This window comes from Ceratotherium simum, chromosome X, assembly GCF_057802395.1.
Source record: "Ceratotherium simum simum isolate JZ-2026a chromosome X, ASM5780239v1, whole genome shotgun sequence".
Lineage (NCBI taxonomy): Eukaryota > Metazoa > Chordata > Mammalia > Perissodactyla > Rhinocerotidae > Ceratotherium > Ceratotherium simum.
The window spans coordinates 119,818,735-120,972,167 of record NC_141940.1 but is presented as its reverse complement, the minus strand read 5'-3'; the positions used below and the strand labels follow the sequence as shown (position 1 = coordinate 120,972,167).

At 39.6% G+C, this 1,153,433-nt stretch overlaps 3 protein-coding genes and 1 non-coding gene across 4 annotated transcripts; 2 read left to right on the top strand and 2 right to left on the bottom strand.

Annotated features, from left to right (window-relative positions):
* Nucleotides 1–115,644: 115,644 nt before the first annotated feature.
* Nucleotides 115,645–162,207, bottom strand: LOC147912018 (rho GTPase-activating protein 6-like). The gene is made up of 2 exons (XM_087426520.1): nucleotides 160,442–162,207; nucleotides 115,645–117,536 (listed from the first exon to the last, which is right to left on the bottom strand). Exons 1-2 carry the CDS (start codon nucleotides 161,018–161,020, stop codon nucleotides 117,501–117,503), a joined length of 615 nt encoding a protein of 204 aa, XP_087282646.1. The 5' UTR covers nucleotides 161,021–162,207; the 3' UTR covers nucleotides 115,645–117,500.
* An 84,237-nt stretch (nucleotides 162,208–246,444) lies between these two features.
* Nucleotides 246,445–261,361, top strand: MSL3 (MSL complex subunit 3). The gene is made up of 13 exons (XM_087426514.1): nucleotides 246,445–246,607; nucleotides 247,922–248,004; nucleotides 248,406–248,501; nucleotides 248,838–248,938; nucleotides 249,505–249,590; nucleotides 250,156–250,278; nucleotides 251,111–251,271; nucleotides 252,069–252,227; nucleotides 253,792–254,054; nucleotides 254,664–254,773; nucleotides 258,092–258,191; nucleotides 258,550–258,634; nucleotides 260,669–261,361. The coding sequence occupies exons 1-13, from the start codon at nucleotides 246,506–246,508 to the stop codon at nucleotides 260,766–260,768; spliced, it is 1,569 nt and encodes a 522-aa protein (XP_087282640.1). The 5' UTR covers nucleotides 246,445–246,505; the 3' UTR covers nucleotides 260,769–261,361.
* A 293,596-nt stretch (nucleotides 261,362–554,957) lies between these two features.
* On the bottom strand, nucleotides 554,958–555,062 carry LOC147912017 (U6 spliceosomal RNA). Its single transcript, XR_015550781.1, has one exon. It is a non-coding gene; the product is annotated as a U6 spliceosomal RNA (small nuclear RNA).
* A 31,375-nt stretch (nucleotides 555,063–586,437) lies between these two features.
* FRMPD4 (FERM and PDZ domain containing 4) lies at nucleotides 586,438–1,121,987 on the top strand. Its single transcript, XM_087426512.1, has 17 exons — nucleotides 586,438–586,574; nucleotides 923,045–923,161; nucleotides 1,029,001–1,029,161; nucleotides 1,033,510–1,033,612; nucleotides 1,076,087–1,076,132; nucleotides 1,084,382–1,084,486; nucleotides 1,087,342–1,087,449; nucleotides 1,091,778–1,091,909; nucleotides 1,095,876–1,095,995; nucleotides 1,102,013–1,102,149; nucleotides 1,105,784–1,105,910; nucleotides 1,108,171–1,108,260; nucleotides 1,108,825–1,109,007; nucleotides 1,111,355–1,111,493; nucleotides 1,115,808–1,116,872; nucleotides 1,117,228–1,118,517; nucleotides 1,120,166–1,121,987. Exons 1-17 carry the CDS (start codon nucleotides 586,534–586,536, stop codon nucleotides 1,121,488–1,121,490), a joined length of 5,289 nt encoding a protein of 1,762 aa, XP_087282638.1. The 5' UTR covers nucleotides 586,438–586,533; the 3' UTR covers nucleotides 1,121,491–1,121,987.
* Nucleotides 1,121,988–1,153,433: the final 31,446 nt, after the last annotated feature.

Here is a 1,153,433-nt window from a genome sequence, read left to right as displayed (position 1 = left end):
TAACTGTTTCTTTCCCTACCCAATCATCAACACTACTAATTATACATTTTTCAACTTTTTCAAATTCACTCATGAAAATTGGTAACAAGGCATTTGAATGTTATATTAATTAAAGAAACTATACATATATACAAATCATTTTTAAAAATAAAGAATCATAGATCTGATTTTAAAAGCTAATACTTAAAAGCTTCTAGAAGAAAACATAACAGAATATCTTTCTGACTTTGGGGTAGGCAAACATTTCCTAGGACATAAAATTTGATATATTTGACTTCATCAAATTAAAAAAAAAAACTTCTGCTCATGAAAAAACACCATTGCTGAAGTGAAAAAGGCAAGCCACAGACTAGGGAAATGTTTACAAAACATATATCTAACGAAGGACTTGTATTCACATATATATTTTTTAAACTCCTATAAATGAATAATGAAAAAAACAATCAAATAATGAATGGGGAAAAAAGATATGAACAGCCATTCTCAAAATAAAATACTCAAATGGTCAATAAACATGTGAAAAGGTGTTCAACAAGGAAACTCATAGTAAAGGCCTAGTGAAATTCAATAAGAGGTCCTAGACAGTACTACAAGATAAGCAAAAATAAATAAATAAATAAAGGGCAAACACACTGGAAACAAAGAAGAAAGACTAAATTTATTTCCAGAAAACATAATCGTGTATTAATTACATAGGAAGACAATCCAGAAATCTACCCAAAAAAACTACTAGAACTGTAAGTGGATTTAGCAAAATCTGAAGTTGCAAAGTCAATATACAAAATCAATTGTATTTCTATTGGCTGTCAGTGAAGAATTGGAAAATGAAATAGGAAAACAACACAGTTTAGAATTTAATCAAAATACATAAGGCATTCAGAGATAAATGTAACAAAATATACGCACAACCTAAAAACTGAAAATTTAAAAATATTACTGAGCAAAGAAATAAGACATGAATAAATCAATCTATAAGTTCAGTGCAATCCCAATCAAAATTCTAGCATCATTTCTTGAAGAAATTGACAAACTTATTCTAAAATTTTATAGAAATGCAAAGAGCCCAGATTATCCAAGACATTTTGAACAAGAAGAACAAAATTAGAGGGCTGATATTACCTGATTTAAAGATTTACTATAAAGCTACAGTAATCAAGACAGGGTGATACTGCATAAAGACAGACATATAAAACAATGAATCAGAATAGAGAATCCCCAAATAGACACACACATAATATAGTCAATTGATTGTCAACAAAAGGTCAAAAAGTAATTCAATGGGCAAGAATAGAATTTCAATAGATGATGTTGGAACAATGTTTTTTTAAAAAATGAAACTGTCCCACTTCATCCCATGTATATATATATACCAAAATAGAATAGAATTTATACATAGAATACACCAATTAAAATAGAATATACATATATACATATATAGAGAGAGATCAAAATAGAATTATAGACCTAAATGTAAATGTTAGAACTATAAAACGTTTTGAAGAAAATATGCAATCTTGTGGTAGACAGATTTCTTAGAATATAAAAAGCAATAAGCATAGATAAAAATATTAAAAATTGGACTCCATCAAAATTATAAACCCCTGTTCTTTGAAAGATATTATTAAGAAACAAAAACCAAGACATAGATTAGGAGAAAATATCCATAATACTTACGTGTGACAAACGACTTATTCACAGAATATATAGAGTTCTTACAACTCAAAAATAAGATGACAAACTATCCAATTTTAAAAAATTGGCAAAAGATTTGGAAATTTTACAAAGGAAGATATATGAATGACTGACAAGCACATAATAAGATATTTATCATCATTAGTCATCAGGGAAATACAAATTAAACCACAATGAGGTACCACTACAAGCCTACTAGAATTGAAACATATTGTATGATTACAGAATGAATAACAAATATTAGCAAGAATGTAGAATAACTGGAGCTCTTATACCTTGCTGATGGGAGTGTAAAATGTGACAACCCTTTAGGGAACTGTATGGTAATTTCTTATAAAACTAAACATACACTTATCATATGATCTGGCCATTTTACTTCTCAATATTTACCCAAGAGAAATGAAAACACATGCCTCCAAAAGAATTGTACACAGTGCTTATAGTAGCTATATTCATAATAGCCAAAAACTGGAAACAACTCAAATGTTCATCAACAGATGAATAGATAAAACGTTGTGATATGTCCATACAATGGAATATGACTCAACAATAAAAAGAAACAAACTACTGATATACACAAGAACATGCATGAATCTCAAAAATAAAATATTTGAGCAAAAGAAGCTAGACAGAAAAAGTGCACATACCATATGATTCCCATTATAAGAAATTCTAGAACGAGCAAAGCTAAGCTATAGGGTCAGAAAGTAGATCAGTGGTTGCCTGATATAAGGGAGATGGCACTGACTGGAAAGGGACTTGAAGAGACTCTTTGTGATGTCGGAAATATTTGATATCTTGATTGTTGGGGTGGTTACATGGGTGTGTGTGTGTGTATGTGTGTGTGTTTATGTCAATGTGTGTGTGTATATACCCATGTATATATACACATGTACATCAAATCTCATCAACTTGTACAGTTAAAATGTATATTTTATTGAATGCTAATTATACTCCAATAAAATTGATTTTAAGAAAAAAACATAATGAAACACAATTATGTACCCACAAGTAAGACTAAAACTACAAAGACAAGTAAGACCAAATCATCAAGAGGATATAAAGCAATTGGAACTCTTGTACATTGATGGAAAACCTTTTTGCAGTTCAAGTTAAACAAACAGCTTTCCTATGACCCAGCAATTCCACTCCTAGCTTTATACCCAAGAGAAATTAATACATATGTCCACGAAAAGATTTGTACAAGAACGTTCATAGAAGCTTTATTTGCAACAGCCAAAGACTGGAAAGTACCCCAATATCCATCAGCAGGAGAATAGATAAACAAATTGTGGTATGTTCGTACAATGGAAAACTACTCAGTAATAAAGGAACAAACTAACAATGCTCACAAGAACATGGAAAAATCTCAAAATCATGCATTAAATGAAAGGCACATTAGAATACATAGTATGATTCCATTTATATGGCTTGCAAACACAGGCAACACTAATCTACGTGGATGGAGATCAGAATGGTGGTTGCGTCTGGGCAGGGGAGCTAACTGGAAGAAAGCATGAGGAAACTTTCTGGGGGGGATGGAGCTGTTTTATATCTTAAACCGGGCAGTGGGTGTGTGTGTTTCTCAAAATTCATCAAGCTGTACATTTTAAAATTGGTGCATTTTACTGCATATAAATTATACCTTGACAAAGCATGAAAAGACAAAAATAAAATTCAAAGCCAGGAAGATATGGGGGGTGGAGAGTTCTTCAGAGCTTGTGTTCATTTGTGCTTACTTTCTCATTTTCTTAGAGATTCCAAAGATGCTACTTATCAAGAATATTCTTCACAGAAAAACAAAAGTGCTCCGAGAGCAAAGTGACACAGAGCTCTAGTCCTCCGAGGGCCCAAAGAAACAAAAACAGGGGCCTGCTGAGATGTGGAAGCCCAACATCTTTGAACCCATAGAAGAAGGAATTCTAAATTGGGAACCCAAGCATTTTCTGTTTCCTAGCAGACACAGTCATGCATGCAAAAGCTTCAGGCAGGCAACGAGGCTATTAAAACAGCGATCTTGTCGTCACAGATGTCTTAAAATGCATTCAGAATCAACTCAGTGCCCACTTTAAACAAATGTGGCTTTCTCCCAGAGTTACTCATAACAACCCGTGCACTCTGCGGTCACAGTTAATCTGACTTGCAGGGTCCTGAGCTTGAGGGCCATGTGTGTCAGAAGGTTTCTCATATGCCTTTGGACAAACAGTGCTTGCCACACAAGAAGCAATGCATCACCCATGGCGTTTTATTGTTGCTCTCATGAAATATGAAGCTGCGTGACTGCACAATCAACAAGGGTCCTTCCAAACAAGGGCAACATCGCAGTCCAGCTCATCGCACCACAGCTCCAAAGATTCAAACAAAGAGATTTAATATTACAGACACCTAGCTGCACACTCATTTCAGAGGGTAGCATCCCTCTGATCAATAGATCATAGTATAAATTCAGTTGCTTAGGAGGCATCTGCAGAAGTGTAATTCTGATTACATGCTGGTACTGTATGGCAGATGTAATCCAGAAATTCTCAAATTTAGAAGAACTCTGTTCAAGGCCGGCTTCATGGGTGTAAAACCTGTGCACAGGGCTCCATGCTCAGAAGGGCTCTGAACTTGGTTGAATGCTCAGCTGTCACCATCTTGAAATTCTAATAATGTTTTCAAAAGGAGCAGCAAATTTTTATTTTGCAATGAGCCTAGTGCAATTTAACGCCAAATAGCTCATAGACCTAAATGTAAGAGCTAAACCTATAAAACTCTTAGAAGAAAACAGAGGAGTAAATCTTCATAACTTTGGGTTAGGCAAAGCCTTCTTAGATACAACACCAACAAACGAAAAAGCACAAGCAACAGAAGAAAAAATAGATAAATTGGACTTCAACAAAATTTAAAAATTTGTGCTTCAAAGGACACCATCAAGAAAGTGAAAAGATAACCTGAAGAAAGGGATAAAAATATTTATACATCGTATATCTGATAAAGAATTTGTGTCTAAAATATAAAGAATTCTTGCAATGCTATAATAAAAAGACAGATACCCAATTTAAAAACGTACAAAGGATCTAATAGACATTTGTCCAAAGAAGATATACAAATGCTCAATAAGCACATGAAAAGGTTCTAGCATTAGCCATCAGGGAAATGCAAATCAAAACCACAATGAGATACCACATCACCCCCACTAGGAGGGCTATAATAAAAAAGACAGATGATAACATGTGTCAGCAAGAAGGTGGGCAAATTGGAGCCCTCATATATTGCTAATGGGAATGTAAAGTGGTGCAGTCACTTTGGAAAATTGTTTGGTAGTTCCTCAAAATGTTGAACATAGAGTTATCCTATGATTCAGCAATTCCACTCCCAGGTATATACCCAAGAGAAATAAAAACATATATCCACACAAAAACTTGTACATGAAAGTTCATAGCAGCATTATTGATAATGGCCCAAAAGTGAAAACAACACAAATGTCCATCAACTGATAAATATATAAGTAAATTGTGGTATACACAATGGAATATTATTCAGTAGTAAAAATAATGAAGTACTGATACATGCTACAACATGGATGAACCTTGGAAACATGCTAAATGAAAGAATCCAGAAACAAAAAAATCACATATTGCATGATTTATACGATATATCCATTTATACGATATATTCAGAATAGGCAAGTCCATAGATACAGAAAGTAGATTAGTGGTTACCCAGGCCTGGAAGAAGGGGTGGGGGAATGTGGAGTAATGGCTAACGGGTATGGGATTTCTTTTTGGTGTGATAAAAATGTTCTCATTAATTGTGGTGATGGTTGTATAATTTTGTGAACATACTATGTCATTTAATTGTACCCTTTAAATGGGTGAATTTTATGGTGTGTGAATTCCATCTCAATAAAACTGTGTTTTTAAAAAGTAATGTTTAAGTAATCAAAGTTTTAGCATGTTAGTTGTTTTTTTTCTTCCAATTCTTTTCAGTTGAATGAACCAAGATACCCAGAAAGGACCCAGCAATACATACACTATAACTCAAGCCCAAATTCCCTTGGCCACTAAATGAACAGACATGCGAGTTATCTGAGTCTCTTGGATGGCATTGGATTCCCATGATGCTGCCTCCTGCGTCTTTGCCCTCAGCTGTACGTACCTCCCTTAGCCACCAAAAGCTCAGTACTGTCCTTCCTAACACAGAGTTAGCACATCTAAGGGAGATGATAAGCAACATTTTTTTCTTATTTTTTGATTTGCTTTATTCAAACAACACAAAATTCAGCTGCTCTTTTAGGCCATGATAGTATTAACAACGAAAATCTTTTAGAGAAATTATCCAAAGAATGTACAACATATCAAAGGTTAACTGCGTCCGGTCTTTAAAAATACAAACTACTAGGATGTCCCCTGGAGTGTTATTATTTACAGAGGATTTTTTCCTCTGCCTCTAATATTTTCACGGCTGTGCTGACTAGAGGCTTTCAGAACAGGGGCTACTATGGAATGCTAAAGAATTCTTTCCCCAGGATCCTCCACAGCTCTATTACTCTAGTCCATTGTCATGAGCTTCTCTTAGGGACAGTAATCATTTTTTCTCACACATATGCACGTCCACGCACAACTGCATCAGGCCTTAAAAGTCCAAGTCCATTATGATGAGTTTGGAGAAGGACACGACAACTGAAGAAGGAAGGGACAGGGGACTATAGAAGGTAGAAGCAATGCTTAAAGTGTTACGATGGAAACAGTCTAAGTGGCAGGGCTGTGGTGAGTGGAGTAGAAACTAATCAACCTGCAGAGCAGGGATTCAGTGGTGGAAGGATAAGCTGAGTGCACCCGAAGTCAGTAATACCGAGCATTTCTGTAGTGGAGTCCCTGGAGAAAGAATTCATTCCAAGTACAGTTGTCAGATAAAATACAGGACACCAAGTTAAATCTGAAGTTCAGATAAAGAAAACATACTTTTGTAGTATAGGCATATCCCAAATATTGCACGGGATATATGTATAAAAAATTATTTGTTTTCTGAAATTCAAATTTATTTGCTAAATCTGGCCAATTCCAAGGAAATTCCAAGGGAAGAAAGCCTCAGCTCAGCCAGGTAAGTATGACTGGGGAGAGGAGATTCTGAATACAGCCACAGTACACTTCCCCTAGTACAGGAGAGACAAGACACAAATATCAAACTAGCTGACTAAATAATAAAGAATGGAAGAGTTGTTGCACTGACAAATTCCCATGATGTTTCTAGAGTTCCACCACTTGGACGACAATTTCCCCAGTACAGCAGATGAAAACCTGGAAGCAGGGTTCCAGGAAGCCAGTGTTCTAATCCGGTGGCTCTCAACTGGTGGCAATTTTGACAAGGTTTGGGGGACATCTGTCACAATGGGGGGGGGTATTGGTATCAAGTGGGTAGAGGTCAGCAATGCTGCTGGACAGCCCCCCACAGGACAGCCTCCCCACAATGAAGAATGATCTGGACCCAAGTGTCAATAGTGTTTGGGGTTGAGAAACCCTACCCTCAGCTAAAAACAGTCAGAGGAGGCTGAATCAAGAAGAGAGGAGCCGCATTAGAAATATCCCTGACAGCTGGGGTACCCCTGCAGCAGCTGGATTGAAAGATGAGAATCGGGCTGACTCCACACAGTATCTGCACAGCCAACATTTCTGTTCTCGTGTAAGATCCCCTCCTGGAGGCACCTTAATGAGTTGGGGGAATGTGCAGACGGCTGATGAGGGGTGTCCTGAGATGCTGACCTCTCAGCACTCGCCTTTCTGTTGAGGCCACCCTCTCGTGCCCATATTGCCCCAGTTTGCATGGCGACCACTGAACAATGCCCACCCACTCCCCGGCTTTGGAGTGCAGACTTGATGCACGTCTGGACTCTCACGCATTCTGTGGCAGATGCCCTCGGGGCTCTGCTCATACCCCCTCCAATCCCTTCCCCAGTGTTGTGCTCAGTAGCTCTAAAGTGTCCTTACTCCGAACAGCCAGTCTTGTGTCTCCTGGTTGAAGGACTTTGCCTGTACATGTGGAGAACATGAAGTGCCTGGAAATTTACATTCCCTCTCCACAGGGTTGAAGGGGCAGCACTGATGGGGACAGCAGTGCTGAGTGGGATCTGCACTTTTCCCAGTGCTCCTCTGTGGGGTTGAGCTTAAGTTACTCTCTGGAGAGGACTTTATGGAACCTTGAAACCTTGTGGGGCCTCCTTCTCTTATTCATCCCACTTCCCTTACCACTTTTTCCTGGGAGTATTTCCTGATCAATCCCTTTCATATTAATCCTTGTTTCAGAATCTGTGCCTGGGGAATGCAGCCAAAGGCAGAACTCATCCACTGTCCTTAACAGAGCTAACAGATGGACATGTGACCCAAAGAGCTGTGGTAGACATTAGCCATTACCTTACCAACAACCATCCGCGCTTATGCCCCCTCCTGCCCTTCCCACAGAACGTGAGAGGTCTTCAGGTGGCAGGCCAAGAACCCTTGTTATCAGGGCAAGCTGTCCCTTCCCTTAGCCTCAGAGGCTGAGTCATGACTGTTCCAAGCCACTCAGGGTAACCCCATTGTTCTGTGTCAGTGATTTGTCTCAGAGTGGACACGTGACCCACTTCTGGCCAATAGGATATAAAGAGGAGTCTGCTGAGGTTTTATAGAGTAGAGATCTACTCCCCAAAATAAGAGTGCTGTGGAAAGAAAAATGTCTTGACTATCCTTCCTTCCTCCCTATGACACTGACATGAAGAAGTGATGCTCAGAGCAGCAACAATCATCTGCAACTATGAGCATAAACACAAGAGATTCACAATATGCTGCCCAGTCCTGATTTCATGACTCATCAAATCAACCCAAGAGCCCCCTACCTTCAGACCTGTGAGATAATCAAATATTTTCCTTTCACTTAAGCCATTGCCGATTACTCTTTTGCTTACCAATGAAAATATCCCAAGATGAAGCGCAATTATTGCTCTCCCATGAAATTTGTTAAGAAACTGGATGCTGTAATAGAGAGGGTTCCACTTTCTTTGAGACTATAGGCTGCAAGGATGGATGTTTCTGTTGGCCAGTGATTATCTTCCACGACTATAGAAAGAAAGACATCTGCATTGGTAGAAAACAAACCCACCAGGGAAGGAAAAAGAGCTGAGAGACTGTGCCTATAGTAAAGTTAATTCTTGTAGTGACACTGGCTCCAACTCCCGTATCTGTAAAATGAGAATAATAATTCCTACCATATTGCTATAGTATATATGCCATATACATATACACCATATATATATACCATATATATACCATACAGGACTGCTATGAGAATGATTTGAACTAACACTTGTAGAGTATCTAGTTCTACTTCTCTTAAATTTAAAAACCTTGGATAACAAGGTGTTCCAGCCTTATCTGCAAAGAAGCTTAATGCTGTTATTTGATAGTGTTTGGGTTGCCTTCTAGAAGTCGGTGTGCGTGAGCTTGAAAACTGGCTTCTGAATAAGACTTTGGCATCTCATCAAACTTTGCCTTGGTTTGTGCATCTCTGTGCTCAGAAATGGCAAAAGTGGGGGGGGGAAGGGAAGAGGATGGTGAGAGGAAGAAGAGGGAGGAGGAGGAGCAAGAAGAAGAGGAAAGGAAGGAAGGACCGAAGTGGGTAAAAAAAGGAAAAAAAAGATATACTTTATTGGAATTGCAAAAAGCTTCATGGATCTTTCATTCATTGAGGATCTGTTGAGACCCACTCCATTAAAAACAAAAGCTAAATTTTTGCCAACTGCTCCCTGTCATAGAAACTCTCTTTAGCATTTCATTTTCAATATTACATTTAACACACACACACAAAAAGAAAAATTATTAAGTAGGGGTTTTTACTATTCCTATTTTACATTTGAGAAAATAGAAGCTCAGAAAAGTTATATAAATTGCCCAAAGTCACTGGGTGGGTAAGCAAGGATTCAGCTCACGTGTGCCTAAGACCATAATGGCGCTCTTAGCCATTCTTACACCAAATGCCACTGAAGGCCAGTTACTAAAAATGAAAAGATACATAACACAGCACTCAGTGTCACGAGCTAGCCAGTGTAATTACCTCAATGCTGTACACTTGAGATCCTTAACATAAATAAAATAAAACAAAATGAAATGCAACATCGCCCTGTATGGAAGTTCACAGCCTATTGTGGAGACAGAATGTAAATACATCATTTTAATGCATGAGAGTTGTTCTAATAAACTCGCTGGAGAGCCATTGGAAATTTCATACAGAAAAAGTTTTTCATTACAGGATGAGTGAGGATTTATCAGGGAAAGGTCTTAGAAGAGAAGGGTGAGGGAAGAAATAAGCCTTCCAAAAGGCATGCAAGGCACAAGGTGTTTTGAGAGAGGTGAGCAGTTGAACGCATTAGAAGTAAAATTGTAGGAAATGCCATTTAACTTCCAAAAATATTCTGAGCCTATGTAATGTTAGTCTCCTTTCTCAGCCCCTGAGGCAGTTCTTAGTCATGAAATAAACATGATTTTTAAATTCCTAGCCACCTTTTCTTTTTTCCACATGCATAAGTAAAATAAACTTTGGAACTGCACAGCATTTTATAGTATTTTTATGTGACTTTTTTAGGGAATCGGTTATAATAAATGCTGAATGAAAAATATAATTTTATAAATTTCAATGCCTGTTCACACACATTGCTCATTTTCCTTGTGATGACTTGGGGTGGGGGCAGTGAGCACAGCAGCTACATCAGCCCAATTCATAGGTTCAAGAGGAAGGGATTTTCCCATAAGAACTTAGCTAGCTGGTGAAAGGATGAGAATACCATCTCCCGACCCCTGGATGAATCTAGATGTCTTACTGCTCCTTCTCTCCAACTAATTATTCAAACACCAATCCCAGAAGTGGTCCTCAATTATTTCTTTCTATGTGAAGAAGTAGCTTTACTGAGTAGATTCTTGTTTGGTAACACTTTGATTGTGAGACAGAAACAGCAGTTGAATTTGATCTCCATACATTTAAATCACCATTAGGCATACTATTAAGCCTGCACAGGGGATGGGAGCAGGAGAAATCTGGGAGGCATGAAATGTGAGCCCAACACAAACACATGAGCCACCTCCAAATAAGGAAAAATTATGTTCTGGCCATTCTCTTGCAAGGGAAAAAAGTCTGGGTTATAGTGACCTGAAAATAAACTTGCCCCGACATCATGCTAGGTCAGGTAGGAAACTCAAAACAATCACTGGGCTACCATGGATGAATTCTACATCAAAAGCCAAATGAGTTTAAGTGATAAAAGAAAAGAAATTTTTAAGGGTATTAGGATTTATTTTTGGAGAGTGAACAAACTTTAGGTTTCCATGTATCCATTATTCATTCATTCACTCACTTACTCGTTCAATGAATTAATCTTTGAGTGCCTATTACAGGGCAGGCACTCATCTGAGTCTGGATAAGATACCAGTGAAGATACCAGGTTCAGAGTGGGAAACAGACAACGAAAAAGTAAATCACTAATAATTTCATGTGAGAAGTGCATGAATAGCTTCCTTCCCTTCTTCCTCCCTTCCTTTCTAAATAATCCAGTCCAAGAGCCATGCAGTGAGCTGTGCACGGTAGGTATCTGCGAAGGGTGGGGTAGGGGTGGTGACCCAGCAGAGTGTATCAGAGTACAAGTAGGGTGAGCAGGGCATTTGCTCAAGGTGGCCTGCTGCTAGAGGTTAGAACCCGAATGGCACGAGGAAGGGGTGCGGGGGCAATGAGGCTGGCCTGGTATAGGCTTGTGGAGCCTGAAAGTGATGAATAGCGTATCCATGTGCCACGTGGTTTTCAATATATAAAAATAGATATACAAGTAAATATATATGGAGATGTTAGTAGGTGTATATATATATATACATATATATATATATATATATATATATGTATATATGTATAAATAGATACATACATATATTCCCCTGGATTTCGCCACTGAAGAAGTCTAGGAGTTATGACACTCAATTGCAGTGAGTATACTTTGTGTCAAGATCTTGGTTTCTAAATACCATTTTATACTGAACAGAACCAGTGGTTGATTTGAGTGCAGGAGCAGCAAAAGTACAAGCTGATCCTGGAACATCTTGTTGGGCCAGAAAGCAAGGAAGTGCTCAAAGAATGATGCGGACAAAACGGAAGGACACACAAAGCATCTTGAAGGAGCTCCCACTGTAGGTTTGCCAGATTCAGCCAATAAAAATAGAGAACACCCAGTTAAATTTGAATTTCAGATAAACAGTGAATAATTTAAGTATGTCCATGCAAAATTAACTATATCTATGTGATGTTTCAGACATACTTATACTAAAAAATTATTCATTGTTTATCTGAAATTCAAATTTAGCTGAGTGTCCCGTATCTTATCTGGCAACCCTATCCCACTGTTAAATGTGGAACTCTTTGAGCATTGAAATAAATGAGAGTAATGGATTATAACCCACTGAACAAAATAGGAATCCATAAGTCCATAGTGATATAAATAAACAAATAGGAAGAGAAGAAAGCTTTTCCCTATGGTGGAATGGCAAATTACATTTGTAGAAGGAGTGATGGAAATAGAAAGTTATCATCTGGCAATTATCAGCAATAATTTAGCCAAGAAATATCAATGAATGCTGAAACTAATGGGTAAAAGTTTGATGAGGAATGGGATATTTATACCTCCTAAAATGTGATATTTCTGACAAAAATGAATAATCTGAGCCTAATAATGAGGAATCATCAAACACAAATTTAGGGACATTCTACAAATCAACTGTCCTGTATTCTTAAAAAATATCAAGGTCCTGCAAGTCAAAAAAAGACTTAGGAATTGTTCTAGATTGAAAGAGACTAAAGAGACATGACAACTAAATCCAACTCTGGATCCTTTTGATACAAAGAAGATTATTGGGATGGTTGGTAAAACTTGCATAAGGCCTAGAGACTAAATGGAAATAATGTATCAATGTTAATTTCCTGATTTTGATGGTTGATTGTGGTCACTGCTAGTAGGAATTACACACTAAAGTACAAGGAGTGATGGGGCATCATGGTGGCAACATACTCTCAAATGGTTTAGGGAAAAAGTTCTTCGTACTATCATTGCAAACTTTTAGTAAGTTTGAATTTATTTAAAGTAATTTTTAAAAAAATCTCACCACTGTTAAAAATAACATAAAATGAAGCAAAGCTTTATTTTTTTAAATAGTAAAGTAGTTTGTCACACAGACCTATAACAGTGTACACTTTCTATACCTCTTTGTCCAGCTCAACCTGGTGCTAAGCATTTTATCAGATGCAAAATATACGGCACAGTTCTTGAGTGCAATGATCTTATGATCTACAGAGGATCTAGGGCTTATATAGGGCAAGAGAAAACTATTAACGTTGGACAATTTATGAGAAGTGCTAAGTGAGTCGCACACCCAATACAGGCAAAATTGGGTAAAGTATTTGAGCTAGTGTTTGCTGTCAGCCTGCTCAAGAAAGATGGGTTTCTACTGAAGAGAACAGGTAAAGAGAAAGAAAAGGTAAAGAGAGGAAGCACAGGTAAAGAAAGACAAATTAATTTGGAGCCAGACAAGGAAGAATCTTAGATGCTCAGACAATAGCCATCCACCAAAGGCTTCAAAAGAGAGAAGCTCTAATTAGCTGCTGGGTCTCAATTAGGAGATGACTGTGTCAATCCAGGTGTATGAAAATGGGAGTCAACTAGGGTGAGTAATGGCAGAAGGAACAGATTGGAAAGGAGGCCACCAGAATTTTAAATGAAAAAGAAACAAGTTTGGTCTTCTTTATTCTAGAGCACAGATCTGCAAATGTTTTCTACAAAGAGCCAGACAGTAAATATTTTCAGCTTTGTAGGTCAGACAGTCTCTGTAGCAACTACTCAACTCTGCCATTGTAGTGCTAGAGCAACTATAGACCATACTTAAACAAACAGGCATAGCTGTGCTCCAATAAAACTTTATTTAAAGTAACAGCCATGTGTATCACATTTGCTCCACAGGCCTATAGTTTGCTGATCCCTGGTTAAGAGAAGTCCAAGATAACTCTCTGGTTTTGACTTTGGGTGACTTGAAGAATGATCACACTGCTGAAGCAAGTAGAAGAGTCAGAGGAGGAGGTATTCAACATAACAGCATCAGCTTCATTTTACCCATGTCAGTTTCAACACTAAAAGGAGGACTAAATGGAGTCACGAGATCAGTGACTTGACCAGAGAGAAGAGATCATGGAGACAGGCAGAGGGATGCGTTTTGTGGAGGTATTGGAAATGCAAGGTAAAAGGTGATCAGGAAGCAGGTGAGAGCTCAGATCATGTGTGGACCAGACAGGTGGGGGGTTGAAACCAGGCACCAGACGGGCACCAGAGGGGCACTGGAGATGAAATGGAAAGAAGGCAGTGAATTGAGTTAAACCATAAAAGCGGTGTGGCAGACACACCCTCAGATGATCCCTAATGAGTCACATACTTACATAATCCACTCCTCTTGAATGTGGGCAGAACCTGGGTCTTACTTTGAACCAACTGAATATGTCAAAGGTGATGGGATTCTACTCCCATGATTATGTTCCACTATATAAGACTCCATCTTAACAGACTGGAGCAACAGACTCTCATTTGCTGACTTTGAAGAAGTAAGCTGCCATGTTAGGAGGCCTGTGAGAGAGCTTGTGAAAGGGCCATGTGGCAAGGAATGTGGGTGGACTCCAGAAGCTGACCGTGGCCCCTGTCCAACCACCAGCAAGAAAACAGAGACCTCGGTCCTACAACCACAAGGAACTGAATTCTGCCAACAACCACATGGGTTGGAAGAGGATTCTGAGGCCCAGAAAGGAATGCAGCTCAGCCGGCACCTTGATTGCAGCCTTATGACACCCTGAGCAGTGGACTCAGTTAAGCCGTGCCTGGACTCCCGACCCAGGGAAACTGTGAGCTAATAAACGTGTGTTATTTTAAGTCTCTAAGTTTGTGGTAATCTGTTATGCAGCAATAGGAATCTAATACAGATGATTTGGAACAAGGTGTCCCACATGGTGGTGTCATTTCAGATGCAACTGGTGGCCAGGTCAGCTTCTGTTTGCCAGTTTATGGCTATTCACAGTCTTTTGAGGACCCAAGCCTAGAAATACATCAGGTATTAGTAGCTTTTTACATTTTCTTCTTGCATTTCAAATAATTGGTGGGAGGTGGAAGGAAACCATACCAAAATTGTTTTACTTAAGTTTGAATTTGACTTTATTGTGGACAATAAGACTCATTCATAGTATATCAACCTTAAGGTATCAGACAAGAACCCTATCAATTTTTCAAAAAGAAGAATATTTAACGTTGAAATTGTAATGCCAAAGAAGAGCGAAGGGCGGGAATGAAGCAGTCAAGGTCAGAATTGAAATGGACACTGTGTTCTTCTTCAGCCATCCTCGCCTCTTCTGAGGTATGTCAACAGTGTAAAAGCAAGCCAGCAACAGACTTCAGAGGAATTTAGACTTGTCTCCAGTTCTTGGAAAATAGAATACAATGTTCTGTGTATCATCTTAATTACCCTTGTTACTTAACAATGCAATAATAAACAGAACAAGTGAACAATTCTTTAACATATGATTTTGGAGAATTACCAACCATTCTATATCAGAATGCAATTTCTATACTAGAATAGAATGGCTGAAAAAAGGAAATCCTAGCCAGTCACTCAGATAGCACTAACATATATTGGCCAAGTCCTATATGCGCTGAGCATTCAATCAACAGTTAAACAGACTGAAGGGCTCAAAAGAGCAACTACATGGGGAAGAAATTATACATTTGCCTCATGAGAGTCAAGAATACATAATCCACGCATTCAAGTTAATATAGTTCTTTTAAAAAGAGGCATCTTTATATGTATTAACATGGACAATGTTCAAGGTAAAAGTACAGTTTTTGTGGTCCTATTTATTTTGAAAGACAGAGACAGAGAGAAGAGAGAGACTGACTACAAAACGATTAGGTAGCTATCCACCAAAATTTGTTCTCCACTTCTTGCATATAATAGAATTGTAGCTAGGCATATGCCTGCACAGCTACACTTCGATTCCTGGTCCCCTTTACAGGTAGGTATGACCATGCAACCAAGTTCTTGCCCAAGCCTGCCCTTTAAGTCAGGGCATGTGCCTTCTTCATGCTGTGTTTCACTCTTTCTCACTAGATGGAATGGTGATCACCAGAGTGACCAGTAGGACCACGTGATGAAGATGGCAAAGCCATAGCCATCCTGGGTCCCCAAATGACTGAACGCCTGGAGCAGAGCTGCCCACCAACCTGGACTACACACGTCAGGCCTTGATGTGAAGGAAAAATAAATCTCGTTATTCCTTAAGCCACTGAATTATGGGGGTCTCATTGCAGTTTAGTCAACCCAAAATTATATGTACATTATAATATAAAAAGTATATCACTCAATATATGTGTCTGTATATTCATTGAAAATATTTGCAAAGATATTCAACAAACTGTTAACAGTAGTTATTTATCAGGGAATTGACATGGTGATGAGGGACGGGAATTATTGGGTGGATTAAAAGTTAATACATGTAAATCCCCTGGTCTAGAGCCTATCCCAAAAGCTCAGACTCAGTCAGGGGAACTAGGTTAGCCTTTTGGATGCTCCTGACCAACTCTCTGAATGTATAGAGAGGGAGACAGGGTCACAGGGCAATGAGAGGCAAAAGTAGCCCTTTGTCCAGCAGGAGTGGTGGCAAGTGTCTATAGATGCAGCTTCCTTACCTGACTATTCGTTGATGTGATCATGTTTGTCCTGTCAACTACTAATGGCTTGGGATATGAAGAAGAGAGTCAGATTCCTGAGGGTCTTGGCAGAGAGTTAAGCTGTGGGGTCCAGATGTAATAGCAAGAATTGCTCAATAGAGATAAATGAGACAAAGATGTGGGCAAATATGGAAAAACCTGGGCTCTACATTCAAACATAACAATATTTAATAGAAATTCACATCAAACTGACAAAAAAGGGCCGTATGAGACTTCCCATACAAAACTAGATTCCATTTCTTAAATTAAATCAGGATTTCTCAACTGTGGCAGTATGGACCCTTGGGGTCAGATCATTTTTTGTTGCAGGGATGGTGGCATCATGCACATTGTAGAATGTTTATTAGCATCCTTGGGATCTATTTGCTAGATGCCAGTAGCACACTCTCCCTCCCCATTGTGACAACCAAAAATGTCTCCAGTCATTGCCAGATGTCCTCTGGAGGACAAATCCTCCCCTCTCACCCAGGTTGAGATCCATGGCATTAAGTGAACTAATAGAAATCACTGCTTTCCCTCTAATGTGTTTTCTTTTAAAATCCCACAAAATGTTCAGACCATTTGGGACATAACCGAGCACTGGCTCAGTCAATTAATACGCCTGGACATGCTTTAAAAATCTGTGGCTGACACAATGCTGAGCATTACACTAATTAAGGGAGATTACAGAAGCAGGATTCAGAAGTCATGGCAAATGGGCCTAATAAATACGACTCTATTCAAAAGGGATAAATAGAGCTTATTCACTTGAGTCCAGACCACCAACAGCAAATTATAGGATGGAAAGAGACATGATTTAGCTTCTGCAAGTGTAAAAAGAAGTTCTGCGAGAGCAACTGCAATGTGACTACCAAAAGGAGTGGTACTTTTGGAGTCATTTTATACAAACTCTTTGCGGTCAGATAGGTTGGCTAGTCAGGTCGGCTGGTTGTAGGTTCACCCGTAGGAGATGGTCACCAGGCTGTGAGGGACTCCAAGGAGGTCTGGAAGCCTCATACCCAATTATGATTAATTTATTTAGGAAACATTGGAATGAAAATAATCATAACCATAATAGGGAACTTTGGGCAGCTTCAGAACCTATATTTTTACTTATTTGTACAATAATGTTTGAGCTAAGTAAAAACTCAATGACCTCACAGCACACTATGTGAATAAATGTCTCAAGCAAGGAGAATAGATAAAGGAGGCAGAGAATTCAGCCATCATGTGATACAGGAGAGTACAGACAAGTACGCCTGAAAGAGCCTGTCCCTCAGTAATTGGTGCCTGTGGTAGATGCTTATTGCCTCCTCAAGAGCAAGTCCCCAACTCCTGCCTCCAGCTTGCTTTTCCTTGCTGGCAGAGACTTGCCTCCTACTAAGGGCAAAAATGCCAGATACTCATACTTACTTTCTCAGACACCTTTGCAACGTAAATATGGGCACATGACCTACTGCTGACAAATGAGCCCTGAGGGGAAGTCTGACACCGGACTTCTGGGAAAGTCTTTCTTTAAAAATAACAAAGGTGCAAATGCCCTCTTCTATCCACTGAGTGTGTCCTGAGAGGCCCACGTGGCAAGGAATTGAGGGTGGCCTCTGGCCGACTGCCAGTAAGAAACTGAGGCCCTCAGTCAAACACCCCTTGAGGAACTGAACTCTCCCAACAACCAGGGTGAACTTATAAATGGATCCTTCTCCAGTTGAGCCTTCAGATAAGACCCCAGCTTAGACCGCCATCTTGATTGCAGTCTCATAAAAGACTCTGAAGTAGAGGAATCAGCTAAGCTGTGCCTGGACTCCTGACCCACAGAAACTGTGAGATAATAAATATGTATTGTTTTAAGCTAGTAAGTTAGTGGTAATTTGTTATATAGTAATAGATAACTAATACGATACCTGTGTGAGTTAAAAAATATCCTTATTGTTTAAGCAACTTTCAGTCATGTGTTCTGTTACATGCAGCCTGGCTGATACACTGGGAGATTTCTTGTGCAGATCCTGTCTTTTTCTACTTGTAATATTTCATAGCATAATAATAAGCTACTTCTTATTATAAGATTTATTATGTTATATCTGTTCTTATAAGATCCAAAAAAAGCTACTGTGCTAACTTTATATGCAAATGAGATTCACAGAATTATCATGTGCTCTTCATTAGCATTGACATTTGAGAGTGATTCATTTTGGTTAAATGCATTCTGATTATCTTGAACTAGCAAAAAAATTATTATATTTATTAATATCATTTTTACAGCATTCTTATGCAAACAGGCATCTTCTACATTTGTGTGTTGAAATCAAAGCACAGAATTGGATCCAAGTCCAGTGGGGGTGTCAAGACCTGTCTGTATCCTCCATGCCTTGAGATCTTAGGCTACCCATTTCACCTCTCTGAACTTCAATTTCATCCTAACCATAGTGGGTAACACTCACCTCAGTGAGTAAATGGTAAAAAGTAAACCAAAGCTTGATTACATTGAAGCATTTGGGAGTGAGGAGAAATTTTTTAAAGTAAAATATATTGTCCCGGTTCTCAAAGACTATTTTGTTGTTATTAAAATACAATTATACACACATAGAAAAGGTGACCTCAATTATTTCTGGCCATGTTTTGAAGCCATTTGGTAAAAGAGTATTTTCTGGAAGCATTTTAAAAGGAACATACTTAGCTGCATTTGGTCAGGGTCTCTAGTAACTTCTGATAAAGATTTTAAGAACCAGGGGAAACCATCAACTGAATTATATCTAGGAAAGCGCTTGTCCCTTTCCCCGTCCCAGTAACTAAAATAACATCCTGGAATGAGATATTTCTGTTGTAGTAATATTTTCTGGCTGTGTCTACAGGATGCCAAAACAAGTGAAAACTAAAACATCCCGGCAAAGCAGGTACTTGGCACTTTGAGAATTGGTTGTTTTATTGACTTAATCTTTTCTCCCCCTAACGCGTTGAGTCAAGCTGACTTTTCTGTGTAGACATAACCTTGGTGTTTATAGTTGAATTTGGGGTCATTCATCTCTAGTCAGTCACGCATTTGATCTGAAAATATTTGTGAGGTTTACATTTATGAAAATGTTTTCTTAACTTCATCAAGCAGAGATTTTCTTCCTTCTTAACACATCATAGGACTCTCTTTTTCTATTAATTCGTTTATCTTCAGAATAGTAGACCTGTGCTTCTCCACTCCTTTCTTTCTTAAACAAAATGGCATCTCCTCATTCTTCTTCTCAATGTCCCTTCAGGGGCCTCCAACACTAACAGATTCTCTGAATTTTTTTCCAGTAATTCCTCTCCAGAGAGCAAAGGTTTCTCTGACTTTTGGGTGTCTATAAAATGACCTGTTTTCTCACATCTCTTTGCTACCCTGGGCTCCAGGTTCCCTGACTGGTTCCCAGTGTTAAATGTTCTTGTTTTTGATCCATCTCATTCTTACTGCCTGAAGGGACTCTGACCCCAGCCTCTCCCAGGCACTGCTGGATGCAAGTGGGAAGAGGAAGGAGCGCATGGAGGTCTGCCCCTGGACAAAGGCCATCTTTACATTCTGAAGCAACTGACTTTGCCAAGCGTGACTTCAGCTGGAAACAATCTAGAAGCGGGAAGACTTACTGAGCTATATTTTGCAGTTTTATGTGTGTGCGCACCAGCTTTCTTCTCAAAGACTGATTCAGACCTAGGTCAGTGTGGGTTGTTTTGTTATTTGTTTAATTTTATCATTGGAAGACCAACACTATTTTCCAACAAAGTATAGGAGGATATCGAAGAAGGGAGAAAATTGCCTTCTCATATGTAAAAACTTCCCTGTATGTGATTTTATAAAACGAAAAAACTTGAAAGGGCATTAAGAGTCACCTGGCCTACCTTTTCTTCTTTTTATTGAGATAATAAATATTTATTGGGCCCTTTCTTTCTTTGGAAGGTGCTTCCCAAGACGCTCCATCATCATTGTTGCTGTCTATCTGCCTCACCTGTGGGGGCTCCCTCTCTGTGTCTGTGAGCCCCACCACCACACAACTAACTAGCCTACTATGCTGTACTCCCCGAGAATAAAATATCCTTTTCCCAAGAACATTTTTAAAACTTTTCAATAAATCCCACAGCTTAAAATTCAGAAGCAAAGAGAAGCATTTTTTCTCAAAATGAAATAATTAGTATACCATTTAGAAAAATCATATAAAATAATCAAGTCTTTTTTGGTGTGCAGGGCAATTACAGAGCCTCATGTTGGGCTCAACACTTAACCACAATGACAACTATCTCCTGTAAACCTAAATTCTAATGTATACAAAGATGTCAACAGGAAAATGCACATTAATACTGTAACATGATACATGATACCTACCAGGATGCTCACAAGAATAGCTAACATGAAGCAGCACACAATGCAAGTGTTGGCAAAGTAGTGAAACTCTTGGAAATCTAACGTAGGAGTCAGAAAACTTTTTCTATAAAGGGCCAGATAGTAAATAATTTTTAAAATTATTTTATTGAGGTCATATTGGCTTACAACATTGTGTAAATTTCAGGAGTACATCACTATATTGCAGTTTCTGTATAGACTACTTCATGTTCACCGCCAACAGTCCAGTTTTTATTTATTACCATACATATGTGCCTCTTTACCCCTTTCACTCTTCCCCCACCCCCTTCTTTGGTAACCACTACTCTGTTCTCCTTGGCCCGTGCAGTCTCTTTCACAACTACTCAACTCTGCCCTTGCCACATGAAAACAGACAGACAATACATAAAAAATGACTGAGGCTGTGTTCCAATAAAACTTTACTTACAAAAAACAGGTCTTCAGGCCATAGTTTGCAGATTCCTGCTCTAATATTTTGTCAGTGATAATGTAAATTTGTACAAGCAGGTTGGAAAATTAAGTCTGAACAAATATATACATGCACTAAGCCTCGGCAATTGTGTTTCTAGGTATATACACATGGCAGTACATAAATGTGTTCACTAAAAAACATATGCAAGAATATACATAAAAGCACAACTTGTAATAGTCAAAAATGAAATAAGTCAAATGTTCATCAATAGTAGAAGAGATAAAGAAGTTGTGGTATGTTCATACAACAGAATACTACACAGCAATGAAAATGAATGAATTATAACTACATGTGACAACTTGGATGAATCTCACAAAAATAATGTTAAAGCCAGACACAAAATAATATACAAAATGTGCTTACATTTATTTAAAGTCCAAAACTAATCTATGGGCTTAGAAGTTGGGACAGTGGTTACCTTTGGTGGATGGGGGCAGATAATGCCTGGAAGAGGGAGTGTGAGGGGTTTCCAGGGTTCTATTTCTGGTGATGCTGTATTTCCTGATTGGGTGCTGGTTACATGGGTGGGTCCACTTTGTGAAAATGAAGCCAGGTGTGCATTATGATTTATATACTTTTCTGAATGCATTTTATACATCAATAAAATGTTCATAAATAAAACTTGTGAAGACTTCTTCAGTAACCCACACAGTTCAAATTTCACTTCCTCACTGAACCTTTCCCTGCAGCCCTGACAGAACTAATCAATTCTTCCTCTGAGTTCCCATGGCACACTGCACATTCCTCTACTATGTGTACTAATTCATGATTATTTATATATCTTCTTGCAGGGCTAGACTCTGCTGCTTAAGGACAGGGAACACATTTTAATCAAGTTTGTGTGCCCAAAGACTAGTACGTTGGATCATCCAAAATAGACCAGAAATAAATGCTATTGAAAGAGCTCAAGCAAGCACTTAGGGTGCTCATCAGACAATTCCACCATGAACTGATTACTCCTTAGCCCTTTCCAAAAACTCATTGAAGTCATTTGATAATCCAGAGAGAGAGTCCCAGAGTCTGATGGAAATATCAACCATCTCTCTCTCTCTCGGATCTTCAGAGACTCTACCTCTTATTTGTTAGATCACAAACAAGGACAATACCCAGATCATATTTGTTCAGCTCCTCAAAGAAATGTCTTTAATTTTACAAGATCTAATATTACACCCTCTGTTACTTTTTGGTAAAGGGTTGAGACCAGAAATATCCATTTGTGCACATACACACACACATATCTGTGTCTTTTGCAAAACCACAGTTAAAAACGTGTCTATTTTACTACATAATGTCCCATATATAAAGTCCTGGAAGATATATTTCTCTTTGAATTCAGGGCAGGAATAAAAAAAAAAAAGTGGTCTTTGCTGATAAACTTCTATGTTTTTTTTTTTTTTTTTTTTAGATTTTTATTTATTTTATTTTTCCCCCCAAAGCCCCAGTGGATAGTTGTGTGTCGTAGCTGCACATCCTTCTAGTTGCTGTATGTGGGACTCGGCCTCAGGATGAACGGAGAAGTGGTGCCTCGATGCGCACCCGGGATCCGAACCCGGGCCACCAGCATCGCAGCGCGCGCACTTAACCACCAAGCCACAGGGCCGGCCCTAAACTTCTATGTTAAAGATTGCTTTTGGGAACCCAAGAACTATGTTTCTTCTTTTTTTTTCATTTGTCAGAAAATTCTAAACTCAATCAAATGTTCAACTCTAATGATTAGTCACTTCAGGACCAGGGTGACATCTATGCTTCTGCTCCTTTTATTTTGTTTCAGTTCTACTTTTATTTGTAATTGCTCTTTTTTATTATGTTTAATTTGTCAAGCCTCCTTGGAAAGTAGGTAGAGTACGAATCTTAAATCAGGGTTTCTCAATCTTAGTACCATTTACTTTTTGTGCTAGATAATTAGTTGATGTGGGGCTGTCTTGTGCATTGTAGAATGTTAAGCAGCATCCCTGGCCTCTATCTGCTACATGACAATAACACCCCTATCCCAGTTGTGATAACCAAAAATGTCTCCAGACATTGCCAAATGCCCCTGTTGGGCAAAATCACTGCCAGTGAAGAACCACTGTCTTAAATATATAAATAAATATTCTAGAACTCTTTTAAGTCCTTATTTCTAAACTTGCTCACCAAGTTGCTATTAAACAAGATGCAATACAAAGTATTGACTAAAACACAACCACATCTTTCACCCCCATTAAGTGCTATACAAGTAGGTTTTTAGCCAAAAGAGGAAAACACATATACACCCATTGGCTTACTTAGCCAGGAGACACGAGGTTGAAGAGATATTAAGTAAAGGCCAGTGAACAGAGGATGGTGCTTCGTGCCTTTCCTGAAGGTAAACACGTAGGGAAAAAAATGAATGGAAGTGGTTAACAGCCACAGACAATGTTATAAAGATATTTCAGATGCCTCATTGGGAAAGTCCTAACGGGAAGAGTACACCCAAAAGTTAGTGGGTGCTCCTTTTTATACTTCTCCCTAGCCCAGGTAAATTAGAACATCTGGAGGAAGGTTGGATTTTTTTTTTCAAAGGAGAAAACGGTTGAGAGGTCTGGATGGCTTTTATTCAACAAACATGGAAGTTTCCCTGAAATTTTCCCCCAAAGAGCAACCTATGAGGGAAGGAATAATGACAAGCCTTTCAATAAGAACACTACCCCCCAGTGTAGTTCATTCTACTTCCACCCCCAAGCTCCCATTTAGCTAAGCAGGTTAGGTTGCATTACCCTCATTTTATACTTGGCTAAGTCAAACATGTATATGGCACAGAGTCATGAACTTGAGAACGCACAAGAGTTTGAGTGGGGATTGCATTAATTCTATACAACCTAAAAAACCCCAATCCAATGCCTCTTCCTCCCATAGTTCTCCCCTGATTTCCTCCAACCCTCAGTCAGAAGTATCCAGTTCCTCTCTTTAGCCCGTGTCTTTCCCTCTTTTATTAGTGTTGTCTGTGTGTGAGCTTTTTCTCCCTACTCTAGCACAGCGTAATCATCTCTGTTTTCTCCACTGTTTTTACCAAGCACAGAGCCTTGTAAGACTCAAAAATATTTGTTTAATTGAGCCTAATCTATTAATATACTTCTGAATCCCTGCTGGTCATTCAGTAGTAAAAGCTGAGCAATAAAGTCCCATCCTCAAGGGGAGAGGATTTCCTGAGAATATCTGGAGGTTTGTGACTCAGTGACCCTCTACAAAGGAACACGAATGTTTATGCCCAGGGAGAGGGAACTGACGACTGCCCTTTGCAGGATGAATTCCTCGCCTACACTCTCCAAGAAGTGACCTTAGGGTGGCACATGGGATGTACATGGCAGCACAGCTTTTAAGCAGTTACTAGAGGGCACACTCAAGTGTGAAGGATTCTACATCTCACTGTACACATCTTTAAAACTAGGGATATCTGTTCAGTTGACAGTGACACTTATAATCTTCGGCATCTACTATTTTTACAGCATGGAAATTTGCATTTGTGTCTCTAAAGTACACAGCAAAATTATTTCCAATATGTACCTTCACTTACATGAATTCTCAATCCTTCAGAGCGCCCACAAGTCAGGGATTTTAATCACCATTTTGTAGGTGAGAAACTGAGGCTCACAAATGTTGAGGACCTTCCTTAAGTCACTAACACACTTAACAACAGAGCAGGCCATCTGATTCTCAGTATAGGGCAGTGGGTCTCAACTAGGAGTGACTGTGTCCTTCAGGGGACATGTGGCAATGTCTGGAGGCAGTTTTGAGGAGGGAGTATGAGGAGGGAGTGCTACTGGCATCTACTTGATATAGGGCAGTGATGCTGTGGAATCTCCAACAGAAATCTCCTACACAAGGCAGCCCTGCAACAAGGACTTATCTGACCCTGACTGTCAATAGCATTGGTGTTGAGCAACCTTGGTCTAGATCTCTCTCTCTCTCTCTCATACACACACACACACACACACACACACACACACACACACACACACACACCTGGGACACAGTGCATTATACCACTGTAACCACAGCCTATAGAATCACCTAGAAGACCCACAAATCCAGAGTAAGTCTTGAGGCTACATGGCCCCTAAGCCAACGCTGGCCACCATATGAAGCAGGGAGTATGGAGTGAACAGGAGTGTTAACCAATAATTCTCTAAAAGGTCCTCGGGTCAAATTCTTTCACTCTATGATAGTGGTCACCACTGTCTCAGTCTTCAAATCTTTGAATACACAGAGTCAGGTTAGGAATATTTCTCTACCAAGAGGAGCTATAAATGTGTCATTAGACAAATCTCAATGATTTAAAAATTAGTTTCCTCCGTGCTCAATGCCAAGCACTGAAATCATCTTGGAACAATACTTCAAGCTTCTAAGAACCAACATCTCTTTACATTTTCTCTCATTTTTCACTTTTCTTCCCTCTTAAAATATTTCAGATCATTTATTATTTGCCTCTCATTTAAATAAGAACCTTTATTTTAAACCATAACCGATGAGACCTAACAGCATTGCCCAACTTGCTTTTAGAATCACAAAAGACCTTTATTTTCTAGTCCTGGAATAAACCACTATACAGATCCAGGCCAACTGTTTCTAGACAGATGCAGAAGCAAGCCCCTGGGAGGGGAGATGACTTGCTAGCTCAAGGGCATCCGGTGGCAAAGCTAGAGCTGAGACTCAGACATCTATGCTACCCACTCTTTCCCTCTCCCTTGCCTCTCTCGTGGTCTCACCATTCCTGTCTTTGTGGGAGAAATAGCAAGGTTTTCCCAGAATCTCCCTATCCCGTATACAAGCTACCATACAAACTCCAAATGTCCCTCCCCTCCACTTTTTTTCTAATTATGTTTGTATGGATGAATGCACTTCATGGCTCACTATGCTTACTTTTATTCTATTTGTCAGACACTGAGATCATGCTCATTGTGTGTCAGACACTGTTCTAGGTGCTTTACAAATATTAATTCATTTAATTTTCATAACAGCCTTATGAGGTAGATGTGACTATTTCCCTCTTTTTGCAAACCAGGCACAGTGAATGTGAGCAACTTGCTAACATCAGATAGATGTTAGAAAGAAAGAAAGCATCAGATAGAAAGAAAGCAGGGATCTGACTACCATGGGCTCTGGCTCTCGAATTTCCCCTCTCAACCACCAGACTGCCTCTCTTGAAGGTTTTACTACGAAACATATCACAAAGAGTGTTACCGTAGTTGCGGCTGTAAATATTATCTAGATCAAAAAGGAAAGTATACTTTCTGCTGGGTTTGTTCTGAGTGTAACATACCCAGTATTACATTCATGAACATATTCATAAATACCTTCATGCATTTAATTATGAGAATGATAGTTAGGGGGATTGTCACCTGTCCTCTGTGCATGCTCATGGAGAAAATGAGAGTAAGCTCTCTAATGTCTCTTCTTATAAGGACACTAATCCTATCAGATCAGGTCCTACCCTTATGACCTCTAACCTTAATTAGTTCCTTACTCCAAACATAGCCAGACTAGGAGTTAGGGCTTCAACATATGAATTTGGGGGAGACACATACATTCAGTCCAAAAGAAGCTCCTCAAAGACTCATGTCGTCTTAACCAGCTAAAGCAAATAAAATTTGAGATTTTGGTACCTAGTTACCAGGAAGAGTTGGGGGTAGAAAAGAAGGGGAGAGCCTGGGGGCTCAAGAATAATGTTTTCTGGTCAATTATATACCCTATATCCAGATAATAAAAATAACTTTTTGAAATTTTATCTCTAATTCCATACAGAATTTCAGTTTTGTGCTTTCTGTGGCACCTCAGAATCATGTAATTTCAAGTTGGTAGTGACCTCAATTTCACATGCAAACACTGAGGTCCTGCAAAGCTAAGTGGCCCTCCGAGCCTGGCAGGTAGACTGTGCACATTCTCAGTCCTCCCTGATGTTTTGCTGTAGGGGGAGATGACTGTTCATTGATTCACTATTTTTTTAAATTCAGGGTGCATGCTAGAAAAAAAGGTGGTGTTGTTTTGAGAAATGTTCTATTCAGGAATTCGAAGTCATAAGTATAAAATCCAGAAGGTTATCAGAAAAGAAATCCAGAAAATGAGAAAGGTTAAAAAAACATAAGACACTTTGTCCTGTGTTAAAAGTTGCATCAACAAATGGTGAAGTGGAAGGAATGTGGCTAAAGGCAAAAAAAGCTATGTGAAACCGTCCTCGGTCAATGACGTGGGTACAGCCATTGTAGGAAAAGGTCCAGTGGTTTCATAGGCTCCACTTCCAGGAATAAACTCCTCTCACCTCCCGTGTGTGGAACAAGAGGATCTCTTGGGTAACAGGGAACCTTCAGACGCTAAGTAAAGGCTATTCACAGACAGCAGTTGATGCTTCGAAATTCTCTCACAGAAAATATTTGGTTGACCTTTAGTGTATCAGATTAGGCCGTGGAATGTCCAGTCAAAGACATGTAATGTGTACTTTCCAGTAAAAGAGATATCGAATGAGGGCAAAATTATAAATGGCATTTTCTTGCAAATGACTAAGAGTAATAGTCATAGGAAGCTGTTCTCTCCAGAGAGAATCTAAGATGGATTATTTCTTCTCCTCTTTTCTGTCTTGAAGACAGTTGGAAGAAAAATAAGATAGAGATCATTACATTTTTCAATAAATGAAAGGGAAAGTGAGTGTAATAGATTGCATTAATGGTCCCAATTCTTCACAGTTCCCCGAATTCAGACTGTATTGAGTTCCTCTCACTAAAGAGTATATTTTCCTGCCTGTTGATTTTGAATTCCACCATGTGACTTGCTCTGGCCAGTGGAATGTTAGCCTGCATGATGCGACTAATGTGCTTGGGTGACTGGGCTTGCTCTCTTGTGCCTGTACCATGGCCATGAAAAGAGGCTCCCCTAGGAGTTGCTGCCACTCAGCCTGAGCCCCGGAATGAACACACACATGATGACGTTATCCTCCACCTGGTGAGAAATCAAGATTGGCTGGATCCAGAGCCTGAAGTAAAGTCACCCTGGCCTATGCTTATATCAGCCCACACCACTCCCCAAACCCCCACACCAACCTGAAGACTAGCAAGTGATAATGATGGTCCTTTTGAGCCAGGGGGCCACAAACTATGGCCTGCAGACCAAATCCAGCTGCCACCTAACTTACCCACCAGCCAACTATTAATGGATTTTATATTTTTAAAGGGTAGAAAAAACATCAAAAGTAGATTTTGTGACACATAAAAATTATACAAAACTCAAATCTCAGTATCCATAAATAAAGTTTGATTGGAACACAGCCACTCTCACTCATTTATCCAATGGCTGAGTTGGATACTTGTGATAGAGACCATATGGCCCACAAAGCTGAAAATATTTACTACCTGGCCCTTTCCAGAAAAAGTTTTCGACCCTGCTTGAAGCCACTGAGTCTTAAAGTGGTTTGCTATGTAGCAATATGTAAGTGATTTTTAGCCGACAATAAACTAGTAAATAATTAGTAGTAATTGTCACAGGAAATGAACACATTTAAAATAACACAAAAATGGCAGAACTAGAAGATCTACTGGAATTGGCTACACAAGCCTTATATTGCCTCATATTATCATGGACTCTTAAGTAAATTGATTATTTTTCTTGTGCTTCTGTGGATTAATTCATGTCCAAACGCAGTGACTAAAACAGAGAAAGAAGACTATGCAATGCTTGCAACTCCAGAACAAATTGGCACCTGCCTCCTTACATTGTTTTAGACTTGACACTGGGCAATACTGCACCCAGAGAAGAGATCGAAATAGGTGGATGAGTGTTCCTTCCTTAACCCCTGGGAAGGGAGGAACCAGGCCTTGTATGTCCTCTATATTACTCTCAGTGCCTCGCACGTTTCAAAGCAAACAGTGAGTATTTGATAAATGTGTGCTGTTTGGAGACATATCTTTGAAGACAACATGGTTTTATGGAGAGTGCATGAGATTGAGAGTCAAGAGGCCTGGCTTCTATGCCTGATCCTGCAACTAAGTGGTGGGAGTCACTGGACCCAATATTATTTCGGCGCATTGCAGAACATCCTAACCAGCCCATCCTGCTGGCGGGTTACAGAAGTGTGGAGGTGGGAACCCCTCAGGCCAGCTAGGTGGGACCTGGGAAAGCCAGAGCCCCCAAGGCTAGTCTGCCCAACCACAAGTAGCCTTCTCCTTTTACCCTAGTGTGCCACAAAATTACAATTATTTTCTCTATATACCATAACATGAAAATGGTTAGGACACACTTGGGGCAAGTTGAGCCAGGACTTAACATATAAGGAAACTAGTTTAGGTTAGTCTAACAGCTATTTATTTTGAAAATGTAGGGAATACATTAGGCCTTTTTAATAAATTATTCACTAATCAAGAGTAATAAATATGGTCTTGAAATTATTCTAAGAATCTCATTAATTACCCGGGAGATCAGGATGCTCAGAAGTGAACAAATCAAGCTTAGTGTTCTCTCTCTCCACGCTATGTAGTAACCTCCTTCCAGACTGTGATGGATTGATTTTATTTGATGGTGCCAATTAATAGACTCTCCATATCCACACCCTTTGAAACGTGACTTTGCAACTACTCCCATAAAGAGTTGGGTTTATTTCCCCAACCTGAATATGAGCTTGTCCTGCACATTGCTTTGGCTAATAGGTGGTAGCAGAAGTGATGGGACTTTAGTTTTAAGCCTAGACCTTAAGAGGCCTTGAATGCTTCCACTCTCTCTCATGGATCTTTGCCCACACCATGAGAAAAATCCAAGAGAGTCTAATGGAAGATCAGAAATCATACAGAAAGGAGCCCAGTTTTCTCACCATGACCACCCTAGACCAACCAACTTCCAAACATAGGAGAGAGGCAGCCAAGATCAACAGAGCCACCTCCAGGACCCACAGGTAACTGTGTATGCATGAGACACCCCAGGCAAGACCAGAATGACCACTCAGATGACTCATAGGTATGTGACCAATAATAAATGTTTATTGTTTGAAGCCATTGAGGTGTGGGGTGGTTTCTTATGCATCAATAGCTGATACACAGATACATTAGCATCAAGTTTCTCCCCATTCTAATGAAAGGGGAAATTATTCTTTTCCTCATTTCTAATATTCAAATATACATTGAGCCATGCAATCAACAAAACAATATTAATCATCTATTCTGTGTCAGGTTCTGAACTGGGCTCCAGGGATATAGAAGTGAAATCCATTCAACTGATAACTGCCCCCAAAACTACATCTCCAATGCTGCACTCTTATCTAATACTTTAGGGCTTAGCTCTATTAGAATATTTTGCCATTGCTGAAAACTCATCATGCTCTAAATCTTAAATCATTTTCTCCTCCAGGAACCCCCAGGAAAAACAAACCAACAGCAACAAGGCTTTATTTCTATCTTCTTTATTTCTATATATCCATTCATGAATGCACGATATGTGGACCATGAACTGTGCCCCAGCGAATTGAGACTTCAAAGAGGAAGAAGACTCAAGACTACCTTCAAGGAGACCCGGTTCTTCTTCTTGGGCACAGAGCTAAACCACAATTCCCAGCAGCCTTGCATTTAGGTGGGGCCATATGATGAGTTCTTACCAAAGGGATGCGAGTGGAAATGATGGGTCATTTCTGGTCCAAGGCACATAACAGAAAGTGCAGCTTCTCTATGAGCACACTCTCCTTCCCCTTCCATGGTTACCTTGGTGCCTACATATTAAAGATAGTGGCTTTACACAATGGAAGGTGCCTGGATCCTTGAGTGAATACTTTGTATGAGCAAGATAGATATTTGTTGAGTTAAGTCGCTGAGATTTGGGGTTATTTCTTACAGCAATTAGACTATATCAGAGTTTCCAACCTCAGTACCACTGACATTTTGGGCTAGAAAGTTCACTGTTGTGAGGAACTGTCCTGTGCATCATAGGATGTTTAGCAGCATCCCTGGTCTCTACCATCAGAAACCAGTAGAACCACCTCTTCCACCAGTTGTGACAACCAACAATGTCTCCAGACATTACAAATGTCCCCTGGGGGGCCAATTTGCCTCCATTTGAGTCCCATTGTCCTATACTGCCTAATATACCCCATTTCTGATCTATTTGGTGTGCACAGGCTTCTCTCCGCCGGTATACCAAACAGTACTCCATTCTTATCACTGGAAATCTAAAGTCCTCTGTGCTGCAATGAACATGGGAGTACAGATATCTCTTTGAGATATCTGTTTCTTTTCCTTCGGATATATACCCAGAACTGGAATTGCTGGATCATATGGTAGTTCTATTTTTAATTTATTGAGAAACCTTCACACTGTTTTCCACCAGAGTTCTTGACAATTACTACCCAACACATCAACTGAGTCTCTGTAATATTGCCCTCTTCTCCTTTGTGGATGCATTGCATACATTCACACATTTCCATCTCTGTGTATTTGTTCCTACTATCTACTCCCATGAGACTTTCAATCACACCTTCACTGATTTCTCCCCTCTGTAAATTCCCATAGCCACATAGGCATCTAACATGGGGTAAACAATGGGTTTCATCTCACAGGCAAACTATAACTGACAGTGGCTGCTTGGAGTATGGCATGGAAAAGGCGAGGCTATTATACAGGCTCAGCAGCAGCATGTTGTGATCAATTAGTAATGTCTGCCTTGGACCTGAAATAAAATTGTGGTATCCATGCCATCCTAGATAGATTGTCTCACATTGCTCTCTGTTGGAGTCCTATTATAACTTTCTAAAAAGCAGGACCAATGTTTCACACAGGAAGAAAAACTCTCTCAGACAGGCAGACACTCAGACCTTATAGGTCACTAAGGGTACAGAGAACTTTTTGAAATCATCCTAAACCTCTTACTAATACATTAATCAAGAAGAAAAAGTTGCATCCTGATGCAGTCATGCCCTAGGCTCTGTGTTAATCACACTGTCATGTAAGGAAGCTTTATTTTGATTTCATCAAATTATCACTTTGAGTAGCAGCTATATATTATATACTTATTAGGGCATAAAAATATACCTCCTCCTTTTTTGATAACCAAAGCTTCCTCTCACTAATCTTGGCCAAATTTATGAACTTGTGTAAAAACCTCAGGCCATGGAAATTTATACCTTTTAAAATATTTTTTGAACATCTTCCTTCTAAATGTTTCACTTTTATTTTTCTTTTAAAACATATTTTGTGCTAAAAGAACCAAATGTGCCATTGTCGTGGGCACAAAATCATCTTGTTTATTAAAAAGTGATTCACACAAATTAGTAATGGAAGAAATCTGTCCCCTTCCAGAAACAGTAAACAGTTTATTTGCCCAAAACATTCTCTAAAATTTGGTTGAGCTTTATCTCAAAGCTTCATGTGATTCGTGTAATTTTACTGGTATTTCTAAAACAAGAAATGAAAACTAAATTATTGAGATGGAGTGAAAAGACCTCATCAGCCTCTGCACTGCCAGACCACCCCCAAATGTGAAATCTTCAATGGAAACGAAGAATTTTCCTATTGAAGTTGATTGTCTATGAGTAGACATAGACCATCCAAGTTTCCTGTCAATCTTATGCGGCTATTTATCATCCTATTTCTGGGGAACTCTGAACTATCTTGCACTCACAATCTCATTTGCAAAAATGGCTATTGAGCACTTCCTATGTCTCAGAGCTAGTACACTGGTTGACATGCTATCCTGTGGATACTACAGCTCTTACATCTGCTGCACCCTGGCCCAGCATCTCTTGAATTCTAAGAGCCTCTACTTCCAAGCCTCTACTTCTCTGTGTTGGGAATTCTAAGATTGGCCTATTTCTCCCAATGACAAAAGTATAACTAGCAAGTGGAGGGTGTATAGAAAGGCAAATTTGGGTTCAATAGAAGGAATAACGGCCAGAGTACTCAAGGAGAAAATGGGAATGGTAGTACAATGAGTAGAGTCCAGGTTTTAGTATCAGACAGCCTGGGTTCATAATTGGGCTCTGACACTTACTAGTTGTATATTTTGGAGACATAATTTAACCTCTCATGCCTCCGTTTCCTGAAATGTAAAATGAAGATAATAACAGGATGTACCCCTTTAGGCAACTGGGAGAATTAAATGAGTTAACACATGCAAAATGCACACAAATTTATAAAACATATGAGTATTCAACAACTAAGGGTATTATCATCACTCTCATTTTTATAATAAAGGAAGTGATGCAGTTACCCATTAGGGCAGAGAGTGCTAACTAGTCAGCAATACTCCTTCCTCTTCTTTCTGGGTAAATGATTAGTCCATACTTCCCAATCTGCCTTGCAGTTAAGAGTGGCCATTGACTGATATCTAGCCAATGGAATATGAGAAGAAGAGCTGTGTGTTATCGCCAGATTTGGCCCATTTAAGCCTCCCACACATGCTCCTCCATACCATTTCCCTGTTCCAGCCTGCCAGAATGGAGGGACCCTGGTGTGGCCTTGGAAACAATATGCTCAAAATGATAAGAGCACCATCAGATGGTATCCTTGCATGGAGAAGGGCTGAATCTATCCCCCCCACCTCCCACAACTCCATCCTAGTCTAGCTTGAAGCACCCTGGACTGCTATAGAAGCAAAAAAATAAATTTCTATTGTTTTGAGCCATTAGATGCTTTGGTCTGTTTGTTACCTTATTCTAGCCCAGGATTTCTCAACCTTGGCACCAATGACATTTGGAGCTGGATAATTCTTCGTTGTGGGGAAGCATCCCTACCTAATAGGTGCCATTAGCACTCCTCCTCCCTAGTTGTGGCAACCAAAAACATCTCCAGATATTGTCAAATGTGCCCTGGGGAGCAAAAATCACCCTGGCTAATAACCACTATTCTAGCCTATCCTAACCATATACCCATCTTCAGAGGTATTCAAGATGCTGCATGTATGGCCTCTTTCCACAGGTGGTTGAGCAGGAAAGCTTGACATGTTGAATTCTGTCCACAATCTAGGATCCCTTTCAATTCTGCAATTTACACTGGGACTTTTATTGGTGGAAAAGATTGTACACATTTACTAGTGGATGGATTCTTAGAGATAATTCGGTCCCTAAGGAAAATAGAACCTGGAGATGTTATAGGACTTCCCAAGGTCATGCAGAAATCAGGGCTCCCAACTCCCAGTTTAATTTTGCTTTTACTACCCCATACTGCCTGACATGAAACTGAGTGGATACATTGTTCTGTTTCATTATTACACAACTTTCTCACCAAATAAAATCATCTAATTTATCTTTCATAGTTTAGTTCAAGGAAAATGCCCAAAAAAAGATACTAGGAAGGAGGCACAGAAGGACACTAGTTATTCGCCATGCACTGTATATAAAAATCTGTCAATTCTTCATTTACAGTGACTAAAATTTACAGAGGAAAATAATATACACAAGAATAATTAATTGATGTCAGGTTCAGTTTACACATGTTGTTAGTAACTACATGGGCCCCTCTGTCGAGAACTGATATTAACCAGGCTCACCAACCTACTAACTCTCAAAAGGCTAGACTCATTCTCAAGGCACTGAGTATCAGAAAAAGAACTGAGAGCTAATCTTTTCTAGTATTGGTACCGATGGCAGAGTTTGAAAATATAAGAAACCTTCTTAATCCATATCTTAACCTTGGGTTCTCCCAGAAGCAGATAGTGAGATGAGAACTTACATGCAAGTAGTTTAATTGGGAGGAGGTCCTCAGTAGCATTTGGAGGGGAGGGGAGAAGTGAGACAGGGAAGGAAAGGTGGCCAACTCAGAGTGGGTTAATGAGTAGATGACTACTGTGGCCAACTTGGTGGGGCTCAATCCTGCTGGGCCCCCCTGGGAGACTGTGTAGGGTTTGACTCAGTCTTCCCACCCAGGACGCAAAGAAGCTGGTCATATTAAGGGTTGCTTCCTGGGTGGAACTTCCTGCCATTTCCAGATTGGCTTGCTATTGGCTGAACACAAGGAGTAGGGGTGGGGGTGGCAGAGAAAGCCTTACAGTAAAGTTTCAGGTGTTTGCAGTATAAAGCCTTCAGGTGGATGTGGGCAGGGCACCAGAAGCACCTCCTATGGTCCAGAATTAAATCATCGACCCTTCACTCCCCTGCCCCTTGTATTTCTCCCCAACTCCAGTAGTTTCTTTTCCTTTTATCTCATTTCTGCATTCAGGTAAAGGACATTCATTCATTTTGGGTCTATCTCTAAGACTTAATTGCTCTAATTTAGAGATTCCCAACCAGTAGGACACAGACACTTGGAGGTGGGAGTGGCAAGAGCCTCAAATTTATATAACGGAATCCTCAAATCTCTTTTCACACCAACTAGCATTTGTAGAACAAATAATTTATTCCAAGATTTATATTTTACTGTTTTTGTATGTTGTTTGATGCTACTGTGAAAAATCATATATGAATTCATTTTAAAGTTCAACTTAATTTGCTAATTTCTGTCATTATGTGTTTTTTTAGACAACAAAAACTAAAACTACCAATTTAGCAATTTGAACTTTGAGAGATTAAAATGAGGGAGCGGAAGGATCCCCATAATTGAAAAGTTCAGAAACCATTGATTTAATAGTTGGAGAACACTAAGGGAGAATTAGTCCAATGATACTTTGCTAATATGAAGAGGGTAGGGTGTTTCTTTTAGTCCATCTGCTTCCAAAGTATCATTAAATGCCACTTAGACTGCACTGAAATGTTAAAGAGTCCAGGCTGCAAAATTAAACACGAGCTTGAATCCTAACTCTATGACTCGGTAGCTGTTTGACCCTAGACAAGCGACTTAACTTCTCCATGCCTGAGTTTCCACACCTGTAAAATAAGGTTTCTAATGATATGTCTTTCTCTGGTGAGTGTTGTGAAATTTCAATGAGATATATGTATAAAACTCAGAACCATGTAGATAGTAAGTATGCAATGCATGATAATTATCTTAGCTTAACCACTCTTCTCCTGCATCTTTTTATCTGTTTCCACATCGTTTTATCAATGATACCAGGCAAATTTGAATGTCAGAAAATGAAGTAATATTTTTCAGTATAAGTATGTCCCAAATATTGCATAGTTCTAGGTGGGCTGGGGGCAACATGCTCTTTAGAAGCCCTGAAATTCACAACCTTATTGTCTGTTGTGGTCTTTTCAAAGCATTGCACAGGACATACTTATACTAAATACCAAATATTGCATGGGATATACTTATACTAAAAAATTTGCTGTTTTACTGAAATTTAAGTTTAACTGGGTGTCCAGTAATTTTATTTGCTAAATCTGGCAACCCTACATTACATGAATATGCCTGATCACAGGGGAACAAAAGTCTTAAGGATTTGTGAATACAAGTTTCAGTTCAGCTTTATAATCTCTATTAAAATTTTTAAGAAGCCTATGTGTGTGGTGATGGGTTGTAATTAGTATTTTGGTGGTGAACATGATGTAATCTATGCAGAAATAGAAGTATAATGATGTACACCTGAAATTTTTACAATGTTATAAACCAATGTTACTGCAATAAACAAAAAATTTAAAAAAAAATATGCGTGGTTGGATTTATTTCAGGAGGCTTAGTCTAAAGATTCATGTTCTTGTATGAATAATCACTGCACTGCCAGGACCCTGAATCCGGAATCCCTGTTTGAGGAGAAATGGCCTATTGAGCTATTTGTTCTTGTAATAGACAGTGTTTATGGTGCCTTTCTGTGACACGTTTCTATAAAATATCTTCTAATTTTTCAACAGAGAGTGAGATGACACACTGCTAGTGAAATCCAGCTTATCTAGGGCACATCTTCCCATTCCATTTAGGCACACGTCTGAGTTAGCCCAGGCATGACGTAGGCTCCGCTGATCCTCATATTTCACTGCCTGCGTTTTACCAGCAGGGTTGCCTAGCATGGTCCACAGGGTTCCCAAATACAGGAAACTATATCAGAGGTTGCTTGTCCTTTTAATCTATAGAATGTTATTAATGCAGATTCTTTGGATGCTTTGAAAAGACCACAATGGACAATGAGGCTGTGAATTCTAGGGCTTCTAAAAAACAAACTGCCCTAGCCAACCTAGAGCTGAACCGGTTACAGCAAGATCTTCAGATCTTGGACACTAATGGCTGTGTTTCTGGGTCAAGTATGCCAGGTTTCCTGAAGCAAAAGGCTCTATTAAGCTTTTGAGTTCTCCACCAGGTCTCCAAGGCATGCCTAAACAAACAAATAAGTAACCTGAAACTCTTAGCCTTTCCTGCACCAATGTATGAGGTTAATGGTTTAAATTCTCAAAACGTTACTAAAACCAACCCGGTAATGAAAAAGAATGAATGTTCAAATCAGCATAACTGTCAGTGGAGTGGTTGGCATTCTAGACTTCCTGTAGGAAAATATTATCCCTAAAAGAAGTCTGGCTGACATAGACCAACAAACACCTGTGATTCTGATGGCACCCTTCCTCCCACCATATCTACTTTTACTTTCCTCCATCCCTTGCTCTAAAGGATATCTTTCCATTGTGTATATATACCACAGCTTTTTTATCCATTCGTCCCTTGATGGGCACTTAGGTTGCTTCCAAGTCTTGGCTATCGTGAATAAGGCTGCAATGAACACAGGGGTGCATGTACCTTTGCAAATTGGTGTTTGCAAGTTCTTTGGATAAATACCCAACAGTGGAATAGCTGGATCATATGGTAGTTCTATCGTTGATTTTTTGAGGAATCTCCATACTGTTTTCCATAGTGGCTGCACCAGTTTGCACTCCCACCAGCAGTGTATGAGAGTTCCCTTCTCACACCAAGGTATTGTATGCATTAATATGAATAAGAGGGAAAAAAGAAAAGCATCACATAGAGAATAGTGTTTACCTCTAAGAGAGGAAGGACTGGAATGTAATGAGCCCCCAGGAGACTTCAAAGGTTATGATTACGTTCTTCTTAAACTAGGTGGTGGAGACATAGGTGTTCATTGTATTGTAATTCTTTATACTTCACACAAATTTTATAAGCATCCTTTTCTATCCACTCAATGTTTATTAAAACAATAAAAACAAATAACTCTAAAAAAAAAAAAAATAAAGGATATCTTTCAAGTCTTTAGCATAATGTCTGGAACATAGTAAGTGCTTGATAAATGTCAGCTCTCAGCACTATTAAGAGGTACTGCCACCTGCCTGAAGTTTGAGGCTAGTGGACTCCAAGCTGAATTTTCCATGTCCCTCGTAGTTCAGACTTTGTGGCACTAAAGGCAGTTCACAAACGACACTCTAGAGCAATGTTCGTCAAATGACCTGTACTGGAAGATCAGGGTTTTGCTTTGTTTTGTTTTTTTAATCCATTACAGACTCATACTTTTGTAAAATCTAATAAAAATAAAGTAAATTACTAAAAAATAGGGGAAAAGGCATAAAAAATACAAGCCCAATTTTTAAAATTAGATTCAATAGATATAAAATTATGCTGTCAAATTTCTATGAAAGTTTCTAAATGCGTACTCTCACTTGAGTTGTATATCTCATTGCAGACCTGCAAGGACTGTCCAATGATCAGCAATGGTCCAGGGACCACACTTGGAGTAGCATGGATCTAATGGTCATTACATACGTATTTCACTACTGAAAATACAGGCTCTCACACTAAAAGAATATTATTGTTTTAACCAATGAGTTGACATTTGGTACTTGTATTGATAAGAGAAGAGTAACTCTAATAAGCCAAAGTAATGTGTTGGGTTTGAAATTTTATCTAATAATATTTTCCATGGTAGATTTAATTTCTAACTATATGTAGTATTTAGGCTAATGTTAAAATCTGTACTTTCCTGAGCACACAGACTGTCAACAGGTGGAGGTGTCTGCTTAGGGAATACGATTTACTTTTGTTAAAAATGTACTGTGAATACTACTACTACACACACACACACACACACACACACACACACACAGAGAGAGAGAGAGAGAGAGAGAGTATAATACTCCTGAAAGAAGGAGAAAAATCCTAGAAAAGCTGAAAAGGATATGGAGTTACAACTTCAGAAAGCCACTCCTCACGTGTGTGGTGATGGGTTGTAATTAGTATTTGGGTGGTGAACATGATGTAATCTATGCAGGAATAGAAGTATAATGATGTACACCTGAAATTTATACAATGTTATAAACCAATGTTACTGCAATAAACAAAAAATTAAAAAAAAAAAAAAAAGAAAGAAAGCCACTCCTTTACCTGGATATGGCACTCTCGAGTTTACAAGCCAATTTCATTACCATGCTGTGTTACTGCTTGGAATACCTTTCCCATCCCCATCTACCAAGTAAAATTCTGCTTATCTTACAAGATCCAGATCAAGAGTTACTTCTCAAGTGCTTTCTCAATATTCATTCATTCATTCATCATCCATTCATTCATTCATCCAACAAAGGCTTATTGCCAGGCACTCTTCTATCTAGGTGCTGGAGATACAACAGTGAACAAGCCATAGTTCCTATCTTCTTGGAGCTTGTGTTTTAGTGAGGAAAAAGGAGAGAAAAACAAATTAACAAATATATTCATAATATAGTGTCTGGTAAGTGAAAAGTTTTATGAAGAAACTAAAACACAGACTCAATTTGCTTCCCTCATCAGAACACAGAAAGTGGCTTGAGAGACTATTTTCCCAATTTCCCCAAAGATGATGCATAGCTGTTACATTTTAGATACACAGGAGAGAAGTTAATTCATTACATACAATGGATGCCTCAGGGAACGCGGTCTTAATTTTCAGACTAACAGAGAGTGAAATAGAGAGTAACCGAGATGCCATTTTAGATAATGTGCTCAGGGTGACCTCTCTAAGGATTGTACAGGTGAACAGAGATCTAAAAAACAACCCCTATGGCCGGCCCCGTGGCTTAGCTGCTAAGTGCACGCACTCCGCTACTGGCAGCCCGGGGTTCAGATCCCGGGCGCGCACCGATGCACCGCTTCTCCGGCCATGCTGAGGCCACGTCCCACATACAGCAACTAGAAGGTTTTGCAACTATGACATACAACCATCTACTGGGGCTTTGGGGGAAAAAAGGAGGAGGATTGGCAATAGATGTTAGCTCAGAGCCGGTCTTCCTCAGCAAAAAGAGGAGGATTAGCATGGATGTTAGCTCAGGGCTGATCTTCCTCAAAAAAAATAAAATAAAAAAAAAAAAAACACCCTAAGAGCAAGCCATGTAGATAACTAAGGAAGGAGCATTCCAGGTGAGGGATAGCAAATACAAATCCCAAAAGAAATAGGGAACTCGTTGACTATGAAGAACAGCTGGGAGTCCTGTGTGATTGGAAGGGAGTGAGTGAAGGGCAGAGGAATGGAAGATGAGGACAAAGGTCAGGGTTATGAAGTAGAGGGGTGCTTATACCAAGCCTCACCGGCCTAGCACTTTGTTTGCAGTTCAGTTATAGCACCACCATCCTATTTCTATTCAGTTAGCAATGCGTTGTTTGAAGACAGAGTCCGTGTGATGCTCATCTTTGTATTTCAGCAGCCAGCACTGCAACATATTAAGGCTTAAATCTGTTGATTGAATAAGTGAATAGATGAATGAATCAACACGGGGCTTTCACAAACATTACTTCATCAATTATTTGCCAACCTTTGAGGAGGCAGGTCTGGTTTTATTACATGTATTTTACAGATAAAGAAATCTTCTAGGATGTTCATCAACTTGCTTGTAGACACAGAATTGCTAAGATCTGGGGCAAAGACATTCTAAATTCAGATTTTGTTTGTTTGACTCCTAGTTTAGTGCCCTTAGTACACATCAGGCTTCTGATTATGGTCAATAGAATGGACAGTAGATGTAAGTTTAAAAAAAAAACTCTGTGTATCACAATATTTTCTGAAAATGGTAGATGCAAACATGAAAATTTAGTTTGCTAGGGGGCCGGCCCATTGGCACAAGCGGTTAAGCGTGCGCGGTCCGCTGCGGCTGCCCAGGGTTCGCCGGTTCGGATCCCGGGCGTGCACCGACGCACGGCTTGTCAGGCCATGCTGTGGCGGCGTCCCATGTAAAGTAGAGGAAGATGGGCACGGATGTTAGCCCAGAGCCAGTCTTCCTCAGCAAAAAAAGGGGTAGGATCAACGAATGTTAGCTCAGGGCTGGTCCTCCGCACAAAAAAAAAAAAAAAAATTTTAGTTTAGTAGGTTATTTTCAGTCTGGGGACTTGCTGCCCTCTCCTGGCAATGTGAAAAATAACATGAAATAAACATCAGCATTCGACATCCCACCCTACTCCGCACCACTCCCTGTCACTCAGTTTCCTTTCTTTTCTGGATATACTTTTCATTCATATTTGTCAAGTTTGCTTAATGACAGGGGTTACTTTTTTGTGCTATAAGATGTATTTTAAACCTGAATTGCGTCAGATATTTAATTCCCATTTGTTTTCCTTTTGCTGCTTTAAAATTTGTTATAATCCAAAATTATTTGAAAAAGTGAACAGATGAATGAATATCTTATGTTTTCATTTCATTCTATCTTTAGATGTAACACATCTTACAGTAATTTTTTCCTTAAGTTATGAGCCTACAATGCACAAGACCTCATATGCCTATAAAAGTTGTATCACTACGATCATGTGTGACTTCATTAATTTCATGTGCTGAGAGTATGACATCTGCTTTGGTATTATACTTTTGGTTCGAAATTATTTCTAATTTCCATGAATATTATTAGGCATTGGTAAATATACTTAGATAAACATCAAGAGAAAATCATTCTCCAAAAATATATGACAAACTCTGAATGTTGTTAGGATTTTAACAACCTACTGTTTTCTAGTACTTCTGAAGATGCCTATATTTCAACTAAAAACATCCTAATGTTCCCCCAAAGGCTGAGTTAATTATTATAGAAACAAGAAAATGACAATGATATAGTAAAATTCATTCTTGAAAAAGATCTAACTACTGGAGATTATGGTAACCAATAAAAATGTGCAAATATGAGAAGTATTTAAAATGCTCACTCTATGGGATAATAATGCTACAATACAAAATAGTTTTTGTTTTTCAAATGTACCAAAGTAAACATCATCAGAAAAAAGCAGGGCATTTCATTAATTCTGTCTGACCATTTCAGTGGTATTAAGTTGAGCTGGGCTTTTAAAACTCTGTAAGGCAGCACGCAGAAGGCAAAGAAAAGCTTGGTTTTTCTCTGGCAAGAAAACACAGCGACAGCTATCCAGTTTTTGAGCTTCAGTTCACACTTCCTTTTTATCCCTATTTTGTCCAAAATCCAGACAGCTGCATTGGATCCCAGCCATTAAAGCCAAGTATATGTAAGATTACTGAGATGAAAAAACCTGGTCTTGCCCTTATTAGCACAGTATTCTAACTCTTACTACGCAAAGTGGAGTACCCAGGCCAGCAACATCAGCATGACTGGTATTAAAGATGCAGAAGTTCAGGCCCCCCACAGTGCTGTTAAGATAACCCAGGTGATTGTACACACATCCACGTTTAAGAAGCACTGCTCCTACCAGATGCTCTGAAAGCACTGACCTGCACTCAGCTGCTGCACGGAGGTGAGCAGGGGTTAGAGAAGGATTTGGGGAACACATGGCAGGGTTGCCACAATCTCTAATAGAGTTCCTGCTGTTTCCTTAAAAATACAATTTCTTTATTTCATTCATGCATTCTTTATTAGTTGATGCCATTCCTTAGCCATGTTCCTTCGGTATTTATAATAACATAAACATGTTCCTGAACATATCTACTTTAGGACTTTTAGCTTTTAAATTCAATACATATAAAGGGATTATGAAGAACGTGGCTAAGAAATGGCATCAACTGGTAAAGAATAAATGAATGAATGAAATTGTATTCTTAAAGCCACGGGGTGAACTATATTAAAAATTGTGCAGAACACTGCTCTGTGTTCACCAAAACCTATTCTCTCTCCTTCCTGGCTATGGTCATGTGACGGGGTTCTGGCCAATGGTGTAAGCAGAAGTGATGGTGCACCACTTCCAGGCTGGCCCAGAAGCCTCCCGTGCAAGATCTTTTCTCTGGCTAGAAGTAAAGGATTCCTAGGCCCTAGGGCAGGGGTCAGCAAACTACAGCCTGCCCCCTGGTTTCATACTGCCCATTATCTAAGAATGGTTTTTACTTCTTTATGGTTGGAAAAAAAAAGGAAGAATATTTCATGAAAATTTTATGAAATTCAAATCTCAGTGGCCACAAAAAAGTTTGATTGGCACACAGCCACACTCATTCATTTACGTGTGGTCTCTGGCTGCTTTCACAGAGTTGGGTAGCTGCAACAGAGACCTTGCAGTCCACAAAGCCTAAAATATTTACAATCTGGCCCTTGACAGCAAAAGTTTGCTGATTCCTGCTCTCCTTTAGGGCTGAGCTAGAAGATGGGAGGAGCCTTGGTCCCTCAGTCGCTACAAGCAAGGCTTCCCACCAAATATCCTCATTGGACTATTGCTTAAGAGAGAAAGAAACTTTCATTTTGTTATTCCACTCGGATTTCAGGGTTCATCCTTTTCAGGACATGGGGATACCGAAGTAATACAAAGATTTTCTTTGATGCCTAGGGCAGAGGGCAGGGACAAACAGATGAATGAGACTGTATCAAGTAAACCGAATAAAGAATGTGAGAATGTATATTTTTAAGGCGATACCATTTTGTGCTTTATATTTACAGTGCTTAAGTCATGCTAGGGCTACCAGCGTGAAGAGAACAAATTTTCAGTAACGTATTCTAAAATATATTGTGTAATATAACACCTCATTCCCACTAGGTGGCATCTAAGAGCCTTTACACTTTCCAAATGAATCCATTTCAGGATCACAACAAAGTTTTCAACTTAATTGATAGCTGGTATCTAGTGAAGGCCACTGCGTATTCATTATTATTGCTGGAGATACAGAAAAAGATATAAATCAGAGCCCCTCCCTTCAAAGTATTGATCTTTTATAGATTAAAGTAAAACAAATTTGTAGATGTAAAGTAAAAAATGTTTGAAGTAAAACATAAAACGTCTTATCTAACCCCCAAATTAAAGTCTTATTCCAATAAACTTGTTGCTGGTTTGATAATTATTTAAATCTTATAAATGCGTTTTTATCCAAATGGTCTTGGGTCCCACTCTACACAAGCAAAATACTGCCCCCCACATCTGTTTACAGAGCAGAGAGATATCACTAACCCTGTCCTCAAGATACATTTCTATTAATGACAGTCACTAATGTAACACTGTGCAGTTACTTTTTGATTCTTACCACACTTAGCCCAAAATACAGTGTGCAGCCTTAAGAAAAATGTATTGAATCCGAATCATAGTTTGTAGGCCATGACATAGAGTGTAGACTGTATCCTAAGGGTAATGAAAGAAGTATTGAAAGTTTTGTTTTTTGGAAAGATCACTGTGGCATGGAGAAAAGAATTGGAGGACTGAGTGGTCAACACTACAAACCAAATAGGTGGCCTAGACTAGGGTAGTTCTTTCAATGGAAAGGAAGAAATGGAGTCAGGAGACTTGAACTTTATCTAAGCAGTTACAGTCCTTGTCTCTGTGGCGGATAAAGTTCATGCGCTGGAGTTAAACGGCTGAGATTCAAATCTGCCTCCCCACTTCCTAAAAGCAATAGCTCAGCCAAGCTCCTTGAGCCCTATGAACTGCAGGCAATTTAATCAGTAAAATGGAGATACTTCCCACCTCATTAGTGCTCTGATGGGGATTAAATAAAATAACATCAATAGAAGGTGCTTGATGTACTGCCTGGCAATTCACAGATGAGCAGCAAAGGATGTTATTATGAGTCCCACTGTCTCCACTCTAAAGAAAACCCTTACACCCTCACACCTATATTGATACTGTAACCTCCCGTTGGGTCTCCCAGCACCCTATAGGAATGGTGTAGGGTGGGATTTCTCAGCCTCGGCACTAACGACATTTGGGGTTGGATCATTCTTTGCTGTAGAGGGGCTATCCGGTGCATCTTGGAGTTGTTGTGATTTAGTGACATAATTTGAGCAAAATACTTTTGCATCGTCTAAATTAGGGTCTCTCAAATTCGGCACTATTGGCATTCAGACGTGGATAATTCTTTGTTGTAGGGAGGCTGTCCTGCGCATTGTAGGATGTTTAGCAGCATCCCTGGCCTCTACCCACTAGATGTCAACAACATCCTCTCCCCTCTACTTGCGACAACCAAAAATGTCTCCAGACATTGCCAGATGTTCCCTGAAGGCAAGAATCACCTCCGATTGAGAACCGCTAATATAGAACACGGTGTGGAACAGTCCTGCCCAATAGAAATACAATGTGAACCACAATTGAGAGCCGCTATGTAATTTAACATTTTCTAGTAGCCATATTAAAAACGTAAAAAACAGATGAAATTAGTTTTTAAACTATATTCCCCTTAACCCAATATAGCCAAGATATTATTATTTCAACACATAGTCTACATAAAAATTATCAATGATGTATTTTACATTTTTTTCATGTTAGTCTTTGAAATCCAGTGTGCCTACTTACAGCACATCTCCATTTGGACTCACCACTTTTCAACTGCTCGATAGCCATGTGTGGTTAGGGGCTACTGTATTGGACAGTGCAGGTACAGAATCTTACAGTGTGCACTTTCATCTTCTGATATCCTCTTATTTTATTTCCCCCTATTGTCCCTTCACCCCGCTCACTCTTATTAGTTTTATATTTTTAACCACATACTAGAGATATTCCTATAAGTATCACATGGCTCCTTTTTTATTGCAATGAAGGGTGGTAGAAATAAATTATAAACAAGTGACCCCATCTTTAGTTCTTCCGTCATCTGGCCACTGCTACCTTCATTGACCTAAAACACAACTTTAATTTTGCCACTCTCCTTCCCATGTACCACTTATGTGCTCCCCATTCCCCATTGCCCATACAATTCTTTATCTCTTCATCATGTCCCTCTGCTCACTGACCAACACTTGCTTTCTAGAATCATTTCCACTTACATGCAGACTCAAGGCAGCCATACTGTGTCCTGGAGAAAATTGCTTACATCTTCTATGGAACGGCTCAGCAAACGTTAATGTGATGTTCTGCAAACAATGTGGACTCAACCAGTATCTGCCGATGAGCACTGGGTCATTAGGTGAGGTTACCTGGTTTACTTATGCTCAAAATAATAAGCGTTCTTGCTGAAATCAGCATGCCTGGGGTCTTTTCTCCTCACTGGTCAACAGCTTTGATACACTATAAAAGGAAGCTTTTAGGGCATCTGCCCTTCTTCAGGTCACCATATTGCTTCTCCACATTCCACAGCCACCCATCTTCTCTCATCTCCATGCGCATCTGTGTTGAAGCAGACACTGATTCTGGGGCTGCATTCCAGATGTTCATTAACAGAGATCTGGCTTACATCTGACAGCAAGTATGGTGCAAAGATGTCCCCGATTAACGTCCTAGAGAGGATGAATCTGTGATATGTTCAAGTCAAACAACAGCAAAAACATTCAATTCCCCATTTTTACTCTGCAGATCTCCTTTGGGCTGGAATTTAAAACTGTATTGCTATGGCTCTTGCAAACCAGCTTCATATTTTTGTTAAAGTATGTGTCTTCCTGACTATCAAGCTGATGAAATTTGTTCATTTATTCATTATGCAAGGATTTTGTCAGCATCCTTTTGAGGTTCTGCTTCAGCTGGTTTTCCTTTGCTTAGTCAACCTCAATAATCCCACAACATAACATACAACAAGGCTGGTGGGCTAGAGGCTGATGAGTGAGCCAAGCCAACTAATCAGCTTATAGGGTGGAGCAGACACAATTGGTGCCTCCTCACATCCTCTCAGCATTCACTGTTTCAGTACATATCTATGGCATCCTACTGTGCACATATGCAGCTCTCTGCTTGAGGGCTTTCTCTTGGCCAGAGACGTGCGGGAGGGCAGAAGTGCCAGGGAGCTCATGCTCCGGGATGTAACCCTGAGCCAATGGTACACGGGAGTTGGAGGATAAATACCCCAGCTTCCTTACCCTTGGGTGGGATAACTCTGAGACATATTCTACATTGGCTCCTAGGTTCCCTAATGGGATTGTAGCCCATTGGCTAAAGTGGAAATTTGTTTGATAGTACACTCTTTATGGGATTCCTTCCTTCTCTGTCTCATCTGCTTCTTCTCTACTTTATTCATATTTCCCAAGTAACCCTCTTGAACTTGAATCCTAGACTCAGATCCTACTTCTTGGAGAACCCCACCCAAATCATGCTAACTTTCATTAAGAGATAAATATTTTGTTTCTTGTGAACAATGACCATCAAGAGGTATGATAAAACCTTAATGAAAGCTGAAAAGTAATTTAGCATATGGTGTGAAAACATGCACGAGAAAACATATTTTTGGGCTGAAATGTGACTGGGAGAAAGCCAAGATCCTGTACAATTATTTTAATATTTGTTTCTGATATTTTAATTTTGTCCTGTTCAATATCTACCAAGGATAAAAGGTATGTTTGAACTCTCTCAAATAATAGCATAATAGGTTTTTGCATAAAAGAATATTACCAGTTAGAAACTTTTCAATGGAAAAGCCTCCAAATTTCTAGACCTAAATACTTCAGTAAAATCCAGTGACTTGTTTTTATCTTAAGCTGGTAGAATGTGCTATCACAATCACAAATATTTCAGGCATGAATTCTCTTCATACACAACGCTGACTCGGAGCTGTCCCCCAATACTTGTTCTCCTCTTTTGCCACAGTAATAGAGAATCCAATTTTAGCTGGCATCTACGCAGCCAGAATAAATATTATGTTACCCAGCCTCCTTAACTGTCAGGAATGGCCATGTGACTAAATTCTGGACAATGGGATATAAGCAGAAATGTACTGTTGCAACAATAGAGAATTGCCTTAAGAGACAGTTCTTCTCAACTGTGGTGATTTGCCACCCAGGGGACATTTGGAAATGTCTTGAGACATTTTTGGTTGTCACAACTGGAGGTTGCCACTGACATCAAATAAGCAGAGACCAGGGATGCTGCTAAACAACGTACAATGCACAGGACAGCCCCATGACAAAGAATGATCCTACCCAAAATGTCAATAGCCCTGAGATGGCAAAACTCTGAATTAGAGATTAGATTTGAAACAAGAACTCAGAAACAACTGCTTCTGGGTCTTTCAAGCTCTTAACAAAATCAAAATGCCTTTTGCTTCCCAGATATCTAAAAAGAGATGATGCTGGCTCATGCTACTAGCTATGGTATTTAAAGGATTCTGAGTCCTGAATTTTTGTTTACCCTGATTCATGTTCTCTGTCATTCACTAAAGCAGTGGTTCTCAGGACCCCTTTAAACTCTTACAAATTATTGAGGGCTTGCATTTATGTGGTTTTATGTATTGCTATTTATTGAATTAGCAATTAAAACTGAGACAGTTTTAGAACATAAGCACACATTCCATTAGCTGTCAGCATGATGACATCATCACACACCAGGTGATCTCGGGAAAATTCTACTGTACACTCCTGAGAGAATGAGAGTGAAAACACACAAATACTGTCTTCATATTATTATGAAATTAAGTTTGACCTCAAGGAACTCCTGAGACTCAGAAGTCTCCAAGGTTCCTCAGACCATACTTTGAGAACCATAGGACTAAAGAACCCAATTTGTTGTTACTTGCAGTCAAGTTGGCTCTGACTCCTGGCGACCCTATGAATGAGCGATGTCCACAATGTCCTGTCCTCAACCGCCCCCTCAGCTCCTGTAGACTCACACCTATGGCTTCCTTTATGAAGTCAATCCCTCTCTTTTCCTGCTGCCTTTTACTTTCCCCAGCATTATTGTCTTTTCCAAAGAATCCTGCTTTCTCATGATGTGTCCAAAGTAGGACAGCCTCACTTTTGTCATTTTGCCTCCACTGATGGTTCAGGCTTAATTTGCTCTAAGACACGTTGTTCGCCTTTCTGGTAGTCCAGGGTCTCTATAGAGCTCTCTTCCAACGCCATATTTCAAAGGAATCCATTTTTTCTCTGTCAGCCTTCCTCACTGTGCAGCTTTCAAACCCGTACATAGTAATTGGGAATACAAGGGTGTGGATAATCTTGGCCTTGGTCTCTAATGACACTTCCTTATACTTGATGATCTTTAATAATTCTTTCATTGCCGCCCTTCCAAGTCTCAGTCTTCTCGACTTCTTGGCTGTAGTCTCCATTTAAATTGATGATTGAATCAAAGTAAACAAAATCTTTAACAATTTCAATGTCTTCATTGTCTACGTTAAAGCTGTGTAGTTCTTCTGTGGTCATGATTTTTGTCTTCTTGATGTTCAAATGCAGACCTGCTTTGGCACTTTCTTCTTTCACATTCGTCAGAAGTTGTTTCCAGTCATTGCTGCTTTCCGCCAGTAAGATGGTATGATCTGCATATCTTAGATTGCTGATATTTCTTCCATCAATTTTCACTTCTCCTCCATCTGAGTCTAGCCTAGTTTTTTGTATGATATGTTCTGCCTACAGATGAAACAAATAGGGAGATAGAATGCACCCTTGTCTGACACCTTTGCCTATAGGAATCCATTCTGTCTCTCCATATTCTGTCCTGACAGTGGCCTCTTGTCCACAGCACAGGTTACACGTCGGGACAGTCAAGTACTGAGGCATGCCCATTTCTTTCAGAGAAGCCCACAGCTTTTCATGATCCAGGCTGTCAAAGGCTTTACTGTAGTCTATAAAACATAGACCAACCTTCTGAAATTCTTTGGAGCACTCCAGTAGAACAATTAGATCTTGAGTGCCTCCCTCTTTTTGAAATCCAGCTTGGACCTCAGGCATTTATTGCTGCATATAAGGTAAGAGCCTTTGCTGCAGCACCTCAAGCATCACTTTACTTGAATGGGAAATTAGAGCAATGGCCCTAGTGTTACTGCCCTCCTTGGCATCTCCCTTCTTGGGAGTGGAATATATAGTAAGTGTTTCCGGTCTGAAGGTCATTGTTTTATTTTCCATATTTGTTGGCATATTCTTGTTAGGATTTTGATAGATGCAGTCTCTGTGTTTTGAAATAATTCTATCGATATCCCATCTACCCCTGGTGACTTATTTCTTCCCGGTATTTTCAGGGCAGCTTTCACTTCACTTTCTAGTGAATTATATTTCTCTTTGCTTTTCCTAGCCCTTTGCAGTTGAGCACCTCCCAATAAAATTTATTTCTAGAAGAGCAACACAAGCTGTACCACCCAAAAATCAATTGCCCAGAGAGGAGAACTAGAACGGCTTTCTTCTTTATGAAGATTTCAGGAGAACTCAATACTTTTGTAACTTCTTTCTCTACTTGAAAAAGAATTAACTCCTAGACTGTGTACAATTATAACCAATTACCGAATTTCTCGTAGAGAGAGCTATGTATAGTCTCACCGCTAAGGCATCAGTATACGGAAACCAGTTGGCTTTTCAGAAAACATTTCTATCTTTAAAATATCAAAGTGCTGGGGGCCAGCCCAGTGGTGTAGCATTTAAGTTCACATGTTCTGCTTCTGCTGCCAGGGTTTGCCAGTTCTGATCCTGGGCGCAGACATGCTCACTACTCATCAAGTCATGCTGGGGCGGCGTCCCACATAGAAGAGCTACAACTCTACAACTATAATGCACAACTATGTGCTGGGGCTTTGGGGAGACAAAAGAAAAAGAGAAAGATTGGCAACACATGTCAGCGCAGGGCCAATCTTCCTCAAAAATAAATAAAAAAATAAATAAATAAATAAATAAAATATTAAAGTTCTTCATTTTTATTTTTTTGTGTGTGAGGAAGATCGGCCCTATGCTAACATCTGCCAATCCTCCTCTTTTTTTTTTTTTGCTGAGCAAGACTGGCACTGGGCTAACATCTGTGCCCATCTTCCTCCACTTTATATGGGACGCTGCCACAGCGTGGCTTGCCAAGCGGTGCATCAGTGCGTGCCCAGGATCTGAACCAGTGAACCCTGCGCCACCGCAGTGGAGCACGCACACTTAACCGCTTGCACCACCGGGCCAGCCCCCAGTCCTTCATTTTTAAACAGTCATTTTCTCCATTTCTTAATATTCTGGACCCTTGATTTTTAGCATAGATACCTGGAAGCTAATCCAGTTGATCCACGTAAATAAAGATCATGATTTCTCAAACGTGGCACTATTGACATTTGAAGCCAGATAATTCTTTGTTGTGGGGGCTATCCTACGCATTTTAGGATATTTAGTAATACTCCTGGCCTCCACTCACCAGATGCCAGTAGTACTTCCCTAGGTGTGACAACCAAAAATGTCTCCAGACATTGCAAAATCGTCCTCAGTGGAGAACCACTGATACAGTCTACCAATTTACCATTCAGCCGTGTGAGAAATGGGTCATTGAGACAATTAACTTACCGTCAAAAACAAATTTAGAAGACTTGGGAATATGGCTCTCTATTTTCTTGGCAGGATCCACATCAGAGCCTTGTTTCATTACTATAAATTCAACTTAAAACTTCCATTAATTCCAAGACAGTTAACTTCTCTGTGATTATGCAGAGCTGACTACCCTGCTGAACAGATGACCCCTTAGACATCCACATGGACCTAATCCCAGACACATGGGCATGACATTTTCTTCCCATCCTCTCAGGAAATGTTTCCCAGAGACCCAGACCACAACTCCCACTTCTGAACTACCCTAACCAATCTAGCATTAGGGAATATTCTCATTCAATAAATGTCAGTGGAGTGCCTAATCACTGCCTAGCACTGTTTTAGGCGCTGAGGATGCAAAAAGGAATGTGACTTTATCCTCGCTCTGGAGAAAAACACAGACTTCCAATCACAATGCACATATCTTCATGCTTTCCCCACACTCTGTTCCCAGCCATCTAGCCTTTGAGTCTATAAGCAGATCTTTTAAACCTGAGTAGGATGAAAATAAACAAACTTAATGGAGATAACTAGCCAGGGTAGACCAGTTAGCTCTAAGCTTACTAGGTATCTAGAGGCAAAAAAATCAACAAGTGCAATATTTAAAAGAATTAAATTAGAAAAATTACCATGAGGATCAATACTATAGTTTTAGAGAGCAGCTGGTAAGAAGAGGAAAGGGCACTCTGCCACGAGAGACCTCAAGTTTCCTCCAACTCTTTCACTCACTTCTAGAATCTTTTTTTCAACAATAATGGTAAATGGTCATCTTTTGGGGGAGGGGAGGAGGTTCCACAAGCCAGATTACCCATCTGAAGATAACTGTCTTTCCTCAGCCAAATGACTAGTACAGCTTGAGAGAGTCTTAGATCCCACTTTGAAGCCTCTAAAGGTGACCAGCTCCCACCCATCAGCCACCAGTGCCTTTCATTGTTGGAAATGGCTAATAGACACCAAGATGACCCTGAGAGAATACATAGAAAATTCTATAAAAGATTGTTTCTTTAAACGAGGCACAGTGCCCCTTCAAACAAAGAAGGGACAAAGCAATGGTATGGTGTTGGAAGAAGTTCATAAGCAGTACTGTTAAAGCAAAGTGATGTTTCTATGGGCTGCAATTTAGGAACAGTATGCAAGTCATCTGTTCCACAAATAAAGCCAGTGGGGAGCCAAACAGCTGCTGTGAACCAGCCATGGAGTAAGAACTGCATTTTGTGGCACAGTGTGGCACAGCTGTGAGTGGCTTGGAAACAGTATCCAGCTGTACTCCTCTCCTGAGTGCCTATATGGAGCTCCATGGGCACACAACGTTTTTTTTTTTTTGTTTGTTTGTTTTACACAACGGTTTTAAAATGTAGGTTTTATTATTATTCATGTATGGTGAGGCCAACAGATCAGGAGACAATTGCCATTGAAAAGACAGTTTGTTACTCAAAGTTCCCAAGAGGAGGGGGCATACCATGCCACACAGGGCCACATGGGGAAATACTAGGGTTGGTCAGGAGGCAGAGCAAGGGAAAGACATGGGCAAGAGCCTTTATTGTGGTTTCCATGGGAAGGAATGGCAGAGGCAGGGTAAGCAGGCTTAGAATTGGCTAGTGTGAATAATTTCAGCAGGCTCAGGGATGTAGGGCTGTCACTGGTGTTTGGTGCCTGCCCTGGGGTGATTGGGGCGGGGGAATAGTGGCCTGGAGTGTGAGAGCACAGCAAAGGAGGTAGTTGGGGCATCAGATTTAGATTGGCTAGTTTGCATATGAAAGGAACGCTTGCAGGTGGGTTGTTTACTATCTCTAGGAATTGGCTAACCCTGGGAGTGGCATTTCCCTCCAGAGTCAGCAAGAATCCAGATGTCAAATCATCAGAAATAAAGAAAATAAAAAGGCATGGTTAATAGCACTTCACCATGCCATCACAGGATTAACAATTTAGAGGTCTCCCCCACAAAACTACAGGCTTCTTACTTATCTTTATTGTCCAGGACTCAGCACATCTTGTAGCTGCTCAATAAATCTGACTCCTGGTGCCAACACTTACTAGCTTCATGACCTTTGGCATGTTACTTAACCTCGCTGCGCCTCAGTTTCCTTATCAGTGGAATGAGGATAATAATAATAAATAATAATAACACCAACCATGTATGATTGATATGAGTATTGAATAGGTTAATATTATTAAAATTCATTGTAAATACTATATAAGTGCTTTTCAAAATGTCAATTGAACTGAAACGAAGGCATATCGACTTTCTACACTGGAATGGGAATGATGAGCTTTTTGTGAATGACTTCTATCTTTAAGGTTGTGTTTGTGTTTTTTCCCACTTAGATTTAGACTGTATTTGTTGTTTGAAGCTGTAAATGATAGTTGGGCAAATCACTACATGATTTTTTTTCTCCCCCAAAGGGAGAAGACAGCTCTGCTCAAATAAATCCTATTCCTGACAGCTCATTCCCTAGGAGCCAGTCTTCATGCCAATAGAATCAGAGTGGGGAGACTGGGGGAGAGGGGAGGGGAGAGCTGGAAGAAACCTTCTATGGTTCATGGACAGATCACGCCCATGCCTCCACATCCAATCCCCTAGTTCAAACAATCTGTCCAACTTCAAGTCTGAGTTTGGGATTTGGCCTTCAGAAAGGTGTGATGGAAGGGCATGGGAGCTGACTCCATTTCCAGAAAATAGGTTTGCTTGCTTCCCTCCCCTGTCACTTCCACCCCAAGTATACACAATCTGTCATATCTTGGACCTGAAGTTAAGGCTGAAGTGGAAAGACTCTCTTTGAGGTTGAAGAGTCTGTGTGTCTAAGACGCAAAGTTAGAAAACCTCTAGGCTTGCTGGAGGGCAACCCCAAGGATCAGCTGGCACATATGCGTCTTTGTAGCAACCACCTTATTTACCATAAGTCAACACACAGACACATTAGGATATGGGGTGGGAAGGGTCCCTTTTGGGTAGGAAAGAAAATATGTATTTAGGGGTAACCAAAAAGAATAGCTTTTACTGGGGGTTCAAATGAGAGATGAAGCAATGACCTGAGAAACGGAACTGGTAGAGTTTACACAGGGATGATTCATTTCAGATACTAACAGAACTTCAGGAGGTCAGAAAACATAAACAGGAGACCCTCAGGGCTCCTGCAGGGGCTTGTAAATGCTCCTGCTCTATGCAGCTTCTCAGTTCAAACGTCCTTAGTGACTTGATTCATTTCAAGTTTCCTTCTCTTCAGAGACTTGGGATGTCTAACCATTACTTTGCTTTATCAAAAAGGGGGATATTTGTAGAGCAGTGGTTCTCAATGAGAAGCAATTTTGCTCCACAGAGGGCATCTGTAATGCTTGGAGACATTTTTGATTGTCACAACTGCGTGGGGAGGGGTGCTACTGCCATCTAGAGAGTGGAGATCAGAGATGCTGCTAAACACTCTACAGTGCACCAGAGAGCCTCCACAATAAAGAATTATCCAGCTCTGAATGTCAATAGTGCTGAATTTGAGACCCTAGTTAAGAAGTATTTTGCTCAAATCATCTCACTAAATCCTAACAGCTCCAAGAGGTAAGTATTGCCCTCTCCTCTTTGTTGCTTACATGAAGATGGGAACCTGCCAATGTCAAAAGTGAGTGACAAAGCTGAGTCTAGACCCAAGACTGCCTAACTCCAAAGCCTGTACTCATAAACAGTATGCTATATATATGGCCCAGAAATCCTGTAAATAATTACATGTGTGTATGAGGAATTACATGTGTGCGTGTAGGAAGAGAGGAGAGTTTTAAATTCGAGTGCTAAATTTTTTAAATTTGCTTAATTTTTGAAATCTTTGTTGAAGTCAAGATCCTCTAAGGAACAGATCAATGCAGTCAAGGCCATATGTTCATAAATGGATTATCAATTTTCAAAGAATAAGAATACAAGGAAATTGCCTTAACGCTAAAACCATATCAAGTGTAATTCAATCTTCGATGATTTAGAAGGTACCTTCAGCCCTAAGGCTCCCAACAACCCTTTCCTTGTATATAGGCTGGTTTAAATACTTTTAGGCATTTGGGATTATTTTGAAGCATACAAAGTGAAAGATACAACATGTGAAAGGTGCACTGTCCATGCAAAGGATAATGCTCAGTAAGAGATAAGGAGATATAATGAATGAAATGATAAAAAGATGAAGGTATGACTACAGGAGCTACATCAACAGCAGGTGCCTAAAAGTCTAATTAATGTTTATTTAGGAGAACATAAAATCTTTGAATGCTTAAAATCCACGTGCGGGGAAAGTTCTACTAGCCAGAATTTAGTCAGAAGTCACAGATCTACTATATATGGGGCAAAGTGACAAATGTTTAAACTATGCCAAAAACCGGAGTGGCCATAAGAATATGACCGAGGTTCTAACAAATCCTAGAGGCTGGGTTATGCCTGGCATTTTCAAATTGACTTCACAACCATTTTATTTTTGAGGTTGAAAAATCTGGCACCCAGAACAAACATCTTTTTAAGTCTTCATTATATTTGTTGATGCCCTGTTTGGAATGTGGTTCAGTTCATCATCTATCATGTTATTTGTTTCAAGCAAGGATCACTACCAGTATCGTCAGTTCTCTGGTAGAACTTAATTTCACACTGACATCTCGGTCATTTGAATAGTGTGATTTCTGTCTTATGAATAAATTGATTCTCTATCAGCCGTTCTGACCCCAGCATGTTCCTATGCAGTGGTAAGACGATCAAACATTTCAGCAAATAGAGGAAATGATAAATATTTTATGCTAGACTTACACAGTGCAAGTTTTCCAATAGGGCTGAAGCTGTTTGGCAGAAATTAAAACATTATCTCAAACAAACAAACAAGCAAAATCTTTGAAGAAATGATCTCATCACCCTGAAACTCCCTACAAAAAATATGTAAATAGCTCATGATTACATTTAATGTTCAGCTGGAGATCCAACACAGTGTGGACTAGACAACCTCTCAGGTTTAACTCATCTCAGACTCTAGCAAGCTATTTGACCTGGTGCAAATACTTTTCCTTCTCTGATGCCTCACCTATAAAATGAAGGAGGAGGGGAGTGTCCTACATGAAACCGGAAGTGATTCTTGGCAGCTACAAAAGGCCCAGGATTCTATTATATAATTCCCGGGAATAAGAAAAATCCTATTTGACAAACCAATATTTAATTCTCCAAACAATAATGCCTTTCAACGACGTTGACTTCAAGTAGATATTGTGCTTCTTATTTGTAAACATTAGATTAAATAAGACCTCTGTTAATTTCAATAACCCTTAAATCTAAAATACAAAAATTCAGGTAGCTATACAGTTTATTTCCTTCAAAGTTTTGCATAGTAAGAGTTAATTCTCTCGGATAAAGCTATTGAACATTTTTTTTTTTTTTTACAGACTTGGGTTTCAAAAGGGCTCATCAAGTATGACTTCCAGATTACAAAACAGACAGTACGCAAGCCAACATTTAGAAGCTTGAGCTGGGAGTCAAGTGGACACCCTGGCTCTATCCCTCATTTCTAGCTGAGATTTGGAGAAAATTATACCCTAAACCTTAGTCTCAACATCTCTTGAATATTAGTTCAGAAAGTTGCTCCAAAGACTGCATGAACTGATGTTGGCTCAAGGTAACACCTCAAAATGCAGTCATGAAATGTTAATAATTTTATTATTCACAGAGTATCTTACCATAGACAGCATGTTTCCTACCAGTTTAAGAAAATGAAGTGGAAAAAAATAATAACGGATCACGTTTTTGTGAAAGGATGTAAGAATTCCCAATTTAGGAAAGTAAACATGGGCGACACCCATCTGGAAACGCAAGAATGGAGCCACTGTGATTTGCCCTGCAGCCGACCTTGTGTTTTTATTTCTTTTGAAGTCCTGTCTTCAAAATAATAAAGAAAAATACAAAAAATGAACCTTCTCCTACTGGGAGAATTAAGAAATGAACTATGATCTGAGGGTTATTTTATTGTCTTTTGTGGAACTCCTGATTTATATATTGTTTTTGCTTTTTATGCTGGGACATTATCTTATTTATATGTATATCCCTAATGCCTGGCACTTATTGGGTTTGCAATAAAAGATTACTAACTGTACGTAAATGTCTTTCCCCATCCAATAAGCCCTTTTAAATCATCATAGTGGGAAGAATTTAATTATCGTAGCAAGAATCTTTAAAATACGTATATTTAAAATATTATAAAATATAAAAGTGTGAGGATTAGGGAAGTATTAAGCCTAAATTCACATCTGTTCTTTCCCAAGTTCCATCAAAGTGTTGTTTGATGTTCAGAGGGTTAGAAAGCAAAGGGCAATGATGCACATTTGGAAACCACTTCTGATTAATTCTATTACGCTGAGGTAATTTTCTTCTTCCATGGCCATTTTTTTTCTTTGAAGGACCATGTGTTGCTGTTCATTTTTTACACTTGCTCTTCCAGTCTCCATGGACTGTCCCAGGTGGCTGCCTGCTTATTTGTTAATCACTTCCCAACAGCTTCCAAACTCCTCTAACAAAAATCGAGGAAACTAGAACCTCCTCCACCCCCTCTCTTTTCCAGGTCTACATCCAATGTTCCTCTCCATCCCAAACCCCAAGAAAAATTTGATATGGAGATGACCATCCAGTAAAATGTAATGCATATCAATCAAGTTCTGGTTCTATTTCTCTAATAAAACAGTTCCAGGAAACATGACATGTCTTGGTAAATGAAAAAGGGGGAAAGGACAACCTACTAAGTGGGACACAGTAATATGTGGGCTTCTTTAGTTAGTAAAAGGGGGCTGAACTCAAGAATAAACACCCGAGACATTTTTTGAAGAGCAAGGGTTACAAGAAAATCTGAGACGTATCAGCCTCACGTTCTTTGGAGTCATTTGGTAGCAGAATCTTTGGCCTGTCCAGAAAACCTAAAAATAACCTATGGCTCTACATGATGGCATCTAGGTAGTGACTTTCCAATAGAACATGTCACAACAGTTCTGCTGCAGTGTAAAAATGGATGTTTGAATTCCCAAGTGAAGAATGTGCCTAGACTCTTGATGGTCTCCCCTTTGTGGCAAGCCTGTCTTCCATGGCATCAGAAAGAATTGCAAAGGGATTACAGAAAAACAAAAAACAAAATACTCCGTTTCTTACGGACCACCACTTCTCAAACTTTAGTGTGCATAGGCATCACCTCGGAATCTTGCTGATCCTGCAGGTCTGGGTTAGGGCCTGAGGTTCTGCATTTCTAATGATCTCCTAGGTGGTGTTGATGCTGCTGGTCCATGGCCTACACTTGGAGGAAGAGAACAGAGTATTTCTAAGTGGGGGTTGTTCTCCAGTCCCTTCTCTTTGAGTAACCAAATGGCCCACTGAGCTTACAGGAGTAGAAATTGAGACACTAAAAAGTCCAGGTGAGCAGGCATCAGAGTGAACCTCCAACAGTCTTTCTTCTTGTGCTCCTCTTTTGATCAGGGAGAGAGCTCCTCAGCACCATTCTCTTTTGTCTTATTGGCCAGAACCAGGTCACAGGGCCATATTTAATAAGCACAAAGGAGGCTGGAAAAGATGGTATCTGGTGTTCCCAGACACTTTCCTTGGGGGCAGACTCTGCCATTAGGAAGAAGGGAGAAGGGAATGACTGTTGGTCAGGCAGCCATCTGCACACTGCTGGGCTCCACTCCAATTGAAAAGACACAGCCCTTGAAGTTACATTTTAGAGATGCACCTGTCCAATTTCACAGATTGTTATGCAAAGAAAGGTGGAGAACCACTGATCCAAGCAGTCCTCCTAAAACTGCCCACAAAGCAATACCTTATATTTGGTCCTGATGTTCCCAAGTGAAGGGAAAGGAGTAAAAAATGGGTCTCTGGGAACTCAAGCTGATTTGAGGGTTAGAGCAATGGGTTGACCACTTTTGAGGGCCTCAAGGATTCTGGACTCACTTAGCACTGGTTTTCACTCTGGGCTACATGTAAGAGTCACCTGGGGAGCTGTATAAAAATACTGATGCCTGGGTGCCACCCCCAGAGATTTTACTTTAATTTGCCTGGGATACAGCTTGGGCAGTGGAATTTTTAAAAGCTCCCAGATGAATCTAATATGCAGTCAAGGTTGAGAGCCACTGCCCTAGAGCTGTGGTTCTCAGTCTGTAATGTGCACACAAATCACCTGGGGAACTTGTTAAAATGCAGATTCTGATTCAGCAGGCCTGGTCCAGGGCCTGAGTTCCTGCATTTCTCAGAAGCTTATGGGGATGCTGATGCTGTTGGTCCACAGACCCCACTTTGTCTGGTACGGCCTTAGAGCAGAGGTACTCAAAGTGGGGTCCATGGATCACTGCAGCCTGAAAACTACTCACTACCATTCCACAAAAAGTAGAGAATTTGAGAGTAATCATTTAGAAACTTTTATTTGGCATTGCTGAGACACCCAAGAGCCTAATTTTGTATTTTACAAAAGTAAAACAGATTGGAACAAAACACCTGGTCCTTGCACAGAAAATCTTTAAAGCACCGACCTAGAGGATAAGCCCCTTCACCAACATGCAAACTGGAGGGCAGAAATAACATCTTATTAACCATTGAATGCCCAGTACCTGGCCATAAAGAGCAATTAGGAAATGCTGGTCAAATGAATGAATGAATGGATCAATCAATCAATCAAATGTTGGCCACCTGTTTGTGGTTAAGGATAGGTTTGAAAAGGAGATAAGCCTGAGCTTATGTGGACTTCAATATGCAGAGAATAAGGCTAGAAATTTGGGAGCACATTGAAATTTAGTTTGGTTTCAAACATTTGCTGAGAGCTTCTACACTATACTTTGGAGACATAAAGATGGCAAAATGTGGTCCTGGATCTCAGAAAGCTCAATTTATCACCCTGCTACTCAACATGTGGACCAGCAGTATCAGTGGTTGTCAAAAATGCAAAATCTCAGCTGGCCCTAAACCTGCTGAATCAGAGTCTGTATTTAAACAAGGCAATTACTATACACATTAAAATTGGAGACCTGTTGCTCTAGATAGGTGGTTCTCAACACTGGCTGAACATTAGAATGACTTAGGGAGCGTTTAAAAATCCTAATGCATAGATCACACTCCAGATCAATTAAATCAGAACCTCTGGGAATGGGATCCAGGCATCAGTAGTTTGTAAAACTTCCCAGGTGGTTTCAGTGTGCAGCCAGGGCTGAGAACCACTGGTTTGGAGCTCTAGTAGGTATATGAAGGTGAAATGTCAGACTAAGGAATTTGCTTTCATTGCATGGACAATGGAGGGAGGAGCCTTGATAGATTTTGAACAGTGAATTGCATTTTCAGAATTATACATTAGAAAGATAATTCAAATAATTGCACCTTAATTGAATCAGATGAGGTAGAAACTAGCCATGGGAAAAGTCATCTAGGAGGCTATTACAATACTTCTCTTGAGATGACAATATATTCTTTTGTTAAATTCCCCACTTTGTGGAGAAACTAAGGTGGCCTATTCTGTGTACTGCTGGGTGGACTTGTTGGCAGTAGTGGCCGATGTCAAAGGCTGGCTAGAGGGATCCATCCAACAACTTGATTTGAATCAGGGAGAGCCAGTAAAGCATGTCTAAGACAAATTCTTTAGGGGAGGGTGAGCAGAGAATTCCAGAGAACAAATACAAATGCCCAAAAGCAGGAGAGAGAAGCAAGATTCAGGAGCTGGAGGAGTGGTTAGAACAAGGCAGAAGGGACTTAGAGAAAAGTCACAGACAACATCAGGGTACCTTGATTTTGCCATAATGGGCAGGCAGGTTTGTGAAATGGAATGTGGGCCTGAAGGAAAGGCACAAGGTCAAGATGGAAACTATGAACTAACCTGAAAGACTGTTAATCATCAAAATTTCAATTACGTATATTCTACTGGAGGGATCAGAACTGGCATCTCACAATGTCATTTACAGGCTAATTCTTGGTAAATCAGGAAATTCCATCTGTTAGAGCCTTTCATCCTAATCAGGTGAAGTTTTACTGTATCTAGGGAGTCAAAGTTAAAGATGTGATAAAGAAGAAAATGAGTTCCTTTTACTAACTCCAGAGTTTCAAGTTTCAAAAGATGTGTTAATGGGTTGTATTAAGACATGTTGGAGTCCTTACCCCCAGGACCTCAGAATGTGACCTTATTTGGAGATAGGGTCTTTATAGAGTTAATCAAGTTAAAATGAGGTCATTAGGGTGGGTCCTAATCCAATATGACTGGTGTCCTTATAAAAAGGGGAAATTTGGACACAAAGACAAACGTACACAGGGAGAACACCATATGAAGATGAAGGCAGAGATTCGGTTGATGCATCTACAAGCCAAAAGATACCAAAGATCGCCAGCAAACCACAAGAAACTAGGAAAGAGGCATGGAACAGATTCTCTCTCACAGCCCCCTGAAAGAATCAGTCCTGCTGATACCTTGATCTCAGACCTCTAACCTCCAGAACTGTGAGACAATAAATTTCTGTTGTTTTAGCCACCCAGTTTGTGTGACTTTGTTATAGCAGCTTTGGCAAACTAATACAATGAGCTATAAGAGAAGATAATATAGATAGAATCAAAACCTGGGGAAGTTTATTTGTTGTAAAATTAAGATGATGCTACTAATGAAAATGATAACTATTTGTTGAGAATATGTTTTGTGAGGAAGGATGTGAGAAGGTATTTTTAAAAATCTTTATTTGCAACAAATCAGGCTTAAGTGGGTAGAAAAATCCAATCTTGAACAAACAAACAAAATACTTGTTTGGAACTTTTTTAAAGAAGAGCTATGACAGAATGAGATTCTCAAGAACTACAGAAAACAGTCCTTTCTGATTAGAAATGCAGAGCATTTTTACCCTTGAGGCAATTTACCATTAGGTTTACTAAAGCAGATAATAGATTCCAAAAAGCCAAGGGGGAGGGAATAGAGGGAGTTGGGAAAGGAGGAAGGAGCCAAATGGATGAATAAGGGAAGGAAGAAGAACAGAGAATATCAACATGTATTGCACAACCAGTTCTTGAAAAATGTGTCAGCAAGTACCAGGCCAGCTTCAGTTGGCAAGTAACTGGCCAAGCTCCTTTGGGTAAGGGAGGCAGTGATACTGAGTTCAGTGTAAATATCAACATGGGTTTAACTATTTCAGAAAGACATTTTTAGGGCATAGAGTTTGTGAAAATCTACTATATTCAAAAGCTACTAAAAACGCTAAAAACCATGGCAAAAATCTAAATATAGAGGCCTAAATGTAATCAGCTAGAAGTTCCTTTTAAGCATCATCCTATTCAATCTTTTGAAGTTAGGAATTTGGGGGAGTTTTTAGACAACTGCATTTCATCAAAAATAGAAAAAATATTGTCTGACTTTTATAACCTTCTTGGTAGTTGGTCTTTGGTGTGGTGTTATGAATAATACAAAATTAAGCCCAAGTCCACCACATTTATTTGAGAGTGGAGGTACAAATGCTTTTGTATAATCTCTCCTCCCATAGATATCTACAATGAAAAAAAAAATGTATGATGAAATGTCAAAAATACAGGAAGAAAAACAAGGAGATTGGAAAATGGCAAAGCAGAGCAAGGAAGAAGGGCAATCCTCGAGGGCTGGGCCTTTTAGACACTCTATGGATGAATAAGTATCCACTGGAGCGTGCTAGGCTCCATTTGGGACAACAAAAGTTTCTGTTGGGATCTCTGTCCTGAAGGGGCTCATACAACCGAGAAGGTGATAAGAAGGACAAACCTACAAAGATATCTAGAAAGATATCTACAAGCCAATTTATGAAGTGTCCTCTGATGGTATAAACAATTCATTAATTCATTCATCAATACTTACAGACCTGTGCCTGTGTACCATGCACTGTTGTAGGTTCTGGGGAAATGGATTTAAAGAAACAAAGCAGTTGCCCTCATGTAGTTCAGATTCAGTAGAGACAGAGTGGGAGAGGAAAAGCAGGCAATAAATAAATAAATAATGCATAGTATGTAAACGTTACCAAGAAAAATAAAGCCAGACATCTTAGTCATGGGCTACTATAACAAACACCACAGACTGGGGGGATGAAACAATGGACATTTATTTCTCACAGTTCTGGAGGCTGAGAAGTCTAAGATCAAGATGCCGGCAGATTTGGTGTCTGGTGAGAGCTCCGTTCCTGGTGTGCAGACAGCTGTCCTCTCGCTGTATTTTCAAATGGTGGAGAGAGAGATCATCTCTCTCATGTTCCTTCTGATAAGGGCACTAATTCCATTCATGAGGGCTCTACCTTCATGACCTAATTACCCACTGAAAGGCCCCACCTCCAAATATCACATCAGGGATTAGGGCTTCAACTTATGAATGGGGGCACATCCAGTCCATAGCACCAGATAAAGGGACATGGGAAGGAGGTAAGGGTAATGTTTTTTTATACATGGTGGCCAGAGGAGACCTCTCTGAGGAGGGGACACTTGAGCAGAGATTTGAGAAAGTAAAGGAGTAAGCCACACTGATATTTAGGAGAAAAGCATTCCAAGCAGAGTGAAAAGTATGTGCAGAGACCCTAAAATGGGAATGTGTATGGATATTTGAAGAAAAGCAAAGAAGCCAGTGTGTCTAGGGAGTGATAAGAGTAGAGGTCAGAGTGATATCATAGGAGGAACAGAGTGCATAGGTCAAGGCAAGAAATACCAATGTTATGTTGATGAAATACAAGTCCACTGGAGGGTGTTGAACAAAAGGGGTGGCATGCTCTGTGTTACCTTTTAAGAGGGAAAATGACTCTTCATTCCATCCTTCAACAAACTTTTTGAAATCTCTGCTCTGTGCCAAATACTAGGCATACGAGAATAAGTAAGAAACAGTCCCTGCCCCATTATTACTGTTATTACATATCCTTATCATCAAGATCACCAGCAGTGGGAGCACTATCAACGCCATTATCATCATCATCATTACCAACATCACTATCATCACCACCATGATCATCACCATCATCACCATCATCCTCAAAATGCTGTTACTTACTACATAACCAGTGCTCAGTACACTTTCCTGAGTAATGGGCCAAGATCCAATACCTTTTCTTTCCGAGAGAGCTGGGTGCATGGGGTGAGAGTTACAGGTACATCTGACCTCCATGTAGCTCCCATGGCTTGCAAGGTGATTTGAGTTGTGACGAAGACCCAGGAGGCCAGGCCACATGCCAGTGCAAGTGGGGCAACCTGTGCCATGCCACAGCAAGGCCACTATCTGACTAGCCAACACTCAATTGGGTGACTTCTTGCAACTGACCGATTCTTTGTAGATAACAGAGTTTTTCAAAAATATCAAAATTCCCCGCCCCTACACTTACAGTTTCTTATTTTGGGTCTCCCATGAAGATAGGGCTCTTTGAGGACAAAAGCAAAGGAGTTCCTCCAGGACAGGAGATCAGTTACTATTAGGATAACAAAACTATAGCTAATTATGCTATGGTATGATTCTAGGGTTGCCCTTACTTTCAGGAGTTTAATTTCAGAACCTAAAGTTCTTCTGAAAGAAATAGAAATGACTCTGTTTTCAGAGTCTTCAGTGCTTCTAGAATAGCCTGTTTATTGCTTCCTATATTATACTATATTTCTGTGAGTATCACCCTACTAGGTCCTAAAATTCCCAAAGATAGAGACCATGTCTTATGCACATCTGTACTCCAATAACTTGCTCAGGGTCTGGCACATAGTAAGTGCTCATTAAATCTTTGCCAGAATAAGTTGTTTTCCTGCTTCTCCCCCCACAACAACAATCACATTTTGTACCCTAGGACATTGCTATTCAACAGTACAAAGACACTGAGATAAAAAGGAAACATAAAGTTATTTCAAACCAAGCTTTGTCCAGTAATGGAGGAGAACGAAAATGAGGAGGAGGCGGAGGAGGAGATGGTGTTTGATGTTTTGCTCCTTCCAAGAAGTTAATACTTGTTATTCAGTTGACAGTTTCCTCTATAAATCCTATCACCCATGTAAAAGTCCTTTCTGGAAGCAGATCAAAAGTTTTGAAATTACGCTGTCAGAAACAGTATGACAGCTATGAATAGAATGCAGTATGAATGCTAGATTACTTATGATGAGAAAGATAGCAGCCCCAAGCCTGCAATAGAATTAAAACTCTAAGCTTGCAGGGGTCGCAAATGGCACCAAAAGACTGCAAGTTTTATACCCATAGCCACAACAATCTCTTGAATTTTAACAGTTTCTTCTTTATTTTTACTGAAATGCAAAAAGCATATGAAAAAAGGCACAAACAAATAAAAAATTCCACGAAAGAAATGAATAGCAATATCACAGGAGCCAAAGCATGAACAACATCATTTCAGGAAGAGTCCTTTAAAAATAGAAGGGACACTGTCTTTTTCCAAAGATGAGCCTTGTGATTCATCCCAGTGTTAATTATCATGGCAAAACCTGTGAGCACAAGGAACTTCATCCAAAATCCATCTCCCTGGTAGGTACCATCAAGTCATCCTTAATTAGAAAAATGTCAAAGGTGCCCCAAAATAAACTGGGAATTTGAGATCAAATCACAAGAAGGGAGCTTTCTAACCTTCAACTTGCTAATCAAACCCAGGCTTGCTTTTGAGCAAATCATAACTCCAAAGTCATACTAAAGGCTAATATGGCCTCCAATGACTTGTACGGGTGAGAAATGACCCAGGCTGGGAACAGATTCTCTAAATCATTCTAGACAGAAATGGCTTATTGACCCACCACAATGCACACTCAAATCACCAAGTTAAAGAAAGCTGGAATGGAACCATCAGCAGGAAATATTGGGATGGAGCTACTATTCCCAAGCCCATATACTCCACGTTATTTGCTGCCAAGATTAAAATCCAAGCAATCTGCCTGGGGAATGATGAAGCTTGACCATTAGGACACTTTAGAGGGGGCCGCAGCACGACCTCGAGGCATTATTTATTATTGGTTTTTGCTTATTTTCCCCCCAAAGGCTGTGGTTTATCCACAACATCTGGGCTTCATCGTTGACTGGAAAGCTTATGAGAGCCCTCGTGCCGAGTGAGGCAATGGAAACAGAAAATGATGTCGGAGGATTGTCAACAGGCCTTTGGACATTGCCAAATGGCATGTTCTTTTCCAAGGAACATTCAGGATGTGAATAAAAATCAAATAACACTTCTTCTTGGCAAAAGAATGGGCTTAATTTGCTTTTGTTTTCTTTTCTCTTGCTTTTAACTTGAACTGGGCTGCAGAGGGTTATGAAGACATTATCAATTCTAGTTGCTCTCCTAAGATAAAGAGCTTTAGCTAGAGTTTGAAAAGGAGAATTATTACTTCCAGGAAGATGCCCCCCACCCATGGAGATTTCTAGAGTGGAGTCATGTAAACTCCCTCTGTCTCCAGATTAACTGCTTTGGGATTTACTGGGACCTGTCGTTCTGCCTCTGGCAACTTGTCTGCTCTGGCCATACCTACTTTCCAGCTGAAGTGACAGATTCTCACCCTCCCTTCCTCTGAAGAGGTCAGAGACGGCAACAGCTCCTCCAGAACATCAGAGTCCTTCATGTTCCAGCAATTTCAAGGTCGTGGTCCCCTGATGGCCAGTGGTGGTACGGAAAGGGGAGGCAATGCTTTCACCTTACTCTTGCATCATTCGTGCCCTTTGTCCTTTATGATGAAGCCCCTTGCTTACTCTGTTCCCTCCTCTTCCATTACTTCAGGCTATTTAAAGCAGTTTAAGGCCTCAGCACCTTTGTATACACTAAGTGTACCCTCTGCCTGCCCAGAATGCCTTCTTCTTTCTTCTTTGTCCAACTCCTACTCAACCTTCAAAACTTAGCTCGTGCTTTACCTTCCTGCATTTGGAAGACTTCGCTGTCCTCCAGGATAATACGGGGGGCTCCTCCTCCATGGCAGTCCCTTCACACTTCTGTCACTCGCTATAACCACTGATGTATTTATCTGTGTCAAGCATTAGGCCCCAAGATTTTGAGAATAGGAAATCAATCTTATTTACCTTCATATTCCCAGGCTTGAACATAACAGGTGTTCAATAACTGTCTGCTCAGCAAACTAGGAGTTCACTGTGCTGAAAAGACAAATTGGCCAAACAACCGTGCCTGTTCTTTAAAAGCTAAGATATAGGCCTATTTCAAAGTCTCAGTCCTTAAAAGCAGGAATAGACCCCCACAACTTCAGAGCAGGGAGCATCGAATTCTCAAAGTTGGGGAAAAAACAATACATTTAAAAGAGGGGTTGGCAAACTTTTTCTATAAAGGGCCAGATAGAAAATATTTCTGGCTACAAGTCTGTGTTTCAACTACTCAGGTCTGCTGTTGCAATGTGAAGGAAGCCACAGACAACACATAAACAAATGGGTGTGGTTGTGTTCCAATAAAACTTTATTTCCAAAAACAAGCAGCAGGTTAGATTTGGCCTGCAGGACTTAGTCTGCTGATCCTTGATCTACAACTTCAAATAATTCGAAAGTATCAAATTTAGTATCTAACGAGAAGAGAAGTACTGTCACGTGATACCTAGGACCCCTGACAAGAGTTAGAAAGAGGAAAACGCCATGAAGGACATTATGGGCATGATACTCATTTTCAAGAAGATAACGCTCATCATCTGAAACCAAATGGCTTTAATAACCATGAACTATGTCACTGGACCCAGTTCTATGGATGATTCCGAGTTTGCCGGTGAGACTGAGGGCCCAGAGGGCAGGAAGCAAAATTTCAGAAAGTAATAGTGCTAGGAGGAGTCAGATCAATCCTTCCTCCATTATATAATTTTCTCATTCCTGATTCTGCACTTAAAAAAGAAGTCAGGGCCTGCCCCGTGACTTAGCGTTTAAGTGTGCACGTGCTCAGCTACTGGCGGCCCAGGTTCGGATCCCCAGTGCGCACCCACGCACCACTTCTCCGGCCATGCTGAGGCCGCGTCCCACATACAGCAACTAGAAGGGTGTGCAACTACGACATACAACTATCTACTGGGGCTTTGGGGAAAAAAAAAAAAGGAGGAGGATTGGCAATAGATGTTAGCTCAGAGCCGGTCTTCCTCAGCAAAAAGAGGAGGATTAGCATGGATGTTAGCTCAGGGCTGATCTTCCTCACAAAAAAGAAAAAAAAAGAAGTCAAATTATTACCTTAAAAACATTTTTTTAAAAAAACCAAAAGGTAGCATGCTCTTAAAGTCATGCATTTGCCATTTAACTCTTTTTTGATACCAATATGTCCTGTTCAACTCTTTCATTGTTTAGCATTTTCCCTATTTCTAATAACAAATTTCCAGACAACTCATCAATCAATCAACAAATATATATTAAACACTTGCTGCAGCCCAGTCATGGTGTTAGGTTCTATGGCAGTGCTTCTCAAAACTGTCTGATCATCCAGAGCAGGGGCCAAATCTGGCCTGCTGTCTCTTTTTGTAAATAAAATTTCATTGGAACACAGCCATAACCATTCATTTACATATAGTCTATGGCTGCTCCCGTGATACAAGGGCACAGTTGAGTGGTTGTGACAGAGACTGCATGGCCTGCAAAGCCTAAAATATTTACTATTTGGCCCTTACATAAAATGTTTGTCAACTCTTGATCCAAAGCAAAGGACCCAAAACAATATAAATGTCCATCAGTAGAGGACAGGTTAAATAAAATAAAGGACCACTGCAGAGGTATGAAACTATCCCCAAGGTACATTAAGTGTAAGAAATTGTATACAAATAGTGTACTACAATTTGTGTGTGTGTGTATAGAGAGAGACATGCATGCTTACAAATGTATATGATATCACAGGAACAATGGAAATACATGCAAGAAATTGGAAGGTGATGGATGGTAACTAGACTTATTGTGGTGATCATTTCATAATATATACAAATATCAAATCATTTTGTTGTACACCTGAAACTAATATAATACTATATGCCAATCATAACTCTATTTAAAATTTTTTTTCAGTTAAAAAACAGAAACTGGTATCAGTTGTAGTCTCTGGATAAGTAAAATGTTATACTTTAAAAGGCACATACTGTTTTGGATCATCTGAAGTTTTTTGACCATGTGTACATACGATCTGTTCAAAATTAAGTACATAATAATGAAATAATCTTTAAAAAATGATACATTAAATAAAATTCAGGCTGGCTATTACCCCAAAAGATTAAAGCTATATTTGGCCAACTCAAATTTCCTCCCAGCTCTGGACAAAAGTGGACTAGCCATTTCAACTTTCCCTATCGAACTCCATTTTTCATGTCAAAGAAGGGAAGCTGCAGGAAGTCCTAGCCTTCTTGGTATCAGGAAGCTTTGATGGTCCCACATGAACACCAGGGGTGCAACATCCATGCGTCCATGCATGGCCAGTGTCGTGAAGCAAACTCAGACGAAGGCCAGCAGCAGTACCCACTGGAAGAGGGAAGCACTGGAAGAGGACTAGCGCTGAAGCTGCTGGAGCGGGGGACTCAGCATGTCTTTGGAGAGGCTGGAGGCAGCGCTGACTGTCTATGGGCAACATGAAATGCGCTGCTCGACCTGGAGGACCAGAGAAGGGAGCAGGATCTCTGAGGGAGGGCAAGGAAGCAAGGGCAACAGGGGTAATGTATCATCCCGGGACTGGCCTGGAGTGAACAATAATGACAACAACAATATGGATACCAGCCACACTGGGGGAATCAATGTAAAGGTGTGCGTGTAATTCTTTTTAAGAATATGCCAGAAGTTATGTAAAATGAAAATTGTCTTTCAAAACAGTGGAACTAACACAGTACTCTGGGGAACTGCCCTCAGATCTCTAAATCTTTGGATTCGAAACAAATCTTGGAGCCTGAAACACGAAGTCTAGCAGCTTCTAACAAAAATGGCATGATCATTCAATTATACATTCTTAAAATGCTACACATTTTTTAAAAGCCTATTATGATATAATTGATAATAAAGAAAACACAAAGCTTAGAGCCAATGATTTCACACATAAGATTATTAGTTGGAGTTGTTTCTTTTCAAAATAAAAATAACTTTATTATTATTTGAATATTAGGAAAATAAAAACAACATGGAAAACTATTTAAAAAATAAAGTTTTAAAAACCATCTAAAGTTCCAAATTCAGGGATTATTTCATAAATCACTTTCTGATTCCCACAAAAAAAAACAAAATAATTTCTTTATGTACCTAGCTAAAATTTTCAAAAGAGTACAGCATGTACTACCTTAGGTGATTTCAAAGTGAAATCTCTTTTTGCCACTCCAGTACCAACAGTGACCTTCCCCCTGGCTCCCACCTTGGAAATGCAATGTCACTCAAGGTTCGCTGGCTATTTTGGGAATAAGCAAATCTAATTACTCAAGACTTTTGCAAGCTCACGCCATCCAGAAAAAGTTAATGCCTTTATGTTAATTTGATTTAGTTTCTATTTTTGGAACTTTATTACTTTGAACACATGCCAGCTTTCATATTTCTAATTTAATTGCCTAATTGTGAAATTTCTATGCCATGTGTATTTGACTGACTAATTTCTGCTTTGGGGAGAAAACCCACACAAATAAAAGTTATTTGAAGAAACATAATGACCATTGTGTACCTGGGATAAATGCACCCTTATGCCTACAGATTAACATCATTTTTTTAAAGATATTGAGCTAAAAAGAGAAAAGGAAGAGAGAAGAAAATACTCTTTTATTAGAAAACTCATGAGAAAACAAAAAAGATATTAAATAAATATATTATTTGAAATAAATAACTTCAATATTGAAATTCCTTGAATAAATTAATTATCAACAGTAATCAAGTGAGCCAAGAGTTGGAATACTCACCTATTAAAATAATCATAAGAGAACCCAATTTAATAATAATGATGTTCAAGTATATTAAGAACATGGGCCATAGAGCAGGCAGTATGGAAATGTGTCTTGAAGAAAATTCAGTATTATTGTTCTGCCCAGCTAATTTTCAATTTTATGAAATCCCACAAGATATATATATTCAGAAGCTCATTCACTGAGAAGAGTAAGCATCTCTCTTTCTTACATGCATGCACACATATATAAGTACACACCCACTGATTAATCAGAAAAACCTGCCCATGAGCCAGAACAATAGCGCATTTATACAAAGATTGTAAACATACTTTGTGTATATTCATCATTTGTAATAATTAGGAACTTAATCACAGCTACCAGTTCCTGATTTCATATCACAACTTAAGTGTAGAAGGAATTGGCATAAATTCACGTATATGTTTACACATTAAATTAAGGTGAAGTTAAATTCTGGAACAAATACTGGTATTGTTGGTTTCTACTACAACTGAAACATAATACCCTTTGATAAGTTATTATTGATTAGCTTAGAATGATTTCTTGCAGGCCTTATTTTCTATAACATGTCTCTTAGCATTCTTAGTTTTGACTTGTCATCTTTGTGTTAGTCTAGAAGTGTAAAACATCATGTATTAAAGATCACAAAGAGTCACAGGTCCCAAACCTACTCTCTTATAAGACATTTTTCTGACATATTATCTTATCATTGTCAACAGAAAAATCATATGAAGTCTAGAAAGTGCCTTTACTCCAAGAAAAAAAAATGATAGATAGCAAGAAGAGACAATAAACTGGTACTTAGTGCAACTAAGGGACATTTCCAATATACACATATAGAGGAAAGAATGCAGCTTCCAATTAATTAACTGTATCTACTTTGGAAAATAATCTTAAAATTTAATATTTTCATTATTAAGTTATTATGCCTTTCTGTTTGTTTGCTAATCATTATCAAAGAAACAAGATTTCAATATTATATATATCTCTGTGAAGTACTTTCCAACCAGAATTTTTAAAAATTTTCAGAATAATATTGATTACAATTACAATACAAATTTCCTATAAGAAATACATTAGAAGTATTAGTTATCAAGGTATTAAAAAATTTGAACTTAATATTTTATTTGGATTAAATCAAGAGTCCCTAGCTGCTTAAGTAGAGTAACTTTTTTTTATTTTTAAAGATTTTTATTTATTTTATTTTTTCCCCCCAAAGCCCCAGTAGATAGTTGTCTGTCATAGCTGCACATCCTTCTAGTTGCTGTTTGTGGGACTCGGCCTCAGGATGGACGGAGAAGTGGTGCCTCGATGCGCACCCGGGATCCAAACCCAGGCCACCAGCATTGCAGCGCGCGCACTTAACCACCAAGCCACAGGGCCGGCCCAAGTAGAGTAACTTTTATTTGGCTTATCCAAAAGAACAATTTATTTTACAGAGTTCTGGTTTAATAATGTGTTCTTAAGAAAAAAAATACATCGGGGCCGGCCCGGTGGTGCAAACAGTTGGGTGCTTGTGCTCTGCTTCGGCAGCCCGGGGTTCACCGGTTCGGATCCTGGGCGCGCCCCGATGCACTGCTTGGCAAGCCATGCTGTGGCGGCATCCCATATAAAGTGGAGGAAGATGGGCACAGATGTTAGCCCAGGGCCAGTCTTTCTCAACAAAAAAAGAGGAGGATTGGCGGATGTTAGCACAGGGCTGATCTCCTCACAAAAAAAAAATAATACATCATAGTTTGATATTTACTATTAATTAATCTAAATAGAATAAAATTCCTTCACAAAATCTAACGAATACACAAAGACTATTTTACATTGTGATGAAAAGAAAACTGACTACTAGAATTCTATGAGGAATAAATCAGACTTTATGACTTATAACATGCGCTAACATTTTTAAACAGCATTAGTTCAATTTCATGAATGCTTCAGCCTTCCAGTCTTGTACTCAGGCCAAAAGCACAGCTTTTGGAAGCAAATGTTGTGAATCAGATGACAAGTAGAATATGCCCCAAAACACAGCTCCAAAAGTGGTTCTAGCACTCCTGGCCCTGTAGGACTGGTTTGACGGAGCAGGTGTCCAGGGATGACCCTCTGCCAATTCCCATTGCCTCCTAGAGACTTTTTCCAAGGCTTGTCTCTAGAGGAGCAGACTTATCCAAGGCTCTGACCTTGGCATACAGGAGTAGAACAGACACTCAATCAGCTGATTCAAGTACACAACATATTTTACCAGAAAGTAAGGAAATCTCAGAGTACAACTATTGTACGCATACTAAGGACATGGGTATAGAGTTGCCTAATTTTCCTGGTAGCTCTGCTTGAAGCATAAGTCCCTGTCTCTTCCTATTTCACATCAACAACTATTACAGAGTCTTCATTTTGAGGCCCATCATGTCCCCACTTGCTATTTCTCCCTTATTTCTATTTGTCTATCCCAGATCATATATGTTTTTCTTAGTACCTTTGATTTTGGAAGAATAACATGCTCTTCTTTGAGTGCCCCAGGCTTATATATTAGCTTCAGGAAATTTCTAGAAATAGGATATGGCCTGAACTATCAGTAAGCTACTCAGTACCATGTTCTTTCTTTTATGCTGTTCCCTGTATCCCAGGAACTAGAAGTCTGGGAGCTACATTTTCCAGACTCACTGCCATCACAGTTCAGAGTGAGGTAACACAAATGAGACACACAAGGCAGAAGAGAAGCCAAAGTCCAGTATGGTGGTGGCAGGCAGGTATGTGGGCTTTGGCAGATGGCCAGTTGGAGATGTTGCCAGATGCTTCCCGTTACAGCAGGTAGCTGAGATCATCAATGATGCTTTCTTAATATTACTATCTTCCTAATTTCTAGAATGCTAGTTACAGTCCTTTTCAAGTCTTTAGTAAGCCTCTAACTCTTGTATTAAATCACTTTCTTCTCGAAATATCTAAGGGTTTTCTGTTTTCCCAACCGAATCCTGGTTAGTGCAGAATGGCTTAGTCCTAACTGAGGTTCATTGTTGGTGGAAGGGCCAAAGGAAGTTAACTGGGTGCCATAGGAGTAATTCGGGTACCAAGAGTGGACAACAGACAAAGGTTCAAGAAATCAGACTGAGCTCAACACCAGGGATGGCAACTGCCAGTGGGGACTCTGACTCAGAGCTGGATATCAGATGCAGCAGTCTAGTTACTGGAAGGAACAGTGTCTACTAACTTTGGACCTGACCTCAAAATCCAACGTTGGTATTTGAAATAGTGATGCACTTCCTCTTCACCCCAGGTACAAATTTAGTGCAAGCAAGATAAAGACTGTGTGTGAACCAACACAGTGGTGCCCGTGGTCTCCTGACTGGTGATGCAGGAAAGAGGGACAGTAGCTTTAATGGTGCTGAGAAGCCACTAGAGACTGACGGCAATAGTGAAGGAGATTTCTTGCAAAGTGAGAAAAGCACCTGGGAATGCTGCTTTAATCTCTGACTCACTAGTGTTAATTTTATCAAAGAGCGCTAGCGTAGAGTGCTTGCTTCTCTCCCTTACATGAGAATATGGCCAATTAAAAATCTAAAAGAAGGGGCTGGCCCCGTGGCTTAGCGGTTAAGTGCGCGCACTCTGCTACTGGCGGCCCGGGTTCGGATCCTGGGTGCGCACCAATGCACCGCTTCTCCAGCCATGCTGAGGCCGTGTCCCACATGCAGCAACTAGAAGGATGTGCAACTATGACATACAACTATCTACTGGGGCCTTGGGGAGAAAAAAAAGGAGGAGGATTGGCAATAGATGTTAGCTCAGAGCAGGTCTTCCTCAGCAAAAAGAGGAGGATTAGCATGGATGTTAGCTCAGGGCTGATCTTCCTCACAAAAAAAAAAAAATCTAAAAGAAGACAGGATGTAAGGCCATTGCTGAGGTCATCCCCAAACTCCACATCCTACATCCCACATCCTACAGCTTTGCTAATATATGCCACGCTGCTTTTGGAGATTACCTTCTCCTTTGTTGCCTCCGAAAAATACTGATCACATTAATGAAAATTCTATGTTAATTCATGACTGGATAAAAATGCTAAACAGAAACTTGCTTAAACTCTCTGGAACTTGGATTCCTCTTTCATTAAACTGTGATGATAATCCTATTATTCAGGGTTTTTGTGAAGACTAAATGAAACATTATATGTATAAGAGCTTTAGAATGTAAATTATTACCAGTAAAAATTCATTGCAATCATATCTATACAAAAACGTCTATGAAATACCTCTGTGAGCATTATGCAAAGCCATGTACTAAACAAAGGAAGTTAAAGCCTTTAGAGCAGAAACGATTGCAAAGCATAACAAAAGCCAAAATTAAAAACAAAACAAAACTGTTTTGTTTCTTTAAAAATAATATCACCAGCCAAAACTGTTTGACTTTCAAAGTCATGGCTTAGAGCATGCTCAAACAATTTCTAAAATGTGGAAACATTTGTGGAACTTGTGGGAAAACACAACTTCCAAAAGCTTTACTCAGAACAAACCCACGAGAAATAACAATGTCCACATCATCACAGACATACGCGTCAGTCCACACCCGTCCCCAGTGCAGTCTGGCCCACCCAGAACGTAGGCCTTAGAGCACTTGGTGACAACACTGATCGACAGAATTTCATGGACAAATCTCTGTGAATTAGCTCAAGATTTCTCTAAACATAGTGAATTGCCATGTTTGTAACATGTAATCTCAGTTTGGGTTCCCCTGCAAGTGGACCCTGAGACAAGGATTTAAGTGTAAACAGTTTATTTGAGAGGTAAGTCAGAGAAGGGAAAGAAATCTATAGAGGTGTATTATCAAACAAGTTTACTTCTGTGGGCACTGGAGCTCAGTCCCACTGGGGAACACTGGGAAACAGTATACAACATGCCTCAGAGGTGCCCCAGTTGAGAGTCTAGGAAGCCAGAGCCACTATCCACCAAATCCCCACCCATCAGTGACTGAGGGCTGCTTTGAGAGCCATAAGCACACCAGCACTCCCCAAGGTCAGAAAAAAAAAAAGCCCTCAGGCGCAGAGTTTCAGGTGTTCCCATTAAGCACCCTATCAGGTGTAGAGTGAATGCTGAGGGGGCAACAAAGAACTAACCATCCCCAAATGTCACTAGTGTCACAGTGGAGAACCCCTGTTTTAGATGATGAAAAAACTAAAAGGTTAACACGGAAAGCAAAAGACGCACATTACTTTGGAAAGGATGTCCCAGGTGACTAGGTGTTGGGGGAAAGGAGCAGAGTTAGATGGATTGCAAAAGGTTCTGTTAATTAGTAATTCCTCTCCTCTCCTTATGTTTTAATAAGACATGGAATCCATGTAAGGTGATCAAAACCAAAGCGCTGACTCGAGCACCAATTATAACATTATTGTACCACTGAGCATTTCTATTGTTGACTTCTACAGATGTTGGGGTGGATGTCTGCACCATGGTGGCCTCTTCCAACCACACCCTCCATGCTAATTGAGGTCTGGTTGGCCTCACATTTTCTTTAGCGTATGCTGCTTATAAACAATCTTGGAGGTTCCTCCTGATATCTCTGTCCTTCATACTTCTTCATTCAAATTTCTGTTTAAACCACCAGGGGTCTCAAGCTTCCTCCCAAAGAGGACTCAATAGGCACTTCTGTTGGCTGCCACAAAGTCTTCATTCCATGACATTTATTTTTCTCACATTTACAAAGTTGGCTTAACAGAAGCCTAGGAATGTGGTGAAAATGCAGAAAGAGAAAAGCTCTGAACTAAAACGCGGAGCAAAAAACTAAAAATAAGTTTCTTATTTACAGCAAGTTCAAGTCAGGATTAAAAGTAAAATGAAACATATGTTAGAGACCTTACAATAATGAGTCTTGCATCAAGAGGGAAAAGAAGGGTAAGTTGAGAGGAGGGCTCTGAAAGTGACACTAAGTCTCATGAGTTATGACATGAAATTTACATGCATTTAAGTTATTGGCAGAATCAAAACCACGTGGACAAACTCTACATTACAGGAATGGCAGAGAAAGCATCTCCTCCTCTTTTTCTAAGTCTCCAAGAAATCAAAAAATTACCAAGTCTTACATTTGCCAATTCACAGCTGAGACTTCAGCAGCAAATGCAAGTTAAAAATGAGATCATAGGCATAATAATTTTTCTGCTTATTTCATAAATGAACATGATTTATTTTATATGTTATTGATATGAAATTATAAATATTTGATAATATGTTTAATACATAGTTACTGTCTGGACTGATGGTGATGACAAAATGACAATGATAGTGATGGTAACAGTTAACAAGTAAGTGCTTACAGTGTTCCAGGAACTATGACAAACATTATATGTGTCATTGTTTCAGTCTCTCAATGCAACTGTAAAATACTATTATTATTTCCATTTTGCAGTGCAGAAACTGAGGCTTGGGGTTTCAGAGTGAGTAAGTGGTAGCTCTTGGAATTTATCCAGATCTGTCTACGTAGCCCACATTCCTATCATCTCTCTGGTGGTGGCATTTTGGGAAGAGCCACTATTACTTTGATGCACAATTTTAAAGTATTAAATCTATAATTTTAAATATAAGAATTATTTAAATTATATGCCTCTAGGTTAGGAATTGGGGTCAGATTTTCCTTCTAGGACATTCTCTTTGGGTATTGCCCACCACTCATTTCCATAGAGGGGAAATGAGGGGCAGCCTGGTAGATGGAAAAGGCATAGACTTTAATGCTAGATATCCTTGCTTCCCAACTCTCTAGCTGTGTGAATTCAGGCAACTCAGTTCCTGTGGCAGGCAGAATACTAAAGACAGCCCCCCAAGATTCCCAACTCATGGTTAATCAATTAAACACTAATCTAGGTACAGATACAAACAGATTTTGTAGATGCAATTAAAGTTCCAAGTCACTTAACCTTAAGATACAGAGAATATTTGGGTGGCCTGCTCTAATCACTTGACCCCTTTAAAAGGCAGAAGTCAGAGAGACTGGAAGCATGAGAAGGATTTGACACATCATTTCTGGCTTTGATGATGGAGGGACCATGAGCCAAGGAAGCTGTTGACCTCTCAAAGCTGAAAAAGACGCCCAGCCAACAACCAGCAAGGCAACAGAGACCTCAGTCCTACAACCACAAGGAACTGAGTTCTGCCAACAACCTGAACGAGCCCCGAAGTGATTCTCCCCCAAGAGCCTCCAGTACAGAACACAGTCACTAAGTTTGTAGTAATTTGTCACATAGTAATAGAAAACTAACATGGTTACCCTCTCTGAGTTTGTTTTCTCAATAATCAAATAGAAGTAACCATACATACCTTGCAGAGTTACCAGGAGGATTAAAATGAGAATGTACATAATGTGTCTAGAGAGTATCTGACATGGAGTAGGCAGTTAGTAAATGTCACTAATGGCTCCAGAAATCAAGGCTGAGGGGCAACTGCACTTTAACACAGACGAGACATAAAATTAGCATAAAACCACAAACTAAATATAAACTACGATAAAGTAGAAATTAAATCAAAATGAACATGCACTCTACAAAGCTTATAGAGGAAGCTACTAACTTATAAGTTCCAAGAACTGATTTTTAGCCAGTGGTTTGGAATTGGGTAGGCATTTTCCCATAAGAACAATGTTAAGATCCGGTGATTAGGGCTCAAATCCACTAAACCCTATTAACTTATTATGTGCCTAACTGTCTTCAGGAGAACCCAACCATAACGGGTAACCAGGTTTCTCTGAGGGAAACAATCCTTCTCATTTATACCATAGGTTTTACTCTAAAAGGAATTTACATCTATTTTACATTTTTAACCCACATAGCAACATTTTGAGGTAAGCACCAAGAGGCAGAGATGGCAAGCTGATGACTAAGGATTTGTGCTAAGCCAGGGGTCCACATCCTCCCTTGCCCCTTGCAGCTAGGATGGGGCCATGTGATTGAGTTCTGATTAATGGAACACAGGCAGGAGTGATGCATGTCACCTCCAGGTCAGGCTCATGCCATTCTCTCATGCCATTCTATGGAGCATACATAGTGAACATGGAAGTACCACAAGATGGAAAAAGCCTGAGTCCTTGAATGCCCGCACGGAAGTCTGTCCTTCAAACACCTTGTTCAATTCTAATGCCAACAAAAGGTAAACTTTTATTGTGTTAAACCACAGAAGTGTTCAGATTGTTTGTTCCAGCAATTAGCTTTTGGTTGCAGCAATTAGCCTACTGTAGTAGAGATATTTGAACTTTAAAAAGAGGTGCTGTCATAACCAAGACCTAATATATGTAGAAATGGCTTAGCCATCAGCTAATAGGCAGAGACTAAATAGATATCAGGGATTGGAAAGATGGGTGACATGTTTCACAGCAGCAAAATACTTGCTAAAACCTTCACCTGTGACGATGTGGAAGGCTGACCCAGCACCTTTAGAATTAAAGTGTTAGCACATGTTGGCTACTCTTGACTTAATTTAGAGTAAGAGATTGCAAGATAAAGGGGGGACCTGGGAGAGAATTTCAATTCTGCCAGCAGAAGTAAAAGGAACAGAGATTCCAGAATTCGAACCTAAAAGGTTGGAGAAGCTTACTCTTCTAGATGCCCAACAATAGAAAATAGAGAAAGGCTTGGAACGTTAGTGTGTGCTGGCCTCCATTGGCCAACTGACTTTAGAGCCTCCCATCACGGTCTTTATTTAACAGATGCAGTTCAGAACAGTTAAGTTTTTGGCTGAGATCACGTGACCTTATGAAGCGACAGATCCAGAATTCGAACTCATATCTTACGAATCTGACTTCAACTTTCTTTCAGTATATTTCACAGCCAAAACGCTGCAGTAAATTAGAATTTTTTTGATGTGTTGCTGGTTCAGGAGCTAAACAACAGTGAATTTCCTTGGGAACAAAACAAACTTTGCATGCTTTTTATGGGAACTAGAAGGTGAAATCAGTGCTTCAGTTTCCCTAAATGGGATCCTTGCATTGTTTTCACTTAGAACTCCTTGTTCTCCTTTTTTTCTACTGACAAAATGAGATTGACCTCTTTTAGGGCAATACTGTCATTTTATTAACAATTAGATTTGAGAATTTGCTATTTTTGTTGGCAGTGACCATGGCATATATTTGTATACGCTATTTCTCTGATCAATGTTCACAGTGGATACTTAACAAATACTTATCGTTATGTGACTACTGAGAGAAAAAACACTGAATAGTACAAGGCACATTCTAGAATTATTTTGGGCTTATTTCCACTGTTAGATTGTAAGTAAGCTCCATGCAGGGAACAGCTGAGTTCATTTCATCTTTGTGACTAGCCTTAGAGCAACATCAAGCATATAGAAGTACACAATAACTAATTGCTTATTGAACAATTGAAAAGCATTGATATTTTAAGTGAGATAGAAATGAGCATGCAATGTCGGAGTGGGAAGTTCTTAATTTGGATTCCCCCAGAAGCAGATGCTGAAGCAAAGATTCATGGGCAAATAGTTTATTTAGGAAGAGTATTAGTTTCCTGTTGCTGCTGTGACAAATCATCACAAATTTAGTGGTTCAAAACAGCACAAATTTATTATCTTACAGTCCTGGAGGTCAGAAGTCCAAAATGGGTCTGACTGAGCTAAATTCAAGGCGTTGGCAGGGCTGCATTCCTTTTGGAGGCTATAGGGGAGAATCCATTTCCTTGCCATTTTCAGCTTCTAGAAGCTGCCTGCATTTCTTGGTTTGTGGCCCCTTTTTCCATCTTCTAAGCCAGCAGTGTAGCATCTTCAAATCTCTCTGTGACTCTGCTTCTCTCATCAAATCTCCTTTTCTGAATCTGATTGCTCTGCCTCCCTTGTTCACCTATAAGGACCCTAGTAATTATATTGGGCCCACCTGAATAGTCCAGGCTAATCTCTCCATTTCAAGATCCTCAATTTAATCCACATGTGCAAAGTTCCTTTTGCCATGTAAGGTAGCATATTCACAGGTTCTGGGATTAGGACATGGACATCTCTCAGGAACCATTATTCTGCCTACCATAGGAAGTGACACCAGAAAACACTGGCAGGAGAGTGAAGAAGTGAGACAGGGAAGGGAAAGAAGTCAATAAAATGTGAGTTAACAAAGCAGCCATTACCGAGGGCAACTGGGGCTCAGTCCTGCAGGGATACTGTGTAAGACAGGCCAGATATGCTTCCTAGTTATCCCAGAAAGGGAGTGATTGCCTACCAATTGCTCATCCATCACCATTTGAGGGCTGCTTCCCTGGTCATTAACCCTGTGACACTTCCGGCTTGCCTTTTGATGGCAGTGTGCTCCCATGACCAGAAATAAAGCACCAGGAAGAGAGCTGCAGATGTTCTTTTCAGGCATTTGCCATCAGGAGGAAGCAACTTCTAGAATCGTCTTATCTGACCATATCCCTATTCAGAAGAGCAGAGGCCCAGAACGGTAGAGGGATTACGCATGGACACACGACCAAAGAAGACCACTGATGGTGGCTTCCATTTAGTATCTCGGGCTATTATGTGTCAGGCACTGTATCAACGGCTTGACATGTGCTTCCACATTTAATCTTCATAGTAACCCTTTGACGTGAGTATTAATATCGTCCTTACAAACTTGGCCAAGATCACACACCTGAGAGTAGGCTTAGATGTAATAAGTGGCTGTTTGGTGGAACAGAGGTCTCTGGAGCATAGGCTGGCAACCTACAGCTCATAGGCCATATCTGGCCTGCCACCTATTTTAGTAGAGCTTATGAGCTAAGAACTGAATGCAGTATTATAGTTGTGGTCTTGACCAGCCTAAAATACAGCAGGCCTCTCATTTCTTTAATTCTAGATGCTATACTTCCATTACTGCAATCCAAGAAAACTTTAATTTTTTTTTTTTTTTGGAAATTGCCTCAACAAGTTGCCTTCTATTGCCAGCTTATTCTCATTTACAAGACATAAGCATAATTTTATTTTAAGTTGTATTCCCTCTATCCAGGATTTATACAGGTGGTTTTTCTGCATTTACCTTTAAGAATTTTTATTTATCCTTGTTGCAATTCATTTTGTTAGATTCAGCCCGTTGATCAAGGGAACCCAAATCTTTAGCTCTCAATCACTCTTCTCAGCTGTATAGCTACCTATAAGGCACCTTGATTTGAATGGCTCCCCAGCTCTTAAAACTCAACACAGTTGAAACGGAACTCATGCTCTTTCTGCCCACATCTGCATTTCCTCCTTTATGGTTCCCAGGCTACGATTGTCTGAAGAACCATATCATGATCTTCATCTCAAGGGAGCACTATGTCCTAATGTCTGATACACTCTCTAGCATGTATGAGCGTACTCACTAAATTTCAAAGGAAAAAGAAAAGAAGGGAGGGAGAGGTAGGGAGAGGGAGGAAGAGAAGGAAAACAGGGCATTTTTACAGTTTTTAAAGAATAATTAAAGGAGTGGAGGTTCAGTATGAAAAAGATGTAAAGGCAGCACTGCTGTGCTCTGGACAGATGGGACTCCAGGGTCCCAGTAGCCAGGCATGGGCACCTTGTACCACAATCTCCAATCTCCTAAGGCTGGCCGGTGAATAACAACGTGGAGATTCCACCAACTAAATAATGGGATATTTTTTCACAAATGGAGGGTTACCACTCCAACTCTGACTGCATGGGGAGGATCTCTTTTGCTTTCATGGTCAAAGATGCCACTTCTATTCAAGGGGACTTTCCCTAGAGAAACATTTGACCAATAATGGGCCCACTTGGAAAAAGTAAACAATTTCAAGGACAGATTATGAAACATCCTACTTACCTTCTGAACTAAGAAATAAAGAGGTTACAAATTCTTAGCTTCACAGTATTACCTGTATAGTAATACTATAGCATTATTGTAGTATAACATTATAAATTAAAACTTTATTATTTAAGCTAAATTTAAAAATTATAGTCACATTACTTCAGAGTAAATATTTTCCAATTACAAGAATGGGTGTACAATAAATATTAATTATTAAAAGCTCCCAGAAATAAGATCTTAATTAAGTAACTCTCTAAATGAACCCATCTCCCATAGTCCCTCTCAGCTTAGGCTATATGGCAAATTCCCTAAGGGCCTCTTATCTGGGGGTAGAGAGCTTTGGCCTGCCTAACTTCCCCAAACCTACAATCCAGAAAATTCCCAGTGCTTCCAGCTGCCTAAAAGGTATCTCTAAATGAATTATTATGATTCTTCACAGCTTGCAGGTTTAGATGTATTTTCAGAGAGAAATTTCAAATTCCAAAGGAGATGACTTCATCTGGGTAAATATTTTACTGTAAAAGGTACGAGACTCAGGACTTGTGAAAGTCTCATTCAAAACTGCGTCAGGAGACAAAATCTCCCCAGAGGAGGGGCAGAGGAGAAGATGTTGACAGGTCCATTATGAGCTCTAACCATGTATGTGCATCCCCAGACAAATCATTTCTGGCCTCATATTTTCCATTTTAATGTCTCAACAACAGAACAGAAAGCACCTCCAAATTATACCACCAGCCACTGCAACTAGCCTTAACTACTGCTATGACTCAAACACCAGAAACATCCCCTCGGAAGTGAAACAATACATCCTGTAGGGTAGGTGAGGAATCTGTAAGGGTGATGGCTACCAAAAAAAGCAACTCATTTGAACCAACCCCTAGTGTTCACAATTAATCTCATTAAATTGCATTTTTCATTTCCAGCTTCTTTTCTGAACTTGTGTTTCCTACAGCCCTTTCACACTGTGGAGGAAATTAAGCCCCTGGAAATAATATAATTTTGTTTTATACTCGAGTGGGGTCTATGGACAGCAGCACTACCTGGAAGCTACTGGGAAATGCAGATTCTCAGGCCTCACACGGGACCTAGTGAAGCAGAATCTGCATTTTAACCAGGGCTCCAGGGTGCCTATGTGCACGGACATGTGAGCAGCACTGATCTACCAGAGAGTAAGAACTCAATAAAAATGATAAGTGTTGCAACTCAATAATTGAAAAGACAAGTCAATTAAAAAATGGGATCTGAATAGACATTTTCCCAAAGATTTACAAATGGCCAATAAGCACATGATAAGATGCTCGACATCATTAGTCATCATTAGGGAAATACAAGTCAAAACGACAATGAGATACCACTTCAAACCTATTAGGATGTCTAGAATCAAAAGATAGATAATAAGTGTTGGTGAGGATGTGGAGAAATTGGAACCTTCATACACTGCTGGTGAGAAGGTAAAACAGCACAGCCATAATGGAAAACAGTCTGACAGTTCCTCATATGGAATATGAACCAATGATTCCACTCCTAAGTACATACCCAAGAGAAATGAAAACACACATCCACACAAAAACTTTTACATGAACATTCATTGCAGCATTTTTCCTAAAATCCAAAAGGTAAAAACAACCCAAATGTCCACCAGTGGATGAACTGATAAACCAAATGCGTTATATCCATACAATGGAATATTATTCAGCCACAAGAAGCAATGAAGTACTGATACACACTACAACATGGATGAACCTTGAAAACATTAAACTACATGAAAGAAGCCAGCCACGAAAGATGAAATATTGTATCATTCAATTTATATGAAATGTCTAGAATAGGCAAAACTAGAAAGACAAAAAGTAGATTAGTGGTTGCTTAGGGATAGCTAGGTGGATATGGTATGTGTGGAGGGAGGTGAGAGCTAAAAGGTATGAGGTTTCTTTTTGAAGTGATTAAAATGTTCTAAAATTGGTGATGTTGCACACATCTGTGAATATTGTAAATATGCTAAAAACCACTGAATGTTAAAAAAAAAAAAGCAGTGAACTCCCCTGCTGTCAAACTTTCACGTGTGACATGCTGCCTAGCTGGAGATATGATGACCTGCAGACTAGAACAAAGAGAACTGATAACAAATGCTTTGTGCTAAATGACACATCACTGATTGAGCACTTCCTATGTGCAGGGCCCTATGTTGGTCCTGCACAGGAATTTTCCCTTGAAATTCTCCCCACAGCCTTGAGAGTTAATATCACCATTTTACAGATGAGAAAACTGAGGCATTGGAAACATACCCAAGGTCAGCTGGCTGGTGAGCACTGGTGAAGGTCAGATTTGAACCCAGGGAGTCTGGGAGCAGAGCCTGCACACAATATCTCTCTGTCTCTGAAGTCCCCCTATAAGATACTTTGGCTGATTGTTAACTGTCCTGGGCAACATGTAGAAGAACTCCAGCGGGAGCGATGAGAGGTGGGAGTCACCCCCGTCACTCATAACTCATATTCTCCAACTCCTAGTGCTGGTTGACTACAGGTGGCCAATGTTCAATGATTTTTCTCTTTGTATCAATAAACAAATAGTATTATTCTGATAATCAGCCTCAAACTCATCCTTCTGAATTTTCCAAAATATTTTGGAAAAATCAGCCAGCCCTTTTTTATTGGAAAAACACTTAGTCAAAGAAAACTGCCTATTTACAGAAATGCTTTGAATGAGTAAAGGACTAGTCAAATTCCACATGGAATATGTTTCCATGAGTCATATATAAGAAAAAACAATTCATGTGTGATCATAAGACACTGGTATCTGTAACAAAACTCCTGCCAAATTAACAACTCTGACTTGATTACTGAAAATCACAGCTAACATATACATAATACTTACTATGCCCTGAGCACTTTTTAAGTGCTTTATATTTACTTATTTAATATTCACAATGACCCATAAGCTACTTTAAATAGTCCCATTTTTAAAATGATGAAACTGAGGAATTAAGGTTTTCACAGCCAGTTAATGGCAGAGCTGAGATATGAAACCAGACAGTTCATTCTCTGAACAGCTCCACCTTGCTAACTGCTCTTGAAGATTGATGGAAGAAAAAGCTATATCCTCTGCAACTAGACATTACTGGGCAAAGATTAATGTGACACATTGAAATCAAGGAAATTTCATGATTGTAATAATTTCCACAAACTCAGAAAAGAGTTTTGTCAGTAAGCGATGCTTTTTGCAACTTGGGTGAACTTGAACAGGTTGTTTAAACACACAAAATAAACCATACAGGCTACTCAATGTTAGACACCAGATGAATTACCAAGAAAAATATGGTCTACACAGCCAAGAAGTCATTCCTCTTTTACGATCAAATCCTATTGCTCATGTCTGCATGGAATGGAATTATTCAGAAAACAAAGTGAAGAGTATAGCCAACTAGGCTATTTGTATTTCCTGGTATAATTTCAACCAACTTCACGGTTCATTAGATATTTTGATATACTCAGCCAGTAAGTATTTTTTAATGGAGAATGATTACAAAGCTAAGTAAATAAAAAACTCCATAGTAATAAATCATGATCAAGTAGGCTTTATCCCAGGAATTCAAGGAGGTTCAACATTAGGACAGCTATTAATGGAATTCTCTATGTATTTATATTAAAGGAGGAGGAAAATAACATCGTCATCTCAACAGATGCTAAAATATATTTTACAAAATTTCAAAGGCTGTCCAGATTAAAAGAAAAATATAACTATTAATAAATCAAAATAGAAAGAAACTGCTTTATCTTGGTCACGAGTATCTACCAGAAATTGATAGAAATCATCCTTGTTTAGAAGTGGTCCCATTATACTCAAGGAGCGAGGCAAATATGTCCACATTCAATATCATACCAGAGGTCTTCATCAATAAATAAGATGAGAAGATAAAAAGGAGCTTTAAATATGGAAAGGACTAGGCCAAATGGTTATTATTGGCAGATAAATGATTTCATATCTACAAATTCAACCCTGTTAATTTCAAGTTTATTAGAACTAATACAAAAGCAATAAGGTCACTGGATATAAGACCGACATACAAATTAATAGATTTCCTATATGCCATCAATAAGCAAATTGAAAACATAATGGAAAAATAGATATCGTATAGATAAGCAAAACAATTAAGAAACAAACAAAAATAAATCTGTAAAGTACTGAGGAATAAAATTAACAAGAAATGCTCCAGATCTATATAAGAATTTTACAAAAATGAAAACCTGTTAATTGTGGGGATTTCTTTGATGAATAATTATCAGCAAATGGGAGTATGTCAGCCACTAAAACCCCACAAGAGAGAGATGTCAAATTATTCACTTTGGCTGCCTGGATCTAATTTGCCAAGTAATTGATATTTTGCCAATGTGGCCAGCTTCAGAGCCAAAAGCAGATCCCATCCCTTGGGCATTTATCCTCATCCTCTTGAGTGCCAATCAGCCTCTTAGAGAGTAGAAGGCCCCAATGATGCCTTCCTGGCCAGCATTCTGTTGTACCTTACACAGTGCCCTGAGGAGGAGGGTCTGCCCACAGGCTGTTGTGTGTTCTAGTATTGTGAATTGCCCTACTGTTTCAAGAGTATAAATAAACTCATTTATTAAGCAAGAGCCCACCTGAGTCTCTTGTATATTCAGACCATTTTGCTTTCAAAACTGCTTTACAGTGCTGATCCTTTGTGTGTATAGCTCCAAAATGTTATGATTGTAATGACTATAGATGTAATGTAAAGGCATAAAACTACACAAATTTTAAAGCAATGTGTTTGGTAATCCACATGAAGAATATATGTACGTCAAAGAGAAGAGGATTCTAGGTGAGAATTTGGGAGATAATTATAGGCATAGAGGGTAATCTGAAAGAAGACTCTAAGTCAAGATTGATTAAAGGGTTCCAAGAGCTATAGCCAGCAATATAGAATAGTACGATTGGCAAAGGAGGATGGGAGCTAGAAATGCAGGTATAAGCATAAGTAATTGCATGGTTCTGAGCCATCAGTTCTCAATAATATAAAACAGGAAACAAATATGAGATGTTTGCGCTCTTCAAGAAAAGACTGAGCCATGACTATCCCACAGGGTCTGCTACGAATAACTATGGGAAGAGATCTGCTAGGAATAACTATGGCAGGGAATATATGCTGTTGAGGGACTAGAAAAGTGAGTCTTTCAGCAGAAATGGATTTCCTGAAAATATTAATTCCTTAATATGCTGCAAGATGGAGAACACCGTAAAAATCTATGGGCCTCAGGATTCTCCACTCCCACCAAAAGAGCAAAAGGAGAAGAGTTAACTTTATTTAACAGAATAAATCCTTACAATACCATGATTTCAGTGGCATGATGTTTTCCATATATTTAACCTTTCTCCCTGATTTCCAAAGTGATGTGTGTTCACTGTAGAAAGAATTAACATTTTCGTTGTTAAAAACAGAAGTGTGATTTTTACAAATATGTTTTGCCATTTATAGAATTGACTTTCAGATGTTCAGAGCTTGAGGTTTCCCAAGTCCCAAGCTCCTGCCTTTCATCTCTATCACCAGACATTCTTAAAGGAATTTGAGAGGGCCTCACTTCTGGGATGATCCAACACTTCAAAGATAATGAGCTTGGTTCACTAGTTTAGGAAAATTTTTTAAGCTCTCTGGGCCACTATTGCCTGATCCACAAATGTAGATAATCATCACTTCCCATGATTATTGAGTTTAAGAGAGTGAAGCTGCTCTGAAAAATGGTTTTCCAGTTCCTCAAAAACATAAACATAGAGTTACCATATGACCCAGCAATTCCACTCATAGGTATATACCCAAGGAAAGTGAAAACATAAGTCCATACAAAAACTTGTATACAAAAGTTCATAGCAGCATTGTTCATAATGGCCAAAAAAGTGGAAACAACCCAACTGTCTGTCAAATGATGCATGGATAAACAAAATGTGGTATATCCATACAATAGAGGATTATTCAGCAACAAAAGGAAACGAAGTACTGACACATGCTACAACATGGATGAATCTTGAAAACATTATACTAAATTAATGAAGTCAGTCACAAAAGACCACATATTGTATAATTCTATTTATATGAAATGTCCAGAATAGGCAAATCCATAGAGACGGAAAGTAGATTAGTGGTTTCCTAAGGCTGAGGAGGATGAGAGAAATTAGGAGTGACTGCTAAAAAACACAGGATTTCTTTTTGAGGTGATGAAAATGTTCCAAAATTAGAGTGATGATAGTTATACAACTCTGCGAGTGTACTAAAAAACCCCAAAATTTTACACCTTAAAAGGGTGAATTTTTGGTATGTTAATTATAACTCAATAAAGATGTTAAAAATAATCCGGTTTTCTGTTGTTTATCTGTAATCCTACTGTCAATATCTGTGTGTAGGATAATAAGATATATTCCTCTGTTGCACGAGAACTTCTACTGGTTTGTTCTACTACACTTTTAAATAATAAAGAACTTTTGTAACCATTTTTTATAACCAGCTTCTCATACATGGATATCAGGCAGAAGACTGCATAGAAAGAGACATGCTATGTTTCTAGGAGTCTGCGAGTAGATCAAACTATAAAAAGCCTGGGAAAATATACTCACTTGGAAAGCCTGCCTCTGAGAAGTATTTCAGCAAGCTCTTCTTGTTTTCTATAAAAACAAGGAGCTTTTCTGAGTGAAGGAAAGAAGGTGTTTAGTTACTATCTGCTGAAATGCTGAGTCCGAACAAAATTATCTAATGAGGAACCTGATAGGCTGGTTTGGAAGAGAAAGGTTGATACATGAGAGTGACAAAATCCAGACCAGCCCACTCATGTGGTGATGTCTCATTAAGAGACTTGCAGAAGAAAATTTACCTCATTGCAAAAACTTTTGTCCTCACTTCTCAAGTCCCCCTCGATCTCTGTGAACTGTTAACTTATCACTAGCTTATGAGAACCCGGTACATCAGCCTGAAACTCAGTGATGAAACGCACTCAAAATGCTCTCATTAAAATCTAAAAATGTAATTAGTCAGCTGCTGTTGATAAGAAAAAAAAATACAAGACTAATTAGCCATGATTTTAAGAATCAGCCTTACTTTTGAAAAAACAGAGGAGTTGAGAAAGAAAAGAGAATGAGAAGGCAGGATGAAGATAGATAGGATAAGAGAAGACACAAATTATACTGGCTTTGTGTGTTCTGAGGTTTCTATGGCCCTGAATGGGGATATGATATTTTAAAAATATATTGCAATGATAATAAAGAGGTTTTAATAATCCATTCAGATTTGAGAAAAATTTAGATCACAATTCCACAAAGATAGAGTCTCCCAGAGATCAATTACTATAATTCTTTGCAAGGATGTAGAGAAACTGGAACCCTCATACACTGATAGATTGTGAAATGGTCTAGTTTCTTTGCAAAACATTTGTTGCAGTTCCTCAAAAACTTAAACATGGAGTTACCACATGACCCAGCAATTCCACTCCTAGGTATATACCCAAGAGAACTGAAAATATAAGGACAAAGACTTGCACATGAATTTTCATAACAGCCTTCTTCATGATAGTCCAAAAAATGGAATCATCCCAAACGTCCACCAACTGATGAGTGGATAAACAAAAGGTGGTATATCCATACAATGGAATGTTATTCAGCAATAAAAAGGAATGAAGAACTGATACATGCTGCAACATAGCTGAACCTCAAAAACATTATGCTAAATTAAGGCAGATACAAGAGATTACAAGGTATTTTATGATAACATTTATATGAAACATCCATAATGGGCAAATCCATAGAGAGAGAAAGTAGATTAGTGGTTGCCAGGGGCTGGGATGGAGGTAAATGAAGATTAATGTCATTTAAATGGGTATGACGGGTCTTCTTGGGGTAATGAAAATGTTCTAAGATTGATTTGTGGTGATAGATGGACAACTTAGCAAATGTATTAAAAACTCATTGAAATATATACTAAAAAGACTGACTTATATGATACGCAAGAAATGCCTCAATAAAAATTTTTTAATTCATAGAAAAAGACAACAGTGGGTGTCTTGGGGTGAGAGAATGGTGAGTGATTTCATTCTGGTTCCTTTTTTACACTTTACAATGATTTGCAAATTTTCTATAGGAACAAATTCTTATACTAGGTTCCCCCAGAGCAGACCTGAGATGAAGAATTGCATGAAAATGATTCATAAAAAGTGTTTCCAGGGTGAACCAGAAGCAAAGTGGGAAAGAGAAACCAAGAAAGTAAGGATGCCAAGCAAAGACGTGGTATCAGGAAAAGATCCAAGGAAGGTTAACTATGGTTCAATCCATAGGGGTGGGGGGAGTTGGGGAGACAGTGTGGGTCCCACATCAGTCATCTGATCAGGAATCTGGAATATTTATAACACCACACACACACACACACACACTCATACACACACAGCACCACACTACCAATAAGTCATTGGCTCTCCCCACCACACCCCACCCCCTGCCAGGAGGAGTAAATTCTCAGGAACTTGTGGTTCTTTGTGTGCCAGCTAAGTGGTGGGACCCACAGCCTAGGGTTGGGCCTCCAAAAAAGAGATACAGGTACTGGCCGTTGGGAGTGAAAGCATCCAGGAGCCGGTGTGCACAATAAATGGAACAAGGATGCCAGAGAATATAGATGAAGCCCTGGCAGCATCTGCAACAGCATGTTTTAATTATATAGGCAGAAAGAAAGCAAAAAATGTTTTAGGAAAAAAATCCTTATTATTCATGATATATAATATATACAAAAATATAGTATATTAATGATATAATCCACATGTACATAATAATAAAGGTTTGACATAATAATAAGGGTTTCTGAGACATTCTATAAAATTCATAGAAAAGCCCAAAAAGATGTGGTTGCCGCTTTCTTTGAAGAAGGGAGAATTAAGGGCCAAAATGGCACAAAAGCAGGGAGTCATCAACTCAAGGGAAACTTTCATGGAGGGGGCTGCAATATAAGAGAAGCATGGCTTTGAAGAGCCTCTGGTAAATTTCTGTTTAGGTAGAAGATGGTCCTCACTGCCAATCAGCATTCTGTTAGAGCACATTTGCACCTTTAATTCTTGTCAGCCCCTGGAAGTGATGTCTGTAAGTACAAAGTTTGACATGCAAAACAACTTTACTGTATGGGATCTAAGGAGGTATATTTAATATATCTCATTAGCTAATTGTTGTCTAAAAATTTATTTCCTTAGGATTTGCACTGAATGACCAGTCAGTTGATAAGATCTGGCAATTCTGTAGCTACCTTGAACTAATCTGGAAACGCAAAAATGCCTGAAGAAAACATCAATAAAAATTCCCACATCCATGTTTTATTCACATTATTTCTCAGGAACATCATGACTACTGGAGTGTTTATTTGTCCTCTAACCCTCTAAAGTTGATTGCTCCTGCAAAACCTCCTGTTCCCAATAATTATTTCAGGAGGAATAGAAATGTGACCTTTGGATCTTACAGAGTGACCTGTAGAATTATCTGAAGCTGGACGGGAAAAAAAATCTGTGAGAAGCAGCCAACTGAAAAAGCTACACACAACATGATTCCAACTATAGGACATTCTGGAAAAGGCAAAACTATGGAGCCAGAAAAAGGATCAGTGGTTGCCAGGGGTTAAGGATGGGGCAGGCATGAATAGGCAAATCACAGAGCATTTGCAGGGCAGTGAACCTACTCTGTACAATACTATAATGGTGGAAATATGTCATTATACATTATACATTTGTCAAATGTGAATGTTCATCACCAAGAATGAATCCTTATGAAAACTATGGACTCTGGGTGATTATGATGTGTCAATATAGGTTCATCGATTATAACAAATGTACCACTCTGGTAGGATTTTGATACTGGAGGAGGCTGTGCATATGTATGTGGAGCCAGGGGGTATATGGGAAATCTCTGTACCTTCTCCTCAATTTTGTTGTGAACCTAAAACCTCTATAAAAATAGTCTATTTTAAAAAAAAAAGCAGTGAGTGGAAAAAATAGTCCTCTCAACTCTCAGTAGACATTAATTCACTATCACCATTTACCTGGAGCCATGGCCAGGGCCAGCTAGGTAATTGGCAAGGCCCTGAAATGAAAATCCAGGGCCCCTGTTCAACAATTACTAAGATGTCCAAGATGGTGACAACAGAGCATTAAGCCAAGTGTGGGCCCCTCTAAATACCAGGCCATGTGTGACTGCATAGGTCACATGCCAATGAAGTGGCTCTGGCCTTAGCATATGGTTGCCACTCCCCTGCTTAAAACACTTAGGAGGTGATGTCAGCATCAAGGTGGAGTGAGTTGTCCCCATAGTCTTTCCCCTCTAAGTTATAATCAAACAGACATTCATTAATCAACAGAGGATTCCCTACAAAGCAGAATAGGGCATCTGAGAGATCCACGCAGCAATACATCTGAAGGTAAGGGTAGTGGATCCCTGGGAAGCAGTGAAAGGAGGTGAGCAGATCCCCCGCCCAGTGGCAGCGATCTAGGTCATGGGTACTCACACAGCAGCCACACCCAACTGTAAGAGGAAGCAGGGGGCAAGCAGGCCTGTGGCATGAACGCTTTCACATTCAGAGCTGCAGCATAGCCTGCAGAAATGCTCCACACCGAATGGCATGGCTCAGCCACCATGTGGGCACCCCTACCAAGTGCAGCAGCCCAAGTGAACTGCCTATGAGCGCAGAGCAGGTCTGTGCATGTGAAAGAAAGTGGCCCTCCCCTCCCACCTAGTGCACCAGCTTGGCCAGTCCCTGGCAAAGGCAGCCGTTCCACACTAGAGTGCCTGCATGTGCATGTGTGACTCGCCAAGCAGCTGCAGCCAGCAGAAAAATGCAGATGAACCCTATTGGCACAACTTCCAGCAGACGCTGTGGGCTCAGAAAACACAGCTCCTGCCCGCCTCCCACCCCCAGAGGCAACAGGTGGGATCTGCAACCTGATACTACTACAAATGTCTCAGCAAAGGATTGGTTCATCAAACACCATGAAAAACTACAATAACACTTCATAGCAGAAGAAAATGACAAGTCTCCAGAAAGCAATCCTGAAGTCACAGACATTTACAATCTAAATGACAGAAAATTCAAAATAATTGTCATAAAGAAACTCAATGAGTTACAAGAAAACTCAGAAAGACAGTTCAATGAACTAGGAATAAAATTAATGAGCAGAAGGAATTCTTCACCAAAGAGATTGAAACTCCATAAAAAAAAAAAAAAAAAAAAAACCAGAATTCCTGGAGATGAAGAACACAATGAATGAGGTAAAAAACAACCTTAAAAACCTAGAAACCTGAAAAAAGAGAGCTGATGTTATAGAGAACAGAATTAGTGATTTAGAGGACAGAAATATAGAAATGCTTCAGGTGGAGGAGGAGAGAAAACTAAGACAAAAAAAAATGAAGAAATTCTTGGAGAAATATCCAACTCAATTAGGAAATGCAACATAAGGATTATAGGTATTCCAGAGGGAGAAGAGAGGGAGAAAGAAACAGAGACCTGGTTCAAAGAAATAATAGCTCAGAACTTCCCAAACCTGGGGAAGGAACTGGACTTACAAGTAAATGAAGCCAATAGAACTCCTAATTACATCAATGCAAAAAGACCTTCTCCAAGGCATATAATAGCAAAACTGGCAAAAGTCAATGACAAAGGAAAAATATTAAGGGCAGCAAGGCAGAAGAGAATAATCTACAAAGGAACCCCTATCAGGCTTTCAGTGGATTTCTCAGCAGAAATCTTACAGGCTAGGAGAGATTGGAATGATATATTAAAAATACTGAAAGACAGAAACTTGCAGCCAAGAATACTCTATCCAGTGAAACTATCCTTCAGATAGATTGCAGAAATAAAAGCTTTCCAAGATAAACAAAAACTGAGGGAGTTCATCACTACTAAACCTCCCTTACAAGAAATGATCAAGGATGTCCTCATACCTGAAACAAAAAGGCAAAGGTTTACAAAGATTTGATCAAGGAGATAAATAGAGAGACAAAATCAGAAAATTGCAGCTCTCTATCAGAACAGGTTAGCAAACACTTAATTATCACATTAAAGATAAAAGGAAGGAAAGCAATAAAAATAACTTTAAACACTTCAATTTAGTCACAAATTCACAACACAAAACAGAATAAGTTGTGAAAACAATAACTTAGAAGGGGAAGGAGAAGAGATGGAACCTGCTTATGCTAATGGAGATAAGAGGCTCTCAGAAAATGGACTAGCTCCTCTACAAGATCTTTTATACAAACCTCATGGTAACCACTAAACAAAAAATCAGAGCAGAGACACAAATCATAAATAGAGAGAAAACCATCACAGAAAACCACCAAACTGAAATGGCAGTCAGAAATACAAGTGAGGAGAAAGAAGGGAAATATAGGACAACCAGAAAACAAGAGATAAAATGGCAGTATTAAGCCCTCATATGTCAATAATGACTCTAAATGTAAATGGATTTAATTCTCCAATTAAAAGACACAGAGTTGCAGGATGGATTAACAAAACAAGACCTAACAATATGCTGCCTCTAGAAAACAAATCTCAGCTCTAAAGACAAACACAGGCTGATAGCGAAGGGATGGAAGACGATACTCCAAGCAAATGGCAAGCAAAGGAAAACAGGTGCTGCCCTACTTATATCAGACAAAGTAGACTTCAAGATAAAAAAGGCAATGAGAGACAAAGAGGGGCAGTATATAATGATAAAAGGGACATTCCACAAAGAGGACATAAAAATTATGAATATATATGCACCTTACACAGGAGTACCAAAGTATATAAAGCAACTATTAACAGACCTAAAGGGAGAAATTAACAGCAACACAATAATAGTAGGGGACTTACAACACCCCACTCATATCAATGGATAGATCATCCAGAAAGAAAGTCAACAAGGAAATAGTGGACTTACATGAAAAACTAGACCAGTTGGACTTAATAGATATATATATAGAACATTCCATCCAAAAACAGCAGGATACACATTCTTCTCAAGTGCTTATGGAACATTCTCAAAGATAGACCATATGTTGGGAAACAAGGCAAGCCTCAATAAATTATGGAAGACTGAAATCATATCAAACATCTTTTCCAGCCACAATGCTATGAAACTAGGAATCAACTACAAGAAAAAAGCTGGGAAAGTCAAAAATATGTGGAGACTAAACAACAGGATACTGAGCAACCACTGGATCAATGAAAAAATAAATGGAGAAATAAAAAAATACCTAGAGAGCCAGCCCTTATGGCCTAGTGGTTAAAATTCGTCACACTCTGCTTCAGCAGCCTGAGTTCATTTCCCAGGAACCATACCACTTGTCTGTCAGTAGTCATGCTGTGGCAGTGGCTCACATAGAAGAACCAGAAAAGCTTACAACTATACACAACTATGTACTGGGGATATGATGGGAAAAAAGAAGAAAAAGGGGGAGGTTGGAAACAGATGCTAGTTTACGGTGAATCTCCCCCTGCAAAAAAAAAAAAATACCTGGAGACAAATGAAAATGAAAATACATCATTCCAACTCTTATGGGATGCAGCAAAAGCAGTCATGAGAGGGAAATTCACAGCAATACAGGCCCACCTCAAGAAACAAGAAAAATCTCAAATGAGTAATCTTAAACTACACCTAATAGAACTAGAAAAAGAAGAACAAACAAATCCCAAAGTCAGCAGAAGGAGCAAAATAATAAAAATTAGAGCAGAAATAAATGAAATAGAGACCAAAAAACAGTAGAAAGGATCAATGAAACTGAGAGCTGGTTCCTTGAGAAGATAAACAAAATAGACAAAACCTTAGCCAGCCTCACTAATAAAAAAGGAGAAAAGCCTCAAATAAACAAAATTAGAAATGAAAGAGGAGGGCCGGCATCATGGCGTAGCGGTTAAGTGTGTGCACTCTGCTGCTGGCAGCCCGGGTTCAGATCCCGGGCGTGCACCGAAGCCCCGCTTGTTAGGGCATGCTGTGGTGCCATCCCACATAAAGTGGAGGAAGATGGGCACAGCTGTTAGCTCAGGGCCAGTCTTTCTCAGCAAAAAGAGGAGGATTGGCATGGATGTTAGCTCAGGGCTGATCTCCCTCACAAATAAAAACAGAAATGAAAGAGGAGAAATTACAATGGATACCACAAAAATACAAAGGATTATAAGATAATAATATGAAAAACTATATGCCAACAAATTGGATAACCTAGAATAAATGGATAAATTCTTAGACTCATACAACCTCCCAAAAGTGAAGCAAGAAGAAATAGAGAATCTGAACAGACTCAAACTATTCCAAAATATTGAGGAGGATGGGATGGTTCCTAATTCATTCTATGAGGGCAGCATTACCTTGATACCAAATCCAGACAAGGACAACACAAAAAAAGAAAATTACAGGCCAATATCGCTGATGAACATAGACGCAAAAATCCTCAACAAAATACTGGCAAACAGAATACAGCAATACTTTAAATGGATCATACGCCATGATCAAGTGGGATTTATACCAGGGATGCAGGGATGGTTCAACATCCACAAATCAATCAATGTGATACACCACATTAACAACATGAGGAATAAAAATCACATGATCATCTCAATAGATGCAGAGAAAGCATTTGACAAGATACAACATGGATTCATGATAAAAACTCTCAATAAACCCACAGCCAACATCATACTCAACAGTGAAAAACTGAAAGCCATCCCTCTGAAAACAGGAACAGGAAAAGGATGCCCACTGTTGCCACTCCTATTTAACATAGCACTGGAGGTTTTGGCCAGAGCAATTAGGCAAGAAAAAGAAATAAAAGGTACCCAAATTGGAAAGGAAGAAGTGAAATTCTCGCTGTTTGCAGATGACATGAGCCTGTATATAGAAAACCCTAAAGAATCCACCAGAAAACTATTAGAAATAATCAAACAACTACAGCAAAGTTTCAAGACACAAAATCAACTTACAGAAATCAATTGCATTTCTATACACTAATAACAAACTAGCAGAAAGAGAACTCAAGAATAAAATTCCATTTACAATCACAACAAAAAGAATAAAATATCCAGGAATAAATTTAACCAAGGACGTGAAAGACCTATACACTGAAAACTATAAGACATTATTGGAAAATTGAAGATGACATAAACAAATGGAAAGATATTCCATGCTCACAGATTGGAAGAATAAACATTGTTAAAATCTCCTTATTACCTAAAGCAATCTACAGATTCAATGCAATCCCAATTGGAATCCCAATGACATTCTTCACAGAAACAGAACAGATAATCCTAAAATTTATATGGAATGACAAAAGACTCTGAATAGCTAAAGCAATCCTGAGAAAAAAGCACAAAGCTGGAGGCATCGCACTCCCTTACTTCAAAATAGACTACAAAGCTATAGTAATCAAAACAACACAGTACTGGCGTAAAAACAGACACACACATCAATGGAACAGAGTTGAAAGCCCAGAAATAAAACCACACATCTATGGACAGCTAATTTTCGACAATGGAGCCAAGAACATACAATGGAGAAAGGAAAGCCTCTTCAATAAATGGTGTTGGAAAAGCTGCAAAAGCCACATGCAAAAGAATAAAAGTAGACCATTATCTTATGCCATACACAAAAATTAACTTAAAATGGATTAAAGACTTGAAGGTAAGATCTGAAACCATAAAACTCCTAGAAGAAAACATAGGCAGTATACTCTTTGACGTTCCTCTTAGCAGTATCTTTTCAGATACCACATCTACTCAGGCAAGGGAAACAAAAGCAAAAATAAACAAATGGGACTACATCAGAATAAAAAGCTTCTGCAAGGCAAAGGAAATCATCAGCAAAATGAAAAGACAACCCACCAACTGGGAGAAAATATTTGCAAATCATATATCTGACAAAGGGTTAATATCCATAATATATAAAGAACTCATACAACTCAACAACAAAAAGACAACCGGATCAACAAAGGGGCAGAGAATATGAACAGACATTTTTCCAAAGAAGATATATAGATGGCCACCAGGCAAATGAAAAGATGTTCGACATCACTAATTATTAGGGAAATGCAAATCAAAACTACAAGATATCATCTTATACCTGTCAGATGGCCATAATTAACAAGACAAAAATAACAAATGTTGGAGAGAATGTGGAGAAAAGGGAAGCCTCATACACTGCTAGTGGGAGTGCAAACTGGTGCAGCCACTATGGAAAATAGTATGGAGATTTCTCAAAAAAATTAAAAATAGAAATACCATACGATCCAGCTATCCCACTAATGAGTATTTCTCCAAAGAACTTGAAATCAACAATTCAAAGAGATTTATGCATCCATATGTTCATTGCAGCATTATTCACAATAGCCAAGATGTGGAAGCAACCCAGATGCCCAACAACTGATGAATGGATAAAGAAGATGTGGTATATATATACAACAGAATACTACTCAGCCATAAAAAAAGACAAAATTGTCCCATTTGCAATAATATGGATGGATCTTGAGGGTATTATGTTAAGTGAAATAAGCCAGACAGAGAAAGACAAACTCCACGTGATTTCACTCATCTGTGGAAGATAAACACATAGATAAAGAGAACAGATTAGTTGTTACCAGAGGGGAAGAGCATTGGGGGGTTGGCCAAAAGGGTAAAGGGGCACATATATATGGTGACGGATAAAAATTAGACTATTGGTGGTGAGCACGATGCAGTCTATACAGAAACTGACAAATAATAATGTACACCTGAAATTACACAATGTTATAAACTATTATGACCTCAATAAAATAATTTAAAAAAAAACCACTTGGGAGCCCCCTGTAAGCAATGAGGAAGAAGTCCGAAATCCTTAATTAGTTTCACATGCCCTTTGGGATCATCGCACCACTCTTCAGCGTCATTTATCGCAGCTCCACCCTACTTCCTATGTTCTAGTCACCTAGAGCTTCCTTTAGTTTCTTGAATTTTTCCATGCTCTTAGCCTCAGGGTTTTTGCATGGATTTCCCTTACCTGGACTACAATTCCCTCAGTTTTTCATCACTCTAACTGCTACTGATTCTGTAGGTCTCAGTTAAGCAGAGAAGTGATAGCAGGTAAATTAATGTTTATATTACATATTAAATAATATTTTAAAAGTTAAGACTTTAAAAATACTACTTTAAACACAATTTAGGAAAGAAAAATATCTTTTTACATAAGAAATAACCTTCTAATTTTTTGTATACGTATATCTATATTTTTACAAAGCAGTTTTACATAAAATAAGGCAGACTGGTAGTTTTCAACATAGCTTGTCATATTGCCAATTGTTGAAAAAGAACAAATTTCTGAATACTTGCTTTTGTTTACAAAGTAAAAAACAAAGTCTGCAATGATGCTGTCTCTGCATGAATACAATTTCCTGCCGATTTCTCCATTCTCTTAAAAATGAAGGATCAAAATAGGGCTTAGAGTACTCCTCCAAAACATCATTTTTGTTACATCACAATTTTGGTCAAACTTGTCCAAAATTAGCACTCAGGCACTTAGCGAACAAGGTCTGGTCCTCCCAGGCTTGGAATTTGGAGGGTGTTCAAATTGGGCCCCTTCTTATTTTCTGGCCTCCTGACCTACACTTATCTTCAAGCCGGGGCAATCTAGTTCTTGTGACACTCTTTAAGGTTTCACACCACGGCATCATCTTTGATCACACTATTTTTCTGGCTTGTGAGTGTCTTGATATATTTTTTCTGCCCACCTGATCCAAGCATTTTCTGTTAAAGCTAATTGTTTGTGATTTCTATAAAATGACTCATGCTATGAACCTATATTCTGATATGTAGCTAGAGTGATCGACCCGTCCCAGTTTGACCACTGAAAATCCTGTATCTCAGAACCCCACTCCTCCTGCAATTCCCCAAGACCCAGGCAAACAGGGATGGTTGGTCATCCTGTAAACTTTGATGTAAATTATGAGCTTATCTGTGTTTTTCACAGACTTAACACAGGGCTTTGAGCACAATGTTTACTCAGAGATATTTTTGATTAATTTCAATTGCATGCATTTGTGTCACTGTGTTTTTAAGCAGCCATTTTCACAAGTGATTTTCTGTGAATTCATCATAAGATCCAAGTACTGTTATAATTAGACAAAATGGTCTGTCAGTTCCTGGCAACTTAGACATAAAGAGAAAAAGCAAGTTCAAAGCCAAAATGTTAACAGCTTTTAAAAATATGGTAGAGTTAGGAAAATCCTTGTTAACTGAGTCTACAACTTATCTGTGACCACCAAGAAATACCTGAGTAGGATTGAAGTTTATAGCCAATTAATATAGCTGATTAACATCTGTTTTTCCACCATCTTTATTCTTGGTGGTAATGATAGGGTATTGAATCTGCCCTGTTTTCCTTGTCAAATATATTACATTAAAAATTACTTTGAATCCCCATGGGGGAAGAAAATATCATTCTGTAAGCTGTAAGGAATTATGGAGTTTATCATTGTTAATATAAAAAGCAAAGCCAAAATCAACATTTTTAATCAAAAACTGACATCAGGTCAGGGCTTGAACTTGGCTCTTGAGAAAAGCAAGCAATCAAGACTAAGCAATAATGTTCCAGGCAGAGGAAAGAGTGTGTGTAAAGACTTATAAGTGAGAGACCACAAAGCGTATTCAAGGAGCTGAAAGAGTTTATTTTGTTTGAGATAGAATTTGAGAAGAGGATAGTGATAGACTAGTGATGAAGAAGTAGAGAGGTGGATTCAGATCCCAGAGGGTCTTACAAACAAGGTCATGGAGTTTGGACTTAATTCGAAGAGCAATGGAAAGACATCAAAGCACTTCAATAGAGAAGTGGATGTCAGATTTTCATTTTCTGACAGACCACTCAAATAACAAAAGGAGACAGTGCATTGTGGATGGGTCAAGTTGGAGGCAAAGAGTCCAGTCCTGAGGCTGTCACGGGCTGTGGTGTGATCAAATACGGGGCAGAGGGGATGGAGAGACAGAGACTGGAGAGATGTTTAAGAAGTAGAAGACATGCCACTTGATAACTGATTGGATGTGGAGTGGGAACATGCCAGAGAGAATGGCTGAAATTGACAATCAAGAGTCCAGCTTCAGCAATCAGCAAACCTGGTACCCTTCACAGGTATGGGAACTCTGGAAGAGGGTCAAGTGGGCTTGCATGAGACAATGAATTCAGTTGCTTTATATACTGACTCCTAAATTGACAAAAACTTATAAGGAACACTAGTTTACAGTGCCATGTTTATAACCCAAATAGATATTTCCATTTAAGAAACACAGCCCAACAATCAAATACAGTTTCAAAACAAATGTTTCCACTTGTGCAAAATAAAGAATGCAGGAAGTAAATAGAACAGAGGTGTCAATTTGTAATAAGTCTAGGCTTTCAGTGATAAAATGCCCTGTGTTCCACCTTACACCTGTTAGAATGGCTATAATTACCACGACAAAAAACAACAAGTGTTGGAGAGGAAGTAAAGAGAAGGGAACCCTCATATACTGCTGGTGGGAATGCAAACTGGTGCAGCCACTATGGAAAACAGCACGGAGATTTCTCAAAAATTTAAAAATAGAAATACATACAACTCAGCTGTCCCACTACTGGGTATTTATCCAAAGAACATAAAATCAACAATTCAAAGAGATTTATGCACCCCTATGTTCATTGCAGCATTATTCACAATAGCCAAGATGTGGAAGCAACCCAAATGCCCATCGACCAATGAATGGATAAAGAAGATGTGGTATATATATACAATGGAATACTACTCAGCCACAAAAAAAGACAAAATTGTCCCATTTGCAACAACATGGATGGAGCTTGAGGGTATTATGTTAAGCAAAATAAGTCAGACAGAGAAAGAGAAACACCATATGATTTCACTCATATGTGGAAGATAAACAAATACATGGACAAAGAGAACAGATTAGTGGTTACCAGAGGGGAAGGGGGTTTGGGAGTAAGCATAAGGGGTAAAGGGGCACATATATATGGTGACTGACAAATAATAATGTACAACTGAAATTTCACAATGTTATAAACTATTATGACCTCAATAAAATAAAATAAAAATGCCCTGTGTTCTAAGGCAGCTTTTTTTTTCTGTAAACTTTCTCATAGGTGGATGGCTCTGCAGTGATAGCCAAGATACTATGCACCACTCTCAAAAGCCGTTTGACCAGAACATAGGCCAGTGTGCTTCCCATGCATGAATTCCTGAGAATCCAAGGGAAGTCAAAGGAAAATGGTATCCAGAAGGAAAGTTGTAAGTTTGACTACATAAGAATCCCAGAGCGTATCTGGATGATAACACACCAGCTCAGTGAGATTGCCAAAGAACCAGATGCTCTCAATGTTTAACATGGGGGAAAAGACAGTCTTGCATTCTATTTCAAGATTCTAGGCCCAGAAACAAACAATAAAAACCTCAATACTGCAGCAATATAACAAAATCATGTACAAAATTTAATCTTGTAGAGCAGATATTGTTGATGCCCCACCCTTGACCTTCACCTCTGCCTGCTGAAGGCTATCTACCAGGAACACTGTAAATCTCTGCCTCAGGGCTTTTTTCTGGCTGAAGGAGCAAGACTTCTTCACACAGGGCAAGCTAGAAATACTAGAAAGTTAATGCCCCTGGAAGCAGCCATTACAAATGACAGATGGGCTGTTGGTGGGCAAATATATCAATCTCCTGGGCCCCCAGTTGGGGCAACTATGAGGGGTGGTCTACACTGTCTCCCAAAGTCTTCTGGCAGGATTGAGCCCAGTTACGGGTAGTGGGCAAGCATTTGAGTGCGTGTAGTTTATTTTGGAGGTGTTCCCCAGAAACTAGTAGAGGAGTGTAAAGTGAGTTAGGGAAGGGAAGGTATCCAGTAGTGCAGATTATCATGTGGGCAACTGGGCTTTGATCCTGCTGGGGACCTGTGGGAAACAGTGTAGAACATGCTGCAGAGTTATCCCAACAAATCTAAGGAAGCTGGCGTATTTATGTACCAATGCCTATTGGTCATGGGCTAAGGGTTGATCTTGGCAGATGTGGACTGCTTGGCCCTTCCAGTCTGCACCATGCAGAGGCCAGGCAGACTGCAGCGTCCAGAGAGGCAGAGAGCATATGCTGGTAAGTAGAAGTCAATGGGGCAGGAATGGAGAATGCTAAGGAGCACTGACAGCATCTGCTACAGAGAGGCACAAACCCCACAGAAGGCTGCCAGTGAATAGTTCCCAGTGACTGATTGAGGTAAGTCCTGAAGGACAAGTAGGAGCTAGTAGGGTTTGGGGGAGAGCTGTGGGAGAGAGCAGGAGCAGTAGGTGGGAAGAGAGTCAGTCTGAAGGAGGCCCATTAAGCGGGAGGCTGTTGCACCTATGCAAAAAAAGAATTGGTACAGGCTTGATGCCAGGGAGAGCAAGTAGAGCTGGAATCAAGAGGACGTGATGAATAACGTGAGGGTAAAGAATCCTGAAAAGAAGGTGATTCTTACTTGTCTCAAGAGACCAGATCGCTGCACCATTCTTTATGCCAGGGATAGAGAGGGACAGACCATTTATGCCCCAGAGAGAACATTACGATTTAATTTTTTTAACATGCTGAGTTTGAGGCCTATGGGGAATCCAAGTAGAGATATGCTGTGGACATTACTGGTCAGGAACTCAAAAGCAATCTGTGCTGAAGGTAGGGATATGATATCATCAGAATATATGAAATAAAATTAATTCCACAAAGATTTTTTAAAATATCTACTATGTGCCAGGCACCATGTTAGTCCCTAAAGATATGTAGTGGTGAATAGGAAGGAAGAAGTCCCTTCCCTCCTGGAGCTATCAGTACAGCAGTTTCTGCCCACCATAGATGTTGGCAGAAACCACAGTGGCTGATAAGATGTCCAGGGAGAATGTGAACATTGAGAACAGAAGAATTCTGAGCCATTCCAACATCTGAGGGACAATCAGCAGAAGGAAAGCATTTGAAAGAAACTGAGAACAAATGGCCAGTGGAGTAGAAAGAACACAAGGAAGATCAAGACTGAAAAGGACCTACACCAACCATGTGGTTTTGCTGGTCAGTCGTGCTGCGTGTGTTGAGGTGGGCGTGGGGTGCTGAGCACAAGAGTAAATGCAGTGAGTTCAAGAGTTGATTAAAAATCAAAAAAGAACTAGATATATTTATATCATAAATGTGGACATCATAAATATTCACTACCACTAGATATTTTGCTATAACACTAAAATGTAATTGATACTTTAAAAAAGCCTAATCTTGGATCCTTCATAAATATTTCTAACTTGTTCCTCAGATTATGACATATCTCAATAAGAAAAGCAATACCTCACATTAGTAAAGTGCTTTAAAGTTTATCAAACAAAATATATGTCTGGATATCTGCCAGGATTCTTGGTTGTAAGCAACAGAAATCTGACTCTAACTTAAAAAGAAAAGGAGTATGTTGCAATATATTGGAAGAATATCAGTGTGTTCTGGGAGTCAAGCTTGAAAATGCATAGGAATGAAGAGAGGCTAAGTAACAAAAATGTCTATCCTGGATACCTGACACTGCCACAGTGCCTGTGCAGTGTCACTGCCACAGGACCCAGTGGCCACTCCACCCTGCCACTCATCTCCAGGCCTCTTTGTCTCTACATCACTTACTCAAGGGAACAAGCTCAGGCAGAGGAATCTGATTGGCTAAGTCTAGGTCATGCACCCTTGCTCTGCCCACTGGGGGATGGAAGGACTGTCTTACCCTTTAGCCTCCTGCAGAGGAAGGTGGGACTCTGCTTTGCATCACAACTCACATAATGGGTAGTGCCCAAATCTAGGAAAGGGTTGCTGATGTGGCACAGCTCACTGTCCACAGTCTTCAGGTTAGCTTATTTGTCAGCTCCATGCTCAGTCTCTACACTTATCATCTTCTTTGGGCTTTACTAAACTTCTATGTGGTGAGTCATCATTGCCCTCATTTAATGTTGGAGGAGACTGAGAATCAGAGAAATTATGTGCAAGCATTAGTATCAGGATTCAGATCTGAGTCTTCCAACTTCAAGTTGTAAAAATTCCCACTGGGTAGGGTTAGCTCAATTCGCCTGAGTATTTATGGACTCATACCTTGCCCAGAAAACCAGGATGTCTGTAAGAACAAAGAACAATGGGTATTAAAAATTCCCAAAGACTGAGAACCACTGAACTGACCCACCTGACTTTATGATTATTCTCAAGTCACAGAGATTGTCATTATGCACATTCATCATAGACTTGACTGGGGCTGTGTGCTCAAGAAATGACCAAGAATATGATCTTGGTTCTGAAATATGGAGTGGAGTTCCTGCCCTGGAATGTAACACCAAAGTTGTCCATCCCATCCCACCGGTAGTGGCTCTCAAGTGGCATTTACACTCTGAGCAGAAATTGTGAAATTCCTAAATCAGTTATCAGGTAATTTAATCCACTGAGAGTATAATTTTTATACTGGGAGATAGCAAATGCTGTTCAGATGAAGAGGATCTATATATGTGAACATTCCAGTCCTGTTTTTTTCATTGACCAAGCTTCAATATGAAAGTCTTTTTGTTTCCCACACAAAACAACATAGGAAACAATGCTCTGGAATGTGGCTTACCCTCAGCCAATTGCTGCTTTGGTTTACAAATACATGGGTGTGTGTATGCCATGTTTATAGACCTTGTTTGTGTATACGTGTGTGTGTCGGGGGGATGCTTTAAATACATAAAACTTGAAACATCAAAGAGCCAGTGGTTTCTGTGACTCTAATACTAGATATTGATTGATTGATTAACAGGACATTTTTTTGGCCTTATTCACATAGTGGGGAAAGAGGGATTACATATCTGAATATAGTTTACCAAGAAAAATAACATAATTTATACTTAAAGATGAAAACTGGATTGTGGGTAGAGGACTTAGGTTTATGCATAAAGAACAAAATCCTCTTATAGGTGTACTTTTCTAGTCTGTATACATACTGTCTTAGTCTGTTCGGGCTGCTGTAACAAACATACCATAAACTTGGTGGCTTATAAACAACTAACATGTATTTCTCACAGTTCTGGAGACTGGGAAGTCCAAGATCAAAGCACCAGCAGATTCAGTGTCTGGTGAAGGCTCACCTCCTGGTTCATAGATGGCCGTCATTTTGCTGTAACCAGGGATCTCTCTGAGGTCTCCTTTACAAGGACACTAATCTCATTCATCTGCCCTCATGACCTAATCACCTCTCAAAGACCTCGTTTCCTAATATGACCACCTTGGGCTTTAGGGTTTCAACATGTGAATTTGGGGGTGACATAAACATTTAGTCCATTGCACATATCCTATATCATATTCCTCTGATTTAACAAGATGAAAGAGTATAATAAATCAAAATGGAAATGAGAAATATTCACAATTTTTTTGTGGATGAAGCCATTACAAATACTAACCAAGATCGTTGAGTTGCTGCTATGTGTCCGGCAGTGATCAGCCTCATCCAATCCCCATGATGATCTTACAAGATGGGCTCCTATCCTGGAAAGTAGCACTGAGGTTGTCTAGCCCGTCCCATTGGTAGTGGCTCTCAAGTGGCCTTTAAACCCTGAGCAGAAGTTGTGAAATTCTTAAATCAGTTCTCAAGCAATTTAATTCATTGATAGAAAAAATTTTTATTCTGGAAAATAGCAAATGTAATTCAGATTAAGAGGAATCTATACCAATGAACATTCAATGTGAATACTGTCCTCTTTTGACTAAGACTTACAGGTTGAGGACACTTGTTTAAGATTACAATGTCTCACTTTCTTTATTTTATAATATCTCCCCATTCCCTAATTTGAGATTAAAATCAAGAAAAAAATGTTTTTCCTATAATGCTTTTCCAACTTCATACTTTGGATCAGCCACTCTGGCTGACAATCCAAATTATTTCATGTTAAAAGAACACAAACCAGTTGGGATTAGTGTAATTATGAGAAGTCTGGGGGTATTCAGCTACCACTCTTGACACCTGACACCCCTTGCACCCTCCTCCACACAAATGGACAGTGGAGGAGCCTGGTATCAAGTAAGGACCCTTAAATCCAGGGGTGCTGTCCAGCCCCTAGATGGGGTTGACAGGCTTATAGAGTTCTAGGGTGAGCAGGAACCCTGAAGTGGCTCTTACATCAACAGCTGCCATGGACATGAACCTCAAGCTCCAGAAACCTTTCCACTATCAACCCTTTGAGACCAGCCCCAGCACTCTACTTCAAAGTCTAAGATAGCATCTTGGCCCTTCAAATGAATGACTCATTTCTATGACCCCTGCCCAGGCACATAGCTTAGCCAGGCTACCTCCTCACCAGTAACATTCAATCCCTGGTGACCCATTCTGGTCAGGCTTCAGATTGTGAATCCCCAAGCATTTACCTCTAGCTTCTCCACTTTTCGCTCATGCCAATATCTCTTTGTGTCAATTTATGACTAATGGCTGCCTGCAAGACTAGACCGCAAGCTCCATGATAAAAGGGACCTTGACTGCTTTGCTTACCTTTGTATTCCACAATGCCTAGCACATACTAGGGGCTTATTCTATGCTCACTGAATGAATCGCATGACCTGAAATATTCCTTATCTTCCTTGACTTGCTCAGGTGTCACTTCCTGCATGAAACTTTCTCAGACTATGCCAAACAAAATGACTTTCTCCTTTATCCCTTTTTTATGCCTCATGCACCACCACCAAACTACATGAAAGCACAACTGGGAGGAACAGGGTTTTTTGGGCTCAGAGGATGGACCAAGGAAAGGAGAACATAAAGTTCAGAAGAAGATAAAGATGAAACAAGAGAAAGACGGTAACCTTGATTAAAGTGATTTAAGCTGAAGAATGTGAAACATGGGTCAAAAAACAAATGTGTATTTTGATATATATTATATTTATTATATGTATTACTAAATGATATGTATTAGTCATTTATAGCTGCAATAATATTAGATGACAAACAACACCAAAACTCTGTAGCTCACAAAAATAAGCATTATTTTCTTGCTCACACATCTTAGGTGGCTCTGTTTCAGGCTGCAGTCAGCTGAGTTTGGCTCTAGGCATCAGGTTGGGTCCAGATCTGTTCTATGAAGCCAGACTGAAAGGGTAATGGCTACCTGGAGCATGTTCTAACCACTGCAATATTAGTATACCAGAAGCCAAGCCTAACCATGTAAGCATATGTAAGAACTTTACTTGCATCATATCCGCTAACCTTCCACTAGCTAATGCAAGTCATGTGGCAAAGCCCAAGACCGATGGGGTGTGAAAATATACTCTATTCACTCTAGTACACTGCAAGATCATACTGCATGAAGAGAGTGAAGACTTGAGAACATAAGCTAACACACTGTACAAAGAGCCCATTACTATGACCCAAAATAACAAAACACTCGAGCACTCAAAACACATTTTGATGAGGAACAGTTTTGTGGAGAACGTAAATGTGAATGACTTACTCACCGAGTTCACCATTAGCAGGAAACTGCTGCTTAAATCACAAAACAGCTCCAAGTTTCATGTGTGAGTTAGGAGGATGGGTTCTACAGACATCTAGAAATTCCCAGTGTTTACATAAAATCTACACACTCCATACTAGATGCAGCTGTTATTTATTGTGTAACTGGGCTCAAATGTAGTCTATTTGGAGCCTCCTCCAAGTTCTCTATCCTCACCAAAGAGCAGCATTTGTCATAGTCTTAGGATTAAGTTCTCTAGAGAAAGACTCTGCACAAGGGAGTTGCATGCAGAGGGTTTATTAGAGAATCCTCCAGGGAAATAAACCTGTGAGGAGGGAAAGATCAGGCAAAGGAAGGAGTCGATCTGCAATGCAGTTTCAATGGAGGCCTCAGCTGACCAGACAAGGAGCTCTGGATCTGGGGTGGCCCTTCAGAGGCAAGGAGGCCAGGCCTTTGTATCCCCAAATCAGCCAGTCAATGGCTATGGATTGCCCTCTCACAGGGAGTGTAACCATGGGAGAGTCAGTTCTGTGGGGCTGAGGACAATTCCAGTGAGGGGCGCAGCTGTGAGCCTTCACCAAGTGCCATTCCCAGCAGGTGGACTTGAGTGGATTGTCCCTGAAAAGGGGCTTGGACAGAACACCAAAGTATCTGCTACAGTTGGTATCCACTGATCTGCTTGGGAACCTATGCTAAGTAACTGGGGGAGGAGAGAAGAGTTGGTGGTTGTACATGAGGGACAGGAGAAGGGGGGAGGAGAATCAGGGAATATTCTCCATTTGGTCCCTAGGATTGGATTTGAGTTCTGTGGTTAAGGCCCTTAGATTTCCACGAGAGACTCCACACCCAAGCTTCAGGTCAAAATGACTAAGGCGAACCCAGAGCTGGGGAGCTGTCCATTCTTTCCCGCTTCTGCATGGAAGCCAGCAGCACGCTTGGAGAGTACAGGATATGGCCGTTGTCTGTACTGATCTGGGTAATGGGTAGAATGGTAAACTGAAAGAAGTTTGGAGAAGATAGCATGATCTACATGACAGTCGAGAGCAACTCCATCCCAGGGAGAAAAGAACAGATCCAGAAAGGAAGTGCAGGGCAGTACTGTGAAAGAGACAAGATCCTGAGTAGTTTGAGTAGGGAGAGGAAAAGGAAGAGAGGGGAGGGAAGAGAGGAGAGTGGGGAGGAGAGACAGAAATTATGTAAAGACAGTTACCATGCTGTGAGGAGTAGGATTTAAGGATTTAGATCATTGAAGATTTTCTGTGTGTCATGGTATTTAATTTCACTTTAATTCTTTAAATTGCAACAAATTCTTTAAAGTGTAACTTAATTCTTTGACTAGAACAAAGATTTAAGTTGCTTTTCTACTTTTGGAGGTTGTTGCATTTGTGTTTATTTGAATGTGACACACAGTGGATGTCCTTGTGATGGTTCTCAGAGGGTTGTCTTGTATTTCATGAAGCTCCTTGCTATCTTATCGACTTCTGAGAACTTCAAGAAAGGGCTATAGCTTCCACTTATTCATAGTGTGTGCATGATTTGTCATCTCTTTAAGGGTAAGGGTTGTCCATGCAGATCCAAAGTGCTTAGCAGTCCTTGAAGATCACAGGATCAATGAATGAAACCTGAAAGAATGAATGGATGGATCCTAATGGGGTCACACATTAATTAAAGTGAAAATGAAATCAATGGCCAGGATCTCCCTTAGGCCTAATCCAGGAAACATTAGGGGAAACATTTTCCCTAATTATTAGGAGCATCTTATTAGTGTGAAAGACATCATTTCTCAAATTGCTTTTAGATCTCTTGAGGCTCAGTTTTACTTTTTAATATCTTAAAAACTCCCTCTGGACCCAGTAGGAAGTTTAGTCATTCTTAAGTTTAGGTGCCACTTTCACTTTCAAATGAAACCTGTCTATCAGTAATTTAATAGCTTAAATATGTTAGGAAGACACTTGGCAAAACATAAATGTTGCTCAAAATGTAATGATTAAAAATGCCACGTTGCAAAATCACCTCATTCAATGCTTAATCTTCTCCAATCAGTTCCTTATTTCCTTTGTTCTTCTTATTTCCTGTAACAAGATGATCAAATACTTCTCCCTCAGTAAGTATTAATTAGATTAAGTGGGATTTTGTTCTTACAGTTGCTAATTCATGAACTATATTTGTAATTCCTACATGTTTTGTTTATTACATTTAAAACACTGGAAGCATCTTCATTATGGTCTTTAAATGCTTAGCTGTCACTTACGGACAGCTAAGACTACAATCGGTATAAATGTGTTCCTGGCAGACTATGCTTTTCTGCCCCTTTGCATTTTGCCAACTTACAATTCTCACCTCTTTTTGCATTCAATGCTGCCTTATAAAGAATGTGTTTCTCTTATAGTTTCCACCATCTCAAGTGATAATATCCACAGAAGTCTAAACAGATGGTGGACAGTGACTATGCACAATTTATGCAGCTCATTCATAGGCAGCATTTTCTGTCCAGAGTTCCCTGAGAAAGCTAGATCTGGAAATGAGTGGATATAAAAGGAAGATCGCTGGTGGGGATTATAGCACAACGGTTGGTTCCACACTCCTTGTTTAAACAAAAGCAAGCTAAGAATATATTCCCACCACTATTTAGTGTTCAGAGAGAGGTCAAGTATGTTTGAGTCGCCCAGAGGAAAAATTCATAAAGCTAACAGAATTAGAATTATAGATAAAGTAACTGATAATTTGAGGTTATGTTCAGGGTCTAAAAATCTCCATCTTCCTTTGTAAATATATATTTTAAAAATAGCTATGAAGGAATGTAATCTAGTTCTTATTGCTGGCTGCTTGGTTACTGTTAAATTAGGCCATGTATAAAAGTATAGCTTGTCACAGTGACTTTATATTCTACTTCAAATTTATGTTTAATTGTAGCCAAAAAGCTGGGCCAACAAATAACTTGTAATCTTCTGGCTTCTTTCAACAAAGTTTTGAGTGAACCAGCGCAAAAGCTGAACAGCACAACTGACATTACAGGCTACAATGAAAAATAAGGGAAAATAATCACATTTTAATTCTTTTTAGGGTATTTGCTTCAAAAACACGAATATAATAATTAAATCAGCAATCTGTGTGAAATTATATCTTGTGGATAAAACAGAGTATAATTTAAAGACGTTTTCCCCTCCTTACTGGAAATAAATAGATAAGCCTGGTTTTCGTTAATCTTCCATTTACTACCATTTCATAAATAAATTTCAATTTTATGAAGTGATATTTCACAGCTCAACTCTAGAGAAAGTAATGGACTATCACGCCAAAGTGGCAGGATTGTGTGAGCACAGTGACTGAAATGACACTCTTCCCACAAATACAAGTAAATTTAAGTAACAGAACAGTATTACTAATGAGAAAATGATGGTTCTGGTACATTTAAGTGTTCAAAATATGAAGAGATGTTATTTTTTTCTTTTCTGTGAATTGAATTGTGGAATGTGTTAAATATGAGAACATGACTATGGTACATTGCACATTGATGGGCTAGTAAACTTTGGCCACCAAAACTGCCGCCGCCATCATCAACATTATCATCAACATCACCACCATCATAACCACCAAGGAGAAACAGGGGCTCCTAGGAGAAGGGATATAGGCTTTGGAGCCGGACAAGTCTGGCTGTGAGACACCATGATTTCCTGCCCTTTCAGATGTCCTTTGCCCACCTAGGGCATGGTTGAACATCTATGTGGCATCATGAATGGCAGATTCCATCACAATTAAGAAAGAAACCCCTGACCTGTAATAGTAGTCATGGCAGTGGCTGGAAGACAAAATGCCCTGTGACCAGATAGACCCAGGTTGCAAACCTGGCTCCATTGTTTATGGCCAGTGAGCCTGGGGCAAGTTCCCGAACTTCTCTTGAACCTTAGTTTTGCATTGACAAACTTGTTATCTTAATTTGAGCTCTAGCAAAAGAAGACCCTGAAGAAGGATGGGAATGCAGGTAGTTTATATGGGAGGTGATCTCAAGAAGCCCAAGGGAGGGAGTGGGGAGAGTAAGGTGAAGACATAAACGCCAATGAAATGTGCATCAACGAGTGGGTTCCTGATATGGACAGGTGGGGTTCAATCTTGTCGGAGATGCTCTGAGAAACCACAAGGAAGACATTTCAGAATCACCCACTACAAAGGGGGAAGCTGTAGCATTTTTCTACTTACTTCCATCCACCAATTGAGGGCTTCCCTGTGGAGTTCAATCCCCCTTGGCACTTCCAGGTTGCCTCTACATGCAACACAGCAAGCTCCTGGGATGCTAGAGGAGGCCCTCGGGCAGATTTTAAGAAGGAGGAGAAGAAAGAGAGGGAGAGATGACAAAGATGATAGTTGCAGGTCCTTGCGGTGGGAACGTACCAGCATGCCAAAAACTGTAGCTGCAGGTAATATCAGGTGGTTAGAGAAGATATGGGGAAGGGCACAACAGCATCCGCTACTCTCAGGACAATATTAGTTATCTTGCCAAGACATTGTAAGGATCAGAGACAGGAACATAAAGTGCTTGGTCCATAACAGAGACTCAGCAAATGGGAGCAATGTTGGCAAAGATGCCCTACAAGAGGATGATGGGCACTACCAAACTGAAGAACATGCCAGTAACCTGGTCTGGCCAATCCAGTGCTCCTCCTCGCCTCCAGGTGGGTGCCTCCAGGTGTGTGCAGGTGAGCTGCTCTGCATAGGCTGCTCGCACTGTTGATAAATTGCTGGTGCAATTTTAGAGGAGGTTTTTGTTGAGTTTGCAGAGCAATAACATAGACTCAGCCCGTGTCACTGAGTTACCACATTCAAGTGCACTTGATGCCTTCCATGGACCTGAGGCACTTTTGCCTTCATAGGCCCCTTCTTCCATAAAAAAATATATAAAATGTATTTTATGACCACATTGGTATAAAGATGAATATATTAATATTATATATTAAAACGTTTTATTGGACATAAAAGTGCATTTTTTCTTCTGAGTTTAAAAGAAATTAAAACATTTTGTGGGCCCCTGAAGTACTGTGGGCCCTAGGCACTGTGCCTGCTGTGCCTAATGGATTAGTTGACTGACATATATTATTTCATTTAATTCTTTTTTTTTTTTTTTGATGAGGAAGATCAGCCCTGAGCTAACATCGGATGCCAATCCTCCCCTTTCTGCTAAGGAAGACTGGCCCTGGGCTAACATCCGTGCCCATCTTCTTCTACTTTATATGGGACGCTGCCACAGCATGGCTTGACAAGCGGTGCACCGGTGTGTGCCTGGGATCTGAACCTGCGAACCCTGGGCCGCCAAAGTGGAGCGTGCGCACTTAACTGCTGTGCCACTGGGCCAGTCCCTATTTCGTTTAATTCTTACAAGGACCATGCAAAGACGATTTCTTATCCCCCTTTCTCAGATGAGGAACTAAGGTTAAGAAAGGTTAAATGGGGGGTTGGCCCCGTGGCTTAGCGGTTAAGTGCACGTGCTCCACTGCTGGCGGCCCGGGTTCGGATCCCGGGCATGCACCAACACACTGCTTGTTCGGCCATGCTGAGGTGGCATCCCACATACAGCAACTAGAAGGATGTGCAACTATGACATACAACTATCTACTGGGGCTTTGGGGAGAAAAGGGGGAAAAAAAAAGGAGGAGGATTGGCAATAGATGTTAGCTCAGGGCCGGTCTTCCTCAGCAAAAAGAGGAGGATTGGCATGGATGTTAGCTCAGGGCTGATATTCCTCACAAAAAAAAAAAAAGAGAGAGAGAAGAAAGGTTAAATGGCCCATCCAAATTCACACAGCCAATGGCAGAGCCAAAGATACTTATGCACATTCTGAATTCCTCCAGCAGACATGGAACAAGGGCCCACCCTAATGATTCTTGCCGCCTTTGCCAAAATCCGAAACATTGCAAATATATGTAAACATATGCACACAGAAACTTACATACACACACACACACACAGAAATATGCCTTTAATTTTTTAACAGCTTTATTGAGGTATAATTCACATACGATATAATTCACCCATTTAAACTATATAATTCAGTGGTTTCTAGTATATTCAGAGTTGTGCCACCATCACCACACTCAATTTTAGAACATTTCATCAACCCAGAAAGAGACCCCATACCCATTAGCAGTCACACGTCATTCCCCCCCATCCACCTCTTCCCAGCCCCTGGCAACCACTAATCTACTTTCTATCTCTATGGATTTGCATATTCTGGACATTTCATAGAAAGGCAACCATATCATGCAACATGTAGTCTTTTGTGACTGGCTTCTTTCACTTAGCATAATGTTTTCAAGGTTCATTCATGTTGTAGCATCTATTACTACTTCATTGATTTTTATTGCCACAGAATATTCCATTTCATGGATGTACCACATTTTATTTACCCATTTATCAGTCAGTGGATATTTGGGTTGCTTCCGTTATTTGGCGATTATGAATAATGCTATGAAGATTTGTGTACAAGTTTTTTGCATTTTAACTCTAAATATGTATTATTTTCCATCCGATTGTTTTCATATAATCCATCACAGCCTAAGGAAGATCCCTAGAGCCAGGGCCCTAAAACACAACTTTTCAAGCAAATAAAGGGCACAATTAATAAGAACCCATAAAAGAAGATACTTTATAAAGGAATAGAAGACCTTTACAAGGGAACAAAATTGTACCTTTAAGAGAAACAGCAAAAAGCCAGGGCATAATGTACCTGCTGAAATGGAGTGTAAATACATTTCTGAACATAACAATTGGAAAAAGTTACCCAGCAATCTTTGCTCCTCACATAGTACATGATGAGGAATAAAGAGGATTATTCTCCTTAGGGTGAAAGATGTAGTTGCTAAAGCTTATCTTTCCAAAGGAATCATTTAGGACCTAGCGAGGATCTAATCATTTATATGTACTTGCCTAACACTCACCCTGAAACTAAGGAAAAATCTTTCAACAAAACCTTCCAAAAAGAAGTGCACAATGACTTTCCTCAATTCAAACCAACAAGCCTTAAATTCCCTCTTTACAACATCTCATTTCACTCCATGCCCCCCAATTTCCACCTAAGACTCATTCCACACCACTGAGTGCTTATGGGCACTAAATAACATGCAACAACTGAGCGCCTGTATGTGCCAAACATGGTGCCAAGCCCGAGGGACAGAAAAATACTAAAAACAGACAAGGCCCATACCCTCAAAGAACTTACTCCCTTTTGAGAAAGAAGAAGGCTTATCAATCAGTATACAAATAAGTAATCAAAAACATTTCACATATAGAGATATACACACTCTTTTGGTTGCAAGTAATAAAAATTCACTTTAAACTAGCTTAATCCTCCAAATACAATCATTGAAAAGATACTGTAGTGTCTCAATCTCACAGAACTAGAAGGGCCACACGTACAGCTTGCCTTGGGAGGAAGTAAAAATCATCATAATTCCACGCGACTGTTCATTTGCACATGGCTGAACATAACTGCTTGCCAAAATGCAAGCTTTATAGGAACAGTAACTTCTCTCTTATTCAACACTGTGCACTCAACTTCTAGCTTCTGGCACATTGTAGACACCCAAACTGACTAAGGTCTCCCAATCCCAATTCTAAATTCCAGAAGAGAAAACTAGATTGGCCATCTTGGGTCATGTGTCCACTTGTGATCCAATTAGCTATCACTACACATACTACAAATGTTTGTTGGGACCCATCCCCTGAGATGAGGGGAAAGAAGAGTTCTCACAGAGGACAGTTCTACCATAACTCCATATCCATAGAGATGCAATTTTATTGTTGTTCTTCCAGTAAGCAGTGTTATCATCCAGCTAATCCTTCAGCATTCTTTTTTCCCCAATCTGTTGAGATATAACTGACAGATAACATTGTATAAGTTTAAGGTGCATAATGTGTTGATTTGATACACTCATATATCGCAAAATGATTACCACCATAGCGTTAGCTAACACCTCCATCACGTCACATACTTACCATTTCTTTTTTGTGATAACATTTAAGATCTACTCACTTAGCAACTTTCAAGTATATAACACAGTATTATTAACTATAATCACCATACTGTATATTAGATCCCCAGAACTTATTCATCTTATAACGAAATTTGCACTCTTTGAACAACATCTCCCCATTTCCCCACCCACAGCTCCTGGTAACCACCATTCTACTGTGTTTCTAATCCTTCTGCATTCTCACTTACTCCCCTTTGGATCCATAGTAAATATTTATAAGAATTCTGGTTTAAGAATTAAGAATGAAGTCTGCAACTGAAAATTAAACTCAACTCAAGTTATTACTCGTTGATTATGTACCAACCAACTAAGCCTACCAGCCATACACTTAAAATAAAGAAAGAACATTGTTTAAACACTAAAGTTTCCATTATTCAAAATGCCCATAATTTCCTGAAATTGAATGGTTTATCTCAGGTGGGAAAATCAGTGATCACTGCCAGTGGCAGACACTTTCAGGAGGCAGCAATCCATTGCTATTTTCTCTGGGGCCTACCATCTGCTTGCCCACCCACCCCACTCCCACTCCAAGCATTGGCCTCCAGCAGCCATGCTTATTTGCTTACAGCTGACAAACCGGAGCATTCATCTGACCTAAGCACGGCCAATCATATTCTTGCATCTGGGAATTGGGACTGCAAGGCTGAAGGGGTGTTATCAGGTTCTGTGGGGAATAGGGCCCATTTGATATAACCTCTGAGAGCAGGATGCCTTTCGGCCACCGTGGGAACCAAGAATCTGAGAAGGAAGGTAAACAGGGAAAGATGAATAAAGCAGACGCACAGTGATGAGAGAATTCAAAAGAATACATGGATAATTCTAATTTTAGGTTCCAGCCTTTTCCTGAGATCTGGCTATATCCCTGCTCTTGGGATCCACAGATACCCCCACATATTTTTACAAAATGTCTTTTGGCTAGTTCAGTCAGCTTAAGCTACTAGCAACCAAAATCCTGACTAACACATGAAGTTATTGGAAGCCCTGACAGAGCTTCTTACAGTAGATGATAAAGGACAAATTTAAAGGTTCCTCATATTTCTTAATTGGTATTTCACTATCTATAATTAAACTATAAGGCTTTTGAGTGTCAGTCCCATCATACTTCTGACACTATAGTTTGTGGCCAGGTTGCCATTCTTTGGAAAAGAGGAAAGAAAATCACACTTTTATGAAGGGTCTATGGTTGGAGGTGTTAGATAGCTCTGGACTAAATCCCGCCTGCCATCGACCTCCATCCCCCACTCCCAGGTTTCTGCAAGAGCTCCATACACAAAGAAAAACAGCAAAAGAGAAAATAAAGTTCTACTTTATTTTTAGCTGAGCCTGTTTCTAATAACCTCAGATGAAGCTAGGAGCGCTTGGCAAGAAACAGGAAGGGTTTTGGTCTCTAGGCCATCACGGCGCCTCACCCAGGGACCTTGCACCATGGGTACACATGGTCCATTTGAAGAAAGGCAACTTTTCTGGTAGCACTCACTTCCCTATATGTCAAATTAAGCAAAGAGGCCCTTCTCCGTGGCCCACATAGCCAACTTCATTCCAACCCCTACCTCAAGGACCTGCTGGGCAGACACAACGCACACGAGCAGGATCATAGCTCCTACACTTCTCAGAATCTCCAATTCCAGTCTTTCCCCTCAAGGGTCAAGAAAGTGACTGTTTTCAGGGCAGCCCCTGAAACACAAAATTATTGTTAAGGCCTTTATGAGTCAAGGGAACCAAGGACAAGAACACTATTCATGAGTGCCAGAGTTAGTGCACTCATTCTCAATGGGGCGATTTGGCCACCAAGGGGGTGGAAATTGATTCTTGGGGGAGGAAAAGAAAACTCACTCTTTTTTTATGTATAAAGTACAGATATACATACACTACATTAATAGATAAACAGTATATCTGTGTTATTGAAATTTCACGGAGGAGGAGGTGGCAATTAGGGAAAAAATGTCTAAAAAAGGCTTCTTAGAAAAAAATGTTGAGAGACATTGGAGCCTGTAGTGGATTCCGTGGTGCGGTTTCCAGGCTCCCCCACCGCTGGTGAACCCACTCCCAGCTTTGTGCACACTGGCTGGTAAGAACTCCCAGTTGACTCCTTCAGCCAAGAATTGTCCTTTGCAGAACAGGACACACCTTTCCCAGGGAGGCTATGCCTCCACTTTCTCCTTTTCTATTTCTTTCCTCCCTGCTATGCTCCACTTCTGTGATTGTTGAGCTACTCCACGAACTTTTTCATTCTGCATCCTCTCAGACCTTCCCCTGATCCACTGTTTGTTTTGCAAACTGAACCTTCTCTTTACATTCTGCTGACTCTTTTCAAAGCACCATTTCCATCTGAATGCTGTTCATTAGTCTCGCTGCCTTTTCTCCTACTACTCTTGTAAGCACTCCGAGGGACAGAACCCTGCCTCATTCTCTTTTCTACTCCCAGGATCTAGCACTGTTCTTGGCAGGAACAGGTGTTCAATAACTGTTAGATCGATCAAAGTAACTTACAGAACATCTTTGCAAATTCTTTGGGCAGGTTGCACCCTACGAGAACTGAGAAGGCCGCAAAGCAGCTCCTAGTTATTTCAAAGTTGGTCCATTCACTAAAAAGACCCCGTTCTACTTATTTTTGCACTGCCACAAGTACCAACAGCCAAGAGAACAAAATACCTAAAACATCTTGCCCAAGCTATAATCCAATTGTCATAAACAGAACTTATTTTAAATAAGTCAAATATTATGAAAAAATATATCAGTACTGAAATAGTCGTACTTAAATTAGAGTGCTAAACATAAATAAAATGTAAACAATGCTGACTTCCTCTTGCAGATCATATATAGTTTACAGAGTTGTTTTATCTACACTGTCTCTTTTGAGGCTCAGGCAGCCCAGACAATATTTTACCCACTTTAAAAAGGATGAAAGTATTTTAACAAGTTCAAGTGGCTCCCTCCAGGTTGCAGAGTAATGTGTAGAGAATGGAGTTCAAACCCAAGCCTTCTATGTCTAGTCCAGTGGTTCTCAATCGGGGCAATTTTTCCCCCTAGGGGATATTTGGCAATTTCTGGAAACATTTTTTGGTTGTCACAACTGGGGGAGAGGTGCTACTGGCATCGAGTGGGAGAGACCAGGAATGTTGTTAAACATCCTACTATGTATAGGACAGCCCTCCATCCAAAGAATTACCTGGCCCAGAATGTCAATAGTGCTGAGGTTGAGAAACCCTGGTCCGTTCCAATGTGTTAGACATCATATCACATTCCTTTGAGCAGACATTCTGGCTCTTAAATGGGTAGGGAACTATAAAAACTTTGGCCACAGAGCTGTGCTTTCCAATACAAGAGTCATGAGCCACATGCAGGTATTGAGCACACGAAATGTGTCTAGTCTATATAGAGATAACTCTGGGTTTTGAAGACAGTGTGAAATAAAGCATATAAATTATCTCAATATTTTTATATTGATTGCACGTTGACATGATAATATTTATACATGTTAATATATTTAAATAAATATATATAATTAAAATTAATTTCACTTGTTCCTTTTTACTTCTTAAAACGTGGCTAAGAGAAAATTTAAAATTTGATATGTGGCTTGCATTATATTTCTTTGAACATTGGTGCTATAGAGATTGCTGCTATAAAAAAATATCTAGTTGCAACAGTCTACGTTGTATCTATTATGCAAAGTAGCACGAGAACAAGTTATTTCAAAATAGTCTTCCGATTTGTGATAGGTAAAATAATGTCCCCCCCCAAAGATGTCCACCTCCTCTTACCAGGAACCAATGAATATGCTACTTTACATGGCAAAAGGGACTTTGCAGATGTGATTAAGTTCAAGACCTTGAGATGGGGAGATGATTCCGGATTATCTGGGTGAGCTGAATATAATCACAAGGGTCCTTATAAAGGAAATAGGGAGGCAGGAGGGTCAGAGAAGGAGATGTGATGACAGGGGCAATGTCCAAGAGAAACTGGAAGATGCTACACCGCTGACTTTGAAAATGGAGAAAGGGGCCACAAGCCAAGGATGCAGGCAGTTTCTAGAAGTTGGAATAGGCAATGGAACGAATTCTCCCCTAGAGCTTCCAGAAGGAACACAGCATTGCTGGCACCTTAGTTTTAGCCCATTGACACCCATTTCAGACATCTGACCTCCAAAACTGTAAGATAATAAATTTGTGCTATCTTAAGCCACTAAGCTTGTGGTAATTTGTACAGCAGCCAGAGGAAACTAATACAGCATTATGCACACACACAGATGGATTATGTTGCACATCAGCTTTCCTTCAAAATAGAAGATTCTACCAAAATATATGACTCCATTTCAGAAAGCAGAAATCTATACGACTATGATTAAGCACACTCACTGATAGCTGATATATTTTGGGGGTCTATACCATCTCCACATTTATAATACAATGCATTTTCTTATTTTTCCTCCCCAAAGCCCCAGTACATGGTTGTATATCCCAGTTGTAAGTCCTTCTAGTTCTTCCATGTGAGCCACTGCACCAGCATGGCAACTGACAGACAGGTGTTGTGGTTCCATGACCAGGATACAAACCTGGGCCACCGAACTTTAACCACTGGGCCATCAGGGCTGGCGCGACAATGCATTTTCTAAAACTACTTTATCCAGTGAATAAATTGTAGTGGGTCCATGCATGGTTAATTGATTTGCACAACATACATGGTACCACAAGTGGAAATCACTAAAGAAAAAAAGAGGAAGCTAAGAAATAAAAAATTGACTGTCCTATATAGCATACTTTCTTTATATGCAATACCATGTCCCACAGATAAATAAATGGATGATCATTACCCAACCTACGCTATTGAGATTCCAACACAAAAGCAAATTGCTGTGAGTGAATGACAATTATATATCCAAGGAAGAAGACATTTATTTTTTATTTATTTATTTTTTTGTGTGAGGGAGATCAGCCCTGAGCTAACATCCATGCTAATCCTCCTCTTTTTGCTGAGGAAGACTGGCTATGAGCTAACATCTATTGCCAATCCTCCTCCATTTTTTTCCCCAAAGCCCCAGTAGATAGTTGTATGTCATAGTTGCACATCCTTCTAGTTGCTGTATGTGGGACACGGCCTCAGCATGGCCAGAGAAGTGGTGCGTCGGTGCGCACCCAGGATCCAAAGCCGGGCCGCCAGTAGCGGAGCATGCGCACTTAACCGCTAAGCCATGGGGCCGGCCCCGAAGGAAGAAGACATTTTATCCAAACGCCCAAGTGGAAGTACAAGTATAGTTACTGTAAGTCCCTCTACTTTTCTATAATATTTAAACTCATGTGATTACCAGGCAAATGAAGATTTTTTAAATGCAGACCATCCCTATTCACAATCTTCTGTGTTTGAGGGCATAGCTGGATAGTTAATCCTTTGGATAATATCACTTTTCAAGGAAGGTGGGCTTTAGTAAATTTTTTTTTTAAAAATAGGAGGGATTAATAATACACTAATCTCCTTAGTAACTGAAGCTAATTTATGAGAACTATAAACTTTAATCTATTTCCAACTTTAAAAGCAGAGAACATAAGTCAACCAGAAAAGTATTTATGGCTAGCTACCAAAATGAAAATTGATTCTCTTTTGGACAGAAGTAGCAAGAGCTCTGGATTAGGGAGAAGACATAAGATCTAGTCCCTGTTCCAGAACCAAGATACTGTGCAGCTTTAAGCAAGTTTCTTGGGCTCTCAAATCTTGATTTTTCTCCTCTACAATATTAAAATGTTGGACCAGTTGTATATCTCTAAGGTTCTTTACAGCTCAAAAAAATCTATGGTTAAACATTAATGCAGGATTGTTTTATTAATTTCATTTTTTGTTAATGTCTAAAAGCATAATTTATAAAGACATTTAAATCCTAGTTTGTGTCCATGACAATGCAAGCCTGGTGACCCAGTGAGAAAGAGCAGCATGATTTGTCCTATAGTTTATTCAGTGTTTAGAGTTTTGATGTCTTCGCTTGGCTTGTAGTGAAAATGTTGACATGGATTACTGCCCTCTAATAAAAATAAATTTCATTATGTTTGGCCAGAAATCTGTGTGCGACAAAGAGTAAGGTCCAAACAACAGATCAGCACATCAGCTTCGGCAGCTTTGCCTCTTCCCTCCCTCCTAGCAGTCCCCTCCCCCCCTCCTATCCCTGTCTAACATCATTAATCAAAACCAAGGCTTAACTATAAATAGGTGCTGGGATTGACTTAACTAACTTTAACATGGAAGGAAAGGGCTGGGGTAGGTTCCAACTTGGCTATATTTCGCATCATTCCTGAAGATTTTCCAGCAAGGTCTAAACCTCCTGCTGCCCTCTTCTCCCTCACAGTCTTCACTGTCCTTCTGCATTATAACTACAAACAGCACTTTCTTTTACTCTACTTCTTACTTTGTAGGACAATCTCCTCATTGTCTTAATTTGCAACATGCAATGCCTGTGCTCTATCCCAAAGAGACAATACAAAAAGTCATAGAGAGATGTCTGTATAAGCCACTCAAAAATGTCTAGAGGCTTTAGTTAGTCTGATCAATACTTCAAATACAGAATTTGGCTAAAAATAAAGCAGGTTTATGGAGGCTTTTGTTGTAAATTTAAAAAAAGACAAAACAAAATCATAATCCAGTTGGGGCAGGAAGGTAATAAGAAAACATCTAAAGGAACTGAACTATGAAGAGAAAAATACTCAAAAAAAAAACCCATATTTTTCTGTAAAACTTTTCTTCTATGACTTCTGAGTAAGAAAGAGTTTCAAGTTCATGCTGTATAGTGTCCCCTCTGCTCCAAACACACAGTTGTGATAAGTGAAATATAAAAAGAGAACACAAAAAAAACAATAGCAAAATACAAACTAAGATATATATTTTCAGGAACCAGTAGCAGTGGGTGTAAAGTCATAGTCTTCTAGGTGCTGGGCCCTTAAGTGGGCAGTGGATGGGGACATTTCTTTCCAGTGGGAGATTAAAAGTCCTCTACTTAACACAAAGGACTGAACCCAGGCTCTAGGGTTAAAGCTGGACAGGATTTGGAACTCTTTGCTTGCTAAAGTTAAAATGAACTATCGCCAATTGATTCCAGGATTTACAGGTTATACCATTAGCTATCAAGGGAGAGGATATGACTGTATTCCCCAGGGAACATTTGGCAATGTCTGGAAATATTTGGGGCTGTAATAACTGGAGAGAAGGAAGTGCTACTGGTGTCTTGTGAGTAGAGGACAAGGATGCTGATAAACATCCTGTAATACATAAGACAGTCCTCACAACAAAGAATCATCTAGTCCAAAATGTCAACAGTTTCCCTATTGAGAAATCCTGGGTTATACGAAGCTGAAGACCTATGGAAGCAGGAGGCATCAACACAACCTGGCTAGACCAAGATCTAAACCAAGCTGTTACTAGCTTGGAGACTGGTTCTGCATTATTTCTAATTTAACTATGGGACAGGAGCTCCAAACTATCATACAGGGTGTAGTTCTATCCTGGGGGCCCAGGTAGAAGTCAACTGAAAAATGCCAGACACAGAGAGATGCCCATAAAAAAAAAAGACAGTAAAGAGAATGAAAGTGCCAGAAAAAATGATCAAGAGAGAGCTAGAAAAACACAAACAAAAAATTTCACTCAAAATTAGCCTACAAACCACGTAAAGAAATATAACACTGAAAAAGACAGCCAATAATATAAATATTTAGAGTATGAGTTCACTCCAGTGAAATTAATTTTATCAAATCACTTGACAAAAACTTTAAAAGAAGCACATCTAAAATGTTCTGGAAAATAAAAGATGAAATCACATCTACAAAAATAGCTGAAATTATGACACAAAATCAGGCAGAGGAGAGAAATGGACAGGTAAATGTAAAAGAAAATAAATTAAAAATTTGAAAAAATTTTAGTTTTTAAAATTAAAAATTTAAAGGACAGCATAATCCTCAGACTTGAAATAGCTAAAAAGCAAATTATTAAATAAGATTTGGTACCAAGAAATTTGCCCAGAAGCCAGGAGAAACAGAAAAAGAAATTAAAAATTGTGAAAGAGGCCTGGCCCCATGGCATAGTGTTAAGTTCAGTGTGCTCCACTTTGGCGGCCTAGAGTTTGTGAGTTTGGATTCCAGGCACGGACCTACACCACTCGTCAGCCATGCTGGGGTGGTGACCCACATACAAAATAGAGGAAGACTGGCACAGATGTTAGCTCAGAGCTAATCTTCCTCAAACACAAAAAGAGGAAGATTGGCAGCAGATGTTAGCTTAGAGTGAAGCATCCTCAGGAAAAAAAAATTGTGAAATAGCATTTAAGAAGCAGGAGGGATGGTTTGAGAATCTCCAACTTTAGAGGCCTATTAGAGATTTAGAACCTCTTATTAGAGATTCAAAAAAAACTGTGGAACAACTGAAGAGCAATATTTGTATATAAATATACAAAAGTTTCCTTTCAATTACCGAAGAAAAATGAGAATCCTCAGTTGAAACTGCTCTATGAGTATTCAGCAGCATAAATACAAATAAATCCTAAACCTTGACATATTTTAGTAAAACTGAAAAATGTCAATCTTAAAAGCCAGCAGAGACAAATGGTAGTTTAACCTAAGAAGAAGTGACTATCAGACTCATGGCAGATTTCTGATCAGTAATGAAAGTTGGTAGAAGAACCTGGAGCAATACCTTTAAAATGATGAGGAAAAATAACTGTCAGTATAGAATTTTATTCCCAGATAAACTATCATGCAACATTTATAGCAAAATAATAATATTACAAAACATAAAACACTAAGAGTGTTTAACACGCATAGGCACTCACTAAAAGAACTATTAAAGGATCTATTTCAGCAAAAAGAAATGTAAATTCAGAGGAAAGGCATGGGATAAAGGAAACAAAGCATTTCCTTGCTTTCTTATCAATGAAAAACAAGTGACATTGCTATGGTGGTTAAGCTGTACCACTCTCAAAAATGCCAAATGCCCTTGAGTCCAATAATCTTAATATTTTACCTCACTCTCCCTACTTTAAAATATTGTTTTTAATTTCACTAAAGGAGAAAATTCTATTTTCAAGTACAGAGACAAAAAACATTTTTGGCAAGAACAAGCAGGTAGAAACTTAAAATGAGCAGAAAAAATCAATTATAGACAGAAACAATATACCAAAGAAACAAAAATAGTGACCAAAGAAATAGTTACCAAATATGGAGGGAAAAAGGTGAAGGGAATATAACCATCAAAAAATTGATAATGGGGAGAACTGTTGTATCCTGGACTCTGTCACAAAATTGAGATGACTTCATTCACTTAATCTACAAAGTAAAAGATTGAGGGAAACCAACATCCTTGATCCTTGATCAAAGGTGTTGTTAATCTAAAAGATTATTAAGGCATCTTTTTGCTCTATTATTTAGCAAAAATTATATATCAGTCACAAGTATAAAATCTTAGCCTTGAAATATATATGAATTAAAGTTTTAGCTGTTCCCAGAAAATATTTTGCATTTTCTCCATGGCTTTATGCCAAGTTTTTCAAAGTAGATATTCAATAAAGACAATGGAACCAAAACATAGCATTTATCAACAGCTCAGATAAAGTCTTAATATTGATAAGCCAGAGAAACATGTTCTATGTTACCTTTAACATTTGTTGATAAAATTGCAAAGGAGTCATTGAACCCTGAACTACACAATTTCTAATAACTCCTGAAGTTTTTTCCTAATCGTATGCCAAATATCTGAACAGTGCCTGGCCTATGACATATTCTCAATACATTTTCATGAATAAATAAAATAAAATTACATGAAAAAAATAGAATATAAGAGAAAATCAGAAATTGATGGTATAGAAAACAAGCTACAATAAAAGATATGTAAAACCAAAAGCTAGTTTTTTACTAAAAAATAAATAAATGGAAAACCTTAAGTACGCTATACCAAGAGAAAATTTACCTATAACACAATATTAATAACATAAAAAGTACAAATACAGTAAAGATTTTAAATCATAAAAATAATATGAATGTAATGCAATAAATTTTAAAAATGGGCAAAATGGGTAATTTAAAGAAACATATTAATTATGAAAATTGCTCAAGAAGAAACAGAAAACCAGAACAAATAAATAATCATTAAAGAAATTTAATTGGCAACTAGAAGTGTGCCCTTGAAAATGACAAGATGGTTTTATAGTTTGTTATAATTAACTATAGTATAGTTAACTATAGTATATAGTTTGTTCAAACAACTTCAGAAAATGGAAAAAATTACACAATTCTCTAAATGCAGCTAGAAGGGTCTTTGCACCAATTTGATAAGGACTCTATGAAAAATTAAAATTGGAGACCTACCTGACAATGAACATTTGCCAGAGTCTGAAAGAAAATATAGCAGAATTTTTTATAATCTATCACGTATATCAATAATGCAAGGATGGTTCAAGGTTAAAAAAAGCTAAAAACGTAATATACCACATTAGTATATTAAAGATGAAAAGCCATATCTGCATATTACTGTATTCATAAATTCCATAAAATTCATCACTCATTCATTATTTTAAAAACTCTTAGCAAATATGAATTAAAGGAGACCCCTCTTAACTTGACATACATTAAAAAAAACTTAAGACAAAATGCTAGATCACCCCTTTCACTCTAACATTTCTGAAGGTCATAATCAATGTAAACAAAACAAAACAAAAATAAAAGAGTTAAGAGGTATAAGAATTAGAAAGGAAGAGATAAAATAGCCCATATTGGTGAAGATACAATGAACTTCCATAGAAAATCTGAAGAATTTATAGGCAAACTATTAGAATGAATAAGAGAATTCAGCAGGGTTGCTGAATCAAGATCAACACACAATAATCAACAGCCTTACCACATACCAGTAATAACCAAATCAGGAAGAAAATACATCATACAAAATATCAATGATAACTATAAAATTCCTAGGAATACATGTAATATAATTAGTACAAGATATGTGGAGAAAATTTTAAAAATATTGCTAAGAACATGAAACATTACTTTAGTAAATGGAGAGGTATACCATTTCATGATAGGAAGACTCAATATCATACATAAGCCTATTTTCTTAAATTAATGTATAAATTCAAAGCAATTCCAAACAAAATCCCAGCATGATTGCTCAGGAACTTAATAAGTTTATCAAAAAATTTATATGAAAGAAGGGTCCAAGAATAGCCAAGAAAATTTTGAAGAATATCCTGTTCATCAATAGGAAAAGAGATAAAGGAATTGATAAAATTGAATACTATGTAACAGTTAGCATGAGTAATTGGAACTTTGATGAGCAAAGAAAACATGTTGCAGAATGATACCTATAAAATAATACCACTTATACAGATTTTTTAAAACATGCAAAAATGCTGAGTTACTCATAAATACATAAGTATATAGGTCACAGTAAACTGTCTTTATTATCATGTTTCTCCCAGTTGTAATGAATAATAACACAGTAGTATCAACAATGTAATTAAGTCAAAGTGATTAGGAACACAAACCTGGCTTCGAGTGTTGGCTCTGCCCTTACTGGTTTTGTGATTTTGAGCCTATTATCTAACCTCTGGGCCTCAGTTTCCTCTCTATAAAGGGAGGATTAACAGAATTTATATAAGATTAAGGGGAGGACAAAATGTAATTACAGATCTAATTCACTCAGTACCTGGTCTGATAAGTAATAATCCTTCATTAAATGATGATTGTTACTGTAGAAACCATTTCTCCTGTGGAGTTCAGAGACTGTGGCACCTGCAAGCTCCAAGCATTTGGGTAGCACGCGCCATTCAGAACAAAGCTACGGTTTCCGCAAAATTCAAATTCTAAAAGTTACTTTTCCATTCAACTCATTGTCTTTTGTTTCTACTTTTAGACTCTTAGGTAAACTTTCATTAACAATGTAGTAAAAAAAAGTGTACTGAGTGTCACTGTAAATTTGAGAAAAAAATGAAACAAAGATGAGCCATATTCTTTGCAATAAATCACTTCACTATCCAACTCTTTATTAAGCCACAACTTTGAAAAGGACTGGCTTGTGTAATGTTTGAGATTTTAGAGGAAAACAAAATGTACTACGTGGATCCAACTATCACCTAAAATGTTTGACATAGGGAAAAATATTTATGATTTTGCTGTCGTGGTTAAGCTTCTGAAGTAGAAATCACAAAATGATTTCACAGACAATTATTTAAAAGCTACAGAGAAAATTACATTACTGTTACATTGGAAAAGCAACTATCCCTCAACATCATCTTCTGATTCAGTAAAGATATATGTGAATCTGTAAAAAGGGAACTTCATGATTATCTGCTGTTGAGGATTTAAAGGATTTCTGATTGAAAACCTCACCAGTCTTTTTTATAAAAGCTTCCTTTTCAAATAGCTATATTCTTTGTATATTTTGCATCTGTGCAAACAGCAGCAAGACTATGTTCCCTTCTGTGGTACTCTACAGCAAGTTGCTTATCAGAGCCTAAAGAAATTCTGACCCCACACAATTTTAGGTACCACTGTGAACTGTAATAATGACAACCACTTCCTCCAAAGCTCCCCTGAAAATGCCACCAAAAATCTGCAACATCAAAGCAAGTGGGCAACGAACAGATCTAATTCCTAATAAGGAGCCTTTTCAACAGAATGGATGTAAGGATAGTCTGGAAAAACTAGAATTGTTTTCTCCCCGTTTAAGTATTTCAGATGTGTATAAATATTTCCTGCTTTTCTATCAGCAGAAAATAATGACGTGTACTAATCATTCCATAGCTCCCAATCATGGCTAATTTTGGTTACTTGTCCACAGTAAGTGTTTAATTATTAGTATTGTTGTGTGATCATCTCAGATGCTTCGGATACTACAGTGTGTGTGTGTGCACGTGTGCACATGAGTGCACAAGTTGGAGAGCGGGTCTTGCAGGTCTTATATCTTTATATGTCTATACAAAATTACTTAATTCATCCCGAGAGAGCTAGGAAAGGAGGGGTCTTGCCTACTTTCCTCCATCTCCACCTCTTTCTTCTGCCATCACCATTAGTGACTTGAGCATCAATGCAGTCCATAACCTCCTAGTTCTTCAATTTCCTCAGGTTCAGAGAACTCTGTATTTATTCCAATGTTTTCATTCATGAGGATGGTCACCTCACCTTGGATATTTGCCATCATTTGGAAGTGCTTGACCTACAAATGTTCTCTGACTATAAACTTCTATTCTTCCATTTAACATATGTCTTTCATCTTTCTAAACCTGCTCTTTATTGTCATTTTTAACTCATTCAACAAGCACATTTATGCCAAGCACTGCACTTGGAGCTGGGAGTACAATAATGAACAGGACCAACACAGTCTCTGACCCAATAAAGCAATTATGAATATGGATATTATATATATACTATATGTCCTCATTAGGATATTGAATTCTGAAAAAAAAATTTGCTACAAGTCACTCCCAACTCCCAAAGGCAGCATTCCGTTATTAAAGCACATACTCCTACAAATTGAAAGGCAAAGTCATTCTTTCTGTGACCAGGAATAAGCTGGTCCCAAAGGCACCGAGTGGCAGCAGGATGGCTGAGCTGAGGTTCCCCTTCACACACCCTTAAGAGTTCCCTGCCAAATCTGACCTCATGTTTCAACCACAAACACACAGCTAATAATAGCTTCTGCTCTTAACTTACAAAATACAATTCTTAAAGGCAATTTTTGAGAACCAGCCAAACGTCTGAAAGGAAAATTTACAGAGCCTAACCAGTAACTACTACCAAAACAAAACTTCTCCCAACAGCCACACGGTAATTCCAAGTTTCACCAGCAAAGTCCTTTGAAAAGATCTGAGGCTCCCCCAACCAGTGTGTGTGTCTGTTCACCCCAGAGGTCAAGTCTATTAATTGCCCTCTGCTAGCTTCTGTTCTTTCAAAACAAGTAACAGATGAAAATCTTTTGGGAAAGGATCAAGAAAAATGTGTAACCAAATATTTTATTTACATATGTAAATAGATATAGATATATAGTTGTTAGTAGAATTTGGCGTGTGTTAGGTAGCTCTGAGGGAAATATTTATGAAAAGTGTTATACTTAGTTAAAAAAAGCTAATGTGTGGTATATTTTTTAACCTTCAATTAAAAAATCAAATTATAACATCTTCATTCCACATTCAGACTATTTATAAAATTAAAACATCCAAGACGTCCAATTCAAGTGACTTCTGAAAGGGCAGATTGTGAACCATGCAGACACCAAACTCCACATGCGATGAGGATGCCTGGGCCCTAGAGATCTGTGGCCAAATAAAATTCATCCTGTATGTGGCTCTGGCAGGTGAAAAAGGACTGTAACCTCTATGAGGGCAGGCACCATGTCTTTTCTGTTCACAACTGTATTAGTTTACATCTAATGCCTAGTGCAGTTAGCATGATGATTGGCATGAACTAGGTGCTCAATAAACATTTGATGTTTGAATTAATGGTGAATGAGAGGGAGGATGGAGGCATGGATGGATGCAATGGATGGACGGATATAAAGGCAGACGAATGCATAGATATTGTTCTTTATTTGGGCAAGAGGAGGAGTTAGGGGTAGGGAATAGTCAATGAGTTAGGCCATGTTAATGACACTCTTCCTTTGGCAATAAGACAAAATACTCTGAGCAAAGCTTTGAAGTTAGGTGAATTAAGGTGTAGATCTTGGAGCGACCTTTGATTACCTATGCAATGTTAGGCAACTAACATCGCCTTTTTGGGCCCATTTCTTTATCACTAAAACTGAAAAGTAAAATTTACTTGGGTTGTTGAGAGGATGAAATGAAATAACAATGAAAGAGCCCATTGGACTGCCTGGCACTGTGTTTTAAAAAAATTCTGGAAAGAGATAAATTGAAGCGAGTTGATGATCGCCTCTGTGCTAAAGGACATGTCACTCACATACAGGGAACAGAGATACCATTTCAGATAATTCAGGCCCCTGGGAATCTACAATCACTTCTTATACGCATAGATAAAAGATCTTTCACTATATCTGTGTTTTCTCATATGTTTTTAGGTAAAATGCTCATCAAGATAAACTGAAGGGAATCATCTTTTTCCTAAAAAGGTAAAATGAACTTTATTTTCACCATTGCATGATTCCCCATGTTGTGTGTGTTCTACTGTCGTTTTAAAAGATCACAAAGTGTAGGCAAAGGGAGGCACAAAAGTCTAGAGCAGGGGTCGGCAAACATTTTCTGTAAAGGATCAAATAGTAACCATTTTAGGCTTTGAGGGCCATACAGTTTCTGTCACTACTCAACTCTGGTGTTATAGCGTAAAAGCAGCCAGGACAATACATAAATACACAGGTCTGTCTGTGTTCCAATAAAAATTTATTTATGGACACTGAAATTTGAATTTCATGTAATTTTCACGTGTCACAAAATATCTTTCTGGGCCATAAAACAAAAAATGCGTGAAAGGCGGAATTTGGCCCATGGACCATAGTTTATTGACTTCTGGTTTAGAGCAAGCAATTACTTTAATACTCAACTGGAGTTCTTTAATGAATCAGGAGTATTTGCCTTAAATATGATGTTGATGTTCTCTTGATCCAATGTTAAAGGTTAAATTTTTTTAATATTTTACCTAGAAATGAAGCACTGTTATCAAGTTACTGTATTAGTGAAGTTTGGGAATACTTAAAACTTGCAGATGTTTGCTGCTGGACACAGATTAGCTAACATCTATGTTTTCTAGTAAAGACATCAAGTTAAGAAACTAAAAGTAAGAGAAAACAATTTTCTGGTTTCTGCTTAATCAATTATTGAAGTGTGTTTTAGGGTGAAGACAATTGGAAAGGCATATTTCATTTCCTAATATAATAAATAATACATAATGATTTCCTATCCTGCTGTTAGAGTCTTTGGGATTACTATTTCTGTGACTTAATTAAAACCTGCCTTTGGGGGCAGAGAACTGAAATGCCCCTACCATAGCTTAACTATTACCATTTGGAAAGCTCCAATTTGATTGATTCGAACATTAACCCTCTAAGTTATAGACTTGGAATTATTTGTCTTCCTTTTTATTTTCCCTTAGAAAGCTGCATTTTTATTTATTTATTTTGATTTTTTTGTGTGTGAGGGAGATCAGCCCTGAGCTAACATCCATGCTAATCCTCCTCTTTTTGCTGAGGAAGACCGGCTCTGAGCTACCATCTATTGCCAATTCTCCTCCTTTTTTTTCCCCCAAAGCCCCAGTAGATAGTTGTACGTCATAGTTGCACATCCTTCTGGTTGCTGTATTTGGGACGCGGCTCCAGCATGGCCGGAGAAGTGGTGCGTCAGTGTGCGCCCGGGATCCCAACCCGGGCCACCAATGGTGGAGCGCGTGCACTTAACTGCTAAGCCACGGGGCCGGCCCAGAAAGCTGCATTTTTAATTGACAAATCTAGCTCCCACAGATTCTGCATAAATGATCACAGTGTAAATAACTTAATATAATGTCTGTACTTCTGTTTGATACTTTAAGACTCAGCAGGAACTGCTGCTCAACTGTCAAATTAAAAACTCTTCCAGTTTTCACAAATACATAGAAGCAGTATTAAAGTGGATACAATTCATTCTCTTGATATATTGTTGCTATGGACTGAATGTTTGTGTCCCCCAAAATTCATATGTTGAAGCCCTAACCCCAGTGTAATGGTTTTTGGAGGCTAGGCCTTGGGGAGGTAATTAGGTTTAGATGAGGTCATGAGGGTGGGGAACCCGTGATGGGATTAGTGTCCTTATAAGAAGAGGAAAAGACCAGAGCTCTCTCTTTGTCCACCATGTGAAGACATAGTGAGAAGGTGGCCATCTGCAAGCCAAGAAGAGAATTCTCACCAGGAACCAAATCTGCCCAAACCTTGATCTTGGACTTCCCAGCGTCCAGAACTGTGAGAACTAAGTGTCTGTTCGTTAAGCTACCCAGTCCATGGTATTTTGTTGTAGCAGCCCTAGCTGACTAAGAAAATTGCATTGCTATATGTAGTTTAAAACATACTTTCTCTAGCTGTGCTGCCCTCAGCAAGTTGCTCTTTGCCTATTTTCAGTAAAATGAGGGTTATAGTGATACCTGACTTGGAGTTGTCATGAGGATCAATAAGTTAATATTTACAAAGCACATAAGGAGCACTTGATAAATGTTCACTTACAAACATCCTCACATTTATATATTTACTTGTACATCTAGTGGTTTAAGCCATATACATAGCTAATTATTTTTATTTAAATGTTTAGTAAGCTTTAACCAACTAATAATAGTCATGTGAAAATATAATGAGGGAAATGAAAATTAGAATAACAAAGAGATATTATTTCTCAAGTTTGCTAATTTTTTTTAACTATTCAGTGTTGGCAAGTGAAACACTCAGAGGCATGTTAAATGGCCTAATCTTTCTGGAAAGTAATTTTGCAATATTCCTAAATCCTTAAAATTATTCATACCCTTTGGATCATTGATTCCTCTTTTATCAATGAATCATAGCGAAATAACAAGATGTGTAGTCAAAGATGGGTGTATAAAGATATTCACCATAGCATTATTTATAGTAGCAAGTAATTAGAAATAATCTAAATACCCAACAATATAAGAATCATTAAAATATGCCATATCCTTACTATGTGATTCTTTGAAGCCATAAAAAAATTACAATTTCAATAATTTTTAATGACATTGGAGTTATTTATAAGAGAATGTTACATAAAAACACTATAAAACTATAATTGAGACATTCTCTAATTGTATTAGTTATCTATTGCTATATAACAAATTACCTCAAAACTAAGCAGCTTAAACAATGCACGTTTATTATCTCACAGGTCTTGTGGGTCAGGAATCCAGGCACAGCTTAGCTGAGTCCTCTACTCATAGTCTCACAAGCCTGTGATCAAGGTGTCCACTGAGGGTGGGGTCTCATCTGGAGGCTTGACTGGGGAAGAATATGCTTCCAAGCTCATTTATGTTGTTGTTGGCAGGATTCAGTTCACTGAAGGCTATTGGACTAAGGGCTTTATTTCTGGCTATAGGCCAGAGGCCACCCTCAGTTCCTTGCCATGTGGGCCTCTCTAACATGCCAGCTTGCTTCGAGAGAGTCTGCTAGCAAGTCAAAATTCACAATCTTTTGTGCCCTAATCATGGAAGCGACATCCCTTCAAAGTTGTCGTAGTCTACTGATCACAAGTAAGCTACTCACAGGGGAGGAATTACACGAGGCTGTGAATACCTGAAGGCAGGTATCATTAGGGACCATCTTAGAGACTGCCTACCACATATACACACGTTTATGCACTGATATATAAACACACAGAAAAAGTACTACAAGGAAATATGCCAAAATATTCCAAGTAATTATCTCTAAAATAAAGGATTATGGGTGATTTTCAGTTTTGTCCCTGCACTTTTCTATATTCTATGAGGTTTTTTTCACAATTAGCATATGTTACTTTTATAATTAGAAAAATATATGTTTTATCTATTTAATAAATACTTAGTAAAATTTAATTATAATTTCACTCAGAATGCTACAATTAAGTTATTCTCAAATGATCCTTGCTGTGAAAAAATACTCCTGTAAAGGTCTGGTTGTAGCTAAAACATTTAAATCTAGGTGGATACTTTCTAACATCTGGTAACTAAATGAGTACTTGGCTCATGATTAACTATATTTGGCTTAATTTTTAACCCTTTCTACTATATGAGGTTACAAACCCAGGAGAAATATTTTTAAATAACCAGTTTTCTGGCACTGGTACCCATGCTTTTAGTCACAATCATAGAGATGAAGGTTACTATGAAAGCAAGTCAACTATGCAACAAGAATTTCCTCTCTCTTCACTTTGGGCATTGCAATATGCTCAGTGCTTCAGGGAGACATGGTACTTGTGTTCAAGAAGGTTACATTCCACTTGGTAAGAGAGAACAAATACACATCAAATGACAGCACATAATTCCTTCCTTAAGGTGCGTAAAACATCCTAATTTCCAACATGTTTGCACCACTGATGCCTTAATAATTCAGATAAAGGAAGTCTGAAGTACTCCAAAGATCCTTCTTGGAGGAGACTTGATCCAGGCTTTCCAAAGTGGGTAGTACTTAAATACACGTGGGAGGGAGAAGAACAAGACATTCTAGGTGAGATTTGACCAGTAAAATCTCACATTATGCTTGTTACTCTGGTGTAATTATTAATAGCGCCCCTTTTCACATCAGAAAGTGCTCCAATTTTGACAATAAATTATATGAACACCCTGAGTAAAAATGCTCTAAGTAGAGGGCATTCATGTTCACTAAGTTGAGTCAATCTGCTCAATAGATAATAATTCTTACCAGCAGGAGCAGGAGAACATTTGCTCATTTGAATTATTTGTTCATTTATTCAACATGAATTTAACTTAAAAGAGTAATTTGTTTTAACTTTTTTACTGTCAGTGCAGAAAAAAATAAATTTTTTTCCTTTTTTCTTCCTCTTTCCTTCATGGTAACAGGCATATCTAGAGTTTGTAGTGTGAACAAAGTTCCCCAATCACTTGGGGGAGAGGATTATGTAGATTTTCTAGGTTTCTCCAGGACAGAGATTGAGATGAGATTCTTTTTTCCCCAGCTTTCTCCTTAGAACTAGAATTTAAGGCTCACAGAATTAAATGACTTGCTTGTCTGAAATCAACTGAGATTTGGGGAAGGGGCTGTCGTCTCCGTGGTCATCAGATCAAACCTCAGCTGGGCATCATCATTTCTCAGCACAATGTGAAACTGGAAGTACTAAACCATATGAAATGGCTAGCATCAGAAAAAAGCCACAATCATTCAGCATTCTTGCCATCACAAGAAAATCACAACTTGTTACAGAGAGTTCACTGGTAACTGTGGCTTATGACATCCAAATTTTGGTCAGGCCGAATTTAACAATAACTTCAGTCAACCAAATATGTTACAGAAAATTTCAAGCCATGATCAATTTGATTAAAATATCTGCAAAATTTCACTTTGTGCAAAGTGAAATTAAAAGGCTCTGTAATATCAGAGCTGAACTACCTTCTGATAAAAATATTGCTTCGTGGTAGTGCCTTATTAAACTTATAAGCAGTAAATTTAAGCAGAAAAAACTTGACCCAAAGGGGAAAAATAATCTATTAACCAATATTTAATTAACAGTTAGCAAGATAGAGATTTTTTTGAAGAAGAGGAGCCATTTTTAGAAAGTTCTTATTGCACAGCATTCATTACTTAGCACATCATGGGTTTTATCATTGTCTGACTGTGCTGGCAGCAGACCTCAAACGCAAGAGTTGAAATGGTCAAGTTGATGTTTAGAACAGGCAATTCCATTAAAATCTGGCAAAAGGCAACATTGATAATATTTGACACAGAACCCTACCATTATCCAAGATTCTACTGGGACCACATCAATTAATTTCAACAATTCTTGAACTTAAAAAAAAATTTTATTCTGAATTTTGCTTTTACTTTCATTACATGTGGATTATTCCTCTGATAATATATGGAAACAAAAATTATTAGCCTAATTATTTGAACTCCTATTGGAAAGAAAAGCTTATTATACTAATAGAAAACAAAGACAAAACTAACTTTTGGTAATAAGCAGAGTTTTAACTCAAGTCTCTCTCTGTGAAAAGCTCAAAAAGTCACTTTACTGGGTTTAAATAAGTTTCTGTTTCCCGAGTTCTTCCCAAACCTAATTAAATTTTTCTGTAATTGCTTTTACCCTTTCCTCTGAAGTGTTCACTGTAATAAACGCAAATTTTAATAATGTTTTTGTTGGCATTTTAAAATCTTCCTAATTACCAGTGACTGGGTGGCTTAAATTAAAATAATTCTTTTGAGACTCTCTGAAATTAGTCCTTGAGTAGTTTCATTGATGTTCAGGTAATAAATAGTGATGAATTCCTCCTTACAGAGAAAGAAAAATGAGAAAGGATATTCAATAATACAAATAGGTTTTTTTCCTGTCAAAATAATATGGTCAGAGCTAAAACAATGACAATTTTTTGAGAAATCCTATTTTTGAATCCCATAAGGAAGCAAACCAGAGGAATAGGCAGATAGAGACAGCTAATAGTACAAGTTTGCCATACAGTGGTGGGACACTTTTTGAAAGCAAAATACAAACAAGTATCATCAGAAGAAACAAAAGTGGGAAGAAGAGGCTGTTCTTAGACATTTCATATCTAGGACTGTCTACTCCAATGCAAAACAAATTCTGAATAATGTTTACAGTTGGACTGAAGAAAATGGTAAAGTCAAAAAAGAGCAAGCATAACACTGAAAGATGTAGACAGAAGCAATACAAATTGGAAGGTCTGAGGTAAATCTGCCAGAACTAAGTCTTTGAAAGTTGTTTGCAAGTTGGCATACATTAAAAAATGAAGCTTGAAATAATGTTCAGGCTCTGTGTGCAAATAACCAAATTTCAGGCATTTAGATGAGTTTTCTACATGACCACACTTAGACTGAACTGTTTAGATATTTTTAGTGATTATTGTCATCAAAAATTCATTCTAGACCCTCCATTAAAATCTCCACTTGTTTTCAGTTGCAGCAGTAATTCTTCCTGGTATCTGCCCAAAGAACAAGGAGTCAGCTCACATATGGAGAAAACAAGGCCAAATTACTACTCCCCCCTATTAAATTCAAGTTTTAATTCCCAACCCCAAAGAAGAAAATATTAACTTCTGGCAGATCAAAGAAAAATCATATGTAGCCCCACACTAACTAGTAATACAAAGACTTAAATTTTTAAATTTAAAAATTTCTTAGCTAGTAAGAAAGAGAGGTTAAAGTACAAATTTTATATACTAGAATGAATAAGATCTAATAGATAATGAACACTATTTTTAGACAAATACTAGGCTGCAGAGGAATGCCAAACTTATAAATGGGAAAGTTTATAATTTAGCTAATCTGAAAATTAAAGGTTTCAACAAGCACAAATTGACAGTCTCCTCTGAAGGGATTTCTGACTGCCAATAATCAGGAATGGAAACCAGAGTCTCAGAATGTGGAAGGGTAAAAGAATGACAAGGCAGCAGGAGTGGAAAGGAGCAGAAACATAAGGCTGAAACAAAAATGGGACATTGGGGTAGATTATAAAAAGAGTACAAATTATTTTTAAAATATTCCTTCTGGATTAGACAACTGTACGATGCTGTGGCCTAGTAATAGATTTTCATGAGATTTTCTCTTTGTCATGTAATTTAGAGTGTGTGCGTGTGCGTGTGCGTGCTCGTGGGGGGAGATACTGAGAGAGATCATCACCAGCCTGCTTCACTACCAACTCCCAAGCCGCATGCCCCTGGCCTTAACCACTGAGTTTTAAAAGTAGATGAGAACCATACTTAACATTTTTAAATCTTCCTTTTAAGTTTAAACCAATTTTTATTATATTTTAAGTGATTTTTAGTAAGCAAGAAGGTCATCCTACAGCTATGATTTTATGTCAAAAAAAATACATTTGGATGACTGCTGACGTTAACAGACGAATGAATCCTGTCTCCACTACCTTATTCAACGTGTCCTCTTACAGTAATATTTTTTGATAAGCTTCTGATTTCATAGTTTTAAAATCTAATAAAATGTAAAGGAGACATAAGGGCAATGCCCTGGGAAAGCAAACATAACTATTCCACTCTTTAATTCATCCCCACTGCTCTCTCATCAGGCTAAAGTTGTTGATTTCACATTCATTGCTCAAGAAAATATAAACTTGGCATCTGTATTATTTTCTAGGCTTGTGTCTGTATTTTCCTTCCCATCTGAAAATAACAAAAAACCCAAAATACTAATCTTTTCATTGAATTGAAAAGGAAAATTCTCTTACACTGGAATCGAGTGTTCATTCTAACTCTGCTTTTGCTTGCTTCCTGAAGTCCTAGCGTTGTTAAAATTGAATACATAAATGCAAACCTAGTGAAGAATAGTCTTGCCCTTGCCTTAAAGAACCTTCTATTGTAAACTATGCAATGGGGCAAACAGGGACACATTAAGAAAATAAGAAGTTTGCTCAGATGCTTAAAAACTAGCTTTCTGGTTTTGCTGCTTTATCCTATAACTGGGACTCTAGTCATAATCTCACACATACAGTGACTGCTTCTTCCTTGGAGCTGTCATTTAGGCTGCTTCTCTCTCAGAGCTATTGTTCATATTTCTTCCCCAACCTCAAATGCTTGGAAGGGTCTCCACCGCTCTCAATTTAGATGGAATTATCAGGCATCCCAATACAGTTTTACCCCAATTTAATACTTCTCTGTTATTCTCTCATGGTTCCTGTGTACTATCCAACTAGAATGGTAAGCTGTATGAAGGCTAAGGCAGTTTTACATCACAAGATTTTGGACAGTGACAGGGGCATGGATGTTTGACAAATACTTGCTTGTAGATGGACTGACGGATCAATGCTTTTCCTGGCTGGTAAGTGGGAGAAGGTACAGGGAGAAGACTTGTTCTTGGCACAAGCAGTCACCTAATTATCTGATTCACAAAGGATTACAGCATAAGAATCACATTCTGCCTTGAGAGAAGCATAGGCCAAACGTGGTCTCTTGCTTTGACATTCACCACATCCTTCAAATTGGCGGCTCCCCTGAATTAACAGCGACAACAAGGACTTGCCGAAACTATACTGACAGGGAGAGGGGAGAGTAAAATCTATTGTTTCACATGAAAGAAGGAGACATTTGTGGTTCCAAGAAGATTGCCCAGATGGGAGAAAACTTCTTCCAAAGCCATTTATCTTGTTCTTCAGCACATAGCCTGGGACTTGGCATACCGACCATTATGGGAAGTAGCTCAAAGCCTCGACATTTAAGGAGGAGAACCTTTCAGTTGTGATAAGCTGAACAGTTGCTTTCAGCCTGAAGAAGGTCACACCACATGTGACATCTTGGTAAAGTAACAGATGAAGCAATAAATTCGGTCATACAGACATCGAAAAACTTCAGAGAAAAATTAAAATTAAAAAAGCATGCATTTAAATTATGTGAATAAACTGATATGTACATTATAAATATTTCCACAACTTGTCTTTGGAGCATTTCAGCAAAACATACATTCTGCATGCTTGAATAGACTCCATAGTTTAAAACAGGCAATATTCTCCTTGTTCAAATGCTCTTAGGCTGAAGAATTTTAACAGCCCGCAGGGAGGAAAGCCTAGAAACTGCTTAAGCAAATTCTAAGCATGCCCACATGGTTTCTGCTCAGCTGCAGGTAATTATCAATCATATCATTCTGGCAAAAGCTTGACAACATCACTTGCTTTCTCGTCTTTCTTTCTCATTATGCTTTTCTCCCTATAGAAAAATACCATTTAAAAAAAATAACAAACATTCAGACTTTTTCTACATTGCTTGACAGACCAAGGAATAGTTTATAACTTTACCCTTTCTTTTACTCATTTTCAGGCCATAGGCACGGAGCTATTTCATCTGTTCCAATTCACCATGTATGCATGGTAATATCAAGGATATGCAACATACCATATATTCAATATCAAATATAAGATTTCATTTTTTATATATGTGGTACATGCAGGAAACAAGCTGCAGAATTTACATAATCACTTCAAAATACTCACCTAAAGATGCCGAGCACCTATTCCAACACTGGGGCTATTGCTTAAAATCATCTGCAGAGCTGCCCTTTGGAAACTCTCCTCAGATGTTTACTCATAACATGCCTTATAGTCACACCTTGGTTAAGCCAAAAAATTATATTCCCAGTAAAACCAACTATCATATTTACCAAATGAGCCTAAGTGATGAATTCATTTAAACCTTAGTGTACCCAGAAATTCCACTTCTAGGTATACACCCAAGAGAACTGAAAACATATGTCCACGTAAAGACCTGTACAAGAGAGTTCATAGCAGCATTATTCACAGTAGCCAAAAAGTGTAAATAACCCAAATGTCCATCAACTCGTGAATGGATAAACAAGATGTCATCTATCCATACAATGGAATATTATTCAGCAACAAAGAAGAAATGAAGTCCTGATACATGCTACAATGTGGATGAACCTTGAAAAAATTAAGCTAAGTGAAAGAAGCCACAGAAAAAAATGCTACACATTGTATGATTCCATTTGTATGAAATGTCCAGAATAGGCAAATCCATACAGACAGAAAGAGAAAGCAGTTTAGTCGTTGCCAAAGGCTAGGGTCAAGGAGGAATGAGGAATGACTACTTAATGGGTACAGGGTTTCTTCTTGAGGTAAAGAAAATGTTCTAAAATTGATGGTTGCACAATTCTGTACCTATATTAAAAACCATTGAATTCTACACTGTAAATGAGTGAATTGCATAGTATGTGAATTAAATATCAATAAAGCTTTTTTAAAAAAATTAAAGAGAATAATGGCTATAACTGAAATCTAACTAATAAACGGGTCCTCCTGTAGCACTTCCCTACTTTTGTTTTTGTGAAAAGAACATTTGAGATTTTCCAGAAAGCACTGGGGAAGAAAAGTGGTTTTGTTAGCCATTACCCCATCCACAGATCCACCATCCAGCTGTCCACCCAACAACAGTTAAACAGAACAGTCCACAGCACATAGTTCCCTCTCCTGCATGATTTCAATCTCCCAAATTTAAGAGCTAACACTAGAATGTCTCCTCTTCTACATTCTTTCTTCTTGGCAGACAGCTATTGTGAAAAATAAGTATAAAAACTCTGAAGGTTTGGTTCAAAAGCAGATGTTCCCATCCAAAAATAATGTATTTAACATTTTACACCAAAAAAAAAATTCTTAACAAGTTTACCCTCCAGAGGGCTACTATTTACAATTCTTGCTATTTAGGAAGAAATGATAGTACCTTCCTCACAGACAGAAGTAACCACTCCCTCTTCTATGATCCCAACACACTTTGTTAATTTTTTTACAACTATTTTTTAACTTATGCAAGTATTACCTGTTTATTTCAGAAGAATTGAAAATACAAAAATGCAAAAAGAGGATTTAAATTCATCCAGAGATATTACAATTGAAAATTTTAATGTATTTCCTTCTGGATTCTCTTTTTATACACACTCACTTCAAAATTCCAAGTCTCTTACATATAAAATAGATTGATTACTGAATTAGATCCTTGCAATGTGGCAGAAACTTCCATTAACAGGTGGAGTCCTTGCCTCCATCCTTTGAATCTGGGCTGGACTTGTGACTTGAACAATAGAAGACAGCAGAAGTGATGGTGTACAGTTTCCAGGCTATGCCTCAAGAGGCTTTGGAGCATCTTCTCCCTCTCTTACAACCCTGCATCCACCACGAGTACAAGCCTGAGCTAGCCTGCTAGAGAATGAGAGACCACATGGAGCCGAGATGAATTATCCTTTACCAACATGCTGCTTGACCACATATACATGAGCAAGCCCATTAGAGATGAGCCAAGTTCTGCCCACATCAACAGAACTACTCTACCAACCTATAGAACCATGTGCAAAAATAATTATTCATTGTTTATGAAGCCAAGTTTTGTGGTTGTTTATTACACAGTTTTATTGTGGCCATAGATAACTGATGCAGGATAATTCTTGTCTAAGCTTTTAGAAGCTGACTCCAGCTAATCAGAAAGGGAGTTGAGAAGATTATTGGGCAGCTAACAGGATCATGAAGAGGTTCAGAACCAAGTTTCTCAGAAAATTTTCCAAAACCACATCATAGAGCTGACCTGGTGATTAAACTGCATCTGGCCCTCTTCAAGCTCCGGATGCTGTAATTTATGTTGCCTCCAAAACCTCAACTTTGCTGCAACCACACTGTCACCAGACACATGCCACTCTCATCAGAAACTCAACCTTTCTGACATTGCTGCCCCCAGGAGCTAGAAGCTTCTGCCTCTACTGTTGCTAGAAAATGGATGCCTTCCTTATGCTCTTGCCCAGAGAAACCTAGGAAGCATTTTCTCTTATGCAAATTAAGTCTACTTGATTATAAAATGGGCAAAGGACTTGAACAGACACTTCACCAAAGAGGATATAAGGAGGTCCAATAAACACATGAAAAGATGTTCACCATCATTAGCTGTTAGGGAAATGCAAATCAAAACCACCATGAGATACCACAACACCCCTGTTAGAATGGATAAAGCAGAAACCCCTGATAATACCAAGTGGTGGTAAGGATACAGAACAACTAAAACTCTCACACATTGCTGGTGAGAATGCAAAATGGTACAGCCACTCTGAAAGATGGTTTGCCAGTTTCTCATCAAGTGAAACATACACTCACCATGCTATCCAGCAATCTCACTCCTGGAATTTATCCTGGAGAAATGAAAATCCATGTTCACACAAAAACCTCTACACAGATGTTTATAGCAGCTCTATTCATAATCGCCCCAAATTGGAAGCCACCTAAATGTCATTTAACAGGTCAAAAGATAAACCATGTGACATCCACACCATGGAACTTACTACTCAGCAATAAAAAGGAACAAATTATTGATAACGAGTGATGACTATAGGTAGAGTTTGTATGACAGATGATATTTTGTCTTGATGGCAACAGGGACTTCATAACAGGAATTAAATGATGATATTAGTGTTAAGGTAGAGGAAAGCATCGATTAAAATGAAGAAAACTCATCATCCAGGAAACTAGTTAGAAAGCCTAGTATGAGAGATGAGGGTCAGTGCCAGTATGGACAGAGAGAAAAGAATAAACATGAATGTTGTGTAGAAAAAGGAACAAGATTTCCCCCACATGGAGGCCATACGAATATAGAATATAAAAGATAAGGAAAAATCAAAAATATTTTCAAGGTTCCAAGGCTGTGAAAATGGTTATCATGGAAGAAAACAGCAAAGTTTAGAGAAACAGCTGGTTGTGGTTTGTTTATTCATTTATTTACTTTTACTTTTAGGGATACAGGATCATTAATCATTTTGAACATTTAGAGTTTGAAGTGATGGTGGAACCTACAAAGAGAACCATCATGTAGGCAAATGGAAATATGGGACTAGGATTCAACTGAGGAGGGAAAAACAATTTGCACCTCTAAAGGATAGAAGTGATAGTTGAAACTAAGACATTACATTAGCCAAGTGAACAAAATTGTTGAGAAAATCCATTTCTTCCATTTGACTAAAATTATTTTTGACAAACATGAATATCTGATTAAATCTACAAATTTCTACCATGAAAGCACATTACAAACATCTATTTTAGTACCACTTAGTTTTAAAAGAAAGCTTATGTTAGATTTACCCTATAAAAGATATTTAATTAGTGAATATCATAGGAAATAATGACATCAACTTTTGTCAACCAAGAGAAATATTTAAGCTAAAATCAAGCTCAAAGGTAACAGTATATTCAAGGAATGCAGCATAAACCAGGCATATTTTGCTTCTCTTCACAAAGCACCTCCCAAATCCATACTTTGTTCTCTAGAGATATTAACATAATTGCCGAGGATGCTAGCCAATGGTATTTTTCCCAATGGTATTTATTATAAAACAGTCTCGGCAAGTGAAAGAAAACAGCACACACTGCTAATATTTTGGTAGAATTATGTGTTTATTCTAGCACTGTTAACAAGAGAGAAGTAAGCATCAAACTAGCACAAAGGAATGCTGCTGATGTAAATGAATATTTACTCAAAGCCTAGCTCTTCCTCCCCACTCTGATAGGGGAATGACAAACAGCAGTTTGATCTTGAATTTCTCCCAGCCTCACAGACCAACAAATGCACTGCCCAAAGAAATGATTGTTGATGGCTCAGGGTGGCAATAAGGAGAGACACAGCAGTACCCTATGAGAGAGCTTCTCATGTGATGGAGAAGAAGGGTGGGCAAATCCAAATTAGAGAGAGAGAATATGGTTGAAGGGCCAATCAACTCAACTGGTTGCTGGTGAGGTCACTTTCTAAGGTAGCTTTCTTCAGTCCCTTAGCCATAGTCTATACCCTCAATATTGCACCTGCCCAACAAGCATATGACCATGCTACAATGCAGACAGGACAGGAGGATGTGGCTGATTGGGTGAAAAGTATCACCATTAATAGACACATTATATTTTACTAATGTAGATAAACAGTGACACTTGGTATTCAAACAATGTTGAGTGTATTCTTCCCATCACCTCATTCTTTTTTTTTTAATTTTTTGTTTATTGCAGTAACATTGGTTTATAACATTGTATAAATTTCAGGTGTACATCATTATACTTCTATTTCTGCATCACCTCATTCTAATCATGAGAAAACATCAGACAAACCAAAATTGAGGAACATTCTATAAAGTGGAAAGGTCATGAAAGACAAAGACTGATTAGATGAGACTAAGAAGCCATGCTAACTAAATGCAATGTGGGATCCTGGATGGGATCCTGGAACTGGAAAAGGACATTAGTGGAAAAACTGGTGCCTCTAAGTAAGATCTGTATTTCAGTTAAGAGTACTGCAGTTAAAGGTATCACCAAGATTACCTTGGTAACAAAACTGTTACCAAGGTTTATTCCTTAGTTTTCATAAATATACCATAACTTGTTTAAGATATTAACAATAGGGGAAGCTAGGTGAAGGATATATGCGAACCCTCCGTACTATCTTTGCTACTCTTCTGTAAATCCAAAATTATTTAAAAATAAAAAGTTAAAAAGTTATTGTGTATTTATTGTTTGTCCTGTTCTTTGGATCTTAATGGCTGGTTGGGTACGAGATTAACTCATATGCAAAACAATTCCAGAATTTATGACCCACCTTCCAATCACATCAGATAACTTTTAGTTTCTGGACTATGCCCTGCTTACTAATTCTTCCATGCTTTTGCTCATTCTATTTCTTCTACTTGCCTTTCTCCCCAACCTTGTTCCCTAGACATACTCCTTGTTTTAAGAGTGACCTCAAATGTCATCTCCCCTGGCTTCCCCAGAGTTTGACTTTCCCTCTTATCCATTCTTAGAGTCCCTTCCACAAACCTCTGTTTTAGCTCACACGATAAGGTACTGAATCTAGGCTATATGGAGTGATGGTTGCAAGCAAGGTTTCTAAAACTAGGCTATCTGGATTCAAATCCCAGCCCAATCTCTTACCAGCTGTGTAACCTTGAGCAAATTACTTAATTCTCTGTGTCTAAGTTTCCTTGTCTAGAACATGGGGCTAACAATCACAACTCATGGAGTCATGATAACTAAATGAATTCATGCAAATAAAGTAACTCTAAGAGTGTTTGAGTCAGGGAAGCACTCAATAATTATTAGCTATTGTTATAGTTATTACATGTCTCTCTAGGCTGAGGACCTTTGGAACAAGAACCATATATATTTACTTTCCTGAGTGGAATTCTCCAAGCTGGATTCAGATCCTACCCTTTGCCATTTACTGGCTTTGGACTTCCTTGGATTATTGTGAGGATTTAATGATTCAATGCCTTTTAAAGCATTTAGTAGGATAACTAGCTCACATCAAGCATTCAATAAATATTATTCTTATCTTGCTAAATCCAGAGTTTTACACTTAAGATATGCTGAATTGTTTGATGAATGAACGAGTGAGTGAATTAATCAGTAAGAATGTTGGATAATACTTCAGTAGCTGATATAGATTATCATTATCGACTAACGATAGCAAAAAATAAATTTCTTCATTTGCAACCCTATGCCTCTAAACTTTAGAATGCCAGCCCTAACTAAAGATACCTGTTTATGTTGCTCTATGTTTTGTTAACAGCCAGTCATTTGGAAGGATCTCTATGGAGTAGATAAAAAAATTCTAAGAACAAGTAGCTTTGCACAATGATGCTCTTATAGCCAGTGGAGGTGACCTGAGCCGCAGTTATTGACAATTGAAGAATATGTGAAAATTCCCTAAGGGCAATAGATAAGTCAATATAATAACTTTCATCTAATAAACAACTACTATAGGGCTGGATGAATAGTCTTAATTAAATTCTTTGCCTCAACTCTGAATATAATTTAAAAAGGGAGGAGGGGCTTATTTTGCTATTTACTCATAGGTATACCAATTTGACATTTGGCAGGAAACAAACTACATTCTTTTTGATACAATTTAAAATATAACACACAAATCTTAAAAGCTAAAATGTAAAGGAAAAAATACACTCTATCATAGTTCCTCAACTACTATATATTTTCCTTAAAGTTTAAAAAGCCTAAATTTACATCTTATAATTGTCATTTACATTTACCATAATATTGTTGCCTTTTTCCCCCTGAAAGCATCATAAAATCTATGTGCACCTGTCTATAACAGCATTTCAGAATGAAGTACATCCAGTAATAAACAATAGACTCCTCTGCACGACCCCTCATAGCTCATGGGTCCTAAGTGCACTCAGCAATTGATTTCACAACCTCCTACAGTGAAACAATTATATTCCCTTTAAAGATGAAGAAACCGAAATTCATACCTCATAAGTAGTGGCCCTGGGATTTGATCCCAGGTTTAGGCATCTCCCAGTCTATGGTCATATTGTCCTTCAGTTATGCTTTTAGTTAGTTAAGATTGTGGGTGACACTCTAAATGCTGCTCTCCATGAGCCTGCACTAAAAATCTTGAGTTCAGCTGAGACTCTGCTGGGAAGTTCTGTGCAAGCTCACACTGACCTTGTGCTGCCAGTGATCCATCTCTCGTGAACACTCAGTCATGTGCAAGAAGTTACAAGGCAGTTAAAAACCCTGGAAGGAATCTCAACCAATGGAAAATTGAAACGAATGAAAACATTTTCCAGCTCCCCATCTTTTTAGCTTGTGACAGAGCAAAGGTCACAAATTCTTTGTTGCTTCTCCCATCAAGAGGTGGAATCTTTTTCCCTTGCTCTTGAATCTGGGCTGGCCCTGAGACTCACTTTTACCCAATACTATGAGATCACCATGCAGTGAGGAAGCCCAAGATAGCCACTGGAGAGAGAGGGGCCACATGGAGAAACACTGAAGACATCTTGAACTTTCCAGGCATCCCAGACACCAGCTGAAAGCAGCCAAGTGAGCGAGCCCAGCTGATGCCATGTGGAGCAGAACTGCCCAGCTGAGCCCTGATCTAATTCCTGACTCACAAAATCATGCCACTAAGTTTCATTGGGGGGGGGAGGGTTGTTATGCAGCAATAGATGATGGAAACACAGACAGATCATCCTAAGAGGCATTCTATAAGTTTTCCAGTGGTCCTGGTGGAACCTTGGTCGTCCCTTTGTCCACAGCTGCGAGTTCCATGACACAACCTTACAATGGCATTTCATGCCCCCTTATTCTTCACTCCTGCTTCTTGGGGTCACCTCCCAAATAAACTGCACTCACTCAGGTCCTGCCTTTGGAGGAACTCAAACTAAGACACAGATTTTGCCCCTCCTACATTTTTTTCACGGAGTTTTAAAAGCTTATGGTTTCATAAAGATAATTTATCCACATTGCTCCAATTATATATGGTAATAACCAACCATTCATTTTTATTTCTAAAGCAAGACATTATTATGAAGTTAAAAGTTGGATGTATAGATATATAGACAGAGAAAGAAAGTACACTAATAGACTATGATCTAAAACTCTGCAAGAAGTCTTTCCAAATAAAATTGAAAAATTAACCTTTCTGCACTGAAAAAATATTGCATATAAACATTTAACTAATGACTTGGAGGGAATCTTTGTAGGTATACTGAGTTAATTTTCTTCTTGACTATCCAACTTCCTTATTCAATGAACTTTTTAAAAATTTACTTTTTAAAAATGGTTTTAGATTTGAATGAATATTTACATAAGTTACACCTACCACATCTTTATACAAATTAGAAATGATATCTTATGAGGAGAATAAAATACATAGCAAGGTTTTAAACATTTCCTGTAAAAGAGATATTTCTAGATGAGGAAAGGAAAACTGGACAATCATGACCCATTGACTCTCCTGCATCTAGCTCCTCCCAGAGACAGCCAAAACCCCAAGGTTTCTCTCTCCCCTTCTCCATCTACATTTGGGTCTCAGAGTACCAGCTTGCCAAATTGTTTCTCAATCCCTGAGATATGAAGTTATCGGCAATGCAAGCTGAGAATTGACCAGATGCTTACTCACATTTAAGCTCCTGTAGGTGGTATTAATTCACCTACTTCCATGAGCCATTCAGGTACACAGAAATGAAAACATGTTATTTTCCTTAGTCCGTGGGCCACCCAACTCAGTTCACTTCCAATTTCTCCAAAGACATGGATATTCTAGGCTCAGCCTTCTCCTCTTGCGTCCATCAGCACATCGCTTGATGGGTTGTTTCTCAAGTTGCTTTTAATTCTAATGGCTCCTGAAGATCTTTGGCTATTTAATAGCTCTGGTGTGATATGGCCAGGCAATTTTTCAAGATTGTAAGTAGTCTTCAAAGTCTCTGTCTATTCTGAAAAACAATCTTTTTAATAGCTTCTTTGCACTTGCTTCCAAAGCATAATAATCAGGACACAGAATTTCCACGGTAACCAATCTCAGAAAATCCCCCGCTGGCTGTTGACTCCTCCATTGAATCTGCCAGAGCCGTTACTACCTCCCTTGTTGCATCTTCAGGACAGCATTTAATATACACTAGGCCTGGGCCTACTACATAACTCTGCTCCACTACACTTATATTTCTGATTTATTGAAAAGATGATGTAGCAACAATATTGGTATATTTTCTAAAAGTCATTCTTTTTTTAACATTAAAATTCACATGCCATAAAATTCACCCTTTTAAAGTGTACAAGTCAGCGATTTTTAGTATATTCACCAGGTTGTGCAACCATCACCCCTATCTAGTTCCAGAACATTTTCATCATCCCAAAAAGCAACTTAGTATCCATTAGCAGTCACTCCCCATTCCTCCTACTGCCAGCTTCTGGCAACCACTAATCTCCTTTTTGTCTCTATGGATTTGCCTATTCTGAACATTTAATATTAATAGAATCATACAATATGTGGCCCTTTGTGACTAGCTTCTTTCACTTAGCATATTTTCAAGGTTCATCTATGTTGTAGCATCTATCAGTACTTCATTCCTCTTTATTGCTGAATAATTTTGTATTGTATGGATACACCACATTTTGTTTACCCTTCATCTGTTGATGGGCATTTTGTTGTTTCCACCATTTTGGCTATTATGAATAATGCTGCTATAAACATTCATGTACAAGTTTTTGTGTGGAAATATTTTCACTTCTCTTAGGTATATACCTAACAGAGGAATTGCTGGGTCATATGGTAACTCTATGTTTAACTTTTTGAGAAACTGCCAAACTGTTTTTCAAAGCTGCTGCACGATTTTACATTCCCACCAGCAGTGTATAAGAGTTTCCGTTTCTCCATATCCTCGCCAACACTTGTTACTATCTTTTTTATTACAACCATCCTAGTGGATATGAAGTGGTATCTTGTGGTTTTGATTGGCATTTTCCTAACAGCTAATGAAACATCATCCTTTGCCAGCTAACACAATAACTAATTTCATTTTCTCATATATTATATTCCACTTGTTTTGCCAGATTATAACATAGTTGCAATTATAGTCTCACTCTCTTTATCATGAGCAATGGCTCAGAGAGGATGCAGTAAACTTTAGAACAAGATGTCATGCTCCAAAGATATATCTCTGGGATTTGGAGAACCGCTGTCAGAACACAGGCTCTCTCAGTCATTGGCTGGATTCTGATATGAAACATACTTTCCCTTATGCGGCACCAGATTGGAAGGATCGGAATCCCACTATGGGAAAATGAGCTCACATTTCTGCAAATCCTGAATGTGTCATGACGCGTATCATAGTCAAAGCATATTTATTTGAAGGTGGCATCTGGTTGAGCCATAAAGTAGAAATGGAGTTTTCTCAGATAGATATGAGACCAGGTGATCAGAAGCAGAGTAAGAAAGAGATTTAAAAAAAATCTCCGCAGGGAACCTTTACATTAAATCATAAAATCTGTATCATGAAGCTCAAGGCCCAACCAGACTTATTCTTTGCCATCTTCCCACTCCTATACTCTGTTCCAGTTGGATTTTTCTACATTCCTGAAGCATACTATGTTCCCACTTAACTACAGCCCATTGATTCTAGCTGGAATGCTGTCTCTCTTCTTTTTGTTTGGCAAAAGCCTCCTTATCCACAGGTTTCATTTGAGACATCCAGACCTCCTTAGTCCTTGTATAAGTTTCCTATGGCTACTGTAATAAATTACCACAAGGGTCATGGCTTAAAACAATACATATTTATTCTCTTATAGTTCTGAAGGTCAGAAGTCTCATTGGGCTAGGATCAAGATGTCAGCAGAGCTGCGTTCCTTCTGGAGGCTCTAGGGGAGAATCCGTTCCCTTGCCTTTTCCAGCTTCTAGAGGCTGCCCCATTCTTTGGCTTGTGACTCCCTCCATTTTCAAAGCCAGCAGTGGAGCATCTTCAAAATCAATCTCTCTCTCTCTCTCACTGATTCTGTCCTTATATCTTCTTCTCTAACTCTGACCCTCCTGCCTCCCTCTTATAAGGACTCCTGTGATTACATTGGCTCACCCAGATAATCCATGCTAATCTCACCATCTCAAGATCCTTAACTTAATCATATCTGTAGAGTCCCTTTTGCCATGTAACGTGGCATATCCACAGGTTCTGGGGATTAGGACATGAACATATTTTGGAGGCCGTTATTCTGTCTACCGCAATCCTCCTGTCATAATGCCACAGCATTCTGAAAAAGTGCAGGGAGTTATTTATTTGAAAGTATTGCTTTCATAAAAGGGTAAGCACCTTGTGGGGCCGTGCCTGTTTGTTCTACATACATCCCCGGCATCAAGTGCATAGCCAGCACTCAACAAATATTTGATGACTGTCTGGCTGAGTGGCCAGTTCGGCTTTGTTGGAAGGGGAGGAGGTAGGTTAAGATTATATTATAAAAGACTTTGAAATGGCTGGCTAAGCAGTTTGGATTTCATTCTGTACACACTGAGTCCCAGAAAAGGTTTTTGCTTAGGGGGTTAACATGATTACAGTTCTGTTTGGAGTAGAAGACCCATAAGCCAGATGGGAAGAGGGGAGAAACTGAAGGCAGGGTGACCAGCAGGAGGCCACAACAAATGAGGTCCCAAACTAGGCAGTGGCAATGAGAAGGAACAGCTGGAGAGAGATGTAAGAACTTGGATACATTCCACTTCAAATCCTTTCTAGAATGGAGCAAATGAGAAGTAAACACAACAGGATTTGATAACTTATTGGAGAAGACAGGAGAAAGAAAAGAGGGGAGAACTGGAGACATCTCCGGCCTGGTAAAACCAAGCAGATGGAATAAGAGTGTCACCAACCAAAATAAGGAGCACAGAAAATGAAACATGCTCAGAGGAAAGGGGGGCTGATCTGTTCTGTTTCAGATATGTAGAATATGAAGAGTCCAGTGGGCACCATGAGCAGATGTCTAGCAGGAAATCAGAAATAGATGTCAGGAGCTCATGCACAAAATAGCAGCCAGACACTGAGTTAGGAGTGTCCTCGAGAGGGATGATGGCTGAAGTCACAAAAGTGAATGAGATCATGAAGGGAGAATGATTTGAAGGACAAAATGCAGAACCGTAGGGATGGGTGGACACAGGAAAGCACAGAGACAGAAGAGCAGCAAGAGACATTAGAGACAGAGACGCGGACAGTGAGGAGGCAATTGAGACTCCTCTGTGTGTGGTGGGGAAAGGAGGAACAGAGTCCAAAGAGTGCTGTCAGTTCTGCCCAGAAGCCTAGTCAAAGCAGGTCTAAGAAGAGTCTTAGGATTTTGGCACCTTTGAGAGAATTGTTTCATTAAGTAATGGGGATAGAAAAGAGATTTCCAAGGTTTAAGGTGCTCGTGGTCACTTACTTATTCCAGAAGTTTGGCAGTTTACATTGAGAGTCAAGGATTTCAGAGTGGTTCTGCCCTCACCTTGTTGTCTGAGTTTGAGCTTAATACTTTCAGTCCCTCTCTTTAACTGTAAAATAAGGAGGCTGCAGCTAGATGCTACCAAGGTCCTTTCTGAGTCTAAAATTTGCTCTTTCCAGCCCTGAAAATTCTGGTGAAAGCTTAATTCCAAGGCATCTGAGAAGAAGTTGTCTTCACATTATTCTCTATTTAAGTTAAAAGTTATCTTAGAAACGAATTCTAGCAGACAGATACTCCAAGAAAGAGCATATGAAAACTAAATAACTATTTTCCAAATTTATAAATTCTTATGGCATTATGCTGATTTCAGACATAATTTCTTATAAAATGCCTTTTGTCAATTTCCCATTTGAAGCTATCTTACTCTAATTACTTCCTCTTTGGTGACATGGTGATGAGCCTCTATTTTTAATCACAATATTCCTTTCTGCCCACGTTTTAAATTTTAATTCCAGTTTCCGTCATTATATATTTACCATTCAGTTCTTCCCTACACATATATTTAGACACCCCATATTCTTTTCCTATCCTCAATACCTTTTGAAAAGGCATTTTTTTTCCAATTCAGAGCTTGATTGACATATACCAGGAAAGAAGAAGAAAATGACAAAGAATGAAGCCAGAAGAATGAAAGAAAATGGTACTGGAAAGCAAAACCTAGAATTCAGTTTCTTGCATAAAGTAGCACATTATACAGGGTTTCTCAACCTTGGTGCTATTGAAATTTCAAGGTGGTCTGTCCTGTGCACTGTAGGATGATTAGCAGCATCCCTGGCCTCTACCCACCAGATGCCAGTAGCACACTCTCTGCCCCAGCTCTGGCAATCAAAAATACTGCCAGGTATTGCCAAATGCTCCCAAGGTAGAAACTCACCTCTGGTTGAGAACCACTGGCTTACAGAGACCAACTTATTAGTAGTAGTTCAATAGTGCAAGAAAACAGTTTGCTAAAATGGAAAAGTAAGAAATACAGAAGTATTATGCTTATATGCCAACTCCCAGTTGTTTGTTGGATGCTTGGCATGGTTTCCCCATGCCCACCTCCCCTGAGTATCTGTCCTCCTGCTTGCTTCACTCTATTAATGCACGCCCCACCCCCAGACAACAGAGTGATCTCTCTAAAACACGTATTTGATCATGTTACCTCCTCATGTTTAAAAATCACCAATTTCCCCCATTTTCTACCACAGGGTTTCTCAACCTGGGTACTCTTAACTTTAAGAGCCAGATAATTTTTTGTTGGAGGAGCTGTCCTGTACATTGTAGAGTATTTAGCAGTATCCCTGGCTTCTCCCCCAATAAATGCCAGTAGCACCTCCCCTGTAGTAGGCAGAATAATGTTCCACCACAGATATCCACATCCTAATTTCTGGAACCTGTGAATGTGTTCAGTTACATGGCAAAGGGGAATTAAAGTTGCAGATGGAATTAAAGGTTGCTAATCAATTGACCCTAAAATAATGAGATTATCTTGGATTATCCAGATGATCCCAGTGTAATCACAAGGGTCTTCAAGTGAGTCTGAGGGAGAAATGACTATGGAAGAAGGTCAGAGAGATGCAACATGGCTGGCTTTGCAGATGGAAGAAGAGAGCCACTACAAAAGTAAAGGAAACAGATCCCAGAGCCTTCAGAAGGAACGTAGCCCTGCCAACACTCTGACTTTAGCCCAGTGAGACCTATTTCAGACTTCTGACCTCCATAACTGTAAGATAATAAATTTGTGTTGCTCTAAGCCACTAAGTTTGGGGTAATTTGTTATGGCAGAAATAGGAAACTAATACATCAGCACCCCCAGTTGTGACAACCAAAACTGTCTTTAGACATTGCTAAATGTCCCCTGGGGCAAAGCTGCCTCCAGGTTGAGAACCACTGCTCTACAAAATGTAGAGTCCAAACTCCTGAGACGTGCACAGTGGGGCTCTTCGTAATTAATGGTACCCAGCCTGTTGAATATTACTATCCAACACACAGTGAGATACAGCCCATGCTCCAGACACACTGAACTTCTAACTTCAAAAACACTCTACATCCTTTCACCTCTCTGAATATTCGATGCCAAGAGGTGCCTTGGAGGGTGGGCAGTGTTCTTTGGCCCTCCTGCCATTTTTATCCATGCCCATAGTTAGTTACTATCCCCCAAATATGTACCTAATTTCTGGTTCCATTAGGTCATTACATAAAAAACCATGTGGTTGTGACATATATTAAACCACAGATATTCTAACCTTCTTCTCCAAACAAGCTTCTCCACTTAAGCCCTTCTAAGTCCTCTTCATTGGCAACTCTAGTGTCACCAATACCTCCGTGCCTTCGCATGTCCACTCCTTTCTCTTTCGTCAAGGAATCACTACCCTTCTTCTTCTTATAAATGGCAGTCATCCTTGAAGATCAAGTTCAAGTGTTCTCTGCACAGTGAAGCCTTCCAAGGCTCCCCAAAGCATAGTGGATCATCACCTCCACCCTGGTCCCTTATTGTGCTGATCCTTCTGCACTGTGCCTATTGGTTGACTCATCCATCCTCCTTATCAGACTGTTGGCTCTTTAAGGGCTGACACCATATTTTAGCCTCTCTGCATTGTTGGTACCTAGAGAAATGCTTGTACTCAAGAAGTGCTTGTGAAATGAACGAAGAAAAGAATAGAAGTCATGGATAGAGAGAAATCCTTTTAATTATGGGTGCCGGAGGCTGTAAAACTCCAGGCCAGCTGTGAGCATAATCCTAGCTCTGATCCATGAAAATTAGGAGAAACCCAGGGTTGGAGTGAGACCTTACCCCCTTGGCTGCTAAGAACAAAGTTGAGAAGCATGTATCAGTTGTGTCACCATGCACCATTTATCCCTTTGTCTTCTCCCTTTTTCTGCTCAATAGATATTCTACCCAGCATATCCATGAATCGGATTTTGCTAAAGTAATCCTGAGACACGGAGTAAGGAAACATTAATAGAGTCATAGTTGACATTGTATAACACTCCTGGTTTTAGGCTATAAAATGGCCATTTGTGAGCTTTGAGTGAGCACAAGGCATAGAGCTACAGGCATTTATGAGAGTCCTGGGAGCAGGAGCTGTTGTACAAACAATTTAGTTTAAAACCAGAGAATCTGCTGAAAGAACTAAGCAGAAATGGATGTGATCCATCACTGTTTAAACCTGAATGAGAGTGAATTCTCAGCTTTGCCTACGGATTCAATGGAAGAGAAACAGAAAAGTTGAACAAACCATAAGAGGTTCATGGAGTCTGCAGGCATGACTCAAGAGGGCTCTGCATGGTTTTGGAATTGGATGAAGGCCCCAGGGAAACTTTATGCCAGCTGAAAGTACTTCCGTGGGCACTCACTAGATGGCCAGCATGCGGTGCTACATTCAACTCACCGGTGCAGTGGTTCTCAACTGGGGCAATTTTGACCCCTAGAGGACATTTGGCAGCGCCTGTGGACATTTTTCATTGTCACACTGGTGAGGAGGGATGCTATTGGCATCTAGTTAGTAGAGGCTCAGGATGCTGCTAAACATCCTACAATGAACAGGACAGCCCCCACCACAAAGAATCATTCAGCCACAACTCTCAATAGTGCAGAGGCTGAGAAACCCTGAGCCAGAGCAACCAGGCAAAGCACAGGAACCAAATCTATATGAACCAAATTTCCCTTCCAGGGACCGTAAGTAACCTTACAAGGTTTGCTGGACTTTTGACATCATTAGCAAAAATTCTCTTTTAGGACAAAGGACCCAGATTGCTTGCAATTGAGAAGGACAAGCAGTGCTCAATGGATGAATTGCCTTGGTTTTTGAGAGGGTTCCAGGGTGTTAAAACTTTGAAAGATACTCCAGGTCATTAAATTCCAGACCCAGGGGTTGCGTTAGGATATCTGGACCTCTACTAAACAAAACCAGCCCTGGACCTTCACGGCAGCATTCCATCCAATCACTCCATGTCTGCCTCAAGAATAGAGGGATCTCATACACACACACACACATGCACACACACACACACACGTGAACATTTTATGAGAAAATGTTGTTCTTTTGCTAGATGGCTATGTACTTAGTTTTAACCATTGCAAAGAGGTGAAAGTCACAGTAGATGAGCTTGCATACTGCCCAAATACTCCATAGAACAGTTAGAAGACACCCAGTATTACCGCAGTTCAGATACTTGTCTACTGATTATGAGATTTTAATGGATAAGAAGATAATTTCTAACCAGTCGTGATCATCTATAGTATAATTTCTAACCTGTCATGATCATCTACAGTAGAATGCCTTTTGGTAATTACAGCAATGAATAGCATCTGTATACTATATTCCAAGTATGTGCAGTTGCTAAGAAAAGCAGGGACATTCTTAATGATGCAATAGGGTTTAAATGTGAATGTCAGTGGCTCTCTAGTCCAAGAACTTGGCTTGCTTTTGAATTTCTCTCTCTTATTCTCAGCTCCTACAGATTAATCTGATAATGTGTGCTTCTGATACAGAGCAGGAATCCAGCCCCTTCTAGAGACCAAGAGAAATTCAACGTTTAGATTTTTGATCCTCTTTCTAATGCTGAGTTCCCTAGTTTGGAGAGAATCTCTTACTCTCTGACTTCACTTTTCTTTCTACTGCCTATCTTCCTCAAGAAAATGAGCAAAACAGTCAGCAATGTTTGTTAGTTTTTCTAATCCATACTCCCCACCCAACAGCAGCAATTACTTTGACACAGTAACTAATATTTTATCAATACGTGATGTTAATATTTCTGATAAATACTGCTGATTATTCTAAGGTGGTCTATTAAAAGTTGAAATCTCATAGTTATCTCATGTTTACAGAGCGAGGTATGATCCTGGATGCTATATTCAAACTGTTTTTCTTGGTTGTGTTTCCTTTATTTAGTCTAAATCTCCAGCAATTACATGGTATTTCATTTCATTTCTGTAATTCTAACTGTACTTTAAAATATTTAATTACAACTAATGGAATCTCCCTTCCGTAATGGAAACAGATCTAAGGCAAATCAATCTATAGAGTTTGTGGACTGAAAGAGATAGAAGTTGTTCATTTTTAAAACAACTACTATTTATTCTCTAAAAGTATGCTGCTTTCCAAGTACCCATCAACTACAGTTTCCGAATAGCTCTGTGCTCCATTCTTCTTAACCAGAGAGCAAATATTTTAAAGGTACCAAATAGCTCCCTCTGAGTTCCCTATTTATTAATGATTCCCGGTTCATGTATATTTCACTATTGGTTGTCCTTAGTGGGATATTTCCATGAGCTTTCATAGCCTTAAGCAGAGATTATTTTCTCCTAGATTTAACCAGTACTCAGTCCCATAGATTTCTGAAATTAGAACTTTTGAGAGAAGAAAAGATCAAAACTAGAGAATTGTAGTAATTACTCACCCCCACCCCCCAGCCACCCAAAAATGCAGACCTACACACACTATCAACAACACCCTCCAGAATAATGTTCCTGAATTCTCTGTAGAACAACCAGGTGGCAGACATATTTGAAAATATATTTCATCCAATTCTTACAAACAGCTTAGAAATAGATCATTTGAGTTCCGGAAAATATCAACATTGGGTGAAGGGATAAGATGACCCTCTGAAATCGCCTGCAGCACAAACAGGAAAGCAGAACACCATCTCTTCCTCCAGCTCCCACCACTGCTCCAAAGTGGAGCCAAGAAGTGCTAACAAGACACACGCGGGTGGCCACTAGGGACGTCCCATTTCCAGGCACCATTTAACCAGCCAAAGAGGAAGAGCCACACCATGGAAACCTCTCAACGGGTCCCTGGCTCTGTAAATGTGATGGAATTAAAGAACTGCCCAGGTGTCCAGCCTTGGGCCATGAGGACGCGCAGCATCAGACCCTACCTCGGACTTCCACACGACGTAAGGGTGGCCGTGGCTGTTGGGTGGGGACTGGAACTTTCTCTGCTGGAGCCACCTCCTGGGAGAAGCGAAGATGCCGTTGGGGCCTCCCCCGGAGTAGCAGAGGATGGCGCTGCGGCCACCGCCCGGCCCAGACAGGACCGAAGGCAAGTCCCAGGCCATGCTCTTCTTGAGGCCGCTGCGACCCAGGGGGACCTCATAGTCAAAGTGGAAGCTGCCAGACGGCGACTTTTCCTGCGGGGTACTGGGCGTGGAGAAGGATGAGCAGAGGGGTCTAGGGGGCGGGAGTCGGTTGGCCCGGGGGGGTGGGCCCCGGGGAGAGGACGCTGATCGGGGACCGAGACCCTCGGCGGGGGGCAGCGGGGAGCAGACGCGGCCCCCAGTGGCCCCCCGCGAGCCACCCTCCGCGCCCGCCTCGCCCCCGCAGCCGCCGATCAGGGCTGGGTCCAGGCTGCGGGTCTGGCGCAGCTTCCTCTTGGAAAAGCCCTTGGCAGAGGCCGCGCCGCCCGAGGCCGGTGAAGAGCAGGAGAAGACACTGTGGAGCAGGCTCTGCGCGGACATCTCGTCGAGGCTGTGCCCGAGGGCCACCCTCCTCCCGCTCTCGGAACGCTGGTGACTTGGGGCCCGGAAAGAAAGGGGGCTCGGGCGAGGCTGCCAGGCGGGGCCAGCCCGAGGCTCGCCGAGGGCGGTGGAGGGCAGTGCCCGGCTCACGCGCCACCAGCGCGCTCCAAGTACCCTCGCGGGGGCAGAAGCAGGAGATCCATCACCAGCCTTCTAGGAAAAGGGATCGGGGGCCTACTGTGGCCGCTAGAACCTTCCCTCGGAGCCCAAGTCGCGAAGGGGGTAAGGAAGAGAAGGAAGGTCAGGCGTTCGCTCAGTTCCCAGCTCTAACCCGCCAGCGCCACTCCCCCTTCCCAGCCGAGGCAGGAGATGCCGCGCTCCCGCTCGCTGGCTCTGGACAGCCTCGAAGTCTCCAGCAAGCTCCTCCTCGCGCCCTGAGGACGGTCCCGAGGGCTGGGGAGGAGGCCTCCTGGGCGTGCGCCCAGGGCGCGTCCGTCGCGCTCCCCGCGCCGCGAGAGGGACTTCCTCCGGCGCTGGAGCTGGGCGCCCGAGCTGCGCCCCGGCTGCACCGTCGCCGTATCCGGGCCCTTGAAGCTGCGTGTCTGGCCTCCACTTGGCTGCTGCGCCCACTCCTCCGACTGGCTAGGCGCAAGGGTGTCTCCAAGCTCCAGGTTCCCGTGCGGTGCCAGTCTTGCTACAAAGTAGGGACACGGAGAGCGCTGCACCCAGGGCCTTCCAAGGGCTGAGTGGCTACGGTGGGAGAGAATTCCTGGCTACGCTCAGGGACCTAAGGAGAGAGCCCAGGGGCGGATGCCCATGCCCCGCCGGAGAGGGGCTCTTGATATTAGCAGCCCTGCCTTGGGCCCAGGGCAGGCGCGGAGATGTCCCCGCACGCTCTCGCTAGAGGCAGCGGGAAGGGGGCGGCCGGGACGGGTAGGGCGGGAGGGAAGCCAGGTCTAGAGGTGGGGCGGAGCCAGGAGCAGGAGAAAGCAGAACGTGGAGTTTTCCAGGCTCCAAACCTGGGAGCGGAGCAGAGAGAGCGCTGCTCGCCACTGATACCGGGTCTCCTGGGGAGAAAGCCGTGAGGACGGAAGTGCGGACCTTCTCCCCCGTCTCTCCTCCCCCAGATCAAGGGGGGCGCCAGCTCCACTCACGTTTCTGGAAAGGAAAGGAAGTGTCAGATTGCACCCCACCCACTGGTGTCAGATGGGCAGCCCGGGACGGTTGCTCTGAAGTTGGAGTTAAATCTCCTGCCTCCCCCCCACCACCACCTCCCGCTGTTTTTGTTTTAAAAAAGGAAGGATAGAGATCCAGTTCAAATACAGTGGCTGCCGATGAATGGGCTGGAGATCTCGGGACCTACTAAGAAAAGTAGGGGGGAGGGGTCCTCGCCGTGTAAGGGTCGTGTGTAAATGTACTCGAGGAGGAGGGGTGAGTGAGGCCAGGCAGGGGGCAGGCGCCGGGCGCAGCGTCAGCCCAGAGGCTGCGAAGATTGGCGCTCACAAAGCGATCGGTCTCCGGGTTCGGCTCTGGGACGCCTCTGGGCGCAGCGCGCCGCGGCCACATTTTTGGGAAGCTGGAAAACACTGGCGATGTCAATGTTCCCTGCTTGGAAGCGAGTCTGGGAGCAGCTTCTCCGGCTACTGTCCTACCCCTGGAATCCATAAAGCTCAAAGCCTCGCCGGCGCGGAGTGCTTTTTGACGTAACATTTAAGTTTTGCAACGCATCTTACAACCGTCTCAGCAGGGGAGCAAAGAGAATGTTGGAAATGCCTGCGTACTTGAACTGTGTTCGTGTGTCCTCTTTTACCACTTCACGGTGAAGAGAATTTTATATGAATGTAAAAGTGACTCCCCTTTACCGTTTCTTTTATTAAAGAAAAAAACTTACAATGAACTTATAAAATCAAGTGTTTGACACAAACATTCACCTTGTGTATATATCAGAATTGTCCAACTTTGATTTTGGAAGACTTCTTTTATTCTCTATAAAATTTTCAGGAGAAAATTAATTTTTTTGTCTTTTTAAAAAGTGTGCTCTGTGTTCCTAGATATTCGACTATCTAGGTGGAGGCACGTCATGAATTCTAAACAACAGAAAAATTCGATGCCTCTACAAAGGGCTTCATTCAGACCCCAGGATCTATGATGTACACGTTTTTGTAAATGCAGTGGGGCAGACTGCACCCAGGGAGTTCCTTCGGGTAACTTGATGACCTATCTGCTGCCTGAAAACAGAATGAGATACAAATTTCCCATCACCCTCACCGCTGTCATTCTCTTCTCACCCTGAAACTTAAGTTTCAGTGGCTGGCCATTAGGTGTGCCGTGGAGAGGCACAGCGTTTAAAATCACTTTCTTCCCTGCTTCACTACACATGCCAAATTACATTTGGGGGACTGTTGGCATTTCCTTTCTTCCCTCCTCAAACAAGTCACATTAGAAGTAAAAGAGGGCGGGTCTTGCCTGCCCTTTCCTTAGTTAACAATACCTTGTAACTTGTCACTAGCAATGAAAACACTTAATGCCTACCATTTGGATACCATTGCATGGAATTGGTTATGCTTCACTGGATTTTGGCATTTGGAGTAGATGGTTAACAAAGTCACACTTCACAGGAACACTTATAACTCAAGGTGGCCCAGCAAATGTAATTCATGATTCATATCCGTTTTATTTCTCTAAGCCTATATGATGACCATGGGGTTGAAAATGCAACCCTGTCACGATTATGTAGTGCTAATAAGAATGCCCTCCAGGCACGAAGTCATACGTTCTTGGTCATGGATGCTGGAAAGCCAATGAGCAGAGGGACTCTTCTATTGGCACTTGGGGCTTGGAGCAGACACATTCAGTTAATTCATCATCTTGTTTTCCAGTGGGTCCTGACCCTCCATTAGCCTGGAGCTTGCCTCACTTTTGGGAACAATGAATAAATTGTTTTAAATATTCAAAAATTAAGCACAGGCTCCTTTTTTAAAACCCTGTGTAAGTAGGTATTCTTTTAAAACACAGGGGAAAAAATGCAATGGCTCGTCTGGAATGAAAGACTTATAAGAAAATTATTTGGATTTTTTAATGATATTTTTAAAACCCTTTTGATTTCCGACCTGACTGCTATTAAGTTTATTTTGCAGTCATTGGTGGCTTATGGTTTATTCATTCATTCCTAGTTAGGGCATCCTATTTTACTATTTTACTCCTGTTTGTTATATAATCCCTTTGCTTATATAGACCCAACTCACACCGGCCTTTCTGATTGACTGCCATTTTATGCCAAACTTGATGAAGGAAGATCTGGGTTTCATTTACCAATTTCAAAAACGGCTGGTTTTGTTACATTGGTCCCCAGAATCTTTCTCACAATTCATCAGCCTGCTTCAGAAGCAATATAAATGGTAGTCTAGAAATAAATGGTTTTGAATATATATACTTTAAAAAGCAAGTCTCTAAGACTTTGCTCCTTTATTTGGGCAATTGCTATTGAAAAGTAGTGTTCATATTTGTTTTTTTTTTTCCCCTCAGAGCCAAAGTGAATCAAAGCCTTAGGATACATTTTAATAAAGGACAGCACAGTCTGTTCACTATTCCATTCCCCATTATAATTATCATAGAAATTTAGGATAAAAAATATATCTATTCCATTTGGTCATGGCACGAGAATATTCTAATGAAAGCTCTAGAGTCCTTTGTCTGACATCAAGGTATCCTCTTATCAAGGATCCTAGAAAACTCATCAGTTTTCTTTCCATTCCCTTGAAACACTGTTCTACAAACACATACATCTTACTACTAAAGAATATATTCTGTTAAACCTAAATTTCCCTTTTCTTAACGTTACCCCTTGAAGTTTTTCTTATCTCCAGCCAAAATTCCTCTTTCCCCTTGGTGTTTAGATCCTTGAGCTATTTGTAGATTTTATCATGCTCCTTGGGTCTGACTTTGTGGTTTGGCTACACTATAAATTTCACATTTTGCTTTAAACCCTCATTGTAGACGATCTCCTCTGGATTCCCTCCAGTTGCTTATTTCTTTTCAGTCCTGAGGTCCGATATTCCAGGTTAGGGCATCCTATTTTGCCTTTGTTTGTTATATAATCCCATTGCATCTATAGTCCCAAATCACATTGAACTTCCTGATTGGCTGCCATATAGTATTTTAGACTTCTATCTGATTGGCTCCCAACTCTTAGCATCACTGATTTTTGTTTCATGCCCATGTCTCTCCAACTGATTGTGATCCCTCTGATATCATTTCTACATTCTTAGTGGTATCTGGGTTAAACAGTTCACAGCATCTCACTCTCCCATAGAAGAAGACAAGGGTTCTGCCTCCAAGTTCCTAAAACATGAAAAGGGAGACATGATTTTTATCTTTGTGTTGTGGAATATATGAGAAATGTGTGGAGAACTTTTATGGGATTTAAGAACGATGATTACATTAAATAGCCAGACTGTCCCATGCCTAAACTACTTCTCGACTGTAAGCTAAGAATGTTTCCTTAGATTCCCATTCTAGGATCTCCCTGAATGAATATAATTGCTGAGGCACTTAAACTACAACTGATGGATGTCAGTGGAGGTAAGTCTAGAGTCACAGGATAATTCCAGATGGGTAAGATTAGCAAAAACTCACTTTCTTAAACACCAACCCAGCGTTGAGGAACAGTGATCATTTTCCAAAGATGGAAATGTTGTCATAGGTGTTCTCTGGAAGGTGAATATAACAATTTGCAAGACATAGAGTATTTGCGAGCTTGAGTCCTAACTGGTACCATGATGTGAGAAGACTAAGATATAAGTTCCACTGTCCACCTTAGAGAAAATTTAATATTATAATACTAAAAGAGATATTCAGAAAAAAAATCTTTATGCCAACACTAAAAGGAAAAAGTGTTGAACATATCTATACCATTTGCTAACTTGAATTTAGTGTTGTACTCAAGACCGTCTACTCAAACAGCTTGGTCCTGACCCTTTAATCATAACAATATAATAACGACTAACAATTGTGGGAACTTCAACAGTTCTATGGCAGACACTGGGCTGAAATCATGCACACGCTATCCAAATCAACAGTCACACATACACAAAGCTAGAATATTTCACTCCCAATTTTATAGATGAAGAAAACTAAGACCTAGAACAGTCCCACAGGTCACTCCTTGGTTAAGTGGCAAAGCTAGTGTTCAGATCCGTGTGATCTAACCTCAACCTCTAACTCCTGCAGAACTAGAATTGCAGATTAAGAAGCCATTCAATTTGGAGGAGATTTGGGACCCTTTCTGGATGGATTTCAACTTGTTCATTTCTTATCTAGTTGTGTGACCTTGGGCACATCGTTTCACAGCTCTCATTCTCACTTGTCCATCTGCAAAATCAAGTCCACTTCAGAAGGCTGTCAAGATGCGTAAAGGACCTAAGGTATATAGCATGCTTAGCATAGAGCATTCTGGAGAGAATAAACACAGTGATGGGAGTTAATACTATAACTTATACAAAATCTATAATTTTTAAATTACTTTATGAGTCCAGATATATTGAATGACCATCCCTAATGAGAGTTCACTTGGTCTTACATCCAAAAGACCTATTCAAACCTTTTTAATTTGCTAATGAATCGTTTGTTTAAAATTATTTGAAAAAGACCCATGGTTGACCCAGTGAATAGTCATAGTACGGATTTTCACCATTCTCCACCAGTTTTAGCGAGGTGTTGTCAACACCAACTAAATAAAACCAACACAGTCTTTCAAGGCAGGGAACTTTTTTGAGTTAAATGAAAGACAATTTGGGATTCTCTATATTCAGAGCAGAGTGTAGGAAATTTTTTGCCTTCTATTACACTTGTATACCAACGGGCCAGTTTTTTTGCTCAATATTTTGGATCAATTTCACATTGCCCAGAGTTGGAACCATGAATCCTCTCTTTAAAACAGGCACCAAATTGACGTTTTCATATCCATCTAGTTAATATCAAGATCTGTGACAATTTCTTCTGACATTACATTCAGAAATCTAAATGACTATTCTTATTCATCTTTCTCACTTTTTCCCCAATTTGTGTGTCTAATTTCACCATTCCTCACCAATCATGACCTTAAAAAAAATCAAAATCAATGAAGAGAAAAAAATTCCTGTTTCTGTGTCAGCATCCACATTGAACACAAAAAAGTCACTTGTAACACTGTCCATTCTCTCATTTTCTGTGTGAATATTAGCAACACAGTCTCTGTTTTCTAGTGTTTTATCTTTATCTTCTCCTAGACTTTAAAAAGCGGTTTTGCATAGGCACATTGTTCTACTCTTTCACTTACATGTTTATTTCTCAAGTGTTTCTAAATATCAAGCCTTCTGTTTTCAGGGTACCAGTTAGTGAGGCAGGTGAAAAGCAAAGTTGTATAAAAATCTCAAGCCAAGTTGCAGTATGGATGTGCTTAGGAGAGTCCCAGGGGCTATACCTGCAGCCAGCATTTAAAAGAATCTTCCAACATCAAATCCTAAATGCGTGACCATTGGCACTTTTGATTCTGGGTTTGAAGCTTGATCTCAAGAGATTTTTAATAATAATACAAGCTGGCTGACAACCAAATTCAATTTCAGTTTATAAACATTTTGAACATGCATTTTGTGCCAGCGGCATTCCTTCTTTGTTAGTTTTACTTTCTTCTGTCTTTGTGGGTGAAGGTGCATTTGGCGTCTCTAAGTTAATTTTATCTGAACCTGGTATATGGTTGAGCTGTACTTAGTTACTTAGTTTTTAACATCTTCCCATAGCTTATGTTTTAAAACTACTTTGGAGGATGAAGAATTACATAATAATGTAAACAATTATTAATACTTTGTTAATTACTCTAAAATTTTCATAATCTAAACATTTTTCAATATTCCTAATTTTTAAAAGTAACTAAATAATGTAGAATCTTTTCCTCTGAAATTTTCATTTTTTCCCCCAGAATCTTCACTTCTCTATATTGAATGGAAACAGGAGAACCTATTTGCCCAACGTGTTTTCTAGTGACAAGATAGGATGGGGTGCGGAAGGGAGAGGGGAAAAGAAAGACAACTGGTACTGTGCCTGGGATATATATCCTTTTTTCTCATCTACTTTATTGAGGAACAACCTACATATGATAAACTGTACCAGTGAGTTTTGACAGCTGCGTATACCTGTGAAACCATCACTACAATCAAGATTCAGAACATTCCCATTACCTCCTGAGCGTGCTTTTATTCATGTCCCATGCACGTTGACAACTACATTCTGCACTGTGTAATGCTTGAATTGTGCCTTCAGTCAATATAGAAAGGGAGGAAGGGAGGACTAGACAGAGATCAGAGCTTTTTACTTCTGGTAGTGGGTTGAATTGTGTCCCCCAAAAAGATATGTCCAAGTCCTAATCTCCCGTACCAGTGAATGTGACCTTGTTTGGAAATAGGTTCCTTGCAGATGTGATCAAATTACAATTAGGTCAGACTGGATAAGGATGGGTCCTAAATTCAATGACTCGTGTCTTTATAAAAGAAAGGAGAGGGCAACTTGGATACAGACACACACACATATGCAGAGAAGAAAACCATGTGAAGACGGAGGCAGAGATTGGAATGTCTACAAGCCAAGGAACACCAAGGATTGCCTGCAAACACCAGAAGCTAGGAGAGAGGCATGAAACGGATTCTCCCTTAGAACCTCCAGAAGGACCCGACCCTCCTGACACCTTGATCTCGGACTTCTGGCCACCTTAACTGAGAGAGAATAAATTTCTGTTGTTTTAAGCCACCCAGTTTGTGGTCATTTGTTATACTTCTTAACCATAGCATGTCACAGCTTGGTTCTCCTTGTTTCTAACAATTTAATAAAACCCAGAGCCAAGGGTTTCATTGAGCAAAAAGCAATCTCAAAGAATTTTGAAATAAGGCAAGAGAATGGCTAATGAATGCTTGTCAACGTTTCATTTTAAAAGAAAGGAGAACAATCGATCGGACATCTCGCCTAGGTGCTAAGCACGGTGACATCATTGTCATGGCAGCAGCTGAGCTGCAGCTGGGTCCCACTTGGAGTTCACTTTTCCCCCTGGGAAACTTCTGCCCCTCCATGCATTTGTTTCTCGAAAGGTGTTGGGGCTTGGTTTTGTAATTGATTAGCAACACACAGAACTGTATCATTGACTCAAGCCAGAAAGTGACAGTCAAATTCAGAGAGCTGTGAAACTTTCATGTACCTTTTTTGGTGTTTAATTCACTCTGCATTAAAGGGGCTGAGCGCACACCTGATGTGCAAATGAGTTCAAGTGCCACAACAGGTCCCAGAGGAATGACTTTAAAAGGACAGAAGAGAGCTGATCAGACTCCTCAACAGGCGTGGAGAACCAAAGCCTGGTAAGATTTTCTCTAGAGAGAACCTCAACTGGGGAGCCAGTTGAAAAAGCAGAGCTGCTCAAGCTCGTAGCTGCATGCCCTTCATTTGCCTCCTGTACGATTCATTGGGAATTCCTTGGGTATTTTTCACAGTTGACTGCTTTGTGGCGTGACACAGATTAGAGACATACCAAAGAACTCCCACCTCCCTTTAAAGATATAGGAACGAAAATAAGACACTCACAAGACTCATAAGCAGGTGGTGGATCAGGGAGCTAAACTTAAGGAGTTTTCCCCCTTTTTAAATAGAATGGTTTCATAAAGCAGTGTTATGGAGTTGGCAAATGCAAACTGTCAGAAGTTGTTGAAGGTTCACAGAGCAGTGGGGAAAACCCAGGAATGAGAATCATAGATCTAACTTTTAGTACAGACTCAGCTACTAACTAGCCAAGTCAGCTAAACTTTTGCAAAATAAATTCCTACTCACCTTCCAGGGATTGGCTTAAACGTCACTCTTCTGAGAAGCTCTCCTGACTTCTCCTGAGAAGCTCTCCCTGACTTCTCCTCTTACATTGGCTAAATTAGGTCCATGTTATATGCTCTCTTACTCTCAGATCTTTCCTCCATCATAGCACTTATCAAAATGGAAATTATATGGTATTCATTAGTGCAATTATGTATGTTCAAGCTCTAACATCCCCAAGATCACAAGTGTCATGAAGCAAGAGCCGTCACTGATTGGTTTCCTGTTGCATTCCTAGTGCTGGAAGAACTCATATCATATAAGAATAAGGGCTCAATCAATAAGCATAAATCGACCTCCCAGTCCATCTCCTCATCTGAATTTGGCTTTTCAGGTCCCTGCTGGCTCTCACCTTCTGTGTCTCAGAAAACTTGGAATTATCCTCAGGCATCAGTGGGAAGTATCTTTGTTGATTTGACTTTTTGTGGAAGAACTAAAATAAGCAATAATGATATAGTCATCTGCTTATCAAAACTGTTACTATTTCATTAAATGTGTGGCCTTTGAGTTGGACATCACCAAGTTTGAGTCCTAGGGGGGTATGTTTGTGTGTGCGTGTGTGCGTGCGTGTGTGTGTGTTTGTGAGAGAGAGAGAAAGAGACAGACAGACAGACAGACAGACAGACCAATCTTGGGTAAAGTTATTCTTCAAATTCTTCAATTCTTTAATCCTCTGATACACGGAGTTAATAGCTATAAGATATAAAGCACTAGTACATTTTCTGATATAGAGCAAATACATGATAACTGTTAACTATTATTAATAAAATTTGTTAGCATGAATTATAGAAATAAGTCACATAGTATGGCTTGTCTAGGCTTGTCTATCTGTGCGTACCATCATAAAATTAAATATCTAATAACAATAACAGTAATATTAATAATAGCCAACACTTAATATTCATCAAGCGCTTTGTCAAGTGCCTTACATGGTTTATCTGATTTAATCCTCAAAACTTGATGAGGTAGTTATTATCTTCATTGTCCAAATGAGGAAACTGAGTCATTAAAAGGTTAAAAACTTGCCTGAGTGAGCTAGTAAATGGTAGAGCAGGATTTGCCCAAGTTAGGAGGTCAATGGTGGAGCCAGTAAGCTAATCCCAACACACAATACTAACTCAGTTTTTAAAACATTTTCTATGGAAAATGTGTGACAAATAGAAAAGTCATGCTAATCTCCCCCATTCACACGATCTAGACCACATAGCCACGATTGGGGGTGTCTGGGTGTGGGAGTCAAGTGTGGAGGAAGGGAGGAAGGAGGGCTTAACATTTCCCAAGCAGCTATTCTGTGCCAAGAACTTTACATAGATTATTTCTACACAATATTGCTGTGGTAAATATTCTTGTTCCCATTTTATAAATCAGTGATTCACACCCACATCTGTCCAATGTCAAAACCCATCTACTTCCCACTATACTTTATGATAGTCAAATCTGGCTAACAAAGCAAAAAGATCATGGTCATCATAAAACATGAACAGGAATGTCATACCCCTAACTTGAAATTGCTCTTTGTATTTTCTGAGTGCAGATGGGAATTAGACAGCCATAGCTCTGTGTTTCTCGTGCATATTTTCATGTATTATAAGAGTTTTAGACTTCTTTCCTCCAGGATAAATCTTCAAAAAATTTTTTTCTGTTATCACTATCTAGTGCTTTAAACATGTTCTTTTCAGCATTTTTCATTTACCGCATATTCCTCTTAGGTTGTGAAGCCCCAAACTAGGTACAGTGCTCTTATAAGGGACGTTTATTCAAGCTGTGTTTAGTTTGATTCATGCGTGCTGAATAAGAAGTTGAGTAGAAGGCTTTTACTTGCCTTTTATGATTTGCTTGATATCCTTAGGGCGGTGGTAAGTACCTCAAATTCTTATTATCTGTAAAGTGAAGGAAGGCGAATTCTGACAAATGGGGTTCTAAGGTTATGAGAAGTTACTGTTACTAAATTCCCTTTTATTGTTTAGAACAGCTCCTTTTGCCTAAATGAGTTCTCATCAGTGGAAAGTCAGCATACTTGAGCCAGATGATCCTTGGGGCATTTCCAAATTGCGTGCTGGAGCAAACTGTGTCTTCCTAAATGGAGATTGATTTGATAAAGCAATGGCTAAGAAAGGATGTATTTGACTTAAGCATGTGACACAATGTGCACCATTAAGATATCAAAAAAAATATGTTTAAACTGCTTGAGTGTCTCATTTGAGGAAATAATCAACTTTGATTTGATTGCACAAACCTTTTACTCAAAACTCCTGAATTTATGGGCCGGCCCCGTGGCTTAGCGGTTAAGTGCGTGTGCTCCGCTGCTGGCGGCATGGGTTCGGATCCCGGGCGCGCAGCGACGCACAGCTTCTCCGGCCATGCTGAGGCCGTGTCCCACATACAGCAACTAGAAGGATGTACAGCTATGACATACAACTATCTACTGGGGCTTTGGGAGAAAAAAAAAAAGTCCTGAATTATGAAAAAAAAACAAAACATAATATCCTTTGTTGATAGTAAGCACTTACATCTCAGCAACTGCCAGGGTAATCTTTTATGCATTCAGGGCATCCTCGAATCTATGCCTCTCTTTGACCTAGTTGTTAGCATCTCCACCAACAATGAGACTCATACAAGTAGGAGAAGCACAGCATCTAGTCCATTTACTTAAGAAATGGAGAAATCTGTGGCACAGAAATGGCAAGTGACATGTCCTTCATATGAGAGACTGTGTTCCATTCATTTTTTTGTCCCCAGAGTATTCCACAATGCCTGATACAAGATAGGCACTCATTAAAATGAAAAAAATGAATGAGTGAATGAATGAGAGATTATTGGAGCTAGAATTCTTGCTATCTGACACACCGAGGTCACCCTCTGTAACATTATTCTAAATTGCACCTGTGACATTAATTCACTCAGCTCGACTTATTTTCTTAAACATCTTTCTTGAGACATAATTCACATAAAATAAAATTATCCGATTTTCAGCTCAGTTTATTTTAACTCAATTTAGCCAAACAGTGCTGAGTTATATATATTTATTTCAAGTCTGCTTCCAGATTTGTTGGGAGACAGGGTGAATATGCACAGTTAAAACTAGTTTTGGACTCCATCTCTTGACTTATTTGTTAAAGTATCCCTTTAACCAATAGAGAAATGAGTATATTTTCCAAAATATATACTGCCTGTAACTAACAGGTTTTTTTGTATATTTTTAACTTAGTGGAGAAATCACTATAATGATGAGGAGATTGCTTTTTTTGAGTCAGAATCTTGCTAGAAAAAAGAGCTTCCAAAGGAGAGTCATGGGATTTTCAGATGATTGACCAGGTCCAGAGACTAAGACTTCTAAGGAGAAGCCAGATGGATTTATTATTACCGATTTCCAGCAAGATAAAGTATTTGTTTTCACAGATTGCTTTAGTGTCCTGGTTTGACGTTTAGTGTTGTTTTAAAAGGCAAATTAAAAACACTGGAAATGAGAGGGCCAGATAAAATCTCAAACTACCCTCGAGGGACAGAGTAATTGATAAAGGTGACCTGAAGTCCCCTTCTGCAGCCCTTGAAAGCCCAGAGCCCCAAGAACTATTTGGCTGGTGCCTATCTTTTTTTGAAAAGATTTAATCCATGGCCAACCAGTTTCTTTTTATTAGAGGAGCCCAAATTATTAGTCAATGCACAACATTATCAACTTTTTAAAGGAAGGCATTGAACTCAATGAGACTTTCATTTGATAAGATTGCAAGTCAAATGAAAGTAACCTGCTGGTGAGAAAGACTTTTTCCCTTCCTTTTTCTTTCCTTTTTTTTGTCAGCTTTTATGTTCTATTGCCAAAGGAAGTGAAACGTCTCGCAATATGTAGCCTCTTCTGTGTGGCAACCACAGGACACCTTGGAAATATTGATTTTCACACAAGACCTTCCTACAGAAAGAAGCTTTGGCACAGATCACTTGACTAACCTGACTCAAATTAGATAGCTTTCAGTAGGTAGGTTTGAACTTCCAAATTCTAGTCAAAACATCTCTTGAGATATTTCACCCCAAAAGGGTGATCATGGCTTTATACCCCTAGTCAGACAGTCAACAAATATTTATTGAGAAACCACTTATGCACCAGGAATTCTCCTCTGTGCTGAATATAGCAGTAAATAGGAAAGAAACTATCCCTGCCTTCAAAGAAGTTACCAAATTGTGAAGGGAGGCACATAACAAATACACAAACAAATTAATATATAATTTCAGGAACGAATATGTGCTGTATAAAGAGTGGAAAAAGGGAACTGGTGAGCTGCTTTAGCTACGGTGATGAAAACAGACCTTTCTGTAGGAGTGGGAGCCAATTTGGTTTCTATTTGCCTGTAGAAAACTCAGACTAAGACAATAATCCAAAAGACAAATTGTGGTGACCCTAAATATCCTGAACAACAAAGGCAAATGTAAAGAGTGAGCCTTAATAACTCTGAAGCTTTCCCAAAGGCTTGGTTCACTGTCCTCATGAGAGAAGCAAAGGCTGGCTTCTCTTAAGAGACCTGTTACAGATTTTAAATAATCTCTTGCCTTGGGGTTAACCCAGTGGCTCTTACCTTTAGAAGGCCAGGTGTTCCAATTCAACCCACAGATCTATAATCTCTCTGAAAAGACAGTACCTCTGTGATGAAAAAAAAAATTCTTTGTAAAAATACTTCACTTACACTGGAAATATAGTTTCCAGAACTAAATTTAGTTTTGGCACGTATGGCATTGGCTGACTTCCCTGCATTGCATTTGCCTTTAAGGGCGTGTTCACTTTCTAGTTCTCATGCGTTCAGACACCGCTGTCAGTTGGGTTCACAGCCTTGCAGGGGCAGTGTTTCAGTGACCTCCCATGTTTTCATTAATTCTTAAAAAACCTTACACAAGCATTTCTATTCATATTACATTTTGCAAACCTTTGCCCTTGTCCTTTTCTTCTTTGATAAAATCCTAAATCTGGTGCTTAGACTAATTTGACCTCAAAATATATCATCTTTTAAATAAATACAAGACTTGACAAAATCCAGAAACTGGTGCTGAAATGGACATCAGGATACTCTCCAGTTTTCTGAGGCCAGGTCAATAGAGCTACAATTATCCCAACAACTCAAGAGGAAAATAAAACACTCTATTGTGGGGAAGGAAAATAAACAAACATTCAAGAGGAGTATCTATTTTAGGGGGAATCCATCACAGAGATCTTGATGAGTGTTACCTGAATTCTTCACGTGCCTGTATCTTTTGAAGTATTTCCTGGAGTCTATTTCACCTTGGGCTATGAAGATCAGCCCCCATGTCGCAATTTCTTGGTCACAAATATCCAAAAGAACTCAAATGATCAGCAGTAAATGAACTAATTAAACATAACTCCAAGATTCAAGGAACTACTTCTGACTCCAACAAAACATGTTACTTTGGTCAAATCTCTAAACAACTGCAGCCCCTTTAGCCTGCTAGTCTGATGGTGACGATGGTGATAAACGTCCACTAACACGTCAGGCACCTTTGTGCACTCACTCGTCCACAATGAGTGAGCACTATGTAAATATCAAATGCCAGTGTTGAAGTAGTAGAATCAGTTTTTAAAAGAAAATAAACGTGTGTCTTACACAGCAAAGTTTAAACATATAACTTTCATTACTTGTTAGGTTTTGAAGGAAAATTTGGAGAACACAATTTCTAAGCCGTTTGCCTCATTATTTCCACAGAAACCACAGGGGAAATTAAATAGAAGAGTTGAGCAGTTATACGAATAACTCACATGGAAAAATAGCAGCTTTTTAATGAATTTCCTGAGTATTACAGCACTGTAGAGATGATGGAAGAATGCTTTTTAAAAGTGGGGCTGAACCAAGCATGATTAATTAATTAAGATGCTGGCTCTTGGAACGTAGAAAGTTTAAGCGTATCAGTGGATTCATCCTACAGCCAGGTTCTTTAGTCCAATTATCTATGAGACTCAGAGATAAATTCATAGTTCCCGGAATGATAACTGTTTAGAATAAAGACTGAGAACTGAGAGGAAGGTGGGTGGGGGGAAGAAATTCCATCAACTCAGATTGTTTCCTCGCTACCCAACAGGGCTTTTAGCAATAAAAACACAAACACGAGAAGGGAGGGAAATGAAAAGGGTGGTGGGTCAAAAATTACAGGCTGACAGGTTGCAAAGGGGGCTGCACCCTCTCGGGAGGGTTGTGAAGGGATGCAATGAGAGATGATAAATGAGAAAGTTCTCTTGTTCCCCTGTTACAAGCATCACTGGCTGTCAAATACTGCAACACTAGGCAGTTTGCATTGTTTTCTTCTTCAAGGGCCACCATCCAGCAAATCACACAAATAGGAAAGGCATATCCATGAGGCAATAAAGAATGAAAAGCATGGATCCTGGAACCGGAGCTGGATTTGAATTCCGGCTCTGCTCTCTACCAGCTCTGTGCCTCCATTTCCTCCGCTGAAAAATGGGACAATAGTCATTTTTTCTCCTAGGCTCTTAGGAGAATTCAGTGAGTTAATACCCGTAAAATGCTTAGAACCGTGCCTGACACTCAATGAGTGTTTTTTAAATTAATAAGTACAATTACACCTAGCACTCTGTATTCTGTGTTTTGGTAGGCTTGTCAGCTGATAGAAACCAGTATTTTGATTGCTCATAACTCATACTTCAATTTCCTTCTTTCCAAGTGTTTTTGTTTATAAAGAGCAACTTGTTATAATATTTCCATTTATTTTTACAATCCTGGAAAAATTCTCTAATAGAAATTTTCACCAAATTTTTTTTTTTTTTCTGAAATGAAACTAGTCTTTAGAGAGTTGATTAATTCCGTGACGGCCATCCAATATTTCTTTCCTGCATAGCATGTACACACAATGCCTTATAGGTACTGAGGATTTTTTCCCCCTCTGTGAACTGCCTTGACTTTCTTTCACACTGGGGCTTTCAAAGAATCCTTTCGTGATTTTATGGAAACTCTTCTAGTGAATGGTGCTGCTTTTGAAGTTGAATACATTCTTGCTGTGGAAAATATAAGCAACATTTGGCATGGAGATGAGCAGGAAAATTCTGAGAAGTAAACCAAAATATTTATATATTGGTCCACAAAAGATGTGCACCAGTGATCTTAGGATATATAGGAAAATGAGCTTTGCCCTTGATGCTAAGACCTACATCCATTTGCAACAACAACATAAAAGATGCCATAGCTTTCCCTTTGTTACTGGGTTGCCACAAAAATGTGAGTTGGGTGAACTGAGTGTGTTCTTAGCACTATCTTTAGCTTCTAGTCTGGTGGTCTTTGTTGGAGCCAGACTTCTCTTATTAACTCAAAATTGTTTTGGCAAAGTGTAAAATAGCTATTTTATTATTCTTCGTATTTTGGAAAAGATAGTTTTAAGTTAATACTACTCTTTGAATTTATTCTGTTTCTTACACTACTTTGCTTCTATCTAGTTGCCCGGCATTCTTGCACCATCAATTTGAATATTCTGTAAATGATTTACATTTGATGAATTTTATTTCCTCAAACATATTTTAATGCCAATTTTTTTCCCCAAAGAAAGTACTTTGAATGGAATAATACTGTTTCAGCAAAGGAACTGAACAAAATAATCGTTTCATGACAATAATTTCTTACAGATTTAATGCTAGGCTACTAGGTTAATTTAGAGGAAAAAGTAAGAATAGAGTTCTCTTCTAAATAATAATCTATAATATGTCCCATTTATTATTCTGAATATATATATACACATATATGTATAGAAACATACATGTATACATGTAGACATACATATATATATACACACATATAGACATAGATGTTATAAATATGCCTACCTAGCTTTCTTCCACATATAACGGTTTATAAGCTGAAGTAAATTCTCTTCAGTGAATGATGTCAGGGAACTTGAACACAAGCACTTTAAAAGTTCACCCTCAGCTCTCAACAAGAGAGATAAATACCGGGTGATCACTTCCAAAGGCTATAAGACACTGAAGCAGGTTTCAAATAAAATTGTTCATTTAACTACCATTTCCGCATTAAGCAGGTCATGCTTTAGTATATTATGCTACCAAAAATATAAAGTCTGCTCAGAAAACTGGTATAAAGAGTGTCGAAGAAAGCAAGCTAAAATGTATCCACTAGTCAAAGGCCCTTCCTCCCAAGTGTACTTTTCTCCAGGCAATTATATTCGTATCTCCTGCCCATGGCCAAGAAAGAATCTGATGCATGCGACCTAAGAAGCAAGTCACACAGGCCCTTGACACCACGCTCCCCAGGAATGCTCTTCCAAGGACACGACGAACAGCTTTCCTTGGCTCACAGGAGCTCACACTCGTGCAGATCAACACTAACCTGCTCCTTACAGAGCTGGCCATTCTCTTCAACTTTTTCTTTGTAGATTTCATTCCAATAGTCCTGTCTTAGTCAGTTTGGGCTGCTATAACAAAGTACCATAGACTGGGTGGCTTATAAACAACAGAAATTTATTTCTCACAGTTCTAGAGGCTGGAAATCCAAGATAATGATGCCAGCATGTTCGGGTTCTGGTGAGAGCCCTCTTCTGGGTTGCAGATGGCTGTCTTCTCATTGTATCCTCACATGGCAGAAAGAGGGTGAGGGAGTATTCTGGGGTCTCTTTTATAAGGGCACTAATGTTGTTCATGAAGGTCTTCCTAATACGATCACATTCGGGGCTAAGACTTCCACATATGAATTTGAGAGGAACAAAAACATTCAGTCCATTGTAATTCCAAACTGCATGTTCAGAGTGCAAGTGGGTTGATTTGGACCTTGAATTTTGACTGGCCGTGTTCCATTGTTTCTATTTTCACAGGGCCCTTTGAACATCCATCAGTGCATATAACGACAGTTGCATTCTAGTGCATTTAACTACTAATGGGAATTACAGATGTTAAATAAAACTATATTTTCTTTCTACCATTGGCTAGAAAAGTACAAGCAAATACTTTTCCTCTATAATTAATTTTTTTTAACTTCAGAAAATAAAAATAGTATATATTTTGCCCATCGCATTTCTGGCACAGTGAGGAAAGACATAAGCTTCATAATAAAAGTTATTTTGAGAGCCATCTCAAGTCCACAATTGGAAAAAAAGCAGTAGCCTCAATGGACTGGAGGTGAAGTAAGGGGTCAGCCTAGAGAAGGTGCTTAGGAATTCCAGGATTGTCACAGAGGAATGCAATTCATTTAAAATGGAACTGAGGGGGGAGGTATGTTCTTTATTCTAGAACTTATAAGGCCCTGGTCAGCACAGGGACACATGCTTCCCCTGGCAAAAGGAGAACTAAATCCCTTCCAGCTATGAAGTGAATAACATAAACCATTTTGAGGTTTTTAAAAAATGCAGTATTTCCTTTTTTGTGGTTGCACAAAAAATTCGAACTGATTGAACCTTTGGGGGTGTTAACTAGGCACATTCTCCCATTTAAATGAAATAAAAGCATCGAAGAGGGAATGAGAAGGAAAACACCAAGAGACCACATTTGACACTAGTGTACAATATGGTGGACGAAAACAAAACTCTGAAAACCATTCACAAGACTTATCATGTGAGTACTCAAAGCAGCCAAACAACCGGGTTAGATTAGAAGAACAATTTTAGAACCACAAGTTATTTTGGACCCAATATAACCCAACTTCCCTCAGTCATTGAGGAAACTGGGGCCACACAAAGTCACTCCAAGCTGGGTTTAGAGTCTGCGTATCTAGGATTCTGGTCTAAATTGTTTGGTTTTCTTACACCTGGAGTGCCCAAGTCTTCTGACCTGCTGGGTTCCCTTGAGTATCCAAATAAAGTAACTTGAGTCTAGGGTGTCTTCCACTTTACCACCCCCCGATGCTGCTCCAGTACTTTTAAGGATTTCTGGCTGTATCTACGTTGTATCGGTGAACACCTGTTACTCCTCACCTGAACTCCTGATCCCCACCATATTCAGTTACATCTCCAGGCTTCTTGCTACCTTTGTCTTCAAGCTACTTTGCCCTAGGTTGGATGCACAGAGTATCCTCTTCTTCATTGCCAAGATGCAACTCAAAGAAATGTTGTGTAGCAAAGTCTACCAAAGATTGAAAAAAGTGGAGAAGAATTGCCACATAGTCCCAGAAATCACTTAAAAGTGGGCATCAACACTCTTCTGGCTTTCCTCAGCTATAGCTGTTATGGAGAAATCTCTTATTGACTTTCTTTCCCTAGGCCTCAGCCTCTTTGCTCTGCCCCAGTTCTAAGACCTCAAATCTATTTCTCCCAAAGCACAAAGCAGGTAGCTCCATCTTCCTCAAACTCCTGATCTGTGACTAGGTCCTGGGACGGAGATTTGCAGAGCTCAAAGGCCCATTAAGTGTTTTCCTAAACCAAAGAGAAGTTATTTTCTCAAGTTCTATCTCCTAGCATACACTCATGACTACAATTTTAAAGCACAACACCATTCTTTCTCAGGTCATGGCCATATTAAAATAAAAATCAGACCTATCGAAACTATCAATCCAGAGGCCTTCTACTCAACTTTCAGAGCCATTTGTGGTTTACAAATTAATTTTGCTCCCTAGCTACCTCTCTAACCCATCCCCTCCTCCACATCACCACTGCCCTTGCCAGGGACCAGGCCCTCACCATCTCACCCTTGACTCTCACCATTACCTCCTAACCTTATCTCCCTGACACCAGCCCCTTCCTCTTCCAATTGCATTCACCTGGCCACCAAAGTTTTGTTTCAAAAATTCAAACTTCATCAAGACACTCTCCCAGTTAAGCACCATGATGACCATCACCAGCTCTTGGAAGCATGTGTGGTCTTAACCAGTCACAATCTACCCCTAACTTAGCATTCCATTCTCCTAAAGACACTGCCTGGTTGCTATTAAAACACATCTTCTCTTTTCACACCTTGGTATCTTAAAGAGGCCTTTTTCTCTTTGTGGAATGTGACCTATAGCCTCCTTAAAAATGTCTAACACTTACACCTACTTCAAGAATCAAGGCCCAGCGTGAGCATCACTTCTATGAAGTCTCCCTTTTGGTTCCCATAACCTTCAGTACATGCCTTCATTACTGCATTTTCCACATTATGTTATTAATGGACGTGTTTCCAACTAGATTGTAAAATAAAAATGAAGCTTGACTTTAATTCATCTCGGTTTCCTAGTACTGAGCACGATACTTAGCTCTGAGTAGTTTCTCGAGGAATATTCATTTAATTGAATTGAATAGACTTAGTTTTGGTGAGCCATATCAAGAAATAAAACAAGATATTTAAGGTACTGTGTTAAGCATTTTAAATTAATTTCGGGGGCCGGCCCATGGCTTAGCGGTTAAGTGTGCGCGTTCCGCTACTGGCGGCCCGGCTTCGGATCCCGGGCACGCACTGATGCACCGCTTCTCCGGCCATGCTGAGGCCGCGCCCCACATACAGCAACTAGAAGGATGTGCAACTCTGACATACAATTGTCTACTGCGGCTTTGGGGGAAAAAAAAAAGGAGGAGGATTGGCAATAGATGTTAGCTCAGAGCTGGTCTTCCTCAGCGAAAAGAGGAGGATTAGCATGGATGTTAGCTCAGGGCTGATCTTTCTCACAAAAATAAAAATAAATAAATTTCAACTTACATTTCTCTAAAATAAGTGAAGAGAGAAAACCCTGACTTATTTCATTCAAAACCAACAACGATAATGTTTCCTGGATAATGTTGATGAAATTGGCTCTTTTTATGAAGAAAAGTAATTTGTATCAATATCTCAAACCACTGTGCAAAAGTGACCTCAATGAATTAAAAATCCAAAAATGAAAGTCGCCCATGGAAAACAAAGCAGTGATCAGAAGCAATGAATTGAAAGTACACAAAAATGCATAGATCTTAAAAACACAGAGTTAAGTAAAATCATAAGAAACAGAATCAGATCTAGAATACAACAGCATTTACGTAAATAAAAATCATAAATATAAAAATCCAAAACAACAGTGAATATTTTTCCAAAATATGTTCTTATCCAAAGACACATATTAACCATGTTAGGGTATATGCCTCAGGTAGGGTACAGAATGAAGAAGAAAATTAACAAAATAAACAGGAAAGAGACATTGCGTGGACTGAAGATAATAGTGGGCTATGAAAGAGAATTTTTCAAGGGTACAGTCATACGTAAAGACATATATTGAACCTGTTCGGGTGGTGTAGTGTGAGAGGAAAATAAAAGGGAAAAATAACATTTTTTAAATGGGTAATGTAGGGGATAGTATATTATGCACTGAGGAATATAAGTAACTCAGTTGTGGATCTAAGGTCTAAATAATGAAATTAAAAGCTTAAACAAATGCAAGAGAATATTCAAAGTCTGGTCTCATAAATCAGTGGGTGTTCAGGGCAGTGGAACGTCTGTCTTCATGGTATGATGTAGTGTTCTGATATCTGAAGATCAGCTGGTGGCTCCTTTCTGAAGACAGTGACATAGAACAGGCCACGGGCGGACAGAAGGTTCGAGTTCCTGCTCTATCTGGGACTTGCTGGGTGATCCCAACAGGCCACTCCACTCCCCTGGGCCTGCTTCCTTATCAGAATGTCACAGATAACAATACCAATGCCTCACCACAGATGGCTGTGAGAAAGCAAGCAGAAGGGACCACACCTTAAAAATGATTTCTTTCCCTCCATATATTTAATACATTAAACAAGCAGAGGGAACTCTAGCTCCCAGGTGGACAGTGGTGCATGCCACCCATTGTCGGAAGCCTACAGCCTCTGTATTAGAATCAGGGAGGGAGGGAGAGTGCTAAGGAAGAGAAATGGCCCATCCATTGAACCCACCAAACTGTTGTCTCTTAGCTTTTTGTCTTTGGATCTGTTGAAGTTCACTTAGCCATCCGTGTGTCTTTGGGGAATCATCCAGATTCTGGGGATCTATGGTCAATATAACCCAGACCCTCTCCATTGCTGGATACCCTTGGCCCCCATTTGATCTCTGGAGAATGGGGCCAGATGGAGGTCATGTGATAATAGCCTGAGACCTACATTTCAAAGGGCTGAGAAGATGGTCCTCTTATAGAAGTGTTGCCCTCAAAATTTCCTTCCTGTTTTGATTGAAGACAAATTGTTAACTGTTTTTGTGGGTCCAAATGGAAGGTTCACCCGTTTTGCTCGTCTGCCAATATAAACAGGGAAAATCCTCATTCTTTTATATGAAACAGCGCATCTGGATTTATTAAATATTATTGCTATTTTGACACAATTTACAGTATGTCATACAATTTAGACTGAAGGCAAATATTTATAAAATGTGAAAAATTAATTTTTAAAAGAACTCCAAAGTATTTTTATTCAGACAAAAAGGACAATATTTTTTTTTAACCATTAGCAGTTTGACCTGCTGTGTTAAAAACGTGAACTCTTCCAGAAGTATACTGAAGAAGACTTACACTGAAGTCTTTTCATGAGCTATTATTGATAATGCCCTTAATCATTAGCTTTCTCTCTAGGAATTTGGCACGGTTTTCATGCCATATCTTATACAGCTGTATAACATGCCATGGGGGCAGGTGAGTGACCAATGGAAAAAGTCTTGAAGGAAAGAGAACATTGACTGTTGAAGTTACTCATGAGATTTATATTCTAAGAGCTGGGCCTAGAACTCAAGCCTCTGACTTGATCTTAGAAACCTGGGTTGATCTTGTTGCTTTATGATACCAATTATTCTGTCTATGCAGGAACAAAAAAATGTATATTTTTCTTGATGCAAAAATTCCTGACTTTGGGCTAAAAATGAAAAAAGTGGTACCCTCTGTATTGGCAGATGGAGGGACAACTTGCAAAGGGCTTGTTAATATTTTGTTATTGAGTGTGCATGCTGTGATGCAGCTCTACATTGTTCACATGAAGATAAAGCAAGCAAGAAGGATGGGGCTAGCAAGAGAAGAAAACTTTATCTTTGACCTATTGAGCAGCATTTTGAAACCTGAGTCATTGTTTGGGGTTGTCCTGTGGGAAAGGACCAGGAAGTGATAAACAAAATAAACGATGGAATCCAAAGGGAAAAGCACTGCTCTGTGAGCTACTGGCTGCATAAAGAGGAAGACGGGATACAAATGTTTATCCTCCCAATGTGCATACAGTACTTGGACAAATCAGTTTCTAGACTGAATGTACAGTCGTGTGATGTTCTGCTCATTCTTTCTGTGCACAAGCCTCATGATGCCATAAACTCAAAGTGATTAATAAACCTGCTACTTTCCATTCAATTTACACAGTCATGTTCTGACAGCAGAAAAGATTTTTATACTGTAAAGCACCAGGAAAGAACAGTAGTGACATAAACTGAACTAGATAAATCTGATGGCTCTAGTACCACTGACGCTATTCCTTGCCTAACATCAGTATGAGGAAAACAAAACCCCTGGTTCTCAGCTAATTCAATTCAACACATCAACAAGATGTTACCCTAATCTGGGAAGACAAGCACAGGAAAAAGTTTATAATAAAGAATAGAGGGACTAATCATCTTATTGGAAATGAAGAATCTTTTATGATTATTATAGGTGTGCACAATTTCTTTAACTATCACTCAGATACTAAAGCTTAAATAATAAATTAAAGATAATAGTGTATACCCCAGTCTATTGTTATCTTTGTTTAGTGGATCATCAAGAAATAGACTGTACACGGGCCAGCCCAGTGGTGTAGTGGTTAAATTTGCAGGCTCTTCTTCAGCGGCCTGGGTTTCGCAGGTTCGGATCCCGGGAGCGGACCAACACACCACTTGTGAAGCCATGCTGTGTCAGTGTCCCATATAAAGTAGAGGAAGACGGGCACGGATGTTAGCCCAGGGCCAACTTCCTCAGCAAAAAGAGGAGGCTTGGCAATCGATGTTAGCTCAGAGCTAATCTTCCTCAAAAAAAAAAAAAAAGAAAAGAAAATAGACTGTACAGAGTAGGAACCATATGTTTTCTTTAACATATTATATTAAAGATATTAAACATTGATAAAATAGCTGCCATTTATTGAGCACCTATGAAGTATTAAGTAAGTGAGTTTATTAATCTGTTTCCTTAATCCAACAATCATTAAATGAGCAATTATCATGAGTAAGGTAATTCAATTTTCTTTTTAAAAATCTGCCAGCTGAGTGAGTTCTCCAATATAACCACCTATAGAGGCGGTGCATATTATGTGGTTATTACTTAAAATATGTGGAAACCCTTTATACAAAGGGCCTCCAATGTCTGTTTAGAATAAAATAACACTTGTTTCTTTACTTTAAAGTTACATATTATTTTGGTTCAAAATATATACGTTTCACCTTAACTCATCTTTCTTATCAGAGTTGATCCAAGTGACTTTTATCTGAGTCAAAAAATTAAATACATTCTCAAAGCATTCACCACCACTGTGCTAAGCATGATTTCAAAAGAGGGGTTGTCCCAATGCTCTGGGCAAAGGCATCATCACTGCGCAGTTTAATGCCTCCCAAGTCTTTGTCATGGGAATACTTGTACTTCTTTTACAGGAGTAAATTCTGATGAGAATGCATAAAAAAAATCAGTCACAGTGATTTGCGGGATAGTTAAGGAGCTATAACTCTCTATCTGCCCTCCTCATTCTCCTCTGAGGTCCCTGTCTCCTTTTTCACTGAGAAAATCAGACTTCCTCCTTTTTTTCTCTACTAAATCTATGCCGTGTACTCTTCCTTCCAACCTCTCCTGCGGAAGAGCTGTCCACACTCTAATCTAGTGGTTCTCATGAGCTTTTAAATCTCTGTGGCATCTATAATTAGCTCTTTTTATATTTCTAATAATGGGGTTTTTTTTTTTGCCTTCTCTGTTTTACAAGTTTTGTCAGTTGCTTGTCACTACTGTTAGTCTTTTAAAATAAATAACTTGGCTTTTATTTTAATCTACTCTATTATATCTTTCTTTTAATTTATGTTATCTTTATTATTCTAATCTTTCTACATTCTAATCCTTCTACGTTCTTCGAGCCTATTCTGTGTTTTTTTTCTAACTTCTTAATTTGGAGGTTTCATTTATTTTTAGTCTTCTTTTCTAATATAAGCATCTAAGTCTATAAACTTCCAATTAAACATCACTTTCCCTGCATCCCCCAAATTTTATGTGTAGTACTTTTAATATCTTTAAATTATAAGTATTTTCAAATTTCTGATATGATTTCTCCTTTGAACTGTATACATATTTTAATGTTTCTTAATTTCCAAAAGTCTAGGGTATCTTTTGTTTCCTGTTGTTTTATTTGTTCTTGATTTCTAATGTAGTTGTGATCAGAAAAGACGAGATGCATGATAATGGTTTTTTTGACATTTGTTGAGATTATTTTATGTTCCACTATGTAGTTAGATTATGTAAGTTCCATGTGTGCTTGGAAAGAATGTGTACTGTCCACTTGTTTTGTATAGTCTCTCTCTCTCTCTCTCTCTCTCTCTATATATATATATATTTGTATGTATGTATATGAACAAGCTTGTTTGTGATATCTTCCATATTGTTATGGTTTTCTTCATCTATGAATTACTAAGAAAGAAAGGTGAAAATGATCCCTATGATTTTAAGTTTCCTATTTCTCCTTATAATCCCATCAAAATCTGTTTTATAGATTTTGAAGCTATGTTATTAGATAATATAAGTTTTAAAATGTCAAAATTTCTGATGCATTACACCTTTTATTAATATTTATTGGCCCTCGGTAATAAATTTTGTCTTAAAGTCTCTTTTGCCTGATATTACCATGGATATACCAACTTTCTTTTGATTAATATTTGTCTGGTATAATCTTTCCAATCATCTTACTTTCAACATTTCTGTGCTCTTTTATTTTAGATGTTTCTTATAACTTAGAAAAGATTTTTTAAAAAAATTCAGGCTATTTATCACTGCTTTTTAAATGGAGAATTAGTTACAGTTATTGTGATTACAAACTCTTTGTGTTCATTTTTCGTCTTATTGTATGCTTTACCTTTATCCCAATTTTTCTTTTCTTTTCTCTTTTTTCCCTTTTCTCTATTCTTGCTATCCTTTGGATTAAGTTTCCTGTCTATTTTATTTTTCCTCTCTCTTTCCCCTGCCCTAGAGACCTGCACACTGGCCACTGCTTCTGTTCCTTGAGTTTTCCCCCAATAAACAGAGCTCCAATAGGCCTGGGGTATGTCCGCTTGGACAGTTGCTCATGTTTGCATAATAGCAATTCTAGGTAGTTGGAAAAATATTTGACTTTATTTTCATTCAGATGGTTAAATAGGCGCAATCTAATCTCTCTTTGGAGTATAATTCAACTGCCATGAATAGTATCAGCTGGTATATTCTCTAGACTTCTCAGTAGATGAAGCCTACTCTATCTTCATAGCTTACTAACCTGATGAAGCAAAAGTATTTGCTAATTATACTGCTGGGCAAATGTCAGTTGCCTTCTTGGGGTACAGAAGTGTAAGTCCCTACCCTTGCTCCTGGCAAATGGAAACTCCATTTGGGAAGAGGAGCATTCCATGCTGAAAACAATAGCAAACGAGATAGTCTATGATTAAGGGCTAAGCTGAGTAGTAGAAGGCTGTATTGTAGACGTTCAGAAATAGGAATTGTGAGCTGGAGTGGGTGGAAATGGCTTCTTGGGAGAAGTAGACACTGAGTCCAATGAGTAGCACTTGAATAGCACATTTATCTATTGCAAAATGTACCATTCTTTATTAGCTATTTACCTGTCTATCATTGCTTACTCTGAAGTGCTTCTCAGAATATGGATCACCTGGGAGTCTTGTTAAAGGGAAGATTCTGGTTCACTAGGACTGAGGTGGGACCTGAGATTCTGCATTTCTATAAGGTGATGGTGATGTTGACACTGCTGGTCCAAAGACCACACTTTGAGTAGCAAGGTGATGGATTATTAGTTCTCTGAGGAAGAGACCATGTTTCATTCACCTTCACGTTCCCAAAACCTAGCACACTGCCTGGCACATAGTAGGCTCAATAAATGCTGAATGAACTCATACATGAATGAGGATTAAGAAGAAGGAGCGTCATTCCAGTGAAGGATTATTTAGAAGGGCAATAGGAAAGGGCAATGTTGATGCAGGAAAGACCAAGTGTTAGTTTGACAGGTGTAGAGAATTGGGTCAATTAGGAGTAAATTTTGACACTCTGTGCAAACCAAGCCTAGAATTTTATTTTTGAAAAGTCTTAAAATGTGGAATTAGTAAGGACTTTGGACAGAGGACAAGGGTGATGAGAAGATTTTAAAGATGAATTTTTCATTAAACCATAAAACTGAGAAATTTCTTCTACTAATAACTACCATAATTGCACATCAAATACTAATCATGTTACTCAGTTACAGGATTTCTATAAGATGGGTGCTCACCAACTCACACATTTTTATACACAACCAAGTTTTTACCACCAAGGCTGGACTAAACACGCTCTCTTACTTTTGGAGTCTCCATTCTATATTATATAAAACATATTAAAACAAACCCACATCCCACAGGAAGCATAATTAATTGCTGTAAAAAAAAGTTAAGTATTTTATAATTACGTTTTATGATATTTGGCTACAAGTAACTCTTGATTTATGAAGTGATTATAATTTCTCAGCAGTCATCATGCATACACCCGAACGCTCACAAAGTGAGAAAATATAACTTACAGATGGTTTTCAATGTAATGAAATGTTTCTGGATACTAAATTTATTAATTATTGAAGTTGACATAATGTTAGGCTTTGTGGATGTTTAATTAAATGTTTATTCATTTCTATTTTATAGTTCTCACTTTGTATTTTTGAGCCCATAAATTTGATTTCGTCTTCAATATTTTTTAAATCCCCGAAAAGCCCCAAAGCCTTAATCATATGCTCATAGGATATAATGACTAAATTGGCTCTACCTCTATCCCCTGCCTGCTTTAATCCTGCATCAAGAATATGATCAATCATTTTTATGATCAATCAAAACGATTGGCAACACTGATCCCTGTATTGTAGAAGAAGAAACCAGACTATGTGATATTGCTATAATGGTGAATGTGCCAGTTTTGCTCCAAAACATCAAGTAGAAAGTTGCTTCTCATTTCTGCCGTATTGGTACACCCACTTTCTTTGGAAATGATCTTTGCTGCCCAAGTTTTCTCTGCTGTAAGACTTCTTAAGTTTAGACACTAATTGACATGAATTTTTAAAAAGATGTTACTTAAAGTGTGAAGCAAAAGAAGTTATCCTTGAGCCGAATCTAGTCTATGGAATTCATCAGCTCTTAATTATCTGCACTATGGCAAAGTTTGCTAAAGGTTGAGACTTCCAAATGATGAAAAAGTAGAGAATTGTACAGTCAATTACGTTTGCTTTTAGATGTTATTTTAGTCTTTATATCAGATGTCCTGTGGACTTACAATACTTGAAAATAATGGAATCATCCTATTAGGATCTCACGGTCTTTGCTACTATGCTTCCCTTCAAAGCACCTTTCTGATATTCCAATATCAGAAAAGTAAGCAACAACAGAAAGCAAGGTGAGTGTTCTCTGGAAGGTACAGAGAAGAAGAACGTTTTTGAGGGCCTACTGCATGCTTGACACCTTACCTACATCCTCTCGTTTAACCCTGCGAACAATCCTATATGGTCAACATTGGCAATAGTGTTTGGAAATAGTCTGCGTTAAGCCAGCTGACGAAGGTGGCAGATGCAGGTTTTAAACCCAAAGCTGTATCTAAAGCCAAAGCCATGTCTTTGCACGTCATCTCTGGAAATGGATTTTTTTTTTTTTTTTGGTTCATGCCATCCTAGGACACAGACATAATTATGTTGACTTAAAATTTTAGTTTATAGCATCTACTAGACTATTTAAAAATCCCATGTATATTGACTGACTGATTCATTAAGCAAAGTTGGTAAAAATGTCAATATAGACTTGAATAATTGAAATCTGATTTTACTGATATTTAACATTAAAATTAATTTAATATTTATATGAATTTTCTCTCTCCCATTTCCAAAGAGTTTGCTCAACTTTCTTACAAAGTAAATCTGTTTGTCTTCATCATGTTAAGAACCATTTTTCATGCAATTTTATTAGACATCCACTAATTTATTTGCCACTAGTTAAATATATTACTGTAACATGTATGACTTCTTAAAATAGGACCTAGAGTTATTTTGACTAAAATAATTCCCCCTTAGAAGCCCCATTTGCAGAGTCTATTTCAGACGTGCCTTTTGAACTTAGTTTTGATCTGTGTTTAGTGTGTATCACTAGTCTTCTATTTATAGCCAGAGGATTAACATTCCCATGTTCCCTTTGCCCTATTATTCCCAACATCTAATTCCTTCACCAAGACCTAATTAAATGTAAATTAAAGTATTTGAGAGTCCAAATTACTTAACTGAAGTAATGTGGTCAGTGCTCAGTAAGAATTTGAACATTTTCTTGAAGAATTGAAAGCTGACTTTACCCACAATTATATTTTGTGTAATATTGAAGATCATATTAGTCTTGCATGATATAATAATTGTAAAAAGCAATTGACCCGTTGGAGCAGCTAAGTAAATCTTCAAATGGTTACTGTCTTAGTGCTTCTAGGCTACTGTAACAGAATACCATAGACTGGGTAGCTTACAAACAACAGAAATTTATTTCTCACATTTCTGGAACCTGGGAAGTCCAAGATCAAGCTGCCAGCACATTCTGTGTCTGGGGAGGGCTCTCTTCCTGGTCTACGAATGGCCATTTTCTTGTCGTGTTCTCACATGGTGGAAGGGAAAAGCAAGCTTTCTGGGGTCTCTTTTATAGGGGCACTAATCTCATTCATAAGGGCTCTTCCCTCATGACCTAATCACCTCTCAAAGGCCCCACCTCCAAATACCATCACATTCGGGATTAGGTTTCAACTTATGAATTTTGGAGGGACACATTCAGTCTACAGCAGTTACTAAGTATCTTTTAAGTATATATTTAGAGGTTAGGTATCAGAGGAAAGCTATATAGAAGTTATTTAACAAAGGTAGGATGAACCTAGATGGAGCAGATCCTGCTAGTTTCTTACTCAATACCCACTTTCTCCTTCTTCCCAGAAGACTCATTTTCCCAGTCTGTCTTGGAGTGAGAGTTGGCCATGTGACACCAAGATGATATGTGTAACACAAGCCAAAGCTTTCTCAGCGTTCTGAAAAAGCTTCTGCTCTTGTGATTAAAGGAAACAGCTGGCACAGGCCTTCTCTATTCTTACTTCCTTGAATGGGAATATGAAGTGTGAAATTGCAGTATCCGTTTTGTGGCCATTCACCAACAAGAACGAGGGAAAAGCAAGAGAATCACAGCCATGCTAGACTTGAATCATGGAGCCACAGAACGAATGCTAGCAGCCATCTGCCACCTCTAGATTGCTTGATGTGTGAGAACAAATTCCTGAAAAGACACTCTTAGTTGTTGTGTTACATGCAGCTGAATGCATTCCTAACACTACACTTGTGAACTTTCCTTCTAAGACTTTGCCACTCAAAGTGTGGTCCATGAACCAGCAGCCTCAGTGTCACCTGGGAGCTTGTTAGAAATGCAGAATCTCAGGCTCACCTCAGACTCTCTGAATCCAAATCAGCATTTTAACAATATTCCCCAAGTGATTTGTATGCACATTAAAGTTAGAAAACCATGGTTCTAAGACATTATGGAAACAGAAAAAATATACTCTGTGTACACACATAGAATAACAGTAATTTTTCCAAACAAGGAATTGTAAAGAAAAAAGGGGAATAGAGGGCTTAGTTTCCAATATTTGTCTGTGTATTTGTCTGGATATCACCTTTTATGTTCCAGGTTTCATATATATACACACACACACATATATATATATGCACACGTACATACACACTACAGTTTATATTCATTGTATTATACAAACCTCAGATATGGTAAGCATTTAGTCATTGATCAATGTGGTATAGATGAGAAAGTGAGGCTTAAAAAAGTGAAATGATCTCCAGAGCCATCAAGACAGAGCTGTTTTTTGAACCTAGGTCTTCTTGACTTCAAAGCCCACCTCTTTCTGCTATAATACACTGACTTTCTGGCTACAGGTTGAAAAGAGGTGGAAAATGAATAAAAACTTTTGAAGGGAGGGAAGATGTGCTTTAATGGTGAGAGACCAATAGAATGAACTGCTAGGGTCTGCATCTCTGGGCAGAATTTAGGAGATTAGGGAGATCAAAGGCTCCTGAAGGAAAAGAGAACAAGATGGGGAAATATGGGGGAGAAGGGAGTTTACATTGTGAATGGCAAGTTACAGGCACACACTTAATTCAGATGAAAAACTAAAGCTGTTAAGGATAAAGAAGCAACCAACATTATGAAATTGACTTGCTTCAGAAATCCTCAGCCAGAATTCTAAACTCGTGCAGTTATTTTCTGGCATGACATCCAGGAGATCACTTCTTATCTGAAACACTCATTTTTGCTCATATTCATAGGCAGTTCTGCTGACTATGCTGTTGGCTTAGCATTGCACATCTGGTCAGGGGGCCTCATTGGGCAAATCTGAACTGCCTAAAATGGTGTTGATTCACATAACCTGTGAAAACACAGACTGAAATCAACAAGCATTAGGACATTTATTTTTCCTTAGGAACCGTAATGTTCAGTGGAAATGACTGTGAGGGAACGTGGACAGTCACTGACATTGTATGGATCAAAGGGAGGCCCTTTTTCCAAAAAGCCTTGGCTCCTTCAGCAACAATCACGAACAAAACCCAAAAAAGAAACTTCTTGTTGACCTACACTGGGAAGGTGATAACTTGTCATGACTTCTCGCTTTTGAACTGGGATCAAAATCTCTATCATTAGAGATCCTCTTAATCAACTTAGAAAACAAAGGTGAATAATTATCCCCAGAAAAGTTCCACTCAATAAATGCTTTATAAAACTCAGAAGAGGAGAGGAGGCCAGGAGACTCCTCTTTCCCATTGGTGTCTTGAGTGTTTACTAAGCCAAGAGAAATGGAACTTCCTAAGACATTGTTTTGATAGTGTTATGTCCTTGCTTTAAAAATATATATATATGGTCCAAATGTTTCCCTAGCCCTAAGTTTCGCCCTTCTCATCATACTGTTTTATTATTTTCAACATGGTTGTCATTATCTAAAATGATCTTGTTAATTTGTTTTCTGGTTTATGTTCTGTCTTCCCCCTTCTACAATGAAGGCTCCAGGGCAGCAGGGACTCTGGGTATCTTAGTCATCGCTGCATGATTTGCTCCTGGGATTGGCCTGGCACTCCAGAACAACGTGGTGAATGAATGAATCGTGTCCAGTATAGAGAAAATCACCTCCAAACTTGTCCCTATTTTCACATTTGAGATCTTACATGGGCTGACTCCAACCTTTATTTTCCCAGACTTGCTATTTCTCTCCTTTCATGTTTAACCCTAGCCACACTTGCCCTGTCATTGGTCCGCAAAAAGGAAGACTTCCTCCCCACAAAGGTTTCTTACTGAGTGTCCCCATGCCTGCTGACCTTCCTTACCCTCTGCCCACTCAAATTCTGTTCCTGGCCTGGCCTATTGATGTCTTTCCTTCTTTGTGAAGCCACCCAAACTACTCTGGTCCATACACACCTTGCTCTTCTCCACACCCACATGGTATCCATTCATTCTGTGTAGGGGACAATCATGTATATTCTGCCTGCATTCTCCTTCTCCTCTCATTGGTATACATAATACTAGCAATTTAATATGTTAATATTTAAGTTTTCATATGTTTCTATTTTATTTTAGTACATGTATACTAAGCAACCATATTTTTTTCACCTGGCTTCTCAAATAGCAAGTTGCACAGGGCTTTTCACATAACAGATTTTTTAAAAAGATATAAATTGGAGGATTGGTGTCAAGATGGTGACGTAGGCAGACTCTGAACTCACCTCCTCCCATACACACAACAGACTTACAACTACTCTTGGAACAATTACCCCTGAGAGAGAACTGAAAACTGGATAAGAGGAACTCCTGCAACACGTGACAGTCCTGACTGAGGTGGAAGAGACAGAAATTCCCTTCTGGAGAGAAAAAAAGCCACAGCACTTCACAGCCGCCCGGGAGCAATCCTAAGGTACAGAATCTTCCCTGGAGGAGTGGGGGATGTGAGTCAGGGGACGTTGTAGCTATAAGCATCTTTTGGACCCAGCACAACCGAGACAAGTGTCATAATATCTGTCTTTGCTGGCTACTAACAACAATGGAGAACACCCCTAGAAAATCTATCGGACATAAGAAAAAAAAAAGCCAACTCTTAAAGGGCCCATGCACAATTCACCCATTTCACAAAGCAACCTAAAATCACCAGAAAGAAAGGTGCGCAGTCCTTTGGTGAAAACAGACTAACCTGATAGTCCCTGGTTGCATCTTGGTGAGAGGTGAGGCCTCTCCAGGGACTGAGACATTGGCGGCAGCCCTTGTTGTGACCTGGTGCAGGTGTACTGACACAGTCATTGGCAGACACCATTAGTGATCTCCCCCTGGCCTCTCTGCCCAAGGTCTGCCCCATCTACTACAGCACCAATTTAATCCAGTTCAACCAGGGCAAGCAGCCCACCCTAGGGACTGGCCCCTCCCAACAAGAAGCCCTTGGGCAACTTGTGGGGGCTGCATAGGCTAGGTGCCTAGATTCTCTGCAGCTGGACAAGTGGGTCCACCTCTATGGGGCAGGGCATGCGCCAGGAGCAGGTGGAGTGTGTGGGGACATTGGTGGAGTGCGTGGGGCCTCTGCCAGGGGGCAACTGGGTCTGCTTCAGGGGGTCGGGGCATGCGCAAGGGGAAGGACTGTGTCAACAGTGTGTGTGGCCCTGTGGGAATGTCAGCTACAGAAGACTTGTACTTCTCAAATGGCCACATGGGGGATCAGCCCCACCTTCCAAAGCCTGAAACAATTGGGTTCTTCCCCTGCCTGGGGCCAGCCCCACCCAGCTGCAATCCTGAGAGAGCTGACAAGAACCTTATGGGCGAAAGGCCTACAGTAATTGTAAGCCCCTGAGCCTAACAACCAGCTACTCTGGGGGCCTACTCAAGTAATAGAAAAACTGCAATAGGAATGTGCTATTAGACCTTGCAACCAACTATCCTGAGGCTCCCCACACCAGATAAAGAGACTGAAGGGTCTATAACAGCCACACACTGCTGAACATTACAACCAGCCTGCCAGGGGGATAGCTTAGCCTCCCTGGGCATCTACAGCAAGAGCAACCCTGCCACAACAGAAAGACACATGTAGCCCACACAGGGATCACTCCTGGAACATCTGGAACTGGTGACTAGAGGGAAGCACACTGCTGGGCCTCATAAAGCATCTCTTACATAAGGTCACCTCTCCGAGATCAGGAGACGTAGATGACCTACCTAATACATAGACACAAGCACAGAGAAAGAGGCAAAATGAGGGGGCAAAGGAATACGTTCCAAGTAAGGGAACAAGACAAAACCCCAGAAAAAGAACTAAATGAAACAGAAATGAGCAATCTACCCCACAAAGAGTTCCAACAAAGAGTCATAAGGATGCTCACTGATCTTGGGAGAAGAACAGATGAACTCAGTAAGAACGTCAACAAAGAAATGGAAAATATAAAAAAGAACAAATCAGAAATGAAGAATACAATACTGGAAATGAAAAATTCACTAGAGGGACTCAAAAGCAGAGTAGAGGATACAGAAGAACGGATCTGTGAGCTGGGCTAAAGACTAGAGGAAGTCACCCAAGCTGAACAGATAAAAGAAAAAAGAATTAAAAAGAGTGAGGACAGGCTAAGGGACCTCTGGGACAACATCAAGCACAGTAACATCCAAGTTATAGCTGTCCCAGAAGGAGAAGAACGAGACAAAGGGGCAGAGAATCTATTTGAAGAAATAATAGCTGAAAACTTTCCTAAACTAAGGAAGGAAACAGACATCCAGGCACAGGAAGCACAGAGAGTACCAAAAAAGGTAAACCCAAAGAGGCCCACACCAAAACCCCGAATAGCCAAAGGAATCCTGAGAAAAAAGAACAAAGCTGGAGGTATCATACTCCCTGATTTCAAAATATACTACACAGCTATAGTAACAAAAACAGCATGGTACTGGCACAAAAATAGACACAGAGATCATTGGAACAGAATCGAGAGCCCAGAAATAAACCCACACATCTATGGACAGCTAATTTTCGACAAGAGAGCCAAGAACATACAATGGAGAAAGGCAATAAATGGTGTTAGGAAAACTGGTCAGCCACACGCAAAAAAATGAAAGGAGATCATTATCTTACACCATACACAAAAATTAACTCAAAATGGATTAAAGACTTGAAAGTAAGACCTGACACCATGAAACTTCTAGAAGAAAACATAGGCAGTACGCTCTTTGACGGATTTTCAAGCACCATTTCTGACTGGGCAAGGGAAACAATAGAAAATATAAACAAATGGGACTACATCAAACTAAAAAGCTTCTGCACAACAAAACGAAGAGACAACCTAACAATTGGGAGAAGATATTTGCAAACAATATATCTGGTAAGGGGTTAGTATCCAAAATATATGAATAACTCATACATCTCAACAACAAAAAAACTAACAACCCAATTAAAAAATGGGCAAAAGACCTGAACAGAAATTTCTCCAAAGAAGATATACAGATGGCCAACAGACACCTGAAAAGATGTTCAACATCATTAACTATCAGGGAAATGCAAATTAAAACTACAATGAGATATCACTTCACGCCCGTCAGAATGGCTATAATAAACAAAATAGGAAACAACAAGTGTTGGAGAGGATGTGGAGAGAAGGGAACTCTCATACACTGCTGGTGGGAGTGCAAACTGGTGCAGCCACTATGGAAAACAGTATGGAGATTCCTCAAAAAATTAAGACTAGAACTGCCATATGATCCAGGTATTCCACTGCTGGGTATTTATCCAAAGAACATAAAACACAAATAGATAAAGATACATATACCTCTGTGTTCATTGCAGCATTATTCACAATAGCCAAGACTTGGAAGCCAGCTAGGTGCCCATCAAGGCATGAATGGATCAAGAAGATGTGGTATATATACACAATGGAATACTATTCAGCCATAAGAAGTGATAAAATCCAGCCATTTGTGACAACATGGATAGACCTTGAGAGTATTATGCTAAGTGAAATAAGTCAGAGGGAGAAATAAGTCAAATACCGTATGATCTCACCATAAGTAGAAGGTAAAAACAACAACAATCACATAGAGACAGAGATTGGATTGGTGGTTACCAGAGGGGAAGGGGAGAGAGGGGGGGCAAAAGGGATGATAAGGCACATGTGTGTGCTGATGGATTATAATTAGTCTTTGGCTGGTGAACATGATGTAATCTATAAAGAAATTGAAATATAACGATATACACCTGAAGTTTGCATAATGTTTTAAACCAACGTTGCCACAATAAAAAAAAAAAGATATAAATTGAATAACAGATTGAATTAGCTAATTAACATTTAGAAGGTACAGTTCTAAGGGCCTAAAGAAGTTCTTTGTGATATGGGAAATGTCAAGAGAGCAATAAAAGAGGAATTATTTGACTGGTGTTACCCTGTAGACCAGGGACAGAAAATAAATTTCCTTTCAAAGGCCATATTGAAAAACAGTTTTCAAAAAGCAACTTCCCATGCCATTTTGCCAGAAGTAGCAAAATCAATTGCATTTAAAAATCATGCTTGATTTTAAGTGGTACTATTTTGGTGACTATCAGATAGATTTAAAAAGTCACACATGCCATGTTTGGTCCTCAAGACTTCCCAATGTTTGACACATGGAAAACCACTAACAGACACTCAATGGAATTGTGAAAAATTCACCTATGATCATCTCACCCACTAGCTCAGTGGGAAATGTATTTTATTATAGATAGTAGGTCTCAAAAACCAATGTTAGATTGGTCCAATCATTAATAGCCACCTAACAAATATCTGAACCGATTGTTCTTTCCAGCATATCATCTAATTTAATGATTGCCCCCCCTTTCCTTATTTCCTACACAGCAGGATATAATTTCTAAATGTGTAAACAATACAGACAGTGATTTTTATCAAGATGAATAGGAAAAGAATCTCACATGCTGACTTGTAACCTCTTAGCTTATTTTCAAAGGTTGATGTATATCTCAGGTTCACTGCAATGTATGAATGCGTGCAAAACTGTTCACTCTGTTTTAATAATCATGGACTTTAAATCCTGGATTAACTAGGATTCCTTTGAGTATGACTTAAAAATTAAATTTACTATCAGAAAAGGCTTTTTATTGTTTTCTTATATTAAATATAAAAGTAAAAAATTAGCTTCTTTTGCATAATTTGCAATTTAATCTGATGTTTTTGTCACAATCTCTGATAGCATGTTGCCTGTTTTCAAATTTTGACATAAACCCAGGATAACTCTGAGTAAAAATTCAAAAAATAAATTTTCTATCACAAAAGGCTTTTAGTTGTTTTACCATTTAAATGTAAAATTACAGAATTAGCCACATTATATGATTTGAACTTTTAACAAACTTTAAAAAGAAATATATTTTCATTTAATATATTGAAAAATAGGGGCCAGCCTGGTGGCATAGCAGTTAAGTGGGCGTGCTCCACTGTGGCAGCCCAGGGTTCAGATCCTGGAAGTGCACCAATGCACCGCTTTATAAGCCATGCTGTGGGGTGTCCCATATAAAGTGGAGGAAGATGGGCACGGATGTCAGCCCAGGGCCAGTCTTCCTCAGCAAAAAGAGGAGGATTGGCAGATGTTAGCTCAGGGCTGATCTTCCTCACACACAAAAAAATATATATATTGAAAAATAATTGCTCTATGGACACTGATTTTTTTCTTTCCTGTAACTGATAAGTGTTTTGATTCCAAATGAGTTTTCTATAGTATATTTTCTATAAATGACTATTTTGGAACCTATAAATAAGAAGTTTCTTTTCTCTGTTCATTCTGTGGGTCAAAATATTTGAAACCATACGTCTGTGTGAGCTATATATGTGTGTTCTTTATCCACCATCATTTTGAAATTCCATTTAGCTGTGTCCTCTTATTTAAAAAATCAGATGAAGTAGAGGACTGATAAAATAAATCCTCTTGCTTCCACTAACGGAATACTGTGCAGTCGTAAATCCAAGGTTCAGAAAGTTCTCTTTGTTCCAATGTGGGAAGATGCCCAGGTTACGTTGTTGAGTGAAAAATGCAAGGCATACATTACTGTATATAGAACAATACCTTTTGTGAAGAAAAGGTGGGAAGTAAGAATAAATATTTATAAGAGTAAAACTTCTCAAGGAATAGAGTTTCGTGTATTTTGCCTTTTGAATCAAGTAAATCTACGAGCTATTCAAAAATAACAATAAAATCTATTAAAAATCGTGTGAAACAGGTTTCTGATTTGGTTAACAGAGCATAAGATGACAATTAAAACTCAAGATAAAGCTACTATTCAAATTTCTTTAAGTGTACAATTCAGTGGTTTTTAGTATATTTACAAATTGTGCAGCCATCATACTAATTCCAGAACATTTTCATCGCCCCGAAAAGAAACCCTGTGCATTAGCAGTCATTCCCCATTCCCTAATCCCCTAGTCCGCTATTAATTTTCTTTAACTATAGAACATTCAAGCACAACATGAATTCCAAGCAAAACTCAAAGCTGGTTTTTAGATAACACTTGTTATAGTAGCACTTGTAACCAATATCTGCAGTATGATTTCTAATAGATTTCAGTCTACTATTGAGCTCTGTATCTCCATCATCATTGCCATCTCCCTCTCCACCACTCCTCATTATGATTGTGATTATTATTATTTTGAGGCCAATTTGGGTCATGTAGGAGCACAATGCTCACATTCACACAGTGTTGCCAGACTTACCCACCCCCACTAAGTTCTTCTCATCTTGTCTTCTGCTATAGGCATACTTGGGAATTTGCACATTCATTATAATAAACACCTAAAACTTTGCTGTCTATTCAGTTTGGGGTTTACATTTTAATTAGAATGTCAAAGTGTATTTCAAAAAAAAGGGAGAAAAAGGAAAAAGAATGCCTCCTATTCCTGACATGTCAATATTTTCATGTGTCATGAATTATCCATATCTACTATAGAAATTCAAATGTTATAAATAAAACCAAAGTTAAAAAACTTTTCTCTCTAAAATAGAAGTGTGAGAATGGCAACTGAAGGTTAGCCTAATTAAAGAAATCATTCAACAAATATTTATTGAGTGCCTGACATGTGCAAGGCATGGTGAGAAAGTGATGGGAAGAGAGTCACTGGGGAACAAAAGAGAAGGTGAAATCGCCCCCACCCACCATGTCTATATTTCGCATTTTGTCAAGGATTTTTTATTCAGTTGTCATTTCCCACTTCTCCCAGCTTCTGGGTGTTCACTAAGCTTTTTTATTATAACGCTAGACTGCTTGGCCTCTCCTTTTCTTCACCTCCACAGTCAGCACTTTGGTTCATGGTCTTACCTTCTCCCACCTGGATAAAGAGAGGGCTCCTCACTTGGGTCTCACACAGCCTCAAATTCCCTTCTCCTCCAATCCACCCTCTTGATGGCTACCAGAAGCATTTTTCTAAAGCACAGATCGTCATGTCAATTCCCTCATTAAAGTCATCCAGTGACATCTCCTTGGTTGCAGGATAAATTCTACTCCTTAGCTTGGCATATAAGGCCTCCAAACCTAGCCATAGCCCACGCCTCTAGCATGAACAATCGCATATACTGCCACCCCCAATACCAGGGCTGCTCACACAACTAATGCCCCTCATAGCATTCCCCCAGACAGGTCATACATTTCTCCACACCCAAATGTCCAATCTCTTCTTTACATTGTTCCCTGTGTCAATAGTTCCTCCCCACCCCTGTCCACTTAGAACACTTCCACTCACCTCCTAAGATCCAACTTAAACGATACTTTATCTCAGAAGCCTTCTTTGGTGGAAACATACCACCATCACAGATGCAACCCTTTTAGAAGGATTCAAGACTCTCATAAGATTTATTAAGTACCTCCTTCCAAAGTCTTGATGTTCAGGAGCAGAGTTGGGTTATACCCTGAGGATAATGAGTTTTCATTTTATGTCTGGTTGCTCTAGATAATGGGGAAGAGTGGTTGGGCACCCAGTGATGTAAGCTAAAATAATCATGGCTGCCCATCCTTTATGAACGTGAGGGAGTGTCTGATAAATCTGAAAGGGAACTGGAAAATGTCACCAAAAACTATCCAATGGTTTGGACTGTCCAAAGGAAGACTGTCCAAAGGTTTTCATTGGTGACACAGAATGTAATTCCATATATGTGCCATTATTTTTTTGCCTAAAGAAACCAGGTATAAAATAGCAGACCATAAATAACAATACCTGTAGCTTCATCTGTTTTCTGGTAGTTTTTTTTAAATAAAGTTCAAGCAGGGTTGAAAATTACATTTTTCATACTTCTTCATATTTCAGATGAGGATAAACATCTATACTGGGGTAATCTTTTGTAAAACATTTAACTTTTCAATGAGGGTCCAGTCAGGAAAAGGAAAATCACATCAGGTATTTTAACAGAAAGAATTTAATATAAGGAATTGGTTGAACAGGTATGGGAGTACTGAAGGGACATAAAGGACCCACTGAGTTAAGACGGACATAGTAATTGCAAGAAGTAGCTGAGGGAACAAAGGGAAGAGTTTGGGGTTATCAGAGCCTAGGAGATCAGAGGAGGAGCTGCATAGCACTGGGACCCAGGCCTCTGAAGAGGGGGCACTGGTTGGCTGGTGCTGGTATCTCTGAGGCAGTGCAATGAGGCTGGTTCTGGGAATACGAAAAAAATAGCTGGAAACTTAAAACAACAGCCACTGCCAGGCAAAGAGCCATTGCCAGGGTGATACTGACAGGAACAAAAAGCAAACAGTAAATAGCAAACCCCTCCAGCCTCGTAGTCTCCCTGTAGCCCCCAACTCTTTGGTCCAACCATAACAGGGAGCCAAGTGGCAAAAGAGAAATGAAATTTACAGACTCTCAGCCCCAACATCCCGGAGAAGAGTGTAGAAGACTGAGCTTAGGCTGAGAGCTTAATGGTTGGCACGTTTCCTAACTTAGTAATGTTTAGGTCCATGTTTAAGTATAAGAAAAATTCCCATGTAGGAACAAATGTATGCAAATTTAAATGCTAACAATCTATCAGCTTTTACAATTATAAGTTATATAGTTTCTGTGTTACTGTCTTGGATTCACGATTTCAGGGCTCCTGTCAATTCTCAGTAAAAGATGCCTTAAAAATTCTAAATCCAACTTGGAAATAGGATCATTGTCAATGAGATGTGTATCTAACTGAACACACATTTCAAAGTTAGCATCCCCGGCCTCTACCCACAAGCTGTCAGTAGTGCTCCTACCCGAAGTTGCAACATCCAAAAAATGTCTCCAGACATGGCCAAATGTCCCCTGGGGGACAAAATCACCCTGATTGAGAACCATTGGTCTACCACCACATGGGCACAATATCGATTAAATGTTTTTGATAATGATAAAGAGCAGTGAGAAATAGGCTTCTTATTTTTACCAACCGTAACTGAAAAAGCCTCTCTGCTAACTCTATGTGAAATTTGTATCTGGTTTTCAAAATCCTGTTGGCTTCACTTTGAAAAAAATAGTTTCTCATCTTTGGGGAGACCATTCCCATATTTGGGCCAGAGTCATTTCACCAATGCTTGTAACCGAACAGAGAAGATTCCTGAATCTGAGTGTGTTGTTGCATTCCCAAGGACAAAGCTCAAAATACTGAGTTATGTTTTTTAACCGCTCCATACTATTTATCTTAGGCTTTTGTGGTCAGAAGCCAGAGTTCTAAGATGTCTGAGTCTTGAAAGCTCTCAAACTGGAATTAAAAAAAAAAAAGGTAGGTGAAAGTAGAAAATAATTTTTCTCAACCATCAGTTTTTAGATTCATTAGTCAAGGAACCATTAAAAACAAATACTAAAAACGGAATAATTTTGTCTCTATTTAGACAAATACCTAAGAATATTTGAAATAATTGTAGCTAATATTTGAAATGTTTGTTTCTCTCTTTTTCATATGCTTTCAAGAAAAAACCCAACAGAAATAAATACAGCACAAAGAAAATGAAGGCTTCCAAAGCACATTTGGTTACGTGAACTAATAACTAATTTTGTTTAAATTTTCCTAATTATGGAAAGAGAGTCATTTATCCCCCCAGAGCTATTCCATACAATTAATATTCCATACAATTAATGAAGCCAATGTTAACAGGCATAAATAGTTCAATCAAAAGCATGTCTCTCTATTCATTAATGTTATTAAAATAGTTTCTGTCCAAGGAGATTTGGTCTCTCCATCTTCTTTTTCCTTCCTTCCTCTCTTTGTAATGCATAGTACATGCTCAATGTGGAAAATGGACAAAATAACCAAAATAAAGAAGAAACTAATCTCAAAATCCAGACAATATTTTAGTGTATTTCATTCGTTATAGCATTTTTTTCTCTCCACTATTTTTGTCAAAGTATTTGTTTATCAAAAGAGCATAGCTATGAATTGGGATCATACTTTCTTTAAGTTTTATAGCTGAATGTTTTATTTAATATTATATCATGCACATTTTCTCATAGGGATAAATATTCTTCAAAAAGATAAAGTATTCTCAACTTGTTCATGTTGGAGTAATATACTTAATTGTGTTTGCTTTTTTCCTGAAAGTATTAGCACTCGTGGAATTAAGCTTCTTTTGTGATTTATTCAGTGTCTATATGATTTTTAAATCAAGTTCTAAATTTACTGTAAAAAAAAGTCTCTAATTTTCTGTTTCCTAGATTCTCATCTTTATTTTCTGCATCAAAAGCAAAGCTGAGATTTGGGAATTTGTAAATCATTTCTTCCTATGTATCACTGTTGTAAATCACTCCTGCTTACGCAAAGCAGTTATCACAGTGCTTGGCACATAATCAGATTTCAATGAAAGTTAGTCAGTACTGTTCTTAGAATTCTCACGATTATTCTACTTGAAATTTTAGCTTTGAGAATGAAGCAAACTCCATAAAAGGAGTACCTAAGTACGATTATTTTCACGTATGTTACTCTAGGTCAGGGATTTTCAACCTCAGCATGACTGAAATTTGGAACTGGATAATTCTTTGTTGGGGGATTGACCTGTACATTGTAGGAAATTTAGCAGCATCCCTGGTCTCCACCTACGAAATGCCAGTGGCACTCTCCCACACACAGTTGTCACAATCAAACATGTCCCCAGACATTGCCAACTCCCCTCTGGGAGGCAGAATCACCCCAGGTGGAGAAGCTTTGCTCTAGGTAAATCCTCCTGAACCATAAAAATATCCCTTTATAGAGACCTTCTGCCATCTCCAAGCCTTCAGCATGAGTGTTTTATTCTAAAATCTCTATACAGGGTGAGTTTGCCTTTTTTCCTGAGAAATCACTTAAGCTTCCTCATGTTTTTCTTGAGATACTAAAACGTGTATGGTGCCAGAACTAGTCACCAGATACGTCTGAGCCAATAGAATTGAACAAAGAGGCACATAATGAAGATATCTGGCTGAAAGTCTGTGCATACGGAAATTAAAACATCGTTCCATTCTCATCTAAAAACCAGGACAGGACAACACGATGTCAGAACAACGAATGAAAAGAAAATACCCGTGAAGAACACACTGCCTCTTCCATATCCTTAATCTTCTCCTTATTTGTGCAGTATAAAGACCACAAGTTACTTCACCATTAATAGCAATGTAAAAGTAAGCAAAAAATTAGTTTTAAATTTAAATTACTAATAGAACTAATATATCTGGAATACATAAGGAAGTTTTACTTTGGAAGAAATATAGTATATAGTATCTATCCCTATAGCTTGTCCAAATTTGGGATAATTTGCATTTTTTTGCTTTCTTTCCATCATTAGCTTAAAATCATATTGGAATTTAAATCATATTTAATCGAATATCAACTTCCATGAGAATATAATGAAAGGGAAAACAATCATGCCTGTCGAGCACATTAGTTAGAGTGATGCTAAACTGCTGTAACAAATAAACCACTCAAATTTAATGGCTAAACTAAATAGGACAGAAGTTTAGTTCTCACTCCCATAATAGAACAATTTGGATATTTCCCCTTGCTGGGCAGGCAGTTTTCCTCCATGGAGATCTGCCATTCCCCAAGGCCTCAGGTCCTCTGTCTTAGGAAAAGAGAATAGGAAAGGTACCAGTGTCTTTGAAGACGCAGTCTGAACTGACACACTCAATTTGATCCACATTTCATTGGTGAGAACTAGTGGCATGGTCACATCGGAAGCAAGAGCAGCTGGAAAACAGTGCCAGGCTGGGCAGCTGCCTTGCAGTGGCCACACCTGATGATGGAAGGGGAGCACAATAGTTGGTGGACAGCTAGCATCCTGCCATAATGAATAAACTTCTTTAACTCAAAGCAGTTTGGAAAAAAAAAGACATAGTAATTGTTACGGGTTGAATTTTGTCCCCCCAAAAGATATGATAAAGTTCTAACCCCCAATACCTCAGAACATAATCTTATTTGGAAATAGAGTGATTGCAGATATAATTAGTTAAGATGAGTTCATACTGGAGTAGGGTAGACCATCAATTCAATATGACTGATGTACTTATAAAAAAGGGGAGAGGGCCTGCCCGTGGCTTAGCGGTTAAGTGCGCGCGGGTTCGGATCCCGGGCGCGCACTGACGCACCACTTCTCTGGCCATGCTGAGGCCGCGTCCCACATACAGCAACTTCTAGGATGTGCAGCTATGACATACAACTATCTACTGGGGCTTTGGAGGAAAAACATAAATAAATAAAATTTTAAAAAGTGGAGAGACATACAGGAAGAAGATAGTATGTGACGACAGAGGCAGAGATTGGAGTGATGTGTCTACAAGCCAAGGAACACGAAGGATTATTGGCAACACCAGAAGCTAGAAGAGGCATGGAAGCACTCTCCCCTAGAAGCTTCAGAGGGAGAATGGCCCTACTGGCACCTTGATTTCAGACTTCTGGCCTCCAGGACTGTGAAACAATTAATTTCTGTTGCTTTAAGCCACCCAGTTAGTGGTATTTTGTTACGGCCACCCTTGGAAACAATACAGCAATCAAATACCAACATGTAATATAAAACAGTCATGTGAACACTCCCTGGGCCTGTATATTCTGTCTACCTTTGAGTCTTAAGTGTCTCTGCTTTATATTTGCTGAAGGAAGCATGGCTGATGGTGGAGGAAAGGGGAGGGGAGCTGGTTGGAGAAACAGAGCTGTTTGGTCATGATTTCATCAGCCTTCATCCAAACTCCCTCAGAGAGGCCGTTAGATCTCAGTGCACGTCTTTCTCCATCTCTGTTCCTTGAACTTCTTGAAAATGAACTTCTTGAAATGTATTTAGCCTCTTGGGGTTCTAAAAAGGCCTCCTTTGCAAAAGGAGGAGTTATTATAAGAGGCAATAAACACCATTGGGACAGGAACTGTCGATGTGTGCAGATTCCAAAGGTGCTTTCAGGACCCGCTTCTCTGTCTCCCCATGACTCCTATGGCATCTCCCTCATGGCACCTCTGCTTCCTTCCGTCTGCTCCGTTTTTCTCTATGTCCTGACCAGCCAATGCTCACTGTATTTTCCCATCCAGACTTCACCTGGAGCTAGTCTCATCAGCTTAGCTAGTTCCTCCTGCCTTATTAGGCAAAGCCTTTACACCAGCTCATCTCAGGGGACTCCCCATCCTGTGGAGATTCGGCCCTTTGTTCTTGGGCCAGCTTGGCTCCAACTGGATGGCCACTCCTGTACTAAGAACAGGCCATCACCAATTCCCCATCAGGATGCTGTGTATAGGGTGTGGCCAGCTATGAGGGGACTCTGCACTTTGCTGGTTAGTACATCTGACATGTCCAACACAAACCCAATATATGCTGCTAGTCTTTCCTGTATCTTAATTCCTCATGCATGTCATTTTATCTTTTGAGGTGGTGTGGTTGCTCAACATGAGCAAAGGCATCAAAAGCAGAGCCCGGAACTTTCATGGGCTAGTTTGGAGGCTATGTGGTGGGAACAATAATGGCTCCTACTAATAGCTAACTCTTATAGAGAACTTTCTAAGACACAGACAGGCAGGCAGTCTTCTAAGCACTTCACATATATTAGCTCATTTAGTGTTCACAACAACCCTCCAAGGTGGATACGATTAATATCTCCGTTTTATAGTTAAGGAAACTGAAGTAAAGAGGGATCAAGTAACTTTGCCACACATGTGCATTAATAAATGAATAAGAAGGTATATGCAAGGGAAAAAATTATGAAAGGCCTGGAAAAACCAAAGACATCTGAACTGAATTTGGTAAGACACAGACACTGAGGTTTTTGAGGCCAGAATTATCAACAGAGTCAGATGGAACAGAGACTTTTGATGCTAGAGGAAGGGGGCTCAGCCAGGAAGCTCCTGCAGAAATCCAGGTTCAGGGGAGAGGTTCTGAACTGAGTGACGGCAAAGGCAGTTGAGATAAGGAGTAGGTAGTCGGAATCTCAGTCCTGTAGGACTTCCAGGGTAATAAGAGCAGCTGTTAATACCCAGTATTCAATAAGAAAAGGGGAAGTGCTAGGAGAATAATATGGATTGAATTGTATCCCCCCCAAAATTCATATGTTGAAGCCCTAATCCCCATTGTGGTGATATTTGGAGATGGGGACTTTAGGAGATAATTGGGTTCAGATGAGCTCATGAGGGTGGGGCTCTCATGATGGTATTAGAGCCCTCATAAGAAGAGACTCCAGAAAGCATACTTTCCCTCTCTCTGCCTGTGTCTCTCTGTCTCTCTGTCTCTCTACCATTTGAGTACACAGCCAGAAGGTGGCTGTCTGCAAGCCAAGAAGAAGGTCCTCACTAGAACCCCACCATGCTGGCACTTGATCTTGGACTTCCAGTCTCCAGAACTATGAGATAAATTTCTGTGGTTTAAGCCACCCAGTCTATGGTATTTCATTATGGCAGCCCGATCTGACTAAGACAGATGAATAGAGAATAAGGGATGACTTATGAAGGATAAGGCTTATGCAGTTGTGGGAGCTGCAGAGCAGTCCACGCAGATCAGCCATCTGGAAAGAACGTTCAATGCTGTTGGTGAAGCCAATGCGCTTCACAAGAGTGCCAGCTATCCGCACACTCGGCCCAGGCTTTGGGGAAGCTGAGAGGGGCATTGGCAGGAACTGAAGGAGCTATGGTCTGAGTGCTGCCCCCATGCCAGCTGTTTGGTGATCATGTGCTTGGGTTGCCCCAGTGCCTGGAGCCCTGCAGAAACCTTCAGAGTGTACAAGATGTAACTCCCGCTTCAATTCCCATTTCCAAATTGCACAAAAAACATCTTGCATGGCCAAGGCTACCCAGAACCAAATGAGGAAGGGAATGCTGGGAAGCCTGGTTCTAGCTATGTTAACACAATACAAAGCCAGCACAGCAGTGGATGACATAGAGGGGAGTGAAGATTACTCCAAGTTTTTGTGTGTGATTGACTAGAAAAATGGTGCTGATCCTAGGACAATAGGATTTGGAGGAAGAAGATGGTGAGTTTAGTTTTGCTGACTTTAGTTCTTGGCATGTATGTGGAAACAGCCAGCAGGCAACTGAAGATTTAAAGAGAGGACGAGCTTAGAAATAAAGACATAGGAATTATCAACCAAGAAGTGAGCAGTGAAGTCATGCAGACTTCTCTATTCCCTATGGTCTTGAAGAAAACGATGTGAAAAGAAAGAGTCTGGAGACAAGAAAAAAATTGGATTTTGTTCCTTTTAAAATCAAACTTTATTTTTTCTTTTAATGACCATTTGTTGAGCACCTGTATGAGTTCCTCATAGTGGTTCTAAGATAGAAAATCTAGGGTCTTGCAAACAAAAATCATTTTAAAATGTCTCAGACCAGGTGGTTAAAGGGTTTGTCCATGTTTTGGAAGCTGCTTTGAATATTACACTTGGAAAAGAAAGGACAAGGCACTTTAGAGGGTCAATATATGTGACATGTACAAATTTCTGGATTTACTCTTTACTTTATAACAAGAGGTTGCATAGTTTTTGGAAAGGATGTATTGTTTTGAATCAGTGAATTGAGAGAACAGACCCACTAGAAGATTGCAAGAGAAAAATGCCTACCAGGAAGTTTCTTTCCTGCCTGTCACATCCCGAAGAGTTAAAGGAGCTTCCACATTCGGGCTGCTGGCTTAGCCTCGCTGGCTCCTACCTAGGCCAGTCCTAACTTAGTCTGGCATCATGTAGTTCAGGATGGCTCTTGCTGCCTCTTCACACAGAGGTTGTCAGTCCCTCTAGCATCTCCCCAAGTTATGTCCCAGCCATAGTTCCCCTTTGGGAGCCCTGTCTAAGGACCCTTCCATTTGGATGGGGCCTTGACAATCCTTTCAGTCCCTCTCTCTGGGCTCTGAAACATGAAAGGACATGTTCTCCACTCCTGCCCACAGTTTGGATCCCTGCCCACAAAGTGGACCCTAAGGTCCTTGTTCCCCATGGGACCTTGTAATTTGGACGATCAGCCATCCTTCTAGTCAGGCCTTCTTAGAGATAAGAAATATCTTTAAATCTGTGGTCCTCAGACCACCTGCATCAGAGTCAAATATAGTGCTGGTAAAAAATGCAGGATCTGGGGGCCGGCCCGGTGGCACAAGCGGTTAAGTGCGCGCGCTCCGTTGCGGCAGCCTGGATTTGCCAGTTCGGATCTCAAGTGCACACCAACGCACCGCTTGTCAAGCCATGCTGTGGCAGCGTCCCATATAAAGTAGAGGAAGATGGACGTGGATGTTAGCCCAGGGCCAGTCTTCTTCAGCAAAAAGAGGAGGATTGGCGGATGTTAGCTCAGGGCCTATCTTCCTCACCAAAAAAAAAAAAAATGCAGGGTCTTCAAATTGCTGAGGCTTACTTACTAACAGTGTGGCTTGGGGGTAAAAATACCTTTTAGCAAGTATTGTAGGTGATTCTTTGTTCATTACAGTCTGCAACCATTGCCTTAGATCAAGCATAGATTACTTGTTCCTGGGGTGCTCCCATCTCCCCAAAAGCTAAGATTTAGGCCTCAATCTGTTTCCCCACAGAGGCTATTCTGAGTTTGGCACGATTTAGTTGATATCTAAATTCAGACTGTTCACAAAGTGTTCACTTTAAATAATGCATAAGGTATCTCTGTAAGTAAATGTTGACAAACCTTTGAACCACCTGGTGGTCATAGTAGGGAATGGCATGTTTTCCTGGGAGGAAATGATAAGCAACTTTGTAAAACGGTGGGAATTTTAAATATTTCCTTGGTATCTTAAGGGATTGGCAATCACAGTCTTTCCTTTTCGTCTTTGTGCTCTGAGTTTTTCTTTATTTTAGCAGAGAATTTTGACATACAGCTGTGGAGTGTACTTTCACTTTCAAACAGGAATGATTTCAATTCGTTGATGTAGCCCGGCAAACCCTTTCTATAAAGGGCCGGATAGTACATATTTTAGGTTTTGTGGGCCGTATGGTGTCTGCTGCAATTATCAACTCTGTCGTTGTGGGATATGTACACAAAGGGGTGTGGTGAGTTCCAATAAAGCTTTGTTTATGGACACTGAAATTGAATTTCATGTCATTCTCACATGTCATGAAATAGTATTCGTATTTTTTTCACAGTTAAAAATACCACAACCATTCTTAGCTCAGAGGCCTTGCAAACACGGGCAGCAGGCAGGATATGGCCTTCAGGCCATAGTTTGCTGACTCCGGGTCTAGCCCACAAACTGCCCTATTGATTACCTCCCTTCAAGATGATTGTGAAGGCTACCTACTGCATATTTGCACTGGGGTTCTTTTGTTTGTGTCTCCACATATTAAAGAAATGTGGGGCTGTGAGATTAACGTTCCATCTGGTCTAGAAACTTTGAACCCTGTAGAGCCCTGACAACGACAACCATGAAAAGCAAATAATAGGCTGAGTAAAGGATCCATATAGCTCATTTCTTCTAAAGATGAGCTCACAGACAAAATTTACAAAGCACGTGAGGAAATAAAATGCCATGAGAAATAACAAAGATAGACAGATAGGAGACGAATCTGATTTCATCATTAAATTAAAGGATTCAGAAAATGAGTTGAAGAGTAGGGTAGACACGGCTGAATAAAGAACTGTGAATTAGAAAAGAGATCTACAGAGAAGACCAAATCATAGTGCAGAGAGTTAAAGATATGCAAATCGCTAAATAGGAGCTAAGAAACCAGACAGATGAAATGGTGAGCTCCTACATATAATTAAAAGGAGTTACAGCTGGAAAGATGGAAAGAAGGAGAGAGAAGCAATAATTGAAGGGATAAATGCTGAGATATTTCCGGGAAATATTCTTGCAGGCATGTATAAATTTTAGCATACTGAGGGGCTTGAAAATGTGGACTTTGGAACCAAACAGATTTTGGGTTGATTGTGGTACCATAATTTGCAATCTGAGATCTTAAGCAAACAGCTTAAGCCTTGACTTTCTCATCTGTCAATCTACTTTCCACAGGAACATTGTGATAACTAATGTAGGGGAGACTTACCACAGGGGCCAGCTCTCGTTAGCCATTATGATTACTGTAACTGGGAAGCACATAAAAGATCTCAGCTAAAGGGTGGAATTGATTTTGGAACTAAGGTGGACCTTGGATTTCCTCACTTCAATTCTTGAAGTGTTGTTCTTCTCTCCCACAATGTTCCTGCATAAATCATTTTTATTTGTCTTAATTTCTCTCTTTCTTTTGGGGGAGAGTGTTTTGTTTTCTTTTTACTTTCCCTGTCATCTCACACTGAGTCCCTATCATGGCCAAATTCCCTGGTGAGAACTGTCACAGTATCATTATTGAGGTATTCCATTTGGATCCCCCAGTGCCACTTGCACATCTGGTGGTTCATTTGTACACAGAGGTCTTTTTATTTGTTATCCTCTTGTCTTGAAGTTAGAGCCCCCTGGGACCTTTAAGAAATGAGAAGTCCATGTCACTTAGGCATCCCTGGGACAGAAATAAAAAATAAATAGATTTCATTGAACACTAAGTAGTTTCTGACTCTTAAGTGACTTTCCTATTTTATTTATTTTCTTTTTATGGAGCTTGAGGTAATACTACTCTATCTTGTTCTCATAGATTTCATCAGGAAAGGATGCTTGACTCACAGGGAGGAACTGGCTGCCCTCGCCTTGCCATTGTCCCTGGATTAGCACCTCTACTTTGATTCTTTATGTCCACCCCTACCCCACCCCCAATGTCTTCTATAAATCGAGATTATTCTTTTGCAAAAAAAAAAAAAATCAGCTAAAGCTTTGCAGAATAATTAGGAAAACATTCGTGCCATAATATCCCAATTTTAGCTGCTAATGGGGACATCAGTTTGGGTAAAATTGAAACCAGTAAAAATCTTTGTTCATTATTGAGAATCAAACTAACAATTAACGGCTTTGGTACACTTGGACCACAATTCTCCTTGGCTTCACTGCTTTGGTACTTCACCTCATACAGAGTTAAAACTGGAGAATACCTGAAAATCATACCATCTTTGTACCTTGCTTTGCAAATCAACCAAGTAGAAGCCCAGAGAGATAAACTGAGCAGCGCCTCCCACATCCTCCTCTCTGCACTTCTCCTGCTTTTCCTCTGTTCCTGTCTTCTTGGAAGACAGCATATTTAGTTTCATTAGTCAAGGGTATGATTTGGGATGACAAAATATTGATTTAGTCTCGCCGTCCCCCTTTGACAGCTGTGGACTTTGGGATCCACTGAAATGAGGTGGATTACAATAGCAAGTGCATTCACTTCCTACGGCTGGTGTAAAATATTACCAGAAACTCAGTGGCTTAAAACAACACAAATTTATTATCTTACAATTGTGGACGTTGGAAATCCAAAATGAGTCAGCAGGACTCTCTTCCTTCTGGCAGCTCTAGGGAATAATTTGTTTCTTTGCCTTTTCCATGTTCTAGAGGCCACTTGAGCTCCTTGGTTCATCGCCCTGGCTTACTCTGATTGGCTCCCCTCCTCACATCTCCTTCTCTGCCTCTGACCCTCCTGCCTCCATCTTAGAAAAACCCTTGTGATACCATTGGGCCCACCCAGATAATCCAAAATAATCTCCCCATCTCAAGAGCCTAAACTTAATCATACCTGCCACGTATGATTTGTCATGCAGGGTACCATATTGAAAGGTTCTGAGGATTAGGATGTAGACATCTTTGGGGGGGCATTATTCTACCTAGCACAGAAGTATTGGCTATTCTTGTTACTGGTGACATGTCTTCCATTAATGTCTTGGTGTATAAGTAAAACATTTTATTGCCATCTAAGTTGTTCAAGTGTACGTCTTCTCACCACCATTATTGTTGTAGTTTCCTTAAGGATAGAGACTCTTCCTTAGGTGCCTTTTGTCCCCTCCAAGGTCAGAACTTCACACATGGTAGTTTCTTGGTAATATTGATGCACCCAATTTGATTTTGTATAAGAGTACACTACATTAGAGGATTATCCAGGTGTAGGTCCCAGATATTATCCTCTATAGAACATATGCATCAACTTCAAAAAAATGTATATGGGTTAGTGCTAACAGCATATTTACAAAATGACTATTGTAGGTAAAGAACAAGGCATAAAATAAATATTTAATCTTCCTTATTAAGCTGCTTTAAATCTGTAATTCGCCTTTCTTCATTCTCGTGTGTTTTCTCTATTCTTCTACATTTCCTTTGACTGATTGGCTCTAAGTTATGAGTCAATCCCTCACATGGGGAAAGTTAGTTGTTGTCTTCACACACTGAAACTTATGTTTTATGATCATGATGATGTATGACCAAAATGTAATATGACAGTGAACATATGCAAACTGAAAAGATTCTATTTGTGGAGTTTCCACATTATCAACGTTACTCATTACCCCCTTAAATAGTCTGAAGTAAATGGAAAAAATGGAGTCTTAGAGGTGATCAAAAATGGCTCCAAAGCTTGTACATATGCAAAATGGATTTCTGAACAGACCACTGGTATTTGGAGAGCCATGAGGAACTGTCTTTCTACTTAGGACATCTTAATATCTTACCTCTACTATTTTGATAAAATTACATGCAGCATTTTGCAAGACAGACTAGCACTGAGATAGATTCTTGACTGCTCAGTGTTAAGGGTTGGTAGAAACTCACACTGACCATCTATCTCCTTTGAGAACCACTTTTTGTGTATCAAATATATGTAAGATGTCCTCCCCTTTGTGTATGGAGGTGCCTTTACTGACCCCTGACACCAAGGGGTTGGTTGAGGATAAGTAGTGGTACTGATTCACCATTGTCTTCTTGCTCCTTCCCATTTGTAAACAAAGATACGGATTTCTCAGTGATGAGCTGGGATCCACAGGTAAGGAATAAAGGGAAGTGTACCTGACCCTACCTGATATCAAATATGGACCTTTAAATTCACTAACACCCTAACAAATTGTAAAATAGAATATGAACAAAGGGATGAAAATAATGCTCAGGTTCATCTGTTAAGGTATATAGTGTGTATGTGTGTGTGTTCACAATGTTTATGAATAACCCAACCAAGAATGATGACAATGGTGCTGAAACTCAAGACAAGACCATCTGTGTGAATATCTATGCATATGAAAGGGCTTAGTTGTAGATTTCTTTTCAAGTTGCTTCAAGGGTCCTCAGCTCTGGCATGACATTATTCAAAATAGTTCACCACTTTCCTGATGAACCCTTTCATTTTAGGATATCAGACAAGGTTCCTGGGCTGTAAGTTACAATCTCCTAAGTGGAATTAGTCAGAGGTCAGTAAGCGCCATTTTGATAGTCAAGGACCAATCACAGGTATGTTTTACTTTCCATTGATTTAAATTAGAGGGGATTTTGAATGATTCAGGGCCCTGCCTTCTTACAAATGAGTCTGAATTTACAGGAAAATGCAGATTAAGGCAGCTTTTTCTGCTCTTTATTCCCAGCCAGCCTTCTTTTCTCCCACTTCTCTTCAACTCCCTAGCTGTGTTCCATTCTGGTTCATCTTCTATGTTAAATAGAGTTAGCTGAGTAAGTTGCTTAAGGAGGAACCTTGAACAGAATGTGTCACAGTCGGCGGCTAAACTTCTGAAGAAGGTGGCTATGATTATGAAATTACAAGAGGTAGGGTGGACAACAGGGCCTGAGGTCCTCTCCAGAACCCCTGAAACCATACTATGTACACCATATGGTGGCTGCCTTCTCCACTAGTCCTAGAATGCAGTTATTGAAAGCTGGACTGTTTTATTTTTAATGTACTTCTAGGAAAATCCAGTTAGAAGAATTACTTTCTTCTCTGACATATTTCAGAAAGTAAAGGAAAATAAGCAATTTCATACATTTTTTAAAGTTTTGGAATTATTTCTTTTTTCCAGCTACTTCCCTCATTCTCTCATTGGACCTTCTTTTTTCTCTAAAAGAAAATGACTGTAAGACTGACTAGCTGGCATATACAGACTCAAACATCTGGGTGCCAGACTGGAACAGATGTTTTTTATGGATTCTATACTGTAGCAAACTCCAGACCAATTCTTTTGAAGTGAATTGAGCAGAAGACCTACAAGGAGAGGGGGTTGAGGGGGACACAAAAGTTCAAAGCAGAGGTTAAGTGTCTTTGTCCTCTGTTCTTGCCTGTTCTCTCTTTCTCCTCAAATTTATGTTGTTCTTCTGCCTCTCCTCCTTGCTCCTGTTTCTAGTTTTAGATCACCACATTATAGTTTAGTAATAATGAATATTTATTCCACAAATGATACTTATTTTTTCAGACAAATGCTTTGTATAGAACACTCTTATCTTATGAATTTTTCCCTCCTGTGCACACTGAAGGGTACAGAGGTTTAGAACAGGGTTTCTCAACCTTGGCACTGCTGACATTTGGGGCTGCAAAACTCTGTTAGGGGGCTGTCCTGTGCACTGTAGGACGTTTAGCAGCATCCTAGGCCTTTTCTCATTAGATGCCAGTCACTCCTCCCCACAAGATGTGGCAACCAAAAGTGTCTCCAGATATCACCAAATGTCCCCTGGGGTGCAAAATTTTCCCCAGTTGAGAACCACTGATTTAAAGGAATACGTATTTCTTATTTCCCCAGGTTACAATAAATACAATTAATTAAAAATATAAATTTTCTACTAAAAGACTTATGCTGCAGCTGGATATTTTTATTCTTAAATAGAACTGGTTTCCTATCATTTCAAGTGTCCTTAACAGTCTTTCTTGTCTAACTAATATATAGCCCTTATAATATTAAGAGATTGTCATATACAGTTCGTGTCACCAGCAAGTTAGACGGTCCCGTGTGGTAGAGCCACAGCCCTAATCACTATTTCTCCTGTGTGCTCATGCTTGCACACCAACCTATGTCATAGTCAAAATGACAACATCTGGACTTCCTCCTCTGTGTTTTGAATGTAACTTCTTCTTCTATCTATTTTCATTCTGTCTCGTTCTAAACTTTTGTTTTGTTCTCTAGCCAGTTTCTCCTTTTCCCAGGGTTCCATCAAGAATCCCCGCTGTCTTGGGTTTAAGCAGCCCATTAGATGGAACAGTATCAAAGGCTTCTGAAAATTGCGATTATCCATGTTGCATGCATTGCTGTTTTCCAATGTGTCTGTAAGCTGCTCCAAAGTATACAAAAGAGCCAGTGAAGTTAGATAGATAACATTTTTCTACGTAAAACCTCCTCACTCTGTCTTCTTGAGGCCAAAACATCCATCTGAAAGGGAGAAAGATGCTTGCCGAATATGTTTTGAATGTAGTCCAAGTATTTGGGTGCTTGGTATCATGTTGACAGCCATCTGGAAGGCTGATAAAATTTTTGTTCTAGATACTTTGGTGGTATGTAGCCAGAGCTTCTGAGTCTTCTTGGAATACTAGTGGCTGTAGCTGGTTCAGAGTTAACTAACATTTATTAAGCCCTTACCATATATCGCACATACAATAACTATTTGATCCTGATGAGCATCCCATAAGGCATGTGTTTTTGTTCTTATTTTACAAATATGAGAAATGAGTCTCAAAGATTGAGCTCACAAAATAAGTGGCAGACTCAAATTTGAACTTGGGTGTTCTGACTTCTACTCCAGTCTCTCTCCTCTACAACACAGAGGAAGAGCACAGAGTCCTGTGCCCAACATATGAGTTGTAATTCTCATTTACTCTCCGTCGCCACTACTCAAAATGTGACCCTTGGACTGACAATGTCAGCAACATCTATGAGCTTGTTAGAAATGCAGAATCAGGGGGTCCACCGCAGATCTACCTACTGAATCAGAATCTGCATTTCAACAAGATCCCCAGCTGATTTCTATGTACATTAAATTTTGAGAAGTACTGCTCTTCACCTCTATGAATATGGAAAGACAATCACCTGGTTGGTCACTATGCTGTGTCCCTTTGCAACACCAGGTTGACCAGCTACTCAGCCTCTTCCTATTACCCTTGCCTACCTTCCTCCACTGTGGTACTCTTACATCCTCCTGGACATGGCATTCTGCTTCACATTCTAGGCCAGAAAAGACCAAGAGCTTTCAACTCCTTTGCCAACACCAGTGAATCTGCAGTGGTTTCCTAGAGCTTTGCGTTGAGCAGGATTCTGAGGCTCTATCTGGCTTAGGCTGGCAAGAGTCTGATGTTTACCATGGGTGTGGGAAGTGGAAGAGGAGAGCATGCATGGATTTGCCATTCTTGTTCCAGACATTCCTTTCCCTCTTCTCACTATCAATACTTATGCATTTATTACCTCAGCGCCTCAACACAGTTCTAAGCAACTGCATAGAAAATATGATGAGCCAATTTTAGCTAAAAATTGATCAGTGATAAATTATTTATAATTCTCAAGTAACTATGTGCACTTTGATAGGGCCCTTTAATTTTTTATATAAAATTTTTTATATAAAAGCATAATTAATGGCAGGATTGGGACTTATTGGGCTTTTCATCATCTTTCAATTCAATAACCTTAGGATCACAAGAAGCGCCTCAGCCTCCCCATCTTCTTGTAAATGGGCAGCATTAGTGAGGAAGGGTACCTTGTGAGAGAATGTAAAGGACCAGTTCACATCCATTAATGCCAACAAGGAGAAAGAAACAGGACCTGTTTAATGGGAACAGAATGAAAGGTTGTGTGGGACAACCAACCAAGCTACAGAGACTGACCCCACCAAGAGCAGTTCAGAGACTCAGGCCCAGCCGCGAATAACACTAGCAAGTCACAGGAGACTGAATGACCATAATTACAGGTCACATTCGCATAGACTGCTACCATGCCCAAAATACTTTCTCATTTTCTCTGATTGATCCTCTGAGTTCTTTTGCTAAACCTTACTTTGTAATCAATACTTTTTTAGACTTTCTATAAGTGTTTTACTAGGGCTAGAGTCAGGATAACTGAATGTGATGCTTTTAAGCTACATTTTCATGAAAGGAACAAAAAGATTCATTGAGAACCCTGATTCTACTCTAGGAAGTGAATGAACAAATAGTATGCAAATAGTAATAGACACAGGGGCCACAATGATTATAAAAGCCCAAGTAGTGTTTATACACCCCTTCTGTATTAGTCAGGGTTCTCCAGAGAAACAGAACCAATAGGGGAGACATATTTTATAAATTTATGTAATATATAAAAGATATATCTCATATACAATAAATCTCATTCTAGATAGATAGATTAGATCCATGAGATTTATTACAAGGGTTATGTGATTATGGAGACTGAGAAGACCCATGATCTTCCATCTGCAAGCTGGAGACCCAGGAAATCTAGTGGTATAAATTCCAGTCTGAGTCCAAAGGCCTGGGAAGCAAGAGTACTTATGGTGTAAGTCCCAGTCCAAGGGCAGGAAAAGACTGATACCACAGCTCAAGCAATCAGGTGGGAAGAGAATATTCAACCTTCCTTCACCTTTTTGTTCTATTCAGACCCTCAACTGATTGGATGATGCACACCCATATTCGGGAGGGCAACCTGCTTTACTCAGTCCACCAATTCAAATACTACTCTCTTCCAGAAGCACCCTCAAAGACACACCCAGAAATAATGTTTAACCAGGTACATGGGTATCCTGTGTCACAGTCAAGTTGTCACATAAAATTAACCATCACAAGCCCACTCCTTGTAACCTTGACGCTCACATGCGTCTCCTTAAACCATACTTAATCTCCAAATATAATAATGTCATAATTCCACCTAATGTGATACGTCTATCCTGTGTACAACCAAAAACGTACTAACCCCTCCCCGCAAAGAGGAGGTAAAGTCCTTGAGTGATCTTTACTCTTCTCCTTGATATCCCATAACTTAAATACTATGATGTAAAACTAACAATATTTAAATACTATGATGTAGAGTCAATATATCATATATGTCATATGAAAATGGAATGAGAGAGAAAAGAAAACAAAGATATTTGTTCAGTGTGTGTGTGTGTGTGTGTGTGTGTGTGTGTACTTGTGGGCATGCACAACTACAAGGAACTGTGCTAGGACCAGAGGAACAAAGATGAATAACAGGAACAAAAATTTCTTCTCTCTGGAAATTCATGATCTACTGTGATTCTGCTCCAGATTCTTCTTTCCTCATCTTAATATCTAATGTTTCTCTTTCCCTTGCTAATCCACATCCAGGCTGATCATGCAGGTCCGTGTAAATACATTTGCTTCCTTTTATCTGGTTGATTTATGAATATTCTCAGTTCTCAGTTTTTTGGTCTTTAGTTCATTAACATTCAGCTTTTGAAATACAGACGTTTTCTTTGCAGATTTATTTTTAATTACATGATGACTACATTTTCATTTATAAGATGGTCGACAATATGGCTCCATTCAGTCACCTTTGATATTCCTGCCACCTGTGCCCAGAGTCTGAGGCTCTTCCACAGAGGTGATGACTGTCCTCAGTCGTTCTGGACTCTTCAACATCCTTTAGCAAGGTCTGTTCTTATTTGCATATCACCAAACACTAAAATACACCTGGCTTAGCTAATGTTGTCTGTCAATGCCTTCTACAAAATGTTTTCCCTGACTCTGATTAGAGAATGACAGAACTCTCTGGCTTGAAAGAGCAGGGGATTGGGGGGTAAAGGGAGATATCTTCAAAACTAAGTGTTGCCTGAAGGTTCATTTCTATAGCCTTTAAAGAGTTTTCATTTACACCTCTGCAGATTCCCCTGAGCAGCTAAAGGCTGGAGGTACAAGCTGACCCTGGTTGCAGAGTTCTGCCTTGCTGGAGTCTGGCTGTCTGACCATATTGTCACAGCCGCACTATTTTAGTGCGGCTTTGGAAGGGAGATATTCAGATGGCATGGTGCTGAGCTACACCAGGTGCCCAGTTTCAGGAGTTGGGTGATGTCAGTCTGTTCAGGCTGTTATAACAAGATAACCACAGACAGGGGGGTTTATAAACGACAGAAATTTATTTCTCACAGTTCTGGGAGCTGGAAGTCCAAGATCAGGGTGCCAGCATGGTCAGGTTCTGTTGAGAGCCCTCTTTTTGGTTGCAGACTGCCGACTTCTCCCTCTGTCATCTCATGGTGGAAGGGGTGAGGGAGCTCTCTGGAGTGTCTTTTATAAGGGCACTAATCCCATTCATGAAGGCTCTGCCCTCATGACCTAATCACCCCCAAAGGCCCCACCTCCTAATACCACCACCTTGGGCCTTAGGTTTTCAACATGTGAATTTTGGGAGGACACAAACATTCAGACAATAGCAGATGGCCAGATTCAAACCTGCCTTGGCCAGTTTGAATTCTTCTCTACCTTTCTCTCCCCTGCCCCCAATTTAAACTCGGTTCCAGTTCTCTAACACCCTATGCTTCCTTACATTTGGGCATGCCTCGCTGCCGTTTTCCCTTTTGCCTGAGAATGTTTGTTTACATTTTTTCCCTACTTGAGAAGGACATCACTAGAACTTTCAAATGTTCACAGAAAGGTGGTATGTCAAAAGATGCTGAGAGTCTAAAAGATGAAGAATGTTAAGATTGCTAGATGGGAACCAAGAGCCAAGGTTCTATTGGCAGGCTTGTCCCTTCCGTCTCTTTCAATAATGCTCCAGTCGCTTGCAATAAGATGCAGTTTTAAGGTAATAGGAGAGGGCTGGTCTGTAAGTACACTGTGTGTGTGTGTTTTTTCTTTTGATTTTTTTACTTTATAAAACTCTATATAAATGTATTCCATTAAGATAGACTTGGATATTGTGTGTCTGGACCCATGATATTGGCAGTCATGAGACCAGTAAATTTGTTAAATTCCTGGAGCTACGTTGTTGCTGCCTTCTCTATGGTATATCATGTATTAATTTCCTATTGCTATTATAACAAATTGCCAAAAACTTAGTAGCTTAAAATAAAACAAATGTATTCTCCTTGAGTTCTGGAGGTCAAAAGTCCTAAATAAGTCTTAAGGGGCTAAAATCAAAGCCCCTATGGCGAGGCTGATTCCTTCTGGAGGCTCCAGGGGAGAAGCCATTTCCTTGCCTTTTCCATCTTCTAGAGGCCGTGTGGTATTCCTTGGTTCCTGGCCCCTCCCTCCATCTTCATAGTGCATCACTCCAACCTCTGCTTCTGTCGTTCCATCTCCTTCTTTGACCTTCTTGTCTCTTTTTTTCCAGCAATTTTATTGAGATCATGATGGTTTACAACATTGTGTAATTTCAGGTGTACATTATTATTTATCAGTTTCTGCATAGACTTCATCGTGCTCACCCCCAGGAGTCTAATTATTGTTCGTCACCATACGTATGTGTCCCTTTACCCCTTTCACCCACCCCCCACCCACTTCTCCTCTGGTAACCAATAATCTGTTCTTTTTATCCATGGATTTGTTATCTTCCACATATGAGTGAAATCATGCAGTATTTGTCTTTGTCTGGCTTATTTCACTTAACATCATACCGTCAAGGTTCATCCATGTTGTTGCAAATGGGATGATTTTATCTTTTTTATGGCTGAGTAGTATTCCATTGTATATCTATATATACCACGTCTTCATTATCCATTTATCTATGGAAGGGCACTTGGGTTGCCTTCACATCTTGGCTATTGTGAATAATGCTGCAATGAACATAGGGGTGCATAAATCTCCTTGGATCATTGATTTCAAGTTCTTTGGATAAATACCTAGTAGTGGGATTGCTGGATCATATGGTATTTCTATTTTTAATTCTTTGAGAAATCTCCATACTGTTTTACATAGTGGCTGCACCAGTTTGCATTCCCACCAGCAGTGTATGAGGGTTCCCTTTTCTCCACAACCTCTCCAACATTTGGTGTTTTTTGTCTTGGTAATTATAGCCATTCGACCAGTGTAAGGTGATATCTCATTGTAGTTTTGATTTGCATTTCCCTGATGATTAGTGATGTTGAACATCTTTTCATCTGCCTATTGGCCATCTGTATATCTTCTTTGGAGAAACGTCTGTTCAGATCTTTTGCCCATTTTTAAAATTGGGTTGTTAGTTTTTTTGTTGTTGAGTTGTATGAGTTCTTTATATATTTTGGATATTAACCCCTTATCAGATATATGGTTTGCAAATATCTTCTCCCAATTGTTAGGTTGTCTTTTCATTTTGTAAACATAAGACAAATATCTCCAACCCATGAAAGAAAACACTAACAAATTCAACCACACAGGAATACATGTGTGTGTATTCCGTGTGGAATCAAAAGACAAATGACAAAATGGGGGAAATGTTTGCAATTCATATCAAAGACAAAGGGCTAATTTTCTTAACATTAAACACATTCTTAAGTTGATAAGAAAAAGGCCAATAATTCAATAGATGTGAAGAATAAGTTCACAGATATTAATATAAAATCATTTTATTTAATATCTGAAAAGACGCTCACTTTCATTCATAATAAAAGAAACGTCATTTTCAAATATTAATTTGAAAAATTAATTGAAAATTAATTTGAAAATTTGAAAAACTTTCAAATATTAATTTGAAAAATATCAAGAATACTGAGCACAGACTTGGTGAAGGTACAGGGAGAATATCATACATATACTGCTACTGGGAATGCAACATGTACAACCTCTAGCCCAGTCCTCATCAAACTGAAAAGTGCACACCAATCACTTAGGGATCCTGTGAAAATACAGATTCTGATTCAGTGGGTTGTGGGTAGGGCCTGAGATTTTGCATTTCTAAACAGCTCCCAGATGAGGCCAACACTACTGGTCCACAGACCACATTCTGTCTTATAAGCTCTAGTACTTTGGTAATGCTTAATAAAATTTTCAATGCACATATCTTTCAAACCAACAATACAATTTCTAGGAATTTATCCTACTTCTATTCTTGTATATATGGAAAATGGTGTGTGCACAAAGATATTCCTTGGGAGAATGGGTGTAATAACAAAAGATAGTAAGCCACATAAATGTCCGTCATCATAAGTGCACTAGCACAGAACTTTCTCACCCTCTTCTTTATTCCTACTTTGTACCCACAGGGGTTTAGAAGACTAAAAACTACATTTACCACACTCTCATGCAGCTAGGATTTGTGACATAATTTAGATTTCATCAACGAGCTATATGTGTATGAAATTTAAAATAAAAATGAGACATCTTCCTGATGCTTTGGAGTCTGAAAAGAAAAGTGAGGTGGACACGTGAATTTGCAGCAGCTGGACTCTACATTCCAGGGTCTACTCACTAGCTCCATGAGTAAGAGGGTCAGTTGTGGTGGCAGTAGTGACAGCAGCAGTAGCAGCTTCCTAAATTTGTAATCACAGCAATTATGGTGTGACCTTTAAACCTTTAGACCCTGAATTCAGCTCCCGACTTGCTTCCAATGAGTTTTCAAGCACCTAATTTTCTGTAGTAAATCCCTTTCTACTCGAAATACCTAGAGGACTTTTTTTTTGTTTGTTTTCTTCATGTAACTCTGACTAAAACAGTATTTGGCACCAAGACGGAGAACTGGAATTAGATATCTAACCTGTTTGGTTTTCATGGCAGTGATAACTTCATCACCATACTGGCTTATATCATCCCACCATTTAAATAACCATAACCAACTGGAATACTATTCAAAGGCAAAGGGAACATAGAATGCTAAACGAAGAAAGAAATTTGTAAGCACCAAGAACAACCTCATGATTAGTTGTCAAATGGAGGAATACAATAGCTACATATATTTTTTCCTTGCCATTTTATGTATATACCTTTATAACCAAATTCTTTTCTTCCTCCTCCTTTCTACTATTATTTTATACTAAGATGTATAAATAGTGGTTATTTTTATCATTTAGTCCTCAGTTTATAGGATATAAAAGTTCAATTGTGACTAACTTTAAAAGAGTATTAAAATCACCCAGAGATGAATGCTGCAACTGATAGAATTGGCTCTCTCTTTTATGGGGAAAGAGTGAATATATTTTCACTTGCATAAGGTATAATTACATTATATAAGGCATGACCATATTGTTGTTGCTTTTTAAGGACAGGTGGAAGACTGGGTATTTATGCTGAATAGCTAAAGGGGTCGACGGAGCTGGTCAATCAGCCCTTGGTATTCATTTCCACTCCTCTATTTTATTTAGGTTCTGCCATGAGTTGCTCTAATACAAGAAAGTGAGTCCAAGCTAGAAAATGTGCAAGCTGAAAGTGAAACAAGGGCCATCTCTCTGACATTGTTCAGGCTGCAAACAGACAGGCATGTGTATGCGTGGCTGCTGGCCTTCATCTTCCAGGGTCTATTCTCCAGCTTCATGGGTATGAGACAGCAGTGGCACTTGTGTCTATGGCAACGGCAGCTTCTAAAACTCCAGATCACAGCTATGGCTGTGTAACTTTGAAATCAGCAGTCCAGTGGCAACTACATGACTTTCACTCTTTCGTCCCTTTTAGTTACTTCATTGTCACCTAAATCCCTTTATTAAACATTTTTATGCTAGAAATAGAGTGAATTTCTACTTCCTGCATTAAACTCTGACTGATACAAGAGGGCTGGTTAAATAAACTATGATATATCCATACGTAGGCATACTCTACATCCACCAAAAAAATGATGCAGCTCTGTATGTTCATATATGGAACAAGCTACATGATGTATTATTAAACAATTGCCTTAGTCCATTCAGGCTGCTATAACAAAATACCATAAACTAGGTAACTGAAAAACAACATAAATTTGTTTCTCACAGTTCTCGAGGCTGGAAGTCTGAGATCAGGACACCAGTATGGTCGGGTGAAGGCCCTCTTCCGAGTTAGAGAATTTTTATTGTAACCTCACACGGTAGAAGGGGCGAAGGATCTCTGTGGGATCTCTTTCAGAAAGGCACGAATCCCATTCATGTGGGCTCTGCCCTTGTGACCTAATCATCTCCCAAAGGACTCACGTCCTAATACCATCACCTTGGACATTAGGTTTTCAACAAATGAATTTGGGGGGGACACAAACATTCAACCTATAGCAGCAATAAAAGTATGACACAATAATATTGCATATAGTATTATACAGTGTCTTGTGTACACCTGTATATGCATAGAATGACTGCAAAGACACATAGGAAATCCATAACAGAGGTTCCCCTAAAAAGAGAAACTAGGTGGCTGGGAGTAGAAAGTGAAGTAGACTCTTCACTCGTCACCCTTTGTGCCTTGGGAATTTTGTACCAACTAAGCATATTACTTATACCAAAAAAAATTTATGGAAGAAAGAAATGAAAAATAACTTCTGGCACAGGGTGAGAAGAAAAGAAGGCCTAGAAGAAAACCTTAAGCAATATCAACAGACAAAGGAAGAGAAGCAGACAAAGAAAACTGAGAAAGAGTGCCACAGGCCTTGGAGGAAGAATGGGAAAGAATGGTGAAAGAGAAGCAAAGGGAATAGAGCATCTTAGAAAGGCAAGAGTCATCAACTGGGTCAAATGCTGTGATGGGGCCAATAAGAGAAAGACTGAAAACTGAATTGTCACTTGGTGCAGCAACAAGGTCATCGGAGGTCTTGGTGAAAGAAATTTTAATGCAATGCACACTCCATCCATCTGAGGAATACAAAGAGGTTATTAGATTGAAAGAAGAGATACAAGAATAATTTTTTCCAAGATTGTATTGCTTTTTTAAATGCTCAGAGTCAATTCAAATGGAGTCTAAAGATTCAAATAATTTTGCAGACCCTTACATACTGTTAATAAATACATACTAATAAAGTGCTGTGATTGAAACGCCTATATATTGATTGCTAAATGAAATTAAGTCACTTAGGCAGAGCAGTCATTCAGTGACATTTAGAACTAAATTTATGCTAACTTCCTAGGAAATAGCTTGGTTATCCAGGAGGATCTGGCCTTTTATCTCTAAATTATAATCCTAGTCCTTTACTACTGTCTATAAAGTTTTTACTGGGTTGATGATTGCTAGTAATATGGAGGGTAATATGCACGGCTACCTTCGGTTTGTATACGGAAAATGAGATTCAAAGGATTAAAGTATTCTCAAGGCTAAGGAAAGGGTTATTAGGAGGAAACAGTGATGTCATGGGTTTTAGATTTATTTTATTTTGATTTCTTCCACTAAATTCGTGTTAAAGCCCACCATCTCCATTTGTCTTCCAGAATAATTAGATAACTCAGAGTAATTTATCAGCCACAAATTTTGCCCCCTGGAACTTAAAATCTAGTATAAACAACATTAATATGGATATTCAGTGATGCAGATAGCATAAAGTTTAAATTATATGTAAGTTGAAGAAATACATATATAATGTAATAATATGTATATGTATACACATATATTTCATTCCATAAGCTTTATCATCCTCACTTATGAAAGAACTTAAAAATCCAACCACTATACATTTTGTTGTTTTCGTGCTCCTTTTGGAAGGCCTATTGTTCTCAAATCTGTAAGACACCTATCTGCAAAATAACCAGTCCTCATTTTAAAATCGCCTGGAAAATGTTATTAAGCTAATAAAAGTGAATTAGTATTTAGGTCTACTTGAAATGACAGAGTTTAAACAATGAGTAAAGAATGCATGACTTGTCCCAAGTGCTATTCTACAACATCAGTTTATTATAATCCTAAAAATTGTTTTTTAAACATGGTTGGATGAAAATTTTAAAAGATTTCCAAAAAAGGGAAGTTTGATAGCACAAATCTATTTGGTCAGAGACACTGTCTTTATAGGGAATCTAGGCACTTTCTGTTTATAAAATGAATCCAGTATTATTTGTATTTTTTCCTTTGGGATATAAACAAGGAAAAATGGTAGAAAAGATTCAATACAGTAAACTATAAAGTTATCACATTTAATCTACCAATCTTAGTGAGAAGACTCAAAGATGTTTATAAGATAGGTGACTTAGATCAGCTACAATCCAATATAAGGATTTAGGAAACACAGCGAGCTGATGTGACATCATTGACCACATTTTTCCATTGTCAACTGTGGTCAAAAAGGCCACTCTGGGCATTAAGTAACTCCTGAAGCTCCTTCTGATGTCTAGACTGCAGGCAAAGCAGGCTTGTTCACATGTTCTAAATCTTTGCACATGCTTTTCCTGTTTAGCTCCAAAACCAACGTTTCCTCTCTAGTTCCTTTTTCTCTTTCAGCGCAGTATCTCCTCCAGAAAACCCTTCTGTGACCTTCAGACATGAAATTGCTTGTCCCTCTATGTGCTCCTCTAGCACTCTGTACTTCCTGTATCATTAACATTTGTTTCTTCACTGAGTTTGTAAATTCATCTATCTATCCAACTAGTCTCTAGTTTCATGAGGCCAGGAATGTGCTTTTGTGCTGTCATCTCCTCAGTCTCTCCTCCAGTATCTAGTGCCTATTAAATACTTTTTGGTGAATTAGTGATCAACATGACCACACTGCATAATCCTCTTTCCTATTTTCATTGTTTCTCAGTCACTGTGTTTCTCCTCCTAAGATAACACATCTCTTTCAAAATGCAGAATCTACATTACAGATTCTTTGCAACATCAACTTTTCTCCTTGGTGTAAAAGTACTGCTGGGTAGAAAAGGTGCAGGTCTCTTTAGGACTCTCAAGTTCTGAACCACACCCACCATGAACTTTTATGTGTTCACTTCAGTATTAGATCAGGAAAGTTTTCATGAGTCCTGTTTTACACATTTTTTGTGAGTTTGCCTGACCATACATTCCTGCAGAAAAGGAAAGTCTTAAAAATAGCATTCATGTCTACTTTTGGGGTTTGCATTTGATAAAGCTCATAAGGGATCTAAGGAGAGAATAAAGTGGTAGTTGATGATGATGATGACAACGACAAACAATTATATGTGCCAGGCACTGTTCTAAGTACTTTACAGTATATTATCATTTAATCTTCCCAGCAATCCTCTGAGTTAGATATGAATATCTTACTCAATCGACAGACGAGGAAACTGAGACATATGTACATGCACACACGGTATATGGAATATGGAACAAAAAGACCTGGGTTGGAATACAGACTCCACCACCTGCTGTCTCCATGTGCCTCTTAGAACAGAACCTGACATATAAGGGCTTTCTGAGTGCTGACAATGCTATGTTTCTTGACCTCAGTTTTGGTTAAATAAGCATTCACTTCACAATAATTTGTTAAGCTATATGTTTAGGTTGTATGCAGTTTTTCTGTGAATGTAATATTTTACAATTAAAAAAATGTTGAAAGAGAAAAAGAAGGGAGGGAGGGGAGGAGGAGAGAAAAAAAAGAGCAACAGGGAAGGGGCAGTAAAGGAAGAGCCTGACATAAAGTAAGCATTATATAACTGTCAGCTATTATTGTCTGAAAACAATTCCCTATGCTTTGGATGCATTTCTGAACCTAAGAGCAAGATACTGATCAGTAAGATATCTTGAGTGAAGTGTCATCAGCACACGTGTATAACTAGCTCTTTTTTTGAGGGAGGTTTACTTTTATCGAAAACAGCCCAGTGTTTCACTTTTTTTTTTTTTAATTTTATTTATTTATTTTTTCCCCCAAAGCCCCAGTAGATAGTTGTACATCATAGATGCACATCCTTCTAGTTGCTGTACGTGGGACGCGGCCGCAGCATGGCGGGAGAAGCGGTGCGTCGGTGCGCGCCCGGGATCCGAACCTGGGCCACCAGCAGCGGAGCACGCGCACTTAACTGCTAAGCCATGGGGCCGGCCCTGTTTCACTTCTTATTCCTGTTAAAACTATTATGAAATATTGCAGACAGAAAGTTAGAGAGAATAACATAACAAATACCTGCACACTTACCACACAGCTTTATCAATTCTTTATATTGTGTCCCATTTGTTTCAGTTATTTTTAAGTAAAAAAATAGTTATACAATTATGCAACTGGAACACCCCCTCCCCAATATGTGCCCTTTCCCTCATCCTGTATCTCTCCTTTCTTGGAGGCAACTGTCATTATGAATTTATTGTTCATTGTTTCCATGCATTTTTATACAAATACCATATATAATATGCACTATTGTTTTGCTTGTTTTTTGAATTGTTTTCCTCATTATTATGGTTTTGATATAATGGCTCTATGTTGTTTATTTTATTTGCTGTATAGTATTCTATTGTACACACATATAATAAATATTTTATCCATTCTCCATTTATCATATATTTATATCATTTTCATAATTTTTATAATAAGCAATATTAGAAAGAACATTCCTATGCTTGTCTCCTATTACATAATGTCAAGAATTTTTCTAGATATCTCCCTAAAAATGGCATTGTTGAATCAAATGACAGTGTGTCTTCAACTTTACCATCTATGGCCAAATTGTTCTCCAGAGCAGTTTTTTCCATTTGCACTCTCACTAGCAGCATATAAGAATTTGCATCTTTTATTATCTTTACCAGAACTTGGTAATATCTAGCCTTTACGTTTTTGCCAATTTGAGAATGTGAAATTAATATTGTTGTTTGAAGATACATTTCCCTAAACACTAACAAGGTTATACATATTTTCAAATGCTTCTTCCATTATAATTTTCTCCCATGGTAACTGCCTATTTATTGCTTTGCCTATTTTTCTTTTAGGTCGTTAATCTTTTACTTATTGATTCCTAAGCATTCTCTAAAAATTCTTCTCTAACTTCTTAGTTTTCCTCTCTGGTAAGCAAATTCTTTAGGTAAATTTTTAAATTGATATATAACATACAGACAGAAAAGTACACAAATTATAAGGGCACAGCTCAGTAAATTTTCACAAAGGTAACCAGTGGCCACATCACAAAATAGAACACTACTAGCACCCAGAATATCCTCTTTTGTCCCCCTCCCAAGAATAAACACTAGCCCAACTCATAGCACTACACATTATTTTGTATGTATATTTTGTATATATATATAATTGTTATATATATAACACTATGTATTATTTTGTATATATATATTTTGTATTAATACAAATAGAATTACCCACTATGTGCTGCCTACTGTGTAGCTTCTTTCATTCAATAATATTCTTGAGAGATTCATCTATGTTGTTTGTTCTCTTGGATATATTATATTCTATTGCACTACTATATTACAATTTACGTATCCAGTCTACAGTTGATGGATATTTGGATAGCTGACAGTCTAGGGGCTATTACAAAGAGTGCTACTATGAACATTCTTGTCCATGTCTTTTGGTAAACCTGTGTATGCATTTCTGCAGGGCATATAGCTAGGAATACAATAGCTGGGTCATAGGGTGTTATATGTTCAACTTTAGTAAAGCCTTCCAAACACTTTTCAAAAGTAGTTGTTTCAATTTACACTCCCACCTGCAAGATATAAAAGTTACAGTTGCTCCACAGCCTGGCCAAAACTGGTATTATCTGTCTTTTCCATTTAAGGCATTCTGGTGGGCATGTAGTGAGACCTTCATAATTTGCATCTCTCTGCTAAAGTTCATCACTTTTCAAATATCCTCTCCCACACTGTGACTTGCTGTTTCACTATTTTATGCTGCCCCTTGATGAATAGAAGTTCTTAATTTTAATGTAGCATATTTTTATTCTTTTAAATTAGTGCTTTTTTTGTTAAAAAATATTATTTTGCTACCTCCAAGGTCATGAAGTCATTTTCTTATGCTTTCTTCTAAATGTTTTGTTGTTTTTACCCTTCACATATACCTCTACAATCCATCTGAGATTGATTTTTGCATATGGTTAGGTTAGGGGGTCAAGAGATCTTTTTCACATGGACATGCAATTGACTTAGCATCATTTATTAAAAAGACCATCCTTGCCCTACCGCGCTGAAGCAACTCCTTTCTCATAATTCAAGTGATATGTGTGGGTCTATTTCTGGGGTTTCTACTCTGTTCAATATGTTTATTTGTCTATTCTCATGTTAATACCACAGCATCTTAAATACTCTAGCTTTTTAATAAGTCACAATATGTGATGATACCTTATAAGTCCTCTAGGTTTGTTCTTGTTTTTCAAATTCTTCTTGACTATTTCTGGCCCTTTTCAGTTCCATACAAATTTTAGAATCTGCTTGTCAATTTTTTAAAAACTGCTAGGATTGCACTGTACTTATGAATCTATAAATCAACTTGGGGTGAACTGGCATCTTTACAATATTGAATCTCCAAATTCATAAACATGATATATCTCATACAGGCTTTTTAAACTTCTCTCAATAATGGTGTGTTTTTTGCATCTTTTATTAGATTTATTCTAGGCATTTGATGTTTTTGATGCTATCATAAATGGCATTATAAACTTCATTTTCTAGTCGCTTATTGCTGGCATACAGAAATACAATTGACTTTGTAGGCAGCAACCTTACTAAATGTAGTATTAATTCTTATAGGTTGTCTATAGATAGAGCTTTTGGATTTTTTTTTACGTAGACAATGGTGTCATTTGAGAATAATAATAGTTTTATTTCTTCCTTTTCAATCTTTTGCCTTTCACTTCTTTACTTACCTTATTGCTTTGGCTAGGACCTCAATATTGACCAGGACTGAGGTATAGTGGGCATCCTTGTCTCATTCCCTATCTCAGGGGAAAAGCTTTCCATAATTCACTGCTAAGTGCAATGTTCTGCAATGACTTTTTTTCCGCAATGACTTTTCATCCTTAGATCTTTATTTTTTTTCTTTTGTGAGGAAGATCAGCCCTGAGCTAACATCCAGGGCAATCCTCCTCTTTTTCCTGAGGAAGATTGGCCCTGGGCTAACATCTGTGCCTATCTTCCTCCACTTTATATGGGACGCCGCCACAGCATGGCCTGACAAGCAGTGCATTGGTGCGCGCCCGGGATCCGAACCCTGGCCGCCAACAGCGGAGTGTGCGCACTTAACCGCTACACCACGGGGCCAGCCCCATCCTTAGATATTTAATATTCATTACATAGGTAGTTTGCTTCATTTAAGAATCTCCCTCTTTTTTATAAAAGTAATCTTAAATTTTTTTTAGAGAATAGTCAGCTCGATAAATTTCTGGCACAAGATTTCTATTTTGAATATCAGTGTAACTTTTACTAAAATCTGTTAAGTGGTCTATCGCTATTTGTTGTTTGAATCTTGCCTTTTTATTGCATTTTGAGAAATAAAAGGAAAATTAAAATACATAGATTTAGGTTTATATCAAAGCCATTCAGGTCACTTATCCACATTTTTAATTTAAACTAAAATGAGATCAAGAGGGGGCCGGCCCCTTGGCTTAGTGGTTAAGTGCGTGCTCCGCTACTGGCGGCCCGGGTTCGGATCCTGGGCGCCACCGACGCACCGCTTCTCCGGCCATGCTGAGGCCGCGTCCCACATGCAGAAACTAGAAGGATGCACAACTATGACGTACAACTGTCTACTGGGGCTTTGGGGGAAAAAAAAAGGAGGAAGATTGGCAATAGATGTTAGCTCAGGGCCAGTCTTGTTCAGCAAAAAGAGGAGGATTGGCATGGATGTTAGCTCAGGGCTGATCCTCCTCACAAAAAAAAAAAAAAAAATTGAGATCAAGAGGACGATTGAAGGCTAAGGATCCATTGATTTATTTTTTTCATTCAACAAGCAATTCTGGAGCAATTGTGATGTACCAAGAATGATTCTAGGCTCCAGGAACTTTGAAGGGTGAACACTCACTAATTAATTCACTTAACAAGCATTTTTGGAGAAATTATGGTGTACCTGGAAGCGTGCAAGGCCCTGGAGATACAAAGGCATTCTCAAAGAGGTCCCATTGCACAGGGAGAGACTAAGACACAGATACTTATCACACAGCATGGGAAACTCACTGACAGACATACACACATGATGATACACAGAGAGGTAGCTGGCATCTGTGAAGAATTTGCACAAGAGGTGATGCCTGAACTGAAGCTAAAATGATAAATGTGAGTTAATTAGGCAAAAGGGGAGTAGAGGTAGAAATACTGCATCATGAGTAAAGGGCCAAAAGTAAGCAAACGAAACAGCATCATTCATATCAAATACTGATTGAGTGCTATGTCACAGACGTTCTATTAGGCACAAGGTACTGAGAAGTAAAAATAGATATAGTCCCTGCTCTCCTGAGTAGCTCTAACATGAAGGATAAGAAGCATTATAAAATGATACATAAGACTTTTTGTCTAAATAGTCATTAACCTCCAAAGAGGTTCTTATAATATAGTCTGCATGTTGCTATATTTCTAAGTGAAAATACATTGTAAGTGGTGGTTAGGTTTGTTCTCCAGCCGCCAAAGCCTATTTAATGCATAATACACATGATGTAAAGTATTAATAGTCCTGTTTCAAATATACTGAATCACCAGTATGTCATGGGTTTGGAAAAATGGAAAAATACAAGGCTCTGGGAAAACGTTGTAAAAGAAGACATAGACCTGGGTCTCATAGAAGTTACAATTTAGAAGAAGAGATAAATAACTTAAAAACTATGCAAATGAATGTATAATGATAATCTGAGATGAGTGCTCAGATAAAATGAAAGGACCACTGGAGATATAATGAAGCACCTGACCCTACCCTGAGGTCTGGGAAGACCAACCTGGCAACCAGGAAAAGGGATGAAGGAAGAACAATCTAGGTAGGATGTTAAAGGAACTGGGACAAGATCAGTGTGGGTGATATAGGAAAAGAGAGGAGGAGAGTAGATTGAGAAAGGCCATGTCCAGACTACACAATGCCTTGTGAGTCATGTCATTTTTTTTCTAAGAGCAAAGGGAAGCTGCTGAGAGATTGAAAGCAATGGAGTATCATGGCAGATTTACATATTAAACAACTCATCCCATCTGCACTCTAGAGAAAAGATTGTACAGAGTCCAGATTGGATGCAAGGCATCCAGGTAGGAGGTTACTGTGATGATCCAGGAGAGAGATGACAGTGGCTCAGACCAGGGTGGCAGCAGCAGAGATGGAATAAAAGGTAAATGCGTTGGACAGCTATTTAGGTGCTAGGCCTTGGTGCAGGATTACTAAGAGGGCTGAGAGAAAGGGAGTGTCAAGAATGACTCCAAATTTTAAAAGCTATTTAGGAAGTAGAATTGATTGATTGAGGGTGAAGAAGAAAAGTGAGTGGGTGGTATCCAGATATATGGCTTGAATAATAGGGTGGATGGTGATTTAGCCACTAGATTCACTGAGCAGGAAGTTTAGGAAGAAAAGTGATGAGTTCCATTTAGGACATTTGAGATACTTTGGGTATTCCATGGGTACAAGGTAAGCATAAGCAGGCAGTTTAGAGACAGGCATCTGACACTTGGGAGTAGAGTGTCTGGAGCAGATATAAAGGTATGGAAGTCATGATTTTGCAGGTTACAGTTGACCCCATCGGCAGGGTTGACATACGACTTTGAGGAAGTACCACCATTAAGAACTAGGGCTGCAGGTCTGACCAACTCTTGCATTAATTAGAGTCCAACCTTTTTGCAGCCACATGCTTATATAGCCCCCAAATAATTCATATCTTGTCTGTACAACCTCCTCAGATTTAATTACAGCCCTCCCTAGGTGGGTACGTAGTGATTGAGAATCAGATTCACTAGTTATTATTTTCCTTCAATGGAAACCAAGTATTGAATAAAGCAAAGCAGAAGAATTATTTTCACATTTTAGCCTCTTTTGCAATCTTTCTCTTCCTTTATGAGAACTGGTCTTTAACCATCCTTTCTAGCCTCCTACTGCACCATACCAACATTTATAGAACAATATGCACAAGCCAGGCTTGTGTGAACCACTCTCAGAAAACCATTTGCAAACCCAGGATGGGATTAGAACACTCACTATAGCTAATATTTATTTTCCATTATTAAACTGTAATTGGATGTCAATAAAATGAAAAATTAAATTTGGTACAAGCCTTGTACAATAAACCCTTTACATTTCAAACTTTGTTAAAAATGTGTCTAAAATAACAAGGCTCACCTTCCTGCCTTTGCTACATACATAATAGTGGCCACATCAGCAGGTAGTCAGTATTTGACTATTATGGTTGTTAGGACTCTTGGTCGCACGTGACAGAAACCCATCTGAAAGCAATTTAAAGAAAAATGGATTTATTGCCATTGATAGCTGGGTAGCTCATTGAATCTAAGAAAAAGCTGTAGAATCTGAGAATTCAGGGACCACCACCACCAGGACACTTTACCCGTTGGGATTTCAACTTGTTTCTGCTTCTCTTTATGAGTCCGTTTCATACATTGTTATTGCAAATCATCTTCTCCATGGGGTGGGGAAGGTGTCACTCCAATCCCAGTTTAGTTGCTTCCTGTCCACTTGAGTTGCTTTCTCCCCATGTCCAAGTAGCAAGAACAGGGAATGATTCTGTTTGGCCCTGCACCCCACCAAGATGACTGCCTTTTTGTTCAATCACTTTGGTGGGGAGATGAGATATTCCACTGGGTCAGGCCTGTGCCATGTGCCCATCCTGTGGTCAGCAGGAGAGATCTGCTACCATAATAAGGAATATGGCAAATCTTGCGACTAAACACAATCACTACTATACAATACATACAATAGTGATGCTGAGAATCCAATCTCTTGGGTGGCATGAAAAAAGATGTGACAATACCTCAGAATCATCGTTGTGAATTATAATTCTCATCGGAGAGTTTTGTGTATGTAGACAGAATAAGATTGGGGGCTGAATCCTATATGTCATTGAACGTCCCTAGAAGTTTGAATGTTTTTAAAATATCATATTTGTAGTAAATTATTAATCTCTGAAAAATAGAATATGAAAATAATTTTATTTTTGAGCTCAAATTTGCTATTTTCAGTCTAGATTTTACTACATGTAATACAAGTATAATAAAAGAAAATCTGGGTCAATAATTTCTAACTTAGTGATTGAGCTCATTTTTTTTTCATGATCGATTAATCATATACTCATATGGTATTCTCTTCATGAGATTCTGTCTTAAAAACAATGTCAACAGGACATCTTATAAACGTTAATTATAGATTTGAGTAAAGAGGAAGTATACCTATAGCCATGATTCCTGGGAGAGCTGAAAGCTAATAATAAATATTACTGTAGCTCAATTGTCTTCATTCCTTCTTTAAAAACTTAAAAAACAAATTAATTACAGGGACAAAAAGCCACTTTTCAAACATGATAAAACCAAAGAACATTGTTTGTTTTCAAAATTCACTGACTGGAATGTGAACACTTAAATGATCGAGAAACTAATAAATTTCAGACTATGGTTAACAGCAAAATTTAAAGTTGTGAATTTTGTTCCCCAGTCAAGGTTCACCAATAATTCACAATATGCAATTAACAGAAGTAGATTTATTATTCCTAATATGAAGTCATTTTTATGTGAAATTAGCCAAGGATATAGTCATTTTACTCAGAAACATCATCTGAGTCTTAAGTAAAGCAAATTTGAGATGAACAAGACATTCGATGCTCCCTTTAAAATTCTTACACCCAAACTTCAATTAGGCTTTAATATTTCAGAGGCCTTGGCATTTGGAGACTCTCATTATTATTTAAGTCAAATTTTAAAAATATTGATTTCATATTATGGACCTTGTATAAAACTATTTTGTGGAATTCTAAGTGTAAGGAGACTCTTCTAATCTGGCTATTGTAACTGATATGACTCTCAATATCATGAAGACTGAAATGATTCTATGACTGTAAGCTCAGTGTCCTTTTGTCATGCAAGTCATATTCTCTGTGCTAGCACTAATTTGATATGTCACAGGTGCAGAGAGCATAGATTACATGGCAGTATAAAGACATAGACATTTGAAACCTCTTTAGACTTTTGCATGCCTTTTTCAAAGCTTGTAAAACTCGTTAGGATGTTAAGTAAACTGAGAAAGTAGCAGGACATGGGAACTGGAATCAGAGTGGAAGACACATTTATTGACGTGCCACCTTGAGCAAGTCCCTTAATGTCCCTGAGCCTTAGTTTTCTTGTTTTTAAATGGAGATAATAATACCTACCTTGGAGGATTGTTTATGGGACTAAATAAAATGACAAATGAAAAACCTGGCATGTAGCCACTTCATAAATAGCTGTTATTATTATTTGGTTCTGTTACATGGAGTAAGCCTCTGCTTTGAACATTTAATCTTGACTAAGAAGGTTGAGAACCAAAAGTTACTTTTTGGATTTGTCACTAGGGACAAATCTAATGCCAATAGTGGCTTTACTCAAAGTTGCAAATGGATGTAAATAATCACTCTCACCATCTTGGAAAGCACCAACTGACCCTAGTTAAGTGTAATGTCCAGAGAGAATGTTAAATAGCCATGTCCTACAGTTCTGAATTCATCAGAACCCAACTATATGCTCGGTGTTGGCCAGTAACATTCTTGATCATACAACAGGAAAGCCTGACAAGTACCTGCCCCGGTTTACCCCTCACAACTCTAGGCTTAGCCTGTACAAAAGTTTGAATTCTTGGGTGCACAGATGCTGGAGGCCCACCATCAATATTTTGTCTCAGTGGGTCTAAACTGCAGGTTTAAAAAGCTCTTCAGGTGAGCAGAAGGACAAATTCTATTTTGCAATGATTTTTTTGTTACTATATCATTAACAGTTTTTCATGTCAATAAGTATCTTTCTACAACATAATTTTTAATGGCTTCATAACATAGGTGTGCTGCTATAATTTGTTTCAGACTTGTGATTGGCTTCTAGTTCAAGCTAGACATCACCTATATTAATACACTTGCTATTTATAAAGTGACCTTGACTTGAGTCTTACTGCCCATGCACAGCCTTATGGTTTTTTGAGAGGAGTGGTTAACAGCATCGTGGGCTCTGGTGCCAGCCTGAACTCACACTCCAACCTTGGGCAAGTCAGTTAGCAATGCAGGTCCCAGTTTCTACATCTGTTAAATAAGGATGATCATAATAGCACCTCATAAGGTTGTGGGGATGACTCAATCCAAATATGTAAAGTGCTTAGCACAGTGACTATCACAGCATCAACACTCAATAAACCTTAATTATTGAGAAAAAAGAAAAAAGCAGCCTCTGACATCCAGGAGCTGGCCAGGTCTTCACAGCTGGGCCTGGCTGTTCTCCTATTGACCATAAACAATGTCACAGAATATCAGACAGGACCACTTTAGTGACTGTGGTCACTAAGTGACCCACTCTGTAAGCATGTCTGAACACAGACAAAACACGAAGACTGTCCAAACCACAAAATATGAAACAGTCCCTCTCCCAGTAAGCAAGTGATGGCTGCTTCTTTGCCAATTACAGCTTCAGCCTCAGTCTAGTCTCTTCCTAGGTAAGATGCACTCAAATACCCAATCATAAAATCCCCTCTTCCTGACAGCCTCCAATCCAGAGCAAAGCCCCGCTTCCTTAACCCCTCCCCAAGTCACCTAACACAAGCCCAAGTTCTCTAATAAGCCCTTTCTACCTCCCTCACTGAGACTCCCCACAGCTCTCAATGGTGCACCTTCTCCCTGGCTGCAGTGAGCAATAAACCCAACTTGTTCCACTGAAGCTGAACAAGTGTGTTCCTGGCGGTCTTTTGCTGGAGGGCATTTATGGTATTACTCTGGAGCCCTTTCTTCATAATGCAACCACAAAGTAGAGAGCTTGGCTTCACCTTGGAACTATAGTCCTATATCATTTGAAAAACTAAGGGGGAAGCCAAGAAGCAAAGGAGGTCATCCCCACTTGACTTGAGAAGCACCAACACAGATTAAGGATTAAGAAACATTGCAACTTTTGTAAAAAGGTCACTACAAATTTTTTTGTCAGAATATTCGTTAACCACAAAACACATTCTTAGAATACAAATCTGCATATTAGCCAAGACCACAATAAGACAAAAAAAGTACCTACTTATAAGCTCAAAGTTGTAAGGCCATAGGTTGTTCCAATTTATAAATGGGTTGTTCCAGAAATTCATTTAAAGTTTCTTTTTTTTTATTTTAATTTTTATTTATTGCAGTAACATTGGTTTATAACATTGTATAAATTTCAGGCGTACATCATTATACTTCTATTTCTGCATAGATTACATCGTGTTCACCACCCAAATACCAATCACAACCCATCACCATTAAAGTTTGTTTCTAACATAAAATAGAGATTCCAATTGAAACCATATCATAAAGTCATTAAGTTTACCCTTCATCCCCAAAGCCTATTTAATCTTGAATATATGTGAAGTGCTATTTCAAATGCACCATCACTTACGTCTTCATATCCAGGTAAAAATGCATTCCCACTGCAGGAAGTCCATTTCACCAATATCTCCAAAATTAGCAGTATTAGATCGTGCTAGGTGCCAATAACTCAACTCTATACAACTGCAGAAGAAAGGTGATCAGGATAGTTTTGGCTGCACCAAGGTTTATCATACCACATAGCAAGAAGCCAGCAGGGTTGGTTAATTCAGTGAGTCATGGGCTCAACAACACATCAAGGCCCCAGGTGAGTGAGCACGCCCTAACTTTTTGCCTTCATCCTCAGAGCAGCGGGGATGGCTGGCTCCATGGTGCCAAGATGGCTACAGCACTTACCCACATTCCCATGCAGGCAATAAAGCACAGTGAGGAAAAGGACAGTTTAGACCACATTGATCTCTTTTTCCTGGAGAGAGGGGAATCTTCTTTTCCAGAAGTGCCCTCCTCACCACTTTCCCTCACTATGAAAACTTCTCTCATTGGCAAGGAGTGTATCACATGGTCATGCCAAAACCAGTCAATGCAAGAGGAATGGTTCGCAGCCCTACCTGCACATTCCCACCAACACTGCACAAGAGTTCCCTTTTCTCCACATCCTTGCCGACACTTGTTATTTCTTGGTTTTCTTTTTTGATTATAGCCATTCTAACAGGTGTGAGATGATTTCTCATTGTGGTTTTGATTTGCATTTCCCTGATGATTAATGATGTTGAGCATTTTCTCATGAACCTGTTGGCCATCTTTATGTCTTCTTTGGAAAAATGTCTATTCAGATCTTCTGCCCATTTTTTAATCAGATTGGGTTTTTGTTTTTGTTTTTGTTTTTTTGCTACTGAGTTGTATGAGTTCATTGTATATTTTGGATATTAGCCCCTTATCAGATACATGATTTGCAATTATTTTCTCCCATTCAGTAGGTTGCCTTTTCATTTTGTTGATGGTTTCCTTTGTTGTGCAGAAGCTTTTTAGTTCGACGTAGACCCACTTGTTTATTTTTGCTTTTACTGTTTTTGCTTTTGGTGTTAGACTTAAAAAGTCATCACCAAGACCTATGTCAAGGAGCTTACCACCTATGTTTTCTTCCAGGAGTTTTATAGTTTCAGATCTTTGATGCATTTTGAGTTAATTTTTGTGTATGGTGTAAGACAGTGGTCCAGTTTCATTCTTTTGTATGTGTCTATCCAATTTTCCCAGCACCATTTATTGAAGAGATTGTCCTTTCCCCATGGTATATTCTTGGCTCCTTTGTCATAAATTAATGGACCATATATGTGTGGGTTTATTTCTGGGCTGTCTATTCTGTTGCACTGATCTGTGTCTGTCTTTATGCCAATACCATACTGTTCTAATTACTATAGCTTTGTAATATAGTTTGAAATCAGGGAGCATGATGCTTCCAGCTTTGTTCTTCTTTCTCAAGATTGCTTTGGCTGTTTGGGGTCTTTTGTGGTTCCATACAAATTTTAGGATTGTTTGTTCTATTTCTGTGAAAAATGCCATTGGGATTTTGATAGGGATTGCATTGAATCTGTATATTGCTTTGGGTAGTATGGGCATTTTAACAATATTAATTCTTCCAATCCATGAGCATGGAATATCTTTCCATTTATTTGTGTCTTCTTCAATTTCTTTTATTACTGTCTTGTAGTTTTCAATATACAGGTCTTTCACCTCCTTGGTTAAATTTATTCCTAAATATTTTATTCTTTTTGATGCAATTGTAAATGGGATTTTCATAATTTCTTTTTCTGATAGTTCATTATTAATGTAAAGTAACACAACAGATTTTTCTGTATTGATTTTGTATCCTGCTGTTACTGAACCAGGTTCGCTTTGCCCACCGCCCAGAGAGCCAATCACTGAAACAATGAGATTGCAGAGAGAGAGGGTTTAATCACAAGGCAGCCAAGTGAGGAAATTGGAGAATGAGTCTCAAATCCTCTTCTCCAAAAACAGGGACTCAGGGATATTTATGGGATGGGGGGCAAGGCGGTCTGAAATGTGGATATGGATGATTGGAGGTGAGGAAAGATGAGGTAATTGATGATCTGTGCAAGCGTGGTCAGACTTCATGCCTCTTCATAAGACACATGTTCACAAAATGGAGGCATTGGCATGACCCGAGGGTGGAGTTTTTAGCCTCTTGATGTCAAAAGGTCGCTTATTGGACATCTGCTTGGGCCCAGTTGATGGGTTGATGATAGTCTCAACCGGCCTGAAGTGGACGAGGGGTTCAAATTCCTGAAAAACAGCTCAAACATTCATTACCATGGTGATAACCAGGGAGATGTTCTATGGGAACCTAGTGGGAATCAGATAGCGTACTGCCTAAACAGCGTGGTTAACAATGGATTGGGGAACAACTGAAAGCTACAATAAGTAATTGCAAAAAGGAAAAAAAAAAACCTTTAGCTCCTAGCTACTTAATCATCAATGGCTAACTGTTTGCCAGTTTCACTGCAACTTCACCGAATTTGCTTATTAGTTCTAAAAGTTTTTTAATGGAGTCTTTAGGGTTTTCTATATATAATATCACGTCATTTGAAGATAGTGACAGTTTTACTTCTTCCTTTCCAATTTGGATGTCTTTTCTTTCTTTTTCTTGCCTAACTGCTCTGGCTAGGACTTCCAATCCTATGTTGAATAAAAGTGGTGAGAATGACCATCCTTGTCTTGTTCCTAATCTTAGAGGAAAAGCTTTCAGCTTTTCACCATTGAGTATGATGTTAGCTGTAGGCTTGTCACATATGGCCTTTATTATATTGAGGTACATTCCCTCTATACCCACTTTATTGAAAGTTTTTATCATAGACGGATGAGACCCGCTGGGACACTCCACTCACTCCAGAGCCTATAGATGGCATCCTGGGAAAACTGGCAAAAGCCAGCAAAGGGTAAGAATCCTTACCAAAGTCAGCTCTCCCAGATCACCATCTGTAGTGCCTGGTCAAGAGCGGAAGGTAAATTTTCATGTTGTCCCTTGCTTTCCAAATCAGATTGAAAGGAAAAAAACATTGTTTATTGATCCTTTCTCCCCCAGGTACAACTATTGCCTTCTTGTTTGTCTCATTTTGTGTCCTGAGAACTTGGCTTGGCAACTATCAGATTGGGAGCCCCCAAAATAGAGCCAGAGAGAAATGTGGGTTGCACCCCATCTGTGGCTAGATATGGCTGGACTGAACTGTGAGTTGCACTCCATTTGTGGCAGGAGTCCTACAGACTATTGCCTAAGTCTTTCATTTGGTTATCTTTCTCAGTGGCTCTGGATTTTGGGAGGGTAGTATCTTTTGCACCCTCTTTGAGGATGGCCACTCTTGTATCCATGGGGTTGTTCAATACTGCCAGGAATATTTACTGTTTGTCCTGGCTGAAGCCAGGACAAGATATTCGAAAGGATAGGATTTTTTTCTTAAGTAGCTCTACGGTCAGAGGTTGGCCGAATTGGAAGCTGATATTCAAAGCCTGATATAAACTTTTTTTTTTTAAAGTCTTCTCCCCTAAGCTAACATGAAACTATGTATCCAAAGGGAAAGAAAAACATTCTGAAGCCATTGTGGAAGGATTTACTAAAACATTCCAAAGAAACACAGCTATAAATCTAGAACATAGCAATCTTTTGATTTCCATCTTAGTTGAAGATCTTCTCCCTGATGTAAAGAAGCAAATTGAGGATAATGTAGTTGGATGGCTAGGTCAGTGTCTAGATATCATTCCGACTGCAACCCAGTTCTTTGAGGAATTAACAACTGTACTTGTCTTACAGAGTCTTGACAAGAACAGAAATGCAGCTCTAGAAACAATTCAAAGGCCATCTATCCTTTTGACCAATCCCAAAACCTCCCCTATTCATCTAAAAAGGTTTGCAGATATTGTAAAAGATTTGGACTTAGAAAGCAAAATACTGAAATGTTAATTACTGAACATGGGTTTACCCACTTCTGGCTTTCTTTTACAGAAGAACTAAAGATATTTGGGTCTATTAGTAAACAGGTTTTGTGCCACACCAAAAAACTTACTCTGAGGAAGAATATACTTCTAGAAATTGTGAAATGTATTTATAAATTTGCCAATCCACAGAACGCTAGTGTAACAGTCCACATTGCTTACTTCACTGAAAATAAAGGATTCTAAGGGTTAAGAATTCTAATCAATATCTGTAATTAAATCTACTTAGAAACAATAAGGGTGAAAAGAAACAACTGTGTATCTATAAACCAAAATCTAAGCCTGTAAATGCCTCAAGGTTACAAAATGAAAACGCTAAGGACCACCAATCACAAACAGCCAACTAGGTTTAAAGGTATAGTCAGTCAATAATTTCGTTACTTCTGCCTTTTCTCTACAAAAGTCTCTCCCTGAGCTCCTGAAGTGAAGCACTCTTAAAACCTCCAGTTTGGCACTGCCTGATTCCAATTAATTTTTGCTGAAATAAACTCTTAAAATTTTTTTTTGTTTGTTTGTGAGGAGATCAGCCCTGTGCTAACATCTGCCAATCCTCCTCTTTTTTTTTTTTTTTTGCTGAGGAAGACTGGCCCTGGGCTAACATCCGTGCCCATCTTCCTCCACCCTACGTGGGACACTGCCACAGAGTGGCTTGCCAAGCAGTGGGTCAGTGCGCTCCGGGGATCCAAACCGGGGATCCAAACCGGCGAACCCCAGGCCACCACAGCGGAGCGCGCACTTAACCGCTTGCGCCACCATGCCGGCCCCATTTTTTTTTTTTTTTTGTGAGGAAGACCAGCCCTGAGCTAACATCTGATGCCAATCCTCCTCTTTTTTGCTGAGGAAGACTGGCCCTGGGCTAACATCCGTGCCCATCTTCCTCCACTTTATATGGGACGCCTCCACAGCATGGCTTAACAAGTGGTGCGTTGGTGCGCGCCTGGGATCCGAGCCAGTGAACCCAGGCCGCCGCAGAGGAGAGCACGCACCTAACCGCTTGCGCCAGCGGGCTGGCCCCTTAAAATTTTTAATATGCTTTAGTTTATTGTTTCACGAGTGACTTCCTCTCTGGAGCTTTTTCTGACACTCTCCCTCCTCCTAGGGAGACCTAACCACTTGTGTCTGCTCTCTTCTGTACCAGCTTTATCAGAGCATGTATGAGGCTTGCACTTGTTTGCACGCTCCTCTGCCCCTTCTGAAATGTGTCCTCTTTGAGGCCAGGGATAATATCTGTATCTACTTTGTGTGTTTAGCGTCCAGCACACAGGAGGCTCAATAAATATTTGTTGAATGAATGAATGGGGAGGAGAAATGGTGGAGAAATGCCTAATATTAATAGCAAGTATTTACCCAGCACTTATCATACGCCAGGCACTACACAAAGGCATGTACGCTGAATAAACTGATTTATTCCTAAGACATCCCTAGGAGGTAGGAGCCACTATTAGCTTCACTTTAAATGTAAGAAAACTGCATCACAGCAAGACTAATTACTTGTCCAAGGTCACACAATTGGAAGTGACAAGTGTGAGAGTGGATTCCAGAGCCCACCATGTTCTTTATCTTTACACCCAAGAGGGAAAAGGATGCTCCACCCGCATTAGAGACGGAGACCTCTCTAGTGGGTCCCAATCCAGAGGAGGGCTGCAAGGGGTGAGTTTTGTAGCTTTTACGATCCTGAAGGCTTTTGCATTCTTGGACTTTTTAGGGGGACAAGGGGAAAAAAGCATTGCTCAAGGACTTAAGAACGGGTGGAAATGGAGAGAAACAAAAGAAAGCATCTAAGGTTTTGCTCTGAAAGGTTCGAGTCTGGAGAGAAAATCTCCACTCACCAGCAAGAAAAATAAAAACACGAATACTTCAGTTATGGTTCAGCCATGACATGCAATACTTGGGCCCCAGAGCTCCTCCTAAGAACCCAGTGAAGGAGAAGGCAAGCGGAAATTTCTGGAGGCAAGAGTAGAGCCCACAGGGCGGAGAACTGGCAGTTCCCTACGACCTCAGAGCCTCGAAGCTGATCTCCAGCCCGGTCTTAATCCAGGAACTAGCTGCCCAAAGACTTTCCATTCCTCAAAAGAAAAAAACCTAAACACCGTCTTTCCTGCCTCTGGAGGTTTGCCCTTCAAGAAGAGTCTCCCAGCACTTGTCATTCGGTCACCTAATATCTCCTGAGCACGCTCTCTATGCGGGTACTTGCCAATACCGGCCTCACAGTACTTTCCGCCTTTAGGGAGTTTTCAACGCATTGTGGAAGACAGACCTTGAGGGAGTAACTCGGAAAGTGCTGGGGGTAGGGAAATCATGCTGGAAGCCGAGACTCAACATATCAACGGCCTGGGAAGGACCCATCAGCTTCCCCGCCCACTGCTCACTTGCTGTCACTGGGGGACTCCAGACTTGCCACCTGCTTGTCCTCGCCCAGGGGTGGCCCAGTGCTTTATTCACTCCCCCGCCACTATTCTCCCCCCGCCCAAGGCCACTGCCCATCTAGACCCGAGCGCAGCCCGGCGTCCTCCTCGCCGAGCCACAATTGGCGGCCTGCAGCTCTGCTCTAGCGGCCGCCGCAGCGCGGCCAGGGAGCTCGCGTAGCGCAGCCACCGCCGACCTCCCCCGCACCGGCGCACAGCCCAGACAGGCTCGCCCCTAAGCGCCTCCCACCGCCGGGGCGCACAGCGCACGCACGGCGCGATGACACAGACGGCACAGCCCACGTCAGCTGCCTTTCCCACGGGGCGGGGGCGGCCGCTCTGCGAGAAGCCCTTGGCCACGGGTGGCGCTCCCGGCTCGCAGCCTTCCCCGAGCCCGGCGGGGACTCGCGGAGGCGCGCTCGAGCGGGCGCGCGCGCACCCGGTGGCTCCCAGGTCCGTCAGCGGCGCGGGGCGGGCGGAGGCGGGACCGAGGGCGGGGCGGCCGGAGCCTCCGCCATTCCCCGCTCCCTCCCCGCCACCCTTGTCGCCGCGCGCCACCTCCCCACCCCCACCCCCCTCCCCCATCGCGCGCGCTCCGCCCGCCCCGGAGCCTCGCCCTCCGCCACGATGAGCAAATGAGCGCGAGCGAGGGCATGAAATTTAAATTCCACTCAGGGGAGAAAGTGCTGTGCTTCGAGCCTGACCCCACCAAGGCGCGAGTGCTGTACGATGCCAAGGTGCCACCGCGGAGGGACAGGGAGGAGGCGCGGGCCGGGGGCCCCCGGACGGGTGGCGGAGGCGGATGCGGGTGCGCGGAGCTGGGGAACCGGCGGGGCCCGGGCGCTCCCTGCCGGCGGCTCCTCAGCCTGCGCGGTGCGGCGCGGGCGGCAGGGGGCGCTCGCGGGCCAGTCGGGGCTAGGGCGCTTCCGCTTCCGCCCGGCGCGCGGGGCTTTGCGCGCGGTGTCGCGATGCTGGGGGCACGGCGTCGGTTTGCGCGCGAGACGCCAGTGAGCGCCGCGCGTCGAGGAGGCTGCTCGCCGACGCCTCTGCCTTGGCGTTAAATCTCTCCTCATCCTGGCGCAGGCCAGCGCCGTGTAGGCGCCCGTGCGACGCCCTGACCGACCGACCCAGGTCCTAATCCATAGCGCCACAGCGCTGGCCGTCGACTCGCGACATCGTTGCCCTGGGGCCCTAGTCGTGTCTGGGCCTGACCCCTGCCGTAGGCCGCGACTCCCACCCCTAGGGCAAGGTTGACCCGATGCCTTTGTCCCTCAGGGCCTTGCAGCATTTAGGTTTTCAATCCCCAAGTCGCGCCCCTAGCCGGTCCCCTGAAGTCTCGGGGGCTGGGGGAGGGAGGGAACTGAGTCACATCTGCAGCTTCTCAGGTCCGGCTGGCGAGAGGGTGTGGGCACCACAGTCCGGGGGTGGGGACTGGCCCCGGTCCCCAGGGCTCCAGGTGCGTCGGGGCGGCGCTGCCCTTTGGGAGACTTCCCACGCCTCCGGGCTCTCAGTGTTCTACTTTCCGGCTCCGCCCTTGCAGCTCCTGTCTGTTTTCTGTTTGTTATCTCGCCTCCCTCCCTGCCTTGCGTCTCCCCAGGGGTGCCACGCCCCATCATTTGCCCCAGATGTTCCCTCAGGGGACACCGCTGGGAGGGATGGCAAAATCTCCTGCCAGCCTTCCTGGCCCTGGACGCAGCGGAGCCGGGGAGACTACAACTCCCAGAGGTCTCAGGGCTGTGGCTCTCTTGTCTGGCCTGGACTCTTTGATTAGTGACAGATCGGCCTGCCAATGGCTTCAGAAGCTGCAGTCTCTTCTCACGCTCGGAGACCAATCACGGGCTGGTTGGAGGGATGTTTCCTATTTTGAGGCATCCACTCAGGGAAAAAAAAAATGGAATTGAAAGGAAAAATGTTTCAAGCCAGCTCTCGGTCTAAAAAAGGAGAGAATACTTTCTTTTCTTTTAGAAAAAGGCGTATGATCTAGTTTTCCTGATCTAGCTTCTGACATTCTGTATGTTCTGTTATTTGTGGACAATATTTCCTGGTTTCAGATTGTCGATGTTATTGTTGGGAAAGACGAAAAAGGCAGAAAGATCCCAGAATATCTGATCCATTTTAATGGTTGGAACAGAAGGTGAGTGTATTTGTTAAACCGGACTGAAAATTGATAATCTCTGTAGCATAGGAATGTTGCATACTTCTTTGTTAAGTTTTACAAACACTTGTAGAAAAGCTTCATTTCCTGTTTTTGCTCTTTTATCCAACTTTGCCTATTCTGAAGAGTGATTACTTTTAAGTCGATTATATTTGGATTCTCTATGGGTAATTCTGGAAACTACAGTTGCTTCTGTGTCTGAATGAGTTCCTTTTTCAGTTTATTTGCATCTTTTTTGTGTGATTTCAAAATATTTAAATCATTTTCTAAAATGTAAGTAATTATGGGACACTTCTGTTCCTGTGAGGTGCTTTTAGTATTTGTTTCATATCAAACTAAAATACTGAATTTTACATCCTTTTTCTTTTTTGTTTGATTAGCTGGGATAGATGGGCAGCTGAAGATCATGTCCTTCGTGACACCGATGAAAATCGGAGATTACAGCGTAAATTGGCAAGAAAAGCTGTAGCTCGCCTGTAAGAATACAGAAATCATGACATAAATGTTATTTGATGTGTTTTCTCTTGGCATTTAGATTTTTATGATTTAAAAGTAGAAATATGACAAACATGGTTTATGAAGTAATGTTACATATTTAAAGTGTGTTAGTGAAGAGCGTTTCTATTGTATTCTAAATAACTGCTGTGTTTTCAGAGAGGTTATTGTATAACATTCTGAAATGGAGATTACCATTTATGTTCTAAAGTTTCATTTTCAGGTACTTAAGAATCATGTTATTATGTCTTGTTTTTACCTGAAGACCCGTATCAGTCAAGGTGAAAATTTGTTTCAGCTGTGTTTAACTTCTCCAGGAGAAGCACAGGAAGAAAGAAGAAGCGCTGCAGATTGCCCGGTGTTGACTCCGTCTTAAAAAGCCTCCCTGTTGAAGAAAAAGATGAAAATGATGAAAACTGTGAGAGCCTTAACTTCATTTTCTCTGGCTAAAAGAACTTTGACCTAGTTCTTTTATATCACAGGATTGAGGGGGAGGATTCACTGAAATTATAGACAGAGAAACATTTTAAGCTCATTACATATAACATTTACCCCTTTTGTTTTTGACAAAGTAGCATTCAATAAGTCCATAATTAGACCTCATCAGTCATGCCATGACCACTGCCTTCTTGGCCGGTGTTTTTATCCTAACCCCTTAGGGCAGTTAGTATAACCCCTCATGCTTTCTTCGTGGTTCCTCCTGGGCCTTGGCCCCACTTATGAATGCAATGGGGAACCATAGGATCCTAGGTGACTAAACACTTTTAGATCATTAGCTGTGTGTTTTTTGCAGCCATTGAAATTGGTGTTATATTTCTCAAAATAAATTTTTGTTCTTAAAGATATAGTATTTTTGGCATTTAAAATATGCAGGACTGTAGTTTCTTCTTGCCAGCAGTAGGACACACACTCTACCTTAAAGAAGTGTAAGGGTTAGGGGAGTATATAATGCAGGTTTGCCTGATATTTTGTTGTTTTACCTAGCAATAAGCAGTTCCTCTGGTGACAGTAGTGAAGAAAAGGATGAAGAAATAAGTGAAGAAAGTGATATTGAAGAAAAGACTGAAGTGGTACAAAGTTTTTATTGTAAAAATTCTTTGTCTTTGGTATATATTTTAGTGGTAAAATTCTCCAGTTGTGAATCATTTTGTAAAAATACATTTTTTTAACCAAATATTATAAAGTTGTACTTGATATTTAGGCGAATATAACCCTTATTTATAGTCACCATATGAACCTCTTAGTGGCTCTTTATGCCTATAAAGTGTTTTCACAAATCATAGTTTTCCTTCCAATGAAATTGTGAACTTTATTTTTATAATCATGATTAATTTTTAAATGTTGTGTATCAGAATTTGGCATCTTCTGTCTGCCTTTAGAGTTGGTGTAAATCCCTCTGGTAAACTTAAGTGGGGAAGAAACAAAGTAAGCATTTGCATTGTGGTTAGTGCCCTAAAACAAGTTAACTTTTGACCTTTAATGTACTTGTCATTAGAATATGCGGCATCATTACTGATATAAACACTGAGGATTTACTGGGTTTGTTTAGTAGGAGGCTCTCATGTGTTAGTCTTTCTTTGGATGTAGACTCTCCTACTATTTTAAGTAGTTAAAATTGGAGTTGTGATATTGCAGAAGGAAGAACCGGAGCTGCACACAAAAAGGGAAATGGAAGAAAGAACAATAACTATAGAAATCCCTGAAGTTCTGAAGAAGAAGCTTGAGGATGATTGTTACTATATCAACAGGAGGAAACGGGTATACAGGGAGAACACATAAAACGTGGATTTGTAATGGAGCTTTCATTTACCCTTATTTCGCAATCACATACTCAAACAATTGAGAATCTTGGAGGAATGAAATTCATATTTTCAGTTTTCTGTTGAGTTGGGTTTTAAAGTTCTCTGACAATAGTGCTCTGCTGCTAATTAAATTAAGGCGTGCACAGTGTTGCTCAGCCCTGGCTGCCCATTAGAATCCTCTAGGGAGCTTTGCAAACTCCTGATGCCTGGGCTTCAGCTAAGAGGTTAAGATGTAACCTGTGGTGGAGGCCTGCTGTGGACATAGTCTTAGAGGCTTTCTAGTTGGCTCTAATGGGTCACTAAGATAAGGGTCACTACTTAACGTTTATTTTAAAAATTAATACTATACATGGGGATGTGGTCAGTAGAAAAGAAAAAACAAAGAGCTTCAAAGCATATTTATTTGAAAGATTCTCTTCAAACAGAATTGGCTTTATGTCTGAGTTAAAAAAAAAGTGATATAGGGGCCGGCCCCGTGGCGTAACGGTTAAGTGCGCACGCTCTGCTGCTGGCGGCCCGGGTTGGGATCCTGGGCACGCACCAATGCACCGCTTGTCAGGCCATGCGGTGGCGGCGTCCCATATAAAGCAGAGGAAGATGGGCACAGATGTTAGCCCAGGGCCAGTCTTCCTCAGCAAAAAGAAGAGGATTGGCAGATGTTAGCTCAGGGCCGATCTTCCTCACAAAAATAAGAAAAGAAAAGTGATATAGACAAGATCACTGTTTCTTGGAATATATGGTTTATACAATGGGATGCCTACATCAGATGTCTCTATTTTTTATAACAGTTAGTGAAACTTCCGTGCCAGACCAACATCATAACTATTTTGGAATCCTACGTGAAGCATTTTGCTATCAATGCAGCCTTTTCAGCCAATGAGAGACCTCGTCACCATCATGCTATGCCACACGCCAACATAAATGTGCATTATATCCCAGCAGAAAAGAAGTGAGTAGGGGAGGGAGGGTTGGTGTCTCGTGGTTCTTCTCTTCGTGTATTAGAGAAGTGACTTCCATTTAGAACAGGTAAACTGTGTCTCCGTTTCTATAATTTGGAATTTTTTTAATATATCAGTTAATAATAATTCACTTAATAACCAATTTAGTATCAAAATATTGTCCCTTTTTCGAAATGTTCAATAACTTCAGGTATCTGGTCTGGATGCATTGAGTGTATGCTCTGCTTCAACACCAAGACCAGTTTTTTTCAGTGATATAATTTAGGGAGATAAGTCTTTTTCCTTGAGAAGCACCAGAATGGGCAATAAGAGTTTTATCAAAGCTTGTTTATAAACAGGTCCTTATTCCAATCATGCTAATCATCCTCATAGTCTGCCTTGTGCACGTGACCCAGCTTCAGTAGAGTCATGTCGGTTGTTCAAGTTGAAACAAGCGTTAGGAGTAGTTCATCAGCTCCACCCCCTTCAGCTCCCAGTGACTGGAGTCTGTCCACCTTCTGCAGCACAGGCTGCTGGGGCTCCTTGTGTGGCACTGAACATATGCATTTGTGTTCAGTGTGGTTAGTTAACAGTACTAGTGTACTCTCTGCACTTTATGTTATAGATCTATGTTCCCATTTAATTCTTTATTGTTAGCATCTACAAATTCATTTCATTATTTATGTGTGTAGGTGTAATATATAGTAGTTAAGTTTAAAACTCTGCCTAATTAAAAATGTGCAGCTTCATTATGATGTTTTGGAAACTCTCTATTGCATCTCTAATCTCTTCTTTTTAATCCTCCCAGCGTTGATCTTTGTAAGGAGATGGTGGATGGATTAAGAATAACCTTTGATTACACTCTCCCATTGGTTTTGCTCTATCCGTATGAACAAGTTCAGTATAAAAAAGTGACTTCGTCCAAATTTTTTCTTCCGATAAAGGAAAGTGCCACAAATACTAATAGGTAAGTTAGACAGCCTGCGGTTTGACCATCAGATGGCAACAGTCAAATAGTTGAATGTTTTTGAAGATTTCGATTTGATACTATGGGGCCAACATGTTTGGAGGAGGGAGAAGATTGAAAAGTGCCTATACTGGTGTTTTTTTTTTCCTGGGTTAGCTAAGTTGTCATTCACTTTCAAATGGCTCTGAAAGATTTTACCAAGTGAGGATTCCAGTGTGAGAACTTGGTTGGATTTGAGCAGCTTTCCTCGTCTTTCCAAAGTTAGTGGGGTGAAGAGAGCACAGGCTGTGAAGGGTAGAAGATGTGGGTTTGAATTTAGCTCCCTCACTTATTGGTTGTGTGACTTGGGGAGGTGTCTTATGAGCCTCTTGCTTCTGCCTCTGTACAATGGAAAGAACATCTGCCTTCTTGGGTAGTTATTATTAAATGAGAAAGTTCATGAAGGGCTGGCCACCTTTGGCCTTCAAGTAAAGGTTGGTTCACTTCCCGTTCTACGGTGTCACCACTTTCTTCCTGCAGTGACCGAGCATGCCCAAGTCTTTCTTCTTTGGGGGAAAAAAATCTCACCTGAAGTCTATACCTTCATTTGTATAAGCTACTTCCTTATCTCATGCCTCTCTTCCTGAGAGAGTGGTCTATTCTCATGAATTCCACTCATCCATCTCCTCTTGCCTGCTTACCATCTGCCTGTGTCTACCAACACCCCTTCTCACTCTGCTCCCTGAGGGAGGGCACTAACAACTTCCCACTTGCCACATGCCATGCTCTGCATCAGTCACCTTTCCCCTCCATCCCCTTCTCCCTTCCCTTCATAGCTCCTATCTCCTGGTTCTGTCTGCCTCATGATCGTCTCTTCCCAGCCTGCCTTTTTTTCCCATTGGTTTCACCCCAGGTGAGAGGCCTGTGTGACTCACTGGGGACCTGTGTCAGTGTTCCCGTACCTTACTGCAAACTTCAAGGTTCCCAGTGTCTGCGGTGGACTGTGTTCCACAAAGCTCAGCCGATGCTTGTGGCTTTTCTAGTCCTGAGAATAGTTACATTGTGATGAGATAACGTGGTATTCCTATTCTCTTGACCAGGGTTTCTCAACCTTGGTCCTGTTGATATTTTGAATGATATCATTCTTTGTGGTGGTGCTATCCTGTGCACTGTAGGAAGTTGGGCAGCAGCCCTGGCCTCTACCCACTAGATGCTGGTAGCACTTTCCTAGTTGTGACAACCGAAACTGTCTCCAGACAATGCCAGTGTCCCCTGGCAGGACAAAATCACTCCCAATTGAGAAGCGCTGCTCTGAGACAAATAAAAAAGGGGCATCACGATCTTTAATGCCAGCATGCCTCACAGAGTTATTGAGAGGATTAAAATGATTTTGTATGTCTAGTTACTCTTTAAGAAAACATTTGTTTTGGCACATTTGGAAGTGAAAGTTTATAACCCTCCTGGAGTGGAGTTGAGAGTGTGTTTTCTGTTCTGTCTGAAGGAGAACATTTAAGAACCCTTCCAGGTTTTGCAGAGATTATCTGTGGGCCAGGCATGTATGATGCTCTCCCCTCTTCTTTCATAGGAACCAAGAGGAGCTCTCTCCAAGCCCACCTTTATTGAATCCATCCACGCCGCAGTCCACAGAGAGTCAGCCAACCACAGGTGAACCAGCTACCCCCAAAAGGCGCAAAGCCGAGCCCGAAGCCTTGCAGTCTCTGAGGCGGTCCACGCGCCACTCTGCCAACTGCGACAGGCTGTCTGAGAGCAGCGCCTCGCCTCAGCCCAAGCGCCGGCAGCAGGACACGTCCGCCAGCATGCCCAAGCTGTTCCTGCACCTGGAAAAGAGTAGGTCCATTCCCGGGTGTGAGAAGGCCATTTAGTTAGTGCTTGGTCTGGGCCGGGCACTGTGCTCCTAAAAGGAGTCCAGCCGGCAGGAGGGCTGGGGGAAGAATGGGGATGAGTGCACAGTCACACTCCGATTCATCCACTCAGCTGTGGGACTTCAACTCAGGAGTTTGGCCTCCCCTGAGGCTCGTGAGGCCTTTTCCCCAACCTGCAAGCAGGAGCAGCCGGCAGGAGAGGGGAGCCCCACCACACCTTCAGCTCTGCAGTTGGATGCTTGGCGCCTGCTGGTTTAGCTCTGTCTTAAGAGTCCCTTAGCAGTCACTCCCCATTACCTGCCCCCCAGGCCTAGTCTACCATACTAGGCAACTACTAATTACTTCCTATCCCTATGGATTTGCCTCTTCTGGGCATGAATTCATATCAATGGAATCATAAAATAAGTGGCCTTTTTTCTTGCTAAATAATATCCCAGGCACTGTCTTGTATACTAGGAATCTCTAATGGTTGAAGATTAATAACTTCTCTGCTGTTTGTAACGGTCTTCCAGCAGCTTTAATTCAGTAGCTGTGTGATTTGCAAGCAAATAATTAGTATCTTTTCCTTTTGAAGAGACACCTGTGCATAGCAGATCATCCTCGCCTGTTCCTCTAACCCCTAGTAAGGAAGGGAGTGGGGTGTTTGCCGGCTTTGAAGGCAGAAGAACTAATGAAATAAACGAGGTAAAGCATTAGTGTTTGCTGGTCATCCCCAGCGAGTCCTTCCTTCTGTGGTTGCTTAAGTCTTGTGGGAGGAAATCAGGTTTCCTTAGAAGCATTATGTTGCTCTTGCTGTGACTATTAACAAAATTGTTCACGTGATGATGTTTAACATTGTGTTTTTGGTTTTTACAATGAGAAAGTCATTAGGATTCCAGCCCTACACTTATAGTCACGTTTTATCTTAAATAAGTGCAGGTATTGAAATATGAGTACTTTCATTTTATAGAACAGGTGTCGGCACACTTTTTCTGCAAAAGGCCAGAGAGTAAATATTTTAGGCTTTGTGGGCAACACAGTCTCTTTTAAGACTACCCAACTCCAAAAGCAGCCTAGACACTGTGTAAATGAATGGGCATGCTGTGTTCCAATAAAACTTTGTTTATGGACATGAAATTTGAATATCAGGTGATTTTCATATGTTATGAGATATTGTTCCTTTGGTGTTTTTCCAAGCACTTAAAATTATAAAATCCATCCTTAACAGTAATATTAACAGCCATCCCTTTGAGGGCATGCTGTATGCCAGCATCGTACCAGGCATTTGACCTAAATTACCTCAAATTCTCGAGAACAACCTTACCACCAAGTTTCCATTTTACAGATGAGAAAACTTGTCATTTTAAAACTCGATTTTTAAGGCCAGTTAACTGATGTATAGGTAGTGTCTCAGGGGTTCAGGAGATGGGATGTGTTATTCCACTGGGATAGTCTGTGAATTGCACCTAGGAGGGGGGATTTCCTTGGTTCTGTGAGGGGGGGAGATGGCTTTACTAGGCAGAGAGAACATTTAGTGATGAAGGTCGGCATACTTTTTCTGTAAAGGGTCACATGTGTAAATATTTTCAGGGTTGTGCACCATACAGTCTCTTTCAAGACTACCCAGTCCTGCTGTTACAGCATGAAAGTTGTGTGGGCAGTTCATAAATGTATGGTTGTGGCTCTGTGCCCCCAAAATTCATTCATCCACACTGGTAACTGAATTTCATATGATTTTCACGTGTCATGAAATATTATTCATTTGATTTTTTTAAGCATTTAAAAATATAACAATCATGTTGAGCACAAGGGAGTCAGGGTAGATTTGTCCCAAGGTCTATAGTTGGCTGACCCTTGATAGAGAAGCTAGAAAACCCAGTTTGTTTTATAGTGATGTGTTGAGGGACGGTTAGGAAATTCCTGGTACAAGCAGTCCCTAGTGTCCAGTTTTGTTTTTTTTTTCCAGAGAAGAAAGCCCTGTGTGTGTTATTATTTAAGGGGAATCATGTTTCTTTTAAAAGGCATCTGAATATTCAGGCAGGGCCATTCCCGCTCTGGGCAGTGGTGTGAGCCCACCATCTAGTGGTTATAGGTACCGCTGCAAGCTCTGGTGAGAAAGTAGGATTTCTGGTAAATGGATGGAGAGTGCAGCAGCCAGTCACCAAGACTCATGAGACCTTAGTGAATTCCCACCTTCAGAAGAGTCTCCATCACAGTGTATTTTAACCAGGGCTGTGCATTCGAATCACCCGAGACTTTCTCCCAATGCCGTTCACTGACCCATGGCATCAGGGCAGGCTCTGGACGCACACATTTCTCCTTAAGATGCACAGGTGATTTCCGTGCACACCCCAGTTGAGAATCCTTTCAGTAGAAACCTATTGTTTTCCCCCATGAAATGTGTATTGATAAATAGGAGATGATGCACTGCTTTGAAATGCAGAGTTGAGTGAGTGAGGTAGACTGGCTTGCTAACTAGCTAAATGACCTGCTTCTGCATGTGTGCTTCATGCCTCCAATGATTGCAAACTCCCACATGTTCACCTCAAGTATCACTGTGCAAACAGTTCCCGAGCTTGAGCTGTGTGTAGCACGGTGGTAGGTGCTGGGGCTGGCATAAAGATGCTGAAACCATATCCCTACCCTCAGTCTTCTACAGCACAGGAGGGTGGGGTCGGCGAGGCAAGAGCTGAAGCTAGGGCCTTCGGCATGGAGTCATCAGAACCATAGTGGTACTTGTTAGCTTCTACAATTTCATTTTGTTAAATTGACTACATCAGCCTCGGGGGTTGTTTTGGCATCCTTCTGCTTTGTCTTGTAGAGGGTTTCCTTTGGCCCTACTGTTGCCACATTAAACTTGACGGATCCCAAAAGGCAAAGCAGCAACTCAATAGAATATGTCTGTAATTTGCTGAAGTATTTCTAGGGAAGCTCACCAGAGAGTTTTGAAATATAACTTACTTTAACAAAAGCCTAAAATCTACCCGAAGTTCTGAAGTTCAAAGTGAAGGAAAAGAAATCAATTACCAGGGTTGAAGTCTATTTTCACTTGATTCAATGGGTCAGATTAGTTTCCAAAGTGAATCTAACGTAGCAGGAAATAAGGGAATCTGGAAACAATGGTAATATTACTCAAAACATCTTTGGGTTACATTTTACTGCTTCATTCTCTAATACAGCAAGATTTCCAGTAAAGGAAAAGGGACGAAATGACCACAACAGTTACAGCTAGTTTATAGGTAGTAGCTGTTGAGAATTAGGAAATCAAATAGTTCCTTAATCTAACTTTGTCTTCCTCCCTCATTTTTATAAGCTTGTGTTTATTTTGATATAGTAGCATTTTTTTCCTTTACATACAATTTATTGTCATAATTTTTAGGTGATTAGAAGTGTCTCCATGTTGCCAAGGAAGACAGGTCCTCCTGTGATTGATTTAAAAGGCAAAAACTGTTTTGAAAATATAGTAAAAGAATGTAATGTATATGCTAATATATAATCTTTATGGAAAACACATACCTGTACCCCCCATACCCCATAAATCATGATTCCACCACTAAGAAATGAACACTTAACATCTTAGTACACACTCTTCGGTATTTTTTCTGTGTATTTACATGATAATTAAACACGTTATACTGTGTATTTACTTTTTTGCAAGTGTCGTATTGAACTTACTTATTTTGTAGTTTGATCCTCTTCACCATAATACATTATACTCTCTTATATCCTGAGATCATGCCCCCAAAGAGCTTCGTGGGAAGTCAGAGGGGTGGCTTTAGAACTTCCACATTGGTTTGTTGTCACTGCTTCCTCCCATTTTCTGGTCCAGCTGTGAAGCAACTCCTGAAGTGCCAGAGGGACAGGAAGCTTGAGTGGGGAATGTGACACTTGATTCATGACGTCTGTCTGCTGGCCTGAGAATGTCAAAGCATGTGTATTGCTGGCAGGATTCCAAATGTTGAGATCTGTTGATAATGGAGTGCTAAGATAAATAACAAAGCATTTAATTCATGCTTTTCCCAGGTCCTCTCTTGGAAACTGGTACCTGACAGTTACCCCCCAGGTGACCAGCCGCCTCCACCCTCTTACATTTATGGGGCACAACACTTGCTGCGATTGTTTGGTAAGAAATCCTGGTCCCTGTTTTCTTCTTTCCTTTTTTTTTATTTTTGCTTTGGTTTTAACACTCTTGTTAGCTTATGTACATCTTCTGGCAATTTAGGGGTGTAAGAGAAATCATTGAAAGATGACATCTTCAAAAAAAAAGGCACTGAGTAAATCTTAAATTTCATAAAAGTTGTGCTTGTGATATTTATACTACTACTCTATGTTCATTAAGAGTTTTTGGTTTTGTTTGATAAGGTAGATGTTAATTTCGGTTTGAATAAGGATAAACAGGAACCCAGACAATCCCTGAGTATGTCCTACTCATTGCCAGATTCTGCCAATTATAAATGGTTTTGCTTTTATTCTTAATGCAGTGAAACTTCCAGAAATCCTTGGAAAGATGTCCTTTTCTGAGAAGAATCTGAAGGCTTTACTGAAGCACTTTGATCTCTTTCTGAGGTATTTTTATTACTTTGTCAAAACTTACCTCTGCTACCTTATGTATGACTTTTCTGAACTTCTCTTTAACAAATGTGGAAGCTAGCCCTGTGGTATTTTAAATAGTAGCAGTATTACCTAAGTATTGATGGTTCTAACTGTAATTGTAATATAGGGGATTTTTTTGCCTATTTCTTTTTTTCCATAATTTATCTGGTTTCTGAGTCAAGGGTATTCATTGTACAGAGGTAAAAATTTTTGGGTCCCTAGAACAATCTAGTTGGATAACCATGTGAATAAAAAATTAATTTTCTACAGTAGAAGTGATTGAGATTGATAATTTAGTTTTACATTTTTTATTCAGGAGTATCTTAAATATTAGACTTTTCTTTGTTGTGTGTATATAAACTAACTTAAATATTAGCATTTACAGGTTGGATTTTGGTATTTACTTTAGAGTTAAGATAAATGACCAATAGTCTGTGCTGACAGTTTGTGAATTCAGAGAAAGGTATTGTTTTCTTTACCTGACAGAGCCATTTTATTATCTCTGTCATTTTTATCTAAAATGACAGAGTCATTTTATTATATCATAGGATCATGCCCCAAGGCTCTGCCCCCTCCCCACTCCCCTCACCATGCTGTGGGCCCCAGCTTCATTTATGCCTGTGGCCCAGCTCTCTCCCACCCGGATAGCTATTGACCAGTTCCTCTCCTTGACATTCAAGGGTGGTCGTCACCCTGCCTCACCCAGCTCATCCTATCTGCCTGACCTTGTTTCTTCCTTCTCTTTAAGGGGGGTACCTTTTCCTTGTAGTCAGGCCCCAACCTGCAAGAGCTAATCAAGTAGGATTTACCACATAGTGGAGAGCATTCCAGCCAGAGAAATCGATCTTGGAGTTTTTAAAAGATACTTTCATGTAGGCATTTTGAATAAAGTGTTTGTGAATGGAACTAGACTTTATAACATTTTATTAGAAACAAGTTTCAAAAATATCCTCTTCCCTTTCAGCCTCCCCATCAAACAAACCCACAACTCTATTTAGCATAAAAATTTTATAAGGTGAGATCAAATGATGCCAATAAAATATGAAGAGGTAGCTGCAAGTTAGCATAGGAAAGCCTGCTAATTTTGAGGTATGCCCAATAGAAAATAGCAATTAGGCTTTTAGGAAGTAACTTAGATGTACAAGTAAATATAGTAATTGGTTTTGAAAATGTATCCAAAGGTGTCAGCTAGAGAATCAGTGGACTCAGTAATCACCATAAACAGGGTACAATCAAAGAAGAAAAAGAGTTAGCTGTTGAATGAATTTTGACTCGGTTTTTACTAAAGAAGGTATTGTAGAGGTTTATCCTTACATTTTTAGGAATTTGGACAGGTGGAAAGAGGCCGGGGAAACAAACATGAAGCTCATTAAGTTACTAGTTGATATGGCCCATGTGAGAGTATTTTAGCTCTCCATGGTGAAATCTTTGATACTTCAGAATCAAGACAGCATCTGTGTATTGCAGACTCTTGAATGACTGGCCACATTTTAACATCCACTGTCAGACATAAAGTCAGTCTTCTTTATGAGTTTTGATACTGCTGGAACTGTAACACCTTTTGGCATGGCAATTTAGGACACAAAATGCTCTTTACTAGTTATACTGTTCAACTTTGGTTTAACTTAGCCCAAATAAGTGACATTTGTTGAGTTTATAATTTATTTTTTCTAGTTTGTTTTTAAAACGGGAAAATGTAAAAATAGTCATTGAGGCCATTTTTGCACAGAAGTGTTTATATAATCAAGACTGCCACCTAGGGGAATTTGGGTTCTATTTCTATTTGTACACTTGATAGTGAAAGGATTCCAATGAAATAGTAATTAATGTAGAAGTCGGATATTTGCAATGAAAGTAATAAGTATATAGACATCAGGATTTTATTCATTTTTTTTCTTCCTAATACTAAACGAATGAAATATTAGAGTGGTTGGAAATTAAGATTTTGCTTCCGGGTATTTACTCCTTACTGTGATGATCATTGGGGCCATTTTTTTCTTTTTCCAGGTTTTTAGCAGAATACCATGATGACTTCTTCCCAGAGTCTGCCTATGTCGCTGCCTGTGAGGCACACTACAGCACCAAGAACCCCAGGGCTATTTATTAAGGTTTTTGATGGTTCTGGAAAAAGAGCTGCTTTGTGCCCTGGGTTCCCAGTGAAGAGCTAGGGAGATGGTGGGCCTTCAGACAAACAGAGTAAACGCAGTGCCCTCCCTCGAGACAAGCCCATTTATTTGAGTTGCTTACATACTGTAGTTATTTCTGTTAAGGATTACTTCTTAGGTGCCTGAACAGCCTCCAACATCTGCCCCTTGCCACTGTACACGTCATCTGTGATGGCAGAAAAAGAGCAGCTGTGTTCACAGTGAAACGTTCATGAAAGTGTGTGTAGGTTAGTCTGTTTCAGTAGATGTTGGAGTTATTTGTTAGCAACAACCACAATTTTTAGTTATTTGTTAGCATTAAGCAAAATTGTTTTCCAGACTGTTTTCATTCTTATGATGAGGCTGAGCAGCTCTGTCCAACAAATTTCACTTTTGCTTGGGAACCGCAGAGTAGTCCCAAAATGTTTTAGAGGGAATTGATATTGATGGCGAAAGAAAATTTGCAGCTATACATTTGCTTGTTACAGTTCCTTTTCTCTAAAACCTTATTTTTGGTGATCTAAATAAAGCGTTTCCTGTCTTGTTTGAGATTTTACAGCTGTACTTTGTTGTGTAATGTTATGGTTCCCTTTCTGTAAAACCGTGTTTTTGGTGATCTAAATAAAGCGTTGCCCATCTTGTTGGAAAGGACCAGGAGAGAAAGTTTTCACTCTGGCCTTGTCTTCCTCCTTTCCTGTAGAGGAACAGTAAGGTAACCTCTTGACTCTAACTTTTTGTTTTATTTTGTTTTACCTTTGTGCCTTTTCTGTTAAGGCCTTTTGTTTTTCTTTCCTTCTTGGATTTTGCCTCACTTGGTGGCTTGACTAGAAGGTGGTTACTAGAAGTTGGTGCATCTCTTCACTGTCTTGTTGCCGTACTCTGGGCTGGTCTGGGGCCAACACATTTATCCTCCTCCATCATTACCAGCTGACAGTCTCTGAAGTCACCCTTCTAATCCTCATCTTTGTATCTCACGTGCCTCCCCCCACCCCTCTCCCCCAGGATGTTTTAGAAAGTTCTAACTCGATTGAAGGGATACCAGTACCATGCAAGCCTTGAATATAGCACCTGCCGTTTCTTATAGTTCAGCTCAGTTGACCTTAACTTCCAAAGATCACTGATCATGAATGACAAGGGCCACAGGGAGTTTTTTTAAAAGCTATAAATGGTTCCATCAAAGAGACTTATGCATCTACTGACCAGTAAGAATCAGAACCTCTAAATTGGAGTAGGCATCATCTTAGTGCACTTAGTTGCTAAGTAAGACTTTTTGGTCTCTAATCTAGAGTGGCATTTAGATTCATGCTAGATTTCATCTCCATTTGGTTTATGCAATGCCTCTTTAAATTCTGGTGCACCTGCAGTCTGCTCTGAATTGCTGAAAAAGTTTAATCACTAATTATTCATGGCCTGGCAAAGGAAAAAGAAGAAAAAAAAATTCCCTTATAAGAATTTACTTGTTAAATGTCCCCAATGAAATGAACACAGACTGTCTCTTGGAGCATTCATATGATTATATACCTTGAGTTTACAATCAATTCATTTTTTAATAATGAAATATTATTTTCTTCCCCCAAAGGGGTTTCTTATAACAACTTCCCTTAAGCTGATTATTTGCAGCTTAGGTTGATTTAAATAACTGTTGAAAATGTTACTAATTTTTCAAATAATTTGTCAATTAAAAATATGATTTAAATGTCTAGACCATCCTTATAAAAATACATTATCCTCCTCTTGTCAATTTTTAAATTACTTTTTTTTTTTTTTTTTTAAAGATTTTATTTATTCATTTTTTCCCCCCAAAGCCCCAGTAGATAGTTGTATGTCATAGGTTCACATCCTTCTAGTTGCTGCACGTGGGACTCGGCCTCGTGTTGGACGGAGAAGTGGCGCCTTGGGGCTTGCCCAGGATCCGAACCCGGGCCGCGAGCATCAGAGCGCGCGCACTTAACCGCTAAGCCACGGAGCCGGCCCAAAATTGTTACTTTTCTAAACTGCCAAACCTTGCATTTAAGTACACATTTATGGTGTTACTGTTTTCCTTTTAAGTCATTTAAAGGTTGTTGAAAATAATATTTCAATAACTTGTGTATCAGATCCTTGTACTAGGACTTTGGAAAAAAACATGTGAGGACAAAAAAGACTTCTGAACAGAAGTAGATTATAAATCCATAGTACAGTGTACACAAAGCAAAAATTTATCAATTTATAAAAGTTGACATCTGTCATTAGATTGTTATCAACTCTAAACATTTGAGGAAGTGCAGTTACCCTGTTTTGCCATTATTTTTTTAATAACTCAGGGGCTTCTGTCCTTTAATATTTAGTTTATTAATGGTAAGTTTATCTGAACATGTATTGAAAACCACCTACTGTGGTGCCAAAAACTGCTAGATATTGGAAAGATGAGGATATGAATAAGGCATGGTCCTTGGTGGGAGAATACACTTAAGAGAATTTCTCCAGCCGTAGACCATCATTATTTTTACTAATCAAGTTCTATATTAAGGAAATGTGTTACTTTAACCAGTTCTTAATTTTGAAAGGCATAATCTTAAATGCCAGCATTTCCAAAATTAATCTTCCCGTTATCCAAGAAAGAAAGTATAATTCTACTGTTTAACTGGCGTAGATGTCAGTTTAGGTAGGTTTGATTATTAGGTTTTCACTAGTTATAAAATCTGGCAAGGTGGTGTTAAGAGACTTGATATCCGTTGGGAAACAGCATTTCAACAGATTAAAATTAAAAGCAGTAACTTGGGGAAGTCATGTTTACATCCCGATGAGATAACATTCCTTAATAAACCAGTTAAATCTTTTTTTTTTAAGCAATGCAGTTGGAGAGACACTTTTTATTCTAGCTTCTGCTTGTCTTATGCTTGAGCCTAATTCTTCCAGATGTTCACTTGGGACACATCCTTAGATAGTGCATATTTAAGCTAATTGAATTGCATTGTTTTCACCTAGTTACAGTAAAAAGAGAAGGCTATTCTCTGCCTCTCTCTTTCCTAGAATACATCTAAACTCAAAGTGAATTTGTAAATGGCTATTTCTTTGCTTCAGCTGTCTCTCTGACTGGTGTAAATAGTGGGACAAATGAGCAGAATGTTAAGTCTCCAGTGCTTAGCCAGCTTTTCTTCCTCTGCACGTTGACTAGGAGGCCAGCCCAGATCATCTTATCAAGATTATATACATTGCCAATGTATCTCATGCGTTGAAAGCATATGTATTACATCTGTCCTCACACAGCAAGGAATACAATTACTATAAATGGGGGAATAAGCAAGTGTTCATGTGTTGAACAGTCGGGTTGTGGACTCAAGGGGATGGCAGAGATTTCTGAGGACAAAAGGAAAAGAAAAGCTACAAGGGATCGCTTCAGAAAAAAAGAAGGATTGGGGGCATTTTTGATGGGTGACTTGCAGTGTAAGCCTTCCCTTCATGTAAGAGACCTCTGCCAAAATGTCAACCATTCCCTTAACACATGAGGAGGTGGAATTGTGCATTTGAGGAGATAGATTTGTGCTTTTGTGGGATGGATTGCCAGGCTGAGACTGGCCTCCAGGCAGGCAGGGAAAGAGTAAGGACACCCCAAGAGTTGGTAACATCAGGTTTATAAGTTCTTTCACTCATCAAAACGGTTCCAGGAGAAGGCAGACACAAAAGGCCACATATTATATGATTCCATTTATATGAAATGTCCAGAAGAGGCCAATCCATAGGGACAGAAAGTAGACTAGTGGTTGTCAGAGGATGGGGAGAGGAGGGAATTGGAACTGACTGATAATAGGTCTGGGTCTCTTTCTGGGGTGGTGGAAATTTCTGGAATTAGACAGTAGTGATTGTTATACCACTCCGTGAATTTACTAAAAACCACTGAATTGTATACTTGTAAAAGGTGAATTTTATGGTATAATAATTATATCTCAGTTAAAACGGAGATCTAGGGATTGGCTATGCCTAAAACTCAAGAGAAATACACCATGAAAACCCATTTTTGAGAACTGAAAGGCTATTTGATCCAATACTCCAGCGTGGCCTCTTTCATGCGTCATTGCCCAGGGCAGACCAAGGTTCATTTTCTCACTCCACTGAGTTCACACTTCACCTGAAGTTCAAAAAACCCAGTGCTGTGCCTTTATAAAATTTCCTTCATAAGCAAATATGGAGTTGACAGATCTTCAAACTTCTTTGACTTCCAAATTCTTCTGCATGGCAGGGCATAAGGAGTAAGTATATACCGATAGTATGATATAAGCAGGGCCGGCCCCATGGCTTAGCGGTTAAGTGCGCGCACTCCGCTACTGGCGGCCCGGGTTCGGATCCCAGGCGCGCACTGACACACTGCTTCTCCGGCCATGCTGAGGCCGCGTCCCACATACAGCAACTAGAAGGATGTGCAACTACGACATAGAACTATCTACTGGGGCTTTTGGGGGGAAAAAAAAAAATGGAGGAGGATTGGCAATAGATGTTAGCTCAGAGCCGGTCTTCCTCAGCAAAAAGAGGAGGATTAGCATGGATGTTAGCTCAGGGCTGATCTTCCTCACAAAAAAATAAATAAATGATATAAGCAAAAAAGGTTAATAAACAGAGGTTAGTGACAGCAAAAATAACATGAATTAAGAATAATGCAAACCATAGCCGGTTCATCTTTACAAGTCTTCATGTTTTCGAATTTCTTTGCAACATCAATCTTCATCCTTCCAGAAGGTCATGAAAAATCATAGGTAGTAAAGTGCTCAACTGTGTTTTTCTATTGATTTGTGTTCTTCTCACTCAGATTTACAACCTTCAGTGGAATGATTTAATAAGTCATTTTGGAGATCTACTTTGGCACAAGGTAAATTTCACCAGCCTGCAGGTTCTATTTACTGCTCAATCTTCACTATGATAAAGGTGACTTTTGAGACAATTTCAGGTCGTCATCCTCTATTAGTTGTCCATTATCATCCAGAAAATAATTTTGAGTGAGATGATTTGTGAGCTGTATAGAAACACACCTATTAGTGTCAGAGGATGAAGGCTGTTTAAATGTGTTTGGACAGTACATAAAGTCTTAAAACCAAAAACACTCTATTGGAGAGAAAACCTAGTAAGATTTCCTTTTGATGTATGATAGTTCATCTTATCTTTTATATTCTATAGTGCATAAAGCTTAATCAATCATAGCGTTGAAACCCTTTGTTAATTTGGTGGTCTATAAGAAGCTGTGATGTGGCAGATGGATTGAAAAATGTTTCTAAATCTTTAAATACACACGCACACACACACACACACACACACACACACACACCCCATGTCTTTGTCCCTAACCTTTGAAATGTGAATTTGCAGTTTCTCTTATCAAGAGGTAGGATCTATTTTCCTTCCCCTTGAATTTGGTCTGGCTCTTTTTTTTTTCTTGTGTCGAGGGCTGACTTCCAATAGATAGCAGCAAGGGAGCTTCTCTGCTATGTAGAAAACTTGGACTAGTCTGGCTTTGGGACTTGCTTTGGCCAAGAAAATATGGCAGAAGTGATTCACTTCCCTTCTCTCCCTTGGGACTTTGCTGAGATGTGAACAAGTCCAGGCTAACCTGCTGAATGATAAGAGACAAGCTGCCTAGTTTTTCTCATTGTTCAGCCAACAACCAGCCAACTGCCCAACATGTGAGTGAAACCATTTTAGACCAGCCAACCCCCAGCCTACCTACCAGCCCACCTACCAGCCCACCACAGATGCATAGACAAGCCAACCAAAATCTGCCAAGCCTGGGTTAGCAGAACCACCCTGTTGACCCATATATTGTTGATCAATAATAAATGCTTATTGTTTTAAGCCACTGTGTTTTAGGGTGGTTTGTTATGCAGCAATAGCTAACATCACAATGTGCTTTTGTGGTATATATGTTTTGTACCCTGTCTACGAAACAGCTCAAACTTCGTTGCCTTGGCTAAAATTCTGGCATGTTCAGAAGCTATCAGGTAACCAAAGGAGCATGTACCTGCTCCCACTACCACTCAAGTAACAAGCAAGAAAACAGAGACAGCAACACATCTTAGAGATCTTGTAGCTAGCACAATGTGGTTTTATTTTGTAAGAAATTTAAAGTTTGCAGAAAATGAGAAAGGAGAATATGTAAAATATGTTTTGGCCATAAAATTAACAACTATTATTTTGTAATACTTGTTGCCAGCTACTGTTTTAAAAAGAAATAAAACATTTTGGATTTGGCTAAAATTCCCTTCCCATTACCTGGACCTCAAGCCCCTGCCCTCCTCCCAGAGGCAGTAATACCCTGAGTTTGGTGTAATGTGGCCTCATATTGTGCACATGGAACTTCTTGCTCTTGTGCTCTTCATCATATTTTTGACGTGTATATAGATGCATATTTATACATATATGTATAATATATACATATATTAGGTACATACACGTAACTACATCAATTTGTGTTTTTACATTTACACACATTTAGTTTAATCCTTTTAACTGCTGTCTAAGAGTCTAGCCCATGGATATAATACCCCGCATTAATCCCTTTACCATTGTTGGACATTCGGATTGCTTCCAAGTTCCCCTTTTACTAAGAGTGCTCTGAAGAACAGCACTTGTACATACTTCCTTGTATGCAAATGATAGTCTTTCCCTAGGTCATACACCCAGAATTGCTGGATGGTCAGACACATGCTTTTTCACATTTTCTAGAGTCTAAAGTTAGCCCATTAGACAGGGATCTGGCTTTACAAGAGTTTCCGGGTGTTAAGTTGCAGGGCAGTTGTCTTGTGGGACAGATTTATAACACAGGGACTAAAAGAAAAGAAAAACTGGATGAAAACTTGAAACGTCTTTGAAACATTCTGTACATTACCTCATCTCACATCACCCCACCCCCCAGTGTTTTTATTCGGTATTGGGGATTGTTACTTGATCTCACAGAAATTAGAAATAAAAAAATTAATAACTTTACAGTGGTAAAAAGCAGTGTAGGATGGTCTGCTACTTTGCTCTCTAATTGGTTTCCAGGGCAACCATTAATGACATTATGGAAAGGAGTTGTTTGGTCATCCAAGGAATATTTCAAATATTGTGTTGAAGGGGGCAAACGTGCCACACTAATTTCTGAGGGGGTCTCTGGTTCATTATTCAATAAGGCAAACTAGTTCTTTAGGTTTTCTCGACTGAGAGGTCAAGTTTTATAAACCTGCATTTTACCACGCCAAGACATGGCATGGTAAACATACCAGGGTATGATCAAGCTTAGGTCAAATAATATTCTCTCTGTAAACAGGAGAAAATCACTCTTGTTGGTTGAGCAGTAAGTAGCCTAATGTTCTTAGATTTTACACATCCCCTATCAAAAGTGAATTAGTACACAAGAAGCCTGTCCTCATAATAAATGTTCTTCTCAACAAACTGTGTGTACCCCTTTGTCCTTTGTGTTCAGTCCGGACCAGCTGGTCATAATACGACGATGTCAACATCACCCTATTGCTTTCATGTGTAAGCATATCTGAGCGCTGCCGGAGGTTTTGCGATTTATGTCAGGTTACATTATAGATGCTCTGTGACGCAGCTGCTCTTAGCTTAAAATTCTTACAACTGGCGATGAGAATTGCTGGTTTGTAGAAGTGATACTCTTACACATTTTGTATAGAAAAGTGAGGAGAGATGAAACTATTGAAAAACTACATCCTTGTCCTCAAAACTTCCAAGCCAGACTGATCACAAAATCATGATTAAAATGAGTAATAACAAAGTTAATGAAGTAAACTCCTGCTTGCTCCCAGAAATCAGTCTAAAAGGAACATCTGATGCTAGTTTTTTAGTTCTGTCCTTTAAGATTTTTGGAATCAAGCCTCTGTTTTTGGAAATGTCCAGCATATTTTGTACACCTGAGGGAATGTTTATAAAGAGGCTTTGAGTATTGCCAGTTTTGCAGTGATTATCTGGCCGCTCCAAATCCACCGCTTGCTGCTCTGCTCCGTTTTTCTGAGCAGGGGCCTCTGCAAACCACATTTTTTCCTATGCCTGCTTGCTTCCTGTTTCTGCCAGTAGAGGGCGCTGGAGAGGAAAGACAGGATGGGAGAAAGGGCTTCACCCTGACTGGCTTGCTTGCTTCTCCAGTTCCGGATGCAATGGCACCTCGCCCTGGCGGCGGCAGCTGATTGCAGCCTACACCTTCTTTCAGCACTTCCAGAAGCAGCCTCCTGGGAGGCGCCCGCCTCCTCAGAGGCCGGAGCCTTGGCTCTGAAGGCCCCTTCTCTAAAACCCTGGTCCAGGCAGCAGCCCGGTAGCCGCGCTCCCTCCTTCACAGGTATCAATATGTATAAACATTTTTAAAGTTCTTGATGCATTTGCCAAATTGCTTTCTAGACGAATTATTGTGATTTACACTCTCATCGGTTATGTGTGGAAATGCTTATAGAAAGCCCTCTCCCATACAATTGTTGTTAATCAACTGGTCATTGTCTCTTACTGATTTTTACATTTAACTCTTCAATTCAGTGGTTCCCAAATGCTAGTGGAGATTGAATGGTTGCAACAGGGACTGTGTGGCCCACAAAGCCTAAAGTGGGTATTATCCAGTCCCTTACAGGTAAAGTTTACCAAACCTGATCTAGATTTTTAAATATATTATAATTGGGCCTGCCTATTTTTTACATTTTCAGAGAGATTTTTCAGTAGCTGTTGTTAAGGTCTATTTTAACACTTATGATTTATTCAGGAGTCTTTTTCCTCCTTTTTTATTGATTATATTTGTCAAAGGTGATCACTTTTATGTTTTTTTCCAAGAAATTTGCTCTTGGATTTATAAATAATGCTATATTTTTTCTGCTTTCTAATATATTTATTTTTATGCTTTATTTTCTTCAAACTACTTAGAATTAAAAAGTCCTTTTCTAACAGTGTTAAGGTAATTATTGTTATTATTAAGCCAACCAACCCCCATTTCTTTTAAAATCACATGATACTAACATTTTCAGCCCCCCAAAATAAAACCAAGTTAAAAACTAAAAGGCACAGACACATCAAGGCACAATTAAAAAGAAGGGAAAAAAATCATCCATCATCCCACTGCCCTAGCTAGTTGCCATAATCATTTTGGAGTTTTTTCTTTTAGTCTCCTCTTTGAGGAACATGTGTTTCAATGGTTAGTTGAAGTCACTCTGTTCTTTGAGATTTAAATTAAATTTTCCGGAGCCCTCTTTTCCATGCTCCATGGGAAATCAAATCCCCTGCTCCAAGTTTCTGTGACTCCAAGGGGACTTTTATTCTCATGTCTGTATTAATTTCTTTTCTCATTGCCTTCCTCTCCTTAAGCATTTTCTCTTTTTTCTGGGAGTAGTTATCAACCTTGGTCCTTTTATCACTAGTCAATTGCAAGTCACCTCTCATGAGCGGACTTAAATTCAACAACTTTGTTTTCGGTTTCCATGAAGTCTTTTTTCCTTCTGACCTGTTTTCTGTTTAATAAGACAAGCATGGGAAAAAAATGCTTTCTTCAAAGTTGAGATTCAGAAACCTTTGACACTGAGATGGTGGATTTAAAAAACAATTTTCCAGAGTTTAGAGTATGATTATATTTTGTCTTATTGCTGTTGCCAGATGATTTCACTCTTCCTTAGATGATTCTCCACGTCTTACCTGTAGTTTAGGAGAGGCATTTTTCATCCAACCTGCTCACACTGCCATGTGAACAGAATGAGGTTTCTTGCTTTTGAGATATGAGAGAAGATGATGGAGTTGGCTTATTCTAGAACTATTTTTAAATATCCTAAAGAAAGTTTTGAAATACTAAATGGAACCTCAAAACCTTAAGTTGAGTTCATTTATTGCTGTGTAATGACAAAGCTTAGTGGTTTAAAACAACGATTCCTTCTCACCGCCATGTGAGTTGCCTAGACTGAGCTAGGCAGTTCACCACGTGGTGTTACCTGTGGCCACTCCTGTGGCTGCACTCAGCTGGGAGCTCAGCTGGGGCAGGGACGTCCAAGATGGCTTCAGTCAAGACTGGCATCGCAGCTGGGGTGCCTGCTATGTCTGGGGACTGGTGGGGCCTCTCTCTCCAGCAGAGGAGACAGACTTTCCACGTGGTGACTCCACATGCCAAGAGCAGAGCAGAAGCCGCCAGGCATCTTCTGTCATATTCTGCTATCAAAACAAGTCACACAGCGGCCCCAGATTCCAGGAGAGAGAAAACAAACTCCATGTCTTGATGGAGAGAGGGGAATGCAACACAGCAAGGGGAGGACTCTTTGGCAGCCATATTTGTAGAGATAATCTACCAAAACTTAATGTAAATCCCATTAATTACATTCAGAAAAATAACACACTAGATGTTAAAATTTTACATCTCTGGTATTTATTGTGCCATAGGGACAGAGAGGATAAATAATTAAATGTCTAGTGCATCCTTGGTAAAGGACCAGATAATAATTTAGGCTTTGTGGGCCATGCAGTCTCTGCTGCAACCACTCACCCTCTGCCGTTAGAGCGTGAAAGCAGCCATAGACAATATATAAATGAATAGATAGGGTTGGGTTCCAATGAAACTTTCTTTAAAAAAATGAGGTGGTGGGCAGGATATGTCCTGTGCGCTGTATTTTGCTGTCCTCTGGTCTAGAGAAATAGTGCTTTCCCTGCATTCTAAAGGGATTTGCAGTGAATTATGTAGGAAGGAGATTTCAGATTCTAATAATACCCACATAAACTATCTGAAACTAACAAAAGTTAGTGTAATAATGAACACGTAGTGAGCTTGTACTTGCTATTTTTGAATCATCGACATCGCCCCATGCTAATAGCATCAAGCACCATGTGTGGAATCTGTTTATTACTTGAGAGTGGTGCATGGGAGCACATCCTTTTTCCTTACTAGATTACCATTGCCTTTTGAATTCTATAAAATCACTTAACGTCCTCAGAGAAAGGATATTTGATAATGTGAAATCCTATTTGGTAAGTAAAAGGCAAACAGTGGGATAGCTGCTATTTTCAAAATACGTTTACTAGTTTTTTGTTCCCATGACTCCAAATATTTTGAGTTCTTGGGTTCTTAATAACGAAACAAAAGGAAAGTTGTGACTTCAAAACCCTCCAGACTACTTTTTGTAGTGAGCGATTTTTTTTCTGACCTCTGCACTTTTCTATAAACCCTCAACATCTCATATTTCATCCGTGATACATTAGTGCCTTGTGAAGTCAGTTTGCTGTTTTTTTTTTTTTTCCACATCCACACATGTCCATATGGGGTGGAAATTGTGGAGAGTTTTTCATCAGTATGCATACCATTTAAAAGTACAAGAGATCCCAGGGAAAATAATTTCCATCTTCAGCACCAAAGATATTTCTTTTCATCTATTTTTATGTATCTGCATTATATAAATCAAATATGCCATTCTTCTCATTGCTATAATATGGCTTACATTAAACCCAAAGAGAAGTATTTCTTTTTGAAATTAAAATAGGGGAGCTAAACAATATGCAATCTATTAAAAAGTAAATATTTTGGATGTTTTTCAAAATTGTAGTCATGTTATTGCCCTTTACAACTCTCAGATATTACACTGCAGTTTCATTCGTAATTAACATCCTTTGTTTTCTACCTGCAAATGAGGCACCCGTATAGAAAAGCTCTCGCTGCCAGCTGGGCTTCTTTTTCTTGGGTACTGACTGACAGGCAGTACCAGTCTGTAAGAGCTAATGTGAAAATGCTTCTTTTGTTGTCCTGTCGTCATATTTTCCGGCTTGCCACTTGCTTCATGCTGTCACCCCGCAGGCTGCAGAGGGAGAGGCTTCAGGCATAGTTCCAGGTCGCTCTCCCCTGGGAAGTGCAGCACAGGTTTGGAGAGAGGTGTGTGCCTAATGTGTGCTCGAAAGGAGTTGAGAAAACCCGCCCCTCCCTGGAAAGTCGAATTTCCTAAGTGCCTGTTTTGTAAGTGTGAAGGGATTTGTTTAGCTTGTCTTGTGTGTCCTTGTCTGTATAGCTCATGTTTGATTCAAATAGCATTGGGCATTCGGTGGCTTCATGCAGACAACACGTGAAGTGCTTTAGATTGAAAATTTAGACACCACTAGAATAGCAGTTATTGTCTGAGCTCCTCCTACTCCTGCCCCAGAAAGTTCCTCCTCTCTCTCAGCTCCAGTGCCCACCATAAGTCTCTCCAGGAACTGTCTCAAAAATAAAATAAAAATAAATAGAATCCATTCCTAACACCTTTGTTTGGAAGTGGGTTTTGCCTTCCTCCTCAGCCCTTTCAAATTGATGCTTCCTTTGTATTATCATTTCATGATTTTTCCCTTCAACTCTGAGCACTCAGCTTGACGTTTCGCTCTTCCCCTCCAATTGGACAGGATCAGGCTTCTTAGAACCCAGCACAGATCCTGGGTCTCTGGGACGGACTATTTTTCTTTTATGCTTCCTCGAGGAGAATCAATCGACAGCGATGCACAGACTTTATTCTATTTCATTCACCAGCCAGCTGACTGGCACTTTTTTTATACATATGAAATTGCCATGCATTGGGTTAGTTTCTTTAAGCTTCCTTTCGGAACCATCTTCTTTGATTCTTGTCTTATTTCCTTTTCCACCATCTGTTGAAATATCTTCTTTAGAGATACTGAAATTGAGGCATTAAATATGCTTGTGAGGCTGATGGCTGCTGTTGGTGACTAAAGGCTTGAGAGAACAAAGATCCACTATGAAACAAAATACAACAGTCCCCCCTTATCTGTGGTTTTGCTTTCCGTTACCCACGGTCAACCATGATCCAAAAATATTACATGGAAAATTCCAGAAATAATTCATGAGTTTTAAATTGCACGTCTTTCTGAGTAGCATGATGAAATCTTGCAGCTATCCTGCTCCCTCCTGCCTGAGACATAAATCGTCCTTTTGTCCAGCAGATCCACACTATACATGCTACTCATCCGTTAATCACTTAGTAGCCTTCTTAGTTATCAGATTGACTGTCCTGGTATCGCCCGTGCTTTTGTTTGAGTCACCCTTATTTTGGTTAATAATGGCCCCAAAGTGCAAGAGTAGTGATGCTGGCAGTTCGGATATGCCAAAGAGAAGCTGTAAAGTGTTCTCTTTGAGCGAAAAAGTGAAAGTTCTGGACTTAATGAAGAAAGGAAAAAAGTCATATGCTGAGGTTGCTAAGATCTATGGTGACTTTAACAGTATATTGTTATAATTGTTCTATTTTATTATTAGTTATTATTGTTAATCTCTTCCTGTGCCTAATTTATAAATTAAACTTTATCATAGGTCTGCAGGTATATGAAAAAACATGGTGTATATAGAGTTCGGGACTATCTGAGGTTTCAGGCCTCCACTGGGGGTCTTGGAACATATTTCCCCTTCCAAGGGGGAACTACTGTACCCCTTTTCTTATATTTTCTAAAAGGCACAGAGTGGTTTTAAAGTGCCAGTAATGAGTTTTTTGAAGACTTAGAAATGGTAGTTATTTCATTTCCATTTCTTACATTACTGTGTAAATGGCCACCTAGTAAGGATCTGGGCCTTGGCAGGTGGAAAATGAACACTCTACAACATGCCATTCACTTTTCAGCCTAGTTGCCTTCATAGAAACGTCTATATGCTTTCTGTGGACACTTCGCAGTACATATTTTTGAGAAGTTATTTTTCCAATAGACTGTTCAATACTTCTAAACTGATTATTTTATCTTTAATGTCTCATTGTAAACAATAATTTTAAAGATACTCTTTTCCCAAGGATATTTTCCTGTTTCCCAGATTTTCTGTGTCTAAGTGAACCAAATCTAATCTTTTCCTGTGATGCACCACAAAATTAGCTTGCAATCAGGATATGCAAAAAGAGTGAAGTGATGCCAACTGTTTTCATTGTTGGTAACTGAGTTGTGCGTTTCGATCAAGTCAACTAAAGAGCATCTGAGCATATTTTAGTCACCTTAATATATGGAATTATTTAAGACAGCATTACACAGACAATACCTAGTAATTAGTGGCAATCATGTGCTTTTTGCTGGGGACTTTCTAGAATTGTGGCTTGGCCTCCAGTAAGCTTGAGTAATGTCACATGCTTTCGGGACTTATCGCTCCTTTGGAACTTCACGAGGACCAGGTTGACAAATAATCCATGCCTGGGTCCCTCTGAGCAGCACCATTTTTCATAGTTGGCTGTTCTGTGGCTAATTTATCAACATGGAGTCTGCTCTAAATTGCATTAAATTAAGTGGTTTAACTTGGGCATCGCTGCATGGTTCTGTACTATTCATTTTGCATTGGTATAACAAGGATATCCTTTCCACATGGTCTCCAAAACCAAAATGTAAAACAAACAAAATATATATATGTATTCACGGTACCTCTTGAACAAAGAAAGAAGAGAAAATTTGTCCACTGAAATATATTTTATGTTTTATAACAGAAAAGGATGGTGTAATTATTTTTCAGCTGAAATGAAAATTACAAATTCAGTATTTTTAAAAATATTGGCTTAAATCTATGAAAGTAATGTATAAAATATGTTTATTTTTAAGCTTTTTATTATGGGAAATGTTGAACATATACAAAAGTTGACCCAGTACAATATTGGGCCTCCAGGTACGATCATCATTAACCATTATCGATTCAACACCAATCTTGTTTTATCCATACTTTTACCCACTTCTCATGTCACTCTCAAATTATTTTGAAGTAAATTCCAGATATTATATCATGTAAAAATACCTTTATAAATAGAATCATTTAAAAATGTTGGACAAAATAAAGCATAAACAGGTAATAGGTAATAACAGCTATTGTGTCAACATAATTCAGGAAATGGAGTGACATCTGGCACTTAAATGTCAACCGTATGGCAGAAAACCAGACTTTTACAAAATACTGAACTAGGTATAGCTTGAGAGCCAGGCAAATGGAAATGTTCTCATTGGTCATCAAATATTTATTTTGTGTATGTGCATATTTATATATTTATATGTGTATAGAAAAAAGAATTTAAACAGTCACTGAAATTTTAACCATGGTTGTTCAGAGGAGTGAGACTTTTATTTGCTTCTTTGTGCTTTTCTTTGTTTTACAAATTTCTTGCAATGAAATTTATTGCTTCTGAAATGATTTCAAGGGTATTAAAAATGACATTGACGATGCGCAAGCTATTGTACAAAGTGTCAGGTGGAGGTGGAAAGATACTATTAGCTTATTTCTTGTTCTCAGTTCGTGATTGGTTCACCAATCATCCATGATGTTTAGATATCCATGATCTAAACACATGGAAAGCCAGTGCGGCAGGCGTTCTTGCTTTTTGCTCCCTTCTTTGTTCCCTCTTCCTCACATTTCCTGTGGGGGCCACGCCCCTTCCACACCCCCAGTCACTGTGGCTTGTATGTGAGGTGAGTGGCTTCCTCTCCAGCTCCAAGGCTGCACACAGGACGTAGACTGGCCAGTCAGCTCCTCACAGACCCTCGGCCACCATGGTGATTGGTTCAGGAGGGACATGCGACCAAGGCAAGCCAGTCCAATAACAGCTTGAGTGTATTAGACACCTGGAAGATGTAAGTATGCGGCAGTTACTCAAAAAGTTAAGCATAGAGTTACCATATGACCCAGAAATTCCACACCTAGGTATACACCCGAGAGAATTAAAAACATGTGTCCATACAGAAACTTGTGCACAAATGTTCATAGCAGCGTTATTCATAAAAACTGAAAAGTAGAAACAATGCAGATGTCCATCAACTGAAGAAGGGATGAACAAATGTGGCCTATCCATACAGTGGAATGTTATTTGGCCATAAAAAGGAATTAAGTTCTTATACATGGACGAACCTTGAAAACATTATACTACGGGAAAGAAGCCAGACACAAAAGAACATATAGATTACATTATTTCATTTATATGAAATATCCAGAATAGGCAAATCTGTAGAGACAGAAAATAGATTAATGGTTACCTAGGGTGAGGAAAGGGCCAACAGGCAAAGGTAGGGTGGGCTCTGGGGAGGGAATGCTAATGGGTATGGGATTTCTTTATGGGGGTGATGACATTGTTCTAGAATTAGATAGTGGTAATAGTTGCACAACTTTGTGAATATACTAAAAACTGCTGACTTGTACACTTTAAAGGGATGAGTTTTATGATATGTGAATCATATCTCAATCTAAAACATGCTATGGAAATAAGAATATCTAATCATACCAAAAGAAAGTAGATAGATCTGCTTTGCCACTAAAAGCTTGAAGGGTTAGGGCAGACATGTTGATCATTAAGGTAAAATGGTGAAGTGTTTTAAAAACATCTGGTATAAAATTAAACAATGCAAAGAAGATATGAGAATTTATTTACTGTCTTCTGCCCAAGTCAAATTTCAGATTATCAGGCCCAATCATTTTTATACTAATTTTCAAAAATGCAGCTTGCATTTTGCTGCCTTCTTGAACACCAGGTATCAAGCATAATATAACCTTTTCTATTTTGGTCCAGGATAATTACTGCATGCCTTGGTCGTATTAGGTATTCAATAAGCATTTGTTAACTGCATGGATAAATCAATATTTGTTCTTACTATACTGTTTTCTTAAGATACTGGATGTGTAGGATTATCCTCTCTCTTAAAATGAATGATTTAAGAATATTGTATTTTGTATTTGTCTACTTTAAAGTTTCTCCTTTATCTATGTTTATATCCTTAGTCTTCTTTTTCACAATTTATTTGTTCAGATCAGGATTGAAATAATGTTCAAACATTGTAATTATTGATATGTCCTTTAGTCTCCTTTTAATCTGTAGGTTTTCTCCCTCTCTCTTTTTTTGTCACCCTCTTGCACTTTAGTTTTTAAGATGTTAGTTCTTTGTCTTGTAAAATTGCTCACAGTCTAGATTTTGCTAATTGCATTCACATGGTATTGTTTAACATGTTCCTTTGTCCCCTCAAGTTCCTGTACATTATAGATAGAACCAAAGGCTTAATCAGGTTCAAGTTCAAATTTTTTGACAAGACTACTTCATAGCTGCTGTTGTTACTTTAGTGGTACTTCATGTATGGTTGTCTCTCTTGTTGTGATGCCAGCAGCTGTTGCTGATTATAGCACAGACCCATTAATTCATTGGGAGTTCAAAAATGGTGTTCATGATAGCCAGCCTCTAAGATGGCCCCCAATGCTCCCTGCCACCTTGTATTCATGCCCTTGTGTGATGTCCTCCTGCATTGTATCAGGGTTGGTGTCATGACCAATAGAATATGGGAGAAATGATGGTATGTCACTTGAGAATGTAGCTTCTAACTCTCTCTCTTGGGCCACTTGCTCTGAGCAAAGCCAGCAGCCATGTCATGAGGACCACATGGAGAGGAACTGAGGTCTTCTGTCAATAGTCCCATGAGTGAGTTTGGAAGTCAAGTCTTCAATGGCTGTAGCCCCAACTGGCATCTTTTTTTTTTTTTTTTAATTTTTTGTTTATTGCGGTAACATTGGTTTATAACATTGTAAAAATTTCAGGTGTACATCATTGTACTTCTATTTCTGCATGGACTACATCATGTTCACCACCAAAATACTAATTACAACCCATCACCACACACATGTACCGAATTATCCCTTTCACCCTCCTCCCTCCCCTCTTCCCCTCTGGTAACCACCAATCCAATCTCTGTCCCTATGTGTTTGTTTATTGTTGTTATTATCTACTACTTAATGAATGAAGTCATACGGTATTTGACCTTCTCCCTCTGACTTATTTCACTTTGCATTATACCCTCAATGTCCATCCATGTTGTCATAAATGGCTGGATTTCGTCGTTTCTTATGGCTGAGTAGTATTCCACTGTGTATATATACCACAGCTTCTTTATCCATTCGTCCCTTGATGGGCACTTAGGTTGCTTCCAAGTCTTGGCTATCGTGAATAAGGCTGCAATGAACACAGGGGTGCATGTACCTTTACAAATTGGTGTTTTCAAGTTCTTTGGATAAATACCCCACATCTGACCGGGCAAGAGAAACAATAGAAAAAATAAACAAATGGGACTACATCAAAATAAAAAGCTTCTGCACAGCAAAGGAAACCATCAACAAAACGAAAAGACAACCTAACAATTGGGAGAAGATATTTGCAAACCATACATCTGATAAGGGCTTAATCTCCAAAACATATAAAGAACTCATGCATCTCAACAACAACAAAACTACCAACCCAATTAAAAAATGGGCAAAAGACCTGAACAGACATTTCTCCAAAGAAGATATACAGATGGCCAACAGACACATGAAAAGATGTTCAAAATCACTATCAGGGAAATGCAAATCAAAACTACAATGAGATATCACCTCACGCCCGTCAGAATGGCGATAATTAACAAGACAGGAAACAACATGTGTTGGAGAGGATGTGGAGAGAAGGGAACTCTCATACACTGCTGGTGGGAGTGCAAACTGGTGCAGCCACTATGGAAAACAGTATGGAGATTCCTCAAAAAATCAACGATAGAACTACCATATGATCCAGCTATTCCACTGCTGGGTATTTATCCAACTGGCATCTTGATTGCACCTCCTGAGAGATCCTGAGCCAGAACCCCTAGCTCAGCCACTCCTGAATTCTTGACCCATAGAAACTGTGTTGTTTTAAGCCTATATGTTCCAGGGTAATTTGTTACTCAGCAAAGATCACTAATTCAGTGTTATTCTAATCCTTTCATTCAATCTTCATTTATTAGCTGGAATATTTCTATAAAGAGAAACTTTCCTTCAACAACAATCTGATTACTCTGTGGTACTGTTGGTCTAGGAAATAATAGTTATTCTTTTCCTTCTGAATTATAATCATACCATATATATGCTTTTGTACACAGTATATACATGCACACACATATATGTATACATAAATGTGTAGATGATGGATGGATAGATAGATAAATTGATAGATAAATTTAAAGAATTTAGAGCATTTTCTTATATTTTTACAGGTTGTCCTGAACATCATATGTTACTGGTTGTGTGATATTCCACTGAGTTTATTTAACCATTCCTCTTTGTTGGAAATCTGGTTTGTTTCTAGTGTTACTGCTAATAGCCTATCAGTTAGAAATGTTTTTGCATGAGGCGTTTTATGACTTTTAGATTATTTTGTTAGATCAGAGTCCTAAAAATATAATTGCTGGATCCAAAGTTATGGGCATTTTTAAGGCCTGATACATTTTTCTAAATTACTTGCCAAAAAAAATACACTTTCTACTGGCAGAAGCAAAATCTGTGTGGCCATTTCACTGCATTCCTCTCAGGGATCTGTGTTATTTATCCATTTAATATTCATACAACAAACATTTGTAAAGTGCCTACTATGTGCCAAGCGCTGTTCATAAAACAAAACAAAAAACTCAATTTCTTTATTTGTCTGGTCCTATAGTACCTCAAAAATTTTGTTTGAAACTTTTTATATCTCCTTTTAAAATATCTCAATACCTCTTCTTCTTTTTTTTTTTTTTGTGAGGAAGATCAGCCCTGAGCTAACATCCGTACCAATCCTCCTCTTTTTTGCTGAGGAAGACTGGCCCTGAGCTAACATCTGTGCCCATCTTCTTCCACTTTATATGGGACACTGCCACAGCATGGCCTGACAAGCGGTGCTGCGTTGGTGCGCCCCTGGGATCCGAACCCGGGCCGCCAGCAGCGGAGCGCACGTACTTAACCACTAAGCCATGGGGCCGGCCCCAATACCTCTTCTTTTTTACCCTCTGAGTCAGGCAGTCATTTATTTGTGTCTGCTCACCGCCGCCAGCCTTGCAGTCTACCCCTCTGAACCTTCTCTCTCTATCCCTCTCCTATTTCACTTCTTTTATTTCCTATAGGCTGGGAAGGCAGATAACCATCCTTGTTAGGACAATGAATTAAATGAGGTGACTTTAATTCATCTACTGCCACTATCCATTCTTGTAAATGGAAGTGTAAATCTTTTAGGCCATATTTTATTTAGCTTGATTTATTATTTCTCACAAGCATAGCTTTCCCTGAAAGTCCTGAAGGGAGAGCAACCTTGTAAAGATGCAACAAGATATTTTCTAAGAAGGAATCTTTTGTAACAGAGACTATCATCTTCTAAACTAGAGAGACATGGACTTGTTGCTCTTTTAGCAACATTTAGGGTGATAAATTGAGAGCAGTGATTAGATTCCTTTAAAATTGGTATCTCATAGATTACGTCTTTAAAGGAACCAGCGGTTATTTCCAGACCAAATCACCAAGTAGATTTGTTTCTTTTGAGGGGCTGCCATTCGCGTGGTTTCAAGTTCATTTTAGGTGATAACTATCCCTTCTTCCATTCTAAGGGAAAGGTAGAAACTTTGCAAAGTCAGAAAAATAGAAAGAAGAAAATAGCCATTGCCTACAGCACCCCCACCCAAACATGATCACCACCAATATTACAGCTTACGTCTGTCATGCAAGTGGTTCCTTTGGCTGCCTATGGGTCATTTATCAAGATTTGGGATTAACTGTGTGTTACATAGTGTGGGACAAGGAGTAGGTCCTATAGGGAATGGGTAGGCTTATAAGACGAGGGTTGGCAAGATACAAGAGGCATGGGCACCTCATCCTCCCAGTATTCCACAGAAAAGAGTGCTAAAGTCAAGGCTTTTTGCTGTATGTTCATCGGAGGTCCATGTCCTAGTGGAGTCACCCTGCCCCTCAGGAATTTTCATTCTTATAGGAGAGCATGACAGCGATCATGTCAAGGGTGGAGTAATCCAAAGTTTGACACTTGGAAGTCTAGATTTGGGTGCAACACATTCGCAAGACTTGTCTGGAAATGCTGGCTACCCAGGACTCAAGGCCTTTGGAGTCCATGGGAACTTATGACTCCTTCTGTCTCAGCAAGGGAGCCAATGGGCCTATGGGAAGCTGAGTTTAGGTGAGGCACCTCTCACTGGGAGAAGGGGTGGAAGCATTTTTCTTACATAAAGCATGATCCCAGCTGAGTTTTAGTCCAGGTGACCCAGCTGGGGGTGAAGGGTGGGGTCCTGGGTCATTCTTGTATTCTAATTTCCTTTTAACTGGCTGTGTGTATGTGTGTGTGTTTGCCTATTTATCTGTCTCTCTATACACACACACAAATACACGTACACACATATTCTGCACAGGTTCCAAAGTGAGTTCTAGTTCACTTTCAGACACAGAGTTCTTCCTACTACCTCCATAGCTGTAAAGCATCCTACCAATTCTGCTTTTAGTATGCTCTTCACTTGGAATGGTTTTTGCTAATGTTATATTCTTATTTTTTAAATAAAACATCAAGTAATCATCTTTAAGTGTAAAAATTTTCATGTGTTTTTGAAAGGTAAGCACAATCCAATATACAAAAACTGGATTTATTTGCACCATGGCAGGGACAGATCTTTTATGTCAATCAAGCCATATGTTCTGTCAGTTTCTATTTCTATTGTCATATCTGGCTACTTCTCAGCTCTTGGGGACAAAAATGAAAAAGAGTGAAGTCCAGGCCATGGCTTCTTCATTTACCTAAGTTTATTTCAGTCAAAATTGGGATTTTTCCATGGGGAAGCAGGAGATAATTATAAGACCATTATACGATTTCTGTTTAATCCCTCACACAGAGAGAACAAAGCAGAGCTGAATTATCTGGCAGGAGATTTTAGAAATTTAGAGGCAAGGTCAAGGAGCAAATGTTGGCTAAGTGCCCCCTAAAATGTCTGCTCATGCAATCTGGCTGGGGCCTTGTGCCAAGAGGAGGGGAGAGGAGCAGAACCACCATTAGTTTAGCACCTGCTGGGCCAGAGCTTCATACACATGCTCATTTAAGCCTCTCAACAGTTCCTGGAGGGATCTGTGTCCCCGTTTAGCTGACAAAGAGACTGAGACACAGAGATAAATAACATGCAGCTCATAAGGGAAGAGTAGGAATCTGAACCCAGATCTGTCTCCTAAAGACCATGTACTTCCCACTCCCAGGGCCCATGATACCCTCATTGGCTCCATCCTCCACAAAAAAATTATTAAAAATTTTATTTTACTACTGTTTTGGCATAAAGACAAATATAATCCAGGTTGGAGTCGTTATTATATATATGTTTTTATTTTGTTTGTTTTTTCTTCTGATTTTAAAAGAAATTAAAATGAAAATAATTTTTATGGGCCTCTAGACATATTGTGGGCCATGGACCCTGGGCTTATTGTGCCTAATGGAGAAGTTGGCCCTGTCCTCTCAAACACAATTCTTCCTTCCATTTTTTTTTTATAGCAGAAGGGAAAGTTAAGAGAAGCTAGAGCTTTGAGGTCAAGAGAAGTGGAATGAGTCATAGAAGCAAAGAATATCCAGTACTAAGCGGAGTTTTAAAGTCATTGTGATCAGTCATTTTTCAAAATTTTCCTTTAGTGTTGGCACCCTTTTTTGTAAAAATATGAATTCTTATATGCAATGTTAGTATATAAAATTGGTCAAAGTGGGCAGGTGCTGGATCTCTCATTCCCTGCCACCCTCTCATTCTGAGGGGCTTTCGAGGGACCCTCGCTGACCCTTAAGGTGCAGTGGAACATAATCTGAAACCTCACCTCTCTCCCAGGGAATTCAGTGAGACCCAGAGAAGCTGAGCTGCTCACTGAGAGCCGGGCCTGGGTATCTGGACCCTGGGCTGGGGCTATTTCCACTAGCCTCCTCCTACACTTATGCCTATCTGGGTCCAAGGAGTCACAGCCAAATCCAGTTTTGAATCCTCTAAACATGATTAAACTGGGAGATATGTGAAAATAATGATAGGTCAGCAACCATCTCTTCATCTCCAGATGACTTTTTAACCTTTGGTTCCCTGTTCCCTTAGCATGATGGTTTGGAACCAGGCAGCTGTGCTCAGTCAAGTGCAGGAATCTCAACCACCCCCGTTCCTGCTGTTGGAATGGTGTTACGAGGGTTCCCTACTGACCAAGGCCTGACCATCCGAAGTGGGAGAGGTCTCCAACACACTCCTGTGCAGAGGGGTCTCATGGACAGAAGATGGTCCCAGCTCTGCCACCCATCCTCCCCTCTGGTCCTTAGGTGCCGTGGCCGCCTGGCTGGTTGCCCTGAGGATCATGTGTGTGACAGCTCAGAAAGCAATCCAAGCAAGGGCACTCTCTGGTTGTAATGTGGGAGTCACAGATAGGATCAGAATCCCCTGAATGATAGGTTTTGTTTGACAAGTGTGCTACACATAGTAGCTAATTAATTAATATTGAAAATGAATGAAAAGTGAAGACATTCAAACACCAGGAAAGGTTTCGAGTTTTTTTTTGAGGTCTCCTTTGGGCTTGAGGCTCAGGCCATCAGGTCTTCCTCATCCTCCCTCTGATGGGTCCAGTTGTCCCTGTAAGATTTGTTTCTGAAGATCCTGGGAATAATAAAAGGCTGGAGAGGAAGATACCTCATCTGGGGAAGGGCAGAAGATTCTAGGATGTGAGTACAGACTCACACAAATCCCTCCGTGTTACCCTTTGGTCAGTGCCAATTCTGCTCTGGGCTTCATTGTTTTCTGCATCTGGAGGCTTCTAAGGAGATAGTGAGGTGTGAGCTTCAGAAAATATAGACATTCAAGTCCTAGCTCTGCTGGGTGACCTGGGGAAATTTAAGTAATCCCTTGAAGTTTCAGTTTCCCCTTCTCTACAATGGAAAACAATGATACCTATTTCACATCTTTGCTTTAAAGATCAATTGTGATAATATCTGAAATAATGCCGAGTAATCTCTCTTCTGGATATTTCTCAGGGAAATTCTCACATAGATACATAAGGAACATTTTCGAAGATGTTCATCATGACATTTATAGTAGTGGAGTGTTGGAAATACCACCACTGGCGGGAGGTGGGGAGGTTGTTAGTAAACTGTGAAGAAAGCATACTCTGGAATATTTCTTAGCAATTAGAAGGAACATACTGGATTTGCACACAGCAACATGGGCAGATCTTTAAAACAGTGCTGTGTGGAAAAAAGAAAGAGAATGATATGGGTTTAGAGCCGAATGCCATGCATGTAACATAAAATACAGGTATACAAACACATCCCTAAATGCTATACAAGGTCATGTACAAATAAAAGTATACATATCGAATACATTAGAATAGTGGAGTAGGGGAACAGAGGTAGAAAATAAATAAATAAAACAAAATCAGGCCTTGTAGAGTCTAATGATGAAAATGTACCATAAACCAGGGAGTCTGATTAATTCAACCTTCTGCAACTGAAACCCCAAAATAAAATTTCTTAGCAGTTAGCCTATCACACAGTAGTCCTAGTTATACCTAACTAGTTGTAACTGACTAGTTATACCTAACTCTGGAGCAGGATTTCTCAATCTCAGCACGAATGACATTTTGGACTGGAGCATTCTTTGTCATCGGGGCTAGCCTATGCATTTTAGCAAATTTAGCAGCATCCCTAGCCTCTAACAACTAGATGCCAGTAGCATCCCTTCCCCGGTTGTGTCAATCCAAAGTATCTCCAGATATTGCAAAATGTCCCGAGGGGGTGCAGAGTCACCTTGATTGAGAACCACTGACTTAGAGAGTGGTGATAGAGAAACTGAAGATGGGCTACCAGAAAAATAGTCTTTCTGCTATGTGCTGGGTGAAGTTATAGGTCAAAAATCTGTATTTGGTGTGAAAAAAGTATGTCCAGGCAGAAAAGCAAATAAGGAAAGAAATAGGAAGAACAAAGTATCAAGAACAGTCGGATCTCCATACCACTAACAAACCAGTTTTGTTTTGAAGGTACTCACCTCTGGAAGACACAAGCATATTTCATTTGTAATGAAGCTAAGAAAAAGCACTTTATCATTATTAAGATGTGTTTATGCCTCTGTGTATACAAATACACACACATATATATGATTGTTCCTTCATTTAGCAATTCATAAGAAGATAGTATCCTGAATATTCTTGTTTTTTCCCCTGTTCTGAGTATGGTGAAATATTATATTTTTCTTTTTGAGTCATCTTCTAAACAGATAGTCCATAATTTGATAGAGTGAAAGATGATTAATTCTTCAGGAGAAATTTGGAAACTTTCTATCATATAGTGTGTGTTCAATAAATACCAACTAGATGACATCTGTGATTTCATCTGCTCTGTGGTATATATTTTAATGCATTCTTGTGTACCTTGTATTCTGTCACTTGTAATTTATGTCCCTTTGGAAAGGTAGATCTTACCTTTAAATATATTATTAGGATCTCTTGAAAACATCTGTTTTGTAAATATCCCATCAATTCTGTTTCTACGACATGTTTATGATCAAATTGGAGATGTTAGAAGAGGTAAGGAAAAGGGGAATAAGGATGTTACAGCTTTCTAAAACTCTGGCTGGTGTTAATTGAAAATGAAGGTACTTTTATTCCCCTTGTCATTTTGATGTATCTCTGAATTTTTGTAAACGGATTTTCTTTTTAAGCTTCAGAGATTACAAGCTATGCAATATTCCACCTCAGCTGCTGTAATTGATTAGCCACATCTTCTATTTTAACAGTGCAGTGACTAGGGTGAAAAATAATAGATTACCGTTCCAGCCTTCCAAATTGAACTTCAGTCTGTTGCATTTCAGCCTGGGACAAAAGAGTTTCCTTTGAGTATCTAAGTTTCTCTTTGACATCAGTGTTTTCAAGTGTGATGCACACTTAATTTTGCAGAAACTATTCTTTTTATTTCAGTCTATGAAGATGTGCTACTTGGGTTTTGCTATAAACTAAGGTTAGTTCCTCCACTCAGATAGATGGATAGAAGACCAAAACAAGACCTCTTTATTTTCAGACAATAAGTTAGCTCAGGGTCAATAAATGTGTCTGAAAGAAAATACTTTTCTCAGATAACAGAAGAACATGTCATTTTCCTGATCCAGTCCTTTATTTATGAAAATCCATTATTATCCCATGAGTATGTGTATGTAGAATTATAGCATTTTAAAGAAAATTTCCTTTCAGATATATACCTCAAAACACCAAATTGAGGGAAAAAGATTTCAGTATATAAAAATTCCAGTATGAGCTGCCTGCCCAAAGTTTTGTGTGAGGTAGGAATTTTTTCACCTGCATTTACAAAATGTGAAAAATTGATTTACAAATTTGGGATAATATAGGGCCGGCCCCGTGGCTTGGTGGTTAAGTGCGTGCGCTCCGCTGCCGGCGGCCCGGGTTCGGATCCCGGGCGTGCACCGAGGCACCGCTCCTCCAGCCATGCTGAGGCCGCGTCCCACATACAGCAACTAGAAGGATGTGCAGCTATGACAGACAACTATGTACTGGGGCTTTGGGGAAAAATAAATAAATAAAATCTTAAAAAAAAAAAAAAAAGAACAAATTTGGGATAATATAAACCTGCTAATCTTTGATTTCTTCAAACTGTTCTCAGATATTAAGCTTTCTCATCAACATATTCCTACTTGTTAAACGTCGTTTCTCAACCTTCATCGGGAGCACATCCAGAGTGATCAGTGATAGTGGAGTGACGGCCCCATACCTGGATCGGGGTTCGGAATCTGCAGTATGGAACGTGGGATGCTGAGAGCCAGGCAGTCTATTAAGGTCCAAGCCAAGGTGGAGGCAGCTGAGGTTCAAACTCCTGGAAGTTTCCCTCAAACAGCAGGGCCAAAGGGTTCGAGATGGACTAGGCAGAGGTCAAGACTTCACAGTTCAGAGCCCAGTAAGGATAAGATTGGAGGTTTGAGAGAATGGAGAAACCATTGTAAGAATTGCTCCTTGCATGTTCTCCAATTGTCCTCCGATCCCAGTTCATGGACGTATGCCACAGTTCTAGGGAGAAGGGACTGGAAATGTCTTTTTTTTAACTAATAGAGAGCCCCCATGCACTGCTGAAAATCCTGGGGGCTTGTTAGGATTGTCCGAGGGGGTTACTGTAGAGGCCTAGGGAGCCACAGAGCCAACATTTTCAGAGGGGACCATGGCCACCTAGACACAGAGCCCCATAACAGACTACTGAGAGCTGCACAGCTGTCACAATAGAACACAGGCATAAGATGTCTCGACATGTGGGGCCAGTGAAACATTGATGAGTATAGGTGAGCTGCAAAGAATGCTGTTTGTTCTTCCTCATGTGACCTCGTGCCTGCATACTCTCCATGCTATTAGATCCCACAGAAACGTAGTGCAAAATATTAACATATTTTATTACATTCTGCCTCTTTTATAGAAGGTAAACATTAGTACAACAGTGTTAGAACAGTTGCCGTAATTTCTTAAGATTTTGCTCCATTTGGAGCCTTTGAAAGAAATCTAACTTGCATTCTAAAATCTAGACTGGTCTATAAAGATTCTGGAAAATTTCTTATGAGTGGGGAAACCATGAAAACAACAATGTATGTTACCCATGAAGAAGAAATTTCTACTAAGGCATAATGTACAGGCAGTAAAATGGAAAGATCTTAAGTGCACAGTCGAGTGAGGAAGGAAAATATTTTCCTTTCCTTGACAAAGGAAAATATCTGTATCCATCATCTCAATATGGAACATTTCTATTGTCCCAGAAAGTTCCTTCATGTCCCTTTCCAGTCAAATCTACCTCCAACTCTTCCATCCCCAACCCCAGGCCACCACTAGTTGATTTCTTTACTATAGAAGTTTGTTTGTTCTAGAAATCGATATAAATAGAACCATACAACATGTACTCTTTCATGTCTGGATTCGTTCACTCAACATACTGATTTTGAGATTCATTCACGTTGTTGCATGTATCAGTAGTTTGTTCCTTTTTATTGCTGAGTAATATAACATTGTATGAATATACCACAATTTGGTTATCCACTCACTTGTTGATGGAAATCTGTTTCCAGTTTTTGGCCACCATGAATGAAGTTCCTGTGAACATTTACATATAAGGAATACCTAGGAGTAAGAGTATGGAAACTTTATAAGAAAATGTCAAACTCTTCTCCAAATATGTCACACACCATTTTACACCTCCACCAACAATGTCTGAGAATTCCTGTTGCTCCACACCCTAGGTACCACTTATAAATTCTAATCTTTTCATTTAAACCATCTTATTGGGTTTATAGTAGTATCTCATTGTGATTTTAATTTGCATTTCCTGATGACTTATGATGCTGAATATCTTTGCATGTGCTTATTGGCCATCTATCATCTTCTTTTGTGAAGTGTATTTTCAAGTCCCATTAAAAATATTAAGTTGTTTGTCTTTTTATTATTGATTTGTAGTACTTCTTTTTATCATCTGGATTCATGTACTTTGTCATGGATGATGTATTACAAATCTGATCCTAGTCTGTGGCTTGCCTTTTCATTTTCTTAGTAGTGTCTGTTGGTGAGCAGAAGTTTCTAATTTTGATGAAGCTTCTAATTTATCACTTTTTATTTTATGGTTAATGCTTTTTGGGTCCTGTTTAAAGAAATCTTTGCTTACTACAAAGTCAGGAAGATATTTTCCTCAAAAAATTTTACGATTTTTGCTTTTACGTTTAGGCCTATGATTCTATGAAGGTATTTCTTATTTACTATTTATATACAAATCTGTGAGGGACGTGAAAAACAATTTATATGACAAAACAGCTCTTTGTGAAAATAATGGCATGCAAAACATATGTCCTAAAAATAAGTTATTCATAGTGGCCTATTAAGTTGCAATCATGTATTAGTAAGCAAGTGATTTAGAAAATCAGCTGTCTTTCATTCTGCTGGGAGAGCTTGCTAATTAATGTAAAACTCGATTTGTAATAATATGGGAAAGATTATCTAGCTGAATTCAGTTTTGCTAACAAAAGAATGTGCAGGTTTTTACATGCATTTCTTTTACGCAGATGCATTTCGCAATTTGAAATAATTTCTTATCAATGGCATATTGTCTCTAGAAATAGTTACGGTTTTGGAAATCTCTTTCCTCAGCTTTTATGCAGAACTCATCAGCCCCTTTCTTTTATGAGAGGCACATGGTGAACCCTCCAAGAGGTGCTGAGGATGGTCTTTATCAGCAGCAAGGCCAGCTGTTATAGATGACCTCCATCTCTATTTCCAAGCAGAAACTCCAGAAAAGTTCAGTTTGCAGATGAAAATTCTTTCCTCCCTTCCTCCTTCTTCCATTTATCAAAGATTTATGCAGCACCTCTGATGTGCCAGGATTAGTAGACGTAATTAGAGGAGCACCAAGGATACTCCTTGCTCATTAAATGCAATTTTCTTATTATTTTTTACCTACATGAAATATGTGAATAACTATCAGTCAAGGTTCTCTAGAGAAACAGAACCAGTAGGATATATGTGTATGTACATGTATATGTATGTGCATTTATGTGTATCTATGTGTAATGTATATATATGTACACATACATACATTAAAGAGATTTCTTTTTAGGAGTTGGCGCACGTGATTGTTGGGCTTGGCAAGTCTGAAATCTGTAGGGCAGGCTGGCAGGCTGGAAGCTCGGACAGGAGTTGATGTTGTAGTCTTAAGTTCTAAATGTGTGGGGTAGGCCAGCAGGCTAGAAATTCAGGCAAGACCTCTGTTACAGTCTTAAGGCAGGATTTCTTCTTTGGGAAACCTAAGTTTTTGCTCTAAAGGCTTTCAACTGATTGGATAAGGCCCACCCACATTCTGGAGAGTGATCTCCTTTACTTAAAGACAACTGATTGTAGATGTTAATCACGTCTACAAAATACCTTCACTAAACTAGTGTTTGACCAACAACCAACCATAACCTAGACAAGTTGACACATAAAATTTAACCATCACAATAACCTTTAGCAGATTCTTAAGTATTAGGTTATTTGGAACCGGAATATTTTATAATAAAGTCCAATTTTTCAAAAGCGATACAATGTATCACAAATCTTGTAGTAGAGTACGGCATACATTCAACACTTTGTATAATAAAAATATATATTTCTACTTACATGAAGGTAAACAATGTCTGCCACAGGCATAAAGTTGTGGCTTAGTTTCTATAGAAATGATAAAGGGGGAGTAGGGTTCTTTCTCTTAGATCCAGGCAGCAAATATACCTAGCAGTGGATAACCCAAGCCTTATCTTTTCTTCCGGAAATAAAGCTGAAGTGTTGGACCGTCTGATGAAAGACTGGACTTCTGCATCCTGTCTTGGTGCTTGAGCTGGTTCTCCTTCACCTCTCACCCCTAGCCCCAGGGCTCCTCAAACTCCATCTTGTCTGTGAAACCAGCAATGGTTCATCTTACAGAATTTTTTTTCTCCAGAGATAATACCACCCCATGGGATAGCTGGAGGTCACCAGGGCTCTCTCCTGGGCTCCTTTCTCTACTCTTACTCCCTAGGGGACTTCTTTATCCAATCTCATGGTTTCAGCTACTGATGATGATGCTGATGACTTGCAAATTTACAACTCCAGCCTAGACTTTTCTCCAGACTCACAGGGTCAAATTTGTAAGTGATACTGCCATTTGATTGTCTAAAGGGCATCTAAGGATTCTGATACCCTATTCCAGTGTGTATGTGAAGGGGTTTTCCCTGTACCACTAAGCAATTCTCTGACACCAGCTGCGTGTCCTACGATTCAACTCAATTCTGACACTATCTACCTGGATATAGCATCAGATCCCACAGGTTAAGGGCTCAGTCCTACAAGACTGCCCCCTCCTCCCACTTTAGATGCCAGTCACAAGTCCAGGTTGTCACCTGGGCTTCTGAACGACCCACTTGACTGACCCACTATAGATCAGAGACTCCAACGACCCCCTCCTCGGGTTCAATTAATTTGTTGTAGTGGCTCACAGAACTCAGAGAAACATTTTACTTACTAGATCACTGGTTTATTATAAAAGGATGTAACACAGGAACATCCAGATGAAAAAGATGCATAGAGCAAGGTATGTGGGAAGGGGCTCGGAACTTCTATGCCCTCTTCAGACATGTCATTCTCCCCAAATCTCCACAAGCTCACCAACCCGGAAGCTCTCTGAACCCTGTCCTTTTGGGTTTTTATGGAGGCTTCATTGCTTAGGCATGATTGATTAAATCATTGGCCATTGCCAATTGATTCAATCTCCAGCCCCTCTCCCCTACCCGGAAGTCGGAGGTAAAACTGGAAGTTCCAACCCTCTAATCACATGGTTGATTCTCCTGGCAACCAGCCCCCATCCTTAACTGTGGTCCAAAAGTTACCTTATTAACATAACAAAAGATATCTTTATTGCTCTCATCTCTTAGGAAATTTCAAGGGTTTTAGGAGCTCTGTGCCAGAAACAGGGATGAAGACCAAATATCTATAGTTCTTATTATAAGTCACCATATCCCAGCATCTCAACCTTGACATATCTAAAAGAAAATTACTGAAGTTTCTCTTCAAACCTCCTCCCGCTCAGGTTTTCCTTAGCTTGGTAAACAGTACCACAAACCACTTGGTTGCTCAGGCAAATATTTAGGCATTATCCCTGATTCCTTTCTTCCCTCCCAATAGTCACAATCCATCACTAAGTCCTGCCATTGTTACCTCTAGAATATATCCTGATTTGTCCACATTCGTCCATCTCCACTAATATTACCCTGGTCCCGGCCACTATCACGTCTTGCCTGGACCACCAAAATACTTTCCTAACTCTTCCTCCTGCTTCTATTTTTGCCCCCACAATCCATTCTCCAGTTGCATGTTAATTTAGTAACTATAGTACTGTGACTTTACTAGATAATAAGGATATGAAAAGACTACAGGGTTCACTCAAGTCTTTAGAAGTGGAGGAGAAGGTATTCAGTATCTTCATGAGCCAAATGTATACAAAACCTAATCATTTAGATTTGGGGAAGGGCTACCAGGCTTTCATTGGAGGACTCAAGAATCAGATTACATGGAGCTGAGCTGTGAGACCACCCAGTGTGGAGAGCATTAATGTGTCAGCTATAAAGAGAGCTCAGTGTGGCCCTTGAGGGTTGGGTGCAAGAATCTCATAGGGGCTGAGGCATGGGCCTCTTTTCAGGGAGCTAGATGACAAGCCCAAACATCACCTGGGGAGGTAACCCAGCCTTCTTGGAGGATGCCATAACTGCTTGAATGAAAACATTAGGATGCTTAACACTTAAGGAAGCAGTTACGTTTCCTTAGTGGATAACCATCTTTTAATCCAAGGAAAAGTTAAAATTTAGAACAAAATTTAAGAGAATCAAAACTATAGCATTAATATTTTTGTGTTTAAGAATAACCTATACATATTTGGTATTTTAGGTGTTTTTAATATTTAAAAGAATTTGACCTATTAAAATAACCAATCAGCTTTTTGATACCAGTTCAAAATGTGTATTTGAGTTATTGATTTGAACTTGTGATTTTAGCTTGAAATCTTATGAAGTTTATAAGGAAAATTAGAAAATTCAGGAAAACTTAAGTTTATCAACATATTTACAAATTTAATCTATTAGATTTATAAACATTAGTACTTGGGAAGGTTTGTTACTCACACAATTGAAGCATGTAAAAAAAGAATAAAATATATTAGAATTTAAAATCCTGTTTAATATACTAGAGAGAGTCTAATCAACTACATTGACAATGGGAGCAGACATTAATTAAAGATCCCCCAAGAGTGATTATTAAAATTTGGTAGATTTATAAATATAATAATATGATTAGTAAATTGAATGTAAAAGCTGAGAAGAACTAGTTTTTGAGTTGGAAACTTTACTAAATTGATTATTTTTAATCTCAAAGGTAATTTTAAATACTATTTTTTTGTATGTAAAAACTAAAATGAGAAAAAGCCAAAAATATTTATTGACATTTAATAATTAACCTTACTACTTACGAGTAATCAGGAGCTACCCAAGGAGGATGACTCAGCTCTTAACATATGTATGTGAACCAGAAGGCTCAGGAAAATGGCCCCTCCTTCCAACAGAGTCAGTTGGAAGGACAAATACCTGCAGCAATTGAGGAAGCAGATTTCTAGAAGTTTGTTTACTGCTTCTAATCAGCAAATGTTCAGAAATATTGAGGTTGAGTCTTGGAGTGTCTTGCCATGCTATTAAAAAATGTTTTTTTTATGATGAGAAAATAATAACTTGTTTAACCCACCCAGTAACCAATGAAGTAGGCACTATTATTCTCCTCATTGTCCAAATGAAGATGGAGAGAAGCAAGATGTTTACGTGACTTGCTAAAGTACACAGCAAAGAGTGGAACTGAGATCCACCCTCAGAGCTCCAGAGAATGAGATCTTAACTGTCTGGCTTAAAATTTCTTATTGTATTGAGTATGAAGCAAAAATACAGAAGTAGCTGATTAATTACTGAACAACTGGAAACCCGACCTAGGCAGAGTTGTGGAGTCATTCAAGTCCAGTCCTCCTAGTTCTCAGCTCAACCTTTCTGTGCCCTTTTTCCTAATTCTTTTTAATCTGTCATCCTTTCCTTACATGAGAAGGTTAAGTCTGTGATATGAGTCTCCCCACCTATTGGCTGGTAAACTTTTCCATTTTCAGGTATGTCAGTGTTTATTTCAATTGTCACTTTCATTTCTTGTCTCTTATCTCCAGTTGTGGCTTTCGCCTTGATATTAAAATGATTCTAGCCTTCAGGATACAAGTGGATAGATATTTGTGAAGCAAAAGTGTTCCTAAAATCTAAAATAATCCCTTGTTTCCTGCCAGAGGCTGTTCTAGCCAGTTCCAAAGGCCTATTTCTGGACCTCTTGGCAGTTGTCAAAGGGTGGAAGGTTTGTGTTGCTTATCAGCTTCTTACAGGAAATGGAGTTTGTCTTAGGTCTACCAGCAAGCCCACTCTGGTCTTTGCCTATTCTCTCTTGCTTTATTTGATGATTTAAAATATGTCCACAAATTCTTTGACACATTCTTCAAAAAATGGAGCATAATTTCTCTCCCCTTGAGTATGGCCTTGACTAAATATCTTGCTTCTGATAAATAAAATAAGGTGGAAGTGTAATACATGACTTCTGAGACTACATCATAAAAGGCATTGTAGCTTCCTCCTTGGTCGCTCTTGGACCATTCACTCTGGAGAAAGCCAGCAGCCTGCCATAAAGGGCACTCAAGTAGCCCTATGAAGAGGTGAACGTGGCAAGGAACTGAGGCCTCCTGCTGGTAGCCAGCATCAACTTGTTCACCATATGAGCCATTTTGGAAACAGATCCTGCAATCCCAATCAAGCCTTCAGATGACTGTAGCCCAGCCAGTACCATGACTGCAATCTCATGAGAGACCTTGAACCAGAACTAGTCCCCCAAGTAGTTCCCAAGTTCTTACCCACAGAAACTGTAAGATAATAAATGTTTGTTGTTTTAAACTGCTAATTTTTAGAGTAATTTGTTATGTAGCAATAGATACCTAATGTACTTTCCTTGGTTGAACCCCAATCTAGGCATCTCCACATGCTCACTTACTCCTAAATAGCTCCTCCTCACACAGACTCATTCAAGGCTCCTAAGAACATATCTGGTTTTTCCCATCACCTTTGAACATCTCATATTTAAGATAATATTTGTATTACAAACTCTTTCTTGGACAGATTCTTATATGATCAATGTTATATTTTCTTCCAATATTAAAGCTTTAAACAATGAAGCATGTTGGAAATCTTTCTCATTCTTCAGAGAGGAATTCCTGTAATTTTGGGGTAGTTTTAATGTATTATGTCTATTCTGTATTCTTCTTCTGGACGTAAAGAGCTTACAGACATGACTTCATTCTGATAAAGCCCCTTGGACACGAAGGAGACAGATCCTCCTACTTTGTGGTCTGTGGTTAAGAAATGGTATATGCTGTATGCTACAATTTTAGATCAGTAGTTCTCGACCCTAGCTACACATTAGAATCACCTGGAGAGCTTCATAAAAATTTCAATCAGAATCTCTGTTGGGGTGGGGGTAGGAATTTATATATTTTAAAAGGCTTCCATGCACCTCTATTAGGCAGCCAAGGTGGGGGACCACTGCTTTGGGTCATACCCAGCGTAGAATTCAGTCCTTCAGTACCAGCTCTAAAGAAAGCACAGTGCTGGTGGTTCTGCTACTAGTTAGCTATGTCATCCTAGGAAAGTCACTTTTCCTCTCTGGATATCCATTTTCTAGAATAGAGCAGTGATTCTAAAACTTTGCTACGATACTGGGGAGTTTTAAAAACACTGATTTCCTGAGTTCCACCCCCAGAGATTCTAATGCAACTGTTTTGGGGTGTGCTCTAGACATCAGAATTTTAACAAGCCCCCCGGCTGGTGATTCCAAATGTACAGTCAAGATTGAGAACTAGTAAAGAGATAATTGCTAAGATCCTTTCCAGCTCTGTTTTTATTCTCAATGCCTGTGATTTGGATTGACACAATCCATGATAATAAAATATTTTATACTCACGGGGAGAAGGAATTCTCAAGCTACATAGCTGACTCTTGACATATATGTAGCATTATTCATGAGTTATTTGAAGTTATTGAATAAATAGAAGGGTTGGAACTAGAGAGGGTTAATCTTGGCACATTTTCAGAGGAGTGGTGTTTTTAGCAAAGTTGGGAAATCAGGGAGCACACTACGGAACAACTAAGAGGACTAGCTCTTCTGACACCGGGTTTCATGGATTGTGCATGAACACGGAGAAAAGGCCACCTTACTCAATTTTTCCAAAACTAGACATTGACTATAATTTTTCCCTGGCTGTCCACTTATCATCTTGATACTGCACCATGGCAACAAATAAAGTACACATCATCTTTTGTTTTTCTTCCTTAAATGGTGTGGCAAAGCAATAGTTGTTGTGCTTCCGTTTCCAGAAGCAGGAATGGAAGCAGTTCTGTGGTCACTTCACAGAATGTCTAGTGCAAGCTGGTTTGAAATCAGTGATTTCAGTAAGAGGTATTTGTGGTCTCTGAGATGTCCCCAAAGATCTCCACATCCTGGTATTCTTGCTTTTGTGTAATCTCCTCTCCTTGAGTGTAGGCTGAACCTAGTGGTATGCTTCTAACCAACAGAATATAGCCAAAGTGATTGGATGTCGCTTCTGAGATTAGGTTATATAAGACTGTTACTTACAAAATATTTAGACTCTCTCTCTCTCTGACTCATCTCTTGCACTGGCTGTGATGAAGCAAACTGGAGAGGCCAACATGGCAAGGAACTGACGACGGGCTCAGGTCAACCCCCAGCAAGGACCTGAGGCTCTCAGTCCAACAATGCTTGAGGAAGTGAATCTTGCCAACAACCACCTGAGTGAGTTTGGAAGTGTATTCTTCCCCATCAAGCCTTCAAAAGAGACTTATGTCTTGATTGCAGAGATCCTGAAACAGAGGACTCAGTTAAGCTGTGCCCAGATACCTCACCAACAAATGTGTGGTGTTTCAAGATAATGAATGTGTGGTGTTTCGTGCTGCTAAGTTTTAGGGTAATTTGTTAGGCAGCAATAGATAACTAATACAAGGATATCTAAAAACGTTCAGAAAGAAAAGCAAAAATGGCAGCAATGCAATAGACGGTAATGTGCTAGCCTAGCATTTATTAGGCTGAAATTTAGCAAAACTTTCTCATGTTTTGCCCCCATCAGCCACCACTCTTTTGCCTGCAAAAGATTATAGAAATAATATGCCAACACAAAAGGTTTGGAAAATAGAATAGAAAATATTCACCTGCTATTCACCACCCTAATATATAGTTGCATTTTTATATATTTTCTCCATCTGATGAAAACCATATGTGATAGGCAGAATAATGACCCCTCAAAGATGTCCATGTTCCAATCCCCTGAACCTGGTAATTTGGATACATGAAAAATTGGAAATTAAGGTTGTAGATGGAATGAAGGTTGCTTATCACTGACCTTAAACAGGGAGATTAACCTGGATTATCTAGGTGGCCCCATTTTTAAGCGTGCTGAAAAATGGAACAGGAAGGCAGAAGACTCAGAGGGAAATGTGACTATGCAAGGAAGTCAGAGTGATGCGGCGTGAAAATGACTCAACTGGCCTTTGCTGACTTCAAAGATGGAGGAAGGGGCCGAGAGCTAAAGAATGTGGGTGCCCTCTAGAGGTTACAAAAGGCCACAAAACAGATTCTCTCCTAGAGCCTCCAGAAAGGAATGCAGCCCTGTTGACACCTTGATTTTAGTTAAGACCTGTGTCGAACTTCTAACCTCCAAAATTGTAAGATAATAGATATGCATTATTTTAAGCAGCTAAGCTTGTGGTAATATGTTAAAGCAGCAATAGAAAAACAATGCACCATATTTTTCATAGTTACATCATGCCTAAATATTTTTTATGTTGTTATGGTTTTTATAATTATTTGAACGGCCACATATTATTCCATGGAGCTGAAGTACTGTCATTTCCTTAAGCATACCCTTTAATTGAACATTAGATGTGTGAATAGCCTTCTGCAATTTTCTTTTTTCATAAGCTTCAGTATTTCCTAAAGATATTCTACCAGAAATTAAATTTGGACTTTCAATTTCCTCCAGTTTTTCTATATTTAACTTTTTTTTACAGTCTCTTAAGCCCACTTGAAATTCAACTTGATATATGACACAAATAAGAGTATACTTTTTTCCTAATATTTTTCAACAGCGTATGCTAAATGAATTTTTTCTTTTCTGTTGTTTGATAATGCTTTCTCTATTAAATATTCCATTTTACGTGAAAACGAGCTCATTTTCTGGGCTGCTGATTCTCTTCTATTAATTGGCTATTCTTGAGCAGGATTGCACTGTTTGAATTCTTGTTGCTTTATAAGACATGTACGTTCTTGTGAGGACAACTCTTCTCCCTTATTACATTTTGTTTGATTTTTTTAATTGATTTTTTTCAGATGAATCTTAATTTATTGTTTCTAGCTCCTAGAGGAATCCCATTGAGAGTGGCTCGTGTCCATTGCCTGGGCAAACACCTTCAAAACCCTTAGCCTTGCAGTCATAACCCTCAATCATGTGACCCCACTTTTCCTATTTCCATTTTCACAAACTTCAATTATAGTTAGGCCATTTGTTTCATTCATCCCTATTGATTGTTTTCCATTTTATGAGTCTTTGTGTATTCTATTCTTGTCCAGGGTGCACTTCTCACAGTGAAATTATCTGTGATTTGTCTCACAAGCTTTTCCTCAGCAGCTTGGTATATGAAGAGTGTGAGCATTGGAATTAGACAGCCCTGGGTTTGAATCCCAGCTCTGTTTCTTACTAGCTGTGTGGCCTTGAATGAGTCACTCATCCTTTGCACTAGTTTCCTCTTTAAAATGAGGTCAACATTGTCTTCTTTGCAGAGTTGGAACTGGATTATAGCTAATGGATACAAAGAATCTAGTGAGATCCCTGGTGCCTAGTAGACAATCAATGAATATCACTATTCATCTCATGACCTTATTATCCACCCTCATTAAACCATAAATTATTTAAAAGTAAGGATACTTTATTACTCTTACATGTATACCCCATGGAGCCTATGATATAATAGATGCTTAATAAACATTTAGTATTTAAGTTTTCTCCTCCGTCTCCCTGTCTTATTAAAATCCCATTCATTTTCCAAGGCTCCTACTGCAGCCCTATCTCCTTTATGACTCATCCTTGTCACCTTCCCCATATTTAACCTAGTGGGTGAGTGCAGCTGAATGATGTAAAATAGAGGATAAGGGAGAAAAATACAGATTCATAGAGATGATCCATTAGATCCCTTGTAGCTCTAACTTGTTATATAATTTGGGATTTTTATGGGGAGAGAGTTACTACTGAGCTCTTGTTAATATGCTCAAATGTTCTGCATATGTTAGGGCTTCTCATCAAGCCACTTAAAACTCATCCCAGAATGAGAAGACAAGCCACACATTGGGAGAAAATATTCGCAAAAGAATTATCTGATAAAATACTGTTATCCAAAATACAAAAAGGACTCTTAAAACTCAACAATAAGAAAATAAGCAACTCAATTAAGAAATAGGCCAAAGACCTTAGCAGACACCTCATCAAAGAAGATATACAGATGGCAAATAAGCATAGGAAAAGATGCTTCACATTGTATATCATCAGAAAAATATAAATTAAAACAATAATGAGATATCACTACATACCTATTAGAATGGCCAAAGTCTGGAACACAATACCAAATGCTGGCAAGGATGTGGAGCAACAGGAACTCTCCTTCATTGCTGGTGGGAATGCAAAATGATACGACCACTTTGGCAGACAGTTTGGCAGTTTCTTAAAAAGCTAAACATACTCTTACCTTATGATCCAATAACTGCACTCCGTGGTATTTACCCAAAGGTGTTGAAAACTTATGTCCACGCAAAAACTGCACATAGATGTTTATAGCAGCTTTATTCATAATTGCTAAAACTTGGAAGCAATTAAGGTATCCTTCAGTAGGTGAAGGGGTAAATAAACAGTGGTACATCCAGACAATGTAATATTATTCAGCACTAAAAAGAAATGAGCTATCAAGCCATAAAAGCCATGGAGGAACCTTAAATACATATTACTAAGTGATAGAAGCCAGTCTGAAAAGACTACATACTGTGTGATTCCAACGATATGACATTCTGGGAAAGGCAAAGCTATGGAGACAGTAAAAAGATCAGTGGTTGCCAGGGATTAGGGAGGAGGGAGGAATGAATAGGCGGAGCACAGAGGATTTTTAAGACAGTGAAAATACTCTGTATATACTATAATGGCGGATATGTGTCATTATATATTTGTCAAAACCCATAGAATGTACAACACCAAGAGTGAACCATAAGGTAAACTATAGACTGTGGGTGATGATGTATCAATGTAGGTTCAAATGTTGTAAAAAATGTCTCACTCTGGTAGGGGATGTTGATAATGGGAGAGGCTATGCATGTGTGGGGGCAGAGGATATATGGGAAATCTCTATACTTTCCCCTTAATTTTTCTGGGAAACTTAATCTGATCTAAAAAAAATAAAGTCTTAAGAAACAAACCAAAAACTCAACCCAACCCTTACCATATTATACTCATTTTTTTAGATAAGTAAATGAAGAGACAGAGAAGTTAATTAGTAGAACCTGGACTTTTATCCCAATTTCTTTTCCTCCAAAGCCTGTGGTCTTTCTACTCTATCACTCTGGAGGGACACTGACAGTGCCCTGCCCATGACCTCTCAGTTCTCACTCTTCCTATACATGCCTACAGCTTCCTACCAGGAGCGCCTGTGCCTCTCTGCCTTCTCAGACTGCAGAAATGTGCTTGGCCTATGTACCAGGCCAGAAGGACCAGAGTAAATGTCCTGGGGAGCAGCCCTTGATAATGATGGGCAGGTATCAGTGGATAACTGTCCCAGCTTCCTTACCCGGTAAGAGGGACTGCAGGGCAGTGAACTGTGGTGATGGTCATGGCTGAGATTAAGGGCTCAACCTGTCTGTGATAAATTAGGTGGAGAACTTCAGAGTAAGCATTTAGAAACTCTTATAGCAATTGGACAGAGACATTGTGTGTCTTTTGATTCTAATAATTAAAAAAAGACTTGTTTTTGTATGTCTGTTTTTTTAATTTCATTTTTCTAATGATTCATTTTTGTTGTATTTACGAAAGTCTTGTTTTGCAATGGGTTGTACATATTTTAAAAATTGGTTTTTTACCATGGGAGTTTGAGAAACACTATTCTATAGTAACGGATTGACAAACTATAGTCCTTTGGCTGGCTGCCTGGTTTTGTAAATAATGTTTTATTGGAACACAGCCATGCCCATTAATTTACGTACTATCTATGGCTGCTTTTTCTCTGTAATGGCAGAATTGAGTCATTGTAACAGACACCGTGTGGCCCTCAAAGCCTAAAATATTCACCATCTGACCTTTTACAGGAAAAGTTGGCTGACTCCTGTTCTACTCTGTCTCCCCCCTTCCCCTGCTGGAGTGAGCTCCGGTGGCCCACAGTGCTATCTTGCTTGCTAACATACTTTCCCTTGCATTCTTTCCCTTCCCTGTCTCATTTTCTCACTCCCTGCCGGGGTTTCCTAGATCTCCTCCCAAATAAACGACTTGTACTCACATTCTTGACCCAAGGTTGGCTCCTGGGGGAACTCAACCAATGGACACATCATGTCCCTGTTTGTCCTAATCCTAGGCCAAACTTACTAACAGAGTAGGGACCACTTACTAGCACTGTCAACCTCAGCATGTCAATTAACCTATCTCACTGCCCCCATCCCCACCCTCCTGTCTCTTCTGCAGCACCGTGTGAAAATTCAGCTTTGTGGGCGTGAATTTTTCTGATTCATTTACTCTATCTTATCAAGCGCCACCTCTGCACCAGGGATGGTGGAGGAGAGGATAAAGAGGGGGAGGAGAAAAGAAAATCCCATCTTGCCCTACATAGGATGCTCCCTTTTTATAACAGCAGTCTGCTTAGAGCCGATCCTGAGGTGTCCATGTACCTGAGTCACGGCCAGTTGTTTTTAGCCCCACAGGGCATGGCCAAGTCATTACCCACCCCCACTTTATTGCTGCTGCTTTCATTTGTCTCTGTCTGCCCCTCCTAATTACTTAGGTCACTTCAGACTTTAATTCTGTCTTCTAAAATGTAACACAGCCATAATTAGGCCATATGTTAATTAGCAAAATGACGTCTTGTCACTTGTGAGAAATGTGGATCATCTCAGAAAGTACCATAGAAAGGGGAGTTCAGTGGGAAGAGGAAGTCTAAGGAGGCTGGAAGTGACTCCCTGCTCAGCCAAAACTGCCTTAGAGAGGGAGAGAAAATGGCGGGATGCAAGAGGGGAAAAGAATGGGGTCACACGAAGAAAAAGAGCTAGAGTTGACCTCTTCTCCACTCCAGGAATGAGATGTAAGCCAGGAGGCAAACCTGAGGCCAAGAAGCCACCATGGATGGCAGAATCTCCTGAAGGACTGGAGGTGGCCAGGGCTGAGGTCAAGGCCCCAGTGGAGGCTATGGGCAAGGTGAGTGTCAGGCATGCCCCCATCTCTTATCCCTAGAAGCCTATGGGGATGTCCTTCATAAATGAAGACCAATCTCTGCCTCTATGGCCACTTTAAGTGCCCTCCAGGAAATCTGAAAGAGTGGGGTTCTGGGAGCTTGGGGACTGTTTCTACATGCTATTTACTAACTTAGTGTTGGTTCCCCAATTTTCTGTTAACTTATTTTCTGACATTCTTGGGATAAGAAACTGGAAAGAGGATTGGGCAGGTCATCATGATTTCCTATTTCAGATAGTGTCACCTTTATCATTCAGGAGACAATTTTCTAGGAAACTAATTACTCAGGGAATTCATGATTAGGTTCAATGACATGTGAATTATAAAGATATTAACCTCCCTCCAGTTTGCTGTCAAAACATGATGTGATGGGAACTTGTTCTGTCATCACCCAACCTGTAGGTGAAAGGGACTAGGACAGTATTCTAAGTTGTGTATTTGTCTGGATTTCAGAAAAAGGCACGTGACACAGGAACTCTCAAGGCATACCAAAGGGGAAATTTTGAGGGGTAAAGTTTGTGCTAATAATAATATTAATAGGTATTATTATTATTGCTAATATTTGTTGAGTTCCTACTATACTACAAACCTTTACAGATATTACTTCTAATACTTCTAACAATCCTTAAAGGAAAGTATTATTATCTCCATTTAATTTGAGGCTTATGGACATTGGATCATACTCAAAGATCACACTGCCACCTGAGACAAAACTGAAATCCATGTTATTTTCTTTTTTTACTCTAAAATTTGAGCTCTTGTGAGTATAACAGGATCAGCAAACTTTTTCTGTAAAGGGCTAGATAGTAAATATTTTCAGTTTTGCTGGCCAGACAGTGTGTGTTGCAAATACTCAATTCAGCTGTTGTAGTGCGTAGGCAGCCATAGACAATACATAAATGAATGAGTGTGGCTAGGGCCCAATAAAACTTTATTTGCAGACATAAAAATTTGTTTTTAATATAATTTTCACATGTCATGAATTATTATTGTTCTTTGGAATTTTTCCCAACTGTGTAAAAACGGTAAAGTCATTCTGCTCACAGGCCATACAAAAACAGGTGGTGGCCTAGGTTTGGCCCATAGGCTGTAGTTTGCTGACCCCTGCGCTATACAAAGCTGCCTATCTAACAAGGACTTATGAAAATAATGAAGTGAAAGCAACTGGGCTACATATTTTACCTAAGGGAGCCAAGTTAACTACAGGAAAGCTTATCAGACTTGAAGCTATAGGAAACAATAGTTCTCATTCTGGCTCTACCATCACATTAAATGTGTAGATTTAGACACATCTCAAAAACTCCTGATTCTTGCTTTCCTCATCTCCCAAATGAGACAGATCCCTAAGAACTCCACTATTCTTTGCTTCTAATAATAGTATGCCTGCACCAAATGATTTCCATGAAATCAGAATTTGAATCTAAGATGGTGCCATCATTGGTATGGAGAAGACTGGGGGAGAAGCAGGTTTGTGGATGACAGCAAGAGTGTGGTTGTGAACAAGTCATGTTTGAGGCACCTAATAGACATAAGTGGAGACAGTTGCATATAAGAACTTGGAGTTGAGGGAGAAGGCAGGACTAGAGATTGAAATTTGGGAGTCACCAGCATGCAGACTGAATCTGGGTATATCATGGCATTAAATAAGATCTTTTAGGGCAAGATTTCATAGCCTTGGCACTATCTACATTTGGGGTGGAATAATTCTTTGTTGTGGGGGCTGTCCTGTCCTACAATGTACGTCGTAGAGTGTTTAACAGCATCCCTGGCCCCTACCCACTAGATGCCATTAGCACACCTCCCCCTCCCCGCCCCCCAAGCTGTGACAACCAAAAATGTCTCCAGACATTGTGAAATGTCTCCAAGGGTAAAAATCACCCTTGGTAGAGAATCACTGTTTTAGGGAAAAGGCTGAGTATGGTCCCCAAGAACTCCGATTTTGGAGGTCAGAAAGAAGAGGAGGAAATGAGAGAAGAGACTGAGAAGGAGTGGCCAGTGGAGTAGGAGAAAAACTCATGTGTGAGGTCCCCCCTGTTTAGGGTGGACTTGGTTCAATAGATGATGAAAGGCAGAGGTGGAGGTACAAGAAGTAATGGCCCATAGCTCAGGGCTGAGCCCCAGTTAGCTCCACCATATTTCCTTTTTGAGACCCCCAGTGGTAGCAGAAGGGACAGAGGCACATGAAGCATTAAGGTCGTACATTTTCTAACTGCATGGAGGCTGAAGATAGTGCAATGGACAGACTGTTTTCTAGTAGGGAATTAAACTAAATGGGAGATTAAAAGTAACATTTAGAAACCAAAGATAGAGACTTTACATGTTTCTTCTTTCTCATTTTATTTTTAGAAATAATTCCCAGAGGATAAAAATGTTGTTGTCTGGGTGCAGGAGAAAAACAAGAACAGAAATAGAGTTGCTATGGTTTTGAGGAAAAGCAAAAGGGACTTAAGATCTGGAGCTTTGGCCGTCCTGAGCTGCAGGATGGACCCTCTTTGTTTTGTGACCTCTTCACTCACTTTATGCCTAATGGTAGTAAAAAAAAAATGGTGAACAGATTGTGTGAACTTTCTCTTTATACGTTTGAAAAATGAAGAGCTATGACTTAATAAAGGCTCAATATAAAGGTTTAAAAAAAATCAATCCCTGATATTGAAATTAACGTCATTAGACAAGTGTAACTCTTAGCTACAGGCTTGATACTAAAGGACCAAAAGAAGGAGAAATATCTGCTTTGTCCTTTTTATGTAAGTCTTCTCACTCTAAAATGGAGATAATAAATTTACCTCATAAGGTTATTATGTAAAAGTGCCTAAAAATGCCTAGCGCATATCTGGGCTTCCATAAATGTTTAAAAATAATAGCAATGTGTGTCCTGGTTGTAATGGTGATTATAGATGTCTAAACATGCAATAAAATTCCATAAAACTAGACACTGCACTTCTACCCCCAAAAGAGGAGAGCAAAAGAGTAAACCCAAGTAAGATTATTAGTTGAGTTAATAGTATTGTGTCAATGTCAATTTCCTGGCTTTGGCAATATAATATAACTATAGTTACATAAGATGTTCTCATTTGGGCAAGCTGGGTATAGGGGACACAGAACTCTATAGTACTTTTACAACTTCTTGTGAGTCTTAAACTATTTTAAATAAGAAATATTAAAAAGAAACAAATAATTAGATGTTGAAATAAACTGAAAAGACCTCCTGTTTATGATTATTGTATTGCTCAGAATCATTGGGTTTTATGGTCAACTTTACTTTGTAGATTCATTTTTATTTTAATGGAGACTTGTATCATGAGAAAGCCAAATTATCAGGTTTTACCTATAAATAACAAAATAGATGGTAATCAATATATGTTTAGGCTAATGCAATAGGTTATAATCCAGATAACGAACCTAAATTGATCTTAATAAATATGCAGTGTTGAAGCCCAGTGAGAGGTGAAAGTCTGAAATTAAACAGGATTACCATTTAGTTTTTAGTTTTGGCATATTTTATTTTTGTATAGTCCAGGAGTCATCTAAGTTTGCCAAAGATTGAAATTTTCACACAACACATCCTTAAATTCCCTGAGAAGTAGAAAGTAGAGGTGGCTTGCCTACTTTTTTAGGTGAGAATTTCTACTTCAGCAGACTTTGGGGAGGGCAAACCTCCTCTATCTTGCTGATATGCCTAAGATGTGATCTATTTATATTACAAACCATATGCAGAGCCTGGCAAGTCTTTCTGTAAATGAGCTCATCCGCTCTGCCCTAAAATAGAGGCTGGGAGAGGGGCGCCAAAGACATTAGGGACCTTTTACAACCATTACACCTCTTGGTGCTGATTGAACAGGAAGGATGAACAAAATCTATGAGTTCTGATAGGAAGGATAAATAATAAATACCTGTCAAGGGGAACAAGATGCTGTCCTTGGTCTTCTTTGCAGGTCATCAAAGTCAAGTTCTTGAAGACTTGAGTACTTTCTAATGGGTTTTCCCTTTTTGTGTATTGTACAAATTGCAAGTACATATAATTTAAGATTTGTCTTACTGATGGGCCTCCCTCAAAGTGCGATGAGTTTTATCTAGAGCTTCATTCAAAGCAGCCAGTATTTATAGAACATTTATCCAGTGTTAAGTAATTAGATTTATCTGTAAGGAAATAGAGAAGAGCAGTTGCTGACCTCAAAAGGCTCCTAGACAAGTAGGAGAGAGATGAGAAAACAAAGTGTCTTATAAAATGACAGGCACAGCGGGAGAGGCACGTATAAGTTTCAGGGAAAGGGGTAGGAGAGAAGTCATTAACTATTTAGGACAGGGTGGCTTAAACTGGGCCTGCAAAGGGATGTATTCTTGGGACATGTTGAGTTTGCTACAAGAATTTTAAAATTTTGTGTTTTCATTTAGATGAAAATTATATGTTTACATATATATATACCTACAAACATATTTTTCCAGTTATCTGGATGAGTCTGTAACTTAAAAAAAAAATTTTATTGTAGTAAGAACATTTAACATGAGATCTACCCTCTTAACACATTTTTAAGTGTACAATACAGTATTGTTAACTTATAGGCCCAGTGTTGTACAGCAGATCTCTCGAACTTATTCATCTTGCATAATTGAAACTTTATATCTGTTTCCCCCTCCCCTCAGCCCCTGGCAACCACCATTCTACCCTCTGCTTCTATGAGTTTGACTACTCTTAGTTCCTCATGTAAGTGGAGTCATATAGTATTTTCTTTCTGTGACTGGCTTATTTCCTCTAGGTTTATTCATGTTGTCACATATTGCAGTACTTCCTTTTTTTTAAGGCTGAATAATATTACATTGTATGTATATGCCACATTTTCTTTATCCATTCTTCCATCCACGGACATTTAGATTGTTTCCGCATCTTAGTTATTGTGAATTGGATGAGCCTGTATCTTATTGAACACTCATGGCCACATGGGTTTAGTGTATTTGCATCTACGTACTCTTCAAATGAATATTTTGCTTTAGTTTGAATAGAGGGAAGTGGATAAGAAAACTGAGTCATTCCACAGCACAGGGTATTGGGAACGTGGAATTCAAAGAATCTGGACTAGAGCCTCAGGGGCACTTTCCAAGTTCCAGTGGATGTTTTACAGAGATGCTGTCTTTATTTGCCCCAACTAGCAAAACTTCCTTAATAGGAAATGTAATAGTACATATTCAGTGAAGAATTTGTGTGCTAATTTCCACCAGAACTGGTTCAGATATCCATTTAGTGCCTGAATAATGCCCCACTGCTGACCCTGTCTTTAAGTAAACAGGAAAGCGGTGCCTGTGACTGACCCTGTCCCCCTTTTCCATATTCTTGTCATGAGCAAAGCAGCAGCAATTTTAATACTTTAATGAAAAGGCCAACAGAGCTATAGATACATTGGCAGTGTATCAGTCAGAAATTGCATTCAGGGGCCGGCCCCGTGGCTTAGCGGTTAAGTGCACGCACTCCGCTACTGGCGGCCCAGGTTCGGACCCCGGGCGTGCACAGACGCACCGCTTCTCCCGCCATGCTGAGGCCGCGTCCCAGATACAGCAACTAGAAGGATGCGCAACTACGACATACAACTATCTACTGGAGCTTTGGGGAAAAAAAGGAGGAGGATTGGCAATAGATGTTAGCTCAGAGCTGTTCTTCCTCAGCAAAAAGAGGAGGATTAGCATGGATGTTAGCTCAGGGCTGATCTTCCTCACAAAAAGAAATAAAATAAAAAAGAAATTGCATTCAGCTGCCAGTAATAAAAACCCATGAACGAGTGGCTTAAATTAAGGCTTTATTAAGTCCAGAGTGGGTAGTCCAAGGCTATTATGGTGGTTACGTGACATAACCAGGGACCCATGCTCCTTTTGACTTTGTGCTTTGTCATCCTAATCCTCCTGTTCTCAAAATGGGTGTCAGAGCTCCAGCCATCATCTTTTCATTTTGGGCATAAAGAAAGGAGAGCAAGGAGAAAAGAAGGCATATGCTAACTGTGTGGACCCCTTAAAATTGCCTTCCTGGAAGTCCCCTTCAGTGACTTTTACTTACGTCACACTGACCAGGACTATCTCAAATACTCCTAGTTGTAGGGGAGACAGGAAATTTAATTTTTAGCTTGTCACATTGTCCCTTCAAATAATCTCAGGGTTCAAGTAATACAGAGAAAATAGATCTTTGGTAGACAGCTAGAAGCCTCTGCAACACTGGGATCTTATTATCAAGTTCTTCATCCAACTTCAGCAACCACCCTCTTCCAGACTTCTTGATATATGAGAGAAAGAAACCCCTATTTGTTAAAGATACTGTTATTTAGGTGTTTATTATTTGCAGCTAAAACTATTCCTAACTGAAACAAATATAAACACTGCTTATTGATGTTTAACTTATAGACTTGAATCATTGACCCAGAATTACAAATTCAAGTACATTCAGAACTAGATGGACAATGTGAGTGAGTGTTGCTGGTTGGGCAGGAGGGCACGGCAAACTGGAGAGTGTGCCCCAGCTAAAGTGGGCTGCTGCTGCTGCTGCTGCTATTGAACGGAGAAGTTGGTCTTCATACAGGATCGCCAGCCCACTGTTACCAGATAAAAAAATTTCAAGAGAACCGAAAGCTGGATCTGTATGCATATGGCAAGGTCAGAAAATTTTTTTCACACCACATTATAGATATGAAGAAAAGAATCTCATTTCTTTATTTAGTCTGTAATTGTGGCCTCTCCCAATCTCCCTTCTGCTGGTTAGAGGAAAAACACAAGAAAACACCAACACCACCTGAAAGTCAATCTTGTTTAAGTGTTAGTCTACTCTGAAAATTTAGGAAATGTTGCTTTCTTCTTTTGTAAATTATTAAGGTATAATTCAAATACTATAAAATTCACCCTTTGAAGGTTTACAATTCAGTAGTTTTTAGTATATTCACAAAGTTGTGCAACAATTGCCACTGTCTAATTCCAGAACATTTCATCGCCCCAGAAAGAAAACTCATACCCATTAGTAGTCAGTCCCCTCTGCCCAGCCCCTGACAACCATTAAACTACTCTCTGTCCGTATGTGTTTGCCTACGCCAGACATTTCACATAAATGGAATCATACACTATGTGGCTCTTTGTGACTGGCTTCTTTCACTAAGTATAATGTTTTCAGGGTTTATCCATGTGTAGCATGTATCAATACTTCATTCCTTTTTATATCTGAATAATATTCCATTATATGGATAGCCCACATTTTATTTATCCATCAGTTGATGGACATTTGAGTTATTTCTACATTTTGGCTATTATGAGTAATGCTGCTATGAACATTTGTGTACAAGTCTTTATGTGGACGTATGTTTTCACTTCTGTTAGATATATACCTGGGAGTGAAATTGCTGGGTCACATGGGAACTTTGTGTTTAACTTTTTGAGGAACTACCAAACTGTTTTCCAAAGTGGCTGCACCAATTTACATTCCTATCAGCGGTGTGTGAGGGCTGCAGTTTTTCCACTTCCCTGCCAATTCTTGTTATTGTGTGTCTTTTTGATTATAGCCATCCTAACAGGTACGAAGTGGTATCTCATTGGGTTTTGATTTTTATTTCCTCATTGACTAATAATGTGGAGCATCTTTTTTACGTGTTTATGGGCCATTTGTATATCTACTTTGGAGAAATGTCTATTTAAATCCTTTGCCTATTTTAAAAATTGGGTTGTCTTTTTATTGTTGAGTTGTACACTTTTTATATAGTTTGAAATATATGTTATTGTCATATTTTGCAGGTCACAAATGGTTGAAAATTGGCAACTAATATGGTTCAAACTAATAAAAATACCCAGTCTCCTCTGCTTTTCTCCCTAGAAGAGCATTGAGGTGTGTGGGATAGGGTGTAGCTCCTGTAACCTCCTGGTAGGAGGCTCTTTGGATTGTCTTCTTGGCTCCTGAAGCAATGTTACTTGTCTACTTGGGTGCTGCTAGCTTGGCTGACATTTGTGGCTCACGTCTTTGATGGGGGAACTGGTGATCTGGCCACTCGTGGCTTTGTGAGTGTCTTGTGTTGCTCTGGCTGCTTTGGCCTCAGCTCTGCCTCTTTAGTCACTTCAGACCCCTCTGAGGTCTGACCCTGACTTCTGTTTGACCCTGTCTTAGTCCATTCGGGCTGCTATAACAAAATATCGCAGACTGGGTAGCTTATAACAACAGAAATTTATTTCTCACAGTTCTGGAGGCTGGAAGTCCAAGATCAGGGTGCCAGCATGGTCAGATGAGGGCCCTCTTCTGGGTCACAAACTTTTTGTTATACCCTCACATGGTGGAAGGGGCTGGGGAGCTCTGTGGAGTCTCTTATAAGAGCACTAGTCCCATTCAGGAGGGCTCCACCCTCATGATCTAATCACCTCCCCAAGGCCCCCACATACCAATACCATCACCTTTGGGGGTTAGGATTTCAACATATGATTTTTTAGGGGGGACACAAACATTCAAACCGTAGCAACCCTGACTCATAGTTCCATTCTGAATGCCAGCAGGCTCAAGAACCAGGAAGAGCCAGTGTTTCAGTTCAAATCCTAAGGGAGGAAAAAGCCAGCCTACCAGTTTGAAAGCCATAAGGTTGGAAGAGTTCTCTTTTACTCGGGATAGGCTTTTTGTTCTACTCAGTCCTTCAACTGATTGGAGGAGGCCCATTCTTCCATAGAATCTTCGGTGGATGCCACCTTACCCCACTATGGCCATTCCCTTTAGCAAACTCCACATCTAGAAACTCAGCTACTTTCCATAGTGGAATGCAGGGCAACTTGAGCAAGCTGAATTTCAGGGTCTCCTTTTGCGTGACTTGGTTGTCAGGCAAAGTGATATGATTGCACTGTAGAGTGGTATAAGGGAGATCCATCTCAGAGGCCCAGATCCTCTGTATTCTCCTCAATTTGTCCATCATGTCTCTTCTTTGCCAAGCACAGGCTAAAAAGAAGAAATCAGGAGACCCAACTGCCCACTTTGCTCTCCTGCTTTTTTCTCTCTCCTTCTCACAATTCCTCAGATCAGAAGATAGGAGGGTATATTAGTCAGAGTTCTCCAAAGAAATAGAACCAATAGGATGTATGTGTGTGTATATAAATATATTTACTATAAGGAATTGGCTCACGCAATTATGGAGGCTGACAAGTCCCAAGATCTGTAGGGTGACTTGGCAAGCTGGAGACCCAGGAGAACCAATGGTGTAGTTTCAGTCTGAGTCCAAAGGCCTGAGAACCAGGAGAGCTGATGGTGTAGTTTCATTCTGAAGGCCAGCAGGCTCAAGAATCAGGAAGAGCCAATGTTTCAGTTCAAAACCTAAGGGAGGAAAAAGCCAGTGCACCAGTTTGAAAGCCATCAGGTTGCAAGAGTTCTCTATTACTTGGGATAGCCTTTTTGTTCTATTCAGTCCTTCAACTGATTGGATGAGGCCCAACCACATTTGGGAGGACAATCAGCTTTACTTAGTCTACCAATTTAAATGTTAATCTCACCCAAAAACACCCTCACAGAAACACTGAAAATGTTTGACCAAATATCTGGGCACCCTGTGGCCCAGTCAAGTTGACACACAAAATTATCCATTGCAGAGGGCTGTCCCTTCACTTCCTTTATAACTAGGATGGCCCATAAAATGTATCATCTGATCTGGAACACATTTGAGAGTGAAAGAAGGCACTAGCTGGCTGGGATGCTTGGACAACAGGTGTAAACTGGCACTGTACAAGTCAAACCAAGTTGTATAGCGACCCTGCGTATAACATATCCTCTGACTGCCATAGCATGTGTACAGCTGGCAGATATGGAAGGATCACATATTGTCAGGCTACTGTAGAAATCTGTGAGGCTGGGTCCTCAAAACTTGTCCCTTGGAAAACTTAAGAGGGACAGAAAGTAATCTAGAAAACCTTTTCTCAAGAAAAAAGCTGATTTTGGAGGATTAGAGTCCTGCTTCATAAGCCTATTTTTGAAGATCAGAAGATGAGCATTCCCTTGAACTTTCTCTTCAGATTTCCTCTGTAATGAATTCTGGTCTATCTCCAGGCAGCTGGATGACTGAGCATTCTAGGGTGAAGGTCATGAAATTGAGAAGGCAAAAGAGTAAAAAACAAAAGGAATATTAAGAAAATAGTACTTCAGTTACAGGTGAAATCTCTCAGTTTAAAATACTGGGAAACTAATTTAATTTATAAATTTCCATTTAAATCCAACAAAATGCCTCTATGTCATTTTTCACTCAGGGGCCAACAGTTTGTGACCCTTGCTGGACAAATCACAGATGAAATTTTTTGAAAGAATCAGGTTGGTGGGAATGGGAAAAGAGCGGTGGAAGGAAAGGAGAGAACATTACTGCTTCCCCTTCCAGAATTAAGAGCCAAGAGACATTGCCTATGGTGGAAAGAACATGAAATAGAGAAACAGAAGTGTACTTACTTACTAGCAGCATTGACCAATGGAGGTCTTGATCTGGAGATATAATCATATTCTAATCAGAATATATGCCCAAATATAAGTGGACCCTGAATATAAGTGAAACCATCATTTTCCTAAATGAGAAAGTTGAAAACAACTTCTCTTTTATCAACTTGAACATATAACACTTAGGGAAAGAGTTGAAATGGCCAAATGTCTATCTATAATATTTAACTTAAACTTTAATTATAAGTATATATTTTAAACCTTATGTTATATAAAATATATTGTTGTACAAAATTGCTCTTTTTCACTCTCACATCTCATGATACAATTTTTTTCAAATTCTGTACGTGCACATTGACATTCATTTCTCCTTCATCTAGAGCCACTTGACAACAGGGCCATATTCGCATCTACTAAGTTGTTGATCTCAGCACTTGTTGAATCTGAGCATACTGCTGCCGTTAGAACTTTTATCATGATTCACATATACCCGTTAGTTCATAGTGAGCTCCACAACATAAGCATTTAATATATTGTAACAAACTGATTTTTTAAAAAGGCTTGGACACAGGGGCACCCAGAGCAGCAATTTGAAGTTGTTTCTCCAGAAATGATGACTCAATCCGTGTTAAATTTATTTACCTTCCCCCATCATGTCAAGTGACCTCTATAAGCATCCAAATTGAGTTTGATTGAGGTCCTTTCAGGTTAATGTATCTTCCCCAAATAGTACTTTGTCATTCAAAATTAAGTAATTGAGAGACTGCCTGTAATATGAAAGTCTTAATAAGGACCTTAGTTTTGATGTGATAATTTTGAGGAAAAATTTTACCTTATATTTGGGTATGTACAGAATTTTGGGAAAAAAGGCTCCTGGAAATTTGGGAATGAGAGAAGAAGGTTAAATCTTCATCTATAGTAGCAGAAAATTAATAGAAATTTGATTTTAATAAACCAAGAAATTGTGACATAAAGCACACTATCTAGAGATCTTGAGGCAACTACTAGATAATCAAACACCAATAATAGTTTCAGTTAGTGGCTTGTGGGGTGCTAGACTGGGACAAGGTAAGACCAAGTCAAGAAACTTGTTGTTCATTATAAAAGCACCTAAACTATAATATACTATAATGAAAAATGTAAAAGTTAAAGCAGAATATTACAGTAGACCAAATGAGAGATGTGAACCATGCCATTGTTGATAAGGAGGGAAGGAAGAGGCAGATTTTAGAGCTGCTTGGGGGTAGAGTTGTTGGGACTTCATGTCTGGATTATTGGAGTTCGTGGAGCGATAATAATGCAAGGTGCTTCTGGTTTCTCAGCTTTGGAGACTGGGTAAATATGGTACCAATTTGGAAATGCATGAACAAGGGAGAGAATGACAATGGGATCCATTGTGAGCCCACATACTCTTGGTATCTGTGGCCTGTTCAGTAGAGATGAGTTGGGAGCACAGGACAGAGGCTCTTGGAATATACCTATTTGGGATTCATCAACATGAGTGTAGATACAGCCACAGGAGTGGGTAGATTGCCCAGCAAACGTGTTTTATGTGATATAACAAGGTTGGGGCTTGGGCTTTGGGAAAACCATCTCTATTAGAAGGCAGAGGAAAGAATCTAATGAAGGAGGCTGAGAGATAATGGGCCAGAGATAAAGAAGGTCAAGACAGGAAGAGGCAAGTGTCAAGAAAAGAGCAGTTAGTAGTGTTAGATTTCAAAGGAATATCAAGTGAAATAAGGAATGAGAAGTATCCACTTGATTTGGCAAAACTTTTATGTTTTCTAAATAAGGCTGTGAACTCAGAAGATCGATCTTCCTGTCTGCAAACAGTTTAGAAGAACGTTTGGGGAAGGTACGATTTAGAAATAGTTGAAATAAATTCAGTATTAATCAAGAGGATGATGACACTGGTGAAAACAAATGAATGTGCCCTTTGCCCAAATTTGCCTGTGGCCCTGCACAGCAATAACCTCGTGAGCACCTAAACTGAGCCCCTGCCTTTGTCCTCCAGGACATCAAGGTCACTCTGAGTCTGGCTTGCTGTCTGTTTTGGTTCTGTCTGGTTGTCCCAGATCCCTGCCTCATTTTCTTCCAATGTCTACCTCTATGGCAAGGGCTTCACATTTATTGGTAGGATTTTTATTGAATAGATATCAGATTTGCCTCCAGACACCCATTGCTGTCTTTCTGATTCCCATGGATATATCTAAAGGGTGGGAACTCTAGGGCGACAGATTGTCTCAATGCAAGGATGACTCTCAGACAAAGTGATTCAAGGAGGTGTTGAAAGAGTTAATCAAAGAGGCACCAAATTTCCATTCTCTGAAGATCTTCCAGCACAGACTAGATGACCTTTCAACAGTCATGCTGCAGAGAAAAGAATTCATCCATTGGATGACCTTTAAAATCCCTTCCTGTCCTAAGAGTCAGCGTATCCGGACACCAAACAGAGCATAGAAATCAAGGAACCTCAGGGTTGGAAGGGACTTTAAGAGGTCATCTGACTCACTTCCTACCAAATAAAAACATCCCTTCTACTGCCTTACTGAAGAGGAGCATCCCCAGCTTTTTTTTTCCCATTAATAAACTTTATTTTTTAGAGCTATTTTAAATTCACAGCAAAATTGAGCAGAAAGCACAGAGAATTCCCATATACCCGCTATCCCCACACATGCACAGCCTCCCCCGCTATAAACATCCTGCACTAGAGTTACAGTATATTTTTTACAATGATGAACCTACACTGATACATCTTTATCACCCAAAGTCGATAGTTTACATTAAGGATCACTCTTGGCCTTGCACACTCCATGGGTTTTGACAAATGTGTAATGACATGTGTCCACATTATAGTATTTACAGAATAGTTTCACTGCCCTAAAAATCTTCTGTGTTCTGCCTATTCATCCCTTCCTCCCCCAAACCCCTGGAAACCGTAATCTTTTTATTGTCTCCATTGTTTTGCCTTTTCCAGAATGTCATATAGTTGGAATCATACAGTATGTAGCCTTTTCAGATTGGCTTCTTTCAGTTAGTAATATGCATTTAAGCTTCCTCCATGGCTTTACATGGCTTAATAGCTCATTTCTTTTTAGTGCCAAATAATATTCCATTGTTTGGATGTACCACTGTTTATTTATCCATTCACCTACTGAAGGACATCTTGGTTGCTTCCAAGTTTTGGCGATTATAAATAAAGCTGCTATAAACTTCTGTGTGTAGGTTTTTGGGCACACATAAGTTTTCAGTTCATTTGAGTGAATAAAAAGGAGCACAATTGCTGGTTCATATGGTAAGAGTATGTTTACTTTTGTAAGAAACTGTCAAACTGTCTTCCAAAGTGGCTGTATCATTTTGCCTTCCCACCAGCAGCGAATGAGAGTTCCTGTTGCTCTATATTCTTGCCAGCATTTGGTGTTGTCAGTGTTTTCGATTTTAGCCATTCCTTGGCTTCTCTTTGAATGCTCAAAGAATGGTAATTCACCATGTCAGAAATTCAGAATGTATTTATTGGGCTGGCGAGGAAGGCCTTATAGGGGAGCAAGCTGAGATAAAGAATATTTGTCATGACCTCCATGTGGACACAGATTTCTATCTGGGCTTGGGGCAATGCACCTTCTCACAACAGAGAGCTCACTGAGTGTCCGTTTTCTCCCCTACATTTCCTAGCCTCTCTTGTAGTTAGGTTGGGGCATGTGACTGAGCTCTGGCCAATGGGAATATGTGAAGAGGTGAAGCCTCACTGTAGGTGTGAGTCACTTAAGAGTCTGTGTGTTCCTGCCTTTTCCTCTTTCTTATATTCAGAGACATTGGAGCCTCTGTGATCCAGATGAAGCAGCTGTAAGGCACCAGACCTCTGCAAGCTTGGGCCCTAGAATAACTGTGTGGAACAGAGCTCCCTACCGCCCTGCATTGGGACATGTATTTTGAACAGTAAACTTTGTTGTGTTAAGCCACTGAGATTCCAAGGTTAAGTTCTGTTACTTCCACATAGTCTAGCCTAACCTGACTAGTACACCTCTCTTTGCTGACACTTAAAGTCTCTCTTGGATCTCAGTCCCTTTCTCTCCATTCAGTTGGAATGCCCTTCTATTGTCTGTGCTAAACTTTAACTTCAGACGTCTTTAGTTATATTTGGCAACCTGACCCACTTCAACAAGGCTTTTGGAATCTGCCCCATGTCAATAAGTTTTCCCAGGCTCTCAATTCATTCCTGGCAGCCCCTCTTTGTCTTTGGACTCTGTGGGAATCTCTGTGTTCACTCTTCCATCCAGTCCTTACATTGTCTCTCCACTGATTCCTCAGAGTCTCATTAATACCAGGGCTCCAGTCATGAGCTCTCTCAGTGACAATGCCCCTCACTTGACAGTTACCAAATAAGACAGCCCATTCTATTTTTAGAAGGGTCTAACTGACATCAAATTTTTCCTTAAGTAGGTTTAATGTGCCTGATGAAAATTGTCTTGTATTTGTTCAACCTCCATTGTCTGGAGTTGTGAAAATACCTTCTCCTTCTTCTATGTAGTAAACTTCTAGGTAACTGAAGATAGAAAGCTATCATGGTCCTCCTAATTTCATCTCTTATCTAGGGGGCCTGTTTTTATCCAGGAGGATATATATGTATTTTTACAAAAGTGAAACCTTCCTGATAATAGGAAAATGGAATGATAAAAGGATATATATTTCAGTACACAAATATAACTAATATTATACATTTAACACAAGAGAGATGAACTTGTTGAAAAAACCATACCACATGCGTAGGCTGTATGATTATATCTATCATCCATCTGCTTTTTTTACATCTTTCAGTTTTCTTGTTAAGATTTCACTTGGGGTTGAGACTTGGCAAAGCCTCAGTCTGACAGCAATTTTTAAAATACAAAATGTGAGAAAAGGAGAAAAGGATCTGTCGTATTTTTCAATTACAAAAACACTAAAGCAAGGAATAGCTTCTTTATCTTCTTTTTCTTTTTATGAACTCAGAAAATCAAAAAAGGGAGGGTTGGAAGAATAAAACCCTAGCACCTTTCAAGTTTTTTAAAAAACTTACTCTAGATAATTAAATGAAAGAAGTAACCAATGACCTCTCAGAAGTCAAGGAGGCCACTGTAATTTAAAAGTGCACTCAGAAGAGCCCATTCTGCCATGATGTTTTCCCAGTGTTTCTTGTCTTCTAAAGCCAGAACAACTACATTTTTGTTTCAAAGTTCAGAGGGGTTCCGGGAGCCTATTATTGCCATCTTGTTCCATTTAGCTCAAATGCCTTTTCCTATTTAATCTCATCATTATTGGGCTTTCTCCCCCTCATCCTTCTTGCTCCTTATCAAAGCAGCCAGATTACACCAAGGCAGCAGGACCAAGGGCACAGATATGTATATAAACAGAGGGGGTGAAAAATAGGCATGTATGATGTGGCATCATAGGAAGTAGAGTGTGAGGTGGGGCGTTGTGAGGAGCAGCATTGAGCGAGGGTTTTAGAGGGTTAGGTGTCCAGAATAAGAGGCCAGGATGGGTAAGCCAGGTGAACACCTTCTCTCCCTTCTGCCTTTCCTCTTCCTTTCTCTTGTCTTTCCTTGCTTTCCGCCCTTTACTTCATTTTCTCTCTTCCTTTCAATCATTTTGTTCTTTCTCTGCTTTCCCCAATTCTTATTACTCTTCTTTCCTGTAACTTCTGCCCTCTTTTCCCAGTTTATCACTTGCCGTGTGTGCAGGGAAGAGTTAACATAGCAGACCTGAGGCTGCTATCTTTAAATGGCATTCTTATGGCTGGCATCTGGGAACTGTGCCTTTGAAACATTCTCTGAGTGATAGGTTGTTTTGCCCATCTGGGGCCCTGAACACCTGCTTCCTTCGGGGAATCTGGAGATTTGGCAGTTGTGGAAGATCTTTATGCCTAAGTGACAAACTCCCAATAAAAACTCTGGACTCTGAGTCTCAAGAAGGCCTCACTGGGCGGAACACTACACACATGTTGCTGCATCTCATTGCTAGAGGAGGAAACACCTCCCTTCCTGGTGCTAGGGAGAGAACAGAGGAAATCTGGGCTTGGATTCCTCCAGACTCCTCCTGATGGGTCTTTTCCCCTTGGTGATTACTGTGATACACTATAACCATGAGTCCAACCGCTTCTGAATCCTGTGAGTCCTTCTAGCAAATCACTGAATGTGTGAGTGGTCTTCGGACCCCTGAAACACATACCAAGACCTATGTTTTTCCTGGCCCATCTTTCCTGCCTTCAAAGTGGTGTTTAAAAGTCAGATAAAGGACTGCTGATTTTTTTTACCTTGTGAAAATTATTATTATTTCCCATTGGAAAGAGACTTATTTTAAAAAAAGAGATGAGGATGAATGGAGACTACTACATACCAGCCACCATACTAAGTGCTTTATATATATTGTGTCATTTAATCATCAACCCTGTGAGGTAGTTATTATCATGCCTACTTTGAGTGTAGGAAGCTGATTTACCAAAGATTACAAAGAAAGGAGTTGGAGGAGGCAGAACTTCAGTGGTTTAGTTCAGTTTAGTGAACATTTATTGAACAACTATTATATATCTGACAACATACTAGGCACAAGGGAGAAAATGATAAATGAGACCAAGAACCAACTATAGAGTTGCTCACTATTTACGGAGGAGACAGACAGATAAACCTAATCATTATGCTCCAGTGAAAGTTTAAGACAAATATATGCCTGGGTTGCCATGAAATTTGAATCTAAATATTTTTGTTGGCAGTTTAGGCTTTTCTTTTTAAGTTCATTATTGCTATAGACCCCCTTTCTTTCAAGGGAAATGCATATGAGGAAGTGAAAAAGCTCCATTTTGATCTTCAATAATTTTTATTAGGTTTTGAAATGTAAAGGAAGTAAATGTTCATGACAAAAATGTCTGACAGTTCAAAAAAATAAAGTGAAAAGTCAAAATCCACATCTATTTTTCAATAATTTCCTCCGTTCCATTCCCCAAAGAGAATCACTCTTCCATTTTCCCATGTCCCACTCACTCCTTAATATTAGGAAATATCAAATAAAAAGATATGAGCCCAACAATACCTAAATTTACTCCTTAAAATAAGAAATCACTTTCCTCACAGCTCTAGGTAGAGTTTAAGCATCTAGACTGCCCATGGCCGTGTTGGACTGAATTTGTGTTTCTGACTATAAATTATATTTCTGACTATAAATTATATTACTGACTATGAATTATATTTTAATTTTATTTCAGTTGATTTTTAAACTGAAAAAATAGTGTTGTATTTCAATATGTTTCTTTTTCATTTTTCAAAAAATCCTACCAGTCAATCTTTAAGTTAGGAATCTTGAATATTTATGTCAATGTTGGATTTTGAGGAAATTATTTTGAAGTGTTCCTGGATTCAGTTTTTCTAAAAGCTGAGATTTTGTTTCTTCTATCCTGGATCTGCAAAAAAATCTTACTTTCCTAAAAATGTGGTAAAAGAACAGTGTGACAAAAATAGATTCACGCTTAAGTACTATAGAAATAGGTAGTAGTGGGTAGAAATGATAAATAATAGTCAGGAATAATAGAGGGTCATGATTTATGTTAGAACTGGAAGGACTCTTAGAGCTCACCCAGCGTGTCCCCTCATTTTACATATAGGACTCTCCATACTGCTAATGATGAAAAACTGAAATGAATATTAATTCACAATGAGAGTACAGTTTGTGGTTTGTTTTATCCTAGAGGCTATTTTCTGTTTGCCCTAGATATGAATATTCTTGTGTATGTTTGGGGAATTTGCAACATACAAGCTGAGTAATTAAGGAGTAGAAAAGCCACTATGTTAGATTCGATTCAGGGGAATGGCTCAGTCTCACCAAGCTTATTCCTATGGATTTAAATCAAGCAAGTTCAGTTCAAATTAACTCATCAAGAATCCAGCACTAATTCTTGCCCTATATTCTATGGTGTTCTTCATCCCGTGAGAAATAGGACCTTCAACATGAAAAATTAGAAAGTAATATCAGAGTTCAAATATGAAACACAAACAAGAGATACTAGAAGGATATTCATGTATTTTTATGGGCTGAACAAGGCAGTTTTCTTACTTGTAAAATAAAGATTTTGTATTAAATTGACCCAATTTTTTTTTAATTTTTAGTAAATCTATAGAGTTGTGTAACTATCATTACAATCTTGTTTTAGAATTTTCCCATTACCCTCAAAATTTCCCTTGAGCCCATTTCTAGACAATTCCTAGCCCTATACTCCCACTCTCACTCCCACCGGATTCAGACAAACACTGCTCTGCTTTCTATATCTGTAGATTTGCCTTTCTGAAATTTCATATACATGGAGTCATAGTCTTTTGCATCTGGCTTTTTTTCTTTTTGGTGGGGAAGATTAGCCCTGTGCTAACATCTGTTGCCAATCCTTCTCTTTTTGCTGAGGAACATTGGCCCTGGGCTAACATCCGTGCCCATCTTCCTCTACTTTATATGTGGGAAGCCGCCACAGCATGGCTTGGTAAGTGGTGCATAGGTCTGCACCCAGGATCTGAACCTGCGAACCCCAAGCTGCTGAAGCAGAGCATGCAAACTTAACCACTATGCCACTGGGCCGGCTCCAACATCTGGCTTTTTTTATAGCATAATTTTTTTGAGATTCATCCATGTTGTAGCATGTATCAGTAGTTTGTTTCTTTTTATTGCTGAGCAATATTCCATTGCATGGATATACCACATTGTGTTTATGGAGTTACCAGTTGATGGACATTTACATTATTTTCACTTTTTGACTATTATGAATAACACTTCTATGAACATTCACATACAAATCTTTGTGTGGACATATGTTTTCCTTTCTCTTGAGTAGATTCCTGGGAGTGGAATTGCTGGTTTGTATGATAAGTTTAATTTTTTTGTTTTTTGTTTTTTGTTTTTGCTGAGGAAGATTCACCCTGAGCTAACATCCGCTACCAATCTTCCTCTTGTTTTTGTATATGAGCCACCACCACAGCATGGCCACTGACAGATGAGTGGTGTATGTCCAACCCCGGGACCCAAACCCGGGTTGCCAAAGCAAAGCACACCGAACTTAACTACTAGGCCACCAGGGCTGGCCCGATAAGTTTAATTTTTAAAGAAACTGCCAAACTGTTTTACAGAGTGGCAGTACCATTTTACCTCCCTACCAGCAGTATATAAGAGTTCTAGTTTCTCCAAATAACTAATGATATACACATCCTTTCATGTGCTTATTATTTTTTTGTGTGTCTTTTTTGGTGCAATCTATTTAGGTCTTTTATTCATTTTTAAGATTGGCTTATTTATCTTTTAATTATTGAGTTACAAGAGTTTTCTTTATGTATTCTGGATACAAAGAACTAAGAAATGAACTTTTAATTTTTGAACTCTTATGGATTTTGTTAAAGGATTTTGGGAAGTACTTGACCTTAGCTTGGGTATGATGACAATAGAAATTTTCAAGAATGGCTAAACTCACACCTTGGAATGCAAATTATATGCAGTTTACCTACAATAACTTGGTGTAAATATATAGAAAAAAAACCACCTCTAACAGATATATAGTGAGGTTCTGTTATCACCTTCTAATTCTTTTTTTTTAATTTATTTTATTGCGGTCACATTGGTTTATAACATTATGTAAACTTCAGGTGTGCACCATTGTATTTCGCCTTCTGTATAGACTGCATTATGTTTACCACCAAAAGTCTAGTTTCCATCTGTCACCATACACATGTACCCCTTTACCCCTTTTGCCCTCTCCCCACCCCCTCTGGTAAGCACCAATCTGTTCTCCTTATCTACGTGTTTCCACATATGAGTGAAGTCATATGGTAAATGTCTTTCTCCATCTCACTTATTATGCTTAGCATAATACCCTCAAGGTCCATCCAAGTTGTCACAAATGACACAATTGCATCTTTTTTATGGCTAAGTTATTCCATTGTAAATATGTATACCACATCTTCTTTATCCATTCGTCCCTTGATGGGCACTTGGGTAGCTTCCAGGTCTTGGCTATGGTGAATAATGCTGCAATGAACACAGGGGTGCATAGATCTTTTTGAATTAGTGTTTTCATGTTCTTTGGATAAATACCTAGAAGTGGAATAGTTGGATCATATGGTATTTCTATTTTTAATTTTTTGAGAAATATCCATACTGTTTTCCGTGGTGGCTGCACCATTTTGCATTCCCATGAGCAGTGTATGAGGGTTCCCTTTTCTCCACATCCTCTCCAACATTTGTTATTTCTTGTCTTGTTAATTATAGCCATTCTGATGGGTGTAAAGTGAAATCTCATTGTAGTTTTGATTTGGATTTCCCTAACAATTAGTGATGTTGAACATCTTTTCATGTGCCTGGTGGCCATCTGTATATCTTCTTTGGAAAAATGTCTGTTCATATCCTCTGCCCATTTTTTGATTGTATTGTTCGTTTTTTTGTTGTTGAGTTGTATGAGTTCTTTATATATTTTGGATATTAAGCCCTTGTCAGATACATGATTAACAAATATTTTCTCCCAGTTGGTTGGTTGTCTTTTCATTTTGTTCATGATTTCCTTTGCTGTGCAGAAGCTTTTTAGTCTGATGTAGTCCCATTTGTTTATTTTTTCTTTTGTTTCCCTTGCCTGAGGACACATGATATTCAAAAAGATACTGCCAAGACCAATGTCAAAGAGTGTACTGCCTATGTTTTCTTCTAGGAGTTATATGGTTTCAGGTCTTACATTCAAGTCTTCAATCCATTTTGAGTTAATTTTTTGTGTATGGTATAAGATAATTATCTACTTTCATTCTTTTGCACCTGGCTGTCCAGTTTTCCTGGCACCATTTATTGAAGAGATTTTCCTTTTTCCATTGTATGTTCTTGGCTCCTTTGTCAAAGATTAGCTGTCCAAAGATGTGTGGGTTAATTTCTGAGCTCTCAATTCTGTTCCATTGATCTGTGTGTCTATTTTTCTGCCAGTGCAATGCTGTTTTGATTACTATAGATTTGTAGTATATTTTGAAATCAGAGAGTCTGATACCTCCAGCTTCGTTCTTTTTCCTCAGGATTGCTTTGGCTATTTGGGGTCTTTTGTTGTTCCATATAAATTTTAGTATTCTTTGTTCTATTTCCTTGAAAAATGTCATTGGGATTCTGATTGGGATTGTGTTGAATCTGTAGATTGCTTTAGGTAATATGGACATTTTAACTATGTTTATTCTTCCAATCCATGAGCATGGAATATCTTTCCATTTCTTTATGTCTTCTTCAATTTCTTTCAATAATGTCCTATAGTTTTCAGCGTATCAGTCTTTCACCTCCTTGCTTAAATTTATTCCTAGATATTTTCTTCTTTTTGTTGCAATTGTAAGTAGGATTGTATTCATTTATCTTTCTGCTAGTTTGTTGTTAGTGTATAGAAACACAACTGATTTTTGTATGTTGATTTTGTGGCCTACAACTTTACTGGATTCATGAATTATTTCTGATAGGTTTTTGGTGGATTCTTTAGGATTTTCTATATATAGAATCATGTCATCCACAAATAGTGACAGTTTTATTCTTTCTTTCCAATTTGGATATGTTTTACTTCTTTTTCTTATCTAAATGCTCTGGCTAGGACTTCCAATACTAAGTTGAATAAAAGTGGTGAGAGTGGGCACCCTTGTCTTGTTCCTGTTCTCAGAGGATTAGCTTTCAGTTTTTCACCATTGAGTGTGATGTTGGCTGTGGGTTTGTCATATATGGCCTTTATTATATTGAGGTACTTTCCTTCTATACCCATTTTATTAGGCATTTTTATCATATCCCTGCATCCCTGGAATAAATCCCACTTGATTGTGGTGTATGATCCTTTTAACGTATTGTTGTATTCAATTTGTTAATATTTTGTTGCGGATTTTTGCATCTGTGTTCATCAATGATATTGGCCTGTAATTTTCCTTTTTTGAGTTGTCCTTGTCTTGTTTTAGTATCAGGGTAATGTTGGCCTTATAGAATGAGTTAGGAAATATCCTCTCCTCTTCAGTTTTTTGGAAAAGTTTGAGAAGGTTAGGTATTAAATCTTCTTTGAATGTTTGGTAGAATTCACCAGAGATGCTGTCTGGTCCTGGACTTTTATTTTTTGGAAAATTTTTGATTACTGTTTCAATATCTTTACTTATGATTGGTCTATTCAGATTCTCTGTTTCTTCTTGATTCAGTTTTGGGAGACTGTATGATTCTAAGAATTTATCCATTTCTTCTAGGCTATCAAATTTGTTGGCATATAGCTTTTCATAGTATTCTCTTACAATCCTTTTATTTCTGTGTTATCTGTTGTAATTTCTCCTCTTTCTTTTCTGATTTTATTTATTTGAGCCTTCTCTCTTTTTTTCTTAGGGAGTCTGGCTAAGGGTTTGTAAGTTTTTTTTTTATCTTTTCAAAAAACCAGCTCTTAGTTTCATTTGTCTTTTCTATTGTCTTTTTAGTCTCTATTTCATTTATTTACGCTGTGATTTCTATCATTTCCCTCCTTCTATTGACTTTGGACTTTGTTTGTTCTTCTTTTTCTAGTTATTTTAGGTATCATGTTAGATTGTTTATTTGAGATTTTTCTTGTTTCTTAAGGTAGACCTGCATTGCTGTATACGTCCCTCTTAGTACTGTTTTTGCTGCATCCCATAAGTTTTGATATGTTGTGTTTTCATTTCCATTTGTCTCCAGGTATTTGATTTCTCCTTTGATTTCTTCATTGATCCAATAGTTGTTCAGTAGCATGTTGTTTAGTCTCCACATGTTTGTGACTTTTCCAGCTTTCTTCTTGTAGCTGATTTCTAGTGTCATACCACTGTGGTCAGAAAAGATGCTTGATATGATCTCAATCTTCTTAAATTTATTGAGGCTTGTATTGTTTCCCAACATATGGTCCATCTTTGAGAATGTTCCATGTGCACTTGAGAAGAGTGTGTATTCTGCTGCTTTTGGATGGAATGTTCTATATGTATCTACTAAGTCCATCTGGTCTAGTGTTTCATTTAAGGCCAATATTTCATTGTTGACTTTCTGTCTGGATGCTCTATCTAGTGATGTAAGTGGTGTGTTAAGTTCCCCTACTATTATTGTGTTGCTGCCAATTTCTCCCTTTAGGTCTGTTAATAGTTACTTTATATACTTTGGTGCTCCTATGTTAAGTGTGTATATATTAATAAGTGTTATGTCTTCTTAGTGGAATGTCCCTCTTATCATTATATGATGCCCATCTCTATCTCTTGTTATCTTTTTTGGCTTGAAGTCTATTTTGTATGATATAAGTATGGCTATACCTGCTTTCTTTTGGTTGCCATTTGCTAAGAGTATCGTCTTCCATCCCTTCACTCTGAGCCTATGTTTGTCTTTAGAGCTGAGATGGGTCTCCTGGAGGCAGCATACTGTTGGGTCTTGTTTTTTAATCCATCCAGCCACTCTGTGTCTTTTGATTGGTACATTCCATCCATTTACATTTAGAGTGATTATTGATATATGAGCGCTTAATACTGCCATTTTATCTTTTGTTTTCTGGTTGTTCTATATTTCCATTGTTTCTTTTTCCTTGTATTTCTATCTGGCATTTCAGTTTGCTGGTTTTCTGTGATGGTTTTCTCAGTTTTCTTTTTGTTTATGATTGGTGGCTCTGCTCTGATTTTTCATTTAGTGGTTACCATGAGGTTTGTAAAAAAGATCTCATAGATGAGACAGTCCTTTTTCTGCTGCTAGCATCTTATCTTCATTATCCTATGCGGGTTCCATCCTTTTCCTCTTCCTCTTCTATATTTTTGTTGTAACAAATTATCCTTTTTTGTGTTGTGAGTTTGTTACCCAATTGAAGTGGTTATAGTTATTTTTGATGCGTTCTTTCTCTTTAGCCTTTATGTTATAATTATGTTATAATATAATTATGTTATATATATAATATATAATATATAATATATAATATAATAATTATATACATAATATAATATAATTATGTTATAATATAATTATGTTATATCTATTCTGATATAGAGTTGCAATTTTCTGATTCTGTCTGTCTATTTGTCACCTTGCTCAAAGCTTTGTAAACCTTTTCCTTTTTGTTTCAGGTAGGAGGGCTCCTTTCAACATTTGTTATAAGGCAGGTCTAGTGGCAATGAGCTCCATTAACTTTTGTTTGTATGGGGAAACCTTTATTTCTCCTTCATATCTGAAGGATAACTTTGCAGGATAGAGTATTCTTGGCTGGTAGTTTTTGTCTAACTTCTATTTCTTTATCACAAGGAATTTAATGAAATCCCTTTATCTGGTATGACTAGAGTCCTTATTTTGATCCAGTAGCAAAACTTCCTTCCTCATTGGATATTATCTGAAAATAAGAGTCCAGCCCATTGGGCTGAAAAGTGGATGATGGTTGAGGAGCAGGTTGGGATATTCCTGTTTAGCCATTTCACACCATTTGAGCCACATAGTCATGCCTTCTATTTGGGAATTACTTGTGTGTCAGTAGGAGGAAGCACAGGCTTCATCAGTAAAGTGGGCCACACTGCACTTTCTCAGAGTCTATGATAAGAACACATTTTATATGATCTCAGCCTTTTCAAATTTATTGTGACTTGTTTTGTGGCCCAGTCTATAGTCCATCCTATAGAATGTTCTATGTGTACTTTAAAAGAATGCTTACTGTGAAAACTCTTATAGAAGAAAAGAAGTTTATTCTAACTATAAAGTATCCTGTGAAATGTACTTTGAAGTTTTTTTTTTAGATTTTATTTATTTATTTTTTCCCCCCAAAGCCCCAGTAGATAGTTGTATGTCATAGCTGCATATCCTTCTAGCTGCTGTATGTGGGACGCGGCCTCAGCATGGCCGGAGAAGCGGTGCATCAGTGCGCGCCTGGGATCCAAACCCAGGCCGCCAGTAGCGGAGCGTGCGCACTTAACTGCTAAGTCACGGGGCCAGCCCTGAAATGTACTTTGAATCAGTTTATGATACTCTTGTGTAAATGGGGCTTCTTCCTATTCTCCTAAAGTGAATTTAACAAGACGATACATATTTATGATACAAGTTATTAAGAAAGCAAATATTATACTTGCAGAAATCTTTAAAAATGTAACTATCAATAACTTATTTTTTCCTATCCCTGGTTCTAATGAACAGTGGAAGGTGTGAAAATAGTATTTATTTCCTCACCCTGCCCTTCAATATTTGTGTACATAATATAGGCTTATTAAGGCCATTCCTATACTTGAACTGAACTATTTGACATTAATTTAATTAAAAAATTATTCATTTACTGCACATGGGAAGAACTGCACTTTCAGACAAGGACAAAATTATCAAGGATATCAATTTTTATTCTCTGCAATGTGAAGTTGATAATAGCTATAAGCAGGAAGCACAAACCAGCAAAGCACAGCATTATGCAGTGTTTTGAGGCTTTGTCATACAGTGTTTAAAATTTCAAAGTCATAGAAAGAGGCCTTCCTTACTTTACTTACTTTGGGGGTATATTCCTATTGTGGGGTGTGCTTGTTCTGTGAATTTCAGGTTTTCACAAGATAAAATTTTGAAAAATATATTTACTTCTGTTCTTTCAAACTTGGAATTGATAATTTTGAGACAGAATCTTGAGATGAGGTGGACATTTTCTAAAATAGTTAAAAAAAATAAAAACGATATTAGAACCATAGAATTCCTCCATTTTGTGTAAAGTAAGGAAGGCCTCTTTCTATGACTTTGAGTTTCTGCCTTTTCATGTTTTAGAAGCTAAATAGTTAAGATTGCTTTGTTATTCAATGTATCACTATTTTAGAAATAATTATGAGATTCAAGGTCAGGGAGGAATTACTGAAATTGCTTTCTCCACGTATTTTAAGAGTTTTGCTTTTGGGGTTATCTTTTCTACCACCCTGCCTCCTCCCTTGTTACATTAAGTGGTTTCCCGTAGAGTTTAGACTAGCTGCTGCTGCCACTTCAAATGGAAAGCTTTCTGTTTCCTGATGTTTTCACTCTGCCTATGTGCTTCTCCTTCTTTGGGGGTATATTCCTATTGTGGGGTGTGCTTGTTCTGGTCTTTATACTTGAGGATTTGGACTGTCACTTGTATTACCTTTGCTTAACTTTTGCCTTGTGTGTTGCAAACTTTCAAGAATTATTGTTGACGTAAATTAGTCAAATTAGCAATTAAGTGCAACAAGGATACTTCTTGGGACAATATAAAATTAAGAACACATTTGCCAGAGCACTTGAAATCTGCAATAGGCATATATTTTGGAAAGAATAGTTTCTCAATTTGTTTTCTCTTTAAAAATGAGTTGCTGTGGTTCTTGGATGTCTATTTTATTCTGAGCAAACTTATTACTGGTTAATATTAATTAACCTGATTAAATTAAATTAATTAAACTGGTTACTATCTCTCAGCTTAATCACCTTTTTGAGATCGAGGTATAAGGAGAAGAATTTTTTGGTTGAGGCTTTTCTATGGGATATTGGCCCGAAGTTCAGCTTCTTCCAGGGTGTATCTGGACTGTGTGGTTGAAGCCACCCCGTGACTCAGGTGGAATTTGCAATCCTGATTCTTCCCTTAGCAAGCAGTATATTTATGCCAGAGAATGTCTCCTGATTATCATCAAAGTTCCCTTTGCTCAGATACACTTGGTTTTTCCAGGAAAGGGAGCTGGTAACTTAGAGCCAGTTGGCACCTGACTAGCTATTAGTAGTGTGTTCTTCTGTCTCTGGGTGTCAGCTCCCCAAGGGCTCTGTGCCAGTCGCATTTTAATGATATTTAAAAGAGATAAATTGTCTTGGAGAGAATATTTCTGCCTTGGAAGCATCTTATGAGGTTCTTGAAACCTGATTATAAATGAACTCATGAAGGAGAGAAAAGTTTTATGTCAGTTGGATTTTTCCTAAACTGAGTTAGGAATAGATGGTCCTTCATTGCTGCAGGTGAGGTGGGATGAGTTTTAAAGGCTTTCTCTAAAGCTCAAATTCCTGGTTATCCTCAGAGATGAAGATTGATTAATCTTCATTTACTACTGGTTGTTCTTTTACTGAAAAGTTTGCAAGGTTCCCAATTTACATAGAAGTAGAATCAACTTGGAGATTTTCTTTTTAGTCTAAGACTCTTGAATTCAATTGAAATTTTTCACAAAGTATTTAATTTTTTTAATAAAGAAGCAGTTAAATCTCTGCTCTGGGATTCTTAAGCAACTTCAAGGCATTTAATGATTTTATTTCTTCGTATTAATTGTTAATATATTTGGGACAAAGGTGATCAAGAGCCAAAAGCTCTAATAGCATGTTGACACTGAGATCTGAGCTAAGTGATATCTGAGAAAAAGGAGATAGATAGCTGAAGAGGTATTATTAGGATTGTTAAAAGATAAACTGAGACATATTAAAAATTTTAAGGGTTTGAGCAAAAATCAATTGGAATCAAGCAGCACTAAACCAGAAGTCGTTAGGAGTATTCCACTAACAGGAGCTCAGGGAGACACTTTGTATTTATACAGAGAAGATGGAAGCAAAGTAAATAAATTATTGATTGGCTAGTGCTCCAAGCCTAGTTGGATGTTTGTGATTAGTTATCCTCGCCACCTTGGTAAGGTCACCAATTTGGCCAACTTCTGACCATGGAGCTACTTAAAAAAAAAATCCTTTGGAATATTTTGTCAGGTTTCAGCCGGGACAAACAGTAAATATTCCTGGCAGTATTAAACAACCCCATGGACACAAGAGCAGTCCTCAAAGAGGGTACAAAAGATACTACCATCCCAAGATCCAGAGCCACTCCCAAAAATAACCAAAAGAGAGAAACACTTAGACAATTCCCCTGAAAGCTGGAATTGCTGGGGAATTCTAACAGTTGGTAGGACCCTAGCTGCAAATGGAATGCAACCCACATTTATGTCCAGGCATATGTAGCCACAAGTGAGGTGCAACCCACATTTCTGTCCAGCCATATTTTCGGGGCCTCTAACCTGATGGTTGCCAAGCCAAGTTCTCAGGACACAAAATGAAACAAACAAGAAAGCAATAGCTGTCCTTGGGAGAGAAAGGATCAATAACCAAAGTTTTTTCCTGCCAGTCTGAATTTGGAAAGGAAGGGACATGTGAAATTTTACCTTCCTCTCTTGACCAGTCACCACAGATAGAGATCTGGGAGAGCTGACTTTGGTAAGAATTCTCACCCTTTGCCAGCTTCTGCCAGTTTTTCCCAGGATGCCATCTGCGGGCTCCAGAATGAGTGGGGTGTCCCAGAGGGTCTCATCCTGATCACCAGAAACTAGAGGAGGAAAAATTATTTTTTCTCTACCCTTTATAGTGGGTACCTGGCTGAGACTCCTTTTTCTCTAGGGCAGTTCATAAATGGATAAGGTTATCTAAGATGGTTACAAGTTCCCCACTCAGACCACTAAAGATAATTCGAGATTATCTTTAGTAAGGTTAACCTACTTGTTCAGCCTTAAAACAAAATTTTATTCACTTGATGTCTCACAATGGACCCAGTCTGGTTTCTAAGTCAGACCCAGTCTGTCCTGGAAGTGGTCTGGTTTCTATGTTGGACTCAGTCCATCCCCAGACCCAGTCTGGTTTCTAAGTTGGACCCAATTCATCCCCAGACCTGGTCCAGTTTCTGAGTTGAACCCAGTCTCGCCCAGGACCCCGTCCAGTTTCTAAGATGGAACCAGTGCAACTCCAGCCAGTTTCTGAACCCAGTTTGGGAAAAGAAATGCTCAAATAAAGTCTGGAAGCTTATAACACAAAAGCTACCAAGCTGGGATCCAGGATCCGAGGGGGACTTGCCCACCACCTCCAAAGGCAGTGAGAAAGCAGTGAGCTCAAGGGGCTCAACAGGTACCTATGCTCGGTTGCTGGTTGTTCCCGGGGGCTGTTGGGGTCTCCTTCAGTTCCCTCTTCTGACAGGAGAACTGTTAAAAGATAAACTGAGGCATATTAAAAATTTTAAGAGTTTATCTGAGCAAAAATTGATTCAAATCGGGCAGCGCCAAACCAGAAGTTGTTAGGAGCACTCCACTGACAGGAGCTCTGGGAGATATTTCATAGAGAAAAGGAGGAAGCAAAGCAAGGAAGTTATTGATTGGCGGTAGCTCCAAGCCTAGTTGGCTGTTTGTGATTGCTGGTCCTTAGTGTTTTGGTTTCATAACCTTGAGACATTTACAGGCTTAGATTTTGGTTTGCTTGCTCAGGCCACCACGGCATTAGAGCCGCCTCAGTCTAATGGCCTCCTTGTTTAATTTAATAGGATCTTATTATTTAAGAGAGATTTAAATAAATCTCTCACAAAATAGTCATTTATTGGGTCAATTTCCTATGTCAGCTAATTATACTGTGTGGATTTCTCCATGACTGCAGAATGATGGTGTCCTTTCCCAGGTCTGTGGGTTTTTTGCCTTGAATGTTAGAAGCAATATTACTTTGAGTTTGATAATTCCTATTTATCTTATAAAATAAAAAAAAATCAGCACAAACATGAAAATAAAAAAATAAGAGATAAAGAAGTTCTTTTTAACTTTATTTTTAGTCCTGCACCAAGTCAGATATGCACCAAGTGGGAATTTATCTTTCATTAATTCATTCATTTATTCAATTTACCATTTGTACAATATTACGGGAACAGAAACTTGAAATGTGTGCAATGCTTCCTGGGGTTTGCTACAGAGATAAAACTTACAACAAGTAAAGCAAGTAGAAAGTGCTTAATACTCTAAATGCCCATCTCTAAGTAGGTGAAGTCCCCTGGAAGTTCTGAGGTAGGAGAACATTTGTACTAGGTTAGGGGTTGAGCAGATGGGGTGGGGGAAAGAGTTTTGAGGACAGGCTTAGTGTTGAATTGGCATTGCAGATGGACCTTACAGAGTAACTAGGATCTTGAAAAGAGGGTTTGAGATGGGGAAAGTATTAGAACGAGGAAATAGCATGAGAGAATGCATTTTGATCACCTAGGGGGCTCATATGGGGACCAAGGGGGTACTTAGACTAATATAAAGGTGTCAAAAAAGGAAGTGCTAGAAATTACAGTTTACACATGGGTTAGGTGGAGATCAGAGAAATTTTGGATGCCAGGTTCCAGATTTATTGTACAGGTATAAACATTTGAATTTCTATGTAGCAGTGGAGTGTTGGCCCTGAGAATGCACCTCGCAGACCTTCTACGCTGGGGCACAGTTGTCCCAGGGCCCTAGCTTCTCTACTCTGGGATCCATTGTGGATCTTGCCTCCCATGGGCTGCTCCCCAACAATGACTGAGCAGGATGGGGATGCTAAGGCATACTGTTCCAGGAGACATAGACTCCTTTGTTGGTTGGCCTTGGCTCAGGAACTCCCCGACAGCTTTGCTGAACCTTCCTTAGACATTAAGGGAGTCTAGGATGTTTCCACCCAAATGAAGGTGGATCTGTCACCTCTCTTAACCTTACCTGGCTCCATCCGTATTTCCCTTTGCACAGGCATTTCCGCTAATAAAATCCTTGTGCATTTAATCTTGTCTTGACTTCTGCATCTTGGATGAAGGACCAGGAGTAATTCAAGGTGTTTAAGAGTAGCAACCTGGTTGGAGGTGTATGGCTACGGAAATTGTTGTGAAGATGTATTTGTATGGGAAGCACACTACTTTTATTTAGATTGTGTGGATATTTGAGGAGATTTTGGTGGATCTGGTGGAGATTATGAAGGTCTGTAGCACCCCCTAGGCTACCCTGTGTCTTGGTAGTGGGGAGTCACTTAAAGTTTTTGACTTATTATAAGAATGATGGCACAGATTGTTTCATAGCTCAGTGATAAGCTATGACTAAAGTCATATATATTATGTATGACTAAAGAAAACATTATTGCAACTCTAGTTAATTCAATCTAAACTAAACATAATGAGTAATAATAATTTCTGCCTCTAGTTCAGTGCTTCTGACTTAGAAAGAACTGATGTCTTAAGTGTTTGACAAAGACAGCTTGGAAATTCTTTTCTTCATTATTTTATTCCCCTCAGTATCCTTTTAATATATTTTATCAGGAATTGTGGCATGGCCATACAATTTCTTAATTTGTGGTGCTCCTTCTTTGTAGAAGTTGTGAAAGAAGTCTTATGACAGCTAGAAATTACTTTGGCTCAATTTAATGTTAATAAAGACATATATTAAAGCATCTGCCTTGTTCGCCTGTTACTCAGCTTTGTGTTATGCTTTGTCTTGCATTGAAATAATTCTATGTTTAGGACCTTGCCATTGGTTGCCTTGGATATCGTGGTACTGTCACAACTTTAGGCTGTGACTTTGCTGCAGGTGCTTGCGGGAGGAGACAATAAGCTGCCAGGCAGAGGCAGAGGAAGGGAAAACTGGACTCCTACTCATGCTGCTGCCTTGGCAAGTCGCACATGTTGCATGGGTCTGTGAAAATCACTTCTACCAGGAATATGTGCCATAAATAAACAAAGACTGCTCAGAAAGTTAACAAGAGTGCAGCAAAGAGGGAGGAAGCAGAAAGGAGCCTGGGTGCAGACTGAGGACACTTGAAGGACATTGCTTTGGCAGCACTAGATGGGTGGTCAGACACACCAGAGGGGCAAGGATACAGGAAGCCACCTAGGAGATGCTAGAGCCCAGGAGAGTAAGCCAAGACTTTGAACAGGGTAAGTAGAAGGGATGGGGAAAATGACCAGTGGTTTTGATTTGCATGCACAATTGGAGAATAGATTTTGGTATCCTTTGGGGAAAGGTGTGCTTCCTCCTGAGTGACTGAGGGGTTATTTAGCAAACACAAAAGCAGTCGGGCCTCTTGTCTTTATATGCAAAAATAAAACAGCCTCCTCTGTCATTCTTTTGTTGCTCTGCGAATATTCTAGAGAATCGATGCCTCCTTTATCCATGAAGACTTCCACTCATCTACTAATCCCCTAAGAACAAAGATGCATTCCAAAATTGAAAGGAGTTTAATGGACACTTTCCATTGACCTTATCGCTCTTTGATTTTGTTGGCATTCTTGACTTCTATTTATAGTAAAATGTGTTTCCTTCTATAATGAAATGGGTTTTTCTCTAGTACATGTTTGTTCTTGTGCAGAAAAATGTGAAAGAAATCTTATAATTCATTGTTACCAGTAGTTTCGTAAAGTTAATCCTTATTTAAATTGAGGGTGGTAGAGGTAGAAAAGCCAAAAGAATATCCATTTGCGACGTTCCCAGGAGAAGAATGCTTGTGGTGAGTAAAACCGAGTGAATTATACTGTTCTTTAAATGTATAACACATTTTGTACAAAGAAGATAGTCAAAACCAGATATCATTTATCTTATAGGTGGATGGAAAAGAAACCAAGAGAAAAAATAAGTGACTTAATAACCTAACTTTACCCAGAGAGTGGAAAATAAAATGCAAGATTCCAAACCCTGCCCTTTCATTTCATCTTCATCTATGAAAAATACAGGTGAGTGCTTATATTCATTTTGAAAGTTGACCTAGTGGCTACGGAAACAGAAAGTGGTCAAGACAGCAGTGCCGATCTAACTCAAGGATTGTTTTAGTTTTCTCACAAATATAATTAGGATGGTATTATTTTCTTACTCATGAATGTGAAAATGTGTGACTTGATTTTTTTTTTCTCTTGACAACAAAGAAGAATGGCTGGGATATAGAGAGGTGGGCTCAGGCTGCCAGGCCAGTCCAGATTTTGCCAGCAATAAATGACTAACGCCTCCTGTATTTAAACTCTTCTGAGAGGTTCTTCCCAGTCCTTGCCCCTTCCCAGCCACCCACAGTGAATGTCTGGCTATATGAAGGTTGCCTGGCCTGGACAATATATTAAACCAGTTTAGCAAGCTATGATGCTCCTGCCCCCATGTTAAGTGGCAGGAGGGGTTACTGAATTTGTGTATTAATTCTAACAGGTTTTTTTAGTGGAGTCTTTAGGCTTTTCTATACAGACATACCTTGTTTTATTGCATTTTGCTTTGTTGCAGTTCACAGATATTGCATTTTTTTACAAAACCTTCCACCAGCAAAAAGATTACAACTCACTGAAGACTCAGATGATGGTTAACATTTTTTAGCAATAAAGTATTTTTTAATTAAGGTGTATACATTGGTTTTATAGACATAATGCTATTGCACACTTATAGATTACAGTATAGTGTAAACATAACTTCTATATGCACTAGGAAACCAAAAAATTTGTGTGACTCACTTTATTATGATATTCACTTTATTGCCGTGGTCTGGAACCGAACCTGCAATATCTCCGGGGTATGCCTGTATACAATATCAAGTCATCTGCAAATAGTGACAGTTTTACTTCTTCCTTTCCAATTTGTTTGCCTTTTATTTCTTTTTCTTGCCTAATTGCTCTGGCTAGGACTTCCAGTACTATGTTGAATAAAAGTGATGAGAGTAGGCGTCCTTGTCTTGTTCCTGATCTTAGAGGAAAAGCTTTCAGCTTTTCACCATTGAGTATGAATTTTTTAAAGCACATCTATGTGAGTTATATACAATATATGAAGATGTGCTACACAGAACTAAATCTCCACAGGAAAGATGACTATCACAATAGCAGCAGTGATAGCCACAGCTAATGGAGTACTTATTCTATGCTGAGCAGTGTGCTAAAGTGCATTCCATAGATTTTCTAATTAATCCCTATAATAGGATTAATTAGAGGTATGTATTCTCAGCATTTTATGAATATGAAAACTGAGGTATAGAGAGGCTAAGACATTGGCTGAGGTTCATATATCTATTGTGACCAGTCCAGGTTTGTTTCTCTCTCTCCAAACCTCCAGGGCAGATTATCTGACTGGGTAAACTGAGTAGTGATTGGGACACACCAGATCCTTTCACACATTCGATTTTTCTAAAAGAATATCCAGATTGTAGAGTAAGTAGAATCGGAATGAACCTATTCATACAAGGCTTTGGCATGGGAATAACTACTATGTGGCCTGGTCTTATGATGTCTATGTCCATCAATCACTTGCTTTGGGGAGAAGGATTTGACAAAGTAGGTACAGTCTCTAGGCTAGTAGTTCAGGTAATTAAGGACTGCGAACACTGAGTTAGACAATAGCAGGAGAAACAAGGTGGAAAATCACAGTTCTCAGTTCTAGGGTCCTGGAAATCCACAGACGGATAATGAAGGTCCAAGGTAGACAAATTCTGTGAGCTATAGTGGTGGTCTCCAAACTTATTTGTTCACACATCACCTCAGCAAAGAAATGGTAAGACTGTCCATATATGCCTGTGTCTGTGTATGTATATATGTGTTTACAGACTATATACACACACTACTGAATTAATATATTAAGAGAGCTTAAAAGAGACTTTTAAACATGCATCAAGTTTAGTAAAATTTTGTAAAATAATGAATTGAGTCTTGTCTTGTGGTTTTTAATATTCCTGGAAAATATGGTAGTGGTTTGTTTTCATGGTCTGGATGCTTAGTTTTTAAAATATTTTGCAAATTATGATGACTTCATGCTACCATTAGCCAATTTCTAAGGGGAAAAATATACTCTTGTGGTGAGATTGATGGTTAACAGTAATGGATGTTAACCTATATTTAGGTAGTCTTAATGTCGATTTTGTGTGGCTGATTTCTCCTTGGATCTGATTGTATTGGTATTTTTCAAACTGCATATCACAACCTATTGGTGAATTATAATATTAATAATAAGTAATATCACTTTTAGTAAAATAGAAAAGAACATGTCAGAGTATATTATTAATAAGTATTGTTTTAAGAAACTCTTATTTCAGTTATATTCCTATATCTCTATATCTGTATACATTTACATGTCTATATATACATAGCTAAATACTGAATCACGACGTGAAATGTGTCAAACACTGTTGAAAGTATTGAATTAGATCATTATTGTTGTCACCCAGGACATGTTGCTGTTAAAGAGCTTATACTAGGGGAAGGAGAAACGTAAACTCTACTATTTTCTTGCTTTTCTCTTATGCTTGCGTTATTTGTGTCGCTTTCAATCCTTGATTCCTTTGCACAGAGCTTTTTAAGCTATCCATGTGTTGTGTGAGGGTTCATTTAGTTACAATTAGAGAACATAATCTGTAAATTCTCTTAACAAGGCACGTATCAACTGCAACAGAACAAAAGTATTGCAGGTGCCCTACAGACCCTTTGATAACTCTTTTCCCTCAGGAAATTTCCAGTAACATAGCTTGGTTCATGACCTTCAGACATCCTGACTAAGAGAGAGCACCAGTGGCAATCTTTATATGACCTCTTAGCAAAGCTTAATTTCTTTTCTATTATTTTAGACAAAAAATACATTTAAATAAAAGTGCTGATGTTTTTATCCTGCACCCCAGTGGATCATCTAGGGCCATGCCCTGTGGAGCATGTACCCTGCTTTGTAGACATTGACTCATAGGCACAATGGCTAGGGATTGCAGCCACCTCTGCCTTCTGTTTTGACCTCATCTCACACCATTATTTTGCTTATATACCTGCACTAGTCTAACCACACTGAACACACCAAACAAGTTCCTGCCTCAGGACATTTGAACCTGTGGTTCTTATTATCGTGATCCCTACGAGGCTGACTCCTTGTCATCATGCAGGACTTATCCTAAAAGACACCCTATTGAAGAGGCCTTCCCTGATCACTGTATTTTACGTAGCCCCCTTCTCTCTATCCACAGCTCCCAGTCACTCTCTAGTCCATTACTCTCTTTTGTTTATTTATTTTCAGAGAACTGATCACTAATGCCTCCCCCAACTCTACTTTTAGCTGCTCTATAATGGGACCTTGTCTCTAGACTTCACCCCTATATCCCCAGAATGTTGTTGGAGCTAGTAAATATTTGTGGAAAGATTCAACAAATGACTCAACATTTCTCCTGTCCCTCTGCTTCGCTTGAGTCCATCTCTTTGGATCTAGTCTTCTCATTTTCTCTGAAACCAGTTCCTCCCGTGATATCATTTGGCAGAGACACTGTATTAGAAAGGATTAAGTGGTTGTAGGGTGAGCCAAATGCTGTGAGAACTCCCTGGAAGAAACCCTCATGACCCAGGGGATGGGTAGGGATGCTGATCCTGGAAATCCTTATGGTTCATTTCTGGTAATAAAATTATCAGGCCACCTATGCATTTGGGAACAGAGACCTACAACTGTAGATGTATTATGCTATTAGCTCTAAAGGAGATCAAATTTTTGTGTCCCATAGACAATTTCTATGATCAGAAATTTGATCTCCAATTAGAGATGTTTTCTTGAGACATAACTAGTGGAGACTGCTAAATTTTATCCCTGTGGACAAAATATTACAGTCTGAACTTTGAGTTAATCAACTGTACCAAAATGCCCTACTATCCTGCCTCATATCTGGCACCCAATAGACTCTTAATAGGTATTAGTTAGATGAATATGTAAATAAACATAGCCAGTCATGGAAACTGGGTCTGGCCTGGCCATGACAATATTCAGCTGTGCAATCTAGATCAGGGTTTGGCAAACTACGGCCCACAGGCCAAGTCTAGGCCACCACCAGTTTTTGTAAACAAAGTTTTATTGGAACACAGCCACACTTATTTGTTGAAGTATTGCCTTTCACACTACAGTGGCAGAACTAAGTAGTTGTGACAGAGACCATAGGGCCCACAAAGCCTAAAATATTAACTATCTGGCCCTTTACAGACCCCTGGGCTAGAGAACACCACTTAGTTTTTCTGGGCATTGATTTTGTCATTCGTAAAATGATTTAAGTGGACTCAGTGGTGTCCAAGATCCTTTTCAAAGCTCACGTCTGAATTCCCTGGAGTCTAAGACACTGTGTCCGTAAAGAAACTCCAAATAGTATGGAGTTAAGGTTACATTCATTGTCTTCTTAGAAAACATGTGATTTCAAGAAGTTATGTTCTCATTAAATGGACACAAAGGTTTTACCACATATATCTTGAAGACATATGGAACATTCCAGGTTGAGTTCATTTCTGGGGTTTGATGTTTAAGGGCTTGAAGCAATAGACTCATTATGCTGCTTAGTACCTACCCTGTGCTTTCCCCAAGGGCTTGACTAATTTTAAAGTAACTCTGATAAATGGGTTTGCTTACAATCTATAATTCTTTAGGTGTAGGTCTGACATATTGTGTTAAGAAGTGAAAAATAATGTTAAATATGACATTAAAATCCCAGTTGAATTTCTTTGACTTACTGTGAGGTCATTTATGGGCCAGATAAGAAAATTATTAGTTGCTACATATTGCAGGAGAAAAATTCTGGTTTGGGAAGAAAAATTTGTCATTACTAAGTTAGAATCAATTACATTATCTTGATTGGTTTTCATGTTTTCGTTTAAATTATAAAAGCTTAGGTAGGTAAAAACATCATGGATACCTTTCAAAGGTCATTAGATCAGCAAAAATTTTCTTCGAGTCATAATATTTGCATTGGATATTTCTCCCCATACTTGCCATCCTCTTCCTTAGCTACTCCTATTACAGTTGAGTGCACCCTATATCAGAGGCCACAAAATATGAACATCACCATCAAATCATGTGGTCAAGAGTTTCTAACAAACTGAGCAAAAAGAAGTAGAATACATTGATTTTTATATGAGGATAAGCAATAAGTTGCAATTCAGGGACTCTGTTCCTCATTCATTAAACATTACTGAGCATTTACTATGTGGCAGTTCTATGCCAGGGGCTGGAGTATCTTAGTTTTATGTCATCATTTTTTAAAAAATTATTTTACAAAGGTCATATTGGCTTATAACATAGTGTAAATTCCAAGTGTACATTACTATATATCAGTTTCTGTATAGACTGCATTGTGTTCACCACCAATAGTCTAGTTTTTTTGTGTGTGTGTGAGGAAGATCAGCCCTGAGCCAACATCCATGCTAATCCTCCTCCCTCTGCTGAGGAAGACTGGCTCTGAGCCAACATCCATTGCCAATCCTCCTCCTTTTTTTTTTCCCTAAAGCCCCAGTAGATATGCATGTCATAGTTGCACATCCCTCCAGTTGCTGCATGTGGGACGCGGCCTCAGCATGGCCGGAGAAGCGGTGCGTTGGTGCGCGCCCGGGATCTGAACCCGGGCCGCCAGCAGTGGAGCGTGCGCACTTAACTGCTAAGCCATGGGGCCGGCCCAATAGTCTAGTTTTTATCCGTCACCATACATATGTGCCCCTTTACCCCTTTCACCTTCCCCCCACCTCCTTCTCCTCTGGTAACCACTAATCTGTTCTCCTTATCCATGTGTTTGTTTTCCACGTGTGAGTGAAATTATACGGTGTTTGTCTTTCTCTGTCTGGCTTATTTCACTTAGCGTTAATACCCTCAAGGTCCATCCATCTTGTCACAAATGGCACAATTTTGTCTCTTTTATGGATGGATAGTATTCCATTGTAAATATATACCACATCTTCTTTATCCATTTATCCATTGATGGGCAGTTGGGTTGCTTCCATGTCTTGGTTATTGTGAATAATGCTGCAATGAGCATAGGGATGCATAAATCTCTTAGAATTGTTGATTTCATGTTCTTTGGATAAATACCCAGTAGTGGAATAGCTGGATCATATGATATTTCTAGTTTTAGTTTTTTGAGAAATCTCCATACTGTCTTCCATAGTGGCTGCACCAGTTTGCATTCCCACGAGCAGTGGATGAGGGTTCCCTTTTCTCCACATCCTCTCTAACATTTGTATTTCTTGTCTTGTTGATTATAGACATTCTGACGGGTATAAAGTGAAATCTCATTGTAGTTTTGATTTGCATTTCCCTAATAATTAGTGATGTTGAACATCTTTTCGTGTGCCTGGTGGCCATCTATATATCTTCCTTGGAGAAATGTCTGTTCATATCCTCTGCCCATATTTTTTTAAATTTTTTAATTTTTTTATTGTTGTCTTAATAGTTTATAACATTGTGAAATTTTGGTTGTGCATTTTTTTTGTCAATCACCATATACATGTCTCCCTTCACCCCTTGTGCCTACCCCCCCACCCCAATGCCCCTGGTAACCACAATACAGTTTTCTCTGTCCATGTGTTGGTTTGTATTCCACATATGAGTGAGATCATACAGTGTTTGTCTTTCTCTTTCTGGCTTATTTCACTTAACATAATATACTCCAGGTCCATCCATGTTGTTGCAAATCCTCTGCCCAGTTTTTGATCGTGTTGTTTGTTTTTTGGTTGTTCAGTTATATGAGTTCTTTATATATTTTGGAAATTAACCCCTTGTCAGATATATGATTTGCAAATATTTTCTCTCAGTTGGTGGGTTGTCTTTTCGTTTTGTTCGTGGTTTACTTTGCCTTGCAGAAGCTTTTTATTCTGATGTAGTCCCATTTGTTTATTTTTTCTTTTGTTTCCCTTGCCTGAGAAGATACGGTATTCGAAAAGATACTGACAGCAAGACTGATGTCAGGGGCCGCCCCCGTGGCTTAGCGGTTAAGTGTTCACACTCCGCTACTGGCGGCCTGGGTTCGGATCCCGGGCGTGCACCAACACACCGCTTCTCCGGCCATGCTGAGGCCGCGTCCCACATACAGCAACTAGAAGGATGTGCAACTATGACATACAACTATCTACTGGGGCTTTGGGGAAAAAAAGGAGGAGGATTGGCAATAGATGTTAGCTCAGAACCGATCTTCCTCAGCAAAAACAGGAGGATTAGCCTGGATGTTAGCTCAGGGCTGATCTTCCTCACACACACACACAAAAAAAACAACTGATGTCAAAGAGTGTACTGCCTATGTTTTCTTCTAGGAGTTTTATAGTTTCAGGTCTTACATTCAAGTCTTTAATCCATTTTGAGTTAATTTTTGTGTATGGTGTGAGATAATGGTCTACTTTCATTCTTTTGCATGTGGCTGTCCAGTTTCCCCAGCACCGTTTATTGAAGAGACTTTCCTTTCTCCATTGTATGTTCTTGGCTCCTTTGTCAAAGATTAGCTGTCCGTAGATGTGTGGTTTTATTTATGGGCTTTCAATTCTGTTCCATTGATCTGTGTGTGTTTTTGTGCCAGTACCATGCTATTTTTATTGCCATAGCTTTGTAGTCTATTTTAAAGTCAGGGATTGTGATGCCTCCAGCTTTGTTCTTTTTTCTCAGGGTTGCCTTGGCTATTCTGGGTCTTTTGTTGTTCTTTATGTTATCTTTTATAGATAGTAAATTTATAGAAATTTAGAGATTTCACACCATGATCCCACTTGATTTCTACCCCAAATTTGGGGGGGAATCAGAGCAAGAATTCTGTCCACATCTAAGGTTTCTGTGGGACCCCTCTGGAGGAATACTGGATGTTAGAGTAGAGAGATGAGCCCAGCCTGTCACTGCCTGGAGAAGCTCCATCCTCCCGGGGGGTGGGATGGTGCATACTTTATATGAGATCTTGGCTCATATAAAGGCGTAAGGCCAGGCATCTTGTTGACCTGAGGGTGGGGAACAGAAGAAAAGTCAGTGACATGGCTCCGGGGCAGGGTGACCTCTGCATGGAAGAAGCCTGATTCCTAATTCACACCCTACTCTGCCTCCTAGACCCAAGTAGGAGGCTGAGTTTTCAGCTCATGGTGAGAGGGGCCCTTCTGAGTCTACATAATGTCCAGATAACTCTGGAGCTTGCCCATCACCCCACTCCTAACCAAACTCAAAGAGCTGCTTCTCCCTTGGGTGTGGAGTGGTAGGACCACGGTCTGTGAAATGTGAAAATTCTTTGCAAAGCATCCATCACTGTTTGATAGAGACCTGACAATAATAGAAACAGCATCTTGGACCTGCCAATAGGTAACTCTTTCCCTTTAGATAAGAAACTCTCTCTGAGCCATAATGTCCTGATCTGTGAAATAAGGGAGTTGGACGAGAGTATCTTTGAGGTCTTTCCCAATTCTTACTTGCCGTGATTTTTGGACTTACATTTGCCTCCCAAATTAACTCAGTTTATAGGGGCTCATGATGTGGAGAAATCACTGTAGCAGATGCTGTCACAGCAGTGCCTGTTCATATCTCCTTGGCACTCACCATTTCTACTGGCTTTGCTGTAAGCACCTATCACTCTCTGCCACTGGCTTTCCTCTGGCTACCAAGACATGCTTAGCTGGAAATGCCGAAGACCTAAAATCCCCAGGAGCGATCCTCAACTAATGCCAAATGTGAGTTGAAGAAAGATATTGCAGCATTCTTGTCCCTTGGGGGAGACATCTCTAAAGCGACTTTTCACTTATCCACAGCAGTAACTTGTTGGTTAATGCACACTGTACTGGCTTCCTTCCCTTCTCTCTTTTCTGTCACATCCCAAATAAACCACTTGCACTCAGATTCTTATCTCAGGGTCTGCTTCCAGGGGAACTCAACTAAGACCAGTCTCAAATTCTACTGTGATTCATCTAGTAGCACAAATGTTAATTCACAATGGTCAGTTCCTTGAGGAATGTATTTTATTTGCCCTGACTAGGGTTACCAGATTTAGCAAACAAAAATACAGGACTCCCAGTTATATCTGAATTTCAGATAGTATCAAATAATTGTTTAGTATCAGTATGTCCCATCCCAAATATTGCATGGAATATACTTATACTAAAAAATTTATTGTTTATTTGAAATTCATATATAATGGGAGTCCTGTATTTTACCTGTCATCATTAATCCCAATTTTCATTGAGAGCATTGGGCATTGCAACTAGACCAAATTCCAGAGCTGAGGAATGGGGGTGGTGTGACTGAGACTGGCTTAGAAGATGTAGAGTGTGGAGGGAGTGAGGCAGACCTAAATAGCAATGCCCAGGGATAAAGCCAGGTCAAGAACCATACAGTAAAGGGATGTGGGGTTGTGGATAAGGAATTATTAATTCAAAGGGCTTGGGCAGGGAGGCAAAAAACAGGTACAAGAAAACTGCAATTAGCAGTCTCAAACATTGTGGGGAGGGAGATGCTGAAGTCACTGAACTGGCACAGACATTATTCATTTCTCTAGCCCTACTGCCTAGCACAATGCCTGGGTCACTTTTGGTGCTCAATAAACATTGAATGAATGATAGGGAAGGAAGATTGATGGAAATATTAAATTCTGCCATTGTGAGTTTTATGGAAAATGGTGCCCACTGGAAAATGCACAGGGCCTTTTTGAGCAATGACTTGCATGTGATTATAGATGCATAGAAAATATGAATTGCTATGTGAATTCTACATAATGAATTTTTTTAATTCTTTCCTCATCTTTCATTGCCAGGTACAATTCAACTTAAATCTTTCCTGGCTAGACAGGTTTTTTAAATGCCACTTGTATGTTCAAAGCTAATTTACTTAATAGCCAACTTATCTGAACCTCAACACTATTATTGGAGCGTTTAGATTGAGAGAAAGAGTTTGGGAGGAAAACTTCGCATTCCATTTCAAAAGACTATAATCAATTTATGTTTTTAATGACATTTCCTTTTCTTTCTGCTGGAAGGATAAAATCTCATTCTGTGTTTATTATTTCTAGCTATGAGTTCAAAGTTGAAAAAGATTAGTCTTAGTCTCAGCAAGCCATGTGATATTTTCCTTACTCTTTTATAGAGAAAACAAAGGAAAATAGAAAAATACATGACAGCATATAGATAACAGAAAAGTAGCGCCAACATTTCCCCAATTTTCATTAAAGTCAGCTCTTATTATTAGTAGGGAAAAACATTTTTACAAAACACAAGCAGGCTGCTCTCCAAAGAGTGATTTTAGCTTAAAATGATTTATTCTGTAAGTGATGTATTTTTTAGAGTGAACATGTTCTTTCTGTTACCACTGTGTCAGCCATTTGAGAAGGGCAGAAATCTGTATATGGAGAAGTATTAAAAATGAACCTAGGAATTCAAAATAATATATATTTTGATGTAAATTTAAGGGTGTACGTGTTCTTAGCATTCTATCAAAAATAAAAGTTTCCCCAGGGGCCGGCCAGGTGGCACAAGCGCTTAAGGGCGTGTGCTCCGCTGCAGGGGCCCGGGGTTCGCCAGTTCGGATCCCGGGCGCGCACCGACTCACCGCTTGTCAAGCCATGCTGTGGCGGCGTCCCTTATAAAGTGGTGGAAGCTGGGCATGGATGTTAGCCCAGGGCCAGTCTTCCTCAGCAAAAACAGGAGGATTGGCAGATGTTAGCTCAGGGCCAATCTTCCTCACAAGAAAAAAAGTTTCCCCCAATGCTGTAGAACCAATGATATTACTTTGAGGCTTATTGTACCAACTCTGTGTGGTACTGTCATAGAAATTTGTTAAAAAAAAAAAGTAAAAGGAAGTCCTGTTTCCAAGAGTGGCAGGGTCAGTTATTCAGACGAATTCCCTGGATAAAATATTTTTTAAAAAGCTTAAAAATTACTGAAGAGCTGACAAAAGTACAAAAGTGAAGGAAAATGTTAAATAACTGTTGGTGAGGATGTAGAAAATTGGAAACCTTGTGCATTGCTGGTGGGAATGAAAAATGGTGTAGCTGCTGTGGAAAACAGTTTGGCAGTTCCTCAAAAAGTTAAACATAGAAATACCATATGATCCAGCAATTCCACTCCTAGGTATATACTCAAAAGAATTGAAAGCAAGGACTCAAACAGATGCTTGTACACCAATATTCATAACAGCATTAGTCACAATATCCAAAAGGTGGAAACAACCAAAGTGTCCATCAGCAGATGGATGGGTAAACAAAATGTGGTGTATCCATACAATGGAATATTATTCATCCATAAAAAGGAATGAAATTCTCATACATGTTACAACATGGATGACCTTTGAAAACATTATGTTATGTGAAATAAGCCAAACACAAAAGAACAAATACTGTATGATTTCACCTATATACGTTACCTGGAATAGGTAAGTTTCATAGAGACGGAAAGTAGAATAGAGGTTTCCAGGGGCTGGGGGAAAAGGTGACGGGGAGTTATTGTTTAATGGGCACAGAGTTTCTTGTGGGGATGATGGAAAATTTCTGGAAATAAATTGTGGTGATGGTTGCACAACATTGTGAATGTACTTAATGTCACTGAATTATATACTTAAAAATGGTTAAAATGATAAATTTTATGTTATATATATTTTACCACAATAAAAAAAGGAAAGAAAAGTGAAGGAAAAAATGAGAACCTTGACAGGAAAATGAGCACGGAAGCTGCTTTTGTCTTGAGGGCATGTGCCATTTCTCAGAAAATTAGGACCTTTTCTTTACAGCCTCCTGCAGCAAGAGAGACAGAAATCAAAGCCCAGTGTCTTTTTGTTGGATTTTTAATATTAATCTTCATTAATTTTATCTTCATTGTGTCTATGAGGTTTTCTGAATCAGAGACAGGCTATCATTAGTGTTATTTACTTAATAATCACTGCATTGGCCACCTTGCCCCAGACCTTACCCCTGGGGCATCACAATGAAAGCCAGATGGAAAAATCTCTTATATGAGGGGCCAGATGATCCATAGGTGAGGAATGCAGAAAAATGGATTTTCTCCGCTTATATACAGGAGAAAAAGGCATCTGCCTCCCCCTTTTCTCTCAAAAAGAGGGAATAAAACTTCTGCTCCTTGGAGATGGGGTGAAAGGATCCTGGGTTCTTACTCTAACCTTTTAGAATGTAATTAAATCTTCTAAGGACTAGACAAGCCTGAATGTCTCTGGCTCTCCAAGGCCCTTAGCCTCATTTTCTCTTGAAATGTAAACACATACCTCCCAAGTTAGGTAAATCTCTCTGGAGTTCTCTCAGTATCTATACAGTTATACAGTCCATACAATATAGATATCATATCTATACAGTAGCTATATAGTTCATCCCAGGGGTTGCTCTCAGCTCAGGATCCCAAGTTTTCAGCAAAATTTATTCAGAAATCCTCAACTCTGCAGAAATACAGAAATATTTTCTCTATACCCCACACTGTTGAAGACCACACTTTTAAATTTTTGATAAAGTTCAGTTTATCCACTCTTTGTACTAGTGAAGAATGCTTTCCCCATAAGATCAGGAACAAGGCAAGGATTTCCATTCTTACTAGTTCTATTCAACTTTGTACTGGAGGTTTTAACCAGTGCGTTATGGCAAGGGGTGGGGGAGTGGGGGGAGGGAGATTGGAAAGGGGAGAAGTAAAACTTCTTTCATTTGCAGATTACATGATCATCTATGTAGAAGATCCTAAAGTATCTATCAAAAGCCTACTAGAATGATAAGTGAGCTTAGCAAAATTGAGCACAAGTACATACAGTGTAAGGCAGAGCGTGATAGCTGCTTTTACAGAGGTACCACGTCCTTTAGAAGTACTGAGGTGGTGAGATTAATTCTCTTGGAGAAAGTGGAAGGCATCATAGGAGGTGGGCTGTGGTCAGGTGTTTGAAGAAGGATTAATTTTGATCAGGAAGAAGGGAATTTGTGTTCTAATGGGAGAGAAGGAAAAAACCCAAATGTTTGGAGGGATAAAATCATGGGGGAGCTCATTGCATTTTTTGATATATAGTTGTCTCTCGGTATCTGCAGGACATTTGTTCTAGGACACCCACGGATACCAAAATCCACTGATGCTCAAGTCCCTTATATAAAATGGTGTAGTATTTGCATATAACCTACGCATATCCTCACATATACTTTAAATCATCTCTAGATTACTTATAATACCTAATACAATGTCAATGCTATGTAAATAGTTGTTATAGCATATTGTTTAGGAAATAATGACGAGAAAAAAGTCCGTACGTGTTCAGTACAGACGCAACCATCGTAGGCCTTTCCATCTGTGGTTGGTTGAATCTGCGGATACGGAACCCGCAGATGCAGAGGGCTGACTGTAATTGGCACTGAAAGTATGAGAAAAAGCAGAAGAGAAGAAGGGCCACAAAGAAAGGTTAGAAAGAGGTGGCAGAGGCCTTGAATGTCAGACCCAGAATTAAGTTCTTTATCTGAACAACTTAAATAATTCTCAGTACCTTACTTAGAGGGTGTTATGAAAGGTTTGGGGATTCGATTGGAGACGTAAAAGACACTTTCCACTCCAAACAAATGGACTGAAGGTATATTTTATTATATAGAGGATAGTAAAGGCGACAGTCTGCAAACAGATCAAATAGGTCAAATATTAAGAGGAAAAAACATCAGCCCGACTGGAAAGGGAAAACACCCACATCGGCTGAAGAGAAATGACACAAATCAACCAGAAAGAGAAACACCAGGTTGACCGAAAAGAGAACACATCAAATCAATTACTTCATATCAAATCAATTACTTCACATCAAATCAGTTATTTACAACATCTACGCCCCACTGCCGGGAGAGTCTTGTCAATCGACACGGCTGGGCAAGGATCACACGTCCTGGGCAAGGTGTCCCCTCTACAGGTGGAACTCTCCCTGGGGCTCAGTTTTCAGCAGTTTTTATACCATCAGTAATTTTTAGAGTAAGCAATTATAGAGTTTGCAGAGCAAGCATTTAGTGTTTCCATGCATATAAATCGTTATCAGTGGTGTACATGCACTGAGCCCCCTGGCTAACGTCCCAGCCCAGTAGTTGTGTACGTGCATTGTTTTCTTTGGTTATCGTCTTAGCCCGGCACAGATGGCCAGTCCATCCCGTGCTACGACGCTCCAAGAGCCTTGAAATGTTATAACTTGCAACTCTCTCCGTGGGGGAAAGGCCAGTTCCCACCACACAGAAAGCAGCTTTGTATTTCTTTTTTTGTGCTGGTGGCTGTAGGTCAACAGAGCGGCCAAACATGGCTGTACTCATGTCAAGACAGAGGGGTATAAAATTATTTTCTTAACTATAAAGCAGTAGTCTTCTTTTTCTATTGGCTGGTCAAAAAGGATGATTATGTTCATAAGTAATTTTAAAGTCACTCAATTAAAGTGTACCTTTAGTTTTTTAAACTAGGCAAAATAATCCAGTTTTATGTAAAAGGATAAAACGAAAACATGAAATGAAATCTTTCAAATCTGCTGCTCTTGGATAGTTATCATCTGTCTATATAATCCTAGACTATAAACTCTCTAAGGGTAGCAACATGTGATCTAAGTCTTTCATATGTGTCATTGTGCAGGCCATTTGCTAGGTGTTTAGTGAATCCTTGGTATCCAGCTATGATGTAAAAATGCAGTAATCCCATTGGTAGTTCTTGACATTATTAAGAAATGAGTGTTTCCAAACCAAAAGAAAAGAAAAATCCACAGCACGCAGCCAAGGAATAAATATGGGAAATAGGCTAGAAATAAAGAGATTTTATTTCTTGAAGCTCCTGCTTCTGGGACCCAGCACTCAAGTGGCGGGTCCTTCCCCAATCCAGGCCACATTGAGCACCCTGGGCATTTCTCAAGGCAGACAGCTTCTTCCTCCTAGAATCCAGTCCATAGAAGGGACACTGTTTACCCATCTCAGAACACCATTCTGCTTTATTAAAAACTCTTTTCCTTATCCCAAAGGAAATGGGGCACAGCACCTCTCGTTCCCTGCCCACTCAATACCCTTTCCCATAGGAACCTCGAAGAACAAACCCAAACCTCAGCCCTTCAAAGACTGACCGCTCCACACTAATTTCCAAAACAAGCCGTAGAGTGACAGACAGCCATACTGACACAGCTTACCACGTGAGGAAATCGCCTTCCTTTTCATCACACTCACTACTACTCAAAACGGAAATTCTGTGGCTCAGAAGGCTGTTCCTTCTCCCAAGGCAATTTCCCCTCTGCATGATTTCCCCCTTGGGCATGCCATTCTTCTTAATGAAAAGATGTCCACCATCACCTGTGGACTTGTAAAACTGCACTTTTGTTTTTGAAACCATCTGCCTAATTTTCTCAGTGTTGAATTTAAATAGACTGCTGTTATTGTATTTAATTGAATAATTTTGCACTAATTTAAGGCTCATAAGGAAACTTCCCAACTGGGGTTGGTTAAGGTTACATGACTAGGCAGAGAATCTATATCCTCATTATCTCTGCCTTGATTTGTTTTGCTCTCAAAGATCAGCTCAGAATAGTTTGCCAGAACAAACCCTACTTGCAATGGGATGACAGAAACCAAGGTAAAATAAAGAATATGTAACTAAGGAGAAATTAGAATATTCCAAACAGCAGGTTAGAATTCTCCAGAGAAACAAGAGCCAATAGAATATATACATATATATATATACACACACAAATACATACATATATGTATGTATGTATATGTATATATATATATAGAGAGAGAGATTTATTATAAAAAATTGGCTCACGTGATTATGGAGGTTGAGAAGTCCCATAATCTGCCTTCTGCAAGCTAGAGACCATGGAGAGCCAGTGGTGTAGTTCCAGTCCTGAGAAACAGGAGAGTCAATGATATAAGTTTCAGTCTGAGTGCAGAAGACACATGTCCCAGCTCGAAAACAGACAGAGAGGGGGAATTCTCGCTTACTCCGCCTTTTGTTCTCTTCAGACCTCTAATGGATTGGGTGAGGCCCACCCACATTGGGGAGGGCAATCTGCTTTATTCAGTCTACTGATTCAAATGTTAGTCTCATCCAGAAGCACCCTCACAGACACACCCAGAATAATGTTTAACCAAATATCTGGGCATCCCATGGCCCAGTCAAGTTGTCACATAAAATTAACCACCACAAGTAATGAGCAGTTTGGCAAATGTCATTGGAGAGTTGGTATTCCCCACTTTAAATGTGTCTCCACTTTGACAAATCAAATTGGCCACCTGCATATGAATCCTATGGTTCACCTAAAGCCTTGACTATTTGCCTACCACCTGTCTTTGGCATGAGCCTATCTCAGATGTAAATGACATTCCTCCTCTTTTGAAAAACTTCACTAAAAAAATGAGTCTAGAGCAGTAATTTCAATCCAGGGTGGGTGATTCTGCCTCCCAGGGGAGATTTGGCAATGTCTGGAGATATTCTTAGTAGTCACAACTGGGAAGATGCACCGGCATCTAGTGGGTAGAGGCCAGGGATGCTGTTCAACATCCCCCAGTGTACAGCCCCACAACAAAGAAGTATCCAGCCCAAAATGTCAATAATGCTGAAGTTGAGAAATCCTGGTCTAGAGAAAAAGAGACATTCCATACCTCTTAACACAAGTGTGCCCCAAATGTCCCCTGTCTATGGCATGGGAAGCCAATGCTTTCTGAAAGCTTTCTGAATCAGCATTTTCCCATTGAGTTTAAATTACTGGGTAGGATCTAGCATTAAAATTGGCAACTTTGGAATAGCTTTAAGGTAGACGTGTTAAATCTCTAATTTGGATGAAACACTTGAAAGCAATGCGAGAAGTTAGCAGCACTTTGAAATCTAGGAGAGCTGTGAGAATTGTGTGCAGGTGGCTTCATTCCAGCTCATAGCACCAAATATCCCATAGTGAGTTCTCAGATGGGGAGGAGCAAGTGTTCATTTTTGTCAGAGGCAAATGCTGAAATTGCAGTAAGGGCCTCTTCAGACCTTCAGAAGGTGCCACTTCGTTCCCAGTGTAATATCACTTCAGCTCTAACTGCACTGGATTGTCCTGATTCATAGGGGTCGGTGGCAGAACGTCAGAAATCTTGTTTCTTGACTTGTCAATTTTTATGCTCCATGCCAAACCTGATTGCTTTTTTCTTAAATGAGTAACCTGTGCAGCTTTGCTCATGGTCAGGAAAAAGGTCCCTGTTAATAATTTACAAAAGACAGTGCTACTCCTCTTTTGCATCCTCAAATCTCTCAAAGCACGTGATTGTCTAAGCATATCTGGTTTCCAAGTAGCTGAGTGATGAAATATGATTGGCCTCTCAGCATCGATTCCTCCTCTCCTTCCTCTCTCGCTCTTCTTGTCTAGCAGTTGTTTGTTATGATACCATCATTCTTCTTATAAAAGAATAAGGAACAGAGTTCTTTCTTTCCATCCTTAGGAAAAGGTGGGCTGTTTTGGCTACCTACCATGGATGAGGATCTTGAAGGAGAAACTTGGCAGACCTTCTCTAGTCCCTGGGGCTTCGGCAAGGCGGTAGAGGATGAAGGAGAACATATATGCCAGTGAGTAATAGTCGTCAAGTAAAAATATCAGGGGTCTTATCACTGCTTTCTGAGATTAGCTCATGTTTTTCGGTAGGACGCATTTATCTGGACAATGGTTGAAAGCCATGTCTCAGAATTATACAAGAATGATGTCTTTGATAGAAAAGTGATGAGATCCTTCTGAGTTTTATCCAGGTAATTCTAATACTTAAAAAGAATATTGGAGGTGAGATGGGAATATCCTGTAAATGAAAAGTACAAAACCATATAGTACTTTGGTTATTTCCTTAAGACTAAATGTCCAGAGGTACTTTTGGGAAAAGAGAAAGTGATCTTAGCTGCTTGTCCCTATATATAGTATTATAATAGACTGTAATTTACAGTAAACTTTTGACTGCACTTTTTACAAGGGAAATTGGACTGTTCTGTATCTATATTCTTTTAAAAATGATATCTTCTCAGTGACAAATATATCTGTCAGGATGAAAAGTTTTGATTTTTAAATAGAAAATGCTATGTTGGCTATGCAAGTTGGTTTGTATTTAATTGCTTCTTTATGTTCAATGGTCTTGATAAATAAGTTTTTCCCCTTTGAGAAAAGCCATAATTTTACAGAAAGTTCAGATCATTGCTGAGTGGCTTATGGTTTATATAAATATGTAATTCTTTCTTGGAGTTGTCTAAGTTTCAAGTATGAGAAATCTGTCAGTAATGCATACATTTTGGTATGCTGATTAGAAAGTTTCCAGTCATTCTGCTGTTTAATGCTTTCTCCTTAATCACTGACACTGTGTATTATAAGCCACTTATGAATTTGTTTAAATTATATTCTTTCAGTAGATTCTGATTATTGAGTGTTTAAGCATTGCAATAAGAGCATTATGTGGAGGCCCAAGTTTAAAGGAACTGCCACAGTTTAACAGAAGCTCTCCAAATGGATAAAATTCATTACTCTTGACTTTTACTACTTGGGACTTTGAGCCAAATATTATTTAGAGTTGCCATAATTTTCCATGACAGTAATCACTTGGTGGCACTATTTGTTTTAAAATAGTTTTGAAAGTTTGCATGAGTACAAATGAAACCTCTTTCTGTTATGTAGTTCATTGTAAGGAAAATTTAGAAAATGAATGTAGTCATTCTATGGAACTAAAACACACAAAGCAGTCTGACATTTTGGAACCAGCAACTGTGATCCCGCCAAACTACTGTTTGCTTGTGACGTAATTTCATTGGATAACTTTTCTTTTTAGTGCACGCATTTTCCTCCGGATTTCATACTTGAAGGATGAAATGATTGAATACTTGGGCTAAGGAAAGTGACCACTTAAGACATAGGATCCTGGGATTTGTGTCTCTTGCTTACCTGGTTAATAACATGAAAAGAAATAGATTCAGCTTCACGCTCACTGAAGCATGTTTTTTATGGGTTTGGGAGAAAGTAGGTAATAAAAGAGATAAGAAATATTTTAAATCAAAATACTAAAGCCAAACCACTGAATTCCAGTTCAATAGTTTGTTGGCCATAGTTTTAACTCCACATATCCAGTGAAAAGTTTAGTGTGTCTTGTTTGACTAGAATTAGTGCTCGATATGTCTCTAAAGACTGAAGTTCTATGTTATCCCTGGATGTGCTTTGTCATTAGACGATTTAGGTTAGTATATTAATTTTATTCTTTATATATAAAATAATGTTTTATTGTCAAGACTCAATATAAAAAGCAACCATTATTATAACTTCAGCTCATGTCTCCAGTGGAAGATGCTCTCAAGTATCAAACTATGCAAACATGGTTCAAGACTCAGTGGATGGGGATAATTTTCACAGAGCAACAAGTGATGTTGGTCCAGTTTGCTCAGTTGAGTCCCACTCGTGCTGCTGGCTTCACGGGAATAAGATCTAAAATCCTTAGTCTGTCAGGCTCCCCAGACTGGGGATCCTCGCATCCCCCATCCATATGCCTCATTGCTGATCTGAAGGAGCTATCATAAGACTGATGTAAAGATGAGAATGGTTCACTTTCCTGAAGTTTTATAACCCTAGAAAATTAAAGTGACTTGAGATTGTTTTTGTTATTTTTGTTGTTGATTAAAGAGTAACTGGTTCCTTTGCCCAATAGAGCAGCCACATGGAATGGTTAAAACTATGGTTTCCAGAACCAGCCTGACCTGTGTGTGCACCCTAGTGCCTTCACTTACTGGCTGTATGACTTTGGGCAAGTTTGTCAGCTTCATTAAACGTCAGTCCCCACATCTGTAAAATGAGGATAATACCCACCTCATGGGGTTGGAGAGGTAAGTGAGTTATTATGGGAACAGCTCCTAGCACAGCACCTGGCTCATCCAACTATCTAATTACTGATGGTGATTCTTATTGTTAGTACTAGTAGTAATGATAGTGGAGCCTTTCGAAAGCAATTTTGTTTGCAAGCCTTCAAGTTCAGTTTAAGTTTGAGTGAGTATGGATTATATTGCTATATCAATCTTCTAGCAGGAAGAATGATTTATTTAGGACTTGGGAGGAGTCAGTACAGGAAGGTAGGAGGGAGTTTAAAACTTCTATCCCATGCAATGTCTTTGGTTTTTAAACACAAAGCTTGGTAGAAAGTATAATGAAAACATTAGTGAATTTTAAAACATGAGTTAAAAAAACAGAATGATTTTATTTCAGTTCAACAAATATTTATTGAGAACCTGCCAATGTGCTAAGTGCTGGGGTACAAAGATGAGAAGTCAAGGCTACAGTGAGATACCACACCACACCTACTAGAATGGGAGAAATGAAAGATGCTGGCAATCCCAAGTGCTAGCAAGGATGTGGAACAACTGGAACTCTCATACATTGCCAGTACAATGTACCAGAAAAATGGTATAGCTGCTTTGGAGACCATTTGGTAGTTTCTCATGGAGCTATATATACATATAAAACTCAAATAATCCCACTCCTGGGTATTTACCCTAGAGAAGTGAAAACTCATGTTCACAGACAAAACTTTCACAAATGTTTATAGCAGCTGTATTCAAAATTGCCCCAAGCTGTAAACAACCCAAATATCCTTCAGTAGATGAATGGATAAACAAATTGTGTTAAATCCTCACAATGAAGTACTACTCAGCAATAAAAAGGAACAAACTGTTGATACAACAATTTGGATGAATGTCAAAGGCATTATGCTGAGTACAAGAAGGCAGTTTCGAAAGGTTGCATAATGTATGATTCCATTTATATGACATTCTAAAAAAGACAAAGCTATAGCGACAGAGAACAGATCAATGAGTGGCAGGGGTTGGGGTGGGGGGGAGGGTATGATAGTACCTTATGTGGTTGAACTATTCTGTATCCTTATTGTGGTAATGGTTACAGGGATCTATACGTGTGATAACATTTATAGAACTGTACATCAAAAAAAGTGAATTTTATTGTATAATAATGTAAAACATGAAAAATAAGAATACAAGGTTCTTGCCCTTGGGGACTTCACAGGTGCAATGAGGGACAAACACAAACGCAAGTAATTATAACACAGTGAGGTAAATGTAGTGATTGTGACATACTGGCATGCCGTGACTGGGTTACAAGTGTACCCAGATGTTTCTGCACAGACTATGGTGGCGTGAGACCCAGGCCACTTGGTTATGGCCATGCACAGCCTTGTCCATTTACCCTCAACCATTTTCTATGTGTACCATGATGTGGAAAAGTTTGGGAAGTCCTGGCTTGAGATATTATGAAAGCACAGAGGAAGGACACTTTGCCTTGTTGCCTGGGAAGTGGGGGTACCCGGGAAAGGCTTCATAGGGGGGTAACACCTGCAGTGGGGATTAAAGGAGAAGGATGAGATAGCTATGCAAAAGAAGGCTTTTCCAGGGGAGTGAAAGGGTGTTCCAAGCAAGCCATTGCTCGCTTGAGAAAGGCACCAGGAGAGAAAGAGTGGGGTGGGAGTTGGGAGCTCTAGGGTATTAAAGATTATAAGAATACGAAGTGTGAGATAGGGCTGGAGAAGCAAGACTGTGAATAGATTTATAGATAGCCTTGTACAATAAAGGAACATTTTGTTTTGTGATAATAGATTTCAAGCATATTTAGAGGCAGATGGGGATGAAGCAGCAGAGAGGGGAGAATGGAGGGGTGAGATAATGGGAAGAGGTATAGGGTTCGGTCGTAACTGTCACATGCTGGAGAACCCTCTTGTAACACGTGTAGCATTAATGGAAGACTCTGCCTCCTGATCTTTTCATTCATTCATTCAGTCATCATCAATTTATTCAACGAATCTTTATTGAACACCCACCTGCATGCTAACACTATTTTAGGTCTTGAGCATCCAAGAGTGAACAAAACAAGGTCCCAGCTCTTATGGAGCTGATATTTTAGGGGCTGAATGAGCTCAGCTTTGGACAATTTTGAAGTATAAAGGGTCTCTGAAGTAATAACACCTAGTAGATGGGAGCTGCAAAGAGCAGTCTGGGCTGAAAATACAAATTGTGAGTCACTGGCACAAAGATAGAAATTGGAGCCTTAGAAATTGGTTGAATAATCTATTTTTTTATACCTCAATAACACTGGAAAGAAAATCTAGTTTCTTCACCAAAATTCTCAATGATTTGCCATCGGGATTAGTCCTGTGAGAAAAGGAGAGATGCATCTAGTTTATGCTGTAATCTCAAGGGTGCTCATCCACCCATATTCCTTTTTTGTGACATCCTGGTAAAAGGCTCTCTAATCTTTTTAGAAGAGACTGTCTTAAAACTAACAAATGTCTCCAACATGCAGAGCATTATACTAAGCTTTGCGGGGGCGGGGGATAGGAAAGAAAGAGTAGACCTCATCTCTGTTCTGAAAACATTTAGAATCTACGAGGATAGTCTGTGTACCCTTTGCAAATATTCATGGTGCTTGAGAAAAGCCATAAGCAAACAAGAAGAAATTATAGGTTGCTAAGGGGACTGAATCTTCCACTATATACGCACAGGCAGAGTTGTAAAGCAATCATCGAGGACTCTTTCAAAAAGAGTATGTGCTGAAGCCAATTATTAATGACCTGAATCTGTAGAAGCTTGGAATGGCATAGGCTGAGTTCTGGGGTTTGACCCTGGATAATGTAGATGGGCACATGTGTTTTGAAGAGATTATTTTAATGAAACAGTTTTGACCCAGCTGTGTCGTTAGAGCTCTTGTGACTCAGGTACCTATTGATGCCACCATGTTGACATGGCCCCAAAACCAAATCATTAAAATTCCAGCTGTTCTGATAACCAGGAAATAAACAAATGGTTGTCCTTTCTCCATCCTAGGCCCTCATCTCCCATGTAGTGGGCTTAGGACAAGGCGGGAATCAGAAGTGGAGAGTTGAAGGGGTAGGTTCAGGCACCATCTGGCAAGCAAACTACCCATGACAGGGAGTCATGTGCTAACCATTGTCCTTGGCTCATAAAGGACTTTTCGTTATTCTAAGCTGAGTAACTGCCCGTTCTTGGAGCCCTCATGGACATCTTGAATGGTCTACATCTCATGTTAATTAATTTCACCCTTAAAATTTCAGTGGCTCTACTTGTTTATATTTAACAAAAAATTATACTTAGTCAACCAAAAATTTAACTTATTTCCTTTTCCGTTTGATAATTCAGGGGATAGACACCTCTGCTATTTTGAAGACTTCTTGAATACACTCAGTTTTATTGATCAGTTTTATTTATTACTTTCATTCACTAAAATAGCACTGTGCTAAAAGCATCTTGCTATAGCTTGTTAGAAACATCTTTATATAAATTGTTTTTAAACACTTCACTGCAAGCATTTCAGAATGTGTATCCCTTCCATTCACTGGAATAACACTAGTGTTATGTTGGACACTCAGGGGAAAGAGGAGGAGGAATTTATGTGTTCTTATTCTCAGCTCCATACTGCACAGAAAGTCTTCAAATAAATTTCTAACAGGTCTTCTAATATATATATATTCATTTACCATTATTCATGTTATAAATTTCCTTTGAATTGATGGTCTTAAGAGATAGTTGAGATACTCTTAGATATTTATTTATTTATTATTTTTTTTAAAGATTTTATTTATTTATTTTTTTCCCCCCAAAGCCCCAGTAGATAGTTGTATGTCACAGCTGCACATCCTTCTAGTTGCTGTATGTGGGACGCGGCCTAAGCATAGCCAGAGAAGTGGCGTGTCGGTGCACGCCCGGGATCCGAACCCGGGCCGCCAGCAGCAGAGCGCGAGCACTTAACCGCTAAGCCACGGGGCCGGCCCTACTCTTAGATATTTAGTTCTAACAGACTTTATAAGATCTTTATTGCCTTTTTATTATGAAATTAATGCATACTTGTAAAAATTCAAAAAATACTGAAATGAATAAAGTAGAAAGTGAAATTCACATAATTGAGAAGGGGTTAAGTATAGAATAAGGGTCAGGGAAGTCTGTCATATGTATGACTTGGTAATGAAACACTAATTTCACATTGTGGAGAAGCCCTTTTGACAAGGGACCTGACCCAGGATTGCTGAGTCATAGTGTTCCTTGCATCCAAAGGGCCCATCAAAATGGCCGCATCAAAACCATTGTGTCATTCCACTTCTGGGTATGTATCCAAAAGAATTGAAAGCAAGATCTTGAAGAGATATCTGCACACCCATGTTTATAGCAAAATGATTCACAATAGCCAAGAGGTGGAAGCAACCCAGGTGTCCATCAACAGATGAATGGATAAACAAAATGTGGTCTATCCATATTATTCAGCCTTTAAAAGGAAGGAAATTCTGACTCACACTACAACATGGACGAATTTTCAGGACATTATGCTCAGTGAAATAAGCCAGACACAAAAAGACAAATACTGTATGATTCCATTTATATGAGGTACCCAGAGTAGTCAAATTCATAGAAACAGAAAGCAGAATAGTAGTTGCCAAGGGGTGGGGAAGGGGGAAATGGAGAGTTGTTGTTTAATGGGTATAGAGTTTCAATTTTGCAAGATGAAAAGAATTCTGGAGATTGGTTGCACAGCAATGTGAATATACTTAACACAGCTGAACTGTACACTAAAAAATGGTTAAGATGGTAAATTTTATGTTATGTGTATTTTATCACAGTTTAAAGAAATTGTTTTAATGTTCGAAAAAAGGCTATATGGGGGCCGGCCCAGTGGCGCTGGCGGTTGAGTGCGCGCGCTCCGCTGAGGCGGCTGACGTGCGCCGGTTCGAATCCCAGGCGTGCACCGACGCACCGCTTGGCAAGCCATGCTGCGGCGGCGTCCCATATAAAGTGGAGGAAGATGGGCACGGGTGTTAGCCCAGGGCCAGTCTTCCTCAGCAAAAAAAAAAGAGGAGGATTGGCAGATGTTAGCACAAGACTGATCTTCCTCACACACACAAAAAAAAGACTATATGTCGACATGGCCTGCTTGAGTGTACACTTCACCTATAAAATTAAAACTCTTCTCCTAGTGCCATGCAGACCTGAGATGTTACTATTGTCACATTCTTTGTCTTCCAGTGTCTCTAAGGCTGGGGCTTTAACAGTAGACCCAGGAGATCCATGAACTCCTCCATGCTTAATGGAAATTCTTACCAGTTTAAGCATGTTTCTGTGGCAGAGAGCCCATCACTTTCTTCAGTTTCTCAAAGAAGTGTATGAGTCCCTCCCTCTCAAAAAAAGGCTAAGTGCTTCCTAATACACTGCTCTATTCGATAGACTTTATTAAATTAACTTTGCACAAAAGCTATTATTTCAAAGCTTTGAGTTGAATATATACTCAAATACAGAAAAATCTTATTAAGGCTCATTTAAGTGATTAATTGTTCCATCTATACTTTCAGTGGCTGGGATGAATTTATGGCCAAATACTTATATAACAAAGGCGCCCCTGTGAGATGCCCAGCTTACAGAGTGCTTTATTCCACAAGGATTCATACGCCCTTGAGAGATCATATTTGTTAGTTTCTCACCTCTTCTCACACAAATCAAGGTGTGTCTAGTAGTAATCAATGCTTCAAACCCCGCCAAGTTGTACTCCCCATTCATAATTTTCCTCTAATATGCACCCCTGTTTTCTGAAAAATCTTTAAAAATGACCGTTAGGGAGTCTTCTACTGTCTCAATAAAGTGGATTTCTAGAAGGAAACATGTTGGAATTACAGAGAGGAGATCGATTTAGACAAGCCATTTTTTTTTCTGATTACAAAGCACAGAAAAACTCAGTGCTTTGAAAAGCAAACAGAGATGTCAGAAGGTCTTTCCCCAGGCAATTCAACATGCACTTGAAGGACCCTTCTCGGACAAGGACTGTGCTTTGTCCTTTCAAAGCCAACTCTCAGGTAAAGATGGTTATCCTGTATTACAGATAATTGCTGACGGGATTGAACACAATCCTCCCAGGGGACTGTAACTAATGGGTTGGAAGTTCTCCGTCTTTAGTATATTTGCCAGGGGAATACCATCCTCCCTTCCCAATACAGAACTCAAACCCCTAAAGCAGGGTATATGCACACGTGTTCACACACAAAGCCAGCTCCAGTAATCACATCGTTTCATTTTTGTTGTTTAATTTTTTTTGCTTATCCTATTTCTCTATCTTTTAATATTATTTTTGTTGTTATCTGATAATCACATCTTAATACTAACTCTCCTTTCTGACTCAGTATTTTTGTGCTAATTGGTCCCTTTTCTCTGGAATGTTCTATCACTCATGTCTCTGCTTAAATATCTCCTCCTCAGAGAAACTTTTCCTGAATACCTTTACCTAAAAATTGTTCCTGCTCACTGCTTTGCTCCTCCTGATGCAGTTTTAATTTTCTTCAGGGTAGTTGCAATCATTTAGCATTCTTATACATTTAGCAGTTTGTTTATTGTCTGTTTCCTCGCCAAGGTATAGCTGCTCAACAAATATCCCTTTACTCTGATTTTAAGTTACTGTAACTTTTTCAATATTGGCATTTTAACTTGTAACTTTTTCAATATTGGCCTTTTAACTTCATTGTTAAATGGATGAATGAAGAAATGTTCAAAGGAAGATTCAACTACAAGAGGTTGTGAAAAAAAGCCCTATACTTTCTTACTTCCTCTATCCAAGGCTGTCCTTGAGAAAGCCTGTATGCATTGACATTTGTTCATTTAATGACTCTATTTGACATTTAACGACTCTATCAAGTACTATGTATCTGGCACTGATCTGTATGTTAGTGGGAGGGTAACGTTATACCATTACTAAGCCACCCTTTGTCTCTTTGTGAATACTCGAACACTCTACTATGATTTGGGGTTGGAACTTTCGTCTAAAATGGGTACTATTCTGAAGTCTCACAATACTAGTATATCAGGATTGTGTTCTTTCCCCTTGGGTTTTCATGGGGAAAGAGGTAGCAAAATGATAACATAGACAAATGGAGTTTTGAGAAGGTGCCTACAAGATTAATTTGCTTTTCTAAAAGAATGGATTGGTTTATTTATTTTCCAGCACAGTTAAAACATGATTTGTAAGTGCATAATTTCCCTACAGAAAATGCTCATAAAGAATATTATAAAAATAAGTATAATTTTATTTTTCTTATGTCTTATTCTTAAACATTGAACTCATTTTATTAGAAATTTTTAATTCTCAGGTTTCACATTACCAATAGCAAGCGCTTAATATAGAAAATATTTTCCAAAATGAAACACATTATAACTGGGATGTGGATGAGAGGGCTAAAGATGATCACTACATACATCAACTCCTTTATATTTATTTCCCAATTCTATTTTGTGTACACTTTTCCTCTTCAAAGTTCTATGTCATCATGTTTTGGCTTTCACACTAAACTTTCACAATTTTTACCTGTATTACATCTCTGAAATTCTACTATTTCTATTTCTGTAGCATATATTCTATAATATTCTTGAATCCCCATGATTTACTAATTTAGTGAAATTATGTGTGCCATGTGCCATAGCAAATAATAATTTTAAAGGTCTATTTAAAATTGTTATTCTCTGTATAAAAAATTTTAAGAACTTTCTAGAATTTATTTGTCAATAGGGCTGACTTTTTAATTTTTGTATAGCAAATTTGAACACCATTATTCAATCATTACATACTTCTTTTTACTCCTTCATTTATCCAGGTTTAAGCTGTACTTCCTTTAGTGAACTGTTCTCTGATAACTCGAGAATATGCTGACAACTCTTTCTAGGTGTCCATAGAATTTTATCGTCGATGTTAAAATATTTTGATTCTCAAATATATGTTTAGTGCACTATTATTAATTTATGCATGTTTTCTAATTGTTTTCTTTGTAACATACAGGCACACCTCATTTTATTGCGCTTTGCTTTATTGCACTTCACAGATACTGCATTTTTTTACCAGACTCTCCACCAGCAAAAAGATTATGACTTGCTGAAGGCTCAGATGATGGTTAGCATTTTTTAGCAATAAAGTATTTTTTTTTTTGTGAGGAAGATCGGCCCTGAGCTAACATCCATGCCAATCCTCCTCTTTTTGCTGAGGAAGACTGGCCCTGGGCTAACATCTGTGCCCATCTTCCTCCACTTTATATGGGACACTGCCACAGCATGGCCTGACAAGCGGTGCGTCCGTGCACTCCCGGGATCCGAGCCCGGGCTGCCAGGAGCGGAGCGCACGCACTTAACTGCTATGCCACGGGGCCGGCCCCAATAAAGTATTTTTAAATTAAGGTATGTACATTGTTTTTTTAGACATAATGCTATTGCACACTTAATAGACTATAGTATAGTGTAAACGTAACTTTTACATGCATTGGGAAACCAAAGAATTCATGTGACTCACTGTATTGCGATATTCACTTTATTGTGGTGGTCTGACACTGAACCCACAATATCTTTGATGTCTGCCTGTAGTAGTATTCCCAAATATATTGCAAGTTTCTTGGAATTATGTCTCCAACTTTTCTCACATTAGCCCTGAATAAAGACTTATTAAATTGAATTGAATACAGAAGAGAGATCTTCATTAGGAACTCTCTAAATGTAAGTCAGCTCTTGGCATATATTCTGCCCTCCTGTTGGTAGGCATGCTTTATGGTTCTTCCAAGCATTCTGGCTTTGGTAATTTCTATTATTTCTGTTAGCTCCTGTGTGAGTAGAACATGTGTATCGCCTATCAATTGCTATGTAACAAACCACCCCAAATCAAAATGGCTTAATACAACAGAGATTTGTTATTTCTCATAATTTCTGTGGATTGGGCTCAGTAGCATGGTTCCTCTGCTGCATGAGAGCTCAGCTGGGGTCACTTGTGTAGCTGCATAAAGCTGGGAGGTCACCTGGGGCTGGAATGTGCAAGACAGCTATGCTGACGTGTCTGGCCCCTCAGCTGCAGTGCCTAGAGCTAGGGGCCGGCGGGCCCTCTCCTTCTTCCCATTCAGCAGTCTAGCCCAAGCTTCTTTACATGGCAGCTGGGTCCTAAGAAGGCAAAAAGGAAAGCTGCCAGGCTTCCTCAGGCCTAGACCTGGAAGTCACACAGCTTTACTTCTGCCACATTCTCCTTATCCAAAAAAGTCCCAGTACAAGCCAGATTCAGAAGAAGGTCTCCACCTCTCAGTAGGCGGAATAGCAAAGTCACATTGCAGAAGGGCAGGTAGGATGGGAGGGATTGTTAGCAGCCATTTTTGTAGGTGATCTATCACAACATGACAGCATGAAAGGAATGTGAAATTATCTAGATAAAGTTTTTAAATTTTGCATTTGAGAAAGCTGAAGCCTAAAGAAGTAAGATGGCTTGCCCAGGGTACCACAGTTGTTTTCCCAGACCCTCGCTGCACAAAGTGTGGTCCCTAGGCCAGCGGCATCAACATCGCTGGGAGTTCCTCAGAAATCCAGACTCTCAGGCCCCGCCCCACACCTGCTGAACCAGAGCCTGCCTTGTCCCAAGATCCTCAGGGGCTCTGAATGCACATTAAAATGTGCTGATAAGCTCCATTGCTCTTTTTACTTCCAAAATTGAGACAGAAGACCTACTACCTATGAAAGGAGAATGTTTTACAGTCAGAAACTTGACTCAGCATGGAAAAGGCTTTGTTTCACTTAATACCTGTAATTTTTTTTAAAGCACTGCCCTTAGCTCTTTACAATTATTATTGAATTTAATCCTCACAACAACCTTGAGGGGTAATTACTGTAATTTTCCTTTTACAAAAGAGGAAACTGATGCTCAGAGACCCATACTTATACATGGACCAAAATTCAAACCTAGGGTTTTCTGACTCCAGTCTCCATGCTCTTAATTACGAGACTGTATACATTGGCAACTGCCATGTGGCAGCAGTGAGGGAGTCTAAATGTTTAGAGGAAGAGCCCATTAGAGGGGAGCCATGGCATGTGGCTGGCTTGGTGAGCTGTTGCTTCTCTCCTGATGCCTCCCACTCCCACCTTGCCTGAAGTGAAGAGGCTGGCACAGGCGTGTGACAGATGGTGCAGCCCCGCTCTGCCGTATGTGCGCTGCTCTCTGTTCCTGGGCGCACAGCTGCCTGCAGGCCTTGCCAATTGGGCAGCTGCCTCTTGAGGTGTCTCCAAGGGCTGTTACTCAGAGAGTGCAGCCCAGCATTTTCTCTGCTTTCCCTTTTAGACACCTCTTCTCTCCGCTCCTTGGGTCTCCACCTGGGGCAGAGAATACTGTTTGGGCTCTGACTAGGAGCCATGCCAGACCTTGAGCTGCACGTAACAGGTGGCATGTGGATAAAGCTCATCCAAAAGTGGGCAAGCCAAGGCGAGGGGCAGGGAGCGGCTCCTCCTGGATTCCCGCTTGTGGGACAGCTCGGTGCCTGCCAGAGCTTCCTTCCTACAGCTGTGTGTGGGATGGAAAGGCAATTTCCTCCTTGCTGTTCCCTTTCCAGAAATGAGAAAGGAAGGAATGAGGAATGAGGAGCAAGTGCAAGCAAGGGCAGTCCTCTTCCTAGACCCAGAAGCTGTGGGAAGGTGGGGCCAAAAAAGAAAGCTCCAGAATCCTTCCACATTGGAGGAAAGAGAGCAATATTTATGTTTGCTTTGGTCCCATCAGCACTTTATGCCACCACTGGCTGGGTTAGCAGTTCACATCTGACACTGAATGTGCGATATTAGCTAGCTCAGGTGCTGCGATTACCCTCTCTGGATAAAAATCTATGGGCTATCACTTTCCTTGGGTAACTTACTTGATCTTGGTAAGCTTCAGGGTTCTCATCTGGAAACTGAAAGTAATAATTTTATCTCCTCATATGGTTGCTGTGAGGAATAAATGGGAAAATACATATAAAGAGATTACATAGCCCAATAACTGGCATTTAATACATATTTGATAAATGATATTTAGTAATGTTAAAGTTTTCGTGAGGGTAGAAACTTTGTCTTGTCCACTGTTGTATTCCCAGCTCTCAGAACAGTTCCTGGCGCATAGTAGATACTCATTATGTGATGAATGAACGAATTATTTGATGAATGAATTAATGAACAAATTCTATGATACTCTAACAGTTATTTTTGTGCTTGATCAGAGGACCCAATAGCTTTAGATGTAGAGGGTTGAGCACTCACGTGTGTGTATATATGTGTGATTGTGTGTGTGTGTGTGTATGTATAAGAAGTGTATATATATGAGGGTAGACAGAGATTTTTCAGATGCTGCTCACTTGGTCAAAAATGACACCGCCTTTTTTTTTTCTGGAACTAGCTAACTTCCTTCCTTCCTTCGTTCCTTCCTTCCTTCTTGCCCGCTCTCCCTCTTTCTTTATTTCTTCCTTTCTTTCTCTCTCTCTCTCTCTCTTTCTCTCTCTCTCTCTCTCTGTCTCTCTCTCTCTCTTTCTTTCTCTCTTGTACTTATTTTGGCTTTGGTGTTAAAATTCTGCCTCAGAGCATATCTAAATGGATTGGTTTCATGCTCACAGTAGAGCAGAAAAGAGTAACCTGGATAGAAGCCCAAGGTCTTCGCTAAGTGAAATAGTACAACCTTTCTGCTCTAAAGATGATCTTTCAACAATGTGCTCGCTTTTCTGGTAGTTCAAACCAAGTGCCAGGAGCGTCATTCCACAGTCCTCCTTGGGAGAGTGAGAGGTGGGCGGGAGTGGAACTCCTCTTGGCCTGTTGGAGGCCAAGAGGCTCTGACAACCACCTGCTCCTTCACTCTCGCATGTGCTGGAAGGAGGACAGGATGAGCAAAAAGACACATGTGCACTAGAATACAACCAAAGCATAAGAATTAGTACACAGAAATCTACTGTTCAGGGAATGGAGTTACTCTGTTCAATAATTAAGTTCTGAGATGGTGAGACTGAGGGGACTTTTCACAAAGCAAGGGCAATGAATGAAAGATTAATCTTGCATTTCCTAGGGTTTTGCTGCTTTTGATCAGAGACTGAGGGAGCCCAACAAGGATCCTGGACATAGGTTGCTCTCTCATCTCTCAGGTATCCTGTGTTTCCTGAAGGGATGATTTTGTAACAAGAATTTGGAATAGAATATATTCTTTAGAAATGAAGCTTGGAGAGGGGAAAGGGGGAGGGAGGAGGGTGAAAGGGATAATTCGGTACATGTGTGTGGTGATGGGTTGTAATTAGTATTTTGGTGGTGAACATGATGTAATCTATGCAGAAATAGAAGTATAATGATGTACACCTGAAATTTTTACAATGTTATAAACCAATGTTACTGCAATAAACAAAAAATTAAAAAAAAAAAACAAAAACAAAACAGAAATGAAGCTTGGGATAAGTCTCAATCCTGGGGTTTGCTTCAGAATCAATGAGAGCTTTCTCAATATACACACGTCTGGACCTCAGAATTTTGATCAAAATCCCTGGAGGTTCATCCAGATTTGTTTGTTTATTATTTTATTAAATCACTCTTTTTATTTTAGAATAATTTCAGATTTACAAAAAAGTTGCAAAGATAGCCTAGATAGTTCCCACGTAGCCCTCACCCAATTCCTCCCATTGTTAGCATCTTAGATTTCCGTGGTACGTTGGTATATGTCTATTAACCAAACTCCAGACTTTATTGAGATTTCACCAGTTTTTCTTCTACTCCTTTTTTTGTTCAAGGATCCCATCTAGGATACCACATTGCATTTAGTTGTCATGTCTCCCCAGTCTTCTCTGGTCTGTGACAGTTTCTCTGTCTTTCCTTGTTTTCCATGACCTTGATGGTCTTGAAGAATCCTGGCCAGGAGTATATTTGCTTTTGAAAAGTTTCAACTTGCTTCGGATTCTGAAGGGCACGTCTGTTAGGAACTCCTTCCTGTGTTTGAGCTTGCATTTCATTTTTGTATATATTTTTCCTGAGTTCTTAAAGGTTTTATTAAGGTTTTATACTGCCTGTCAAGTATCTATGATATTTTGGTGACAAATAACCTATTTTTGGTTGGGGGTTAAAATACATTTTGGCTATAATGTAAGCCAATGTGAAATTGACATTGAGATTTGACCATTATATACATTATATGCGCAGCGCTTTGGTATAAGAATCTTTGGCTAAATAAACTTTTATGGCTTTGATAAGGACAGTAATCACTTATTGGGTGATAATCATGAGCGAGGTACTGTCCTCAGTGAGTTAGGTGTGGTAAGGCATTTAACTCTGTGATAGCTTTGGATGTTTCAACTTGGATAGGCTCAACTACAGTCAAAGGTTCCCTTCTAGGGAATTCTGTTTTTGGTTAGGGCAGGCTACAAGGGATATTCTCTAGAGAATCAGAAGAGGAAAGGGGAGGCAGTAACTATTTTGTAACACACACACATCTTATCCCAGTTATTCAATCAAACACTAATCTAGATGCTGCTGTGAAGAGATTTTCCAAATGTGATTGAGAACCATAATCAGTTGACTTTAAGTTAATCAAAAGGGTGATTATCCTGGGTGGGCCTGACCTAATCACCTGGAAGGCCTTTAAAAGAGAGCTTGGGCTTCCCTGAGTTAAGAGACATTTGTGGACAACAAGCTGAAGCAGCCTGCTTGTGATCTTCCCTTCCTGACTGCCTGCACTACGGACACCAGACTTGATAAGCAGTCCCACAACTGCATAAGCCAATTCCTTATAAAGTATGTGTATATATATATATATATGTATATACACACACAAACGCACGCATACACACACACACATATATAATCTCCTACTGGTTCTGCTTCTCTGCTTGAACCCTTGCTGATGGAAACCCTCGTCATGTGAGGTAGTTATGCCCATTTATATCTGGAGAAGCTGAAGCACAGACAGATTAAATACTTTTCCCGAGATCGTATGATCAGTAAGCAACAGTTGGAATTCAACCCAGAGAGTTTAGTCCCAAAGCCAGGCTCCTGACTGCTATATAGTACTGGCTCTTCTATAGACATTGGAATGTACAAATGAAAGAAGCCAGTATGAACCATAACAAGAATGATTAATCCAGAGTAGTGGTTCTCAACCTCAGCCACACATTAGAATCTCATGGGAAGCTGTCAAAATCCCAATGCCCAGGGTGAACCCCAGACCAATTACATCAGCCTTTCTGGGGGTGAAGCCCAGGTACTGATGTTTTTAAAGCTCTCCACGAGATTCCACTGTGCAGCCGAATTCAAGAATCACTGCTCTAGACTAGAGCAGCGTGTCTCAGACTTGGATGTGTGTGAGACTCACCTGGGCATGGTGTTAAAATGTGGGTTCTAGGGCCAGCCCCAGTGGCATAGTAGTTAAGTCTGATGCATGCTGCTTCAGCAACCCGGGTTTGGTTCCCAGGCATGGACCTACACCACTCATCTCTCAGTGGCCATGCTGTGGTGGCGGCTCACATATGAAAAACAGGAAGATTGGCTGGGGATGTTAGCTTGGGGTAAACCTTCCTCAGCAAAAAAAAAAAGAAAAAAAATTGTGGGTTCTAACTCAGTAGGCCTGGGTTGGGGCAGAGATTCTGCATCTGTAAAAGGCTCCTCCCAGGTGATGCTGGTGCTATCAGTACAGGGACCACACTTGGGTAACAAGCCTCTTGAGTATGCTTCAAAGTGTAGGATATTTGAGAGGAGAGGAGAGACTGGAAAAGAGGAGGGTATCCTTGCCTGTGAATAATAGGACATGGAGCAGTCTACATGCACCATGGGAGAGAAAGCATTGGGGACAGACCAAGCAACTGGAGTCGCCTGTCTGATGGGTGGACCCAGGCTGGGTGCAGAAGCTAGGGGCTCAGGGAGGGTCATTGGTAAAAAGTCTTAGAGCCTTCTCCCAGAAATGTGAACTCAAAAGACTGGAAAGATTCCTGAGTGGTTGATTTGGACAAGATAATTCTTGCTCTTCTTGTACAACAGATTATAGTAGAGCATGGTTTCTTAACAGCAGCACTAATTGAAATTTGGGGCCAGATGATTCTTTGATGTGGGGCTGTTCTGTGTATTGTAAGATGTTGAGCAGCATCCTTGGCCTCCACTCACTGCATGCCAGTAGCACCCCCAGTTGTAACAACCAAAAATGTCTCCAGACAGTGCCAAATGTGCCCTAGAGGACAAAATCACCCCTGGTTGAGATCCACTGGTATACACTGAAGGTTAGCACAGGGCTGTTGCACTAGGTCCCAAGATCATACATGTATAGCGTTAATGAAAACTGTTGGGAAGAAAGAATGAATGGCAGATCCGATCACGGCCCTGGAGAACATGGAGCACTTGCTCCAGGGGCAGAAGGAAAGAAGGACAAAGGGCTTTGTGTTCATCCAATGTAACAAGCACGACCTTATTAAAGTCAACAAAAATTTTTCTGAACTTCAAAATTAGGCAATTTAAGGATAATAAAACAGGGGAGTATCCTGCTGCTGTTGGTAACATTGCAGAGAGCAGTGGATGGGAAGATAAACTGTTGCAGTGTGCAGGTTCATTTCACTTTATGTTAAGATGGGGAATGTCCTCTGCCTTTTAGTCTTCCATTAGTGCCTACCCAGGACCCAGGTGCCTTGTTGTTCTAGAAAGCTCTCAACCATGTATTAGGGAGAGGTCTACCTCACATAGGTTGTTTTCTTCCTGCAGCTGGGTCAATGTTTGTGGTTCTGATAGAGTTGCAGAGGCATCCTGAGATTTGATAGCCATTTTAAAAGTCACTATATTTGCACCTGAATCCTTTTTCCAGTTTTTTTTTAAATCCCCTCTAATCAAGCTACCCTTCTGCTTTAAATGAATATATAAGAGCTCAAGTGTTCTTTTCTTCAAAGGAACTGTCCCTTATCAATGCTCTTCAATGTGATCTCTCAATTTCAGGCTTCCAGCCATGGAGTTCTGAATGATTTCCCCCGTGTAATTGCACAGACGCCCTTCTTGAGCTCTTTAGGCTATCGTAGTTTAGGTAATACAATTAGCTTTCCTAAATCTCAGAGGCATATGTATTTCCTTTAAGAAGGAAATTCAAACTGGACTACATGAGTTGCTTTCTCCTGCAGTGTTCCTTTCTTATCTTTCCACCTCCTGGTTCCAAACTGGTGTTTGGAAAGAGGCCAAGGTGATATTAGGAGTCTTTGCTTAGTTCATGTCAAGTGACCAGCAGTAGAGAAATGTGCCCCGGCTGAGCCTTGACACAACAGTCAGCGGGTGGCATGAGGCCTGGGCTACTGAGCTGCTCCCCAAACGGGTGTTTCTTGAACCAGAAGGTGCCCCCCATGTCGCTTAGGCATCTTGTTAAAATGCAGATGCCAATTCAGTAGGTCTGAGACAAGGCCTGGGATTCTGCATTTCTATCATGCTCCCAGAGGATGTTGATGTAGCTGGTCCCCAGAATAGACCACACTTTGAATGGTGAGGATTTAACCCGGTCTTGTGATTGGAGGTTTGGAAGCTGCTAAATTCAGTATCTGAGTTAATCTGGGTGTAAGTTACTTAACATTCATTTCACCTTGCTTTCCTCGAAAACCTTGATAATTACCATTCCAGTTTTCTACTTTAAAATATGGTATGAAACGTGGATGAATTGCAGAAGCATTATGCTGAGCAAAAGAAGCCAGACACGAAAGAGTACATATAGTATGATTCCATTTACATGAAATTCTGGAACAGGCGAAACTAATCTAAAGTGACAGAATTTAGATCAGTGGTTTCCTGGGGCTAGGGTTAATGGTGATGGTGGAGTTGTCCAAATTTGTTAGGAGTGATAATGGTCCTTATATTTTAGAGATAATACTGATATATTTACAAATAAATGCTACGATTCCTGGGACTAGCTTCAAAATAATCTGCTAGGGGAAATGAGTGGAAGTACAGCTAAAACAAGGATGGCCATGTGTTGATAATTGTTGAAGCTGGGTGTTGGGTACATGGCCCTCATTGTACTATTCTCTACTTTTGTATATATATGAATATTACCATAACACAAACTTAAAAAAGAATGATTTTCTGTTGGGATGTTTCTTCTCATGATAAGCTTTTTGTGAATGTAGGACATGTTATCACCAAAGACTGCTTACATTCATTTATTCAACATGCATTCATTGTGCACCTACTGTGTGCCATGCACTGTGCTAGATAATGGGGATACATCAATGAATGAAGCTGAAAAAAAATTCTCTACTGTCACAGCACTTGCATTCTGGTGCAGAAGACAGGCAGTAACTGATTAACGTAGTAAGTAAACAGATTGTATAGTATGTAAGACATAAATGCTGTGGGAAAAGTAGAACAGGGTAAGAGGATCAGAAGTGGTAGAAAGATGAGAGGGTGAGAGGGACAGGGGAGGGCTCATTGAGGAGCTGAGTGCTCAGGGTAGGCCTTCCTGAGAAGATAACGTTTGCATCAAGTCCTGAAGGAAGTGAGGGATTTAGCCTATGCAGATAAGGGGACAGAACATTCTAGGCAAAAACAGCCAGTAAGAAGGCCTCAAGCAGGAGCAGCCTGAGGCTCTAGCAAAAAGGAAGAAGCTCTTGTGACTGTGTGTGGGATGGGAGGGGGCAGTGAGAGAGGAGATCAGGGAGGTGATGAGTCCAGATCAGTCATTATAATGACTAATTTTTACTCTGAGTTGGAGGCCACCTGAGAGTTTTGAGCCGAGTGGCATGATCTGACTGCTGGGTTGACAATAGACTCTAGGGGGCAAGGGTGGAAGTAAGGTGGTCAGGCAGGCAGGTGACTCCACTTGCTTGGACTGTCCCCAATGCCTTCTCCCACGTGTTGCATGTAGATTGCTCCATATCCTATTATTCACAGCCCCTTTTCCAGTCTCTCCCCTCCTCTAAAATATCCTTCAATTTGAAACACACTCTAGAGCTTTGCTACCCAAGTGTGGTCCCTGCACCGACAGCATCAGCCTCACCTGGGAGGAGCCTCAGAGATGCCCCATCACTAATCCAGGTGAGAGACTATGGGATAGTCAGACAAGATGGAAGCAATGGAGGTAGGAAGAAAAAGTTGGATTCTGGAAATAATTTGAACATAGAGCCGACAGGATTTCCTGAACTGGACGTGGACCGTGAGAGTACCAGTGAGTGAAGGATGTCTCCAAGGTTGGAGCCTGAGTAAATGGGAAGACGGAGTTGCCTTTGAGATGGGAAGACTACTTTGGGTGTCTAAGTAAGGGTTTAAAGGTTGTTTGACAAACCTTCCACTCTGCAGTGAACATAACATCTAACTTCCTTAAAGACAGACTTATGTTTGTGCAATAACTTCATAAAAACTACAAAATGGCTTTTCCATCAAAGCAAATCTGAAGAGGTATTGAGGAATGCAGGACGTCCAAACTATAAATTTATTGGGCATTTTGTGTGATGTAGCAGCTAATGGCAATATGCTCTACATTCCTCTCTGTGGCATTCTAATTTTTCATGCCTAAAATGCACCTGGGTGATTGAGAATGTATTTGCTTCCTTTCAGGAAGTGGCTGGTGACTATAGCAAGAGGAATGTTGCAGAATAATTTGTTAGTACAGAAAAAAATGGCTGAAGAGTTTACTGTAGACTAAAACCTGACATCAATCCTAATCTTATTTTCACTTGCTGTGACTCAGACGTGATGTTGACTTTCTTTGCAGCTGACATTGTGCTGCCAACATCCCCTTTTATTTCTTTGTTTTTGCTTTTTATTGTCACCCCATTGACATCTTTCTCTTTCTTCTCATGAGAGCTAAGGATGAAGGTTTAAATGATAGATGATATAATATGTTAATGATGATTTTGCCATGGTCACTGAGTTTCATTTTCAGTTAAAAATGAAATAATACTTTCATTTTTATAAGGAGTTTGAACACAGGTACACATTCACTTAGATGGAGTATTACGTGAAAGAATTTTTATGGGGCATTTTGTACCAACAATAGAGAGCACAATTCCAAAGGGACAGTATTCCTACCTTTCCATCAATTTGCTATTTGCTATCAGTAGAGCATAATACTTCCCTGAATCATTTTCTGCTATTACCACAACCCCACAGTAATACAAAAGTATTGGTTATTAAAGAATTATCCAAATGCTTGGTCTTTGGAAAAATACTCTATTAGTGATTTAGGGGTCCATGCTTCTGAACAATTTTCTTTAGGTCAATTTCTTTCAGGTCTGTCAGGAAGCAAGTTCCTTGTTTTCTCTTTTGCTTTTTTATCCAATTATAAGCAATTCTACATGAAAGATATAATAATTTGACAGATTATTAAGTTGCCTTTCAGTGAGATTTCTTATTTAACTCTAACTTCAGAAAAATAGAATTACTAGGAATCTGCTCTGTGGCTGCTCACACTTGGCATAGGAAATCATCTCTTAGAATGGAATGGAAATGGTGGTGGCCTCTGACTTCCCTCTCACACCCACTGTGGGGTAGAATACCCAGAAGGAGAATGAATGGCTGAGCAGAGAGCAAAGGTGAGTGCCAGGAAACTGGTTGGGAGGTTATTGCAGTAATCCAGGGGAGTGATGAGGAAGGCTGGCACCACTGGGCTGGCTGCAGAGCTTCTGGGAGCTGGGAAGATTCTGGAAATGTTTTAAATATAGGACTAACAGGATTTGCTGATGGGATAAATACATGGTGTAGTCAAGGATAACTCTGAGGTTTTGGGCCTGAGTAACTGGAAGAATGTAGTCGATAGGCAGGGTGTTGTTGGATGCCTATAGGTGGGAAACTGAGGAAGGCAGGATTTGGAAGAATCAAGTGGCACTGAGCAGGAGACAGTTGCCATTTTTCATTTTGTTTACAGTCTTTGAGTGTGATTACTAGTCTAATCTACCACTGGACATTTTCCAAATCTTTCTAGTAAATGAAAAATGCTGGGCAAGATAAGTAGTATGTGTTTATATGTTGATGTTGAGCACAGACTTCAACCCCAAAATGGAATATATTGCCCTAGTTTTCTAAATTATAATATTTTCAGTTTTAATCTTTATGCTAATATAATACTCTTGTTGAAGAAAATTGAATCAAACTTTGAAGAGAAAATTAAAGCAAATCACATTTATATAAATTTAAATTTTATTTAAATTCCTTGAGCCAGAACATCAAAACATTCAGTGTAGCTATCAAATAATGAGGCTGATTAATAAAACACACAGAAACCCATTCTTGATTCTTTATAGCCCTATTTCCTCTTTGCTTTAAACCCAAATAACAATTCCATTTTATTCAAGTCCCACCTTTTATATTCCATGCTTTCTTGTTTGAAGTCAAGACATTTTTAAATAACAAGTTTAAAAGTCATTAAATTATATCAGAAACCCAGTACTTGAATCATAGTTGTAAATTTAGATTCTATGTTCTCCAGCCAAAATTTCCGCAGAAATTGTAGCCTTCCTGCTTGTCTTTTTTTAAATTACTGTTATTTTAAATCCTGTGCTATTTGAGTTTTAATGTGTCCTGCTATTTTGAGTCTAATTTTTAGAATATTAAGTGAAACATCAGGATATTGCAGAAGCATTGTCGGTTTATTTTGAAATGGTCACATTTATCCCCTCTGTCTTTCTCTTTCAAATGGGTGGGTACAAATAGTCATCATCTGTTTTAAAGCATTGTCATTTTTATTTTTTTACAATATCTATTTCAAGAAAAACCAGACAGAGCCCTCCATCATGAAAGGTAGACTTCGTAAAGTGCTGCCTTACTCACTGAACTCAAATAGTTAAGGAGAGACTTGGCCACTAAGCTCCAGGCTAAGGGGAGTATTCATCTCTTTCATCAAATCCTGTTGATTCTTGACCTTTTTGGTTGAAGGGCAAGGGACACTGTTAAAATGTTGGCTTCAAGGTAGGCAAGAGCTTGATTTGGGTTTTAAATTTAGCATTCAATTTTGTCCTACCAACATCGAATCAAGTGGTTTTACACAATTAGCTGAAACCAATATCGAATTTCCTGTCTTGGTCCTCACTTTCACCCTTCTCAGGAAGCAAGTGGAAATTGACTGTGCATCAGCCTTGACCTCCAAGACCCATGGGAAGTCAATACTCATCAGCCAACTTTTAGGAATATCAACAATGACCATAGTAGGACAGAGTCATTATTGATCCTTTCATTGCTGTTCTCACTTTAATTTTAGGACTCTGAAGTCTTAACCTTGTCGACATAGCTCTTGAGCTTTTATAATATGGTTATTTTTAAAGATACAATCGTATTATTGACATGTAGAGAATAAATCTATTTTTGGTGATAATGGAAGTAGCTCCCCAAATAACAAGACTTTGTTTTTTCTATTACTTTCTGTAGCAAAGTTGGTTGTATCCATAATAACATTTCTTTTTTTCCTTGCCACCAGGAACTCAATTTTATTTAGGTGGCAGTGTGCACAAGAGGATGAGTCTAAACCAGCAGCCTAAACTGGTGGACTAAATAAGTGCATGGTAATTCCATTTCCCTTGGACAAATACTCCCTTTCTCAGCCACTCTTGCAAACTGGGTGGCCATGTGACTTTTGGCCAATGAGACATAAGGGTAAGATTGCTGAGGGATATCCAGGAGAGATTTTACTGACAAAATTGAGAGTTTGGGAGAACACCTCCTCTGCACTACACTTTCCCCCTTCTTCGTGCCTTGAATGTGATTATAAGATGTGATGCCTGGATTTGCAGCATCCATCTTGCAATCATGAGGTTACAAACTAAGGTAAAATGCTGAGGATGGCAAAGTGGATAAACGTGATCCTGGGACCTTGGTGATTTTGTTGATCTAAGGCATCAAACCAAGAGCTCCCTACCTTCTTTTATTCTGAGATAATAAAATATATTCATTGTTCACATTGTTAATAATTCTATTCCTGAGTAAGAAACATTCCTTATTTATTCAGCTTCTGTTGTATTCTTCAGGCAAATCATCCACATACTTCACTTTTTAGAAGCAAGCATAGTCTACTAAAAAGAGCTCTAAATTAGCCCAGACTTGGGCTCTAGTCTTAGACCACTTATATTTGAATGCCTACTATTCATCAGATTCTGTGATAGATATTGGGGATATTAAGACTGATAATATGTGCTCTTGACCCAAAGGATCTCAGAAACAAGTAGAAGAGATTGGCTTTAAGTAGATAAATTTGATACAGTGAGTCAAGCATAATAACAGAGATATTGACTAAAAGTAGCAACAACTGGAGTTATGGACTCCATGTTGTGAGGCACAGAGAAAGATTCTGAACAGAAGATAATCTTTTTTTTAATAAGCTTTATTGAGGTATAACTTATAAACAACAAAATTCACTAATTTTAAATTTAAATTCCATGTACAATTGTGAAACAGCCACCAAAATCAAGATATAGAGTATTTACATCATACAGAAGATAATCTTTTTTTTAATAAGCTTTATTGAGGTATAACTTATAAACAACAAAATTCACTAATTTTAAATTTAAATTCCATGTACAATTGTGAAACAGCCACCAAAATCAAGATATAGAGTATTTACATCATTTCGAAAAGTTCCCTTTGCAGTTAGTCTTCTTCCCAAATCCCCTGATCCTGGCAAACACTGACTTTCCTTCTGTCCCTTTATCTTGCCTTTTCTAGAATGTGAAATCAATGTCTTTAGTTCCCCCTCATTTTCAAGATTAGTTTTGCTGGATTCTTGGTTGACAGTTTTCTTTTCTTTTTTGCACTTTGAATATATCATCTCATTGCCTTCTGGCCTTCATTATTTCTGATAAGAAGTCAGCTTTTTATTATATATTTTTTTCTACTGTGTATAATGAGCTGTTTTTCTCTTGCCACTTTCAAGATTTTTTTTTTCTCTGGCTTTTAACAATTTGACTATGGTGTGTCTATGTACAGATCTCTTTGTGAGTATCCTACTTGGAGTCCGTTGGTGTCTGTAAATTAATGTACATTATCAAATTTGGGAAGGTTGCAACAATTATTTCTTCAAATATTCATTCTGTCTATTTCTCTCTCTCCTCTCCTTCTGGCACTCCCATTACATGTAGGTTAGTACACTTAATATTGTTCCACAGGTCTCCAAGTCTCTGCTAATTTTTCTTCCATTTTTTTTTTTTTTGCCTTTCTATGTTCAGATTAGGTGGTTCTATTGATCTATTTTCAAGTTCACTGATGCTTTCTTCTGCCATCTCAAATCTGCTACTAAGCCCGTCTAGTGAATGTATCATTTCAGTTATTGTATTTTTCAACTCCACAAGTTTTATTTGGTTACTTTTAATACAGTTTCTATTGCTATGTTGTTATTTTCAATTTCTTGAGTCATTGTCATTACATTTTTCTTTAATTCTTAAATAAACATGCTTTGAAGTCTTTGTCAGCTGAATCCAACATCTATACCCACTCAGAGTCCTTTTTTTTTTTTACCCCTTTTGTTTTCTTGTGTATGGGTTACACTGTCCTGTTTCTTGGTATGTCTCATTTTTTTTGTTATTGTTGAAAACTGGATTTGAAAGCTGGATGTTTTAGATGATATATTGTAGAAACTGTGGGTTCTATATATTTTCCTCTTATGGTTATTTTTTTTGCTGATTTTTGGTTTATTTATTTGTTTGTTTAGTTACTTTCTTTGCTTTGATCTGTGGAATCTTCTCCACCGCTCCCTCATTCCTCAGGTTTATGCCTGTGATGTCTCTGCTGTTTGATTTTTTTTCTTCCAATTTAAAAAAAAAATTTTGACCTGGCTTCCTATGGGTCACTCTTTTGTCTGTATAGCTTAGTTTTCAGTCAGTGATTGAAGAAAAGTTGTGCTTGAACAACTTATGCCAGTAAAGATTCTACTTTCTGCTGATGGATCTGTGTGTGTGTGTGTGTGTGTGTGTAAGCACTTTCAAAGTTTAATCAGTTTCAATCTTTAATTTTTTTGGCTGGGTCCTCTTGTAGAGCATTTCTAGCCCCTATATGGCTCTCTAATTTTCAGGATCTCCATGTTAAATTTCTGGCTTTCAGCTGGTCTGCCACTCACCCCCAATGGGACTACAACCTCAGGCTAATAGAACTGTGGACTTTCCTTTTTTGTTTCATACTGAATTTGCAATTTTTACTGACAATACCACTGGTCATAGGTTTTTCACCCTTTGCTCCAAATCAAGGCAGCTCCATCTAGTGGCAAATGTTCTGTTTTACACTACCAACCCCACCTGATATTACTACAAAGTATCACTACTTTGCTGATTAATCTGGCGAGTGGATTGGGATGTATGTGATCAGTTCCAGGCAAGAATGCCACAGACTCCCACTATTTTACTCAAAGTTCATCAGTTTTTCATGAATAAATACATCTCAATTTGTTGTCTGCTTTTGGTCTATTTTGAGATCCTTGAAATGGTTGTTTTTGGTAATTTTCCCATTTTATAATTGTGTGTTGGGAAGAGATTTACTGACTCCTTTATTCTGTCATCACTAAAAGTCTTGCTTTCACATTGATTAGTTTTTTAATATTAGATCTTGCATTCTTAGAATAAACCCTACTGTATCATGACATATACTTTTTCTATATTGCTATATTTGATTTACTAATATTTTATTAGGAATTTTCCTATCTGTGTTTGTAAATGACATTTGTTTCTACTTTTCTTTTCTTGTAATATCTTTGTCTGATTCTGGTATCAGAGTAATGTTAGCCTCAAAAAGTGAGTTGGAAATATTCCCCCATCTTGTAGTTTCTGGAAAAGTTTGTGTATAATTGGCCTTATTTCTTCTTTAAAGATTAGGTAGAATTCACCAATGAAGGCTTCTGGGTCTAGAATTTCTTTCTGGGGAAAGTTTTTAGCTACAATTTCAATTACTTATAGATATGGGCTATTCCGTTTCTTCTTGAATGAGCTTTTGTAGTTTGTGTCTTTCAAGGAATTTGTCCATTTTACCTAAGTTTTGAAATTTATTGCCATAACACTGGTCATAATATTCCCTTAATACCCTTTAATGTCTGTAGGATCTATGGTGATCTCTCCTTTTTCATTCCTGATATTGTTAATATGTATATTCCCTCATTTTCTTGATCAGTCTGGCTAATTTTTTTCAACTTTATCTTCTCAATAATGGTTTCATTGAATTTATTTCTTGTCTTTCTTTTTTCTGTCTCTTTGATTTCTACTCTTTCTTTATTCATTCTTTCCTTCTGCTTACTTTGGGTTTCATTTGCTTTTCTTTTTCAGATTTCCTTGAGTGGAAGATTAGAACACTGATTCGAGATCCTTCTTTTTTTTCTAATATACTCATTCAATGCTACAATTCTCCCTCTAATCACTGCTTTAGCTTCATGCCACAAATTTTGACATGTTGTGTCTTCATTTTCAAAATTCTGTTTAAAATATTTTCTGATATCCCTTGTGATTTTTTTTTCAACCTATGATTTATCTAGAATTGTATTGCCTAATTTCTAAATATGTGAGATTTTCCCAGTATCTTTCTCTTATTGATTTCTGGTTTAGTTTTGTTATAGTCAGAGAACATACTTTTAATCAATCATCTGAAATGTATTGAAACTGGTTTTATGTCCCAGAATATGCTCTATCTTGGTGAATGTTCTATACATATTTTAAAAGTATATGTATTCTTTTGTTGTTGGATGGATTGTTCCATTAAAGACAATGATATCAAGTTGGTTGATAATGTTTAACAAGTCTTTTATATCACTACTGATTTTCTGCTTACCTATTCTATCAACTTCTGAGAAAGGAATTCTGAAACTTCCAATTATAAGTTTTGATTTTCCACTTTAAGAAATCTTAATATTAAAGATGTGAAGCTTTTCCACTCACTAGCCACATGATTGTAAACAAACCCCTTAAGCCCATGGGGCTCAACTTCTTCATGGTTAAAATGCTGATACTCTCTCTTCCCACCTCAGTGGGTTGTGTTGAGCGGGTGTTGAGTTCACCAAAATAGATAAATCAGGAGGAGGCATTATAAACCATATAATAGTATGTAAATATATTATCTTATTCATGCCCACATTATGCAACAATGCATAAACACAAGCACAATAATTTATAGTAATATAGGATTAGAGTGTATGACTTTGCATTTGTAATGTGGTGCTCCTACCAAAGTATCAAGCCTTCTTCATAGGTATGCAACATGTCAAAACACAGGATGATAGCTGGTAGGTCTTAAACATTTGTCTTTTGTGATTAATATTAAGCATCCATAGTAGACCTTCAGAATCACCATTTTTGTCATTATTTTTCAAGAAATGTAGTTATTTTTGCTGTTACAAAGAAGTGAAAATGGAACCCTCAATTAAAATCTGCCAAGAATCACTGTAGAGGGACTGTCTATTCTACTTAAGTGTTGTAACAGAATATTTTAGGCTTGCTTTGTCAGTCTAGCACAAGGGTCAGCAAACATTTTCTGTAAAGGGACAGATAGTAAATGTGTTAGGCTTTACAGTCTCTATCTCAACTAGTCAACTCAGCTGTTATAGTGCAGAAGCAACCATAGATAATATGTGAAGGCATAAGCATGGATGTATTCCAATAAAACTTTATTTACAAAAACAGATTGTGGGCCTGATTTGGCCTGTGGGCCATAGTTTGCCAGCCCCTGGCATAATAACCTCTACTTTCCCCTCCCCCAATTCAAACACTGAATTTGTTTATCTCTCTATATATATTTGGTAACTGAGAGTGATAAGAAGATATTCTGTTCAGGGAGGGTGACAGGTAGAAAGGACAGAAAGATGAAAGAGGTTAGGATGATCATTTGGATTGGTTTTGAACTCCCTACAGTGAAAGCAATATAGAAGCCAAAGTTAATAGAATCATTCAAGAACTTTAGGAGAACCTGGGCACAATTACAGAAGCTTTGGGGGGCTGACTGCCAAAGTGTGGCACTGTGTTTTGACAAATGGCTGCTCTGTCCTTCTGGATAGACTCCAACTCCATTCTGGCACCTTGGAGAGCAGCCACAGAGAGACTCTTGGCATAATTTTGGTGGGACCTGATAGGTGCTGGCAGAGGGAGGCTTCTCCTGGAGACTGAGTGGACAGGGAATGGAGACCAGGTTAGTAAGAGCAAGAAAGTAGAACAGGGTAGACATCTTGGGTGGACTGCAGCTGACAGATATTTTTGAGGACACATGGGAAGCATCCTCTTTTTTTTTTTTTTTTTAATTTTTTGTTTATTGCAGTAATATTGGTTTATAACATTGTAAAAATTTCAGGTGTACATCATTGTACTTCTATTTCTGCATAGATTACATCATGTTCACCACCAAAATACTAATTACAACCCATCACCACACACATGTACCAAATTATCCCTTTCACCCTCCTCCCTCCCCCCTTCCCCTCTGGTAACCACCAATCCAATCTCTGTCCCTATGTGTTTGTTTATTGTTGTTATTATCTACTACTTAATGAAGGAAATCATACGGTATTTGACCTTCTCCCTCTGACTTATTTCACTTTGCATCATGCCCTCAATGTCCATCCATGTTGTCACAAATGGCTGGATTTCATCGTTTCTTATGGCTGAGTAGTATTCCATTGTGTATATATACCACAGCTTTTTTATCCATTCGTCCCTTGATGGGCACTTAGGTTGCTTCCAAGTCTTGGCTATTGTGAATAAGGCTGCAATGAACACAGGGGTGCAGAACTGAGAGATGTTGTGCTGATAATGATAGGAGAGAGTTGGGGGCTTCAGTCCAGTGGCTTTACAAGTGAGTGCTATTGATCCAGAATATATTTAAGCAACATGAGGAAATAACTGAGATGAGCCAAAGTGGTGCCAAAGCCAGATCTGGCCAGAGAATAGAAGATGGGCCAGCAAGACCCATACACCTTCTGTCTGGGTGCTTGGATGATAGCAAAGAGGTGGTATCCTGGCTCTGTTTGCAGATTTAACTGACTGGCTGGCTATCAGGAAGAGATTATCAGTGCAGAAAGAGGGGAAGGCTTTCACAGGCACTTCAACTGCAAAGGCTGTCTCCTCCTACTCAGAAGCCACCAAAGAAGAGGAAGAACATGCCCCTGGGTCCTCTCAATTGAAGCGGGCAGTTATGGGAGAAGTGAGTTTCTTTAAGCCACTCCCAGCCTTTTTTCTTATTCTTTGCCTCTTAGTTTGAAAGTTTTAGTATAACCAGGTTGGCCTCACATCTTTATATGTAGCTCTGCCTTAGAATGTTACCTTTGGAAATGGAAATTCACCCTTAACACAGGACAAATTGTATTTTCCTCTTCTCAGAGATCAAAAAGATCATTTATCAGGAAGATATTTTCCTCCCTGTCTTCCATCTAAATGACTGACACATTGAACAGACAGTTTTAATTTACTACTCCTCTTATAGGTTGGATAGCAAATGGCTTGTTGGGATAATAACACATAAAAGAAATATAAAGACTTTGACTCCTCTAAGGACAAAAATGCCACTTGACAGATGAGTCCACTGGCCTGACAAGCTAGTGAATTTCTCTTGACCTATGGAGAAAAAAAAATCCTAGGTATGCATGATGACAAAACAAGATGTGGGACTCTGCCTGCGGATTTCCTTTTGGTCAAACAGACAACTTTAAAAATCACCATCAATTCTTGTAATTTTTTTTATATATGGAAGCATTCTGTTGTCCAATCACAGTTGTAGGACATGACAACAAATTGCTTATTTTCTGATATTTTTAGCAGAATAAATGAGATTACAAAAGAGAGACTTCTTCTAGACAATAGCAAAATGAGGAAAGAAATTTGTGGACCACCAACTCTACCCCAGGCCTGGGACTGGGTGCTGTAGTTTCATTGCTTCGTATTATTTGACTTAATTCTGAGGTCATTACCATTATCCTATTTTAGATATAAAGAAACTAGTGCTAAAAGAGGTTAAGAAACTGACCCTTAAAGGGAGCCTGTTGCTTTTAAGTGGCCAAGTTGAGATTCATACTCATATCTGCCTCCAAAGCCAATAATCCTTGTAGTTTTCTACTTTTGTCTATCCTGTGCTTCACAGTCTTTATTGAGCCTACATATTTCAGAGAGAGCTGGGAATATGCAGATTCCTGAACCCTGACCCAAGAAATCCTAATTCTGTTGCTTTTTGGGGAATGCAATCAGAAATTCTTATTTTTCCAGGCATGCCCTGTGATTGTGATGCTGACTGTCTGAAGACAATACTTGGAGGAATGCTAGTCTGGACCTGAGGTTCTCCACATTGGCTGCACATTGAATCACCTAGGAGGTTTACAAAATAACAATCTTGGTATCTCATCTCAGATTCTCTGGAGTGGGGCCCAGGCATCAATATACGAAAGTAAAGTCCTGCCCGCTCTGGGTCATGGTCACTGTGATGGACAGTGAGGGTTGTGAATCTCTGGTGCAGCTAGTTCTGGTCTCACTTTCATTACTGAGTAACTGCATGATCACTGATAGTCCTTGCTCCTCTATAAGCTATTGGACTGAAATGGTTAATTTTATGTGTCAAGTAAACTGGGCTAAGAGATGCCCAGATAGCTGGTAAAGTATTATTTCTGAGTGTGTCTGTGAGAGTGTTTCTGGAAGAGATTAACATTTGAATCAGTAGACTGAGTAAAGAATACCCTCATCAATGTGGGTGGGCATCATCCAGTCTAGTTCTACTAGAATTCTTGAAGAACAACTGTGACATGAAGAACACAGCTCTACAACTCTGTATTCCATAAATATTTCTTGGATTAATTAATTCCTCCAGATTTATAGATGGCTCATAGATGCAGAAAGTGAACATGTCCTTTTTGTTTAAAGGATTAATACATCTAGCATGGTGAACTGATGGTGTGTTGCATCAGAAGAGCACATTTCACAGTGTCCTTCAATTATGATGTCATTTCAATAATAACTAGGTCGGAGTATGACTTTTTTGGAAAGCATCTAAGTGCTCTGAGTTCCTATAGCAGAATACTGCCTGCCTAACCAGAGATTGCAAACTCAAATGCCTACAGGGGGCCAGGTGGATAAACTAGATAGGAGTACTGAGCAGGTGTAAAACAAGAAGGGAAGATGGGAACTATGGGAAGGTTGAGCATGCAAGTCCTATCTGAAAGCATTCAAATACACATTTCTAAAAAAAACGCGTAGGTGGGATAAAAGACATCCAAAGGATACCATTTTGCACCCCCTGATCCAAACAAAACCGATTAGTATCCTGTTACAGGCTTGTATTGTATAGCTTTAAATCTATAATCCCCTGAATTGTTTTAAAATTCTTTACAACTTTTACCCATGCCACTTTGTTGCCAAGCTCTCTTCTCTCCCTGAGAAAGAAAACAAAACTCAAAACACACAAACAACCCTGTGTGTTCTCTAAACTGTAGCAGCTGGTGGCTAAGCATATGGTAAAATTATTTCTATGGATATTATTATTCTCTGTGCACTGTGCTGAATGAGGGAGAAAAATTAACTTTTTTTCATGTATACATTAAATAACATGGTGTAGACACAACATATGCTGACTTTGTCACATATATTTTCACACTGAGTAGTGAATAATGTTCGGAAATTTAAATTAATGTAACTTCTTGATACAGATATCCGCCTTAGTTTCTAAGTATAAATCTCCATAGGATATATATATTTTTAGGGACAAAAGAAAAAAAAAAAGAGCTTTCTAGCAATACAAAACAAATAGCTCTCAGGATGTACTTGTCTTTACTGTAGTCGAGTTTTATTCCCTGTTCCTTGGCACAATGTGCTGACCTTATAAATGTTATTAGATGTTGATCTTGTAAATATAAATAAGAACTGTCAACAAGTGGAATTGTATTTCTGAACACAGAAGTCAGATTCTCCTCTAAGCTGCATAAGGTTGCTTTGTGAGCTTGTAGTATCAAAAAGTAATAAAACAGGTTTTTGAGAAGCGTTTTCAATTAGAGTTGGTTAACCAAATTTTCTAATAATAGGGATTATTCAGCATATGCTGCAAAATGGGAACTCAGCAAAACAGTCTTATCCCTCGGTTGTAGGGGTAGAAAAGCTGTCCTACGTTTTTATGGGAGAAAGGACAATAGGCCTGTTTCAATCGAACAAACATCAAAGCTGGGTCCTGGGCTGCACCAGTTTGTATTCCCACCAGCAGTGCATGAGGGTTCCCTTTTCTCCACATCCTCTCCAACGTTTGTTGTTTTTTGTCTTGGTAATTATAAACCGTTATTATCTCAATAAAATTACTGGGAAAAAATAAAAAAGAATAAATAAATAAAAATAAATATTAAGCAGAGAGAAAAAAAAGAAGATGAGTCCTGGGGTCATTTGGTAATGAACAAGCTGTAGTCTCTGCCCTCATGTGGAGAGGAATATGGTATAGAGCCATGTGGTCCAATATGGTAGCCACTAGCCACATGTGGCTGTTTAAATTTTGCATTAAATTAATTAAAATTAAATGAAATTAAAAATCCAGTTCCTTAGTCACACTGGCCACATTATAAGTGTTCAGTAGCCACATGCGGTTAGTGGTTGGTGGCTACCATATTGCACAGCAGAGATATAGAACATGTCCATCATCACAGAAAGGTCCATTGGACAGCGCTTGGTGTAGAGATCATGAACTCACTTCTGGAGTCAGACTGACTGGGTTTGAAACCGAGAAGAGTTCCTTGAGATCTCTGTGCCTCAGTTTCCCCCATCTGTAAATTGGGGATGATACTAATAAGAGGGCTGCAGTGAGGATTAATTGAGTTTATCATATGAAATACTTTTGTAAGTACCTGGCCCATAGGAAGTGTACAGTAGATACAGTGGAGGCATTTCTCAGTAGAGGTTCGGCAGAACATTCTGAACATCGAGAAGAGGCAGCAAATTAATTCTGACACAGAGAGGTTGAGGAAGCATCATGGAAATGGTGACATTTAAGTTGGACCTAAAATGATGAATTTTAACAAGTAAAGAAGGAAAGTGGGTGGGGGGCAAGGGTAGTCAGCCTATGCAAGTCATGGAGCATGAAATTCCGTGGCACCCAATTTGTGGAAAAAGGGAAAGGCAGACGGCAAGGCTAGAAAGATAGGTGAAGAAAGACTGTGCAGTGCCTTGCATGCCACACTAAGAAAGCCATATTTTCTTTTATTAATAAATAAGGAGCCAGGAAGGGATTTTGACATGACTATATCTAAGTTTTAGAAAGGCAACTATGGTGATATTGTGGAAGTTGGATTAAAGTGGGGGTCCAGAAATCAGGAAGGAAAGAGAGAGATGATGAGATCTTGAACTAAGTCTGTGATCTTGAGCTAAGGCTAAGGAAGTATGGAGGTAGAAGAGAGAGAAGTGTTGATAAGTCTTGGTGGTGAATTACATGTGGGGAGATGGAAAAGGGAACTTTGAAGACAATTCCTTGGACTTCTGACTTGGGTGTAGATGCTCTTACTAAAACAGGGATTTCAGCAGAAGGATCAGGCATCACATATCCTGTGAAGACTTCCTTGACCTTTCCAGACAGTGCTGACAGTTCCTGTTTTGTGTCTTACATTCTAGCCCTAGATGGCAGCAGCTACCAGCCACCAGCAGTGCCTTGTGCTAATCTGATTCTCCCTGCTGTAGGCTGTGAGTTCCAGAGAGGAGAGGACCAGGCAGTGTCTGGATCATGAAGAGAGGACCAGACGGTGTCTAGACTGTCATGTGCCTTCTTGTGGAACCTCTCACTTCCTCTTTCTTTCCAGCAGACACCCCCTCCAACTAAGATGCCAGGTACATGTGTTCCCAGCCTCCTTTGCAACTAAGGCGTGGGCATGTGATTCAGTCCTGGCCACTGTGAACTGAGGTAACTATTGGGGCTGGGCCTGGGCAAAAACTTTCTTCCTTGACAGAGGAGCAAGTTAAAATGGGAAGCTTCTCTCCCCTTCCTGCTTTAAGACATTGTTCTGTGAAAATGTGACAATTAGAGCGGTGGCCGCCATATTGTCACAATGAGGCAAAGGTGAATAGATCACAGAAGCTGACTCTGAACCCTGATATTGTTGAGGCCCTGGACCAAACATGAAACAGCCCTTCTCCTCACACTCCCCGCAACTCTTTATATCCCCTTTAAATAGGTGTTCTCTTACTCATATCTCCTGGGAGGCAAACTCACTCCTAGTTGAGAACTACTGTTCTAGGCAAATGCTTTGGTTATATGTGAAAATCTAAAGAGCAAATAATAGGAACTACACAAATATCTGTTCTGAATCACTGGTGAGTCCATGAGAATCCATCAAACAGCCTAACAGATTGGATGGTGGGGAGGACAGGGCCCATGGGGAGTGGGAGGCTGTGCACAGGGGTCAGGGGGGCAAGGTGAGATCATGGGTGCTGTGGAGGGAGGGTTGGTCTGGCTGGAATGCTTCAGGGACCTCCTAAGGAGTCAGAGTCAACCGTGGGCACTAAGAAATCATGCCTGGCAGTTATCATGGGAGGGGTCCAATGTAAGTAAGGGTTCCTCCTTACTTCAAGAGTTGAATTTGGGGATGAGTGGGGAAAATGCTGCCCAAATCAGAAGTTCCACCATGAAAACTAGTTTATGTTTCGGATTCAAGGCTATTACTTGAAGCTGCCTCATTATATTTAATTCTCTAGGTTTTAAAGCTTGAACAGAGTAGAGCATCTTTTTTTTTTTTTTTTTTTTTAAAAGCCTCCCGTCCTCCTTCTTGCTCCTCTTCAGAGGTTGTCAGTTTGTGGATGGTACAGGGTTTAGCATCTGTGACAGCACTGCACGCTATCTGCTGAGGAACTATTGAACCATTCTGGCATTAGTACTGAATTACTGAAGGACAATATGGCAGTAAAGAATATGGAAAGGGATATTTATTAGTGAGTAAATCTCTTTTTAGTTCTATAATTCCTGAGTTAAAAACAACACAGCTGGCATCTTTTTATGAAACATTACACAAATGTACCAACCTCTCCTCCCTCTCACCATCTAAATTCCTGATATGATTTCCAAAGAGCACCCCCCTGCATTTTGTTTCTAATAAAAATAGAGAATTTTTCTTCTGGACCTGATTGAGATTCTGCATTGCTAAGACCAGAGGGAAAATAAAGGAGAAAAAGAAGCCAAGTCTGTTTTCAGCTTTTGCAGGACCTGGGCTTTAATCACAATTGATGATGAGCGCTAACATCTTTATGTAAATAGCAGCGTTGTTCTGACAAGTCAAGTCCAGTCAGCTGCACAGCGGCCTGTTAAACACATGTGTGAACCTCTCTTCTCGCCTGCAGCTTGCCTCCAAAGCCTCCATTCTTCCTTTCCCATCACCACCCTCTCCAGTCCCCAAACAATTAATCACAATATCTTCTGTACAGTAACTAGTCCTGTAAGATGAGCTCTGATTTGTAATAGTGATTTATGGAACAAAGGAAAATGTCTCTTTTGATAAGACTGGTACATGCTAAGCTTTAAATACCCCTCAGGATGAACTTCTTCAGTTCCTAAGAAGAATGTAGGAAGAAAGCAAAATCACATTTGATGAAAACCTACTGTGTGCTAGGCTTTTCTCTCATTTACTTCTCACAGCAACCCTGGGAAGCACTTAGCAGTATTCTTATTTGACAGACAAACAAAGTAAAACTCTTTGAGTTAATGAAATATGCCCAAGGCCACAGCACTAGTAAATGTTTAAATCAGGTTCCAAGGACAAAGTGCTATAGTTATGACACCCGTCTCTTCCACTGGGGCCAGCGGCTGCTCATCCTATGAAGTCTAGGAGCAGAGTGAGCCCCGGACAAAGGGAGAAGAGAAGGATATTTTATCTTTGGTGTCCCCCAAACTACCTTTGTGCATGTGTCTAGCTGGACACTCCTGATGCATCTGAAAAGTTAGCGTAACACTGGTCAATCGCCAACTGCTTTAACAAACATTCCCCAACTTCAATGGCATAATGTGGTAGATGGTTTAATTAGTCTCCTACTATGTGGGAAGACGATCATCCACATCCATTGCCATGTAACTTGCAGTGTCTCTTTGCCGGAGTGGATTAGTCTGCTGGGGCCGCCATAACAAAATACCACAGACTGGGTGGCTTAAACAACAGAAATTTATTTTCTCACAGTTCTGGAGGCTAGAAGTCCAAGATCAAGGTGGTGTCAGATTTGGTTTCTCCTGAGGCCTCTCTCCTTGACTTATGGAAGGCCACCTTTTCATTGTCTCCTCAATGGCTTCCTCCTGGTGTCTCTTCCTCTTCTTATAAGGACACCAGTCTTATTGGATTAGGGCCCCACCCTTATGACCTCATTTATCCTTAATTATCTCTTTAAAGGCCTCATCCCTAAATACAGTCACATTAGTGGTTAGGGCTTCAACATATGAATTTTGGGGGGACATGATTCAGTCCATAACAGGGGGTAAGTAGAGTTTCCACCTTGCTAACTGAGGCTTGGCCATATGATAGGCTTTGGCCAATGTAAGGTGAGCAAATGTGATAGATGCCACATCTGAGCAGAAGCTTTAAGAGCCTTGCGTAGTGGCTCTGTTGTTGGTTCATTTTCCTCTGTGCCATGAAAACAGTATGTATAACCACAACCAAACAGCAGTTATCATGTAATATGAATGATAAATAAACCTTTGTTGTCATAAGCTATCGAGATTTTTGGATTTTGTTTGTTACCACAGCATAACCTAACAAAAACTGACTGATACATGTAACAACATAAAAATTTATTTCTTGCTCAGTTACAGTCTAATGCAGATTGGATATCTCTCCTTTATGTTTCTCTTTCCAAACAGTGACTCAGGAATCTGAGCTCCTTGCATCATAGGGTTCTGTCATCTTGGAGTCCTCATTTCTAGCCACACAGATGGAAACAAGAGAAAGCCAATGATCTCTTGGGAGATTTTAGTAAACAGACCTAGAAATGGAGTATGTCACTCTGTCTTCATTTCTTTGATGAGAATTAATCTCATGGTCCAAACGTAAATGCAAGGGAGGCTTAGAAATATCGTTTTCCAGAATGCCCAGGAAAAGGAAATATTGGTGAGCATTTTGTCACCCTCTGCTTGAGCACCTACGCTCAGTGTTTAATTTCTGAGTGAGGTCTTCTCCTCTAGCTGTTAATAACACCCCAAGAGTATTAACTGACCGTGGCATAAAGTGTTGGATATGCACCTGTTTTAACAAAGGGCGTTTAAAGCTCAGAAAGCCTTGTGAACCCCAAAGGAATAAAATGCCAGTAATCTACCTGACAGATGGGGATAGAACCTATATGCATCCATTCATTAGCGAAGCTGGACCCAACTGGTTCAGCGAGTATTTATTAAGCACTTAACGGTGCCCACGTGAGACCTTGGACAATGTGCCGTGGAAAGCAGGAAGTGACTAATTTTGCCTGTGAGGTATTAAGAAGGTTGTATGGAAAAGGTGACATTTGAACTGGCCCCAAAGACTTTATTCCACCACAGAAGGTAGCAAATGTCATTCTAGTGAGAAGGGCGCTATCATGTGATCACCATCATCATACAGACACATGAAAGAGCACAGTGTATCATGGGAAGTACAAGTGGCAAAGAGTGTCCAGATCACAGCATGCATTGGGCCAGGGACAAAGGGGAGAAAGAGATGACATGAAGAAGTGAGGTGTAATGGGTTGAATGGTGGCCCCTAAAAGATATGTCCACCTGGAACCTGTGGATATGACCTCATTTGGAAAAGGGGTCTTTGCAGATACAAATAAATTAAGCATTTCCAAATGAGATTATCTTGGATTACCCAGACGGGCCCTGAATCCAATGACAAGTGTCCTTATAAGAAGAAGAGAACACACACACAGAGAAAGCCATGTGAAGACAGAGGCAGAGGTTGGAGTGATGCAGCCACAAGCCAAGGATGCCTGGAACGACTAGAAACTGGAAGAAGCAAGGAAGGATTCTCCCCTAGAGCCTTCAGAGGGAGTGCTGCCCTGCAGACACCTTGATTTCAGACTTCTGGCCTCCAAAACTGTGAGAGAATAAATTTCTGTTGTTTTAAGTCATGAAGTTTATGGTAATTTGTTATGACAACCACAGGAAACTAATACATGAGGCTGTGAAGAGTATGTTCTGTGTCTTGCTGAGGAGTTTGGACATCATCCTGGGAGCAGGGTATGGGCAGAGGAGGCAATATTGGTAATCTTTAAGATAGAACTGATATGGTCTGCTTTGTACATCAGAAAGGCAACTCTGGTGGCTCTGAGGGGTATCGGGCAATTATCATTAGCCTGCTTGTGCTTGGGGAGTGGGACGATGATGAGCTGTGGGTGAGCCCTGAGATACAGTGGAGCTGAGGCTGGGACGTCTGCCTCTGGAGACACTGGCTGTGCCTTGGCCATGAGGTTCCATAGTCTCTTCCCAACCAGTGAATTACCCCAACACCCTCTTAGGGGATACTTAATGGGCTGCATTTATCTAGATCCCAGAATAACCAGTTCATTACTAGAGGGAGGAGAGTGATTCCTTTTCAGTGATTCCCTTCTGAAAAAGGTAGAAATTTTGTAATCAGCTGGCTGTACATTGCTTCTTCTGGTATACTGACCTCAGAAATATTCTGAATGCAACATATGTGTGAGAGTGTCCCACTAGTGAGCCCCCAAATTCCATTGAGGCTTGTTTAGTTATTTATTACTGTATAACAAAGCATCCCAAAACGTAGTGCCTTAAAACAACAGCCCTTGTGTTCTCTCTCATAGTACTGTGGGTTGCCCAGGCTCAGCTCTGCAGCTCATCTGCTGGCCTGCCTTGGGGTCTCTCATAGTTGTAATCAGATAATGGCTGGGTCTAGAGTCATCTAGAGGCTCACCTGGGACACAGGGATGGCTGGGCCTCTCTCCCTCTCCACATGGCTTCTCCACGTAGTCTCTCCAGAACTGGAGTGAGACTCCTTACATAGTGGTTTTGGGGCTGTAAAGGTGAGAGTTCCGAGAGGGAGGAAATGGAAACTGTTAGTACTCTTAAAAGCCAGGTCTGAAACTTGGACAGCCTGACTTCTGCTGCATTTTGTTGGTTAAAGCAGTCACAGTAAAGCAGATTCAACGAAGGAGAAATGACCTCCATTTCTTGGTGGGGGAAGACAAAGAATTGGCAGCCATCTTTAATCCATCTCAAGGCTATATTCAAAAAGTTGTACTTTTGTCATTGTCTTTAAGCAGAACAAATGGGAGTGCAAGAGGCACAGTGTAGGTATTCAATGAATATTTGATTAATAGATTGAATGAATACACGAATGCACACAGGCAGTCAGCTATGTTTCAGAATTTCTAAGTCACTTTAAAAGGAGGATTTGATAGCAAGGACAGGGTACTGAAATTACCCAGAGATGTTGTTTAAGCATTAGATTAGAAAAAAGAGAAAATCTGCTTGTCTGGTTGAGTATAATGTCAGCATGGAGTGGTGTTATTAATTAAATCATGTTGTTAATTGCAGGGTGGAGATATATATATATGTATATACACGACAATGCTGAGCCCAGGGAAGACACTGTGTTTGCCCCTTGCCATTTAGGCAGGAGACTTGTTACAAAGAAATATTAATGACATTTAGTTTCTTTTTTAAATAAATCCTGATCTAGCAGTTAAAACTGCTACAGGCATGAATTAAGAAAGCTAGTCACCAGGCCGGCCCCGTGGCTTAGCAGTTAATTGCACGTGCTCCACTACTGGTGGGCCGGGTTCGGATCCCGGGCGTGCACCGACGCACCATTTCTCCAGCCATGCTGAGGCCATGTCCCACATACAGCAACTAGAAGGATGTGCAACTGTGACATACAACTATCTACTGGGGCTTTGGGGAAAAGAAAAGGAGGAGGATTGGCAATAGATGTTAGCTCAGAGCCAGTCTTCCTCAGCAAAAAAAAGAGGAGGATTAGCACGGATGTTAGCTCAGGGCTGATCGTCCTCACCAAAAAAAAAAAAAAAAAAAAGAAAGCTAGTCACTTAAAAACTTCAAAAATTAAAAAGCTTTAAAATCAATATATGGGAGGGAAGTCAAGATGGCGGTGTAAGCAGACTCTGAACTCACCTCCTCCCATGGACACAGCCAATTCACAACTACTCATGGAAAATTACCCCTGAGACAGAACTGAAAACTGGATAAGAGGAACTCCTGCAACAATGGACAATCCTAATTGAGGTGGAAGAGGCAGAAACTCCCTTCTGGAGAGGAAAAACGCCGCCTTCACAAGCCGCAGCGCCTCACGGCCGCCCCGGAGCAGCCCAGAGGTACGCAGCCCTCCCTGGAGGCGCGGGGCCCTGAGCCGGGGAAGGCCCCCACTGGGGGCATTTTGTGGACCCAGCACAATCGAGATGAGTGGCATAATATCTGACTTTGCCTGCTACTAAAACATTGGGGAGTACCCCCAGAAAAGCTGGTTCACAAAGAAACTAAAACCGGCTCTTAAAGGACCCACGTGCAAACTCACCCGTTTGAGAAAGCATCCTAAAATCACCAGAAAGAAAGGTGAACAGTGCTGTGGTGAAAAGAGACTCACCTAATAGGCCCTGAGTGCATCTCGGTGAGAGGTGACACCTCTCCAGGGACTGGGACATTGGCGGCGGCCATTGTTGTGGCCTGGTGTGGGCATGCTGACACAGACACCATTGGAGTTCTCCCTGAGGCCTGCTAGCCCAGGGTCTGCCAGACCCGCTAGAGCACCGATTTAATCCAGCTCAGCCAGGGCAGGCAGCCCACCCTAGAGACTGGCCCCACCCAACAACAAGCCCTCAGGCAACTTGTGGGCCTGCATAGATTGGTGACTGGATTCTCTGCAGCCTGGCAACTGAGCCCACTTCAGTGGGGCAGGGCGTGCACAAGGAGCGGGTGGAGAGTGTGGGGTGGTGGCTGAGTGTGTGGGGCTCCCGCCGTGGAGAGACTGGGTCCGCTTCGGGAGGTCAGGGCATGCACACGGGGCAGGACTGTGTTGACTTTGTGTGTGGACCTGTGGGCGGCAGGGCTTGTCAGCTGCAGAAGACTTGTGCTTCTCAAAGACCCACATAGGGGGTTTGCCCCACCTTACACAGTCTGAAACAATTGGGTGCTCCTGTGCCTGAGGCCAGCCCCACCCAGCTGCAATCCTCAGAGAGCTGACAAGAGACCTAATAGGCTAGAGGCTTACAGCAATTGCAAGGCCCTGAGCCTAACAACCTGCCACAGTGGGGGCCTACTCACTTAAAAGAAATACTGCAACACAGATGCGGTATTAGAACTTGCAGCCAACTGTGCTGGGGCTCCCCACACCTGATAAAGAGACTGAAGGGCCCACAACAACTACAAGCAGCTGAGCATTACAACAGCTGGCCAAGAGCATAACTCGGACTCCCTGGGCGCCTACAGGGAGAGCAAACAGGCCAGAACAGAAGGACACACATAGCCCACATAGGGGCCACCCCTGGAACATTGAGAACTGAGGGAAGCACACTACAGGCCTCCGAAGCCATCACTTACATAAGGACACCTATCCAAGAGCAGGAGACGTAGCTGACCTACCTAATATGTAGACACAAGCACAGGGAAAGAGGCAAAATGAGGAGGCAAAAGAATACATTCCAAGTAAGGGAACAGGATAAAACCCCAGAAAAGGATCTAAGTGAAACAGAAATGAGCAACCTACCCAACAGAGAGTTCAAACAAAGAGTGTTAAGGATGCTCACTGGTCTGGGGAGAAGAATAGATGAACTCAGTGAGAATGTCAACAAAGAAATGGAAGACATAAAAAAGAACCAATCAGAAATGAAGAATACAATACTGGAAATGAAAAATTCATTAGAGGGACTCAAAAGCAGAGTAGAGGATACAGAAGAACGGATCTGTGAGCTGGACGAAAGACTAGAAGAAATTACCCAAGCTGAACAGGTAAAAGAGAAAAGAATTAAAAAGAGTGAGGACAGTCTAAGGGACCTCTGGGACAACATCAAGCACACTAACATCCGTGTTATAGGTGTCCCAGAAGGAGAAGAGCGAGACAAGGGGGCAGAGAATCTATTTCAAGAAATAATAGATGAAAACATCCCTAACCTAAGGAAGGAAACAGACATCCAGGTACAGGAAGCACAGAGAGCCCCAAACAAGATAAACCCAAAGAGGCCCACACCAAGACACATCATAATCAAAATGTCCAGAATTAAAGATAAAGAGAGAATCCTAAAAGCCGCAAGAGAAAGTCAAGTTACATACAAAGGAAACCCCATAAGGCTATCAGCTGACTGCTCAGCAGAAACCTTACAGGCTAGAAGAGAGTGGCATGATATATTTAAAGTGCTAAAAGGAAAAAACTTACAGCCAAGAATACTCTACCCAGCAAGGTTATCATTCAAAATGGAAGGAGAGATCAAAAATTTCCCAGACAAGCAAAAATTAAAGGAGTTTGTTAACAAGAAACCAGTGCTACAAGAAATGTTAAAGGGACTGATTTAAGGGGAAAAGAGAAGACCACAAATAGGAAAAATTATCTATTTCCATGATAAGAACGTAATGGATACAAATGCACAAAAAAGAGGTTAGATATGATATCAAAAACATAAAAGGACGGAGGAGGGGAGTTCAAGAGTAGAGCTTTCAGACAGAGGTCAAACTAAAGTGACCATCAATTCTGTATAGAAGAAGAAAGGAACAGAGAAGGACTACTAAAACACTGAGAAAAAAAAAGTTAAAAAATGGCAGTAAGTACATACTTATCAATAGCTACTTTAAACGTCAATGGACTAAATGCTCCAATTAAAAGGCATAGGGTGGCTGACTGGATAAAAAAACAAGACCCATATATATGCTGCATACAAGAGACACATTTCAGACCTAAAGACACCCACGAACTGAAAGTGAAGGGATGGAAAAAGATACTCCAGGCAAATGGCAATGAAAAGAAAGCTGGGGTAGCAGTACTCATATCAGACGAAACAGACTTTAAAACAAAAACTGTAAAAAGAGACAAAGAAGGGCATTACATAATGATCAAGGGAACAATCCAACAAGAGGATATAACACTTGTAAATATCTATGCACCCAATGTAGGTGCACCTAAATATATAAAGCAATTATTAACAGACATAAGAACAGAAATAGACAGTAACACAATAATAGTAGGGGACTTTAACAGTCCACTTACACCAACGGATAAATCATCCAAACAGAAGATCAATAAGGAAACATTGGCCTTAAACGACGCACTAGAACAGATGGACCTAGTAGATATATACAGAGCATTCAATCCAAAAACCGAAGAATACACGTTCTTTTCAAATGCACATGGAACATTCTCCAGGATTGATCACATATTAGGCCACAAAACAAGTCTCCATAAATTTAAGAAGATTGAAATAATACCAAGCATCTTTTCTGACCACAATGGTATGAAACTAGAAATCAACTATAGGAAGAAAATCAGAAAAGCCACAAACACGTGGAGATTAAACAAAATGCTACTGAACAACGAGTGGTTCAACGAAGAAATCAAAAAATACCTGGAGACAAATGAAAATGAAAATACGACATGCCAGAATTTATGGGATACAGCAAAAGCAGTTCTAAGTGGGAAGTTTATAGCAATACACACCTATCTCAACAAACAAGAAAAATCTCAAATAAACAATCTAACAATGCACCTAAAGGAACTGGAAAAAGAAGAACAAACCAAGCCCAAAATCAGTAGAAGAAGGGAAAAAATAAAAATCAGAGCAGAAATAAATGAAATAGAGACCAAAAAAACAATAGAAAAAATGAATAAAAACAAGAGCTGGTTCTTTGAAAAGATCAACAAAATTGACAAACCTTTAGCCAGACTCACCAAGAAAAAAAGAGAGAAGGCACAAATAAGTAAAATCAGAAATGAAAACAGGAGAAATTACAACAGACACCTCAGAAATACAAAAGATTATGAGAGAATACTATGAAAAGCTATATGCCAACCAATTCGACAATCTGGAAGAAATGGATAAATTCTTAGAATCATACAAGCTTCCAAAACTGGATCAAGAAGAAGTAGAGAATTTGAATAGACCAATCACCAGTAAGGAGATCGAAACAGTAATCACAAACCTCCCCAAAAATAAAAGTCCAGGACCAGACGGCTTCCCTGGTGAATTCTACCAAACATTCAAAGAAGACTTAATACCTATCCTTCTCAAACTCTTCCAAAAAATTGAGGAGGGGGGGAAGCTCCCTAACTCATTCTACGAAGCCGATATTACCCTGATACCAAAACCAGACAAGGACAACACAAAAAAGAAAATTACAGGCCAATATCACTGATGAACATCAAGGCAAAAATCCTCAACAAAATACTAGCAAATCGCATACAACAATACGTTAAAAAGATTATACACCATGATCAAGTGGGATTTATTTCAGGTATGCAGGGATGGTTTAACATTCGCAAATCAATCAACGTAATACACCACATTAATAAAATGAAGAACAAAAATCACATGATCATCTCAATAGATGCAGAGAAAGCATTTGACAAGATACAGCATCCAATTATGATAAAAACTCTGATTAAAATGGGTATAGAAGGAAAGTACCTCAACATAATAAAGGTCATATATGACAAACCCACAGCTAATATCATCCTCAATGGTGAAAAACTGAAAGCTATCCCTCTAAGAACAGGAACCAGACAAGGATGCCCACTCGCACCACTCCTATTTAACATAGTACTGGAAGTCCTAGCCAGAGCAATCAGGCAAGAGAAAGAAATAAAAGGGTTCCAAATTGGAAAGGAAGAAGTGAAACTCTCCCTATTTGCAGATGACATGATTTTATATATAGAAAACCCTAAAGAATCCACCAGAAAACTTTTAGAAGTAATAAACGAATATGGTAAAGTTGCAGGATACAAAATCAACATAGAAAAATCAGTTGCATTTCTGTACACTAACAACGAAGTAGCAGAAAGAGAAATTAAGAATACAATCCCATTTACAATTGCAACAAAACAAATAAAATACCTAGGAATAAACTTAACCAAAGAGGTGAAAGATCTGTACACAGAAAACTATAAAACATTGCTGAAAGAAATTGAAGAAGACACAAAGAAATGGAAAGATATTCCATGCTCTTTTTTTTTTTTAAAGATTTTATTTATTTATTTTTCCCCCAAAGCCCCAGCAGATAGCTGTCTGTCACAGCTGCACATCCTTCTAGTTGCCGTTTGTGGGACGCGGCCTCAGCATGGCCAGAGGAGCGGTGTGTCGGTGCGCACCCGGGATCCGAACCCGGGCTGCTGGCAGCACAGTGCACGCACTTAACCGCCAAGCCACGGGGCCAGCCCCATGCTCTTGGATTGGAAGAATTAACATAGTTAAGATGTCCATACTTCCTAAAGCAATCTATAGATTCAATGCAATCCCTATCAAAGTTCCAACAACATTTTTCACAGAAATAGAGCAAAGAATCCTAAAATTTATATGGAACAACAAAAGACCCCGAATAGCTAAAGGAATCCTGAGGAAAAAGAACAAAGCTGGAGGTATCACACTCCCTGATTTCAAAATATACTACAAAGTCATGGTAACCAAAACAGCATGGTACTGGCACAAAAACAGACACACAGATCAATGGAATAGAATCGAAAGCCCAGAAATAAACCCACACATCTATGGACAGCTAATCTTTGACAAAGGAGCCAAGAACATACAAGGGAGAAAAGGAAGTCTCTTCAACAAATGGTGTTGGGAAAACTGGATAGCCACATGCAAAAAAATGAAAGTAGACCCTTACCTTACACCATACACAAAAATTAACTCCAAATGGATTAAAGACTTGAATGTAAGACCTGAAACTATGAAACTTCTAGAAGAAAACATAGGCAGTACGCTCTTCAACATCGGTCTTAGCGACATATTTTCAAGCACCGTGTCTGACCGGGCAAGAGAAACAATAGAAAAAATAAACAAATGGGACTACATCAAACTAAAAAGCTTCTGCACAGCAAAGGAAACCATCAACAAAATGAAAAGACAACCTAACAATTGGGAGAAGATATTTGCAAACCATACATCTGATAAGGGTTTAATCTCCAAAATATATAAAGAACTCATGCATCTCAACAACAAAAAAACTACCAACCCAATTAAAAAATGGGCAAAAGACCTGAACAGACATTTCCCCAAAGAAGATATACAGATGGCCAACAGACACATGAAAAGATGTTCAAGATCACTAACTATCAGGGAAATGCAAATCAAAACTACAATGAGATATCACCTCCCGCCCGTCAGAATGGCTATAATTAACAAGACAGGAAACAACATGTGTTGGAGAGGATGTGGAGAGAAGGGAACTCTCATACACTGCTGGTGGGAGTGCAAACTGGTGCAGCCACTATGGAAAACAGTATGGAGATTCCTCAAAAAATCATGGATAGAACTACCATATGATCCAGCTATTCCACTGTTGGGTATTTATCCAAAGAACTTGAAAACACCAATGTGTAAAGATACATGCACCCCTGTGTTCATTGCAGCCTTATTCACGATAGCCAAGACTTGGAAGCAGTCTAAGTGCCCATCAAGGGACGAATGGATAAAGAAGATGTGGTTTATATACACAATGGAATACTATTCAACCATAAGAAACAATGAAATCCAGGCATTTGTGACAACATGGATGGACATTGAGGGTATTATGCAAAGTGAAATAAGTCAGAGGGAGAAGGTCAAATACCGTATGATTTCCTTCATTAAGTAGTAGATACTAACAACAACAAACAAACACATAGAGACAGAGATAGGATTGGTGGTTACCAGAGGGGAAGAGGGGAGGGAGGAGGGTGAAAGGGATAATTCAGCACATGTGTGTGGTGATGGGTTGTAATTAGTATTTGGGTGGTGAACATGATGCAATCTATGCAGAAATAGAAGTATGATGACGTACACCTGAAATTTTTACAATGTTATAAACCAATGTTACTGAAAAAAAAAAAAAATTAAAAAAAAAGAAAAAGTAAAAGGAAACAGGTAAAAAAAAAAGAAATAGAAGTATAATGATGTACACCTGATATTTATACAATGTTATAAACCAATAAAACAAAAGAAAGAAATTGAAAAAAATAAATAAATAAAATCAATATAGGCATTTCATCTTTACTGAATAATTTTACATTCCTAAATCATATTGTTTCCTTTTCTTAACTTTTCCTAATCTTTACCTTTTTCTCTTTCTGATAATAGGAATCCTGAAAGTCATAAATTTTCTAACTTAAAATACCATAATTGTTTCAATATTATAAATTAAATACTACCAGTTATATTAATGATTCAGGCAGCATATAAAAAGTATATCAAAATTCTGGGGGGTAATGTGAATAACTATTTTGGAAAATGTTATTCAAATTAGGAGATTGATTAACTGTCCAAAGGGCCATGTCCTTTTAAAGCAGGAATCTCTAGCTGTATAACGTGCAATGAAATTCTTCAACATTCACGTCTTTGAGTTGGGTATCTCAAACCCCGTACCAGGTATTAAATACCCAAAGCAAGTACTGTTCTCCTGTATGAACAAAGGGAGGTCTTCAACAGGACCAAAGAATAAAACAGGAAACATTCAAAAATGCATTAAACTCAACAAACATGTTACTGCGTGCCTTCGCCTGGCCTGCTCTTTCCCCATATCCTCCTCTGCCTGGAACTCACATCTTTGGCAGGATTTGCCCCTGATTCCATTCAGAGGCCTCCTCAACTTCCACCTCACTCACCAGGGTCACCTTTCCTGACCACTCTTGGTAAAATAGCATCCTCATTATTCTAAGTTTCTTCATGGCACGTACATTGAGTGGTTGGTTTCCTGTTTATAATTTGTCTCTTTCTGCTGAGAGCGGGGCATTGCTTTCTCACAGCCACCCTATGGTGCCTGGCGCATTGCAGTTGCTCAGTAAATACTTGTGTATTATTCAGAAGACCAAGTACCAAAATGACGGCTTAATGTAATGCACAGGACTCGAGGTCTCAGACATTCCAAACTCAGGTGCACGTTTCCACAAAAGAGAAAGATAAACACTGCCAATATAAGTTCTAACCCTAGATTCTAACGTGGAGATACCTGCACCAATTGTGGAAAAAGCTGCCAGTTCCATATTGGCCTCATTACTCATGGATCATCAAAAAGAATTGTTTCTTCATCTTGGAAGATGGCTCATCATCAGTATTTATCGTTTCATACTAACTATGCCCTTGCAATGTTCTTCATGAAGACTAGCTTCCTACCTTTCATGGCACTCCCCCTCCCACCATTGGCTACTATCCTTTTTTGTATTTAAGCTATGAGCTATGTCAGCAGCCTCAAATGATTGGTTGGAAATATCTTTCATTTGGATCATTGAAAGTTTTCTAGATGTGTGGAGTTGCAGTAAACCAGGAAAAAGTCAGCAAAAAATCAAATATTTTATTTTCTTGTGGCAAATGATTTTCAATTCTTCCTACACCCAAATAAGTGCCCAGAAATTGCAAAGGATCAAAAACTTCATTGCTTCTCAGTGCCTCCACCGTCAATTCTATTTCAGGAACCAATCTAACCCACCCACTCTTAACTGGGGAGAATAATTGTATGCATTTGTAGGATTGAAACTGGGTTTCCTAAATATTTGGTGACATTATTGAGGTTAGCTTTGTTTCTTTAGGGACAATCAATATCTCACTAGAATAAATGTAGCATCAGATTGCATTATTTCAGTAGCAGGCCTTCTAATTATGATTCAGTTGATAAATCTGGTACTAAGCATGCAATAACCTTGCCCCTTCATTTATGTTTGCCTCTGTGCTAATTTTCTTTTTAAATTAAACTCTTCAGAAGAGAGCTTAAGGTGTAGAATTTTTATTTCGGTTAAATAGTCCTGGCTCATTCGTGGCACATACCCAGCTCTCTTGGCCCATTGCTCGTCACACTTAAGGGGTGGATGAGCTTATCGAGATGGTTTGATAATGCCAGGCAACTACTCTACTACCTGATAATCTCAATTTCAAAGAATTCAAGCAAGAGGTGTGGATTTAGTCTACTGGGCTAGCTACATGGGAGGACCACTGCGTGCTTACTGGGTCACTGCACTGGGTACTAAGACTTGAAGTTGTGGGGATTTTGCCTGTTTGCTTGCCTTACTTGGGTCTCCCTAACTTTTAAAGTAGGAGAGTGTGCTTGACTTCTCACATAAGCATGGTTCTGCCAACCTGCATGGCAGTTGGTCTACGTAGAAACAGGAAGTTGAGAGCTGGAGGGAACATCTTGACTCCCAGCCTTGACTTGTGTTCCCCAAGCACAACACCAATACAAAGGATTGAGAAATGGAGAGCATCGCTCTGGCTGCTTAGGACAGTGGTTTCTAGGCTATAGCCACGCCCAGGAAAGTCTCCATGGTAAAGGTGGTTTACTTAACTCATAAGAGAGACCAGCCTTCATTATAAATATAAGGAGAGCAGTTGGGGGAACATTTACTGTTCCTACATGAAGAAGTAGTGTGTTCTTGCCAAGTATAATCAGGTAGTGTTTAGTATTTTGAGAAGATAACTTGATAAAGGAAGCCTTTGGTCTTTTCTAAAACAATTACTTGTTTGTAATTCCTTATATATCTGTATTCGTGCAAGATTTACACTCTTTGAAGTTATGAGCAATGTCTATCTCTCCCACTGCTGTATCATCAACCTAGAACAGGGTCTGATACCTGGCAGAGTGTCAAATATTTATAGATTGAATGGTGAAGGGATGAATGATATCCTTGAAGTTAATAACAATTTACTACCCAAGATCATTTTTGTTGTTGTTGTTTAATTTAATTTGTTTATAGAGGAACCTGCATCATATTATGTGAACCAACAAAACAGGGGCAGGACAAATTACATGCAATTGGTCTTTTCTTGTGAATGTTGAAGGTCATATATACCAGTTTGTCAATAAACTTTGGCCTTTTGTGACACTAGATTCCTAGTAGTACAATAAACTGTTGATTTATTTTTATAGTACTGCCAGGAGGTTTTAAGAGATGATTATTATGAGAAATGCCATATGTTTATCTGTAGGCCATTCTGGTGTTTGCTGGTAACTGCATTCCCTACAGCCCCCAGCACTTAGTGAAATATAGAAGTATTCTTCTCTTCCACCCCCACAGTTAGCCATATGCCACTTCACATCCATAGGTAATTCTTACACATCACCCCCTCTTGGGAAAGAAAAACAGCTTCCATATATGAGGGCTCATTCCAAAATGAGAAGCATGTACAGTGTTTAATTTGTTTAAGAAATACTTCAGCCTCAAGTATTTAAAAGCTTAAAGAGAGCAGTACCTCTGTGGGAATAAATCCAGTGTTCAAAGTTTGAAGAAATCCAGTCGACTTCAAGCAAGCTTCTAGATTTATCCCCTAGTTTAAAAGACTTAGAATGGGAGACAGAAGGCATGGAAGTTATTTTTAGCACTACTGAAGTCATGGAGGGACACCTTTATTGCTCTGCAAGTTGAGAAGGTTTTCTGCTGTGCTGAAAACATCAGGTCTTCTTCCTCCTTCCTAAGGCAATGCTGGTTTCTAAGCCAGTGTGTGTGAGGCTCTTAGGAGCCCTGTTAATCTCAATCCTCAGTCATCAATTGTGACTGTGGGCTTCCAGGAAGGACTTGTGCAGTGGAGAGGTGAAGAAAACACATTACCCAGAGGCATATGAATGCTAAAGCTTTGAAGATGGACAAAGGCTAACCATTATTGCAAACTGGCTTCTGGTTTTGATGCATATAAAATAGCAAGGTAAAGGCCTCTACTGATCCCTCCCAGTGTAAAACCTATCTTTTTCAGTTGTACTTTGGTGCAGATTTATGTTAGATTTTGCATTTTAATAGTAACTTTGCTTCAAACTCTTACCCTATGGAAATTTTCTGAGAAATTATGTTGATTATTATTATAATTGACAGATGCATTTTTAAATTTATCATTACTTAAATAAAAACATTTAATTTAAAAAGTATTAAATAAAAATTGAGGCACAGAGGAAACACAAGTAGAATTCTGGCTGTAGTAGAATTAAGGGAGAAGTAGTGGCCTCCTACCTCATGAAATCAAGTGGAAATGAGAAAGTGGAGGTTTCTCCAAATATGTTGATATTTCTTATCCATTTAGGGCCAAATTTTGTGTCTGACAAAGGGGTGTTAAGCATTAGGTTGTCCTCCATAATATTGGTCTCTTATTTTTAGAATGAGTAAAAGGAAAGCACATAGGGTCATTTTTTTTATTGTGGTAAAGTACACATAAAATTCAGCATTTTAACCATTTTAAAGTGTGCAATTCAAGGGCATTTAGTATATTTACTGTGCTGTGCAACTGTCAGAACTAGCTACTTCTGGAACATTTTCATCACCCTCAAAGGAAACCCTGTACCCATTAAACAGTCACTTCCTATTTCCCTCTCAGCCCCTGCAACCAAGTACTTGACTTAGGCAACCAGTAAAATATCCTTTTTGTCTCTTTGCAGTTACCTATTCTGAATGTATCATGTAAATTGGATCAATTTTTTAAAAGAGGAAAATCCAAGCCAGCAATAAGAATCATTTGATAAGTGAGGTTAAAGCAAATGGCTGGATTTTACAATCCGAGACCCACCCCTCTGCCAGCTGGCTACACCAGTAAAGGACAAGCTGGAGAATCTTTATAATTAAGCAGAAACCAATGCTGGAATACCTAGGTGCTGTAGATGAAAGTCTAGAATTTCAGGTGAATTCCTATGTCCTAAAACCAGGAATTTGGGCAGAACTCCATAATGGAATCTCAAATCATTATAGTGACCTAAGTCTGGTACTTGAAATTAACCGTGCTGAGCTGTGAGGATTCAAATTTCTCCATCTCTCTTACCCTTTCTTCCTTCTTTTCTTTTTTTAAACAAGCTTTGTTGAGCACATAGTATGGTCAACACTATGGAAACAATGGAGTATAAAGCAGGTATTATCTCTGCCCTCACAGAGTCTACACTTGTGTGGAGAGAGACAATAAAATAAGTAGCAACACGTGCTATAAGTGTGGTGAAGGAAGAGAACACAATATTATGAGTGAGAATAATTGAAGTGGGAACTCCTTTAGACTAAGTGTTCAGGAACAGCCTTTCTGAGGATGTCATATTCAAGCTAAGATCTGAAGGATGCAAAGGAAACAGGCATGTGAAATGTGGTATGTAAGAGTTCCTTCCGAGTAGAAGAAACACCATGTGCGCTGGCACTGTGGCAAGAAGGAGCATAGCACATTTTACCAAGAAAAGACCAGAGACCTAGTGAGTGACATGAAGCTGGAGAAGTAGCCAAGGGCCCAGTCATGCAGGACTTTATAGTCCATGGTACAGAATTTATTATAAAAGCAACGGCCTGTCCTTGGACAGTATCAAGTAGGATATTGACTTGATCCAATTTTTTTTTTTAATAAATTCACTTGCTGCCATGAGGAGATAGGATTAAGGGGGCAAGAGTAGACTCGGGGAGACCAGTTAGGAGGGTAATGAAAAGCTCCAGCTGAGAGATAGTGGCGGCCTTGACAAGATGGAGATACATCTGTTCATAAAATGGTCATCTATAGAATCCTTCAGCTGTGCTAGGCAAAATGAAATGAGCATAGGCATTCATATTATTGGGATATTTTGTCCATATAACATCCCTCTAGGGGACTTGGAAACAAAGAAAATACAAATCAGGAATCAAGTTGGTAATTTGTTGCAGTTTAATAAACATTTATTGAATACCTCTCTGTGCCAAGCAGAAGATGGCACCATTTTCCTTCAGAATTCTGAAGGCGTTGCTCCCATGTGTGTCTTCTAGGTCCCAGTACCGCTGTTGAGAAGTCCAAAGCTGTTCTGATTCTTGGTCCCTTGCATTGACCTAGTTTTTCTCTCCAGAAGCTGGGGGGATCTTCTCTGTTCTGCTCTTTCATGATGATGGGCCTTAGTTTGGGTCTCTGGTCATCCATTTTGCTGGGCACTCACTAGGCCAATTCAGTTTCAACATTCATGCTCTTCAGTACCTGAAATTCTAAAAATAATTTCATCAATGATATCCTGTCTGCCATTTTCTTTTTGCTTTCTGGATATCTTATTATATTCAGATATTAGACTACTAGACTGATCCTTTGCCTTTTTTTTTCTACTTTTGGGACATTTACTCAATTTTATCTTCTAACCCATCCATTGAGCTATTTATTTTTAATTTCTATGAACCCCCCCTCCCTTTTTTATTTAATCTCTGGATGTTCCTTTTATACAGGATCTGGGAAAATGGAAATTTAATTGCTTCTTAAACATACTTTTAACCAACGCCCCCTTTTTATAACTTCACCTTCTCCCCAACTCCCCAAGGTACTCGATACCACCAGTTCCTGAGACTTTGGAATAGTCTATGTATTAAGGGATCAGCAACCAAATAGTAAATATTTTAGGCTTTGCAGACAATACAACTGCTTGCAACTGCTCAACTCTGCTGCTATATCATGAAAGCAGACAGAGACAATACCTAAATGAATGGGCGTGGCTGTATTCCAATCAAACTTTGGTCTATGATATAAATTGGGCTGCATTGTGGCTTTCCCCACTGCTGGTTTAGGATTCAGCTTCTTTTGATCTAACTTACCGGCTTCTTATCCTTCTGCTTTCCAGCTTCCAAAATTTTGTTGCTGTCATTTGTCCCCTCTTCAATTCTTGTTATTTTGAGGTTATATGTTTTTAATACTTTTACAGTGATTTTACTTGAGTTTCAGGAGTGAAAGTAAATAAATATCTTTCTTCTTCCATCATCTTTACCTGGACATCCGTAGTTAAGCATTAATAAAAGGTAGTGTGAGGTGTGTCTGTTACTTATTTCTGTAATTTGACCCAGACACTGTAAGCCATTTAAATGATTTTACTTGTTTCACCCTTGCGCAGAGCCCACTAATTCAGGTCCTTTAATCTTTGTTTTCCTTTCTCGTGACACAAATTTTACTCCCATTTCAGCCTTTATCTAGAAATCTATTTCCAGCAATTTGTGGGACCTTAGCATCTGTAATTTCATGTAAAATTAATAGGACATAGATTTTTGGCAGTGCAATCAGTGTATGAGGCTAACTTACAAATGGCAGGTGAGAAAAACAGCTCTTCCAAGGAGATGCCAGCACCAGCCAAATATGCTCGGATAACCTGGAGGCTGCTGCTTCCATGACCACCCACCAGAGGTTGAACTGAGGCCACTGAGAGCAGTTGCTAGTCCTTGCACTCTAAACCTTGTGCCATGGTGGCAAATAGGACAGGAAGCCACTCTGAGCCAACACCTCTCAATAAACTGGGGATAGCAGCACATATGTCCTCAAACCATGATTACGCTCCAAAATTCCCTCCCTTCCTCTCCTAGCGCAAAACACAAAAGTTTTCAGTGTGCTGTTGCTGAGGAAAGAGAGCTGAAAAATAAATCCACTGTTTTTTCCAACTAGAGGATGCTGGTTCAACGTTTCAGGAAATGCCGTAGGAGCAGTGGCTTTCTAATATGACTGCACATTAGTATCACCTGGGGAACTTTGAAAACTCCTGGTGCCCAGGCCCCACCCCAGATTGTTTACATCAGACACTCACAGGGCAGGGCCCAAGCATTAGCATTTTAAAGCTCCCTGTGTGAGTTCCTTATATATTTTTGATATTAACCCTTTATCAGATATAGGGTTTGCTAATATTTTCTCCCATTCTGTAGGTTGTCTTTTCATTTTGTTGATGGTTTTCTTTGCTGTGCAGAAACTTTTTTGTTTGATGCAATCCCACTTGTCTACTTTGCTTTTGTTGCCTGTGCTTTTGGTGTCATATCCAAGAAATCCTTGCCAAGAGCAATGTCAAGAAGCTGTTCCCCTATGTTTTCTTCTAGGAGTTGTACAGTTTCAGGTCTTACATTTAAGTCTTTAATCCATTTTGAGTGGATTTTTGTGTATGGTGTAAGATAAGGGTCCACATTCTTTTGCATGTGGGTATCTGGTTTTCCCAACACCATTTGTTGAAGAGACGATCCTTTCCCCATTGTGTATTTTTGGTTCTTTTGTCAAAAATCAATTGACTGTATATGCTTGGGTTTATTTCTAGACTCTCTATTCTATTCCATTAACCTGTATGTCTGTGTGCCTTTACACCAGTATCATACAGTTAGGCAAAGGATTTGAATAGACATTTCTCCAAAGAGGGCATATAAATGGACACCAATAGCAGTATATGAAAAGGTGCTCCACATCACTAATATCAGGGAAATGCAAATCAAAACCACCATGAGATATCACCTCATACTTATTAGGGTGGCTGTTATCAAAAAAATAAAAGATAAGTGTTGGAGAGGATGTGGAGAAATCAGAACCCTTGTGCGCTGTTGGTGGGAATGTAAAATGGTGCAGCCACTATGGAAAACAGTATGGAAGTTCCACAAGAACTTAAAAATAGAACTATCATATGATTCAGCAATCCCACTTTGGTATATATCCAAAGAAAATAAATCAGGATCCCCAAGAGATATTTGCACTTCCATGTTAATTGCAGCATTATTTATAATAGCCAAGATATGGAAATAACCTAAATATCCATCGATGGATATAGATGAATGGATAAAGAGCATATGATATATACATATACAATGGAATATTATTCAGCCCTCAAAAGAAGAAAATCCTGCCATATGAAACAACATGGATGAACCTGGAGGACATTATGCTAAATGAAACCAACTAGTCACAGGACAGATACTGCATGATTCCTCTTATATGAGGAATCTAAAATAGTCAAACTCGTAGAAGCAGAGAGTAGAATGGTGGTTGTTAGGGGTTGAGGGAAGGGGGAATAGGGAGATGTTGTTCAATGGGTATAAAATTTCAGTTATCAAAGATGAATAAGTTCTAGACATCTGCTGTACAACATTGTGCCTATAGATAATAATGTATTGTACACTTAAAAAATTTTAAGAGGGTAGCTCTCATGTTAAGTGTTCTTACTACAATAAAACAAAAACAAAGAAGTAAAAAGTAAAAAAAAAATTAATTAAAAAGAAAAGTTCCCAGGGTGATCCCAGTGCACAGCCAAGTGGAAACCTGGAGTTTTAAAGCACAGGCTTATTTGGGAAGTCTTTCTGCTGGAGTTTGTCTCCCCACAAGGCTGCTGTTTTACCTGTAATCCCAAACATTCCTTTAGAGCAGTGGTTCTCAAAGTGTGACCACTGGGCCAGCATCATCAACGTCACCTTGGAACTTGTTAGGCAGAATCTTAGGCCCCACCCAGACCTGATGAATCAGAAACAGGTGGGGCCCAGATCATTGCGTTTTAATAAGCCCTCCAGGTGATTCAGATACACACTCAAGTTTGAGAACCACTGCACTCTATTTAAAAGCGAAAATGTCATGGGGTGTGGGTGGGGGGCATGGATTTGCATATCAGCTCACATTCCTCAGCAATAGTAAATTGACACTAGGATGTCACACAGAGCAAAATTTTGTTTTGGGAGAGGAAGTGAGGAAACTGTAGACTATAATTTTGGGTTTAGAACATAAGATTTTCAAAATGTAAGCATATGAGAATTATGTCATATTTAATTAATAGCTCAGATTTAGGCACTATTTTAAGCACTTCCCATGTACTATCTCACTTAATACTCATAACAACCCTATGAGGGAAGTATTATCATTTTCATATTTTTACCAAAAAGGAAACTGAGGCACAAGGACGTTAAGTTACTTGTACAAGGTTATATACAGGAAATAAGTGGCAGAGCTGGGAGTCCATCTCCAGGGATCAAGGTCATGGCTACACTGCCATTATACTTAATTCTGCAAATGGATGATGTCTTTATGGAAAAGAATAAAATTATAATAAAATAAATGTAAAACTGAGAAAAAATCTAAATCTCCGAGCACAGCACATGTCCACAATCCTTTATCTTAATTCTAAAATACCCAAAGCTTAAAAAGCAGCTTTGTAAGTTTGGCCCCAAAACTCATTTGTCTCTAAGACCTCAACTGAACCAATATGAGGTTACGCATAATCTCTTTTTACTCCCATTAGTATAAATATTTACATTTTTCATGGCACGATGACTGGGTTTTACTACTCCTTGCTGTGGCAGACTCTACTGGGCCTGTTACGAAATATATGGCTGTGGAAATCCAATGGGCTGTGTACCAAATATTTCCAGCTCTCCACTCTCTGGGCACATTGTAGGGTTGCACTTCCTTTCCCCTTTAAAGTTATGGATGACCATGTGACTTGATTTGGCCAATGAAATGTGAGCAGATGTGATATATGTCACTTCTGAGCAGAAGTTTTAGGAGGCAGTTTGTAATTAGCCTTAGCTCTCTTACCCTCTGGGACTCTGACCAGCAACGCTCCTGACAGTGCTTGCTCTGACAGCCTGGGAACTGGAAGAGATGGAGAGCACAGCCCCCACTAACTTGGATTTTGGAGATATTTGTTACTGAAACATAATCTAGCCTATCCTGACAGATACAATGGTACGTGTACCACCTTACCTTTCTCAAATCTGAAAGACTCTGAATTCTGAAACAGATCTGGCACCAAGGACTTCAGATAAGAGATTGTGGATCTTTATTTGAATATTCAAAGTCAGGATTTTTTCCCAAGAAAATTTGAACTCTGTCATGGCTTTGAGCACAGCTGTTTCCTTAAAAGAGTAAACTAGCATCTGAGCAATGCCCTCTGGACTGAGCTCTTGGAAATTAGGGATTGTCTCACTTATCTTGGTAGCCTCAGTGCCTACTATGGAGTGAACACTTGGTAAATCAGTGCTGAAAAAAAAAATTGATGGCACAAAGACAGTCAACACGGAGCTTGAGGCTCCAGGGGAAAGAGCAAAAGAAGATATAAGTGGTGAAGGCAAAAGTTATATAGTTCATCTAGTTCACAATTTTGCCTTGGACAATATAGTGGCTGTAAGTAAATGCTCATGGGTGGATGTCAAGATTAACTGAGGGTTCGTGTCTACCCAGGGGCTCCCTGCACCAAAAGATTAACTGATGTCATTTGAACAAGTAAGGCTCTTAGCACAGAACTGGTTTATAGTTAACCTGTAGTAATTTTAGCTGTTATTAATATTAATAAGAAAACAGGTAGCAATCCTCATGAAACTGTATAAAAGAGGGGAATTCAGCTAACACTATGGTTTTCAAACTGTTACTGTGTTCTACGGATTCTGAAGCACTTCTTTAGTACCCTGAGGATGGGAAATCTCAGAGCGGTGGGGAGGGCAAGGGACATCTGAGTGGGTAGGGCCTGAACCATCAATGCCTGCTCCAACCTCAACAACTCTGCTTTGCAGCCATCATGTATTAGCTTCCACATCGGATCTTGTTTGAAGAAAGAGTCTTGTGGGTAAAAACAACTTGAAAGCCATTAGAATAATATATTTTAGAGAGACCTTATGCAGCAAGTGTTGAAAACCAAGGTTTTTTGATAAATTTCATTTTTAAATAAATGAATTAAGTTATTCATAGTGTCCTGGTATTCTGGCTAATTAAGGTTTCGATGTAGCATCTTGACATAACATGTTAAAAAATGTTTAAGGCTCTAGCAATCACAACATATGGATCCTTACAACATTTTCCCTGCCTCTTCAAAAACCAAATGATAGATTTGGAAATTTGTAGGTTAATCACATGAGATCTTTGCTAAGCTAGAATTTAATATGTTACTTAAAGCACCAAGAATCTCCTCCTGCCTCATGAATTAGTGGCTCTGAAGGGCACACTATTAGTGTTCGTTTTTATTATTATTAGTGTTCTGATTTAAGGTAAAATTAGAGACTTCAAGAAAAGACCATTGCATGAGTTCTATTTTTGAGGTCCCATTAATGTGATAAATGTGATGTCACTGAGTAATACTAGCTGAGTCTGGCTTTTGAATTGTGTGGGGCGTGGGGAGAGTGTGTGTACAAGTTGGCAGTCCCTTCATGAACTGACTGACCCATGAGGTCTCACAAGAAGATGCTTTTCCTACTGACTCTTCCTCTCCATTCATGCTTCAGGGATTCCTGTTCTGGGAGCTCTTGTGGGGAAAACAAAAATGAGACTAAAAACCTTCAGAGTATTTGTTCAGAAGTGGAAGAGGAAGGGGCTGCTTAGAACACCTAATCAAAGTTAGAGACTTTCAGGAGGTGGCAAGTTTCCAGACACAAATGTGATTGCTTCAAAATTTTGTCTAGAGCAAACCCTGCAAAAGTGTGTATGTGTATGTTGGTGAGGGGTAGCTAGAGGGGGAATGGAATTTTGTCTTTTTCCCTCTTTTCTCCTATCCAGAATGCCTCTGATTTCCAGGATTCTCAAGTGAGACCAATACCATTAGAAGTCTGCTTAAGGTCAAGTACAGGCTCAGCAAAGGCTGTGGTCGTCCTAGGACCATGATCGCCCTGAGCAACCTTATCACAGGATGGGGAAAAATGCAACCTGGGCCCAACCTGGCTTAAAGTGGACTTTTGGAACAAGCAGTCAGTTCCATGCAGGAGGGAATCAATGACAAGAATTTTCACATCACATCTAAGTCTCTTTGGTGGTAATTATTAATATTGCCATTTAATATGTAGGTGAAGAAACAGACTTTGAGAGTCTAAATGACAAAACTTGAATTTAAACTCAAAATGTCTGATGCCAAGGTCTGCCATTTTTCTCTCACTTATGGGAAAACCATTCCTATGTCTCGAACACAACTGAAAATATTCCCTATTCAATTGTATTAATTCTGTTAGTGATGTGTACAGTGCCTGATAACACTGAAATCATGAATCCTCAGAGTGTAGATCTAATAAAATCAAGCAGACTTTTCATAGGCTTGATTGGTTTTGGCACACCATTTTTGTTACTATTTCTAGCGTGAGTTTTGTTCGCTATCCCAATCCAGGATTGACTGCTAAGAGAAGTGGGTTTTTAAGAGGCTTCCATCTGGTGTGCTCGTTGGAGAAGGGATATGAAATAACTTTTAAGACATAAGTATAGCTACCACTTAGGCTATTTGTAAATGGCTGGAGACCCGTTGCTTGAAGGGGCATTCATATTCACACTGACCCAGAGGTCCGAGTGGGGCGAGTCGGCTGTGGCTGGGCAGAGGCTGGGGATTCTCCACATGCCTATGAGTTGCCTTTCGGTTGAGACCGTGTCAAATTCAACCTTTAGACTTCCAGAAGGTGCTCGGCTGTTTTTGGTTTTGTTTTTACAGGTGTGTAACTATTAAAGGCAATTTCATTTCTTTTAAATTGAGATATAATTCACATACCATAAAATTTACCCTTTTAAAGTGTCCAGTTCAGTAGTGCTTAGTATGTTCATAAGATTGGATCCCAGGCACAAAGCCTCCTGTGCCTAGTGGGCCAGTTGGCCCTGCTTTCGTGAATACTCTAGCCACTGGTCAGTGACATGGGTGGACCCAGGGCCCATGGGAGCTTTATCCCTCTAAGCGGAGCTTTAAGGGAATAACAGGATGCAAGTTCCTTCCCAGTCAGGCTAAGCTTGGCACTTGTTTCTTGAAGCTGCAAACTCGACACTTCTTGGGATATCAAGATAGGAGCGTTAAATCGCAGCTGCAGCTGTCAAGGGAAGTGTGTTTCTCAGGGTAACCTCCTCCTTAAGTTTCTCTCACATGCTGCAGTTTGCATCCCCGGGAGCACAACCTAATTCGCCTTCCCCAGAGCCCAATTGTAATCTTTGAAAGGCAGTGGGAACTGGCAGCTGTCCAGCCAATGCCTCCCTTCTCCTTCCATCACAGGAGCTGAATGCTTGAGATTGAAGCAGTTACTCACACCTCAAAAAGTGCATTTGAAGGGCCCTGATTTTTTGCATTTCCTCCCGTCCTAGAGACTAGGAGAGGAAAAGCTAGCCCTAGGGGCATATTTGCAGCCATTACCCTACCCAAATCCTATAGCATTCTCCCCTGAGACCAGTACCTCCCTTGGGGATGACTGCCCTGCCCAGGGGGCTTGGGACTCCTTGGCCAAGGATGGCGGAATGATGAATAGACCAGTGCCACTCAAGGTGGGGACCACCGGCAGCATCAGCATTGCCCTGAAGCTTGTTAGGAATGCAAAATTTCGAGCTCTGCCAAAATCAGAAACTAAGGGCAATGTCCAGCAAGCTGTGTTTTAACAAGCCCTCCAGGAGATTCTTTTGCACATTAAAATTTGAAATGCACCGAGAAGACCCTTGATCAGGTGGGACTTGGAGTGCTACACATACGAGATGGCTCTGAAAGCTGGTGCAAAACCAACAAAAAGAAATCAGGTGACCAACTCGAAACTTCTGAAGCTTGTATTACATGGCCACAAGCACCCACACATTGTACCATTTTCATGCAGGCTAAAACTGAACGAGCCTTCTCCTCTCCTATCTGCGTCTGTTTTTTTATCAGTTGGTCATATCCTTCTTGCTTCAAGAAGCTCTTTATTATTAACGTCTTCGCAAATAGATTAAATTCGGAAGAGAAAAAAATAGTGGGGAGGGAGTGAAAAGAAGGGAATTTTTTTTTAATCCTGGGATTTAGGAGTCTAAGATTCCTAATGATGGTACTATTTAGGATAAGAGGAGAGGACTATTGCAGTAAGGAGAGAGAATTCTGCAATAGGGAGAACAGTCTGGCCATAAGATCTGCAGGCATCTCAGTGGCCAGGCAGAAAGGAATTTTCTTTCATAAAGAGAAGTAAACAAGACTCAAAAGGACCAGCTATGGGGGAGTGGGATGATCCAATAGTTGAGCAGGAAATGTCTGGGCTCAGCTGATTCTCACAAGGGGCCGGTAAAGAGGGGTTGGTTGGTTGGCAATCCAATGCTGTTAGCAGATATTTTCTCCAGACTGGTCAGGGGGTACAACCAGTTCAGCTAATCATTTGTGGCAATGAACGGGAATGTGGAGGGTCTGTGTCTGGCCTTGTCCTAAGTAAATTCAGAAGTCTTATCTAAGTCATATGGGGAAGGTGGTTCTCTGCAGTAAGTAAGCCATTTCCCCAGACACAAAAGGATGGAGGGATTTCTTAACCTGTGCGGTTTTCCAGGCCCCCCTGGCTCAGGTAAAGTTTAACATTGTCACTGTACTGTATATCATTGAAACATTGTAAAACACAAACCTCTTAGCATTTGTCCAATAAAGCAAATCCTCTTTAATACAAAACACATTTGTTGACTTCATTTTGGTTAACTTATGTGTTTTGTAATTAAAGAGGATTTGCTTTATTGGATAAATGCTAACCTTCTCTTTTAGGAGAGGAGCCAGTAACCAAACTTAGTGTTAAACACATGCAAATACATAGCACAGATTTTTAAAAAGTACTTTGAAGGTAGAATTGAGTGAACTATTTAAAGCTGGATTCAACTTGCAACTGAGAAAGATACTACATATTTTTTCCCATGTCAGTAAATCTGGTATACACAATGTGTGACTTGGGTGAACAAAGAAATGCCAAGAAGTCATTAATTACAGTAATGACAGAACAATGTGGCTATGAGGGTTTTCACAGGTTGTCCCATTAGCACCTCCTAAAAATAATCATCATGACTCAAGTGTTTTTTTGATGTGGAAAGCTTAATAATTAAAACAAAACCACTAAGAGCAGGGGAATCTTTAAGTAGAGGTGAGGGAGGAAAAAATAATTTTTTTAACATCACATTTTTTCAGTGTTGTGGTCCACTATGACCATCAGCTTACTACAACTTCTATAAAATAATGCAAGTCCCTTCTACCTTTAGCTCATACCCTTTTGTCCTGTCACATTTTTCCGTGACTTTCCACCTCACTCAAAACAAGTATAAAAACGCTCAGGTGTAATCACTTCTTCAGGTCTTCATTTCCCTATGAAGGCTCCCGTGTCACATAAAACTTAGAATAAATTTGGATGTTTTTCTCTTGTTAATCTGTCTTTTGTTATAGGGGCCCCAGCTGAGAACCTAGAAGGGTAGAAGAAAAAGATGTTTTTCCTTCTCTACAATGTCTCACATTTGGAAGATGAGCTCTAGAGTTATTACTACCTGCCGTATGCTTGACTGCTGGTGTTCCACTACGCCAGAGCCTTCCCCAACCCTACCCACCTCTCCACGTACATAGAACTCATTGCCAAGTTCCACTCAGGCCATTTTCCCCACTGGGACTGGAGGCTACCCTCACTCGATTCTAGTTCTTGCTTACCAAAAGGTGGTATTATAATAAACTCAATTAAAGATGTATCTGAGGTTTGGAGAGAGGAGGACCGTTTTAGAGTACATTAGCTACTCAAATATAATGTAAAGCCATTACATTAGAAGACGCTGAATATAGTAACAAGAGGAGCTCACTTCACTGTTAGTATATAGTTAGATTAACCCTTAGTGGAATTCAGGGATGCTATGGTCTCATGATAAATGTATGCACTTTTTAAATTACCCTCTAGTGTAACCAAGCTCTTCCTTGCCTGTGGACGATTCCTCTTTTATCAATATGCTTTCTTTTGCATAGAAAATTCTTTGAAACATTCTTCTGTACCAGTTTTAAATAGCATCTTTGTTCTTTCTCTTTTTCATGCTTGGCCTTTCAGAAAATAAACTTAGAATGTTTCAAGAGCATTACAATATTTTTTTCTGTGTTGAAGTTAGAGCACTGAGATAGAATTGTCACCAAAGGAGGCAGGCTGGTACTAACATATGTTCCAGGATCTGGCCCACAGGTTTGAAGTTTCAGAAAAGGGAATTGTGTGGTTCTCAGAGTCCATCAGCCTTAAACGTAGCCTAATCATACTCACAAGAAGCTGGTTTATCATCAGAGTCACAATTTATTTGTTTACACTGAGAAATCCAGTTTGCAAGAAGACTAGAATACTTGTTGTATCTGGGTATAATATTTTCTCCCTTATAGAAATGCTGTTATTTTTGGTAAACCAGGGAAATAGAACAAGAAGGAGCTAGATGAACTTACTGGTTGGTGTCCTCTCCCTCTAGATCCCTTGAATATTAACAACTTCCTGGATAGCACATGTTAAAGTATCTTTTTTTTTTTTTTTTTTTTTGTGAGGAAGGTCAGCCCTGAGCTAACATCTACGCCAATCCTCCTCTTTTTGCTGAGGAAGACTGGCCCTGGGCTAACATCTGTGCCCATCTTCATCCACTTTATGTGGGATGCCGCCACAGTGTGGCTTGACAAGCAGTGCGTCGGTGCGCGCACCGGATCCAAACCCGGGCTGCCAGCAGCGGAGCACGCGCATTTAACCACTACGCCTCGAGGCAGGCCCCTAAAGGATCATTTTTAACAAAAGGCAAGATCATGACTCTCATAGAAATATAAAGTGAACACACAAAATATTTTATGTAACTCATTAATTGAGGGCCCCAGCAAGATATTACAACCAATTTAAAGTAGAATTAATGAACCACTGATTTGTATGGAGTAAAGAAATATTGAAATGAACTTACAAATGAACATAAAACTGGCTTTTTCCCCAGGGGTGTGGTTGAGGGAGTCGATTGAATTGCCACCAGGTAATTTATTTGCGTATCTATAGGCAAAAATTATTTTACACTGTTCTTAGTTATCTATGACTTATAGAGTTGTAAAATAGCTCAAAGAAAATGAAAGGCTAGAATCACATAGCCCAGAAGGTTGTGCTCTACATAATGTATAGTTTTCCCATTGGAGATACCCAGTAATCTTTTTGCTTATTCCAAATTCTTATAAACTTGTTTGACCCTCTTTTGACTGACAGTCATTATCTTGAAGGTCAGTTGTAGAACTGATTTCTCCTGGCCTTGAGACACTTTTCTTGCCTCCCTTCTCCTTCACTGGCCAAAAACTAAGGTTCCTTAACAAGATACCTTAGGGAAGTAGCTTTTATATTTTAAAGGAACCCTCAATTGGTCTTTTGTGCACTTAAAATTAAGCACTTAATGCATTGATTCCCAAACCTGGTTGATCAGAATCATCTAGTTAGATTTTCAGAAATATAGACACCCAGGCCCATCTCTGGATTTTCTGATCCAGGTTCTTGAGGACTGGAGCCTTGAGACATATGTGTTTTTAACAAAAATTCATGTTAGGAGTCCGTGGATATACTCCAGGTTAGAAACAAAGGGGTCTGAATGGAGGAAATGTCAGCATTGATGGAGAAGAGGGTTGTGCTAGAGGAATATTTGCAGTGAAATTGGTGGGACCTCATAACAAATTAAATATTGTAATGGATGGTGGGGGAGGAGGAGTTTTCACGAATTGAGGGTGACCTCCCCTCATTGAGCAACTTGTTGGATTGTGGTAAGGTCCATTATCTTCTTTATAATATTTAAATCATTAAGACACTCACATTAGTATGGCTTTTCCCTCTACCACCAATCTGGAATTAATATCAATGTTTACCATCACTTTAGAAAGATGCATTTTGGGGGCCGACCCAGTGGCGTAGTGGTTAAGCGCACATGTTCCACTGCTGCGGCCCGGAGTTCGCAGGTTCGGATCCTGGTCATACACTGATGCACCGCTCATCAAGCCATGCTGTGGCAGCATCTCATATAAAGGAGAGGAAGATGGGCGTAGATGTTAGCCCAGGGCCAATCTTCCTCAGCAAAAAGAGGAGTGGCATCAGATGTTAGCTCAGGGCTGATCTTCCTCACAAAAAAAAAAGAAATGCATTTTGTGTTAGAATGTAATTCTCTATGATGCCCATACAGTAGTCCCCCCTCATCAGCGGTTTTACTTTCCATGATTTCAGTTACCCTCAGTCAACCACAGTCTGAAAGCAGAAGATCCTCCTTCTGACATATCGTCAGAAGATCATGCAGGGGAGGAAGACAATTCCTCTACCCTCTAGGTCCTTCTGGCTGGTCTAAGAATTAAATTGACATGCGACAGAATAACAGGAGAAAATCAAAGCTTTATAACATGTATACATGGGAGAAACCCAGGAAAGCTGAGTAACTTGCCAGAATGGCCAAAGCTGCCAGCTTAAATTTCATCTTCAGTTAAAGACAAAGGAGGATGTTGGGGGTAGTTATTTGGGACTTCAAAGAGGAGGAAGGCAATTTACATGGAGATGGAAAAGCAAATGTTTGCTAAACAGAACTTTGATAAGAATGGGCTTAGTAAGGACCCTCACAGTCTACTCATACCCAGAGTTATCTATGGTGATGGCCTGTCCTGGGGACAGGCCTTCTATCTTAAATTCTTATAAGAAATTAGGGGAGGGGGCCGGCCCCATGGCTTAACAGTTAAGTGCGCACGCTCTGCTCCTGGCAGCCCGGGTTCAGATCCGGGCGCACACCGACACACTGCTTGTCCGGCCATGCTGAGGCGGTGTCCCACGTACAACGACTAGAAGGATGTGAAACTATGACATACAACTATCTACTGGGGCTTTGGGGAGAAAAAGGGGGGAAAAAAGGAGGAGGATTGGCAATAGATGTTAGCTCAGGGCCAGTCTTCCTCAGCAAAAAGAGGAGGATTGGTATGGATGTTAGCTCAGGGCTGATCTTCCTCACAAACAAAAAAAAAGAAGTTAGAGGAAGGTCAAAGTTTCTTTCAGAGTCTTTTGTCCTTAACCAAAGAGACACATATTGGGATGGCCAATTCTGATTCCTCACAATCAAAAGTAGCCTAACACTACAGCACAATGCCTATATCATTCACCTCACTTCATCTCATCATGTAGGTGTTTTACAATCTCACAGCATCACAAGAAGGGTGACTACAGTACAATAAGATATTTTGAGAGAGACCACATTCACATAACTTTCATTACAATATATTGTTATAATTGTTCTATTTTTTATTATTGTCAATCTCTTACTGTGCCTAATTTATAAATTAAACTTTATCATAGATATGTATGTATGGGAAAAAACATAGTATATATAGGGTTCTGTACTATCCAAGGTTTCAGTCATCCACTGGGGATCTTGGAAGGTATCCCACACGGATATGGGGAGACTACTGTGTACTATTTTATATCAAAAAGCAATATGCAAATATACGATATGCGTGGTAGTTTTAGACTCCATTAAGTTTAGTTAAATGGGAATTAAAAATCATAATGCAAAAAAAAAATCAAAATGTAGTTTGTGTCCTGGAAAGAAATCTTAAATGAAAAGCCCAAAGTATTTATTATCGCAGGTAGTATTGGGATATTGTGATGTTGAGGACTAAAATGTTTTCCTCGACCCTTGTAGGGTCCCTGGCTGGGTCTGAAAATTGAACTGACAAAGATTAACAGGAGAAAAGCATAACCGAATTTAGTTAACATAATCTTTACCTGACTCAGGAGCCCTGGTAAGGAAATGAAGACCCGAAGAAACTGTTAGACCTCGGGCTGGCCCCGTGGCTTAGCAGTTAAGTGCGCACGCTCCGCTACTGGCGGCCCAGGTTCGGAGTCTGGGCGCGCACTGATGCACTGCTTCTCTGGCCATGCTGAGGCCGCGTCCCACATACAGCAACTAGAAGGATGTGCAACTGTGTGCAGTCTCTAGTGTGAATGTTAATTTCTTTTCTAATACAGAAGTACCAAAAAAAAGAAACTGTTAGACCTGAGTATTAAACAAGGGAGGCAGGGGAAAGGGGACTTAGCAAGGCCTGTTTGTTCACATTCTTCTCCCTTTGTCTTCAGAGATAAGGATGCTCCCCCCGCCCCCACCCCCTGTATAGGGAGGGCCCCTCTCGAGGGTTTTATGACCTGTTTCAGGAGAGAATTGAGGCGGGAGGGGCGGTCAGAGCGACCTTCCTGCTTCTGCTGTTTTTCCAAACTCCTTCAGCTTCAGTATGCCAAGATGCCATATTTGGGGGTAGCATGTCCTGATCAGTGATTTGTAAGAAATATATATTTGGTCTTTGTCCCTGTTCCAGGCACAGAGCTCCTAAAAATCCTAGTAATTTCCTGTGATTAGCATCATAAAGGTATCTTTTGTCATTCATAACAAGCCCCTTTCCAGTGTGCCTGAGTTTGTTAATGAGCCGACTTTTGGAAAGCCCCAGGTAACTTAAGGATGGGAGGTGCTTGCCAGGGGAATCTACCTTGATTAGAGGGTTGTAACTTTCAGCCCCATCCCTCAACCTCCAGAGAGGGGAAGAGAGACTGGAGATTGAGCTCAGTCACCAATGGCCAGTGACTTAATCAGTCATTCCTATGTGATGAAGCCTCCATAAAAACCCAAGAGGATGGGGTTCAGAGAGCTTCCAGGTTGGTGAACAAGAAGCATCCATGTGCCAGGAGGGTGACACACCCCAAACTCCACTGAGGACAGAAGCTCCTGTGCTCAGGACCCTTCTGGATCTTGCCCTATGTATCTCTTCATCTGGCTGTTATTTATGTCCTTGGATATCCTTTGGAATAAGCCAGTAATCTAGTAAAACTGGTTTCCTGTCCTGTGAGAGCACTGCTCTAGCAAATTAATCAAACCCAAGGAGGGAGTTGTAGAGACCTCTAATTTGTTAGAAGCACAGGCAGCAACCTGGACTTGCTATTGGTGTCTGAAGTGAGTGAGTGTGTTTGTGGGTGTGGGAGGCAAGAAGGGGGTGGTGTTCTTGTGGGACTGAGGCCTTAACCTATGAATTCTGATGCTACCTCAAGGAAGATAGTGTCAGAATTGAGTTAAATTGTAGGACACCCATCTAGTGTCACAGAATTATTGGATGTGTGGAAAACCCACACATCTGGTGTCAAAAGCAAAGCAGTATTATTGTAGAGTAGTGAGACTAAAGGAGACATAGGAGTGTCAATGCAAATAGTAACCATTCTATGGACGAGGGATAAGGTGAATTTTACTTGAGCCAGGCTGAGGATTATAACCCGGGAGAGCCACCTTCACAAAAGAAGAAAGTGCTCCAGAGAAGTATGGTCTTCAGTATAGTTTTATACCTTTTTATTTATTTATTTTTATTTTTTTTTAATTTTTTGTTTATTGCAGTAACATTGGTTTATAACATTGTATAAATTTCAGGTGTACATCATTGTACTTCTATTTCTGACTACATCATGTTCACCACCAAAATACTAATTACAACCCATCACCACACACATGTACCGAATTATCCCTTTCACCCTCCTCCCTCTCCCCTTCCCCTCTGGTAACCACCAATCCAATCTCTGTCCCTATGTGTTTGTTTATTGTTGTTGTTATTATCTACTACTTAATGAAGGAAATCATACGGTATTTGAACTTCTCCCTCTGACTTATTTCACTTTGCATTATACCCTCAATGTCCATCCATGTTGTCACAAATGGCTGGATTTCGTCCTTTCTTATGGCTGAGTAGTATTCCATTGTGTATATATACCACAGCTTCTTTATCCATTCATCCCTTGATGGGCACTTAGGTTGCTTCCAAGTCTTGGCTATCGTGAATAAGGCTGCAATGAACACAGGGGTGCATGTACCTTTGCAAATTGGTGTTTTCAAGTTCTTTGGATAAATACCCAACAGTGGAATAGCTGGATCATATGGTAGTTCTATCGTTGATTTTTTGAGGAATCTCCATACTGTTTTCCATAGTGGCTGCACCAGTTTGTACTCCCACCAGCAGTGTATGAGAGGTCCCTTCTCTCCACATCCTCTCCAACACATGTTGTTTCCTGTCTTGTTAATTATAGCCATTCTGACGGGCATGAGGTGATATCTCATTGTAGTTTTGATTTGCATTTCCCTGATAGTTAGTGATTTTGAACATCTTTTCATGTGTCTGTTGGCCATCTGTATATCTTCTTTGGGGAAATGTCTGTTCAGGTCTTTTGCCCATTTTTTAATTGGGTTGGCAGTTTTTTTGTTGTTGAGATGCATGAGTTCTTTATATATTTTGGAGATTAAGCCCTTATCAGATGTATGGTTTGCAAATATCTTCTCCCAATTGTTAGGTTGTCTTTTCATTTTGTTGATGGTTTCCTTTGCTGTGCAGAAGCTTTTTAGTTTGATGTAGTCCCATTTGTTTATTTTTTCTATTGTTTCTCTTGCCCGGTCAGATGTGGTGTTTGAAAAGATGTTGCTAAGACCGATGTTGAAGAGCGTACTGCCTATGTTTTCTTCTAGAACTTTCACAGTTTCAGGTCTTACATTCAAGTCTTTAATCCATTTGGAGTTAATTTTTGTGTATGGTGTAAGGTAAGGGTCTACTTTCATTTTTTTGCATATGGCTATCCAGTTTTCCCAACACCATTTGTTGAAGAGACTTTCTTTTCCCCATTGTATGTTCTTGGCTCCTTTGTCAAAGATTAGCTGTCCATAGATGTGTGGGTTTATTTCTGGGCTTTCGATTCTATTCCATTGATCTGTGTCTCTGTTTTTGTGCCAGTACCATGCTGTTTTGGTTACTATAGCTTTGTAGTATATTTTGAAATCAGGGAGTGTGATACCTCCAGCTTTGTTCTTTTTTCTCAGGATTCCTTTAGCTATTCGGGTCTTCTGTTGTTCCATATAAATTTTAGGATTCTTTGTTCTATTTCTGTGAAAAATGTTGTTGGAACTTTGATAGGGATTGCATTGAATCTATAGATGGCTTTAGGAAGTATGGACATCTTAACTATGTTAATTCTTCCAATCCAAGAGCATGGAATATCTTTCCATTTCTTTGTGTCTTCTTCAATTTCTTTCAGAAATGTTTTATCGTTTTCGGTGTACAGCTCTTTCACTTCTTTGGTTAAGTTTATTCCTAGGTATTTTATTCTTTTTGTTGCAATTGTAAATGGGATGGTATTCTTAATTTCTCTTTCTGCTACTTCGTTGTTAGTGTACAGAAATGCAACTGATTTTTCTATGTTGATTTTGTATCCTGCAACTTTACCGTATTCGTTTATTACTTCTAAAAGTTTTCTGGTGGATTCTTTAGGGTTTTCTATATATAAAATCATGTCATCTGCAAATAGGGAGAGTTTCACTTCTTCCTTTCCAATTTGGATCCCTTTTATTTCTTTTTCTTGCCTGATTGCTCTGGCTAGGACTTCCAATACTATGTTAAATAGGAATGGTGACAGTGGGCATCCTTGTCTGGTTCCTGTTCTTAGAGGGATAGCTTTCAGTTTTTCACCATTGAGGATGATATTAGCTGTGGGTTTCTCATATATGGCCTTTATTATGTTGACGAACTTTCCTTCTATACCCATTTTATTCAGAGTTTTTATCATAAATGGATGCTGGATCTTGTCAAATGCTTTCTCTGCATCTATTGAGATGATCATGTGATTTTTGTTCTTCATTTTATTAATGTGGTGTATTACGTTGATTGATTTGCGAATGTTAAACCATCCCTGCATACCTGGAATAAATCCCACTTGATCATGGTGTATAATCTTTTTAACATATTGTTGTATGCGATTTGCTAGTATTTTGTTGAGGATTTTCGCATCGATGTTCATCAGTGATATTGGCCTGTAATTTTCTTTTTTTGTGTTGTCCTTGTCTGGTTTGGTATCAGGGTAATGTCAGCTTCGTAGAATGAGTTAGGGAGCTTCCCCCCCTCCTCAATTTTTTGGAAGAGTTTGAGAAGGATAGGTATTAAGTCTTCTTTGAATGTTTGGTAGAATTCACCAGGGAAGCCGTCTGGTCCTGGACTTTTATTTTTGGGGAGGTTTTTGATTACTGTTTTGATCTCCTTACTGGTGATTGGTCTATTCAAATTCTCTACTTCTTCTTGATCCAGTTTTGGGAGGTTGTATGATTCTAAGAATTTATCCATTTCTTCCAGATTGTCGAATTGGTTGGCATATAGTTTTTCATAGTATACTCTTATAATCTTTTGTATTTCTGAGGTGTCTGTTGTAACCTCTCCTCTTTCATTTCTGATTTTACTTATTTGTGCCTTCTCTCTTTTTTTCTTGGTGAGTCTAGCTAAAGGTTTGTCTATTTTGTTGATCTTTTCAAAGAACCAGCTCTTGGTTTTATTAATTTTTTCTATTGTTTTTTGGTCTCTATTTAATTTATTTCTGCTCTGATTTTTATTATTTCCCTTCTTCTACTGATTTTGGGCTTTGTTTGTTCTTCTTTTTCCAGTTCCTTTAGGTGCATTGTTAGATTGTTTATTTGAGATTTTTCTTGTTTGTTGAGATAGGCCTGTATCGCTATAAACTTCCCTCTTAGAACCGCTTTTGCTGTATCCCATAAATTCTGGCATGTCGTATTTTCATTTTCATTTGTCTCCAGGTATTTTTTGATTTCTTCTTTGATTTCTTCGTTGAACCACTCGTTGTTCAGTAGCATTTTGTTTAATCTCCACGTGTTTGTGGCTTTTCTGATTTTCTTCCTATAGTTGATTTTCTAGTTTCATACCGTTGTGGTCAGAAAAGATGCTTGGTATTATTTCAATCTTCTTAAATTTATGGAGACTTGTTTTGTGGCCTAATATGTGATCAATCCTAGAGAATGTTCCATGTGCATTTGAAAAGAACGTGTATTCTTCGGTTTTTGGATGGAATGCTCTGTATATATCTACTAGGTCCATCTGTTCTAGTGTGTCGTTTAAGGCCAATGTTTCCTTATTGATCTTCTGTTTGGATGATCTATCCGTTGGTGTAAGTGGAGTGTTAAAGTCCCCTACTATTATTGTGTTACTGTCTATTTCTGTTTTTATGTCTGTTAATAATTGCTTTATATATTTAGGCGCACCTACATTGGGTGCATAGATATTTACAAGTGTTATATCCTCTTGTTGGACTGTTCCCTTGATCATTATGTAATGCCCTTCTTTGTCTCTTTTTACAGTTTTTGTTTTAAAGTCTATTTTGTCTGATATGAGTACTGCTACCCCAGCTTTCTTTTCATTGCCATTTGCCTGGAGTATCTTTTTCCATCCCTTCACTTTCAGTTCGTGGGTGTCTTTAGGTCTGAAATGTGTCTCTTGTATGCAGCATATATATGGGTCTTGTTGTTTTATCCAGTCAGCCACCCTATGCCTTTTAATTGGAGCATTTAGTCCATTGACGTTTAAAGTAGCTATTGATAAGTAGGTACTTACTGCCATTTTTTAACTTTTTTTTTTTCCTCAGTGTTTTAGTAGTCCTTCTCTGTGCCTTACTTCTTCTATACAGAATTGATGGTCACTTTAGTTTGACCTCTGTCTGAAACCTGTACTCTTTAACTACCCTCCTCCCTCCTTTTATGTTTTTGATATCATATCTAACCTCTTTTTTGTGCATTTGTGTCCATTACGTTCTAATCGTGGAAATAGATAATTTTTCCTATTTGTGGTCTTCTCTTTTCCCCTTAAATCAATCCCTTTAACATTTCTGTAACACTGGTTTCTTGGTGACAAACTCCTTTAATTTTTGCTTATCTGGGAAAATTTTGATCTCTCCTTCCATTTTGAATGATAACCTTGCTGGGTAGAGTATTCTTGGCTGTAAGTCTTTTCCTTTTAGCACTTTAAATATATCATGCCACTCTCTTCTAGCCTGTAAGGTTTCTGCTGAGAAGTCATCTGATAGCCTTATGGGGTTTCCTTTGTATGTAACTTGACATTCTCTTGCGGCTTTTAGGATTCTCTCTTTATCTTTAATTCTGGACATTTTGATTATGATGTGTCTTGGTGTGGGCCTCTTTGGGTTTATCTTGTTTGGGGCTCTCTGTGCCTCCTGTACCTGCATGTCTGTTTCCTTCCTTAGGTTAGGGAAGTTTTCATCTATTATTTCTTGAAATAGATTCTCTGCCCCCTTGTCTCGCACTTCTCCTTCCGGGACACCTATAACACGGATGTTAGTGCGCTTGATGTTGTCCCAGGGTCCCTTAGACTGTCCTCACTCTTTTTAATTCTTTTCTCTTTTACTTGTTCACCTTGGGTAATTTCTTCTAGTCTTTCTTCCAGCTCACAGATCCGTTCTTCTGTATCCTCTACTCTGCTTTTGAGTCCCTCTAATGAATTTTTCATTTCCAGTATTGTATTCTTCATTTCTGATTGGTTCTTTTTTATATCTTCCATTTCTTTGTTGACATTCTCACTGAGTTCATCTATTCTTCTCCCCAGATCAGTGAGCATCCTTAACACTCTTTGTTTGAACTCTCTGTTGGGTAGGTTGCTCATTTCTGTTTCACTTAGTTCCTTTTCTGGGATTTTGTCCTGTTCCCTTACTTGGAATGTATTCTTTTGCCTCCTCATTTTCCCTCTTTCCTTGTGCTTGTGTCGACGTATTAGGTAGGTCAGCTACGTCTCCTGCACTTGGATAGGTGACCTTATGTAAGTGATGCCTTAGGAGGCTTCCAGTGTGCTTCCCTCAGTTCTCAATGTTCCAGGGGTGGCCCCTATGTGGGCTACGTGTGTCCTTCTATTGTGGCCTGTTAGCTCTCCCTATAGGCGCCCAGGGAGGCTGAGTTATGCTCCTGGCCAGCTGTTGTAATGCTCAGCTGCTTGTAGTTGTTGTGGGCCCTTCAGTCTCTTTATCAGGTGTGGGGAGCCCCAGCACAGTTGGCTATAAGTTCTAATACCACATTTGTGTTGCAGTATTTCTTTTAAGCAAGTAGGCCCCCAGTGTGGCAGGTTGTTAGGCTCAGGGCCTTACAATTGCTGTAAACCTCTAGCCTATTAGGTCTCTTGTCAGCTCTCTGAGGATTGCAGCTGGGTGGGGCTGGCCTCAGGCACAGGAGCACCCAATTGTTTCAGGCTTTGGAAGGTGGGGCAAACCTCCTATGTGGGTCTTTGAGAAGCACAAGTCTTCTGCAGCTGACAAGCCCTGTTGCCCACAGGTCCACACACACAGTCAACACAGTCCTGCCCCGTGTGAGCGCCCCGACCTCCCCAAGCGGACCCAGTCTCTCCACGGCGGGAGCCCCACACACTCCGCCACCACCCCACACTCTCCACCCGCTCCTTGTGCACACCCTGCCCCGCTCAAGTCACCTCAGTTGCCAGGCTGCAGAGAATCCAGTCACCAATCTATGCAGGCCCACAAGATGCCTGAGGGCTTGTTGTTGGGTGGGGCCAGTCTCTAGGGTGGGCTGCCTGCCCTGGCTGAGCTGGATTAAATCGGTGCTCTAGCGGGTGGCGCAGACCCTGGGCTAGCAGGTCTCAGGGAGAACTCCAATGGCGTCTGTGTCAGCACGCTCACACCAGGCCACAACAATGGCCGCCGCCAATGTCCCAGTCCCTGGAAAGGTCTCACCCCTCACCGAGATGCACTCAGGGCCTATTAGGTGAGTCTCTTGTCACCGAAGCACTGTGCACCTTTCTTTCTGGTGATTTTAGGATGCTTTCTGGAACGGGTGAGTTTGTGCGCGGGCCCTTTAAGAGCCAGTTTTAGTTTCTTTGTGAACCGGGTTTTCTGGGGGTGCTCCCCAATGCTTTAGTAGCAGGCAAAGTCAGATATTATGCCGCTGGTGTCGATTGTGCTGGCTCCACAAAATGCCTACAGTGGGGGCGCTCCCCGGCTCAGGACCCCGCGCCTCCAGGGAGGGTGTGTACCTGTGAGCTGCTCCCAGCGGCCGTGAAGCTGGCGGCTTGTGAAGGCGGCGTTTTTCCTCTCCGGAAGTGAGTCTCTGCCTCTTCCACCTCCGTTAGGATTGTCCGTTGTTGCAGGAGTTCCTCTTATCCAGTCTTCAGTTCTGTCTCAGGGGTAATTTTTCCACAAGTAGTTGTAAATTGGCTGTGTCCACGGGAGGAGGTGAGTTCAGAGTCTGCCTACGCCACCATCTTGACTCCGCCTCCTATACCTTTTTAGAACAAAGAACCCAGGATACATATTCATCAAAGTTTCAAAGAGGTATTCAGTTGCAGATTAGCAGGTCAGTACTGATACTGGCGTTACTGATACTGGCATGGTAGGAAAGAAAGTATGCATCCTTATTTTAAAAGAGTGCATTTATTTACTTTGAGATAATATTTAATGCATTCTTTACTTTAATGGTTAAAGCAGACGTACAATGTATGTTTGATAGGCCATAAGTCAGGCTTCTTTAGTTTAGGATGAATCAGGTTTAAACCAGAATAGCTACCCAATAACCTCAATATGTGAAAATTTCTTATCATTTTCCCCTTTTGATCAATATTTTGATAGAAAGCATTGATGATCAAGGTATTGACCCTTGGTGCCAGGGTGGTTGCTGCCTGCCCTGGGTCCATCATGTCCCTCAGCGCTAGGCTTTTATTTCATTGATTTACCCAGTTATCCACACTGGGGGGAAATAGTCAGATATAGTGGACAAGCATAGAGGTATCTATTGACAGGGGAAGCATTTCATAGATTATGTAATTTCTTAATTATTTTTAGATTATCACACAAACAATGTACATGTGCTTTTGCATGACTTCTTATGACTACGTTGTTTATAACAATTATAGAACAGATATAGTAATAATTGTAATAGATTTAATACTTGAAATTCATACCAGCTCAACACAAGATTGACATAAAGGAAGCCATATTGTAGAAAAAGAACCATATTGTAACTTTGAATGACCTCTGATTAACTGGCCCAGACATGCTCTGTGGATTTTATGGCCCCTCTCAGCTGCTATACATTGATAATTTTGTTCTTTTGAGTTCCTTAAGAATGTGATGATCCCTGGGCAGCGAGTCTATGCTGATAGCCATCATCAATGACAACTGAAAGATCCGGGTACAGGGTGTTGCTCTGGTCTCTGATGCATATCCAGTAAAACAAAAGACTATCAGGAACTAAGACCAGATGTCTGCCTCCACCCGGAGATCAGATGGATGCCCCCACAGGCAGACCAGCTGCCTCCCCCACCCAGAGACCAGCCCCGTATATAACTGGCCTGTAGTCTTTGTTCTGTAAAATGGTTCTTTTGGACGTGAGTCGGCCATCTACCGTCTGGCTAGAAAGCTGTAATAAAAAGTCCTTTCTCTCCTACCACCTTGCCTCTTCACTATTGGCATGTCTAGCAGTTGTCAGATGAACCCCTTTTGGGCGGTAACACATGGACTGGTTAAAAATGCCTGATGTGGTCCTTTCCAATGGAGCTGCAAAGGGTCTTTAATTTGGTGTCTCTTCCAATAAACAAAATCTCCAGGTTATAGTCCATAATCCTTCAGGTCTTCATCTCCTGGGAGCTCACTGTGAAAGGAATCAGCTACCAACCTTTTATTTCTTTTAAGCACCTTAATGAGATCCTAACAATAATGTAATATATCTCCCTTGAGCAAAATTGGTTCATACATTCCCTCATCTAATTGCATAGGCTGTCCTGTTATTATTTCAAAAGGAGACAGCTGATGTTTACCAAAAGGTATAGATCTAAGATTGAGAAGTACTAGCAGAAGAGCTTTTGGCCATGAGAGATTAAATGCTTCTGAAAGTTTTCCCAATTGAGTTTTGATAGTGGCATAGGTTCCTTCCAGTAATCCCAAGGACTGGGGATGATAAGCATGGTGAAAATGCTGCATTATTGGCCAAATGCCACAGATAGATTTAATTACTTGTCTGGTACAATGAGTTCTCTGGTCACAGTGTGTAACTTGGTAGGAATTCCCCAAACAGGAATTATCCTGTCCAATAACAGTTTACATACTGTTAAAGCCCATTGCTCTTCTGCAAGTAAAGCCCTCAACTCAATGTGAAAACATATGAATCATTACTAAGATATATTTGTGTCTTGAGATAATAGCATTTGAATAAAGTCCAATTGCCATACCTCAAAGGGCCACTTAGGAAGGAGAAAGTGACCTTGCGACACATGAAGTGTTTTCCCAGGGTTATATATAGTACAATGAGCATATGCTTTATGAGGTACTGAGGGAGAAAGTTTCCAAAAATATTGTTTTCCCCATAAAATCATATTTTTGGGTACCCAGTGAGTTAAATGATGTACATGCTGGAGTAATGGCAATTGTGCTCCAGCAGGTACTATAGGTTGTTTTTTGTTAATCAGATCCAAACCACATTTGTGTGGCAGGGTCAAAAATTCCCCATTTTGGATTTATGCACCCCTATGTTCATCACAGCATTATTCACAATAGCCAAGATGTGGAAGCAACCCAAGTCCCCATCCATGGATGAATGGGTAAAGAAGATGTAGTATATATATGCAATGGAATACTGCTCAGCCATAAAAAAGACAAAATCATGCCATTTGTGATACTATGGATAGACCTCGAGCATATTATGCTAAGTGAAATAAGTCAGACAGAAAAAGACAAATACTGTATGAATTCACTCATATATGGAAGATAAACAAATATAGAGATAAGGAGAACAGATTGGTGTTTACCAGAGGGGAAGAGGGTAGGGGGAGGGTGAAAGGGGTAAAGAGGCACATATATATGGTGACAGATAAAAACTAGAATATTGGTGGTGAGCACGATGCAGTCTACACAGAAACTGAAATATAATAATGTACTCCTGAAATTTACACAATTTCATAGGTCAATATGACCTCAATAAAATAAGTTTTTTAAAAATTCCCCCTTTTTGTTGCCATATCTGTTTCTCTTCTTCCGTGGCAATTTCTTGAGCCTGTAGAAGGAAATCTTTCACTGGGTTAGCAGGTTTAACAGAGAGCAATGGGCATTCTTGAGGCTGGAAAGGATAAGTATTTAAAGGTGCCTGCTTGGCAGCAGCATCAGCAAGTTAATCAGATTTGGAATGCCCTGGTATTTTAATAATTGCTAATGGTTTTGGTATTTGTATAGCATTAACAATTCTGCAACCTGTTTTTCATTTTTTTATAAGTTGTCCTGAAGAGGTTAAGAACCCTCGTTGTTTTCATAGCATTCCAAAGTCGTGTGCCACTCCAAAGGCATAATGATTATCAGTATAAACATTAGCTATCTGATCCTTAGCTAGTTGACAAGCTTTAGTTAAGGCAATTAATTTGGCCTGCTATGCTGATCTTATTCCTGGTAAATAAGAGCTTTTAATATGTCTGCTGTAGATGTTATTGCATATCTAGCCCAGTAATGTCCCTGCTCATCTTTTAAATAGGACCTATCTGTAAATCAAATTTACAGTATTATCAGCATTATCAATTGGAGTCTCTTATAGGTCATTCCTAGGAGTAAGAAGATAATCTACTAATAAAATGCAGTTGTGTCATTTTCCTCCTGTGGTACTAGAAGCCAGGTCCATTCAATCAAGTCAGACTTAAGTAATATATATAAAAGTTGAACAATGTGTGAAAAGTTAGGCACCCAGTTCCTGCAGTATCCAGTCAGTTTTAGAAAATCCCTCAATTGTTCTTTTGTTAGCAGTTTTACAAAGCCATCAGTTTCTCCATTAGAAACAGTTTCTCTTACCCAGTTCAGTTTTAGGATCTGAAAGTTCATCATAAACCTATATTCTGGAGTAAATGTCAGAGTCCTTGCCATGAATCTCTCTGAAGATGAAACATATTTGTAAAAGCATCAGAGTAAAACAATAACTATCTGTAAATGACAAAAGTCTTAACATCATAATGCAATTGACAAAGAAATTTTGTTATAACATTTTAAGATAATAACTAGAATTATACCAGGACATATCAGATCTTTAGGAATTTTATATAATTTTTTAGAATGTTTATATCAATAACATTTACCCATGCAATATAACCTAAGAAGGTTTATCATCATTTATTTCACATTGCTTCCTGTGCAATTTAATATACCAAATAAACCTAATTGACAAACAGACAAACCTAATTTGTTTAATATTTCCATCCTTATAGGAAGAGAACAAATTCTTTGAGAAGTCCCAGGGATCCACTGGAAATTCTCCAAGTTTATTTCAGTTCAAAAGAAAGACTTTAGGGGCCGGCCCTGTGGCTTGGTGGTTAAGTGCGCGCGCTGCGATGCTGGTGGCCTGGGTTCGGATCCCGGGTGCGCATCGAGGCACCACTTCTCCGTCCATCCTGAGGCCGAGTCCCACATACAGCAACTAGAAGGATGTGCAGCTATGACATACAACTATCTACTGGGGCTTTGGGGGGAAAAAATAAAATAAATAAAATCTTTAAAAAAAAAAAAAAAAAGACTTTATTTAGGATTTGAATTTCGGAGAAGCTTGTCAAAAATATCAAAAGGTTTTAAAACACTTGGCCAGAGAGGATCATAGGTCACTGTGAAACAATGCTTAGTCATCCACTTAACCATGGTGACAAAGATTTTCAGGCAAATACAGAAATTTAAATAGCTGTAAGAAAAACCATAGTTCCTATGATTAAAGACTTGATGAAAACAAAACAGGAAATTTATTTTGATAAAACATAAAATCCCTGCCCCTCTAGTAGACTACTCAAAGGAAAAGAAAAAACCTTTCATAATCTCTTTAGCAAGAGTAGATTAAAAGTCTAGGAAAATTATCCTTTTGAGAGAAAGAAAACCAAATTATAATTTTTATATCAGCTTACTTTTGATATTAAAACTTATTCACTTAATTAAATTCATTTTTACTCTTAGCCAATTTGACCATGCAGAAGACTCTTTCCTTGGGGTTCTTCTTCCACAGACTTTCTATAACTTTCTTTTTTACATTCAGAATTTGTCCCATGTCTTCCCTCCTTCCTAATGCTTTAGGACAACTTTACCTTTCTTAACAAAACAAACGAAATATCTCCATTTCTTATACTTTCTTTACTAAAAAAAATACATCTTACTTTTCTTGCATACAGAGATGTTGCTCTTATTCTTTTACATTAGCATCTTGTGGATTGGAAGACCCGCAAATACCGTCTAGAAACATGCGCTTCCTCATAGAAAATGTCTCAGCGTGGCACAAAACATTTAACACTGAGTATTTTCCTAGATCACGTGATTCTGAAATCCGTTTGGGCTATTATTTTTTATGCTTAGAAATAGTTTATATAAGCACTTTCTTTAAGCAATTGAATACAGCTGTCTTATAAACTAGTCTTAATACCATCCAGAGGTAGAAAAATATCACATATTCATAATATACATATATAGACTCACAGATAAACACACAGACAGATGCAGACAAAGATTTTATAGCCTCCAGTTTAAAATTATTCCTTAGATTTTTGGACAAGTGTGCTTCCATAGCCATCTGCATCTACAAAAGCTTCTTTCCTCCTTTTTTTTCCTTCAGTTTTAGGAATCTGAGATGGTCTAGATAATAGCTCCTGGAGAGATTACAAGTTTTTGAGATAAACAGGGGAAGTTAGTTACTTATCAAAGGACTGACATGCCCATCCAATTACATTATCCTTAATTTGCTTCTTTCCCTCTGGTTACATAGTTTTATCTTAACTTAGGGAAGAAGGCCTAAAAACATTCCTATCAGGCTTTGAATATCAGCTTCCAATTTGGCCAAATTTTTTATCATATGTTGCTAAATCCTTTCAAATATTTTGTCAGGTTTCAGCTGGGAAAAACAGTAACTGTTCCTGGCAGCACTGAACAACTCCATTATTTTTTAATTTCAGTTTTGACTGTTTAAGGGAATAACATAGCAGTTTCCCAGAAAATCTCTCAGATTCTCATTAACTCTGGAGGGGCTCATATTGGGCCCTCTTTCAAAGGTAGATTATAGGGGTGTCTGTAAAGCCATAACTTAATAGACTTTTCTTTTAGGTACCTCTTATAACTTAATTTTTTATTAGCTTTTTGCAACAAAACTCTCAATAAGGCTATTTTGGAATTTTGAAGCCTTTGCTTTTAAGTGAATTTCTTAAATGATCTTATCTAATTGGAACATTCCTTCTAATTTTCAGTGTAACTCTCTTGAGGCTGGCAGCAGTTTGGTAGGGCCCTAGCCACAAATGGAATGCAACCCACATTTCTGTCCAACCATATTTTGGGGCCCCCAACCTGAAGATTATCAAGCCAATCTCTCAGGACACTAAACAAGCTTAGTAAGATTTTGCTGTTCTTTGTAAATATTTATAGCTTCTAGAACCTTTAGTTTTGAGCAGTTGTGCCAGAAAGTGACACACTTGACTCTTTAGGAATTAAAGATTGCATTTACCCTGTCTGTTCCACAGCTCTTAAATCTAGTGTGCAAAAAGACAAGTTTTGGAAACTCAAAGGAGCCCCAAAGTGGCCACTGTAATTTTAAATTATCCCAGGTTATCTTGATCCAAAAATCCAGCCATTTACAATTATCTGCATTTTGTTAAGCACTTGCAAGTATCAGTTTCATACATATTATACATGAAGCCAGCCAGAGTTCTAGGGCGAGGCTGCCCATTCGGAAACTGTCAGCTTTAGAAATGTGATTTCCCGTTTTCTTTTAGTTTCATTTTACTATAAAGTCTGAACAATTTCTAAGGACATTGTAGTGGGTCAGAAGAGTGCTGCTTGTGAGTGCCACTTCCTAAAATGCTGTGAACACTCTTTACATGTTTTGGTTTCTCCCACTGGCAGTCTAAAACTACCGTGGGAGCTCACAGCGCTGGACAATAAATCCTTATGTGTGCGTCCCTGGACGAGCTGTCAGTTACTTAAAGTGAATGATCATGATGGAATTCCCTATGGGACTGCTGCACATCATGAGGATCAACCTCAGACACTCCCACTAGGTTCTCAGTCACCTGAGAACACCTTACGGCTAGAAGGAGCTGGTGTCTCTTCTCTTCAGAGCTGAATGAATTCAGTCTAAGGAGCTGGTGTCTCTTCTCTTCAGAGCTGAATGAGTTCAGTCTCTCATTTTACTACCAAACAATTTGTTCAGACTTTGTAGACACAATTCTTTCCAATTTAAAACCAAATTAAAAAGGTCAGCCTGCCTCATTCACTCCAGAGTTCCCCTGGCCTAGGAAATTCCCCCTAGGTTCCCTTGGCCTAGGAAATTCTCCCTAGGCTCCCCTGGCCTAAGATATGTACTGGTACCCCCTTAAGACACCTAGTCTTAAGACAGTGAAGCTGGAGGGGATCAACAGGCCTGTGTTGACACCAAGTGCCAGTTCAAAGCAGATTCCAGGTAGTTTCAGAGGGGTTTCTCTGAAATCCTGCCAATCCTACACCAAGAAATATTGATGCAAATAACCAATAACCATTCTATAGATAAGAGAGAGAAGGTGAATTATATTTGAGCCAAGCTGAGGATTATATCTTGGGAAAACAGCCTTCACAAAGGAAGAAAGCTCCTTGGAAAAGCATGGTTTTCAGTATAGTTTTATACCTTTTTAAAACAAAGAACATACATCAAACATGCCTATGATACATATTCATCAAAGTTTCAAAGAGGTATTCAGTTGCAGATTAGCAAGTCAACATGAACCTGATGTCTCGGAAAGGAAACATCTTCAAGGGAGTACCAATACTGGCATTACCAATACTGGAAAGATACATAGGAAAGAAAGTATGCATCCTTATCTTAAGAGGGCATTCATTTACTTTGAGATAATGTTTAATGCATTCTTTAATGGTTAAAGCAGGTGTACAAGGTATGTTTGATAGGCCATGTCAGGCTTCTTTAGTTTAGGTCAAATCAGATTTATACCAGAATAGCTACCCTATAAAGCTCGATATATGAAAATTTCTTATCAGGAGTGTGTTTCTCTTTACAGTATTTCTTTAAACAGTTTCCATAAATGAAGCATATATGCCCAGCACAACTACTTTCTATAAAGGATATAAAAGCCCTTGACATATGCTGTATCTCATAGGGAAAAATAAAATTACCTCAGCAACCTGTAATTAATGATGCCAAAGACACCTCTGTTGGAGGTTCAAGTTTCTCAAATAATGGGGCATCACTAAACAAATTCAAGAAACCTAGTCCAGCAGTGTTGAAAAGGAACAGCATGCACAGAAAGCAGCAGGTATGTTAGCCTTTCCAGCAGATGGGGTATGCATACCAGAACAAGCCCAGCATAATACAGCACTGATTATTACAACGTTGGGGAATAATATGTCAATACCAAGCTGCTTCCTTGTGGAGCATTTAGGATTTCCTGTGCTTCCCCTCCCCTCTCCTCCCTCCAGCTTTCCACTCCAGCTCATGTGCATGTTGCCAGGGACCATTTGGATTTTAAAGGCTAAAAAGTAAGTCAGGTTCTTTCTCACTTGGGGTTGACTAGTTACCACCAGCTGCTTCCTTCTTCTGAGTGTCAATGCATTCAGTCTGTCATTGGGAAGGCCACACAGTGCCATCAAAGAGTACCTGAGAAGCAGTCTGAAACTCAGATGCACTGATCCACATCAAGGGATTTTTTAAAAAACAGTTGTCAGTTATGTTTTGCGGCACAATTTTCTAGGAATTCTTTTGGCTTTAAACATAGTTAAGAGTTTTGATGTCCACATAGATATTTGAAGATTTAAATCTCCTGTAATACAGAGATGGATGTTCCTTATGTACTTGCAGCCTTATTTTGCCTTTATCCTCTAGTCTAATCCTGCAATTTACTCTTTATAAAACTCTGCCTTGTGCGTGTCATCTACGCAGCACTGGATGTACATCTTAACCATAGCCTTCATCACAGCATATTGAAGCATATTGAATTTGTCTGTATATGTATGTCTGCTACCTTTATAGAAGAGATGTCTTCTCTTCATTCTTATATCCTTACTATCCAGCACAATGCTGAATACAGTTGAGTTAAATTTAATTTGTCCCCTATTGCCTGAAGAGATGAAGTCCAAATTTCTTAGCTGGTAATCAAAGCCTTATTTAACTTCTCTCCTTATTGTCCTTTGATTACCTACTTATAACCAATGTGTGGAACGAGAAGGACTTAGGGTATGGAATCATAAAGTAACATTAGTTTTGCTTCCTTTATCCCTTTAAATCTGCTCTTTGGAGTTTTTACTCTTGTCCTTGGAGTTGTCTAACCACTCTTTGATAATACAAATTCCTATAGTCACTTTAGGTTGCACAATACAACCTCAATCCAGTAATTCAAATGTCAGGTGCTATCAGACTTCCTGCTTGAACTTGGGCCTACTGCAGGCAGGAAGTCTGTAGCTAGAGAATGTGCTTGATTGGCTTTTCCTTTTTCCTCCTCTGAAGTTTCTCCTTCCCTGCTCTGACTGCTAACCATGGTTTCTGATCCTTCCAGAGTAGAAAGGGAGAGAGAAGACGGGTAAGCAAGACATTTTTTGTGTGGGAGCATCCTATTTATTTGGAGTGTGATACTGTCTACTTCCTTTAGTAAGACTTGAAAAAGATCAAAATGGGATAAAGATACAGTTAATACTAAAGATAATTCAAATAGACAGAATTTCCCTCTTAACCCTTTCACAGGTGTAAAAAAATAGTCAAAATTGATGACTGGCATAAATTCAAATGGAAGAATTTTTTCTACTGAAAAGGAGGAGATTCACCTCGCACAAATGATGGTCTGGCCTACAGCAAGGCATTCCTGGTCTTCCTCTAGACCCGGAGGAGGTCATTAACTTCCCTAAGTTACAACTGAGTTGCTCTTTCCAGGCTTTTCGACACATCTTTAAGTTTCCCCACTAAGTTCTACAATTGTTCCATGTTGCAACTAAAACTAATCTGAGTGGGATTGGGAACCAGTGTTCTCTACATTTAAGATCACCAAATATGCGGTTCTGTATATCTTATGAAGTAGATTGCTCCTTATCTGATATTCTCAATGCCAAGAAACATCAGTTATATGTGAGAGAGACCTGTCTATGCTGAAAGATACAATAATTTGGTACATAATATCTACAGAAAAACTTTCAGTATTTCAAGAAAATTCTTACTTGACTGGTACCGCCAGAGAGGTCTAGCCTCGGTGTCCTCAGTTGGCGGGGATATAAAGTTAATTTTTTATATCTTGGGCATTTTCATCTATTCTTATTTATTATTTCTCAGCCCCAACGAACCTGGAAATGCCTCCAGCTTCTCTCGACTGTGTCTGTTTGCCCCTCACAGTAGTCCTCTTATATAGGATTAAAGCAGTGCCATGCCAGCTCACCCTCATACCATAGTTGACATCTGGTCCCTGGCAAGCACTTCTGCATTATCCTTCCCGGCAGACACCAAGAGTTCAGGTCCACCCCAGTGATCCCCTCCACTATGCAGTGCCTTCAGAGAAGTGAACCAGCTGGCCTTTCACCTTTCAGATTTGTCAAGTGCGAGTCAAATACTCCAACTGTAGGGCACTCATCTTAATCCCCCTGAGTACTCCTTTGATTATCTTTTCCCCGGGCATCCCTCCACATTCCACTTCTGATCAGCCTGGTCCAGTCAAGAGAAAGAAACCACACCAGCAATTTGAACAGGGTATTAATATGAAACATTTAACATAACGTTTTATCTAGCTAACAATTTAACTACTGAAGAGATAAAAGGAGGACACTAGGAGATAGCAGAGGTAGCCATTGCTAAAAGCTACCACCATCTCTACAGCTGGGGAATAAAAGAGAAGAGGTTGGAATTATTAGAACTTAGAAACTAAGAGAAGGAACCTCATACAGCTGGTGTCTCTGGGACCCATACTTCTGGGGAGGGGCACTGCTCAGCCACAGGAACAAACTCCTGCTGCGGCAGTGATGAAGCGTTACTGAGGTACCACTCACAGGCACTTCATGCCAATGGCTGGCCCTCAGGAGAGCAAACCTGTCTTCCTCCTCCAGGCTTCCAGTCTCCCTCTAGTGCCCCTATTGAAAGAGCATATCAAGGAGAGGCTGGCAAAGCAGAAATGTACACGGAGATCCGGCATCACAGAGCAGAATATGGAAGGGTGAGTTTTCAGCTAGATGACAATAACTTCCCTGGCAGAGCTGGACTCACTGCACGTCAACAGCACAATCTCTTCAACAATCCTTGAAGCCCCTCTCATGAGGCTTGTGGTACCTCCACCATTCCCCCTTGAGGGGCTTGGGCTCTCAGCAGAATTATAGTCAATGTAGGTGGGGGATTTAAGAGTCAGGTAACTGGTTTTTGGACACCTCTTTTATGAATTCTCTTATGGTCGAACAGTGTCTTTTTAAATGTGATCTTTATTGTCTCTTGTTACCCTGTTATTTACCTTAACTACCTCCAGCTACCTCGGTTTCTTCATTATCTCCCTCCTACTAGTCCCTTCTGCCACCACCACTAATAAGCAAAGTTTGTGCCATTGCTCTTTCTTCCAATATCTTTCTTATTTTTTATTTATCTAGTTTCTTTCAATACCCATGCTGTGGTGGGCAAGTGAGATACCACAAAGGATAGAATTGTCAAATCAGACACAAATCAGAGATCTTGATTTCCAAGATACAAATAATTATGAGGCACAGGTGATGCATGGAGAGGGCTGGAGCAACTCACTCATCACATGTCTTCTTGTGCAGAATGCACTGTTAGAGACTCAATATGTGAAGCTCCAAATCATATATGCTGCTACATTGATTACACAGTAGGGAGCTGCGTTGGACACAAAACATTTCCATTTTATATTTAGTTACATGGCTTAGATGACATTTCCATGCCTTATAAATCAGTAGATTCCAGGCCTGTTTACCGTAAGCAGTCCTAGACAGATCAGGTATATCTTGCTGAAAGAATTTTATAGATAAGGAATCTCTCACTAGCCATTAATTTACCTGGAGACCTGTCATTAGCATGTTTTCAAAGGGATTTATCCAAGTAACCTTTCTTTTAAGAAAGACAATGGATTGCAGGCCTGCTGGCTGACCATTTCCTTTTCAGCAAGTGAGATGGAACTGACAAGAATTAATGCTAAATATGTTGATTGAAGACAAGTGGAGCAGAAAGTGGAAAGCATCGATACATGGGCAAGCTAATTTATGCTGGATCTGACCTTTCTTTAAGAAGGTGGGGAGAGTCTAGGCCAAAATTCGTAAACCTCAGGGAAGGAATGGGAGCAAAGCCGGTGACTCTGCACAAGAGTAAGCAGATAGATTGTAAGGGAGGTTTCGGGGTGGGGGATGATAGGAGCCAGAGCCAGGTTCAACTCAGACTGCACAGATGAAAAAAGTCTCTAGGGATCATATAGGCCAACTACTTCTTTTTAAAGATGAATAAACTACATTGATTTGCCCCTGAGTTGCTCCAGGTTGGTTACATGTACCAGAAAAGGTCTCCTAGACGTTTCTCAAACTCAGCTGGTCATAAGATTCACCTAGGAGGTGGGTGAAGCTTTTTAAAAATGCAAAATCCTGGCTCCCACCTCAGACCTACTTGGGTCAGAATCTGGGGATGGGGCTGGAATTCAGTGTTTTTAAGATGCTCCCCAAGAAGTTCTACTAAGACCTTTGTGGCTTTGGCACCACTTCCCTCTGCTACAGATCAAACATGATAGGACTTCCCATATTGTCCTGACTGGGAACTGCAGCACCCAGCCTGTAAGACTCCAGGCCCTTTGGAGAGTAAGCCTTTCTCTCCGAGTGCTAATATCTTGTGAAACGTGTGGTCTGTACCTTTTGGCACTAGGTAATTACTAACTCTAATAGTTATTTTTCTATTCATGATTATATCTGTGTTAGATTCCCATTGTTGCTGTGACAAATTGCCACAAACTTAGCAATTTAAACAATACTAATTTATCATCTTACTGTTCTGGAGGTTAGAAGTCTGAAATGGTTCTCACGAGGGTAAAATCAGGGTGTTGGTAGGGCTTCATTCCATTCTAGAGGCTCTAGGAGAGAATCTACTTCCTTGTCCTTTCCAGCTTCTAATGGTGTGGAGGCAAATAATCCATAGTCAATCTATAAATCAAAATTGGGGTGAGTTAATTATGAGCCAGGTTTGAGGACAATACCCCAGGGCCTTCCTGAAGGGCACCAAAGAAGTGGGGTATACAGAGTGGTTATATACCGTCTTGGAACAAAGAGCATACATCACATATGACAGGAATCTCTCTTTTACTACTGTCACAAGATGCTTAGCTGGCACAGCAGGTCGGTGGTCAGCAGGTCAGTGGTCACAAGGTGAGCACAGCAGGTCAGTAATTAATCCTTATTCTCCAGGAAGAGATGCTTATCCTTAAAGAAATGCCAATATGAGAGGAAGCTACATCCCTATAGGGGCATCATTCTTGTCTTTGGAACATAGTTAATGTTTAAAGCAGATGTACAATGCATGCTCAACAGGCCACATCAGGCCCTTTTGGAAAAACAAGTTCAGGCGGAATTAGTTTTAAACCAAATGGCTTCCTCATATACTCCAATATATCCCATTGCTTTTCATTTATTTATCAATGGGCAACCATATTCCTTGGCTTGGGGCTGCCCTCCTCCATCTTCAAAGCCAGCAACAGCAGACTGAGTCCTTCTCATGCTACCATTTCTTCAGTTCTTCTCTGCTTCCCTCTTCCACTTTCAAGGACTATTGTGATTATATTGGGCCCACCTGGATAACCCAGGCTCCTCTCCCTATTGTAAGATAAACTAATTAGCGAACTTAATCCATCTGCAACCTTAATTCCCTTTGCCAAGTAGTGTAACATATTCACAGGTTCTGGGGATTGAGGCATGGACATCTTTGGGGGGTATTATTCTGCCTACCTCATTCCTGTTTTCCAAATTAGATTCCCAAAAGGACAGGATCACATGTTATTCTTTTAAATAGAAGGTAATTTTGTCAAAGTAATCATTTAGTAATTAATTGTTGAATGGTTGGGTGAATTTGAGCTAAATGCTGAATAAAAGTGCCTTCATTTTTGAGTTTTATTCCTCTGAAAAGGATTCCTTCATATTACTTAGTTCATACTCCAGAATAATTTTATTAAGTACATTTAATCAGGAATAAGACTCGTTAATTCACTATAACTCATCTCTGTTGAAAAATTTATTATTTCTGCTCATTTAGATCAATATACATGCTACCAAAGCTGTTGTTGTCATTTCTCCAGGACCACGCGCTTTTCATTGTTTGATTCTGTAAATGTTTCACTCCTTCACGCATCCCTGGAATTTCTGGCATGATATGAGTCCAACAAAATCATCTTCCTGTTTAATCATTTTTGTTGGGAGTAGAAATCAGTATTCTTTTGCCGGTAGTACATGATTCCTGTCTGTTGCTTTCCACTCTCTCAGCACCTTAAATTAAAAAAAAAAAATTAAAGTACACATGAATACAAAAGAAAATGGAATTAGCTATTTTCACCTCAGTATGCAACTTGAATGGTGTCTTGATTTGATTGTTATTTAGAAGCACCCTGCTTATGTTCCATAGTCTTGCAAGGCAAGAAGTTCTATCCTCTCTAACAAGGCAGAAATAATAGTTTTCTTCTATTATCTCTCACAATATTGTCACACTTCCTGAACTCCATATTTTAATATTTAGTGAATCAATCTGGGAGTATTTTTTAAGCACTGTGCTTGATAAAAGACATCTAAGACACAAACCTCACTTAAAAGAGGCTGAAAATCTAGTGTAAATATATACAAAGTTGGAAGGAAAGAAGCTTCTATACAAAGAGTAGAATTAATTGAACCTTTTCTATGCCATGGAAACATATTTGCATCTAATAATCATAATAATATTATTATTTTAGCCTTAATTTGCCTCGATTTGCCATGGCAATGGGTTGAAAAGATAGCATGGATATGTAAAAATCACCCATCATTTCAAAATTTTTTAACAAAGACTTAATTTTCTCACCAATCTGGTATTTTTCTGCAGCAAAATCGATAAGTAAAACCAACTAAGTCTCCCATTTAACCTTTCAGTAATGTTTTCAAGTAACTATTCCTTTGATTCACACACTCTTGCTTCCATCCAAAATCCTCCTGAATGCTTCATTCCTTAAGTCTCCAGTTTCATTTATTTTTAACAGACTAACTTGTATGAATGCAGTTGATTTTTTCAAATAGGATAGATTAAACATTATGGGTAGCCACACTTATTTGGATTACACTGGAGGATTCTCTTCTAATTATGCTCATTTCAGCCCCCACTTCCCCAGCCATTAGCAAGTAAGTGGCTTGGGTGTGAGTTTTCATTGCTTATCTGGGATTCTCTTATGCTTTTCATGGCAAGAGGTAACAGCAATTTAAAAAAAAAAAAGAATGCTATTGCCATCCTGGAGTTTGAACTGTACAAAGACTTTAGATGTAAATATATCTTATCCATGTTGGGGCTTCTTCCCATTCCACTGTGTATGGGAAGAAGAAATTTTACTCTACCCTTCTAGGTTCTTCTGGCTGGTCTAAGAATTACATTGACAGGAGACATTAACAGGAGAAAATCAAACAAAATTTAATAACATGTATACATGGGAGAGACCCAGGAAAACTGAGTAACTCCCCAAAATGGCTGAAGCCCTTACCTTAAATACCATCTTAAATACCAGCTAAAGACAAAAGAGAATGTTGGGGGTAGTGGTTTGGGACATCAAAGGGGAGGAAGGCAATTCAGATGGAGATGAAAAGCAAATCCTTGGTAAACAAATGTTTGTTGGGCCACCTGGAGACAATGGGACACAGAGGACTTTGATCAAAAGGCCTTGCTAGGTTCCTCCCTGTCTACCACACTTAGTTCATATTAGACTATAGTTATCTATGGTGATAGCTCCTTCCTGGAATAAGCCTTCTATCTTAAATTCTTTTAGGCAGTTAGGGGGAGGGTCAAAGTTTCTTCCTGAGTCGGTTTCTTAAAAACAATCAGTCCCAAATAATCCTCAAGCTGAAGAGATGCATTTTGGGGTGGTAAATTCTGTTCCTCTACAGTTGTCTTCAGAAATTGGAGATACTGCCTCTCCTAACCATAACTACTGAAAATGTACAAAGTAATGAACTGTTTTGCATGGATAATGCTGTTATATGCTGGTGTGTTGTGAAACCCTGACAGATGCAGTTTTGTTAAGTTTAGCTTTACAGTCACAATTTATGGACTCAATTAGAACTGTGCCTCTCAAGTCCCTGAATGACTCTTATTTGCACGATGCATTCATAGCAATAATCTTTTGAATTTGTAAATTTCCAATGCCTTGAGCTCTTACTGCAGGACCTGATCATTTGCGTTTTTACAATAAGCACCTGGTCTTGCAGTTCCTCAGTTAGGACCAGATCCTGGTCTTACAGACTCAGGAATGGACAGGAAGCTCACCAGCTTCCTTTAGCTTGGACCTGGACTGACAGGAACCTGGGATACACTGAGAAATGAATGACTCCTCGGTAACTGTGGTGGTTTTTTTAAGGAAGCTGACCAGTGGCAGCTGGAGTAGGTTTGTTCATTGCAGATGCTACCGTCACTGTCCTCTTGGTTTTTTCTTAGAAGCAGAAATGGAAGATTGACAGGAATCTTCACGGAGGGAGGTGGCCAACGTCTAGAATTCTGTGTCCCCTTTTTTGTCTATTTGGCAACCTAGGTTCACCAATCCTTTCCATTCCATCTTCTCTTGCTCCTGCATTTCCTTTTCCTGTGACCAGCTGGGGACCCCTTCACCTCTTCCCTCTCCCCCATTGTTTGAGCTTTGGGTCTATTTCCTGATAAAATATGCTGTTTTATGCCAGGCACTGTGCTAATATTTGCAACAGTCCAATGAGGACATGCTAGTATTTTCTCCTCTCCCTTCTTTTTTCCAAGATATGGCAACTGAAGCACAGAGAGGTTAAGTAACTTACCCAAAGTTACACATGGCTAATGGATGGCAGAGAGAATTTAAATACAGGCAAACTGGCTCCAGCACCCATGTTCTCAACCAACAAGCTAGACTTTCACTCAGTTATGCAACTACCTACCATCTCTGCCCCATCCTTCCCAGTTATGGAGGACAATAAAGTTATTTATTTCTGCCACTTGCAACCACATGAGGCCTGACAAACAGACCGACCAAAATCCCATTTGCTTTCATTTCAACCCCTTTCTTATTCTCTGGTCAGAGAAAATAAGGAACCAGTGGGGGGTTTACTTTCAAATATTTAGGCTGAGTAAAGTTTTAGTCTTCTCTTTTGTCTATATCGTATTCATTCCAATGCAGATATTCTTTCAACTGATGTATGCTACCTTCGTAAATATTACTATAAATGAGAGTTTCATGGAGGTGCTATTAGCTATTGCTTAGTTGTTATAGGGAAGTATTTTTAAAAGGTGATTGATAGATAGTCCCGAGGAAGACAAGACAACCATGAGTTTGTTGGCAGGGAGGAAAAGGATGCCCGTTGGGGCATAGGAAGCTCATATATTGTTCCATGAAGAAATTTAGAATTGTTGAAATGAGTTTTCCCTGAAAGTTTTGGTGATTACCTAAATCACCTGCTAGTTTTAAACTGACTGTGCTTTTGTCAAAGATGACTATCATTTATCTCATACTACAATAATTGAAGCAGAGAAATATATCCCCAACCAAGAGTCTCATAGAAGTTGGATCACATTTTGGGGCAGTTAGTGGTCTTGGAGTTGTAAAGAAACTTAACAGGATGCTGGGGTGGGAAGACAGTGTATAACACCATTTCAGGCAAGTCTATTATCAAAACAAAGCTTACCACCAAGCAGGCCATCATTAGGCATGAAAGCAGTAAACTTTGGCCTGAACAATCTGAATCCAGCTGTACTGTGTCAGTAGAGACTTGACTGAAAACAGGCTACTTCTTATCAACATTTCCTCTCTGCACCAGGACAGCTAAGAGGGGCCCCTTCTTAGCTCTCTCAGTATGGCAAAGTGCCTTGAAAGTCTTCTTGCACCTCTAGCACAGCCCCTAATCCATTTACTGAAACCAGGCCGAGTTACTGAACTTTCTCATCAATATTTATGTATTCAGATGTGGAGGAGCATGCCCCCAAGATTATTACTGATGGGGTAGGGCCATCCTAAGGGTGAAAGCACCAGAGTATTTCCATGGGGTTAGTAGGCCTTAGATCTGAAAATTGGGAGCCTTTCATCAATGACTTGGATAACGGAGTAAAAGAATCATGGATATTAAGATTCCAAATGGCCTTAAAACAATTGTAGGGAGTTGTCCTGAAGCTTGGAAATTGGGTCCAAGTCTAAAGCTGCCTTGATAAATGGCAGTGATTCTCAGGATCAAACAGTTGGAGCCCAAGGCCATCTTGATGTAGACCCGCTAATGAATTTAAGTGTGAAATGCTGTGGTCTGTTAAAGGCTGGCTAAATTTGGGATTAGGGAGATGCAGAAAACCTGGAATGTATATGATTTAATAAAACATCATTATCTTTGTTATTTAAAAATAGATAAACATGCCAATTCAGTCTTACTTATGTCTCTCAAGATAATTAGCTTAATAGACTAAAAGGGTTACTTTACCTCCCTCCCAATCCTGCCTCTCTCCACTCCTTCCAACCCTCATTGGAATATCCAAAATATAGGTAGTCTTATTATGGAGTTACAATAATAAACTGTTACTAGTACATTCCTCCTCTATCCTCAGATCCAGTAGCTATGATATTTTGGGGGTTTCTAGGATACTGTAGCAAAAGCAGAGACACATATAGTTTGCTACATTTTTGGAAACTTGACTAATTTTGTGATGCCTGATGGCACCAAGAGAGTAGGTAATTTGGGTCTCCTGCTCAGACAAAAGAGGTGTAATTTTCCAAAGGTATATATTATTAAGGCTCTTCTTCATTTCCCTTTCACCTCAGTAACCTTCACCCCTCCTGTCAGCATAACAACTTTCATCCCATAATAAGCAGTGCTTATCACGAGAGGCTAAAGAGGAAAGCTTTTCCCGGTGTATTTTGCTTCTCTTCCTGGGGCCCATCTGGTGATCTGATCTTCTTGCAGGCCCTGTGCACTTTGTAATAGATGATTGCGTTCCCAGATGGAGTCTGATGCTGCCATATTGTGTGCAAGCTTTTTGATCACTCTTTTGTCTCTCCATTGTCCAGCATCCACATATCATGGTCGGGGTAAATGCATGATCACACTGACTACCTAGAAAACAGGGGAGAAGGTCTTTGTCCCAGCACGATGTCCCAATCACAAGAATTAACTAATAATGCTCTAAGAAAATGAGCTGCAGAATGTCACCACTCTTCATAGATATGAACTATACAAAAACCACCAGAGGAACAGAAAGAGTAGATGTTCAAGCCATGTCAGGAGTAAAATTTCTGATGACTGCAAATCTCTGCCACTTTGGCTAGGTGAAATGATTTTTCCCGGAAGGTTTTGGTGATTGCCTAAAGCACTTGCTAGCTTTGCTAATATGGTTTGACCTCCCTGGGGCTCTCATCACAAATGCCTGTCATTTATCTCATACTACACATAGCTGAGGCAGAGAACTTATTCCAAACCAAGAATCTAACACAAGTTGGATATTCACTCTTTGGTTCAATCCAATTTCTTTCAATTGTCCCTTTGTTTAAGCCTCCCCTGCAAATAAATATAGTATTGATCTGGTGGCCAGTATGTATAATTGGCAGGTGTTCTTCCCCTCTTCCAGGTCATTTGTGTGTTTCACATGGTTACGATGGCTGAATTTGTCAGAGGGTTTTCCACTGGGCTTTCTAGATTTCTGCCAATCATGATCTGATCCCCAGGGTTTCTTTATTTCCTGCCTTTCTGGAATCTATGAGTCACTGAATGTGTCTTAGCCATGAGCTGGCCTGCCACTCTTACTCCATAATTGGAATCTGAGTTGCTGCCTTACACACACCAGATTTTATTAGGGCCAGGGAAACATGTTTCCTTTCACTTGCAGCAAAGCTTTTTGAGTATAACATTCTATATAACACATTATCCATGGCCTTGCCATTTCCTGTATTTAATTATTATTTGGTAATTATTTGTGGAACATAACAGGAATTATTACAATATTATAATTTTATTACTTATGTAGAAATATATATATATAAATTAACAATGTAAATAATCAGTATAGAGTATGAGTTGGTCAATGGCAGGGTCTGTATCTCATTAATCATCTATATCCTAGCACCTTGGAGAGTACCAGCTCATAGTTGGAATTCAATAAATGCTTTCATTTTAATGAATAAATAAGTAAATTAATAAAAGAATGAAGACTTTGCACTATTACATTTTTCACCATTGGTATGCACCTAGCAACTTAAAGAACATTTCAATTGTCTTCCCAACATTCATTCCACCCTCCCCCATGGGAAATAGAAATAATGTATTTGGTGCAGGGATTGGGGCCACTGCAGCTCTAGGGATAATTCCTGACTGGTCTAGGCCTAATTTCCCAATGTTAGATACCAAAAAGGGCATACTGTTTTAGGTCCCATTAAGAAAAAATGAGGAAAAACCCTGGCATAACTATACATCAACTGTAAGATGTGTTTTATTTCAGAGATGTTACAATATGAAAAATATGCATCTTACAATGGATGCAATATGGCGAGTTGGTTCAATCAGAGTGAAGTTCAGGACTTTTGTTTGATAGTTAGGGGAAGAGATGCCCCTCTGCTCAAGAGCAAATGAGGAAGCAAGTAGCCCTGAAAGTCCCTGGCCATCAACATCTTACGACTCTGAAGAGGGCTGGCCCCAGATGTGCCAACAGTTTCAATGGCAATATGGAATGCTGAAAAGAGACTGGGTTTTTTACACTATCCTATCTTGATAGTGATATAGTTATGTGGATTAATACATTCCCTCTATCATTTAAGCCAGGTCCAATTTTATTTTTTAAATTTGGAGCCTAAAGCATCCTGAGTCAAGTATGACTTTTAATAAAGGATACTGGGTTCAGAGAGGACAGACCATACACTGAGCAGCAATTAGAATCATAGGGAAAGAAATCTAAACAATAATGCAATATAGAATGTGAATGAAAGAAAGACATGTAAGTGCTGTAGAATATCCCTTCTATGTTCTCACTTTAGCTGGCTTCTCAGATCATAACTAGTTCCTGCTCTCGAGTCCACTTGGAGGGCTTTTCATTAGAATTGCAGAGGAATTTTCCAGAGAAAGTTTATAAGACAATAAATTGGAAATGTCCAGTTTAGAAAAAAACAAAAGTAGTAACAGAGAGGCAGGATAGTGTAGTGGTTGAAAGCTTAAGGTTAGAGTCAGATGCCTGATTTTACATCCTGGCTCTATTGCTCACTCCTGAGACCTCAGGCGCGTTGCTTACTTCTTCCTTTCCTCTTTCCTCATCTGCCAAATGGGTCTAATAGCGTGCATACCCTTTGCATCATTAAGAGAATTACATGAGATTGATTCGTGTCAAGCACATAATGAATACCTTACAAATGCTAGTGATTAATACTGGAAAAATTTAGAAATCATTTTCAATTATGCCGTATCCAGAAGAGGTGGTAATCAGGTGGCCTTAGCCTCGTGAGTATGTAAGAATAAATTAGTTTATATTAAAGCTCAAAGATTTAGGTTGATAAAAACTATAAAACTTTTCAGCCAGTAAAAGCTGCTAGACCTCAAAATAGATAATAGACAAGTAATATTCTTATTTGTCTAGATTCAGTAAAGTCCTCTCTGAGTTGGCCCAACACAACATTCTGAAAGAGAAGGCTTGACTTTGCCTCCGTCTCCCATGGAGTCGTGTCTTTGGGAGTCTTGCATTCTTTCAGCAGCAGAATTCAGTAACTTTAGTTTTGCCTCATTGCCCAGTAACCTCCACTTCAATGCCTCTTTCTAATTCACAATTTCTCAGTTCTTTCTCCTCCCTTTGTTGAAAGAAAAAACTTCTGTGTTTATTTTCAGGCTGCCATCCATAGCTATGAATAAATAAATTATTGTTATGTTTGAAAACATTTGGTTTTGCTTAAATGTATTATAAAATGTGATGTTTCAAAGAAAAGGGCGATGGTTTGAATTGGAGACCAGGGCTAGCTAATCTTGTGTGTACTGCTTAATAAGGTATAAATCCATCTCCAGGTATTGGTAGATCTAGGGCTTTGCTGTTCCAAGTGTGGGCCTTGATGTAGCCATGGCATCACATGGCAGCCTGTTAGAAATGCACCCTTCTTCCTACCTACTGAACCAGAATCTACATTTTAACAGGTACCTCAAATGACTATGAAAGTTAGAGAAGCACTGCTCTCGGGAGCACCTCTGGACAAAGGTGGGGAATTGACTGTAAAGCTCATCTTCTGATTGGAAGAAGGCCTTTGTGTGATTTAATGCTAAGTGTTCATTCTGTTTTATCTGTCTTTCGTATTATTCTCCTTTGTCACTAAGAGAGGAAGCTAACCATTTATTAAGAAAGAAGCTAGAATGGTAGAGACTCGCTGGTGTTAAGGAATGTTATACAGCACTAGGGAATAGGCGGTAAAACATGTTTTCTGTCAAAGAAAGCTCAAAGGCTATAAGGATGCCAGTTAATTAGTTCTACTCAAGTCTTGAGGAGAATCAAGATTTGATCCAGCAGTGATTGGCAATGATCGAAGGTTCCTGTGCAGGGTTAACAGGCCCTTGGCACAGCTCAAAGGGGTGGCCATAGTCATGTCCCAGGAGTGGCTGGAAGCCAGAAGTCAGGCTTGAACTAGAGATCTGGAGTGAGTGGTTTGGAGTGGAACTCTGGTCAGCATGGAGTTGAAGAATTCGCAGAGAGAAAATGTCAAAGTCAAGAGACAGAGGTATGCAAGTCATGTAGGAAAGAGTAAAGAAAGCGGTTAAAAGTCCAAAGCAGTAATCAGAAACCAGAAGATCCCTGGGAGTTGAAGAGGTAGGAAAAATAAAGCAAGAGATCTGGGGCATCGGCCCTGTGGACAGCTTTGCTAATGAGAATCTCTCTCAGCCAGCGATATGCTGCTGGTGAATGCAGGACCTTGAGCCTTGCTTGTGGTTCGCCAGGAATCTAAGGTTATTATTAAATGGGAGCTCTTGGCTAGAATGAGGAGACAGGGTCACAAAGAGAGGCCCAGGAGCTGTTGACCCAGGCCGACCTCTGTGGTGTGGGTGGCAGTGGGGCAAGGCTGGGCAGGAAAGATGAAGTCCACGTGGTCAAAGAAGCTAGAGCGAGAAAGGTTAATGGAGGAGCCCTTGTTTCCCTAGTGTTCCAGGCCGAGGAGCAAAGAGTTCCTGAAGGATTGCTGGGTAGCAGGAAAACAACAGAAGGAGGTCAGGTCAGGTTGAAAAGGTGAGAGGAGTCAGGCAAACGAGGCTGTTGGACTGGGATGCTGAGATTTGACTGTTGGTTCTCTGCACTCTTTCACAGACCCTGATGTGCATAGGTGACTCTGAGCATAAATCACACCACAAAGGAGGGCAGAGGCTTGCAGAGAAAGAAGAGCAAGATACTTCAAATTAGTGAAGCCTGTACCTCGGTTTAGTGTTTTCAGTTAAGTCTTAATCCAAAGAAGACGATAGAATTTTGAATATAGGACACAGCATGCTATCAAGAAAATTTGCAGGCATTGCAATCAGACACACGGAGCTTTGGAAAAGTATCTTTGAGCTTTATTTTCTGTTTCCATAAAATTTAGAAAACACTACCTTTTCAGGGTTGGTGGAAAGGTTTAAAACATGTAGGACATCTATCTTAGTAACACCTAGCACATGGTAAGGGGCTTGATAAGATCCAACAAAATAACTATGGGGAGGAGAAAGCATTCATACTTGTTGCCTGAGCATTCTACCTACTATTGTCTCATTATGGACATTTCATTAGTCTTTTTACATTTGGGGATACTAATTTTTTTTTAATTTACTGTATGAAGAAGATGATAACTCTATTTCTGGTGGGTAATGGATGAGGATAAATGTAATTCTTAGTTAAAAATATTGATAGAGGGAAAGCTGAACTCTACATAGAAGCTGCACACAGTACAGCCCTAGGAACAACTCTCATTTACTGCCCGCTTCCCTGCTGGTGGGTAGAAAGCCTCAAGGAAAATAATAGCTTCTTAAGTGCTAGGCCTGAAAATCCATGTCTATAAAGTGAGGGCCAACATCTCAGCTTACATCAATCAAAGAACTGCTATTATTTTCAATTACCATGTCTGACCGGGCAAGGGAAACAATAGAAAAAATAAACAAATGGGACTGCATCAAACTAAAAAGCTTCTGCACAGCAAAGGAAACCATAACAAAATGAAAAGATAACCTAACAATTGGGAGAAGATATTTGCAAACCATATATCTGATAAGGGTTTGATCTCCAAAATATATAAAGAACTCATGCATCTCAACAATGAAAAAACTAACAACCCAATTAAAAAATGGGCAAAAGATCTGAATAGACATTTCTCCAGAGAAGATATACAGATGGCCAACAGGCACATGAAAAGATGTTCAACATCATTAACTATCAGGGAAATGCAAATCAAAACTACAGTGAGATATCACCTCATGCTCGTCAGAATGGCTATAATTAACAAGACAGGAGATAAGTGTTGGAGAGGATGTGGAGAGAAGGGAACTCTCATACACTGCTGGTGGGAGTGCAAACTGGTGCAGCCACTATGGAAAACAGTATGGAGATTCCTCAAAAAATTAAGAATAGAACTACCATACGATCCAGCTATCCCACTGCTGGGTATTTATCCAAAGAACGTGAAAACACCAATGCGTAAAGATACATGCACCCCTATGTTCATTGCAGTGTTATTCACAATAGCCAAGACTCAGAAGCAACCAAGATGCCCATCAAGGGACGAATGGATAAAGGAGATGTGGTATATATACACAATGGAATACTACCTAGCCATAAGAAATGATGAAATCCAGCCATTTGTGACAACATGGATGGACCTTGAGAGTATTATGCTAAGCGAAATAAGTCAGAGGGAGAAGGTCAAATACCATATGATCTCACTCGTAAGTAGAAGATAAAAACAACAACAATCACATAGAGACAGAGATTGGATTGGTGGTTACCAGAGGGCAAGGGGGAGGGGAGGAGGGCGAAAGGGGTGATTAGGCACATGTGTTTGGTGATGGATTGCAATTAGTCTTTGAGTGGTGAACATGATGTAACCTACACAGAAATCCTAATATGATGATGTACACCTGAAATTTATATAATGTTATAAACCAATGTTACTGCAATAAAAAAAAAAGAGCTGCTATTTATTTGGTGAATTATGTGTAGGCCAGCTGCTACTGAAGTTAGTGGGTGGGTATAGGATAGTACCCTACCCTTTCCAGACAAGATATTTGCATTTTAACAGAGGTCTCCAGGGAAAAATGCCACCATTCAAAGCGCAGTGACTCTTGAACTGGGAATTTTTGACACTGGGACAGATCCATGTGAGAGCAGTTTGGGGACGGGGAGACTTGATGATATTCCTATCCTTGGCGCTCCTGAACGTTCCCTCTCTAGGTGAGCCTCTCTTCTGCCAAGTTAATCCTAAACTTCCCTGATGTTGAGGAAGGGAGTGGATTATTCCCAAACTGGTTTTTGGCCTGAGACTTTAGGTTCTGCAGGAGAGGTATCTGAATAATCTGTAGCTTATCACACACAAAAATTTAAAGACAAATTCTCTATGAAAAAGTAAGGAACAAAAGAAGAAGGGCCTACTGGCCTTTTGATAGTGACTACCTTAGAAGGTAAAAGAATTTCATCTAAAAGCTATTTTTTCTTTAAAAAAGTCATGCAGCTTTGATATTCTGGTGCTGTCTTCCTCTAAAAAAAAAAACCCTTTAAAACACAACACTCTTGACTACACCTCCATTTTCAGGTAAGCTGTGTCCTTGATCAATAAATCGATTTTTATTTAAATGGGAAGGAAAACCTACTTTTCTAGCAAGGGCATCAATCTGGTTGATTCACGGAACGTGGTAATTACAATCGTCAAAGGAATTGGAAGTCATAGCTTTAAATATTAGATCAATTGATCAATTATAATGTGATTCCTCAGAACACACATTTCTGTTTTGTATCAAACAAGCCTGATGCTATTCAAGTTGTTGCCTTATGAGAGTTCATGCCAAACAAATTACCAATGACTAGCCAATTTAAGAGATTAACCTTGCTCTAAAAGAGCCCTAGAGTGACTGTGATTCAGCAGTCTTCGTTAGACCCAGTTCTTTCCTCCTTCTTTACTATGACTCATCAGCTTTGATGGGACCGGTTCTGTGATTATTTTCACTTTATTTTGTCCTTTCTTTTAAATTGCATCCGATTTTTATTTTAATTTTCCGTTGCATAGGATCATATTTATTGCAGATGGGCTTTTTCTTGTAAACAAACAAACAAACAAAAGTATAAATTCTGGTTCATGGAAACAGTGACAAACTGTGCTCGACTACTAAGCAAATAGTGTTTTTCTCATGTATAATGAGTAAAAAAATGTAAAGGCATTTAGGTTGATAAATTTTGCTTCTGCTTCTTATTAAAAAGTAGCTGGAATTGTGGAAAACAAACTGAGAAAATAGCTGCATTTGTGTAAATTTGCTTTTAGAATTTTTCCGGTGTGGTCCTGGGTCTCAGAAATGGAATCTGTGTACAGAGTGGAATCAAGGGCATCTGTTAGCCCACGTGTTTTTCTTCTCCAGTGCTCTGATGCGTACTCAGGACAATCTGATGTCATTGGGGCTTCACACTGGTTCTTCCTTCCAGAAAACCTATCCAAAGCTGATGTCCTTTCCCTGTGATTCAAAAGGGGCTGGCTTCCTTTTTCAAAGGGTAGAATATGTTAAATAGCGTTAAGTGGAGATGTGAGAAGAGAGCTATATCCAAGAACACTGCAGCATATCTACTTTAGCAAGATTGAGATATCTAGGGCATTTTGCCTATTTAAAAAAATAAAAACAAGACAAAATACATTTGGAATTGAAAACCAATCCAAAGAATATATGCTATCCATCTTAGAGAGGAAGGAAAAGAATTCCTTCTGGTAATTACTGCAGGAGAAATCTAAACTGAATCACTGAAGTAATGAAATGGTTGTTATGAGTACTATAAGTCAGGGCTGCCAGAAAAAATGGAATCTTAATGAGTAGAGTGTGTTTGTAGAGAATAAATCACACCCCACAAACACAAACATTTATTCTGAAGCAATTAGAAAATTAAAGGACAAAAGAAAAGAACATCTTTAAGATTTTTTATTATTATCCCATATTTTTTCCAGCTTTATTATGGTATAACTGACAAATAAAAATTGTATATATTTAAGGTATACAACATGACATTTTGATATATGTATACACTGTGGAAGGATTACCACAATCAAGCTAATTAATATATCCATCATCTCACGTCACCTCACCTTTGTGTGTGTGTGTGTGTGTGTGTTAAGAACACTCAAGATTTACTCTTTTAGCAGATTTCAAGTGTACAATACAGTATTGTTAACTATAGTCAGCATACTGTACATTCGATCTCCAGAACTTCTTCATCCTAACTGAAACTTTATACCCTTTGACCAACATCTCCCCATTTCCCCCACCCCCCAGCCCCTGGTAATTACCGTTCTCCTCTCTGCTTTTATGAGTTCAACTTTTTTAGATTCCACATATAAGTGAGATCATGCAGTATTTGTCTTTCTGTGTTTGGCTTATTTAACTTAGCATAATATCCTCCAGGTTCATCTGTGTTGTCACAAATGGCAGAGTGTCCTTCTTTTTTAAGGCTGGATAATATTCCTCTGTGTGTGTGTGTGTGTGTGTGTGTGTGTATCACATTTTCTTTATCCATTCAGCAGTCGACAAGCACTTAGATTGTTTCCATATCTTGGCACCTTAAAGATTTTAATTCACGTTAAGAGTCAGTGCTTTTTCTTGAAACTCACCGTGTATAGAACTGTAATGTTTCCTGTCTTCTCCCTTCTCCATACCACCCCCCCAACAATTCACCCTAGAATAGGTCCCTCTTTATTACCATTCTACCTTATTCTTTGCAGCACTAAGCACTTTTGTAATTACTACTATCTTCAAAAATTAATTATAGTGAAATATGTCAACACCAGGAGTTGGGACTCATTGGGTGTCACCTTAGGGTCTGTCTGCTACAGAATCTAATCCTTAACAGCATTTCAAAATGAGGTCCAATGTTTCAGGCATAAACACTTCCAAGTTATGATTCCATAAACTTATCATGTGAAACAAGGAGCCAGCCTTTTATTATTACTGGTAACAATCCCACACCTTTGAATCTATTTTATCTTTTTCTGGAAACACAGAAGTAAATGATAAGATGCCTCAATAAATGACCATGTAGGTGCACACCGCAGCAGAATTTCTAACTTTGTACCTCTATTCCAACAACAGACAGGGATTTAAATTTAGACACTAATTGCAGTTGAATAGACTTTTAAAGTCAAGCTTAAGGATAGTGATTGCTTCTAAAAGTCCCACCCTTCTTACATCTTCTTGAATCTGAAGTATTTCTTCTGTGCTTTGAGCAATAGGAAAAATGATTTCCTTTAAATTTCAGTCATTTGCCTTATAGTCACCTGAAAACATTTAGAAATTTGCTCCTCTCAACAGAATAGGAGACAACACTACTCTTGACATTGATAAAGCATGTATTTCAATTAAAATGCCTTATAAGAACTCAGAGAGAAGAGTTGAGTTGATTTTAGGTTTGCTTGCCCTAATTGCAAAGAGTGGCAATTGAAATCATATTGAAGTTTTATTGCAAGTGCACTCACATTCAGATCACAAGGAACCCTTGTATTTTTATATCTAGACTACTATCCAATGATTTAGAAGATAGATCTGCTCTATTTTTATTCAGTGTGTTCTTTCTGAGTGCTATAATAGGCTTTTGTTTGTACGCAGGCACCTAATTAAAAAAGGAAAAAAAAATCCCTTGTTAAAATCAGCTGGGAATAATCAGAATGATCAGTCCGTGGCTCATAAATATTACATGAGCAATATGGGTGCATCAGTAATATTTAACTATTTTCCAGTTCCACTTAAAACTTTTTGTTCTAAAAGTCTTCAAGCCCAGGAGAAGATTGGTGCTTTAAATTCTTAATCACAAGAAGAGCTTGCAGGATTTCTATTTGCAGTGATTTGGCTCATTTATACACTTTCAAGGATTATTACAGAAACCAACATGTTATTGCTGTGGCCACGTGTTTAGTCTCTCAGGATAGGAATCTAGTGTGGCTTACCCAGAGTCCCAAGGGTGAGATGCCACATTTCCTGGGCTATTTCACCACCACCCGTATTTTGTACCTTAATATTTTGACTTTTACTTTAATAAAATGAAATAAATAATAAAATTTGACTTTCGTCTTAAATAAAATACTTAATATTTTGACCTTTTTGTTGTTATTTGAATTCTACTGCCTTTAGAGAACTTGGAGCAATGGGATATGATTACATAAATCTTCAAAAAAAATTGTCAGATCAAAGCTCTCATTCAAAAATTTTACCTGGAATTCCAGAAAAGAGATACAAAGAGAAAATAAATAGATGGTGAAGAGATTTAATTAAAGGAGGAGGAAGAATCAAGCCCCACCGGAGTTCTCTTCGTTGCCCACTATTTGCCCCCACCCTCTAGCATGGTGGCCTCTTTGTGCCTTCAGAAGGTCCTTCAGCATTATTGCCCCTCGGAGCGCTGCCTCTTGATGGAGGACGAGCAGGTAGAGGTAGCTATTCAGAGTGAGGAAAAGAGCCTTGAGCTCCCCCTGGAGGTTCCAATGCATAACCAACAAATACTCTCTTCCAACAGGATCAATGATTTATGACTTCCATGGTTCTTCCTTTTTGCAAATGTTCCAATTTATCCATTTAAAAATAGGATTTTATTCTAACCATACTTTAATTTTTTGGTTTACCAAGAATTTTTTAACCAAAAAGAATATAGTTATTTCTTCATCTCCTCCTTCCAAAAAATCATATTTTTCAGGTAGCAATTACATGGGATATCTTCACTGGATATAGCCCTATACTTAGCATCATGGTCATTAAACAAATGGAGAAGATGTGGGTACCATCCCTTTCCCATAGGTTGTAACCAAATCAGAGGCTATGAGAGCGAGTTCTAATCATGTGTCTAGACAGGGATTTCTCAGCCTTGGCACTATTGACTTTTGGGGCTGGATAATTCTTTGTGGTGGGGGCTGTCCTGTGCATTGTAGGATGTTTAGCAACATCCCAAGGATGTTAGTCGCATTCCTTCTCTCCCCCCACCTCCAAATGTGACAACCAAAACTGTCTCCAAACATTGACAAATGCCCCCTGGGAGAGCAAAATTGCCCCCAGTTGAGAACCACTGGTCTCAGGAAACCATAGGGAATAGAGATGGGGAGTACAAAAAAAAATAAGCAAGAATAAACATTCATTTTAAAATCACTATGTTCTATAGATTACTATGTCTAACTTGAGCTAGAAACATATTATACAAGTCAGAGATCTAATATTAGCATTTTTGTAAAAACAAAGCTCTGCCTCTTCATATGTTCTTAAAAGTTATTTTTCATTTGAATGGTTTTTGTGATGCAGTAAGTTCAAGGGCTACAGTGAATCTAAAGGAATACAGTCAATTGTTTGCCCTTTAATACATTTTCAAGTAGATATTTGTAAATAAGTCTGAGAGCAGAGAATGTGACAATGTATTGAGTCCTTGCTTGAAAATATTATTCACTTGTAAATTTTTCTTCAGTGAAGCAAGAACAAAAGCTCTTGACTGGAGTCCAATTCTGCTAATTATTTTGTGATTAACAGGTTTCCTGTTTTGTTTTGTTTTTTTCCAAAGAGTGATTTATGTACTAATAGCAACTGTACCAGAATAAAAAACAAAATCTGAGGCAATGAATTTAAGATTATTGGTGTTTGCAAGGAAGGCGTGTCTTCACATCGACCAGCAGTTCTCAACTGGGTGATTTTGCCCCCCAGGAGACATTTGGCAATGTCTAAGGATTTTTGATTTTCACAACTGAGTGAAGGGATGCTATTGGCATCTAGTGGGTGGAGGCCAGGAATGCTGCTAAACATCCTACATGCACAGGACAGTCCTCCATGACGAAGAACTGTCCAGCCCCAAACTTCAATAATGCCAAGCTTGAGAAACCCTGGTATAGACATAATGGAAAAGGAGGGCTTCATCACACAAGGTGACTTGAGGGTCAGAAGAAAGTTATTTTTTCCCCAAAATGCCCCCCCGTTGGCCTATGGGAGTTCATTCCTTTGAGTCTAGCGTAGACTTCTCATTCTCTTCTTTTAAAAGGCAGATAGTCTTCAGAGAGGTAAGATATTGAGTTACTAAAACACAGTCAGAACCCTCCAGATGGCTTGCTCTATGGTAAGAAGATTGTAGGATAGAGCAAGTATAACAACTCTGTTTGGGGAGTGCATTGGGAGTGGGAGAAGTCTTTGAAATGAGCTGAAAAGGGCTATGGAGTCTGGAGGTTGAATTTATTATTGCTTCATTTCCTTATGGTTGGTTGTTTTCTGGAGCATTCTTAAATTCATGCACACACAAAATGGCAAACTCTGTGTTCAGAGGCATGAATGTGTGTATAGAAGTTTCTTTTTAGATTAAATTTAAAAGATTATTCCTATAAAATGAACTTTCTGTGCTTCTAATTCTCCAGATAATGGGTGTTAATGGAGCCTATTCAATCCGATAACTCAAGCACCCCAAAGTTTACATTTAGCTCATAGACTTCTAGAAGACATCAATTCTGTTGGAAGCTCTATGCTTAGTCCTTCCAGCTCTGCTTCTATGTTCTTTCTTTTCGTTGTTGCATATTTAATGCCATATGTTCTCTGAAGTAGGCCCAGAATAATTTGAAATACTGGTATCACTTTAAAAAAAAAAAAACTTTTTCCCCATTCACTTTTCCACTTAAGACTAAAATACTTGCAACAGCTCTCTCCTTTTTCTCTCAGAACAGCTTGAATATGTGATCTTTGGACCTTTTCTTTTCCCCCCAGATAATGTATTTTGTCTGTGTACTGAAGTGTTTCTCATTGCTAAATTGTAGTTCTTTACAATGAAAGGGGGTTTAATTAAGAGTTTAGTAGGAACTTTCAAAAGTGATTTGAAGATCAGGGACAATCATCAAGAATGTCACACTACAGTGTGCTACTTTGAGGCACAACTTCCCCTAAAATTTGGGTTTCCTGACATCTGTTTCTTACAGTGGCATACTGTAGCACTTTATTTTTTCTTCAGTCACAGATCAACCTGGAAGAGATCCCAGAGAAATTGAATTTTGTCGTCCCAATCTTTCCCACTCTTGCTTGGGTCCTGCTATCTTTATTTTCTTAGGGTTCCCATTTTAGTTGCCAGTGAGCTGTAAATAGCGTTGAATCTTCAACATTTCAGACTTGTTTTCCCCACCAACAGGTGCAAGGGAAGACTCTACTGTCCTTGGAAAACACTCCTTAAAATTGAAATATTGAGAATTGAAGATAATGAATTTTTTTGATGCTCTTTCACCAGTTAGATTTTTAAACCTACAGTTATTTAAAGTATTAAGAAAGCTTATTAAATTGTTAAAATCTTGCTGCATCTGTCGCTGTGATTATTAATGTTGTTATCCTTCTCAGTCATTTGAAGACTTTTGCCCAACAGGGATATCAATTCCTCTTCCTATTTGGCATACCTGGGGACCATGGTGGACTTGGACTAAAAGTGTGGGCAAAATTATTCACTTACGTGGTTAAACGTCCATTCTCATAATTAGTATCAAATTGGATTTGAAATATCCAACGCTCCAACTCTTATGCTTATTAAAATGTGGTTGAAATATTGGAGGCTGGAAGTGGTCTTCAATTAAATTTCACTTTTCATAAATGCGTCAAGGCTATTTTTCAGAATCTGTTGGCAATGTTACTTTAAAATTCTGTTATTGAGTTCTATTTCATACCCAACAATAGGACTTTACATTTTCCCCAAAGTGTGCCAGTATGAAGATTCAGTTATTTATATGGGCTCTCCATCTATAAAAAGAAAAAAAAAAGCAGACAGTGTACCTAGAAAATACAATTCCATTAGTTAGTGCATTGATTTTGTAATGTAATATGCTGCCTCTTTGATAAATTATGGAAGTTTCTACATTTCTGTCAGATGACAAGGAGAAAATTAAGAAAACACATTTATATATTTGTTTCTGGTAAACTGGAAAACTATAGTGTACATTAGCAGAAGATTCTCTCCCCAGATGCCCTTTTGGCCCTTCCTCACTGCCTTTATAAAGAAAATAAATAAGGATTGACAGTCGTGTTCCCAGAGTGGTGGCAATTAGGTTAGGAAAATTCTTTGGGAAGACATGATTGTGACCTCAGGAAATGCATCTATCGTGCTCCTCTTCCATCTTTTTAGTCTGAATAGATATAAACATTTAAAATATATGTAGCAAATAGAACAAAATTCCTTCAGAGGAAAACAGTAATGCTTCCTTTTGTATATTTATTTGTTACTCCTGTAAATTGTAAAGCTCTTGAAGCCATAGGTGATGGTTTATTCATTATTTTTCAGCCGTTAATATCACAGTGTCTGACACATAGTAGGTGCTTAATCAATATGTATTGAACAAATGAAAGCTTATTTTACGGTATCAAATACCCATTGTCTATTGTATCCAGTCATTCTGCAAAGAACTTTGGGGGGAGGGGCAAGAGACTGTAGTAAAATTTGATGTCGTTCTGGCTTTCAAGGAGATTTCAAGGTAGTTGGGAAGATAAGATATATATAGATACATACAAAGTCAGATGCTCCTGGGATATAAACTAAAAATGTCATGGGAATGTACAGTCCTCGAAGCTCTAAGAAGTCTGGGAAGGGTGATTACTACATGAAAGAATGGTCGCTTAAAATGAAGCTTTATATATGGGGTGAAAAGAAAAAGTGAATATTCTAAATGGGGTTCAGGGGGAGAGGTTCTTCTGTCTGAACAAAGATATGGCATAAATAATTAGTCTGAGATGCAAACAGTGAAGAGGTTAAACTATTTGGTGGTGTTTGGAAACAAGGCAGAATTTGAATCCGAAATGCTATATAATGGGATTGTGAGATGAGATATGACGTGAAGGCGGTGTTTAAGAAGAACAGTCTAGACATAGACTTCAGAATGGATGAGAACTGAGCAAAACCAGACTCAGGAATATGGGTTAGGAGACTGTTCCAGTAATCTAATTCTAAGAAAGGATTGAAAGAATATCTCCTTGGTATTTTGGATTTGGAAGAAGGGGTACAAGGTTAAATGGGAGGCAAAAATTGTTCTATTTCCCAATGTGCATATATTAGTCAGCTATTGCTGCAGTAATGCTGTGTAACAAATCATTCCCAAACTTAGTAATTTATAACAATAAGCATTTACTTGTCTTGTTCATAAGTCTTTGAGCTGGCTAAAGTGGCTCTTTTTCAGGCTGCAACTTGGTAAGTCTTGAATCCAAGTTTTGGAATCCATGGACCAGGTTTGAACTCCAGGCTTCACATCTACAACATGGATCTCATTATGGGGCCCAGGCTGAAGGGACAGAGGCTACCTAGAACATGTTCTCATAGTCAACATAGGAGAGCAAAGTACACTTAAAGTTTCAGTTAGAGTTATATTCCTTTGGTCAAAGTAAGTCACATGACAAAGCCCAAGTCAGTGAGGCAGGGACATATATATTCTACCTCAAAGAGAAAGGAGGTTAAGTGATTATTTTTTGAGCAATAATCCAAACTTTCAAAACTGGTATAATGTTTTTGAAATGCATCTAGACAAGTCATTCATGTGGCTCCCTACTTGTGTAAAGGCCACACTTTTTAGTAAATAGAGTTCTTCATGATCTCCTCACATTCCCATCCTCGTTCTGATACATTCTCACATCTATCTTTCACTCTGATTACACTGACCTATTTGTAGTTCACCATGAAATTTTGCGCCTTCTTTTCACACATTGTTTCTTTCTGCCTGGAATGCTCCTCCTCTCCTTTCAATCCTTCAAGTCTCAACCTAAGTGTTGTCTTCTCTCAAAGGATTTTATGGCCCCCTTGAAAGGCTGTGATTGATGCCACTTATCTTTATTCCCAGATATTTTATGCATAACTCTGTCACAACACCTACTACATTTTAATGCTGTGCCCTGGAGGTTGGACATGTGGCTTGTCTATCTATATCTCCCTTGCATGTGCCGATCGAATGAGGTTAGGATAATGGTGGTACCTTTAGAAGGAATTGGGAACTTGGGAAGCAGAACTAAAGGTTTTTTTTGTTTTGTTTCTATTGTTGTTATTGTGTGCGTGGGTGAGGGATAAGAAAATGAAGAGCTTTCCCTTTGGGCCTTTTTAGGTTTGAGGTGAAGGCAGGACATCCAAGTGGCTCTCTATAGCTGAAAGTCTAGGACTTGAGCAAAGGTGAGAGGTCTGAGATAGAAAATCCAATTTGGCAACCATCTGTATTAAACTTGTACTGAAATCTTGACTATGGTGAGGTAGGCTGTCCTGCCTAATAGTCATCTAAAATTCTTTTTTTGAAAGTTCTGCCATAAAAGGGGATTTTTTAAGAAGACTTTTTGTAGTCAATTTGTAAATCATATCTAAATCGTAGGATATGTGTGATTGTCCATACTCAGAGGGGAAATGATTGTTTCATCAACTTGACGTATCCTACCTCCAAAACTTTTATTTTTTAGTGTTGATGAAAAGTTATACAAACTTTGAATGCTTCTTTAGGAAACAACTTGTCTTTCCAAACAGTTTGCATCAGGAACAGCTGCACAGTCACTTAAAAGAACTAGTTGACTAAGTGCTTTTCAGTTTGTATGGGAAGATGTTTTTCCTTTGCTTAATAAAAAAAAGAAATCTGCTTTGATTTTTTAAAGCAAGGATAGCTCAGGATCCCTATCTAAATGAGCTATTAGTCTTTGCATAGTTTCATATGTCTATGAGACACACAGTAAATAGCAATTGATCATCTGACTTCTGGTGTATAGGATCTCATCTAGAAAGCCCTTCCACGTGCTACTTCCTGGAGTGGCTCGGGAGATAGATGGTCACCTGTGGAATTGCCCCACCTACCATATCACTTTATCCTGGGTGCCGACATTCTGCCTCTACCCATGTCCACAGGGCTCCCTTGAGGTTTGCCATATTTGTCCATGACCTGCCACTCAATCCAAAAGCAATAAAGACATTGATAGCTATACCAGACCAAAACTGAATAGTTCAGCTTGCTACTTCTCTATGATAAGTGTTCTAAAGAAATGGAAGAAAGAGATCCAGAAATGGCCCCACCCCATAAGTTAACATAGGGTTTTAATAATGAAACACTAATATTAACTATTGAATCAGAAAACTTTCAAGTTGAATAAATTTTTTAGCAACTCCGAAAGAAGAACGTACACTAAGACAAATAACATTGGGTATGTTATAGCTATTCCCTCAAGATGTCATTAAGACATCTTGATGGGGAAAGTTATAGAAGTTACTGACAAATTCATCACGGCAAGATGAGTTAGCACATGTGAAGAGACGCGTACACCTGTAACAATCACCAGGGAACTGGATCTGCATCTCCTGCTGCTGAGCACATCAGAGACTCGCAAAAGGCAGAAAGCAAGTCTGAATGGGAGATTACAGAGAAACAGGCAGAGGAAGCAATTAGCAAATGGAGCACAGCTCTCCCAACTGAAAACCTCTTCCTAAAATGATTATGAGCATCTGTGAATGCCGTTGATGGCTATGTCTGTCTTTGGAGCCCATCAGTGATATTCAAAAAGTGGTAAAGAGGAGTCTTTCCTTGTTAACACACTGAGCACATCCTGGAAAGATGTTCTATGCTTTGAACTGTCTTCTACTTTTTGAGGAAAAGAACTCAACTTACTGACATTTAAAAGGCCCAGGTTTGAGAATTAAGCTTGAAGTGATAAAATGATATGCCTTCTCAGATTTATTATTTTTGAATTATACCAAATCGCATGTTGCAATGATAGTTTAAAAAACCCACTTTACTGTATCTTACCTACTTGAGTTATTTTACTATCTCTGCTCCACCTTCTCTCCGCTCCTACCACAAGAAATCTTTTCTGTAGGTTTTGATACAAGTTTGGATTATTTTTTTCCCAATTAATTTGGCATAGAGTAGAGCTGTGAAAATATCTGTGAAGATTTTGAGTTACGTGGAGGTAAGGTGGTACATAAGCCAAAGAAGCATATTTGGGTTTCAATTCTTATTTTAAAGTATCCTCAGAACAGTGATTGGAATTATGCAGGAGAAACAAAGATAAGGTCCAGTAAGAGTATAATAAAAGGAAACTTTGACATAAATATGCAGCAATGTTTAACAGACATTTAGTATCGTAATAGAAAATAGATGGTTTGCTTGTAGAGAAATTGTCAAACGTGGTGCTGAGTTCAGCTTATTCTGAGCATCCTCTGTTCGGTCCTTCCTGATCACAGTAGCTGCCTTGAAATATATTTTCCTTGCCCAGAACATTCTTCCCTCTCTCTTCCATTCTTCAGATTACATTCACACTTTTCAAGACTGAGCTCATGCATCGCTCTCCCACAGAGAGTGTTCCCAAACATCCAAACTAGATTTGGTGTCTTTTCTCTCTGCAACCTTAGCACCCTCTGGCTAGCTGCCTTATCACACACTTGAAGCATTTCTGAGCTCCTTCCCTATAAAATTGTGTCTTTCGTTTCTTGAACCCCCGGCACCATAAAAGTTTGTTGAATGAATGGTTCTTCTATCTGTAAATTTTACTTTCCTACTTGATACAATTTGTAACTCATTGGACGCATTTAAAAAATTGACATGAATCCATATATAGTCTTTATTTATCTTGCCCAGTGTGAATATTCCTGCATTTATCTGCAGAAATACGTATGTGCTCAAGTATAAGGTGCTGTTCTGGACTCTAGGTTATATGATAAATGGTATATGCACTGCTCACCTTTCTAAAATCAGAAGAAAAAGGATGAATTCAGGCATGCATATGACCCTAAGAGTTTCAGATAGAGGCTGGTGGATCTCTCTGCATACACACTGCTCTCTGGCACAGTACCCATACTTAATGAGTGGGCATTTGTGTTAGTTGAGGTTGGTTGTGCTAGCTGCTGTAATAAAGACTGAGACAACCACATCCATTATATGATGCCTAATATTCCTTTAAGGTGGACTACATGAAATTGAACTGAGTTGGAAGTGCAAGAGTTTCAGTTAGTTGCTTTTCTGATGATTTACTTGACAATCACACAGAAGCGTAATTGAAAATATAGGAAGGTGATAGGTGATAGATAGTTTACATTAAGAAAGAAGGCAACCTGGAGAAATAAGCGACTATATAAATGACCATATACTTCTCAGATATTTTATGAGTGTGGACAAATATTGATTTAGGAAAACACTGTTGCTGTACCATCTCTTCCAGCCCAGAGTGCCTGAAACACAAAGAAACTGACATTGTTAGAAAACTAAGGAACAAAAAAAACAATCAAGCTATTAAAGAGGAGGGGGAAAAGTCATCCTATCTGATACACTCAGAACACCAATTTTCAATTTTGAATTTTTCCTCTGAATTAGAGGCTTGCTGGAATGACTTGACCTACAAAATTGATGCATTTTTATCTTTGGAATTAAACGAGACTTCTGGAATTCCCCCATGTAAATGAATTCTTCAGAATGGCCATTGAATTAATCATCTTCCCATCATCTTTTCCCAAAGATTATTGAGTTTGAATAAAGATTGACTTGCCATCATTAAAAGACTAGAGACAGAAAATATAATGTAGAGTGGGCCATGAATGTAATGTCTGTGTGTAACCAGAATCTAGGATGTAAATAATAATAATTGTGGCTCTTACTCTTCCCAGGGGCCAGCAGCAGAGCATCCATTGACACACAAAGCTCTGCGTTAAACACAGGATTAGGTGGCTCCTCAGAGGCCCATTCTCATAATGCCAGAGAGGAAGAGGCAAAATGTGACCACAGAGCATTGGACTTCCTTCTCTGTGCATTCTGTAGAGCATTTATTACCCGAATTCTGGACATGAAAGATGTGTTTTAATTAACTTTCTGTCTCTCCAGTGAATTCTTGGACCCCTCACTCCCCTTTATGTGGCTCAAATGATATACAAGAGCAATAGCCTGCCTGCTTCTGCTTACGTGGGCCTGGGAATCTGTTATTTTCCTAGCCTTGTTCATAGGCAGGCGGCTCTGATTGTGTGTCAAGTCAGCAATTCCAAGAAACGCGATAGCATTACTCCTAGAATTGTATTTCTAATCACAGGACAATGCCATGGACTGATTTAAAGCAAGTATGTAACAGAAAAGCCAAGTAAAATTAATGTTAGAAGTTAAAAGTGGTCATATTACATTCTTATTCTTCTCTACCTTATGCCCGATTTTTAAGCCCTTAATCTGAGTGCAATAGTGTTGACAACTGAGAGCCTTTGTTTATGTTCATTGCTATATCCCCACTTCCTGGAATTGTGCATGGTACATAGTAGGCGCTCAGTAAATGTTTGTTGAATGAATGAAAAAAATCTCTTGGAAAGTGGAGAAGGAATCCCTTGAGGGGTCGGCTCTGTATGTATGCATTCATTCCTTTGTTCATTAGTTCAACAGACCATTGTTAAGAAGTTACTACATATCTCATAGTGTTAGGCATTGGGGATGTAAGGCTGAATCCTGCACGTTTGAGTTTCTCAAGCCTAGAGAGGTAGGATTTAGAACATGTAGATGCATTGACATGATATATTTACTAAAGTTGCTACAGTAGACATACATTTCAGTAGTCCCACTTACAGAGGAGAGAATAGGAGTTTCTCTCCCCAAGACCCAGGCCCTGAGACTCCACTGAGTGGAGTTTTAGTAAAAGAAGCAAGGACTGAGTAGGTGTCTGCCAACTATTCTAGAAGTTGCTTTGGCATTAAGCTACTCTTATCAAGTCCCCACCCATTCTAGGAACTCAAACTCAAAACAACGAACCTCAATGACCCAGGAGTAGCAGCAGCATTGAGCTGGGCTTCCCCTGGCACTCCTACCTGTTGCAGCCCTAGATAGCGGAAGAAGGTCTGAGACCTGAGAGGACTGATTTGGAATGCTAGCTCTGCAAATTGCTTTACCTTGTGTAAGCCTTGATTTCTTAATCTATAAAATGGGGATATAATAGGATTAATAGGGACAGTCACAGGACTGAGGGAAGTGATCTATTGCACCTTACTTAGAGCATGGTACATATACACCCATCAATTTCATTCAGTTCGACAAGTGTATATTGAGATTCCGCTGAGGAACTGTTAGTCACCTTCCCATTTGTCACCTGGTTCCTTTTACTGGTTCTTCCTTTGTTTTTTTTAAGATTGGCCGTGTGCTAACATGTATTGCCAATCTTCCTCTTTTTCTTTTTTCTCCCCAAAGCCCCAGCACATAGTTGTGTATCATAGTTGTAGAGTTGTAGCTCATCTATATGGGACGCCCCCACAGCATGGCTTGATGAGCGGTGAGTAGGTCCGCGCCCAGGATGCGAACTGGCAAACCCCAGGCCGCCGAAGTGGAACGTGCGAACTTAACAGCTATGCCACTGGGCCGGCCCCTCACTGGTTCTTCTTACTGTGCCTTTTTTATCTGCCCATCATCACCCAAACACATCATTAATATTATGAAATGCACAATTTTTTTTTCATTATACTTTACCTCAGGTTGCAGACAACTGATTGAGTGTTGGTGTTTCAGGCATGTGGGTTCCTAACGTAATTAGCACAACTGAGGTTCCAGTTATGAATCTGTCCCATCTCTCCCTCCCTCTACCTCCCCAAAGGGATGCTGGGCCAGAACTGGCTTTTTCTCCCCTCTCCTCCCCTCTTCTTGGTTCTCAATGCTGGCTGCATAATAGAATGACTCTATTTCTAAAAATACTCCTGGGTTACATCTTCAGCTATACAATTGAAATTGATCTGAGCCTGGACATCATTATGTATTAAAAGTTCCAGAGATTGAGCGCCACTGCTCTAAAGCAAAGCTCTATTTAGGTCCATTTAGGTAGGGCATCTAATGGGCCAAGGTCTGCCAGTCTGATTCAGGTGAATACTACTTCCAGCCTAAAGCAGTAGAATTCTGATTCAGCTGGCACTTGTCACTTACTCATTTGTCATTGCAGAATACATGAATGGCAGTTTCCTTGCTTTGGACACACAAACAGTATACGTAACAATTTTGAACATGATCTCTGATTTGCATCACCGTATTAATTGCCATGCAGCCCACATAGTACATGTCTAGTTATGTTCATCATCAGGCCTGGCCCACACCACACCATGAGCCAGCACCTACTAAAGTTCGGCCCCCCAATCCTTATATTGTTTATTGCCTTGGTGTTGCCACTTAAAAAAGGGAACAAATTGGAACAGGTTAGATTTCAAGCTTCTTCTTTTTTGTGTGTGTGAGGAAGATCAGCCCTGAGCTAACATCTGATGCCAATCCTCCTCTTTTTTTTTTTTTTTTTTTTTGCTGAGGAAGATTGGCCTTGGGCTAACATCCGTGCCCATCTTCCTCTACTTTATATGGGATGCCGTCACAGCATGGCTTGACAAGCGGTGTGTCGGTGCGTGCCCAGGATCCAAACTTGTGAACCCCAGGCCGCCAAAGCGGAGCACGCACACTTAACCGCTGCGCCACCGGGCTGGCCCCTCAAGCTTCTGATTGTGTGTTTCTGCTTGCTGTCCGTGATCTTCAATTGTCCGCTTGTATCTCTGTGGACTGTCTGGTTCTGCTGCCTCTCACTGCCAGGGGAAGATGTTCTGTCCAACTCAACCTCGCATCTTGGCCTCTGTACTGGGGCCAGGTGCTCTGCCATCCCAGCAGTAGGAAACGTGCCCTGCTGGCCCAGCACTCTGCCCGACTTCTTCCTCGCATTGTTTAGATCCTTAGCACTCCACATGTAATCTTCATCACGATTTCCTGAAGTGTGGAGTATACCATCAATAATTTGGGGACAAATGATTCTAGTAACTGATCTGTGAACTTGTCAAGTTTCATTGATTAGCATTTATTTAGCTCCTGTCAAACTTAAGGCAGTTTCCTAAATACCTAAATCACCATGAATTACACCTCATTTTATTGTGCATTCTTTTGAGTTAAGCCTGAGTAAACCAAATGTCTCTTTTATTATTTTTCCTCTATCCACAGTCTGAATTGGGGCTTCTCACACTATAGCATGCTTAAGAATTATCTGGAGGGCTAGTAAAACACAGATTTCTGAACCCCACCTACAGAGATTCTGATTCAGGAGGTCTGGGGTGGGGCCCAAGAATTTACATTTCTAACATGCCAGGTGATACTGATGCTTCTGGTCCATGGACCACACTTTGAGTAGTGCTGGCTTAAATCACAGATATCCCATCCTGGGTTGACAGTTTATATTTGAACTTAAGCTTGACCATTATTGAGAATCCCCAGCATGAAGAACTTGTGACAAGATAATCATTTGCTTGATTCTCTTTATTTTACTTTATTTTTATTATATTTTTTTCCAGTCTAGACAAAGTCCATTTTATTTCCAGTGTTTCCTTTAATCCCTAAGTACCTGGAGATACAGAACCATTCTGTAGAATTTTATTGTCCTAGTTTTTACCCTGATGAATCATCTTTTAACAGCCATGTGAGCCTTCACCAAATGCATTATGTCATCCTGAGCTCTGCAGAGAGAAGAATTGATATGCCTTTGGGTCTGATGTGAAATGATGGCTTCATTGTGCCCATCGTGCAGCAACTCTGATTTGGGAGGGTTCCCAAAGTATGACAGAAAACCCTGTGGCTGGTGTCAAGTGGGGAAGTGGTGGTTTGTGACTGTTACTCAAGCCTCCTAACTTCATGCTTATGTGAGCAGTTCTGTCTCCTCCCAGGCTGCCACATTCAAAAGTGGGATTTATTTTTAGAGAAGAAATCATTAGTCATTAGACTCTCTAAAGCTTCTTTTTTTCCCTTTGGGTAAATTTTAAGAGCCTGATCTTTATAAGAAAATTTTCAGGCTGTTAGAAGAAATGGTAAAATGATGATAGCCTTGGTACAATGAACCCATTTGCCTCTCTTCCAGACAAAGGCAGACTTCCCACAGGAATCACTGCTCTTGGTCCCTACATCTAAATCAGCTTTATCTTTCACATATTATTAGAAAGTCCCCTGACTCTTTTGATTTCCTGGCCCACTCAAACCTAGGATTTCAAAAACTAATTTTATCATACACTGAACATTTGCTCTTTAAGCCCATTATAAAATCTCATAATGGAAGTCGATTCTTAGCAAAATAGCCCTCTGGCTTAGGTATGTACAAATTTTCATTTAAGAACAGAAAGATTTAATAGATGTAATCTATATTGAAGCAGAAATAACTGAAAACAAAATTTCTCTGATATCTTTAAATTCAGGGTTATGTTACAAGAATTTTTTATATGCTTCAATTGCCTAGGGCTAAATAAATGTAATGTTAATGGTTTTACTACCAGAAAAGCCACTAAAATAGCCAATTTTTCTTTTTAATTAAATTGTATCTGTAATTGTGTAGTTGAGGAGTGTCATCATTTTGAAGCATACCAAAAGTTCATAATCACCTGGTGGTTGATAAAGCCCAGCCATCCCCTGGGAGGGACACAGCACATTTCATTGCATCCGTCTCTCCCTCCCCACAGCTGTAACATGTTAGTTTTACAATTTAATCGTATTCAGTGAGACAGAGAGCATCAATTTTACGAAAGCAGGAGGTAGATTTTTCAAAGGGATACCAGAAACCCAAAGGGAAAGGATTCTAAAATATGACAACCTGAAGTCCAAAGGGTTTCTGTGGTCCTGAGGTTAGAGGAAGGACCACATCATTATAATGTAGCCAATCACAGCCCCCTTGCTTTCCTGAGGTGATGGAGAAGCAGGAGAGAGAGGTTATGAGTGTCAGTCAGTCTTCTCCTCTTCTACTTAAGAGACTTGGGTGTGGCAAGTTAAGATGGCCACAAATTCTTTGACATGCTTCTCATTGGAGGAAGATTCTATGTCCCCTCCACTTCAACCTGAGTGGGCTTTGTGATAGCTTGAATAATAAAATAGAGTGGGATGTTGCTGTGCCAGTTTCTGGGTCTGGACCTTAAGAGACATGAAGTTTCTATTTCCTGCCTCTTGGAACACCCATTCTCGGAACCCAGACTTCATGCTGTGAGGAAGCCTAAGCAGCTCTGTGGAAAGGCCCACATGGAGAGAACCGAGGCCAGATTACAGCTAACACCAGCTTGGCAGCCATGTGACTAAGCCATGTTGGAAGTGGATCCTCCAGCTTCAGTAGAACTGTCCCAGCTGCCACCATGTGGTACAGAGATAAGCCTTCCTGCTAAGGCTTGCCCACCTTGCAGATTCAGTAGCAACATAAATGATCGTTTTTATTTTAAACTGCTGAGTTTTGAAGTCATTCTTTGTGTAGCAATAGATATCCAGAACAATTAGCACCTCCTTTTTCTACTCCTTCCCATAGCTGCCCCAAGAGGCAGTGCCAAGACGAGGCAAATAGCTCTAAGGCCAGAACCTTTCAGATAGGGTTCTGCCGGAATTTCTAAAACCCAGGATGCCTTTGGATGTGTCCTCCCAGATCTTTTCCCTGGCAAATGCTGTAGTCCCAAGTGCTTTCTGTACCTTCTCCCAGCTCTATCATCTGCACACTGTTGCCTTCTCTAATTCAGCACCCACTGATTAACCAAGAAATGTGTTTGGGGTCAAGAGCAAGAAGTAGCCTGAAATTTCCAACCTGCTGCTAGTCATCATACCAACAGAAAGCTTTCATCAAGATTAAAGCTTTTCAGACTGCTGTATCTATGTCACTTAGGTGTCAGAAATATGCTTTAAGGGTGTAGCTATAAAATCTATGCTATTGTTAAATTCTGAGCAGGGATTGGTGACAATCAGCTAAAAGTAAAGATTGGCCTGTTGGTGGCCACAGGATGGGACCCTCTCCCTGAAGACTGCTGGGAGGGTAAGGACACTCACCATTAAGAAGAGGAGGGAGAGAGATACTAAGAAGGAAACAGGAAGTGGGGAGGGCATCAAAACACACGTAGGTGGTTTACCCTGACGAAGGGAGACTGTACTCCTGAGTCACTACTTGCCAGGCTGATGCTGAGACATTACTATGATTAGTACTAATACTCCTACTTGCTGATAGAGTGCGGCTTTCTTTGTGCCAGGTACTGTTCCAACACCCTGTATGAATTAAGGTGGGTGCTATTAATATCCTTGACTTACGCCTGAGGAAACTGAGGTGTCGAGAGGAGAGGACACTGGCGAAGGTCACATGGCACGGCAGTGCATAATCAAATTCAGAACCAGGATTTAATCCCAGGTGGCCTGGCCCCATCATCTGCAACCGGCTTTGCCTGACATCAGAACTCTAGGCACAGAGGCTGTGTGGGACCAGTTTGAGTTCACAATACACTTTTATTCTTTGGCTCACGTCATGCATCATGTCACACAAATATCATGTGAGCTAACAGATGCTTCCTTTTTTTAAAATTTTAAACACATTTTAATCTCAAACATATCATATGTGCCTTTGCATGTGCTTGAAGTCCTTCTCAGAAGAAGGCAGAGTATGAATAAACAAATACACAAAGATAGGTTGCAAAAGCAAGTGTAAATGACGACAGGGTAGCTCCGTGTAATAAGAATTAAGATTTGGGGACCCGGCTAGCCCAATGGCCTTAACTGTGATGAACCAGGAAACTAGGTCACATCGGTAGTAAGCATGTGTTCCTGAGTTTACAGACATTCTGATAACCCTTATCACAGTGGCTTTAAAAAATATTAATTTTTGCTTTTAAAAAAATAGGTGTAGATTTTTTTTTTAGTCTACAAACATTTATTGGTTGCCCACAGAGATTTGAATGCATACTTCATGATATGTATTTTGCCAATAGGGCAGCCTCTAGCTCAGAGAACCACCTGCTTATATTGAAACCTTTCATTTGCATTAAGTTGCATGCATAATTTAAACTGACTGTAACACCTTAAAGAGGCTCAAAAATGAATCCATCCCTTCTCACTAGACAGAAATAAGTAGGCTTCCCATAACTGTAAAGAATGTGACCCGTTTCAGAGAAAGGGGCATTTAAAAAAAATCCTATTTGTGTATCAAAAACAATGCAGTTATCTAATATAAAGGCAAAGACATTACAAATATTGTTTAAAAATTCATGAGTCTACTGTTTAATATATTTAGAATAAAGTCAGAAGATTTTTACAGGAAGAAATAAAACAAATGTCCTATATTCTTGCCACTCTGCTTTTTTCTACTTTTTCCTATCAGCTGTGTAAACAATCGATACTGAATGGTAAAGGAGTGTTGCTGGGGAGATAATGGACTTGAATTAGATAAACTTGGCCTGGGCAGACTGAACATAGCGTTGGGGCATATTATTCTTACTTATGGTTTAATCTGATAGCTACTAACTTGAAGTCAATACCTTTACTGAAATGAATGAAAAAGAGAGAGCAACTGCCTTTGTCAGGAGGACAAACAGAGCAGGGAGAATCAGTGTGACCAGCGTGGGAAATGTACATTTTCTGTATCTCTTGAAGTTTTGAAAAAAACATTCCCTCCATTTATGGGGGGAAAAATTATTTTTTGCAAAGCTTTTTACATCTTGATTAAATTTCATTTCAAAAATTTTTGACTCTATAAACAAAAATATGTTTTTAAATGACTAGTTCTCATAAAAATAGTTGCATTTCTATTAAAAATAAGCATGGCTTACCTGGGCCATGATTATTAATTTACTAACTAGGTAAATATATACGTTTTTATTTTGGATTTCATTGGCATCTTAGTTCAATTTAAGGGAAAGCAGGTAAGCACTGAGAGGCAGAATGAGGTAGCTGAGAACCAGAAATCAGAAGATCTGGGTTTATGATCCAGTTTTGCAACTCCTTACTAGCTGTGTGACCATAGGAGAGTATCTCTTTGTGCCATAATTTCTCATGGTGTACAATATAGATAATGAGACCTACTTTCTCTGTGTCAGGAAGTTATCTTGATGAGTAAATGAGAAATTGGGTGGGATAAGGTTTGCAAATGGAAAATTGATATACATAAGCAGACATTACTATTAATTCCTTATAAACAAAAAAATCATTTAAAGTATTTATGACTTTACTGCTATATGTAGGGCAACACTCTAGATTTTGTGAAGATTTAAAAAAATAAATCAGAAATAATTCCTATAGTCAATTCCAGAAGCTTATAGTAATACAAGATCAGCAAACTTTCTGTGAAGAGCCAGATGAGAAATATATTAGGCTTTGTATGCCAGATTGTCTCTGTTGCAACTACTCAACTCTGCCATTGTAGGGCAAAAGCAGCCATAGACAATACGTAAAATAATAAGTATGGCTGTGTTCCAATAAAACTTTATTTATAAAAACATGCAATGGGCCAGATTTAGTTCATGAGCTGTAGTTTCCTGACCCTGGGTTTAATCAGAGAGATGGCGTGTACATAAAACTATAGTATGTGGTCAGAGTACTAAATGTGACAAATGAAATCAATGAAGAATGAATGACATCCAGCTGAGGCAAGAAAGTGTTCCAGGACATTGTAGATTGGAGTTAGGGCTTGAAAGATGTGGTCATGTTTGGGTTTGTAGAAGTGGAAGAAGACATTCTCAGCAGAAAAGAAAGATATAAAGCTGGAAACATGAAGGAGGTATTTAAGGAAGAGCAAGCAATTTTGCAAATCTGTAGGGGTAGAGTTAGAAGCAAGAATTCACTGGAGTGAGTATAAGCGAGGAAAAATATACATAGTCACTTTGACATAAGCTGTATTATTTCTGACCTCACCCCAATCCCTGAATAAATACTAAGCTATAGTTGTTAGGAAAGCATTTCTTATATGTTTGATTGGTTAGAACTACTCTTACGTGTTTCTATGTTGCAGGATCATTTTAGGTATTTCTAAGGATGTACTGCAACTTTTAATCATTCTTATGGGTAGTTTGTCTATCTTTGTGCTACTACACACATTACTCATCAATCAATGGAGAATTGCACATAGGTTTTCCACTCCAAGGATAGAACCCTGAGGAGGAATGTCTGATTCAGAGCAAGGACTAATTCTCTAGAGCTACATTGTCTAACATGGTGGCCACTAGCCTCATGTAGCTATTTAAATTTAATTTTAAATAAAATTACAAATTCAACTTTTCAGTTGTACTAGCCAGATTTCAAGTATCCAATAGCCACTTGTGTCTAGTGACCACTGTACTAAACAATGCAGATATAGAACATTTTCACTATTGCAGGAAGTTCTATTGGAACGTGCTGCTCTTAAGAGGTAAGAAACCAAGCAGCCATTAAACACTGACTTAGAGCCCTAGGGCTGGAAATTTGGGTGATAGTTATGACATTTCGTAACTGGCTAACAAATACATCACTTTCTAAGTATTTGTTTTGTCATCTGTGATATGGGATAATGATAATACTTACCTTACAGGTGGTTATGAAGATAAAATGATGCATAGCTCTTTGGAAGCTGTAAAACATTACATAAATATAAGACATTGCTGTTATTTCAATGATATTATCTCTGTGCCTCCGGCAATTTCCATTATTTCCTTGTTTGCTTCTATGTACAAAATCACGTCATCTGCAAATAGAGATCGTTTTGCTTTTTCCTTTTCAATCTGGGTGCCTTTTATTTCATTTTCTTGCCTAATTGCTCTGGCTAGAATCTCCAGCACAATGTTGAATAGAAGTGGTTAGAGCAGACATTCATGTCTCGTTCCTGATCTTAAGTGGAAAGTTTTCAGTCTTTCACCACTAAGTATGATGTTATCTGTGGGTTATTTGTAAATGCCTTTCATCAGTTGAGAAAGTTCCCTTCTTTTCCAGATCTGTTGGGTTTTGTGTTGTTTTGTTTTGTCTTGTTTTATCATGAAGATGTGTTGGTCCTTGCTCCCTTCTGCTCATTCAATTTGTGTATCGCCTTTTCTTAGATCCTCCACTTGTTTTTTTTTTTTCTCTTAGCTCCTCATGAGGTGGAAACCAGCTATGTGACTGATAATACCTGCATCGGCTAAATAATCTTCTTTCCCTGACAACAAGGAAGGCCAGACAAGAGTATACGGATGGACTAGACAAATCCACGTCACCTGTGTTAAGGCTGCTGCTAAAGAATCCATGCAGAATTCATGTCATAGCACAGCAAGAAACATAGTATCTTTTGGCAGAAGAACCATATACCATTAGTGTTTCTAATTTATTATTTTGACATGAAAAACAATGGAGTTTGTTTATTAATATGGTGGCCTGCTATAGGGGAGAAGAGGACAGAAGAGGGAGACAAAAGAAGATGAGATGAAGCATGGGAAAGGAAGGGACTCTAAGTTTGGGAAATTGCATGAGCAAAGACATGGAAGTGGAATATTCAAGAACTAGTGAGTGATGAGACTGCATTGATGTATATGGGTTCAGGTGTTTTTGCAGTGTAAGTAAGTAGCATGTGAGTCCTAGAGGTCCTCTCATAAAACTTCAGTTTGTGGACAGATCTAATGAACCCAGATCTGGAATCCCATTGTTCACAGTGGTCTCGTGATTGAGGTGGAACCATTAAACAGTCTCTACGATTCTAAGGAAATTGTCTCTCAATAGAACCAAAAAATAACTCTAGTTCTTTATAATCACCACTTGAGCAGTGTATTCCAGTGTTTCAAAGCCTTCTCTTTCTCCAGGAAAGGTAAGCAAGTTTTATTGTGCCCTCCTTCTTCCATTATATCCCCAATCTTCCCTTATTTTCTGCATGTTAATCTGAGGAGTCATCAAGTCCTTCATATCCATGGTCAAGGACTGGTTTTATAGTCTCCCAAAGATCTCACCATTGTGGAGTACATAGTAAGCATCATCTCCAGGGCCGTTATGTATTATATTCCTCTTTATCCATCTCAGTGTCAAACTTACTTTGTTTTAGTTGCAGTGCCAATTTACTAACTCATATTTAATTTACTTGACCCCAGACTATTTTCTCAAGCTCTGGTGTGATGTCAGTCCTATTCTCTTAACTCCTGTATCAGTGGAAGTCTAGGATCAGCTTCTTCACTGCTCATCTCCCCTTTCTGAGACATTTACCATTTTTACAACTCCCCCACCCTCCTGGATATCCAGCCTTCACCTGCCTTCCTCTTGATTTCAAAGAAACCTTATATACTTAGACTAAGCTATGAGGAGCTTCATATGTTATCTTTCCCCCAAGTGCAAACATTTTAAAACAGGACATCAAGGAGTGGTGTGGCAGGCAGCTTCTGACATGGTCCCCAATGATCTTTGTTTCCTGGTATTGACTTGTGTGATTCCCTCTCTTTGAGTGTGGGATGGACTTAATGACTTGCTTCTAATGAATAGAATTTGACAAAAGTGATGGGATGTCACTTCTTTGATTAGGTTACAAATGGTTGTAACTTCTATCTTGGTGGAGAGTCTCTCTATTGCCTTCTTGACTTGAATTCTTTGCTGAAGCAGGCTGCTGTGTTGGGGAGACCCACTTGGCAAGGAACTGAGGGAAGCCTCTGACCAAGAGCCAGTGAGTAACTGAGTATCTCAATTTAACAGCATGCAAGGAACTGAATCCTGCCAACAACCACATGAGCTTGGAAGTGGGTCCTTCCCCAGTTGAACCTTCAGATGAATCCCCAGACCCTAAGCTGACACCTTGATTTCAGCCTCATTAGAGATCAAGAAGCATAGAACTCAGCCAGGTCACATCCAGATCCCTGACTCACAGAAACTGTGAGATAATAAATGTGTGGTTTTTTTTGTTTTTTTTGTTGTTGTTGTTGTTGTTTTTTTTTATTTATTTTTTTTTCATCTTGTAATGTTTTATTTTTTTTTTAATTTTTTGTTTATTGCGGTAACATTGGTTTATAACATTGTAAAAATTTCAGGTGTACATCATTGTACTTCTATTTCTGCATGGGCTACATCATGTTCACCACCAAAATACTAATTACAACCCATCACCACACACATGTACCGAATTATCCCTTTCACCCTCCTCCCTCCCCCCTTCCCCTCTGGTAACCACCAATCCAATCTCTGTCCCTATGTGTTTGTTTATTGTTGTTATTATCTACTACTTAATGAAGGAAATCATACGGTATTTGACCTTCTCCCTCTGACTTATTTCACTTTGCATTATACCCTCAATGTCCATCCATGTTGTCACAAATTATCTATTTCCACGATTAGAACGTAATGTGTGTTGTTTTAAGTCACTAAATTTGGGAGTAATTTGTTATGTAGCAATAGATAATTAATACAAGTGGATAATACCTAATCCAAAGTAATGACTTCCAAATGGTGAACATCCAGGCATCTAGAAGCAAAAAGGGCAATATTTTCAAGCAGAGGCTGTCCCTGACTCTGCCCCATGGAGGCTACTGCTTACTCTTCTTAAACATAAGGTCATCTTTACTGGTAGCAGCTAAGAACCTTACAATCCTTAATAAGAAACTCTTCAGGATTTGCTTTGCTTAATTTATAATTACCATTCGTATGTAAACCTGACATAGGCAAATTTCTGACGTTATTAGTTTCTTCTTCCTTTTATGATTTAACTCAGATATGTTGTCGTTGACCTACACCAGGTTTGTACTCACACAATTCTCCAACTTGTAAGAATTATTTCAACTGCTTCTCTTCAGCTGTCAGCCACATTCCCTAATATGACATTATTAGGAAAATATTATGTGAGTATACTCTTTAAGCCCATTACCTAAATCACAAAGAAAGCATCATGGTACACTAAGAACTAAACTTTATGGGACCTACTTAATACAAATTATGTACTAGTACTTCTTTGAAAATGATCCTCAAATCAGGTATATTATTTAAACTATATTTTCTTAGTTTTTCTGAAAAGCATGAAATGTGCATATCAAAAGCCTTACTAGACCCAGGTCTCATTTTTCTCCTACATGTTCCCCAAGCCAAGAATGAAAAGGTGTCTGCTCAGGTTTCCTCCACACCTTCATCCAGAGGATGCCGTACTCAGATTTGGTAGTATGGCTGTCAACAATGCCGCAGTGTATCCCTGATGGGAAACAGCAATAAGAAACAGGGGGCAGGAGCTTCTTAAGTTTTATCACTCTCTCGCTGCTCAAACAGGAGAGAAGACAACTGCTGCCCATTAAGGACCAATCGGCTGTCCCTCTAACTCAAGGCATTCATCATTCTGTTCTATGAGTACATAGTAAATTACCTGTTTTTATGCCATTTAGCTTTCACAATTCCAAATGAATGCTACCTGACTTAATAGTTACAAGTTGTTACTTTTAATGCTACATTCTTGTTGTTTGTGAGTCTGAAAGCTCACTTCTGCAAGCTTAAGTGTTTGCCCAGGTCTGACTTGTCTGACTAGGTCTGACTTGCATGATAGGATATAGACATCCCTGTCTGCTCGGTGCCTGTTTTGCAAAGAATTAAGTCAGGTATTGTGGAAAGTAAGCTAGAAAGGAAAACATAGTATTCTTCCATCAGACTTTTCAGTGCTTCGAAAAGGAAAGAACAGGACAACAAAAAAAAAAAGTCTATGGATACAAAAAAATAGAAATATATACATATTTGATTGTGTGCATGTGTGGTGTGTGTGGGTGTGTGTGTGTATGTTTAAAGAATTCTAGAGAGAGAGCTGTGCCTGAATAGCTGCTGAAAATATACAGCATCAAGTGCTCTGTGGTTTTATTGAGTGTAAGCTTCAGTGGAAGCAATAACTGTACAAGTACTGCAGGCTGTGACAGAGAAGCGGGGTGGAAGGATCTAAAGGTGCAGTTATGATGATTACATTGCAAATCTCCATCCATTTCCCAATAGATAACAGTATAAATAACATTCTAGATGGTAAAAGGACAAGTAAGTTAGGTGGTTGGACCCAAAGATATATAAAGAAGAGCAAGAGTGGGTGAGTTTTCTTTGCTGCATTTCTGTAACCGGCAGCACTATGCTGGATTTTGAAAAAAGAAAAAAGTGCTTGCATTTTTTTTTTAAGTCCAAGAGTGTGGTCAGACGAAGGGATTGATCTTTATGTAGACTAGCTTTGGTAAGATTGTCATCTCCGAGTTGAGGAAATTTAAAAATATGCCCCTTCCCCACCCCCATGTTGTAGTTCATTTCATGGTAAATTTTAAAAGCTTAAGTTTCCAGTTGTGGCAGTTAGGCCATCTCCCCAGTTTGAAGGTAGCAAGGAGAGAACACAGTGCCCCCTCACCTAGTTAATGCCTGTTTATTTCTCAGCTTTCGCCTATCAGTAACTTTTTTGTGATCATCTCATCTTCCCCACATTAGATCACATTGCCTCATAATATGTTCTCCATTTATCAAGGCTTGTCATTGTATATTTTTGTAATTATTTCTTTTATGTCTATCACCAGATAGCTGATATTTATAGCCCCCCTTTTGTTGAGGTATAATTGACATATAACATTGTATAAGTTTAAGGTGTACAAGGTGTTGATTTGATGCATTTATGTATTGCAATATGATTACCACATAGCCTTAGCTAACATCTCCATCACATCTCATAATTATCATCTCTTTTTTGTGGTGAGAACATTTAAGATCTAGTCTCTTAGCAACTTCAAAGTATATAAAACAATATTGTTAACTATAATCACAATGCTGTGCATTAGATCCCCAAAACTTGTTCATCTTCTAATTGCAAGTTTACACCCTTTGACCAAGATTTCTCCATTTCCCCTACTCCCCAGCCCCTGATAAGCACCATTCTACTCCCTGTTTTTACAGGTTTAGTTTTTTCAGATTCTACATATAAGTGAGACCATATAGTATTTCTCTTTCTCTGTCTGACTTATCTCACTTAATATAATGCCCTCAAGGTCCACTCTATTGTCACAAATGGCAGGATTTCCTTCTTTTTCATGGCTGAATAATGTTCCTGTGTGTGTGTGTGTGTGTGTGTGTGTGTGTGTGTGTAGCACATCTTCTTTATCCATTCATCCATTGATGGACACTTAGGTTGTTTCCATATCTTGGCTGTTGTGAATAATGATGCAATAAACATGAGAGTGCAGATATCTTTTCGATATCCTATTTTCATCTCCTTTGGAAATATACCCAGAAGTGAGATTGCTGGATCATATGATAGTTCTATTTTTAATTTTTTGAGGAACTGCCATACTGTTTTCCATGGTGGCTGCACCGATTTACTTTCCCACTAACAGCGCAAAAAATTAGCAGACATTTGGTCCATAAGACATTTGGTCCATAAGACAAAAGGTCCTTGACATTTGGTCCTGTCCAAAAGGTCCATAAACATTTGGTCCACACCAAAAGGTCCTTGATATTTGGTCATATTTTGTCCTGTCCAAAACATCCATGGAGACATTGGGTCCACGCCAAAAGGTCCTTGATATTTGCAGGACCATTTGCTTCTGTCCAAAACGTCCATAAGACATTTGGTCCATGGCAAAAGGTCCTTGATATTTGGTCCTGTCCAAAACCATTTGGCATGGACCAAATATGCTCATGGATGTTTTGGACAGGACCAAATATCAAGGACCTTTTGCCATGGACCAAATGTCCTGGAAGGGTGCAAAGGATTCCTTTTTCTCCACATCCTTACCAACATTTTTTATCTCTTGTCATTTTGATGATAGCCATTCTAACAGTGTGAGCTAATATCTCATCGTGGTTTTGATTTGCATTTCCCTGAGGATTAGTGATGTTGAGCATCTTTGTACCTGTTGGCCATCTGTATGCATTCTTTGGGAAAATGTCTATTCAGATCCTCTGCCAATTTTTTAATCAGATTGTTTGTTTGTTTGTTATTGAGTTGTATAAGTTGTTTATATATTTTGGGTATTAACCCCTTATCAGCTATATGGTTTGCAATTTTTTTCTCTCAGTCCATAGGTTGCCTTTTCATTTTGTTGGTTGTTTCTTTTCACTGTGCAGAAGCTTTTTAGTTTGATGTAGTCCCACTCGTTCATTTTTGCTTTTGTTTCTTGTGTTGTTGCCTTTTTATTCTATCTAAAAATAACTCTATTTTGTTTGGAGTGGAAATTTTCCTCTCTAAAATCTACATTTCCTAGGCTCCTATGCATGTATAGCTGGCCATGTTACATAATTCGGACCACTAAGATGTGGGTAAAATTAGACAGTGAAGCTTCAGGGAATGCTCTTTACTCATTTTTACTCATTTTTTTTTTTTTGTGAGGAAGATCATCCCTGAGCTAACATCCATGCTAATCCTCCTCTTTTTGCTGAGGAAGACCGGCTCTGAGCTAACATCTATTGCCAACCCTCCTCCTTTTTTTCCCCCAAAGCCCCAGTAGATAGTTGTATGTCATAGTTGCACATCCTTCTAGTTGTTGTATGTGGGACATGGCCTCAGCATGGCCGGAGAAGTGGTGCGTCGGTGCGCGCCCGGGATCCGAACCCGGGCCGCCAGTAGCAGAGTGCGTGCACCCAACCGCCAAGCCACGGGGCCGGCCCCAGGGAATGATCTTTAAAATGGCAGCAGACACAGCTGACTTGGGTGGCTTTTGCCTATCACACTCCCTCTTTTCCTGCTTAGGGAAGAGTCACAATATTGGAAGAGAAGCAGCCACATTGCAACCATGAGGCAACAAGCATTAGATGAAAGTCACACACTAATGAAGCTAAGTAAAAAGATTAATGCAGAATGGATTCTCCAGTGGTGTCATAGAGCCACCATACTCCTTGGGAATTTATTTTAACACAAGAAAAATAACCACTTTGCTGATTCTCATTGCTATTTTTTTGCAGTAGTACAGAAGGATAAGCAAAGAAGGAATGATATTGACTATTTTACCTAGAGAAGAGAGTTGAGTTTCATTAGACTGGCGAGTGGCATGAGGGAAAGTTATACCCCTTCCTGGGAACTCATGACTGAAGAAGTCAGCAGAAGAGAAGAAAGTTGAGGCTGAGGCCAAGATACTACTAGAAAGAAATGGGAAAAGTGCTCATTGAATGAGTTAAGTCAAAGGAAATAGAAGGGAAATTACGAGAGTCTGTGGGATATCTAATGTTTCTGTTATTAAGTGTGGTTGAGTTGGAGGAGAGAGGCTGAATGTGGTTAGTATACTTATAATGTGCATTAAGCAGACCCGAGTGCATTAAATGTGGAGTGAATTGATTTTACACAACTATGCTCTGCCATCTTTTTAGAAAAATAATGACTAATGTAACCCTGCAAATGTGTTTCTCCGGAAAAGCTTTTGGGGAAAGGAGATTTATTTTACCTAATCCCTTTTATCTGTGTTATAGATTACTTAGTATTCTTATTTGACCTTGAGAACTATACTTCTGGCCATTAGGCAAAGGAAGGCTAGCCTAAAAAGGAAAACTATATTGAGCACTATCCTTAAAAAGTCAGCTTTTTAGGTCAATTTTTTTCCCATACATAAAGATGTAGAGTACACTGTCAATAAATAGAAAACTCTGCTTTTGGAAGGTGGGGTCTACAGGCCAAAGTCCGTGTTAGGCAGCTCACGACATGGCTCTCTCTCTACTCATCCCTGCCTCCCATTCCTTCCTCCAGAGAGATTTTCTCAAATGACTGCTGCTGTGGGCCTTAGACTGTCCACACTAGGGAAAGGCCCAGGCTTCCCATGAAGCAGGCCAAAGGCTCTCATTGGAGGCAAACTCTGTTCTCACCCCTCCAGAGCTTGCACCTGACCTCCTGAGTTTTACACTCTTCCTCTATTTTCTCCACTCACTAGGCTATTGTTCGCCTTAGAATAGTGCTTGCCCCATATACCAGTACTATTTTTATCCTCCTGCTTCTTGCTGATTGACCTAGCTTTGGAATCCTTACTTGCCCTGATCTTGGATAGTTGTGTATGCTTGCTTACTGGCTTGCATTGTGGCTTCTGATCCATTTCCTGCTCTGACTTCCAGTGCTTGCTCAATCAGTAACACCCTGCCTCTGTTTCCTTGGTTCCTTGGCTTGGCCCTTGCAAATTGTTGAGTACTTTTACAGTGTTAAGTGCAGAGAAGCAGAAAGAGAGGGACTGTTTGGCAGGAAATTTATATGAGCACATATCCCTGCCAGACTTCCTGCCTGTGACTGTTTATAGCATCCCTTTCTCAGCCAGTTAGGAACAAGTTAATCCCTGGAATCTGATTTTATGAGCAGGCTTAATTTCAGATGTCCACAATTCAAGCCCTTAGCAATCAATTCCTTTTCTTTTCTTTTTTTAACACTTTTATCTCAAAGGAACATCAAACTCTGCCCTTCATAGAAGAGCTTGTTCAGGCCAAATAAATGGTCAATGAAGGGAAAAGAGTCTATTGTCCAAAAATAAGGGAGAGGTTTATGATAGAAAATTATTACTTTTCCTATATGTTTTTTTTATTAAGACTTTATTTTTTTAGAGAAATTTTAGTTTCACAGCAAAATTGAGGGGAGATTTCCCATATACCTCAACACCACACATACATAACCTCCCCCGTTATCAACATTCTTCCCCAGAGTGGTACATTTGTTACAATTAATGAAGCTACATTGACACATCATCACCCAAAATCCATAGTTTATATTACTGTTGACTCTTGGTGTTGTACATTCTGTGTGTTTGGATAAATGTATAATGGCACGTATCCATCATTATAATATCATACAGAATATTTTCACTACTCTAAAAATCCTCTGTGCTCTGCCTATTCATCCCTCTCCTTCTAACCCCTGGCAACCACTGATCTTTTTACTGTGTGCGTAGTTTTGCCTTTTCCAGAACGTCATATATGGTCATGCGTCACTTATTGACAGGGATACGTTCTGAGACATGCATTGTTAGGCAATTTCGTTGTTGTGCAAACATCATAGAGCATACTTATGCAAACCTAGATGGTATAACTTACTACACACCTGGGCTGTATGGTACTAATCTTATGGGACCACCATTGTGTATGTGGTTCATTGTTGACCAAAACATCGTTATGCAGCACATGACTATAGTTGAAATCATATAGTGTGTAACCTTTTCACATTGGCTTCTTTTACTCAGTAATATGCATTTAAAGTTCCTCCATGTCTTTTCATTGCTTCATAGTTCATTCCTTTTTAGTGCTGAATAATATTCCATTTTCTGGGCATACCATAGTTTATCTATTCACCTACTGAAGGACATCTTGGTGGATTACATGTTTTGATACTTGTGAATAAAACTGTTATAAACGTTCATGTATAGTTTTTGTGTGGGCATAAGTTTTTAACTCCTTTGGGTAAATACCAAGGAGCATGATTGTTGGATCATATGGTAAGAGTATGTTTCATCTTATAAGAAACTGCCAAACTGTCTTCCAAAGTGGCTGTACTGCTTTGCATTCTCACCAGCAATGAAGGAGAGTTCCTATCACTCCACATCCTTCCAGGATTTGGTGTCATTACTATTCTGGATTTTGACCATTCTAATAGGTGTGTAGTGTCCTATATGTTTTTTTGTTTTGTTCTGCAATTTATTTCCTGTTGACAATGCTTTTATTGTTTCTAGGGAATAGAAACAAGATTATGTGGTTCTCTGTTGCTAGATCAAATTCAAATCTGTGGGTCCTAATCCCCTCTCAAATGTTTAAATGAAAAAAAATCAATGAATCAATACATGTAAAGCACTTTGGAAAACGTCTAGTGCAATATAAGCACTGTGCAATTGTTTGCTATTATTTTAACTACAAGTCCATCTGCATTCATGAGAACTGCTGGCAGCATGCCGCCATGAGCCCATTTGGTGGCAGAGGAAAGTTGCTAAGTTGAACCATTGTTGGTAGGTAGACCCCACTCATTCCTTGCTAAAAGACACACATCAAAGATTTTCAACACTGGGCTTTCTCTCAGAAATGGACCTGAAGATGAAAGACTTATGGATACTCAGCACCTTTTCTTCTCCCTTACCAGGAGCAGCTCGCTCATGGGTCATTTTATGTTATTAAATCAACATGGAGCTGGGCTGGGACACAGTGCACCAGGCCTTCTCAGTCATGCTCAAGACATCATCAGCATCATTATGTCTCTGAAAGCCCAGATCTATATGTCTCCTTGGTCATCTCCCTTAAGACTAAGGCTCTCTCCTGTGCTGATGCCTTTAATCACAACATTCTTTATAGTTTTTCCCAACTCAGAACTCAACTTCCCAAAGCAAGAGTCAGGCACCAACAACATATTTCTTCTTTTATCAGTTCAGTCTTAGCTTTCAGTAGGTTATTCAGCTCAAACTCCTTATAAGAGAAAATCAGTCAAGAAGGAGCCCTTGGGCTCTCTGTGCAGCTGGCTGGATCACTCTGCTTCCCTCCCATGCTCCCTCCCTCCCCACCCATACTTACATCCTTGATGCCATTATCGATATGCCTTGACACATGAGATCAAATCTCATCTTGTCCTTTATCCCTGTTTGAACTGGGAGTCACAAGAAGTTCAGACTCCCCAAGTCATCCCTCATCTCCTGGACTCTCATCCCCACACACATCACATGTCACCTTATCAGTAAGTGTGTCCCTGCTCACTGGATTTTTGTGTGTGTGTGTGAGGAAGATCAGCCCTGAGCTAACATCCATGCCAATCCTCCTCTTTTTGCTGTGGAAGACCAGCCCTGAGCTAACATCCATTGCCAATCCTCCTCTTTTTTTTCCCTTTTTCTCCCCAAGGCCCCAGTAGATAGTTGTATGTCATAGTTGCACATCCTTCTAGTTGCTGTATGTGGGATGCCGCCTCAGCATGGCTGGACAAGTGGTGCGTCAGTGTGTGCTCGGGATCTGAACCTGGGCCGCCAGTAGCAGAGTGCGCACACTTAACCGCTAAGCCACGGGGCTGGCCCCTCACTGGATTTTTAATTTCCAACCCTTCCCTCTAGTGCTCATCTGATTTTTATTTTTCTAAATTAACACTTATAATTTCTTTAATTGTTTATTATCTGTCTCCTCCCAATAGAATATAACCTTCATGATGGCATGGACTTTGTCTTGTTCATCATGTCTCCTTAGTGCTAAGAACAGTGCCTCGCACATGGTAGGAACTTGAAAGACAATTGTCAAATGGCTCTCTACCAGTAATGGACACATGGCACTTGGGAAAAGATTCTGAGGACTTTATGCTCCCTCATCCACCTTCAAGAATTCTGCCCCATTCCTTCTTTTCAGGATCAACTCCCTTTAAATTCCCCTTTAGCATCTCTGAGCTTAGTTTCCTTTCCTCATCCGAGTCATAACTGTAGTAAATAATCCTCTTTAGGCTCTGCCTCAGCCTGTCTTTTCCTGGTTAAGCAGTTGCTGAGGAAATGCCCATTCTTTGTTTTCCCTTTATGCTTTTCTTTGGGAGGGCAGTGGTGGAAAGAGTAGAGCTAGAAGACTGCTTTCTTTTGAAAGTTGCATAACTACAGTCAAGCCACAAAGTTTGGCCAGCTTCTGAGGATCTTTTTTCTTCTAGTTTCTTTGTACTAACAAAGACAGATCTGAACACCATTTGGCAGTTTTCCCTGCCAATTTCTTTCCCCTTCCATTTCCATTTCTTTTATCTGTAATCTACATGCCAGCTAAGCTCTGAAAGATTGTCTTTTTTCAGTCCTCACTGTGAAGGTTGAATTATAGTTATCACTTATTTATTGCCTGCAATACATTCATCTATGTGTGCATACTTGTGTTTTTGCATTTACAACTATGTTTGAATATGTATGAATATTCATATATGAAACATATACATGCATATGTATACACACACTCATGCATGTGCACACACACACATACGCACATATATACACCATTTTACAGATGAGAAAACTGAGGTTCAGAGAGGTTAAATAACTTGTTCAAGATTACTCAAAGGGTGAAATCAAACTTCTGAAGAGTCTACCCTTCCTCACCTCCCATTCTCTTTAGGCCATTTTAACCTACTCCATTTAAAACCACTCTTAAAAGGTTGCCAAATCCTGTCAGCTTTTGTTAATTTAAAATTTACACCATGAAATATTTCAAACATATAGACAAAAAGAAAAGATAATATCAGGAATACTCATGTATTAGCCTATATTTGCTTCATATTTTTTAAAGGAATGATATTACAGATCAGGTGATGTCTATTGTATACTTTTCCATAATCACATTCCCCCCTACACCCTGCCCAGATGTAACTGCTTTCATGGAATTTTTTTTTTTAATTCCTATGCTTGCTTTTACATTATTCCTATATACAAATCGATCTATAAGAATATATACTTAGTTTTAGAAATTTTTTAACTTTTAAATAATATCTGTCTTTGCAGCAATTGCTTTTGTTTATCTCAACATTATGTTTTTGGGATTTCTCCATGTTGATGGGAGTATCTCTCTTTTTTATTCATTTTAATTGCTGACAGTATTCCATTGCGTGAATATACCACAATTTATTCACCTGGCCTTCTGTTGATATATACTTAGGTTGTTTCCATATTTTTATTTTAAAAATACTAATGTCACTTTTCTGTCTTCATCTTATTCTACCTCTCAGCAACATTTTCCATAGTTAATCATCTTTATTCTTCCACACTTTTCTTTCTTGGTTCTACAACACCAAGAGTCTTTGTTTTTCTCCTTCTCCTCTGGTCACTCCTCAATTTTCCTTCCCATCCTGCCCTCTTCTACTTAACTTAAAAATGATGGGGTTCCCCAAAATTTGGTATTGGACCCTTTTCCCTTCTCTCTCCCTCCCCTTTTTTCCTAGATGGCCTCATCTATTCCCATGATTTTAAATATAGGCCAACAATACTCTCTTCCCTAGCTCCAGACTCATGAATCATGACAATTGCCTACTTGACACCTCTTCTTGGATATCTCAGAGGCCACTCAAGTTCAAACTTAAGACATCTTGAAGGAAAAAAAAAGGAACTTTTCATTTTTATATCTATCGTCTTTAATGATCCTGCCTCCTGGTATTCACATCTTTGTGTAGTCTCCTCCCCTTAGGTTACGAAAGACTGACTTCTATCTTGCTCGCGTTCTCTCTGGCTCCCCTTACTTTCTCACTCTGATGAAGCCATTTGTCATGTTGTAAGCTGCCTGATGGAGAGGCCTACATGACAAGGAAATGAGAGCTGTCTCTGGCCAACAACCAATGAAGAACTTCATTCTACCAACAACTACATGAGTGTGAACTTGGAAGTTGTTCCTGCCATAGTTGAGCCTTGAGATGGTTGCAGCCACTGCCGACACTTTGATTGCACTCTTGTGAGATACCCTGAGACAGAGGATCCAGCTAAGCTGCACTGGGATGCCTGACCCACAGATACTGTGAGATAGTAAATATTTGTTGTTTTAAGCTGCTAAGTTTTAGAGTAATTTGTTACAGTGTTAGATAACTAATATAAATCCTGTTCACCTCCCAGTGGTCCCCATATAAATAAACCATCCACTTGGTAACTCAGGTTATAAACTAGGGTCTTCCTTGATTCATTCCTCTTCCTCATCCTCTATAGCAACTCATTTGTTAGTCCTGTAGCTTCCATCTTTAAAATATAATGTAAATATCTCTAGTTCTATCTCCACTGATATACATTAGGCCAAGCTACCATCATCTCTTGCCTTGAGGGAGAAAGAAAAGGTCTTTGAACAGCCCCTTAGAGGATGTTAAGGTCATTTTATCCTCCTGCCTTTTTTTCTTATTAATTTATTTACTCACCTATTTAATAGATTTTCCAGCATTTAAATGATGGTTGATAAAGTTATGCATGTGTGATTATATTCCATCATCTGACTAACTATTCTCTTTTCTTCTTTAATTACCCTCCCCATATATGAATCTCTAGGGATGGGAAACTGTGGCTGGGTGTTCTTCCCCCCTTCACCATCAAAGAGTTTGGGCAAATTTTCAAGTTTGCATTATACCTAAGGAAAAAAGGCATATAACTGTTCCTGTAATATATAATGAGTGATATATATATATATATAATGTTATAAATTGTGTCCCAATACAAGCATGTAATGGTGTAGGATATCTATTTAAATTACTACATCCCTTTTTCTCTAGAATGATAAAAACCTTAGAATTGAAATGGGGACTTTTACTGATCATTGGGTTCATTCTCCCATGTAGTGTGGGAATTTGCCCTATAGCCTTCATAACCAGTGGTCTTCCAACCTCTGCATAATGATTTCTAGTAATTGGCAGCTCATATCGCAGAAGGCATCTCATTTAATTGTTACAAAGATGAAATTGTTGTAACCTCTTATATTGATTAGAATTCTACTTCCTTTTGACTTATGCCTGTTGGGCCTGTTTACTTCTAGCAAAACTGATTAATTCTAACCTGAGGTCCGTTGCTACTCTGTAAATTCATATCAAAGGCTTAAACTCCTCATGACTAAGGCTTTTTATTAGCACCGTGCTCTAACCAACTGAGCTAACCGGCCTTCTGACTAAGTCTTTTTAGATGGCTTGTTACTTTTATGTCCTCAAAGTTGACTCAATTTGTTCTCACATCAGTCCAGTGCATTCTTTATAGCAAGAGACAATCTTCAGATATTAAATTGTGAGAAACTATAATTTCCTCAATCAGATAGACATTTGATGCTATCATCTGATGTGAGCAAGCAATCTATGTGAGAAAAACTAGAATCGGCCTGAAACAATTCCTTCCTGTTACATGGAGTGTGACAGAGTGATCAGCAAAAACTGTCCATGGAAGTCAACACTCATTCCTCAGTCCTTGCTTTCTGAAAGCAAAACTGCTGAGATATAAATAAGATAAGCAGTAAAGAAGTAAGAAAGGGAGTCCCAATGCCAAAAGAAGTCAAACAGCAACATCTCATCCCTTGCTTCCTGTAAATTGGACTTTGTGATGCACTTATAGATATCTAATGTAATATTTTGAACTAAATCGTGCCTTCTTTTTCTAATCAGAGGAATATTAGTAAAGCTAATATCTGGGATATGTTACCTTTGCAGATAAAATTATTCCTGATAAAAAGTCAGTGTAGTCTTAAATGTATAGGAACCATTTGCTTATAAACTATGTACTCTTTTTCTCTTGCTGGTGTTTAAATATTACCCACTTCTTTGAGATTCCCATAAGACGGAATAAGCAAGTTGATTAAATAGGTCACTGGTCTTCTGTTGCCAACCATTGAATTTTATATCAAAACATTAAGGATGCATTCGTTTTCAGTTGCTGCATAAGTTGCCACAAACTTAGTGGCTTAAAAAGCATACAGTTTATATGAGCCAGGAGTCCATGCATGGCTTAGCTGGGTTCTGTGCTCAATATCTCACAAGGTTGAAAGCAAGATGTCGACTGGGCTATATTCCTTTCTAGAGCTCAGGGTCCACTTCTAAGCTCATGTGGTTGTTGACGGAATTCAGTTCCTTGCAGTTGTATGACTGATGTTCCCACTTTCTTCTTGGCTGTGAGCCAAGGGCTGCTCTCAGCTCCTAGAGGCCCCTGTAGTTCCTTGCTGCTTGACTTTCTCACATGTCAGCTTACATCTTCAAAGCCACCGGGAGACTTTCTCTGATCTCTAGACCTTCTTTTAAAGGGCTCACCTCTTTAGGTTAGACCCACCCAAGACAATCTCCCTTTTGATTAATTTGACACCAGCTGATTAGGGCTTTAATTACATCTGCAAAATCCCTTTACCCTTGACATATAGTGTAACCTAATCATGGGAGTGACTCGCCCATCATATTCACAGTCCACATCTAAGGGGAGGGGATTGCATAGGGCATGTACACCAGGGCAGTGGGAATCTTGGGGACCATTTTAGAATTCAGCCTACTTTATTCTATTTGCTCATTTTTGGTCGTAACATCTCTGAGCCTCACTTTTATCATCTGTCAAATGAGAATTGTTATAGATCTTAGGACCCCACTCCCAGCAGTAACTCCATCTTTATCTTTATGCTATTATGGTAAAGATAGAAACCGGTCTGGCTTATAGAATCATAAGAAATTTTCCAGACTTCATAAGGCACACTGGCATCCTGGAAGGAGAATGTTATGTCTTCTAGATCATCTCAAAGGAACAGGATTTTCAGAGAACTTAGTATCTACATTGTAGCGTCTTTCACAGTCCTCTTCTAGCTCAGTGCCACTGCCATTAGCACAATATCCCACAATAAATAGAAGGGACACCCTCAGACAGGATGATGGAGTAAACCTCTAAATGAGACCTTCTCCTCCAGGTAAATCTGTTGGTGTTTGGGTTCCTTTCTAATTGTGTTGGGGTTTCTTGATTATGGCCGTCAACGTGGAAAGCCTCATCTTGAGGTATTCAGAGAGGCCTTATTACTTGGCAATTGAAATCTCTGCAAATCCAGCATCAGTTGATAAGACAGACAATGAAAACAGTATATATTCTCTATGGAAAATCTGGGAATGGCAACAAACCACAGGCATCTAACCATTCCTTAGTTACAAAAGGAATCTGGACCACTGTAAGACAAATGGGCGTGAAAGTTGTTAGAGAAGGCACTATCCATTAGCACTAGTAAGGAGAAAAAAGAAAATGAAACCAAAAATCAAGTTGGAGCTAGCCATTGACTTACTAGAGATAAGGAAAGACAGAATGTTAGTTGAAACAAAGCAAAAGGGTGAGAAACAAAGGCTATGTTTTAATAGTACATAATTTCTTCTTAAGCTGAGTGCCTAGTATTACTCACCCAAAATCCAACTACGCATCTCCTTTTCTTAGATTCCCTAACAGATGCCAATAATGCCTCTATAAATGAGTTTTGGTAAAGAACACTGATAATGTTTGTAAAATGCCTACTTATAATGCCTGGCAGATAATGAACACACATAAAAAATGCTAACCTGTAGTAGTTGTAGAAGAAATACTATGAGTAGTCTACAGTGTAATCTCCCTAGAGGGAAAAACTATAAAGTAACAACACCAGTGTTCACAGTAATTTATGGGAGGACTGGGGAGAGGAGTGAATACAGAAAAGCGTGTTTCAACATGCTTGGTCAATTTTCAGTATCAGGAGTGGTTGTGCTTTCCCCCAGGAGGTCAGTCTTCTGGTAGGAACTGTAGTGAGTAGATGCCTGTAGCATCTGTGTCCGTATGAGGAAAGCTATTCAGAGCAAAGAATTATTTATAAAAATCTTCTGAAATTAAATCTGCAAGGGATATTTGGCAGGTTAAGAAAAAATATAGAGGAATGTCAAGAACAAAAGCTCAAAATGTTGAAGGAGAAAATGCCCACAGTGGTGAATTTCCCACAAGGCCAGTGGCAAGGTGGAAATGATCAGTGTAGATGATGAACTAGGAGGGTGAAAGCTGAGGAGTCATTTGCTTTCAATTACCCTAGGTCACTGGTTCTCAACTAGGGGTGAATTTGCCCTTCAGGCGGCATTGAGCAATGTTTGGAGACATTTTTCGTTGTCACAACTTGGGGGAGGAAAAGTGGTGCTGTTCGTATCTGGTGGGTAGAAGTCAGGGATGCTGCTCAGCATCCCACAATGCATAGGACAGCCCCCACAACAAAGAATTATCCAGCTCTAAAGGTCAACAGTGCCAAGGTGTGAAACCCTGCTCTATGTATTTTAATTCTGTTGTTGGATCAAGTTGAACCAGCAAATGCTGCATCCATGGACTGTGTTAGTTTAGCTCGCATAGAATTAGAGTTGCAGTTTGATGTTTTGCCTTTTACCTTTGTCAAAAGCCACCACTACAAATAAACATACACAATTTAACATGGCATTTGTAATTAAAAAATAAAAAAGATATTGGGAGCTGGCCCAGTGGTGTAGTGGTTAAGTTTGCTCACTCCACTTCAGCAGCCTGTAGTTTGTGGGTTCGGATCCCAGGTGTGGACCTCCACACTGCTCATCAAGCCATACTGTGGTGGAATCCCACATACAAAATAGAGGAGGATTGGCACACATGTTAGCTCAGGGCCAATCTTCCTCACCAAAAAAAAAAAAAGATATTGTTCATGCCCTACATGAAACATTTAATGTTAATTTCATTGCTGGTAAAAAGGAATACCTTTTGCTGAGGAATTTTCATGCATTTCCTGTTCAATAAGATCTATGTAACAGGTCTTCTTTCCATTTTTGCCTTAGTAGCCAGGAAATTCGGGGCTAAACTTGAAGCTCAGTCATGATTTTTGAGCATTTCAACACAATAGCTAGAATAGTTTGTATCTTTCTTTTCTTCAGTTATGGTTTTCTTCTTACATTTCCATTGAATTACTATCCATATAGGTGAATGTTATATTATATGAATATCCTATATTTATATATATGATTTTCTCATAATCAGACAGAAAGAACCTCCCTTGCTTTATAGAGTTCCGAATCATTCTTAACATGAACTACCTGGATTATTTATACATAAGTTGTTATTGTGAGTCCCTTCTAACCAGTGTACATTCACCAATTTTATGCATTAAATATATTATTGTAATGTCAGACATAGCACTTACATCTTGCAATTGCTATGGGAATTGGAAAAGAGGTATGACCAAAGAAATACAAAGGATTACCAGTCAAAGGAATTCTGAGGCCCAGTTAAGGCTGGCTACCTTCAATGTGGTGCCACAAATCCCTTCTGGTTTGGATTCTCTACAGCAGTTGTCAGCATCTTGGTGAAGGCAGTGTCAATGTAGAGAGTTGAGTTTATTAGGGCTAAGGTTTGGCCAAGTGGATTTGAGAGAAGGGGAGTAAAGGAGGAGTATTGTGGAGTAAATATCCATAAAACTAAATTAAATGGAGAAGGAAGTGAAGACAGGATGGGGGATGACAGATAAGGAGAAAATAGTAGAATGATCAAGGAAACAGGGGATCCCTCTAGGTCAAGGAATAGCTAATTGAAAGAACTGGAAGCAGACGAAGTTGTGGTGCAAGGGGAACTATCTGAGTTTAAGATTTCAGACATGGAGGCATTCTAGGTGAAGACAATATAAAAATGTAGCCATGGGAGAAGACAGAAGTGAAGCAAAGGTAAATTGAAGGTGAGGAAGACAAGGACTTGAGAGAGAAGGTTGTTGAATGCAGTATCCAAATGAACGTGAACTGGAGAGGTAGTCATTGTGGACTATTAAAGAAGAAATACCTTCATGGAATAATGAGAGAGATTTAAAGGTAACGGCAAGGAGGAGGGAGAGGAAGCTGGTGCTGGGTGTCATCCACAGAGGAGGTATTTTAAATCAAGGATGCAGGATTTATGGTCTACAGAAGTGGGCTTGTGGAGTAAGGAGGTCATAGATCTATTTCTCAACCACACTATTTATGAGATGCGGCGACTCCACAGATTTCTCTTAAGAGACTTTGAGAGAACACATGGGAGGGAAGAAGAAGAAAAAATCGGCCATTATTTCATTGTCCTTAGCAATCACAGTTAACACACTTAAGAAGATTGCACTAGAGATGGTGTAAGAATTTGTCAGAATGGGGAGACACAACTCAGACAAAAAGGTAATGAAGTCTTTCATCTAGGCCTGTGGTGGTGTGGATAGAGATGGAGACAGATACAAGCAAGATCAGCATTCAGATGGTCAGTTGATTTTCTTACCTGCTAATACCAATTTCTAAACATTATCTGTGTTCACAAGGCCTGCAAGTTTTTTCAATATTCCTCTTCCTTATCCTTCATTGTGAGCCCCAATCCATCCAGCTCTTGCCTCCTGCTGCTTCCTTCCATTGGGAGTTGATTTCACTGAAAACATTTTCATCTGGTACATAATCCTGTTTTACGTGGAGCTTCAGGTGAAGTCACTAGTTTTACCAGTGCTTACTTTAGCACTTGTGAATATAGCACCAATTGCAATACAGCTGAACCATTTGCCGCCACCCTTTCTGGTTCTTTCACTCGGAAGGTACACTCAGCCACCATCCCGGTAGTTTAACTATTCAAGAATTGGATTAGATGAACTCAAAAAACAGTGTGTAGGCATTACTTAAAGGGAGTTACACTTTGGTTAACTGATTTGTTCTTTTTTCCCAGAACTGTTGTGTGCTTGAGTACACGTGTATTTGTGTACGTGTATACACACGACTGATAAAAGCAACCAGTGTTTGAGTGTTTCCTATAGCCCTGTACAGGCAGCTCTAGCATCAGCCAGGCTGACAACCCAAGTTGGCAGCTGTTCCTCCTAAAACTATACTTCACTCCATGAAGTCAGCATGAAAAGCAGTCAGTCTTTTGAGCAGTTTATGCCTGGTTCTTGGCATCATTAAGATTCTGTTCTATTCAGTGTTACTTCGTTTGTATAATTAGGATGTTCCATTTTCAGACATTCAAAGCATTGAAAATTCTTTAATAAATAGATTTTTGTTTGGCATCAAATCCAAGTTGAATGATTTTTCATGTGGGAAATAACAATATAATTTTATTTTGGAGGGCATTTTCCTCTTTTTGGCTAACATTTATAAGTGCTTTATGGCTTCCAAAGCTCTTTAATGCACAATATGTTTTCTTGCTTATACAAGCCCACAGAGTTGGTACTGTGAGCTCCAATTTAAAGATGAATAAATGAATTTTCGGGAAGGAAAAGTGAACTACCAAAGTGAGTGATGGAGTTAAGATAAAAACACTGGTTGTCTTAAACTCTAGGATCTTTCTATTGTAACATGCTAACTTTGAGCAAGTGGGGTTTCTAGTGTGTTACCAATTTGTATTGTAATAAAGTATGTTCAACTTGATCTCAAACTATATTTCAAGGTTAACATTTTATAAATGGAACTAAATCATTACAGCTTAGGCCAGGGGCTGGAAGTTTATTTATTGATCCAGTCTGGCCTCTTGGGTTTCTTGATATTTGGTGAGATGGTGCATTTGTCAGTACATTGGAAAAGCATTTTGTTTCCTCCAGAATGAAGAGCGCTGCTCTTGAATTTTAAACAGAAGAAATGATGGTCCAACAGAGCTCATGAGCACAGAGCGTAAACAAGAAGCCTCATGTTGGTACAGGAAGAGGATAGGCAATTTCTGTACAGCCCTTCTATCAACATCTACTTAAGTCTATGCCTTAAAAATAATAGGAATGTAAGATAGTCTCTGAAAATCTGCATAGTAAATAAACATATCTTTCGTTACCAAAACTATATCTAATGAGGTTATCAGTTGTTAAATGTGTTTATTTTCAAAGATATACTTTACAATGTCATAATATTTTACTATTAAAATATATGTAATGGAACTAAATTATGAACTGTCAAAGCATTTCTACATGGATTACTTATTATTACAAAGGGTAAAGAATCCCTTTACCGTAGAGAAATTGATGAACACCACCTACACCAAATGATCCAAGTTAACACCCCCAATACTAGGACAAATGAACATCATGAACAAATGAACAGCATGAAGGACACAATATCACATCTGTGAGGTATCTGCCTAAAATGCTTACACACAATCTAATCATGAGAAACATCAGACGAACCCAGATTGAGGGACATTTTACAACAAAACTGGCCCATACTCTTCAAAATGGAAATGTCATGAAAAACAAAGACAGACAGAGGAACTGTTCCACATTGAAGGAGTCTGAAGAGACAGGACAACTAGATGCAATGAGTTACCTCTGAATCAGAAAACAAGTGCTGTAATGGGTATTATTAGGAGAATTTGCAAAATAAAAAGTTGAGCAAGAAAAAATAGTGATATCTTTACAAATAATTGAGAACATTTTGACATTTTTTTTAGAAATAATGTGAATTGATTTGAATGTTATTTTGAAAACAGTCTAGAGCTAAGGAATGAACAGCTTGCAGAGAAGCCTTTGAGTTTACTTCATTATTTCAAAATGCAATGAAAATGAGAAATTCTTCCTATTTCAAGTGAAACAAATTTATTACAGAACCTTATTTCAGCTCAAGCATCACCTAACTTACACAGATCAATTTTACTTGCATAGAATTTTAAGATTTGGATAGAGTTTCTTTATTTTGATTTGTGTATCTGTTTTAATCTTTGAGTCATTTGAAAGACATTTTGTTCTTTATACATGATCCCTTTTTAAAAGTGTTTATCCATTTACTGTTGTGCAGTACGATTACGTACAAAGATTCTAAAATGGCCATCCAGGCATCATTGACACAGTAGTGTGGGGAATTAGGTTAATTTATAGACTCCTCTGTTTTCATATTTTGCCATTTAATATTCCGTCTCCACACATGGCAGAGTATCTGAGTTTGGCTAAGTATCTTTGTTAGAAACCTCCTCATACAGGCAGCACACTGACTTATGGAACTTCTAGGTAGTTCTCCAATGTTCTCAGCTGGACTATAGGTAAATAGTTAAAGTTTTTAGTGTGAGAGGATGAGGAGACCTACTTCTAAACCTGTGTTTTCTCGTGAGGATTATATTTGTCAATAATCTTTTTTCCCCTTTTGTACCTATTTATTTAAGATGCATTTTGACAAACGTGTACAGTCATGTAACTACCATCACAATCAAGATGTAGAACGTTTCCATCATGCCAAAAAGTCCCCTAGTACTCCTTTACACCTATCTTGTCTCCCCCTCACCCGTGCCCCTGATCTGATTTCTGTCCTTAATGTTTTGCATTTTCCATTGTGTGATATAAGTGGAATCATACAATGTGTGACCATTTGGGGCTGGCTTGTTTAACTTAGCATAGGGCTTTTGAGATTCGTCCATGTTTTTGTATGTGTCAGTAGTTTGTTCCTCTTTATTACTGAATAGTGTCTCATTGTATGGATGTACTACAATTTTGTTATCCATTCACCAATTGATGGTGTACTTGTGTTTCCAGTTTTTTGACCAATTATGAATGTTTATTATATATATTCATATGCCAGTCTTTTTCGATATATTTCATCTCTCTTGGGTAATTAGGAGTGGGATTTCTGGAATGTATATTAAATATGTGTTTAAGTTTTTAATACATGTTAAATTGTTTTCCAAGGTGGCTGCACCACCTGGCATCCCCACTAACAATGTATGAGACTTCCAGTTGTTCCATATCCACGCTAGCACTTGATATTTTCAGTCTTTTTCATTTTAGCCATTCTAGAAGATATACAGAGGTGTAACATTGTGATCTTAATTTTCCATCCAAATGTCCTTTTGTCGGCTCATTTATTTGAGTTGTAATAGTTCTTTATGCATTCTTGATACAAACCCTCTAATAGATATGTGTTTTGGAAATATTTTCTCCCAGATCTGTGGAGTGCCTGTTCATTTTCTTAACAGTGTCTTTTGTAGAACAGATATTTGATCAAGTCCAATTTACCAATTTTTCTTATAATGTGTGCTTTTTGTATCTACATTTAATAAATCATTGCATAACTTAAGTTCACAAAGGTATTCTCCTGTGTTTTCTTCTAGAAGATTTAATTTCAGCTCTTATATTTAGGTCTGTCATCAAAATGTCTTCTTAAGAATTTGTCTATTTAAACTAATTTGCATAATATATTCGTATACATTTGTTCATAATATTTCTTATAATCCATTTAACTTTCTAGAGTTGGTAGTGATAGCCAGTCTTTCATTCCTGAGTTTGGTGATTTGTTTCTTCTTTTTTTGGTCAGGCTGACTAGAAATTTATCTATTTTAGTGATTGATTTTCTTTATTGTTTTTTCTGTTTTCCGTTTGATTGATTTCTCTTATGATCTTTATGATTTCTTTCCTGCTGGCTTTGGATCTAATTTCTCCTTTTTTCTAATTTCTTTAAGTGGGAACAGATTATTGGTTTGGGACCTTTCTCTTTTTCTAATACAGGTCTCTAGAGCTATAAATTATCCCTAAGTACTACCTTAGCTACACCTAATAAATTTTAATATATGTGACTTTTTCTTAACTTAGTTCAAATACTTTCTAATTTCCTTTTTGATTTCTTTACTTATATAGTATTTAGAAAAGTATTGTTTAGTTTCCAAGTGTTTGGTGATTTCCTAAATTCTTGTCTGTTGTTGTTTTCTAACAATTCCATTGTGGTTGGAGAACATCCTTTAAATCATTCAATACTTTTAAATTTATTGAGACTTCTTTTGTGGACTAGGATATAGTCTAGTCTGAGGAATGTTTCATGCGTACTTGAAGAAAAATGTGTATCATGCTGCTTTGGGTGGAGCATTCTATAAACGTTAATCAGGTGTGTGTGGTCGCTGCTCTCTCTGCTCATTTTTTTTCCTAATTTTAATTTTTATCCTGGATATATATATGCCACTGCTCTGTCTGCATAACTGAACACTCAGGCAATGACTGGGCAGAGGTTGTACTCAAACACTTCAAGCTGTTTGGCTGCCACACTCTGCCGATGAATTTGTGAGTGAGTCGGAAGCACGTTCAAAGTTGAGGCAATTTTAAAGTTGGCCTCGGCTTTTACTTTCCGCTGGGCCCTTTCAGCTCTCCCTGCCCAAACATAATTTTCCCAGTTAGTCCAAGGTGTGTGGGGAGCTTTTCTTGCACTTCTAAGGTGATCTCATTTCCAGGACGACCTCCTTGTTAAATTTCTGCCTGGCTTCCTATTGGCCCTGGAATCTGAGGCTGGCAGGGCTGTGGGTTTTCCCCTTTTGTTTCCTACTGAGTTTGCTACTGTTCCTGACAACACTGCTGGGAATATATTTTCAGCTCTGCCCCATGTCAAGTCAACCATCTCCTGCGAAGCTGTTGGTTTTCAGTCTCGGCCCAAACAAGTACCACTCTCCTCTACGGAACCAGGCAGGGGTGATGGGAGCAGCCCCAGGCAAGCAGGCACACACAACCCGGGTTCTTCCAGCCTGAAGTTCTGGGAGCTCTTCATGAATCAGTGCTTCTCTATCTGTTGTTTGCCTTTCGTCAATTTTTGGAGCTCTGAAATGGTTGTTTGTGACCATTTTGTACAGCTTTTATATGTGTTTCTTGGGGAGAGGATTTGTGAAAATCTTCACTGTCATGGATGGAAGTTCTACCAATTATAAAGGTTTTAAAAGAAAAATGTTATGACTTTTTTGTGGTGAGAGAAATGATATATGGCTAATTTAGTGAGCTAATGATGAAAGCCTGTAAATCAAACAAGAAGATAATTGAAATTGATAAAGATGTAAATTAGGAAGTAAATTCAATATAAAGTTTAAGAAAAAGAAAAGTTAAAAGCTTCTGGAAGAACTGTCTTTGGTGATCTGTTGTGAGTCTTGCTATAAAGGGAAGAGGCATTTAATATATAATGATGCAGAAAAAGAATTTAATTATGTTAAAAAATCAGAGTTAAAAGAGACCTTGGATACTCTCTAATCCAGGAGTCTCCAAACACTGGGCTATGGATTATTAGGGCCTTTGGGATCTGTGAAATTTTTTTTTTAATCTGTAGCACAATTTAAAAAATAGTAACAATTTAACATGCTTTTCATAAAGCTAAGTCTATTAAATTTAAAGGACTACGTTTTAACCAACATAACATCATTTTCTTACATTTTGGTATTAAAATGTCCTTTCTCTTCTATGAAATTATGGTGATAGAGGAATATACATATCATGTTCTTATTTAGCAAAATTAAAAATTTTCCAATGCATGTTATTCTCTAGCATTTTGAAAATTTGCTGCACATCCTGAGAAGTTAAATGCTTTTCTCAATCTTACTCAGACAGTTTTTTTGAGGAGAAAATATCATCTTATGATATTAGAATATAGTTTGTTCTTTGTAAGAAAGGCTTTTTATATAACTGACAGGAAAAATGAATTACTGCTTTCCTTTCTGTGTAATTTAGCTATTTGAGTTAATTTTTACCAAGTTTCTGAATGATAAAATCTTATTTGGGCCTGGGAAAAAACTCACCCATAGTTCTTAAATCTTTCTTTTTAAAACCAATTTAGCAATGATTAGATGACTTTATAATCAGCGATCCAGAATCATAATCATATAATTTCTTTATGTTCTCATCACAACACTTGCATTCTGAAGATCCTTAGCTTTGTATGAGCGTGCAAGGGATTTCTGTGACATATCATTCTTCTTGTATTGCATGGTAAGCGACCAGTTCATTCTTACTCTGTCAGTTGCTCCTGTCTACTGGAAATGCATGAGCTTTGCCCTGTGGAGACCACATTCATTCATTAATAATCTTTAAATGAGCCATTTCCAGGTGTTGGCTTCATTGATCTAGATATGAGAGATAGGAAGGTGAATAAGGAACACTCAAGCGAGAGAGAAAAGCAAAAGTTTGCAGGGTGCTGATCAGTGCTACAGGGAGTATGTGCAAAGAGTGAAGTGAGTTCAGACGCCAGAAGCATTAACGTTGGACAGTTCAGGGGAGGAGTCTGAGAGGAGGTGACCAATTTGAGCTGGATTTTGAATGACAAGTAGGGTTTTCTATGCCACTCTCCTAGTGCCAGACACTGATCAAGTCACTTAAACATTTCACATCTCAATTATCTAAGTTCTAGTTCTAAAGTTCTGCTTTCTCAGATCAGTGCAGACCCAGCCATCTTATTAGATGAGTAAATAGGAGGCTGCGGTCTCATGTACTATGAGCTATCTGACTTTGCCCTGAGTGGTACAATAAGAGGCTTCCCTTGGGCAGTTTGTCTTCTGGGAAAATTGCTATGGAAACAGAAGTATCCTTTTTAAATTAGTGATTATTAATGCTGCTTAGTTTATTAATAATAGCAAACACAGACATTACTTTCTGTGTATCAGAAAATATTCTAAACCAGGGGTTGGCAAACTTTTGCCTGTGGGCCAAATCTGGCTAACTGCCTGTTTTCAGCTGAGAGCTAAGAAATTTTTTTACATTTTTAAATGTTGAGAAAGAAATATTTATTGACATTTGGAAATTATACAAAATTCAGATTTCAGTGTCCATTAATAAACTTTTATTGGAATACAACTATACTCATTCATTTATGAGTATGAGTCCATGCTGCTTTCATACTAAAATGGCAGAACTGAGTGGTTGCAACAGAGATCATATGGCCTGCAAAGCCTAAATATTTAATACCTGATCCTTTATAGAAAAATTTTGCCAGCCTCTATTCTAAACACATAATAAGGAATCTTTCAGAAGCCTAAGTTGAAGATATTTCTCTCCAAATATGTTTTGTGTTTATTCCCAGGATTACTACCCTTCAGAAACCATCTTTTTAAATTATTTCTTTCTTGGGTTGGGGTTTCCAAGGATGTTTTTTTCTTTACTTCCAGGGGCATTATAAATAGGGAACCATTTGTAATTATTCATTCCTTCCCTGGCTTGGAGGGTCCTAGACCACAATGATATTGAACATCTGAACCCCAAACCATTGTGAGGGTTGGTCTGTGGTTTCAAATTCTGGAGGAAGACTTCTTTTTTTCCCCTGCAAGAGACCTTGTTGAGATGGACACATTACCCTGTCTCCATTGGCCAGTGTGGGGATTTTTGTCTAGTCTATCTTTTTGCTCAGGTCTACAGACTTTCAAGGGTCTTTGGCAAGAAGAAAATTAAACTCAAAATAGATCTCTAAGAAGGAAAAGTGGGAGAAAAATATCGCTAAACAGGTAGGTAAATCTAAATATTACGACTATATGAGACAATGGGGGCAAAAAAAGCAAGGGGAAAATAAATTAATGGGCTACAGTGACACATAAAATGGATGGGGTATTTTCAGAGTCAGATTGTTCTAGGATTCCTATACTCTTGGGAAGAGATAGACATGTTGATTAATTTCTGACAAAATATGCTTTAAGTCAAAAATCACTATTAGGGATAAAGAGGGTCATAACACAATGAAAAAAGGTACATGTCAACCTACAGATATACACATGCTAAACTTTTGTGATAAAGTAAGAACATAATCTTAAATATATGAAAAACAACTATTTACAGAATTACAAGGAGAAACCAAGAAATTCACAGTGGGAGATTTTAATACAGCATTCTCGGTAAGTGGAATATTTACAAAAATTGACCAAGAAGTAAGTCTCAGCAAATTTCCAAATATTAGTATCATACAGACCTAATTCTTCAACTATGATGTAATAAAGTTAAAAATCAATAAGAAAAATATAACCAAAAAGTGCCTGTACACTTGGAAATTTAAAAGCACATTTTTAATTAACCCATAGATCAAAGAAGAAATCATAATGGAGTTAGAAAACATTTGTAATTAAACAATGATAAAATAATACTATATGTCAGAACTTGTGGGATGTAGCTAAAGTGTTTCTTAGAGAGAAAATTAATAATCCTAAAATCTTAGATTAATACAAAGAAGAAACCTAAAGTTTAAAGAGCTAAACATTTTGGTTAAGATGTTAGAATAAACCCCCCAAAATTAGAAAGAACTAATGAAGAGTAGAAATTAAATTTAAAACAAAGATAAAATAGAAAAAATCAACAAAACCAAAATTTTGTTCTTTGAAAAGGTAATATACGCACACACTCACACATGTATACACATATGTGTGTATAGTTATATATATATATATACACACACTCATGCAAGATTGGTCAAGTGCAAGCAAATATTATTTAGAATTAAACAGTTTCTGCAATGTGAAAAACAAAACTTTAAAATTTGAAACTTCTATATTTTAAAGAAAATACAGGAGCCTAATTTGAGACTTTAGTGTAGGGAAAGATTTCTTAAAAAGACACAAAAAGCACAAACCATAAAGGAATAGATAGATACATTAGCTACATTAAATGTTAAAAGCTTCTATGCATCAAAATAGATTGTGGAAAAGAGAAAAGATAAGCCACAAACTTGGAGAAGATGTTCATTATACAGGCATACCTCGGAGATACTGCACATTCACTTCCAGACCACCACAATAAAGCAATTCACAACAGATTTTTTGGTTTCCTGGTGCATATAAAAGTTATGTTTACACTATAGCGTAGTCTATTAAGTGTGCAATAGCGTTATGTCTAAAAAAACAATGTACATACCTTAAATAAAAAATACTTTATTTTTAAAAAATGCTAACCATCATCTGAGCCTTCAGTGAGTCCTAATCTTTTTGCTGATGGAGGGTCTTGTAGAAAATGCAGTATCTGTGAAGCGCAATAAAGCGAGCACAAATGAGGTATGCCTGTATATAAAACTGACAATAAATTATTTAGGATATATTAATATAAGTAGGAAAAGAAAACACAAATAACCCAATTCAATATAACCAAAGGGTATAAACAGGCAATTCACAAAAGAAGCCTAAATAGGCAACAGACATGCTTATCCTTGTTAGCAATCAGATAATTGCAGATTAAATAAGACACCAGTACAAACCATTGAGATTAGCAAAAATTAAAAGTTGATAATATTAAGTCTTGGTGAGGATGTGGAATGATCTGAACTTTCACATATTGCTGGTGGGCATATAAGTTAGTACAGTCACTTTGGAGAGCAGTGGGGCAGTATCTAGTAAAGTCAAAGACACCCATATCCTATGACCTGGTAGTTCCAATCCTACTTAAAAATGATTCACACTTGTGCACAAATTCAGGAAGATTTGTACAAGATGTTCATATTAACATTGTTAGAGCCAAATATTGTAAACAACATAAATATCCATCAAGAGGAGAATGGATAAATAAATGGTGGTATATTACTACAATGGAATACTACACAGCAGGAAATATGAATGAGCTAGAGCTGTATGTATTAACATGGGTAAATCTCATGTTGAAAGACAAAAAACATATTGCATAAAGATACATATCGTATAATACCATTTATGTGAAGTTTAAAATCCTGCAAAACAGTACTATCTATAGTTTCAGGATACATGCCTATGTAGTAAAAAGTGTAAAACTGGGCAAGGAAATGATGAACAACAAATTCAGAATAATGCAAACTTTAGGGAGTGTAGGGAGAAGTGTACACATAGAACTTTAAATATATTTGTAATATTTTATTCAGATGGGTGATGGGTACACAAGTATTTTTTATAATCAATGTCATAATTTTTGGGTAGACTGGGTAGCAAAGGAAACTTTACCATAGAAGGTGTATGCTAATTTAGAAGGGAAACTGTGGATAAAACCTTACATGGTGGTGGTGGTGGTGGTTAAATGTTATAGATATCACAACCATACAACCATCTATCCATCCATCCATGCATCCATCCATGCATCTATCCATGAACCCAATAAATGCCGAATATTGTCCCAATCACTGGGATGGTTAAAGTGATTAAAAAGAAATAAACCATGTTCCCCTTCCTCTAAGTCTAGCAGAAAGGAAATAGGAAAGTAAGTAGTTACATCACTGTGTAAGTAGAGATATATTCCAAATGCTCCAGAAGCTCAAAAGAGGGAAGTAATAACTTGGTCAGCAGAGGCAATTTTCAGCTGTGTTGAGTGTAGACAATATAAAACAATTCTTTCATTAAATAGTGCCACAGATTTTGTTCATTAATCATTTAGACATATTTTATGGTGTACCTCAAAGATATTTTTTATTTTTTGAACAATATAAGATGTGTTGAATAAACATGGCAACAAGGTCCAATGGCATTCTTCCATTTCGATGTCTTGTGCTAAATAAGGATATCGAGATTTTACCAGGCTCCATATTTTTGAGGTTATTTCTGCTAGTCGGAGGTAGATTCAAATGAGTCCTTTGTAAATCACTGTGTCAGATTTATAGAGAAGAGCAGCTTGTAAAAGTGTTTCTTGTGGTCATTAAATGCCCTTTGTCTTCTGCCTGGAGCTTGCTATATTGATGGTCTAACCAACACATCAAAGAAATTTATGGAGTTGTAGCTTTGATCTCACTCAGTGAGAGAATCAGAAGGGAGTGGGGAGGAGAGGGCATCTGAGTACTCAAATAACGTCTTTACAATATTTCTACAAATGCAATGCTTTGTGTTTGTTTGGGTGGGCAAAGGAATATATGCTTTGACTCCCATAGCAAAATGGGTAAGTAGCAAAGCCCTGAATTGAAAACCAAGGAACACGAATTCTGTCGTCTTGTTAGTTCTGTCACTCTGTGACATTGGGCAAATCAATCAGCTGTTCCAAAGTAATCACTGAGTATCTAGGTCTCTTTATCTGCTTATCCCACAGCCACTCAGTTACCGTGGAGGAAGGATTTCCCTCAATATTTGGAGTCACTTCCAAGTCTCTCACTTCGGCATTCTCTCAATTACTTTATTTTAAACAACCAACAACAAAAAGGCACCTATAATAAATTAACAATAATTTTCTAACATTGATATTAATACACCCTACTATGGCAGTATTTAGGGCCAAGAACCAAGGTATTAAGGAAGGTAGAGGAGTGTTTAAGGGAAATGAAAAGTTGAAAAGTTTAGTCTATGAGGGTAGTCAACATAAAGGTATTTTAAACTTGAACCATATTTTCTCTGGCTAAATCTATGAGATATTGCAGGATTCAGGATTCTTGTAAAACACTCTGTTAAGAACTGAACTTAAGCTACAGATTCAGGTGGGCAAGTTTCATGTGGAGGCAAGCTCAGTCAAGGCCTACACATCACATATAAAAAAGGCAAGAAGACAATGTATAGGTGAATAAGCTAACTGTGTCCAGTTCTTAATTGTAAGCCTCTCTAAACTCTCTTGATGACGATTATGACATTTGGGAAACAGAGACTAATTGCCACTCAATTCCATTGATGGGCTCCAGGGTGAGGGGCCTGACTGTCTGCCCTTGCAGAGCCACAGATAATGCTTTAAAGGACAAGCAGGTGGCAATGGAAGACAGACAGACATCTCCCATCCCACAGGCCTGTGCCCTCCTTCTGTGACTCAGACCTGTCCTCAGTATTATTGTTGTCCCTTGATTTGTCCTGGTTCCTCACAACTTTGTTTAGTTTCTTAAGAGTCTAATTGACACATGCACCCCTCCCCATTCTCATTACCCTGTTCTTCTCTTCCTATTCCCCCTCTGTATAATTTACTGATTTATTACGTCTGTTGCTTAAGCATTTGCCTTGTCTCCCCAGAATATAATCTCCATGACGACACCGATCTTCATCTGGTCACCATCATCATTTTGGTCACCAACTGGTCAGGAAATATTTGTTGAATTAAGCTTAACTAACTCTGATCAGATGAAAATCAAAAGGTTTTAATTGGAACAGATCCCAAGAAGCAAATGGAAAAAAAAAAAGTACATATCAAAAAAAAGTTAACCTCGTGCCAGCCCAGTGGTGTAGTGGTTAAGTTCGTGCGCTCTGCTTCAGCAGCCCAGGGTTTGCGGGTTCGGACCCTGGGTGCAGACCTACGCACTGCTTATCAAGCCATGCTGTGGCAGCGTCCCACATATAAAGTAGAGGAAGATGGGCACGGATGTTAGCCCAGGGCCAGTCTTCCTCAGCAAAAAGGGAAGGTTGGCAACGAATGGTAGCTCAGGGCTAATCTTCCTCACAAAAAAAAAAAAAGAAAAAAAAAGTTAACCTAACTAAAACATGTTTGATATTTTAAAAAAGTATAAAAATGTGATGTGACAAGTCACCATTTATTAATGTATAACTGTTTCCAGTCTCTCTGCCTGAGCTTATTCAAAGAAGAAAGGAGTTTGCCTCCCTTGGCAAAGAGTTTCTTAGGGGTTTTTGGAGTGAACCCGAGAATGAGTAGAGAAGATGAGGCATAAGGGCTTGAGGCATGGGGGCAGGAAGAGACGTAAAATAAGCTACATCTATCTCAGCCTGGTTGCCTTTAGTTCATGAAAGGCCACAGAGCAAGAAGAAGCGTAGTGGACTAGGAATAGATGGGAAGGGAGTATGATTCATGTTTTTGGGAGTTTGGACTTGAATCTGAGTTGATGTTTGCAAGATGTGTAATTAGACACGTTAGAAAGGAGACATTTTAAACAGTTATTATTCTGTTTTATGGACTTTGTGGGTTCAGAATTGATAGGGGTTATAGTGAATAAAAGAGAAGAGAAATTGTCCAGGTCCCTCCTTCTCCTCATTCCTTCTTTCCAAGTTTATCTTCTCTTAGCAGTTTGGTTTTTTTAATCTTTGCTGTTTTATTCTCACAAACCTTGTATTTTAAACATTTTTCTGTGCACAACATATAAATATGTACATAATATTTTTTAAATAAAAAATCACCAAACTATATTGTATTACAACCTTTTTATTCAATAAAATATTATGGATATATCCATGTCAGTACATTCTGACAAGCTTATTCTATTTAATGGCCACATAACATTCCGTGAATGAATATACCCAAATTTATTTAACAGTCCCTGTATTGATGAGTATGTGGGGTGTTTCTATGTTTTATTATAACAAATAATGTTGTGATGATAATCCTTATATATTTTAGCAATTATGCAGTTATGTCTATTCAAATAACTCCTACAATGTATGGTTTAAAATAGTAAAAAGCTTACTTGAGAGTAAATTATGTTTTCTTCCTCTTTTTTTGCCACTGTATAAGTTTAATTTTTAGTGCTTATTTTTAGAAAAAAATATTTTTATACTATGAAATTCTTTGAAGCAAAGAATGCAAACACCATGCAGTAATTGTATGATAAATTTAATGTGTACACAATGAAGATAGGCATTTATTTTAATTATCCAAATTTTGGCAGATGTCCCTTCTGTTTTCATTTGTCAATTAGTTACATTACTGATGATGTTTTTTAATAGCACATAATTTAGTCTCATAGGCATCACTGAAAAGAGTCAAAATCAGAATTACTATTTTTAGTTATTTCTCTTGTGTCATTTCTTATCTTTGTCATAAATGGAATATATTTAAATAGTTAGATCGTGAATTTAGATTTCGGTATACTGTCCTGTGTTATGTATTAATGATATATTGTAAGAAGTGGGAAAATACAAAAAAACTGTCCCCTTCTCACCAAGCCTTGTTGGGGCCTGAAATATTCAAAGAAAATGAATTTCCAGATATAATAATCAACGTTTACCTTTTCAAGGGCTCAAAGAGTTTAACCATTTTAATGGAAGTTATCCTAAATCAATATTAGTCACCTCCCATAGTATTAGTATTCTATTCTGAGTAACGACAAACGGTAGCTTAAAACAACACACATTTATTATCTCATAGTTTCCACGGGTCAGGAGTCCAGGCGCGGGTTTGCTGTGTCCTCTGCTCAAGGCCTCTCTAGGCTGCCATCAAGAGGGTGGAGATCATGGAGGCCACCTTAGAATTCTGCCTTCTCAAACAGACCATATTATTTTTCACTTAATGTTTCTGAAAATGCACAAATAATTTTATGAATATCCATTCCTGTACTTTGCTATTCCACAGATATTAGAATTATGCTAGAGCCTAATTCGGTATTAGCGTTTGAGTTAGGATGACAATTAGTTCTTCTGCTTCTACCTTTGTATCTTTGCTTTAGGGTTGGTTTCCAGAGGGTTGAATTTACTAGACTGTTTATCACTAGATAAGTAAGAAATTCTTGTTCTGGGGCTGGTAGGAAAGAATACCCACTTCCTCTCACAGAATTTCTATAAACCCTTTACATTGTTTCCTCTCACCATTTCAAATCTTTCCTAGCAATGAGTTCAAGGCCAGTAAATTAAAATGACACAGGGAACACAGAGGGTGTCACATGTCATTCACAAGTAGAAATTACTTCAAGAAATATTGTCATAAAACAGAAGAATTATATGTCATATAAGACTCAGCCATCTAATAAAATGACTTTAAGTTCATTGAAAGGTAAGTAGGAAAAATAAATGCTAGTAAGTAAAAATGGTACACCATGATGTGGTTTATCATTTTTCATGCACTGGTTTCATAAATAGTTTTTGTAAAGTATAATACACAGGGTTGCTTACTATTGGTGGTGTAAAAACACACTTGCCCTGCAAATGAGTATGTCTTTTGCTTCAACATTTCTGGAGAGTGGGCCACAGATTCATTTTAAAAATGTTCATGCCCTTTGATTGAATAATTCAACCTAGGAGTTTATCCTAAGGAAATCATCAGTTTTCCAACTAAAGACTTTTGTACAACTGTTTCTTATTTATCATGAAACAAATTAAAAAGTGATGAAACTAAAATGTCTATATATGTATAATGATTAAATTAAGTTATTATATGTTGTAATATTTAAAAATCATTAAAAGATGCACTTAAAGAATATTTCATGTCAAAGGAGAATGTTCATCATTTCACTAAGTCAGTGATTTTTCAAACTTCGGGGGCAATTTTTCACATACTCCCCCACCACCAGGAAGCATTTAGCAATGTCTGGAGACATTTTTGGTTCTCATAACTCGGAGACAGGAGTGATACTAGTGGGTAGAGGCCAGGGACACTGCTAAACATCCTACAATGCACAGGGCAGCCCCCAGAACAAAGGATTATCCAGCCCAGTAGTCAATAGTGCCAGTCAATAGTGCTGAAGTTGAGAAACTTTGTACTAAGTGAAAGTAGTCCACTGTATTGGGTATGATTCCAATACAATGAAAAAAGTCCTAACTATGTATTTCCCAGGCTATCTCTATAATATGTCTTTAAAGGATAGGACTGTTTCCCCCTTATCTGTAAGTTTAAGCAAAGAACATTATTTATGTAGAAGTTGGTGCTGAATGGATCACTGGCCTAGAATGAAAGAGTAAATCCAAGAAGCTTCTCCTCCCTCACCCCTCTTCACCTGCTGTGTGTACTCCTTCCTCCCCTCCCCTGTTTGTCTAAAATCTGTTTAAAAATAGTATATTTTGTAGTCATGACTCTCCTATGTAGTCATGATATGTATTTTGTATTTACATGTAACGAGTCAAGATTATGCATGTAAGTTAATGTGCTGTATATCCAAATTGGCTGCTGCACATTTTTCTCTGACTCCTTGCTGTTTGGGAATAATAACCATCTACCTATTTTAGTGCAAAATATTTGCTATGTGCCTCACTTAATCTTCCTGTATGGTGGGGAAGATTATTATACCCATTTTAGAGATGAAGAAAGTGAAAAATAGAGAGATGACCTTCACCAGCTAGGAAGTAATAGAAACTGGAATGGCCAAATGGGGTCCTATAATTAGCAGAAAAGACACAAAGAAGCAAACAAATAAAAACAGAAAAAAATTAAATAGTGCTTAATTTACGATCACCACATGCCAAAAGCAGGCGGTATTTTTTTTTTTGAAACTTGAAAATGAAGATTTCACATTTTTATAGTAACAATTACTGTGATGATAGCGATGGTTGCTTCAAAAAATCAATTTAAAAAATAGTTCACTTATTTTCATGCACCTCTCTGTTCCATTGTATTAGGGAACATTTTTGTTCCCTCAAAAGCTTGAAGTTTAACATATATTTATTATAAATCAAGGTGTGTTGAGTTGACAAATTAGGGAGATTTCATTAAAATCTCTTTTGACTTAATTTGAGGACACTAATGTTCCTATACTCAGAAAGATGAGAAACACACAATTTGTATCTGAAAGCATTTAGAAGAATCTAATAAACAAGTCTCTATTAAGTCTTTAATATCCTTAAAATTTTTAAGTAGAAAAATAAAGCTTGTTGTAAAAGTCTGAAGAGTGCAGTCACAGGAATAAAATACAATTCTACTTCCCTGCTCTTATCCTACCCCTTCTGCCCTCCATGATATTACTGTTTGCATACAGCCTCTGGGTCTACGCACAAATATACACACTCCAAGTTTTTTCTTTTTTTGACATTAATGGAATCATTCTGAGAAATTTACTTTATTTCCTTTGATAGTGTATCATGGTTATTTGTCTTTGTCAGTACTTATCTCACTTTTTGTAGCTTTATAGTATTCCAAAATATGTATATAACAATTTTAACCACTAATATCGATTATTTTGATGAGAAATAACTATTCTTTTCAATATTGAATCTTCTCTTCCAGGAATATGGTCAATCTCTCCTTTAATTACAATCTTTTTAAAAACACTTCAATGATATTTTATACTTTCATATAGCTCTTCCACAGTTCTTGTTAAGTTTATTCCTAATTTTCTAGTATTTGTTTCTTCACATAAGTGCGTGGATGGGTGGATGGATAGATGTGTAGAGCAGACATTGTGTGCTATTGTGAAAATGCCCTGCCTATTTTTCCTAATTATGTTTTCTAATTGGTTATTGGTGGTATATAGGAGCACTTTGGTTTTGTAAGGTTTTCTATCTCACTATGTTACTGATTTTTCTTGTTAGTTTTACTGTTTTTTCTATTGAGCCAGTAGAATTTTCTAGTTAGAAAAGTGTGTCAGAAGATTATGACAAAAATATTCTTGACAGCTTTTTCTGTAATTTCCCATATTTATGCTTCTTATATTCTTTTTGTGTATGTGTGTGAGGAAGATCAGCCCTGAGCTAACATCCATGCCAATTCTCCTCTTTTTGCTGAGAAAGACTGGCCCTGGGCTAACATCCGCACCCATCTTCCTCCACTTTGTATGGGATGCCGCCACACCATGGCCTGACAAGCGATGCATCGGCGCACGCCCGGGACCGCCAGCAGCAGAGCGTGCGCACTTAACCACTATGCCACAGGGCCAGCCCCCTTATATTCTTTATATATTGCATTAGATAGGAATTCCAGTCCAATGTTCATTAGTTGAGATGAAAAAGTCGAGAGTATTGCCTTGTTCATGGCTTTATGGGAATACTTCTAATATTTTACCACCGAGAATGAAGTTTACTGTAGTTTTTTGGTCGACATCTTTATTTAAATTAAGAAAGTTTCCCACCATTCCCATATTATTTAGTTTTTTTTTAAGAAAAGATATTGAAATTTATCAAATGCTTTTTATTATCTATTGAAAAGATAATATCCTTTTCTGCTATAACAGAGTAATGTAGTGAAATTCATTCATACATTTCCTAATATTGTTTGCATATTATTGGGATAATCAAATCTACAGAATGAAACTTGCTAATATTTTGCTTCATAACTTTGTATATGCAGTAATAAATGAGAGGGATCTTTAGTACTGCTTATTTTCTGCTGTCCGTTTTCAGAGATGTTTGGCCTAGTAAAAAGAGAAAAGAAATTTTCATTTTTGTCTGTATTCTGGACTACTTTAAATAATAGAAAATATATGATCTTTGCATATTTGTTAAGAGTTTTTCTGTAAAACCATCTATGCCTTTGTGCAAGTTGATTTTGACTACGTTTTCAAATTCTTCTGTGATTATTAGGCAGTTCCCATTATCTGTATCTCCTTGACTTAATTTTATTTTATTTTATTTATTTACTTACTTTATATTTATTTATTTATTTATTTATTTATTTATTTATTTTGTGAGGAAGATCAGCTGTGAGCTAACATCCATGCCAATCCTCCTCTTTTTGCTGAGGAAGACTGGCCCTGGGCTAACATCCATGCCCATCTTCCTCCACTTTATATGGGATGACCCCACAGCATGGCTTGACAAGTGGTGTGTTCGTGTGTCCCCAGGATCCGAACCGGCCAACCCCGGGCCGCCACAGCAGAGCGCGCACACTTAACTGCTTGCGCCACCGGGCTGGCCCCTTGACTTAATTTTAAAAGTTTATATTGTCGTAGAAATTATTCAGTTCATATAGATTTTCAAATTTATCAGTGCCACGTATAGTGAAAAATTAAATGGATTTACTTTTGTTTTAATAAAGACATCTGAATTCCACCCAGACTATTACCTATGGTGTTTTCGTTGTTGTTGTTGATGATGGCTGTTTATATCATAGTGCTATTTTAGGAAGCACAACAAGCGATTGAGTCTCATATATTTAGGTAGGGACTGATCAAAGATCAAGATGAATGACTAGCTTAGCTTTCCCCTTACTGTATTCCTATCTGGCAGACCATATTGTTATTCAACCATCTACTTATTCCAGGCATTGTTCTAGATGCTTTAGGTATATAATCTCATTTAATCCTCTAAACAACCCTATTAAGTAGATATTAACACTAACATTGTGGAGATGATTAAGTGCAGATTTAAGAGAGTATTGTATTTATTCAACATTCCATAACAAGTTTGTAGCAGAGTTAATCAAATTCTGCGGCAGCAGGGGAAATTTCTTGAGGCAGTACTATATGGGACAAAAAATCTCTTCCTCTACCTATCTTATGTTCTCTGGCTGGGCCCTGTAAATGAGACTGGCGAAAGACAGATTAACAAAACAAAAACAAACAGAAGTTTATTAACACGTGCATCCTGATGTACACATGAGAGCACTCAGTGATGAGTAACCCAAAGGAGTGGTTAGAATTTGGGTTTAAATACCAACAAAGGAAAAAGGATTTGGGGCTTCTGGGCAGGAGAGGCAAGTTAAGGGAAGATGACCAGGGAAAGTATGGTAAACAAGGGTTGTTTAATAAGGTTTGTTATGCAGATTTAAGTGGAGCCTTTTCCCTTGATAGGAGTTGTTAAAAGTTCTCTTCCTGGTAAGGGAGAGGAAGACATCTCTACAAATAGAAATTTCCTTTATAAATGGAAATTTCCTTTACAAAAGGAAAACTTGTGCCCTGTTTTTAGAGCTTTGGCTGGTTTTCAATGGCCTTTAGCTTGAAATAATCCGTATGTCAAAGTACCATGTCCCTAACACAGATTTGAATTGTGAAGGAAATTTTCAGGGATCTAGATAAACCAGAAATACTCCCAGAATATGCCTCCCTGGGCCTATTTCAAGCCTGACAGAGACCTATCCAAGAAATGTGTCTGAAATGTGAATTACTGGTCAGGTGTCTTTTTCTAGAGTTCAATCCAAGTATGTTTTAAGTCGAGAAAATACTTGAATGTGGAGGTTTGGAATTATTGATAATCAAAGTGAGCTGCAGAAGAATGAAAAGTGAGGAACACTGAGCTTAATCTACGCAGGAGTAAGAAATCCATCATCCACTTTATTAGGTGATTTCTCCAGTGCTTTTTTAAAAAAATGGAAATATAGGAATCCCTGACAATATATTCTGGGAAAAAATTTATTCTAGGGCTTGATATAGTAATTAGATGAGTCCTAAAATAGTTGAGAAAATGTTCATTTCAGTGGATTAAAGTAACTATTTTTAATAAAGATTACTAAAAATTTTCTGTCTGGGGGCCGGCCCTGTGGCTTAGTGGTTAAGTGCGTGTGCTCCGCTACTGGCGGCCCGGGTTCGGATCCCGAGCGCGCACCAACGCACCGCTTCTCCAGCCATGCTGAGGCCACGTCCCACATACAGCAACTAGAAGGATCTGCAGCTATGACATACAACTATCTACTGGGGCTTTGGGGGGAAAACAGGAGGAGGATTGGCAATAGATGTTAGCTCAGAGCCGGTCTTCCTCAGCAAAAAGAGGAGGATTAGCATGGATGTTAGCTCAGGGCCGATCTTCCTCACAAAAAAATAAAATTAAAATGTTTAAAAAAAATTTTCTGTCTGAATTAACAAAAATGAGCTAATTTGTGGAGGAAGTTATATGATTTGAATGCTTCAAGTTAGTAATAAGTACACAGAATTTATAGGGCTTTTAAATGTCAGTGTGCATAATTAATAATCTTTATCTGCTAAATGAAGAAGAGTCAGTTAACATGGAAATAGAGTAATTAGACTTCCATAGATTGTAAAAGGACATAAAGATTCCTATTTGCAAATACTATTGAATTTTAAGTCATTCTCAATTGGCAAATTGAGTAGATGTTGTGACTTTTAAGAGGCCAGTGAATACTAGAAGGAAATAAATCATTAAACCTTTAAACAGATTTCTGTATGAGCTCCAGGTATTCTGGTTTATCCCTTTCAAACAGAGCTGTTGCTAGCCAGGCTCAACGTAGTAAGCCACTGTGAGAAGCAGGTAGCTGGAAATGCATAGTGACTCATGGTGGCAGAAGGCAAGTAAAGGAGAGTGTGTCTTCAGCCAATGCCAAACAGTGGTGACAATTTCATATTGTCATCAGGGGAACCAAGGCTTATGCAAGTGCATATTTCAGAACCTAGGACAGTTCCATTCAAAAGAAGCAGGCGGGCAGGCTGGCTGGCTAGGTGGATCAGGACGGGCTGCCTGATGGCTATATTCCTCCTTCCTTCCTCTCCACTTCCATATCAACCCTTGAGGCTTATTGAACGTCAGTGTCTCTTCTTGCTGTGTACACATATTGCTGCAGCAATCTACCTACTGTGACAGCTCTTGCTTCTGATTTTGGCTTGTGGTTCAAGGCTACCTTTTATGATTATTTTAAACAAAATATTCATATTACGATTTGCCCTTGGTTCTTATACCTTGTGGGATGGCTCTCTTTGTATCAAACTAATTTTAATGTTTATATATTTAGTAATCCAAATTTGTACGTTGGGACTATGTGAGAGAGTATTCATTTTTTTTCAGTCTATATAAATCTCATTTATGCTATATTTCTAGTCTTACCCATTGTTAAGTTTCAGAAATTAACCACAATGTTCAAATATATAAATTTAACTGTATTCCTCCCATGGGAGCTATATTATGTCACAGCCATTGGGCTAAACTATGAGATATTTCATGTGTTTCAGAAATTTAAATCATTTGGTTGGGACCCAAGATTAATCTGCTAGATAACAATATCCTGCAGTGAATTAAAGTTTCAGCAGGTTTCCTAGATTTCTTTCTTTCTCCTGCTATTTTTATTAACTTAAATGAATTAAATTTCCTTCCAAAGAATGACGTCCACCCCAGATACCTTCTTTTAGGATGTCTGCTCAAGTCATCTTCTGTCCCTGAAATTTACACTATGTAGTTTCAGGATCTTTATCCATGTGTAGGAGCAAAATGGTGAGGCACAGACACCAGATTTGAAGCAGTGTTACCTAGGAAACAAATCAAATTCTAAACTGTGTTTTCTATAATCGTCCATGATTGGAGATGAACCCTTGAAATTTAACTTCCCAGGAATGCGTCTTTTTGTGAGCATGGTGTACACAGAAACAATTGAAAGGATCAATTAAGCAAATATATCTGATGAGATATTCAGCATTTCTTCTCCGCTTTTTGTGCTTTAAACAACTTGAGTTCTATTTGCTCTTTAACAAATATAACTACTTTTGGCTTGTTCATGGGGAAAGAAAAATTTAATTATGGAACGTTTAGGTTTCTGAATATTTGGGATGCTTGAAGAGCAATAAGAGATATGGGATTCATATATTACAGACCATCTAAATTCCTAAAAAGTGATGTTTTATTATAATTTTTTTTAATTCTGGATAATTTTTTTATAGAAACAGAATAAAGTAAGCATTATCTGGGGAGAAAACACTATTGTGAAACTCAAACTCTAGTTCCTATAGTTTATAACTCCAGATACCTTAAAAACACAGCAAAACAAAATAAAACACAAACATAGCAGTGATACCGGCTCAAGACAAGGTTGACATGAGGGAAGCCATTGTAAAAAAGAAGCCCTATTGTAACTTTGAATGACCTCTGACTAACTAACCCAGCTGGATACACACCCTCCAGGAGATCTAACTGCTCTGTAGATTTTACAACCCCTGCTTGTGCACATACCTCCCAGCTGCGATAAGATGATAACTTTGTTCTTTTGAGTTCCTTGGGAATGTGATGACCCCCGAACAGAGAGTCTATGCTGATAGCCATCACCAATGAAAACTGAAAGATCTGGTGTGGCCACTCCCAGTCTGTAACACCAGAAGGTCAACATTCCTAACCCCCTCACCTATAACACATTGTCCTATGTAACTGCTGTAAGATTTTGTGCCCCCTTAAGATAGTTCTTTCAGACATGAGTCAGCCATCTTCCCTCTTGCTAGTGAGCTGTAATAAAAAGTCCTTTCTTTCCTACCACCTTGCCTCTTGACTATTGGCATGTCTTGTGGTGGGCAGACAAACTCCCTTTTTGGGTGGTAACAGCAGCAGCTCCAAGATTTTAAAGAAGCACTAAACTCCATGACAAGTTTCTTGCACAGTGAACTTCTTTCACATGAGAAGATGAGAAGGTGACCCCACACCCCTGATCTCCCCTCCTCCGCTGGCTTGCAGACACTGTCCAGGTTCTCAGAAATGCCCATGGCCAGTCAGAGCTGCCAGTGTTCACCCCTTATGACCTTGCTTACTCAAAACCAAGCACCAAGTGGAGTGTTTTTTATGTAAATAATTTGTGTATTCTCAAGTTCTGCTGCAGTTTTGACAAGCCTAAGTTACTGATCTGCTGACTCAAAATAGTGTATCTTTTCCTCTCGTTCTCACAGGGAATGACTTTTGTAGGTAGTATAATGCCCTCCCCACAAAGATGTCTGTGTCCTAATCCTGAATGTTATCTCACATGCCAAAGGGACTCTGCAGATGTGATCAAGTTAAGGATCTGGAGATAGGAAGATTATCCTGGATTATCTCGGTGAGCCCAATGTGATCACAAGAGTCCTTACAAGAGGGAAGCAGGAGGATCAGAGTCAGAGAAGGAAATGTGATGACAGAAGGGAGAGAGAGAGAGAGGAGAGAGAGAGAGAGAGAGAGAGAGAGAGAGAGAGAGAGACTTGAAGATGATACTCTGCTGGCTTTGAAGATGTTGGAAGGGGCCATGAACCAAAGGATGCAGGCAGCCTCTAGAAGCTGGAAGAAGCAAGGAAACAAAATCTCCCCTAGAGCCTTTAGAAGAAACATAATGCTGCTGACCTTTGATTTTAGGCCAGGGAGACCCATTTTGGACTTCTGGCCTCCAAAACTGTAAGATAATAAATTTGTGTTGCTTTAAGCCACTAAGTTTGTGGTAATTTGTTACAGCAGCCATAGGAAACTATACAATGACAACTTTATGTTTTTCAAAATAGACCACTTTTTTCTAATTATAATAACAAGCTCAGATTTTTCAAGAATATTTTCTCTTTAGGAAAGTATAAAGAGAGGAAGGAAACTATCGCTTGGAGAACACAGCAGTCCTGGTGAAGATAGATCTGTGACCCTCAAGCCCCTCCCCCCACATTCTTATGTCTTAAAGTCTAATGAATACCACATATGTGTGCCATATATATATGCATTTTAGTTAAACTATGGAAATAGACTGCTTATTTTTCTAACTTTGCCCTTAACTATGAGCTCTTGGAGCTCAGTTTGCTTTTGTTTCATTCCTGGCTTTTAGCGAAATTCCCAACACACGGTAGGTCCACAACCAACAATTGCTGAATTCATCGATTAGTTGATTAATTGATGGAATGCTATTAAAATATAGTACTTTATAAATATTCATTAAGTATCAAATGAAATATTTAATTAATATTTATTGAGTATCTATTGTGTATCAGACTCAATCTTAGACACTTTATAAAAAAGAAATCCCTGCCCCTGAGGTGCTTACATCTGGAGGGGATACACAGACAAGAAAGAAACAAGCAAAACAAAAAAATATACGATATTTCCAGCAGTGATCAGTGCTTTGAAGAAAACTAAATGGCATGAGGGATGGACAGTGTTGGGTTGGTGCTATTTATATAGGGAAGTAGGGAAGGCCACTCTAATAAGATGAAATTTGAGTAGAACCTAAAGAAAATGAGGAAGTCAACAATGTCACTATCTGAGCTAAGAGCAAGGGCCATGAGCCAGGAGGATGCTTGACATGTTCAATGAGATACAAAGAGATGCCTGTGGATAGAGCCCAGGGAACAAGGGGCAGAGTGGTGGCAGCAAGATCAGAGACGTAAATTGAGCCGGTCATGAGGGCCATGGTTAGGACTTTGACTTTCACCTTGAATGTGATGGGAAGCTTCAAGAGTCATCATGATCTAACAGTCTAAAAGTATCACTCCAGGGGCCAGCCCTGTGGCCTAGTGGTTAAGTTTGGTGCGCTCCACTTCAGCGGCCAAGGTTCGGTTCCCGGGCATGGACCTACACCACTCATCTGTCGGTGGCCATGCTGTGGTGGCGACCCACATACAAAATAGAGGAAGACTTGCACAGATGTTAGCTCAGGGAGAATCTTCCTCAGCAAAAAATAAAATAAAAATAAATAAAAAAATAAAAGTATCACTCTGGCTGCCATGTAGAGATTAGACTCTAGGCGGCAAGGGTGGAAGCAGAGAGAACAGGAATCCAGGCCAGAGGTAATGGTGGTTTAGATCCCAGTTGCTGTGGCAAAGGTGTTGAGAAGTCGCCATATTGTGGATATATTTCCAAGCAAGTACCAATAGGATTTTCTTATGGATCGAATGTAAGATATGGGATATGAATCTGGAGTTCTGAGAAGAGGTCCAAGTTGAAGACATAAATTTTGGAAAGTTCAGTGGATAGATGGTGTTTCAATCCAGGTGGCTTGATGAGGGCACCTAAGGAGTGAGCGTGCAGTGTGAAGAGGTCTGGAAATAAGGAGACTGAGAGGGATTTGACAGTCAAGAAGAAAGAGAACCAAGAGTGGAGTCCAAAGAGTTTTGAGGAGCAGGGAGGGATCTGCATGTCAAGTATGCAGATCAGATGACAAAGATGGGAGGGAAGTGTTGATTATGAGAATTGACTTCAGGGAAGTCATTGATGACCTTGAATGAGCAGTTCAGGTAGAATGATGGAGAAAGAGACCTTATTGCAGTGGGTCCAGAGAGAATGGGCAGACAGGAAGTTGAAACAGTGAGTGTAGGCAAACCTTTCTAGGAATTTAACTGCAAATGCAAACAAATAATTTAGGCAGGACCTGAAGGACAATGTGGGACCACTGGAAGGCTTTTTTATTTTTAATATTGGAGATATTACGGGATGTTTGAATGCAGATAGCAATGATCAAATAGAGAGGGGGTAATTGAAGATGCAAGAGAGATGGGAGACGATTGCTAAAGTGATGCGTTTGAGTGTTCAAAAAGAGGGATGGGGTCCAACCATCCCGTGAAAAGCTCTGCCTCAAAAGTGGTGAATGGACAGGTCACATTTTCTGAACAATTGATTGGGACATGTATTTTAACAAAGGATTTTTATGCCACTCTTTAGTGTGAGAGGCATTTCAAAATATGTAGTTTTGATGCAAAAGAGAGAAAAATAGAAATTTCTGGAAATTTTCATGGTTTAGAGGGGACAACAGGACAGAACATTTTTAAAAAACCCTGGCTTTCACAGAAAACTCATATATACAGACAACTATCTAATTGAGTGGTAGTTATTATATCTGGTTTGTTTAACTCATTTTGTTAGAATATTAAGTCAAGGCCATGGTTCAAGGCTCCAACCCAATGTAGTTCTGCTGGCTTTAAACAGACAAATAATGGTTCTGTAGCTGTGGACTGCACCACCAAAGCGAGCCGTATAAATAAAGGTTGGGGGAGCCATGAGCACACAGAGCTGATTCATTGCAAGATCCTCCTCACTACTGGAAAAAACCCAGCTCCAACGACAGTGTGTCAGCATCATTATCTCATATAAAAGAGAGGAGCTTTTGGCCAAAAAATAGATAATATATTGCAGAACTGATATTGTCAATGTAATGAAACAGACTTTTCAAAGATGAGATGCAACTGAACTAAATCATTTAAAGTGCAATCCTTAGAGATTCTTGGACATTTGCATCACCAACCACTCTGTTTCCTCACAGCGCTAGGCTGTATTAGTCATTAAAACCTTTCAGGGGAGTGTGTGCTCTGGATTTATTTTGGAGAGTCAATTTTTTGTCTTAGAAAATTACTTTGCCATATTCTTGAGATACTGGTTAAATTATCTACACATTGAGGTAACACTAAGAAGACGGTTGAGTTATCTGCCCAGAGCCCATAAATAGTGCTGATAGAATGGGTCTCTGAGTATTGAAGAGACCTAGTCAAAATTTTCCTTTGGGGTGGTAAACAGGCTTCACTTTTCCCCTTCTCCTCCCTCCCTCCTTCTTCCCTCCTTCCTTCCTATCTTGCCTCTCTCCCTCCCTCCTCTTTCTCTCCCTCCCCCTTTCTCTCCCTTCCTTCAACCTCCTCCCTCCTCCCTTCTCCGCCCTCCCTCCTCTATCCTTTCTCCTTCTTCCCTCCTGCACTTTTTCTGCCTCTCTCCCTCTCTCCCCATTTCCCTCCCCTTTGTAAACCCCTTGAACCATAGCATATACCACACAGAGCAGTGGAAAAGGTCTAAGTTGCACATTACACAAATCAAAGCATCTGGTAGAACAGCTAATATCTTTACAGAACTTAACCTTTTTTAAAGCATTTTTGCAGAAATTTTCCTTTAAAACGTTCCACAATCCTGCGAGATAGATATTTACCCTTAGTAGCTTACAATTTCATTCATTCGGCCTTGGGGAGGACAAAATGCTTACCCAGGATTGCACAGACAGCAAGTGAATGGCTGATAAGGAAATCCAGGTTGCATGGCTCCAAGACTCTTTCTCTAATGCTGCATTATCTCTGCTCCTTCTTGCCTCCTGGTTAGTGACGGCAAACAGGCGCAATCGGAGGAGGCTGAGATAGCCTGACAAAACACCATGTCCACTGCTTTCCCTTTCTCCATAAATTTTTCCTTACAGGGTGGTGAAAACTTTCTCGGTGCTCCACCTCCACCCTTACCAGCAAAAGGAAGGACCCATCAGGCAGGTTTGACCCAGCAATGAGTGATTATACAAGGACACGCGTTTCCATGAACACTCTGGCCCCAGCAAACCTCAAACTCCCCAACATTAAGATAGATGATGTAAGATGACGTGTCCCACTTCCTCTAACATCATTCTCATTAGTATTTAATCATGCTTCGTAGCCATATCCCTCTCAGCTTATAGCCTGGGACAGCACATTTCTATTTCTTTTCCTGGGACTGCTGTTGGAAACGAAGCTGATTTTCATTCAATGTGTCTGGGAAATGCACACCCTTTATTAACAGAGGGGCAATTGGGAGATGGCTCACTCCTCATGAAATATATTGCTACTGAGTTCTTTTCTATCTTTGTTCCAATATTCATAAAGCATTTGTGTGGGGTTACAGCAATTATTTTGTCACCCATACCCTATAGAGTCACAGTAATTAGGTGGATAGTCAAAGAACACGGCTTTATGGACTATGTAATTAATCATGCCTGCTGGTGTGCATTTCCTAGCACCCAACAATGCAGGGCTGACACTAACTAAACCTCCTGCCTGACTTTCTTCCCCAAGTGTTATGTAATTCAAAGGGCATTTATGAAAGTGACTGTGGTCAGCTGAAAATGTGGACAATAGAAATAATAGCTATTGGGGTAGTTTTGTAATTCTGAAATAATATTTTAAATTATGAAAATATTTCATACATTTCAAAGATATAAAGAACATTGCAATAAGCACACATATACCCATAGTAAGCACGTTAGGTTTCTTTTTTATTTGCTACTGATATCTCTTTTTATTTTTTATTTTATTTTTTTTTTTTGCTGAGGAAGATTCGCCCTGAGCTAACATCTGTTGCCAATCTTCCTCTTTTTTTTGCTTGAGGAAGATTAGCCCTGAGCTAATATCTGTGCCAATCTTCCTCTATTTTGCATGTGGGACCCCACCACAGCATGGCTGACGAGTGGTGTAGGTCTGCCCCTGGGATCCAAACCCGCAAACCTGGGCCACCAAAGCAGAGTGTGCTGAACTTAACCACTATACCGTGGGGCCAGCCCTGATATTTCTTTTTAAAGAAATAGAACATTATAGATGCAGGTGAAAGTTTCCATCTCATTCCCCTCTCCTCCTCTGCAAAAGTAACTGGCATTCTGTGGGTGTGTATTTTTCCTATCCATATTTTTATACTTTTATTCTCTTTCTTAATGTATATATCCATATACTGTATATTGTATCATTTAGGGTATTTTTCAGAAACTATATAAGTAGTTTTGTACTGTATCCTTTGGAACATTTTTTTTCATTGGCATTGAGTATTTGAGGTTTATCCAAGTTGATACATGTGGTTCTACTTTTTAAAAACTTTTAGAGTTCCGTTGTATAAATATACATTGTATAAATAAATAAGATTTATTTATGCAGTCATTTCTTAATGGACATTCACATTACTTCTAGTTGCTTTCTAATACAAGCAACACTCCAGTGAACATTCTTACACATCTTCCTTGCACACATGTATGAGAGTTTCTCTAGGGCTAGGGCCTGCAAATTTTTTTCTATAAAGGACCAGATAGTAAATATTTTCAGCTTTGCAGGCCAGATGGCCTCTGTCCCAACTACTGAACTCTGCCATGGTAGCGCGAAACCAGCCATAGATAATATGTAAACAAGCAGGCATGGCTGTGTGCCAATGAAACTGTATTTACGAATGCTGATGTGAATTTCACATCATTTTCACGTGTCATTATTGTTCTTTTGATTTTTTTCCTTGGCATTTTATAAATGTTAAAAAATATCTCAAGTTCATGGGCCATACAAAAACAGACATTGGGCCTGATTTGACCCAAATTATTATTTGCTGACCCTTTCTTTAGGGACTATACCTAGAAGTGGTGTTACCGTAGCAAATGATATGTGCAACTCCATCTTTACAAGATAGGACCAGATTAATCTCCAAAATGGATGTATTAATTTATCATTATATCCCTACCCACATTTTCCAATAGCCTCACTTACACTTGGTATTATCAGACTTTTTATGTATTGCCAATCTGATGTGTCTTAAATTATGTGTCATTTTTGTTTTAATAGGCATTTTTCTACAAACTGGCATTTTCGTCTTTTCATTCATTCAGCGTTAGTAGATAATATTTCATATGTTCATTAGCTTCTTGGTTTCCCTTTTCTGTTGATTTGCTTATCTGTCTCCCTTTCAAGTTTTCTCTTGGGTCGTCTGCCTTTTTTCTTACTAATTTTTATGATTCTTTATATATTCTGAATACTAATCCTTTGACAGATATAAACACTACATTGCAAATGTCTTAGGTTTGTGGCATGTCTTTGCTGTACTAGAATAGTTAATGTAAAATTCATCAATATTTTATCAATGGGTTGTGTTTTTTGTAAAAGAAATTTCCAGATTAATTTACTTGCTCTAAAATCATTGATAAGTGTTTGAAAGATCACCACCACTACCACACCTCCCACTCCAAAATTGAGAAGGAGCTGACACTTGTCTCAGGTGAGCCCATTCTCCTGACTTTTCACCCACATCTTCCCTCCAGCGCCATCTCCCAGAACTGCCTGTTCCACTCATTCTTCCGTGCCCCTTCTCTGGTGTGTCCTATTAAATCTTGCTCCCAGGTTCCCACTTAGATACAGATCGTTGATACCCGCTTAGAGATTTTTGAAGACAAAAAGATCAATGTCTTAATCTAAAGGGATAATTGAATGATGTAAAATTTTAAGCATCAGTCAATAAAAAAAGAGGATTTTCTTGACTCCCTGAAATCAAGCCAGTTAGACTGCAGTACACCTGCCTTACCATTGTGGGATAAATGAGATTATTCCTTTAACACAGCATATTATTGATTCAACATATGGTTCTTATATTCCATTAATGAAATTTGAGATAATAAGAATGTGTAAGTGTTCCAAAAATGTATTACATGTTTTTCTAGCTTTTCTCCAGTGATAAGAGATTGAAACTACATTTGCTCTGCATGGGTCTTGCACCATGTCGAGTGACATAATTAAGATAATCTCTTTTATCCCATAATTCTTATAACAGAGTTCAGAAATATTCTTTCCCAAATGCTTTAAATTATGGTCTTTCAAAAGAGAAGTGCAGTGTTTATAAAGGGAAGAAGGATCTTGCAGCTCATGTGGGAAGAGAGTTGTAACCAGTGATAAAGAAGCGGAAGAGTAATAAGCTTGCAGGCAGCAGAAGGCAAGTAGCCAGATCATGTCAGAAACTGGGGAGGGAGTGGATCTGATGCCTCTGCAGGCTATGATTGGAATCCACCCTCGGTCAGTGACTGAGAATGGCTGCAACCTGGAGGCAGTCCATGGCTTTGCCTGGGCATAGAATGAACCAGTTGATGCTTTACTTTGCTCTGTCTTTCATCTTTTAGATGGAAAATTATTATTTTTATATGCCGGTGTTCATTGAGCATGTGAGAGGTGGTCAGAGATCAAAACATAGGGAATTCTGGAGAGGAGGAACTTTGGGCCAACTCTACTGTCAATGCTATTCAAGTTTGGGAGGGCATGGGCTGCCCTCAGAAGGCAACTCTGAGCCAACTCAGAGGCTGCTACCTGGAGGTTTCTAAAAAGAGAACAGGAATGGTGATGGTGACATATGAGAAGAAACCAAATGTACCTTGTAGAGAATCTGGAAGTAATTTTATTCTGCCTACAAGGAAGGAACAATGATACAACTTAGTTACCACAGAGTGGAGAGAAGAAAGAATGGAAGTCAGAAAAAAACTGATCTAAACAGATTTCTCTCCTTCTCTTGGGTCAAGGATGTTCTGGATACCACCAGGCAACCTCAGACTCTCCAGCCTGAGTCCTAGAAGGAAAGGAGAGAAGCACAGTGGATGTTATACAAGTCAGAAGGATGGAAATGGGAGCTTTTAGCCTTCTCTAGATTTAATGTCTATATCAGTTTCATAGTGGTAGTGGTGGTGGTGATGGTGATGGTAATGGTGATGGTAAATGATGATTGCCAAGGGAGGATGGGCAAGACCTTACTGCTACACAGAAAATATGGTACTAGCAGTGCTGAGAGTTAAATAAATGGTGGTTGTGCTTCGAAAGATACGACCTATATTAGTTGCCTGGGAATTTCATAAAAGGGATGGTCAACACGAGTGTTATTAGATGTGATTTTGGAATGGACACAACATTCCTTCACCAAAATTATGCTTTCTTCCCATTCAGTCCATCTAACTAGCCATTGTTAAGAAACTAGGAGAGAAAGACAGAGTACCTGCCCTCCATGAGCTCATAGTCTAGAAGAGAAGATAGACAAAGAAACACATGATGGTGCAGTGGGACAGGTGCTGTGACAGGAGCTTGCTGTTGGGCTTTACTCCTAGAATTTCCCCTGCCACTCTCTTCAAGCTCTCCCCACCCCCACCATACACACCCAAATATAAAATGGTTCTTTCCTCATAGACCCTGCCATTGGCCAAAATAGCCAGGCTAGGAAGATATATTAAAAGCTCTGGTGATCTTTTTAAAAAATCAATCTCATTATCAATATAAGCAATTAAGTCTATAAGGAAATAACAATATTAACTAATATAATAAAGTACTTAAATCTGCTAAACGCTGTGTTAAGCACTGTACATATAGTATGTCATTTACTCCTGAAAATGTTTTAAAGCAGGTGCAATAGTGCCTCTTCACTTTCTCCTTTATTCGTTCCACCCTCTTTGTTTTCAAAAGGGGAGGAAAAGGAAGTTTAGTTAAAGAGACTTGCCGAATGGGGGCCGGCCCCGTGGCTTAGTGGTTAAGTGCGCGCGCTCCGCTACTGGCGGCCCGGGTTCGGATCCCGGGCACGCACTGACGCACCGCTTCTCCGGCCATGCTGAGGCGGCGTCCCACACACAGCAACTAGAAGGATGTGCAACAATGACATACAACTATCTACTGGGGCTTTGGGGGGAAAAATGGAAAAAAAAAAAAGGAGGATTGGCAATAGATGTTAGCTCAGAGCCGGTCTTCCTCAGCAAAAAGAGGAGTATTGGCATGGATGTTAGCTCAGGGCTGATCTTCCTTACAAAAAAAAAAAAAGGAGACTTGCTGAAGGAAATACAGTTAGTGATGGTCAGAGCCTTGCATTGATCCAGATCTGTCTCCAAGAGCTAAGCCGTTATCTGACGGCAGTAAACTGCTACAATGCCTGTCATGTGTTTTTTGAGTCTTAAAAATAATTCTTTGGGCCTCACGACTAGGTGTGCGTTGTTGTATGAACTCACAACCTGGTCTGTAGCACTGCAGTCAGCACGACGGTGCTGCTGCGGGTGCCTGGGTCTCCCCGCTACCAGCCAACCAGCATTATGGGAAAGTTAGCTTTCTTGGCCAGAATTAAATGATAATTAGAGAGCAGTAAGTCACTTTCCAGACTATTTAAAATAGCAAATTAGCAGCAAAACAGCCAGTGACCACAGTGGTTGCTGAATTAGTTTGCCTGGATTGCACTAGCTTCCTGTGGGTCTTGATTGCAAAGAGCACTGGGAGGATGAATCTGGAATTGCAGAATAAGACATTTCTCACTTGGCAAGTCGTCTCCTTCCCCTACACTGTTGTTAGTAGTGCTTTAACCCAAAATTCTGGCTTCTGCTATAATAAATATTTCAGAAAGTTATCCTATGAATTCTTTTTGAAACTGTTGCTTGCCTTTGGTTTTTATTTTTTTGAAACATAGCCATAAGGAAAGATTTTCATTGCTTTCTTCCCTGCACTGTATTAGGAATAGACACTTGGGGTAGAGTACTAAGAACATTTCTTGGTTCTATAGGAGGTTGCCTAAAGCATATCAAATGCACGAATAAAGCATTTGATCCCTCTTCCTTGACTCTTACCCTCTGCAGAGTAGCACCAACTAGTGTTTTCCACGGGCAAGTTAGTAGTCCTGAGATGGAATAATACTGGGAAAAGCATTAATTGCAGCTTCAACCCTTTCCTGAAAGAGAGAGAGAGACAATCATGCCCTGTTGCCAGGATTCATAAGACAGCTTGGGGTCTTGAGACAGAAATCTTATCTAAAAGACTCTAAAAGTTACCTTCAAATCAAAGCCCATTTGTCTGAAGCAAGTGTAGTTGGGAAAGAACTCCTCTCAGCAGCTTAAGAGTCCTAGTTGAAAACTACAGATGATCAAATAGACACTTGCTATTCCCACTTTGATCTGGAAAGTTCAGATTTCCCCTTGGCAGCCCGTAGACATCAAGGACCCTCGATGTACCACAATTGAAGGCCCTCTGATTTTCCTTCCTCTGACAAGAGAAGGTTTTCCCCCATTTCGTCTACTCATTGATGACCTTTCCTTAGTGCTTGACCCTGACTGCCATTGCTTCTAGAAACTCCTGCTCGAATTCCACCAAATGGCTCTGTATTCATTCTCTCCCTGCTTCTTTTAGACTTTTTTCTGCATCCTCTTTTCTCTCCTTTAAATCTGCACTCATCCTTTTCCATCCCCACTGCCTCCAGCCTTAGATAAGTTCATATCACCTCAAGTTTCTATGATCCCTGCCTCTAGTTCTTTCGTTTAGTCACACAATGCGTCATATTTCTTCTTAATTTATTTCCTTAGCTCTGCCACCACTCTTTTCTTCTCATTCTGTTTTTTGTTTTTTTTATTAATTCATTTTTTCTTATGATCTTACAGAGCCTATGTTTTCTTTCATTTCCATCAGTTTGAGTCACTCAAAATGTTCTTTTGTTTACTTGAATAAATCTTCCCTTGATTATTCACATCATCTGCCTTCTCCATCCAAAATTTCTTCTTCCCATTACAAGTATTTTTGCTTAGATCCCACATTCCCTTTTTGTTTGTTTTGTATGCTTTGAAATGGGACAATTCTGCATGTACCACCACTCCCATTTTGTTCTCCAGTAAGTAGCACCAACAGAGTTTCCTTGATTCACTTCTATTTTTACAGGAACTCTATTTGAATCTTCCTCCTGGAACCCTGGATGGAGGACTGGGAACTGCTGTTTGTTAATCTGTGTTCAGTCCCTCAGTTTCCTAAAGGCACAAGGAGGGAGCGTGGGGCTTTGCAGCCGGAAACGAGAATTCCATCTCCTTAAAATTTCTCCCCCCACCTGGTGATACTCCTCTACAAGGGAGTTCCTAAATCAGGAAATCTCTGGTCCTTTCTCATGGAAAAGCATCTCATGTTTCTACCCACTTAGGGATGACCTGGTCACTTTGGAGAGAAAATGGGTGAGGGTGAAGTCTGGAGGCTTTCCATAATTTTGTTTGGTAAAACAGTGTGGAATTTTCTATATGTAGCTCCCTTTGAGCCGCTGCTGCCAATTGGCCTCCAGATGCCATTTTATAGTGATCCTAATGCCAAGCATCACCCCCAGACCTTCTCTCTCTTAGTTAGGAAGTCAGATCAATAAAGAAGAGTAGCACATGGCTCCATACGTTTTGTTTAGCACCAGATACTGCTCTTCCTTGGTGAGTTCATCCTGTTGCTGCATAACAAATTACCACAATTTTAGCAGCTTAAAACGACACATATTATTATCTCACAGTTTCTGTGGGTCATGTTTGAGCACAGCTTAACTAGATCCTCTGCTCGGGGCCTCACAAGCCTGCAATTCTGGAATCAGGCAGGGCCGCAGTGTCATCTGAAGCTTGACTGGGGAACGATCATCTCCCAAGCTCCCCTAGGTTGTTGGCAGATCATCTCCTTGAGGTTGTAGGACTGAGGTCCCTGGCTTCTTAACTGGCTGGTAGCTGGAGGCTGTCCTCAGGTCCTAGAAGCCTCCTACAGTTCCTAGATATGTGGCCCATGTCGTAGACAGTTCACAACATGGCAGCTTACTTCTTCAAGGCCAGCAGGGGAATTTCTCACTCCATTCTTCTAAGATAGAGTCTTATATCATGTAGCATAATCATGAGAGTAACATCCTTTCAACTGTTCCATGTTCTGTCATTTAGAAGCAAGTCACAGGTCCCAGCCACACTCAAGAGAATGGGATTCTACAAGGGTGTGACTCATTGGAGGTCACCTTAGGGTATGAAGAATGAGAGGCTGGCCATTTCTTTTTAGCAGGGCCCCTCAGAATTTCCTCCCTCCCTTCCTGTGCCAGAAGCACCTTCTAAAGATCCTGAAGCCCTTTGAATAGGGAACATCAAGCTCCAGATGCAGTACATTCCCACAATCAGGAAACTAATTATAGAGGTATCTAATTTTACAGCCCATAGGCATCAACATAAATTGGATTGGATGAAGTATTACATGGTGGGTTTCATCCAAAGAAATCACTTGGAAATATAGTGCTAATGTCTAGGACGGAGTTTCTCAACTACAACACTATTTGAGGCTGGATAATTCTTTATTGTTAGAGACTATTCTGTGCATTGTAGGATGTTTAGCAATATCCCTGGACTCTGCTCACTAGATACCAGTAGCAAACTCCCCCCTCCCAAGGTTGTATCAACTAAAAATGTCTCCAGACATTGCCAAATGTCCTTTGTGGGGGAGAGCATAATCAACCACAGTTGAGAAACACTAAGCTAGAGTCTTTCCCCAGATTTCCATTAAGGAGACAGTGGGCGTCTCCTGATTGCAATAAAACCCATGCAGTGTAATTTCATGGAAACATAATTAGGATGAAATTGGTATGAATACAGCTGTGAGTCTATCCAACAGCAATACAACTGATGATATAAGGCAGTGGGAAATTTAGAGTCATGCCTCAGGCACCCTAGTAGGGTCTAAAGGGTTCCAGTCCTAGTCTGGACTGTAACTTCTCTATGCTTAGGTCACTTCATCTGTAAAATAAGGTGTATTTTACACACCTCTGTAAAATAAGGGTATTGTAATCACAGAAACGGTACTTTGATTTGAAAAGTGCTGCTGCATCCATTGAACCCCCCAACAATGTGCCTGGCAGTTGAAATATCTGTATTTACCATTTACGGTCTCAGGATGTTTCTTTTAACTGAAGGAGGAATGAAATTTCACAACTTATATAATTAAACAATAATAAAAATTCTTGTGAAAGACATAGTTTGCTCATTGAATCTCTACACACGATCCATTTTCCAAACGTTTGTTTATGTCCCCATTTTTGCACTTTAATTTAAGACTCCAATTTCCTAGCCCCTCAAATGATAATAAAATGTACACAACTGGAAATGAAAGTTTTCAGTATACACATGTTTGGCAATCCATTAGAAATTGCAATTTGTATAGGTGACCCTGTAAATCTAAATTATTGGCACTCATGAAAGATTATTTCCATTTATTTTGTTTTATTATGTAATATTTTTCATTCAAGCTGAGGTAGTATTAAGTCCTGCCAGTTCTACAGTCATAACCTGATGATTTCATTTATTTTGTAAATACCTGCAGTCTTGGACCCACCTCTTCAGGTCATTCTGCTATTGGCAGTGTTAATTAAAATATATTCTGCAACCAAGGTCTTAAAATAGAGAAAGACTGTTAATAATCCATTGCTACAATATAAATTGGCTGGAAATGTGAATATCTCTTTCTGTTTCAGAGTTCAAATACAAAGTAAAATCAAAGATATATTATACCTTAATGTGCCATTTGGATCATTAACTTATTTGTGTAGAAATGAAGTTCTTACATTTTGAAAATTGTTGCTGAAGCAATTACTTTTGGAAACTCTTGGAGATCAGGCATCATATCTTTTCAATCAGTAACATGCTTTTTTCTCTGAGTGGAGACAGAATGAGGACATCCTCCCCAACGAGGAGAGGATGATAATATTATTTACCAACTCGATGACTCTCTGCTCTCCCCTCTACAATTTAGCAAGTTCTGTTTCTTGGTTTACTTCAGTTACTAGGGACAAATTCACTATTTCTATCTTTAATACCTAGAATGGCCATACATCCCTGTTTACCCAAAACAGTCCTGGTTTACACCTGTTTTCCAAGTATCATTATTTTCAAAACCTCCTCTTACTCTCCAAAGCCTTCTGATTTGGATGATAACATATATGGTCCTCCTTCTAGCCATCGCTTCTTGACGGAGTCTGGGGAAAAAACAGTCCATGTTTCTATTTAGGTGGTATCACCGTAGATGTCCACCAGGGAGTGCTCTTGTTTCTGGCTTACATCCCTCAGCTGGAGAAGGTTTTTTCTCCTGGCAGATTTTAAGAAAAAGAGAAGAGGAGCTAACCCGTGGATATCTGTAAGAAGATAGTGGTTGGGCACAAAGCCCTCAGTAGAACTTATAAAACCTGGAAGCAAAAAATAAAAGCAGAGTCTACACGGAAAACAGCAGAAAATATCAGAGCCTGAAGAAAGAGTAGAAGACAGTCATTGCTAAGAAAAAAATAAAATAAGAGGAAGCATCTAGAATTCTAGAAATTATTTATGGTGTGATTATTTGGGCATTATAATTCAAAGAGAATTTATGAGCTTGTCCCTTGCAGTAGCAATTACAGCTGCCTTTCTAGGTACCTGCGGAAGGTCAGTGCAATGTCATAAGAGATTTCTTGAGTAACTCAGCTAAACAATGCAAAGCTGAATTATTTCTTTATAAGGGCGTCAATACTGCATTTTATTACCTTCTGAAAATGTGTCAGACTCAACTCTTGTGAATTATTTACCTATTTGCTTGCCTTTCCTCCCATTTAAATGGCCACCCACAGGAAACTTCATCACGCCAAATTTCTCCTGGCTTTCTCACATTGATTCTTTTCATGAACTGTCACCTTGTACAGAGCACATGACCAAAAGATTAAGTTGTTCTGGTCTACCATGGCCTGTGACCCAGCGCAAGACCCTGGTCCCCTCACATGCTAAGACCACAGAGAATGAGAATAAGTTTTCCTTTGTTGTGTTTATTTTTATCTTGCTTGTAGATAACAACCTGTGTGTTGTAATTCAGTTGAGGTTAATGCTGACAGCATTTTCTTCCGCTCTAGGCTAATGGTATCTTTCTTTTTCAACTAAGATTTTCCCAGAAGCTACACTGTAGGAGGATGGCAAATATATTTACTTAACAATTTAATATGGGCAGAATAGTCTTCGTCAGGCAGTCTTCAGATCGTGGTTTTATGAGTGGTGAACTTGTCATTACAGTACCTGTGATTTCTCTTTTCCCAGGCTTCTTTCTCAGCTGTGATTTTGACCATTGTCTTATATACTCTAAGTACTCAACAGAAAGGAAGGAAGCTCAGACATCTAGTAACAGGCTGAGAAAGAACAGCAAAGCTGCCCCAAACCTTTCCCACGCCTGAAGACACTTGGATTGCTGCTTTTAGAATACCAGTTTCTTCTATTTAATTCTTTCAGTATAATTTTAGATTCTAATGGGGAGGGAGAAATATATGACAGTGGACTCTGCTAGGAGTTGTGCTTTTCATTTTTTATTACATTTGAAATCCCCTAATGTCACCAGAATTGACAGCTCCCACCTTCGAAAATTTCATCAGTATTCTCTGCTATGGGATGAAACAGATTTCCTCGTTCCTATGAAATTTATGATGCGAGGAAGGAGCCACCATAAATATTCTTTCCTCTCATTGTGACATTATTCAGACAGTTGGTGAGTTATACTTTTGAAATTACCTGCTGTAGCCCGACTCACAATATTTTTAGTTTGTTTCTTCTAGGAATCAAGCACAAGTCATTTTCTATAGGAGGCTAATTAATTGTTAAAGCAAAATGAGATTTTAAGCAAATGGAATGATAATACAAGAAGCAGTTAATTCTTTTTTTGTGTGTGTGAGGAAGATCAGCCCTGAGCTAACATCCATGCTAATCCTCCTCTTTTTGCTGAGAAAGACAGGCTCTGAGCTAACATCTATTGCCAATCCTCCTCCTTTTTTTTCCCCCAAAGCCCCAGTAGATAGTGTATGTCATAGATGCACATCCTTCTAGTTGCTGTATGTGGGACACGGCCTCAGCATGGCCGGAGAAGCGGTGTGTCGGTGCATGCCTGGGATCTGAACCCGGGCCGCCAGTAGCGGAGCACGTGCACTTAACCACTAAACCACGGGGCCAGCCCCAGTTAATTCTTTATTTATTATTTACTGTTTCTTTGAGAACATCTAATCATATTTGTCTGTGGTTTTGTGTGTGTATGTGCATTCTGAAGCAGCCTTCTTTTTGCAAAAGGCTTATATTTCACAATGAGTAAATATATGATATATTCAGACAATTTTGGTGCTCTGAAGGAGTAATGGGGAAATTCTGATGTTAATATTGAGTCTCACTTTTGAATCAAAAGAAAGCTAAACATTTTGGTGGTTCATTATTTAAAACAATGAACAATTTCCAACATGGCAGAAAAACAAGTAAGCAATGGATTTTAAAATTTCTTTCCTCGCCTCTGTGAATGAAAGTAGAATAGTATAATAGGTACTTAAAAGAATCTTCTGGGGCCAGCCTGGTGGTGTAGTGGTTAAGTTCACACACTCCGCCTTGGTGGCCCAGGGTTCAGAGGTTTGGATCCCAGGCACGGACCTACACACTGCCCATCAAGCCATGCTGTGGCAGTGTCCCATATACGACATAGAGGAAGATACGCACAGATGTTAGCTCAGCGTCAATCTTCCTCAAGCAAAAAGAGGAAGATTGGCAACAGATGTTAGCTCAGGGCCACTCTTCCTTACCAAAAAAAAAAAGAAAGAAAGAAAGAAAGAATCTTCTTCTGGCATAGGAAACTGCAGAAGAGAAGCCACATTGGGTGGAAGCTTTGGAAAGACCAATGACTTCAAGGTGAAGTCCCCTTGTGTGTGGAGGACTTAATGGCACATGAATTTGCATAGGGTGATATGCAGATTGACAGCATAAAAGCCTTAAGACAAACTCACATATGACATCTTGAATTTTGGTAGAGCCAGAAAAGTGTTAGGGAAAAGTGTTGATGTTTGGATATCATCGGGGTCACAAATAATGGAAGAATAGAAAATTAAAAATAGCAGTATATTTAAAACTCAGTGCTGAGGATAAAAGAAATCATGAGATACTAATCTCAGTTAAATAATTAACTCTGATAATCGTATTTGCTAATGTCCCATAATAGCAGATATACCACCAGATGGCAATTTTTTCCTAGTAAATATAGCTTCAAAGAGTTCAGTTAAACGAAATCTTCTTGTGGATGTACCATATGGCTATTATTGCACTAAACATGTGTATTTCAATTTTTAAAAATTGAAACATAGTTTAAATGTATGAGGAGGTTCATGTTTTATAGAAACCTATGGGCATCTTTTGAATACTGAAAAAAAATAATTGATCTGACTGTATTATGAATAATCACCTCTTAATTTTAAAAAAATAATTTCTGGGTTGGGATGGCTACATGCTAGCTATTCTCCCTAATTTTTTTAACTTTTAAAAATTATTTGCGAACAATAAAAATTATAGAGAAAACACCCTTAAACCCATTACATAATAACCACTGATGTAACTATCATTTATAGACATTCTATTTGAGTATCTTCTAGTCATTTTCATATGTATATGTGTGTGTGTGTGTGTGTGTGTCTGCTCTCTGGGTTAGTATCTTATGAGATTCCACAGGCACACAAAAGCACACACACTAAAAAAAGGAGGAGGAGGAAATGGCTCTGAAAGTAAATAAATTATAGAAATGCTGTGTGTTTATCTTCCTCTTGTGGATGCACAAACTTCTTTAGGGTTTTAAAAGCTCTAGAACTTGCTTAACTTGGCTTTACTCAGCATTTCCCAAACATATTTGACCACAGAACTGGTTTTTTGTTTTGTTTTGTTTCTATAACTCAGGGAACACATCTGGGAAAATACTGAGGTTTTCTATTAAAAAGTTTGTATCCCTGGAATGGATAGATGACCAGGTTATTAATGTCTAATTATTAATCAATCTATCAGAGATTAGCAAGAAATTCTCTTGAAGGCCCTGGAAAAATAAGAGAGTTTGGATGTTTGAGCAAATAGGGTGATGTGAGCTCCTCTTTCAAAGATGGGGCAAACATAGGGAGGTCTGGGGGGGGAGGGGACAAAGGGGGTCCCTGAAAAGTCAGGCTAGTCCTGAGAGAACTGTATTCATTTTCTTTGTTTTTCCCGAGCTTTACTGAGATGGAACTGATGTATAATATTGTGTTAGTTTAAGGTGTACACTGGTTGATTTGATACACTTATATATTGCAAAGTGATTACCACTATAGCATTAGCTAACGCCTCCATTTTGTCACATAATTACCATTTCTTTTGTGGGGATGAAAACATTTAAGATCTACTCTTAGCAACTTTCAAGTGTATAATATGGTATTAGTAGCTATAAGCACCATGCTGTACATTAGATCCCAAGAACTTGTTAATCATTTTTTATTTTATTTTTTATTTTATTGAGGTCATATTGGTTTATAACATTGTGTAATTTAGGTGTACATTATTATATTTCAGTTTCAGTATAGACTGCATCGTGCTCACCACCAATAGTCTAGTTTGTATCTGTCACCATACGTGTGCCCCTTTACCCCTTTTGCCCACCCCCCACCCCCTTCCCCTCTGGTAACCACTAATCTGTTCTCTTTATCCCTGTGTTTGTTTATCTTCCACATATGAGTGAAATCATATGGTATTTCTCTTTCTCTGTCTGGCTTATTTTGCTTAACATAATACCCACAAGCTCCATCCACGTTGTTGCAAATGGGATGATTTTGTCTTTTTTCATGGCTGAGTAGTATTCCATTGTATATATATACCACATCTTCTTTATCCATTCATCAGTTGATGGACACTTGAGGTTGCTTCCACATCTTGGCTATAGTGAATAATGCTGCAATGAACATAGGGGTGCATAGATCTCTTTGTATTGTTGATTTCATATTCTTTGGATAAATACCCAGTAGTGGGATGACAGGATCATATAGTATTTCTATTTTTAATTTTTTGAGAAATCTCCATACTGTTTCCCATAGTGGCTGCACCAGTTTGTATTCCCACCAGCAGTGTATGAGGGTTCCCTTTTCTCAACATCCTTTCCAACACTTGTTATTTCTCGTCTTGTTAATTATAGCCATTCTGACAGGTGTGAGGTGATAGCTCATTGTAGTTTTGATTTGCATTTTCCTAATAATTAGTGACATTGAACGTCTTTTCATGCACCTATTGGCCATCTGTATATCTTCTTTGGAAAAACGTCTGTTCATATGCTCTGCCCATTTCTTGATCAGGTTGTTTGTCTTTTTGTTGTTGAGTTGTATGAGTTCTTCATATATTTTGGAAATAAACCCCTTGTCAGATATATGATTTGCAAATATTTTCTCCCAGTTGGTGGGTTGTCTTTTCACTTTGTTCATGGTTTTCTTTGCCTTTCAGAAGCTTTTTAGTCTGATGTAGTCCTATTTGTTTATTTTTTCTTTTGTTCCCTTTGCCTGAATAGACATGGTATTTGAAGGGATGCTGCTAAGACCAATGTCAAAGAGTGTACTGCCTATATTTTCTTCTAGAAGTCTTATGGTTTCAGGTCTTACATTCAAGTCTTGAATCCATTTTGAGTTAATTTTTGTGTATGGTGTGAGATAATGGTCTACTTTCATTCTTTTGCATGTGGCTGTCCAGTTTTCCCAAAACCATTTATTGAAGAGACTTTCCTTCCTCCATTGTATGTTCTTGGCTCCTTTGTTGAAAATTAGCTGTCCATAGATGTGTGGTTTTATTTATGGGCTTTCAATTCTGTTCCATTGATCTGTGTGTCTGTTTTTAGTGCCAGTACCATGCTGTTTTGATTGCTATAGCTTTGTAGTATATTTTGAAGTCAGGGATTGTGATGACTCCAGCTTTGTGGGAGTCAGTTTGTACCCTTTGACCAATATCTCCCCGTGTTCTCCACACTCCAGCCCTTTGTAACCACCACTCTGCTCTCTGTTTTTCTGAGTTTGGCTTTTTTAGATTTCACATATAAGTGCAATCATATGGTATTTGTCTTTCTCTGCCTGACTTATTTCATTTAGCATAATGCCCTCAAATTTCATCCAAGTTGTCACAAATGGCAGGATTTCCTTCTTTCTCATAGCTGAATAATATCCCGTTGTATGTCTTCTTTATCCATTCATCCATTGATGGACACTTAGGTTGTTTCCATGTCTTGGTGATTGTGAATAATGCTGCAGTGAACATGAGGGGGCAAATATCTTTTTGAGATCCTGTTTTCATTTCCTTTGGATATATATCCAGAAGTGGGATTGCTGGATCATGTGGTAGTTCAATTTTTAATTTTTTGAGGAAGCTCCATACTGTTTTCCATATTGGCTGCACCAATTTACATTCTCACCAACAGTGCACAAGAGTTCCCTTTTCTCCACGTCCTCTCTAACACCTGTTCTCTTGTCTTTTTGGTGATAGCCATTCTAACAGGCGTGAAGTGATATCTTATTGTGGTTTTGATTTGCTTTACCTGATGAGTAGTGATGTCAAGTACCGTTTCTTGTACCTGTTGACTATCTGTACATCTTCTTTGGAAAAATGTCTATTTAGATCCTTTGCTCAGTTTTTAGTCAGGTTTTTTTTTTGCTATTGAGTTGTATGAGTTCTTTTTATACAGTCGTGTTTTGCTTAATGACAGGGAAATGTTCTGAGAAATGCGTCATTTGGCAATTTTGTTGTTGTGCGAACATCATAGAGTGCACTTACACAAACCTAGATGTGATAGCCTACTACATACCTAGGCTGTATGGTACTAATCTTATGAGACCACCATTGTATATGCGGTCCATTGTTTACCAAAATGTCGTTATGCAAGCATGACTGTATTTTGGATGTTAACCCCTTATCAGATATATGATTTTCAAATATTTCTCCCATTCTGTAGGTTACCCTTTCATTTTGTCAATTGTTTCTTTTACTGTGCGGAAACTTTTTAGTTTGATGTAGTCCCAATTATTATTTTTGCTTTTGTTGCTGTGGTTTTGGCATCATATCCAGGAAATCGCTACTAAGACCAATGTCAAGGAGGTTTTTCCCTGTGTTTTCTTCTAGGAGTTTAGGTTATAGTTTAAGGTCTTATGTTTAAGTCTTTAACCCATTTTGAGTTAATTTTTGTGAGTGGTGTAAGATAGGGGTCCAATTTCATTCTGCATGTGGTTATCCAGTTTTTTCAACACCATTTATTGAAGAGACTATCCTTTCCCCATTGATTATTCTTGGCTCTCTTGTCAAATATTAGTCAACCATATAGGTGAGGGTTTATTTCTGGGCCCTTGATTCTGTTCCATTTGTCTATACGTCTATTTTTATGCCAGTACCATTCTATTTTGATTGCTATAGCTTTGTAGTATAGTTTGAAGTGTGATGCCTCCAGCTTTCTTCTTCTTTCTCAAAATTGCTTTGGCTATTTGGAGTCTTTTGTGGCTCCATGCAAATTTTAGGATTGTTTTTTTCTATTTCTGTGAAAAATGTCATTAGAATTTTGATAGTGATTGCATTGAATCTATAGATGGCTTTGAGTAGCGTTGACATTTTAACAATATTAATTCTTTCAATCTGTGAACACGGGATATCTTTCCATTTGTTTGTGTCTCCCCAATTTCTTTCATCAAAGTTTTGTGGTTTTCAGTGTATAGATCTTTCACTTCCTTGGTCAAATTTATTCCTAAGTATTTATTGTTTTTGATGCTAATGTGAATGGGATTGTTTTCTTTATTTCTTTTTCAGGTGTTTTGTTGTTAGTTTATAGAAATGTAACTATTTTCTGTATTTTGATTTTGTACCCTGCAAATTTACTGAATTTGTTGATTAGTTCTAGCAGTTTTTTGGTGGAGTCTTTAGGATTTTCTTTATATAAGATCATATCATGTGCAAACAAAGACACTTTTACTTCTTCCTTTCCTATTTGGATGCCTTTTATTTCTTTTTCTTGCCTGATTGCTCTGGCTAGGACTTCCAGTACTATGTTGAAAAGAAGTGGTGAGAGTGGGCATCCTTGTCGTGTTCCTGATCTTAGAGGGAAAGCTTTCAACCTTTCACCATTAAATATGATGTTAGCTGTGGGCTTGTCATATATGCTGTTTATTGTGTTGAGGTATGTGCCTTCTATACACAATTTGTTGAGAGATTTTATCATGAAAGGTGTTGAATTTTATCAAATTCTTTTTCTGCTTCTATTGAGATGATCATATGATTTTTATCTTTCATTCTATTAATGTGGTGTATCACATTTGTTGATTTACATATGTTGAACCATCCTTGTATCTCAGGGATAAATCTTGCTTGATCATAGTGTATGATCCTTTTAATGTGCTGTTGAATTCAGTTTGCTAATATTTTATTGAGAATTTTTGCATCTGTATTCATCAGGGATATTGGTCTTTAATTTTCTTGTAGTCTTCTTATCTGTCTTGGGTATCAGGGTAAATGCTGGCCTCGTAAAATTAGTTTGGGAGTATTCACTCCTCTTCAGTTTTTTTGGAAGAGTTTCAGAAGGATTGGCCTTAATTCTTTAAATGTTTGGTAGAATTCACCAGTGAAACCATCTGGTCCTGGGCTTTTCTGTGTTGGATAGTTTTTGATTACTGACTCAATTTCCTTACTCAGTATTGGTCTGTTCAGTTTTTGTATTTCTTCATGATTCAGTCTTGATAAGTTGTATGTTTCTAGGAATTTATCCATTTCTTCTAGTTATCCAGTTTGTTGGCATATAATTATTCATAGTAGTCTCTCATGATCCTTTGTATTTCTGTGGTATCGGTTGTAATATCTCCTTTTCCATTTCTGACTTTATTCATTTGAGTCTTCTCTTTTTCTGAGCTAGTCTAGCTAAAGGTTCGTCAATTTTGTTTATCTTTTCAAAAAACAGATCTTAGTTTTATTGATCTTTTCTATTGTTTTTCTGGTCTCTATTTCATTTATTTCTGCTCTAATGTTTATGTCATTCCTTCTGCTACCTTTGGGCTTAGTTTGTTCTTCTTTTTCTAGTTGCTTGAGGTATAAAGTTAGGTTGTTTATTTGAGATATTTTTCTTAATGTAGGTATTTACCACTATAAACTTTCCTCCTAGAACTGCTTTTGCAGCGTCCAATATATTTTAGTAATTTGTGCTTCTATTTTCATTTGTTTCAAGATATTTCTTGACTTCTTATTTCTTTGATTTCTTCTTTGACCCATTGGTTGTTTAGGAGCATGTTGCTTAATCTCCACATATTTGTGGATTTTCCAGCTTTCCTCCTGTTATTGTGTATTGTTTTCTGTTGCTGTGTAATAAATTACTACAAACTTAGCAGCTTAAAACAACACACATTTAGTATCTTACAGTTTCTGGGGGTCAGGAGTCCAGGCATGGCTGAGCTGGGCCCTCTGCTCATTGTCTCACAAGGCTGCAATCAAGGTGTCAGCGGGGCTGTGTTACTTTCCTGGGATCCTCTTTCAAACTCACCTGATTGTTGGCAGAATTGTTTCTTGGCGCTATAGAACTGTGATCCCAAAATTTCTTGCTGGCTGTCAGCTGGGGCTACTCTCACTCCTAGAGGCTGCCTGAATTCCTTCCCTTGAGGCCCTCTCACAACATGGCAGCTTACTCCTTCAAGGCCAGCAAGGGAGAATTTCTCATTCCAACCCACTAAGGTAGAATCTTACATAACATCCCATCACCTTTGCCATGTAACATACCTTTATCAAAGGAGTAACATCCCACCATATTTGCCATATTCTATTGGTTGGAAGCAAGTCGTAAGTCCTGCTTGCATTCAAGAGGAGGGGAATATACAAAGTGGTAACTCTTTGGAGGTCACCTTAGGGTGTGTCCACCAAAAGCACCAAGGGTCTAAGGATGGGGCGTGGGGATAAGAGGCTAGGAGAAAATCAAAGAGAGGAGAGAAGTTCAGAATATGACAACAACAGGCTTTCCAAACCAACTTCTCCTATTTCATAACTGGGCTCAGTTCCGTCCTGCTCTGCAGCCTGTATTTGATGGACAAGTTTATGCACTCAGTGCTGTCCTCTTAGAATTCCTTGCTCATTGTTGGTATCACCCAGGGTCAGCATCGAGATTCAGGAAGCCTCCCAGGTAGACGGATTTGTTTACTCAGGCTGGGTTATGTAATACTTTGGCCTCTTTTGTAGCTTTGTCTCTTTTTGGCATCAGTATGCACTAAGCAGAGAAGAGATACAAAAGCCTTGTTCAAGGAGAAACAAAACATACCCACCTCGTTAATTTAAACATGTTTTCCTTGAATACAAAATATAAATTTTTTTGCTTTCAAAATGACAAGGCAAAGAATTGCTTGTAAGATTTTTCTCTTCTCCCCAAAGCATGTAACAACCCTACAACACAATGTACTATATAATTACTAACCAAGTACTAGGTTATGATTCTGCTGTTCAGCTACAGAAATTAGCACATATATATAGTATGAAAGAAACAGTTGGCCCCAAAGAAAATTAATAAATGTGTCCTTTCCTATTAGATTCCTATGAAGTTTTCATAGAAAAGTATGTTGATGGAGAACTCTTGCTGCCTTTGCTATAGGCAGACATCTTTTTTTGAGCTCCAAGGATGGTCAGCTGCCCCAGGAGGGTATAAACTGTGGACTTATCCCAAGTAACTTTGCTGATTCCTAGCAAACAGAAGAGGCAGGAGTGCGGCTGGGAGGCAGGGGTTCTGGGACCACGGTCCCACCTCAACTGTGAATTGGCTGTGTGGTCTGAGACCAGCAACTCGACTTTTAGAGTCTGTTTTCTTGCCTGTAAAATGAAGTTCTTTCTAATTCTCAAGTGCTGAGCACTGTGTAAAGGATGACATGTTCCAATGTGTTGAGCAAAAGACTGGAGGTGGTGAACTGGTGCTGGAGAATGGAAGGGCTTTGTGACAGTGTGAGCAGAACAACTGTTCTTTCACTATAGGTTGCGCTCTCCAGGGAATGGTGTCTTTTGTTACCTACATACTCTGCACAAAACAGAAAACTCTACCTGGAAATAAAGGAGAATATGGCTAATTTACTTCTATTTAAATCAACCAAAATAATTTAACTTTATATTGAAGAATAGTCTACGTATAAAAGAGGGTACATATTTTAATTGCACAGCTTAAAGAATTTTCACAAATTGAACACGCCCATATAACCAACGCTCAGATCAAAAAGAAAGAACATTAGCAGTCTTCTCCAAAAAGATCCCTCGTACTCCCCTCTGCAAGAATAACCATTTTCTTAACTTCTAACAGCATATGTTTGTTTCACTAGGTTTTGTACTGTATTTAAATTGGATTGTACACTACGTACCCTTTTCTGTCTGGCTTCTTTCATTCAACATTATGTTTGTGAAAGTCATCCACATTGATGAGACTATTGTACATTGTTCCTTTTCTTTTCTGTGTCATATTCCATTAGAAGAATATAAGTGTTTCTTTATTTATTCTGCTACTAATCAGCATTTAGGTGGTTTTTAGCTTTTGGCTGTTACGAATGGTGTTACTATGAATATTCTAGTATTTACCTTTTAATGAACATATGTATGCATTTCTGTGGAAAATAAACTGAGTAGCGGAATTGCTGAGTCATGCAATGTGCTTATGGTGAGATTTTGTAGATACTGCCTAACAGTTTTCCGAAATAGTTGTATCAATTTGTGGTGCCATCAGTTGTGTGTGAGAACTCCGGTTGCTCTACTCCTTGCTCTGCATCTTTTTCATTTCAGACATTCTGGTGAGTGTGTAATGATAGTGACACAAGGTTTTAATTCACAAAAACAATGTAGTTGAGTATCTTTTCATATGTTTGGCCATTTGGATAAGCTCTTTTGTGGAGTGTCTGTTCAAGTCTTTCACCCATTTAACTATGATATTATTTGTTTTTCATCGATTTGTAGTACTATGTATATCTATATATCTATATATGTGAGTCCTGTATTGAACATATGCATTGTGTCAACCAATATAATTTTTAACTAATTAACATGTTTGGCACCTACTGAGAGCTCCCCCACTAAGCATAGTGCAACAGGAGATACACATGAGAAACACAAGGTAAGATCTTTGCTACCAGTCATCTAAGACCTGGTTGGGAAACAAGGCAACCATACGAGCAGCAGTTGAGTAACAGCTAGTGAGTGTGGGATGAAGTGCCTTGTCGAGAGGTGAAGTTCTCTGAGTACTTCTAGAATTAAAGAAGTAGTCTGGAGAACAAGCCAAGGGCCATAGGGCAAAAAGAAGTACCTAAGCTGACACCTAGAGAATAAATAGGAACTGGAGGAGCAGAAACAACCCAAGCAAATGCTAGAGGACAGGCCCGAATTGAATTTGCTCCTATACAGTGAGGCTCCAGGTCTAGTCAGAGTGAGGGGTTTGTGATGGGGATATATACACATCCAGGCCCATGTAAGTGCATATTATGACCTGAAAGCCCTTCCTTTATAGGAGTTTAAAAATAAGACAAGGGAGGAGACCATGAAAAAAGAAAGCACAGCCTTTCTTAATCTGAAATGTCCAGAAAGTAAATAAAGCCCATATCAGTTTCACTATAAATTTGTATTTCTCCTCTTGAGTTTTCCATCAGATACTTTCAACTCATACTTTTTAAAGGCATTTGATTCTCCCCTTCTTTGAAATTAGCACATCAAATATTCGTCAGAGACGATTGAAGGAGAGAGACTAATAAGTTTACTGGATGTGAGAGATTTTATTCTTTTCTCGGCAGATTTTATAGATATATAAATCAGTCCCTTAAAAGGTAAGATCATCATGTTTTCTTCGTTTCCCCTTGAAGAGTATTTTAATGGCAAACATGTATCCAGTGCCGACGACATTCCCAGGACTGTTCTGAGCACATCACATGTCTTTATTCATTTAATCCTCACAACAACCCTGTGAGTTTGACACCATTATCATCAGCCCCATTGACAGATTAGGAAGCTGAAGCACCAGGAGGTTCAAGGACTCTGCTGCAAAACGTATTGGTGATAAGCAGCTGAACTAGGATTTAAAAACAAGCAGCCTGCCTCCAGATTCTATCTATGCTATAAGCCAAGGATTGACAACTTTGTCTGCAAAGGGCCAGATAGTAGATGTTTTTGGCTTGGTGGGCCATACTACCTCTGTCACAACTACTCAACTCTGCCTTTGTAGTGTGAAAGCAGCCATAGACAATATGTAAATAATGAGCATGTCTATGTTTAGATCAAATTTTATTTATGAAAACAGGTGATGGGCTGGATTTGACCTGTGGACCATGGTTTGCCAACCTCTACTGTAAACCATAAAGATAAACTGCCCCTTATGTATGCAAAAGTTTTAAGTTAGATCTGTTTTTTACTGCCTTCTGTTTCTGGTTTCCTGCTCAGACATCAGTAGCTCTCAGCTTGGGTGATTGTGCCTCCCAGGGGATATTTGGCAATGTCTAGAGACATTTTTGTTTCCCTCAACTGGGGGTTGCTACTGCATTTAGTGTATATAGGCCACGTATAATGTTAAACATCCTACAATGTAGAGGGTAGCCCCCACATCAAAGAATTATGTGGCCCCAAATGTCAACCTTAGCAAGTTTGAGAAACACTCAACTAGTTGAATCAGATTCATATTTCAACCTATAGAATGTCCCCTCTTCTCCTTTACTCTCAGCATGATGGCACTCTTCTCTCTTACTGCCTCCTAGGTAGATCAACCTTTCCAAATAACGATGGTGATGGTGATGGTAGTGGTGGTGGTGCTGGCTGACATCTATTGAGCACCCATTATGGATTGGATAATTGTATATGCAATATCCCACTCTTAAAATATCCTATTTCATTCTAAAATAACTTCATAAAGTAGATATTATGATTTTGTTTCTTCATATGAGGAAATGCATGTGCCTATATCCAAAGTCTGGGTCTTTCCATTCCACCCTGCTGCTTCTTTCTTATTATTTTATAGTGAATTATATCATAGGACATAAGGACTTCAAGGTTTGGACAGCCTCCATAAACACCAGCTATGCCTAGGAAACAGCATTAGATTTCTGTTTTCATGTTTTATTAGTCAAGTTCTTTTAATAATTAGCTCAAAAATAGCTTTTGTGAAAGTCTGGGATTAAAAAATTGATGTTTGCCTCCTTTTTCCACATCAGGACATAAGGTCAGTGGTCAACTTCACACCTTCCCTGTTGATAATAGCTTTTGCTTTCCATTAGTACATGCAGGCATTTTCCCTTTCTGTTGCTTTACTTCCTGCCTAATTTGCCTTGGGATGGATCTCCCACTGTCCTGAATGGGAGTAACCTGTGGACAGAGGTTGTAAGGGGAAAGAGCTGGAAGAGCAGAGCAAATGTGGACTCTGGAGGAGGCCATGAACATGAGATTTGAGCAACAACCCAAAGGCCACCCAGGAAAAGCAGTGGGGCTTGAGGCTCATGAGCCGAGCCTCACCCCCATCTCATTGTGCTGCCTTAGTTGTGTTCATTCATCCGGCAAACATTCATTGAGCCCCATGCTGCATGCCTGGAAGCCTTCTAGGTGCTGGGACACAGCAGTGATCAAGACAGATGAAACTTCCGACTCTAAGAGCCTATAAAGTACAAGAAACTTTTTTAGTATAATGAAAGGTAACAAGCACTATGGAGAAAAATAAATCAGCAAAGAGGATGGGGAGTGCTGGAAGGGAGACTGCAAATTGTCAGTAAAGTGGTTAGAATAGGCCTGTGAAAGTGACTTTTGGCAGATTTGAAGGAGATAAGAGAGTAAGCCATGAGGATATCTAAGGGGGAAAGTTGCAGGAGGAGGGAACCGCAGGGTATAGACCCTGATGATGGAAGGTACATGGTGAATTGGAAGAGCGGTAAGGAGACTTGTGTGGCTGGACTGGTGTGAGCCAGGAATAGAGGTCAGAGAGGTGAGTGGGGAAAAGGCCACCAGTACAGTGTCTGTAGGTCATGGGGAAGATTGTGGCTTTTACTCTGGGTAAGATAGGAATCATCTGTAGGGTTATGAGTAGGAGAGTGATAAGAGCTTCATTGTTTGAAAATGGGTCCCTCTGGAAACTGAGTTGAGAAGAGAATATCCATTCTATAGGAAGAGAGGGATCTGGTCATATAAATTTCCTTCTCCTTTGAGACTCTCTCCTCCCTTTTGCCCCCAAGTCAGAGAATAACCACCCATATGAGAGTCTGCTTGGGAGTCAGAAGAGTGGTCTTTATCCAAATCTCAAGGCCAGAAGAGACATTAATGACCGTCTCATCCTATTCTCTCGTTTTCCTGATGAGCAAACCAAGGACAGTTTATTATTTATTGTTATTTGATGTTTATTGAGAGTCAACAGTCTGCTTAGCTTTGCAGTAGTGACAGACAAGACCATGACAAAAATGTCTTGTCCTCAAGGAATGTCCAGTCTACCAGATAAGCAAGTCAACAATTTCAAAAGGGCACATGTAGTATGATAGAGGTGTTCTTGGTACCATTGAGGTACAGGGGAGAGACATCCAACTCAGCCTGGAAGTCAGGGAAGGCCTCCTGGATGAGGGGACCAAAAATCAGTGTCCTACTTAAATTCTGGGCTGGGGCCTCAGCCCAACCAGCTCTCCTGCCTCATCTGCCCTGTCCTGTCCTTTCTACAACTTCGTACCTTCTAGGAGGCAGAAGACCACCTTCCTGTGAAAAGAACTCCTAAATGCAGGGAGTCATGCTCCAAGTACGTAGAAAAAAGGCAACACAGAGGCTGAAAGTGGTCTTGTCATTCCTGTGACAGAATTTTAGGTTGACAGAGATAAGAAAGAGATTTCAAGGATTGTAATTCTTGGGCTGTGCAAACTTTCTGTTGCAGTGGCCATCATCTCCTGGCATTTAGACTTGGTTTTCTCAGGGTGATATGAATAGTTCTGAGAATAATTCATACATTATTGTTTATTCATAAAGCCTCCCAAAGACCAAGAGTGTGATAATTTAATAAATGCAACAATAAATACAAATCAACTGCCCTGTTGTACTTGTTCTTGACTTTTTTGTTGCCATCTAAAGACCTCAAGCAGTTTATTGGCCTTAATTAATTTACTCAACACCCTTGGGTGAGACTGGTGAATATTAATATTATCCTTCATTTGACAGAAGAGAAATTGAAGCAGAGCTCTCCCCTAGGCCAAAGTTTTGGACAGGCAGAGTTGATTTTCTTCACTTTTCTAGATCCCCTTTTTATTCCATCTTCCTGCCTTTCCACATTCACCCAGTATCACTAGTTCCAGAGGCTCAATGCTGTGCCCACAACCATTTCCCAGACTTGCCAGTCAGTGAGCTGCCAACCTTCACCCTAACCGTGGCCATGCCCAGCTCGTCTGTTACACTGACTGCCTGGCAGACAGAGGATGTGGTGAAGTGTGGCCTCTGGGTCAGATTGAACTCTGTTCCCATCACTTGCTCTCTCCTGAGTGTGGGCAGCTCACCTAACAGCTCTGTGCCTCAGTTTTCTCACTGATAGCACAGGCACGACCAGAGTGCCCACCTTCTAGGTTCGTTGTGTAGATGAACTGAAAGAACACACAGAAAGATAATTCTGGGGCCAGGCTGCCTGGGTTCAAATCCCAGTTCCCCATGTTGTTGCTGTGAAACATTCTCTATGCTTCTGTCCCAATTAACATTACCTATAGCTTTAATTATTGGCAAAAGGTGAGAGTTTAAAAGGACATGCCATGTCTCTCAGGTTTTAGTCAACCTCAGAGTCTCAGAACTAGAAGCAAACTCTAATATCCTTTAGTCCAGGGATTGGCAAACTACAACCCATGGGCTGAATCCGGCCCACTGCCTGTATTTTTATGGTCCACAAGCTAAGAATTATTGGAGAAAAAATCAGAATAATATTTCATGACATGTGAAAATTATATGAAATTCAAATTTCAGGGTCCATAAATGCAATATTATTGGAACACAGCCCTGTTCATTTATTACTTCTTATCTGTGGCTCTTTTCTTGATACAACAGAAGACTGGAGTAGTTGCCACAGAGACTATATCAATCACAGAGCCTAAAATGTTTACTCTCTGGCCCTTTACAGAAAATGTTTGCCGACCCCGATCTAGTCCAACAAAAAAGTCATCAGCTTGAATACTTTTTGTGTTGGCAAGCTCACTACTTTATTAAGCCACCTCTTCTGTTGTCCAAGAAAGTTTTCCCAAATATCCACACAGAAAGTCTGCCTCCTCATAATTTCTCCCTATTAGTCCTAATTCTTTGGAACAGCAAATATAAGGCTGATTCTTCATCCACAAAACTACACTTCAAACACACCCCATCAATTCTTTCTTGCCTAGATGATCCATCCCTAGACCTCTCAACTATGCCTTACTGTTTCCAGACCCCTCACCATCCATGTTACCTTCCTCTGAAAGGACGTCTAGGCTCGGTCCACCATACCTGCTCTCACGAGCTCTGCCCTCTCCCTGTGTGAAACTTGCCATGCTGGTAATGATGACTCAAGACCTGCCTTCCCTGAGAGCTTATAGGCTTCACAAGGACAAGGACCTTGTTTTCTTGTGTTTTCCTATATTCCCAGTCCCAAGCACGGTCTGCCACTGATGGCTTAATTATTTGTTGAAGGTTGTTGAATGACTATTCTGTAATATACCTCTCAAAATATTACATTCAGAAATGGGCATAATACTCCAAATATCATCTGAATTCTGCACTTCTATTACTGCTGCCATGACCATAATATTCTTTTTATAAATAAATTATTTATCCAATTCATATGGAAATTGTTGGTGTGTGAAATCCGCAGGCTTCCTTTAAAAGAGTGATTGTGAAGCCTGGGTCTCCTTCCTTCTCTTCATGTGACATGGATTTATTGAACTTTATTGAGAACTATTCTTATTTATTTTGTTTGTTTCAGCACTTTGTTCCAGCTAATTGAGATACTTTTTAATCTTAACTCTATTATCTAATATATTTTCTGTCCCTCCTATCCTTCAGTAACTAACAAATCAAATGAAGAGTCCATGTCTCAGCAATGTTGATAACCTCCATGGTCCTGGGCAAGCCACTGGAATCTTCCCTCCAGGTTGATCAAAATCCATTAATCAAAACACTTGTTTAGTATACATTTGACGGGAACTATTAGAATCAATGCCTAAGCCAAAAGGTGTGAAAGCAGTTGGGGACAGAACAGAAAGGGGAACTCTTTGGGGTGTGAGGGCTTTAAACGCTCCTGAATCCTCCAGAAAGTAGCTGCCACTTACTGTACTAAAATGAAAGATTGCCTTCTAATTGATATACCCATATATGAATGAGTGAATTGATCTGAGATTCCATTATATGGCACAGCAGCAATGGAATCAGAACCTGTGAAACTTAGTGTCGTATTTCAGTCTCGTTAATTTTGAGGATGAAGAGAATGTTAGAATGGAAGGGGACATAGAAATATGGACAAATTTCTCATTGCTCAGACCTGCGTTTTGAGTCCTGATGAATGGAAGGACAGTGGAAGCTTACTGATTGAGTTTCCATCCTGGTAGGTGAACCTCAATTTTCATTCAGGAAAGGTTTTATCTAGACCTATGCAATATATATTTTTAATGACATAGAAATTATATATCATAAAATTCACTCATTTAAAGTATGCAATTCAATGGTTTTTAGCTTATTTACAGAATTGTGCAACCATCACCATGATCTAATTTTAGAACACTTTTATCACCCCCAAAAGAAACTCGGTATATATTAGCAGCTACTCCCTATGTGTACTCCCCACATATATACCCAGTCCTAGCTAATCTACTTTCTGTCTCTATAGATTTGCCTGTTCTGGACATTTCATATAAATGAGGTAATGCAGTATGTCGTCTTTTTTTTATTGAATATATTTGACATATAACATTGTGTAAATTTTTTTTTTTTTTGGTGAGGAAGATTAGCCCTAAACTAACACCTGTTGCCAATCTTCCTCTTTTTGCTTGAGGAAGAGTGGCCCTGAGCTGACATCTGCGCCTGTCTCCCTTTATTTTGTCTGTGGGTCACTGCCACAGCACGGCTTAATGAGTAGTATAGGTCCGCACCCAGAATCCGAACCCGCGAAATCCGGACCACCAAAGCAGAGCACGCTGAACTTAACCACTATGCCACTGGGGTGGCCCCAAACATTGTGTAAATTTAAGGTGTACAATGTGTTATTTTCATACATTTATATATTATAATATGATTGCTGTTGTAGCAAAAAAATAGGGAATGCTTCACAAATTTCTCTGTCATCGTTGCACAGGGGCCATGCTAATCTGTGTATCATTCCAATTTTTAGTATATGTGCTGCTGAAGCGAGCAGAGTATGTGGTCTTTTGTGTCTGGCTTCTTTCATATAGCATACTGTTTTCAAAGGTTATCCATACTGTAGCATGTATCAGTACTTCATTCCTTTTTATTGCTGAATAGTATTCCATTGTATGAATATACCACATTTTGTTTATCCATCCACCAGTTAATGAACGTTTGGGTTATGTTCACTTTTTGGCTATTATGAATAATGCTGTTATGTGGGTACAACTCTTTGTGTGGATATATGTTTTCATTTTTCTTAGGCAGATACCTAAGAGTAGAATTGCTTGGTCTTATGAGAAATTATGTTTAACTTTTTAAGAAGCTTCCAACCTATTTTCTAAAGTAGCTACACCATTTTACCATCCCACCAGCCATATATGACAGTTCCAATTTCTCTACATCTTGGCTCACACTTGTCATTGTCTAGACCTAGGTAATATTTTAATTGATGCTAGAATGACATTTATTTGGGGACTGGTTACATTTTATTACATATTTTATGTAATTGAATTTTAGTTAGAGAAGGCTAGAGGTGATAATAAGTTTTGAAAGATTGTTACTGCAAATTCCAAGACCATTTAAAATGTGTAACAAACAGAATGAAAAAGAAAAAACAATCAGAGAAAAAAATGTTGATCCAGGGTCCGGCCCGGTGGCACAGCGGTTAAGTGTGTGCGCTCTGCTGCGGCGGCCAGAGGGTTCGTAGTTTCGGATCCTGGGTGCGCACGGATGCACTGCTTGTCAAGCCATGCTGTGCCAGCGTCCCGTATAAAGTGGAGGAAGATGGGCACGGATGTTAGCCCAGGGCCAATCTTTCTCGGCAAGAAGAGGAGGGTTGGCATTGGATGTTAGCTCAGGGCTGTCTTCCTCACAAAAAAAAAAAAAAATGTTGATCCACAGAACATTAATATTGACATAAAACCTATTACAGTGAATGACGAATGATATTTGGTACTATAAAAAACATGTCAAGAAAGCATGTTAACGCATACTGAAGATCTGCAATGAGTTCAAAGCTACAAAATAATGGCTACACTTCAATAAAAAGGTGGGGCTGAGTGGGTTCCTGGTCCTTAAATAAAGCAGAAGAAAAGTGCTCTGACTAGATCTCACGTGGACTTACCTGCTCCATTTTTTTTGGACTAGATGTTAAGATAAAGCCAGTATCAAATGGTTTATGTCCTAATCCAGTGCTTTTCAGTGAGGGCGACTTTGCCCCAGGGGCACAGTTGGCAATGTCTGGAGACATTTTTTATTGTCACGATTGGGGGCAGGATGTTACTGACATCTAGGAGCTAGAGGCCAGGGCTGCTGTTGTACATCCTACAATGCACAGGGCAGCTCCCACCACAAAGATTTATCCAGTTCAAAGTGTCAATAGTGCTGAAGTGGAGAATCCCTTCTTTAACCAGTGCTTCTGAAAGTGGAATAATTAGAATCAGTTGCAGTATTTGTTTTTCCTTATTTTGCTTCCTAAGAGCAGATGCCAAGTCATTGCCTGACCCTACCCTGGGGGTCTTGAATCTTGGGGTGGTGGGAGTGAAGGCTGGGCTGTGTATTTGTAATAAAGATCTCTAGTAGATTCTGTTACTCTTTTTCCATCCCTTCTCTTTGCAACCCAATTGAAAACTATTTTGTAAATGCCTATGGGCCCATCTTTAAAGGAAATGAATGTTTGGCATAAATAAATTGGAAGAATTGATATTTTCTTATTCCCATTTCTTGTTCTATAAAGAATCAGTAATTCAGTTCCTTTCTCTATGAGGGTGCATTGGATATTGGGGGCAAATCTCTGGGTTACTGAAGCTTGAATAAGGAAATGTTTACTAGTGTTTTCCAGGAAATTCAGGTTAACATTATTTTTTGACATTCAGGTAATAATTCTTCGGTTGATTTTGGCAAGACCAACTTCTCACTGGAATAATACCAGCAAACCCTTTTGAGACTATAAATTTTACAATGAGCGTAGGCCCTGGAATCTTGATATGTTCTACTTGAGTTATTTGGGCACCGTTTGTGTTACGGAGCAATCGTGCATTTAGTTGAGCGGAATTTCTCCTCTGACCTGTAAATCTTGCTTTAAAATGACTGCAAAAGGTATGATGCCAATTAACACAACTCAATGTGGAGGAAAGAACATGAGGTCTGGGACATATGGTCTTAAGTTCAAATCCCAGACCTGCCACTTATGAGCTGGTTGGCCCAGGGCAAGTTGCTTGAGCACTTAGAGCAATAGTTTCTTAATTTGTAATTTGGGAATACTATCTAGCTCAGAGGTCGACAAAGTACTGCCCACGAGCCAAATCTGGCCTGCTTTTGTAAATAAAGTTTTATTGGGACACAGCCATGCCAATTCATTTACATATTGTCTACAGTTGCTTTTGCACTACCGAGGCAGAGTTGAGTAGTTTTGACAGAGACTGTAGGTCTGCAAAGCCTAGAATATTTATTATTTTGCCCTTTACAGAAAATGTTTGTCAGCTGCTCAAAGATTTGATGGACTTAAATAGAGTTAGTATATATACATGTCATCTCAGATAGGATCTCAGAAAATATTAGTACCTATTCCTTTCTAGACTCAATAAATTGTTTTTAACAACAATAATACCAAAGCAAGGATTCATTCAACATCTATGAGTATGTACCTACATATAAGAAGATATTTAATTCTTACAACATCCTACGTAGATATAATTCTCATTTTGTGTACGAAAAAGTGGAGCTTCAGAGAGATTAACTTCTTCTAGGTCATAGAGCTAATTAGGAGAATTGGTGATAAAAATATAAATATCATAGCTGTTTTGGTTTTTCTTTTTCCTCCTATTTAAACAACCCATTTATACCATGTAAAACCTTTTGCAGGACAGTTTTTGAAGCATCTAAAAAAAGTAGCTGACTATTTAAGCAGGGGACTAAACCTCAAAGACCAGAGTATAAATTTATTTATTTATTATGAGGAGATCAGCCCTGTGCTAACATCTGCCAATCCTCCCCTTTTTTTTTGCTGAGGAAGACTGCTCCTGGGCTAGCATTCATGCCCATCTTCCTCTACTTTATATGGGACACCGCCACAGCATGGCCTGACAAGCGGTGCCTCGGTGCGCGCCCGGGATCCGAACCTGTGAACCCCGGGCCGCCGCAGCGGAGCGTGCGCACCTAACTGCTTGCACCACTGGGCCAGCCCCTATAAATTTATTTTGAATGTTGCTATCAGTTGTTTTCTAAAAACTTTTGTATTTATATTAATTTGTTGCAATCTTCCTTGTTCTCCATACTTCATCATCCCTGTTTCTCCTTTTTTGCTTAATCTTGTGTTTCCTTCCTTCTACTTTGATGCTCTTCCCTTTTTTTCTTAATTGAGAGCATTTTGTAAGGGAGGGTAATGACTATCCCCTGCATCTGTGAAAGCCGTAAAGCAGGTGGTTGAAAGGAGCAGCCAAGCATTACCATGCAACTCTTCTGAAGCTAATTGTCGCCAGTGCTGTTGATTCCAAGGCATTCTTTGTATTCATGAAACACTGCCATCCCTAAAGGCAGGCTACTGGCTTTGTGGCTTATTATTTTAGGACATATCTCACAGCCCTGAGGAATATCATTAAGGATGGAAAACTAACTTCATGGCCACTTCTTATGATGGGTTGTGGGCAGCATCAGGGTGTGTGTCTCTTTATATGTTCATTGGCATCTGGATGTATATTTCCATGTATGGTCATTGGCATCTGGGAGTGTGTGTTTCCATGTAGGGTCATCCAGCATCTGGGGTGTTTCTATAGATGGTCATCTAACATCTGGAGGTGTGTTTCCATAGATGGTCATCTGAAGTTGTGCCTCCACAGAGAGGGAGCCCTAGCAAGGTTTTTAGCACACTTTCATCGTGGGAACGTATTGCCTTTTCTATTGCATGTCAGTGGACCTCCCTTTACTTAGCTATCTATTGATCCTAGTTCTTCTCGCTGAAGCTACCCGGAAAAAAGTCTCATCCCTCCTCTACATGGTTGCTCTTCAGAGTATTTGATGAGTCTTACCTCATCTTCCAAAGCCTTCATTTTGGCCATGATAAAAATTGCACAATCCTTCAAATGTTTCTCATAAAACAAGATTCTGACCCTTTGTTATCCAGGGATTGCTTATATTGATCCATTCTAGTACATCAATGCTTTTTGTCCCCAAGTATAACTTTTTTCTGATTTCAAAGGTAATGAATATTCATTATAAAAAAACGTGGACAATATATAAATCCAAAAAAAAGAAAGTAAAGGAAGAAAAGAAGGAAAGAAAGGAAAAAGGAAGAAAATCACCCATTATCTTACTAACCAGATAAACACTTTAAAAATGGTAGTCCTTATTTTCCAGTCTTCGTGTGTGTGTGTGTGTGTGTGTGTGTGTGTGAAGGAATAGTGTATGTTTACCATAGTATTCATGAACATTGTTCTTAATGACTCCATTTCATGCTATTATATGGATCCATGAGAGTCATCTGTGCCCTTTTTGAAGTGTAACTGACAGAGGCTGCCACAATGTTCCAAGCTGAACTGACCACGCAGAGCCGCAGTGGGGCTGGCCCCTGCCTTGTCCTGCATCTCTACTTCTATTCTTAAACATGTAAATGTGGGTCTTCAAACTAACTTATTTTTCTTAGTTCTCAAGTCAAACTTTTCCTTAGCATCTGAGCAAATTTAACCTATCAGTCGATAGCAGAGAGGCCCATTGGCAAGTGTGGTGACTTATATATATATAAGCTATAAAACATACCAGAGACAGAATAAAATCATCTAAAATGAACGCTGTCACTATGTTTGATTTAAGTTGTCCCATGGTCTGTGTGTGTGTATGTGTGTTGTGTCCTTGTACCAGTAATGAAAAGTAATCCAAATAGGTCTTACCACCCCTTTTTCAATCATTTTATGCTCTGTTCCTCCTCAGTTTCTATTCCTTTCAAGGTGATAAACTATACATTTAGATGTTGGCTTTTTCTGTTTTGTGCACATAAATGTGAGCATTTTAGAAAACTCAACAGCACGGTTTATCTGCTGCATTATAACACATTTCAGATTCCCAGTCATTCTGTGTGGTCGAAATAAGGAGGAAATACAGTTTGTGCATGTGTTTTAACGCTCTAAAACAAGAGTTCTTAACCTAGGGTTCATGACGCCTCAGAGTCAATGGATATTTGGGGGGGGTTATGAACCCCTGGAAATTGAATGCAAATTTATTGTTTGAGCATTTTTCCCCTGGAAATGGGGTCCTTACCGGATTTTCTTTGGCCCATGATGGTTGCTCTAAAGAGTAACTTAGTAAAACCCTCCTGAAAGGCTTAGTGTGCTCAGAGCGATGCTGTCATCGCAGTGAAACAATGGCTAAGATGAGGGTGTAATCTGAGATTGCATTACACTTTCGAGGTGATGGCTTTTTCCTTATATGACTTGTCTCATGGCATATGAGGTATCAATTTATATATGAGAATGTACTTTCAGCATCCAGCAAAGACTTTCCTCCCAATTATTTTTGAGATTTCCTCAGGAGGTGTCTTGAAAGTGGTGAGATATCCCCTGCCCCTCACCTCATGGCATCTGTCACCTTTTCCTCTCCTTTCTGTCATTCCCTGATGCAGACAACTGAGGCCTTGACACCTGGAATGCTGTGAGCCCCCCAAACACCTTCCGGTCCCCATGGCAAGTGACCTCTTGGTGTGGCTCTCGCCGCCCTAAGTCCATAGAGCTGGAGCCTTGGAAGCTGCTTTGGGTCCCTTCAGGAGTGTGTGGGATGCCCTCTCCCCCTTCCCCTTCTTGATATCACTTTGACACCCAAGAATCATCTTTATTCCCTGCTGGTGCACAGCGTTTTCAGTAAAAACAGCTACTTCACATTTGGGCAACAGGTTCTGTTTCTATTTCCCTTTCTTTCTCCTCTTCTTCCTTTCTCTATTCTCTCCCTCTCCCTCCTCCCCCTGCCTCTACGTCTCCCTGCCTCTCCCTCTTCTGCCTCCCACTCTCTTTCTCCCCATGGCTTCCTCCTCCCCCTGCCTCCCCTCCCCTTGCCCCTGCCTCCTCACCAAGCTGCTTCCTCCTCTCCCACCCCTGCCATTCTTTCCCCTTCCTCGGCTCCCTTTCTTCCTGCCCTTCCTCCTCCCCAGCTCTTCCCTCCCACCACCCCTCTCTCTCTTCCCTCCTTGTTCTCCTCTTGTTTCTCTCCCCTTCTTCCCCTCCTCGCCTCCCCCACTCTCTTTTTCTCCTTCTCTGGAGTCCTTGAGCTTACCCAGAGGAGCAAATTTTCAGACAAACATTTGCCCTTCTCCCACCTCACCTGCTCCATGCCCTTTCAACCTTTCACCTCCCCTCTGCAGGAATCAGAGAGTGACCTCTGCTTTGCTCAAGCCAGGACTGCTATCACAATAACAGCGTACAATACAAACACTCATCAACCAGCCTTCCACTACCAAAGTCTTAGGGGAATCTCACTTGCCTGCCTGGGCCAACTGGAGAGGCAAAGGTGAGTGGCAGCTGGATGTGATATCACAGGAATGAGCCATCTGTGCTAGGGTGGGGAGGGCATGCCCACTCACAGGAATTTAGTTTTTCTCAAGCACTATGTGGCCAAAAGCAGAGCTATGGGAAGACATCCCAGGTAGGCCAGGACTAGGTGACTTCTGTCTTAAGGAACACCAAGGCTTGACATAGTTTTCAAGAAAAAAATGCCACAATACAAAATCCTACATTTTAGAAGACTACGGTGTCCTAGAGATCATGCAGCAGGGGGAACTTGTTCGACAGTTCAGCTTCATGGTTAAGAGCACAGGTCTGGAGCTCAGATTTCCTGAGTTCTATTCCTGGCTCAAATCGTACAAATGATGGGTTTCCTCATCTATAACATAGCAGTGATAATAAAATCTATGTTTCTTGGTTGTTATGAGGAATGAATTAGTTAATATATGTAAGGCACTTAGATGAGTGCCTGGTGCATGGTAAACGTTCAATAAACATTAAGTATTATTATTTATTAATTAATTTCTACAAATAAGGCAGCTTAGGAGTTAAATGACTTCCAAGCCATCACAGGTAGGGAGTGTCCCACTTGTAATAAGTATTTCATAATAGGCAGGTCATGCTTGAGAATTTCCTCCAGATCGACTCACTCTGGGGTCAGCAAACTGTCTGTAAAGGGTCAAATAGTAAATATTTTAGACTTTGTGAGCCATGAAGTGTCTGTGCTACTACTCAGCTCTGCCATTGTGATGCCAAAGCAGCCAGGGGTACTACATAAACAAAGGGGTGTGGCTGTGTTCCAATAAAACTTTCTACTGGAAGAATAGAAAATATAAACTCTAGTTACAGATTAGTACCTATGGCACTAAAGGCCAGGGGAGAGGTGGTAGGATAATATATTACAGATTTACTCTTTTCAGAGTCATATTCTCTCTTCATTGAATAGCAAACTTCCTTATGTGATTGTCACCCTAGTTGCTTCAAAACTATTCAATATCTGTGGGGCCTGGACTTGTATCAGTATGTAATGTATCTGCTAAACCCTTTTAATCCATATCCCATATCTTTTATATATGCACACATAACTAGTTAAATTTCTTAATGATTTTAAAAGTTAATGTGGGGGCACACACATGCACTTATCTTTGTTTTTATCATACTTATATCTCTGAGAATCGTTAATTAACTATTTCTTGAGCACTTGCTATTTACTAGACATTTGTGTCATTTCATTGAATCCTTCCCAGCAGTTTATGATATAGACATACTGTTCTCATTCTACAACAAGTAAACTAAGGCTTCTAGAGGTTGAATTACTTGTCCAACACAACACAGAGAGTAAGTGGTGGACCTGGGATTTGAACTCAAGTCTGTGGACTCCTCTTAGGTCTGCGTACTTTATGTGGCGTTGCCTGGTGCTAATTATCCCCCTTCATTTTTGTTTCAGATGGTGGCCTTCCTTAGGGTAGGGGAAGTTAAAATCCCAGCCTTGAATTACCTTTGTCACTTGACAAGCAGGGACCACATAAGACAGAGTTCAGTTATTTGCATAGTTATCAGTATGCTGGCGAAGTCCCCTCCTCACACTGTGATTCCTTCCATCACATTTGCCATTCGGTTTTGCACATGAGAAAAGCTGTCTCTCTCTTCTGGAGGATGCTGAGTTTTTGTCTCTGCTTTTGTTGATTGAGACATCCCAGCCCTGCTTTCCTTGGTACTTGCTCCTCCAGTTATGGTGTTGGCACAAACTCTACCTGCAGCATCATGTTACTCTCCTGTGCTAAAAATAACCAAGATCCTGGGTGAGACTTCATATATAATTCATGGTTTTGATTTATTAATCTCTCCATTAAGCCAGAAAATGACATTTTTGTTGGCTGCATTCCAATCTGCATTATCTTAGACATTTAGAATTTGCATTAACTTGAATACACTCTGTGTGTGTGTGTGTGCATGTGTGTGTGTGTGTGTGGTTATTTGTGGTTTTAGTAACATCAGAATCTCTCTGTGTATAACTCCCTTAATCTTTCACTTAACCCCTGACTTCAGACTCATAACATGAGTGTAATATCTGAAAGAAGCAAACATCAGATGCATGTTAATGATAATAAACATACAGAACCAGAATGAAAAACAATAGTTTGGCCTTTTTGTATAGCCTTAAAGTTAAATTTATATTCAGCAAGTGAGGAAGGGCAACACTTTGAAACCAGTTTATTCATTCAGTATGTATTTATTGAGCATCTCCAAAGTGCTAGGACTTGTGGTAGGATGATCAAGATGATGAGGGTGCCGTAGATAATAGATCAACTTTCACGCTACCATGTAGGTCTTTAAAGTAAAATCCTTTCCCACTCCCATATTTGCATCAGAGTTGGTTCCGTTCACCTGAAATTTTAAAAGGCACCTTGAAAAGAGTGAATACATTTTCATTGTTATAAGACACTTCTCTGAGAGCTACACCCTGAGGGTCGCTTCAACTTCTGGGGCTCTACCACCTTCCATGAAACCTTCACCACCACCACCACTTTTCCTTGGGCATGACCAGGCTCTTCAAAGCAGGAAGAGAGGACACTGTGATAACAGGTCAATAAATGCAGGAGGAGACCCACTCATCAGAGTCCTGATGATCTGCCATCAGATGCTACCAACCATAGACTCTTTGGAATTCCGACACTCTGGCGTCCCAAGCCCCCTTTAAACAGTGACCATGTCCTTGTAGGGGCAACCTTGCCTTGGGTTGAAAACAATGGCCCTTAGACTTTTGCACTTGTTTTACCTGTTATTCATGTGATAACCATCCTTCTTACTTCTGTTACCAAATTCATTTATTAATATAGAATAGGTCAGTTTTTAGGAGCCGTATCCATAATGGGGGGTGGGGGTGGATCAAGAGCATTAATGAAACCAAACATGTAATCAAAATCTGGTGTATTGTTTTCATTTTATAATAATGTTTTAAAAATTATATAATCAATATTCAAAGGAAATTGCAATATCAATTTTGAAATTTTTGATCAAATATTGAATATACACTTTTAAAACAGTATGTTGTGGGCCGGCTCCGTGGCTTAGCGGTTAAGTGTGCACGCTCTGATGCTGGCGGCCCGGGTTCGGATCCCGGGCACGCCCCAGGGCACCACTTCTCCGTCCAACTCGAGGCCGAGTCCCACGTACAGCAACTAGAAGGATGTGAACCTATGACATACAACTATCTACTGGGGCTTTGGGGGGAAAAAAAATGAATAAATAAAATCTTTAAAAAAAAAAAAAAAAAAAACAGTATGTTGTGTTTTGTACCCAGTGGTAGCAATGATTCTTATTTACTTGATATCCTTTCCTTTTCCTTATTCTAGTAACAGCACCCATCTTTCTTGTGGGGACTGAATTCCACGTGGTTTCCATGGGGCTAACCCTCTTCCACCCCACCCCAACCATAAGGGTGGAAGGACCAAGACCTGGCCAATTAGAGTACTGCTTACACCTAGCTAAATAATTGGTTCAAGGAAAGGGTATGACCTGTGCCAAGCCAACCAGATTAGCCCTTCAGCTTTTCTGGAGTTTGTGGGGTGAAAAAAGCTCTTGCTTTTCTTCTGGGGTTGCTAGCTTTAAGCAGGGCCACCACCCAGTGTACCTCAAGGGATCCCCATTCATTAAGAACAAGGAAAGCCTTGAACTGCCTGTGTTTATCTTTCTATGACATGGGGAGGAACTGCCTAAAAATGAGACCAGTGCAGAGGAAAGCATTGCTTAGAGATTATTGTAATAGACAGGTTCACAATATCAGCTGAACTGTTGGATTAAAATGGGCTGGAAGTTAGTTATACTCCTTGCACTTCCTGGTTACATTAGTGTATCAGCTTCCTATTGCTGCTGTAACAAATTATCATGAACTTAGTGGCTTCAAACAGCACATATTCATTATTTTGTCGTTTGGAGGTCAGAAGTCTAGAATGGGTCTGCAGGGCTATGTTCCTTCTGGAGGATCTAAGGGGACAGTCCATTTTCTTGCCTTTTCCAGCTTCTAGGGGCTGCTCGCATTCCTTGGCTGGTGGCTCCTCATCACTCTGACCTATGCTTCTGCCATCACATCTCTTTTTCTGACACTTGACTTTGCTGCCTGCTTTCCTCTTTTCCCTTATAAGCCGCCTTGTGATTACATTGGGCCTACCCAGATAATCCAAGAGGATCACTCCATATCAAAACCCTTAACTTAATCACATAAGCAAAAGTCCCTTTTGCCATGTCAGGAAGCATATTTTCAGAATCTGGGGATTAAGACATGGACGTCTTTGGTGACTTAACACAATGAGCAAATTCATTCCTTTTCGATTAGGCTGGTCTGAGTTGGAATACTGTCATTTGCAACCAAGAATCTTGAAAAATACCATATTAAAGAAAATGAGATGCTGGGGCAATTTAAGGACATTTATATAGATATTTGGAGTTATAAAGCATTTTTTTTCTTTTGGAAAGATGAAAGAATTGCACAGAGAACATTAAATTATACATATAACTTTAAATGGCTCCAATATTTTCCTGTCCTTTAATCTCTGTATCTTTTTTAAACACCTTTTCACTTCTGTTATGCTACCATCTGGGAATTTTGTTTCACCTAGTCTTGTTCTCATTCAAGTTCACCTTTAAAATATTTTGCTTCCTATAGACTATAGATGCTACAGAGCCTTTCTGCAATGTTTTTTCCTCTTGTTATCCATTTTTTTTCTTTCCTCTCAACTGTCACCCTCCTGATTTTTCAGAATATTCCTCTTTTCCTCTCTTAAATTTGAGCTGTTTTCCCTTGTTCACTGTTTCTGTGAATATTTTTTTCTATATGTCTTTGGGAGTGGGAAATAGGCTCAAAGCTTTTTTTTAAAAAAATTGCGTGCTTCTGTTATTCTAGAGAATGTTTTGTGATAATTCTCATGGCTGGTAGCAAATAAACATGAATTCCCATTTCATAATAAATGACTAAATTAATCTCTTTCTTCCGGAGTTGTTCTAATTCTTTGCTGTTTCTATGTAAATAACATAGCCCTATATTACTTTCTTGAAAAGCTTATAAAATCATATTTTTAGTCCTTAAGTAAGTACTCATCCATATTTCAATCTCATCTTTTTTTAATTGAAATATAATTCTACCAGGCCATTTTAACTTTCTGCTCATAAGAATACATTGTGCAAGCTCCTTATTTACTCAGTGGCTTTTAACTATATTATCAATATGGCAATTTAATCCAGCAAATAAAAATTCTTTTCATTGTACTAGCGTTCCAGAAATAACTGTTTCATATTTTCTTTTTATTGGCTATTTAACCATCTTGAAAATAAACGTATAAATAACTACGTGATAGACAATGAAAATACAAAATAACTTATAAAATGTAATCTTATTTACCTGTAAGATTCTACGACCCCTTTCCAATTCTTGTTCTAGTACATTCAGGGTTTATTTTTTCTTTTTCCTAAATTCATTTCGGGTATCTTTTCAGTTTTTGTTCTGCTTTGTTTGTTTATACTATGAGCGCTACAGCTATAACCAGTCTTGAACACATTTTAAGCAATTCCTTGAGATAGATTCCTAAAGGTAGTGGACCAGACCAAGCAATATGGTCATAACTAATTATCTCTAGTATACTTTTAGTGTTGTCAGAATAAATACCCCAGAGAGTAAATAGGATTTTGATGGAAGGAAGCTAACAGGAAGAAGCAAGGAGATGAGGTTATTCTGTCATATGAACAAGATTAGAAGTGTTTGTTCTATATTTAAATGAGACTAGGATCTGAGAGATTTGGGGGACAAAAAAATGAGATGTATCTCCTTGGGATGGATGTTTCTGGTCTTTCTGACTACTTCCTCTTTCTTAAGTGTTCCTTCCCTCCAGGGTTGCATGTCATCCCCTGCAGTGTTGCACCCTTGACATTCTCTTCCTGCTCTTCTGTCCCCTCTGTTGGCTCCTTTCCTCACTTCATCCCCTAACTCTGAGTATCCCCCCACTGCTGGCCTCTTCCTCCTTTTCCTCACTTACTTCAGACTGTGCCTTTATGTCACACATAGCCTGATAATTCTGTAGATCTGAGAGTAACTCATGACCCTTCCCTTATCCTTATTATCATTCCTACAATGTCTTCTCCTCTCCACTGTTACTACCACTCCCTTTTTGCAAAACCTTACCCTCTATCACCTGGATGATTTAAATTCATTCCTGGATGGTTTCCTTGCTTCCTGGTTTCAATCTTCACCCTTCCCTTGCAAGCTGTGCCTGTCTACACTAGTTACTGAAACATTTCTGAGTCTTGATTTATACATGTAAATCATGGATGAACAGCCCGTTGCCCCTGATATATCATATATATAGGAGTTTCCTTACTCTTCTAGGCTTTCTTCCTATAACTCATCCCCCATCAGTATTCCTATTGGGAAAAACAAGTCTGATCACGTCACTCTCAAACTTTACTAACTTCAGTGACTTTCCCCAGCCTAGAGGGTAAAGTCAAAATTCTTAGTGAGGATGTGTCAGGCCCTTCATGGCCTGTTCACATTTCCTACCTCATCTTCTGCCCTCAACCCCCAGTCTCACTATCCCCAGCCCCATCACCCTTCTCACCATTCCCAAATATGCCAAGCCCTTTCAACCTTCTGTCTTTGCATATGAGGATCTCTTTTTTGCTGGACTTGCAAAAATCTCTGATTTTTTTCAAGATCCATTTCAAAGCATCTCTTTTTAAAGCCTTCCAAGATACTTGCACCCTCCCCACGCTCCTAAGACTTTAAATCTTGAGCAAGTGAAGCAATAATTTGGGCACAAAGGCAGCAAGTAGTGTGTGGCCAAGACCATCTTGTTGTGGTGACATCTGCTAAACTGTCAGGCAGCCTTTCTCATTTGGGGTGCCTCATTTGAACCACAGAAACTAAAAATGATTTGAGTGACAATTTCCTCAATTCTGCCAAAGATGACACATAACTAGTACCATATTAGATGCATGGGAGAGGAGTTAAGTCGTTATATGTAATGTATGCTATAGGGTGGTGGAGCTTCGTTTTCTCATGGAATTCAGGTTAGAAAGACTGCTCTTTTGGCTCTGTCATCTTTCTAAGCCTGAACCTCCAAGCTCTCACTGATGCTCTGAGTACCTGGTATTATGATAAATTTCCTTTGTGCCTAAGATAACTAGATTCAGTTTGGGTTGTTAACAAATAAGACCCTTCTCTGATATAACAACATCAGAGAATGTATATTTGTTGTGTCTATGTTTATTGAATAATTAATTGGTTGAAAAACATTTGAAATTTTTCCTTTTTTTCTTTTCCCCATACCAAATCAGTCACCACACACATTAATCTTTATTTACAGTGTCACTCAGAATCTATCCTTTCTTTTAATTTCCACTACCATCATCCTTGTCTAGGTTTTTGTTATCTCGGCCTACATTCCTGCAATCATTTCCTAATGTGGCCATATACCTCTTTCATTCTCTCCCTTTCAAAGGTACTAAACCCAGATCAATATTTCCCCCAAATAAAAGGACATATTATCATTTCACTTCCAAATATACCAACTGGCTTTCAGGTTAAGGTAAAACTCATTAGCCTGGCCCTCAAAGCCTCCCGTGATTTGGCCTCATATGCTCAGTCCAGCATGCTTCCTTCACTCCACTCAGACAGGGATGTCATTCTTCTGTGAACACTCTTTTGCTTATGCTGCACATACCATCCCTTCCTCCTTGCAACCTATATTATTGACTTTAAAAAAATGTATTTATCAGATTGTGCCAAACTTTTCTCCCGGTATCTATGTTCCAACCATTTTGTGTCCTGAGCATATTAAGCTGTATTTGTTGCTTCTTTTTCTGCCTGATATGCTTTTTTTTCCCATTTCTCATACTTCATTTCATCTGGATAATTTTTTTCATGTATAAAATACTTTTACTATAACACACATACAATGGTTAGAAAAAATAAGCAAAAGGTGAGTTACAGTGTTCAAATTCTTTTTTTTTTTTAATTACTACTGACTTCTGAAACCCCTTAGTACTACATCAAAATCTACCTCCTTTCAAAAGCCTACTTGACTCTCTTTGACCTAAACACTCACTCTTTCCTAATTTTAATTCTTACACTCCATTATTGCCTTGTCTACATACTAGTAAGTAGAATTATCCACTGGAAATCTCTTCATCAAGAATCATTAACTAACCTGTTAAGTATGCACTTAAGTGAACGGCAAAGAAGACAGACTTTTAAAAAAGTGTTTGAAAGTATTCTTATCCCAGTTTCTTTTCTTTTTTATACTGAATTGCTAAATACTTTTTATATAAAAAATTGTGAAAGTCCACAGCAGGTTACTGCTGGCTATTAACAAACCTGGTAATGAGCAAAACCATTTCCAAGTCACTGTTGGGGCATTGGCATTGTCAGTGGAAACAGAAAGGCCTCCTGTGTGTGTCTGGGGGACTCAATGAGAACATCTTGCCCTGCTGAGGAGTAGAGGTGGGGGCAGGGTTGTCTTGGATGTTCAGGGCTGTGTCAGACTTAGAGCATCATGCCTCCCATACCTAAGTTGTTTGGTGGTGAAGGCGGTCTTGGCTGGGAATCATTTCGTTGCAAGAGTTAGAAATCTGCTCAAACTAGCTTGTGGAAAGAAGGCAGTTATAGTACATTTACACTATGCAATCACTTAGATACAGGAATCAAAAAGTGGCCAAGTTTCCTGAGAATGGGAGAAGGGAATACTCTGAAACAAAGCTCTCTCTTTGTCCCTCTTCTACTCTTTGTCTGTTAGCAACCACGGGACCTCTCCCATTTCTGCTTCACTTGGTCTCTGCTCTCCAACAATGTTGACCACTTGTAAAGGGCTCTAAAGGGCCCCAGTGACATGACCTTACGGTTCCTTCACCCATTATTGACTGACTGCATTTTCTGTGACTCTGAGTTCAAATTCTCAAGTAAAAGGATTTAGCTAATCTTTGGTTTGACACTGGTGGTTGACCTTAGGCGAAGTGGTCATCCTTGTTCTTCAGCACTGTGTCTGAGATGGGGGCCACATAATATAAAAATAAACATTTGGTCCTGTCCTTTCAAGGGGGCTTTGAGCGGAGTCACACGTAGGTCCCAAAGCTTCCACTATAAAAAGTTCAATGTGGTATATGTATTTGAGATTTATCATTGAGTAATAAAAAAGAAGAAGAATTTATTTAACACCCTAGGGCTATTTATTTGCCTTCCTTCAATTTTAGTGGCTAGTTCACTATGATATACAAGAGGAATTGTCAATTTAATTTTAAAATTAAAATGTTACTGATGACTGATGTCATCAATATGAAATGAGGAAAAATTATGAATTAATTCTTACAATCAGATATATCATATGTTACATGGTTAAAAATCAACCTTACTAGAGACTGGGTGCAATTTGGGCCTGCAAATTTAAAAGAGTATATGGAAGAATTGAAGGGGGTCTATGGAGAGCTAAGGAAATGATAAAAGGGAAAGAAAATAAAATGTGAGTTTCAAATTAAAGAAGATGATAGGCTTATTTAGCCTGGAGAAGACTAAGTAATGATGTGAGAATTTCCCCAAACATATGAAAGTGAAATAGGGATATATTGAGCTCATCTCTATTGCCTTGATGTAATATGCAACAGAATATAGATTTTAATGACAGCATAAACTCAACCTTCCAGACTGCAATGCTAAGTGTGGAGAAATTCACGGACTCTTCCTTATATATAAAATGTATAAATGTATCTGTAGGGGCAGAATGTGGTATCATAGTCACAGGAGTATAAATTATAGGACTTCATTGAGATTGCCTCAAGCTCTATGAGGCTGGGATCAGTTCTATGATACTTAGTAGAAATGAAAGCCCCTCTTCCCAGCTGTGACAACCAAAAAAGTTTCCAGACACTGCCTGATATCTGCTGAGGGGCAAAATTGCCCCCAGTTGAGAGCCACTGGAGGCAAGTGGTGGCCTGGAGTGTAGTTATTATGTCCTAAATTCGTAGGGTTAAAACACTCATGTAATGGGCTGCTGTGCTTGTGTTTCTTGGGTTCAGCGGTGGAATCCATTCTTGGTTTGTACCTTTCTTCATTCTCTACTCTCCCACCCTGGCCACTCACTCCTGGGAATCTCAGGAGTGGACATGGTGCTGCTGTCTTCAAACACACTCCTATGACTTCCATTGCTCTTTAGAGGCCAGTATCCCTCCAGTGGCCTGTGGGTCCTCTACCTCCTCTCTGACCTCACCAGCTACCACTCTCCCCCATACCATTTGCAATCCAATCCCTGGTACAGCCTATGATCCTTCTCTCCTTTGAGACTTTGCATATGCTGATTTCTCTTTCTGGAATGTTCTTCCTCACTTCATTCCTCTTTCTCTAATTTGTACTTATCCTTCAATGCTCAGAGCTTATCACTTTAGGACAACTTGTCCTAACACCCTCCTCCTCCCAAGACAAGGTTAGGTCCTGAGTTCAATAGAACATTCTGTACATTCCATACTACCTCTTATCATAATTGAAAATATATACACTATTGAATAATTAAGTGATTATTTTCTCTCCCACACTAGAAGGTAAGTTCCACAATGGGAGGGCCCATTGGGGTTGCTGGATCTCTTACATGTGACAAACCAAATTCCAAGGGCTTTTGAGATTTTCAAGATCTATTTCATAATTTGACCCTGAGGAAAAAAAGATATGGGCCTTCAATGTATGAAAATAAGCTGTAAAATTAAAAATAATAAATAAAAAATTAAATGTCTACAAAAATTAACAATATGATATAGCAACCAGTTGACTGAAACTTAATTCTTATATAGTATATATAAATAGAATTTAAATCACAAGAACAAACTGAATATTTTATTCTGAACAAAATTCAAAATTATAAATATTTTGAACTTTTTTTCAAAAATTGTATAGCGACATCTATTTAATGCGTGACGAGTGTGCATTTTAATACGCTTGATATAATGTGGGTTGGTGACCGTGGTGGAGTGGCAAAGTGGAGCGCCCCCTGGAGTGTAAAAGTGCTAGAAGCTGCATCTGTTTGGCTCACAGTTGTAGTAGCCACAACACCTTGTACAATGCCTTCCATGTAGTAAATGCTCAATAAATGTTTCTTGAATGAAAGAATGAGTGAATCAATGAATTAAGGATTGTTCTCTACTGTCAAGTCCCACTGCTCAATTAATTTCTGCTTTGCACAGTATGTTTTCCAGCCTGCAAATCAGCTAGGAACCTTTTCACTCTCATTTCCCTCGAGACATAGTGACCTGCAGGAGAAGTCCTGCAGCCTGACTGAGTTCTTAAATCATTGTGCAAATGATGTGTTGGTGATCTTGACAGCATACTTGGGGCCCCAGAGGCTTTATAAAAGCTATGTCAGCTCTTCCAATAAGTACATACTGAGGGTCCAAAGCTCTCCTCCACTGTGTCATAGCTTTTGTTTGTAACTAGTGTAGGTCGTGTTAATTTTCCAGAAGATTCTCCTGGAGCCTGGTCATCTCGAAATATTAGGCATCTGGAGTTAGAAGGATATCCCTTGGGTCTTACAACACTGGAAGGAAATCATATCTGGAAGGCTTTCCAGGGATGGTACTAGAAAGATAGTAATCTCATCATTGTCTAATCTCAAATGTACAGGAAGCTGAGAGGATGGTGCCCAACATTATTTTTCTCATTGAGTTATCTTTCCATCTTGACTGTCAGCCTCTGATGAGAAACTGGGAGTTTTCTTTAATTTTTTTTCTTAATTTTAATTCTTTCTTAATTAATTTTCTCTTAATTCTCTTAATTTTTCTACCCCTGGTCCCTTTCTGGAGCCTTCGTGGCAAGCACAGTGGGGTCAGGTGGATGGAGGCTGTCTTTCCCAGCTCTGTTCTGGAAGGGATCCAATGCATCCCTCCAGACAGGCGGAAGTCCTCCACAGGAACAGATTCACATCTTTCAGCCTCTTCAGAGTGGAACAATCGTAAGACAAACTTTCCACTTGCTAACATTGATAACCCCTCATAACAAGAGTTCACATGTTATTAAGCTTAAGCAAACAAACACAAAAGGCCTCTAGGATGAGGACAGCAAGGATTGAATAGGGTGAGGGGCGGAGAAAACTCTGCCCTGCCACACTGAACGGCTCTGAAGAATCCAGCTTAGTGGCCCTTCTCCATTCTTCATGCTCCTGTCCCCTCAGCTCTCCCCTCTTACCTAGTGTTTTACTTTGGCCCACTCAGCAGGATCCTGTCAGCTGACCCCTCCCCAGAGTCCAAGGGCATTCCCAAGACCAAGGATGCATGAGATAATTTACGTCATTCCATATACCAGTCCCCTAACAATTGTGATGACATTTTGCTAGATTACTTCTGGGTGATGGCAGACAGGGCCTCAGTAATAATATCTTGTGAGCGTAACATGTCTGTAATTAGACTGTCCTGTAATTAGGGAGCTGATAACTTAGCCACAGCTTGTCACTAGCCAGTGACACAGCAGGACACAGGAAGAACCATAGAGAAGGACATCTGTCTGCCGATTTATGGCCAGGATCCCGAGGAAAGCCAGAATGAATAACATAATAATAATAATAATAATAACAAAAAGCCATAGAGAGGAGAAGATCACATTTCTTGATCAGAGACAAAGCTAGTGACTCAGGAAGAAAGGGTTCGTGGATCTCCCTCCATCCTGCTACTTTGAAGGATAATGTGTGAGAGGTAGATTTTAGCATCTCACAAAGCCAGGTACACAGCTAAGGATGGATCCAAAATTTTGGTAGTGACTCCAGGAAGGGTGATAGGTCCCACGTCACATGCAAACTGGACCAGTGGCTCAAAAACAAGCCTTCTGAGTGGTTCTTGAGGGAAAGTTTGATTTGATTAAATTAAAACATTCTTCCTAGGGTGGTAAGGAGCAAGTGGACTGATCATCTCTGTCATTCCCCTAAACCTGCTTCTACTGAATTCCTTAAAGTCCCGTTTGGTTCCTCCCTTCTACACCATTTTCCACACCCAGTAGGCAAGTCTGGCCACCATTCCAACTTCATCCTGTCTCTTCCATTTTGGATGCTCCAGCCCTACTTTGGGCCATCATCACACATTCTCTTATCTTGACTGACCACCACAAAAACCCCCTTGCTGGTTTCTGCACTCCGATCTCTTCTCCTCCTTCATCTACCCAGAGCTCTATTGAAAGAGCTCAATTTCCTGTTGTAACTGCCCCCACAGTCTCTCTTCTGAAGTCGCTAATGCAGCCCCATTGCCTATAAAATGGAATCCTTGGCATGAAATTTAAGACATGGTTTCGGAATTCCTATGTCCCTTATATCTTTAGTTTCTCTCTAACTCAGGGCTTGTACTCCAATTGAAATACTTGTTTGGTATACCTTGCATCTTCCTATTTTCATTTTCGTGATATTCTCTTTGTCTGGAATATTCTTTCCTCTGACCTTTTTCTGAATTTTCACTCATCCTTTAAGGCCTAGTGCAAAAGGCATCCCTTCTTCAGGAAGCTTCTCTTGTTTCCCTGCTTGATTTGTTTCCTTCCTCTGAACACTGTTCACCCTTCTCCACCCTCTTATGTCCCCCTGTCACAGGGTTTCCTCAGGCCCCATGGCCATTGTCTTGATTGAGGTAGCTCTGATGTAGTTGAAAGCTCAGTACACTGGAAGTTAGGATATATCTCTTTGAGGGCTGCTTCCAGTTTGCTTGCCATGTAATCTCTGATGAATCACTTAACCTCCTAGAACCTCAGTATTATTATTTACAAATTGGAGGTAGTATCTTCTGCCCACTAGGATTGTTGTAAAGCCTGAGATGATACGTGCAGAAACCTTTTCTAAATTGGAAAGCATTATACCAATGTGGGATATCACAATGATTAACTATCTTATAGTCTAGTTATTTCTATAGTTGCCTTATTATATCTTTTATACTACAGTTATTTTGGAAATTATTTTACCCCATCCTCCCACAACCCACAATATGTTAACCCCCATATCAGTTAGGCATGCATTCAGCTGCAAGTAACAGAATACATGATTATCACAGCTTAAGCAAAAAAGAAATTTACTCATCTCATAAAATAAGAAATTTTAAGGTCACCAGTCAAAGCTTGGTTCTATAACTCAACAATATCTTCCAGGGCCAACCTCCTTCCAGCTTTTACTCCACTAGCTTCAATATCTTGACTTTCTGTTTGTCTCATAGTTGTAAGATGATAGCTACAGCTCAAGGCTTGATGATCTTGTTTGGGAACAGGAAGCAGTGGTGAGGGGTGGAGTACTGGATTGGAGGTGGGCTCTCAGATTGCCTTGAAAAGGGACTTCATTTCCACATGAAAAGAGAGAAAGCTTGCCTGTTGAGTAGGCCACAGTGTCTGCTATGGCTAGCCCTTGATGACAGGAATGAAATCTTGTTCATCTTGATTTCCCCTCTACAGTGCCTTCTGTGTAGTAGATGACATGTGTTGGATGTTCAATAAATATTAATTGAATGAATTAATAAATATAATAAATTAATACATGAATGAGGGTTCAAAAACCTGAAAGAACCAGTCTCAACTCAGCCGTTTTTGTACATACATCTCCCTGAGAGTTCACCCTCATAATAGCCTTCAGGACTAGAGCAATTTATCCATCAGGCAGAAGTGCTGCTATTCAAAGTGATTTGATTAGTTTTTGTCTAGTCAGGGGCTAAGAGGCAGGATCACTGTGTTGGAAAGACAGCATAAAAGTGAATCCAGATCTGAGAGGTTTAAAATGAGCCTGAAATATTAAAATATGTCTCAGACAGATATGAGCCTGTATGGTTTTCTTTTTATACAATGTTGCATAGGAATTCAAAATATTGTTACAGTGTATATAATAGTAAGAATTTGTATTCTGAAAATTATACACCAGCAGAATCTTTTAAATGACCTCCTCCCCCTTTTCTTTCCAGACCTCATCAGACAAGGGGAGATTCACTGGGAAAGCAGTAATTATAATCCTTCCTACATTGACAGACTTTCAGTATATGCCTGAGCAAAATGGGTGAGAGAGGGCGGGGATAAAGATATAAAGGAAATTAAGTGACCTAATATGGCCTAGTGGAAGGTACATACAGCAAATGTGGTTCTTAACCTTGACTCAAGTTCAGCTTATAGGAGGATGAGCTAATAAATTTCTATTTTATAGTTATATGCTTGACTGGAAAAGTCTCTGATCTTGAATTTGTTCCTATAAAACCTAGCCTTCTTTTTTTTAAATTTTAAAACAATTTTTAAATTGAGATATGATTGATATATAACATTGTATTAGTTTTAGGTGTACAAATAATGATTTGATATATGTATATATTGTGAAATGATTACCACAATAAGTCTAGTTAACATGCATCACCACACATAGTTACAAGTTTTGTGTGTGTGTGATGAGGACTTTTAAGATCTATTCTCTTAGTAACTTTCAAATATGCAATACAGTATTGTTAACTATAGTCACCATGCTGTGCATTACATCCCCAGGACTTATTTATCTTATAACTGGAAGTTTGTACTTTTTGACCCCCTTCATCTATTTCACCCACCCCCTACCCCAGCCTTTGGCAACCACCAATCTGTTCTCTCTATCGGAGTTCTATATATTTTTTTAGATTCCACATATAAGTGATATCATACAGTACTTGTCTTTCTCTGTTTAACTTATTTCACTTAGCATAATGCCCTCAAGTTTCATCCATGTCGCAAATGGCAGGATTTCCTTCTTTTATATGACTGAATAATATTCCATGGTATATATATACACCACATCTTCTTTATCCATTCGTCTGTCAACAGATACTTAGGTTGTTTCCATGTCTTGACTATTGTAAATAATGCTGCAATGAACATGGGGGTGCAGATATCTTTTCTTGATCACAGAATTACCAAAGTAGATGGGATCTCAAAATATCATACATCTCTTGACCTTTAGGAAGATTCACTTGTGAATCTGCATTTCATGAGGGGGGAAGGGAATGGGAACATACAAACTTATTTTAACCCATAAAGCTTAGAGATGAGGAGAAACTAAGAAAACTTAAGTAAGATCTCAAGGATCACTTCTATTTACAGATTTGGAAATGGAACCGAGAAATCTTAGTGCCTTGTCTGTTGCTCTTTCTGATGCCCTGTATGGCATCTTTAATTTTTGAGTCTCCTTTAAAATAATCAAATATGAGAGAAAAAAATTGAATTATATTGGTAGAACTTGAGAGATTTTTATTCCCCAAATCTTTATTCAAAATTCCCCTTCTGATGCTCGACTTATCACCAGGAATCAATGCTTCTCATAATATAATAATCCTCATACTTTGTAGAAATTATTGTTATCACTTAGCTTTTCCTATCTCACCTTTTGTCATCACTAAAATGGGATAATAATAATGTTCTTGTCTAACTTACTATTTTAAGGACTAATGGGACAAAAACATTTAGAAAAATGAAAATTCACAAATGTACAGCATAATTTATCTCCTTATTTAATACTAATAAAAATAATAATCTTTAAAACCAACTTGTCTTGGCTTCTAACCTCTAGTCCCATCCCCTACTCCTGTAGAATACTAAGACGTATGCAAGATAAAAAGTAAAAAACGAAAGGAAGGAAGGAAGGAAGGGAGGGAGAAAGGAAGAAAGAAAGGAGAGAAGGAAGAAAATAAAAATAAATAATCCTTCTTTTACTACTCTTATTAGTTTTTTACCTCATTTCTCAAGAATCTCATTGTCTTTAGGTGCCTAGTCCAGCTCTGAGAACATTGTTCCATTATTCACACGCAATGCTCCCTGGAGAAGGGGGATTCATATTTGTACTAAGTTCATCATATTTGGTGGCTCATTGACATGTCACTACTGCCCTTGGAGTCCAGGCATGTACATCTAACACCCTATGGACGTTACCTGGGTGTTTTACAACCCATTCAAATTCAACATGTCACAAAGTGACTTCCTCATCTTTCCCTTCAAAATTGCTATTCAGGCACCCCCTATCTCAGAGGAATCTCCACTGGAGCAAGTATCTATGTTAGACACCTGGGAGAGTTCCTTGACCCCCCTCTTCCTGCGTATATAATCAAATATGTAGTCCTGGTGATTTTATCTTCAACACAATTCTCCATCTCTTTAACTTCTGCCATAGACTCCCTCTATATTCTCTTAACTAGCCTTCTTATGTCCATTCTTCGCCTCACAGCCTCAAGAAGGATCTATTTAAAATATCCATCTGACCAGATCATCTCCTGTTTCAAGTCAGCCAATGACTCCATCACTGGCACCGTGGTTCTCAAACTGGGTTCATATGGAGCCCATGGTGGTCCCTTAGTTGGAGCGGGGGAAGACGGCAAAGGGGATGCCATTTGGGCTGGGGTCTATAATCCCACTTCGAACAGGGGAATTCCATTCTATATTTGCTTTCTGCACTGAAGTTCTTGTAAATAATTGCTTTTGGATAAAAACATCTTGCTATTAAAATTGTAAGCCCACTGACCATAGGGTACAGCCCATGACCTGGCCCCTGCCGGCCTCTCGAGCTTCATCTCTTTCCTCTGCCTTCTTCTCACTGTAGAAACAAGCAACACCAAGCTGCCCACGTTTCCTGCACACACAATACTGTTTCATGCTGGATTGTTTTATTATGTTGTGCCCTCTACATGAAAGCCCTCTGCACCCCCATCACTACCTTTAGAGTAACTGCATTTCACACACCTTTTCAGACACAGTACCATCACCTTCAGGAAGCATTCCCTGTTTCCCCCTTGTTGCCCTGTCTCTCCCTGAATATCTGCAGTCCATTATGTGCTAACTCAGATGTGAGAGGCCTTTGATGATGTAGTGCAAAGAACACTGGGTTCTGATCCTCACTCTGCTACTAACTATAGTCACACACCGCATAATGACGTTTCAGTCAACGATGGACTGCACATACAACAGTGGTCCCATAAGGTTCGTACCATATAGCCTAGGTGTGTAGTAGGCTGTACCATCTAGGTTTGGGTAAGTACACTCTGTGGTATTCGTGCAACGACGATATTGCCTAACAACGCATTTCTCAGAACATATCCCCGTTGGTAAGTGAGGCATGACCGTATATGTGTGACTCTAAGCAATTCACTTCACCTTTATGGAACGTAGTTTATTTAATCATTCATTCATTTATTCATTCAACAATATTTATTGATCCCCTTCCCCCCTTTATGGAACTTACATTCTACTAGGGGAAATAGGAAATTAAAAACAAGTTAAAATTATCCTATGGTATGAAGTGCTATGGAGAAAAATAAAACAAAGAAACAGGAGTAAAGAGTGCTGGAGGGTGGGGTATTCCTATTTGAAATGGAGTATTATAAAAGAAAGCCCTCTGATATCTAGGAGAAGAACTTCCCCTGGCAGAGAAAAGTGCAAAGGCCCCAAGGCCAACTAGTTGAGTAACCAAATGGTCTGTATGAGCAGGGGAGAGAGGGGCAGGAGATGAAGTCAGGAAGGAGGAAGGAACCTTGTGAGTGAGAGGGGAAGCTGTTGGAGGCTGTGAGCAGAGAAACGGCATGATCTGCCTGCTGTTTTAAAAGGAGCCTGCTAGTTGCTGAGTGTAGGGGCAATGGGAGAAGCAGGGACACTAAGCAGGGAGTTAGTAAGCCACTGCAGTTATCCAGGAGAGAGATGACGGCTTGAACATAGGTGGTTGTGGTGGAGTTAGTGAGATGTGTAAATAGTGTGGATCTATTTTGAAGCCAGAACTGAAAGATTTGATGATTGGCTTGAGGTGAAGTTTAAGACAAAAAAGTCAAAAGCGGTACCTAGATTTTGAAACTAAGGAACTAGGAGGATGGATTTGACATTAATTGAGATGGAAAAGACTGTAGGGAGGAGTCTTCTCTATGGGAATTAGTTTTAGGATATGGTAGGTTCAAGGTACCTATTAGACATCAGATTGAGATATTAAGTAGGCAGTCTGGAGTTGAGGATTCCAGTCCAGAGATATAAATGTGGGCGTCATCAGCATTTGGCTAGTGTTAAACATCATAAAACTCAATGAGGTCACCTAGGAAGTAAGCATAGACACTCAAAGAGAAGAAGGTATAGGACTGAATCCTGGGACATTTTAATGTTTAGCATTTGGTAAGATGAAGCACTGACAGAAGAATAACAAAGAAGATATTGATAAGCAGCAAGGAAGGAAGAAAACCATGATGTCCCCAAAGCTAAGTGAAGAAAATGTTTCAAAGAAGAGGGAATCATCAGCTGAGTCAAGTACAATAAGGACTGAGTCACTGGCCCCTGGATTTAGCTACATAGAGACCCTGGTTACATTGACAAGAATAGTTTCAATGGAGTAGTGATTGTAAGGACGGTAAGAAAACACGATGGAGTAGATTCAAGATACGGTGAGAGACAGCAAATAGAGACAACTTTTTGGAGAAGTTTTGCTGTAAAGACAAGCAGAAAAATGGGACTTAGATGAAGGGAGATGGGAGTAGGGGTTAAGAGATTTTTTTAAAGGTGGGATAAAGAGCAGCACGTTTGAATGCACATTGGAATGATCCAGTAGTTCTGGAAAAAATGCTGAGGTAGGAGAAAGAGAGGCTAAGTACTCAAGTGAGGGTCTTGAGCAGGCACCCACGAGGGTGGGCCTCCAGAGCATGAGAGTTCATTGAGAGGAACAGAGTACATGAGCACAGAGGCAGGGGAAACCCTTCTGGTTTTTATATATTCAATACCTGGTGAAGGGAATCAGGGTATTTTTTTAAATAATATAAATCAGTGAGTCTTCCTTGATTCCTCTATTTCCTTACCTCCCACTTCCAATCCATCAACAGATCCTGTTCAAAACGTATCCTGAGCCTGGCTACTTTTCACCACATCCTTGTCATGTTCATTTCTGAGCCACTGCTGTCTCTTGCCTAGATTATTGCAACAGGCTCCTAAATTGTCTCCCTGCCCCCATGCTCATTTCCCTCAAGAACAGTCATTCAAAATATAAATCCAATTTTGCCACTTCCATGCTAAAAACCTTCCTAGGGATTCCCATCCCACAATACAAAGCAGATGGCTACCATGGCCTACTGTGCCCCACTAGATCGCCCCCCTGCCTACCCCTGCAAATTCACGCACTTTCACTCCATTTAACACAATACCCTTCAGCACACTGGCCGCCTTCTGATTCTTCAAACATACAATAGCTCTTCCTGACTCAAGGACTCCGTTCTTATTCGTCCTTGCTGGTCCTTCTGTGTGGAATGCTCTTGCACATGAATGCTGAGCGGCAGCCTCCTTCCTGTTCATCATATCTCAGTTTAAATGTCATCTCCTTAGAAAGGTCTTCCTTGACCATTGGTTCTTAAATAGTCACCTAGTCACTCCCTTTCAGTCAGGATGATCTTAATTCTCTGCACATCACCATCTGCTGTTTTTCTTATGTGATTTTCTTATTTTGTTGTTTATCATCTATCTTCCTTATTAAAATGTAAAGTCTACGAGAGCAGAAACTTGTCTTGTTGCCTGATGTATTCCGCAGTGCCTAGAACAGTGCCTGGTTCATAGGAGACATTTCTTAAATATTTCTTGAATTACGGATACCTTGCTTTTATTTACTCACTTCTGTTTTCAATCTGCAACCAGATGGTCAAGATGCTACAGTCCAACCGAGAAATGCGTGGGGCTCTGTCTCTGTAATTTGTAGCAAAAGAACCCTCAGCTGCCATCCTGTATGAAACATCTGGCCCAACAGCAGATTCCTGACACCAACTTAAGATAAAGCCTTAACAGTGATGAAGAAATTCCTCCCTCTTTCCCCTGAGAAGCCCTCAGAGCATAAAAGATACTACTGCTCAGGGCTTTGGTAACTGACCAGGCAACGAGATTGATTTTTAGGCAAAACTCTCACCTCTGATCAATCAAAGCAAATGTTTTCACCCTCAAAGTAGTGATCTTAGAGGCTGAAACTTTCCCTAAGAGTACCACCAAAGGTCAAGACAGTTGTGGAAATCCTTCTGGAGTTAATATCCATGTGCCTCAATTCGTGTGTACACAACTCTGAATTGGTGTCCAACTTCAAGGACTCATTCTAGGTAAGAGAGGGATGTATTATCATTTCCGTTTTACAGGTGGGGAAACTGAGTCTCAGAGAAGTTCAATGACTTGCTCTGGATCTGATGCTTTGAGTCTCTTGTTCATGAATACATTCAATAGTGTTTGAAAGGGTGTTTGGTTTTCACAAACGTCACTTGGATCCAAGTAAAGCAAATTAAATATATTCTTAGGGCTGGGTAATACAGTTTCCAATGAGTAATTCTCTACAAGATCTAGAAGGGGCCTTAGAGATTAGCCAGGTTGAAGATAAAACTTCAGAAAATCACGTATGTACTCAAATGCCATTCATTGTTTTTTGTTTGTTTTAGGCAAATCTATTTCATGCTAGACAAAGAAACATATCCCAACCTCTGCCGCACACAGCTGGCACAGAGACGGAACAGAGTGAGAGACCAGCCACTCAAATCTTTGCCTCTGCCAAGAGGGCTTAAAGATATAAACTGGCTGTGTTAGCATGTTTCAAGGGAGCAGATTCTTCCATTTTTACCTTAATGAAAAACAAAGGAGGAGGGGGAGAATCTCTTTCTTTCAGAAAAAGGTATCAATCCATTAGAGAACATACTAGATAATTAATATATCAGAGGAGTATAAAGACCTGGAGAAGCCAGTTGTTTCCCTCGGTGTCTATTAGGCTGTGGAGTGTGGGCATCTGTACCATTCATAACTGTAGTGCACAAACTGGCACAGATTGAAGCCCAACAGCAAGCTGTTCGAGGTAGACCAGATGTCTTGAAGGAAGGCTCTCCCTCTACAAGTAAACACAACACCTATTTCCTGTCACTTTCACTGTTGAGTAACTAGCTACTTAGTATCTGGAATAATTCTTGATTAATAGGGTTATCTTTTTAAAAAGGGCATCCTGACTATTCTGTTCTCTGAAGCAAGCACTTTTTCAAAACACATTCTCCAAAGGCATTGCTTCTTTTCCCTTTCCCAATCAAGAGCTGGTCTTGGGCTGCCACATGTTGGCTCAGAGATGAGGGAAAGTGTTGATAGCCCCTCTCTTGGGAAAAGGTAGAAAGGGTGAGGGGGAAAAATAACTGGAGAATATGAGAGGGCCTTCATTGCCGTCATTAGCAATCCAAAGGAGGATGAAGGATGCTGGGGATGGAGGAGTGGTGGGGAGATAGACGAACATCAGCAGTGAGGTCAGAGGGAGAGCAGAACCCACTGGGGATGCTTGGCCAGCGTTGGTTTGACTGTGAATCTAATGAGCATAAAATTTATTCATTCAACAAATATTTATTAAGGTCCTTCTATATCCAGGGAACTGTTCTAGGCATTTGGGACCCATCAGTGAAAAAACCTAAAAAACAACAAAAAAAGACCCCTACCCTTGGGGAGCTTTTGTTCTAGCAAAAGAATCAGATAAGAAACAACAAACAATAGACATAAAAATAAATTATATAATGTACTAGTGGGTGATAAGTGCTATGGAAACAAGAAAAAAAAAAAACAGTTAATGGGGCCTCGGAGTCCAGGGTGTGGGGGACTTGCAATTTTAAATAGGCTTTTCAGAGGTAGCTTTTTGGAAGTGATATTTGTGCAAAGACTGGATGGGCTGAAGGAGCTGGTCATGCAGATATCTGAGGGAAGAGCATTCCAGGCTGAGGGAACAGCCATGCAAAGAGCCCAAAGTGGCAGGATACCTGCGGAGTTTGAAGTAGGGTGAGGAGGCCGGTGTTCCTGGGGCTGAGTAAGTATAGTGGCGAGGGGGTCAGAAGGGAGGGAGAGGGAGGTGGGGAGTAATAGATGAAGTCAGAGAGATCAAGGGCAGACATCTAGGGCCTTGTTGGTTATTGTAGGAGTAAAACTTTAGCTGGAAGGAGAATGGAGAGCTTTTGCACAGTTTGAATCAGACAAGTAACCTTATCTGACCCACGTTTAAAACGCATCTCTTTGTCTAGTACATTGAGAATAGATTGTGGCATAAAAATAAAAGATTTTTCTTTTTAAAACATGTTGCCTTACTTATATGACGGGGTTGCTATGAGACTCAAATGCAAAAGTGCTTTAAAAATTATAAAGCATAGTGCAGACCCAAACTGTAATTATTTTACACAAACAATACAAGATTCAAAAGCCAAGGTCCCTCTTGCCTCCTCTGATCCCCGAGTAGTAACCCTGTTCATGACATTAAACTCGTCTATCTGTAAAAAGCTCAAGGAAAATTGATTCTATTTATGTTTTAAATAATGTAATTTTGTGCCTCAGTTTCAAATCATTTCGATTTTTCAGATTGCTACTGATTTTATGTTTAATTTTTGAAAGAAATGCCTTTAAAATAAAAAGTGGAAGTACTAGGCTTGAATACTGAAGACTTGAAATACAGCAACAGACCAGGATAGGAGCAGAAGTCTGGGAACTTTAAATCCATTTCCTTTTCCCTAATCCCTTCGGAGAGCTAGGAGCCGCTGGTCAGATCCTCCAACATTTCGGGGGTGGCATCTTTTCTTTGCGGTGGCCCTGCCATCAGGTGCATGCTTCTGGGTGGGAGAGCACACACTTTGTGCAGCCATCTGACCTTCAGTGAGTCTGGGGAGAAATTTTAAAGGATTTTGGAGAAGAGGCCTTGAGATTCCAAGAGAAAGAACAAGAAAAAGGGGCCGGAAGAAGCCTGAGCCTCCGGGGAGAAAGAACTGAGTTAATGAAGAGGGGTGATTATCCCAGATAATTATGTAAAAGAGAAGGCTAAGAGTTCTAAATGGCTGCAACTTGGAGTTTACTCTGCCTAAGGTGAGTGTTTATGTTTTTGTGGTTTTGTTTTTTGAGTAAGGTTTTTTCTGTTTTTTTCCCTTCTCGCTCTGCCTGCCAGACCCTCCTTCTCCTCCCTTCTTTTCCTTTAGATTCTGAACCCCATTCAAATTAGTCTCCGTGCCACTGGCTCCTGGGACCCTCATCTCTCTGCCCCTCTAGTAAGAAACAGCTGTGCCTCCCTCCCCCCATGCCTCCTGTTCTTATTTTCTTATTTCTCCGACGCTCCCCTGGTGCTGCTGTCCAAAGACACACCTTCCCAGCTAAGCCAGCTGTCTAGTCTCGCTCCAGCGGTTCGGGGGAAGCAGAGGGAAGTCTGCACTCTCCAAATCCACCCCTCTGCGTTGGGCATCTCCCTCCCCTTCCCCTTGATAAACGATCCAGCCTCGATCATCCCTGCTCCTTCCTAATTGCTAGTCTTGTTTGTGGAACAAACCAAGGCTTTGGGCAACCTGCGGTTACACAGCTCTCCTTTGGTTTGGGGAGGGAGGGGGTAGCGTTCACGGTCCCCGGTGTGCCCAAGACTGTTAGATCAGATCTTTCAGATCTGGAGGCACAGGCAGCCGGTGACAAGAGAGCCCCCCCCACCCTCGTGGGTGGGGGTGGGGAGAGGAGAAGGGACTCGGCTTGGGGAAGGAGGCAGAGAGGCAGCTGCAGTGCCGGGAGGGGTGCGTGCGCGTGTGCCAGGCTCGCCCGCCGCCTCCAGGCTCAGTCTGCGCTCCTCGGCACGCGGGGCAGCCGGGGCTGGGGAGTACGAACAGCGCCCCTTGCCCGGACCTCGCCTCCCCAGGGCGCCCGGCATTCCCCCGGGCCTGGGCGCACGGGGCGGAGCGAACCACAGGGGCTGCGCTCCCCGCCCCCGCCCCTCGCACCCTGCCCGGCCCCCTCTCCATTGAGTTTTCCCCACACCGGCGCCCATCAATGGTCCTGCTCGGGGATGCACACGCAGCTCACGGCCGGAGGGGGGTAGCAGCCGCCGCCGCCAGGTGCGGGCTCTCCCGGGCCGCCGCCGCCGCTCGCCGTCGCCGCCACTCGAGCCCCGGGGCGCGCTGAGGTCCTGGCCGGCCATGGGGCTGCCTAGGCTGCCGTTGATGGCGTGAAAAGGGGCGACGGAGCCGCCACGCTCGGGGTCCCCGGCTGCCTGCATGGATGTCTTCAGCTTTGTGAAGATTGCAAAGCTCTCGAGGTAGGGGCTGCGCCGGTGCATTTGCACCCAGGGCCGCCGCCGCGGGCAACTTGGTGCTTTATTTTTCGGGAGGCTCGGGGAGAAGTAAAAGCTGGAAAGAGCTGCGGGGCTTAAGATAGGACTGCAACGAGGTGGCCAGGGGCTGCTGCGTTCAACTTATTTCTCACTGGCTGGTGGGGCTTGTGTATCGACGGGTGTAGACCACACACACAGAGATACACACGCCCTCACGCACACACCAATGTTCACGACAGTTTGTTTTCCCTTAGGAAAAGCCCCAGTGGTACTTGGGGTCACATGTATAATTCAGGGCTAAGAGAAGATGGTTGTAATTGCTACTGCTAGGGAAAGCCAGAAGAGCTTAGAGCTTTGCTACCTGCTTTCCAAGCGGTAGTGACCAAAAGTGCCCCCTGGCCCCGGCAATTAGACCTCCACACCCTGGAAAACTTAGCTTGTTTTGGATTGACCCAGGTAACCGGTCAGGTGTTCCCAGCAGTGACCTAGATGCTGAAGTCATGGAGACAGAAGACAAAGACCTTTAGCCTTTCTTTGGGTAACTATGTAGTCCTAAGCCTTGAAAGACAGAAATTTGCTTCCAAGTGGCCGTGTTTTTGAAGTGGAAAAAAAGTCGTCAATTCAGGCAGATTTCTGGAGCAGTGCTGATAGAGGAAGAACATTTCCACTTTTTGGCCACCTAGGTATTACCTGGTCAGAGCATTGCTCCTAGGTCTTCTGCTCTGCTTCCCTTTCCAAAGTCTTCATCGAACTCAGAAAGTAAGTCTGTGCTTCTTGCAATGTGGCATTAACTGGGAAGGGCCTGGTATGATTGTAGTGTGGCAAATTAGGAAATCTTGCCCCATCTCTGCCCAAGTTTTTGGAAAGACTGGCCTTCTGCCCCGGGAGCTCTTGATAGCAGTTACTACCACACCTTAGGAGGTAGACAGTAGGGGTTTCCCAGGACGCAGTTTAGATTTGCTTTCAAGACAGAGAGAATAATCCTAGGTTTTCCTTCATTCCTTAGTGTCACGGTGGGACACGAATGCATCAGGCAAGAATGAGCGGCCTCAGATAGCCTAAGTCAGAAATGTATGTTGACTTTGCTTTGCTAAATTACATTTGAGACATTTCAGAAACATTTCCTTTGGATGTGGCCATTCAGATGTGCCTCTCCAACAACCACAGGTCTTCATTTGTTCTTCTTGCCCATCTCCACCTTCCCTCACTACTCACATGGGTCAGTCTTAATGTCACAAGCAGATTTCCCAGGGAAAGGGCCGCATTGTAACTTAGTCTGGGTAGATGTGAGGTATACAGTTGATGGGTAAATGTCTTTATTGAAGAAGAGGCGTTGCCCTGCACGTCAGAAGACATATGTCAAGCAGTAGATGATTGTAGTGTGGCAAATTCTTTGGTTTCATGCTGATATCATAGAGGGCCATGGCTTCACACCTCTATTCTATTAACTTCCTGCATGCTTCTGCCTATGGCTGGTTTATCAACAGCTGTCAAATCATGAACCATGGATGGGAAACGGCTATGAGCAACAGTTTAGCAATTGCCTGATGCCATCTGTGTGATGGCAGAGAGATTGCCAAAGGGAAAAAAGTTGAACCAATAGTATAGTTTACAGTAACCAAGGTAGATTTCAGTGGCCTCAAATGCTAAAAAATGATAAGATTAACGAAACATCTAGAGCCTAGATTTACTTAAACTTTGGAGTTTGGGAGCGCACAGAGCTGTGTGTCAGTGAAAAGATGTTTTATACTCGTTTTGCTAAATTCTAGGGTGTCTTCATGATATTCACAAATCTGAGTTTTTGCAAAACCCAAGCCAGGCTGTGGGAGATTAGTATCTTATTTTAAAAAGAGGTTAAAATTTAGTAAATGAGTGTGAATTTCACTTTCTATCCTTAACGTGATCCAAATAGAGTGTTTATTCTAAAGAGAGAAGCTGCACATGTTCTGAGCTTATGTGCCGATTAAGAAATCTTCCATCCATGGGAAATCTTCTTGTTTCTCAGTGTGAGCTCAGTGATGGTCCCTGAGTTGAAATAGAAATACCTGTAGAGGGTCATCAGCATGCAGAAACACATGTTTGCAGCTGCTTGTTTCTGCCCTTGAAGGAATAAAGTCCCGTGCGTGTGTTGTAAAGGCTGTTACAGAAATCAAGTTCTTTTCTCAAAGGTGAAGTATAAAAGTGCTTACACTGCAGGATTTTCCTGATTTCAGAATGGATAATCTTCCTAAAGGATTTAGCTTTGATCAACGTGGTTACTTGAGTGCTTAAAATTCTCTTGGTTTGGAGATGAACACACGTAGTTACCCCGGGCCTTAGCCTTGTCTTTGGTTCTCAAGAACTTGAGTTTCTAAATGTTGATTCGGAAAGCATTTGCTGTAGAAGCATACCTGATATTTTCTACGTGTTCTATCCGTGAGTAAAGAGAGTGGTAATTACAAAGAATTACAAGAGAATACTAATCCACACTGGAATTAATAGGCAGCACATTTTGACTTTTCAAAGTACCTACATTTAACTACTTGTTGCCAGAGTCTATGCCCTTTAAATCATGTGAAAAATCAGAATTCAGATTGCTCCTCAAGAACGTGGTACAATCTTATGATCATCAATAAAAAAAAATGCTGCCAAGTGTTGGCATAGCTGACAAGTTGCGACTCTTTACATCCTTTTTGAATTGTGACCCTTGGTTGCATCCATCGTGGGTGGCACAGTGTGTCACGGTTCTCTCTGGAGTCGTTTTTTCTTGTTCTTATAATTTTCTGGTTATTAAACTGCTTGATAGTTTACATGCAATTTTACTTCACTGTTTCCTTGGTAACAGTTATATATCACTTTCCATCTTTGTAGATGAGAGCATTACAGATGATTGCCTTATAAGCCAGTAATCGTATAAAAATAGGCATGTATTTTTATTGTTACTGTTCTTTGTATCGACTATTTCATTTGTAAAGCAGATGCACTCTTTGAAATGTTTACAGAAGAATGCAGTTCAGTAGAAAAACATATGATTATGCCCCCTTCACCTGCGGGAAGTGATTTGAAACCCAAAACTCATAGGGGTGTTATTAAGCTGAGCCATGTGTTCATGGATTGAATAGCCTGACTTCACTTCTTTTCTTTAAGCAAAACAGCACACTTTGGGATAATGATTGGGCCCCAGTTATTAATATGAATAGTATTTCTCGTAGTGATAGGTAAATTTGGGGGCTGCTTTATTTTACATCGTCTTCTAGTTGCATGGGTTATTTGGTGGCATACAGCAGTGGTTAATATCTGTAATAGGAAAGTGTGCTAATTTTGTTACAAATACACATTTGAGGAAGAATAGAAAATCCGTATGTATAGTTTCCTCAGATTTTTATGTAACACCTATTTAGAGGTTACTAAACTTCTATTTTTTACCTTTACCTTGTTCAGAATGAAAGATTTCCCAGAGAAAAAGGGAAGTTAAAGAAGCAATACAAAAGGTCAGGTTTTTCCCATCTCTCTTTTGACCTGAGTAATTGTATTAATGTTGCTGATAATAGTGAGCTGTGGAGGCCAGCAATGAAAAACTCCCAAAGACTCTGGATTTGAATTTTATTAAAAATGCTACTTGCTCATCGTCTGAGTCCTTTCTGAGTTCTGCTGATTTTCCTGGCTGTCAGGAGGTGAAATGATGAACAGTTTCATAATAGAACTAGATTCCTGTTTTAGGAATGTTTAACTCTAGTTTCCCAGGGGTTGCTAGTTTGCAGCTGTGAAAGTCAAGTCACTAGCACTTCCTGGGGCGGATGTCTACTTCAGGCTAGGCAGCATTTCAAGCATCTCTTTCTCTCTCTCTTTGGGACAAGTGAATTTCACCTTCTTGCTATCAGAATTTGATATAGATTGTCAGCTGCAGTGAAACTTACTTGTAATTTAAAAGCATGACCTGGAAATTCTCACTTTCTGCTTATGGAGCTTCCAGCTGTTGATTTTCTCCTTACATACACGTGTACACACACACACACACACACACACACACACAGTTCAACTTTATTATTCCATTTGGAGTTTGCCATGGAAGTTTAGCTGTGAGAGAATATATATTATTGGTGAACTAGAAATTTATCTTTAAGGAATGGACTTAAAGTCACTGATTTCATACTTGGCTAATGAGAAAAACTGAGAGCATTTTTTGAGTTTGCTGAGAAATACAGTCCTGCAATCTACCACTCTTACCATCAAATGATCTTGAACTTTGAAAGCTAATCGTAGCAAGGAAAGAAAATTATGACCAGGTTAAACCAGGGATTGGTAAACTATGGCCTCTGGGCCAAGTGTGGCTCGCTGACTGTTTTGGTATAGCCTATGAGCTAAGAAAGGTTTTAATTTTTTAAAAAATTTTTAAATGGTTCAAAAAAAGTCAAAAGAAGAATAATATGGAATTAAAATGTCGGTGTCCATAAATGAAGTTTTATTGGAACACAGCTATGTTTGTGCATTTGAGTATTGTCTGTGGCTGCATTTGCTCTAGGACAGCAAAGCTGAATAGATGCTACAGAGACCTTATAAGGCCTGCAAAGCCTGAAATATTTACTATCTGGCCCTTTACAGAAACAGTTTACTGACCCCTGGGTTAAACAGTGCCTTTTCCTATTTTCTCTTCTTTACATTATCAGCACGTGTGTGGGCACAAGTATAACCAAATACACACTGTCAAAGATCAGCAAAGCCAGACACTAGATATAAAGTGGTCAGGACAGATTTTAATCAGTAACATACTAGTGCAATAGGGAAAGGAGGCCAGTGTGAACTCCACACAACGTCCATTTGTACAGAGGTGACTGGGTATTTTAAAGGGTAAGTGAGGGAAGGTAGGGGGAGCTAGGGCTCAGGAGAGGCAGGGAAGGGAAAAATTACAAACTAGCGAGAAAGGGTGTTGCTCCCTGTGACACCCATCTGCGTTTGCTAACTGGCGCTTATCCAAGTTAAGCTCCTCCTCTGCCACAGAGGCTGGGAGACAGGGACTCTATCTTCAGATATTGGCTAGAAGAAACAATAAATTCTTTTGGCAGGCTTAAATTTTCTCAAGCAGGCATGTTAGGGGGCTAGAGTCCTCCTAGGGATTTGGTCTTGAGCTGTTACGAACTAAGTATTTGTTCAGTTCTTTATAGGCCAAGGTTGAGGCCTATTGGAGAAAGGGCTCACAGGTGCCTGGCTAGAGTTTGGTTAAGGAGAGAAACTTAGTCAACACATGTCAAATTTAGCATATTAAGTACATGAATTCACCAGTAGTGTACATTCACAATTAATGTAGACCTTATTTTTATTTAAACTTATGATCTCAAATTATTTATTCAACTGTTGGGACTGACCATTAGAAGTGAACGTTATTGCCTTACTGCTATTTGTTGCACTGGGGACAATTTTTGCATGCTTATTCTTTGGTCACTAAGTTGGCCTGCTTTCTTTGGGCTGGAGAGTTACCTGTTAGAGTGATTCTTGCCTTCCATAGGCTTTTTTTTTTTTATATAATTTTATTTATTTATTTATTTTTTTCCCCAAAGCCCTGGTAGATAGTTGTATGTCATAGTTGCACATCCTTCTAGTTGTTGTATGTGGGACGCAGCCTCAGCATGGCAGGAGAAGCGGTATGTCGGTGCACGCCTGGGATCCGAACCCGGGCCGCCAGCAGCGGAGCGCGTGCACTTAACCGCTAAGCCACGGGGCCGGCCTTCCATAGGCTTTTAAACTTCTAGTTTAACATGGATGGAAAAAGAATGGGCGATAATACTTGTATAGTCTCAACTGACGTGTGCCAAAGAACTGATAAACAAGTCCACAGGAGAATGCCTGGTATTTCCTTACAGTACACTTGAGCCATCTGGTCCTAATGGCTGATGACCTTCATTAATCTGTTTCCAAATGGAAAGAAAACTAGATAAGTGGATTTAGTTGTAGGCAGAGGACTGGAAAGAGGCTGTATTAATTTGGAGTTGAATTTAACCCAACTTTCTTATGATTTGATTGAGAGCATTGTAATGGAAACCTGTAGACTACCTTTAGTTCTTTGTAGCAAAAACATATCAAAAGTATGCTGCCTTGCTTCTGAGCAATTTAGATCATTATGTACTTAAGCTGTGAAAATTATCTTGAAGAAATCTAAGCCTTAGTTTTAGATAACAAAGTTAACATTCCAGGTTTTTCCTGGCAAAAAGATGATAAGGGTTTCCTGCCTGAATTCTTTTAGAAATATATTTTCAAGTATGGTTTACAGCATTTGGCTTAGGATAAATACTCTATACTAAATAATTAGTAAAGTCATACACAGCCCATTCTAATACTTCTTGCAAATAAATTACCATAATTTGTTTAGCTGAACAGTTATCATGATCAGTACACAAGTTACAAAGTGGCCTGCCCTTGGATTAGATCTCAGAGAATAAACTTTTATTTCTGTTTTGACGTTTAAAGCATTTTTTTTCTGTGATTGATGGTTAAAAATTCATCAACTTGGACTTCTAAGAAATCTGTGTTTTACTGCTGTAAGCTCAACAAGCAAAATTATGATTATGCTAAAATGGGTTTTTATAGATGTCAGTAAGTTTTTATTTTAGGAAGTCCTTTTTGAATGATAGGAAAACACTATCATTTTTATGAAATAAATATTTCTCAAGTTTGAAAAGGAAAAGCAATTTTCCTACAATTACAGTTTACTATAGGGTTTTAATTTTTATTTTGGTTGTTTTTCATATGTTCCATAAATTGTATGAGATTTGCTTAATTGAAAATAAGAACATGATAATTATCTCACAAAGATGAGCTTTAAAGAAAACAATGAGCCAAAGTTCATAAAATTAATGTTAAAATTCGCCCAACGACTGTAGGAAGGAGTGTATTTATATATTTAATCGGCACGATTATTTAACTGGTAGAAGAGTGCTGTGGTGGAGAACATGAAGCCATCTGGCTAATTCGAGGCTGTTCTGCATTGGATCCTACATCTAACCATGGTGACTTTACAGTGGGCTGTCTAACTGGGGTCCAGGGTGCTTGTCTCTTATGAAATTCACATTCCTAGTCACTAGTGGGGACCCTGGGTCAGGGCAGTTAGCAGTCCAGGTACACAGTGAGTGAAGTCTGGGATTAGTTTTGTCACAGTGCTGCTCAGGGCAGTGCCCCCCTCTGTGGCCTAGGGCACAGGTTAGCACACTATAGCCACCTGATTTGTTTACTTTTATTTATATTGACTTCTGTTCTAGTAGCTGTCCTACCAGTTTTTGTAAATAAAGTTTTATTGGAACACAGCTGTGCTCGTTTATTTATGTATTGTCTGGGGCTGCTTTTGGCAGAGTTGAATAGTTGTGACAGAGACCACATGGCTTGCAAGGCCTAAAATATTTACACTGCCCTTGACAGGAGAATTTTACTGTTCTTCCTTGAGCTCTCTGCCCAGTACTCAAATTCCCCTCTGAGGCTAGAGCTGTGCCCTGGGTGACTGCCTGATTTGCTGGGAGAGGGAAGGGTTGATGTGGTTGGGGGGACACTTGTCCTCTGCCAGCCCCTCTTTGGGGTCTTTAGCTGTTAGCATTTACTGTACTGCCTGGAGGTTAATTTAGAAGCTTTCTGAAGTGAAAATCTGATCCTCTCTGTCTTCTCTATCTCCTTGCTCCTTAAAGCCTATAGGGAAAAATCCACATTCTTTATCTCCACCCTTTTGGGGTTGGCCCCTGTTTCCTTTGGGTATCTTATTGGTGGACACTTGTTATTTCTCCTTCCCAGCCTTAACTTCCTTTTCAACCCCCAAACACACATATGCACACATTCACACACACATACCCCTACCTCTAACTATGTCGAACCTTTTAGAAGTCCTAAATGGTGTCACACCTCTGGGCCTTTACATATACTCTTCATTTCATCTGGAACAATCTTTACCTCCCCCTTTTCACCTAGAAAACTACTATTTGTCTTTTATGTTTCGGTTTGTAATCTAAGATTGTTTCCTGCAGCCTTCTCAACTCGCCAATCCTGAGTGAAATGGCTGGACTAGCATCTTTTGTTAGTTAAGACAATCTAACTGCTTTAGCAGATTAACCCCTCAATTTATAGTGGCTCATTTCTTGCTCGCTTGGAGCCCCTCACAGGTGTTCCTGAAAGAGTGAGAGAGCTCTGCTACACACGCTCAGTCAGAGAACTTGGAAGATGCACGCTGTCTCCTCTTCAATATGAGATTCAGGGTTGCCCTGCCCATTAAGGTTCAGCTGACAGATGAGGGGAGAGAAATGGAAGAAGACTGGGTGGGAGGTTTTGAAGGGCCATGCCTGGAATTGAAGTACGTCATTCTGCCTACACTCCATTAACCAGAACCATGGCCATATCTAACTGCGTGGGCGGCTGGGACATTTAGTCTAGCTGTGTACTCAGTCTCTGCTGGGCATCTTGTGCTCTACCTTTATCATAATATTTCTTCATTATGTGGGAGATTGCACTTTTGTTCCCAATTTTTAAACTTTCCCTAAACCCAAGCCTCTTCTGTGTGACATTACAGTTCCTCCTGCTAGAGGTGGAGTGTCCTTTCCTGCCCCATTGCCGTTGGGCTTGTCACTTGCTTTGGCCAATAGAACATGGGTAGGAGTCAGTATCAGTTTTGGTAGAAGGCCTTAGGAGGCAGTGTGCATTTCTTTTTTGCTTCTAATATTGCTAATGAAGAGCTGCCTGGATTAGCCTGTTGGTCCAGAAGCTGGATTCACATGGCACAGCACCATCCTGCGAACCTGTGAGCATGAAAACATGCTTATTGTTGGATGACACCGAGTTTGGGGGAAGTTTGTTATGCAGCATTATTGCAGCAATAGTTGACCAGTACATATTGTATTATAATTGACAATTATAGTCCAGTTTGGGATTGTGTCACATTTATGAGCTCTTTGAGGGCAACACCCCTTTATATGAAACTTCTTTGGTTCAGAGTAGATATTAAGTATTTGGTGAATTATGAATGAATCAGAGTGAAACCATACTGCATTCCACATGACGTCAAGTATTAATTATCATAGATATGTCTGCTTCTGTACTTCATTCAGCAGATCGGAGTGCTCCTGATTTTTAGGATCTGCTGCCAGTTCTCATTTACTGTGCCCGTTGGACACTTGGCAGTAAACTCCTGCCCACCTCTAGAGTTTGGGACCCAGCCCTACATCTGGGCCCAGATCCTCTCACGTTTGATTTCTTTCCCTTCCTTCTAGTCCTGAAAATCCTAGTGTTCTCCAGTTATACACATTGTTTCTCTACTTCCAGGAGAAAATTGACATTTGTAACATACTTAAAGGTTTGATAATGAGAGTTTTGTGTACTTAAATGTGATATTAAAGACCTCGTGATCAGGGTTTCTTGCCTACAATATGTTGGGAAAAGGAAATAAAGAACTAGGAAATAAAATACTCACTGTACTAAATGAAAGGTATTGTCTTGCTAAAGTGCACACATTTGACCTAGAGTTAGGTTTTATATTGCTCTTTTAAAATATCACACCGAATGAGCAAATTTTAAGAAATGAGTCTATGAGAACTTTGCTTAAAAATGAACATGAAATACAGTGCAGCTGTGGGGAAAAAAGAACAAGGAAATGCTCTATGCAGTGATATAGAAAGATCTTTGGATATATTTATTGTTATGTGAAAGTAGTAAGGTACAAAACTGTTTAAAAAGGGGGGGATTGAATATGTATATTTTTTGTGTTTGCATAAAAGTGACTGGAAGGATGCACAATAAACTAATAACAGTGTGTAACTCTGTAAATCAGGGGTACAAGGGATTATGTGTGAAAGGGATTGGATTGATAGGGGACATGGGTCCCCACTTTATATTTTTATTTTATTTTGATTTTTTAACCCTAGGAATATATTAACTTTTAAGAATTAAATGTGAATTTCAAAAAAGTGATAGGATACCCACATAAATGCAGAGGTCCAAATAATAATATTGACAAGTTTTTGACATGTTTTTTCTGATTGTAAAAGTAAGATAACTTGTTGTAAAAAGTTTTGAAAATACAGAATATATAAAGGAAAATATTGAAATTCCACCAGCCAGATATAATCACTGTTATCTATTTTCTTTAACCATTCCATCTATTTTACATAATTAATATCATATTTACACAATTCTGTACTTAAATTTTTAAAAAATGTTATGTGCCCGTATCATTAAACATTCTTGATAAATATAAAATAAACAGCTTCATATATCACAGTTTATTGAAGGACTTCCTATTTAATTAACGTTTAGATCATTTCCAGTGTTTTGCTTTGGATAATAATGTGATGAATATCTTTACAATGAAGTCGTTGGATTTCATGGGCATATTTCTTTATGACATTAACAATAGCATACTGAGTATTTCAAAACTCATAAAAGTCAGAAGGTAGTTTGAGATGCCATTAAAATGATATTCAAATTTTATCCTAAAGTTGTGAGCATTCTAGTTTCTCAAAGGTATTAAAGTTGACAAGCAGCATTTGTCATGGAAGTTAACCTAATGACAAGACTTGAAGCAGCTGGTGATGGGAAAGCTTGAGTAAGGCTGGGTGGAACATCAGGTGGATTTTTAGCAAGTCAAACCTTGTTTTCTTACGTTTGTAAAATGGGAAAATTATGGGATATTCCTTCTAAGTTTAATTCTATTTCTAAACTTCCATCATTTTACCATAGAATAAGCAAATTCTAAGAAATGCATCTATGAGAACTTAGATTAAAATAGCATGAAACACTATGCTGCTATAGAACATAAAGAACAGTGGAACATTCTATGCAGTGATATCGAATGATCTCCAGGATATATTTATTAAGTGAACACAGTAAATTACACAACAGTAAGTATGCTTGTATTTACATAAAAAATGCTGAAAGGATACATAAGAAACTAAAAAAAGTGTTATTAGAATGAGGAGAGGAAGGGGGAGAAGAAAGTTTACTTAGAGGAAAGAAAATAGGGTAGGGCCGGCCCCGTGGCTTAGCGGTTAAGTGTGTGTGCTCCGCTGCTGGCGGCCCGGGTTAGGATCTCGGGCGTGCACTGACGCACCGCTTCTCCAGTCATGCTGAGGCTGTGTCCCACATACAGCAACTAGAAGGATGTGCAACTGTGACATACAACTATCTACTGGGGCTTTGGGGAAAAAAAGGAGGAGGATTGGCAATGGATGTTAGCTCAGAGCTGGTCTTCCTCAGCAAAAAGAGGAGGATTAGCATGGATGTTAGCTCAGGGCTGATCTTCCTCACAAAAAAACAAACAAAAAAAATTGGGTAAATATGATCCGCCAAAATGTTGAAAAATAAGCTCTAGATGAAAATATAAATTGCTAACTTAGACAGTTCTAACCTATAATTTCTTAGTTTTTTTCTATTTAGAATGAATGAAACGTAAGAGAGAGTTTAATATATTAAGGATATATATCCAAAAAGTGTAATAGAAATTTCAGATCTATAAAATTTTAATGTTAGTTTTTATTAGCAAATTAAGATAAAGCTGGAAGATCATATTATTCTAAAAATGATCTCATTTTGTGTAGAACTGAGTACTCTGAAGCAAAATTCCTTCAGTTTTTATGTCTAGTTCAGGCTTTCTCTGATAGGAATATAAGCAGAAAAAGTATTTTTCTTTTGTTCCTTACCCCCCAACAAGGAATGTGTATGATTTTTAAATGTAAATTTTATACATTTTTGACAACAATCCTAGAAATCTTATCCTCTGATAATCTTTCATTCACCAGCAGGGACCACTTGGTGTTTTTGGAGAACCATATTCTGGGGATGTATTGATGGATGTTTCCTTTCGGACTGTAATTTGATTATGCTGCCATTAGTTCATAATTTGGTTTTCTGGTTGGGATCATGTTGACAGGCTGAAGAATAGAGTGCTATTTCACTAAGTTGATGAAACACACATAGGAGGCAATAAAGTGCCTAATCCTTCTCTACTGGTTAATCCTTTAGTTTATCTCACTTTAACACTGATGTGGTTGTGTATAACTCCATCAACTTCCATTTATCTAGAATATAGTGGTGTGTTTAATCAAATAGTCTAGCTATTATAGCTGTATGTGTTAAGCTTTTTAAAAAAATCATCTGAACACAAGAAGATACATGCATAAAACTATACTGGGCATGATTCATGGTTTTAATGCTAACCTAGAAGTCATTTTAAATTTTTTCCTGTGTCCTAGATCAGGGATCAGGGTTTGGTAAACTGCAGCCTGTGGGCCCAATCCAACCTCTTGCCTGTGTTTGTATAAAGCCAGTTTGTATAAAGAATGGTTTTTACATTTCTAAATGGCTCCCAAAAATCAACAGAATAATATTTCATGACACGTGAAAATTATATGAAATTCAAATTTGTGTCCATAAATAAAGGTTTAATTGGCACACAGCCATGCCCATTATGTATTGTCTATGGCTGCTTTCTCGATACAGTGGGAGAGTTGAGTGGTTGCTACAAAGACCGGATGACCCACAAAGCCTAAAATATCTGCCCCTCTACAGAAAGTTTGCTAACCCTGTCCTCTGTCATTAAATATCATCAAGTGGTTCTTGATGGAAAGAGAATTACAAATGAATATGTAGACACAGATTTAGATATATATTTTTATCTTTCTGGTTTTTTTTGAAAGTCTGCATAAATGGGAGGTTAGACAATATCACTTTGCACTTACAGATGATTCTCTGTATAATTTTTCCTACTGTGAGCAATCCTTTCTCTTCCCAAATAGATTTTAAACAACTTGAATAGGAATTGTGTTGTAAATGTTTATATTCTCCTACCGGGCAGCAAGCCGTGCTTGCTTTCTTTCCCACAAAGAAGAAAGACATAAAAACACAAAGAATCACCCACACATGCTATGTAGTAAAGGATTCAAAGCAAAAGGCTGATAAGCTGTTTCCCTTTGTCCACTGGTTGCTTTGCTGTGACAGGTGCATACTTTGAAGAGAACTGTGGAAGTGACACTAGGAAGGTAGGCTTACTTAAGAGGATAGAAAAAACAGGAGAGGATGTGGACCCTGGGCCAGCCCTACTAGGTTATCCTACTATGTCTACTTCCTAGGAAGTGGACATCAAAACTCCGCTACAGTGTGGGTAGTTTATTTAGGGACATGTATTCTTAGTAGTTCATGTATAACCTAAATGGCTTCCATGTTTTCAGGTTAAAAATGTCATCCTTATTATGCTTTCTTATTATGAGTTTCTTATCTGAGTTTATCAGTTAAGATATTTTAGCTGCAAGTAAAGGAATGCTTGACTAACTATGGCTTAAACAGTACATTTCTAGAGGTAGGTGGTTCCTGGGTTGGGCTTCATCGACTCAGGCTCTTTCCTTCTTTCTACTCCACCAGCTTCATGCTTGTTACCTAATGGGTGTAAAGTGGTTGCCACAGCTCCAGGCATCATATGACTGGGTTCAGAGGCAGGAAACAGGGGGTAGCTGTGAGTATTTTCCTTGTGTGGCTCTTTTTTTTTTTTTTTTTTGGTCATGGAGAAACATCTTTTGCAGAAGCTGAGACAGAGGGCAATGAGATGTTCATTTCTGGCTCACCTTCCCAGAGATCCTAATGCTCAGAATTAGGGAGGAAGAAGGGGAAGAGAAGTTGAGAACTCAATTAACATGCTATTCTTCTCTAATATTTTCTCTTTTATTCAGAGCTGCACTTGGAGAACAGCAATAAAACTATTGTTTGCATAAAAAACACTTGAATTTGAGAGGAAGCTACCAAGTATCCATCTGGACACCATACTTATATTCCAGTAGAAATATATGACCCTTACTGCTTTATGATTAAATTGAAAGTGTATTCATTAGGATGCTGTCAGCAGCAAGTAATGGAATACATGACTACAGATAGCTTAAAGAGGAGGACAGTTTATTCTCTCACATAGAAATCCAGAGATAGGGCCATTTTAGGGTTGGTTAATGGGATTCAAGCGCTCTGGGTTTTGTCATCTTTTTCATGTGCCATCTCAGCATGTAGACTGCACTTCTCGTGGTCACAAAGTGACTGCAGTAGCTCCAGCCATCATATCTTCACACAAAAGAGACCAAAGATGAGAAGAGGGGAGCATGATATGTTCTTTCCATACGTCCCTTTTCGAGAGTGTGGAAACTTTTGCCAGAAATTTCATAGCAGAGTCCCTTGATCTTGCATTGTTCAGAATTATCACCGTGTCTCATGTCTTTCTTAAATCCACCTGGTGAGGGGAATCACCATGGCTGGTTTAGGCTTGCAGACATTGGCAAACTATGATCTGTGGACCAAATACAGCCCAGGACCTGTTTTTGTAAATAAAATTTCATTAGGGGCCAGCCCCGTGGCATAGTGGTTAAAGTTCGGTGCACTCTGCTTCGGTGGCCCTGGTTCGCGGGTTCAGGTCCCAGGCGCAGACCTACTCCACTCATCAGCCATGCTGTGGTGGTGACCCACGTACAAAATAGAGGAAGACTGGCACAGATGTTAGCTCAGGGCTAATCTTCCTCAAGGAAAAAAGGAGGAAGATTGGCAACAGATGTTAGCTCAGGGTGACTCTTCCTCACCAAAAAAAAGAGAACACCCCCATGACCATTCATTTACATATAATTTACAACTGTTTTTGCATTATAACAGCTGAGTTGCGTAGTTGCAACAGAGATCATATGGCCCACAAAGCCTAAAATATTTACTATCTGACCCTTTATGGAAAAAGTTTGCTGACCCTTGGTTCAGAGAACCAGTGGTTCTCAACAGGGAGGCGGGTGTTGGGCAATGCTACCCCTGAGTGTTCTAGTTGTTTATAACGTTGGGGTCAGGGTCCTGGGGGCATATAGTGGGAAGAGACCAGGGATACCAAGCATCCTAACATGAGCAAAACAGTTCTGTATAATGAAGAGTTGTCCCACTGAGAATAGCAGTGGTGCCCGCACATTGACAAACACTGGCTTATGTTAATTACGAGTCTGTTTCGAGTGTAGGCGAGGGCCTCAGCTCCCACTACTCCCATCTCACCCCCAGCCCAGCATATGCTATCTGATACCTGCAAAATTGAGACTCTGGCAGGAAAGGAGAGGAAATGACTGTTGGTTAGGCAACCAAAAGCACAAGCTCTGGAGAGCAGATAGGATTTGCTAACTTGGTCTCCAGAAAGGGATCGTTGCATGGGCACCTCAGAATTATGGACTGACTCATCGGCTGACGACAGTGGTTGCCCTGATGCGGAACAGCTCCTGGTGCCCGAGTTTTACATGAGTGGGAAATGTGCTTCCCTGCATTCCATATACTACAGGATTTGAGTTTACGTGAACTGAAAAGGTCTTTTCGTTCATGCTGTTCTTTTTTTTTTTTTTTTTTTTTTTATTTTTTCCCCCAAAGCCCCAGTGGATAGTTGTATGTCATAGTTGCACATCCTTCTAGTTGCTGTATGTGGGACACGGCCTCAGCATGGCCGGAGAAGCGGTGTGTTGGTGCGCGCCTGGGATCCGAACCCAGGTCGCCAGGATCAGAGTGAGAGCACTTAACCGCTAAGCCACGGGGCCGGCCCTCGTTCATGCTGTTCTGTAATGAAGAAATTATTTCCAACAAGAATGTATTAATCATGTGATTGAAAGTAAGGTTTTAAAGATAATTATAAACAATTAAGTAATTTCAAATAATTTTCTTGGTGTTTATGATAAAACCAATTAATTTATTAGACACTTTTGTTTGCGTGTCATTGAAAGGAAATTTACAAGTCTGCATTTCTTATTCCTAACCATTTTCTCATTGATTGAGTAAGTTGTAATTGTTCATAATAAAAATGTCTCAGCTGTACTTTTTTGTATATCTATAGCCATAATCACATTAAATGAAGGCATGGGGATAGGTATGAAATATCTACTAAGTATTCCTATGAATGGGTAGGTGTAGACACTTACATGTTAAACAAATCTGATGTTTGATGATTGCCTGGAGTATTGTAGTACTCTGATTTTTTTAAACCAAAACCCATAGTAAGAAATTTGTTTTCGATTGTTACCTAATACACACTTATACTATACACACACTTATACATAATTAAAACAGAAGTTTCACAAAATGATACTGAGTTGCATACAATCTGATTCTGTTCTATTTTATCCTTTTTCAGTTTTTTGATTCTGCTGAGTGCAGCCCACTGAAGTAGTTTCATGACCTCTTCCCCCACAATAAGTTGCACCCCATGTTTGAAAAACACTAGGGTCGTGGATGTGTGATTTTTCTCCTCCTGGGAACTCTTCCCTCTTCTTGGAACATCACTTCTCTTCCTTTGGGAACTTGTCCTTCCCCATGCCAACCATAATATATGAGAGTGGCTGTTGATCATCAGCCCTTGTGACCCAGACTGAACCAATGACAGCTCTTGCCCAGAGTTTTGTGAACTTGAGCCAGCAAGGAAGGGCTTTGTTCCTCTGTGATGACAGCCTTTACGAATGTAAGCCCACAGTTCCCTGTAGCCATAGGTGCCAGTCCCAGGGGACCTCTGGCTGAGAGCCTGAGTCAGCATATAGTGAGTGGCTGGGAGAAAGGACTCTGGTGGCACCTGAGCTCTGGATCCAGCCATGTCAGAGGCTGGTATACCTTGGTAGGTTTACTTATACAAGCCAATATTTTGTTTTTTCTTAGTCTAATCTAAGATAGTTTCTGTCATGAAAGGGTTCTAAGTAATACACATCAGTCAGTACAGAAATGGTGAGCCCTGGAGATGGCCATGTATTGATTCCATGACAGGACCTGATCGGCAAAGAATCTTCTCTTGCATCTGGAGTAGCCTAAGCCATTTGAACGATACAGCCATTGCTTACCTCAGTGAATCAAGAGGTATGACTGCATTAGATTCTGGTAAAAGGTAAACCTACTGTATATGTATGTGTGTATGTGTGTGCATGTGCTCCTGTGTGTAGATAGAGAGTGACAGGGCAGAAATGAAGAGAGGGGAGGGAGGGGAGACGGAGAGATTTATAGAAAAAATTGATGTTATCATTAGCAGAGAAATCCATGTCCCCCATAATTCAGCTTGTACTCTTTTTAGTTTCTTCGTAGATGTGACTCCTGAGGACTCTGAGCCCAAGGCTTGAGGGTGTACTTAGGTTGCAAATTAAAAAAATGTCGTTTGAAATGAAGGTTATCAGACTGGGATGCAAGATGAGGACACTGGACACATTGAATCTTTGAGTCTCTAATGGACCTTCTCCAAACTGTTGTCCTAATATCAGTAATGCTTGTTATTTTTTTTTTAACAAACTGTTTATTGAAGCATAATTATCATATACAATTAAATCGTAAGTGTATAGACTCAATAAATTTTCACAAGCTGAATATACCCATGGAACAACTACCCAGTTCAAGAATTAGCATATTACTTGAACTCCAGTGGCCCTCCTTGGAACCCTTCCCGAAGTTAACCTCTATCCTGACTTCTGTCCCCATCAATTAGTTTGGCCTGTCTTTGAACGTAATACAAATGGAATCATATGGATGTGTCTGGCTTCTTTCACTCAAGTAATGTTTACAAGACTCATCTGTGTTTGTGTGCAGTTGTAGTTCATTTCTTCTCATTGTGGTATAGTATTCCATTATATGAAGATCCCCAATGTATTTATCCCTTCCACTGTTGATGGCTATTTGGGGAGTTTCCAAGTTTTCACATTGAACAGAGCTATCCTGATCATTCTTGTGCCTTCTTTTGATGATCATATGTATGTATTTCTATTGTGTATGTTCCTAGGAGTGGAATTGCTGCCTCTGTAACTGTCTTTTGTAGTCACTCATGTCTTTCTTGCCCCTGGCTAGACTGTAAATTCCTAAAAAGGAGAGATTGTCTTATTCACCATTATCTAACCCCTACACTTAGCAGAGAAGCTGTTGCCTAGAAAGTGCAGACTTCTTGAACACTCTTGAAAATGCTCCTGCATTAACCCTTTGACATTTGAGCTGGAACAAGACACAAGTGCTCAGATAGCCTCTGTTGGCCAGCCTATCTGGATTTAATAAGGTAAAGCTGCTGTAACAAAACAACTCCAAAATGTGTAATGTCTCCAATACCAAAATTGTTTATGTCTTGCTCTTGTAAGTTTTCCTCCAAGTGGTGATATAGGGACCTAAATTCCTTCTGTCTTATGGATTCTTCATCTTCAGCATGCAGCTTCCAAGCTATCATGCTTGTCTGCATACAGCAGGCTGATTTTGAAAGGAGGACAGAGCAGACGAGAAGGCACAAGTTTTGCCTCTGTTCTCATCCATTAATGAGAACTTGTTCTGAGGCTGATCTAACAACACAAGATGCTGGGAATCGTAGTCTCATGGGTATCATGTATAAGAGGAACTAGTCTGCTGACCAGAGTCCTTTCTGGAGTTCCAAGAGCTCTTTCACTGTTATTACCTCTTCTTACTCATCTAAGAGCTCGCTGCCCTCTCAGTACCCTGTCCTCCTCTGAGGGTTGGAAGAGTCTTGATCTCAGGGACTTTTACAGTTTCCCTCAACAGTTGCACTAGGCCACCACAGTCTATCTCCATGCTCTATATTCCTTTAGAGAAGTTTGGCAGTAACATATCTCTTTTATTCTGGGGAAGATTTGGAATTCTTGAAATTATAGCACAATTGCAAAGTCATGTAATAAAAAACACAAGGCTTATGGGGAAAATGGGTGAAGGGCACAGCACTTAAAATATTAAAAAACATTGTCAGTAGCACGATAAAAAAAAGATAACCTAATAAAAATGATAGCACAGTTTTACACAAGTTAGGTGATTAAGAAATACACAAATACTACAATACGTATGTCCCTTACCCTTGAAAATCCCTGAAGTTGGCTTGTGGAAGGGGGCGGAGGCAGGGTTGCAGCTTGTGTGTTACTGTGAAGGGGTGGAGGAGGGTGATCTGAAATCAGTGGGGAGGTTGTAACAGCAGGTGTGGATGGGCGTGGCTCCTAACACATGCTGTGAACTGACGGAGCTGTGGATGTTGGGGGGAGTGTGTATGCGCATGTGTTGTGTATTCCTGTGCAGCTGTGTTCAGCTGGATGCAGTTTTCTCAGTTCATAGTGCTTCTCCCAGATGAAATTGTGCATCAGCAAATAGGAAATTTGCGTTTACTCAAATCTTGCTCTAATGTATCAATCCCATTGAAACAAATTCACATTTACAAAGCAAATACTGTTGTGGGACTGATTACACCAGGATAGTGCAGGTGGACACAAGTAGACACAAAGTGGCCTCCATTCCTTGTGATAAACTTCCAATTAGTACATATCTTCTTATATGTGGATATTTTTGCAGAATGTTTTGACCACCATCATTCTTAAAACAGATAGCTTGCTTCTAGGTGATCAAGAATTGACTGCAGTTTGGAAACTATTGTTGCTAGAGTAACATGCTCATTTTTTTTCTGTTTCAGGTGTGTTCCTCTGTATTCTTTTCAGAGTAACGTTTTCTCCTCATTGGTAATCTACACAATTTGTAAATAACTCTTACTTTAATGATTCCTCTGTGGCTTTCATTCCCTTTTACCTGCATGAAGATTGCTCTCTTTTTTCCTAATACTCTCCAAGATTCAATTATCATCTTTGAAAGGAAGGCAGAAGAGTATCACACTCTTTAGAATACCCCTCTGTCCAAAATTAATGATAATTTCTGGTACAAAATAGGTTAGTTGTATATTGCATTATTTTTATTGACTGTGCAATGATTTTCAGGGCCTAGAATATTAGTATAATTATGACTACTGGTAATAGTAATGCTCTTTATATTGCTAATCACCAATGATATCATTAGAAATGTTAATATTAGTATTAATAAGAGTATTAGTAATATTGTTACTAATATTAATATTAATATTGTTGCTTAGTTCTGTAATTTTACTATTATTAATACTACTTCTTACTATTTATATTAGTAATTATTTTACCACTTGCAAAACCTATGGGTGATATTACTTCTAACTGCTCCCTCCTCCTCCTCCTCCACCTCCTCCTCCTCCTGCTGCTGCTTCTACTACCATGATTACCTAAAATGTATTGAGGGCTTACTGTGTCCCAGGCACTTTGATAAGCATTTTATCAACAATAGCGCAGATATTTGATCTTCACAACAACCTAGAGAGATAGGTTCTGTTGTTATTCCCTTTTGCAGAGGAAGACACTGAGCATCAGAGAGGATAAGTAACTAACTTATCCAAGGAAGAAGCAGACTCAGGATCTGACTGTTGCTCCCCAGTCCCTACTTGTATCCACTATGTGTACTGCAGAAATTAATGCCACTTTGAGATGCCATTATTTGCCTCCTATGATCACATGGAGCTGCCTTTGTAAATAATAATACTATCTTATAGCAAAGAGAATATTTATATTCTTTGTTGTAGTTTATATATTTCTAGAGTTACAGAATCAAACACTGGTAATCTCATTTCCAATAATGTGGATATTAAAGGGGTTTCTTCCCTGTCTTTTAAAGCAGAATGATTTTTATTATCACTACCAAAGGAAATAGAGCAATTAGGCATTCCAAAAATCCCGAGTAACCCTCTTTCTAGATAACCATCCCATTACATATCCGCTTCTTTCTTTTGAACCTATACTGCCTTTGTACATTTTGTTTCTGAATTAAATGAATGCAGTCTACTCGAAAGAACAATAGCTGTCATGAGATGTCAGAGAATATCAAAAAGTCTGCACTGTGGAGGTAATCTGAAATTGCAGGTAAAACTAGTTATTTGCCTCCTGGAATAATTGTTGGAAGGTCTGATTAAGAATTCTCAGTGGCATGTATAATTAACTCGAGGGTGGGAACAGGTTTCTCATATTTTAACAATGTTTATCCAGTTGGGAACAATGTAGAACTCAGCATTAATTAGGTGGAGTTGTGTGGCCCTTTTGGGCAACACCATATCAAGCCCAAGAAAGTTGCTGATGGTTTCTAAGAACAAGATCAAGAGCCTAGTAGGAACAGAGGCTTGGAAATTACTGCAGCACCTTCTCCATGGAACAGATGTGGTTGTGTGAGCCGTGTTCGTTGGAAGACCAGATTCCCCACTCAGAATGCAATAGTAAATTGAATCCAGACTGCTCTATGAGCAGATGCTATTTTTTTTTTTAGTGACTTGCTTCCTGTTTATCGTTTTCAATGACATTTACAATTAGTGCCCTTGAAACTGAGGACCACGAGTGCCAGGGAAAGTTGGTCTGTGCAGCAGTGAGTCACAGTGGTGATAGCATATGCTTTGGGATTCACTGCCCACCACACACACCCTGACGGCAGCATCTGGGATTTAGTCCCTGGCAACCCTGGGAAGACTCCTCCACTTCCACCCCTAGCGGGTGGCACGTCCCCCTCCCTGTGGTGAACATGGCATTTTTGGGTTAGGGAGATTCCTTCTTGATCCAACACATGATCTGCTTATGTTGCAAAACAGTGAAATTTGATAGATTTATTTTCCCTCTAAGTTCAAATGTTATGATGAGCCATAGACCTTATCCAGCTACAGTCTTCACCTTTGTGAATTTCTCCACTACTGAAATGTCCAGATTCGTTGTGTTAAGTAAGAATTTTCCTTCCTCTTATTGTGAATATCTCACTAGTAACATCTTTTGATGCCTCCTCCTTAGGTCACATGATGAAAGGAGGAGGAAGGAGGGAAAAGAGGGCACATTTTTTGTGGACAAAGGAAAATGAAATAGATGGTTGTTAGAAGATGGTTTCCAAATAATAAACGGAGCCATTAGGTTCCAATTAGGCACTCTAACCTCCCCAGCGTGCGGGTGGCCCACAACAGAGATATCCAGGATCTAATGATATTTGTTGGTGAGATTTTCCCAGGACTTTGAGCAAGATAAACTATTCCAACTATTCCTTCTCCTTCTCTGGAGTGGTGTTTCTCCCCGTGTTTCCTACTCTTTGGGCCCAACATTATTACTATTATTATTTTTGCTAATATGCCCATTATTATTTGATCATTCTTGATTGTCATAATTTTTCACAATGGGATTTATTGGTTCCAATGAACTTGTTGAAAAAAAAATGTGGTGCTTGAGACATTGTGATTTCAAAGTTTAGTTTTGATAGCAGCCTTCAATTGAAGTCCCCTGATGCATGCGAATTGTAGCCTAATGGGTTTAGTGTGGTGCAGGGCAGTGTTTACACTTGCCAGTGCACTATTCCTTTTACCTCTAAGATAGCACTCTCCAAAAAATGACTTCATGGGCTCCATTGTGTGCCAGTTGTAGGGAAAACATTATCAGTTGTAATTGTACTACTCTTTGCTAAGCAACCACTAAATGTTGATGGGACCATAGAGAAGACAGAGGCCTGCCTTTAATTACTTTTTAGAAGCTTTACATCAGCAAGAATGAGAGGTAGTACTGTTTTAAGGGAATTAGGATCATGTAAGTAATTATCAGGGGTCCCAACGTTTGGCTTATAAGAGCCATTTTTGCAGTCTCATGGGATTTGGTCTCACTTACAAAAGTGGTTTTGTGCATAGATTATTTCCTTTCATTGGAGAGAAGCTGATAGGATAGTGGATTTTTAAAGCGAGAGAGAATGAATACAAGTGGTACCTACCGAGGTCTGGAAAAACTCCCAAGGGAACCCATTTTACTCAGGCTTTTAAAGACTTCATGGGCCAGCCCAGTGGCATAGTAGTTGAGTTCACATGCTCTGCTTCAGCAGCCTGGGTTCATGGGTTCAGATCCCAGGCGCGGACCTACAGCACTCATCAAGCCATGGTGTGGAGGCGACCCACATACAAAATAGCAGAAGATGGGCACAGATGTTAGCTCAGGGCCACTCTTACTCAAGCAAAAAGAGGAAGATTGGCAACAGGTGTTAGCTCAGGTCCAATCTTCCTCACCAAAAAAAAAAAAGAAGACTTCTTATGTGATTCATGGATGGAAGTTGTTCCTCTGGCCAATGGAATGGTTCTGAAATACTTGTGAAATAATTCAAGGCAGGGGGACAGGGCACTTGTTTTTAATGAGAAGATGATTAATGGACTTTCCAGCTGAAGCATCTTGCGTCCAACAACTATTGGGATCATGTGCCATGTGGATTATATAAACAAAGATAACTTGATTTAATAATAAAAAAAAAACTTTTAAAGTAAACAAACTGGTCTCTCAGGAATAAATAGAACACAATCTCTGATGAGTGATAATAATGTTTTTGAGTAGGTCAGTGGTTCTCAATGTGGGGAGGGAGGACTTTTGGCAATATTTGGAGACATCATTTTTGTTTGTCACAATTGGGGGAGGGGTGTTTATGACTGATATCTAGTGGATAGAGGCCAGGGATGTTGCTAAATGTCCTACAATGCTGGGGACAGCTCCCTACAACAAAGAATGATCTGGCCCCAAAAGTCAGCGCTGCCAATATTGCAAAATCCTGGTCTAAAGGTTAAGAAGAGGCAGAGCCCACAGATGGAAGATGCCTGGGACTCTAAACAACTGTGTAGAGCAAAACACCCCCACTTGCCTCCCCCACCCCTCTATAATTTCACTGGACTGGGATAGTGAAAACTAACTGACAAAGTTAAGCCACTGATACTTGGGGATTGTTTTGTTATGGCAAATAGCCTCTTCTGCTTAGAGATTCAAAGCTAGATTGAAAAAAAATTCTCTCTAACCGGCAGTGTGATCAGAATGCCACATGCATGCAACTTAAATGAATGGTGCACAACCTTGTTGTGATGCTGTCAAAGACAAAACAGAGAATAAAATTTAGAAAACTCTTTAAATGCTCCTGCTGAAGCAGGGGAAATAGATTTTATTAGAGAATAAGGAAATGTTACTTCCTGAAAGTTATTTTGCAAACTTTTGAAAATTTTAGAAGATAAAGACATTGATTCTTTATTACCTTATTTCTCTTCAAAGTGTTTCTTTCATCTTCTTTGAGAAAGCACATCCTTAATACAACTATTAAACTTATTATTCATGATGAGGCTTGAATTTGACTCATGTGGAGGTAGCTTTCTAACACCGTTAGATAAGAGTGTTAGAAGAGAGAGTAATAAAGAAAGGCTAGGAATATGGATATGTGAAAAGAATGCTTAAGTAGTAATTAGTGAAATCTAGAAGAAAGGGGAAACACTTTATATGTATGATCTCCCTCAAGAGGAAGGAAAGAGGTGGTGGGAAACAAAAAATGTTGTTTTTTTTTCCTCGACTGGGCAACAATTGGTATCATTGGCATATATACCAAATTTCATGGAATCTAAGAGTTCACCAATTGCTAGACATCTTTTTGTGTGTATCACTAGGAAATTAAGGTATAATATTTTATCAGTTTGATTATAAGTTGGCAAATTGCCCTGTAAGCTAAATCTGGCCCACTGCTTATTTTTATAAATAAAGTTTTATTGGCACACAGCAACACCCATTCATTTATGTATTGTCTGTGGCTGCTTTTCTGCTGCAGTGGCAAAGCTGAGTAGTTGCAAAAGAGATTGTATGGCCTACAAAGCCTAAACTATTTACTATATGGTCTGTAGCAGAAAAAGTTTGGCAAATCTTTATACTTTTATATTTCTTGAGCTAACTTTTAGACTTAGACATAGATTTTAATCATATAATACTTTTGTGCATACAAAAAAGTGAAATATAAGCAAACAACTTAGTTAAGGTATTCCTCAAACTTTTGTATGTGTAACATATAGAGCTTGACCCTTATGAATCACTTTTCGATGCAGGAAGTGATGTCCATGATTTTCCACAAAATATTTTCCTCAGTGCCATAGAAAGCCTCGGTGATGCAGCATTTCTGGAATGAGTACTCTATTATTGGCTCCAAGATTTTCTTCCAAGCTGCCGAAGCCCACTCTGCATGCTTTGATACAGACACTTGATCTTCCCAGAAGTTTACAAAAGAAATTGTTTTTTTGGCGACAACCAGGTCTCCTGTTCCTTCCTCAAGTGGTCTTTAAATGGTTTGTTGGCTGAAATGGGGAGGAATTGTGGTTGTCATGACTCCAGGAATAATCAAACAATTGTGCTTGCTCCAGGAAGGCAGGGATTCAACAATGCATTATATGATGAACCTGGAGACTTTAAAATGTGAAAGTCATGGGCTTCTTAGAATTCATGAAATGTATTAGCTTGTTTGTTTCCCAGCAGGTAGGGAATGGTTTGGTTTCTGGTTAATTGAGGGGAGGGAAGGAAAAAAGGATGGATCCAGTCACATGTTTTTGCAGGTCTTTTGTAAGCCAGGCACTACTTGTACAAGTAGTGTATACTTGAAATGTTCTGTTCATTCTTTGCTTTACTTTATCAAGCTAAATAGATTTCCTACCAAGGCTCAAAGTGAAATCTCACAGAAATGCTCTTCATGAGTCTAGATTTTAAGCTACCCTACTCTTCCGGAGTCCGCAATAATCCCGATCCATTACAGCGGGACTTGGTGCTGACAGGGGAGCTTGACTCTCTGGGCTCAGGCAGCTTGGCCCTGGAGCCTAAACCAGGCTTCTGCCTCAGCAGCCACAGCATCCGATGTGAACTTTACAACTTAACTAATCCCTCTCCTCTTTCCTGTGTGTAACATCAATGTCCTGTGAAAGTCTAGAAACCCCTTGTTGGGTTAACAGGATGAGATCATTCTTTGAGTGGCTTTCCATTCACTGGTGTGGTTCAAAAAAGTTGTGCCTAATGAGCAGGTGTTTCCACTCATTCTCAGATTTCTAGCTGCTGGTGCTGCACTTCAGAGAAGTTTCCCACAGTGAATGATTGTTAGAAAGCATCTGAAGGCCTGTTAAATAAGGCTGTTCTCCTAGGTCTCAGGGCACCCCAACATTTGGGGTCTAGAAACCCCTTTTTAATTTCCCTGGCAGTTGGAGTCATAATAGTATGTAACCCCAAGTACAGTGGAGGAAGGGCTGCTAATTTCCAGAACTCTCCTTATGTGGATCAGACCCTGTGAACTGAAAAGGCAAATGACTCAAGCCAATAGGAGGCCTAGCAAGAGCAGCCAGCTTTGAAATGTGCCATGTAAGGACCAGGGCTCCATGTCAGGGCCTTTTCCCTCATTGTACATCCAAGTATGGGCTGCAAGTTCTATTTTTTTTTTTTCTTTATGCCAGATATGGTTATATAAGCAGCTTTCAAAATGAGAAATAAAGCTTTTGATTTTCCTGTACTTTGCTTTTGTGGGATCCTGGAGGCCTTTTATAGAACCGAGGCCATTTCCCACAGCAAAAACACAACAGAGAAATCGTTTGCACTTTAGAGTGAGCTTGGTGTGTGCTTCTAACTTGTTCAGGTTGAAGAGCTACCTTACAACTTGGCAAGATACCGGAGATAAAAGGCAGAGTTGCAGGATTGCAGTGGTTACAGATTCAATTTCTCAGAGTCTAACAAAACCAAGCAAAAGCCATCGTAGATTCAGAAGCCAAAACCTGGTTGAGCTGTTCTCCGTGCAGGCCGATGAGCATGGGACTTCATACTACCCAGTCACCACGACTTAAGGGGAACCCAGAGACTTCTTGGGTTCATTAACTTGTGGAAACAAAGAAGGTCATATCAACAGTTACCAGAGACTTGGTGATGAAAGAAGGGACTAACATAGGGAAACCCAGCCTTGGTATACTCAGAGCTCAAGAGGCTGGCCCCAGAGGTTCCCTCTCTGCCTGGCTCCTGGTCGAAGCACTGGTCCTGATTGCCATGGGGGTACCCCTCCTGTCACTCCAAACACTTACACTGGCTGTGCCTTTCAGTGTAGCTCTCTTGCCTTGAATTCCTGCTGGCATAGAGAGCTGCTGTATCAGGTCATCATTGCCTGATATGGGTACATGGTTGATGCTTGGGGTTAGTCATGTCTTAGCGAATGCACAGGATATCTGTAGAATAGTCAAGGGTGGTGCTGAACCAGCAGGCTCTAGTTCCTTTGTTAAGGTCTTTTTTTTAGGGTAAATTGACATTTAGATCTCAAGTCTTTCCCCAAATACCTTTGCTCCTGCTCTGTCCTTGGAAACTGCTTCAGCAAGACCTTCTCCTGTGTGTGCATCAAAGTCACCTTCACAGGCTTGTTAAAATGCAGACTGCTAGGCCCACTCTCAGGGTTTCTGATTCAGTAGGTCTGGAGCGGAGCCTGGGAATTTGTCATCTCAAACGAGTTCCCAGAAAATGCTGATGCTGCTGTTCTAAGGACCACACTTTGAGAATCAAAAACAGGAAGAGAACAAGAACAGAAGAACAGGAGGAGTTGGAAAGAAAAGAGTCAGAAATTTGAAGGTGAGAGAGACTCATCATGGTTAGTTTTGAAAGAAAGGGCCATGAGCTAGGGAATACAGACGGCCTCTAGCAGTTGAATCAAGAAGCTGTGGACAAACTGGAGCTAAATCCATCATCGATAAGAAACCTTTCTGTACGGCAAACATCATCTGCAGGGATGCGACTCTGCCTACAACCACTTTCTTATTTGCCACTATTGCAGTTTTAGCATTTCAGACCTCTCCATTACTAATTATAGTCTCCTCTTTACATTTGCATAACTAAATAGTCCATTCAAGCAGCTTTTGCCAAATAATGTAATCCTCTGTCCAAAGTGTATATTCACTTTCTACTCAGAAACTGCTGCAGCTCTTGGTTCCAGAGATGTAGAATCCAAACCTTGGGCTGAGCCCAAGCTCAAGGTCTCTGTGACTTTTTCTCTGACCAGAAGTTTCTGGAAATGCGAAGGTTTTCTATGATGAGGAAGCCTTAAGTGACTTCTGCTTAAAATAGCTATGGTTGTATGAGGCAGGTAATTGGAAGATATTAACAGATCCTGCACCCAGAGTGTAGTAGTAAATTAAATCTGGGCTGTTCTCCAGCAGATATATTTGGAGCAAGGCATCACCTCCTTGCAACCAACCTCAGTGGGGTGCGGTGCTGAGACGGAGGCCACAGGTGTGCATATCCATCTTGCTCCAGGGATCACCAGCTTTTCCCTCTGGCTGTCTGTCAGTGAGGCCAGAAAGAAAAATGGCTTTAATATTCAAATTCAAGGAGAGCCAACCAAAGAGAAGGTCATCTGAAGTATGAGCAGAGCATTGGGAAACTCAAGTCTGTCATGAAATGCCGGATTTCTCTCCTTTCCTAAATCAAATTCAACCTGGCTTAGCCCCCACCTGCCTGACTGGAGGAGTGTGCAAGGGACAGGGTCCCTGCTCCTACACTCAGGCTCATTTAGGAATTCTAGGGATTAAGCAGGCCAGGACTGTTATCTGGTCTTCATTTCATTGTGACTGCTACTGTGATGCTCAGGTGCCAAGATGGCGTCTGAAGGTGGGTGCCTTTGCTGATGGCCTGTTCTCCCTCCTGATAAGTTTAGCCTCTGTACCTTCCTTGCAGCACACAAGGCCACAGATCTTAGTGGCCATTTTCTAAGCCGTTGCCCAGGTGGTCCTAGAGGATGCCTGCTACCTCCGGGGCGCAGGCTAGGGCTGAGACCAGGTTTCTGGGTCTCCAGGGCTCCATTGTACATGGAAGCCACCAGTTGGCTGGCCCAGGCTGGGGCATCTTTAACTTTTCCTGGGGCTGGGTCACTCCCTTCTCCCTCACTCTAGAGTCTCCAGCTCTAGACCTTCACAGGCTTAGCCTTTAGAATAGGGGTCAGCAAACCTTTCTGTAAGGGGCCAGCTTTGCTGGCCATATGAGTCTCTGATGCAACTACTCAATTCTGCTGTTGTCACATGAAAGCAGCCACAGACAATTTGTAAATGAATAAGTTCAGCTGTGTTCCAATAAAACTTTGTTATGGACACTGAGATTTGAATTTCCTATAACTTTGATGTGTCGCAAAATATTATTCTTTTATTTTTTTCAACCCTTTAAAAATGTAAAAACCATTCTTACCTTGTGCATGCTACAAAAGCAGGTAGTGGGCCTGATTTGGCTGGTAGACTGCAGTTTGCTGACCCCTGCTTTAGAAAACCAAAGCTTTTTGACTCTTCTCAGGGGCATCGGACGCCCAGATGGTCAGGAGAAGATATAAACAATTCCTCAGTTTTTGGTTTTTTTAAACTTAATTTCAAATCATTCTTTGCAGGCTGGCCCCAGCCTCCTCTCAAATCCAGCTCCTCCTTCCCTCAGGGGCCCTTGGTGCTACCCTAGCACAGCACATCTGGTCACGATTCTCTGAGTCAGTAGTCCTCCAAGCTTGATGTATATCAGAATCACCTGGAGAGCCAACAAAGAACACAGAGGCCCCCGGAAAGGGCCTGAGCCTTTGTATTTTTACCAAGGTCCCCAAGTGATTCTGATGCTTACCCGATTTTGAGACCCCCTGGCATCAGTATGTTGCTTTGTGCCATCCTGCCCTTTAGCCAGCTATTTCCTTTGCCTGGAATGATTTATCTCCTTCCTTCCTCTGGTCCACTTAACTTGACTCTTAATTATCTTGTGAAAACGTAAGTCAACTGATAGTGCTTTTGGGCAGACTCCCTGATTCCTATCTTATTTTGAACGCTTGAAGCAAGCTGCACATACCTTTATGATGGCACAATTACCAGACCTTACTTTGATTGAATGTGTAACTGCTTGTCTTGCCAACCAGGATGTAAGCTTCTAGACTGGACCTTGTCTCCATTGATCTTTTATTTCTAACCTCATAGCATACCAGACATACAGTATAGAATCAATAAAAAATGGTGGTATGAATGGATGAATGAATATACCCAAAGAATGGAAGACAGTGATAAGGAAATGTCAGGAGATGAAAAGTATGAACAAATAGAGATTTCTAGTATATAGGTCGTGTTCCCCAGCTTTTGTTGTGAGTAGTTTGGGTTTATTTTGCTTCTTCTCAATGTCTAGGACCAAGGGGTCCACTTCTTAGTTCACACTCATTAAATGAGCTGGACCAATGGTTTTCAAAATGTGGTCCTTGGACCAGTTTCACCAGCCTCACCTGTTAGAAATGCAACTTCTGGAGCTCCACCTCTGATCCACCGAGCTGGAAACTCAGTCAGTGTTTTAACAAGTCCTCCAAGTGATTCTGATGGCCCTCAAGTTTAAGGACCACTGTGTCTAGACTGCTGGTTCTCAAATTAGGCTGCACAGTTGAAACCATCTGGGGAGCTTTAAAAAATACTGATGCCTGTGCCCTTGCCTCTACTCCAGTGATGTGCAGGTAAATGTTTAACAATTGACTCCCTCGAATATATAGAGCCCTGATTTATAGTGTCTGCCCATTTCTGTGGTGTAAATGCATCCACCATTGCTAACGTCAAGTTACTACCATTAATGTCATTGAACACGGAGTTGGGAAGACGTGCAATATTGGCTCTTGGGAACTACTAGGAGCCAAGCTGACTTCAGCACACATTGGTCCCATCCCCAGAGATCCAGATTAAAAGGTCCAGATTGTGATCTGGGCATGAGGATTTTTTAGAAATGCTCCAGTTGATTCCAATGTGGAGCAAAATTTGAGAGCCACAACAGTAGAGTACTTGTGAAATAAATTTGTCAGTGAAAATAATTCCTCTCACCCAGCAATTAGCAAAGTACTTACTGCTCCTTTGATTTCCTTCCTTCTATATTACAAAGCAGGTTCTGTAGGGAAGTCACTGATTTTCAAACCAAGAAAAAAAGCTATCTAAGAACTTTACACATTTCCCCCAATTTTCTTCTCAAAAAGTTTGTGTAAATATAAGACTAAATGTGATGTAAAAAACCTGTATAATTAAAATCAAATTTAGTTTACATTCAAGAATTTAAATCAGATTTTTAGATCATAAAATATATTTGAGACAAGATAATTTTTTCCTCACTATACGAGTATATTTCGAGATAATAATGGATGTTATGTGTGTTTTAAAATTGGTTTTAAACATTCTAAACATTTAATTAATGTGATATCTAAACTTCAGCAAAACAACGTTTTGTATTCTGAACATTAGAATAAAGTACAATTGGGATATATAGTTTGACTAAAAGGCACAAAAAATATAAAGATGTGGTGTTTTGAAAAATCTAGTACTAGTGAAAAAAGTAAACCATAAAGTGATTTTCTTTTATGTGCTTGCTATAGTCATGTTTGAAAAATGCAATTTCTCAGAGCCTTGGGAAGAAAAATAGCTTAATAAGACCAACAAATAAAAAATTGATTAAAATCAAAATGAATAATTTATTCTAGTGTGATGTTTAGTTTTCTGTGGATGAATAAAAATAAAAAGCCATTATGAGTGAGTTATTCTTCATATACTTAGATGAAATCATCACTAATGAAAAGATGCTGTTAATTAGTATCCGTTAAATACAAATAAATCTGGAAAATTCACCTACTGGATTATAGGTGATACTGATGAACTGGATTTAAACCAATTATTCATTCCAAAATATTCATATAGTATGGGAGGAGGGAAAGTAGATATGGTTTTCATGAAATGAGGTTGACAAAGAGTGGATGATTTTTGAAGCAGAGTGATAGTCACATAGAGATCCATTAAATTATTCTCTACTTTTATGTATGTTTGAAATTTTCCATAATAAAAGGTTTAAAATAGTCATTACAATTTTATTGTTTATACCTGGTATGCTACGCAGAGTGAAAAACATAGAAAAATGCAAGAGATAGTTCTAGCTCTTAAGACGCCAGGAAAAATAAAGACATGTTCTAACTTACTTATCTGGCAGTCCGTATTCATACGTTTTTCAGATGAATGAAGATTACCACGTGTGTGTTCAAACTTTGAAAAACAATTTTAATGGAGTTTTTTCCAAAATGTGACCTCCTGCCTTGTGTTCTTTAAACTCGGTATAATGAATATATTTTAACCTTTATGGATAACTCAGGTCCATTCTCACTTCAGTCATCAGTCTGTTCTGTGCTATCTATGGTGATTGCCTTGAAGATTGTTCATTCAATCGACAAATGTTTACTGAGCGCTGAGGATGGGCTAGGAACTGGGGCTGTAGCAGTGAACAAGGGAGCCAAGAATCACAGCCTTTGTGGCGCTTATATTCTACTGGCTGTTGAGATGTTTAGGGTGGCTTGGGTGAGGACATTCAGTGAGAAGAGACTCAGAGTCCTATATGTTTTCTGCTCTCTTGTCTGTTCTTTGTAGTTAATTTCATTTGTCTCCTTTCTCTTTCTGAGTTGTCACTTTTATTACCTCTCGGTTTGCCTACTGTGAGGGATTTTTTTTTAATTGATTTAGGCTTTCTTGCTCAGCATTCAGGTCATTGCTACTGTAATCTGCATGATATGATCACTAGATTTGTTATAAATGTGTATAAAATAAGACACGCTAGGCTTTGAGTAAATTCTAGAGTTGTGGTTGAGTGGCTCTTGCCTTGCTGTCTTCCCCACCCCAGATTATTTTTGTGTCTCTATGTTTCTAGATAGTGGAGGTATCTAGATGTGTGATTCATTCACTTGACATTTAACAAATAGTCATTAAGCACCTACTATGTGCCAAATACTATTCTAGGAGCTGAGGATACAAGGTATAAAACATGCGGTGTATGCCCTGAGAGCCTAGAAAAGGTACACGAGTTTTTAATACCCTGTGTTAGATGGAGAAGCATTTGCTAGGGGACCTCACCAGGCTGGGGAATCAAGGAAGGATGTGGAATCTGGAAGGGGATGGGGATGCATTTAATTGTGAACTTGTAAAGTTTGACAAGCTTCTGAGACATGCAAGTGGAGACATTCTGGAGACAGTTGGAATTTCTGTTATCTATTGTTGCATAACAAACCAGCCTAAAACTTAATAGCTTAAAATAATAACAATTTATTATTTCTCACAATTCAGTGGGTTTTCTGGACAATTCCACTGCTGGTTTTGCTTGAGCTCACTCATATGGCTGCATTCATCCAGGACGGCAGCTAGGCTGAAAGATCCAAGAGAGCCTCACACGGTTGTTTGGCAGTGGCTCTCAGCTGTTGGCTGGGGCACCTTGGTTCTTCTCCATGTGGTCTCTGATCCTACAGGACACTAGATTGGCATCCTTCCTTTCATGGTCTCTGGGCAGCATTCCAAGGCTGTTCCAGAAGGAAGCAGACGCAGTAAGACCTCTTTAGGCCCAGCTTTGGAAGGCACATAATGTCATTTCAGCTACAATCTTTTGACCAAGCAATTCCTAAGACCAGCCCAGGTTTGAGAGATTGGGAAATAGACTCTTGCTCTTAAAGGGAGGAGCAACAAAGGCACCTTGCAAAGGGTCTTTGCATACAGGATGGGAAGAATCCATGGCTGTGTTTTGTAATCTACCACAGTAGTTCTGAATTTCAAGACAGTAATTTGGATGGAGAATAACAGGGGCGGTTTTCCATATACTCCACGTGCAGTAATGGCGATTCTTATGCAAGAAAGAGATGCCCCTGAATTTTGGGCTGAAGAACTCAGGCTTCACAGAGAAATGAGACTTACTAGACACCAAGGCATGAAGAATCCAACTTCACTTTCTGCAGTGATTCCATGGAAACTAGGTCAACAAGTTGGCTTTCATCCCTAATCCTAAACACAAAGTTCAGTGCCCACACAGGGATTTATTGTGTTCAATAAAGAATTTGTAATAAAATTAAAACTTAATGAATTTCTAAATAGCTTCTGTAGTGTTCTAGTTTGCATGCTCTCTTGCTAACCTAGCCATTTTTTATGGTGTATTTGTTTCTTTGCTAGAATTCTTTCAAACACGAGTTGAGTTCAGAGCCCTCGTTTGCCATTAACTACCGTGGACAAGATGGACTTCAGCCTGCCAGTCATCTGTTGGTGTTGGATACCAGAGAAATGAGGCAATTCTCTCAAGGAAGTTATAGCAAAGCCCCAGAAAAGCCTTGAACAAGAAAATGTTGCTTAGAGAGCATGGAACTTTACTATTTCTTAGTGTTCTTAACTTTCTAATGCTGTCCTTTCTAATACAGTAGCCACAAGTCACATGTGTGTATTTATATTAATTTTTAATCCATTGAGTTACATAAAATTAAAAGTGGAGTTCTCAGTGGAGCTAGTCATATTTCAAGTGCTCAGTAGCTACACGTGGCCACTGGCTACCATCTTGGACAGTGCAGATGTAGAATATTTCCATCAATGTGGGAAGTCCTATCAGACAGCACCACGCTGACATTTCTTGTCCAATTAAGAATAAAACTGGTAATGCCAGTGTTAGATCCCCATACTATGGATTAAAATTAAGAGTGAAGGGTAGTTTCCTGTGTGATCTAAAATACTCATTACAATGCCTTATGGCTTAATTAAAATAGATTTTAGGAGGAGACTGGGGATAGGGAATACAATACAGTTATGTTTGAAACCATTTGTCTATGAATTAAAAGAGTTTGGATGTAGGTTACATACTGATGGAATTAAAGAAAATCTCACCAAGTTGGAACGAAGGGCCCAAACTAACAAAATAAAATCTAACAAGAAATGTAAATGTTTATAATTGTTGGTTTAAATCAGGGGTTGACAAACTTTTTCTCTAAAGAGCCAGTTAATATACATTTTTGACTTTGCAGGCGAGCTGGTTTCTATTGTAACTACTCAACTCTGACATTGTAGTGTGAAAGCAGCCATAGACAGTATGTAAAAAAGTTGTGCATGGCTGTGTTCCAATAAAACTTTCTTACCAAATAATGGTGGTAGGCTGGATTTGGTTTGCCATCTATAGTTTGTTGATCCCTGCACTTGGTCAGGTGTTCAAGTGCAAAATGAGGAGGCTTGGCCTGACAGCTGTTCACCTGACACTGTCCCAGGGAGTCTTTAGTTGGCTGGGGACTTGGCTTGAGCCAGTTGCCTTAGGTAATGCCATTTTAGTCTGTGTTAATAGACGTGTTCCATCCAAAGTCAGGGAAGGAAGAATTCCATTGTAGTTCACAGTAGGAGTTTGCATTCAATGTGGATATTGACAATCTGGAAATTTCATGGGATGTTAAAGGATTTGGAAACTGAATAAAAGGAGAATGGAAGGAACTGGGGTCTCACTTAACAATGGTGAATTATTGGGGGCTGTGTGTATAGCTGTCTTCAAGTGTTTGAAGTCCTACCATGTGGCAGGAGGTGTGATTTATCTGAATAATTCTAGAGATTAGAAATAGAACTAATAGATATGTTTATAAAAGTAGAACTTTAAGAATATTATAGTTGTTTCAAAATGGGCTACCTTACAGAGTCATTAGTGTTCTACATCTGAAGGATTTTAGAAAAAGGATGGATAATTATCTATGAGCTGGTTGAAGAATTTGTTATAGAATTGAATGGAAGGTTGGAAAGATAATCATCTAAGTTGTTGTTATACTATCAGATTACAACTAAATTGCACGTAGAGAAATCTCAACCCAAACTAGCTTAAACAAAAAAGAGAATCTGTTGGTTCACACAAGTGAAAGGTCCTAGGATAGGTCTGACTTCAGACATGGCTGGATCCAGAGGTCTTACCAAAGTCTTTAGGTAAGACTGGCTACATAATTTGTGGAGCCTAGTGCAAAATGAAAATGCAAGGACCCTTGGTCAAAAATTATTAAGAATTTCAAAATGGTGACAGCATAACCTCAAACCAAGGGTGGGGCCCTTTCAAATGCAGGGCCCTGTGAAACTTCACAGGTTGCGTGCCCATGAAACCAGCCCTATCTTCAGGTGATGGTCTCTCCATCTCTGCCTCTCAGCTCCATTTTTTTTCTAGATTAGTTTCATTTTAGGGCAGCCTTTCTTCATTGACAGCTCAAAGCTTGTATTTTTATAGTTGCAAAAGAGTGTTTCTCTTCCCTGGTAACACCAGCAGATGAAACCAGATAATTTCTAACAAATTTTTCTCATCTCTGAATCCAAATACTTAGTGGTGATCCCTTTGGCCAGGCCTGGGTGACATGTCTACGCCTGGAACTGAGAGTAGAGTGAGTTCTACCTCAACCCATAAGGACAAGACAGAGAGAGATCCACAATGAAAAATTGGGTGCAGTTACCTGAAGAAGGAGGAATGGATGCAGGGTAGTCCAATAATAAATGTCTACAGTGTTTAGCAAACAGCAATTATGAGCAATAATGAAGAAATGACTCAGAGTAAGAAAAAGTCTTAATCCAGTGATCTTGCCAATAAATAAACAGATTCCTTTCACTCTAAAGAGTTTGCTAAATTTTTAAGTTCTGTTTTCTCAGGTATGCAAGCAAGATTTTCCCTATCTCATGTATATTCAGTATAACATTTGTATTCTTAGCATGAGCTACTTAAAAAACTATCTGTCAGGATCCTGAGATCCAACGCTTATTGCCCTGCCTTGAAATTATTTTAATCAATGCAGAATGTTCCCTGGAACCTTATTATATTTCTCAGGCCCACCTTTCATCCAAGATTTTGTTCAGTTTCTTGGGAAGGGGGGAGATATATCTGTGTATGTATATGTGCTTGCTAGACATCACTTTCTGTCTCAGTCAGTCCTGCTGTGGAACCAGCACTTTGTTTAATAGGCTCTGCTCAAAACTTGACTTTTTTTGGTGAAATCATGGGTCTAATGCCTGGAAAGGCAAAGAGAACCAGGTAGCAACAGGACCGTGTAGAGTTGTAGTTGTAATGGATTTACCACCCACGCAAATCAGTTCAGCCAAGATACTCATTCTAATCCAGTGATATCTGTCTGATTTTTCCTGTCAGATTTGACACTTTTGGGGCTCTGAATCAACTAAAAATTTTATTTCAGTCGGTTTATCAGGGGAGGCAGGGGACAATTGATTACAGTCTGCCCCTGCCATAGTTCCGTGCAGCTCACAGAGAACCATTTTCTGAAGTTGGCTATACCGAGGCAGATGTTAAACCCAAGGTATCTGGAGCCAGACTCCTGGGGTTTGACGCCTGGTCCTGCCACTCAAGAGCTGTGTTTCCTTGGGCCAATTTACCTCTCTGAGCTTCCTTTTTCTCATCTGTAGAAATGTCATTGTTGCTATCTATGTATAAGCCGACACCATGAAAACAATAGAAAGTGCTTGCTTCCCCAGGTCCACCGCCCTGCTGAGATTCACAGGTTACATTTTTCTGGGTCATTCGACTAGGATGCTACGATAGAAAATGAGATGGGAATGCCTTGACCTCCTCTTAATATGAATAAGTTATCAATTAGTAATATACTTGGCTAAGCATTCATTTACACTGGTTGACTTCCACCCAAAATCTGTCCTTAACGAGCGTGGCTCATCCTCCAGAAATCCACAAGGCATAAATTTACATTTATTGAAAGTCCAAGATGATAGTCTTTTTGCCTCCTTTTCCCCTCTCTTGAACAAAGGTCCTCACTATAATGAACAAGTCCTAAAGCTTTTGGAAAAATAACTATTTCAAGGAAGACTCTAACTTTTCTGTTGTTTCACCTAGAGTTTGAAATCTGGTCTAATAAGTACATAAAAGAATTTTTCTCCCCAAATATCTGGATTTTTCCAATTTACAGGTTTGTGCTTAGTTTTGGTTGGTCTTGAAGATTTTTAATACAAATTATAGGCTTTAAGGGCCTGATCTCCTCTTGCTGTCTTCCACGGAGGTAACTTGAACATGTCTTCCCACTGAGAGGCACTCACAGTCCGTGGCTTTTTAAGACATGCACACTAATCTAGTGTTCTTCAGAATATAAATAGAAGCATTGAAAATATTCTTGGAGCTTTCTAAATTGACTTCCCTGAACTAAGTTAGAAATTAAAGTTGGGCTGAGGTGCCTGTTTTTGGCTCATTAAGTCTTGCAGAGTTTTCTCTGAAATGGCAGGTCTCCTAGGACAAATCAAGGAAATTTCTCTTTAAATTCCCTGAAAATCATAAGGGCCCAATTTTCCAATAATTTTTAATTATTCTTTACTAGGACTGCATATTGAAAATGGAACATATCATCTGAGTAGATAAGGGAACTAATGAGAGGAAAAAAAAAAGAAAGAAAACATATTTATATTTGTATTCCCTAGCAAGGTAGTCTGCAGCACAGCTGGATTTTTTAAAAGTCCCAAGCTACTTTCCCATCTTTGCTAACAGAACTACCCTGATTTAAAACATATCACAGCTTTAAGGGAACAGGAATAAAAATCCTGAACATCAAACAAATACACATTTGGAGGAAGCCTTTTGAGAAATATTTGCCTGCCTAGATATGCAGAGACAACACTGAGCTTCCTGTGAATTACTGGACATACCTACATTGCGTGGTAGACAACCATTGAGTTTAATTTCAAAGTTCAAGTCATTGTATCCGGTGGCCACTCACATGCTGAAAGGGATAAATACCCCCACTACGTACTCAGCCTTGAAACAAATTGCAGTAAAAGCCATCACCCAGAACTATACAAAATTACAATAAGAGTTCTGCCAGTACATTTTCCTTCCATGGGACCAGAGAGTGCACCAACATTAGGTATTTACTCCACCAAGTGCTCATGGCAAAAGTAAGGTCCGTATTATATAAGAATATTTCATGGCCAAACCGGTGAGGCAACACAACTCTTTAGCTCCTACTTAAAAGGATTCATTCATGTCTTAGATAAAGGGTGTACCTATTCACCAGAGAAGTGGTTATTGACCACCGGTGAGCAAAGAACTCACATGTGGAGATTTTAGAGAGTATACATGTCCAGGCCCCACCCCACCCCCACCAAATCAGAATTCTGGGATTGGTCTTCTGGCATGGTTACAAAGTTAATGCCCCACAAGTGAATCTCTTTAAGAATTACTGGAGGAAGATGAAACCAAGAACCTTCTCTTCCACCATTAGACCTTATGCCAGGGCTAACTCTTCCAATAGTCCTCCAACACCCATAATCACCCATCCTTCCCACTCCCATCTTTCTTTTCCCCTTGGCTTACTCACTTTCACAATTCCTAGAATGGAAACCACCTCAAAGGGGCAAACTGTTCACCAAGTGATTTTTAAAATGTCATTGCACATGTAAGCAGTTCTGGCCTTGCAAAGTAACAAAGGAAAACAATGGAGTGCTAATGGTGGTGATAGTTTAAGGAACTCCTTTTATTCCCGGGGGCTCCATTCATCAAATATCACTATAACTTTATTGCATATTCACCAGAAATCATTACATTTTGGTAGTTTTTTAATTCCATAACCCGGAGTCATAAAATTCCCTCTAATAAGAAATCACGGCTGTCAAGTGCAGTCTGAATAAAGAGAATGACAGATGATCTGCAGCCTTGGAGATGATGTTTTGGCTGCCCGTTACTTCACATATGAAAGATGATTAAGTGATTATGGAAGGAAATCCATAGGTACAATTACAGGGCCCCACTTCATAAATAATTTTAAAGGCTAGTAATCTGCGTTTTTCATGTCTTTTATTGTTTGCATACAGTTCCTTGAATTGCCTCTACCCCAAAGCATTTCAACTCTCTACTTCATGTAAAATACCTTTTAAAAGTCTCATGAGCCATACACAATACCTTGACCATAAAACTTATGAGTTCGAGTCATCCCTGCTAATAAGCTAGAATGCCTGGGTGTCACGAAGCATAGCATACTTATCAAACGAGAAAGTAGTGATAGTTCAGTCTTTCTTCCCACTGTCTTACTTTCATAGTACCTGAGAGTAAGTGGGATCTTTTGTTTTAAAAAATAGCTCCATATAATTACTTTATTTTTTTTAATGGAATCTCTCAGAGTGCTTGTTGGTGCTATTTTCTGTTTTACTTATTATATGTCATGTAATAATACAATAGTATCCCAAAGAAAGGACTTAAATAATTTTTGATGATAGCATTAATGTATTTTGATACCTTGGCTATTCAAAATTGGTAATAGTGCTTCCCTAAAAACAAAATATTAAATAAAGCCGAGGCTCAAATATGTCTTTGGCATGTGACATGATGATAAAAAGAGAATTTCCTTAAGAGGAAAATAATAATAATGCTTTTGTTCATAGAGTGAGAACTGGGTTGTGAATTGTGGAAAAGGAATAAAACTATGTTATGGCTGTCTTTTTATGTGGTTTCCCCTCTCTCCACTTGCACCATTGCACAATATTTTTTTTCTCCAACTTTTGGGAGAAAAGTATATCCACAGATGTGTCAGTACTTCTTCATATTTTCCCTGTAACCTTTCCTTTATGTCTCAGCAAAGGCCATGCACAGTGGGGGTGTAGGGAGCTAAATTGAGTATTTTGGGGGGATCTGGAAAACCTGAATTTATCTTACCTGTATATGGAAATACAGAATAATTTTGTCCCCTCTGATTGTTGAAAGAAAATAGAGTGGAAAAGGTGGCAATAATTTAAGTAAATATGAATTTTCTAGGGACTATTTTAGAAGACGCTGACCACCAGATAATAAACAAGAAGTATACCCACGTCCTTATGCCTTGAATGCACTTGCCCATCCACCCCCATTCCTATAGATCCTTCTCAACTGGATTCCAGCGTCATTTTGTTTTTTCATGTGGGTTTCCCTGACTCCTCCTTACTCCCATGTATTTTCCAATAGCCCTTCATAAATGTTTTGCATTATCAACCATATTGCATTGTATTTTAGTTGTTTCCAAGTCAGTTTTCTCTAAACAAGTATGAGTTTCTTTGAAGTAGAACTGGGTTAAATTTACTTTTGTTTCCACAACAAAACCAAAAGCTGGTTCTTTGAAAAAATAAAAAAAATCAATAAGCCTTAGGTAGGCTAACTAAGAAAAAAAGAGAGAAGACACAAGTTACTAATATCGGAAATGAAAGAGGGTACATCATTACAGATCCCATGGACATTAAAAATATAATAAGGAAATATTATGAAAAACTTTATGCTCACAAATTTGATAACCTAGATGAAATCAACCAATTCCTTGAAGGACACAATCTGCCAAATCTCACACAAGAAGAAATAGACAATCTGAATAGGTCTATTACTATTAAAGACATTGAATCAATAATTAATAACCTTCCCAAACAGGAAGCACCAGGTCCAGATGGGTTCACTGGTCAATTTTACTACATATGTAAGGAAGAAATTATACCAATTCTCTATAGTCTCTTCCAGAAGATAGAGGCAAAGAGAATACTTGTAACTCATTCTGTGAGGCCAGCATTACCCTAATACCAAAATCAGACAGAGGCATTACAAGAAAACTACAGACTGATATCTCTCGTGAACATAGATGCAAAAATCCTCAACAAAATATTAGCAAATTGAATCCAAAATGTATAAAAAGAATTATACACCACGAGCAAGTGGGATTTATCCTAGGCAAGCAAAGCTGGTTCAACATTTGAAAATCAGCTAATGTAATCCATCACATCAACAGGCTAAAAAAGAAAAATAACATGATCATATCAATAGAAAAAGCATTTAACAAAAACCAACACCCATTCGTATGGGAACTCTCTGTACCTTCCATCCAATTTTGTTGTGAACTGAAAACTGCTCTAAAAAATAAAGTCTATTAAAAATTAATTAAATCAAAAAATGCTTATGAATTAACTCTTTCCTTACGAGAGAGCTTTCCCCTCAAGGCATTAGTCTGCTTTGGGTTTGGTTTGAATGAGCTGTCTCTTCTTTGCTGCTTGAATCAACTTTATCATGTTTTGAAACACAACCAAAATTTCTGGGCACATTCCTCAAACTGGAGCTCAGAGCCCTGTAGTGGCACTGCTGTGACCAGCCTCCATGCCACTGGATACCATGTGACATGGAAATCCCTGACAATTTAATTAACTTGCCTTTCTTATTTCTGTAGTGGTATTGAGGAGAGGCAGTAGTCTTTAGTCGCCGACAGGTGTTTTGAAACTTTGCCTGTAGCAAGCTGTGGAAATGGTGGCTGATAACTGGAGAGCATGTGCGAAGATGGCAGCCACGTTGACGTTGGAGTGAGGGCTGCTGCAGTGATAGGAAGGATTTTGTGAACTTTGCTTGATGCCTTCTCCTTCACCTTGCCCTTCAAGCATGACAGAAGGATGAACCTCCTTGCCATCTGCTTTCCCTCCCTCTAAAGATGACGGCTTGGGTACATCTACAGTCAGTGTTTCCAAGTTTAACTAAGTGTGTGCCAAATATTGAACAATGATTCCCGACTTTAGTGTACATCGGAATCAACTGGAGGGCTTGTTCTAATTACATGGCTGGGCCCCACCCCCAGAGCCTCTGATCCATTAGGTCTGGGGTTGGGCCTGAGAATTTGCATTTTTAACAAGTTTCCACGTGATGCTAGTGCTGCTGGTCTAGGGACCACACTACACTTCAAGAACCTCTGCTCTAGAAGAAGGTCCACTGAGACAACAAGGGAGGAACTTAGTGGAAGGTGTTAAGACACCAGAAAGTAGCACAAGTGTTTATCTAACTTTTTTTTTAATGGATAGATAGCTCAGGACATTTTGTCTTGAAAGAAAATATGAGTGTTCCAGATTAAAAAAATAGCATGCAACTTCCTTTTAAGGCATTGGCAAAAATGGTATGTAATGAGAACAAAGAGCTGGCAGGAGGTGGAGAGCACTGTCAAATATGAAAAATGGGAACTTTTGCTGCCTGATTCCAAAGCAGTTCTTATGTTTTTACCCCTATTTGTCCATCTCAGGATTGCTAGATGGTTTTCTCAGTTGTTCTACCTGCCTGGCTTGTATGCAACACATAATAAGCTTCTAAACTAAATCTATTGACTTTGATAGCTTTGTCATTTTCTGAATATGGCTTGATGGCCTTCTTGAATTGTTAGTAACTAACTCCTCTTTTTCCTCCAAAATATTATCAAACATTCCTTTAATGTCAAAAATATCTAGGTGCTGCGCATTTGGTTATTAAAACAGGCATATATGCCTTTTGGAGAAAATAGGGCCCCAGGTAAGTGTGAAATAACAGATGAAAGAATAGTTGCAAGAGGACTTATGCTAATTGGATAATTTAGAAATTGTCTGTTTTTCTGGTGAAAGTCTGACAAATAGAGGCAGGGGAGATCTCTATCTCTTTTTTCCATAACCTGGCTAGTAGGTGGTATGTTACAATGTTATAATGAAAGCAAGTCTCGGATCAGAGTTTGTATAGATATTAATTAGTGGGCTGCCAAAAAGAAAGAAAGAAAATGAAAGAAAAGAACAGATCTACTACCTATCCCTTGTGAAGTCCCTGTGCAGTACCCGCCTGAAGAGTTGTCTTGGAAACAGACATGGTGTCAGATGTCTAGCTGGACCAGGCACAGAGTCCTCTGTCAAGTGGGTGGTGGGTGAGGGTGAGGGCTTGGGCACAAGACCAGATGGTATGGCAGAATTCCGAGTATTACTCTTGGGTGTTCAGCTGCCGGTTTTGCCCAATTCGTATTTTCTCTTGCAAGGACAATGGGGCCTGTGTAGTCTTCCTAGCTACCACATTTCTGGAACACCACTCATTTCTTCAATTAAAAGTGATTTCTGACACCCCTTATGCTAATTAACAAACTCTCTGGTGCAGATTTAGATAACACCTTTGAAGTGCTGGCCTTGGCTGCCTCTGAAGTGTGGATTCCTGATTAGGGGCCTTTAAATATGACCTAATTGTTTTTAGGATATGGGTTAAAATTAACTTATGTACCTATATACACATCCCTGTTTTATTCTAGATATACAAAGAAGCTAGCAGAGGTCAGGTATAAAGTTAATCACTGGGGGACTTAAAAAAATTAGGAATGCTGCCCCGTTATCAAGTGTGCATGTTACAGGTATTGGGAATAAAGAAAGAAATTTGGTGACTGTTAGTGTTTACTGAAGTACTGTTATATAAAATTTGGATGCTTTTCGTATGATTTAAGTTATTATTTAAGAAAACGTTATGAAAATGATTGTAGCATTTTCTAATTCCATCTCAAAGACCCAGGATTTTAGATTCTCTAAAGCAAAAAAGCTAATAAGAGCAAAGGCGTGCTGAAAAAGCTGAATGGCTCTTTCTCAGAGGGAATACTGTTTCTTTTCACACTTTTCTATTCCTTGCACACCACTTGGATAATGCTGATAGCAAGCCCTGCATTCAATTATTGAAAACAATGCCGACATGAAATGAAACTTCCCAATGCCAGCTTTCCCCTTTTGTCCGAGATCATTTAATTTGCCAAATAACTTGAAAGAAAGGTTGAGGCTGAAAGGTTAATAGAAGCCGTGTTACCCTTGGCTTAATTCTGTCTTTTCTCTTTATGTCATTTGATATTCAACTCAAAACTTTTAAATTCAAAGACATGACAACATATATGTGTATGTGTGTGTATATACCTATGTGTGTGCTAAATATTGTATAGTTTTTCTGGTTTTTAAAAACACTGACTAGACAAGGAGATGAGTCAAAATTAAAATGAATGTGCCAAAGTAATTTATTTCACCTAATTTTAAATTTTATCTTACCCCCAAACTCTCAAATTCACTGACTAGTTTGTATGGAAGGACACTGATGTGTAAATACCAATCCAAATAGTAGACTATTCAGAGAGTGGGATTGTTTTGGGGTCCGAAAGATCACCTACATGTTTGGCGATTTTCTAGAAGAACTCTTGGGGACTTAGCATACAGTCCTGCTTATGGTTTTATTTATTTATTTATTACAGCTACACAACAAGAGTACACATTCAGATCAGTGAGGGGGAAAGGCACAGGCAGAGTCTGGAGGAATCCACGCGCAGGCTGCCTGTGCTGTCCCTGAATGAGGCCCCACAGAGCGCTGTCTCCCCCAGCAGGCGAGCGCACAACTCCTGTTCAGTGTTTCTGCCTAGGGAAGCCTGTCTGAGACCTAGTGCCCAGAGTTCTTATTGGTGTTTGGTCACATCTTCACAACGACCAGCCACAATTACTGAAATTCAGGAGTCCCCAAAAGAAAGCAGGTGTTTCATGCCCCAGGTGGGCAAAATGACTTGACAGTGTAGGGAACTTTTCAGAAGCTGAGTTCCCAGATGCCAGCCAAGGGCCAACCCTGCAAGCTGACCTTTCTCAAGATAATAGCTCAGGCCTGCTAGGTTAACCCTTTCCTGCAGAGACGGATACTTTTTTAGTGTTATTTTAGTATATTTCATGTAATAGTCTATAAATGTATGTGTGAATAAATATATAAGACCATCAGCTCCTTGATGGCTGGAGTCATAACCTGTTTATCCATGTCTCTCTGGCACCTGGAATGACAGGTGGACCTTAAGGGAAACCCAAAGAATATTTCTGGAAACATTCTGGAAATGTTCTGGAGAGGTGAATGAATGCATCAATATAAAGTGGAATTTTAGTCTTGTGTGTAAATTAAATGTTGGATATTTGTTAGATTATAATTTAACTGTGGGTATAATTTATAGCTGATAGAATTCTCATTTTCTGAACAGAATTCTGGCAGCCTGGCCACAGTAATCTTAAAATGACCTCATTTCTAGGCTCTCCAAACAAGCTACTAAATGTTTACTGTTTTGTATAACTTCCAACTTCCGAGTCCATTATAAAACAACGATCAGAAACACTCCAAGGATGAGAATGGTTGTGGTGGTTTGGCAGTTCACACGGAGCTGCCCCACATCGCCCTGGTCCCTACTGCCATTGCATGCATCTTCCGGCCTAGGATGAAGCAAATGACTCTCACCAGGAAGAACTTGTATTTAGGGCAGAATATCACAGTAATCACATCAGGGATGAAAGAAGGAAATAAAAGAAGAGGATGTGGCTGTTTACCCGCCACATCAGGGCCAGTTGATGTTGTGGACTGTTTGGAGAAACCTGAATCAGATTTATTACAGCCTTCCCATCCAGAACATTTGTTACTGGAAAAAGAAATTGTGTGTGTGTGTGTACACGCACATATTAAGAGGAGCATGAAAATATGCGTGACTACGTAAGGACAGAGTACAAATTGTTTATGAAACAGAGCCTCTGAACAGAAAATCAGCAGACATTTGAATGCGTGTTTCTTTCTTTCACTTTTTAAATTTAATTACCTAGAATGTGAATAGAATAATTGAATTGAATTATTATGAAAATTAGGAGCCTCTTTAACTTTCTAGGAACTGTCTTTACAGATGTGTAGGAAACTATGTTATCCCCATCACAAAATGGAATATTCTAGTGTTAAAATGTAAACTGAGGCATATTAAAAATTTTAAGAGTTTATTTGAGCAAAAATCGATTCAAATTGGGCAGTGCCGAACTGGAAGTGGTTAGGAACAGTCCACCAACCAGAGCCAGGGGAAAGAACTATATAGAGAAAGTGCAGAAGCAAAGAAAGGAAATGAGTGATTGGCTAGAGCTTCAAGCCTAGTTGGCTGTTTGTGATTGGCTGTCCTTAGGTATAGATTTTGTAACCTAGAGGCATTTACAGGCTTCAATTTTGGTTTGCTTACATAGGCCACCATGGCATTAGATCCACTTTGGTCTAACGGCCTCCTTGTTTCACTAATGTAACACTAGTTTCTAACATATTATGGTTTAACAAAAGTTAGCATGTACGTCTCACATGTATCACTTCTTTTCAAATACATATGTTTAATTATGTATTTTTTAAATTAAAAATTACTATTAGGGTTTTCTCTGAATGTGGGGAGCATATCTGTACTACTTTGCCCAGATGGGTCTTGGGAAACAGCCAAATGACCATGTGTGGACTCTGGGAGTCCAGGGGTGACCCTAACATGAGCTTAGTCATGATGCTTTAAACCTTCACTTCCTCATCCGTGGAATGGGGTTATATAGACCCGATGAGGCAGAGGCTCATTTACCAACTGTAAAATAGTAATGTAAGTATTTTACATATAATGTAATGTGAGTATAATGTAAGAGATTATTGCTACTGTCATAGCTTTAGCAATTGGATATTGGAAACCCCTCCAGGGTTTAATATGCCTCAGTTTACTTTTTAACACTAAAATATTCCATTTTGTGAAGTCCCCAGAAATATGCTTGCTTTTGGTCTTTTGCTCAGTTTCCATTGATTGCTTTCTGAATAGAACCAAGAAAATTGGGAGAAGGTGGAAAAGAGAAGCGGGCACATGGGTCAACTGAAATCTGAAATAAGGAACCAACAAGGGTAAGCTTGATGGTGGTGCGTCTAGGTTCTCTCAAAAACCTTGCTGTACTATCTGGCTGTAAATGTGCTTTTCTTGTTTGTATGTTGAGGGTGACTTTTGTATACAGAAAAGATGATTTAAGGGCAAGTTTTTGGACAAACTTGATATGCAGTATATTCAAGTTACATACTCAAAATCTTGTTTCTTCCTTATTTTTCTTTAATTTTGAATAGCAAAATTTCATAGTCAATTTTTTTTTGATGAGGAAGATTGGCCCTGAGCTAACACCTGTGCCAATCTTCCTCTATTTTGTATGTGGGATGCCACCACAGCATAGGTCTGCGCCTGGGATCTGAACCCGCGAACCCCACTGCGAACCCCAGGCCACGGAAGCGGAGCACTCGAACTTAACCACTATGCCGCTGGGCTGGCCCCCATAGTCATTTTTTATGAGGACTTATAATTAAATTCCTTTAAACATATAAAATGGCATTTCTATATTTCTTTTAAAGTCCTTCAATTGTCTAACAAACCCTTCCCAGTGTTTAAATTACTCTTATAAAGCTAATGTTTTAAACTTAGAGATACAAGCATTTTGTTCTTTTAAATGTTCCAGCCTCATTTACAAACTGTCTTTTAACATATAAACCCAAATCTAAACCAGTTACTCAAGTACACATTTTAAATTAGAATTCCAAGGCTAACCTATTAGATATTTTCTAAGTCAAATTCTCTTAAATAATATAAGGTACTTATAATATCAAATATATACAGATTAACTCTAAGTACAAAAATATTAATACTGTGGGATTGATTTATTCCATCATTTCTATACTTGATTCTAAACCTTTCTGGGCTTGAAAGACATCCAGTAAGGAAAAAAATCATTCTCACCCAGAAAAGCTGGAGTTCCCATCTCAATTCACTCAGTTTTTAATTCAGCCAGGGAGGCCCAGGCCTGGTCTTTATTCATCCTTGCGACACTGATGAGAAATCCCCATCACTGCTAATATCCCCATCCCTAGTTCTCAGCAGTGCTTCTCAGTCTTTAACGTGCACTCAGACCCCCTCAGGGTCTTGTTGAAATGAAGGTTTTGATTCAGTAGGTCTGGGTGGGGCCTGTGACTCTGCATTTCTCACAAGCCCCCAGGTGATGCCTAAACTGCTGGCGCAGAGACCACGCTTGAGCAGTGAGGACTTAGAGTCAAATGGCATTTTACATAATTCTTCCATCTATTCACAGACAGCTTCCTCCCCCACTGAGGTATCTAACTTTCTTCACAGTTTGATTGGTTTTGCATTTCTTTGACTCTCAAGACATTCAAATGTCATCCCCATTAGACTCTGCAGACTTCTACAGGCTTTGTGTCACTGTGGTCATAAAATTAAAAGAACCCTTGAAGATTAGAAGTACTGACTTATTTAAAGGGAAAAAGAATGATTGTTTTGAAACAAATGCATACAAATATTTCACCAGGAAAAAAAAATTAGAGCAGGGATAAGGTTGCCAGAGTGGTAACTTGAACTCTCTTGAGTTTTATAAATATAAGGTACAGCATTTTAAAAAGTGGGTTCCTGTATCTAAATGAATTTTTAGATTGTTTCTAGATACTTTGTATTGATTGAAGATATTAATACAGATGCAGGTTTTTTGGGTTTTGTTTTGTTTTCACATAACAGCTGCATCTCCTGTCCCCTCCCGATGAGTCCTTATTTGGTCCTCGGGGAATACAGCTTGCCAGACGACCTTTTCTGTCAATTATCTGAGAAGCAAGGAATATCATAGAGTGAGATTTTCAGTTAAACTAGCTAAAGCCAGGCCAAATTTCTCACTAACATTTATTTATTCAATAACGTAGACGATTTAAATTTTAGGAAAACACACGTGTGTGTGTGTGTGTGTGTGTATTTTTTCTTCTTTGAATGCCTTTGGTGCCTTTGCTTGGGAGCGGGAGCGGGCAGTGAGCAGTCTTCAGTTCCCATCATAGATCATTGCTCTGTGGTCTTACGGAAGGCCTGAGTAACACAACTCTGTTACCGGCCTGGCCTTGTAGGCAGTTCAGTTTGCTGCCCTACTAGAAGTGGGTCCTCTCATGGAGTGTTAGTGGGAGTGCACTTGTGTATAGCCTGCCAGCAATAGGTTTCTTTATTTAGATTTGCAGGTATTTTGACCCAGCAATTCCAATTCTAGAAATCTGCCCAAAGAATTAATTGGACAGGTATGCAATTTTGTTCAAGGATGTTCATTTTGATACTGTTCACCATAAAAAAGTATTAGAAACCACCTAAATATTCATCAGTATGGAACATTCCTGCAGTTGGAATAATATGCATTCATTACAAAGCTGTATTAATCATCATGGAAAAGAGCTATGATGTATTGTTAAAAGAATAAAGCAGACTACAAAGAAGTAGTTATAATGGGATCACATTATTGCTAAAAAATTAATAATGTGTGTGTTAAAGTATAATTTTCAAAACAAAGTAATCATGACTCTCGTACAGATATAAAATGAACACATGTTAAAGGTTTTATTTAACTCATTATTAGTGAGGGAACTGGTAAGATGTTAGAACAGTACAAAGGAGAATTCAAAAAACCAACACATTTATGGATCAGAAATAGTGAAATGAATTTGCAAATGGTTGCAAAAGTGGCTTCTTCACTAATGGAGAAGGAGTCAATTGTACCTCCACCTTACAGAATTTATTTACTTGTTATTTTGCATTGCTATCAGTTATCTACAACTTACAGAGTTGCAAAAAAGAGTTCAAAGGCAATGAAAGGTGCAGAGCCACCATATAGTCAGAATCAGATAACTTGGAAAGGTGTGTTCTAAAGTTTAGAGCCTATACAATGCATAATTTTCCCTTACAACACAAATTTTGCCTGCATGTGTGTGTATATTAAAGTCTGGAATGAGAACAGAAAAACGATTAGTTGTTATCTATGGATGGTAAGATTTTGTTATTATTTTTTTGTATTTTCACAGTATTTCTAAAAGAGCATGTAATATTTTTTATAATCAGAAAAAAATCCTATATTGAAAAATAATTACAAATCATCCTCTCATGTTTTTAGTAAATCCTTCAACAACAGCAACAAAACCAATGAATATGCTACCCCTGTGCTGCCTGGAGGGTACTGTGGTTAAGCTTAAGATAATAGGATGAGAGTGGGGCTAGAGAATGTGGGGTGGTCGACAAATCCCCTTGCCAACATGCTGTTTCTGGTTGGTCCACCAATTGATTGCTTTGTGTTCAGGCCTAAAATATTCCCACTTACAAGAGATGGTGATGAAACCAAGGTGCATTGGTATGTCAGGGGTGCTTTTAGCTTTAACACTCAATAAATGAAGTGCCAAGAACTTGCTAATGTTTTCTGTGTCTTTTTAAGTTAAGACAGGAAAAACCCTGTTTACTAATGAGCAGCTTCTGGGTGGAGGAGGGGAGAAGGACAGTGGCTCTGCGTGGTGTGTCCGAAGGGAAGATGCTTCCCGTAACTGTGTGTGATGACATTTATTAATGAGTAAATGTTTCTGAGTTCATGCAACCCTCCTTGGGTTAATGTGCTTATTTATAGAACTGATTTGAAAATTAAACAGAGCTGTTTCTTTCCCCAATTTTACAGCTGTAAAGAGATAATAAACATGCTGATGGCTTATAGTATTCCATAAGTATTTGCCTAGGTATTGATTATTGCCTAGAGATTTGTCGTGTTTCACTGCGCTGGGTGTTTTTTCTTTTCTCCTCTCATGCCATTGTGTTTCTGGCTATAATGCTCATTTCCTTACAGCCTGCCAAACTGCAGCTCTTTTTAGGTGGCAGGTTTTTCTGATGAGAGATTTGCAGAAAAGTTTGCCCACACATACAATACAGTATGTATCTTATTGACAGTGCACATGGAACATTTTGGATAACCCTAGAGGGTTATATTTATTGCCCGTTGTATGAAAATGCTTAAGATCACATCAGTAATTAAACAACAGTCTCTTGCTCTTCTTTGGTTTATCTCAGAGTCGTGTGCGTGTTGGTGCCAAAATGTTTTTGTTGAATGAAGGAACTGAACAATGTTTATTTACATCAAGCTATGTATCACCTTTGTAGAGTAGCGATGTGTGTGGCTATGTAAGCATCCTACCCTCAGAAGGAATAACTTCACCTATAAGAAACATTTTGGGGCGACAGTGCTCACATTTGATTTAGAAGTTCAGTTCTAAGAACACTATATCTCCTACAACGCTGGGCATTTTAGGTAGAAATCTTTGCTCTTGAGGATTTTAATCCAGTTTGGCTTTCTCTTTGTGCATGCGATGAAATTGGTTTTGTTGATCTGTTGTTATTATACAAATATGTAAATGAGACAGATTCATTCTGGTTAAATGGTTAAATTCTTAATTGTCTCTTACTAGTGGTTTTCGATGGGGTGATGGGGCAATTACATCCCCACCCTTCTGCCCCCATCATCTCCGCAGGGGACATTGTGCAATGTCTGGATCAATTGGGTTGAGGCCAGGGATGCTGCTAAACATCCTACAGTGCACAAGACAGCCCCCACGCCAAAGAATGATCCAGCCCCAAATGTCACTGGTACCACAGTTGAGAAACACTGCTCTTTTACTGTATGTGGTTGGAAGGAAAAGATGAGGTAAATCTTTATTATGGTGACCGTTTTCTAACCTCAGGTAATCTTTAATGCTGCTGCCACCAGTGTTGTCCGACTGTCCCTGAGGTCTCCTGCTGAAAGGTGAAGCCAACGTTCTCCCCCTGGCTGCCCAATTCAGAACCAAGGTGCTGGCAGTGCGTCCCCTCCCTTTTAATCACTCTTTGGTTTGGTTCCATTCTGAGATCCACTCTCTTTCAAAGCCTTCTTCCTCTCACGGTCTGGAAACAGCCCATCTGTCAATTTGCCCCCAGTCCTCTTCAGGGTCTCAAGGTCTCATCACGTGTCTAGAAGGTCTGTTCTCCTCTCTTCCCTTTAATGCTCTCCCCATCACCCCTGCCCTTTGCCAAATGGTCTGTGACTTGACATTTTAAACATTCTCATCTTCTCTACATCAGCTGAAGAAAAGCTTATGCCGTGGAAATCTGCTCTTCTCCCCAAATCCCACCTTGCTCATTTCCATCCACTTGCTTCCTGCGCCCAGGGTACTTATCCTGAATTTGCACAGGTTCTAAATTGCCGCATTTGTGAATTGGGCTAATTGTATTTATTTGTTTGTTTGTTTAATGCTGGAGGAGTCACTTCTCTGGGTTACTAAAGACTGTAAATTCTTAGAGGGCAAAAACAAGGTCCCTGTAGTGCTCTTTGACCAACCTGGACACAAAATCAGGGTGAATTAGATGCTAAAGAAAGGCTTTTTTTTTTTTTTTTTGGTGAGGAAGACTGGCCATGAACTAACATCAGTTGCCAATCTTCCTCTTTTTGCTGAGGAAGGTTGGCCCTGAGCTAACATCTGTTCCCATTTTCCTCTAATTTTATATATGGGACACCGCCACAGCATGGCTTGATGAGCGGTGCGTAGGTCCACACCTGGGATCTGAACCTGCGAACCCCGGGCTGCCAAGTGGAGCACACAAACTTAACCACTACGCCACCGGGCCAGCCCCTAAAGAAAGGCTTTTTGATGATAATGATGATAACCCAGGCTGGAAGGGACTTGGGAAACCCACAAAGCCTGTTCCCAGTGCACCCAGGCAGATGAAATCATCCAAGATAGATAAGGATCTAACCAATTTCAACGATTTCCAGAGAGGAAAATTTCACAACCTGTTCCAGCTATTAACTACCCAGTTATGAAATGCTTTCCTCTATCTAACCTAAATCTCCTGCCTCTTAAGGAATCAACATTGTGTCGGAATATGTAGTAATAAATTTTGAAATACGAGTTAAGATTTTCTTTATATATAGGAAATTTATATAGTACAATTTCCCTTCAAGTTAAGAGGATTTTTATTTTTATCTGAAAAAATTGCTAAGGTAGGGCTTTTGGCAAGAGGATTGAAATTCAGAATAAATGAGTAGCTTGAAAAGACGATAGATTGTATGAGGTATGAAAGATAGTTTAGTTCTCTCTCTGTACTCAGGGTGTGATTGCACAGCTGACTTAGAATGCCTAAAGCTCTTTTAGGATGACTCATACATTGGGGTGTTTATTTCTTTAAAGGCATCATCTCTCCTTCTTTATTAAAATAGTTCATTGTATTGTTTCTTTCATAACTTCCTACAGGGCAGCTGTTCAATTATGCAACTTCACAGGGCAGTTCTGTCTACCTCAGCATTTCCCCTTTCATTGCAGAAATGAATTTTCAAGATTTGTGCAATTTATTCAACAAACAAGGATTGAGCTTCTCTTGTGTGCTCAGGCAGCATGTGGGCTAATTATAGATTTAGAGAAGAAGACGCTGTCTTGACCTGCAAGGGGCTTTAGAGTCGAGCAGGGAATTTAGACATGTAAATAAGGAAGTTCAGGAAAGGGCTATGGGCTCTGCGAGAGCAGTACATGTAAAGTACAATGGGCAACATTTGGTACAGAATATTCTAATAAGTATGCTTTCTGTGTCTTCAAGAACATCTGACTTTGAACCAAGAGAAACCTGGTGACAAATCTGGTCTCTATCACTGTGTGATCTTTCTGAACCTCAGAATCTACCCTGGCAAATGGAACGAAATCATATCTGCCTTAAAGATCACTGTGGTGATTAAATCAAATCAAATCAAATTAAGTTAAATAAGTTAATGTGCTTTAAAAGTGCTAAGCAAAAGGCCTAGTACTGGGTGGGTATTTAATAAATATTGTTTTTGTCTTCTCTCTTTGATGATTCAAGGATATTATAAAGGACTTTTATTCTTTTCTTTAGGGGGGGTCACCTCTTACTAACAAAATTACCTTCCTACATGTGAGGACTCTCCCAAGTCATGAGGTAGAGCCAATCCCACCATAGTATCTGAAGATGCCACAGACCCCTCTTTCCATCCTTCCTAGCAGCTAGCAATGGGGCATGTGGCCAATCAGACACACCAACACCTGTCCTTGAATTAGTATCTCATGTTTGTAGAAGCAGGGTCCACACAGAACCCATTCTCATGAGTTATGTTGGCAGTAGCCACTGTACCTGGTTGGTAGAGGTCTCAATTGCTGCAGTTATAGTAGAGGCAGCTCAAGTCCACACTGATGGTATCCACGGTGGCAGCAGTGGTATCTTTAGTGTCCTGATCTGTGATGTGACTTTTAATGTTGGCCTTGGGGGCATTGCCTCTAACCCTGGTTCTCATGACCTTCATGAACAGTCTTCATGAACAACCACGTTTCCTTTCATGAATCCCTTTTGAACTTGTGTTATCCACATTCTGTTTCTGATGCTCACAGCTCGAACTTTTGACTGATAAAAATATTGTTATAAATATCATAATGAGTTTGGTTATACAGTGATATCTTATATGCTATCAAAGAAGGAAAGACTGTTCCTTTCTACACTAAATAGACCCTTATAATGATCCCTTTTCAATTAGTTTGCATTTTTTGTTTTTAAACCTTTCTATATCTTCGTGTACTATCACATCTCATTTCTTATTAGAAAAATAACAGTGTCCCAGAGTTTCCATTCTTGTGATGCCAGATCTACCTGACAGGGAGATATGCCTTGTAGAATTGCCAGAACCTATAATGCCATATGCAGAGAGAAAACAACTCTGACTTTCTGTTTTTAGCATGAAAAATAACGCCTCACTATTCTCTATTAATATTCTGTTTTAAAAGCTGACTATTAAGCCCCAAAGCTCTTTGACATAGATAGAAACTTCTCAATATTTCAAGCAAGAATGTGAATTAGAAAAAAGGAGTACCTCTTTAATTAAAAAACAACAACAACAAACAATCAATTAATCAAAAATAAATCTCCGAGGTTCTCATTCCAGTATTGGCAGTGTAGCTAATGTTATGCTAACCATCATTGCACTAACCATTTTGCTGATAATAATTATAAATTTAGAATTATAAACTGTAAAAACAATTGTTTGAAAGCTATTTGGAGAACAACAAAAGCAAGCAGCACCTGCAGGGGATATGACCCTTGAAAGAAGAGGTGCACATTAGGTGAGATCCAGGCTTAACTGGCTTTTCCGCGGAGGGTGCTTCCCAGGGCAAGTGGCACGCAGAAATAGCAATCTAGCAGAAAGTAGCAATCTAATTAAGTGGAGGAGTCAGAGGTTAGAGTTCAGGGCTGCTAAAACACCTGGAAATTGAGAGGGAATCCTGGAAATGGGGAACCCCCAAAGCTACATACGAATCCCTGGTTGACTCCTAAACTGTGCATGTGCAGGTGTAACTCCAAGGAACACAACAGAAGGCAGTAGTTGACAAGTTAAAGACCTGAGCAGAGATTTTACCAGCTGCCTAGTGCTGGGAAAACAGAGATTAGAGTGCAAATCCTGCCAAATAATAGGGGCTTGGTAAATGCTTCAGGGTTTTCATTGGAGCCCCAGAGTAGCCACACTTGAGGAGTAGAGACTATAGAGAATGATGACTATGCCCTTGAAATAAGGACAAAAGTGAAATAGACCCATCCTAAGAAGACTAAAAACCAAGCCTCCACAGAATTAAAGTGATCCTCTAGTAATATAATTTCCTGCTACAACAAAAGCAACACTCTTCAGAGGAAGGTAACAGAATCCATACTGTATACAACATATTATCAATAATGTCAGTATATAATTACACATTACTAGACATGTAGGAGGTAGGAAAATGTAACCCACAATTGAGAAAGAAAATAATCAATAGCTGAAGATCCACATGTCACCTAGATATTGGAATTGGCAAAGACTTTAATTATTATAATGTGTTTAAAGATTTGTAGTGAAAGATGGGTAGAATGGGTAAAAAGATGAGGAATTTCAGGAGAGAGAAGGAAGCTCTAAGAAAAGAACCAACCAAATAAAAATCCTAGAACAGAAAAATAAAAATTATGTCTTTGGTATTCTTTCCAATGCCTTTATGTCAAATAGAATTGTTTATGTGTAGCTGATTATTAATTATATTTAAAAGATAATTTTTTATCTATAAATTTGGATTTCGTCCTTTAACTCATATAAAAATCGGCAGATAATACCTTACTATACTATAATAAAGGTTTGTAGTAAATTAAAGTAATAATGTATCTAAGTAATTTTTGAATACAGTTAAACAAATTATTTCAGTTAAGCCACTCTACTTGATTAAATACAATCATCTATTGCATTTACTACCTATATTTAAAATGTAAAGAGTAAAATTATGGAAAAATTCTATTTAGGGAATCTTTGGCAAAATTATGAGATAATAGGAAGAAACTACAACAGTGATCATGAATCATTCTGGTAGGGTGGTTTTGCCTATTTAGAATCAGCTAACTGAAGTAAACTGGCCTTCAATAAGCTGTTTGTTGATTTTAATTATTGAACATGAAAACTATTTGTGAGATTAAGGATCACAAAACCCAACACAATTAAACTCTAATGGACTTTTGACTTTTTAAATTGGTATAGTTGCCAAAGTATCTTTTTTCAGCCCTCTTGTGAGTCGGTCCAGTGTATCTTGAATCAGTATTTAAATTAAGTATTTCCAATCATAAAATATTTCCTTAAATATCTATAATGTAGTACAGGGGATTTTAATCTGGAGTTCATAAAGCTGAAAGCAGACATCCCCATTTTTTTTTTATTTTACAGAGTAATATATTAAAAAGTATATTTTTTGAGATCAACTCTGCTTTTTTTTTTACCAGTTTTATGTTAGATATTTGAAAGAGAAAATCAAAAACCAATATCATGTGCTGTCTTCACTTGGTAAAAGAAATAACTTTACAGAACCAAAAATTAATTTAGGAAACCATAATAATAAGAGAAACTGAAATCCTCTATAAGCGAGGACTGTGGACATTTTACAGCCACATCTATTTATATATACAATACATAAACCTCATTTTTCTTTTTCCACTGCAAAATATTGGACATGTCTTCACTTAACCCAAATCTACAGATTACCATTTGAAAACCCCTGCTGTAGTGTGATGGGCTTCGGTGTTGTAGATAGGTGTGGTGGGTGGGAGTGGGTGGGTCTGTGAGTCCCTTGAAACTGTTTGCAAAATTTATCTATCATTTGTCCTTTTCTGGGAAGAGAGTTCCTGACTTTCAGATGATTATCAGTTGTGTCCTTGATTCCAAAAAGGATAGGAATTTCTACTAATAGTTTTTTTCAGTTATTGATAATGGTGAATCTCTTCCTCATTGCTTCTAACTTTTAATAATTGACAGGAGAACTCAGTTTAAAGGGATATTCATTTGGTCATTTCTTAGAATCATTTCACTTATAAGAAATGAGATGAATCTTTTCAGTATCAGATGTAGCTCTTATAAAATCGGAAAGCCTCTGCCATGTTTTCAGGGGTTCCACTTAAGTGACAGTTGCTTGGTTTTCTTTCTATGGCAGTGTCTTCATGAATAATTATTGGCCCTGTGACTTTGAGAATATCGATGTATTTATGCCCCACCTTATTCAAGAAAAGATTAAAACTGTTCCTAAATACATTCGTAAAACAATAAGACAAAATGTAAAGTAAGTGATAAAAGCAAGTGAACAAGAAACTCAGATCAAAAGGAAAGATGATATGAAGCCAAGCGTTTGTACATAAAACACGTGCCTCAAGCAACTTCACTTTTGGTTGACACGCAATTCAAAATTGGACCCATCTTCCTAATAGTCAGTACAAAGGGGAAAATTTGTTAACTTAGGGAAGGAAAGATTGCAGGTCAGCAAAACTAACTCAAACCAGCAGAAGCCAGCTTGAATGAGCACAGCCAGCAGGGGCTAGCACAAGGCAGTATGAACTAGTTGGAAACGGCGTGAGTTATATGCATCCTTGCCCCAGATGGTGGAGTGGTTCTGGCTTCCGTTCTCATGGAGAGCTCCTGGGACAGAGAGCAAGGGAGCACCTATACCTTCTCTTTCTGAAGCCCCAGGAGTCTATCCCACCGCTCTCCTGCCACTTCACTCCACCGTCTCATCAGTGGTTGTCTCCCTCTGTCCTGTCCATTCTTCCTTCTGTAAATATTTCCTGAACCTCTTTTTGGTGCTAGGTCTCTGCTGGACGCTTGGGATATAGCATCGCGAGAAAGTTAGCCCCTGAGGAAGCTGACAGTCTTCTTGAGAAGTCAGCAATAATGGGCAGTGTGAAAGGTGATCTAAGGAAAACAAAGGGTACTCTGGGAACCTGCCTTCATGCTGTTCTTTGTTTCTCTGTAAATGATTGGAATATTTGGCAAAGAAAAATCCACATATTTGAGAGACTTTACATTTGCACTGACTGGTACTGCTGCAGCCTGAAATAACCTCCAATTTAAATGTGTACCAAGAATCTGATTGGGAGTGTGGGGTATGGACTTGCAAAGAAGGCTCTCTGAAGCGGCTAACCAGGCAGAAAGGGTGGACAAGGATGTCCTCCTCTTTCCTAAAAGACAAGGGGGTGTAGCTTCTTAATACACGTTTACAAAGAGCTTGGCCTTGCTCCCAGTGAGCACAGTCTGATGTTCTGGAGACTCTGCAGGCAGTCATCATGTGTCAGTGTTGGAACCCTCACCTCACACACACATGGGCTCAAAACAGGGGGAAATAAAACTAGACAACCCACAGTTTGAATTTAGATGTATGAGAGCAAGTGACAGCCTTACCATTCGCCAAATTTAAAGAGACAGCATTCAATGGTAAGTTGTATTTTAAAATCTCAAACACCGAAATGTTAGACTTTCAGAAATATGAAGGTTTACAAATGTCAAAACTAGGCATTGAAAAAAAATCCGCAGATATAATTTCAAAGTGACAAAATGAAATAGAATGTCTCTCTGAAATGTACTTTTGTTAAAATAAAAGTGTTTGATTTCAGCGGGTGATTGTTTCATTGCTCAGGCATTTATTTTACATTCTCAGCAAGGACCTAGGAGAGAACAGCTCCATGTAATATGACAGAGGGGGATTGACTGGCATCTTTATAGTTCTCATTAACGGGATTGAATCCTCCAAGAAGAATAGTGTTGGTTGCTTGAGCCTCTTTCTATACCCGAATTTTCTTTGATAAGTAACTCCATGAGGAGCTCTGGCAAGAAATGGTGGAACATAGGATTGGGCAGAGCAGCGCGCATCTTCTCTAGACCTGGACTGTGTCTCCTGCTTTCTCTTGCTCCTGTCATCAAATCCTCCTCTCCCTTTGCTCCGCTTGGCTTATAGGTCTGTTTACCAGTCCATGGGCTCTTTGATGTCCCAAGGAAGCCTCTGCATATGGCAAGGATTATTTACAGTAACTTTGCTTTTAACTGCACATTGAGTTTATTACAGTTACACTTGCAAAAATCCTAGTTTATCTGGTGTTTTGAAGTTCAGTGAATAAATCTTATTATTCTGTTTTAAATCTAGTAAAATAAGGTCAATCACCTTTATGTTTTCTTTGCCTAATATTTAATTAATTCATGTCAAACGATATTTATAATCAGACCTATTTTCAAAGATAGTTAATTAAATTCTCTTAAATATTTTACAGTGCAATTATGCGTTTAATATATTATATTTTCCTTTGAAGTGTTTCCAGTGGCTGACAGGACAACTCGATGTGCAAACAATCAAAAGCTTTCCAGGCATTTAAAAGTACTCTTATAGATATAATAAATTAAACTTACAAAGCAAACAAGCTCAAAGAAATGTTCTAACTCTGTTTAAAAATATGATCAATTTTCTTATTCCTTTCAACTTAAAATGGAAAAACTAATACATTAGAGTTTCTTAAATCACTTAAATAACACATGTTCATAAAATTTACTGAAAAATACTAATTCTATGAGCTTGTGTGATTTCAGTTGTTTACTTAATTCTAAATATTCCCAGTGTTGAAAAGACATTTACCACTTTGGCAGAAACTTCCAGTTCCTCCCCATATCCATTCTTCCCTTCCTCTATAATAAGCATTGGCAAACATTTTCTGTAAAAGGCCAGATAATAAATATTTTAGCCTTTGTAGACCACATATGGTGTCCGTCACATATTTGTCTTTTTTTTTTTTCTTTAACAATCATTTAAAAATGTAAAAACCATTCTCAATTCTCTGGCTGTAAAAAAAGTCACTGGGCTGATTTTGGTCTGTAAGCTGTAGCTTGTTGACTGTTCTTCTATAATTTAAAATTCTTCTGTTTTTTTTAGCAGGGCACATTTCCCAGACTCCCTGTAGCTAGGTGGCCGTGAGACTAATTTCTGTCCTCTTTCCCTTGGAATGGAATGCAGACCTAGTGGTGCACCATCTCAGACCTGTGGTCAAGGATAGTACCATGGGGATGGCAGAGCATGAGACAGACGGAGGCCGGGCTCCATGGCACTGCGGGATGCCACAATACTCCGACAGCTTCCTGAAGCAGTGTTGACATACCAGCCTAGACTTTTATGTGAGAGAAATAAATTTCTATCTTGTTTAAGTCACTGTAACCTGAAGCCAAATCTGTTTCTTCACTAATCCATTTTCTAAGGAGACAGATTTCATAACTCAGGGGATCTCAGGTTAGTGAGTCAAAAATTCGTAACCACCTTATAGTTGTTGTTAAAATTAACTAATTAGGGCCGGCCCTGTGGCTTGGTGGTTAAGTGCGCGCGCTGCGATGCTGGTGGCCCGGGTTCGGATCCCGGGTGCGCATCGAGGCATCACTTCTCCGCTCATCCTGAGGCCGAGTCCCGCATACAGCAACTAGAAGGATGTGCAGCTACGACATACAACTATCCACTGGGGCTTTGGGGGAAGAAATAAAATAAATAAAATCTTAAAAAAAAAAAAAATTAACTAATTATCTAGTAATTGCTAGTTGCTTTCATCTTTTCCTCATTTTGATGATAAAATCGCGCACCCCTCACCCATGTCTATAGAAATTTTAATGCTATGCCATTGGATTTTGAAATTCTCTTCATAGTTTGTTAGAAAGCCCAGTGACGTTGTTTTGGTGCCTTGTGTGTTTGGTTGTTTGGCTGGTTTCTCCTAAGAAGGCAGGCTATTTGTGTGTGAGGACGTAAGCACCCTTGACCCCCTATTGTAAATTGTGACCTGAGGCATGAAGGACGTTGGGACTCTACTCCTAAGGCTCCCTCACGACCCTCTTCCTGAGACCCAGTGCCTGACTGGTAAGGGCGTGGCAGTAGCTGCATTTCCTCCTGGTTCCTGTGTTTCTGAGCCTCAGTTTTGATAACTTGCTCTGACTTCTCAGGTTCTAGAACTCTGGCTTATGTTTGCTGGTCTCCTTCCAGAATGAAATCTACCCCCAAGTCTTTGTTCTGTGGTATGGTTCTCTTTAGGATGAAGTACCTGGCATATAGCAGAGACTTAATAAAGGTTAATTCTCTTATCCCTAAGGCCTATGAAAACTAGAATAAAGGCATAACTTTTGGTGCCACTTCTCATTGCTGGCCTTCAAAATAAAATTATACGATATAAATGCATTTTGCCAGAATTAATTGGTCTCTTCACACATAAAAGTTGAAGGATGGGTGGAAAGCATCTAGAATTTGTGGAAAATATTTTGTCTCAAAGAAGCTGGGACATATTTTCCTCAAAAGAGGCACTGACCTCCTAAGAGTGCTTTACTTGAGTGGCTCGATTTTCACTATAAGTTCTAAATGACGGATGGGAATTTAATCATTTTTGGCTGATAGATGTTTTTCAGTTGAGGTTCTTGTTGGATGACTACTGACCTCCAGAATTCCTTGAAAAATGTCTTGCATCTCAATTTTAAGAGTATGGACTTTACATATTTAGAGAAGGTTTCATGTATTTCTTTTTACCTGCAATCTTAGGATGCTTTACTTTCACTGTGTAAAATGAGAAAGGGTAAAAATGTATGGCTTAACCAAATTCTGCTAAGGTGACTTCTTCTATTATTTATGAACCTGGAAATGGCTTAAGTGTTGGTCCTCAGTTATTTGTTTCATCTGTTGTCCTTAAAACCTCTGTCTTAGGTATGTATCGAAGAGTGCATTTCTCTTGGTACATTTACTGACTTAACTTTGGACCACATCTTTTTAAAATTTAGTCGAAAGTGGAGTTAGAAATATTTATTGAGAAAGTGTAGCTATTTTATTTTGGAATATTGAAATTTAAGGGAATATTATAATATGTTTAAATTTTCCTCTGTTGTCATATTATATTAACTTAATAAGAATGATTTGTTAAGTTCTTTATCATCAAGCTAGAAGTTAATTAAAAATCAAAGCTCTTGAGCAGTATGAATGGTTGAAGTTTTTCTCTGTATATTTTTTTTCTTGGCAACTGGCAGTTTTGAAGTAGCTCACTCCTGATTATTGGCTTTTCAAAATACCAAATAAACTTGCCTAAGAAGTGCAAGGTTAATGTAGTAAGACATTCTCTTGCTATCGAGTAAGCGTAATATTTTCTTTTTAAAATCTTGTATCACTTAGCTTTATCAGATTCTGAGTTCCAAACTAGGGAAAAGTTGGAAGTTAGTTTGTACTCAAACTTGATTTATACATATTCTTTATCTGTTATGATTTATACCTTGTTGTAGATCAACTTAGTAGTGACCGATGAATCACGGCTAGAGACACAATATAAAATGTATTATTTTTTTAAAAGAAATCCAAGTAAAGAGTCAAAGGAGATCTCAGGGCAAAGAGTAATTTTGGAAAAATAGGGCTCTCTCACACAAATGTCACAGAATTTTTTTTGCCACCTTTTAAGTAGAGCATCATGTCATAGTAGGTGTCCCTCCTAAACTCTTGATGTTTCTTATGAACTGACCGCTTCATCTTTACGTGGATGCCATTGGGCTGTATATGGCAATGTACATCTTCTACAGTAATGAGTACGTGGAATAGTAAGCATCCTTTAAAAGTCTTTCTTATAAAAGCAACGTTAATTTTACGAGAAAATGCTCGAGATCATGTTTAAGTAAAAAAATTGATAAATATATGAATCTGTGACATATGATTTTGTTATATGTATATATACTTCTATCTCTCCTTTATATATAGTCATTATTGTAAAATATAATAATACAATATTATTTACTTTGTACTTACACAAAAATTAATATTTACAGGTAAAATATTATTTTCCCTCTTGATATATATGTGTATATGTGTGTGTGTATATATGTGTGTATATAATATATATGTATATATATGTATATAAAGTATCAGAAGATAAATACTACAACACTCTAAGTTGAACTATAAAAATTCCTGAGATTCAACCTTTTTTTGACCCCAAAAATGGCAGTTTTATATGGTTCAGGAAAATAGTGTTGGTTATTTCTGAGTAGTGAGACTGTGTGAGATTTTTCTCAGCATAGTTATGTTTCCTTTACTTGACGATGCCAGGTTTGTATGAGGTGCGTTTGCAATCAGGAAGAAACCTCCAAGCAAGTTGTTAAATGAAACCTAAAAGGCAGCCCCCGCTTTTCTCCCTCTTTCTGCCACTGTGTCTTCCCATCCTGGTGGGCTGCGTTAGCCTCTTTCCAGGCACCAGTGCTAATGGTCTCCCCAGACACACCCCGATTCCTTCCTCTTCTCCTCTTGGCCCTTCTCCAGCTTGGTGCAGAGTCCCTTCTTCCGCCGTATTTCTCATAATTATCTCCTTCCCTCTTTCTGTAGTTTCTCCCCGAGTTAACTGCAGCAGAAAGAGCTGCAGGCATTTAAATAGTGCTTACCATGTGCCGGGCACTGTTCTAAGGCCTGTACGTGTCATCTAACCCTCACAGTGACCCGAGAGGTAGATAATGTTATCTCCCATTTTAAGATGAAATGAGGAAACTGAGGCACAGACTGGTTAAGTGGCTTGCCAGGAAGTAATCTGGATCCGCAGGCCATATGCTTAAGTACCAAGCCATCCTGCTCTCTAAGTACCTTATTTTGCCTGCAGAGTTGTTTCTGTTATTTCTAGAATAAACAGTCACATTTCTGCTTCTGGCCCTAACGTTAGGTTTCTTCCTTTGCCTAGAATAGGAGTCAGCATACTACATCCTGTAGACCAAATCTGTCCTCCTCCCCTCCCCAGCAGGCCTGTTTTGTAAATAAAGTTTTATTGGAACACAGTCACACTCATTCATTTACATGTTGGCTTGCTGCTTTCTCTGTACAACAACAAAGTTGAGTAGTTGTAACTGTGACCAAATGGCCTGCAAAGCCTCAAATATTTACTATCTAGCCCTTTAAAGAAAAAGTTTGCTGATCCCTGGCTTAGAGTACAGTTTCTGTATCCAACTGTTTCAGTTATTATGGCTGTGTAAGCAATTAGTCCAAATCTTAGTGGTGTAAAATGACCATTTATCATGCTCAGAGCTTCTATGGGTCAGGAATTCCAACGGGGCACAGCATTTCTTTTCCATGACATCTGGTACCTGGACTGAGAAGATTTAAAGAGCTGGGAACTGGCGCGGCCGGGGTTCCACAGCCATCACTCCCCAGCCCTGGGTAGTCTGCCTGCATGGTCTTTCCAACATGGCAGCTTCGGGCCTCCAGACTTCTAACATGTCAGCTCAAGCTTCCCAGTGTGTGTGTCCCGAGAGAGAGAGCAGGACAGACACTCTGGCGCCTTTTCTAACTAGTCTCAGAAGTCACCTAGTGTCACTTCTACTGTGTTCTGTTGGTCAAGGCAGCCACAAAGAGCCACCCAAGTTCAAGCAGAGGGAACCTAGGCCTCAACTCTCAATGGAAGGGTCAGTGTCATGTTGTAAGAAGCATATGTGGGGTGAAATATATATTGGCGTGACTATGTCTGGAATATGAAATCTGCCAACCCACACCCACCCACTTGTCTTTAACTCTAGACATCTTCCTATCTCCCAGCACCCTAATTGGGAATTCACTTAGGGTTCTGAGCTAGTAAATATTCTCCCATGTGCTACCTCGTCTCTGAAACCTTCGCTCATCTTCCTATCTAGAAGTCACCTTCATTTCACTGTTTCCCCATCCTCTGTTAGTAGAAAACATCTACAATATTGTGATTTATAAGAAATATATATTTGGTCATCTGAGTCACCAAATGTATATTTCTCATATATTTGGTCTTCGTCCATGGTTCCTGGCTCACAGCTCTAAAAACCCTTGGAATTTCCTGAGCAATAAGAACAATGGGAGCATCTTTTGTTATAATATTTGGTCTCTTGTCCTCAGTTCCTGAAATCCCTTTACAGCCATAAAGGTGAAATGGGTGTCTTGTTATTCATAACAAGCCCCTTTCCACCGCAACTGGGTTTATGTTAATGAGGTGACTTTTGGAAAGCACCTAAGGATGGGGGCTGGTTGCCAGGGGTACCAAACTTGATTAGAGGGTTGGAACTTTCAGTCACACCCCCCGATTTCTGGGGAGAGGAGAGGGGCCAGAGGTTGACTCAATCACCAGTGGTCAATAAGTTAATCAATCATGCCTCTGTAATCAAGTCTCCATAAAAACAGAAAAGGATGGGGTTTGGAGAGCTTCCGGGTTGGTGAACACGTGGAGATTTGGGGAGAGTGGGGCGGCTAGAGAGGACAAGGAAGTTCCATGCCCTTTTCCTACATACCCTGCCCTCTACATCTCTTCCGTCTGGCTGTTCCTGAGTTACATCCTTTTATAATAAACCGGCAATCTAGTAAGTAAAATATTTCTCTGAGTTATGTGAGCCACTCTAGCAAATTAATCGAACCCAAGGAGGGGGTTGTGGGAACCTCTGATTTATAGCCGGTCAGTCAGAAGCACAGGTGACAACCTGGGCTTGCAACTGGTGTCTGAAGTTGGGGGGGTGGGGAGCATTCTTGTGGGACCGAGCCCTTTGCCTATGGGATCTGATGCTATTTCCAGGTAGGTAGTGTCAGAATTGAGTTGAACTGTAGGACACCCATCTGGTGTCTGAGAATTGCTTGTTGGTGTGGGGAAAACTCTCCTCCCCACATGTTGAAATTAGGTCCCAGAACCCAAATAACATCACATTCTTAATCTAAGCCCTGAGGATTACTCCCAGCTTCTAGCTATGCTCCTTTTATATGTGTTATAATAAATGTATGTATTTATTTGTTTTTCTGAGTCACAATCAAACCTTAAAATCTGCAAGTGGATGCCTTTCCTCCCTGTGCCTAAGCAAGGCCTCTGCTCTGCCATAGGTTTAAAATCTTCATCATTCCTTTCTGGAGTCTGCAGAAATTCTATGTAAAAGAGCTGTAAGTGGCAGTCTCGGACGACATGAAACGTATGTGTGAGGGGACCAGGGGACTTGTCTTGAAGCTGAATTTATAGCAGTATTTCACACAGCTAAAAGATGCCTACGGGCATTATGTAAACAATTGTAGTTGGTGGGGTTGATGTCTTCATGGCATCCTTTGGTTCTGCCAGTGACTTCCTTATTTTTGGACTAACCTCTTTGCCAGGTGTAATTTTTCATTGTCTTTGGAAAGTAAGCTTTTGCAGGGTTGCTTTGAGATTTACCAAAAGAAAGGGAAGAGTAAAAAGAAAGTTAGAAAAGTTGATCATAAGCACCCCTGTTGGTCTGCAAACCAAACCTGTCAATAATAGTGGGTAATAGAAAAAGAAACTTTCCTTTGATATTTAAATGAATTCATTTCTTTAAAGAAAAGTATAAAAGCAGGAAATACATCTTTGATGTTCCACCACATAGGTTCTTGGGGTAATAAGCCTGATACTCTTAATTGGCAAACTGAATATTCATTATAGTTGATCTCAGGAAATAATATTTTGGGTATTTATATCCTTTTCCCCCCCTTATGAAGTTTTCCATCTAAGTCAGGGGTCAGCAAACTATGGTGTGCGGGCCAAATCCAAGCCTCCACCTGTTTTTGTAAATAAAGTTTTTGTGGAACTCAGTCATGTCCATTCATTTACATGTTGTCTCTGGCTACTTTCACACTACAGTGACAGAATTGGGTAGTTGTGAGAGATCGTATGGTCTGCAAGCGAAATATTTACTCTCTGGACTTTTACGGAAAAAGTTTGCTGGCCCAAAGCATATGTTACCACTTCAACTAATTTTTAGATTTCTTTTTCCATTTAGATGTCAAATAATACAGTGAATCAATCACATGGCAAATTTTAGTAGAAATATATTTAACTTTACACTGAATTATGTATTTAGTCAATATAAGGTGTCAGGAGAAACTAAGATACCTCTTCATTTTGGTACTTCTCTGATTGGACCTGAGAAATAAACTCTAAAAAAGGATTTTAGTCATAAGTTTTCATTAACATCCTTAATTTTTTGAAACATCTCAAAAGAATTGATGAGAAAAAATAAGAGGTCCAGACAAGAATTTCTGAATCTATGAGATGAACTCTTTAGAAAAAGCAATTAAGAGTAATATCATCCTATTAATGTATGATGATATTTGGTTAAAAGAAATTTGTGAAAAGATTTCCAATGACTTTCAAAAATGGTTGTAGTAGTGAAACTCCTTGACTGTAATAATAGAATATTAGGTAGTGTAGAGATCTGCAGACTGTGTTGATAGGAGTCTCCATATAGGCCAAGGTGATGAGAAGGAGGGGCTATCACCTATGAACTGCTCTGCAAAATCGGGGTCACCTGTACTCAAAGAAGGGTAGAAATCTGTCTAGTCAAAGAATACAAAATTGTCTGAGAACTTAGATATGGTAGTTTATAGAATTCATAATCAGGGTTAATAGATTTCTATTGAATTTGTTTTTCTCTATTTCTACCATAACCCGTCCTCTTCCCCAAATGGGAGTAGAGCAAATAAGTGAACTGTAAAAATAGCAAAATGGTAGAGTTGACATTAGAGGATTTTGAGGATGATAATCATGACTGTCAAAACTTGAAGAAGGTATAAGCAAACTAAGAGATGAGCTAGACCAGGGTTTTTGGACTCTGCTCCAGGTTCAGTGGTTCTGTGGGTTCTATGGGGCACCCTCAGGGGCGATTGCAGTAGGGGGTGTATCAGTGTATGCTCCCTCTCTTCTTCCAACCTGAACAGCTATGCTTTTGTTTTCTGTGTACTGCCTTACACATAAGATTTGCTTTATGATGAGTTCTTAGTAAAATGTTTTGAAACCGTAGATCCTAGGCCAACTCTTCAAATTTTGCAGATGAAGAAACTGAAGCTACAATAATTTGGATGACCTGGCTTGGGTTATACGTTGAATTACAGTAGAACTACAATTAGAATCTAGTTCTCCTGTGCTCAGTCAAGAGCTTTTTTCTATGACTCTATAATAAGGAGGAGCAGACTCCCATGCCTTAATCCACTGAGACAAAGGCTAAACCTTTGTATGTATTTTTAATACCCTTACCTGAGGGTATTAAAACAAGAGTTTAGTATTTGTCAGCTATTGTGACTTTTGTCATCACACTATAATAATAGTTCTCAAATTTTATTATGCTTAAGAATCACCTGGGGAATTCATGGGAAAAATTCAGCTTCCTATTTTATCCTTCCTAGAAATTCTGCTGTGGAATATCTGTATTTTAATCAAACATCCCAGGTGCTTCTGATATAATGGTCCATACACCATAGTTTAAAAAGTACTGTCTTAAAGCTTTATAATTGGATCTTGAAGGCTGCTAGTACAAACATTATTAGTTATTCCTTGGTACTGTGCCCCCTATTTAGGAAAACTATTACAAAGTAGATGATGTTAGCGTGTTAGGTTATGCTGCAGTAACTAACCAACCCCATGATTGGCATTCTACAAGGGGCTGCTTCTATCTCACAACTCTGTCATCAGAAACATGTGGTGTACGAAGTAGCCATAGAAGGGGAAGAGGGTTGTAAAATCACACTTGATAGACTTGTTATTGAAGTATAACAAGTGTACAGAGATATGCACAATCATGAGTGTGCAGCTCAATGAATTTTTACAGCTGAGCACACTCTTGTAACCAGCATGCAGATCAAGAAACAGAACATATGAAAAAACCTTTTGTGTCCTTTCCTAGTCTTTACCCATCCCCATCCCCAGTAAGTGTAACTAGCATGCAGGATTTTTTTGAGTTCGGGTTTATATCTCTTGAGTTCGCCTTATATCTCTTCCCACCACATTCCATTGGCCAGAACACTGACATAGAGCCTAGCCTAACTGCAAGGGGTACTAGGAAATGTCTTCCTCCATTGTTCCCAGGAAGTGAGTCAGTGTGGTTAACATGTAATATATTCTCCAATACAGTTGAGATTTTAACCTAAAATTATCTTATGGTCCAAATGATGACACTATCTATGCTTTTCTATGGGTGTGGCAGATTAAATAAAAATTTATATGCTTTCTAACTTAATTATTCTTTTTCTTTAGAAACTAAATTCATTTCCAAATAGCTACATATTTATATTAATAATTTCTTGAGTGCTATTATATGGAGTTGTGGATGGCTAGTAATTTGGAGCAAGATGAAAAGAATGTGAACTTCTAGGGACAATTTGTTTTTCAAACATGCCCTGAACACTGTATCAATTTCATGGGAATGAGCATTAATCCCTGGGCTTCTGAAGAATGTCCAGGTATGTACTGGATGTGTCTTTTTTTAGATCACAAGATGAAGTTTTCCACTTTACTTTCCTTCTTAACCATAGCTCTTTGACATTTGAGATGGATAGTTGTCTACTTTTTGTGAAACACTTAGACTTATTCATTAAACACTTGATGTTCAGCTATGTTGTTTCACATTCAAGTAGTTTGTTCTTTTTTATTGCTTAATAGTATTCCATTGTAGGGCTATACTACATTTGTTTATCCTTTCACTAGATATTAGGTATCTGGATTGTTTCTAGTGATTAGCTATTAGGAATGAAGTTGCTATGTACATGTGCCTAGAACTCTTTGTATAGACATACATTTTTATTTCTTGTGGGTAAATAACTGGAAGTGGAATTGCTGCGTCATATAGGAATTGTATGTTTAATGTTTTAAGAAACTGATAAACTGTTTTCCAAAGTAATTGTACCATTTTACATTTCTACCAGTTGTGTTTGAGAGTTCTAGTTTCTCCATATCCTTGAGAGCCTTTGTCATTATCTTCTTTTTTTGTGTGTGTGTGTGAGGAAGATCATCCCTGGGCTAACATCCAATGCCAATCCTCCTCCTTTTTTTTTTTTTTTTGCTGAGGAAGATTGGCCCTGAGCTAACATCCATACCCATCTTCCGATGGCACCACAGCATGGCTTGACAAGCGGTGCATCGGTGCGCACCCAGGATCTGAACCTGCGAAGCCAGGGCCGCCGAAGCGGAGTGCGCGCGCTTAACAGCTTGCGCCACCGGGCCGGCCCCTGTCATTATCTTCTTGATAATAGCCGTTCTAGTAGGTATGAAGTGATTTTTCATTGTAGTGTAATTTGCATTTCCCTGATGACTAATGATGCTGAGCATCTTTTCATATGCTTATTTGCCATTCATGTATCTTCTTTGGTTGAGTGTCTTTTCAAATCTTTTGCTCATTTTCATTTATTTATTTTGCAAAATATTTTAAAACGTTACATAATTGTGTGGTTTAGTGCAGGGCCTATCAGCCTTGGTACTATTGACATTTTGGATCATTCTTGGTTGTGGGGAACTGTCCTGAGTATTGTAGGATATTTAGAAGCGTCCCTGGCTTCTATCTTGTAGATAGCAGTAGCACGCCCTCTGTCATGACAACCAAAAATGTCTCTAGATATTGCCAAGTGTTGCCTGGGGGACAAAATTGTCCCTAGTTGAGAACTATTGGTTAGGAAATTGATATGGAGTCAAAAGAAGTACAGATCAAAAGTATGTCATAAATGTGGAGCTTAACTTGGGTATTTTAAACTAAAAGAATTCAGAAAGGTAAAAAGAAGAAAAAGAGGGAGAATTTCAGGTAAGATATTTCCTTTTTTATAATAAATTTTGCTGCTAAAGCAGTTTTGCAACCATAGAGATTTAAGACGAGAATTATATCGTACCATCCTGACAGCAATATAGTTTCCTTTCTTGTGTTTCCTTCTGATCTTTATCTAGAAGTCTCTCTTGGTAAGCAGGGGACTGCATGTGCCTTTTGTGAGACGTTTAGTTTGGCTATGATTTTGTGCTCTTACGTCCAGTCTTTCAGTGTTGCTCCTCTGTTCAGAGAGTTTTTATTTTCCTTGGAATTATTTTCCTACAATGAATATCTATGAATAATATTACTGGGAGAAAGGACATAACTTTTTTTTATGGATTTTAATATGTATCACCTCTTTGTTTTCTAAACTTGTACCAGTTAGGAAATGCCCCTTTGCAATTTGTATAGGCCCTGTTGTACCAAAGATAGTCTTTGAATAAGCCATTCTTTCTCTACATCTTGAGAAGCAGCTGTGCCAGTTTCTAAGCGTCTAACGGTAATAGTCTAACACTTCTCCTTTCTTAAAGATCCTATGCACGAAATAAACAATACGCTAAATCAAAATTCCTGTGCTAAATAAAATCCCCACAACAGACTAAGATTTGAAGTATGGAGAAATAGGAAATGAGTTTAAAAAGATAAATCTACTTGCATGCTGAATAAGGATAGTACTTTATGCAATAAAACCTCCTTAAGTAAATATTTGATGGAAGGAATAAAATCTTACTTGCTCATAAATCTTTTTTATTAACAGTAAGGGTGTGTGTATAGGTGAGTGCTAATGTACCCAAGGGAAGACGAAATAGAAGGAGCGATTATAGCAAATAAGATGAGGGAAGAACTGTTTCACTATTCATCATAAATTGGTCCAAAGTTGTTTAACCAAAACTAAAGAAAGATAGATGGTCATCCTGATGGCACTTTACATAACAGAGTGAAGCTAATACTTAATCAATAGCAACTTTCTCTAAGGGCTCTGAGTGCTCTGAAAACCTAATGTAATTCCAGGCACAAATGGAAAGTCTTTCCTGCCCTTCTCATTTTTGATGTCCATATCTTCACTGAAAATGGAACAATAACAAAAAATACACACCTCAGATGGAGCATTGTGATTACAGCTCTGCTTCTTTTATACAGAGCTACCAACAATTTTAATGGGTGGAATTCTCTGGAGTAGTGTGACCTGAAGGCATTTGGACAAGGAAGAGCCTCACTCTCCCTTGGAATAAGTTTTCTAGAAATTCATAGCATTTCACAAACAAGTTCCCTTTTAAAGATATGAACAATGAAGTATAGTATAATTAAGTAAGTGGAAGGAATGAAGAAAAATGAAGATGAAACCTGTTTGGGCCTACATGCTGTGCCCTCCTGGGGTTCAGCCCATGTGGAATGGTGGATCCACTGCATTGCCTATGGCATCAGCCTGCCTGGATTGGAATGATGGTAACTACCTCCTCTGGTTGTTGTTAAGCTTTAAATGAAAAAATTGTGCCTGGCACAAGAACTCAGGAAGTCTCACCCATTTGTTGTTGTTGTGTTTATTTTCTTTTAATCATAGGAAACTTAGGACTTCCAGGGGATTGGGGGAAGATTCATCCTAAAGACAAACTTGACTCAATGTCAAAGTCTCAGTCTTCCTGAGGAGGGACACTTAAGCATAAAGTCATGAATATCACTTGGATTTTTTTCTAGTTTAGTTCCATAATCTGCATTGAGATCTTAATTCCATACAGCAGGTCCCTAAATATAAATGTCAAGATCTGTGAACGGTGTGAGATGTTTTTCCTTAATTGCAAGCTAACAAGGTAGCCTGCCACAGTTGCATGGATACTGACAGAAGACATGATGCCTGTGACAGAGACAAAAGACTGTTTATTACTCACAGCAAAGCAGTACCCACAGTATCAGCGTTTGTGTCAATCCCCTGAGCCCCAGTTTCCACAGGGCAAAATGAAGAGGACCAGATGGATGCCAGGCATGCAGTGCTTTCCATTACAGGAAAGGAACTCTGAGCTTAGAGAACCCAAATCTCCTATGATGGGCAGTAATAACCTATACTTTTTGCTTCAAAGGGTGGCACTATCTCTGTCTTCCCAGGCTGCAAGCAAATCTGCCCTCGGCTTGGGAGGGAGGGAGACACTATATCTTAGAAGTCTATTCCCTGTACAAACATCTTTGAAAAGTTAGTCCAGAGCAAAGACAGTCAGGGCCTCTGTTGGAAGGATGCATAGAAATAGGAAAGATCCATGGAGAGTTGACTTCTGACAGTAAAATCTAAAAGCTATGTTTATATTGAAAGATAGGGAAGGATGCAAAGAAACATTGCTTTGGTGTCCTGTGTGACAAAATGTAACATAAAGAGAAAGAGAGTAGCTATGGCACATTGAAGACTCACAAGCACACATGGCATCTCAAGGACAGTGTGTACAGGTATTTCATGGCACTGGTCTCATGGTGATTCTGGAGGTGGTGGTACCTGATGGTGGCACCTGATGGTCGCATCAGGGGTGCCTGGTGGTTCATCAGTGGAACAATGTGGGAAGCAGCTCCTTCACGGCCACTGGAGGCACTGAGGAGGGCCCTCCACACAGATGTGCAGGCAAGAGAGGGATACATGGTGGATACTGCATAGAGGCTAACAGGGTTTATTCAAGGCACTTGTTGAGGGCTACTAGAAGTAATTGGAGGCAGCTCTCTAAGGAACTGTGGGCTCCTCAATAGTTGGAGGAAAGTGAGATCCAATAGAACATGGGTTAGATATGAGAATGGCTTCTGCTACTCCTGATTTAAAATACTGTTTCTACGGTGTGTAGGTATAGAAATGAAAATTTGGTAAGAAAACATAAACAATAATCATGAAGTGGTAAGACACAATCTAATTGATTTACCAATGTTCACTAATTTTCTGTTTCTGATCCAGATTTTATCATTGATATGTAGTTATCAATTGCACATTTCAATGCTCCCAAAGCATGTTTTGGGGAACCCCAGGATGTCACTTCAGATACCTTACAAAAGAGAAAACCTTTGGCCAAATACATTTAGAAAATGCTGAATATCGTAACCCCCCTTTAGGGATTCATACTTCACAATAACATATTAAAGACTCTTAGTTGTCCTGCCCTTTAGAATGTTCTTGAACTTTGTTTAAACCAACCTTTGCTCAACTCACAGGATCACAGAATCCTGTTTTTGCATAACATTCATGAAATTCTCATGGAACGAATGTTTGGGAGAACACGTTGTGGAAAATGTTTTATAGTAATGTTATGACATCACTGTCACAATTGAAGTACTAATAAATCATAAGGGAATCCTTCAGATTCTTTAAGAGCTTTTCAGTGATACCTGTTGTTTCACTTGTTGCTTGTATTTCAGGTCAGTTACAAACTTAAAATCTTTCAATCCTGGTGCTTCGTTGTATTCTTCACCAATAAGAAGATCTCTTCCACTAGACATGATCTAGAGTTTCTGATATTGACATTAGTAGTTAATCCAAGCTTTTAATAAGCCACAGTTACCATATTGAGTTGATATGCTTCTGGTGAAAGGCACACGTGCTTGGCATTTCATTGAGCTTGAGCAGCCTTATTAAGGGTAGATTGCCAATTTTCAACAGATTTATGAAATATTAAAACCTGCTTATAAACAGCCATCTGTGAATTTCTTGTTGCCGTGGGACACAAGGTTGGTGACCGTTGGATAAGAATGTCTTCTTCTTGGGTCCGTGTGGGGTTTTTATAACTTTGTCTTTGTTGCCAGGTAAAATATTGACAATGAAGTTAAGAATTGGAGAGCGGCCTTGGTTTTCATCTTTAGAAGGCTGAGTCAATTGGAGGATTTATTGAATGTTTTTCATTATGTTAAGTGGAAGATAAGTTAGTTTTTTATCTCTTGTATGCATAGATCATATATCAAATTTTATATGTGACAGCTTCTCCTTTTGTAGTTATCTCTTAAAAAAGAACAACAAGAAGTGAGATAAAACCAAGTTGGTGGAATTGGTAGGAGGTATTCTGGCAGGAATTATCATATAGTCACAGTGGATATTGTGATAAATTTCACAGTGGCTGAAATTGTGATGTGGACAATTTTTTTTCTCCCCAGTAACAGCTTTCCTTTTTCTGTTTCATCATACATTTAAGTCAGGGAGATTAGGGAGGTTTTTCTTTCAACCCTGGATCCACCATGGAAATTTATTTAATATCTATGAGCCTCAGTTTTCTCTTTTGCAAAGAGGAGTACACTTATGTTATAGGGTGTTATGTGCATTAAATAAAACATCAGCTATCAAGGACCTAGTATAGTTCCTGGCATATAATATATGATCTTGATGTGTTCATTTCTTGCCCTTCATTTCTTCCCTTCTCCACATCTAAAATCTTTCCCATGCTACCCCTTGGCTGAGCTCCATGTGGGTCTCCCTGCATCCTCTATCCCTACATATTTCTTTTTTCCCTCATCCTTAATTGAATGGTTTTCTCTTCCTTTCCATTGCCCTGTTCCTCAGGTTTATCTTGACTCTCCCTCTCTGTTGGCCTTTCTCTCAGGCTTCAATCATACATTGATCTTACCCATCTTGAAATGGTTTTGGTTCTGCTTTGTTCCTCCCTTGAGCTACACATATTCTCTCCTTCACTTCTTTCCTGAAACCTTATGAGGGCAGCTGTTTCCATTTCTCTACTTTATTTCCTTCCTTAATTCTCAGCATTTGCCCTATATCCTGAGATTTTTCCATAGCATCTCTCTTGAAGGTCACAAGAAACCATTTTGCAAAATTCAATAACATTCTTCTTCTCTCACCTTTCTGCTGCATTCATTTCTCTTGACTCCCTTTAAATGTGTACTTTCCCCTCCACTGAAAATTTATCATCCAAGTCCTTTTTCTCCCTTTCTAATTACTGTTGTTTTGTAAGCATTCCATGCCTTCTTCCTCCTGCTGCTGCCTGTTTACCCAAAGGTTATCCCTGGCCCGTTGGCTCTGCCCCAAATACTGCAATTCAATAGGATTAAATTATGTCTGCAGATGAATCTGAACAGCTGTTTTCCTCTCATGTTCACATTGTTATCACTTGAGAAGTGGCCCATGGGGAAGTGATCCTTTCCAACCCGACTGGCTGTGAGTAAAGTTTTGATCTTGCCATTACTCTCCTGACATTCAAGTCTCCAAAAATGACTATGCCAGCCATCACGCCCATAAAGTGTATAAGGGGCTGAACGCTGGCAAACTGAGACCTAAATTATTCAGACTACCTTTGGCATTTAAGCAGGAAGCACATCACTATTGTCACAGGATCTCCATCTTGTTTTTGAGCTAAATCAACAATAAGTCTTGGAAGTCAGATCTAGCCATTCCCCCACCCATCCATTGTATTCTACACAGTAAATTGAACCTTTTTAAATCAAGATATGGAGAGCAACAAAGTCTTTTATAAGGAAGACTAACAAGTATGGTGAGACTGGCTGGTAGGAGTGTATGGTTTCAAAGGGGCTGGTCTGCCCCAGGGAAAGGCCAGCACGGTAAACGGATGCCCTCAAGACATAAACTAAGACATAAAATTCAAGACATAAACAAATCTTCCCTATTTGCATCCTGTTATTTACCTACAATTTCTAGTTACTTCTTTTATTCTGCATAAAACTACTGATTCAATGAGTTGTCTCAAACCTTCACTCTTCCCTCTATTTTTGTTTTTTGTTTTTTTCTAGGCCTAACTACAAAGTACCATTAAAAAATTTCTAATTCAAATAAATATTTTGTACATAGAGAATATAGTGGATATATTCAAGCTCTGAAGTCAGCTTGAATCTAGATCTGAGTGCCTCTGTTGGATATACAACTTTGAGCAGGTTGATTAATTTAGTGTCAGCCTCCTCATTGTGAAAGGATTCAATGATGCAATGCTTGTAAAGCAGCTAGCGCGTGGCTTGGCTATTCCCCCAATAGTATGTTTCCTCTTAGCTTAGTAGTTCCTTTTTCCCTGCCCTCCAATGAAGCATTGGTGAACAACCTGCTGGGCTCAGGCTTACACAAGAGGGCTCCCGTGTGGCTCAACTTCTAGACCTCTAGCCCCTTACAACCAGAGGTTAAGTGATTAGATGAGATTAGTAGTTGCCAGTCACTTGCACCAAAGACTCACTTGGGTGAAGTTTAAAAAAATACAGATTTCTTGGCCCTACCCAGATTTGCTAGATAAGAACCTCCTAGGGAGGGAGGAATACTATGATTCTGTGTGTTTTTGAAACTTCCTGGAGCCTGGGTGAGTCTTATGTGCAGCTAGTCTTTTCACCATGATTGGGAACCTACAGATGAGATTAAAAATCCTAGTGCTTTCCACCTTATGAGTCTGTTTTTCTAGTTTCTCGTTCTTGAGTAGAGCAGAAGAGAAGCACTGATTAGCTGGGGTATCTTTATCATGACTATTCTGAGGACAAATGTTTGTGTGCTCTATTGGGTATTTCCATACCACCTCCCTAGTTAAAATGAGTTCTAGAGTGTTCTGAGTAGGTAGGATGACCATTCAAATCAGGGTGCTTCTGAGAGTGAAAGGAGGAACTATTAATAATTACTCCGGGACAACAGACAAGCCAGAACTGTCCCAAGCAAACAGAGATGTATGGTCACCCATAAGAACCTGGCCTAAGTCAAAGAAGGAGAGAGAGAAGTGAGAAAAGAACTCGTTGGAAAAGGTCACACAGGAGTAGAAGATCTGCCATGTTTTGTCTTCTTTCTGCTTCTCTTTCCTTCTTCTCCCTGATGCTTTATTTGATACCCAGTGCAACACACTGGGCTTGCCTAGAGAGGTTAGATTGGCAAACGCCAGTGTCGGGTATGGTTGGGGCAGCGAGGGAACAATGTTGGAATGATCTGTGAACTAGATTATGCTGAATTATGCAGCCTTTCAGTTAAATCCAGACATACCAACTCAGTCAGCCACAAGAGGGAGCAAATATTTATGCTTACCCACCATATAATCAGGGATGAGCTGGGCTCTGGGACATAAGAATAAATAAGAGATTCCTTGCCCTTAGGGAGCTAACGTAGTAGGAAGTAGGAAGTATAAGCAAGTGCATAGGCCACTCATATACTGTGTGAGGTTAAGTGCAGGTTTCCTTCAGAAAGAAGTAATTCAGTAAGTCATGATGCAGAGAGAGAGCATAAACCCAGAAATCATATTCAACAGGACCCCAGCCACCACCAGGAACCCCATCAAAATTCCCCATTGTTTCTCAGCCTCTCCTATTTCTTTTCTTTTTTTTTTTTTTTTTTTAATAATTTTATTTATTTATTTTTTTCCCCCAAAGCCCCAGTAGATAGTTGTATGTCATAGCTGCACATCCTTCTAGTTGCTGTATGTGGAACGCGGCCTCAGCATGGCTGGAGAAGCGGTGCGTCGGTGCACGCCCGGGATCCGAACCCCGGGCGCCAGTAGCGGAGCGCGCACACTTAACCGCTAAGCCACGGGGCCGGCCCTCCTATTTCTTTTCTTTACTTTTGGTGGCCCATTTTTACTTCCTGAATGTGTTTTATAATCCTAAATTCTATGTAGCCTTACCCAATACTAAAGATACAAATGTTTCAAGCTCTAAATTCTCCCACTCTACATTCTTGTTCCCTGTTTGCAAATTCAGTTTTCTGAGGCCATTAATGCTGGGTGAGGACTGTTTAAAATTGACATGAGGATGTGACCATCCTAGAGACTATTTTTAGTTAAAAAGTGAGATACCTTAACCCAAAGGAATCTCAAAATGGTATATTTGTAGGATTGCCAGATTTAACAAATAAAAATACAGGATGCCGAGCTAAATTTGAATTGCAGGTAAATAATGAATAATTTGTTTTAAGTAGAAATATGTCCCATGCAGTATTTGGGACATATTTATACTAAAAAAATTCATCGTTTATCTGAAATTCAAAATTAACTGAGCATCCTGTATTTTACTTGGCAACTCTACATATTTGGGGAGCTAAGTTTGAATCAAGAACTTTTTGGAACTCCTTTTTGGTCTTTTTTTAATAATCTCAGTACTAACTGTGCCCCACCATGAGATTATTTTCTTTCATTCTTTCAAAAACCATTAATTAAAACTACTGTGATTCGGGACTCAGGGGTACAGAGGTCACTGCGATGAGTTGGAGTGAACAGGGAAGTTGCCGAATGGGAAGGCCAGGTGCAAGTGTGTGCAGTTGGTGGCATGCAGCTGTAAGCAGTTACTGAAGCTTCCATGGAAGGCAGGCAGTGGCTGGAGCTGGGTGGAGAGGACCGGGATCAGGGGTAGATTTGGAAATGGAGGCAGACAACTGTGGGCCATGTAAACAAGGCAGAGATACTTCTTGAAGGCAGGACTTGTGCTTTATTCATTTTGTATTGCCACGTGGCTTAAACCATCTTTATACATAGCAGTTTTTCAAATATTTGATGAATTAAATTGCCTCTTCCAAGTGGATGTCTTCTGCCTTTCCTTCTGTATAATCCACTGGGAAATGAAATTTGAATTTATTTCTTAGCTGGCTGCTGCACATGATGCGCCTTCCTTCTTTAAGTTTGTAAATGACCCTATTGGGTTCAGCAAAAGAATTAGCATGAGTAAGAATGGATTGGTTGACTGTGTGGCCAGCCAAGCTAGGCAGAGGGCTTCCTTTTAACACAAGGGCTGAGTGTGAGGTTGTGTGTGTGTGAGTGTGTATGTGTATGTTGCAAGTGATAGAGAGTGTGAGTGCTGTGCTAAGGATAGATTGCTGTGTTCGCATTTTACAATATAAAACTTTCATTAGAACCTCCGAAGTACAGATTAATTACAAGATGAGCTAAAGACAATCCTAAAGGCGAGAAATGACCCGGTGTTAAAGACAAGTTATGCGGCAGGTCGGTGAGCATTTGCCCTGGCTTGAGCAGAAGGGTGCATAAATACCACTGAGAGATGATTCTACCGAGCAGCACTTTCTGGCAACTCTGATTTGCAGCATCCTGGGACGCTGTCAGCCATCTCCAGGGGTGTTAGGAAATATCCAAAACAAAATTAAAATAAATTCACTTTCATTTAAAATGCAATTATATATATATCACTTTTAAGAGCAGAGGGATTGGGTGTTAGAAAACCAGACAAAGCAATGGGCAGCAATGTTACAAATTGCAAAGCTGGAAAAAAAGAAAACATGCTAACGACTTGTTAAGGCATTCAACACTACTGGGGAGGAGATGGAAACCTAGAGTAAAACCAGCCTCTACATTTAGTTTTAATCAAACTCCTGGGAACTCACTTCTATTCTTGAACTGTCGTCTGCAGAATGGCTTGCCCTGGTGTTATTTGATTTTGATCACTTGTTTGTTTGTGATTCATTGATTCATTTATTCCTCATTTGTGTGCTCCCTCTGTGCTAAACACGAAGCTTAATAACACCTAGGTGATTTTAAATGGGTTCTTTTAACGCCCCCATATTGCCATCGTGTCTGCAGATGCTACCCTGGCCTGCACTGGGAGCTGGGAAGAGGGTGGAGCATCAGAGGGTGGAATTCAGTGAGCTCATCGGTGGTGAGCACTGAAAGCCCAAGTGTGCGGGCATTGCACATCCCCTCTGGGGAAGATGTGGGTGGTAATGGCTTTGAGCACGAAATAATATGTGCTGACCTCAAGGACAAGTTAGGGTAAAGCAAGGAGAAGGGAGAGGATGAAATGTTCTCTCCTTTTACAAACTTAAATTTAACTGTAGTTAGTAGCAGTTGACTTTCCCCGTGCCCTTCTTGTGGGCAGAGAGGCCTTCCTCTGTGTCTGATCATACCACAAAAGAGGCCAGAGTTATTGAAGATTTGGGGTAATTTGGCCTTGAACTGACCATCAAATAAGGAACATATTTTTTTAGATATCAAATCATGCTTTCTCAATAACAGAAAAAATGAAAAAACTAGTTTTTTGGGTATGCATAACTAATGAGGTAATTAGTACGATTAAGCTGCTTTAGAAGATTACCTATCAGTAATTATGAAAGTAAGTGTAAATTAAAGGGCAGTGATTAGATGTCAGTATAATATTTTATATCCAGTATTAAGTAATGTACTTTTTATCCAGTATTGTATTTTATCTAGAGCCATTTCTCAATACATGTATTTGAAAGTCAGAGTAGAATCATAGAAAGAACATGGCATTTTAGCAGAAAAAACACAAACAAGAAGAAAAAATTTGGCATCAGAAAAGCACTAAGAGTAGAGGTGTACGTATATTTCAAAAATTATTTTATTTAAATGTTTAGTAAAGATATTTTTAAAATATGGTTACATTCTAAAGAATGATACAAGCAAGACACAACCAGGTATCCACATTCCAAATGTATATATAATTTTATAATCATGATACAAAAGTGTTATTGTGAAGTTAAGAAAAAAACGAAGTTTTTTAAAAAAAGAAATTAGAAGCAAGTAGAAATGAAAGAGGAGAGATAACATAAAAGTAATTTCTACATTTGGAAATTAGGCAAAAAAACCCTCACAAATTATTTCATTGGAAAAGTAGAAATAAGTGCTTTACATTTAAATCATGAATCTTGGACAAATATATATATATATTTTTGGTGAGGAAGATCAGCCCTGAGCTAACATCTATTGCCAGTCCTCCTCTTTTTGGTGAGGAAGATTAGCCCTGGGCTAACATTCGTGCCCATCTTCCTCCATTTTATATGTGGGACACCTGCCACAGCATGGCTTGATGAGTGGTGCCCAGTTCCGTGCCCGGGATCCCAACCTGTGTACCCTGGGCTGCAGAAGTGGAACACAGGAACTTAACCACGACGCCACTGGGCCCACTGCCAAATATTTTTTAAGAAATGAAAAAAAAAAGGAAAAGAAAAGGAGCATTTTCAGTCACCTTCTTGGGCAATTTATGAGGATTTTTTTTTTCCAAAAATGCATTAAGACGCTCTGTCCTTGTCTTGCTGTCACATGTTTCTCTGTAAATGATTAGAATATTTGGCAAAGAGAAATCCACGTATTTGAGGGATTTTTGGTTTTCACTGAATGGTACTGCTGAAGCCTGAAATAACCCCGAAATTAAATATGCACCAAGAATCTGATCAGAAAGAATGTTTAACAACAAGCTTAGGTATAAATTAGAAATCTAAAGACCAATATCTTCTTATATTCAGGACTTAGGAAATATCATTGATTTCTGTAAGCCTGCAGGTCCTAACATATTGCAGTGTTGATGGATATTAATTTCCCTTGGATATTAGAACATGAAATGATCTACGCTAGTCATTCTCAGCTGGGGATGATTTTGCCGCCAGAGGACACTTGGCCAGTTCTGGAGACATTTTTGGGTTGTCACAACTGGCGAGGGTGTTGCCACTGGCATCTAGAAAGTAAGGGCCAGTGATGTTGGTAAACATCCTGCAGTGCACAGGACAGCCCCCACAACAAAGAATTATCTGGCCCCAAATGTCAATAATGCAGAGGTTGAGAAACTTTGATCTACACAAAAGAAAAACAAGGGTTTAAATTTATTTCCTAAAATTAGTATATATTAGTTTCTTATGAATACTTTTTCTTCTGGTAATAATAGACTCTGTTTGCGGCCGGCCTGTTGGCGTAGCGGATGAGTGCACACTGGGCTTTGGTGGCCTGGGGTTTGCAGGTTCGGATCCCAGGCGTGGACTGACGCACCGCTTGTCAAGCCATGCTGTGGCTGCATCCCATATAAAGTAGAGGAAGATGGGCACGGATGTTAGCCCAGGGCCAATCTTCCTCAACAAGAAAAGTGGGATTGGCATCGGATGTTAGCTCAGGACTAATATTCGTCACACACACACAAAAAATAGACTCTGTTTGATAGAATAAAAATTATTTTTGAAAGTTTGTCTTTACATCCAAGAAATACATTTTTGCATCATTGTTACAATGTATACGTCTATGTTTTATTGCACATAATCTTTTTCGTGTTTCTTTTGCAGCTGTATCAGAAAATAGATGATTTAGCATGTTCAGATATTGAGTGAAATGTCTGCCAGAAAAGGATCATTTCATACCATATTTCATGTTGGCAATCAGACGTGGTCTGTTTTAGGAGTGCTCTTAGCATTTGAACAAATATCTTTCATATTCATGGGGAGGAAGATTTATTAAAACATTGGCAATTAAATTCTATTTCAATTCTTGGTGCCAACATATTTTATTTACTTTTGTATTAGAAGACTTTCATAACTGACCATAAATTTAGAAAGAGAGGCTATATTTAGAACCCTGAGAACTTCTGGAAAATTCTTCATTAAAATATTTCCTACTACCCCTGTCTCCTTGCTATTTGCTCCAAAGGTTTTTATTTACCCAGATTTAGTTCATTCTCAAAAATCCTCATTTTTTTTAATTGCACCTAAATATTAACAATTATTGAATATCAGCTATGCATTTAGTGTTCAAATTTCCAATTGTCTCACAGCTTTTTTTGTAATTTGTTTATTTTTATTAGAATCCAAATAAGGTCTTCACATTACAGGTGATCAATGGGTCTCTTAAGTTTCTTTTAATCTATAGGTTCCCCCTATCTCTCTCTCTCTCCCTCTTTTTCTTATAATGATTTTTTGAAGAAACTGGGTCATTTATCCTGTAGAATTTCTACTCAGTCTGGATTTTGCTGATTTCATTTCCATGGTAGGGCTTAACAGGTTTCTTTGTTCTTTGTAGTTCCTGTAAATTGATAGTTGAATCAACATCATTTAATCTTAAAATTAAAATTAAGAAAGAAAACCTATCCTCATGTTTTTTAAAAATCTTTTTGAAAGTCCATTTTTGGAGAGGGGTAGGGACTTGACACAAAATTTCTGGAAACTGGTAAGGAAATTAAAGTATATCATTATATATTTTCTAATAATTATAGTCCTTGGAATTTTATTCCTAAATACCAGTGGTTTAAGAGGTGACGCAATTGCTTTTTTTTTGGGGGGGGGGGAGGAGGATCGGCCCTGAGCTAACATCTGTTGCCAATCTTCCTTTTTTCCTTTTTTCTCCCCAAAGCCCCAGTAGATAGTTGCATGTCATAGTTGTACATCCTTCTAGTTGCTCTATGTGCGACACCGCCTCAGCATGGCCTGATGAGTGGTGACTAAGTCCCTGCCCAGGATCTGAACCGGCGAACCCCGGGCCCCAGAAGCGGAGCATGCGAACTTAACCGCCACGCCACCAGGCTGGCTCCCGTGGCAATTACTTTTTTAATATACTCTTTTATGTTGCCACTGGGAAACAGTTCAACAGTTCAACAGGAATTGCCAAACTATAGCAAGGACAGGGGCCTGTTTTTGTAAATAAAGTTTTATTGGATCACAGCCACAGGCCCTCGTTTACACATTGTCTGTGACTGCTTTTACCCTGCAACGGCAGAGGTGAATCGTTGCCACAGAGATAGAACGGCCCACAAAGCCAAAAATATTTACTATCTGGCCCTTTACAAAAAAAAAAAAAGCTTACCTTCACTGGCAGTACAAGGTTAGGCCTTTGAAAAAGTGATTTATAGTCTGTTATAAACAATTGATAAAATTTTTCTGAAAAAGTTTGTATCACTATTATCTGTCACAATATGTAATTAAAAAGTGTAATCATTATTCAGTCATGACAAATTTGTACTTTGTCATCCTAAAGTTAGTTTCATATCTCTTTACATCTCAAATATAAAAAGTTTACATGTTTAAAAATTCAATATAATAAAAAGTCATTAAAATTTTCAAAAAAGAATTCTTGAAAAAACTATGTGTATGCTGTGAGATATGTAGTCTAATAACCTTCAAACTGACTATAAATATTTTTATTAATCTTTTCTATACACTTTTAACTGTCCTTAAATACTCCCTTTATAATTAGCAATGCAGTTATAAAATCTATAAAATGAGGAATGTTAGAGGGCTTAATTACAGTGTCTGTTTGGAGTATTCTTTAGAAAGTAGAATAATAATACTTTAGGAACAGTATTTTCTGAATTACATGAAATGGTAATTTTGTAGTTCCATCTGCAAATAAGAAAATGACTTATTTGTATATGTCATTGTATATGAATTATTAGTGCTATCAATTCATCACATTAAGTTGAAATGACACCCTTGCCAAGAAAGAAATTGTACCTTCTTTCTTTAAGACAAATACCACTTCTGTTCTCAGGTATCCGTTTAGAAATTGGTCACTGGCAGGATTTGTCTCAAAAACACTTGAGGAGTTATCCCACCAGATTATCCTTGGCAAATGTTAGAAAGGGTGAGAGGAGGAGGCAGGGGAAGAAAAAAACAAACTGCCTGCTTAAAAATTATAAATAAGTCTTTAACTTCAGGGAAATTTGATGCTGAAGCTTGTCACAAGGACCCAGATGGGAGCGTTAGTGTTTCTCCAAGGAAACCCTTTATTCATTTCTGAAATGGTTTGTATGATATCTGTTCTTTTCATGATGGTCAAGATTCTGCAGTTACTTATGTATTAGTCAGGCTATTCCAACTGGTGTAACAAACTCAGAGACTTAACACAATGAAACTTATTTCTCACTCATGTCATTGTCCACTGGGGAGAGGGGTTGGGGAAAGAGTTTCTTCTGTACACAATCATACGGGGGCCCAGGATCTTTCAGTCTAGCGGGGGCAAATTATGGCCTATGGGCTAAACATGGTATTTACATTGATCCAATGTTTAAATGGCTTAAAAATAACAAAAAGAATAATATTTTGTGACACATGAAAATTAGATGCAATTCACGTTTCTGTGTCTACCATCCGTAGTTTGATTGGCACACAGCCATGCTCATTTGTTTACTTATGGTCTATGTCTGCCTTCACGCTACAAGAGCAGGCAGGGTTGAGTGGTTGTGACGGAGACCGTGTGGCCTGCAAAGTCTAAATATTTTCTATCTGCCCTTTACAGAAAAAGTTTGGCAACCCCTGATCTAGAGGCTTGACCACCTTATAGGGTGTCACAGTACCCCACTGGAGAGGGAAGAGAGAGTGAACCTGGCGTTCCACACAAGAGGTTTCAGGAGAAGGCTAATACATGACTCTGCCTACACAACTGGCCAGAACGTGAACATGTGTCCCCAGTCCCTGCAAGGGAGGTGGTAAATGCAGTCTAGCAAAGTGCTGTGGATGAGGGAGCACAGATGCTCGTGGACAGTAGTCAATGTCTGCCGTTTTATACGAGAAATTTATTTTTCTAGACTCACCCTTGAGCCCTGGCCTTAACTCTGACTTCACCAGATTTTAAGTTCTATAAATGCATGAGCTCTTTTATTCCCGTCTCCGTGCTGCCATTATTTCACCTCATCACACTTTATTTCCTCAATGTGCACAGTCACACAATGAAAGACAGGTTGTTTGCTTTTTGTTTTTAGCTTTTGTTTTTTTTAGATCAAGATGAGCAATGTGATGAAAACAGCAGGGGTGTCCGATAATTGAGTTGGGTTTGACAGGCTCATTTGTGTATTTACTGAACTAGTCATGCAATAGGTGTTTGAAATATCGATCAAAGCGATGTTTTATTTTTCTGGATCTTGTCATCTTTCTTTTTGGTCTGATTGCACCTGGTGATGTTTGTGAGTTATTGTCAAATGGGCACCTTCCCAAAGGGTAATGTTTCATTGGAGTATAAGTTTCATGTGAGAGTTAGAAGCTCCGATAAATTCAAAGATTGTGATCAGCCAGATTTTTCTTTCAAGACAGAAGAAAGAGACAACACGAATACAGCAATCAGAGATTTTTATATTTCTGAAGGGAGGACTTTCATAATAAAACCCAATGGGATTCTTGATTTTCTCTGGGTTCCTGGGAATTTTCTGACATCAAGAATAACTTTTAAAAAGCTGGCAACCAGAGAAATTACAAACACTTATCAGTACACCAAAGGCAGTCTATAGAATTGGTGTTTGACTTATTACATTCAGGAGATTTACCTGTTGCGGACTCAAATTAGAATAGGACTGACTCAGCCCTTGTCCAAGTGGGTCACTTTTGTGCCATCAACATTGGGTCTAGGAGAGTTCTCGGAGGGGCTTGGAAAAGTCACAATTGCATGGAAAGTGGCAAGTGGAGGTGCATTTGGACTAGCACCTCAATCTTGCCTAGATAAGGCCTTTGCGCATGTCATGTTACTGCTTTAACTTTCGGTTCCTTTGTGTAATTTATATTGTCTCAGGCCATTCCAGCCTGGACTTCCTTTGGTCCACATGTGCTACTGCAGGTCTTTCAGCCTCCTGCAAACACCTCGGCCCAAGTCCCCCAACAGGGCCCAAGTCTGCCAAGCACTCTATATATTCATAAAAAAGTCTGGACAGCTATGGGCAGGGCCTCCCTTTTCTGATTCCTGCTTCTGATGCTCTGGGGACTGAAACTAAGGGATCCTGTGCTGTATATAGCTTCCATCTAGTTCAGAGATTCTCACCTGAGAGTAATTTTGTCCCCAGAGACATTTTGGGTATCATGATGGGGCAGGTGGGGGAGGTGGTATCTAGAGATGCTAGTAAACCTCCTACAGTGCACAGGACACCTTCCACCACAAAGAATGATCCGGCCTAAAATTGCAAAGTCTGGTGCCAAGGTTGAGAATCCCTGAGTTGGATGATTCTTCTAGGCTGAGTGAGCCCAGACCACTCCCAATACTCCAGTTATGAGCAAAGCTTAAGCCCACTAGGTATCCGATCCTAGTCACTGAGTTCCCGGCTCCTTCCCTTTGGGCAGGTGTCCTATCAGGGAGTTGGCTGTGCATTGAAAGGTTATCATTCATGATTTATTGCCTCTTCTTCCTTGAATATTATCCCAGCAGTGCTGCACGTTGGAATCACCTGGGGAGCTTTAAAATAATTCCAGTGCCCAGGCTGTACTCCAGGCCAGTTATCCTAGAATCTCTGAGCATGGGCCCCAGGCTGTGGTATGTTTTTGAAGGTCCCCAGATGCACCCAGTGCACAAGCCAGGGTTGAGAGCCATGGGCACAGCCCTCCCGCTGCCCAGCAGAGTTCTGTTATCCTTATTTCTAGAATGACTGTGGACCCACCATGGAGGTGCCAGGGCAGCCTCAGTCCCGCACAGAAGCAGCAAATGTACCTTGTTTGTCGTTTACAGCTTTGTAACTTATACATATCAAAGTGATGCTGCCAAACCCCAATATTTGAGATTTTGCAGTGAGAGTGCACTTCCAGCTTCTGAGTAGAGCTATCTCTCTACTGCCGTCACAGGGAACCTGACCTCTGACTGGGGCTGCTGCTCTGGTGAGTGCAAGACATCTTGAGGTGCACTCAGAATTGCTCATCAGGGGCCAGTAGGTAGAGAGAAAGAAGAAAAAGAGATTTCTAGGACTCTTCAGGCACTCGAAGGCCTCCTCTCACAGACTTCATTGCCTCTAACCTTTCAGTAGGTGCTCCCTCCCCTTTAAGGCTCTTACCTGACACAGAGATTGTGACTGAAGTTCAGTGTGAACATATGTATATTTTAAACCAATTACTATTTTCCAGCTTGTAATTAAGAAGATTTAATGTATCGGTCCACATGGCTAGCCCATTATTCTCCAAATAACTATACATTTCTAATAAAATAAATGATCGTCTCATTTCTAATGAAATTAATGGGTATCTCTGCTCACCAAACCTGTTATCTTATTCATTTCATCCTTTTCAAACTGACCTGTTCTGAAAAATGTGTTGAACGGTGAGTTTAGATACAAGGAGTCCATGTTACTTTATTTTAAAAAGGAAAAATAATAATGCTTTCCCAACTCATCCAAAAACTCCAAATTATTTCCCCCAAATATCACTAAAATACTCTGTAACAATCCACAATGGATTTCTGCATAACACAAAGCATATACAACAAAAATTACCAAATTATTTAACATTTGACCAATGCGTTAGTGAGTATGTATACATATGTGTGCAAGTTAATTATGGCAGCTTTTCAGTGGAGCGGCTTCGGAGTACAAACATCCTGCAAGTTGTTACAGCAGGTATTTGGAAGGAAGAATCAGGGACTCTCTATAAGGCTGTTTGTATTCACAAAATTGCAGCTTTTCTTTTCACTGTATAGCTTACTAAAGTTCTTCAGACGAGGAAATACACCTAGGTTATTTTGTTGATGGAACCTTTTCTCTAGGAGCGCGTGGGAAGGTGAGGCAAGATAAGCATTTATTCCAGTAGTTGTGCGGCCATCCTGGACCCACGTTCCTGATACTAGAGTGAGCAGCAGGCAGAAACAGTTGTCCGTGTCCTCGGAGACTTGTTCTTTTGTTGTTGTTGTTGTTGTTGCATCCTGCATTTATTTTTTCAAAGAAAGGAAGTGTCCCCTGAAGCTGCATGTGGTTGGGTCGGCTGGCTGGCAGTCAGAATTTGGCCTGGCCCGGAGGATGCTGCTGTCCAGTTCAGTAAGTGTCCCTTGCTTAATCCCCGTGGCTGGGGGAGGGGTAGTTCCCCCTCCCTTCAGGGCCCCAAGAGATAAGTATATGCTCCTTCAGAGCAGGTCACTCCTCCACCATTTAGTGGGTGAGAGTAGGGTTCTCTTTTTTCCACTTGAGGTCTTCCTTCTCTTTAGGCAGTGAGAGAAATTTTCGTTTTGCCAGTTAAGGAAGGAATTCACTGTGGACAGCTGAGTTAACTGGTACCCTAGTTCTGATTTATTGGAGCACCTGTGTATTGTTACACATTTTGTTGTCAGATGAGGGCAGAGCGGGGGGCGTAAGAGTGGGGCGGAAATCCAGTCGAGCCGTGCCTTCTCGCTCTGGACATGGCAGCAGTGCAGGGGCCCCACACCCTAGAACAGCACTGTCCAATAGAAATATATTGTGATCCACAAGTGTGATCCACATGTGTAAGTTGAAGCTTTTTGTAGCCACATTAAAAACGTAAAAAGAACAGATGGAATTTTTTTTTTTTTTTTTGCTGAGGAAGATTCGCCCTGAGCTAACATCTGCTGCCAATCTTCCTCTTTTTTTTCCCGTGTGTGAGCCACCATGACAGCCCAGCCACTGACAGATGGGTGATGTAGGTCCGTGCCTGGGAACCGAACCCGGGGCACCAAAGTGGAGCACACCAAACTTAACCACTAGGCCACCAGGGTGGCTGACCCTGGATAGAATTAATTTTAATAACATTTTATTTTACTCAATGTATTCCAAATATCATTTCATTATCTAATCAATATAAAATTATTAATGAGATATTTTGCATTTTTTTGTATTAAGTTTTTGAAATCTTGTGAGTATTTTGCTCATATAGCAATCTCAGTTTGGATCAGCCACCACATTTCAAGTGCTCAGTTGTCGCATATGGCTGGTGGCTCCCATATTGGACAGTTCTGGAGGGCCCGCTTAAGTTCTCCTCCAGGCATGCCTCTTCCCATGGTTCAGGGAATTTGCAGGACCAAGGGGATGTGTCCTCCTGAATCCACATGCACCTGCCTTCTAGACTCGGCAACAGCAAGCAATGGCCTCTGGCCCACAGCCTATGTTTGCAAATAAAGGGTTTTTTTTTTTGGAACACAGCCACACTCTTTCATTTATACATTATCGATGACTGTTTACCTGCATAATGGCAGAGGTAAGTAGCTGTGGCAGAGCTATTATAGCCTGTAAAGCCTAAAATATTTCCTCAAAACGTTTGCTCTTTACAGGAAAAATTTACCAGCTGTTGTTCTAGACCATGTGCTGGGTACCTGGGACCCTGGAATTCCTTGTCCCAACATTCCTGAGCCTGTTTCCAGGCTCCTAAGGGTAAGACCCATCAAAGATGGCCAAGTGAGGCTGTTCACAAAGGGAAGGCAGACAGCTGAGGTGCATGGGCTTCTAGCATGGGCCTGAGCACGAGTGGGGGGGGGTCTGTGGCACCCCTGGGTGCTGTCTCCTTGATGCCACATTGTATGGTGGAACTCTGATGAAAACTGGGCCCAAAGGGAAGGAGCAGAAGTTCTCACCTGGCAGGGATTTTGCTCCTCTCCCCCAGGGGACCTTTGAAACTGCCTTGCGTGTTGTTATGAGAGTACATTTGTCAAATTAGGGGGATAAAACATGTATTTGATTTAGCAGATTATTAGCTTGATTTGGAACTTTTATGTATTTAGACGTATAGTATGTGAGCCTCCATTCATGTTCTTGCCCAGACTCACAAAGGTTGAGGGTGGGCCTGCCTGGAAGACAGGTAAAGGCACTTATGTGCAGAGGGTGGTGGTTCCTGGTTGAACCGCCCTTTCATCTGGCCCTGCCTTCCTTTTTATTTTATTTTATTTATTTGGTCTTTTTTTGGTGAGGAAGATTGGCCCTGAGCTAACATCTGTTGCCAGTCTTACTCTTTTTGCTTGAGAAAAATTGTCCCTGAGCTCACGTCTGTGCCAATCTTCCTCTATTTTGTATGTGGGATGCCGCCACAGCATGGCTTGCTGAGTGGTCTGTAGATCTGCGTCCGGGATCTGAACCCACGAACCCCAGTCTGCCAAAGCAGAGTGCACAAACTTAACTACTATGTCACCGGGCCCGCCCCCTTGCCTTCCTTTTAAAGCACCCGTGCCTGAGATGCTAAGGCAAGCAGGGAAGCAGTGGATTGGCATTCTTTCTTCACAAAACAACTGTCTGTGGCCTGCCCTGTGGCTTGTTCAGCCCAGAAACTTCTCATCAAGAGAAAGAAAACCCAAGGGTTGAGAAGTGCCAGCAAGTCCTTTGTCAACCCCAAAATATTTACTGTGTACTCCTCCAGAGCAGTTATGATAATTGACGTAACCCTCTCAGTCTCTTTTCCCAATCTCTTCTTGGTCATGTACTCATTTTTCCTTTCCCCGGGTCCTTGGCTCAGTCTCACAGAGGATGTCCAAATACAATCACCATGGATGGATTGCCATGGAGTTGCCTGCACTGAAATTCAGTTTCCGTGCCTTCTGATCCAGCCAGAGATGTCAGTATTGTTCTTCCCCCCTTGGGCTTTACAAACAGATGTTTTGACAGCTCACCACTGCTTTTGGTGATTCATTTCCTCAGAATTACTGAACCTCGGACCCCACGGGGGTTCTGAAAAGAAGGCTTCACAGTCTGATTGCTGCTCTGTTAAAAGCCAAAGAAGTCTTGGTTCACATTGCATCAAAATGAGATGATCTCTCCTCCTGTTTCTGAAAGCTGACTGCATTCACTTGACTGAAATGAAGAGTTTCAATTTCCCACCATCTTCTGATATGTAAAGGTCTTAGCAGACATTTCTGTGCTCTTAGCAGACAAAATGCTAAAGTGGTAGAAAAATACTTGTAGGATTATTCAGCCCTTAGCATCATTTCTTCATTGATGGTCCAGGGTGCAGTGACCTGCCATGGAGCCACTGTGAATTCCAGGACAAGCCTGTTAATTTCCCTGGGCTTTTTGGTGTTCAATTCCTTGGAATTGGAGTGAGACTAACTGTGAGGTTATTTTTAAGGATATAGTTTTCATGTTCTCTGATAATGCTATTAAACTACCTAGAGTCATAGGAAAAAGCCATATTTTTTCTTTGCATAATTCTTATGGTAATTTTTTTCTACTGATGAGAAATAGTGCAGACAAAAGGAGATACATATTGCATGAGATTCTTGAACCAGTTTAGCATTTTTTTAGCACATTTTAGTATAATCTTTCCTGGACTCCTTAAAATTAAGGTCTCACTTTCCATTAATGTGATGGCCATAGAGATTGGGTTCTTATAATTTAAAAAGGAGGAGATGAAAAATTCAGAAACCAGATTTCTATCAACCTAAGTATATGATTTAAAACTAGAAGTGTTGGCAACTAATGAGCCTAGGAGAAGATTTTTTTGGTCTAATGGACCAGCAGTTTGTGCCAACTGCTCTCTTAAGGGGACACACAGAGTAGGTGAGATTTGTCTTGAGTTTTCTTGCCTCACTCTTTACCCCACTTTCTTATCTCTAGAGCAGAAGGTCTCAACCTCAGCACTATTGACATTTAGGGCAGGGGAGCTCTTTGTTGTGGGGGCTCTCTTGTGCATTGGAGGGTGTTTGGCAGTACCCAGGGCTTCTACCTACTAGATGTCAGTGGCATCCTCTCCCCAGTTAAGGTGACTAAAAATGTCCAGACATTGTCAGATGTCCCCTGGGGGAGAGGAACAAAATGCCTCTCAGTTGAGAACTTATGCTCTAGTGGGTTCCAATTGCTGGGTGCTCCATGCTACCTTCTGGAGTTCTGAACTCATCACACCCGTAACCCATCCTCAAGTGCCCTCCTCTGCAGCACCCATGCTCTCTGGGTGAGAGAAGTCCTTACTCTCTGCCCCTAAGGTGTGACTCTCACAGAGGAAAGGTGTGATTTCTCACCTGTTTAAAGAGGTTCACACTAGGCAAAAATGTCTCACGGGCTGACCTCAGACACATCTGCATTTTAAAAGAGGAGTTTGTTAAACTAAATGTCTAATCAGTAAAAAATAAGAAACCATCTATAGCTTTACTATTTGTCACTTGGTCTTTTTTGAGATTTACAGCAATTTTAGCTTACCTTCCACTAAAGTTATGGAAGAGGAAATTGAGACTCAGGGAGATAATGTAATTTTAACAGGGCCAGACAGCTTGGTACAACAAGCAGGAATGCCATTCAGGTCTCTTGGATCTTAGCCTAGTGTTCAAGGTATTTCGAAATGTCAAGAAAGTCCTAGGTGCTCCCCAATTGACTCAACTGATCGCTAATATTCTTCCTTCTCTGCGTCCCACTTGGCATAGAAAGACATCTTCTTTTATACCATATGTTGTTCTTTGCAAGTCACAAAAAAGAGTGTAAAAGAGGTGAAAGAAATTCCAAGAAACTGACACATGTCAGTTTGAGCTTTACTGTAGTTTAAGGGAGGGGGTTATACAAAGTGTAATAATTCCGGTTGCTGACACTCAGTAATTTTCTATATAGGCATCTCTTTCCAGTTTGAAGCCTCACTTACTGCAAACAAAAGCAAGACCAAGCTCTTCCTCATACTCCTCTTACAGAAGATGATGACATTCTCAGATATGCTCTTGCCTAAGCCGTTTGCCCAAGAGGTACTCTGATAGTCCTTGCGGAGTCCAATCGACTATCCTGTTAATTGATTTCTTGGTTTCCCAGGAAAATGTTAAGGGATTCTGTAACATGTTAGCAAACTTCCAAATACTGGGAAAAAGTTGTTGAGTCATGTGTGTTAAGAGAAAAGAGAAAAGTTGTTGAGTCGTGTTAACAGCTATGAAATTATTTTTTAAAATTTACTTTTTATAATTATACTGTAGCAAATTTGGAAACAATGTAAAACAACAACGAATAAAGCAAATTACTCATAATTCCACTGCTCAGTCATAACCATTGGTGACATTTTAGTGTCTGTCCTCTTAGTCTTTTTTTTCTGGTTATATATATATATATAAAGAAAAGAAACACATTGAAATCATAGTAGTCATAGTATTTTTATGCATACAAGATTGCGGGCATGTTGTAGAATCATTATGTATTTGATTTTGATGACTGCATGCACTCTGTTTTATGTCATATGATGCTCTCTCTATTTGAATATATTCTTCTGTTCAAATCTTGAATATAAGAGGCATGAAAGGCATAAAATGCATTTTGGGGGGGTGCACCATAGATCCCTTGTGGTGTTAAATTTTGTCGGGAAACTATGGAGAAGGTAGAGGGAAGCATGGATGCCTGGACCTTGGTTTTTGTGAAGGTCACAGTTCTGACTAGGTTCCATAGAGAAAAGGTGGTGTTAATTTCAGCAGTCATATTTAGTAGGGTAGCAGAGATTGACTGGAGAAGTGTGGGCAGGGCTGGCCGACAGTGAAGAGCTGGAAGGATAACCCAAGAAGAGGAGCTCCTGTTTCCTGGGGCCATTGTGGGGCATTGGTGTGTTGGCGCTGCTGAGTGGAGGGGAAAGGGGAGAAAGGTCTACTTCCTATGTAATCATGCTTTCTGGGGCAAGAAACGCCACCATCATCATTGCCAACATGCCAAATATTGACTGTTTTCTCTGTTTAGTGGCCCTCTATGGAAAGTGGGATACGTTTGAAAGTGTCTGCTTGGTAACCGGAGATGGATTGAGAGAGACAGAAGACCATTTGGGCAGTTTTTACAGAGACTTAAGCCATCCAAATCATTCCCTCAAAAACTTTTTAAAATTATCAGAAGACAAAAAAGTTATTTAATGAGTTATTTGATGTTGGTTAAAATGGATATGTTAGTTTTAGGACAAAAAACCCCAACCTTGTCAGGCTGCATTTTGCAGTTATGTGTGTGATGGGTATTGATACTCAGAGCCCCTTGTGTAATTGGTCTGCTCGTTTTGTAGGACTTAGTTTAGAATATAATTTTTATTGGATAGAGTATACATATTTAAACGTATTTTGTATTGGTTTTAATGATTCATTATTATATATATGAATATATCCTTCTGCTCAAAATTTTGGATATACTACACACAAAAGGCATAAAAGTATTTTTTTTTCTTTTTTTTTTTTTGGTGCACTGAAGGTCCCTTGTGATATTATTCTGCCAGTGAAGTTTGCTTGGTGACTTAACTTCCAGGAACACACTGTGATACCAACTGGAAACTACTTGTCTGTAGGACGAGTTATAACTGAGCATTTAACCGTGTTCTCTGCCATCCCTAAATGAAGTTTGAGAGTTGTTTTTCTTAACATTTTCATTTGGCAATGATTATTTTCACAGCAAAATAGACTAATGCATTCACCAAATATGTCTAAACTTCTGATGAGTAGGTTATAACATCTTATGAATTTTTAAGGAACTTTTCTTCAAAATATCGTATTCAACTACTTCACTATAAAATCAGAATTTCCAGGTTTGACCAGACGTTTCTTTGGTAAAATTCACTGCTGATGCACACTGGAAAGGTAACAGACCTTTGGGGAAATTGGTGCATATTATAGAATTAACTTCATAGGACAAAGCATGATATGGAAATATCCTAAGTGGATAGTTTCTGTATCTCAGTCAAATTGACTACCCTAGGGAAAGAAAATAAAGATTTCACTAAAGTACAGTGAAAATTAAAATCACTTAAGTTAATTTAGTGACCTTATGTTGTCAAATTTTTTAATTTAGCATAGAACTGCTATTAAAATGAGAGATCAATACTAAAAAAATAGAAGCTTCTGCTCCCCTAATCCTCAACCGAATGGTCATAACTGGCAGGTTGGATGCGCGCAGCGCCCCTTGTGTGGGGATTGTGGAATTGCAGATGGAGAACCCAGAAAGTGCCTGCTATGTCTAGTTGATGCCTCAGGTCGGGCATCCCATTAGAGCTCTGTTGGCCAAGAGCCCCTTGACCTCTGCCCTTCTATTCCCTTGCTCCTGTTAGCCCCTACTGGAGGAGAGCCTTTTGCTCCCGGAGAGTACAGCCAGGCTCAGGGCGTACCCTCCTGTTGTCTTCTGGCCAGGACACCAAAGCACCCACCTGGAGTTCTGTTGTTCCCCTGTTTAAAACTAGCCTCACTGTGAGCACTGCTCTGCCATGAAAAGAATAACAATTCCAAACATTTCAAGTGGAATTTAAGATTGGGTAAAATTGCCTGATGTTCAAAAATGCCTTTTAATGAGTCACAGTCTCAGCCAGTTCCCTTGAAGACTTAGGAGAGCCAATTGATCAAAGAGCAAAGAGCAGGTGTCATCCACAGAGAAGTCGGGCAGATGGTCTGTGGTTCCCAGGTAGGGCAGATGATGTCAGGGTCTGGCCTGGATCCCTTCATATCCTTTATACTGTGTTTGTGCCTTCCTTTAACCCTTTCTTGGTGATTTCCCTTGACTACTAGAACCTATTTTGAACCCACTTTGCTTGATTGAATAGAAAGCTGAAAGTACCTGGGAGTTTATGCCCCTGCCCCCACCCCCTACACACCAACACGTAGCTCTTGATCAACGACTGGCTGGTGCTGGAACACAAAAGCCCAAATCATTTGGTTCAGGTCAAGACAACTCTGAGGTATAACTCACACTCCAGAGTCCCCTGTGGGAAGCAGGCTGAAGTTATCCTGTAGGAGACATTTCCTGGGAGTCCAGCCTTCTCCCCTTCCCTGTGCTGCTTCCCCTCCCCCTCACCAAGTGGTCCCAGGGGGTACTGCCTTTGTGGCCACTTGCACACAAGCCCTCGTTTCAGTGTTTGTTTCTGGAGAACCTGGACTAAGACAACAGGTCAGCATATATATTTGGGGGAGAAAGGAGAGCTATCGAGCGTTGACACCAACACTTCCAAGTTGCGGGTGGCTGTGCTGCATAATGGTTAAGAGCAGAAGCTCTAGACTCAGAAACCTTGGTTCCACTCCCTGCTTTTCCTTTGATAGCTGTGGAATATTAGGCAAAGCGGCTGACCTGTGAAGCTTAAAAGAAATTATGGTTAAAAACATCTGTTCATGGCACATAATAAACCCTCAATAAATGTTAGCTTTATAGAAAATCCTGCTCCTAAGATTCAAAGGTGTCCATATGTCTAGGTAATGGTTTATAGCACAACTCAGAGAAGCTTTATGAGACAAAGGAGCAATATGTGTCTCCATTTTGTAGGGAAGGAGATGGGCTCAGAAAAAGTTAAGTGACTGTGTGTTAAGTTGTGCAGTTTACTGTGGTCTGTGACCAGGACCCAGCGCTCTGGACTAGCAGGGCACTGCTTTATCCAGGGTACACACAGCCTCTAGGCATCTAGTGGTCCAACATTTTGGGAATATGTTTGCTTGAACCAGTGAGCACATTGAATTCCAAGTATAAAAATGACCATGAGATTTTTAAAGATCACACATAGTCTATTATTATTATTTATTTATTTTTTTTGCAGGGAAAGAGTTGCCTTGAGCTCTGAGCTAACATCTGTTGCCAATCTTCACCCCCTATTTTTTCTTCCCCAAAGCCCCAGTGCATGGTTGTGTATCCTAGTGGTAAGTCCTTCTAGTTCTTCTATGTGAGCTGCCACCACAGCATGGCAACTGACAGTGTGGTGGTTGTGGTGGTGTTGTGGTTCTGTGACTGGGAAGCAAACCCGGGCCACTGAAGTGGTGAGAGCACCGAACTTTAACCACTAGGCCATCAGGGCAGGCTCAGAGATGGTCTGTTATTAAGGAAAGAGGTGTAAGATAACGGAAGAAGGAAGAGCATGGTAAGAGGATGTTCTCCAACCATTCTTTGAATGCCATAAACCATAATAATATTTTATTAAATGAGATTCTTTCTTCATTGTAAATGATTCCAATCTCTTTAATTGATTCTTCTACCTTATCTGGAGGAAATGAAAGAGATTTTAGATGATGGTGTTCTCAGAAGCTCTTGAATCTGTGAATTTGAAAATGTCACATGAAAAATGTGAAGGTCATGTGCATAAATCTACATATGATTACATTCATATATGTGTTAATTACTTCCAAAGAAATTAAGATCAGACATATGGAAAACCATATGTACTGGGAGGAAAAATCTCAGGTGTGTTCAATATATCAAACCATAGAGGTCTCACCTGGTCAGACTGATGTTGGAGGACATGTGTGACTCAAGTCTTTAATGTATAACAGAGTGAAAGTGACTGTACTTCACTGGTTTAGGTGGGAAGGTCAAGGGTTCGAAATCTGTTTAGAGGTAGAACTTTGAATAATATATAAAGGATTTCAAATTATATTTGAGTTTCCTGAAGAGTGCAGGCCGCCACGTCTGGGAGATTTCAGCTATCTGTGAGAACATCCAGAGGACAGAACAGTTGCATGGGGAAAGACACAAAATAATGTCATATAAATAAGGGGTCTTTACTTTTTGTTTGTTGGTTTGAGGCAAGGTGCAAATATAAGCAAGACGTGCAGGAATGTAGGAATGTTCTTCAAGAACTGGGAGGGTTGTGATCCCTCGGAGGGTTGAAACCTGGATGAAGGTGTAGGATTCTTCCTGGGACTTCTAGAAGGTAGAACAAAGATTGGAGGACGAAAACTTCATTGAGTTAACCATAGGATGCACGTTCTTACAGCTCAGCTGTAAACACTGAGTGAGTTGTCCATCACTAGAGGTGTTTTCCACTTATCAAAGATGTTATAGAAAGCTTTGGGTAAGATATGACTATCCTTGACTTCTATGAATATTTCATTTTAATTTTTGTAATCATTTGTGGTACTTATAGTTGAAATATAATCAATGTTCTTAATAAGATATTTTTAAAGTGTCATGTATTTTATACCCTTGTGATTTCTGTGAGTCTGGTTAAGAAGCTGTGTCTTGAAGTCAAATATACCACGCATAATGTCATTACCCTCTACTAAAAGCAATGGATATTAATTATTGATGCTACTTCTCTTATAAAAATGAAGATTATATTTTTTCAAATGGACAGAATTATTCCAAGTATATTTTTAGTTAAAGTAATTAGAATATGTGTGCACGTAGTGTAATAATATCTTCAAAGTGCTGGGAGAGAGAGAGAAGGGAAGGAGAGAATGAGGGAGGGACTCCACACCAATAATTATATATCCATAAAAACCAATTCTCAAGGATGGGTTGAAAGAAAAGATATTTTCCAGTAAACAAAACATATGATTTTCTACTAGAGATGACAGCTAAGGAGTGTACTCCAGGAACAAAAGACTATTATCAGGAGAGCCTGTAAATAAGTTTTATTTTTTTCTTTTTCCTTTCTCCAGAAAGGGAGGGTAACCATGAAGGAATAAGTCCAGGTTCCCCATCCGTTCCATGGTATGGAGCCCAGAGTCAGAATATAATTTTTTTGTATAGAAAATATGGTGGTGCAGTATTCTTGGTAAAAATTAGATTGGACAAAGGCAAGAGTGGCTCCAGAGAGCCAGTTTGTAGGCTACTGCAGTGATTTGGGCATTGGAGGAGAAGAAGTAGAGAAAGTAGAGAAACAAAGTGTTAGAATCGACAGGACTTGATGACTAATAGGATGTGAGGAGTAAAAGGCTAGCCCAGAGGCCAAGACAAGCACCTAGGTAGATATTGGTGCCTTTTGCCAAGATAGAAAATGGACAGACTTGGGGACAAAACCATTAGTTTAGTTCTGAGACTGATTACAAGCTATTTGTAGGGCATCCAGGTAAATATGTCAAATGGGCCGATGAATATATTGGTATAATCCAGAGGGCAGCTGAGGCAACTTGCTTTGGGATTCAAATGAAATTGTGTGGAACCCTAGTCAACACAGGGTGGAAGGCCTACAGCCCTCCCAGGCTCTGGGGTTCTTGATGGCAGGGCTGGTGGTAGGGAGGCAGGCGTGCAAATTATTTTCTGCTCATCTCAGTCTGAATTTCTGCTTCCACTGAATTTGTTTAGTAGACTGATTGTCTCCTTGTTCTCATGTGCTGTCTTTCTCTCCAAAGTGTGGAACAGAGCCCCATTTTATTGATAGCGTTAACAACAGTCATTTACACAAGGCATTTATTTAGCAAACTTGAAGTCCTGGGGAACTGGAGGGTTAACATTAGATTGATTGTTTTCCAGCCTCCTTGTTTTTCCGCCTGTCCACCAGATTGTTCAGCCATCTTCTTTCTTTTTCAAGACCCTTTCTTTCACTGTTTTCTGGATCCTTCCTGCAGGCTCTTCTGGGAAAGTCTGTTCTCCTCACTCCTTACAGCACAGGACTTTATCTCCTCATAGTTCCCACTCTTACCTTTCCCAAGTCTCATTAGTATCTTTTCCTACACTGAGATCCAGGCCCTGCCCTTCTACAGCCCAGAACTGCCAGAAGCATTGAGATTCAGCCTTTTCCCTCCTGGGATGGGAGCAGAAAAGCTCTTAATTTCACCTTTAAATAAAATATGGCAGAAGTAGCAACAATTTTGATCTTAAGTAACTTTTATTCCATCCACCATTGAGTCTTGAGTTCAGAAAAGAAATCGGGACTAGGGATACAATTTTGGGTAATCATCATGCAGATCACAAAAAGAGGAGTGTCTGGGATGGGTGATGGCACTCCAAGCACAAGGCAGCAGAACAAAGGAGAATTGTCAGAATTTTCTGCTCAACTTGCAAAAGGGGAAAGGTTGAGGTTTTCTGGGCCCAAGCCATATCTGCCGAGAGAACCCTGTGTGTGGGTGGTACGAGAAGGATAGAGGGCAATTTCATGGTCAGAATCTTGAGGAAGAAATATTGTCAAATTACAGGCCATGCCTGATCAACCGCTGTATTATCTCTGTCATTAGAGTGGGGAAAATATTTTATGAAGCACTGTGCTTCTGGAATATCAATTCAGTTCAATTGAGTTTCTGTTATGTGCAGGCCTTTCTTTAAAGAATTCAAATATTCAACAAATATATAATTATTCCAGCTCTGCTTATTTTTAAGTATTTTGTAAGTTTCAAAAATTGCAATATTTAGGTATTCAAAATGAAGTATTATTCCCCAGTGTAGTTGAAGGGAGAATTTGGCCATGTAATTGAATGCTCATTCATCAATGTAACAGGTTTGGAGATGGAGGAAAGGAGCCTCTCTCTTCTTCGGTGTCCATCCAAGTGGCCATGCTGCAAATGGGTGTCGTACTGTTAACTTTATTTTGAGAAGACAGATGCAGGGGGCTGGAAACAGGGCAAAGTCAAGCACAGTGGTACTGGTCTGGGCATTTCTTGTGTTTTGGGTACTTGATTCCTGAGGTTGAAAGCCAAGTTCTATCTTCCATGGCCTGATCGGCAACCTGACGTCGCCAGGCACACGGGCGAGATCTAGAGATTGGATGCCGACCTCAAGGACAGGTGGCCAGTTACAGTCGCTTGTGCGTGACCATCACCCTATTGGGAGGCCCTCAGAGAGTGGAATGTAGGCATGCAATAAATGTGAGATTTCTGAGGCAGTTGGCCTTTATGGATTTCTAACCCAAACCTCTGGAGTGCTCCTGACAAAATCCGTGGGGGTGTTGGCAACATAAATTTCAGACACTTTCATGTTTCATGCAGGGATGTCCCTGCCCCAGCCAGTCCCCTTTCCCGCAAACAGAAGAGAAGAGTGGAACGTAAGATGGTAGACTGGAGCTGCGTGTCACCAGGTAGACCCTACTAGAACCTATGCCCCAGGAAGCTAGCCAGCACTTCCTGTAAACTAGTTTGGTCCATGAGCAGGTAACTAAAACCTGTGCTGCCCACCCCTAGTGGGGTGAGGCCAAGGTTTGAACCTGGTCAAGTGTGACTGAGTGACTGAAGCCTTGGGCCCTCATGGCAGAGCGTTCTTGATTAACCTTGTAGTTGGGATGATCTCGAAGGCCTCTGACCAGGAAACAGTCATAAGCCGGCCCTGTAAAAGTGGCCTCTTCATAAAGTCCTATTCACGATGGCAACACCTCTGTTTGTGTGTATGTCAGTGCTTCTCAACCTTTTCATGTCATGACAAATGCAGAATCCAATAAATAGGTGAGATTATTTGTGGCAGAAGGTACAGACCCAGAGGCTTTTCTAGGCCACTTCCTCTAGTTAAATATCTCTGCACACTTATAGCCCATTCATAGCACACCAGTATACTTTGGCATTGTACGTTGTTCCACAATTCTTCCTAACCCCCTAAATGTTTGTTCCACTACCATTGATGAAATCAAATTATTATCTCAATGTTCTCATTTATTTAATGACCGAGGTGTGATAACACTGTAAAAATATTTCCCAGGAAAGATATTCCCTGCAAGCATTAGAAATACCATCAGCTTCCTATTTAAATTTTAATGACTGTTCAGAGTTGATGTTTCTTACTTGGTTTTACTGGTGTAGTGTCTCTTGCCAACATTTTCACTTTCTTTATGCTATAATTGTTTGGTGCTTACATGTCATTCTGTTTCACCAATATTTGGCTTTATGACCTTTACTTGCAAACTCTCAAGGCCCATATACCTGGATGAAGACAGTCTCTTGATTGAAAATGTTATCTTAGGTTTTATCACACTTGTGATTCCTGTTTTTTTTTTCTTGTTTCTCACCATCTTACAAATTCTAGGTATGTGATTTACTTGTTCCTTGGCCTTCTAACACCTCAAAAAAAAAATGCTTTGGTTCTTGACTAATTTTCCAAGTAATGATGCCTGAGGCTGAAGACTTTTTTTGTTATTTTATTATCTTGCCATTTCCAGCTTCATGGAAGTCAGAATAAATCTTCCATTTGCTTTGACTTTTTCCTGTTCTTGTTTTGCCTATTGGACCATGAGAAGTGTTGTGGTAAACAAGATTAAATGAGAGACCTCTAATCTGCCAGACGTATTGAAAGAACATGGGATTTTTTTGTTGTTGTTAAATGTACCTGGGTTCCCGTCTTGACTCTATTATTTAATAACTGTATGACCTTGGAAAAGAACTTATGCTCTGAGTCATTTCTTCACCTGAAAAAGAGAAAATCCTAATGCTTGCTTTATGTACCTTAAAGAACTATTTTAAGGAGTACATGAGAAAACAATTATCTTGCATTGTGCCAGGGACATAGTAGATGTCAGTAATTGTTGTTTATACTCTTGTGATGTTTTCTACTTAGAAAAACCTCCATTCATACTTCCTTCCGGTTTCCAAGGATAATGTGTCTCTTTTGTTTTTGAAGTTACCCCTCCCTCTGGATTCCTGGTCCCATCCGCTCTCACCTTCTCCAGGGTCTTAATGTTGATGAGGAAGTAGAGGATGGTGGCTACCAGGTACTGAATCCCTGCTACTTGCCAGGCGTTAGGCAAGGTGCTTGATGCCTATTATCTCAAACTCTCCCAACAACCCTGCAAAGTAGGGATTATCTCTTTTCTCAGATGATGCTCTCTTTGCAGCTCAATTCATTTTATTTCTATGACCCCACCTAACTCTTGGGTTTCTGTGAAATAGTAGAAAGTATGTATATTGATCTCTGCCCTGAGTTCCTGACACCAAGCTCCTAAATTCCTTGGAATTTCCTAGGTGATAGGAATGTCTTTTGTTCTAATGAGGTGACTCTTGGTGGGCTCCTGAATGGGGGCTGGTCACCAGAAAGACTAAGCCATGATTAGAAACTTGGGACTTTCAGCTCTACTCCTCGTTCTCCAGAGTGGGGCTGGAAATTGAGTTAACGATAGATCTTGTCTACATGATGAAGGTTCCGTAAAAATCTCAAAAGTAAGAAGTGTGGGGAGCTTCTGAGTTTGTGAACACGTGGAGGTGCTGGGAGAGTGGTGAACCTGGAGAGAGCGCGGAAGCTCCACACCCCTTCCCACATACCTTGCCCTATGCATCTCTTCCATCTGGCTGTTCCTGAGTTATATCGTTTTATAAAAAACTGGTAATCCAGTAAGTAAACTGTTTTCCTCAATTCTGTGAGCCACTCTAGCAAGTTAATTGAACCCAAGGAGGGAGTTATGGGAACCTCCGATTTATAGCCAGTCAATCAGAAGCACAGGTGACAATTTGGGGTTGGGATCAGCGTTTGAAGTGGGAAGAGTCTGTGGGACTGAGCCCATAACCTGTGGGAATGATGCTATCTCCAGATAGATAGTGTCAGAATTGAGTTAAATTGAAGGACACCCAGCTGGTGTTGCAGAGAATTGGTTGGTGGGGCAAAAAACTCCACACATCTGGTGTCAGAAGTGCTGTGCGTGTGGTAGTAGTGTGAGCGTAAAGGAGAAATACACAGGAGAAGTGAGTTTTTCCTATTCACTTTCCATCTCTGACTATTGCTTCTTTGTCACTCTTGTAGGCTCTTCTCATATCAGCATCTTGGACTTGGGTGTTCCCAGGTTGTGACCTTGGCCTTTTGTTCTTCTTAGTCAACATGCATTCCCTCCCTGAAGTCATCCTTTAGTGGTTTCATCTGCACCTGTATGTTGATGACTCCAAAATCTAAGTCTACATATCTCTTACCTGAACTTCAGAATGATATGTCCAAATACCTACCGCAAATACCCCAAATACGTAAACCTCAACCTCTCCCAAAAGGTGCTTCTCCAATTTCATCCTAAGAATTTTCTTCCTTCTATGTTCTCACAGTACATGACACCACCCAGTCACCCAAAACAAAAAACTAGTGATAACCATCAATTCTTCTGGCTCTTTCCCAATGTTACCTCCTCTGTATAACTTTGAACTAGCTCCCTCAGCTTCTGACCGTCCACTGCCTAGTTCTGTCTTCTTATTCCTCACTGGATTTTATTTCAGTAGCTCTTGCTGGTCTCACTTATTAATCTTGCCTCCTTCAAATCCATTATCCACAGTACCTTTCTGGTACCAGAATGTTCTATCTGAAATGCTAACTGGGTGCAGTTGTTCCCTGTTCACTCATCAATTACTCCCTTTAATATACCAATCCAAGCTCCTTAGCGTGGCATATAAGGCTGTGAATGACCTCTCTCTGCATGACTCTTCTTCAGCCTCATGTTCTATCCTCTTCTCTGTACTTTATGCTCTAGTAACAAAAAAAGTGCTAGTTCTTCCAATATGCCATGCTGTTTCACTTCTCTATGCCTTTGCTGAAACTGGTGCCTCTCCTTAGATGCCCTTTTTATCTTTTCTGCATGTAGCAAACTCTTCTTATCCTTCAAGGTGACTCAGGTTTCTCTACTTAAGATGCCTTTAGGTTGCCCCAAATCGTCTTCCTCTGGGCTCTACTTACACCCTGTCGTTTTCTCTATCTTTGCACTTATGATGGTAAACAGAAATCTCTGTGTGTCTCCTCCCAAGAGTAGGTTCCCTGAGGGCAGGGAAGCATGTCCCAGTACCCAACATAGTAGTTTCTAGAGCATAGTAGGTGCTGAATAAAGATTTGCTGAAAAGAGCTGAGCTTCTTGCAGAGGACATAATCACCTGGATAGAGATTTTGAGCCTGGACATGACCACAGCAGATTGCTCATCACTCCCACACCCCCAGAGGAGAAAAAAGATGCCTTACTTAAAAATGCATTTCAGATCATTAAAGCTGACATGAATAGAATGCAAAATATACAAAGCTCTCAATTCTGTCTGATTGTCTGGGTTTTATTGATTTATGGAAAAATAAAAAGGCAACAATGTTTTGATGCTTCCTAGAACCTCTCACTTCAAAAGCTGGTGATTTGCGTTTATCCTCTTAAAATGCCATCAGTGCATCTTTCCTGCCCAAGTGCATACCACCAGGACTTGACATTTAAGGAACAGGCTATTGGAAGCTAAAGGGCTGGTCGACATTATTTTGGTGATTAAAAAAACTACGAACAGCTTAATCCAACAAGAAGTCAGGAGGAAAACAGAGTTAGAGCACTCCAAGGAACTTAGGGTACCATGCACATTGTAGTGAACAATAAGTAAAGCTTTCATATTTTTAACTCTTTGTTATGAAAATTTCGAACATACATAAAGTAAACAGAATAGTAAAACAATTCCTCATGTCACTCAGCTTCAACAGTATCAACATTCTGCCATTTCTGGGTCATCTCTACACTCAGTCCCCATTCCCAGTTCTTTTTTTTCTTTTGTGGTAAAATTGAGATTTTCATTTTATATATTCAAAAGCACAAGAGCAATATACATGTTAAAAATATTTCCAGGGGCCAGCCAGGTGGCATAGTGGTTAAGTTCACGTGCTCTACTTTGGTGGCCCAGGGTTCGTGGGTTTGGATCCTGGGCATGGACCTACACATCGTTCATCAAGCCATGCTGTGGCAGCATCTCATATCCAAAATAGAGGAAGATTGGCACGGATGTTAGCTCAGGGACAATCTTCCTCAAGCTAAAAGAGGAAGATTGGCAACAGATGTTAGCTCAGGGCCAATCTTTCTCACCAAAAAAAAAAATTTCCATTACAAAATTAATAATAACTATGAAATATTAAATTTTTGTTGCTTTAAATTATAGCAGTATAACTTATTTTTTAGTTTACTTGATAGAACATGTGGTAAAAAAAAACTCACAAAAACAATCAATCACTGCTCATATGAATGACATTTGCACTTCTAAATAGTTTCTGGAAGCATTTTAGTATAGTGGGTTAGAATAGGAGCCAGTATACTCCAACCCATGGGCCAAATCCAGCCCCTGCCTGTTTTCGAAAATAAAGTTTTATTGGAACACAGCCATGCCCATTCATTGTGTAATGTCTATGACTGCTCTTGGGCTACAATGGCAGAGTTGACTATCTGTGACAGATTGTGGGGTCCACAAAGCCTAAACCATTTTCTGTCTGGCTCAGAGCATGAGCTTCCTCTTACCATCTGTGTGGCCTTAGACAAGTCACTTAATCTCTTTGAGATTGTTCAGTCATCTAGAAATAGGAATGAAAGTCAAATCTAACTCATAGGGTTGTTTTGAGGATCAAAAGAGCTATTAATACATGTGAACACTTAGAAGAGTGTTTGGCACATAATAAACAATAAGTGTTAGCTTTGTCACCATTATCATCATTATCAATATTATTGGTGATGGTAATGGTAGTGTTGGAGTCAGATAAATCGTTGGGCTTCAAATGGCAGCTATGACACTTAGGGTTTGAGGAAGTAAGTTGTTCTGGCTGAGCCTATTTCTGTATCTGTAAAAGGGAGATAATAGCCCCCTCCCTGTGAGACTGTAGTGAGGAATGAAGATGACAGTGCCTTGGAACATGGCAGAGGTTCATGAAATGCGGCTGTGGTTGTCAGTGTGTTTCTGTAGGTATTCTCCATTTGGACAGATATTAGGGCATTTGGATCCTTGTAGAGATCTGTCTGACAAGGACTCAAGAGACCTCATGGGGTAATACTCTAAAACTCGGTTAAATTGCCACAGTCCAGAGTCTAGGCCTCAGCTTTGAAGGTCTAGGAACCTTATTTTGTTATTTCTTCAAGAGCAAATTTCTTCCTCTTGAACAGACTTAGGTCATGAGACTGATGTATAAACCTGTAAAGTCAGTTTATACATTTCCTTTAAAAACTAAAACTGCTAAAAGGATTGGGTGCTTACATCCCCAGACCACACATTATCATCCATCCAATGCATACTCCTCCATGGAAGGTTTCCAGTGGATTCAGAACAAGGGCCATCTCTTAAATCATTTACTTATTTAATGGATGCAGCCTAACAAAACTTCATCTCCACCTCTCACCGGGGGCTGTGCCTTTGGATGGGCTCAGACAGGGCTGGGATGGGAAGTGCTAGCCTTTGATTGTTTGAGCCTCAACTTCAAGCAGAATGGGGAGTTGATTGGCATTCTTTCCTTTGCTACTTGTATGTAGCGAATCAGGTTATGGTCTGCTCTGCGGAACTGTGGGCAAGTCCAGGGACCCCTGAAGTAAGGGAACTGGGTGGCTCAGGGTAGCAATTAGTCATGCTCTGATGTGGAAGGAGTTTGATATTTTACACTGGGATTTGGTATACTGGTTGACGAGCAGCATGTGCCCTGAATTTTATAAGCCTCAAACTCTGGATGGCAAAATATATCCAGCAAGTAAATTCAAAGCCAGCATTCATAAGAGGGGGAAAAAAGAAAGCTGTTAGGAATTTTACCATTATCTTCATGAAATAAACATTTGCCTCTTAAAATGAGATATTTATTTGGGAAGAAAACAGAGTCCTCCATCATTTCCTTGCAATAATATAAATTTGTTTATGAAACCTGTTGTGGGTGAAATGACGTGATTGTGGTTTCTGATGTGCCTCATACCTGATATACTGCCAGTCTTTAATGACAATAAAACGTATTAAACATCTCCCCTCCACCTCAGATGAGTTGTTCATGTCATTAGGATGTTGGTGGGTACGTTATAATAATTAATTTATGTCATGCTTGGAAAAAATCTCAATGTGCTTTTCAGAACTATAAATGGATTTTAATGCATATGAATGTAAGGACAAAGAGAAAAATGCATTTTATGTCACACTAACTGCCCATTTTCAGCCTATCTTTCCTAGGTAGACTTTGGCTCCAATTTCAAGTTTTTTCTCTCACAATCACTAAATTTTGTATGTGCCATGCATTTTTCTAATCTTATTTATTATAGTTCTTAAGATCATTAAGGAATAGCATTGATCCTGTATTGTCATCTTGAAACAATATTGTCATCTTTGAATCATAAATAGTCCCTGGAACATTATTATGTAATATAAATAATTATTTCGTTTAGCAAATATTTACTGAGTATCTACTGTGTTCCAGGCACTGTCGTAGATTCTGGGAATATAGCAGTAAATAAAAGAGCTCTCATGGGCTTACCTTCTAGTGGAGGGAATAGGAAATGAAACCAAATAAATAACTAAATATAGAGCATATTAGATGATGATAGGGCTCTGAGGAAAAGGAAGCAATAAGATGGGAGAGAGATAGATGGGAGGAAAATGGAGTCAATTTTAAATATAGGCAGTGAGCTAAGACCTAATGTGAGGGAGGAAGAATGCCAATGAAAGAACGCTCCTCTGAAGGAGCAGAAGAGGTAGGGTGACCAACATGTCTTGGTTTGCTCAGCACTTTACTGGTATTTAGCACTGAAGGTCCTGCATCCTAGGAAACCCCTCAGTCCCAGTAAGCCAGGATGGTTGGTGACTTTAGGAGAGGTGAGAGTGTGTCTGGCATGGATTAGCAAGCAGACAAGTGTGGCTGGAGTGGAGTGAGTGTGGGGGGAAGTGACAACAATGAGATCAAGGTGAGGTGAGGCATCAGATGTGTAGGACCTTGTTAGGCATTTTAAGGACTAACTATGACTTTTGAATGGAATGCAAAGCTAATGGAGGGTTGGCATTGGAGTGACATGGATTGATATCTCTTACTGAAGGTCCATGCTGGCTTCTGTTTTGAAAATAGAGAAGGGAGCAAGGGCAGCATCAGGGAAACGACTTGGGAAGCTCCTGCGTGACCTAGGCTCAAGATGATGGTGGCTTGAGATGATGGTGGTTCTGGCCAAAGCTTGAAGTAGCTGAGAGGAGCTACCGTAGTGACCCAGGAGCAAAATGATGTTGGCTCAGGCCAAAACCAAGTAGCCATGGAAGTGAGAAGTGGTGGGATTCCAGGTGTATGTTGAGGGTGGAACCAACAATTCCCTGGCAGTTTGGACGTGGAGGGAAAGAATGAGGAGTCGGGGTGATCTGGAGCTTTTGTCGTGAGTTACTGAAAGGAGAAAAGGGCCACTTCCTGAGACTGAGAAGAACAGCTTTCTAAAGGGGAATCAGGAGTTAAGTTTGAGATACCTGTTAGGTATGCAAGTGGCAGTGTTACCTAGGCAGTTGGATTTAGAAGCCTGAGGTTCAGAGAAGAGCAGAGGGTTAGGTATTGTCATGGGGGCTCAAGACATTCTCCACGCCCAGTTCGTGAGGGGAGCTGGTATTTCACACTGCAGCTGCTTTCCACAAACACTACAATTCTGCCCTCTATTAACATGTCTAAAAATAAAATGTGATGATAAATCCATCTCTCCACAACAGGTGTTGATTGGAATTAAATGAGATGTAAGTGTAGGCTACTGTATGTTTGTTTTCCTACAAGACTCTAATGGGTTTATCTATTAGTTTAACATAAATTTTTGAATACCAGGAGACATTTGATTCTGCTGTAGTATGTTCTTGAAGAATGCCTAAAGCTACTGCTTGGCTGATTTAAAAGTGTTCTTTTACTAATTTTCAAGAGACACAATTATTTCAAATTATTCTGAATTGGGGGAAATGCAGATGGGAAAATATGGAGGTGAGTTGTATTAAGCCTAGTATCTACTGTGAAATCTACTAGTGAAATCAGCTCCCTCCGTCTCCTAAATGGTCAGGGTGAAGTGCTATGTCTGAAGTAAGCCAGTTTTCAGTAGGGGAGAATTAAGATCTAATGCTGTACATTACCATGCTACTATATTGCAGTAGAAGAAAAAGTTGCCTTGGTGACTTTGCATTAATGGAAAAGCAAGGGTCAACTGTGCTTTGGTTTTAGCCTCTAGAAGTGGTCAAAGACAGAATAGTTCTCAACCTTGGCTGCACTTGGCAATCACCTGGGGAGCTTTAAAAATACCTGGGTCCAGGGACCGGCCCAGTGGTCTAGCAGTTAAGTTTGTGCGCTCTGCTTCGGTGGCCCAGAGTTTGCAGGTTTGGATCCCAGGCACAGACCTATGCACCGGTCATCAAGCCATGCTGTGGTGGCATCCCATACACAAAGTAGAGGAAGATGGGCATAGATGTTATCTCAGGGCTAATCTTCCTCAGTAAAAAGAGGAAGATCGGCAACGGATGTTAGCTCAGGGACGATCTTCCTCATCAAAACAAACAAACAAAAATACTTGGGTCCCACTCACAAAGATTGTGATGTAATTGATCTGGAGTGTGACCTGGGCATCAGGATTTTTAAAATCTCCTGAGATGATTTTATTTATTTATTTTTTTTGGTGAGGAAGATTGTCCCTGAGCTAACATCTGTGCCAATCTTCCTCTATTTTGTATGTGGGACACCGCCACAACATGGCTTGATGAGCAGTGTGTAGCTCCATGCCCAGGATCCGAACCCATGAACCCCAAGCCGCGCCAAAGCAGAGCATGCAAACTCAACCACTACGCCACCGGGCTGGCCCCTCCTGAGATGCTTTTTAATGTGCAGCCAAATATGAAAACCTCTGGTATAGAACAGATTCTGATACTGTGATTTGCTAGTTCATTTGACAGTGAAGATTTTTATAGTAAATTAATTAACTTCTAAGAAGGAAAAAGAAGCCCAGTAAGTATAAGAGTCTTCTGTGTTTGTATGGGTTCTAATTCCTTAGAAGTGTTCTGTAGGTGTATTTAAAACTTTGAAATAAGGTAGGTATGGTCCATGCATGTTTTTGTGTTTTTATCCATTCCTCAGGAGATAATGTGGGAGATACATTTCCTATGATTGTATGTTGAGTGGCCTACAGCAGATTTGGGAGACTGAATTAGATGTCTATATAATCAACCACTTGTCCTTTTTCTACACTCTGTAGGTCTATCCATTTAGATGAAAAAATATACCTTTTAAGTATGACTTTAAAAATGTCTCCAAATGTTTTATAGAATACTAACTACTGGTAATTTTACTAAGCTTGGTTATTATGACAGCCCATTTTCCCCCTTTTGTAATATAAAAAAATTATGTAGTGCTCCAAATAGCTCCTTCTTTTTTCTAAGACAGATGGGATGCTAGGAAGTGAAATCTTGAAGCATGGTTATTAGTGTAAGTCTTGATAAATTCAGTAACAAATTATTGGTTCACTTTTGGGTTACTGGCTGTTGGCAGAGTGATGATAAGCTGTTATTTGTCTTGTTGGTTTACACGTATTCTGTACAGAAAATGTTTGGGAGGAGGGATTCACTTGGATATTATGGGGTCTCCCATAGTTATGTGAGGAGAGGCTGGTGTTCCTTTCCTCAAAGCCAGCTCTCACTAGGAATGTTGCTGAAGAGGACTAGCAGGATAGTCCTTGGGAAGTGAAATCCTTGAGCAGAGGTGGAAAGGGCTTTACGACAACGCGTACCAGCCTGCTAGGTTTCCCCACACAAGTGGAGACTCTACTTGGGAATCTACAGAGAACGTCTATAACGCCCTTCTGTAGGCTGAGCCCTCAGAAGTTCCCAGATATCCTCCCCAAATGTATTGTTCTCTTGGTTGTTGCTGACAGAAGCAGCGGTAGTAGTTAAGGTAATTATACCCCATATCTCAGTGGCTTAATACAATAAAAGTTTATTTCTTGCTCACATCCCTGGCCAGTGCAGTTTGGGTCAGGATGGCCCAGCTCCACAAGGTCATTCGGGAATCCAGGCTCCTTCTGTGGTGGATCAATCTTTCTCTAGATCTGTAGAAAGTCATCTCCATTTAGCTAGCAGATGAAAAAGACTGAGGACCTCAAGTGGGACATTTTCAGTTGACCAGGCTTGGAAATAGCACATTCACTTCTTCTCTCACACTGCATTGGCCAGAGTTAATTACACAGCCGTGGCCAATATAAGGAGCGCCAGAAAACCTAGCATTCCTATTTGCCCAGGAAGAGGAGGAGAATAGGAATACTCATGAGTGGTAGCAGGCTCTGCCGTAGCCACGGACAGGAAAATGTCAGAAGTAGAAATATTCCAAACACCCAAAGGGCAGGAGCCTCCTCCTATTCTACCTCTAGAGGCAGCCAAGGCATAGAGCAAAGAGCAGTGGACTTCACAGTGGGGAATCTGGGCTCCAGTCTCTGCTCTGCACTCATGAATGGTTGGGGGTTCATCCCTCATTTCTTCACCTATAAAAACGAGGGCCTCAACCTCTCAGGATGATTTTGAGGATCAAATGAGCTAATAGTTGGGAAATTACTTTGGCAGTATCATCTTTCTGTTGTAGTCTACAGTCTCTTGCATAGAGCTAGGCATAGCCTATAACTGCCTTTCTGTGACTTTTTTTCCAAATAGAAGTTTTCCATTTCATTGACAAGTGCAGCACGTCATTAGTTCCTTATGGGACACAGCCTTGTGCAAGAAGTTATTTTTCTAATTTGGGGGGCCCTAACTGCAATACTGAGCGAGTTTTGATATGAATGTCACTTTGAGCTTTACCCTCTTACTGAGAATGGTCCTAAAGATTCCTCACTTTTCTCTAAAAAGTATCTGTAGGCGCCAGCCCTGTGGCTTAGCGGTTAGGTACGTGTGCTCCGCTGCTGGCGGCCCGGGTTCAGATCCTGGGCACGCACCGACGCACCGCTTGTCCAGCCATGCTGAGGCAGCATCCCACATACAGCAACTAGAAGGATGTGCAACTATGACATGCAGCTATCTACAGGGGCTTTGGGGATAAAAAGGGAAAAAAAGAAGGAGGATTGGCAATAAATGTTAGCTCAGGGCCGATCTTCCTCAGCAAAAAGAGGAGGATTGGCGTGGATGTTAGCTCAGGGATGATCTTCCTCACAAAAAAAAAAAAAGTATCTGTAGTTCTTTCCCTCCACTGGCAATTTGGCCATAACCTGCCCTAGGGTGAAATATGACTGTTCTTTCTGGTTCTATTTCCATTTCCATCTTTTTTTCTTCTGTTGCTTATCTGTGTGGAAGACTGGGGTTGTGGCTTTATATCACATAACTAGGTAATCTATAGCCTCTTAATGAAGCGATAACCTATTGAATTATGTGAATAAGAGTTTAGGAGAAGCCAAGGAGGCCACACAGGGCAGCTGGACCGGAAACCTCATAGCATGGCTCATTGGGCGATTGTGGAAAAATGCTTACCTCTTCAGAGGACCTTGGTTTCTTCATTAATAAAATAAAAAAGGAATCTTCTCTGAAGCTCTTTTAAACCTTCCAGCTATAGGCTCTATTCTACGTATTGATTGACTGACAAGGAGGGGAAACAGTTTTTTAAAGCTGGAATGGAAAACTTATGACATATTTGGGGTCCACTCACGTCTTTCATAGATACTGTTTCTAATCACTTCACACTATTTCTAGTTTATTGTTAAAAGGACTGAGTTTTTGTTTGAAAGTACGTCTAAGTAATACCATTATTGCAGTGATGATTTTGCCCCCTCCTCCTCAGTGAACATTTGCAACGTCTGGAGACATTGTTGGTTGTCACAACTGAGGGGGATGCTACTGGCATCTGGTGGGTGGAGGCCAGAGAGGCTGCTAAATGCCCCACAGTGCACAGGACGGCCCCACCCCCACCCCCAGCAAAGAGTTATCGGACTCTAAATGTCAATACTGTGGAGGCTGATAAACTCTGAATTAGAGACAGAACGTGGCCACTCAAATTCTCCAGCTTTGTGCTATTGGGATGAGGGATGTATTTTCAGGAGGAGATGGGTATTAGAACCAGGTGCAAACTAAAGTTTGGCATAAATAGATGAGGGAAGTGAGAAATATGGAAAATAAGAAGGTGGCCCTGAAAATCACGTACTTGGATTTGCTAATATTTAATTATCAAAGTTCTAATGGACTAGTAGAAAGTTCTCTCTTGTGAAATTACTGATTCCTGGATCCTTCAGAAACAACTTCTAGATGCAAAAATACCCATGCGCTCCTTATACCTAATATCGTCTACTGGTTGTATGGTCCACGTGTAGGATTTCATTCTTTACATTAGTTTTATCAGTTAATGGTTTTTTCCTGAGCAAATTCTTTATTATGACATCCTGATGAAGAATATTAGTTAGCTGCCAAATGCCATTGTCTTTTTCCGAAAAATGCTGTTAAAAATACCTTCTTTGGTTTGTCTTGGATGAACTGCTTAATTGAGCCATGTGTCAAATAATTTTCTATTCTCTTAAAACTTTATGACCATCTGGTTGATTCATAACTCCTGAAAACTGAAAACAGTTTATTAATTTCACTTAAGGAATTGCAAGAGGGGAGAAGATACAGAGCAGTCCCCATATTGCAGTTAGGTAACTGGTAGGACTATAGGATTATGATCAAGTTATGTGACAGTGTCATGAATAGAGAAAGTTAATTTTCAAGTTCACCTAATCATTGTTTTAGTCAACTTCAGACAAACATACAGAGATATATATATGTACACATACATATATGTATGTGTACCAACATATAGATTTGTATGTATATGTGTATGTGTCCACATATATATCTATATATAATATATTTAGGGAGAGTTTTAACAGTCAAAAACTAAGCAATACCTTTTATTGTATTCACTTATACATCATTTCTTTTGTGAATCTATGAAGAGGGCCACAAGGTATGATATTGGCAGCTAAGACAGAATATTCTTACTGTTGAAATCTCAGTAGAGTCTATAGCCTAGTTAATAGTGTTGTGCTGATGTTAATTTCCTGGTTTAGACACTATACCATGGTTATGGAAGATCAAATTAACATTTGGAGAAGCTGGGTGAAGGGTACATGGGAACTGTCTGTATTATTTTTGCAATTTCTTGTGAGTCTAAAATAAAATGTTTTTTAAAAAATCAAAACAACTAGGATGGTCTTCCAGCTCCCAACAATAAATAAGTGCAAATAATTTTCTTAAAACGAGAGCATCCCCTGCATTTTTGTTGGAAGATGTAATAATACTCTCATATATACTATGTAATTCCTACTACTCAGTTATAAAAGCTATTATGTTGCATATCTGTTAATTAATGAGACTATTTTATATAAATAATGATTTCTTTTATGTAAACTTTTATCAACATATAACATGCATGCAGCAATCCCAACTCTACAGCTAGTGAATTTTCACAAATTGAACACACTTGTGTAACCAGCACCCATATCAGGACCTGGAGTCTAACCAACACCCAGAGCTGCCGCCACCATCACCACCCCCTCACCGGTGCCCCTTCCAATCCCTAACTGGGCTCCACCCATGCCAAGGGTAACAATATCCTGACTTCTGGTCCCATACGGTAGCTTTGACTGTTTCTAACTCTGGCCTAGGGAAATTTCCAGTGCCTCACATTTTCTGCTGGGAGAAAGGTGGAGGCCCAGCACCTCCCATCACGAAGGTTGTGTGCTGCGCCAGTTGAGAGGTTTCCTTTCTCACACCCTTTGCAAAGAGTCACCATCAGCTCTTCTCTTTGTTGCTCACCTGTGCCAGGTGAGCTAAACTAAAGCAGGGCTGGGAACCCCAGACTTTCTTTAATTTTGTAACTTAAATTTGTGACTTCATCTTGTCATTTCAAGATGAAAGTAGGAGCTTTTATTCGGATGAAAGTGAGAGCTTTTGCATGGTGATCAAAAAGTCAGTACTGTAGCTTTTGTCATTAATAACTTACTTAGACAAGTGCATGTCAAACTTTTTGAGCATCACACTCCACTGGGGATCTCTTTAAAATGCATATTCTCATGCAGTCGGTCTGCAGTTGAGTCGAGGATTCTGCATTTCTACCAAGCTCCCCTGATACTGATGCTGTGGGTACAAGGACCACAGTGATCACAGTGATGTAGACATTTTCTCATAACCAGGGGCAGCACTGTGTGGTGGTTAACAACAGGGACTCTGGGGCCAGATTGCCCAGATTCACATCCTTGTTCTGCCATATACCTGTGGACTTGAATAAGTTTCCTATTCTTTCTCTGCCTCAATTTACACATCTGTCAAGTGGGGAAAATAATAGAGTTTTGTGAGTATTAAATGATATCATACCTGTAAAGTGCTTCGAGCAGGGCCTGGCACATAGTAAGCACTCAATAAATGTCATCATTATTATTCAACGATTGGGCATTTGGGAATATTCTGTCAATCACTCACAATGAACTTGCAGCCACTTGGCCTTCTAGGTAGGTATGTATTTATTTTTGGGAGAAGTATTGAGGATCGAGTTCAGTCTAGGCGTTTGAATTAGGATGGGCATCATGAAGGCATTGACAGCGCTGCAGAACCTGGAATCAGATAAATAACAGAGGAATGAATGGAATCGTTTAAGCGGTGCAAGAGTACAGGCTCTTGATACCTGAGCGTTACCTGATGAAGTAAGTGATTATGGAGGTTGGGTCTAGGATGACGTGGAGAAAGGGCAGTTTGTAGGACTTTTATTAATTCATCTTGTCTTTAAATCATCTGATCTCAAAGTTTAAATGTTGAACCTTGACCTATTTGAAATCTGTAACAATTCTTATCTAGTAATGATTAGCTAGCTTGTGGGGAAATAAGTCAAGGTGGAAAATAAATATCACACCCAAGATATTTTTAAAAGACAATACAATTCTTGCATGAAACCACAGCTTCACAAAAGAAAATGACTGTCATATTAGTTGCCAGTGCTACTGACATACCCCCTTAGTCTTTTAGGGAAATCCAGCTCCTGCCCTCTACCAGTTGTGTTCTTGTTCTTCAAGATAAAGATGACTTTATGGAAGAGGAGGTATTTTTTGTTTGTTTTTGTTTTACAAAATGAACTTGGTTAAAAAGCATTCAGAAAGTGCCAAGGAACGTGGAATTTTGAAAGTATTAACAAGTATATGTCTAAAATTCTTAAGGAAGTTTGCTGTCCATTTTACTCATTTTGTTTCTATTTTATATTTTCTACCAAAGTACAGTATGACTTTTTTCAGCACTTATGGTAATTTGGCTGTCAAATCAGACACATTCAGAGACACTAGAAATTTTACAAGCATAAAACTTGACATAGATTTATTTTCCAAATACAGATTCTTCCATGAGTAAAAAAATTGAAAGTGATATAAATAATATTTTATGTAAATGCAGGGTTTAATCTTATGATATGCTAAGATGATAGCACCCTCTTGGTTTATAGAAGCTTCTGGTTCATTGCTATGCCAGTCTCATTAGTGGGAGTGGCATTTTAGTAGAAACACACTAGAGTATATGGTGCCAGTTATTAAGGATATTTTTCATGTTTTGCTCCTGAAGTGTCTGTGCCCTGCTGAGAACACGCAAGTCTGTATGTGGCTCTTTTATGCTTCATGTACACGGAATTTGGGAAGACTTTCTTCTTTGTACTGCATTTGCATTTCTGGGTATCAAAAATATGTATAATTTAATCCTTGACCGAAATGTTTCTTTACTGGGCTGTCACTGTCACTTTGTTTTCTTCTACAGGGGTGATAATATTTCCATGCTGCTATGCCATTTTTGTAAAAGCGCCTATTTCCTCTTTATGGAATAGTATGACATCACAAAATTTCATTTATATGTTCATTCATTTAGTCATTTGTTGGTTGATTCATTCATTCAGTAAGTGTTACGGAATGGGGGACCTTTCGTGTGTGGAAGCGAGGACCAACCAAGAGTGCAGAATGTGGAGCCAATGCATTCCCATGGCTTTGGGGGCCCCTAAACGGCCTCTAGGATGTATCTCTTTTTAAGACTGAAAAAAGTAGTCTTAGGTATCTGCTCTTTCCAATTAAAAATTAAAAGAGAACTAAAATCAGGCAAAGATCCAGGTTTTGTGGAGCCAGAAGCTGTTACATTATGAGAAGCCATCTTTGGAAGAATAATACAAAATTATGAATACAAATTGCCAGAACCCCACCCAGAGCCTCTGAAAGAGCCTTGAAGTTAGGGTCCTTAAACTGAGATGTCATTAGCCTCACAGTCAATTCGATTTGGAATAAAAAGCCACTTTACTCTGAACAAATGCATGATCATTCTTAACTTCTGTAAAAAAGAGCGCTGATAGAACAATAAAGCAGAGAAACGACGTGATTGAGTCTTAGAGCTTATGTCAGCAGCCAAGTCATCCACTGGACAAGGCCCTCTTTTGTTTCATATATTCCTTCAGTAGGATTTGTTTCTGGGCAGAGGAGGAGAAGGAGGAGGAAGCAAGGCTGGGGCTAGTCTGTGGTGCTCCTGCCTTCAGTCTGGAGCACTGTGCTACTTCCACTTGGGATACAAAGACGGGCCCTGCTTTTCAGGAGTGAGTTCCAGAGATGAGACATGCACAGAAATAACCGTCGCCCAAGATAGGATGCATTTCCTTTTTAGAAGACAGCGAGACATGGTGTTAAAGAAGCCCGGAGGAACGAGGATTACTGCCAGCTGAGGACGTTCGAGCTCTCACAGGAAAGGTAGAATTTCAGCGTGACTTTGATTGATGGGTGACATTTGAAGGTGTGAAGATGCAGCAAAAGGGGATTTCAAGACTTGCTGCAAACCACGGAAGAGGGAAAGGCATGAGGCCAGCTCCATGTGGCAGAAATGCAGGGAACGGAGGGCAGAAGTGGGAAAGGAGGCCCCACTCTGGAGAGCCAGCAGGGCTAGGTAGAATTTTCCTTTTTGTTGAGTGGGTAATGGGAAGGCCATGAAGAATTTTGAGTTGGGAGTGACAAGGACCTCTGGAGAACATTAATTGATAGTATTAGGGTGATTGGGAGATCAGTTTAGCTCAACCTCTCACTTTACAGATGAATAAACTCTGGCCCAGAAGGGGCCACGACTTGTCAAGATCACAGTGTGAGTTAGGGTGTCAACTTAAGTCTCCAGATGGACAGTTTTCCTTTCTTGCCACCAAGACATTATGGGTCAGGATCAATCTCCAGCCCTGTAACTTGGTTCACAAAAGCCTTGTCCCTTCCTATATCAAGGAGGTGGAAAGGGGCAAGATAAAACTGTTTGATGGTTAGCTAAAATATCAGATATTTATTTGACCATAAATGTTAATTTTTAAGTCCTTTTTTTATATAAAGCAGAACTGTCTGGTAGAAATGAGACACAAAAGAAATTTAAAAAATTTTAGTAGCCATATTAAAAAAAGTTATAAAATGGTGGAATTGATTTTAACAACATTTTACTTAACTCAATAGATCCAAAGCATAACCATTTTAACATGTAATCAATATAAAACATTTTACTTTTTTTTTAATGCAGTCTTTGCAATTTTACAATTATGGCACATCTCTACTCAGACTCACTACATTATATGAGTTCAATAGCCACCCGGCGCTGGTGCTACCATGTGGAACAACACAGGTATAAAGCTTTAGACTAAGGCTTAAAAGAGGGCGATTTCTGAATTTCTGGTAAGGCATTTCATATTCTAATTGGTGTCACTTATCTAGCTCTTATTAGGAATTGCAAGAAATAACTGAATAAATGTCCCCAAAGTCAGACCTCTGCGTGAAACATGGAATCTCACTTTTTATTCTCTAATTAGAAATCTGGGTGAGGGCTCTGTATAGGTTTCAAGTCCATGGCCAGTCTTTCCCTTGGCTCACTGGTCCGAAAGGGTCCATTCTTCCAGGAGGGTGGTGAGTGCCTTTTCTTAATAAATTTTCTTCTTACCTAGAATTCAGGGTTCAATATTAACAAAAGAGTCCAAAGAAGTACCAAGCCTGTTTTTTGACAGGAAACACCAGGGAATGATTGTTTTTTTCCAGCCTCCATTTGATTTTCACCCATTTCAGCTGCTACTTCTGGTCACAGATGCTCCCAGCCACCTGTTCTCTGAATATATTCTTTCCCCAACTGGCTTCCCCATTTGTTTTGATATCGGGAAAAGCAGATTCCAGCCATCACTCATTTATTAAGCCCCTTCAATCTGGAAAGCTTTGTCCACATGCAGCCAGGAAGACAGTCAAAGGCATCATTTCCAAATCTAATTCTAAAACTTCAAAAAAGCTCATCAATGGGTCTAGCCTGCAACTTAACTCCTAAAGGGAAAGTAAGGAGGAAGGAAAGATGTTCATCTCTGATTGGAGCTGAGGTAGAGAGGCGCGGCTACGAGGGGCTTTATGATGCCTTGTAGCAAATGCTTTCAGGGCCCTACACAAAAACTCTGGACACTCACCATAGCTGGACATGCTGAGGGCTCCTGGTTGCAAGCACCTGGGATTCACTGTGTGAGAGCTTTCTCCGTTCTGCTCTCTTCCATGGGGCCGGGAAGTTGAAAGTGCTGGAGTTGACATTCCTAGGAAGAGCCCTCAGCTAATGACAGAAGGGAGTTGGAGGGTAAATACCCCAGCTCCCTCCCTCCTCAGGTAGAACAACTCTGAGGCATGTTCTACAGAGTCTCACAGGGGTTCCCGGCAGGACTGAGCTCCAGTTGCCCACAGCAGTGGTTTGATTATCAACATGCCTTTGATCACCTTCTCGCCCCTGTCCCATTTCCCCACTCTCTCTATCAGAGCTTCCTGGAATCATCTCCCAAATAAACTGTTTCCACCCAAATCTTTGCCTCAGGGTCTGCTTCTGGGGAACCCAGCCTAAGACATCTATTCTTGCCAGCATTTCTCAGGAGTCACTTGTGTTTGTTGCCATTGCAAACACATCGGTCGTGCACTCTGAGTGCCCCCAATATAACATTCAGAATCCCAAGTCTTTTCTCTCCAAATTCCTTCTCTTCCCAGCCATACCCAGGGATGGGTCCAGCATTCTTGGTGGACTCAACCTTCTCCTCTACTGTCACCTGTGCAGCCTCCACTCTGCTGCCACGTGTGCAACCTCCCATTCATGGCAGTGCAACAGTTGCTACCTTCCCACTGACCTGGGCGCTCTCGCACTGCCCATGCTGTTCTCTTTCAAGCATAGAAGGCTGTCTGCTTTCAGGTATTACAGTGATTTTTAAGCTTTCAAAGAGGGTGAGCTTGGTCTCTGCTTCTTAAAGACCGCCTTGTATGGGCTTGTGTTAGCCATGTGACAGGTTCCTTTCAAACCAATTGAGGTAGGTTCCCTTGGAGATGAGACAAGGGACAATTTGCCTGGCATCTCCTCTGACAAATGTGTTCTGTTTCTTGGCCCTCTTCTCTTCCATGTGAGGTCCCAGCTCACCCTGGGCCTAGTCCAACAAAGCAGGAGATTTCGTTTCCACATCTCAATGTCCTGGGGAGTCAAACATCCTCACTCCCCTTTGCTCCAAGAGGTTCCCAGGTGCAGAGATGGCATGCTTCTCTGCGCAGGCTGGCAGAAGGGTACAATGACCAAGAGCACAGACTCTGAACAGAACCAGACACTCTGGGCTCAAATCCCGATGTCGTCTCTTCTTTTCCTAGCAGGTGACCTGGGACCTCTCTATGCCTTAGTCTCCTTATTTATGAAGTGAGAATAATAACGTGACTTACCCCGTAGAGTTGTTGGGAAGATTAAATGAGTTTAAAAATGTAAAGTATACAGAACACAGGGCACACTGTTGGCATGCATGCACACACATATGCACATGCATCTACCCTCGAATCTCAGACACACTAGCACACGGCCTTGCAGTAAAAATTAGTCTTAATCGGTTAGGTTTCTAGTCTTAGCTTTTGCTACCAGTGCTTCCTATTTAGTAAAGCTGTTGAAAACAGATAATAAAACGAAGTTTATGAGAGAAAGGCAAAGCTGTCTAAGGGAACACATCTCTATTATAAATGTTGAATCAGAGGTGGCTCCGATGTGGAGGCCCAGGTTATTTCTTGACAGGAGTGGTCAGGGAAGGGGGGATTTGGGGTTCATTTCCTTGGTCTTGAATCCCCTCCTAGAACCTGAAAGAACCCCTCTGCCATTCCTGGGCAGCCAGGCCTCCTCCTGGTAAACATTCATGGCATGGCCAGTTTAATAAAGAATGTGAATCCACAGAAAAAGTCGACTAACTTCACTGCAGCCATAATAGGCATGAGGATGGTAACTGTTCACATACCTTGAAGCCCCCAGTATCTTAGGGGGAGCAGTACCGCCAGGCCACTGAGAGAGGAAAATCTTCCCATGCTGACGTCTAGGGGTTTTGGCGCCCTCATCTAGGATCTTCCCTTCCCCAGGCCCTAGCCTTCCCACTTACTACCCATCACTTCAGACAAGCTACACATCTCTCTGTGTTTCAGTCTGGCCACCTGCAAATGGAGGTGCAGATACCAGATGTACAGAGCGGCTGACACCGTCCTCAGCAGAGTCACTGGCAGCACTGTCATCCTCTCATTCTTGTTGGCCTGCTCCATCTCTGTCGATGAGTCCATCTGCTTTCCGGACTCAGGCTCCTTTCCGTAATCACACGAGGCCCTGATACTGCTCCCTGAGGGTCCTCTATCTCAGCTGGTACCAAAATTTTCCTAGGCTTCTGTCTTCCATTATGTGGCAGCAACAACAACAAAAAAGAAGCCCCAAGCATTATTAGGAAAAAAGTAAACAAACAAAACAAATCAAAAAGCCAGCAGCTGCCTCTCCTTTGTTTTTAGTGGTGAGTGCTGGTCGCCCATCCCAGGTGGCGGGGAAGCTTGGGTGATGGGATGCCGACTTCCCAGTCTCTATAGAAAGTTCCACATAAAGTTAGGGTGAAATGCAACTTTCTTCCTTCTGGAATTTCATTTCCCAAACCAAGGAACTATACAAAAGAATAGAGAATCTGCCGTGATCATCATGAGTTACATTTTCAGAGCTAAGGATTCCAAGCCAGTTGAATCTTTACTTAAAAAAAAAAAAGTCGCTTCCAGACCAGCGACCTTTTGTCATTTTTGTTAATTTTAATATTAGTAATGAGATTTATTGTGTGAAAGGCATTGTGCTTCACAGACATTATCTTATTTAATTGGCATCACAATCTGGTGAGGTAAATATTATTTTATTTCAGTGAGTTATTTGAAAATTGGAGTTCAAAGATGTTAAGTAACATTCCCAAGGTCACAGAGTTAGCAGTAGACCCAAGATTTGAATCCTAGTTAATGAGATTCCAAAGCCCAGGATCTTGACCTGAGTTTCTCTCTATACCCACCCTGTATGTAGCCTCAAATTCTGTTGTTTGATTAATATATGTCATGTTACCTAGGAAGCAGGGAATAATGGACTATTGCTCCAGATACGACCATAAATGAAGAGGCTTGAGTGATCTCTATGCTATCTTTTAATTGTGATTCTAAGTATTTGTAAAACAAATGAACTCAGACATTACCAATTTGAAATTTATGCCTGGGCTAGATGTATCTAATGTTCCCCCATTGTGAAGCCCCTCACCCTTCTCTGACCCACACACCTTCCATGCTGCCTGCCAAAGGGCCCTCAAGAAGTCACAGATCTTAGAAAACTGGAGGCCCAGGCCCAGGCCCAGGTGCGGGGCTCAGGGCAGGAAGCCAGCTCCAGCTTCCCCATCAGGCACAGGGCTGAAGGACCACAGTACTTTTAATTGTTTTAAACAGTGAGGAAAAAACTAAACTTTTAGGTCGAAGAAAATGTTTTAACATAAAACGTTAATATATTTGATGTCTTCTACCAAATGCAGTTGTAAAATATAATTTTTAATATTTTTTATGGATGGAGGGTGTACAGAGGCAAAAGTGCCTTGGGGCCCATAGAAAGTATCATGTGGCACATGGCAACACAAACCAAAGCCTGGAGCAAAAAGTAGCTTCAAGCAAATCTACTTGTATTATTTTGAATGCTTATCGGCATTTGTAGTGTCCTGGGCTGGACTTGGAGAAGCTCAGGAGAGGACCCATATAGTGATAGGATAATAACAGCAATTTGCCATCTGCAAAACCAAAGGAAATTAGAATCACCTGTGAGGGGAGGGGATAAATCATGTTAGAGCTACCTCTAGGGCCCACATCAGCTTGCTCTGGGCTTGACCAGTTGGCCACACAAACTCTATGCTTAAATACTACAAGTCAAATGGATGCCCATCGTCAGGACAAGTCTACAATGGGGAGGCCCAGAAATCTCCAAATAGGACAGTGTATATACCTGTGCTGTCCGATACATAGCCATTAGCCACAAGTGGCTATTGAAATTTAAATTTAATTAAGTAAGATAGAATAAAATTAAAAACTCAGTTCCTCAGCTACACTAGCCATATTTCAATAGCCACATGTGGCCAGGGGCTACCCTATTGGACAGTGCAGACATAGAACATTTCCATCACTGCAGAAAGTTCCATTGGACAGTGCTGGTCTATATTGTGTTAAAAACTTATTTAGGATCATTGGCTTTGTGGTTTCCCGGGAGCAAAATCTTAAGTTACGGACCTTGCAGAGAAAATCTTCAGGCTACCAAATCTTGTTTCTACTTGTGTCAATGCTGCTCTTGCAGAGTTGCATCTGTTGCTGTGAGGATCCAGTGTTTAGGGAGAAGGCCAAGTGGAGAACCAAGTGGGTGTGCCTGCTTTAATGAAAAGATTAGAATGACTTGCAGTCAATTCTGTCATTATTTCTAAGTGAGTGTTTTTCAAATCCTTGAGATCATTTTGTTCTCGTGGGCAAATTAAGCATGTCTTCAGAAATCTCATTTGTTCCATTAAACTGATGAGCATACTCTTCATGGTGAAGAGAGAAATTTCAGCTTAGACAGGGTCAACCGATGACACACGCTGAATTGGTGGGTTCTTAATTAATGACATTTTAGTAGAACTATCATTTTCTCTAGTAAACATTTCGTTTGAGTTGAGTTTTCAGAATTTGAGTTGCCTCGGTGACTAACATATAAGAGACATTGGATTCCTCTGTAACTATGTGAATGATTTTCTTTTTTTCCTTTGCTAATATTTGTTCTCCCATTCATTTACTGGCACAAAGAAATGATGAATAACACCCCAGGCAGGCCCATAAGCTAGCGTATAATATTTGTGTGTTTTTAGGACGCTTGTTCTTGATATTTTCTTAACATAAACTTAAATTCTGAAAAATCTATTTAAATGGAAACAAATTATTAATAACCTTTGTCATATAGGTAACAAGGAACTATCTCTTGTAGTTCATTACACCACCACAGATTTTCCCAAACTGTGTTTTGAGCTACTCTACAATTCCATGAGCTATGATAATAGGTTTTCAGAAAAAATAACAAAGCCCATAGACAATTAATGTGAGAAACAATGCACATGAATCTAATAAAGTTTCTGATAAATACTTCAGTAAATAAATCCATTGAAGATGTTCTTTTTTTTTTTTTTTGTGAGGAAGATGGGCCCTGAGCTAACATCTGCCAATCCTCCTCTTTTTGGTGAGGAAGACTGGCCCTGGGCTAACATCCATGCCCATCTTTCTCCACTTTATATGGGACACCGCCACAGCAAGGCTTGACAAGTTGTGCATCGCTGCACGCCCGGGATCCGAACCGGCGAACCCCAGGCCGCCGCAGTGGAGCACACGCACTTAACTGCCAGCGCCACTGGGCCGGCCCCTAAAGATGTTCTTATTCAGCATTTCTCACATTTATTTGGGTACAGATCACTCCATTTTAAAGTTATTGAATGGTATGTAAGTGTTATTTCTTGAAACTTTTAGGAAATATAATATGGGCCTTGATACAAACTAATGAACTCCCCTCGTTCTGTTTACTAGCTCCCTCTGAAGTAGGAGCATCCAGTTTGGAATCTTTGTTTTATACAAAACATTGCTTTTGCAAGGTACTCTGGATGCCAGACAGATTACCTTACTGCCCCTTCACCACACTCCTCCTGTCCCCTCAAGCTCCCTAAGTTCCCTGAGTAGTAACAGGCTCAGTTGCCCTTTGGGACAAGAGGAATTCTTTCTGTAACTCGACCAGAGCAGGGGAAAATGTGTTTGCAGCATTTAGGACCTAGATTGCAGACAGGAATATGCTTTCCCTAAGTGTTGTAGGCAGGGGTTAGGAAAGCTGAAATAGCCACATACTCTATTACATAGAATGGTGAAACTTCCCCGGCGGAGCCTAAATTTACAGCAGCATTACCCTGTCAATTCATGTTCACCTTAGAGTCCATCTACTTGCCTAAGTATTTTCATGCATGGTAGTCAAAACACATATCCCATCTCCCTCCCCACCAAATGCATGTAAAGATGTATTCCTGCACTTGAGAGCAGAACATTGCATCTGTCAATGTTACATTTTATCCTGCTAGATTTGGCTTATCCTTCCCAGCTGTCAGAATCCTTAAAGGCAGCTTAGGGAAGAGGTTAAGAACATAGACCTCTCTAGACAGCTTGTTTTCTAGTTCTGGCTCTGCTCCTCATGAGCTGCATGAACTTGGCAAAGTTGAAAATTTCTCTAGGCTTCAGTTTTCTTATCTGTAAGATGGAGAAAATAAAATGACCTGTATTATGAGGTTTTTGGGAGAACTGTATGAGTTAATTTACGTAAAGCATCTAGAACTATGCCTGGCATAGAATAAGTGATTGGTAAGGTCACCAGCTATTATTATTTCAAGCTTGACCTTTCACGAATGTATAATTCAACTCTCCTACCATTTCACCCTCTGTAAATTTGATCAAGTTTCTATCTACATCTACATCCAAATCATTAATAGGAACATTGATTTGGGGAGAACTATTTGGTATGCCACTTGAGAGTGCTTCCCAGTGATGGAGACCTAATCATTGTTCAGCCCCTTTTGAGCATGGCCATTCATTCAGTTGGAAATCATCTTGCAGTACGTCTTCAAACATGCACGGCTCCATCTTGTTCCCAAGAACAAGGAAGATTTCGTCAAATGTAACATTTGTTAACAAAGACCAACATCGACTCAACTAATTTTAGATCAGTGGTTCTTAATGTGGGGCAGGGATAATACATATCAGAATCATCTGGAGAAATCTTGGAACTGTTATTTTATTTTACCATTTTATGTTTTGAGACATAGTGGAGGAGTTTAAGAGCAGAAAGAATGAGATGAGCAAACACATAGCAATGTGCATAATATGTTGGGAAAACTCAGGCAGGTGACTTGCTGTGTGTCTTTGTGTGTGCAGCTTAGGTGTCTCATATGACAAGGATAGGAGAAAAGGCATGGGCAAATTGGAGAGTGTAGAGTGAGATAAACCTGGACAGAAAGGGCAGGTCTGGAGGACAGATTAAAGTAGGTTTTTTAGGTCGTTGGTGACCCAAATATTTTAAGCAAGGAATCCTCTAATCAAATTCTGGAGAAAGATTATGGAAAAGCATCTGAATACTCACTTGCTTTTTATTTCTCTTCTCAGAAGAATTTTCCTCTGACATCTTTCTTAAGGGAGTCCAGCATCCGGTGGCTGAAATACCAGGTGTATCTGAGGACTAAATGCACATGGTTTGCACTTATCAAATGATACTCGTCATGCAAACCATCACATGTACTTGCATTTAGGACAATTCTGTGGACAAACAAGTCTGACATAGGAAATTTCCTGGTTTGGCCTTTATACTCAATAGTGGTGTAAATAGATAAGCACATATGAAATTTCTCTGTTGGCCAAGTATATTGTGACACATCCCGCTTTTACTAAACCCAGGACCAGCAGAGAACAATAGCCTACTTCATCATTGATGGTTCTTTTCATTTAAATGATCAAAATACATTGTATATACATGTAAGTGCCTACTAAAGAAGGCAAAGTAGCTAAAGGTAAAATTTTGCTATATTCTTTCCACCTATATTCAGACATATAACTGTACTTAGGTGAATTTTGGGGTGATTGTTTGCATTCTAGAAGGATTTCGGTTTCTGTGAAAAGACCTTGCTATCATTTTCCTCTTAATCATGGACCCTCCTAGTGTATATAACAATATACATTGTAAATGCAGCCCGACTTTCTCATCACATTGTTATAGCTTTGATAAAATTGGTCATAGACTAGGCAGAGAATTATATCTTGTGATAGACTTTGTCTATCACAGTTGATCTTTAGCTTTCTGAGTTGATCAGAAAGCTAAAGAATGTGGGGATTGAAGAAAGCCAAGTGCATGACATTTTGATGTCCTTTAAGGATTAAAAAAAATGGCCCGTTGATATTTTTTCATTATTGCAAAGGCAGAAATGAAAGAGATAGGGACATTTGGCGCTTTTCACAGCTGGAGTATACCTGGTCTGGCCTAAGTCAAGAACACTTGGGAGGATGGGTCAGTTCCATATGGCATCTTTATTGATTCATAGTTGAGGCAGGATGTGAAAGAAGGTCCATCTGTTCATGTATTCATTCAACATTGTTCATATCCTGAATGTCTAATGTGTTCTTAGCTCTGTCTAGGTGCTGGAGATACAGTGATGAACAAAACAAGGCCAAATGTTTGTCCTTAGGGAGATGATTGCATTGGGGATTGAGGGATTGGGGAAAGACAAGTAAATGGCAATTATAAAGTTAAAGGAAGAACAGTGTGAAGTGGGAGGCCTTTAGAGGGGCAGCTAAATGAGGTCCTGGTGAGTTGGGAAGGCTTCCATCCTAGTGGGACTAGTGACAAAGGTGAGTCCCAAAACCCAAGAAGGAGTTATGCACAATGAGGGTTGGGGATGGGGTCTGCCTTCCAGGTGAAGATTGTATGCCAAGAATTGGCAAAAAAGGTAACCATGGCACATTTGGGAGCCTTGTCAGAATGCAGAGATTGACCACAGCAAGAGGCATGGCTGAAGTCCATCAAGGGCCGGATCACAGAGGATTTTATATGCACGTCATGGAGTTTAGATATTACCTGGATGGCAGTGGGGAGTCACTGGGAAGCTTTAAGAAGATGCCATTATTAGATTTGGAATCAAGTCTTGGAAGCAGTGGACCAAGTGCTGAGTTTGTTGAGTTGTTGCAGTCATCTAGGAAAGATGTGTCAATGACCTAAGTTTTGTTGGAGATCATATAGAAAGGTAGAGTCAGGAGCTACGAAAGACTTAGGTTTGGGTGAAGACTTAAAAATAACATTTTACTGCTAAATAATAAGTATTGCATCATTTAGGATAGTTTGGGTGCTAGTGAAGAGTACCCAATTAACAGTGGCTGAATGTTCAGAGCCTTTATAATTCACATATTAAGAAATTTGAGTATTGATAGTGGAGTTGCTCAGTGATGTCAGGGCTCTGGCTTCCCCAAAGTCCATTTGGCTTCTTTCAGGAGTGTAAGGTAGCTGCCACCCATCCAAAGAGAGTGCATGCCCTGTTGTGACAACATCCAAAGGCAAGCAGATGGAGTGGGTTTCTCCTCACTCATCACTCTTCTCACTCCCTGGATTTGTCTTACCTTCTCACCTCACTTCCTCTCTTTCTTCCTCTTACTTAGTCTGGTTTTTAAATGTCAGCCTCATTAGAAAGGGTTTAAAATGTTAGTGTTTTTATTTTCCCTCTGACTTTGTTCAGAGTTTCTAAAAAATTGTTTTCTGACTTTTTTTCCCATTTACTTTACATTTCTTCTGCTATGTATCACTGGAATTGAGTCTTCTTATGTTTACATTGTATTCTAATCTCTAGACCTGTGTAGTCCAATACAGTAATTACTAGCCCACATGTAGCTATTGAAATATTTTAATTAATAACACAATAAATTTTAAAAAATTGAGTTTTCCTGTTGTACTAGCCACATCTCAATGCTTAAGATCCACAGGTAGCTAGTGGCCATCATGCTGGACAATGCAGTTAGAATATTTCCATCCTCTCTGAAAATTCTATTGGAATGTGCTTCTCTAGATGCTTGCCAGCCAGCCATCGTGGTCTAGTGGTTAAGATTCAGTGCTCTCACTACTGTGACCTGGGTTCATTTCCCAGTCAGGGAACGACATCGCCTGTCTGTTGGTTGTCATCTGTGGTGGCTGTGATGCTGAAAGTTATACCACTGGGATTTCAAATACCAGCAGGGTTACCATGGTAGACAGGTTTCAGTGGAGCTTCCAGACTAAGACAGACTAGGAAGAAGGACCTGGCCACCCACATCCGAGAAAATTGACCATGAAAACCCTATAAATAGCAGCGGAGCCTTGTCTGATAGAGCACTAGAAGATGAGAAGATGGTGCAAAAAGACCTGGCAGAGTTCTGTTCTGCTGTGCACAGGGGCACTGGGAATCGGAATCCACTTGACAGTACTAACAACAACAATACACTTTTACTGAGACATTCCATGGTTCTCCATGATGTATGTTCTCCTTCATTGTGATGGGCAATAAATCTAACTTGTTCAACTCCAGATGTGTTCCTAGTGGTCATTGTCTGGAAAGCATCTTTTTGCCATGCACAGAGAGCAAAAGGGTTTTCAGGCAGAGAAGTGAAATAACAAGTGTTGTTTGGGAAAGTAACTCTTACAGTAATGAGTCAATGAACTGAATTGGGAAGAAGCTGATGGTATTAAGACTGAGTAGGAAGCAACAACCTCTAGTAGAGAGGATGAGGATAAGACTAAGGCAATCAGTGCCATTAGGAGGAAAGGAGACTAGACTTGAGACACATGTCCAGTGTAGAACTAAGAAGTGACCGGTGACTGAGGGAAGGAGGAAGAGACTTGGCAATGAGAATGACTGTGATGTCTACCGAACAAACTTATGAGTGAACTTGGCTACCACCAACTGAGTTCAGGAATGCAAGAAGCAGAAGCAGTTTGGGAGAAAAGGTCAATAATCAAGTTTGGTAATTATGAAGTCAATATTGCTATAGGATGTCCATGCAGAAAACATCTTGTATTTGGAAGTACAGATGGAGACTGGAAGAGAATCCAGTGCCAAAGATTCAAGGGTAATTAGCATATAAATGACATTTGAAGCCATGAGGATGGATAAGATCATCCTCGGATAGAATGTACTACGAGGCCCTAAAGGGAGCCGAGAACAGTCCTTGGGGTATCATAACATTTGATGGAAATGGAATAGCCAGCAAAGAATGATAAGAGTCAAAGAAGTATAAGGAAAATTAAGAAAATGCAAAGAACTAGAAATCAAAGAGAGAGAAAAGTTCAAGAAGTAAAAGTGATACTGACAATATTAGAAAGTGGTTCAAGGAAAATGAAGATCAAAAATTGGCCTTTAGACTTGACAGTGAAGCCTCCTGGGGGAACCCTTTGGAAGAGAGACAAGGGTAGCAAGGGAGATAGGGAAGTATAGAGACCTTTTGTTTTTTTAACCCAAAGGGGAATTTGACCATGCTAATTGACCTTGGTGATACGGCCAGGGAGCTGGAAAGATTGAATATTTGGGAAGAGAAGTGATAATTAAAGGGGAGGGAATCTAGGGCTTTGAAAGGAGTAGCATTGCAAGAAAGAAGGTCCCTCTTCTTCAAAACAAGCCATAACCAAGTGAGGAGTCCATCCTGATGTGTTTAGGGAACGTTTTCTTGTTACCTCTATTTCTCTGTGAAATATAAGGTCATCTATTTGTATGTATGTGTGTGGGAGGTGGTAGAAATTGGAATGGGGAGTATCAAGAAAAGATTACATTAAACAAAGCAATATACAGGTACACATACATCTTGCTACTTGTACTACGTAAATATGTTTTCAAATAACTTTGATCAATAGAAATAACTAATAGACCTATAGTATATGGGAACTACATAACATTGAGAAAAATATTGTGCTGTGCTTCTCATTATTGCCTTTTCCCAAAGTGCTAAATATGTGAAACGTTTTTGTGCTTCTAAAATGAAAACTTGTCAATATGTGGAAGTGGCTTTCCTGTTAATTTGAAAAGCAATGCCAAAGTAATATACTATCAGCTCTGTACTAAGTGATTTACATATTTACAAGTTTAAAAGAGTTTTAAGTTTCATTTCCAAGTCATAAAGGAGGAAACTGAGGCCCAGTGATTTTAATCAGTGGTAATACTGGTGAAGTGGGAGAGCCCGAAAATGAACACCTGGTTCTTGATTTCAAAACCTGGTCTCTTTCTTCTACCTTTGGGCACCATAAACAAAATTAAGTCAAGCCATCACCAGACTCCTTTTTGGAGTGAGAATCAGAATAAATTAGTCCGTAAATTCTTCATCATCTCTGCTCTTCTACAGCATGAAGCAAGTATTTGATGGCTCTGTCTTGCTGATGCTAATGCAGAAATCCACGTGATTTCTCTGAGGGAGGAGCTGCTGTTTGGTGACTTCAATAGGCAACCTCCGTGACTGGGCATTTGCCAGGCTAATATGGGGGAGTGGAACCCTGAACTTGCAGGGCCGTGGCTACGCAAGAGGGGTAGCTCTGGGTAAGATTCCTTCTCTCTTTAAAAACAGAATTGCTCCAAAATGTATCCCGGTGTTTACTCTGGCCCCCTCACTCTACACTACCCAAACTAATGGCAGGGCTTCTTTACCAAGATCCTAGTGTGCACGAGGCTTTGAGACCCCTCTCGGGAAATATTGTATTTATCTAGATGTCATGGCTGGGTCTTGACCTAAGGCTCCCACACCTGCAAGAAGACGTTGGGCTTACTCAGTATCCACTTGAGCAGTCTCATGTGCTGAAGATTTTCTTCTCTTCGGCACCCGCACCAACATTCAGTCCCATGAACTGTAGGCTTGGAAGCTATTGAGAGCCAGGTCAGAAACAGCCCCTCGCTTCTTTAAGTCCTCATCTAGAGACTCATCTCACTGCCTTGTGCCCTGTACACCCCGAACATTCCAAAAGAATTAAAAAGGCGAGACTGGCAGGCATCTTTGTTGTTGCTGTTAGTGCTGTCGAGTCGATTCCGACTCCTAGAGACTCCGTGGACAGCAGAGCAGAACCCTGCCAGGTCTTTTTGCACCATCTTCTCACCTTTCGGTGCTCTATCAGACAGTGCTCCGCTGCTGTTCATAGGGTTTTCATGGCCAGTTTTTCAGCACTGGGTGGTCAGGTCCTTCTTCCTAGTCTGTCTTAGTCTGGAAGCTCTGCTTAAATCTGTCCACCATGGGTGACACTGCTGGTATTTGAAATCCTGGTGGCATAGCTTTCAGCATCACAGCTACATGCAGCCACCGCAGTCTGACAACCGACACACAGGTGGTGTGGTTCCCTGACTGGGATATGAACCCGGGCCACAGCCGTGAGAGTGCGGAATCATAACCACCCGGCCACCAGGGCTGACAAAAGAGTATTAGAAAGGACATATTATAGGATTTGAGCTAGTGTTAGGTGATTTGGGGTAGTGTTCAAGGAAGCAGGACTTTGCTCTGGATTGGGTGCTTCAGAAGTAGCGGCAATTCTATGACTGTAGATAGGGTTAACAAACTGAATCTATAAATCTTACCTATGAGGAGGAAGAATGAATTGAGGCTAAAGTCAATTAGTAAAGAAGCAGCAGGCACTCACATTAGTCAAGCTAGAGTGAAGTTTGGCCATTTTTCTGGTTTGGACAATGTTCTTGTTTTGTCTGTATGCAGTCGTAATTACAGAGTGATCTTGTTTTTGTCTTGATCCACCGTGGTCACAGAGTGGCTTTGTCTCATGTTGATGTTCTGTGAAATTGTTCATGTTCAACCACAGAGCACCCAGGCCCAGCGGTGAGCATCCACCAGCCCCCAGGTGTCAGGGCTATTTTCCTCTCCTCACATTTAGCCCCTGTTCCGATGGCTCCCTCTAGCCTTCGACTCTATCCTTGACACATTCTCCCACTCGCTTCGACTGTTTTTCCTGCTTTGCATCCTATATTTTTGCCACACTGAAAGTCTCATAGTTTTCTTAACCATGCCATGACATTTTTTGCCTTCCTGCCTTTGAGTCTTTCTGAAAACTGGCCCTCGTTATCACTCCTATGTTTCTGGCTGGAAAATGCAAAATCATCAAGTGTCTCTTTCTCAGCAGAGGTACATTATGGCACTTTCTACCTTGCATTGTAGGATATTTGTTTCGCTCCCTGTATTATTACTTTCCCCAGTGAATAACTTGCCAGCTGTACAACATTGAGCCAGCTACTTAACCTTTAACTTCCTCAGTTTGCTTATTTGTAAAATGGGAATAATAGTAGAACCAACCCAAAAGTGTGCGGTTAATATGTACTAAGTGCTTGGAACATTGCCTGGGCCATAGTAAACAACAAATAAGTACTATCTATTGTTATTATTGATGGTGTTGGTGGCTTAGGGCAGTGTTGCCTTTTTTATTATTGCTTTGACAGTTTTTCAACAAGGATTTCGGTGCCTGACCCACAAAATGGTGGTAGAATAAATGTTTTGTATTTATATATTTCTTTTCAATGTAAAGTCCTTGTGTGTTCATTATTTGACTTAGATATAGGACAATATAAGGTAACTCTTTTTATCTCCAGTTTGTAGTTGAGGAAACAAGCATGGGATCATTAACTGGCCTTCTCATGATCACACTCAAAAAAATTGAGGTATGAGACTTGAACCAGAGTCTTCTCGTACCTGATTCAGTGTTTTTCAAACTGAATATGCCAATTTAAATGATAACTTTTCCATATGCATTATTATATTCAAACCATGCTTCCCAGGTTGTGAAGTCTCTTGACATTCATTAGGGAAGTACTGAATGATCTCAGTCATTTTACTATATTGGTATCTAATTGAGAAAACTGAGTTAAATGTTGAATCTCTCCAATGAATCCAGTCCAAGTATAAAGGAGTTTGGTGTATGGGTACATACACACAGGGACACATACACATCTGAACATTCTATGGAATATAGAATGTGGATTTTTGAAATGAAAGTTTGATGCTGTGACTGCATTTTTGTTCTATCCATCACCTAGGAGGTTGTTAATGCTTGGTGACTGTGGTGTGTTGTTATGAAAATTTCAACTGTATTTTTGGCTGATTCAATTATGTACTTCCAGAACTTTGCAGCTAGAAGACTAAGCTAGCAACTTACAATAATAAGAATTTAAGGGTGTGGAAAGCAGGGCTGGGGAAAAGAATACTGAGAATTATGTAGCAGAAATAGATCAGATCTGGCAAATAGATTTATTTCAGGGGAGTCCATTTGCAGTGTTGCAACTATTATGCAATGTGAATTATTGCCTGGAGAAGGGGAACAATTTGAAATCCAACAGCAGAGAATAAATATGCAAATTGTTTCATTCTTTGAAGTATCAAGAAAGAATTATACCTTAATTCACTTGTGGTGTCACTGTCCATTTTAGTAGTCACAGAAACACTGGGTTCTTTCTGCATTTAATTTGTTCATTGCCTTTCCTGCAATTATTCTTGTTGTAGTGGGTGGCCACTGTTGTACAGCAAGAAAGACTAATAAATTAAGATTGACAGTCTTGTATTACGTAAACCAATGCCACTGACTTTGGAATTAATATTAGGTAATTTTGCTTGAATTTAGTGCAAGTCAACTGTTGTGATTTTTAATTATTTTCAGTTTCACAATTCGTGTGGCATTATTTTTTTTAAATTTTATGTAACGTTTTAGTATTAATTGTGCTATGAATTAAATATTTCTACTTTTGTCTGTCAGTTGTGTGCTATTGTATTATATATTACTAAATGTGGGAATTGTTTTACAATCCTAGTTTTTTTTACATACATAAAGTTGATTAAATATTTTATATTTTTGTCAATAAATTTCTTTTTCATTAAAGGTATTTTTGACTAAGAATAGTAGAGAAGCCCTTAGAGCAATGTATTATGCTTATAGAATAGACTACTTAATCAGGAAGTATTTATTGGATACTCCCTGGTCTAAGGTGGTGATTAGGTGCTGAAACAGAGCGTAAGAAATAGTCCTTTGAACTCTAGAAGTTTACAGTGTACATTAGTATTTTGTAAATCCCCTTCCTCTCTTTCTTCTTTCCTTCAGGCCCCAGAATCTGTTTTTCAAACAAGATGTTACCAACCTGCTTTGTTGCAAGGAGGCATGGTAGTGGGGTTGAAGAAGGCCCATGGCTTGCCCAGGTGGCCCTAAAGGGTGTCCCCAGAACTCTGAGGTCGCTTAGAGTAAAGTGTGAAGGCTATTACTCCACATGATGAAATAAGATGCCTTTTGAAAAGCTAATGACTGTTCATGGCAAGAAAAGATGTACACCAATGAGGAACATAGATATGAAGCCCAACAGGAGATAGAAAATGAACCATGAGATCTAAGTAATTAAATTTGTTCCTCAAAAGAAGTATTTGGAACATTATATGAATATTAAACACTTTAGACAAACATGGCCATAAACCCCTAGCTATAAACACACACATACACATAGCTTTGTAATGGGTTTTTCTTATGTTTGGAATGTAGCAGCTAAATAAAATGTATTTGACCACGATGTTACCCCACATGTGATGTGTATATGTCACGGGGATTTCACTAGATGGTGTGTGATCTTTCCGGAGATGTCTTTGATCTAATTTGCAAAGGGTCAGTGATATGATTGGGGCCTCCCCCACTAGAGAGGGTACCGTGTCACCCTAGTCATGCCTGTATTCTCCCTCCTCAGTGCTGTCTCTGGTAAATATCTGTTGAATGAATGCATGAATTCAGAAGGCCAGGTGATAGCCCTGATCAGAAACTGGTCTTCAAATGCATAGTCTGGGTGTCAGATTTTGTTCTCATACTGAGCATAAATTGGCCTGTCAAGGATGGAATCCTATTAATCAAATTAATAGAATTGAAGTATAAATTTATGTATTTTATTTATTTATGTACACATATAGATTGTATATAGAGAGGTTTCTATTGAAATGTCAATGTATAAATCTACTATGAGAAAGAAATACAGTTCTCAAACAGACTGGAATATTAACTTTCTCATATCAATACCTTCTTTCCCTGTAGGCAAGCTATGTTATAAGTTAACATGTAAGCAGACTTTCAGTTTATAAAAATGTAATGAGAACTCTTGAGTCAACTGGAGGTTCATGTCGCCTTAACCTGCTCACTTTTCCTTGCAGAGAATCTGCAGCAGAAACCAAATTATCAAAAGGCTACTTTACTGAGACTGAAATCAGAATAAGGGTTGGGAGTGATATCAGTTGACTGTGTAATTGCATCAGGCTTTTATAGTTCTGGACATACCCATCAGGAAAGGGATATTTTGTTTGTCTGAAGGGAGTCTGTCTCTACTAGCCAGTGAATGCATGGACTCTGCTATGGTCTGCCTTTGAGAAAGAGCTGTTTCTTATACTAGTAACAACCTCATAGAATTTTTGTAAGGATCACGTGACATAACCCCTGTAAGGTACTTACTGGGAATTTAATAAGTATTTATATTTAAATAATGTGAATTTGTTATTGCTTCACCATATCTTCTTCTTTTTGGTCTTCCTTGTTCATCATCTTACTTTTACCTCTGCCTTGTATGACTAACCCTTCTTCTGAAGGATACCTTCTTTCTCTGCAGGTGTTAATCTCTTCTCACTCTTTGTTTTCAGTCTAGGAGACTTTTGCCACTTTAAGGAGTGTTTGCACATCTCTGACCCAATTTATTATTTACATATTTTGAAGTTTAATTCTCAAATGTCAACATTCTTCGTTTCCAAGTTTTTGAAGATTGTGAGGAACTTTGCTTTAGCTTCTGCATGAAAAGAAATTTTCATCATTTAATGGGAAGGGCTGGCAGTGTCCAATGCCTGATGTGGTGTCTGGCATGTAGTAGACATTAAATAAACATAGGTTGAATTAATTCTGGCCTTTAAAAACCCTTTCCTTTAGAGCATGCCCTATTGACATTTGGCGTAGAATTTGGAGCTGGATAATTTTTTGTTGTGGGAATGTCCTGTGCGTTGTAGGATGTTGAGCAGCATTCCTGGCCTTTACCCACTAGGTGCCGGTCCCCCTCCCTCCAGTGTGACAACCAAAAATATTTCCAGGTGTTGCCAAATGTCCCTGGTGGGTCATGATCATCTCCAGTTGAGAATTACTGCTTTAGAGCAAAGATTGCCCATTAGTGGTGTTCACATTTTTATTATCTCCCCATATTTCTCAAATTTTCCCAGCAAAAATACATGAGAGGGAAGGGTACTTACATTAATATTAATGAGTTGCCACTAACCTAAGGGCAGTAGCATTTAACGCTGAATGCCACAAAGAATCACAGCCACCAACAATATCTCTAATTTTGAGGTACAATGTGATGAGATGCTGGTCCAAGAAAGGAAAGCAACACAATATTCTTTTACTAAGAATTTTTTGCTATGAAAACAATGTCATCTCAAACATTGTGCTTAGTGATATAGTAGCTTTACATTCTAGTATAAGCTTCTTATCTCATTGGACCTGTGGTACTGAAGTGGCACTGCCCACTGTCACTTAGTTCCTGGTGTACAAAGGGACAGTCACTGAATCAGTCAATAAGCAGGCATTGAAGGCATAAAGAAATCAATGAATTGGCCAACAGTGAGCAGTGAGGTTTGCAAATCCAGGAAAATGCCCAGGTCAGTGTGACCACTAGGTGGAGCACAGTGTGTGAACTGACCACGGCTGGCAGAACATATTTTGATTAACATTGATATATAGGATAAATGCTTAATAAGAAATATTTTATAATTTTATTTATTTATTTTTCCCCCAAAGCCCCAGTAGATAGTTGTATGTCATAGCTGCACATCCTTCTAGTTTCTGTATGTGGGATGTGGCCTCAGCATGGCCAGAGAAGCGGTGTGTCGGTGCGTGCCTGGGATCAGAACCCAGGCCGCCAGCAGCGGAGAGCGCACACCTAACCGCTAAGCCACGGGGCCGGCCCTAAGAAATATTTTAAACTTAAGAAAACTCAGGTAGGTAGGTAAGAGAAATATACATTTAAAGACATAATTGTGAGAGGAAACAGGAAACTGAGGGAGAGAATAGAATTGTGGGAGAGAGATAATTGTGGGAGAGACAAGGAGTTGTGGAAAAAAATGGACAATTGTGGAGGAGGTGGAAGATTTCTGGAAAGATGGGGAATTATAGGAAAGACAGGGAATTTTGGGAGAGAATGGAGAAATTTGGGGCAGGATAAGGAATTGTGGTAGCATGGGGACTTGTGGGAAAGAACAGGGAATTGTGGGGCTGAGAGGATTCTGGGAGAGAACAGAATTGTGGGAGAGAATGGAGAATTGTGAGACAGTATGGGAAATTGTGGGAGACACAAGGAATTGTTGGAGAGAAATGGAATTGTGGGGTAGAGTGGAGAATTGTGGGACAGTACAAGGAATTGTGGGAGACACAAGGAATTGTGGGAGAGAAAAAAATTGTGGGAGGGAAATGGAATTATGGGAGAGAATGGAGAATTGTGGGACAGTACAAGGAATTGTGGGAGGGAAATGGACTTGTGGGAGAGAATTGTGGGAAAGTATGGGGAATTATGGCCAACATGGCGTTGTAGGTGACACAAGGAATTGTGGGAGGGAAATGGAATTGTGGGAGAGAATGGAGAATTGTGGGACAGTATGGAGAATTGTGGCCAACACAGGGAATTGTGGGAGAGAGATGGAATTGTGGGAGAGAATGGAGAATTGTGGGGCAGTATGGGGAATTATAGGAGACAGGGGATGGTGGGAGACACAAAGAATTGTGCCAAAGAAATCAGATTGTGGGAGACACAAGGAATTGTGAGAGAGAAAGGGAATTGTGGAGAGGAAATAGGTTCCAGGGAGAGAATGGAGAATTGTATAACAGTATGAGGAATTGTGGCTGACATAAGGGATTGTGGGAGAGAGATGGAATTATGGGAGAGACTAGAGAAATGTGGAGGAGTACGGGGAATTTGGGGGGAGAAGGGAGGATAATGCGATAATGCTGGAAATGGTGGGAGAAAGATGGCTGAGGCAGAGGATGGAGAATTGTGGGAAAGAATAGGAAATTTGGAGACAATATGGGTAATTTTGTGAATATAAGGGTAATTGTGGGAGAGACAGGAATTGTGGGAGAGAATGGAAGGGTGTAGGGTAGAGCAAGAATTGTGGGAGAAGTGGACGACTCTGGGAGAGAACAGAGAATTGTGTGAGAGAATTGTGGGACTGTACCAGGAATTGTGGGTTACACAGAGCATTGTGGGAAAGAACTGAGAATTGTGGAAGACCATAGAGGATTGTAAGAGAGAAATGGAATTGTGGCAAAAAATGGAGAATTATGGGACAGTTCAGGGAATTGTGGGAGACATAGGGGATTGTGGGGAAGAACTGAGAATTGTGAGAGAAATGGGAATTCTGGGAGAACAGAATTTTGGGAAAGAGTGGAGATTTATGGAAGAAAATGGAGATTGTGGGAAACATGGACTTGTGGGAAAGAACTGAGAATTGTGGGAGAGAAAGGAGAATTCTGGGATAGATTGGAGGATCTTGGGATGGAACAGAGATTAGTGAGAAAGAACTGAGGGTTGTGGGAAAGAACGGTGGATTATGGGAAAGAACAGGGACTTTTGGGAGAAAATGGAGCATTGTGGGTGAAAAGAAAGCAAGGTAGGAGAGATGAGATACCATGGAAGAGTAAAGGAGTTGTCCCTCTGAGCTCCATATGTTCTGTAGGGCTGTGCCCCTCAGTTCTAGCCAGTCCCATCCTGCACTTCCCCTACCCAGGCTTCTTTCGCCAGGGCCGCTCCTCTCTTACTTCCTATATGCCTTCATGGCCAACCCCTCTGCCCTGCTAGGCCTTGTCCGTGGTATATCTGGGAGATCGTTTTTCTCCAGCTAGGAATGACAAAAAATGTAATGTACCTCAAGACGCTTCTCTATCCCAACACTCTCAACCTTCTTAGCACTCCAGTTTATGATTAGGATTAGTCATTTCAGTTTTATTCAACAATCATATGTTCATGGGCCATGAGAAATGCAAAAACGAACAAAATATCATCCCTGCTCTCCAGGAAGTTTCAATTTGGTAGGACACTAAAGTAAATCATGTTGGCAGTAGCTGCATGTAAGAATGTGAATTAAACTGCTGTGAGAACACAGACCAAGGCAAGAATCAAAAGTAAGTGGATTCGACAAGTCAGTTATAAAAAACTGTACAACAAAAGCAAAAGAAAGGAAAGGTTTCTCAAAGGAGGTAGTTGAAATAGACTTGGAACAATAGCAAAGATGTTTAAAGGTAAAAGATGAAAGCTCACAGTATTGAAGTTAAGGAAATAGTGTAAAAGCACACACAAAGGACAGAGGTAGGACGCGGCCCACTGCAGGACCAGCTGGTGGAATGGCTCAGAGGGGGACAGGGAGAGGGCATCAGTGTATATGCATCTGAAAAGCCAAGTTGGGTTCAGATCTTAAAGGCCAAAGAGGATTCTCTGACATAGGCCCTGGGGTGCTGATGAAGATTTCAATGTGGGAATGACTTCAATGGAAATGACAAGGAGAAGGACAATGGAAGGTAGGATCGGCATTTCCATGACCGAGAGTTTTGGATGTGCCTGTTGGACTGGCAGCCCATAGTGCCTTGGACAGCCAGGGGAGTGCCGCTGAGACTCTGGAGGCAGGACGGAGAGGGGACAAGAATTTTAGAAGGAATGAGGGAAGGGGGACGCAAGAGAAGGGGAGTTTGGCAATAATAGGTGACAGGGACTTTGTGCCACCCTTTCTGAACCTCAACTATTGTTTCCACTTGTAAAGTGACACTCTGGACCAAAGGATATATTAGACTTCGTTCAGGTTTACTAATTCTATGCTGTTCTGTGGCTTTTCAACTTATGAACAGATGTGAGAAAAGCAGCAAGGAGGGCTGTGGTGGCTGCTGGGTAATCTGAAGAGCAGATCCTGAACTAACAGAGTTGGGAGAAAAAATACAACCTCAAGAGTGAGATGACCAAAAAAGCACTGAGAAGGAAAACTTTCCTGGGACGGGAGTCGGGAGGAGGTGTGGAAGTGGTGGAAGATCAGATCCACAGGGTCCTAATCCAGGGGATTCGGAACAAATCCTAATCCGGAACAAATCTTGACTTGGAACAGATGAGTGGATTCCAGGGCCACAAGGAAGAGGTGAGCATTTCACCTGCCTCCATCCACCTCGCTATCCTGCGGGTCTCTCAACCTTATGTGTCTCCAGCTGACATCACTGCATGCCTTTCCCTCCTGCCCCTTCTGTATTCCATGAACAGAGTAGGAGTGTTTCCATCCATTCAGTTTTCCCAGGCTAGAAATCTCTGTGGTCCTTGACTGCTTTCTCTTACTCTGTATAGTCAATGGCTAGGAAGCCATGTAGATTCTGCCTCCTAAAGGTCTCTTGGATCTGTACTCGCTTCTTCACACCAACTACCACTGCTATCACTGATGCACCACCATCTCCTCCCTGACTCATTACAACTGGCTTATGGCTGGCATCTTGGCACCAGTCTCTCCCACACCCATGCACTGTGCTGGTCCTACAAGCAAATCTGAGTGTGTCTCTACTAACTTAAAACATTAACTGGCCTTTCACTGGCCACCAGATGAAGTCCCCACTCCTTGGCAGAGTCTGTAAAAGCACTTATCGTCTGGTCCAACCTGCCTCTCCTGCTTCTCACAAGCCCTCGACACCATCCATTCTGCTCTGTGTCTCGAAACAGGGTCTTCTTTGGGTTTTCTTTCTTCTCCTTCTCCCACAATGGTCTATCATGCAAGACTCAACCTGGACATCACCTCCTCCAGAAACTCTCACCAATGCTCCCCAAAAGCAATATAGTACCTGCAATTTCTTTGTTCCTTTAAAACTTCACAGATTTTTTAAAAATAAGAAATAGTATTGTACTTACTTATTTGTTAGTTTCATATATTATACTTGATAAGGACACTTGCCTTTCTGGCTAACATGGTGCTTACCATATAGTAGATGCTTAATGAATATTTATTTAAGATCCATTTCAGCTACCTTGTGAGATATCCCTAGTAAGTGCCAGACATCATGTCAGTTAATAATAGAAGCTCAGTTTGAGCCTTTTGGCCTTGGCATGAAACCTGAAGTAGTAGACACTTAGGGATGTGATAAACAAGTCAAGCTTCCTCATGACAGTTTAAATATGGAGAAGCCTGTCTGTATTACTGTATGTAGTTTGTATCTCTGGGCTTCCCCCACCCCCGACATGTAGCAAAGTATTTCTTGCATTATGGATAAGCTCCCTGCCTTTATGGAAGAGACCAAACTTGAAGCAGCGGAAAAGAAGGAAAAAGGAGATAGACCAAGACTGACCTCAGTATCTCAGTCCCAAGATCACCGCTTTAGAAGAGAAGGCTGCCTGTTCCTTTGCATTCTGGCAGCACTACACTGCCTGGGGTAAAACAACAGGAGTTGGCTGGGTAGGGTCACCCTGCCCTGGGCTGGTTTCCTTACCTGTAGCCACATCTTCAGCCCAGATTGAACTGCCATGGTATTTTAGATGCAGATTGGAAATTTTCACTCTACTGTGTTTTGTTTTCTTTTGTTTTGTTTTGTTTTGTTTTGTTTTGTTTTTGCTGAGGAAGATTTGCCCTGAGCTAACATCTGTTGCCAATCTTCCTCTTTTTGCTCGAGGAACATTGGCCCTGAGCTAACATCTGTGCCAATCTTCCTCTATTTTGTATGTGGGTCACCACCACAGCATGGCCACTGACAAGTGGTATAGTTCCGTGCCTGGAAACCAAACTCAGGCTGCTGAAGTAGAGCGCACTGAACTTAACCACTAGGCCACGAGGCCAGCCCCTTCATTCTACTGTTTTGCTTGGGAATTCTTCTCACCAACGTTGTTCCATTTTCTTTCTCAAACTAGATGATTTATTAGAGAAATGTTAGATATTGGATAACATTATTATTATTATTTATTGACTGCCTACTATGTGTCAGGCACTATTTAAGTGCATAGCATGCAATATCTCGTTTAATACTCACAAAATCTTTTGAGAAATTGCTGTCATTAGCACCCTACTAGAGGTAAAGAAATACTAAGTAAGATTTGCAAGAAGGGCTAGTTCTTCGCTCATCTGAATGAGTCTGAGATGAACAGTCCTATGCCCAGATGCCGCTCACCCTTTTTTGAGTTTATCATGATGGATCTTACTATGTAAATCTATTCCTTATACTTAGATCGTATGTCACCTAGCTTCTAATAAGCTTAATAAATATTGCTATTACTCAAAGCGTTCACTCATAAAATTTTAGTTAAAATAAAAAGTGTTTGGGAAGACCCTAGCTCTCATATTATTAAGAAATTTTTTAAAACATAATCAGTTATTCTTATTTTCCAGCAAGGCCTTTTGGAACCATGCAATACATCCAAACCTACACAAACTCAAATTTTCCATCAGAAATTGTAGTTTAATAATATTATTACATACAGCTGTGGAACACTTATTCATGTGCAAGGGCCATGCGTTAGGTACTAGTGCAAGATGGTGAATGAAATGTTCAGTGATACTGGCAGTGTACGTGCATTTTGGTTAAAGGTTTCAAACAGCCCCAATGTAATAAACTGGTGGATGTTAGGGAAGGGCAGGGTCTACAGGACCCCAGTGGGGACACAAGGAGGGGAGAGGCACCCCTATCCCCAAAGAGCATTTATTGGAATCAACTCACTTGTCCCAAGAAGAAGGTGCTGCCAGCATGTAGACTCTTTTTCTAAAAAATTTCAATTTTCTTACTCAATGTTAACAGTAAAATGTTCATTCAAGGAGAATCTTTAAAGGAGATAAAATTTGAGTACATAATTTATATTAAAAATTAAAGCAAGATCTTTTCCCACAAGCCTTAAGTAAATAAATAAAATGAAATTTTGACTTTAGGCGGGTCAGATAAAGCAGATGAAGGAGAGTAAAATTAATCAGTTATAAAAACAATGACGTTAATTGAGATTTAATTGGAAATAAAGATCATAGGTTTGTTTTATTCTTTCTCATTAGCCATCTTAATTAGAAGATAAATTAATTTATTGTAATAGTAAATTCAAAATGTAGAACAAATGATAAATTATAATCTTAGAGTATGCTTTGATGACTATGAATATATATATGTATATATATATGTATGTTTGTGTATATATACTTAGATATATGTAAGATTGATCTCTCATTTTAACCATTATCTCATAGATTTATTAGATTACAATCTTTAGAGAAACATTATTTAGGCCTTTAACTGGTATTTTCTCCCTCTTTATTAGTTGGATTAATGGAAATAACCCAAGTAAGAACAGGAGTTAAAAAGGGGGAACAGAGAGGAATTTATAAATTGATAAGTTAGGCTGATGTTGGCAATACTGGGAGGAACCTTCATAAAAACAGAGCTTTGAACAGCCAAAATGCTATGGTTACCATAGAGGAAAACAGATTTTAGAAAGAGAAAAGACTCAAGTCAAAGTAAAACCTCATTTTCATCAGCACTGTAAAAGGTTAAATGCAAACTCTGCATTCTTTTCAATATGAGATTGATGTGTCCAAGTTGGGAACTCTTCAAAGTAGCCTGTGCATTCCTAAGAAGAAGCTTCTATGTGGCAGTCAAGACTGAACCGGATCATTGGTACCTAAGCAGGAAATGAGAAAACCCAGTACACCTACAGCTAGGAGATTTTCCTCAGAATATGACATATGACTTATTTATTTATATGGGTGAACAATAAAAGTAACGATACAAATTTACCAAGGTGTCAGTGCCAAATGTCATCTCCTATGTACTGGGTCCTAAGTTGCTAATTCCAATAATGGGAAACTAAGAAGGAATTTGGGGCCCGTTACCCAAAAGCCTTGCACAATGAAAGTGGTAACATGAGGTTAAAATAGGACCTCTCAGCCTTTGTGCTATTGATGTTTGAGGCCTGATAACTCTTTGTTGTGGGGGCTTTGTTGTTTGTCCTATACACTGTGGGATGTTTAGCAGCATCCCTGACCTCTACCCACTAGATGCCAGTACCCTCCCTCCTCCATGTTGTGGCAACCAATAATGTCTCCAGACATTGTCTAATGTCCTTTGGGGAGCAAAATCACCCGTGGTTGAGAACCACTGCTTTATAGTAAGCCTGTAATAATACAGCCTATATCTTCCTTTTAGTCTCAAGATATTATAAGTAAGAAAATAAGTCAATGATGGAGGTGTAGATTTCCTGTCACTGTTCATTATCAGTAGAGACAGGGCAGCCCCATTGTCTGCCTTTGCCCAGTGGAGCTGTTTTAAGGCAGCTCCTCCCATCACTCATTAACTCTGTTGAGGCAGAAGCCGCCTGGGAAAATTTTTATTTTACAATCACATATAAAATATAGATGCCCAGTGCATGATTTTGGATTTTCACTTTATTCATGTCATATGAAATGAATTATTCATGATGAAGATATGATACAATCTATTGTAGAACAATATACTACAAAGAACCTTATTAATTTGGTGGCTGTCAATAAAATATGAACATTGCAGGTCGGATCTTACTCTGCCGTTTTACCAATTAGTTACAGCCCACTGCAAAATTATGGGTAGAGATGATTAGAAACTAGAAATTAGGAAGCAGGATTGATGAGGAAAAATTCTTTGTGCACCCTGACTTAAATATAACTCTTCAAGAGGAAAATAGTTCTTATAAGGATTTTTCCCCGACTTTATGCACAGAGGTAGCATCATATGCACATTTAACTCATTCAAATTTAGCTCCACTTGGTGAGGGGTGGAGCAGGCAGAGGAGGGGAGGATAGGTGAGGATTAACTTCATCCCAGGGTTCCCTCTTGCCCAGCTTTCCACCAATGAGCCTGTGCCCACAGGCAGGGAGGGAGGGGAACTTGAAACATTCCTGCAAGTTGGCAAAGCCTCTGGAAAGAATATTTGAATGACATTTGAGATTCCTGTACCATGGACAGAGAAGTGAGGAGCGTTCTCAGGTGACAGGCAAGTGGCCCCAGAGACACATTGACTGGGAAGAGTTAGAGGGAATCCTAAAATTGTCCCCAGGGGACAACAGTGATGGCAGCCAACAGTCAGATGTGAGATCTTCATAAATGTGCTCAAGTGCCCTAAGCAGCAAAACATTTAAATGATTTAATGATTGAAATCTCTCCATAGTTCTTTTTGGATTAATGTATGCAAATTCCTGCACAACGTTAGTATACAAAGCAGCAAGGATTGTATCTTATGGGCAATTTTAAGAGGTTCCAAGGGTGACTATATGCAAACTTAAGACCCTAATGGCCACCTCAGCTGGATATCCACTTTATACTTTTGCAGGAGATTTTGGTCATTAATTTTACAAACTTACTCTGTGCTTCAAAAAATCCCCCAGAGCCTGACCTAACAGAAGTTAGCTAATAATGTGTCACCATGGGTTCTAAATTGACCACGGCTCTTTTACAGAAATTCTTTTCACAACCAGAAATATGGATTGCATTTCTTGTTTTTCTCAAAATGCATTCCTTATGTGCTTTCTTCTTCCTCCAAGGTTTTCTTAAACCAGTATTTCCGCTGATTATTTGATTCTTATCCTTTTATTTTCTCCAATTGACTGTGAGATCCTTGAGGGCAAGGTTTACAGTGTCTGGTCCCTACACCCCACACAGCTGCCAGCACAGCGCCTTGCAGTGATCAATATTTAGGAGAAGAGCAAGGAATGAATATTTATTATGAGAATGCAGGCTGAATGTAACCAGTGATGCTTTCCTCTTAATTTTTCTCTTTCTTTTATTGTGCCTACAAAAATCAATGTCTTTTAAAACCCCATTTTATTAAAATTAAGCAAAAACTGAACATCAACTAATTTATTTCTTCTTGATTTGCCAAACACCCCCACTGCTTAAGTCATTAAATGATTAATCTAAGTGAGCATTTACTTGCCGAATGGAATTCCGATAACCCAAAAAAGGGATGTCTTTAGGAACCTGGTACAAGTAGCTTCAGAAGTTTGACTGAGAGTAGCAGCCAACCCTTCGTTCCATCCAATTCTCCAGGTAATTATTACGAAGAAGTCACTGTAGTCAGCACTACCATGCCACAGGAAATAGTTGCAGAATCTAAAAATGTAATGGGCTTCCAAGATGGGAAATATGATGTTTTCTTGTGACTTTCTGGAGGAGCTGGCATTTTTATGTGAGCCTAGAAGGTTGTGGACATTTTCCATGGGCATAAGTGAATGTAGTAGGGAGGGGGCATCCAGGGCCCAAGCCACTGCAAAAACAAAGGCCTCTGAGTGGGAAAGTGAGTGGGGTGTGCTTGAGCAGTGATGAGAGATCAAATTTGGCTGAAGGAATGCGAACATGGACAGCAGAGGTGGGCCATAAAGGCTGGATGATGAATCAAAATCAGTAGCAGAAACTTTTGAATCTTAGAACAAGGAGACTAGTTTATTTAGAAAGCCAGTGAGAAGCCATTGGTATTATATGTGCTGTGGAGTCATATAACAGGAGCTTTGCTGTGATGATATCAATTTGGCTTGTGAAAGAAACAATGATGGAGGAGAGACTGTAAGTCAGAGGCCAATAAAAGGCCACTGAAGGCTTTATCCATCACAACCCCAAACTGCAAACAGTTTAAATGTCCATCAACGGTAAAATAGATATACATTGTCGTATAGTAGTCCGCTGTATAAATATACCACAATGAAAAAAGAATGCATCATCGCTATGTGCAACAATTTGGATGAATCTCACAGACCAATGTTGAGCAAAAGCCCAACATAAATCATACGAAGTTCAAAACCAGGCAAAAATACTCTACAGTGTTAGTCATCAGGATGCACTGGTGTGCCACATAACATTGTTTGGGCCAATAACAGATCACATATTCAACAAGTGGTCCCGTAAAATTAGCAACATATAGCATAGGTGTATAGTAGGCTATACCATCTAGGTTTGTGTAAGTACACTCAATGATGTTTGCACAATGATGAAATTGCCTAATGACGCATTTCTCAGAACGTGTCCCCGTCATTAAGCGATACGTGCTGTAGTGTTTACCTTTGGGAGGAGTATTGACTGAGAAGGGGCATGAGGGCGCCTTCTAAGGTCCTGGAAGTAGCCTGTATACATGAGTGTATCCATATGTAAAAATTCATCGAACTGCATACATAAGAGCAGTACACTTCCCTGCATGTATGTTGTATTGCAATAGAAAAACCTAGGAGTAAAAAAAATGAAGCTAAAAAGAGTGTAATAGTTTTGTGGAAAGGAAGAGGGCCTGAACTAGAGGCCAGTGAGAATGAGCAAGAGCTAAATGTGACAGCAGTTATGAGGTAGACCGAGCCTGGGGCTTGGCAAATGATTGGATGAAGACTCAGAGAAGGAGAGGAGTTAGAGAGGGCTCTGTAGTTTTCAAGTACAAGTAAATATAAGGCTCTGTGAGTGTGTGTGTGTGTGTGTGTGTGTGTGTGTGTGTGTGTGTTGCTATAGTAACTAAAGCGGGGATGATCACAATGTGTTGGGTAGTATATAGTTAGGATGACCATGTGATTTTTCAGCAAAATCACAAGGCTTGGCAGAATTTACCTGGCTCTGAGGTCCTAGCATATTCTGGCACGCTTCTGCTTCCTTTGTTCACACCTATAGAAATACAAGGACTCCCTGACGGTATTTCACATTCCATGCTTCCTCTGCATCTCATTAACATCCGCCTTGTATTCTATACAGATCCACTCTTCACTCTGAGGGAGTTAGATAAATAGTCTCACCAAGGTCATTGCAGAGTTTGCACAGAAACCATTCTGTAGCCAGAAGATTCTGCAGTCTGCAGTTATAGGAAGCTTTGTCTTTTCAGGGTCATTATGACGAGAAAATTTTGATTCTTAGCAGCTAATTTTCAAAGGATACTTGGATTCTGTTAACCGTGACCACAGAAGGAGAGCATGCATATGTGCTGCTTGTTCCTGTCTTCATTTCTGTGTGTACTGCTGGGCCCTGGAGAAATGGGCGTGGGGCTTCACACATGGCCTATTTGCCGCATTTGGGGTCTGTGCATTTGAATTGAATAGTGAGTTCTTGAAGGAGCGACTACATCGGCAGTAGTTTGGGGCTTCTTGACAAACCAGCAGAGAGGGCCATGACGGACACTGTAGGGGGCTGGATGACAAAGAGACCAGGTTTTCACAGGCAGGCAGTAGACTCTCCAAGAAACAGTTAGGAATAACCTGTGCTCTTGGGAGAAGTGCCCTGATCCTGGCTCACCACAGCAGTGGAGGTGGCCCAGAAGCCATGTTGGCATTTGATAAGGAAGAAAGGTGGGGATGGTTTAATTACATGAAGATAAATGTTTTAATGAAAGTCTTTATTATATAACTGCCTAGCCAGCTCCAGGGAGCCAGCTTCGCATGCACCAGCTGCTGAAAAGGCCTTTTCCCCTTGGCTGTTCAACATTTGTCTGTGCGTAGAGGCTAAAACCATTTTACGTATGGTTGAGAAGGTCCCTCCCTGGATTCTCTCTAGAGCGAACTTTTCCTGTAAACTACCACATAGTAAATATGTTTGGCTTTGCAGGCCATATGATCCCTTTTGCAGATACTCATCTCTGCCGTTCTAGCGTGGCATATGCCATAAACAATACATAAATGAATGAGTGTGGATGTGTGCCAGCAAAACTTTATTTACAAAAACAGGTGGCCGTGAGATTTTGCCTGTGGACCGTAGTTTGCCAATCCCTGCTCTAGGGGGCTTTGCATGCTCACAGCCAAGTTCTCTTACAGCCACTGTATTAAGTTATGCCTCTATGTGCAGCCACTGAAATCTGGAAACTTTCTCTACATGGAGTTATCTCTGAGAGACACCTAGAAAGTCACTCTCACTATTTAAAGGTTAAAATTTAAACCATTGATGGGAAATTATCAAAAAATAAGTCCTGGAAATTCTTAAGGCCTAATGTTTTCTTGCCTTTTAGAAGAGTGGCACCAAATTACTTTAAAACTTTTGAACCTTGGTTTGTACTACTTAATAGTAATTAAATTTGTTTATGAAGTGAGAAATTGGTATATAAAAATAAGCTCATTTGATCCTTTACTAAGCTGTGTACACCATGGTGTCAGAGACTATCTTCTTGGCTAACCATTGTATACCTAGCTCCTACTCAAAGGTGCACAATAAATGTTGAATTAATGAAAGAATGTGGTGTGCAGATACTATAGTCTTATATTTGGGAGTATTTATTTTGGAAACAAATTACTGTAGCATAATTCCAGTGCACAAAACATGCTATCCTTCTTATAAGATGCTTTGGAGCAGCCTCCAGACAGGGCAGCCTTGCACTGTGTTCATTCAGGTGTTCCAGATTTGCTCTGCTCTATTGACATGGTCTTGCTGATCCCCTTGGTGTAAGAGTTGCTGATTGGATCAGAAAGGACATCTGTGCTTAGGCAGGGGCAAAGCTAACTGGTCCCCACAGATTGGATTCTGCTCATTTGTGTTCTGAGCACTGCCCTCCCAGGCTAAGGAGCTGAACAATGTCAACATAACTCCTTACTGGTCTTAATCCTAATCAATCCCTTCAGTAAAAATGAAGCAACAATGTTAAAATAAAATTCAGAAACCTTCACCAGCCCAGTTTCCTACCTTCCCTTCAATGAATAAATATCATTGTCATTAAATGAAATGCATAGTTTTTCTTGAGGTATATCCAGCATAAAATAACATTCATGTGGAGCAAAGAAGGAGTGACTGTTGATAAAGCTATATTATCCCCAAGCCAATGCAGCTAGGTTGACTTAATTTGAGAAGTTGATCATAATGGATAACTATTTTCAATCTGAGTAGTTGCATCCCCCAATATAACCAGAAATCTTTGTCTGCCCAGCAGGGAAGAAGATCAATAGTTTAAGTTTTCCACTCTATTTCTGCTGGTAGATAGATGTTCCTCTCTAAATTTCCTTATGCTTTATTTATCTTTTAACTTTTTTCTATAGCTTTAAATTTTATATGTCTCTTACAAGCAGCATAAAGTTGAAATTTTAAAATATTTAATCTAATTTTGTCTTTTCACTTGCATTTATTCCATTTATGTTTAATGTAATTATAGATATTTATATTCATTGATTTAAATCTACCATCTTATTCTGTACTTGTATTTCTCTCAATGATCCCATGTTCCTTGTCTATCTTTTGTTGCCTTTTATTTTTTTTTTGATGGAGGATAATCTGGGCCTACCAAGACAGGGCCCTTCATGCGCCCATCTATCTGTGCGTCCGCTGCGGTGATGGCTGGGAATGGGCGTGACGCTCCTGTGCCATCCTTTGTCACGGCTAGTTGAATTGGCAGGTTTCTGTCCTTTTAGTGGTTACCATAGAAAACAAAATGTGAATTGTTAGCTATTAAAGTCCAAAGTTGATTAATACTTTCATTCTCCTCCCATGGAATAAAAAGAATATTTAAACTCCATTTGCTTACTCCCTCATTTATAGAGGCACACCTCATTTTATTGTGCTTTGCAGATATTGCCTTTTTACAAGACTCTCCACCAACAAAAAGATTATGACTTGCTGAAGGCTCAAATGATGGTTAACATTTTTTAGCAATAAAGTATTTTTAATTAAGGTATGTACATTTTTTTAGACATAATTCTACTGCACACTTAATAGACTATAGTGTAGTGTAAACATGACTTTTATATGCACTGGGAAATCAAAAAATTCTGTGACTTGCTTTATTGCAAAATATGCTTTATTGCAGTGGTCTGAAACCAAACTCACAATATCTCTGAGGTATGCCTGTCCACTTATGTGCTGGTATTGTTGTGTATTTTAATTTATCCCACAATATAACATGAATTTGGCATGATACAGTCAGTGTTTATTTAGTTACTCAAATATTTATTACTTTCTTTGTTCTTCTTTTCTTCCTGCATCTTAGAAATTTCTTCTGGCCCCTTCTCCCCCCCACCACCTTTTTTTTAACCTGATTGATGTACATGCTTTAGAATTTTATTTAGAGTGGCTCTGTTGGTGCTGAACTATTTTAATTTGTCTAAAAATGTATTTATTTTGCTCTTGTTCTTGAAAGGTATTTTTGTTGATTATATTATTCTAGGTTGACGATTATTTTCTCTCAGTTCATTCTGTATTATTCTACTGTCTTGGAATTTCCATTGTTGTTGAGACTGAAAGCTAATGTAATTCTTTTGAAAACAATCTCTCTTTCAGTCTGGTTACTTTTAGGAATGTATGCATTTCTAGGTATGCATTTAATTTATTTTATCCTCTTTGATAATTTTGGGGGACTTCTTGAAAGTGTGGAATATGGTCTTTTATCAGAGTAAAATATTCTCAGATATAATCTCTTCAAATATTGCCTCTGCTCAGTACTCTTTAGTAAACGTATGTTAGGTTTCTTAACTGGATCCGGTATATCTTTTACCCTGTCTTCTGTATTTACCAACATTTTGTCTCTCTGTGCTATATTCTGGGTAATTTCTTCTAATTTATCTTCTGGTTCACTAATTCTTTCTTCAGCTCTGTCTGATCTTCTATTAAACTTGTCCATTGAGTTTTTAAATTTAGTTTTTATATTTTTATTTATATAATTTTTATCTTTTTTTCAAATCTGCTCCATCACTTTTCATAGTTTGCTGTTCCTTGTAGATTTAAGATGATGTTTTTGTTTATTTGTTTCCACTTTTTCAGTTGTTTTCATCCAGAAGACTGACACAATAATTAAATTTCTCATTACTAGAAACTGGATGCTTTAGGCATTCTTTCCCCCTTTTTGGAAGACAACATCCTCAAATCCTTGATTTCGTCATCCTAATCACAGATCCCCTGAAATTATAAATTACCTCTTTTAAGAGACTAAGTGTTTCTTATGGTGGGCTTTCCCTGCAAACTAACATCATTCCTTCCCTCACTACAGAGTAGAATAGCAGGCCATGAAACCATCAGTGCTAATTCAGTATGCACCCACAGTGCAATGGGAGAACAAAAAGAAGAAGCCCAGAGCCTTGGCAGTGGGTGTTAGGGAAGACTCTCTGGGAGAGTGATGGGTAGAGAATGGGTAAGATGAACCAGTAGAACATGTCCCAAATGAAGAGAGAAGACTAAGTCTGGAAAATCCTTATATTTCATGGGTGAGGTAGAGAAAGAAGGGCTAAAAAGGAGGCTGAGAAGTTATATTTAAAAATCAGAAGGACAGTAGAGCTTGGCATTCTGGGAAGGAGGGGCAAGTTTCAAACTCAGGAAAATGAAGACTGGAACAGGTAATATGACCAGGCAGTTTGGTGGTCATTGATGATCTTCGAGAGAATTTCAGAAGTGGTAGGTAGAAGTCAGGACTCCTGCGGTCAGGGGTAGTAACATAAAGGAGAGTTTATAGATAAGGGATGAAGCCATGAGATGGTACCTTGAGGAGATTACATCAGGGGTTGGCAAACTATGGCCTGAAGGCTAAATCTAGCCCACTGTCTGTTTTGTAAATAAAGTTTTATTGGAATGTAGTCATGCCAATTTTTTTTAACTTATTGTCTACAGAAAAGTTGAGTAGTTGGGGCAGAGATTGTATGACACATAAAGCTGAAAATGTTTACTATCTGGCCCTTCACAGAAAATGTTTGCTGACCTCTGAACTACATAGATAGGTAATTTTGCTTGTTTCTTTTCGATAGTACGGAGGTGTACGTTGGTTTTAGGCCAATTCGAAGGGAAGAGTGGAGGGGAAAGGCTGAAGGTTGTAGTAGGAGAGTGGCTAATTGATAGGGACGGTTCTCAAGGAAATGGGATCCGAAGGCTGGTAGAAAGATCAGCTTTCAAGGAGTTGGGATTTGCTCTGAGTCACTATACAGACGAAAGAAGAGAGAATGAATATATTTACTAGAACTTTGAATTGAGAAGAGGGGATTTAGAGAGAGCTCATGACCAAAGTTTCAGAGATCTTTTTCCTTTTTTTTTTTATTGAGGTATAATTGATGTATAGTTTCAGATGTACAACATAATGATTTGATATTTGTATATATTGTGAAATTATCAGCACAATAAGTGTAGATACCATCAGTCACCACACATAGTTAAAAATTTTTTTTTCTTGTGATGAAAATTTTTAAGATTTACTCTCTTAGCAGCTCTCAAATATGCATTTTTCTCTTTGTAATGTAAAATATCCAGGAAGTTGGAAAACCCCAACCTTTGAAAGTGTAAGCCTTCCTAAGTTCTTTTCCCCATTTCTTTCATCTTTATAACCAACTCCTTTTAATTTCCTGATGGGTGAATAGTTTCATTTTATTAGGTAAATCTAGTTCCTGACTTGTGCCTTCCACTATTTTTAATTTCTGTTTTTTCCCCTCAATGGAGCTGACTCCTTCATCCTCCGTGAATTTTTCAATATTTCTCAATCTTTAAGAGTTAAAATGGAGCTTCTTCAAAATCTAAAGTAATGTACGTAATGTAATTTAAATATATTAAACTACAAAATGGAAATCAGGCCCAAGGAATGAAAGGTGGCTATAAATATTGTATCTGTAAGTGATGGTAAAGCTGCCCTAAGGTTCAAATTTGGCAAATATTTCTGGAATTCAGGGTAAAGCCTAAGACATTAAAACTTAACTCTCAGTATCAGAAAGCCGAAAGTATTTATTCAATTAACTAATTACTGATTGCCTTCTATCAATTAGGCATGGAGAAATGTGTAAATATAAGACACACGCTTTAAGTACTTTAGAGTGAAGATGGAGGAAATAACTGAATCAATTCCACTACAGATAATGAGGGCAGTGATATAAGGGAACTCACTGTACCTTGGAAATACAAGAGATGCGCATTTAAGCCAGCTTTGAGTTATCAAGCAGGCTTCCTAGAGAAGGTGGGCCTAACTTGTCTTGAAGCTGTGGTTTGCAAACTTTAGGGCACCTAAGAATCACCTGGAGATCTTGACAAAATTGCTCATTTCCAGACTTTTCCTCCCAGAGCTTCTAAATCAGGGTTAGGAGTGAGGCTGAGGATTCTGTGCGGTGGCCTGGTGGTCTGGACCCTATACTGAGCAACTGGGCTGTAAAGGATGCACAGAAATTATCTAGCAGTACTCTACATAACATCCCATTGAGATGCTCAGAACATAAAAATCTCAATTTCAAATGAGATTGTAGTTGCTTTGGGAAAACCCGAGGTTATGAACATTGAGTGCTTATGGTTTATGTATGTTTTATGACTTTTTTTCTTACTTGGTAATAGACTTGTGAGACCTGTGTGTCTCTCTCCCTCCTGAATGTGGCGGTGGTCCACTTAAGAGACAAGTAACTGAGGGGATAGCATGATTGGAGAGGGACTCGAATTAGTGACACAGCTAACGCTGCGAAAGCAGAGGCATCTGCTATAGTTGCTAAATATAATTGCTGAGAAAAGTTTATAAATATTCATTTAAATGTATTTCTCAAAGGCTTGTGTTTGGAGCCACAGCTGCTGGGTTGCCTAAAGAAATACAAATGAACCACAATTAGTGTGTTCTTAAGGGAAGAAAAAAAAGCTTTATCTTTAACGTGCAGGCATTTGAGTAAATACCATGGATCAACGATTTCTATATCTAACATTTTGCATGTCATATTTATTAGACGGTGTTACTACTTATACTTTAGATATTTAGTAGTTTCTCTGATTATGGCTTTCTCAATTTAACAGTTATAAATTTAACTTGTGCCGAGTGACTAATATACTATCTAATGTCTTGTGTGATTAAGTTTTGAGTTTGCTTGCCAGAAAATTTGGCTAAAGACTGTTAAAATGAATTTCATTTTCTTTTAAAACAGAAATCTGGAAAAAATCATTTCATTTAAAAATTCTAAACAAATGGATTATTTTGGTAAAAAGTTTTTGGGGTTAATCTTCCATTTTATTGTCTTGAGATGAGTGTAGTAATAATTGTTTATTGACCACTAGCACCTCAGTATGTCTCCAAATATGAATTCAATAACAGCATCCCTGTGACACTCTCATATTGTAGGGGAGGAAAAAATTCTTTTTCTACTATTCTCCTTGGTTCTCTGGCTGGGACCCTGCAAATGGGACTGACAAAAGAGAGAGTAATAAGAGAAAAGCATACAAATTTATTTGATAGAAGTTTTACATGACGCGGGAGCTTTTGTAATGAGATAAAGACACAAAGACACGGTTAAACCTGAGCATTTTTACACTAGCTTTGATGAAGTGTGGCAAGTTGTGGAAAAATGTGATAGGACAAAAAGGTATGGGCTAAGCGGAATAAAGCAGAGGAAACTTAGTAAAGCTTATTTGTTCTGATTCCTCTCGGAGTCCCTCCATCTGCAGAGATAACGATGCTCCTTTCCTCGGGGATGGGGAAGGCACCTCTCACGTGAGGGTCTTATGATCTGCCTCAGAGTAGAGGGAGAATGTCAGAGAGTCATTCCTGCACCTGCTGTTTCTCAAATTCCTTCAGCTTAAAATATTCAGTATGCCAAGGCGCCAGAGTTTGGGTAGCATGTTCTGAACCCTGTCAATATCATGTCATATATTGAATTTGGTGGAATTGCAGGAGGAAACATAGTAAAGACCACGAGGCAGTGACAAGCCTGGGAAAACCAGCTGGTGTTAGTTAGGGAATATGTAGGTGCCTGAGAATAAGATGGCAAGGCATGGATTAAAAATATGCAGATTCTGGGCCGGCCCTGTGGCTTAGCGGTTAAGTGTGTGTGCTCTGCTGCTGGCGGCCTGGGTTCAGATCCTGGGCGTGCACCAACGCACTGCTTGTCTGGCCATGCTGAGGCGGCGTCCCACGTACGGCAACTAGAAGGATGTGCAACTATGACATGCAGCTATCTACTGGGGCTTTGGGGAAAAAAAGGAGGAGGATTGGCAATAGATGTTAGCTCAGAGCCGGTCTTCCTCAGCAAAACGATGAGGATTGGCATGGATGTTAGCTCAGGGCTGATCTTCCTCACAAAAAAAAAAAAAAAAGCAGATTCTCAAGAGTAAAGTAGGCAAGACACATCAATGGCGTCCTTATCAGAGGCCAGAGCAAGGCAAAAGGCAGAATTCATGATGGACAGATGAGAATGAGAACTAGTCACCAACAAACAAAATGTTGTCATGTGAGCTTAATATTGATAAAAGATTTGGCCCAAGGAGATTTGTGCCTATGGAGGCTGTAAATCTAAAGGAGTAGTTCTCAACAAGGGGAACTTTTATCCCTCAGGGAACATTTGACTATGTCTGGAGACATTTTTGGTTGTCACTAATTCAGGAGGGGGGTGCTGCAACTGGAATCTAGTGGGTAGAGACCAGTGATGCTGCTAATAAACAGCCTACACTGCACAGAACAGCCACCACCACAAAGAATTATCTGGCCCGAAATATAAATTGTTCTGAGGGTTAGAAACTACTCTCCTTAGCCAAGGGGCTGACATGAGACAAAGGTGGTATTGAAGGTAAGCACAGACCTCAAATGACACGTTAGGTTTACTAAACTGGATGAATTGTTACAATTTGTGTTCATTTCCAGATTTCTTTATTTTTTTTGTGAGGAAGATCAGCCCTGAGCTAACATCCATGCCAATCCTCCTCTTTTTGCTGAGGAAGACCGGCTCTGAGCTAACATCTATTGCCAATCCTCCTCCTTTTTTTCCCCAAAGCCCCAGTAGATAGTTGTATGTAATAGTTGCACATCCTTCTAGTTGCTGTATGTGGGACGCGGCCTCAGGACAGCAGGAGAAGCGGTGCGTCGGTGCGCGCCCGGGATCCGCACCCGGGCCGCTAGTAGAGGAGTGCGCGCACTTAACCGCTAAGCCACGGGGCCGGCCCTCCAGATTTCTTAAAGAGCAACATCTTGTGTGGTAATTGCCTGATCTACATTCTGGAGAGAAAGATAAAATTAAAAATATTCTCAACCACTGTGTGTTTGAAGATGATATAATCATAATAGCTTTTATTAAACTCAACTGAAAACTTGATTATATTACTTTTTTTTAATCAAGCATAATGAGTTTTGTTGATGCTTTTCACATTTCCTTTTTCTTTTCATTATTTTAGATCTGCTTCTGAAATGTATTCCTTCACAAGGGTATCCAGGTAAATCCACTGTGTGGTGTGCTTGCTTTCAGCATTACAAAGAGTACCATAAAAATTCTCCAGGGTTCTATGGCATTCTTTTTTACATTACAAAGGGTAGTTTAAATTCAGACATATAGCTGCGAGAATGCACTGATCATACTGTCTGGTTTGGAAGTAAAAATCGTTTATAGTTACGAGGATCATCATTGAAAATGGCATGCACAGTTTAGCATTTTTTAATGTTACTAAAATGGATAAAATTTATATTCAACGAAGAATGTTTAGTTCTGATTTAATGAACTATTGCCATTTTAAGATCTGAATATAGAAGCCATTTGAATTTTAAGGTCTTTGACGACTGCATAAATTGGATTTCAAGTAAATGGCAAAGACTTATATGCTGTCTCGTCACTAATAAGAAACATATTTCCCTTATATTGTTCTGTTCTAATAAGAACATAGGGGAACGTGTCAGAATGTCTAGATGAAATGACAGAGAACTTGGAAATTGTAATTTTGGGGTCTCATTTGACTGTCTTTTCTGGAAAAGTCTGAGTTGTTTTGGATGAGAATGTGATGACTCTGTTTGTTCAGTTAGCTTACCAAATATTGATGTAAGTTTCCCCAAAGCATAAACTGTGCCTAGTTAGAGCAGAGGTGAAATAAGAAATGGATTTCATCTCACTGCCCTGACTAATTGGTAGTGGACGCCTGAGAGTCCTAGAGGCTGAGAAGCATTCGGATTGATTTGCAATGTTTGCCACTGGCACAGAAAGGAAGGTGTTGGTACACGTTCCGTGTATTGACCATCCTTATGAGGCCCTTGAACTTCTCCTTCTAGAGCCGTAGGCTCCAAAGCTGAGGATGCAACATGTTGATCCAGTGTGGGGCTTAATATTTGCTTTCTATCCTAAAGAAATAAATAAATACTTTTGTAACATATACGAATTGATGTTGAAATATTCATTTTGGTCTATGTCATGTGTTCACATTTCATGTGTGATCATGTATCCGGAGGGAAATGTGCAAGTTTTATAACATGGAGGGGTTGTCAACTGTGTTCTCGCTCTTTTTTTTTTTTTTTTGGCTTTCAGTGTCTTTGCAACATGTTGACATTGACATCCTATAGGATGTCAATACTCTGCCTAGTTTAATTAAAACATACCTTTAAATAGTAGAATCTTTCTGAACTTTGTAATGAGATGGGACATGGCCATAAAACCCTTTCGATTTATGCTAAGCCTTGTTCCTTATCTCATGGCAAAATATTTCTTTAAAGTGTTGTCAAAATTAAACTTTTTAGTTTACAAAAATTCTTTTCAGATATGACAGAGGGTATTAATACTATACTAATAGACCTTTTTGAGACATAAGTATATTTTGTCTGTTATTTCAAGATAAAATTTTAAACAATGAACAAGCAATTAGCTGCTTTTCAAGAGAAATAGATTTTAAAATTCTGAACAGTTTTGCAAATGGATGTTTGTCAGTGTTTCCATTGTTATATATTCTGAAATAAATATATTGCTGCTGAAAATGATGAGTGTAAGTTACCTATTAACACTCTCATAGCTGCATGCTTAAAATCCTTGGAAACAGTTTTCTAACCTGTTTAAAAATCTTCCAGATTTAAGGTTTCAGTGGGTCCCAAACTCATGTGTTAAAAATATGAAAATTAACACATTCCAATTAGTTTCCAGGACAACTGATTGTTGCCAGAGAAGATGGACATTTACTGTCAGAGGTTCAACACAAATGATTGCCCGTTTGGTGGGCAGGGGCTGACAACTGAGATTCATGAAATAGAAAATTCAGCCAGTCAACATTTGGGTCAACATATCTCTGTCAAATTTTCCTTGCAGTCTGAAAGCCACTGATCCAAGTTTTGCAATGAACTTTGTGCCAGACATTCAGATTGCTGTGTCATAGAATATGCAACCAAGATTTTCAAAATTAATTACGCATATTAAAACAAATTGCTCTCCATAAAAAATATTAATAAGAATGGTTCCACAGGAGCACATTCTGTACTGTTAATAATAAAACACATAAGGATACATTTATTTTGGTTATTTAAACTTTCCATTTGTCTGTGTGCATAATATACACACAATATAATGTACATAACATATTAGTACAGTGAGACAGTTAAATAATTTAGCACAGTCTAAGTCAGGGGTTATAGAAGTAGAGTTCTAGGCCAAATCTGGCTCCACTGCCCCTTCATTTATATATTGCCTATGGCTGCTTTTGTGATGTAAATGCAGGGTTGAGTAGTTGCCAACAGTATTTACTATATGGCCTTTTATAGACAAAGTTTGCTCACCTTTAGTCTAGGTTAATAAGGCAACAATGGAAAAGAGATGTCCTGCCGTGTCTTTCATGCAGGTAATATTTTTCAGAATCCTTTATAGCACTGGTTCTCATATGTAGCTGCCCATTGCAATAGTTTTGCGAGTTTTCAAAAATACTGATACCTGGACCCACCCCTAGGGATTCTGATGTTTAAAAGCTCCCCGGGGGAATCTCATATGCAGCTAAGTTTGAGAACCACTGCTGCCTTGTGGTGCTGGATACTCCTGGTGGAAAGTGAGTTTCTCCCTGCAGGCTGGAGCTGCCCCCAAGTAGCATTACAGGAACCATTCTTGCTGCATGTTCTGGCTGAGTAATGCTTGAGGCAAGCTGTCCCCACATTAGTGGAAAGACGCCGGGCTTGGGCATAGTAGCTCCAAGTCAAACCTTCAACTTCCTCAGGGCTGTGGCAAGAAGAATTGAGATGGGCACTGCAAAAGTGCATTGATTCTCCAGACTTGGGTAAAAAGTAAAACCCAAGGGCTTCTATTGTCTATGTTTTCAGTGCTTTCTTTGGCTCTATGGTGCCTATTTTTATCACTGAACAAAGAAAATCTATTGGCAAAGCTCCTTGTAGTTATCTTCCATTCAAATGTCAATGGAAGATGATCTGAAGTTCTAGAAGTTTGGCCATGGTGGATTTCTTTTCCTGCATGGTTTAGGAACTAAGGATTATTTCAGTAATAATCCTGTTTCTGAATGCCTGCCACATAATGTTATTTTGCAGATCTGTGCATAGCTGTCATTGTAAACACTGTTTATAGAACCTTTATCAGCATTTGCCTCTAGAATTTATAAAGCACTTAGTATAATTTGCTGTGAAACCACTGGTGTTTTTTTTAGCTTAATAGAGTCGCACATATGGAGTATTCAGAAGATTGCAGTTTACATCCTATAAAATGGCTTGCGAATCTAAAGCACTTTTATCTTAGCCATTTAAAATGATTGAATAGTTAATTCACACAGCCAGGTACTGTTCTCATTTTACAAATGAGGGAAATGAGGCAAAAAGAGAACAGGGGACTTCTTCAAGGCCTTGCAGCAAAGCAGGGGCAATTGAGAACTGGAACTCAAGGTTCCAGCTCTCCAGGCTGAACTTTCCCATTGTAGGGAAAAAAGACAATTCCTCTACCCACTCTAGGTCCTTCTAGCTTGGCTACTAATTAAATTCACATGAGACAGAATAACAGGAGAAAAATCAAACAAGTTTAATAATATGTATACATGGGAGAAACCCAGGAATACTGATATAGGGGAGGAAGACTATCCTCTACCCAGTCTGGGTCCTTTCTGGCTGGGCTACAAATTAAATTGACATGGGACTGAATAGCAGAAGAAAAGCAAACAAAGCTTTATAACATGTATACATGGGAGAAACCCATGTTTCCCAGGAAACTGGGTAACTCCACAAAATGGCAGAGGTTCTCATCTTAAATACTCTCTTCAGCTAAAGACAAAGGAAGATGTTGGGGGTAGGGGGAGTAAGCTATGGGGGATTAGCAGAAAAGCACAGTAAACAAGAGTAAAGATAATATGCAGATTTAAGTCCTTGCCTTTCACACTGATAAGAGTTTCTAGAGATACAGTCATCCCCCTTTCTTCCTGGTACAGAGAGGGACATATCTTTACAAATGGAGATTTCCCTTGCGAATCTAAATGTCTCTTATAAAGGAGAACTTCTACTTTTACTTGGTTTTCACAGGTTTGATAAGAATGGGCTTAGTAAGGACCCTCGCAGTCTATCCATACCCAGACTTATCTATGGTGATGGCCTGTCCTGAGAACAGGCCTTCTATCTTAAATTCTTTTAGGCAGTTAGGGTGGAGGAAGTCAAAATTTCTTTCAGAGAAAAGAATCAAGGTAAAGAGACATATTTTGAGGTGGCCAATTCTGATCCCCCACACTGAACAACTCAGCCATCTTGCCAAAGCTGCCACCTTAAAATATCATCTTCAGCTACAGGCAAAGGAGGATGTTGGGGTAGTGGTTTTGGATTTCAGAGGGGAGGAAGACAATTTACATGGAGATGGAAAAGCAAATGTTTGTTAAACAAGTTTTGCTGGGCCAAAAATGGGTTTGTTGGTGCCTTTCTAGCACACCTATTTTACATTATACTAGAGCTATCTTATGAGATTAGCTCCTTCCTGGAACGGACCTTCTATGTTAAATTGTTTTAGGCAGTTTGGGGCAAGGTCAAATGTTCTTCCTGAGTCTTCTGAGTCTTTATTGTCTTCAGCTAGAAATAATCCTCATACCAGAGTGGTACATCTTGGGGTGGCCTGCCCTGAACCCCATCACCATCCACTGCTTTCCTCCCTCAGGAGGCAGTGATAATGCTCCATTGGTCTACATCCTCCCTGAATGCAAAGTGCCCCCAGCAGGTGCTTGTAGTTAAAACACAGGACCAAATCACAGCTCCTGCCTTGAGGAAAACTTCTTCAAACTTTATTATTATATTTTGCTTGGAATGGCATAAATGCAAATAGAGCTACTGAGAAACAGATGTTTTACTTTTTAAAATTAAACCAGGACTCCAAGTAGGTAGCATCATCTACACAGCAGTTAAGAATTAATTCCATCAATGTTCTATAGGGGAAGGTGATAACCAGCAGTATGTTTTCTAAATGGTATGATTTAGCATGTGGTTATGCTGTTTATTTCATTTAGAAGGTACTGCGAAACCTTGATTAGACAGAAGATAAGGAAAATAGAAATGTACCCAACTCGATGTTACCTAGAAAGAATAAAACATTGAGAAAAATCCTTGTTAGGAGTTTATTAAAAATTTTAATTTCCAGACTAATTACCAACAGAGAACCTCTTTCTGTACAAGGTAATCATGTTTAATATTCATGGCAATGACCCTGAGAGGAAGCAAGACGCTCAGTTATCAAACAAGATTCACTTCTCTCTGTATACTTTCTAAGGCAGCAGGATAAATTTTTTAAATTGTAGAAATATTCCATAACCATGGCTAAGCCATGCTTATGCACCAAGAACTCCAGTTAATTGAGTTTATTGTTTTGATGCTTTAACTATAAGCATCTTTTAACTGTAAGCATTTATTATCTCAAGCAAGACTTTGTTGAGATAATAAATGTGTCAAGCAACATATTTTCTGGAGAATGCATTTTTGTAAAATAAGACTTTTTTGCCCACTTATAAAATGGCTAACAGTTTCCATAGCAGGGGCATATCTGGATAAAGAAGTGAATTGTACAATTTGTAAAGCTAATGGATATAAACCTAGTGGATAGAAGTACACATTTATATTAGTTATGATTGTATTATTACCTGATCTCTCTCCTCATGAAGCTTACAGGGGAGGCTGGCAATAAGCAGAAAATCAATAAGTCCAGATGGGGTTAATGCTATAAACAGGCATTGAGCAGCCCCTAAGCAGCAAGGTAGCTGTAGGCGGACTTTCCGCACTTGCATCCATTCAATCTGTAAGGAAACAATGAGCCCAAATGGAATTTGACAGTTACTACTCATGGCATAGCATGTTCGCCTTGATTCTCTTGCCCCCTAAGTTGCACAGGGTGATATAGAGGCGGCCCGGGTAGATGCTGGGTACCCAGTGGGATTGTGTCACCGCTTGGAAACACCCAGTTTAGGAAACTCCTAATCCTATAAGAGAAGGCTCGCTAACCTGCCCATCCTCCCTTCCAAGAGAGATTCTGTTTATCAGCCTGGAGTGAATGTAAGCAGATCTTCTCTGGGGAGGGAGGGAGACTTTCCAATCCTTTAATGTCTCAGAGTGCAGGGGAGATGAGGAGAGAGCTCTACTTTACCCTCCTGGTCAGGAAACAAATCTGTGAGTCAGGGCTACACTATCTCTAGCTTCCGAGGGTGGTTACTATCCAAATATCCTTGGACAAAGCTTTCAGTGCCCTTGACTCAGAAGACATGCAGAAACACATGAATTGTCTCCTAACATTGAAATGAGGTTGATAAGATATAAAGTCACTGAAGAGAATCTGGGGAATGGGAGCCAACCTCAGAGCTGAAATGTGACAAGAGAGCAAATTACCGGAGTAGCTGGAGAAGGGTGTTTCAAGAGAGGACAGCACGAGGTAGGCGACGTACTTGGTGTGTTCAGGAGAATTCAAGAAGAAGGGCATGGCGGAAACCTTGTGGGAAAGCAAGAAGGTGGTGAGGCAAGTTTGGGAGGTGCAGGAGCCAGGTCATTCAGGGCCTTGTAGGCTGTGATTTGAGTTGGAAGTCCATCAGAAGTGTGATGGGAAGCCTGTGCCTGCCTATAAGCACTTAAGGGAACTTCTGTATTTTCAAATACAGTTTCAAACCATGTAGTATGTAAATAAATCAGTTTATCTGGTCACAAGCAGATTTTTTAAATAACGAAATAGAACCGGACAGAAGATATCCAAGTGGCTTATATGTAGTGGAGTATTATTTCGTGTAACTTTTGTTTTCATATTCTTTGATATTAGGTTGCACATTTTTTGTATTTTGACATATCTTCTAAAATCAAGGTGGTCTCACAATCAATGGCATCTAAGATTTGTTGAAATATGGTATCAATGTTTTATATATGCGTGTGTGAAGTTGCTATGCAATATTTAGTTCTGACTGTGGATCACAGTCAATATTTTACCTCCAGAGCCCTAGTTAATGGTAGCAAGTTTGGGGAAGCTTGGGGGAGGTAGAATACCATGTAGAATTGGATACCACCATTCTGAGTCAGATGATTCAGAGGACACAGAAGTAGCCTTGGGCTCTGGAAGCCAATACAGTTGTTACTTAGGCCAACTATATCAGATGAGCATGATCAAGCCAACAGACCCAGGCATTGACAACCCCATGTAACAGGATGGGGAGGGTGCCCCGTGCACAGAGGACCCCGGGAGCTGACAAAGCTCTTCATAGCGCTCTACCCTGATTGGGAAACCAGCAGGAGTCAAGTCTCAGCCATTAGTGGCTCCTAGGTACTAGGATCATTATCAAAACAAGGTCTGTGGTAGAAAGAACCAGGCCCCAGCCCCGTTATAAAGCCTGGAGCAGTCAGGCTGTGACACTGGGGAGCCAGCCTCAGGAGAAGGAGGCTGCTCGTTCGTTACTGGGGTCACCTGTTTGACCACTTCTCAACCAGGCCCAACTTTTGACTTGCTCACTCTTCCGCTTTACGTTGTAGTCTTAGTTGCCTCTACAGAAGGATTACTTATGGGGAATATGTTTGGAGAGATCCCACCTGACTCTGCTTTGAGAGTCTAAGGTTTGGGCACTGGGCATCGGGGACTAAATGGAAGCCAGGCCAAGTTCCTGCTAGCAACAAGGGCAACTGGAGACCCATGGTGTTGGGTTAGGCTTATGTAAATCCTATCTGTATACATCTGAGTTTGATTCCTTTAAGAGCAAGGTTGAGCCTCCGAGGGAGATCAGTGGGTTTAAGGAAGAAGAGGGATGCCTTGACTGGAATTCTAGTGTGGTTTCCATCCTCTCATCTCTTGAGAGGATGGAAATAAGTGATGGGTGTGCTAATGACCACAGGTGGGTTGAGCCAACAAACTAGAAGGAAGACATACGAATCTGCATGTCATGACTTCTAAGTAAAGCCCTGTGCTTCTTTTCCTCTCTAAGTTCTCCCTGCAAAACCCTATCTGCATTTCTCCAAGGGAAACAGGAAGAGGGAACAAAGAACTATCTTTTCAGTATTGAGGCTGGGCGGCAGCCCCACTTTCACTAACTTCCTCTTCCCAGCCTAATAATGCGTAGTTCAAATTGTATAACCTTTTTCCAACAAACTGAATTTAGTCATAACATATCATTTTCTAATATGTACTTCAAAATATGCCCTTTATTAATTGTCAGAAGATTATGAATAAATTAATCAAATTGCTGAAGGCTGCCCATGTCCAGTAAATTAGCATGTGATAATTTGTTCTTCACCTAATTCTTCATTCAGACCATAGCTTCTGCCCTTGTATATGGGCTTTACAACAGCAGAAGGCATTTCTTGAGCTTGACAAAGTGACACATTTTGCTTGTGTTTATTAATTGTTCTCAAGGATAACTTAGAATTTTTAAACATAATTTTAATGTATTATGAAGAGAAACAGCCGTTTTAATGCATTATGAAACAGAAACTGCCGGTTAACCAAAAAGCAGTTTGAAAATAAACATGTTACAGTGAAATATTCCTAATTTTTTTGTTATTTTGGCTTATCTATAACACGAGTGCCTTTATGTTCTCAAATATTAAGTTCCCAGATTATTTCACTTCTCTTTTTCCTGACATTGGATTATATTCATAAATAGATATGTTGATGCCTACAAATTAATTACCTTCTCCTTAGTCAATATATTTAGAAAACAATTGCTATTACTAATAAATTTTCTAATTAAGTAAGATAATGGATGTGGATTTTTTTTTTCATAATAGTCTTTTGCCATGCACAAGCTGGTGTTTTATGGTCTTTTAATATTTGAATGACAAAAAAAGTTCTACAGATTCAATAAAATTCTGTGAGGAGAGAAAACAATTTTGTTTGATGCTTTGTCAAAGCTGTAAGCTCTTTAATGAAATCTCCTTTGGGTTTGTTTTTATTTCTATGATGCTTCCCTCAACCAAAGCACAAATTAAAATATGTCAGAAGAGGAAAGTATTTTAAATGAATCCAGTGTTTTCCTTTTTCTATTCTGGAAAAATATTTGTTGTGAAATATTATGTAAAAGTTTCACATACTATTTTGTATTGTTTTATATTGGACTCATGTGTAATGTACCTTTTTAGAAAATGTTGAATGAATATTGAAGACATGTACAGTAGTCCCCCCCTTATCTGAGGTTTCAGCTACATGAGGTCAATTGCAGTCCAAAAATATTAAATGAATGAGAGAAGAGAGAGAGAGAGACCACATTCACAGAAATTTTATTGTAGTATATTGTTATGATTTTTCTATTTTATTATTAGTTATTGTTAATCTCTTACTGTGCCTAATTTACAAATTAAACTTTATCATAGATATGTATGTATAGGAAAAAACATAGTGTATACTGCGTAGGGTTTGGTACTATCTGCGGTGTCAGGCATCCACTGGCGGTCTTGGAACATATCCCCCATGGATAAGGAGGGACTACTGTAGTCTAAGTTCTCTAATTCTTGGGGATTGAAACCTATCTAAACTGACTAACTCAGTTTCACTTAGAGGCAGTTTTACCTTTGAAGGGAATGGTAACAGAGACCATGTGGCATGCAAAGCCAAAAATATTTGCTATCTGGGCTTTTCCAGAAATTGTAATCCAGATGCATTTTTAGAATTATTTGAGTATTTAATTGGATTCATGGAAAGTAGTCCTTAATATTGAAAGTTTGGCATTACTGTTCTGGAATCGTAGCACTGAGAATGACTGCACTTGCAGGCCTTGTGGGCTCTGTCACAACCACTAAACTCGGCCTTGTATCACTAAAGCAGCCATAGATAACGGGTCAACAAATGGATGTGGCTGTGTTCCAATAAAACTTTATTTTCAAAAACAGGCTTGTGCTGGATTTAGCCCACCAGTTGTTTGCCACCCTCTTCAAATGCTTGTTATTCAAAGAGGAACCCACACACTAGGAATATCAGTATTCCCTGGGGCTCCTTAGAAATGCAGAATATCAGGCCCCACCTCAGACCTACTGAATCAGAATCTACATTTTAACAAGATTTTCAGGAGATTGACATGCTCCTTAACCTTGGAGGAGCACTGGCCTAAGATACTCTTCAAAGAGAAGTAACAAGTAGCTACTACAGAAGCTCTGAAAGGCCTAAGTATTTTGACTGGTTTAACCCTGGGCTGAGTGGGTAGGGCACAAGCTCTTTCACTGTGGACTTCTAAATGCTAGAATATGGAGATCTTTATCTGGGGCACCAATAGCCCCCACTTTCTGCGCTAGATCTTCTCAGATGGTTTATTCCATTTCTTTAGGGAAGAATCTCCCAATTTCTTGCCCTGGAAAATATTGGCTGTGGGCACTTCTACATGAGGGAATGAGTGGTGAATTATTTCATACACAGATGTTTAACTCTTCCTTCTATTTTCTGTTCAGGACTTGTGCCACCCAATTCTGTGCCTGGCATTTCTGACTCCCAAACTTTTTGTCAATTTTCCAGTCAGATCAATTTTCCCCTCTGTTGTAGATCCCTCTGACTGTATCTAAGCTTCCCAGCCTCTGTGCTGACACCTAGTAATGGGCTGCAGATGGAGTGCTACAGGATTTCTCAGCCTCGGCATTATTGGCATTTGGGGCCAGATCATTCTTTGTTGTGGGGGCTGTCCTGTGGATTGGAAGGTGTTTAGCAGCATCCCTGGCCTCTCATCATTCAATGCCGAGAGGACCCCCATCTTGCCGCCCTGCAGTTGTGATGGCCACAACTGTCTCCAGACATTGCTAAATGTGCTTTGGGGGACAAAATTTCCCCAGACTGAGAACCACTGAGTCACAAGGATGCTGAGAAGTCACTGCCTTTCTGGGTGATCTCAGGGAAGCTAGAGGCCCAGGACATTGGCCTCCAGCCTCCAGCATTCTCTCTGTTCATCCAGTGAGGCATAATAATGTTATTTTCCATGTGAGTCATGAGATTAAAAGTTTGGGAAGTGCAGTAAAAGCCACAGCATCCCCGCTCTGCTCGTCCCCTCTATCAGCTCTTCATCCTCCCAGCACGAGTTGCCCTCTCTCAGCTGCTGATCCATCCTCTTTGCTGTTCTCTCAGTATCAGTTCTTATTCCTTTTTCTTCTTTAAATTCACTTTAAATAATCTCACGTGGGAGAAGAGATAAATATGTATTGTACATCTGGTATTTTGAACTGAAATCTCCATCATAGTGTCTAAAGTAATATACCAGGGACTGGGAAACAAATTGACTTTTATAGTTAGAATTAGAATTTTGCTATTGCTGTTTTCATTATGTGGTCCATAGTATATTTTTAAAAATCTTCACCAAATGGCTTAATTTCTGTAGCTGATTCGTCTGTCTGGCTCATCACAAGTCAGACTGGTAATATGACTGTCCTCTGTGAGAAAGCGAGCTGGCATTGGCTCAGTTTTGTGATTGTAATGATGGCCCTCAGAAATCTTCCCAATCTGATCAAGCCTAATTCATTTACTCTTGTAAAAAAAAAAAGTCACTTTATATTACACAGTGTTTAAAATATTAAGTTTTCAAATATTGAACTTTTTTCCCATTTGGTTTTTTCCTGAACTTGTATGCAAATTTGCAGTTGATTCAATTGACTGTAACAAGGGTTGCCAGAGGGAGTAAGCCTGGGTCAGCCAGAGAATCGACTCTGTAATCAACCTCCTGAGATGAAAGTGGTGCATAGAGGATCTAATTTACAGTTTCATTTGTGTATTTCATCATTTTCAAAAGAGAAAAACAAGACTACATCTAGACCAGTGCTCCTGCTAGTACATACCATGCCTTTGTGAATGTCGTAGATTGATTACAAAATTGGTTCCATTTCTCTGTCTTTGCCTTTGTCAGTGTTCCTTGCACTGTGGCTTTTCAGCTCCTTCCATCAATAGTTGGAGTCTATTTCTCCTCCCTTTGAATTTGGGGTGGCCTTGTGCCTTGCTTTGGCCAATGGAATGCAGGTGCAAGGATGATGTGCCTGTTCTGAGCCTAGTGCTTAAGAGGCCCTGTACACTTCTGCTCTCTTTATCTTGGAACACCGCCCAGCTCCCATGAGAACAAGCCAAGGCTAGACTGCTGGAAGATGGTACACCATATGGGATAGATAAGAGCCATCTCAGCTGAGGCGACATTAGACCACCAGTCCTAGCCAACCTGATATTTGACTGCAGATGCTTGAGTGAGCCCAGCTGAGACTAGAGGAACTGGCCGGCTGGGCCCAGTCCAATTGCCAGTCTGCAGAGTTGTGAGCTAAGTAAGGAGGTGTAATACATAGTTGTTTGTTTTAAGCCACTAAATTTTGGGATGATATGTTATATAGCAAAGCTAACTAAAATGGTGAGAATTGGAAAATTGGGCGGATGAGTTAGATAATGACACCCTTATTCTGGCACAGACCTTTCCAGAGTACACACCATTACTCTCTCCCTCAGGTTTCTTTATGCAAGGCTACAGCATTCATAATTGGAAGAGCATCTATGAAATCAAGAGTCAGATTGCTGCATTCCGCCCTAGGCACAGCCATATAGAAGCTGTGTGATCTCTGGGAGGGAACCTTGTCTCTATAAGCCTCTGTACTGCTTTCCCAAGTTTGGGTATCTGAAAGTACTCAAGGACTACCCAGAATGTACTCAGATGAGGCTTTTGTTTAAATGCAAAGGCTATGGTGCAGCAAGAGAAAGAAAACATGGGCAAACATCAGAGTCTGAGAGGCATTCCAACAACCCAAACTCTCCAGGGCCTTTTTCTTTGAGCACACAGGGCCGGAGTGAGACACTGGCTTGAATGCCAAGATCTGCGTGAGGAGTGTTGGCCCAGGGAGTGTTCAGAGTCACCCTCAGTGCAGGGCACTCCTAAATCCTCTTGGTCTTACGACAGCTAGGGCTGTCAGACCAGTTAGGGCAGTTGCAAACCATCAGTAAAGAAACTGACCAAGGGAGTTTCTAACCATAAAAAAAAAAAAAAAATACATCAGAAATCCCACTGCCCTTATCTTGGCCAAGAGTCAAACACCAGACATTCAGCATCCTCAGAGATAAAGATAGAGCTTTTTCCCATCCAACTGTAAATCAGTTCCATCTGCTACAGCCTCAGTTTCCTTATTTGTAAAATGGAGTTAATTATAACCTTTTCATAGGATTGCATGACATAATTCATGCAAAATATGTACTTACTACCAGTGCCTGGAACTTAATAAACACTAAAAAATACTATTACTGTTATTAAACGAAGAACACTCAACTAGGAGTCAAGAACTGAATTCGAGCGGTGTGACCTCAGACACAGCACCTCGGCTCCCCAGGCCTCAGTCTCCTCATGTGAAATTAGGGAAGGAGCAATCAGGTAGGTCCTATCCTATGACTATGTCATGAACACTTTCAATTGAACTGATGTCCCAAAACCCAGGTAAGAGAGCCTTTTTATTATCAATATTTCATGCAGGTTAGCATCTAGTAGGTGGAAAAGCTAGAAAATGACTTATTTTTCCCTCATTCTGAGGGGTGGTGCATAATTATATGGTTAATCTAGTGAGCAAACTTCAGAGAGCAGGTGAACTTAAGAAGGCTTAAGGTTTAGAAAAAACTGTTGAGAAGAGAGTTGAGAAACTTTTGGCATTGAAAGTCTGGGTATCACAGAAAATACAGTAGTCCCCCCTTATCCTCAGGGGACATGTTCCAAGACCCCCAGTGGATGCCTGAAACCGCGGATAGTACTGAACCTTATATAGACTCTGTTTTTTCCTATACATACAGACCTATGATAAAGTTTAATTTATAAATTGGGCACAGTAAGAGATTAACAACAACAATAATAAAATAGAACAATTATAACAATATACTGTAATAAAAGTTACCATAGAAATCAGCAACCTCAGCATATGATTTTTTTTGTTTCCTTATTAAGTCGAGAACTCCCACCTTTTCACTTAGACTTTGTGGCTTCTCTTTGGCATATCTGAATTGCCAGCATCACTACTCTTGCCCTTTGGGGCCATTATTAAGTACAATAGGGATGACTTGAGCACAAGCACTGTGATACCGTGACAGTTGATCTGATAACCGAGACGGCTACTAAGTGACTCCAGGGTGGAATACAGCGTGGATCCAGTGGACAAAGGGATGACTCACGTCCCGGGCTGGACAGCGAGAGATTTCATCATGCTACTCAGAACAGCACGCAATTTAAAACTTATGAATTGTTTATTTCTGGAATTTTACATTTAATATTTTCGGACCGTGGTTGACTGTGGCTAACTGAAACCACGGAAAGTAAAACTGTGGGTAAGGGTGAACTACTGTGATCTTTTTAGGGTCACTTTGGTGGTGGTGCTCCATTTGTGGTCCATGAGCCATTGGTGATGAGTGAGTTTCCACCAGCCGTCAGTGGACCGATGGAGACCTTAACTTGGGGTGTCACTTTGTAAACACCCATGAGTACATGAAAGGAGAATAAAGCGATAATGAAAAGCATGGTTCACCACAGTGCACTTCTTAACTAACACTTGATTTCACCTCTGAAACAATATCATATATATGTATATATATTACATATATATTTTGTTTTAATATATATTATATATATATATTTCATTTTAATATATATATAAAAAAAGAAAGGCCCTAAGAGGACCTTGAAAGGTTGGCATTTTGGTATTTAACATAAAATTTGTATTGGGGAAAAAGTTTAAATGCTTTATGCTAAAATTTTATTTTCCTGGTTTTCAAAGCATCAAATATATTGAATCAGTAGCCTCCCTAAATCTAAATAAGTGAGTTGATCAAGTGTGCTCCTTGGGTACACAATAAATAGATGAAATGCGAATACTTTCTGAAAAATATGATTAAATGCATGATGTTATCCAGGTCAGTTTAATATTTATATTGGAATTAATTTTATTTTAGGAAATGAATGGATAAATTGTAATTTACTTATTTTCACCCTCACTTGGATTGGAACTAATATTAAAACTTAGGACCTTGGGTTCATGCATTAATTAAGAACCCTGAAAGTAAGATTTTTTTTCTGGCATTTTTTAAAAATAGAGTTTTTAAATTGCTTAGCAACATATTTAACATTTATAAAGTAAAAATGAAATCCACTAATAATCCCACTGTATTGTTTATTCTTGAAAAGTTCGCTCTTAAAATACTACATCAGTAAGCAAGGTGCCCTTGTAGTCTGAAAGCAACATATGGACTGAGTGAATGTAAACTTGATTAAGCTCCCTATTTTATATGGAATGGCAATATAGCCAGACATTTGAAATACCTACAACTTGTCAACCCCTAATTTGTGGTTTCCCACAGGACTAAGGCAGTATGGTATATTTTCCTAACTACAGATGTTTGCCATTTTTAACCATAATAAATGTACCAAAAGTTTTTAAAGCATTATATTTTTCTACCCCATTTAAAGATAAACATCTGTTTGCTTTAAAATTGGAATACAGTCTATGAATCATAGAAAAAGTGACACATTTTATGGGCCATATGCACAAACTCTAGAAATGGGCTAATTTTCAAAAATTATTATGGACAGGCAATTATGTGCTCGAAATTTTGCAAGCACGTATGATTCATTACCTAAGCCACACTGAGTACTTTTTGCATTCAGAATGTTTTTGTAAGAAGGCAGCCACTATGGCATGTTTCTTTTTTTGACTCACTTACAGAGGTTTGGCCAAAGGTAGCTGAAATTAGCCTATGTTTATGAAAGAGGAATTACGATCTTCAGCAAAGGTAGCTTGAGACGGAACAGTGCCGACAAAATGAATCCTTATTCCTTCAAGTTAACCAGAAAAAGAGATGTGTCAGAGGATGCTGTATAACTTGGGTTGTATTTTCACTTGTGAAAATTAAAATCTGGCCTACAAATGGGTACAGTTATACTTTATAATTTATGCAAAATTTGGATTTCCCTTTCATGACCCTGTGTTGTCTGTGATGTCAAGCAGAGTAAACTTGTAAACATAACTTTTTCGATGAAAAATTAGAATCATGATCCTCTCTTTCTGTACTTTAACAAGCCAGCCAACTGCAGTGTGTTTAGGAGTGAGATTTAATTTAATTTTGGGAGTCTTTTTGACGTTCCACATAATTGATATAGAAGGCACGTATGCACCTGGCTGGAAGAAACATATTCAGGTATGTAACTTTTTATCATTGTAGTTATCTCCAAATTGTTTTAGTTTGAGGCAGAAAACCATAGTAATGTCCACTTTCAAGAAGATATGTGCATTAGGTATAGATGATGAACAGGTTTCCCTAGGTCCTTAGATACTGGGTAGACTTTTCTGATGTGTGTAAGGGACAACCCAAATCTGCGGTTCTTCATTATCCTTCTCCTTTAAAAGATCCCTTTTGTCTACCGTGTCATCATAGACTTTTATCAGGGGATCCTGGGAAGAACCTTTCCTCCTCTTGCCCTTTAGATTGCAAAATGTTACTGAAGTGTCATTAATATCTGCCTTACACTGGAAAGTAAGTTTGCCAGTAGGCTTTATCCTGCACCTTTAATCTTATTTTCTTATTTCAGGGAGAGAACAAGTCCTGAGTCCTGCATTAAACTGGTTTGAATGTATGAGTTAAATACTGTAGTGTCAACCTTGTTATTCAATTTGAATGCAAATTGAATTGCCTGCCTGCCTGCCTGCCTGCCTTCCTTCCTTTCTTCCTTCCCTCCTTCCTTCCTCTTCTTTCCTTTCTCCCTCCCTCCCTCCCTCTCTTCCTTCCTCCTTTCCTCCTTCCTTTCTCTTCTCTTCTGTTTGCTTTTTCTTTCTCAGATTTATGTCAGGGCCATGGTGCTGGAAATCATCTTCCCCTCAAGGATTGCCTCAGTGGCTGTGTAGTGTTGCCTGCACAGACAAGTCAGTGAGTCTAACAAGTCAAGGGCAAGGGCAAGACTTGAATGCCATGCGAACTCATTCTAAATGTGTACTTTATATAAAGGCATACATTCTTGGGAAATGAGACAGGTTTCTGCATCGTCTAAGTTATTAGGCCTCTCTGTACTCCTCTGTGTAAATAGGTATGGTATTTGCAAAACACTATGCATTGGTAAATAAGCCAATTTTTATATAGGTAGGTTGCTAGAAGAGGTATTTTGGCCCTTGTGGTTATTAACTCACAGTTCTAATTCTTTTAGTTCAATTCAACAGACATTTATTGAGCACCTACATGTGCCAGCTGTGCTATGAGGATGGATGATGCACAGCACCTGCCCCCAAGGAGCTCACAGGGTTCAAGGGGAAAGAGACACAAAGGCAATTCTAGTACACCTTGTACAGTTACTATTACTTACTTGCTAAAATGAATGTTTTAATAAATGCCAGATTGTTTTGAACTCTTGACATATATTATCTCATTTAATCCTCCAAATAACACTGTAAGGATTATTATCCCATTTTACAGATGATACAATTGATGTCAAATAACTTGTTGAAGGTCACACACTCCCATGCCTGGTTCACTTATAACTAAGTCGAGGAGTTGTTGCTTCTGCGTTTTCGTGCAGAAGGCACTACATTTGGATTCGGAGGTCTGTGTTAGTTTGTGCACCTTCCTTAACTTCTTCACTTTAAAGCTTTTTTTGATTTTAACTCTTAATTTATTTTAAAATAATACATCTCCTCTCCTCCAACAGAAGGAATCTATTATGGGCCTCTTTCCCCTTAGACTCTGAGTCTAGCGTCCTCTCATTTTCTGGGGCCATCCCTCCCCCCACTGAGACACTTTTACCATCAACTCTCTTCTCCAGATTCCAGGACACTCAAACTCCAGTTTCCATCAGGAGGACGAGTGTACTTGTTGCTTGCTCCAGCAGAGCACGTTTTGCCTCCTCTTTCTTTCAGCCCCTTCGTAGCATTAGCCTCGAAGCTGAGCTTTGCCTAATAACAGATTCCTTTAAGGTCTTTTCCCAATCTAAGGAGTGGCTCTCTCAAGGAGGAGCTTGGCTATCCTCTTGGAGTAATTAGCTTCCAATGCAATCAGCTTTGACGATGTCATATTTTTTCCTCAGTCACCTCACTTGTAACTCTAATTTGCACAAAGGCATTGGCTGCATCTTTTCAAAAGAACCAATGGACTCATTTTAGTGTTCATCCTTGGTAACTGAGTCTGCCTGGTTGGGGTTCTAAGTGTAAAACATTTTATCTCAATCTATGATGTTATTTCCCTATGAGTGATCTAATTTAAGGAAATGAATTTCCTGATCGCCGAGATTTTTTGTGTGTGATAAAGGAGAAAAATAGGGCAGAGACCAAGATGGGTGGCCCATTTTAATCTCAGTCAGAGTTGAGAGGTTGTCTCCAAATTTGAAAACTGATAATAATAAGGACTCTCTTTCTTTGCATCTTGTTTTGCCCCTGCAAAGGTGACCATGACACAGGTTAAAGTTTAGAAGTCCCTCACTAAGATGTGCACAAACTGTTTCGCTGTTTGATGTCAACTAGACAGTTATTAGAGCTTTGTAAATTCTTTGTGTCCAGCGGCTGGCATAGCTATATGTGGAGACTTGAATGTCAGCATTAGCAATGGCCTTGCCAAAGCTCAACCTGGTAGCCCTGGGCTTGGGAGGATTATTTCTCTTTGGGTCATTGTTCTAGGCATAATAAGGGATAGGATTCAGAGAGCTGAACGTTGTCTTTGCTGTCTTAGACACCTCCTCCCAAGACAAGGAGGTGTTTTCTGAGTAGGGTGACACAGATACATCTTTTCTTAAATAGCGGCCTAGAGTGGTGCCTGGCACACGGCTGATTCATGTGTGGAGCCACATCAGTGAGCATCACGGATACCGTGCAGTGAACTGTGGCATCGCACACAGGAAAGCTTAGCTTGGGAGAAACGCCCAAAAAATCTTTTTCCGTAACATCTCTTATGGATTTTTTAAAACTATGTTTTGGATTTAGCTGAACAAACTAATCCCATGCTGAGCTCAAAAGGTCACACAGCTGCGTCCAGGAAAAAGGTCCAACTGCAAAATCAAGCTTTTGTCTTATGCTGCAAGGCTAGGAAAACAGGATTCAAGAAGGTGAGCAGAGTGCTTGACAGCCCAGAGCTTTTGATGGGGAAGAGCAGTGGAATGAACCAAGAAGATAAATAATCTGGTAGAGGAGCAGGTCTGGACTGTGGGGTAGTGGGAAGTATGCTGGCAGCACTTGAGTGAAACTAGATGCTGAAAAGTGGTGCATGGTGTGTGTGATAGGAGGGGCCAGATGGGGAACACAGGGAAAGTCGAGCTTTAAGTGGTCAGGATGTGCAGAACAGACTGAAGGGGTGAAAATCTGGAAACACGTTGACCGACAAGGGAGCAATTATAGCAATTCAAACACAAATAACCAAAAATTATCATTAAATCCATGCAGTATACATGTTGTAACTCATGATTAATGCTAAAATTAAAGATGATCTTTTTGGAGGCAAGTATTCACTAAGAGAATTTAATTTTAGGTTTATTTATTAGCTCAATATCTTTTTAATTGCAAAAGTGAGATAAAAAATTATCATTACTGCCCTGGTTCAAGGACATGGGGCTATTTAGAATTGTTAATTGAGGATCCAGAGAGAAAGTGTATGTATTCACTAGAAAAATACAGTTAGGACTTATAAGGAATGCACAGATATTCTAGCAGTATGCTGTGTAATATTTTTGTGTCCAGTTTATGATATTTGTTTGGAATTTGGATTTGCGATAATGAAGTACAGTTATGATTATGTAAGGTAAGGAAACTATCAGGGGCTATTGTTTTCCGTAATAGGTGTTCTGATAACCAAGGCCCCCTTTGAGCCTAATGACAGTGTAGATACTTTGCGTAGATTTATGCTCTCCAGTCAGAGTAGGTTGGGAGGTCAACTGTGGCTTTGCAGAATGAACCTTGAGGAAGATTGACCATTAGGGAAAAGGTAATTGGTGAAAATAGTTCTTTATATGATTATATTGCTTTACTCTTAATTTCTGATATCAGGTCCTACCTTCATGATAATAATATTATTTCACTCTGTATTTGGTTTGATTTGACTTAGAAACATAAAGAAAAAGAGGTATGTGTGCTCATGGGCAGAAGTGGGTCTAGTCCTAGATATATGTCCTGGACAGCACATAGCCCTATCGGAAAGGAAGACGAAAAGCAGCTTCAAAGAGGGATTATCATATTTGTACGAATTTGCCTATGACTTGCCCTATGACCGAAAAAAATCCACGTACGTTATTCATTGTACTATCCATTCAATAAACATTTGTTGAGCACCCATTATAGGCATTGATTGAACACCTACTACATACCACTCAGTGTGTTTGGTGTAATGCAGCCACAAAAATGGATAAAACTGTCTGTTGTCTGTAAGAATTCACACGCATGTATTGGGGGATACAGGCATGATTTTAAAAACTACAAATTAAGTTTTAGAAATCAATTTAAGATATTTTAGAAAATCAGGAATGGTTGCTTAATGTTCCCCAAGTAAATGAAGCCATTAGAAGGGAAGACACAGATGTGGAATATATGCTACCTGGCTGACCTTTGCCAGGCACTTGGTGTAGTATTTAAGTTTCCCAATGACAATCGAGGAGCATCATTGTGCCTTTTTACAAATAAGGAGACGGAATTTTCCAGAAGTCAAGCAGCCTGCACCAGGGCAAATGCCTAAACAGGAGTAGAGCCAGGATTTCAAGTCAGTCTACTTCATTCTGGAGCCCATCTTGCCACTGCTCCCTGTTGATCTTGAAGGATAAGTAGGAGTTCACCAGTTAGTGAGTAGAGAAAAGGAAATTTTGACCTGAGAACAGAGCGTGTGGCAAGGCCCTTAAATGTCAAAAAGTTGTGGAAGCCTTTTGGGGAAGGGCAGCAGGAAGGACGGAACTTGGGGTGGGAGTGGGGTAGAAGGGTGGGGGTGGGGATTATCTGATTATCAGAATTAAGAGTTATAGTCTAGGTGGGAGAAGCAAGAGAAGGGCAGAGAGAAGGCTGAACATCCATCTGTGACCAGAGCATTGTTCGTTTATTCTAGAGAGGCTCTGTCCTGTGGCTTTTAAAAGGATTTACCATTATTTCAACTTAGATAAAAAGTTTTTTTATTGAATGCTAAATCTTGGTTTTTGGAAGGTCCAAGGTACTTTTCTCATATTTGACCATGATGCATATAATTACCTATGGATACCAGACTTCTATGTATGGACCATAGCTTGCATGAAATTTGTTTTTGTTTGTTTGTTTCTTTGTTTTTGCCTTTATGCCTCATTGTTTTATATCACTGTGTCATCTTTGCTTTTTACACCTTTAACTACCCTGATGATATTCTCACTAAGCCTGCTAACCTATGTTAAACCTGTGTCTGTGTGCGTGTCCACAGTTTGCTTGGTGATTTCTGGCATATTTCACTCTCAACATTTCGAGGAACATATGAAGTAGGAGATCAGGCATAGCCTGACCAACTTCTTGCTGACATACCACAGTAGCTTTGGAAAAAGTTTAATTATATTACTTAACAAACAAATTTGGGTAGCAATCAAGTCACTCAATGTCAAATGGGATTTCCCTCCACCCACTCTGAGACTTAATCCCAACTTACCTTAGAGTTCTTACCAGTGGACTACGGTTTTACAGCATTTCCTGTGCTACATCAGGCTTCCCGTTAGTGGCTCTCAAGGACTGGGTTCTTAGATTGCCAAGTATTGCTGAGGTTGAGTACAACCATGTTACATGAATACAGTGTTGATTGTATCATAAAAGTTGTTAACCATCTCATACATGTCTTTTTTTCCAGTGGAAGTGAATACATTTCAATACTTAACACTTTTCAGACACACTTAAGTCTTTGACGCGCATTTAGTTATGAGGAAAATGGTCTATAGAGTGTTGTCGAAGAATAAAGAAGATAAAGACTGGATTTCTATGAGAGAGGAGAGGAAAAAATCACATGACTAGTTGTTTCTGTGTTAAGTTGTATGTAGTTTGTGGGCCTTAATTTTAGCTTATTTTATGCATTTATGGGATTTATGGGATTTGATTTTGGCATAACAATGGGCTCCAAACCTTCCTTGCCGATGTCAGTTGCTCTACCTTTTAAAAATGTACATCTGTGTAATTCAATGGTCTACCTAAATGACCTCCATCAATGAAGTGACTTTTCAATCCTTTACTTTCCCATTACTGCACTAAAAGGTAAATGACATTCAGATCACATTAGGTGAGCTGACCAGCATTTTCTGCTGTCAGCATGCTGGCTTAAGGATTAGGATCTCTTAATTTACTCTTTACCTCAGGAAAATTACAAACTTCATTTTATTTATAAACTTTACGCCTCCAGCCCTCAGCTTACTTTAGTTTTGTGGGGGGTTTGTTTTTGTTTGGCTTTTGTTTTCAGGTCAGTTTTTTTATTTGTGAAATGTCTAGGCTTGAGGCTATGATATTTCAAGTTCTTGCAGTCTTAAATTCTGTGGCTAGGACTATCCTTCATGAAGACTTGCCTCCCAAAGTGTTCCCCTTTATCTTCAAGGCATTTGAAATAATCTCTCGGAATTGCATCATTTTTGGAAATGAATCTAAAACATTGATCAGAAAGTAATGATGCATAGAAGGGAAGCATACTGAAATATCGCCCTATTCTGATTCGTTTGTCTTTTTTCTTTATGGCTAAGTTACTGATTCTATGAGAACCCAAACTGTGATTGCTCTCTGATTCATGGGGACTTTTGTATCTCAATTACTGACTCAAAAGGAAAGATACAATTTGTTTTCCCAAAGTATTATGATCGTGTCATTGTTATTGTTATTAACATACAACATTTACTGAGTGTTTGTTACTTTTCAGGCACTCTGCTGTTTTATGAGACAGGCATTAGTGTCTTCACTTACAGTTAAGGAAACTGAGGCACGCAGCAGTTCAGTGGCATGAGGTTACACAGCTGGCAAGTGACAGATTCAAGATTTGAATACTCTGCTACATTTGATTTTTGCTGGTTGACTATTATTATGACTCTTCCACACTATTCTAGATTATTTCATGTCTCCTAACAGAGTGAGTGAGTAATCCTTGAACCAAGGAACTTTTTTAAAATGTCCCTTTTCAGATATTTTAATGGCTCTTGAAGTTAAAATTAAAAAGCTTCAGGAGCACCATAATTTATCAGAACTGGAAGCTCACATAGAATTGCTTTCTGCCCTAGTCATATATGGAAAATTTAAGAAGGCCAATTGAAATAAGATAATTCATTAAAAAAATACTGATTTTTGCCTCTGAATTTTGCCAAATCTCCTATATCTTTAAGAATTGGTATTAAATAGAATAGAATGGAATTCAGATTTGTGTACCTGAGCCACACGTTTTCTTTGTTCCAACTGTTGATGCAGGTGAGTTGACTGGTATTCATTCATTCAACAAACACTTGGTTTTTGGTAGTGCCTACTTGGAGCCAGATACAGTATAAGACACTATAAACGGAATAAAATACCATTTGTCTCTAGAGTTCCACAATCTAAAAAAAAGAGACATGTCTGAAAGCAAATAAGTATATTTCTATAAGCAATTGCTTCTACAGTCATGTACTGCATAATGATGTTTCGGTCAACAATGGACTGCATATACGACAGTGGTCTCATAAGATTAGTACCATATAGCCTAGGTGTGTAGTAGGCTGTACCATCTAGGTTTGTGTAAGTATACTGTATGATGTTCGCACAACGAGGAAATCACCTAACAATGCTTTTCTCAGAATGTATCCCTGTCATTAAACAACATATGACTGCACTTATTGAGTGTTTCTCTGAGCCAGGTACTGTTCTATGTTCTGTACATATACAATAAATCTCATTTGGTGGACAAGCCCTTTAAAGAAGGTGCTATTTTAATTCCCATTTTATATTTGAGGAAGAAACTGAGGTATGGAGAGGTTAAGTGACTTGCCCAGGGTCACAGAAGTGTTGGTGAAAGAGCAGGAAATTCAAATCTGGGCAGCATGACTCAGACCCAGTGCCCTCAGTGGGGTCATCAGTGGATGTGGTTAACTCTAGTGGAGATGCCTTATGGAGGAGAGGAGACTGGAGTTTGGTTATGACTGATAAGCTCACGTTTGCCATGTAGACCCCAGAAGTGGGGCTGGTAAGGCCACTCCAAGCTGAGGAAATATTTGGAAAAATAATAGAGGTGGAAAAGTACAAAGAAAAGATTTCTGGGGCAGTGGAGGGTCAACCTGGTAGGACTGCCTTGTGGGTGAAGTAACGTGGCTAAAGGGTGGGTGATGGTCAGCTTGTAGAGGGCCACACAGACCAAACTGAGCAAACTACCTCAAAACTTATTTAGCAGACCATTACAGAGGACTAACCGTGTGTCCACTTTACACGTGTTAATTCATTTATGCCTCATAGTGAGGTTATGTGCCAATATAGCCATTCCCATTTCACAGATTGAGAAACTAAGGATACCAAGAGATTAACTTGCCCAATGTCACATATCTGGTAAGAGGTAGAGCTGGGATTCAAATTGAGGAAGTGTGGTTTTAGAGGCCATGATTTTAACTACTGTGTTGCTGTAGATATTATCTGAAAGTGGAGTGATGTTAGCAGTGCTCAGGACCTATGAGTGAGAACCTCTGAATAGGAAAGGAAGGAGGAGAAACACAAGTGACAGGAGGAGAGGCCAGTTGAGGTTATTGTCGCATTCCACATGCAGAGTGTGAGACGAGAGAGATGAATGAGATAGGGCTGGGATTTGGAAGTAAGAGATCTGAGTTCGAATTTTGACCCTGTACTTCAGTGGTTGCTGTGTGACCTTGGGCCAGTGGATGAACCTCTGGGCTTTGATTTCCTTATTCACAAAGCAGGGAAACACAGCAGAGCCAGGGGAAATTAATTCTATTTTGGCCCTGCTGATTTCGAGGTACCAGCAGGCCATCCATCTGGCCATGCCCAGCAGGTCAGTTAGAAATCTGGGTCTGGAGCTCAGGAAAGAGGTCAGGGCTATAAGTGGACTTAGGAGTCACCTCCAGGGATGTGAGAGTTGAAATTGCTCAGACAGGATGACTAGCAGGGGAGAGGCAAAGAGAGGAGGGAGGGCTGATGGAAAACTCCTGAGAACCGGTCAGCACTGATAATGAGATTACTGGGAGCATATTACATTTTTCTAGATCTGTTGTTCCATAGGTAATATCTTGTTCCGTACGTGAAGCTGTCGCTGAGCTCGTTCCTCACATCAGCGTTTTTCACCTGTGCGCCACTCATAATGAGATTGAGGTTGTGAGCGCTAATGACACTTCTTTATTGGTCTCCACATTTTCTGTTTCTTTGGATAAAATCACTTCAGCAGCATGACCTCAGCGTAGCCTCATAGTTACTAAATCCATACAGAAAAGCTGAAAGCAGGTTTTCCAGTCACTCTTCATGTCCCAAAGTCATTTTCATTTTTATGGGGCGTCCTATGTTGGCAGCGTGATGATGATCGTGTTATCTGGTGTTTTATTAATGCATTCATCCTCTTAATTTAATTTGGAATTCGAAATGTAACCTGTGATTAAAGTTGTTTGGAGGAGCGATTGCCTGAAATAGCAAATTTCAGCAATGGACTTTGAATTGTCTTCTGTTAGTGCCTTCTTTGTTTTTCACTCCAAAGGCCCTTATTCCACCTCACCCATGTCTATGTAGGCTGCCTGCTCTTGCCTTAAGGCTCACCTCAGCAGGCTGTGCCACTCAAAAGAAGCATAAACACAACCTTAAGAAGCCTTGCGAAACAATGGAGGTCCTGGCTGAAGTCCTTGAGGACACGTATGTGTGCAGGATGTGGGGGGCATCGCATCTCACTGTAAGACTTCCCCCAAATCCTCGTTAAACTCCTTCTCTTTCCTCAAATCCCACTCCTGTCAGAACCTGGCCAATTTCCCCTTTTCTTGTCCCTTCTTTTTTTTTCTCCCCTAGACAACACACCCTCCTCCACTTTTTAAATCTTTCGATATTACACCTTACTTCTTCTCTGTCTCCTCACTTGCATCCCCACTTGCCATCCTTGTCAAAACCAACACATTTTCCTTATTATTCATCAAAATTAGTAGGTGGAGGGGGGAAGAATTGTGATGCTTTGTCCCTGTTATGCAAATATTAATTTCATCATGCTAATTATTGAAGTAGAACTGAGCCACATTCAGTAAATAGTGGACTGCGGATTGATAGCCAAAGAGCATTTGAGATTTCACTGATCTTTGCAGACTGGTGGTGCTGACTTCCTTTGGAGTTGGTTTCTGCCTTTTAATTTTTTTTCAGGCTTCAGTAGATGGCCAGTGCCAAACGTGCCCAAGTGTTTGTAGGTCTCCCCAGATCCACCACATTCGGGAGGCGGGTAAATCTATCTCTGAAATTCTCCTATGCCGCCTCCTCTCGCCCCTTCCTCAGCACACACAAAGCAGGAAAAAATAGAATTGCCTTCAAAGCTTTTTGCTTGTTTGAAGGTATAAGTTAAACCCAGTTAGAAATGAATACAAGAAATTCCAAGTATCATCCCAGTGGGCATTCAGTGGGTAGACGGATTATAGATGGGTGGGGAGAATGGATAGGTGGATAGGTGGATGGTGGATGGATGGATGGATGGGTAGATGGGTGGATGGATGAGTGCATAGATGGATGGATGGATGGATGGACAGACTGTGTGAAAGGAGGTGGTTCTCCTCCCCCTTTAATGTGTAATGGTGAGAGATTGGTGGATGCTTATGGCCTGGTTATGAATGTATGTGAGTTTGCACTTCAGGTCTGTTTAACGTCAGTTCCAGAAGACACTTTCTTTTCTTCTAGCAATTGCACTTCTAAGCCCTTTTCCCACAAAATTTAGGAAGGCTAAGTAACTTTCCCCATGACCCAGGCCCAGTTAGTGGTAGACCTGGGTCTCCCATCCAGAGAATCACGAGCTGTTGCCCAGGGCTAATGATGGTGAATACTTGGAGAATTGAAGAACCTTTATAATTCCTCATGTTGCTGATTTTTCTTACTCTCTGCCAGTTTCCCAGTGGATAAGCCTACATTTTGTAATTTGGATGCATGATTTGTGGCATATTGGGAGGCTGGGAGGGATGGTAGCAAAATCTAATTTGTCACTAATTTAGCCAATTTAGTTCAATCCTGTTAATTTTGTACTTTATTGAACACTAAATCTACTCATATCTTATAAAACACTATTAATTTCTCTAGCTCTTTAAAATGCAACAATATATGATGTGCTTAAGGCATAGAAACTTGACAAAGAGCCCAAGAATATTTTTTTCTCTGACTTTATAAAACACATTAGTTAAGCTATTTCATGAATAAGAAATCTATAAGGAAAAAGAAAAGGAAGCATCTTTACTGTTTCTCTTAAGCTTCAGAATATAATTTTGCCTTTGAAATACATTTTGCATGAGAATTTTTTAAACATCTAAATTTTTTAAATGTATACTGTAAAGGTAAATGCTTAATAAAGATTAATGTAATTGACTTGAACTACTCAAAATTATAAAGCCAATTGTGGAAAAACAAATCAGCAAGCAAAGACGTGCATGTTGTTGGGATGGCAAATGGATGGTTATTGAAAGTTATCACTAATAAAATATCATTATGATTCACCACGGAATAAGTGGAAAGTGTTTCTTGCAAAGGTAAAGTTTTATAAGAAAAACAATGGGTTGCATTGGGATTATGTAAATAAAGGACAGAAAGGCAGAGCCCAGGCTGAAATGTCATATTTGAGGGTTGCCGAATCTAGACAAGGCTCAAGCATGATTGGCTTAGAGAGAGTCCTGGGTCTGAATTCACTGTCTTCCACTCATTCTTGCTGAAACCTTGGCAAAATTATACGATTTTTTTGCTTAGATTACCATGTCTGTAAAATTGGCAAAATAATACCTCCTTCAGAGAATTGCTGTGTAGATTATTAATTCTACAGCAATTCTTTCCAGCTTAACTCTTGAACATACTCAACTGTTTTTAGTACCCCTTACAAATAATTTGGAGTTTGCCTCTTAGTTTTGGCAAAAAATGTAGCATGCATTTTTTATTCTCCATTCACCTTCTTTTTTTGTCCTTTTTTTTTGTTGAGAGAGGATACTGATAACTTGATACTTCTCTTTCTTTTGTTTAGAGATTTTTTTTAAAAAATCACAATTTTAGTGATTTAGACGAATGCTTTCATTATCTTCCTGAATACTATAATAATAATAATACCCCTTTCCCTTAAAAAGAAAAGGGTCATTTTATCAACTTAAATCTTAAAAGACTTTTTTGTTAATTCATACTAGTAGAATTGGCATTTACAACTTAGATATGAAATTATGTGGACTCTATTATCTAATATTCGGAGACAAGTAGTGTTAACATAAGTAATATTTTTCACTGTCACAAAAGTGGTTGTATAATTTTCTTTTCATGTAATTAATTGGGAGTCGTTGTGATAACGTGGTGATTGAGCCTAGTTAGGAATATTCTGTTTAAGTAATCAAAAACCTCCCCCAAAATAAAAGTCTAGGACCAGACGGCTTCCCTGGTGAATTCTACCAAACATTAAAAGAAGACTTAATACCTATCATTCTCAAACTCTTCCAAAAAATTGAAGAGGAGGGGAAGCTTCCTAACTCATTCTACGACGCCAGCATTACCCTGATACCAAAACCAGACACGGACAACACAAAAAAGGAAAATTACAGGCCAATATCACTGAGGAACATGGATGCAAAAATCCTCAACAAAATATTAGCAAATCACATACAACAATACATTAAAAAGATCATACACCGTGATCAAGTGGGATTTATTCCAGCTATGCAGGGATGGTTCAACATTTGCAAATCAGTCAACGTGATACGCCACATTAATAAAATGAAGAACAAAAATCACGTGATCATCTCAATAGATGCAGAGAAAGCATTGGACAAGATACAGCATCCGTTTATGATAAAAACTCTGAATAAAATGGGTATAGAAGGAAAGTACCTCAACATAATAAAGGCCATATATGACAAACCCACAGCTAATATTATCCTCAATGGTGAAAAACTGAAAGCTATCCCTCTAAGAAGAGGAACCAGACAAGGATGCCCACTTTCACCACTCCTATTTAACATAGTACTGGAAGTCCTAGCCAGAGCAATCAGGCAAGTAAAAGAAATAAAAGGGATCCAAATTGGAAAGGAAGAAGTGAAACTGTCACTATTTGTAGATGACATGATTATATATATATAGAAAACCCTAAATAATCCACCAAAAAACTTTTAGAAGTAATAAACGAATATGGGCAAGTTGCAGGATACAAAATCAATATACAAAAATCAATTGTGTTTCTACACACTAACACTGAAGCAGCGGAAAGAGAAATTAAGAATACAATCCCATTTACAATTGTAAGAAAAAGAATAAAATACCTAGGAATAAACTTAACCAAAGAGGAGAAAGATCTGTACACCAAAAACTATAAAACATTGCTGAAAGAAATTGAAGAAGGCACAAAGAAATGGAAAAATATTCTGTGCTCTTGGATTGGAAGAATTAAGAGTTAAGATGTCCATGCTTCCTAAAGCAATCTATAGATTTAATGAAATTCCTATCAAAGTTCTGACATTTTTCACAGAAATAGAACAAAGAATCCTCAAATTTATATGGAACAACAAAAGACCCCGAATAGCCAAAGGAATCCTGAGGAAGAGGTACAAAGCTGAAGGTGTCACACTCCCTGATTTCAAAATATACTACAAAGCTATAGTAACCAAAACAGCATGGTAGTAGAACAAAAACAGACACTGAGATCAATGGAATAGAATCAAGAGCCCAGAAATAAACCCACACATCTATGGACAGCTAATCTTTGACAAAGGAGCCAAGAACATACAAGGGAGAAGAGAAAGTCTCTTCAACAATGGTGTTGGGAAAACTGGACGGCCACATGCAAAAGAATGACAGTAGAACATTATCTTAAACCATACACAAAAATTAACTCAAAATGGATTGAAGACTTGAATGTAGGACCTGAAACCATGAAACTTCTAGAAGAAAACATAGGAAGTACGCTCTTTGACATCGGTCTTAGCAGCATATTTTCAAACACCATGTCTGACCGGGTAAGAGCAACAATAGAAAAAATAAACAAATGGGACTACATCAAACTAAAAATCTCCTGCACAGCAAAGGAAACCATCAACAAAACGAGAAGACAACCTAACAATTGGGAGAAGATATTTGCAAACCATACATCTGTTAAGGGCTTAATCTCCAAAATATATAAAGAACTCATGCATCTCAACAACAAAATAACTAACAACCCAATAAAAAAATGGGCAAATGACCTGAACAGACATTTCTCCAAAGAAGATATACAGATGGCCAACAGACACATGAAAAGATGTTCAAAATCATTAACTATCAGGGAAATGCAAATCAAAACTACAATGAGATATCACCTCACGCCCGTCAGGATGGCTATAATTAACAAGACAGGAAACAACATGTGTTGGAGAGGACATGGAGAGAAGGGAACTCTCATACACTGCTGGTGGGAGTGCAAACTGGTGCAGCCACTATGGAAAACAGTATGGAGATTCCTCAAAAAATCAAGGATAGAACTACCATATGATCCAGCTAGTCCACTGCTGGGTATTTATCCAAAGAACTTGAAAACACCGATGCGTAAAGATACATGCACCCCCGTGTTCATTGCAGCGTTATTCACAATAGCCAAGACTTGGAAGCAACCGAAGTGCCCATCAAGGGACGGATGGATAAAGGAGATGTGGTATATATACACAATGGAATACTACTCAGCCGTAAGAAACGATGAAATCCAGGCATTTGTGACAACACGGGTGGACGTTGAGGGTATTATGCAAAGTGAAATAAGTCAGAGGGAGAAGGTCAAATACCGTATGATCTCACTCATTAAGTAGTAGATAATAACAACAACAAACAAACACATAGAGACAGAGATTGGATTGGTGGTTACCAGAGGGGAAGTGGGGAGGGAGGAGGGCAAAAGGGATAATTAGGCACATGTGTGTGTGGTTATGGATTGTAATTAATACTTGGGTGGTGAACGTGAGAAAATGATGTAATCCATGCAGAAATAGAAGTATAATGATATACACCTGAAATTTATACAATGTTATAAACCAATGTTACAAACCAATGTTACTGCAATAAACAAAAAATTAAAAAGAAATATTCTGTTTAATCACATAATTCGATTAAGGAAAAGCTACTTTCCCTGGATTTGGGCGCAGGAATGCAGGCTGGATAAATTTGATATTTGAAATTCCATATTCTTTCTCTGGAAAATATATCTTTAATCTTTTATGTATTTAATATTTTCCATGGCCATCTGTTATAAAAATTCTGGCAGTATTTATCATCATTTAAAATCTAGAATTAAAACAAATCTTATGAAATTGATATAAAATTTTTACCCATGATTAGTTTAATTATACATATGAAAATATAGGTGATTTTTTTAAAAGAAATATAAATAAATGGTAGATAATAGTAAGTTAAATTCTTACTCTTCCTAATTATTTTATGTTAGTTTCAAAATATTAAATTTTACTTTGTAATCTAAGGTGGTATCAATTTACTTAAATTATTATTATTTAAATAGTTCATCAATGTAGAAATAGTTATTTTAGAATATTATAATGAAATGTGACTGGTATTATTTTTGGATTTTCCATGTAATTTAAGTTAATACCGAAAATTTTCATTTGAAGCAGTATTTCTTTTTTTTTTTAAATTTTTTCCCCCAAAGCCCCCGTAGACAGTTGTATGTCATAACTGCACATCCTTCTAGTTGCTGTATGTGGGACACGGCCTCAGCATGGCCGGAGAAGCGGTGCGTCGGTGCACGCCCGGGATCCAAACCCGGGCCGCCAGCAGTGGAGCGCACGCACTTAACCGCCAAGCCATGGGGCCTGCCCGAAGCAGTATTTCTTAAGTAAGCATACGTGCATTTGACTCTTCTTTCCTGCTGGGGTAATCTAAGTTATGAACAATTGTTTAGAGGGAACACTCTTAAAGTATTAAGTGAAGTTTTCACTAGATTAAATTTATGAGAGCTGGTAACATACATTATTCCTTTATAGTCATTTAAAAATATTTACAAACTCTTACATTGCATGGACCACAACTTAGTTTAACAATGAATCAAGGTTCAAAATGAAATTGTAGATTTTACATTGATCAAGTGTTCCTTTTAATCAGCTGATGACGCTATTTAGACGGTCAAGACTCCTTATCCACTAAGTAGACCTGAGATTTCTTAGGCCATTAAGTAAGTAAAGGAAAATATAAGAGGTGCATCCATTATCTGTCATATTTCCCTGAGTGAGAGAGAAGCAGAGAATGAGGATGCTTTATGATTCTATTTCTCAAGTTAGGAGGGATAGATGAAATTGGAGCTCCCCAGGAATTCCAGACCATCCCCAAAGGTAGAGTGGAGAGGAGGAACCAAGTGGTTCTCCTTACTTCCTGGAGTGAGAACTGAAGACACTCGCCCTGGGTCGCCCCTTTAGAATAAGCAAATGCTGAAGGGAATTCTTCCAGAAAAAAAAAAAAAAAGGACCATGAATGAGTGTTTGCTGTCCAGAAGACCTCCAAGATAGCATGTAAAAGATGAGCTTTGATCATGATCATAAACTAAACTAAAGAATCGGTGCTCCATAGGTTAAGACTGGGTCCCACTTTTCTGAATCCAATACTTTTCTAAATGGAATAAACGAGATTACATCATGTTCACCACCAAAATACTAATTACAACCCATCACCACACACATGTACTGAATTATCCCTTTCACCCTCCTGCCTCCCCCCTTCCCCTCTGGTAACCACCAACCCAATCTCTGTCCCTATGTGTTTGTTTATTGTTGTTATTATCTACTACTTAATGAAGGAAATCATGTACACCTGAAATTTTTACAATGTTATAAACCAATGTTACTGCAATAAACAAAAAATTTTTAAAAAATTGGAATAAACCAGAAATTTGCTTAAAGATGTCAGAGTTAGGGTGTTCTGACCCCATTCTCCTCTCATAAACTAATGGAAAAAACAACAAAAAGAATTCTAAACTGGGAAGAAAATTCTATCTTTGATGAAACCAAGGAAGCAAGCTGTGAAAGTCTGTTAAACAAACAAATCCTGAACTACCAACCACAACAGGGAATTGCCACAGTGAAACTTAGCCTAAACTGAGGGGGCCCTGGAGAGAAGACAAACATCTGAAGGAAGGGAGCTCTCCAGAAATGCGGGACACAGGTGTGAAAGGGCCTGTGCCTGTCCTTAAAAGAGTAGGACCCATGCATGGGTGTCTCTTGTCTCTGCCAGAGAGCAAAGAGGGAGATGGGCTTGAAGAAGTCACTCAGACTTGCCATATTTACAGAAGGCCAGGCCAGCTGGCAGAATGGCCGGGTGGAGGAGAGACAGTGGGTGGCAGTCAGCTATGCAGCAGCTAATCTCAGCCGAAGATAAATAAATAATTTAAAAAACACAAAATCACCACAAACACATGCAAACCTTGGGACATACACGGCTTCCCCACAAGCCATATGCAGACCTTCTGTTTGCACCGAAAATGGTAAGGAGGATAAAGATTCCTATAAGCCCTCTGCAATCAAAAGCAAGTCGCCTCGGGAGGGTGTTGATGTGAGGGTCAGGCAGTAAGGCTGCCTCCAGAATTCTCTATGGCTAACCTCAGTCCTGAAGTAGCGTAATATCTACAACACCATGGGAAGACAGCGAAAGCCAAGACTTATGCTCAGCCAAGTTGTGGTTCAAGTATAAAGGCAAAAGAGACATTTTTGAACATGTGAGTGAGTGTGACATCTGCGAGCTCTTATTGGAACAAAAGACTTGATTTTGAGATTCCTCTAACGTCCATTTCAATATAAAAGTCTAAACAAATGTGGGAATTAGGGTTACAGAAGAGAATGCAATTGCTTTATATCTTCCTAATGGATCCTTAATAATATAATTTATATGACATGAGAATATGGGAGAAGTTTAGGAGTGTGTATTTCCTCATCTTTCATAGCCAGGAGTGAAAAGATACGGCCTAAAATTAATACATTAAGCAATAGAGGCTTAAATTATATTATAAGTATATTGTTTAAAGGTACAAAGATAACCAGTAAAAGAACCTAAAACATAATATGATAAATCAAAATTTTCAAGTGGAGCACGGAGGGAAGTTAGGAGGAAGCATATGTGCATTTATTTCTCTTAGAGTTGGTGGTTAATGGACCCTGTCTAAAATTAGTAATGCATGAAACAGTTGTTTGGATATATAATACACTTATAAAGGTAACTGCTAGAACATCTAAAAAATTGACTATAATGTGTCCAAATTGTCCAGAGCAAAACACAAAGAAAACAGACCATATTGCAGGATACTGTTGATGCTGTATGAGTGAGGTCTGGGACAGGAGAGAGGGAGAAGACTTTTTCTTTTGTTCCTGATCCCTTTTGTTCTGTAGGATTTGATTTTTCATTTTGCTTTTTCATATCATGGGCCTGTTTTGTTTTCATAATTGGAAAAAATAAGTAGAGAATATTTTTTCCAGTCTTCAAATTCCAGATTTGCTTTAATGGTTGTATTGTCCTTTAAGTGCAAAACTTCTGGCCTGTTCTCTACCAGATTTCAGAAGACGAGTCAACAGATTCCTATGTGAGAATTATTTAGACCCCAACATCTGCCTTGGTCTTTGTGACCTCATCTTTATTGAAAAGGAAAGTTGTTTTGGAACTACAATAGTGGGCAGAGATAAACTGTCTCATATTTAATTAAATGTTCAAACAGGTTTTGATTAAAACTACCCTGGTAAGAACTATATGTTGAAACAGGTTAGACATCTCAGATTAGCTTTGTAATGAGTTAAAAACAGGACAAGAGACAGGAAATGAAAACTGGAGGTGAGCAAGGAAAATCTCAGAGTAGAAAACGGTTCATGGAAAGTTCTTCCAAAATGACTGTTCTTCAAGCTCTTGATTAAACCCTTGAAAGAGGGTACATCATGACAGAGCAAGATGTGCCCAAAGTAGAAGATGGCAGGAAATGAGGAAGATCGGCAAACACCTTTGGATTAAAGGTGTTTGCCTATAATGTGTGAATTTGCTACAGTTCTTTCCAGAGAGCACTGTGTATGGTGACTCCTCAGAAATTTGTAGATGTTGCTGCTATTTCTAAAGCCCACCATTTCTGGTGACTTAATTCATTGCCCCATTGGCGTGGGTCTCCCTTAAAAATAGAGGACCACGTGACTCAGTTCTTTGTGCTTGAGTTTCTCAACAGCCTGTAGATAAGCAGTTCCCAGATGGGGATTTCAGTCTTAGATATTTTTCTTTTAATCTGGAGACTACCATAGTGACAATCTCCATCGTTTTAATAAAGAAGGAACATTTTAAAGAAAACTTTTTGTTAAAGTGTAACACACAGACAGAAAAATGCAAGAGTGAACAACTCACACAATTTCGACAGAGTGAGCACACATGTGCAGCTAGCACCCAGAACAAGAAAGAGAACAGTACTAGCCACCTGGAGACCCTCGTGCCTCATTGGAGCCACTCCCCAGCCCAGGCGTAATTTCTATCCTGACTTCAAACACCACACATTAGTGTTACCTGTTTTTAAACTTTGTGTTAATGGAATCACACAGCGTGTGTTCTTTTGTATCTTTCACTCAACATTATGTTTGTGAGTTTCCTTCATGTAGTGGTGTGTAGTTACAGTTCATTCATTCTCAATGCTATAGAATTCCATTGAATGACTGTACCACGAATGGCTTAGGCATTCAATGGTTGATGGACATTCGAGTAATTTCCAGTTATGAGCGATTACAAATAGTGTTGATAGGAACATTTTACTATGCGCCATTTGGTGAATGTATCCATCTATTTATGTTGAGTTCATATCTAGGAGTGTCATTCTTGGCCCAAAAGGTATTTTTTGTATGCTCAGCTTTAATGCTGACTTCCAATGTTCCAATGTGTTTGCATCAATTATGGTCCTACCAGCAGTATATGGGAGTTCCAGTTGCTTTTCCATCTCTCTCTAACACTTCTCATTGTGTATCTTTTTCATAGTAGTCATTCTGATGGGTGCATAGTGGCATCGCCTTGTGGTTTTTGGTTGCATTTTCAAGGAAAGTGCATTTTAACAGCAAAATTAGAGTATACATGTAAGAAACGATAAAATCCTTTCCCAAAAAGAACAGTTGGCAATTTTTGTTGACTTTAGAATTTTCAAACATACATACTGAAAATATGAATGCTGAAAAATGACAACTTAAAATTTCCGTTTTAACATATGACAAGGATCTTCGTTGTTTTCTTGGCATACCTGTGTTAAATTGGGGATTTTTGTTAGCTGGTTAAGTATAAACCCAGGTAATGGAGTCTGGGTATTCAGTTTGTTCTGGTGTTTCCATTGTTATTACATTCATAATTGAAAATGGAATGAGTACCTATATACTGGCTCTCTAAATCTAGAATATTCTGGCCAGACTTCGAGAAGCTGGAGAATAACAGCCTATCTGCCTGAGGCTCCCTGCAGGGCCAGGAAGAAAGTGTGGGTTGGCTGGCTAGTCAAGAGAAGGGGACCTCTACCATGTACATTCCTCTTTGTGAGGGCTCAGAGAGAAGATGCTGGTCTGACCTGGACCCAGCCAGCTTAGACAGAAATGTGTCTCAAATGGATGCTGCCACCAGGAAAGTGCCTGCCCTTGACCAGCACAAGCCCACAGACTGGCTTTTAGAAACGATGGCCCTAGCTGATTCTAGAGGCTGCTTTTCATCACACAAGCACTTTTCTCTCTCTGTGTGTGGTTGCTCCATTTTAGCTCATCACTTAACCGGTTTGGCATCCCATTTTTATCCATCCACTAGATATTCTTCCCAGCAGAGTGACTTCTGCCTTGTGGAAGGCTGGAAACCAATCATGCTGGAGTCACCAACTGAAGCTCAGAATATTTGTGTTGCTCATCAGAAAGTTGTGTAGAGACAAATTTGCCATGAAGTTAATGACCCTTAAGCTTTAGAGCTTTTCACTTGCACAGGCCCTTTATAAGACCCTGTGTCTAATTTTGTATTTCTAATTTTGTATTCTTACTGTTAAAGCAGTCCTACCCCAAACTGTATAAACTTTCGGTCCCAAAAAACCTGGATAAATTCCTGGCTTCAGATGTCTAGCATCTTGGTTGATTTTTTTTCTTTTCTTCTTTTTTTGTTTTTGCCTTTGGATGAGAATTGGGAATTAAAATAGACTAATAGTTCTTAGCGATGGAATGCTACAATTAGTTGTGAAGTGGTTTTGGTTAATGAGAATAGCGGCCACTATTCACTGAGTGGTCATTTTGTGCTAGGTACTTGTCTCAACAGGATTTCATTTAACATTCACAACACTCGTAGGACAAAGACACTATTATTATCCTCACATTTGAAAGGAGGGAACTGAACCTCTGAGAGGTTCAAGTAACTTGCCAAGATCATGTTTCTAGAAAGTGGTATTGCCAGTGCACTTTGCTTTTACTAATAATTAACTACTAAAATGTTTAAATGATTTTGTATCCCAAACCCACTTAAAACGTGACTTCGCACAAATTCTCAAGTATCCCCAATATTTTTTTCACTTGCCTAACAGGTGTGTCCTCTGTTGGGAAGCAATTGTGTCTAACCCAAGTTCATCTCATCCAGGCCATGTTCTCTGATGAGTCCTCCAAAAAAGGCAGTATGTTCCCATGTGGTCATCAGCCATTTTCATGTGGAGGACAAAACTTAAGAACAGCTGAGCTGGAACACCTGCCTGCCATGGTTTCAGAAGGGACAGGCCTGGCTACCCCCTGAGAAGTGGGAGATTGACTCGCAGCTTGATGCAGTGTCAATTCCATACTCTGCCTCCACCTCAAGTGACCTCGAGGGCAACCCACAAATCTCAACAAGCGTGGAAAAAATGACTACACAAGTGCCTGAACCGAGCCGAAGTCATTTCCATGGTTTCAATTGTTTTTCCCACTTTATTCAATTCTGCCAAAAATTTTATATCATCAGACACTATAGAGTTAATCTCGAGCTTTGGGTTTAGGCCAAGATCTTATTCCTTTGCTACCTAGTGAAAAACTTTCCTCGGTTTCTTGGCTACCTAGTGAAAAACTTTCCTCGGTTTTTAGACCCAAGTCAGACACTGCTCCTGATAGTTTAGGCCTTTAGAAAATTTAATTTGAATCACTGATTTTTTTTTCAAGTAGCTGTATGATCACTATTATGAATCTTTCTGCTGAAGATCACATTAAGTGATGCAAAAGAATTCTGACCAAAACTATAAAATCCACTAATGTCAAGTAACAGAGTCAGATGTCATTGCCTTTTGTCTCCCTACTGAAGGAATAGGGATTAGAATGTAGTGAGATTAAAGATGGTTGGGGAGAATATTACCAAATCTCACTTTATTGTGTGCAGTTTCTACATATGATGGACTTCTAAGTTTTGCTTTTCCTTGATATAATACACCTGGATTTAACATACAGGAATGAAGAAGCCATTTGGAAAACTTATAATATGAATAGTAGGGTATCTTTCTGCTAAAGGAGAGGTAATGGGATAATTTTTCCTTCCTAATAAATCAGTGTCTACTTAGCAAATTATGGATATGTTTTCTGCACTGAGGTTTGCATCTGCAGTGTTCTAATACTAGTGAGATGCTACTTTAAATATACCTGCACACATTTCCATATATGTTTAAAGCATATTTTACAGCTCTCAAAGTGGCTGCAAAATTTTAATGAAATTGTGATAAATGGCACCCTTGATCATATTAGGAACATGAGGAAAGTGGAATAAATGAATGAATTTTCTGCCTCCAGAATGGAAGACATATTTTCAAGATGAATGTGGGTAGGTAAATTATTTGACGCTTCCTTTCCAGTTTTCTTTTGGAATAGGACAGTAGTTTCCCTCTAATAGGGAGGAATTTGTGACTTTCATATTAGTTCTGTGCGTTCCATATATTAGGTAGCAAAATCAAAGCCACTAAAAAAAAAAAGTTGTATAGGAGAAAGATTCTGTGCTTGAGACTCATCACAATTGAGTATGAGCTACATATGTGTTGTGTGATGTTGAATAAGTCACTCATTCCTTTTGCACATCCTCAAGCAAAATGAAGCTAGGAATATCTGCCTTATATGAAAATTGTTAGATCTTAATAAACTCTTAATTGGTATACAAATAAAAGGTGGTATTACTTATTATTTTCATGACTATTAATTATCTTTTAATTTCAAAGGAAAAAATAATTAAATTTTCTTAAGCTAAAAAATAGATTGAAAGGTAACAAAAGTAAAAAAAAGATAAGTTGAACTTCATCAAAATAAAAAACTTTTTGCATCAAAAGACACTACTATCAACAGAGTGAACAGACAACCCATGGCATGGGAGAAAATATTTGCATATGATAGCTCATGAGAGATTGAAATCCAGAATATATAAAGAACTCCTATAACTCAACAACAAAAACCCAAACTACCTGATTAAAACATGAGCCAATGACTTGAATAGATATTTCCCCAAAGAAGATATACAAATGGCCAATAAGCCTATGAAAAGATGTTCAACATCACTAACATTAGGGAAATGCAAATCAAAAGCACATTTGAATACCACTTCATACCCATTAGGATAGCTATTATTAAAAATAAATAAATAAATAACAACTATTGGTGAGGATGCAGAGAAATTGGAACCCTTGTGTATTGTTTATGGGAATGTAAAGTAAGGCAGCAGCTGTGGAAAATGGTATGGCAATTCCTCAAAAAATTAAACGTAGAATTGCCATATGACCCACCAATTCCACTTCTGAGTATATACCCAAAAGAAATGAGAGCAGGGACTTGAATATATCTTTGTACACTCATGTTCATAACAGCATTATACACAATAGCCAAATGGTGGAAGCAATCCAAGTGTCCATTGACAGATGAACGTATAAATAAAATGTGGTACACAATGAAATATTATTCAGGCTTAAAAAGGAAGGAAAATCTGACACATGATACAACACAGATGCACCTTGAAGACATTATGCTATGTGAAATAAGCCAATCACAGATGGACAAATATTGTATGGTTCTACTAATATGAAGTAGCTAGAGTAGTCAAATTTTTAGAGACAGAAAATAGAATGGTGGTTGCCAGGGGCTGGGGGTGGGGGGAATGGGGAGTTAGTGTTTAATGGGCACGGAGTGTCAGTTTGGGAAGATGAAAAAGTTCTAGAGATGAATGGTGATGATTGTTGCACAACAATGTAAATATACTTAATGCCACAGAACTGTACATTTAAAAATGGTTAAAAGGATAAATTTTATGTTGTACATATTTTACAACAATATAAGAGAGATTGATATGTTCAGCTTAAGATTCATTTCTAACTACTTTGACTTCAGAGATTTCAAAGAAATAACACCAAGATTTTAATTCAGTTTCCTTGAAGAGCCCAACAGCCAGGGTAGTTCAGTAGCAGCTCTGTCTTTAATGCTTGGCTTAGGTGTCTGTTTGCTCCTGGGGTCCCCTGGGTACCCCAGGGCATATACTATAAAAAAGTTTAGATTCTGGAGAAACAGCAAAGCGTGTGGGGAGGTTTTGTACCATGGGAGTGGGATTCTATGCACCAGTGATCAAGACAGATTTTGAAGCCACTCTTGATGCTCAAGAACTATACTGTCCAAAGTGGAAGCCACTAGGCATATGGGCTATTTAAATTTAAATTAATTAAAATGAAAGAAAAGAAAAAATCCAGTTATTCAGTTGTACTAGGCATGTTTCAAGTGATCGTTAGCCATACATTCCATCAGCTGATTAATGGATTAAAAAATATTTGGTCTATTCATACAGTGCAATATTATTCAGCCATAAAAAGGAGTGAAGTACTGACACATGAAAGAATGGATTTATCTTGAAAACATTATGCTAAGTGAAAGAAGCTAGACACAAAATACCACATACTGTATGATCCATTTATACAAAATGCCCATTATAGGCAAATCCGTAGAGACAGTAAGTAGATTTGTGATTGCCTAGGGCTGGGGGGAGGAGAGAATTGGGAGTGACTATTAATGGATATGGAGTTTCTTTGGGGGTAATGAAAAGGTTCTGGAATTAGTGGTGATTGTTTCATGACCTTATGAATATAACAAACACCACTGAATTATACACTTTAAAAAGGTGAATTTTATGGTATGTAACCATATCTCAATAAAGCCATTATTTAAAAAATACATGTAACTTCGTAAAATATGTTATTATTTTGTGTGCAAATGTCCTTTTAATTTAAGTAAATACCATTGTGCTATTTATAAAAAAAACATAGCCCCCTGTGGCTAGTGGCTAGTGGCTAGTGTATTGGACAGCACGGATGTAGACCATTTCCAGGGTCTCAGTAGGTTCTATTGGGCGGCACTGCTCAAGAGAGAAAACACTGCCTTACGGATAATAGGTTCTCAGAATATTACCCCCTCTTCTCTCCACAGTTCATTCCTGACTTCGCTGCCAAGCATATACATTTGTTGAAATGGCTGATTTGAAATCATCTATAAGGCTTCTTTCAGCTCTAATAAAATTTACCAGAAATCTCTAGGGGATAGATATTTCTTTCCACCACCATCCATTTCTCCAACTCTGACTATTCTTGTTTTCAAAATTTCCCTTGGCAACATTCGCTATTTCGTGCTTGAGGTATTGGTGTTGGAGGCAACTAATTTCATCCCAGTAAATGACACATGTGCCGTATTTAAATTTGACAAATGAACATCTAATGATTTAAATGTCTGCTGCCTTTTGTTTGAAGGTAGGTTTATGTGACTGCTTCTGAGGCTTTGGCCGCATTCTGGTTCTTTCAAGCCATGGCTGGACTGGCAGTCACTTATGTTAAAATGAAGTCATGATGGTCTCTGCAGCCAGCTCTGGCAGGATCAAGAGAACACTGAGTTACTGCTCATTAGGTCTCAATGCTTCACTGAATTAAAAATATCTCTGAGTTAATATTGATTTCTTCATTGTGATTTATTGATTTTTGAAGATACGCAAAATTTTAATATCTTTAAGGACTAATTTTATAAATAAACCCATTACAGGGAAACGTAGTTAAAATACTTTTAAAAACTCACTCCTAGCTACGAAAAGACATGGAGGAACCTTAAATGCATATTGCTAAGCGAAATATGCCAATGTGAAAAAGCTACATACTGTATGATTCCAGCTACATTACATTCTGGAAAAGGCAAAACTATGGAGAGAGTAAAAAGTACAGTGGTTGCTAGTCGAATAGGGGGAGGGCGAGATGAATAGGTGGAGCACAGGGGAATTTTAGGGAAATGAAGCTATTCTGTATAATACTATAATGGTGGATATATGCCAATATACGTTTGTCGAAACCCGTAGAATGTGCAACACCAAGAGTGAACTCTCATGTTAATTTGAATGCTGTTTGATCATGCTGTGTCAATGTTGGTTCATCGATTGTAACAAATGTTCCACTCTGGTCCAGGATGTCGATGATAGGGGCGGCTGTTCATGGGGGTAGGGAGGATATGTGGGAACTCTATTTTTCATTCAATTTTACTGTGAACCTAAAACTGCTCAAATAAATAAAGTCTATTAATTTAAAAAACTCATTCATATAATTAAAAAGTTCTAACGCATCGTAATTGAATATGCGATTATTTGTTGCTATTCAGTTTGGTAGCATACCAGGTACAGTGCAGATATTGAATTTTATTTTCCCACACTTTCTCTAATTTTTTTTTTACATTAAATAATACTGAGGAATTCCAGTGTTATAAAGTAGATACCTTTTCTAGTAATAGATTTTAGAAAACTGCATGTTATGTCATTGGCAAAAATCATTAATGTTTCCATTGGAAAATTAGCTCTTAAATATTTTAAATTCCTTAACTATACTCAAAGGGCAAAAAAAGCAGCAACTAACATATATTGAATGTGGTCTGTGTGCCAGGTCTTGCTAAGAACTCTATGTATAGTAACTCATTTAATCCTCACAACTCTAAGGTAGGTACTATTATCCTCATCTTACAGATAAATGCGTAACTGGAGCATTATCTTTAGCATCTGTGGTCTGAGTTCCAACTGTGTTCCAATCAGATGTGGATCCAGGTTACCCACATCCAGGACAACAGGACCTCGCATTGAATGGCATCCATCATTAGCCACAGGAAGTGAAACCTAATGAAATTGTAGATGATGCAGCTTCCTGGGTGGTCACATGTCCTGGCAATTTACTCATGTCTTTAAACGTCTCTCAGAATTGGGAGCATAGAATAAAATCAAATGTACTTCAGCACTGGATTTGAGCAACCTGAACCCAAAAGACCAGCTCTGTGGGAGAAGACCTTCTAGAGGCACCCTTAACCTGCCTCATGCTTCGGGGACTTGCTCCATGATTTTTTTTTCAACGACTTTATTGAGGTATAATTTACATTCCATACAGTACACCCACTTTAAGTGTGTAAGTCAATGATTTTTAGTAAATTACTGAGTTGTGCAATCATCACCATAATCCAGATTAAGATCTCTTGTGCTCGTGTGCACTTCATCCCTGTTCCCACTTCTAGCCCCTAGCAACCACTACTCTCCTTTGTGTGTCTATACATTGTCTTTTCTGAACATTTCATGTAAATGGAACCATACGATGTGTTGTCTTTTGTGACTGCCTTCTTATACTTAGCATGTATCAGTACTTTGTTCCTTTTTATTACTAAATGTATTCCATTGAATGGATAGAGCACAGTTTGTTGATCCATTCTCCTGTTTATGAATATGTATGTTGTTTACACTTTTTTGGCTATTAGTAATAATGCTGCTATGATTATTTTTTTAACTTACTAATGTTTTCCCAGATTATACAATCTACACTCAACTTCTCATTTCTCTCACAAGCCTCTCCCTATTCCCACACCTCCTATATGTAGACAAGGAGTAAGTTGAGACCCCAAGGCCAGCAGAAATACCTCCTGCCTGGAGAAAATGACTGGTGAGTCCAAGTCCAGGGCTCTTAGATGCTAAGGACAAAGGGCTTATGCATTTGGAACAGTGACTATCTTGTGTTGTATATTGTTCTGCACTGTAGAGTGATGGACAAAATATGGTGGGTCCCATGTTGGTGGCTTCCTGTATCCATTTTACAGAATTGCACAGTAAAGGCACTCACATTGCCAGCCTTGTGACTTGTCATTTACTTGGATTTTATAATTCTGCCTGAAGACCCCAAAATCTCAGTTCTTAAGGTGGTTTTCTCATCTTTTCTAAATCCCTTCCTTTGATAATTAATTTTAGAGTTCAGTCACTGGGAGCCTCTGAGAGAAGTCTTTACTCACCATAATTTAAATTTAAGGAGACAAAGTTGTGACACACAGAGAAAGAAAATTCAATTATAGTTTTCAAAGCAGAAAAGGGATGGCTTCAGAAATTCAGTGCTGGGTGTCCATAAGAACAAGTGGAGAAACGTCTAGTAAAAATGTTCAGAATGCAGGTATCCCTTGCTCTCTCGGTTTTTTATAATTTGATTTTTGCTTCACCCAATGTGTCATTCCTAATGACTTTTAACTGGATTTCCAGATACACATTACTTCTCTAATGTCACCAAAACTGTAAAATATGCTTCAAAGCTTGACCTGAAGGGAACCATTGCCTTTTGTTTTTTTTTTAAACAAGGGTACAAAATGCTGGAAGCTATCATCAATGCTAGATGGAGAGAATGTGATGTCTGTTTCCATGATGCTGCAAGTGTGATTGTTGGTAGATCTATTAATAGCCCAGAGTTGATTTTTGACCTTGGATTTGTTAAATTAAAGAGGCTATAGAAATAGAGATGAATAAAATGAGCCGAAGGAAACCTAGGGCATATTCCTCACTTAACAATTTTTTCTTATCAATATTTAGCATATCGTGTGTGAGGAGGTAGACATATATATATAATTAGTGTTTTCTCTGTAAACCATCTCAGAATGTAAATATTACTTTCAAGTTAATCTGATTGAAAATAAGACATCTTGCAGAGCTCATTACCTCATCTTTCCACTATTATGTTTGTTTGTTTACAAACAACTATTGCTGTGTTTTCAACAAAGTGCCACTATTCTATGGGAGGGCAGGGAGTGGAGGGGGGCCATTTTCTTCTTACCCTTCTCATGCTAATGCAATTGGTTATGGTCTGTCTGTTGGGGGGCAAGGCAATTGGTTATGGTCCATCAGTGTCTCTTGTGTCATTGAAGTCTCCACTTCATCTGGTGATGACCATGATAGACATTTCGAACCGAGGTATTGATTTAGCCTGCTGAAGCTGCCTCTTCTGAGATTTAAGTATAGACTTCATGCTACTTTTCTCTATTTCAATAATGTACTTGGATTTTTTAAGGTTTGCTTTTGCTTTTATTTTTATTTTTCTGCCAGGCCTATCAAGTTGAATGTTATAAAAATAGCAGTCCAAGTATGTGCCATTCTACTAGCTCTTGATCTTTAAAGGAATTGGATATTTTATATATGTACCCAATTAAACTACTGTCAGCCATTTATGCCTCAAGTGTGAATAAATTCATGTGATTCTATTCTGAATCTGGTTGGGATTAAGGGGCCTTGAGACCAAATTCCTATAATTTTAGAATTTTGCAAAAGATTTGCCTACTCAGTGAGTTTTAAGATGAAAAAAAAAATGTATGTGTGTGTGTGCATGTGTGTGTGTATATAGTTCATTGGGACATATCGGGATGGTTTAATGGAAGGCAATCGTCCTGGTATGTACATTGGCAAGCCTGATGTTTTCAGCTTCATTTTCTATGTTGAAACATGTAGAGAAAAAAATGAAGAAAAAAAGATTCCGGTGTCATCTCCTATTGTTCAAATTCCAATTCTGAACCAATCTGAGTCACTATTGGTTACCAATATTCTGAGTTGTCAAGAGTAGTCACATTTGTCAATCATGTCTCACTAAAACTGGGTGGTGGGGGAGTAGTCAGGCAGGCCACTGATAGAAATTCCTTTCCATCCTCCCCCAAACTAAACAGGTACTATCGTCTCATCATGCTGTGGTTAATTCCTGACATTTCTTTACTAGTTGAAAACTGGTTGGTTGCCAAAGACTTAGTGCATGCTACATGTTTTTCCATAGAAAGGGCGACCACATCTTTGGAAAACTATTTCAAGAGATAAGTATATTTAAGAATGAGTTTGTGCTCAGACAATAGAGTTTTCTTTTCCTGATAGCTCTGCTTTATATGTTCATTTATTTTCCAACTATTTGGAGGAAACGAAAAAATCCATGGCTTTTTTGTGTGTGTTTTGTGGCTCCTTCACTAGAATCTCAAGTCATGTAAAGGAGAAACCAATAAGTATTTTGAACTCTGCAGATCTAAATAGATCTCTGAGGCTTTGGAGAATGATCACAGAAGTCACTCAAAATTACTCTTGTTTTGTCAGCTCAGGGTGATTAAAGGAAGATAGAGTTTCTCTGACAAATATGAGAGTCAATGTAATGGAATAGTTGAATTTAATGGCCTTGTCTTACAAAATAATGCAAATCAGCTCTTTCTTGAACTATGTCAGACTGTGCAATCCTGATGTTGCATTTTTCTGAATCTAACGCATAAGGTACATCTTGAAGAATATTTATGTATTGGTTAAGAGATGGCTTTTACAAATAGCCAGAGCAGTGAAAGTTCAGTTGGAATATTAAGGAAATCTTCTCTGTAGAATGCATAAGCAGTAAAATAAAATTATCAAGAGGAATAATGGGTTTGCCAACTCTGGACGAATTCCAGGCTGATTTGACATCCCCTCTCTGTGATAGTTTAGAAATCACAGGAGCAGGCTTGCCTTGATGCAGAAGAGCAGGCAGACGAAGCACCAGGCTTTGCTGGGAACAGTGATCCTGTCTTTTTATTTGATGTCGCTTAAGATTTGATCGTTTAGCTTTTTTTGCTTGCAGCGGAAAGAGCTAGATGCAGTAGTTGAACACAGTGATTTTTAAATATTTTGAGACAAGGACAAATTTTTGCATCATTATTTGTGCCCTTTGGACTTTGAATGTACATATGACAGTGTGTTAGTTTCCTATGGTTGCTGTAACTGGCTGGCTTACAACAACAGAAAGGTATTCTCTCACAGTTCTGAAGGACAGTAGTCCAAAATCAAGGTGTTGGCAGGATCACACTCCTTCTGAAGGCGCTAGGGGAGAAGGTTTCCATACCCTGTCCAACTTCTGGTGGCTCCAGGTATTTTTTCGCTTATGGCATCTTGACCCCAATCTCTGCTTCTGTCTTCACACGGCCTATGGGTTTTTTCCTGTCTATGTCTACTTCTCTTTTTGTAAGGACACTAGTCATTGAATTTAGGGCCCAGACAGGTAATCCAGGATGATCTCATCTCGAGATCCTTAATTTAATTATGTCTGCAGAGACCCCTCTTCCAAATAAGACTTGAACATATCTTGTTGCGGGTCACAATTCAACCCACTACAGACAGTAATGGAGACTCAGTTAAATTAGTATTTAGTAGAAATCTGTCCATTTATTTTCTTCCAGCTCATGTAGGCAATCTTAATCTTCTCTGGGTCTCTGAAAATTTTAGGAGGGAAAGTGCATCATCCAGAAACTTTGTTTCTCCTGTGCTATAGTAACTTACAATTCTAAATGACATTCCTACTGGTAGAATATTTTATTCTTTCAAAATACTTGCTTTGTTGGAATGACACAGTTCCACAGGCGGTGTGTCAACTATTAGCTAAATGTTTGCGTTTCTCTTTGAGTCCTGGGACTTTTAGGGCTCTGAGGGCGTAGAAATCAGCAGCGACCACACCTCAGACAGCGTAAGTCCCAATAGCTCAGCCACTGGGCTCAGCTCCTCAGGTAGGTGGCATTCCACCAGGCGGAGTGCCAACCAAATGCAATTGTGGGCATCTGCCATTGCTGTCATTTGGCACACGAAACAACTCAGACACCCGAAGTTTGAGTCACTGTGAGGTGGATCATTCCACTGCTGTGGCATGTGTGTTTTTTAAAGAAGAATTTGACAGCCTCTTTAGGGAGTGCAGTGACAAGTTGTCAGCATGACAGCCCAGAAAGTGGCGTCTTGCAAATGGAGAGGAAGGTGATGCCCCTGGCATTAGCTCCACGTGGTTAGAAGTAGGAGAGCATATTGGGTGACAGCGCTTTGGAATGAGGTCAGGAGACTCCTGAGTCCCGTTCAAACATCTGCAAGTTCATTACAAGCCAGAGGAAGCTTCACTTATTTATGTTTGGAATCTATTAGGCGTTGGAAACTTGTAGTTTCCATATCAAGGGAAAAATGAAACTTCCATTTTCTCTGAAGATAAGGAGTATCAGATCCTCCACCCACACCACACCCCCGCCACCCTACACACAGATACACACACACACACAGAGCTCTGAAATATAGTGTATTAATAGAAAATTTGAGATATAGTAAGGCCAACAGATCACGAGACGATTGGCATTGAAAAGATAGGTTATTACAGTTCCTAAGAAGAGGGGCCACACCATGCCATTGGAGGCCACATGAGGAAGCACCAGGGTTGGTCAGGAGGCAGAAGGAGCAGGGAAAATGTAGCAAGAGCCCTTATTGTGGTTGTCATGGGACAGAACAGGTAAGGTGGAGCATGCAGGCTTAGGATTGGCTGATCTGATTAATTTCAGCAGGCTATATGCGTAGGGTTGTCTCTAGTTGTCTAGTACTTGGCCCTGAGGTGATTAGGCCAGGGGAATAGTGGCCTGGATGTGAGAGCGCAATAAAGGAGGTGGTTAGCAGTATGGACTCTGAGTTGGTTGGTTTGTATTTGAAAAGTGTGCTCCCCAGAGGAGGATTCCTTCAGAGGGATGTGGAAGATGAGGGAGGCAGGGGACCAAGGTGACTCAGGCATGTCATTGGGTTGTCCAGACAAGGAGTGTCTGGCATATGCATGTAGGGCAGATGTTAAAGCACCAAGTTTACAGAAGCTAGAAACATGGTAAATAAACACAAATACACACTCACACACACACACACACACACACACACACACACACTTGTGCTGTTATTAGAAGTGCTTTTCCAAAAGCAGGAAGCCAGTTCGGAATCATGCTGCCATGGTCACAAAGCCGCAGAGACCTGCTTAACGAGGTTCATATAGCTTTCCTTGGTTGAAGACTCCATGAAATAGTAGAATACCCATTGATTGGCTGATTTCTTTCTTTCTTTATTCATCAAAGTACATCAAAGTACACAGCAGGCAGGGAAGCTGTAGATGGGGGCAGGATTTCAGCTCCTGCCCTCGCCTCTGCGTGTCCTGGACTACAGGCCTGGTGCATCCAGCAGGTGTTCTGCTGAGGTGTGGCCTTTACTGTGCTTCTGTGTCTTTGTAAACAGCCCATGTGAGAACAGATCTGGGACTTCCTTCCCTGAGACCAAGCTCAAGGGGGTAGACAGGAAGCAGAAAGCTGAAGATACTGGCAAACTTGAATCTCCTTCTCAGTGTGAAGGGTCCTCTGCCTTTCTCTGCAGCTTCTTGATGCTGAGACATTCTGTGGGAGTGAAGGGGGTAAAAAGAAGGCTGACCTTTGAGACAGAAGACCTAAATTCAAATCAGAGTCCTGTGATGCCCTTCTGTGGGGCCTTGGGCAAGACTCGCCTCTCGGCCTTGGTCTCACAGCTCTGAAATATGGGTAACAGTGGCTCCTGTTAGAGGGGTCGATGAGATGGTTTGGGAAATGGCTTTGCCAACAAGACAGAGCTCTATCCATGTCTTTCTTGGTTGTGGTTGCTGGTCCTGTGGTTGTAGGGACAGGCAGTTGGGAAGTAGCGAGTTTGTCTTCAGCACCTTGGCTTCCATCTTGCTGCTCCTCTTCCCATCCCACAGCTCTGTTTACCTGGTTCTGGGGCCTTCTCACTATCCTCCAGTCATCTGGGCCTGTCTCTTTGGGGATAGACCTCATGCTGTACTCCCATAATTTCCTGGCCTGTATATGTCCTCCTTCTCCTCCATCCCTCAGAATTGACCTGGCTTGGCCCCACTCCATGAGGCCATTCCAGATGGGGGGATAGCTGCCTCTACCACTACAGGGAAGGTGCAGGTATTGATGGGAGCTGGTGGAATCAAGGGAGAAAGTACTAGGAGTTACTGTTTTTGTGTCTTATCTTAAGCTTTCCACCTTATTCCTCTTGCCCTCCCCCCTTCTTATTTTCTGCTACATTTTCTCCTCCCTGTAAGTCATTCCTGTGTTCTTTCATTTGTTCATTTATTCATTCAATAATTTCATGCATCAGGCTCTGTGCCCAGCACTGGAGATAGATAAATAAGGATTGTACTGTCCTGAAAAGCTCAGATTTGCAGCAAACAACTAAATAAGTAATGGTCTTCCAATGCGTTTTGCCTTGTAGTAGGGGTTGGGATAGAGAGTTGTAGAAATTCAGGGCAGGAAGCTACTAACTCAGCTTCATGGTTCAAGGAAACATCAGTACAAGTAACTTTCGAGCTGGGTCTGCAGGACATGAAGGGGTTTGCCAGGCCAAGAAAGGGTGAGGACATTTCAATCCCAGCAGAGTATGGCTAGCCTTATAAGGGATGAAGCCGAAGTTTAGCATAGGTGGACTTTGGGTGGGACCTAGGGGCCATGGGAAGTTTAGCCAAAGGTGAGGCTGGATGATGAAGAATTTCATACACCATAATCAGGGACTTGAAATGTATCCTGTGGGCCGTGGGCATCTTGTGGGGTTGAGCAGGGGAGTGAGAAGACTGGGCAGGATTACATTAGCAAAACCGAACCCTGGCGGCAGTGCAGAGGGGGGACTGGAGTGCTCAGAGACTAGTTTCAGAGTTGAGGTAGGAGGTTGTGGCAGTTTTCCAGAATAGGGATGAAAATGACTTAAATTAACCAAAGCATTAGCAATCTTCATGTATTTTTTTCATTTATCAGAAATGATGCAGGCACTAGATAGGAACACACCCACCCAGTGTCCCTATGGGCCAGAGTCTGTCAGCTCAAAGAATATAACACCGAGCAAAAGTGACATGGTCTCAGCTCGGATGGACACACAGCCTCATAGGAGAGGGTCGTTGGATACGATGGGCACACAGCTAAGTGGAGTGTGCCAATGGCTTTGACTGCATTGAAGGACACCCGCAGGGGCAGTGGGGGCACTGGACTGAGACTGGCATTCAGGGATGGCTTTAAGCTAATGCCGCTTGGTCTGAGAGCTGAAGGGGACTGAGTGTGCAATAGCCAAGTGCGAGGAGAGCCATGCATCCAGGCCGAGGGAGGCCCTTCTGCAGAAGCTCCTCGGTGGCCACAGCGCAGAACACCAGGAGAGAGGGGTGCCAACCCAGGCAGAGGAAGGCGGGAGCTACCTAATGCTGGCCTCTGAGGGGCGGGGCGGACCCTCTTCTGCTGCTTTTCCCACTGGGTAGGCTGCCATCTAGGGAGATGACAAGGGTGGGAGCATAATTAAAGACCAGGCATCTGGACTCTGCACTCTGGCCAGCTCCCTGGGGCATCAGGAAACAGCCTTTGCTTTTCCTAGTCCATGGTTTGTCCTTGTACAGGAGCTGGTGAAACAACGTGGAAATACACAACCTTGCTTTCTGATTCACTTACCTGCCCAGAGTCAGTGGGAGAAGAACAGAATGTCCAGAAGCTCTCAAATGCTTTCTACAAACTACTAAATTCCTCCTGCCCTTTTCTTGTTTTACCCTCTTTCAGTGCAGGTAAGGTTTCTAGCCAATTGTACCACCTCTGGGTGCGTAGTGCTGCCCACTCCCCATCCTGATTTGGCCTGCACATCCAGCACTGCAGCTTTGCGTTTCTCCAGGAGCACCCTTCACATTTGATTGTAATGAATGGTGCCTCCTGGAGCATGACATGGATGCACTGCACATAGTGCCCCCTGGAGTTGTGTAATGAGTCACACGCAGCGACTGCTCTAAGGCCGGTTTTCCACTTGGACAAGGTCTTGGTGGCTGCAATGTGGAGAATGGAGATTGGAGGGGGTGAAAGGAGTCCAGCTATGGGGAGAGTTGATGGTACTTGGGGCAGCAGCAGTATTGGATGGTGTTGATACCAGTGGGGAAAGGGGACAATTCAAGATACTTTCAGGAGGTAAAATGGACAGACCTGGTCAGGGATTAGATGTGGAAGGTGAAGAAGGTGGTGTCAAGGACCAACCTTAAGCCAGGTGATATAAGGGGCTGGTGCGAGGTTTGTGGAAGGGGTTTGTCATGTTAATTAAGAAGGAACTAAAGGGCCATAAATAGGATGAATGTTCCTCCATCTTCATTAAAAACAAACAAAACAAAACCAAAACCAGAAATTCCTCCCAGGAGGTTCACACCCCTGACTATACCTGCTTACCCTTCTCATCACTGATGCCCACAGATCTTCAGATAACTCCCCAAGCGTAGGTCCCAGCTCTCATTCTTTCTCACCCATCCTCTTGGCTGACTTTGGCATCCGTGGAGACACCACCTCTAATGCAGTGACCTTAGATTGACATCCATTCCAGAGGCCCTCTCCTCCTGGCACAGCCAAGGGCTTGGCCTTTCCCCTGGGAGACTGAGAGTGATGCTTAGGAGCTGGCCCCTGGGTTAGACTGCCTGGGCTAGAGCAAGCAGCTACATCTCTGTGCCTCAGTTTCCTCCCCACAACCCTGGGGCAGGAAACTGATGGAGGTGAAGCTTATAAAACGAAGAGATCTCGCAGCCCAGTCCTCTGGCCTTTACCATTTTGGGTAGCTGGAGATGAGAGTGTGTACAAGAAGTGACATTACGAGGGAGAAAGAAAGAGGCTGAATCCAAGGTACCACCGAAGTGAGCAAAATCAGCTAGTATAAATTATTCACGCCATATTCTTTTCCCTAAAGTGAAGGCCAGCACTAAACTGAGAAAAGAATAAAAAAGTAAAAAGAGTGGTTTGTAGATTACTACCCAGCAAGGGAACATATTTAACATTTTCTGCTCTTTGCTATTTTTTTGCAAGTCAATAGATTAAAACATTTCACACAACCTGTTATATAAAAACATTATATATGATAAAAGCTATAAGTTAACACCAAATTTACAGAATGTATATGATAAATTTGAGCCTAATTTAAATACTTCCTGCTTCTCCTTCTCTTCTGTCTCTGTCTCTGTCTCTCTCTTTAGAAAATAGCCCCAGAAAATAGAACTTTGTGGCATTGTCTCGAGTTTGCATTCTCTGATTTTGGAACACCTCCCCTTTTCAAAGAGCAGTCTGGTCTATGTAAGGGCATTTTTAAATTAAACTCAAACTTACTTTCAGTTTGAGAATTCTTCAGTAATTTATGAAACCATGCAAGTATTTGGAATCACGCTGGTTTGTCTCCAAACCAGCTTTAACAAATACTATTTGATAGCCTGGGTTATATTATTTAATTAACTCATGCCTCCTTTTCATAGAATGACTTACACAAACCTAGATGGTATAGCCTACTACACACCTAGGCTATATGGTACTAATCTTATGGGACCACTATTGTATATGTGGTCTGTCATTGGCTGAAACATCGTTTTGAGGAGCATGACTGTATATATTTTATATATGACTGATTTTCCTCCTCCATTATATATAAATATGCATAATATTTTATATATGCTGTATATATATGTGTGTATATATTATATATATAAGTTTTGCCTTCTCTGTAGGGCTTAATGGCTCTATTTTTGATTGGCCTGAACTTTTGCCTGTGAAGTTTTCTAGTATTGAGCGAATGCTCTTTCACTCCTTGTAATATTCCTATTAAAAAAAAAATAAAATCTATGCTGTTCAATAACTAACATAATTCACAAAGAGAATGTCCACAGGGAATTTGTTTCAAATTGATGGCTTCATTCAAAGGTTTCGAACTGGGGAAGCAGCAGAAGAAAAGGAACAAAAAGCAAAAGCCAAGTGGGTTGGGAGTTTCTCTAGCTATTTCCCCCAGGAGGCTCATATCAGTACTCTCAGGGAAGGCAGCGACCCTCTGCCCTTGGGCTTGGCCATATGGTGCCAGGAACCCTTGTGGGGGCAGTAGAACATGCTGTAAAGGCAGTGCAGTGAGAGCCGCGTGCAGCCCCAGGGCGGCATCTCTCCAGGAACCGTCCTACGTGCTATGGAAATCTAGTCATGCGAAAAGACAAGGATTTTGGAAGATGATTGCAAAACATTACAAGTGTGTTAAAGAAAAAAGTATTAGGTGTGAATAAGGAAAGGTTCTGGCAAACCTGGGCTGTAATTATAATTATTCAAGCTTCAATCAGCCAAACACCTGGTCTTTTCCAAAATTACTAGAACTCAAACCTTCTTCCTTAAACATATATATATATATATATATATATATATATGTATATGTATTTTTTGGTGAGGAATATTGGCGCTGAGCTAACATCTGTGCTCATCTTCCTCCATTTTGTATGTGGGAAGCCACCACAACATGGCTTGATGAGCGGTGGGTAGGTCCGTATCCGGGATCTGAACCTGCAAAGCCCAGGTCGCCAAAGTGGAGTGCGAGAAATCAACCACTATGCCACCGGGCTTGCCCCCTTAAACTTATTTTTAGTATTTGTTTCTTGATTGCTTTGTGTTCAGGGATTTTATCCTTAAGAATACTTGGGGGCCGGCCCCGTGGCTTAGCGGTTAGGTGCGCACGCTCCACTGCTGGTGGCCCGGATTCGGATCCCGGGCGTGCACCGACGCACCGCTTGTCTGGCTGTGCTGGGGCCGTGTCCCACATATAGCAAGTGGAAGGATGTGCAGCGATGACATACAACTACCTACTGGGGCTTTTGGGGAAAAATAAATAAATAAAATTATTAAAAAAAAAAAGAATACTTGGAATCCAGAATGCTTCTGTATCTTTAGTGAAATATAAAAATAGACCCAGTCTACTAGTATGTTGTCTGGTGAGCTAGGTGATATATTAGTCTTATTGCCAGGGGGAAATTTCTCTCTCCTGATAAAGTGTGTTTCGTGTTATTAGACAGGGAACCCAGAAATAGATTGTGTTTCCCTTTTGATAGATTGTGTTTCCCTTTTAGCCTCGATGGCTGGGAAACCTGTAGTTATGTTTTACACTGAATTGCCATAGCTATCTTTAGTCTAGGTTTTCTTGCAAAACTATCTCTTCCCCTTTGCTACTTGAATTTTGTACTTTTATGTTGTTTTAGTGGTTTTGTAGTATCTGTTTCCTAGTAAAAGTCATCCAAATAACATGTAGATTTCCCCCCAAAACTACACAATAAGGAATTAGCAACCCATATTGTATAGCCTGATGAATGTTTCCTGCCCTCACCATGTCACAGCCAGATCATCTGGTCACGATTACATCTGAGGATTCTGGTGGGCCACGATGTTTTAGAAACAGGTGAAATGACAAGAAGAGAAAAAAAAATGCATGAGGAGTGGGGGAGAAATGTCCCTAATTAAATGTTATTTTCTGAACGAATTTACTTGTAGCTTCAAGAACTCAGCCTGAAATTCCTGTATTAAGAGTTTCTTTTCTTTTCATTTTAATATGAGTATTTCAAAGACCTCATTGAAATCAGCTTGTTAGAAAGTCATGACAGTAATCTTTGCCACCATTTTAGGAGTCTTTATTACATGCCAGGCACTGGGCTTCTTGCTTTGTAGATTCAATTAATTCTCATTACATCCCATAAGAAGCCCCCTATTATCTAGAGGGGAAATGAGGTCAAGAAAGGCTAAATTATTTGCTGCAAGGCCCACTAAAAATGGTTGTGTTGGCATGCATGCCTAGGTCTGCACCTCAAAATTTACCCACACTTACTCAACAGGAGGCACGAAAGCTATTGGACTCTCAGGCAAAGAGCTCTTCAAGGCTCAGTCTTCAGATCTGCACAATGGTAGTTTCTGTGAAGATTAAATGTGCTATAGTATGCTAAATGCTTAGCACAGTGGCTGGCACATGAGATCGATAAACATGCCTGTGATGATAACAGTGAAGACTAAATATGAGTAGTGTGGCCAGACGTAGCAAATAAAAATACAGCACGCATAGTTAAATTGAATTTCAGATAAACATCAAATACTTTTTAGTATAAGTATAGCCCATGCAATATTTGGGACATCCTTATTCTAAAATGTTTATCCCCTGTGATATTTGAGATATAACTATACTAAAAAATCATTTATTGTTTATCCGAAATTCATATTTAGGTAGGCATTCTGTTTTATCATGCAATCCAAAATAAGAAGAAATGTGGAATGGTGGCCTATGATAAATGCTGAGCTATTTCCAGAATCCAACCCTGCTCCTCTGTGGAGAAGACTCACCCACTCAGCATATCGGGTGCTGGCCCAAGACAAGCCTGGGCCCCATCAAAATTTCTTAACTTGATTCGGAGTTACTGTCTCTACAGTCAGATTAACTTAGTCATGTGCAACCTCCTGATGTTTGACATGTGCTAACTTCTGGAAGCTGCCAGAAACCTGTCAGCCTTACTCTGGTGCTTCCTGACCTTGGCTGAATGTTAGCACCACCTGAAGATCTTTTACAAATCCTGGCGCCCAGGTCACAGCTTAGACCAATTGTGTCAGAATCTCTGGTATGAGATTTTTGGCATGAGTATTTTTAATGCTTCCCTCCTGATCCCAATGCACCACTTGTGGTGAGAGCCACCGCCTCGACTCACAGGCCCCAGGCCCGCTGAAGCCCTGGCTGAAGCACAGGGAGGTCAGCCCCTCCTAGCCCCTGCTGGAGAGTTCTTCCTCGCGTTCTAGCCCACCTATGGCCATCCCTGGCATCAGCGTCTCCTCACTTTCCAAAGTGGCTGAGTTGGATTGTTGATAAAGCTGCAAAGATCAGGTGTGTTGGGTTCTCACAGCAGTTTGTCTAGGCTTAGCCATTGCCTTTTGCTCCAGGTCTGTAATTTGGGCCTGGAAATGGTTAAGAAAATTTTAAAAGACTCCTAGGAAGATGAGATGGCCTTTTCTCTTTTTGTCTTATGCTGACAGAGCTGGCCTCCCTTTCAAGAGGGTTTGAGGCACTTCCTCAGAGAAGGAGAGTGAGCTCTGAGTTATGGAAATGTCCGTGTCTGATTAAATAAAGACATCAGTCCTGAGGCACCACAGGGCCTGACACCATCTGGGATGGTCCCCAGGAGAGGCAGGCAGTCAAAGGACTGACCCCTGGCCTCATGGTGCCATGCAGTAGCAGAGAAGTCCTTCAGAACTTTGGGAAGCAGCCCTGCCATTCCAGTTCTCTCTTCCTGCTGCCTCCCAGATAGTTCTACAGTTACAGGACATTTTGAATATATTTTGGTGTTTGTTAGGTATGAAGTGTAAAAACCCTTGCATAACTTAGCCCTGGATTTGTAAAATTAAGTGCATAATCACATATGCACGACAATATTTTCACGGGCTGGTTGCCTCACCCACTTTGCTCTGTGTGTTCTGTGGAATTATATATTGGAGTTCTAGCTGGTTGCTTAGTGGAAAGGAAATCATTCATTTTGCAAAGAGTATATTACATTTCCTATGCTTTAACCTGGGTGTTTGAGACTTCGAATTCTCATATGACATTGTGTTGCCTTTTTTGTGTTTTAATTATTATAGAACCTTTAAAAGAGTTCAGTCATTAAGTACAAATCAGAGGCTGATTGCTTAAACTCTACAAAGTGTTTGCTTTTAAAAACCTCAGTCTCAGATAATAAATGGTGGGAGTTTATCAAAGAAGTGGCATATAGTTTTCCTCTCTATTTTGATTCAGATGTGTAACAATTTCTACCTGCTGGTTTAAATTGGCCCTGAGAACACCTTTTGTGTTAAGCCCACTCACAGCTAGAAGGAACCAGCATCAACCTGAGAATAGAATAATATTATCTCCCAACTAAACAAAGCAAAAGCCAATGGGACAAATTGTTCTGTCAATAATCCAAAGCCCAAACTGCGTGGTCTCCTGCTATTTTTAGAACTTAAGGGGCAAAGAATCCTCCTTATTGTAAAAATGATCCAATTGAATATGAAGTCGGCTATTGGGAAACTCAGAGTTTTCTTTGAGCACCATTTTGGGAACCAGTGTTACTTTTTATTAGAGCGGAACAGCAGCCCACAAAGGTGGCAGTCTTCACAAGAGGAACAGAGGGTCCTGTGCTCCATCACTGGGTAACCTGCATCACGCAGGTCAGTTGGTGGTCCGGCCACCTGCATTACCACCTGCCTGAAGGTGCAGAAGTAGTTTGACCTCATTACACTAAGAATACAGAAAAACTTCTAACTCGGACTTAGCTCTCCCTGAATTTCACCAAAGGCTTAATTTCAGTTCGCCTTTCTTTATAGGTGTGTTGGATGTCCAGAATGGGAATGCTGTAGATTTTCTGAAGTGAAATTATTCTAATTTAACGGTAACGTAGATTAATACTTTGAATAGACTTAAAGAAAATAAAGCTGAGCATTTATAAATCTTTATGCAACTTAGGAACCGTTGATAACTTTCGGAGTCAGGTTGCCCTTTCATAAAGATGCAACATTATCTATAGAATCTTAGACTCTGAATTTTAAGACTAGAAAGAAGTGAGAGAGATTTTCGTCTAGTCCCCGAATTATAAAGCATAAATTAAAATGGCAAACAATGTTACTGATGCTCCGTGTTGAGCTTGGACTAACTCCTGTCCCCGCCTGGCCCCCCAGTGCCTGGTCCACTCTGCTCCTTCTCCACTAAGGTAAGGCACGGGAGGCACTCAGCTGGGGAGCAAAATTTAAGAGGATGCCAAAAAATGCCAAAATTATTTTAACACAATATTTTAACAAATCAAAATGACAGCAAAACAAAAATCCAAGAGCAACAAAATATCAACATTTTAAATATAAATAAAGACAGAATCCAACATGAGTGAGACTAGGGTGAGGTGAGCGAGGCAGCGTTACACAAGTGCAAGGTGGGAGCCAGTCTTTATATAAAATGTTGGTATTTTGGTAATTAATAGTTTTTCTTGGGGCATGGTACACACACAGCTGGCAGCTTGGGTATTCACACCACCTGTGGCTCCAAGGGCCCCCTGAGCCTCCAGATAGAAAGAATGGCTTTATCCTCTTCTTGCTTAGTTCTGTGTTGCCTTCTAGTTAGTTGCCCTGTCTCTCCTCCATTCTATTATAACGCCCTTGAAGACAACGATCCTGCCTTACTTGCCTCCGAATCCCCAGAATCCAGCATAGTGTCTGGCAAGTATTTGTAATATGCTTCCCCCTCTGCCCCAGTGGTCTTAGAATCATCTTCCCAGTCTCTGGGTGTCCCTATCCTGATCTAGTGTCTTTCTGGGCTTGGCTTGTCCATCCAGTGAGATCTGCAGCACTTGTAGGGGTTACCCTCCCCATGGATGAGCCAAATGAACGGAGACAGTTTATGGAAGATCACCTACCTTGGCCATAGGCATTGCTGGCTTATCAGTTATCTATTGCTGCGTAACAAATTACCACTAACTTAGTAACATAACCCCCATTTATTATCTCACATTTTTTTTAAGTCAGAAGTCCAGCATGGCATGGCTGGATTCTCTGCCTAGGGTCTTACCAGGCTAAAATCAAGGTATCAGCCCAGGCTGTGGCTCCCTGCTTCTAGAGCCTGGGTGCTCCTCCAAGCTCTCTGTTTATTGGCAGAATTCAATTCCTTGCAGTTGTAGGACTGAGGTCTCCATTTTCCTGACACGTGTCCCCTTCATCTCCAAGCCAGCAAGGCTTCAAGGCTCTCTGACTTCCTCTTCCACCTTCCTCTTCTTCCTTGAAGTGCTCATGTAATTCCATTGGACCCCCTCAGATAATCCAGGATAATCTCCTCATTTTAAGGTCAGCTGATTAATAACCTTCATTACATCTGCAAAGTCTCTTTTGCCATCCAAGAAAACCACAGGCTGACACTAGAAGGTGAAGGTCATGGGAGACAGCTGATCATCTGCAGTTCCTGCTGGTACTTCAGGGGCCAACCGTCCTTGTTGTCTTCTCAGCTTCTCTCCCCAAGGTATTTGGGAAGATTGGGGCCAGCTGTTTAGAACCACAGGGATATTTCTGATGGGTCTGAAATTCATGTTGTGGAATCCTATATTGTCCTATTCTAGGACTTTGGCCAAAGTATTTCTTTGGGAAATGAGGAAAGGCATCCCGAGTCCTAAGACCATGAGCCCCATCTGATCAGGAGGCTTGATCTATTGTTCATTTTTGTGTCTCCTCAATGGGCAGCATAGAGCATGGCCCATAAGAGGCACTCCAGAAATACTTATTTGAAGAAATGAATGGATAAATGAATTGATCCATCCTGAGCTTCTTCTATTAGGAGTTTTTGAACTGATATTTATAGTCAACATTTCCGACCAGCTGTTTCCATATTCCCCCAAATGCTGGAAGGCATCCTCTAATTGTCCAGGCTATCTGTGAGCAATCATAATCATAAATACCTTCTGAGAGGGCTGGATGGAACGTTGGCCTAAAAATTTTCTTTCCAAATCATTGATGCTAGCATACGCATCTGTTTCTCTTTCCCATCACCACTCACGCTTCCCAGTCTTACAGTAATGGCTTCAAATGTCTGTGCTAGGATTAGAAGTTGCATTTGTGTACTTAGGTCTGGTGTTGAGTCAAAGAATGTACTATATTTTATTTTAACTTGTTGATTTACCAACTCTTTGTAAACTCTCTTAAGCATACTCTTTATTTCCCATTGACCTCTAGGATGAGATTTATGTAACTTGATATTTATTCCCGTGCTATCAGTGTGTACACATATACACCCGCTCACACTCACCTCACCTGCACACACAGTTTCTTGGTCCATGTAGAGCAAATTGGCTACAGTTTCAAAGAGAAGCTCATAGAAGGTAATATTGCCCGGCAGTGTTATGCTTGGTTTTGTACTAGATTTATTTTTTCTTTCTGTTTTTTAAATGTCGTTCTATACCCCTGAAATCCAAAATGATAGTAATACTAAGCTACCCGCTGAGTACCTGAATCCAAGGGAAAGGTTGAGCGTGTGTCAAGCTCTGTTGGTGGATATGAAAATTCTGGTCATCTGAAAGACATTTCCTTTATCATACGTTATTTATCGGGTGAGTTATAATTTATAAATTATAAATTGGTTTATACATCATTCTCTTACGAGTGTGGTTAGTGCGACTTTCCAGAGATCTGCATAAGCCCTGATACAGTGACCAAATAGAGTTTCTTGACCTGCAGATTAAAGCAGAATTCCTTGGACCCCAGTGACAACATTCTGCATTTCCCAAAGAAATGCTGCCCACGTTCCAAGGTACTTCCTCCCAGTGGCGTGCTTGTTGCCCGTGTGGAGTCTCTGACCACCTCAGTCATCTTGCTCCCTGGAACAGAAGTCTCAGAAAAATCTCTCTGCTGCATCCAAGTGCATATTACCCAAACTCAGAGGTGGTGAAAGAAGGTTAAGAAAAGTCCCTGCCAGGCCACACCAAGATTCTGTCCTGAATGCCTGAACACAAAGGCGCATGGCGAAACACAGCCATGCAAATTTAATTCCTAGACCATGCTAGACAGTTGGAGTAGTTTTAAGGAAGAAAAATAAGCACTGTAACAATATTGTCTTTGCAGTTCAATCTGCTATGAACTGCATGTGAGGGGAAAGTGTAAAATTAAATGCACCAAAAGATGTGCTTTCGCTCACAGCTGGTAGCAGGTCATTTTAATCAGATGGGATATTGGCAGTGGTGTGGTAGCCACATGTTATTATGTTACATAACATCACACACTTTTTGAACAGAGAGTTTTTATTAAATTTGTATTTAATGTTATATATCAAAGATGAATTAAAGCTCTGGTGGCCCGTTCTCATGAATCCATTTCTAATAATGGCCCACAGAGCAGTTACTTCTCAGCATAAAGCTGACACACCACAATGCGTCTGGTGCTCATTTTTCCTAGTCTTGAAAGTTGCTGATTGAAAGAGAACAGAGAAGCATGGCAGAGTCAGCTCTCTCAGCATCACTGTCACCTGGCACATCCCTGAGTGCAGATGGGAGCTTACAAAAGGTGCTTCTCTTAGCACGAGCATCACAATGTTTCAGGTGTGTGTGAGTGTGTGGATGGGATGTTGGCTTGAAGTCACAGTGCTCGCAGAAGTGCAGCCAGTGCTGGCAGTGGTTCAGGCAGTGAAATGGAAGCTGGCCCTGTAATAAAAGCTCCTGGGAATGCAGAGGATGCCTCAGCATTAGGCATTCTCCTCGTGTTTCACATAAATGCATCCTGTTCTCAGGAGCGGATGAGCAGTGCGTTTGCACCGGCTCATTCAAATTGAATGTTGGTAAAAGGAGAGTCCTGAGCAAACAGAACAGTCTGGCATCTCGGAAGGCAGGAGCGAGGTTAAGCTGTCGGCTGCGTTCTCTGTTGTTTATTGGATGTTTATTTGCTGGCCTCGTGCACACCCACGGCATGTTGCAAAGAGGCGTCACTGGGGTGACCAATGCCTGCATGGCACAGGCACCCATGCAGTTTGGCCCAGGCTCTTCTGGGCAATAAAGTTCAAGGGCTCATACGTGGCTTCACCTGTTGTCCCCAAGCCTGTCATGGATAATGTTTTGCTGGAAGAGAAAGCTCCTCTCGAGAGGCAGTCTGTATTGTGTGTTTCTTTTGTTCTTCTTTATCAATACTGCAGCTTTTACTTTGTCACAGCGAGGGTGAAGAGAGCGAGCCTGTAGAGAGCTTTTTGCAACACGCTTTTTCCATTAGTTTTAACAGGAGCGGAGCATCCCCAGCAGCAGTGCTCACTTGCTCTCTGGTCATGTGCTATGAGGAATGAAGACACTGTAGGGCTGTGAACTTGAACTTGGCCCGTTCATCCATACTGCATTGAGTGATTGCATGGAGTGGAGTCAAATGCCACTTGGGGGTGAAGAGCAAGCATCATCTTGCATTCCTGCTGGATATAGTAGGAAGGACACTTGACAGAATCCAGTAATTAAAAGGTAAACCATGAAGTGTGTGCTGTATGCAGGAACATGTGGGCTGAGGGGAGATTGCGTGGGGGAAGAAGGAGTTATGTTTCATTTTATTTGGAATGATATGTTCCTTAGATTTTCTTGGCCAATGGATCAAAAGAAGAAGGGGAGAGATTTCGACTTGCTGTTGACTTATAGTATAGTCCAGAATTTACTTTTACACATGATGACTCGTATTGTCCCCAAGTACTCACAACTGTACTGGACTTCTATCCCTGAAGCAGCAGTGTGCCCAGTGGAAATCTGATGAAAAGAAAAGTTTTGACCACAGAACTGAATGAGCACACTCTTTGCTGTGTCTGTTTTCTTTCGGGTGAAATTCCATCTTGAGAATTCATTTGGTTTTGAAGCGGTGATTCTGTTAGTTTGTTTTTCCAAAATCTAATAGAAATGGCTTTTAGTGACACAAAAAGACTGGGAAATGTGACATTTCCCTTAGGTTCCTTTCTAAAAGCATATATAGTTACCATCATCCCTTTGGGGAGAATCTTGACAAGAGGATGAAGTTCTAAGTTAAAATATGTCATGTGCTTAATGAAATTTAGTACTCTCTTTTGTAAATCATTGTTACATGTGTTGGCTTTCTCTTAAGACTCTGTGAAGTAAGCAGTTTCTCTTGGCAATGTGTGTTCTATGCAAGTTATTGATGAATTTTGCAAGGGTAAGCTTAGTTTGTGCCTAGTAAATCTCCTGTCCAGCTCTTTTGCAAGCTGCATTAAAAATAGAAGGATAGATTTTTAATTAAATTAGGTATTGTATTTGCCCTCAGGGAGATGAAATGCAGTTATATGGGCATGTGGACAATGTGAGTCTGTTGTTTCTAACAGACTGTTCATATAAGTTGCAATTTTAAAATAAATCTGCTGCTGTTTAGATCTTTGGGATATTTTCTTTTGTTACTCTATAGGTGACAATTGAATATGTACTTCAATTAATACGCAAATTGAATAAACAAATAATGATAACTTGTGATATATATAGGTATACCCATTATATATCCATTATATATATATGTATTATTTATTGATACACACATATATATGTATATATGTACATATATGTATACACATATGTATACGTGTCTTCCAGAAGATTTTGTTCACAAGGTTAGGTTGGGAGCAGTGCAATTTGTCAGAAGTAGAGTTAATAAGGCTTAGAGTAGAGTAAAGCATTCTTGGCATATAAATGTGGGTTCTCATAAAGAAGAGAGATGCTCAAGTATACATGATCCAATGGTATTTCACTTGAGAAGCAATGCTGGTGATGACCCAGGGATTCATCATGGTGTGACATGTAGATCGTTGTTTCTGCATGTGATCTGAGGATGACAGGATGGGAATGGGGACAGAGATTTAGAGGAGGGGATGCAAAGTCTTTAGGGAAAATTGGTATCAGAAGTAGTAGCTTCTTATGGAGTCCATGCCGGCACAGGATTCAACTCTATGGTAACTTGAACAGGAAAAACAATTTTGATTGATGGCAGATTCTTCATTATTTCTAGCTTATAAAAGTATGTTTACCACTCTTTTTGGTTTATATGTTTAATTTCTTATTTAATGTACCAGTTAGGTTTTTCTAAGGAATACTTTTTTAGCGAGTTTTTAAAGGTATAAACATATAGTTTTATGGAATAGTTTATAGTAAAATGTTAAAGTAAAAAGCAAATATGTTATAAAAGACAAGTTACTAAATTTTCAGAAATACACTTTTGAGTAACAAAGTACTGTGTTTATAAAAGAGCAAGCTTATAAGGGCATAGCATAAGAGGATTCAAACTTTTTTCCTTCATTTTCAATTAAAATTTAAATTTTATTACCTTAATACCTTTAATTAGAGTCTGTATAGCTGTGTAATACTAGAAAGGAGGGAAAATAAGCTAGGCCTATATTCCAGAATGTTTCGATTAATTTGGAGAAGCAAGTGAGTTTTTGTTGTGTGGACTATTTTGCTTGATCTAAAGCAAGTATCTGGTCCATTGAAGAAAGGTGTCCCAAATTCCCCTGGCTCTGAAGGTTGCTGCAGTAATCGTTTCTTTTAGGGTCCAACCTGGCCCAGCTTGTTAGAGCAGACAAGGAAGAGTTCCGTGATGCTGTGAGTCAGGAATGTCTGTGCTTGATTTATTTCCTAGACTGATTTATCAAAGCAATTGTGATATCTTGTATTTACAGAGCAGCCTTTTGTAAAGAGCTCAGAGTGTTTTTTGGACATTATATAATTATCAGAACGCCACAGGGAAATAGAGAGCTCGTGCTATCTCCACTCTACAGTTGAGATGATAGAGGGGCAGAGAGGTAAAGCAATTTATCCGAGATGATTCAGAAAAACTTTGACACGTAGCTAGGAAATGAGCCAAGGTGAGCTCTGTGGATGGGTCTGGGAGCTTTTGCCTCTAAGACCCCCTTACCTTACGAGCCAGCTCTCAGTGTGTCCCCTGGGGTCCTCAGCCCAAGAGGCACATGTTCTAACTGAACTTCATGGGCCCCATCCCAACAATTTGTGGTTATAGGATTCCAATGACCTGTCCAACATCTGCGATGAACACCTGGAGTGAAAGCAATGAAGGACATGTCTGTGGGCTGCAAAGCTGGGGTCACAGAATTAGCAAATGTCACTAGAGGTCTTTACAACTATTAGAGAAAACAATAGACTTCCATTGTGTTTAGTCTTGAAAGACATTTGAACCCTCTCTAGAAGCCCTTCAACTGTCAAGGAAGGAGATGGGATGCTTTCTCTCCCTTTATATGGGAGTCGTAAAACTGACCGTCATGAAGCACACCTCCTTTAGTATTTCAGTTTTTAGGCATCAAGACCGACTAAGCTTGCTCAAAGTTGAATTAAAATTATTGAGGAATTAGCAAAAAGTGTTCTCATACACTCCTGAGGACTTATTCTCTTTACTCCATTAAATGCTTATTTTGGAAGAAATTGTGTTCCAGTTACAAGATAAGAAAATGATTTCACGTACATAGAAGTTATGTATGTCTTATTTTTTTTTAGCAATTTCAACTTTGAAATAGACACAAAAGCATATTATTTAGATTCACAAGCAGTTGAATGACAAGGCAAGATCTTCCACAAGACCATTACAAATTGAGACTGTTCTGGCTACGGTCAGATTGAAAATGCACTGCTAATAGGGATAGATAAGAGGTAGAATCCAGAGGTAGAGTCTGGGTAGGTGGATCCTAGGAGGAAGGACTGCAAAATGGAGTAACTATACCAGGGGACTAGGTAAAAGAATCCATAAGGTCTTACCCCACGGCCTGGAACCCAGTGGTGCTCTCACCTGCTGGATCTGAATCTGAATGGGTGGGGGAACCAAGCTGAGAGGGAGGTGGCTTAGAAACAGAGCCACTGCGAGGAGTGGACAAGTCCTGGAGGCTTTTAGAGAAAGAAGAGAGACCAAAGACCTGGAGACAAACAAGATCTGGTGGAGATTCAAGGAGTCCAAAGAAGGCAGACAGACGCGGGTGCTGATATCTTCGGACAGAAGCATGAAGGCTGGCAGGGGGTGGGGCTCTTTGTACCCCCAGTGAAAAAGCTGGTGTGATGCAAGAGAATTTCTGAGAGCAGAATATAAAGGTCCCCAATAGGGTGGTTTTAAAGGCTGCAAGAAAAACTACAAGAGGCACATATGTACACTGGGGGAGAGAGAAAAGACTCTTCTCCTGTGATGGCGCGTAGTGAGTAAAGTAGCTTAGATGGAAACAGGGGTAAGGAAGTTGAGGTGACTCAGAAGTAGAGGACAGACATCCAAAGGACCAGCCCAGCAGAGACATGTGAAGCTGGGAAGTGGGGAAGGCTCCGAGGGCACTGTTGAAGGCTTAAGTACCACATGGATTATGCACTTGGGGAAGCTGTGACCCAGGGAAGCTGGAGCTTTTCTCCCCCCACGTGGTGACTCACCTAGCATAGGGTAGCATGCAATAATTGTTTGCTGAACAAAAGCCAAAATTTGTGCTTGGTACTGCCTACAAGCGATAGCCCCTGCTCCTCTGTAAGGCCGTCCTCGTCTTCGGGATTCTGGGGAATGTGGGGGGTGACTTGCCCCTCATTCCCGATTTTAAAATGTAGCACTCACTTTTAAAGCACCCACTAGCCCTCCCTCTTGCTTTCTCTTAATCAGGAGCACTCTCCACCATCTGACATACTATATGTTTTCGCTATTTGGTAAACACTAGAATGGAGGCTCCGTCCTGGTAGCAATGATCTGTCTTGTTTACTGCCTTCTCCCCAGAGCCCAAAACAGTGCCTTTCACATAATAGAAAATGTTCGTTGAATGAATGACTTGCTCCCAACTCATTTGTTTATAGCCCTCTTCTGGACCTTTATCCACCTGACCGATATTACTTGTTTGCTGTGCTCCACCCTCTCTTCCAAACAAGATTGTAAACCTTTGAGGGCTGTGAATTATGTCATACAAATTTTTTTAAACCCTCAGTGAATAGTATAGCACCTGAAACTGTGCAGGTAACAATAAATATTTACAAAATTGAAGTTATACCAAAAAAATAGGACATAATTGCTGTCTTATTTATTTTATAGTCAGACTGACTTAGGGCATAGCACATAGATAGAAAATTCTCTAAAAATAAAGGAATATATTTAAATCAGTGGTTCTCAAACAAGGATGATTTTTGCCACCCCCTCCCCAGGGGATGCTTGGAAATGTCTGGAGATGTGTTTGTTTTCCCATCCGGTGAAGTGGAGGTGCTACTGGCATCTAGTGGGTAGAGGCCTGGGCCGCTGCTGAACATCCTACAGTGCTCAGGACAGCCCCCCATCAGAATCATCCAGCCCCAAATGTCGGTAGTGCCAAGGTTGAGAAACCCTGATTAAAATAAAACCCTTATCACGTTGTCTTAGAACAATTTTTTATTATTTGTCTATATTTTCCATTAGACTCTGCTTCTGGGTGGCAGTGGTTTGTCTTACTCATGTTCGTGTTCCCCAGGTTCAGCATAGCACCTGGCATACATTAGCCTTTTAATAAATGGCGGCTGCATTGATGAATGAATGAATATTAATGATACCCAAAACGGTGCTCCGGCATCCTCTTTGGAACAACATTTTTAGAAACTGCATTTCTAATCAAGGCCTTGACGAGAAATAATCAATAAGGTCAATGTCAGATTGTGAAAGCAGAAACACAGCAGCCATACATTCTTGTCTTTATTTAAGAACTCTCTGGACCTCAGGTCATAGAATATTAGCACTGAAAGGGACCCGAGAAGTCATTCACTTAAATTACAGGTGAAGCAGTTGAAACCCGGGAAGGTTAAATGACTCGCTTAAGATCTCACAGGTAAGTGGCAGAATCGGGAGTAGAATTGTTTCTCTTAATCTTGGCATGTTTTCGTCATGCTAAGCTCTCTCCATTATATCAGCCCAACAAAAATTGGCACAACATATTGCTCGTAATGATTACGAGGCACCACCTCCAATGTAGTACTGAATGTAACATATCAAAATGATACCTTTGCAGTATTCTCGAATTTGGCCTTAAACTAATATGCTAGGCATTGCCATCATTAATACAGAGTTTAAAATAATGGAATTTTAGGACTGGAAGAAATCTTGGTAACCAGCTGCTCAGCTCTTGGATTCTGGAAAGGAGTGAGGCGGGGTGCAGAGATCAGGAGCTTTATACAGACTCATAGAAAGGGGGCACTGGCACCCTCTGCTCTATGATCTTCTTCACTATAGGAGTGTTTCCTGAAATGGAATATTAGTTGCAAAGGATATTACACGAAAACAGAGTTACACAGTCAGATAAATTCAGAAAATTCGAGGGTAAACAAAAATAAGCAGGTATGTTTGCCAGAGGACATCTTAGAATTTTTCATATGTGGTACACCTCTCCTAGAGGGAGCTACAGTACGTGGCTCCTGTAAAACTTATTAACCAAGAGATCACTTATATGACCAGTGTTTCTCAGAATATAGTTTGAAAAATGCTGTACTACTTCTTCCAGTCTATTTAATTGACAGAAAAGAGCCAGGTCTGCTTAGGTTTCAGAGGGACTTTTAGGTAGACTTTTGAATGGCCCATGTTTTCTGCACACACCCCCCCCCCGGTGTCTTTTCGAAAAAGCTGTCCAAAGGAGCTTGAATTGGTATATTCTGTTTCTCACAGTAAGTTTCTCAATTGCGAACCAAGGTTTCAGAGAGAGTTGTTCCTGTGACAAGTCTTGCAGAAATAGGTAGTGAAGCATCATAAAGCAGAAAGACGCTGGGCTTGAAGTCAGAGGCCGTTGCCCTGGCAAGTCACCTAACATCTACTGGTTATCAATGAAATCAGGCATGGCCTGAATGGTCTTACATGCAGAATTTCAATGTGATCAAGGGAGACAATAGGGCTAGTTAGTTTAAAGAATCTACTAAGAAATTCCGTATTTTCCATCCTGTCTGTACAATGAAACCTTACAGCCCCGTAGTATAGAGAGACTGGTTCACTTTCTGACCTGCTGCCTGACGATTCCACGCTGCTAAGACTATAGACCATATTCTATAATACCAAGGACCTTAGTCAGTCCTTCAATTCCTTTCTATAAATGCCACGAGGTCATATTTAAATTGACTTGAATTTCTAATAAAACTATTTCCTAGTGGGAAAGCTCACCAACAAAACATTGCCCTTTACACATCAAGTCTTAGGGAATTGGACTACATCCAAAAGCGCATATTTCGCACATATGTTTACCACAAGAGCCTTTGGTGAATTTTAAGGAAAGTATATTAACATGTAATGAACAACAGTGAAAAAGAAGGAGAATCAAAGAGCTTATAATAATAATCCAGATTGGCATTGAGCCAAATAATAAGTGAAAATCTGCACCTTAACCTATAAGAAAAGCAGTCCAAAGAGAAAGAGGGAGTATTGTTTGTAAAAGCTGTCCCAAGGAGTTTAAAATGGTGCCTTGTTTTGCTCACAGTAAGTTCCTCTTAATTGTAACCTAAGCCTTTAAAATCATTTGATTGACAGTTCTTTCAGAAATTTGGAAAGTGAACAGGCAGACACAAATATGAAGGACTCTGCTTTCAGATGAGATTTGAGTGGACGCACCTGTTGCTTCTCTTCATTGAACTTGCTGACTTGCAAGTTCACCGAGATCAAAACTTTACTTAGGAAATCAGGTGAAGAACACGGGTATCGCCTTATGGTTGGAAACAAATCCAAGTCCTTCAGAGTGAAACCAGATTTTCAGCGTTAAATCTCATAACATCTGGAAGTAGCTCCGTGCAACTGAAATTGCTACCAAATGAAATAACCCTCTCAAATGATGAAGTACAAAGCAGCAACCCATTTCCATGGAAGACAACGTGAGGGAGAAAAGCTTGGGAGAGTTGGCCCTCAAATATAAACTAAATGATTTATGCAGTGAGCGAACGGAGGGAAATTTATGGACAGCCAAGGATGACAGTGTGTGGATGGATTGATCAGGAGAAACTTTTTCTAATTCTCATGGCTCAACCTTGAGCTTGATAGATGGGCTTCTCAAAGCATTGTGGGGTCTACCTAACTTTCTCAGAGCTTTGTGCATCGTGGCTGATTGCTTGTTCAATAGGTACATCCTTTACCTTTTCAGTTTGCTTTGAGGAAATAGAAAGAGACTGAGTGAATTATCTGCTGCTCTGCTTGTTTCACTGTAGCCAACTCATCATCATCTTTGCATGAAAATGCCTCAGCAGTTCTTGTGTATTTACCTAATATGTCACGGGCTACACAGGGCCTGGCAGTGGAGAATCGAAGAAAGACGTGCAGCTCAAAGGACAAAGGCTTTTCATCAAGAGTAGTAAATGAAGATAGTGGTAAATAAATGAAAGCGCAAGAAATTTATCAGCAAAAGTGAAGTTGAAATAAAGAGATAAGCTATTCTTTAGGGGGTGCAGCTCACCCTAAAGAATCATTGTGGACAATTTGTTCTTTGTGCTAATTATCTATATCAGGAGAAAAACATTTGGTTAACATTTAGCAGTTATACTAGAAAGGAATCAAAACGTGATTATTGGCAAACGAGACATAAAGCAAAGCTTTTTAAATTTTATTGAAGGCTATTTTTCTGTACTGTATTTAGTTTGAACTATGTGTTCATGGAGTTGTGCTATTCTTTTAATTACCAGGTTAAGAACATCATAAAACAATAGGGAAATCATCAATTCTTTGTCTCCATGTGAGACGAATGTCTAATGATATCAGCAAGCATTTTAGTAACAAAATTTGCAAATGAAACCTTTATAAATATTTTTCACTGTTTTGGATCCCACAAACATCCGCGGGGGCTCAGGTACATTAAACTTAGGTTAACACCATTTCAGACAAACCTGGTGATTAAAGGCTGTTCATTTCTATTTTATGGCATTAAATCTAAGCCTCTAGGAAATTCTAAGAGATATTAAATAATGTGAAAGCAGCTGGCTGAAAGATGCACAAAGGAGCACGAGGCTTATTGATTATAAAGTGAAATGAATCTCACTCAGAGGCAGGACGATTGCAGAAGGAAAGTTATGTCTACGAAGAAAGCTTTTTAATGAGGTGTCGTGATTGAAGAGAGAAGTTTAAATCAGGTAAATAAGAAAAACATAATTAAGACAAATTAATCATGGATCAACAGCTTGTTGGAAATCCCTCTTGTTTATGAGATTCAATAAAAATTATATTAATAATGTTACTGTTCCTAATTTGATGTACTTGTATCATTTCAGGAACTTCTATCTGTTTTTTCTTATAATATACATGTCTCTGAGAACTAGATGAGTGGTGTGGTATGATATAAAACAAATTCTGAGATCATCAAGTAAATCTCCACCCCTTCTCTCCCCTTCCCTTCTTCTTCATGCATATGATAGGTTTGTCTTGGTTGTGGTCTTAGTACATCTGATAGCCAGTGTCCGTGTCCATCGGTGGCGTAACCATCTGTTGACAACCTCAGCTGTCATTGTGACAACTCTTCCTTTGCTACCTTTACATTACCTCTAGAGTATAGGAATCCCCTCCCCACAAGAAAAAGTAGTATAGCCATATATTGAAATACTATACAGCAATGCAAAAAATGAACTACTGTCGTACAGACGTGAGGTTTGAGTAAAAGAAGCCAGATAAAATATGTATACTGCCTGACTCCATTTCTATGAAGATTAAGAACAGGCACAACTAATCTACAGTGATAGAAGTCAGAATAATGGTTACTCCTGGGGGCCAGTTGGATATTGATTGGAAAGGTATATGAAGGAACCTTCTGGGTGCTGGATATGGTTTATATCTTGGCGTGAGTATTAGGTACATAGGTATACACATATGTAAAAACTCACTGAGCTCTACACTTAAGATTTATATACTTTATTGTATGTGTTAGACTTCCATAAAAAGTAAAAAAAAAACTATTCACATATTTAGACACAAGATACATTGTAGTGAATGTATAGAAGAGTTTACTTTTTAAGCAAGAAAGGATCTCTGAATTGTGAATATACTATTATTTTGTGCAGTCCTGCACTGCTTAATGATGGAGATACATTCTGAGAAATGTGTCGTTAGGCGATTTCGTCATTGTGTGAACATCATAGAGTGTACTTACACAGACCTAGATGGTATAGCCTACTACACACGCTACATGGTACTAATCTCATGGGACCACTGTCGTATGTGTAGTCCGTCGTTGACCAAAACACCGTTATGCGGCACATGACTATATAATTAATAATGGTAGCAGAGACCCTTGCTAAACACTTAACTTATATTTCCTCATTTCTCATGAATCCTTGCAGGATAAGCAGTATCATTCCCATTTTATAGATTGCCACCAAGAAGGGTTCATCGTTTGCTGTCCTACAGCTGCTAAGCGTGACTGTGCTGAGATTTAACCCCAGATTCATCTGACTCCAAGTCCATTGGAGGAGTTAATAAAATTGTGACTGTAGTAAAAGTCAAATTGAAGATGGAGTCTGATAAATTACTAGCTTTGATTGTTGTAGTTTCTAGTCTTTCTAGAGTATTTCTAATGCAGATAACGTAAGTACCAGGCTACAATATTAAACTTAAGCTTTGTGCTGGAGGAATAAGGTCATGCAGGGAATCAAAGGTGGGTTACCAAAACTCAGGGCCATCATGGTTTTATTTTTTTGGTCTAAGGATAGAACCAAAGGCATCAAAGAGAGAGTGTGAATGAAAAAAATAAAAAGAAAGAAAAACTCTATGAAATATGAATTAGGTAATGTGTAAATATGCAAGAGCTGAAGTCTTTCTCTTTTTTTTTTTTTATTTTTGTAAGGAGATCAGCCCTGTGCTAACATCCGCCAATCCTCCTCTTTTTTTGCTGAGGAAGACGGCCCTGGGCTAACATCCGTGCCCATCTTCCTCCACTTTATATGGGACGCCGCCACAGCATGGCTTGCCAAGCAGTGCGTCGGTGCGCGCCCGGGATCCGAACCAGCGAACCCCGGGCCGCCGCAGCAGAGCGCGCGCACTTAACCGCTTGCGCCACCGGGCCGGCCCCTGGAGTCTTTCTCTTTAATTTGTCATGACCCCTCTTTACCTTATGTGGGTTTCTCAAAAGCACCAGTTTATACCAAATCTTTGTCTGCGAGATGATCACTTGTGCTGTCATTTCTTTCTCCTTTAACAAAAATGTAGATTTTTTCTCAGTATTTAATCTGCATTACTTGTGCGCTCGAGAATGTTTGATATACATAAATAATGCAACAAAATGTGTCAACTTCACTTTAAGAGTCCTTTTGTCCATCACCCTAGATCGGCAGAATAGTGGAATGGAACTGGGTCCTTAGCAATGACATTTGGGACCACCTCATTTCGGAGAAGAATGGAAATGGGTGCCCCCAAAGGGGCGGTGCTTTGTTCACGTCTATATTGTTCAGGTGTGATGAAGCCTAGTCTGAAATGACTTACTTATGATGTTTATCACCTTTTTCTGGATCTGTGATTAGTCACTCCGACTTATGGTAAATTTCTAGGGGCCGATAACTAAGTCTTATATATCTTTCAGAAATCCTCTCCTATTTGCTTTCTTCTCACACATTTCTGATTTCAGCGTAATGGCTCAAGAGGTACTTTAAAATGTAATCAAGAAAGTGTTGATGGAAATTATCTGGAAAATTCGTTCCCTCTTATGTCTCAAAGACTTCACTGTGGTTCAGTAATCTCTGAAGTTTCCAGATCAGCATGGAAAGATGTATGGATACCTCATGGAGTCAGTCCTTTAGAACAGAAGGCCTATAAGAGATGCTCAGTGCAAACCCCTTACCTTAGAGTGAGACTCTTTGAAACTTAAAATCACAAACTTCTCACAGACTACTTCTTAAGAGAAAAGTTTTGAATTCTTTTAATAAGGAAAATTCTCGAAAGAAAATGATATCATTGCTTCCCATCTACCCCCACCTCCTTATTCATGTGATTGAAATGGGGAAGGGGAGATGAGAATAACACAAAGACTCCTGATGTGTAAAGTCTCTTCTTTGTCAAAAAAGAGAGAAATGGCTTTTCCAGGGGCAACATCCTGGATGGACGTTATTGCTACCTACAGTCATCTATGAATAATGAGTCCACAGCGTGATGCACTGCCCTTTCAGAACTCATTGGGTGTCTGTGATGACTGGAAGCAAATTAGGAAAGCAGTATTTCTGATTATCTAGATTTGCCTCTGCTCCCTGGGATTCTAGTCTCTCAGTGCTGATCACTCATAGAATCATAGCATTTGAGAGCCGGGGGAGCCCTTAGAAATCATCCAGTATCTGGATGATTTCCTCATTTTAGAAATGAGGAAAATGAGGTACAAAGAGGTAAAGTAACTTGCTAACTGGTGGAGAGCTTACCGGGAAGCCAGGTTCTCTGACTCCTGCCCCAGGGCTCTGTCCTCCTTGATATCACCTTGCCACATGCTAAACATCTCTAGCTGGGGCCAAATAGATGAGGTCCTTGGAGATAAGGAGCATCTGGATAGGGAAGGAGCCCAGGGTCCCCACCTACTATAGAACTGCAAAAACTGAAATTCTGGCTAAGAGGAGTGTTACCTTGAGGCTTGGCGAGTCCTGAGCACTGCCTCTTATGGCCCTGTCCCAGCTACACAGAATTGTACAGCTCTGTGCCCAGTAGGGTCTTAGTAGACTCTAGGCCAACCCTGTCCAATGAAACTTTCTGCGATGGTGGAAATCTGTGCTAATAGCCACATGTGGCCACTGAGTGCTTGAAATCAATAGAGCTGTGCAACTGAGGAACTAAATTTTTAATTTTATTTAATTTTAATTAATTTAAATTTAAGGGGCCACATGTGATTAGTGGCTGCCATCTTGGACACAATCTCTTTCTTCCTTCCTCTGTCTATGAATTTTCAACTCAGATCTAAGTGTCTGCATTATTTTCTTTCTGCTTCCCATATTCTGAAGATAAGACCATTCCAGTTAACCTAAAGTAAGTCTAAATATAGTGAAAAATTTTAAATAATTATTTTTGGTTCCATCTCAGTGTACACTTACTTCATTTTTGCAGATAACAAACTTGAAATTTCATAGATAAGATGTGAACAGGTTGCATCAGTGCTCTAGAGGGCAGAGAATGCAAATACAGTTTGGAAGCTTTGGAACTGTCTTCTCTGTGTCTTCTATGTCAATCAATCTCTGCCTTGATTTCCTCAGTTCTTAAGGAGAAACAAAGGATCACTAGTAGAATGGCCAGATTTAGCAAATAAAAGTACAGGATGGCTTGCATGTTTATCTGAAATTCAAATTTAACTAGATGTTCTGTATTTTATCTGGCAACCGTATTGATCTGTGTTTTTAAAACATTCATTCTCTCTTTTTCTTTCTGTTGCTTCAAAGAGAAAGAAAGAAAAAAAACTGGAGAAAATTCTTAGACAAATTTTTATCATCTTTTTTTCATTCATATTTCCTTAATAGGATTATCTTGACCATAGAGGGCATTTTTTACAAGACACATGATTAATCTAAATTAAGATAGGTTTGGCCTATCTTGCCCTGTGGGCTGGAAAACAATTATTGAGCTGAAGTGTAAAGAACTGTGAATTTCTAAAACAGTCATTATATTCCATTAATGTCCATTCTAAATTGGTCATGTGTACAGAGGCCCCATTTTTAAATAACCAAACCATTGATCTGTTTTTCTTTTTAAAGCAAAAGCATTTCTCTTGTTGTTGCTGTTTTTAGAACAAATACACCTGGCTTTTCAGGAAAATCATAGATGATATTGCCTTTTGAGTAATGTCTGTCTTCAAGAAGGCTGAGAATTTGCACATACTTTTTTCTCAATTAATCCTTTTTTCAAGACGGCATTTTCACCCCTGAGGGAGTACAAGGTAGTAAAATATTTCCCTATGGATCTACCAGATGCATTTTTAAAAACCAGAGCTTTTAAAGAAAATCTTAGATGCTTGACTACTTATGAAAGACAGGAAACTGTAGCCTTTCTGTAAAACTTTAAGAGAAATCACTGTGTGTGCATGATAATAAGAATAGGCAATAGCCTTGACATCAGTATGGAAATGTCATGAGTTATTCATTTTGCCATCATTGATAGATAGCTGTCACAACTAAAACTAACAACCATTTGAAGAGGACAGAATCACAGTGGAATCCTAGAATTTCAAGGTGAGAAAGTACCATTTATCTTGATGCTGAAGGTGAGAGATAGTGAAATGAGGGAATTTTAAACAAGTATTTAGGACGATGAAACAGAGTGGTGGCTCCATTTCAAGACCAAATGACAAATGAAATGTGTTTTGGCCTTCACCCTGTAACTCTTTTTTGTAACCCTCTCATGAACTTTTCCCTTCTCATTGATATTTTCTTTTAATTGCATTTCAAAACAAAATTAAAAAATATATAGTTCCTAACAAATGTTTTTGAAAAGTTGGTAATTGTTGTTCCTTGACCTTTCTAAAGGAATTATTTAGCTTTCTTGTTGGCCTACTTACAACTGAAGAATTATACTGTGGACAAACTCTGGGTGTCAGCAGTAATCCTCTCTTTCTCTTTTTCTTTCTTTCTCTCACTCTCTCTTTCTCTCCCTCCTTTCCCTCCCTCCTTTCTCTGGCTTGGCAGTCAAAGAGTCATTTGTTTTATTAATCAAGTATAACATGGAACAGCCTGGAAGAGTTGCAGTGCATTTGTTGTTTTCATCCCCATGTTTGGATTTATTGGTGTTCTGACTCAACGCTGATCTGTGGCAGATACACAGTACAGAATACTCCTATATAAAGATTCTGCGGGGTAATGTTGCATACAGGATTTGCATTTGTTTCACAAATGCTGAGGTGAAGATGACTGAGATGTTCAGGCACCTCGTGTGCTTCCAGCATATTGTAAGTTGGCATTTCCAGAATTCAGAGAAGCCTAGATCCAGCTTGCCACATCTGAAGCATGAAATTTCCTACTTAATCGGCTGTGTTGACAGATTTAACTAACAGACATCTGTTGGTGTAGGTGTTGGGCACTGACCAATAGCAATTATATCCTCCAACTGCTATTGTGTGGCATAATGTAGAATTAGTTAAGCTCTATTGACAAACATACGAGTAGATTAATTAGTCCCAGGAGGCTTCTCTGAGAAACTGGGGGATTCTGGACTGTAAGACAGGTAGGCCTCCAACCTAACCTTTTCATAGAGCTGGCTTGACTTGGAGAATGAACAGAAGTTCCTTTGAGGATATAAAAGCCATTAAATTGGCTCCTTACATGTTTGAGGGTTTTTTTCTGCAAAGATACTTATATAAACTATGTTTTAATTACAGAATATCAAAGTTTTCACAAAATTAATGGGCAAATTTGTTTCCAGTTACTCTTCCAATGAAGGATGAATTTGATAAATTTGAAAATGATTATATGGATGTTATTACTAGGCATTTCGTTTATATTACCTGGAAAATATCAAATTTTCATCTATCTACTCATCTTTGACATAATTTCTCTTGAGAATTTATTTGAGGATCTAGAGCCCTTTCTTTACCTTGGCTGTAATTGTGGCTGCATATTTTACTAAATGTCTACATACAACTTAATATCTGTTTAAACCAGGAGCAGTGATGACTATGCTTTTGTAAGAATACAAAGCTTGAGAGATTAGATTAAGGTGGAGAATTTGACAGCTCCTTAAAATTAAGCAATGTTTTCAGTTTTTGTCTATTTCGTGTATGTTGGGATGTTCACATATTAGAATAATATTCAATTCAATATTCATAGTATAATATCCTACTATGTAAATAGCAAAATTAAATGGCAGCTTTCAGTATGGATTACTGGGATATTATTTAGGGTAATATCAGTGGCTGTGACAAATATACCCCAAAATCTTAGTGGCTTAAAATAATAGAAATCTATGCCTCACAAACATAATGTCCGACCAGTGGCAGGGGGTATGTGGTGGTAAGTCTTCACTCCATTCAGTCATTTGAGCACGAAGGCTGATGGAGGCCCTGCTGTTTTCACAATATGTGGTTTCTGGGGTTGCCCTGGGCATTGATATTCAGCAGACAGAGGGAGAAAGAGAAAGCATGGAGTCTTGCATGGTTTTATGGGCTAGGCCTGGAAGTGGCAAACGTGTTTTGCCCACATTCCATTGCCCAGAATTCAGTCACGTGTCTAGATAGAAGGGAGGCTGGGAAATGTAGTCCCTGGCTGTGCAGCTGTGTCCCAACAACAACTCTACAGTATGGAAGGGGGACATGAGTTTTTGGTAGACAGCTAGCCATCTTTGATACAAATGGTTAAAAAAACCTATTTATGCTAGTAAAAACTGGCATTTGATTGTCATTATCTTCTGGCTAATGACTTCAATGACCTATGTTTTCTTGTTCAGTAGTGTGGTCTATACTATTTACAGGTCTTCTTAGGAATCTGCTCTAAGGTTGCTGTTAACAGCATATATACCTGGCTGATGGCCTGAAGGACCTTAAACAATATGAATGCTTATTATTAACCTTGAAAATAATTTGTGCTTGTTAAAGAAGTCACGAAAACATGGAAAAGCAGAGAAAAGGAATGAAGAGAAGATTAATCCACAAGTCCCATTGTCCAAGCCCAATCACTGTTATTAATGGTTGGTACATTTCTTGCATTTCTTCTTCTACATAGCTTTGTAGATTTTCCTAGAAAAAATTAATTACCCTCAAACCATAAATACAACTTTGTTTTTTGCTTTTTTAAGTTAACACTATAAGAATTTTCATGTCACTGTATTCTTTTTAAAAGCACATTTTGTGCTCATTGTTGCTTATTCTGTTAATGAATGTTCTATATTTTGTTTAATCATGAACCTATAATTGGATATTTAGATTGACTCTGAATTTTTACTCATATAAAATACTTCAATGAGCTATATATGTGTGTACAATTAAATGTTTTGGAAGATGAGAGATAAATTCCTTGAAATGGCACTAGATCAAAAAGCTATAAACATTTTTAGGATATACATACATAATGTATACATACATACATACATAGACACATACGCATAATATATATATATGTGTATGTATACATACACACATACACATGCTATGTATGTGTGTGTGCTGTGTCTTCAAGTTACTTTGTAAGGGGTTTCCATACTTTCACTCCTCAAATTGATTTGTAAGAGTTTTTTTTACTACCATCTTGCCAACTTTGAATTTTTTCTATCTTAACTAATTTAAAAAGAAAATCATCTCATTGCAATCCACATTTCTTTCACTACCAATATAAGCATAATCCTTACATTTGGTGATTTATTTTCTTTCTTAAATCATCCTCAGTGGGACTTGTAATGATGTTCATAAATTTACCAAGAATTATTTCCCAGGGACTGAGGAGGCCAGCACAACACTGGCTCTCCGGCGTTCATGGGCACATATGCATGAAATAGCTCTAGTAGGAGAGCCCTACTAGGCATTCCCCTGACCCACCTTGATTTTGAGGCATGGGTTTTCTCTTGGTCCTTCACCCTCACACAACCAAACTCATCATCCTGAAGAAGGGGCAGAATCTGGGCGAGTGTTCCAGGACCCCCAGGCTTGTGTAATAGTTCTCCAAACTTGTAACACCAAGAGTGAAGGAAGAGCGGTGGTTTTCAGAACTTTTTTATTAAAAAAAAAATTTATAAAGAAGTTTACATCCCTCATAACTAGCATTTTGTGGAACACATTTTGAGAAACATTGTGTTATAACAATCAACTAAATCGTTAGTGGTGTGAGAGCAATGAGGGCAAAGGAAGAAAATAAAATGCAGATCTCGAGTGATGAGCATGCTAAGTTGATTTCAAATTACAATGCAAGAATAGATTTCAGTTGTTTAAACTATACAGCTTTAGAAAGTGGATATAGAGGTGATGTTTTGGTTGTAACAAGGATATAAAAAACTTGTCTCAGTAAGAGGGATCATTTTATTGGTTTCTTTGAATATCTTAAATACCTAAGTATTCTGGTCATCTCTTGTAGGGCTATGACTTCGGTGGCCATAGGCAAATAGGAGAGACATTAGGGACCTCAGCCTCTCTCCTCTCTCTTCTCTGCCCCTAGTTGGCTCCCTGGTCATTATGCAGTGTCCCTGTAGTGAGGACTGGAGTAATGTGAATGCATCTAGGAAAGTGCCAAGCCCTATATAAATGGCTGTAAGCACAGTTGCTATTCACAATAATAACATAATGTCATAAGAACTGCAAACTCCATGAGAGCAAGGGATTTTGTCTGTTTTCTTTTCTGCTATATCCCAGCAACTAGAGCAACACCAAGCTCAATAGCTATATGGTAAATGAATTAACATACATGTATGTATGTATTGGTCTACAGAACTGTTTGCTCCATAAAAGAAGACAACAGTAGGAGACCATAGCCCATGAAGGCATCATCTGTTGACAATTCTCCAGTCTCTGGGGCTCCTTTCTCCCTATCTGTTAGATGACCTTGGATATCACACCCTTGGTTTGACCACTTTTGGTCAATTTTTAATTAACATACCAAGTGGGTACAATTTGGTACATCAGTTTTAACTGAACTTTCTTAAAATTAAAACCTGAGACAAGCTACATTGTACAGTTACCTCAGTCATGGTTTAGTAACCAAGAAGATGGAGTGAACATGAGATTTTTCTAATTACTTTGTATGGCAAAATGAGAATTTAGAACATATTCTCGAAATACTGGCAGTTCCTACAGAGAGACTTAGATATATATAATATGTAAAACGTGACCTTAGAAGAATTCCATATGAACTAAGAAAGTCATTGCCTGCTCCTCCTTTGAATTCCAGGGGAGAGGGGTAATGGGTGTATGTGGGTGTAGGTATGCAGCAATGATAATAATTGGCTTCTGTAAACGGCATGGTTCTAGGCTCTGGGTTAGGAGTTTCACATACTAAGATTACTATTTTTGTCCTTCCTGGACTTAGAGAAGTGTTCCTATAGCAAAACTTAGTCTGAAAGATGTGGTGAGCGTTAAAATTACAGGGCCATGTGGTCTCTACGTTAAATAGAATTCTAGGTATTTTTGCCGAAAACATCTTTTGTGCAAGCATTTTCGCCATACCTAGTTGGCCGTAGGGCAATTTTGCCATAAAGACCAGATTCTGTTGGCACAATTACCAAATAGCAAAAGTCTATCTATATCATGTTCTCCACTATCAAATTGCAAAAAATTTGCACGAAACTTATACACATCAGGAATCATGAAAACATTTCTTTTTCAGGGATGGGCTGAGCTTGATTCTTCATTTTGCCTCCAACTTCTAATATTTCATGATAAATTTGGCAAAGACAGCATTAGAGAACAAGCTGTTGTATCTAAATTAACTAAAGAATTAATAGTTAATGCTCTCGAAGACTGTTGTGAATTACTAGTTTCCTCCTTTATATTTGCCATAGCTTGGTAAACTTTTGGTTTTGATGAGTGGGAAGGATGACTCTGCGCACAGAAGGATTTGCAAACTGATACATTATCATTTTCTAGTATAGTATGCAATCTGGCTTTGCACTCTCTTTTTTCACACTTGCAATAAGTTTTATCACCATGTGTTCTAAGTCAATATACATAGTTATCATCCATTTTAAGACCACCAGTCTACTTGTCACTGTATAGACAATTATGAGGGCTAAGATTTATATATTATAAAAATGGGAGTACTGTATCAATGGAGAAATGAACCCAAACTGTCAAACCAAACTATCAACCAGTTATTTCTATCTTTCACGGCAAAATTGCCTTATAGCCAGAATGCTTGCGGCAAAGATGCTTATGGTGAAAGTACCACACGCGATTTGTAACAACTACTTTGCGAGGAAATCTGCAGGTATGTTTTAGGCTGTAATTATCTTTCATGCAATATCTATGACATTCTTTTCATCTTTCATGACATGAATGTTCTGTGCGTTCCAGTCCTTTTTTTAAGAGGGCGACGGTCAGTTCAAACGTACCTGTGGACCTGCCTCAAAGTTGTATCAGTAAATGGTTCATGCTTCCTGTTCGATGTGCAGGATGGTAAAATGAGCACAGACCCAGCAGTCCTGCTGGGACCGAGGCCAAGCCTCGCAGGCCATCCCATTTGTTCTAGCTCCCTTCACCTGGCTAAGTGCTTTTCAGCCTCTGAATCTCAGTACTGACAGCATCCCTGCCTAGACTATGTCTTCCTTTAGCCCCTAAGCCTGCCTTAGCTGTTCCTTGTATGTGAGTCTCCAGCATCCTGTTCATCCTGTTCATGCACTCGCATATGTACTATGTGCCTGTTGTATCATCCTCTAGGCAGTAAATGCCGTGAAGAAACAAAAGTTCATGTCCACCTCGTTCTCTGGTGTATGGTTAGTACCTAGGACAGTTCCCAGCACTTAGGAGGTTCTATGTAGATATAGATATATATGTAAATGAAGGTGTGGGTGTGGGTAGGGAGGAAGAGATAGAGATGTAGATATAGTTATAGATATTCAATATGTAGATTTTTTTTAAAGCATCTTACATGTTCCTCAAGGCCACAAAATGTGAAAACAGTATGGACACTGAAGCTCTATCCCAAATATTTATGCTGCAGCATTCCAGTTTCATGGAAAGAGGTATCGTTAGGTCAGAGGGCATTGGCTTTTCATTTGTGCTTGACCACATGCTCTCCTGGGTATTCCTTAGATGTAATAATGTCCCACATTGGTTTCTCAAGTCTTCATCTGAAAGGTATTCTTTAGCAAAATAGGCTTAGAGGGAACTCAATGCAAATATTTGCACTTGCTTCTGATTCCTCAGACGGGGAAAGTGATCCCCTACTTCATTGGTTAATAAACCCATTTTCTTGAGAGGGCTGCATAGCAGTGCCCTGCCTCCATATTGAGGTGAAATGGAGTCCATGTAAAATAATCAGTAACATTAACCTTCAATGAGATTTTTACAAAGTAAGTTGAACCATCTGCTGCTTCGTATTTGTCATATTTAATTTACCAGGATGGCTTTTTGATTAGAAAATGGGCAGTCATTGTATCCTTTTCGGAAATCTGCCTAAAGCAGAGAGAAAACGCCAACTGGCAGAGTGCAAAGCCTAAAATTATTGGAGGGGTATTAATTTTAATGGGTCCCCTCTTGGATGTCACTACATCTTTGAATGTCGCAAGCACCACCACATAGGTGAATCAAGTACATTTGGTTTCAAGGAAAGTGACATTAACAACAGTCATTTCACTACTATAAAGTGTGATTTTGAGAACAATACTTTCTTGCGTTTTCTACTCCTATTCTTGAGATTGTTAGTGCCCTTTTTGACGTAGGATGGATGCCAAACTGCCACTTTAATTTGTATGACTTTTATGCCCTTTCAATTTGATTTCCAGTTTGGCTTTCAAACAAGTTCAGGCAAACATCAAGATCATGAAAGAGTTTCATTTTGTTTAATTAGAGTTTGTTTTATTCCTGTTTCTGTTTTAATAGTTTAAGGTCATGAAAGATTTTGTGATGAGGCTGATTTGAAGAGAACTTGGAACTGATGTTATGACCAACAATTAAAAAACACACACAGAATCCTGAAATTAAAAATCTCGTAATTCCATTTTTAGCAAGCCTCATGGAAAGGGTTAATTCTCATATTTTGTTAACGGGATATAAGAAGAAGAATATAATTAAATTGTGTGTCCCTTAGCTTAAGCCAGATCTAAGCTGAAGAAAGTCTGTCATTAGAAGAAAATCTAGTGTTCAAGTTACATGTTCATTTAGTTTTTTTCTAGAGAAAATGGACAGCTTAGATATAGTTGAAATCAATTCATCAGTTGATCTTATGTCTTTCAATCTTGATGAAACTTGAAAAGTACGTTAATATCTCTCTCTTTCTCTCTCTCTGGAGAATGTAATTTTCCATGTATGCAAATAAAAATGTTCATGAAGTTACTGGCTTATTTCAGCAGCTCATGGCGGGTTGAGTGAGGACAGTCTGAGGACAGTTGCTTCTAAGAGTTCTTGGCTTATGTTGCTCCCCATTTCTGGTCTTCATCGTGTTCCAGATTTTCCTTGTTATTCTTATCTCCCAGCACTCTCCCTGTCTTTGGGAGGACCAAATGTGCCAGAGATAAATGTGGAAACAAGAAAAGAGGAGTAAATATCTAACATAAGTTGGATATGTTAGTTAAATTGGGACAGATGATGATTAAAGAATATTGGTTTTATACAGATAGTTAATTAGCCTTTAGATATACTATCATATGGATATTTCTTAGATATAAAAATGATTTATGTGATATCATAATAAATCCGAGGGCTGATGGCTCCAATATTTACAGATTTATTCATTCCTCAAATAGTCCATTTGCAAAGTAGTGCAAAGTGGTGTTTGTTTATTTGTTTATAAAGTAGCGTACTAGATACTGTGGGGGAGAAAAGTGAGTCAGAGCTGTTGTCCTCAAGTTGCTTTAGAGCAAGTGGGGAGGTGATCACAGATGCCCAGTTTGTACAGGAAGGTCAAGTCATGCTTTGGACAGGCACTGCCCTGGAGGATGAGGATGAGGCTACCCTGGGCCAGTGTGGGCTGGAGGCCCTGACCACTCTGCAAGTAGCCAGCTGCATGCTTGGAGGTAAAGCCCATGGTTCCCTGGCTTGTGCTGAAGAAGTGAGAGGTTAGACTCCCAAGGTGGCCAAGAGGAAGAAGAGGAACAGGAACAGGAAGAAGAAGAGGAGGAGATTGGCTGGGCTAAGTACAATCAGCATTTTCTCAGTGCCATGCCCACCTTTGGCAAGAAGGGCCCCATTGCTACCTCACAAGTCCTTTGTGATCCTGGCTTTCTCTAACAAAGCCAGTTATTATTTCCCACTCCCTGCCACTGCCCCATCCCAAGAAAGCAGATAGAGTGGTCAGGACAAAATTCTCTATGAAGTAGCATTTCAGATTAGACCTGACTAATGAGATCTGAGGGAAGAAATTTTCCAGAAAGAGGGATTAGAAATCCAAGGACCCTGAGGCAGGAAAAAGTTTCTTGTGTTCCAGAAAGAAAACACCTTGCTGGTAAGATCGAGGATTTCCTCATCTCAGTAAATTGCACCACTGCAGACACTCAGGTCAAACCTCAAGGAGTCATTCTTGCTTCCTCTGTCCTCCTCGCCACTTCTCCCACATCCTATCCATTAACAAGATTCTGGAATTGGCCCCTTTTATTTGTGCAATACTGTTAGTAACCAAGGTCCACTACCATAATTTGCCTGGATCACTTGAGCTGGTTCTTCATTGCTCTTCATGCTTTGTCTGTTCCGATTTAGTACATTTTTTATGGACCAGTCAGAAAGGTCTTTCCAAAACACAATTCAGATCATGTCATGCCCCTGCTTGTAATGCACCAGTGTCTTCCCACTGCACCAAGCATCAACTCTCAAATCCTCTTCACAGCCTACGTGGCTGTACTAACCTGGCCCCTGTCTACCTTTCCTGCATCCTTTGGGATCCCTCTCCCCACTCCTCTTCTACTACTGGCACGTGGGCTTCTTCATTTTGCAGCACATCAAGTTTATTCCTGCCTCAGAGTCATTGAGCTTCTGTCCCCTCTTCTTAGAATGCTTCTTCCCTCAGATTTCATTACTCGGGTCTCTGGAAATGCCAGAATGTCCTGACCATTCCATCTGAAGTAATTCCTTTCTTCCTACTCCATTAACTCTATCCCATCCCCCTCCTTTGGTTTCTTGATGGCTTTTAGCACCATAGACATTCTCATTTATTGGCTTGCTTGTTTATCACCCGACCCGCTTTTCCCTCCACTGCTCCTAAGGATGGAATCTCCCTGAGAGTCGTGCACGTCTTGTTGATCACTGTCTCCCCAGCACCTCAAACAGGACCTGAGTGCTCAGTAAATACGTGTTGAATACGTGAGTAACACAGGTCCCCTCGGGCTCCACAACCAGCACAGTGACCACAGCTGTCCTGCTGAATGGATGCTTTCTGCTCTCCCCTGGCCATTCTTTGGCTTTGACCTTTTCGGAGCTGTTTTTCCTCCTGTTCCTGTCTTGCTACGTGTTCCCTTCAGTTGGTTTATGATCTTGGCCCCTTTTTGGCCATGTTCTCCACTGAGTTCGACCTTAGTGACTCAGGAAGCATTCCCCAGCCTCTGACCTCAGGCTTACACTGTGTTGTTGATGTAGCCAAGTGTGAACTATTTAGATGTTTCATTAAGAACATTTTCAAACATACAAAAAGGCACAGAGAATAGTACAATGACACCTATATGCCCATCCCATCAACCTATCACTTAGATTTAGCAATCATTAAGGTTTTTCCATATCTGCATTGTATTTAGAGGAAGTATTTTAAAACAAATTATAGAAATCATGATTATACACCGTAAATACTTGGGATTCTCACGTAGATTAACAATGCCTTCAAATCATGTAATACCAGTCCGTATTCAGACTGTCCCAATTGTCCCCAAAATGTCTGTCCAAACCAGAATCCAAAAATGGCTCACGCTTCTAGGGTCTCTTTGAATTTAGACTAGCTGCCTGCCTTTTATTTAATGCCAATGACTTGTTGAAGAAGTCAGGTCCTGTGCCATCTCTCAACTTCTGGATTTGTCTAATTGCTTTGTGTACTTTAAAATTTTTCTTTTATCACCTATAATTTCTGTTACTGAAAATTACAATTAAAGGTCTGAGTAAAGTCCAAATAAACCTTTTGGGAAAGTTTCCCTCAGGTATGTTGTTGGTATTACATCTTATATTAAATCTAGGTGAACATAATTTCTCTTTGTTCCACCATTGGGTACAGGTGGTGAAAGCTTGATCCTTTTCTTGTACTCTATATGTTTCTTCTTACAACCAGCCAATGATCTGTGGAGTAAATACACTTTTTTTCTTAAGCTATTCCTCTGTTAGCTTCAGTGGTTTAAAGCAGGGTACAGAAGCTGTTTCTATGAAGGACCAGATAGAAAATAATTTTGACTTTGTCAGCCAGACAGTCCCTGTTTCAACTATTCAGCTCTGCTGTTGTACCATGAAAGCAGCTACAGATAATACGTAAACAAATGAATGGCTGTGTTCCAATAAAACTTTATTTACAAAGATAGGCAGCCACTGGATTTGGTCTGCTTACTGTAGTGTGCCGACCCCTGGTTTAAAGAGTGGTGCTCAACCCAGGTGATTAGCATCCCTTGCAGAGTTTTTAAAAATATTGATGCTCAGGCCCCACCATCAACCAATTAAATCATCATCTTTGGAGGTAGGTGTTATTTTTTGCTGTTTTGTTTTGTTTTTTATTAAGACTTTTATTTCTTTAGAGCAGTGTAAGTTTCACAGCAAGGTTAAGGGGAAGGTACAGAGATTTCCCATATAACCCCTATCCCCACATATGCATAGCCTGCCACACTGTCAACATCCCCCACCAGAGTGGTATATTTGTTACAATTGATGAACCTGCACTGACACATAATAATCTTCCGAAGTCTACAGTTTACATTACAACATTACAGTTCACTCTTTGTGTTGTACATTCTATGAGTTTGCACAAATGTATAATGATATGTGCCCACCATTATGGTATCATACAGAGTAGTTTCATTGCCCTAAAAATCCTCTGTGCTCCGCCTATTCCTCCCTCCCCCCTCCCCCCAACACCTGGTAACAACTGATCTTTTTACTGTCTCCATAGTTTTGCCTTTTCCAGAATGTTGTATTGTTGGTATCATACAATATGTAGCCTTTTTAGACTGGCTTCTTTCACTTAGTAATATGCATTTAAGGTTTCTCCATATCTTTTCATGGCTTGATAGCTTATTTCTTTTTAGCACTGAATAACATTCCATTATCTAGATATAATACTGTTTATCCATTCACCTACTGAAGGACGTCTTGGTTGCTTCCAAAGTTTGGCAATTATGAGTAAAGCTGCTATAAACATCCGGTGCAGCTTTTTGTGTAGATGTAAGTTTTCAGCTTCTTTGGGTAAATACCAAGGAGCTCGATTGCAGGATCATATGGTAAGAGTATGATTAGTTTTGTAAGAAACCGCCAAACTGTTTTCCAAAATGGCTGTACTATTTTGCATTCCCACCAGCAATGAATGAGAGTTCCTGTTGCTTCCTTGGTACTTTTAAAAGCTCTCCGAGTGATTCCGATGCGCAGCTATAGTTGAGAACCACTGGTTTAAAGGGAGTTATCCTCACCAGAGACAAGGAGTTCCCAAGGTGAAATAGATGGGCATGTGAACAACTAAATCTAATACAAGGCAGAGTAAAATAATTGTTGTAAAAGAACAAGAGGGAGCCCATAGAAAGAAGGATGAAGGGGTGCCTCAGAAATGTTTCCTTAGAGAGTGACATTGGAGCCATCCTTGATTTCTGAACAGGTTTTGATTGGTGCAAAGGCACTATCCATCTCCGGTCAAATTTCTGCAAAGTCCTGTCTCCCTCATTAATGTGAAATCAGGAGTGTAATGAAGAATTAAAACCTGTACCCAGGAGACTTTGTTTATTGGCACGTTGTCATTATCTTACTCTTCTGGAATTAATATATCAGTGACTAATGGCAAATGAATAATTAAATTATACTTATTTAAGTTTCAGTTTTTTTAAGGAACTGAAAATAAAAATTGGAGATCTAAGGAACAATGCAGAGACCATGGGGTGGGTTCTATAGGCTTGCCCAGAATCCTTTCACTCAATATTATTTCCCCAATGCCACTGGATCTTACATTTATTTATTTTTGATGGGAGGGGTATTCTGGGGAGTGAAAACAAGAGTAGAAATACATAATGACATGATGGAAGTAAACTAAAAAATAAGATTTGTTTTCGATTATGCTAGTGGTTCTCAACCAGGGGCAATTTTGCCCCTCAGGGGACATTTGGCATTGTCTGGAAACATTTTTGTTTGTCACAACTAGGAGAGGAGGTGATACTGTCATCTAGTGGGTAGGGGCCAGAGATGCTCCTAAAGATCATACAATATATGGGACAACCTCCAGAACAAAGAATTATTTGGTCCCAAATGTCAATAGCACCGAGGCTGAGAAACCCTGGATTATGCGCTAATGTATTCAGACACACACAGCTTTTCAGGAAAATTTCTGTCTGGTATTTCAAGGAGTACTTATATAATTATCCATATAGGTCAAATTTTTAAAAATCTCTAATGTCACAATAATTTCTTTTAACAAAGTAGAGGGCAGTGGTATTAACATATCTGGAAATCTAAAAGTTAGCTTTTGGATGCTAAAGGGAAAAAAATCAGATTAGAGGAAGGTCTGGTATTTTTTTGAAAAAATCCTCATTACAGTTTCTTGCCCTTGGGGCAATACAGCATGCATGAGCTGGCTTGCTCTCTCTCTCTCTCTCACCAATATGGTGAACCCAGTGTAATCGATTTGGGCAATCAATCTTAGAATTCCTCCTCTCTGGTTTCCAGATAATTACTTAGATCAGGGGCTATTTCTCAACTCAAACCTCACCTAACTGTGCATTATTATGCTCTGTAAAGCTTTAACCATTAGCTTGAATTAGACTAAATCCCTCTGTTGCTGCCATTTTGTGTGTACTAAAGTGTGGCCCATGTAAGCAAAATATGGCCTGTGCGTGAGTTTCCTATGGCTGCTGTAACAAATTACCACAACCTGATTGGTTTAAAACGACACAAATTTATTATCTTACATTTCTGGAGGCCCGAAGTCTGAAGTGGATTTCACTGGGCTAAAATCAAGGTGTTGGCAGGGCTGGTTCCTTCTGCATTCTCTAGAGGAGAATCCATCTTCTTGACTTTTCCAGATGCTACAGGCTGCCCGCATTCCTTGCCTTGTGGCTCCAAATCACTCTGACCTCTGCTTTCATCATCATATCTCTCTCTGACTCTGCCTCTCCTGCCTTCCTCTTTCACTTATCAGGATCTTATGACTACATTGGGCCCACCTGGATAGTCTAGTCTTCTTTCTCCATCTCAAGATCCTTAACAATTACATCTGCAGAGTTCCTTTTGCCATGTAACCTAACATATTTGCAAGCTTGGAGATTAGGACTTGGACATGTTTGGGGGCTATTATTCTGCCTGCCATAGCTTGAAAGTGACCAAATATAGTGTCAATTGGTTACATACTTTAATTATATTTCACTGAGAAGCATGCAGCTCGTCACAGAGCTTGCGCTCTGGAGGCAAAGGACCTGAATTCCAGTACTGGCTCCACCAACAATGAGCTATGTGGATGTGGGAAAGTTACTTCACCTTGCCTCAGTTTCCCTGTGTCTAAAATGGGCATTCCAATAATACCTTCCTGGTAGTGTGATTGTTGAGTGCAGTAAATGAAATAATGTACTGAAGGCAGTAAACATAACACCTGGCACATAATATATATATATAATTGCTCAATATGCATTAACTATTAATATTGTCACTCATGAGGCTGTTATGAGGATTTAAAAAGATAATTCAGAGGTCAGCAGACTTTTCTGTAAAGGGCCACATGGTAAATATTTTTGGCTTTGCAGACCATACAGTCTCTGTGACAACTACTCGACTTTTGTTATAGGGTAATATGTAAATGAATGGATGTGGCTGCATTCCAATAAACCTTTATTTTTAAATGCAGGCAGCAGAGCGGATTTTGCATGCACAGGTCCTAGTTGGCCAATCCCTACTCTAGAATAGTGGGACTCAACCCTGACTACATATTGGTATCCCCTGCAGAGCTTTTCAAAAATGATAATGGTATCACATCTAATTTTCAGTTGTCTTTTAATTAAAAATGTAATTCCTCTTATTTTTCCACTCCTGATTTCAGGTTAAGTGCTCAAGGACACTGCTTTTGGTACATAGTAAGTTTTCAATAGCAGTTTGTTGAAAAAAATTATGTTGGTACCCAGGCCCCACCTCAGCCCAACTGAATCAAAATCTTTGGGGGTGGGACCTAGGCATTTGTTTTTTGAAAAAGCTCTCCAGATGATGCTCACAACAGCCTGAATGAAAAATGTGTGCTCTACAGCCTTGCTTCTGTTTCCCGTAACAAGAAGAGGGCCTGTCACGTACTGGGCACCAGATAAGTATCTACTGAGTGTGAGTGAGGAAATATGTGACATGCCACCTGCACAGTGCCCAGTCCATGCTTAAACCCCGTCAGTGGTAGTTGATCTTTTGGGGTCCTTTGATTGCAAACAACAAAAACCCAAACTGACTAATTTAGCCAAAAGAGGACATTATTTGAAAGATAAGGAAGCACTCAAAGAATTCAAAGAAGATAAGTATTAGAAAGGGCCAGAGTAATGGCAGCTTGCAAGGTCTGAGAAGCAGTAATCAGGAGGGCTTTTCAAGGATTCTTCAGGAGGATGAGTGACCTGTGTCTTTTTTTTTTCTTTCTTTCTTTTGCTCAGTCAGAGAGAGATTGTCCACCCCTTGGCTAGGAGAGATTGAGACACCTTGACTGGCAAGCCTCATCCTCATTGTGATGTGGGGCCGCTGAGTCGCAGGTCAAAAAAGAATTTCCAGACACGAGCCGTTCGTTCTTTCGTGCACCTTTATTTTGTGTTCAGCATGGGGACAGGACCCATGGGCAGTAAAGAGCTGCTGCCTGGAAGAGTCTGTGTGGGGCCATTTTATACCATCTTTAGCTATTTTACTATTCTATAGAAATGTCAAAAGAGAAAGTATTAGGTGGTCTGGTTAGCCTCAAAGATTAGAGCATGAGGATGAATGAGATGTGTCCTTGCATTCCAAGATAAAATTTGCCTCAAGGAACACGTAGGCAGGAGATTAAGGTCATTGATTACCTCCTGAGGTAAATTTCTTCGCTCCTAGCCAGAGGCAATTGAGTAATGCGAGACTGAATGAATTCTCATGGAAAGAACTGGAAATTGTAAAGCGAGTCATAAACAAGGTTTCAACCACGTCAGTTGTGACCCATGAGAGAGAGTTTGTCTCCTAGGCAAAAGATTAGGAGGCTTTTACTATAAAAAAGGGTAGGAGGCAGTACAATAAACTACTGATAGCTGATTGTTGCTGTTGCTGTTTTTATTATTCTTATTAAACACCTTTATAATGAGATAGCATAAAAAGTACTCCCTATGGTACAAGGCATACGGTGGTTGCTCAGGCTATTTATCATCAGTGAACCTTTATTGAACACTGCTAAAACCAGGAAGTCACAATCCTTCCTCTCTAGTGGATTTCAGTATACCTCTTTTATTCCTATATAGCAGTGGTTCTCAACAGGGTGATTTTGCCCTCTCCCCTGAAGGCATTCTGGGGGCCGATGGTTACTGGCATCCCATAAATCCAGGCCACGGATGCTGCTAAACCTCCAACAATGCACAGGACAGCCCCCTCAACAAAGTATCATCCAGCCCAAAATGTCCTCAGGGCCGGGGTTGAGAAGCTCTGGTGTATAGTAAAGTAGATGCATATTTGTTGTGTTGATGCAGTTTTCATTTTTTCCAGCTAAAAAGGATGTGCTTTTTCCAGTTGCTAAACTATTTCTGTTTGTGTGCCCCACACTCTTACTTTAGAGATTGAGTTTGATGTAAATGAGGGGTATTTGAATCTATCCATTTATTGAAGACCACAGAACTCTGAGGGGGTTCTGAAGTTGAAATTAGAGCAGAGTGATGCAGGGAAATGGGAAATGTACTACAGGTTTCCAAAATTTACCTCATGAGGTTACCCCAGAATCTAACTTGCTAAAAATTGATTAGGAGAAGAAATGAAATTTGAGTAAATACATGTTAATGAAATGCAGAAGAATATTTTAGTGGTCAAGTAGAAAAGACTTAAAAATAAATTCAGTGGGGCCGGCCCCGTGGCTTAGTGGTTAAGTGCACGCGCTCCGCTACTGGCGGCCGGGGTTCGGATCCCGGGCGCACACCTATGCACTGCTTCTCCGGCCATGCTGAGGCTGCGTCCCACATACAGCAACTAGAAGGATGTGCAACTATGACATACAACTATCTAGTGGGGCTTTGGGGAAAAAAAAAAAAAAAAAGGAGGAGGATTGGCAATAGATGTTAGCTGAGAGCCGGTCTTCCTCAGCAAAAAGAGGAGGATTAGCATGGATGTTAGCTCAGGGCTGATCTTCCTCACAAAAAAAAAAAAGAAAAATAGTTTAAAAATAAATTCAGTGAAAATTAATCGGTGTTATGTTTTTCAATTTTATTGAAGGAATAGTTTCATGAAATGAAAACCATATTTAGCAAAAATCACTCAATATACTGATATTTCAGTTACTGTATTTGGGAGTGAAAAGGGTGCTGAGTAGTATTACCTTTGAATAGTGGTAAATTTTCATTAATTCTAAAAGGTGTTTATTAAATTCATTGGTCTTCACTAAACATTTGACCTCCTTTTTTTCTTAAGAATATAATAGTTTACAATGTGAACAGCACCTCTTTTTTTCTCCTGAATTTTAGACAAACAGGGCTTCAGAATATCTTACTGAGGCTTCACGTCAGTGCCAACTTGAAATTCCAATTTAGGCTGAAACTTTTTTCATGGGGGGCATCAGGTTGAGTAAATTATTTTATCAGTTGCTGACACATTCTCATCACTGATAATTAGACTTCTTCCTGTGGGTGGATGAATAACTCATTCATTTCCTTTTATCTGTTATGTCACTCCCATTTACATACCCAGGTAATTATTCTACTAAGTTTAGTGTGGATCTTTTTTTGTATGCATTTGTTTTTGCAAATGAGTGTTATTGTTTTACATATGTTCATTCCAATTTGCATAACATTTATTGAGTGATATGTATCATTGTGTGTTGTTTCTGAGCCCTGGGATTTTAGGATTCATCCGTGTTGCTCTGAGTACTTCTAATTTGTTTTTTCTAACTGCTGCATAATGCTCCTTGGTGTGCAACAAACTTGGTTTTGGAGATATAACCACTTTACCCAGTAACTTGCAGTTCTGCCTTTGCCCCTTTTATGATGGAGTCATAAAAGTGTAATGAAGAGAAAGCTGCTAGCTGTGAATAGCAGCTAAAATGTCAATTTCAGGTCCCTCAAAACTGATCCTGCACACAATCCCCTAAAATGCTTACTTTTAATCCCGGTGAAAGAAAAATCTCTTTCCTTAACTCCCAGCTCTTGCTGAAGGCTCTTTAGTTGATAATTTGGCTAAGGCAGTTACCCCTACCAAATACCACTGAAATATAGAGGTTTAAGGAGCTGCCTTTCCTTCCTTATCACCTTTATCAGGCCCTTTTCATCTTTTTACTGACTTACAGAAATGGTCTCTGAATTGTCCTCTCTGTCTCCTTGTCTCTGTTAGTCTTAGAGTTCTTTTAGATTTAGAGTTTTTATCATGTATCACTATTGAACATATATGAAAAGGAACATATGCGCAAAATAAATTGGTTAAGGTATTCCTACAGCTTCTTCACATTCAGAGCCCCTTCTGAATGTCAAAAAGACTCGGAATCACTAATTTCCATTCTTGTTCTTGGGAATCCCCACTGTTTTCTCTGAGATTTTCTTCCAAACTCCTGACACCCACTCTGCAAATTTTTATTTTTATTTTTATTTTTTGTGAGGAAGATCAGCCCTGAGCTAACATCCATGCTAATCCTCCTCTTTTTGCTGAGGAAGACTGGCTCTGAGCTAACATCTATTGCCAATCCTCCTCCTTTTTTTTCCCCCCAAAGCCCCAGTAGATAGTTGTATGTCATAGTTGCACATCCTTCTAGTTGCTGCATGTGGGACGCGGCCTCAGCATGGCTGGAGAAGCGGTGCGTAGGTGCGTGCCCGGGATCCGAACCCGGGCCGCCAGTAGCAGAGCGCGCGCACTTAACTGCTAAGCCACAGGGCTGGCCCCACCCACTCTGCAAATTTTAATGCTTGAGTTTTTCTTGCTTGGCCTGGGGTAGACAATCCTTTTGTAAATATCTTAGTAGCACACTGTAACACAGTTTCATCTGCTTGTGTGAATGTTTTCCCAGCTTAGGTCCTGAAAGTATTTGTCACTTTAGTAGAAAATGTGAAGATGTGTTCACTTCTTCAACAATGAGTATTTGCTTTCCTTATATCAAATTCACAGCATGCTGCTCCGTTTCCATGCCTTTCTATGAATGGGTAACTTTTCATTTCAATATTGAATCATGGTGTAATCTTTTGGAAGACAGTTTAAGTGGGATTTAAGCTTAACATGTGTGGTATCAACACTACACATAATTCAATTGAAGTGAAGACCATATAAATAGCAATGAGTACATTGTTCACACATGTGTAGGGCAAACAACTGTTGCTTGGTGGAGAGCAATTTAAAACACCATTTAAAAAGTGTGGAAAATGTGCGCTTTGTATGAGACGAGTCTAGAGGTAGGTACTCCAGATTCAGTATGGTGGCTCCACAGTCCATCAGAGGCCTGAGCTCCTTCTGCCCTCTGCTGTTGCATCCTTAGCACGTGGCTTCCATTGTCAAGGTCACTGTAGGGTCCAAAATGACCCAGTAAGCTCCAGACAGCATGTCCAATCAGAAAGGCAGGAAGTCAAAAAGGACAAAAAGGCAAAAGATCTACAACTCATTGGACACCTCTAACTTGAAGGGAGGCTGACTGGGAACTACAATCTTTTACTTGGGCAAGTTTGTCCCCTGGGAAAAGATTGGAGTGTTGATGTTAGGGAAGAAGGAGAGCATGGATGCTGAATAAACAGCTAGGGGTCTTTTCACCACATCCTTTTGAAGGGCTCAATTCCCGCCCAACCTGACTCAGCCCACTTCAGCTTCATTTCAGTCATGTGACAATTCAATGTGTAATGCTTTGTGACAAATCTAACATTTTCTTCTTATCATTATATGTGATTCAAAAGTAAGCACAAGTCTGTAATAATCGGTATATAATGTGGCTAAGCCACTTTTCCCTGAGTCTACAGAGTCCTTGAGGCAGATCTGTTTTCTACATCTGAGTCACTTCTCCCACCCCACCCCCCACCCCATTGCCCACTGTCTGAATTAGCTTACACGCAATAAATGCTCCACACGTGGAGGTGATGTCAGCTGGCTTCTGTGGCCTCCATATGTGATTCCTGCTTCCACTTGGTTTGGTGTCTGAGGTTCCCTCTTCCAGTCCATGAAGAATTTCCTAAGTGCCACAGCTTGAGAAGAGGACATTTTTAAGAGTTTGCTTATCTCCTCTGGGAAAATTTTAATCCATGTACTGGTTGGCATCAGGACACTTCTGAGGGTGATGACTGATACTTCTTAGCTGACTTGCTAAGATTATCACTTCTGGGTGAGGCATTTCTATGGCATTCAAATTAAATAAACTCAGCTGCAACCTGTTGTGAGATTCTCAGGGTCATGGCTGATAATGGCTGGAAAGGTAGAGACAGTGGATTTCGTGAGAGTAAAGACTCAGTGGTTCCTGGAAGAGGAATTTGTGTTTGGGATCAGTGGTAGTTTGCCCTTCATCTCATAGGCACACAGTGTGCAAAGACAAATAATCCCTGATTTCTCAGTCTGAGCCTTTCTGGTTGAATCTGAATCATCATAATGATGATCATCAAACATTATGGATGCTGGGAGCATTGACAAGGGTCCTGGTAGCAGGACATAGACATGAATACCTGGTAGCGTTGGCCAATGCCTCCATGGGTAGTAATAGTAATAATACTGATAGTAATAGTAAATAACACTTATGGAACTCTTTCCCTGTGCCATGCACTGCTCTACGCACTTTATGTTCATTAATTCATTCAGCCCCACCCACATCCCTTGGATCATACCATGTCATTGTGCACTAGAAGACTTCCAGCAGCCAGTATCTACATCTCTGTGGCTGAGGGAGTTTTCTGAAACTGTTTTTGCTGCTGTACTTTTGTCTGGGAGCACTTTAAAGATGACTGACAAGAGTTGGTATATAAATACCCCAGCTCCCTTGCTCCTCAGATGGGATATTTCAGAGATGTGAGTTTTATACTGTTCCCAGAGTTTCCTGGCAGGATTAAGCTCCACTCACCCACCGTGGTAGCTGGCTGGATAACACATTCTTTATTGACTGCTTTCTCTTCCCAGTGCAGTGTCCCCACACTTGCACTAGAATCTTTGTCTTGGGGTCTGTTTCTGGGGAAACTCAAACTAAGACAAATAGTAATATCAACCCTGTGAATTAGATACTATTATTACATTTGTTTTACAGACAAGGAAACTGAAGCAAAGAAAGGTAAAGGAAATGGCAGAAGTGGGGTTCAAATCCACATAGTGTGTCTGGTTTCAGAGCCCGTGTTCTAGCTACACCATGCAAATGCTACATGAGCTAAGCAAAGAAGTGTAGAGAATTTTTGTATCAAGTGGAGACTCTGATCTATTAGAGAAAAGGTTGCCCTGTGATCTGTAGATTCAGTTACTTTTCCAAAACAAAAATGTCTGGTCAAATGTGGAGAGTGTGTTATACAGACTATTGCATTTATGACTTGGTCCCTGAAACATTTCATACCAGCCTTTAAATGTGCAAACTCTTATTTTTGAGGACCTGATGTGCCCAACTTGGAAGATTGTTTTTAAATCTGATGCTATTTTGGGGATGTTCAGCTCTTCCAGCCAATAACCCTCCATCGTTAGCAATCTATAAGGTGATATTTTTGTCATCTATTTCCTTCAAATTCACTTAGTGTCTGGATGATAAATGTCTTTTAATTAAAGCCTATAGGGCTATGGATTTACTGTTTGTGAGATGGTGGCTTTTGCTATTAAACCAACGTTGGTCTGTGTGACTATAAATAAGGGTTTCAGTAGTTTTATATGAGTATATCTTGGCTAAGTGAAAAGAAATTAAAAACTTACTGCCACAAAGACTTCTTTCAAAAACACTTAGTGATAATTTAATATGCATTGCTTCTACCTTCCACCTTAATATCCCCAAGTGGTAAATCAAATAGGTCCTCACTAATCCTATGCACACAACACACCATGGGTCATTAACAGATTCCTATTGATGTAACTTTTTCTGCCCATTTTAAATTTTTGGGCTGTCTACTTTCTGGCAGGTCACAGGTCAAAAGGTCCATCATTGATTCAGCATGAAATTTGATTTTATTTGAGACAAAGACTTATTTGAATTACTTAAAAAGCCTTTTACAAAGTGAAAAAATTGTTGTTTCTTAGCCTCAGTTGATTCATTTTGTTATTCGATCCCTCTCAATTTAATAATGATATCATCCTGAAAATACTTTGTGTCAGCGTGGAGATCTGTGTGATATATATTTATATTTTCCTGTTATAGGAAGGACTAGGGAAGGCTAGAACCCAAGATCCTGCTTATCTCAGGGGTTGGAAAGCCATCAGTATATAGAGGCCCTGAAAACTTTCATCACAGGGTGGGATTTTAGAGAAGAGGGAGCCCAAAAATAATGAAGGAGAAACTCCAATATAGAAAGAAGACGTAACATTTATTGAGAACTCATTCTGTTCTGAGCCTTGTGATGTTGCTTTACATATCACTACATCTTCCCCCAAACCACAAAGAGATTAAGGCATTTTCCCAAGTTGGTGACAACCCTAGAGAGATTTTTGAGTTCTTCAACACAGGCCTGCCTGACCCCATAGTTCTGTTTCCACACACGAGTACCAGGTTATATTGAAACCCTCAATGCTAAGTGGTAGAGCTTTTCTTTTTTGGAAGGATGGGAGTGTGTAGTCTTTCTGGTGGTCCCTTAGATGACATCATGAAGGAACTTGTCTAAATTTCAGGATGCTGCTAGACACTTTATTTAGGTGCCGAGCATGACAAAGATAAAGAGAGTGTTCAAAGCCTGGGAAGAGCCTTCTGAATGCATTGGTGGTCCTGTTTTCTATGTAAGCCATTCTAGATGATACCTTTGACCCTTGTTTTACCCATGTTCTATTTTAACAGCAGACTGATGCTCAGATGATGTGTCTCCCATTGGAATTATTGTGGACACACATGAATCCTGAGAGAAGGGGGTCTTCATTATAAGTACAGCCCTATTGAGCATCTCTGGGGATGGCCAAAGTTGCACTGGGTAAATAATATTGCTGGACAATATATGTTGGTTTCATAGAGATACTTCTGAGCCCTGAAGCTCTCACCTCCATCCACACTCTCCTCCCCAATTGAATGTTCTCATTCCCTTAGTTCTCAGTGTGAACAAAAAAATCTGATTAAATTAATGTATTTGGAGAAAATCTGATTAAAGTATTTTGTACCAGAATTTCTCTCCCAACACCCTTTTGACCCCTACCAGCTCAATTTTCTATTTAACCTGAATGATATTTTTATATGATATTTTCAGGTGATATTTTTAACAAGAGGATTTTGCTCTTAATCTTCCCCACTCAGCACACACTATCAACACAGGGAGTTAGACACAAAGAGGCATATGTATGGTGCCCTGAGAGGGATAATTGGCTACCAGACAACAGTGGCTAAAGAGTTTCCCTTGGGGACTGAATAAAATCAAACTAGCTGGGCTATTCAAGAGCAAAATTATGAAGTAGGTGAAATGTGACTTTAGGCTTTTCTATTTCCTTTCCTGTTTTGTTTTGACTACAATTATAAGGAGGATGAGATTGATTACTAAGGCTCCTACATTTTACTAAAATTTTATGACTAGCACCCAACTGCCATTTACATATTATGATTATAAATATTACTATATATTTGAGATGAACTCTTTCCTACTTTGTGTTTGATTATAACACCTAGTGTTGTGTGTGGATGTATCCAAAGTCTTCCTGGTTTATTGCCCACATAGCAAAACCTGCTCTTTACAATGGTCAGGATTTAGAGAAATGTTGGTCATTATTTCTGGGAAATATTTTGGTCTTTCACTTAAGTGTGTTTCCTAACCCTGCTGTTTACCTGTGATTCTGATCATTTCAAGGTCATGGTACATTAGGATTATTCACAATTGTCTGCAGAAGCTGAGCTTTCAGGAAATTTGCTGATTATTTAGAATTCTTCATAAAAATATGAGAAAATTTATAGACCTTTGGGCAGCATATATAATTTTAAGGGGAAAGAACTATTCCATTTTCTGTAGAATGCTGAGGTATCAAGAGCAGGCTCTTAGGAAATGAAGACATTTACTGCGCATCTATTCTGTTCTGAATGTTTTCCTCCCTCCCTCCTTTTCTTTTCTTCTCTTCTCTCTCCTTTTCTGTCTCCTTTCTATCTCTTCCTTTCTCCCTTTCCCTTTCCGCCTCTCCCTCTTTCTTCCTTCTTTTCCCCCTACCTCTCTGCCTCCTTTCTTTCTTTTCTGGATATAAATGGTGATTGAGTGAGGACAGCAAAACAACTCTTTCCTCCTTAAACTCCTTGGGGGATGGTTCTGTTCTTGGAGAGGGTGATGGTGCATTTCCTAATCTATATATCCTTGCCTGGTCTCCCTTCCGGGCCATCAGTTTCCACTTCCACTCCAGTTGTGAGAAGGCATCACTGCCATGTCCATTAACAACTTGTGCGATGTAGTCTTTGAAGGCAGGGAGCTACTTCTTAAACTCAGCCCTATGATTCTGTAATTGGCACCATTGATAATCAGTACCTTTCAGATTTACCTAAGATCTCTTTACCTTGATGATCTTGGCATTCTCTCAAGGTAAATTTTCATAGGACTCAATTCGAAGTTCTAATTTTTGAAAAAAAGGATTCACATACATGGGGGATATTTTAACTGGTGTCTTATGGCTCTCCTTTTTGCCCTTTTCACCTCTTGGGAGATGGGACATATGATAAAAGTTTATTTGTCTCCCTTGTGCACAAAGAAAAAATAAAAAAGTTATCTGGCTTGTTAAAAATGAAAGATATTTGCTCTATGTTCTTGTTATGTTGGACTTTCCTTTAGCCACTTTACAAAGGAAGTCGCTAACACCATACATTTTGCCTATCTTTCTTTAGAAACCTTTGTTTTAAGAACACCAGAAAATGGTTTTTCGGAAGATTTTCTCTCATTTTTGCACAATCTCTTTCCTTTGTTATCCAGAGACTATCCCTACTTAACTGAAAAAACTTTGCTTAATTTAAAGATAAGGATAACATCTTCTAGACTTGAAGGCTCAGCTCAGATAGCATCTCCTCCAGGAGGCTGTTTCTATGCTAAGAGACCCTCCTCTGTATCCCATAGTATGAGTGCATACTCTACTTTAATATTTCTTCAGTCTATTCAACTGATCTCTTTATAGGTCTGCCTTCCCATTAGGCTGTAAACTACTTTTTATATTGCCAGCAGTCACCACCATACTGGACAAAAAATAATGCTAGATCTTTCTATTTAATGTGTTAACTATGAAGCTTGCGTATGTCTATATTATAAATTTGGCATTGGTAACTATATTGTAGTGTAATTGGTTTCCTTTGTACTTCTATGTATTTTATTTTATGCGTTTAAAACATTGTTCTGAGAAGGAGTCCATAGGCTTCAGCAGACTGCCAAAGGGGCTCATGGCATGGAAAAGGCTAAGAGCCTCTGCTGGAATGACATGATCCACAATTCAGAGATACTTCAAAGAGGTTTGAGAGGATGGTTTCACACCCCCTTGCCACGGCTGCCCTTTTGGTCATGGACTGATTCCCTTATCGTCACCATGGAGAAAGTTTGTGGACTTTTGGCTAGTGCAGGGAAGAGCAGAGGTTCGGTAACTGTGGGCTATTCCAGGTTCAGCTGATGACTCATGGATTGGTGCGTCCATCATAGTTTCTATTTGTGAACAATATTTTATTTCTGTGTGACAAAGTTGAGATATGCAGAGGAAAAAACTGCTGTTGAGCCAGACATAATCATATTACTCTGCTGCTGCATCCTATGATAATACAGTTATGGGTGGTTTACAAATAGCTGAAAATAACCACTTCTTTGCCTTTTCTCTAGAAAGACTGAAGATGTTGCATTTCTTTTGTTCTTTCTTCTAAAACCTTTTGGCATGAGTTTCAGTTTCCCAGAAGGCCTCACAATTTCTCTGACACCACAGATACCTTTCTTGATATTTCATATTTATTTATCAGAGAAGACATCATTCCTTGGATTTCTTAATAAGAAAGGATGAGTTGATTACTGCTGCTCGAATATTCCCCATGCTTTTTAAATTTCTGACTCCTCCCTCCTCCTGCCTTGTGATCCTATTTTGCAGGGAAAGTAGAACCTACTGGATGAAAAGCCCCTAAACCTCCTGCCTCCAAACCTATTCATTTACTCATATTCACACCCAGCATCGCCTCCTTGGTCTTGTGACAATGGAAGAAAACTTCCTTTTCCTATCTCAGGTGAAGGCAGACTTTCTATATTGCATCCTGTGTCTTGTAATATTGCAAGAGATTGCATCCAGGAGCAGATAGGAGAGACCCCGTGTCATCTATTGAGCTGTATATTAAAGAGATCTATCTGCAAACCTGTGAAAAGATGCCATTCTTCTCACCAAATGCTTTTGGTTTGGAAAATATAGTTATGTTTTATAAAAATACACTACTTATATAATGGAGTTGTTGTTTTTAAATGAATTAATAAATATTTCGATAATTTCTCAGTTTTAATTTCCAACACATTAGATATCAATAGATATAACCAACATAAACCAGTTTTTGGGGTCTTCAATAATGTTTGAGAGGATAAAGGAGCCCTAAGGCCAAAGTTTGAGAACTCCTAGTCTACACTTACTGAATCCACTTCTTCACCTCCCTTCCACTCCTTGATCCAATCAAATTTGGCTTCCACTCTCATCAATACACTGAACCTGATTGTGCCAAAGTCACCAAAGTCAGTGAGCCAGTCCCTCCTAGACCTCTGGAAATCATTCCATACTGCTCTTGACCATTCTTCTGGAAATGCTTCTCCATGGGCTTAAGGAAGTCTGGGGAAGAGCGCCGTGAACACTCCTGGGGTTCATCCTCTCTCGCTGCTTCTTCCTCCTCCATCTCCTTAGAGGCCTTTCTTCCTCTGCCCACCCTTGAAGGCTAGTGACCCTTGGAGACCTCGCCTCCTCCCACCCTCCCTAGGCGATCTTGCTGCTTCCTTGTTTGCAGGTACCATCTCTAGGTTGATGAAAGCTGTGTCTTCAGCCCAGATCTTCCCCTTAAGCTTTGGACCTGAATATCAACCAGCTTGCTGGGACACCTTTACTTGGATATTCCACCAGCACCTACAATTTAACACGTCCTGAACTGAACTTACCATATCATCACCCCACCTGCTCCTTTATCTGTATTCCCGTGGCTCATCTTCTATGTAGTTGCTCAAGCCAGAAGTTTGGAAGTGATTCTTGATTCTCTCCTTTTTCTTAGCCCTCACCATCCCTCACAATATCTAAGCAATCTCCAAGTCCTGTGTCACTCATCTCCTAAATCCTCAAAATAATCCACTCTTCTCTAACTTCTAACACTGCCACACCCGAGTCCCCATCATCCCTTCTCTGGATGACTGCAGCAGTCTCCTAAGTGGCTCTTCCCTAATCTGGTGTCCACAATGCCCCCAGAGTCATCCTTCCAAGGTGCAAATCTCATCATTGTATTATTTCTTCAAGCCCCTTGATCACCTGGCCCCCACTCACATCACCTGCTTAATCTCTCATCACCTCCTGTCACTCATGTGCCAGCCATAAGAGTTTCCATGCAGTCATGCTGCCTCTACTCCACCCCTCACATAGACCTTTTTCATTCTGGGCCACCATCCCTGCCCCTCCCCATGTGCATCACCCACCTCAAACACATGCTGTGCTGGCTAACTTGCACTAGTTGTTTGTATTCCAGATTAGACTTCTCTTCCCCAGGGAAGTATTTTCTAATCACCTGCTCCCACCACAACCACCACTTGCCCCATTTTTGAGCTTCTATAGCACCCCATGTGTGCTCTGTGATGGCATTTGTCAATCCACACATGCAATTGCTTGTTTGATGCGAACTTCAGGAGGACAGCAGCCTCATCTTTCTTATTTGTCATAGAATCCTCACAGCATCTGCTAGCTCTGTCACTCACCAGAATCTGTCAGTACCTATTTGTTGAATGAGGAAGTTCATATTTTTAAATTTATCTTTTACTTTAAAGGGGAAGAGATTTCACTGATTTTCCTTTGTCAAGCGATCATAGAGTGGCTTGAGCACAGAAAAGCATTGATTTCTGTATTTACAAAATATAGCATTTATAGTTGTCTTAAGACCTGGGTGTAATTTCATTTACTACCCGCAAGAAAGACATAAGAAAGAGCACCTGTGTGTTGGGGTGGCAGTGGGTGTTGGCGATATGTTGACCAGGTTAAAAACTTCTATCTGAATATGAGGGTGGAGTGTGGGGAATGGAGAGTTGATAAAAACATTATCCGAAGATGAGTGTGTCACCAAAAATAACTCCATTGTTTTTTTTCTTTCCAAAAGTGGCCTTTAATTATAAAAACCCTAACTATAATAATGATCCTTTTATTTAACTGTTTTGTCAGAGAGGTGAAAAAAATGAAACTATAGAATTTGTCAAAGGACGTGAGTTCTGATCGAATATTATCTGGTAGGTTAGACAGTATGAGGCAAAAAGGCTTCCGTGCTGACTCCTGATTTCTCAGAAAGTCAAAGATTTGCAATGGAGTTAAAAGGGTTTTTTTTTTTTCTTTTTCATTTGAGGGTGGAATTTCTAGGCCATCACATAAGGAGAGATGACTGGGTTGTAAACATAGACCATGTAACAAGGGATTCAGGTGCCATCTGTTCCTGCTCCCTTTGCATTCTTCCCTGTTTCTGGTCTCCTCCTCACTATTGGGGGCACCTCACCAGATCTTCCTTTCCTTAAAATCATAAACACTTATGAAGTTAAGGTCTGACGTTTTTGAATCCTTGAAATCTGGGTATGTGTGTAAAGCATTTCCTTCCCAGTATTGTTATTTAAGGTGGTTAATCATGGAATTTATAATGATTATCACTTTGGGGTTTGCTTCTTTTGAAAAAGAAAGGGCACGTGACTACCAGCTCCTGTATCTCTTGTCTGGTGCATTTCCCTCAAAGGACATGGCTCATTATCTGGCCAAAGAAGACCCTGATCTACCAGTCAGTTCAGCAAATATTTATTGGCCATCTTCTAGAAAGAGACATTGTGTAGGATGCTAGGGGTAGACTACAGGCTTTGACATTTGGGGTATAAAACCTGAAGAGGGAGCCTTTTCTTTTATTGACCTTCACTTCCTTCAACCCCAGTTTCTTCATCCGAAAAATGGGAAAAATAATACCTATTTTTCAGAACTGTTTTAAGAATTAAATGAGATAATGGAAATAAAGTGGCTAGCTCGGTGCCTGGCGCTCTGGAGGAACTCAGTAAATAATGGCTTTAAGGACTATAAGAGCAAGATTACGAAAGATCGAGAAAGATTCCCCAAAATTCCAAAGTGAGCTAGAAAGAGGCCTTACATTTTTGTAAGAAGTGAAATATATAGATAACTGAGAAACAAATAAGGATATACGTTTTTATAAACGTGGGAAAACAGTTATGCCAATCTCCCTCTAAAAGTAGCATTCTTCCTATTTAGTTTGATCTATTATTGATGAAGGTGATTAACTGCCCAGAGATTTGACCAACAACTTTGACAGTTTGTTTTGGTTTTTTGGTTGTTCATGCTTGAGCCTTTTAAAAGGCAGAATAGGTCCAGAAATGGGAAAGATGTGAATTTTTTGTTAGAGCTGATGTTTACTGGAGGGAAGGAAGGGCAATAGACTTATGTATATTGTGTTTGTTCAAAGGCAGCTGAACTTTTGAGGGAAAAGGGTTTTCTTGACAGCTGGGTGTTTCACATCCTGCCTGTGGAAACCCAGTAGGTTTCCAAAAGCAAAGCCTAGAGGCAATAACCTAGTGTTCCTGGCATTCTTGTGTGAAAGGATTATTTTCTGGCTTTGGGAGAGCAAAACACCTTTTTAAAAATTCCTCCTCCTGAAATCTGTTGGTACATGATTCCATTCTGAATAAGGTCATGGGGTCCAGTTGGCAGTAATCTAACATTGTTCAAAAGTTGGCCCCAAATTGTTGTTCCTCCCCAAGGTCTTGAAAAACATATGAGATTAGGTTTTGAAGGGAGGGGAAACTTAAAGGAGTGTTTTTCCTTAATTATGCTTTTGGCTGCTGCCACCAGGATTATGGGCTTTAAGTTTCTAATCTTCCACTTTTTTGATATATTTCCTGTTACTTTATTATTGTTGCCTGAGCAGGGGGAAAAGGAGGACTGCAGAGGAAAAAGAACCCATCAATGTAACTGAAATGTCTATCTCTGCAATTCAGTGACTGACTTTATTTTTATTATGTGTTTTTTTAAAAAAAAAAAGATTTTTATAATTGTCTTTTAATTACATGACATTGTTTCTCATTTGTAGAGCTAATTGCCTGCTAATTATTGATGTTCTTTAACCGTGTGCATTGAAGTTTGACTCACCATTTTAAAATTAGACAAATCTCAACCGATGGTGTTGGTGTCTGGGGACTGCTGACGAGGACCGACAAAGCTTCATGTCCTAATCGTCTCGAGTCGCAAACTACCGGACCACGTAGGCTTGTCAGCAGATTCTAACAGATACCACCATGTTGTCTTAAACTCTTAAGCAAAAAAGAAAGAAGGAAAGAGAGAAAGAAAGAAGGAAAGGGAAGGGAGAAAAGAAGGAAGGAAGGAAGGAAGGAAGGAAGGAAGGAAGGAAGGAAGGAAGGAAGGAAGGAGGGAGTGAGGGAGAGGAGAGAGAACGAAAGAGAAGCTTTCAAAATTAAATGTATCATATCCTTTGGGTTGAAGGGGCCATCTTAGGGTTTTAATTATTTGTTAATTACTTGTTTAATTACCCGTTAATGCTAACATAGCATTTTGTATGTTTGTGTGGAATAACTGAAACACATCACCATGAAGAAATGATGGAATTACCCGCCTTGGGTACAGACACTGGTCAGAGAGCTGTTTTACTTTGAGCTTGCGTTATGGCCCTCGTCATTTCTTTTCAGGTAGGTTTCTCCTGCCCCATGTTAAATATCCAACCAGAAATACCTTCCTTTGAAGAACATCTACAGTAAAGGCTTAACTTAGTCATTGTTATACTAGTTCTATTTATTTCATTTTGTGTTGTCACTTTTTGTATATAATATGGTATTCCTGGAATATCAGAGGTTCATTTTTAAAGATATTCTTTCATGTTTTCCAAGATGCTCTAAAAAGAATATTTCCAAAAAACATTTCTCTTGGTTACAACAAAAGATTCTATACAGTATAGTCTTAAATGATAAAATTGGACTCTCCAGAGCAGTGCTTCTCGAACTTGAATGAGCATAATTATTACCTGGGGATCTTGTTAAAATGCAGATGCTGATTAAATAGGTCTGGGGCTGGGCCTGAGCTTCTGTATTTTGAACAGCCTACAAGGTGATGCTGATGCTGCCCGTCCAGAGACCACCCGCTGAGTAGTAAGGTTCAAGGCCTATTCTGAAGTTCAGACTCCAGGTCAGACCTACTGCATATACAAGAGTTGACTGTGCAACCCCCGGTGCCCCAGCCTCTCTATCTGGGAAATAATTATGTTATTTGTCATGTCATGAATGAAAACAAATAAAAGCTCCAAACATTTTTTTAATTACCTGAAAGTTTTCTGAGCGTCTCTGATTACCAATGCTACATGATTACAAATGAAGATTATAATTTAAGATTTCTCTGTACTGGGGTCAAGGCAGTGCTCCTTCTATAATGCTTGTGCTTTCTCAAAGACAAGCCTTACTCTGCAAACAAATCCCTCAATAACTCAGTTTTCATTTTTTTCCCAAGTGTTACGGACTGAGTGTTTTGGAGTGTCCCTCCAAAATTCATATGTTGACGCCCTAACCCCCAATGTGATGGTATTTGGAGGTGGGGCTTCTGGGAGATCATCAGGATTAGATGAGGCCCTGAGAGTGGAGTCTCCCTGATGGGATTAGCGTCCTTATAAGAAGAGTAAGAGAGACGAGAGCATGCACGCTCTCTCTCCCTGCCATGTGAGGACACAGTGAGAAGGTGGCTGTCTGAAAGCCAGCAAGAGGATTCTCACCAGGAATCGAATCTGCCGACACCTTGCTCATTGATTTCCAGCCCCCAGAACTGTGAGAAATAAACATCTTTTTGTTAAGCCCCCAGTCTATGGTATTTTGTTAAGGCAGCCCAAGCTGACTGACACCAAAGGATGTTTTTTATAGGTTGAATATGTGAAATCTCTCTTTTTAAAAAAATTCTGGAACAGCTTTAATGAGGTCCTCCCTTTGTAGCTAATTAGTCACTTGTTCTGCTGTGACTCAGGAAGACAAAATAAATAAAAATCAACTAGATCCTTACATTCTTTGCGAGACAGACATATCTACTGAGCTTATATTTATGCTTAGTTTTTTTGTCTATGCGTTTATTTGGTTAGACAGACCACATTCCTCAAAGAAATGCCACTTGTCTCCTGTTCAGTCTTTTTGCTTTGTGTTCCGTGATCTTCTATCTGCTTGTCAGAGCAACTTTGAAAGTTATAAAAAATTGCCAGTCAACCAAAGTTGTATTTCCTATTTCTTCTCTCCATCGTCAGTGAAAACAAAACAATAAAAATTACATGCAAAAAGGCACTCTTTCTGAGGTTTTCTCAGAGCCCTGGGCCTACTAAACCCTGTTCTCTGTTCACTACTGAATGAGTCTGTGATCATCACATTATAGATACAAAGTAAATGTATTCTATAAAAATTAGTTGGAATTTAAGAATTTCCTGGTAAGATAGCAGCTGATATATTCTTTATGTCTCCTCTTCTCAATTAGGGGCAATTTTGCCTCCAAGGGGACCCTTGGCCAGGCCTGAAGATATTTTTGTTGTCATGACTGAGGGTGGGTGGGGGCTACTGGCATCCTGTGGGTCAAGGTCAGAGATGTTGCTAAACATTCTACAATGCATAGCACAGCTCCCCACAACAGAGAATTTTCCAACCCTAAATGTCAAAAGTGATAGGGGTGAGGAACCCTGCTCTACTGTTACCAGATATAGTCTCACCCAGCTAGTGTGGTCATTTTACTCTCTCCTTACTATTAAATTCCATTGGTCCTCATTTTGTTTTGATGTGTGAGAGTGTTAGCTATGTAATTCCCATTAGAGTAATGAGAATTGTGTATTTACTCTTTGAGAATGAAATTGGATTCTTTTTGAAGATTTGGTATATTTTATGCCAGGTAATTTTTTGTGTTCTCAACAGCAGGTGATTTTCTGTATATACTAAACCATTAACATTTTAGCAAGTTATTTTTCAAATCATGAATACCTTGCAACTCTGTCATTTGAGCACATTTATTTAAAAACACATTTTGGCGATAACTATCCTTTGAGAAAGACTGGGGTGCCCAGGCTAGGGGGATTGGTCCCTATTTCTGGAAGGAATATGGAGTTAAGTTTTCTGTTAGAGTATTCTCATGTGGCATCAGGAAGAATATATTATAGAAACAAGATAACTCCTTTTGAATCGCATTGATCCTGAGTGTCTGTGGTTAAGATGACCAGCCACTGAGCCAGTGGTCCCAGATCTTTGACTGCCCAGGCTGTGCCACCCTGATAGATGTTTGGGATCAGCCCCCTCACCTTAGAGACAAGTATTGGCAGTTGGCCATTGATTATCCGTGGCCAGAGGAAAGAGATTATACAAAGAGAAAGCTGAACCCTGAAATCATTGACCTAATTTGAGACAATATGGACAGCTTTGTTTTGCGTCAAGCCTTTTTATTCTTTATCATCAGAGCTGCTAGCCCTAAGAAGGACCTCTGTGGGCTGCCCTCCTTTCTGTGCCTATTAAAGGCCTTAGGAGAAAGCACTAGTGAAAAGTAAACTGACCCCACCCCACACCAAACAAAACAAAAACAAAGAACCCAAAATACCGGAAAGCAAGGAAAACAAAAGGAGTGATAAAGCAGCCCTCTCAGCCCTCCCTAACCACAGGTTGATGCCTGCTCATGAAGAAGACTTGCATCAGTCTGACTGTTCATTTCACCTCCTCCAGAAGCCATCTCTCACATTCTGCTCTTCTAGCATACTCTTGAATCTTGACTTGGACATAAAATGTCCCCCTTCCCTTCTCTATTCCTTGGGGTTCCTACCTATAGAGCTTAGTGTTTTTTAAGTGGGTTAGAATCCTTGCTGTCACCAGCTGTGTGACCTCAGGCAAGTTACATAACTTCTCTGTGCCTAATTTCTCTGAAAACAGGTATAATAACACTCCTTACATTGTAGGTGGGATAGTGAAGATTAGCTAAATTAATATATGTGAAGCATTTAAGACAATGTCAGGCACATCATAAGCACAACATAAACGTTAGCTATCATTATGATGTGTGTACATAGAAACTCACATATTTAAACACCTTAGAACTTAATTTTGTTATGATGCAAAGTATTATTAATTGGATTCTGAAATGCCTCTTTTGGTACTTTATGATTGCATATTTAAGAATGCTCTATCTCAATACAAAATTTTATATTCATAATGAGCCCTTTCTCCTCCCTCAGTTTTATTCTCATCTTTCTATCTGTCTGGTAAAAAACAATCAAGTGATCAGAATTTTGCTAGCTGAAATCAAGACGCGGGCCAGTGCACATATATTTCTCCTTGGGTGGACCCGTACTGCGTAATCACCTCAAGCTAATGGTACAAGATGAGTAGATGAGTGACGATGAAAATATATTGATGGAGAAAAGCTAGGAGAACAGAACAGTGCAAGAATAAAAGGAATCCAGATGTGGGTTGGTCTCTTTGGGGCCCTGAGGGGGAAGATATAAGGGACAGGCAGAGAGTGATGATGCTAGACTCCTGGGACATTGCCAAGGGCTGGCCAGCCTCACGGTGAGGCCACCATATATCCAGGTGCTGTCTCTAATCACCAACAGAGGGTGCGCATGCCAAAAGAAGTGGTTTATGTGAGTCTCGCTCAGGAAAAAGAAGCTATTTATTTTCCTTTTAACCAAAATTTTACTTACAAATAATTTTAAAAGTCTGATTGTGCTAAAGAGCTTACGACATAAAACCAAATTCTGTTACCTCCTTTCTTCTGCTTTGCCTGCTCCCCAGAGGCAAATACATTTAACTCACCTTATTTTTTCTGTTATTTAGAAGTCTACTTTTAAAAATAATGCATAAATTGCTATCTTTTTTATTCATCCAGTTTTAGACATTATCTATTGACATTTTATTATGACAGATTTTAATCACATTTTAACTGTCTGTTAAATCTATATAGAGTGTTTTTATTATGATGATGATGTAAATATTCTGTTAAGCTAGCTATTATGCTATGCTATGATTGCATTTCCTTTCTTGGATAATCACTTTGATTTTATAATTGCTTTGGTTTTTAGTTTGCTTGCTTGTTTCTTGACCATCTGGAAAAGTCTTCATACAACCCCAATAATTCCTTGATATAACTCTCGACACAATTTTCTCCAGGATCCATCATGTCAGGTAATTGATCAGTTTCTATTTTTTTTCCTGGATTCCTCTAACCTCCGTCAATCTTGGGTGGCTTTTCTTTAGGCCTGCTCTGAAGCTCTCATTTTAAAACAGCTCTCCTTTTGCCATCATCCTGTAAATTTCCTTTGTTTTCTTCACTGGTGCCAGAACCTCTGTTTCACCTGAATCCCATGCCATCTCTGCCTTGTTTTACTCCCTCTCTTTGATGGAGCACATCCTGCAGTATTTTTCTAAGACAAAGTACATGGCTCTAAAATCTTCTCTTATCTCTATGAAGATTTAATTGTAAACTAAAAATTAGAAATTAAATCTTGCTTCCATTTCCGTTTCTTTTTTGGAAAAACCTCCTGGCTTCTCCCTTGGTTGAGGAAGCATGGTTGTGTGACTCCACTCAGTGGGGATACAGGCCCAGCTGCATAAAGTTCTTGCTACTGATTATCAATCCAGTGCCCTCTTTCCAGCCTGCTGCCTCACCATTCCTTCCATTGTAACTGGTGCCTTTGATTCTTAAAACCTTTTGGGGTTCTGAAGTGGTAAAATGCTTGCTTCTACCATTAGCACCCCACCCCCTCAAAACAAATCACCTAGCTTCAACCTTTTTCCTCTCTGCTAAGTTCATTTGGTTTTCTTCCAATTGATTTCTGTAAACTACAAGAAGGAGTATAGTTGCTCCAAAGTTGATGGAGGTTGTCCACTGCTTCTTGTTTTTACATAATTTTCAAAAGTACAGGGTGCAATGTCTTTCCTCTGCCATCTTGAAAGTATGCTCTGATGCCCTTTTGTGTACTATGACTCTTAAGTTGATAATAGTTGTGTTGTATCTGCATTGTAGGGCTAAATTACTGGAGTAGAGGGAATGCAGCAAAACTAAGGGTTGTTCTTACAATCTCATTTCCCATAATTCCATCATAATGAGTTCTGTATTTTTTCCATATCAAATTATTTGCAATTTCCAAAACTTGCCATGCACTCTCACAGCTTGATGAAAACTCATACTGAATGGGACTTTCTGGAAAAGATATACATCTTCCAAGTTTCATGTCTTGAGTAATGTTAACTCTTGACAGTTAGCCCTGCCTTCTCTTTAATGCCATTGTTTATTTGTTTGTACATCAGTCTCCCAAAGCAGACGTGAAAGGCTTGAGGGAACGACATCGCCATATTTATTTATCTATGAATCCTCAATGACAGCAGAGTAACTTGCTTATAGTAGGTGCTCAATTATAGTAGGTTCAATGAATGGATGAATGATAACTCTTTTGGATGATAGCCCTCTAAAAAACAAAGGCAATCCTTATCTTTATGCCTAGTTTTGCCTCTTCTTCTGGTGCCAAGACCAGCTTCACCAGAAGCTGGAAATTGATGTTCTAAATGACAAGGTGGAGAATGAGTTGTTGCTGAACCCTCTTTCTGATTAATGAATTACCCGTTCGAGTTTTACATTTTTATTTTATGGCCAACCCGTTTACATTCAGCCTTCCTTTTTCATTTTTAAATTTGTTAAGCATTATTTTCTAACATCTCTCAGATACATGTAACTTTGTCTTTAGGAAAAAATGACATTATTGAAGTGTCTTTTAAATTAAAAACATCCTCTGAAGCATTTGACTACTGCTATTAGTTTTCCAGAAAAATATTTCCATAACACTCAGTGTTCAAAGGAGTACTTATATTCAAATTGCACAGAGAAATTCAGTCTTATCCTTGTGTTACAAATCAAATTGCATCTTAAACATTACATTTAAGAGAAACATAGCTTTGAATTTTGGCTTTTAGGAACATATTTTCAATCCATGTGTTCATTCATTTATGCAAACATTTAGTGAAAACCTACTATGTGCCAAGCAATTTTGGGGGCTTTAGGAAAGCACATATAAATGAGATATGTTCTCTGTTCCAAGGAGTCTAGGAGGGTAAAAAAACATAAATTACAAGCAAAATACAATGCATCCCATATGAATATATGATGGTTCATGAGACCAGTGTCAAAGGGCACGAGCATGACATCTGATGGCATGAGACGAAATAGGTGATCTTGTTCTTCTCCACAGCTTTTTGAATAACAATATGAATGTGAGTCTGTTCCAGCAAGATTTAGATTCAAACCCATCAAACATTTATTGACTGCCTACTATATGCTAGGTGAGGTGCCCAATGTTTAACATATATCTCATAAAACTAGTAACATGCGTTAAGGTTCCATTAATATTTAATTAGAACAGAGTAAACCAAATAGGTCAATAGGAACAATTGGGAATTTTCCGTCCACTTCCATTCCCCATGGGATTTGGTGGTTATCTCAAAGACCTGCCTAGACATTGGAGTATAGATGCCCTTTCTTTCTTACTCAGTGATTCTTAAGTTTTGGCATATGTAAGAATTTCTGTATACTGTTGTTATATGCAAAATCATCTATAATTAACTGCATGGTCGATAAATTTGACTATACACTGATTTTGCCTTATATGCCAAATTTGTTTCCTGGTTAGAAGCAAATTTTACGTACTCTTGTTCATATCAGATCCTTTTAAACACCAAAAAGCAATACCTCTAAGAACGTGTCACGCCTTATCTGGTCTGACACTTTCTCTTTACTGAGGGTTCTAGTTCGCCAGGGAGAGACTGTTGACCTCAAGCTAAATGAGACAAAACAGACACATGGTCCACTTACAGAGAGAACTGGGCTGGGCAGGTTCTCACTCAGGGTTCTGCATTTGTTTTAGACTAATCTTTGTCAGAATTGAACATTTCCAGCCTGTGTCTGTCTCAGGCCTTTGCACTTGTTCTTCCTCTCCTTGGAAAGCACTTCCTGCAGAGCCTACCGTGGCCTATACCCACACTCTCTTCAGCTCTACCCTCAAGCGTCTCCTTCTCAGAGAGGCCTTCACTGACCACCCTTTAAAAAACAGAAGCCCCTCTTCCACTCCATCACCTGCTACACTCCATATCATTATCCATAGTGCTTGACATCCAAAATACCGTGTCATAGTTATCCATTGTTGTGTAACAAATTACCCTAAAATTTAACAACTTAAAATAACAAACATGTATTATTGCGTGATTTCTGTGGGTCAGGAATCTGGGCACAGCTTGGCTTGGCTCTCTGGCTCAGGGTCTCTCACAAGGCTGCAATCAAGGTGTTGACCAGAGCCGCAGACATCTCAAGGTTAAATTGCAGCAGGTTCTGCTTCCAAGATCACTCACATTGCTGTTGGCAGGATTCAGTTCCTCGAAGGTTCTTGTACTGATGGCCTCAGTTCCTCTCCTGCTGTAGGCCAGAGGCTTCCTTTAGTTCCTTGATACATCAGCCTCTCTGTAGATTAGCCTAAAATATGGCAGCTGGCTTCATCAAAGTGCATCAACAAGATACTGGTAAGAGTGCCAGCAAGATGGAAGCCACAGTCTTTTAAAACCTAATCTCAGAAGTGAAATCTCATTGCCTTTGTTGAATTCTATCATTAGAAGCAATTCACTAAGTCCAGTCCACATTCAGGGGTCGTGGATTACACAAGGACATGAATCGTTATCCTGTTGGAGGTGGAGATCATGGGGAGCCATTTTAGAAGGCTGCCTACTGAATACCATATATTTATTAGTTTACTTTCCACCTCCTCCTCCACAAACTGAAATATAAACTCAAGGAGAGCTGGGATTTTGCCTGTGTTGTTCACTGCTGAATCTTCATGGTGCCTAAAATGTAGTAAATATCCACTAGATATTTGTTGAATAACTGTGTTTCATAAAACAAAGGAGCTTTTGAAATAAATGTTAATATAGTTGTTCTTGATGTCCACATTAGAAAATTGTGTCCCTCTTTCTTAACATGCGGATACTCATTAGTAACCTCTTAGACCTCTTCCCCCCACCCCCCCAATACCCTCTTTTGCGTTCTAAGCTTTGGTCATGTGGAACTTAATTCAGTTCCTCCGTCATGCCGCCATTTCATTCCTGAGCCTTCACACATGCAGGTCCCTGTTCCAAAATTCTCTTCTTCCTAGTGTAGTTAGAGGCCCATCCTTGATTGTTCTATTGGTTATCTTTGAAACTTTAAATAATATGCTTAATGTTTTGTCTCTTGTTTCACAAATGAGTATCTCTTGATGCTCGACTTGATAATATAAGAATATTAATTCAACTAGCCTTTCCTGGACACTGTCTTACTAGAGTCCTCCTTTCTCTTGTTTCCATCTAATAGCTCTTGTTCCCTTATGTTATCCTAAGCAGTAGTGTAATTTCTTTAGCTGACTTCTTAAAATATATTGATTGTTTCCAATTGTCTATTATAAATATCAATTATTAGAAGCCTTCACCTTATCTTTGATTATTCTTTCATAATAGGTTCTTTGAAATGATACTTCAGAGTGAAAAACTGTGCATATTTTTGAAGTTCTTAAGATGTATTGGCAAATTGCTATGCAGAAAAATTATATCTAATTATCTCCTACCACCTATCTTACTTCTGATTCCCTAGCCAACATTAAGTAATCATCTTTATAGGGTGTTCCATTTTGATCAATGAAAAGCAGTATCACACTTATAGCTATTTGATTCCTAGTAAGGTTGACTTGTTTTAATATGTTTATCAGCTATCTGTATTTCTTTGTTCTATTAACCAATTATTCATTCCATCATCATTCTTTTTAGTTTGTGGTATTAGTTTTTCTCATTGATTTGTAAGCACTCTTTGTATGCTATGGAATCAATTCAGTATTGTCAACATTTGTTACAAATAGGTTATCCTAGTTTGTCACATGTCTTTTAATGTTTTTTATTATGTTATGATACAATGAACTACTTTCAATTTTCATAGAGACAAATGTATCAATCTTTCCATTTTGATATCTTCTCCTGCTTATATACTTAGCTCTTGACATTGAACATGTATTTCAACTTAAGTGCTTTACATTAGGTGGGATTTTCTTTATTCTTAGGTGCCAAGTAGGATTTCTCAACCTTGGCACTACTGACATCTGGACTGGATAAGTCTTTGTTCAGGGTTGAGGGGTGGGGGACTGTCCTGTGCTTTGTAGAATGTTTAACAACATCCCTGGCCTCTACCAATAGATACCAGTTAGCAACCCCTTCTTCCCATCATGACAATCAAAAATGTCTCCAGATATTGACACATGTCCCTGAGTGGGGCAAAATATCCCCCACTGAGAACCACTGTGCTAGAGCAGTAGATTGTGTAGATAGTGGACAGTGGAGGAAAGGATGGGATGGGGTGGATGTAGAAAGGAATTCTATTTAGTATGAATGAAGGGAGACACACATAATTTTAAATCAGTTTCTAATGAATATTCCCTCTCTAAACAAGAGCTCTTTCCTTTTTGAAATATGAGGCCTCATGCTCATTCTTTTTTCTCCCCTAACAGAAAGTTTGTGAATCTTTGGTAAAAATATAGCCAAATACCTACTTACTCAATAAAGAACATTTTAATATGTGGTAGAGAAATTTTGTGACTGAAACTTTAAAATGATCTTTTAAATCATTTAATCACGCCTTGAATTTCTTGGTTGTTGATGAGCACGTTGTGATTAAGTAGGGTTTTTAAAATCTACCGTTTAGTCTTTTTAAGCTCTGGTTTTAGTTAACTTCTATCTACTGGTAACTACAGTTTATGAACTGAATTTTTCTGCTATGTAATGTGAGAAGTACCCACATAGGGTAGTGAAAACAATAGTTCCAAAAGTGACATTTCAAGGTAAGCAGCTGAGTTATAATATACTTTGGTATCCTAAATAGTCCCTTAAAGTTTTATGGGTTAACTTTTGAGCTATGATAGTTGTCAGTATTAAAACCAGTGTTGAGCAGCTAGCTAAGCTTTCAGGAGCAAGGAAGGGGTTTATTTTCTTGGAGCTTGTTTTTGTAAACGAAGTCATGGGCAGAATAGAACAGTGCAGAGCAAAAAGCAATCTGTTTCTGCTGACGTGGAAAGGAGATGAATAGGATTAAGCTATAAATACAGCCTGGAGATTGGCATCTCCTCTCCTCCATGGACACAACCATGCCCCGGGGTACAAATGATTTTCTAAGATCTGAAAACGTGGAGATTGAATTGGCCTCTTGCTGCTGGGGAGATATTACTCTCCAGAGGCTGGCCAAAATTCACAGCTCCATCTTCTGAATTAACTGATCACAAGGGAGTGAGCAGACTGTACAATTTGGAGACAAGTTTAAGGCAGCCAGGAGTGGAATCAGGGCTGAAGATATTAATGGCAGGAAAAATCTAGTCAGAATGCAGATGGTTCAAGGAGCATGATGCCAGAATTCCAATTCAATCAACAATATTTTCTGAGAGCTTATTATGTTCAAAGTATGAGAGACCATAAAGGTGTAACTTAACTTCCTGTCCTCAAATAGCTTACAGTCTATTTGGAAAGAAGACAAATATTTGAAAAGTTAAGCAACCATAAAAGGTCTCAGCAACAGCAGAAGAGAGTATATCTTCAGTTGCCAACTTTGTGATGTCAGCCTTAAAGAGGAGTTCAGAGGAAGGAAAGAGATGGGTAGCCTGAGGAAAGCAGGGAAATATTTGTAAACAAGGCAAAATTTCATCTGGGTTTTCAAAATGAGGATGACTTTATAGGCAAAAAGAAGGAGGAGTGGGGGCCTTCCCAGTCAGTAGAATAGTATAAATTCATTAAAAAGCTTAGAAGTGAGAAAATGCAAAGTGTGTTCAGCAGCAGAGAAGATTCAGGTGTTATTATCCAGCCCTTCCCTATACCCATATCACTTCTACATGTGGGTATGTTCCTTCAACACATATGCTTTAATTTATAGAAACTGAATTGTGTTTTAAAGATCCTATGAGAAATTGCTGTTTAGGGAAACACTGTGATGAATAGTTAACTCTCATTGTATCCATGAGGATAATTTTATCAAATTACAAATTTCAGAAATTGTTATAAAGAGTCTTAGGGTTGGCTTAACCCAATGGCTGCAAATCTGTTTGCTTGTGATGGTCTCAGCTGCCCTCCTCTCAGTGTAGGCTTTATCCTCACTCTGGTATCAAGATGGCAGCCCAGTTCTGTCTCCGTATGTCCGTGCCAGAAAATATCAAAGGAAGAGAAAGCAGCTCTGCCTATAACTCTCCAGGTAGTGAGGTCTTTTTGGATGCACCCAGGAAACTTCCCCTCCAGTCTCCTTGGCCTGAATTACATCATATACTCCTTTCTGAGCTTGCCTCTGTAGGCTTGGGAATGCCGTACTCTGATTGGCTGAGGCCTGGCTTCTGAAACCACATGCCTGTGGGAGTGATGGGATGGACTTGACTGATCTAGACCAATCAGGGCCACTCCTGGTGCTGGGATGAATCCCCAAAGCACAGGGGAGCTACACAGTGGAGGAGGAACGGAATGGATGTTGGGGAAAACCACAAAATCTAGGCATTCATACTTTAATTGTGGGACAAGTACCGAATTTTCTATACAGAGTTTGCTTTTAAAAAACTGCCATTGCTATTCTTGCACATTTACTCACCAATGTTAATTTTAAGATCTTTTAGCCAAGTGCCAGCAAAAAATCTTTTTCAGATTTTGAATGGGATTTTACTGGAAATAATAGAAGTGACTCCTTTACAGAGCTGATCCCTCTCATCCTTGAACATAGCATGTTGCTAGTTATTCAGGCCTTTTAACATTTTATGCTCTTCTTCATATATGGTTCTTCATGAATGTTTTCTTCATAATATACATTTGTCAGATTCATGCCAAGGTATTTTATAGTTTTTCTTACTATTGAAAATGGAATCTATTTTTCTATTAGGTATTCTAACTCATGAAAATATGGCATTTGGGGTCTCATTGATTGTTATATGTTAAGCTTGTCGCTAGCCATGTGCTGAATTCTCATATAAATTCTAATTATGCATTGATTATTTTGACTAGTATATTGTCCCTTCCTTTATAGTCCTGAAATGTTTTGTTAATTTTTAAAATCACTCTTGGCTGGACTCTCTAGTACAATGTTGCATATCTGTTGAATGTATGCAGATATTTTTAGTTATTTCTGGTTTTTCACTGTTTAACTACTATACAGGTTATTTTCTGCACATTTTTAGTAGGTACTCTTTTATAGACTTAAGAATTTTCCTTCTTTCCTAGTTTGCTATAAATTTTTATCATGAATAGGTGTTAAATTGTAGTAAATGCTTTCTCTGCCTTGATTAGGATTATTCTTGTATCCGAATTCACAAATAAGTTTGGTGTTTTTGAATGTTATTTTTCTTTGGTTTTAATTTTATGATTATGCTAGCCTCTTGAAACAAGTTGGCATGCTGGACACCTTTTGACAGCATATAAAACAGTTATGGTAAGATAGGTGTCATTTTAGTAGAAGTTTAGTTTAAGACTCCAGTAAAATCACTAGACCTAGTGGGGGTTTTTGTAAGAACTTGGACTAATGGTTCAATTGCTTTTATGTTCATTGGTCTATTAAAGCTTCCAGTTATTTATTTCTTTGTAGAAATTTGTTTCGTAGGTTTTACGTTTATTGGCTTAAAATTATGTGTCATGTTCTCTTAGGATTTCTGAAATCACTATAGCGTCTCTAGTTATGCCCTTCCTTTTTAATATTATTATTTTTGTCTTCTCTCTCTTTTTTTTCCCTCTTTCTAGAGGTTTATTTATTTCATTAGACTTTCAGAGAACCAACATTAACTTTATTCAACAACTCTGGGGGTGGGGTTGGTTGTTTTTTTCCTATTTTAACTTCTTTTATCTTTCATTTTCTCCCTTTTGCTGTTTGGTATTTTCTAGCTTTGATCACTTTATTTTTAGTTCCTTTTTCTTTTTTATTTCAATAAAAATATTTAAGGGGGTTGGGCCGGCCCAGTGGTGTAATGGTTAATTAAGTTCGCGTGTTCCCCTTCGGCAGCACGGGGTTCGCTGGTTCGGATCCTGGGTGCGGACCTACTCACGGCTCATCAAGCCATGCTGAGGCGATGTCCCACATAAGAGAGCTACAACTCTACAACTATGATACACAACTATGTACTGGGCTTTGGGAAAAAAGCAAAAAAAGAGAAAGATTGGTAACAGATGTTAGTGCAGGGCCAATCTTCCTCAAAAAAAAAATGTGCTAAATGAAAATAAAATATTAAAAAGAAAAGTTTAAGTACTACTTTAGTTCATCCCACTAATTTTGATATGGACTGGCTTTCATTATAATTCAGTTCTAAATATTGTATAATATTTATTTTTCTTTCTTCTTTAACCATGAATTATTTCAACATATATTTTAGTTTTTAAATATTTGGGACTTGAAGTCTTTTTGTTTATTTCTGTTTGTATTGCATTGTGATGATTGATTATAGTGGGTAGGAAATCAGATCTTTAAAATTAAGAGAGAATTATTTTGTCCAAATATATTGATGATTGTTTTTTAAATGTGAATACCTGTCTTTTAGTAGGTGAGTTTGACCGATTCATGTTTATTAGGTCTATTAAAAAATTTGGACTTATTTCTTGTATCTTCTTTTTCTTTTTAATTTTTATGTTTTTTTATTTTCTGATTTCTGTTGGGATGATTGAATTTTATTTGGTCCTTTTTTACTGCTTAGAAGTTACACATTTCACTTTCATTATTTTTTGTGTGTGAGGAAGATCAGCCCTGAGCTAACGTCCATGCCAATCCTCCTCTTTTTTTTCCCTTTTTCTCCCCAAAGTCCCAGTAGATAGTTGTATGTCATTCATAGCTGCACATCCTTCTAGTTGCTGTATGTGGGACGCCATCTCAGCATGGCTGGACAAGCGGTGCGTTGGTGCGCGCCTGGGATCTGAACCCGGGCCGCCAGTAGCGGAGTGCACGCACTTAACTGCTAAGCCACGGGGCCGGCCCCTCATTATTTTTTGCTTTACCTTTTTATAATTAACAAGCACACTTTAATATTTTTATAGCAAAATCTAAAATTAATTGGTATTTGCCCTCCCAAACAAGACACTTTAGCTTCCCTACATGTTCCCAGCCTGGAACCTAGCCCCAACTCCCGAGATAGTATTACTTGGAGTCTAGAATTTTCATTCCAACTTATTATTATACACACACACACACACCCCAGTACTTATTTAGATTTAATAATTTTTTTCTTGTATTCTTCTACCTGTGTCCATCTCAGCCATTTCTCTGCTGCTTTTATTCGTTTCACTTATGCTGGGATCAGTCCTAACTTCCCCCCCCGAGTTGTGGTCTATCAGTCCAAACTTTCTGAGTTCTAATGTGTCCGAAAATGTCTTTATTTCATTCTTACCCTTGAATGATGGTTTGGGGTTCCAGGTTTTTTTCCTCTCAGAACTTTCCAGTCTTTCCTAGCCCTTTAAAGGTCATATTCCATTGTTTTGTGGAAGTTACTGCTGTGATGAGAAATCTGGTATTGGTCCCTCTCCATCTGTGTCTCACAGGTAACCTGCCTTTGCCTCTTCTCCTTTCATGATGCTCCTATTACACTTGATTTGATGAAGTTTTGCTGTGAAGTATCTGAGACTCAAGTGAATCTTTCTGATGAGTTTACAAACTTTAATCTTCTCTGAGAGTTCACTGAGAAACCAGTCATATTACACATTCAAAGTCCTTTGGTTACTTATGATTTCAAAATGGAATAAAAATTTGTTTTGTGAGTTCTCTTCAGGATCAAGGATCAAAATTTATTAATGAAAAACAATGTGTGGATACTTCCATCCATCTTTTACCTAAACCTAGAAAAGAAGGGAGGGAAATTAAATTAACGCTGCCTCTGGCCTTTACAGATATATTATTTTGTGATTTACCAGCCCTAAAAAGAATTAAAAGCTCTTTGCATTATATCCAACTATATTATTTAACAACTGAGAGTATCAGCAAACCAATCCACAAAAGATTTTCAGATGATCTTATGAGGGAAACTACTCCTACTGTTTTAATAAAATTATAAAAAGTCAGTTGGAGCAGACACAGCACACAAAGACTTAGTGGAATTAGAAATCCAAGAGCAGGATATCAGTGAAGTGACCTTACTTTCCCTATCATCTTTGTGCAGTTCGGATTGGATATAAAATTGTTCTGCCTGCTTGGTCATTAAAGTATGCTAGTCCATTAATAAAATTTGGGCAGTACTAGATTCATAGGGCTATATGCCAGGCTCTTGCTGAAAAGACAGTGTTGGGGAAAAAGTAAATGTATATATCACTTTATAATTTTAAAAGTAGTTTCTCATTTGTTATCTCATCAGTCCTAATAACAATATGGAGAAAATGTAGCTTTTCTTATTTTAGAGAGAAGGAAGCCTCAAAGGGATTCAGGATGTCTTTCAAGTAAGAGACATTAGATTAAGCCAGACAGTCTGGGCCTGACCCAGCACATCACACAGGGCCTTGTAGGTGGTAGGTGTTCAATACATATTTGCTTAATGAGTGGGTGACAAAACCTGGGATTCTGAGGCCACACCCAAGGCACTGTCTACTTCCACAGCTGCTTTTATTCATGTGGAATTATACTACCATTGTGGAGGAGCCAAGCAACAGAACTGGTCAGCATGAAGGAATTTTTCTAAACAGAATGTAAAAAGGAGCTCTGGGAGGTAGAAACTATTTTTCCTATTTTACAGAGGCAGAAACCAAGACTTAGTGCTGGGAGATAATTCTCCAGGAGGCTCTCATCTTTCCGCATTGTCTTTTGAGCAAAGACACTACCTTTCTTCTGAACTGTCTTTACAAGGATGTTTGTATAGTGAACAAATTTGGATGACAGAGGTGGTGACTCCATCCAGAGTGAAGGCAGGTGTGTTTATTGTCCAGTATAATAAGGATAATAGCTCCCTCCAGGACAAGGTCAGGCAGGCTTTACTGTCCATTATGAAAGATGCAGGTTCCCTAGGTCCTGGATCTCAGTCCTGTAACCCAGTTTGTGCAGGTGTCACCTGACCCTCTTTGTGTCCCGCAGTGGGAATTAGGGCTCTAGAAATGGCACAAATGCTGATACTCTGGCTATTGTTTTTGCTATAAGTAAGAAATTCTTTTTTCTCTGACCTAGGAGTCTCACGTCTTCTGCAAGCATACATGACCCTATAGCAGACTAACGTGTTAGCTCACAAATAGAGTAAAATCTCAGACCTTTCACAGTTCTTGACACTTAGCAAGCCTCCAAACCATCTAGCTAGGAAGTACGACAGACCTGAGAGCCAGAGCTCTCAACCTCCACTCTGTACTGTTTCCCATGGAAGCAGGCATGAATAATCCCAGCAAGAGCCCATGGTGTAACCAGAACTGTTTTATTATTACTTTCTGAACTGATGAAGTCCAGAGCTCATTTCATTTTCTTGTCTATTATAACCCTTGAAAATATATACAACCTTATTCAAAGGCAAAGGAAATAGGTCACTTGTAGTGTATGAGGGTCGGGAGAAGGTCACCTGTCAGCAGATGAGATGTTTCCACTGTGAACAATTCACATTTTCCTGTTAAGGCATTGTTTGTTAAAATGCCATATTCTGAGTTAGTTCAGCACACCAAATGGCCATTGGAACCTTAGTTTGAATTAGTTTGGTAACTTTGCTTTTACAAGAGGGAGGTTGAAAAGTGCAGGATTTTAAGAAAATAAGACAAAAAAAAGAAAACAAAGCAATAAAAAGGTCCCATGTATCAGTCAGAAAACTGCCAACTCTTATATGAACTTTGAAAAGTCACTAGAGTTCTCCAAACTTTATTCATCTGTAAAATGGGAATAAGTCTCTCAATGGGTTGCTATGAGGGTCTAATTGATAAGGTTGCCAGATTTAGAAAATAAAGATATAGGATGCCCAGTTATATTTGAATTTCAGATAATTATTTAGTATAAGTATGTCCCAAATATTGCATGTGACATACTTATACTAAATATCTGTTATTTAGTATCTGAAATTCAAATTTAACTGGATGTCTTATATTTTCTTTGCAACCATATAGAAAGATAATATATATTAAGGTGACCCTGACTTGAAGATTTTTATTCAAACATTTTATTAAGGAATTGCTTCTAGGGTTAACTGTGACTGGTAAGGGAGTGGAGAAATCAGAACAGGGGAGGTGAGGAGGAAGCCAGGATGTATGTAATTCCAGGCCAAGTCCTGCAGAGACCTTCAGCCTGATCCTGCAGGAGGCTCTGGAATATGAGGAATACCACAGTTCTGTCTCAACCGGTGGTAGGGAAGCTGGGCTTTGATATTCCCTGTGCCTCTCAGTTATTGGTTAAGGGTACTTCTGGCTCTCTGCAGTAATTGGCAAACCAGGTCCAAGGGCCCTAGGGCAGCCCTCCAGAGATGTGTAGCTGAAGATTATTGAAAAGGAAAGCGCATGGTGGGAGGAGGAAGTCAACAGAATCCACAAGGAAAGGATCTAAGGAGATCTGGGAAGAGTGCCAACAGTGGCCACTACACGGCTCTATAAACTATGGAATATTATGAATGGTTGATAACAACAGATTGAGGGGTAATGGGAGACAAGACTCTCAGTTAGGAAACTGTCTTGGTCTGTTCAGGCTGCTATAACTGAATACTATAGACTGGGTGGCTTATAAACAATAGAAATTTATTTTTCACAGTTCTGGAGTCGGGGAAGTCCAAGATCAAGGCACCAGCAGATTTGGTGACTGGTGAGGGCCCACTTCCTGGTTCATAGATGGCCGTCTTTTCGTTGTGTCCTCACATGGAGGAAGGGCTAGATAGTTCTCTGGGGTCTCTATTATAAAGGCACTAGTCCCATTCATGAAGGCTCCACCTTCATGACTTAAAGCACCTCCCAAAGGCTCTACCTCCTAATACTGTCACATTAGGGGTTAGGATTTCAACATATGAATTGAGGGGTGAGGGGCACAAATATTCAATGTATAACAAAAACCAAAGAGATAGAGGACCCTACTCCCCCAAAAGATAAGTGTCGTAATTCTCCTAAGAGTTCTTTAGTAGATGCTGACACTCATTTAGGACATTGAGTAGTGTCTCCTCTCCATTTTATTTGCATATATCTGTGAAAAAATTAAGCTTTCCTTGAATCCACAGAGAAAGCAGCCCCTACAGAACAGCCTCTTCCTTACTGTGCTGTTGAAAGCCCAGCTGGAGGCAACTGTAAACATACACTCGCCAATCCTTGAAGGGCATCTTAGGGGGAACTACAGGGCATAATTTGGAAATCCATGAAGTGCTACGAGGCTTTGTCTAAAACATCGTGGAGAGAATTTGAATGGCCTTAAACTGATGCCCAAATTGCATATTAAAAAACCCTGTAATTTAGAGGAAGTCTCCCCAGGAGGCTGTATGCTCTGCTTGGCCTATAATACTGTAAATATTAAAATTAAAAATAGCTAAATACACAACTGGAAAAGAGCATGTCTGTTGAAATCATCATTTGTTTGTTTGCTTTTTGCCCCTTCTCTCTCCTTCAGATAATACCTCCACGACAAAAGGATCTTCTAGTATTGTACTCACCCGCCCTCACTTGTGCAAGAGACTCCCAGGATGCAAAATGATAGGCTGACAGGGCAGGGCATTTTGCCACTGCCTCATGCATTATTTAGAGAAGAAAAGGAGCAAATTGAGAATCTAGGGGAAGAGGAAAAGAGTCTTTGGCAAGACACAAGAGAAGATTGATATTTGAGAACTGAGTGTTTGGAAAAAAATGAAACATTGTAGGAATAAACTATAGAACAAGGTCTCTCAACTCATTGGAGAACTACTTCCATCAGCTACCAGCTACTAAGCCTGTCAGAGTGATGATGACATGCCTTTAATTGTTGGTTATTGAGACCCTTCCTCCAAGAAGTTCCATTGAAGAAGATGATAATTTTAATGGAACCACAGATTTTGAGACTGACCAATAGGTAGCATTTCTCATCAGAATCGTTTGGGAACACATAAGCCCTTAGTGCCTTTGGCGGTAAGAATCTGGACAGTTGGGATGTTTCCAAGTACAGTGCAATGAGCTCCTTCCAGAGTGGCACTCCTTTCTAGGGCAGAGCTTCCCAACCAGCAGGCCACAGATGGGATATATGCAGGGAGGCCATGTCACAGTTTGCTGGGACAGTCCTGGTTTATGCCTGTAGTCTCAGCATAATTACTAATATTTGCTCTATTTGTCGTAGGACCTCTGCTCCTGGGGCACAGCATGGTTATGAACACTGTCATGGAGACAAGTGGGTCTTTAGATGGGAGGGAAAGCCAGGAGACAGAAAATTAACATCGAGGATGCAAATAGTGAAGCCAAATTGGCTCTGTGGATTTGACAAATTGAAGTACTTGTCACTCCTCTGTAAAGACCGTCTAACCCAGAACTGTCCAATAAAAATAGAATGCATTCAAAACCACAATGAGCTACCACTTCATATCCCTTAGGATTCATAACATGAAAAAGTCAGACAATAACAAGTGTTGGTAATGATGTAGAGAAATTGGAACCCTCATACACCGCTGGTGGAAATATAAAATGGTGTAGCCGATATGGAAAACAATTTGGTAGTTCCTTAAAATGTTAAACATAGGGTTACCGTATGACTCAGTAGTTCCACTCTTAGTGTGTGTATATATATATATATATATATATGCTGGTATGTACCCAAGTGAATTTAAAACATATATTCACACAAAGACTTGTACGTTACTGTTCATAGCAACATTATTTATAAACGCCAAAAATTGGAAACAACACAGATGTTCATCAGCTGATGAATGGATAAACAAAATGTGGTCTGTCCATACAAAGGAATATTATTCAGCCATAAAAAGGAATGAAGTACTGTTACATGCTACAACCTGGATGAACCTAGAAAACATTATGAGTAAAATAAGCCAATTTCAAAAGACCACAGATTGTATGATTTTATCAGAAATTTCCAGATTAGGCAAATCCATAGAGACAGGAAGCAGTTTAGTGGTGTCCAGGGACTGCAGGGAGGGGAGAATGAGGAATGACTGCTGATGGGTACAGGGTTAATTTTTGGGGGTGATGAAATGTTCTAAAAATAGAAAGTGGTAATTGCATAACCCTGTTAATATACTAAAAACCACTAAGTTGTACACTTTAAAAGGGGAATTGTATGGTATGTAAGTGATATGTCAATAATCTGCGATAGAAATATATATATAATGTAAGCCACATATAATTATAAATTTTCTAGTAGACACATTAAGAAAGGTAAAAAGAAACAAGTGTAAATAATACATTTTATTTAACCTAGTCTATCCAAAATATCATCTTAACACCTATCAACATTTTTAAAATTATGAGATATTTTACATTCTTTTTTTTGAACTGAGGTCTTTAAAACCCAGTGTGTATTGTATACTCACAACACATCTCAATTCGGACTGGCCACATTTCAAAGACTCAAATGCCACATGGAACTAGGGGCTACCATAATAGACAGCGTGAGTCAAACTAATGGTTATTAACAGCTGTTAGCTTCTGGGTTTTGTATGTTTAGTATAGTAAGATTGCATCAGAAGGCTAAAAAAGCCTAAGCTTTTGAGTGAGCTTAGTAGAAGTGGAAGCAAATGAAAGCTTGATTTAATTGGATTTTGATAATTCTTAGGGCTAGCTTTTTTGTACTTTCTAGCACTGTTGGTTGTACCTCCAAAGTAAACGTGGGACGCAGATGTTTTTGCTTTACGAGGAGAAGAGCAAACCCACAGCTACTAACTGAACCCATTCACCATTCATATTTTGGTCTCCCAGATAAGTGTGTCCCAGCCATATGGTGAGTTAGCTTTCTTGGAAGAACTTCAACTTAAATATCGTTTGCATCATTTCTCCATTTTCTAAAAATGGGCCTAATGCTCATCTTGGCACTTCCTAACTTAACTTGAAAACCCCTGATTTTTCAACTTCTAATTTCCTATCTACTTGATGGTTTTGGTGCCCTCATATCTCAACAGCATGGTGTAGAATACACCCGAACTCCCTCTATATTATTCTGTCCATCCCCTAATTTCAGAGAGACACAGGATTTTCATTATCCTGCAGTGGACTTGGGGGTTATTCATGGAGCAGAGAAAGGGAAAATAATAATCTCTGGGGAACAAGCTCGTATTTTTCCTAAAGCTGAAATTTTCTAAGGAAAGGGAAAATAAGAACGTTCTGAAAGGAAATTTCTTGCCCGAACAAAAGCAGAATTATGTCGCTCATTAATTTTGGTGAGTCTGTGTTCGTGTTGACAACTAGGAATGCAGCGAGTGGTAAGCTCTGCACAAAGAAGACCATAAACAATGGCTGTGAGGACATTTTCTTATGAGGATGAGAAGAGACCGACCTTTGCTACCAACTCCAAAAATGGAGACACAGTGTTTATTTTTGTTTTCCTGGTAGACAATGACGTTCTTGGGACTTGAGGAAAGAGGTTTAATCTTATTCCTCTCTTTCTCCAGTACATATTTCACTCATTCTATAAGCAACTGTCTTGACCTGAGTTTGACTCCGGCAAGTTATGACAATAGGGTTCCTGTTTTCTATCCTTCAGGAGCTTCTGTTTATCCATGTCTTAGACCGTGTCAGCTGGTTCCAGTGCTTTCATGGTGGATGAGGTGTGGTTGGCTAGTTCCTCTTGCAACAGCCGCTACATTAGTTATAATGCAAGTCCATGTAGAGTGGTGGTTCTCAAACACTGGACGGGCATCATCAGTGTCACCTGGGAACTTGGTAGAAATGAAAAAATTGGGGCCCCTCTCCAGATCTGTTGAATTGGAGAATGTGTTTTAACAAGCCCTCCAGGTGATTGTAGTGCGTGCTAGAGTTGGAGAAAGCTGATGTAGAGCATTTGATACTATGGAGGTATTATCTCCTGCTCCACTTGAGGGAATTTAAAAATAAACAAGAATGGAAATAATGGAAAAACTCCAGTTGAAAAAAAGTTCCAATAGCAGAAGTAGAGAAAAGCTGTGCAAATATAGACTTGGGAGTAATAAATTATTTGTTGAATGCTTATGATGTATAAGACACTCTTCTAGCACTTTTTACATACATTCTCTCTAGACCTCACAATGAATCTGAAAGGTTGGTGGTATATATCCATTTATATCCCTATTCTATAGCTGAAGAAATTGTTATTCAAAGAAGTTAAGTAATGTGCCCAGCATCAACAGCTGATAATGGGAGTTGAGTCCAGGTCTGTTTACTTAGAGAACCTAGAGAAGTATAGAGTTGTGAATACTGAGCTGTTGTTGAGAGTGGGGTGATAGTGTTGTTGTTATCTATTCTTTTCTATTGTGAAAAGTGTTTGATGGCTGGCATATCATTTCCTGCTCTCTTTTCCAATAGTATATGTAGGGTTTGCCTAAAGGATTTTCAAATTGTAGCACAGAGAGCAAGCATGTACAGATCACATGTGTTCTTCTGTTTGATGGCATCTCTTCTTTGAAAAATGGAAATGAGAGATGCTTCATTACAAGGATTCTTCAATGGAATGGGCTTCCTATTGCTAATGTGACTTGGGTCTGTGAGCTCAAGGATGAGTGTGAGAGAAAGAGAGAGAAATCATAAGCTCTGTTACTGTCAGGGACTGGGTAGAGAATGGAGATGTCTGTCTAGATGAGTGGCTTTAGTCTGTGGGTTTTTGATCAAAATGCACAATTAAAAATACATTTTACAATACATTTCAGGTCATACATAAATGTGTGTACATCTTTATAAAAACAGTCAAAATTGAACAAAGCAATACTTGTAGTTAGTGTGTGTGATGAGCTCTGATATTTGGTATTTTATTTCTTTTAATGCTAGCCACCACCCACTATAGTGATTTTGTGTCCCACTAATCAGTAGCAACTTGCAATGTTGAAAATATTGAAGTGTTGAAAAACATTGTCCATTGCACGCATTTTGGGGGAATCTGAGGTGCTTTGAGTGCCTGGAACAGGGAATAAATATTCCTCAAATGGGAGGAGGATAATCAACAAAGCTGAAACTGATAGGAGAGATTGGGTTCTGGCTCCCCAAAACCTTAGTTTGGGCTTCTGAACCTCACAATCGTAGGTAGTAAGGAGACGTTCAAGTGGTTCCTCACCAGAGGTGGTTCTGCCCCTTTCAGGGGCATTTGGAAGTGCCTGTGGACATGATGTGGCTGTCACCATGACAGGGAGCACTACTGGCATTTGGTGGTTGGAGGGCAGCAATACTAACTGTGGTGAGGAGCATGGGGCAGTCTTGCACTGCAAAGTTTTTCCTGCCCGACATGCCCATAGCACTCCAATGGAGAAATGCGATGGGTAGCTCTTTGCCACCAAGCCAGCCTGGTCCCTTGGGGAATAGGACACTGGGAAAGCAGCCAAAGACTAGATCTGAGAGAAAGCTAGGCTAGGCTCCTGTGGTTTAAAATGACTAAATTAACACCCCAGTCCTAAATCAGTGATGGAAAGAAAGCTAACAGGGGAGCAGCATTGATGACTGAAGCAGGATTTCTCACCCTTGGCTCCATTGACATCTGGGGCCAGATAATTCTTTGTTCTAGGGAGCTGCCCTGTGCATTGTAGGATGTTTAGCAGAATCCCTGGCCTTGAATCTAGATGTCAGTAGTACTGCCCTCCACTCCCCAGTTGTGACAACCAAAACTGTTTCCAGATATTGCCAAGTGTCCCCTAAGAGGCAAAGTCACCCTCGTTGAGAACCACTGGTCTAAGGTAATGAAGAGAGCCCCAGACAAGTTTAAAAATCAATTTCAGGTAAGATAGGAAGTTCACAAGCAGCATGCCCAGGAGAAGCCTGTCCCCTCCTGCAACTTCTCTGCATCACTCAAGGTACCACCATGATAAGGTGCAAACTGTGGAAAACATTTTTTCTCTTTCCCTTGGAATCATATTTCCTATACCTTCTCTGGTGAACTGCTTTAGTCAACAAAATTTAAAATGATGTGTGAAAGGGAAAGAAAGTCAAATCTATCTTTTCTGTATGGAGAAATCAAGTTCAGATGGAACCAATGCATCAGGGTTTTATGGTCTTTTACAGTGTGATGGGGTAATGCTTCTGATACTTCTCATATTTCTCTGGGTCTCGAGTGATTAGCTCAACAGCCTAACTCCATCATGGATCCAGGGCTCTGTTCTGTTTACTTACATGTGGAATAAATATGTAAATTGCAGTCAGCACAGTTTCCTGGGAAAGTCCTATTTTGAGGAACAAAGACAAAGCATGACATGTGGGGCTATTGCATATTTGCGGTTATTATCAAAACAACTTACAAAAATAAACACCATTCCTCCGCTAAGTTCCCTGAATTTTCACTCTGTTTCCTTTCTATTTTATTTCATCAAACTAAATGTAGTATATAGCTGTTGATTCTCAACAAGAATCCCACTTTTAACTTTTCTGGGAAACTTGATTTGGATTTAGGTGTCATGGGTGGTAACTGTCCTTGTTTCCTAAAGGCGATATTTATAGAATGGAGATTAATTGCATGCAGCAAATATTGCATGACTCTATAGAATCCACTGACTGTGCACATCTAGGGAAAAATGGAGTGTTAGTGTACACAGTTAATCAAAATGGAAGCGTCTTGTTGTTTCCAAATTAAACAAGCTTCTCTTAAAATTTATTAATTGAGAGTTACTGCTCCTGATAAATGAAATGATCTATGCATTTGTGAGAACTTTGTTTTACGGCTAACTACATTTAGAGCTGAGAAGACTAGAAATGTATTCTTTAGAATTCATGCTGTTGGCCAATGAGAAGATCACAAGATTTGTATGAAAAAAAGAAAAAAACTACCTAATTTCTTGGCCCAGAAATACTTCAATAAATAAAATGAGCTCCTTTCCTTTAAATAAACATTGCTAAAATGTGCAGTGTGAACTAGGCAAATTCAACCAATAAATACAGTTTTGGTCCTTGTGAGTTTTATTATTTCTGCCATTGATTGAGTTAAGAAATATTCAGCTGGAAAGAAAATAATATTCTTGGCATAAGTCTAGGAAATATTAAATTATCCAATCAAATGGGTTTGCTTGTTTTTCATGCAAGAAAGACTAATAGGAAGTATTGCTGTCTTCGTGGAAATACAGGGATCGTAGTCACATGTATTAAAATGAAGGTGCTTCCATTTTGTGCACTCAACATTTATGTATTTGATTTCAAGTTAAGTGATATGTTGAAGATTAAACATCTGATAAAATGAGTGTGCAAAGATAGATCTGATCTCACACCAGTCTTTTTCTATTGAGTAGTGCCACTGGCTCAATATATACCCTACCGATCTCTCCATGTTGACCAAGTTTAGAATTAGTGTCTCCTCTGGTTGGGTGCCTAAGACCCTGATTGAACATCCCACCTCTGCTCAGAAAACTGCCTCTCTGATGGCCAGGCACTGTGACTACAAGACTTAAAGGAATTGATTCTCTATTTCATAGCTGGGTGATCTATTCATACGTGCAGAGATCCATGGATGGACCATGCTATATGAAATTCGGAGTTAAGGGATTTTCACAATTCTTCTTTCAGCCAAACTGATTGTGGTCATCCATCTGCTCTCTGAGAAACTGTTTAGAGGGAAAAACCGTGGGATAAAACAAATACTGGATTTAGCAATCAGAAAAATCACATCTAAAACTTCCCTCCTTACTTCCCAACTGAGTAACTTTGGACAAGTTGCTCAAACTTTTTGATCCTCTATGTTCTCAAGTGTTAAGTAAGAGTAACCATTTAAACTGCTCTATATTTCGATATTGTTGTATTTGAGACAGTAATATATCTCAAATTGCTTTGGAAGCTGTTTAAGTGCCTTCCAAATAAAATATAATGTTGTCATTTCTTAGTAATTGAAATTGTATTATCAGAATGACCAGACCTGGAGAATGAACATAAATATTTTTCTTAAAATAATGCAACAACACATAATACTGACACAAATCATGCAACTACTAATAAAAATGCTTTTCATTTATTTAGAGGGCTTCATACCTGTTATTTGCTCTGATTCTCACAGCCCTGTGAAAATATCGGGAGATTTTCTTTGATCTATTTTGGCTAGTGAAATAAAAGGGGTACAGATGACATAAATTGGGGCTATCAAGGGGAAATCTCAAATGAACATTTATTAAGCACCTACTGTGTGTCATGCCTGAACTGAAGATGTTTGTCATTTTTATTATATTGTAGGTAGTCCTTGTCACATTAATATGAGATAGTTATTATTATTAGTTCTAAAATTTGAACACATTTGCATATGTTTTAAGAGGAGGGACAATGAGAAGAACTTGACATTGAATAATCCTCCCTTGGCAAAATACATAGTGTTTTTCTCCAATGGGAATTTCTGATTCTGCTTAGTGCGTTAATTTGAGCCAGCCATTTTTATAGCCATCCTACAGGCATCCTGTGTACAGGATAAAGATTACCACTCTATGTCTATGATCAGTTCAGCCAATTAGTCTCTAGTCTTTGTCTTGAATTCTACTTCCACGGTCCACTACTTGAGATATCCTTAATTATAGGCAGTGCTGTTTATTTGAACTGGCTTTATTTTTCCCTGTGAAGAGATTTTCTAAATTTGTGGTGCTTATTTTAGGGAAGTGGGATGTATTATTTAAAAACCAAAGGAGTAGTGTTTTTTAAAATGTAAAAGAAAAGCTAAAGGAGGAAAAAACAAGACTAGAACTTCCTAACCCTCTCTGTTAGGATTATGTTCCATTACATGTAATAGAAAATAATAATAATAATAATAATAAAATAGTAATGTGAAAAGATAGAAGTTTATTCCAATCTCGAATTCACTTTTTCTTCTAAGATGGCCTGTGAACCCACAGCATTGACTTCTACATTCCAGAGAGTAGGAAAAGAAGGATGGAGAAAGGAGTAAGGAAGTGCAAAAGGGGTGCATCTCCCAGCTTTAAGCAAATTTCATACAAGTCTCACTCAGCACTTTCACTGCAATCTCATTGGCCAGAATTTACTCTGGAAATGTCTTCTAGCTGCACATGCTGACACTGCATGAAAGAAGGATTATTTTACTAAGGAAGAAGGGAAGGTGGCTATTGGGGAGCAGCTAGCAGAATCTGCCATACTTTTCCCCAAATAAGTAACATTCTATGAAACTGAGATAGAATGTTCGAGGGGGACTTTCTTTGCCCTGAATAATTACCGCCAAATCAATGAAAATATCAACCTTTAGTTTGGACTCAATGTTGTGAAATTTATCCCAGTAAAGGAGAGATGTAAAATCAAGAGAGCACATTAAGCCAATGGCTCTCCACCTCACTCTGAACAAAAGCCAAAGTCCTTGCCATGAGTAATCGACAGGGCTCTCCAGGAACTGGCCTGTCACATCACCTACTATTCATTCCATTTCAGACACACTAACCTTGGACTTGCCAAGCAGGCCTCTCTCTGCCTTAGTAGCTATGCACTGGCTGCTCCACTGGGCCTGAACTGCTTCCCCAATGTCTGCACAGCTCATTCCTTCTTCTTGTTCAGATCTTTGCTCAAATTTATTCTTTTCAGTAAAACCTAACTGTGATATTGTCATTTATAATAGGAAATATATATTTGGTCTTTGTCTCCGTTTCAGGCACAGAGCTCCTAAAACTCTTGATAATGAGAGTGATAAAGGTGTCTCTTGTTATGTTAATGAGGTGACTTTTGGAAAGCCCCTGAGAATGGGCTGGTTGCCAGTGGAGCCAACCATGTGATTAGAAGATTGGCACTTTCATGCCCCCCCAGCTGGGAGGGGAGAGGGGCTGGAGATTGAATCAATCGCCAGTGGTCAATGAGCTAATCAATCGTGCCTATCTAATGAAGCCTTCATAAAATCCCAAAAGGACAGGGTTTGGAGGGCTTCCAGGTTGGTGAACATGTGGAGATGCGGGACACTAGCGCTCAGAGAGAGCGTGGAAGCTCCATGCCCTTTCCCCATGCCTTGCCCTATGCATCTCTTCCATCTGGCTGATCCTGAGTTATATACTTTTATAGTAATCCAGTAATCTAGTAAGTAAAATGTTTCTCTGAGTTCTGTGAGCCGCTCTAGTAAATTAATCAAACCCAGGGAGGGGGTCGTTGCAACCTCTGATCTGTAGCCAATGGTCAGAAGCACAGGTGACAACCTGGACTTGCGACTGGCATCTGAAATGGGGGTGGGGTGGGACAGTCTTGTAGGACTGAGCCCTTAACCTGTGGGATCTGATGCTATCTCCAGGGGTAGATAGTGTCAGAATTGAGTTGAATTGTAGGACACCTAGCTGGTTGGAGGGGACCACTCCCACGTTGGAATTGGGTCTCAGAATCGTTAATCTACCCTGATCCAGAGAGACCAAAAGTTTTGCCTTCTTTTCTTCATAATGTTTAGAACTCTAGAACCCCGGCCCCTCAAAAAATAAACAAATAAATAATGACACTTTACTCAGTTATAGATTATGTTTGTAAAATGGTTGAAGAACCTCTTTTGGTTTTTCATATGTTCTCTAATTTGCTCTTTCCATGAGATATTTTTTCCACCTGTTTATTTGCAAAGGGAGGAGAAGGGGATTTTCACAGAGGGTGTGGCCTTGAAGGAAAGGGACAAAGATGGTTTACATATAATAAATTTTGGCTGGTATCTATTTCTATGTATAGAAAAATACACTCACAGAACAAAAACAAGGAAAATGTCTATTTAAATATGTAATATCTTTATTTGTATTTGTCTCTAAAGTTTTCAAACTGTTCTCACAGTCAGTTCTTAGTTTACATTGTAAAATCTTTTTTTGGATTCTTTCAGATTCTATATTTCTTGTAGTTTCCCACTGTTAATACTCTCAGTGATCTGTGTGTGAATTTTCTTTTCTTTCCTCTTTTCCAGTCTTATCTGGATAACAAGTCTTGACATACTGAATACATTCTCCCTCTTTTTCTCAGTGTCTAGGCTCACTAGTTGCTTTCTAATTTTTTTCTGGATCTCTTTTGCATGCTCTCCTTGAACTTTTGTCACTGGCATCTCTGTACTCTCTCTTTTCTCTTCTTTTCCCACTAGCCTTTTATTATCCTCCAACAATTGTACCATGAGACACTATATAGACACTGTCAGAACTCATGTCATATAATTCTCTCAGTAGAATATTCTTTCCTCTGCTGAGTCCTTTTGCCTTGTGTACGGGGATAATTATGTCAACCAAAACCAGCACCCAAATTGCAAAACCGAGACCAACAAGGGCTGCTGTACCTGAAAAGATGCCCCAAACCAGAGAAGGTCTTTATCTTTACAGAACAAATACAAATAGCTTATTTTTAACTTTAAATCTCTCATTTAAATTGTTATTCCTCAATAAGTGGCAATTTTAACAATTTTTCAAAAATAATTCTATATACTATAATCAAAATGTGATGTGCAGATGGAGTTAGATATATATCTACTTCGTCATGCATTGCATTATAATTTATGAAGTAACTTTTGTTGACTACCTGCAACATGCTCATGGCCATAAGTACCATCTTGACATCTTTTTTTTAAACAACTAGATGAGGAGAGCAAGGACAAGTGATTATGAAACTTTGCCATAATCAGCAGGAAAAAACTGTTATAACTAGAAAATGCCAGTTTCCCAACATGGTCTTCATTGTCAGTGCCCTGAACCATATCTCCCTCTGTTCTCTCTCCACCATTCTCATCTCTCTCCCTCAGGGCCTGCATTTTAAGGAAGTATGAAAAAAAAAATACCCCAAATATCTCAGAAATGGAATATCAGTTAAAAGCCAAGCCTATTTTTAATATTAATATTCATTTTGTACTGTGAAATTGTCATAACGTTTTATGTCCACTCATAAATGTTGAAGCAGGCCTATGATTCAGCACCATTAAATCACTTGTAAATTACCACTGATGAGGCTAAAATTGCTAGCTCTAAAAATGCACTGCTGTGAGGGCTTCCTGTAGTTCGGTGAATTACCACCTCAGAACAGCCTTACAAGTTGCCCCGACTGTCTGGTCAGACATGATGAATGCTTGATGGCCGCTGTCCTGGAGCTCCGAGTGGGAAGGCCACACTTCCAGCCCAGCATGGATGTAATTATCACTCCTTCTGATCTTGACTACAGAAAGTAGAGTAGAATGATCAAAACGTATAATTGTATAACGTGACTCGCATTACTCAAAAAAAGACAAAACACATATTGTTGCTTAGAGTCGTGTAGTATGGAAATGGGTCAATGGTGACGTTGAGTTTTATTGTCCATTGTAAGATCTTGTGTTTATCTCCTGTGCTTTTTCAAAACTCCCTACAGTGGGCAGAACAAATTAAGCAAATGAAGGAGAGAATTAGGCATTGGCAACCATCCAAACAGTAAGATGTTCTACTTCTTGAAAAGTAGGTATACTTGTAAAACAAAGTAGTTACAGAAGGTCTATGTTCATAATACAATGGCAAGGTTACTTTTTTGTTTGGGTTTTTAATTTGTTGTTGTTTTTATTTACTCTTGAAGTTAATAATTTACTTAAAGTATTTAATGAAAAAAAATTTCGCTTTTTGATGTCTTCTTAAAAGCAGCAAAATCTTACCTAGTAATTCTGAGGAAGTATTCCTTGATTTTGTTGATGGGAGCAAAAAGGTGACAAGAGGGCTATGAGTTCTTTGGTTAGAGAGTCATCCCTCAGAATCCGTTCTGAATGACTTTGATGTCAAGGACCATGGGGCAGGTTATAGGAAGTTTGGGTTTCCCACTGGGCAAAGTTCAGCACCATATCCTATCATTCATTCATTCATTTAGAACCACATACTTAGCACCCTTATGTGCCAGAATAAAGTAAAAATAGAAAATTACTTTTGAAGCTAGGGATAACAGCATCTGAAAATTCAACAGACTTTTGGTTTCTGGTATAGAACAAGCACTTTAATGATCCACATGGATTATGATTTTATTTTACAACAGTGAACCTCTGACTTTTACTTTAATGTTGCACAGCTCCTCAAGCTAACATATTAACATACTAAACCAATAGATTGCTATTTAAATTTTATTCCTTTGTATTATCATGAAGGACTAATTATTATTTATGCATGTTCTACTTTGAAAATATAGACGAAATACATATGGCATAGGAATGCTTTGGTTGTGAGCAGATTTGCTGCTTGTTCAGGAAAGATTTTTAAAAAGCAGATGAAAAGTAATCCTTATTGTATCTTCTTAGAATATTCAAAATATACATTAGTATTGGCTTAGCTAAAAAGTCGGTCTTTTGATGCATAAGTTTCTCCGTGAATATTAACATTCTAAACAAGTTGTGCTTCCAGACATGACTCACATCAACAAGCTTCTCTTTTCTCTAAAATTTCAGTGATGGATCTGTAAGCTTTGATTCTTCAAAAACTATCTAGTGAGGCTTTGGAGATTTGGGAAGATAAAATATTTTTGAAAGAAGGTGCTTAGGAAACATCTGCATGACAAATTCCTATTTTCTAAGCTAAGAAGACTTTTATTGCTCTACAATCTCTCCTAAAAGTCATGTGTGCATTGAAAACAATGAGATTTCTGGAAGAATTCCACAATACTGTAATATTCCACAATGCAATTAAGAATAATCACATGATCATGGACTGCAGAGAATATTAAATGTCAAAGAATGGCTGGAGGGAGATTTTGCAAAGGAAAATGACTTTTTGATGATCAAGACCAGTTCTGCCAAAATAGGTTTGCAACAAAAAGGGGGAAGGAAGCCCATGTGAGGAGATGTTTTCTAGATATATCAGTGATGGGCTCTAAAAGAACTGAGATGTTGAGCTTTGCTCTAGATCATTGGGGATACATTCTTAGCTGTCACTCTGAGTTGATCCATACAATACAAAAGGAAACTCCTTTTTTTCAGAGACAATAAGGTTCATTGGCATGAAAGAAAGCATTAAATCTGGAGTTAAGAAGCCAGATTTTTCTATCAGCTCTGCCTATTGGACCAAACTTCATGAAGCCACAGCTTCCTCATCTTTTCAGTGAAGTATCACTAACCTACCAATCTCACAGAGTTGATGCAAGGCCATAGGAGAAGTTTATGAAGTGAAAACTATTTATAAACTCTGTGACATTACACACCTTGTCTTATTATTTGATTAGTGAAAATAAGTGGAAAATTTATCTCATGAATGTAAACAAGGCCATCAGTGTAATGGTGGGTTCCCTTAAATAGCACTGAATTATTCATAATTTGGATGGAGTACTTCCTCTGTGCAAACTATTGTGTTATGTGCTGTACATGTGATAATGTTATCTCAGCTATTCCTCCCAGCAACCCAGCAAGTTAAGACCTGTATTTGTAAGCCTGAGAGGGGTTAAATAACTTGTGTAAGTTAGCCCAAATTAAATGGAGAGGGAATTTCCAAACGGCTTTCTGACTCCAAAACTTGCGCCCTTAGCCACTACTCATACTATCAACTCACACCACATACAAGAGATCTTGTTATTGTATAACTTTTACTAAACCTTTTTGTGTATAAGTTCCATGTCTGATTCATTTTTGAACCCCTGTAACTGTCATCTTTGGCAAAATTATGCTCTGGTAACAAATAACCCCCCAAATCTCATTGACGCACAGTAAGAAAGGTTGTTTCTCACTCTCATCAAGGCCATTGTGGATCATCTATGGCTTTCTTCCGTGCTATCTTCATTTTAGGAATCAGCTAAGAGAAAACAGAAGGAGGTAGAACCACTTGATGATGCTAACAAATTTTTACTAGGAAGTATTTTGTCACTTCCTTTCAGCTCATTGACCAAGGCAAGTCATTTGTCTAAGCTTGGCTCCAATTGGGTGAAGAAATAAATCTGCCCATAGAGAAAGAGAATGAATACAATGTTCCAACTCCCATCCCCCAATGTTTTGTAGATAATAGGTATTCTATTTATTTTATGAATGAATAAATAGAATGAAAGGAAGAAACATGAGAAGAATTAGAAGGAAATACAAAACAGTATAATCCCCTCAGTCATCAAATTTGAACCAGGAGACTGTTTTCATACAGAAGAAAAACGCAGAATGGATATCATGTATTTTTTTATTGTTTCATGTGGAAACTTAGATACTGAACCTTTTGGGAATTCATAGACTCTGCTCTAGTTGAGATCCTTATATTTGACCATAGGATTAGTAACTCATCATTACCAACTTTATACAGTTACAGATCCTTTACCACCCTTAGGGAAAATAGTCAAATATTTGCCTACCTTCCATATTCCCATCATTCAATAAACCCACATAGAGAAAGGAACTCTTTTAAAATGGAGTTTGCCCAGTTCACTGTCACATCTAAGCTTCAATGAGTGAAACATTTTATTTAAGTATACATCTATTAGAAAATCAAATTGCTGTTAAGATCATATCTAACAGTTATCAAAGGAAGAACAGTATGTTTTTTCTATTGCTATTTGTAAACTAAGAGAGGGTGGGTAGGGCCAAACTCCAAAGTACTCTCCAGCCATGAAGAACAGACAAAAAAAGGAATTCTCACTAAGAATTTGATGAACTGAGAAAAAGATTGGTGAAGCCATTAAGAGGCCTCCTCTGAGGCTGCCATCTCCGGGTTCCCTTGTTTTGAGCAAGGATGTCCCCTGTTGTCACTGTTCACTAAATCCTGAGAGTGTGTGTATAGGTCAGCTCTTAGGGGATCTTCTAGAAGGACTGCTTGAAAAGCACGTGGCTTGCAATCAGCTCAGGGACCATTTCACCAACACTGATTTACCTGCCAGCACTCTACTTCCTAGTCTCTAGCCCTTTGTGAGCCAAATATGATCCTTTGCAATACTTTTTTTCCTTAAATAAATGATGATCATGAGACACAGCATATAAAGGTGATGCAATTTATTCTAATATTAGAATACACCCAGGTCCTGAAGTTGCTGCTTTATCTTTATTATCATCTTCTAGTAAGCATCCATTTCTACCAGGGCACCAAAGCCACTGTACAATGATCACATTTTATCATGTGTGCTTCCTTCATTCCTTCTGTCAACAGACATTGAGTGGGTGCCTGTGCCTGCCCCGTGAGATAAGGATGTGAGGGCAGGTGGCTTATTTGGGAAGTGATCCTAGGAACCAGGAGGGAGGAAGTGAGGACAGTGAGAGAGAAGGAAGAAAAACAAAATGAAAAAAGAATGTAGGTCAGCAGTATGGGCATCTGGGGCTCAAGCCCACTGGGGGATTTCTAAGAAATCATGTAGAACAGAGGTCAACAAACTATGTCCTGCGGGCCAAACCTGGCCTGTTTTTTGTAAATAAAGTTTTATTGACACACAGCCCATTTGTTTACATGTTGACTATGGCTCCTTTTGTGCTCCAGTGGCAGATTTGTGTAGTTGTGACAGAGACTATATGGCCTAAAATATCTAAAAGTGCTTAAAAATATCTGGCTCACTGCTGAAAAACTTTGCCGACCCCTGGTATAGAACTTACCTTAGACTTGTCCTTCTGGAGGATGAAAGCAGGAGTATTTACTCACTGACCCCTTCCCCTAGGTCAAGTGTTTTCCCCAGGGCACCTGGACTGCATCTAAGCAACTTAAAAGGAAACTCTGAGACACAAAAGTCTGCCAGCCTCAGGGGAGGCCTCTAAATGGCTTCTCTGATCTTTTTCTCAATTCATCAAATTCTTAGAGAGAATTCCTTTTTTTGTCTGTTCTTCCTGGATGGAGAGTGCTTTGGGGTTTGGCCTTATACACCCTCTCTTAGTTTACAACAATAGCAATAGAAAAAATATACTGTTCTTCTTTTGATGACTGTTAATTATGATATTAACAGCAAAGGGTGACCGCTCAACTAGGACCCTTGAGGTGAGACTACCAGTGGACATAGAACCATCCACCATAGCTACCCGACAAGCACAGATCGGCCAACAAGGAGGCATCAAAAGCAGCTGCTGTAGTACTGTTATCCTGCAAGGATTAACTTCTTCTCACCAGCCAATGTTTGTTTTTCTTTGATCAACAAGAAAGCTTTACTGTTGTCCCTTTACCATCATCCAGAAAGTTCTGGTTATTTCAGACATCCCAGTTCTGAAAGTTTGGGGTACGTGTGTGTGCAAGCACGTGCCTCAGGAGGTTTCCTTTGAAGTTAATTTTGCAAAATAAGCTTGGCAGACAATGTGACCAAATAAGAACTTCTATTCATAGCCACAGACTAAGGGACAGAGCTGATGGGGGCCCCACTCCAACCAATCTCTTCTAAATAATATATGCACCTGACAACAAGGGCAAGCTCCATGGAGCTGAGTGTCTCCTGGAAGAACAACTTGCCATTTGATTTTTCTTTCAATGCTCATTATCAGCAATTATGTACAAATTTGTAACTATTTCCATAATCCAATGGTTAGGTGCTACAGTGCTGCACTGGGACTAAAAATAGAGGTGGTCATTTCGAGTGGGCAAAGCAATGGAGCCAAAATGAAAAGAGAAGATGAAATTCAGGACATAGAGCTCCCTCTTTAACATTACCCCTTGTGAGTGTTGACGGCCAATGAACTGTTCAGCACATCCTCTGCTGTAGGTAATAACCACCATATATTTCCTAGTAGTTAGAAAGTATTTGGGGCCTATATAGACAGCATTTCTTTTATGAAATTGCCTCTGAAAAATAGAAGATAGAACCTGAGGAATCTATGGTTAGAAGGACTCTGTCACATACTCTAATTTCCCTTTTAAGGCAAGAAGCCTGTCTATACAAACTGTGGTGGATGAGCAAGGCCCAGGAGGGATAGGGTGCTTATTTCTTTGTCAGTGTCCCCATGATCTGCTACATAGGGGTAACACAATGTCATTGATTTGGAAACATTACATAATCCCAAGCTAGAAAGTGTTTTCACTCTTAGAATCAATGATTAAAGGGAAGGATCTGGTAAGATGGTCCCTGGTTGGATTTTGCTTCATGGGTTAGTGTCCTGATGGCCACATGGCTCCTAGCTCAGCATTACTAGGGCTGAATGTCTTGGTGGCACACAAAAAAGTAAGACTGGATTTTATTATAAAACAGCCTAGAACAGAAGCCTTCCTAAACCCTCAAATGAGTGTCCCATTCCATTGCTTAGAAAACACCCTGCTTTTCACTGCCCTCTGTTTCTGAAAACAAATGCTTTGTCGGATTTCAATTAGGTTTTGTAAGTTCAGTTGAATCATCTTTGATGCTGTACTTTTGATATTTGAATATCTAAGTTTTAATAAGCATTTGCTTGGGAGAGTTGTGTGCTTTAAGATTAAATGAAGGGATAGGTTGAGCAATAAGTGCGGTGCCTAGAATGCATGATTATTGCAAGTTGTTATCATTGTTGAGAACATGCCACAATAAGGAAAGTAATATTTAATGTAAAGAATAACCTCTGACAACAAAATCATTCTTGACACATCTATGTGGAAATACAGAAAGGATAGAGAGTATGGATACCTTTTGCTGTTAGACAGGAACCCTGGGTTCCATGCCTGAGTTGAGCCATCAACTTTCCTGCCCCATGCCCTCATTCTTTCTCTGAAGAAAGGCCAGTGTACAGTTGCATTTTCTTCCTAAAAGGTTTTAGGTATCTGTAAAACACTTTGAAATTAGATTCTACATGGGGCTTTTTTGACTCCTTATTCTCGAAAGAGATGGCGGCCCCAGTTGGAAGAGGTGGGAAGTGAGGGAAGCAAGAATAGTGAAAGCATATTTCCAGTCTGAATATTTTTGGATTTATCAATATAAATCTCCTTAATACAAATGGAGCATTAGGAATGGGCTATAACACTTTTTCTGAGAATAAGACTTTTTGGTTTGTGTTCTCAGAAATGCCTGTGAGACTAAACAGGCAAACAAAGTGTTTTGTCAGGAAAAAACAGAGCTAATATATTTCCCAGCATTCCTTTTGTTCCCCTTCGAAGTGCCTGTAATGAAAAGCAAAAAATAATAAGGATCATACTTTTACACCATGTGATCAAGAGACTCTTTCATCTTCCCAAATGCGCCCGTGCTCTTCACTCTGCAGGCCTAACTGAGATCTTCCTGTTTTTCTTTTTGTTTTCCATCTCTCCCAGAAGTTTTCTTCCTATGATCTGTTCTTACTCTTTTCTGTGATCGCTGAAAACACATCGGTTTCTTTGGAACTTAACAAGAGTCAAAAGAATTTCTAGTTTTGAATGCCTGCAGTCTTCAAATCACAGAGGAAGAAAGCAAGAGAAGAGAGCAAGAAGCCCAGTTAGTGAGGGACACAGAAAACAGTCCTCTGCAACTGCCTGAAGACCATGCTGAAGGAAATATACAATGAACGCTAAATCAATGTGCAGAGCTGTTTCCTTCTTCCTAAAGGAACAGCCAGGAAAGGAATGGCTAGAGTTGAGCAAGAGGTAATTCAGTTGGCATATTGGGAAAGGTAGGATCCGCTTAAGGAGCATCAAAATGTTTTTTATAAATGTTGATATATTTGAACCAACTCATTTTTGGAGAGTTCTGGTTAGCTCCACCTCCTTTCTGTTTCTGCACTTACAATTGTATTTGTCTCCAAAAATGGAGAGAATTATGTGCGTGCATCTATATGTGTGTGTTGCTATAGAAACTTTTATGCGTGCCTGCTACATGGGTGCATGCTTGATTGCTTCCTCAGAAATACTAATTATGCAGCCCTAAGGCAGTTGTTGGAAATATCAGTGAGCAGACTCCTAGGCTTACCATCAGTATGTTCTTTTTTTCTGAGGAAGATTTGCCCTGAGCTAACATCTGTGCCAATCTTCCTCTATTTTGTATGTGGGTCTCCACCACAGCATGGCAGCTGATGAGTGGTGTAGGTCCGCACTCAGGAACCAAACCCGGTCCGCTGAAGCTGAGTGCACTGAACCTAACCACTAGGCCACGGGGCTGGCCCCACCATGGATGTGTTCTTTAAACAAAGAGCAGTTTTCATGCACAGACCTTGGCCAGTCTAAGTAACAAAAGAGAGCTTTACCTCCAATACATGCTCTATTGTACCAGGCCAACTTGTGCTGTGCAATCTAGCTTGTTAATCAAATTTCCAACATGGTTTCCCTTTACAGCTGAAGACTGCATTTCATCTCAGGCTAAAAAGCTCAAAGAATGAAACTCACAGTCCTTTGATAAAGTACAGCATTATGTGCTGTTTACAAGAAAAGTGTTCATTTCCAGACAATGGTTCCTTCACATTTTAGTAGCAGAAGACCCCTATGACTGCCATTTTAACTGCCTATCCCATTTGGACAAGTCTCAGTGCTGGAAAACTGTCAGAATGTCATGGTTTCATTCTCACATGATGAGTAGCTGGTCCACGGTACAAACATGCCCAGTCCAACAGATCAAAATAGATTAAGATAAAATTCTAGTTCATGAACCATCAGGAAAAATTATCTGTTTTACTTTTAAGAAATGGAAAGCGCTTGTTGAGGTTCAGCCAAAAGATATGGCACTACTATCTTTTAATTAACATGACACTTCACTTATTTTCATGCAACATTAAGTTAATCTGTTCCAATTTAATGCAAACAAGGGGGAAGGAAAACATGCATGCTGTTCTACATAAGATCCTTTCCATGGGTATGTCTCATGGAGGGATTTGATTTTACAGTGAGTGAAGGGTTTAAATTGACACTAACTCAGAACTACCAAAAAAACAAGGTAAAAATGGGACAGACAAGTCCTTTGTTTTCATCACCATCACATGATACCAATTTCTAATTTACTTTTGTTCTAATGTACTAAAAAGTGCTAATGTGCTTTTCCAGTTTCTTCATGAAAAGGTCCATTTTGTGCAGAGCATAGAGTAACAAATGACAATCAAATCTGAAAATTGAATGGTCAAAATAAACTGACTAGAGATGTGAATCAGTGAATTTGTAAGAATTAGTGAATTTTGGTGAATTAGTCAGAAATACCATTTATTAGAGTTACCCTCACACATCATATTTACCTTTTGGGATGTGTATGAATTTGATCTTAGTGTATTGAGTGAATTGAAGGAGCATTTGTCTCACTTTATTTTCAGCAAACGTGTGTAAATTTTTTGTCAGAATAAATAAGTGGTTTGGATCCAGCTGTATCTACTTGAGATGATATCAAAGTGCTAGAACAAATTATGCTTTTAAAAAAGTATTTCTGAACAGAATACAAAAGAGATATCATGCACAGGCAGCAAAAACTAACAGCAAGACTGCATAAAGTGGAGATTTAACAAAGGAACGTGTAGGGAGGTGTCATATCCCAAGTTGATGTTCCCATCATTATGACTGTGCTGAAGGGAGGATTACGTCACCTGACACTCAATTATTGTGTGTCTGAATCAGGGTGATGGAAGTTCTTGTAGAAAGGAAACTCTTCATTTGGGTGAAGTTATTTAACTTTCAGAAACACCTTGTCTATTGTGGTGCATGCATGACCTGAGGTTTACAAATAACAAACATGCCCAAAATGAGATTCCAAAGTGAAGAGAATATTCTAGCCACATTATCACTCTCACCATGGGATCTCAAGCATGAGTCACCTTGATACCCTGGACCAGGCAGGTATCTGCTCTTTTATTCCCGTGACAGTCATACAGAAATTTCTGGAGATATGTTCATCGAGAATGATGTCCTAAAAGAACTCGTTGATCTTACAAGGAAAGGCACGGTATAAAGATGTGTTTTACTGTGCCAGTTTCACACTATCTCTATGGGACACACTGGGCATGAACATGATCAAATCTAAGTCCTTTAATATTTGGTACATCTTGATGAAAAACTGCAACCAAAATTGTGGAGGAAAAAACAGAGTGCTTTGATTCCTTAAGAAAATGTCAATTTTGAAAGTGATTTTTTTAAAAGCATGGTTCTTTCCACCTTAAAATTAATTTGAGTGATGTCATTTGCTTAGAATGACCTGGACATTGGGCACAGTGTTCCAGACCTAAAACTTTGATGATCTCTGGGAAATTAGAAAGTAGAGCTTAATAGGTTGTATATTTGGAACTAACAGATTTATTTTTCCTTCCTTCTTTTTCTTTTTTCTTAAATTAAAAAAAAATTTTTTTACTTATTTGTGTGTGTGTGTGTGTGAGAGAGAGAGGAAGAGTCACTCTGAGCTAACATCTGTTGCCAATTATCCTCTTTTTTTTTTTTTTTTTGCTTGAGGAAGATTAGCCCTGAACTAACATCTGTGCAAGTCTTCCTCTATTTTGTATGTGGGTCACCACCACAACATGGTTTGACAAGTGGTGTAGGTCTGCGCCTGGGATCCGAACCCTCGAACCTAGGCCACCAAAGCAGAGGGCACCAGACTTAACCACTATGCCATGGGGCCGGCCCCTTCTTTTTTGATATTTTTTCTTAATTATCGGGGCGAACTACATCTCTCTAGGAAAAAAATCTTATTTACAGAAGGTCATGATTTTTCAGGTTGTGGTAGACTGGCTTTTATAATTACCTTGTTGAAGCTAAGTACTGGCAAATACTCTAGATGAAGCAAGGTGATGAGTATTTCAAAGGCAACCTTAAAATAAGGCTAATGAGAAGAAGAAAATCTTTGAAGTTATTTCAAATAAATTATCCATAGTTTGCTTATAATTGGATACCCTATGTAGAGAAATATGAAGTCATCTATTAGGTAAAAATATCCAAAATGTCTCACCTGTTATTGAGAATCTGTTCTCTCAGAGAGTTGACATGGAGTAATGGGAACACTTCTGCACTTAGAGGCAAAAACTAACAGCCATTTAACCTGGGACCAGTCAGTTCATCATCTCTGAAATTAAAATACTAATTTACCCTCCTTGGTCTGATGGTTAGGTTCAGATGAAATGACAAGTGTGAAAAACTTTTAAAATAGAAAGCTGTGATCCAAGATACCAATATTACAAGTATCTGTGCTATACTTGTGCTATGTACAAAGATACCATTATTGTGAAATCGAATAGGGAGCCCATCAGAATGGAGCCACAGTTAAAAGCAGTGTATCGGTGAGAATAAAGCCCACCCTTCAGAGTCGCTTAACAACTAGTAAAAATCATTATCCCTGAGAATGTAAGATTCTTAGGCTTTCTTTCTGTTTAAACACAACTGGAAACTGTGGTAACACCTGTAGATTCTTTATTTGCTTTCTCCTCATGTAATAACCATCTAACTAATGATCAAAATTTTTTTCTTAATAAATAAATGGAGTTACAGCCATTGATGGGCCCAAGTTCAGGAGTACTTAAAACCCAATTCTTACCTCTGTGTTACCCCATCCATTACACTGCACTTGCATAAGGAAAAGAATGAATTATTCATTAACACTGTTGATTGACTACAATAACTGTGCTGTTTTCTTCCAGCAAAAAGGATAGAATGGCCTGAAGTCTTTGTGGGTAGGCTCACACATACTAAACATGAATTAATTATATGTGTGAGTAAACCTAAATATGTCTTATTTTAATCCTACTATTGTTATAATTATTTGTATTTATTTCAAATATAATAAAAACCAATGAGATAGAAAATTGTCTGCAAATTTCCTTTGTGAAAGTATAACATATATTTTCCTGGGACCCCTTATGAGATCAAGCTGAGTTAATAGGGTCTCCGATTCAAATGTCCCTCCCTAAAGCTGTTAAATATATCTTCTACATCAGATAGATCTTGTCAAAATCTTTCAGTAGCTCCCTATTACTAATGAAAACATCTTCAGAAACCTAGCTTTGGGCTTCTACACCCTTCATTGCTTACCCCTCTCATATGTGTGTTCACCCATCCATCCATCCACCCATCCATCAAAGCAACAAATATTTATTGAGCGTCTAATGTCTTCTGCTAGATACTTCCAAAGACACTGTTTCAAGGCTTCCTTCTCCTGTTGATATTTTCTTCATGGAAACTCTTCTCCTGTGTTTCCCATTAAAGAAGCTGCCATTCTCCCAAATTTATAGCACTCAAATCAGCACATGAACCTTCACAAACATTCTCCTCAACTTATCATTCCATGTTTCCGTGGGTATCCAGATATTTCAGATGGTGAATCTAACCTTCCTGACTCTGGGAAGAGGAGCTCAGCAGAATCAGCCTTGTCAGTGCCTGGGTAGGAGCCACACTCTGTAACAAACCACATTCCACCCTAAGGGAAGATGCTCAAGTATTAAGAAACACAAAGCCTGTTTTTAAGGCACTTATAACTAATGGAGCAAGGATAAATACTATGAAAATCACATAAAATACACTCATAGAAGACATATGAAATGAAACTAATACGGTTTTAAAGAACTTTAATAAAGCACACAGGATGGGTTCTATCATGAAGTTGGGTGACTGGATATAGGGGACTAATCAGAAAAACTCAGTAGAGGAGGGCTGATACAAACAGGGCTTGGCATGCTAAGGGAAAGGGCTGATTTGACTTGGCAGTTCCTAAAGCACAGATGAGAATTAAGGCAAAGTCCGAAGCACAAATGAGCAGCAGATTTGCTTGGCTGGTATTTAGGCCAGGGAACAAGGAGATCTGAGGGTGATGAGTTTGTGGTGCTTGCTGTTGTACTTTCATTGAGGAGAATAGTGTTCATCCTTTATTTGTCAGAACCTTGGGAAGTTGTAGATGGCAATGCACATCGTTGAGGACTCACTGCTGTGGTTTGACTACCAAGGCGGTTCACCCTGTAGGTGAATGGAAGGACACCAATCTCTGTACTTGGCATTCATTATCTCATTTAATTCACCCACAACCAAAGGAGAAGGTATTTTTCATTCTGCAACAAGAAACTGAAGCTTAATTACATGCCAAAGGCAGAACCCAGACTCAACTGCAGGTCTTTCTGACTCCCAGCTTTTCTCTGGCCACTCTCATGCCCTCTCTCTAGAGCAGGGTTTTTCAGTCTTGGCACTCTTGGCGTTAGTGGGTAGATCATTCTTTGGTGAGGGGCTGTCCTGTGCATTGTAGGATGTTGAGCAGCATCTCTGGCCTCTACCCACTAGATGCCAATAGCAGCCCCCCCTTTGTGAAAACGAAAAATGTTTCCAGAAATTGGCGAATGTCCCCCAGGTAGGGGTGAGGATAGGAACAAACAAAACCATCCCCAGTTAAGAACAATGGCTTTAGAGTATTATAAGAGTTTTGAAAATTTTTATGTATACTTTTATTTTTTTCCAATTTTAGCCATACTCAAAAGTGCGAAAGAGAACCTGGAAACCAGGGTGAGGGCTAAGTTTGTACAATCCAAAATTCTTAAGACAATCACCCACTTTTTTCCCCCAAACCTAATGATTGTAACTTGGAAGTGCTCTTAAAAGAAGACTTGTTGAAGTTCAAATATCTGTTGTGAGGTCAGCGTGGAGCCTGAGAACTCTAGTCATGGAGCAGAGCCGTGCACAGGCTCATCCTGGGGTCTTCCTTCATGGAATTCAAGAAGCTGCAGCTTGGGCCATAAATTATTTGAAAGCCTCTCCATGCTGAGAGTGTGAGAAGACGTGCTGGGCAGACATCAATCTTTTTCGCTGGGGTGTTTCCAGCTGCCTCATTGAATACAGAAGCGAGTTATAAATATTGAAAGCTCCTTGAGGTTAAGGACCATGTGTTAGACACAGTGGGGTTATTAAGAAGCATAACTCGTAATTAGGAATAAATAAGTTGGTATTGCCATCATTTATTGACAAGTATTTATTCAATGCTTGGTACATACAAGTATAATATTACAATGGGTGTATATACATATTCATCATTATGATTACTTGATTAGTTATCCACAAAATGTTTTGATCTTGCTTTTGTGGTAATAGAGAAAACAGTTTGTAAAGTATTTTAAGTGTAAAACAAATTACTTAGGAAAGTAGTTGCCCCAACTCTAGAATGTCGCACCAGTCGAATCCAACCCGCTACATAGAATTTGCCACATATGATAACAAAAGTGGCCTGAAATCTAAGCGTCTGGCACAGTCATTCTGATCACACTCAAAACATGCACACCAGAAGAGCAGTCATGTATTTCAATCCTTGGTAATGGATACAATCTGTGGCTGGAACCATAAAATTTATAAGCTGTTAGAAGCAAATTTTTAATATGGAAATACCTCATTAAACTTGTCCCTTAAATGTGTTTCCACACATCAGCAAGGGGTAATTAGAAAATGATGGTTATGCTGCTTCAGAACATGGACCTTGAAAACATGGCTTATATTTCTTAGATTTGAGTGTACTTTCAGTCATGTCTCAGAGTCCCCATTTGCAAACTAGAAAATAATACTAGTTGTGTGTAAGGATTAGTTTCATCCACTTAGTTACAAAGTTCACTAAAGTATTGGGCTCAGGCTCCCTTTGGCAGTGTCATAAACACACAGACTTAGCATGCTGGCGAGGACATGTGTTTAAAGGGACTTCATTTTATGCAGTTCTTTCTTCCAGATAACCTGCCTGTATCTAATTATTGAGCTTTTACATCTTTCAGGGAATATTGCCCTTGCAGATAATTGCAGGGGAGGCTGGATGACAAGATAATTAGATCAGTAGGGAAGCAAGATTTCTTCTTTCTTATTCGCTGTTAAAAATTATATGAAAACTTTACATATTTACACATTTCCCTTTTGACTGCACTGTTAATAATTATTGCCCATCTCCTATTTAGAGCAACACAATGTATAATCTTTATACGAACTAATGTGTGTGCATAAGGGAGCATTTGTTTATCGATTAAAAGGGCCAAAAAGGATCTTGAGGGACTTATGTTTGTTTTGTTTTGTTTTTCCTATCTCCAAGCAGAAATGTAAACAACTACACATTTGCATTCCCAGTAGAATGCTAAAATAGTTTCAAAGTTCCTGCCCTAGGGAACCCCCTGAAAGATTGAAACACTCAACAGCCTGTGGCAAAGTAGGGACAGGTGGCAAGGGAAAGTGTCCCCAGGCTCTTGCCCTCCCCTTGTCCTTGGCAACACTTGTCCCAGAGAGAATGTGCTGACAACACTGTCATGCCTCTCGGGGACATGTATTTCAAGTTTAAAACAAAATGATGTGCCTGGCATGTCCCTTGGCAGGCATTTCCTACTCACAGGAAGAAGGAAGTATCCAGTAGGGCAAGCTATTGGTTCCCATGGAGGGAGCATTCGAAGGTCAGGTGCTCACGAGGGAGGAGAGACTCTAAGAAACTCAGATGAAGGGGGGGCGGTGGGTAATCCTTTTCTTTAGTATGTCAAGAGAGAAGCCATTAAAAAAGAAAAGAGTAGACCTAGGATTTAAATTAGACAAACCTGGGTTGAAATACGGGCTCCATCAACGTGGTAGCTAGATTACTTTGGGCAAGTGGTCTAGCAGTTTCCTCATCTGTGAAATGGGGATAGGAATAATGACTTTACAGGGTTGTTTAGATCATTAAATGTGAAATTATTATCAGGTGCTTTTAAAAAACATAAAAGTTTAGACCAAGAAGTCTGAAGACTAAGCTTATAAAGCTAATTTGGATGCTCAACTAGCTTGGTCATGTCGTTAAATTTTTCAACATCACTAGCCCCATCAATTGCAATGGGGTGGGGGAGGAAAGAGATGTGGCTGGAAGCTCTTTCAGTTATAAAGTTATCAAATGCCATCAAAGAAATCTAAGTAAAACAATTAATAATATAGGAGTGGAAAAAGGGAACTGGTTGTGGAGCTCTCCAAGCAACCCAAGAAAGCATATGAAATAGAGAGTAAGATTGAAAATAAAGCATAAACTAAATTTATGTTTCTTCTTCTTTGTGCCTCTACAACATGGGACAGCAGCAGACTTTAAACTATGTATATAAGAAGGAATTAGTCTCAAGAGAGGAGTCACCCTTTTCTGTTAGGTAAAAATTAAGGATGAGGCTCACAAGGAAAGAATGGGAGAAATAAAATCTAAGAGATTGGACCTATTGTGATGTTGATGAGTGACAGTGTGTTCTGATTCTCTAAGGCTCAGAATGCAGCTGTCTTTACCCTCTCCCTTCTCCACTGGGAAATGGGTCCCTCATTTGCAGAGTTCAGGGCAGATTGATGAGATAATGTCTACAGAGTAGCTTAATCTCCTTGGATGAGGCCCCCTTTACAAGTGTACATTTTGATCATCATGACTGTTTGTGTCTCTTTGAAATACTGCCAAAGAGAGCAAGAGGAGCTGGCCAGATAGGGAAATTTCCTAGGGCAAGAGATGAAAAAGAAATTGAACGAAGGGTGAGATTTAAAGAAAAGAAAACAGGGGAAAAAAAGTAATTGCAAGAAGGAAATTAGAACAATTATATAAACAGAGATTGGCTTCAAGGACACATGGCCAAAATCCCAGAATCAGAGGAATGCAGGCAGTTGGTAAGAAGAAAAACACAACACAAACCTTTGAGAGTTAGAATGTCGAATCCTCCAGGGGTGATCAGAGAGATTCTAGAATAGAAGCTTCAGGATACATTAAAAAAGAAATGAAAAAGGAAAAGCAAAATTTCCAATAAGTCTTTGCATTTTTGATTCCTCCATCTCCCAGAAAAAATTTTTCAGTCATAAGATATTGAATATCACTGGGAGAAATACTCATGGAATTTAATGGAATATAAATAGTAATTGTGGAATTTGCAGCCTACTAAAGAAGTTTATTATTATTATTATTATTATTATTATTATTATTTGGTGATGAAGGTTGGCCCTGAGCTAACATCTGTTACCAATCTTCCTCTTTTTGCTTGAGGAAGATTGTCCCTGAGCTAACATCTGTGCCAATCTTTCTCTATTTTGTATGTGGGACACCGCCACAGCATGGCTTGATGAGCGGTGTGTATGTCTGTGCCCGGGATCCGAACCCGCAAACCCCAGGCTGCCAAAGCAGAGCATGCGAACCCAATCACTACACCACCAGGCCAGCCCCAGGAGTTTATTATATTTTTTATATGCAGTGCCTCTTCCTTTTCAACTCATTCCCCTGTGCTCTAGACAAAGCTACTTTCAGCTGGCTCCTTCTTTTCACTAAAATGAGTTTGGCCTGTATCAGGTTGTCTTGTGTGTCACGGTTGATGGCTGGCATCCTTTCTGTGAATAAAGGAAATGATCTTAATAACTTCAAGAGTCCATATCGGAAATGTTTATCACAGCGGTGGAGCTAACATAGACTGTGAGCCTGCAAATGATGATGAATTGGGCAACTGGTTTCTAGTTAAGTTAAAAAAAAAAAGCCTGAGAACAAACATGTTTTGGTGTGGATGTTTTCATGAAATAAACTTGGCAGTTGATCAGTTGTGCACTTGCTTGTGGTAGATATAAATTAAGACTGTGTTTTTCTACAAGAAGCATCTTGAGATGCACAGAACAGGTGATTTGGGGTCTTGAAACACTGTTATGGAGCTAGATGGTCAACTCAGGGAGTAATACGCAATACTTTAGGGGCAGTTCTTCTTGCTTGCTCCTTACTGTCTGCAGGAGGAAAGAGAAGAGAGGATATGTGCCTGGAGACAGCCATTCTGGAATACTGTCTTCTTTGGGAGCTTCTCAGTGGTGTGGCATGTGGGGAATTGACCCAACTGCTTAGTGAGCTTGCCAGCGCTGCTGTAGACAGCTCTTCCACTTCCCCCCACTCTCCACCTATGCCCCCTGGTCCCTGCCCTTAGCCTCTCCCCTCTGAGGAAAGAGGTTCCACATTTGCACCTGATTTAAGAAGAGTCCAACTAAGTCGAATACTTGTTCTCCCACATCAGGCCCACTCTGTAAAACTTGTAAGCAAGTATTTTTCATTTACTTTTTGTTGAATCAATAATAACTTTTAAGGTAATAGTATTTACCAAGTCCTGTGGAAGATAACAGGGAAAATGTAAGACATTTTTTCAAAAGAACTAAAAATCTGATGAGGAAGAAGAGACTCATTTAAACATCCACGTTAGATACTTGCAGTCAATGAAACTAGAAGGGCTGGTAGAGACAACCTAGTGTAACTATTGCATTAACCATGGCCCAGGGACGTAAGGTGACTACAGTTCCTGTCTCTTGATTTTTAATGCAGTTCTTGTTTTCATGCAGCAAACATGTTGTGAGTGCCTTCTATGCATCAGTTATGGGTATAAACCTGAACAAGACCACAAGTTCCCTGCTTCAAGCAGATAACAGAGCCAAGAACAGATAGTCACCAGGCAAATTAGCAAAAAGAATGGAGGATGTAAAGAAATCTGCGGGAGGAGCCCCTGACTTTGTCCCAAGGGTGAAGAACAGCACAGTCGAAAAGAGTTACAATGTGAGCTATATTCGTTATTTTAATTCTCCTGGTATTTTAAAAATAGCCGTACTTTAAAAATAAACAGAAACTCTTGAAATTAATAATATATTTTGCTTAACCCAATATGTCCAAAATAATATAATTTCAATATGTAACCTGTTTATAAAAAATTAATAAAGAAACATTTTATATTCTTTTTTTCCTATTAAGTCTTTGAAATCCGGTGTGTATTTTACACTTATAGGACATCTCTCTCTCTCTCTCTTTTTTTTTTTTTTGAGGAAGATTGGCCCTGTGCTAACATCTATTGCCAATCTTCCTCTTTTTTTTTCTTTTTTCTCCCCAAAGCCCTAGTACATAGTTGTATATCACAGTTGTAGAGTTGTAGCTCTTCTACATGGGACGCTGCCTCGGCACAGCTTGATGAGCGGTGAGTAGGTCCACGCCCAGGATCCTAACTGGCGAACCCTGGGCCGCTGAAGCGGAACACAAGAACTTAACCGCTACGCCACCGGGCCGGCCCCAATTCAGACTTGCCACATTTCCAGTGTTCAAAAGCTACATGTGGTGAGTAGCTACCATATTGGATAGAGTGGGTTGATAGAAAGTTTCTTGGAACCATTAAACCAAAAGGAGAAGAAGTCAGTTGGGAGAATGAATGGAGTTTGGGAGGGTTGGAGAAGGCTTCCAGGCTTGAGGGGCCAGCAAGCTTAAACACTCAAAGGCAAGAGTAGGCAAATGTCTTCTAGGAACTGCATAGAACTCATTGTAGCCTCTTTTGGAGAACAAGGGTTGCCATTCATAGGGATGGGGAAGTTAGGCAGAGGAGTAGGTTTGAGGGAATGAACATGAGTTCAGTTTTGGATGTGTTGAATTTGAGTTGCCTGTGGATGACCAAGTGGAAGTGTGAGATGGTAAGAACTACAGGAATTCAGAGACTTCAGTGTGGACTGTAGAGTGCAGAAGCTTCAGGAGGGGGCTGAGAATTTAACCAATATTTTAAAGGATAGGTGTAGTCAATGCCATTTACCCTACAGGAGGTATGGATTACATTTGGTTGGAGTTCTCAGTTTTTGCCATTCAACACAGAGGAACAGACACAGCAAAGTTAATTGTTGGAACTATCAAAAGTTGATGTATACCAATTTAGCTTGTATGTAGCCTTCATACTTCGTTATCTTCTATAAACAAAGTAGGGTTTCCTGTTATGTTAGAATGACATTTGGATGTAGGATGCCAGACTTCTTATTGGAACATTTATATTCTAATCTTTCATGTAATCAAGGTCCATTTTGTGTGCTTTAGGGGAATTTTATGAATGTTAGGTTGTTAATAGGAAAGATCATTCATTGAAATGCATAATTTTTACCGTGTAATTTTGTGGTCCATGCCTAAGTCGAGTAAATTAGAGTATCACATTTATTAGTCGTTTTTATTCAAATAGTTTCTTAGGTTTTTAAAAAATCCTCTAAATTTATACATTAACTTCTGATATAGAATTTGGGTATAGGCAAGATTAAAAATTTTAGGTTTTTTAGTGGGGGAAAACAGATGATATAGCATGCTATCTCCATAAATATTAACTTCATATAAATTTATTTTAAAGGATGAAAAACTCACTAGCATCTTGGGAACACCTTTCTTCTATGATCCTAACAACCAGTAGACTTGTATGGGCTTACAGGACTCACAATTGCAAAAGGATAGAATTTGTCGGACTGGTAGAACGATAGTAAATGTACGAAATGCTGAGCATTAGAACGTACAATGGAAGAATATGCCAATTTGGAGAGGATTTGACTTAGTCTCCTTTCCAGAGGCAATGACAGAAGGTGTATATTTTTATTCCGTTCTTAAAAATTGATGAACATAAAGGAGGAAATGTTAAAACAAAGAAAAAAGTTAATTGCTTACAAAATGCAATTACTGCCTCTTCTTCCTGCTGGGTCCTTGGAGCCCAGCTAAAACTGTAAAATACCAGATGAATGTGGCTGCTGGAGCAGAAGGAGAAAGACATAGCCCATAAAGCAGCACACCAATGTCTGTGTCTCTCGGTTGTTTGCATTGGAAAGGGCAAGAACTGTGCTCTTTATCTCTGCTAAGGCTTGAAAGTAAAGACTCACCAAGGATACCGTAGTGCTAATATCCAGTATTTTATGGCTGCAATTCATTATGGAGACTCATGTAAAATCCCTGTCAAACAAAATGGGTTTAAGAGCCACTTTCGTTTTGCTGCCAAAAGGAGCATTTGGTTTCTGCTAATTTAGTTACAGGTATAATCAGATGTTTGCTTATTGCTTTCGGTAATTTCACCGTCCTAAATATCACGGCTTTGATTGTGCCTTAGAAAAACTCCCAAGTTCAGTTACATTCAACTCTATTCAGTGAACTTCAAGTTTAGGCAAATCCCTATGCTGGTGGTCCACAACTTGGATATAAGAAGGTTCAGAACCTGTAAGAGAACTATATCCCTGTAGGATACAGGGTCACTTATACAGTGAATGATGTCACCCGGACTTGTGCAACTGGGTGGCCTGGAGATCTCTCTCTCCCTATCTAGAGTGGACTGTAATACAAGATGCAAGAGAAGAGATGTCAGGAAGGTCCTTATTACTCTAGAGCAGGGGTTGGCAAACTTTTTCTGTGAAGATCCAGATAGTAAATATTTTAAGCTTTGCAGGCTATATCGTCTCTGTCACACTACTCAACTCGGCCATTTTCATGCAAAAGAAGCCATAGAAATACTTAAATCAGTGGGTATGGTCATATTCCAATAAAAGTTTATTTACAATAACAGACAGTGGGCCAAGCCCATGGGGATAGTTTGCTGACCACTGATGTGGGGAAGAGAAGGAGGAGACACCATTACTGGACGTGCGAGTCAAGCCTTTGTGAAGAAGCTAGCACAAGAAATGGTTCTACCAAGATGTGTAATATTTCTGTAGGGATACCTATTTTCAATCTAGTTTATTCTTGGTTGCTCTCAAATTATTTTATGTATAATAGTTTCCTGTCTTAAGCTTTTGTACTTGTTCCTTGAGAACTGGGACCAGGTGATCATTTTGTGTTCTTACAGAGCTTAGATGAATTCTAAGATACAATATGTGCTCAATAAACCCTTTTGGAGAGGAGTATAGTAGGGGCTTCAAGGAAAGTTTCCCAGACCGTTTAAACTCTGCTCTGCTAAAGAACCAAATCCTAAGCCAAAAATTAGGGCCAAGTCATGTCCTGGGTACCTTGTCTGGAGTTGTGGATGCGGATAGGCCTTCTGAGATAGACACTTACCTCAGGATCCTTCCCAGAGAAGGGAGCCCTTTGGTTCCAGACCATAAGGGAGGCTCTCTGTTGATGTTGGAAGGAAATGAGTTAGCACTCCATTTAATGAGTGGTCACTCTGCTCATATATTAGAAATCTAAGAGGACCATGAATGTGAAGTGCCACTATTATTCAGAAGACACACTTTGTTTTGTTTTATTTTCCTTGTTCAAACCAGTTCTCATGGACTCTTTTGCCTTTACCTGGGTTTCTCAAGGTCAGTGTCAGGTAATGAGTGTGTGCTGATTTCCATCCTAGCAAATCCCTGCCAGGCCGACCTCATTGGCCTCACAGACACCTGTCAACTGCCATCCTTCTGGGAACCCCAAGTTGAAACCTTCAGCAGCAATAGTTTACTTTCTATTTCAGAAACATGTTAAGGCTTGCTACTCAAAGTGTCCTCCTTGGACTAGCAGCGTCAACACCACCTGAGAGCTTAGTAGAAATTCGGCATTTTGAGCCCCACCATAGGCCTGCTGCATCAGGACCAGAATTTTAACAAGGTGATCAGCTAATTTGTATGCATCTTAAAGTTGGAGAAGCCATGCTGCGAGGGGCACTTTTCATTATGAAAGGCTTTTCAGCACTATTCTAATAAATATATTATCTAGTTGCTAAAATCTCTTTCCTGGAAATATTCACAATTGTAGTATATATTATCATTATCAGAGGAGCAGATTTTTAGAACTTGTTTAATAAAAACTTAGCATGTCATACATGGTTACAATATAGCTCTTTCCCACAATTTATGTCTGCACACTTTGTAAATAAGTCTTCCTCGCTGTGGAAACAATTACTCGATGATACAGAAATATTGAGAGCTTATTGTCTTCTGAGTGTTTTCAGCTCATTTCTTCTCTATGACGCATCTTGGAGAAATACATGATGGTTTTTGTCCAGAATTATAAAATGATCATCTTTAGACATAAAAAGGTAGCAGAGCTTACTTGTGGCCATTACTTGAGCTAGGACAAGGAATTTCTGGATCTTTCTCTGTGTTCAGTGATAACATGCCCATCTTTGGAGCAGATGGAATGGAAAATATGAATAAGTCCAAATGGAAGCTGGGCAAGATGAACGGAAACTAAGCAACTCTAATACTGTTACTAATGGCACCACTTATCTTGCTATAGTTTTTATTATAATTGCCATGATAAATATAATTGTTATCCAAATTGTTATGGAAATGTGAGGGCAGAATGGGAAACTATGAAAATTATCAAAGAATGTGGGCCTTCTCTTTCTCCTGCAGAGTTTGAGGTGGACTCCAGCTGTTAGAGATTTTCTAAAGACATAAACCATGAGTCTGTTTTCCCCATATAGAGCAAGGAGGCCCGATGCTCAGGTTTTCAGCCTACCCTCAGCATCGTCTCCTCCTCTCTCTATTTTGTATTAGATTGTCTATTCTTTGAGGACAGGGGCTTGTCATCTTTATTTATCTGTCACAGTTCTCCCCATAAAATGGTGCCTAATAAAAGGGCTTTTGAATGAACAAAAAAAATAAATAAGAGGAGGGTGATATTGAATGGGAAGCATCTGCAAATTGCCTTCCATTACTACTGGAAAGTTCCCACATTATCTTTAGAATATGTTTTCTCTTTACGATCTTCACAGTTATTTAAAAACCAAAAAAAAAAAAGAGTAGAGAGGCCCTGTGTGATAGATATCTATTTCCAAGTGTATATGTTTCTGTCCTCTCTAAGCCTTGTTGTACTCTCTATTCTTATACATATATTATATTATTATCAACATATTATGTTATTGTTGATAATATAATATATTGATACTATATTATATTATCAACAATTATATTATTGTCAACATACTATTTTTGATGACCTTGGAGATGTACAGATATTGAGAAATCTAGTGAAATAATATATTCCCCTTTGATATCTAGGCAGAGAGTATTAAAAAAATAATTTTAATTTCTGCACTTAGCATCATGTACACATTTGTTGCTTCTATATTAATAGTTTAGGAAAATGAGAGAAGCTGTGGAACTGCATGATGAATTCAGGGTTGTGATGAGGAGAGGGGACGATCATGTAAATGCAGCAACAAAGCCATTAATCTGTATTAACTCTAAATGAAAAGCCACCAGAAATCTTCCCAGAATTAGATAAAAATTGAGTATACTAGGTTGACATGTTTTGTTTATATTGTAAATAACCCACTAAAAGTGTCACAAATGCAGTCTAACTCTGGGAAAGGAAGCCAGACAATGCATTTTAGCGTGCCAGTGTGTTTAGGTGTACCTGAGTGGGCTGTAACTCTGTCTTACCTTGTTAAGGATGTCAGCAGGTGTACTATAAACACCTGTTCTTTCAGGATTATAATTCAGCAGTAAAGACAGAAGTCTCCAGCAGACATTGAGATAACAAACCAAACTCAAGCATCTTTTCAATTGAAAATAAGACACATTTCAGCTTGGAAAATTAATGGTCTTTGGTAGTTTAAAAAAATGTGAATAAGGCTAAAACAGTGGTGGATGTTATTAGACATAGTATTTGATATTAAAACCATCTTATAACATCACATTTGAAAACCCTAAAAAATCAGCTTGTAATACTGTTTCTACAAGCCCAAATGAATCTTGATTTGAATTTTGGAAAGTAGCCACTAGGGTGAGTTTTTCCATTATGGTTTTAGAGTGTCTGCATATTACATATTTGAAACACCATTCTTCCAGATAGTGACCCTATTTACAAGACAAGATCAATGGTTCAGAGATTTAAAATTCCCCAAAAATATTCAGGTATGTGATAGATTGAACGATAATGTTCTATCTTTGGGTCAAATGCTGTGGAAAAGAGGAATCTTGTTCACTTTCCTTGAGTGGTACACTGTTACCTCAGTGGAAAAATGGTTTTGTGGAATTTGTGTATCTGGGTCTCTTCCAATCCTGTTACAGATTGTGGTCTTTGAGAAAGAGACCTGTTTGGCTGATGGAGGTGAACATTTTGGAGCTTGAAGGAACCTCAGAAATCACGTAGTCTAGCACCTTCTTTCTATGAGTAAGAAATTTGAGGGGCAGAAATATAAATGACTTTTCCAAGGTGCCACTATAAATCAGGGGTCAGAAGACTATGGCCCGTGGGCCAAATATGGATTTTTTTTTTTTGGTAAATAAAGTTTTATTGGAACACAGCCATGCCCGTTAGTTTACATATTGTATATGGCTGCTTTAGATACAACGGTCAAATTGAGTAGATGCAACAGAGACCATGTGACTCTCAAAACTGAAAATATTTATTATCTGGCTCTTTACAGGAAAGGTTTGCTGATCCCTGCTATAAATGGCAGACTTAGAACTTAGTTCCCTGCCTTCCAGGCCAGTGTTCTTTCATCTATATCCGTTTTTCCTTTTAGTTCACAAAAGGTGCATACGTAGTCATACCAGTTCCTTCCTCTCTCTCTCCACTTTCTTCTTTTTAATAATCTATTTCCTTTTATTCCTGCTAGTACCTAATTGAGGATAATTTTAAGTAATATTTTATTATCTTACTCAGAATTTTTTTAAAAATTAATGAAATGGGAGATAACTGTTAGGTATACTTTTAACATAGGATTGTAAAAGTCATTAAGCAAGGCTAAGAAAATTAAGAAAACTACAGTCAAGACAAGCAAATACCTGATATGTTAATTCCTAAGAATTCAAAAATGATCAAAATATATGTGCATGTCCCCAACAAACAGTGAAAATATAATTTTCCCAATGGATAGCTAACTCAGAAAATGTTTGAATTTTTCATATGCAGTTCATGAGGAAGTTCAATGGGAAGCCAATTGGATTTGGCTAAGCTTAGTGAATAGCAATATTAGGTTATGAGTCATCTATAAATAAGTCAAATGTGAACATGAGTGCTGCCTCTCAAAATGATGAGTATCTGCAGAAGTGTTTTAACAACACATTTGAAAATTGGATTTGGCTGTTTGGCAGATTCAGCCAATGCTGGGTTTCATTAATCCTATAATCATTGTCAAGTTCTGTGACATGATGCATTTGGTGCATCCTGAGAGCATATTCAGGTTCCATATTACAGCTAAGAGCAAAAGACTGGGCCCTAGATGAAGTAGGAAAAAGAATTTAATGGTTAGTACGGGTGAAATAGTTGTCCGTGTGGGCTAATTGAAGGGGTGGTAAGGAAGAGTTCCCTGTCTCCTGATGGCTGAATTTCCCGGCATAGGACTCCTTCCTGAGGAGTTTCAATGAAAGCTGATGATTGGAGGGAAGATTGGCCAATCTGGATTAAGAGAAGATTCAGAGTGGATACACAAGGCACTATATGGGCCAAGCCTCTACACAGAGAGGTCTTTCTGGTCAATTAACAAGCATTCAGTTCCAAGAGCCAGGGCATTGTTCAGGTAGGCTGAGCCATGATGCCTGCCTTCCTCAACAATATTATCAACTCCATGAGGGCAAGCCCCCTATCTGCTTGTTACAGCTCTAGTGCCCCACAATGACTACCACAAAAGTCCTCAATAAAATGTTTGGAATGAATGAATGTAGTGTCACGAGGGCACTAGGTGCTTGGAAGAGAGAAAATGAGTTCTCAGACTACATTACAGCCCAGAGAGTAGGAACTGTGTATTATAGGATTGCTCTGTCAGACACAGGGCTGACCAAAGAACCTTGCAAAAAGGAGTCAATGCTAAATGAATGCTTGTTAATTGACTGGAAAGGCCTCTCTGTGTAGAGGCTTGGCCCATATGGTGCCTTGTGTGTCCACTCTGAGTTTTCTCTTAATCCAGATTGGCCAATCTTCCCTCTAGTCATCAGCTAAAAACCAAGCTCTACTGTCTTTTCAAGAGATTCATTTGCCACATCAGATCCTTTCTGGTCAGAAGAAGGACGAAAGGGTTAGATAGGTGTTTGGCATTCCCCAGCAAGTGTGAGCAGCCTAGTCTGGCTGTGCCCTCAGCTCCTGGCACATCAAGACATCTGTGAGGGGCTTTCTAGCTGAAGTAGAATGTTCTTTGATGTCAAAACCCCTGTTCTGGTGCCTGTTGTATGCCATTGCTGCTCTCTTGTCTGTCCTGCTACCTTGCCCTAACAACCAGAATGTGGGGGCATTCTGATTCCTGACCGGCCCATTTCCTCTTCATAAATTCTAGGGCCCTTTTTGTTTTGCCTTCTGGTTGCTGAGAAGTTATTAATTTATATTCCCATCTTGAACTCTGCCCTTTGAAAAATCCTAGGAGTCTTTGGGGCCCTTTTCTGCCATGTCCCAACTGCCCACAATTATGGTCCTCACATAAAAGGTTCTAAAGCTTGTGTGTCAGCCCAGTTAAGAAACAGTATCTGTTGCACAACTTCCATTGCCAGGCACTGTGTGAACTCCAGGAGTCACTTTTGAGTAGACTCTCTGGTGTGATTTACAAATATCCGTCATTATTGCTGGGTTTTGAAGGAAAAGGTTGCATCATCTTTTCTCAATTCTTTTTTCTTTTTGTCAACATATAATGGGGTTTTTTTTGAAGTATAATTGACATACAATATCCTGTTAGTTTCAGGTGTACATCATAGTGATTCAATATTTATGTACATTATGAAATGATCACCATGATAATAAGTCTAGTTGCCATCTGTCACCATACAAAGTTACTACAATACTATTGACTATATGCCCTATGCTGTACATGACATACCCATGACATTAATTTTATAACTGGAATTTTGTACCTCTTAATCCCCTTCACTTATTTTGCCCGCCCCCCCAACCCCTCCTCCCTCTGGTAACCATCAGTTTGTTTGCTGTATCTATGAGTCTGTTTCTGTTTTGTTTTGATTGTTTGTTTTGTTTTTTAGATTCCACATGTAAGTTAAATCACACGGTATTTGTCTTTCTCTGTCTGACTTATTTCGCTTAGCATAATACTATCTAGGTCTCCTCATGTTGTCGCAAATCGCAAGATTTCAGTCAAGTCTTAAATTTATGATAACTGTGCATCCTTAAAACATGGTTGAATAAAGAGACAGGGTAACTAAATGCAAAGCATAAAGCTTGATTGGATACTGAATTAAACAAAAAAAACTATAAAAGAACATTATTAGGATAATTGGGGAAATTTGAATATGAACTATATATTAGATAATATTGTATCAATATTAAATTTCAGTGTGATATGGTATTGTGTTTTTAAAGGAGAATGTCCTTTTTTTAAAGGGATAGATGCTACAGAATTTTGGGGCAAAGTGTCCTAATGTCTGTTACTTACTATCAAATGGTTCAAGTAAACATTTTATATACATAAACAGAGACAGGGAGAGGATAAAGGAGCGAAGGGAAAGAGGATAAAACAAATGTTGCAAACTATTAATAATTGATAAACCTAGGTCAGTGTTTCTCAACTTCCACACTATTGACATTTGGGGCCAAATCATTCTTTGTTGCAGGGCTGTCCTGTGCATTGAAGGATGTTGAGCAGCATCCCTGGCCTCTTCCCACTAGATGCCAGTAGCACTCCACCACCCCCAGTTTGTGACAACCAAAAATGTCTCCAGACATTGTCAAATGTCCACTGGGGGGCAAGATCGCCCCTTGTTGAGAACCACTGCTCTAGGTGAAGAGTACAAGGATGGTTGTTGTACTCTCCTTTCAACTTTTCTATATGATTGAAATTTCACAAAACGAGAAGTCAGAGAAACAAACAATCGTGGTTGGAACTGTGAGCTCATCATCAGTGAAGAGCCATTTCCAGGTAAGGGAACCTTCAACTGGAAAAATCAAAATGACCTTAAGTCAAGGAAACTAATCAAGGCTTAAAAATTTTGCATCAGTAAGGTTTAGGTCTCAACCTTTTGATTTTGATCTGGGGCCTCTGAATTGCAATTTTGTCATCACGGAAACAGGAGGATTTCAGGAATGCTGAGGCAGCAAATTCCTGTTGATTACAGTGTTGCCTTATGGGCTATGGTGTCTGTCTCTTGAAATCCTGGACCTGCTTAGCCACTGTCATATGGCTCCTTTTGTAGGATGCTCCAAAGTTGACTTTTACTTATTCATTCATTCATTCATTTGTTCAAATACCATTATAAATCAGTTTCCACATGCCAAATCCTGTAGTCAGTGCTGACGTAAACAATGGTTGTGGTTTTGGATCTAGGTATGCAGAGCATGGGCTTCTTGGCCACTGCTGAACTCAAAGGTGAGGGTTCAAGGCCTAGGAGTCCTGTGTCTATACATTTTCATTGTGCAAAGACATAGATCCATCCAGCCTTTCAACAACAGAAGGTAATATTAAGGGGTTATGTTATTGCTTTTATGTATTTAGGTCCCCCTTCAAAAAGCAATGATAAAATTCCTATTTATGTACAATTTTGTAACCCTTATAACCAAGTGAAGGACAACTTATGTGTCAGCTCAGTTAACAAACAGTGTGTGTTGCACACCTACCAATGCCAAGACCTGTGTGAATTCCAGGAATCTAAAGATGAAAGAGACTCACCCCTGTCCTTAAGCAAGACACAATTGGCTAGGGGATTTAACAGACAAATAAGAGCTAATTCCAATTCAAGGTGGCAAGACTAATGAGAAGAGTTCAAGTTGCAATGACTGTATTAACCAGTAAGTTTTTATTGAGCATCAACTAAGTGCAGCATGTAGAATTTTTTTTAATGGTATGTACTCTCAGGAGCTTATAAACTAGGAAGATGTATTCACACAGTTATTGGTAACTATACAAGGTAGATGCTACCTCAATGATGCAAACAGTAGATTCCCACGAGTATAGGGAAGTGAAGTAATCATTTTAGGACAGGGCTATCCAGGGACTGCTTTCTGTGGGTGGTAGCATTTGATATAAGTTTTGGAGGATGGGTCAATTTTGGACAGGTACGGAGAGGGAATAGCATGAACGAAGACATGGAGATAGGAACATGGAAAACGTGTTCAGGGAATGATAGGTGAGTTAGTTTAAAAGTAGGAGAATATTCTTAAACAAAATTAGTGGGATGCTAGGCTAGAAAAGAAGATCTGGGCCACATGATTAGGGGTGTTGATTTTCTGTGGCGACGGGTCTGGTTTTCATTGTCTGTTTTGTTCACTAATGTATTCCAAGCACCAAGAACAGGATGTGGTACATACTAGGTACACAATCAATATTTGTTATGTGCATTAATATGTGAAAGGAATAATGATAGCAGATGTTTTTGAACACTCAATTCACTTAATCCTTACAACAATCCAACAAGGTGGTTAGTATTATCCTTAGCTTTCAGAAGATAAAGCTGCTGTTTTGACGAGGATAAGGAGCCTGCTCAAGTTCAGATGGCAAGAGGTGGAGGCAAAGTTCCATGCAGTTCTGTCTGAATCTAGACTCCATGGTTTGGCCTTATTTCTGCTTTATTCCTCTCTTGCTTTTTACACAAATAGTAGCAGACTGTGTATCTTGCACAATAAAGGCATCTTGCCTTTATTTTTTTTACTTACTTTAGGGTCTTTCCAAATCTGTACATAAAGAAATTCCTTATTCTTTTTTTATAGCTGCATAGTATTCCACTTTGTGTTTGTACTACAGTTTATTTAATCCATCTCATACTGATGGACACTTCGGTCAAAAGGTATACACATTTGCAGTTTGGATAGAAACTGCTAAATTGCCCTCCACAGGGGATTGTTGAAATGCCCTCTGAACAATGTATGATAATGCGTTTCCCTACAACCACACTAATACCACGTGTTTTCAAACTTTTAATACTGCCTCTCTACAATTTCTCCACTGAATCCACCAAAAATCTATATAGACTCATGTCCTTTTCTCAGTCTCTTTTGTTTAAAATAAAATTTTATTTTATTTTTTTTTTTTTATTTTTTTTTGTCAGGAAGATCAGCACTGAGCTAACATCTGATGCCAATCCTCCTCTTTTTGCTGAGGAAGACTGGCCCTGAGCTAACATCCGTGCCCATCTTCCTCTACTTTATATGGGACGCCGCCACAGCATGGCTCTACAAGCAGTGTGTTGGTGTGTGCCCAGGATCCGAATTGGCGAACCCCAGGCCACCACAGCAGAGCACGCACACTTAACCGCTTGCGCCATCAGGCCGGCCCCTAAAATAAAATTTTAATTATTTAAAAGTAATACATGTTTATTATAGGAAATAAAGAAAAACAAAAGCAGACAAAAAAACAAAACAAAACACCTCAATCTCACAACCCAGAGACAGCCACTGTGGATCCATCTTTCTAGACTGTTTTCTTATGCCTAGGTACACAATTTTTTTTTTTTACAAAGTAAATCATATTGTGCACACTCTTTTTGTAATCAGTTTTGTTCTTTTAACTATGTATCCTGTATCACTCAGTCTTCATCTGCAACTTTGGTTAAACGGCTGAGTGGTAACCATTGTTGGATGAGCCGTCATGGTGGTAACCCGCCCCCCTTGTTGAGCTGTTGTGAGATTTAAGAAGGAATAACCTCTGAAAGTGTCCTAGAACAGTGCCTGCCTAACAGCAGTTATCAAACACGTGTTATCCCCCTCTTACCCCGACACTCACTCTTACTGCCTGAAGGTGGGGAGCTATGATTTTAATGCCTAAGATTCTGTGCCAGTACCATCATGTAACTTGGATTCCTTTATTAATGCAGCTTACATATGAGCATCTATTGTGTGCTGGACACTGGTCTGAATAATAGAGATAGAAAAATGAAGAAGACATTGTCCTTGCCCTCACGGGGTGTGCGTCCACTTAGAATATCCACTTGGCATCGTGTGCTTACCTGGGGGATACAACTACAAACTCATGAGCACGTACAACAGCATTCTAGTGAAGAGGGCTCAAGACTTGAGCAACTGACTGTTCCCAGATTTAGCTCTGTAACGCCTCTCTGGGCGTCCTTGGCCAACCTGGCCAGTCTCCATCTGTTTTCTTCTGTACAATACAGGGCTAATTATAATTGTCCTTTTAGATTCACAGATTTAGAGAATTCAGTGATCTAATAGATGCAAATGCATTTTGGAAAAATCAAAAGTTTAATTCAAGTCAGAGCTGCATCTGACTTTAATGGCAACCTGTGTGTGCAATGTTTGGGCACTCTAGATATGTGTCTCAGACCCTTAGGATGTCTTAAGTCTGTCACAGGATTGTTTCCAGAGTGAAGCTCAAGTTTGTATGTGCCAATTTTTGGAAGGAGAACCAGTTAGCCTGATTTAATTATCCTAGTAATTCTCCCAGATACTCAATTAGGAAACAAGTAATTCAACAGGCTGGTGAGAGGTTTGGATTGAAACTCATGGATATATAATCGCACAATTAGTTTTATTGTATGGGTTGGTAAATCATGCAACGAAGCAGATGAAAATAATCAGAAAAATGTTCACATTTGGTTATTAAAATATACATATAAATGTCTTTTACCATAGTTAAACTCTTGATTAATAATACATTTCTGCTTGACTAAAGTGATTCTGTATTGAATATATTTTTGAGTTTCTGCTTATATGAGGCTTGGCATTAATATTTAAAGTAGTTTTTCTGCCTACATTTCCCCCCTTTCTGTATTTTCCTGTCCTCCTTGTCATAACAGAAGTGAAATCTTAAGAATAGTTGGTAGGACGATTCTTACTTCTGTCTGCATGGCTTTCATGTTATTTTCACCCTATCAACGAAGCTTTCTTCACTGCACTAGAAGCTGCTAATAAGGGGCAGTAGGATGGAAAGCTGTTACCTCTTGTATGAGATTGAACTACTGTGACTACTGTACTAAAGGCTGATTGAATGAGGAGAGTTATGTTCTGAAATAGATGAGAACGCAGCCTAATTCAGGACGCGTCTGTGTGTCAACAGCATGATTAACTAGAACCAAAAGACTGGGTCAGTCAGTTCCTCACTGATCCATGGGGACAGGAAACTTGGCAGGACAGAGCCCCCTCCAGTCCCAATGGGGCATACCAAGTTGGTCACAAAAGGAACAAGGCTGCCGCCAAACTTGGAGCTTTTTAAATTCATCCAGAACCATCTTTTGTTCATTTTTCTCAGTCCCTCTCTGCTTCCTTTACCTTAACCCACATTGCATATCAACCTAGAAGATACTTTGAATATCATTAGCAAATTATGTGAAGTTAGGAGTTCTGTAGGCTTTCGGGTACTGTAACCCAACCACTACTTAGAGAAAATAAATGAGAAACTGCTTTATATTTTGTAACACCATCTGTAACACTATATAACTTTGGGTTATTCTAAAAATAATCTTTGTGAGTTCAAAGAGATAAGGATCATCAAATTCTGGGTCATGTCTTATTTTGTTGGATTTATATAGAGTCATTCTATGTCAAGGATGAATAACTGAGTAGATGTGGCTTAGGTTTTCCCGTATCTGAAATGGACATGATAATTAATTTCTCATCACCAAATTCAAAGGATGCAGCTTAATCCTGGCTACTGGTCCTAAATATTACCTGGTATATAAGGAAGCCCATAAGTTGAAGTCACTTAATTATGGCACAGTGTAAGTAATATGGAATTTGGAGTAGGAACCTCGGGGTTTGGGCCTGGACACTCTTCTAACTAGTTGTATAATGCCAGCAGTAGCTTTGCATAAGGCGAGTTTGAGTGGGCTCTGCCTCCTCCCCCCATTTCCACTCCTAGTACAATCGACGTAAAACATGGTGCTTGCCGCATGCGCAGTCTCGCCTCCAACTAGGTTGCTGTGCCGGTTTCCCTCCAGTGAAGAAAATCTGGTGCCTCCACTGGACATTGGGCAACTTATACATTCTCTCTGAGCCTCAGTTTCTTCATCTTTAAAATAGAACTATTAATGCTTTAGCAGGCATTCTGTTGCCTGCTGAGGCAGGCTTGTGAGCATCAAAACATATTGTGTATGTAGAAGTGCTGTTTAATCTATGAGGTCACATACAAAAGATACTTTCATTACTATTACAACCACTTATAACGCAGCACACCGTTTGATGAGACTGTTCCAAATGAGTCAGCCACTATAGGCTTTATGCATCTCGTTTATCTGCATAACATCGCGGTAAGCTGGATGTTATTTCCATTTTACACATAAAGCTGAAATGGAGAAAGGGCCAACTAATTCACTCAAGCCATGAAGCTGTTAAGTGTTTAACCTGGGATTTGAACTCGTTCTCTCTGATGTAAAGGTACATTCTACCTATGATAATTAGGCTTTAAGTGGAAACATTGAGAAGACTTGTTTTTTTTGTCCCAACTATAGTGTATTGAGCATCAACTATATGTCAAGTGCTATGCTAAGAATTGTACATTCATTATTTCGTTTACTTTTCACAACAACTCTATGAGCTAAGCCGGGGCACTGTTGTCATTTTGGCTGGATCATTCTTTGTGGTGGGGGCTGTCCAGTGCATTGTAGGATATTTAGCAGCAGCCACAACTTCTACCCATTAGATGCCAGAAGCACCCCTTCCCCCAGTTGTGACCACCAAAAATGTCTCCAGACAATGCCAAGTGTCCCCTGGGGGCAAAATCACCCCCCAGTGAGAATCATTGAGAGAGGCTAATTCTCTTTTACAGAGAGTTAAACAGAGAGTTTAGAGAACAGGGTCACAAAGCTAGTAAGTGGCAGAATTTGAATCTGTCTGACTCGGGATTTTGGAACCAGACCTCACATTCCTTCTCTCCTACACATCCCCTCTTCTGATACTGAGGTGTGTTTCTAAGGAAACTCAGGTCACCCTAGTGGCCTGCAGTTGGTTCCTAAGAGCCTGCCTTCTGCTAGGGTGGGTTTGCCATCAAGATTTGTCTAGGGCTTAGAGGTGTGCACACAGGAAGAGACCATGGCTTACTTCCACCAATGGTCTCAACACAAAAAGTTTGCAACTTTGCCTGTACCCTTCATAGCTACTCTCACCTCACATAAAGTGTGAAGATCTTTTTTTGTCCAGGACAGTTTCAATCTGTTGCAAACAATAGATGGGTGGAGCACAAAGTTGCAAACCAGTTCAGTCAGTCGGGAGTTTCTGGAATGACTTAAATAGCCCTGCCAATGTAGGTCGCTATTTTTAAGGCTGAGCTAAGTGTTTGAAAGTGGTTCACACAGCCATGATCTCAGGTTAAAGTCACAGAACATTGGAGTTGCAAGCGATCTCAAGGCCTGGCCTGAGACAAGTGGAAACTGACCCTCTGTACTAAGGATCACATGCACAGCTGGGATTACTGGTTCCTGGTAAAAACTTTCTGATATTTCCTTCTCCTTTGAGAACGGCTGAACTCATCAACTTCTGACCTGATAGGAAGGTGTAACTGGCTTGCTTCAGCCCCTCCTTGCCCTGCTTTTGCCAGACTGGAAAACAATAGATGACTGAGCTTTTCACCCTTTCTCTGTTTTGAGAATGGATAAAGCCATTTCTACTTGCATAACCACCCAAAGCCCTATATTCTCCTGAGGGGTAGGTAGAGATTTATTTAGCAGAGACTTTATAGCACATACTACAATGCATGCCAGGCAGCATACTAAGCATTTTACAAAACTCATTTAATATTTTCCCAAAGATGAGGTCCTATTACCGCCATTTTACAGAGGAGTAGCTGGGAGTGAGGGGGTTAGAGAGGTTGAGTAACTGCTCAAGATTATGGAAAATCAGTGGCAGAGCCTGGATTGAAGAGAGTCTGATTCTAACCCAGTGGTTCTCAAACTTGAGTGGTACCAGCATTGCCTGGAAGCATGTTAAACACAGCTTGCTGGGTCAGCCCCACCAACTCAGAGTTTTAGATTGAGTAAGTCTTGGATGGTGCCCAAGTATTTGCATTTCTAACAAATTCCTAGATGCTGCTGTTGCTGCTGCTGGACCTAAGACCGTACTTGGTGAACCCACTGCTCCAGTATACACGCTCTTGACTGCCAGGCCCTGCTACTCCTATCTAGTCAGCTAAAAAAAAGATGGAGTTACTTTGAGCAGTGGGCAGCCATCTTGGGGTGTAAAATACTGATGCCTGGGCCTCATCCCCGGATATTCTGACTCAAATGGCTTGGCCTTGGTCCCAGGCATCCGTAGTTTACAAGTTCCCCTGCGTGGTTCCAACGTGCAGTGAGGCTTCACATTGGAAATCACTGATTTGGGCAGCACTTAGCAAACATGAATGGGTATGTGAATCCCCTGGGGATCTTGGTGAAACTCAGATTCGCATTTGGCACAAACACCCGGGAGATACCCATGCCACTGGACTTCAGCCCAAACTGAGTAGTGAGGACTAGTATTTCCCAAACCCTAGGGTTGCCAGTTAAAATACAGTTCAATTTGAATTTTTGATAAACAGCAAATAATTATTGTTTTAGTATAAGTATGCCCCCAAATATTGCGTGGGACATACTTATACTGCAAAACATTCATTGCTTATTTGAAATTCACTTTAAATGGACATTCTTGGTTTTTGCTAAATCTAGCAACCCTACCTGAAGATAAGAATCATCTGAATTGCTTATTTCAACACACACACAGTCACCCACACATGCTCATGGATTCCTGGTCCTAATCCAGTCCTGCTGAATCATAATTTCTAGGGCCTGGTAAACTTTATAGTTAACAAGCACTGCCAGGTAATTCTTATCAGCTCAATTTGGGAAATACGTAAAACCTTGGATTGTGACGACTTTTGTAATCCTCTCGTCACTCCCATAGACACATTAGGAGGAGGTTGTAGTTTGGTTTGAGTCTCGCCAGGGAGCCGAGGGTGCTTCTTTTCACATTTTAGACTCAGTGGTAGTAGTATTCAGTCCTCCTACTAAGGTGAAGGCAAATCTTAAAGATTTGGGGCTATATTTTAGCCCCATGGGGAAGCTCTCCTCTTTGATACTCTCAGCGAATCTGGGTGTTCATTTATTTGGGGGGCTGGAGTAGGGTTTGCAGAAAAAATACAAGGTGCCCAGTTAAATTTGAATTTCAGATAAATGATGAATAAAATTTTTAATATAAGTATCCTCCAAATATTATATGTGATATACTTATGCTAAAAAATTGTTGTTCATGTGAAATTCACATTTAACTGGGTGTCCTGTGTTTGTAGTTGCTAAATCCGGCCACCCTAGGCTGGAGGATATCCTTACACATGATCTAATGGGCCAACCTGCATACCTTTCTAAGCAATGCTGGCAGCTGAGCAGAAGTGCAGGGCTCCTAGTTATAGGAGAGTCTTTGGGCTCCACGGAAGTGGTCAAGAGGAGCTTTGAGGCTAATGGGTCCTTGGACAAGAAAAGTAAGACCTCATTCAAAGAGGAGGGATTTTAAAAGGCCTCAGCCCCTGGGAAGGGTGCCCAGGAACTCAGGATGGTCTTTCTGAAATGGGGGAAAATAAAGTGCATGCATCTCACACTGGGACACAGGTCAACATTACTGCCCAAAATGAGGAGTTGTGCACGGAATTTTGTCATCGTAACAGCACCTGGTCTATCCAGAGGAACCAGGTATAATTTCTGCATCAGAGAGGGCTCTAAAGCAAAACAGCCAGAGGACTCTACTTTTATATGCACTAGCCCTGCTGTTGCTCTGCAAGGGGCCACCTGTTTTCTCTCCAGGTAGAAAAAACTGTGTCTTTCAGTAGAAATGGGATGGGGGGTGTTGGGGAGTGGTGGAGAGTTTGGTGCAGCCACAGAGATGGGAGCCAGGAAAGGAGGTCCCTGGAGCACCTTCCCAGTATGCAGAGAGTAAACCACCAGCTTCCAAGGCTAGATATTGTTGGGACTGGTCTTCCAGTAATCATACTGTGCAGAAGTGGGAGCCAAATCTCTCCATAATTATGACTTTCATCCTTGATTTTTCTCAAGACTGTTATGGTTAGATATTTACAAAGGGTGTTATTTTTTCTCCTTGCACTTTTAATTTGCCAAGTTCTACTAATGCCTTTGCTACTCATGTATTTTATGTCAACACATTAACAGACAGACATATAGTCATGTCTGATTTTAATTACTCAATTATTTGTTTTATTTCAGCTGATGTCCCTGGACCTGACTTAACTCAATTAGTGTTTGTGGATTTTTCCAGTATTATCACTTCATTTGATGTTTTATGACAAAAGGTTTTATTTGAAAACATCTTGCTGAACTGTTGTTTGCTGCTTCCTGAACATACTGTACAGAAAGTAATTTATAATAAAATTCAGGCTTCCTCCAGCTCATTATTATAATACAGTATTTTACATATAAGTTAGGAAGCCTCTGTCTTTCTTTTAGTGATTTAGACTTCAGGGGGAGAAAAAGAAGGAAAGAAAAGAGAAGAGAAAAGAAAGACGGTTTATTTGTTTTTAATAAATTAGCCCCTCTGGGAAAGATTAACTTTCTGATGCAGGATATAATTTAGTAATCCAGAATAAATGGTTGCATTCTCTACATAGGCTTCCTTTCACTTACAAGAATATTCTTCGTGTCACTTCTTACTGTACTACTGCTTTTGCAAAACTTTTTAATAACAGGACATACTGTATTCATACCTCCAAGGGCTTGTTTTCCTGGTCACACTTAGAAACCGTTCCAAATGTGTTCTCTGCCAGTGGAGAGAAATGGGCGGTCTTTTTGTAGTTCCTCAGGGTGGCAAATTCATGTGTTTTCTCACTGCAGGGAAGCAGCACATTTTTAAAAAACCACCACAGGAAATTGCCACTGCTGACTTTTGCACGAAGAAGAGGAACAAAAACTGGTGCCTGTCTTTTCTTTTAATAGTCACCGGGCATAAAATAATCCTATGGTGTCATTCTAAATTTGCAAGACCCGTGTTAAGTTTGTGAACTCTTTTGCTCCCCACACTTGATGAAGGATGTGGGAAAACTGAAAGGAAGTTAAAGAAAAGCAACGGAGGTGGTTAAAATTATGCAAAATTGTTCCTCTCCAGAAACTTGCAGGAAATGGGCTTGTTTCACTGGGTTATAGTTGGATGTATGAGTTGGGTGGGGGGTGGGGGGTGAGTTACCCTGTGTCCTGGGGAATTAAAAGTCTCTACTCCTCCAGAAAGGTTGACACCTCTGATTTGGATGTTTGCCGCGGGAGGGCAACAGTTCCGCATGAGAGCTGCCACATACGGTTGTGCAAGTTGGGCATGTTATGCCTGGTGCAAGGTTGGGGAGAGGGGGCACTTCTTTCTAATTATAAAGGGCTCCCAGGTATACTACTGTCACACTGATTGTGAGGCCATGGAAATATCATCACTGCTTTTCCCACACCCTTTGGTACCAGTCTGCAATTTGGAACCACCCAGAGGATCTTACAGGCTATCCAGAGTGAGTAACTTCACCTGGAGCAAAAGGGCCAAATGATGAGGGATATTGGTTGATCCTAAAATGGCATTGCTTATTGCCTTTCATGGTTCAGCTCTGAAGGAGTCTTCAGTGTTCGTGAGAGAATGGTGGGATTTCTGTGGGTCCTGGGTAGAAGAGGAGTGGCCAGGATTCAGTGATACTCCAGAAACTGGGCTGAAGCCTCTGGTTAGGGATTGTGACTGTGCAACGCTGCCCGTCACAACTGCTTGTCACGTGGAGTCACTTCTGCTTTCTTCTTGCTTTCGGAAAGGCCCGCTTCTAGAAAATTCTCCTTAAGCTATCCTTTCATTTTGCTGATGAGTAGAATTTAAGGTGTGGATTGGAAATTGTAAAAGTTAATGTGTGGATTTTCATTGCAAATTAAATTGAGAGTTTGTGTAAGGTTTTTATGACTCACCTTGACTGGAGTGTGGTTAATATGAGTGGAAATTTTTTATTTTGGTCAAAGGAGTCCAGGAAACTGAGGCTTGAGGTTATTTGTTTAAGATCCATAAGAATAGTAATTTATTTTCACATGTGTATTTATATTGTGGTATGATATCTATTTATGTGCCAAACCGTCCTAATGTCTGATCTCTAGAATACCTAGTGTAATGGAAAGTATACAAAACTTTTGTTCAAAATTGGCTTGTTTGTCCTCAGGAAAGTTACTTAATCTTTCTGAGCCATTAATTGTTTCTCATCTGTAAGGTGGAATAAGTACACTTACCTCATAGGACATCTATGAAAACGTAAGCAAGATACTATAAAGAAAAGGCCTAGCATGATACTTGACACGAAAACATTCTTTCTAATTGTTCATTTAATCAGCTGAGGATACAGCCCACAAGTGAGAGGAGCAAGTCCCGTGTCCCTTCTGGAGTTTGTCTCTGAAGAAATGTCCATGTGTCAGGTGTAATGATGCTTTTCTCTTTTTTTTCCCCAGCCACAGGACCAAGTCTTCAGGCTGGCCGCCTCCCTCGGGAACCTGGGGCTTGAACCAGGTGCCACCCTATGGATGGGAGATGACGGCAAACCGGGATGGCCGAGACTGCTTCCTCAAGTAGGTTGAACAGATGGCATGAACAGTAAAATCTTTGGCTTTTTGGACATCTCTATTTTGACCCTTGACTCAGGAGAATTAACATGCTTAGTTTAGGGAGTCATAGGCATTTAGAGGCCATTTCTCAAGCAGCTTGATCTCCTATGCCTTCTATATCTTGTGACATGAAGTTGCTTTATTCTTGGACAGGTGCCATTTTAGAGTGACAATACACTATGTACCATGGTAATCCTAGCCCAGAGCAAAAGTTTTCATTGTTCAGTCCAAGGCCAGTTATACTCATTATCTGAGGCTAGTAACTAAAGTTTGACATGGAGGAGTATCATTTAGAAATCTTTCTAGAAATGGTTGAGACAGGAATGTTACCGGCTCATCTGTTACTAGAAAAATCAGCTAAAAGGATTATGTGCATTATGGGTTGTATTGTAAATTTCTTCCACTGACATTGGCTAAGGTTTTGGATTTTTGTGGTGCTGCTTTTTTTTTAATTGTATTAAAATATACATTAGATAATGGTTCTGCTATATATGTTATATACATACAATGGTTATGTTTTAGATAACATAATGGTAAATTTTATTTACCATTTTAACCATTTTTAGGTGTACAATTCAGAGATATTAAGTACATTCACTATCACCACTATCCATTTCCAGAACTTTTTCATCATCCCAAATTGGAACTCTGTACTCATTAAGCAATAGCTCCCCATTCCCTCTTCCCCCAACCCCTGGAAACCTCTATTCTACTTTCTGTCTCTATGAATTTGCCTACTCTAGATATCTCGTAAGTGAAATCATACGCTATTTATCCTTTTGTATCTGGCTTATTTAACTTAGCATAACATCCTCCAGGTTCAGCCATGTTGTAGCAATATCTAAGAATTTCATTCCTTTTAAGGCTGAATAATTTTCCATTGTATGTATAGACCACATTTGTTTATTTATTCGTCTGTCAATGGACATTTGGCTTGTTTCCACCTTTTGGCTCTTGTGAGTAATGCTGCTGTGAGCATTGCTGTGCAAGTATCTGTTTGAGTCCCTACTTTGAATTCTTTGGGGTATATACCTAGGAGCGGAATTGCTGGATCACATGGTAATTCTATGTTTACCTTGGTCACAGAGGCTGCAGTGCTCTGGTTTTTTGCAGTTGTATGAGAAAAGTTCTTATATCACACTTCTCAAAACAGCAAGGATCCACCCTGCTTTCTTCTTCAACCTAAGTGAAACATTCTTAATTACAAGAAATTAGTGAAATAGGTTTGAGATCCAGAAGCATGGTTGGCCCTAGCCTAATACAACTGAGCAGAGATTGAAGACCAAGGGGAAAAAATCTTTCATACCACAGGCTGCATTCTTTGTTCCAGCCAAGCTGACTATGGACTGATTAGCAAACATAGGATCACCATGAGGTGGGGGATCATTTTTATAAAAATAAAAATATCTGCCAAGATTGCGTTTTGGGGATTTGGTCTTTGGACAGCCTAGCACTTGCAAGTTAAGATTATTGGAAAGTAGCCAGGGGAAAAACTCACATGAGTGTTGTGGTCAGTTTTTCAGTCTTTGCAGCCCAAATCTCTCCCCTTCCTAGAATTACTGCACAGGGGAGAGGACCCCTCTTCAGAGTACAGCTTGTTACTGAGGGGTTTGCCTCCTGGGTCCATCCTCGGAAGAGTCAAGTTGCCTTTGAACGTGACCCAGTCCAGGGAGCCTGTGGGCAGTGGCCTTCTGGTTCTTCAGGGCTTTCCTGAGGACATGCTCACAGAGAAACTATAGTGGAAATGGCAGTGGGAGCAGACTCTCCCAGAAAGCTCAAATACTGGAAGAAAGGCCAACAGTTTTGCTTACACCCTAGATTCTGAATCTTTAATTTCATAGTTTGCCCAAGTCCCATATACTGCTAGAAAGATATTTTTTGATATCGTGCCATCTATTTTGTCACACGGTTATGAATTTATGTAATTGGCTCAGTTGAGGTGGCCTAGATGCTTTGACTTAAAACAATAAAACTTTCTGCCAAAGAAATGTAATTTTTAAAAGAAATGGATTATGAATTTATATCTCAGACTTCTTGGGTTTTTCTTTTTCCCTGGTTGGATTTGGGTTCTGGTACATTCCAGGTCATTTTGTCAATAGATAGAAACCCAAACTGAGGCCTATTTGTTAGAGATTCTGGGAACCCCAGATAGGTCTACCTACATGCATTTCCACTGGCGTCATTGACATTTTTAAGGGCCAGCCCAGGTCTCAATTTAACATTTACACTGGCCTAATGCCAGCTCTTAAAACATGTAAGAGTGAATCAGCAACTTAATAGAGAAACCTGCACTGATTACTAAACAGCAAGTTTTAAAACTAAAGTCTCCTGTGTCACTTTTCCAAATCTACGGAGATTTTTCACTTGAAAAATAAGTTTCCATAGTCCTCTCAGTGACACTGTTTTAAGATGTCAAGAATAGTACTTCTTTGAAAAGTGTTTGTTCTTCCTTTGTCACTAATGAGTTTTATAAATAATGAGAATCATTCTGATTTTTTTTTCTTTCCTACTGGGTAATGTCCATTACAAAGAGATACTCTAATTACCAGAGTTTCTGGGAGCCCGGGTTTGGAGTATAACTGTACTCATTAGTTTCAGAAGTTAAAAGAACAATTTGAAAATTAATGTGTGGTTAGTAATTAGCACCTTTGCATTTAATTTTTCACTCTTTGACATATTCTCTATGAAACAGATTAGATGTCTTCTTTTTTTAAATCTTGTCTTAGGATCTAAAGGATAACCCACATCAGACAATTGTTTTGATGGAGGTGCAACTACTTCCGAGCAAGGGACAAAGCTATGGGAGGAACCAGGCTTCACACATTCAAAGTTAGAGCTAAATAATGAGATAATTCTATCATTATGAGTCTTTCAGAACACAGCCCAGGGTAATTCAAAATGTGTTCAAATTTCATCTTCCCTCTCCCATCCCCAATTATTTACAGTGGGGCTGGATAACCTGTTTTCTGTAAAGAGTTACTAATCCATAGAGTTAAAAAAAATCAAAAATGCCATTGCGCACATGTTAGTGTACATTTGTATAATATTGTATAGTCTACAGACTAGTGGTTCTCAACCTTGGCAGCACATTGGAATAGCCTGAGGAGCAGTAAAAACTCCTGATGCCTGGGTGATTAGTCTGTTTGGGCTGCTGTAATAAAATACCATAGACTAGGTGGCTTAAACATAGAAATTTATTTCTCATGGTTCTAGAGGCTAAGAAGTCCAAGATCAAGGTGCTAGCACCATCCGGTTCTTGTTGAGGGCCCTCTTCCTGGCTGGCAGACAGCTGCCTTCTTGCTGTATTTTCACACAACAGAGAGAGAGAGATCATCTCCCTATGTCTCTTCTGATAAGGGTACTAATCCCATCATGAAGGCTCCATCCTCATAAGCTAATTACCTCCTAAAGGCCACACCTCCAAATACTATCACTTCGGGGGTAGGGCTTCAACATAGGAATTTTGGAGAAACACAAACATTCAGTCCACAGCACTGGATCTGGGGTAGAGCCTAGGAGTAGGGAGTTGCAGAAGCTCCTCTGGCGATTCTAATGAATAGCTATGGCTACTGCTCTAAAGCACTTTTCTGTACATGCCCTCATTAAATAAGGAATCATTATCCCATTTTCCAGATGATAAAACTGCAACTCAGACGAATCAAATGGCATCCCCTAAGTTTACACACATGTACCAAGTCGCAATCCATTGGTTGTTCAAATGCACCAGATTTCCCATTAAGAGAGAACAACTTTTGTTGGTATTCTTAGAAAAATATGAAATACATTTTTTGAGGAACAGAAAACATTGTTTAAGAAACATGACAGATGCAAAATAAAAATTTCTCAGTTCCTTATTATTACCACTTAAGAGAAAGAGCAGAGCAGGGGAAGGAAGAGAGACAGATGGGAAGAGACAAACTACAAGGAAAGGACAGAGTCTTAGGAAAGAGTGTCCTGGTGAGAAATAGATAAGAGAGGGAGAGATGGACGGAGAGGGAAATTAGGAGAAAGTGAGGTAATCTGAGATGATTGTTATAATAACAGCATCAATAACTAATAGGTGTAGGTGTAGATATAAGTGGATATTGATGTAGTTGTAGATATAAATATATGTAGGTATAGATGTACATGTAGCTATAGATAGATATATACAGATATCATTGTAGATATATAAATGGATATAGGATATAGATATAGACATAGATGAGTGACTATATCATAATTCTGATATAATTACTGATAGTACCCCTTTTGCTCTCAAAGTGTTCTGATTTGGGTAATAGAAGATAACTCTATTTATGTATCACACCATCAAAGTTTAGAAAATTCTTGCAAGACATAAGATTTCATTTAATCTTGACGGTTGTCCTCTGACATAGTTCAGGCACATATAGGAATCTCCCTTTTGCAGAAAAAGCTGAATATTCACAGAGATTGGGATCTCTGCATCCTGTGGCTAGTCAGACCAGTGTCTGTACCATATCTTCAGACTCTAAGGCCTCAGTTCTTTTGGCTCTGTCATGGAATTTAATCCACACTAAGGCCCCTATATTCTATAGCTTTGATCCCCACCCCTAGGATTACCCAGCCCTATCCATGTATGCTCAGCTCAGCTCACCTCCACCTGTCCCTGCCATAACCTCCCCACTCAGCATCCTTAGACCTGGGCCTGATCTTCCTGGTTGTCTTGGTCATGTGCTTCCTTCGAAAGCTCTCCTTGGCCACACTCAACATCCATCCACCCAACATTTATTGAGCACCACTACATGCTCAAGATACCAAGATGAATAAGACAAGTTCTTATTTTCAAGGATCTTAGAGTGTGCTGGGAGTGATAAGTAAAATAATGGAATATGTTTTAGATACAGTGGAAGCCCCCAAGGAGGAATTAATCCAATCTGCTGGAAGTGGGGATGAGGGCTGGACAAGGATGCAGGCCGTTGTCATGGGCCTCACGCTACAGAGAGGCCAGCCATCATTCTCAACTGAGCAATGTCTCGTTTAATCCCTTTAGAGACACATAATAAGTTTAATAGGCAGAGAATGGGGAATACTGTGTGTTACTTATTTTCCATTTTTGAGTTAAATGAAGTAAGGACATGCTTATTTGACTGTGGGGTTGGGGAGAGTTAATGCAAAAATAATGTGCTTTCATAAATCTGTAATTTTGGTTTTTGTAGATTGAAGGAAAAATTAAAGCATGAACAAAATAAATATTAAAACACTAGCTGCTAAGATAGATGATTATAATGAGCCAAGTTGGAGTCTAGGGATACTGATGGGGGGGGGTGGGCATGGAGACCAGAGGGTTGTTTCCAAACTGCATGCCCTGATTTTTCAAGTTCTAAATTTAAGAAGCTCTTTGTTTTTCTTTTTTGGCCTGCTGGCTTTCTGGCCGCCTTCATCCTATGAGTCCACAAAAAGTAACCCTGCATGTGTATTGGACAAGACACACTGTTCTATTATTCTACCAGCAATTCCCATGGTGGGCAATTAAACCGAGTCACTATCTTTTTAATGCAGAAGAATTCAATTCTGAAACCTGAATAGTGGAGATTAGTAATGAGATATGGAAACTTTCATTTTGTTCTCCACTATGGACTTGGCCCAGCGTGGGAGAAGTTTAGCCATTCCTATCTGCCAGTCATTTCAGTGGTCAATGTGAAATGTATTTTTGGCTCATCTACCTCCAGAAAAGAATAATCTGAAGAAAGGCGAGCAATTTGCATGCACCACTCGCTTTTTGTAATCACCCACGACAGAAGACAGTCAAGTCAATGTGATAGGATTCTGTCTTCATGGAAATTAGAAATGGCAAAGCCTTACTTCATCCTTATGTGTGAGCCCCAAAGTATTCCGTCTAGGCTTGACTTAGTCTAATTCAAATGCCCTAAAGAGGGAAGAAGCGATAGATTACCTTCAAGCATATTTGGAAGTTCTACGGCTATTCTTCAGGTATTTTTTTCTTGATTTTTACCCCAAGATTTCATAGGAAAGTCTTACTGTTATTCTGTGGATGAATCCCTTAATCTGTTACTCTGTGATGAGTGCCCTTGAACTTTTCCTTCTCTAAAAATTAAAAAAAATGTCAAGAAGAGTTAAGTTGTAAAGTTGGATGTGGATATTGTGGCTGCACTCATCAGCCCGTGTACTATTTTCATATTTGAAGCAGACGTCAATTTCCTGCTTTGTCAAGCCTACATTTTTAATACACATCCAAGAAAGGACAAATGGAGCTGAGCGATTACCCACGTGCTTACCCTGTGTTTCTGGTAATAAAATGCAGAAGGTCTTTGTGGAAATTAACAGCTGTGCCAATAAAGGAAGTCAGAGAGAGCTATTTGAGGTGGGTTGCTCTGTTATTTTATGAAGTTTTAAATATCCAAAGAGTTAAGAACTGGTATTATGTTACAGAAGAGGCAGTTTCCCTCATTTTTTGTGTTTTTGATGAAGAATTCCTAAGTAAAATATATCGCTTCTGAGTGCACACAATGAATTCTGCATAAAATGCAAATAATTGCCTCATGGCAAGAGCAAATGCCATTTCATTACGTGAGTTCCTTAGGATCCCGAGCATCCAGTCAAGGGGAGAGAGATATCTTATAATTTTGGAATTGGAAGAACAAAGTAAAAGTGATAGTATCATTACATGAAATGAAAGGTAATTATGTTCTGTCAACGCAAAAGCTTCCCAGGCTGAACATTAGGAGCTGTTTATTCCCTTCATTGGAGCAGCTTTGTTTTCTTTCAAATCTGACAAAGCACCTATCCGCTGAGTTAATAATCACTGCTCCCAGCTGGAAGGTGAGTTTGCAGAGTTGATGGAAGTGCTGTTAACAGGAAGGCTCTGAAACAACACTGTCATTCCGGATCTAACTCGGCATGTGGCACAAAGAGCTGTGCTAGGCAGACTCCTCCCAGATCAGAGGCTGTGTCATTTTCCCTGTGCATTTGTTTTTGAAACTTTGCTGGTTTACTTAATCTGGCCATCACTCTAGGACAAGTCCTTAAAACATTTGGCTTATTTGTCCGGCAGGCCAAAGTATCTGAAGGGTTTGTAATTATCTGAAGTTCCTTGGGCCACTTGACTAGGACAGATTTGGGACATGTGCATTCGGGCGGAGCTGTAGACAGCAAGTTAGTTGGTGCACTGTGCACGGGGTGAGTTCTTTCTTCTGAGCTTTTATGTAGCCCCTAGTGATGTACGTGAGGTGGGTCACAAAGTCCATTTTGAATCACAGGGACAGCCAACCTGTAAAGAGGAGAAGCACCTGGATGACCAGGTTTCCATCACAGCCTGTAATTGAAATACTAGCTTGGGGCTGCCTACCACCCCTTGATTCTTTTGAGTGGCCTTTGGATCTCTTCTTTCTGCATTGAGCCAACCCTTGCAGAGAGTAATTTTGATGTCACCACCTAAGGCTGAGGCACAGGCAGGAAATTCTGGCCTGTGCCAAATGCCAAGTGGGGGGTATGGATGATGCTGCCAAGTAAATTGGCTGAACTTAAGAGGACACGGAATCACCTTTGTGGCAGGTGTCTTTTCATTACTGTCTGCACTCCTGCATAAGAGGAGGAGAGGAGGGCTGGTGACAGAGAGCCTTACTGTATCCACCAAGGGGTAGGAAACAGCAGTTCCCTGCCAAGCCCTTGTCCTGTAGCTCTTCTCAAAGCTTGAATAAAATCTTGTTATCAATGGCCCATTTCTGGGGCAGAGCCTCTTCAATTGCAAGGATAATGAGAAATGGTAGTACTTCTTGTGCCAGTGGACACTCTGATCAGTCTGAGTCAAGAGGAGCCATGTCACATAGTTGTTGCATGGAGTGTGCCACTCAGCTGCTCCAAGAGAACAGGTTTGGCAGCAGAGGTTCAGATTTGGAAGGCTGGAAGAGACTCTCAAGGAAGACTATTTGATATTATAGGATGCTGCTGAGTATGCAGGGCTGGCTACATAATTTTGGGGGCCCATTGCAAAATGAAAATGTACGCCCCTTGTTCAAAAAGCAGGATAAAAGTGTTGATAAAGGTACTAAAATGTAAAGGTTTTCCCTTTCTTCTGTGGTCTCTTTGTCAACATAGTTTCTTGTTTGCTATTTAATGCCATTCTAGGTAAATAAATTAAAATTTTAAATTATTAGTATGAATTTTACCGATCATCCTTATATTGTGCAATTCAAGTTTTAGGTTCAAATATAGGAGCATTTAACTCGTATGCAGAATCACTGAAATTACACAGCTTGTACTTCATAGCTCTTACATGTATATGTATTTCATTCTAGTCAGAAAAGTAGAAATGCTGCACAAAACTAACTCAGTAGTGTTTCATTTTACTTCATGATATGAATACACTCTACCAACACCCACTACCTTTGGCTTGCTGATGGGTAAAGAACTAAAAGGAAAGGAACTATGGGTTGCTCTGTCTTTCCCCTTTCTTCTGGATCATCATTTTCAGTGTAAGTGGATGGCCAATACAGGGAAGTAACACGAGTAAGAAAGAATATGACAGGATTCCTTGGTCATTCATGTTTCTTAGAAGGCCACATCTGTTAAAAACTAATTAGCCCTCAGCCCTCACCTCCGAACCTCACCTCTTGATTTTTTTTTATCGTTTCTTAAGTGGCTTTCTCAATAAAGGCCTAGCAAAGAAGGAAGATTGCCTCTAGCTGTTGACCCCCTCAGAAAGCAATCTCCATGCCTTGCCAAAGATGGGTTTTCTCACCGAAAGGTAAATGCCTTTTCCCCTCTGCCTCCAGCCCTTAATTCTGTAGGCCAAGTCAGCAAAACTTTTCTGAAAAAGGTTACATAGTAAATATTTTAGGCTGTGGCGGCAATGTGGTCTCTGTTGTGACTCAACACAATGCAGCTCTGCCACTGTCATGTGAAAGCAGCGTAGGAAATATGTAAACAAATGGACATGGTTGTGTTCCAATAAAACTTTAGTTACCAAAACAGACTGAGGCTGGATTTGGCCCATGGGCTGTAATAGTTTGCCAAACTTTGCTCTAGAGCATCAGGCATTTGACCCCATTCTCATATTTTTAATTCACTAATTGATAAATTTTCAAAACCCTCCCATGAAATGGGGAGCTGCCATTTATTTTATATATGAAAGAAACTAGGGCAGTCATTGGTAAAGTGCCTTTTCTGAGGTTGCACTCTGAGTCATGCAGGAAGCTAAAAATAGACCCCAGAGCCCCATTTTTTCCTACTTGTTTCCAGAAAGCTCTATAACATATCTACTGTTGGCACGCAGTTCTTGCACAGCTCTGACATTCATGACCTACCTCTAAAGGGTGTTCTAGGAATAATGTCAAAATCCACCAGAGAACTAGAACTTTTAATACGAAAGTGTCATGACTCCCCCTTTCCTTGTGAGTGCTGAGGGAGAGGAGGTCTGCTGATCACAGGGTTTGCAGCCTCTCCCCACCTCCAACCAGGGGAGGGAGATAGAGGGACAGGAAATGATAGCAACATGAAGTTTACTCACAATGGAATGCCAAGTGCAAGTGCAAATAATTATTAGGGAAGTGAAAATTACATAGCAACTTGCTCTTACTAATGGTCTGCAAAGAAACAGCCCCATTGTGCTTTCAAAAAGTTAATTGTCCATAGTGTTTTTAAGAAATTCTGCTCATTATCCTTGTGGAATTTTATAAAGCTCCCATATAAAAGTCCCCAATTTGTTTGTAGTGATGTTCTGTTCTAGGCTATTCTCACGGCTTCCATGACACCATCCCCCTTTTTTTGCTTCAAACTTACTGGAGGTTTCTTCTCATGACTCCTCAGCTGGTTCTTCTTTTTTAGCTCAACATTTAAACTTCAGTTTCCTACATTATCAAGCATTCTTTTCTACTTAGAATCCATAAAATAAAAAGGATTCATGAATTTAAATATGTTGATACCGTTTGGTTTTGGTCCAAAAATTGTTAGAGACTCATGACTCTTCCACTACAGGAGACAAAGGAGATCAAGTGGAGTTAGTTTGCACTGCCCAGAATATTGTCTGGGCAATAACAGGTGGTCAATAAATATTTGTTGAATAAATGTTTAGATGTATATATGTATGAGTGGATGGATGGGTAGATTAATGGACAAATGAATAGACCTTTTTCTTAAGCATTATATTCAGTAGTTTGTTGGGAAAGATGCTGATACATAAGTCAGTGAGTAGAAACTATCTCTCCTTGCTGATGTAGAAATTTCACTACCAGAATTTGGGCACATAGATAAAGACTATATTTCCTAATAAGATCTTGAAAGTTCATCAAGACCTTGTCACTGATTCATATCTTATTGTGGCTGTTTATATAAGATCTCCAAAATTCAGAATGTAATGAAAGTATCTTTCTGGGGTAGTGTGAATGCAGTGCATCCCAGCAGCAAGTGGCCTAGAATCATAAATCACGGAAATTAGAGCGTATAAACACATGGGCTAGGATTCCAGCTCTTCTCAGTACTAGCTGTGTGATGGTGAGTAATCATGTGGACACAGTGGGCCTGAATTTTCTTATTATAAAATAATGTGTTTGGACTAGAAAAGTGTATCAGTTGGGAATCTTGTTAGTTATAAGCACCAGAAAATTGCTAACCAATTTAGCTTAAACAACAAAAGAATTTCTTGGTTTATGTACCTAAAAAGTAAGTGGTAAAACTGTTGTAGCTAAGAGGAACCTAAGGAGACTTGACAGCTAAATATCATGGACATCTGAGATGGCATTCTGGAATAGATAAAGGACATTAGGTGAAACTTAAGAAAATCTGAATAAAATATGGACTTCAGTCACTAATAACATATCAATATTGGTTCATAAATTATGACAAATGTACCACACTAACATAAGATGTTAACTACAAGGGAAACTGGCTGCCAGATATGCAAGACCTCTCTGTACTCTTGTGAATTTTCTGTAACTCTAAAAGTGTTCTAAAATAAGTTTGTATATTAAAAAAATACACAAAATGGAGTGACATCAGCAAGATAGTGGTCTAGGAAGATTCAAACCCTCTTCCACAGGGAAACTAAGTTAATATATGGACCAATATACCTTTGTGAGAATTCTAGAGACCAATTGAGAAGTTATAACACCCAGACCAATGTAAAACCCAGAAGGAATTCCAGAAAAAAGGGTAGGAAAATTTGTGGTGTTTTTATATCTGTCTATGCTTCTCCCCCCCATCTGATCAAGTATGGCACAACCAGGAGAAAACCTCCCACACCAGGGATTCTTCCTCAGGAGAGAAATAAAACAGTAGATCATGCATCCAATGTTCTGGCTAGTCTAGCGGCTGCCGGTATCTGTCTCACCTGAGACAGTGCTGACAGGGCTGATGGCATTGTTTGGAAGTTGCTGCAAACAGATGTGATCATCATGGCAGGTCAGAGCTGCAGTTCCACAGGCAGATGCCAGGGGGAGCAAGATACTATGGACTTCTGAGAAGAAGTAGGAACAACCTGTTTAGTGAATTTAAAATGAATAAAAGCACACACACACACAAACCCAGGGAAGACACATCCTCAGACAAGATTTAAGAGGTCCTAAAATCTTTAGCTGGGCTGATCAGTGAAGGTTTTCCCTGAACAAAGCCAATTTATAAAGACTAGAAGAGATTTTTTCTTTTTGTCAAATGCCCAAGTCTCAACAGCAAGAACAAAATCACACGGCATACAAAGAAACAGGGAAACATGGCCCAATCAAAGGATCAAACTAAAACTCCAGAAACTGACACTAAAGAAATACAGATCTATGAGCATGACTTTATATTTCACATGTAAAACTATCATAAAGATGCTCGGTGAGCTAAAAGAAAACACAGATAGACAACAAAATCAGGAAAGCAGTGCTTGAGCAAAATGAGAATATCGATAAAGAGATAGAAACTATAAAAAAGAACCAAACAGAAATTCCAGAGGTGAAAAATGCAAAAACTTAACTGAAACATTTACTAGAGGAGTTCAACAGCAGACTTGATTGGAGAGAAGAAAGAATCATCAAACTTGAAGACAGGTAGTTTGAAATCATGGAGTCAGAGGAGCAAAAGTGAAACAAGAAGAAAAATATTAAGAGAGCCTAAGGGACCATGGGATACTAGCAAGTGAAAATATATGCATTATGGGAGTCTCAGAAAGAGAAGAAGAAGAGAAAGGGGCAGAGAGTTTATTTGAAGAAATAATGGCTGAAAACTTCCCAAATTTGAGGAAAGAAATGGACATAATAATTCAAGAATCTCAAATTTAACTCCAACCAAGATAAATCCAAAAAGACCCACAATGAGACACATTATAATCAAGCTATCAAAAGTCGAAGTCAAGGGCCGGCCTGGTAGTGCAAGCGGTTAAGTGTGCATGCTCCACTGCAGCGGCCCAGGGTTCACCGGTTCAGGTCCCGGGTGCGCACCAACGCACTGCTTGGCAGGCCATGCTGTGGCGGTGTCCCATATAAAGTGGAGGAAGATGGGCACGGATGTTAGCCCAGGGCCAGTCTTCCTCAGCAAAAAAAAAGAAAAGAAAAAGAAGAGGGTTGGCAGATGTTAGCACAGGGCTGATCTCCTCACAAAAAAAAAAAAAAGTCAAAGTCAAAAAGAAAATCTTGAAAGGAGCAAGAAACAAACAACTCATCACACACAAGGGAGCCTCCATAAGATTATCAGCAGATTTCTCAGAAAACATTGTAGGCTAGAAGAATGGGATGATGTATTCAAAGTGCTAAAATAAAAAAAAATCTGCCAACCAAGAATAGTGTGTCCAGCAAAACTGCCCTTCCAAAATGAAGACAAAATTAAGACTTTCTAAGATAAACAAGAGCTGAGGGAAGTCATTACCACTAGTCCTACTCTGCAAGAAATACTAAAAGAAGTCCTTCAAGGTGAAAGGAAAGGATGCTAGAGTAACACAAAGCCAATTGAAATTACAAAGTTCTCCAGTAAAGGTAAATACATGAAATAGCAGCCTGTATTAATGTAATTTTTGGTGCATAAATACACTGTTAATTTCTATATAGAATTTAAATGATAAAACATAAAAAATAACTATAAGTCTATGTTAATGGGTACACAGTATATAAAGATGTAATTTGTGACATCAATAACATAAGGTGAGGGGGCTGAGCTGCATAAGAGTAGTTTTGTATGCAATTGAAATTAAGTTGTTATTGGTTTAAAATAGAATATGATAATTTTAAGATATTTTGTGTAATTGTGATGGTAACCACAAAGAAAATATCTATAGGATATAAGCAAAAGGAAATGAGAAGAGACCATGGGATAAAAAAGAACCAAAGCATGTCACTACAAAAAAAAAAAATCAATGAAACACAAAGGAAGGCAGTAAGAGACGAAAGGAGGGACAAAAAGCTACAATTTAAATAGCAATAGTAAGTCCTTCCATATCAGCAATTACTTTAAATGCAAAGACATTAAACTCCCCAATCAAAAGACATAGATAGGCTGAATGAATGTTTTTTAAAAAATAGAGAGAATCTAACTAACTATCTGCTTTCTACAAGAAACTTTCTTCTGTTCTAAGGACAAACTGAGGCTGCAAATAAATGGGTGGAATTAAATTCAATGCAAATAGTAACCAAAAGAGAGAAGAGGTGGCTATACAGTTGGCCCTTTGTATCCGCAGATTCCATATCCAGGTATTCAACCAACTGTGGATCAAAAGACCTATGATAGTTGCATCTGTACTGAAAACTTACAGATTTTTTTTCTTGTTATTATTCCTTAAACAATACAGTATAACAACTATTTACATAGCATTTACATTGTATTAGGTATTATAAGTTATCTAGAGATGATTTAAAGTATACGGGAGGATATGTGTAGCTTATATGCAAATACTACACCATTTTATATAAGGGAATTGAGCATCCTTGGATTGTGCTATCTGCAAGGCGTCCTAGAATCAATCCCCTGCAGATACTGAGGGACATCTGTACTAATATGAGACAAAACAGACTTTAGGTCCCCAACTGTTACAAGAGACAAAGAAGGACAATATATAAGGATAAAAGGGACAATTCACCAAGAAGACATAATAATAATAAATATTTATACTTCAAACCTAAGAGCTCCTAAATATATGAAGCAGCCATTGACAGAATTGAAGGGAGAAATAGACAGCAACACAATAATAGTAGGAGACTTCAATAGCTCGCTTTAATAATGGATAAAACTATTAGAAAGAAGATAAATAAGGAAATAGAGGACTTTAACAACACTATAGACCAATTGGACCCAGCAGACATATGCAGAATGCTCCACACAACAATAGCACAATATGCATTCTTCTCAAGTGCATGTGGAACATTCTCCAAGATAGACTACATGTTAGGCCATAAGACAAGTCACAACAAACTTTAAAAGACTGAAATTATACAAAGTATCTTTTCTGATTCCAGTGGAATGAAACTAGAAATCAATAACAGAAGAAAAACTGAGAGGGCCGGCTCTGTGGCTTAGCGGTTAAGTGCGCGCGCTCTGATGCTGGCGGCCTGGGTTCGGATCCCGGGCGCGCCCCAAGGCACCACTTCTCCGTCCAGCGCGAGGCCGAGTCCCACGTACAGCAACTAGAAGGATGTGAACCTATGACATACAACTATCTGCTGGGGCTTTGGGGGGAAAAAAATGAATAAATAAAATCTTTAAAAAAAAAAAAAAAAGAAAAACTGAGAGATCCATAAATATGTAGAAATTAAACAATGCACGCTTAAACAACCAATAGGTCAAAGAAAATGTCACAAGAGAAACTAGAAAATACCTTGAGAAAAATGAAAACCCGACATACCAAAACTTATGAGATGCAATGAAAGCAGAGCGAAGAGGGAAGTTTATAGCTATAAACACGTACATTAAAAAAGAAGAATGATCTCAAGTTAACAACCTAACTTTACACCTCAAGGATCTAGAAAACAAGAACAAACTAAACCTAGAGGTAGCAGAAGGAAGGAAATAATAAAGGTTAGAGCAAAGAATAATGAAATAGAGAATAGTAAAATAATAGAAAAAATTCAATAAAACTAAGGTTTGGTTTTTTTGAAAAGATCAGCAAAATTGGCAAACCATTGTCTAGATTCATTAAGAAAAAAGAAAAAAGACTCAACTAAAATCAGAAATGTAAGAAGGGACATTGCAATCAATGTCATAGAAGTTAAGGATTATAAGAGACTACTTTGAACAGTTGTATGTCAACAAATTGGATAACCTAGAAGAAATGAATAAATTCCTAGAAACACACAGCCTTACCAAGACTGTATCATGAGGAAATAGAAAATCCGAACAGACCAATAAATAGTAAAGAGCTTGAATCTGTAATTGAAGACGTCCCAACAATGAAAAGCCCAGGAATAGATGGCTTCACTGGAGAGTGCTACCAAACATTTAAAGAAGAATTAACGCCAAATTCTTCCAAAAATCTGAAGAGGATGTAACACTTGCAAGCTCATTCTATGAGGCTGGCATTTACCTGATATCAAAGCTAGACAAAGACATCACAAGAAAACTACAGACAAATATCCCCGATGAATATTGATGCACAAATCCTCAACAAAATGCTAGCAAACTAAACTCGACAGCACATTAAAAGCATTGCACACCATGACCAAGTGGTATTTATTCCTGGAACACAAGGATGGTTCAACATACAGAAATCAATAAATGTAATACACCACATTAAGAGAATAAAGGGCAAAAACCACATGATCATCTCAATTGATGCAGAAAGAGCCTTTGACAAGATTCAACACCCTTTCATTAAAAAAACACTGAACAAACTTGGAATAGAAGGAAACTACTTGAACATAATGAAGGCCATATATAAAAAGCCCACTGCTAACATCATACTCAATGGTGAAAGACTGAAAGCTTTTCCTCTAAGATCAGGAACAAGACAAGGATGCCTGCTCTTACCACTTCTATTCAACATAGTATTGGAAATCCTGGCCAGACTAGGTAAGAAAAAGAAATAAAAGGCATTCAAATTGGAAAGGAAGAGATAAAATTATCTCTGTTTGCAGATGACATGATCTCATATGGAGAAAACACTAAAGATTCCATACCAAAAAAATCTGTTAGAACTAAAAAACAAATTCTGCAAAGTAGCATGTTACGAAATCAACACGGAAAAGTCAATTGAGTTTTTATAACCTAGCAATGAACAATTGAAATAGGAAGTTAAGAAAACAGTTCCATTTACAATAGCATCAAAAAGAATAAAATATTTAGGAATGAACCTAACTAGGGAAGTGAAAGACTTGTACACTGAAAACTACAAAACATTACTGAAAGAAATTAAAGAAGACACAAATAAGTGGAAAGATATCTTGTGTTCATGAATTGGAAGACTTAATATTGCTCATATGTCAATACTGCCAAAGTGATCTACAGATGCAACGCAATCCCTATCAAAATCCCCATGGCATTTTTTTTCAAAAATAGAAAAAAATCACGCTAAAATTAATATGGAATTTCAAAAGACCCTGAATAGCCAAGCAATTTTGAAAAAGAAAAACAAAGTTGTAGGACTCACAATTCCTGATTTCAAAACATATTATAAAGCTACAGTAATCAAAACAATATGGTACTGACATAAAGACAGACATATAAACCAATGGAATAAAATAGAGTCCAGAAATAAACCCTTGTGTATACGGTCAAATGATCTTTAACAAGGGTACCAATACCACTCAATGGGGAAAGGACAGACTTCAATAAATGGTGCTGGGAAAACTGTATATCCATATGCAAAAGGATGAACTTGGACCCTTATCTTACATCATATATAAACATTAACTCAAAATGGATTAAAGACCTAAACTAAAGACCCCAAATTATAAAACTCCTAGAACAAAACATAGAGGAAAAGCCTTATAACATTGGATTTGGCAATGATTTCTTGGCTATGACATCAAAAGCACAGGCGACAAAAGCAAAAATAGGCAAATGGGACTATATCAAACTTAAAAACTTTTGTGCATCAATGGACACAATCAACAGAGTGAAAAGGCAACCTAAGGAATGGGAGAAAATATTTGCAAATCATTTTTTTGATAAGGGGTTAATATCCAGAATATCTAAAGAATTACTACAACTCAACAACAAAAAAATCAAATAATTCAGTTAAAAAATGGGTAAAGGAATTGAATAGACAGTTCTCCAAAGATGATATACAAATGGCCAACAAGCATATGAAAAGATGCTCGACATCGCTAATTATCAGGGAAATGCAAATCGAAACCCCAATGAGATATCATACTCATTAGGATGGCTACTTTCAAAAAAGCAAAAAATAACAAGTGTTGGTGAGGACGTGGAGAAAAGGAACCCTTGTGCATTGTTGGCATATTGTAAAATGGTGCAACCACTATGGCAAACAGTATGATGATTCCTCAAAAAATTAAAAATAGAACTACCATATAATCCAGCAATCCCAACTTCTGGGTATATATCCAAAAGAATTGAAAGCAGAATCTCAAAGAGATATTTGCATACCCATGTTCATAGCAGCAGTATTCACAATAGCCAAGAGATGAAAACATCCCAAATGTCCTTTGGCCAATGGATAGATGAACAAAATCTGGTAAATACATACAATGGAATACTATGCAGACTTAAAAAGTAAAGAAATCCTGTGACATGCTACAACACAGATGAACCTTGAGGAAATTATGCTGTGTGAAACAAACCAGTCACAAAGGCACAGATACTGTAGGATTTCATTTATATGTGGTATGTAAAGTAGTCATAGATGTAGAAAGTAGAATGGTGGCTACCAGGGTCTGAGGGGAGGGGCAAAAGGGGAGATGTTGTTTAATGAGTATAAAGTTTTAGTTTTGCAAGGTAAAAAAGTTCTGGAGATCTGTTTCCCAACAATGTAAGTATACATAACACTAATAAACTGTACACTTTAAAATGGTTAAGATGGTAAATTTTATGATATGTGGTTTTTACCACAATAAGAAAAATACTCAAAGTAAATACCAAGGCCAGCTTCAGAAGAGGTTTAAAGAGCATTCCAGAGTCACCTGAGCTCTGCTCCATCTCTCTGGGCTCTCTCTATTCTGCCTTCCTCCTCAAGCTTCATTCCTTATGGCTGCAGCTCTTCCCATCCTCACATTCACCATCCAGGAGAGAAATAAGCTGTGTCCCAGCATTCTCAGAATCAGCCCCTGGGTTCTCACTCATTGGACTGGTGGATGCCACACACCCATGCCTGAACCAGTCACAGTGCCAGGGCAGATGTGAGGTGCTAGTTGGCTTACACCAAACAGAGCCTACCTCTGAAGTGGGAGTGGATTCAATCCTACCTAGACCACTTAGGAGAGAGGTGGTTTCCCAACCGGACCGGGGGTCAGCAAACTTTTCATGTAAAGGGCCGTATAGTAAATATTTTAAGGTTTGTGGGTCATATGGTTTCCATTGCAACTATTAAAGTCTGCCATTGTAGCATGAAAGCAGCCATAGAGCTTAAATGAATGAGCATGGCTGTGTTCCAATAAAATTTTACAAGCGCTGAAACTTGGTTTTCATATAATTTTCATGTATCATGAAATGTTATATTTATTTTGATTTTTTTTAACCATTTAAAAATGTGAAACCATCTTAGCTCAGAGATGGCTGGTGGGATTTGGCCCATCCATAGGCTGTATTTTGCAGATCCCTGTTCAAGATAATCTCTCCAAATGCCTTTTAGCTCAATGATTATTTTTCTTCATAATTTTACCTGGCCACCTTCATTCCTCCTTTCTGTAATACCTGTAATTAGGTGACCCTCAGCTCAAAATCCTCAACCTGTCTTGCATCAAGGCATTTGGAAGGTCATACAATCTCTTTTCCTTTTCCCTTGTGCACTGAATTGTCATAATACCTTGTTTGCCATAGAACACTTGGGAAATAGAGGACAATGTACTGGTAAATATTATAGATGATGCCTATTCCCCTCTACCATTGTTGGAAATTAAAGACATGCCTTCAAATCTGCAGGTACAATTTATAGAGTTAGGTTAAAACTCTGTTGTGTTGCTAAGCAATTGTTCTATTTTTGTTCACCTTTACAGTAACTTTTTTTCTAGCTTAAATGTTTAATAGGCTAGAACTGTCTTCAGAATGATATATTTCTTAAAGGCTTTAGTTTCTAGTCGTTGGTCAGAGTGCCGTTATGTAAATGATCGAAGTAAGTATTCAAAATGTGGGTTTAAAGATCTTCAGGGTCAGAGAGTGACCCTGGCAAGAGAGGGATGGGAGATGGAGCTGAACAAAGGAGCAGAGGAAGGATAAAGTCAAGGAAGCTTTTAAATTCCTACACGGAGAGGGTTTGGCTGGATCTCTGGAGGAAGATGAAAAGAAAACAGGCTTGGGAGAAAGTAAAATTCGTTGGAATAGCATACGGCTGTAGGAGGGCAATGATCTGTTTTAAAACTAAAATGGGCAACTGTGGAATGATTTGGTCAAATGTATTTTGGCAGCCTTTGAATTGTAGTGCAAATAATGACCTTTTTTATTTGCTCACTGTTTGTTTATGACCCACCTACTTCTAAAAAAACATCTGAGCCTCAAGTAGCCTGTGGGGCTTTTATGTGAATTACAAAGGACATGCCCTTTGGGCTATCGTGTCCCAGCAGGTAGCATCTTTGTGCTATGTTTCAAGGATTTTGGGTCTCTCTGAGAGGGCTAGATTTCAACCCCCATTTGGGTCTTTGGCCAGGCCCCCTGCACAGCCATTTGCAGTGGCCTGAGCCTGAGGTGGTTCATGATAAAAGACATCTGATTGGGTGACAGTGCACTTGAATAGTTGTTCCCCAGGTGGAATTTCCAAACAGGGTCAAAGGGCCATTTAGGGTACAGGTCTATGAAGGACCAGGTGGAATTCACCAACATTGACACCTATACAGGTATCAAATAGAGGACTCGCTTGTCTAGCTCTTCACAAAACTAAATTGTCCTAATACTGACAGATTAAAATTATAAACTCCAGAATTTTATTATAGCAATTGCTTTAATGGCAAGATTTCCAAATGCCTAGTGTATAATTCCCTCCTTTTATGCTCTCTTGAGCCACCATTATGAGGCACACTCAAGGTTAAGAAGGAAGGGTTAACCTTGGTCCTCCTGAGTGGTTCCATGATGCTTTTGCTGTTTATCTGTTTTCTCTAAGGACTTTGTTGTTGTTTTTGTTTTCTTTTCCTTTCTTTTGTTTTCTAAATTGAGGGACTACCATGTGGCACACTGCTGACATAGCTTTGGGCTTTAAACGTGCTTTCTAATAGCCACCCCTTCCCAACAACTGATTCCCTTTTAATTTATAGTTTATAATCTGCTGATAAGCAGGAAACCAGCTGACTGAGGTTGTTAGAATTATGTATAAGATAAAAGTTAATAGCCTCTACGCAAGTGCCTCATGGGCTCTCATGAAACAGACAAGCCTGAGGTTCAGTGCTCAGGTTGTGTGGTAACTCTTTGAGCTGCTCAAACACTCTTTTGGTTTATATTACTGATATCCTTTCTAACAATTGATTCTTTTGTTCCAGATGGTTGCATTTATAGGAAATTGACCTCCAAATATTATTATGGTGGAGGGTTTTTATTACCTGCAGAATAAAAGCTAAGGTGCAGGAAGGCCTAGTGGTTAAGAGTGTGAGCTCCGGAGCTGTGCTGCCTTGAGTTGAATCTTTTGTATCACTTCCCAGTCACATGATGGTGGGCAAGATGCCTAACCTTTCTGTGCCTTCTTTTACTCATCTGTAAAATGGGCATAATAGTAATACCTACACCATTGAATTGAAAGAGGGTTAAATGACTTATTCATGAAAAGTGCTAAGAGCAAGAAGTACTCAAATATTTATTTTGTTGTTATTGGGAAGAAGAGGAGGAAAACAAGGAAGCAGGCTCTTCAAATAGTCTTCAAATTAACTATCATCAGTGGAACTGATGCCTTGAAATGGATGATGTTTACTTTCCTTCCCTGAAATCTGTTTCTTTGAAATATACAAAGTTGAAGGAATGGCAGTGTATTAGTTGTATTAGTCAGTTCTACAGAGAAACAGAACCAATAGGACATATAGAGAGATGTATAGAGAGAGATTTATTATGAGGGATTGACTCATGGGTTTATGGAGGCTGAGAAGTCCCATTATCTGCTATCTGCAAGCTGGAGACCCAGGAAAGCCAGTTGTGTAGTTCTAGTCTAAGACCAAAGGCCTGAGAACCAGGGGAGCCAATGGTGTAGGTACCAGTCTAGCCAAGGACAAGGAGCACCAATGTCTGAGGGCAGGAGAAGAGGTGGATATTCCAGCTCAAGCAAAGACAGGAAATTCACCCTTTCTCCTCCTGTTTTTCTATTCATGCCCTTAATGGATTGGATGATGCTCACCTAAATTGGTGAGGATCATTTTCTTTACTCAGGCTACCAATGCAAATGCTAATCTCCTCTGGAAACACTTTCATAGGCACACCCAGAAATAATGTTTTACCAGCTTTCTTGGCATCCCTTAGCCCAGTCAAGTTGACACATAAAATGAACAGAGCTGAGCAGAGAAATGAGCAGCAATGCAATGACAGTAGGGGACTTCGATGCCCCACTTTCATCAGTGAATGGATCATCCAGAGACAGAATCAATGAGGAAACAGCAGACTTGAATAAGACTATGGACTTAACAGACATATGCAAAGTGTTCTGTCCAGTAGCATCAGAGTACATGTTCTTCTCAGGCACGCGTGGAGCATTCTCTAGGATGGATCATATGTTGGACTGTGGAACAGGTCTTGACAAGTTTGGGAAGATTAAAATCATATCAAGTGTCTTTTCCAACCACGATGGTAAGAAATCAATAGCAGGAGGAAAAGGGGAAAATTCACAAGTGTGTTAAAATTGGATGGCATGCTCCTGGACAGCCAATGAGTCAGGGAGGAAATCAAGAGAGAGATTGGGGAGTATCTTGAGACTGGTGGAAATGGAGACACAGCATGCCAGAACTTGTGGGATGCAGCAAGGGTAGTTCTAAGATATAAGTTTATAGTAGTAAATGCCTATATTAAGAAAAAAGAAAGATGTCAAATAGACAACCTAACTTTACAACACAAGAAACTAGAAGAAGAAGAAAAACAGGCTGGGCCCAGAGTTGGTAAAGAAAGGAAAATAATAAAGATTAGAGCAGAAATAAATGAAATAGAGACTAGAGAGACAATAGGATCAATGAAGCTGTTTTTGAAAGGATGGACAGAATTGACAAACCTTAGCTAGACTAACCAAGAGAAAAAGAGGACCCAAATGAATAAAATTATAAATTAAAGATGGAACATTGCAGCTGATGCCACAGAGGTGCAGAGGATTATAAGAGACTAGTATGAACATTTGTATGCCAATGAATTGGATGACCTAGAAGATTTAGATGGAGTCCTGGAAACATAGAACCTGCCAAGACAATCATGAAGAAATAGAATATCTGAACAGACCAATAATGAGTGAAGAGATTGAAGAAGTAGAAAAGCCCAGGACCAAATGGCTTCATGGGTGAATTCTACCATACATTTAAAGAATTAATGCCAATCCTTCTCAAACTCTTCTAAAAAATTGAAGAGGAGGTAACACTTCGAAACTCATTTTACGAGGCCAGCATTACTCTCATACCAAAGCCAGATAAGGACACTACAAGAAAAAAAATTACAGGCCAATATCCCTGATGAGCTAATTCAAAAGCATATCAAGAAACGAAATCAATATACAGAAATCAGTTGGATTTCTATTCACTAACAATGAACTATCTGAAAAAGAAATTAAGAAAATAATCCCATCTAAGCACATTGAAAGGACCATACACCATGATCAAGTGGGATTTATCCCTGGATGCAAGGATGGTTCAACATTTGCAGATCAATAAACACGATACACCACATTAACAGAATGAAGGATAAAAACAATATGATCATCTCAATAGATGGAGAAAAAGCATTTGACATTTTCAACATCCTTGCATGATAAAAACTCTCAACATATTAAGTATAGAAAGAATGTACCTCAACATAATAAAGGCCATTTTTCACAAACCCACAGCTAACCTTATACTCAATGGTGAAAAGCTGAAAGGTTTTCTCTAAGATCAAGAACAAGATAAGGGTGCCCACTTTCACTGCTCCTATTCAACATAGTTCTAGCCAGAGCAATTAGGCAAGAAAAAGAAATAAAAGGTATCCAAATTGGAAAGGCAAAAGTTAAATTGTCTCTGTTTGCAGATGACAGGATCTTATATATAGAAAACCCTGGGGGAAGATTGGCATGGATGTTAGCTCAGGGCCAGTCTTTCTCAGCAAAAAGAGGAAGATTAGCCTGGATGTTAGCAAAAAGAGGAAGATTAGCCTGGATGTTAGCTCAGGACTGATCTTCCTCACAAAATAAATAAATAAATAAACAAACAAACAAATAAATAAATAAATAGAAAACCCTAAAGACTCCACAAAAAAACTGTTAGAATAAACAAATTCAGTAAAGTTGCAGGAAATAAAATCAATATACAAAAATCAGTTGCATTAGTATATACTAACAATGAACTATCTGAAAGAGCAATTATGAAAAGAATCCTATTTACAATAACATCAAAAGGAATAAAATACTTAGGAATAAATTTAACCAGAGAGGTAAAAAATCTCTTCAGTGAAAACTATAAAACATTGATTAAAGAAATTGAAGAAGACACAAATAAATGGAAAGCTATCCGCCATTCATGGATTGGAAGAATTAATATTGTTAAAATATCCATAGTACGCAAAGCAATCTACAGATTCAATGCAATCCTTATCAAAATTCCAATGACATTTTTCCAGAAATAGAAAAAACAATCCTAAAATTTGTATGGAACTGCAAAAGACCCCAAAGCAATCTTGAGAAAGAGAAACAAAGCTAGAGGCGTCACGCTTCCTGATTTCAAACTGTATTACAAAGCTATAGTTTTCAAAACAGTATGGTACTGGCATAAAAACAGACACATAAACCAATGGAACAGAATGGAGAGCCCAGAAATAAACCCATGCATATATGGTCAAGTAATTTTTGAGTAGGGCACCAAGAATATACAATAGGGAAAAGATAATCTTTTCAATAAGTGGTGCTGGGAAAACTGGATATCCACATGCAAAAGAATGAACTGGCCCCTTACACCATACATAAAAATTAACTTGAAATGGATTAAATACTTACATCTAAGACTTGAAACCATAAAATTTCTAGAAGAAAACATAGGGGGTAAAACTCCTTGACATTGATCTTGGCAATGGTTTTTTGGATATGACGCCAAAAGCACAGGCAACAAAAGCAAAAATAAACAAGTGGGACTACATCAAGCTAAAAAGCTTATGCATAGCAAAGGAAACAGTCAACAAAATGCAAAGGCAACCTACAGAATGGGAGAAAGTTGCAAACGATATGTCCAATAAGGGTTAAATATCCAAAATATACAAGGAATTCATACAACTCAAAAACAAAAAACACAAGTAACTCAATTGAAAAATGAGCAAAGGACCTGAATGGACATTTTTCCAAAGAAGACATACAAATAACCAACATGTATATTAAAAGGTGCTCAACGTCATTAATTATCAGGGTAATTCAAATCAAAACCACAATGAGATTCCTCACACTTGTTAGGATGGCTATTATCAAAATGATGAGAGATAATAAGTGTTGGCCAGAGTATGGAGAAAATGGAACCCTTGTGCACTGTTTGTGGGAATGTAGATTGCTACAGCCACTATGGAAAACAGTATGGAGGTTCCTCAAAAAATTAAAGATAGAACTACCATATGACCCAGCAATCCCACTTCTGGGTATATATCCAAAAGAAAAGAAAATAGGATCTTCTAGAGATATCTGCACTCCCATGTTCATCACAGCATTATTCACAATAGCCAAGATATGAAAACAAGCTAAGTGTCCATTGACAGATGAATGAATAAAGAAAATGTGGTGTATATATGCAATGGAATATTATTCAGCCATAATAAAGAAGGAAATCCTGCCATTTGCAACAACATGGATAAAACTGGAGGACATTATTCTAAGTGAAATAAGCCAGACAAAGAAAGACAAATACTGTATGATCTCACACGTAAAATCTGAAAAACTCAAACTCATAGTATAGAGAGTAGAATGGTGGTTACCGGGGCTGGGGCTGGGAGAAACGGGGAGATGTTGGTCAAAGGCTACAAACTTTCAGTTATAAGAATAATAAGTTCTGGGGATCTAATATGTAGCATGGTGATTGTAGTTAATAATACTGTATTGTATCCTTGAAATGTACTGAGAGTAGATCTTATGTGTTCTCACCACAAAATAAAAAAATGGTAACTATGTGAGGTGATGGATATTAATTAACTTGATTGTGGTAATAATTCCACAGTGTATGTTTATCAAATCATCACATTGTACATCTTTAAAAAAAAAAAGGAGTGTATGGGAAAAAAAAAACCGGCATTGTGGAATGAATCTGATAGAGCCAGCCACACTAGAGTCTAAATGACTGAGGAGCCAGTGTACTGTTCTTCCCATGGGTATTTGCATTTTCTTACAGGTACAGTGCCTTTAAAGTACTGGTATCAAAGACCCCACCACCACCTCTCACTTTCCTATCCACCCACCAACCCATATTCCTGTAAACATACATGCGCTCTTACCCCTGCTTGCCTACTTTGGTCCCATCATAGGGAAAGAGGAAGGCCTCTTTTGTCAGAACCAGTGGTTCCTCGATCCCCAGATCCAAGCCTGCCACCTCCTGGGAAACCTCATTTCCTCTATCATGCCACCTCTTTGCTTTATATTCAATTATCTATGATCTAGGAACTTTCACATCAGTATTTAAACATGGATAAGTGGTTACTGCATTACAAAATTAAAAATGTAATAAAATAAAACCCCTTTGCCCTTATAACCCACTTTGTACCTGTAACTTTACTTTCTTCTTCTCTATGAATGCAAAATTATTGGAGTTGTGGCCCTCGTTTGCTGTCTCCTCCTCCACACTGCCTCTTACTACTAAACTGTCTAGATGCTGGCCTGTCGCATCTCCCCCAATGAACTGCCTTCACCAAGACGTTAAATATAATGGGAACTTTTAAATCAATCAATTTTTATTGGAAAAGTAAACCATGATATAGAAATGGTTATAACAGTAGATTCAATCCAGCAGTGACAGAGGATGTGCTAGAGATACAAATTTCAACATTTATATCTCAGAAATATGTTGAATGGAAAAATAGGTTGCTGAAGGGTGTCTATGATATGAAGTCATCTTATAAAGTTTAAAAACATGCAAAATATATGCTGAGTGTGGATATACAAACCTATGATAGATGTCTTTATTTTACTTTATTGAGATATAACTTACATTCTGTAAAATTCACTTGTTTTGACTATACAATTCAGTGCCTTTTAGTAAAGTTACAACTGTGCAACTGTCACCACAATGTAATTTTAGAAACTTTTTATCACTCCCAAAATAATTTTGTGCCCATTTGCAGTCACTCCCTGTTCTCACCCCCAACCCTGCACATCCACTAATCTGCTTTCTGTCTCTGTGGATTTGCTTATTCTGGACATTACATATACATGGAATCATATATGTGGTCTTCTGTGACTGGCTTCTTTCACTAGGCATAATGTTTTCAAGTTTCATCCATATTGTAGCATGAATCACTACTTCATTCCTTTTTGTGGCTTAATACCATTCCATTGTATGGATATATCACGTTTTGTTTATCTGTTCATCACATGATGGACATTTGGATTGTTTCTACTACTTGAACATTTACGTACAAGTCTTTGTGTGTGAACATATGATTTTATTTCTTTTGGGTGGATACCTAGGGGTGGAATTACTAGATCATATGATAACTCTGTGTTTAGCTTTTAAAGAAACTGCTAGGTGTTTTCTATTTTACATTCCCACCAGCAATTTATGAGTGTTCCAGTTTCTCCACGTCCTCACCAATACTTGTGATTATCTGTCTTTTTGATTATAGCCATCCTAGTGGGTGTGAAGTGCTATCTCATTGTGGTTTTGATTTGCGTTTCCCTGATAGCTAACGATATTGAGGGTCTTTCCATATGCTTATTGAACATTTGTATATCTTCTCTGGAGAAATATCTATTCAAACCTTTTGCCCATTTTTAAATAGGATCACTTATCTTCTTATTAATAAGTTGTAAGAGTTCTTTATATATTCTGGATAAAACATCTCTTATTTCCTGAAACATTTTGATAGAAATTTTTTCTCAGTCTGAGAGTGCTACAGGGGAGGTAAGTTCAAGTTTGAGGACCTTCGAAATGCCTCCTCCCCAGAGCAGCACTGATTAGCAATTCCCACAGGCATATAGCCCTCTGCAGGCTCCCCTTGTGGGTTAGTTCCCTTGGTGTGACCAATTCATCAAAGTGTAGTCTGTGTCAGTCTCCCAACAGCAAGAGCTGGGTGCACAGCAGGAGCTGGATCTGACATTAGTCGTCATCTGCCCTGAATTTTAATTTTGAGCACCCTCCGTCCTAGTGCTTGCTCCTGAAATCTAGAGCAGCCAGAGTGAGTGACAGGAGCCTGTAATGAGATCCTTTCCTGGTGTATTATTCTTAATACATGCACAAGTGTGCCTCTTCGTTCACAAGAGCCCGTTGGGGCAAGAGTTGTTAGCAGTTGAGTTGAGGAGCACAGAAACTGTTGACTTGAGAGAAGGCCATTTCTAAAGGACTTGAGAGTAACCCTAATGTCAGTGCCACATTCTCTACATCTTCCTCTTTTGCGAGCAGCAGCTATCTGGTGGTCAGATGAGCATTAAAAGTGCCTTTGACAGCATTGCAGAAACTGTAACTCATGAAGCACCTTGTGTTTCCAAGAGAGATGATTGATGGGTGACAACAGAAAGGTTTTAGATTTCCAGAAGAAGCTATCATGTGAGAAAACAGTCTGATTTTCCACTGAGCCAAAAAGATTCTTATGCTTTAAAATAATTTGTTGTCTTGTACATCAGTGTATGTATCACCAAGAGGAATTACTCACAGGTGGTGCTTGTTAAATTCTTCATCTTTCACAACACATTTGATTGTAAATGCTGCTTCTGAGATTCCCAGGAGTGTCAGTCCTAGAATTAGAAGTCAAAAAATAAGGAGGAATGCTTTTTCTAACCTACGGTCTCTCTTTATCTGCTGCGTCCAGTCAGCTTCACGGATTATCATATAACCAAGATCAAATTTTGGAAAGCTGGAAAAAAATAGTCAAGCAATCCCTGAAGAAAATAATAGCCTTAGATGATCATTTTGTCTTTTAAATTGTAAACTCGTAATCGGTACATCTCTTGAGGCATAAATATTGGTTGAGTGGCTACGATGGTCCCACATACCTCATGGTGCTTAATTAAAGCTGTTACTGATTTTTCACTTGTTGGAAAATGACATGCTAGTGGCATCTTTCTGGCTGAGTCCTCGCCTAGAGAACTCACTACAGGTGTTTCCACTTATGTTGCCTGGTATTTAGCCTGATTTCTTCTCCCGTTAATTTACATTTCTGTTTATTTTATTGGCACTGTTTCTGTTACAGTAAATGATCCTTGTTAATCCTTTGGGTTTAGGGCTTGCAATATTAATTGGCCCTTACCCAACATCAGAGATCTGAGTTAGTTTGTTTTTTTTGTCTTCTTTCTTTGTGAAGCACGAGCAAATCTCCATGCCCTTGGAATCTTTTTTTTTGTCTGTTGGTTGCTGGGTCGATTTTGCTTTGCACTTCTGAAAATTCCTCCACTTAAGAGAAATATCCTTCTCCCATTTTCACCATCTTCTATATGGCAATCAGATGTAGAAAAGGTCTAATTTGCATTGGATCAATATACCTGAAATACCTATGCAAAGTTAGTCCTATCTGGAACTCAACCACTATAATACATGTGCTATATACATTTGTTCCATTAGTAAAACTTCCTTACAGAGCTGAGATGTCATGGTTGGAATTTTTCTTAAGGTATTAGATGAGGCTTCTCAAATTTCATTCCAAAGAAATTTTAAAGCATAAGAAACCTCTTTGGCTTAGTGGGGAAATTGAAATGTTTTCTCAGGTTATAACTTCTGGCATTTTAAAATTTTGTATTGTTACCCATCAACCTATCAATCAACAGGAATTTATTGGGCAATTACCATATACCAAATGGTGTGTTAGGTACCTTGAGAAATAGGAAAAAATACAAAATGTGGCCCTTGTTTCAACGAGCTTAAATTTGTTTGTCTATTCATTTATTCATTCATTAAACTAATGTTTACTAAACATCCAATGTGTGCCAACCACATAATCTATGTGAGATAAAATAAGCATAACAAGTATATCTAAGAGCTGTGCAGGAGGAGATCAGAGATCGGACAAAGACTCCAGGAGGAAGTAGCTGGCAGAGCTAAGATATCTCATCTCCCTCCTCGTAGTCAATCTTCAGGTGGCTTCTTTCACTTCTGATGTGATTGCAAAGCCTCCATGACCTGACCCAGCCTGCACTGGGCTCCCCACATTAGAAACACTTGCCAGGGTGGGAAGAAAGATAGCAGCATTGCTAAGTGGAAGACTCCTCTTTGAAGTATCTTAACCTTTGTTCCAAGGGAGTATTCTTTACAGCATAGATCCACTGTGTATAAAAATCCAGCATCAGGAGTCCCTAAACAAATCTCACCTTAAAAATACACTTTTCTGTACTCATGTTTAACCCAGCATCCAGGATCATCCATAAGTATCCTTGATTCGTTGTTATAATATCAACCCACCGAGATCGGCTGTTTCATTGTATTAGTTATCTATTGCTGCAATAACAGATTACCCCAAAATTTAGTGACATAAAACAACACACATTTATTATCTCAGTTTCTGTGGTCAGGAATTTGGACATGCCTAAGGTGAGTCCTCTGCCCCAGAGTCTCTCACAAGACTGTAATCAAAGGACTCTCTGAGGCTGGGGGTTCTTATTTGAAAGTTAGATTGGGAAAGGAGGCACTTCCAAGCTCACTCAGTGGCAATTGGAAGGAGTCAGTTCCTCCAGGTTTGATAGACTGAGGGTCTCAGTTCCTCATTGGCTGTTGGCTTGAGGCTGCCCTCAGCTCCTTGCCATGTGGGCCTCCTTAGCATGAAAACGTGCAATCCAAGAAGGCCATATAGACAGTCTGGTAGCAAGATGGAAATCTTAATTTTTGCAGCCTAATCACAAAAGTGATATGTCCTTAATGTTGCCGTATTCTATTAGTTAGAAGTAAGTTGCTCAAAGGGAGGAGATTACACAAGGCAGTGAATTCCAGGAGGCAGGGATCATTGTGGGCCATCTTAGAAGCTGGATGCATAATTATTTTATTTGGCAAACATTTATCAATCATCCACATGTTGTCACTAGGGTGCAACTGTGATAATAAGTGGCCTTTGTCCTCAAGGTATTCACAAACAGCTTGGGAACATGAGCATATCAACCTCTAACTCTAATTTAGCATGGAAAATCTTATAGTAGAGTCAGATTCAAAACTCAATGGGAATATGGAAAAGAGAGATGTCTTTGTTCAGAATGGATCCCCCAATGGGAATGCCATTTTCTCTCATAGTTAAAAATAAACATAATGTCACTTCTTCTGGGGAACTTTCTCTGACACTCGTCTTTTTCCCCAACTAAATTCCCAGAAGAGGTGACATTTGAGATGGTTCTTAAGAAACAGAGTAAGTAGGAATGGCTTTCCAAATATAAAACACAGCATAACGTAAAGCATAAAGATATGATGCAGTGTGACACATTCCAGGAACAATGGAACTATAATATGGCTAGAATGTTAGGGATGTGGTCAGGGATGGGGAATTGTTATAGCAGGAAACAAGTCTAGAAAGATGAATTGGGGTCATATTAGGAAAACGAATTTGAATTCTCTACCACAGCACTTGGACTTTACCATATAGCAAGTAGAGGGCCACAGAAGGTCTCTAATTAGTAGGTTAATGTGGTGAAACACATGCCTTAGAAAGGAACTGTGGAAGCAGGTTAGAGAATTTGTGGAGATACTAGATAGGAGGTAAAGATAATATTCCAAGGAGAGTTGATAATTATGTGAAATGAGATATAGAAAAAAGAAGGCCATGGAGATGGAAAGTTCAAAATCAGGAGATGTTTTAGGTCTGGAATTGACAGGATTATCAGATCCAGGCAAGAGTTATGAGAAATGAGAGAGGGATATGGAAGAGGCAAGGATTTCTCTGGAATTTCTATCTCAAGGGAATAAAAGCCTCTTAAAAGAGGGACGATGTCTTATTTGACTTGAGAATCTCAATATTTTAATGGTGCCTGGTACTTGATGGTTGGCACTCGAGTTGACAGGTGGGTGGGTGGATGGATGAGTGGATGGATGGAAGGATGGTGGAAGGGTGGGTGGGTGGGTGGGTGGGTGGATGGATGAGCGGATGGTGTTGTTAAACATTCAAGGGAATACAGGAGGGAAATCTGTTTTGGGAACACAGGAGAGAATGGGTAGAAGGAAGTAATAAGACCCTCAGAAGGCTAAGGCGATGGTGGAAAGAATTAAGAGGGTAAGTGGAAAATTAACCCAGGTTTCTTCTTTATGGTAATCCATGGCTTTGATAGTTTTAATTGGCAATTTGTTATTCCATATGCTTCAGCAAGTTTTAAGAAAGAGTAGTTTCTTTAGAGAGCAAAACTCTTTGTGTAAATCATATCAACATTTTGGAAACCTATTACATTTCTCAGCACTTTATCCTAAAACGTTATGCAAAGCAAGTACTAGTCTGGCCACTGAAGCCATTTAACATCCCTTCAATTTTAGTAAGAGACATGAAAATATTGAAAAAAATTTTCCCAGAAACTCAAATCAAGAAGTTCCTTCCTTTCATAGTCTACACTAACCTTACCTTTAACTTTCTATCAATGGCACAACCACACTTCTTGGCAATTTTCAGGTCTCTTGGACATCAGATTTTCTGAAGCAATGCTTCTCAAACTTCAAAGTGCACCATCTGTAGATCTAGTTAAAATGTGGATTCTGATTTTGAGGTCTAGGATGGGGCTTGAGAGTCTCTATTTCTAACAAGCTTCCAGGCAATTCTGATGCTGCTGATCCATGGACTGCACTTTGAATGGCAAGTATTTTAAGGTATCATTCAATATTGGTGACTTGGCTGACATCACTATTATTGTTGACACAGTCAGTTTCTCAGCTGCCTTTCAATCCAAAATTTCATTTACCTCCTGCCTTTGTTCATAGCCTCCCTGGGTGATTTTATATTGTCTATCCCTTCCCTGATGCTTCCAGCTCCTCTGACTTAATAATATGAGAGGATAGCTCCAGCATGCTGTCTTTCCCCTCCTCCAGATCCCTAATGTAGCTGTCAAAACTGACTTTCTAAGCACTCCCTTCTACTTTCTCTCACCATTTCTTAGTTTAATGCTTTGTTTACAGTCCTTAGATTTAGTCTTTAGTCCCCTGTTCCTTAACGTCTTCAAGCATCCACAATCAATCGAGGTTCAGTGGTCAGGGATCAAGTCCATTTTCTGAGTAAGAATTTGAGATCTGATAACTTGCAGCATTAGGCAGGTCAGCAATGTGTGTAACAAAAACAAATGAGAAATGGAGTCACCATGGGTCACTGGGGAATGATGGCTTAGCTGGAAACAAGGCAGCCCAAGTCTCAACCCTTCTGCTAAACAATTGCATGACGTTAAAGAACTCGCTTACCCTACCTGAGCCAATGTATTGTCAGCTGTAAAAGAGTACATTAAATTTAAATGATCTCTATGGTCTGTTAAAATTAATTATGGAGAGGCTGACTTCACTTCAAATCTTCATTGTATGTCTAAACTAGAAGAGAGGTTCCTAACATGAGGCTCATGGCTCTCCGAGAACTCTGTGGGTAGAACTCAGAGAGTACGTGAACCATGATTGGGTGGTGGGGTGTGGAATTACATTTTTACGTTCACTGACCTCTAACTATCAGTGAGCATTTTCTTCAATCAGGAATATAAACAACAGACTAGAGTAGTATTTGCAGTGCCTATGACTTGGTCACCAATAGAAACCACAAATATATTTTACGTCACATTACAACTTTTGCAGATATAAAAGTATGAGGCTCACCACTACTTCAAAGTTTTGGTGCTTCTTAGACCCTCTGCTACATCTTCTCATTGAACATGCTAGTGAAGAAGTACATCTATTATTATAGGCCAGTGGTTGTCAATAGGAAAAGATTTGACAGGCACATTTGACAATGTATGGAGATGTCTTTGGTTGTTACAACTGGGGAAGGGAGTGTTATTGGTATCTAATTAGTAGAGGCCAAAGATGCTGCTACAGTGGACAGGACATCCCTCCTGCCACCAAGAAAGAATTATCCAGTCCATAATTTCAATAGTGCTGAGACTGAGAAGTCTGCTATAACCTCTTTAAAAATATTATTTTGATAACCATGTTCTAGTGTAATCAATTTCCTTTGTAATCCTGTGTATTTTATTTTATGCATTTACAAACTTTGTTCTTAGATGGGGTCCCATGGCCTTGCTGGGCTGTCAAAGGGGTCCATGGCACAAAACCCCTGTATGAGAAGGAGGTAGTAAAGGCCATCTGAATCCAAATCTTTTGGTTTGTAGACCAGGAAACTAAAGCTCAAGTATGTGACTCCTCAAGGCAGCATGACACAATGGAGTCAGACAAGGTTCAGATGCCAACTCCACCCTTACTACTTATAGGACTTTGGCCAAATCATTTGCCTTTTCTTTATCTTAGTCCATGTGGGCTTCCATAACCAAGTACCAGAGACTCGGTGGCTTGAACAACAGAAATGTATTTCTCACAGTTCTGGACACTGGGAAGTCCAAGATCAAGGCACTGGCAGATTTGATCTCTGGTGAGGTTCTGTTTTCTGGTTCATAGATGGCACCTTTTCTCTTTGTCCTCATGTGGTAGAAGGAAGGAGTCAGTTCTCTGGGATATCCTTTATAAGGGCACTAATCTCAGTCATGAGGGTCCCACCCTCATGTCTTAATCACTTCTTGAAGGCCCCACCTCCTAATGCCATCATCTTGGGTGTTAGTATTTCAACATATGAAATTGGGGGGTGGGGCACAAACATTCAGCCTATAGCATCTTGGAATGTTTTCTCATCTATAAGATGGGTCAAGTTGCCCTTCACTTAGAGCAGGAGTTAGCAAACTACAGCCCAAAGGTCAAATCCAGCCTGTGGCCTGTTTTTGTCAATAAAATATTATTGCAACACAGCCACACCCATTTGTTTACATATTGTCCATGTCTGCTTTTGCAGTGCAGTGGCAGAGTTTGGTTACAACATAGACCATACAGCCCACAATGCCCCAAATATTTGCTATCTGGCCTGTCACAGAAAATGTTTGCTGACCTCTGACTTAGAGTATAGCTGTGGAGGATAATGGGACACACAGTGTGTAAAGATTTAGCTCATTGCCTGGTCCAGGCTGAGCCACTTAATAGGATTGTTGTCACCTTTCACTTGTTGATTTAAGGTCTTTGTGTGTCTAATGGCAGCTCTTATTCACAGAAGACTCTTCAGGGGGATTGTTTTGTTTAAATAATTTTCATTCGATGCTTTGAAGTTTAAACTCCAAACTAATTCCTCTCTGGCTTTTAAGTTCAGTTTCTAAGTAAAGTACAGCCTGTTTCAGCAATCAGTGTTAAGCAGCTTTTAAACAATATTGATCCAATTTATACACTTCGTTATTTATATACCTTAAAAAATTTAAAGAAATTTAATTATATATATATTCTATTTACTCTTTATGTCCATCCATTATCTGAATAAATTAACAAAACCTTCCCAGGTTCTAAATACATCTTACAAAGCTAATAAACCAAACTTATAAATATGGTAAAACAAAGGTGTTTTTTTTTAAATTTCTAATATGCACATGTTTATTTAGATTTCAACTTAAAATGAAAAGACTAAATCAATTACTCAGTTATATACCTTATCTGGGAGTCACAACTATCTTTTTTTTTTTTTGGCTGAGGAAGGTTGGCCCTGACCTAACATCCTTTGCCAATCTTCCCCTTTTTGCTTGAGGAAGATTTGCCCTGAGCTAATATCTGTGCCCATCTTCCTCTATTTTGTATGTGGGTCGATGCCACAGCATGGCTGCTGACGAATGCTGTAGGTCCATGCCCGGGAACCAAACCTGGGCCGCTGAAATGGAGCAAACCGAACTTAACCACTAGGGCACAGGGCCGGCACCACAACTACCATCTTAATAGGCCAAATTTTCTTAACTGTTACAAAACCATAGACACCAGATTTGTGCAGATGCCTTAACCAAGAAATATGAATATAGTGGTTTTGGGTCTCTTGGTTATTTCTGTTCTCAATTCTAAAGCTTCCCAGGGTTGAAGGCTGCTTGGGCACTCAGGAAGTCAAATGCAGTCTCAGTTACTGAGATGACCGGAAATTTCAACTGGGTGTTAAAACTTGGAGTGGACATCCAAGGTGATTACACCAACTTACTGTCATTTTACGCCATGAAATCTGGGGGCTGCCTCCTCAGCATGGTGGAGATTTTGAACAACCAGCGATTTCATCCAGGAACTCACCAGGGCCTTCTCAGGAAGCTTAATGGGTTGTCCTAACCCTATGCCTAACTGCTGTTGCTAAACCCACAGTTTTACAGGGGTGTGGACACACAGCCCGGCTCCCTAGAGTTGAATTTCTTATATACAATACCTAATCCTTTCTTCTCCTAAAAGACAGAAAACCCCACCCAGATTAATCACTTGATTGGATTTTGCATAGTTTTAGATCTATATCAGTGTAAATGCCCTTTCTGTTTAATTTTAAGAATTTTGAACTTGGTAAAATATTTCTTCCTTCATATTCTCAGGACCCACCATGTTCTTGGACATTTAAATCTGATCCTATTGAATTCTCTAACTGGCTGTCTAGCCTGTCACCACAACTTGTAAGGCTCTTTTATTAGCACATCGAATCACAGAATTTTGTTGATTCTTGTGATGTTCTCCACAGCTCCTTCAAACTCAGCCATTCCCCTGGATCAGCTGTAGAATAAGCGCTTTTCGCATTTATGTCTTCCTGTCACCAGGACCAAAGTGTAAGATACATCAAAGTCGCCCTGGATGGTGTGTGCCCTAGGGCAGTCGCAGTGAATGACATACAAAAAGGATAAACTCCCGAGATTTCTAAAATTAATTCAAATGGGCATAACTCCCTTGGAAAGTAGCACACATTGCCAGGCAGGGGGCTGGGCTCTGTGTGCTATTTTAATGAGCCCACAAGACTGTGGTCTAAGCTACAGCCTCCCATAATGCAGCTTAGTTTGGAAAGAGCAAGATAATGATGTTTAATGGTGAACTGCAAGGAGACAGGCAGGGGGGAGAGGAAGACAGCATGGAGTAATCTTTCTGCACTTCAACGCATGGGCCAGCCCTTTATTAAAGTATTCTTTCCAGTTTAGGGCTCCTCAGCTTAAGAGAAATTTGAGAAACTAAACATAAGTCCCAGCCAGTGGCACATCTTGAAAGCTCCCTAATTATCAGTTAGCCACTTGACTTAAGTTTATTGTACAACAGTTAGCTCTTTTCCTTAAAACCACTGCTAGTAACAGCTGGAAAAAAGCCAACTGGAGAAAGGTGCCCTTTAAAGCCATTATTTTGAGCTGCAGTTTCAACATGTCAATGAAAGAGTTGTCCAAATTTTGGCTTATCATTTCCTAATGAATTTTAGTTTCATAGTAGCCATCATTTAGTGAAATATATTGTTTCCCAAATTGTGAGAGTTTTCTTTTTTGCCAACTGCCTTTATTCCTCTTCTCTCAGTAGCCCAGGGGCAGCTCTATTGCAGTCTGTCCTTATGACCAGAATGTTCTCCAGTTATTGGTTTGTAAGCCAGAAATTGGAACATAGAATGTATTTTCGATAGAAATAATGTTCAACATGGTAGCAAAATTCCAGGCTAGCCCACGAAAGGTACTTGGTTAATGTATAATTTAGCTGTAGTTGGGAATATGGAATTTTTTTCCGTAATTTTCCCATGCGACAATATATTATGATCCATTAATTTTAACTCTGCTACTCCAGAGGCAGAAGTGGCAGATGAGTCCACCTAGCAAACGCCATGGAGCTGGTCCAGATGAGCCTTTACCTGCCACTGACCACATCCTCCACTAAAACACTGTTACCTGACTCGTATGATTGTGGTGGGGTTTACATGTAAATATGACAACAAGACCAATAATAAGAACAGTAATTTTATTAAATGTTTATTATGTGTCCTTCACTGATCAAGCCACCCTCACAGCTATCCTACAGAGTGGTGCTACTTCCCCACTTCACAGGTGAGGAACTGAGGCACGGAGATGTCAAGTAACTTGCCCAAGGTCATATAACTTGAAATGGCAGAACCAATTCAAACCCAAGTGGTCTGGCTCCAGAAGCCATGCTCTTGGTCACTAGAGTGAAGAGGTCAGCAAATTACAGCCCACCCCTTGTTACTATATGGTGTGCAAGCTAAGAATGGTTTTACCATTTTTAAAGGTTGGGAGGGGATGAAGAAGAATATTTTGTGACGTGTGAAAATGATATGAAATTTAAATTCCTGTTCCCATAAGTAAAGTCTTATTGGAACACAGCCACACGTATTCATGTGCGTATTGTCTATAGCTGCTTTGGGGCCAGAAGGGCAGAATGGAGTGGTTGCGACCCTATGACCCACAAAGCTTAAAATACTTACTATCTGGCCCTTTTCAGGAGGTTTGCCCACCTCTGCTACAGTGCATGAAAAGCTGTCAGGCCCAATGTCTATCTTACTGAAAATTTTCGATAAGTGCTGGCATTTGGAAAAACAAATCTGTCTCCCTCTCAGTGCCGGGGCTGGTGCTATAACTCCAGAGTTCCTGCTGCAAAGTCAAGGTTCTCCCATTCAGAAGATGCTAGACAGCCCAGTCCCCAATTTCAGGACCCCTGTGACAGCACCTGCTTACAAGTCCCCAGTGGCTAGCAAGGTCAGGGCTCTATCAAAGGCTTTGTTCTGGAGGCTTTGCTTGTACATGTGGAGGCCAGAGTGGCAGCAATTCCCAAGGCATTCACTAGTAGCACGTCAGGAATGAGGGCTCCAGGTAGACCAGCAGCATCTTCTCGGGGGCTGGAGGGACTCTAAATCTAGCTGCCTTGGAGGGGCTGAAGGTATTGACAGCAAGGGACACTTGAGACCCATTCCTAACCAGAGTGTTCCTCCTCAGCCTTTGGGGATCAGGCCTCTAGAATTGAGGAACTTAACATCTAGCAGAAGTGGTATGTACGGGTGAGGGGTTCTTTTTGCACATGTACTAACAGATTGCACAAAAATATTCAGAGCAGCATTTCCATAGCAAAAACATGGACACAACCCAAATGTTAATGAGCAAGAGAATAAATAAATAAATGTGGCTCACTCCATTGTCTTCTTCAAATCTTTTCTCAATTAATACATTATCAGAGACCTACCCTGATACTTGTGAGCGAGCGTGCACACACGCATACACACAGAGGGAAGGGAGCCAGCAAACGGTGCATTATCAAATACATGGCTCCTGTGGGCTTAATCCCTCTGGAGACCTCTGGAGCCAGTGTGGAACAAGCCTCACAGTTATCTCAACTGAGGGGCAGGCATTCAGGGTTTTTATCATTGATGGAAGGATGACTCCTTGGAAGCATTAACACTTTGACACCTCTTTGTGCTGCTCTCAGGCTGAGGTGCCCCTGTTGTCAGAATAAATGCCCTCGGGCAGAAAGTCTTAGGCTTGTAGAATGAATGCCCAGCGGACCTTGGAGCATCAACAGCAATTGCTGCCTTCCAGCTGGAGGTCACATTGACATTTCCCTTCACCTCTGCTCAGCTGTGATCCAGAGCATGCCAAAGTCCACTGAGAATCTGCTGTAACACACAGATGAATGGATTCTCTAAGCCTCAAGCCTCTATAAGCTGGCATGCTTACTAAAATTTAGTACAATAAGATTTCATATGGGATGTAACTTGACCCCTGCCTCAACCAAAAATATCTCAATGAAACAGCACTAAATGCCTAGAGCTCTTGGTATTGCCACTCTCTGACATGCCCCCCTCTGTAAACTTTTTTAAAAATGCAAATCAAAGTAAATGGATGAACGAATTTATATAGTTATTATTTATAAGCCAATTATCAAAATTTGTGGCCTAAAATTACTGTTGTAATACTATATGAATAAAATATATAGATAGCTACAACTTAAAGAAAAAGAAAATAATTCATTCCCTTTGGCCCAGTGGTAATACTTCAAGGAATATATCCTTTGGATATAATCATGAATGTAAAGATGACTTATGTATAAAAATAATTATTCGGATATTTCTGATAATAAAAAAAATTGAAAGGAAATTTAACACCCAAATTGATAATAAACATTAAATAAACTGTGTAATAGACATATTACAAGCTGTTTTTCAACCATTGAAATTATTCTTATAAAAAATTTTTAATATTATGACAAAATATTTATGACATATTGGTGAGAGATAAAAAAGTATATAAGAAGTATGATTCCACCAGTTTACACAAAATGTTTAAACAGAAAAAATACTGGAAAAAATACTCTAAAAAATCAACAATGGGCTGTAGGAAAATGAGTGATTTTTTTTTTTAAATCATACTTTCTACCTTTTCTGCAATGTCAGGTCTGTCTGGCTTTTGCAATAACAAAATCAACTTTAAAAATCAAGTAAGTTGGCGCAGGATAGGTTAATTTGTCGAAGACTAGAAGGGATTCTAAACGACAGAAATAGACCTTTAATGAGAGACTATAGGATCAGAGGTTCTAACTGCACTGTGTCCATTTTAATGACCTGTGGATGTAAATCACTGTTGAGTACTTAAAAATTGTCAAAGGTACATTACAAGAATTTTAAAAGGGATACTCATAAGTATGAAGATATATTTCTAAGCATCTTTTTTTTCCATATATATCCTTATTAATTCTAAAATAGGGGGAAATGTTGACCTTAAGATTCTGTTTGTCACATCATTAATTAGTTTCTTAATGTGGATATCCTGAAATGAAATTTTGCCCCATGGGTTATACTGCCCTACCATGTTGTTATTATTGAAATGAAAGATGTCTGAAAAGTATTGCTTCACTAAATCGTAACTAAAGATGGGGGGATCTCATTGATATCTGGGCACTGTGGGATGGGAAAAAATGTGAGTTTAAATGAAAAGGATTTTATAACCCTTAAAAGGGTTATAAAGATGGCCTTCTTTTACTAGTGTACAAATTCAGCTCTCTACATTATGCTTTCACACCTTATGCCATGGCAGTTTAATGCTTTCTGAAATCTGAGGCTCAGAAAAATTTACTTGCCCAAAGTTATGTAGCTGCTAAATGCTGGAGTCTGGCATCATGTCTAGTTCTATGGAAAATGTGTGTCTCAACTGTTTGGCAACATGCCAGGTTGATGCTATCCGGTATAACTCAACAAGCCAGACAGAATTCTACCTTCTACTGTCCTTTGATTCTCATTAAAGGATGTTACTAAGTCATAGCATACCTTTCAGATGTTTTCTCCACCTCTCTATAGGCTGCTTGAATGAGAAGTAATCTACCAGGAACTAGCAGGGAACTGGGCAGCTAGTCTAGAGCGTGGCAGACAGTCAACTACTGAGGGGACGGTAGATAAGCTTAGGTTTTGTCTGGTCAGGCCAGGCAGAAGATGTAGGTTTTAATCATATCAGGCCAGGGATGGGTTGGGGAAGTGGCTAGCTCTTGCTAAGCCTGTATTGGGAGGCAAAAATAAGGCTGCTAAAGAAAGCAAATAAGGCCCAGACAGCTAGGGGGCTTGACCCTTCTTCACGAGTTTCTCACAGAGGCAGCTCAGAACCATGGACAGTTCCCAGGAGAGTAAATATTTCTGAAAAGGAGACTTGGGTTCCCTCAGAGTCCCGGGTCGATTTTTTTGCAAAACTTCTACTTTGAAAAACTTTCTGTTCTATCCTATGTCCTCAGGGATCTCATGAGCAGCATTGGGAGACTGGAGCTGCAGCTGGCAAAATAAGCTTTCTTCTTAAGGTGTCCACACACATAAGATTTCCCAGATTATTAGAGAGAAAAGCTGTCACTTCTAGCCAGTATAACTATGGATTCCATCAAATTGGTTTATGTGTGTGTGTGTGGGGGTGCATATCTAGTTATAGTCCCCCCAGAGCTTTCCTCTCTTGGGTCAGCTCAGAAGTACTAATAACCCAGCCTCTTTGTAAGTTTTTGAAAGGAAAAAATGTCATTTATTTCACAAATCTGTCATTTATTTCACAAATCTGATTCCTACAATGTGCACGTTCAAAAACTCTCTATTTCTTATATCAGTATTGACTGTTCTTAATTTCCCATAAAATTAGATTACTCAAATTGTAGATCCTTTTATTTATATTCTATAGCTGAAATTAATGTACCTTTCTTGATTAATTCTTAAAATGAGTTTATATTTTGTATAAGCTCTTTTGTCTGTCTTTAATACAAAAGGCCAGAATGTATGTTCATAGATGGACTTGGTTTTTTTCTCTAAATTTGCCAACCTCTGCATATAGTTCAGAAAATGGAAGTTCTGAATCAGAGCTACAAAAAGATTTAAGAGGCTCCATGCTCCTGGATCTAATTACCTGTTGTTGGCAGTATCCAGGTGCCAATAGACCAGCATTTCCCAAACTGTGTTTTACTGAACAGTAGGCCAACAAAAAACTCTCTGAAAGGAAATTCTTCCAAGGAAGAGAAGTTTGGAAAACTCTGCCTTACTTTCTGCCTTTTTTGGAGAATCACAATGCTCATTAGCATATGTTCTGAGTGAAAAAAGGATTTTCATGCTCTTAATCCCGGCATTTTCCAAATCCTTTGGACCACAGAACCCTTTTTTTTTTTTATTAGTAGTACCCATGAATATCTCCCTAATCTACTAGTTCCTAAAAAATACTTTAAGATGCAGTCCATTTACAGGGATACCACTGGGGGGACTAATGCATCTAATTCATAAAGTTAGTGAAATTTATATCTCCTAACCTGAGAATCTATGATTCGTTGTTATTCTAGCTTAAATATTTACATATGTGATAGGGTCGATTTTAGTTAGAATCAAAAGAAATTGCATTTATGTCTTTCTTAAATAGAGCACTTTGGAACTTGGAGAAATACTTTTCTAATAGGAAATTAATTAGATGTAACTACACATTTGGAAAGTGGTAGGTGTGTAGTAGAGGCTTCAGACTCATGGGTTTTTCAAATGATAATTAAAATCTATAAAATTGATAGTAAGTTCTATTAATATTCTAGAGCAGAGTTCTATGTTAGGTATGGAAAATAACCAAGCCAAAGTGTTAAAAGAAATTTCTGGACTGAACTGACATATAATGACCTTAAAAATGTTAGCATCTTCTTTGAAGAACAAAACCCTTACAGTTATTAAAAAATAAACAACAGCATTATATCTGATATTTTTCCACAGGAAAGAGTGGAGTGGTTTATTTTGGATTCGCTGAGGTGTACTATTGAATGTTTCAGAATAGCATGCCAAGTGCAAGAACCGTAGTACTAAGTTTGCAGCTTCAACTTTGAAAGCAGTTTCCAACTCATTTATTAAAGAGTATTCATTTTCTGAGCCAAATGATTTAGCAAAAAAAATTGTTGTCTGTGTATACACAGCTTTTTTTTCTTTTGGGTCTTGGTTGCAGAAGATTGATTTAATAATACTCCTCAATTCGTAGAACATTATTTTTGATTCACATAAGGCCCCTTCCTGATACACATGCACATATATACATCTTTGTACATCTATGTGTATATATTCTCTCTTTTAGTGTGTATATAAGTATATATGGAATGTATATATTCCAAATATTCTTATATATTAATATATTCCCTTTTATATTATATATAAATATGCATATGTATAGTATATGTGTGTATATATATAACATACGTATGTATTTATGTGAATATGTATATATATATTTCATTTTACTCTATCCTAGGGAAACACTAGAGATGATTAGTCAAATTTCTGTGCTTTAAATTTACTTGAGAGCCAGTCCTGGTGGTCTAGTGGTTAATATTTGACGCTCTCACTGCTGCAGCCTGGTCATTTCCTGGTCATGGAACCACACTACCCGTCTATCAGTTGTCATAGTGTGGTGGCAGCTCACGTAGAGAACTAAACTAACAACCAGGATACACAACTATGCACTGAAGCTTTTAAAAAAAATTTACTTGAAATGTTTCCTTTCTTTACACTTATGTCACCAACTCAATTCACAGTTAAGTTCTTTTCTTTCACTTTGCTTTTATTTATAAAAATTCCTTTTAAAATTTAATCTTGTTCTATAACTGTTTAAAATATTTACTGGGTTCCAAAGTGAAATCTACAAAACGAGATGTATGCAGAGAAGATAAAATTTTGTCCCTGTCCCCTCTACCTTATTCAGTCTCTTCCTCTTAGCTAATATTTTATTTTATTTTTTCCAGTTTTCATTCTATCTTCTGTTAAAAGATAACCTGAGGCATATTAGAAATTTTAAGAGTTTTTTTGAGCAAAAATCTAATTGAATCAGGCAGTGCCAACCCAGAAGTGGTCAGGGCTGTTCCACTGACAGGAGCTCAGGGAGAGACTTTTATAGAGAAAAGGTGGAAGCAAAGTAAGGAAATTATTGATTGACTGGAGCTTCAAGCCTAGTTGGCTGTTTGTGATTGGTGGTCCTTAGCATTTTGATTTTGTAACGTTGAGGCATTTACGGGCCTAGATTTTGGTTTGCTTACATAGGCCACCACGGCATTAAAGCCACCTCCATCTAATGGGCTCTTTGTTTAATAAATTTAACACCTCCCATTATTTTTAAACATAAGCATGTGTATGTATTTTATGTGTATATGTCTGTGTATATGTCCCGTTTTGAAAATAAACAGTAGGGTACAAAATACACTTGGCTCCACCATGTTTTTCACTTCACAATGTATTCTGGAGCTCACCCCCCAGAGATATATAGGAGCAGTCCTCACTCCTTTGTGCAGCTGCGGAGAATACTGCTGGACATTGGGTTGTTTCTAGTCTTATACTACTACAAATAGTGCCATGCAGCATTCACTTTATGAGGTCCATCCATATTCCAAAATATACGTCTAGTCCACTACTTTTAATTGCAGCATCCTATTCTGTGTGGTGTAGCCATCACATTTTGCCTCTCCTCCAGTCCTCTCCCCATGCCATAGGTTCAAATCGCTGCCACTTACCCAGGGCCCCAGGTCGTCAGCTAACCCTCCAAAGCTGTAGGTGGCACTGGCCGTACAAGGCCAATTCCTGCTGGATTGTGTAAAAGACCAGGTCCAAGAAAGCTGAAGGCTTAGTTGTGTCCATTATCTTGCTCAGCCTCCTGATGAAGAAGCATTTCAGGAGAAACTTCTATGTAATTTAAGTATTAAAAATAGCTGTGAGGGGGCCGGCCCTGTGGCTTGGTGGTTAAGTGCGCGCGCTCAGCTACTGGCAGCCCGGGTTCAGATCCCAGGCACGCACCAACGCACTGCTTGTCCGGCCATGCTGAGGCGGCGTCCCACATACAGCAACTAGAAGGATGTGCAGCTATGACATACAACTATCTACTGGGGCCTTAGGGAGAAGAAGGGGAAAAAAAAAAAGGAGGAGAATTGGCAATAGATGTTAGCTCAGGGCCCGTCTTCCTCAGCCAAAAAAAAAAGAGGAGGCCTGGCATGGATGTTAGCTCAGGGATGATCTTCCTCACACACACACACACACAAAAAAAATAGCTGTGCTTCTCCTAAACGGTCTGAGTTTATCTTATAGACAATGTGAGTTGTGTGCATGGCTAGATGTCCCTCTATATTTGCTTCAAGAAAGTTTAATGCTTAATTTATGACCCACTCATAGCAAGTATATAAAACTACATGGTTGTATTTTTCCTTGTTTTCTTAAACTAAATTTTTTTAAAAAATCAACATTATGGTAGACATAGTCTTTTAAAAGATCCAATCATTCTAGTTCTACTAAGCTCAAGTCTTGCTTCAACACACCCATTTTGTATCCAGGCTATGTCAGTATTCTAGAAGGACATATGCAAACATACCCTGTTACTCCTTTTAAGAGGATGTTTACAAACATCAGTGCCCTTGAAAAATGTTTCTGACTGCAGCTTTCTAACATTCTGTAAAGTGCATTTCTCTATAGTGATGACATTTTGAGGGGATTCCAGAAAGAAATAGTGTTCTGACCCAAGAAGCTGTGGGATCATGGATTTTGTAGAGGAAAATAAGAGTCATGGAAGGCTGAGCTCTGCTTCATAATTTCACATCTCAGAAAAATAAAAGAAGTGGTTATCTTTATTGTGAATGTGTGCTTGTGTTTGTACACTTGTAAATCAAAAGACATATTAAGAGACATATAAACAGATTTCAGAATTTGGCAAGTAGTCAACTCTGCTTTAAAGAATGTATTGCCTGTAAGAGAGAAACATTTATATGTACATGTATGTATATTTATATTTAATATTATGTTTAGTTTGTGTTTATTTTCATATCAAAAATACGATCTAGGAAAACCTATGTGTAATGTAGTGTTTCATACAAACTTTTGTCATATACAAACATAATTTCATTATCCAGCATCATTGCCAAATTAGGTATGCTATGGAAGGGCGTTTTTTGGGTACCTGGAGGAGCTAATCCCTAATGCAGGGCCCACTAATGTATTCAGGAGCTACTGAAATGCAGACGATGGTGGTTCATAAGCAAGGAGGAGATTTCCAAAGGCTCTCTGGGTCACTGTTTTTCAAATGGTAGCCATGACCTGTTTGTGACTCATGAAATCAGTAAGCCACAACCAGCATTTTAAAATATGACCTAGATTAAGACAGAGAATAGAGTGCATTGTGCATAGTATAAATATTGTTTTGGAAACCTTTGTTTCACTATAAATAAATATCTATGTACATATGCATACTAGGTCAGAATGGAAAATGTATTTCTTCTTGTGTTCTTGTGGGTCAGCAATCAAGAAAGTCGGAAAGCCCCTGCTCTGGGTGCCTGTGGGTCCCAGCCCAACCCACTCTCTGACGGGCGCTCTCTTCATCTCCCTGTGGGCCACTCTCCTGTCAGCGCCAAAGCTACAGCCAAAATATCCACCATCCTCTTCCCTCTTCTTCTCATTACTTTTCCTCTTTCTTTAAAAAACTGTGTCTCATGACTCTTGATTTTAGGAAAAAAAGGATAGAATTTTATCCTATTTTCATCCTGTCACTGAGCCTCCCTCTCCACTTTCAACTCCCACATAACTGATGAATTGTAGTGTCAGGGTAGATTTCAGGTCCTTTGTGTACTTTTCTACTGTGTTTATCAGTCCACACAACTGTAGGGGAGGAAAACAATTCCTCTATCCTCTAGGTACTTCTGGATGGTTTACAAATTAAATTGACATGAGATAGAGTAATAGGAGAAAATCAAACAAAGCTTTGTAACATGTATACATGGGAGAAACCCAGGAAAGCTGAGCAACTCCCAAGAATGGCTGAGGTCACCACCTTAAATATCATCTTCAGCTAAAGACAAAGGAGGATGTTGGGGATGGGGGGAGTCAGTTATGGGAGACTACCAGAAAGACACAGTAAACAAGAGTAAGGTTATTATGCAGATTTGAGTCTCTGCCCTCTGCATTGATAAGAGTTTCTAGTGATCAGGCCATCCCCCTCTTCCTTGTACAGAGAGGGAGACATCTTTACAAATGGAGGCTTCCCTTACAAATGTAAATGTCTCTTACAAAGAGTAACTTCTACTTGGTTTTCAGAGCTTTTCCCATGTCTACAGTTTTTTAAAAAAAGTAACCAGCCAAAAATAATCCTCATGCCAAAGAGACACATCCTGAGGTGGTAAATTCTGCTCCCCTACACAACTTAAAAGCTCTTTTTTAATCCTGCTTTTTTGTTTAAATTGGGTTTTATGCTATTATGGATGTCAGAAGACTTCATTATAATTTTATATATATTTTGAGATTGAATATATAAATTCAACAAAATATATATCACTCCTTTTACTAATCTTAAAAATCAAATTGAAATATATTGGAAAAATATGTTATGTATGGCTTAAGATAAACTGATGGATTCAGAAGCATTCCTCTAGTAGGAGAGGAAAAATAATTTTCCCTCTACCCTCCTTAGTGCTTGGCTGAGACCTCCCTGTAATCAAAGACAGATTAACAGAAGAAAAACAAACAGAAGTTTAATAACATGTATACCTCCTGTCTACATGGGAGAGACCAAGGAAAACTGAGTAACTCCCCCAAATGGCCCAAGCCACCACCTTAAATACCATCTTCAGCTGAAGACAAAAGAAAGATGTTGGGGAGAGTCAGTTATGGGAGTGACCAGGCAAAGCACAGTCAAGAAGGGTAAGGTTGTTATGCATCCTGCCTTCTCCATTGATGAGAGTTTCTAGAGATTTAGAGTAACCCTCCTCTTCCTAGTAGAGAAGGAGACCCCCTTACAAATGGAGATTTCCCTTATACATGTAAATTTCCCTTACAAAAGGGTAACTTCTGCTCTGTTTTCAGAGCTTCTTAGGTGTCTGTTTTTTCTCAAAAATAATCAGCTCAAAATAAGCACTTTACCAAAGAAGCATATTTGGGGGTGGCACACTCTACTCCCCTTTGTTAAAAGATAAACTGAGGCATATTAAAAATTTTAAGAGTTTATTTGAGCAAAAATGGATTCAAATCAGGCAGTGCCAAACCAGAAGTGGTTAGGAGCGCTCTGCTCACCGGAGCCAGGGGAAAGACTCCTGTGGAAAGAGAAAGTGTGGAAGCAAAGAAAGGAAATTGTTTGATTGGCTACAGCTTAAAGCCTACTTGACTGTGATTGGTGGTCCTCAGCGTTTTGATTTTGTAACCCAGAGGCATTTACAGACTTAGATTTTGGTTTGCTTACTTAGGCTACCATGGCATTAGGGCCACATCAGGCTAATGGCCCCTTGTTTAATTAATTTAACACCTTCGATCTCATGAACCAGGGATTTTACTTATTCGGAAGGGGGCTAGTCTTGGAAGGAGAAGACAATAAATAGTTATTGTAAGCCTTCTGTGGATCCAGTTCTGTAATACACAGTGAACTCATTTAAGTTTAACAGCATCTTCTGGGTTAGTCATCTTTTGCTCCTTTTTTTGGAATGAGACAATAGACTCAGAGACATGAAGTCAACCGAAGTCATATAGTTACTATATGGTAAAAGCAAGATTTGATGCTAAGTCTGAAGGAGTCCAAAAAGCCAGTCTCTTGCTACCACATCATGTGCAATTAGAGATGAACAACATCTCAAACTTGGCACATTCTTCCCTCAAGTCACCAAATAAACCATTCATGTGTGATAATAACGGCTGCCATTTGTACACCCCTTCATGGGCTGCAATGAACCTGTACGTGTTTCATTTGATCGTCACAAGGTTGATTGCTCATGCAAAACTGTCATATGCTTTCCCCTTAAAAAAAGAGTTGAAGGTACATTATCTGGAAGTGAAAAAGAATAAGGTCATGCCTAACAAGTCATTGATAAAAAGAAAAGGAAAAGAAAATGGCCTACAGACCTTTAGATGACAGAGTTGTCATTTTGTAAACAAAACAATAGCAATGCATATTATCTGTCTCTGCAACTGCAAGGTTACAGTGAAAACCAAACATTTTGTGTTTTTAATTCAAGACGTATCTTCAGGAAGTGATCTGCCTTTAAAATACACACTGTATTTGCTAAATGATGTCTTTTATAGCATGCTAGATGTCAACATTTTTCAAAAGTCATTTTGTTTTAAATAGGAGATAGCAGAGAAAGAGCACACAATTTTTTTTCCTTACACATAAGAAGGCTAAGCAAAAGGAATATCTTTCAGGAAACAGCAGCCATAGTTACTAGATGGGCTTATTCAAATAAGGAAAGCATTAACATAGCCTCTAAGAATGAAAAGGGAAAGTTCAGGGCATGGTATTATTTTGTAGGTCTTATGCTTGAATTGTATACTGGCATCCAGATTTGAACCAGGAGGAATCAGTTAAATGTCAGAATTTTCAATTTTGAAACTGCCCAATTTGCCTATCCATTACCGAAGAAAATTCTTAAGCACGGAAAAGTTATTTGGGCTGCAAATCCTATATCCTGCCAGATTTAGGTTGAGAAATGTTTTGTTGGTTAATTGACTCAATAATAAACATACCTCCTAGCAAATCAGTATTGCATTTGAGAAAACAAAAGCAAAATAGAAATATTGGAGGAGTGGAAAGAATTACTTATAGAAAGGATTAGGTAAAATGGAAAGAGTTAACAAGAATATGGGAGGTTTGGAAAAATAGCAGAAGAACTTTCTAGTTAGGGCACGACTGTACACTATGTTGAAGTCTTCATATAACTCTTATTTGAGAAAAAAATCTACCTTCCTCAAATAAACATTTAGTTACAGGAACTTGTGTCGTGTGGGGGACTTGTGACTTGCTTGGTTGAGCAATTATTTTAAATTCTAAATTTAGGGAAGAGAAAGTTGATGTCTTCAAATTATATTTTGTTCTCTGAAAAATAAAAATGTCTACTCTATTTTCCATATGCCCTCCCTATTTTCAGTCCAGGAAACCCAAGAATTCTTTCAGAGAGAAAAGAGTTTTCTCTTACAAATTCTTTGCAACTACAGAGTGCATTCAAATAGATGGTTTACTGAGTTTAGGAAGTGACAGAACTTATTTAGTAATAACTCATGATACTTTTTCAAAATCCACTGAAGAAAATATTGATTTAACTCTCACAGTAAGGTTTCAGGCAGTGTACACACAGTTGGAAAGTGTTCCCCTTTAAGTATAAAGATTTGTGATTCCATAATTAATATTTTGCTCCCTTGTCAAAACCTGTATTCAAATACTATACACTTCTGTTGTCTTATCTGAAGTTCATTTGTCTTAGAGTTGCCAAAACCATATTCAACAGAGTTAAGAACTCAGGGATATGCAAAAGTGAACAGCCTGGATTGATAGAGGAAAAAGAGAGTCAACAAGAGAGAATTTAGAAGAGACCAAAAACACCCAGAGTCACCTGCAGGATCTCAAAGGGGGGTATTAACTAGACTTTACAGTAATTTGACTTCATAACAATGACTCAATTTTAAGAAAAAATGTAAATAGTGCATGCTTTCTTTAAAAATGCAAAAAAAGCAATGATGTACCTTTTGGAAAATACTACTAGCAAAAGAAGAAAATAAAAGCTAAAAAAGTTATTTCATTAGCTGCAAATGTTTATTATGTCCAATGATTCTTAATAAATTATTGCTACATCTTTATAAAGCTGGCATGACTTGTGTCTGGACAATAATCTGTGTGTATATATTTTTTGCCACTTCCTGGCATCTGAGAGTAGGAGTTCTCCCCAGTGTTTGCATCTTCCCTCATCTTCTTTGACAGCTCTGATATTAATTTCTCAGTCAAATGGAAATTGTGAATATTATTCACCTATTTTTACTTTTCACAGGCCTTGAGGAAATCAGTAAGTCCAAAAGTCTAAAAATCTCTTCAGATATTTCTACTTTTTTCATCAATTGAAGACTGAAAAAATTCAATATATCATTCATGTTTAAAACAATTTTTTAAAAATGTATAAATATGTTAAAACATCTTTTCCCATGGAATCCCATGTTCCCCTTGGATGTATATTCCCTAGAAAAGTTCTTTATCTACAAGTCATAATAAATTGCAAATTTCAAAAATCTTGCATTTCACCTCAGAGAATTTTCTGCCTCTGTCAAGTGATATTATATATTGTAAACACACTTATCTATAGTTAATTTTCCTGCAGGGTGCTAAACGAGAAATCAATTCACATGATATTTTTAACACAATCATATTGATGTATTTATGAATATATCTCTCCTATGCAAGGCACTATTCTAGGTCCTATAAAATATTTTTTAAAATAACCTTTGTTCTCAAAAAGCTTAAAATCTAGTTATTATAGACATAAATTAACAATATAAAATAGTATGTGATGCGTGGCAAGTGCAAAAGATTGGCAAAGTGTTGTAGGAGTTTGAAGAAAGGATCATTATAATAGCTAATATTTTTTGTTCTAGGTACCATGTTAATTCCATCCTCCCAACAACCCTGAAACATAGTTTTGTTAGTCAAAACTATTCTGGTTGCAAGTGACAGAAACTCCAACTCAAACTGGTCTGGGAACAAAGAGGGCTTTGTTGGCTCATATCCAGGGGTAGAGCTTGATCCAGGGGCTCCAACAGTGTTATCAGGACTCAGTAACTTCTGCTATTTCTTGTAGCCGTGTTTTCCTCTGGGCTGGCCTCATTTTCAGGCAGATTCTCTTGGCCACCATCAGTCTCAGGCTCGCATCTTGCAAGCTTTGGGACTGGGAGCAAGAGTGCTTCTCTTTCCCAGTAGTCCCTCCCACTCAAAGTATGGGTCTGACGATCTCGATTGCTTATGTGTCCATTCCTGAACCATTCACTGTGGCTGGAAGTAGAGGATGCAGGGCCAGCTTCATGGGTGTGTGACCTGTGCAGTCACACAGGAGCCTGCACTTAGAAGGGTCCTATGATTGTTTTAATCCTCTGCTGTCACCATGTTGAAATTCTTAATAATTTTTGAAAAAAGGGTCCTGCATTTTCATTTTGTACAACATCCCACAAATTATGTAACCAGTCCTGATGGGATGTGATCATTGGCTAGACCTAAGACCTAAGTCATATATCTACCACAGAAGCCCAGTTGTTGGGGTCACCTCAACATGGACATGGGGTTGGAGGTGAGGCGAGTGATTCCTCAAAAGAAAACTAAGAAGGAGGAATGTGCTTGGCAAAATCAGTAGATGTCTACTGCATAAATATTATTGTTATCACCATTACTCAATATCAGATATCTAATAATGGTGGGGTTAAGACAAACCTACCATCTACTCCAAAGCATGAACTCTTAAAAATTATGCTATGCTACTAGTACATATTTGCCTAAACTGTGTCATGGAAGAAAAGGAGGGTTCCAGGGAGAAAAGACAACCAAGCCAACACTGATGATGCTATGAAAAATTTGCTGAGATAGAAACGCCTCAAGATATTTCGAGGAACAGTGAGTAAAAGAGTCTCATATCAACTTCATAGAGTTGCTGGACCAGTTGAAAATATGGTTGCAGGTGAATTTGAGGCTGGAATTATCAGGGCAATGTCCCTGATAAACTGCCAGCTTGGGCAGGTTTAGACCTGGAGTGAGCAGAAGCTGCAGGCAGTCAACCAGGCAGAGGAATTTGGCTGTGACCCTGTAGACCATGCATTCTCAGTGGAGGCTGATGTCACCCCCAAGTGGGCAAAAATTGCTTCGTAGGGGACAAAACTTTTTTACTCTTTTTATGTATAAAGAACAGATATAAATATAGTACATAAACAGATATAGAGTCAATCTTTGTTGAAATTTCATTGGTGGGAAGCAGTCTATTAGGAAAAAATATCTAAAAAGACTCCTTTAATAATAAATAAAGGGACAATAATAAAATAAAGGTTGAAAAACACTGCTTTAGACCAAGAGTTATTAATTTTGGTTCCAGACCCTTTTGGAGAATCTGATGTCACTAATGACTATGCATACACAGAATTTTGCATATTATTTTGCAGGTTCATACACTCCCCGCTAAAGCTATAGGCACAAGGTTGGTTTCAGGTTAAGAATGGTGAACCCGAAAATCTTTGAGCAAAAGAGTGACTCTTTCATGACTCGCAGAACATTCTTTCACAACACATTTGGTGAGCCAGAGGAAGTGGCGTTTGAAAGATTAACATTGGGGTGATATAGTAAAGATCAGAAGTAAGGGTATACTCGAAGAACTTGCTAAATGGCACATTATATTTGAAAAAAAGAAAAAACAATAAAGAAAGCCATGGATCTATGAATATCTCTTTCACTAAAAGCTCTCACTAACTCAATGACAATTAGATGTTAAGCAGCCAACAAGCCAAAGAGTCAGTAGACATCTCTAATTGTAGTAGATATGTGCAAACTGGGGAGATATTTTTTTCTCTGATAGACATCAGCCACCCCAAGTCTACAGATACCCATCCTGCATTCATTTATCAAATGCTACCTATGACCAGTTCAGTATCTTTAAGTAAGCAAAACAAATTTGTTCAAGGGATTCCACTTCATTTTCTATTAGTTTAATATACATGATTTAGGCTTAAAAACCTGCCTCCTGCTTAGGCGAACCTGGGGGGGGGGAGGGGGGAGCAGAGACTAGTTATTTCCCAGAAAGGTTTGAAAATAAATTACAATCTTTCTGTAACTTGAAAATATTATTTTCTTAAGGTTCTGTTTTCTTATGGGGATTTCCTCTTACTGTTTTACGAAGAAGAGTAGTGCGTAACTCAAATGATATAGTTAACCCTTTTGAATATTCTCCACTGTATTACCCAGGAAATTGACCCAGATTGCTGCTTTCTGGTACTGGCCATAGGGAGGCATATCTCTGGCCCCATTTTCCCTCATCCGGACAATTCTGAAACTATGCAGTCTGCCTACCTAGAGACTGCTTTCTCGATTTCTGAGGAACTCAGTGTGAAGTCATTTTAGCTCCTTGGGAGGAAACAATGTGCAAAAGAAGTACAAAGTGTTATGATTAATTCCTTCATTCTTTTCAGATAGTGTTAGTTGAAAGAGGAAACAAAATGAAATGCAGGAAATTGAGTTGAAAATTCATATAAACACTCGCTCTGTGAACTGCCCTCGCGTGCTGAGACCCAGAGTGAAACACCATTGAAAGAACAGCTTTGGCTAAAATCTGTCATGAGGCTTGTCAGGGCAAAGTCAATCTTGGTCTATTTTCTATTTGTGTGCAATAAGGTAAAGACATTTTTCCCAGATGAAATCTTGGAGCTTAGTATGTTTGGTGCTTCTCATCAAGGGTGATATTCAAAATATTTTAACAACATTTACAGTATGGGCACAGACAAATCAGGGAGATAGCTAACTAAAACAACAGGTATCACCAAACCAGTGGGCACCTATGGAAACACAACCCTGGTTTCCTTGGGGTATTGGTTCTCAGTGTTGAGTCTGAAACTATGAAGGGTCTGAATTGTTACTCACAAGCTAACAAATCAGTCTGTCACAATTATATGGATGTAATGTGTCTACACACACACACACCAGACCTCTAGATCAGAGACAGACTGCTCACAGAGAGAAGCTTTTCCCAAAGCCCCAGTTCCTTCCAGGGCAATTCAGGCTTTGCACCACAGGAGAAGAACTCCAGAATTATGAAACCCAGAGCTTATGTAGGAACTGCTGGCACATTTATCCGTCCTCCCCTCTGCAAAGAGAGAGGATGACAGTGCTAGGAAACAAATCCTCTCTGGGGAGCAGAGAGGAAGGTCTCTACTTCACCACCCTGGAGTGTAGACACAGGGCTCCAGGGAGGCATAAGACTCTATATCACGACCAAGGGCTCAATCTTTAGGGTTGCTAGTCAGGCATCCTTTAACCCAGGTGCCAGTGCCGTTTTCTTAGGAAGCCTTGACCATGCAGAGACATGAAAATATTCATGGAGCATTATCTCTTGACACACAACTTTAGCTGCCCAATGGAAATCCTGGGGAACTTTGCTTTCCCCTAAAAGCTGATTGGTCTGGAATGCTTCCCAAGTAATTCTGACTCCATCATGTCCTGGCAGTTGGGTTGAGGACCACAGTTGTAAACTATGTTTTTGAGTACTGTTAGGTATGGTTAGGAACTGAGTTGTAGTAATGGCATATCTTCAAGATTGTCGGACGATACTGTGTTATCTGCGCATCAGGGAGATTAATTGGATGATAGTTTTTTGAAATCTAAATGGCTCAGACTTCCATTTTGTGGTAAAATAATGACAAATGAAGGAACATGGGCTGGTAGAGTTTATTCCATCTAGCAAAAGGAATTCTTCAGCCATGTGTTATTGCATGAAGACACTATTTAGTTCCAAGTATTGATGCTATATAAGGGCAACATTTTTCCCCAAATGACTCTTATCTATCTGAGAACCTCAGTTTCACAGTTTAATGTTTCATTTCACTAAGCAGGTACTTATGGAGTGTAATAAGTCAGTTTTATACTCAATAAGTCATTGTACTTAGAATCAATAAGGAGGATCAATTTTCAGGTTGAGGCACACGACTCCTATTAAGGCCCTGGCGACATTGAAAGAGTTATACCATTCTCCAGTAAAAGGAAGCAGGGCTCCTTGGAGAAATGGCTGATTTGGGACGGAACGGGGAAAATACAAGATGAACCTATAGCATCTTGTAGTACTAGAAAGTAAGGAAATGTTAAAAAAAAAAAAAAGAGGACTCATCAGAGGGACACAGAAGAGAAGCCAACCTGAAAGAGCACCCAATGGCCAAACCTGGAAAGTGAGCAACTAAATAATAGTGTAGTATTGTCTTACAACCCATTGTAAACATTAAATAGATATGAGTCCACACTGATATAAATGAATGATTTAATAAATAAATTAATGGAAGAGATGAGACAAATCTTCCGTACAGAAGAACTCCAAATAATTTATGCAAATATTTCCCTCCAGGAGGTGGAACTTAGCCCCCTCGCCCACACCTCCTTGAGTGTAAGCTGCACTTTGTGACCTGCTTCCAAAGAGTAGAGTATGTAAAGGGGTAAAAAAATAATAACTTCATAATGGAGGAAGCTGGCAACGACTACCTTGGCCAGGTGAGCAAGATTCACATCACCAGTGATAAGTCGTGTTGAGAGCAGGTACCGCTGACACACGTAATAAGAAAGGCACATCACCTCAGTGATGTTCTTTCCAAAAATCCATAACCTGGTCTAATCATGAAGAAAATGTCAGACCAACCCAATTTGAGATACATTCTATCAAATACCTGACCAGTACTCCTCAAAACTGTCAAGGTCGTGAAAAATAAGGAAAGCCTGAGAAACCGTCACAGACCAGAGGAGACTAAAGAGACATGACAACTGAATGCAATGTGGCACCCTGAAATGCATCCTGGAACCGAAGAACGACATTAATGGAAAAAGTGATGAAATCCACATAAAGTCTGGAGTTTAGTTAATAGTAATGTGCCAGTGTTGGTTTCTTAGGTGTGACAATGGGGGAAACTGGGTGAGGGGTAAACGGGAACTCTCTGTGCTATCTTTGTAACTTTTCTACAAATCTAAAATTTTTCCAAAATAAAAAATGTATTAAAATGATGAAGTGAAGCTTTAACCCATTATTTCTGAAACACAATTTCCTTCATCATGTTAGTCATCCCAGAGGCAAGGCATTGGGCAGTTGGAGGCAACGACGATGTTGTATGAATTGGGGGTCTAGGGAACAGTTCTGAATGTAGGGGACATCAGAGAGTACGAGCTCCTGGACACCTAGAAGGCAAGGACTGAAAACTGTGTCTCCTGTGGTATGACCCAGTGTCTTACAAAGAAAGTCGGCAGCTGTAGAATCAAATTATAGTTAAAGAATAATGTGAATACAATGGGCCCTTGAAAACTAAAGGAAACAGAATGCAGCAAAAGCAGAGAGAGATTTGCAACCGGCTTCACCTCCTCCGTGATACTGTTCAGGTTTGAGTCTGTGCTTGATCTAGACCACCACCAACCTTCAGCAAACCCCGAGGAAGACTCAGTTCTTCTAAACAATTTTTAAATTCGTGATGCCGTGCATTTTGTTTTCTGTATATGATTTCTAATCTTGCCTCTGTGACTGCCTCCTGAATACTCAATATTAATATGCTTACATTGTTCTTACAAAAAGAGTTCACTTCACAATATCACAAGTAAAACAATATCATAATATAAATATATGGATTTTCTAGTGTGTGATTATTTTCACCAAGCTGATAGAAATGAAGGAAAAATAAATATTTTCCCCATGGAATTTAAAGAAAACAGAAAAAGAAGGAGCACTAAAATGAACTGTCTTAAATTTCTAAATCTTGAAGGAGATTAAAATGGATAAGAAATTATTTACCAAAAGTCTTTATTTCACCTTTATCTTGAGGTAGGAGAGTGGGATTTTTTACAGAGTGAGTTGTATTAATAACTCCCCACTGTTCTTATATTTAGGAACTATGATTCTTTGGGGAATACTTTTGTTTGAGGAATATTTGGGGATCATTTAGAAAGTAGGAAAAAATATTGTTTCCCCAAGATCACACACCAAACTTGCACTCACAAATCAACTCTTAGTGATGAGAAAGCCACCTTTTTTTTCTCACTTGCAATATAAGCATACTTTATTCTTATCTTGGTTATAACCCAAGGTTCAGTGACAGAAAATAGGAATTGATGCTAATTTCCTTCATTTCATTTCAATATAATCTTCCCACAAAGACAAGTAAGCCATTATACATTTTCTTCTTTGTCCTACTTTTAAGAGGAAGCATTCTTTTCTCCACTAAATTCTTCTTCCTCAGCTAGTTTCTGTCATGCACAGCCATATTCTGAACTGCTGCTGATTTCCATTGTCAGAGTTATTATAGTCAATAACAACTCTAATCTTACTGTTCTGAGTTTCTGAGGAAGGTGGACTTCTGCTACCTCAGGCTTCAAGGGTAGCAGATTTGCACAATACTCATTTTCCAGGAGCCCTCCACTGCTGGTTGTCCTAGAGCCTTTTGGATTTAAGATAAGGGTTTTATTTGAAGTGAAATATCTATGTCCCTTTGTGATGTTTCTGTGACATAGAGTTGATTTTTCTAAGAAAATAAAACCTAAAAATCCTAACTCTTTCTAACCATTCATTCATTCATGAATGCATGAACTCATCCATTTCTTAAATACTTAGGGGCTACTGTGTGCTATGTGGTAGGATTAAAAAATGAATAAACCGATGGGCCCTACATTGAAGAGGTTACGATCTCATGGAGGGAACCAATATACAAGAATATAATCGCAATACAACATGGCCAGTTCTGAACTAGAGAAAGGAGCAGGAAGGGAGAAAGTTGAGTAAATGGGGTGATGCTCACATTGTTACTGAGCCCTAAGGGACTGGTGATTCGCAAGTGGGTCCTTTTGCCCGGAGCTGCTGGTGCCAATAGAACGAGACCGGGTTCGGAATAGCAGAGCAGAAACTTTATTCATTGATAAGTGAATGGATGAGGCCGAGTTCATGCTCTAAAACACCTTCTCCCCGAAGGGAAGGTGAGCAGGGTTCTTATGGGATGTGAACGTGGAGGGTTCTCAGCATCATCACTAGGGGTGGGGGCATTTGGGGCATGCGCAGATCTTCCCTTCTAGCACAGGGCACCTTTTGCATAAGTTTCCTTTTGTGCACGGCACCCCATTGCCATCTTGGACCTTTCTGGTTTGGACTGGTTCTGCCACTTGGCCATCTGGCGTTGTCCTGCCTTGGTTCCTATAAGCAAGCAGAGCTTAAAAACAAAGCATTAGACATGGAAAATGTTTTAGGGACTTCTCTGGGTGACAAACTGATAAGCCAGGAGTTCACTCTCTGTAGATAAGCCAAGGACTTGGGGGAAAGAGGGAACAGCATGGACGTTCAGGCCAGTGATAGGACTTAGGTGTTCCCTGTGCTAGGATAGGTGGCTCTGGATCGTCGTGAGGGGCCCTGCCGGATAATGGTGGAGAGGATAGTTTGGGGCACGTTCTGAAGAGCCTCGTTTGCCACGCAGTAGACCCTGGACTTTTTCCTCTATGGCTTGTAAACTAACGAAGGTTTTTAACCGGGAATATTACATAGATAGTCTTGGTTTATGGTAATGTCTGCAGTATTATTACCCTTGAGTGTTTCAAGAATTATCCAATTATTGGTATTTAAAGAGTTATCAACATTTCTAGAAAGGCTGATTGTCTAAAAAAGAAATCTAATGACAGCCGCAAAATGAGAAGCCTCTTTGCTGCCCTCCAGAGGCTGCCAGGGCTCAGTGCTTTTGAAAAAAGATCACCTTGAATCTGCACACACACTTCATTTTTTTTAGCAAGAAAATATTAGTAGTAGGATGAAATGTATAGCAAGTAGAATGAAAAATTGGTATAGCAAGGTACTATATGCTATTGGTAATTCCTTGCATTTCAAAGTCTTTTAACTTTTACTTTTGTAGTTCAAATAGTTTTCCTGCATGCTTTATTTATCTAAGAGACTCGTCATGCTTTATACACCTTAAACTGGCAATAACTATTGCCATTAACAATAATTATTTCAAAATTTAAATAGATTAAGGCACAAATACCAAAACGAATTTCAAAGACCAACTGGGAAAATATTTGCAGTACATATAACTAATAAAAGGCTAAATTTCTTGCTTTATTCAGTTAGTAAATCTTGAAGAATTTTCCATATCCTTCTCTCATTCTTTTTAAATGCTACATAGAATTCCATTGTATGTGATTTTTAAATGATTTTAGAATGATAGATAAATATGAATTTTGTATATCGTTAAAATATTTCTTTAAGGATATACTAGAAATGCTTAACACTGATATCTTCTGGACAATCGCCCAGTTCCCCCCAAATCCTGGGGAATGGGGCAAGACCCTTGTTTTCTATTTGATAGTCTTCTGTACTATGTGAATTTTTTTCCTAAAGCGTGTCTTACTTCCATCATTTTAGAAAGCTGGTCTGGGATTATAAATTAGCAGTGAAAAGCATAGAATTACTTGATTTCTAGTCTGTGACTCAGACTATTCAATATGGTTCGTCTACAAGGAAGATGGACATTTCAGAGTTACATAGTCTACAAAATCACATCTAAATTTCAAATACCAAAGAAGTTACCAGAGAGCAAACTTTTCAGAGTATTTTACGTGAAAATTTAGGTAGACTAAATTACTGTAAAGAAAACTACTTATGTTAATGCAACGTTGTATTAAAATGCTTTTAAGCTGGAAGTCAGAAGACTCAGTTTAAAATTTTTCTCTTGATTGTAGGCATTAAGATATTTTCTTGTCTTCTCTATGGCTCAGTTAATCAATGGGAGTGATTCTATTTACTTATATCAATGGGAGACCAATTTTTTTTACCCACTATTCAAAGTCTGTAAGAAATTTAGTTGAAAACTTGAAAAAAGAGTTTTAAAAAAAATACCCCTAATTTTCTGTTTGCTACTGTTAGCTTTTACTCAGAGCTTGTGTTTGTAGAATAACATATTTAATTCAGATATTTTTTCTCTTGGTCTAGTGACATAGGAATTGAGTTTAAAAACTAAGGAGGTGTTAATGGAAAGAATTGAGCACTAATAAATGTGCTTAAACCAGAGAAATTTTAGAAATTCCTTTGAATGGTTCACTCTGGAGGTGAATGCCTTAGGTTCAGGAGCTAACAGAACATATTCATGTATCTACAGCACTACTTGGTACAGCACTAGTCACATAGTAGGCACTTAATAAATACCTGTTAAAAGAAATTTTCAAAACAAGGTAAAATCATGACTCTACTACAGATATAAAATGAACCTGTGTCCAACATTTTATTTAACTCATTAATGAGGAGATTGCCACGATGTTATGACCAGTTGAAAGGAGAAGCCAAAGAATAGACACATGTATAGATCAGGAACATTGAAATGAATGTACAAATGGAGGCAAAATTAGCTTCAGCCATAGTGGGGAAGGAAAATCAATAGAACCTTCACTGGACTGGACAGGATAGAATTTGCACATCTATCTACGAACAAGAATGATTTTGCATTGGGGCTGGCCCGTGGCCTAGTGGTTATGTTTGGTGCCCTCTGCTTCAGCGGCCTGGGTTCACAGGTTCAGATCCTGGGCATGGACCTACACCACACTCGTCAGCCATGCTGTGGTGGCGACCCACATACAAAATAGAGGAAGATTGGCACAGGTGTTAGCTCAGGGCTAATCTTCCTCAGCAGAAAAAAAAAAAAAAGAATGATTTTGCATTGCTATCAGTTATCTACAGTTTACAGAGTTATCAAATAGCTCCCATAGAATCAGAACCAGATAACCAGGAAGGGTACGTTCTGGACAATGCATAGTATTCCACTGAAGCACAGTTTCTCACTGGGATTCATCCAGAAGTGTCTATGAATGTATCTCCAGTGCTGCTGCATCCATGCTCTCTCCTAAAGAACACTGCATTTTCCGGCAGTAAGTACATACTTATCAATAGCTACTTTAAACGTCAATGGACTAAATGCTCCAATTAAAAGGCATAGGGTGGCTGACTGGATAAAAAAACAAGACCCATATATATGCTGCATACAAGAGACACACTTCAGACCTAAAGACACTCACAAACTGAAAGTGAAGGGATGGAAAAAGATACTCCACGCAAATGGCAATGAAAAGAAAGCTGGGGTATCAGTACTCATAGACTTTAAAACAAAAACTGTAAAAAGAGACAAAGAAGGGCATTACATAATGATCAAGGGAACAATCCAACAAGAGGATATAACACTTGTAAATATCTACGCACCCAATGTAGGTGCACCTAAATATATAAAGCAATTATTAACAGACATAAAAACAGAAATAGACAGTAACACAATAATAGTAGGGGACTTGAACACTCCACTTACACCAACGGATAGATCATCCAAACAGAAGATCAATAAGGAAACATTGGCCTTAAACGACACACTAGAACAGATGGACCTAGTAGATATATAAAGAGCATTCCATCCAAAAACCGAAGAATACACGTTCTTTTCAAATGCACATGGGACATTCTCCAGGATTGATCACATATTAGGCCACAAAACAAGTCTCCATAAATTTAAGAAGATTGAAATAATACCAACCATCTTTTCTGACCACAACGGTATGAAACTAGAAATCAACTATAGGAAGAAAATCAGAAAAGCCACAAATACATGGAGATTAAACAAAATGCTACTGAACAAGGACTGGGTTAACGAAGAAATCAAAGAAGAAATCAAAAAATACCTGGAGACAAATGAAAATGAAAATACGACATGCCAGAATTTATGGGATACAGCAAAAGCGGTTCTAAGAGGGAAGTTTATAACGATACAGGCCTATCTCAACAAACAAGAAAAATCTCAAATAAACAATCTAACAATGCACCTAAAGGAACTGGAAAAAGAAGAACAAACAAAGCCCAAAATCAGTAGAAGAAGGGAAATAATAAAAATCAGAGCAGAAATAAATGAAATAGAGACTAAAAAAACAATAGGAAAATTAATAAAACCAAGAGCTGGTTCTTTGAAAAGATCAACAAAATAGACAAACCTTTAGCTAGACTCACCAAGAAAAAAAGAGAGAAGGCACAAATAAGTAAAATCAGAAATGAAAGAGGAGAGGTTACAACAGACACCTCAGAAATACAAAAGATTATAAGAGAATACTATGAAAAGCTATATGCCAACCAATTCGACAATCTGGAAGAAATGGATAAATTCTTAGAATCATACAACCTTCCAAAACTGGATCAAGAAGAAGTAGAGAATTTGAATAGACCAATCACCAGTAAGGAGATCGAAACAGTAATCAAAAACCTCCCCAAAAATAAAAGTCCAGGACCAGACGGCTTCCCTGGTGAATTCTACCAAACGTTCAAAGAAGACTTAATACCTATCCTTCTCAAACTCTTCCAAAAAATTGAGGGGGGGGAAGCTCCCTAACTCATTCTACGAAGCTGACATTACCCTGATACCAAAACCAGACAAGGACAACACAAAAAAAGAAAATTACAGGCCAATATCACTGATGAACATCGATGCGAAAATCCTCAACAAAATACTAGCAAATCGCATACAACAATACATTAAAAAGATTATACACCATGATCAAGTGGGATTTATTCCAGGTATGCAGGGATGGTTTAACATTCGCAAATCAATCAACGTAATACACCACATTAATAAAATGAAGAACAAAAATCACATGATCATCTCAATAGATGCAGAGAAAGCATTTGACAAGATACAGCATCCATTTATGATAAAAACTCTGAATAAAATGGGTATAGAAGGAAAGTACCTCAACATAATAAAGACCATATATGAGAAACCCACAGCTAATATCATCCTCAATGGTGAAAAACTGAAAGCTATCCCTCTAAGAACAGGAACCAGACAAGGATACCCACTGTCACCACTCCTATTTAACATAGTATTGGAAGTCCTAGCCAGAGCAATCAGGCAAGAGAAAGAAATAAAAGGGATCCAAATTGGAAAGGAAGAAGTGAAACTGTCACTATTTGCAGATGACATGATTTTATATATAGAAAACCCTAAAGAATCCACCAGAAAACTTTTAGAAGTAATAAATGAATATGGTAAAGTTGCAGGATACAAAATCAACATACAAAAATCAGTTGCATTTCTGTACACTAACAACGAAGTAGCAGAAAGAGAAATTAATAATACCATCCCATTTACAATTGCAACAAAAGAATAAAATACCTAGGAATAAACTTAACCAAAGAGGTGAAAGATCTGTACAACGAAAACTATAAAACATTTCTGAAAGAAATTGAAGAAGAAACAAAGAAATGGAAAGATATTCTGTGCTCTTGGATTGGAAGAATTAACATAGTTAAGATGTCCATACTTCCTAAAGCCATCTATAGATTCAATGCAATCCCTATCAAAGTTCCAACAACATTTTTCACAGAAATAGAACAAAGAATCCTAAAATTTGTATGGAACAACAAAAGACCCCGAATAGCTAAAGGAATCCTGAGAAAAAAGAACAAAGCTGGAGGTATCACACTCCCTGATTTCAAAATATACTACAAAGCTATAGTAACCAAAACAGCATGGTACTGGCACAAAAACAGACACACAGATCAATGGAATAGAATCAAGAGCCCAGAAATAAACCCACACATCTATGGACAGCTAATCTTTGACAAAGGAGCCAAGAACATACAATGGAGAAAAGAAAGTCTCTTCAACAAATGGTGTTGGGAAAACTGGATAGCCACATGCAAAAAAATGAAAGTAGACCTTTACCTTACACCATGCACAAAAATTAACTCCAAATGGATTAAAGACTTGAATGTAAGACCTGAAACTATGAAACTTCTAGAAGAAAACATAGGCAGTACGCTCTTCCACATTGGTCTTAGCAACATCTTTTCAAACACCACATCTGACCGGGCGAGAGAAACAATAGAAAAAATAAACAAATGGGACTACATCAAACTAAAAAGCTTCTGCACAGCAAAGGAAACCATCAACAAAACGAAAAGACAACCTAACAATTGGGAGAAGATATTTGCAAACCATACATCTGATAAGGGCTTAATCTCCAAAATATATAAAGAACTCATGCATCTCAACAACAAAAAAACTACCAACCCAATTAAAAAATGGGCAAAAGACCTGAACAGACATTTCTCCAAAGAAGATATACAGATGGCCAACAGACACATGAAAAGATGTTCAAAATCACTAACTATCAGGGAAATGCAAATCAAAACTACAATGAGATATCACCTCCCGCCCATCAGAATGGCTATAATTAACAAGACAGGAAACAACAGGTGTTGGAGAGGATGTGGAGAAAAGGGAACTCTCATACACTGCTGGTGGGAGTGCAAACTGGTGCAGCCACTATGGAAAACAGTATGGAGATTCCTCAAAAAATCAAGGATAGAACTACCATATGATCCAGCTATTCCACTGTTGGGTATTTATCCAAAGAACTTGAAAACACCAATTTGCAAAGGTACATGCACCCCTGTGTTCATTGCAGCGTTATTCACAATAGCCAAGACTTGGAAGCAACCTAAGTGCCCATCAAGGGACGAATGGATAAAGAAGGTGTGGTATATATACACAATGGAATACTACTCAGCCATAAGAATCGATGAAATCCAGGCATTTGTGACAACATGGATGGACATTGAGGGTATAATGCAAAGTGAAATAAGTCAGAGGGAGAAGGTCAAATACCGTATGATTTCCTTCATTAAGTAGTAGATAATAACAACAATAAACAAACACATAGGGACAGAGATTGGATTGGTGGTTACCAGAGGGGAAGGGGGGAGGGAGGAGGGTGAAAGGGATAATTCGGTACATGTGTGTGGTGATGGGTTGTAATTATTATTTTGGTGGTGAACATGATGTAGTCCATGCAGAAATAGAAGTACAATGATGTACACCTGAAATTTTTACAATGTTATAAACCAATGTTACTGCAATAAATAAAAAATTAAAAAAAAAAAAAAAAGAACACTGCATTTTCCTGGTTAGAGGAGAGTAAGACTCAGAAAGACCAGTGACTTGTCCATAATCACTCTGCCCAGAGGCAGAGCGATGGAGAACCTACCTGTCATCTCTGAGCCCTGGGTCCAGCCCTCACTGCTGGGGTTTGCTTACTGGCTTTGCTTGACTGAGGATCAGAGGGCAGTTAGTGTGACGACTACATATGATGTTCTCCCAACAAATGGGGGAGGAAAATGCCATTTCCTGAATGCCTGCTCTGCACCAAGCACCTGCTTGGCATTTTATACCCCTAGACTCATTTAAACCTCACTATGATCTCCAGCTGAGAAAACAAAGACATGAGCAAAGTCAAGTTGGTACCCCAGTCCACAACAAGGGGGAATCTGGGGCACAGTGGGAATCTGACTGCCTGACCCCAAACCCCTGCTCTTTCTCCATATAGGAATAATATTCCAATCATTGTGTTTCTGAAAGAATTGGGGAAAGGAGAAATGAAAATAGTTCAATTTTTAATGGCTTGGAAGGGGAGAATATTTCGGGAGGGAAAAAATTAGGTAAAATTTGTCAGATTGTATCACACTACCAGTACTGCCTCAACTCGACTCACTGCCATTTGCTGAGCAACCACTGTGTGTTAGGGCTTGTCCAAGGAGCTTTCCATTAATTTACATGAGTTGACTACTCATTACAACCCCGTGAGGTAGGTATTGTCTCCATTATACAGGTGAGAAACCGAGGTGCCGAAATGTTAAGGAACTTCATAGCCAGTTGGTGGGATTGCAAGGTTTGGCTGATTTCAAAGTTGGTGGCTTTTCCCTGCAGGAGTCTCCTTCCTAGCCCATCTCTAGGTACCGTCCCTCATCCTCAAATGGCTGTAAGTGTCCTCCCACTGCTTGTAATGTGACATTTCTAATTTCTTGCAACTTTGTCTCTCTGGGCCTTTTTTCCTCTTCCAGCCTCGGCCTTGAGAGCCTCCATCCTCGGACAGGCCTCTCTCTCTAACTGCTTGCAGGGCCCATCAGGAGCACTTTCGCTCTTGCCTTGCTGGCCCACCCTGTGAGAGACCCTGGGCCTCCCAGGACCTCTTCTTGCACTCTCTGGGACTCTTCTTTGCAGCTGATGATCGCTCTTTCCCGTCTCCAATGGAAAAGACAGTGAGGAAATTCACAGAAGTTCCTGTCCCTCTGCTCAGTCTTAGAGACACCTCCACTCCCGCCCGCCCCGCCCCCTTGAAGGAGGGGGAAGGTGTCCTCACACCACCTCCAGTGTTGCATGCAAAAGAATTCCTCCAACAGATAAACAAACACATGGATAAAGAGGACAGATTGGTGGTTACCAGAGGAGAAGGGGGTCGGGGTGTGGGCAAAAGGGGTAGGAGGGGCACACGTATATGGTGATGGATAAAAACTAGACTATTGGTGGTGAACACGATGCAGTCTATACAGAGACTGATATATAATAATGTACATCTGAAATTACACAATGTTGTAAACCAATATGACCTCAATAAAATATTAAAAAAAAATAATTGCTCCTACCAAGTGGCCTAAAATAAGCTCTCTCCCTTCTCCACACCCTTTCCTTTCCTAATTGAAGTCCAGCAACTTCTGTGTAGTTCTGTGGGTTTGCTCCCCATTCCGAGCTGCCTTAGCGTAAATCAGGTGTCTTTAAAGAAGAGCTCACAAGTGGACCACAATAGGCACTAAGTAAATTTAAATTGCTTCAGGTACCCTCTGGTTGAGCGTGTGCCTTATATTCTTAATTTATGCTCGTGTCCTGTGTAACTTTTACACATCAAATAGCACCTTGTAGTTGGCCAGGCACTTTTACATTGTTATCCCGTTTGGGTACATGTAAATTTCCCAAGAGTTGCCCAGAGGTGAAGCCACTTGCCCTAGGCCAGGCTCGAGTTTTAGCCCAGGGCGTAAATCCATGGCCCTTTCCACCAGGGCCTAGGGCAGCGCCCAGTTTGTAATCTCCTTGAAATGGCAGAACTCCACGCTCTCTGAGCTTTACATATTAAACAGGTGTCTACCTTCAGCGTTTTTCCCCCAGCACCACAGTATAAAACACAGAAATACTGTTATCTCAGTAAATAAAAATAAATGCCATTTTTGTTTTAAATGTCTCTAAGTAATCTGCATCCAAACCTCAATTTTGAGGTCAAGATTCTCTACCAGTCGTTAAGACTGACCTTAATTTATTGAACCATTGAGCTCTCTGCTCCCACAATGAATAATTCACTCTTCAGCCAGGCATGCCGGTGAAATAATTAAATGAAAACTACATAAATGATCACAAGAAGAAAACCCTTATTAACTTGCATATGAAGCATATTTATGCTATTTGCAGATAGGTGTTGCTATGGCAGCAATTTTTTTTTTAATTTTTAAACACAACACATTAAGTGAAGTATGGACTGTGTGTGTAATTTTTTTTTTAAGTGTGCATTTGCGTGATGTTGAACGTGACAGTGGCTCCATGGGACTAAACAAGGGTGAGTTTTCCCCTCTCCTTTCCTGCTCGTTTCTCCTTCCTCATACGAGCCGTTTCAGGCTTCTGTCGATGAACTGGGTCTTAGTGATTGGAGATTACAGCTCAGAACAGTAATTCTGTCCCATAATTATAGGTGATAAGTTTTAATTCCACTCTCTAATTGCCAATAATCAGGCCATGTTCTGGCTTTTCTGGAGTGCTCCATCAGAGGCTCACGGCCTTCTCTTTCTTGCCCTTCCGGTCAAGCAGCTACTCCTGGCTCGTGGCCATCTGAACAATTATGTCTATAGACATGATATGATAAACATTCTTAGATTTGGAGGACTTTGAAAAGAGATTGCCTAATTACTGTTGTTCACTTGATTGAAAATTCCCCAGCTCTAAAGCTATGGTCTGTGAATCATGAGGTCACTGAAGCTTTAATTTGCTTCAGAAAGAGTTATTTTGTGGGGTCAGCAGTGAACATTGGTATAAAATAATAGTCATTTTATTTCTATTTCTTTTAAACAAAGGGAATATTTTCTAAATTGAAGAAAATAGCAAGAAAACTTAATAAGATTCATTGGGTTTTGACTTCACATATATAGAATTCGGAAATGACTTGCCTTGTCTTAAAAAGACAGATTTTCCGGGGACCAGCCCTGTGGCTTAGTGGTTAAGTGAGTGCACTCCGCTACTGGCGGCCCGGGTTTGGATCCCAGGCGCATACCGATGCACCGCTTCTCTGGCCATGCTGAGGCTGCGTCCCACGTACAGCAACTAGAAGGATGTGCAACTATAACATACAACTATCTACTGGGGCTTTGGGGAGAAAAAGGAGGAGGATTGGCAATAGATGTTAGCTCAGAGCCAGTCTTCCTCAGGAAAAAAGAGGAGGACTGGCATGGATGTTAGCTCAGGCCTGATCTTCCTCACAAAAAAAAAAAAAAAAGACAGAGTTCCTTCTAGTGTGTTCCTCAGATGCTCCTGCCCAAAGGGCTCCCTGCAGAAAGGACTCTCTGTTCCCAAAATGCCATGCATTGTATACCCCTTTTGGGGGTTTGCAGTGTGTTCCACACTTTTAAAACCTCTGCTGATTCTTGCAACAACAACAAAAACCCTGTTTGGTTTACTCTTACTTTTTTCAAGCTTAGATTAACCCATTGTCTCCCAGATGTTAAACTGAACTTATGATTCACTCAACCATTTTTAAATCTTATTATAAAAATATTAAGGTAATCATGTTAGGGTTCTAAAATATCCTTAAAAGATATGATTGAACGAGAAGTAATTAAGGTCCCATTTAAGACAGCAGAATAGATGCTGCCTTTAGAAAAAGGACATGCCCATGTTCTAAAATGAAAGTTAAAGATATTAAGTCATTCTTTATAGCAGGGCTTCTAACTGTGGCACTATTGACATTTGAGGCCAGATGTTTCTCTGTCGTGGGCACTGTCCTGTGCACTGTAGGATGTTGAGCAGCATCCCTGGTCTCTACCCACTAGATGCTGTTAGCAAACCGATCCCCAGTTGTGACAACCAGATATGTCTCCAGACTCTGTCAGATGTACCCTAGGGGGCAAAATTGCCCCCTTACAGAACCACTGCTTTAGAGCTTCCTAACAGTGAGTAGCTAACGATTCATTTTCTGCATGAAATTGTAAAAGTTATTCAAAATTTGACCCACTCCCACCAGTATCTAAAATTTAAGGTGGAACCAAATAAAACATTTGAAGTTAGTTGCTTAGTATAATTGAGAGGCAAGGCCAGGCAATTTTCAAGGAGAACACTGATCAAGTGCTTTGGCTTTTGTACCTTTAAAGCCTAAGAGTGCTCTACCTGTTTTACTTATCAAAAGGGACTTGAAAAGGAAACTTGCTTTTATTCCTAGGTCACTGATTAATCGCTGCTTAAAAACTCTTCTAGTTTGAAAACTCTCAGAACAAAATGAAGGGTAACAAATAGACCAGATCTATGTGGAAGGAATCTTAGAGAAAAGAGGGTAGAAAAGCCTGAGACTGCCTGGGAGACCAGATCCCCCAAACTCTTCCTGCTTCTCACAGTTTTAAAGACTAAATTCACTTACAGTCGTAATATGGAATCATAGAAGAAAACTTCACTTTTTAAGACAGTCTCTCTCTGACTTCAGCCCTAGCACATCCTCTCTGGAGTCCATAAGTTTGTCACTTATCGTGGGACCATAATAGTGCTAACTCCCTGATGAAAAACACATTAGAGCGGTGGTTCTCTAAGTGTGATCTAGGGACCCTGGGGAGTAGCGAAGACCCATGGGGGGTCCACGATGTTAAAACTATTTGCATAATAATACTAAGATGTTAGTTGCCCTTTAGCACTCATTCTGTCAGAAGTGCACAGTGGCATTTTCTGGATGTGTGATCTCACACGAGAGATTGAATGCAGAAGCAGAGATGAGAATCCGCTCTCTTCTAGTAAGCCAGGCATTAAAGAGATTTACAAAAATGGAAAATAGTGCCACTCTTCTCACTAATTTTTCTTTTTTGGAAAAATAGTTCTATTTTATAAATATGTTGCTTATGTTTATTATTATTTTAATGAATTAATAAGGATTTAAAATTCTTTTCTCAGTTTTTATTTCCAACATGGTAAATATCAATAGATATAACCCATCGAAACAAAAGCTCTTGGAGGTCCCCAACAATTCTTAAGCATGTAAAGGGGTTATGAGACCAAGAGTTTAAGAGGTGCTGTGCTAGAGAATGCGAATATTCTGTTGGGTGTGTGTGGACAGGGAAAGATCAGACTAAACTCAATGGATCCTGTAGCTGGAGGAGCATTTTAAATACACATTGAAAGGTAAATAGAAGTCTCGGGGCTGGGATTCATTAACATCTTCAACCCAATAAAATGCCACATTAAAAATTAGCCTTCTCTTCTGACACTCTCCTATCTCCTGAGGGTACTCATTAAACGGGAAAATCTATGACGACGAGTCTCCCTTCCTGACAGCTTTTGTGTCAGTCTTCACCTTCATAAAGAGCAGCTCTGATTTCATGAGAGGGACCATGGGCCCCTCGGCTGTCTGGCTGTCCTCCCCACTAGATCCTTCGTTCCCTGCTGAAAATAACAGATCAAGGAGGTCCCTCAAGTGACACTGTTCATAAAGAACTAATTAATGTGCATGATTATTTGAATACTAAAAGAAATGGAAAGCGTACTTTAGCCTGGATCATCAGAATTTACTTTCAGTCTTCCCATGAGTCTGGTAGGTCAACTAACTTCTCCTTTTCTTCATTTGTTGAGTAGGTTGTAAAAACCATCAAGAAATTTTCTTTCTTAATGGGCTAAAAAAAAAAGCAGTAAATTCATTTTTACAGGTAAAGACCTGTTTTTCAGGACCATATCTCATCTCTCTTGTGACCCTCTCTGTTACTCAGTCCTGATAAAGTTGAGGCCTGGTTGGATGAGCTTAAATCCTTTGCCCTGGAGCACATAGCAGGTCAATAACATTCGTAGAATCAAGCTGTGTTAGAGCTTCAAGAAACATTTTAGCATCAAATCCAGTGGTTCTTAAATTCCCCTTTGGGAATCTGTGGACAGCTACTAACCCTTTCCCCCAAGAAGATGCATTTGGTAAACAGAATAATGGCCTTCCAAAGATGTCCATGCTCTAATCCCCTGAAACCTATAAATATGTTACATAAAATGGCAAAGGGGAATTCGGATTGCAGATGGTATTGAGGTTGCTAATCAGCTGACCTTAAGCTAAGGAGATTAGTCTGGATCATCTAGGTGGTTCCAATGTAATCACAAGACCTTTTATTTATTTATTTATGTTTTGTGAGGAAGATCAGCCCTGAGCTAACATCCATGCTAATCCTCCTCCTTTTGCTGAGGAAGACTGGCTCTGAGCTAACATCTATTGCCAATCCTCCTCCTTTTTTTTCCCCTTTTTCTCCCCAAGGCCCCAGTAGATAGTTGTATGTCATAGTTGCACATCCTTCTAGTTGCTGTATGTGGGATGCCGCCTCAGCATGGCCGGAGAAGTGGTGCGTTGGTGCATGCCCGGGATCCAAACCTGGGCCGCCAGTAGCGGAGCGTGCACACTTAATGGCTAACCCACGGGGCCGGCCCACAAGACCTTTTAAATGTGCAAGAGGGAAGCAGAAGGGTCAGTGTCAGAGTGATGCAATGTTTAGACAACTTGACTGACCACTGGCTGGCATTGAAGATGGAAGGAGACCACAAGCCAAGGAATGCAGGCGGCCTCTAGAACCTGGAAAAGACAAGGAAACAGATTCTCCTCTGGAGCCTCCAGAAAGGACCCAGCCCTGCAGACACTTTGATGTTAGCCCAGTGAGACCCATTTCAGACTTCTGACCTCCAGAACTATAAAATAATAAAGTTGTGTTGTTTTAAGCCACTAAGTTTGTGGCAATTTGTCACAACAGCAGTAGGAAACTAAACAGTGCACATCCATGCAGACATAGCCAACTTTGTGTACAATTCCAGGGAGGACTGACCCCGTGATATGTTCCCAAATCTCCTTTTACGGATGGCGGTGGAACCCAGAGCCTTGACTTCTGTCACCAATGTTCTTTGTTTGTAAAAGTAAAACATGTACTTTCTCACTTCAGAGTTCAGAAGTTGTACAACTTCAGGGTTAAAATGGGCAACAGTTATACTCTCTTCTCATAAAAATAAGGCTTTGACTTCAAGCTGGATGGATTTTTTTAATGAAACCAAAATAAGAAAAAGAGCTTCAAACTAGACTTCTAATTAATCATGCTGAAATTGGGGAGGAAAAATAAAAAACATTCTTGCTGTGAGCAGAGCCCACATTAATGCAGATACTTGAGATATGTCTGGGTCTGTGAGGGCACAGGAGGCAGTCCGTCTGTCCAGAGAAATTTATGTTTATACCATAGCACGTCCTCAGCTGCTTAAGGCCTGCAGATGAAATTTGTGAAACTAGAAACCTGTCAGTCCCTTCCTTTACCACAGCACCTCAGTCACTCTTTTGCGGGAATTCAAGCAAGAAAAACAAATCCGTTGTCAGGGTTGCAGGGGGCAGGCTAAGCGACACAGCAAGAGGAATGGAGGGCGCCTTCTGGATGGTATCCTGGGGTGCTGCAGCCAAGTTCTTTCCATACCCCATGGCAACCCACTGCTACAGGTGCTGTGTTTAAAAGCTTTGAAATCGTCTTTAGCACATTGTTTAGAAACTGAAAAGCAAACTAAGATCATTTAATTTGGAGGATTCACCACTTTTTAGCCACTTTCTGTCTGTAGTAAGAAAATGTATAGGAGTGGGCATTCACTGTGTGGCCAGGTTAATGAGCTGTGACTGTTATTTGGGCAGGCCAGAGGTCTTTGAGGGAGGAGGGACGCTTGAATTTTCTGAGAGCTGTCACTTTAAGCTTCTGATTCCTGTTAAATTGTAAATCCATGGACCTGACTTGACACCCACTAAATTCTAAGGCCCTTGAGGAAAAGAATCACGTCTTACTCATCATCCTTCTATTCCCGCAGAACCCAACGCCTCGTACATAGTGCATGCTCAGTAAATGTTGATTAGTTATTGGGAAAAGAGATTATTAGGGAGTTTGAATCCACAGCTGTTTATTCATTCCAAGCATTGTGTTAGGCGCTCTGGATTTCTAAACTAAATCACCAGAAAACAACCTTCTCTCCTGGAGAGGGCTATACTTCAGTAGAAGAGAGTATGCAGACACATGTCATCTGAGCAAAATATGATAAGTGCAGTGGGAGAAGTAGAAACAAAGGGAGGGGGCTTGTGGAGCGGGGAGGTGTGGTTTCCAGAGTGAGGCTTAGGAAGGCCTTGGGGAAGGGGCCCTGTTTGAGTTGGGTATTGGTGGTCTGTAGGACTTTGTTCAGATGAAGATGGTAGAAGAGACATTCCACAACAAGAGGGCTGTGTGGGCAAAGAGACGAGAGAGTGTGGGGAGCCTGAAGCCATCAAGTTTGGCCAAAGCTGAGGTGCTAGAATGGGTGAGGAAGAGGGAGTTACTCCGTACAACATAGGAGAGCCGCTCGGGTGGGAGCGGGGACTGCCCACGCTTTGGCGTTGCTGGTGAGATGAAACTGCCTTGAGATCTGCCCAGGGTGTGCCTTAGTGACTAGTCTTGTGTGGCTTTTATCCACTGTGTGAAGTGGGTGATTAGCAGATCTAGGTTGGGGCATAGCTCTTTGAGGTGATCATCATATTGAACTGACAGACTCACACAAAACCCCAAACTGATATAAATATAGTTATAGATATAAAATCTCTATCTATGGTATAATTGTAAATATGTCTATACCTACTATGTATCATGAGAGAGATATATATACATATATAGTGCGTGTGTTTATATCAGTGTTTTGCAATCTTTTTTTTCATTATTCCCCCCAATGAAAAAGAGCCTTTTTAGACATTTTTTTTCCTAATTGCCTTTCCATAAAATTTTAATACCACAGATATTTATACTGTATATAAGTTTATGTACTATATGTATATCTGTGCTTTATATATAACAAGAGTAAGGTTTTTGCCCCCCAAGAAACAATTTTCACCCTCTTGGAGGTGATATAACCCCCATTGAGAATGCATGAGATATATACAGATAGATAGATATAGATAGATAGAGATAGATAGAGATATAGAGATAGATATAGATATAGATATAGATATAGATATAGATATAGATATGAAGGCGTGTGTGTGTCACCTTACTGCACAAAAGAGTTAAGATGCCAAATCAGATGTTATTTATTCATTCACAATGGAAAGTGTAACTTTCCAGAGGAATGAATTTTCCCATCTTCCATCCAGGCACCAGGGAAAATTGAAGTAGTTGAAGAAAAAAAAACCTGTTTAAAGAGCTTTGAGTCAAAAGAAAATAAATTGGATAGTAATGGAAATATTTCATTCAAGGTATAGAAATGCCTGATGAACTATCCCTCACTCTAACACATAAAACCCTCTTTTATTGAAAAAGTATATCTACCTCTATAATAGAAAAAATATTACTGTCTCTTTGACAATGCTGAATGAAGTCTCAAAATCTATTTTTTCCATCCTGCTTTTTCTAGACACCCTTCAGACCACCCTTCCAATTTTGATAATACAACAATTGTCTCATACTTGTTACAATGCAATTGACTAGTTGATAGCCCTTGAGAACCATCTTAGTTTTCTTAATTGGATTAGACTGCAGACTCTGTTCTCATCAGGGACACATTTCATAAGCCTTCAACTAAGGAGAGTTACTTCAGCAGATCCATTAGGTGTTGTTTTGAGTAGTTTCAGCTTCAGCGGTAACCTCTTTCTGACCTTGTCTCCAAATCCTGTGATATCCCAGTGGAGCCCACCTGCCGTGATCATGAGTCAGGGACTGGACTGGGCGTGCTCTGTTCAACCTGGCAGCTGATGTGTAGCTCTACATCTTCATCATTATATAATACTGCTTTTGATATTTTATTTTTAAAAATCCATGGATTTTGCAGAAAAAAATCAGTTTTTAATCCATCAAGAGCTGACTGTTGAGTTACTGTCTTCTCTAAATTCTTATTGGACAGAGAAGTTAAATCCAGTTTCCTTCATGAATGCTTCATTACAGTTCAAAAATATCCACATTAAACAAAAGAAAAGAAAACTCAAATGCTTTCTTGTTATAGCTTCAGAAAAATAGGAGGTTCAAAGGAGAGAAGATGTTGAAACTAGGAGATAAAATGTCTTTGGAAAATAAAAAAAAACTATTCCATTAGAAGGAAAGCTATTGGAATAGGTAAAAAGTTCAAATTATAGATTTATTTAAAAATACAAATGGCTTTCCATTTCCAGTATGGCCAAAGAAACTCCTAGCAGGCTGATGCTCTTCTATATAATAAAACAATTTTTATAAACTCTAGACAAAATAAAAAAAATTTTTAATGCCAACTACAAGGCATTGGAAAATGAACAAAAGTAGGCAGATTCTGGAGGGAAGTTGACACTTGGAAGAAAGGAATGGCAAGGGATAAGTTGACCAGTTTTTATGGCTTTTAATCTAAAGGTATACCACGGTTGGCCCCATGTCAAGTGCCTAAGATTCGAATAGAAAACCTATAGTCTTTCTGGCCTGAAGAACAAGAGAGCAGAATTTGGGGCAACCAGTGCTGCTGGAAAGCAAAGAGGGGAATCTCAGAAAAGAGAAAGCCAAAGAAGATGTGCCCTTCATTCTCTGCATAAACTCTGCCCAAGTCTCTGGCTGACTCCTGAATCACACATGTGCAAGCAAACGATACACAGTCCAGCTAAGGATAAGAGAACCAAACTGAAATTTTCACTGATGCCTAAGAGACAGAGTATGCAGTTTGAATCCAGCCAAGTTAATTGATTGAAATAAACACTTTTTAGAGAAACGTAGCAGAACGCAGAGTCTCTACAATATAACATCAGAATGTCCAGGATATAATCCTAAATTACTTGACATATGAAGAAACAGGAAAATGTGAACCATTCTTAAGAGAAAAGACAATCAGTAGAGACCAATATAGATCACACAGATGAGCATAACCATGCTCAATGACCTAAAAGAAAATGTGCGTGTAATAAATGCAAAGATAGGAAATAGCAGCAGAGAATGAAAAATTACAAAAAATGGAAATTCTAGAACTAAAAAATATGATATCTGAAAATCAGTATAGCATGATTACTTTAAGATTTATATAGCAATATTATACACTAGTGCCTGATAAATTGTCAAGAACTCTCACTTTAAGTAGCCAAAAATCATTTCTAATCTTGTTAGTAATTGTAGGTAAATGAATTCTACCAATGTAGTGTCTAAAGTTTTAAGAAAAGATAAAAGGATCCCATGCAATCTTGTTTTAAGTTGTTTGTTAAATCTCTTTTTTTTCATAGAGAGTACAGTGATAAATTAGATCTAGCCTATGTCCAAGTTATTACAGTTTCTGAGCAGGATAAAAATTGGTTAATGTAACTATATCTATGAATTCTTATTATCCTACAATGGATTATTTTCTCCCTGTCTTCCATTAGCATGGAAAATAAGACTTGATGTAATGACTCCTTTTTTTTTAAGCCAGTAACCTCATGGCATTGACTAAAGAGGAATATGGTAATTCTCCTTTGCCTCTAGAGATGGGATACATGAAAGATGTTTGGGTATTGACTCTGGATACCTGTTTCTAGTTTGGGAGGAAACTATGGTTCCCCATTTCTGTTGCCAGCAGAGACACTGATTAGCCCAGTTCATCTTTTGGTGCTGGGCCATATCACAGGTCCAGTGGTCAGCCTGTGACTTGGATTTCCTTACATCAGGTATCCACCTCTGTCCAATTAGATGTCACACAGAGATAGGGTAGGAGTAACATATTTCAGGGAATTTAGGCGCAGTGGTTTATTTTAGAAAGAGCTGTACATGAGATAGACGGTAAGATTAATATTTCCAGGTCTGAATCCCTATCGTGACCTAGATTTAAATTTCTATTTCCCATAAGGCAGTGATCTAGCAAATTATCATGGACTTGACTGCAAGATTAAGATTTGGGTGCGGAACCCAAAATGAGAAGAGCAGGTGGTAACAGTTCCTTTTAAATCTGAGTTTGTCAAATAAGTGGGTATAGAAAATGCTCTCTTGGCATTTATGCATTTATTCTAGAAATATTTGTTGAGCACCTACTACGTGTTAAGAACTGTAACACATCCTATAGCTTCTGAAATTAAACCTGTAGCCCCTGCCCTCAAGTATCTCAAAGTCTTGTGGGGGCCAATGCCAATAGAGCAAGCAGGCCAATGCAGCATCATAGAAATTGCATAGGAAGTAAGCTCGGGATATAACAGGAGCCCAAAAGGAGGGTGGTTGCCTAACTCAGCCTGGGAGATAGGAAGTCGAAGAAGATTTCTTAACAAAAGCGATAACTGAACTGAGAGCTGAAAGAGAAGGAAGAGTTAGCCAAGCAGATGAAGGGAAGGAAAGACATTCCAGAGCAAGGTAGGGAAGCATGAAAAAGCAGAGTGCTTGCAGGCACTGGAGCTCCTGAGCAGGCAAGAGCACCCCCAGTGCTGAGCATGTTGCTGGGTACCTAGTAGGTACCTGGTGAATGTTTGAATAAATCAAATGCCTTACCAGGCCCTGTGTCATCTGCCTGCTGCCCCTTTCTCTGCCTAACTAACTCCCAGTACTCTTCCCCAGTTCATCCCCCTGCAGCCCATTGCCCACTTGTGATTCTTTGAACATGCCAGGCACCCTCCAGCCTGAGGCCTTTGCATTTGCGGTTCCCTCTGCCTAAAATGCCCTTCCCTCAGGTATCCACATGACTCACTCCCTCTCCTCCTTCAGATTCTTGCTCAAGCACCATTTTCTCCTGACGCTTCTTTATCTATTTCCTGTGTAATTTTTCTCCATACCACTTATTAGCCTCTGACCTTATGTATATTTGATTTCCATGTTCTATTGTCTGTCTCGCTAGAATGTAAGCTCCCATGTGTGCAGGGACTTTTGTTGTTTGTTCTCTGCTGTCTCCACAGTTCCTGAACAACGCCTGGAACATAGTAAGGCTATCAAAAATGTTCATTAGATGCATGAAGGAATGAACGATCGTCTATCTACTTGTACAATATGCTATAATCATGAATTAATTGCCAGTCTTTCACTGTATGCCCCTCACTCAAATATGCAGATATTATGTAGATCCCAGAAGATAGCATTGGTTTCTCTCTGCATTGGTTTCTTTTTGAGACAGAAAATAGAAATAATGGAATTGGATTAGTCTGTCCTGATGAGTTAATAATGACCTCATGATGAAAATAGTCTCCCAGTTTTCTTCAGTCCATTCACGTCACCAGCCAATTCATTTTCCAAAGCTTGAAAACTTGCGCGGCCCCCCTACAAAATTAAGAGTGTGCCTCATGTCCCGTCATTCAAGGCCCCATGATATGGCCCTTGTCTCAGGTTGCATCTCCAGGGGCAATACCTGAGACAAGGATTTCTGGGCAAGTGAGTTATTAGGAAGTTTCCCAGGAAAACTCCCCTGTGGGAGTCAGGAGGTAGGACAGGGAAGGGAAGGATGCCGAGCAAGGATGCAACACCAAGACAGGCCCACGGAAGGAAGGGAAGCTTTGCCCAGCCCTGCCAGGGAGCTCTGTGGACAGCGAAGGTCACCCTTCAGAGTTGTCTCCACTCTGAGGACAGGAACTGGAGTAATTCTACCCCTTTATACATGCACAGGCTCCTCTCCCTTCATCGTAATTTTTTTCTGGCTTTCTGTGCACACAGGCAAAGCAGGTTCTGGCAGCCCAGTGCTGTCAGCCAACCAATAGACACGGCACTAGCTGTTGGGAGAGAAAGCCCCAGGAAGGGTATGTAAGGAAATGGTCAAGGGATTCTAGGAACATGGCCCGGAACACTGCCAGCATCTGCTGCCTTTGGAGCCTTAGTCTTACTACTTTCTGGTTGCCAAAGTCACTCCCTGCTCTTTGCCTGCACTTTGCCTGCCTTGGCCCCTCTCCCACCATGACTACCGATCCTTTAAGACTAATTTCCTCTGCTCCCTCCTCAATCAAGCTTTTCCTGGGTCCCAGAACCCCGTGGCATGCTCATTTCTCTGAACCCTCATTATGTTCTCGACCCTGGGATCTGCCCTCACCTCTATCACTAAATTGCTGTTTGTCTTTGGACAAGTCACTCTGTTCATATACTCATCTGACAAAGGTTTGCAATCTGACCACTCAAATCCCTTCTAGGGCAAGAATTCTCTGATTTTGTGACTTACAATATTTCAGTGTATTAAAATTACAAATATATTTATCAGCCTTCACCAGACTGTAAATTTCTAAGGATAAGAATAATATTTTTGTTCTCTGAACTAGAGCTATGTCTTCTATAAATTGGGAATAATAACATCTCTAAATTGAGGTCGGAAGATTAGGAATGATATGTGTGTAGTGCCTGGTACATAGAAGACTCTTGAAATAGATGATCAATATATTGGCATATCTTTTTACTTCAGGAAGAACCTATTACAGTGTCTTGTAGATTAGAGGCATTCAAGAAATATTTGCTGCATTATGGAAGGAGAAACTAAAGGCCAGACACTAGTTAGTGGCAAAGCCAATCCGTCTCACATTGCATGCTCTGACCTTCCCACTCTTCCATGTTGCCAGAGCCACGAGTTGATTAAATACCGGAGAACTGGCTTTGGCCATATATGAAAAGAGCTAAAACCCCCCATAGAAGCTATGCCCAATCACTTAGAACTCTGCCAACCAGCTGGTTCCAGGACAGTCAGCTTTCAGTCTCAACCACTCTTAAAGCTTGTTCTTTGCTATCATTAAACACGGGAAGTATGCACCCAATGCCAAGGAGATCGTATCCTGTGGTTCCCCCAAAATGTGACATCTTTAGTATCTGATGTTTGCATCTTGGTCTGTGTTAGCATGCTGTTATTATTTATTGCAAAGTTTAATATTCATCAGCACTGGTTTCTGAGTGCAAGGTTTGATTTGGATCAGTGGCCTATCTTTTTAAATTTAGCTATTGAAATTATTAACCAGAACTTACAGACATAAAGCTTTAGCTGTCACTTGTGCGCTCATTGATACACAGAAGTATGAGGGCCAAAAGCTAATTTCAGAGCTACCAGTCTCCTGCTCAGAATCACAAACACAATTTATTCAGACCAAGAACTTGCCCAAACATTATTGCAAAGCCTTCCGCTACCAGGTAGGATTCATTGTATCTTCCTTTGTTTCAGATTCTTCTTTCATGGATACCCGTCCTCCTCCTTCTTTCTCCTCACTCTCTTCCTTGAAAAAGATCGGTGAATAATGGTTCAGGAAATTTAATACTTGTGCTTTACAGGGAGCTTGCGTTTCTTTTTAGTATTATCCTTACTCCCAGGCAATGCCCCATAGGGGATGAGGGAGATTCAGGAAGAAAATTAGCTTCTCAAAAGAAAATATTCTAGGGGCCGGCCCCATGACCTGGTGGTTAAGTTTGGCATGCTCCACTTCGGCAGCCCAGATTTCGTTCGTGGGCGTGGACTATGCTGTGGCAGTGACCCACATACAAAATAGAGGAAGATTGGCACAGATGTTAGTTCAGGGCGAATCTTCCTCAGCAAAAAAAAAAAAAAGATTAATGCATTTTTTATTGTGGTAAAATACACATAACCTAAAATTTACCATTAGTGACATTTAATGCATTCATAATGTTTACAACTATGATTCTGTACCCAGTTCCACTGTGTGGGGGGAGTTTTCCCCTACAACACCAAGCAGTTCTCTGACACCAGCTGGGTGTCCTATAATTCAACTCAATTCTGACACTATCTACCTGAAGATAGTGTCAGATCTCACAGGTTAAGGGCTCAGTCCTACAGGATGCACCCCCCTGCACTTCATACACCAATCGCAAGTCCAGGTTGTCGCCTGTGCTTGATCAACTGGCTATAGATTGGAGGTTCCAACAACCCCTCCTTGGGTTTGATTAATTTGCTAAAGCGGCTCACAGAACTCAGAGAAACATTTTATTTACTAGATCACCAGTTTATTATAAAAGAATATAACTCAGGAACAGCCACATGGAAGAGATACATAGGGTAAGATATTGGGAAGGGGCATGGAGCTTCCATGCTCTCTCCAAGAGTGCCACTCTCCCCGCATCTCCACGTGTTCACAAACCTGGAAGCTCTCTGAACCCAGTCCTTTTGAGTTTTTATAGAGGCTCTGTTACATAGGCATGATTGATTAAACCATTGGCCATTGGTGATTGATTCAACCAACCTCCAGCCCCTCTCCCCTCCCTGGAGGTTGGAGGGTAGGACTGAAAGTTCCAACCCTCTAGTCACATGGTTGGGTCCCCTGACAACCAGCCCTCATCCTTCATTACCCCAAAAGGAAACTCTGTAATCATTAAGTAGTCACTCCCCATTACCCCTCTGCCTGCCCCTGGTAGCTACAAATCTACTTTCTGTCTCTATGGATTTACCTATTGTAGATGTTTCATATAAATGGAATTATACAATATGTGACCTTTTGTGTCTGGCTTCTTTCATTTAGCATAATGTTTTTGAGGTTCATCCGTGTTGTAGCATGAATCAGTCCTTCATTCATTTTTATGGCTGAATAATATTCCATTATATATATATGTGTGTGTGTATGTGTATATGTACATGTATATGTATATGTGTATGTGTATATATATATAGCAGCACTATTCATGATGGCCAAAGGTGAAACCAATCCAAATGTCCATTAATGGATGAATGGATATATCATGAATAGTGCTGCTATAAACATTTGTGTACAAGTTTTTGTTTCAACGTTTGTTTTCAATTCTTTTTGGCATATACCTAGGAGTAGAATTGCTGAGTCATCTGGTAACTATGTTTAACTTATTGAGGAACCGCCAAACAATGCATTTTTAAAAACCATTCTGGCCTGGTCAGTAGAATTCTTATCTCTTTAATTTGATTTCAGTGATAGATAAAAGACAGTGATTAAGAGAATTGTTAACTGAAATGAAGGGATCTTTGTAAAGTGCAAAATGCCAGGGCCCAGGATTTCCTTCCTTTGACTATGAAGTAATAATCTAGTAAGTGCCATGTAACACACCCCCTCTGTTATTAAAGATCAGGATGGGTGGTCCATGTCCGTGGGTATCTGAATTGAAAATTAGAGTATCTTTATGTTCACTGCATAAATAAGTAAAGGTGACACCACGGATGAGGAGCTAGAGAATGGGATATGTAAAAGATTTTAGAGTATTTTGTAACCATACCATACGTTTGAACTTAGCAACAGAGATCATGAGCCTTCCCAACTATATTGTACGTTTCAATTTGCTTTCTCTCCTACCTAAACATGATCCAGATGATTTTGCATAACGTAGACAAGTCAATATGTTTCCAATTCAGTATACCCATTTTGTAAAGAAATCCCCACCCCACAACTAATGTCAGTTTGTTCAGAATATTTAGTTGCTTACCAGTATGTTTTAAATGCATCGTAACTTCAAATATTTTTCTGCCTGTTTCAAATGTGTGTATATATATTACATATATTTTTATGGAGAATCATCAACACTTTTAAAACACTCTGGCACCAAGTCTCTTATGAATTCTCTAAGGATTTGGGGGAATCATTTTTTATCTTTAGCTTTTATAGGATAAAAGCTTTTCTCAAGTCAATATTATCCAAATATTTGGTTGAAGACACATTGAAATAATTTAGATTATTTTCTGAGTGTTGTCAGATTATTTTCATAATGTAGACAGAGGCATTTTAGGTTTATTAATATTTGATAGCTTTGAATTTTAAGAATCTTTGGGAAAATTTCATCCACTTTGTTTTAAACTAAGCAAGTGCCTAACATGATCTTTTCCTTTCGGCCAATACCAGGTGTTTCATTTGAAACTTTTATTTTCTAATGATAATATTCATGAAGGCGGTAATGCAGTTATCTTTGCAGAGGATCAAGCCACTCTTCATTCAGCTGCTTCTTAACAAATTCTCAGAATTCAAGGCAAATGCTGTGGAGAGAGAAACCAGGCTTACAGATTTTAGCATATCTGAAATTGAATACAGAAAGTGTTACATTCTGCTTCGCAATAATAGTCACACACAGAAAATGTTTATCTTTTCATGTAGCATAACTAAGATGAAAAGTATTAGCAATTATATTATTATTATCTATTACCTATAAAACTCTGAATTTGATATAAGCAGAGAACAAGTGCTTAAACTCTTTGTCTACTCAACCTCCATTTTTGTACAGTTTTAACATATTAGACACTTCCTGATACATGCCTATGAAAAGTGAATTGTGGCCTCTCCATGCTTAATTTGCTTCTTAATTGTGCATGATTGCAATGCCCATAAAAGAATACTTATTTATAGGCATAACATTTCAAAGGTAGCACTTTTCAGAAAAGGAGAGTTAGATTTATTTCCAGATGTTTCTACCGAACATTTTCTTTTTTCTCTCCCTCACCCTACACTCTGATTTCGTGGTTGTGATTAACAGCGCAAAGCTCCATAGCAAAAATTCATCAGTTGATTCCTCCCACCTACCGAATCCACAGTTTTCAGGGCTCAATTTGAGACATAATGAAAGTCTACTTTGCATAATTATCATATGAGACTATCTATAATTAAATGATGAAATGTGGTTATACTCCAGTGTGTAGACGAGGCTTTATGTGAACTGAAACCACAAAGGTTTATTTCTTTGCTTTAACCTTCATCTGGTGTTTTTTGGGGGGGAATACAAACAAGCAATTCATTTCCAACAGTTTAAGTTCCCATGGGAATCTTTTTTTTTTTAAATTTCAGAAGAGAAGGCAATTTCTTGAATTGAAGAATAAATGGAAACTTGAATATGATTGCCTCTTCAATGCTAATAGATATTGCTCACAAACTTTAAAAAGTGCTAATTATCAACATTTCATTTTGAGTTTTGCCTTAAAAATATTTTAAAAAGCTTTTATGATAGCTTTTCAAATACCTGTACAAAAAGACCTATTATTTGTCATGCAATTCTAAAGCCTGAAATGAGCCTTGCAAAAGTTTTCTAACCTTGATTCATAATCTTGGTTCATAATCTTTATCTATAAATCAAGGTAAAGCAAAGTTGTGGGGGCTGGCCCCGTGGCCTAGTGGTTAAGTTTGCGTGCTCTGCTTCGGCAGCCCAGGGTTCCCAGGTTTGGACCCCCAGGGCGGACCTACACACTGCTCATCAAGCCATGCTGTGGCAGCGCCCCACATACAAAATAGAGGAAGATTGGCACAGATGTTAGCTCAGGGAAAATCTTCCTCGGGTAAAAAGAGGAAGACTGGGAACAGAAGTTAGCTCAGGGCAAATCTTCCTCAGCAAAAAAGAAAAATAAAGCAAAGTTGACTATACCAAGTTTGAAACTAAAACAATGGTTCTAAAATTTCAAGTGAGGAATAACATCTCTGGGATTTTTTGTGAAACTCTATGAAATGTTATTAAATTAAACTTAAAATAACTGACTAGGTAACTTTGGCTAAATTATGTCTGTATTTTCCAAGTATTCTTTTCACGCCAACTCTATGCCATACACTGTGGCAGAGACTGAAAATAAAGAGATATTACACAACCTTCAAGGAGTTCAGAATCTAGTAGTATTCAATTCTAAGACTGCCAAGAGGATGCAGGTATCAGTGAGTTACCAGGACAAATACTGGAGTAAAGCTTAAATTTAAGTACATTTTATCCATTGACCTTTCCTGTCCTGAATATTGGGAAAAGGCTACCATTGTTGAATCTTAGTGGAGCACTTGTGCTCTTGACATGACTTTGAGAATCAAGAGAGAGGATTCCTCCTAGGAGCTAAATGAAGAAGGAAATTTAAGTGTTCATCTTTACTGTCTCCCTAATGATAATTTGAAAAATCATGCTCTATGGTTATTGTAAATGTGATGATTTCCCATATATATCTAGATCTGGGCTCATCAAACTATGTCCTATAGGCCAAATCTGGCCCTCTGCCTGTTTTTGTGAATAAAGTTTTATTGGAACACAGTCATAGTCATTCTCTATACATTTGTCTATGGCTGCTTTTGTGCTACCACGGCAGCATTGAGTAGTTGTGATCAAGACCATATGACCTGCAAAGTCTAAAATATTTACTGTCTGGCCCTGTACAGAAAAAATATGCCAACTGCTGATCTAAATAATATGCTTAAACTAGTATTTCTAGGATTACCAATTTTAGACCTCATCTCCATTGCTTACTCTGCTAGATAGGGGCTAGTTTGATTGCACCATTCCCCACATCCTTCTCACACTCCTCTTTTCCCAGTATAGTACTGTAACTATAGAACAATAAAATCACAAAGTGATTTTAAATGATGCATTATACTTTTATTTCTTTTTCCTTCTGCTGTAAACAGCATGTCCTGATACCAGTAATTTCCACTTAGTAAGATGAAAGTATAATTCCTGCACCCTTCTTGCTTACTTCTCCTTACCCTCTCCTTTCTCATCTTTGGTCTTCAATATTTTGCCTTGAATAATACAATGGTTGAAAATATTTGCAGTGGTCTTGTAACCATTACTGAGCCTTTGGGCCTTATCTATAGGTTGATTCTAAATTTTAAAACTCACTGAAGAGTTTTTATTTTTATTCCTAAGAAAATATTATTCATTGTATAGCTAATTATTGCTGGTTATACTGCCACTATTTTAAAGTTTTTTATTTGCTAGCAGTCTCTGTTTTTCATTTTCCCTCTTGCATATTTTGTCTTAAATACTTTGTCCTTCTCAAGAGTAGTGTCGAATCTCCAGAACCACCTTCTTTCCCGGGCACCCTCCTCCTCAATTCCTCCTCCTACTCTAATCTGGACTGATGATTTCCTAGGCCACTACAGCACTGTATTCCAGTGACTTTGCTTCCTTCTTCTCTCTGTTGGAGCCATGGTTTTCCTGGTCTCATGCCTTTCTCTCCCTTGATTGTGTTGGAGCACATCCCCAGATAACTTGCTTAGAAAAGATGTGTAGGAAGTAAACTTTCTAAATCTTTGCATGTCTGGTCATATCTTTATTCTGCCCTCTCATGTGACATAGAAATCTAAGGTTGAAAATTAGTTTCCCATAGAAGTTTTAAGTCATGCTACATTGCCTTCCTTCCTCTAGTCCTGCAGTCAGCTAATGGTCTGATTCTAATTCCTTTATCCTCAATGTATCTTTTCTCTCTATAGCTTTAAAGATAATTTCTTTATTCTTGGTGTATTAAAACTCCATTGTGAATCATTCAGCTGTGAAGGTGCTTTTTCTGTGTGTGTGTGAGGAAGGTCAGCCCTGTGCTAACATCTGCCAATCCTCCTCTTTTTGCTGAGGAAGACTGGCTCTGGGCTAACATCTGTACCCATCTTCCTCCACTTTATATGGGATGCCGCCACAGCATGGCTTGACAAGCAGTGCGTCGGTGCACGCCGGGGATCTGAACGGGCGAACCCCGGGCTGCCGCAGCGGAGCGCGTGCACTTAACCGCTTGTGCCACTAGGCTGGCCCCTGAAGGTGCTTTTATTGTCAGGCTAAAGGCTCTCAGGCCAGGTTCTCAGGTCATTCAGCTCAGGGACGATTCAGATTCACTTATTTGATAATTCCTTTCTCCCTATTGTTTTCTCTTTTCTATTGTAGAAATTCTTATCAGTTGTTATTGGATCTTCTCAATTGATCACTTGTAATTTTTTTTCTTTTCTCTTATATTTTCAACACTTTGTCTTTTTATTCAACTTTCAGGAAGATTTTTTTTAAAAATTTACCCTTCAAGCTTTCCATTGAATTGAATATGAAATTATATATTTAATTTCCAAGAGTACTCCCTCATTCTCATGTTTCTTTCTTTCTTTTTTTTTTTTTCCCAATAAAGTGCTGCAGCACACATCCTTAGGCACATAGCTCTCACCAGTTATCTTATAGGATACAGGCCTAGAAATGAGATTGCTGGGACACATAATATATGCCTTTAAATTTTGAAAGCTTATGAAGGCCCTTCAGAAACTGATTGTGTTACCAGACAAGAGGGCCCAGATGCCTGATGCACATAAAAAGCCAATAATTATCACTGTCGCTTTTGAGAAAAGGCTTTATTACAAGGTCAGCCAGCAAGGAGACAGGAGGCAAGCCTTTCAAATCTGTCTTGCCCATCCAAGGTTTGAGGTAAAGTTTAAGGGATTAGGGAGACCCAGCTGGTATGCAGAAGCACTAGCAGGATGAGTTTCAATTGGCAGGTCAAAATTTTCTCTTCTGCTCATGGTCTGGCTATATGACTTGAAAGTTTTGGCTTCTTGCTCCTGAAAAATGGCTTTAACGTTCTGTTAAGATGGGGTCAGTTACCAGGAAAAGCACAGTAGATAAGGGTAAAGTTATTATGCAGATTTAAGTCATTGCCTTCTCCATTGATAAGAGTTTCTAGAGATTTAGGAGTCTAGACTCCTAAATGTATAATACAAATATGATACAAATAAATGTATTATATTTACTCTTATAAATGTAAATTTCCCTTACAAAATAGTAACTTCTACTAGATTTTCAGAGCTTTCCTGTGTCTGCTGTTTCTTAATAATCCTCAGCTCAAAATAATCCTTATGCCAAAGAGACATATTTTGGGGCAGCAAATTCTGTTCCTGGTCCTGCGGTTACAGTTACACCACCTTACATTTCTACTTCAAGGGAAAAAAAGGGTGATATATCAGTATTTTACTTTGCATTTATTAATGAGAATGAGTGTCTTTCAGAACTTTTTTGGCCGTTTATATTATTTTCATCTATGTACCTGATCATATACTTCACCATTCTTTTTATTGAGTTATCTTTTCTTTTTGAATTGTGCAAGCTCTTTATCTATGTATATTTGTCTGTTATGTATGTTGCAAATATTTTCTTCCAGTGTATTATCTCATCACTTTGCTTATGCTTTTGCCCTTTTAAATTACTATGTAGTTGAACCTGTTTGTCTTTACCTTTTCCTTTCTGGATTTCACATTATACTTAGAAATGCCCTTCCTACCCCAAGATACTAAATGTGATTTTCAGTATTTTCTTCTAGTACTTTCGTACCTTAAATGTTACTGCACTGTTCCTCAGTGCCCTCAACTATAAATGATAGGTTTGTTGTGAAAATAAATGTTGTAATACATAATATATGTAATCAAGAACAGTGCTTGGCAAGCTCAGCACATTAGCAGCACCTGCTGCTATTATGGTAATGGTTCTTTTCTTTAAGACCTCGCACAGTGCCTGATTAAAAAAATAAGACTTAAAGGTTACATAAATGAATGTAAATTATTGAAGAAAATGGAAACCACTTGTGAGGAAGAGAGAAGAACATACAGTTTTAATGCCCTGTTTTTAAAAGTGGAGAGGGATTGGGGCAAAATTTCCCAGAGTTTTATCCTTAGTTTTTGATTTGTTTCCCCCATGGCTTGTGTGGCCCAGAAAATAAGTGTCAAACTAAGAAAGGTTGAAAGTAGTTTTCAGCCCTTAAATTGAATTAAATGAATACTATTGTGACAAGTTAATTAGACATCCATAAAATTGCTAAATATATGTCATTGAAAATGCCTGTGTTCTGTATTTTGTTAAACATCAATTATGATCATAAGAAATCTGCATCTAGTAAAATGGATACTGCTGACACATGTTAATTTTTCTGAAAAATAATTGAACTCTTTAAAAATTTCAATATGCTGTATAATTGAACTCTTTAAAAATTTCAATATGCTGTTAAGCATGCATGGCTTCTGAAAGCTTGAGCTATTTTGAGTTTATCCAAATGAATCTAACAATATAAAATGAAGTGAAATTTTCCGTAAAGTTCTCTTAGTAAGACAAAAGGCAAACACAAATTGCTATAGCGAAGGGTCTATAAAATAAACTTGGTTTGGACTCCAGATGTTCAGGTAGGGATGTTCCTAAGTCTCAGTAGCTCCAGTCTGTGTTAGAGCAGCCACGGGAAAATAAAATAAAACAATGAAGAGCTGTTTCCTTTGTTCGTCAGAGGATGGTACATCAGTTCCCAACAGTGCAACATTAGAAAGAGTTTTGAAATGTGTGCCTCTATTCTATGTGCTTTCCAATCCTTGACAGTGGTCTGGATTCATGAGAATGTAATGGCAAATGTTAATTCAAGCCATCAAGTTGTTGATCATCAAGAATTTCTATTGCCTCCCGTAAATGCTTCTTCATCTGAGAACTCAAGATTCTCAAGAAAGTCACAGGCAATTAAGAGGATATAACAGAGGCTGGCACTCTAGCCAGCTGTGTAGTGAGGGTGGCTGCAAAGTACAAGATGTATGGAGGTTGACTGCCTGTTGCATCTCTTGAGCTCTCTCCTTGGATGTTTCCCACTGAGCCAGCACTTTTCAAAGTGTGGTCCCGAACCCTGCATCATAATCACCTGGAATGCCTTTTAAGAACATAGATTCCTGGGGCCAGCCAGGTGGCGCAAGTGGTTGGGTGCGCGCGCTCCGCTGCGGCAGCCCAGGGTTCGCCAGTTCGGACCCCGGTGCGCACCAACGCACTGCTTGTTAAGCCATGCTGTGGCAGCATCCCATATAAAAAGTAGAGGAAGATGGGCACGGATGTTAGCCAGGGCCAGTCTTCCTCAGCAAAAAAGAGGAGGATTGGCATTGGATGTTAGCTCAGGACTGGTACTCCTCACAAAAAAAAAAAAAAAAAGAACACAGATTACTGGGTAATGCTGGATTAACTAATCAGAAGAACCGAAGTATTATTTAGGTTACCAATTAAGTTGGATCTGGAAAATGAAATATTTCTAAGCAAATAGCATTAAAGTAGATATCATGGAAAATATCAGAACATTCTTGTGCTTTCTTTCATTATTTTAAGTTTAATATTTTTATTTTGAAATGGAGATAGGTGGTGGCGAATTCATAGTCTTGGAAGATCCTCACCATTCTACTCTCAGTGACTATTCTCTTCTCCCTACTGAAATAGAAGCCTTCCCTGCTTGAATGGGGTCTGAACACCATATCCTCTGCTTTCCTCCCAGCCCACTCTCCTCTGAGGTTGACCTTGTTCACCAGCACCTCTAGCTTCCAGCTGGAGTGCACCCTCAAAACCACAGGACTGCCCACCAAGTGTGACAGAAGGACCAATAACATGATCTGAAGATCCCTGGTCCTGGGTCCTAGCCAGTAGCTCAGAAGACAGAGTGGAGAATACAACCTTGGGCTTACTGCTAATCGTTTTCTAAGGTGGTGGTACCAATGTATTCTCCAGGAATAGATTTCCATAGCCGTATTTGGAGTGCTCTACAGCTACCTCTCCACTTCAATTCACAGCAACTTACTCTCACCCAGAAACCACACTGGCACTGTTGTTGCCAAACAGAGCATATGATTCTCAGCATTTGTGGTGTGGCTATATGCCTATATGACCTATCTTTTAAATTTTTAATCACCAATAAATCTCACTCTAAGATTGAGTGTTCCTTGGGAGTAATGCATATCTGGGGTTGATAGTGTGAAGTGAGGTTGAGAGCTACCAGCTCTGCTCAGCCTCTCAATCAGCCCAAGGATGTGGCTTGATTATTATTGCCTCTGACACATTAGAGTGTCATTAACATAAAAGTCATCTCTTAAACACATTGAACTGAACTCATTTAATGTAATTGATTACCAGCTTAGCTGTAGGGATTTTGCAGCTTTAGGGAAACTGACAAACATTTTGCCCTTTTAGATCCTACAATTAGATTCACAAGGCACAGTCAATAAGCATTTTGCAGGCGGTAAATTCATCATCTTTAACAATGACAAAAATATCTGTGGGTAGATGAACTGTCTGTTGGTAAAAGACTAATTGTTAAAATGGTTTTCAGTAGTTGTATTGACAAATAGAACTGAGTCTTTAAAGGATAAATTTGATCATGAATTAATGGAGCCTATTTTGGACGTTAATTTGTACAAGCCCTAATAGTCCCTTGATTTGTTGCATCTCATTTGCTAAAGCTGAAAGCATGACTGGAAAAATGTATCAGTCTGGGTTCTGTGTAAAACCTAGGGTCCTTTGAACTATAACCCTCAAAATGAATAATACTCTGATTCATAAGTAAAATTAATAGGGCCGGCCCCGTGGCATAGTGGTTAAGTGCACGTGCTCCACTGCTGGTGGCCCGGGTTCAGATCCCGGGCGTGCACCGAGGCACCGCTTGTCAGGCCATGCTGTGGCGGCATCCCACATAAAGTAGAGGAAGATAGGCACAGATGTTAGCCCAGGGCCAGTCTTCCTCAGCAAAAAGAGGAGGATGGGCATGGATGTTAGCTCAGGGCTGATCTTCCTCACAAAAAAAATAAATAAATAAATAAAAAATAAATAAAATTAATAACATGCACATTCAACTTAACATTTAAGAACTATGTTAACCTTATTTTCTAAGACATTCCATTTATGTCTCCTAGAATGTGGAGAGGGAATTTCAGGATTTTTATTTCCTCAACCCGTTGCACACCAGATCCTGATCAAGTGATAGATTTTAGAGCCTCTGACCTTTCCAGGGAGGATGTGCTCTTGCTTACATAAAGGGTGTATGGCTGATGTTGGACAGCATTCTAACAGGGCTTGAGTTTTCCTCTCCAATATCATTTCTCCGCCATACTGCTCTCCTAAACACTCTGCCCCATTACCCAACAAGGAACACATATAGTTGTCCCAACACCAGTTTTTTTATGTCCCTATGGCTTTGCTTGCTATTCCCTTGGATTGGAATGTCCTTCCCTTCCTTATCTGCGTGGTAGTTACTGCCTCACATCTCCAGACTCATCATGGGCGTCTTCTCTGTGAAGTCTTTCCTGATCCCCATTCACTGCCCTTGGGTTAGATTGACCACCCACATGGATTTGATCCCCCATAGAATGGGGTATATCCTTCTATCACACTTGCCTCTAGCAAGCTATCGTACTCATATGTTTCTATCTCTGCCTCTCCCTACTGAATTGGAATTTCTTTGAGGGCAAAGAACCAAGGAGAACTTCACAGTAAATTGACATTTACTAAAACTTTTTTGAATAAAGGAATGAATGCATGAGTAAAACAGTGGCCTGGAGACTATTTTCTCAAGGCCATTATACATTTGTTCCCTCTACCTGGGATATTTTTCCCATGGATATCCTCCCAGCTCAATCCCTCACTTCATTCAGATCTCAAAGGTAACCTCCTTAGAGCAACCTCTACTCCACTCCTCTACCCACTCTTTCACTTCTCTATTTTTCTTCATAAAAACTATCAGCCCCTGACAGTATGTGGTATTGTTTATGTTTATTCAATTTTTGTTGTCTTAGTCCCTCCAGTAGAAGAGAGGTTGGCAAACTTTTTTCTGTAAAGGACCAGATAGTAAATATTTTAGGCTTTATGGGACAGACAGTCTCTGTCACAACTACTGACCTCTGCCATTGTAGCATGAAAGCAGCTACAATGCATAAATAAATGGGCTTGGCTGTGTTCCAATAAAACTTTATCTACAAAAGCAGGTGGAGGTCAGATTTGGCCTGTGGGCTATAGTTTGCTGATCCCTGCACCAGAATATAAGCTTGTTGGTCTGATTCATAGACATATCCCGGGCACCGGAAACATAGAAAGCTTCTATTAAATAGTTGCTGAATAAATGGTGGATAAATTTGATCCACCATAAATAACAAAAGAGGCTGATTTTGACTGAATTTGAAAAGTCAATTTCTGCCAACTTGAAAGAAAATGGTAGACAGAAATCTTCAAATGAGCATATCAACTCTTCTAAAACAAGAAAGCATTAGCCAAGGTCTCATCTAGCTCTCAAATTCAGTGATGTTCTCTCTTTTGTAAATTTCACTTGTGTCTGTTAGGTTTGCTCCGTGGGTAGTCTTGGCTGAAGATAGAAGTTTACTGAGAACACTTTGACAGAGACAAAGAGAGAATGCCTCAGTTAAGATAAAAAGAGATTGCATTTCATTTAAATTAGGCAAACAGAAATGGATTCCACAGTAGTCAATATATGAACCCAAAGTCTTCATTGTATTTAATGGTTTATATGTAGAAAATGTGTTTCATTCAGAAAGAAATGTTTATTTAATAGGTATTTGTTTGGGGTTTTGTTTGTTTTTTGAAAACCATTGGTGTATATATAAGTATGGTTGATATATTACAAATAAATATTAGTAGAATAATTGATCTCAGTGCTGCTCTCAATGCAGAATTGTTTATTGCTCTTGGCTAAGAATCAGAAAAGAAGCTAGAACTACATTTTTCACTGGAAGCCAGAATGAGGAGACTCCCCCTCAGTGCCTTCCAAGGGGCAGGGTATGTTTCATGGGACTGAACGAGGTTGTTCCATGGAAGAGAGGCATGGTGCATGCTTCAGAATCCTAGTGGGAAATGGACGGATGTGGGCAGAGATAAGGAAATCACCAAGTCCCATTGAGGCCCCCAGGAACCAGCAGCAGGTGGGAACCAATAGCACCAATAGCACCACTGGAGCATGGTGAGCCTTGGAGCGAGGAAAAAGGGCTGACAGGAGCAGCAATCAGAGTAGGTAAAGTCACTGCAGAACTGCATCAAAGCAAGGAGAGGGCAGGAGAAATAAATACCCTGAACTCTCTCTCCTCCTTACCTCACTTTCTCCTACCAGCACCTTCTGTTGGTTGAACCCAATGGAAGCCAGAGGGCAAGGGGCCCACGTGATGCTGCCCATAGGATCAAAGCTCCCAGGGCACAGAGCAGGCAGAAAAGGAGCCAGGCATGGATCTGAGGGGGTGGGAGTAGTAAGGTTCAGTTCACATGTACAGGGCTTAGAACAGGGGAAATACAAGAAAACAAACAAAACCCCAAACAGAAAAGATGTGTAACCCTGGGCAGTAATGGAGTTTTATGTCTAAGGAAACTAAATTCTCTAGTTAGGGGCAAAGAATAATTATTTTAATGCAGAAAAGATTAAGAGATAACAAGTTCTTGATTACAACAGAACTGTTAGCTCAAACCTTTGATTCTGTTATTTCCTTACTAGCCCCCTTTAACTTCAATCAGAAGTTCTTAGTTATCAAAGTGAGCCCTTACCACTTAATCACTTTTTGAAATCTGTGTGTAAAGATTATAAAATCATGAAATTTACAGTGTGACTAGTCATCTTTCTAAAAATATCTCTTATAAAAATCATGTTTTTCAATATTGTCTTGGATCAGGGTTTCTGTAACGTACACTCTTATAGTTTGAATTTACAAAAACCATGGGGTTGTTTTCACTTTCCAAGTATAAAATTATAATATAAATTTTCAAAGAGTATGCATAGATCACAGGGATATACAACAGACTCTTGGTTTGGGAAGGGGACCTCCTATGTCTTCAACTACCCCTCCTACCACCACCAAGTACTGCCCTAAAATCTGGATAGAATACAATTTGATGGAGATGTAGGGGAGGAAGAACTATTCCTCTACCCTTTAGGTTCTTCTGGCTTGTCTGAGAATTAAATTGACATGAAACAGAGTAGCAGAAGAAAATCAAACAAAGTTTAATAACATGTATATATGGGAGAAACCCAGGAAAACTGAGTAACTCGCCAAAATGGCTAAAGCCACCACCTTAAATACCATCTTTTGTTAAAGACAAAGGAGGATGTTGGGGGTAGTGGTTTGGGACTTCAAAGGGGAGGAAGGCAATTTACATGGAGATGGAAAAGCAAATGTTTGGTAAACAGATGTTTGCTGGGCCATCTAGCTTTGATAAAAATGGGCCTTGCCAGGTGCCTTTCTGTCTACCACACCTACAGTTATCTGTGGTGATACTCCTTCCTGGGACAAGGCTTCTGTCTTAAATTCTTTTAGGCAGTTAGGGGAAAGGTCAGACTTTCTTTCTGAGTCTTTCATCCTTAAAAATAATCACGCCAAAGAGACACATTTTGGGGTGGCTAATTCTGATCCCCCACAGAGACAGACTCTCAGACCTAAAGTGATGATCTGAACATGTTTGAGAAAGGCTTATTGTTATCAAGTCTTTTGTTCAAAAATGTATTTTCCTGCAGGTACAAAAAAAAAAGGGTAATCAATCAAGAAGAAAAAGTCTGCCTGGCCATGCAATACTTTATGCTCTGTAAGCAACAGATGTCAATGGGAGCTTAGAAAGATTTAGGGTGGTTGGATTTCCAACCCCCAAAAGGTTCAATCTATTGGAGCCCAAAGCAAGAGCATGTGTAAGAACCATCAATTTGTCTGTCCTTTAGTCACTCATACCTGGGGCCACTCTGTTTGACCTCACTTGCTGGGGTAGGATTAGACAAGCAGGATGGAAATGCACCATTTCCCATCAGCACTCTAACTTCATTTTTAGGTTTCTAAAAATGCCACCGAATATTTCTGAATGTGAGAGCTGAACTTTCCAAGAGCTATGCTGAGCTTTGTAATATCAATGTTTCTGTCTAGCATGTTTGGGTATATCAAATATTCTTTGGGCTCACACCATAAGTCAGGAACCCCTTGGACTAGACAACAGAAATCTCCACAGTTTTTGCTTTTGTACTCCTACTAGTAAAAAAGTTTATATTGTTACCGACCAAGGGCTCTCTCCACCCGATGTGCACGGAAGCCAATACTGGGGTATGCCAGCCTTTAAGAGAAGCAAGTTTGTTACACAATCGATCGGTAAGGAGACAGAACGAAGGCTCTCAATTCTGTCTCCCTGATCCAGGGTATGGGGTCAGGTTTAAGGGATCAGGGAGGGCAGGCCAGTATGGCAGGATGAGTTTTGACTGGCAGATCAAAATTTTCTCTTCTGCGCATGCTCCTGGCTGGCTAGCTACCCCTGAAAAATAGCCTTAACATTCTGTTAAGATGAGGTCAGCACAGTAAACAAGTGTAAAGTTGTTATGTAGATTTAAGTCTTTGCCTTCTCTATTGATAACAGTTCCTAGAGATTTAGTCATCCTTTCCTTCCTGGCATAGAGAGGAAGGCACCCTTACAAATGGAGATTTCTCTTATAAATGCAAATTTCCCTTACAGATGGGTAACTTCTACTAGGTTTTCAGAGTTTTCCCTGTGACTGCTGTTTCTTAAAAATGATCAGTCTAAAATAATTCTTATGCCAAAGAGGCATATTTTGGAGTGCCATATTCTGTTCCTGGTCCTGTGGTTACAAAATTATATATAATATATAATATATGTATATATATTTTACTGTAAAGAATATATTATGGAGAGTATAAAGCATATGTAAATAAGATGTTAAAATAAGATGAAATGAAGATGAAATATATATTTTAATCAGTTGCAAACATTTCATTATCACTGCTACATTAAAAATTATTTAATATTTTAAATGACAGCAATGTGATTGAGGATGCTTATTTATTTTTGAGCTTCTTGGTTTCCCACTTCATTGAATAAAAATTTGAAGGTCTGGGGCCGGCCCCGTGGCTTAGCGGCTGGGTGCGCGTGCTCCGCTGCTGGCGGCCCGGGTTCGGATCCCGGGCGCGCACCGACGCGCCGCTTCTCCGGCCATGCTGAGGCCGCATCCCACATACAGCAACTAGAAGGATGTGCAGCTATGACACACAACTATCTACTGGGGCTTTGGGGGGAAAATAAATAAATAAAATTATAAAAAAAAAATTTGAAGGTCTGGTTGCAAGTTCAGCTTGTTTCTTTACTTGGTTTTAATCATTGTCTTTGGATAAAAAAAGGAACCACAGAAACATATGAAGAGGCACATGGACGAGTGTTTCACCAGCTTTCTCACTAGATCATGAAATACTATTTTTCAGTCCCATCTATGCAAGGGATTTTGTTGAAATTCAGCTGGAAAGTTTCCATATTCCTTGATGTCCCTCAGCTGTTCTCACAAACCAAATGGAAGATGTTGCATTTTGTTATATTTAACAAATGAGTTCACAATCCACTGCAAGGCTTCATTTGGAGGATTTTTAAACAGGTTAGAAAAATTCATTTCCAGGTTTTTAAAGGCTGCTGTTTCTATAGATACATATTTGCATAATTTTCAATAAAACAAGCACGTAACAGTAGAATCATTTCCAAACATCTGTTTCCCTACATTCTTACCACAGTCCAAGTTTCTTTTAAAACATAAATTACTTTCTCATTCATTATTATAATATCTCCTTTACTCTGAAGAGCCAACTCGTCTAGTTCATTGTCATCAGCAACCCCTGTATAGAACAAAAGATTTTCATCACCACTCTACCGTACTTTAATAGCTTTGTTTCAAAAACAACCACATTGTTGACGTGCTAAAGCACTTCAGCTTCTTTGGTGTCATAGTTTACATGGAATTCTTTCAAGAGGGCAGGCATCTCTAAATTTATCCTGGAACCCTTGTTTTGTTCTAGTCAAAGCTGCTACTCCATCATTTTATATTTTTCTATATTTGTGCCGGTATCACAGCATCCTAAGAATTGTCATTTTATGATAGGTTCCGGTATCTTGTAGGGCTAAACTACCAGAGTACTATTTTGGTTCATAGTATTCTTTTAGATTATTATATAAAATTTAGAATTCTCTTTGTTGAATTGTTTAAAAAGGACCATTGAGATATCTTTATTGGATGGCGTTAAATCTATAAATTTATTTGAAAAGAACTGAAATTTCATATTTAGTCTACCTATTAAAGAGAAGCCTCATTTATTTCAAACCTTCCTAAAATTCTCCAACAAGATTCCTTCAACTATTTTTGATTTCTATGTTGAAGCATTCTGGATTCTCTTGGCTTTTCAAGTACTATATAAGTTTACAAGTTCAACTAAACAGTTCTAAATCCTTAAATGCTCCTGAGGTGTTGTGGAACGCTCCTGACAGTGGCCTGTGGAATTGATTGGTGAGGGTTAAGTTCTTCTGAACCCACAATATGCATATTTATGAAGGCAAAAAGCCTGACACTCGCTATGTTAAGTGAGCTGGAAACTCATTATGCACAGTCATTTATGTTTATATTAAATTTAACTCTTCTCTAGTGGCAGGACTCGGTTAGGCTCTTGTGATCCCAGAGGACAGAGGCTTGCCCAGATTTGCTGGAAAAAAATGGGAGTTGAGTATACAAATACATATATCATAAGAGAGATGGAATCCCATGGACATATGAGAATACAAATGTAGCGTGCCTGAGCCTCCTAGCCTCATGGGAAGCAGCACTAGAAGTTTGGTCCAGATGCACGGAAGCTTTAGGATCGTTACTAGCAGGAGTTCCTGGATCTCCTCGCATGATGTCACTCCACAGTATGGTTTCTCTCCAAGCTTAGTCACTTCCCTTCCAACTCTCCTTTCTCCTCTCCCTTGAAGATTCTGTTTACTCATAGTTTGTTTTCTCACATAGCACATATAAATCTTACCCCTAAACTTGTGTGTGAGTATTGTCATATTACATTCCTGCTGGATGGCAATTCAAATATAATCATGTTGAATATTCGAAAGTCCTCGGAATCTTGTGCAGAGTATAGTCTTCAGTCCATATTACCTGCTCCTAAAATACCCTAGTCTGAGACTGTGTGGTCCCCTGAAGTTCACTGACTGCCGTTATTTAGTTGCAGTCTATGGATCTTGGTGCCTTGCTACACATACCATCAAGCTCTCTCTCCTGAAATTTCTGCCACTTCACAGAGGTCCTCCACCCTTGCCTCCTCAGCCAAGTTTCTCAGACTTTCAGGAAACAAAAGTCAGGAAAGAGGCTTTTCTGCAGTCAGCTTTGGCTCTGGTCCCTGGTAAACACAGCTCCCCTAAAGCAAGGGACTGCAAAAGACCTATCTACCTTAGTAGACCTGGGAGAGGAAAAAACTCAGCGAGAACAAGGCAAAAGTTTTTTCAATATGTTGTTTTGCCACACACATCATCATAATTTTGACTTGCTGGAAACCTACCATTTAGTCTAATCTACCTCATGACCTCTCTCAGTTGTAACCTATCAATTTTAATGATCCATACTTCTGTTTTCTTTTTCCTGCCTACTTACTTTCTTCTTCTGGGGAACTCTGGTTTGCCTAGCTTAGCACTTTTGCTCCAGGCTTTTCTTATTAGGCCTCTTCACAGGCCACAATAGGGTTTATGAATTGTTGACCTTGCGTTGGGAGCCACCACTACCCAAGTCCAGTCAGGGATGTGAGAAAGCCGTGAAGAATAGACCGTGGGTTTCCTGTGGTTGCCATGTCAACAGGGATAATGAGGGGAGAAGTTTCCTTTGGAAGTGTCTATGGTATTTGTCCAATGGAACATATTTAGTCATAAATCATGTGGGGAATTAGGTTGGTGGAAAGAATCCTTTTGGGATGTGGAATTTCAGGGTTTTAAAATAATATTGAAAGCACTATTTATAGATTGTATGAGTGAGCCTTTGGTGCATAACAAACATCCCCAAAATTCAGTGTCATAAAACAATCATTAGTTATTATCCCTCATTCAGCTGCCTGATCTAGGCTGGGGGCGTGGGCAGCTCTGCTACGCTTGGCTCCTCACTGAGGTGCTGGCTCTGTGTTTTCCACATGTGTCCATTCTAGAGCCCAAGCTGAAGGGGCAGCAGCTACTTTGAGAATGTCTTCTCATGGTGATGATAGAGGAGCAAGAGCACATGCCCAGCTACACAGGTGTTTTTTGCTTATCACATCTGGGCTCAGCTGTGTGACATGCTTTGGGCAGTGAGATATTAGCAGAGTCCAGGAGTAGAGAACTAGGTACTGGGCACACTGGGAAGGCACTGAAAAGCAGTGTGACATCTGGTCGTGAATCACGTTCAGGGGAGCAAATGAAGAATGATTCAGTCTACCACAAAGAGTAGTGCTACCAAGATGAGAATGTAATATGTTGACGCTTGATGCTCTCATGTGATCATAGCTGGCCATCCCTGAAAGGTAACACCACCAATGACCTTCTCCAGCAGGACTCAGACACTCTGGAGTATATGTTTAATTATACTCCTTTTCATTCCAGTCTTAACTACTGAGGTGTCCCACCTGCCACCATCTTCCTAGATTCTTTAACTCCACACCAAAGGTAATGGCTTCTAAATTTGAGTCTTCCTTCCAGAATCTTTCCACTCAGCACATATTCCAAAAAAGGATCTCGCTGGCTATAATGAGTGCAGGGAAAACTGGAATTACTTTAGGTTTTCTAACATGGCGCTTTCTACTAGTCAAAGTAATTCTTTATGATACATTGGCTGTATCAGTCTTTTATTTTTGCTGAGGAAGAAAGGCTCCAAGAGTTCAAGGAAAGTTCTTTCCCTTTGTTATGGGGAGTTAGACAGCAGGATTACCATCATTCCTTTTGAAATGAATCTGTCAGAAATGGGAAGATTGCTCATTCAATCTTGATGGATACATTTTCCATCTCAATTAATATACCATGGATTTTTAGGTCATGGATTCCTGGCCTATCTGTGTGTGTCTTTTGGAGAAGGTTGGGGGCAGGGGGTGGAAGTTTGTGTAGCTCATTTGTTGTATTCTTCTAGTCTCAGCGTCAGAATTCACTGAAGCATGTTCAGCAGGTAAAAAGATCTTGCTTTTTCAGCTCGTTATAAAAGGACTCAAGCATCCTTATAAGAAATAATGCAAGGAGAGAGCCAAAAAGTGCTTGCCTTAATACAAAGAACACGATGATGTTTCATGGGGGAACATTTTAGTGTGGATCCATTCTTACTGGAAAAGAGACAGAGGATGATTATTTTTAGATAATTTATTCTGAAAATACAACCTGTTGGACAAGAAAATGATGATGCCAATGAAGTGATATGGACCAACGTCAGATTCTCTGTTGACGCAGGATGGCAGCATCTGAGATGAAAGAGCCTGCTCCTCTGTCTACCCCTTAGAACATAATTAGTGCTTCTCATTTTCCCCATGACTTGGGCTCACTCCCCAGCCCTGGACTCAGCAGTCCCTTAGTGGTCTGGTAACTCAGCCGAGGAAAACTTACTGACAGTGATTCAGTCGGTGGAGAGCCTGGATTTTATTCTTCCTTCTTTTATTCTTCAGGTCTGGTACAGTATTGCCTCATGTATATCAATTTATATTTGTGTTTACTGTGTCATTGCATTTGATATGATTTTTTGAATTGAAGGCCTCAGAGCTTACCTAGGATTTGTGAGGCATTTCTCCGAGAGTTAGGCTGTAGGGGTTTGAAACGTTACTGAGTTTGTTTTTGTATTTTAAGATTGCATGAGTTCATAATATCTGAAACCTATTCCTTTCTATTCATTGAGCTCAAGAGATGAAAATAACAGCTAATGCTTTTTGAGTGCTTACTATGTGCCAGACATTTTGCTAAGTGCTTCCACATATTCATTCTTTTAATTTTCACAACTATCTTGTGAGATTGTTAAGGTTATTATCACCATTATCCAGATGAGGAAACTGAGGCACAGAGTGATGCAGTAATATGTACAGGTCACACCGCTAGGGAGTGGTGGGGCCAGGACTGGAATCCACACAGTCTGGCTCCAAAGTCTCATGCCAAACTACCACGTCTGTCCTCACGTTCGCCCTCTACCTGGGCATTTGTGTGTTTCTTGGGCAAACCAGAAAGTGTTAGCTCCTTGAAGAGAAAATGTCTCCTGTGGTTTGGATGCATCAGGACACAGGACTTGTGTTAGACAACATGCTCATAGGTCCGTCCTCACTGGGAACATCTGGTGTGTGCAGGAAGAAGGTTCCAGAGTGGGAGTCCCGCCCCTGCTCTGTCAGAGTGGGCTTCAAATATATTAAAAACCCAACAATTTCTTGCTATCTCTGCCACTCTCAGCCTGCTCCAAGCCACCATGGCATTTTGTCAGGGTTGATGCAGTGGGCCCTGAATGGCTCTCCCTGCTCTCCCAAGTGCCCCCTCCTTCTGTTCTCTGTACTGCAGCTATCATATCCCTTGTCCACTCAGGACCTTCCAATGGCTTCCTGCTTCACTCAGAACGAAACACAAAGTCCTTGCAAGAGCCTGTGTGGTCTGTAACCACCCCCCCCATCACTTCTTTACCACTCCCTCACTGCCTCCATCTTCCCCATCCCCCCTGCCTCCAGGCTGCCCCTCAGGCATGCTTTCTGCAGGCACGTCATACCTCAGGACCTTTGCACTTGCTGGTCCCTGTGCTTGAAATGCTCCTCCCCAGACATTTCCCCGAGCCTGATATTGCACTGCAGCACTCTACCCAGCAGCTCTCTATCCTTCCTTCCTCCCTGCATTATTTTTGCCCTTAGTGCTTATAATAACCTGATATGCCATAAATTTTACTAAATTATTAGTTTATTCACTGTCTCTGAACACTAGAGTGAACATTTTATTTTTTTATTCCATTTTCGTTCCTGTTGAATCCCCAGAACTGAGAAGCCAGTGGGCGTTCAATAAATATTTGTTTACTAAATTAATAAATGAATGCATTATGGAGTTGTTTTGGAGAATTAAATGAACTAACATATGGAAAGCATTTTGAAAAATGCTTAGCATGAAATTAGTGTTTAATAAATGTCAAGTATTAATAAAACAATAATGTAATATCATTGAATGAATGATGAATTAAAAATTGGAAACTATTTATCATGTAGTGGAAAGAGGATAATTAAGCTACAAATGCTTTAAATATTTTAACTTACATTTGCAATGGATGCTCGAGGAGGTAGTCAGGGACGTCATTTGTGTCCCCTTTTCCTATTCTCTAGAAGGCATACTGGAACCCACCCTTCCCTGGGCAGGTGAGTGGTCCCCAAACCTTGCTGCACTTTGGAATTACCTGGGGAATCTTTTTAAAAATTGATCCTGGCTTCCACCCCTAGATATTCTGATGTGATTGGTCTGGGGTGAACCCTGGGCATCAGGACTTTTCAGTGCTCCCCGGGTGATTCTAATGTGCAGCGAAGTTTGGGAAGCACTGCTGGAAGCTTTTCACAGAACTGGCAACAGCAGGGGGAAAATTCTTTCCCAGTCCCTCTCTACACTTGGAATTGAGAGTTATGCCAACCAGGGATCGAGTCTCTGTTCTGCAACACATGTGACCATTAGCAAGTCACTTCACTTTTACAACCTTCCTCATTTAGAATATGTCTTCTGTGGATTAGGGTGCAAACTCAGAGTTCAAGGCTAGGCGCTAAAAATGTGGATTTCTCCTCCCTTTTTGCTTTGCTCCATCTGGGGATAAAAGGAGAGACTCATCTCCAAAGGTAGCTTGAGAACAGCATGCCCTGAGCTGGAGCTCTCTTCCAGAGGAGACAAGAGAATAGAACAGTGTCTACACCTCCGTGACCCCATTCCCCCCTCAGGTACACGCAACCATACTTGTTTCAGGCCTGTGAAGGATCAATGTTAGAGAGTCAAGTTCCTGCCCAGTGGGGCCCACTGTAGGAGCATCAGAGGTCCTCCTGGTATCCGGGTTCCCAGCCCTGACTTCCCCACCTGTTCCCTGTATCTCAGTCCCTCCCAGGCCGGGGGTCTGTCTGAGGCTCCTGCCCTGGACACTGGGGCTCACCCTGCATTGGTTCTGCTGGTGTAATCAGGGTCTTGAGTTCTGTCCTTTGGACTGCCAGGCATCTCCGTGTGACCTTCTGCCCACCTGAGGTCTGCCTACCTCGCTTCATCCCAAGCATGTGCCCCACCATGGTAGCCATATCTAATCTCTGGGTCCAGAAAAACACTGGCAATTTCACATAAGACAGCCTTTCCCCTTTGACCCTATAACACCACAACTCTTGAGCCTGGACATTTCTAGAATGGTGGTGGAACGTTGGGCATAGCACCCTACCAGGGCCAGCTTCATGAGTATGTGACCCAGGCAGTCGCTCAGGGCCCTGGGCTGGGTTTCACCTTCTGCTGTCTTGAAGTTCTTAATCGTGTTTGAACCGAGGGGCCCCACACTTTCATTTTGCACTGTCCTTGCAAATTATCTAGCTGGTCGAGTGCATGACACTTAGCATCAGAAGACCCGGTGTGAATAGCGCCTGGCTTACACCTGAGAAGAGTGTGACCTTGGCCCAGTTGTTCTTCCTCTCTCGGCATTTGCAAAGAGGAGGTGGTGGGTCAGACTGCCTCCATCATAGGGGTTCTGAGGATGAAAGAAGATGACAGATGAGTGTCAGCACGTGGCGCCCAACGTGTTAGTTCTCAACTAACACTTCTCTTTTTCCTAGTGTTCCAGATCACAAGCCACTCAATCGAAAAGACATTTCCTTTCTGTTTCAAAGGGATTTTAAACTTTTATTTTCCTAGTCAGTGATATATGTCTAAAGGACAGACCCTGGAGAGTTTTCACTGATTTTTCTTAGCTCCTATTAATGACATAGGACTCCAGGATTCCTCCTTCTGTCTTTATTACATTTGGACAATATGTTGTCCAGATGGCATATAGAGTAGCATCTTTCAAGGTATTTAAAAATGATCTTTTTTTAACTTATTGAAGAAGATTAGAGGGAGAAAAAATTGAATTAAGCCCATGTCATTGAAATAATCTTGCTTATAGTACTTTAAGGAGATTTCTAGTGTTCAAACTAATAACTATTCTCTAAACTAATAACTCTTCCCATTATGTTGGATAATATGCATGAGTGAAGACTTCATTAAGAGTCACGGAGTTGGTTCCCCACGCAGTGCTCTGGCATACCAGCCATGGGCCATGGGCGACAATAAGCTATTTTGATCTCAGTTCCTTTTTGGGAAAATGCAGATAATAATACCTGCTCTGCTCCCTCACTCTCAAGGTTGTTTTGTGGATCAAATGAGATATGTGTGGAAGCATTTTGGAAATTTTTGAATGCTATATGCATTTCAAGTTTAGATTATTGATAAGACTTCTGAAGTTTAGGTGTTAACAAAAAGATGCATTGAAATCATTTGAAAATCTCTCCAGAAAACAAAGGCCAAGAGTTAATTTCTCAACTTCTTTGGAAAGGGGGAATGTATTGGACGCCAGGATAACCTATCACCACCAAAATGATCCCCATCACTTCAATTTCACTGGAACCAGAAGCGCTAGCTTTTACTTACTAAATGTCCATAACCCTCTGAGGCTCTTTCTCAGCATATCAGTTATAATTGGATAGTTTTCCACAAAGAAATATCTTTGTCTTTACTTATTAATTGAATTATTTATTGAGAATCTGCTACGTGCCAGGCACTGTTCTAGGTACCTGGGATAAATCAGTGGATCAAATGAAGTTCTTTGCCCTCGGGGAGTTTATATTCGAGTGTGGAGAGCAAAACAATAAGAATAAGTATATTGCACAGCACATTAGCAGTGATGAGTGCTAGGGAAAAAAAAAAGAAGTAGAAGAGGGTACAAGGATCTGGGTATGGGGAGCAGTGTTGCAATGTTAAAGTGTGTGGTCAGGATAGGCCTCTTTAAGAAAGTCATATTTGAGCAAAGACTTGAGAGAGTGAGCCATACACATATCTGCAGGACAAGCATTCCAGATTGGGGGAAGAGCCAGCGCAAAGGCCTAAAACAGAAGTGGGCCTAGAGTTTTCAAGGAACAAGGAGGCCAAGCTACAAGCAGGACTGTGGGTCTCCCCTCATCTTTCCCACTCTCTACCAAACACAGAATAGAAGGTTTCGAAACTAGAGAGAATGCAATTGTGGGGCCATTGCCTAACACATACACTGATGCCTCGTTTCTCTTCTGTGTGCTTTTCCCACAGTCACATGACACAGGCACTCCCATTTGATGACCCTCGCTTAGAGAGCTGCCAAATCATCCCTCCGGCTCCACGGAAGGTGGAAATGAGGAGGGACCCCGTGCTGGGATTTGGTTTCGTGGCAGGGAGTGAAAAGCCAGTGGTCGTTCGCTCAGTAACACCAGGTAAGCACCCAACTCCACTCCTTGGCCTCCAGGACTGTCTGCCACCCCCCTCCAGAAGGACCACTGTTCAGTTTCATTAGTTTTATACTGTTCTGTTTCAGGCTGTGAAGGCTATTTGAGTTTTTCCAACACCTGGATAGAGTCAGACCACTCGAGGGACAGAAATAGCTCTGCAAAATAGGTTTTAAACTGGCAAATCCATCATATCTCTTGACTTAGGAAAACACTGATCTATCATTTGTAACCATGGAAATGACCCACTTCTTAATGTATGAAGGCAAATAATAAGAGGCAGGCACTGTACTGTATTTCAGTAAGCTCAGGATGAACTCCTTAGTGAAAAAAAGCAGAAAGTGGTCTTTAAGTTACCGTAGAATAATTTAGTCATTTGGATGGATGGATGATTTTACAAAGATGCACTCCCCTCCCTTCCCACTAGAGACAGAATATATTTCCCTACCCCATTGCTGTTAGGCTGGACCAGGTGAGAGACTTTGGTCAATGACATGTTAGCAAAGATGACATAAGCAAAGGCTTGAAATATGCTCGTGCACTTGAGCTTGTTTCTTGGGTTTCTGCCATGGCCATGAGAAGAATTTCCCTCAAGTGGCTGCTGCCCCTTCAGCCTGAGCCCCAAAATGAACACATGGGGCAGCCAGCCTGCAGCCTAGAGCTAAGTACAGCCTGATCTACAGTGTGAAGCAGAACTGCCCAGCTGAGCCTGGCCTAGATCAGCCAATCTGTGGTCATCCCCAAGACCCATAAGCATGATAAGAAATGATTTTTGGACTCGCTACTGAGTTTTGGGGTGGTTTGTTATACAGTAAATACTGACTGATAACAGTGCATGACAAATCTCTTAAACTCTACAATATGATCAGATAAATGATGTACTTTGCCTCAGTCATTCCCAATAGAGTATACAGATGTTCCACCATCAACGCGGTTGAATATAAGGGACTATGATGCAACTTGCCTGAAGTGGGCTGCCTTTGCCTTTCCAGAAACATTGTTCTTTTTCTTATTTTTTATGTGTATTTATGTATTGATTTTAATGGACTTGGATTTATTTTCACACAAAAGGATCTTCTCTTCTATGCTGTTTCCCTCCAGGATTCTGCAAACCAGTAACAGAGTTAGTAAAGTGCTGCGGTCGAGACCACAGCCTCTGGCATCAGACTGCCGGGGTTTGATGGGTGTGAATTCTGCCTCTGCCCCTTATGAAATTAGTTAGCTTCTGTGTTAACTCCCCTGCATTTCAGTGTGATGTAACTTCTCTACATCATCTGGATAATGAGGATCAGAGTAGTATCTACCTTCTAGGGCTGGGGAGAGAATGAAATACACTAGAAGAGTGCCAGGTAGATACTTAGCCCATAAATGTTTATTATTATTATTATTAAATTCTAAAATATTTGGCCAAATGAGTCTATCAATTACAGGAAATGAAAGCCAACTAGTAAGCTAGTATAGATTTTTTAAGTTGACTTCATTTTTCATTTTTCATTATTTTGACATAATATGCCCCAGGGCAAGCACCGCAAATACAGTCAAGCGCTGTAGACTTGTGCAGGGAATAAGTTTCCTTTTTTCTCCTACCATTGCCTCCCCACACAACTTCTTACTCTGTCTGCTGAGCTTTTGATTTCATTAGCTATCAATCATATTTTAGTTCTGTGTGTGCGATTGTTGAGCTTGACGCAATTGAGAATTTTATCCTCAAAATAAAAGAGATTTGTTGCTTTTGTACGGTAATAATACATGTGCTTTGTAAAAAAATACAATGTAAATAGTATAGAGGAGAAGGTTAAAAAAACAAATCAGCTGATCTCCTACTACCGAGAGCTAACCTAACCATTAATGCACACATAGAGAGCATGTGTATACTAGGCAGGTCTGTGCATACATATGCATACGTTATGTGTCATATATATAATGTATTATATGTGTGTGTGTACACATTGTTTCCTAAATGGGATCACATTTGGCATGCTCGTTTGTAATGGTGGGACATTTTAACATCCCTGGTTATGAGATTCTCCAGTGTGTTCTCCCCGCAGCTGACTGGAGGTTCAAGTCTTGTTTTGCAGTTTCTTGTATTGCCTCACTGTTCCTTCGACCTCTTTCTTCCTTGCCCTCAACTCTCCTTTGCTTCAGACACTAATACCTACTGTTAGACAATTTTGAGAAGAGTAGAAAAACGTGAAAACAGAGGTCAAAAGTACTGTTTCCAGTCATTTGTATGCTGGTGAAAATGCTGGTGAAATAAACTGTCATAACAATGTCTCTACTGAAGTCCCAAGTGATTCCAGTGGTGTGACCAGATCTTCTATACCAGACAACCCAGCCTTCAGAGCGGAGGGCACAAGACAATCCTCTAAAGCACGCCACTGCTTCATGTTTGGGAAGGAACAGTGTGTTGCTTCCTCCAGAATTCTTGATTAACCAAGAATATTCCATTTGATCAGAAGGCATAGGTCAAATGTAAGGGTGTGTCCTGTGAATCTGCAAGTGGTTTTCTCATCCGAGTAGTTAACATCCATCATCCAAATAGTTAGTTTGAAAATTTTTCTGTATTTGACCAGCATTTGATTTCTAACCATGTTTGAATTTGAGTGATTGCTTGCACATTATCCAATAATTATAAAAAGCCTCTCAAATGATTTTTCAGAATTCCTTATGAATCTCAGTTCCCACATCTTGAAAGGAAGATTCTCTGTCACTGAAAGGGGGACATGCTGAGGTTTTCCCCACTCTCTTACTCCCCAGAAAGGAGACAAGTTTATGGTCCAGCTTGAGTGACACACATGCCAAGTGTCTGGGTGGGTGAAGAAAAACTGAATTACTTTGAGTTCCATTTTCTGGGTGTGAAGTGTTCATTTTAATTACTAAATAAAGTAATAGCGAGAACATTTGAAAGATAATTATCCAGATAATTGAAGTATTTGTTTATTGGTTTTATTTAACACAGATGTGTGCTTCACGCAGTGTGGCTTTGTGTGTCAAGAGACCTGGCAGTGCCAAGCTTTTTAATTTTATGAGCAAGTTCAAAAGAGATGTTGGCCACTCTGAACTTGGGAGAGCCCACAGACATAAGCTGAGATCCAGTCCTACCCTTCCAGCCAGTTCTTTGACCTGTGTGAGCCTCAGTTATCTCGTTATATGGAAGGGATTACAGTATTCAGTGAGTTTACTAAACAAAGCATTTAGCCCATTGCCTGGTGCATATTAAATGCTCAGCAAATATTAGCTCCCTACCTCCTCCTTGGAAAAACAGCTGAAAGAGAAAAGCAGCTCCGGACATCCGGGAGCTGGCAGACACTCACGGCTGGGTGCTCTCCTGTTGACTATGAAGAATCTCACTGAACATCCACATCGGACAAGGCAACTCTGTGACATGATGGATCAGGACAAAAACAAGAGTCCTCTGTAATCACATGTGAGCGCAGACGCAAACATCCAAGCACAGTCCAAACCACAAAATGACCCAACACCCTTGTCTCCCAGCTGATATGAGGGACTGCTGCTTCTTTCCCAGTCCCAGCGTTAGCCCTGCTTCCTTTCCCCCACCTTTAGGCAAGAATTATTAAGATGCCCATGATAGAATTACCCCCACTTCCAGAGAGCAAACTCCCGCTTCCTTGAACTCTCCCCCAGAGCACACAACACAAGGCCAAATCCCGTAAGTCCTTCCTAACACCCTCTTATTGACCTGCCTTATGATGCCCCATAGGGTGCAGTCTCCTTAGTTGTAATGGGTAAATACACGCAAACTTTGTTCAAATCCCCCTGTGCCCGGGTTGTTGCAGTTTGGCTGCAGGGCATCGACACAACTGATTGGCTACCTGTGAGGAGAATACCTTCTTCTAGGAGCCTCTATACTCAAAGTGTAGTCAGTTGACTGGCAGCATCAGCAGCCCCTGGGAGCTTGTGAGAAATGCATTATCCCATCCTGCAGTCCTCCAAACCTGCTGAGTCTGTCTGCAGGGTACCAAGGCCCCAGGTGATTCATATGCCAGTGAAAGTGTGAGAAGCACTGCGAGGCTGCTGAGTCTCAACCTTGCCTGGGAAGTTTTAGAGAAATGTTGATGCCTGAGTCCCACCTCCAAAGATTCTGAGTTAATTGGCCGGAGTGTAGCCTGGGTCTCGGGCTGGTCCAAAGCTCCCCAGGTCTTTCTAGTGTGCAGCCAGTGTTCAGAAGCTCTGATGTAGAGAACGCCCAGGTGTGGTTGGGTTTGGGTTTTGCTGATAGCAGCAGTTGCTCCCAGTGAATCATGATGGGGAGAGGAGGCTACTGATGGATTGGCAATTGTCTTCTTACCTGCGCTTCACTCTTGTTTCTCTCCAGGTGGCCCCTCGGAAGGCAAGCTGATCCCAGGAGATCAGATTGTAATGATTAATGATGAGCCGGTCAGCGCTGCACCGAGGGAACGGGTCATCGACCTGGTCAGGTGGGTGACTCACTCACCTGTGCCTCCTCCTGCCGAGAAGACTGCTGCACAGCTCTGAGACCTCCTCTGGCAGAGGAAGGGCTTCCTATGGGCTAGTTTATGGCAGAAACACAAGCTCATACATTCACCTCGAAGATGCTGGTCACGCTGACCTCTAATATAAAAACAAGTGCTCCATAATCACAAAACACCTAATTGCCCACTCTGTGTTAACATTCAGGGTGCATATGCTTCAGCCTGAAAATTTTTTGACTATTTCCATTGCTATATCCAAAGGTTGCATTTTTTTCTTCCAAAATTACTAACTCATTGATATTCCATAATCAAGGAGATCAAAATGCAATACCTGAATTCAGTTTAAGTAATGAGTAATTTTAGATACATAATCCCACGGATACACAAACATACAGTTCACTGATTTTTCATACTTGGCTGAGTGATTCATTACTGAATTTTGAAATCATCAACTGAGGCAAAATGATAATTAGGTCAAAGCTAAGATGGTTTAAAAATGTGCTTGGTTGATTGGTTTAGTTTTATCGTAGATGTAAATAATTTGTTATATGATATTCTTAATGGGGCACCAGAAAATGTATTTTATGAGCTGTTAAAATGTTGGTCAAGAATTCCTTAGAAGCCCACTGGAGTTATACTCCCACAGTGCATTTAGGGCAAAAGGGGTCTTTAGAAGTTTTCCACACAAAGCTGTGCCTATTATATGAATGGATCCACTCATGCTGTGAGGGTGTTGAGGGATAACGGGTGTGTGAAGTTTGCCTTTTTTAAACCGATTTTTCAAGCAAGATTGAAGCAGAAGCTAATGCTATCAGAACCCTTTAAACCGAGAAGGGGATCTTCTAACATTTACGCTCTCTCATAACAAAAAGTAGATCTGTACTTTGAGAAGGGCATGAGGTGGAGTGTTTCTGGGGTTTTCCAGAGAAAGTTTCTTTCCCAAGCCTAGTGCAGCTTCTGCTTCACAGAGAAGCACTGGGTGGTCATGCATCCTTAGAAGAGCTGGGAGAAGGGTAAGAAGGCAGAGAAATCGAAATAGAGGGTGTTCATTTTTAGGGTGACCAACCATCCCAGTTTTAGCATGGAAAGGCCCGTGTCCTGGGAAACTCTTAGTGCCAGAACAGGTGGTCACCCTACTTTAGTCTAGGCCTAATATAATGGAGCCTTCGCAGCTGGCTGGCAAAGCCGTGCCTGTCCTCATGGGGCGTCCAAGTCTCCAAGGAGCGGACATTAAGGCTCATGTCAGATTCACCCTGCATCAGGAGCAAGACCTGGGAACAACTCCAATCTTTGTGTGGACCAGGAATGCAAGAATGGGGAGTGACTCTGTATTTTACAGACCTGGGGAGGAAGCCACAATATTACCATTTGGAACCACTTCTCTCCTGAGATGCATGGAGCTGTCAGCAGGGACATACTTCATTCAGGCCGACTTGGAGCCTTATATAGGTTTGCATCCGGGAGTGCCATGTTTGGGCTGATGACAGGTCACACGGTCATTTTGTTTTCCCCTAAGCACACGCTTCTGTGATCAGTCCTATTGATTTCTGTGCCTGGAGGATGATAGAAGAAATAAAATATCTGTGTTTGGGTTTGCTGTGACTGAATTGCCTGCTGCAGGACAGAGATGGAGAAAAAGCTATCTAAAAGTGTGGTCATTTCCTGGCAATCATCCTTCCAGGGGCACTTAGAAAGATTTTTTCCAAAAAAGATATTTTCCTTCTGGTTTAATGCATTGTGGAAGAAAATGGCATCTCTGTATATAAAAGTCTCTATAGGACTTTATATGTAATAGAGCTCCATGAATATTGGTTGAATAAATGAACCAATTAAAAGGAGATAGCAAACAACAGCTCGAAGTCCAAATCCAGCCTGCCACCTGGTTTTGGACAGCCCAGGAGCTAAGGATGATTTTTACCAATTTTTAAAGGGTTGGAAAAAATAAAAGAAGAATATTTTGTGACACATGAAAATCATATGCAATTCAAATTTCAGAGTCCATAAATAAAGTTTTATTGGAAAACAGCCACACCTCATTTACATACTGTATTATCTAAGAATGCTTTCTCTCTATAATAGCAGAGTTGAGTACTTGTGACAGAGACCTGTGGCCCACAAAGACTATTTACTATCTGGACCTTCATAGAAAATGTTTGCCAATCCCTGCTTTAGGAGATATTAAGGTAACCAATCACATTTTCTTTGGTTAAATCAAATTTAGATTATACACAGAGAGTTTCTCTCAAAATGGGTTTGTGATTACTGCAAGATTCCCACATACTTGATAAAGAAATTTTGGTGTTTGAAATGGATTAAAATGGTAAGTGTGTATGCTTTTCAAACATCATGAAATACTCCAGGTACGCAAAACGATCTTTCCCTCCTCAAGGCCCGGCCCCTCGGGGGTGGAGGTCAGGAGGGGGAAGGAGAGAGAGCTGAGATCTTCTTGAGTCACTGCGCACAGTTAGGGCCCTCTCTTGGGGAACTGCAGCTCCTCTGACTAGCATGCGCTGCCCACTCCCATCCTGTCCCTGGTGCCTACATGCTGGCTCTCCTTTGAAGCTCATATGTGAGATTTTTGGTGGCAGGAAAGGAGGGACCCCAGAGGAGCCACCCCACGGCACAGTACCGTACATAGGAGGCCTGGATCTGGCTCTTGCACCCTCTTGCTGCTGGTTTTCCTGACCAGACCTCTTGGATAAGTCACCAGCAAGATCAGCTTCTCTTCAAGATGTCCATTTGACCTCATCGCAGAGAGGAGGAAGTAAACTCGCACCAGATCACGGTCCTTCTGACAACTACACTCTTCTTTCTCCCACCCTGTCCAGTCTTCTTACGTAGACTGGGGAAGGAAAGGAAGAGGAGGAGGTGGTGGCTAGCAGTAGCAGATCACATTGTACCTCCTCTTAGAAAGTTCTGGGGTATCCCACTTGTTTGCAGCTCACTTTAGAATGTGATCTGAGTGTCCCTTTGCCGAAGTCTCACTGATATGTGACAAGGACACAGTATAAATCAAGAATGTAGCTTGATGTTGTAGAATCAGGTAATCTGGATCCTAAGTTCCATGGGAAAAGAGACCTTGTCTGTGTTGTCCCCTGCCGTGTCTCCATGACCTAGCACAATGCCTGGCTCCTAGGAGGTGCTCAATAACAATGTGTTAGTGAGTGAGTGGCCTCTGAAGAGCACACTTTGAAAACTACCATTTAGATGGTTTCCTCCCAACCCTCCTTCACCTCTAACTTCTGCAAATTTGAATATCAGCTAATGAATCCATGCCTCAGAAAACATTCATTTTATTCACTCCTTTATCAAACATTTTTAGGCACCTACCATATACAGGACACGGAGCTAGGCACCCGATACACAGGGATGGATGAGACAAAGCCCAGCCTTCAGGGTGCTTACCGCCTACGCTACTGTGAATAGTGATGTCTGTTCAAGTCAGACCTCCTCAAGAAAGACATTGAACGCATTGAGCCCCCACAGTGAACACTTGGGGGCGCTGTCAGATTTGAAGGAATTTTGCTAGTGATAAAAACACATAGGCCCTGGATGCTATTGAGATGGTGAACAAGTAATCCTAAAACTTATTCCCTTTAGTCTCAGGGCAATAAGTATATCTTTATAAAAATAACAAGGTACTTTATTTTATCTAAATAAATTTAAGTTCAACGACACAGTGGAATTCACGGAGATGAAATATAGCGGGTTGTGGAGTTCTTATTGCAGCCGATACCTTCAAACTCATTAAACCAGAATTTTGAAATAATGTATTTCTCACTAATGAAAAGTTCATGCATTAGAAAATTTTCCTGTGCTTTCCCATCAGTTTATTCATCTGTCTGCCATATGTGTACTAACCTAAAAGTTTAGCTCTTGTAAAATAATCTCTTTTTTATTGGGCTTCTCAGCCGACATGTGTTTTAATGTCTCTATCTTACACAAGATGAATTCCCTTTCTGTTTAATAAAGTATCCCATTTTCTTAGCCACTAAGGACAGTCAGAAAAACACTCATCATTTTAATAACACTGTAAAATTGTCTCTTTAAAAATTGGCACCCATTTTCTTGCCTAAGTGGTTAGTCTTGTTTTGTTTTGTTCTTTTTTCTCCCATTGAAGCATTTGCTAATGGATCATTTTTTGTTTCCAGATTCATTTGTGTTTCTTTGTGGATTATTTTTCTCATCGTTTAGTTGCTCTATTATAGAAATTTTTTTTCTTGAGAAAATGAAAGTGTTTCTTGGAGACCAATTTACTGCTATAGTAACCACATTTGGGTTTTTCATGTATCCTCAAAAAGAGCTATAATTGCTGCACTGAAATTAGACCAGTTCCGTTCATTTCATAGTTTTCTAAGTTGTTAACTCTAACTCATACTTCATAGTGGCTGAGGAACAAAATCTTTGAAGAATTCATGCCTTTTGCAAATTACCATATCTTTCTTCTTTAGAGGTATCCAAGGATAATTTCCCTTGGCTTTTCACAATTAGACAAATTAACTTAAAACAGTCTCCAAAATTTTATCTTTAAAACCTATGGAGTATAATTACTCATAGACATTATGAATCACGCCCCATCCACCAAAGCCAGCCAACCCAATTAAATTCATTTGACTTCAGCAAGCAATTATTGAGCATTAACTAGGTAGAAAACATCATGTAGGGCACTGGGGATATATATATATATATATACCTAAAACATGATTTCTGCCCTCGAGGAGGAGACTTCTAATTAATTGCACTATATTTATGACTGTGCAAGGCTGAGGGGGAGGGTGGTGTTTGGTAGGAATGTTTGGTGTGGATGGATGGGGATGTGAGGGAATGTAGTGATGGTGGTAAAGGGTAGCTGTTGACCCTGAGTGGAAGGGCAGGTTTTTGCATGGAGAGAAGGTTGTAAAAGAGATCTTCCCTTTGTCCCTGGAAACCCCAGACCCTCCTCATGGACACTCACTTTCCAACCTGCAAGTATAGAAATATCCGTTGCCCAGATGGCTCTCCTGAACCACAACCTCAAAAGTTGCTTCTGCCCTCCCTCAGTTGCCCCTTTGAGGCAGTGACAGAAATCTCCTGGCTCTTGTTAGACTAGAAGCACTAGTCTTTTGAGGATTAGAGATCCATTTGAGAATCTGATAAATACCATGGACTTACCCCTCCACCCAGAAAAATCCACATATATACATAGTTTTGCATATAATATCAGATTGTTCCTTGACGCCACCACCCCCCCCCACCCAGTGCCAATCCCGGTTTTAGAGCTCTGGTAGCAGACTCTGAAAATGCTGGCTCCCTTCTTCTCCCTTCATATCTATCAGAAGGTAACACTGAAGAGCCAACTATGTGAGCAACTCAGTCTTATCCCTTTCCATCATAGCAGTGGAAGCTGAGGGCTGCTCACGCCATAATAAGACGGCACAAGGGTCAAAGTGAAACTAGTCCCCCTTCTCCCATCCTCTGCAACAGGGCAGCTAACTATCTCTCCATCTTTCTTCTCTTACTATGTAAGTTGATTATTCCTGCTGATCTAATTAGTGAGCAGTGCTGTAGCTACAGCCACATCTACAGAAGGTTGCCCATATCTGTCACTCCTTCTATACTAATATCCTGGGATTAGAGAGCTTTTCTGGGGAGCGGTAGGGTTCTTCTGATAAGAAAGTAACTGTAATAAGAAATAAGAGTAGATGATAAATTACTAATTATTACTTTAATTCACAAAGGACAAAAACATATAAACACATGCCAAGCAATGTACAAATTTCATTGTAAGACCAGGAAGATTATTCTAACAATTCTAACAAGAATACTCAAAAAGAGGACTCATGTCTTCCTGGAATACGTACATCTCTACAAAAAAATGAGCCAACTCACTCCCACAATCAAGGTCAAAGCTTTGTGTATAACTTTGAAGGGTAACTTTTTAGACACTTCAGCAAAAAAAAAAAAAGAATATTATTGATGACATATAATGATGACAAGAGTTAACATGTATTAAGGCCTTATCATATGCTAAACTTTCTGCTAAATACTTTCATTCCTTAATATTAAGACCAGCTAATACTTTTATGGTACTTACTAAGCCCTGTCCTGAGTACTTTTTGTATATTAACTCATTCAATCCTCACAACCATGAATGAATACAATGGCTACCTCTAATTCACAGATGGGAAAGTGAGGTACTGAAAGTTTAAGGGATATGCCCAAGATCCCTTAGCTAGCTGGTTAAGTGGTGGAGTGATACCCAGTCTGGCTCCTGAGTGAATGCTCTTAACCTGCTTGTCATATATATTCCTCACAACAACTCTTTGGGCAAGTACTGTTTATTGTACCCATATTACAGAGTAGAAACTGAAGCTCAGAGAGGTTGAAGCACTTGCTCAGGGCAAGGAGGGAGGCCTGCAGCGGGAGTGGAAGAAAGCCAGTCAAATTACTGGGACCTGGTGGTCCAAAAGGGACCCAGCGTGGCTACCTGGAGATATCAGGTCTTTGGTGGGCCCAGCAAACTGCAGGTCTCTATTCGGGCTTTAGAACCTGGATCTTAGCACCTACACCCCATAAACACCTCCACTTTTGGATTATAAACAAAGAGCCTGTCTCCTATCCAAAAACTGCCAAGCCGTTCCCTTGATATTTTAATAGGAAGTGCTCGGGAATACTTGCTTGTAGCAGTCAGTGGGAGATTGGCAAGTAAAATAAACCATTTAGAAGAGACCCATCTAAAAATTAGATCTCGGCACGTCTGTCTTTTTATCAGTCCCTCCTCATCAGAATGATAATGGAAATTCAAATCAGATCATGTTCCAGGGGCACTGTGTCTGCAAAAGAATATATTAGGAAGGTCACCTTCCTGTCTAATTTCAGCTGGGCTTAGATGCATCACGGTGCTGCTTAGTAAAATAACAAAGCTAAGAACAACTACCGAGCATCCGGCACATAAAATATGCATGATGATGTATGACATAATAAGGCCTTATTAGAGTAAGATCAGCAAGCAATTTCAGTGAAAACACAAAAGAACAGCCCCTTGGTATGCTGACATTACAAATCGTGGTCTCACCTATTACACTCTTGCAGGGTACACGTTTTCTGACAATTGTAAATTACAGAGCCTGGGGAGAAAGAGGTCAGCGATTCTAGAAAATGGGATGTGTGGGAAAACATTCTAATAAGGATAAAGTAGAAAAAGGAATTTGAGTCCATAGTTCCTGAAGGTTGTAATGACATATAATGATGAAAATTAATAAGAAAAATGGCTTCACCCAGATTATTTTACTGTCCCTTAGATTTTGTTAATGACCATCTCCCACTCTTGTATCAAATCTCTCCATTACTGCAGATGCATTTATGCAACTCATGTATGGAAAATGAATGTTGAAGATTGAAAAAACAGAAAAAATTTTAAACTAGGGCATGTTTTCAATGATCTCATATGGTTGACACTACTGAATATCTTAACATCTTGTATTAAGAAAAAAAATGGAAGAAGGTACTTATTGGTCCTATGCCATGTTCTGTTAATCTTTTAGAACCACAAATTTATAAATTATTCCATACCCTTTCTATAAGCAGCTGAAAAGACCCCTGAAAAAAATCATCTTGGTGAGCCTGTGGTCAGAACATGCCCAGGACCAAAGTATAAGCCCCATTCCCTGGAGATTTTAGAGCTCAAAACCAGAGCCTATTTTTATGGGCAACATAGTGAATGGGTGTGGTGGGCAAGAATCTCAGGCCACACGCTCAGATGTGCAAGAAGTATATCATTATTTATCTATTGTCTATGATAATTCAAATTTTATTTCATATCCCTACCCTAGTTTATCCCATTTTCCGCAGTGCTGAGTCTACATTTAGCGAGGTTGGTTTAATGGGAGGAGGTGTTGGGAGAGATGAAGTGTATCCACGCTTTGGCTGCATCATCCATCTCGCTAGAATTCGCTGAGATATCTTTGTGCCCATCGAATCTGCCTTAGGTCACTCAGGCAAGGAAGTACTATGTCATCCCTTGTTCACTGCTGTCAACCTTTCTTTAGCCACTTCTCTGTCATCTTGGGTGCACTTGCCCCTTCTGATCATACTGGGACATAGAATAATCTCTAGGGCTAATTCCCTGCAGAAACTTGTCACCTTCCCAGAGTTCTGACTAGGAAAGAAGGCACAGGTCGCTGTACTGTTTAATTCCACAAGACTATTTGGGGGTTCCCAATTGATTCTTCCTCGAGGATCAGCTTCTGAAAAGAGGGGGAGCATACCTGCTCTTTCACAGGCACCCACAAATTGGTACTCTTCTACTTGCCCTAAGATTACTCCATCTCCCCCACTTTCTTACTAGTCCCCATTCTGGAGAGGAGAAAGCTTTATTCTGATTTATTGAATATCCTTCCTAGCTTATCATTTTTACCCTTAGTTCCTGGAACCTAGATATTTCTCTGCTTCTATAACAACCCTGTCCTGGGGCGATGAGTGTTGTGTGGTCAGTCTGGCTGACCAAATGGGCAAAGGAGTAGAGCTGATCAAGCAGAGCAAAAACATGGGGGCATGGGGATGGGAGGGGCACATTGGTGAATAGTTCAAAATATTATCCTGCTACCCAATGAAAAGACATGTGGTGTAGAAGTCGGAACAATCTGAATTCAAATCCTACCTCTGCAATGGATTAGGTGTGTGACCTTGAGTGGGAACTTAATTTATATAATCCTCAGTTTCTTGACCTATAAAATGAAGACCTACCTCACAGAGTTGTTGTAAGAATTAGATAAACCACAGTGAGTAAAGCTCTTAGCAGAGTAAGAACACATGATAAGGTCTTAATAAATTTGAGTTATTGGGCCGGCCCCTGGCTTAGTGGTTAAGTGCACACGCTCCGCTACTGGCGGCCCAGGTTCGGATCCCGGGTGCGCACTGATGCACCACTTGTCCGGCCATGCTGAGGCCGAGTCCCACATATAGCAACTAGAAGGATGTGCAACTATGACACACAACTATCTACTGGGGCTTTGCGGAAAAAAAAGGAGGAGGAATGGCAATAGATGTTAGCTCAGGGCCGGTCTTCCTCAGCAAAAAAAGAGGAGGATTAGCATGGATGTTAGCTCAGGGCTGATCTTCCTCACACACACACAAAAAAATTTGAGTTATTGTCTTCATCAAGGTTTTAGTCAGCAGTATCACCATAGCTGAATGATCATGAGCAAATTGCTTAAGACACAGGGTCTTGGTCTCCTAGTCTATAGATGTAGCTAAGAATTTGAATGTCTAAGCCTTTGTCTAAGGATTGAATGAGATCATGTATGTGAGAGCCCTTTGTGACTTGTCAGCAGTTAGGTCTTTGTGTCAGATACTGCCATTACTGCTCTTGAGATTGCAGAGTAGGGGATTGGAGCACAAACCCAGGTATTCAATCAAAACTAGAGAGGAATATTGGCAGAGATCTAGTCTTTTAGGATGAGAATAACATGGGGATAAATGAAGAAACCTTGAAACTCAGGGTTTGTAAAGGCAGCCAGGACTCACCCCTGGGGTGCTAGAACCCAGCAATGATCTTGACTTGGGGGACCACACAGGTGTGCAGCAGTGTGCTGAGGTGGTGGCTGGAACAAGAGTGACTTCAGTATTGGGTCATGTGAGTGAAGGGGGTGTGGGAAGATTCAGGGGCTATCAGGGGTCAGCAAACCTTTTCTGCAAAGGACCAGATAGTAAATATTTTAGGTTTTGCGGGCCGTATGGTCCCTGTCACAACATTCAATTCTGCCATTGTAGCATATAAACAGCCATAAATAATATGTAAACAAGTGGGTGTGGCTGTGTTCCAATAAAACTTTATGTACAGAAACAGAGTGGACCGGATTTACCCCACAGGCTATTGTGTGCCGACCCCTGACTTAAACCAATGAAACTGAAAGAGAACTGATCTGAAGATAAGAGGACATAGAGGCAGAGAAATGAAGCAGAGAGTGCTAGGCTTGTTTTTGCCAACAATAATAATAAAGATAAAACAAATATTATGAACTCTGTGGCCACCTAAAATCCTTTTTGGGAAGTGGAGAGATGGAAAAAAAAAAAGAAAAGAAACAAGTAGGTAAACATCACAGACTTTTGTGATGTTTTCCCTGATCCTCCCTAATCACCCCCAAAGTTAATTACTCCCGTATCTTGATCCACTGAAATATATATATATATATCTTTATTATAATATATACCACACAATGTTATCATTATTTGCAAATTTGTCTTTCTTTGTCACAAGTCTGTGTGTTTCTTAATGACAGGGACCAGGATTAGGATAACACTAGCTGATGTAACAAACCCAAAACTATGCAAAGGTTCAGTCACAATAGGAGTTTGTCAATCATATAACGTTCGTAATGGTTGCTCCTAATTGGTGGACGGCTCCTTCAGGGAGTAATCCAGGGACCCAGCCCAGACCTTCCCTATTTTGTGGCTCTGCCATCTTCAACACACAGCCTCTGGTTTCTCCCTGTCAAACTGCAGAAGGGGAAGAGGATGGAAGGGCCCATGGAAGTTTTTCAGGGCCAGGCCCCAAAGGGATGTACGGTGCTTCCACTCCCCTTCTTCTGGCAAGAAGCCAGCCACATGGGTGAATCTATCTGCATAGGAAGCTAAGCATAGTCCAGCTGTGTGCCCAGGCAGCGGAGGGAGCAGATTTGCAGAGCACGTAGCCAGTCTCTGCACAGACCCTATTTTATTTATTATGCTAGCCTTTGTGCCTAGTGTGGTGCTGAGCATGAAATTGAAAAGAAGTAAGTGTTTGCAGAAAGAACCCTAAAAGTGAATTTAATACTACCCACCTTTCAAAAGATTACATACAATTCATTCTATTATTCTTTTAATCAAATCTAAGTGAGTTGATGACCTTTTCGACCATCGTGCCAGAAGCAGGTCCATTGCTTGTCTCATGCTTTAGCATATGTGTTGATATTAGCCTTGACACATCATATGTTCCAAACATCTCCATCACTATATCAGTATCATTCACCATATTATCTCTATCTGCCTCACTTTTACTGACTTCACTGTTTTCAATCTCTTCACATCACCTAAGACTCCATTCATAGATTTGAAACGAGGTGTTTGGTAAGTGGTTTAAATTACCCTCTGGAATTAACCTGCCACCATGCCTTAATGCAGTGTCAGATCATATATTCAGCATAACCAGTGTCACATTTATGCCCCTACTTAAGATGACCTCTAGTTTTACATTAAACTTAACAACTTGTCTTTGCTCTGGGAAAATGCAGTGTTTCCTGCCCTTTTGTGTGGGGTTTTAAGGGCTGGATTTATGCCTTATGTGCATCACTTACATGTGAACTTGCAGGTAAACATCCTCCTCCTTTCCTAACTGACTCAGCATCCAAGCTATGTAATCTCCCTGTGCTCCCTTTTTGTCATTAAGAGGCAGAGTGTGTGGTAGTGTGCAATAGACCTGCCTCTGGGAGAGAGAAGATCATGGTTCTATACCAGGCATCTCCCAGCCAGCTCCATCAAAGTGGGCATGGAACAGCTGTAGAGTCCTCATCCTCCAAGAGGTTAGGATGGAGGACTATAGGCATTCTGTGTGAGACCATTCTTCATTGTATAGGTCTATACTTGAATGGAAGGACATTTAGCATCTGTGACCCCTTCCATTAAATCCTGGTGGTGCTCCCCAATCATTGGGGATGCCCCTACACCATTGAGGACCCCTGGAGATGATTGTTATGAAATCTTTCCAGCTCAAGTGTATGATCAGTAGTAGATGACTCTCACCTTTTTCTCAAGAGAATGCAGTTTTCAAATTCATGCAGATGAATGGTTCCCAGGTGGGTGGGAATCTTCCAAGATGGCAGAATATCCATAAGATGGTTGAGAAGAGAGGAGGGAGGTAATGAGGCAAGTCCTGTCCCTGTTCCCAAGCAACGGAGCAGGGAGCAGGGAAGTAGCAATTATCAAGATCCGCCCTCTCCCTGCTGGGAACCCAGATGGTGTGGTAGCAGAGACCCCCATGTTCATAAACTAAATGGGAAGACAGTGGATTTTAGTTATAAATAGAATCTATAAAAATGAATTGGCTTATAAATCTGTAGGATAAGGCAGAAAAGGATTCTTTGAACAAGTAAGATGCAAAGGGGTATTTTGTACTCACTTGCCACTCTTTTGCTACCTTGTTTTTTCATGTAAACAGAAGCTGCTGGAAGAGGCACTTGAACCAAATTAAAAAAAAAAAAAAAGGAAAAGGGAAGCAGCCACCATTTATTATGCCCTCCTCTGGGCCACATACGCCAAATCCCAGCACATCTCTGTGATTGGGGGTCATTGGACTCATTTACAATTAAGGAAACAGGATTAGAGAAGTGCTAACTGTATGCAAGTCTCTATACTATGCTAGTGAGTTCTGTAATTTGCTCAAGGTCAGTTGTGCGATACTTGATGAAGCCAGGAAGTCAACCCAGTGTCCATTTGTGGTATGCACTTTCTCTTACTCCGTGCTGCCACTTGGTGCCTAAGGGACCCTTAGACATTGAGCGGTCCAGTCTGCAGTGGCTGGTGTAGACTAGCCACCAGAGGACCCTTCCTGAATGGTGAGAGCTGAGTAACATCCTCAAGACCCTTGTATGACCTAGGCAAGAGGGGAACATTCCCAAGACATAGCTGAGAATGTGTTTCCCACCAGCCAACTGAGCAGGAGTTCAGAATAGAGGTATGTTATTTAGAAATATAAAGAAATGGGATATTCCTTACAACTAGTGTTATGGAGTAAAAATTTTGTATACATTGCATAGTCTTTTTTTTTGTTTAATGTTCACAAAACACAGCAGCAAGGAAAATGGGGACTTTCTTTAGTGGCATTTTTCCACTTTAAAATACTTTTTGATTCCACAAACGTATGAGCTCATGTCTATCAAATCAGTCTCATTCTGAATAAGATTTTGCTTTTATTTAAAGATCTTTGCTTATTAGTATTTAGCATATCTTAAATAGGCCTTTATTAAGTGTGCCAAATTATATATCACCATGTAGTACACATTAAAAAGCAATTAATAAGCCATTTGATAACAACTTAAAAGATAAAATACTCATTTCCTCCACGTGGTACACATGTTTAGACAGAAAAGTACCAAAAAAATTGTAGATCTTGCCATTTATACAGAAGCAATTGTAATATATTAGTATTCCAAATAAGATTTCACTTTTATTTGAGCATCTTTGCTTTTTTCTACTCTAAGTATTTCCAACTTAACTGAGGCGAAAGTTGTTACCGATTCTAGGTCAAATAATAATGGGCCCAGAAAACAAAAGATTTGTTATTTTTCCCCCATGTGAGAACCTATCACTGTTAAACATCCGTCTTTCCCTTTTAGCTCCTTGCTACTGTTCTATTTATATTTTTATGCACAAAATAGTCTACATCTCTATGTCTAATAAATGGGATTGCTTTGTAGGCTGAGCATTCTTGGATTTTTACAAGAAGCATGTCAGAGCTGAATTTTCCTCACACACTCTGAAACTCTACCCCAGGGTGTTTTCATTTATATTTAATGTTAAATCAAGAATATTAGAGGTGGAACAGACTGTTATTCATTGAACTCAACCAACAGTATCAGCTCACTTTGAATTCTGGAAACAACATTTGGAATGTTCTTTCTGAAAGAGCACTTCAGGGTATCTGGGTAACTTGGAGCTTGGTAATTTCAAAACTGAATAGCCAAACACAGTAACAAAGGAATCCTCTCTCGAGATTTATAATAAAAAATATCAAGTTTGGAGAAAGCTTGTAAAAGTGCAAAGATTTAAAAAAACACACACATATTTCTCCCTCTTTAATTTCCTGCGTGTATTATGTTCCTTAAGCACAGTGAGGTGCTGGTTTCCGTTATTTGACAAAGTAATCCAAAATGTGGAAGGCCCTTAAAAGTAACCTTCCCCTGTAATTTGTTTTCTTTTCTGCATGAAGTCCTTCTCCTTGGGCCCTCAAATACATAGTATGTCTTAAATGTGGCATAGCTGTGATTAGTACGAGCCCTTGAGGCAGAAGTGAAACAGAATTCAAACTGGTTTAAGCAGAAAGGGAATCTGCTGGCTTGTGGAACTCAAAAGGGTGTAGGGCGAAGCTGGTCGGGCACAAGGAGAGTCGAGTGTGGAGACCCGTTGGTATCAGGAATCCTTCATCCTCCATCTCTTGGCTTGGACCACTTGCCTGTGTCGGCTTCTTTCTCAGGAGAGCTCTATCCAAGTAATGGTCAGACTAAAGCAGGGCTCTGGGCTTACCTGCCACCAGCTTAACAACCAAGGGGGTGAAAGACCACCATTTCCTACTAAATCCAACCACACTTCCCAGACAGGGCTTTCACTGGCCCAGTATTATGACACTCCACCCCTAAACAAATCATTGCCACCCAGAGAGTGGACTGGGGGGGGTCTGGGTCACGTGATGGAGATGAGCTCAGCCCCACCTGGATTTGCAGCATCTAAGAGTAGTAGAGATTGGTTCTGCAAAGGAAATCTGGTGGCCGCTACTGAAAGAATGGTCAAGCAAAGGAAGCAACTGCTGCTACAACTGGTCACTCATGGCTGCAGGTTATTTTGGAAACATTTATTATGGAAAATTTTGAACAGGATCATAAGTGTAGAGAATGGCACAGTCAACCCGTGTCCCAATCACCTAGCTTCAACAGTCATCAACTCATGGCCAGTCATCCATACCCCAAGACGCTTCCCCACCCTTTGAAGCAAACCCCAGACATCAGATCATTTCATCCATAATAATTCAGTATGTATCTCTAAGGAATAAACATTCTTTATAAAAGATAAAAACCCACAATAGCATTATCACACCTTACAAATTAAGAGTATTTCTGAATATTATCAAATATCAGTATTTGATCAGTATTCAAATCTCTTCCGTGGTCTCATAAAATAATTTCTTGTTGCAGTATATTTGAATCAAGATCTATATAAAGTCCATATATGTGGTTTGTTGATATGTCTCTTAAAATTCTTTTAAGCTATAGTTTCTCTTTCCATCTCTTTTTTTATTATCTTTCAAAACAATGTGTTTATATTTAAAAAAAACAAGTTATTTGTCCTGTAGAGATTCCCAGAGCCTGACTTTTACTGGCTACATCCCTAGGTGTCATGTCACATGGTCTTCTGTCCTCCTATATTTCCTATAGGAGTCTGATCCACTCTGTAATGGAGGATGCTATGTACTTTCATCCTCTGGGGGGTGCATGATATCTGGTGGTCTCTCTTTTTGTGATCTAAGCAGCTATTGATAATCTTTGCTAAGATCTATCAATTCATTAGTGATTGCAAAGAGCAGGTACTCTAATTCCATTATTCCTTCTTCAATTATTAGCTGAATAACTCTATAAAGAGAAACTATTTGGTTACCCTGAGGAACAGTTCCTGTGAAAGGCAGGAGAAATACATCATTCTGTCCCTTTATCTACCACTTTTCAAAACAATGAGTTGTTTCACTGGTATTCCCCCCAAAAAAGGGTTTTTTTTTTTTAAGTATCATTGTGAACTCATGGATTTAAGTATATTTGATGTATTTAAATCCATTGATGGTATTATTTCTGTTGAAGCTCAACTTGTCTCATCTTTGGTAAGTGGGAGCCTATTCTAGTGCGCTGTTGAGTTCTGTCAACATGACCCTAATAGTCTCTGTGAGTGTCTTGACTTTCTGATAAGACAAGATGCTCAAGGTTCAGCTTGTATGTTTGTTGCCCCAGATCTGGAATCAGTCATTTCTCCAAGGAGCCATGAGTCCTTCTAGTGGGAAACAGTATTTAGTAATCTGAATGCTAGTGTGCTCATTGATAAGGACAGAACTAAGACATTTGTATACTTTTTTAAAGATAAAATACATCATGAGCTCATATCAACACATCTGATTCAAATCCAGGACAAAAAGTTGTTATGTAACCTCATGTATCTTAAATCTTTGTCTCCTTTTTCTTAAACTGTAAATCCCAGTTCTCAGTGACCCCATCATAATTTCTCAACTTTATCACACACTACATACATGACGTCCTCAGAATAACAACACTACCACAAATAACCTGATTACCGAACACATTTTAAGGTATTTTTATTGCGGTTCTGTTTGTCTGTATGGCATATCCCACAAGGATGTTCAAAATATTGTTTTAAAATCACCTGGGATAGTTCCTCTCTGTGTCACTCTGCCTCTAACTGGATTCGCAGGTGCACTTATTTCATTTTACTTACAATTGTTAGGGATGGCTCTTTTGTCTAGTTTTATTTTAAAATTATGTATAACTATAACCATGCCTCCAACTGGATACACAGGTTCTTTGTTTCATTTACATGCAATTTTTAGGGATTTTATTTAACTGCGTGTTATAATTACGTATATTTACATGATTTCCAAGTCAAATCTACAAAATGTATATTCAAAGAAGTATAAATTCTGTCCCTGTCCTCTCCTCCTATTTTCCTCCAATATATGTAATATTTATTTTATTTTATGGTTCATTCTTCCATTGTTTAATATGAGCAGATACTCCAATCCCTTTCCATTCTTAGAAATAGTAAACTAAATACACTTTTATTCACTTTGCTTTTCCCACTTAACTGTATATCCTATTGATCACTACATCATATCATCATGTTTTTACACACACGTGTGTGTGTGATTTTTAGTAATTAGAAAGATGTATATTTTTGTTCTAGTCTCCCCCGCATCTGCCCAACTTTTAAAAATTTCTGGCCATTGTCTATTGGTGTCCTGCTATGACACTGAAATTAGCTAAGTAACCTCTTCTCTGCCCTTTTTGCTCTCTCCTTGAACAGTTGACTTGAACAGTCAAGTATAAAGACTTGAACTAATGTCTTTATACCCACAATTCATATTAATATCTATAAGGCAAGAAGCTACCTACCTCTGCTATCCGTAAACTTTCCTCTTTCTGCCCCCATTTTTGGATAGAGGTGCTATGTCCACCTTATCAGAATAGAGCCCATAAGGATGCCACCTGTCACCCTTATAGCATCAGAGTGGTAGTTATACAGGGAAGTATGTGCTTGAGCGTCACCTCTCTGCTTCGGTGGCGATCACTGCTTATTATGGATGTCTGCAGCTTGTTCTCCCCACATGGGAATCTCCCACCTTTTGTGAGGACCTGTAGGCAGTTCCAGGGTTTTTCTGGTCTCTGAGTCATCAGAGGCCTCTTTCCCTTCCCTTCAATTCCTCGCACCCAGATGCTGCTGGCGGTTTGTCTCTACCAGCTCCGATTTGGGTGTTTATGGGTATATCTCACCGCCTTGTTATGCTGGGGATGTCATCCACGGGTTTCTGGTTTTGCTGTCCTATTTGCTTTCTCTCTTTTTATGAGAGACCTCAAGGAGATTCAGAAACTGTTAAACCAACTTCACATAATCCTCCAATGGCTGCAGATTTTATCAAAAAGTTTTAAATTAGAGAACTATTCATAAATATTCAGATCTCTTATGGTCATGTAGCATTTTAATTTGGGTAATTCTCTAGCAGTCCTGGTAGACAAATATAGACAAATGGTAATTTTCACAGGCTCAGGTAAAACCTTGCTTTTTTTTTTTTCCCCCCCAAAGCCCCAGCAGACAACTGTATGTCATGGCTGCACATCCTTCTAGTTGCTGCATGTGGGACGCGGCCTCAGCATGGCCGGAGAAGCGGTGCATCAGTGCACGCCTGGGGTCCGAACCCGGGACACCAGTAGCGGAGCACGCGCACTTAACCGCTAAGCCACGGGGCCAGCCATTGCTTTGATTTAAATAAAGAAATAATCATATATTATGGAAAAATAAAACATAGCTGTTCTGTTGAAAATAAAACATTTCTTTTTTTCCTTGGAAGTGAATAGCAGACCACTTTTTATGATGCACATGTAATTTGCTATATGAAATTTAAATGTTGAGAATTTTACACTTGTGGACATCAAACAAAGCCTAGATTTTAAAAATTGACTTCCTGCAAAGTAAAATATCTATTTATAAAGTAGCCTGGGAAATCTTTGATCCCCTGAAGGCATTGCCTCTACCAGTATTATTTTCATGTTCTATGTTCTTCCATGATTAATATATGTGAGTAAAGGGTACACTATTCACCTTCACAAAAGAGTAGACTAACAGAAAATGTTTTCTTTATTCTACAAATGAGGATGTAAAGGCTCAAAGAAGTATAATATTTTCCCAGAGTTATGCAGGCGGCAAATAGCAGAGCCCAGAGTCAAATGTGGGTGCCAAGTGGAACAACGATTGAGAACCATTGTACCAGACCATGCAGAAACCTTGCAGCACCATTTTCAACACAAGAAAAGATTCTAACCATTACCATTGGAGAAGAAAACTTAGACTTTTCATTTGCTTAAAGGATAGTGAGAAAAGGAGAGGGAAGGATAAGATAGTTGAAAGGTTTATATAGTCTAAACATTGCAATTCAATAGATCTAATTTTTTTCTTCTAAGTTTTATAAGCTATAATTCAGAGAGGCACCAGGGTGGGATCTGCCCACCTCTGGATTGAAAAAGAAACACAGAGTCAAGGCTATTTTAGGCATCTGTCAGGCTGTAATTACCTCTTTACTCAGAGAAATCTTTATGTAAGATTAATGTAGATTGGCATTTCTTTGGTTTAAAAGAACATTTCCAGTCATCCTTTTAAAAGAATGATACTTATTAATGATGGTTATTTCAATATGTTTTGATAGAGGGAAAATGGTCCCAGCATGGCCTTCACATAGGTGATTTGACCGAATTAGCTCTGTTTCTTATTTACTTGCAAGCTCCTAATACTTCGAGTTTTCTTCTCCCACTCCTTCTAGTTTAGAACTTGTAGAATGGCATTTATTTAAACTTTGTAAGTAAGCTGGACTTGTCTTTGTATACCTTTCACAAAGAGTTTACCCAAATTATGACCGCTAAGATGTGGGATTGAAATGACAATTTATAGAGAGAATACCAATTTTTCATCATTAAGCACTTGTTCACTATCTTAGGTTGGGCTCCCAGAAGGTGACCCTGAGATGAAGATCCATGTGCAAGTGACTTAATAGGAAGAGTTCCCAGGAAAAATCACTAGGGGAGTGGGGAAGTGGGACCTGGAAGAAAAGGAGGCCAAACAAAGATACTGTATCAGGCAAAATCCCAGGTGGGTAATTTTGGCTCAATCCACAGGAGAGTTCTGCCTGTCTTCTAGGTCACACCTAATAGTTGTCCCATCAGAGGCAGGGAGATGGAGCGATTGTACTCCTCCTCCACCACAGGATGGTCACTGGTTTGGGACTGCCCCCTGGGGAATGTAAATTCCCAGGCACTGCTAACTCACCATGCCCTCTCCGTGCTATCAGACAACGGCCAACTCAGTAACCTAAGGGTATTTCTCGGACAAAGAGTCAAGTCCAGGTGCTGGATGATGGGAGTGAAAGCCCTTGGGATCAGCCTCTGTGCTGTATACTGATTGCCTCTGCTGCTTTCACTCTGCTCCAGGCACTTGCTTTATTCCTGCTGCTTCCATCAACACATCCTAGAGTTCCTAAGGACATCTTAAGCAGACAAAAGTACATATGAAGTTCAAGTTCTGTTGTGTTTTCTAGAAACACATCAAATCAAATATCAGAGACCACCTGTACCTAATCCAACATGTGTTTCTAGCCCAACATTCGACACTCGCTGACAATTATCTCTAGAAAGAAGACTTGAGAGTGAATTAATTTAACTAGAAAAAAATATCTGCTATAAAAAGAAAACCATGCTTTTCTGATCTTTAACTCAGATTATAAATATGCACCTAAAATAGCCTGAATGTTATGACTAGGGTGATAGATCACCAACCACTTGAATGCCATTTGAAAGAATGGATGGTTTTTTAAAGAAATTATCCTATCCCTTAAGACTGTATCTATGCAGAAGAGAACCAATGCAAGGAAGATGTCTGAGTCCAGGTACTTCCCTGGGTGCTTGACATATTTAATCAGCACAGCGTTCCTCTAAGGCAAGTATTGTTACTACCATTTTAGAGGTGAGGAAACTAAGATTCAGAGAGATTAAATGTATTCATCCAGTAAATATTTATTAGACACCCACGGTGTGCTAGGCATGGTGGTAGGTGCTGGTTATGGAGTGGCAGACAACGTAGACCTGGTCCCTTCCCTCCTCGAGTGTATGGTCTAGTGAGGAAGATGGACAATAAGAGGTGAAACAAGCAAATACATAGATTATTACAAATTATGGTAAGTGCCATGAAGGAAAAGACCAGGGCACTGTAAAGGATAATGATGGCATAGGAGTAGGAGACTCAGGGAAATCCTCAATGGGGAGGTGACATTTAAGTTGTGACCGAGAGGGTGGGAAAAGTCAACCAGTCAAAGAGTGAAGGGAGAGAAAGAGCTTAGAGTGTTTGGGGAAGAGACACAGGGGAAGTGTGGGACTGTCCTTGGCCAGCAAAGGGGAAAGTGGTGTGAAGAGACCGGAGAAAGAGAAAAGAACTGCGTGATAGGGAGTCTTCTAGAGTAGGAATTGGCACATGGTGGCCCATGAGCCAAATTTGGCCCTTTGCCTGTTTTTTTAAATGAAGTTTTACTGGAACATAGCCATGCCCATGCATTTACATATTGTCTGTGGCAACTTTTGTGTTACAACTACAGAGCAGAGTAATAGCAAGAAACCATCTGGCCCACAAAGCCTAAAATATTTACTGTCTGGCCCTTTACAGAAAAAATATGCTGACCCCTGGGCATGAAAAGAAGTCTGGATTTTATTCTAGGAAAGAGAGGGAACCATTGGAGGGTTTTAAGCAGTAGAGTAAAATAATCCAACTTGCATTTTAAAAATATCACCCTGGCTGCACTGCGTGGAGAATGGAATATGGGAGATGAGTGGAAACAGAGAAGCCATTAGAAGTTCTTGAAAGAGTCCAGGTGAGAAGTAACAGCTAAAGGACTGGACCAGAGTTGTCCTGAGGATAGAGAAAAGTGTGTCATGGAGGAAGAATCAGTAGGACTTGGCAGTGTATTTGATGCAGAGATTGACAGTGAGGAATGGAGAATAACTCCCAAATTTCTAGCTTGAGCTCTGGGTGGATGATGGTGCCAGTCAATGACATGAGCCAACTGGGGTTGGCAGAAATAACTTAGGTGAGTAAATAAGTTTAAGTTACTCAGAGTCCTTTGTTATGAAGTTATTGGAGCCTACATTGGAGACCAGTCATCATGCTTTCCCAGTAAATGATGTAGCCTCCCATAGGAATCATCACATGGGTTTCATTCTCAATTGAATTAGTGTCTTTGACACAAAACCACCAACAGTAAATTTTTTCACTGCCAATGTTGGGAGCAGTTGTACAATCAGGCCACAAAGAAATGGTCAAAGTGATCTGTTTTAGGCAGATATGCCTGTAATTGTGTAGCCTTGTCTTTACATTTGACAAAGTTTATATATAATTTATGTTATGCATAAGCATAAACTAATTTTGAGCTTCATTTTTTAAAAAAACCATTTCAGACCATTGATTAAAATCTTTCAAATGTGAATTAAATAAATATCCACATACATCATACAGAGAGCATCTTTGGGGACATACAGTATAGGATTCAAAATAGTTGTGGAGCTCTTCCTGTCACCATAACGTTTATTTTGTCTCTGGCAGCTGTAGGGGACCCACTCACCAACATTTCTCAAGTCCTGATTTGAAATCAGGAGATTCTAGGACTGTGCTTGGCCGTGGACTGGACGAGAGTGGCTCTAAGGGCTGCAAGTCTGAACGAGACCTCCCACTTCTGGTTCATCTTCCCATCTCGATAGCTGAGAGGGCAGCAAGGGGCTTCTCCTGGTGGCCTCACTACTCCACTCTGGCGAAATAGAATCTCAAGCCCAGGCACCCCAACCCATGTCTTCTTTTTTTTTTTTGTGAGGAAGATCGGTCCTGAGCTAATATCCATGCTAATCCTCCTCTTTTTGCTGAGGAAGACCAGCCCTGAGCTAACTTCTATTGTCAATCCTCCTCCTTTTTTTTCCCCAAAGCCCCAGTAGATAGTTGTATGTCATAGCTGCACATCCCTCTAGTTGCTGTATGTGGGACGCAGCCTCAGCATGGCTGGACAAGCGGTGTATCGGTGCACGCCCGGGATCCGAACCCAGGCCGCCAGTAGCGGAGCACACGCACTTAACCGCTAAGCCATGGGGCCGGCCCCCAACCCATGTCTTCTTAAGCAGAAGACCCGGCCCGGGTTGGAATCTGGCACAACTTGGAAGCTGGAGGATGACCCAGCTAGCCACTTCAAATTCAAGCTCAAAGTACCACTCGCATTTAATCATTTTATGGGGATCTACACGGAGGGCTTTTATTTCCCCTTCTTTAAATGAATAGCAGTTCATCTACATGGAGAAAATGCACGTGAATAAGAGCAAAGCACGTAAAGAGTGAGTTATTAACTATGCAGATTGACTACTTCACCTGTTCTGTTCAGACTTCTCCTAACAGTTTTATAGGGCATTTGTTTAAAGACGTATTTATATGATGCATTACATGAGTTTCAGTGGAGCCATTAATATCTCATTTGGGCAAAGAAAATGCATTTTTTAAAAGAACCCCTGATGTGTGTTTGTATAATCATTCCTTATGGTAATTTTAATGTTGCTACTGTTCATCAAATATGAAAAATAAGATTTTACAATATTATCAAAATCATATTCACACAGTAATAGTCTCCTACCTATTTTATATTTCCTGCTAATCCCTTACCATTATTTCCAACATATTATGATCAATTCAGACCTTGTTGTATTTTATTTCATACTTTTTTTCTATGCATAGTATTTTGTACTATGCATCAGGTAATTTTGAAAACTCTCACTCTTTAACTCATTTTTTATATTTGCCTTTTCTTATCCCCTTACCACCCTATAGAATTTTTTTTCTATTTTACCTAGATAAATATTGGTCTTTCTTAGACATTAATGAAACTCAAGAAAACGAATACTCAGTGTAAGAGATAAAAATTTGTTCATATTTTTAAAAGATTGTTGCATATATCTTGATTTGCATCCTTTTTAATTCACTCTGGTTCTGGACATGAGGTTAAGCTTCCATTTGGTGGCAGGAGTGAAAAATATAGGATGATTAAAAATGGAAATCACCAGCCTCCACCCTCTCTGTTCTTCATAGCCTTGAAAGTAGAAAGAATAAAAGCCAATGATAGTATGAAAACTCTAACTTGTTATTATTTTAGGGGATATACAAAGAAATGATCTAGGCTACACTCTTAGGTTCTGTAGGAAGGTAGCTATTCCACAACTTCTATCTGTTTGATTATTTTTTTTCTTTGTTTTTAACCCCAGTGGGTATCTGCTTTTGAAAAGTAATCTTTATATGATTCTTCATGTAGTAATTGGATAGCTTTTGCGAGTGAGACACTTTCTTTTTTCATATAGTCAGCCCAATTGCAGAGTAGAAACCCTATTACTACAAAGCAGAAAGGTCTCGGAATTCAGTTGCAAGGTTAGTGTGGTCCAAGTTCATGTTCAAAGCAATATTTCCCAATAGACAAGAAAACAGAATTTCTCTCTGCCTTGCCATGGATAAGTTATAGCCATTGATTAATTTATAAATGGTTTTCCGAGGTTGAGGCTAAGTTCAAACATGAAAGGCACACTTCAAAAATTTAGTATAAATCCCACATCCTCTTTCCATCAAGGAACATATTATCATGATTGACTGAAAATCTGTCAACTTGCAGAGAAGATTAGGGCATTGCTAGGTTTTCTGAGATTTGGATGTTGTTTCAGGGTAGCTATGTTTGAGCTATGTACCTATTCTTCCTTAATCTGATTGTTCCTCTTGGTAAGAAGGTACACTCTGTCCTGGAGCTGTTTACAAGCAGTCTCTGTATGTGCCATGTTTGAATTACAGCTTCTTCAACAGCATCATCTTTTTTCCTTGTCAACATTAAAAATAGTATTTCTCTGTTTTACGCTTGCCTTCTCTTCCCTAACATGCATATGAAAGTTGTCAATTGGAGCAAGAGTTCAGAGACTTTACCATTGCCTTATTGTAGATATTCAAGTACAAGTTCAATCCCAGTAGACCTCCACATAGTTCCAGTTCTGATATATGTAGACTGGGAGGTAGTGGCTATGATTGTTAACCCCTAGGAACACCTGGGAACCCCAGCTACTTCTGGCAGCAGAACAACATGGTATGTAGGTTCCAATTCACTAATTCTATCTGTGGCTTTTACCTTTTCATTCTTGGATACTGTTCATAATGTGAAGCTTCTGGACACAGGTTTCCTCTAAATCATTCCTATGTCTCCCTTCCTCTTCATCACCATTTCTACATCTTTAGTTTAAGCCATCATTCCATCTCACCAGGGATATGGCAATAGCTTTGTCACTGAGTCACCTTCTCCCCACACCCCTGACACCTGCCTGTACTGTTGGCTGGATGAATTTTAAAAAATAAAACTAATTGTATCAGTCCCCAGCTTAAAGAACCCACCTCAGGGTCACTGTCATCTGAGATAAAGGGCACACTCCTAACATAGATTCCAGACCCGCTGTGATTGGGCCACACTCCTGATCAGCCTTATACCCTGCTTGTCCTCCGGTATGGCATTACGAAATGACCAGCAGCCCCCAAGTGTGCCGTGTTCCCTCCTACCTTGTTATTCCCACAACCTGGAATTTCCTTCGTTTCCTTGCCCACCTGGTAAACTCTTCCTCTATCACTCAAGACCAGTTGAAGTGTCTCCTACTTTGCAAATGCTTCCTTGAGTGTAACTTTCCTCACATATAGCCTAGGAAGAGATGACTCCTTCCCCCTTCATGCCACCATATCCATATATGCTTCTACATGGCACCTTCATTGTAATTATGTTTATCTGTTGGTCTAGATTGTGGGCTTCTTGAGGACAGGGAACCTGTTATGTTCTCCATATCCTTATAGCCTAGCATGGTCCCAGGTACCTAATGTTTATTGAATGAAAAAAAAAGTGAATGAATGAATATGTGAATGAATGAGATCCAAATTAGGCTGGGTAGTTTTGAAAACCTTTATTCTTGTGTCTGACTTCCTTCTGAAAAAAGTTAATGGGTTTCTTTCTAAATTCTAATAGTGACAACAGGCATTCTAGAGCTTTCCTTGCTGTATGACACCCACTAAAAACACGAATTACACTCAATACATTTAAATTTTCACCTGTAACTCCACTAGGTTTCCTATGCACGGGATAATTTCTGCCGGATACTACCCATTGACACCATCCTCTCCCTCTGTATTGACTCCATTACTGAAGAGTGGTTCTCACCAGGCTTCTTTGCGTCAACAGCATCTTCTTCAGCTCTCCCCAGTCTTCCTTTCCAGCCTTCTCTCTCTCAAGAGCCACTCACCCATCTTGTGTCCTAGTTATGCTTGGAAATACACTATTCCCTAATGAGACCCAAAGCATTACTGCCTGTAGAACTATTTTCAACTTGCTGATCCTGGAAACCCCTTTTCTTGCCAAGCTCTTAGCCATCCATCAAGATCCAATCCAAAAGCTGCCTTCTCTATGGTTCTCCACCAATTTCCCTCCTATCTCCCGCAAGTCGAAGCTGCTCTTTTCCCGTTCCATGTTTCCAAGACATCTGCAGTAGCTTTGCTTTACAGCTGTCAAATCCCGCCCTGCCAGGTGAAGTGGACAAATTGCTTAGCCTCTCTGCTCCACAGTTTAGTCAACTGCCGAATAGAGAAGGCGATACTTACCTATCAGTGGCATTATGGAAATTAAACGAAACAAGATGGGACCATGCTTTGGAGCCTGTAAAGACAAACACAACATGTATCTTTATTGGGCAGCTCTAATGAGCCAATAGAAAACGGTAAAACTTTAGGGTATGGGCACTCTGAATACTGATAGTGACTTTATCGAGGACAGAGGGAAAGAACATTTGTGCACGTGGCTTGGGTTGGTTTCCTGGCTCTACCTCGAATGAGCAATGTGGCTTTGGACAAGATGCTTAAGCTCTTTGAAGAGAGCCTATTTTCCTATATGTAAAGTGGAAATAATGAAAACTACCTTACAGAGTTATTCTGAGATTAGAGACGATGAGGGTCAAGCAGCCCAACCCAGGCCTAGTGCAGTCAGTGATGAATAATAAATGGAAGCTGACATAGCTCTGATGACTTGTACTCAAATGGTTTCTGATGTTCCCTTATCATCTCCCACATGAACGCTACTGGTTGGGACACACACTCCGGACAAGAGACAATGTCATGTGACTTGACAAGTTCTGAGAGAGAGTGATTGTCAGACCCGTGAGACTGAATTCCATCCTGGAAAGCTGCCGACCTGGACGAGTGTCAAGATCCTGCTTTAGAAACCTGCTTTGCAAACCGGCGCACTCCCAGGCTTCTCCGAGTCACAGCTGAGAACAGTCTAGAGCGTCATGTCAGCTCCCGCAGGAGTTATTCTCAGAACCTCAGGGATGTGAGCTCAGACAATAGCTCCCAGAACTTGCAGCATGCATGGTAGGGGGAGAGCAATTCTTTATGTGGCAGTGAAGTGAGCCAACTCCATCACTGGGCTAAACTCTCCTCTGTATCTTCTGGAATGCTCTCCCTCAGGGCTCTGGAGACAGGAATTAATAATAAGAAAAACAGTAACAGTTTAATGACAACAACAGCAGGCACCATCATTTATGAAGACGTATGGGTCAGGGCAGTGTGTGATGCATCTCTCATGCCTTATCCTACTTAACGCTGCCACTCGTGACCCAGATTCTGCCCCAGGGTTGAGCCTGCGACTGGGTCTGTAGCAAGGACCCTCCTCCTGCAGCAGCAGTGGATATGCTTTGGTAAATGAGGATTTTTTTTTTTTACTTTTGTCACCTGGGCTCTAAGTATTTTAATTTCCAGAGTCTCTGTATCTTCATCTCTAAATGGGAATAGTAATACCTAATTCCTAGCATACTTGAAGGAGTACATGAGAGATATTGGGTGTGAAGTGCTTTACACAGTCCCTACCATACAGTAGGTGTGAAATAAATGGTGACTTATACTGGTAGTTTCTCTGAGAATGTCGCTGGTTGGCCCCACGTAGATCCTAACCATCCCTCATTCCTCTCTGTGTTGAAACCTTGTGCAGAGTAGCCTTCTAATCAAAAACAGTCCAAGCCATGTGACTCCAAGCAACCCATTTCTCTCTTTTCCCAATTTGTTCCCTCTTTTCTTTAAGGAGAGGGAGTCTTTCCTCCCACCTGCCCCTGCAGAGCTGTCATGGATGTTGAAAGGTTGCCATGGACACCAGTAGGCCTGTAGGCAGATGGAGTAATCTGGGAAGACTTCAGAGGAGTGATTCCTGGAGAGTGTTCTGAAGAAAGAGGGTGGGGTATCATTTGCTGTTGAAGAAAAGGTCGCAGGAAGCTCTAGGTGAAGGACATTGAACGAAACAGCTTTATTAATATAGGGGACTCATGTAATTTGCGGTCCAGTCCAGTTGCTGCATCTTCCAGATGGAACACAGATGGCCAGAGGTGGAAGGGGCTCGCCCAGGCCCACTTCCAGCCAGCTAGGGCATCCTCTGCTCAAATGCCCAAGTCCCAGGTTGTTCCATGGAATAGCAACCCCAGACGGGCAGGGATTCTTTTCTGTTTTGTTCACTGGTGTATCCATATAGCCTAGAACAGTTTGACACATAGTAGGGGCTTGTCAAACGTTTGTTGAATGAATTCCAGTGGTCTTTAAAGTTGAAATGTAAGTGAAGATAAGTAGAAAGCTACTGGGTGTATCCCCTACTGGGGGGGAAAGTTTAGGAATCTGACTTGAATCTGAGATGCAGTTGGAAATCATCTTAGTATTTTGAGAAGGGAAGTGGCGTGATCAACCTAATACCTCAGTAAGATGGTTCAGATTGCTTCCAAATAGACCAGAGAGAAAGGAGACTGGAGGCATTCCACTTCTTGATAAAAATGTTATTTTCTCCAAATATGGTTATTGAATAAATTAACGTGAAAAACAGTTCATGTCTTGGTGGTCGTGAAAGCCATAAGCGTCTCGTTATCATCTTACCTGACAAAGTTGAACATATCCATGGAGCCTGAGATAGGAATTTAACTTCTCTTACTATAAAGTGCAACAAGCTGACGTTCAGCCTTGCCTTCTGAAATGTTCAGTTTAAAACAACAGTTTCACGTACTGGCCTTTGCACACTAACTCGCCTAGAGCACGTAATATCAGTGTCTGCCCTTGGGACCAGGCATTTATTGTTGCCTGGGGAGAATATTCTCGGTGGGTGTTAAGAACACAGAGCACAATGATGGAAGTGAAGGCAATAGCCATATCAACAAGATGGAGAGGATGCTTTTAGCAAAATGGATGTAAAATCTAGATATTTCCTGGACAAGAGCAAGAGGGGGAAAACATCTCGCAATCACTCCGCCTCCTACATAGCTGCGTGGCTAGGTAGATGAAGTTTACTAAACACGATGGCCAAGAAGTGCTTCTCTATAACACTTGCTTCTTTGAATTATTTTCTCTCCCTTCCCTCCCTCAGTCCCTGCTCTCATCCACCCACTAGGATCTTTTTTTTTTTTTTTTTTTCTTTTTGGCAGTCTTCAAGGAAAAATAATGAAAAGAAAAAGAACTGGAATTTACATAATACCTTTCTTCCAAGATACTAAAAGCAGTTCACCCGTCTATAATTTGTTCTCACAATAATCCTCTGAACAGGCCTCTTATTATTATTATTATTATTATTATCGTCATCATTATTATTTCCATTTTGCAGTCACATCGCTTGCTGCTGGGACTTTTAGCTAACACCTCATTTCTTGAACAATTTTAGCCCCTCAGCGTATGTATAAAAACGGCTTCAACTGCCACCTCCCTTTTGTGATTGTGCCACATAGTCCATTGCAGTCTCTGGGCCTCTGTTTAATTTTAGCGTTTAAAAATATATTACATCCCTGTTTAAATTGTGAGAGCACTGCAGGCCTGGCAAACGGAAGGAGAAGTACGGGCTGAAAGGGAGCAGAATCAAACATAAATACCTTCTGAACTAAGAGGGAAATGGAAAGCAACTGTCAAGGCAAATTGATTTGAATTGCATAAGAATATGATGTGTTTGACTTGGGATATGAACTATTCTTTCTAACAGCTTCAACTTGGCAGATGACGCTACCTGTCTCTTTCTAATCTCTTCCAGTCTTTCAGCTCCAAATTTGTATTGGCTTCAAATTTTTTAATGTTTCAAAAATGTTTCCAGCTCCCTGAATTCCTCTAGTCATCTCACATGCCCCATGACAGCAGTGCCTCCGTGGGAATGACCCTGAAATGGCATAAACCAGTTGCAAGTGGTCTCGTAATTTCCCCAACAATCCATTCCTATTTTGGCCCACTGCCTAATTTATGTTTAACATGGAGAGATTTTATTCAGCAGACCAGATGTTGAATCTGACGTTTTTCCTCTCTTTTCTTCTTCTCTTACACATATTCAGTGTTACACCAAATTCTCGTTCTTCTCTCTATATTATACCTGTCCTACTATTAGATGAGAGCTGTATCAGTCAGCTATTGCTTTGTAACAAATAACCACAAGATCTCAGTGGCTTATAACAACCAGCATTTCTTTTTTTATTATTGTGGTAAAATATAGTTAACATAAAATTTGCCATTTTAACCACTTTTAAGTGTATTATTCAGAGGCATTAATTACACTCAAGAATGTTGTAGAACCATCACCACTACCTGTTTCCAAAACTTTTTCATCACCCCAAACGGAAACTCTGTCCCCATTAAGCAAAAACTCTCCATTCCCCCCTCCTCCTAGCCCCTGGTAACCTCTAGTCTACTTTCTGCCTCTATGAATCTGCCTATTCCAGATATTTCATATAAGTGGAATCATACAATATTTGTCCTTTTGTGTCTGTAAATAAGCGTTTCTTTCTCATGCATCTGAAAACTGGTTGAGGTGGCTCTGCTGATCTTGGCTGGGCTTGCCTAGAAGCTGCAGATGAGGTTCAGATCTACTCTACAGGTTTTTCATCTTCTTTGGACCAGGGGGCTAGCCAGAGTATGATATGCACATGGTGATACAGAGCATGAATGGGCAAGCAGGAGCAGGCATGGCCTCTGAAAAAGTAGGCTCTGATCTGGCACACTGTCACTTCTGTCCCTCTTCCATTGACCAAAGCAAGTCATTGGCCAAGCCCAAAGTCTAGGGTCATGTAAGTAAATGTCACCACTTTCTAGCCACATGACATTATTAAAAGTGCTTTCACCTTTCTGAGCCTCATTTCCTTATCAGTAAAATGGGGACAATAGTATTACCTATCTCCTAGGGTGTTGTGATCATTACTGGAATGCTCTACGTTTACAATATAAAATAGCAAGCAATATTATTGTCATTCTTAAAATGTAAATAATAGAAAAGCAACCAAATCCAATAAAACTTTATCTTTGCTTTTCATTGAGGAAAAGAAGTTTAAGTTAGAAGAGGATACTGGACACCTTCATGGTAATTCAGAATGGGATTTAGAATTGCAGATTAAGGCCTACTGGAATTCGATGAACTAGTAGCAATAATTTTCTCCATTGGTTTTTCTATTTGCTTTTAGCAGTAGAACCCTTTCTTCAACAGAAGCCTGACCCACAATCCCAGAGCATAAAGCAGTGGAGGGTTTCTGGTTGAAAAGAGACAGGGGTATCAAGGGTCTTCCCACTGGCAAGTGTCCCTGTCTCAGAAGGGTTTCATGGAGCACAGTTTGAAAACCACTAATTTAGTCCAAACTCCCACCTCTTCCAGATGAAAAAAAGTGAAGCCCAGTGGGGTGATGTGATTTGCCTCAAATGTATATGAGAAACAGAAGCTCCTTTTAAGTTCTAATAATGCTCACCTCACTTAGAGGTGTTACCGGGACAGCCAGAATGCCACTCTGGTGCCTTCTGAGTGCTGTGCTTCTAGATCCATATCTGAGTTTCTACAGAGCAACTTAACAATTAAGGACACAGACTTTGGAGTCAGAAAGCTCAAGTCTGTGTTCTGGTTCTTCTGGTTACTGAATGTGTGAACTGGGACCATTTAATTGATCTCTCTGCACCTCAGTTTCCTCATCTCCAAAATGGGCATGACAGTACCTTCTTTACAGGATTATTGGGAGGCTTGAATTAGGCAAAACAAAAAATATATGTAGTACAATGTTTGGCACATGGTAATCATTCAGAACATATTAGCTATTAATCTAGTTCATATTTTGTGGTTGTTGCTGTTGTTCAAAGTTTTTTCCAGTTTTGTATGAACTCGAGCCCAGAGGAATCCATTTGGGGAAATATTGAAACAGTATTACTTAAAATCTTTAGCAATTATCATATTATTTCAGCAAAATATAGCATTTCTTAATTTTAGGGATAAATTATTAAAATTTTTTTTCTCAAGAATGGGCTGCTGCAAAGTTTATACAATATAATTTCTTGTCCCTGAACACCATTTCTGTCTCTGTGTGCCTTCCAACAATCAGATCTAGCTGGCCAAACTGCCCCCCTCCTTTAGAATGAGATAGAGATCACACTAAAATTTTGGAGGAGGATCGTCTTTGTGTTTCTTGGGAAAATATCTCTAGATGAGCGTCTAGAACAGCATTGTCCAATAGATTATTCTGCGATGATGGAATATGGTAGCCTGTAATTACTTGTGGCTATTGAGCACTTAAAATGTGGCTAGTGCAACAGAGGAACTGGATTTTTATTTTATTTTATTTAGTGAATTTAAATGTAAATAGCCAGGTCTAGAGACTTCTTTGTATGTTCTGAGCCAACAAGAATGCTCTTGCAAATTTTGATATTTAGCTCTTCAAATAACACATCCTTGAAGATATAGACAGACAAAAAGAGGATGGCAAGAATGCTTTCATATTGGAAGTAGATCAAGCAGCCAGAAATGAATGAGATGATGTGAGTTAATCCTCTCTTTTCTCAACTCATCAGAATGAGCTTGGACTATTACCAACTGCTCACCAGGACTTTGGGGCTCCCAATAATTTTGATACAGTTGGTACTATTTAGTTTGGGTGAGTTGAATGTTACATGCTCATACCTTCTTGCACCCCTCACTCAGCTGACAAAGCTTTAACTACCTGAGTAACTTTAAGACATTCTTCTCCATCCCCTCCTTTGTGAGACATAAATTGATTGCTTATTTAACATAAAGTCTTTCAGTCATAATAGCACTTATCTCCACATGTACTCAAGAAAATGTGTTGAGATGACAGCATGTATTGAGGGACTGCAAGTTGTTCCAATAGCTGGCAGAACAGAAGGAGCTCAGTCAGACACTAAGAAGAGTAAAAGAATAAAGTAAAGGAAAGCTATTGGAGTTCGTAGAATTAAAGAGATACACACGTGACAAGATCAGGAAGGAATGATAGAGCCAAATAAAACAGCGTCTTTGCCTGAACACATGTATACCCTATGACCTAGCAGTTCCCCGCCTAGGTGTATACGAAAAAGAAATGCATACATATGTTCACCAAAATACATATACAAAATATTATTAGCAATACTATTTTTTACAGCCCCAAGTTGAAAACCACCCAAATGGCCATCAATGGTAAATGGATAATGACTGTACCACTCCCCATTGGGTAGTATAGTCACACAATGGCACATGATAATTTGGATGAATCTCAAGCACAATGCTGAGTTAAAGAAGAAAGAAAAGTAAATAGTTCATGCTATGTGATTATATTGATAAAATGTTCCAAATGGGGTCCAACTATTCTGTGGTGTTAGAAGTCAGGATAGTGCTTTTCCTTGTGGGGGGTATATCTGATATAGCCCAGGGTTTCTCAATCTTGGCACTACTGACATTTTAGGCTGAAAATTCTTTGTTTTGGGGGGTTGTACTGTGCATTGTAGGATGGTTAGCAGCATCCCTGTCCGCCCCCCTCTAGATGCCACTAGCACTTGCCTCTTTGTGACAACCATAAATGTCTCCAAATATTGCCAAATACTCGCTGTGGGGCAAAATCATTGCCCATTGAGAATCGCTGATGTATCCCAAATGGCTTACATCTGCTAGCTACTCAGTAAATACTTATGGAAGGAATGAATGAGGTAAGAGCTATTAGTGTAATACATGTGTATAAAATAATTTTATCTTGAGAGACCCTGCTGCCCTTTATAAATCTTAAATGTAAGTACCAGTTTCATCCATTAGTTCAAGGTAATTAGTTCAAAGGCAAAGGACAACATTCATTCAGCAAAAAAAATGAATTAAATGGACAAAAAATTTAGGTCAAACCAAAAACAAATACCATACAAATAAAACTCTCTTAGCAGCAGTTTCCAAATTCAGAATGCCTAACCTGAAATTTTACTGCAAAGATTTAAAAAATACAATAAAATAAAGGGCTTGAAATGAGACAATTTCATTAAAATGTTAATTTTGATAATCACTGCATCATTTATATGGACTTTAACCTAGTAACCCAATATTCTTCACAAAGAAAAGCACATCCTAAGCCTTAAATACATTCAGTAAAATGTGAATTAGGCTTTGCAAAGAATTCTGGCTTCTCCCTAAGTTTGTATTCAAGTCATTGGTTGTATGTAAGCTATTTAATTCTAAACTTAAAATTATAATGTACTTTAATCTTTTCTCTGCAAAGTTCAAATATATACCCCACAATGCACTGACAATTGTGCCCTCAAAATTCTTAGTAATGAAGCATTTTTAGTCCTAGACTCTGATTGGGTCTTTTCCTCTCCCCTAAATTTATTGGTTCTTTTCCCTTCCACCTCATCTCCAAAAGTCCCTAATTTGTATTACAATTGTGCTAACCTCACTTCCAGCAATTAGAGTATCCTTTTCCGTACTTTCGTACATGTTTGTATGACAGATATTTTTTTAAGTGTGGGTCCCCATTACAGTATTCTGGGGAGCCTTTAGATTGGACACTTTCCCTTCCTTGACAAGGGAGACATGTTCAATATCGAAACCATTTGGCTCCTTTGATTGCTTGTTTTTTAAAAACGTAGTTTTCAAACTCTTTAAGGACAGATGATGTTCCAGTTTTCTATTGCCGCCCAACAAATGTAATGGCTTAATAAAATAATTTCTTATATCTCATGATTCTGTGAGTTGACTGGGCTCGTCCAGATGGTTCTCACTGGTATCTCTCATGTGGCTACAGTTAAATAACAGCTAGAGCTAGAGCCTTATAAAGGCTTGTTTGGGCTGGGCATCCAAGGTGGCTTCTTCACTCATATGTTGTTGCCTGGACTTGGACAGCTGACACAGCTGTGGCTGGCCAGGCAAGTCTCCCTCTCTCCACACTGCTTCTCCACATGGCTAGCTTCCTCACAACCTGGTGGTCGCAAGGTTATTGCACTTTTTACACGGTGACTGGCTTCTCTCAGAGTGAGCACTCCAAGATTCCCATGTAGACACTGCAAGGCTTCTAAGAGTTCTATCCAAGGCCTGGAAGTCAAGAAATGTCACTTCCACAATATTCTATTTGTCAAAAGTAAGTCACAGAACTAGTTAGGAGTCAAGGGGAGGAGATTACACGAAAGTATAAATAACAAAATGTGGTCCATTGAGGGCCATCTTTGGAGCCTCCATATCATAGATGGGAAAAGATGAACAATACAATCATCCAGTTTTTTAGGGTGAACTCTTTAACATATTGCTTAATAAGGATCTTTCCTTAAATTTTCTTCGTTTTCCCTTTGGCTGCCAAACTGATGGTCCTTTTTTTGCTGAGCAGTAAAACCCCTCACTCAAGGGTAAAATGGTAGTGTAGTGGGAGAGACATTGTCTGTAGAATTGGTAGAAGCCAAGCCAATGCTACTGGACAAGTGAACTCTTTGATCCATCTCCTCTCTGTCTTTGCTGCCCTGATGAGTATGGTGGATTCATTATGCCCATTTTCTTCCTCAGCATCCTCTGAACATAGTTGAGAAATGACAAGTAATCCCATTCCTCTTCTGTGTAGTTATCAAAGTAAAGGCGAGGTTCAGCAACAATGGGTAGAGTGTTAATGTTTCATAAAGTCCATGACAGATCACACAGCCTAAATTTGTTGACCTTGTTTGAATGCTTGGTCATTTGCTGGCCATTTCCATTCTCTCCAGCTAATGGCTTCAGTACCTATTCAGAATTTATACAGTGGATAATTACAAGCTCTTTCAGAGTGTTGGAAAGATCAACTAGATAAAGCATTAAACCTCCATTCCAAGTAGTCCTGTGGCGACTTTTCCAAAAATGAAAAGCAACGTATTTCCTCCAGCTTTGCCAGCAATTGACTAGGCTGACTCTATGTTATGGCTGGTTATCAGATCACAAAAATCTTAGTGTTCTTTTCACATTCCAGGATCAGGTAGGAAGAGAAAATAGAAAGCTTGCCAGCAGCTTCATAACACCCTAGGATTGCGGAAAGGCTCTTCTAAGCAAAGAATCATTGAAGAAATGCTGTTTATCGGTTCTTATTTCCATCACAGTGGCTGTCCACCAGCAGAGTTTAAGGGCTGAGATGCACCAGCTTGCAAGAAGAATTTTTTCTAATCTCTTTGAAGAACTCTGAAGTGCAAGAAGAAGAAAGAATCTTATGTGTGCATGTATTTACCTTACTTTAATTTTTTTTGTTTATTGCAGTAACGTTGGTTTATAACATTGTAAAAATTTCAGGTGTACATCATTGTACTTCTATTTCTGCATGGACTACATCATGTTCACCACCAAAATATCCTAGAAGTGAGAGTTCAAATGCCCTTTCCCTGTGCCTTACTGCCTTGCTTTCCAAATAAACATGCTGCACATCCATCTTTTGAGTTATGTTAGAATGTTATTTTACAGTTTACAAAATCCTTTCATATATAGCCCTAAATTACCTCTTTATTTTGCCTTTTAAAAACCTAACCTTTCAGCCTTCGTAGATTGATTCCTTACTTCCACTTTTGAAGTTTAAAATCTTATAGTTAACTTATTTGGACTAATTTTTTTAAAGCAAGACTCTTAAATTTTGACATAAAACATCTTCCTATATATTTTAGTTATTTTGTTTTTGTTTTGTTTTGTTTTCCCAATCTCTGAGGAAATCTCAGTGCTCTTCACAACTCTGTTAAATTTGTATCAATCTCTGAGTTAATCAAGGGATCTATTTAGTTGGTCTAGAAGGGAAATATACAGTAGCGCATGTCAAGATGATTATATGTTGCAATATCGAAATCATGTAAATATAAAGTGGGAAAGTCAGTTAAAGAAAGGTGCCTGCTCTAAGAAAAAGAGAACACCAGCTTTAGCTTCATTATTGAAAGAGATTTTAATACCAAAAGCCTCATTAGAATCTGAGCTTCTTCCTCACATCGCTTTGCTTGCTGCAACAGAATCACATCCAGTGAAATTAAAAGTGGGATGTGATGCCAAAGTGTGACCTGCAACCGCTGATGCTGGGTGACCCAAACATGTTTCAAGGGACTCTCCATCAAAAAAGGATAAGAAAAGACTTTTATTAAAGAAATGAAGAGAGAGCACTTGAAGGCAAATTTGATAGGAGTGGTTTAGGGTAGGTTAGACCATATTTTCCTCTGCAGGTCAACACTGTGATTCAGAGATTAAAATGATGGTTTTAACAAACTCAACCACTTAAAAAATATTGGTGCTACAAGTTGAAATTATTCTTCAAAAGTAGGAAATTCACTTGGAATTTATTATGAAATAATACTTCTCTAAATGTGCTTCTAACTGGATTTTTAAAACTCTCTAGCTGTTTTAGGCCTTCATAAAAAGAAGTTATCTGATTACTTGAATGTGACATTTTCCATTCTCAATTCCAATCTTTCTGTCGAGGCTATTTTAAAATGGCTTAGGTCTTTTTTTTTCCTCCTAGGACCTTAGGTTTAGGACTCTAATGGATCTAAAACATTATGACGTTAATTCTTTTTGTCTGGCAGATTATAATTAAATAACTATAGATGAGAGAAAACAGAAGAAAAGTACATCCTCAGTCCAGATTATAAATAGCATATTGGAAATTTTTATTTCAATTCAAATAACTTCATTCATTCGTTAAATGGTAAAATCAAAATCAATCTAGGTTAACTTTCAGGCAATTTACAGAGAATTATGATAAACTCAAAGACTTTAAATGCCATAAATATAATAGACATATTTTGAAAAATGGTTCCCATTTTCAAATTAACAAGGTATACTGAGCAATGCTTCTTCCTGATATTCTTGACAAAACAAAATTCTGTGTGAAGTGGATTCATAGGTGAAAGCTACTTTTGAAATATTTAAAGTTTACTTGGTTGCGAATCTCTCTTTGTTAGTGTGGCAGACAGAATCTAAGATGGCCCCCAATGGTCTTTGCCTCCTGATATTCATAGCTTTGTGTATTCGCCGCCTCTCTTTTAGTATGGGTGGGACCTGTGACTTTCTTCTAACCAATAGAATATGGCAAAGGTAATGGGATATCACTTCCATGCTTGTGTTACATAAGATTGTAACTTCCCTCTTGCCAGCAGACTCTCTCCTTTGCTGGTTTTGACGAAGCAAGTTGCCATGTTGGGGAAGCCCATGTGGCAAGGAACTGAGGGTGACCTCTAGTCAACTGCCAGCTGGGAACTGAGGCCCCTGGTTTCACAGCCTAAAAAGGAATTTAATCCTACCAAAAACCATGGAAGTGTGCTTGGAAGTGGATCCTTCCCAATTGGGCTTTTAGATGAGACCTCAGCCCTGGGAACACTTTGCAGTCTTGTGGGAGAACTGAAAAAAGATAACCAAGTTAAGCCATGCTCATATTTCTGACTTATAGAAACTGTGAGGTAATAAATGTATGTTGTTTTAAGCCACTAAGTTTGTGGTAACTTGTTGTGCAGCACTAGGTAACTAATAAAGCTAGCTTCTCTGGTAGGGCAGAATAATGACCCCCCACAAAGATGTCCACATCCTAATCCCCAGAGCTTGAGACTTTGCAGATGTGATTCTGTTAAGGTTGAGGCAATTATCTTGGATTATCCAGGTGGACCTGATGTAATCACAAGGGTCCTTGTAAGTGAAAGAGGAAGGCAAGAGAGTCAGGGAGAAATTTAAAGATGCTACATTGCTGGTTTTGAAGATGGAGGAAGGGGCCATGAACTGAATTACAGGAAGCCTTTAGAAGCTGGAAAAGTTCCAGAATGAATGCAGCCCTGACACCTTGATTTTAACCTAGTGAAGCCCATTTCAGACTTTTGACCTCCAGACTTGTAAGATAATAAGTATGTGTTGTTTTAAGACACGGAGTTTGTGGTAATTTATTACAGCAGCAATAGGAAGCCAAAAGAGTGTCAGTGCTTATTTTCTTAGCATCTAAGATGAAAAACAAAAGTCCTTCTCCAGGGGCTAGTCTGCTTCTAACAGACTGCACTGGAGCTGTGAATATCTGCTTCCCTTCCCAGAAGTGAACAAATAAATATGGTGCCATTGAGCATTGCTCTAGAGAAAATTAGCATTTTTCCCACAGTCTTGTGTGCCTATCCATTCTCCTGTCCACCCCACCACCTCATATCCTTCATACTTGTGTTTACCTTTTTATTGTTTCTTCTTACGGTTCTTTTTAAGCACTCACTGTCTTAGTCAAGGATTGTTTGGACTCAAAGAATATGATTTATTCAAGTCAGTTTAAGTAAAGAGAAATTGGGGATAAGTATAGCAGGTGGGTCTCAGGGTCGAATCGTAAAGCAAGTGTTTTTTTCCCCCCTTGCCCATTCATACCGGTCCTCCAAGGCCATTTCTTCCTTAGCCCTCAACAAAATCTCAGACAGGCCCCATAAATGTATTGAGCAGGTTCAGAAAAATTCTCCAGTCACTTGTAACTACACAATTTGTAATCTGTAGTTAAAACGTTCAATTGTCATGTAATGGTCAAAACTCCCAGCTCCACAAAACTTCTCCCTTGCCCCTATTTCTGGCCTGAGAAGCTTGCAGTGGGTTAAGGGGCAGTCCCCAACATTCTTCTGTAGCTTTGGCTCCTTCCACATTGAAACGGGACCAGGACAGGGAGGTAAAAAGCAGGAAAGTTCTCACTTGAGTGGCACCAACGTAATCCAGCATTGATTTCCTCTATCCATGGAAGATAATGAAGGTTGACTCTTTCCCTTGTGGGCACTTTTGTGGATTCCTGGAAGATTTCTGTGTTGGCTTGCTCCAACTGCAGCTCCCTTGAGTCAGACGGAACCCAAAGGCCGGCTATGTCCAACAGTCCTCAGCTTCTACGTCTTTATACTAAGGCCCTCTCGTCCCTGGAAGAAGTTCAGTTGAGCAAGATGCCTTCATTAAATGACCCCAGGGCACCATTTCTATTGCATCTTCCATGTATCGTCCGCAGGAATTGCACATTTTGGGCCTGCCTCGGTGGAAGGGTAGTAATTTTGCAACTATAGCCTCTGCTCTTTGGGTATGTGCTGCTTCCGCCAGCCTCTCCCTGTTCCCTTTTTCTTTTTTTTTTTTTTTTTTTCAATTAAGTCATAAGTCAGGCCCTAAGGTGAATAAGGGGTTAATGGTCCCAAACTCTGGTTTTCAGTACCTCCTTTGAAAGTCCTGGAGCACCCTGCTTTGGCATGTAGCGGTGATTGACATCTTTGGCATGAGGCCTCAGCCAGATCTGCCTCAATCATCTAGCATCCTGTAACATATGAACGCATATGGCTTCGATCTTTTTTTCCTCCTAGGATTGGGTTAGGAATCATAAGGGACACAAAGCACTATGGAGTTAATTCTTCTTGTCTGGCAGGTGATAATTAAGTACTTACAGATGAAAGAAAACAGAAATAAAAGCCCATTCCCAGAACTGATGATAGATATCATACTGAGATATTTTACATAAATCATTTTATTTCTAACAGAATGGTGAACAACCAGCTCTCAGGAATAGTGGGAACCAGGATTGCTCAGGGGCCACTGGCATCTCTAACCTTTACTCTTAGCCATGAATGTGATTCGGCTCCCAACTCTCATCATCTGTGTCTCTTAGTTCTGATTCTGGAGAGGAAATCTGATTGGCTCATTCCAACACTCAGGTCCAATCAGCTGTGGCCAGACAATGAGGTCCGGGGACACAATGCCTGCTAATGAGGGCTCTGGGAGCAGACTTGGGCAGAACAGGCCAGGCAGGACAAACAGGTCCACTACCAGGGCTGCCACGCTCCCAGATTCTTCAGCCAACGGGGCTATATCCCATTTCTCATCTGCTGAATGTTGCTTGTTTCCTATAAACTAGGGAAACTTGACTGAAAGCTAAGAAGCAGTGCTTTGATTCTGTTTGTGTTGCTTTCTGCACATTTGTTCCTCTTATGGAGACACCTGCGTGGGAAACAGTGGGAGCCTAGGGATCACATTAAATCCAGCAAGGGAGTGATAGTTTGGTGCCGTGGAACAGGCCCACAGAGTTGGGAGGCTGGTTCTCTATTGTCTTGGTGAGCAAATTAGGGATCACTTTAGAGACTTCCCCTTAAATAATTTATTATAAGTTTGCTTACATATGACTACCCCAAATTTCTTCATCCTCCTTCAAATTGTGAGTTTTTATAAACCACAGGTGCAGTGAGTTGACTTAATCAAATTCATAAATTCATGGTATAAATGATAATCATCATAGACTCATGCAAGGCCCTTCTCTGATTTTATATATTTATCCTCGCACCCACTCCCATCTCCCACAAGAGGAACCCATTCTAATATGTTTAGTGTGTATCCTGTCATGCATTCTTCCGAATATATGTTGCTGTTTTGTGCACAGGTATTTTGAGCTTTTGTAAACGGTATTATGTTATATATCTCATCCTGTTTCTCACACTATGTTTTAAGGTTCATCCAAGTAATTAATATGCACATCTAAACCTCTGCTTCCTCCTGCTGCATCATTCCATGATGCTCATCCACACGTTCACATATTTACTCTCCTAGAGACGGACAACCAACTTGCCTCCAATGCTTCACCTCCACACATTCCACTGCAGGGAACATCCTCATCCACGTTCCCTTAAAGTCTAGTGACAGAATTTCTTTGTGATATAAACCAGAATGGCTGGGTCGTAGTGCTTGTGACACTAAAGTTTGCCTAGTGATGCCACATTACTCCCCTTAACTGCTACACGTGTCTACATGCCCACCAGCAATGCAGAATCATTCATCTTATCCACTGAATTCTTGTTTGACTACACTGTTGCTCTCTGACTCCATCTAATGAGAATACTAGCTGTCTACTCCCATTATTGGGATGCTCTGCCAACCCTTGGCAACTGGGAACTCATGGGAGCGGACAGGCCACTGTCAACAGTGTGCTGCCCTCCCCACCATCACCATCATCCTAAATGTTCTAATTCTTTCTTCCTTAAGTTCCTTGAGTTCTAGTCATCCCTTCCCTGCTCCCTAGGTTTCTGTCCTTCCCCTCCCCACTCCCTCCCTCAGGGCCCACACCCACCACTTGCTGTAGCAAGTCCCTAGAACATGGTCCAACCCAGCCAGACATGAGTGAGCCAAGCCCCAGAGCAGCTAGCACTAGAAATGTGATTTGCAGTGGCTTCTCCAAGGGAACAGATCCCCTTCGCTTTATTCATTTGGGCAATAAATCACAAAACCAGGTAATTAATTACAACCTACAGTAGAAAAAGTCAGCTCCTCCTCAACAAAGTGGCAACTGACCTTTCTCCTGTTCATGATTTAAAAAAAAGAAACAAAAGAAAGAAGGAAGAAAAACTATTACAACCCGTATTATGATTTGTCCCCCAGGGTTGGAGTTATTTGAAAGGTTTGCGTTACTTGGGGGAAATTAAATAAACCATTATATCACATTGTTCTGCTTTTAGTTACAAAGCGTTCCCTATTGTGAACAATATTACAATGAGTGCCTGTCTGAAATATTTATCTGGCCCAAGGTCCTCGGCATTGTTACCACAGATTTAGTAAGCCACACGCTATGGGAATTGATGTCTGCTGGGATGCTGTTTTTCCTTAAGAAACCTACATGACATTTTTCTTTCATGATGCTGACCCTGAGAAGATAATGATTTTCAATGAATTGATAGAATTTTTAAAAATCTATCGCCCTTACAGAAAATCACACAGAAATTTTTAAGCAGCTAAAGGAAAACCAGAAGGGGAGAATCAATTTTGAGAGCAGCAACAAGTGTAAAGAGATTGAGTTGACACTTCTAAAACCGATCTTCCCTCAACGAGTTTTATTGTAGAGCCCTGCTCTTTGGCATCGCAGATAATATTGCCCAACAGAAATCGCATAGGAAGCTTTCCCCCAGGCTTTGTTACACTGGGCAAGCGCTTGATTCTGGTTTTCTCTGTGGTCTGAAAGCACACTTCTGAGCTTTTTGATTCTCTGCCCTGGAAGCCCAAGGAACATTCACCAATGCATCACACGTTTCATTTCAAAAGAACACTGTTACTGTTAGAGTCCAGGCTCTGTGCATTTCATAAATGTTTGTTCTTCTCTCTTACAGAAGCTGCAAAGAATCGATACTCCTCACTGTCATTCAGCCTTACCCCGTAAGTGTCCTGTGAGTAAAAGTGCCACTGTGTGACCTCAGGTTTCTAGTCTCCTCCCGCTGCAGTAAAACGGGACAATGAATAACAGCAGAGAAAAATAGATGCATTCACAATACAAGTTCAAAAAACTTGATTATTTGTATTCTGTAGTCTGTGATAGCAGACCCATTCATTGGAGATTAAAGAAAGTAATGCATTTCCTAACTCTCTTGAAAAGCAGCTATTCAGTCCTATGTGACTCTCACATCTGGAAATGACACAAGACTTCTTATAGTTTCCAGCTTAAGAATCAAAAGTGTAATGGGAATATCTAGTTGTAAGAGGTTGAAGCATGTTTCTTTTACCCCCGTCTAAATAGTTTGGTAGAGAACTGGATATTTCAGTGAGACCTGCTTTAAAGGTGGGTATTAGTGGAAATATGGTCGTCAAAATTTGATTCGGCAGCCTTGGTCAGGAGGGTGGAGAGTGATTAAAATTGTACTGTCTTCAGTTTCTATGATTTTTTTTAAAACAACTTTATCATGGTGTAATTTACATATCATAAAATTCACCCATTTTAAGTGTATTATTCAATGATCTTCATAAAATTTACTGAAGTGTGCAGCCGTTACCACAGTCCAGTTTGAGAACACTTCCATCATCCCAATAAGATCCCTTGTTCCCACTTACAATGAATCCTCCCTCCCACCCTCAGTCCCAGACAGCCACCAATTTACTTTCTATTTCTACAGATTTGCCGTTACTTGTGAATTTCATACGTTGTCAGTTGACCTAAAAATACCAAGGCAAATTCCTTCAGATTTTTCCCAAAATGTTTACTGTCAGTATCTTGTGTGGCTTTCATATGGAGTGGCAGAGATTCCAACCTGCTTCTATTTTCTTCCCCATAGAGTTGGAGTGTTTCCATAGCAATTGAAAGGCTCTGAGATCTGCCAATCTCTATCTTCTGACCAAACTCTTCATCTCCTCTGTCCCAGAATTTTCATTCTAAGTGCTATGGGGTAGGCATTTAGGCAGGAAAAAAATACATATTCAAGATTCTGATAAGATCACAAATGGAACTAATCAAGACAACAAATTATGCCATGCAGGACATAACTATGTATATTAAAAGCTCAATTTAATATTGGCTGTTACTTTTAGTCCCACTTCTTTGACACAAATACACCCACGCCCCCCACCTACCCCCACACACACATGTTTGGATTTGAAAACTAAGGAGACAGGAGGATGTAAGAGAAACAAGATTTGAGATCTAGTTCCCAACAGTATAACAGATGACTCCCAGATCTCCTCAGAACCCTGGTCTCCTTATCTGTATGAGGGGAAGGTCAGATCACATCACATCCAAGGTCCTCTCTGCCCCACCATCTCGTGATTCCACGATTCCTTCCATATAAAGTACAGCTGGTCTGTTTTTAGATTGTTCCAGTTAGCCAAATTGTCACTCACACATACTTCAAATCTATCTACACTTCTTCATTTATTTGCAGTGGACAAATACATTTTGGTAAAGCCAATGTAAATGTCTATAATAAGCAAGTGATTGACTAACTATAAATTCCTGGCGGAATTTCAAGTTTACATTGCCTTTCCTGAATTCTTTCTCCCTGCTTTATAACCGATTAGCAATGCGAGATCAGAACCATTTTACTCCAAACCAGGTTATTTTTGCAATTTCGGGTAATGTTTTACCCCATGCAGTGAACTTAGAGAAAGAGAGAGGAGTTTTGCATTTAGGGTAAGGGTTGTATCTTGTGGCTTTACTTGCCCTTTTTGCCATTGAGTCTGCATGACTTGTTATTCATATGAATACTTATTATTATTGGTGAATCATGGAACTTCCTTTTAATAGATAATCTAGAATTTTCTAGGAATTCAGGTGGCTCTTGCTGTTGTGCTATATTGAAAGTTGACATTTAGCCACAACATTTAGGAGCATGTGTTGCACGTTCTTATGGCCAATGGCTGCACCTCTGCTCCTCAGAGTTATTCTCCTGTGACCACTCATTGTAGATGAATTCTCATCTTTGACTTGCCTTTGACCAAGCCTCCTTCCTCAAGTGCCCAGCACATACTCCACGAACCACCTCCTCAGCCTAGCCAAATCCTTCTCACCTTTCAAGTCTCAGCACGAAGTCTAAATGCTACCTTAGAGTTTCTCAACCTCGGCACTCTTGACATTTGGGCTGGAGAATTCTCTGTTGTGTGGTGCCATCCTGTGCACTGTAGGATGTTGAGCAGCATCCCTGGCCTCTACTCACTAGATGCCAGTAGCATCTCCCCAAGTTGTGACAACCAAAATGTCTCCAGACACTGCCACTTGTTCCTTAGGGAGCAAAATCACCCCTACTTAGGAATCACTATCCCACCTAGAGTCTTCCCTTACTGATCCAACCCAAAGTGGCTTTTTCCTCCTCTGAATTGCAGGAGTTGAAATAAAGGAGTTGAAACCCCAAAGTTACTTAAATAGATACATTAAGTATAGAGAGGAGAGCAGAGGGGAGAAGAAGAGACTGCAAAGTTTTACTTATATTTTTGTGTTTGGATTTTCCTACAAGCAAATTGCTTTTTTTAAAAAAAAAATTTTATTGCGTTTCATTTATTTGCTAAACATTCTCTTGGCAACCAGGATTGACATATAGAAACAGATGACCAAAGTAAAGTCCATAAATTCTACTTTTATTACAGACAATAAAAATTAGCATTTTGAATTTCTTTGCAACTTGCTGGCCAGCATTTTTTATGTTGTATCCTTTGTGTAATAAAGTCCAGTCAATGGGGCCAGCCCCGTGGCCAAGTGGTTAAAATTCCCCATGCTCCACTTCGGCAGCCTGGGTTTGCGAGTTCGGATCCCAGGCGCAGACCTACTCCACTCATCAGCCATGCTTTGGAGGCATCCCACATACAAAATAGAGGAAGATTGGCACAGATGTTAGCTCAGGGCCAATCTTCCTCAAGCGAAAAAAAAAGCAAGATTGGCAATGGATGTTAGCTCAGGGTGAATCTTCCTCACCAAAAAAAAAAAAAATCCAGTCAAGACAGAGAACCAATGTGTACACCTTCTTGCCACACTCCACGTGTGCCCAGGGCACCCCAACGTGACCCAGCCACAGAAATCAATCTCCAGTGAGGCCCAGGGCAAGGGGGCCTGGGAGAAGAGTCTTAGGTTAGGATCCCTGAAATTCTTTGATAAGAAATGATTCTTAACAGGTTTTTGTCTTGTTTTTTAAGTATTATACAGGGTTCTGTCTCTGCCATTTTCACTTTATTTCTTGGAGAAAAGTTTTGGAAGTACATAAGGAAATACAGCAATAGAAAAATATGTGTTAGCAAACCTTTTCCTCAGAGACAACCGGTGTAAACATTTTGGCCTATTTCCTTCCTGTCTTTTGTTCTATGCTGTGTCAGTAGTTGGGATCATATTGTATGTACAAGTTTATTCTGCTTTTTTCACTTAGTATATCAAGCATTTTCCCATATCATCAAGAACTCTATATAAGCATCATATACAAGGCTGTAAAACATTACGTTGAACAAGATTTACTTAACCAAACCCCTGTTACTGACGAGGTTGCTTTTAGATTCTCTTAGAATCTTCATACTGTCTTTAATGTTTCTCTGTTATAAATAATTCTGCAAAGAACATCTTTGTGTATAAATCTTTATCCGTATTTAGTAGTATTTCCTCAGGATGGAATTTTGGAGGGGAATTTCAGGGTCACCCGTGGATTTTATTTGTTTTGTTCTGCCATACCATTTTCTTTCCTTGTGCTGTTACCATTTTTTATTACATATCTTTCTTGACCACCTCCTTCCTTCTTTCCTTTGACTCTGCCTTCCACGGTTCCCAAGTCTCGAACTTCCAGAACTTCCCAGTTCAACCTTTCCTGAAACAGAGAATATTTAAAGAGTCTCTATAACATCCCCTCACAAAACCCCAACTCAATGGGACTTGGGCTAAGTCACTCTCAGTTCTGGTGTCCCTGAAACACCATGATTCATATTCCCTCAGGTTTCTTCTAGGCCAAAGAGCTGAGGGAACTGCTGCCTGCCTCTTACTTCCTGCCTGCCTTCCACTGTGTTCCACACAGCTGAGGGAGGCTACACACCTCCTCATGGAAGCCCCAGCGTAGCAGATGCTGTCAGAACCTGGACCATATCCCCTTGGCGTGTATCATGCCGAGCACGCCAGCCCAATTTCCAACTGAGAGCACCAGTGATTCTCTGCCTGTGGGCTTTTTCAGTTCCTCAGGCCAGAAGTGCTGAGGAACTGTCACTCCTGGAACAACAGCCACTCCATCACTGATTGACAGGAGCTAGTGGATAAATACCCCAGCTCTCTCCCTCCTTGGACAGTATAACTCTGAGGCCTGTGGCCTGCCTTGTTTCTCAGAGGTTCCCAGAAGGGTTAAGTTCCAGTTGCTTACAGTGGTGCCTGACTTAACAATTGGTTTACTCCCTCACCCCATCTCCCTTCCCCTGCTCACCTACCCATGCTTCCTGGGAGCACCTTCCAAATCAGCTATTTGCTTATGAATCCTTGTCTTAGGGTCTGCTTTGCAAGGACTCCAAACTAAGTCACCCAGTGATAACTGTGGGCTAGTTAGTCCTCACCAAATATTTATACCTACTATCTAAGTAGTACTCTAGAGCTACAGGGATTGTAAGTTCAAGACCTTTCTCTTCAGTTTCAGAGATTAATCTTATTTATGTAATTTTTTTCAAACTATGTTCTAGTGACTTCTAAGAGAATCTAAAAGCATCAGGAGCATGCCATACTTCTATCGTGGCCACCTTACTAACAGAAAATTTGAAAAGAGGTGCAGGGGTTGATTAGAGGCCTTCTAATCTTAAAATTAATTAACAGCAGGAGAATATGATTATTCTAAATGGTAATTACTTCTTATTTCCACCACAGGATATGAAGTGCTTGTGATCAGCACCTACAGGTCTGCAGGTTGCTAAGAATTAATTCATCAGGTTTTTGAGTTGTGTATTTTTTGAGCCACAAAGAGAGATCTGAGTTAAAACTGCAGTCATGGCTCGTTGACATACCCCATGTACAAGTAACCCCAGCTAGGAGAAGAAGCCATTCCTTTGTTGATTCTGATTCAGTGACCTTAAGACTTGAGGAGCTTATGTTTTTATTATCAAAAAGTAATTTTTAAAATGTGTGTCAATTATATGAAATAGTCACAAATCCAGAACAAGAAAAATGCCCTTGTATGGAGTCTTAGACTTTTATCCCTAGTCTGTTGACTTCAAAATATGTATAAAATAATGTTTACTTAACTACCTTGGCTATCTAGTGTTCTGTCTGGTTTTCCTAGATTACCAGGTTTGTCCTTAGGGCATGGTAAACAAATATGGGAATGAGGCTGTAAGAGGCGGGCATGCCATAGCTACAGAGAGAAGAGAGAAGCATCCCCAGCTTGACAAGCTCTGTTCTCTGTTCTATGGAGTCACTTACTCTAGGAGCAAATAACCCTATATACTTCCATGGGAACATCACTGCATTCTAAGATTATACATCAAATGATATGCATAAAAAAATAAGTTCTGTTAAATATACTTTTTTATTGAGGCAAGGAATCATGTAGAACATTTTAGAAAAATATGGTAAAATATTTACATTTAAAAACTCAGATGCATAGAGGTAGAAACCTCAGTATCTGGTACATTGAACACGTGTGAAATATTTCATTCCCAAACAATGCTGGAGAAGTGGGGTGTTACTGCATTCAAATATCTCATCTAATTAGTAGTGTTTGTTCTGGGTAGCTTTATTACCGCCACGTCACTTGTGCTAAACTCGTGCCAATGTAAATATCGCCTGCTTAAAATCATTAAGGGAGAATAATGTTTTCCTTTCAGCTGAAAAATGACATATCAAAAGCAAATGAACTCACAACTGTATGATTTGTTCGTTAATCATTACTAAATGTGGCCTATAATTACCAAGATACCAATGAGAACACCACTGTCACACCCCTTCAGCTCTGCAGTAGGACTTTTAAAAGTCACGTTGAGTGTGTTCAAAGCTGTTCTTTTCTGAGGAACAGCCATTCAGAGTTTTGAGGGGTTTGTTGTTTTATTTTGTTTTTTTAAGAGGACAGCCATTCTCTTACAACATCTTGCATAAATGGAGGAACTGAAGCTCTGGAGGTCAAACCATCCTTCTAAACAGTCCTCGCAGACACCGCTCAGAGCAAAGGGTGGAATGGGTGTGGAGGGGAGCTTTAGAAATAACAGGATTCTCCCCATGTTAAAGCAAAACTCCACCCAGGAATATTACGTACATATGTTTTATCATGTTTCTTTTAACAGTGATTTTGTTTTATTATAGTAAAATTCACGTAACATAAATCTACCATTTTAACCATTTTAAAATGTACAATTCTGTGGCATTAAGTACATTCACAATCTTGTGCAACCATTGCCACTATCTAGTTCCAGAAATTTTTCATCACCCCAAAAGGAAACCCTGTACCCATTAAATAGTCACTGCTCGTTCTCCCCTCCCCCTGCCTCTGGCAACCACTAATGTACTTTCTGTCTCCATGGATTTGCCTGTTCTGGATATTTCATATAAATGGAATCAAATCATGCAACATGTTGCCTTTTGTGTCTGGTTTCTTTCACTTAACATAATGTTTTTGAGGTTCATCTTTGTTGTAGCGTCTATCAGAACTTCATTCCTTTTATTTATTTATTTTTTTGTGAAGAAGATTAGCCCTGAGCTAACATCTGTGCCCATCTTCCTTTATTTTGTATGTGGGATGCTGCCACACATGGCTTGATGAGTGGTGCATAGGTCCACGCCCGGGATACGAACCTGCAAACCCCAGGCCACTGAAGTGGAGCACACGAACCTAACCACTATGCCACCAGGCCGGCCCCAATCAGAATTGCATTCCTTTTTATGGCTGAATAATATTCCATTGTATGGATAGACCACATTTTACTTATCCATTCCATCATATTGTTTTTTAATTGATCTTAAGTATACTTGTATTTGACAAAGATGGGAATCCTTTTTTTTTTTTTCATTTTACTTGAAATTCAAAGTATGAGCCACTCTAATTGGTTTTGGGCCTTGAGATTAATGCAGTACACAGAAGGCTGAGCTTCTGTGTTGATTCTAGAGTCAACTACTGGAATTCTTTACTCAACGGTGTCAATCTTTTAGGACTACATAGAATGAAAAACATTAGGTCGAACCATATGCAATTTCCAATATTTGACCATTTTAATCTATAAAATAGCAATTGTATGATTCAAACTAAATATTTACCTCTATACTATTGTTCAATAGAGAATGCAATTTTTAAAAAAAAATAAACAAATGGTACCTGCGACATAGTAGACACCTACTAGATGTGAGTTCCCATCCCCTCAGGCTGCATTGAAATTAGGCAACAAGGATGATTCTCAGATGGAGTAAATTTACCCAGACCATGCAGCAAGGGATCTCCCTGGATCACAGCACCCTTGTAAGCAGGTTTCCCATTGCACTTTCCGTTTCTGAAGAGGAAGAACTGAGTCACTCAGTGCCTCTTTCCGGTAAAAGATAGTACAAAGAACCTGTAAGATGAGCCCAACTTTCAATTGTAAGTCAAAGTCTCCTCTCTACCCTGCCCAGTAAGATCACAGAATCACAGGTTACTGACAAGGGGCTGAAACTTAAGTTTCAGGTACATAAAGTATGGGTGCTTTTGTGTGTGTGTGTGTGTGTGTGTGTGTGTGTGTCTGTGTGTACTTGCCTGTTCACATGACCATATTATCTTAATGTGAATAACAATGGGATTATCGATCATTTTAGATCTATCAGTGGCTCTCCTCCACCTCATTAAAATAGGTAATTAGTGATCAACTTGTCATAAACCCAACATTACATTTGGCCACCACCTCACTTTCCGCATTATACTCAAAGCTCTGTCTTAAAAGCAGGGTTTGTGTACTTTCACAGCCATCTTTTAAAAAGATCCTTGGAAACATGCTCAATAAGAACATGGAACATGCTGTATGTAGTTCTGGTCTGGTGACTAAATCAAGCTTATTACTTTATGAGAATGGCGGTTTTAAGTGCATCCATAATTTGTATTTCATCCTGAATTGAGCATGCACTAAACACTTTACTTTTTAGCAAAAATATTGTATATCTGGGAGGATAAAGATAGAAAACAACTGTTACAAGGTTTGTATTATGTTACTAATAATCAGATAAAATGTTTTCTTTTTTTTAGTCTCCCAAATCAGCATTTATTAGTGCTGCAAAAAAGGCAAGATTAAAGTCCAATCCAGTCAAAGTGCGATTCTCTGAGGAGGTCATCATCAACGGCCAAGTGTCGGTGAGTTGACAGTCATCTGCTTGTGATTTAGAGAGAGTCAGTGAGGTAGGGGCTTTGCACTAAGTGAAGCCAGTAGTTCTACTGGAATGACCAATTTAGAATTGGTTGTTGGATTGCACAGGGGCATTGAATCTCAGGATTGTAAAGGACTTGAGAGATCACCATGTTGTGCCTGATGTGTTCCCTCTAACATCTCCAGAATACATAGTGGTCCAGTATTTCCCAGAATACTTCCAGTGTTAGGAGACCTCTCTACTTTGCAAAGGAGTTCATTTGATTTAACATCACTGACCTTGTCTCATAGTGAGTAACATAAGCCTCTTTGAAACTTCCATCTATTTCTTCCCATTCTGCCAACTAAGCATTCTTCCATATGATGACTCTTTATTTATTTTGAGAAAAAGTTCCCTAAGTTTTTCCCTATCCAAAATAAAATGTCTCTATTCTTTCAACCCATCAAAATGGAAAGCAGTTAAAATGCTGGAAAAGTTTCATATATGCAATTAGAGTGAAGAAATACTGCTCAGGTCTGCATCAATAGGTCTTGATATAAATCATGATTGCTCAGGCACATAATTGATCTTCAAAATGAATAAGGCACACATCAATAGGATGCTTTATTTTCGATTTTTTTCTAAAAAAATATATATAGCACAGTGTTTTTAGAAAGTTATCATCTAGGGCATTCGTATTTTTTGGACCTTTGAAATGCCAGCTTTTGTTGTTGCTGTTGGTGTTGTTTAAATAAACTCACAGGGATAAAATCTCATTCATGACATGCTCGTTGTGGGTCACGAACTCTTCCCTGAGGGTGGTCCTGGATCTGAAGTCGAAGATGTAGGCCTGTATATCCTGAGCAAGGTATTCATGGTCCCAGTGTCTTCTAGCCCAAACTTGCTCATCTGTGTCTGCCCCACTTGCAGTACAGGGGGTTAGCTGGCCAATCTATCTAACAATTGTGATGCTTGTGGGAGGGGACCTAAGCCTGTCACTGGGCTGCCCTGTGAGCATTTTAGCTATGGCCTTGTCCCCCCAGTCACCATCTTCCATCCTATCCCCTCTGCCCCTTTCACACCACAGTCTGTTCTGCTCACCTCAATGGATCCCCACCACTCTAGATGCAGAGTTACCATACATGACCGTTTCACAAGACTGTCCCGGTTTAAGGCTGGAAGCTTCCAGTCACAGAGGAATTACTGTATCACAGAAGGTCATCTGAAACTTACTTCATCTTTTCTCAAGCTTCTGAGCATGAGATTGAGCAGTCAGGCAGTTTATGCATCTTTAGAGCGAATATGATTCTAGAAGCTGCTGTGGCAGTTTCACTTTGTCCCTGGATATAACAGGGCTTGTTCAAGGCAGCTGGTGTGTGAGGGCAACTCTAGGGATGGATCATCTCCTGCAGCCTCCTCTGCCTCACCACAGGCTGGGTATGGCACGGACATTCAGTCACGTGTCTGCTCCTCAGCCTACATGACCATCTTCATTTCCAGTCTACTCTTGCTCTTCTAAGTCGTGTGTCATTTCTTTTGGACTTGGAGCCAAACTTGCTCAGTGAATTGGGTAGCAGGAAAGTCACGTGCGAAGTCCACAGAAGTAGAAAGGAGGGGGAGGCAATTCAGAGAAAGAAATAGGAAGTGAAAGGCATGGAGCCTGTTGTGGAAATCCTTAGGGATTAAATTCTCATGGACTAACTGTAGGACATCAGCAAATCTCTGGACAGCTCGTCTTCAGTTTCCTCATCTGTAAAACAAGGGACATATGCTTTCATGATTGCTGAGTTCCCCCCAACTCCGGTGACTTCATGACCAACTACATGTGAGTAACACAGTTCACTCCAAGAATTCACGGAACTCATCCAACATGCCTTCTTTCTCCCCATTTCATCTCTCCCTACTTCCAACTAAAGAGAACATTCAAGGGAAAATGTTTCTATTGTTTACTTTTGGTTGTGTTTCAAGCATCTCTTTTTGAGTTATTGCTAAATTATAATCTGTTTGTTATAGACGTAATGTTTTACTCTTAACACACTAACCCATTCCTTACATGTGCCCTTTGAGTTTGAGGAACATTCCTAAATGGGTTAAAAATCATTTCACAGAATAACTTGACACTTCAAGCTTGTCAATGCTTGTGATTCACTGTCATGACCTCTGCCAGGGGCCAACAGGCATCACATCCAACATCATCATTGCTGGTCCTCGCTCTGCGCAAGACATGCTGCTCTGCTAAAGTCTGGGCTTGCAGTCCCCAACATGGTGGCTTAATTACAGAGGAATTATTTCTGTAATTGTGTTTTCCAATGGGAAACCTTGATTTAAAAAAAAATAACTCACCTGATTGATTTTTTGTGTGTGTGTGAGGAAGACTGGCCCTGAGCTAACATCTCTTGCCAATCTTCCTCTTTTTGCTGCAGAAGATTGGCCCTGAGCTAACATCTGTGCCCATCTTCCTCAATTTTGTATGTGGGACACTGCCACAGCATGGCTTGATGAGTAGTGCACCGGTCCGCGCCTGGGATTCGAACCTGTGAGCCCCGGGCCGCCGAAGCAGACTGCTCAAACTTAACCACTACGCCACCTGGCTGGCCCCTCATCTGATTGATTTTCTGATGGGAAAGGGTCTTTTATTTGAATCAACTGAATTTTTTGTAGCTGGAAAAGAAGAATTTTGCTCTGAACAACTGAACTCAGATATCACCAAAGGGACACCTTGGTTGACCTTAGAGAGTCGGATTGTTTTTTTGTGTTGTGATTAGAATAAATTGTAGATATATGCTGCTGCTGTGAAAAGCAGAGTTCTAATTCGACGGACTTACACCCCCTTCTTTTTTTTTTCTTTCTTTTGCTAAACAGGAAACTGTTAAGGATAATTCACTTCTTTTTATGCCAAATGTTTTGAAAGTCTATCTGGAAAATGGGCAGACCAAATCCTTTCGCTTTGACTGCAGCACCTCCATAAAGGTAAGAGGACCCGCCTAAACTCTGGAGCTGGACATGGCCAGCTGCGGCGTGAAGGTCATGCCGTGGGTCTTGAGTGGCAGCACCTTCTGTCAGAACTATCCGTTCACTTCTGAAACTTCATTGGTTGCTTCCAAACAAGGTATTGTGTGAATACTTAAAAAGGAGTCAAAACAAAAAGCTTCAACTAAGAAGGTTCTGCTCTGTGTGTGCGTGTGTGTATGTGTGTTGCAAAACAATATAATACGCTCTCAGTGAAGAACCAGTAGGGCTAGTCATTTTAATGCAACTGCAGCTTAATTAAAATAGAGTGACTGTCACCAAGAAGGCCTGGCACCCTGCCCAAAGCCAGCGTGATTCCTCAGCAATGTCAGCTGCCAAGAAGATTAAGATGTTAGCTGTTAATTGAATACTGCTACTTTGGTGTCCAGCAAAAACAAGGGGTAGAATAATGTAAAAATAATGTTTACTTTTAATTGCTATAACCAATTTCACGGAAATGATGCATGAAAAGGCAGAAATGAGGCCGACTTCTTAGGAGAAGGGGTGGAAAGGAAGAGTCCCAGAGCAATCCTATTATTTCAGAGCCACAGGTGAGTTTTACACAATGGGTATTATATCAAAGCATATGGGTTCTTTCCCCCCATGCCTCCATCCTGGGGAAAGAAAGTACATATTCTCTTTTTTATTGGACAAAAGTGTGTTCAGAAATTGATTGCTCCCTAATGTTCCATCAGCCTAAAATAGGCTTTCCTCAAATGGCACAGTAAAAACAGTTTTATTGAGGTTTAAAAAAAAGTACCTAGCGATGATCTGTACAATAATGTATCAGGAGAATATCACCTCTGTGTTAAAAATGTCTATCAAGGGCCGGCCCCGTGGCTTGGTGGTTGAGTGTGCGCGCTCTGGTACTGGCAGCCCGGGGTCGGATCCCGGGCGCGCACCGACACACCGCTTCTCTGGCCATGCTGAGGCCGCATCCCACATACAGCAACTAGAAGGACGTGCAGCTATGACATACAACTATCTACTGGGGCTTTGGGGGGAAAAAAAGGAGGAGGATTGGCAATAGATGTTAGCTCAGAGCCGGTCTTCCTCAGCAAAAAGAGGAGGATTAGCACGGATGTCAGCTCAGGGCTGATCTTCCTCACCAAAAAAAAAAAAATGTCTATCAATAGTCAACTCCTAATTCTTGGTTTTTTAAAATTAATCAACATAGACCTTATGAGTGGAAATATTTCTGCAAAGGCCCGCTCACTGTGCATTTTTATTGCCATGATACCAGCAAGCAGCTTGTTTTGAATTGCTTTAAATAGGTAATGATTTAACAGTTAATAGAGCAGACAATATTAGTAGATTGATGATGAAGCATTTAAATCATCCTTAAATCATTCCAGATGAAATATTAACTTCTGTCGTACAAGACTGCTAATTCTAAATGGTGATGACTGAAAAAGTCCTTTTCCTTTTTTCCTACTCAAAACCAATTTATGGTGAGATGTTACTCTAATTATTGATCAACTTACCTAGGGGTCAGCAAACTTTTTCTGGAAAGGGCTCGAGCATAAATATTTTAGGATTTGTGGGCCATTTGATCTCTTTTGCAACTACTCAACTCTGTGGCTGTATCATGAAAGCAGACATAGACAGGTGGGCTCGGGAGGTCCGTAAGACCACTCTCAGGTTCCATAATTCACTTGGAGGACTCACAGAACTCAGCAAATTGTTATACTCACAATTACAGTTTATTACAGTGAAATAAACAAATTAAAATTTACAAATTAAAATCAACAATGGGAAAAGGTGCACAGGGCGGCAGAGACCAGACATAGAGCTTCCTGTTGTCCTCTCCCAGTGGAGCCTTGCAGACAGTGCTTATTTCTCCCAGCAATAATGTGTGACAATATGTGTGGAGTACTGCCAATGAGGGAAGCTCGCCCAAGCCTTGGTGTTCAGAGCTTTTATTGGGGGTTGACCACATAGACGCGGCTGACCACCTGTGTGGCTGACCTTAGTATCCTGCCCCTCCAGAGGTCAAGCTGATACCACATGGCCCAACATCCCCCGTCACATTGTTAGCATAGACTATCTGGTGTGGCCCAAGGCCCCCAGGTAAACAAAGACACTCCTGTCAGGCAGGACATTCCCAGGGCCTAGCGGTGACCTCCCAGGAGGCAGGAGCAGAGAGGCAAACCTTTCTTTAGGCAAGACAAATCCTTTACTACACAGACAATGTGTAGATGAATGGGCCTGGCCAGATTTGACCCATGGGCCAGGCTGCAGTATGAAGACCCCTGACCTAACCATAGAGCTGCATTATTATAACATCCTCTGGTACTATGGCTTGTTCTGTGATACCAACTGGTCAGAAAAACTCTTTGCTATTGGACCCCCTACCTCACCTGAAGATATAGGTAAAGACTTAAATGCATTTCTTAATAGAAATAAATCTAAATTTAAAAGAGAGCCCTGTTGTTAATTCCCTCTGGCCTCTTGATTCTGGGAACCCACACTAGATGAACTTTGATCTCCCTGAGGATGTCAGGTGGCAATGAGAAGACAGGGAGCAAGACAGAGTTCACATCCAATTACAGTTATCTTAGCTCGTACCTAAGAGCCTTATTATCACAACAGATCCAGGCTGCTAGGCGGACAATAGAAATAGTATAGTTATGAGATTGATATGATTCCATTTAATAAAAATTGCCTGAATTCTCGCTACAGAGTTGCAGTAGGGAAAAACTATTGCTATCGATTGTCCAGTGTCCTCCCTGGTGAATCAGGAAAATGTTATATAAAATACATGTTGCTACACAAAGGCTGGTTTTGTTTTCTCTTTTCTGGGCCTTGAACAAATATTATGAAACAGAGAATCAGTTTCATAATTCAGTATAGTCAAGGCATTTCTGTTGAATGATTTTTTTCGTGGTGGTGTGTGGGTGTGGGGATCTTTGTTTTAAAGGAGGCTGAAGAAATTGAAAAAGGTGCAGAGAGAAGAATCAAAACCTCAGAAACAGCAGTAAAAAAACTATGTATGGCAGGGTTTCTCTATCTTGGCATTGTTGATACTTTGGACTCGATCATTCCTTGTTGTGGGGGTGGTCCTGTGCATTGTAAGATGCTTAGCAGCATCCCTCCGTGCCAAATAGCAACCCCAACCCCACTGTGACAACCAAAAATTTCTCCAGTAATTACCAAACGTTGCTGTGGGGCAAAATTGCCCCAGATTGAAAACCACTGCTCTGTGGGATTTTTAGCATCTGGTATAAATTGTCTTGAAGAGAGATCATTTACTAGTTTTCAAATACATGAAAGAAAGTGGTTAAGGACATTAGTTTTGCATTGCAGTAAACATGTGCTTGTGTATGGAATGCCTTTCTGATCATAAATGTTTAATCCTGGAAAGGATTGCCGACAGATCCTGCTCCCTCTACCTTCCCCAGAGATTCCAAATAAAAGCTCCTATCTGCATATTGTTATAGTGCCCTAACGTGGGGCCAAGCAATGCTGTCATACGTGCTCTCTATGGATGAACTCACTTAATCCTTCTATCTATTCTGAGGCAGGAATTATTATCCCCAGTTTACAGGTAGGGACACTAAGATACTTAGAGGTTAAATAACTTGCCCTAAGCTGCACAGCTAATACGAAGTAGAGCTGGGAGTAGAAACCACACTGTTTCTAGAGACCACATTCCTTACCACTACCACGTGCTCTTACGGAAAGCAGGCTAGGGATCAGCAACCTTTTTTCTGTAAAGGGCCAGATAGCAAATGCTTTAGGCTTCACAGGCCACACAGTCTCTGTTGCAACTACTCAAATCTGCCGATGCAGAGCATGAAAGCAGCCATAGACAATAAACAGATGAGCATGACTGTGTTCCAATAAAACTTTCTTTACAAAAACAGGCAGTGGGCTAGATTTGGCATGCAGGTGGTACTTTGCTGATCCCTGGGGCAGAGCACTTTCAGAGGTGCCTTAATTCCCACCCATTTAGAAGAAAGGGGAACTGAACTGACTACACTGCACGATCTATCAATAAGCTTTCTAAATTAAGACCTTAGATGATAGGTAAGCTCCTGCTCCAGCTTCTTGCCTGTTTTGGAACGCCATAAAGATTTGGGTGGTGGGGAGGCAAGGAAAAGGGTAAGAGAAGGAAGGCCTCATTTCTGTATCTTTTTGGATCTTTGAGCATCAAGCTTCATAATCAACCAAAGGTATGAAATTTAAAGATCTGAAGCCTATTTGTGCAACAGTTTTTGGTCATGGTAAACTCCATGAGGAGGGCTACCTCGATTTTGATTGCATCTTGTCTATGTTTCCTTTGTAAGGATGTCATCTTAACTCTTCAAGAGAAGCTCTCCATCAAAGGCATCGAACACTTCTCCCTCATGTTGGAGCAGAGGACGGAAGGGGCAGGAACCAAGCTGCTCCTGCTGCATGAACAGGAGACTCTAACTCAGGTGTGTGAAGTTACACTCAAGTATCACGTTGCTGGGGAGAGCAGAGGCTGCCCAGCCCCAGAATTCCCCCGTCTTCGAATTCTTTACATGTACTAACCGCAGCCCTGGGTATCCCCACTAGAGGAAACATTGGCATTCATAAGAGATTTTATACCTCAAGGTGATGTTTCCCTTTTTGTCCATTTTTCATAGACTGTCAGTTGGTCTCACAAACAGATTTGTCATCCAAAGACTCAGCAGGTACTCACTGGGAATATGGCTCTGTAGAATTATATTTTATGTTATAGTAATGACTTGTTCACCTGTTTTAATAACTGATCTCTTGAAACTATTAAAAACAAACGGTTTCTGAGATTATTTAAATTAAGCCGGAATCATATTTAGTTGTTTTAAGTTCTGGGTGCATACTTGAGACTATTTTTGGAAACCTGACATCCCTGCCCCAGTGCTGCCCACTGTAAGTATGTGATCCAGCAATGTGTCCCAGTTCCCGGAGACAAAGATGCTACCCCCATCTGTTCTCTGGGGAACAGGCAGGCTGCTTGGCTGCTGAATTCAGTGAGGCAGGCTGACTTTTCCTATAATTCCACAAAAGCAGAGTCTTTGTTGGATGTATAAGGGATTTCAACAAATTCCCCATATGTAGGAGAGTTTGATGATGAGGAAACTTTAGGGAGGGGGGCATGAGGGGACACTAGGTGGAGAAGCAGGGAGTCGAGGCATCCCCAGAATGATGGAGTAGCAGAAAGTGACATCACACTAAAGTGCTTCTTGGTTGTTGCATAGTTAAAAGCTGGTGTCCCACAGTTGGGTCCCGCAGATATCCCTGACTCTCTTGAGTCAGTCAAACTCGATGCAATGAATTAGTTACAAAGTTATCATTTGTGTTCATTTATATTCCTCTATCTAAACTTCACCTACTATTTTTATCAGGTTTAACTCTACCTATAGATATTTTAAATCACTTCTAATGATTGTTATTGTAACCTATGCTGAAGCACTCTCGGAAACAGATGACTCATTTCATGCTTCGTTATGGGGGAACAACCCTGATATACAGAGTCGCACATGAGAGAAGTCAGCGTTTGGCTCTGAGTTCCTCCAGAAGCCGAACTTAAGACAACAATTTGGATGCAAGTGGTTTATTTGGGAAAAGATACCGGGAAATACTGGGAGGGGAATGGGAGGAAGATGGGAGAAATAGGGACGCTGGTAAAGAGTGTGTTATCAAGCCAGTTTCCACTGTGGGCAGCTGGAGCTCAATCACACTGGGGAACACTGGGAGCCAGTGGAGGATGCGCCTCAGAACTGTCCCCCATGAACGGGGAGGGGGCTCTGGCATTTGTCCGCTAACGTGCTGCCCATTATTGGTGGTGGGCTACCCCAGAAGACAGTAGCTCCCTGGCTATGCACGTCTGCCTTGTGCTGGTGATGGTCACAGGTGTTTGCAGTAAATAGCCTGAGCTATATCAGTAAATGCCAAGGGGATATGGGCACACGGCCAGTTACTATGAGTCTAATGAGTCTAATGAAACCTCCCACTATTTGTTGATATTTCTAGTTACACTTTCCCTCTGAACTTCTATCTACTACATAGACTTTCTGGGAAAGCTTCATGCTGCTTTAGCTGGACAGAGATTCTTTCAAAGTTTCTTCTGGTGCTGGGTAACCATAACTTCTCATTCCAGATTGATTTCCAATTTTTAAATTTCTTTCAAAATGTTACAAGGAAACAAAAAGGCTCTAACGATTCTTCCCTTATCTTTCCAGAAGAGGCTTTGTTTTGTTTTTAATCAATCAAAACTAAAAGAAAAGTGCTAAAACTCAAATATTAGCTCTAGAAAAGAAAATTGATTGATTTAAATGTCCTGAAACAAGCCAGCTATATGCCTTTGAAATCAATGCATATTAAAAACTTGATCAATAAAATATTTATAGGCATAATAGAAAGGGAGAGTAAGTATAAGAAATTTGTCCAATAACAAAAATCATTTAAAAACACTTAATTTTGATGAAAACCCCCAAAAGAACTTTTAAGCAACTCTACTTGAATTTCTAGCAGTTTGACACTCAGCTTCTGTATAGAAAATTCTATTGTCTATTTACATACTACTTCAAGTTTTCAAGACATTGTTTTCTTGTTTGCTTTAGAGACTGTTATTTTTAAGGACTGCCATTTATAATAAGTCTAAAGCACTTTTTTGCATTTCATTAATTTATTTCCCAAAACAAGTGTAACCTACTGATGATAAAAATACACTCAAGGTTGCTTATGGGAAATTCAGGAGAGATAGATTCTAACCAGGAATTAAAGGAGCTGAAGATATGATGATACCTGACTTTCTAACATCAGGGCAGATCTTCTAATAAGATCTCCTTTGACGTCACTGTGAAACATAACAGCAGCCCTGACCAACACCACAGGTCTCCTAGGTTCCCGTAGTTCCTTCTTCCTGGTTCGCTTTACCATCAGCCGGTGAAGAGCAGCCCATAGTCCATGGGCTCATGAGTCCACTCAGCTTTGCAATCCTGCCCACAGCCAGAAAACTGGTTCAGTGTTCCTTCTTCTCAGGATGTCCAATATGCCTTTAAAAGCAGGATATGTTTTCCCATTGAAATTCTTCTACTTAACAAAGTTAGCAATGTAAACTGTAAGAATACATAGAAAAATACATACATACACACACACACACACACACACACACACACACTCCATAGGGCTTAATAAAGCTATTGCTATTTTTATTTTGAATTTTTGAATTGTAGTTCATGAACATATTTATTTTGCTGGGTTTGTCCCATGCATAAAAGTACTTACAAGAACATGAAACTACATACAAGTGCATAAAAAAGTACATCCAAGTGCACAAAACTACAAGTAGAACAGCTGTGTTGACTCAGGCTGCATGGTTTTAGTTTCCTTGTGTTTACTGCTTTAAGGGAAATTGAAGAGCTTTTACCTTCTTTCTTGGAGTCCAATGTCTTCCATTCATTCAGCTGTGTATTAAGCACCTACTATTCATTGATTGATTCCCTTTGGTTACAAAAGGAATTAAGCAACTAACACCTAGTAGTTGGCACATACTGTGCTGGAAAAAGGAAAACAAATCAAAACGATCCATGGTCCTTGACTCTGAAGAACCTGTGGTGTATTCTAAGCTCCTTTGAACAATTTGAACAATATCTTGATATTGGAAGTTTGGGGTAGTTTGGAAACTTGTGGACTCCAGTTTAGTGTATGGGCCAAAACTTCTGTCTTCCCACTTTCCAATGCGATGTCATCCAAGGTTGACCCTGTCGTGTTTTCACTGTTACAATCAGTCTGGAGCTAATTTAGAAAGAACCATAGCAGTGTTATGCAGTAATAAATTGTAGTGGACAATCTCTGTGCCCTCCCTCTGGATCCCCTTTTGTACCCTCCCACCCCTTCACCCCCACCCTAGCTTTCCTGTGCTATCACTTACAACAGCTAGCACCTGCAGACCTTCTTCAGAGGACTGCCCTCAGACTACTGGCACCCATTCTGTCCACACCTGGAAATTCATGTCCCCCTGGGACAGCCCAAAACCAACGACTTCTCAGTGCTCCTTTTGCCCAGGTCCCGGTGGCTCTGTGGTGTAAGTTACCCTCCAGAGTCCCCCGCGGGTCAGGTAGTAGCTGTGCCCTGCTGGGTACTGGGCCCTGCTAGGCTTCCTCTCCTGTCTGACCTGCTTTCCTCTCTCCCTTACTGGCCTCTCCTGGGAGCACTTCCATAGTAAGTCCCTCATCTCAGGGTCTGCTTCTGGGGAACCCAACCTAAGTCACAAGTTATGTGCAGTTTTCAGGGAATGAGTATCTATGACAAACACTAGAGAATTTCAACTGTTTCCTTCCTTGGTGTCCAAAGAAAGTTGCCTTTGCTTCTGTGTCCCTCAGCCATTTCTCAGTCAGCACTGAAGGATTCTTGTGATTTGTCTGCTCTTCTAGGTGACACAGCGGCCCAGCTCCCATAAGATGAGGTGTCTTTTCCGAATTAGCTTTGTCCCAAAGGATCCAATTGACCTTTTAAGGAGAGATCCAGTTGCTTTCGAGTATCTCTATGTTCAGGTATGTGAGAATTTGGGCATGTTTTATATTAATGCTTTGGGATTAATTGTAGGGCTTTTTTCCTAAATTCTTTCATTAGGGATCTTCTTTCTCTTTGTCCCCCACCCCAAGCTCAATGCATTGTAAAATGATTCCATGGTGCTTTTTTAATTTTTACTTTTGATTTTGAAATAATTTCATACTTATGAAAAAGTTGTAAGAATAGTAAAAGAACTCTTTGATATCCTTCATCCAGTTTCACCAATTGTTAACATTTTACCACATTTACTTTATCTTTAGTGTGCACATGTTCTCCCCCTTCCCCCACACACAATTTTTTTCTAAACTTTATGAATATCAGTTACCAAAATCGTGCTCATTTGCCTCTAAGTACTTCAGTGTGTATGTTCTAGTACCAAGGACATTTTCTTATATAATCATTGTACAATTAACAAAATCGACATTTAACACTGATAGATTTCTATTATCAGATCTATAGTACATATCCAAATTTTGCCTATTGTCCCCAAAGTGTCCTTTATGTCAATTTCTTTCCTAGAAAACAGGATCCACTCCAGGATCCCATTTTGCAGGTAGTTGTCATGTCACGTTAGTTTCCTTAAAACTAGAACATTCCTTAGTCTTTCTTTGACTTTCAAGGGCTTGACAGTTTTGAGGAGTCCTGATCAGTTATCTTGTAGAATGGGTTTCTCTGATGTTTTCTCCTGATTACATTGAGGTTATGCGTTTTGGCCAAAAGAGCAACATGAGTGATTTTGCATCCTCCTTAGTGCATCATATCAGGAGGCACATGATGTGAGTTTGTCCCCTTAATGGCAAGCTTTACTTTGACTTTTGGTTACAGCAATGTTCTCTAAATTTCTCCATCCAGAAGTTACTACTGTTCCTTTTGTAATTAATGAGTAATTTGTGGAGAGTCACTTTTCAAATCTCTTATTATCCTTTTACCAACTAGTTTTAGTATTCATTGATGATTCTTGCCTGACGTTATTATTATTGTGATTGTTGAAAATGATTTTTCTAATTCCATTATTTCTTCTTCATTTACTAATTGGCATTCTACTGTAAGAAAGAGTTTTCCCTTCTCCTTTATTTACTTATTTATTCATTCATTCATTTGGTGCTTAGATTGTTCTGAAAGATCGTGATATACTGTATACTGGAATTATTAATTTTAAGGCAATAAAACTTTAAGAAGGTAGTATCCTTTGCAGTATCCTTTGATTCTGGCATATAATTCTCAAAAAAAAAAAAAGGCTTTGAGAAATAAGAATTTTTGCAAGTTGCCCCAAAGAGAATTTATCCATTTGATATTTAGGAGATGTTCTTATATTTCTCTGTCACTGCTTCATATTACTCTCACTTAAATGCCCAATATAATCATATGAAACAGTAAGAACCCACTTACCTAATGCTTAGGCATCTAGCATTAAGCTACTCAAAGAGGATGTAAACCTAAATGTAACCTCCCTCCACAAAAAAGGGAGAAAATGCAAAAAAAAAAAAAAACCAAAAGACATGCTCTCTTTGGCTGGGGTACCTGTATAGGGCAAAGCTTGCTGGAGCCATAAGTAAGAAATAAAAAGCAAAGAAGTAGGAAAAAGAAAGTAAAAGAAACATTTGTTAACTCTGCGTAGTAGGTACACTGATATTTGTTTTACTATTCTCAGTATTTTCTTGTATATTTCAAAGCTTTTGTAATCTTTAAAAAGTTGAGTAGTAAAAGAAAGTAGGTAGAAGATGGCAGAGAGACATAGACAAGATAAATGTCAGAGGTTAGGAATGGTGACATAAATTAAAATGGTAATAAGCCCTGGAGAACAGAAATTAAGTCGGAGAAGAAAGAAACAGAATGTACTAGAACATTCCAGCAGATGGAGGCACTCAGGGAAATGCTGGTTTAACATTCCCCCCATCAGTGGTCTTTGGAAGAGACTGTGGTATTTACAGTCTCTTAATGTTCCTGAAGATAACGTTCCTGAAGATAACCCTGAATCATCAGGAAAAAGCAAGTCCTGTTCAGTATACCCTGTTTGTCAAGTAAAGAAATGTGCGGTGCACTTTACACTGTTTTCTACCCAGAACAGTGAAACTGTCATGACCTGGGTTTTTTAAATGTTAAACTTTGGTCACCTGGACCCCCTCAATAAAAGCCCCTGTTCCCCAAAAGGCCAAGTAACCCAGATGTGACTGCATGAAACAGCCTGATTCTCAGCTGATCTGTTGCTGCGCCTTCTCCATATTCCTGCTGAGCACCACTCCAAGGCTTTGCCGCTGCAGCTCAGATCATGTGCTAGGATTTTAGCTTGTTAGTTGCAAATAAATGGTTACAGGTGCCAGTCAGTACATGGCTGTAGACAGTGAGATGCATTCAGTTGTTGTTCTCTATAATTATACACTCACCCCATTAACAAGATGATACTTTAAAACCATTTTACTCTGCTTGTTTTAAACATCACAAGCCTATTGCATTTATAAGAGAAGAACGTGGTGGTGTTTGTCTTGGGGAGGGGAGACCTCTTAAGTAGGCCAGGAGTACTGCTAAGCACAGTTCTCTGTAAGGTCTGTTTGCTCAAATCTAATGCAGTTTGTGGAGCTCTTTCTTATTCAAAAGATACATCTTTTATACCTGTGGCGTGTCCTGAGAACAAGAAACCCTGTCCTGGGATCTTGCCCAGGGACTAGCAGAAGACTGACGATGTTCCTGCTTTTCCATCTTGGGTGTTGCATGAGTGGTGGAGGAGACACTCCTTCAAGCAGTAGCCAGTGGGGGGAGGTGGAAAGCCACGTATGGTGAGTGATAGAGACCAAAATAAAGCTACCATCATCTTATAGATCTTCCACTGAGGATAGGAAATGAGAATTTCTTGGCCTCAGACCCTCTGCTTCAAAATGCCTTGTATCACAGAATGTGCGGTACGTCTAAAATGACCTGTCTGTCCAACATAAGTCAGTGGATCTGCAAATGGCGCTGTGCGCCCATGTTGATTCTAAGGTACTAAAAAGATGCAAAAAAATTAGCCTAGAGAACAAAGGAGTAAGCAGAAGCAATATATATCTCATTACAAAGACAAAAATCAATTCAACCTAGTGGGCCTCTAAGGAGGATAGTAGCCATTGACTAGATGATCCATGACAATAAAAACAGAGGTTTCAATAGTGATGATATCTATTAATCTCCTAGTCATTAACAGACCATGAGGTATTTTACATATTTTAGCATATGTAATAACAGTGAACCTTGATAATCCAGACTGTTCTGATTCATAATTATAATGAGCTATGCTGACATTTACCTGTCCACGATCTATTAAGTAAAAGCTCGTTACACTAATTGGCAAATAGGATAATACCTAAGAGGCTACAAAATGTTTTCAAACACTTTAGCAGTATTGGTTTCCTTTTTAATAACTAACATGTTCATTATAAATAAACTTTTTTAGGCTTAAAGTAGAGTCTGCTGGGACCTCTATTTAACAAAACAATGACCACGATTTGCTTGTGTAACTGTATTTTAAGTAATGTACTCTCATGTCATAAAAGCATGATTAGTACCAAAAATATATATATACATAAGTCAGATGTCATACTAATTCTCCAGGATCAGTCTGAACTAATTATACAGTGTAATTAAGTGATTAATGATGTTGAAAAAAAATTCACCCAGAAGTCTGGTTAAATACTGGCTGTAACAGGGATGGGAAAAAATAGTCCCAGTCCCAACTCTGAGGAGAAGTGATAGTGATGACTCACCTTTATAAAGTGCATTCTATTTGGTGCAACATCCTTACAGGTATACCAGCAACCTTGAGAGTTAGCTATTATTAACCCATTTTTCAGATAAGAAAACTGAGACTGAAGAGCGATGAAACAGCATGTCCAAGGCCACTTGATTAGTAATTGACAGAGACAAGGGTCAAACCTGGAACTTTTGTCTCTAAATTCTATGCTAAAATCATGTTTCAAATCCGTCATGCAATAGCAGTCATAGAAGAAAGCAATTTATCAAAACAATTTGTCAAAAAACTGATTCTTCAAGTGCCTGTTGTGGCCTGGCACTGTGCCAAGTGGCTTCCTCACCCTCATCCTTCATGAGACTATAAAATAACCCCATCTAGGCCATCAACCTCGTTATGGACTACCCTGGGCTCTTGGAAATAAGTGGTAAACCCAAGACTAGCAAAACAAAATGGTAGCCAAGAATTGCTCTCAGAGGCTGCCTTCACTCAGGTTGCCCTGTCTCCTGCCTCCAGTCAGACCACCTCCAACAAGGAGTGCTGTGCAATCCAGATGGGTGTAAGAGTGAAGGAGAAGCAAAAGTGGAAGACCATATTAAGGATGGAGGGGGAGAGAATGGGACTTCACTTTGAGGAATGAAGGGATGAGCTGAGAGGCACGCATCCGGATCGTGTTGATTGAGTGTGCATGGCACAGTGCCAGTGCGGCATGGGTGAGTATTCAAAGAGTAAATATTGTGTGCAGAAACCAGACGGAGGTACATTCAGTTCCCAGTTGAGCAAAATCAATATATGAAGTGGTCATAAATGTGCTTCTCTTGGAAGGGAGGCAAACAAATCTTGATACAATTTTCCATTTGAAGTCTTCTTGGGACAAGACGAAGAATAAAGAAAGGAGAAAGAGGCTGAATATCATGTTGTCTAGCCCAAGAGCCTAATTTCCCAGAACAAAAATAAGTAAACACACACACAGAAGATGCGTAAGCGATGCTGTGCTTCCCATCAATATCCAGCTTAGTGCTTTGCTCCTAATGAGTGAGAATGCTGTGCTGAAACGTTCACTTGTGCTCATATAGGACTTACATGTTAGAGCACCCTCTCAGCCTCTCTTCAGCTTCTTCAACTTCGACAGGCTAAGGCCGAGAGATGTGGAATGACTCCCACAAAGTCACGGTGGGGGGCAGTCACCACTGGGATGAAGTGAGGATTTGAAGAGCTACCCTCGACTGAGCGCCCCTTGATGTGCATCTCATCGAATCCTCGCACCACTCCAGTGAGCTAGTTAGCATGAATCCCCATTGCACAGATGAGTAAACTGAGGCTGCAAGAGTTAAAGTAAATGGGTCAGGGCCGGCTCTGTGGCTTAGCGGTTAAGTGCGCGCGCTCTGATGCTGGCGGCCCGGGTTCGGATCCCGGGCGCGCCCCGAGGCACCACTTCTCCGTCCAACGCGAGGCCGAGTCCCACGTACAGCAACTAGAAGGATGTGAACCTATGACATACAACTATCTACTGCGGCTTTGGGGGGAAAAAAATGAATAAATAAAATCTTTAAAGTAAATGGGTCAAGGTTATGTACACAGGGAGCCATTGGCAAAGCCAGGACTCCGAAGCAGGTGGGTGTAAGTGAAGAGCTGCTGCTCTCCATCGCTTTGTTAATTCTCCCTCCCAGAGCTGCTCTGGATGATAATGAAGAGGAAGATAATGACATTGACGATGACAGCTGTTAACACGTGTGAGCACTTACAATTTACCACGTAGAGTTCTAAGGGCTTTACATTGTTAACTCATTTAATCCTCACCAAAACCCTGTGAATAGGGAGCAGTTTACAATTTACAGAAGAGGAAACTGAGGCACAAAACAATTAAGGAACTTGCTCAAAGTCACATCCACCTATGAAGTGGAAGAACAAGATTCCAACCCAGCAGCCTAGCTACAGAAGCCACATCAAGCTATCAGTGTTTCACGTGTTGAATTCCGGCACCTGTGTTTGGAAATTTCATACCTAAATTCCTAATTATTTTTACAGAAAGGTAAATATTTAAATAGCAGCTCACTTGTCGATGAATGTTAAATGTTTTGTATGGTCTCTGTGTTTGTGCGTGCAGTTAAATACTGACTCGGTTCCAAGCAGCGCGGTGTAAATGTTTCCACATTTAGCCTCCTTGCCTTTGAAGTGCGAGTGGAACAGGGGAAATAAATGCGTGTCACCTGTTCCTCTAAGCCTGCCCCGTGCGGTCCATTCTTTGACAAGCTGCGCCCTCTGCTGGTCTCTTCGCAGAGTTGTAACGATGTCGTTCAGGAGCGATTTGGGCCGGAGCTGAAATACGACGTAGCCCTGCGGCTGGCAGCGCTGCAAATGTACATCGCAACCGTTACTACCAAGCAAACGCAGAAAATCTCCCTCAAATACATCGAGTAAGTGTCAGCTCTCGGAGCCATTTCGGAGACAAAGATACTGCCTCCTTAACACCCGAGTGTATTTGTGATGTACGTCTCTATTTCCAAAATTGATCCTGTTTGTGGCAGAGCATTTGGTAACCAGAGGCAAAATATATGAATATCATGTTCACTTTGGTGGAAGAGATCCATTTCTTACATAATCCACCATTAGAGAATTGTGGTTGAAATGAGGGTCATATTTAGGGGGCCGGCCTGGTGGCGCAAGCGCTTAAGTGCACACGCTTCACTGCAGCGACCCCGGGGTTCGCCGGTTCGGATCCCGGGCGCGCACCGATGCACCGCTTGGCAAGCCATGCTGTGACGGTGTCCCATATAAAGTGGAGGAAGATAGGCATGGATGTTAGCCCAGGGCCAGTCTTCTTCAGCAAAAAGAGAAAGACTGGCAGATGTTAGCGCAGGGCTGATCTTCCTCACAAAAAAAAAAAGAAAGAAATGAGGGTCATATTTAAAATGAAGCATACATTTTTTTTTCTTTGGTAAGGAAGACTGGCCCTGAGCGCACATCTGTTGCCAATCTTCCTCTTTTTGCTTGAGGAAAATTGTCCCTGAGCTAACATCTGTGCCAATCTTCCTCTATTTTGTATGTGGGATGCTGCCACAGCATGGCTTGATGAGCCATGTGTAGGTCCACGCCCAGGATCCAAACTTGCAAACCCCAGCCGCCGAAGCAGAGTGTGCAGACTTAACCACTACACCACCGGGCCAGCCCCTGAAGCATACATTTTTAAATTCCTAAAGGAACTTGGTTCCAGGCCAAGCTTTGGTCTCAGTGTTTTTCAGACATTAAGCTGTTTAATTCTCACAACATCCCTATGAGATCACTAGAATTTTAGCTCCATCTTACAGATGAGCAAATTAAGGCACAGAACGATTATGTAACTTGCCCAAGTCACACTGGCTATTAACTGACAGGGGCAGGATTTGAACCCAGGCAGTGGGACTCCACGTTGCGCTGTAGTTTGTGTGATCACTTGAAGCACCCATGTTTAGAAAGTGGTGTGTATAACTCGAGATGACTTTGAGATGATCAAAATGCAGTATGAAAAGTAATGTTCTTAGTTACAGTCAGAAGGATGGTATTTGTAGTAAAGAACTGTGACAGAGTGGGAAAGGGTGCCACACAATCCAACTTTGCTTTGTGAATTGAATGTTGTTTGGAAAATGGGAATGCTTTCTCTGGCTGAGTACGCCATTTACGGCATCACTATACTACCTCTTTGGCCGGAAAAGATTCCCTCTTCTTAGAAAAAAGTTGATGTTGCCTTCAACTGATGAGTCTATTTAAGGGTCATCCTTTAAAAGAGAACCCTCTGTTGCCTAGTCTGTACGCTTCCCATTGGCAGGTGATTCACTAGCCTAAAGCAGCCACCACTTTCTTAATCCTGGCAGCTCTAATGCTAAGAGAAGAACACTCCTATTTCAGAGTTCACGGCAGGGCTGAAGCCACATCTCCACGAAACTCTAAAAGCCTTAGAGTCCTCTCCATCTACACCTCCAAGAGATGTACAACCTAACTGAAATCCTGCCTTCCAAAGAAGTTTCCCATGGGCTGCCTATAAAGCTTTTCTGAATTCCACAGTGCCAGGCTGACCCACCAGGGGGCAAAATGGCTTTTTCTCACCAGGTTCGTGAGCCTGCGTTGGGGAGGATCTGCACTCCAATTTGCTGACTCCAATGCCACTGTTCTTGTAACTCTCAGTTCTCCTGTCGATGCCTAGGGACAAAGCCTTGTGTGCAGTTTGAGAACCTCAGGCCTTCCAGGCTCGGTCCACTCCTTCTGGCAGATGGTTTATCTCTTTCTCTCTTGCTGCACGTGCCGTGACTGGAGCCTGAGAGAGCTTCGGCTCACAAAGAGGTCTGGTGCTGGGGTGGATACATTCACACCCACATCCACTCCCCTCTCTGAAGTTCTTGGAGACAGATGAAACTGGCTCCCGTTTGAAAAGGTGGCCTGCACAACTTCAGATGCTTTTTAGACAATTGAAATGCATTTCTGTTTCTACTCTCTGTACCCACATTTTACCAGGTTGAACATGGTATAGTCAAAAACCTCCAGAGATAACTAGCTTGACTAAGAATCTTGCGGAGTCTACGATAATGTTCTCATTAATAAATTCATTCACCCAACAAATGTTCATTGAGCATTTTATATGGTAGTCACACTAGGACAGTAGAAAGTACTAATAAGTATAAATTATAATCTTAACCACTGAAGAACTTGTGATCTGATTGTAAAGACAAGACAAAAAGATATGAAAAATAATGATACAAGGAGAATTACATGGTAGCTCATAGGAGTGCCAAATGATGGGTAAAGATAATAAGTACAAGTTGAGGAAGAAAACAGTGCTCATGAAAAACCCGATCCTAACTAACTAGTGACGAAGAGCTTGAATGGTCAAGTTGGGGAAGGCTGTCTTCTTACGCTTCTTTGGATCTGGAGCAGGAGAAATAACCAGAACCTTCTCGAAGGTCTTCACATAATTTAGAAGACACTGGTTAGGCACATGACCAATCAGGATAGAGTTCCTAGAATTCAAAATGTGGAGCCTTCTTAGGATAGGGTTGTAGTCACTGCTGGGGAAATGAGCTCTTGGCAAAAATATATAAACCCAGTCCCTTTTGTTTTCCTTTTTCTTTTTTTTTTGTTTTTTTGTTTTTTATGTTTTTTGGTGAGGAAGACTGACCCTAAGCTAACATCTGTTGCCAGTGTTCCTCTTTTTGCTAAGGAAGATTAGCCCTGAGCTAACATCTGTGCCCATCTTTCTCTATCTTATATGTGGGATGCCACCACAGCATGGCTCAATGAGTGGTGTGTAGGTCAGCGCCCGGGATCCAAACCTGTGAAACCCAGACCGCTGAAGTGGACCACATGAACTTAACCACTAGGCAACCGGGCCGGTCCCTGTTTGTTTGTTTTCTTGCATATCCACATCTATGAATGATGTTTGCACCTCCCTATCAGTACCAGACATACTTAAGGGTCATGAACCCCACCTTGACTCCACACCAGCAGCACTCCCCTCACCACCAGCAAGAAATGTTGATGGAGGGAGTTAGATAGACATGATGTGGCTAGGAGAAAAGAGAACTATGTGTTTCTAGAGAAATAGCCATTGATGAGGGAGATGGGGAGGGAGGAATAGTTTGAGGGCAAGAAGGAGTTGCATCTGTCCTTCTAAGAGAAGAAAGAGTGTGGGCAGATGAGGAGAGGTGACAATGGGAATAAACAAAGGGATGGAGAGAAATGGGTGCTGGAAATGCAAACTTAGATTTGTGAATGAATTCTACGATATCAGAGATGGGTTGGATAAAGTCTCTCTGCAGTTTCTATTGGTCCCCAATGACTTGTTAGCATTCTCTCTGGAGAGTGAGGAATATGTTTCTTCTAAAATGCAAACATAAGTATTAATGATCAAATAGTATGTTTCCTGAGTGTAAATTAAAAGTCGCTTCCCTAATTGAGGACTTGTCTCCATTCCCTGCATTACAGAGAGCTCGTTTGTTCCAGCAAACATCAGAGCGCCATTTTGTCTTAGATAACTAATCATCACAAGAACGTGAAATAAAGATATGCTCTTTATTGCAGAAAAGAATGGGGATTAGAGACTTTTCTTCCCTCTGCTGTGCTGCAAAGCATGAAGGAGAAGAACATAAAGAAAGCACTTTCACACCTTGTCAAAGCAAATCAAAACTTGGTACCACCGGGTAAAAAGGTATCACATTTGCATCTTAATAGAAAATGGATTTTAAAGAGAGAGGTTTGCATGCATTTTTTAAAATGTTTAAAATTATCCCGTGAATAAAATACTTAGCACCATATTTTCAGAAGCAGTACCACTGTATAACCTTTCTTTTTTAAACTCTTAACATGTTTCTAAGACTAATGAGAAATAAGTATTCTTATGGAAACCTATTTGTTTCTTGCAAGCTGTAGACTCCTTGTACAGAGAGTGTGTGTGTGTTCACGTGTGCATGCAGGAGAACCTTGCAAGGCCTCGGAGACCTTGTGATTAGAGGATAGAATTGCAAGATAATTTCACATCTCCATCATCCGCTTGCTTATCACTCAGACCAGCTTAAATGCACAGCAGCTGGCAAGGGTGCCTGCAGACAAGATGCTACATTCATTAAACCAGGGTTTCTCTCCCTCGGCACCATTGACATCTGGGACCAGATCATTCTTTGTTGGGGGAGGGGGCTGTCCTGTGCATTGTGTGATGTTTAGCAGCATCCCTGGTCTCTACCCACTAGATACCAGTAGCACCCCACCCGTCAATCGTGACAAACAAAAATGTCTCCAGACGTTGCCAAATGTGCCAAGGGAACAAAGTCACCCCGAGTTGACAACCATTGAATTAAATCTTATTTTTGGAGGGAAGATAAAATTATTTCTGTCACTCACCATCATTGGTGATAAAATCTCCTTTTTTATTTTATCAAGCAGAAGAAACACATTTTAAAATATACTGTTGGTCAGAATAGAGAGTTGTGTTTATAGATCGTAAAAAGCAATGGGTTTCAGGAACCAGAAAGAGAAGGAGCCTTAAAATCCTGGACCTATAAAATTGGAAGCAGTCTGACAACCCAAGAACACTGTCCAATTGATGTTGGCCATAGAAACTTGTGTGACTCCAATACAAATCACTGGGTAATTCTTTGGTCTTGGGATCAGATTTTAAGTTACTGGTGAAGACATATATATTTCTATTCCCTCCTTACCTCATGGCTTTTTAAAAACATATAATCAGGTTCAACACGCAATCAGCCACCTTTGACTTACTTCTCAGTTTCTGTAAGCATTCAGCTCATGGAAATACAGCAGGACATCATGGATCAAGATTTTTTAAATTTCAGTTCTGATTTGCCCTAAGCTAATTTCTTTTAATAGACTTGATATGATTTTTTTCAAGCCTGCTCACTGGTTTTGTAATGATTTGGGTAACTGCTCTAAGATCTATCAATCACGGTCCTCCTATGAAAGGTCAGTTTTTCTGGCAAAGAGATTTTTCTAGCCAAGAGTGAGTGGTTTGCTTTCAAATGAATTTGCAAAGTGCTTTGGGTTTTTGAAAGAAGTAGGATGGACGAATAGTACAAAATAATTACATAAAGGGTAGTGAGTTTAGGTATAGTTAACAAATGAGTTAGCAAGTCGTTTGCAGTTGAAAACAGAATTTCACAGTCATTGCTACATGGTGGTCTACACCTTGTTGGAAAATTTCACCCCTAACAAACATTCCTGGCACATTCAGTATGAAACCTTGGCTTTTTTTTTTTAATCAAGTACTTTTTTTTATGATGTGGGAATCTACATTTTTAAGTCTTTATGAAGATAAATTTTATCTGGATAAAATTTCACTTGTAAATCATTCATGAAACTCAGTAGATTTTTGGAGTTGAATCAATAAAACAGGGACTTAAGTTCAAACATTTCCACAATGATTGGAGCTCAGAAAGTTCATTTTCCCTAAAAACTTTCCGAGACTGGAAGAAACTTGAGATGGGAGTGTAGAGCCTATTTAAAAGCCTTTATATAGATTGCAAGTGTGTGTTCAAAACAGCCTGCACCAACTCTGCAGACAGGTGAGTCTCCTGTGCTCTGGGAGAATTTATATGCAACCCACCTTTGTCCCTAATTGGAAGGCACCATTTGCCTCTTGAAATCTCCCCATGGGCAGATGTTTCAGTGAAATATTTTATCATCTTCTCACTTGTTGAGTGCCCTGGCCCAGCATATCAGCCCTCCATACATTTCCTCCCAAATAAAGAGATTTTAATCTTGATATCCTGTTGCAGCCCTTCATCAGGAAACCAAATACAGAGCAATTTACTTCCATTTCTCATGAAGAGTCCTTGTCACACCCCATCTGTCAGCAGTAAAAGCATCCTAGTTTGCCCTGGTTTTCGGCTGGTCTCCAGCAGAAACTGAATCACACCCAATGGACTTAACACCTGAGGTTTCTTTTCTCTCCTCAGCTCTCTGCACTGCAAGCCAAGGTCCATTATCTCAAGTTCCTCAGTGACCTTCGATTGTATGGGGGTCGTGTGTTCAAGGCAACATTAGTGGTAATTTCTTTTTCTTGCTTTTTCTTGGAGGCCACGGAGGTCTGCAGAATGTCACTGCATAGGCTGTCTTGAATGAGCTGCTTCTGATGACAAAAGCAAGTCAGCTGTGAATCTTTTCCAGCCTCATTTCTAATCGACTGCACCCCAGTCTGAAAATATCAAAAGAAATGTTAAACTAGATAATGCCACTGCAGAATGCCCTAGAAAAAGAAATGTGAAGAACCAAGGAAATTGATGCACTCTGACAATGGCCTTCTTTTAAATCGTTGGGCCAGAAGTCGCTTTCACATTAAAAAAGAAAAAAAAAATCCTCATTTCTAAAAGCCTTTCATGGTTATGAATATCTGTGCTATGATAACATTTACTTTCTACATTATTCATAATTTATCAGCACCTCGATGCCATCATATATCTGGTTCTTCTAATTGGATGATTTAGTACAATATAACCCAGAAATACTTTCTAAAGAAAATGTAATCTTATAAAAACAGACTCGCAGTTGCAGCTTTGCATGGCTCTTCAGAGGTCTAGTATTTTTATATTTTGTCAATATCTCTTTCTCAGCAGGCAGAAAAGCGCTCAGAGGTGACTCTCCTGGTTGGACCCCGGTATGGCATAAGCCACGTCATAAACACCAAAACCAATCTGGTGGCTCTTTTAGCTGACTTCAGCCATGTCAACAGGATCGAGATGTTTACTGAAGACGAAAGCTTGGTGAGGGTAGAGCTCCATGTGCTGGATGTGAAGGTGAGTCTCTCAGATGTTGACACAAGGCCTTGATTTGAACAGCTCATTTCTGATAACACTGCTGATATTTACAAAGCAGGCAAAATTTCAATGTGTGCAGAGCATCAAAGGTGCGCTGTCGTGCAGAAAAAATCCATCCAACTTAGGCCTAAGGGCTCCAGTCCTCACTAAATAGCCATGTGATTTGGGGACAAGTTGCTATACTTCTCTGGGCTCAATTTCTTCATCTATACATGAGAAAGCAAGCGAATTCATTTCTAAGGTCCCTTCTGGCTCTAGAATACATGAATCTTAGCTAGAGAGTAGGAAAGATTTTTCCCTACTAACTTTCTAGAATATATGACTCTTGTATAGAGAGACAGGGAGATTTTTCCCAACTTTGTTTACAACTCCCATTTCCTTTTGTTAATTTGGGTTTGTATGTGTTTATTCTTTTGGAAAAGCTGAGTATTTTAGTCAGTCTGTCTTTTCGTACTATAGCAATTAGTACCAACTGAACATCTGGCCCCTAAGAATGTCATAGCCATTCCATTTAAAACAACAATCTGAGATTGTCCTCAAAGGGCAAAACTTTACTCCCAAAATAGAAATTGACAGGAAATAATCCAGGTCCCCTGTCCCCACCGTCTTGTCCCAGTAATAGATGAGTGTATCGGATTTGGGTAGTATTAACGTGGCTGAAGTTTCTGTGGAGAAAATGCACTGGACCTGAAGAGAGAGAGTGAGTCCACAAAGGAAATAGTGTCAACCAGGGGGGTGCTCTGAGAGCTGGCAAGGAGGACCCCCTTCCACTCCCACTAGGGTGGTGTGGGAGGAGTGAATTAAGAGTAAATGAGGATATGGGAAAAAAGGTTTCTACACAGCAAATCAGAAAGCATCAGTGTGCTCTGCAGCAGGAAGAGATGACCATGAAAGGGAGAAGGTGGAGCTCAGACATGTTGGCCATGGCCCATGACATGTCATGGGCTGAATCCAGGGGGTTCCAGTTGACTTCATGGCAATGAAAGTGCAAGAATAGACTTGGAACGCCTGGCCCAGTCCATAGCCAAAGATGCTGAGAACAATAGCCCCATCACGAAAAAGGGGCAGAGGAAAGGGTGAATTGGGTGCAGTCATCACAGATCTGATAACAGAGATAATCCGTCCCAAGCAGAACTGGGGGCTGGCCGGCCCCGTGACGTAGTGGTTAAGTGCGTGCGCTTCGCTGCCACGGCCGGGGTTCGGATCCCGGGCGCACACCAATGCACCGCTTGTCAAGCCGTGCTGTGGTGGCGTCCCATATAAAGTGGAGGAAGATGGGCATGGATGTTAGCCCAGGGCCAGTCTTCCTCAGCAAAAATAGGAGGATTGGTGACAGATGTTAGCTGAGGGCTAATCTTCCTCACAAAAAGGAAAAGAAAAAGAACTGGGAGCCAAGACCCAATCGATGATTTCCTGCCTATATGACAGAATTGTGGGGTGTCTTGAGAGGAGACTTCCATTGAAACAGAAGGAAAAGGCTGTTCATCGAGTAATCTGGGGGCTTTAGATGGGAAGTTAGAGTCCACCAGCAGGGCCATCAAACCTGGCCAGCGTCCTACACCTGGGAGTAAAAGCAAGAGGCCTGTCGTCTCACTGTTTCTGTGCCTCTCTGGGTGTCTGCTTTTTTTGTTGCTCCCCTATTTCTCTCTCACTTTCTCTGTCTTTCAACAAGAACACGCCAGCCAATCCATCCTTCCTGACTCACTGAGAATAATTGCTTCTGTTGAACACTTCCTTCCCTATATGCCCAAGATCCACGTCCAATGATGTCATAATCTCCTTGTTTCCAGAAAGTGTTAGCAAGGCCTTTTCTTGACTCCCGTCTCTGTTTTGCCCTCCTGTGAATTTACAATTTCTTTTAGAAGCATCCTTTTCCTGCATCTCTTTGACACGTTTCATTCAGTCTTAGCAGTAATTTCCACTTGATTTTTACTTGTCTTCAACACTAATTTTCACCATAAACCCAAACTTACCCTTCCTGTCATTTTTAAGATTGCAGATTCACATCTGGTAACAGACTCCTTAACTATCACTTTTTAAAATGTTAACTATTTAGGAACAAAACCAATGTTATTTTTTTTTTCATTCCAATATGACTTGGAAAAGATTCAAAATGTCTAGGCTTTCAAAATGGCATCACCTAAATGTTTTGCAGTAAGGCTTTCTGTGTTATGCCTGACTTTTCCCCCCATTTGTGTTTCTCTAATGAAACGGTTGCTCAGTAACTTCTTTTGTTTCCATTTCCTAAGCACAAATGTAGCTGTTGTCACCTGAGGGACATTATTAAGAAAAGATGGCTTTAACCAAAACATTCTCTTTTGTGTAGCCCATCACACTCCTGATGGAATCATCAGATGCCATGAACCTGGCCTGCTTAACGGCTGGATACTACAGGCTGCTTGTGGATTCCAGGAGGTCGATATTTAACATGGCCAACAAGAAAAATGCAGGGACCCAGGAAACAGGTATTCTCTTCCTAAACTCCTGAAGCAATGACCCCCGTCCTCCACCTCACCTAACAACAATAATAAGGATGTTTTTTGAAAAGTTAACATTGTACCCTTAAAAAAATCTAATGTCCAAATTTAACACAAAAGCCTTCAAATACTTCTGATATGGTCTAATTTTTTTAATGAAAATGTTGATGTTTCCATCAGATCTTACACGTCACTTAGAAATGCCGGGGTGCGTGCTTCAAAGATAGTGATTGAATTATTGTGAAGGGAGTAAGCTTCGGTCCTTGTGGCTGGTTTCTACTGCCTCACTCTTACAGAGGTCAGAAGGCAGAGAACTAACTGTAGAATGCCCGATAGGAGTTGTGAGCCCCCAGCTTTAGGGCTGGTCTCTCCTTAAGCCCTAGGCCCAGACACCTGGATGCCTCCTCCTGCGTCAGACTTACCTCCAGGAATCTGAGAATCTACCAACAGGAGGACTTGGGGCTCTAGAAGGGACCCCGGGAGCCACCTTAGCTCTGTAGGAGCATCAAGATGGCAAAGACATCAAATAATTCAATTCAGCCATTTGACAGGATGAAATAGCCCCCAACTAAGGGCAAGGAGGGCTGCATTGTTTAAGTGGTAGTTTCTTTGAGGGTGGGTGGTTTTGATTTGTTTTAGAACTTTTTTCTTCAGTGTTTGAACATTTTCCTCCATCTACGGGGGACGCTTTGTAACTGGACAGAGTGTCTGGATGGACAGACACTAGCATTCAAGCCAGAGCTACTGACCCGTGCAAAAAGTATAGTCAGGGGTAACATAATCAGGGTTTCTTTAAAAAAAAAAGGGAAATTCTCAAGAACAAATTCCATTGTTGCCGTTTCTGAGAGAAAGCGGGGAAGGAAAATTCTCTCACTTTAACTTAGCAGAAAACAGAAATCATTATTCCATAAACATATTGTAATATGTAGATAGACACACACAGACAGACTAATACACAGTTTATCATGATGGCTGGTTACATGGAAGCAATTGCAGTCATAAGAAAAAGGGAAACCGGAGAGAAAGAGCGAGAGTTGGACCAGGCATGCCAGAAGGCAACTTTGACTTGCGACTAGATTTAATCCAGCCCCACCTTGAAGTGTCCAGGTTTTTAAAAATTTCTCTAAGTTTGGATTTTTTCATTTGTAAAATTGGGATTAAAATCCTAGCTTGCAAGGTAAGGATTAGAGAAAAATCTATGTACAACACCTAAAACAATGCCCAGTACTTCTATTAATAATTGGCAGGGGAAAAACCAGGAGTGAAAAAATATTGAGAATGAAAGTGACAGAAACACAGAGAAGAAAGGAAGATAGACACAAGATGCAGAAAGACCCTGAGAGGCACAAACGGTTAAAAATAAACAGGGAAGGAACAAAGAGAGGTGATGAGCATGTGCTGGGTTTGGTGGTGAACCTTTTTATGACCACATGTTTTCATTGAGCTAGGAGATTTAGAGCAATTGAACGCTGACCTTTGAAATTCTGAGGGGCAGTTCAGCAATTTAACCCAATCCTTTCACATTGGAAAATCAGTTTTCAACTTTTTGTTTTCAAATCTTAAAGTTTATCTTGAAAATAAAACCTTTTCCCTGTGGACTGTTAAGATTGTACAGGTGGGGCCGGCCCCGTGGCTTAGCGGTTAAGTGCATGCGCTCTGCTACTGGTGGCCCGGGTTCGGATCCCGGGCGCGCACCAATGCACCGCTTCTCTGGCCATGCTGAGGCCGTGTCCCACATACAGCAACTAGAAGGATGTGTAGCTATGACATATAACTGTCTACTGGGGCTTTGGGGGAAAAATAAATAAATAAAATTATAAAAAAAAAAAAAAAAGATTGTACAGGTGCGTGAAGAAAACCAAACCTACCATTTGAAAAATAGTTATAGGAATAATGGTTCTGTCCAATATATAGTGACTCACTATGTAATATTTAATCAAATTTCTAAAGGCAAAAACTTAGTTCCAAAAAGTATTCTCACTGTGGAGAAAGAATGAAACTTCAACCTTTCAGTAATTTCTCCCAGTTCCACAGTGAGAATGAGGGTGAGAGCATGTGTTCCAAATATCTCTCTCCACTCTCAGAGAGAGAGAGAGAAAGAGAGAGTGGAAGAAGGGGAGACAAGGAAGAGAGATGGCTTGCTCCAAAAAGCAGCAGGTTGACCCATGCCGAGCAGCAGCCCGGGGCTTAGCATCCTCTAACGGTTGAAAGTTCTTCTCTTCAGAAACTCCCAAAAGATCTCCTGAGACTCAAGAAGTGTAGAGAATGAAGTCCTTTTAGGCCAATTCATCCCTAGTCCATTCTCTCCTCCCACTCTGTGGGAGACTGGGCCACAATATAGATCCCAATTCCCAATCCACATCCTTCTGTGTCTTCAAAATTATTCCAGAAACCAAATCAGTACACCCTTCTGGAAGAAAGCCAAGATTGTGTCCTTTCTTCTTGTCTCAAATTGATCAAACACCTTAGTCAAGATCTCTAATAAGGAACAGTAGCCCCCATTTCTTGTCTATCTTGAAAATTAACCTTCAATTACTTTCAAAATCCCTGAACCCACATATTTATGCATCTCTGAGCCTTACAAAGGTCTGAATAAGTATCTATTAACTTCCTTTTAGCCTGCTGACCTATTCAGCTTTCTTATTGGTCTAAACCAGGAGTTGGCAAACTATGGCCCATGAATCAAATCTTGTTCTTAAATAAAGTTTTATTGGAACCCAGCCATGCACATTGTATTAGTTTCCTAGGGCTGCCGTAACAAATTATTACAAACCTTGGGGCTTAACATAGCAGAAGCTTATTATCTCATGGTTTTGGAGGCTAGAGGTCTAGGCATTGACAGGGCCACACTCCCTCCAAAGAAAAGAGAATCTTTTCTTGCCACTTCTAGTAGCTGTCAGCATTCCTTGTGGCTACATAACTCCAATCTCTCTGCCTCTGTCTTCATATGGCCTTCCCCTCTTCTCTGGGTGGCCCAAATCTCTCTGTCTTTTTCTCTTATAGGGACACTTGCCATTGGATTTAGGGCCCACTTGGATAATTCAGGATGATCTCATCTTGAGATCCTTAACTACATCTGCAAAGACTCTTTTTCCAAATAAGGTCATATTCACAGAGTGGATGTATCTTTTGGTAGGCCAACATTCAACCCACTACACCCATTTGTTTGTGTATTGTCTATGGCTACTTTTATGTTACAACAGCAGAGTTGAGTAGTTGCCCAACAGAGCAATTGTCCTGCAAAACCTAAAATGTTTACTATCTGGCCCTCCCTTTACAGAAAAAGTTTGCCAACCCCTGGTTTAAACCCAGAGCTCCATCACAACTTTGCTGAACCAATCTCCCTCCCCCAATGATCCACACTCCTGACATACATGTGCACGCACACACATACGCACACACACACATACACACACAGAGCCAGTCATAATCTAAATTGTTGTTGTTAGTAAAACAATGCTGAACCCCCACAGGTATATTTATTATAAGGTAACATGCAAATATGGCCGGTGTGTAACTCAATGTCTTCAAAATTATATCTTTACTTGCTATTCATGAAAATATACGTATTCAGTAAAATGACTTTGGAACATTGTTCAGCATTGAGTCCATTGTATAATTTGGGGGGGAGCAAAAACCTCTTTACTAAAACTGATTTTTTTTCCATGTGTCTTGGACACCTGATATCAGTATTATCCAAACGAGGGCCAGGGGGCAATTTGAGGGAACAAATGGGAGAATATGTGGCCCTAACATTTCCTCAAAATATTGCCTCTGGAATCTACAAAGCAGTATTGACAAAATGACACACTGCCCTGTTTTGTTAAATATCAGAGCAAAATCTCCATGTCAAAACTTCCTGTTGAAAGGAAGAACAAACAAAACAACAATTTTTAAATTAGGGTTTTGCAATTTTAATTCATGAGGAACATCAAACAAATTTTCAGGAGTTCTCGTGATACAAATAAAAATTGAAATTTGTCAAAGTATTAACTATACTTAGAAATAGCAGAGAGAAGTATATTACCTGTGAATGCTCCATCTTATGTATCGTGTGTGTGTGCGCGCGCGCGCGCACACACACACACACACACACACACACAATCCATTTTGTTAAGGTCAATTCTCCTAACCAAGAAATCCTTACACCTGAAGCCTAAATCAACCCGTACCATATTTGGAAAGCTGAATAACCATATTTACAAAAGTAATGCTCTAAGCCGTTAAATTAAGAACAGCGACAAGGCCCTCCAGAAACCAGACAGCACAGTAATGTATCTTTGCATGATTCTTTCTCTTTAGGAACTGAAAATAAAGGAAAGCATAACCTCCTTGGCCCAGAATGGAACTGTATACCCCAAATGACCACCTTTATTGGCGAAGGGGAACAAGAAGCTCAGATAACATATATAGATTCAAAACAGAAGACAGTTGAGATTACAGATGGCACCATATGTCCAAAAGACCACCGGCACTTGTATATAGACAACACGTATAATTCAGATGAACTTAACCAGCAGCTGACCCAGCCTGGAGATGCTCCGTGTGAGGCAGACTACAGAAGTCTAGCTCAGCGGTCCCTGTTGACCCTCTCAGGACCAGAAACTCTAAAGAAAGCACAGGAGTCTCCAAGAGGAGCTAAAGTGTCCTTTATTTTTGGAGATCTCACCTTGGATGATGGTATTAATCCCCCGACGCTTGGTTATGAAAGACTATTGGATGAGAGTCCAGAACTGCTGGAGAAGCAGAGGAATCTCTACATCAGCAGTGCCAATGACATGAAAAGCATGGATCTCACTCCAGACGCAGAGAGCATCCAATATGTGGCAAATTCTGTTTATGCAAACATAGGTGACGTGAAGAACTTCGAGGCCGCTGAGGGGATAGAGGAGCCCCTCTTGCACGACATCTGTTACGCAGAAAACACTGATGACGCAGAGGACGAGGATGAGGTGAGCTGTGAGGAGGACCTCGTGGTGGGAGAGATGAACCAACCACCTATCCTCAACCTTTCTGGGTCAAGCGATGACATCATTGACCTCACATCCCTGCCCCCTCCAGAAGGGGATGACAATGAGGATGACTTTCTGTTACGTTCCTTGAACATGGCTATCGCCGCACCCCCACCTGGCTTCAGAGATAGTTCAGATGAGGAGGATTCGCAGAGCCAGGCAGCTTCCTTCCTCGAGGACAAGGAGCCAGGCAGCAGCCTGCAAAATGATGAGATCCCCGTGTCCCTCATTGACGCTGTGCCCACCAGCGCTGAGGGGAAGTGTGAGAAGGGACTGGATAACACCGTCGTTTCCACGCTGGATGCTCTAGAAGCTCTGTCCGTGTCAGAAGAACAGCAGACCAGTGACAATTCAGGTTCTTTCACAATTGTTACATTTATTCACTGATAACCATATCATTTCATCCTTTCAAGCCATTTGCCCTTGGAATCCTGTTATGTGGTGTTCTCCATTTCACGCATGTACCATTTCATAAATGTGCTGAGACTACCATCATGGGTTTTTGTGTATGTGGTTTCCTTTGTTATTTTTTTAAACATGTGGCACGTTTTTTTCCCCATTTCTGGAACAACTGTGCAATAAATCAGAGTCGTTACTGAAAAGGGAAAAACTTCGTATTTTTTAAAAATAATATTGTGTCCCATTTTCTTACATGTCTCTGGTGTCTCTGATGCATCCATTAATTGGTTCTTGTTTTTTACGGCATGCAGGTGTAGCCATCTTGCGGGCTTATAGTCCCGAGTCTTCGTCAGACTCGGGCAATGAAACTAACTCTTCTGAAATGACTGAGAGTTCTGAACTGGCCACAGCGCAGAAGCAGTCGGAAAACCTCTCCCGCATGTTCTTGGCCACTCATGAAGGCTACCACCCCCTTGCAGAAGAGCAGACAGAGTTCCCCACCTCCAAAACCCCTGCTGGGGGCTTGCCTCCAAAGTCCTCCCACGCCCTGGCTGCCCGTCCGGTGACTGACCTCCCACCCAAAGTTGTGCCTTCCAAGCAGATACTTCACTCAGACCACTTAGAGATGGAGCCCGAAACCATGGAGACCAAGTCAGTCACTGACTACTTTAGCAAACTGCACCTGGGGTCGGTGGCGTATTCCTGCACCAGCAAAAGGAAAAGCAAGCTGGGTGATGGGGAGGGGAAAGCACCCCCTAATGGGAACATACCAGGGAAAAAACAGCAGGGGACCAAAACAGCTGAGGCAGAGGAGGATGCCAAAGGTAAATTTGGTACTGTGTCTTCAAGGGACAGTCAACACCTAAGCACTTTTAATCTGGAAAGAACTGCCTTTCGCAAGGACAGCCAAAGATGGTATGTGGCCACTGATGGGGGGGTGGCTGAAAAAAGTGGGTTGGAAGCAGCGACAGGGATAACCTTTCCGAGAGCTTCCGTTCTGGGGACAAGGGAGGCCGAAAGGAAGGATGAAGGGGCTCCCGATGGAGAAGCCAGTGAGGTTTCAGGACTTGGCCAACAGGACCACTTCTTAACTGACATCACCTGTGTATCTTCAGCCAAAGACTTAGATAACACAGAGGATGTTGACCCATCTGCCTGTGACCATCCTTCCAAGCTCCCTGAGGCAGAAGAGAGTGTGGCCCGCCTTTGTGACTACCACTTGGCCAAACGGATGTCGTCATTACAAAGCGAGGGCCATTTTTCTCTACAGAGCTCTCAAGGCTCTTCAGTAGACGCAGGCTGTGGCACAGGCAGCAGCAGCAGCACCTGTGCCACACCTGTGGAGTCTCCACTCTGCCCCTCCATGGGGAAGCACCTGATTCCTGAGACTTCGGGGAAAGGCATGAGTTATGTTCCTTCAGAGGAGAGAGCTACTGGGCTTCCCAACCACGGAGCCACCTTTAAGGAATTACACCCACAGACAGAAGGGATGTGCCCGCGGATGACAGTGCCTGCTCTGCACACAGCCATTAATGCCGAACCCCTGTTTGGCACTTTGAGAGATGGATGTCATCGACTCCCCAAGATTAAGGAAACCACAGGTACAGCAATGATGGATTTAGCACTTTGCATTACACAACAAAGAGCATGTAAACCAACCTTACAACAAACCTAAAAATATAAGGTCTGGAATTTAAGTAAAAGTTAGAATTTTTAAAAAGGCTGCAGCACTGTGGCCAGGCCAAGTATCAATCATTAATCCCCCAATGTTTAATAAATGCTAAGGTTTCTAGAACTGGAACAATAGTTAAATGACATTTGCTGTTTAGAATCTTGCTCTGTTCTTGCTGTTAGAATTTGATGGAGCAATATTTTTTTTCTAAATTCTCAATGTAGACTTAGCAGTGCCCGGTGTGACTTTTAGTTACAAGATAGGTTTGCTTAGAGTCACAAGAGTTTGATTTCCTTCTCAAGACATCAAATTTCTAATCTTGCCATTTCATTATTGAGAGGCAAGGAAGGATAATAGAGCAGGCTATCAGGAAGATTGGAAGGATTGGGGAAGATCATTTACCTTTCAGCAATACTTAGAGATTCCTTCCTCCTCTGTAAGACTCTCCTAGGGGAATATTCTGAAATGGTGTCAGGAAGGTTTTGGGGGTGTGCATGATGAGCTGCTTTATCTTCCCCAAAGTAATAAAATACAGACACAGGTAGAAACAAGAACACAGCCGCTTTCTGTGCCTGCCTCCACTGTTCTACACCCCAGTGGGCACATATCCCTCTCACCAGTCCACTTGGCCAGCCATCGTGTGGCAAAAGCAGATGCTCTTTCATACTTACAAATTTCAAATTATGTCATCAATAATGTCTTTTTCATATAGGTCAATAGATTTTAGTGAGATCTTATATTGGTTAATTTCCATTCCTGCCCTTTTAAGATTATCTACTTTCTCAAAACCCACCACTGGCTTCACTTGCCTTGGGAAACCCATTGGTGAATGTTACTTAAGTCATCACACAGCTATATATATATATATATATATATATCTTTACCTCTAAACTAATTAAAGCACATTGTTTAGTCCTTTGCCATTTACAAAGAGCTTTCACCTAATTTACCTCTTGCTTCTCACAAAAATTCTGTGAGATAGAGATTATTTTTCTTCACATGACAACTTTTCTGAGAAAAGTTGAACAACTTGCCCTGTGTCTCAACTTCAAACCCTGTACCAGCCAAACCTCATGAGGTCCTCTTAAAAAGGTTAGCTTATTTAATTTGCATTAATTAAATTAGACCACTTCTTTTAAAAAAAAGGTAACTGATGTCAGGATTAACCTAACTCCCTTAAAATGAAACTTAAATATCATAAATATGCTTCAATAATCTATATGTAGGATGTGTGTTTTCTAATTGTGTATCTAAGCTTTAATAGATAAATATTGGGAGCAAGGCAATTCATGAAATTCCGTTGTCTTCCTGAAAATGTTTGTGATTTCTAGACAATTCCAAATGAATCAGTAGTTTAAGAAATAATAGACTCCGCTATTCCTTGAAATGTATTGAAATGGAAATCTGTTATGTGATCTCAGAAAGCAGTCTTTGGAAAGCAGGATGACTCTGACAAATGGCAGCCCTTCCAGAATACATCCTTGGGAAATGACAGACATCACATAGAGATTTAGTGAAAATGACCACCCATGAGATGCTTAATGATTCTCTCTGTTTTTCTACTACCCCTAGTGTAGCTTTGACAGAGCCTGGGAAGGAGAGACGAGGAGGCATGCCTTCAGCTTGGTCTCAACATCCTGAAGCTGATCCCATCCTGCTACCATCTAACATTCACTTAGAATCAAAGGTGCCAATCCCAAATCAAGACCCTAATGATTTCTCCCAAGCAAACCAGGCATACAGAGAGGCTGTGAGCTGGCGGCCACTGGATCTGAGTGGGGGGAGCCTCAGGACACCCCCCAGTCAGAGGGCTCTGAGACGTAGCAGCAGTGTCCTCTCGGGATCTATAGGTTTGGAGATCTTCCGAGACAGAACCAAGGGTGCAGTCAGCTTAAAGTGTCCCCGTATCACAGAAGCACAGGAGGCCAGCTCAGAAAGGCGAGCAGAACTCCCTCTGGGGAAGAAGCTCACCAAAAGTTTTTCCCAAAGCTCGATGCACTTTAACTCTGAAGGGAAGGTTCACAAAAGGTCCCCAGTGGCTCACAAAGACTCAAAGCTGTATAGGACATTACCCTTGCGGAAGCTAGAAGGCAGCAATTGGAGATGCCGGGGCCCTTTCAGCTACTGCTTCTTGAGCAGAGGGCAGGATGAAGATGGTGATGAGGATGAAGAGGTGGGAGAGGCCACCCACCAGGTCTCTTGCCTCTCTGGACCACAGATGACTCAAGCCATGCCAGAACCAACCAGCCCACCTCTTGCTGTTGGGATTCAGAAGCAAGGAGGGGAGCTGTCCAGAGGTTTAGTGCTGAAGGTCTGGGCAGAAGACCTGAGTGGCCCAGATGATATGGACTTCAGCAGCCTGGCTTTTGATGCCCGGATTGCAAGAATAAATGCCCTAAAGGAAAGCACATATGCAATGCCTGACGGGTTCCTCGCAGCCCAAAATGATGCCAATGAGCTGCTCTGCCTTGTCAGGGCAACCAAGGAGAAGAGAGAGGAGTCACGCCCTGAAGCATATGACCTTACACTTTCTCAGTACAAGCAACTGTTATCTATCGAGTCCAGACAATTGGGAAGTGCCTGTAGGAAAATGGCGATGGCCGAGAAAAGCCCAGAGGAGATGCTCCTAGCTATGACTTCCAGCTTTCAAGTGCTCTGTTGCCTAACAGAAGCTTGCATGCGATTAGTTAAAGTCGTGAACTCAGAAACACAGCGGCAGGAAATTGTAGCGAAGATTGATGAAGTGGTCATAAACTACATTTGTCTCCTGAAAGCTGCAGAGGCAGCCACTGGAAAGACCACTGGGGATCCTAATGTTGGACTCTCGATGCGACATTCAACCACCATGGCCGCTCTTGTAAGCACACTAACACGTTCTCTCAAGATGCTTTTAAATAAATAAAGTATGAAAGTCACATCATAATCTACCTTTGCAAAGCCATACATGAACTTTTATTTACTTTGTGTGTACGACGAACAGACATCTCCTTTCTTTTCTCTGTATATTTTGTTATTTTATATAAAATAGGAGATAAAAGTCACATTGATGAAATGTTGAAATGTACTAATTGGATGTATTCTGTTTATATTATACATATATACATGTAAAAGAAATATACAAGAAAGTGATGACATTTGGCTATTTTTCTTATAGTTGAAACTCCAGGTATATGATGATGTGAAACTTTAATTCTACCATGTTAGAGCAAAACAATGAATCCTATCCCCTTTCCTTCCAGGCAGACACTTGGAGATCATATCATTCATATTTAGAAGTTAAAAAAAAAAAAGAAAGAAATCACAATGTATATAAAACAGTACCTATGTTTTAAAATTATGATTTTTAAGCATTGGAAATAGCAAAAAGACATTTAAAATTCAAGAAGTGACTATGAATTATTAGAGAATATATATATAATAAATTAATTTTTTGCTCATAGTGTTTGGTTATCTGATGCTTTCTTCCAAGAATCCTACAGATTTAATTTTGGCTTATGCCATTTGGGCTAGAAATGTGGTGGGGGTGGATTCTATTGTGTCAGCACAAATGCTCTTCACAATGTTTCTAGAATTAAAATAGTTCCCAAATAGAGGAAGGGGCCAGCCCGGTGGTGTAGTGGTTAAGTATGCACGCTCCACTTCTTTGGTGGCCCAGGGTTCGCAGGTTCGGATCCCGGACGCAGACCTATGCACCGCTTATCAAGCCATGCTGTGGCAGCGTCTCATATAAAGTAGAGGAAGATGGGCCTGGATTTTAGCCCAGGGCCAATCTTCCTCAGCAAAGAGAGGAGGATTGGCAACAGATGTTAGCTCAGAGCTAATCTTCCTCACAAAAAAAAATACAGAGAAGCCAAATAGAAGAACAGAGGGAATGATGGTCAAGTTCCTGAGTAATACCTAGAGTTATAGATTACGTAGTTACATAAAATGAAAGGGATTAATAATATCAAAATTAAATTGTTTGATGAAAAGAGAGATCTGATTTGACTAAATGTCAAAATATATAAACCAAAGACATCATCTTGCCTCCCCGCAACCCAACCATGAAACTTAGAATTCCCTTAAGAGTGACAGAACATTTAGTGATGTGTTTGCAATATTACAAAAAGGAACATTCAATGATCATCAAAAGTCAGTGCAGATCCAGGAATGTAAAGCAAACCACACACCAGCTTGTGAGTCACATCTCAGATCGCAGCTCTCAGCGTTGAGCTTCATGCATCACCTTCTCTACAGGAGCCAATGCTTCCAACCAAATTTGGAATTACTGCCTAACACTGGGACAAAATTTCAAATCTGGAATGTTCCAGAAAATCAAGGAGAGATGGCTACTCTAATAGAGAAGCTATGATTAAATAAATATTTATTAAATGTTCTAATCTGGATTGGCTGATAGAAATATGAAAGCTGAAAAAAAAACCAGAAGTGGTAAATTGGACCACTTGAGGTGAAACTGGTGGAATGCAAAGAAGTTTTCAGGACTGTCGTCTCTCTAAAAATGTATCTTTAGGTCAAAGCAAAAGGGTGCAAACTCTGCAGTTGTAAAATAAAATTGATATGTACATATGTACTTCATGGGTCATTTAGTGCTCGAGCTACACACACTCCTGTTTGTGTAGGTGGCTCCTTAAAATATGACAGGAGTATGCCAGGTGCAAATATTTCCATTTTTGTAGCCTACTGGGCAGGAGGCATAACACAGTCATAGTTGATATCTCTCTCCCGTCAGTTGTTACATAGAGACTCAGTAACAAAAGCCACACATATTTATAGATGGTAACCAACAAAAGGAGTTTAGATGTGTGTTATTATAAGTGTTTAAATAATAAAACATTATTTTATTATAAATATTGGTGTTTGATATTGAGAAATATTAATAGTGTTTACTGTGGACATTTTTGGTAAATAGTCTGTATAGTAAAATTCTAACATATTAATAGGATGTGTGTTCTATGTCAGACAATGTGCTAACATATCACATATATTATCTCATTTAATCATCACAACAGTCTCATGGTTTGGGCACTATCATTAATTCCCTATGGAGGCAATATGGTTTAGTAGTTAAGGACATGAGGTTTGGGATCAGAAACTTCTTGATTTAAATTTAGACTCTGGCATTTTCTAGCCCTTTCATCTTGGGAAAGATAGTGTTTCTAAGTCTCAATTTCCTCATAGTAAAGTGAAAATCAATAATAAGATCTATTTCAATAGGGTTGTCGTGAGTTTTAAGTAAAATTATGTATGTAAATTTCTTACCACAATACCTGGCAGAGTGAATACTCAATTAATGTTAGATATTATTATTATCATAATCATTACGTTAAATATACTGTCCAAGATAATATGTGGGGGATGTTTGTTTTATATGCATATTGATCCTGACTCTATGTGCAGAATACCTTATGTGTATTGCATATGTATAAAAGAAATATATAAGGAAGTGATGATCCTTGTTCACATCACATATCCAGTTAGAACAACTTCCCAATCCATTCCGGTTGTTTGAGAGGCCTCAGCGAAATAGCTCTAGGTCTTTCTTATCAATCTCCCATTACCTATAGGTGCTCCAATAAGTTTCTGTTTCTTGTAAACAAACTCTTTACTACTTAGAAAACCTCAAGGGCCCCCATTCACTAAACATGGGGCTCCTAAGTGGGGTCCAGGTCCACTAGAGTGTAGGAAGAACATATTAGGATGATACTTGTGTTTATTTTTATCTAGCCTTTTTTATGTTTGTGTATGTTTTATAATGGCATAATAGTACAGTGGTATATGTACATTATTTTAAATAAATAAATCAATTAATAAGCATATGCCTGGTGCATGTATGCAAAGATATTGTCACAGGTAGGTTGCATTCACTAAAGTTCGGAGACCCCTGAGCTAGAAAATAAATAAAACTTCCTTGCATTTGAAGTCCTTTATATTTAGTCCTCAGCCTATTTTTCCAAGTGTATCACCTATCATTTTTATTAATCTTTTATTATAAAACTTTCAAACGTTATACAAAAGTAGACACAATCATATAATGAATCAATATGTCCTTGTCACACCAATTCATGTCCAATCTTATTTTCTCTATTTCTGTCCACACTGTATGTAGAAGCAAATCTCAGCCATCACAGCATTTAATGTGCGGATATTTCAGTGAGAACTTCCTATAGATGAGAACTTTTAAACATAATCACAATGCCATTTTCACACTTTTAAAAATAATTTCCTGGTATTATCAAGTAAATATTACAGAAATAAATGATGAAGAAAGTGAAAATTACTATAAACTCAACTCCCAAAGACAGTCATTGTCAACAATTTAGGGCATCTTCTTTCAACTTTTTCTGTATATATTCTAATGTTATTATTATTGTGTGTATTTATGAGTTTAACTTGTGACTTGGAGAGTTGGTCTGACCACATTTGCCCTTCTGTCTGAGTCTCAGTTCTACTATATTTTATGTAAGTGGATTGGCCAGAAGGGATATGAGTGATGTGGAAAGAAAGAGTGCTCTGATGAACAACCACCACAGCCTTAGGCTTATAGTAAAATCCAACAAGTTATGCAATTGTCTTAGACATTAAAATTAACACAGACCCCTAGGCCCAGCTGGAATTAGTCTAATCACGAAACAAATATTTTCCAGAAAAGAAAGACTGACAATAAATATTAAAATGACCAGCTACAGCAACACTACAATGGATCAATTCCTTTTGCTATGAATTTTGTCTTTCATTATGGCTCATCTTAGAAAGGACAATCTTCATTGGTTTATGTTCCTGTTTCATATATTTCTTTTATTTTATTTTATTTTTTTTTATTGCAGTAACATTGGTTTATAACATTGCAAAAATTTCAGGTGTACATCATTGTACTTCTATTTCTGCATGGACTACATCATGTTCACCACCAAAATACTAATTACAACCCATCACCACACACATGTACCGAATTATCCCTTTCACCCTCCACCCTCCCCTTCCCTCTGGTAACCACCAATCCAATCTCTGTCCCTATGTGTTTGTTTATTGTTGTTATTATCTACTACTTAATGAAGGAAATCATACGGTATTTGGCCTTCTCCCTCTGACTTATTTCACTTTGCATTATACCCTCAATGTCCATCCATGTTGTTTCATATATTTCTAAATGCCAGTTGTTAATTCTCTGAGTGATACTTCTGAGCCACTCAGGATGTCGCTCTAATTTATTCCTCCTGGATCGCTCTTGATTTGGCGGTAGGAGAAGTTTGCTCTCTATTTATCACCGTTCATAATTGTGTTAACTCCTTTTGAAATTGAAAAACAAATCAGCTATGTTCAAGTGATTCCTTATCTCTTGCAAACATTTAGAAATCTTCATATACGGATCAAAATACATAGATATTACATTGTTTCTTTGTAACCTGATGTTGTCTCTGCATTGAAAGTAGTCGATTTGGGGTGGGGGCTGTGTTTGGGTGTATAAAGGTTTGGATGTATAGAGATGTGTATTGGGGGGATGTTTGAGTAGATAGGTGTTATGTGTGTGTGTGTCTGAAAGACTAGTTTTCATTTTCAGTTTGGCTTTATGGATTTCAGTGCTAGTTTCCCCTGTGGCAGTCCAAAAACTGTGATAAAACTTTCTCTATATAACATCCCAAATCTTCCTTTAAAGTCAGATTGTAGAAATAGCTTCTCAGCTTTGAAAGATCAAAGAGTCGGAATCTTACCTCTTGAACTGAATTTTTATTCATAACAAGTTGAACATCACTAAGTTGGATACTTTTTAGTTATTCCACCTATTCCCTGGCCTACCCCTCTCACTTTTTAATTTCAAAGCCTATACACAGGAAATCCATGGAAGAACAATCTGTGTCTTTATCAAATGTTTCTGTTGTGCAAAATAACGGAATGAATTAAATCCTACATCACCGAAGGAAGTAGAAAACCCATTATCCCAAGTAGCTTACTTTACCATTCAGCTTAAAGTTAACCTGCTGCCTTCAGCTAAACTTTCTCTAATCTTTCCTCCATATTTATAATTGCATCTAAATTTTCTGTTACACATTAATTTCAAAGCATTGAGGTTTTTTTTCATTCTATCTGTTAATTCTCATTTTCCACTCTATAGTCCAGACCAAAGTTCTGTGCCATCTGCGGCATCATCATTCACACCATCATTCACACACACATTCACATTCACATCATTCACACAGGCAGAATTAGTGTTGGCAATGGATGTATGTGCAATTCAGGACGCTTAACCTTCTTGGTAACCTCCAACCAAGTAATATTTCTCCTGGTTTCATTTTGATTAGTACCCTTTGCACATCTTGCCCTTTCACTAGATGATTCAACCTCCTTTCTGTCACCCATTCAAAGAGGCAGGATGAGTCCATTCATTCATTCAAATGGCTGTTAACAACTTCCTAATCCGGGCAAACATTATGCTAGGTGCTAAAGGCGGGGTACAATGGTGAATACGACTGACATGGTCTTTGCCAAAAACAGAGTGCTCCTTCTAGAATGGGTAATCCCTTGTCATTTCCCAAGAAAGGAGGGGCTCAGAGTGAGTCAGCATTACAGGCAATCTTCACTTTGCATGGTAGTGCAGGACTGTAAAGATGACCATGCAAGCCAAAAATGTGCAAAATGATCTTAATAATCAATGAGAAAAAACTACAATTGTCCCACGACCTATAAATTTTTTTTGTCAAAATATTACTCTTACTATCGGTTATAAATGTACAAGGGCATAAAAAATATAGTAAAACTGATATTTATTTAGTACACAGTAATTTAAAACATTAGAAACTTTGAGAATTAAAGTGGGCCTTTTTTGTAAAACCTTATAATGAGTGGTTCGAACAGTGCTCACCTTCTTTTATTCATCCTATAATTTACAATACAGAGTAAGCGTCTTTTCTATGCTTTGGCAAATTGTCATGCTCCTTTCTAAATTTGGATCAGCTTCTAACATTTTATCATTGGTGCTTTCAATGTTGTGAAATAGCTCCAAGAATTCCTTTAATGTGAGTGGGTTTTTTCCAGTGTCAGTTCCTCTGGGACAGCTTCATCGTTTTCATCACAACCACTCTCCTTATTTATGTCAATAAGTTTGCCTTTACTGCCTTCCTCTGGCTGCGTATCTACAGTCTCAAATGAGGGGTGTGTCACCATTCCCACAGTCAGCTCCTTCTTCTATTACTCCATTTACATTTGATTTTAACTTCACTCCCAGCATTATCATTTTTTGTTTCTTTGTTGCACTTTCGTCTATGCAATCATCCACTTTTATAAAATGTTCTGTGGCTTAATCACTCGGAAAAAAAGGAGGCAGCACAACTACATGCTTTGCTGTCTGTGTGTGAACTGAATAGCAGATGCTTAGTGACCAGTCACCAACAGACTTTGAAACAAGTGATATGATTGGTCGCTGATCATCACGTACATCTTTTATTTGTGTAGTGCTTTTTGGATTGAAGAGCTAGTAGCAAAGTTTGTACTTCATGCAATTAATTCACAGTTAATATACCATGGTAACTGAAGTTTAAACCATGTCATTGGGGGACTGGTGTTCAGCTAAACCATGGTAACTGAAATTCATGCATATCAGACCCATGCAGAATGAGGACTGCCTGTATTCAGATGTTTAAAGGGTTTGAAGCTGGTGGTGAAAGTGGCTGAATGGGTAGCATTCAGTACTGTCCGATAGAACTTTCTGTAATAATGGAAATTTTCTAAATCTGTGGTGCAGAATATGGCAGCAAATAGCCATACATGGCAATTAAGTACTTTCAATATGGCAACTGGATTTTTAACTTTTTATAATTAATTAATTTAAATTTAAACACCCATCTGTGGCTAGTGGCTACCGTATTGCATAGTGCAGATCTAGTAGGCAAACAAGCAAAAAAGAGTAAAAAATAAACAGAATAATGACAGATTGAAGTAAATTCTAAGAGGGAAATTGATAGGCTACTGAGGAAGAGACTGTAGAGAAGTCAGGGCTTTGTCTAGACTTGAGGACAAGGTGCTAACTCTGATCAGTTGGTACACAGGACACCCAATTCACACAGGCCCAGCTAAAGACATTTAAATGGCATATGCAATGGAGGCAGTAGCAGATAAAGACTCTCCCTCATTAGACCAGAAGTTCTGACTTACCCAAATCCTTTTCTTGGCCCTAGGTAAGTCCTAGGTCAAAAGACAACTGGTACCCCCTGAACAATGTAAACACACCCACACACAGACTCAAACACACTCACTTGTTTTTAGCCTTTGGATGCCTTAGATGATGATGCGTGATTTGCATGGATAACTATTTCTTCCCAAATATCTGAAAATCTGCTGTAGAATTTTTACTACACCTTAGTTCATGAATGACTGACAAATGTGCTGACATATGGGAAGCGTTGTGGCAAATACTGACCTAACAGCCAGTATAAGCAGTATGTTCCCTAAAGTATGTCCTTCCCGACACAGTCTGACCTCACACCAGCCCTCAGCCCAGAGCTGGAACTTTCCTCTGCTTTTCCCCACCTTTCCACCTGTTCTTGGGCCCAACTTCCTTCTTGGTTGGGTTCCAGGGCTGCTCCCAAGTCCACTCAGATGTGACCCAACACGTTCTGCAGTCTTAAATATATATAGGGCAAAAGGAATAAAGGAAGATGTGAGCTCAGAGTTTGACGAAAGCCAATTTAGATTTAATCTCCACTATCCATTATTTCCTCTCTTTGCTTCTTTCCCCTCCTTATCTCCCCTGACACTCCCCCACCCCACCCTTCTGTATTAATTTTCTATTGATGTGTAACAAATTAACACAAACTTAGTAGCTTACAACAACATGCATTTACTATCACACAGTTTCTGGAGTTTCTAGGTACAGCCTAACTGGTCCTCTGCTCAGGGTCTCAAAACGTTGCAATCAAGGTTTCAGCTGGGCTGCATTCTCATCTGAAGGCTTGGCTGGGGATGAATCTGCTTCCAAGCTCATTCAGATTGTTAGAATAATTCATTTTTTTGCAGCTATATGACTGTCTATTAGTCCTATTGTTTTGCTGGCTGGAGACTAGAGGTTGCCCTCAGGTCATAGAGGCCTCCCACAGTTCTTTGCCACAGGGGCATCTCCAACATGGCTACTTACTTTATCAAGCCCACAGGAGAATCTCTGACCTCAGGGGGCACCCAGTCCCTCTTTTATGGGACCTTCTTTTATCACCTAAGTCAGGCCCACCCAGCATAATCTCCCTTTTCATTAATTCAAAATTAACTAATTTGGGACCTTAAGTACATCTCCAAAGTTATTTCACTGTTGCCATATTCTATTGGTTAGAATCATGTCACAGGTCCTGCCCACAGTCAAAGGGAGAGGGCTGTACAGGGCATGAACAATAGAGGCAAGGATCATGGGGACCACCTTAGGGTCTGGCTGCCATGCCCTCTAAAGTCTTCCCTCAGCTACAAACTCAAGAGATCACATATTCCTCTAGAAAGAAGAAATAGTGTAGACACTTTAAACACAAACTTGAAAGGCTTTCAGGACCCACAGCCCTGATATGAGTCACCAAAGGCCACATGGACAGTCTTCAGCCTTCTCTGCCCTAGCCCAGGCCCGTTCTCTAGATATATTTCTGTGTTAATATGCCAAGTTGCTCTGAGGCTGGAAACTCCAATAATTATGAGGTACTGACCCATGCAGGTCAGGATTTTATTAATGTGAAGTCCATAGGTAAGCTTTCTGTAGCAAGATGACTTGTTTCATTGTACTCATTTTACAATCAGGTTATGACTTGGAGATCAGGTGAGATCGAATAATTCAACTGGCAGATGAACTATTAAATATGCTGAACTTTAACCAGTGTAAGCATGCCTTTCTCAAGTATTTATGGGAAGGGGGATGAGTCAGCTCAGGTTGCTTGCTCCCAAGTTATTCATCTGAAGTGGAGCCCATGCATTCAAGTTCAACGACCCACCATGCCCCAACTTGAAACTCCTGGCCAGAGTACCCTGAAAGGATGCTGCTTCCTCCATGTGGGCTCCAGCAGAGATGAATATGGAACAGGGCTCATTTCTTTCTAGATTCTGTGACCCTTTATTCTCTCCCCTTATTTTCCAAAGCTACATTGTTGAATCAATCTTTACTGAAGCACTCCTTCAGTGCTCCCCGGTTTTCTGAGAAAGGTGCAACAAGGCAAACACACACACACACACACACACACACACACACACGCGCACGCAAGTGCATGTGATGCAAATAAATGTACTGTCACATCACCCAGAAATACATGCATGGACCAGATTTGGCTTTCCTGCCTCAAGTCTGCCTCTGCCCCCCACTACTCCAAACTCAGTCTTCAATCTGTTGCCAGTATGATTATAATGACATTAATAATAATCGTACCTAATATTGATTCAGGCAAATGTGTCAGGTACTGTGCTAAATGATCCTCATGCATAATTATTGCATTTATTTACTGGAAAACCTATGAGAAATTATTATCATCCCTTTTTTTAAGAAAGGAAATTGAGGTTAGAGACTCTAAATTGCTTGCCCAAAATCATGAATGCCAGTCAGAATCAAGATTTGAACTGAGGAATTGCAATTTTGTTCATCAGGTTTTGGCCGAGTAGATAACTTGATTGTTTTCTGTTTTTGTTTTTGTTTTTTGTGGGATTTTTTTGCTGGGAAAGATTCACCCTGAGCTAACATCTGTTGCCAATCTTCCTCCTCTTTTATATGAGCCACTGCCACAGCATGGCTACTGACAGAGGAGTGGCGTAGTTCCACGACTGGGAACTGAACCTGGGCCACTGAAGTGGAGCATGCCAAACTTAACCACTAGGCTGTCAGGGCTGGCCCTTGGTTGTTTGTACTTAAAGAAATACCAGCATGTATCTTTTAAAAACTTAAATTCCACCAAAGAACTTACAGCAAAAAGCAACCATCTCCTGTTCCATAACTCCCCACCCTCAATCCCAGTTCCAAGAGACAACTCATTTCACCACTTTCTGTTTTGAATTTTTCTAGTGGTTTTTGCCTTAATTCTAAATAATGTAATTTCTTGACTTACAACCTTTGGATGACATCTACTCATTACCTCTTGAAAAATAAGGAATTCACTTACTTATGCTACACCTTACCTTTCCTTCTCCCCAACCAACGTCTGACAGGGATATTATTATTATGTTATATTCTTTGTTACCTATTTAACTTTAAATATCATAATTGCATCTCTGCTTCTTGTTCAATCATCTTTAGACAGCCTCTCCTAACTCCTCATCTATGTGGAATGGAGCAATTTCTTCCCCCAGCCTGTCTTGCCCTCCACCTCAACCCTTCTTCACTTCTTCCTCCTAACTTAGGCCATCAGAACCTTCACATTTACATCATTTGCATTGTTATTAAAAGCAGTGTTCTCCACAGTGTTTAAGGGTCAAAATTTTGTAAACAACTGCAGCCTGGAAAAACAGCATAGTCAACTGCTTTCTCAAAATCCATAAGGTTTTCCAGAGCTCTTCTAGAGGGCGAGACACAAAGAATCCTACACGTGGAAGGAAAGAAGAAAGATAAAGTAGAGTTTACTGTGAATTCGTAATATCTTAAATTGGTAGTTCTCAGGAACCAACAGCATCAACATCACGTGGGAACTTGTTAGAAATGCAAATTCCTGTGCACCATCCCAGACCAGCTGAATCAGACACTCTGGGGATGGGGCCCAGCAACCTGTGATTTAACAAGTCCTCCAGATGATTCTAATGCATGCATGATCAAGTTTGAGAATTACTGAGTTAAATGATTAACAACAGATATAATTTAAGAAGCCTGACTCTTTCCTGCACTAAACCTTGTCTTGTGACTGAAATGAGTTAAAATGTGTGTTCAATGAGTTGAAATATATATAGAAAGTCTATGATTAATATTTCCAAAAGAGATGACTACAGGCTGCATACAAATTGAAGTGAGGTTTCACCCAATTGGACTTTCAACATCATGAAACCTCAAGGGAAGAAGTTTCATAATACAAAGGATAGTAAAGAGAACACAACTTGTATTGCATTTAACCTGGAGAAGTTCTGTAGTAGACAGAATATTTGGAAATATGCCAGACCAAGGCAATTTTCTGCCCTACATTTACCTAACAAAAGTTCAATGGATTGCTTCATAGAGTCCTTTTAACCAAAGCTGATCCCTCCTTCTTAAAGGGCAGGTTTATCTTACTGTTTCTTCCTTGTCGAGTTTGGTAACATTTTCATTTCTCTAACTAAAATGAAGTCATTCCTACTTTGACTTAGGAAGGATTTACAATTTGCAAGCCAATGATCAGCATTTGCATTATGATGATTATTGTACCGAGATGATTCCTTTTCTATATACCCAATATCATTATTACCAAACAAGGGCTCACCACCCGATGCACACAGAAGCCAATACCATGGCACATTGGTCTTTGAGAGAGGAAGAAGTTTATTGTGCAATTGATTGGCAAGGAGACAAAAGGACAGGGTCTCAACTCTGTCTCCCCAATCCAGGGTAGGGGTAGGGTTTAAAGGATCAGGGAGGGCAGGCTGGTATGTGGAAGTGCTAGCAAGATGAAGTTTCCATTGGCAGATCAAAATTTTCTCTTCTGCGCATGCTCCTTGCTGGCTCACCACCCCTGAAAAATAGCTTTAACATCCTGTTGTCAAGATGGGGTCAGTTATGGGAGGTTACTAGGAAAAGCACAGTAAACAAGGGTAAGGTTGTTATGCAGATTTAAGTCATTGCCTTCTCCATTGATAAGAGTTTCTAGATTTAGAGTCGTCTTCCCCTTCCTGGCACAGAGAGGGAGGCACCCTTACAAATGGAGATTCCTCTTATAAGTAAATTTCCCTTACAAATGGGTAACTTCTACTAGGTTTTCAGAGCTTTTTCCTATGTCTGCTGTTTTTTAAATAATCATCAGTTCAAAATAGCCTTTATGCCAAAGAGGCATATTTTGGGGTGGCAAATTCTGTTCCTGGTCCTGTGGTTACGTCATGGCTCCCAAGGCATTTGAAAGAATGTTCATAGCATCAAAATAAAATAGATTCTCTTTCCTTAAATAGCATCAATTTCTCAAAATCATGCCATATTTAGATTCCTTTGTATTTACTTTCCAGGATTTTTTTTTTAATTTTCCTGGGGTTTCTAAAGGATTTCTGTTTTTCTTACTGACGAAATGTGCTGTTCTGAATATCTATTGCTGCATTAAAAACCATCTCAAATTGTAGGAGCTTAGAGAGCAATTGATTGTCATCTCTCCTGGGTATGGGAATTGGCTCAGCTGGGTGGTTCCCACTTGCAGTCTCTCAGACAGTTGCAATCAGGTGGTGATGAGGCTGAAGCCGGGTACCTGAGGGGTACTGTAGATATTAAACCCTTTGCTGTTTTTCCTGTTTAACTTGAGGGGTGACTCAGGGGTCTCGAGGATTTGTGAGCTTGTTTTCTAGAGAATTCGTGAGCTTGTTTTGCAAAAGAAAGAGAATGCCTTCAGGGAGGTTGCGATCACTGGTTGGCCAGCCCTCAGCAGCCATTGATGCCCAGAAGTCAGATTGCCCAGGGGCTTATCAGGAGTGACCCCTTTGTTTCTCTGAAGCCCCTCCTGCCAAGCCCCTTAGCTCTATAAAAGCCCCCTACTTTCTGTTCTTGGAGAGGTGGATTTGAGCGAATCCAGGCTCCCACCTACTCATTTTGGCCAATTCAAATAAATCTTCCTCCATTTCTAAGCACCAATTTCTCAGTGTTTGGCTTCCTGTGCATCGGGCACACGAATTTGAGATTAGGAGGTTCGGTATCAAGGCCAGAGTCATCTGAGGCTTGACAGATGCAATATTGTGATTTATAAGAAATATATATATTTGGTCATTCAGATGACCAAAACATATTTCTCAGATATATTTGGTCTTCATTCAAAGGTTCCGAGCTCACAGCTCCCAAGACCCTTGGAATTTCCTAAGTGATAAGAGCAGTAGGAGCATCTTTTGTTATAATATTTGGTCTCTTGTCCTCAGTTCCTGAAAATGCTTCAGAGCCATAAAGGTGAAATAGGTGTTTTGTTATTCATAACAAGCCACTTTCCACGACAACAGGGTTTATGTTGATGAGTGACTTGTGCAAAGCACCTAAGGATGGGTGCTGGTTCCTCAGGGAACCAACCACGAATGGTTCCACTCCCTGACTTCCAGGGAGGGGAGACAGGCTGGAGGTTGAATCAATCACCAGTGGCCGATGATTTAATCAATCATGCCTACATAATGAAGCCTCCATAAAAACCCAAAAGGAGAGGGTTCAGAAAGCTTCCAGGCTGGGGAACCAAAATGCTTCCACATTCCACTATGCTGGGCCCCAAGCTCCACAAGGACAGAAGCTCTTTTATTTGGGACCTCACCCTGTGTATCTCTTCATTTGGCTGTTGGTTTGCATCCTTTAATATCCTTTGTAATAAATCAGTAATCTAGTGAGTAAACAGGTTTTCCTGAGTTCTGTGAACCGTTCTAGCAAATTAGTTGAACCCAAGGAGGGGGTGGTGTAAACCTCTGACTTACAGCCAGTTGGTCAGAAGTACAGGTAACTACCTAGACTTGCAATTGGCATCCTGAGTTGGAGGCGGTCGTTGGAACTTCCAATTTGTAGCCAGTTGGTCAGAAGCATAGATAACAACCTAGGATTCCGATTGGCATCTGAAGTAAAGGGCCATCTTGTGGGACTGAGCCCTTTACCTGTGGAATCTGATGCTATCTCTGGATGGATAGTGTCAGAATTGACTTGAATTCTCAGACACCCTACTGGTGTCTGAGAACTGCTTGTTGGTGTGAGGAAGCCTACACACACACATATGTGGGAATTGGGTCCAGGAACCCTTTTAACAGGGCTTTGAGATGACTTCTCATTGGCTAGCAATTGGCTGGGAACTCAGTTGAGGCTGTCAAGCAGAGTCTGACAAGTGAGTTCTCTATGAGGCTTGGACTTCTTACAGCATAGCATTCTCAAGACAGCGCCTCTTATTTGGTGGCTGGCTTCCGAGATGAAGCATCTCAAGAGCGAGCATCCTCAGAGAACAAGGCAGAAGCTGCAATTCTTATGACCTAGTCTGGAAAGTTACTCAGGAATTTTCTATTGGTCAACTGAGCCACCAGAATAGACCAAATTCAAGAAGAGGAGAACTAGACTTCACCTCCCAATTAGAGGAATGACAAAGAATCTGTAACCATCTTTAATCTGTCGCATGTGCTTCCACCAAAGCCTCAACATGGTCCAGCACTTCAATCGTTTTATCTATTCTATGGAATCAGCACTTCCTGGAGACATCCCTCCCTGCCAGAACATTTTGACTTCCTTTTCTAGTAGAAACCTGTTATGAGTAAATACCATCCTAGGACTTCCCTTCCCAGTTTCCTTAGAATGGACCCCACAGTTTCCTGTATCCAATATCACCCTGAGGAATTTTCCAATAAAGATGATCTGGAATGTAACTTTTTTGAATCTTGCATGTCTGAAAATACCTTTACTTTGCCCTTATGCTTAACTGACCTTTTGGCTACACGTGAGATCCCAGGTTCAAAATTACATTCCTTGAGAACATGGATGTTTGTTATTGCCCCATCTTCTTTTTGTTATTAGTTTGCTAAATGTTATTTTTATTCCTTTAGAGGGTTCCCACCACACACACACCTAGAAGATCTCTTTCTTCTGTTTACTTGCAGTTTGAATTTCACACGGTTGTGTCTAGGTCTGGAATTTTCGTTCATTCATTCTGCCTAGAATTTAGTGCATCTTTTTCTTCTGAGAGCTCCTGCTTTTCTTCAATTCTAGAACGTTTTCCTTCTATTTCGTTTTTTCCTCTCAGCTTTCTCTATAGCCATTATCTAGTGTTCACTGAAGAGAGCAAACCATTCACGTATTTGTTCAGAGATATCAGCTACATTGTTTTCATAAAATTCTTTGTAGTGCACTACAGAGCCCTGGTTTGACATTTTTGTGATTTTGGTTATAACGTGGGCAATGGAATATGTGGAGGTCATGGATGAATAGTATAACTCTTGCCCTGGCCGTGCTCTAGCTGTGTACAACTAGATGTGCGAATAATTTTGTTTATGTCTCTATTTTAGCACATATCAATTTATATTGTGATTTTTGTACGACACACTTAAAGCAAACATTATTCTCTATAATTTTCGGCAGTCAATTCATGTGTACCCACCACCTAGATTTGTCAGATCCTAGCAACTTACATACTTCTTTGAATCTTTGTCTTAAAGAAGTAAACGTCAGACAGAGTTGGGATACTCTGAGGAAACTTCCCTGGTCCTACGTTTCTCTCTTCCTCCTCAGACATCATCAGGCTGACTTGCTTTTGTATCAGCCCCATGCAGTTCTTCATATATTTACCACATAATTATGTGTCCTTTACAATGTGTAATATCATTTGGCATGTTTTTGAACTTTATGTAAATGGTATCATACTGTACATATCCTTCCACACTTTGATTTTGTTATTCAACATCAGTTTTGCAAGATCTATATCTTTTCATAGATACAGCTTTCATTCGTTTATCTTCATTGCTTTATAGTAGTCTGTTGCATGTTAGAATTAGATTCTGCTGTTAATGGACATTTAGGTTGTTCACATTTTTTTGCTATTAAAAACACTGCTGCAATGAACATTCTTGTACCTGTCTCTTTGTGCATCCGTGTTGTGATTTTTCTCTAGGATGTATGCCCAGGTGTGGAATTTGAGAAATAGATTGGTATTCTTCAACTTCGCTAGATATTGATTCCCCTCCACCAGGCAGGCCCAATGATCCATGGTGACTGCAAGAGCAAGGGGAGCAATCCAAGCAGCAGGCTAAGTTGCTCTGAATATTCTTTCTCCAGTAGTCGGTTCCTGAGTATCTGAGGTTTCCTTCCAAGTAGGCTGGCTGATTTTATAGGGAGAGTGCGAGATCGATTGCTCTCTCTGCAATAAATTATATATTCCCCAACACCAACCCAAACCAAAGGACTCAGAAGTATTCTCAAGTATCTAGGCTTATGTTAAATTCTTGTATAATAAGTTGTTTTTGTTCCTCTTCATGACAGCATGACCACGGGGTAGAAAAATGTTGATAGTGGGTTTACACTGACACTCATAGACACAACCTGGATAAATAAAATAGACAAAGAGATGAAAGAGGGAAGGGGAGAGGAGAAGTGGGGGAAAGGAAAGGGAATGGAAGAAATTAAACAATCAGTTCAGGAGGCTCATCATCTGAATAACTCGTTTTCTGGAGAGTTCAAAGAAAAATGTAGTGTTGTTTTGTTTGCATGTATCATGACTTAATATAAATGGTACTGTACTATAGATCTCATTCTATTATATTTATCTTTATTTTCATGTTATTCTTGAAAGATTTGTCCCATGTTGCTATGTGTACTCTTCGGTAAGCTCCTGGTTTCTAATTGGTGTATAATATTCCATAGTGTACATCTACCACCTTTACTTAGCCATTTCCCCAGTCATGGACACCTAGATAACCTTCAACTTCCTTCTACAAACAAAGCTGAGATGAATATCCTCATACATCCTCCTATGTAACAATGCACCACACACACGCTGGATCACAGGTATATGCATAAATGTGACCAAGATGGCAGCACCTGCCTACACACTCCTAGGGCATTGATTCATATATCCCACCAACAATGTACACTATCCAGCTTTCTGACTTTGTCTATTTGATGGATTTATATTTCTTTATTGTTTCATTTTGCCTTTTCTGATTACTAAAGGATTTGAGCCTCTCTTCATATGGTTGTTGACCATTTGGATTCCTTTTCCTTTAATTTCCTTTTCATGTCTTTTGCCCAATTTTCAATTGCGTTTTCTATTTTTCTATGTTGATTTGTAGGTATTTCTTATGTATTTAGATCTAAGGCCTTCATTGGTTTGGGACATTGCAAATGTCTTCTTACAGTCCATCATTTGTAATCTTTGTCCATAATTTCCTTTATAAAACAGAAAGCCTTAGTATAGAAATGATCAAGTCCATCAATCTTTAATCTTATGATGGATGCCCTGAGGGTTTTGTTTAAAAGTCCTTCCTCAATTCTTTATGAGAATTGTGTTCTTCCACCTTCTCTTTATAGTTTCACCATTCATATTTAGGTCTTAATTCATCTGAAATCCACTTTTTTATGTGAAGGCAAGTAGAAACCCATTTTTATCTTTCTCCATAGACGTAGATAATTTCCTCAACATCAAATCTCTGATCAGATCCTGTGGGACAAGCAGCATATGTTGAGGCTTAGATGGTAAAGAGTGGACAGGTTGGGGATGGTGATTTGTATCATTTCTAAGTTATATACATTCTGCCTCTGGTTCACTTGGGACTCCGAAGCGAACACCCTTGGCCGTGACACAGATTTCGTTGTGGTGATGTGGCATGGGAAAAGGCTGAGGTGATCTCCACCAGCTTATGGGAGCAGATCACAACAAGGATGAACTGAGGCCAAAGAACGTGGCAGATGTCACACATTCTGGGCAAAACTGTTGGTGAACTCACGTGAGATACCATCAAGAACTCCCAGGAAAAACTGGGTGAGACATTAACAGGAAAGAAAAGTCCTACGTTACTAGGTGGGTACAAGAGAAGCCAAGCCATGGTTAATTCCTGTTAAGTTGATCTCGTCTGGCATTCTCTACTGTGTGATGGGGATGAAACTACCATTTCATTTTCAGCTTCATTAAATAAGAATTACATTCCTGGGAGTAAATTGCAGTTTGAAAAGAAAGAAATTTATTCTTGAAACCAAGCCCATATATGTCACCCATTCATGTTGTTATGAGTGAAGAATTACTCTATATTTCAGAATTATTTTTCTATTACACAATATTCATACTGTTAAATGCAAATGGATATGAAATAAGACATTATAATTATAACATTTAATCATATAAAAATGTCACCAAATCACACTTGAATGCATCTTAAATAAAATAGCATAAGGGAAAGAATGACTAAACCCAGGAAGACATTTTTGTCTGTCTTGGAGAATAGAGAGCAGAAGGCAGAGTGGAGGTGGCAAGTGCCTGAGGCAACACAGGACCAAGTATAGATTCAAAGTATCATAATAATTGATTTCTGATAAATACTACTTGAATTTTTAATTATAATTTTAAGTGACTTTTTTCAAGGAAAATAGCTCTCCATCTTGAAGTCCTTCCTCCGCTTTGTCCAACTAATGAAGTCCTATTTGTTTTTCAAGTCACACCTCAGGCGCACCTTCCCAGGCAGCCCTCCATGACTGCCCCTCCAAACCCACTCAAGAGTAACCTCTTCTGAGCTCCCTGTGTCTTGTTAATGCTTCTATTACTGCATTCCTCACACAATATTAGTATTTTGGTTTTTAAAATCTGTTCTGAGGATCGGCCCCGTGGCTTAGCAGTTAAGTGCGTGCGTTCCACTACTGGCGGCCGGGTTCGGATCCCGGGGGTGCACCGATGCACCGCTTCTCCAGCCATGCTGAGGCCGTGTCCCACATGCAGCAACTGGAAGGATGTGCAACTATGATATACAACTATCTACTGGGGCTTTGGGGAAAAAAAAAAAAAGGAGGAGGATTGGCAATAGATGTTAGCTCAGAGCCAGTCTTCCTCAGCAAAAAGAGGAGGATTAGCATGGATGTTAGCTCAGGGCTGATCTTCCTCACAAAAAAATAAAAATAAAAATAAATAAAATCCGTTCTGAGCCAGCCCTGATGGCCTAGTGGTGAAAGTTTGGCACGCTCCACTTCAGCGGCCCAGTTTCGGTTCCTGGGCGTGGAACTACACCGCCCATCTGTTGGTAGCCATGCTGTGGCGGTGGCTGACACAGAAGAACTAGAAGGACTTACAACTAGAATATACAACTATGTACTGGGACTTTGGGGAGGAAAAAAATAAAAGAGAGAGGAAGATGGCAACAGATGTTAGCTCAGGGTGCATCTTTCCCAGGGGGAAAAGGTCTGTCCTGCTTAGGGAGTACCTGCATCTTATCCACATTTGTATTCCTGGTGCTTAGAACAATACCTGGCACACAGCAAGCACCAAATAAATGTCTTTTAAAAAAGGTTGAACTGAAATGCCAAGGGCTTTGTGTATTGACATTGTGATGAAACAACTGTGGAGGGGGGGAAGTTGTATTTTTTTTTTAACTTTTATACAATCTGATCTGTGGCCACATTAAAACTCATAGAATTATACGACCTGAACTTTGGAATTGGATGTCATCTAGCCCAGCACCTCTCTAATTTTAACGTGCATACGAATCACCTGGGCATTTGTTAAAATACGGATTCTGATTTAGGAGGTCTGGGGCGAGCCTGAGATTCTGCATCTAACAAGCTCCCAGGTGATGCAATGTTTTTGGTCCACCAACCACACATGAAGTAGCATGACCCTAGTCCCCCCTGATAATCAAATGCATGAATTATATCTACAACATTCGGACAACTCGTCGACAAGCAAACGAACATGAAAGTAAGCTTTTCTAAACTTCTCTAAGACAGCGGTTCTCAAACTTGAGCTCCATCAGTATCACCTGGAGGAGTGATACAGATGGCTGGGCCCCGTACCCAGCATACCTGGTTCAGTAGGTCTGGGGTGGAGTAGGGATTCTGCATTTCTAGCAAGTTCCCAGGTGAGGCTGATGCTGCTGGTCCAGGGACCACACTTTGGGAACCATTGCTCTAAGAGTCACATTGACACCCTTGTAATCAATGACCCATTCATCCATAATTGTGAGAATCCAAACAGATGATGTTGGGGGAACAAACTGGAGCACCTTGGAGCCATCTGCCATGTGACAGTGAGACAGTGGCCCTTGATATTAGAGATTTGTCCTCACATTCGTAAGGAGGAAACAGCACTAGATCAGGAGGACGAAGATCTGGTTTCGAAGTCTAGGTCTCGAACTTGTGATTTACATCCCCTTAGGAAATTCCTGAACCTCCCCAGGCCTCAATCTCTCTGTTTATACTTCAAGACTGAGCTCTGCTGACCCACCAGAGCTCCCCAGGCTATTCTGACCTCCCACCTTACTGGACCTTTGTCCTTTAGTCTTGAACAGTGCAATGGTGTGTATTTATCTCTAGCTTGACAATAAGACTCCTAGTGCCTTGAGGTCAGAGATGAGTTTTATTTATATTTATTCTCAAGCAACTAGAGATACCCTGGCAAAGAGCAGGTACTCGTTGAATGTTTACTATTGAATGAATAAAAGTAATAAACTCTGGGCTCCTAATAGCCCTTTAGGACCTGGCTTTATGCTAATTCTCTAATTTTAGCTGCTTTGAAGTAGCATTAGAATAGAACACCCCACCAAGTAGCACTGGGAAAGAAAGACACATAATTCAATGCTTAATACGACTCTCCAGGGATGAATTCATGGTTAGGCTGCTGAGCTACAAATGATTTTTTAATTTTAAGATTTAATGATACATAGAATTATTTTTGCAGGTAAGAATTTCTACTGCTGTTCTTTATCACAAGCTTTATTAAGGAGTTTTCCTATAGGGCCTTGTTTTTATAAATAAGCCAGATCTTTTGTTACTGTGAAAGTTTTTATCAAGAAAAGAAATCTTTTTGCACTTAGGTATTTGTTTTTTAGATTTTAGAAGCTATTTTTTTAGTTAGAAACACTTTTCTGGTTAATAGAATAATACATATTTCTTTTTTTCCCAGCTCTGCCACATCCCAGCTGTGACTTTGGGTGAGGCACCTGTGATGTTCATGTGCCTCAGTTTTCCTATCTGTAGGATAGTGTCAATGCAAATAATCCATAACCAGTCTATAAATCAAAATTGGGGAGAGTTTATGATGAGCCATATCTGAGGACCATATAGCCCAGGAGAGTCCTTTCACAAAGAAATGGAGCACTCCGAAGAAGTGGAGTGCACAGAGTGGTCATATACCATCAAAGAGCATGTATCACATATGATTAGAATGTCCCTTTTACAATAATCATGAGATTGCTTTGCTGGCACAGCAGTTCGATGAACACAGCGGGTTGGTGGTCTCAAGGTGGGTGGTCACAAGGTGAGTGCAGCAGGTCAGCAATCAATCCTTAGTTTAGGGAGAGATGCTTCTCCTTAAGGAAATGCCAATGTGGGGGAAGTTACATCCTTGTCTTTGAGGGCATTGTTCTTGTCTTTGGGACATAGTAAATACTTAAAGCAGATATACAGTGCATGCCCAACGGCCGCGTCAGGCCCTTTTGGAAAAACAAGTTCAGGCCAAATTAGTTTTACACCAAACAGCTTCCTCAGATGCACCAACATATCCTATTGCTTATCATTTATGTATCAATAGGCATAAAAGAGCTCCTACCATATAGTTTTTGTAAGAAATCTGTGAGAAAATAGATGTCTTTAGAAGAATGTCTGACATACAATAATCCCTAATAAATGTTAGCTCTTATTATCTTAAGATTGAATAAAATGAACACATTTGCAGGAAGGGGTAGGCTTTCTAATCACAGCCAGAGGTGATGTTTGCCCCTACCCAGATCATGAGCCAGGAAAAGGTCTTGTCTGGGTGTTCTGAGCACATACAAAGACAGCCCCTCAGTGGGTAGAGTCTCTGTTTTGTTCATGGCTTCAGAGAGGACAGAATGCTTCTCTAGGCTGTGTTCTTTTTCCTAACTCTGTGTGTCTTAATGATTAGATCTGCACTCCCATGTTCATTGCAGCATCGTTCACAATAGCCGAGCTATGAGAAACACCTAAATGCCTGTTGGTGGATAAAGACAATATGGTATGTATATATACAATGGAATATTTCTCAGCCCCCCAAAAGAAGGAAATCCTCCCATTTGCAACATGGATGAACCTACAGGACATTATGCTAAGTGAAAGAAGCCAGTCACAGAAGGATAAATATTGCATGATTCCACCTTTCAAGACATCAAAAATAGTCAAAACTCATAGAAGCAGAGAGTAGAATGGTGGTTGCCAGGGGCTGGGGGGAGGGGGAAATGAGTTGTTTTTCAAAAAGTATGAAGTTTCAATTATGCATGATGAATAAGTTATAGAGATCTGTATAAAATTGTGCCTATAGTTAACAATACTGTACACTTAAAAACTTGTTAAGAGGGTAGATCTCATGTTAAGGGCTCTTACTACAATTTAAAAGAGAAAAGGTTCACTAGGCTTACACAGTGTTTTTATTACAAAGGATGTTCTCAATTGTCCTCCTTGAATCCCCCAAACAATTTTGTTGTCTCCATTTCATGCTGAGGAAATATCTCTAAAGAGTCAGAGAGGTTGGAGGACCTACTCAGGGGCCTATGCAGAGGGAAGTACGGGAGGCAGAAACATGGCTCTGATCTTTGACTTGGAGTCCCGCGTTTGCATCCTGAAACCACCCCATGTTATATTGCAAGTCATAACATATGGACATGTGAAGGATATAAACTCCTCTGTTTTCCAACATAAAAATTCACATACTTGGTGCTGGCCTGGTGGTGTAGTGGTTAAGTGCGTGCGCTCCACTTCAGCAGCCTGGGGTTTGCAGGTTCGGAACCCCGGGCACGGACCTATGCACCACTTACCAAGCCATGCTGTGGCAGGCGTCCCATATAAAGTAGAGGAAGATGGGCATGGATGTTAGCCCAGGGCCAGTCTTCCTCAGCAAAAAGAGGAGGATTGGCATCGGATGTTAGCTCAGGGCTAAGCTTCCTCACACACACACAAAAAAATTCACATATTGACTAGTATGGCTCATTTGAATCCACCAAAAATTCCTCTGCTATTGTCTTTGCTCACTGCATAGCAGAGGCCGCCAGCCACTGGAACTGTCTCACGCGTGAGGAAAGTGCAGATGGGGAGAGGGGAGAGGAAGGTCAGCAGTCAAGGCTGGGCAGAATGGAATTAAGGACTAAAGGGGGTGGTTTCACTTACCCTAATGGTCTGAGCCCCACAAATTAAGGGGAAATTGGTGGCCTTAATAGCCTGCAGGTTGGGGCTTTGGTTACACTTGTATGCTTAGGTTGGGTTGGCTTCTGTTGTGAACACTGCCTCCTGTGGTTGTATGGCTTAAGGCTTGGAGCAGTTACCAAAAAGTACACAGGCAAACGAAGGAAGGAAAACCAGCTGGAAGCATAGATTGCCTGAAAATGCTGTATCCAGCCAGCCAGATCTGTTTTCCAGATTCAAGGGGTTGTCATGGTGGGTAATTGAAATAATGAAGAAGAAATGAAGCTAATGGAAAAATAGGGACACTAGAGAAGGCTAGCCCAAAGGCTAAACAGTTAGGACATGGGAAACCTCAGAGAAGCCTGCTAGGTGAGGAGAGACATGGGCCCAGTTGCCCCAAACACCCCAGCTGACAGCCAGGCGACCTTCAGAAACAGAATGGCCCAGCTGACCTATGTAGGGGAGGAAGACAATTCCTCTACACTCTCTAGGTCCTTCTGACTGGACTAAGAATTAAATTGACATGAGCCAGAATAATAGGAGAAAATCAAACAAAGCTTTATAACATGTGTACATGGGAGAAACCCAGGAAAGCTGAGTAACTCGCCAGAATGGCCGAGGCTGCCACCTTAAATACCATCTTCAGCTGAAGACAAAGGAGGACACTGCGGGTAGTGGTTTGGGGCTTCAAAGGGGAGGCAATTCACGTGGAGATGGAAGAGCAAGTGTTTGGTAGCTAGAACTTTGATAAGAATGGGCTTAGCAAGGACCCTCCCCACCTACCTACACCCAGAGTTATCTATGGTGATGGCCTGTGCTGGGGACAGGCCTTTTATCTTAAATTCTTTTAGGCAGTTGAGGGGGGAGGGGGGTCAAAGTTTCTTTCAGAGTCTTTTGTTCTTAAAAATAATCAAGCCAAAGAGACACATTTTGGGGTGGCCAATTCTGATCCCCCACACCTATCACTGACCATAGCTGCATGAGAGAACACAACTGAAGCCAGAACTGCCCAGTCCAGCCCAGCCCAGCCTAGAGAGCCAAACTAAAAAATCACAAGCTAGGTAAATGGCTGGTGGATTAAGGCACTAAGTTTTTGGGCGTTTGTTACACAGCAATCGATAACTGATACCGGGAACAATTATGGTAATTCAAATAGGGACTAGATATCATATGATATCAGGATATCATTAATTTTCTTAAGTGTGATGATGTTATTGTGACAACATAAAAATATGTCCTTATTTTGAGGAGTTATAGGAGTGATATATTATCTGCAACTTTCTTTCAAGAGATTCAGCAAAAATAGGTAGCTTGATAAATAGATAAAGCAAATATGACAAAATGTTACCAATTGTTGAATCTAGGGGATAGGTATATGGTGATCATTGCACTATTTTTTTCAACTTGCATATATATTTGAAAATTTTCATAGTAAAATGTTGGAAAATAAAATATAAAAAAATTACCCATATCCCACACTAAATATATATTTATATCGAAAATATTTTTTATAATTTGCTTTTGAAATTATTTAGTTATGAGTAATCATTTATTAGCCTTTGGCTATAATTTCTTGGTTCTTCTCATGAACACTCAGGAATTTCATGAAGAATAAAATCCAATTTATAAATTGTTTTTAAATATACAGAAATTTCTATAAAACATGAATTCTTTTGAAATTTTGAGCACCAAATTTATGTTTACCAAATTTAACAATATACAAAGTTGGCATATTAAATCTCACAGCTATTTAATAGAACACTTATTATTAATTTTGACTTGGCAGTTTTATTTTTCCATTTGGGAGCCAGTAATTTTCCCTCAGTCCTCAAATGCTTTCAGAGGCTATGCATGAATAGTGGGTAAAAGCTAAAACAACCAGGTCTGCTCCTTATTCAACTGGGAGAAGAAGCCGAATACCTCAGTTGACAGAGGGAGTCATTCCTTGTCAGGGACCAGTGAACCTTGGAATTGCAGTCATGGGAGCCAGAGAGACTTAGGTTCAAATCCTGGTTATGCCATTGTTCAAGAAGCCATTTAACCACTCTGAGGTTTAAAATGGAGATAATACTGACTATATGACTAGACTGTCATGATAACAAAATGAAGGAATCCCGTGTAAGAGCCTTATATCATGCCTGGTGCCGCTGATACTAGGCCTCTTGATTTTATTTCCTTGAAATCAAATGACGGCAGAGAAGGAAGGCATCTGGTGTGGTTTTCAGCTTGGCCCCATGGGGGTCTCTGTCGTTTGCTGCAGAGCCCTGCAGGAGGATGTGCAGCTTTGCCTTTCAGAGCACCGCAAGTCCAACCCACAGGGCTGCCCCGCAGGAGAGCCTCACGAAATGGTGGTCAAATAAATTGATAGGACTTGTCACTACACTCTACACTCCTTAGAGGGATTATTGTGTTTGGGGGATGTTCCTGAGGCAAGAGCTGGGAAGTTGATAGAAGTAGCTAGAGAACAACCCACTTAATTAACCTAGTCACCACTAGGGTTACAATTAGTCCATATGACGTCTTGGTGCAAATTAGAAAAAGGTACCCTTACCTGGAGATACTTTACTTCACATGTTGGGAAATTGCTGAAGTACAGTAAATTTTTTCTTAGGCCAAGACAATTTATTATCTGCTAGGAAATTATCATAATAAATATACAAATTTATTATACCTCTATCTTGTGAATTATAGATAGAAATGTTGCTTACTTTTTTGTGGCAATGCCTGGATATTCAAAGTTGGAACACACACACACACACACACACACACACACACGCTGCCATGCTCAAGAGTGAAAGTGAAATTTAGTTCATGTTACAGCTCTTCCCTGAGCAGCTGGGAAAGTACAAAAAACTGAACCTCAGTAAAACTTAAGAGATTTGTAGTACTAAACCCAGAAGAAAGAAAAAGCAAACTCAATGTAAAAAAAAAAATACCCTGCATCTGTCATGAAATTATTTCTTTTTGGACCTTCTTTTTGGGGCAAAGGCCAGCATTTGCTCCTAGTTTTATTTTTAACCTTCCTGAAAAAATACATTTTAGTTTTTCTTCCTATTAAGCTCTGATCGTTCACATAAGACAACAGAAAGCAGCCTAGTCTAGTCCAGTAGTTTTCCAAAGTGACTAAACATCATAATCACCTGGAAAACTATAGAAAAAAACCACAATAACAGCAAAGAAAGAAAGACACAGGCCCAAGCTTCTCACCTCAGCTAGGTTTGGGACCCATTGGTCTAATCAAATAATAGAATATGAAGAGATGAGGTGGTGATACCAACTGGAGACCCTGAATTCCTTCCTCTCCAACTCCCATTCAATATCCTCTCTAGAGCTAGCTGGTGTGCTGACAGGTTGGGGGGTGGGGGTGTCATCCGAAGCCCCAGACTGGGCAGGGATCTCTAAGTTACTTGTCTGCAAGTGGGGTGCAAACCCCCCAGGAGTCATGCAAGACAATTCACTGGCATAGAAGATGAAAACTGGATAGTTTTTCATCTCTGTATAGTGTATAATGCATTTGCTATATTAATGAAGTGGTCCCTTTAATTTATAAATAAAAGTACATAACATATTTACTAATGGAGTGGTCCATGTATATAATTTATAGGTAAATTTATTTATGGTGATGCTCAAACTTTTTTTTACAAAGGGAGGTAATATCTACTGTCCTAAGGAAATAATGGGCACAGGACTTTGTTCTCCAGGGAACCCAGAGACAAAAGATGGAACTACCTGGCCAAAGACCAGGACGCCAGGTCTCCAGAGAGGGAGTATATTAGGGTTCACCAGAGAAACCAATAGAATGCACCAATAGAGAACCAATAGAATGCACACATAGAAAGAGATTTATTGTAAGAAATTGACTCACGGGATTATAGAGGCTGGCAAGTCCAAAATCTGCAAAAGCCAAGTGGTAAGAGCCAGTGTCCCAGTTCAAATCCAAAGGCGAGCAGGCTGCTATAGAACCAGGAAGAGCCAGTGTCCCAGTTCAAAGGCCAGCAGGCAGGAAGAGTCCATGTTCTAGTCTGAAGACCTTCAGGCAGGAAAATTCTCTCTTACCCCAGGGCGGTCAGCGTTTTGTTCTCTTCAGGCCTTCAACTGATTTGGATGAGGCCCACCCACATTAGGGAGGGCAGGCAGTCTGCTTTACTTATTCTGCCCACTTAAATGTTAATGTTATCCCCAAAACACCCTCACAGAAACACCCAGAATAATATTTGACCAGATGTCTGGGCACCCCATGGCACAGTCAAGTTGACACGTCAAATGAACCATCATAGGGTGTTGCAGGTATCTACCGAACCCTTCCAGTGAAGTCACTTCCAGTTATGCCACTTCCGTTCCCAGGCACCAAGTTCAAACTTCTGCACTAGCTGTTTTTAACTGCTGCTCCTGTTGTTGTTTGTTCTACTCCTTTCTCCACCCCACAAGTAGCCACGGTTCAAGTCCTGCCCCCTCTCACTGAAAAGTGAGACTAGAGAGAACTTATCCATAAACAAAGGGTTAAATTTTCAAATCACCAAAAGGTTTCAGCTTATTTTAGAACAAGCCTTGCAAACATTTCACACAACTTTTCTTTATCAGGAACAGAATGCGCACAGTATGTTCTAATAAAGAATGTAGAAATAATAAAAAGAACTAAATCTTCTAAAGTTGCTGATGCATGTATCCCCCCCAGCAAGTGTGTTATCTGCCTCTGTGTGGATTAACCTAGGGGGGCCCCCTGGCTCTTTCTTCTCCCAAAGGAATAGTGTGTGCTAGCTGCATAGGTGGGCCTACTAATTCCATCCCCGAGATGAGGAACACAAAGAAACAACAGGCAAACAGACTGCAAGAGCTGCAACTAGAAAGAGCTGGGAGCAGAAAGTCTTTCTCTCCCAATAGTTTACCTGAGGGCCAACCTTACCCCTTAGGCGTGGACACCAAGTCTTGCCATCCCTGGAGGGACGCCAACAGCGTCACCTGACTGCAGAAGGTGAACTCTCAGCAAATGGAGCCCAGTTACCAGGGAGGGGGAGACCAAAGAGAAGCCCTAGAACAGGCAGCTTCTACTGAACAATAATAGAGGGAAGAGACGTATCACTTGTAACGGAAAAAGAAAATGAAAGAGAAGACAAATTCAATTTCAGCATTAGAAAAAGACTTTCTGGAACTAAAACAAAACAAATGATTTCCAAGTTTTATAAAAGAATGTGTGGGTTTTCTTCACTGCTCTATGTCCCTCTTTATTACACATTTACACAAATATTCAATGAATAAAATTCAATAGATAAAATAGAAGAGGCAATGGAAACCAATGAGAAAAGAATTAGTGGCCTCAAAGTGGACTAAAGATGCCAAAACCATTAAGGAAATGAAAATCAAAACCACAATGAGCTACTACTTCACACCCATTAGGATGATGGCTATTATTAAAAAAAAAAAAACAGAAAATAACAAGTGTTGGTGAGGATGCAGACAAATTGGAATCCTTCTATATTGCTGGTGGGAATGTAAAACAGTACAGCCACTATGGAAAACAGTATGGTGGTTCCTCAAAAAATTAAACAAGATTGCCATACGACCCAGCAATTCCACTTCTGGGTATATACCCAAAACAAATGAACGCAGGGACTCAAGCAGATATATGTATACCAATGTTCATAGCCACATTATTCACAATAGTCTAAAGGTGAAAACAACCCAAATGTCAGTCACCACATGAATGAATAATCAAAGTGGTCTATCTGTACCATGGAATATTATACAGGCATAAAAAGGAAGGAAATATGACACACGCCCCAATCCAGATGAACCTCGAGGATATTATGACAAGTGAAATAAGCCAGTCACAAAAGGACAAATATGGTATGATTCCACTTAATACGAGGTATCTAGAGTAGTCAAATTCATAGAGACAGAACATAGAATGGGGCTGGGGAGAGGAGGAATTGTTTAATGGGCACAGAGTTTCAGTTTGGGAAGATGAAAAAGTTCTGGAGAAAAGATACCAAAGCAGAATTTATGAGGAACGAGATAAGATACATGAAGACAAGAGATTGGGGAAACCTAATATGCAAATAACAGGAGATCTAGAAAAAGAAAAAGAGCAAAAGGGAGAGGAATAATTAAAGCAATAACAGAGGGATGATTTTCCTGATCTGAAGAAAGAAGTCTGCAGATTGAAAGGGCCCACTGAGGTATAGACAGGAGTAATGAAAATCAAAGGCCCTTGCCTAGCAACATCTTGATAACATTCTTGAGTTCCAGAGGTACCGAGAAAATCTTATAAGCATTTTTCAGACTGAAATAATACATTGCTTACAAAGGCAGAAGAATCAGACAAGCATCAGACTTCTCATAAATAACACTAAAAATTAGAAGGAAGTGAAATAACATCCATAAACCACTAAAGAGATAAGAACTAGAGTTGAAGAACCCAATAGCCAACCAAGATGGCATTGACCTGTCAGGGTGAAATGTACATAGCAATAGGTAACATATACATAGCAAGTGTACTGATCACTTCTTTTGTTCACCGGTCTAGATGATACTCATGCAGCCTCACGAGAATCCTATGAAGTAAATACTTTTATTATGACCCCAGATGAGGAAACTGAGACACAGAGGAATAAAGTAAGTTGCCCGAGATCACACAGCCCAGAAGCAGCAGAGCCCAAATTCAAATTCTTGTGTTCACATGTTTACACCATTCTACCATTCCTAAAACGAGCTGTCTTCATGAGAGGTAGGGAAAGGGCTGGAGAAGGAAGGTTTGCAGAGTGGAGGACTGGGAGCAGAAGACCTGCAGATGGAAGACAATGCATAGTGTAACGTACACAGTACATATCAACCACAGAATGCTGTAAAATATTTTATTGCAAATATATAAAAATTGAATGTAGATATTGAGAAGAACCAGAAGGTGATAGGACATATGAAAACATGCATTTGATCTTGACCAGTCTGTGAGTCATTTTATTCTTGGATTTCTGTTATTTCAATATATTATCTGTAATCAAGAGTTCAAAAAGAACAGAGTTCTGACTTGGAAGACAGACTCCCTTGGTTCCAATTCTCATTCCAGTTACTTAGTAGCTGTGTGATCTTGGGGGAGCTCTGGGGTGCAAATTTCACCTTGAAGTTTCTGCCACTTTGAAGGAAAGGAGCTGGCTCTCCGACTCCTGCCGGCATCAGTCGTTAGCTGTGGATGCCCAAGGAGGATGTATGTTGTGAATTCTTTCCTTGTCAAGCTATTGTGGTTCTAGTAGCCTGTTGGCAGTCTGCCAAAAATAAAAGGTCACAGATGTGAACAGTTAGAAGCAACATGCCCCAAAACTGGAGAAGTAGCCCTTAGAACCAGGAAAGCGTATCCAAGGAAACTTGGGCAGAACACAGAGCTGTCCATATGTTGTTTATTTCTCTCCCATAATAACACAGAGGGAAGCAGTTGGAAGAGTGAGATCAGAAGGGTGATAATACTATCAAGAAACAAAGAGCTTTTATCTTACAGCTCCTCCATCCTTAGCATGTTGGCTTTTTGCTTTAGGGGTTTAGATGCCACTCAACCTCTAGACGTAACATGCACATTTCAAACAGCAAGAAGTGGGAACAGATGACAGCCAAAAGGTCTTCCCTGCCAAGGCTTTTACATTTTTGTAATTTCTGTATATGGGAAGGAAACTCCCAAGCAAACTTCCCCTTTCACCTCATTAGCCAGGACTGGAAGAAATGCTCACCCCCAGACCAATCAATGGCCAAAGGGAATGAGATCTCCGTGTTGATTTAGATTAATCTTGGTTCATCCCCTGGTGCTGGGGCAGGAGCCCACCCTCCTTGAGATTAAGGGTTGCCACCAGAGACTTGAACTTGTCACTGTTCTATCAGCATCACTGATGGCTGGTGGGTTGACTCTCAGCAGTACCTGCCACCACCTTGTACACTAACTGAGATCATGTGAGTGATGGGAACTATGCAATCCAAGGAAAGGGCAAAGAATGAAAAGAGAAGAGGATGGGAGCTTGAGGAAGCAAGCTATCTGAGGACTGGTAGAGGAAAAAGAGCCCATGAAGGAGTCTGGAAGAGAAGTTACAGAGCAGGAAGAAAACCAGAGAAGTGCGATATCACAGAAGCCAGGGGACGAAAAATGTCCAGTTCATGTTGCAGTTAGCTATTGCTGTATAACAAACCACCCCAAAGTTTGTGCCTTCAATCAGCACTCATTTATTGTGATGATCTCTCATGGTTGGGGGAGTGACGGGGCTTGGCCGGATGGTTCTGGCTCAGGGTTTATCATGTGACTGCACTCAGCTGGTGGCTGTGGATGGAGTCGTCTTGAAGTCTTCCTCGTTCCCAAGTCTGGTGCTTGGGCTAGGAAGATGCAAACAGCTAGAGTCTGGAGCAGCTGAGCATCCCCAAGCATTACTCTCCATCTCTTTGTGCTCTGTCTATAATGTCTCTTCCCTGTGACTGCTTCAGAGTAGCCTGACCTCTTATACATTCTAAAGGTGTGTGATCCAAGGAAAGAGCCAGATGGAAGTCATGTCACCTTTTGTGACCTAGCTTCAGAAGTCATGAAGCGTCACCTCCTGCTGCATTCTCATTAGAAGTGAATGACGAAGGCCCACTCATATTCAATGGCTCCTGATGGGAGCCAAGGCAGAGAATTCCCGGGCATGTTTTAAAACTACCACATCTCAGTCATTTTTGTATTAAACTACTGCTTGGTTGTCGCAACAGGACAAGGATGCAATTGCTGGAAAGATCCCAGGCCAAGAATACAAGTTCCTTCAATGTAGCTACAGGATATAAAGGATCCATGAGTGATCTGTCCACAGAAGGAGTCCAAGCGCAGCCCCAACTGGAGGGACAAGCTTCACCAAGCTTTACAGTCCAAGTTGCCCAAGTGATCAAAGAGAGGTGCTCTGCTCCTCACGTCC

Coding starts and splice junctions, on each gene's coding strand:
- MSL3 (XM_087426514.1), top strand. CDS start 246,506: ATGAGCGCGAGCGAGGGCATGAAATTTAAATTCCACTCAGGGGAGAAA. Junction 248,502..248,837: donor AGAAAAGCTGTAGCTCGCCT/GTAAGAATACAG, acceptor TAACTTCTCCAG/GAGAAGCACAGGAAGAAAGA. Junction 251,272..252,068: donor TATATCCCAGCAGAAAAGAA/GTGAGTAGGGGA, acceptor TAATCCTCCCAG/CGTTGATCTTTGTAAGGAGA.
- LOC147912018 (XM_087426520.1), bottom strand. CDS start 161,020: ATGTCCGCGCAGAGCCTGCTCCACAGTGTCTTCTCCTGCTCTTCACCG. Junction 117,537..160,441: donor ACGTCGTGTGGAAGTCCGAG/GTAGGGTCTGAT, acceptor GTTATCTGTCAG/TTATATCTCAACAGATTGGG.
- FRMPD4 (XM_087426512.1), top strand. CDS start 586,534: ATGGATGTCTTCAGCTTTGTGAAGATTGCAAAGCTCTCGAG. Junction 1,095,996..1,102,012: donor TCGAGTATCTCTATGTTCAG/GTATGTGAGAAT, acceptor GTCTCTTCGCAG/AGTTGTAACGATGTCGTTCA. Junction 1,105,911..1,108,170: donor TGGTACCACCGGGTAAAAAG/GTATCACATTTG, acceptor TTCTCTCCTCAG/CTCTCTGCACTGCAAGCCAA.